At 42.4% G+C, this 1153433-nt stretch overlaps 14 protein-coding genes across 26 annotated transcripts; 8 read left to right on the forward strand and 6 right to left on the reverse strand.

Moving 5' to 3' along the window:
• The first annotated feature begins 23197 nt into the window (after window positions 1–23197).
• Window positions 23198–26723, forward strand: MSX1 (msh homeobox 1). The gene is made up of 2 exons (XM_070948520.1): window positions 23198–23627; window positions 26287–26723. The coding sequence occupies exons 1-2, from the start codon at window positions 23198–23200 to the stop codon at window positions 26721–26723; spliced, it is 867 nt and encodes a 288-aa protein (XP_070804621.1).
• A 19970-nt stretch (window positions 26724–46693) lies between these two features.
• NECAP1 (NECAP endocytosis associated 1) lies at window positions 46694–54110 on the reverse strand. Of its 2 annotated transcripts, none has more exons than XM_070949021.1 (8): window positions 54006–54110; window positions 53321–53421; window positions 51864–51968; window positions 51099–51180; window positions 50089–50197; window positions 49784–49973; window positions 48744–48849; window positions 46694–48538 (listed from the first exon to the last, which is right to left on the reverse strand). In XM_070949021.1, exons 1-8 carry the CDS (start codon window positions 54101–54103, stop codon window positions 48511–48513), a joined length of 819 nt encoding a protein of 272 aa, XP_070805122.1. In that variant the 5' UTR covers window positions 54104–54110; the 3' UTR covers window positions 46694–48510. The 2 variants fall into 2 exon arrangements, with proteins under 2 accessions (XP_070805122.1, XP_070805121.1); XM_070949020.1 differs by having other exon boundaries at window positions 46694–48543.
• Window positions 54111–55606: 1496 nt separating this feature from the next.
• Window positions 55607–57085, forward strand: C3AR1 (complement C3a receptor 1). The gene has a single exon (XM_070948807.1). The coding sequence runs from the start codon at window positions 55607–55609 to the stop codon at window positions 56954–56956; it is 1350 nt and encodes a 449-aa protein (XP_070804908.1). The 3' UTR covers window positions 56957–57085.
• A 2326-nt stretch (window positions 57086–59411) lies between these two features.
• Window positions 59412–74850, reverse strand: FOXJ2 (forkhead box J2). Of its 3 annotated transcripts, none has more exons than XM_070949016.1 (11): window positions 74499–74850; window positions 66390–66740; window positions 64626–64700; window positions 64129–64197; window positions 63585–63725; window positions 63245–63440; window positions 62256–62543; window positions 61895–61996; window positions 61587–61787; window positions 60858–60956; window positions 59412–60542 (listed from the first exon to the last, which is right to left on the reverse strand). In XM_070949016.1, the coding sequence occupies exons 2-11, from the start codon at window positions 66720–66722 to the stop codon at window positions 60463–60465; spliced, it is 1584 nt and encodes a 527-aa protein (XP_070805117.1). In that variant the 5' UTR covers window positions 66723–66740; window positions 74499–74850; the 3' UTR covers window positions 59412–60462. The 3 variants fall into 3 exon arrangements, with proteins under 3 accessions (XP_070805117.1, XP_070805120.1, XP_070805118.1); XM_070949019.1 differs by having other exon boundaries at window positions 74495–74850; XM_070949017.1 differs by lacking the exon at window positions 74499–74850 and adding an exon at window positions 72345–72373.
• Window positions 74851–87942: 13092 nt separating this feature from the next.
• On the forward strand, window positions 87943–101499 carry LOC139320688 (solute carrier family 2, facilitated glucose transporter member 3-like). Its single transcript, XM_070949123.1, has 10 exons — window positions 87943–87975; window positions 90726–90824; window positions 94138–94298; window positions 94977–95217; window positions 95568–95730; window positions 96363–96550; window positions 96985–97089; window positions 97556–97657; window positions 98414–98617; window positions 99182–101499. Exons 1-10 carry the CDS (start codon window positions 87943–87945, stop codon window positions 99395–99397), a joined length of 1512 nt encoding a protein of 503 aa, XP_070805224.1. The 3' UTR covers window positions 99398–101499.
• A 2512-nt stretch (window positions 101500–104011) lies between these two features.
• On the reverse strand, window positions 104012–141887 carry ABLIM2 (actin binding LIM protein family member 2). Of its 2 annotated transcripts, XM_070948371.1 has the most exons (19): window positions 141681–141887; window positions 136417–136560; window positions 131821–132004; window positions 130535–130638; window positions 129310–129436; window positions 128584–128677; window positions 127102–127189; window positions 125534–125592; window positions 122636–122719; window positions 121376–121522; window positions 119057–119177; window positions 115701–115799; window positions 113812–113913; window positions 113102–113155; window positions 110623–110672; window positions 109004–109148; window positions 107000–107007; window positions 106745–106825; window positions 104012–104718 (listed from the first exon to the last, which is right to left on the reverse strand). In XM_070948371.1, exons 1-19 carry the CDS (start codon window positions 141697–141699, stop codon window positions 104605–104607), a joined length of 1824 nt encoding a protein of 607 aa, XP_070804472.1. In that variant the 5' UTR covers window positions 141700–141887; the 3' UTR covers window positions 104012–104604. The 2 variants fall into 2 exon arrangements, with proteins under 2 accessions (XP_070804472.1, XP_070804471.1); XM_070948370.1 differs by lacking the exons at window positions 104012–104718; window positions 106745–106825; window positions 107000–107007 and adding an exon at window positions 107729–107777 and having other exon boundaries at window positions 113072–113155.
• An 8154-nt stretch (window positions 141888–150041) lies between these two features.
• SH3TC1 (SH3 domain and tetratricopeptide repeats 1) lies at window positions 150042–167277 on the forward strand. Of its 2 annotated transcripts, XM_070948361.1 has the most exons (15): window positions 150042–150435; window positions 151189–151294; window positions 152181–152321; window positions 153829–153958; window positions 154088–154161; window positions 155341–155545; window positions 155874–156001; window positions 156733–156774; window positions 157347–159032; window positions 159693–159873; window positions 161106–161256; window positions 162125–162247; window positions 162372–162522; window positions 164896–165092; window positions 166798–167277. In XM_070948361.1, the coding sequence occupies exons 1-15, from the start codon at window positions 150187–150189 to the stop codon at window positions 167032–167034; spliced, it is 3801 nt and encodes a 1266-aa protein (XP_070804462.1). In that variant the 5' UTR covers window positions 150042–150186; the 3' UTR covers window positions 167035–167277. The 2 variants fall into 2 exon arrangements, with proteins under 2 accessions (XP_070804462.1, XP_070804463.1); XM_070948362.1 differs by lacking the exons at window positions 150042–150435; window positions 151189–151294 and having other exon boundaries at window positions 152264–152321; window positions 153829–153962.
• An 848-nt stretch (window positions 167278–168125) lies between these two features.
• ACOX3 (acyl-CoA oxidase 3, pristanoyl) lies at window positions 168126–188228 on the reverse strand. Of its 3 annotated transcripts, none has more exons than XM_070948364.1 (18): window positions 188122–188228; window positions 186841–187031; window positions 185381–185614; window positions 183903–183977; window positions 183395–183484; window positions 182533–182676; window positions 180508–180596; window positions 178839–178935; window positions 178301–178483; window positions 175656–175775; window positions 174525–174645; window positions 173350–173472; window positions 173104–173214; window positions 171824–171939; window positions 171476–171650; window positions 170424–170491; window positions 169742–169828; window positions 168126–169586 (listed from the first exon to the last, which is right to left on the reverse strand). In XM_070948364.1, exons 2-18 carry the CDS (start codon window positions 186997–186999, stop codon window positions 169467–169469), a joined length of 2112 nt encoding a protein of 703 aa, XP_070804465.1. In that variant the 5' UTR covers window positions 187000–187031; window positions 188122–188228; the 3' UTR covers window positions 168126–169466. The 3 variants fall into 3 exon arrangements, with proteins under 3 accessions (XP_070804465.1, XP_070804464.1, XP_070804467.1); XM_070948363.1 differs by having other exon boundaries at window positions 175656–175778; XM_070948366.1 differs by lacking the exons at window positions 168126–169586; window positions 169742–169828; window positions 170424–170491; window positions 171476–171650; window positions 171824–171939 and adding an exon at window positions 172167–172441 and having other exon boundaries at window positions 175656–175778.
• A 17-nt stretch (window positions 188229–188245) lies between these two features.
• TRMT44 (tRNA methyltransferase 44 homolog) lies at window positions 188246–202616 on the forward strand. Of its 3 annotated transcripts, XM_070948367.1 has the most exons (11): window positions 188251–188634; window positions 189701–189818; window positions 190961–191177; window positions 193223–193291; window positions 195097–195204; window positions 196327–196398; window positions 196929–197029; window positions 198176–198359; window positions 199470–199842; window positions 200353–200469; window positions 202347–202616. In XM_070948367.1, the coding sequence occupies exons 1-11, from the start codon at window positions 188304–188306 to the stop codon at window positions 202595–202597; spliced, it is 1941 nt and encodes a 646-aa protein (XP_070804468.1). In that variant the 5' UTR covers window positions 188251–188303; the 3' UTR covers window positions 202598–202616. The 3 variants fall into 3 exon arrangements, with proteins under 3 accessions (XP_070804470.1, XP_070804469.1, XP_070804468.1); XM_070948368.1 differs by lacking the exon at window positions 195097–195204 and having other exon boundaries at window positions 188248–188634; XM_070948369.1 differs by lacking the exons at window positions 196929–197029; window positions 198176–198359 and having other exon boundaries at window positions 188246–188634.
• Window positions 202617–461186: 258570 nt separating this feature from the next.
• On the forward strand, window positions 461187–659451 carry SLIT2 (slit guidance ligand 2). Its single transcript, XM_070948985.1, has 36 exons — window positions 461187–461350; window positions 463154–463225; window positions 464274–464345; window positions 486822–486893; window positions 577969–578040; window positions 585482–585553; window positions 590884–590955; window positions 591890–592053; window positions 593475–593613; window positions 595726–595797; window positions 596356–596427; window positions 599906–599977; window positions 602635–602778; window positions 602904–603067; window positions 606833–606983; window positions 611149–611223; window positions 612611–612754; window positions 613705–613848; window positions 615884–616050; window positions 619394–619526; window positions 620255–620323; window positions 621488–621559; window positions 621993–622064; window positions 623364–623435; window positions 626843–627006; window positions 630074–630198; window positions 630793–630890; window positions 633333–633472; window positions 641242–641335; window positions 643656–643793; window positions 645365–645605; window positions 648367–648497; window positions 650628–650782; window positions 652529–652817; window positions 657180–657391; window positions 658597–659451. Exons 1-36 carry the CDS (start codon window positions 461187–461189, stop codon window positions 658836–658838), a joined length of 4551 nt encoding a protein of 1516 aa, XP_070805086.1. The 3' UTR covers window positions 658839–659451.
• Window positions 659452–666656: 7205 nt separating this feature from the next.
• Window positions 666657–680319, forward strand: PACRGL (parkin coregulated like). The gene is made up of 9 exons (XM_070948344.1): window positions 666657–666764; window positions 667577–667681; window positions 667779–667933; window positions 669812–669879; window positions 671189–671279; window positions 673087–673221; window positions 675977–676084; window positions 677238–677318; window positions 678876–680319. Exons 2-9 carry the CDS (start codon window positions 667636–667638, stop codon window positions 678930–678932), a joined length of 741 nt encoding a protein of 246 aa, XP_070804445.1. The 5' UTR covers window positions 666657–666764; window positions 667577–667635; the 3' UTR covers window positions 678933–680319.
• Window positions 680320–681344: 1025 nt separating this feature from the next.
• On the reverse strand, window positions 681345–949320 carry KCNIP4 (potassium voltage-gated channel interacting protein 4). 4 transcript variants are annotated; one of them, XM_070948340.1, is made up of 9 exons: window positions 949260–949320; window positions 714364–714469; window positions 707548–707668; window positions 697109–697178; window positions 687346–687416; window positions 683975–684082; window positions 682919–683023; window positions 682446–682508; window positions 681345–681392 (listed from the first exon to the last, which is right to left on the reverse strand). In XM_070948340.1, exons 1-9 carry the CDS (start codon window positions 949318–949320, stop codon window positions 681345–681347), a joined length of 753 nt encoding a protein of 250 aa, XP_070804441.1. The 4 variants fall into 4 exon arrangements, with proteins under 4 accessions (XP_070804441.1, XP_070804444.1, XP_070804443.1 ...); XM_070948343.1 differs by lacking the exons at window positions 714364–714469; window positions 949260–949320 and adding an exon at window positions 878485–878572 and having other exon boundaries at window positions 707548–707672; XM_070948342.1 differs by lacking the exons at window positions 714364–714469; window positions 949260–949320 and adding an exon at window positions 809200–809299 and having other exon boundaries at window positions 707548–707672.
• A 43925-nt stretch (window positions 949321–993245) lies between these two features.
• Window positions 993246–1030238, reverse strand: ADGRA3 (adhesion G protein-coupled receptor A3). Its single transcript, XM_070948258.1, has 19 exons — window positions 1029894–1030238; window positions 1022501–1022572; window positions 1019070–1019141; window positions 1017975–1018046; window positions 1016876–1016947; window positions 1016407–1016567; window positions 1015699–1015912; window positions 1014889–1015053; window positions 1011978–1012179; window positions 1010724–1010873; window positions 1007467–1007628; window positions 1006776–1006979; window positions 1006151–1006364; window positions 1005505–1005713; window positions 1003098–1003213; window positions 1000730–1000853; window positions 998995–999140; window positions 994987–995082; window positions 993246–994839 (listed from the first exon to the last, which is right to left on the reverse strand). The coding sequence occupies exons 1-19, from the start codon at window positions 1030142–1030144 to the stop codon at window positions 993576–993578; spliced, it is 3966 nt and encodes a 1321-aa protein (XP_070804359.1). The 5' UTR covers window positions 1030145–1030238; the 3' UTR covers window positions 993246–993575.
• Window positions 1030239–1050070: 19832 nt separating this feature from the next.
• Window positions 1050071–1063491, forward strand: LOC139320550 (cytosolic beta-glucosidase-like). Its single transcript, XM_070948923.1, is given in 11 exon segments — window positions 1050071–1050128; window positions 1056122–1056231; window positions 1056233–1056292; window positions 1056294–1056357; window positions 1061341–1061402; window positions 1061404–1061475; window positions 1061478–1061555; window positions 1062114–1062200; window positions 1062203–1062316; window positions 1063367–1063426; window positions 1063429–1063491. Coding segments are annotated over 11 exon segments (828 nt in total).
• Window positions 1063492–1153433: the final 89942 nt, after the last annotated feature.

The raw sequence follows: 1153433 nt of genomic DNA on the forward strand, positions 1-1153433 counted from the left end.
GAGGGCGAGGAGCTCCTGCTCTGCTCAGAGGCAGAGAGAGATGGGCTGTTAATCCACGCATTAAGGGCAGGGGACAAAAAAGGGGGCTCCCACCACCTTCTGTCCTACCTAAAGCTGCCCCACAACTGCACACATCTGGGGTGACGGTCCAAAGGGAGTGGCTGCCTGCATGCCCTCAGGCTTCCCAAAGACTTTGGAGCTCAGTAGATGGGGCTTACGGACATCCTTGGGGAGCCCTGCTACAACCTGGTTTGCTTCTGCCCCTGGAAAGAGCCCCTCCTGGCTGCACTCAGCAGGGCAAGCCAGCTCAGGGATGCGTTGGCACCTGCGGGGGAGTACCTGCAAAGGGAAGGAGTCCAAAGAGGCAAGATGGTGGCCGGGCCTTTGACTGCTCGAATACCCCAGTCAGGGCTGACAACTGGTCTGCATTCACCTTTGCGGGCTGTGCCTTCCAGGAAGGAGAAGTGGGGGTGAGGGAGCTGCTGGCCTTTAATTCCTGCCAGCAGGGGAAGATTTGGGGCATCTTTAGGGAGAAGGGAAAATCCATCACCCCTCCCACCCCACCCACCAGGCCTCGGCTGGAGTTTCCTGATGGTGTTTTCTGGCTGGTCCTACCCACTACGCAGTGCAGAGGCAGCAGATGGCATCAGGGAAGCCCCAGCAGGCGCCAGCCCCTGCCTGCCTGCCTTGCCTGGGGGAGGCTTTCTGAAGCAGGGCAAGAGAGGGCTGGTCCTTCCCTCCAATCACACCAAATTGAATCAGGAATGTCCCCCTGACGCCCCTTTGACTGGCATGGCAATCCTGACAGATGAAGATGTCACTCCGGCTGAGCCAGATTGCTGGAAGGGCCTCCGGCCTGATGGGGCACAGCCACAGAACAGGAAACAATGGCAGCCACTGACTTCTGAAACTCCTGCGGGAACGTTTGCAAGGCAAAACACAAAATGCGTCGGCATAGAAGGAGAACGGGTGTATCTTTAAAGCAGGCCTCTTCCATTCGAAGCCAGGCCTCTTCCGTCGTGAGCCTGACTCCTGTGTCCCTTCCAGGAGTGGGAAGGGAGACAGAAATGGGCATTCATCTCTGACATCTCTGCCAGGCGTCCCTGCCCATCAGTGAGGCTTCATTCAAGCTGGTTGCTTTGTCTGCCTAGTTTATGCAAACAAAGTTTGTCTCACCAACAAGTGATACTTGTCTGGTCAAGTCTCGTCCTGCAGCCAAGGGATCTGATCAGCTCTACAGCCAGTGGTCAAGCTAAACCAGGCAGACTTGGAGGATGGAGATTCACTGGCACCTCCTGGAAAACCTAATGAACCTAATAAAATAATTTAATCATAAAGCGAATAAAAGTTTTCACTGGCTTCATCTGTCTGTCTGAGTTAGTCATTGTTATTGTAGTTGCTGTTACATTTTTAATTCATTGAGAACAAACCGAAAGACTCCCGTCTTGGTGTTCTTTGGAAATTCTAGTTTCTGCCAGGAACCTAGAAATGAGGGGTCCTTGGTGCTCTCTGAGCTTGCTTGTTTTCTTGCAGACGTTTCATGACCCAACTAGGTAACATCATCAGTGCTAGAAGAGAGTGGGATTTGCTCTTAAGAAGCACTGGTGATGTTACCTAGTTGGGTCATGAAACGTCTGCAAGAAAACAAGCAAGCTCAGAGGGCTCCAAGAGCCCCTCATGTCAACCCTGAGCTACAAATGTTCTCCTTTATTGGAACATAGAAATCATCCACGTAAATCCTGAGCTGTGACATAAGCCCTGAAAAGGTTCATGGTTTGTTCTGGTCATTCCACAGTTGATATTGCCGAATTATTCCATTCTTCTAAAATTTTGTTTAATCATTTTGCCTCATACGCCAATAATTATTAGGAAAACTTTGCAGTATATTTTCCTTTTATTGATCAGCAATTGATTTTTTTTCTTCCTCATGAACTTCACGACTTACCTTTTCTTCAGATACAAAGAAATTTTGAATATGTAACTCAAAATCACATTTGCTAATTTACCAACTACTTGGCATTTTCAAAACTATTAGCGAGCTAGTAATTGTCTCCAATTGCAATTATAATTTTGTCTCTGCCTTTTATTATTAAGGATGTTCTACTAGTCACCATTTATCCTTCAGTTGAAAAATCTTTCAGTTTAATATTTCTTTGCATTGAGTAACCAATTCCTGGACTTTTTTTCCCCCTGATTGATTTCAGTTCTTTTTTTTTAACCTATTTTTTCAAGTAACAATAGATAAATACAATCACATAAATCCAAGAAAGAGAAAAAAATAGAAAATACAAATTAGATCTACAACACTGTGAATATAGAGATACTTTACATGTAAAAATTTACTACATTTAAAGAATAAATCGAACTATAATCTGTTAATATAAACATGAGATAAAATTATAGTTCCTGTCCCTGAAGTCTCATTCCTTTAACTTTAACTGTGAATTTTTCTAATGTGGCAATTGAAGGGGCCTTGCTAGCCCACAATTCAATTGTTATGTTATCTAGAATAGTCCAATGTTGCACAACTGGCTGCTACAATTAAATAGATATTCAGTTCTTTATTTTTAAGTTTATGGCTTCTTCCTGTAAATAAATGCAATTACCTTATGATGATTCTTCTCTCTCCAAAAATTTTTTTGCCAAAAGAATAATCCATTCCCATTCTTAACTTTTTAAAAACTTTTTTAAAAAATCATGTCTGATGTTATGAACATATCATCTGTTTTGACTGAGCCAGTTTACTTCTCAACTTCACTTATACATTTTGCATCTTTAGTTTGGTTTTCAAATTATCCCAGATGTCAGTCCAAAATTTTAAGGTTTTGCCTTTATCAAGGCAAGCTTTGTGTTGTATTTGCAGGCATTGCTTGTATTTCCTAACATGCTTTATAGAACAAATTCTGGTTTGTTCAAAACTGCTAATTTTATTAAAACTTATTTATTCCACCTTCACATCATTCAATTTTACTTGAAATGGCCATGACTTTGTTCCTTTAATTCAGTTGTTTTAGTGTGAAGATAATATCTCTCTTGTGAACTTCCTTTGATGCAACTATATTTCAATTTTCTTTCCTTCAAATTCTTCAGATTGCTGATATTAGCTTGTAATTTATTGATCATTCTTTCCAATCAAATTTTCCATTTTGGTGATTGATTTTTTGCTTGGGTTTTACAGCCTTGTATCCCAAGTCCGATGTTATCACTGCGGCTGTGCTATAAATTAGATGACTAGTTTCATCCAATGTCTTTGATTCAGTATTTCCTAGTGCCAAATTTGTGCCTTTCAGAACTTTTGATAGTTCTTTTCCACTTGTCTTTTTCAATGGTAAACATCTTTCCTGTAGTTTGAGTTCATAATTTTTCTTTTCAGTTCCAGGACTGTCCGAGGGTTGATCTTCAGCACAGCTTTGCTCAATTTTCAGTTCTTTCATCATCATATTTATGGTATCTCGGAAGTTGTAAAAAAAAGTTTGAGGCTGCTCTTCAAAAATTGTAATCATTTGATAATTTTTTGGTTTTATTTCTACAGTTCTGATTAATATGATTCACAAATTCAGCAATTTTTTTCTAATTATTGAAATTTGGTATCTGTAAAAGCTTTTGTTCTAAAGATAAATGATATTGATTCAGTAATCAGTGTTCATCCATTCCTGAGCCTGGATATTAGTATCTCGAAATATTGAAGTTCTTTTCTGAACTCCCCTAGTTTTCCAATATCAGTTTTGTGACTGCTGAATTTCCCCCCTTTCTTTCTGTTTGCCGGGTGGTGTTCCGGGTGCTTTGCTTGGGGTGCTTGAGGTGCTTTCCTTGCAGTTCATGAGCCACCGTACCAGGAGTGGCCCTTGCTGACCCATCCAACGTGGACTTTATCTTCCATGTATTCAGCATTGGAAATGGGTTTGGATCAGACTCGGCTTGGTCTCTCCATCAGGACTGCTCACTAGGAAAACTCCTGTCTGCGAGTCTTCTAACAAGTCGGTACAATTTATCTATTTGAACTAGTCCAGGAGACTAGTCCTGACAGGATCCTTACAGGAATGTTCACCTCCGGCCTCCAAAACTGTTAGCAGACTTACGTCCTTCTGAGAATCCATCTGCTCCTTTCAGCTGTAAACCTTGTCTTTTTAAGGGGCAGAGTGGATTTTAATAAAGATTGTGCAAGGAATCGATGTTGCCTCCTACCAGGGTTCCAACCTCTGCAAACAGTTCACAGGCACGGTGATGAGAAAGGGGTGCAGAGGTAACAATTGCTAATGAAATTCTGAGGCCCGACAATGGAAGACATGCATGCACAAACACAGACCTCTACTTACCCACATCCCTCTCAAGGGGGCAGCCAGGAATGAGCTAGAGACCCAGAAGCCAGCAAGTCCAGACCCAGGACAACTGGACAAGTGGGCCAGCTTTAGGGCCCTTTGTTTAAGAAAAAAAAAAGTCCTTGTTTTCTTGATTCACAGGTCAGGTAGCTGTAATAGAGGGAGGTTTCCATGTGTTCAGGCCCGGCCTCTTTTGTCTACCTTCTGATGACATTTCTCCTTTGATGTTTCTTGTTTCCTTCTTATCTACCTGGAGGGATCTTTCTGACAGGATTCCTGGCTTTGTTTCCCTCTGTGTAGGAGCTGCATCATCTTGAGGTGCAACCTCATCTCATTCACCTTCTCTGAAACTGGTTTGATTGCAACTTGTGGATTCCAGGAGGGAGTTGGTTGAAATGAGGGGGAGAAAACACAGCTGGGGAAAGGAGAAATCCCAATTTCTTTTCCTGATTCCACCCTGTCTATAGAATTCCAGCTGCACTTCCCGATATTCTGATGTTATGTCCAACGTCAGAACCCCCAACTCCAGGAAGCAGGATAGTTCTGCAGGTTCTTATAGAGTTAAGGTAGAGGAAAGAACTTTTCTTTAAGTGTTGATTTGTACTTCGGGCAGATCTGACTTTCTTAAATGAACTAGAATCCTGGAAAACTGCAAAACGCTGGGAAACTGCAATTCTGGGCAGCAATTCTCAGAATAAAACTATGTGGGAAAAGTGTTCCTCCGTGAACCAACAAAATGTAGAAGGCATCCATGAAGTGCAAATTTCTTGCCCAAGTGATTTTTATTAGCCAAAAATAATAATAATAAATGCAGAAACATTCCATTTGCATTTGTTAAAAGGATCAGCCGAAGATGGGAGAAAGCAAAATGGACAGAACTTCATTTGGAGGAAAGTGAGATCTAAGCCATGTTTTGTGCTCTCCGGCTTCTAGGAAATCTCTCCTCCATGAGAAACTCTTGAGTTGCCTGTCAGGCCCCCAGATGGATCCTTCTGGGGATTCTCTGCAAAGAAGCCAAAGTCTTTGAAGTTAGTTGTGGTGGTCAATGGCACACGTAGACCCTAACCCACCCCATTATCTCAGAATTCACTTGTTTTGACTCCCAGGAAAAAGACATAATGCCCTTAAATTAGAAAAGGGTAGATTGGGGGAAAGTGAAGAGGAATAGTAAATATAACCCCAATAATTGCACTGCAGGCTAGGATTTATCATTAGTAAATGTGTGATAACTGCCTCCTAAATGCCCCTGCTCTTTAAACAGCCTAATTTATAATTTAAGAAGCTGACAATCCTTAAAGTGTTTTATTTTATCTTGTCTGGAATAATGGAAGAGTAAGTTATTGAAAACCTTTATTTTTCATTAGCCTTAAATTCTGTGACAATTAATGTGCCCAATTTGATTATAAACTGCACAAATTAAACAATAAAGACCTGTCTAATGAGAAATTAATTATGAGGAACAGAAGAGGAGCCGGGCTGGATAAAAGTCATAAGTTATGGCCGATGGCAGATGTGTCAGCTTTTAAAAGAGACAAAGGGCTCTTTCCTCCATGTGCACCGGTGCTGATATGCCTCATCACAGATCAGTAGATCCAGAAGCCGTAACAGCACTGTAATTGAAACCGCCAAAATCAATAGCACTGACAACCTTAATTAAATTAAATATGTCTCTGATGAGCTCCAACAGCATAGCAGTAGCAGACCACTTGACCCCGTCTCCCAGCCCGCCCTGATGGGATTCCGTGCTCCATCGCATGATGGATTCCACCCAGGAGGAGGAGGAGGAGGAGGAGGAGGAGGAGGAGGAGGAGACCAGGAGCATCCAGCCCCTCTTGAAAGGGCTCCAGGAGTAAATGACCTACAGCAGGCGAGGCAAGGGAGAGCCCAGGGTCTTTCTCTGCCAAAGCCCTGGGAGTGGAAGGGAAGCCCAGTCAGAGTGAGTGTCCTCTCTCTCTCTCTCTCCCTCTCTCCCTCTCCCTCCCTCCCTCCCTCTCTCTCTCTCTCTCTCTCTCTTGATGGAGGCATTCAAAGGGATCTGGGCAGGGAGACACCACGGTGGTTGAAATGTGCAGCCAAGGGGCCCCCTCTGGGTTACGCCTTCCCTGGCAATCCCATCTGCCTAACAGTTTGCGGGGCTGGCGCAGGGAGGGAGGGGGCTTAAAATCATGTGGAATTAAAGATGCAATGTAATCACCTTGTCTATGCAGCTTGATCTGGGACGAGCCTTGGAGACTATCCCAAAGGGTCTCTATTAGGAGGACAAGGGAGAAAATCTCCACCCCAGCCCCTGTTTCTTACATTGGATTCTGTGCAGCAGGAAACGAAGATAGCTAATAGTGGGCTTAATTAATTCAAGGTAATCAAATTTATTGGATTTCTAAGACCGTCTGACTTTCAGAAAGAGTTTTAATCTGGCAATTTAGTGAAGATAGGAACTGCTGCCCATCTTCAGTGAATATAATAGGACTGACTTCAAATTGACCAAGATGGAAAGGAAGGGAGCATAATGGACACAGGGGAGAAGGTGGGTCTGTCTAGCCCATTCACTACCTCCGGGATGCTGCTCCCCATCTGGGGCCCCAGAACAACCGACAGAGCCAGGCCTTCTGAAGGCCAAAAGGGAGGGTGTGGTGGACCTCCCTGGAGAAGGGGAGAGGGGCACCCTGTTCCAGATATATTCCTTTGGGCCTTCCAGGTGAGATTCCTTGGCAGATTCCATGCCTCTGAAGAAGCAGAGGTCTTGCTGCAGTTGTGAATGGCAACCAGCAGAGGTTTCTCACCTGCAATGATTCTCTGGATAGAGAAGAGACGGGGCAGCTGCTCATGAGGAGACCACAGGATGGAAGCCCAGTAGTCTTCTCGGGAGTAGTGTGGCTGGCAGAGGAGAACTCAGGAGAACAGAGAACTTGCACCCACAGTGGAGGACAGTAAAGGGACAGTAAATTCAACCAAACCCTCTCTCTCTCTCTCTCAATCACTTTTTTGGATATAACCAATCTACAGCTGAAGGTCTTTGAAAACAAAGACAACAACCACTCAGTGAGTCAGTCTTCCTTCCAAATTACAAAAAGTAAAGAGGAATTTTTTTTTTTAAACCTTAAAATAACATCAGAGATCTTAACAAGATTTTGACCAAAAAAGTTACTAACGGATAACTGCATTTGAAAGGTTTACCAAGGTTGCCATTTTGGCAAAAGTCCTTTTGGCATTATTAGGAATTATTTATATAAACAGATGAGACCTTCATGGGATTGCTGGTTGTCTGACATCAAGGGACAGTTGGTAAAAAATGTAAAAGAATTTGAAATACCTCAAATGGTGGCATTATCTCCCAAACATGTTTTCATGTGTTTCTTTCATGTGTGTAGCACAGCCACAGGCACTGAAGGGTATAAAAAGAGGAGATTTCTATAAAATGGTATGAGATAGGTTAGATTATAGGTTATTTTTGTGATTAGCATCCAAAAATCTGTACAATATACCCAAAAGTGTTCAGGAAGCCAAATCTTTCTTGTACAGTGAATTGTCAAGGAATCCTTTGCACATCTGGCCTCCTTCCTCAGATGGTGAAAAGAACAAATGTACAAGATCCCCCAATCCTTATGGCCCTGCTCAGGTTCTGGAGCGAATCCTTGATAGCATAGGGGAAGTCTCCCCTAATCTCATAGGAGAGATTGAATAAAAGGATCCACTTCCGTAGCCCAGACTTTAAGGCACTCTCTTTTGTGCACAAGAGGTGGGCAATCTATTCCAAGCAGCTTGGAATATTCTGGTCCCTACCAAAGTCTATCGAAAATTATATCCCAAATGATGTCTGACTCATTTCCCACATCCGTCATTTTGGCACAGTTGACTGCACTGCTAATTTAAATTTAATTCTACGCTGGCCTCACTCTTTTACAGCAATCTCTTTATAAGCGTACAAATTTCCTTCAGCACCTAAATAACAGGAGGCTGGGAGTTATACCTTAGGAAGTTCAAATTCTGAGACAAATTGTTTATCTCATTTTGTTTTTAGGAACATAGAATAAAATTCCAGATGTTTTTCTCAACTGTCCTTTTCCCTATCCTGGTCATCTCTATCCTGGCATGAAGCTTCCTGTGACATAAGCCCAATCTTTCACGTAGACATTCTCACCTTGACTTTTCACACTCGTAATTTCTCTCTGTGGGTAGCGGTGGGAGGTAAATTCAGTCAGTTTTCCTTTAAAAGCTGCATTTTGTAACACCGCTTTCCAACTCAAAACATCTGTACCGCATATAATAAAAGTATAGATTATCCACGAAAACCATGTACAAAAATTCTAAGTGTTAAGAAGATTGCTTGGAAAAAATGTGAGCAATAGGCAACACTGCATATAACAAGATCTTTGCTGATACCAAAGTCATCGGGAAAGTGAGGAGGCCACAACTGGAGATGCCAGGTTTCTTGTCCCCTCGTGGCCACAGAGCCCACGTGGCTCCTGCTGAGAAATACCTGTGGCCAACCAGATGCCCCGTGCTCAGCAGAAGATTTGTCACTGTTTTGATCCTTCTAGCAGTCCTCTGCTCCCTTCCGTGAAATGGTTGCCACTTGTTTGGAAACCTACTTTTGGGGTGTCCTGTAATCTGTGTCTACCGTGCAGAGGCCACTTGAATTCACAGAAGGGTTTGCTACTTTCCAGACCCTCCCACCTTTGGGCCACTCCTGAAGCAGTGGCGCTCCTGAAGTTCCTCCTGGCCGAGACGCTGAGACGCTGACCTCCCTCTCCTCTGCTCTGCTCTGATCTGGCCACTCGCTCAGCTCGTTGCCTTTTCCTCCATGAAAGTGGCTGACAGACTTGGGCCCCCTGCCCATTTCCTGCTGCCAGCAATGAGGAACCCAAGTCCCCTGACCCTCCTGCTGCCGGTTCTCCAGCCCCACAGAGCTCTCTCTGCCCCCGAGGCTCTTGCACAGGCAGGCAGGCAGGCAGGCAGGCAAAATGGAGAAGTTAGGCAGAAATGGGGCATTCCCAGCAGTCACTGTGGGTGGGGAAGATGTTAAGAGTTGTGCCTGGTGGTGTGGCAGCACAAGGCAAGCCCCATCCCATTGGCAAGTGTGCCTAGGGGCAGATGGTGTCAGATCTTCTCCCCACTTTGGCATGGCTCTTCAGCTGACACTCCCTGCAGTGAATCTTGCCACACAGAGACCCAAAATAAAGTGCTGCGGGACCCAATCTGCAGCGGTGGGGATTGGGTGGGAGGATGCTGACCGCTGCCCTGGGCACCCACTTGAGCCAGAGAGATTTCTTTTGAAGGACATTTGTTCACCATGGAATTTCAGTGTGCTGATACTCCAGAGTCAGGGATGAGCTCCTCCCAATTGACAGGCAGGCTGTGCTGGCTGCCCTCCAGGTGAGGCTCTGCGCAGGCCCCTCCGGCTACTGAAGGGCTCCCCCCCTCCTCCAAGGTGCTCCTGTCTAAGCCAGGGAACGATTAAAGCCTGGCTGAGATGCTGGCATAACATAAACCACCGCGGGCTCATAAACAGAGGGTGGATAAGCAGGAGCAGCTCTTCCCGCTTCTGAGTATTTGGTCGGAAGCACCCGAGGCCTTCTGAGGGCAGGTTAGAGAAGGGCTGTGAATATTTGCACTGGAAGAGAAGTGGCATGTTCACACTGATTTGGGCTTCCATAGATCCGTATTCTGTGAAGTGCTTCTCTCCAATGGAGCAGCATCTAATCCAGATGTCTGATAATCCCGCAAAGGCCCTGGCACCCAGTCCAACCGTGAAGCGCCAGGAGTCGGATGGGGAAGGGAGAAGGCTGATAAGGCCCCCGTGAGATGCGATGGCGCTCAGGGAGCCCCTCTTCCGGTGCAGGCACAGTCTTCCCCGCCCTTGCCCTGAGCCTTAGCCTTAGCCCAGGAAGAGTCACCCCAGTTTCCGAGAAGGGCTCCGGCTGTCTTGCCGGCACAAGTCTGGCTGGAGCTGAGCCTCTGGTCGCCATCAGGACAGCTTGCTCTTCCCACTGCTTCCTCCGACCACCCGTCACCTCTTTTACTGGGGGGGGGGTCATTAAAGGCCTGAATGCACAGCTGCAGTTTTGTAATAGTTCACTGTATTTTCTGATCTTTGGGCAGCAAAGAAATATTCTGAAACAACCAGCCAGCTGCCCTCCAGACTCCGTTCCCATGATCAAAGCGAGAGCAGCCTCAGACGGTCAGTCACAGAGCTGCAACTCAAGCTGGAGCTACCCCCGGACCAATCCTTACTACTAGGAACGCTGTGCCCCATTGTGGGCAGGGTGAGAGGCTGGCAGAGGGTGACAGGCCACGTGCCCCCCCCCACTCCATGCCAGAGCTGCGGCTCAGAAACCTCCTGGCCGCATAATCAGAAGCAGCTGCCTGAAATCAAGCTCAGCTTTCTCTCCTGCCAGCAGCCATCTTCTGTGGAGAGCCTGGAGGAGCTGTGGCCTAGTCAGTCTTACAGGCCTCCCAGCCTTTACTCTCCGTTCTCCGTTCTAGTTCTGAACCACTTCTCTGGAAGGAAGACCTGCGGAGCTCCAGGGATAGAGCCTGAAGAGGGCAGCCTTGGTGGTCAGCCTTGCAACTGGGACTGGTGTCAGTCCTCTCTCTCTCTCTCTCTCTCTCTCTCTCTGTGTGTGTGTGTGTGTGTGTGTGTGTGTATGTGTGTGCACGCGCTTGCTTTGGTTCTCACTGCTCATTTAGCTGTCACAGTTTTTGTTCTTAATGCCGCTTATCAATGCTGGTTTCATGAACGCTCCAGGTCCTCTGAGGTTAATTTTTCTGGGATTTCTTTTTCCTTCCCAGACAGCCATGGGATTATGTGGTGGTCACTCATCCAAGGACTAACACAGCTGACCCTGCTTAGCTTTTTGAGATCGGTCAATGTTATCTTAGTGCTATTATCTGAGCTGAGTTGCAATTAATGATAGGAAGCAGGAAAAAACCCATCAAATTTAAAATTATAACACACGGACAAATTTGGGGGAGGGTCAAGACTTTGTGGGGACAGATCACGTGAAGTTTCAGAGAGTCCACCTCTGCTTTCAGTTCTAGCTGACGGATGAGATGCTTTGTGGTTATTGCACAGAGGCAAAATGTCACCCTAGAGAGGAAAGAGATGAGGTGAGGACTGCTAGCGTGTGCGTGCACAGGGAGGGCAGTATTGCAAAGTCTGAAAAGCCTCCTCCGGGTCCAAAGGCTGATCAGTGGGTGGGTGGGTGGGTGGGGAATGGCTGAGAAAAATCCCATGTCCTTCTGCTGTGGCCCTCCAGAATCCTTTTTACAGAGCAGCCTTTTTCTCCACTCAGAGGCACCTTGGCCAGCCAGAGTCAGCCAGCTTTGGCCATGCGGTGACCAGGCTGCCCCGCCATTCAGGGCTAAGGCTGTGGATGTATTTGTTGGGACTAAGGTGACACTTGACCCCGAAGAAGCGGCCTTTATATCCGGGTACATGAGACCTTCCCTTCCCTTCTTTGCTGTCCCAAGGACATTTCCAAGCCTCCATGGCTGGTCCCAGCCCAAGAGCTTCCTCCAAAACCTCCCAGCAACTTTTCCTAAGAGAGCACAAGAACCTGGTTACAGAATGGCCTGGCCCAGTCTGGATCCCAAAAGCTGGGCAGGTAGTCTCTCCCTCTCTTAACTATTTTAATTTTCTTGGCACATGAAATATTTCCAGTGGGTTGATGAAGTACCGTTTTTGACTCCAGGTAACCACATAGATAGATTTTCTCCATATGTTTAATCTACCTGTGATGTGTACAAAAAGTTGTATGGAATGAAATGTATTTTTCAGCTATTCGAATTTAGTGTCTTTCTTTTTCTGCAGCTTCACTCAGAATGGTACAAAAATGGTCCATTCTCATGGAATCGGCAAGGTCTGCCCATCCGTCTATCTCCTGCAGGAGCGGCCTGGCCGATCCCATCTGGCCGATCGGTGTGCTCCGATTCCTGCCATTAAGCAATGTCATCTTTCATCTCCAGCAGCACCTGCCCTCTGGAATGGGGTTCCCCACAAACCTGAACAGCCCCCACCCTGCTAGTCCTTCAAAGGGCCTTAAAGGCTAGGATTCTTGCCCAGGTCCTGGGAGAGTCGGTTGGAGACCCCTTTCCCTCCTTCTCTTTCTTCCCATTTAGCTTTGTCCTTGCCATCTTGGTCCCCTCTCTCTCTCTCTCTCTCTCTCTCTGTGTGTGTGTGTGTGTGTGTGTGTGTGTGTGTGTGTGTGGCATTGTTTCTTGTTTTAATTATTTTTTAAACAATTTGTAAACCACCCAGAGTTGCTAGAGTCACGCACCACACAAATTTAATAAATAAACAAACCATCCTTTCTTGGGGAAAGTGGGTGGGGATTGAGTATTCCACAAATGGTTCATCCCGACCTAGCGAGCGTGTTGGGTCCCTGCCAGAACCACAGTCAGGAGATGTAACTGAGTTAGTGATGCCGTATTCTGGGAAAGGAGCCACGATCCCAGGGTAGCTCCGTCAGGGGCTGATGGGGTGGAAACACAGACTTGATGCTCGTTTCAGTAAATGTGTTCCATCCTCTGCTCTATTTTCTCATTTTCAATAAGAGTCGTACAGAAATTGGCAGAGTATCAAGTTGGCAATGTGCTTGTCATGGTTGCTGTTTTTGTTTTCTCCAAGAATTCACAAAATGCCAGAGTTTTCAGACTCTGACTCCCCCCAGCTTGTTTTGTTGAACCAAATTCCATGGGGTTTATTTCTGAGCAAACAAAATCTGTTGTTCTTCATTTGTATTATTCAGACTGTCAGCAAATGCCTAACAGTTTGCTGTACATAGAACAATTACAAGAACTGGTAGCATTAATTAAGTTCAGCACTAACATTTTAGCATGAAAAGAAAATATGCTTGGATTAAGTTCCAGAAATGTTGACAATAAGTTTACAAATGTATTAATTGCCTTTTAAATAACGAGTGGCAAAAAGAGCAGAATGTAAACAACATTCATCTCCCAGCAACACCCCCCCACACACCCCTCCCCCCCCGCCCCCGTTGCCTTTCATCTATTTCCAAGCTCTGGAAATGCATTTCGTTTGACTGCGACCAGTTGCTGAAAGTGTCAGGCTCCAAAGAGGCTTCACAAGGTGTTCCATTTAGAGCCACTTCAATATTTGCAATTCCATTCATACTTGAATCTAATTCTTTAAAAAGGAATCAAAGATTTTCAACTCAGGGTACCTGCAGAAGGTTTTCAAGCGGGGCGTGGACCCAACTACAGGACTGATGTGGCTGGACATCTTTCCAAGAGATGCAACTTCTGCAAGAGTTGGAGGGCTTCCTGAGGCAGAAAAGGCTTGTCATGCGGCTGAGTTAAAGTGTAGTTGCCAGTCAGCGGCATGCCAGGACCCACCCGGATGGCTGAACCCTCTCTGGCCTCAGGAGCCAGGTGGGAGCACGCAGGCCTTACAGCTGTGATGGGGCCATGGACAGGGGATCCCAGATGCTTCCTACTTTGGGGCTATTTCAAATGGTGGGTTTAGTCATCTGTCAAGATGCTCCACCAAAAAATCTTAGGGAGGGAGGACCATCAGATGCTCCTTCCTGCTCTGCTGAAGCCATCCCCTGCCCTGTGGAGACAGCCAAATCTTTGCGTTTTTCTTTTTCCTTCCGGAGTGAGAGTTGGTGCAAAGATTCCGTAGGAGAAGAATGGAACAATATTGCCTACTGTTGAACAAGAACCTAAACTACAAGTTTTTCTACCATTCTTTTATGATGCAAACCCACTTACGTTTTTGCTCTTGGTGGTACATGCAGGCCAAGCTTTAGGCAAATTAATTTGAATTCCTTCTTCATAAAGAAATGTTATTACTATTCTGAAATGGCCTGTGGGGATACTTGCATCAAAACAAACTCCTTCTACTGACATAACTTGTTTAACTGTAAAGTTTAAGCTGACCTGAAGAGGGCTGAAAGAAATAGGATAAAATCTCTGCTCCAAAGTTAGAGGGTCTCCTTATGAGATCACATGGCTTCCTAGCCGTGGAATCTTGTTTTCTGCTATTCTAAGCGATGGCGAAGGATTTGTTTTAAGTGTGTCAGGCTTCAAAGAGGATAGCAACAACTGATAAAAAATAAACTACTAGGACAGATGCAGCCTGAATGGATCTGGGACAAGAAGCAGATTGGTCCTACAAGGTGTAGGAAGAAAATAGACAAGGGAAGCAACCCCAACTTTCAATGCTCCCCTCCTCCCATTTCTTATGGCCTCCAACATAGCCTTAAGAATACCTTTTAGACCAGATGCCAAGAGACGCAGGTGACCCCTGAAGGGCCCTTTGCTTTCTCTACCACCAGCAAACCCCTCCCTCCCTGCCAGTTTCTCCTCTGTCCAGGGATATTGACCCAAGGAAAGCAACACTCCGTTTGTAAGTGCTGAAACAAGGGTCAAGTGAAGTTTTAGCCCATAGCTTACAGAGGGCTGTTGAACAGGCTCCCTTAATGTTACAAAGAAGCTGTAGACTTTCCCTCCTTGACCTCTTGCACTAATGGGAGCTCCCACTGCAATTCATTGCTTCATCTCCTGGATGGGGACGGTGTGTGTGTGTGTGTGTGTGTGTGGCCTTGGGCTTGGATCCCAAGCTTTCCGCTAGCCCAGCTCTCCACCCATCCCCCCACAGGAAGCAGTCCAGTTCCTATTCAGTTTTGGTTGAAATCAACAACTGACCAACTTGTCTAGATATTTAAAGTCATCAAAATTAAATTAATTTGAATATTATTTTAAATTAAATTAAATAAATCCTCAATTTACAACAGTTCGTTTAGTGACCATTCAAGGTTACAATGGCTCTGAATAAAATGAGTTATGACAGTTTTTCACACTTACGACCGTTGCAGCCTCTTCCTGCTCATGAGATCAAAATTCGGATACTTGGCAACTGACTCATATTTACGACAGTCGCAATGTCCTAGGGTCACGTGATCTCCTTTTGCAGTCATCTGATGAACAGAAACACTGGGGAAGCCAGATTCACCTAACAACCACGTTACTAATTTAACAACTGCTGTTGTTCACTTAACAACTGTAGCAAGAAAGGTCATAAAATGAGGCAAAACTGTCTTAACACATGACTCACTTAGCAACAGAAATTTTAACTCAATTGTAGTCATAAGTCGAGGGCTACCTGTACATGACTGCCATATTGTCTGCAGCCCCCCTCTGTATGAGATTATTTCTTGATTTAATTAGTGGCAAGTCTTGATTTTGAATATGTCAGTACATTTCTTTACTATGTCAGTACATTGTACAAATTGTAATGAGGGTAAAAAAGTAGAGAGGCTTTGTCCTGAGATGGCCCTGCTTTTTTAAACTAACCTCTGGGAGAGACGCTGCTTAGACAAGCTTGCCCTTCCTATTCACTCTTACAAGCTGCAAGGAAACACATTTTCTGCTCTAACACAATTACACAATTATTTCAGTCTTTTTTCTTAGCTAGGCACGCACAACCCAGCTGACAGTTAACCCTAATTAATATGTAACTTTCCCTTACTCCAGGGTAGAGGCAGAGAGAGAGATGTTGAAGAGCTGTAAAAGCTTCCAGACAAAAGCAACCCCAGTAGAAGAAAAGTTTGCAGCTCAGGGTTGAACTGTGAGATGCTTCATGCTCTCTGAGCTGAGTGGTTTTGTTGCAGGAGTTTCATGGCCCAACTGGGTATCATTTCCATCCATAAAAACAACCCCTTTGTAAATCAGATTCTGGAGAGCATCCTTGCCGGTTGGGCTTATTGTGGCAGATTGAGGAAGGACTCCCTGGCACTGTGAGTATATCCAGGGACAATCTCTTACTCAGCTTTCTTAAAAGTTTGTTGCTAGCCTAACATCTCCCTTAGTATTCTTGTTCTTCAGGATCCATCCTGAAAATTCTGAAACTGAACAAATTAGCAGTATGCTGAGGAGTTGGGTAAAATATGCGTGAAGATGCTCCTATATCCTGCCTGCTAAAAAGCAGAAACATTTTGTAAAAATGATCCCCGTCTTTACATTTCTAATTTATCTCATTGGCACAGAATATCCAGCAAAAGGGGCTAGCTTGTTAGTCATCTTGAAGGCCAAAATTGTTTTGTTAATTTTCCAAAATTGCTTCAGTTTTAGACTGTTACAGTTTTATAATTGTAATACCGGTTATCTACATCTGCTTTGAATTCTTCAAGAGGGAAGATTAATGGATCTCCAAAAACTACTCTTACATTCCTCCCTTAGATACTTGTGCCAATACATTACCTTCGGACCCCTACACAGAGAAGGGCCTGGTCTTTTGGAAAGTTTTAATGCACAATTATTCATTCAATGAAAGGAAAAATAATGTATATTTGGAAAGTCCAGAAAGTATAGTGCATACAGCAGTTTGATTATTATGCAAGTTGGCGATGACGCCTCCCGTTCTGAGGATTAGTGACTCTGTGCACATGGTTAAAAGACACACTGTTGCTTTATGATACAATAAAAGCAGTTGGGTTAACCACAAACACCCCATCAAGTGTCCAATTAAGTTGAACACATTTGTCTGGAATTGTGTGCTGTAGCAGGAAACCAGGCTGACATTATGGATTTTTCTTTGGTCTGGCTGGTCTTTCCCAGAGTTGATTGGGGAGACTTACACTCTGTGGGGGGAAAATCCTCCCATTGGTAACAACAGCAGACACTTCCTGACGTGTCACAGCTGAGCCCTACACATACACACACACACACACACACACACACACAGGTTCTAACCCTCCCCTCTAGAATGTGCTGGTCAGAATCACAATCCCAGAAATGTCCTGAGCTGGGCCTTTGAGGATTTACTCCCTGGAAGGAAAGAAAAACTGCTAAAATTGTACTAGAAAAGCCTTAAGCTAATCAAATGTGAATTTCCCAGGGAAAGAAGCAGGGAATGGAAGGCAGGTCTGCACAGCAAGCGAAACCCAGAGCGAAAGACTGTATCTTCTGAATGATGGGTGAGGAGGTGGGGAGATCTCCGGAAGGAGAAGAGGGTGCACCAGATCTCTCACATGTCATATACTCACTGCTCTTGCAATCACATTTTGCCCCAGGCCAGTTGTCACAGGAATGCATTGCAGGTACTGATGAACTTTACCTCAAATGACAAAATTCCTTCCTTCCTTCCTTCCTTCCTTCCCTCTTCAGACCCTTTTCTTGGTTGACCCACTCAATTGATCCTCCCTTTCCTGACCTTCCTTGGTGGTGTTTAGACCTCTTCTTGAGCCACATGGCTTTCCATTATCCTTCCTAAATATTATGATGAAATCAACTTAGTGGGTTTTTTACTTACTTTTTAAAATTCTTCCTTAGTGGGTGTCTCTGAATGACCTTCTACTTGGAGAGCAGCAGAACTGCCTTCCTCCAAGGGATCAAAGAGGCTCGTGGTTTTTGCACCTCAGGCCCAGCAGGAGGACTGCCCCACCGGTAGGCCAGCAGCGGGGCGCGGGTGAACTTCACCCCACCCCAACCAGCATTGGAGAGAAGGGCAAGGGGGGGTCCGACCCGGAGAGGAGTGAGGCTTTGCTCCCCACCCCCATCTCAAGGTTGGGAGCCAAGAGGCGCCCAATCCCCAGCCCCCCAAGGCCCTGCCCGGCATATTCCAAGCCGGGGTGCTAATGGCTGGCCGGACAAGGACAGGCAGCCTCCACCAACGGAGCCTCCGGAGGACCGGAGGAAACCTGCAGCCTCCCGGACCACGACTGAGCCTGGCGCTCCTCACCCCTCCATCTGCATCTCCCGAGGGAGCCCACGCTGACCGCCCTCCAGCCCGGCCTCTCGGGACCACGACGCCTCCTAGCGCCTCTGTTCCGCCGACAGAAGGGCTCGGACGAGGGAAGCCGCCTCAGCGCGTTGCGGCGGCGCTTGGAGAACCAGAGCCTGGAGGGAGCCGGGCCTCCCAAGCGGTTTGAACCCAGAGGGGCCCAGAGGCGACGGACGGGCGGGCAGGGCTGGAGGAGGGAGAAAGAGGGGGCGTCCCCGGGGAGTTCGAGGAGTCCGCCTTGCCTGGCACAAAGGCCAGCAGCACAACCGACCGACTCTGCCCGTAGGCTCGCCCAAGCGCTGACTTGGCGCAGCAGTCTTGGCAGGCCTTTCCTCCCGCGGCGTCTCTCGCTGGCCGCCCCGATCCGCTCCACCCTCCCCGCCCCGACGAGTGGAGACGCCTCCGGGTCGGTCGCGACGCCCGCCTGAGCTTCGGGCTTTGAGAAGATCCCCGACGGCCTGGCCCGGTCGCTTCCCTGACCCGCGCGGGATTCAGGGGGGCCTCTCGCAGCCTGATCCGCCCGCCGCCAGTTGGACCGCCGTTTCTCTGGAGCCTTGAAGCGCCACTCCCGGCTGCCCAGTGTGCCTGGCGTTGAGGATCGGGGCAAGGGGCTGCGCTCCCTAGCAGGGCCGGCCGGGGCTGGGCGGCGGCAACCGGTGATGCAGCCTGGCAGCGGCCTCGAGGCCGGGCCGGTCAGCTGGGCCTGGAATTGGACGGCTCGAACTGTGGCTGGTCGAACCCGGCCATCAGGAGTTGGCGCCGCTCGGATTTCCTTGCCGCCTCCTGAATTCGCCCGGGTGTCTCGACAGCAGCCTCCGCCGTCCAGAGCGAGACTCGCCAGCTCTCGCTCCCAGCGCCGGCACTAGTCAGGCCGCTTCGGTCGAAAGCTGGATCCGAGGGCGTCCGAACTGCAGCCCAAGAAGGCTCCGCTGCCTCCCCGTCCTCGCCGCCGCCGCCGCCATCCAATCGCCCTACTTTCGAAGGACTCAGAAGCGGCGCAAAGCGAGACTGGATCCCATTCAATTGAAACAGAATTTCTAGCCACCGAATGACGACGACCCAACCCCGGAGGGACCATCCCGGTGAAACGGAGAAGACGCGACAAAAAAGCCGCGGGAAAGGCCGGCGCTGGGTTCACTGCGCCAGATCCAAGGAGGCCGCCAGCCCTCCCCGGCCGCAAGTCCCCCCGGCCGTCACTGTCCGGGCCCACCTCTGACGGAGCTGAAGGGGAGAGACTTCTGGCCCGGGCGAGACAGAATCTGAAGGGCCCGAGCTTCGGCGCCTCGAATCGTCCCACCGCGAGGCCAGCGAGCCAGGCTGTTCTTAACTTTGCCCCACCGGCCTCTGGAGCGGCGCTAGCCCAATTCCTCCAGTCCCGAAACCGAGAATTTGTTGGCAGAGGGCCGGCTGGAGTGGAAGAAGAGGCCTGCGGAGCGGGCGGGACAGGCAGCGTGGGAGCCACCGGGAGCTGCCAGCGCACCGAAGAGACCCGGGACAGCTCCAGGACCGGCCCCTTCTCCCCACCTCTCTTGAAGGCAGAGCCGGGGGAAATTGCCGAGGTGCCACCCAGCTCCGTGAGTCGGTGGGGCGTCGAGGAATCTCCTCTGGAGTCAAAAGGGACAGACAGCGTCCCTCCCCGCTGCCCCTTTGGCTACCCTGCAGGAAAAAACACCTGGAGAAGGGGGTCCGGGGTCATGGAAGAACTTCCCTAGTACTAAGGCGACCCCTGCCAGGCCGAAGCCTCGGGCAAGCGCCGCGGGAGGAAGCGAAAGGCCCGGCCGCTCCCGAGGCAGCAGAGGAGCTCATGAGACAAAGCGTCCTCCGCGAGAGACCCGGGGCTGGGCTGTAGGCGGGGGGCGAGAGGTCTGGCCGGATCCTCAGGGCTAAATGCCTGCCTGCAGACTTAGAGAGTTATTGGCTAGCAGGACGGGGCGGATTTTCTCCTGATAAGGACCGCTCAGGCCAAAAGGATCATGATGAGCTATAGTGGAGTCCATGGGGCACATATAAGTTTAATAATAAGAATAAAAATAAGTAATTAGGCCGGGCGGTTTCCCAGGTTCCCCCTATAACAACCATCGAAGGTGGGAAAACGGCCGCAAACAGCGTGGGCCATTAGGAAGTTCACCCTCGCTCACCATTTAGCCCTCCCCGTCCAACCGTCTGCTAGAAGAGCCCCCACTTCAGCCCGGGGCGGCGGGACCCTCTTCGCTCCAGGCAGGGGAACTGGAGTCTTTCGGGAGAGCCTCGCGGTTGAATAGAAGGCGCCTCCCGTCCCTGCCAGGCAGACGGTAACACCCACACGCCTTCTGGCCTCAAACGGCTTTCCGGGGGAGCAGCCGTTTGAGGGAAAAGCCGAGCTGGGGGGGCAGACTAAGTGGTCTCTGGGGCTCCCTCTTCTCCCTCCAAGGCACCAAATGGGATCCGCTAAACTCGAGGCAAGATTTGTCCAGATCTGAAATAGAGCCGGAACCGTCCAGCCTGACTCCGGCCAAGCTGCCTGCAACCCATGATCCCTGGAACTTCCGCCCCGATCCCATTTGCGGGTTGCCGGCGGACTCCGGCCTGCCTCTTTCCAAATTTCAGGTGTTCTCCGCGCTGGCCTCCGGGGGGGGGGGGGGAAACAGAAAAGGCGGGCAGAGCGCTCAGCCTAACCCCACTGAGTGGCCGAACAGCGAGCGCGGGTTGGACTCCGAGGTTTAGGATCCCACCCTGCCCCTCTCAGAGCCTCCCGGACACCTTCGCGCGCTAGGGGAGGCGGGGGAAGGCGGCTCCCCCGACGGCTGGGGTGGCCGGAAGGCGCTCCATAATCACCGAGCAGAAATGGAGCATTCTGCACCCGAGCCATAGCCGCTTCGGCTCGGACGTTTTCTCTTCCCGCCGCTCCAAATGCTTGGAGTCGTCCGTGGGCGGCCGCCGGGGTTTCTGGCCCCGAGGGGAAGGGCGGCCGCTTTTCTGGTCAGCCCCACAAAAGGAAGCAGGCCCCCAGGTCGCGCTGGCAGGTGGAAAGGGCAGGCGCCGCCAGAGGAAACCCGCGAAGGGGCGGCCGGAGGAGCAGAAGAGACCCAGGACTTCCGAGGATGTCATCGCTTGGAAGAGGAGCCCTCCTTCTGCAGAGAAGCTGGGAGGGGGCAAATGAGATGGCGCCGATTCCCCAGCCCCACCGTTTTGCCTATAGGGTAGACAAAGCGGCTTTCTTCGCCCACAAGGCTGAGCCAGCCTTAGGGTGGGGAGGGAAGGGCCGTTAGCCTGTGACCCACCGGCGACTGTCCCCCTCCCGTCCTGGTATCAGTGCGACGTCGGGTGGAGAATTTGAGGAACGATTTGGGATCTGGAGCCTCCTGGATTCGGAATGACACCAATTCTGTCATCTGAAAAGCCCAAACGCTTCATTCGGCAGGGGCGAGGTACAGAATCCCCAGAGGCGCCCCCGCTGTAACCCAAGACCCCTTTTCCGGGAGGGTGACTTTGGGATGGGCATCGAGGCTCCGGCTGCTGCAAGTTCACACGTAGGTACCCGTAGCAAGGCCAAATTTGCAGCGCCACCCCCCCTCCCCCATCGTCCCTTTCACCAATCTGGAGGCTAGGGTTTAAGTCTTTGGCGTAGTTTCGTTGCTGGGAGCTCCGGAGGCAGGAAGGGCCACCCTGCTCTTCTGCTCCGGAGGCTGGGAAGGCTGCGTAAGCGTCCCCACCACTTCGGGCAAAAAGCCCCCTCCCCCTCCGTAGAGGGGCAGCGGGCCTGATCCGTCGCGGAAAGGCAGGGATCTAGCGAGCTGTCAAGGGGGGGTCCGACCGCCTGGGAGAGCGACCAAACGCTGAGGTCGAACCGACGGCGGCAGTCCAAATTCCCCCGTGGAAAACGGGCGGGGAGTGCCGTCCGCCGGAACTTGCCAAATCAGCCGGCCTTTGGCCGCTTCCCGGAAAGGACAGGCGGCGTTCGCCGGCAGAATTCGCGGAAAAAAGGAGGCCCCGCGACCCGCCTCGAGGGACGCGGCGGCTGAGTCCTCTCGTTCTGCGCTCCAGCGACCCGCAATTCCTTCCGTCGGAGCCGGGCGGTGGCTGGAGGAGCCGCTTGCCCGGGCCAGAGGAGAGGGGCGGGAAGGGCAGACCAGAGGAGGTGGGTGTTTCCTAGGGCGCACCTTCCGGCCCTTGCGTGATCCCTCCCCTCCTCGCCCCATTTTCCAGGGGAGACCTGGGAAACCTGTTTTCAAAATCACTTTTGCGATCCTCGAAATCGAAGAACCGTAAAACGGCTACGGATTGCCTTTTCTCTGCACGAGGTAAAGCAGATGCACGTAATGCAATCGCCCCCCGACGACTACTAAATTCCCGAGGCCGCTGGAGATGGTTGCTGACTCAAGGGCCAAAAATGCTTCAATAAATCTGGAACGAAGTTCACCGCAACACCTTCGGCTTCCAAAAGAGAGCGCGGATAAACCCCTCGCGGGGAGGCAGCGCCCTCTCCTCCCTTCCGAGAAGGGAGGAACAGGAGCGGGGAACAAGAGTGGGGATTCCTCGCGTGCTCGAGGGATGGAGGGGTTGTCCGGTACTCAGCCCGTCCCCGGAGGGTGGAAGGCCGGCCCCCGAAGGGTCCCACCGCTGGCGCAAGCCGGGACGGGATCCCGGCCGCCGACGGACTCCATCGCACACGGTGGATCTGCGGAATTTGGCAGCTCAGCTACCAGACTTGCGTGGAAGGGAAACCCCGAGGCCGCCGACGGGGCCTTTGCTGGAGGAAATCCCTTGAAAGGAAGGGGCTTTATTCGGGGTGACCATGCGCGGCGGCGGAGCGAAGCGAAGCGAGACCGCGCGGCTCCTTCTCCTTCACCTCCGCTAGACAGCCAGCCAAGGCAGGAACGGCCACCGGGAGCGGCATCTCCTCAGTGAGCAAGTCCAGCAAGGGGTCGTTGGCCCCGCCGCCCGCCCTCCCCTCCCCACCCGGGACCCTCGCCGCGCGCCGCGTCCAATGGGAAGGCAGAGACCCACCCCTCGGCGCACGGATTGGCCGCCGGGACAGGCGCCTCGCTTTATTAGCCGCGCCGCGGAAAGTGTCCCGGAGTGCAGCCGCGCGCGGTCCCGCCCGCGCCGTCGCCCTGGCCCGCTCCATGCGCGCCCCCCGCGCCGCCGCCGCTGCATGGCCCCCGGGCCCGCCATGACTTCGGTGCAGTGCACAGCCCGAGGCGAGGAACCGCCGGCCCAGGCCCGCAGCAAGGCGGTCCCTGGGGGCGCCATGCGGGGCGAGGAGGAGGAGGAGGAGGAGGGCGAGAAGCCTCGCGCGGCTCTGCTGCCCTTCAGCGTGGAGGCGCTCATGGCCGAGCCCCGCAAACCCGGCAGCGGGCCCCGCGACGGGCTGGCGGAGCGCGGAGGGCACGCGGCTCGCCCGCCCGCAGCCCCCAGTCCCCGGCCGGCGAGGGCCTCCGCCTCGCCACCGGTCCTGCCCAGCCCGTTCGGCGTCGGAGCCTTCGTGAAAGTTCCCGAGGAAACTCTGGTCAAGGCCGAAAGCCCGGAGAAGGCCGACCGCTCGCCCTGGAGGTCCGCCCGCCGCTTCTCCCCGTCGCCGCCAAGTAAGTGGCCTCGCCGCCAGCAACCCCGGGAAGCCCCCTGCTCGCCGCCGGTGCCCGCCCGCCCCTCGCCCCGTCACCGCCGGGAGGGAGCCCAAGGCCGAAACGGCCGCTACACAGGCGACTCCTTTGTCGGGGGAACCCGCTTCCAACTCGGCTGAAGGATGCTCGCCCGGCGCCCTGGGGGCTCGGCACGGCTGCCAATCCGGTTCCAGGCCCCTTAGCGCCTCGGTTCCTCGTCTTGCCTCCTGAGAAAGAGCTGCCCCTTCCCGTAGCTCAGCCCGCCCCACAAGCGGGGTGCCCCGAGAGCTCCCCTGCGGAAAGACCTGGGGTCCTGCCCGGGCCCCTTGCGGGGTCTCACCTCGGCTGCAAGGCGGCCTGCTCAGGCATCTCTCCCCAGAACCGCTGGCTGATCAAAGGCTCCGAGGACCCTCCGGCTGCCCCGATGCTTGCTTCGACTTTTGCTGCCTCCCTGCCTCTTCCCAGCCCAGAGTTCCTTCCAAGGTCTGGGTTGACTCCACTCCCACCCCAAAGGCTGTTCCCAGACTGAGGCCAGTGAGAGGTTCTGCTGGAGAAAATGCCCGGTTGCCTCAGAGCTGTGCAACCCCTTCCCAGCTCTCCCCTCCCTCCAGAAGCCACACTGGCTGCGCGGAGTGGGCTTGGCAGGTGGACCCGATCGGAATCAGCCCAGCCCCCCCCCCGATTTATATGCGCAGCAGAAACCCAGCGGCGTTTCCGGCCCCCCAAGAGCTGGAGCAGATTTGCCTCAGGGAAAGTAAATCCCTGAGACCCCGAGAGGGGAGAGAAGCCCAGCCAGCACCGCTTGCTCCTCCTGGGCCTGGCAGCTGATATGGTGTGTTGCCTTGATTCCCCAGTTAGCCGGTGCCTTGGAGTTAGTTTGAAAACGATGCTGTCCAAATTACCTGCCTGGATGGCCTCAGAACTATTTCTTGTAGCCTTCCAGGTATTTTCTGCTCTTGAGTCAGATGGGAGTTTCTCTCCTGCTTTAGACAGAATTAAATGGCAGGGAAGAAAATCGGTAGAAATCAGTGAAGGACAGTAGTTGAAGTGAAACGAGAGTATTATCGCCCTGGCTTAAAATTGGGGGCGTTAAGCAAAACAAAATAGGGGGGATGAAGCCAATCTGGCTCCTCCTGGAAGGACTTGGCTGCATTATTCAAAAGGAGTTGGGCAGCCCCTTTTCCAACCAAAGTTTTATGAAACAGCATTGAGGCTTAAAAAAAATGTGTCAGAAAAGTGTCTATCAACTCCTTCTGCTTTCCTACTACCATCGACTCAGATAGCTTATTTCTCGGGGAATGTCTCTGGAGATTCTCAGTCATCCAGGCCAAGGTTATCCCAAAGGTGCCTTTTTCGGGAGGCAACTGGACTTCCTTGTTTTTCTTTGAAGACCTTTTGCTTCTCATCCAAGAAGCTTCTTCAGCTTCCCCACCATCCAATCAGAGAAAGAAAAACAAGGAAGTCCAGGTGCCTCCTGAAAAAAAAAAGCCGCTTTGGGATTCCTAGAGGAAGTGTGCACAACCGCACTGCGACCCCCTTTGTTCTCCATGTAAGTGAAGTGGCTCTCTCCCTTGCTCAGTAGGAAGATCCAGAGTGAATCCGATTTATTTATCTCTTATTTATATGGCTGCCTGTCTGTGGCCAGCAACAACATTTCTTGAAATCAGAATGAAGATAAGCCAGAGAGATCCCATCTGCCCTTCAAGGCACAGCTTCTGCAGGGAGAACCTCCAAGTCTGCTCCTTGGCACCACGAAAGTGTAACAATGCCCTGTTTGAGCAGGCCGAGGAAGGAAGGAGCAACACCCCTTTGTATCTGCAATGGGGGGCAAGCTGAAGTGGGGAAGGGGGCAGAGGGGCTCTCTTTCCCCATCTCCTCCCAATTCGCGGCTCTCTTCCCATACAAAAGCCACAAGTCTTTAGCCCAAGATGTTGGTTGGCAAGAGGCCGGGCTCTTTCAGCCCCAACACTCTTGGGGTGCTTCCTTTCTCTGGCCGAGGGAAAGGCCAGCCAGTTTGCTTTGGCCTGGCCCTCCTTTCCAAGCCCAACCGGGAGGAGAAGGCTTGGGGCTTGGGGGGGGGGGTCCTGTCACCTTCTCCATCTAAGAATGAAACGGGTGGTCAAAAGCCGTCCTACTACTCCAGCTCTAAAGCAGGCCCCTTCCTCTCTCTTTTTCCTTCTGGGAATTTCCGGAGGGAAAGGGGAACCCTCCCGCCTTTTAAAGCTCGAACCTCAGGTGGTCACCTAAAATCACTCAGAAACTCCCCGCCTCCATCACAGAATAGATTCTGACCTCAACCTCCAGGCAATTTCACTTGGATTCTGAGCCAGGGCAGGAGAAGGAACGCTGGGAACTGCAAGGGCAGGATTCTTGCGTCTTGGAATCGCGCTGATCTCGGGACATTCGGCGGCACTCGGAGCCTTTCAACCCGGGGCACTTTGCAGATAAACCAAACCAGGACCTGAGCCCAGGGCGGGCGGGGGGCTCCGCACACTGATCCGCTTCCCGGACGGACGGTAAAGGAGGCGCGGTAGAGACGGGCTGGGGGGAAAGCGGAGGCAGTGGGCCTTCGGACGGGGTGGGCCGGACTGTCCCTAAACGATCGCGCTCTCTCTCTCTTCCCCACCCCCCTTCCTCGCAGGGCGCTCCAGCCCGCCGGCCTGCACGCTCCGCAAGCACAAGACGAACCGTAAGCCCCGGACGCCCTTCACCACAGCTCAGCTCCTGGCGCTGGAGCGCAAGTTCCGCCAGAAGCAGTACCTCTCCATCGCCGAGCGCGCCGAGTTCTCCAGCTCGCTCAGCCTCACCGAGACACAGGTGAAGATCTGGTTCCAGAACCGGCGCGCCAAGGCCAAGCGGCTGCAGGAGGCCGAGCTGGAGAAGCTGAAGATGGCCGCCAAGCCGCTCCTGCCGCCCGCCGCCGCCTTCGGCCTCTCCTTCCCTCTGGGCAGCCCGGCCGTGGCCGGTGCCTCTCTCTACGCCTCCGGAGGCCCCTTCCAGCGCGCCGCCTTGCCCGTGACGCCCGTCGGGCTCTACGCGGCCGCGCACGTCGGATATAGCATGTATCACCTGGCGTAGGCCGACAGCAGGAACAGCCCGGACCCTCCGCTGCCCTGGCGGAGCCGCCCTGGCCGGACAGCCCTTCGGAAACGCCGCGGCCCTTGGCTGCCTCCCCGCGAGGAAGGAGCGCAGCGCCCCGTGTACAATACTGTACAGTCGAAAAAGTTATTATCGTTTATATTAATAGCTATATTTGATAAATAAATTAATTTTAAACGACAGCGGGGTGACCGGGTTGGGCGCTGCCTTCGTCCCACCCGACCTGCGGGATCTCCGCGTCTCTCTCTCTTCCGCGGTGGTTTTGGTTGCCGGCCTGTCCTGCGCTCTGAGTTAAGTCCCGGTTCCGCTCCCCCCGGCCGCTTTAGCCGCCCGTCTAAAGGGGAGTGGATTAACCCTGCGGAGAGGGACCTTTGGTTCACGTGAGAGCAGATCCACAGGCCCGAGTGGGAAGCGAGACTGCCGTCGCCCAGTTTGCTCCGCGTGGCGCCTCCGAGCCCTTCTGTTCGTGGGGGGATTCGAAGCTCCGACGAGCTTCAGCAGTCTCGTTTTTCCTCAGATCCGACAGCGTTGATCAAAACCAGTCGGCCCTTTGCGAATGAGAGGTGCACGGAGCCACGCTTACCCTTGAAGAATATGTACTGTGCCCCCAATTAAGCAAAAATTCTTCCTTTACCAGTTTACTTGGAAGTAAATTCTATCGAATTCAGAGAGACCTTCTCCCAAGTAAATGTAATCCGCGCCAGGTTTAATTTCCAGGGAACATTTGCTAAAGGCAACGGGGCTTTCGTGAGATGTCGAGGGAACCCTTCAATGGGCCCAAAAGCTATCGTCGCCCGACGACCAGCACACCTGGCCCAAGGAGAGCGGGCTTGGTCCCTGGAGGGAAGGCAGGAAGTGGAGAGGACAGAATCGCGCCGCCGCCCACAGAAAGGTCGGGATGGGAACCTCCGCGAATCCGGGGAGGCCAGCAGCTCTTTCCGCCTCGGTCTCTCCCGAAAAGTGGACTCACGGCCGGCCAAGTCTCGGGTTAAGTGGCGCGGCCAACCGGCCTCTGCGGCGCTCCCGCCTGACCAAGACGTGCAGGGCGAGAGGCGATTCTGGCTCCGCCTGGAGAAGGCAGAGTCCGCCCGCAGCCTCGGGGCCGGCTTCTCTGAGGGCTCCCAGACCCATTTTAGCGCGGCGATTGCGGAGGGGCTGGGGGGGAGGTTAGTGAAGACTGGGCGGGCCCGGGAAGCGTAGCCTGCTTGATCCATGGCCGGCGGGGGAGACGGGGGCGTGGACCTGCCCGGGAGGCTTCCCGGCAGCGAGGACGAGAGAGGGAAAGCAGGAGCGCCCGCCGGACAGGGCTTGGCCGGAGAGCCTCCTTTGCGGGCGACGCCGCCGCTAGTTGTCCCTTCCGTGTGCGGAGCGAAGCGCTCGTGGGAGGCAGCGCTTCGATTGCGCCGTGGAAGCGCCTCCCGAGAAGCCGCCTTCGGTCTTTCAGGTGGCGGATCCGGGGCTTGAAAAGAAGCCGGGTCTCCTGCTGCGTCAACGGAGAGGTTGACGCAGCAACCTCGGAATTTCTAAAAGCAGCGGCTGTAGATGCACCGCTGAAATGTTCAAAGCCCAACTTCCTAGCTTTTTGAAATGCTCTAACCTTGGACTTTTCTAAAAGGGGAGAAAAATATCACCATGCAATCTTAGGTTTGGGGGGGTCTCCCAAGGCCGTCCACTCCACCGGCCGCCCCGTCCAGAAGCCCAGATTCGGGAGGGCTGCCTGGCTTCCACTGGAGCCCATCTATGTCCGCGAGCCGCCCTTCCCCTTCCCCCTAGGCCTCAGCCTGGGCCCCCTCTACGACCCGGAGGAGCATTTTTTAAAAGCTTCCATCGGGATCTCTTCCTGGAGCTGAAATCCTTGCTGTCTGGAGGAAGAGAGAAGCCGCGACCTCTTCTTGCGGAAGATTCCCCGCCGGGTTCCAAGAGCGCGATCACCAATCGGCCACCTCGTCCTTCCCGGATCCTCCTGGTTGCCGTGATCTCTCTCTGAACGCTCCTTCAAAGGTAGGGCCGAGATTCGGCCTTGGGGCTCCGGCTGTGGTCGGAAGGAAGCAGAATGAAACGGGGCGATGTGGGAAGGGCGCTTCTGTTCCCGCTGCCGGCTCTCCAGCCTCTCTTGCTGTGGTGAAGGCAGCTCCGAGTATCGGAGGGACTCATCGCGCTTCCAAAGCGTTTCTGGCCTGGCACGAACACAGCCCCCGCGCTATCCACTGAGGGGCCATAAGTTGCACCTAGCCTGGCACCCAGTCCGGTCAGTTGTTGCGGGAAGGCCGGCTGCTCTGGCGGCGCCCGTTGTCCACCATAGGTGGTCCTCATTTCATGAGCATCATTCAGGGACCGAACTTACAACTCTGCTGAGCCAATGATAGGTAGGGCGGTCCTCACAGTTACATCCGTCGCAGCGTCCCTGCAGTCACGCGAGCAGAGTTGCTGGTTCGATTCATTGCTGGTTTTTCTTTGCCGGCTTCCGACAAGGCCCATGCCAGCTTCCCCGGGTCTAGAGGGGCAACTAGCAGGAGGTGGCACGAGAGGACCACGTGACATTCTTGCTTGGGCACCGCGATGGTTTCCTTCCTGACAGCAACAGAGACTGCTGGGCTTTCCATCCCTAACGGCGCGGTCACGTGATGTGCCCTTCAGGATTGCCTGTGGCAACTACTGCCTTTAGGGACGGCTGCCTGTAATTTGGCTGGTCCCCTTTAAAGCCGTCTAGCAGCCCTCCGTCTCGTTCCACACACAATTCATTTCTTTGCCTATGGAGATTCTCAGTCGTCCAGCTCACGGTTGTCCCAAAGGTGCTTTTTCCCAAAAGGCAACTTTTCAAGGAAGACGTTCGGCTTCTCATCCAAGAAGCTTCTTCAGACTCAACTGAACTGAAGAAGCTTCTTGGATGACAAGGGAAACATCTTCAAGGAAAATTGCCTTTTGGAAAAAGCACCTTTGAGACAATTCATTCATCAACTGATTTTGAATCTCCTTGTATTTCGCCCTTATGAGTTCCCCAAAGTTACCATCCTTTCCTGATCAGGTAGATTTTATGAGGGTCGCGTATCTCCTTCCTCACTTTGCTGCCGGGTTGCATGGTGCTTCCCCCATCAGAGGCAGCTTCAGTCTCTAGGGTCTACTGAACTGACCCTCCCCCCATCGACTCCTCTGATCCATCAGCACAAAAAAGGGGGAGAGTGACAGCCATCGAGGCCCAGGCAGGAGACAGCTCAGAAACCCTGCAGGAGAGGTGAAGTTATCACCATCATCCAAAACTATGCTGACTGGAATTTACTTGGGACCACTGGTTGCAAGATCAAGGCATCCAGATCAAAACAAGTTTCCTGTTGCTCAAATTTGTCCAATGAAGGAGAATATTGACATGAGGGGTCCTTGGTGCTCTCGGAGCTTGGTGGGTTTCTTTTATATTCTAGGGGTTTGCCCTGTCAGCGTTGGTGGGGGCAGTCTGGGAGATTTTGGTAGGTAGTTTGGGTAATGAAATGTCTGCAAGAAAACAACCAATATCAGAATTTGTCCATGAGAAAAGTCAACATGGCTGTTTCACTTTATTCATTTTAGGGCAGTTTATTTGCCAAGGGTTTTATGCCTCAGAAGACAGTATATTTCAAGTGGAAACCACCAAACCCACCTCTTCCCATGTTAGGCAGCCTGGAGAGGTTATGGGTAGAGAAAAATGGCACTGCAGCCCTCTGAATGTCTGCTAGAGTCACCAGCCCTCAGAAAGGAGGCCAGGGTGAGCCAAGTGGCTGCGAGATAAGCCATCACCTGATCCCCAGATTTCCATCAGACCCTTGTGCATTTTTATATTCATTGAAATATGTTACAATCACTTGTTCTTTATGATGGCGCATCCAACCAGTTTCACTGATGTGACCTTAAATTGCTGCTCTGACATTTTAATTCTACCTGAAGAGATTTAATAAGTGCAGAGACTTTTCCAGTAGACTCTGGCCTTGATGCCCAGAGCATTTGCAGATCTCACCCAGGCTATCTCAAGGCTTCCCCCACCAGTTTTTTTCTTTTTTCTTTCTTTCTCTTTCTTTCTTTCTTTTCCTTCCTCCTTCCTTCCTTCCTTCCTTCCTTCCTTCCTTCCTTCCTTCCTTCCTTCCTTCCTTCCTTCCTTCCTTCCTTCCTTCTCTCTATTTGGGGAAAAGATACTTTGAGAGTCAGATGGGTGAATCCGGCCTGCATATCCCCCCCCCCACTTGACGCTTCTGAAAGAGGGACTTTCCCTCTGCTGGTCCCTCTTCCTGTCCTGCTCTCCGCTCAAATTGGCTGCCTGGGGTTCATCAAGCAGGTGAGATTCAACCCACCCACCTACCTACCCACCGCCGCTTTGGGTTGCTGCATGCAAATGACGAAAAGAGGCGGGGCTCTTTGGGGCGGCAAAGAGAGAGAGAGAAACAAGTCGAGGGGACAAAATTTCTCTCTCCCGGCCTTATCAGGGGCGCCTGGGCTTTGCCTCGTGATTTATACTTCGGGCTCTTTCCACCCCATTGGGCAATCTTCTTCCAGCTGCTTTTCTGAGGAAATAAATGACTTTTCTGCTTCCTTTGAAACGAGGCCCTTCTGGACTCCTCTCCGGTTTGGCTGGGGCTCCGGCATTTTGCTCAGCTAAGAGTGTGAATCTGTGCAAGAGGTGGGCGTGGTCCCTGTGGGCACGGCAGAGGGAGGGCACCCACAAGTGCTGCCAAGACAGGCACCCAAACTCTCCGGGTCCTGAGCTGCTCCTGGTTGGGCTCACCTTTTCCCGCTGGGCCGGCTCTCTGCGAACGGAGCTCCTTCCTCCCCGCGGGCCAGCCGAGGCTCCTCCTCAAGTAGAAGGGGTGCGTGGGATACCCTGCTCCCCTCTCCTCCCGGCTCTGGTTTTCCCAGATTCCAACGGCGCGTCACCCGAGAGACTAGCGCTTTTCGTGGCTCCTTATGTGGGGACGACGTGGAATTTGCCCACAGCCCTCTGGGGCCCAGTCTTGAGCCTCCTTCGGAGGGGGAGGGGGCTCAAAGGAGCCAAGAGGTAGCCACAGCCCTGGGATCAAAGCCCCCACTGGTTTTTCCCCGGGGCGGCCATGCACGAGGCGTCCTTTCTACCACTTCCTCAGGTGGCCTCTTTGGGAAGAGCAGGTGAAGCTGGACCAGCGCGGGACCCCTGTCCCGCCTCCTTTGGAGCGCCGGGTAAGGCTTGAAGTAGTCCAGCCCTCCCGAGTTCCAAGGAAATAAAAACCCCGGAGGAGAAGATTGGATGCATTCTGGAATCCGGGCTCCATCCCGCGCTTAGAGAATAAACAATTAAACGGTTAAACGATTAAATACTGTAGTTCTTAATGGCCCTTGTTGCCTTTTCTCTCCTCCCGTAGCTGGATTCAGAGACGGGAAACGGATCGGTTTCGGAGCCGGCTTAGATTCCCAAAGAGCCTCTCAGCAACGCGGACGTGGCGGGTGGGGTCTGCTAAAAGAGGGGAGGGGCGCCGCTTTTGTAGGAGACCCCGGGTGGGCCGATCAGTGCTCCGTCCGGGCTCCAAAGGACCCAGGCGCCGGGCTGCTGCCCCAGAGCAGGCTGAGAGGCTCGGTGTTTCTTGGCCGTGGTTAACCCAGTTTGAATCCTGCCTTTTCCTCCAAAATGGTGCGAGATCGTTCCTGATCTGCACTCTGTCTACCCAGAGAGCTGCTCGTAATCCAAAATCAGTCAAACCTAATTTGTTTACCTTCATTTACCCTAAGCCTAATCTCAAGAATTAGTTCAGGACTTGGAAAGCTTTCCTGAATGTCAGGTGGAAATAGCTCATCTGGAACCTAGAGTTACTTCTGAAAAAGAAGGAGAAATATGGCAGGGATTTGAAATGTTGCCTGACTCCAAAATATTTTAAATGGTCCCAGTCTTGTGAGATGAGAGAGCCCCCCCCCCCCGATCTTTGTTAAACAGAGATGAGTGTTAACCTCTTGCCGCTGCCCTGCCTCAGTCGCCAGAATTGCTCAGCAGGGCATTCCAGATTGTATTTTTATAGTGTTTAGCATTAGAAACTAAATTTATATAAAATGTTAAATCTGTCCTATTTCCCTGCATTAGAGCTATCAGTGTCTGGATGGGGATTATTTTTTCCCCAGTGAGTGAAGATGGAGAACTCTTCACTTATTCTTAGTGCAATAGAAGCATGGGACATTAGAGGGGAAAAAACCGCCAATGTTCAAAGCCTTCATATAAAAAGAGGCCGCCTTTTGATAATTGACTTACAAATAATTCTCTTGGGCTGTGTGTACACTGTGTGTAAAGGTGCACACTAGAATCCCCTGTGCATTTTTCTCTTTTCTTTTGCTTCAAAAGCTCCTGGTCTGCAGCCAGTGGAAGTATCCTTCAGGGGTTCAACCTCCCCCAGAGTCCTCCAGCTTGAGCAGTGAAGAGTGAGGTGGATCAGAGGAAGGCTCTGCTGTAACCGTTTGTTACCAGAGATCCACAACCGCTGATGACAAAAGACCAGGGCACACTGGCTTCTCCCAGCCTCTTTTTCCCCCTGGTTGTTAGCCAGCCCTTAACAATAGCAGAGAAGATGGTCCTTTACAGGAGAAGGTGATTCAGATGAGTGAAATTCAAACCACCATCAGTGGAAACAAACTGAGTTTGTTCTGCATTCTCCATCTCATAGGAAAGTGTGATTCATCCCTGATACTCAGGCCTTCATGTATTTTACAAATCCGTATCTAGAAGATACCTTAAGAACATGGAAAAGGTAGGAGCTACAATTGACTGATTCTTCTGTCTTGCTACCTTTTAATATATCTAACAAATATGGTCAAAAAAATTGGAAGATTGAAGATCTTAAAGGATTTAACCTGATTGAACCCTGACATTTTTGTACATATTTTTACTGCATAATCAAATTCCAACCCTCTTTTAAATGAGACATTGCGGTTACTTCCTTTTGAGCTCACTATGAAAGTTAACAATATTTGAACACTGGAAATATTCTCATCCCTGAAAAGCAAGGGAATCCTCTGATTGTTATGTCAGGGTTAGTGTCTGACTGTGCAGGAAGTCAGTTTCAGATCTGGATTTGACGGAACAGCTTGCAGCTAATTATTAAACTGTTTCTTTTACAATCATCTCTGCCAGTCACTCACAGTTGACCTTATTAATAGCATTGGCCAGCTTTAGTTCATGTTGCCCTTGTTGGCAGCATCTTAACCTCCTCACTTTCATTTGTCTTTATTTTTTCCTCTATTGTCATTGTCTGCACCTTCTTTCTGATGCCTCCCTTGGGCTTGTCCCCTTTTTGTATTATAAGATCCTTGGGCAAAGATCTCATAGACCTGCTATGCTTTATGGTTCCAAGGTCTGCAGCAAAGTAGCGGCAACAGCAATAACAATAATAAAGAAGGCTTACAACAAGATTGCTAATCTTTGTCTAATGCCTTCTAGAGAGATTCACTCACGGGCGGGAACTTAACAAACAGTCCTTAACTCTTGCAAAGAGATCAGGTGTCCCATTGCACACTCTAGAAAATAATTCCACCATTTCCCTTTCCTCTTTGCGCTTTCCTGCAGGCTTCGGTTCCTGACAGAGCAACAATCAGCACCCCTGATCTAAGCAGGGAAGCCCGTAAAAGCCTCGGTCCCACCAAACAGCTTTCCCAGTTTTCTTTTTTCTCACATCACAACTCCCCCACCCCCTTCTAGAGGTCCCAGAGAGCTGAGAGGCTTAAAGCTTAGTGAGGGGCGGATCCTGGACTGTACCTGCGACTATGTCCAGTTCCTGCTCATGAAAATTAAGGATGCTGGATATATGCATGGTCTGCACCACATATTACATTGTTCTTCACATACAATGTAAAAAAAAAAAATCCTTTCCCCAGACAGAATTTACAGGAAATTGAAATCGCTATTAAAGAATTAAATGCACCAAACTGAAACAAATGTCAAACAAGAGACTTCCAAACTATGTTCCTTCAAAATGCTGAATTTTTAAAGCAGAAAAAAATGTCCATAAACTTCTTTTGAGAGAAAACATAGTGAAGTCTGTGTTGGGGGCATTTTGGCAGGGATTTCTGTAACAAATTGCAAGCAGGAGGGCCCTTCTCAGCAAGGGAAGGGGGTGGCAAGGAATAATGGTGCCCCTTCATAGTGGAACTGGGGTGGACTGCCAGGGGGGAGGCCGAGGAGGGGAGCCAAAGAGATTAACTCCTTCCTTCCCTCCCTCCTTGAAGAAAACACAACCCAGGAGCCAAACAGCCCTGAGCCTCAAGAAGGTAAGAACAGGGCTAGAGAGAGACTCTCTCTCCGGTTACCCCACCATTACCTCCACAACCATAACTAGGGCAGCCAAGACAGAGTCCTTAATTCCCACCTCTCAGTGGGTCCCTCTCCCCAATAGCAGCATTCCCTCCTTCCCTGTCTTGTCAAAGGCAGCCAAGAAAATAGCCACTCACCACCCCAGGCCTGACTATGACTAAGGAAAAGGGATTGTCCACTCATCCAGCAAGAGAAGGTTGGAAACTGGTCAGTGATGGAGCTCCATCATTCCAAATCACTTTCCATATTGTAGGCCCAATTTTAGAATTACCTGGGAAGGACTGGAATCATGTCCTGGCTCCGTGTATCCCTAATAATGACAAGAAATAGCCTTTCAAATAACAATTTTAGGGATTTTTCCACTGGTGAGAATTCATGTCTTTCTCCAATGCTGGGCTGAAGTCATCTATGACCATGACAGCTTGGCTCAGCCCCCCCCCACACACACACACCACATCCCACCTTCCAAGCTCTCCTGTGCCCTTTCAGCAGATGCTCTGCTCTGCTCTTTCTTAAAGCTGCCACAGCTTAGGTGTTCTAGAGTGGGGGTGGGGGCTAAGCAAGATGAACCTGTGCCCACCACCCAAGCCCTATCATCTGCCAGCTGCTCTGGAATCCAAAGGGCCCTTCCAGGGCCCTCCAGTCCCGTGGTCTGGAGTTTCCACCAAAAGCTTCTGGTGCCTGCCAGAGATGTCTGCCATGTGCCACTTCTTTGGCGATATGTCCCACTTCATCTAAGGAAGCATCCGCCTGAATTGGTCACCCACAAAATGGAAAAGAGCTTTTCTGTACATCTTCAGTGCTTTGGGTAAATGTGTTACCTGGTTGGGCTAAATCCAGAAGACGAACCTATAGCAGTAGGTGACTGATTATCATTTTTCTTTCCTTATTGAGAATTCCTTCTTTGTCGTTTATTATGGTAGAAATAATGTGCAAAGCTCAGCGGAATTTCACAAATTACAGGAATTATGGAATAAGTGATTCAGCAACTGAAACATGGTGTAGCACAATGTGTCTCCTTCAGAACAATTAGAAAAGAAACCCATTTTTCAGAAGCAGGGAAAGCAGAATGGAAAAAATATAAACAGTTGCATAACCATTGCGGATCCAAGGATTAAGCTGTTTGGGAAACTGAAAGTTGATAGCCCGCTAGCAAAATTGAGAAGAGGCTAAATACTGGAAAAATCTGCTGACTTGATTTTGCTAAATGCTCTGACAAGCTATGGATCTACTCGCTGAAGCAGAATTTAAATGTCTGGCTTATTAGCTGGTTACTTATGAAGACCAAAATAAGGCATATGCCTGTTATCCTTCCTTAAGCCTTTCATTGTCAGGAAAAGCACACAAAAAATGGCAACTAATAGATGTATGAATGAAAAGTAGATATTTACGCAAAGTTGTAATTACACATTTTTATGGGTTTTTTTTACGTTCTGGATTTGGATACTCTGGAAAACTGTTATACGAGAGAGATGCTGTCTGAAGATCTCCAACCACTAGGTAATACCATCCAAATTGCATTCTACTGAAATACATCAGCCAAAATTATTAAGCAGCATAATTCTAATATCTGTTTATTGCCTTCCTTAGAACTCTTGTGCCACACCTGACAGAGCATCCAGAGAAGAAGGCCTGTTACGATTGTTTGTTAGGCTGAACAGATCCCTTGGAATCTATGACAACCTCACCCACCCGCCATTTCCTCCAGGACTGAGACTTTGTGCGATATCGGAGTAAACCATTGTTCCTCCTCTTTTCCCCACCGGCTTTTGGATGGAGAGATTGGGGAGCTTTCCCAGAATTCCTTTGTGTTTGTGCTCTGATTAAGTCAGGGCTGGGCTGCAGGTTCCCTTTCTGGTCCATGTGGGCCTCCTCTTTCCAAGGCGCCCCCCTCTTGTGCTGGCCCTCTGGCTCTTCCCAGACGGAGATGCTCAGCGCTTGTCAGGATGAGGCACCAAGCCTCACAACTGCATCTCCTCAGTGGCGGTGGAGGAGGCCTTGGGCGAAGGAGAGCACCTCTCTTTCAAAGCAGGAGAGCCTTGCAAACCCCCGAGTCATCTCCAAACAAAGCCATCCCTCCTTCCTCCTCTCCTGCTCTTCTTTGAACATACAACTTGAGGAGGAATGCATAATTCACCGATAAAACCTTCATTATGTGGCAATCTTTCCAACAAATGCAGCAGTATTGCATATTTTCATACATTAATGCCAGGCCCATCAGCATAATCCATAAATAGCTTCCACATGTTTTTGGAGAAATCTCCCCTGTTCTGTATTTTATTAATCACTCTCCCAAGAGATGAAATTTGAGTAAAGTCAGCCATCCCTCCTGCCTTTACTGAGGGCACCCGGTCTCCCTGGTCCCTGAAAATGCCTCTTTCGGCCCTCCGTCTGATCTGCATCTCAGCTGCCTCCCTTGAGGAACAGACCCACCCTCAGCAAGAGAGCCACTGGGGGGGGGCATGAAGTTGGCATTCCTGGCTGCCAGTTAAGAGCCCTGCAGGCCCGACTGCACCCGGCTCCACCACCCCACAAATGGGCTGCTTTCAGGCACAGCCCCTGAATTTTTCCATAGAACTCAACACGGGCAGTGTAAAACATTAAAACCTGCATTAAGAGAAAAGGGGATCTTCTCTCACTGACTTTCAAGGTAATCCCCTCTCCCCAGTTTGCAATCCCCTTGTGGCTATGAAAGGCACCAGTATTGACATTTATAAAAAGAACGTTATTTAGGCAAGGTGTGTGTATTTGATTTTCCCATCAGTAACATGAAAAGAAAAGAGTGAAATCAGAATCCAGCACCAGAGACAGCTCGGGCATTTCCATCTTGGCATAAAGGGTTGCTGGCCAAGCTGGAAGAGCTGCCTCTTCCTCCTCCTGGATCCCAGGGACCCCCCTGGACAGTAGCAGCAGGTGATGCAAGTGGGGAGGGGGGCCAGCCCCCCTCTCCCTGAGGGTCTCAGCCTTGCTTTGGCCAGGGGAGGGGGCCTGGGATAGCTGCTTTCATGTAGAGGGGGCTCTCCATTGAGGGACCTACCTCTGTGATGGGAAAGTGAGAGAAGAGTGCAGTGTGGACTGAGAAAACCGATAAGACCATCCTTGTTCATAGAACAGAACAGAACAGGAATGTGGAGTGGAGTAGAGTAGGGTAGAGAAAATATAGAACACAGAAAACAGAATAGAATACAATATAGAAAATAATAAAAGAGAAAGAGTAGAATAGAATAGGTTTAGAATAGGAATAGGAATAGGAATAGGAATAGGAATAGGAATAGGAATAGAATAGAATAGAATAGAATAGAATAGAATAGAATAGAATAGAATAGAATAGAATAGAATAGAATAGAATAGAATAGAATAGGAGAAAATAAAAATGGAATGGAATTCTTTATTGGCCAAGTGTGTTTGGACACACAAGGAAATTGTCTCCAGTGCATAAGCTCTCAGTGTACATGCAAAGAACAAAATGATAGGTCATAGATCATAGTTACAATCATTAATCATAAGATACAAGTGCTCAAACATAGATACCAATAGGAGAAGGTATTAGGAAAGATGAGAAGATCAGAAGGGTAATATCAATACAGCATATTACATGGGTAAAATATCTTTAGGTCTGAGACCATGCTGTGAAAATTAGCTGTTCAGCAGAGGGATGGCACTGGGGTTGTGGCAAATCATTGGCCACTCTGCTCTGAGCAGGATCTGGACTGAAGCACCAGATGCCGAAACTTCAAGCCCAGCAAAGCCACAGACACAGAGTTTCTCGCCTAGCAGCATCTGGGCAGTTTAAGAAGTTTCCTTTTCCTTGGAAAGTGCTCAAGCAAATCTGGATGGACCCCATGGTGCTTGCAGACACTCTGCCCTCTCCTGAGCCCTGGGGCTGGTGCCAACGGGAGCCCCTTGTGCAGAATTCTGGATCAAGAGGGAGCTGAGCCCCAATGGCTCCCACACCAGCAGCTGTTTGCCTGGCCCAGAGCTGGCAGTGTCGGTGAGGCCTGCAGGCATTGGGAAAAGGGATGGTTTTTTTGTGACCATTAAAATGAACACATTACCTAACCAACACACTGACACACACATCAAAAAGTGCCAATTTCAATCCCAGAATTAAAACTGCAAGACTGACAAAGAATACGTACTTTATTTGGAAAAGGGAAAAAAAAACCCTAAAAGTAAAAAAGAAGAAGAGACAATTCAGAAATAGAGGTAGACTGCTTTGGCAAAGTGTGAATTATTTTACCATGCAAGTTGTTCATTTAGAATGATGATAAAATCCCCGAACAGCAGAATGTCAGCATTAGAAGATGTCAGCCTGGCTAATGGACTTCAGAGATAATAATGCAGATAGAAAAGAAGACAAAAACTTAAAGGGATGTATTTATAAGGCAGAGGTGGACAAAAACAGGAACTTCTATTAAAAAAAAACAGTAATAAATGCAGTAATCTTGCCTTTAGTGGGATATTGCTTTTGAGATTGCCCCGAAATGCTTTTTGTCATAGAAAAAAATTATTGCAAGAAAAACGTAATTCTGTGCATTATGTGAATCTGGTGTATCCAGGTTCCAGAAAGAGACTGAAGCGGCAAAGATATTCCTCTGGTAAAGGGCCAAATCCACCGTGGCTGATGGATTTAGAGATCACTGGAAGAATAAAAAGGGATCTGAAGAAAGGAAGGATTTTTAAGACAAAACCCAGCCTAGGAACACTTTCACTGGGCCAAAATGTATTTATCAATATATATGATAAAGTCAATGCAACATTTTAAAGAAACAATTATAATGTAACATTGGGAGCAATCAGGAAAAAAAATCTGTAAAATTTTCCAATGCTATAATTTAAGAGAAAATCATGTAACATCAAATACTAGAAATGTTGCAACACTGAAGGAAGATTTAATCATAGGTGCTGGTCTTGTAAAAATTACTTGTAAGAATTGAAGAAGAATACATAGTTTATTTAAAAATTGTAGAAATTGAACTTTGAATTGAAATCTTGGAGGCTTTATTCTACTAGGTAATGTTCCAGAACAATTCCACTAGTAAGAAATGAACCAATGCAAATGACTATAAGATCCATGTTGAGAGCTGCAGGAGAGAAATTTGCCTCAGCGGGGGTGGGGGGGGGAAAGAAGGACCTTCCCAGGCTGAAAAACCCATCAATTCACCAGGCAGGATCCCTGGTTTATAATACCGGACTGGAAAACCCAATCGCAGCCGTGACAAAAGAACAGCAGAGATTCAGAATAGAGGTTTGGCCAAATTTAAGGCAGAATGTACGGTATTTCATGTGTCACAAAACAAGGGAAATTCCGGCTGTCAGAGGATGATTTTTAAGAGGGAAATAATGTGAAGAGAGTAATTGGAAACCTTGTCAATGCAATCATCAGTTGGGCATGAATGGAAGGGAATATAAAACTAGGCAGTTCCCTCCTCTAGTTCAGCGTATCCTTTTCCTTGGTGGCCTGACAGCTCCCACGGGCTGGACCAGGGAGGGGCTCCTCCCATGCAGGGGTGGGGCTTCCCCTTCATGATCCCTCCCCCACCAGGGCCCAACCAACAGGTGGGAAGGAGGGGGGGCGTCAGAGAGCTGCTGCAGCTGCTGGGCCCCTCTGAATCTGGGAGAAAGTCCACCTGAGGGGAAAGGCTTCTCTGCCTCTGGCACACCGTGGCCCCAGGGTGGCATTTCTTCCTGGGGGCAGCAGAGGCTTCTTTTAAAACAATTGCCTTCCTGGCCCTGGGGCTGTCTGTTCCTTTTGCAGGACGAAGACCAAGGGCTTTTCTGTAAGGGGGGAGAGGGGGGGAAAGGGAACTGCCAGGTGTTGCACTGCAAGCAAATTGGGCTGCTCTCCTCTCCAGCCCAACTTCGAAGTGGCCCTAAGGTGCATGGGAGGGAGGGAGGGAGGGAGGGAGGGGGTGCCCCAGCCCCTTTGACCCACATCGCTAGCAATTCCTTTGAACTCCTGTGCAGATACCAAGGGTGGATACCAAGGAAATGCATACCAAGGGTGACACTCTCTGTGGGTGAGAGTGAGAGTATTACAGGAGCTTGAAAAGTGTAAAAATATTATGCCAGATTGGAATACTAAGCTGGTAAAACAGATATTAAAATAAAACCATCCCTGACTAGGAATCATGATTACTCCCCTTGAATGATATAATGAAAAGCGGAAATATAGATGTTTGTTCAATAAATTAATAACATTCAAACACATATGCTACAGCAATACTCTCATTGTTGTGCCTTCATGCAGGGAGGGAGGGAGAGAAGCTTCTGGAGACCCAAGACTATCCTTGTGTGAAACCTGCAGACACCAAAAAAAGTACTTAGCAGGCACAAAAATTCCCTTGGAGCTGGAAATGCTGGCTTGATCATTCTCTTTTAAAAGATAAATACTATTGGGTTTTTTTTCTGTTGCTCCTCAGTTGCAGTTTTTACAACTACAGAGGCCATGGATTTGTAATTTGTAAAAAGTAGCATTTTCAGCTTCAAAAACATCTGAATTATTAGAATGCATCATTAAATTTTATGAGACAAAAAAGCCCATAATCATATCTGTTATCAATAAATCAATTTAATAGGCAAATTTTAAAGAATGGAGTAAGAAATTGAGGGTTCCTCTTTTGTCTAAACAATGGGAAATTGTTTTGCCCTAGTGTCAAAAATTTCAGATCTTAGATTAGGGCTTATTCAACCAAAAATAATATTTCAAACTCATTGAACTCATTGTGTTTGAATAGAAAATAAATGGGTGAATCACCATTTTTTTGAAGATGCAATTAAAATACCATTTTGTTGGAGATTCATTAAAACATGTCCTAAAGTTATTATACTCTGGGGAAAGGTGATTAAATCTATTAATTTAACTCTAAGGTATGATTTAATATTTTTGGACATCCCTATTCTTTTGAATCACCTACCGATTACGTGGAAATTGATGGTGGGACAACAGAATGGATCCTCTGTGAGGCTCTCTTTGCCAAAGAGGAGTCCCTGAATGGGGGAAAGATGAATGCCTGGCTCCCATCACTCGGTGGGTGGAAGCCTTGATGCAAGTTACACCCGGAGGATCCCAATGAAATATGCTCATCTTTCCTTGAAACCGTTGCATAAAACTTCCCAAGCCCATGCCTATCTGTCAGAAGTCTTTTGCTTTCTTTTTCTCTTGTTGATGTCATTTTATTTTTTTCCCTCTGTGTTGTTTTATTAAGTAGACTAAGTAAAAAATTAGGAAGCCTTGGGCCCATCTTTTGGCAGATCGTTTCGAATCTTCATAGCTTAACGTTGGGTGCAAGTGTTCTGCTCTGTTCCGGCATCGTCCTTGGCTCTCCCTGCAGGCCTTCCTCCGGGCCAAGCACCATCATTTCTTCTGGTCCATTCAAAGAAAGCGGTGGGGGAGCCTGCGAAATCCTTGGGACCCACTGCAGAGGAAATCACAGGGATCGGTGACAACATAGATGCTAGGATACAAGCTAAGGGGAAGTGATTTTGATTTATTTAACCAAGTTAAAATAGACACTTTTTAATATTTAAAAGGAACACATTGGTTGAATAAAGAGGGTAAAATCTGCAATATTTGGGGTTGGGTCACGATGGCAAGAAGGCATGGAGACAATTCCACCCTCCGATGCCATGTTCAGCCCAGAGGCTTCCTTGTCTTTCAGAGCAGCCTCTGCAGCTTCAGATGCTCTTCTCAGAACAGGTCGAGGGGTGATGCCACCCTCTCCCCCCCCTCCGGTCTTGGGAGGCAGGTGGGCACCTCAGTTTAGGCCCCCGTGCACGTGGAGACCCTGCAAGGCTGAGCCCGCTTCAGTTGCTGGAGACGGTGGGCTCCCAATCCGGGTGCAGGTGTGACCTAGGCCTGGAAGGCAGCCACTTTGGGGTGGAGGCTGCATCTGCAGGAGATTAGAGCAGGAGGAGGAGGACCTGCGAGGGCCGCGGAAGGGTCTGTTTCCAAGAAGCCAAAGCCGGCCTGGATGGACCGGGACACAGCAGTGAGCATGCAATCTGGTTTCATTTAAAGCCGGTTCTAAGCTGGGGCCGCTGGGATCAATGCGAGCCTTTGTCTTGCATGATCCAGAGTTATTTGCCCCTAAGAAACAATTAACTACCCATCTCTCTGCCCACCTGTCTGTCACCCGAGGGGGCGGGGGGCGGCATCACTAAGCAGCCCTGCACCCAATGAGGCCCGGGCCCTAGACAGCTGTGGGTGTATGTATAGGAAGCCACAGGCCAATTAAGAAGACATCCTCTTTCTGTTTTCTTGCACCAAAGGCGGCTAAATGAAAGTGAGACCACCTCAGGGTAGGTGGGGCAGAAGCCACCTGGGCAGGGTTTTTAAGAGGAACGGGGAGGCATAGGGAGTGACGGGGGCTTTGTAAGGAGGCCAGCGAGTGCCTCAAGCATGCGGCCCTGGAACCCACTGAAGTCTCCGTGCTGGTGGGCCATGGACAGAGCGGAGCTGCATTTGCACAACGAAAGCGCCAGAAGGAGCATTTCACCCGTCAGAATAGAGCTGGAAGGGATCTTGGAGGTCTTCTAGTCCAACCCCCTGCTCAAGCTGGAGACCAACCTTTTACTCATCGAGTGCTGAACAGGCACGCACTTTGCGTGCACCCGTGATATCCACGCTAACATGCGGCTCCTCCCCCCGTGTGCTGTGCACACAACCGCACCATCTGTGCATGTGCAAGGCTTTCACACGCACCTCCGTGCACTGCGTGTGCAATCACACCACCTGTGCACGTGCAGTTTTTGTGCAGTGCACACACGCGAACACCATCTATGCATGTCCATGCTGCGCAGTACTCTCATGTGCAAATGCACATGCATGCACAGGAGAGCTCCGATGACCAGCTGGCTCTCTTTGAATTGCACACATGCGCACCGGAGGCCCAAATACCAGCTGGGGGGCAACACGCATGCGCAGCTGCAGATAAGTTGGGCAACAGCTCACGTGCCCAGAAAGATGTCTCTGCATGCCACCTTGGTCACGCGTGCCATAGGTTCGCCATCACGGCCCTATGCCATTTCAGACGAGTGACTGTCTTAAAAACCTCCCGTGTTGGAGCATCCATAACTTCTGAAGGCAACTTCTGTTCCACTGGTTAATTGTTCCACCATTAGGAAGTTTTTTAATTCCAGGTTTCTTCTCTCCTTGATTAGTTTCCATCCATCATTTCCTGTCCTGCCCTCTGATGCTTTGGAGAATGAACTGACCCCCTCCTCTTTATGGCAACCCGTCAAATATTGGAATACTGCTATCAGCCCTTTTTTTTCTCTCGATTGGCCAAACCCAAATCCCATGAATCCCAATTCATGTGTTTTAATCTCCAGGCTTTTAATCGTCTTAGTTGCTCTTCTCTGCACTTTTTCAAGAGTCTCAACGTCTTTTTTGTAATGTGGTAACCAAAACTGGATGTGGCCTTACTAAGGCTTTATAAAGCGGTACTAATACTTCACGTGATCTTGATTCTGTGCTTCTGTTTATACGACCAAGGATTGTATTCGCTTTTTTGCCAGTGTACTTGAAAAGATGGGTCTCCTCAGATGCCACCCCTCAAGTTCTCCGCAATCTTCAAGCATCTTCCTGGGTATCGAACAGCTGACTGAGCCGGGGAATAAGCCATCCTCCAGCAACAGCAGTTCCATGCCTTTTCCCTGCAGCAGATGCGCCCACCAAGTCTTCCCTGGTTTTCTGAGGGTCACACCTAAGCACACGCCAACCCAGCTCAAGTCTCCCGCCTCTCCCTTTCCTGCAGTTGCCAAGGCTTGCTGCTGAACTGTCAGTCCACCAGGGGGCGCCAGGTACGCCTTTCCAAAAGGCAGCCCTTTATTTTCGTGATTCCAGGCAAACAGCTCTGAGAACCATTTGTTTTCCTCCTGCTTTTGAAAGCTTCAAGCAAAACAGCACCGGACTCTCCACACGATCCAATGCGCTCTTCAGGTTTCAAAAGGGCCTGCAGGGGGGCATTTCACCGCTTCAGAGCCCACGGTGGGCTTTCCGCGTGGAGAGAGGCCACGTCACGAAATCTGGAAGAATGAAGAGGTGCCCCCCCCCCCACCTACGTCCCTAAGTCCAATGTCCCCTGAAGAAGAAAGGTTCCCCCCCTCCCCCCAGGGGCCCTAGGCTGAGCCAGCCGTATCACGATCGTGATCAGCACCGAGCAACCTAAAAATAGCCGCGGGGTTTCCCCACGGAGGCTCTGCCTGGGACCAACGATGTGCTTTGGGCAAGTCCCGCTTCTTCCCCACCACATCATCTGCCAGCCGTGCGTTTGGGAGGAGCCCGGCAGGCCGGGAGCAGGCCGGGCCTCGTTTCCCCGAGAGGAGAGCCAGGGACCCTGGATTGGGCAGGCGAGGGAGGGAGGGAGGGCCGGCTTCCTTCCCAGCCCCCTCCCAGCTCTTGAGGGAGCAGCAGCCAGCCAGCCAGCCAGCCTCAAGAGCTGCAGGTCCCACTTGCTGGGGTGGCAGGACCAGACAAGGGCACCTGGGTGGGTGGGTGGGTGGAAGGAAGCGCTCCGAAGAAGCTGAGCCAGTCCACAGCACCGTCACCCAGGGAGGCCTTTGATCACTACATAAAGAGATCAAGCCTCTCGGTAAAAGAGAAGCTCCGTTTTTTCAAGCACATTAATTCCTCAATTTTCTGGCTGGAAAAGAGAAGTGATTTTGCTGCCATTATGCAAAACTAGCAAGTTACAGTCTTGTCGATAGCTGACACTAAGCTAAGTCACTTGCTTCATGTTTCCCTTCCTTTTCCCAACGCAGCTCATCTCGCAGGGCAACCAGGACTGGCTTCCTGTCCCAAAACCAGGTGTGAAATGGGTTGAAAAGAAGCCGTTTCTGCCAGTCCCCGTCAGCCCCCGAGCCTGGCAATGGAGAGAGGTCACGGGCCGAGGAGTCTGGACAGCAACCTCCGTTGCAATTTCTGGGTAGTGGTGAGTCACCCAACCCATGACTCTGTTCCTTGTGATTCCATAGAGCACAGCCGCATCCTCTCTACTGTGGAGAGAATCTTGCCCCCTCCCCCTCTTGCAAGGGCCACAAAACCGCAGATTTTTGCAGAACTCTCTTGGTGTTGGCGGCTGCTGCTGCAGCACTCTGGTTCACCTTGCTCGCTCGCTCGCTCGTTCCTTCCTTCCTTCGTCCTTCCTATGAAGAGTTGCCTCGGGGTCAGTTCCTGTTTCAGCCCATCTTCTCTCTTTGAACGGAATCCTTTATCCTTCCCGCACGGCTGTTTAACGCTTTCTCTAAAAAATTATGAAGGCTGGAGGTTCAGGGGAGGTCAAAGTAAGCAACACAACAGTCAGATCGCTGCAATCAAAGCTTCTCCCCTTTGTACACGCACGGACTTTGCGCATGTTAAGAGGCTCCGTTTGTGGCCACCACTGGAGGCTTCCCTGCAGACGCCAGGGAGTGCCCTCTGCCCTTCTGACTGGAGGGGCAGCTTCCAGCACTGCCAGGGAGGCTAAAGGCTCACCAGCCACCTGCTCCAACATCTCCTCTCTTCCATCCTCCTCAGCCGACCAACCCACTGACTAACCCGGCCTGGCCCAACCCTGGGGAAGGAGGCAGATTCTGGCCAGCCCGGAGAAGCCGGGAGCGGGGGAGGGGTGGGGGTTGAGCGTTAAAGACGGGAGCTGCCCTGTTGCTCCTTTTAATGCACAGCTTTCCCCAGGTTTAATTCTTTTATTTGCTATTTACTGAACCAGTACATCTTATACTTTATATACATACAGATGAATATTACTTCTGTTTGTGACAATACATAATATATTATTTAGGTAATACTAGCCGTAAGAAAACACGCACACAGAGGGACAGTCTCCCAATTAGTCAACTTAGGAAGTCAGGTGGCTGTGAGGCTGTGAAAATGGCTAGGGGACCTGGCACGGAAGGAGAGGGGTCAGCCGGATCCAGAACCTCCAGGCAGGGCGCTGAAGGGCGAAAGGAAGGGGTGGAACCGGCTAAGCCCAACCAGGCGCCTTCCAGCTGGGCTACGATTCCCACTTTCCAGGGGAATCGGGCCCTTCCAGGAGCCGCAGCCCAACGTAACCCTTGGCTGCCGCCTGTGAGGGACAGAGAAAACTTCAGGAGTTAAGTGGACCGGGGGCTGTTTATGGATAGCCTTGCTAGGGAGGCACCCATTATTTTTATTTTTAAAAAGTGCATTTCATTCCCTGCGGCCTTCCGCGTGATACTAGTGGAGCAGATCCCCTCTGCTCCTCTGCAAAGGAGATCATGGCCGGGAGCGGAGAAGAGACAAAACATGGACAGGCTACCTGGAAGTGCCTTGCTCACTTAAAAACTACCCACAGGGGAAGCACCAAACCACGGGGTCACCCAGGACATGCAACAGGCGAGAGGCAAGACTGCAGCGTAATTATTACCGCCCACGGAGGTCACGAGCCTACCGGGAGAAACGGATCTAGAGCGCAACAAGAAAACGGCCTCCCAATTCGAGGGCCAAGCGAAGCAGGTGTTTCAGAGCCATGTGAGCTCGCCAACGGCAAGAGGAGCGAAGGGGAGACGTGCGCAAATCCCAAAAAGACACGGACCAGACAGGCAGGCAGGCGGAGGGAAGAGGCGCTGCCAGAAACGACTTCATGATTCAGTAAGCTCTGCCAGGGACAGGCTATCAAGCGACAAAACATACTGGCCAGAAAGTTGCATCCAGAAGCCTGACCCTCCCTGGCAGGGGCAGAGCTCACATGCCACCCTGCTCCTGTGATGAAGGAGTGGGCCGCGGAGCGAGCCTCTGCCGTGTGCACGTGCCAGGCAGCCTATCTCGAGGACACCACAAACCGGGTTCAGAAGGGAGCCCGGAAGGAGGTGCGTGCCCGTCATCTGTAAAAGATGGGAGCAGGAGGGTCTCTTGTGTGTTGCAACTATGTCCAATTTTGGAAGGGATCATCTCACTAGAACTGAGCCGTGAGAAAAAAGCCGAGGAAATTGCAAGGGCTCACCAAACACAAAACCGGATTCGGAGGCCCTGACTACCAAACTGGAGGGAAGGAGACTGAGGAAAAGCCAGATCAGGACTGCCCCAGAGGTGCTTCGACTGGAGCCCCCCGAGAGCAGAGATCAACAGGAGCAGCTTTGGCCCTCCGCCCGCACCAGGCGCACTGAGGCCCAGAAGAAAGGAAACGGAGCCTGGCTGGAAATCCCAAACGAAAAGCAGCGTCTGGTCAGCCTCCCAGACCTCAGGGACTGACCAGAAGCAGGAGCCCGGGTTTCAGCCATCCTTCCTCGCTCTTCCAAAGCTCCCGGAAGGGCGAATTCTGAAGCAATTCTGCTGTAAGAGATAAAATGCAACGGGCGTCAATGGGACAGGAACATCAACAAAAACAGGAGGATTGTCTGGAAATTAGGATTCGACTGAAGAGCCAAGGACGTTGGGAAACTCCCATCCCAGTTGGGTCCATCTGTCTCGGTCACTGGTCCACTTCCGTTTCCTCCACTCTGCTTCTTCAGAACTGAACCCAGTTAGACGGCTGAGCAGGCTGGCTGGGAACTGCACTGGGGTGTGGGGTGGAGGGTGGACACAGGCAGGGAAAGGATTAGGAGAAAGGCAAGTGGGCTGGGGGCCCCCAAGGACTGGCCCTCCCCAGAGAAACCCCTCCCGTCTTTCCAACAAGATCTTGAAGCGAACATCCCTCCCCCCTCATGGGTGAAATCACAAAAGGAGAAGGGCTGCGACCCCGGAGCCTCCCTCTTACCTGGGTGCCGTGTTGAAGTCTCCCCAGAGATCTGGACTGCCTGGGAGGACGGCAGGCGCAGGGCCCTTGGAGGCGGCGGGTGGCAAATCAAAGTCTAGGAGGATATCTGGGGGGTGGGGGTGTCAAAGGAGGGGGTTCTTGATTAGAAATACGGAGAGGGTCTCCTCCGACTTTCTCTTGGGACACCAATCAGGATCCACTCCCGATTTTCTCAGCCCTCAAAGTACCAGGAACAGGATTATATATCCGGCCGATTGTTCTGCTTCAGCTTCAGCTTCAGCTTCAGCTCTTGCCAAGAGAGGCAGAGGATAAACCACTTGGACTGCAACCCGCCCCTCCCCCCAAACCTTGCCTGGAACCACCCAAATCAGTGTGTAAAGGTAGTCCTTGACTTATGACCACAAGTCATAAGTGAGCCCAATGTTTATGCTGTTAAGTGAGACATTTGTTAAGTGAGTTTTGCCCCATGTTACGACCTTTCTTGCCACAGTTGTTAAGTGAATCTGTGCAGTTGTTAAGTGAGTAACCTGGCTATAAAGCCATTCTGGCTTCGCCATTGACTTTGCTGGTCAGGTGGTCACAGAAGGGGATCCCGAGACTCCCAGGACACAGCAACGGCCGTAAGTACGAACCAGCTGCCAAGCATCAGAATTTTGACCATGTGATCATGGAGATACTGCGAAAGTCCTAACTGTGAAAAGCTGTCATTAAGTCACTTTTTTCAATGCCGTTGTTTGAACTGTTGTAAGTCAAGGACTGCTTGTACTTACTTTGGACCGTAAGACCCACAAAAGGGAAGCCGGGGGGGGGGGGGAAATCCCCGGCCAATCCGAAAGGCCAGCCTTTCCTCGGACCGGCTTCCCAGCCAAGCTGAGGGAGACATGCCAAGGGGTTTCTCCTCCTGAGGAAGAACAATGACTCCCCATCCCGACTCCATGACCATCAGGGCCTCTGCCGCCGCCCCCTCCCCCCCCACTATTCTGAGCGCCTGCTGAGTGGGGACCCCCCAGAATCACCCTCTACCGGGAAGCAGCCGTTACCTGTGTTGCCAGCACTGCTGGACTTCGGCACGGGGGGTGGAGTTACGTGGTTGGAAATGGCTGTCGAAGAAAGAGGGGGAACCGGGGGAGGAGGGGCCATTTTGCCCCCCGGAGGTGGGGGGAGGAGGCTGAGTCCACCTGAGCCAGCAGGGCGGGGCTTTGCTGACCCACTTTTCTTGGTGGGGATATTCTGCAAAGGGAGAAAGGCGGTGTTAAAGAGGGACCCCTCGGAATCACAGCCCCCCCCTTACTCCCCCCCCCTTGAGACCCAAGCAAGCCAGGAAAGAGGCGCAGGGGAGCCTCACCCCAATGTTCAGCTTAATGGTCTGCCCTTCCTTGAAGCCCAGGTCAAGCTTGGGCCGGCTGTCCAGCTCCTGGGACTCCTTGGAGATTTCCGTCTCTTGCTTCACCCACCTGTGTGCAAGAAGGTTAGCTGCAGGGACAGAAGAGGAAGCAGGCTGGGCTGTCCTCGGCTTACAACAGCCACGGGGACCGGAACGCCGGTCACTAAGCAACGCGGTCACAAAGCGTGGCTGCATCGCTTAGCGATGGCAATGTCGGTTGTGGGTGCTAACTGAACCCTGGAGTTGTTGGGGGGCAACGGTCTGCTGGCTTCCCACAATGGAAGTCAGAAGGAAAACTAGCGAAGGGGGAGGAGGGAGAGCGGGGCTGGGATGGTGCAAACAGTCGGCCCTGAGCAAGTGCAAAGGTGCTGGGGGCTGTGTGGGGTGAACATGTGGGGTAATTGCGCCCTTCTCTACCAACTTCCCCACTAACTTTCTGGGGAAGCCGGCAGGAAATGTTGCAAATGGCGATCACGTGATTGGGCGGGGCAGGGGGGGGGGGCTGAAGCTGCTCATAAAGTGCTAAGCGCCCAGATTGTGATCACGCAACCGTGAGGAAGCTGCAACGCTGAGGATCCGTCCTACCCACCATCGGTTCAGCCCTGCTCTAAGTCTGAATGATTGTTCACCGAATGGCTGAAGGTCACGGTCAACCCGTGAAGGTGCCCAAAGGAATGGCTCAAAAACCCCTTGGCCGTGGGGACCCTGGACAGCAGATGGGAGGCTCGCTCTGAGAGGCTGCAACATTGTTTAGTGCAACCCCACACCCTGTTTTGTCTTAGGTTTTAAGAGAGCTCCTCACGCTCCTGGACTAGGCGATGAAACCACCCCATCTGAACGGAGCTGAACAAACCGAGCCCCCATTCCAGACAGAAGCAGCTCCGTTTCTGCGGAGCTGGGAAGGAAGGTTCCCGCCCTAGGCTGACCCTCCTCCGGCCGATTCCCCTCCTCGCCCAGCAAGGCAGACTCACTTGAAATGGTCCTGCAGGGCCACGTTGAAGTCAAAGGCGTCTCCTCTGTCGCCAAAGCCGATGCCAATGAAGGCGCTGCGCCCTGATCAAGAAAGCCAGCAGCAGTTAGCACAGCCGCCGGAGGGAAAGATCCCAAGAGATCCTGGGAATTCTCTGCCACTTTTTGCTAATGCAGCGCCTTGTATGCCTGGCCTTCGGGGAGAGTCTCTGGCTTCCCATTGGGAGAAGGGGCCGACTCTGCCACCTTATAGGCCTTCTTATGCTCTCAAAGGAATGCCAACCTCCGTATCGGTCACTGCCCCAGAGGAAACTCTTTTCTTAGGCTCAGGAGACCTGGCGGTCAGAACCAACCTGGTAACAGCTTTCACGCCACACCTGTACAATAGCCCCAAGGACTTCCTTAGCTCCATTATCACTCCTTTAGATGCCTTCAGTCCATCTGAGGCCGTTCAGGTCCTCAGCTGAGAACCAGCCGGAGAGAGAGAGGAGTTTTCACACGGAATCTCTCAGGTCGCTCCCCACGTTCAACTCCTCTCACATTTAGTTCAGAATTTTCCTCGCCGGGCATTTGGCTCTGCCCAAGGCAAGGCACGCTCTGAAGTGCTTTGCTCCACCTGCTCCCGAGGGGCATTTCTTGGCTCCCTGATGGCTGAAAGACGGTCCCCAGGGGCCAGATGCCTTAGGGTGGCTGGAGGCATGCTCAGTGGGGCCGCCATCATTCACATCAGCCAAGAAGAAACTGTGCATCCTTCTTCTTCTTCTTACCATTTCCATCCTGAATCCGGATGACAAAATACCGGCTCGAGTCATTTACCGTCTCCACCGCAATGCCAGGGTACTGATCGATCGGAGCCTGTGCGAAAAGCTCCCCTAGGAGGAAACAAGAAGAGAGCCGCCTTCAAGGCCCAGCAAGGGAAGGGGAAACCAGACCCTTTCCAGAAAGCGTCTGGGCGGCGGGGGAGGGGGGAGGGGCTCTGGCAGAATGGCTGCCAGGGAGAGCTGCCCAAGAGGCAATCCTGAGAGGGCAGGAAACAAGGGCTTCGGACCCATCCATCTCTTGGGCAGCCGGATGGAGATTAGTAGGATGCCTTTTGTGAGTGGGCAGCTCTCCCTAGCAGCCATTTTGCCAGTGCCCCCCCACCAAAGTGTCAACCTTGGTTGACCTCTGAAACGAGATCCTTCACCAGGGCATCCTTTGTGCAACTAGATTGGAATAATACATAGCCATAGCACTTAGATTTATATACTGCTGCACAGAGCTTTACAACCTTCTCTAAGCGGTTCACAAATACCAGTATTATTTGCCACCAACAATCTGGGTCCTCTTTTACCGAAGGACGGAAGGCTGAGTCAACCTCGAGCTGGTCATGATCGACCTGCTGGCAGTGGGCAGAGTTTGCCCACAATACTGCATTCTAACTGCTGTGCTACCATAGCAAAATATCAAATTATAGAATTTATAAAATAATCTAACAAAAAATCAAATTAACCCAATAAAAAATTGATAAATAAGATGCCTTTTTTCAAAGCTGCAATTAGAGAAGCTTTATGTTTCATAAGTTTCAATGTTCCATTTCCTGGAAAGATGTTTGAGCCTTTGTTGTGATTTGAAAGTCAATTCTTTCCCTTCGTTTTGAATGAGGAGCAGCCGGAGGGCTAAGAACAAGACGGGAAAGGGGGTGGGGAGCCCACTTTGGCAAAAAGCTGGGTTGGACCACAAACTAAGAATCAGCCTAGGCTCAGGCATAAAAACACCAAACCTTCAAGCAAAACCGTGCCGTGAGTGGGGTTAGGAATCCAAGTCAATCTGCAAAAATCCTGATTTGGAGGAATCCAAGAACCAGGCCAGAAAGTGTTCCGTATTGCCCAAAACACGCCGGAAAGAAGGCTCCCCATAAAATGACCGGTTATCCCAAACCACCCAATCAATACCTCATTCCTCAGAGATAATTACAGACAGCTTTGGATTGCTCCAGCATCACTTTCCATAAGTAGAAAGGAGAAAACAACCCAAGTATTTCATTGGCCCTGCTTCACGGTACCTGCAGCCACACGGAGACTCTGCTTTGAAAGATCACCAAAAGCAGAAGGCGTCTAAAAGAGGCCCGTCCGTCTGTATCACTCGGCCCAGTGAGGGAAGGAGCAGCCGCAGGCGGCAGGACCTTTTAAGGAGCCCATCAAGGCCTCCGGGGCCCCTGGGGCTCTCCTAGCCAGACCCTCACCTGAGATTTTGTCCTCCAGCTTCACGTAGGCGACCTTCCCCTTGGAGGTGACGCGCAGGCGCCCCGTCCAGTCCGGCTGATCCAGCTTCCAGTCGGAGGCCCTGCAAGGCAAGTCCTCCACTTACAAGGGTTCAAAGTTACACGGAAAACAGTGGCTCACCACCCTTGCTCCACACTTACGACTGCCGCAGCCTCCCCGTGGCCGCACGGTCCAAATTTGGACCCTTGGCAACCGACTCATAGTTATGACGGCTGCAGCCTCCCACGAGCCCCTCCTGCGGCCTTCTGACAAGCAAAGCCAAGGGCAAAACTCACTCAACGACGCTCTCGCTTAGCAACGTAAACTCTGGGCTGAATTGCGGCCGTAAGTCAAGGGCTGCCCGTAGGGGCATCTGGGAAGGCTTCGGCCGGCCTGGCCCTGCCGGACCCCGTGAGGGTCCCCCGGGGCGGAGGCCCCGCCAGGCCCCGGCCCCAGCCTCGCCTCCCTTCCCCCGGCGGCGCCTGGCAGAGGGCAGAGGGCAGAGGCGGCTGGCGGGAAGGAGCTGCAGCCCCCGAGAGCTTCGGCCGCCCCCCCTCCCCACCCCTCCCCCACCCCCCCGAGGCCCCGCGGGGAGGCGGCCGACCTTCGCCCGGGCGGGGCGGGGCGGGGCGGGGCGGGGCAGCGGCGGGGGGCTCGGCCTCCTACCGGTAGCCGCGGTTGGAGGCCCGCGGCGGGATGCGGTAGACGCTGACCTCGGGCTTCACGCAGAGCACCGACTCGTACTCCGCCTCGGCCGCCGCCATCGCCCCCGCCAGCTGACCGCGAGCCGGAAGGGAAGACCCGCAGCCGCCTTTCGCCCGCCGCTTCCGCCCAGCGTCCTGGCGCGCAGGCGCCGCTCCTGCCTCCCGGCCTCTATGGCCGCCCGCGGGGGCGCTCAAGAGCCGTAGAGCCGTGCGGGGCAGAGGGGCCGCGCTGCCTCTTCGGGGGTGGAGCCCTCTGTCGGCTCCTCCCCTGGGCCGGGCGGGGGCGTGGCCGATAGCCTACAGGTGCGGGAGAAGGCTTGGGGTGACGCCCACCGCAGCTCCTCCCCACCGACGGCAGCCCCACGCTCGCCCAGCGGAGCCCCTGCCGCGCCCCCGGGGCTCTCTCGCTCGCTCGCTCTCCCCCCCCCCTCGAGATGCGCTTCAGCAGCCCCCCCCCCCCGCGCCAAGTGGCGGGGAGTCCCCCTGGCTCAGCCCCTCCCGCTTCATCGCCTGTGACTGCTCAGCCTCCCCCGCCCTGGGAAAGCGGAACTGGCCGACCGGCCCCGGCCCCCAAAGTGCTGATGGGGCACTTTCCCCCTTTCTCAGTCTCGCCTCCGCGGACGATAGCGAGGGAGCCCGGCGGAACCTCGCCCAGGTAGGATGGGGGGCTTCTGGCGGTCGGGGGCCGCGACCCTCCCCAGGCGGCAGGCAAGAGTCCTGGGCTTTCCCCAGACCAGCTGCAGCCTCCCCCACCCCCAGCTCTGCCTTGACTCCCAAGCGGCGACTCGCTTTGGACCGACCAGTTACCCGCAGCCCGCCAGACAAACCCGGCGAAGAAAGCCGCTCCTTGGCAAAGCGAAATCGGAGGGTCGCGGGCTGGAGACCCTCCCCCCCCCTTTAGCTTCCTGCTATTCTCCGGGATGCTGCTCCCCCCCCCCATTTTCCATGGCCAGATCCTGCGTGGGGGCGTGCAGAGCTTTCCCCCGGTCTAATCCTGTGGCCTTGGGCTGCAAAAGGTTTGGGTGCCATCAGGTGCAGAGAGCCTGGTCGGTGGCAAACTGCGGTGGGCTTTTACAGATGGAAACTTTAGGAAGCTTCTGCAGTGCCAGACTTTCACAAGGGGCTTTCCTCTACCATCCTGAAATGCATCTCAGTCAAAGGCATAGCTTGTTGCAGTTAAAAATATGTTTTCTACTTCTAATCAGGACCAACACATCCTCTCTTGATCAATTAAAACAATCTCCCTTACAGGTTTCTAATATTGTCCCAATATTTGTGTTATGTACAAATGGAGCCAGCCAGCTAATGACATGAATCTTGTGGTTGGAAAGCAAAGCAAAAATCCCCTTGGCCGGCCAGCATCTTCTGGTTACTAAAGATCAGTGACAGCCTTGTGGGGAGCCGTCCCACAAGCATTTCCCCCGCAACGCTGGCTGAGGATATCGAGGCCTCAAAATGCAGCTCGCCAAAGGTCCCTCTGGGATGGGGGGGAAAACCCCACATCCACCTGCTGTCCAAGATAAGGTTTCTAAACTCTTTTCAGGCTTCCCTTTGTGACAAGAGATGGCTCCACTGCTAGCGAACGGCAGCTTAGACGAAAACAGTGAGCCTTTCCCGCTGCCTTCCACCTCAGTCGGCTCCCTGGCCATTTTCTCCATCACCTTCCTCTTGGGCTTCCCCGGAAATGGCCTGGTCATCTGGGCGATTGCCCTGAAGATGAAGCGAACGGTGAACACGGTTTGGTTCCTGCACCTGGCGATCGCCGACTTTGTCTGCTGCCTCTCCTTGCCGTTCTCCATCGCTCAGCTGGCCCTCCACGAGCGCTGGCCCTTTGGCTGGCTTCTCTGCAAGTTTCTCCCCTCGGCCGTTATTTTCAACATGTTTGCCAGCGTCTTCCTCCTCACCACCATCAGCATTGACCGGTGCCTCCTGGTGACCAAACCCGTCTGGTGTCAGAATCACCGGACGGTCAGGCTTGCGTCCGCAGTCTGCGGTGTCATCTGGATCCTTGCCTTCCTTTTGTGCTGCCCTTCCTCCTTCTACCGGGAGACCCTGAAAGATGAATTTGGCAATACCAGGTGCATGAACAACTGGCAAACGGAGAGACAGGAGGACTACCAGTGGTTGGATGACCTGTGGGACGTAGAAGACCCCACCCTTTTGGCCACCGAAAGCACCTACGACCGTGCCTTCCCAGGTGGGAACCTGGATCCACACCTTTCCTACCCCACTGTAAACACAACCCAGAGAATCACCGTGACGCCTTTGGGCGTATCGCACCATTCTAGAATCAAGAGAGAGGCAGCTTTCATGAGGAGGCCGGTTACTGTGGCTCCTTCCATTCTGCACGAGTTTCCCGGGCTCCATCCGAGTTTACCCACAGCCAGCGTTTCCCAGTTCAAGGACCAACCGGCCGATTATTTCCCTGAAGCCCAACCGCCCAGCGCCTTTGTGTCCATCACCGTCACCAGAGCTGTGTTTGGCTTCCTGCTGCCTTTTGCGGTCATGGCCGCTTGCTACGCTCTGATTGCCCGAAAGATGCTCACAAAGCTCTTTGTGGGGCCTCGCCGGAGGGCCCTGCAGCTGATCCTGCTGGTGGTGGCCACTTTCTTCCTCTGCTGGGCTCCCTTCCACGTCACCGGCGTGCTTTTCCTCCTGGCTGCCCCCCAAACCTCACTTCACCAGGCCCTGCTGTGGTGGGACAGCGTGTCCGTTGCCCTGGCTTATGCCAACAGCTGCATCAACCCTCTTCTCTACGTCTTCGTGGGGCAACATTTCAGGAGGAAGGTCTGCCAGACGGTGCAGGAGATGTTTGAGGGGGCCTTTGCTGAGCCCTCCTCGGCAGTCTGTTCCCGGGACAAAAGGCAGACGACCACGGTTGACGAGGTGGATGTTTCTGTTTCGGTTCTCTAACACGGACCAAAGTTTCGGGGAAGTCTCTAGTGAAGCAAGAAAGGGGAGGCTAGCTTGTCTTACAGTCTGCGCTTCTTCCACTAGCCCTTTGCGCTTGTTTTACCTGGGTTACTTTAAGCGGCTTATACTTTCAGCATGCCAGCAATGAGTGTTTTTAAAGTATTTTTTAAGATGTCTTTAAAAAAGATGAGCAAATGCTCACCAAGAAGATACATTTCTTCAGGTGCCTCAGAATCCAGCTTTCTTGTTTCATCAAGCACAGGCAAGCCTCCGTGCAGAGGAACCGTCTGCTTTATTCAGCCAGGAAGAGGCCAGAAACTGAGGATGGGAGGAAGGGGCTGGGGCCAAAAGCTCTCTCCTTTTGCCCCCAGCACAAGGGGCCCCACCCTGCCGACCGGCCCTCCTGTGGCAGTTGGGCTGGGAGCCTCCCACGAGATGCACCTTCCCAGGGCTTGGCTCCCACTGAAGCATCTCCCAATCCCAACTGGCCCTCGCAGAGGCCAAAGCTTCAGGGATCCTTGGGATGAGGATTCAGCAGGGTGGAAGTGGGGGGGTGGGGTGGGGACGGTTTCTCTTATAGCGCTTCTGGGCTGCATGAGAAATAAACAACATGGAACTCCCCAAGGCCGTCTTTATTTTCCTCCATCTCCTGGCAATGTCCAACCTGGGTTGAAGAAGCAGGCTCCTTTTCCTGCTATGCAGGATGATGAGGGAGTTGGGGATGGAGTGACAGCCCACCTTCCCGCAATAACCCTCTGGGCCAGATAACAAAGGCTGCCTTCCTCGAGGCCGGCCAGGAACAGAAAGTCGCCCAACGAAGTTCACGTCCGGCGGGCTCGAGAGCGATGGCCTGGGGTAGCTTTCTGGCTGAGCTGGCATCCATCGGCTGGGTGCACCTGTCAGCACTGCAAGGGAAGGAAAAGGGGAGGGGGGGGAAAGGCCCAGGCCATTCGGGGGGGGGGGGGAGGCTAAGCAATGAGTGAGGTGAACAACAGAGGCCTTCTGGCCTATGGGGGTGGTGGGAGCCGCAGTGCCCCCGTCCTAAAGTCTGGCGCACGCCCATGGCCCCCCTTTTGATCACATGACGGTGGGGGGGGGGTGAGGCAGGGGTTTGGGCTTTTGAGGCTCTCTGGGATGGCCACGTGACTCTGGGCCTGGGCGCAAGGTGGGCCCTTGGCAAGGATAGCTCCCCCCCCCCCCCGAGGCACTGCCCTTCACCCATCCACGCAGAGACTTCCTTCGCGCAGAGACGCTGACCCAGAGCGGGCTGCACGTTCAAGGACCGGATTTAAACTTTCGTTGGCTTTTGTTCAGTAAGAACTAAGAGGGCCTTAAATCTGTCAGTCCTGCAGTCTGCCACAAATTAAAACAGGGGCACCAAAATGGTTAAACCATAAACATTCACTTTTTTAATTAAGAAAGCATGCACAAAAATAGTTTTTGTGAGGCCACCCTCCCCTCCTCGGCGTCAAGCATTGTGGGCCGCACAGAGCAATGGGCAGGCGAGGGATCCCCCTCCGTGGCTGTTGGGCAGACCGGGACGCCCGTTGGCGGGGCACTGCCTCGGATCGAATCCTTACCCCAGGATGACACCGTTTCTTTACAGGGAAGAAAAGGGGGAGGAGACCCATTTGGACACTGACTGGCATATATTTACATACGCAAAAAGGCGCAACTGTGTGGATGAAGAGCCTGATGGATGATCTCTTGCCTCTCTGATTGACCCTTCCGGGGGGGAGGGGAGTCCTCCGCAGAAGCGCCCTGCCCAAAACCTGGAGGAGAAGCCATCCCTGCATCCTGCCCCGGGCAGCATTCTCATGACAGGAGGCAGCACCAGGTCTTCCTGCACATCCGGCTCAGGCCCTCCCTTGAGACACCCCCCCCCCACTGTCCAAACTCTCTCCCTCCTTCCCTCCCCAGCAGTGAGCTGAATGCGGCAGGAACCTCCCCCCCCCCCCTCCGCATGATGGTTCTGCATCCAACCGGGCTCTCCCCTCAACCCACCCCTACAAAGCAGGCTTGCAGCTGGAGGGGCATGCAGGGGAAGAAGAGGTCTGGCCACAAGAGAAGCACACTAGAAAGGGGAAACCCAGCAGTGGATTGGGCTGTCAAAATGGAATCCCTGGCGGGCACCATGCTCGGAAGGGCCTGTCAACCACCCACCCAGCCTCTGCCATTCCCCATTCTCTCTGGAGCAGAAGGGGGCGTCCAACTTCCCTCCCCAATCAATCAGGGAGTGCCGTGTCTCCTTCAGAGGTCGGCTCCTCTCGCTGCAGGAGAGGCTCAAACTGGAGCCCTCCAAGTTCTGCCTGGCACGATGTTCCTCTTTCTGCCTCGCTTCATCCACCATGCAGGAAGCATCCCTTGCTTAGCTGTACAAGGCAGAGGAGCGGGGGAAAACCCTCCTCCTCTTTTGCATCACAAGTCACAACACGTTCCAGCAAAATGGGGGTGGGGTGGGGGGTGGGTGAAATCCAGAAGTTTTTTTTTTTTTTTTTTTAAAGCCCTTGAAGGGGAGAAGAGTACGGTTCTTCTTGATTCGTCTGTCTCATCTGCCGCCTTCAAAGAGGGGAAGAGAGGAGAGGAAGCGGGTGGCAGAAGCCCTGGTCTAGTCCAGCAGTCCTTGCTGTCCATCCCACCTGACGCGGAGCAGACCTGTCCAGTTCTTCTGATCTGCCAAGGGCTGAAGTGCAAAACGGCAGGGAGTTGAAAACGGGGAGGGCCACCCCCGCCCTCCTCTCTCAGCAGCTGAACAGCCGAACAGCCTTTGCGTTGCAAGTCGGGCGATGTCCTCCTTCTCCTCGCTTCCCGTTCCACCCTCTCTCGGTCTCTCCGAGCCCAGTCTTCCCTTCTTGCCACGGCCACGGCCTTCCTCCCTTCGCTCACTCCTGCTTGCTGGTGCAAGGAAGCGGGCAGAGTTCTCCTTCGGACCAGTCCAACTCCCTCCCCCCACACACATACGTTACGACATTTAGGAAGGACATAATTCTTACAGACTCTCAAGATCCACAGGCGCGCTCACTTCAGCAGCCATCGAGAGAGTCCCTGGCCACCTCTAGGGGAAAGAGGGATTGTACAATGCAAGGGGTGACGACGACGACGACGATGATGATGAAGATGATGAAAGACGCCCTCAATTCTTTGGAAGTCTCCTCCGGCACCAGGGCAGTCTTCCGACTTGCATCCAGACAAGGTGCCCAATAAATGTGTAAAATCCGAAGCTGGCAGATAGAGTGAAAAGGGCTGGGTACAACGATGATGATGATGATGATGGTAATAATAATATAATAATAATAATAAGGAAGAAGAAAAGAAGGTAAAAACAAGGAGCGCAAGGAAGATTATCTTGGGCAGCATCTTGTGGCAGCTTCTCTGGCTGAAGAAGAGAATATATATCTATATACAGGCAAGGAAGGAGGCCGAGCGCTGGCCTGGGACTGGCACGCACGGCTTCCTCCTCCTGCAGGGACCCTCCGGGAGGGATGGGCTACCAAGTCTCTCGCTTGCTAGGTGATCAAATCCCAATTGAAATCATCAGGGATCTCCTCGGGGGCTCCTGGAGGGGGCCGCGAAACCAAATGATGACCTGAGCAAATTGCACAAGGCGGGAAAGAAAAGCGCAAGAAGGAAACGTAAATTGAATTCTTCTGAATGCTTCCTGTGGCAAACCCCTCTCCCCTTTCCCTGGCATTTGAGGGAGCCCTTAATTGAATTAACTTATTTAATCTAAAGAATTAAAACGGCTGAACGTTCACGAGGTTTGCCAATTCAAGGCCGGGGATTAAGTGGGCAGGCCGACATCCAGAGAGCCTGCCAGGGAAAGTATGAGCAGCATTTGCCAAGCAGCTCAAGCCGAAGCAGCTGCCTCCCCAGTTGGCCACCAATTTGGACATCTCCTTACCTGGGCGGTTATACCCTGGCGAATCCTGGGTGGGAATCGAGTACATCGGCGAGGGTCCCGAGTACAGGTGGGGAGGTGCCGGCTGACCATACGAGTTCACTGGGGAGAAGAGGGGCAGACAGGGAGGGTCAGGACTGAAAATCCCTATTGTCTCTTTGAGACCACCTTGGATTGGGAGCGGGGAGGGGGGTGTTTTATGGTGTCCGCTTGCTTCTTCCCCTTCCTGTGAGGAATTTGCGGCTCATGGCACACTTCATATTGAAAAGGGTTAGGGTCCCCCAATCACTCTGGTCTCTTCCCTGTCTGGCCTCCCACCCTCCAGGACTGGGAAAGAACTTTGGGGCCTCATTCGGACATCTAGGGGCAGAGGTGTCTAATGGGGTATCCTGAGGAGACTGCACCTCCTGGCCTCCCTGCCATCCACGGAGGTAGCCCTAATCTCCACTACTATGACCAGGCCTGGACCCCGTAGAGACACGAGTCATTTTTAAAAGAGGAAGGGCTTAGACTATCCCTCTCGTCCAACACTGAGCTGCTCAGAAGGGCGGCCCTGCTCCCAATCGGCTCCCCATAACCCCGTCATAGGCTGAGACGGCTGATTTCCTCAGGGGAGGAGCACACGCTCCCCCACAAACGCCTTCAGGCTTCTCCCCAAGAAGGGAGGACGCGGCTGTCCTTGCCCCTCCCTCCCTCCCTCTCCCAGAAGGCTGTCCTGCCCTCGGTCTCTACCTTGGCTCATGGGCTGCTCCTGCTTGTTGCTGTTCAGGGCACAGGACTCGGAGATGCGGGGGGGCTGCGGGGGCCCCCCCAGGTGAGGGAGCTGCCCGGTCTGGGTGAGAAAGTGGTTCAGGGAGTCACAGAGGTTGGCAATGTGGTGCTGGTCTAAGGACCAGTTCTTCCGTTCGGCCTGGCGGAGGCTCTCCATTAATTCTGTGGCGGGGGAGTTGGGAACAGGCAATCACTGCTCTGCCCACACCAGGGACACACACACCCCTAGAGGGCAGGGCCCCTCCCCCCCCCAAGGAAGATGCCCTCACCTGAGAACTGGGAGTGTTCAATGCTGGACCAGTTGAGCCGATTGACCATCTTGAAGCTTTCTTTCAGAGAGTCAATGTTGGAGCACCAGTCGGAGGGAAAAGCTGGGGAGGGGCAGACAAGACAGGCAGGGAAATGAGCGTCCCCTTTGCCCCCCCCCCCAGATCTTCTCCCTTATCCCCAGGCGCAGGAGATGCACCCCAATGTTACAGAGAGGATTGAAATGTCACTCAACATAGCCGCCCTGTTCATTTATGCTAGACAGAACTAAAATGGCTTCCATCCACTTAGGCGGCCATTTTTCTTTCTGCCACCTTAAAATTCACCCCATGGGACAAAGCCCCTCCCTGGGCTGGAACTCACCAAAGCTGGCGTTATTGAGGGAGGCCTGCGACTGCTGCTGCGGGTGGGCGTGGGGATGATGGTGCTGGTGGTACGCTCCGTGCTGCATGGCAGAGGGGTGCAGAGACATCACGGGAGGGGGGCCGTAGCCGTCCCCCGCCTGCTGCTTGCTGCCCTGGGACTGGCAGCTCTCCGAGGTTGGAGTGTGGAGGGGCGGCGCAGCTCCGACGGAGGGAGGCCCCTGTGGCTGCTGGTACATGTAGTAGCTGTGGTTGGAGGGCTGCATCTCCCCCAGGAGGGAGGAGAAATCTGAAGGGCAGATCAGGAGGAAAATGCTCAGGGGGCGCATGGGGGCCTTCCTGTTCTTTCCCAAGCCCTGCAACCAGACTTGTGCCCCGCTGAGCCTTTTCCGGGGGTGGGGGTGGGGCCTCTGGTGTTGGGAAATGAACTCTGACTGGTTCCGGGTCAGGGGTGTCGATGACCTGCTTCCGATGACCCCCCAAAGCCAGTTCTGCTCCCTTCAGAGGAAAGCCGGTGGGGCAAGCAGGAGAGGGTCTCCCCCACAGCCCATGACCCCGCTCAATATGGCGCCCTGCCAACTGTGCCCCTCCTGGGACCAGGGAGTGGTTTCAGAAGGCGGACAGGGGGCTGTTTGCCCTCCACAAAAGAGCACGCCCCCTGCCCTGCCCAGCCCAGCCTGCCTGATGTCCCTCGCTGGCCTTTCCCCACCAGACGTTTCCAAGCCAAGTCCTGGGCAGATGCTGCTCTCCCCAAGCAAGCAGGGAGCCAAAGGGGAGGGGCGGTGGGGGCAGACAGAGTGCTCCCCCAAACTGCATGAAGGGGCTGCTTCATGCCAGCCGCCCGTTCTCATAGGAGGGTCTCCAAGCATCCCGAAGGAACGCTCAGAGCAGCTCAGCAGCCCCGTCTGGATCAGAGGAGCCGGTCCCGGGTGCAATTAACTTGTCCCTCCCCCTGCCCCGCCCCCCCGACCATCTAGCCCCGCTGCTCACCATGCTGGGAGGAAGAGGACTTCTCGAGCATCGATTTGTAGAGATTTCGGAAGGACCAGCTGAGATCCTGGAAGTTGATTTCCGAGTAGGAGAACTTCAAGTCGTTGCTGGTGCTGTAGTGCGGAGGTGGCACCTCGGTCCCTTCCCGGCCTTGTCCGCCCGCCACCGTGGCGGCCACCTCCACTGGCCCTGCGCTCTGTTGCAGAAGGCAAGCAGGGGGTGGGGGTGAAACAGGAGCACATCCGGGGGGGGGGGCACCAAAGGGCTCTGTCCTGGGCCAAGGCTCACCGGGCCTCCTGCCCCCACCCAGCCAAATGTCTTTGGCGCCATCATCACGCACCTGGCCGTAATTGCCCAGAGGGGGTGTGCTTTGCAACGAGAGCTGCTGGTTGGACTCGGGGGAGAGCGATGCCTCGGGGCCCAGAGAGACGGAGCCCCGTGGGCTTTTGCTGGCCTCCTGGTCCGGGGAATCCTGTGACAGCTGGAAAATCAAAGCAGGCAGTCGAGCCTCATCACAAGAAATAGGGGCGCATCTTCTGCGCGAAAACCAGGCGCAAGGAAGGCCGGCACAACCTCCCAAGGAAGGGGCCTCCAACAGAAGCCTCGGGCTCCATCCCTGGTGGCCAAGGCCAGGTGCCCTTCCAGGGACTCTCTCACAGCGGCAGCCCTGAGAGAACCTTCACAGGGAAGAAAACTCCCATCAATTGATCAACTAAAGGAGACGATTGAGCAGTTGCTCAGGCAATGAAATCTATTTCTTTAAGCAAGAAGTTGGTTTTGAGGATGGAAGAAAGGGGCTCCTCGACCATTTTAAAAGCCCTTTTCCCGGTGGCCCCTGGGGAAGAGGGATCCCCCTCAGTGCTCTGCTGGAGGGTCAAACTCACATCGTCATCCGGTGGATGGCGCCTCTTCCGGGAAATATCGGGACAGGTGTCAATCGTCCAATACGAGCCCTGAAAAGACAAAGGCAGGCAATCCAGCTGCCCTGGCAGCTCTTCCCCCTCCTGCCATGGCCAGGCCCTCTGCCCTCTTTCCGTTTCAGTGTCATCATCCCGAGCGAGTTGCAGCCTCGCGTAAACCCTCTTGGGAGGAACAGGTTGGACAGGAAGGGCTGCCGCCGTCAGAAAGAGCAGCCCCCCCCCTCAGGAAAAGGGAAGGGAGCCTCCCAGGCGAAGCTCCCGTCCTCCTGCCTCTGTCTGCCACCTCTAAAGACAGGGAGGTTAAGTGCCCCCAAACCCCCAGCCCCCATTTTGCCCGAAGCCCATCCCACGGGCAGAGCCGCCTTGCCTTCTTTGGCCCTTCGTCGATCTCCTTTTGCCTCACTGGGTCAAAAGAAGGCGGAAGGTTTGCAGAATCCCTTGGTGGGGAAAAGCCGGCTCACCTTTCCAGGGTCGTCCCGGGGACGAGGCACTTTCCGAAAGCATTTGTTCAGAGAAAGGTTGTGCCGGATGGAGTTCTAGGGAGAGAAGCGAAGGAATCGCTGCAGTAGTCAAGCAGCTGCTTAGCCCTGCCTTCCCACCTCCTCCCCAAACACGCCTTGCCCATTGGCTGGGAGAAAGAGGTCAGCCCAGCAACTTCCTCACCTCCTGCATCTCAGCCTCCCCTACCCCGGCAACCCAAGCCCCCATTCTTCTCCCCCAGGCCTGCTGCCCTGACAGCCCCTTGGCCTCTGCCTGAGGACTTCTGGCCACAGAGAACTCTGCAGTATCCCACAGCTTCAGCCCAGGGAAGGCAGCTGCGGCGTGAGGATCTGGAAGCCTTCAGGGGTCCCAGGCCCCTCGTTCTCTGCACCGCCAAGCAGCTGAGAAATTATGGGTCAAATTTTGCTGGGAAATGGAGGGCTGCAAAGGGCGGCAGCAGCCGCAGCAGGCTGACCTTCTCTGGGCTGAGACGATGTGCGGGCCTGGCCTCATCAGGCCTGGAAGGGAGACCCGGATAAAAGGACTCAGGAAGTATATTTGTAACATTGATCTGTCTGTCCATCTTATTCTGTATTGTAATTGTCTCGAATCGGCACAGAAACGCTCGACAGACAAACGAATGAATGAATGTCGCCCTTTTACAGATTCCTGCCCTGCTGGGTTCTTCAGGCCAGACAAGAGGGACCAAGAAGACCCCAATGGCCTCTAGGCAGCTCCACCCTGAGGAGAAGCAGGACTTTCCCCACACTCTCCTGCCTGCCCAGCCAAGACTTCCAGCTCTGACCCTCAGAGTCTCGTATCTCTAGTCGCCGACCAACCTGTCTTCTGAAAATATTTTCGGATCCAGACTTGCTTAATCCTCAGAATATGGTTGCTGTCTGCCAGAAAACCAGGGCCCAGCAGGTACTACTGCCCAAACAAAATAGGCTAGCAGTGAAATAGCTTTACTTGAGCAAATCAAAATCTTGATAAAGAAATACCAGAACCCACGGAGCCAAAGGAATTCTGCCATTTTCTCTAGAGGTCAGGCTAAGAAACTTAACTGGATTTTTGCAGGACTAAAATAGCATTTGTGGCATTTCTCCACATAAACAAGTACCCCTGCCTCTGGGGTGAGGGCGAGCTCTGCCTCTGCTAGGCCCATCTCGTATTTTTCGTTTGGCCTAGAGCAAACCTACCCCAAAGCCTGGGCTTCCCCAGGACTGAAACCTTTGGCTCTCTGAGCAAATGCTTCAACCTCTGGAGTCAGTCCAAAGGGCAGCTGCCTCTGAGTCCCCAATAAGAGAGTGTCATACTTCTGATCACCCCTTCCTTGTTTCAGCTGCTTTTAACACCGTGTGTTGTTTTTCTTATAAGTTTGCTTGATTTTCTTTCCCTTTTTTGTCCTGCAACCCAGAGCCCGTCCCATTGCAGCCATGCAAATGTTCTAAATAAATATAACCCAGGCACCCTCACAAGGGACCTGGGAAGCATATATAGAAAAGTTTTTTGGAGTTACGTTCCGAAATAAGACTACTCGTATAAAAAATGCTTCCATCTCATGCGCACACCCCTAACCACCACCGTAATTTAAACCACAATTTCTCCTTGGGGCAGAAATCTGTGGCTTTGGCTCAATTGAGCCCTCCCTGCACTGGGGCGTGTCACAGCAATGACGACTAGCTTCTGAAAAGCCGGTTCTCATGAGCCCAGCAACGAGAGAGCTTCACGCTCGGGGTCCTCACCTTCCAGCCTATGCCCGCATTCTTGTAATAGGGGAAGTTGTCGCAAATCCAGCGGTAGATTTCGCTGAGGGTCATCTTCTTGGCGGGTGAGGAGTTGATGGCGTAGGTGATCAGGGTAGCGTAGCTGTAGCGGGGCTTCCCATCCTGGTGGACCGCGGCCTCATCCTTGCTCAAAGTGGCATTGGGGTCGGTCGGAGAGCCAGGCGGACACTTCCGGCCAGCTCCCGGGGCACCTGACTGAGAAGCCCCCCCTAATTTCTCAATGGTGGCCCGAAGAGTGAGCTGGGGGAGCCAGTCGATGGACGTGAGGCTGCTTTCCAGGTCGGAAGCCATGACGCTGGAGGACAAGATCTGTGGCAAAGACAGAAGCAAGGACAGGAAAGGTGAGTTAGGCGGCTCCCCAATCCTCTGCAGGGCCAAGTCAAAATCTTATTTATTCCTAAAGCCACTGTCTGTATGTTACCCACTCTTGGGTAGTCTAGAAGCACATTTAGGTAAGCGAAACACTGCAGTCTGATCCCACCTCCTTGAAACGAAGGTCACACATTCCTGGAACAGGTGACAAATCGTTTGCATAGATGACCCCCCCCCCCCAAAAATAAGGGAGAGGCGCTAGCTCAACTACAGGTAGTCCTCGACTTACAACTGCAAGTAGGGACTGGAACTTCCATTGCTGAGGGATGTCTAATCTCAGAATGGTGATGCTGATTAAAAAGGGAAATAGAGAAAGAAACTGCTTTGTGGAAGTGGGCAGTCCGTAAATAAGTGTCTAATTAGATAAAAGCTAACACGGATCCTTAGGGAGCCATGATGGCACAGTAACCATCTAACCCTAACTCTGCCCAGAGCCAGGAGTTTGAGCCTGACCAGCTCAAGGTTTCCATCCTTCAGAGTTGGATAAAATGAGGACCCAGATTGTTGGGTGCAAAATGCTGACTCTATAAACCGCTTAGAGAGGGCTGTAAAGCACTGAGAAGCGGGATATAAGTCTAAGGGCTATTGCTATTTAGGGGCTGCAAGCACATTTTCACCATTAAGAGCACATACTCATTCATTCATGGGAATTTCTGCATTCCCCACCATCATTTAATAGACTTCTGGCAGAGAACAATCTAAGCAAAAGAGCATCATAAATCAGACCGTAGTGGGAACACCTCAATGGATGGCCATGGGAAACCATGGCGGACCTAGCGTGGATTGGTAGACGCTTCCCACAACACCACCCTCCTCTTGCGGGATGAAGCAGGCCATCAGGACCTCTCAGGCCAGCCTGTTCGCAAAGGGCGCCAAGCAGATGCCTTGCGGACGAAGCCCAAAGCTAAGAAGGCGCTGTGGGCAGGCATGCCACATCTGTCAGGGGCTGCCCCTTCAAGAAGCCCTCTCCTCCTGGGATGGCCCAACAACTCCTTCCCCTGAGGTTGCCGGGTAGCTGCCGACCCCCAAGAGTCAAGGAAGCCTTGGCCACACAGACACACCTGCCCCTAAGCATCCGCACCTGCGCCATTGGCACCTCCAGCAACTCAAACACATGTTTGCCAGGGGTGACAGAGCGACCATGCAGTCCCAGGAATGGAAGCAGCTTCCCTTACATGGGGGGTGGGGTGGGGCCCCCAGCCACCTCAGAAACGCTTTTGCAGCTTTGGATCCAAACCGCCACGATCTTACTGTACTCTCAAAACCTGGAAGAAGGTGGGCAAATTTCCTTTGACTCAAAGAGATGAGAAGAAAAGGCCTAGAACTGAATTCCTGAACACAGATCTCCTGTCCAGATCTACCTGCTGCAGGACACATAAAATTTGCCCTGCAGCAGGTAAATCTGAACAGAAGAAAATCTTACCTCCAGTCAACTAACTTTTCTAGCCTGGTTGCGTTTGTGCGTTAATGATTTAGTTCTTATTGGCTAATCAAGGGAATCCTTAAAGTCAGAAGAAGCTCAGGAAAAAGAATCTCCCCCCCCACACACACACATTGCCTATCCCGAGATTACAATTATTTGCTGATCTATTTTATATCCTTGATGCAAAGAGGCTTAATGAACTACTAACTGCACGGCCCACTGACTCAAGAGAAGTCTAGAAATTAGAGTTTTACAGCAAGGAACCAACAGCAAACGTTCTCTGAGGTTCAGTAGGCATCTCCCAAACATTCATTTCATGTTCTTTTAGAGATTATATTAGGGGCAACATGTCATAGTAATACTTCTATTCTTTTAAACACAGGCTATACCATGCTTTGTTTCTCAGCCTTTTAGATAAGATCAAGGGTAAAAACAGGAGAAATAAATTCAATTATTTTCCTTTTCCCACTCGATCAGAAGTTTGAAGGACAAAAACAAGGTAGGGAAAGGAAAGAACCCAGCCATATAAACTGCTACTCGGTACTGGATTAATTTATCTAGAACAATAACCATTCTTCCATTTCATACTCAAAAATTCCGAATGTACTTCGCTCATAAACAGGTACAAGAGTGGGAAAAACAGAACTCTCGGTGCGCCTCCATTGGTCTACTATGAAGGCAAAAGTGGCCATAGTATAAACGTGGATTAAGTAGCCTGGAATTATGCCTTCTCTTGTGTCGGGAAACTTGAGGAACTGGTTACTAGCCATTACAGATTTTTCAACACAGCCTTAATTCAAAGACAGTTAGCTGCCCACGAAAAGAATGAACTCAAATTAAGTCAATTATGTTTTGGTCTCATTGACTTATGCAAGTCACTGCTAATTTTATTTATTTCAACAGCATTTGAAAATGACTGATCTTAGAATATCCTTCAAACCAATCCGGGGGGGAGGGGAAGGAGACGGGGACGGGGGGGGGGGAGACGATGACACTGGGGTGATTTGAACAAATGAAAGTAGAGTTCTCTCACTTGGATAGGAAGAACCTGATGTATGGAAAACAAGACAGACAGACCAGGTTTCTCAACTTTAGCCACTTCAAGATGTGTGGATTTAAACTACTAGAATTCCTCAGCCAGGCTGGCTGGAGAATTCTGGGAGTTGAAGTCCACACATCTTAAAAGTGGTTAAGGTTGGGAAACACTGATATAGAAGATGCCGTGGTCGTACAAGGAAAAGAATCTGACACTGTGGTAGACCTCACATTAAGCCTGAGCCAGCAGCATCCTGCAGCTACCGAAAAGAGCAAAGGCAATCCTGGCCGGGCTGCATCAGTAAGAGATATAACGTTCCATTCTATGTCACACCGATCAGACCACTCCAGTTCTGGTCACCCCAAAACAAGGAGGATGCTAAAGAACTGGAAAGAGCAAGGGAAGCGTCACAAGGCTTGTAAGGGACTTTGTAGGCTGAATTCCACTTACAATGGTTATAAAAGAGCCATGATGTTTAGCTTAAAGAAGAGGAACCTGGGAAGAGACATGATAATAACCTTCCAAGACTTGAAGAGATGCCACAGTGCAGAGGGTGGGGGGCAAGAACCAAAGAACGGAAGTCTTACAGAAGGAGAACCAAACTTAAAATAAGGAGGAAATTCCTGAGCTACCAGGCAGTGGGTCAGCCTTTCGCCTGGAACTGTTGGGCTTCCGTCACTGGAGATTTTCAACCGAATTGATGGACAACTCATTTGTCTCACATGGTCTGTAGTTCCCTTCCCTGGGCAGGGGTCTGGCTTGGAAGACCTCCAAGGTGCCCTCCAACCTTCGGGTTCCATTAGTCTTTTTCTGCACCTTGGCTCCGGCAGAAAAGAGCTTTCTTCCAGCTATGGCTGCTCATCAGATGCTCTGGGGGGGCCTCCTGGATGATGCCTTCCTGGACTAGAAGCGATGCCACCGTCCCATTTGGAGTTTGCTGCAGGAGAGAGTGGCCCTACTATTATTATGAAACATGTTGCCCTGTCTATTCTTAGTGACTGAACTATTTCAGTATTAACTTTCCAGGTCTGCAGCACCAGGAGATGACCAGGCTAACCCTTTCAAGATCAGTTATTCCATTTTCAGCTATTCAGTTGTTTCTTGTGAACTGGACGCTTGCTAAGTCTACAAGACCAGGAGTCAACGTAACACAAAAACCAGACTACCAGGGCTTGAAAACAGAATGGATAAACTCTTGGGAGGAACGGAAGGGGCAGGGTAGGAAGCCATGCCCATCAAAAAGTTAAGAGAAACAGAAAGACAGCTCCAGCTCCAGGGAAGAAGACCATGAATCTCTGGATAAAAATGAACTAAATAAAACTAAATAAATGAAACTAAATAAAAATAAACATGACTAGCAGGAAAAGTGGCACAGGAGATTAACATAAAGCATTTGATTCATGCTATAAGCAGGTAACAAGCCACTAAATTCAGGAAGGGGGAGGGGAGGAAAGTGTCTTGGCATCTCATTTGAGATATTAGAAGAGAACTAACCTGGAGAGTTCGAACAATTCAATCTGGGGAAACCCACAAAGACACAATTGTCTGGGCCTACTGCAAAGCACATATATTTTGAATGCTCCGGTCAAATTTAAATTTAAAAATTACTTCAGTGACCAAGATAGTAACATAAATAGCCTAACATACTTCTACATCGCAAGACAATGAAGAGAATAACTCCTCTCTTCTGTGAGGTGTGCAGTTTTCTCCTTAAAAGAAAACAAAATAAAAATCTGGCAGCTTGCTGCTAACTAAGCTACATTTCTCAGAAGCCCTTCCCCACTGTCAGATGGGAAGCATCTGAAGACACCATATTACTGTCCTGGTTTTAAAAAACTAACAGGAGGGATGATGTTTTCTCCTTTTTTTATATAAACTAATATATATTGTCTTACACTAGGATGGTTTAATTATTCTTTTGCTGCTTTTATGTTTATAAACTTTATTCTGCCCAGATACCTTTGGTTTAGATAATAATGAGAAGAGCATTCAGGCCTGAATATAATTCTCTTCCTTTTATCACTAAAAAGAAGAATGCAACATAAACTGATTCATAATATCTGATTTCAACACAGGACAGCTGCAAGATTTAATGGTAAGATAACTAAATTGCAACAGTGAAGTTCAAAACTTGTTCATGTTTTGATTACTTAGAAATCTAGCCTAGCAGTTTAAGCATGGATTCCTGCTCAAAAACCATGTTATAAAACAGCACGGAGCTTTGTGAATGCTTTCTGCAATCGTGTCTACAAGTTGCATGAAATTTGCAAGAAAATCTTCTGCACTGGGCTGCTACCTGGCGTTATTATAAACAACAGGAAGGCCTGGGAATCCGCAACCAGCTGCCCATATTCTATCAGATTAATTGGTACAAATATCACAGCTATTACAAGAGAGGCTCGGCACATCTATATGTCTTTCCAGTTGTGACACCACAGCCCCAATGTGGCTCTTCCTCCTGGAGGCCCATCCTGGCCCCCTGAATGCTTCCCAGACCCGGCTGTCTAAAGGTGCTGGAGGTGGGCTTCCCCAGGGCCCAGCTCTTTCTCCTGCTCTCCAGAGACCCAGGCTGGAGCCCAGCAGCATTCCTCCCACAGCCACAGGGCCTCTCAAGCGGTGCCCTCGGCTCTGCCTTTCCAAAGCTATTGTTCTTCATTACATTTATTTAAAAGCTAATTTAGGATATATGCCATTGTAAAGTCCTCTCTATGCAAACTTCATGTTAAATTGAAAACAATTACCATATTTTGGGATATCTGAATATAACCCATGCAAATGCCATGAGGCCCCAAGCCAAAAGGGCAGCCTTCACCCCAGACCAGAAGCAGCAGCTGTTAAGTTCTGGAATGAGAACCTCCTCCTGCCAGGAAGTGGTGGAATTCTTGGCACGTGGGAGCAAGCAATGAGCGACTGGGGGAATGGCACTCTGCACATGCCCCTTGCCCCATCATTCACGGCAAAATGAGAATTTGTAACCCACCCTTCTTGTCAGAAGGCATGTGAATTTAAAGTCCTTGCCCATTTAATGAAACAAGTAAAAAATCCAGCAGAAGATTACTTCGTAAAACCCCAAAACAATTACCTTTCGGGTTCTATGGAAGTGAGCTGGACTCTCTGTTGTAGATAGAAAGATAAATACTTCCTTGAACTGAAATGAAATCTGAAAAAAGATACTTAAGTGGTGATTTTTAAAAATCCAACGTAATCTTTTACGATCTTTTGTTCTTGTTAAAGCAACTTCTATTGCCGTAATTTAATCATAAGCTATTTGGCAAGAGTCCTAAGTAGACTGTATGCATAGAACTTGCTTCTGAATAAATATGCAAAGAATTGTGTGGTTAAAATGGAAAACTGTGAGCAATTAGCACTAAGAGCTAAGGCAGATCAGTCTAGAGACTAAACATCAAACTACTAGAGGAAAGCAATTGTGAAGAAGTGCATTCTGTTGCACTGACACATTGCATTAAGCCACGATACGGCTGGTTTGCTTTTGGCTTCAGGTGATAAGGAAAAAATAGTCCGTGACTAATATATGTATCTAGCCTGAATACATGGCATGTTGTGTTACCTATTATAACCACCATTTAAACAGAGGTGCGAATGGGGACTGATGGAGAGCTCTATAGCCCTAATGCACAGAGTGGTCTATTGAATCTTGTTTTGGCTTAATGTTGGGCTCTCCAACGTTTGGAGCTGGAGGGCACCGTAGGGTTCCTGCAGAGCACAAGGCAGGACAAGAAAAAGTGGCTGTGGCGGATGGTGGGGCGAGTTTGCAAGGTAATGAAAGCTGCTGCTTCCATCCATTCCTATTTCAGCTTTTGCCAACAGGTCATTACAAAAAGAAAAGCAACTCTTAAGCATGATAGAAAACATAACTATTTATTAATATGTTTGACCTTTCCTTAATTAATACAGGGTTTCTTTTCTACCACTTAAGATTTTTCAACTCCCAACGCCAGAAATTTGTATGGATGCTGTATGAATTGCGTGCGTGTCAGTTTTGCACAGCACAGATAATCAAACAGTTCAGCTCAGAAGCCACTCCTGGTGTTACTAGCTAAATTCACTTGCACCTGGACTGGGAAGAAGGCGGTTGGTTACCTGAATATACTCAGCCAAGAGCAAAATATTCTCCACCACTTGCAATCAACTTTCTGGGATCTATCAGTCCTTCCCTACTTTATTTCCATTAAGAAAGGCAAAATTCACTGCTGACGTTGGTTCAGAGGAGGACAAGTCATTCAAAGAGCTGTTTTCTCCTAGGTTTGCAGGGACAAACATTTTCTAGCTCTACCCAAAGAAGCGTCTACCAAAGCGTAGGCAGAAGGGAGGTTGAGATGAGCTGATAAATCTTTGGGGATCACCGAAGCCGATGGGTTCATTATGTAACAGCAGCAGCAACCGTTTCCACCTTTGGTGGCTGCAATGGGACAAAGTTGGGAAACCAGGAAGGGCAGCCCCAGAAGCCAGCTGGGCTTCCTAAACAAACACACTCAGGCAGCTGTTAAGTGGGCCAGCCCAACAAACAAAAAATCACATTAGGTGGTAGCACCCTCTGCCTGCCTTTTCCGGCAACCAGCATCCCTAAACCACAATTCTGGACTTGCAAAAAAAATAATAATAATAATAATAAAAACCCCTCAGTATGAAAAATGAAGCTATCTCTATGGCGGGCCTTTTCTCTAGGGGGAAAACCCCACCTTTTTCTGCTTTCCCATGGAAGCCGGTTAAGGAAACTGACCCGCAGCCCCACTTGCTTCCCTGGGACCAGAAACGGGCCGGGAGGGGCCTCGCATCCACGGTCCCATCTAGCCCCCCCACCCCACCCAGGGCGAAGGTGCCCTAAGGAAGCCCCTTCCCCTCTTTGCAACCAGAGCAGGCGGGGAAGCCGGGGGTCCCCCTCTCTGTAGCCCCTCTGTCCCGGGAGGGGGGGCTTCGGCCTCGGGGGAATCGGGGGACACCCCCCCACACACTGCCCAGCAGGCGCAACGGGGCCCCCGCCCCACTCCGCCCCCCTCCCCCCGCCCATCCGGGCCCGCCGCCTTCGCCATCCGGCCGCCTCGGGCTCCCGCGCGGCCCAAGACCGCCGCCTCCTCCTGGCCAAGGCCGGGCGGGGCCCTCAAGGGCATCGGGGCCGGGCCAGGCAGGGGCGCCAACGGCTCCGGCGGGAAAGGCCGCGGCGGCGCCCAGCAACCCTCCCAGCCCGCCCGCCCCGCTCGCTCGCTCGCTCACCCACCGGCCGCTCAGGGGGAGGCCGCCCCGCGCCCCGGCCTCATGCTCTGCCCGGCCCTCAGCGCCCGCCGCTCCCGCATCTCCGGTGGCCGGGCGGGCGGTCGGAGCGGGCGCCGGGCCTCGCCTGGACGGACCAGGAAGGGCGCGGCGGAGGCCTGGCGAAGGGCCGCTGCGGACGCCGCTCTCTCGATCTCTCTCTGCCGCAGGGAAGGCGGGCCGGCCCCGGAGCCTCGCAGCAGCGCCCAGCCAGGCCCTCCCGCGCAGTAGGCCCGCCGCCGCCTCCGCCGCCTCCTCCTACGCCGCCTCCGCTCGGGCTCGGTGCGCGCTGGGCCGCGGCTCCACTGCAGGCCCCGGCTCCTCCCCGGCCGCTGCTCCGCCTCCCCCGGGCCGCGTCACCCGCCGCCCTCCCCGCCTTAAGGAGGCTCCCTCGGCGGCGGCGGCATCTCGGCGGGGAGGCGGCCGGGCGCGCTCCGTCCAAAGGGGGCTCTGCCGCCGCCGCCGCCGCCAGGGGGGTCCCGGGCAGGCGTGGCCCCCGGAGGCCCGAGGGAGGCTTGCGGGACCTCGGAGAGCCCGTCGAGGGGAGACCCCCGCGCATCTCCGCCCCGCCAGACTCCCACTGGTGGCGGCGGGCGGTGGGCTCCCGGGGGAGGGTCCCGGTCCTTCGCGCAGGCGGGGACAGGAGGCCCAGCGTCGCCCCTCGAGGGCGGAGGAGGCCGGCCGTGGAGCCCTCGCCTGGGGGGGGGTGTCTTTCCTGCCGCTCCTCCAGGGGCCCGTATCCCCCGCCCGACGCTCACCTGCTCAGCCGCCGGAGGGGCCGGGGCTGGCTGGCCCGGGGGGACGTGCGCCCAGCAGCAGCAGCAGCAGGAGCAGCAGCCGGGAGGCATCGGGCCGGAGGAGGACGGGGGCAGCTGCCGGTTCCCTCGCCCCCCGCCCTCCCGGGACCCTCCTCAGCCCCTGGGAAGCGGGCGAGCGGCCACCATGCCGGCGCCGAGACCCTCCCGCCGGTGGGGGAGGTTACGGCCGCCTCTTTGGCTTTCCCGGCGGCCGCAGTCCGTCCCCAGAGCCCGCGGAGTCCCGCCGTCGGCCAGGGGCATGTCCTCCCTCCCGTAGCGGGTCGCTCCGCTCCAGAGGCCGCGGCCACCTTAAGCGCCGTCGACGCCGTCCGGGGGCCGCGCGGGGGCGCCCCTCCCGGCCCCGTGTGGCGGGCAGCCCCGGAACGTGTGCCGCGGTCGCCGGCGGAGAGAGCCTTCCAGGCACCCTCGGGCGGTGGCCACGGCCGGGCCGGCGCAGGGACCTGCGGGGCGCGGCCGGCGCATGGCTTGGGGCCGGCAGCGTAGGTGGGTAGGGAAGCTGGCATCGGGGAAGAGAGCGGGCGCTTCGGAGCCTGCTGCGGTCTTTGGGGGAACGGCTTGTTTCCAGAGGCTGCTGTGCCCTGGCTCTGCAGATGCCGCCTTCAGCTGCCGCTGCGTTTGAATCCCATAAGGAGCTTTAAAGGCTCCTTGTTCGGCCTCTTCTTCTTTCACTCAAAGCCCTTCACGCGAACCATCCGGCGGGTCTAAGCGATGCAAGTCCACCTTACGGCCACGTGGTCTAGAGACGCCCAGCGGCGTTGTGGTCACCTAGGATCGGGTCCTTCCTGCAGGCTTTGAGACGGTCTGCCCACGCCGGGGGAGGGGCTGCTGGGTGACCCTCCAAGGGATCCCCCGGAATTGTGAATCTAAGACATCAAACCGCCCCCCTCCCGCGCGTAGGTAGTTTCTGTTGTAGGGTGCAGCCTCTGTACGAGGCAGTGGGAGTAGACTTGGGCCTGGGGGAGCTCGGAGTTCAAATGCGGTCGGCGGGTGTCGGGAGTTACGTGGCGCGAGCCCCACTGCAGCCTTTCAAGGGATCCGTAGGGAGAGATGGAAGTTGAGGGAGCGAGATGGGAGAAGCTGTATGTGGCAGGTGTTCTTGAGGACAGATGGAGAGATCGCTCCCCCCGCCCCAAAACTCGACAGGCCTTTGAGGCCCCAGAGAGCCCCAAACCACCACAGTCCGCAAACGCCAAACATTTCCCGCAACCGACTTGCAAAACCCCCGCCGCAGCCGCCGGACCCGACCGGGATGGCCAGGCGAGCCGCGCTTGCTCTTCCTGCCGCCCCAGGCGAAGCCCGCCCTTCCTCCTCCTCCTCCTCCTCGGCCTTCTCTTCTATTTGGAGAAAGAGGCGCAGAGCCCCGCTGGAATGTTTAAAAGCAGCTCCGCTCGCTCCCCCTAAGCCCCACTGAGCTGCCCAGGCCGCCCCAGGCCGAGGGGGGAGGGCAGCTTCCCTGCGCCAAAGCGGCTTCGGCCGGGCGCTGAGGTTGCCGCTCGCCCCGTGGCCAGAAGGGGGCGCCCAAGCCACTCGGCTCCCTCTAAACCGGGAGATGGGGGGGGGGGGAGACTGACGGTCTCTCGGCTCCCCTTGCAGGAGAGCAGCACCGGCTGGCAACCCTGGGCTGAAAACGCAGCTCTCCTGCTTCCAAACGACACCCCTGCGCCGCCCCCCACCCGCAAAGCCCTGCCCAGGGGCCAGTCTGAGTCGCCTCTTGCGCTTCGGCCGGCCGGAACCTGAGCCCTAAGAGCCACCGGAGACCTGGGGGCGACTTGCCCGGCGCTGCCCCTGCCTCCCCCTCCCCCCCCCTCGGGCAGGCAAGGCAGGGAGCAGCGGCCTCTCTTCCAGCGGGGCAGGTGGGTGCCAGGGGCGGAGGGTCCGGCTGTTCCTCCTGCTTGGAGGCCGGGCCCGGAAGGGGGCGAGGCGGTGTGCCTGCGGGTCTCCTGCTCCCGGATTCGGCAGTCGGCCTCATCCGGGTTGGTTTCAAACCGGCTCGCCTTCCTTTCCCCCGTGTTTGCCTCTTTCCAAGCCTTATCTTTGACTTTGAGGCCGTTTCGATAAACAGCCCCGGAGTAACACGTCCCACCTGCCACAGCCGGCAGGACTACGCGGGACGGGGGTGGGGGGTGGGGGTGGAGGTCAGCCGGGCCGCCTTTGGTCTGGAAGACTCCGCCCTCTCCGGGTGCTTTGTACCCTATTTTCCTGCTATTAATGCGGTGCTCTTGTGTTTATTTTTAACACTGGGCATCTTTTAGATTACAGTTTTCTATGTCCGGTACTGAGATTTGTTTGATAGATTCAGCCAATGAATGAATTAAATCTTTTGGCAGAACACTTCCCCCCCCCCTTTAATCAGGGATAAAAAACTTGGAAGGGAAGTCTGGACAATTGTGGCGAAGACACTGGGGACCGTGAGGGCTTCTGCGCAACCTCCACCATGCTCAGCCAGAAGATGTCGGGACCGGGCCAATTGCCCCCCTCTCTAGAAGAGCAGAGCTCATGCTGCCCATTGTCCTTCCACAAGGAGACGGCTTCCACTGACCTTCAGCCAGGGCTTTGTTTTCTTAAACAGCACCACAAAATAAGGAGGCAAACACAGCATGTTTGCACACTTTTGTTGGAGGGAACCTTTAAGGGAGAGCCCTGGCCTCCATCCACGTTCCCACGGCTGTTTCGTGGCTGCCCTTCTTGAAGAGGTTTGGTCAACCGGATGTGAGGGAAGCATGTTTTCCCACCAAAGCTAAATAGGTGGATTAAGAAGACAAACTACAGCTGAGAAGAGGGCATGTTCTCATGTTTACATCTTCTCACCCGGCACTTTGAGTCCCGACTGCACATGGATGGGGCTAAGTGTCTAGTCCTTGGTGAGGACTGATCTTTGTTGTAGAAAAGACTGGCTTTCCTGGAAAAATATTTCAGGAAACAAAGAAACTGCAAATATTAATTCTGAATATCAATACTTTCTGTGTAAATAAATATAAAAGAACTACTTGGCAGAGATGGGAGGTCCAGATAATCTGTGTTTTTCGTCAAAGAAACCAGCTGCCAAAATGTATGATGTTTAAAAAGAAAAATCAGTGTTTCCAGCTGGACTTGTTAGCGTGTTCAGAGTCAGTTTTGTTTAAGCAAACAGCAGCAATGAACTGCCACAAAGCCTCCCAAGACAGCAGAAGTACCTGGCCTCTGCCAATAAGGCTTGGGGACCAAACTTGGGCTGCAGTTCCTGGCAGCAGCTTCAGGGTGGATCCTCATGAATGTCTCTGGATGAAGACATCAACATTCAGAAAAAGTGCTGAACTAAAAAAAAAAAAAAAAACAAAGCTTTAAAAAACTAGGAAGCAGCCCCTATTGGCTGACTGGCATTGTCCGAAGTCTGGGCGGGTGCCTGGCAGGCCCCAGTGTTGGTGACTGGCATAGTCCTGAGTCTGGGCCTTATTTTGAGCTGAAGACGACGTCACTGTGTGAGATGCCAGAAAAGGTGGCCGCACCATGAAGGCAGCTTGGATCAAGCCAGGAGATCCCTGGTGCAATTAGGAACGGGGGCAGACTATATGTACTTTATAAATAAAAACTAAACACTAAGACCCACCGAGGAATCATCTTGTTTACTCAAACACACTTTTTTACTTCTACAGTAAATGGATACACAACCTGTTTCCCCCAAAAGGTCACCTACTTTTTTCTCTTGCCCTCCCCCCTCCCCCTCTCATGGTGCTATAGAATTTTTTTTTTTAAATCCATTTTTCTTAACAAACCCAAATTTATTTATTTATTTAGTCGCATTTCTATGCCGCCCAACTCCCAAGGGACTCTGGGCGGCTTACAACAAAGAATAAAACAATGCGAACAATCCCATAAAAATGTTAAAAAAACATTAAAACTTTAAAAACGTTAAAACACGTGCACTCCTATTCGTGGCTGGGTCTCGCAAGATCATTATAACGAGATCAACAGCCAGTTGCTCACGTATTCCTTAACAGGGAGAGATCTTTGGGAACCAGATCAGGCTCTCGAGTGCTGTAGAGTTTATGTCATCTGCGCTTGCTTAGCTGGAAGATTTCTAAATGTAAAAGTTCATAAACAAACTGATAAAAGCTAGTCCCCTTTGAGTTATAGCTGACTGCAAACAATTTAAACAATTTATAAGTGAAGACAAATCCATGTTCCCACAATTCAACTCTGTATTAATAATTTAATTGAATTACTTCTGTTATTGGTGACCATGTTTTCTTGTAACTCTTGTATTTGTAGATTGACTTTATTATTGGCCATGGTTCCATTGAAATTAATTTCACTTTTATATTTGTTGAATTGTCCTGCGGCAAGTTGTCCCATTCCGTTCCCAAAGTGGGCAACCCAAGTCCACCTGGCTTGATTCTCTTCCCAGGGCCTCCCTTACATGCTGGCAGGTCCTGGATATAAAAATTTTCCAGGGAAGTGGGAGAGAGGTTACCTCCAGTCACCTCCAAGGGATCACAATGATCGACTTCAAACTGGACTGGGCATCACGCCTCCCCCTCAGGCAGCGTCCAGCCTAGGGAAGGAATGGAGATGGCTCTCCACCCAGGAGAGGCTCTTCCCCAGGGCTCCTGCAGGTAGGGGGCCCGAGTCTTTGCATGCTAATTGGAGAGAAGCGGCTCTCCCCCCAGGCCATTTTGATCCAGTTTTTCCTGACTTCAGCCTCTCCCAGCCTCTGGGTCTTCTGACCTTTGCCACACCCCCAGGCAGAGATTCCTGCCCTGATCCTACCCAGGTGATCTCTGCTACTCTACAAGCTCCTGGGCTGGGACCTCCGTAGAAGGCCTGCTGCTTCCCAAGAGCCCCCTTAATCAGCCAGAGAAAACACCCCTTTCTAGCATCGGCCCCTGGAACACCTTATCCCCAGAAGGGGCCACCCCATCCCATGCAGCTTCTGGTGGGAGTCATGGTTTTGTGGGGTGGGCTCTCTGGCTGCTTCAGGGGCCACGATGGGTCAGATCCACCCATCCTCCTTTCAGGACAAGTGGGCCTTCTGGGCTTTGGGCTCGGTCAGAGTGTAGTTGAGCCCAGCGGGATGGGCCGCCCGAAGGAAGGGTCTGTTGGCCAGTTGCTCCATCTGGCTGGATATCTGCCCAGCCCTGCACTAGCCAAGCTGGTCATTCTCTGGTCCACAAGGATGGAAAAGACCTCAGCAGCATTTTTCTGAATCCACTTCTCTCTGCTGCCCTATCCATGCCCCACATCCAACGGAGAGAGATGCTCCAGGAGGTTGTGATGGCTGGCATTAGGCCACCGACACGGAAAGACTGAAGAGCACCAGATGTTCATCTCCCTGGTCCAAGAACATCAATTAGGGCGGGGCAGTCTGGATGTTGAGGGAGAGGAGGAGGAGAAAACTCTGCGCTTTGGGGCCAGGAGATTTCTGCAGAAAGCAGCACTGGAAGTAACCAAATTCTGACTCATCCCTTGCAGAAAATTCCCCCGCTCCCCTCCCCTCTGTGTCACCACACGTTTTCCTTCCGTTTTCACAAGAATTAACACGCGTTAATTGGTCATTCTCCTCCTCGTATGTTTTTATGTTCAGCACGATGGCAAACCTGCGTGCCTTCCAGATGGCCCTTCGGCTCTCTGGCTGTGTCCGGGCTGCTTCCCCCCCCCATTTCTGCAGCAGCTCGAATGGCAGCCCCTGCTAATGTCGTCCTGTCATCTCGCACCGGGAGAGGAGAGGGTTGCCCCTTCCCCTGCTAGCAGCTCCCCCAGCCTCCGTTATTCTCGACTGCTGCCGCCACCTCCTCCTCCTCCTCCTCCTCCTCTTCCTAACTTGGATCTCCCCTCCCAGATGGTTATTCGGTCAGAGACACTTGTTCCTCACTGTCACCTTCCGCTTCCTTTTTCTTTCATGCTGAGGTCATGCTGGATTTGCAAAGAGTTGTTGCAATAAAAGATTTTGAAAATGCGGCTCTGCTGTGGCTTAAATGTTTTCCTCGACCATTTGCTAGCAATTTGTAACATTTAGTTTCGAGGTTGCAAATTACTCCTAGTTTCTGCTTTCTTTCTCAAAAATGAAACGTTTCCTTTGTGGTTTAGGTTCCTTTGTCTAATAGTTTACAAGCCTTGATACTTTCTGACAGGGGCTCAATTGTTTTGGGAACTTGACAATTCCATCATCATCACACTCATACACATCTTTGTGCAAATTTTTCACACCGCCTGGACTGGAACGCCCCTCATTCCTGAGACGTTTCTCAACCTCCCCCCCCCCCTTTAAGACGGGAGGACTTCAACTCCCAGAATTCCCCAGCCAGCATGCCAAGCGCAAAGCATCAGCAAAGAAAACCGGCGGGGAGGCAACTGCAGCCGCTCAGGGTCCGCCTGGAACGGAGGGGACCTGGACGGCCGAGTCCCTCGTGCCTGGCCCTGGGCCGGGCGAGGGGAGGCAGGAAGCGGGCCGCCCAAAGGAGCCTCTCGCTCTCGGGGCCCTTCGGAGCAGCTTCCCTCGCGGGCACCGGAGGCTCCAGCCCTTCGCCTGGGGGAGGCTGTTGCTGCAAGCCAGGGGGAGGGGGAGGGGGAGGGGGAGGGAGCGGGGCGGCCTTTCTCTTCCCGGCCGCCTGCAGGATTTGCCGGTTCAGGTGTTTTGTTTGGTTTTGTTGTTGTCGGACAGTCGCTCTCCTCCTAGCCCTGCGGCCGCGAATGCCCAGGGCGGCCCGGGTTTCCATTGCAAACAGCAGCCTTTCAAGCAGGAGGAACAGGCCCAGCCCCGCGGCTCCTCTCCCACTTCTCTGAGTCCTGGGAGCTGGTGGCCCGGACGACCCTCTCGGACCCTTGGAGGGTAGGAAGCGGGGCCATCCTTGTGCTGGTCAGTTGGTGCTTAAGGACGCCTTCCATAGGGAGCCCCGGCCTTCTGCAGTGGCTCAAACCCAAGAGTTCCCGGGCCCCGCAGGAGGGGGGAGCCGTTGGAAAGGCAGCCCTCCCCTTTCCTTCAACCCGGAGAGCTCCTGTGCAGAAGGGAAATGAAGGAAAAGAGCAGCAGCTCCTAAGATTTGCCTTCCGGGTCCTTCTTTCACAGTCAAAGTTACATTAAAAATACCTGCCGGTTCACCCCCAGACTATTCCCTGCTTAGAGGTGTGCCTTGCTTTTCGGATGTGTGAGCCCTCCTTCCCTTCCCACTCTTCCCATAATGAGCAGCCAGCGGGTAGAGGAGCTGCGAAGAGCAACCAGCCAAGGCCCCAGGAAGGAAGCTGGGGCTGCTCCTCGGGAAACCTGAAGCTGAGCTCTGCTGGCCTTGCAGACGGAGTCTGGACCAAGCTGTGGGGCCAGGAGAACTGAGGTGAGCAGGCACAGAAAAGCCTTCAGACTTGCACATGGCCTGGAAACAGCCGTGGCACTCCAGCTGCTGCACCTCTGCCCTGTGTGGCTGGCACTCCTGGGCAGCAACCCTGAAGGGCTGAGGATGGCGGCATTAGGGTAAGGTTTTTAGGAGGCGACTGGGATTTCATCCCGGCCTCAGCTGCCTTTGCAGGTCCAAGCTTACCTGTTGGGAGGGGTTGTAACTGTTGAGTCCAAACCCTACATTTCCACACACACACACAACTTTTAATTCTGGAGGAAGTACCTGGTGCTGCTTCTGGGGGGAGTAGAAAGAGGTGGGGCCAGCTCAGCTTATGGCTCCTTCTGAGGACAACAGAACTGAAGGCAGGAAGTCCCCACTTTGCGGGGGAGGGTGATAACCAGGGTCAATCAACAAGTACCCATCTGTGAAAGTGCCCCCCCCATTTTGCATCTCTTTTCTGAGGAGATTTACATGTTTCCTGCAGTGCTCCTGGGGGAGGGCTTCACTCAAATGCCTTTCAGGGCTTTGCTTCCTGGGGGGCTCATGAGAATGGCCCTGTTTGGCACTCATACTGGGGGGGGGCTTGGGGGCCCAGACATTGGTGCTCACTCAAAACACAACCCCACAACTAAAGGGGGTGGGGGTGGAGAAAGACTCCAAAGAAAAGAGTCCTTCCTTCCTTCCTTCCTTCTCCCAGTTGATGTGGGAAAGTTCTGTGAGGGAGAAAGCTGTGCTTGAACTCTCTTTGCACCCTGCTGAACTGGAAGCCTTTGAGTGGCAGCCCTTCTGGAGGCAAACAGTGTAGACTGGAAGGTCCACAAAGCGTGGTTCAAAGCATCAAGCCATTGGCCACAATCACCAATGCTCCACCTGTCTTGATGTGCAACACATTTAATGGGAGGGTCCATCCCATGATTCCAACCTTCATTCTGACTTTTTGGACCATGTCCCCCAACCGCCGTGAAACGTATCTTAAGAGGTGTTGCTTTGTCTGTCGACCGTCAAGCAGGGTCCGTTTCTAGATTTCCCCCAAGGAAGACAAACCCTTGACTGAACCTTTGAATGTACTCATTCAAAATGGGAAGTTCAAAAAACCAGGCTAAGAACTTGGTGTGACCCCACCCTTTCCTGGAGGCCCAGCTCTGGCTTCCTGTGCTCTTCTCATGAATATCTCCCACTTCCTGACACCTCTCTGGCCTCTTGCCAAGTCCTTTAGGTTACCTCTTTCCTCTGCCTCACCTGACACACCTTTTCTTCTGTGGCCTCCTAGCACATTACACCTTTCAGAAAGGAGTACCCAGTATCCTGTGTCCAGCTTTAGTTGCTACAGGAGAAAAAGGATGCTAAGGAGCTGGAACACGTCCTGAGAAAAGCGAGAAAGAAGGTAAAGGGTTTGGAGGCTAATTTGAAGAATGGTAAAAAGGAGCCGGTTCTGTTGGGCCTAAAGGAGAAGAGTCAGGAAAGCAGTCTTCCAATGTTTAAGGAGCTGACCCAGGAAAGAGGGTCTGTGAATTTCTTCTCTGGGATGGCTGCAGGTAGGGCAAGGACCAAGAGTTGGAAGCTTCACAGAGACGGAGATCTAATCCGAAATGAAAGAGGCCTCTCTGTGATTGTGAGGATTTGAAGGCAAGATGGGCAGCCGTTTGTCGGGGGTGGTCTGAAGATTCCTACGGGGTTTTGATGAAAAGGCTTCTAATGCCCCTTTCAGCCCCATGGGTTGGACGAAGAATACAAGAGCATCGTTCAAAGAATTAATAGGGAAATAAGGCCAGCTCACAGTGTGGTTTCTTTAAGAAATCTGATACCACAATTTGTCTGAAGTTCTAAAATGCTTCACACAAATCACAACTGCCAAAAAGTGTCTGGTATAGAATGACACAGTCTTTATCTGGATGTAATTCAGTACATTCCTTTAAGGGCAATAAAATTATTGAAAGTGTTAAGCCTAGCCAGCATCTGACAATTTCTTCTCTTCAATGTTTCTGCTCCCACTTTCATTTGGCAACTCAGTGAAATGTGAATGGCCAAAAGAATCAATCTGTGTTTCCACAGGTAGAAATAACTGCCAAATCCAACTGTGATGGTAGCAATGAATGAACCTAGATGGCCTGCGGTCCCTCTTTCAGAAGCTCTGCTTGGACACCACCCAGTGCCCCACTCATCCACACAAGTCTGGGCTGCTTTCTCCAGCTACCTCACCAGCGGTGGGTTGCCCCCGGTTCGGACCAGTTCGCAAGAACCGGTAGTAAAACCGGCAGGAGGCCCCATCCACCGCCCCGGATGTCGTCCTCAGTGACCTGTGCCTGTGAGTGCACGCACGCGACCCCGTTGTGAACCGGTGGTAAAGGTAATCAGAACCCACCCCTGTACCCCACCACAGGCAATAACATTCATGGAGAGAAAGGCAGGTGGAAACCAACACATTGCTCAGATCTATTGCCTCTTTAGCAATAATAAAGGACCTCAGAGGTTTGTTCCTGCATATGTATGCACTTTTGGTTTCATCATCAATTAATAGAAACACCACCACCACCACCAGCTTCTCTGACTTCTTGGGAAATTAATTATAGAATGATTTCAGTTAAATAAGTACAATTTTTGTGCATGGGTAAACAAAACAAAAAAAATCTGCCTGAGTCATGCCTATATTTTTTCTTTTTGAACGTTACCTACTCGGGGCAAAATGGAGCCTTCTTTACCTTTCCTGTTTTTAATTCTCCCATTTCTGTTATGCAGCCTCAGACCCGAAGCATTTGGTGCTGTCTTGTTCTCCTGCTCCAAAAATTGTAAGTGGATCTCGTTCATCACGACTTGGAATAACAGCAAGTGAAGCCAAATGCCGTCTTTTCCAGGGCGCTCACTTGCAAACTGGAGTGCCATTTGTGCCAGGTGTGTCCAAAATATCACCTGGCTTTGCCAGATGTTGGAGGAAATAATAGCTGTGGCTCCATCGGTCTCCTTGACCAAACTCTGGATATCCATTAGTTTTTTCACAATACGCCCTCGGTGGCCGATTCATCCTGAACGTCAGACTCTCGATAACAGCCTCTTTCTGAGCCCCCCGCCTGGCTCTCTTATCACCTTATCTTTGTGGGGTGTTTAGGGTAGATTAATGAAATATTGGGCTGATATTTCTGACAATTGCAGTTTTCTTTAGAAAGCATCAGAGGGCAAAAACTTTTAAAAATATTTATTAATATTTATTAACCATATTTTCAGAAAAGGAAAACCATCTATATTTTTTAAGTTATTATTTTCATACAATGATGAGCCTTTTAACCTTCAATTTTATCCTTGGCCATTCACTGTAACTTCCATTTTTTAATGGGGTGCAACAGTTCAAAGGCAATTAAATGACCTATCTGATATTACAGAAACAATTGAGACGCAATTTAGCAGTAGTTCCATTGCATTGCATTTAAAATCTGCAACATATGTCTAGAGGATGTCGAGTATACTTTTGACCCTCACATAAGCTACATTCCAGACAATCCCAGTTTAAAATTGCATGTTTCCCCCAAGTGACTTTGATTCAGCTTATCATTAATCATTTTAAGTGAGTTGTTGCAAGAAAAATTTAGATTGCCCAAAATTGGAAAAAAGGCAGCATGATCAATTGGATATCAGTTGAATTTGCAATTTGGTCCTGAGCAGTGGTGAAGTCCAAATGTTTTTACTACCAGTTCTGTGGGCGTGGCTTGGTGGGAGTGGTGTGGCTTGGTGGGCATGGCTTGGTGGGCGTGGCAAGGGAAGGATACTGCAAAATCTCCATTCCCACCCCACTCCAGGGAAGGATATTGCAAAATCCCCATTTCCTCCCTATTCCAGGGGAACGGTACTGCAAAATCCCCATTCCCACCCCACTCTGGGGCCAGCCAGAGGGGGTATTTGCCGGTTCTCCAAACTGCTCAAAATTTCTGCTATCGGTTCTCCAGAACCTGTCAGAACCTGCTGGATTTCACCCCTGGTCCTGAGGCATTTGCAACATCAAAATCTTGTGAATTATCAGTACAATAAAACCTTGTTTTAATAGAGGGAAGGAATGGCCATTTTCTTCAAGAAGGTCCATTGAATCGGGGTGCTGAATCTTCACCAAAATGCCAAGAAACAATGAGAGATCAGGACAAGATGAAGTCTGAGATTCTGGGCAAAACAAATCTTTTGGGAAACCTCATCGGAGCATCTCATTCTATAGCACATACGTCAACCTATTCTACAAAAAGTAGCCAAACAGGACGGGAGACTGGCAAGTGGCAATGCCAGCCCAGCTTGCTTTGGGCCTAGAATAAAACCTTGGTAGAACTTGGGCAGAGCATCTGGGACGGAGGTAAAACCTTTGTCGTCCGTCCGTGGTACAGACCAATTGCTTTCCTCGCATCTCTTGGATATTCCTCAGATATTTCTGTAAAAGTCTGTATAGCCCACCCAGGAGGCTCTCCTGGACAAGCTCCAGCCCAGAGAGTTTGGCTCTGTTGGAGTGTCCCCTTATCGCCTTTGGGTGCAGTTACCCAGAGGGGTGCCAGCCTAACGCCGGGCACCTCCTCCCATCCAAGGTCTGAGCCCCTCATGCCCAGCGACGAGGAGCCGCTGCCGTCGCCGGCTTCTTTCTTTGGATGCCAGGCTGGTTGCCATGGCAACGGAGCAAGGCAGTGCGGCTGCGGCGGTGATGCTGAACCGAACCTTTCCGCTCGGAGGCCGGGAGTGACGGGGGGGGGGGGAGGGGGAGGAGGGCGCCTCGCAAGGCGGCACGTCGCACTCGTAAGCGGCCGGCCCGGAACCCAGGAAGCCCACGAGCGTCGGGGGGGGGGTTCTCAGCAGCTGCTGCCGCCGCTCGCTGGCTTCGCTTCCTGGGAGGAAGAAGCCCCGCAGTCAGCCCCCCAAGCAGGAACGGGCAGAGGCCCAAGCAAAGCGGGGAAGCCCCGCGGAAGCCTCGCCCGTGCCAGGCGGCAAGCGGCCCCCTCCTCCGGCCGAGCGGCTTTCCGCACGGGCTAAGCCCGGGGGCCAGGCCCGCTTCTCCTCGCAGCTTCCGAGCGCGGCCACCTGCGGAAGGAGCCGGAGCCGGGGCCGCTTCTCCGGCTTCGCAGCGGCTGCGGGGAGGGGAGGGGAGGGGAGGCTGGAAGCCCCGCAGCCGCCTCCGCCCGCCCTGCTCTCGTCATCGGGGGGCGAGGCAGCCGCGCCTCTCGCCCGACGGGCCCCCCGCCCTGCAGGCCCCAGCAGCTATAAAGGCGGCGGCGGCGGCGCATCTGCAGCAGCCCTTCCCAAGGACCGCCCGACGGACGGACGCGCGATGGAGGCGGCCGGCCCCACGGAGCAGAGCAAGGTTAGCGCTGGGGGCGTCGCGTGGCGGTTGAGGCAGGCCAAGAGCGCTTTGGGCGACCCGGCAGGGAAAGGGAGGATCGGCCTCTGGCCCGGGCAGCGGGGGGGAGGGGGGGGCTTCGAACTCCCGCGGAGGGACGGGGCGTCGCTTCTCCAGATGCCTTGGGTATAAAGTTGCCACGGCCGCAGCAGCGAGGACTCTGCCCGGCTGCCTCGGCCGGCTGTTTTACGGGGGTCCGTCCGGAGGAGAACCAACGTGTGTGTGCGTGTGAGAGAGAGACAGAGAGGGAGGGGGGGGAAGAGAGAGCGAAGCCTGACTGGTTTGGAGCTCCGGAAGGGTACCGGGAGCAGAGGCGGGCTCTCATCCCAAGTCTTACCAAAGACCCTCAGCAGGTGTCAAGGTCATCTGGAGGTGGGAGGGAACAACCCCCCCCCTCCAAGGTGGGGGCAAGATCCACCCAACCCCACGTCCTTGCAAATGCCAGCACCTACGAAGGGGAAAGGATGGCTTGCAGATTTCCTGCCATTTTGCTGCCTCCCCCCCCCCTTCCATTTGTACTTTTGTGGCTGCAAAGGATACTGGCCTGCAACAGGACCCTCTCTCAGCTGGGGGTGGCAGGCAGAAGGGTTGCAACAGGTTTTTTCTGCTAGGAAATGGCTTCCAGGGCAAGAAAGCCAGAAGCGAAGCGAGCATCAAGCATCTGCCCTTCAGACCACCACAGGATTTCAGAGACAGAAAGTCACGTGGTTTGTGGAAAGGAATTGCAGCTGGAAGCCCAGAGGGGCCACAGCACCACAGCTTGAAGCCTGCGTAGCCCCGTAGCCTACAAAGCCATCCAGCTCATCAGGCCATCTTTGACCCTCAGCGCCTACACAGGAGTTGGTCAAATGGCATCGTCCCATCTCATTGCAGTTGCCTTAAGTCCTTCAGACCTTGGAAGTGCGACATTGTTTGTAGCTTTGTAGCCAGGAGTGCTGTTAGGGTTCATCCTTAGCCCTTCGCCATCAGTTTTTAGGTAACTTACATTCCTATCTTGGGCTGTTGCATGATTTTCTCTGTATTTAAGAGTATTTAAGAGTGATAGCTGGGTGGGGTGCTAAGAAGCCTTAGCTGAACATTTGTTGGAGGTTTAAGATACAACCTCAATCATGAAAGTGGGCACTAAATCCCTTCCCAATGTACATGTCCTTTTTAATCTATTTGTGCAACCATGGAAGAACAGGATATCTACCTCTTTCTGATATCTTTTAGCATCACAAAAATTAAAAAGCGAACCAGGCCAGTAAAATAGTTAAAATGCAAACCAAAATTGGGAAGAGATAGGAAACTGAACACAATTTCACTGGGAGCAAAGATTCCTCTCTGGACCAGGAGAAGACTTGGGATCACCCACAAGTGCTCCAGACAGTTGCTCCTAAAGGGGAGACAGCAATCTGCAGTGAATTTGAAACTCTGGGAGATGAAGAAAGAGGTGACTTGCTCAATTTGCTGCCTTCAAAAGGACACTGGATTTGTAACTTCCTTTTCAAACACTTTTGGAAATTGCTTGGTATTTTGTTTTTAGATTTTAGGACCATAACTTGTTTTTAGAAACAAGTTTTTACAATACTAGTTGAATTTCTTTCAATCTTTAGTGAAATAAGTTTTAAATACAAGTTTAAGGATATTTTTGTGGAATAAAGAGCAAAAGGGTAATTAAAATGTTGATTTTAGAAAGCTGCAAACTGATTAATAGTCCAGATATATTTGAAATTAAAATTTGAAATTAATTATATGATTACTTTCTGTAGAAAAATGCTATTATAAATTCTTTTTAAAAAAAAGACAGGATGGGACTTTGAAGGTTGGACACTAGAGGGAACCAGAAAGAACTAAAAAGTGCAATTAAAGGAGAACAACACTTAACTCTGACTTAATATAGAAGGGAGCAGAAAACTTTAACATTGGATGTACCGACAGATGCTTTTGAACAGGGGACTCGGAAGCTGACTTCAAAAGAGTCTGCCATTATGGACTTTCTTTAAAAGATGTCATGCAAGAGACCCAGGTTTTAGCAAAGAAGACTGACCTGAAAGTGGACTTTAAAATGACATGCCTTAAGAATGATATGGAAAAATCCTACACTGGAGGGGGAGGAATTGGATCCCCTGCAGGCAGCAACCAAATGATTTCCCACCTGCCTTTTCATTTTACTTGTTGCTATGGAAACGTGGACTCTTGGGTGGGTAGAGAGCCCATCTGCTGGGGAAAGGATAACGAGGGGGGCCGTTTTGGGGATGAGGTAGCGTAAGGGGTTTTATCTTAGGATTTATCTGTGGGGCCCAACCTGGGGAAAGGGCCTTGGCCCTTTGGGCATCCGTAGATGTTTGGCAAGAGGCAGAGAGTGAAGCTGGCCTGAAGCCTTTTAGCCACCCTCAGAACAAGATGTTGCCCCGAAGCTGCACTGAATGGGGTGTGGGGGGTTCAGGCCAGGAGCCGAGGAACCCCGCCTGAGGCAGGAAGCCAACGGGACGACCCCAGGCTGCTCCCTCCCCCCAGTCCTAGGAAGAAGCAGGCAAGGCAGACCCTCTGAAGTGTCCGGCCAAGGAAAGTGCAGGGACTGTCCAGGCAGTGGCCAGGGGTTCCGGCTGTCCCCGCCACCTCCAGGGAATGGTGGACAAATGGGCTTTGCCTTCTTAAGAATCCCACGGAGGAGCTGCGATGCTGTTTGCCTTTGTGGGAAACACGAACTGTAACCTTGCTTCTCTTTTCAGAAGAAGATAACCTGTTCGCTTCTCGCTGCTGTGTCTGTGGCAGCGATCGGATCCCTCCAATTCGGGTACAACACGGGAGTCATCAATGCTCCTGAGTCGGTAAGGAGGGGACGGGGGGGCGGGGGGCTTTCCAGGGGTTTTCTGCTCCTGGAGAATTTGCTTGTAGCAGAAAAGATGGGGAGGAATTGGGGTAGAGCCAGAGAAGGGACCGTCCTGGAATTGGCCAGGGTCCCATTGATGGGAACTCGGTGTCTGAGATTAAGGAGAGGGAGGAGAACCCCTAGTTTTGTAAGAGAGTGTAGGGCTCCTCACTGCTGTGTTATTTTTCGGAAAAGGTGACACGGAGCCTCTCGTGCTTTCGTGGAAGCTGAAGGAGCCTCTCCTGGGGAAAGAGACTTGAGGCCAGATGCTGCCATTCCTCAGTTCATCAAGGCCGGCTCAGGGGTGGAGATGCGGGCAGGAGGGAGGCTGCTCTGACATTTCCCTTCCCAGCCCTGAAAGCCAAACTGACTCAACCTCTGGGCTGAGTAACAGGCCAGGCCTCCTGAATGGCCGAGTTTCTCTCCCCAGGGGCCCTTTCTGTGGAAGGGCCGACCTTCCCAGCACCTGCCGCCCACCCGGTGCAGGCCCTGCTGTGGCCAATGGCCTGGCAGCTATTTCTCAACAGCTGGGCTCTCCTCCCTCCGCTCAGCTCGGGAAGGGCCGGCCAGAGAGTGGCTTCTCCCCAGGCAGCCGAGGAGGCCTTGAGACGGGGAAACGGAACCAGTGGTGGGATTCAGCCAGTTGGCACCACTTCGGGAGAACTACCAGTTGTTAACTTCCTGAACAGTTTGGCGAACTGGTTGTTGGAAGAAATCATTAGGGCAGAGAACTGGTTGTTAAATTATTTGATTCCCACCACTGGGCTCCTGTGGGGCTCTTGGGCCAATGGGGCTGTCTCAGCTGACCCTCCCTTGGGGAGGGAGAATGTGCAGGCATTTGGGGAGGGATGGAGTGGTGATACCTCCCCTGCCTAGTGGGAAGAACCAAGGCCAGGAGTCCCCTTCAGATCTCCTCAGGGGCTGCTGGCCTTCCGGGGGTCCTACTTCTTTGGGTTAGGAGGGTCACCTTCCCCTTTGCAGAACTTTGCCAAGTCACCACATTTATGGACAACTTGCATGGCTGAGCATTTTTAATTAGGGTCACTAGCTCCACTTTTTTTGTAAATAACCCCCTTTATTCAGGATCTAAATTAAGGAACAATTTGAGAATGATAAACCCTCTCCCCCCCCCCCATCCCCAAAGGAGATGGATCAGCAGCTTAAGTGGGGAATGGAGAAGATCTTGGGATCTTCACCTTCAGCTGAGATTAAATTGATCTCTGGGATTCTAGGTCTTGGGAAAGACCCCCTGTTAGCCCTGCTAGGTAGTCCAGACAAGAAACACAGCCAGGAGTCCTACGGGAGTTCTATTTTTATTGTAAGGTTGCATTAACAGAACCTCACAAGGCTGACACTATTCGTCCCTTGCTCCCTTTTAAACCTCTGGCCAGCTAGGGAGTTCTGTGGGCTGAGGCAATCTGGCAAGCCACTGTCCCATCTCTGGCTCTCCCTCCTGTCTCCCAAGGACATTCCCAGAAAGGATGACACACCTCCCCAGCCATGTGCCACCCGGTTGGGCTGGACGTCCACGCCCAGCATGGCCAGGCAGGCACCAGCTGTGAAACATCCTTGGCTGGCAGGGGAGGGGGGAGGAGGAGCAGGAGGGGAATTTGCTGAGTCACAGAAGGCTGGAAGGACCAAGGACAGGGGCGTCAGGGGCGATGGCAGAGGCTTAATCTCTCCAGCTCCTTCATCCTGCCAGCCTTTTCAGCTATCAACTTTTGCACTCTGTGGCCAAAATATGGGAAGGAAAATGACTCAGGGAATTCCAAAATAATTTGTCTCTGAATTAGGCCCCTTAATGAAAATGACAAGTATTGAGGAGGAAATGCGTGGGTCTCTCGCTTCGTAAAGATGACTCATGTGCCGCATCCTGCCATCTACGCTCATGGGGAAGGGGGAGACAGGATAACGGCTAGACAGGCTCCTCTCCTCCCCGGCTCACCCGCTGGTCTCTGGGCTGGTCTCCTGCTGCCCCCTGGTGTCAGCGCAGAGGATCCCTCGCTTGGCTGCCCTCTGCAGCTCAGACCTGTCTCTCTCTCTCTCTCTGTGTGTGTGTGTGTGTGTGTGTGTCTGCATTCGTGCACCACCCTGAAAGGAGCAGCTGGATCTAGCCCAGGGTGGGAAGGGAGCTGCTTGTGGTCCAGAGGGGCTTTCCCCCATTTTAACAAAGCCCCAATTCCCTTTTTAGGAAGAAAACCTTTTACGTCCCTCATGTTACAACAATTTAACCCTGTGGGAATATTTAAAGACTTACAAATAATAAAATGTAACTTTTTAGATTTACCAGCCCATGTTTCATGGAATAAACCTGGTGGGTATCGGAGAAGCATTTGATATTCCTGTGATGTCGGATGAAAATACAAGCACACTTGTAACTTGAGAGTGTAAGCAGTTTTTCATGATGATTGAGAAAAAACTGACTTGTATGAGCATTGAAGTTACCCAGCCAGGATCTACTTAAGTTGATGTCCTGTTTTTTCAGATCTTGGATGCCTTTATTGTTGTCTTCTGCTTGCACATATTCATTTCATCCTGGGAACATCTACAGTCTGGTTATCTTTTCTTTGATACCCGTTCTTCTCCAAAAATGATAATTTTGGAGGTTTTTCTCAAAAATGCAGAAAGTATGACTCTGATTTTGTTGTTTTCATTGTTCAGTTTATCCAGAATGAGAAGCCATTAATATAATGGAATGAGGAACACAAAGAGCTGCTTGAAAAAGTGATTCTGCTAGATATTTTGAGAGAGAGAATTTGGTCCCAATTTAGCCAAAAAAATATCCTGAGCGCACTGTTTCAGTCCAAGGATGTGAGGACATTATATTGGCAAGGAATACTGCTATTCAAGTAGATACTACGAAGGACTTGCTTCCTTCTCCCTGCCACCCCCCTTTGCCCCTGATGTTGCATTGCTCTTTGGAGGAGGAGTATGGTGAACTTTGGATGGCCAGCAGCCAAACACCCTCTGGGTCAAGTTGGGTGAATACAATCACAGGCCTGATAATGGGCTTGCTTTTCTGGAAGGCCACACCTTCAGGAGGTCAGCAGGGGGACTCTAGGCTTGGGCAGGAGCTCCTCCTCTGCAGGATCTCTTCAGGGATCTTTCTGACATCTGCCCTGATCAGGGGAACTTGTCAGACCTCCTGGGTTGGTTGTTTTCCTCCTCTCTTGGCCATCGTTGTGATTTGACTGGGCTCATTCTCGACTTCCCCACATTTCGCTCTCTCCTTCTGGTTCAGAAACTCTGAGCTTCCGTTTCTGTCCTTGCAGATCATCAAGGGCTTTTTCAATGACACGTCGCTGGAACGGACGGGAGACTACATCTCAAAGAGCCTCCTGACTGCTCTGTGGTCCCTTTCGGTGGCCATTTTCTCAGTTGGAGGCATGATTGGCTCTTTCTCTGTCGGGTTTCTTGTCAACCGATTTGGCAGGTAGGTGAAGAATGGCATAGGAGGGCCGTGAGAGAGAAAGCGGGGCCCCCAGTCCAAAAGGGACCTTGCGATTAAGCTACCGGGAGGGTTGAGCCCAGGGGTGAAATCCAGCAGGTTCTGACAGGTTCTGGAGAACCGGTAGCAGTAATTTTGAGCAGTTTGGAGGACCAGCAAATGCCACCTCTGGCTGGCCCCAGGGTGGGGTGGGAATGGGGATTTTGCAGTATCCTTCCCCTGCCATGCCCACCAAGCCACACTATGCCCACCAAGCCATGCCCACAGAACCGGTAGTAAAAAAAATGAATTCCACCACTGGTTGAGCCCCGCCACAAGGGAAGCGCCTGTGGTGGCTCCCTCCAAGGGCCATCTCTACAAGACCAGGACTTCAAGCCCCAGGTGCCAATGCCAAGAGTCTCCGGTGGGCACCTCCTTGCCACGAAGGGCAGAGCATGGCTGTCCCAGAGATTGGATGAGGGTGAAGCCCTGAGAAGCAACTGCTGCCTGAATTTGAATGCTATGCTAGAGCCCCAGATCCCTCTCTCTCTCCCTCTCTCTCTCTCTCTCTCTCTCTCTCTCTCTCTCTCTCTCTCTCTCTCTCTCTCTCCTCTGTCCTTCTCTTCAGTTCTTCCTTCAGTTTTCTTTCTCTCTCACACATACATTTCCCCCCTCCCTCTGCAGGCGGAATTCAATGCTGCTGGTGAACGTCCTGCCCATGGTGGCTGGCCTCTTGATGGGCTTCTCCAAGATGGCCCGGGCAGTGGAGATGCTGATCATCGGGCGCTTCATCATCGGGGTCTTTTGTGGCCTCTGCACCGGCTTGGTGCCCGTGTACATCAGTGAAGTCTCCCCGACTGCCTTGCGGGGGGCTTTTGGCACCCTGAACCAGCTGGGCATCGTGGTGGGCATCCTGGTGGCCCAGGTGAGCTAGCCCTCCTCAGGCAGGCAGGCAGGCAGGCAGGCAGGCAGGCAGATCGCGGCCTTTGCCTTTCTGGGGAAGAGATGGATGCTCCAGAGGAGAGAATTCCTCAGCTGAATCAGCGCCATGGGATCTGGGGTGGGGGGGGGGGGTGGGGAACTTCCCCACGGACCTTCTGGGTCTGCTCTGAACTGAGAAAGGCCAGGGACCCCTTGAACATCAGCAGCCTCAAGGAAGAAGGTCTCCAGAGGCTCAGAGGAAATCTTGCCCGGCTGACTTGCTCCCTCCTCGCATTTCAGTCTTTGGGGATGGGGCCTGACCCTTGGGCCTCTCTTTTCTTGCCCCCCCCCCAGATCTTTGGCCTGGATGTCATCCTGGGGACGGAAGAACTCTGGCCGGTCTTGCTGGGGTTCACCGTCATCCCAGCCGTCCTGCAGCTGGTGACCCTCCCCTTCTGTCCCGAGAGCCCCCGATTCCTGCTGATCAACAAGATGGAGGAAGAGAAGGCCATCAAAGGTACTCATTCTGCAGCCGCCCTGCAGAGCAACGCAGAGGCACGCCTGTTTTAGCAAAACCTCTTGCCAGGCAGGTGCTAATCCCAAAAGCATTTTGGCAGTAAATTAAAGGATTGGTAAAAACGAAGATTTTGGTAAAACAATCCCTGCTAAGAAGAGGGTTCCTGGGAAGGGCACGGCAGACTTCAAAACCCGGCTGTCCTTTCCTCCTTGTTGACAGAAGGGCAACTGAGTCTTCACAGGCGCTCCGTCCAGATCTCGGATGGCTCGTGACAGGAGGTCTCTCTGTGGATCTCCGCCTTTCTTGCTCCCCTCTTCTGAACCGGCAGACACAATTCTTTGTTTGTTCTGCGGATCAGGTTCTGGCAAGCTGGAACGTTGCACAGCACAAAAGTCCATGTGTGCACAGAAGCCTCTCCTACCCAGCCAAGAAAGTTGGACTATTAGCCGTCAGTCATCTCCAGTGCTGGTGAAGGGGGCTTCTGTTTGTCTCTTTGCTGCCTTACCTGGGCAGGATGAGTAGCTCTGTCAAGAAGAATCCTTTCTAGAAATAAATTGGGCACAAAGCTGATTGGAGCTCTCCAAAGTGAGGCGGCCACATGTCTGACTCGGCCCGTGTCCTTTTCCCCTCAGTGCTCCAGAGCCTGCGTGGCATCCAGGATGTGTCCAGTGACATCCAGGAGATGAAAGAGGAAAGCGCCAAGATGTCCCAGGAGAAGAAAGTCACCATCCCAGAACTCTTCCTCTCCCCCAGCTACCGCCAGGCCATCCTCATCGCCATTGCCTTGCAACTCTCGCAGCAGCTCTCGGGCATTAACGCGGTGGGTCCCCCGAGGGCCGGTCATCTCCATGTGGGGACAGAGGGAACCACGTCTCTGGCGGGAGACCGGAGGAGCCTTCTGGGAAGGGAGGGGAGCTGGGTCCGCATGAAGGCAGGAGAGCAGCCATAAGAGGGACACCCAAAAGGCCAGGATGCCCATTGCAACCATTCATTTGAAGCCACTCCTTTGCTGCATGGATCAAAAGGGGCAGGGGGTCAGTGGCGCAGTGACATTGTGGGTTTTGGGGCCTTCCTGTGCTGCCCCTGGCACTTTGGTTTGGCTTTGTGTTGGTTTCTGGTTTCAAAGAAATTGCGCTCACCGAGGTGCAAGAGAGTCCTCCCTTCCTCACCTGTCCTCCTAGCAGGTGCTGTGCTCAGAGCTGAAGTTGTCCTCCCTGTTCTAAGTGCCGCCGTCCACTCTCCTCCTGCCTCTAGGTGTTCTACTATTCCACTGGGATCTTCGAAGATGCCGGAGTGAAGCAGCCAGTTTACGCCACCATCGGGGCCGGCGTGGTCAATACCGTCTTTACTGTAGTGTCGGTACGTGGTGACAGAGGATGGGATCACCCTGCATTTGGGGGGGGGGGGTCTGAGGTGAAAGACCCTCCTGGAAATCTGGAGGCACTTGCAGGAAAAAACATCAGGGGCAGCTTTGGGGGTTGGTGGAGAGCCATGATGTGAAAAGAAAAATGGAGCTTAAATCACTCAAGTGTGACCGACGTGTTGACTTGGGATGGGCTGAAGGATGGATAGTCCACATTCTGGTGCCTATCAGAAGGCCACTGAAGGCACATGTGTGTGTTGCCTTTAAAATGTGGTACCACACTGGACCTCTCTGCTGAGGGGATTCCAGAGAGTGCAGTAAAATAAGTCGGCAGTCACAGCAACAGGATCCAATTGGCCATTTCATGGAGAGGTTTTTGAACACTGTCTGGTATCTGTCCCTATGGTGGCAGAGAGATCTGCTGCCCACTGCAATCCTCTGTGTCCTCTTCTCATTCTGCAGCTCTTCCTTGTGGAGCGGGCAGGGCGTCGGACCCTCCACCTGGTTGGCTTAATGGGCATGGCTGTCTGCGCAGCCGTCATGACCGTCTCCTTGGCGCTGAAGGTAGGCAGCAGCATTTCTGGCTCACGGCAGCCCCCTTAAGATTTGGACTGAAGTTAACGCATCTGGAGAAACAGAACGTCAGTTTCATGTCTGGAGCTGCATCTCTCAGGGGTTTTACGTCCCCCCTCCCCCCACCGCCAGGCATAAAACCACTAATTAAGTTTTCTCAGAGTCACAGGTTGTACAATCTAGCCTAGAAATAAGATAATCAAGGCCACTTTGTACGGCTGCCTTTTAGAGATAAGAGACTCCCTTCTACATGGTTCATAGAAGAACAGAAAGTCCTTGAGATGTCTTCCTCCCAAGCGGTTTAGGAGTGCAGGAATCAAAATCAAGGTCATGAATTATACACACACAGACGCATGCACGCACACACACTCCCATATATCCCAATGTTTAAGTGGCCAACTAGATTGAACCAAAACAGAGTGCCACCAAATCGATGTAAGTGTTTTGGAAAGATAGAAAGTGTAGAAGGTTTGAGATATTTCTCCAGGTACTTCTCCAGTTTTAGCCTCTCTCTGACTAAAATATTTTGCTGGCCAAACAAGGCCAGAAATAAGAATGAACCGTGGGAGATGTTCATCTCTGATCTCCAAAGAAATCTGGAGAGATTGTGCAGTCTCTGCTTGCACCCTCTGACCCAAGATAGCTTCCTGGTTGATTGATTCCCAGGTGAGCAGATGCTAAAAGTTGGGATCAACCAATGTCTCCCTGGGATTACAAGAGCTTCACTCTACATTTCTGTTTTTGCAGAAAATTGTGACTTGGATGAGCTACGTCAGTATTTTTGGCACTTTTGCCTTTGTGGCTTTTTTTGAAATTGGACCTGGACCGATCCCGTGGTTCATTGTGTCTGAACTCTTCAGCCAGGGCCCTCGTCCTGCAGCCGTGGCCGTGGCTGGTTTCTGCAACTGGGCCTCCAACTTCTTGGTGGGCATGCTCTTTCCCTATGCGGTGGTAAGGACTCTTAAGTTGAACCTTCTTTGTTGGATCTGGCCATCAAAAATGTCTCCACAGGTGGGAAATAGGAGAAGGAAAGGGCAAGCACTGAAAGGGGGCAAGAACTGCCGGTTGCTGTTGTCAGAACGGCTGTTGTGAGGGAGAAGTTGGAGGGTGGGCTGCACCCTTTTTCTTAAAAAACAAACAAACATTGTTCATTGCTCAGTTGAAGCCCAGGAGAAGAGGGGTGGCATAAATATTAACTTGAGCAAAGTTCCTGCTTCTGCTCCTCATGAAGAACCAAGCCACAGAAGGTCCTTATCCTTGTGACTCCTGCTCCTGGAATGACCTTTGGTGACTCTGAGGATGAGGCGTTTCTTCTTGTGGCATGCCATCAGTCTAGCCTGGCTGTGTCATAGGGTAGGATAGGTTTCAGTTTGGTGGTGGTGGTGGGGGAAATGGGCTGTTGAATAAAGGACTTGACTGGGCCCTGACGCTTGTTCCTTGCAGACCAGAGCTACTGTATGTTTGAACTTCCATTGTCTTAGAGCAAAGATAACATTTTCCTTATCTTCCTTGCAGAAATTATGTGGGCCTTATGTTTTCCTGATCTTCGTTGCCTTCCTTATTTTCTTCTTCATCTTCACCATCTTCAAAGTCCCTGAGACAAAAGGCAGGACTTTTGAAGAGATCTCCAGTGGGTTTGAGAGGCCAGCCGTGAATGGGCTCGCTCCAGCAACTGGCAACAAGAGCTCAATGGTGGAATTAACTAGCATTCAGTCTAAGGAAGATGCCTAACCCCCCCCCCCCGCCCCATCCTTGCTTGCCTCTGAAAGGAGCTCTCCCTTTGTACCCGTTGCTGTTTCTTCATGTCCCCTGTGACTTCCGGCTCTTGCCATGGCTTCAGTGCTCCACTAGGACAAGAGAAAGGGGGCCGTTTGTCCCGCCGTGCTTCTTCCTGCCACGTACCTCTGGAGGACTGAGGAATGGCTCCGAGCTCCTTGAATGCTTGTTACGTTATGTGGAGGCTAAACCGTTTTTGTGGTTGGTCATTCATGTCTTTGAGGCCAGTTCCTTGTCTGTCCGTGAGTTAACCATCCTTTCCTCCTGATGTTTTGCAGTGTTTTCTACAGGGTGAAGTGCAGAACACTGGAATTTACTTTAAAAAAAAGGGAAAGAGACACTTTGTTCCACTTTGTCAAATGGGGGATTTCTTCTGTGTTTGGGAAATTAAGATCAGAACTACTTTTTTATTTACTAGACTTAATTTATTTCTTGTATCACTTTGCTTGGAAATATTTATTTTTATGCAACACTCCTCTGAGTATAAGATCAGGAAAGAAACATAAAATGACTTTTTTTCTTTAAAACAAACAAACAAAAAAACTCAGTGATGGGTGGTGGGATCCCAAAGAGACCAAGGTCAGGTGATGAGCCTGGAGTGCACCAGGGGACCCCCCCCCCAACTGATAATGCTGAGAAGCAGCCCCTTGCGGTTGCTTGAAAGGGGGAGGAAGTTAAAGGCATCGCGTGGGGAAGACAAGCGGAGACAGTCTGCTTAGGACCTGCTCTTCTCCCTGGGGGGAACCCATGGGTTGGGTGGGGAGCCTTGGGGTTTGCGCCCCTTCCATAAGCGCTTCCTTCTGCTGGTCATGGGTGCCAGGGAGTGAGCTGCCCCTGGCCCTCTCTCCCAGGAGGACTTGCCTGGGGCATCTAGGGGGCTCCTGGATGGGGGCTGAGGGATGGCAGAGGCCATGGCTGGGCTCCCTTCTGGGACCTCAGAGGGCATCTTAAAGGGGCAAAGCTTTAATGGTGCAGCTGCAGCTGCCATCTTGACTTTTTTGCCCCCCCCCGAGACATCCCTGGAGTAGTCATTTGTCTTATAAAGAAGGCAATACAGAGTATTTGTAATTCCCCAGATGCTTTTGACCTACCAATTCTGGTGACTGATTTAATTTCCTTCTTTATGATACGATTACATGAAAAAAAAATCAGATGTTATTTGCTTAAGTGTATTTTTGCAATCTTTTGTTGTTAGATGAATCAAAAGTGAAATTTTGAGGATGAAGAATAGGCAGCTAAGACTTCAGATGAAGGAATTTAAGAGACCAAAGCTACTAAATAAAAGAAGAAAACTATAGTTTTTTTCCCCTGATCTATTTATTTATTGGAAAGAATGTAAATAGTTACGGTCTAGCTTTACGGTATATATTTATATAATGCAGAGAGACTTTGCTGGTCGCTCTTTCTATGGCCAGGGGACAGAGTCTGGACTTGGGAGCTCCCAGGGGTGCAAACGTCCCTCCATGGAGTGAACGGACCCTTCTTGCCCCCCCCCAAAAAGACCCTGCTGGGACGCTTCTTCTCCAGGACGGTCACGGAAGTCCTGGCCAGAAAAGGGCCCGTCGCCTCCAGCGAAATCTCTCCCTGCTTGGAGGGGGAGGTTGGGCAGCTGCCTGGCTGTGAGAGTGAGGCCGCTAGAGGGATACTGCGCAAAAGCTGTGATCTTCCTGGGTGTGTCTGGGTGTGGTTTAATTTGAAGCTGGCAAAAGGGAGAGATGGGCAGGGGACCATGGTTTCTGGAGTGCGGCTTGGCTACCCGTCTAAACTTGGAATAGTTTGCATTCTCAACCGTCCTCCGCCCCGATCTTCCTTCAAAAATCTGTACCTCATCTCCATCCTGCCTTGTTTCTCTGATTTTTAAAAAATCCTTATTTAGCCCATTGAAGGCTCTTCTTTCAACTGAGACAATATGGGAGTGCAAAGTATTCCGCATTTGAAGTATGTAAGTTTTGTCTTCTTGTGTGGTGAAGATTTCCAGAGTTTTATAAATGTTATTGTGAATGTGTCATTTTTTACAAAATAAAAAGAAAAAGAAAAGAAAGAAACTTTTGGTTGCATATGGACCTCTCTATCTGTCTTTATTGATCCAAATCTAACTCTTTCCCTCTCTCCTACATTTGTAACCAACATAAAATGTGTCCAGGTTAATATGGCCCCACTCAGGGTAGGGGGGCCTTCGCCAGAGCCCCCCACTCCCTGAAACTCTCTGCCTTTCCTTCCATTAGTACCTGCAAAGGGCACCGGATCCATCCCCGCCTTCTTTTCCCCTGGTCTGTTCCAGTTGTCCCAACAGCCCCAGCTGGCAGGATGAAGGTCAACAAAGAGGAGAAAGAGAACGAGGCCATGGCTTTGCATGCTTTAGAAAGGAAAAGGGGACTGGGAGATTCATGGTTTCCTAACTGCCACCTAGCCAACACAACACAACACGGGGGAATATGTCGTAATGCATGTCAGCCGATACCTATGGAACCATGCAAATCCACGTGAGAGAGAATTACAGAGGTGGTTTTCCTTGGAAAAGGAGGATTGGAACCATTTGGTTTTTATTCTGGTTCTCCACAAAGACCTTTAGCTTCTCTGGAGCTTTGAAGAAATTGGGGTGGAAAAGGAACATTGTTGATTATGGTAAAATGCACACTAAGGAGGGATTTGGTGGCTTTTGGTCCTCCAAATCCTGAGATCCAATGAGAACGGTCCTTGTAAACAGACCATTGTTGGTCTCATCTAACACCGGATTGGCCTTCCATACAGGACTGGCTCGTTTCCGACCGCTTGTCTCTGCTTGCGTTCGTGTGGTCTTTTTATTCCTAAATTGGCCTCTTAAAACGTTTTCTCTTGTGGGAAAGAGCAGGGTGTTCGTCCCCCTGAACTTCTGAGAGTTAATTATATGGAGGTTTCTGGCCTTGCATTTGGGCAGCTGCATCATGGAGCCTTCCCTTTACACAGTAATCTGTCATTCTTCCTTTAGAACAATCTCTCCCCAAATGACAAGATCACACGGTCTTTATTAAAAAAAGAAACTTTTGAAAAAAAAGTTAAAATAAAACCCTGCACTTGTGTCAATTAGCGTGTTTTACCTCCCCAGATGTTTGTTTAGAAGCAAAGAGTCATTGGGCATTTCCCTCTCCCCCAAAACCCATGGGAGAAAAGACTGGGGAGGGGGCTCCGTGTTCGCATCTTTCTCTGGATCTGGGCAGTCAGTTGGCGGTTTCCAGGCCCCCCTTCCCCAAATGAGACCCACTGCTCCACACCAAGGACGGACTATGTTCACCAACCGGGCTCGTGCCTTTTCGACAAATGTTACCTCCATCTTTCAACTGTCATTTTCCAATCATGTGAAAATCGAGTCTCCATTCTGTGCATTTAATACCTGCTTCCTAGATTTTAATCTCCTTTTGTTTAATCAAGGGTATTCTGAGCTTCTGAGCAATGTTTATTCAGGTTTTTCGGCAAGTTTTTCATGAGAGCCCCTTTCCCACCTAAAAAAGCAAGGCAGAATTTTTATTTAGGACGGTTCCTTGGGGAGTCACCTCCAGCATCCAGGGGGTTCGGTTGGGAGCCTTTGACCGGGCCTTGAAGGGAGCCAGCCAGACAAGGAGGCAAGTGAAGGAGGCAGCAGAATGGCAGGAGGGTTGCGGAGGCGCCACTGAAGACCCCAGCAGGAGGAGCCCACAGAACCGGGAAGGAGGGTCCTGCCAACAAGCAGGATAGCAGAAAAGGAGCAGAGTTGGAAATGACAGCTGGGGGCAGCTCATGGAGTGGAGAATGGAGAGGAGACCCTGGCGCTTTGGGAATATATGCACAATCTGGCATCCACACAGCATGCTTAACCAGATTGATGGAAGATCCCTTGGTCTGCATTTTATTACATTTATTTTTATGCGTTTATTGTTTTGATAACTTAAGGTGGCAAACGTATCCAATGCTCCTTGCTATTTTCCCCACAACAGCCCTGTGAGGTGGGTTGGGCTGAGAGAGCGCGATGGCCCAAGGCCACCCAGTTGGAAGGAGCCTGGAAATGGGTGGAAGGCAAGCCGCAAGGCTGCAGCCTCCAAACCTGGGGATGCCTTCACCCTCCACCCACCGGATCCTGCCAGATCCAAGTTCCTTGTGTGGGAGGACTAGGAGCCAGCCCCTTCACCAGGCTACTGGGGGCGGGGGGCGGGGGGGGGGAGAATCTTTGGACCAAACACGGAGCTCCTTTTCCTGCCCAGAGCAACCATGACGGGAGGGGAAGACGACCCAGAGAGTGGTCAGTTACAAAACAAGACGTTTAATGAGGATGCCGACATGTGCATCAGAAAATTACATGTTTTGTGTGTCAGTGTGAAATGGGGGAGAAAAATGGGAGGACAAAGCCAGGATTGCACAGCCAGATGACTTTTTCCATACTAGAATGCACTATTTTTTTGTAAATACAGAATTTCTATATCATCCCTAGAATTTAAATTTAAATTTAGGGGAATTTCGTTCCACAAATGTAAACATTTCACACGTTTTAAACAAAGTACAGCTAAGATGAATTATATTTTGCCAATCTGGACAACGCTTACGTTACACTTACTTACGTAATATAAAATAAAAAGGGTTTATAACTATTTTTCATTTGTTACAGTACTTTGCGTCTGAAATACCAGTTGCATGTGAGAAAATTAGATTTCAAAACATTGCAGTGTAGGTTTGCTCTAGTTTTATTTTTAAAAGGTGTCATACACAATCATTGGCAAGAGTGAGTTTCTAACATGCTTTTTTCTTTGACCTTTTTCACATTGGCTTTATTTTATTTTATTCTGCTCCTGGAGGAAGTCCCCCTCCCTTTTCATCAACTCCGACTTTGTATACAAGTCCAAAAATGTAGAGACCAAACAGTAGCCAAGTATTTTGCTTTGGTCAAAATGAGAGTTATTTCTTTCCTATCTGAGATTAACGGGTTTGGTTTTGTCTTTGCAACAAGCAACAAATAAAGCAATAACTGGAAGCGAGATTGGTTACACCCTTTAATGACCTGGCCGGGGGCGAGAGTGAGCTGGGCCTCCCGTTGGGTCTGTTTTTCTGCCCGAATACAGTGAAGCGATATGAGGTCAGTTGCAGGTGGACACAGGTGGTGGAAGGAAGGATGGAGCTGGCTTACGTCAAGCACGTTTCTCTTCGTTTCAGGAAGGCTAAAAAAGCAAAGCTTTTTTCTTTAGCTCGTTGCGTTTCCAAAGTGCAAGTCGTTCAAACTGTTCAAGGCTCATTTTGAAGACCTCCTGAAACTCCTCGGAGGACAGGTGGTGCTTGAAAACAGAGAAGGCACTTTGTAAGTACTTCAAAGAGAGGCCAAATCCATGTTATGCAGCAGACCAGAAACCAAGAGATTGAGAAGTTGTGGATCAAGCCACAACTTTTGTTTAACAGAGCAAGAACAGCCTATTCAGTTAAGTGGCCAGATGGCATCGGAAAACTTCCCCCCCACCCCGAACTCCGGAGGAAACTTTCTGTACAAATGGGCCACTCTGTGGCAGGTAGGAAGGAAAGAAGGAAGAAGGAAGAGGAAGGGAGGGAAACTGGCTCACAAACAGGAAGACTCATCTGAATCTGCCTCTGGAAACATCCATTTTTGCCCTGCCCATATGAAAGCACACACACTTTAGTCAATCCCTCACTGACTGTAATGCAGTCTCTCTCTCTCTCTCTCTCTCTCTCTTTCTCCCTCCATCCCTCCCTCCCTCCCTCCCCCCCCCTCTCTCTCTCTCCCTTCCCATTTGATTTGCAGAAGCAACACACCATCAAAGGAAATTTTCCAAGTCAAGTGAAGAGTATTCTCTGGAGAGATTGTCGTCTAATTATATAGCTTAGAATTGTAGAATTAGAGAAAAACACAAGCTGGAGCAAACCACCAGTGAAGGTTTCTCCTACCAACCTCACCACGTTGAAACCTAAAAGGGTGAGGGGAGAGTTTTTCATCCCGTATGGGCTCTCCGTTTGGTTGAATTTCTGTATGTTTGTCAGTACAGTGTTCCATGATAGAACTTCAAGGTGTGAATCCGTTCCACGTGAATTCCACGTGAAATTTCAGTCACATGGACCACCAATCTCAGCCTCATAGCCTGGAATGTTGTTCTAGAAGGTTCTAGCCAGGAGCTGAACAAATTCATGCCTTCGGGTGACTACCCACAAAGCAAAAGAGCCGAGGGAGCTGCCTGGTGTTGTGAGGGAAGAAACTTCTAGAGATGCTCTGCCATTCACCTTCTTCCTCCTAAGCTCTCAGGGCAGAGAGGAGCAGGAGATGCCCCACTGTGCCCCCTGCATGGACGCCACAGGACTGAGCCCACTATGCTGAGGGTACCAGAAATTGGGGATGGGTCACTACGTTACAAACGATGGATTTACAGAGCAGGGGGCAGTTAAAAGGAAGGCTCTTCCAGCTGGGTTCTACCTTTGCCTTCTCTTTATGAGCTGGCTCTCCTGATGGAGAAGAAAGATCGATCAACAATATTTTCTGTGGTCAAAGTTTAGTGTTTTCAAAAATTATACTGAATGCTTATTAAATGGACTATGTTTTTGTTGCTTTCTTTTTCTGTTTCTCTTTTTTCATTTTGCAACAAATAAATAAATTTAAAAAACAGCAAAATAGACACGGCTATGTCCTTTACAGAATTTAATATTGCTACAGTCCATAAATCTTTTATTTTTGTTAAGCTTGCAGGTAAATCTCATTCATCTATTGCAAGTTGAACTCTTCCTTCTGATTTCTTACTCTACTTGCGTGGTGGGTGTGGGTGTGTGAGAAAGAGAGAGAGAGAGGGAGACTGAGACTTACATGTATAAAGCATAGAGTTTAAGGTTCATTGGAATTTTAACCATTTATTCAATTTTCACAGTTCTTCAAATTAACGAATAGTTGGCAAATAATATGGACCCTCCACTTGTGCTGAGCTCAAGGCCGTTGCCATCTGTAACATTGCACGGCACATGAAATCCCACCATTATTAATATTTGTAAGCAGAGATTCTTGAAGTCCTACTCAAAAGTCCTCTAGTGGTAGTTTATTTTTTAGCAAGTTTATGTCTTAAAATGATTAAATAGGAGAGACCATCAAAATGTGTAGCTATCCTTTCCAGGATTTAGATCACATCACTCCAAAGACTCTTTTCTAATCTGACGCTCTTCGTCCACACAGTTGTACCTTTACATCTTCTTAGCCAGTGTGAAAAAACAAAACAAAATCTATCAAACTAACACCAGTTTTGGAACTTCTATGAGATGGGTTGGTTCATATTTGCAATTAATCTGCAGAGTAACCATATCATCTTTTCTTACCTCCAGTCTGGTTCTGTCCACATCCTTTGGTAGTTTTACTCGAACTCTGTTGGTGACAATAAGGGTTTCATAGGGATAGACCTGGGAGAAAAGGAGAAAGGCTGACTGCTGGGAAAACGGGGCTCCTGTGGCCATTTTTAGAGAGATGTACATACTTGCTCAGTCTTTACACGGAGTAAAGAAGAAAGGAGTGAAGCTTTTGCACAAAAAGGCTGGATTTCAACACGCTTTGATGTCCTTAATAGCTTTCCTTACCTTGTATTCTGCAAAAGAGAAAGAAAGAAAATAAATCAGGTAGATTCAGTTAGAACACAGCCTGTCTTTCTGGATTCTCCTTGGTTTTCCTACTGGGGGAGAGCATGGATGGCTTTCCAGCTGTACCCAGATTGCACAGAGGGAGCCCACCGAGAAGTGGCCCTTCGGACATCAGGCGAGGGAGGGAGGGGCTCTTTGTTGGTCTGGGGGGAGGGGGCTCTCTTTGGGGCAGAGCAAGGGCTGGTCCTGCATTGGGCCGTGAGGCCATTGCCCCACCACAAGGGGTGTCAGGGGGCAGGCCGGACAGGTGCACACGGACCTCCCGTGACCCTAACCCAGGAGACACCAGCTCTCTTCTGCTCCCAAGTTTCGGCACTAATGAAAACTTTACGGGGGCAGGCTGGAGACTATGAGTGCAGGCAGGGACGAGCCTGAAAGGGAAAGGGGCATCGCAACAGTGCCGCCAGGCGAGGTGGGGGCAGAACAAGTGGGTGCTTCCAGAGGCAGAGGGATGGGGAAGAGGGACAGCCAATTTGGCAAGAGGCCGGCCTGGACTGACCCCCCCCCCCCCCCAAAAGCATTACAGTTCTGATCACTCCTGTGTACCTGGAGTGATCCAAGTTTGTTTTGAAGGTGGTTTGTAGAGCCTGATTTGTGGGTTGGGGCATAAATTCAGTTGGGAAAAGCCCCCTGCCCCCCTCCCCAGGGAGGGCTGGGCAGACTGAGTACCTCTCTTTCCCCAGGCCTCCTCCTGGTCATCTGGGCCCACACCTGCAGCCTAGAAGAGAAAGAAAGATTTGGGGTGGGTGGGTGTGAGTGAGGATTGTGTAGAAGTCGATTCCAATGCAAGTCCATCGCAAGGTTTTTTGTCAAGCACATTTTGAGATGATTATGGATCGAGCTTGTAATGACTTGCATTGGGGCAGATCCTTGGCTAACTACCAGTAGAATGCGCTTAACGACGGGAATAGGGAGTGTTGGGATGTGAAATGTCTTCTTTTTCCTCAAAAAATCAGCCCGGTTGCCTTTTTAAAAGTAAAAACCACTTTGGATACACTCTGGTCCCATATGTGGCCGTAATTCAAGGACTATCCATAAATGAAATTCTGCTTAACTGTTAACTCAAGGTTGATTCATAAAATAAAATCCTTTGTGATGGTACAAAATCAACAAGTACAAGAACAAGGATCCCAATCATGCCATCCTGGGGAGGAGGGTTCTGGAGGGCAAGCCCCTCCCAAGAGAGAGACTTTTCCAGGGGGCCCCGTCTCCGTCTCCCAATCTGGAGAGCTGCAGGAGGGGCAGGGCAAAGCGGCACTTGCAAAGCCTCCAGATGCTGCTGAAAGCTTTTTTGGGGGGGGGAGGGAAGCGTTGGTGGGGGAGAAGAGCCGGAGACCCCCGACAATGGCAGCCAAGACCCCCTGGATGGGCTGTTCTAGAAAAGGGCCGGGACTCCATCGATCGTCCATTCAGATCTGGCACTGCGCATTCACATCTACCTACGTGTTGCAAGCCTTGCTTTCCGTAGTCGGGAAGAGAGGCCGATTTGGAGTATGGGAATCCTGTGCAAGACACAGAAGGGGAGAGAGACCTTCAACGACAGAAAATGGGGAGACCTCAGAGCAAGACGCCACCAGGGAGGCAGAATCCGTCACGGGCACCCGAGCGTTATCACAGGGTTTGGCCTTGTGTGGCGACAGCGTCCTAAGCGGAGGCTGCAAATCCCGCCACAAGTAGAGCTGAGAACAGGGACTGGCCTGGTTATGGTTGCTAAGCAACGCAGCTAAGTGATGTCCCGCTTTGTGACCACACTGCTTAGCAACTGAAATTCCAACTGTGGCTGTGAGTCGAGGACTACTAAAGGCCGAGGGGGTGGGAAGCTCTTTCAGGCGCGAATGGAAAGGTCTATTCCTGTACCCTCAGAGGCCAGGCCGGGTGAGTAGGCGCACTTCTGGTTTCCTGCTCTGGACTACCTGGAAGGGCCGGCAGCAGCCGGGGACTTACGTAGGTAGGTGCAGTTGGTGCTGCTTTGCAGCCGCTGGAGTTGTCGATCTGTCCCAGGACTTTGAGGCAGCGACTGAGTATCCAAGTCAGGCGAGTTAGTTCTAAAGTCCACGTCCCCTTTCAAAGTCAGCCAGCTGGACTTCAACTAGGAGAAACAATTCCCAACATTAAATATCTTGCACTTTTCAACAGGTCAACGGGGTGGGGTGGGGGGTGGGGCTCGTTACGTGACTCAAGAAAACTGCATTTCTCTTCCAGTTTTAAAGTGATTTCTACCAAGGGGATAATCAATTCCTATTGATTAGAAGGGCTGATGAGAGATGGCTGTTCTCAATTTCTGATGCCCCCCCCCAGGCCTGCAACTTCCTTCAAGAGGGGGGTCAGGTGGGCCTGTTGAGGGATTCAGCCAACAGTTTGCAGAGAAAGCGCCCTTCCCCCTTGGGGGCTGGTGGGAGGGGAGCAAGGATGGCGACAAGAAGCTGAGCGAAGGAAGGAAGGAAGCCCTGAGGGCAGAGGGCATGTTGCACCGTCATCACACCCATGACATTGGGACACAAATATGGATGGCATCTTTTGCATGACGTTGTCATGGCATGTGTCTCCTCACTTAGAGCCCCTTGTGGGTTGCAAAGGACGTCCGTGATGGACCCGGACCCTTGCAAAGGGGGCCAGTGTGTCAGAGAGGGGCAGGACCCAGAGGGAGACTGAGAAAGGGCTGAGCGCTGGAGGAGAAAGACGAAGGTTGTGCTAAAGGATCCACCTGAGGAAAACCACTGCAGCTTCATGGACGGAGGCAACGCATTGTGGTCTGGGTGGGCTCTGCTTCCGCTTTAGCTCCATCCCTCTTTGCTGACTGAGTGGACTGGAAATCATTGCAGGACTTCCCGGCTGGAGTGACCCTCTCTTGGTCTGCTCACTTGGCGGGAAGCGTTCCCTGGCTGGCTTTCAACCTCAGGCTCCGTAAGGAGGCCTGCAGCCTTCCAGCTAAGCCCTCCTCTGCCTTGAACACATATCGGTAGGTCAGTGAGAGCCAGTTTGGTGTGATTGTTCAGGGCCTGAAGCCTGGGTGTGTGGGGGGGGGGGACAGGACGGGGGAGGGGGACTGACGACTCTGAGCCAGCCACTCTCTCTCTCAGCCCCAGCCAAACCATTGCTGAGACTTTTGAGAAGAAAACTGCAGAAAAATGTCCCAAAAGTTACTAAGAACCAACATTGACTTGAAGGCATTAAAAACAATGACAATAACCCACCTGCATCTCATCTATGCCTAATTCATTATAAGATTGATAATTTAGAAGGATGAAACATCACATTTCAACTGTTATCGCTTTGGAGACTTAACCAACGTATCGTCCCATAAGCTTCCATGCATCCTTACCTACTTCGTCATGTTTATGATGCTTTTAGCCAAAGGACTTTTTAATGACTGAGACTTATCACGACAGTGAAGAAGGAAGGGGAGGAGGAAGGGTTGTTTGGAAAACTGGCTTATTTTTATTCAAGTTTTGAACACAACCACAATTAAATACGTGCTCTGTGGTTTTAACACAGCACTAGATTGCGAAACAGGGGCCTTAGGCCAACGGACATCCTACATCCTGGATGTTACTGAAATTTACCTTCTTGCTCTCTTGATCAGAACTCCCATCTCCATCTGATTTCCTTGAGCCTAGACAATAAAAAAATGTCCAAGGTAAAAAAGAAAAAAGAAAGCTGTGATTTTAAATCTCTCTCTGCCCCAAATATGTAGGAGAGGGCAAAAAGGTGGGGAGGGATTCAGGTGGAGGGAATCACTGCTGGCACAACAGGCTCGGTTCCCTGCGGGGGAGGCCCCGAAAGAGAAACGGAGGGACGGAGCTCCTTTCTGACGAGGACCTTCCTTCCTCTGCAGCTCCAGTTCTTGCCCTTCTCCTCGCCCCAAAGTCCCCTTTCCTCTTCATTTAGCAAATCAAAGTGACAGAAGAGGAACAGCTGCCACTCAACCCTCAGCTCTCCCGCCAGAGAAGTCCCTGCAGCTGCAGACGGGACTTACGCTCTTCCTCCCCATGGATCAGGCCCGCTTTGGGGCAGGCGTGGACTCCACTGCCGTCATGGAGCCCAATCCTGACGTTCGGCCCCATCACTCAGCCTCGCTCTACAGCACCTGTCGTGGTGGCATGTCGGGGCCCAAATTTCCAATCGGCTCTTGCTATTAGGGGCTGTTTAGGACCCATCTGAAGAGGGGACCATTGTCACAAGATGGGATCGTGAGGGTTGTGGGGCTGAAGCCTTGGTACAGTGGAGACACTCCCCCTCCATTGCTCCATAAAATCTAGATTAAAATAGGCTGCCTGTCCTCTGGAGCAACGCCTGAATGCGCATTGGGCCGGGCGAGGGGTCAGAGACAGAGCTGCAAGAGATGCTCTTGGATTTTGGCCAAGAGATGCTCCCCCGGGATCAACGCTGGGGCCTGTGGGAATGGGCGAGCTGGCCCTTCAGGAGGGAGAGGCTTACAATCCCTTATTGCAGAATTCCTACAAAGCTTGTATGGTCAATTTTTAAGTACTGCAAAACGCCCGTGGCTTATTTGTTCTCTAGGTTAAATAGGAAAAAAAAAAAGCCTTCATCTCAAATGGTGTGGCCTATTCCAGCTTGACAGGCGCTGTCTGTCCTGGGAGCTCAAAGCTATTTTGATCAAGAAACTGAAACAGGAGGATGATCACAAGCCAGCGAGGTCATCCGAGAACCATCCAGAACCTGTCGACTCTCTGCAGACAAAATATTCTTGATTTTGACCTATTCAACATGTAATCCATGGTGCTTTTTTCTTTTTTCCATTTAAAAATATTGATGCACCATCCAGCAGAAGCCATGTGCCTTTGATGCGATGTTTTCTCGCCTATACAAGCAACCTATACACAATTCTACCCAGAGACACTGCAAAGGCTGCAGAGCAATTGCAAACTCTTTGAAGAAATGAGCCCTGTAACAGGACGCTCCTTTCACTAGAAAGGAGGAAGAAGCAGCCGGCCTCTCAGCTGCTCCACTTGCAGAGGTTCCTGGGTAGTGACGGGATCTGGGCACCTGGTTTTAAAAAAAAAAAGTGTGTGGGGGGGGAAGGTGCCTCTGCCCCTCCGTGGCCACTAGAAGGCCCAGCGCCTGGTTCCAGCCAAGGCTCCACTTCCTGCCGAGAGGCCATGAGGACCCATGATCCTCTCCCAGGAGTTAATGGAGAGGGAAAGTCACGGGGGTGGAGGAGGGGGGGGGGTCCTTGGCCTGCTCTCACCCAACCGCCTCCTTGCCCTGTTCACTGCGGAGTTTTGGTCTGCATTTAGTCCCAGTGTCCTGCATTTGGGCCTCTTTGCTTCCTGTGGTCTGAAAAAGGCAGCCTGGCTGCTCTGGGCCTTCCTTTCCCACCTCAGTTGCTTCCACCGTTCGGACAATCAAACGGCTCCTCTGCAAGTGTGATCCCTCTCCCCAGTTACATTTCTGGAGGAGTCCAGCCGAAAGGGGCCTTGTGTCGTGTGGTAGAGAATGGATGAGTCAACCCAGGCTTTGTGGCGAAACGAGGGTTCTTCATTCAGCACTGAGGATGCTCCTGCGCCCCACTAGTTCCCCCCACCCCCAAATCACAGAAACCCTGCAAGAGCATCTGCCGGTGTCCCCCCCACAGCCAACCCCAAAGACTGAGAACTCCCCAGGCCTCCTCCAGGCTGCAGAGGGCAAAGTGCAGCACCCCAGTAGCTCCTTGGCTCTCACGCCTCGGGGGGGGGGATGATAAGGGGGTGCCAGCGCACCCACAGCATTCACAGTGTCAGGCTGCTGCCGTGAGGCGTCTTCTCAGGGGAAGGGAGGGCAGCCTGTTTTGGGGGCAGGGAGCTCTGGCGCCCTCGGCTGAAAGGAGACCTGTGCTGCAGCTCAGCCACAAAGCCTTTTGCCCGGCTGCACCAGGCAGAGGGCCGGCATGGATGCTCACGGACAAAATGTAGACAAAATGCCCCAATGGCACCCCAGAACTGACCCCAGGAGAACACAGCAGCAACCCACATGCCAAGGGGGTGGGGCGGGGGTGGGGGGGTGGAAATGTACCAGGGAGGTGAGCAAAGCAGAAGACTGTACCATGCTGTCGATAGATGGGGGGTTTCCTATAGATGTTATCTTTTATTCCAGTCTCTGAGGAAAAGGAAAGAAAAAAAGAAAAGAAAGAAAACAAGCAATGGAAACAGGATTTCTCTCTTTTGAAGCCCTCCCACCCCGTTTTCCCATGAATCTCAAGCAAGGGCATTAAACTGGACTCCACATTTTGCTGGGGTAACAATGCCATTTTTCTCCTAACGGAAGGGCCAACTTCCTCTTTCATTCATTGAGCAAAATGTTGGGATCCAAGCCAAGGTGAAGCTCACAATTCTTCCCAAATATTTATATCAAAGCATGGATTTCTCTGATTAATCATAATGTCTTTTATAATGAAAGACAATTTTAAAAACTTGACTCCAGAAGATTCCCTCATTCCTAGAAGAATTACATTCAAATTGTCTCAACTGAAATTTGTGATAAACTCTCTGTGCATTTCTTTCTTCAAAATTAGCCAGGTGACCGAAATCTCAGCTAGGAGTCAAGCCAAAACTGATGAGAGGAAAAATCTCTGATGACTTCCTTGCAACCCCCTGACCTTCCTTCCTTCCACAGAAATATGCCCTTTATTCTAAAGGAATCTATTTTAGTTCTTCCAATGTACGTATTTTGTTCATTCTGCCCCACACTACCAAATAGCAGACGGCATGGCAGGAGGCCCCGAGGGAAGATGAAAACGGACTCATGAACCCTACCTGGAATATGAAAATGTTTGGGTGCCTGCTGATAGGGAGAGGATGCAGATTTGCTGTCTGAGCAGAGGGATAAGCTTGGGGTGCTCCGGCCACTTTCACTGCCTCCAAAGGGAAGAGCACAAAAATGGAAAAGAAAAGAAAAAGCATATAAAACAAAAAATGGCAAGCAAAATAGGTAAAATTCAATGGAAGAAAGTTCCTCTTGGATAAATTGCTAATCCGTCACACCTTTAAAATAGTTTGGGACTCGTATTCCACCCTGGCTCTGATTCCGTGGGCCTCGTGGCCAAAAGCTTGAGCCGGGCTCAGAACTGTATCTCCAGTTAATGAAGATGTTGGATGATCAAGTGATGGATTCCCAGGGCCAAAATACCTTCTTTGGAACATGCGGTTTCTACTTGTTTAGAAATAACCTTTGAAAGGAACCCATCACTCCGGGATGAGAGAGGGACCATGTGATCGGGATCGTCTGTTTCACCAGGAAAAACCTGGAGCTGGAGGCCCCCATGCATTTGCGCTCCCTGGAGAACGGCCAGAGGTCTCCCTCCACCTCTCCCAAAAAAGCCCCCTGCCCAGCTCCTGAGCCCCACTGAGCCTCCGGCTGCTCTGCTGGCCTTTCGGGCATCCTGGCCCACCGCTCTGTGCCAGCCCTCCGACGGGACAAGCATCGGGCCTACGGTTCATCTCCTGGCTCTTTTCGAATGGGGAGGGCTCAGGGGGCCCCGGGGCCTGCAAAGGTTTCTCCTGCCGGTGGCAGAAGACCAACTGGAAGGAGCTGAAAGACTCTGTAGGCAGGGCAAAAGAAGCACCACGGGCAGCACCATCGCGGCTGGAAATAACTTGTTATTTTTGATAAGAAGTGAGTGACTGGCAGCGGATTGTATGTTTGGGTTTGTCCACTGCCGCCAAAACCTCCGACCCCAGGGACCCAACCTCATGTGAATGCACGAATGAGGGTCAGGATGTCTGTGTGAGGGAATGTGATGGTTGGACCGGCTTTCGGTAAAGTTTTCTTTCTCTGACCCGGTACCTCTTTTGCTCACTCCGTTCCTACACTGTGGAAACGCTGCCGACCTGAATGAAAAGACGCCTAGTGGGTCTGCGCGTAGGTCTGCGCACGGGCACACCTGCCGTCCTGTTTCCAGCTGCATGGGCACATGAGCGGTAAGAAGGTGCCCTGGAGGCACAAAGAAGGGGTGCCCGGTGGGAGAAGGGCACTGAAAGAAAAAGGGCCACAGGGCAGTGATCCTCTTGGGAAGGAGCTCTCTTTGTCAGGAGAAGGTCCCTGGCTGATCCGATACAGGGATCACCGGAATAGCTCTTTGGACCCACTCTGGTTCTGGGATCCCAGATCCTCACGTGGCTTGGTTCTTTTCAAGGTAGAGCATGTCAGGAGGATGGTTGCCCACCCAGCCCACAGGCAGCCTTAGCCCAGCTCCTCCTCAGGCGTCTGAGGTCACCCTGGGTCTCAAACAGCCTCCCCCCCACCCCGTCCCTTCCTTTGTGTTGGGATCATGGACACCAACATCTGCCTTTCAGGTCATCTGCTCTCTAAAGAAAGCGAGGCCACAGCCCTCTGCCCTCAGCAACCGCAGGAGACGCCAAAGAGGTTTCTTCTTGGCTTTACCCAAACACTGACAAACTGTGTTTGAAATTATGCAGCATCGCTTATAAAGTTTTAAACGCTTTGCCTTCTGTAAGCATCCCGTTCTCGTGGAGGGCCTGGGCTGGACATCAAAGTGAGAAAGGACTCACAAACGTCAGAAGGAACAACACCCCACACAGGCACATGCAGACACAGAGAGCATGGAGCACACACCGGGAGATGTCTCTACAGGCACCACATCACGGAGGGGGCGGGGGGGGGGGGAGGCATTCCTGAGCCTTACCTTTGAAGAAAGGGATGTAATGATGTCTGAATGTAGAGGGAAGGCTTGGGTAGTTGGGCAGGGAGATGCAGCTACTGGTACCAGGAGTCTCGGTACCAGCTGGGGGGCAACAGAAAGTTCAGTGAAAACAAACTCACTCACTTACTTGCTAGAAAGTTCTCACAACAACAATATCTTTTAATGCATGAAAAAAGCCCCACTACAAGTGCCAATATTGTTTGCCCTGGATCGGACAGTTCCCAGCATCCCAGTCAGAGTGCGACACTGGCCATTCTGGCAGCAGGCAGCGTCCCAGAGAGCTTGGCTTCTCAGGCCAAGAGAGCTTTTGCTCAGAGGGAGCCCCTCTGCTCTAAACCAAGGACAAAAGTCCCCTTCGCTTCAAGTAGGATGTGTGCCCCAGAGAAAAGGGGGTGCTCTACGTTTTGTCCCCTTCATTTCCCAGTCTGGCCACAGCCCACCCGATTCTTGGCAGAGCCCTCTGAAGAGAGGATTTCCTGAGCTGGAACCTTCTCCCGCCCAGGGCAGGACTTCCCGTGAACAGTGCCACTGTCGGTGAGGGGGTCCATAGTTTATCTACATTGTTTAGCGATGCGTTGGTTCAAGTCACAGTAAGCAATGGTTCCTTGAACAAGCCACAGTGGCATAGTTCAGACTTAACTGTTGTGAGGGTATGCACCCTGAAAGGCATTTGGAAATCGTCTCATGTGCTCACAGCACCTCTTTGCTAATCAATAAAACAGCCATATTTTCCCCATGCTTTCATGAGCCTGAAAAAAGATGTGGCTGCTTTAAGGCGGAATCTCCTTAAACTAAAGCAAGTCTCAAAGCCCCCAGAAACCTGGAAGAGGGGCTGCTTTGACAAGGAGCAGCTGCTGCTCACAGTAGGAAGTCTGCCACAGAAATGCCCAATTAGCCATAAACCAAGTCTTATCATCACACTTCCTGTGTTGATACATCACCCTAACCAACAAACCATATAAAAGGGAAACAAACACCCAAACGCATTAATGTTTCACACCATTAATCAACCTTATTTAGTGGATGAAAGGAAAAATCCAGATGTAAAAACCTTAAGACTAATGTGTCAGGGCGTAATATGTACAGGGCACAGCGGAGTCTTCTTAACACCTATCAGGACATTCTGATTTGAATTTGAAAGGGAGACTTCCATGAAAGGCTCTTTACTAACCACAAGGAAACGGTAACTAAGCCAAAGTCCTCCTTTAGGACTTGGAAGGAAAAGGGCTTATCCCCAAGGTAGGATTGGGGTCACTCAGCACCACTGCTATCATGTCCATGAATGCAGGGAAGTCCTGGCTTATTTTTGGAAACATCAGCTCCACCACCCAGGAGCGACGGAGTTGACACAACAATCCAAGAATGACCTGCAGACAACATCACAAAAGCCCAAACTAAGTGCCGGGAATGGGTCTCCTCTTACCAGGTGGGGAGGGAGGAGAAGGCGAGACGCCGAGGAGGCCGTGCAGGTCATACAAGGAGCAAGCAAGGAGACACAGCGATGGAAGCCATGGGTGGCATCTCCGATCTGAAGGCTCTCGGGGGCAGTTCATCGTCATTTGCCCAAGAGGAGAGCTACCTCACTTTTAAGATCTCCCCTCCTTCTCCAAAGGAAAAGCCAGGGGCATCGTGACCCTCTGGAGTCCAGGCAGAGCTGCGCATGTGGGGAGGGGGGGGTACACAAGGTGGCTCTGGACCGATGCCAGCTCTCCTTTGGGGCGTTTGCTCCGTGAACTGGCACATACGGTGCTTGCATCACAATGCCACAGTACGAGAGCCAAAGAGGCAGGACTCTTGCCACTCTCAGCAGGTTAAACACAAGAACATGCAACCATGCAAACAAACAGAAAAAGCACAACGCAAAGACCGCTTCCTTCCTTTGACGGCTCCGTCAGTGAAACTGCTTTTTTTCACTTTCTCACCAATCTGTGGGTGAATTTGCTAAAAAGGAGAAATGCAATGGCCCCGGAGGTAACCAGGGAGCCTTACTACGGCCCACCGCAGAGCGAAGATGTTGACCTACAAGGAAATTTGTAGTTGGTGTGTTGGTGGCTCTAGAAATACCAACCAATCCAGACAGCTGGACCCCAGAGAGACCCAAGTCAGAAAAGACAAATGTTGGTGCATGGCAGAAAAAAATGAGTGACAGCTGCCTCCCCAGCGGGCTGGCCAAGGAGAGGACCACGTCCTGCATCCCTGCCTTGGAGAAATGGTGACTGGCATGTAGAAGCCGGCTGTGCTTCAGCTCAACGATTCAGCCTGGTTGCTGGTGTGATCAGATCACTGGCAGGGCGCCCTCTGCCCCCCTCAAAGGCCCTCAACTTGGCTGGGAGAACTGAAAGCCCTCCTCCTCCTCCTCCTCCTCCTCCATCTTGCAGGATCCCCAGGTGTCCCAGGGTCTCATCGTCTCTGTGGGGCTTCTCTGCATCTGTGGGGCATCTGAGGCAGCCTCTCACACTAAGGGACCCGGCCTGCATCCCCATTCGGTCAGGAGGAGGCTGCTTTTCGGGAAGTTCCAACTCTTCTGCCCCCGTTTCTTCAACTTCCTGGGCTTTTCCCAGCCTGTGCAATTACCCAGTGCTTCCTCAAGAGTTACCAGCCAGGGGAAGGTGATTCAGCCCTCACACTCACCCAGAATAACACTTCCACAAAATAACACGAAATAAACAAACAACAAAGGGCAAAGCACAAGGATGTCTCCTGGAACACATTCGTCATTGAAACCATTCCTAATTTTCTCCTAGAAAGAAAGGAAGGCATTTCAAGGTAATTGGCCTCCTTTCTCACCCTCTCGGCTTGCTCACAAATGCTGAAAAATTTAGAGGCGGGTTCCCTTTTGAGAGTTTCTAGGCATACAAACAGAAGCACACGTACACCAGGAAAATTCATATTTGGTAAAAATATCTATCTTCTGCCTTTCCCCTAAAAAATGGGTAATAAAACTGGTCCCTGACCTATAGAAAGCGTGACATTGGCCAGTCAGCTCAGGTGTCTTAATCCACAGCCGACACCTGGGACCCCGTTTGAACTGCATGAATGTTGCAGAAGATGGCAGCCAAGGGAATCCCCCAGCCCACCCTCCAGAAAAGCAGGGGCCAGGGCGGAAGAATTGCTTCCTATTGCCAAAAGGGCTTTTCTCCTTCCGTGGGGAGGCCTCGATGCCAGGGATCTTGACTGCTGGCCAAAAAGAGCTCCCTGGAGGGGCTCCCTCTCAGGGCAGTCTATCTGACCACGTTTAAAGCTTTCTGGGCCACCCCCTCTGCAAGAGAGAGAGAAGCGCCTCTTCTGGCGGAGGAAGGAAGACGGGGGGTGGGGGATGAGCCTGCTCGGCCCCTTACCTGCTCGGCTGAAATTCGGAGGCGAAGTGCAAAGAGGCGTGGTGCGTCCATAGCCCAGGGAGCTGGTGGAACTGGGGCTTGAAATCCGGCACGGCTTGAGGGGCTGGTCCTCTTGGTCACCCTGTGAAGAGGACAGGGAAGAGGGCCGTTTTTATGCCATCAGGAGAGAAAAAAGGACTCCTGCAATCAGCAGCGGCTCTGAGATACGTAACATGGCTTTCTTGGGACTTTCACCAGGCATTTGTTTCATCTATGCGAGCCAGGGAACCCCCTTCCCAATGGCCCTAATGAAATATCTGCTGATACAGGGTGGGGTGGGGGGTCTACCCCTCAAACCAAGACAAGATGCAAAGCGAGAAGGCCCAGGAACAGCACCTCAGATCTGAAAATGTCAGGAGACCATCAGAAAACACAGAGAAAGGGAAGCCGTCTCTCTAAATGAACTGTGCCAAACAGGCCTCATCCACCCCCACTCCAAATAATAGAATAACAGAGTTGGAAGGGACCCTGGAGGTCTTCTAGTCCAACCCCCTGCACAAGCAGGAGACCCTATACCACCCTGGACAAATGGTTGTCCTATCTCTTCTTCAAAACCTCCAGTGATGGAGCACCCACAACTTCTGGAGACTTGCCGTCCCTCCGGTCGATTGTTCTGTCAGCCAATTCCTCCTTAGTTTTAGCTTGCTTCTCTCCTCAGTTAGTTTTATCTCAGTCATCTGCAGTCTGGGAAAATCCAGCAAAGGCAGGTTTTACACCCAGCCTCAGGGGGTGTAGAAGGTGACACTATGAAGGACTCAGAAATGCAAGTATCACCAAAATTAAAGAGTCCAATAAACTGAATTAGACAGAAGAGCCTGAGAGACAATCTGCAAATACTGGATTTAGCATCTTCTTTTTTTTCTCAGCCCTGAAAATAAGATGATGATGGAATCCTCTCCAAATGTATGGAACCAACTTTGTGCAGCCTCAACCAGCCTTTTTTTCTTCTGCCAAAACATCCAACTCAGAATACTGGATGAATCCTTTCTTCAAGCTGAATGCAGGATCGGTGTTAAGAGCTCTCTTTTTATGTAAGGCCTCAAGGAAAAACCGTCCAAAGTTGGAGAGCGACATGCCATCAGCACAATGAGGACAACAGCCTCTCTATTTTGGTGCCCGAGCAACCCCGAGGTGGAAGTGAGATGGAGGAGAAACAAAATGAAATGCAGACAAATCTGAGGGAATGAAGGCTGAAGGCTGGACGGGTTTTTTGATCAGCAGGTGATCATTTCTTCACTGCAACAAATCTGGGGGCTTCTTTGATCTTACATATGAGCCAGCAGTGTGTGGCACTCACCAAAAAAGCCAACACAATCCTAGGTTCATTAACAGAGTGATAGAATCAAGATCACAAGAGGTTCTAGTACTGCTTTATAAAGTTTTAATTAGACCACGCTTGGATATTGCGTCCAGTTTTGGTCATCATATTATCAAAAGATGTTGAGGCTCTAGAAAGAGTGCAGAAAAGAACAACGGAGATGATTAAGAGGCTGGATGTCAAAGCGTATGAAAAATGGTTACAGAAGTTGGGTAAGCCTAGTCTAGTGAAAAGGAGGACCAGGGGTGATATGATAGCAGTCTTCCAATATGTGAGGGGCTGCCACAAAAAGAGGGGGTCCACATTCTCCAAAGCACCAAAAGGCAGAACAAGAAGCAACGGATGGAAACCAACCACGGAGAGATCCAGCTTAGAACTTAGGAGAAACTTCCTAACAGTGAGGACAATTAATCAGTGGCACGGCTTGCCTCCAGGAGTTGTGGGTGCTCCAACACAGGAGGTTTCCAAGAAGAGTCTGGACAGCCACTTGTCTCCGAATGGTCTAGGTCTAGGATCTCCTGCTTGAGCAGGGGGTTGGAGTAGAAGACCTCTAGGGTCCCTTCCAACTCAGTAATTCTGTTCCACACCTGCTTCGTGGATAAGGTCAGTCTTCCTCGTATGTTCAAGCAGAAGGTAGACAATCGAGCACTGAGGATGTTTTCATACAGATTCTTGCACTGAGCAGGAGGTTGGATTCCATGGCCATTATGATAAAACTTCAAAATTTTGTGATTTTAGTTTTGGCAAAAGATGCTGCCTTTCATCTGCCCCCTCAGGAAGCAAAAGATATGAAACAAACGTGGCAGTTAGGTCTGACTGTAGAGTACCGGACAGGGCTTTGCCTGGAACTCGAGTGTTCACCTGCCCCACGAAAGAGTGTGAACACCTGAGCAGGAGAGGAAACCATAATTGGAATCCCACTACGATGGTTACTTCTCCGGATCCGCAGAGGCAGGCGGTACCTCGGTGTAGCTGGGCCGGTCGTTGGTCGAGTGGCTGATGTAGGGAGAGTAGGAGATCATGTCTGGACGGTCGATGTTATAGATGGCCTTGTTCTTAGGGAGAGCAGCCAAGTCTCGGTAGTCAAGAATTTCCTCCCCGAGTTTCGCCTAAAAAGAGACGAAAGAAAAACTGAAGGTAGCAGCTTCCTTGATAAAATGCAAATAATAATAATAATAATAAAAAATCCTGATTCCATACAATGGATCCCCCACAGATTTTAGAGAACTTACAAAGTGAAATTGTTGAATTAAAAGAGAAAAAAAAACGAAACTTTTTCCTAAAATAGCATCTATTCCTAAAAACAGGGAAATAGCTAATGCAGCTTCCGTTTCAGAAAGGAATTGAAAAGGGTTACTGGAAATTATCACCAGCTTGCCTAAGATCCGTTCCAGGAAAAATGGTGGAGAATATGACTAAAGAAACCAGACCCAGACGGAGAGGCCTCGTGGTGGTGGTATCAGCCACATGAGAGGCCGACCAGATCAGACACTCAACTCCAAGGAAGGCCAGAATTATGCGTCACTGAGATGGGCTATAAGAAGGCAGCCTTGCAAGGGCTATTAGGCTGCACCTTCCTCCTCCTTGGGGCCCAGTGAATGAGGGAGGCATTTGCTTGAGCTGCTTCCAATGGTTACCTGGCTTCCCAGCTCTTGAAGGATGGAGACAGGTGGCTAAGGATGCTGCCCTGCCAGTTCTACCTTCCTCCAATGGTTCCCTCACCAACCCCATGGGCTCTCACGCTTGTGGTCCTTCTGGAACGAGGCCCTCAGCTGGGACCGACAAGGTCCGCCTGGCCTCCTCTGGAACGGTCTGCCACCCATACACAGCTGGCCCCGGGATTGTTGGCCTTCAGGAGGAGGAGGAGGAGGAGGAGCCTTGGGGGAGGATGATGGGCATCCTTGCCAGGGCAGGCCTAAGGCAACGTTTGTACTCCCTGCTGCTTCTTGTTGCCCTGATTTTAACTGTAATTGTTTGTGCTCTTTTTATTTTCTTGTTTGCTTACCGGGTTCCAGCCAGAGTCGCAACTATCTGAATTGGTTAGCCAAACAAGTCTCTTAAATACATACAAATCCTCCAGCCCACAAAACCCAGATGCTCCTTCTGAAAAACTCCGGGTAATAATCTCTTACAAATAACCAGTTGTCAAAATCATTGTATTCTGAACGATTCCTATTTTCCCATTTATTTATTTATTTTAGCATTTTACCATGGACACGTACATAAATTATTCGACTTGGGGAACATGATGTACTTGAAGGGGGCACCGAAATTATGCTCTCAGATGATGTTCGGGTTTCCTGCAACTGAAAACAAACATGGATATGAATTTTCTTACACATTTATTCTTGAAAAACATTTTAAAAGCCTCTTGCTTACAGATAAAATTTGCCCTAAAATTAGCAGGCAAAGGCTCAATTACTTCAAAACTGGAATTTGTGTAACCAACTGGTTTTATAATCAACTATTTTTAGCAAAATGAGGAAAATAAGAATTTCACCCCTTTACTTCCCCATTTCAGTTTTGTTTTTATTTCTCAAGTCCAGGATCATACAGGAAGCAAAGGAGGAGAGCTGGATCACTGGATCTATGGAAGCCAAAAATCAAAAGAAATTTGAAAAAGTTCTATATCCTGATGGAAGCCTTCTAGGTCAAATGGTCCCTATCTTGTAACAACACATCAAGGACATTCTGGAATCTCTTTGATTTTCCCCACTCACCTGACCCTTTTTATCTACTTCCCCCAACCTTTCCAGGTGCAATCCTTTGTTCAGGTACATCCCCCACCTCCTAGCAAAGCCCAACGTGTCACTTTCTATTTGCTGATCCTCAGCTCTAGGAGTCCCTGGTATTGAGCCAAAGCTGCTTTTCCAAAAGGCAACTGGACTTTTTTTGTTTTCTTTGAAAATGTTTCTCTTCTCATCCATGAAGCTTCTTCAGAAGCTCCTTGGATGAGAAGAGAAATGCTTTCAAAGAAAAAAAAAAACCCCAAGAAAGCTCACTTGCCTTTTGGAAAAAGCACCTTTGGGACAACCATGACCTGAAGGATGGAGACTCTCCACAGACACAGTCCCTGTTGCTCTCCATCTGCTGGAGCCTGCTGTCCCCTTGTCCAACTCATACATTTCATTCAAAGGGAGAAACTGCGGCCCATCAAAACTTATTTAAATGCCTATAAATAAACTGTGTTGGTCAGAAAAGAGGCTAGCAGGCGACTCCTAGTTTTTCTCTAGCACGAGAGCTACCAGGGCTCCCCTCTTAACGACTGCTTCCAAATCCATCAAATGAACATTTTTCCCATAATTATCTCACTTGCGCAGTTGCACAACTTCCTCTGACTAGTTGGATGTGGCTTGAGAAATGAGACAGTCCGCCCTGGGAGACTAGACAGGAAACGACGAGTAAGGCCAGAGTAACAGAAGCCTGCAAGTCTGAAAGGACAGGCTTCCTGCCACCATTTTTAACTCCCTGATGCATTATGGCAGGTCCTTCCTCTGACCTTTAATGTAAACCCCCCCCCACACACACACACATTTGATTGATCCCTAGGCATCATCCTCCATGGTCTCATCACCCTCCTCACGTTCCCTTACAAAATGTCCTCATCCTTCATTTCCTCGTCTAAATCTATAACTGCCTTTCTCTTATTGGAGCAGCACTCTGCCCATCTATCCTTATACTGAAAAAAGAACCCACCACCATCCGCCCCCTTTCCTTTATTCCTCCCTAACTCCTCCGGTCTTCTCTTGAGCTTAGAGGCTGCTGAGGTTCCTCTTTAAATTTCATGGCGTGCATCACTTTCCCCTTTTCCCTCTGGGAGAGGCTCTTCCCTTCGAATGGTTGGTGAGGAGGGGCTCTGCTTTTTATTCCACCCGCCATTCCTTCCAAATGCATCCTTGCTGTGTAGGTTAAACAGGAGTGGGGACAAGGCCCATCCTGGTAAAAAGTAAGGTCTCCCTTGAGCGTTTAACTCGGTTTATTCCACTTACGGTTGTAACATACAAAAGGGAGAGAAAGAAAAGGGAAGATGTGTCTTCCAGACAAAATATAGCTTTAAAAAAAAAAAAAAGGAAATTAATTTTTTTTCTAGGAAAGTGAATTTGACTGCTGATCCTGAACGTGGCAGAGCAAAATTCAGGCCCTGCCAGCCAGGTGGGCTTGTACTGAGTAGCCAGTGGCAGTTAGACAGAAAGGCAGTTATACCTCCTGGGACGCCCACTAAACCAGGTGCAAAATGCACCTGTTTCTAGCATCTGTGCAAAAAAGGCCGTAGAGTAAAGGGTGCCTTAAGCATTCCAAGGCATTCCACGTGCCAGGACGTCTCCAATCATGATGAGGGCCCCCTTTGAATTCTCCTCCCAGGACAGCAACAGGCAAAGCATCACGCAGAAGCAGCCGGGAGAATCTTCTAGCTTTGGATATGGTTCTGTGCCTGCCATCGTTTCCCCACACAGGAGCAGGACTGCCTGAAAAGGGACAACTGAGCAGGGAGCCTGAATTCGTTTGCCATTCTAAGCCCAAGATCCAGAAACGCCTTGCTTTGGACTGCCTGGTTATGGGATGGCCTCCGAAGGGCTTCACAAGCTCAGCCAGAGCTTCCTTTCCCATCACCGCCCTCCAGGTGGGCTGGGGTGATGGGCCAACACAGGGGACATCAACCGGAGGAAGCATTTTTAGACCAAACAGGAGGGAGGCTTGGCTCACCACCGCCTTCGTAGAGCTACCTTTGGAACAATGTGATGGAACCCAAATATTAACTGGGGGGGAGGGGGATTTAGACTGTTGGGTCTCCAAAGAGGCACAGTTGCAAAGCAGCCGGTTTGGCCTCCATGCAATAATTGGGGAAAGGAAAAAAAGCACCCCGGTTTGACAGATGTGAGTTATGGTGATGGCAGTCCCAGGAGTGGAGCATGGAGATTCCCAGGACGCTTCTCTGAGGCTTCCTTGGAAGACAACGGAACGATTTGCCGTTGCATCAGAGAGGCTGTTCTTTTAAGCTTCCGGTCAATGGCTGTGGGATTTCCGGGTAGCCAGGAAGAAGCGGCTGGAGGCTGCTAAGTGCTCTGACAAAGACGTCGAGCAGGATAGAAAATAAAATGAAGCATTTCAAAGACATTTACCTTGGCCTTTTCTTCAACTTTGGCTGCCTGTCGACAAGCGGGGTGCCAAATAGAAGACCCTGAAAATGGAATGAAAATGGAATCATTAATGTAATGATAAAATATATGAAATGTTTTTCTTATGGGAGTTAAGCCTTTGTTAAATAATGACTAAATGAGTATAATAGTATAAAGGGACATACAAAACTGATAAATAAGAGAAATTAAATAATTGGTAATTTTGAATATGGGATTGTGCACAAAAGAATTTTAACCGATCAACACACTTTCTGTGATTGTATTTGAATGATGGTGGTTTTTTGTTTTGTTTTTGTTTTAAATAAAAAAAAATTAAAAAAAGAAAGAAAGAAAAGAAAACGGAATGAGAGTTTCAGTCAGTTGTTTGTCAGGTTTTTCCTTCAGTCTTCTGCATACAGATGACAAACAATCGCCTCATTAGAAGGTTGTGCCCAGCCATTTATGAAAGAGGAGAGCCCCTTCGGATCCAGCTTCTTCACAGAGGGGATCCTGGGTTGCCTTCTTTGCAAAGATCCCCACAGCTTTTCTTTGGCTTCCCTGCAACTCCTGGCTGGGTCTGACCTTTCAACACTCATACAGATGCTGCCATCTAGCTGGGCAGCCAGGAATTAAAGGGGGATTATTTCATTTACTTGGAATCAGGGTGAATAGGCTAAATCAAGTTCAGAGGGAAGGGTGATGCATCTCCGTGTGTGAGTTAATTATTTACACCATTCTAAGTATGGGACAATGTTTTGCTCCTTTTAATATTACTATTACTTGAAAACCAAAAGGCTTTTCGGGTGTTAGTAAGCAAGCAGCAGCTCTATAGAAACAGAATGGGTCATTGTGGCCATTTTGCCACAGCCAACTTGCTGTGGGCGAGCTGGCCACGACCAGTTGGAGGCGATGAGTTGACCTAGCCTAGACCCTTATAGAAACACACAATGTACATACATTTTGGGCGGGGGGGGGGAAATCATAGTCTGTTTATCCAAGTATTTTTTTACCCTATTTCCCTTCCTCCAGGTGAATTATCCAAGGGGAAGTTCTGTCTGGCATTGCCTATTGAACAGAAACCTTGCAACCCGGCTGTTCCTCCTGCTTAAGATGCCCTCAGAGCCAACTGCTGCAGACCGGAGGAGAGCTGCTCTGGCCACCCCAGAAACGTACGCCTCCTTTTTGCTCCTGGGATTGTTGAAAACAGCCTCCCATTTCTCAAGGGTGCTTTTTTCAAAAGGCAACCGGACTGTTTTTTTCTTGAGGAAGAAGACATTTTGCTTCTTATTCAAGAAGCTTCATCAGTCAGAACTGGTGAAGCTTCTTGGTCGAGAAACAAAATGTCTTCTTCCTCAAGGAAAAAACATAACTGCCTTTCTAAAAAGCACTTTTGAGACAACCATGGCCTGGATAACTGAGAATATCCACAGACATTTAGCCTCCCATTTCAAAGACAAATCACTCTCAATTCTTAACAGGAACGAGGTTGGAATATTTGGATGAGAAACGCTTGCCCACCCTAAACGCCGGTAATTCACAGGCTGGGCTGTCTGGTTGGTTGGTTGGTTTACCTTGAAGATACATCTCTTCCCCTTCAGCGAACATCTGATTGCACTTATCACAGCAGGCACATGTGGGGTGGTAATGCTTTTCTCCAGCCTGGGGTGGGGGAGGGGGAGCAGGGAAGGAGAAGATCATCAGAGAGGGCACAATCACTTCCTGCCCCCTGAAATGCCAGGCCAGCTGCATTAAAGAGCCGACTCACAAGGAATACGTGAAACGGCTTCAACACAGCTTCAGGAAGAGGCAGCTTAAAATACGTGAAAGGATTTAAAATTATCCCAGATACCTTCACAGCAGAAATACAGTCGCAACCTTGCTTTTACAAAAGGAAATAAAAAGGTTGTAGGAAGTAATTTATCAAAGAGATATCAAAATGTAAAAATATACGCTTTACTGTATTTTGAAATGATGATTTTCTTTTTTTTCCATATTCCTCACTGCTTGCATTTCCCCATCTCTTCTGGTAGGACTTAATAGAATCTATGATCTCCTGGAGCAGGTGCCTGGCCAATTCCTTTCCTCAGCGTGCCCAGTTTCTTCCATCGGCTGCAGTAACTCTTCTGCCAGTGATTTATCTTTTGGCTTTAAATAGCAGGCTGGATTTAGCCTGAGCCTTGGATAGTCACTCTCTGTCTGCAGGAGTTTGCTGGGGCTGAGACACGCCCGCCTTCCCCCGCCCCCCCCGCCCCCCCGGGAGAGAAAAGTCTACCCGAGGCCTAAAAGTCACTTCCTCCCATAGGAGCAGCAGGGAATGAATGAATGAATGAAGCCAGGCAATGACGGTTCGGGCATTTTCTTTCCAGAGGAGGGGAAGGTTGTGGGGCGGAGAGCCCGCTGCCATGAGCAGACACCACTGGGTTAGACTTTTCAGGATCCGAGTCATCCCCAATTCTCTGCTCCAAGGTTAAAAAATGGGTTTTAAAACATTCTATCCTGGACTTAAAAAGTGAAAAAAATGGGGTGGGGGTGGAAGACAATGAGTGGAGTCTCAGGCAAGGGAAGCCCCCCCCCCCCCCATGGCCATCTTCCTTTGCTCGCCTTCCTTGAAATCCTGCAGTGTCCAAGAAGCAGATTTGACTGGAGAAGGAAGAGCAAAAGGACTATCCGAATAAAGATGTCTTCCTTGAGAAATAGGGCCTCTTCTTATTTTTAAATTATATTGAACAAAACTTCTGATACTGTGATGGAATGTGGTCTGGGTTCCAGGAGGGAGGAGCTGCTTTCCAGAGGCCATGAAACTTGGAAAGTTTGGGTGGCAGGAAGAGCATTAAGAAGGCTCCTCCCCAGCTGTCCTCAGACTGTATCTGTAGTTCTGCCCAGAGTTGCTTCACTCTGGCAAGACTGTCTATAGGTGAGGAAGAATAAGAGAAACTACTCCAAAGTAACGCCATGTGACATTCTTGCTATCTGCCAGATACCTCACAAGTCAAACTCTGCTGCTTTTTCCCTGTTGTGTCTTCCTTCCTTCCTTCCTTCCAGCCTTGCCTTACCTCCAAAACTCTCCCAGTGATAAACTTCCCACAACGGTCACACTGGATCCCAAACGTAGTATGATAGTCTCTTTCGCAATATGGAACGCCATCCCTGCAGGGAAGAAAAGACACCCTGCCTCAACGCCGGCTCTCCGGACAGGCTGGCCGCTGGGGGAAAAGTCAGAAGAACCACCATACATGTCCTTCTAGAGCGAATCGGTCCAATGGCGACAGAAGACGATTCCAAACTTAACTGATAACTTGGAAAACCAAACAATTCCTGGCTTTTACATAGCCACGTCCTTTCACACTGCAATTCCATTTTGCCTTTGAAGTGCTATCACTGTGGCGATTCCCAAGTAGACTGGACCTCCCCTTTGCACAAGGCTTTTCTGATGGGGGCAATTTAATTTCCCAAATGAGTCCTAAACTCTCTGGGTTCTGATTCCACTCGCGGGACAGACTGATTGCCCCATCCTCTCCTTTCCCTACTCTAGTTCCCATGTTCCACCGAAGGGTGAGAGACTCTCTTCCTGCTCTTTGGCCCAGAGGCTACAGGTTGCCCAGCCTCTGCCCTCCACCCACTCCCAGCATCCTGGGAGGCCATGCGGTGAAGCCATCATACGGGGTGTCATGTCTGTACCCACTTTACCTCAACGGTCACGCAGCACTTCAGAAGACCTGCTGGCCCTTCACAAACGCCAGCCGACCAAACCCGGGTTCCTCACAGGGTGACCAACTTACTTGCTGATATATTCCCCAGTGAGAAGTTTTCCACAAATCTTGCACTTGAAGCAGGTCAGGTGCCAATGCTTGTCTAACGCCACCAAAGACTGGCCATTCTTAATTTCAGAGCCACAGTTCCCGCAATCTGCAAAGAAAAAGACGAACGCTGGGAAGCTGCACCTGGGCCTCTCATCTGGCCTTTGGGGATCGGCCAAGACCGGCCAGGGCAGCCCCACAGCTGGACCATTAAGAGCCCATTTATAAAATCTACAGGTCGTCTTCCACTGACGAGCACAGCTGGGACTGGAATTTCAGTCACATAGTAATGCAGCCATGAAGACAGCCTTCGCAGGACGGGACCTGAATTTTCAACCTTTTACCATGGCTGCGAAGTGAATCACCTCTGTCGTTACACTAATCATGTGGCCATTAAGTGAATCATATGGTCATTAAGCAAATCCATCTTTCCCAATGGACGTTCCTTGTTGGAAACTTGCCAGGAAGGTTGCCAATCAAGATCACGTGACTGCATGGAAGCTGCAACCAGTCGCAGCCTTGGAGAAGGCGGTCAGTCACTTTTCCCTTCAGGGCCATTGTAACTCTGAACCATCATGAAACGAAAGACCATAAAGCCGCTCTGGTCAACCAGGGCTCTGCTCAGAGTTGGGCTAAGCCATTTCATTCCAAAAAGGGGCAGGGGAAGCATGCGCGGTCAAAAACCCCCGTGGCGAGACGTGACTGAATCTGGCCTGGTGGCCGAACAGCTGCTGAAGCCACCCAGAAGAGGGCCGGAGCCGACTAGACAGCAAGGGGGAGGGGAGGGGGCTCTAGAGAAGGGGCTGCTACGGAGAAGGCCTGTGCCTGCCCCATGTCTCGTGGACCTCTCGAGGGGAGGGACCCGTCCTGAAGGTGAAGCCGGGCAGAGCAGAGTGGGAGTCCCGGGGCTGCACCACTGAGCAGCCATCCTCACTCTGGACTGGGCATAAAAGCCTCTGGTAAAAGAGAATCAGGATCCCATCCTATTTTAACCTAAACCGAGTTATCTGGTGAGGAATCTGGCTGCCATGGGCCGTCTCCATCAGCAGCCCCACGGAAGCCACCCAAAGGTTGAAAAGTTACTCTGTGCATCGTTTACTTGACATCAAAGTGGATGCTGTGGACGAGGCAAACATTCAGGGAGGATACTGTCCTTCGGCTGCTAAAAATAGCCGCTTCGCAATAGATCTCGGAAGCCGTGACTTACTTCGGAGGACTGGAAAACTGGCACCAGCCGGGGGCAGAGAACATTTCTGGCAGACGCACTCCTTGCCATTGAAAGTCACCCGGTCCCCAGGAGGAAACGGCTGCCTGCAGGAGGATGCAGAAGCGGCATCACTAAATGGGTCTCTCGACATCCTTTCCCCTTTACATCTCCCCCCCCCGCCACTCCTTTTCAAGAGCTTCTCCCTCCAATCTCCTCCCCCCGCCCCCCATGGAAATCCTCTGCAGAAGGGATCATTTTCCTCCCCAACATTCCTTCACTCCCTTTCTTGATCACCCAAATGATTCTGCCCTTCAGATCAGACCAACATTTAACCGTCTTTGCACAGACACACTGAAGGGCTGATGTTCACTTTCTGAAGGCGTATATTTTACACAACCACATCAGCTGGAATGAGAAAACTATAAATGGTCATTCTCTAAGAATCTAAAAAACTGGTTGAACGTCTCTTGCTTAGCACACACTTTCTCCAGAACTCTTCCCCATGTTATCCAAAGCAGGGATGGAGAATAGCACAAGAAATCTGTTCCCACCCCCAAATAAATAGCCTGGAGGACTGACACCCTCAGTCACAGATGGGGAAGCAATGCTTCTCCCCCTCTGAGGTTTGGGGAATTCTGGTGTGTTCTGAAAGGCTGCAGCCGAGCAGACAAATTTTCAGAGGAGGGAAAAAAAGGGAGCATCTCAAAAGCTGACAAACAAGAGCAGGAAAAGGTTTCAGCCAAAGATCTCCGAGACCTTCAGTTTTGCAATCTGGGAGAAAGAAGGTCAAGCAATTCAGGGAGACTTCATGATTTCACTAATAAAGAAGACCCAGCATTCTGCCTGCCCCATCCGGCATCCTCACCCCTTTTTCTCCTGGCCATTGAATGGGATTCATCACACTTTGGTTGTTGAAAGTCTGGCAAAGAGGCCGGAGGCTTTTGGACTGACTCTTCCTCTTCTAGTGGGGGGTGGGTGGCTGGGTGGGCTCTGGGGTTACAGGGACAAAGAAATCTGGGGGGGGGGTGTAGGGTGGGGGCGTGGAGACTCACAGCATTTGAGAGCTGAGTTGGGCCACTGGATGGAGGTTTCTGGCTGCCAGGTTTTCCATCAGCGGAGAAGCTTAACTGAAGGAAAGCCGGTTCTTGGATGGAGCCCCAAGTTCTTGTCAGCTGCCCTGGACACTGTCCGGAGCAGCCCCAGGGGAAAACGGATCTGTTTTGGAGTTGCCCATGGCTCTCCGTTTCCCCTGGTCTTCAGAAGAAAGATGCCACCCAAGAACTTACCTGCAGAGCACACACACAAAGCAGTTTGGGTGGTAGGTCTTCCCCAAAGCAGAGACCACCTCGCCCTCAATAAACTCGTCACAGCTGAAGCACCGAGTGCCGTAGAGCCGCTGGTAGTCGGACGTGCAGACGTAATCCCCTTGCCTGACAAAGAAGCCCCCTTGGGCCAAGTCACAGCCGCACGCTGCAATCGAAACAGACCGAGGAGGCTTAAGCAGAAGGCCTCCGTCTCTCAGGCCCAACGCCACGTGGCCTGAGCCGCAGAGGAACAGGCTAAATCAGGGGTCTGCAACCTTAAACACTCATAACCTTAAGCACAGCGCGTGATTTAGTAAACCCAAGAACTCCCCCCCCCCTTTGGCCACCAGTCTCGGAAAAAGGGGATACAACCCATCATTAAAAGCTTAAAGAGCAATAAAGCCCCAGGTGAGGATTTTTTACCAGCAGAATTATTCAAGAGATTTCCCAATTGGTGGGGTCCAGTATTGGCAGGTCTTTTTACACCTATAAATAACACCTGCCATATACCAGATGGGTGGAAGATGGCAACAGTTGTCCCCATATATAAAAAAGGAAATAAAAAGGATCCTAGTAATTATAGGCCCATTAGCCTGATTGACATTGTAGCAAAACTATACGCTAGGTTCCTTTTGAGCAGGAGTGAAATCTGGGTAGAGAAAAACAATATCCTCACGGAAGAAGAAGCAGGTTTCAGACAAAGCCGATCCACTATTGGTAACTGCTTTGTCTTGAACCATCTAATTGCCAAATAGGTTTATAAGAGGAGACCCCTATTTGCTGCTTTTATAGACCTTTGCATTTGATAGGGTAAACAGAGAAGTGCCATGGAGTAAACTGACATCTCTTAAAATAGAACCTAGACTGCTGGCTTTGATTAAAGCCCTTTACACAAGTCCCTGTTTGAGGGTGAGGTAGGGGGTTAATGGGGCTCTGACTACAGGATTCACACAAATAAAGGGGTAAGGCAAGGGTGTATCCTGGCCCCATTATTATTTAGTTTATATATCAATGACTTGCCAGGGTTAATGAAGGATCCCATCGTACACATGCCGATGATCCTAAATACTTACTTTTAACAGCTTGCTTTATGCTGATGATATGACTTTATTATCATATTCACTAGTAGGATTACGTAGGCTATTAAGAAGATTCAGCTCTTATTGCCAGAATAACTCCCTAATCATTAGTAAATCTAAATCGAAAATAATGGTGTTTGGGAAACATCATCAGAGACATAGGTGGCAATTAGACGGTGAACCAATTGAACAGAGGTTAACACCTTTGTATATTTAGGCGTAACCTTTTCCAAGACTGGATCTTGGGCTTCCCATCATCAACGGAGTACACTGAGAGCAAAAGCCCGCCTGAATTTACTGCTTAAACTAAAGAACCATCGTTACCCAGGGTCCCTGGCCCCATTAATTGAAGTAGATAAAGCTAAGGTTACCCCTATGCTCTTGTATGGAGCAGAGGTTTGGGGTCTATACTCAACCACAGTCCCAGCATCTGAGACGTATTTTGGGTGTAGATCCAAGAGCATCTGCTGCAGCAGTTAGAGCTGAATTGGGAATTCATACAATTCATGCCCAGGGCGCCTGCGCGTAGCCAAAAATGAACTTATGGTTTCCGGCATGCACATGCGTGCCGAACAGCTAGTCTTCCGGGTTTTTGCCACACACGTGCACGTGACGTTCAGCTGACCGGTGCACATGCTCACGCAGGAAAACAGAAGACCAGCTCTTCCGGTTTCTGGCACTGCCACACACAAAAAGGCCAATGTCAGCTTTGGGAGCCATATTAGCACCAGATGCTTCCCGGCTGCCAATTTCTTGCGCTTGGGAAAGTGGGAGGGGGAATTTGGAGGAGACATAATAGCACTCTTCCCTTGGGTCAAGGTCAGGGGGTTTATGCACCTGGAGGAGTGGTTGCAGGGATGGCTCTAGTTGGGACGGAGGGTGATTGGGCCATGTGACCGACTGATGGGTGCAGGGGCTGGATTTGGGGTTTTGATTTATTGAGGGAAAACTGGAACTCTCAGATTTGGGTTTTCCCAGATGTTTTCAGTTTCAGTTTATTGAATAGATGTGCCAGTTTACTTTCTCTGATAAATGGAACTTTGAGAATTGCCTGCCTTTTTACTTGGAGTTGGGGACTTTCTGAAACGCTGACAGCCAGTTGATAGTCGTGTGCACATGCGTGCCAGTAACCCAGAAGAGGAACGGGCGACACCACACCACACCACTGGGCCAGTCGACATGGCTCTGCGTGTCACTTTGGGCATGCGTCAGAGGTGGCTTTCAGCAGGTTCTGACCAGTTCTGGAGAACCGGTAGCAGAAATTTTGATTAGTTTGGAGAACCGGTAAATACCACCTCTGACTGGCCTCGCCCCCATCTATTCTCTGCCTCCTGAGTCCCAGCTGATTGGGAGGAAATGGGGATTTTGCAGTATCCTTCTCCTGCCACCCCCACCACACCATGCCCACAGAACCGATAGTAAAAAATTTTGAATCCCACCACTGGCATGTGTGCCATAGGTTCGTCATCACGGGCCTAGACATTGGTATCTGAGCGTGGATCTTTTTAAACATTCATATTTCACTTTGATTTTAATGTAGGCAAGACGTTGATATACATTGTAAGTCCATGTATGTTATGCCATACACTACATAAATAAATTGCAATCCCCACAGCTGTGCTGGGAGCCACCAGAGACCTTCACGGGACCTGATGCCTTTCTCAAAGCAACAGACGCATCCCTTGGGCTGCCGCATCACAAACTCTGCATACGACACCACGATGTGTGCGCAAAAGGGGCGGGGTTTGCATTGGGGCAGCACGGTGCTGCTTTCATCACTGGTGGCACCCCACAGACACCCTTGTCCAGCCCTGCTGGGGTCCTCGGGCTGAGTTAGCCTCAAGACAGCCCCTTGCCTCAACTAGGCTTCCTAACCTGAGGACCAGGGTCAGGGAAAGCTTCAGGGAAAGCATGGATGGGATGCTCCAACTGACCCAGGAACCCCCAAGGACTTCAGCTACCTCAAAGTGGAAGAGATCTCGCCTGTGGCCTCCTAGGTGCTCAGCTGAGGCTGGTGGTCATGGGGCCACCAACTCACAAGCGCTTCCCCCCACTGAAGGTTCCCCCAGTGCCAGAACTCTAAGGGACCAACTAGTAATGAGTCCCAAGACACGAATTTGGGCTGTTTGAAGAGCTGCATTAATTTTTATGAATGGAGGTCTGGCCTGCTCTGCAAAAGGGCTGCGGATCCTCTCCTTAAGGTGCCTGCGTCCGAGCTTAAGCCGATGGCCTGCATTGCTTTTCCACCACGGGGGCCCCCTGATAAGCTCTTCTGCTCTAAAGGGCCCCCACCCCAGGCATTCATACCGAGCTGGAGCCTGTAAGAGGCACCAGGGCTTTGCAGCTCAGTCTCTGCCAAGGCACAGCTGCCGCTTTGGACGCGGCATCTCTGCGGTGCCCCTCCGGGCTGGCACTGGGACAGCCGAGAGAAGCCGGTCACACTTATGCCAGCTTTCATCATCCAGCAACTGTTCCCAGCCAACCCCGGGAGCCTCCCTCTCGCCCTGCGGCAGATTCCTCTGTTGGCTCTCCAGGATGACATTCAGTTCTCTGGAAGGACCCTATTTATAGACTTGCCGAGGGAGGGACCTTCTCTGGGCCAACTGAGCCCCCTCCCCATCGCTCCCCCAAGCGATGGCCTTGTGTTTACTGTGAAGTGAACCCTTAACCCTGCAGTGTCCTCCCTTGGCCACATCTTCTGATGCGCCCACAGAATCCGCCTTCCTTTCTGATCCGATTCTTCCTTCCCTGGAAGGGATCCTGGGCCTTCCTTCCTCCCAGGCCCACCTATGCTCCCCATCTCAGGGCCAACTTCGGTACAAGGGTCAAAGGTCACAAAGAGAGGGTTACTCTTCCCCTCACGGGCCAATTAGCCCCACCCAGGTGAAAAAGAAAACCCAAGATCTGTCCTGGGATATCATCCTTGGGTGTCCCAGACTTTTGGGAGGGCCGAAAAGGGGAAATGGGGAGATGCTGTTTATAGGGGAAAGAGTGTGTGTGTGTGTGTGTGTGTGTGTGTGTGTGTGTGTGTGTGTGTGTGAAAAAGTCAAGATAGCAGCTGAACCCCCTTGTTAGGAGCCCTGTCCCCCTTTTTACAGGTGATGGATGCAGGAATCAACACAGTCCCAGTCAACCTCTGGACTTTTGTGACCCCCCCCTTCCCCCAGAATACACACTGGCCAGCAATGGGCCTCCAGGTATTATATTGATCCTTATTTCTGAACAGAGGTTTAGACTTGTATCACACCCCAGAGCTGAAACTTAATTGGGGGAAATATAATTTGCACATGGGAAAATAGGACACTTAAAACTAGTGTGGGATGTGACTGTGCCAATTAATTTTGATGACCCACCCTAATTTAACTGTCCTCTTTTCCTAGGTGCAAATTTCTGCAAAGCATGCAGAAGTGCCAATTTTAGGGAGCAACATCTGGCCACACCATGGCAAAAAAGCTCAGGGTTCATTTCATTTCCCCGCTACATAGGTTATCACACGTACCTTTGCAAACGAAACACTTAATATGAAAATACTTCTTCTGCACTCTTAGCACTTCTCCTTTGCACGGACTCCCACAGTTGTGGCAAAGGATGGCGGCTCCTGAGGGTGTCTCCAAATGGCTGTGCACAGCCTGTCGCTGGGAAGCTGTCGGAAAGGGAAACAGCCTTTATCAAAGGGTTGAAGAGAAGGTGGCTCCCATCCCTGCTCTCGCCCTTCTGCAGAAATGACCCAACTTTGCTCGCGTTACAACAGGGGTCTCCAATCTGTGGACTTCAATTCCCAGAATTCCCCAGCCAGCAAGAACCAACAAGGGGAGGAGAATAATTGTTTCTGCTTGAAAATAGGGCAAAAAAAGATAGAATTTAGGAAGTATAGACCACTCACTGACCACAACATCTGGGAGACTCAAGTAAAATCATAAAAAGATCCATGAAAACAATAGAGACTATTTCTGAAATTCTGAGATGGGGTTGAGGGGACTTTGCATAAAGAAAGTACTGTGACTTTCTTTAACTCAATAATATTAAACAGATAATTTATTTTTTCATGTCCCTGTAATCCCTTTTTATTGGGGTGGGGTCAGGGCAACTGAATGGAGCTGAACGTTTACTGGCCGGATGCCCTCCCTGACGCCTACGTGGAGTTTGCCACAGGTATTTCTTCTTTGTGCCCTGATAGACAAACACCTGTTGCTGCCTAGGATTGAACTCTCAATCACCCGAGTGGGAGGGGAGCGTCTTCCCCTCTAGGCTGTCACACCACTCTAATTATTATCAGATAATTACCTTAATGAAATTAAGATCAATGATAGTTTTCATTTCCTACAGGGGGTGTGTAAAGTAAGGAATTTTATATGGAATAAGAAAAGTGCAAAAACCAACATTACTGAAGTGACTAGGAAAGAATTCCAGCGGTGGCTACATATCAAACCCAACTTAATAAAATCCAGATTCAAGCTTTGTGCACCTTTCTCATCTACTCTTGTGTTACGATGGGCCAGAAATCCCTCTCTTTTGCGGAAGAGGGACAGGGTCTACTGGTCCCCTATTTTTATGACGGTTCAGGTTTCAGGTTGTTTGCTTGTGAACTTGCTCACGCACCCGGTAAGTTGCCTTCCTATCCAAGCCGGATCCTTAAGGGCAGCCTGGCTGATGCTTGAGCTGTGTCTCTCCTACCCATCCAGGCCTTAATCGGATTGCTGCACTCCTTGGCTGCAAATGTTGTGGATTTAGACCCAGCAGGAGCCCGGAGAGAGGATGTTCTCCTGGGCTAAAATAATGCTGGTAATTATGCAGCAGAAAGTCACCTTAAAAGAGAATAAAAATGCTCAAAAATAATTATCTTGGAGACTTGGCCTGCATTTCACTGAATCCTAGCAGATGTTCCGTATAGAGTGTATTTGAGGAAAAGTTCCATTCATTAAGAAACATCTAGACTAGGAAAATTTCACTTCTAACTGGGCTACTAGAGGAAGGGAGGCAAGCCGGGGAGAGGGGACCATGCAGGAGACAGATAAATGGAAGTGCCCTTGCCTTGGCCCTTACACAAACGGGAGTCCTTCAGATACGTAACAATAGACCAGCTGAAAGGCAAGACACATGGATGGATGGAGGCAGGTGTTTCCCTTGATTTATCTCCCAGCAGTGAACTTAGTGGCCGAAGTGGAGGAGGGGAGGCCATTCTCCCCCCCTGCCCCCCCCCCCCCACACACGTGTTCTCGTCCTCTTGACCATCATTTTCTCTCAAGGCCCCTGGAGCTGATCTCGGGATCAGAGCATTGGCCGCCAACTGCTTTTGGGAGCCAGTCCTGCAAGCCGACGCGTCTTGCTTTTGTAAATGCAGAACTGGGGCTGCTTGGCGCCAGTGAGCTCCTCTCTTCACAGTCATTAATTCATCCTTTCTGTGAGAACTGAATACCACCTTTGTCTCTCCTAAAATTACTACAGGCTTGAGTTCAGTCACTGCAAAGATGGTAGCCAAAAATCAGGAAGAGGCTGGCAGCCCCTTTTCCAACTTTTATTAAACTTTCTGGCTGGCCTTGTGGTGATTTGTAAATCCCTCTGGCTTCACAACTGGCCAGACAAAACTTATTCAGCCATGGTTTCCTGCTGATTGCTGCACTGATGTCCACTTGTAGAGTATCCTCAGCTCAGTCCGAGTCCAGGTGGCCGGATGGTTCAGGTAGCTGCCGGCTGGCAGATTCAACTTTAACTCAACTCATCCTCCAGGAGTTAAGCCCCCTGCCCAGCCTCTTGGCTGCAGTCCAATCTTTGTTGGGCTGGCACTTGTTTTTCTCATTCGGTTCTCCCGGTTGTGACCATCTCTGGTCTAGCCTGTGGTGGCACCTACCTCCAGGAGCTCCCCAACCCTGGTTCTCTATTTCCTGTTCCCAGCTTCGCTGTTCAACTTTGGAAATTTGGCCTCCACAAGGATGGGGACTGGATGAGCTACCAGGCACACTAACCTGTTTCAATTGAGGAGGCAACGTCTTTCTTCATCTCTTTCAGTCTCCAAAATCCCAAAAGGCTTTTTACCTGGATTTCTTTGTTCAGAAGCTCTCCAATCTCTTTGCTCTTTTGGTCCTCCTCACAATAAGGAGAGCATATCAGTAAGTGCTCAGCTTCAAGCCCCAAGTGGGTTGGGTGAAGGGACCTACCTCCTTGCTAGGTAGGTGACTGTGGATTTTCTTAGCTGCTTTTAATTTTTTCATATGAATCTGCTTTTATTTGTATAATAAAATAATTGGTCTCCTGCCCAGAGTTACCATTAAGATGAGCAGTTAAAATGAATGGATTAATTTGGTCACCACAATCTTAAAAAAGATGTGGGGACTCTAGAAAGAGTGCAGAGAAGAGCAACAAAGATGATTAGGGGACTGGAGGCTGAAACATGGAAGGCTGGAATTGGGGATGTCTGGTTTAGTGCAAAGAAGGACAGGGGTGACACGAGAGCAGTCTTCCAATATCTCAGGGGTTGCCCCAAAGAAGAAGGGGTCAACCTATTCTCCTAAGCATCTGAACCTAATCAAGGAGAGAAGCAGCCTAGAACTAAGGAGGAATTTCCTGACAGTTAGAACAATTAATCAATGGAATGACTTGCCTCCAGAAGTTGTGGGTGCTTAAGAAGTTCTTAAGAAGAGACTGGACAACTATTTGTCTGAAATGCTATAGGGTTTCCTGCCTGATCAGGGGTTGGACTAGAAGACCTCCAAGGTCCCTTCCAACTCTTTATTCTGTTAAATAAATGAATGAATCAATAAAACAAACCACGGCAATATCTCCCTCTAATTCTTCCAAGGTCTTTGCGTCCAGATCTTCAACTTCCATGCCTCTGGCTGCCACTGGCATTTCCACAACAGCAGCAGAGATGGTTTCATCAGAGTCCCTGCCATTTCTATCCATCGGCCAGTTCTCTGGCCTCCTAACCTTGGACATCTGCCCAGTGTCTCCTCTGGAAGACCCGCCTTTGCCTTTCTTGTGTCAGGGAGGTCCTCAAGTTGCCAAGCTCTCGTCTTTGGTTGTTTCTTTTGAGTATTTCCCCATCTCCCTGGATCTTAAATCCATTAACCTGACTGGTGTTGGGTGTGTGTGTGTGCGTGAGGGTGGGGGGAGGCGTGTGTTAGGCTTCCGCAATTGTCTGCACTGTAAAACTGATCTGGAACAAGCAGCATGGAACTGCAGAGGGAGTAATGCCTGCCGGGATGAGATCCTGAGGCTTTACTCTCCGCTGGTTTTTTCATCCTTTGCTGGGGGCCTGGGGGCTCCTGTGCGCCAGTTGCAGATCCAACCACGGTCCCTTCTCCCATGAGAGAAACACGAGAAGGAGAAGCTCCCTTAAACCGAGGCACCTTGCAGTAGGTCAAGTAGAACATGCGAAGACGCTTCCTCTGGTGGCCAAGGACGGTCCAAGGTTCCTAGGAGCCAGGATCAACACGCTTGGCTGAAGATGCCCCCAACTGACCTGCTTCAGAGGACCAGTGGCTTCTTTGTCGAACCTATTGCTCAAATACATTATGAGCTCACATTAAAAGATTTTGACCCATTTCCCCCCCCTTAATTTTCTCTTGCCCAACGCCTCTTCAGGTGACTGAAGAGGGCTGTCATAGCCCCCCCCCCCGCCCCCGCCCCATCTTCTCAAGGCTAAAGAAGACTCTCCCTTCAGGGATTCCCTGAATTCCAGGCCTCCAGTCAGCTCCGATGTTCTCCTCCAAAAGTGTTCCTGCTTCTCTTCTCCGAATCCTTTTGAGATTCCGGTCCTCAGGACAGATCGGACCCAACCCAATCCCAACAGAGTGGACCCCTTCTCATTTGGAAACAATCCCTAGGCATCCTGAATCCGCAGCCATTTTTCACAGCCCTGTCAGACTAATGAATCTTATTCACCTTTCTGTCAACTATCATTCAGATATCTCTCTGCTGACCCCCAGGTCTCCCCTTCTGCCCCTGGGGTGCCCTCTCAGCTGCAGCCGGTCCCAAGAGGGGTGTCGCACGGTCTTCTGCTCTCTCTGCTCCCAAACCTGAGGGGGGGGGGCTGAAGGAGGCCTTCCTTTTCCATTCTCCCAGCTCCCTTCGTCGGTCATTCCCGGCCAGGGAGAGCTCCGGCCCCGCCTGCCCTTGGGCTCCTATGAGCAGATCCACCGCCATTCCCGGCCCTGCATTTGCTGCAGCCGAGCCACCCGGAGAGGCATCTGGGCGCCAGGTGAGGCTCCGCAGCCCTCCGCTCTCCCAGGCCGAGGCCCGCTCCATCCTGAGGGATGCCGGGAGTTGTAGTCCGGAGCCGCTCGAGGGCCACAGCCGCCTGGCGCCCGCAGATGGACCCCCTGTGGCCGGCGCCCCTGACTCCCGGGCTCGCCTCCCGGCCGGAGATGAGCGCCGCGCCGCTGCCCCAAAGGGAAAAGCAAAGGAGCCGCCGGGAATTGTGGCCGGGAAAGGGCTGGGTGGGCGCCGGGCTTCCCATCGCTGCGGCACCTGCTCCCCGCAACGCCCCGCCGAGCCTCCCGAGCCCAGCCCGGTCCCGGAGAGCGAGAGCGGGCCGCACCTGGGGCTGGGCAGCGCAGCGGCACCCGGGGCAGGGGGAGACCCCCCTCCGCCGCCTCCCCTCCGGCCGCCGCCCAGCTGCGCGACAGCCGCCTGCCCTGCCGGAGGGGCCGCGGACTCGGCCTGCCCGCCTTCCCGGGGCCGATGCCGCCCTGCCCTCCCCCGGGGCCAGGAGGGGCGGCGCAGGAGCCGCAGTCGGACGTGGCCGCCCGGCAGACCCGCGCCTACCTGCCGTGGCCGAGCTCATCCTGGCCGGCTCGGGCCGCGCCGGGGCTGCCCCTTGCGCCGGCCGGCGGGGCGCGCATCCCCCGGCACCTGTTGCGCGGCGGCGGCTCCTCTGCGGAGCTCCTGCGGGCTCCCGCCTCCTCCCTGCGGCTGGCCAGCCGGGCGCGCCGCGGCGCTTGTGCGCGGCTGCGGCTGCCGCTCCTCCGCGCAGTCGATCTCCGGCGCAGAAGGTGGGGCGAGCGAGCGAGCGAGCGGGCGGCGGGCAGGGGAGTCCGCGTCAGCAGCCAGTCGCGGGAACCGGCGCCTCTGCGGAGCCCCTGGGCTGGGCGCCAGCTGGAGCCGCTGCAGACGGCTGACGCGGCGGAGGGACCCGGTCGCCCCCCTCCCCCCCCGCAGACCCAGGCGGAGAAGGTGCGGGGTCCTGCCTGCGGCCAGGGGCTTCCCAACCTGGATTTGGGGACACACACATTGCGATGCCCTCCCCGCCCCCGCCCCCGCCCCGGGAGAAAAAGGTGCAGCTGGGGGGGGGGCTCTGCAGGGCGGCGGCGGGGAGTTCATTGCGCGGACTTGGACGGGCTGCTGCGCGTCTCTTGAGGGGCGGCCAGGCGGGCTCTGGGGCGGCCGGAGGCACCACGATCCGGGCTGGGAGTGGAGGCGGCTCCTGGAAGGCTCTACTCGGGCTCAGCTAAAGATCGCGGACAGGAAAGAACCGTCCCGCCCGCAGCCGGCCAGGGTCTCCAGGCTGCTCCGGCCCTCGGGGGAGACCCATTCCCGCGGAAACGGCCGTGTCTCCCCATTCATAAAACGCGGATGGAAGGAGGCCCGGATCTCTCCGTGGAGGAGCAAAGACCCCCGGCGCCTCCGAAGAGGGGCTCTCCCTCCATCTCGGTTTTATCGCCTTTTCAGGGGCTGTCCCGAAGATGGGGGGCTGGTTTAGGATTCCTCCCTCCGGGCACCTGTGGGGGTGGGGGTGGCTCAGCCGTCTGGGCCTTTTTTATGGCTCTTTTTCATGGTATTTTTTTTAATGCAAATAATACAGAAACTAATCCAAGTGAACAGAACTGCAGGTTTTAATAACAATGATTATTATCACAACAATAAACCTATTTTTATTATTTTTTCCATAATTTATATAATAAAATAGTCCTTGACTTAGTTGTTCACTTAGCGACCATTTGAAGCAGAGACATTATGTTACCACATTTTGAGAGTGGCAACCAGGCTGCGTGTATGGCTATCATGTCCTCTAACACCATTTTACACCAAGAAACAGGATTTTTTCAGCAAAACCGGCCTATGATGAACCCTTGGTTCGCTTAATGACTGTGACATTTTGCTTAACAACTATGGCGGTTGCTTTACAACTGCCTCAAAAAAGGTTGTAAAATTGGTGGCTGATTCAATTTATGACCGTCACGAGTTATGACCGATATGCATACTCCATTATGTTCACAATCCGAGGACTCCTCAAAGTTGCAGAATGGAATTCTATGCATTCCTGCTGTGTTTCTCCACCCAGACAGAGGATTTCAACTTCCCAAATTCTAGGAACTGAAGTCCAGAGTCTGAAAGTCACCAAGGTTGAGAAACTTTCCTATATAAATGCAAAAAGAATAATAAACAGTCCAGTGAAAATGGAATTCATCCCAATTCAAAGGCCAGGTAAAAATCAAATTGAAACATATCCAGCCCTTTCAGCAGTCCAGATAGATTCCTTGGAAGCATGACTCTCCTTATTGCAGGGGGTGGGGGGAAATAATGGTTTCCCATTTGCTGCTCTTCTCTTGACTCTTCTTCATGTAGCACTCGAGGGTCTAAAGGGCAGCAAGTCCCTCCTTGAGGAATGATTAATGGGCTTCATTTTTTGGCCTGTGGAGTCCAGAGTCCAAGGGTGCCCTCAAAGCATCCCCCCCCCATTTTTATATGCACCATAAAAATTTCAGTCTTGTGAGATTCATCGGGACCCTGTGTCCCCTCACCCACCCTGACAGGTTCCTGTAGACAATGTCATTATGTTCTTTAAATGAACTTGTTCACCTAATTAAACAAGAAAGGACAAAAGAAGGTAGAAATGGAATATTTAAAATTAACAAGCAGCTGGATTCTTGCTGAAAAAAAGCCCCAAATCCATATTTTGGCTTTGTCATCAGGTGGATTTTCTTACTCAGTTCCTGGGGCTTTCCTTCGAGTTCCAGACGGAGGTCAAAAAAGTCAGAATGGCAGCCACAACCACAGAACTGAAACCTTGTCTCTTTTGGGGGGGGGGGTATAATTTTATTAAACACTTTATTAAAGAAACCAATTCCAATTAATACAAAGTGAGAAAAAAGGCAGAAGAAATCAAAGAGAAAGCTAAAAATGCAAAAAAAGGGAATAAGAAAAAAATATTTGTTTTCTCACCTTACCTTACAAATACCCTTCGCGCTAATCGAGCTGGGCTTTCATCTGCTTCCCTTAAGAACCCTTTGGTGGTTTCCCATCTTGGATGGGGGCCAGAAGCATAAAGTGAAGCCACAATTAAACTGCAAAATTTGCACCGTCCTCACGGCTGTAAGAGAGGAGCGGATGGAACATGGACCCATCTTACGTCCTCCCGATGTAAGGAGAATGCACACATACCTCCAATCCAATGGCTGGTCTCAGAAATTATCTAGTTGTTTTAAGCAAATTACCTGACTTCCTTCAGGGACCTCGTACCTGAAACTCAGTAAGGGTTCCCTTGTTGAGGTGACCCCAGAAGCACTGAAAGAGCCAAGGGCCTGATTAGCCAGTGGGAGTCCTTTCTGCTAAAATAGTAGCAGTCAGAATGGTGGACAAGAAGGCAATCGCCATGGCCTGAAAAACAGCTGTTGGAAGCTATACATGGGATGAATTCAGATAAATGGTGATAAGTCCAGGAAGAAGATATACATGATGTCAGGACTGGCCTTTTGGAGGTCCCCACCTGGCCCTTTAAATTGAGACTTCCTGCCCTCTTTATTGGCTGAAACCACCCATAACTCTATTTCTGCTGTTAAATTGCTTTGCTTCCCCCCCTCAGCTTTGTATCTCATTATCCCTCCTTCTCGAAGGTTTCTGGTTTGATTCTGGGGGTCTAGTGGTAGAACTACAAATCGCCCCCAAAAGACCCCAGAAAGAGGCATTAACTCTTTCAAGGTAAGAGGCTCTGGCATATTTCAGTGACTGTCTCTGAGATGTGCTTGAGTTAAACCTTTTCCTGACTGCGGACTTGTTTTTCAAACCGTAGCTATTACAACCTAGAAGTTGAGGGGTTTTTCCCTCATTTTTAAATTATTTTTTTTACTTTGCAGAATCTTTCTACTAGAAAAAAGAATACAGAGGAATTAAAACAAGCTAACATTGATTGACAGTAGGGAATTGAAGAAATATTTCAGTTACACTTTTTATCATTTTGGAGACAAAAGCCTTAAACTTGATTATCTGCTTTTCTAATTCAAATAATTATATAGTGGTGAAGAACAGGGACAAAGATGCAGCCATCCAACCAGTAAGCCATCATAGTTCTGTGTGGACCTGCATTCTAATCCTGGGTTAACTGTGGCAATGCCAGTAGAGCCAGGCACCTGCTTCCCTTTCGGGTGTTGCGGTTGTGAGTTTCTGATCCTTGGGTGTTGTTCATTTGTTTGTGGATGGCAGAGATTCCCCAAACTTTTACTAGGCAAAAAAAGTACATTTTGTTTGCTATCTTCTGTTAGGCTGGGAAGATTTGTGAACTGTCAGAAAGACAGTTTATAAAATTACACAGGGAGCTTCTTGCTACCGAATGAGAGAGATTAAAAATACTGCTTTGAATGCCTATATAAGGATATACAGTGAAATGTAAGCTAATACCGATGGCTACTTACACTCGTAGCCTTGTACCAGAGGCAAAACTGGATCTGCCTGGACTCATAACCCCAGTTGACCATGTTGATTTGACTATATACTGTCCCACTGACATTGGCTCTTAGCCTCCACGTAGATAGGTTTCTCTAAGACGGTCAGGCCCCAGCCAGGCCCCTCAGGCCTCCCCAAAGTGCAAGGCAGCCATGGCTGCTATGATCAGTGGATTGCAAATCTGCCTCCCAAGTAAAGGACTTTGCATTCGTCTCTGGTAAATTTTGATCTGTTGTTCTCTAACCCACTCAAAACCATGTTAACTTTTGCCTCTGTCCCCTGGAGGATGAGCTGAGCCCCATGACTGAGGGTTGTCCTTCCCACCTATTTCCCCATCCCCCCATTTCCATTCTCTGAGCCATTAACAGAGCAGTGGCCTTGTGGCACAACTGGCTCTCCCCTCCCTCCCTTTGGTGAGGGTCACTGAGGAGACTTTTGGAGCAGCTGGAGTCCACCTCACAGACCTGCTTTCTGGCCCAGATCTCGCTGGCTTGCTAGTGAAAGTCTAGGGGCTCCTCCTTTTCAGCAAAGTAATTTACAATCTCCACATATGAATGGGAATTCGGAGCCGTGATGGACTCTATTCCCAACCACTCCACCGCCAGAGTTTGTGCAGAGGCACGACTGAAGTGCTCTTCAAGGGCTGCCCTTCTTAAATATAGAGAGAGCAAGGCGCTGCTTTTGAACAGGAGGAGAGCCACAATCCCTTTGGCTGGACATGTCCCGCTCTCTGCTCCACCCCCGGCCACCCCCTGGGCCCTTCGGATGTGCTTGGCAGCGTAATAAAGCAGGAAACGGGCCGGTCCTAAAGGAAACAATGAAGGGAAGCGCTGTAGTCCCCCATCCCGCCAGTCCTGTATCCACAGCTTCCTTTCAGAGAAATTCAAAACATTGGATCCACCAAAAAGGAATTTGGAAAGGGAGGGATCGTGTTTTCGTGTTTTCGTGTGCAGCGAAACCAAATCTGGGCATCTGGAAAGAGAACGTGGTGCACCATCAAATGGTCTGACAAAAAAGTCTATTTAAAATGCTGCTATGGTGCTTTTCTGTTCCAGAAGGGCTGAAGGCTGCTTTTCAAATTAAAATGGATTTAGTTACTGTTTATAAAACAAACAGTAGACATTACAGTAGGAGAACATGTTGGAAAAGCCCTTAAGAAGATGAGACAACCAGGGGTGGGAGACTCTGAAGAGACGTGGGGGTCGATGAGCCTGAGGCAGTGAAGAATCCCCCCAAATAGGAGAAGCCTTTGAAAAATTGTGCTTCTACATGGCTGGTATTGATCTCTCGGTGTTGATGTCCACCTCATGGTGGACTGGTCACTCTCGGTGGGCGGAAGCATTGCAAGGGCTGTCCTCAAACGCTTAGGGCTTAATTTGCAGCCGGCTCAGAAGCTGCATCTCCACGCACTGGTGGGGACCCTGAAGGCCTCTTGGTCCTGGCCTTCCGTCCAAGAGTGACCGCCTGCCTGGTCTCGGAAGGGCTACCTGGCCGGCAGCAGTATCCAGGAGGGCCGGGCTGAGATGTGGGGCTAGGAAGAAGGGAGGATTATTCCAGGTATTGGAATTCTAGGGGGAGATTCTGAATTCACACGGACCCCGGGGTTTGGATGGCCGAGACCAGTGGTGGGATTCAGCCAGTTGGCACCACTTCGGGAGAACCGGTTGTTAACTTTCTGAGCAGTTTGGCGAACTGGTTGTTGGAAGAAATCATTAGGGCCGAGAACCGGTTGTTAAATTAGTTGAATCCCACCACTGGGCGAGACCTACCTTTGAGCAAGGCCTACCTTAGGGAAGAGGCTGTGAAGATTAACAGAGCCTGTTAAAGGTCAACATGCTGTGTTTGCAAAAAGGGCCGATTAGCCCACAGCCAACAGGAAAAGAAAGTGTGTGTGTGTGTATGTGTGTGTGTGTGCGTGAGAGAGAGAGAATCGGGCGGGGGACAGGAAGGGAAAGATCAGCACTTTTGGAGTGGCAGAGTGAAAATTGGAGAGAGCAAGACAAGGAGGAGGTAGGTGCCTGCTATGTTGGCTCTTTGGGTGTTTCTGGTTTTATTTCATGCCTTGCACTATGAGGAAGACTTTAGGGGCGATCCTGAGCAAGGAGGGAGGACCAGCCCTTTGCAGGAATGCCAGAAAGGCAGTAGGTGCAGCTGCCCCCCTCTGCTCTTGGACCCCAGGGGCCGCCCAGGGCCATTGGGGGAGAGGGGCACTGCAGCGGCACCTGCCCTTCCCCAGAGGCATCATCCGAGTTTGAGCGGCTGAAAAAAGGTGGGTGGGGCCTTTTTGTAAGGAGGGGAGGGGCCTTGTGCTCTGCAACCTTCCCTGCCCTTTTCTCCCAGCTGGCCCTTGAGACGTCCTTTGCAAGGCCCAGAAGGAAGAGGGCTGAGGAGCAGCAGCTGGGTTAGGCGTAGGCATCTGGGAAGCACAAAACTGCCCGTCTCCGTCCGGCAACCACGCCAAGCAAGCATTCCTCCCATGGCAACCAACGGGCAGGGAGGAACCTTGGTCCATGCTGGTCCTTTTCTTTCCAACTTCATCATCGTAGCTGCAGAGGTTCTGCTGCTCTGGGAAAGTCTTCTGATCCCAGGCAGATCTCCCATCTTCTTAGAAAAGAAATCAAGAGGCAGCCTCGGCAGACACATTCCTCAAGATCCAGGGTCTCTCTTTCGGTAGAGCTGGTGTCCAGGTTTGCTCCTTCATCAGATCCATCAGAAACGGAGATCTGTCCATGGGGATTGTGCAGAACTGCTAAACGGGAATAAAGAAGGGGAACTCCCTTTCCTATTCAATGGATGAATTCCAGGTGCTCCAGAAACATCCCATGCGCAAACTCCTTGTAATCCTGTAGCCTGACAGTCTTGTTAGGCAGCTGGGGGCGAAATGGGGCTGAGAAGAAATGCCAAAGTCCACCCAGCGTGGGGCTCCTAGCAAAGGGGACCTTTTAACCAAAGACGGTTTGTTGCCATGTAGGCCTTGTGCGACCGGATGTTTCTGCTGCCCGTCTAGAAAACATGGAGCCCTCAGAAGCAGCAGCAGAAGCCGACAGGAGCCCAGAAGCCACTGCGTCTGACGTTGCCCCCCAGGAAAAGCCTCCCCTCAGATCTCCCCTTGAACCTGGAGCAGGGCAGACCCCAAGCTGGTCAGAAGAAGAACCTCCTGAGCTCCTGGGACAGTGGGACCCCAGCCAGATGTGTCCACCAGCCCACTCAAATGTCCTGCCAACTCCTGCAGGGAAGGAGAGGGCTACACTACAGCAGCCGCAAAAAGGTAACACACACACACACACACACACACACACACACACACACACACACACACACACACCATCTTTCCAGCTTTCCTTTGACTTTTGAATGGGTTTCTTCCAGGAGTGAAATTCAAAATTTTTCCCACTGGTTCTGTGGGTGTGGCTTGGTGGGCATGGCAGGGGAAGGCTATTGCAAAATCTCCATTCCCATCCCACTCTGGGGCCAGCCAGAGGTGGTATTTGCTGGTTCTCCGAACTACTCAAAATTTCCACTACCGGTTTTCCAGAACCTGTTAGAACCTGCTGAATTTCACCCCTGGTTTCATCTCTGGACTGCAGAGATCGTACTAAACTTTGGGGTTGCTCCCTCCACCCCCCTCCTCCCAATATAATCTCTGGGTGGCCAGAGTGAAAGCTTGTGATCTCATTTTCTGACACTGAGTAACTGTTTACTAGTTTGAGATGCCAATGCTTTTGTGATTCAGCCACTCACAATCTGCTGGATTAAAATCTGCTGCAGGGCAGGATTCCTATGACTCTGGTCTCCATGGCTTGCAGCAAAGAAAGATGGGTGTCAGCTAAAGTAATTCATAAACTCAGGTAACAATAAATATGGATAAATACTTTTATCCTATGTAACGGGAATGGTATTTAAATGTTTACTAAGCTTTGTCTTTTATTTTTGGGTTGATTCCTTGTCTTTCGACCCTGGAAGCACTCAAAGCTACAAATACAATTTATGACAAAAGGAGAATATTTAATTAAATATTCAGAAGGGAATAAATTCTGCAGCGGAGATTAAGTTCCTCCAAGGATGGAAAAGTGAAGCTCTAACCTGCAGTTTTAGTGCTGGGAGAAGGGGGTCAAGCAGCCCTCGGGGGGAGGGGGGTATTCAGAGCTTGGGGGAAGGTCTTTATTCCTCTTGCTGGCAACCTGGGGCTCTGCTGGGCAGCACGGACCAAGCCTCAGCCATGCAAGGACCATCAGATGAGGAAAGCAGTGCCATGGAGTAGGTTGATTGGAACAGCTCCAGAGGCAGAGGGAGTCAGGTCTGAAAGAGCTTTGCCTCCCTCCCTTTCTCCTCTTGGGAACTGGGGAGGGGCTTGTCCGAGATGGGGGTTTCTTGGCTGGGGCCCAGGGCCCGCTTGTCTGGCCATTGCCCTGTTGGTGGCCCTCTACACTAAGGGACCTTCCTCCTGCTCTCTTTCGCTGGACAGGTTTGCAGGGGAGATTTCACTGCATTACTCGTTTCGGGAAAAGAAGCGGTTATTTCATTTGCCTGTTTTCTGACTTTTTGCAACACAAAGTGAAATTTCCTTGCTCACACCTGAGCCCCACAGCTGCCCCAAAGAAGAGAAGTGGAGATGGAGTTTTGGCCCCAACAGACCAGAAAGCACCTCCGCCCTCAACGGGGAGAAGGTAAAAGGAAAACCGAACGGCTGTTCCTGGGGACGTTTCCATTAACCATAAACCTGGCATTTTCAGCTCTCTTCCTGAAGATAACCCTGATCAGACGAAGGACGGGCCTTCCCGATTCTCAGCTGCAGGAGCATCTGCAGGGAAGACTCCGTCTCCTGGAGAATGACAGCCAGCGGGCCGTGGCGGTTTTTAGTGTAAGCTTGTAAAGGTGGGGTGAAAGTCGGCCTTTGTCTTATGGACTCCATCCAATTCCCAGGGTGGGGTGGAGAGGAGAAGGGACGTCTCTGCCACGGCTTCCCTCCTTGTGATAGGCGGTGCCTCTGTGGCCCTAATGTGTGGCAGCTGCAGGCAGGGAGGCGGTGGGGGTCCCCTCTGGTTCCCCTTCGTGTGCTTGGAAAGAGCCACATCATGGGAAGGAGTTGGGGGAACCCCCTGGAGCCAAAGGCTCTTCCCAAATTTGGGATCCTAGAACCTTTGGCTGTGAGATCAGTGGCCGTGGACCTCCTGAACTGTGGAAACCGCTCCCCCCCTTTCTTCTTGATCCCCCGATCCCCTCTTCTCTCTTCTCTCCTAAAGAGATTTAGAGGCGGTTTTTGTCTCATAAGATTCTGTAGAGCGCTTTATATGGAAGTCAGTCTCCGTTTCTACATATGCGTCTTAACCCATTCAGAATATAAGTATAATATTTTTAACGTGTAACATAATGGAATAAAGATTACCAAACTTAAATATTTTGAAGAGCAGATGTAACCGGGCCAAGGAAAGGCAGAAACTAGCTGCAAAAATCTTTTTCCATTTTTAGTCAGTCATATTTGTGCCATTTTTCAAGAGGGAACAAAGGTGTAGTGCAGAATCAGGCTGCCACTATGATTTTCTTGTATTTAAACTCAAAGGTTTACTAGTTTTGTTCCCAGAAGAAATGCCCTGTTCCTCTTTGTCTTCCTCAGGAGTTGTCGGCCAGATTGCTGTCCATCCACAGTGAAGGCCATCTCATCGCCATCACATTTTGGACCTTGGAGGAAATCTGGAAGTTTATAACTTACTATTCTCTTGGTAAAACAACACATCAAAAGATTTGGTATTTTGGTGGCTGCTGGTGCTCTGAAAATTAAGACATTGTTTAAGAGATACAAATTTAAAGATCCCGTTTTAAACGTTGTGTACGATAGTGCTTCAGTTAATTTCACACTAAGGGTTTTTGTGAGAAGAGTTTTGGAATCCAGAACTATTCAGACTGGATCCACCTCCCTGAGTCCAGGATCTAACTGTGGTTTAAGATAGGTCTGTTTGGCTTTACTGTCCTGGTTGCTGCTCTTCTTCCTTTCTAGTGGCTCAACTTCTGAGCCAAGAAAAAATGATGGATAGAATTCCTAGGGTTATGAAAGTCATCTTCCCCGCTTTTTCCTTCCCCACCCAAGGACAGCTTCAGGAATATAATATCTGTTTTGTTCCACTACAAGGCAAATAACCGGGTGGGGTAGAATGCAACACGGCCGTAGCCACAATCTGCCAGTTCCATCCTTGGGAGTTTTTGCTGCTTGAAGAACCAGAAAAGGGAGTTTCTGTTCAGAGGTGGGGAAGGGCCTCAGTTTAGGGACTGAGACCCTCAGGAACTCACTGAAGTTTTACTGTATTCAGGTTGAAATGGTCAAAATCAGAAATTGCAACAATTGTCAAAACAAGGAAGTTTCACTCTCCAATCTGCATTGGAGATCGAAGGATCCTTTTCGCACCAGAAGCCAGTACTGCTCCATTGAGCTGCCTCTCCTTTTCTTCTTGAACCTGGGATGGATTATGGGTAGAAATACTCTGGAGGTCAGAGAGTTTTGGGTACCTGGTCAAAAGCTGTGGTACTTCTAGGAAAGATATGCTTCCAATTAACGCTACTAATTTTTAAAGAATAGACTGTGTTGGATAATATGAAAAATGCCTTTCACAGGTTTTTTAAATCCCTGCCTGGAGACTCTGTTGCTGGATGACTCTTTGTGGCTCTCTTCACCAGAAGAAGCTGCTGGAATTGAGGTCCTCTTAGATGAAAATTGTCTCCATCGGATCTACAGAGGACTCTTAATTCAAGAAGGTACCTGGGGTTTTACCTCTACTTGCAAAACAGTATTTAGCATCTGCTGAACTGAATGAGATACGAGCAGAAGCTTTGGGCTCTGCTTCAGTTCATTCATGTTCTGAGGAAAATGTCAAATAAAGACAAACAAATTCATGTTCTGAGGATGACGTCAAATAAAGACAAAATAAGAGGTTCTGTTGGTTGGAAGGGAATTGGATTTGGAGATAGAGATGCCTCAGCTCTGGCTGGGATCACACTTCTGCCTGCCTCTCTCTCTCTCTCTCTCTCTCTCTCCGCCTGCCTGCCTGTCTCCTCCTCTGTGCCAAGACTCGGAACTGGTGTTTGTGTGAAGAGGCATATTTGAGGAATTGCATTCACGTGTCATTGGATTTGGCAACAATTACCTGCAGCTTAGTTACACCCTGTCTTAACTATGAGAGCATGCTCTCTGTGATGCTAACTTGGAGACTCAAAAAATGTCTTCAGAAATTGTAATTAGCACAAAATATAGAAGGACTGCTAATCAGTGAAAAGTACAGGGAATCCACTGGATGGGGGGGGGGGGGGGCTGTTGATCTGCCTTTCACCCCTCCCCCCCATCCATATATTCCACTGCAAAGAATAAGGATTTAGTTGTACAAGATTTTCTCCAGTGTTCTTTGACTTCCATCTTGCAATTGAGGCCAGTCTTTCTGGCTAAAAAAAAACTGACGAAAAATCCCGCCTGAGTATTCAAAATCTTTCCCCATGAAAAGTTTAATGGGGAGCTGTTTTTTCCCCTTCTGGCACTTTCCTTCTCCATCACCAGAGTGGAGCTGCAAACAGGAAAAGGAAAAAGCTTTCATTCCTGCCACTAAAAATGCTGCTGGCTGTTGGGCTCCCACAGAAACAAGGGGCGACGGGGAGTCGATGAATGATGTCCTTGCGGTAGTCCAAGACACGGTAGCCCTCCAAGGCAGCTGAGTAAGCAGGAATTCTGGCTCAGAATTCATTCCCAGTCAGCTCCCAAGCCTTTCCTTGGGGAGGATTTGCCTTCTGGATCCCTCAAATACAAGCCCAACAAACTGTCTAAGCAGCAGCTGGCTCTACCGGGTGGAGAGGTAGCAGGAAGTGATGTCTCAGAAGGGACCCTCCCTAGTTCTTTGGCAAGTAAAGGCAAGGGAGGGGGGGGAAGCGCTTTCAGACTTGCAAGACCCTGTTACTGTAACTTTACATAAAAAGAGAATGCTAGGATTCATGGTTTTGGTTTCCTTTCTGGACTGCCTTGAGGAGCTGAGATATCCCGTGTCTAAAGGTTGTCCTGGCTGTAGCTCTTCCTCCTGTCTCCCAAGGTTATTCTCACAGCCCATCCTGTGGGGTAGGATATGTTTCTGCTCTACCTGGGGAAAAAGAGCTACTTCAATCATGGGATCTCTCTCCTCCATTCTCCCACCGAGCACAATGTTACTCTTTGATGAACGACAACCGCATCCACAACTGCAGAAGGCGCCCCCTGTTTCATGTGGTGCTTTCCTCCCTTCAGGTGCCTATTTTGGGTTTTGTCCTGAGAACGTTGATGCAGCCAATCCAAGCCAAGTGGAATCAGCAGCTCCAGAGCAAGTCCGGAATGACCACCCCACAGATGTCTTGGAGTCCCCGGTGCCTTTCCATCAGTAGGTACCCGAGTTCCCTTGCAGGGCTTCCCTCGGTCTGAACGAGAGCTCCGGGGGTTGATCTTATCTTCAGCGCATTGCAGTGGTGCCATTGATGGTTGGTTGAATATTATTTTCTTGAATGTGTAGATGGTTTCTGAAAGCAAACGCAGCATCTGATGGGTTGGCCTGCATAACTGCACTTCCAGTCACAGATCAAGCGGGTAAGGAGCGATAATTAAAATTGGATTTTTAACTTCTGTGTCCGTGACTTGAAGAGAACAGAACCTCCAACAGAACATGTCAATGCCGCCCGTTTACTCAACTTCCTGGCACTGTGATGGGATTCCCTTAGCTTCCTCCTTCAAACCCTCTGATCCCCTCTCCTGCCAGATCTGTTTGCGGGGAAATTCTATTTAAAAAATTGGCTCGGATGGGTGAATGATAGAGAGAGAGAGATGGTTTCTGGGAAGACGTTAGCCAGCAGGAGAGCTCAAAAAAGCTCACTAGATCCTGGTTGCAGATCTTCAGGATCATAAATGAAAGACGTTCGAAGCTCCTTGTTGGAGAGAGAGGTTTCCAGAAATGGACGAATCTGCCCCTATTAAAGAAGGTGTTGGAGAGACACTCTCAGGATTGGCTGAGAAATGAGTATCCTCATCCCCATCCTGAGGGTCACTGGATGAGACCCCTTCCCTGGATCCAGGTAGATATTAAACAGGCTCAGGGGGAGCCTTAAGACCTGCAGACCCTCAGTGGCCCCTCTCTTCTGCCTTGCCACTAAAAAGAACCACCCCCTTCAAGATCTACTGCACAGTTGTGTCCTCTCACATCCTTTGTGGTGATCCCAAAAGATAGCATCAGAACTGTCCCGTCCTCCCTCTCCTGGTCCCACCAAAGCGCCTCCAGGAGCATGAGTAAGGTAGGTTCGGTGGGTGACTTCAGGCCTAAACCAAGGGTGGGAAGGACTTAGATGCCTTCACAGATTCCTCTTGGGCTCCTTGTGTGTTTACTCCCACCATTATAAGGGGAAGTTTGGAGACCAGTCTCTATCCATCCAGTTTAATGGCTATACTGGTGATTAGTGGTCTTATGGATGGAAGTACAAAACAGCTGAAACCCCCCCCCCAAATCTGTGGAAGAGAAACATCAGCTGGGGGAGCCATCACAGGTGGCAGCTCTAGCTGTTTTTCCTGTAATAAATTATTTCTATCTGCTCTTTTTTTCCTGGTTATTGCCAGGGATATTATAGGCTAAGAAATACGCTCCACTTTTAAGATGGGTGGGTTGAATGACCTCTTATTTCTAATGTTACTCTCTGTGAAACTTGTAACATTAAAATTAACATCACTGACATGTTATGATGTCTGACTATGTTGTTTGATGTCTTCCATATCGTCCAGCCACAGGATTATCTATCGCAGTCGTCAGCCACGAGAGTGCTGTGCCGGACGAGATCAGTTTCCAAAACGGAGATAAAATGGAAATCATTGGCTATTTCATGAAATGCATGCCTTGGTTTGTGGGAAGACATCTCTCTTCGGGCCAGGTTGGCTTTGTGCAGAGCAGCTGTGTGGAGCCCGAGGGCTTCTTGGCCATGGCCACAGAGTAAGTACCACTCGAGTTAAGGAACGCTTGCCAAGTATCAGGTCAAGTGAGGCAGAAAAGGTTCCTCCTGACTTGGGTTGGTGATAAGGAAGCAGATCATCTGGCCACCGTCTGGGTCAAGGAAGATGGGGGATGGGACCCCGAGGGGAGCCCACAAGACAACCGTTAGCAGAATTAAAAATAATGATGCTTTTATCTTCACATCTCCCTTTCCCCCCTACTTTTCAGACTGCCCTCTTGCTCCTTCTCTTCCTCATTTTTGGGTAAGGAGGACTTGCCCTGGAAAGCCATAAAAGTCCTAAAATTGCCCTATTTCCTCCTTTCTCAGACTTCCATACATGGATTTCTTCCGGGAAGATGGTGACTCCTTCATGAAAGAAGAATCCCTCTTGGATAACCTGATCAGGCTCTTGGCACACGGTTCCCAGGAGAGCATTTGCAGCGTTTATCAAATTGGTGAGCAGTTCCAAGGTTTTGTGGCTCTCTCCCTGTGCAGGACATAGGCGCAAGGTTGCTGGGCACCTCTTGGACTTGGCAGCTTGAAAAAAAGAAAGACACAAGTGGTCGTATGAACTGCCAAGTTATATATTATTTACGTTTCATTAGCCTCCAAAGTCAAGGAACTGAATGAGCATGAATTTAAAGATTCAATCATTTGAATGCTTCAGCAGGGCAAAGCTCAAATGAGAATGAATTTAGTTGGATTATGAATTTCTTCAATTTCAAAGGATTTAGTACTGGTAGGTCATTTCTCAAGTTTTCTGCGCCTAAGAAAAATTGGAAGGCCTGCATTTACTGACACTGCAATTACTTCTAGTATGTAGAGCTGTGTATTACCGTTTATCTGAAAGGAAGCTGAGCCTCAATTTAGGAAGATGGGGGAGGGGGACGGAGGGAGGGAGGGAGGAAACAAAACAAAACAAAACAAAAGCATAAGTCTACCTGATACTTGGTGTCGTAAGGTTCTGATCTCCAGTTGAAACCATACTTGGAAATTTGTCATCACCAACCCAATAAATCTGTGTGTGTCCAGGCCCAAATTTGGCATCCTTGGGTGAAGTCACCAGGTTGTTGCAGAGTTCCCAGGATGGGAGTTCGAGTCTCTCTACAGTATTAGGCCTCCCAAAGTAGGCAATCAATAAGCTAAACTTGGCCTGAACGATGCTCTCATTTGTCTCCTCTTACAGATGCACAGAATGATGTGGGCCTTCAGAAACCTCACGAGGAAGGTAAAAGGTGTAAATATTCAAGACAGAGGGAACATTTTAGGTTTTTTAAAGTGTAAAACGAGGCAGAGGAGGAAACATTGGGCTGATATGACGCGTGATGGAAGTTTTACTTGGTACCAGGGGTGAAATCCAGCAGGTTCTGACAGGTTCTGGAGAACCAGTAGTGGAAATTTTGAGCAGTTCTGAGAACTGGCAAACTGGCCCCCGAGTGGGGTGGGAATGGACATTTTGCAGTATCCTTCCCCTGCCGTGCCCACCAAGCCACGCCCACAGAACTGGTAGTAAAAAAATTTGGATTTCTCCACTGCTTGGTACCTTTTATATCTATATCTAGTGAAGATATTTAATGCAGGTATCTAGTGAAGGCATCTTTTATATCTAGTCTAATGAAAAGAAGGGCTGGGGCGACGTGATAGCAGTGTTCCAACATTTGAGGGGCTGTCAGAGAGAAGAGGGGGTCGGCCTGTTCTCCAAAGGCAGGGCAAGAAGTAACAGATGGAAACTTGTCAGGGAGAGAAGCAACCTGGAACCAACCCTGAGACTTGCACTCTTCCTCTTTCTGTGTCTTTCAGAAATGCCCCCTTCCTTCTTTAGTGAAAAGGAGAGTCCAACTCCATGCAGAGCGGTGAGGTCACTAATGAAGATGAAGGACTTTCAGCCGACTGAAGATAAGCAGCAGCAGCAGCTGCCCACTTGCCACAGGCAGGAGCCCCCCCTTTCGCAGAAGCCATGTTTCTCCATGTGCCAGGATGGTACTTTGGGGCCAGAAATTCCTGATTTGTTACTGTCGTTTTTGAATCAGGAAGGCTATGAAGATGGCTTCGGGGGCCTGTACGACCCTCCATTGTCCTTCCTGAAGACGTCCATCCATGGCGATGCCACAGAGGAAGAGCTGATGGATTACTTGGCTCGAGCTCGGGCAGTGGCCAGACAAGCCGACCTGCCCTGGGCCACGACGCGGCTGTGCTACCTGCTGGGAAGAATGAGTCTCCGAAGGTTCAAGCTGTCTCAGGCTCGGGTGTATTTTGAAGAAGCCCTGGCAACCCTGCGGGGGGATTTTCGTGACCTCCACTTGGTAGCCACTCTTTACACCCATCTAACAGGCATTTACCTGAAACAGAAGAACGTGGAGAAAAGCGCTTCTTTCCTTGACAAAGCTGCCTCCTTGCTGATGGGCCTGGCCAGCGACACGGATGGTGCAGAGATGGCCCTGGAGATCTTGAAATACGCCTTGAAAAGAGCCGTGCTCAGCCAGAGCAGAAACGCCGAGGCCAGGGCCTGCTTCCTGCTGGCAAAGCATTGCCTGAGTTTCAAGCAGGGGCAGGAACCGGCCCCCTTCCTGGAAAGGCTGCAGCTGCTGCTGAATACGGGCCAGGGGTTGCCCAGCGGCAGAGGGTCCGTGGACTGCTACTTGAAGCTTGGCCAACTCTACAGCCAGAAGTGCCTGCCCCGCCTTGCGCTCAGCTGCGCCAAGGTGGTGTTTTCCCACAGCTCCTGTTCTCTGCTGGAGCAGTTCAGGACCATCGATTTGGTGTTAAGGAATGCCTCTAAAGTCCACAGTCCCACACCTGGTGGACAAACACACCCCTCCCTCGTGGCCTTTTACCTCAGAGAACTGCTTCACGCGCTGGAAGGGAGCAGGGGCAGCCAGAAGCTGTGCAGCGTCATTTACTATGAACTTTCTCAGCTGCACAGCCGTTACAAGCAGTACGAAGAAGCCATCGGCTACATGGAGGAGGTTCTAGAGCTGAACACGAGTGGGCGAGTGGTGGAAGACACCATTAGCCACTTCATTTTCCTCAGCTGGCTCTACATCCTCCATCAGCAGACTGACACGGCTCTGTGCATTTTAAACGCAGTCGCAGAGTCCCCCTGGAGCACCCGCCAGCAGTTGGGTGTCATCCATAACATGGCAGCCATCAGTCTGAGACAGAGGAATCAGCCCAGGCGAGCCGTGGAGAGCTACTTCAAAGCTCTGAGCATTTCCAGAGAGACAGGCAGCGTGGCTAACGAGGCAGTGGCTTTGGCCAACCTGGGCATCTTGTGCCTGCACTCGTCTGCCCAAAGCCTGGGGGAGCATTTCTTGATCAAAGCCATCCAGCTCTTCTCCGAACTCTCCAGTGGAGAATGTGGGGGGAACTTCGTGGCCATCCTCCTCCGGCTGGGGCACCACTACACCCGTGGGGCTCAGAAGGAGAAGGGGAGGAATTGCTATGAGTGGGCCTTTCTGGTGGCGATGGAACGCGAGGATGTGGAAGGTAAATTCATTTCCCAGGTTCACAATTAGGATAAATGATGCCGTGCAGCTTTTTCCCAGCTATCAAGGCAAAGGGCCCAGAGGAGCTAAGATGGATATTTTATGGTTTGAGGGCGTTGCTCAGGTTTCTTTTCTCCACTCAGACACGCATTTCAAAGCAAGTCTGCTGCCTTTGCTTCTCCCTCTGCTATGACCTGGAACCATCAAGGGACAGAAGACGCAGGAAGAGACGGTGGAAGTTTCTGCCTCCTCCTCCTCCTCCTCCTCCTCCTCCTCCTCCTCCTCCTCCTTCCTATTCAATACCCAAATTCTTCAGATTATGGTTTGAGTAGGGCTCTGGGTAGAGTAAGACTGAGTTTTATATGCCTTCTTCCTTCTTATGTTCAAAATTCAAATTTGCTTTTAAGAAATGGTGACCTTTCACGAACTGCCTAGAACAGACAGGAAATCCCTAGAAGCCCAAATGCTCTTTGGTGATGCCCTAATAAAGAGCATTTGTTGCTTATTACTGTTGATGTGATTCAGGCAGTTCACTGCATGGAAAGTGACGGCCACACGTAAAGGGCTTCTCTTCAGGCTGGTGAAAAGCTGTGGGGGCCGAGGGCGTCATGCTGTTGGAAGACTTTGTGGCATTAATGGGCCAACCGCTCCTCCTTTCTAGGGCAACTCCAGGCTGTCCAGCACCTGTGTCATTTCCACAGCACGGTTGTCCCAGATCCAGCGCAGTGTGTCCTCTACAACGAATATCAGCTCACCCTGGTTAGGAAGATGTCCGACAAGGTCATGGAAGGGCAGGTGCTAGAGACCATCAGCCATCTCTACCTGTCTCTGGGAACAGAAAGGTAGGAACTGCAACGCACGAGCTTCCAATGAAGAGGTTTTGTCACTCAGCCACTTTGGTAGTGAGCCGGACACAAAAGTGCCCTTCTGCAGGGAGAAGAGGCTCTCTTCCCCTTGACAAAAGGTTACTTTATCCCAAGAACAGGCCCTCTTCTGATGTCTGGGATCAAAGTTTCCATCATCGTCAGCCAGTTTACCCTGGCCTGGCCTGAGCTCTGCTGGACAAGCAGCGTTCTTCAGCTCTTCCCCACGGTTGCTGCGGGATGCTCGCATTCTCTCTAAGGGGGAGGGGGGAGGGTCAGGCATTTCGGTCTTTCAAGTTAAGTGACCCACAGAAAGAGGCTTCTGAGAGGTGCTGAGAAGAGCCGGATTCTGATACTGCAGGGAAAGGATCTCGTCCTGCCCCCTCCTTTCTGATTCTATGAGCTTCATGATGAGCAGAATTTCAGCTGGTGGAACTTTCCTAAATTCTCTCATACTGAGAGCTCCGGGTGCTCCATTTTTATCCCTGTGTGGTGCAGGAACCATGCTAGAAAAAAACCCCACCAGCTGGGAGAGATTGGTTGGCTGAAGTTCTGCATGAGGATCTCTAGGGCTGGTGTTGATGATGTGACTATAGATCTCGTAATATTTCTGTCCAAGTGTTGCTAGTTTGATCACAGTCTCCAAAAAGATTCTAATCAGAATGGTTTCCACAGCTGATAAATAGATATCAATGGTGTATCTGAATAAAATATCAGATAAGAGGGAGAATATCCCACAGCAGATAGAGCAACTGGCTCAGGGTGGAGCCTCCATAAGTCAGCAGGCTGTAATGGTGATAGTGGGAGATTTGTACTTTCAGACTTGCAAGATTGATGTATGCCTTTCAGGCAGACCAGACAGAAAACACGGCTGGATGAGCTAATTCGGCTTTATTGTAAAGCTACATCCACAGGATTGTGCAGTTCTAAACGTACAATTCTCCCCTGTCACTCCCAAGGGTGCTTTTTCCAAAAGGCAACTGGACTGTTTTCTTTGGCAATGTTTCTCTTCTCACCTAAGAAGTGTCTTCAGTTCTGAACTGATTGGGAAGCTTCTCAACCATGATTTTGGTTTCATGGGTTTCCTGCACATGGCAGAAGGTTGAATTAAAGGATCCACATGAGTGGATCAAAATAATCTGTTGGTTGGTCCTCAGAGGTTTTGAAAATGATACAAGGTCAGCCAGATAGTGTTTCTCCTTCTCCTTCAGGGCATGCCGGTCTGCTCTGGACTACCTCAAGAGGAGCCTTGGGATATTCATTGATCTTCAAGCCAAAAATAAGGAAGCTCAGGCCTGGCTCCAGGCAGGAAGGATCTATTATGCACTGCGGGAGAATGAATTAGTTGACGTTTATATCCAGGTGAGCGGAATGATCTAGGGAGGCCACTGAAATTGACCTTTTCCTCAATTGTTTTAACTCAAAAAAAAAAAGAAAGAAAGAAAGAAAGAAAGAAAGAAAGAAAGAAAAGAAAAGAAAAGATGTTAATTTGGTTGTTTTTAAAATGACCTGTCTAGCAAATAGGAGATGGGTCTTTCAGCCATATCTTGATGCCCTCTGAAATTTACTAAATTTACTTTTCTCAGGAAGAGCAAATATACTTACAACTAATTATTTCCATATATCTCAATATTTGAGAAAAGTAAACTTAGTAAATTCTTTTCTAATGAATAGAAATATACACTTTCTAGCTGTATCTCCCTTTCACAATTTGTAATGGTGTTGCTCTCATCAGAAGTGTAGATTGCTCCTTTAAATTCTATCCCTTTCAGTTGAAAAATTGCATGTAAGTTTGCTTTTCTCCAGACAGCCAGTTAGAGGTGGGAATCTCATTGTAGATCAGGTCCCACAAACCCATGCTGAATCACCTCCCACACGGATTCTTCCAGATGCTCTTGCCTAGCCCACCTTCTCTGTGGTGCCTTTAGCATCTTCAAGATGTCACCAAGCCTTGGTTGAAAGGATGGAAAGTTTTGTGGCTGTGATTTGGGGTGATTCAAGAAGATCCTCTACATTTCCAGCAAAGAGGAAATGACCCAGTTCTTATTCAAATGTAAAATGTGACATCAGAAGAGGCGGCTAGCGGCAGTCCTAATTCTCTAAGGTCTATTTATGGAACACTGGAAAAAGAAGAAAGTGGATTACAAGCAGCTTTTGGTTGCGTAGTGCTTCTGTTTGAACTGTTCCCTTTTGTGTTGCTCCATCTGATAGAACCCTCCTTTCCTCCTAGGTTGCTCACAACGTTGCTCTGAGTTCTCAGGACCCCAATTTAGAAATGGAAATGCTCGAAGCCTCGGGAGACATATTTTTCAACGGAGACTGGGAAAAGGAAAAAGCAGCGCCCTTCTACAGGGTGGGTATCCTCTTCCCACCCTTCACCCGGGTCGTCCTTGAGACGTCGGGCAGATAAGGCTGGGTGACGCCTTTGTGATGTTACACTCTGCAAGACGGCCCTTTGTGTCCTGCTCTTGTTTTAGGACAAGGCTCTGCCACTTGCCACGAAGGCCAAAAACGGCAGCGCTGAACTTCGCCTCTTCAACAAGTTGGTTGGGTTGTTCTTGACCTTACAGAAGTATGAAGAATGTCTCGGATACGCCCAGACGTCATTAATGCTCAGTGTCGATTTAGGTAAACCTGTCCGGTGCATTTCCGAAAATCACTTGGGGATGTCAATGAAGACTCTCGGTCATCTGGGCAAAGGTGTCTGAAGGGTGAACCATGGCAACCAGGCTGTTTTTTTTGTTAGCTTAGATGTTTTATTGCTCATCCAAGCAGCTTCATCAGTCAGAGCAAGTCAGTAGGCAGAGTCTCGTTGGAATGTACCAACTCCTGCCACACCAACCTCTAAGGGGTTTTCTCCCCAAAATGCATTGCAATATGTCCATTAAATCATACAGATAAAGGTGTCTGAAGGTTGAATCCTGACTCCCAATGACTCTCTGCCTACCTGACTCGCCCTGACTGATGAAGCTGCTTAGATGAGCCGTGAAACGTCTCCAGCCAGTAAAAAAAATTAGTCTGGTTGCCCTGATTCAACATTCAGGGCCTTGGGGATGATTCAGAGTTGCAGAGAAAGAGGCACATCATTGGCCTAGTTCTGCAGTCCCCACAAATGCTTCCTAGGTGCACAGAAGGGTGGGAAAAGGAGGGCTGAATCCAGGGACTGACAGCCTTGTCCAGGAGGTCTGCAGTATGTGGTCAAAAAGGCCCATTTCATGGCCACTGGGGTTCCATCAAAGCTTTTCCTGCTGCAGACACCCTCACCCCAATTGCAGTAGGAGAAGCTGGGAGCAAAGTCTTTAGCCTGTGGGCAATGAGGGACTGGCAGGAGAAATTGGAGAAGGGCAGAACAAGGTTGGGAGCTCCTTGCAAAGGCAGGAAACTCCATGAACTTTACTGCCTTGTTATGGAGAGTCCCTGCCATCAAATCTTGGAAAAAGCTCCACTAGAGGAAATCTCTTTGAGGAAGACTCAAAAAGTGGAAGACTCAAAAAGGATGAGTCAGCCTCCTTGCTACACTGGGGTGCAACCACTTTTAGGGATTATTTTGTTGATGTATGCAAACATTTGTATGCTGCCTGCTCCATAGGACTCCAGGTGGCTTAGAATAACAGCAAGTTATTCCCAACCGAGTGGCTAAGGCAACTCTGCCACTCTTCACCCCCAAATGTTGCCAAATGACCCAATGCAAGGGCTCAGGGAGCTCCAGACTGCAGGGCTAGCATCCTCCCCTCCACTTCAGAGGGGGTGGGGGCCCTTGGCGTTCCCTCCCTGAGAGAAGGGCCAGAGGGCACTGGATCTTGCTGGGAGGGACAGCCTGGAAGCTCCTGGCAGTTGAGCCACATGAGGCCTTTTTTTTTTTTTTTTAATTTGATTTATATGCCGCCCTTCTCCAGAGACTCAGGGCGGCTTACAATGCGTTAAGCAATAGCCTTCATTCTTTTGTATATATTTATACAAAGTCAGCTTATTGCCCCCACAACTGGGTCCTCAATTTACCTACCTTAGAAAGGATGGAAGGCTGAGTCAACCTTGAGCCTTGGTGAGATTCGAACCTGCAGTAATTGCAGGCAGCTGGTCTTAATAACCAGCTTAATAACAGGGTGCCTTAGACCACTGTACTACCAAGGCTCTTTGAGTCAATGGCCACACTGGGAACTGATCCTGGTAGCAACCCAGTGACTGTGGCAGCTGTGTCCCATTGCTCCTTCTGCTGTCGTCACTGGCAGCCAGGCCACTGTAGTTCAGGCCAATTAAGAAGAACGGGCTGAAGTTGTCTAATTGTCACAATTATTCAGTCATCAGAGCATCCCAGTTCCATAAATCTATAGCCTCCAACAGCTGAATGACCTTCTGAAGCCTATTTATAAAGTGGCGGGGGTGGGGGAGTGAAATTAACACAAGAAATCTTTGGATTCCAATTGTACTTTCTAAAACAGAAGTTAAATCTCTGCCTGTCAAAGCCTTCCACAGATTCGTCATTCTTCATAAATAGGTTAGAAAATTCAAATGTGAGGATTTTAGGCTTCGTCAGAATTGTTGACGGTATTTACATTCGGTATTCACTTGAGACTGTTCTTCCTGCAGCCCCTACTCCCATCAGCCCAGCCCAGGTTGGACAACTCTTGACGCAACATCTCAAGCGTCAGTTTTGGAGGCTTCCAAGACTGTTTGGCAGCTAGAATTCTGCCAAGCAGGCGAATCAGAATCCAAACTATTCTGGGAAATTATGCTTCCTGTCATACCCTGTAGAAGCAAACACAGTGGCCAAGAACCCTTCTCAAGAACTTTGATGAATTTTATTGCAGCCATCAAAGCAGGTATCTCAGCACAAGCACAGAGCCACGTCCTACGTTAAAGAGACATCGTGGTTCTCTTGATGGCATATTTTTAGGTCTGCTGTTCACTACCAAACCTGGTGAATCAGGACCACCATCCCTGGTCTGCTGCCTGCCATCTTTCTCTCTTTCATGGCCGGTTTTCTCTTTGCTTCTTTGCTAGGAGACCAGCTGAGTGAGCGAGTGGCCTACCACCGCCTGGCGGTCATCCACCATCACTTGGGGCAGTGTGAACTGGCCGAGCACTTCTTCCTCAAAGCCGTTTCCCTCTGCCCCTCCCCACTGGAGTTTGACGAGGAAGCCCTCTATTATGTCAAAGTGTACCTTCTCCTGGGAGACATCACCTTCTACGACCTGAAGGTAAGACAGGAATGAGCACCTGAAGACGGGAAATTGCTTCACCTGGTTTTGGAATCTTTACTTAGTAAGGGAGACCCAGGAGAACAGACCAGAACAGGAGGAGAATAATCTATGCTAAGTGTAGTTTTTGTCATGTTTCCCCCCAAATAAATTGGATTATTTTACCAGAAAGGCAGAGATGCACAAGAAGCAGCTCACCGGAGGCCAGTCTACACCTCCCAAGATCCATAACTTCTTAATGGCAGTTTCTCTGTGTCCCTCTTTCCTCCTTAATTTGATGAGGAAGCCTTGCTGATTTAGAGGACTTGGACTGTGGTGGTTTTTCTGATATTTCCCCCAGTGACTGCTGCCTCTGTCTTCCCCTGTGCATTGACCCCTTTTTGAAGAATTTGTGCAAAAAAAAAAAAAAAAAAGGGAGGCAACCAAGGTGCAGCCTTTGGGCCACAGCCTCTTGCACTCAAAGATTGCAAAATGTTTTTGTAGAAAGAAAAGGCTCCTAATTTTAGACAAGGGAATGTGCCGTACTCATTAAGCTGATGCTTGTTCTTGCACACCTAAACAACCCTCCAGGCCCAGCACCTTCCTGCATTCTTTGCAGGCTCAGGAAGCTTCTCCTCTCCCTTCCACCTGCTTGGGAAGCCAGGAGAGAAGCTGTTTGTTATCACTCTCATGACACCCCAAACAGAAGTGAATTGCAGAGATGAGACTCGTGAAGAAACCACGGGAGGAAAGGAAGAAAGCGGGGGACAGTCCTGAGGGGCTGGGAGGGCTGGAGTGACGCCATGGCACGCAGACGAGGGGCAGGGCTGGGGGAACTGCGGGGAGGGTCAGAGCATGGAATGAAGCCGCTGGAGGCGGTGGTGGCAGCACAGAAACCGCCCAACCATCAGTTGCCCCCTTCCCGGCAGAGGGAGCGAGGGAGGCAGGGGGACCACAAAAGGCACTCTGGCTTTTCATGGCCCAGAATGAGCTTTGCCACCATTGCCAAATCTCAGTGGCAGATGGGTGAGTTTGTGTGTGTGTGTGGGGGAAGGATGTCTTTTTGTTCAAGCAAAAAATTGCAATGTTGAAGTTGTGGTTGTTGCTGCGTTACTTTTGCAGGTGTCAACCTAGGCAAGGACGTCCCTAAAGAATCAGAAAGTCTTTTCTGCCATGACTTGCTTTTTTGGGTTTTAGAGGTGGGTGAGCAGAGCCGCTAGTGGGAACAGCAAAGAGTGAGGCAGAACAGAGTCATTGCTATCTGCACCGTGATTGGTTGCTGTGGGTGTGGAGGGGGGGGTTTCCCTTTTTTCCCGCCTTTTTTCTTCTGAGTGCCCTGTGCGCTCTGGGATTTACCTCACGATGCTCCTCTTTGCCTGACTACCTTGTTGTACGTGTGTGTGTGTGTGTGTATATATATATATATATATATATATATATATATATATATATAGAGAGAGAGAGAGAGAGAGAGAGAGAGAGAGAGAGAGAGAGAGAGAGAGAGAGAGAGAGAGAGAGAGAGAGAGAGAGAGAGAGAGAGAGGGAGAGATGTAAAATATATTTATATAAAACTACAAGTTCGTGTTGGCATCTCTGACTTTGACAGCTGCTGTGCAATTCCCTGACTCCCTTGTTGTTTTCCTAGACTTTGACTTACCGACCGGCCTGTTTCAATTTTTTTTTTTAAAAAAAGTAATCACAGACCCTCTATCGCTTAATGTTTCAGGATCCTTTTGATGCTGCAGGATACTACAATCTGGCACTGGCTGCCGCCATGGATTTGGGGAACAAGAAAGCGCAACTGAAGATTTATACCAGACTTGCCATAATTTACCACAATTTCCTTATCGACCGAGAGATGTCTCTCTTCTTCTATCAGAAAGCCAGAGCCTTTGCCACGGAGCTAAATATTTGCAGAATCAACCTCTCTCCAGACCAGCCTCCCAGGAGAAAAGTCCTGTGAGCCTCTCCTCTGGACACTAGCTGGAGGGCTTGCGAGGGACAGAGAGCAGCCCCCCTTTTTCTGGCACCTGAGTTTCTGAAGCACTCGGTATCTCCTCCTCCTTCCCACCCATTCCCCCCAAAATAAGGACAAAGTCAAGAAAAGGGCATCAGGGATGATCCTGGAAGCAGCTGGCTATGAAACTACAGAACAGTTGAAGTCAGCAAACAGTGATCAAGCTCAAATGAAAGCATTTAACTGAAAATAAATATGCTAAAATAATACATATACATACTTAACATTTTCTCATGCTCCAATTTTAACATAGTTCCAGGTTTGTTTGGGAAACGGCATTTAGAATATGAATATGTTACCTGAGGCAGCAACTGATGGATCTCCATGTGAAAGAGTAAAGTAATAATGTTCAGTGGGGCACCCAGTTACAATCTGAGGATTTTACTAGCACCCCCAAAGAGTGGTCTCATCAAGATCTGTTCAACATCCTTTTCAGCCTCTTGTGTCCATGAAGGGTGGTTGTGGTCTTCACAAGATGTTCTGAAGGATGAAGAGTTGGGCCTTGGCCTAATCTTCAAGGTGGGTGAGAAAGAAAAGTTCAAATATGTCTGAGCCATTCAAGAGAACTTGACAAGGCGTGAACGAGGAAGTTGGGTGCCTTCCAGTACATTCCCTTTATAGCAACTGTCACTGTCCATTTCAGGATTATCCTTAGATGCTCTTCCCTGTAACTGAGCCAGTTACAACAGATTCCTTCTGTTGTAGCAGAACATGGGTGTTCTTATCCTGGAATAAATCCGACAGGAATTTCCTCAGCCGAAAGCAAGAAGGAACTGAAGGTCAATGAAAGGAATACTGGATGCCCAGTTCTGTGCATGCAAGGTGGCCTCTTTCCTCAAATCAACACACAGTATAGAGTGACAAATTTGTGGAATGGTTGGGGGTTCTCCCAGAACTCTACCTTACCATGAATATTGTCATGTTCTTGTTGCAGATGCTTTTTCTTTTACATCTTAACTGTGGGGGTTTATGCGGTATCAGACAATTTTTTTTGTTTGCAAGCTGTTATGAATTTGAATGGACATACTGAACAAACATCGTTAATATCTTTTTATTACTGTACAGACATACACGGCTATGGAAAACTGAGTCAACCAGATCCAGATTGCAAGATTTACCTTATAGATAGTGGGAGCCTGAATCAAAAGGATGCAGCAACCAGCTCATACTAGATCCCAGCTGAAATTTCCTCAGCCACTTACTTCTTCAGGATTGGATTCCAACCCTGAGATTCGATAATGCTTAAGAACAGAAATGGCCCCTTTTCCTGATTCAAGGTAAAGTCTGGATTGAGGACACTTCCTGATCTGGATCCCAGCTAGGAAGAACCAGGTCTCAGAAGCAGACTGGCTAAAAAAAGGAGGCGAAAGATTTCCTCATCTCACTGGCGGAGGGAGGGAGGGAGGGAGGGAGGGTGGGGATATGCCAAGTCCATTGCCAGGTTTTCATGGTCCCCTTCCTTTCTCTTTGGAGACAGGCTGCTCTTCCCTAACAGAGCCTTCCAGGCACCTAGCAGATGGAAGGTCAGAGAGACATTCAGAGCTTTCTCTCCAGCGTTGGTTATTCTAAAACTGTGATGGCGAATCTCTGGCAAGCGTGCCCTCTCTATGGACACGTGAGCCGTCGCTCCGCCGTGCATGTGCGCATGCCTCCCTCTGGCCAGCTGGTTGTTGGGTCCCTGCCATGCATGCATGGGAGGCATGCGTGCATGTACGGAGGGCATGCGCACTGCATTTTGAGGGTTCGGGCAAGTATGCGCATTCGCACATGTGCGCTTTGGGCACTCGGTCCAGAAAAGGTTAGCCATCCCTGTCCGAAAACCTTAGAAAGAAAAAAAACGTGGAGAATTAAAAGAAAAAGAAAAAAAAGCCTTCCTTCCAGAATGACATCTCAGAGGAACTGAAATATGCCATTCCTGTTTGCTACAGGATTGGGCTGCTGGATATTTTGCCTTCTGTGATGAGACGGAAAACACTGACGTCAGATGCAAAGTAATAACTTAATTCAATCTTAAAACCTTTCCTGAAGAATAAGACGATATTAATCTCATGGACCAAATGCAAATATTTAAAGGGACGTCTACAAAAAAAAGCTGCTGGCTTTCAACGTGGTCAGTAACTTGCGGACAGAAAGCTATTTTAACAGATTATTGTTCGAGAAGCAACTGGACTTTAAATGTCAGGAATGCTGAACTGGCAGAGAAGGAACATTCCATCATTTTGAAAGCAGACAAGAAGCCGGTTCAGGGAAGCTTCCATGGGGAGGCCCTGCAGTGCTTGGCTGTTTCTCCTAAGCTCGGTGTCTTCTTTCATTTCCTTTCACATGATCCTTTCCCTCCTGTGATGAAGGTTCACTAGCAGCTCGGTGGGCTTTCCTGTTTACATTCTGGACCTCAACTTGCCCACGACAGGTTTGTTGTTACAAAATTCTGACCACCAGGAGGGTCTTTCCAGGGTCTTTGGGGTCTGAAGAACCCCACTCCACAGATTTTTATATAGCTGGAGAAACAAAAAACAAGAAAGGTTTCGGTCAAAACAGGAGGTTTTGAAGGAAAGAAAAGGAAACCGATCTAAGAGATTGGTAATGCAATTCTGTGATGCAATTCAGAAAGTAAGAAGACGGAGCCCCAAGGGGGGGTGGGCAGCCCGCTTACCTCTCCATCGGCCTTGGCAATTGGGGAACTGAGGACAAAGTCAGGGGGGGCAATGACATCCACCAGAGTCACTGCTTCATTCTTCAGCTAGGAGAGAGAAGGGGGAGGGGGGGGTGTTGAGAAAGGGAAACTGGCCATCAGGTTGAGGAGTCCATGGCAACAACAATGGTAGAAGACCAGCATAATTGACTAGGCAAAGATCTATCTAGACTTAGTTTTTAAGCTGTGCCCATATTTGCTTTGTTTCACATTGGCTAACACATTTTCATGAATGACACAAGGCTAATAACACCAAACAGTAATTGCCAACGGCTCCAAAGGCTCTCTTTAAAGTGGACCAAGGAAGCTGGAATTGGAAAATGCAGCTCTGGGGAGGCAGATGGGAAGTGACCCCTCTTGTTTCTCTCAAGTCAAATTTCCCCCTCGCTACAGGGACCTGAACTGGCTGTGTCTTGCTGGGATGGGCAAGCAGGTTACAAATGGTCTAGAAAGTGAGGACATCGCTTGGGGTCATGCACTGAAGCTAAACACGGGGAGGTTCAGGATACGAAGAGCTTCCTGGGTCTTCCCTTACATTGTAAGAGAAATTACAATGAACCTAACGCCTTGCACTTAAATATCCACTGAAATCTGATGGGATTGACAAACTTTCAAGATCTCAATAGTCCCTACTGAAACGTACCTTTGAACAAAGTTCCAGAATTGAATCCTGTATCAATTTACCAGCATTTTCACCTGAAAGGTAGCCACCTAGAACATATTTAGAGCAATAACACATTCAGAATGAACAGTTCATTCATACTGAAGCACACTTTAAGTTCCTGTTGGGTACACAATACGCAGAAATAATTCCCAAAATAAACTGAAGGCACTGTACTGAGGATTAACGCTCTGGTGCTTTGCATTTGAGACCTTCCTGACTACAAGATATGGAAAAAGCATGACTGGGAAAGGTTCCCCCATCTCACTGGGAAGGAAGGAAGGAAGGAAGGAAGGAAGGAAGGAAGGAAGGAAGGAAGGAAAGGAGGGGATTCAGGAGGGAGCTGCTCTTCCTGGGCTGAGGGCAGGACTGTCTCCTGTGTGCGGAGAAGAGCGAAACATCCCACTGAAAAGGGTGAGGAGGAAATTCTCCTGCCCAGAGACGGACAGCACCTGGGGATTCGCAAATTGTGGCTCTGAGTGTGGAAGGGCCTGGACAGGCAGATCCAAGAGACACCTGCTCCTCTTCCCACAACCGCCTGGCCCCGCCAACATCTCGGGGGAGGAGGAGATCCTGAATTCAAAGTGCTGCACGGCCTCCCTTAATAGCCTGCTGAGGGGCGTGTGTGTGTCTCAGGCCTATGGAGAAGCAGCGTCTCTTAACAAGGAAATCTGGACATTCAGCAGTAACCAAGCCAGGCTTACAAGTAGCTGATAATTAATCTGCTGATTTTACTTAGACTCAGTCTGGCCTGGATTCTACTTAGAACAACTTAAAAATAGGTTAAGTAACAGAATGGGAGATTTAAAGTTATTCAAGGGAAATACATCACCCCTCTCTAGAAAAAGAGGCATGACTAAAAAGCTAAAATGCAAAAGTACAGAGGCTGAAATTGTAAGGGTGTAATGTATTTCGCCCTTATATTAAATGGTACAATTTGGGCATTTTGATTTCAGATAGGATGAATTGGAAGTGTTATGCAACAAACATTTATGGGTCACAGAGCTCACAAAAAGACATAAAGCCAACCTCACCTTGGTAGAGTATTGCCGTGTGCTTATTTAAAGACCAGAGTCCATAGAGTGAACAAATACGCTTTAGTACCGGCTGAAGATTTACTGGTGTGCCAGGACTGTGCACGTGTTTGTGGTACTTTTGCAAAACTGTGTGCTCAATAAAAGCTATAGCTAAAGAACGACAGTAATACACCTGTGGAAAAAAGGGAAAGCATACTTCAGGATGACCATTTAAAAGCAGAGCTACAAATGTAACAAATTGTGCCTTCACCCACAAAGGGTGTCGGTGGAATTAAAGTGAGTGGAGGCTGCTCCTCTCACTTGAAGGAAAACCTAGAACTCTCTGAAATTAGAACCGGAAGTTACCTGGCTGTTGTTCTTTGCCTCAAAATCAGCACAGCCGCTTTCTTCCTGCTTCCTCAGTTTCTGGATGCTTTCTCGGAGCAAGTAACAAACCAGCCACTTGTAGGCGCTCAGAGCCACTGGAGGAAGGAACGGCAGTTGTTTTATACATTCATTCAGGCAATTCAACGTGATGACGGGGAGAGCGAGCACCTAATGAACATCACTGGATGCATTATGAGCACTGCCAGAAGTCAAGGCCATCTGCAAACTGGAATTTTTTTCTTGCGTGCAGTTCATAAAGAGGAAAAGGATCAATAGACATCATGACCAACAGATCCCAGGGAGATGAACCCATTTTCACAAACATTGGGAAGTTCATTTAATGCGCCAAGATCGTGGCTGTTGTGGACTGCCAGCTGCCAGTGGAGCTGGCAGCAGACTCGGACGAGGCTGGGGAGGAACTTGGGCCAGTTCTGGGGTCTGAGGAAGGCTCTGATGGATGCTCTGTGTCGGAAGCAGAGATGGAGCCAGGGCCATCCGACATTTCTGAGCCACTGGAGAGGCAGCTGCTTTGGGAAGTTGAGATAAGTGGGGAGGAAGAACAGCTGGGGCCTGTTCCAGATGCATATATGTGCAGAGCTGTTAGGAGAGGAGAACGACAGAGGACAAGGAGTTGACTCGGGAAGCAAAGCACATTTGGACGCTGAATGGCCCCTCCCTGGCTGGGGAATAAATAGAAGGAAAGGGGCGTGGGGGCTGTAGAGACAACCATTCTGTTTCCTGCCTGAGAGACTGCTTGCCAGAACTTAATTTACAGCTTTGGGGCTGGAAAACGCCCGGCCTGGAAATTATCTCAAGGAACTGATAAGGTCTCTCACTGCAGTTAACTCTTTGAAGGACTAATGCCTGGACTTTTTGGGTGTGTGAATGTCATTAATTCACAAGAGATAAATAAAGAGGGGGTTTTTTGGGGTGGGGACAAGGAGTCTGTTTCTTGTTTCTGCTAAGGCTGGGTCAGAACAGTGGCTCTTCATTTCAGGAACCAAACTGCAAATGTCTTCAAGCCGCCCTTCTGATGACTCCCCTCTGCCCCCCCACCCAAAGCCCCGCTTCTGCCCTGAGCCTCCTCCCACTGGTCCCCTTGCTCAGGAGGGCCAGAAAACCCCGGGCTGCTTGGAGCCAAACAGCTGATGAGCGCCCACCAGCCCAAGAATCACGGAGCAGGGGGCCCTCCTCCAGAACATTCCGTGGGCCCGAAAGGAGATCCATGCAGCCCAACCTGGAAGGGAAGAGAGAGCTACCTGAAGAGTCCATGAGGTCTTGGGCATCTGGAAGCACGAATTTCTGACAGAGAATATCACCATAATCATTTAAAAAATCGACCGATCCCATGGGCGACGAAACAGGATGGCCTGCAGATGAAACGCCAGAGACATCAACTCCAAATCCCCATCCAAAACGCCCCCGTGACTCTGAGGCCCGGTGAAAGTCGGATGCTCTTCTCTGCGTTCGCTGAGCTCCGAGCACAGCAACCCCCCCCCCCTCACCTTGGGATCTCTCGCTCATCCACCGCAGCAGGTAGTTGCTTGTTTGCTGCAACAAAACATTGTTGTCTCCTTCGTAAGTGCAGTTTGGGTCATTGTCATTACGGATATCGCCCAGACGGTTCACTGGAGGTCAGGGATAAAGAGCACACAGAAGACACAAGCATAACGAAGGAGCCGTCACCTACTTAAAAGCCACAAAAAATCCTTCTTATTGAAAATTACAAAAAAAAAAAAAAAAAGCGCTAAAGCCCCAACCTCCGTCAAGGTCGAGTAATTTTTAAACCTTGACCTTCAGCTGGGGGTCGCATATGGCTCGCAAAACTTTATGGTGCTGAGTTGCGAGTATCCCGGAAAGGCCCAGATTCCCCCTTCCGTGGAAAAACTGGAGCGAACCTTAATTATTTTGCTCACTTCTATCTGCCTGTCAATTTTCAAGCATCCAAGGAGCTTGGTAACAAAAGGCAAGGGGTTCGGTCGAATGCAAACAGCTGCAAGAGGAAGCGATGGGCAGGTAGTTCTCCACTTACAACAGTTCATTTAGCGGCCCTTCAAAGTTACAATGTCACTGAAAAAAGTGACTTATGACTGATTTTTGCACTCAACGACAGTTGCAGCATCCCCACGCTCATGCGATCAAAACTCAGGTGCTTGGCAACTGTCTCATATTTATGACGGTCACAATGTCCAGGGATCATGTCAGTGGTGGGTTGCTACCAGTTCACCCCGGTTCGGGCAAACCAGTATCAGCGGCAGTGGGAGGCTCCGTCCAGCCACCCGGACGTCATCAAATACACTATGTGCAGAAGTGGTGCATGCGCGAGCAAACCGGTAGCAAAGGTAAGCGAAACCCACCACTGGATCACGTGATCCCCTTTTGAGACCTTTTGATACAAGCAACGTCAATGGGGGAACCGGATTCACTTCACGGCCAGGTTACTAACTTAACAATCATAACTATTCACCTAACAACCGTGACAAGAACGGTCATAAAACTGGGCAAAACTCACATAACAAATGTCTCACTTAACAAATTTTGGGCTCCATGGTGGCCAAGGACTACCTGTATTTACCTGTTAATCTTGTCAGAATTAAACCTTTAGTGCATCACCAGGTGCCTACCGCCTCCCTCCCTCCCGACTGCTGGCAGGGTGGCTTGGAAGAGCCGTCTCACTTACTGGCCAGGTAGCCGTGTCCCCCGCAGGCTTCCCGGCATTCTTGGATGGCTTGCTGGGTGAGCCAGGAGGAGAGGGGCTTGCCCGAGGTGGACAAGGCATGGATCTCACGGCCCAGCTCAGCCTTGGGGAAGAGGAAGGAAGAAGAGAGCGGTCACCACCCCAGCTCCCCACCCCTTCAGGAGCACCAGCAGCCCCCCCCTCCCTCCCCCCCCACCACTGGGGAAAAGCAGACAGAATGGGAGAACTGGGCAAAAGGAAAAACATTCCGGCAGTTTCCAGTCTATCTGAGGTGCACATTCATCCCGATTCTTTTTGCATGCTTATTTAACAAGAATCCCACCTCCCAATATCCCCTCCTAAATAATAGCTAGATACAGTTGCAGAAAAGTAACAATTACCCGTATCAATAAAAAACACCCACCCACCCACCCACCTATTTTATAAATCTGAAAAGTTCAATATAAATATACAGACAGTCCTCAACTTATGACCACAACCGAGTCCAAAATTTTTGTTACCAAGTGAGACGTTTGTTAAATGAGTTTTGCCCCATTTTACCCCCTTTCTTGCCACTGTTGTTAAGTGAATCACTGTTGTTGAGTGATTAACAGTTAGTTGTTAAGTTAGTCAGACGGTCGTCCAGTGAATCTGGCTTCCCCATTGACTTTGCTTGTCAGAAGGTCTCAAAAGGGGATCACATGACCCCCGGGACACTGTGACCGTCATAAGTATGAGTCAGCTGCCGAGTTCTGATTGTGTGACCATGGGGATGCCGCAATGGTCGCAAGCATGAAAAACGGTCATAAGTCACTTTTTTTCAGTGCCATTGTAATTTAGGAATGGTCACTAAATGAACTGCTGTAAGTCGAGGACTACCTGTATACATTCAATATTTCCGTCCAAAATTATAGACTTTATCAATAAGACACGATGGCTCTTTGTGTCCTTTGCGATGACCTTGAAGTCTTGCCCCAAGCAATGTCCACCCGTTCAACGCAACGCAGTGAAGTTTGCGCCGTGAAGAGAAACGCGATCCATCACGTTCGTGGCGCAGCCATCCTGCCAAGGGAACCGAGGGATCCCAAAGGATCGCTTAGGGCCAGAGAGTTTGGTTCTGGAAGATTCCCCCACCTGCTGGGCACTCTTGTCCCTCATCAGCAGCCCAATGTGGAACTCCATGAACTTCAGGAAGAGCGCTCTGGAGAAGTAGTCCAAGACGTAGGTGGCCGCCAGGTACGGCAGCAAACGCCACTGCTGCGATTTAAGGACATTTGGGTTGGGTGAGTTGGGAGGCCCACATCCTGGCAAATACGCATCTCATCACGGGCTCTTGTGGAAGCCCCGACTCTGGAAATCCCCACCAAGGCCCACAACCGCCCCTCCCCCCCCGATTCTGCTCCTGCCCCCCTGCCACATAAAAGGCCGCCTCGGCTCCCTCCAAGACAGCGATGCGATTGTTAAAGAGAAGGTACAAAAGGCAGCACTAAAATTAATCAGGCAATAATCTCATACCTATCTAGGTTGAGAGTAAACGGGGACTCCTCGAATTATGACCACAATCAAGCCCAAAATTTCTGTTCCTAACAGAGACATCTGTTAAATGAGTTTTGCCCCATCTGACGGCCTTCTCTTGCCACGGTTGCCAAGTGAATCCCTGCAGCTGATAACTTAGCGATGCGGTTGTTAAGTGAATCTGGCTTCCCCCGTGACTTTGCTTGTCAGAAGGTGGCAAAACGGATCACATGACCCAGGGACACCGTGACCGTCATAAGCATGAATCGGTTGCCAAGCGTCTGAATTTTTTGTCACGTGACCGTGGGGATGCCATAACAGTCATAAGTGTAAAAAAAGGTCATAAGTCCCCTTCTCAATGCCATTGTAACTTTGAATGGCCACTAAAAGAACTCTTGTAAGTTGAGGACTACCTGAACTTGCATTATCTTTCAAATTAGTCTTTTAAATTAAAACTTGGAGCAGCGATGTGAGGGAACCGGCAGGGAAGTCCACGCGAGGACACAGATCTCGGTTAACTCTGCTGTTCCTCTCCGTTAGCCCCGGGCAGGGAATACTGGTCAGAAGGATGCTATAAATAGTTGCAGCTTTACGACCATTCAAAGTCAGGACAGCTACAGAAAGAGTACGGCCGTAAAGCACTCCCCCTCCCCCCCAGCGTTGTAAATGGCCATGCTGCCTCCCCATGATCACAGGAGCATGTACTGTATGGGGTGGGGTGTGTTTTTATGACCAACTCAGCCGTTTGGTGGTCCCATGATGAGATTCATCAGTTGAACCCCGTTTAAAGGAAAGGGTCTGTTTACTGACTGCCACAATTACTTCTGGTCAGGGGGGTTCCTCGACCTATGACCGTAATGACTTATGACCAGAACTCTTAACTGCCATGGCCCCATCGGAGCCCGGTTCAGAGGAGGAGGAGGAGGAATGGGGACCATTTGATGGGGGAGACATGTTTGGAGAGGCCAGGGACGATGCTGTCCTGGGCCCCTCTGGCATTGGGGGAGGTGGCTGACCGGACAGAGAGCTGCTTGCCCTCACAGACACAAGGGAGGATCGGCTGCTGACTGGCAGTGGGGCTGAGAGGCACTGAATCCCCCTCTGAGGAGGGCAGCTGCCTCCTCCACTCGATCCGAGGGCACAGAGGAGAGCAGAGTGGAGGCAAGTCCAGAGAAGGGGCGCCCCACCCATCCTTACAAGGAGCTCCTGGCGTGGGTTGACTTAAGCAGAGGCCGGGGGAGGGAGGGGGGGGGGAAGATTGTCTCTGTCAGGAACAGTTGTTTGCTTTGGCATGCCCCCCTCCCCCCCCACCGGCCTTGGAAAAACTCAGCCTCTGCCTTGCCTTGTGCCTCTGCCCTGTGGCCTTCTTACACCTTGCCTTCCTGCCTTTGCAGACTGGTTTTGTTGCTCACTGGCTTGTGTTTGTGGGACTGTGGGTGGCTGCCTTCAGGGAGCTTTGGGGTGGAGCCTTACCGGCTATTGTAGTGTTGTGGTCTGCCAGCAGCCTGCACACCTGGCAGCAGAGTCGGACAGTGAGGAGGCTGAGGAAGAACATGGGTCAGTCCTGGAGTCTGGGAAGGCCCGGATGAGGGCTCTGCGTTGGAGGCAGAGATGGGGCCAGGGCCATCAGGGAGTGATGCACAGACTCCGGAGCCTCTAGAGGCGGATAGCAGAGAGGCAGAGGAACAGGAGGAGCCTGTTCCTAGTGCACGCATGCAAAGAGCTGCCAGAAGGCAAGAGCAGCTAAAGCAAAAAGGGCGACTCGGGAGTAAGGCCAGGAGATGATTGGCCCCTCCCAGAAGGCTTAAAAAAGCAGCAACGAGCTGTTGGGTTCTTTGTAGAAAAGCAACGTTGATTCCAGTGTTTCTTGTCAGCGTCTCTTGAACTTTGTGGGGGTTTTGCCAAGAAAAGCCTTTGGCAGGTTGCCAAAGACATCAAAGGTTGGTGATAAGGCAGAAGAATCTGTTTTGGACTAATTCACCTGAATTCATTCTCAGCTGTTTTAATAAAATAAGTTTGTTCAGGACTGAATTGTGTTTCGTAATCACTACGTGGGCCTCAGTCACAACAGTAGGGCCGTTGGTTGTGGAATTTAATAACTTAACCGCCATAAGGGACTCTATGGCCGGCTGCCCCCGCCTAGGCGACCTGGGTCATAGCATCCACTGAATTATAGGAAGCAGAGGCTACCTGCACCCTGAGACCCGTCGCCTGGTGAGAACTAGACTTCCCCTTGCGCCGGCTCCTGGCCAGGCTGCCTTTACCTGCATTTGGTATTCCAGGACAGGAATCTCCTCAGCGTCGCTTGGCCCGAATTGGCGCCGGGTGGCAGAGAAGCGAATGGCTATCGACACGGCCAGCTTCAGATTGACCACAGACATGGCGATGATCATAACTCTCCCGCTGGACAAGGTGCCCAGCGAAGCCCCCAAACGCTGCTTGTGATCCTGGGGAAACACAAACGTCCCGCAAGGAAGAGTTGACCCCGGCAAGTCCTCCTGGGCTACGGCCACTCTGCTGAAAACCAGCCCATGAGGAAGAAGCAGGGAGAACGGAATCGAACTTCCATACGGTGAAGAGCCTTGATTTAGTCTAGTGCTGACGGCTCCAGGCTGACGTAACTCTGGGCCAGTCCCCCTTCCTCAATCCCGCCCACCCCAAAGGGCTGTTGCGGTGGGGAAAATGAGAGGAGGAGGAGGAGGAGGAGGAAGTATTAGGTATGTTCTCTGCCTTGAATTTTTTGTGAAAACTAATGAAGGTGGGATTAAAAACAAAAAACCCTAAAAGAAGCAGAGCTCCTACCTTGAAGGCGCTCGTGTATTTCCCCTCAGCACTGACATCGCCTGTCCGGGTCAACAGATTGTCTTTGGGGAGCCTCACTTGGTGGAACATGGCAAACCTGGCAGTTTCAAGAGACGGTTGAATGGGGGGGGGGGGGGGGGCTCCCTGGCTCAGCACAGACATGGACACCCTCAGCCAGAACAGCACATCCCCCTCCCCACAAGAGCAAGCATGCCCCATAGTGTGGCTTTCCTCCTTCTGGCCAAAGCAGGGAGACTCCTCGGGACAGAACAGCCCCTCCCCTGGGTGCCGTTTTTCTGGGAGCAGCTCTCCCTGCTGCCCTTCCTGCAGGATGGATTTTAAGCAGCAACCCAGCCCAGCATCCCAAAGTCCCTGCAGGCCTCCCGCCCAGGGAGACTGGCTGGGCAGCTTCCAAGTCCAGGCAACGCTGGCAGGGAAACACCCTTCAGCTTCTTCATTTTGCTGGCAGGCTTATTTGTTCCCTGTGCCTCTCATTAAATGTTGTACCTCATGGTTCTTCATGAACGTATCTTTTCTTTTTATGTACCCTGAGAACCTATGCACCAGAGACAAATTCCTTGTGTGTCCAATCACACTTGGCCAATTAAGAATTCTGTTCTATTCTATTCTATTCCTCTATTATTTCTCCTCTCCTCTCCTCTCCTCTCCTCTCCTCTCCTCTCCTCTCCTCTCCTCTCCTCTCCTCTCCCCTCCCCTCCCCTCCCCTCCCCTCCCCTCCCCTCCCCTATTCTATTCTATTCTATTCTATTCTATTCTATTCTATTCTATTCTATTCTATTCTATTCTATTCCTATTCCTATTCCTATTCCTATTCCTATTCCTATTCCTATTCCTATTCTTATTCCTATTCTATTCCTATTCTCTTCCTGCCATAAAACTCAGGGGCAGGCAGGGGGAAGGAATCTGGAATAGTAAAGTTCAGGCCTGGGAATGAGAAGATAACCGGCAGAAGGGGAGACACATTGGCAAGAACCAGAGGGACCAACCTGGAATGAACCAGCTGCCAAGGGCAGAATGGCCTGGCAACAGAATGCAAAACTACATCGAGAGGTGCCAAGTATCCAAGACGTTTCCAAAATATCAGAAAGGCATCCTATTGGACACTGATGGACTGGTCAAAGCGGGAGGGCAGGGAAGGGAAAAAGGTGTAAGCTTTGTGCAGGAATACTCAGGTGTAGCTTTCCTTTCTCTGTAACCGCTTAACTTTAGTAAAAGAACCTATCACTTCAACCTAATGGAGTCGAGGGTCTTTCTTTCCTAAGTGCCTATGTCATGGCAGGTCTGACAATGGGATAGGAAAATTTAACAGGTTTAAAAAAAGGATTCTTGTATTTATTTGGATATTTAGAAGGATCTTGGAATGCTGCTAACACCAGAAAGCCTTGGACGCTGACATTTCTGAAGTTATTCGATTTTGGGGTGCTTTCGAGTCAGTCTTGACTGCTTGGAGAAACCCCTCCAATTTTCTTGGCAAGATTTTGAAAGTGGCTCGCCATGAAAAGGAGGGACTGGCCCAAAATCACCCAGCTGGCTTTGTGCCCAACATGGGACTAAAACTCCCAGTCTTCCCAGTTTCTAACCTGGTGCCTTCGCCTTAACCATCACCCTGGGTGGAAATACTGATTTCCTGCTGCTGGAAGATACTTACCCATTATCTAAGCCATTCTGTCCAAGTTTCCTGCCTATGTCGCCAACCATCACGCCTGGCATCGGAAGCAGCGTTTTTGGATCTCGAATCTGGAAGCACAGAAGAATGGGAAATTTAAATCAATACATCGATTCATTTTTGTTTAGATTAAGGTGCTGCATGTGTACATTTTACTGCTACCATTATCATCGCAAAGGTGCTTTTTCCAAGAGGCAACTGGATTTTCTTGGAGTTTTTTTCTTTGAAAATGTTTCACTTCTCATCCGAGAAGCTTCTTGAGTTATGGAAAAAGCACCTTTGGGAGAACCGTGGCCTGGGTGATGGGGAATCTCCGCAGACATGATTATCGTCTGTTGAAGCTTGCCTCCAAGAAAGCTCACACAGAGAAGTCGGCTGAGTGCAGACCTGGCACAGCCATGCAGAGAGGGTGAAGCTCAGGGGAAGGAGCTCCCCAGGGCCCTGAAACAAGGAAACGAAGAAGTTGGGAAGGGGACCTGGGGCCATGGCTGCCTGGGACTCTTGCTCCCCGGGGAGACTTCCACCAGGGCCACAAGGCCTTCCTGCCAACGTCAGTCTTCCAGTTCACTTTCATGGCTGGGGGGGGGAGGGACTTGAACCTGGGTGGATCCGAGTAGCTCAGAATCATGCATGATTGAGTGGCCATAAAACCTACAATTATAGGTGAACAACACAGCACACCTGCGTCTCACTAGGCCTAGAACAACACCTCACCCCCTTGGCTCTCCTGGGCCTCAGTGACCTCATGACTGAGGCTGGCTTAGAGCAATGAAAACATACCAATTTTTGCATGGTCTCATCACAACAGAACAGAGTGGGAAGGGATACTGGAGGTCTTCTAGACCAACCCCCTGCTCAGGCAAGAAACCCTAGACGATTCTGGACTAATGGCTCTCCAATCTCTTCTTCAAAACCTCTAGTGCCAGAGCGCCCACAACTTCTGGAGGCAAGTCGTTCCACTGATCAATGGTTCTCGCTGTCAGGAAATTTCTCCTTAGTTCCACGTTGCTTCTCTCCTTGATTAGTTTCTATCCATCGCTTCTTGTTCGGCTCCTTCAGGTGCTTTTGAGAATAGGTTGAGCCCCTCTTCTTTGCGATATCCCCTCAAATATTGGAAGACTGCCACCATGTCCCCCCTAGTCCTTCTATTTGTTACACTAGACCGGGGATCAGCAACCTGCGGCTCTGGAGCCACATGTGGCTCTTTCACCCCTCTGCTGCGGCTCCGTCACTCAAAATATGCGTCACAACCACCAATGTGCGACACCCGCCGGCATGCAATTTATTGAGTTTTTCAACCCCCAGTAGGCTAACCATGGATAAATCCAAGAAAAGTTTCCGAAGAAAACAGAACGTTTAATTCAACTACATATGCTAGTTTTGTGGCCGCTCAAGAAATATTCAGGCATGGGAAGGGTTTTGTGGCTCCCGGTGTTTTATCTTCTGTGGGAAATGGGTCCAAATGGATCTCTGAGTGTTTAAGATTGCAGACCTCTGCATTGGACATATCCAATTCCAGCAACGGTTTTTCATGTGTTTTAGTCTCCAGCCCCCTAATCCTCTTAGTTGCTCTTCTCTGCACTCTTTTTAGAGTCTCAAGATCTTTTTTACATTGTGTTGACCAAAACTGGACGTGGCGTTCCAAGAGTGGCCTCAGGCTATCCATTCTGAGGTTGTGGTTCAGCATCAGGCTATAAACCGGGAGATCATGAGTTCTAGTCCAGCTTTAGGCTGGTCCAACTGTGACCTTGGGCCAGTTACTCTCCTTCAGCCCTCGGGGGGAGGAGAAGGCAGCAATGGCAAACCCACTTCCAAAATCTTGCCAAGGAAACCGCAGGGCTGTCAACACTGACGGAAGGCACCAAAGAAACCCTCAAAGCTAGTCTCTCTCTCTCTGTGAGGGTGCCTCAAAACGGGACATTATGCTGTGCTGTGGGCAGCATGACCGACCACAGCACGAAGGGAGGGCTCCTGCCGAACCCCGGGGAGCAAGAACACGTCCCTCACCTGCACCACGAAGGAGTGCAGCCCCTGGCACTGGCCATCCGGTGTGTAGAGCTGGGCATAGACCACCGCGTGCGTGGCGTTCTTCCCCATGTTGCCAATCCAAAACTTGGCAGCTTCGAAGTCAGGCGAATGAAGGATAAACTCCTGCACGGTTGGAAAAGAGACATTTTACCTCCAATGGGAAAAGGAAGTGATTGGCTCTGGCTCTACATGCGGTCCTTGACCCACAACCCTTCATTTAGTGACCGTTACAACATCACTGAAAAAAGCGACATGGTCACCTGATGAAAATCCAGGTGCTTGGCAACCGACTCGTATTTATGAGGGTTGCCGTATCCAGGGGTCACGTGATCCCCTTTTGTGAGCTTCTGACTGGTAACGTCAATGGGGAAGGCAGGTTCACTTAACGACTGTGTGAGTAGCTTAACTTCTCCAGTGATTCACTTAGCAACTGTGGCCAGAAAAGTCATAAAATGGGGTAAAATTCAACCGTCTCACTTACGGTAGCAACATAAATTTTGGCCTCAATTACTGTCGTAAGTCAAGGTATTTGATATTAGGACCTTTAGACAGAAACAGGAAATATTTCTACGGGAAACCTCACAACTAGCAGCCTTGTTAGCCAACAAAGCCTAGATCTAAATTCTTCCAGCGCAGGGATGTCATGTATATTATTTAAATGAAGCAATTTGAGCTGCTTGCAAGGCCGCAGTTATGTTATTTAACAGATTTTGGTGAAAAACTGACACCCGGTTAGCCAACGAGTCCATTTAAACACAGTTTCACCATCCAATGTCATTATTTTAATAAAACTAAAGACTGAGGACTAGAAACCACCGTTGCTGGCCATTGACAGTCTGACCTGGGTGTCTGGGTCGTATCTAGCAACCGTCCGGATGTTCTTGGTGTTGCTGCCGTGGCTGACTTCAGTCAGTGCAAAGCATCCAAATATCTGTGGCCAAGAGACACAAAAAAGGGAACACCGTCACACAGAAGCATCGTTGCCCCATGGTTCCACTGGGGAGCTCTGAGCTGAGCCTGCCGCTCGCTCGCTCGGGGCTAAAAGGAGGTTTCCAACGTCCAGCAGATCCATTCTTGGTAAGGCACCTGCAGGGGGTGGCCAGGGAAGTGATCACAACAAGGATTTCTTATGTGCATTGCTGGGGGAGCCTGGACTGCAGCGTTGCATCTTCTCTGGCCTTTGGGCAATTCCTAGGCAACTAGAAAATGCATCATGAACACGGTCAAACTTGAAAAAGGGAATGGCTGCCTATTTTATAGAAGAGTCCTATTGTTATATCTTATGAAATTAATCTTTCTGCAAAAGCGATGTCAGCAACTTCAAGTTTCAAACAATAGAAAAGTAGTACCTCCATGCTTTCAACTTGTTTAACAAATTTTTCATGTCTTTCAGATCCGGAACTCTCAATGCTATCCTTGAACACCTACGACATTAACAGAAGCCAGAGAACAAACAAACAAACAAACAAAAAAACAAGCCAATTAAGAATCATAAAATGTTCAGCAAAGTTTAAAGGTAAAGATGCAGCACTATTTGCTGCTCAGGTGGAAAGTGCGTAAACTATTCTTCCAGGCAAGGCAGCTTTTTTCCAACAATTTTATTAAGAACTACATTAAACAGATAAAGCGAATAGTACAACAGTACATAAAAAAAAAAGAAAAGAAAAACGTTAGGACAAAATAGCTTCTCGCAGTAAAGGTAAAGAGGGAACAGAATACATTCTGGAAGCTGCACTTGCTCTGTGCGTGGAGCAAACAATTGGGCCAGGCCAGCCTGATGGAGCTGCAGTCTGGCTACACTAAAACCACCGATGCCCGTTCAGTGGGCGGGACAAGCTGGGCCCCCCTGGCTCCTCTCTCCTGCCCTGTGCTCTTCCTTCCCCTCCCCTCCCCCTTTGTCTTCCAGGTGGCTGGGGAATTCTGGGAGATGGAGTCCACCCATCTCACAGTTGCAGAGGCTGGGAAACACAGCTGTACAGGAGGGCTTTCCGGCCTGAGAGAGTTTCATTTGTTCACTGCCCCGAGGGCTTCGGAGGCTTTCGCTGGCTCCAGAGCTTTTTCCTCCACCACCTCCCTTCCTCTTTCAGCTCAGCATGTATCCATCTCATTAAAAAAATGACAGGCAGTCCTTGACTTACGACAGTTTGTTTAGTGACCGTTCAAAGTTACAACGGCACTGAAAAAAGTGACTTGTGACTGTTTTTCACAATTACAATCTTTGCAGCATCCCCATGATCATGTGATCAAAATTCAGATGTTTGGCAACTGATTCATACTTATGACCGTTGCAGCGTCCCGGGGTCACGTCATCCCCTTTTGCGACCGTCTGACAGATAAAGTCAATGGGGGAAGCCAGATTCGCTTAACAACTGGGTTGCTAACTTACCAATCGCAGTGATTCACTTAACAACTGTGGCCAGAAATGTCATAAAATGGGGCAAATGTCACTTAACAGATTTCTCAGTTAACAATAGAAATTTTGGTCGTAAGTCAAGGACTACCTGTATAGGGCTTAAGCCTAAACTAGAAAGCATTGCTAATGCTTTCAAAGCAGAATATGGCAGTTTACTCCTTTTATATTTAAATGAGAACAAGCAAAGGTTTTAGTTTGGCAACCTGGCATTGGCAACATCCCATGCTTAAGTAACAAAGTTAATAATTACTGTCAAAGTAAGCATGTACTTGAACAGCCACCCACAGAAGTTTCTCAACAACAAGGCTAAATAATAATAATAATAATAATAATAATAATAATAATAATAATAATAATAATAATAGGGATCCCGCGGCTTCAGTGTGTCAATTCAGGGAGAACAATTGTACCTACCTGGGAATTGAGCAAATATTTGGTTCCCAGGGACCAATCGTACATCCCCAGGCAGCTGATCATAATGACCACTTTCAAGGGTTTTTCAAGAATCTCCTCCAAGAGTAGAAAATCGTATTCAAACAGCTTCCGACAGCGCCGGAAGGTCAGCTCCCGGTACTTCTCAAGCGACAACTCTTCTCCGGGAACACGAGCAAAGAGAGGGTCGTTCTCAAGAGCTGAGTATATCGTGTGCTTCATGAAAAAAAAAATTCAGTCAGTTCCTACATGCAGTATCTACATTCCTAATTTCTGCAGATATTGTAAGGGAATATGAACCAAAAGACACAGAATGCATTTTTCTCCTTCTCCTTCTTCTTCCTGCTCACAAGTCGTGTCTTTGGGACAGTAAAACTAAAGGCAGGACTGGTCTCCAGATGCCACTTTCGGAGCCCTTAGCGCTAAAAAGAAGGATGAGGATACTTCAAATGCTCCTCTAAGGAACAATTCATGTTACAGCAACTTCCGGGTCCTTAAAAGCTTGAATTTGGTAACAAAATATTGCATGCATTTCCTTTTTTTAGTGTGTGTGTATGAAAACTCTTTTCATCATCACCAACATTTCTGGAAAGGGAGTGTTCTTGGGGCACTCCGAGCTTAATTGTTTCTTTGCAGATAATTTGTAACCCAACCCAAGGAAAGAGGCAGCAAAGACCACAACTACGTGTGCCAATGATATTATCTGAGTAACTAAATGTCGGCAAGCAAACAACTAAAAGCTCCACAATTCAACCCCGAGCCATAAATATTCTGTTTCTGGAAATGCTACAACTGAAGCATAAAGCTGGATTGAAATCCTTGCCAACGAGGAACTCTGGATATACTCCTGCTATAATGTGGGGGGAAATTTATTTCAGCAAAATAAACACCAAAAATAAAATAAATACTAGAACGCCCAAAAAGCAAGCTTTTTTTGTATATAAATCCCCGACTAAATTCAGAATTTTTATTAGCTGATCAGTATGGCTTTATACCCTTTTCTCTTTCTTGCGCTTTTATCATTCTATTTGATTTCTTTCTTATTTTCTTTTTCTTACATTAGTTTTTATCTCCTTTTTAAAAATCTAGATAAAAATCCAGCCATTATAACTACAAACAGGATAGAGCCGGAAGGGACCTTGGAGGTCTTCTAGTCCAAGCAGGAGACTAACAAGCGAACCGGCTGCCCACAAATGAGCCCATCTGTCAAGATAAAGAAGAAAACCGACAGGCCCAAATTGAACACAATATAGGGCGTAAAGAGCTCCCATAAAAGTGGCCCTAAATAGGAGCCCAAAGAGCAAGACCAGTGGGAACTTGTCAAAGACGGCCTTCTTTGGAAGAACCAACTTTTCCGGACCCTCTTTGGGGCGACAGGTGGACCGTGGGCCTTCCAAGGGAGGGTCCAGGCTTCCTTCCTCTCCAATTGTGCGGAGCCTCACCTTAAAACGGATCAGGTCCTCCTCCTCAACGAAGAGGGCCATCTCCTTCCAGTCAAAGGACGCCTTCTTCCGGTAGGCGCACAGGGGTCCTTTGGGGAAGTCCGGGAGCACCAAGGGCTCCGAGGGGCTGGACGGTGCCACTTCCCCGCCCGAAGCCATCCTGATACAGATGCCCGACACTGGGAATCGAACTGAGAATACGGAGAGGGCGTCACAAGAGCTTTTCAGGCAGACAGAGCCGTGCAGATTATCCTCTCCCTGAACTCACACCCTTTGCAAAAGCAGCCTCTCCTCCACGGGGATCATCCTCCGGCTCTGATTTAATCTGACAGACGGAGTTTCTGAGAGGTTTCTGGCAAACCTTCCCACACGATCCCACTCAGCTCCTTCTAGGAGAGAGGCTACAGGCAGTCCTCGACTTACAACAGGCCATTTAGTGGCCATTCAAAGTTACAGTGGCACTGAAAAAAAATGACCCACGGCCGTTACAGCCCCTCCGTGGTCACGTGATCAAAACTCAGCCGCTCGGCAACCGATTCATACTTACGACCTTTGCTGTCTCCCAGGGTCACCCGGTCCCTTTTTGCCAAGCAAAGTCAACGGCCAGATTCACTTAACGACCAGGCTACTAGCTGAACACTTGCAGTGACTCACTTAATAACTGTGGCAAGAAAGGTCACAGGGCAAACCGGGGAGCCTCAGCGGTGCCAGAAGGCAGCCGGGTTTGATCCAGCCTGGCACTAACCGGGGAACTCCTACTTGGGCCACGAAACGTCTGCAAGGAAGACTCGATTAGCCCGCGTCCCACTTAACAGCAGAAACCTTGGGTTCAACCGTGGACATAAGTCGAGGACTACCCGTATTTGCAGGATGCGTTTAAAGAGACAAAGAACCACGGAGAAAGAGACTCTGCGGGACCGGAAGCTTTGGGAGAAGCCCCCGCGGAGGGCAGCAGGGAGCCCGGGCGGGCCAAGGAGGAGGCGCTCCCAGAGAGCCGGGAGTCGCCCGGGGGCTCCTTCCGGGGGGCGGGGGCTGGGAGGGGGGGAAGAGGGGCGACCTCTCCGCCTGTCCTGAACGAGCCCCTCCCCCTCCGCCCCAGGCAGCTCAGGGACGCCCCCAACCCCCCCCACCGCCCCCCAGCTAGGCTAGACCCCCCCCTCCTCCCTCGCCCGCTCCTGATCTGCTCCCCCATGCTCAAAGGACCCCCCCCCCCCTTTTTCTTTTCTCTCCGCCCTCCTGGCGCCCCTCGCTTCCCTGAGACGGAGCCCCTCCCCCCTCCACCTGCAGCCTCTGGGCGCTCGGCTAGACGACCTCGAGGTCACCCTTCCGCCTCCACCTCGGGGGCCGGCTCGTCTGCGCGGAGGCGCCCTTTGAGAAGCGGCCAAGAAAGTCCCTGCCCAGCCGCCGTCCCTTCCGTCGCGCCACTGCGCAGGCGCCGGCGGGAGGAGCCCGGAAGCGGAGCCATGGAGGCGGCGGGCACGGCGGCGCTGCGGGACCCTGCGGGGCGCTTGCCCGGCGGCTTCTGGGCGGCGGCGGCCGTGTGGCTGGAGCGGCCGCAGGTGGCCAACAAAAGGCTGAGCGGCGCCTGCGCGGAGCCCCCCCTGCGCGTCCCCCGAGCGGGCGGAGGGGAGGGCCCGGCCGAGCGCGCCTGGGGGGCCTTCTGCGCAGGCGCGGGGGCCGAGGCGCTGGGCCTGCGGGGGCCGCTGGAGCTGGAGCTGGAGCTGGAGCTGGTGCTGCGCCGCCTGCTGCCCCGAAGCCCCCGAAGCCCCGCCGCCCCGGAGCTGGTGGTGAGAGGTGGGCCCCCTTCCCGCTTCCCCCTCACCTTCCCTGCCCTGCGCGGCCATGGCTGCGGTGCGGCCTCCGCGAGTGGAAGAGCCGCCCGGGCTATTATCTCCCCCGGGGTGGGGGGGGGCGGGAGGGAGCAGGGCAGGCCCGTCCCTCGGAGGCGTTCGCTGCCTTGGCTGGAAAGCGGGAGCCGCCTCCGCCCGCCCGTCTCCCCGGAGGAGGCCCCGCTAGAGAAGAGGGCGTGGAGGGGGGGCCCCACCCCGCTATACGGAGCCTCCCCGGTGCTGGCCGCCCTCCTGGTGCCTTCCTTGCAGACGGTTGAGGCCCCCACTGCAGGCAGCCCTCCCGCCACGAGCGCCCCTTTCACTGGCCGAACTTACAAGGGCACCGAGAAAACGGACAGGGAGCCCCCTTTTCACACAGGATCCCCAGGGCTTTTCTATTCAGGTGCTCCACAGCTGACTCACTTTTATGACCGCTTGCGGGTCCCCCCCCCCCCGGGGCCATGTGACCTCCTTTTGGGACCCTCCGACAAGCAAAGTCACTGGGGGAACCGGATTCGCTTAACAACCGTGTTACGAACTTAACGACTGTGGGGGACTCACTTAACAAATGTGGGGAGAAAGGTGGTAAAATGGGGCAAAAGTCAATTAACTAACTTCTCACTTAGCAACATAAATATTGGGCTCAGTTGTGGTCCTAGGTTGAGGACTACCTGTAGATAACATCATGGGTGCTGGAAGGGAGGGGGGTTTGGGAAGGGGAGGAGAAAGGACCCTGAGCTTGGTGCTGGTTTCCTTGCAGTTAACCAGTGCCAGAAGGGAGCAGGGTTTGATCTAACCCAGCACTATCATGAAACATCTGCAAGGAAACAAGCTCAGAGAGACGAAGAATCCAGCAGCCCCTCTGAGTTAATTCTCCACTTCTCAGTCTGGTCTGCTCCCCCCCCCCCCCCACCTCCATGTTTGACCCTGCCGAGTGAGATGCTTGGTAAATTCAATTTGGAGTTCTACGTAACAGCCTTTTTGTCATTTTCTAAAAGATGTATCTTAAAAGAATTTGTAACTCTTTACAGATGTCCTTAATGGGTCGGTAACCTTTTTGCCTTTGGAACAGACCTGCGAAGGCCAATACAAGGTGAAGGTCGACAATATTTATCAAATTCGGCTTCGGCACATAGAGAATGATAAATGGTGGGTGCTCAGAAGATGTTGCTGTCTTTGAGTCGTTTTATCACACTACAGATGCATTCAAATGAGTGATGATTCTTTGTTTCTGTTTGTGTTGTTCAGTCTTATCAGATTTTTTAATGTATGGCATCTTTCTGCATTAAGGTGTAAATTTAGTAGCACGTTGCATCCGGCTTGGGTGTTGCTGGCCTCAGTTTGATATGATTTGGATTTTGGCAGTACTGTTGTGTGAGTTGGACTCGGAAGTAATCTGCAACTAATGCAGTTTGTAGAGCAGAGTTATCGCATGTGCTATTCTAGGAGCACACGGAACTGCCTGCACCTCTGCATTCTGTACCTGCTGAATCTATATATATTTTGCAGTAGTTCAGTCCGGAGGTGACTGTGGGTAGACTGCTGCTCCAGGAACGCGCTCAACTGGCGCACAAGCAGCTATGCCAAGACCCTCTTAGCCATGACTACCACTTGCCCATTCAGCAGGAGTCGTGAGTCTCTAGGACAGGGCTGTCAAACTTGTGGCCCGTGGGGCCGGATGCGTCACACCCTGGCCATGCCCACGCTCGGTTTAGCAAAGGGGGAAAAAGTCCCCATATGTCACGTGATGCTGCCGTGACGACACAGGTTTGACACCCCTGCTCTAGGAGGATCCCAAGATTACGCACCAGATCTGTCTGGGAGAGTGTAACCCCATCTAGCACGAAGGATGGGCCCCCAAGTCCTGAGATGCTCAGGTTCAGCTGAAGCCTGTTTTTCCCCTCCCAGATCCTCATGGCTTCCAGACACCAAGATAAGATGTTCATGGCTTAATTGCTTAATTTGCCAGGGTGTAGTTATGTAATTGGGTATTGTTAGCATACTGATGATCCCTTACCCCATGGCGATGAACGAGCTTCCTGATTTTTCTAGAGCAAAAAATCTTCACTTGCAATTGTTACTACTGCTTTCTAAGAAGGTGCAGGTGAGGGAGGCCATGAGCTGCATGCCTCTGCCTCAGATTCTTCTATTTGAGAAAGAAAATATTGTCCCTTTTTGCTACATGCTAGTGTAAACTAAAACTGGAACGTTGCTTGATTGGCCAGAGGCACAATGAAATTAAATCTACCACTGATTGATTCTGATCTTTAATTTCGTTTGTCTGTTTGTAGGACTGTGTCAGTGCTCCTGAATCCAGAAAAATATGTTCCTGATGGAATTGTATATCCTAAAGCAGAGTGGCTTGGAAGTGAATTGATTTCTAAACTGGTTAAATGGTCTACAGAGATCACAAAAAATGAATTTAAGAGTACACTCTCTCTCATTTCTGTAGCTAGATACAGCCAGGTTTATCAAGATTTAAAGGAGAAGTACAAAGAGATGGTCAAAGTAAGTAGAGCTTACTTTTTGCTTTGGCATTTTTGAACTTAATGTTCATGCAGAAAAGTGTTCATTTGTCCCTATCTTAAATGAAAAGCAGAGGTTTTGTTCTTAATTGAACAAGGAAATCAAATGAAGGAGGATGCTTGGGCCTTGGGGACAGAAGGGGTTTCTCAGGCTGAGTCCAGTCTTCATCCGATGTCAAGGGGAAAATGTGTGGAGAATTCAGCCTCCTAAAACTCCCGAGGGAGGGAAGGGAGGAAGCTGAAATCCGGTTCTATCTGAGGAAAGCGTGGATTATGGTTGAAAAGCTTGAGGTTGGTTTATATGTGAGAATTCATCACTGCCAGGTAGAGAGAGTGCTTGGCTGTGTTGGCCATTAATCTGCTTGCAATGCAGTACGGCCTAAAGCTGTTTCATGATTCTCAGAGCCACGCCTGAGTTTGGCAAATCTCAGGGAATCTGGTTGCAACTTTTTGGATTAGCAGATGTTATTAAGCATTCATGAGCCGCATCTTACCTCGTCAGGTCTACGCAGTGTCTAGATTGATGGAGGAGTGTAATTACAGGTTGGTTATGCCAGATGCGAATTAAACACGAGTCAGATTCCAATAAATTTATCAACTAACAATTGTAATACGTTAAAAACCTGTTGGGTTTGTTGAAATCTACAGAGATTGCCTGAAATCTTTAAATTGTGTAAATTCAGCAGTCTCACTCAGTTGAGTTGGGGAAGTTTGATTCTTTTCCCCCAAGGTAGCTGTTTGAGCTCTGTTAAAGGAGGCTCCTAGACGGCTGAAATGCTTTGCTACTACTTTACTTTGTCAGCGTTTGAGTCCTGATGCCAAACTTGTGTCCTGCTGTACAACGTTTGCCCCATTTGTACTACAACGTGCTGGTAGATGCGTCACATTAGAAGAAAAGTATGCAAAGAAACGTATATGGAGCTGTTGGTGTAAATGTGGGAGGAAAGGAGGCCTTTGGGTTTGTCACAGGATCTGGTCCCAATTTAACATTCTTCCGCTTTTGTAAGAATTGGTTTAAGGTTGGGTGGTTGCTTGTTTATTTATTTGGTAAAGTTGTCCTTCTAATATATGTGACTCTGGACACCAAAAAGAGTGAAACAAATAATGAAAGAAGAAAAGAAAAAGCAGTAAAACCATAAAACATTTCCAGGAGAGCAGCCATTCCCTGATAATATAATGTAGTACTTCTACCCCAGGCCTGAAGGCAGCGTCCTGTTTTCAGGCCCTTCCTGAAGACCAGCAGGGTCGGGAGCCGTCTGACCTTGAGCAAATGATGTGCCAAAGAGCAGGTGCCATAGCAGGAAGGCCCCTCCTCCTGGCACCCATCAGTTGTAGGGGACCCACAATGTGCTCTTCCTGACGGGCAGGTCGGTGTGATTGGGAAGAGGCGGTCCCTCAACCGGGCCTCACGCCACGTTGGGCTTTAGAAGCCATTGCCAGCACTTGAATTGAAGCTGGAAGCCAGCTGGTAACCAGGGTAACTCACGGGGCAGAGGTGAAACGTGCATTGATCTAGGGGTGTGCGTAACTGACGGTGCCACTGCACTTTATGCCAGCTGAAGTGGTGGCCTCATGATGGCTGATGACAACTTAACTCACTTTTTGAGGGTGAGGAAGAAAAAGCTACTTGGAGAAAATGGATAGTTAGTGCCAGGATAGTGGCTCCTGTTGAAGTAACATTGGCCATGCGTTACCTTGACAGTGTGAAGAAAACAACATCGTCGTGGTTGGGTTTTTATGCCTCCGAAGCAACGTCTGAATCCGCTTAGCCCTGCAAGTGAAAGGGCACGGAGGGAGGCTGGCCTGGTGCTAGGAATGTGTTCTGTGGGGGTTGCGTTGGCAGGGAGAGCTGACTAAAGGGCTATCACCATCTCAGCCTCTTTACGGAGGCTTCCCAAAAGACTGTGGGGTCTGGTGGGCCTGAATATGCATTAGGCAGGCATCTGCTGGATATTTGAAATAACCTCTTACGTTGAATAACCTTTATTTGAGGATAATCATTTGAACCTGTGTCTTATTTATCCACAGGTTTGGCCCGAAGTAACAGATCCTGAAAAGTTTGTTTATGAGGATGTTGCTATAGCTACTTATCTGCTGGTAGGTGGTGTTTAAAAACTAATTAAAAGTTTACTCTGAAAGTATAAATTACTCCAAAATAATAAACTTCCAAAAATGGAATGATAAAGAACAGATTTTTTTGAATGTGAAAGTTTGACACTTTAAATTGGATATACAAGATACATTTTGAGCACAATTCTGTTAATAATTTCAGTTAGGAGATTATGTATTTGTTTGCAAGGAGTGGCCGAGTGCTATGAAAGAAGAAAAGAAAAAGCAGTAAAACCATAAAACATACATTTCCAGGAGAGAATTTTGTTTCTTTATTCTTCATGAAAAAGATGCAGGGTCCCAACTGTAGTGTGGAGAGCCACGGAAAGGAACGTTCCAAGATGGGTCATTTTCTTGATCTCGTCCACCTTGTAGAAGTGTCGGTCGGGGAGGCATCAGTCCATCACGGGTCTGTCTTTCTTTCATGGCACCAGGAAGCGACAGCTGCTTAAAGCCCAACTGGGTGTGGCCCAAAGTTGACCTGAACATCAAGGCCACGAATGGATACTAAATGCCAAAATAAAGGCTCAGTGTGGGGCCCTTTAAAAACGATTAGATGGGTAGTTGAAGAGTTGGTTACAATAAGTTCTTCCAGAAAATCATCTGGTTAGTTAATGTGATTTTGCATGTTGCATCCAAACAATAATGCAGGCTCAGCTGGAGAACTCGTTTGCACGTATCTGAATGCAATGCTAATGGACTTCAGGGTCAGCAAAAAAAAAATCAGCTCTATGCCTTTTAATAAAATATGTTGGCTGGAAAAAGTGCTGCCACGTTCATGGTTCTTTTTGTCAACCTAAGATTAACACCAATCTTTTCCTACAATGTTTTAAACTGCATTAAGGCAGAATTATTGAAATGAAAGAGCTGTGCAACAGTCTGCAAAAGTTTAAAATGACACAGAATCCAAAAGTCCCACTTCGATTGCATGTCATTAAATCATAAATCTTTGGATGTTTCCCACATCTGGGTTGCAAAAGCACAGAAGACCGTTAGAGGCAGCAAAGAGAGCAGAAAATGGTATCTTGCTCTCCAGCGTCCTCTAAAGGTTTTGCTGGCTGAGCAAGAGACAGTTTTGCCCTTTTCATTCCTCAGAAGGCACCAGATGGTAGCGATTAATACACCTGGTTGAGAAACTGGACAGCTTTACTTTCCCATTAAAGGGAGGCAAACTGAATGTGACAATTTGTTTGGTTCACTGGTCAAGGCATGAGGCTAGAAACCAGGAGTCTGTGAGTTCTAGTCCCTCCTTAGGCATGAAAGCTGTCTGGGTGCCTTTGGACCACTCATGCTTTCTCAGCCTAACGCACCTCACAGAGTTGTTGTTGTTGTTGGGAAAATAGGAGGAGGGTTAGCTATGTTTGCTGCCTTCTGTTATTTATAAAAATAATAAATAAATTTTGGGGTGTTGCTAATGGTTGGCAATGGCTTAAAGAAAATTTCATGTTAGTGGCCATCAGTAAATCCCTCTCCACTGGGATTAAGGTAGTCTAGCCTGCCTCTATCCACAGGTGTTTGTATACCGCAAAAGACTCGCTCCGAGTTGTAGGGCAGAACTCGGGAAAGCTGTCGGGGGGTGGGGGTGGGGGAGAGCTGCGATCCCAGAGCTCACCCCCCCCAAACACACACAGAGGTACCCCTGGGAGAGGGAAGGTGGCCTCGTACCCCAGCAGTCAGCCCTGGTTGGAATCTCCTGGATCTCTGTGAATCCAGCTTGCCCTTTCCTAATTTCCAGTGACTCATTCTTGCTGGTGGTTATTTGGTGTTTCTGAATGGCGGTCCTGTCTTGTTAGATCCTCTGGGAAGATGAGAGAGCTCGGAGAGGCCTGTCCAAGAAGCAGTCTTTTGTGGACCTTGGCTGTGGAAATGGACTCCTGGTTCACATTTTAAGTAACGAGGGGGTAAGTCAGTTGTACAGTATTGGTCAAATCACTTTTTTCTCTGGCTCTCCCCCTAATAAGTAGGCCCACCGGGGCTGCTGCCCCTGCCAGGCCTCTCCAGTGGAGTTGGAAGGGGTAATTTGGGCTTCCCCAGCTGAGGCCGATGGTGTTTCTCAACCTTTGCCACAAATCCTGGGAGTTGAAGTGCACACCTCTTAATGCTGCCGAGGTAGAGAAACACTGACCTAACTTTGATGGGGAGCTCCTGGGTGACTGCTGAACAGCTGTAGTTTAAGGTGTGGCTCCTCACCCTTAAATCTCTCGAAGGGCCTCCCCCTCCCCCTCCCCCTCCCCCTCCCCGTGGCTTCTGCCTGTCCAGCAAGATCAGGTAGGCTTCGTTCCCTCCCAGCTCCATCCCTTAGAGATTGGCAGCCTTCTCTGTTGCAGCCCTCTTGTGAAATAGCCCCCCAGCCAAGATCAGACTGAACCCACCCTGTTAATGTTTCAGAAATAAGCTATGAAAACCTAGGAGGAGATCTGGGATAACTTAGACCCTCCACCCTGCCCTGCGATGTCAGGTTTTATCCTCGGACATTTCGTTTCTTCCTTAGTATTTTGTTGTTGTTGTTGTTGTTGTTGTGTATTATTGTTTCCTTTTATTATACTGCTGTTATGTTTAACCCTGTTAGTACGGAAGGGAAAATAAGTTTGTTCAGATACTGTTGAAGTGAGTTGAGTGGCCATATAAATTTTCTAAATAAATAAATAAGCTCCAAGAATTTTAAGCTACATATACAAAAATGACAACACTCCAACAACATTGTAGCCATTGCAGCCTCTTAACTGATTGACATGCAAGCTGTAACTTTGAAATTCCACGCCTAAACATTTTGGATTTCATTCTCCTCTTTTCTTTTGAACTGAACCCCTGAGGACTAATTGGTTTGGTTGATTTGGGCAGCGGTCCAGCCGGCAAGGGAGCAGGAGGGTTGAGGCTCCGACACACAGGCTGCCTCCTGTTTCCAGAATGGCTTGCTTTGCTTTTTTTTAATCCGTTGTGAGGAGAAAAGAATGTTTGCCTTAAATGTCGGTTATGGTAAAGGCCGCTTCCCTAACGGATGCCTCCTGTGTGGATTCTTCCAGCATTCAGGAAAAGGAATTGATGTCCGAAGAAGGAAAATATGGGACATGTACGGCCCACAGACCTGCTTGGAGGTAGGGTCGAAATTGGGGTTCTTCTGCCATCAGGCTCGGCAAAATGACTTTAAGCTGAAACACAGGCAGTCCTCGTCTTACAACAATTCATCTAGTGACTTTGAAATTACAAGGCAGTGAAAAAAGTGACTTATGACCATTTTTCACTTATGACTGTTATAGCATCCCCAGGGTCACGTGATCAAAATTCAGACTCTTGGCAAGGGAGTCATACTTATGACGGTCACAGTGTCTCTGGGTCGTGTGATCCGTTTTGTGACCTTATGACAAGCCAAGTCAAGGGGGAAGCCGGATTCACTTAACAACCATGTTATTAATTTAACAACGGCAGCGATTTGCTTAACAACTCTGGCAAGAGAGGTCGTAAAAGAGGCCAAAATTCACTTAATAATTATCTCACTTAGCAACAGAAATTTTGGGCTCAATTGAGGTCGTAAACTGAGGATTACCTGTACTGATAGATTTCGGTGGAAAAATACTGGCAGCCCTTTGCATGGTTTATTAAGTTGTCTTGTTCTCTTTTGTATTAGGAAAGTGCCATTAATCCAAACAACCTTTATCCAGATGTTGACTGGTTAATTGGAAATCATTCTGATGAGCTGACGCCCTGGATCCCTGTAATAGCAGCCAGGTACCAACAGAGTGGAACCATCTGAGCCCTTCGGCAGTTATTCTCTTGGGAGCTGCCGCGTTACACTAAGCAGTTCAAAATAGGACACCTGTAAACCATTTACATTAAAAACAAAGGTGTTTCAGTTACGCCAAGGAATGTGTTTTGTATTTGAAGGAAAGTATTTAGTGACAGGGATACAAAGAATCTCAGAAAAATTGAAAGAGGAAGTGAGCTATGAATAAAAGAAGGAGGTTAAGAAAGTTTTGGTTGAGAAGAATCGAAGAATAGAAAATTCTTCTGACAGGCCAAAATTCTACATTAGTTGGGACAAACCTCCAGAAAGTGGAAATCGGTAAAATCAGCATGAATTCTAAACTACTTCTAAAGCACCCAATTTTTTGAATTCATAGCACTCTTAGTGTCTCTAATTTTTTTACAGGGTCTGTAGCAGTTCCCAAAATGTGCATGGCAGCCAATGCAGTAGCAGTGCCGCTTATTAAGTCAGAGCACCCCAACCTTTCTGGCTTTTTGGACCAACATTTGTGTGTGTGTGTGTGTGAGAGAGAGAGAGGGAAATGGGATGCTTCCACATGAGTGGCAGGCAAGCGTGTGCATGCATGCAGGCAGCTCCATTTGCTCGAGTGGCAGGCCCCCATGTCTGCCACTCATACGGATGGAACTGTGGGTGGACGCTCAACCGTCACTTCTGCGGCCCAGTTCCAAACAGGCTGCAGCCCAGTGCTGGGCCAGAGCCCAGGGGTTGGGGACCCCTCTATTAAGTGGTAAAATATCCAGTGGCACCCCATTTGGGAATCTGATTCACAATATTTAGGAGTTGTGTTGAGCAGTCAGCATTTGGAAGCCTTAGCCAGGTTCATCCAACTGCAGACGTACATTTTGACCAGATAAGTAAATCAGGTATTTAGCAAGCTGTTAGATATTTTTCACCCCCTAAAGTAGACCTAATCGGCTCCTTCTCCCAAAGTCTCCCTCCCTCCCTCCCTCCCTCCCTCCCTCCCTCCCTCCCTCCCTCCCTCCCTCCAGCAAATCTCTGCTGAATAAACACTCGGCTTGATAGACACACGTCACCCGAGTCCCGGGAGCTTTTGTTTTGCCTCCCACAGTGCCTGACTTTTTTTTTTTTTTTTTGCCTCCCTGCTGCAGGTCTTCCTGTTCTTGTCGCTATTTTCTGCTGCCTTGCTGCTTTTTTGACTTCTATGGAAAATACAACCGAAGGCAGAGTCAGAAGAGCCAGTACAGAGAATACCTCGATTTCGTTACAGAAGTCGGGAATGTATGCGGCTTTAATGTAGAAGAAGATTGCCTCAGAATTCCTTCCACAAAAAGGGTAATGAACGTCTGCTCTCGCGTCTCTTTCTACATTTTAGCAGCCTTATTGCTGAGCCTCGGCTGCATACTGGCAGTTTTCCAAAGCCTAAGCTGCACATCAGATCGCTGAATTTACATTCATTCGGCTGAAGAGGCAGAAAAGCCTGAAGTTGCTGTCCCACTAACTAGGTTTATGCCGGTTGGAGGAGGCTGCGTTGGTTGGTTTTTCCCCTTCTCTGAAACTGCAAACCGCCCCCAACGTTGCTGTTAAGGATTGTGGTCAGGGTCCTTTGTGGAGCCACAGGGTTCCTGGACTCTTGCAGAGGGTTGGAACTCCTGAAGGTGCGGCCACACCGGCTTCTCTTGTGGAGCTGAGGTTACTACGCTGCTTGAAAGGTGCTTTTCTGCCTCTGTTCATGGCCATTAATTTGGCAACCCACAATCAGCATGTCCATTCCTTAGTTTGGCCATAGGTGGGGGTCACTTTAATGTTTTAACTGGGGATTAAACCTGTAGGAAAGAGGCAGGAGTGGCAGCCAGTCTTGATAGCCGAGAGGCCTCCAAAACCAAACCTTAAATGCCATTTGCTGTGGAGCCACCATGGAAGAGGAAAGTTGCCTTCATGTACAGGTAGTCCTCGACTTAGGACCACAATTGAGCCCAAAGTTTCTGTTGTTAAGTGAGACATTGCTTAAGTGAGTTTTGCCCCATTTTGCGACCTTTCTTGCCACAATTGTCAAGTGAATCCCTGCAGTGGATAAGTTAGCAACACGGTTGTTAAGCGAATCTGGCTTCCCCATTGACTTTGTTGGTCAGAAGGCCACAAAAGGGGACCATGTGACCTTAGGGCACAGCAACGGTCGTAAGTATGAGTCAGGTGCCAAGCGTCCGAATTTTGATCACGTGAACATGAGGATGCTGCAAAAGTCGTAACTGAAAAAATGGTCGTAGGTCACATTTTTCACTGCTGTTGTAACTTTGAACGGTCACTAAACGAACTCTTGTAAGTGGAGGACTACGTTTATTGCCCGTGAGCTTTCTGGAGCTGTTGGGGGACTTGATAGGCCCTGCAGGTGGATCCCAGAAGATCCACTTGGGTTCTTGACAAGAGGATTCCTCTTTCTTGTAGGTCTGTTTAATCGGAATGTCTAGGACTTCCCCGGCGGCACAAGACGATCCGGCCCTGGAGGAAGAGAGAGGGGAATACATCAGGAGACGGCAGCCTTGCAGCGTAATTGTGGCACCGGACAAACACTTTCCCTTCCATCGGGAGCAGAGCCTCTCGGCCGCCGGTCAGCTGCTGTGCCAGGAGGCCCCTCGGGAGAGAGATGGGCGGACTCTCTGGCCCTCTGGGTTTCTGCCTCGGGGCAAAGAACAAGTAAGAAACTGCACCACCCTCCCGCATGCCTTTGTAGACCAGGTGGCTTTGAAGGTAGCCCACCTGTTGTTAAGCGAGACGGAACAGAGCCTCCACGGACCTTCCAGCCCCTGGAACAGCGGAGGTGAGAGTCGGGCTCCATATCCTAACAATTTCTAAGGTCCCAAAATCTTGAATCTGGGTGGCACCTGAAGGATTAGGCCGGAGGATAATTTGAATAAACAGGTCAAATTCACCACGCTGTAATTAGCAACAGACATCCTACCTTTTCCAACAATTCCTCAGTGGCACAAGAGTTTATATAGAATTCAGGTCACACAAGTAACAAAAAAAAAAGATCTGTATCAGTGCTTTACAGCATAAAAAGATAATGATAATATCAGTCTGAAGGCTTGTAAAGCATAGCACACGATACAATCTTGAAGGGAGGGGGAAAGCAACCTTTTTGGTACAGCCTTTTTAAAAATATATATATAAAAAAGCCTTTGGGAAAGGAAGGGGGTGTCATTTCACTCACATGTTTGTGCACACATACACAGAGAGGGAGAGACGGAGACAAATGTCCCAAATGACATGAATTCCCAGAAGCCCCCAAAGAATTAACACGTGTTAATACGAACCCTGTTTTCTGTAGAGAGTCTTCCCTTGAGTGAAATTGCTGGGCATTTAGACAAGGACACTTTGAAAACTCTGAAGAAGGAATATGGAGGCCTACAGACCTTGCTTAGAAATAATTATCAGGTATTTAAAGGTAAGAAGGCAGTTCTGTTTCTGTCTCTTTCTGGGCTCAGTTTTAGAGACTTTTGGTGTGAACTGTCCGGGGCAGAAGAGTGTCTCTTCCTTTAGGCATCTGCTTGGGGCGTGGTTATCCTGGAAAGATCTCTAGATCTTTCCTCCAGGTCAAGGGCGGTGGAGGTCTAGAAGAAAGGGGCCTCCTCCAAATTCCATTGTGGAATTTCCTCTCCAGGTGATTTCCTCCTGGCACCTCCATTGACGCTTTTGTGTTGCGTCAGGGGAAGATTTCTAGCTAGTCATCCCATCATTTTTAGAGATGGCTTTTGATGTCAAGGGTCTGCCTTGGGATTTATAATGTAGTTCAATTCCATTTATTGGGTGTACCATTTACTCCCTCTTATTTTTCTGTTTTTAATGTAAGTAACTTCATAGTTTTCTCAAGGAATGTTTGTTATTAGGAGTAGCAATGGTAATCACCACCATTACCACAAAGGTTTCAAAATTCAGGCCAAATTTTATCTGCAACTTTAGGGAGCTGGACTAGAAGACCTCCAAGGTCCCTCCCAACTCTGCTACTCCGTTAACGTTTGTGGGAGGAAAAGGATTGTGAAACCTATTTTATTATGTAGAGAGAAACTGACAAAGTTTCAGGAACAAAGTTTGGTGCCCTGTCTGTGGCCGATTACCACAGGAAGCCAGCTGTCTTCCCAGCTCTGAGGAGGAAGGAGGGCATGAAGACGATCCCAGCAGTTGGGGAGGGGGGTGGGGTGGGGTGGGGGTCCTGGGTCTGCAGAGACCGGGGCAAGAGGGTGATTTGACTTGGGCCTCTAACTCAAAAGAGCAGCCTAATTCAGACACCCTTATTTTATTTTTAAAAAGTCAAAACTACGTCTTGCTCAGTATTTTGCATACGATATGCATCCTTTGTTGTGTTGCTCTGTGTTGTATTGTGGGGAGGGTCCTAGCTTTCCATCCAGTGAGCTCCAAAAGGAAAACTCCAGAACCGAAAGGCTGTAGGTTCATTTTGGTAAAGATTTGCGGATAGACGTGTATGAAGCGTCTTGTGATGCCAGAGCAGCTGGGAGAGGTTCCCTGCCAGCAGGATGGCCTCCTAGAGCGAGATGATCTTGCTCTACTGGTAGTCCTCGACTTACAATCAGAATTAAGACATTGAGTGAAGCGTTTGTTAAGCAAGGTGCCCACATGACTGTCTTCGCTCAACTACCACAATCCCAGCCTTCCCTGTGGCAGTCGTTAAGTGATTTTCCGGGTCGTTAAGTGGAAGGAGCGAAAGAGCTGCCTGCTGAGGGGTTTCAGTGCACGGAGGAGGAATCCCGGCAGCCTCCACAAAGATTTTGCCCCTCCCCTCTGCTTGCAGCCTTCCCTGCCAGCTTCCCAGCTGAACGTCGTGGGGCACCTGGGGACCAGTTGTAAGGTTGAGCCAGCTACCAAGCGCCCAAAATGTGATCACGAGGGGAGGGGAGCAAGGCCATCATAACTCGTGAGTGGATGTTAAATAACCTCTCGTAACTCGAGGACTACCTGCACTGGCGATTCTTTAGGGACAGGAACCGTCTTTCCAGCCTCATGAAATGCCAGCTGCTTAATCTGGCCTGCCAGCCAAGCACCCCGCCCTACTCCGGACTGCCTGTTGTCGTTATCCCCCAAAGTTGTCACAAGCCCCCCCCCCCCCCCCCCCCGAGCCCCCTTCCCCCTGCACTTGAGTTCTCTTTCAGATCCATGGGAAAAACTGTGGGATTTCTGTGGGAGGAAGGATTGTGCTCTTCAGTTTGCGCAAGGGCGCATGCATGCTTCAGTGAGATTGGGGGGGGGGGGCGCGTGGGCTTTACCTGTTGGCACTAATTGGTGTGTTGATGCGATTCCTCCCCCCAGTCCAACATGGGAAAGTTCGCATCCGCGACTGGAGGGAAGAGGAGAGGCCCAGGAAGCAGCTCCGGGGCCGGCAGACCAGAGCCCGGCTCCCTTCTGAAGCCACGAAAACTCGGCTCTGCTGGTTTGACCGGCATCACCCTCAAGGCTGCCCTCTGCCCTCGGCCTCCTGCCCTTATGCCCACGGAACCGCCGAGCTGAACGAAAGACGAATCGTGCCGGGCAATAAAGAGCTGCTAGTTCAACTTTGCTAAATAAAAAGTTGCCTCTTGATGTGAGCGTGGCAGCTTCCTTGTTCCTAGCGCAAAAGGAACAGCACAGCCGAAACATTGACCAGACTTCAGGGTTGCTTAGCTGAGTTATCTTCTTAATAACGGATATTCATTTGTGCATTAAAATGTCAGCCTGATGAATGGGAGTGTTTGGATGCCCCCTTTTACTAAAAAAAAGTTCATTTCTCAGAACATTTTTGGACCAAGTCAGTCCGTGGAGCTAAATTGCAAGTCCTGGAGAGCGTTGTTTTCTTGCAGACGTTTTATGACCCAAACTAGGTGACTAGCACTGATGATGTTGCCTGGTTGGGTCGTGAAACGTCTGCAAGAAAACCACCCAGCTCAGAACACCAAGGATCCTTCGTGGTAGAGCCTAGACCGTCTCTGCACCGCGACTCTTCTGATGACAGTTTGTGCCATATAGCAAGTCGGTTAGTTACGTTTATTGTTGTAACCAGAGGTCATAACACATAATGTACCGCAAAAACTTTAAAATAACAGTAGAACAGTAAAATTAGGAAATAAAGTAACACAAAGAATGTGGGATGTAAGAAGTTAAAAGAAGATAAAGCCGGAGCTACAACTAAGAATTTAAAGCAAGATCTAACCAGAAGATTCCCAGATCATCCTTGGAAGGGCAATCCCTAGGAGGAGAGGGGAGACATAATAGTGTATCGAAAGCCAAAAACGGGGGGAGTTTTTGATAGCACCTTTTCCACCTAGCCAATTCTATTAAAGAGAACCAGCTTTCAACTCAGCCAAATTTGTTATATGGAAAAAAGTTGCCACCTGGCTCTTTCTGATTTGGGGAGGGGAAAAAGGGGCTCAGCCCAAAATAGGATTGGGGTATCCATCCCATAGACGGAAGCCTTTAGAATTTAAAAATAAACATAACTAAATTAAGGGGCAAGTTTGTGAATGAGCCAGTTTGGGACCACCTAAAGCCAAGAGGTGGAACACTAAGGAACATGCTAAATTATGTATTCAAAATGAACCTCATTAATATACCGATATGTATTTATATGCATGTGCGTTTGAGTGTGTCGGTATATTTTCTTTTGAGATCTTGCATTAGAATTTCATTTTTTAATGCATGCCAGTGTGTTCACAGAAGTGACAATATAGGTTATCATATTAATATTAATTGTTCCACAATTAATCAGTAGAACTTGCCTCCAGAAGTTGTGAATGCTCCAACACTGGAAGTTTTTAAGAAGAGATTGGATAACCATTTGTCTGAAGTGGTGTGGGGTTTCCTGCCTGAGTAGAGGGTTGGACTAGAAGACCTCCAAGGTCCCTTCTAACTCTGTTATTCTATTATCTTGATTTTCAAAATGGTTGATAAATGAGAGGGGAGCAAATACGTTTAAAAAGACAGAAACAGAAATAAACAGCTGGAAGAGACCTTGGAAGTCGTGTAGTCAACACCCTGCTCAAGCACAAGACCCTTATCATTTCAGACAAGTGGCTGGCCAGTCTCTTCTTAAAAAACCTTAGGATGACCCCCTCTTCTTTCTGGCAGCCCCTCAAATATTGGAACACTGCTATCATGTCAGTGATTTAACAGACACTCCAGGGAAGCTTGGCTAACATACAACAATTCCTAATTTTTCATTAAGAGATTTGAATCCTCGCTAATGTTGGTTTGCAGGCTATGTCCAATCAATAACACTGATAAGCCTTTTTAACGTATTTCATAACTAGGCTATGGCATTTCCTCTCCTATCTCATCTCAAAGGGAGAAGGCATCGAGTATCAGTAGATCATATTTCAGAGAAGGTACTTTGGCATAGATTAGCACGTTAAACACTCAAAATAGGTAGCCAGGAGAGTTCGAAAACTGGCAATACAATACAAATACGTATTGTCCAAATACAAATATGCTGCACTCATAATTTGAGTGCCAAGCAATTTACGAAATCAGTTGACTTATAACACTTTGAAGCAACTGAATCGGGACATGACTAGAGCGTGGATGACTCTGACCAGGTTTTCCCTGCCTAGGAATATTGACAAGCTAGTATGGTTTGTCTACCACCGCTACACTTGGGAGGCTATGTGGAAGGCAAGAGGAAAAACAAATTTAAAATAATCTTTGTAGATAAGTGCAAACCACTGTGTGGCTGGAGGAATGCTAATTCTTCAAACGGGAAAATCAGTTAAGCAGAGCACCAATAAAGGAGAATATTTGTAGCTCAGGATTGAAATGAAGGGTCCCTGGTGCTCTCCAGGCTTGGTGGTTTCCTTACAGACGTTTCATGACCCAAACTAGTTAACATCATCAGTGCAAGTGGGGGGGGGTGAGTTTGCTGTTAGGTCTATATTCTGGTGGCTTTCCCTGCTGGTGCTGGTGGTGGGTGGGTGGTCCGTTTGCTGTTGGCTTCTTGATTGCCTCTCGGGGGTTAAGTCTTGGGAGTTAATCTATGCTGATTAGATTTACCCCGGGCAAAGAAGGAATCGATGCTCCAGCCAAGACGCAAAACAGCCCAAGGCAAAGACCCCCCCCCCGAGTATAGAACCCACTGCGACCCCCACACCCCCTACTGGCACTGATGGCGTTGCCTAGCTTGGTGATGAGACGTCTGCAAGAAAGCAGCCGAGCTCGGGGAGCCTCCGGAGGGCACCTTTGCTGCTCGGAGCTTTTTTACTTCCTGGCCTTCCTCCCAGCCACGGAAAGCGGACTCGGGGCAGCCCCCTCCGCCAACCACCCCCGCCCCTTTGAGAAGCCTCGAGTCCTTCCCCCCCCCCCAAAAGGAAAGATGCCCCCCTCCCCTCCTCCTCCTTGTCCCCCAGGAGGGCCGCGGGGCGCCCAAGCCACCCAAGAACCGGGGCGCCGTTGCAACCCTGCAGGGAGAAGTGGCATCGGAACCGGAAACCCGCTTCCCTCCGCTTCTGGTTCCTGCGCGCCTCCAGCGAGACGGCGCCCGAAGCTGCCGCCGAATCTCCGTGCTGCGTCCCAGAGCGTCCGCGCCTGACCTCTAGTGGCGACCGCCGGGAACTATCGTGGCTGCGCTGGATATTGGACAGCTGGTATCGATCTTGGTTTTTAAAACTTCTTTTCTGGGCTGCGCGTCTTTGAAAGTTTGAATAATAGCAGAGGAAAACGATTCCGTCCTCTTGGCCTAAGGAAAGCCCCTTTGCGTCTTACACTTTCTGCCTGTGGGGAGGAACCAAGAGCGCAGGGAAAGGAGCTTCAAAGGGGAAGGAAGGAAGGAAGGAATTTCCAGAGGGCGTTTTTTAAATTAATTTTCTTCTTTCTAAATTTTATTATGCATTTTTTAGAGCACATTTTGATGTGTTCCTACCTCAGTCTTTTCAAAAACTTAATAGTGATGCAACACTATAGCCCACACCCCCTCAGTTTTTGGGCCATGTCAATGGGTGCATTACCTATAATAACATACATACATACATATACATTTACAGGGACGTGGTGGCTCAGTGGCTAAGACGCTGAGCTTGTCAATTGAAAGGCTGGCAGTTCAGCGGTTCTAATCCCTAGTGCCGTGTAACAGGGTGAGCTCCCGTGACTTGTCCCAGCTTCTGCCAACCTAGCGGTTCGAAAGCAGGTAAAAAATGCAAGTGGAAAATTAGGGACCACCTTTGGTGGGAAGGGAACAGCGTTCCGTGAGCCTTTGGCGTTGAGTCATGTCAGCCACATGACCACGGAGACACCTTCGGACAGTGCTGCTCTTCGGCTTTGAAACGGAGATGAGCACCGCCCCCTAGAGTCTGGAACGACTAGCACATATGTGCAAGGGGAACCTTTACCTTTACCTTTACTATACATTTAGAAACTCACTTAACAAATTTCTCACTTAGCAACATAAATTTTGGGCTCAGTTCTGGTCATAAATTGAGGACTACTTATATAATCTAGTTTTCTTGGTTGTGAGCAGCTGCCATCATCTAGATCATCATCCACAGAATCCTGTTTCTGGGGATAATAGTATAGATCTATTTCAAGCTATTTAGCTCTCATCAGCTAGCCATACCCTTCTGGGATTCGAACCTGGGCTTACCCTCTAAGCCAAACCTCTAAGTTGCTTCAATAGAAAACCCCACTACCTGAGGGCTCCTGGATTGGGGCTGAAAGGTGAAAGGAAGCAGAATGCTCCTTCCCATATTTGGGTAGACCAGGTTGCTTCGATAGAAAACCCATACGTGTGTGTGTGTGTACACATATATATATACATACACAAACACATATACATGTATAATATATGTATGTATGTATATATAAAGGATTTGGATTTGTAAAGGACTATTACCTGCATGTATTTGCATGGTGAATTTGTATTTTTGAATATGGAGCCCAGCCATTATCCCGAGAAACAGGATTCTGTGGATTATATTGGGATGTGGCAGAGTCGCCTTGGAGCTTCTCTCTAGATGATGGCAGCTGCTCACAACCAAGAAAACTAGATTATATAGGTAGTCCTCAAGTTATGACCACAACTGAGCCCAAAATCTACGTTGTTAAGTGAGAAATTTGTTAAGGGAATTTTGCCCCATTTTACGACTTTTCTTGCCACATTTGTTAAGTGAATCACCACAGTTGTTAAGTTAGTAACCTAGTTATTAAGTGAATCTGGCTTCTCCATTGACTTTGCTTGTCAGAAGGTCGCAAAAGGGGATCACGTGATTCCGCGACACTGCAACCGTCATAAATATGAGTCAGTTGTCAAGCATTCCATGACCATGGGGATGCTGCAACAGTCATAAGTATGAAAAATGGTCACAAGTCGCTACTTTCAGTGCTGTTGTGACTTCAAACGGTCATTAAACAAACAAGTCAAGGACTTCCTGTAAAGAGTCTCACTTGCTTTTTCTACACTCACTGAATTTCAACCTCAACTAATTTTGTTGTGGAATCCTCACAAAATAGGTCGTAAAATAACAGTCCACCTTCAGTGCTGGCTCCTTTTATGAATACTCTTTAGTATTCTAGGCACAGAATTTAATTTTTCAATTAAAAAGCGGGCAGTTAAATTGTTCATGGACATGTAAAAAACCAACAACAACTGCGGGTGAAACTATTCACACACAAAAAAGATTTAAAAAAAAGAAGAAGCTCGAAGGAATCCTGTGTGAGATTCACGATCCTTCTCATTGGAAAGAAACCATGCTAATGAAATGGGTTTTTTTTTTAAAGCTTTTGGAAACTGAGCCCATATGAATGTAATAAATAAATGAAAGGCTACATGCACAAATGAATGAATGATAAAGGATCAGAGCTGAGGCTTATGAAACATGGCTCTGAGCTGGGCTTCTAAGTCATTCTTTAGAGCCCGTGGAGGTTGCCAGGCTGCCAGAAACGCTAAACACCTCCTTATTTATGGACGTGTTTGGCTGGCTCAGCATGTCTTAAAACGGAGCCGATGGCTTTCTCCCTCTTCCGCTGCACGCACAAATCTGCCAATGTCCTAAATCATTTTTATCCTGCAAATAGACGGGGCTTGGCTGCTTGGGAAGGGATGAGTTTCAAGGTGCTTAGCCAGGCTAGTTCTCCAGCCATGCAGGAGGGGGATCCGGATGGCACAATGGAAGCCTTGCCCCCCCTTTTAATTCTCCCGTTGGACCAGGTCGTTGATCTACACAGACCCTATCCAGGTTTACTTCAAAGGAGGGATGCTCCCTCTTAAAGCCCTGGGCGCTAGAGGAGCCTGCTTAAAGGGATCAGAGAAGCAGCTCTGCCAAGTCTGTTTCTATCGGGAGAAGCATCGGGTGGCAATAAAGGAGAATATTTCCCGCTCAGGGATGAACTCTTGGCCCTTTCTCAGCTGGGTGGCTTCTTGCAGACGGTTCATGACCCAAACTGGGTAACATCATCAGTGCCAGAGAGGGTGTTACTCAGTCTGGGCAATGAAACATCTGCAGGAAAGCAGCCAAGGACCCTCGTACAATATGCTTAGGTCTTAGGACATATAATCCTTGACTTGGGACCACAGTTATGACCAGAATTTCCATTGCTAAGCAAGTGAAACGCATCTGTTTTTATGGCCCTTTTTTGCAGCGTTTGTTAATCACTACAGTTAAGTGAATCCGGCTTCCCCCATTGGATGATCACAAGTGACGATCACCTGATTCCAGGATGCTGCAGCAATGGCAGATGCACAGGCCAGTTGCCAAGCACTTAGATTTTGATCACGTGACTGCGGGAATGCTGTGATGGTCATAAATGCGAGGACTGGTCATAAGACACCTTTTTCAGTGCCATGGTAACGTTGAACAGTGGGAAGGTGCGAGGTCTGACAAGTAATCTAAGCCTTGTTCTCTTTTAAAAATCCAAAGCTTTTAAGGCTGATTTATGCATTCTTGTTTGAGAAACATTTTGTTTTGCTGCTATTTTTTTTATTTTTATTTTTATTTTTTAATTTGATTTATATGCCACCCTTCTCCGGAGACTCAGGGCGGCTTACAATGCGTTAAGCAATAGCCTTCATCCTTTTGTATATTTATACAAAGTCAGCTTATTGCCCCCACAAACTGGGTCCTCATTTAACCTACCTTAGAAAGGATGGAAGGCTGAGTCAACCTTGAGCCTTGGAGAGATTCGAACCAGCAGAAATTGCAGGCAGCTGTGTTAATAACAGGGTGCACTAAACCCCTGTACTATCAAGTGCTATATTGGTAGCACTTGTTTTTATTTTTATTAGTTTTCAATTTATTGCTGATTGGAGTATCCTGGGTATAGGAAAATGAGAAAACAACAATTAACCATAATTAGTACACAGTCTGTAATGTACTAATCATCATTCAGTTACCTTTTAATCAAGGCACTTATGTATCTTGATGGCCTGAAAATTCTCACAAATTTGTTGGCTTGTGTGATAAATTGGCACCCCCAGTTTCACACAGATGGTGCCCACGGTGGCTATTAATCCCAGGCATTTGCAGGGAGGATTAAGAAAAGCAAAGTCACCGAGTGCTTTCCTCTCCAGCCCTCCTCTGGACACCCTGGATAAGGGCTGCAAAAACAATCGATTAAATTACAATAGAGCACAGCATAAAAACAAGCTAGCTGAAGCCTATCCTTCCACTGAATTAAAAAAAGGGTTTTCATATGGTCCCATCTTGACTGCACAGGTAATCCTCGATTTACCATCACAGTGGAGCCCAGAATTTTTGTTGCTAAGCGAGACAGTTGTTAAGTGAATTTTGCCCCATTTTACGATCTTTCTTGTTGTTTAGTGAATCACTGCAATGTTTACTTAGTAACATGGTTGTTAAGCGAGTCTGGCTTCCCCATTGACTTTGCTTGTCAGAAGGTTGCAAAAGGGGATCGCCACGTGACCCCGGGACAATGTGACTCAGTTGTCAAGCCCCTGAGTTTTGATGACATGGCCATGGGAATGCTGCAATGGTCCTACGTCTGAAAAACAGTCAAAGTTCACATCTTTTTGGAAGCCAGAGTTCACATCGGGCACTTGAAGAATTTGGGGGGAAAACTGTGGAGATGATGAACTTTCCTGAATTTGAATGACTTCTCTGATAAGAAAATCCTCTTGGATCACCCCCTTCGTAAGATATCTGGAGGCTGATCTCCTTGGATTCTTTAAAGTTTATCATTGACACCATGCATTTGATTGATCTAGGTTCTAGGACAGTGAAGGTGAACGTGTGGAAACGTGTGGCGTGCCCTTGCTAATCTCTTGCTTTGGTGTGGGGTCAGGATGGCTGAATGGAGCTGAGTGTTTACTGGCTGGGTGCCCTCCTTGACGCCTATGTGGAGTTCGCAGCAGATCTTTTTCCTTTGCGCCCTGATAGAGAAACCTCTGCAGCTCCCTAGGATTGAACTCCCAATCTTCTGAGTGGGAGGTGAGTGTCTTCGCCTCTAGGCCATAATGCTGCTCAGGTGAGCAATGATACCTCCCAAGATCACCAGACCATGCTAGGTGATCTTGGGAGAAATCCATAGTATGCAGTGGCTTCCCCTATACATATGATCTGGACACATTTGTTCTAACAATTTCATATTGTTACTTCTAATTAGCAATTTAAATAATGAAGGTTAAAACAAATTAATAACATCAAAGAAATAATGAGGTCCATGTGGTTAGTTGCAGCTCCTTTGCTAATGAAACACTTTCTAGCTTTAGGAAAGTAATTAGATTCACTAATCTCAGGAGACATGGGCCAAATCTTAATTTCCAAGTCATAAATATGTTGAAGTGATGTCTTGGGCAACCGGCTTTGTAATTGTGACAACAGCATGAATAGACAGCTCTGCTTAGCTTTGCTCTGTGCCCAAAACATCAAAGGCAGACAGGCCCAGATCAGAATGATTAGTAACTATGGCTATTCCAGGAAAAGCTGTTGCCACCTTTCCTAAAATACCACAACGTAAGTTATGAGCATCAGGCCAAAATCTCCTTCATTTAAACTTTATGGTGCTTCTAATATGGAAATATATACATGGAATGTATCTTGCTGATGTGCATCCTGAGACTGCGCTTTGCAAAGGTCACTGAAGTGTGACAGCCGATGGCAATAAAGCTCAATGAACTACTAGACTGAGCAGAATTGATAAAGCAGTCCTGATGGATGGACGGTTCTGCAGCTGGGGCCTACCTGGCCTTGCACACCCCACCCTGGAGAGGAAGCGGTGGTTAGATCCAGGAGAAGATTAGAATCTGCCAATTCCAGCAGAACAAGCGATACTCTACTTAGAACGAAGGGTCATAGGAGGGAAGGTCTTCTACTTCAACCCTCTCGTCAAGGCAGGAGATCTTATACCATCCAGGACAAATGATTTTCCGGCCTACTTTTGAAAACCTCCAGTGATGGAGCCCCCACAACTCCAGGGGGCAAGCAATTCCATTCTCACTGTCAGGAAATTTCTCCTTAGTTCTAGCTTGTTTACTTCTTGTCCTGCCCTTTGATGCTTTGGAAAATATGTCAATCTCATCTTCTCTCTGATAGCCCCTCAAGTATTGGAAGACAGCTACCTGTTTCTTTCTTAGTCTGGACACTCTTTGTTTCCTCAGGCGTTCCTCCTACGATTGAGCCTCCAGAGACCCCCAATCATCCTGGTTGCTCTTCTCTGCACACTCCCTGGGGTCTCAGTGCCTTTTTTTAGCATGGTGATCAGAACTGGACTCTGTATTCCAAGTGTGGCCTTTGTGGGTTGCACGGGGATATTTCCATGTAGAAGAAACTGGGTGAATTTTATCAAAAGAAATTAAGAAGCATCCGGAACATCAGGAACTCTTCTCTGGTGACAAGGACATGCAGGGATCAGGAGTCTCTGGGAAGCATCTGTGGCGTGTAACACTTACTTCATCAGAGTGATAACTAAGAAGACATTGTTGCACGTACAATGCCTGTAGAAAGAAACGGGGTAAAGTTTCAATTGCTTGATTCCAGACAGAATCTGGACAGTTTACCTCTTTTGCTGGATGCCTCCAGAAATATCTGTCATTTCTCTTTGAGCCACTCAGTCACTGGAGCAGATTTATCACTTTGCAAGTAACATCTGATAAATAGAGAAAGAAAAGGAAAGGTAGCCCCAAGTTTTCTTTCCTGTGAAGATTTGATTAATTTCCTAAGGCTGCCCAATACTGGCTGTTATTTTTCAGTGTTTGTTCAAAGAAAATTTTAAAGCGAAAGAAAAAATAAAGCTTTCCGCAGTGTGTTTACAAAGAACATTGTAATGTTGTAGAAGCCAGGAAAATGGAAGCAGACCGGGCTCTCACTCGCTGCATTTTTCAAAACTAATTCCTGGTAACTCCAGGGATCACAGCCATGTTGTAAATTAGCAGCAGACTCCATGGGGGTGGGGGGGTCATTTTAAATGCCTCCCTGGCAGCTGTTAGCACATGCCAAGTTATTAATGTGCAGTCATTCATCACGGCTCTTAGGTGATTCTTGCAATGCTCCAAAAAATAAAAAACACCCACTCCCAAAGAAAAAAAACTAACAGAGGAAGGAAAGAAGAAAGGGGGGAGGAGGGGTGAAGGGAAGGAAGGAGAAAAGGGAATGACTAAACGGATTGGCATTAGTCCATCCAGAAGCCCATTGTTAGATGGGAATTGACCCATTTTCGTCCTTTTTCTGTCCACATTATGTCCTCACTTATTTTTATAGACAAACTGGTTATGGTACAAATGTATTTGGACAAGACTCCCCAACCCCCTGGCCGCTGACCAGTGCCAGTTCATGGCCTGTTAGGAACTGGGCCACGCAAGTGAGCGAAGCTTCATTTGCACATGTGTTGGATCTAGGTGGCGTGTGAAAGCATGCCCACCAACATCCAGCCCCCATCCATGCAAAAATTGTTTTCCAGGGAACCGGTTCCTGGTGCCCAAAAGTTTGGGGACGGCTGTATTAGGATACCTGCAAAGTCAAGCTCTCCTAGAGTCAGCCTCGGACTGACTCGGGGGAAGAATAATTTTCAGCAGGTGGGAGCTTTACAGAAGGGAATCAGCACTTGCAACAAGGAGGGATTTCCTGACCGTGACAGCTCTCGAGCGAGCGGTGGAGCAGCTGGCCTCCTGGGATCCCCATCAGCCAGGGGAGGTTTCCAAGCAGAGATTGGACAGCCGTTTGCCTGAGGACTCCTGCCCCAGTCAGGCCTAGGAGACCGCCAAGCTCCCTCCAACCCAAGGATTCCACGCCTGGGTGATTCTTCCCCTTCTTCCTTCCCTTCTCATGTCAAGCTCAGTGCATCTGAGAGTCTATCCAACGGTGTACAGTAACCGAAATTGAAAAAGTAAATGCAAACACGGCAGATGTGCGTATTTAATGCTGGGCAAAACAACTCAATGAAGTTTGACCAAATTCTTTCCCCAAAGGTGCTTTTTCAAAAGGCAACTGGACTTTGTTTTGTTTTTGTTTTTGCTTGAAGATGTTTCATTTGTCATCCAAGAAGCTGCTTCTTGGGTGGGGAACTGAAGCAGCTTCTTGGATGAGAAGAGAAATATCTTCAAGGGAAAACAAAGAAAGTCCAGTTGTCTTTTGAAAAAGCACCGTTGGGACAACCCTGACTTGGATGATGGAGAATCTCCGTAGATGACCAAATTATTTGCAAATTCTCTTCTTTGTCCCTCGGTTGAACGAGAACCAGCTGAAAGCATAACATAAAGGGGATCGTCACTATTTCGCCACTGCAAGTAGGTGTAGTGTTGCTGTATTAATGTGTAACTTTCTACTTGAACCGTCCCCCTCCTTGTGTATAAAGGATGTATAAAGGATCCCGAATTCTTGGTATGTGGTTGCTCCCTCCCTGGGCCCAGCCTTGCATTCCACCAGGAGGAAGAAGGGAATTATCCCAGCTGCTCTTTTTCAGGCATTTCCTGATTTGGGTCCACTAAGCTCAATTTCCAAAACTGAACTCTATTCCCAAATGTGTTTTTAAATTATACTGTATTGTGTGATATTTTATTTTAATTGTTGATTCCAGTAATTGTTTCCCCACAATTTATTTTGGAAATATTTCAAAAGAATGTCCAGCCATAGCTAACTATCCATCGAGGGCAAATCTAAAATCTGCAGACACCAGGGAATTCTTGCAGCACAATTTTCCAATAGTAATTTCTGGCCAGAGACGAAATAAATGGAAGAGCCATATCTGTTTAAACAAAGGTAAGCAAATAATCTCCAAGATGTAACATTTTGTATCTTTACCTCCTTAAGACCCCAGACACACACACACACACACACACACACACAAAAGGAGGGGTGTTTGTGAAACTTTTGGATTTAGCTTTATTAGCAGCAAAGCTCCGGTTTGCAAATAAAGTATCAACCTTTAAAGCTGGTAGATTCCCCATCAAAGGTATGAAAAAATCTGCTCCAATCTTTCCTGGCCTTCTGTAGGAAAACACACTACTCCAAAATTTAAGATTCCTTCCACAGCTCCACTAAATAAAGCTTTAGCCTTTAGAGAAGCTGAAGAATCCTGAGTATGAGCCAGAAAAATGTAGGCCCTTTGAAGCGGTGAGAATTTGGGGACTCCAGCCACATATATCCACATATGTCCCCTTTAAGGCTTGTGGGGTTGCTCTGCAGTGCATCAATGCAAGGCACATAGGAAATGGGCTGTAGGAGAAGGACGGGCCAAGCCTGAGGGTGGAGTCAAGAAAGGAACCAGCCTAGAGTCGGCATCTTCCCACAAACATTCAAAGTCCAACCTGTCTCGAATTCCATTGACTCTTATCTAGCGCCAGTTTATTGCTAACCATTAGTTGACTAGATTCTTGTGTATGAGCAGAAGCAATAAATCAGATTAACTGGAATTTAACAAGCTTGACACCCAAGTTCTGCGGTTCTTGTTATTGACATCCCACTTCGAAATTAATACACCACTGAGATTGTAGCATTTTGCACTTATTAATGCAGAATTCTGAAGTGACACGCCAGCAAAATCATGTCGTTAGCAAGAGTTTATTTGTGATGGATAATAACAATTGCAGTTTTCTTTCTGCCACCATGCCACAGACTCAGGTATTCAAAGGTTCCTCACAATTGTTATTATCCACCACAAATGAACTCCTGCACTATTGAATGCAAAATGCTATAATTCCAGGGGTGCAAAGAACAACCTTCCCTGCTTTTATCCCTTTCGTTCATGGAGCTGTTTTCTCCTTGCTTTATGGCCATGTCTTATTTTAGTCCTGGAAATCTACTATAGTTAAAAATGCGATTAAATGTGGTCCAAAAACTGGAATTCAAACAATCCTAGCAGATGTTCTCTCTCTCTCTGCCCCCCCGCCCCATCCCTCTCCCTCTCATTGATGACAGAATAACAGAGTTGGAAGGGAGCTTGGAGTATAGAGCACCAGTACAGGGCTACCTTCGTAGATAGGGGGCTGGAGGCTAAAACATGGGAAGAACGGTTGCAGGGATTGGGAATGTCTGATTTAACTAAAAGAAGGACCACGTGGCGACCTGTATTTGAGGGGCTGCCACAGAGAGGAGGGGGTCGGCCTATTCTCCGAAGCACCTGAAGGCAAGGCTATTGCTTAACGCACTGTAAGCTGCCCTGAGTCTCCGGAGAAGGGCGGCATATAAATCAAATTAAAAAAAAAAAAGTCAAGGAGCAACGGATGGAAACTAGTCCTTCTCTTCATTAAACTAGACCTACCCAATTCCTGCAACCGTCCTTGACATGTTTTAGCCTCCCGTCCCTTCATCATCTTCTCTTTCCTGGCCTTTACAGGCAATGCTCGGTTTTAGGGAAGTAAAATGCAGCATTACTTTAGAGCACAATACCTGCTCTGAAAATGGAAAATTGTGTGCACACTCACGACACCATTCCACCTTTCAAGTTTGATACCCAAGTATTCATTGCGCCGGTTTCCAGGATCCCAGGGAAAAGTCGAAACCCACAATAGTCCACTCTCTCCCTTGAACAGCCTCTGTGTGGGAATGGACTTTTATCTTCTCCTTCAAATGAATCTCAGCTGTTTTAACAGAGGACAGGAACGATTCGGTGTGGACCTGGATGTGAGATCTTTGCTAATAAATGCTAATGCAGAAGTATTTTTTCCCCCAAAAAACCCTCAAGAATTAAATTTATCTTGGGAAAGGAGTAGTTTCCCAAGGTAACGCCTTATCCGCAACTACTTAGACTTTCACTTTTTCTTAATAGGACCGATAGAAGACATTGGAGTGCGTCCATAGGTGGCAATGCACAACCTCTGTGTGTGTGTGTGTGTGTGTGGGGGGGTCATCTGTGGACAGACAAAAGCGATTAGCAGGGAGAAAAGGTGCACTTGATGTAACCCATTGAATTAAAAAAGAAGCAGAGGAAGAGGAAAAACCTCCAGGATACCTTAATTGCTCTGTAATTTCTCTTGCATGATCTTCCCTGACATATCTCTGCCTCTCTGCATCCAGCATTTAATTGGTGCTTTGCTGATGCTGCCGTTTTAGAGCCCATTTTCTTCCTCCCACCCAGATCCTTTTTAAAAAAACTGTCGTCATAATTAAGAAGCTCCGTTCTGCACCCACAGAAAAGCATTTTGGAGAGAGACTTTTGTTGGGAATGGACTGGAAGGCATTCAGGTAGTAACGTTGTCAGCAGCATGGACAAATATTGTATTTTCAAAGGTTTGGTCATATCAGCTGTGTGGGTTTGAAACCTTGCAAATGGGGGAAAAGTGCTGGAAGTGGGAAGAAGGGCTTGTCGGAAAACCTCCCTCTTAACCAAAGCCTCCCAGAAAGAAATCCAGACTCCATGGAGGCCATCATCTATCAAGCTCCCAGCACAGCAAAGGCTGCGTCAGGAGGAGTTCTGCAGAATGAAAAGGATGGAGGATTTTGGTCGCTCTGGCGGAGTCTGGCGTCTTCTTTTATCGCCTTGCTTGTCCAGACAGCAGAGTTGGGAGCCTTTCCACCACTACTTCAGGCAGCTGAGTCTGAAGTGGTTCATTAGGCACAAATTCTCCTGCCTTTGCCCCCCCCCCCCGTCCACTCGAGTCCTGGCGCCTTCCCGAATGTTGCCCACAATGCAGACATGCATTTAAGGCCTTCGAGGGGGCCGGCAGGAAGCAGGATTGTGTTATTGTGCATGGAGAAAAAAAAAGGAGGTGGGGGGGGGGGGGAAGCCTAGCCAGAAGAAAAATAGCCCCATTCAAGCAGCACACCTGCTCTGGGCCTCTTCTCAACCTGCCGGGAGCTGAGCCGGGCCTTCTGCGCCTTCTGTTTGGAAGCGAAGGCGGAGGAGACGTGGGGAGGGAGGGCTCCAGCCTCTTCAGAAAGGGGGCCCGGGGCTTAGGTGGCCCTCTCTCAGGGGGGCATGGACTGAATCCCAATTGTTCCCCCTGAAGAAAACGTCTCTGCTCCTGGCCCTCCCACTTTGCCCAAGTCTTTTCCGTTTTGTCTGCAGGAGGACCACAGCTTCGTCCTTTCACAACTGCGTAGTTGGGACTTTAGGTTATTGTCCCTCTTCTGTTCCGTTCTTGTTTTGCGAGTTTCACTTGGCTTGCCATTCCTTCCTTCCAAATTCCAGTTTAGTTGAGAAATCTCGCCCAGCAAACCTGTGCAGGAGCCCAAAGCGGGCATTTTGGCCCATCATCAGGAGCCTTTAGCTCATTGGGTATATATCCACCCGCATCATAAATTGCTGACGTTTGCAGGCAGCCGTCCCAAGGCCTACAGATGGTGTGATCCTGATGACCAAGTCTGTAGTTACAAAGATATTTGTATGAACAGCATGGACAGCATGAACAGACTACACAGAGCATACCCTATGCCCAGTTAGGCAGACTCCAACTGCCTACTGATAACCCACCACTAATCTAATATATTAGTTTGTCTTTTTGTCTTTTTTGTTATTTTTTCCACTTTCTTTCTTTCTTTCTTTTTTTTTGAGCAGTGAGGTGACCTAGAGGTGGAGCTCTCACCTCACAATTAGGAGGCTGTGAATTCAATCCTAGGTAGTGGCAGATATTCCTCTGTCTGGGCGCAAAGAGAAAATATTTGCTGTGGGTTTCACATAGGCGTCAGGAAGGGCATCTGGCTGGTAAATGCTCAGCTCCATTCACCCCAACCCCATCACAAAGCAAGGAATTACAGGATTGCTAAATGAAAAAAAAGCTTTTCAATGTTTTTATTTGTAATGTTAGACCATAATAAAAATTGATTGATTGACAAAGAGTTTTCAGTTTTCCCTCAGTCACTCACTTGAAGATACTTATTTACAAAATTACCACGTTACAACCTTCTCACCAGCAACGTCAACGGGGAAACCAGATTTACCTAACAACAGTTGACTCAGAACCACAATGATTCACTTAACAACTGTGGCAAGAAAGTTCATAAAATGAGGCAAAGCTCACTTAACAAATGTTTCATTTAGCCACAGAAATGTTGGGCTCAGTTGTGGTCGTAAGTCGAGGGCTACCTGTAATTTCCCTTGAAAGGGAAACATCCCTATAACAAACCTCGTTCCCGTTTGTGGCTGGGACCTGCTCTGTGAATTGGTTGTGTCCCAACGGAGTCTGCCAAGAGCGCGTCAGAGGGGTGTTGTTACGACACAAGCCCCGCCCCTTTTCCATGGACCTTGTAGTATCTATCGCTTGCGCTCCACAAAGGTTCTGCAGATCCCATTCCTTCTCTCATTTTCAGGAGAGCGAGAATCTACAGAAAACAGAAGCATAAATGAAACAGAATTTTGCAATCGGATCTGGATTTTAATGTGAAACACACACAAATTCAGAGTTTATATGAGGAAATACAGAGTGAGGCTTCCGTGTGAATTTGGACCTAAGGAAAGCGGACAGGTGGGATGAGATGTTGCTGGTGCACCTCAGTGGAAAACGAATGGAAGGTATTTTTTTCCAAAATTCTTCTTTTTTATTGTTCTGTAGATGTTGCTAAACATTGAATCCAGCAACCTGCACAAAACAGCCTTTGGAAAGGTAGAAATGAATAAGTCGCAACGAGCTTTTACAGGACCCGTCTCGCACCCGAGTGGATTTGCACCCGGGGCTGAACTCTTGAACGCTCGCCCTTCCCTGGTCTGAGTGAGTCCCCAGCCACAGCTGCCCCGTCTCTTCTCCTGCAGCCACAGTGCATGGTGTCTGATGGACAGGACCGCTTACAGGCGTGTCGTAACATGATAGAAACTGACACGGTGTGTTAAAACGTTAGTCAAAAACTTTCAGGGCCTTCCAGCGTTGGTGACATTTGAAAATGCCTGGAAGCCACATTCCTTCACTTTCGCTTGTGCGTTGGCTTTGGCCCCGGCACCAAATAGACAGAGGTGTGATTTTCTGGAATATTTGACTGATAAAAGAGTTTTCTCTTGATTGTAGGTGTCAGTAAAATGAGCCATCAAGCAGAATGGAATAGAACAGCAGTGAAAGCATTTCACAGATCCAGGAAATGATCTTTGATGCTGGGGCAAAGCGGGGGTGGGGTGGGGGGAATGCCGAAAGAGTCAAAACCTTGTCATTGAACTAAGCCTCTGTTTTACGTGTGTCATGGAGGCAGGCTCTGCAAGCATAACCTCTCCTGATGCTCAAACCCAGCACGTGTGGCAAGGCAGCCCTTCATATACCTTGAGAAACTAACCAAGGTCAGGTCTGGTTAGTCTTTGAGTGGGAAATGAAGCGATAATAGCAGAATAAGAAACCTTGGGCGAAAGCTCATCAGAGGGAGACCCAGCCTCGAAATGAGAAATTCCCAGGCAGTAAGAAACAAGAAGTGGAACCGTTGCTGGAGGCTTTCAAGAAAAGATAGGAAGATTTGCCTGTGATGATACGAGGATTCTTGCTTTGGGCAGGAGGCTGGAGTAGAAGACCTCCAAGGTTCCTCCTAACCCTATGGTTCCATCATTCTAAGGACCAGAGAGATTATGCGTGTACCAAAATGGTGTTGCAATACCAGAGAATCTGTGACTAATTCCTTTTTTCTTTTAGTAAAAGATTTCAGATGTGCGTAAAATGTCTGATTGGGAAAAAATATGACATGCATGAATGACTGATTGACAACCAAAATTATCTTTTTAATCACAATAGTGTGAAAAAGTAATTATGAGCCAGTCATGCTCATTACCTTAGTTAGCTGAAATAGTTGCTTCTAGGCAGTGAAATGAACAAGAACAATTTGAAATAATAGTGTACAATTAACATTTTGGATTACTTGAGATTATCTTCTCATTAGAAATGCTGTTATGGATACCCTTTATTAGGCTGTCCTCCAGCTTTATACATTTCTATTTAAAATCAGCTGTAGCTTTCAGCATACATTTTTTCCTGTCACACATACAATGTTTTCCCCCTTCAAATTTCCTTAGATCTTCTGCTCTTAAGCATTTCAATTTCTTCTTTGTAACTCCTGGATCTGCTCCCCCAATAAGACTTTTTCTGGCATCCCTCATGTGCTGAGAGTAAAAGAGGACACGTTTGCCCATTTGATAACCCAACAGGCCCATCATAGCTTTTCCATGCATGATGAGCATCTTTTAAGAACCATTTTAGGTCTGGCTGAACTTTCAATTTACCCCCTAATATCCATTTCCATTTTATGCCTTGTTCTGGATATTCATCACACATGTAATGCTGGATTCAATGTTTGCATTGGTGTCCATAATACTGCTCAACAACCAAATCCTACTTCTTTGATCTGTACCTAAAATGTTGTTGCATCCAGTTTTTACTGCCACGTTACAAATGTTGAGGCTCCATAAAGAGTGCAGAGAAGAGCAACAAAGATGATTAGGGGACTGGAGGCTAAAACAGGGCATGTCTAGTCTAATGAAGAGAAGGACTAGGGGTGACATGATAGCAGTCTTCCAATAGTTGAGGAGCTGTCACAGAGAAGAGGGGGACAACCTATCCTCCAAAGCACCTGAGGGCAGGACAAGAAGCAATGGACGTAAACTAAACAAGGAGAGAACCAGCCTAGAACTAAGGAGAAATTTTATCAAAATTTACATAAATTAGTGCCTGTAATTGTATCTCTCCCGTTCACATGCATAAGCAGTTGCAATGTTGATTCTGCTTGGATCAGGAAGTCATCATGGGTATGGTAAAAATAAATCTCAAAATCACTGTGCAATCCCCCATGGTTGGGGTACCATCTTGAAGTTTTGACCCCATAGAGTTCCCTCATCAAAGACACACTGCAACAACATCAATTAACAATGGTTGAAGCCACCAGAAGAGCAAGAGAAAGAACTTTTTATCTCCCTCAACACTCAGGGCAGTAAAAGAGGAGGAGTAGCAGTAATGAAGAAGGAGGAGGAGGAGGAGGAGAAGAAGACGAAGAAGAAGAAGAAAACGAGAAGGAAGAGGAGGAGGAGGAGGAGGAGAAGGAGGAGGAGGGCCTCAAGTTCTGGATTATGCTTCTCCTTTGATGTCATAACTAAGACATGGATTTGATAGGATGACAAAATCATGGTTGGAAAGTAGCTGCTGATAAAATTCCACAAAAGATAAAATATTGATTAACATTTTCTTGCCAGCTTCCACACGAGAACCCAAGGCGGGGGCTACCATTCAGCCCAGCTGCTCCACCCATCTTTACGTGGAATTTAAGCCCCAAGGCCCAGGGAGGTCATGAAACTGGCTGAGTCCCTGAGCACCAACCTTGGCTGGATCTCAGCAGCTTTGTTTCTCCAATCCGTGGGTTGCTCCCCCCACCCCCCAACCGCAAAGAGATTTAAGGAGAGAGAAGCTGGTTTGGAACCCACACGGATGCTTCACAGCTGCCTTTTTCCACCCAGGCTTCAAAGATTGAAGAACTCCCCCTTCACCCTTTCACTGGGATATTTGAAGATCTGCTGCTTTGAAATCTAAAGAGGATTATTTAAAGAGGGCTCTCCCTCCTCCCTTTTCCTAATTTTTTGGAACAGGAAGCATTAATCTACTTAGTGCTGAAGCCGGGCCTCTCAGCAAGCTGGTTTCTCAAGTGGCCGCTCCTGGCTTCCTCCAGGGAAGGAGGGACGCTGGCTTTCGGATGGCTGCTCCATGCAAACACCAGACAGGAACTATGTCCCTCTTGTCCCCAAGCCAACTCCCATTCTTCTTCCAACATGGGAATTGGTTTGCAGCCATGTTGGAGAGAGCATTAATGTTGTCTTCCTATAAACGCCAACCGAAGAACAGCTGATTCCCTGCAAGGGGCCGAAGCCAGACCGTGGGCTCCGTTCTTCAGCCAGGACAGATTTGTCCCAGGCTTCTTGACCTCCTAGGTGAGATCACTTATCCTGACAGAAAGGGAGGGAGGGGGGGAGCCCAGCAGTGCTCTGAAAAGAGCTTTGACCCACCAACAGTGGTTGGAGACGATGACTTTGGAGCCCTGGCCGTATATCAGCAACTGTGGCCTCTTGTCACCTGCCTGAGAATGGAAAGGTGGAGGAAGGGACGAGCGCAGGGTTAGGGCAGCCAGCAAGGAGCTGTGGGACAGTCTGGTCTTCAGAAAATTTCCCTGTGAGGTGACAGAATGAGCGTCCATCGAGGCTTTCCTGATTTTACAAAGACATCAGTCACACTATAGAAAGGACGTTGCTCGTTATTCAGTCAACGGGCAGCAACATTTACAAAATGCACAACACGAAAGTCTAATGAAATGGGTGAAAGAAAATGACATTGCACTTGTCATAAATATGAATCAGTTGCCAAGCGTCTGAATTTTGATCATGTGGCCATGGGGATGCTGCAACCGTCATAAGTGTGAAAAACGGTCGCAAGTCACTTTTTTTCAGGTTTGTTGTAACTGAATGGTTGCTGAACGAACTGTTGTAAGTGGAAGAGTACCTGTATGTGGCCCTTTGGATTTTTGCAGCCGCAAATATTTGTACTGTAAAATTATAGATGGCCACCAGAGGGCAGCAAAGAAATACAAAAAGTGTTCCTGGGCTGCACCAACCCTTTAGTTAGGCTGTCTCTGTCCTGTATTGTCTCCTCAATTGGCATATATGATAATCCGGTCATAACTTTTAGCAATTGTTTGGAGATGTACCCTCTCAGAAGCAGACTGCCAGTCTCTCTTCACTACGTCCTTCCCTTGCTACTGTGCCCTCCTGGCCTTGTTGGTCTGCAAACGTTGTTGACGATTGCTTCCATTTCGGTGGAGGATTTTCCTTGGCCATTTACACACCTGTAGATGTTTGTATATGTGTCTTAATCTATGCACATAGATTGCTCTGTCTGTTTGAATGTCTATGCATCAAAGTGCATCTGCAACCGGTACAAATAACCTCCTGTTCCTTTCTAATGTCTTAAATCTCTCCTTTATCACGAATGCCATAATACCACAATGACTATAATTCTTGCCTGGTAAATAGTATGTGGCTGATTTGAAACCTGCCAAGAAAATGTTATTGCTACTTTTTTTTTAAATTCTTTGGACTTCTTACTTTTCTCTGTGCTTTTAAAAATAAGTCCAGGGGTGCATTTTGCCTTTTCAATCAACTAGTAGGCAGGTTTGACTCTAAACTCCCAAAGAACATGAATAAGCGAGTGTTTTTCGATTATGTGACTTCAGAGGGGAAATCCCAGTTTTGCAAAATCTAATAGCAATGGGGTGGGCAATCACCATAGCCGCCAACTTAGCCATGTCCTGCAGCAATATCCAGTCCTTCCCTTTGGTCCATTCCTGACCAACGTCGATCCCTTTATTGGGCAGAGAAGCATCATTGCTGGCTGGAGAATTCTGGGAATTGAAGTCCATACATCTTAAAGTTCTCAAAATGGAGAATCCCTGGACCAGCAATTGACCACCAAAGGCTCTTCTCCTTTCCCACAGTCACAGGAGAATAAAGTTCTCTTCTTCCGTGGATGATGTTGATGATGGGGAGAGGAAAATAGGAAAAGGGGAAAACAATAATTCCTATTGAGGCAATTCCTTGCTTCATCTCCTCTTTTAATTGCCAATGTCCAGGAGGAACTGAATTTTCATTACACGAGTAAACATACACAAGTGTCACCCCTGCAAAATCGCTTATTTTCCAGCATACTGATTTTTTTTTTGCAGGTGTGTATTTTTATTGTTTTATAGTGTGAATAATCTTGGAAACAAGGATTCCTTCTGCGAGATTGACTTTGGGGTTCAAACAGAACTTTATTTACTGCCCTATATCTGTGCTCATTGAAACACATAAAGGGTGGAAAAGCATCCCATAAGAGTAAAAATGTTGTTGTTGTTGTTATTACTATTATTGAAATAATTATGTAACTTATTGGAACTGTATTTACTGTAGTTCAGTTTCAGTATCTGGATATTTGGGTCCAACGTAAGTGCTCAAGTTACCTTAAACGCTCTTCTACCGTTCAGTGTTTCCATCTGCTAACATATTATTTTTCTCACTGGCCTAGTTTGTAGCAATTCAGAAATGGAAATTGATGGTAAGCTTTGAAGAGATCATATCAACTCTGCGTTCTGGCTCAAGATTTCCGAAGACAAAAGATGTTTTAGAGGAAGGGGCTGTTTCAATGAAGGGCTTCTAGGAAAAGGAATATGCTGGGCCAATGTAGTGATGGCTTTTCGGCAACAAAGAAGTAGAACAAGGGCATCAGGAGAGAAACTGTACATGCTTTGGTAGGGTAGGATTAAGCCCTGTTGACTCAGCCCAACACAGGCTAATTAAATAGCTCTTATAGCTCTTTTGTAGGAGAAAGAAAAAAAAAAGAAGAAATTTCAGTATTTGGTGGCATGCCACTTGAAGGAAACAACAAGGTATTTGTGGGTCCTTTCTCTACAAAACTTTAATAACAAAATAACAGAGTCGGAAGGGATCTTAAAGGTCTACTAGTCCAACCCCCTGCTCAGGCAGGAAACCCTACATCATTTCAAACAAATCATCCAGTCTCTTTTTAAAAACCTCCTCATGCTGTGTACCAGGGGTGGGTTCTACTTACCTTTACTACCGGTTCGCAGCGGGGCCACGCATGCACTCTCGCTTCGCTCTCTCTCTTGCGCTCTTCTGTGCATACGCAGAAGTGTTTTGGTGATGTCGGGGTTGGTGGGCGGAGCCTCCTGCCGGTTTTACTACCGGTTCTATACAACCGATGCGAACCGGGGGCAACCCACCACTGCTGTGTACAGTTGCCAAAAAAAAAAAAATGAAATTGAAAGAGCAAGAGACACAGTTAAGAAAGGCAAAGTTATTTTGGAAGAAAGTGACAAGGACTCAACAAGGAGCTTCTGGCACACTTAATGGAGTTAAAAATAAAACTGACCTGAGGTGAAGCTGAAGGGAGTATTTTGATTAATTGATTGATTATGTACCATCAAGCTCTTTTCTCGACACAGAGATAGATTTTCTTCATGATGTTCTGCCTGTAACCTGAAAGCTTTTCAGGTTTTCCAAGCACGTGTCCACCTCTGTAACTACCTCCATCCAGGCCCCCTCCTCCTCCTCTTTCCTTCTGTCTTTGCCAACAGGAGAGCTTTCTGCAGGTTTCTGGGTCTTCACATAAAATGTTCAAAATTGGATGATTTGAGTCTGGTCATTTGTGCCTCAAATGAGAACTTGGGCCTGAGAACTTATTCAATGAGCCATTAAAAAAAAAAATTAGCTTCCTGTCCTCCCTTTTTATGCATAACTCAGTCTGTGTGGGAGTGAAATCGAAAGAAATGCAAGAGATGTTAATGTCCAAGGAAAAGAATGTTGAAAATACTCCTTTAAGTATTTTGAGGAAATGTTGAACATGGTACATTTTGAAGAGGTATATAATTGGATAAATATTAAAATATGGATCTGATATACTTATTGGAGGCTGTGTAATTTTTTAAAGATGCATGTAAAGTTTTCATTAGTCCCTGATAATTGGTAGAATGCCATTGTTTTCCCCCTGTAGAAAGGAAAGAATAACAAGTGAAAAACAACAAAAACAACAGCAAAAACAACCACCTATTGGAAGACTATTTTGTTTGGTGTCTCTGGGAAGGTGGTTAGCAGAATTCTGCGTGAGAGTAAATACCTGTTAATTACTACTTTGCAATGCCTTGGTGAGACCACACTTGGAATACAGCATCCGGTTTTGCTTCACCAGGGTGTAAGAAAGAGTGCACAGAAGAGCGACAAAGACGATTAGGGGCCTGGAGGCTAAAACATACAAAGAATTCCACTTTTCTTAATCCGAAATAAATCCTGCAGTCGTTGCTTGAATGACTAACAGCCCAAACATTGTGAGATACAATTGTTTACATTTTATGGATCTAGAAAAAAAAAACCCTTGAAAAACATATAGAGTGTTTATTGAATTTAACCTCGAATTAAATTATGCTTAGATAAAAATCAGAGAAGCATGCCATATGGTCTAAACAGCTGACTTCTCTTTGATTATAACTGTAAAAGCTAAACAAATAAAAGTCCTCCGAGGCAAAATTATTTGACATTTCAAGTTGCTAATCAACACTGTACTACAAATGTTGCAGGCATTAGTAGTATACGTGTCCCTGAATTGTTTATCATTTTGATTGCCTTATTTATTCTGAAATTAAGTATCTTATTATGCATAGAAATGCAAAGTTAAGTTGAGCTTCATCCTTCAGACGTTCAAAGGAGAGGACATGGTACCTCCATACATGGAAGATGCGTGGCTGTAAGGAATGGATGACTCTTCATGGGAATTAAGAGAGGGGTTGGGCAAAAAAAACATCCTAAACTCAATTACAGAATGTAACAAACAGAGGTTTGTGTTCTGTCTTAACATGATAGCCAACGAACTCAAAGGAGGGGTGCGCTGTATAACTGAGTACTCTGGTTAGAGCCCACCAAGACTAAAGGCAGTGTACACATTTCATAAAGTAAAGGTAAGGATTTCACCTGTCAAGTCCTGTCCGACTCTTGGGGGTGGTGCCCGCCTCCGTTTCCTAGCTAAGGGTGCTACCATTGTCCGAAGACATTTCTGTGGTCATCTAGCCAGCATGACTATCCACCAAGGTGCATGGATCACTGTACCATCCCACCGAAATGGTACCTGTTTATCTACTCGCATTTGCATGCTTTCAAACTGCTAGATGGACAGGAGCTGGAGCAAGGAAGGGGAGCTCATCCCTTTGCATGGTGCTCGGGTCTTGAACCCAGGCTGTCAGCTTTCCAGCTGACAAGCTCAGCGTCTTTAACTGTCCCCCCCATACATTTCATAAATACAAATAAAATGGTAGTAGATTGATTAATGGACCACCCAATCCCATATTAATCTAATAAATTCTGCTAATGGATAATGAACCAGGCTGTGGTGATAACTGATATTTCTGTCATCTGGGAGGAACTGGCTACCTTTCTTCTTACATCATATAGAGCATAGTCGGAAGCTTTCTTGATGCTCAGCTCATGGCTGAGCTTCCTGGACCACAGAAGAAGCACAAGAGAAATCGATTACTTGAGAAGTAAGAAGTAGCCTTCAGGTTTAAGCAGCATCTGTGTTCACCCAACATTCTTGACCAACTCAGTGAAAGTTTTCCTTTACAAAATGTGACTGATGTTAAACTTAATCAGGATAGTCTCTCCCTTTCTCTCCCTCCCTCTCTCCCCCCTCTCTCTGTTGGCATATTGTATGAACCTATCCGGTTGGCTTATGATAGAATGTTGTCTGCAAACCCAGAAAATGTATGAGTTGAGTCTCCTTGTTGACAGCTGATTCCAAAAAAAAGGGTTATGTAAAGGTCTTCTCTCTTTGGGGAACACTCGGGGCATAATATAGTTAATAAATGTGTCTTTTCTGTATGGCTGACCTTTCTACCAAAGAAGTTGTTCTAAGATAGAGGAAATCTTTCCATGGGTCATTAAAACTGAATCAAGCTTCGAATGATTAGCTAATTTATTCTTTCTCCATCTCTAATGTTCTGTGAGCTGAACCATTGGTGGGAGATATGAAGATGCATAGCATGATTAGGCTTCAAACTGAAAAATACTTTCCCTGGACTAGTATAGAGGTAGGCCCTGCAGACAAAACAAAAACAAGCCTTTTAATTCAGATCAGGAAAGAAATGAAGTTGTTGGACTTTTTGAAGGCAAAACTAATGTTGCTCTATTAAAGGGTGCAGATTTATTTATTAAAACACCAGGAAGTTGGGCATTAAGTTGGAACAAGAAAGTATACAGTGAGAATCACCAATGGGAGAATATATGTTCTTTTTAATATTGCTGGGACCAAAGATCTGAAAGGATGCCATGTCAGTTTTGAACTGTCCAGTAGCTTAAAAATTAAGGAGAGAAGCAACCTAGAACTAGGGAGAATTTTCCTGACAGTGGGAACAATCAACCAGTGGAACAGAAGTTGCCTTCTGAAATTGTAGATGCTCCAATACTGGAGGTTTTTAAGAAGGGATTGGGCAAACCTTTGTCCGGAATGGTCTAGGGAAGGCAAACTTGGCTCTTTCACAGAATTCAGCTTGGCTGTCTTAGGAATTCTGGGAGTTGAAGTCCACAGGGTGTGAAAGAGCCAAGTTTGCCTACCAGTGGTGTAGGGTCTCCTGCTTGAGCAGAGGTTGGACTAGAAGGCCTCCAAAGTCTCTTCCAACTCTGTTTTGTATTATTCTGTTAAGAATGTCTATAAAATCCTCACTTTCAAGTTGAAATGGGCATCCTCGCTGTGACATCTGGAAGACTCTGTGTGTTTCCAGGAGAATATTTGGTTAAATTCTCTTGGAACTTAGATGGCAAATCTCACTCAAGTTTTAAAAAAAATTCCATTTAAAAATACATGGTTTTATCTGGTATTTTATTGGATATTGCTTTTGTAAATATAATTAATTTTCTTCTTTTGTCAAATTATCCTCATTTATGTTGTGCACCCATACTTCCTTGGACTGTTCAGGTTTGACAGCTTAGTCTTTATGAGCAAAATGCACATTATGGGCAATATCTCTTAATATTTTTGAGGAACTAAAATGTGCACCTGACAGTTCTTAACAGATTGAACAGGCAACTGTATTTGGAAAGGAAATTCAAAGGAAGCATTAAAGTGAACGCCTGGATAGGACTTGGAGGTCTACCTCTTCTTAGCTGTGAAACAGTTCATTGACCAAAGTGATATCTTTACAAGACTTTAGCTTCCATGAACAATAATTTTGTAGAGAATTGGACATTATAAAGTATCGAGCTACCGGAACTGCGTTGTAAAACTTCGGACAACCAGTAGGTGACACCAGGGAGATGCAGAACCTACCTCTTGGCTGTCCTCTTTTTAGTCCAGATCTGGTAGCCTTTCTTTTCATTGGTGACTTTGACATGTCCTCTGCTTTTTTAGAGGTTTGAGAATTGGCTGGGATGTGGGCTGATGTGGAAACATCTGGTCCTGGAAACAGAATGACAAATCCTTTAGGCTCAGTGGTGATGCTGAGGAGTTTCAGAGCTTGTTTTTTTCTTTCTTTTTCTTTGAGAAGACCTTTCCAATGTTAAGTTTGCAAGCTGGATGCTGACAAGTGGCTAGACTTATTTTTGAGATTGGCAAGAGAGGCTGAAATAAGAATTCTCCCCTCCCTCCCTCTTTTTTTCATTGCCTTCTGATAGGCTCCAGATCTCAGCATGAGGTAATGACCGATTCTTTTAGCCAAGATGTGGTTAGTTGGACTATGGCTTAGAATTCTGTGGAAGTATTGAGGTGGAATCCTGGTTCAAATAACAACAACAACAATCACAGTTTGGCACAGTATGTGAATGTGGGCAACGACTCTGTCTTCAGAGCCATCAGCTACCAGGATTCAGAACATTTGGTGTCAGGTGGCTCCGTATTATCCTATCTGAGATTTACTTTTGAAGACTCATTTTTGCTTTGTGTAAGAACTGGACGAATGAATTAGCCAGATGTTTTTGATTCCAGGGAACCTTTTAGAAATGAGCTAAAACAGACAGAGAGGAAAGCAATCTGGTCCAGACCACAGAGCTCGGTCAGCTTCTGGAAAACAAAGAGGTAACTTTCTGTTGTTGTATTTTTGGTGAGTTCCTGAGATGGTCCCCATCACTGGTGTAAAATTAGAAGATGTAAGTTCAGTGGCCATCAGCACAGAATCTAAATTTAGGTGGGTCTTTTATCAGCTGCATCCATGGTGTCAAACATGGCAAAATGGCAGAAATGGAAAAGTTCACTCCTTTTTAATAAGTGTGTAACATGGACACTCTTCCAGAAGAGGTGGGTTTTTAGCATAGTGCTCCTTCTGATATATTTTTGATTTAATCCATTGCCTCTATCTCTTCCCATGGTCACCATTGTCTTGTTCAATAACAAGGCAGGGGTAATCTCTGGCTTTTTTGCTACCGTATTCTTACTTTGGCCATCAAAACTCACCAAAATAAACTTCAAAGCCAGGCATATCTCCTATGCATAGTAGGGGTTACTTCTAAACAAATATCCATCGAATGGCATTGCAAGCCAATTATATGGCTTAACAATTAAGAAAATCCCCCCTTTTCTAAATAGATAAACATTAATGCCTGAACATCCTCAACAGAAACTTTGCAACTGTAACATCTGTGAAACTAACCTCTTCAACCAAAGCTTTCTTCCGGCTGGAATCAGGATGACAAGAGTGGCCATGTATGGGGATCATCAGAGATGCTTCATCCAATGAACGATGACCAAAATTCAGCTGAGAAATCTTGGAACAATTTGCTGAAAAAGTCAGACTTTTAACCCTTTCGGATTCATCCCCCTTTCTAATCCCCTTCAGAATAGTCCTCTATCAGCCGTATCAGGATCCGGTACTGAGCTCTGGCAGCCAACAGCCGTTGATTAGTTTACGACACAGAAGTTTTGAACCTTTTCAGATAGAAATTGTGTTATGCTTTACTGAAGAACTTGTAACTGGAAAATACAGGAACTCATGCCAGGAAAAGCAATTGAGGGGAGGAAGTGCAGTGGAAAAATAGTATTTAATTCTCTGAGCGATTGTAACAAAAAAAGTTGGCTTTGGAATCTGTCTATAAGAGTAACTTCAGGAGTAACTTTTAGGGAGGCATCTCAGTTCTCTTCTCATCAATGAATAATAGAGCATTATGAAGAGGTCCACTGGGGGAATAGGAAAAAACAGGGTGGCAGTCACAAACATGTGACCAGACCCTCCCCTATTTGTGCAAGCATTGGGCATGCAAAAGGGGAGGGGCTTCAGCTGCAGCTGCCATCTTGGGTTGGTTTTTTTTTTTTGACTCTTAGCCCCAATTATTGGCTTTTGCTGGAAGCCTAAGTTGGACATCGAGGCAAAGAGACAGGAGCGTTCATTCTTCGAAGGGAAAATGTGAATTCCTTGAATGTTTCCCTTCCTTGGATTTTAATTCACGGACCATCTAAGCCTCATTTGTTCTTTTGTAAAGAGTGCAAACCTTCAAACTCTTAGGCAGGCTAAAACCTAATAGACATTTTCAAGTTTCCAGGGCAATTCAGACCTTGCTTGCTTCAGTTCTATCCTTGAAATTGCATGCAATTCTACAGGTGGGCAAAGCTGAGAGACTCCATACTTAAATGGGGCGTCATGGGGTCTGATTTTGGAGATACTCTGATAATTGGGGAGTGGGAAAGCTGGGCCTAAATGAAGGAAGAAAGAAATCCCCCTTAAACTACGGTAGCTTCTTTAATTTCACAATCTGTACTGCAATGACTTTCGTGCAGAATTGCGTAGAGTAAAAACTCTGGAGGTTTCCTGTAGAGGCAAGAAGGCTCAGAATTGGAAAAATGCAATAATAAAATTTGTCAGCAGCTGCAGTGTGTGTGTATGATGTTATATAACTTTATATTGTATTAAGTTCCTCTTTCTACATTTTGTTCTAATTTAATAGAAAACATGATTGGACTATGCTGTATTCCTGCAAATGAAATACTAGGGAACTGAATAATTTCTAATATATATGAAACATGGTAACATAATAATACAGAAGGAAGACAGAAAGCAGAGTAGAAAATGAATTTGTTAATTTTAGTGTGCTCCTTGCTCATCTCACAAGCAAAATCGAAAACTTATGGTGGGCACCAGGGATTGCTGCAGATCCAGGTTATTAAGTGTGAGCTATTTTATTTATTTTTCAGAGAGAAAAACTGCAAGATTTTCTTTAGGATGCAAGATACACTGTGCAAGGGCACCTTGCTGAAAATAGCAGTATCCTATTTTGCACAGACACCCATTTTGTCATTTTCTATTCTGGTTTCATGTCATTAGATGGGAAAGGTCGAGAAACAAGTAGAGGGGTTCTGTTGGTATAAGACGATGGCTTTAGCAATTCCCTCTGTGGCCTTGGCCCAAGCCTTTTCTCTCCTTCTGTTCTGCCTTGCAGAGCTGGGAGTAAAAGGAAGGGACATCCCTATAAAGGTTACCTTGAGATCTTGGAGAAAAGCAATGGCACTTGGGCTTCCATATTTGGGCTGCCAGAATTTGAGTGGCCACTAGATGGCAACCAAACTGCACACAACCCCACTCCTTATTTGAGTAGAAGGTCAGACTAGAAGACCTTCAAGGTCCCTTCCAACTCTGTTATTCGGTTATTCTGAGATAGCAGAAGAGAAGAAAAAGGACTGAAAAAATTCACAAAATAAAAAGTCCTGAAAATAAAAGAACAACTGTGGCAAAAAAAAACAAAAACAAAAAAACAAAACACCACCAATCAGAGTACCAATACTGATAGGCACTTTGGGTGGAATCCTAAAACATCTGGAACTCCCCTTGAACCCCATTGGCATTGACAAAATCCCCATCAGTCAATTGCTAAAGGCAGCTTTACTTGGAAAAGCTTACAACCTTTTAACACCATCAAACAATAACCTCTCCCCACCCCAGATCCTCGGGAAGGACTCGATAGGCAGATAAAAATGCCAAAGCCAGACTCAACATCTGGCTGTGGGACCAGCCATAATAATTTAGCTCTTCAAGAAGTGTCTAGCTTACTATAAGTCCAATAATAATGCTTCTAAGCTTTTATGGGACAGTCATATCTATAAAGCCTGATTTATGCTAAAATAGGCATTGATTTTAAGGCAACACTGTAAACATCCCATAAAATATGATTTATTGTATACTAAATGAGATCCTATATCTTACACTCAACCCTTCCTGTTGGGCTTATTGGGGGTAGAATTAGAAGAACTACTTCAAGGTCACTCTGCAAATGACCTTCACCTATCCAATATTATAGAGTTAGATAGATTATCTGATACTATTAATCTTTGGCCATTTTAATTGCCCTTGATTAACTCTACAAGGGTCACTGGGTTGACGAATTGTTTTAGTAAGACTAGAAGGCAAAGGACAAGATCTTTCTTAATGACCAAAGCCATAGCCATATGGGCCCCTTCAAAATTCATTGACACCTTTCCTTTGAGCCTGGAATTCTTAGAATAACAGAGTTGGAAGGGACCCTGGAGGTCTTCTAGTCCAACCCCCTGCTTGAGCAGGTAAACCGGCTTGACAAATGATTGTCCAGTCACTTTTTGAAAACCTCCAGTAACGGAGCACCCAGAACTTCTGAAGGCAAATTGTTCCATTGGTTGATAGCCCTTACCATGAAAGGAAATTTCTCCTTAGAGCTAGATAGGTTCTCTCCTTGCTTAGTTTCCATCCCTTGCTTCTTGTCCTGCCTTCAGGTGCTTTGGAGAATAGCTTGACTCCCTCTTCTTTGGGGCAGCCCCTGAGATATTGGAACACTCCTATCATGTCTCCCCTAGTCCTTCTCTTCATAGACATACCCAGTTCCTGCAACTGTTCTTCCTATGTTTTAGCCTCCAGTCCCCTCATCATTCTTGTTCTTCTCTCCACTCTTTCTAGATTTTCAATGTATTTTTTATATTATCCAGTTTTTATATTTATATTCTGAATGATTTTGATCCCAGTGTCCCCAAAAGCTATCATTGCCTTTTCTTTAATTCTTACTTTCTGGATTATGCTCGCCTCAGATTGCTGACAGATTGCAGTGCATTTTTGTCTTTGTTCCCGGCTATCAGAAGTGGGCAGTATAAATCCGCATAGCCACTAGATGGCAGAAATCTAGAAAAAAAAATTAGAGTTTTTCTATAAGCTCTGCTGCCCCCTAGTGGCAGCTGAATTATGTAGCAGAAATCCAGCAGCCCTAGACTGAATTATACAGCGAAATGTGATCTTGATATCATTAAATCTGGAGCAGCTCTGCTTTCCAGAAGGAGAAAGGCTTTCTAAACTTCCCCTGAGGCTTCTTAACAGATCAGATTAAGCCACTAAGATCTTACCAATGCCAGGAAACGCAACGGTTTACAGATCCCTCTCATTACTAGCATTAACCTGACTGTGATTATGTGGTTTGAATTTAATTGCCCTCAGGAGCCAGGGTGTTATCATTTTTATTGCTATTATTTATTATTTAATTGTTTAAATCCTGTGTTTACTGCCCAAAGTGGCTATATAAACTGATCAAATGTATATCATTCCTGCTTGTTTGGTTGCAGTTTTATATTCAGTCATGATTTGCTATAATCTCCAAATACACATTTGGGATAGAAACAGTTTTGGATTGCGACCACCAGGGCCTGTGATTATATTAAATGCAAATGCAGCTTTAGAGAATATGAAACCTGCCAACCAGATTTGTGTCCAACAGGGGTTATTGTCACATTTAGAATGGTCCCGACCTGTGCATAAGGTTTCATATGAGAAGCTTTCACGAATGGTGTTGGCCAATATTAAATCTGTGTGGTATCAGAATGAATATACAGACATCCTTTAATTTGCTGCAGGACAAAGGACTCTTCATTGAAGATTGCAGGTCATCATCTGTTGGCAGGCAGACGTTTTCCAGCCTCTCCGCCTAGATGGGGGAAGAGAGACTGGCCCCAGGAACCAGATTTGGGTGTCCCTATTCCTAGTTTTGAAGCTTAACCACTGGGCTCCAGTACCCTACGCTGGCTCTTGTCCAAGGTCCCCCACTGGCAGAGGTGATACTAGAACATGGTCTCCAGTCTCCTGTCTGGCCCAGCACAACTATGAGACCCCATTAACATATGCATATGCATCTCAGCCACTTGGATGAAATAAGTCTGGAGAAATGGTAGGAATAGGTGCAATAAACTTGGCTAAGGGCACCTCTGTAAAAACACCCACACTCTGGGATTTCAAACAAGGCCATTCTCAGCGGTTTATGTTGTGTTGACCTCAGTTCTTAATGCTCACTTTTGGCCTTATGGTGATTCTCAGTTTTTTAGCGTGATATAACGCATACGATGTATTTAACTACTTGCTTCTAATGCGTGATATGTTAGACAGCTGTAATCTTCATAAAATCCCAGGTTCATTCATTTGCATTATGGGTAGTTCTCAACTTATAACCGTAATGGACCCTGCCCATTATGGCTGCAAGTCATAGTGGTCCTTAAGCGAGGTAATCACCTCGCTTAATGACTCCAACCCCTCCCCTCCCCATTGCAGTCATTAAATGGACCCCGCAGGTCATTAAGCAGAGCATAGGGTGCCTCAGAGGCAGGGGAAGCCCTGGGAATTCTAGTGCAGATACAGGCCCAGATGGCAGCACCTCCCCAGCTCACGCACATCTTTTTTACAGCTTGGAAATGTTTCCAGAGCAGAAGAAAAGTGCTTTTCAGTCCTTAATTTAAAAGCTGCATTCCACTGGAGTCCTGATGCTTGGCAAGACTTACCGTTGTTATCAATCAAGGGGGCTGGGAAACAGGCCGCAGGGAAGAAATGAGGGCCCGGAGTTTCAAGAGAGAAGCAAAACACTGAATTTGTGTTCTGGGACTCTTAACGTTCCTTTCTATTTCTCTAAGTGGATGAGAAAAATTGGTTTTAAGTTGCCCGGCATTTTAGAGACAAGACAAACAATTGCCTCCTCTCCAATCTTTTAGGCAATGCATTGAAAAGAGCCAGGTGGAGAAACTTCTTGTTTTCATCTCTGTTTTTGTATCTGACTCAACAGTTGACTATAAATAATCTTATTTAGATTTTGGTGACTCCTGCAAATTCGGGAATGTAAGGTATACAAAATTTAATCCTATGCTGTTGTTATTTATTTATTGGCCAATAAAGAATTCTATTCTATTCTATTCTATTCTATTCTATTCTATTCTATTCTATTCTATTCTATTCTATTCTATTCTATTCTATTCTATTCTATTCTATTCTAATGGTTGATTACAAAGTCAGGCAGATGTTTAGACTCAATCTTTCCAAGAACCTGTGATGGGCGGGTGTTGTTTAATAAAATTAAAGGTTGTGAGCTGTTCCGAGTAGAGCTGCCTTTTGTAAATGACTTATAGTGATGTTGTCAATGCCCATGGTGTTCAACTGGTTCTCCAGATGTTTTGGGATTTCATCCAGGCTACTATCATTGCTTTCTTTTGCCACAGTTGCCAGGCCTTTGCATTTTGTGATTTTCTTACTTCTTTCTCTTCTACTCTGCCGTTCCCAGGAACCTCCGTGTCTGTTATCCAGAACTGTATTTTTCCTCCTCTTCTGCCTCCTGAAGGAGAGATAACAAAAGCGGTTCCGATAATCCCCATCCTATTCCACCCTGTATGAATGCTTCACAATGAATATAGCCGAATCCTGCCTCACTGCCGGTCCAGTCTGCCACTCAAACAACCCTCCGGCCGTCTTTTTAAGTGTATTATTTGCATCTGTACTTGCTACAATAGGTAGTCTAAGGTTGCTTGCTCAGGTGACATCTGGTCTGGGAATGGACTCATTGTTTTACAAATGTTTTCAGTGTGTTCTTGCAAAAATCTCATTCAGGGAGCTGCTATGTCCCACCTTGTAATGTTTGCATATTATAATATTGTCACCCCAGGAACTGGGGAGAGCCACGTCACTGTGCCAGCTGTGGTTGACAGCCAGCTGGCAGTTAAAAACTTTTCCCACCCCTCCCAACCCAATCCACTTGAGAAGCAGAGATCTGAATGGATAGCAACACAAAAGCCACAAGATTTGTTTTTACGTAAACAACGTTCCTCAAAACGCTGCTTGGTCTAGCAGTGATAACAGAGTCTCAGAGCATTCAGCAAGAGTTAGATCAAGAATAAAGTCTTTCCATTCCCAATCTTTCACTGTTAACAAGTAATTGCATCCACTTATTGGTTCTCTAGGAAGAAAGACATTAAACCTCCCAGTTAGCTACCCATAGAGACAAATGTTTATTTCCTTCTGTCTTTAACATTTGAGTCCATTAGGTAGCTAAGTAAGGAGTCGATATTGGATCCAGGATGACGTTCAAAAGCCTAAAGCTCTTCCTCCATCTAATTTCTTCTCTAGAAACTCCCATTCATTCCATTAGTTCTGGAATAGACTTTTATTTGCTGGGTTGGATTCATTTCTCAATTGTCTTCCGAAATTATTGTCTTTTCACTTCATCATTCCTGGACTTTAAACTGCTTTCTTTGATCATTCAGAGGAGGAAGTGGGATTGTTAGGGCTTATTCTCCTATTCCTAGTGAGTCCAATAATGTTCCTGTTTTGCTGAAATATAAGCAGCGCTTATTTTGCTATATGCATAGCTTTGGATGGAGTCAACAGCAAAGGGAAAATTTCCTTGTCTCTATGATCTAGCTCTAATTTCCTCCCTCAAAAGGCTTGTCATGTTTCCTTCCAACTTAACACAACCATTCTTCCCCTTTCCTCCTCCTCCTCCTCCTCCTCCTCCTCCTCCTCCTCCTCCTCCTCCTCCTCCTCCTCCTCCTCCTCCTCCTCCTCCTCCTCCTCCTTTTCTCTTTCTCCTTCTCCTCCTTAGAACTGAGTACTTAGTATTAAGGAATAAGAGATATTGCACAAGTTTTAATTGCTTTCTTAAAGCCCAAAAACATGCTGGCTGGGGAATTCTGAATTCTGAGAATTGAAGTCCACACATTTTTATTGTTGTTGTCCTTATAGGAACATTTTAGAAATTTCTAAAACTTTTTGCAATAAAGTTCAATAGTTTAAGGATATAATGCTGAAAAGTCTTAAATTTTGATTTATTTATTTTATAGTAAACATAATATTGGCCATAGTGGCTTAAGAGAGCAGGATCTAAAACCAGCATAAATATTTCACTTGTCAATGCAATATATTGATTAAAAGCCAAAAAAACCACTAGGTTGATTGTCTCCAAAATCCACGTAGGTGTCGTGCAATGTGGAGAGAATTTGACACCTTGTCCCAATAAAGATTTGAATATATGGATGTGTAGGAAAGTATGCATGTTGGTCTCAAGTCATGAAGAACTTTCAATGTTAAAAGACAACTTGAAATAATGGAAGCAATGAAGGAACCAGTTTATTTCTATGAAAGCATATACTTTTTTTTTATTAAAAAAAATTAAAAGTGGAGCACTAGCTGAACCTGGAGAGAGATTGCTTGGCTTTCTGGGCTGAGATAGTTATGCAAATTGCCTTGTTTTGGTGCATCATGTTCTTTGAAGAAGATTAGCTGGAATGTGGAACCAGTTTCCAATGGAGTTGGGAGATGGGTGGATATGATCCCATGGCTAACTTGAGTGTTGTGAGATAATTGGTGGCGTTCCTCTCTTCCTGCCACTACAGATATAAGAAGCTGCTGGATTAGCCGTTAACCTTTATTTTATCACTGGCCACTGGATTACACCACTTACAGCAGAATAGATCTGCTTAGGCGATGTTGTGACATAGGAAGTCTTGTCCTCTGACATCTTGTTGCTGCTTTTCCCTCTCAGGATACGCAGCCCTCCTCATCCCTCTGTCTCATTATGCGTCTGGCTCTTCTCCAGGAGAAGGCTGGCCAGAGGACTCTGCCAGGCCGAGAATTTCTTCCTTCAAGGACAAGGCAACCTTTTGTACTCAACCAGATAGAAAAGGCATCTGCATTTAACTCTAGCCCCTTGGCTGTTGTCCAGCTAATTAGTGTCACTTGTCCCAGAGGTTCTGCAGATGGCTTTGATCAGAAGCACACTTAAAACTGATCAGAAGTACACTTAACTTTGCATTTTTTTAAAAATGTGATCTTCAGATATAGGATGGAGATTGAACCTATAAAAAGGTTTTTGGGAGAGTAGTTGAGTATGATTTGAGTATGAGTCTGATTTATTTATTTATTAGATCATGTTGATATACTTCATATAATTCTGATAGTGTCAATTGCAGGTAATCAGGAGTTCGGGGAGTTCAAAGGAATACATAAGTTTATTGTATGCTAAAACTCTCTACAAGAATCTGAACTACTAATGGTAGGATAAGAGTCAACAGAATTCAAAATGGGCTGGACTTAGATCTCTTGTGGGCACAAAGGGACTCGAGGCTGATGATGCATTTGACTCCTCCCTTGGGCTCAGCCTGGTCATCTCCTATAGGTAGTTGTACAACAATAAGGTTAAAAACACAGGACTCAATCATCTTAAACCAAAAAAAGAAGAACATGGCTGCCCATGAAAAACATGGCCATATTATTGTTCAAACCACAATAATAAGTCACTTCATTAAATGCTCAGTGGCAGAATTCAGTCTTCTCTGCTCTGTGAAAAAGCAGTATGAATATATGATTTAGCTGCAAAGAAGGAAGATGCAATTTTAGATTGTGACAATGAAACTATAATTTCCATATCACGGGAAGAACCTATTACACCGTGTTCTGCATTAATCAGACTCCTAAAGTAATAATCTGACCACTTTGGCCTACCCTCTTTCAGGAAGGATTCAGAGAAATTGGAACACGTTCAGAGAAGAGCAATATAGAAGACTGGAGAATAACAACAAGTTTTATGAAAAGAGATCAAAAGACCTTAGCATTAAGCAGGGATGTTTCAATGGATATCTTACAGCACTCTTCAAAGACTTGAAAATATGTCAGATAGAAAAAGTTTGGGATCTGTTCTATCTTGTTCCAGGGGGAAGGACATGGAAGAAAGAATTAAGTTACCGGAAGGAAGGAAGGTATCAACACTTTAAAAAATATGTTCTAACAAGAGAGAGTTGACAGTGGAACCTGTGATCCAGAGGGTTGATGACCTCTCAATTGAAGTTCAAGAAATGCTAATCTGTCTAGAATACCTTAATCTGGATTGCTACCTCAAACAGAATGTGGACTAATACTTGAATGGGTCCTTCCAATTCAATGATCCTATAGTATTTCCATCAATAACGTCAATGTAAGATGGTGAAAGGTATCACAATATATTGAGAGATAAATATGGTGTCAAATAATGTTTTAATGGCAGTTAATATAATTAAGCCAAATTGTTCTCCCGCATGTGTGCACATAGCTGTAGCCCAAAGCATTTTTGAAAGAGGACGAAAGGTTAAAAATCTATTATGCTTAGCGAGAGAAGCAGAACAGCCAAAATCAAACACACTAAAATATACTCAACAGCTAGGCACCACTGGCAGAGAAGGAGAAAAATGTGTTGTGCATGCTTTGAAACTAATTTGGATGAAATGGCTTGGACCTCACAGTGCAGGCCACCTGGAGCAGTTGAGCTACTCCAGGGATTCAGACAAGGGCTGAGTTAACGTGAGGTCCAAGCCATTTCTTCCCATGCTTCCTGAGGCCAAAGGAGCCTTAGAATCAGTAACGTGGTATGCTACTTAGAAGAGTACCAGACATCTGAGCAGTAACAACCAAAACTTTCATCTTGGACCTCTGGAGAGCCATGAGTATAGTAAAGTAATCCTAGACATCACCAGTCATTGCTAAGAGGAATAATCCAAAAATAAGTCTATTTTTATCATGCTTAAATGTGATAAAATATGTTTTTTTGTAACAGAAGAACCGGCCAGGAGGATTAGCTGCCTGGGACTGTATTATGAGCTGTGAGTGCATCAGAAGGTTGAATGCCAAGCTCAGGGGAATGATGGGCTGGTTGCCTCTTGGCCAAAGAATTAATCCTTGAGGTTACTGCTATGAGGATCCTTTCTTCCATTTCAGATAGATCTCTCATTAAACAGAGAGCTCTTCTGTAAAAGTTCAGCAGTGTCAACAATAATGCGTGTAACTTTCCAATGGACCAGAGTTAATTATTATGGAATTGGAAGATGATAAATGTCCAAAGGCAGGCCAGTGTTTCTTTTCTCTCTCCTCCCACCCAAACCTTTCTGATTATTAATGGTTGGTGGCAATAGGTGAAGACAGCACCTGGAAGAAGTTTTACATTTTCGGCAGGAGAATTCAAGGAATTATCAGGCTCCATTTTTAATTTCTTATAATTGGGAAAATTGGAAGGTTCAATGATAGGTCAATGATACGACTTCAGAAGATGGTGGTTATATTTATATTAAAATGACTGGTCAACAGGAGCTTAATGAAAGAAGAAAGCATCAACAGAATATTACAAACTGTATTTTGCTTATCCAATCCCTGCGTTGCAAAAATCCTGAAAGAAATTAAGACAAGTCTTTAATCTTTTCTTCTTCTTTTTTTGTGATTATCTGGATTTTTGTAACCTGGGTGTGGTAGGTAGGTCTATTTATCCTATGAGAATTGCGATTCCCCCCCCCCAAGAACACAATTTTCTGGAAGGTGTAGCAAATATGGTTGATTTCTCAGGGTGTTTTTCCATGCTCATAAGCAGAGATTATTTCCTTGTCAAGAAGGAAGAAAGGAAGGAAGGAAGGAAGGAAGGAAGGAAGGAAGGAAGGAAGGAAGGAAGGGGAGATAACCAACAATCACAGCATTTCCCATTACAAAACTAATGTTCTATCCTAGCTGTGTATTCACAATTTTTCAACACAACTGCAAAATGTGTGTGTGTGTGTGTGTGTGTGTGTGTGTATTTCCCTCCCTTCACTGGGATATACTAAGGACATTTATGGCATTCCTCATTCATTCCTACATCACCCAGACTGCCGTTTTCAAAAGATTCAAGTGAAATATACAACCAAATGTCCAGCAGACTACAGTCTCATCAAAGCCATAACTGGATGATGGGCTGTCGGGGGAAGAATGCATCCTAGTCCCCAGCTTGTGACTTCTCCCTTCCTTCTGTCAGCCTGCATACTTGCCATCACCCAGGTAAAGCTCAGCTCTTCCCCCAATGGGAAATTCTCCCCCTCCGCCTGCTCCAAGGTGGCCTTTTGACCTCCAGAGGAAAGCAAAGCCCCAGGGATTGCCAGCTCTTGATTGAACTGTGGGAAAATAGCTCTTTGATGAGGAAGTGTGGAGAGACGACCCCAAGTTCTCAAACCCAAAATGGCGCAAGAGTAGGCTACTGGCGGGTGGAGAATGCTGAGCTTATTTCTGCGGGAGCTTTTCCAGGCCGTTGGGGGAAATTAGGGGCCTTGTGCAGGCATTCATTGCTCAGGTTATGGACACTAAGAAGAGGAGAACAGAAGAGGGAACCCTCTGGGGAAAGCATCAAGAGTTCTTAAGCATGAAGAAATGGGCTGCTTTCGTATTCCTGAAAGCTGTTTGTTTGTTTATTTATTTACGGTATTTATTTATTTATTTATTTGTCAAGACTGTATTAGGTAATAGCAAAGGAGCAGAATAATAACACTAATTATAATGCCTATAAAAGGCCGAATAAGGAAGGTAATGAGATAAATAATAAAACTACAACCACACTATATGGGCATAGACCTTAGACAGCATGGTGATAATTAGATGTTCCGCAGAATGATGGCACAAGGGAAAAAACTGTCCTTGTGTCCAGTTGTTTTGGCATGCAATGCCCTACAGTGCTGTCCCAAAGGGAGGCATTGAAATAGTTGATGTCCAGGATGTGAGACACCTTCTCAGCCCTCCTTCTGACCCACACCACATACAAGCCTTCTGTGGAAGGAGGTCGGTTGCAATGGTTCTTTCTGCCGTCTTAACACTCAGTTGGAGTTAAGAAGAAGAAGTTAAGACTGGAAGATGGAACTTAAACTGGATTTGTTGGTCACTTCTGTTACAGAAATGACCATGAGATTCCCTTTCATATTTTATTCTTCTCCAGCTTTTTTATGTCTAAATGTTAATACAGGTACCTGGGGTGGGGGAAGAAGAAGGATTGCCTTCATGCCACTGATAGCCTCCCACCGACCAGTACGCTCCCACAGAGAGGGGCTCCTCAGGGTGCTGTCGGTTAAACAATGTCGACTGGCGGCCCCCAGGGGGAGAGCCTTCTCTGTGGGGGCACCAGCCCTCTGGAATGAGTTGCCCCTGGAGATACGGCGGATCCCGGATCTTCGCACCTTTCGCTGTTCCCTAAAGACATTTTTATTCCAGCAAGCTGGGCTCGCCTAATTCTTTTAAATTGTTTTAATTCTTAAATTATTAATTATCGGTCTTAATATAGGGGTGTTTTAATTGTGGGCCAAATTAATTTAATTGGATTTTAATACTGTTTTTAAATTTTGTATTTCTTGTGTTTTATCTTGGCTATTCACCGCCCCGAGTCCTTCAGGAGAAGGGCGGTATATAAATATAAACAAATAAAATAAATAAATAAATAAAATACCAGTGGTGAAATCCAAATTTTTTTACCACAGGTTCTGTGGGCGTGGCTTGGTGGGCGTGGTGTGGCTTGGTAGGTATGGCTTGGTAGGAATGGCAGGGGAAGAATGCTGCAAAATCTCCATTTCCACCCCACTCCAGGGGAAGAATACTGCAAAATCCCCATTCCCTCCCCACTCATGGGGGAAGGCTATTGCAAAATCTCCATTCCCACCCCACTCCAGGGGAAGGATATTGTAAAATCTCCATTCCCTCCCCACTCTGGGGCCAGCCAGAGGTGGTATTTGCCGATTCTCTGAACTGCTAAAAAATTTCCACTACCAGTTCTCCAGAACCTGTCAGAACCTGCTGGATTTCACCCCTGCTTCATATCCTTTCTCCTATAAAAGCAGAGGGGAAGCGGAAGTCTTTCAGGAATTGTATTATAACTGGCAGATCAGAAAAGTAACTGCTGTGTTTTGGGATTAAAGGATCTGATTTGTGATGGTGGAGGATCTCAGTTTACTTCTTCACACCAGCTCCCCCTTCCCTGCTGTTTCTGACATCTTCTCTCGCGTCTTCCGACAGAGCAAAGCTTTCCAGCACTTTGCCTTCGATATAGGAAGCTTCACCGTTGCACTTGAAACATCCTTGTACCATCACAGATAAATAAATTGTGTAAAATTGTGAGGTTAAGTGTTGTGTCCTTTAGATGGGCTTTTGTGAGTTGGAATTTACCAAAAGGCTTAGAGGGGATCATCTTGAATTCCATGTCAGGGATGGTGTCTCAGACTTCTTCAAAGTGAGCTTGAATGGGGTCTGCCAAGTTTCCCCCACAAAACGTCTAGGCAACCTGCTCTCTTCTGGATTATTCTTCCACTTTCCCAGCCTGATCCACCATCTTGGTATTCTCTGGAGATCTTCATCCAAATAATACTCATCAGGACTATCCCAGGCTGGTTTATTTGCTCAGACAACCTCCGTCAAACGTTGCCAGTTGCTCTAACGAAACATTGCCAGAAAAGTGGATGTTTTAATGCAGCCACTCAAAATACAGTACGCAGTTTATTGGTTTGGCTGCCAACGAAGCTAACAAACAGCACAATAACCATGTTGTTATACTTCCCATTTTCATATTTTTTAAGGATTTGCTAAAGACAAAATAAAAGGAGCTTTGGAGCTTCAGCTGGGCATGTAGCTATTGTAAGTGGTGTTGGCAATAACTGGTTAAGGAACGTTCTGTGGCAACAAATGTCAGGGTCGTATGTAGGGCATTAAACTACACATTGCAATAAATCAGTGGAAAGCAGCCCCTGGTTCCCTTTGCCTTGTTTTTATAGAAAGGCCCATTTTCATTGGGACAGTCCCCTGGAGAAGACAAAGAGCAGCTCAGGTTTCTGTCCTCCGTTGCAACTTTCCTGCCAAAGAGGCTGATCAAAAAGCCAGAGTGGCTCTAGGCAAAAGGCACAAGCCATGACTGCTAACACTGGACGTAGTCCTTGACTGATGACCACAGTGGAGCCCAGTTGGTTAGCCACTCTGACAACAGGCTGCTGAATGAGATGGGCCAGTGGTCGATCCAGCAGGTCAAGGAGACGGAACGATGACTCATGAGTCAATGGGAGGAAAAGGGAGCTTGTTCTGGCAGTGGTGTCTTCTGCTGGTGTTCCTCCCGGCTCCTACAAAAACAGCTTGGAGGGGTGCAAGGCACTTGGCTCAGTTGGCACTCTTGGTCATCGTGGGTAAGGATACGAGAAGTTTCCTCCTTGGGGAAATTGCCTGGAGGATTTGGCTGGAGGTAGGCAGACGAGTTAAGAGGAGGACTGTAAACTGGATTCAGGTGGGTAGGATGGAGGAGGTGTAGGAGTAACAAGCAGGAGAAGAAGGAGACAAATTACTGCATAAATTTTTTGCAAAGGCAGCTCCGCTGTGAGCATCTTCACCAAAACAGGATTTTTGAATGCACATCGGCTATATATTTTGAAATATACCATCCTTTGAAGGAACCTTTTCTATCTGTATGTAAACCTCTCAAGACACTCAGCAGGTTCATTCCTGTTGCGTTTAAAGCTATGTTGGTCACAGAAATTCGTGTACCTGTCCATATATCTGTGTGGTTGCTAGATTCTGTAAAGGAAAGATGTTTTGAACTCTTCGTAACTAGAGGTTTATATTTTTCTATTGGATTCATGGAAGGCTGGAGGGGGGCAATCACTCTTAGAGCCCCCCCCTTTGCTGACTGGAGAATTGGCGGCTTTGTTTACAGTGAATTGAATCAAAGATGGAAGGATTACGCTGGGAGATTACGCTGGCAGTCAATTTTATGAATTCAGGACCAGATATTACCTCAAAACAGGAGCTACACATTATGTTTTGCTCATGAAAGTCAAGCTATATTTTTTTCACAAGACTTTTCTTTTCCATATGTGTTTTCTTCAGGGGTTAAATACCATAGAATAATAGGATTGGAAAGGGCCTGGGAGGTCTTCCACCTTCATATACACATAAATATACAACTAAGGCGTACTGTGATTATTCTCATATATTAATTCATCTTCTCATTCCATTTTTATTAATAATTACAATTCAACAATACTGGGGTGGGGGGGAAGCTTTAGAGGTTGTCCTCTATATTTTGGGAGCTTCATGTTAGACACAAGTCATCTTCTTCAGAATTCCCCCCCCACACACATTATTTTCCCTCCCTGCCCCCAACTTCATCTTACAAAATCTTTCTGGAATTCTTAGAATTTCTTAGAAATTCTTCAGGAATTGCTTCCAAGGAGCAAGTTCATGAAATTAATCTGAAATTAAGTTTTGGTTAGAAAAAAAACGGCACATCCAGATTGCTCCAAAGAGACTCTTTGGGGACGCTTGGAATCTCTGCTCCTTCTGGCTCACCCTAGATCAGAGCAAGTTCTCTGTTTTGCCAAGTATGACACGGAGTGTTTCCCTTTGATCTGCCTCACCTTCCAAGAGGTCCACTCAGTGAAAGGGTCTAGTAAGGAAGATTGAATGGTTCATTAGGCAGCCTCACGAGATCTTCTGCCTGACGGCCCTGGATCCTTTCGGGACCTAGTTAAGATTCCACCGGCTGCCTTTGAATGGCCAAGCCAACGCAAGGAGAACCAGCACCAGAGAGGAATGATTCACTAAGTTGGCTGCACCATTTTTTCACGAGTCAGATTTACAAACCACCAGGCACAAATGCTTCACGCTCCTTTCATCCCCCACACAAAAGCTCAGTGGTGTAACATTTGAACGCAAGTCAACAGTGATTTATCTGCCAGGAGCTTCCAGAGCTAACTCAGCGTTACAACTCCCTGGAGTGAGTGTCTGTGCCTGCCCATCCGAGTTTTCGAGTGGGAGTTTGAGATACTCTCTGCAAGGTGGAAAAATCAGTTATGTCACACAGTGGTGAAGCAAAGGAGTATGAAGTCATTTGGGGCTCTTCTCCCCTGTTTACATCTATTATCACTGAATTCGTGGACAGGTGTTATTGCTTGCCGTGGGGCTGATTCACAACACCGGTTGCCATCTTGTTGCGGTGACGTGAAGCACTGTGTTCAGTGTCAGTTGGGACGGGACAGTCACACACCATTGAGTCGACAGTTGGGACTCTTCTGAAGCCTGCAGTTTTATAATGCAAGTTTATTTAAGGGGGACGATAAATGAAAACTGGCAAGGGGTGGGGAATCTTTTCATGCCTTCTTCGTGACACCTCTGGCACCCTGGTACTTGCTGCCATATTTTTTGAAAGACGTAGGGCATACTCTTTGCATCTGGTCCTCCCCCTGGTGCCATTTACCATTTTGTAAGGGAGAATCAGCTTGCCAGAGAAGTGAAATTCCTTGCCTGAGAAACGAGGGGGCTACTGGCAGAGCAGGCAGAAATTTGACCCGGTTGAAATCAGCAAAATAAAACTTTGGTCTTCCATGTTCTACTGTCCAGATGAGCAGCTTGTTAGGGTACATGTTCTGCTGGAGGGAGGGGGGGAGGGAGGGAGGGAGAAGAAAGAAGGAAAAGAAAGAAGGAAGGAAGGAAGGAAGGAAGGAAGGAAAAGAGAGACAGGAAAGGAAAAGGAAAGAAAAAGAGAGAAGAAGGAAGAAAAGAAAGGAAGGAAAGAAGGAAGGAAGGAAGGAAGGAAGGAAAGAAAGAAAGAAAGAAAGAGAAGAAGGAAAATTTCCTCCTAATATTTTGAGATTTTCTTGAGCCTCGTTTTGTTTGTTTTAGGCAAACGGCTGCTGGCTTTCTCGACATGACTCCCACACGGGGTGCCTATTATGTACCAGGCGTTGAATGGGGATGGGAGGGACGAGGCCCAGAAGACTTCTCGGTGCCAGAAGCTCCCAACCGAGCCACACATTTTTTCAAATTCTGCCAGATGAAGGTGACATTCTTGCTGCCAGGAAATCACGGCTTAATCCTTAGCAACAACATCCCTTAATGACTTGGAAGGGATTTTTCACAAGGACGTGCCACAAAGCTTTGTTCATTAATGCCGTTTCTCAATTCAACATTAATTAAATTGTAATTTAGGCAATCATAGCTCTTGTAATAACCTCCCCTCCCTTTGGGGTAGAAATGGGACAACAGAAGCATCAGAAATGGAGGCCACGATGTCATGAAAATGAACCGCGGTTAAAAGGAGGGGGCGATTTCTGCAGTTAGCAAGTTCTGACTTCTTAAAAAAAGAGAAGAATAAAGGAAAAAGCTAACGCGAGGAAGCCTTTAAGGAATTAGGTGCAAGGAATTTGGTTATACATAAAAAATGTGTGCCTCATTTTTTTTCTAGTGCAGACAATCCTCAATGTACAAGCACAAATGAGCCCAAAAGTTCCATGGCTAAGTGAGACAGTGGTTAAAGGATTTTCGCCCCATTTTACGACCTTTCTTGCCACAATTGCTAAGTGAATTGAATAGTTTGAGTGCATTTATAACAGCATTTCTCAACCTTGGAAGCTTGAAGATGGGTGGACTTCAACTCCTAGAATCCCCCAGCCAACGCTGCTGGCTGGGGGATTCTGGGAGTTGAAGTCCATCCATCTTCAAGCTACCAAGGTTGAGAAACACTGATTTATAAGGTCATTAAATGAATCTGGCTTCCCCCACTGACACTGCCCGTCAGCTGGGAAGGTTCACATGACCCTGGGACACCACAACCCTCATAAAGACATGCCAGTTGCCAATTGGCTGGATTTTGATCACATGGCTGTAGAATTTGGGTTTCTCTTTTAATAACAAAGTACTTAAGAAATAGACAGGCATCAGGAGGCTGGTTCTGTGGTTCTGACCACTCGGTTAGAAACAAGGACAGCAGAGGATTTTCTGGAAGAAATTAGCACGATTAGCATAATATCGGGCACACATTAGTGAGAGCAAGGACACTGCTTGACCAACTGTGTCTGAGCACAGAAGCTGAATGGGGCCAGGAATAGTTAATATTCACAGGTGGAACAACCAGAGTATTTGGCACTTGAACAATATTTCTAAGGAAAGAGAGGAATGGTTTGTGCTCTGATAGATGATTGATATCTGCAGGTCTCATTTCTAAGTTATGAAGCATTCATGAAATCCACTGTTGTCAAGGAAAGTCTACTCTAAAGTGGAGACATTAGAAATCAGGCCAGAATCAAAGGAGATCACTTTGAACCGGAGCAAAGGACGGCTCTTTTTGTTGTTCTTGGTCTGAACAGAAAGAGGTTTTAGATTCTGTCAGTTGCTGTCTCTCAAAAGATCTAATGGAGGCAGAGAATTAGACCTGGAGATTTCATGTTTCCTTGAAAAACAACCCACTCCTTTCTCCCTCCCACCAGGATATTTTAAAATAGTTAATGCAATAACTCTCTGTGAAGATCTGAAATAAGCCTACTTGCTGAAATTAGTTCCCTCCTTCCTACATTAGTAAAAAGCTTCTGCATTGACTTTGGTGCTAAAATGTTTGAAAGGGTGGATCAGCTTGTCATGCAACCCCCACTTGCGCTGGAAGGTGCGATGGGATCCAGTTGAGCTAAGAGGGACCACACCATCAAAGCCTGGTCCCTATTTAGGAACATCATACCTGTGACACCTACAGAAAGAGGTGGAGCTTTGCTTGCACTTAGGCATCGAGACCTCCTCCATCTCCCAGCAAAGGTTTTCCCCCACCCTTCCATTTTGCAGCCATTCTTTGCCTGGGCAGGATTTTAGAATCCAGAGAATGAACGTTGCTCACAGTGGCTAAGGGAAAAGCGAGCTGAAATAGAGTTTAGGAATGCGACCAAAATACCACGTGACACGGTGTGCTTCTTGTGCAGGGGGCTGGACTAGAAAACTTCCAAGATCCCTTCCGACTCTGTTATTCTCCTGTTCTGTTAAAAGCCCTGCAACATCTCCAGGTCCTTCATTTGAGATTGCCTCTTTGAGGTATTTTTTACTCGTTCAAGAGCCTTTAGTTGGTCATAGGTGATGGCAAGCTAATGTAATGTAACGTGGTGGGAATCCCACAGCACAACGTGCTGGCCATGGTTGGCAACAGAACCCTGAGCGAGAGAGACCCTTAAACAATCAACCTGCTACCCACTGGAAGAAGACAGAAGAGCAGGAGAAAAACATCCTGGCACTACTCCTTGCCTTTCTTGGAAAGCACAGGGAGCAGAGAAGCTGCCAATAAATAAAGATTACAAGCTTTAAATTCCAGGCTTTGAAATTCAAGTCTAGAGCTTGCTGGGAAAATCCTTGCGTTGAACTAAGGTCTCGGCTTGCCTGGTGACCAGGTGTGGCCAAGGCCTGCAGGATAATGTGTCCGTTTTGGTTGAGGTTGGCTGAGACTTCAAGGGACAGGAAGGCACCTGGGGATGTTCAATCAGGCCGAGCCAGGGCTGGGCAACCAACCGTGTGGGCTCAGGAATTCTGGGAGTTGAAGTCCACAGGTCCCAAAGGGGCCATCGTTGCCAACCCTGTGCTAAGTAGTAGGAGTCCTCCAAGTTGTTTCAGTGAATTAAAAGAATGTTTGGGAGAAATTTTTCCCTCAACACCTTTTCTAAATATTTATTTTGTCGCATTTCTATGCCGCCCAACTCCCAAGTATACACATATTGTGTGTATACATACATACAATATGCTGCATCTTAAGGAACAAAAGGAATCCTGTCAAGTGAGCCATCAAGAGGGATCTTGCACAGACTTCACTGGGCAGGAAATTTGGTTGGGAAGGTCTCAAAATCAAAACACTTTCAGCCTTGTAGGATACACACAAGTATCCTAACTTGGTAGGGATGCTGTGATCCAGCCTGTGGAGAAAACTTAGGAACCTGAGCAAACTGTCTGAAATTCAAAGATAATTAGTTCACATCAGCATTTCATTTATTTTCTTTTTATCAAGGGATCCCTTCAAAAGATTGAGACTTATTGTCGATTGCCTTAGGGTGGGTGAATTACTGTTTTCCGTCGAGAAACTTCACTCCATCCCAAGTGGGGAGAGGAAGTCATGGAAGTCTCTGTACACGGGGCAGGACAGAATGTAACATCTGTATCTCTCCTCTGTGAGAACTTAAGGGAAGCTGGGTTGTGTTTACCATTATGAGAGCTTCAAAGAGTATTGACGGCATCTTTCCAAAATTACACAGCTGTCATCAATGCCCCTATATTTAGAAATAAGATATGAGCATGGTAGCCTAGCAGTTAAGACACTGGGCTTGTCGACTGAAGGTTTGAGACCCAAGCACTGCATGATAGGGTAAGTTCCTGTTCTTGCCTCATCCCCTACCAATATATCCCCCCCATCTCTATCTCTATCATCTCTCTCCCCTCTCCCTCTCCCTCTCCCTCTCCCTCTCCCTCTCTCTCTCTCTCTCTCTCTCTCCCTCTCCCATCTATCTAATCATCATCTATCTAATCCAGTGATGGCAAACTTTTTAGGCACAGAGTGCCAAACCGAAAGGCATGTGCATGCTGGCGTGCACGCATGTGAACGCCAGAGGACCGGAAACCCAACAACCAGCTGGCTGGTGTGCATGCGCGCCTCAGAAACCCCATGACCAGCTGGCTGAGCTGGGGTGACGGCACGCATGCCCACAGGGAGGACTCTGCGTGCCACCTCTGTCATGCGTGACACAGGTTTGCCATCACGGATCTAATCAAAGCATCGTTGTAAAGATCAGAGCTTCTCTTCAGTTAGTCAGTTTAACCAATAACACCAAGAAATGTATTTAGCAGAGAAACTAAAGTCTCTTAAGCTGAGATCCTGGCAACCTTGACTCCCTGACCCCTTCTAGTTCATTTCCTTGACAATAGCATGGAAGTGGTTTTCCACAGCTGTGTCTTAGGATGTTGCTTCACCTTCCTGGTCTTCCCCATCTGAGGAGTCTGCCAAGTCTTCCGGATGGTTCTAGTATTTTCGGGGGGTGGGTGGGGGCATCCAAGCCCCATCCCAGTGCTGGGATACACCTTCTTTCCAAAACAAGAGGCAAAGGAGAAACGTTTGAACCTTGGGATTGGTCCCACGTACTTATCCCCAGAGTGGAAACAAGGGTGTTTTTTTTAGCATAAGTCTCAGCAGGGATACATTGAAGAAAAAGAGGCTCAAGCATTCTTTCAGGAATCCCAAAAGACGTATTATTAAAGAGCAATCTGTTCTTATTTTACAAAGGAGCTGTCACATTTTAGCAAAAGATATTGTATTTCTCAGCAGTGTCTATATGGTGATCTATTGGAGAGGGACGTGGTCATTGGCGTTTCACGTTTTTCTTTACACTTGGAATATTTTACTGAAAACTGATTTTCTTTCAGACATCCCAAACTCAGCTTGACAGCATCATAACCCTCTACATTGGGCCACAGTTTATTAACAATTTATTATCTGCTGCTCTATACATTCTTCGGGGCAATGCTGAAATTTATGACCGTTGGGTTAGTATTTAATAACGAGACTATATTCCACAATAGAACACAATCTGTCAAGCTAAACTTAAATGAATATTTAACCAGCAGTTACGGACTGAGAAGTCCAAAGGGGGAAGGAGGAAGGCAATTGCCAGGCTCTTCATTAACAGTAAATTAGTGATTTTAGAACCCCCCAGGCGTGCTTTGACTCTATTCAGACTGCTGTTAAATCAAGAGTTGTTATGGGTGAGCAGCTATTGAAACTGAGTTAAAAGCTGAGCCCTTGGGGCAACAAGAATACAGTTTTCTAACATAACTGGGATATGAAATAACACCTAATGTTGAGAGCCTGGAAACAACACTACTGTATGTGGAGATCTATCTTCTGCCTTTCCTTCTGCTGGGGGTAAGCTGATGGTCACATCACCATCTGATCATCAAGAGCTCAGTCCATGCCAAAGCAGAACTCCACCCCAAGTAAAGTCTGATGGAAAATTGAAAAGGGGGCCTTCATCTTTTCTGGAGTAAGACAAGTCGTCTGCTTCCTCACTGGTGCTGATACAATGAATATCTATCCTGATCCTCTTCTTCTTCTTCTTCTTCTTCTTCTTCTTCTTCTTCTTCTTCTTCTTCTTCTTCTTCTTCTTCTTCTTCTTCTTCTTCTTCTTCTTCTTCTTCTTCTTCTTCTTCTTCTTCTTCTTCTTCTTCTTCTTCTTCTTCTCCTCCTCCTCCTCCTCCTCCTCCTCCTCCTCCTCCTCCTCCTCCTCCTCCTCCTCCTCCTCCTCCTCCTCCTCCTCCTCCTTTGATAAAACAGGTAGAAATCACAGCCAAGGAGCAAAAGTTCAAGTGGAGAAGTACCCTGTGAAAATCCCTCTCAGGCACACCATGTAATTGCATAAAGCGAATAAAGATATAATCTTCTTTGTGATTTGGAATAGGCTACACCTGTTTTTATAAGAGGGGGAAAATGAAAAATACATTTGTAATAGGATATCTGCCTTGAAGTCTGAGGCAGCACAACAAAGGCTGAATTGTTTTACAACAGAATTTGCCACCTGAACCTGGATTCAGATTCCGTGTTCAATTTCAGCAGCACCAAAGAAAATGCAGAATATATTTTCAAGTGAAATCTGATGCAAGCTTTCCCAGCAAAATTTTTTTAAGCTCCTCAGCTAATAAAACATTAATATACTCAGTTTCTAAATGTCTTTGATTTAGTTTCATACATAAATACCCTTTTTATACACTCCTGCAAATGATAGGCATCTGTCATTCTCCAAACTTACAGACTGATGTTATTGAAGCAAAGGTTGAAATATTAATAAATCCGCAGTTGTAAAATGAATGCTGTGGCCATTAAGTGAATGCCACTGTTGTTAAGCAAGCCAATGATTTGTTATGGGCGCAGGTTTGCCAAAAAGTGCTGGTTTTCGACAAAAACATTGTAAAATGTAGCCATGCGATCATGTGGCTGAGTGCCTAAAGTTTGGCACATGACAAGGAGGAGGGGGGCTGACCTGGGAACTTCAAATCTGGGTTGCAAGTCCGCTTTTTTTGGGTGGGAAACGGTGGCTAAACAGCCTCTTGTAAACAGAAGACGATCTATATAGATTTGCCCACAGGCATTTCACGCAGGAGATGATAGGTAGGCAGTGTTGTTTGTCCTAATGGTATTATCTCAATTATCTCCTGGCACTTATAGTAGCACATCCTGGTTTGCAAGGGGGAAGCATATTTATTTAGTCAGTTTATTAGCCATCTCAACCATTGAAACAATCCTAGGTGGTATATAATGATAAAAACCAATTTAAAGCAGGCATTAAGAGTTCATTAGCTTATCCCTGAGTGAAGCAGTCAGTCTTTCAGGTGCCACAAAACAGTGTGGTTTAGCAGTAAGAAAGGCCTCATTAAGATATAATTTCCCTGAAGTTTTCTTGATTTACTTGGGCTATAATTATATAGTTTCGTTATATAACTATACTTTTCTTGGATATTTCCAAACCTTTTGCCCAGAAAAGAAAGAGAATATACAGCAACACATACCTGAGAGGTTGTATAAACAAATGCGATTGAGTTGTGAAACTTAATACCTGGGAACTTGATTGTAAACGCCACTTGCCTGAACAGAAATTATAATGTGATTTCCTTTTGTAGCTTGAATTCTGAGTATTGTGGGCTTGTCTCACCGGCTCTAAAATATAATAGAAACCACCAAGAGAATGACATGTTGTTTTGTAAAGTGTGGAGCATGGAGAACAAAGACAGCAAATCTGGTGAATTTCTTCTTCCCTTCTGGGAACAGAATCTTCTGGGTCTCCAATATTGTTAAAGCGAACTTTGTTTGGCTCCGGGTGAACAGCCCAACTTTCCCAAATAGTTTACAAAGAAAAGGAAATTTCAAAGGAGAGACTTGGTGGGTAAAGATACTGGCACTCTATCAACTCAGAGGCACTAGGAACCCTGAGGTTCTTGTTATCAGGAGGTGGAACCTCCTCTGCTGACCATCTCTTTTGCCTTCAAATTGGAATTTGTAACACATCCAACTCCGGCACAGATCTGCAGAAGGGAGGTCTCGATACAGGATCTTATGGAATGTACCTCCAGAGACTGAAAATCATGCTATTTTTTAACCAGGCTTGGAATATATGGCTAGGCCACAATCACGGATGATGCCCTTTTGGCTCTTCAGACCAATTCAAGATGTCTTCCACGCCTACTTAGGCAGATCAGAGCATCGCTGGCCTTCGTAGGACCTGGGAAAATGATGCAGCTTCTTCGGGATCTCCATAGGGCAGATGGAGCCCCTGGTGTTCCAGCCAAAGCTCTAGCCATTGTTACGTGTGTTGCACACAAAAGATCTTTTCAATATTTTCAGCCTCTATTCCTCCTGCAACGAGATGTTCACCACAGCCAGATGTAGTTCTTGGGTCCCCACATGCAACTCCTATAAGTTCCACCTCTTCAAGAGTAACAAACTCAAATATTTTTCAGCTAGCATCATAAACCATTGTCTTAGTAATGTGCTCAGACCGCATCCAGCTAGTTTCTAAACTCTGAAGTAAATGTAATTTCATCCATGGACAACCATATTAAAAGCAGCCCTCGAGTGATTTTGCATTTTTACTCATCCAGAGTTTTACAGCAGCTCTCTAGTGTATTTGTGTGAACAACTTTTTTTTTTTTTTTGCAATCACTTTTACTAGGATAATGGCGTTTTTGCATTTGTATGGCCATACCTCCATTTTGTAAATTGCAAGCTACATTACAAATGTAGAAATTTAGTTAACATGCAAAATATAAATAGCAACTGGACAAGTTTTTACATCTTTAATTAATCTGCTGAGAATTATGACCTACATAGGACATAGAACATAGAATAACAATGTTATTGTTACTGGAAGGGACCTTGGAGGTCTTCTGGTCCAGCCCGCCGCTTGAGCAGGAGACCTTATACCATTTCAGACAAATGTTTGTCTGTTCTCCTCTTGAAAACTTCCAGTGATGGAGCATTCACAACTTTTGGAGGCAAGCCATTTCAGTGGCCAATTGTTCCCACTGTTAGGAAATTCCTCCTTAGTTCTTGGTTGGTTCTCTCTTTGATTAGTTTCCATCCGTTGCTTCTTGTCTGAAACAGTGAAACAAGGAGGCTTCTTGTCCGAAACTTCCTTGAGTTTCCCAGGTTTTGGACACAAGTCCATGTATTTCTACCTGAATTCTCTAGAAGAAGGGACTTGAGGCACAGAAAGAGGGAGGCAGGGCACGCGCTATGCAAAGCACTGCAGAAAGCACTTTATCTTCAGTATATAAAGATGAGAGGGAAAGAAGAATGGTACAGGGAAAATGTAGACAATGCTGAAGGCAAAAAGGAAGAATAAGATAGAAACAATCGGTGGTTTGGCTACCGTAGCTACACTGGCACCATGGACTTAAACATTTTCTTCATCTTTTTGCTGGCCGTTGAGGGATTGTCTGGATTTCTGTATCTCGAATAAGGCAGCCCTAATTTGTGGGATATGAGGAAAGTGCTCCATCACTGGAGGTTTTCAAAAAGAGACGGGACAACCATTTGTCTGAGATGGCCTAGCATCTCCTGCTTGAGCAGAGGGCTGGACTAAGAGACCTCCAAGCTCCCTTCCAACTCTGTTAGTCCGTGTTCTGTGTGGATAGGTTTCTAGTGAGAGCAGAAAGGCTCAGGTTGCTCCTTAGACCAGAGCCTTGGCCAGCTCTTCAGCCAGGTAGACAGCCAGTCCAAAAAGGAAAGAGAAGTGATGGGATTTTTTCCCTCATTTATTTTTGGGACAATAGTACAAAAGAGCTTATTTTTCAACCCATTATACAGTTATAGAATTCTTTATTGGCCAAGTGTGATTGGACACACAAGGAATTTGCTCTCGGTGTACATAAAAGAAAAGATACATTCGTCAAGAATCATAAGGTACAACACTTAATGATAGTCATAGGAAAACAGTCAATATTAATCTTAAGGATACCAGCAACAAGGTTACAGTCATACAGTCATAAGTGGGAGGAGATGGGTGACAGAAACGATGAGAAGTTTAATTGCATTGCAGTCTGCATTATAAAGTTATACAGGTGGAATCTTGTAGTGCTGATGAGGGAAGGGTGGGTAGGCCTTTGTGCCCCTCAGGATTTCACCACATGGGGAAAATTACTCTTCGGCAGTTGAACAAATTTATTTGATTTTTTGGGGGGTGGGGGAGGGAATCCTCCGCAGTGTTTGCAAATTTAACATTCCTGCCATGCTTTGTTGGTTCCAAAGTAGGGTAGGGGGGAAATTACACCCAACTGATATGCCAGAATGAAAGAACAGGAAAGATTCATTCTCGGGTGGGTTTTTTAGAATTAAGCTCTTAACTCCTGTAAGTGGTTAATGGTTCTTTTTTAGGTTGTGGGGTTTTTTTCTCCCCCCCCCCCACTTTCTCTGGTTTTGTTTAAAAGTAGAAAAGGAGGCAGTGAAGCTGAAAAGAGGAACTTTTTTTTTTTAAAAAAGAAATACTGTTACAGGCTTTTGACTAAAAGTATTGTAGCCTTCTCCTTGGTCCCGTTTTTGATTATAGGTTGGACTCTCTGTGCTCAATGTTTTTAAGTAAGCTCCCTTTGAAGGGAGCTGAGAAAGGGCTATGGTTATTTCTTGCAAGCTCCTCCATCCTCAGGGAGCCTGAACCACCACCAAGTATTTTCTTTAAAGCACCCCAAGATCAGTTTGACTCTTTCCGATCGCCAAGAGAATGGAGAGATCAACAGGAGTCAATTCTATGTGCAGCCAGTCACTCGGAGGACACAAAACACACCGTCCTCATCAGCTGCAGCCGTGAATGGAAGGACAAAGTCCTCCCTTGACTGCTCCAGCCACAGATGCTTCCCAGCCATGTTGGTAATACAGGAAGTTCTCAACTTACTACTGTTGCTAACCAAGACATTTGTTAAGTGAGTTTTGCCCCATTTTACAACCTTTCTTGCCACCATTGTTAAGTGAATCACCGCAGTTGTTAAGTTAGTAACACGGTTGTGAATCTGGCTTCCCCATTGACTTTGCCTCTCCGAAAGCCATCCCATGACACCGGGACATCGTGAATATGAGCCAGTTGCCAAGCGTACAAATTCTGATCACGCGTCCACGGGGATGCTGCTCGTACGTGTGAAAAATGGTCATACGTCACTTTTGTTCGCTGATGTTCTAACTTTGAACAGTCACTCAATGAATGGTGGTTAAGTTGAGGGAATCAGAACCAATCTTTATTACAGTCACAGACCAGTTAAACATTAAAATAAATACATTTTCTAAAAATTACTGGAAAGAAACAAAGTAGTAATATGAATAAGGAACTTTAGTTCTTTAGGTTAAAATTGTGCTACTGCCTTGATAGCAAGGGGAAAACACCCAAAGAACTAAAGTTCCTTATTCATATTACTACTTTGTTTCTTTCCAACTGTGCGACTGCAGGAGTGGTGGCTGGATTTGAATCCTGAAGGAGATGCTTCACCTAGAGGTTATCTGATCTCCCTGGTAATCTCTCTAATAGAAGGAAAACATACGTTGATCAGAGGGGGCCTCTATAGAACTTGCCGCGCAATAAGACATGTGAGATATTTTCAGCTTCCCCATTGTCACCTGGACACATTCGCTCAGCTGTTGGGGCTTCATCATCTCTTTATATTAGAAGAAAAAAAATCTGCACTACAGTATCCAGTTTATACCTTTAAAGCAGTGGAAAAATCCAATTTTTTTTTACTACCGGTTCTGTGGACGTGGTTTGGTGGGCATGGTGTGGCTTGGTGGGCGTGGCAGGGGAAGGATATTGCAAAATCTCCATTCCCTCCCCACTCCTGGGGGAAGGATATTGCAAAATCTCCATTCCCACCCCATTCCAAAGGAAGGATACTGCAAAATCCTCATTCCTTCCCCACTCCTGGGGGAAGGATATTGCAAAATCTCCATTCCCACCCCATTCTGTGGCCAGCCAGAGGTGATATTTGCTGATTCTCCAAACTACTCAAAATTTCCACTTCCGGTTCTCCAGAACCTGCTGGATTTCACCCCTGAGAATTTCCCTCTTTTAATGAAGAATTCTACCTAATCTTGGGATCAGTTAAGAGAATCACTTTGTGTAATTGGAAAGAAAACTGTGCTCCAGATATTAAGGGCTGGATTTAAGAGATATGTTATTTGTCAGTATTTTGAAATGTCTTTAGAGTAGAAATGAGAAGTTTCTCTACAGGGACATTTCTTAACTTTGCTGGCTGGGGAATTCTGGGAGTTGAAGTCTACACATCTTAAAATGGCTGAATCTGAGAAGCCATGTTCTATACTCAAGACGTAATAATACAATAAAGGAATCAATTAGTTGTTGAATGGACCTGGATTTTTTTCTTTTCCATTTTTTAAAAAAGTTTAGTTCATTTCTACCAGTATTATAACAGGTTTTGACCATGACCCTTTACAATTTTTTTATTTTTGTTTGTTAATTTTCATTAACAAAACTCTGTCAAAATTAGTAAATATTCTCAGGTTAAATCTGAGTGCTACACTTATTTGCAGCTACTCAGATTTATGGATAAATTGTAGTTTTATAACTTTGTAAATGAGGAAGATCCGAAACCTCTGCAATATTATTTGGGCTCTTCTCGCTTTTAGATGTTGCAGAGAAATCTCATCCAGGGTTGTTTTCAGAGATTTCATTTGGGTGTTTGACCATAAATTCTTTAAACTGTCACTGTAATATTCTGTATCAGGCAAGTGGAAGTATTTATTTCTCTTCCACCACAGTTCTATAAAAGCCATAATCCACTTTACTTGTGGGCACATTCATCCCTTATAATATACTACTGACCAATTCATCTTTGCTTAAAATATTTACAATCGCCTTCAAACTCTACTTGTAGAAGCCAACAGTAAGTAGTGTTAAATCTTTCCCAGGGTTTAGAGATGTACAAGTTATGTTTTAGGGCAAAATTTGGGTTTTTTTGGTATGTACTTTATTAACTGCTTTATTGAACCTATGAAAGTTTTTGAAACGCTAATCAATAGAAATCTTGAGGGTGCTTAACTCTTTATAATGACATTAACCACTTATCTAAAAAAATGTATCTAGGATACTTTCAGTTTCCTTCACAATTTAGGTACAATTAAGGGGCAACTAGAGTCATTAATCTGAGACAACCATTCCATTTTCACAAGAAAAAGTATTGAAACGTATCAGGCATGATAATGAAAAAAAGATGGGAAGAACAATCGTTAGAAATAACTGGACATTTCTTGTATTTTGCTTGGCAACTGTAAAAGTAGCTCATGCTGTATGTTCCAATTCTTTATAAAACTGTACTTCTCCTTTTTCCTCCTCCTCCTCCTCCTCTGAATTTTTTTTTATAACCAGCTGTCTTTCAAGGATTGTTTACCAGTTTGGAATTTCTCCTGACTCCTTAAAAGAGACCACTTGCAGATGTCAAAAAGTTGTGAGAAATGGAACAACTATGTTTCTAAGAGCCGAGTCTGCCAATTTTTAGTAAATGAATGTAGAATTCTCTATCCCACTTCTGTACGTTTGAAGCACGGGAGAGCTGTTTAGTAAGTTCGCAGAGAATGCTCCTGTGTTTCCCCTCCGCATTGTTCTGGCTTGTACTATGCAGGGATCTGTAGTATTTATGCATAATGCTACCCCTTAGTACCAGAAGGCTGAAGTGTTTCCATCCCAAATTCAGCAAATTCAGTTATATTGGCTGATTCTGGGAAATGTGTAAAGTTGAATAAAGATATTGCCTCAGTCTATCATACCATTTTATTAAGCATTTTATGCTTCATAGACCCTTTTCATTAAAATCCACCAAACTCTAGGCACTATTCCAATATGGAATATTTTGAATAAGATATAATTCAGAAATAGAAGCTAAATAGCTTCTAGGGTTGCATTAAATTATATCAAGGTCTGGTTTTCAACTCAATAAAGGTGATTCCCGCCCCAACTCCTCTATTTCTCTTCATTGTGTCCCTTCTCTGATGCAATTTCAGTGGTATTTGCAAGCATAGCAGTCCTTAAGACCATCCCATCAGTTAACAATGGTTGAGACTCTCAGAAGAGCAAGAGCCACAACTTTGTATCTCCCTCAACACTCAACTACTCAAAGAGAAGGAGAAGGAGAAGGAGAAGGAGGAAAAGGAGGAGGAGGAGGAGGAGGAGGAGGAGGAGGAGGAGGAGAAGAGAGAGCCCTTCTTCTATCTCTGGAAGACAATGGTCACTAGCACTAAGTAAAATAAGAGATGTGGGAGGATATAATCCAGGACTCAGAGTAGTGGGATTAATCTTTCTTGGGGAGGGAATAAATAGTGAAAGAGATTCCTAATTTCTGTGCTCATTAACACACTTGAGAAAAATCACTTAAGAGTAGTTTCAGGAGTAGGATTAAGAATTTGGTGTAATTTATGGAAGAGTTTTCCATGCCTTAAGTTTGATGACTTTATATTAAGTTTTTTTCCCCATCCCTCCCACCACCAAATATTCTGGGTTGAAAGATGTATGTTTTAAAAAGCTGTAGGGACCAGAGCTTTTGACTAGAGAGGGTTATTAATTACATATTTTCTTCTTTTCATATTGGGTAGCCTTTCAACTAGTAGATAACTTTTCCATAGAAAAATGTGTTTTTTTAGTATTAAAATACAAATGGTGCACATTAAGCTAAAACCTGAATTTAGATGATTTTCTGTCTGTTTCAAGAATTTAATAGCTCTATTAGATAGATTGACACAATATGATGCAAAACTTGATACTCTCAAGTACTTAATAAATCCTTAGAGATTTCCTAATTTTCCTTCCTCCTAAAATCCTTCAATCGGAATTACATCAGACAAATTACATCAAAAATAAAAAGCAGATTTGACTTGATTAACAATAGAGACGAGAAACAGTCTTAGGTTATACAGAATCGTATGTTATAAGCACAGCTGCTTCTAATTTCACATTCTGATTAATTAGTTTCAGAGGAAGAAAAGCATTCCCAATAATTAGCCCCCCCCCAAAGTCTCTCTGATTTCTGCTCATGCCATGAGCACGGTGCACATATTACATCAGGTACAAACGAGTTTTTGTAATGTGTTTTGTGTTTATTGAAATAAATTCAGTTAAAAGAAATGACAGTTTACCTACATGAGCAGAATAGCTTAGAAGGACAGGCTGGCCTGCTTTCCTCTCACCCACTGCTGAGTGCTGGAAAGATCAGCTCCACGCGTAACAGTCTCTGGACGTCAAGGAGCCGGTTACAAAATAATGTGCCATTGATGCTAAAAGTAGAACTTTCAATTTGCAACAGGGTGATAAGTGGAGACTGAAAGATTCCTGTTTTGTCTTTTATTTATCTATTAAAATGTATTTAAACTGTGCACGAACTGAAGCTCCCTGATGGCTTACAATAAAACACCGTCAATGTTACAATTTGAATAAAAACTTATGCAATCAAATCAAATGCAAAATGATGTTATGTATGTATGTATTAAAATAGTATCAGGACAGCCCCTTGAAGAATGAAATGAATGTTTAGGGGCTCACAGTTTTGGATTAAAACCAGGGCCATTATATTTGGACTGCAAATTCCAACAGATAATGATGAAGAGGTAGGGAAGTTGCTGGTTGCTAATGGACTCTCTTCATTTTTTTTGAACCCCAATCTGAAAGCTCAATTCTAGGAGCAGAGACACGAAGAGCCAGTTTGGTGGAATGGTTAAGGCACCTGGCTGGAAGACGGGAGGCTGTGAGTTCTAGTCCTGCCTTGAGCTGCAGCTGGATGGCCTTGGGCTGGTCACTGTCTCTCAGCCCAGGAGCGAAGCCATGGCCAACCACTGCTGAGAACCTGGCTTTGGACCTTTAAAACCTACTGTGCCCTGCCTTGCCAGAGACATGTTTCCCACTGGCTCAAAGACAGTGATGGATACAATCCTTCGGATAACCATTGACAGCACAGGGAGAGCAGACATAATAGAAAGGACCATCAGAAATGGTAAAGCGCCTTTAGATACCTGTGGAGGGTTGTGTTTATTCCAGCCCACTGGAATGCCTCAGAAATACAGTTGAAAGTCCTGGCTAGCGTTAGACGTGGATGGTCCCTTACCAGGATCCCACCAGAGGGGCTTAGTGGGAGAAATTGGTCACAGCACATTGGTTGTGCTGCTGTTCCTTCCAAAGGAAAGACATTTAAGTCAGCATTAATAAAAGCCCCACCGCTATATTGTTTAGCCTTCTTAAAAGGTAAAGGTTCCCCTTGGACATACGTGCTAGTCATTCCCAACTCTAGGGGGTGGTGCTCATCTCCGTTTCAAAGCCAAAGAGCCAGCGCTGTCCGAAGACATCTCCGTGGTCATATGGCCGGCATGACTCAATGACAAAGGTGCACGGAACGCTGTTACCTTCCCACCAAAGGTGGTCCCTGTTTTTCTACCTGCATTTTTTTACGTGCTTTCGAACTGCTAGGTTGGCAAAAGCTGGGACAAGTAACGGGAGCTCACACCGTTACGCGGCACTAGGGATTCGAACCGCTGAACTGCCGACCTTTTGATTGACAAGCTCAGCATCTTAGCCACTTCTTACTAAAGCCTTCTTACTAAAGCTTAAAAGAACTTGGCTCTGGATGGCATTTGCTGCCTATTTCTAGGGGTCTAATGTCGAACTTAGTTGAGAATGTAGGTCTCAATCCTCAAGATTCAAGCATTGCTTTTGCCAAGAGTTGCTTTTGAGAGAGGAAGAGGGGGAAAAAATCTCTTTCTATTCAATTACGCCTTCATTTCCTTCAATAATTGACAGTGTGGAGAATTTGAATACACATTATTCAATGATTTTATACCACTGCAAGCAAGCAAGAATTAAGCCTTTTGACTGACAAGCGGCTGGAAGTTGAGGGAATCAGTTGGAAGTAATTATGGGTTGGTAGAGAAGGTGATTCAGGGAGATTGATGGAGCAGAACTTCATGTTAAAAGAATTTGACTTACCCTGCAAGGAAAGTAATGGACGAAAGTTAGGTCAGAGTTTTAATCAGTGGAATCTGGAATGCAAGAGGAACAGAGATGTTAAATGCTTCAAGATTATGAGTAATGAGCAAAATGCAAATTTACTGTATTTTCATGCAGAGGTCTCTTTTTTAAAAAAATTATGGAACACATTATCATTATGATTGTAATGTTTAACAATGAGAGATTAAAAGATTATAAGTAGAAACTAAGTAGTTATTATTATCATTTTTTTACTGGAGCTCCAATTTTAGGAGCCTACTAATTGCCAGAAACATTTATGAACCTCAGCTCATGGGTAATCTTGCTGTTTCATATGTTGGAAGAGGAGGATCAAAAAGGTTAATTTTTAATAGGCCAGTTTAAAAAAAATGTACTGGTTTCCATTAACTCTTAAAAATGGGGAATAGGCTGGCAACCATCCTATTTTTTCCCTTTTTTCCCTTTTAAAATACAAATTTTAAATTGGTTTTAATTCATTGGGGTGTTTTAACTCTGTCTTCAGCCAAATTATTTAATTCGGTTTTATTCTGTTTTTTGTATTTATGTGTTTTTATCTTGCGGCTGTTCACCGCCCTGAGTCCTTCGGGAGTAGGGCGGTATACAAATCAAATAAAACAAACATAAAACAAAAGAAAACCAGCCACAAGGTAGGTGGCAGAAAAAACCCCTGGCAAGCCAGTTTGGCCTAATGGTTCAAGGCCCCAGCCCAGAAAGCAGCAGACCTTGAGTTCTAGTTCTGCCTTTGGCATGAAGCCAGTTGATCTTGGGCCAGTCAGCTGGCTGGAAAACCACTTCTGAACCATGTCGACAACACACGAGAACTGCATAGCCTTGGCCATGTGGTCGCCAAAAGTGTCTCAAAGAGAAATGCCCATTGGCAAGGCTGGGTGCCCAGTGGTTTTTTTTTACATTTCCATGTCAGCGTCAATCAATCAATCAATCAATCAATCAATCAATCAATCAATCAATCAATCAGAATACAGCTGGAAGGGACCTTGGAGGTCTTCTAGTCAAGCCCCTCAAATACTGGATTGCTGCTATCATGTCCCCCATAGTCCTTCTTTTTTCTAGACTACCCAAACCCAAATCCTGCAACCGTTCTTCATATGCTTTAGTCTCCAGGCCTTTAATCCTCTTAGTTGCTCTTCTTTGCACTTTTCCCAAAGTCTCAATAACTTTTTTGTAATGTGATGACCAAAACTGGATGCAGGATTCCAGGTGTGGCCTTACTAAGGTTTTATAAATCAGTACTAATACTTCATGTGATTTTGATTCTGTGCCTCTGTTTATACAACCAAGGATTGTGTTAGCATTTTTGCCTGCTGCCACACACGGCTGGCTCCTGTGAAAGTGATCATCCACTAAGACTCCAAGGTCCCTTTCGCAGTTAACATTTTTGAGCCAGGTTTCACCTAATCTGTACTTGTACCTTTGGTTTTTCCTGCCCAGGGGTAAAACCTTGCTTTTCTCCACGTTAAATTTCATGTTGGGATAGGGCCCATTATTCAAGATCTTTTTGGATCCTAACTTGTCTTCTGGGGTGTTGGCTATTCCTGCCAGCTTAGTGTCATCTGTAAATTTGATGAGTTCCCCTTCTATTCCCTCATCCAAGTCACTTATGAAGATATTGAAGCGTACTGGGCCGAAGACGGAATCTTGTGGTACCTTACTGCTCACTTCCCTTCGACACCAGTGGAGTCTCTTTCCTTCTCCTGCCCTCCCTTCCTCAGTTCTGAGTGGTTTGCCTCCCCCTCCCCAATTCACTTGGCCCGCCAGTTACAATTAGCAGGACAAGGTCAGCCTGTCAGAGAGGAGGTAGCTCTGAGAGAGCAGAAGAGTGATGAAGCTTTATTTTCTTGTCAGTTGAGCTCTTGCTACGTCAGTCTTCATACCATCAGGTTTTCATTTTATCCTCTTCAAGAAGTACAGCGTAGCTTAAGGAAGAATGTGGGGGAAGGAGACCTGGAGGAATCAGATCAAAGGCAAGCAAACTTGAGGTGGGCTGAAAAACGCCAAGGTATGATGGACTTTTCACCAAATGTCAACATGGGCTGATTAAACAAACTGCAGGAGAAGTTGAAAGGTCTTTCAATGCCTAGCAAAAATCAACATCAAATTTGCAGGAGTTCTTAAATATTTTCAAGAGGCAAATCAATGTCCAGGAATGTGATTAGATGGGATTTTGCACAGTGCCTTCGTGTTTGCTAGTCCTTGCTATGCAAAAGTGTGAGATTTAGGTTTTAATTTGTCACTATTTTGCCAACATTTTAAAGGCTTCTGGACATGGCATCTGAAAACCCAAGCTGTCTTTAAAAGGCAGCAGGAATTAGCTATCCTGCACGTATCGTCCCATGCATAAATCTTCATGAATGAATTCCCGTATCACTTTTTGATGACTTTTTTCAAAAGACATAATTTGATATGCAGTTACTAAACCTTTCCTGATTGCTTGGCTCATTCCCTTTAGTTAATCTATATTTATATTGCCACAACATGTTTTTTTTTTTTTAAAAAAATTAACATACGATTTCAACTCTCATTATCAGCATCCCGAATATTACCAGAATAGCATAAAAAAAAAGTAAAAAATATAAAAGTAGGGCAAGATTTCCAAAGCTGCGAGGGAAAATTCCCTAACAGTAGTAAACAGAAACACTTATTGAGTGGTTTGGTTTTCCATGTTCTGTATCTTCTTTCATTTTGCTATAAACTATTGCCAAGCTAATATTTTAGCCCAGAACTAAAGTTGAGTTTATTGAATAAAAGGTTACATTATCCGAACATCAAAGGCAATAATACATTAAACATGGCCAATCTGAGCCAGGCAATCTCCAAATTGTGGCACCAGCATTGCCGTTCAATGTATCTGGAGAGCAGATGTACTCAGAACTATGTTTTATAGTGGTTAACCATTAGGTACATGAAAGGCACAAGAATGAATTGCTCTATCTGATAACAAATGACAGCGGAGTGATCAAAGTCATAACTGATGGCAAATCCAGCAAGGCTGTCAGAAAGAAACTTGTCTTGAGGCTATGATCTCCTACTATTTGAAAGACACCATACAAGCTTTCATTGACAGCAGTGTTAGCATATGCACCGTCTCGCTATGCTAATTATCATGATGTCACCCATCCATTGAGGATTAACAAAAGAAAGAAAAAAATCAAAACATGCTCACTAATTCTACTCACTGTTAGTAAGTACTGATTTGTACAGCCTTCTGTAACTAAACTAGACATTAAGAACGGTATCCACTGAAGACTAGGCTTAGACCGAAGCAGGCGTCTTTAGAAAGGTTTGAGTCTGTCTTAAACAAATAGGGTGTCAAAGCTGTAGGACCATTTCTGAAAGAAACCCAGCAATTGGGTGCACAATTAAAATTAGTATATCTCTTCTAGCAAGTTGGGGAGAAGAGAAAAAAGGAGCAGTATTCCGATTTCCAGTTAGGAAATGATTTTGTCAAGGTTCTTCTTTTCACTTTTTAATTTTGGGGGCAGGAATATGGTAGAAATGAAGGGCTGAGGTGGGGGGGGGGGGTCACATCTCAAATCCTGCAGCCTTGGAGAGTTCCTGAATCCAATGATATGCCCAACATTAACATTAATTAACAGAAGTGTTGCCCTGTCCCTCTTCTCTCTCCCCAATAGAATAATTTTATGCTAATCTGATATGTCCTATCAGATTTCCTATAGATATCAGGTTTTGGGTTGTGATAAAAATTCATTTATATCGATCTAGCCTTGTGGAAGTTAGAATGAAGCTAAAAAGAAAAAAAAAAGAAGAGAATAGGTGAGGAATGAAGGTGTGAAAAAGAAATGAGCAGAACAGTAGATGAGAAAGAAATATGGGGACTTCAATTGGCCTGAGGCCCCCTCAACCTGCTACTGTGGCTATGGCACTGTTTTCACTCAACGTTTGAATGTATACAGGACCAACTTATTTGTGAAATAAGTCTTCAGAATGATTTCTGATTCTGGGAGCTCTCTGAATCTACAATGACATCTTCAAACATGGCCGCTGATGGCCTCAGTTCCTCAACCAGGTCTGTAAATGTCCACCATGTTCTTCCAACCCAAGTCATTTCTTCCCCTAGCAATCAGCTGTTGATACAAAGAGGACAAAGAACCAGCTTCCTGCTTAAAATCTCTGCATGTTTTACTGTTTAAATGGAAGCCATGAGAGAAACATAACCGGGATACAAATGTGCGACCGCTTAATAAGGTTTTTGAAATAAAGACACGTGTCTTTCACTTGGAAGAAGATAAGAAAATGCTCGAAGGTTACAGAGGACAGGAGTTTGAATCCAAAGTTGTGCATGTTTTTGATTTTAAGCCACAAGGATGAGTTGGGTGAAAGGAAGAATGAGAAAATCCCACCACATCTATGAAGATTGTTTCTCCTGAACAAGGAGGAAATTGGTTCTGTTTTAATACTTAAATTAACTGTCCAAATGTAGTAAACACCAGTCTAGGAGAAGACCTAGGCACCAGAACTCAGGAGGGAGCAAAAATAAAGTTCTAGTTAAATTCACACTAAATTTTAAGAGTTCACCGACATTCATACAAGGCAATATAGCATACAGAACTATGGAGTCTTCCAGACACAAGAAGATGGAGCCCAGCCAAGGTTGAAGGTCACTGTTGCAGCCTTCCAGTCAGGTAGCAGGAAGGACACAGGGCAGTCAGAAAACTCTCTGAGATCAAAAAGCCAGGGATAACATGAAAAGAACACGGGAAAAATGGGAACCAAGACATGAGAAGTAAATGCCAGCAATCTGATATCTTGGGATAATAGATCATCAATAGCAAAGGTTTATAACTGCTGAATACCTGCAATTTGACTGAAACTTGGTAATTTATTGAGAATTAGCACTACTGTTCTCCTGGTTTATTTTGATTTAGCGCCATTCTTAGTTTTGACAAACACACGATGAAACTCTGGTGGACTTGGAGGAACTCCATATTCTTCAACTCTAGGTCAGAGACAACTTATGCAGCTCTTCGAAGAAACCACAATGTTTCCTGAGCTGCTTCTTCCAATCCTGTTCCCAGTTCCTGGGTAACCTGGAGAGTAGTTGGAGGACCAGCCGCTCCGAATCTGACCGAACACTGGTGAGGTCTCATATTAAGACCTACCTAGTGGCGATAAAAGCGGCGAAAACTAGCTATTTTGCCGCTCTTATCGCGTCATCAGATAATCGCCCGGCCGCCCTGTTTAGGGTGACCCGCTCCCTCCTCCATCTGGAAGTGCGGGATGACCCCTTGCAGGGTCGAGCTGAGGATTTTGTGCAGTATCTGTATGACAAAATCGCTCAGATTCGGGAAGGGCTGGCCTCTGACTGGGTATGTCCGGACGGGATGACTGAGGCAGGTCTTGAGAGCGTTATCTGGGGGGAGTTCGATCCTGTGGTTCCCGAGGACATGGACAGGGTCCTGGGACGGCTGAACGCGACCACATGTTTATTGGACCCGTGTCCCTCCTGGTTGGTACTGGCTTCCCGGGAGGTGACACGAGGCTGGCTCCAGAAGATTGTTAACACTTCTTTGAGTGAGGGGGTCCTGCCGGCCGCTTTGAAAGAAGCGGTTGTGAGGCCCCTCCTCAAGAAGCCCTCTCTGGATCCGGCTGTTTTGGCTAACTATCGTCCAGTCTCCAACCTTCGCTTTGTTGCGAAGGTTGTTGAGAGTGTGGTGGCGCAACAGCTTCCCCGGTACCTGGATGAAGCTGTCTATCTAGACCCGCTCCAGTCCGGCTTCCGGCCTGGGTACAGCACGGAAACGGCATTGGTCGCATTGGTGGATGATCTCTGGAGGGCCCGGGATAGGGGTTGCTCCTCTATCCTGGTCCTGTTAGACCTCTCAGCGGCTTTTGATACCATCGACCATGGTATCATGTTGCACCGGTTGGCTGGGTTGGGGGTGGGAGGCACCGTTTTGCGGTGGTTCTCCTCCTACCTCTCTGACCGGTCGCAATCTGTGTTGACAGGGGGGCAGCGGTCGACCCCGAGGCACCTTGTTTGTGGGGTGCCACAAGGGTCGGTCCTCTCGCCCCTTCTGTTCAACATTTATGTAAAGCCGCTGGGTGAGATCATCCGTGGCTTCGGGGTGGAGTTCCATCAGTACGCTGATGACACCCAGCTGTACATCTCCACCCCAGGCCACCCCAATGATGCCCTTGAAGTGATGTCCCAGTGCCTGGAAGCCGTGCGGGCCTGGATGGGGAGAAACAGGCTCCGACTCAACCCCTCCAAGACCGAGTGGCTGTGGCTTCCGGCGTCCCGATATAGCCAGCTGATGCCATCGCTGGCTATTGGGGGTGAATTACTCGCCCCCACGGAGAGGGCTCGTAACTTGGGCGTCCTCCTGGACGCACGGCTGTCTTTAGAAGATCATTTGGCGGCCGTGGCCAGGGGGGCTTTCTATCAGGTTCGCCTGATACGCCAGTTGCGTCCCTTTCTAGATCGGGACTCCCTACGCACAGTCACTCAGGCACTCGTCACTTCCCGCCTGGACTACTGCAACGCTCTCTACATGGGGCTCCCCCTGGGGTGCACCCGGAGGCTCCAGCTGGTCCAGAATGCGGCCGCGCGGGGGATTATGGGGGCGACGAGGCGCTCCCATGTGACACCTCTCCTGCGCGAGCTGCACTGGCTCCCGGTGGTCTTCCGGGTGCGCTTCAAGGTGTTGGTGACCACCTTTAAAGCGCTCCATGGCTTAGGGCCGGGGTACTTACGAGACCGCCTTCTGCCACCAATAGCCTCCCACCGGCCAGTACGCTCACACAGAGCAGGCCTCCTCAGGGTGCCGTCCGCCAGACAATGTCGGCTGGCGACCCCCAGGGGGAGAGCCTTCTCTGTGGTGGCGCCCACCCTCTGGAACAACCTTCCCCCAGAGTTACGTACAATAACAGACCTCCGGATTTTTCGTCGGGCCCTGAAAACCCATTTATTTCAACTAGCTGGGCTGGCTTGAGTCAAATTTTAAAGTAATTTTAAATTGGAACAGTTTTAATTATGGCCAAGATATTTAATTATTTTAATCAGTTTTTTAGATTTTGTATGTTTTGTATGTATGTCTTGTTTTTACTTTGGCTGTTCACCGCCCTGAGTCCTATATTGGAGAAGGGCGGTATAGAAATTTAAACAAATAAATAAATAAATAAATAAATAAAACCTCTTGCTAAGGGGGCTCCTCTAAATTCACAACTTGTTGGGTTGTGGCCAGGATGCCTGTGGACACTTCCTTCTCACCTTACTTGGATCCACTTTTTTTGCAGCCAAAATGTTCCTTATAAGAGATCATAGGTGTCTGCAGGGTATAGCAAAAAAAAAAAAAAAAAAAAAAAAAAAAAAAAAAGCTTTGATAGCAATCCTATGGTGCATATTTATGTACATGTATGTGGTCAAGTGTTCTCCCTCCCAGAGAAGCATGGGGACAACTTGGTGGCTGTATATGAATTCTATAATCCTTCATTTTTAGCCACTCTACAGTGTTATCTCTGTCAACGTCTGAGAGGTTAATAAAGGATGCAGTAAGTAGGTGCTTAGATCTGGCCCATGGGGCTGCCTTGGAAACAATGAAAGACCGACCCACAGTGCCTCTGCCAGTGAAAATGGAGCTCCGTTTTCAGCTGCGAAGCTCTCCTGCAACCCTCTGCCAGCAAAAACGGAGCTCGGGAGGGCCACACGCAGCCCTCCTGACCTCTATTTTCACTGGCAGGGCGCTCGGGCCACCACAGGTGCCCCCCCCCAGGAATGACATTGAGCTGACCATGCCCACCCTGGCCACGCTCACCCAGACCCCCAAGGTCAAACACAACCCTGATGTGGCCCTCAATGAAACTGAGTTTGACAACTCTGCTTTACAATATACCAGCCCAGCCCATGGTGGAATCTAACTTAACATTCTCTTTATGATCAATTCAACTGAGTTTTTAAGGATTACTTAATTCCTATTGAATGGGATGGGAACACATGTTTAACTTCTTTGTTTCCTTCAGAATTTCTCCAGCTCTTAGCCTGAGAGGAACTCTTCCCATTTCCAAATATACAAAATTTGGTTGATCTTCTATTGACCTGAAGCAGGGATAAGGCAAAGCCAAGAAGAACATCTTGCACTTTGTGACTTACTTGGTTTGTTGAGATTTATTGCCCAGTGATAGATACTAACAGAGGATGAATTCACTTCCAGATGACTCAGCAAATGCTGGGCGGCAAGACAATTGGAGGAAGCAATAATTCTCAGGGAATTAAATGTTTTATCCCAAGGGTAAATCAAACAAGGATACCTTCTCATTTAGTAGTATGTGAGAATGAAGATTTTTGACACCCCAATAAGATATGACTTTACAACTTACAGCATTTACTCTTAGTGTGTAAGGGTAGTGACACTGCCACTAGTTGGAGGAATTTGTATCAATCATTTCTTTATCCCCCGTTTCTCATTCAACAAGAGTCTCTGGCCCAGCCATCATAAATTTCAAGCACTGCGTTGGAAACTGCCAGCAATATGGTCGGCAAAGGAGAAATACATTAAATGTTAGCTGCCCCATCTGAAAAACTGGTGGCAGATTGCCCGAAAAATAAACAATGTAAAATGCACCACCGTTTTTATTTAAGATGTGGGGAGAACAGTACCTGCCCACCTCTGACTGTACTTACAGGATTTTCTTCATGTGGGTTTTCCAAAGAGCTTGGAAAAGTCACTTAATATCCTATAAAATGCTGTTAAGGACCATCACTAGACTTGACAAGTTAATGAGACCAGGATTATGAGAGAATTATTATTTTAGCAGAATATTGTGTTTCAGTCATATCCTTCTCATGAGTTTAGGGAGAAAATCTTGCTCAGACATCTGCGTCAGTCATCGTTATATGATATTAATGGGACACAGAGTCACCACAAAGGTAGAGGCAGTTTTCTGTTCCTTCAAGATCACCAGGAATGGAAAAGGAGGCACATCTAGAAAATTACAGGGCTGCCCAAGCTTTGAAGTGGTGCTTCATTTCAACTTGGCTTTGAGGAAAATGAGGCAGGGGTATCTGCAGGGGGTGGTCAAAAATGACAATATGACAACAACAGGGGTACAATCAAAGGTGTATCCATTCATCACCCTTAAAAATGGGTGGAGCTTCGACCTCACTGTCATCTTGATTCCCCCCCCCTCCCCATATCTTCAAATCTTCTTTGCTAAGGAAGCATCTCCCTTCTTCTGAAGTGCTTTGTGTTCCTCCAAATGCCTTCTGCTAAACCTGTAGGCCGGAGTGGAAGGAGGAAGTGGAGGGACACCAAGCATCTCGACAAAACTGACCCCACTTTCACACCTCGATAGGCAAGAAGCAAACTGACCTAAGAAAGTTGTTTCATCGAATCAAACTGGGAAGGCCTGGATTATGATGGAGGAAACAGATTATATGATGGTTCAAATGAAAAGAAGAAATAAAAACAAATGCAGAATTGATACGCAAGAGCTGGCTATTTTATACTTTATGTGGTGGAGCTGTTATCCTTTTTAAAGTTAATAATGCCAATGCCTCGTTTTAATCCAGATTGCAGTGTGAGAAGGGAGATTATGATGATGCTACCAGAACTTCTTTCCAAGATTTGCTATATTCCACAATGGGTAGGGACTTTTCTCACAATATACTCATTTTTTTTCTTTCATTCTTTTTATTTTTTCCTGCCTTTTTATCCTTTTGTTTATTCTCTTGTCTTTCTCAGGGTTTAGCTTGCATTAGTTTTTACAATTGGAATATCAACATTTCTTGAAGAATGTAATCAGAGCAAGTGAAATGGAAAAAAGCAGAGAAAATGAGTGATTTTAAAAAATGGCTTTTTAAAAAATTACATGTACCTCTGAATGTACATGTAATTAAAAGTAATATAAAAAAATAATGCATCATTAAATTATTAATGGATGTAATAGATTTAAATGAGAAGATAGATTGAACAGTCATTCGCTTATATAATCTGGGTTTGTGAGTCACTGAAATGTTTTTGGAATAATATTTTAATGTGCTTAACTAGATTTATGGGAAACTCTTTTCATGATAAAGATATTAATGTATATTGAATTATGTCCCAAAATTTTGGAATCTGACTTTTTTAAAAATAAAATTTTATTGTAATTTTAAATACAAAATCTAACAAGAACTAATATTGAGAATAAAAAGAAAGAAAGAAGAACAAATATAAAGGAGTAGAATTTTTTTTTAAAAAAAGATTAAGATCTGATTTTGTTTTATAGCAGCTATGAGTTAGTTAGTTAGCTTTATTGATTAGCCTATAAAAAGGTAAAGGTTCCCCTTGCACATACGTGGTAGTTGTTCCTGACTCTAGGGGGCGGTGCTCATCTCCGTTTCAAAGCAGAAGAGCCAGCGCTGTCCGAAGACGCCTCCGTGGTCACGTGGCCGGCATGACTCAACGCCAAAGGCTCACGGAACGCTGTTCCCTTCCCACCAAAGGTGGTCCCCATTTTTCTACCTGCATTTTTTACCTGCTTTCGAACTGCTAGGTTGGCAGAAGCTGGGACAAGTAACAGGAGCTCACCCCGTTACGCGGCACTAGGGATTCGAACCGCTGAACTGCCAACATTTCTATTAAAATCTTATATGAACAGTTTAAAATAAAAGTAGGGTAAAATACAATAGTTATAGGATTAGATACAATATAATTTGATACATAGATATATAAAATAGAGTAAAATGACATAACATTATATTTCGGTGTCACCCTTGCAATCAACCCCAATCAGTTCCACATATGCAGATCTCAACCAAACCATTTTGTTTAAGTCCTGTGCTGTGTTAAATGTTCTTTTCAGGTTCTGGCCACACATAAAGTAAGTTGTAAGTTGTCCCAATGGGTCCTTGGTTTGGTATATGGACCAAGGTACCTGTCTCTCACCCCCTTATACAAGCAACAGTCAAATAGGATGTGAGCCAGGACTTCTACCTCTGACGCTCCACAAATGCAGAGACTCTCATTGTAGGGCATAGAATGGAATCTCCCATATCTGACCATTGTGTCCAGCTGTTCGAATCTCGCTCGCGTAAATATCTCCCTAAGATGTTTTGGCAGTTGTAACTTCAAATAGATGTCTACTTGAAAAGTACGTTTGTATTTCCTCAGCCATTTCACGTTACCCACCTAACTAAGGATAGCTGTATCATTTTGTGCTTCTATATCCTTATAGAATAAGGGTAAATATAAATCAACCTATTATTCTATGCTTACAGCATTGCTTACAATTTTTCTATGATGTATTGTTTTTATTCTAATTCTCTGGCATAGATTTCATGATATTTTATGAGTGTTATCATTTATTTTCTTTACATTTGATATAAGGGTAGCTTGTAATCTTTTTTTTTGTTTAGTTTTCTATTGCTTTTTTTGTGTTTTCCTGTTTTACTTTTGTTTCCATTTTTGCCTTTCATAGGTATATAAAACTTGATCATATAAATGCAGGTTTTTTGTTTTTTTTTTTTTTTTTACAAAGAGCAATCCATATCAGAAATAAAGCACGCGCAGGAAGAAACAGAATCCTTTGTGAATTAGAAAGGTGGAAGGCAAGGATGCATGTTGTCTCCTTGGACATCCTTAGCAATAGCAGTAGCCCTTAGACTTATATACCGCTTTACAGTGTTTTACAGCCCTCTCTGAGCGGTTTACAGAGTCTACAGCCTACTGCCCCCTATCCCTCATTTTACAGACCTCAGAAGGATGGAAGGCTGAGTCAACCTTGAGCCAGTCAGGATCGAACTGCTGGCAGTGGGCAGATTCAGCCTGCACTACTGCATTCTAACCACTGCGCCACCAGGGCTCTTCCTGTCAAGCTATTTTTTTGAAGAAAAGTACCTTGACAGAAATAGCCAGGAAAGAAGAAAAGATGGCTTTGGTAAACCACGAGATTGAAATGGAAAAACTGGGAGTATTTTTCTTCCCCTCCACTGTAGCAAAGGATGCAGCAGAGATCTGATTGCAAAACAAACATGTGATAGAAGAGCCACCAGGGAGAGAAGAGTCAGAAGCCAAGAAACTCCTGGTTGGATGGAGTTGATGAGAATCTAAGAAGGAGAACAATGAGATGTTTAAAAACACAAGGACGTGAAAGGAAAGATACCGTAGTTTGCAAGAGGAAGAGATATAATAAATGGTTTTGGCATAGCTAAGATTCAGCTATTTTTCCTTTTATTTTTCTCAGCCTCTCCTCTTTCATTTGCCTTAACACACCTTCCTTTTCCTTTTGGCTTTTGCATCGCTCTGTCTCCTCTGAAAGGTCTGCATTTCTAACACCCTCAGTTTCAGTATTTGCTCTTTGATTTTGGATGTGAAATGGAAGTTTAGACGTGTCAACGTTAAAAAATGCTTTGGATGCCTTTCAGCAGAGACAGTTCATATAATTTAAAGGTAAATAGACCCTTTAGTTGAACTCCACTCTCTATGACTTCTTTGGCAGGTCCATACAATTTTTTTGGGCAACGTTACAAGAGTGGTCTGCCACTCTCTTTTTCTAGGCTGCTTGTTAATATTCTATGTTTTTGTGGGATTCCTACTCAAAATGTTCTTGGCCCAAACCTTCTTAGTTTTCGATCCTGAAAAAATAAATTAAAACAATTCATATTTGTGATTGATTGGTTACGCACCAACAATTTGGTGTCAACTCTTAGCAACTAAGGACATAGATTTTCTCCAAGGAATTCTGCCTACAAGATCTTAGTCTTTCAGGTCTTCCAATGGTCCTCTTGTCTCCACTGTGGCTGAGTCCATCCATTTTGCTTTTGGTTGTCTTCTTCTTTTCTTACCATTCATCTTCACGAGCATTATAGACTTCTCAAGAGAGCTAGATCCAAAATAAAATTAGCAAAATATCATTGAAATATAGAAAGCTGATGGCAGAAAAAGACCTAGTTTACCCATTAATTTATTTTTAACTGCTTAACTTTTAATTTAATTAATTATAATTACAGCCTAATCATTTATGCCTTGCATGAAAACTTTGGGTTGATTTCTTCAAGAACCATTTGCTGTTTTCCTGGCTATTCATTTTACTCTCTGGAGTTTTTCAACATGAAAGTTCAAAAGCCTCAATATTCTTCCTCTATTGCTTCTTCAGAGTCGATCTTATGCTTCCAGAGAGTGTCACGGGTTCATATATCACAGCATTTGAATAATTTCTCCAAAGCTTTCATGGCTGCTCTACCAAGGTAGCCTATTTCTTGACTACTTACTCCTTTACTGTTGGTGGTTGATATCTTTGATATCTTTGATATTTTCCTTGCTGATTCTGCGGCTGGTGGTTCTACTTGTTGTCATTAGTTGTCATTATATTAAGAGTCCCATTTTTTTCATCATTCTCTTTGACTTTTAGGACTAGGGTTTGAAGATGTTTATTTTTATTTTTGGCTCTCAAGGTAATGTCATCATTCTGTCATGGGTTATTGATATTTCTTCCTGCAGTTTTAAAGCCATGCCTATCTTCTTCAAATCCAGCTTTCACTACGTCCAACCTACAGGTTGAATGGATGGCGTGGTGGCTCAGGGGTTAAGGCACCAGACTAATCGGTTGAAAAGCAGCAGCCCAGGTTGGAGACCCGAGCTCCACATGATGGGGTGAGTTTCTGTCCTTCCCCCTGTCTCTGCTGACCTAACAGTTTGAAAGCAAGCAAATGCATGTAGATAAATAGGTGTGGAGGTAACGGCTCTCCATGACATCATGCTGGCCACATCAAAAAGTCTTCAGACAGCATTGGCTCAACATCCTTGAAATGGAGATGAGTACTGCCCCCTAGAGTCATCAATGACTAGTGGAGTAAAAACCGCATTCAATATAGACTGAATAATTAAGGGGACTGTATAAGGCCCTGGTGCCACGTAACGGGGTGAGCTCCCGTGACTTGTCCCAGCTTCTGCCAACCTAGCAGTTCAAAAGCAGGTAAAAAAAATGCAAGTAGAAAAATAAGAACCACCTTTGGTGGGAAGGGAACAGCGTTCCGTGCACCTTTGGCATTGAGTCATGCTGGCCACATGACCCCAGAGACGTCTTGGGACAGCGCTGGCTCTTCGGCTTAGAAACAGAGATGAGCACCGCCCCCTAGAGTCAGGAACAACTAGTACATATGTGCGAGGGGAACCTTTACTTTTACCTTTATAAGGCCCTGTTATACTTCTTTGGCAACTTGGACTCAGTCTGTTTCACCCTGTTCTGTTGTACTGTGGCTTTCTGAAACTTGTGTGTCAGTTTCGCATAAGGACAATCAGTTCTTCTGGAATTCCCCTAATTTTCTAAGCACTTTCTAAAGCTTGATGTAGTTAACAGTTGAAGACCTTTCTATAATTCATTACTAGTGTTAAATCAACGATTTGTGTCAGATGGCCCCCAATTTCATATTAGGACTCAAAACAAGGGCAAAGGAATATCAACTCCCTTGCTGCCTGCATCAGACCTTCTATTGCAGGTCTCAAAGTCACTCTTGGAAAAATGAGATTTTAATAGCGCCACTGAACCAGGGATGGTTGAGCTCACACACATCAAAATGCTACAAGCAATCACAAAAGCTCTGAACAAACACAATGCATTTATAGCATGTTATAATTGTTAATTGATAGCTTAGTGGTAATCTTTCTCACGTGTAACCTGTATGTGTATAGCCAAACTGTCTTCCCCTCCATTTCCCTGTGTTGCATGCCAAATTAAAACCTATGGCAGTCCAGCCGGTCTATGCAGCTGATGAAGTGAGAGGCAACTCATGAAAGGTTAATTAAATGTGTAGTTGGAAAAAGTGCTCTCAGACTTCACATTTTTTTTTTTTTTGCTATCATAGACTAATGATAAGTCAGTTCGAGGAACAATATCATCGGGAATCTGATAAACTGCGCATGGGGAGCTCAACTATCTATGTTGTGCACATCAGCTTTGACTTTGAGCAGAAGATGCTCAAGACCTTGACTGTCTCTGCAGAAGATGCTGCTCCAGTGTGCACATTTGTGCACATCTGGCACATCTGCACACGTGAATGAATGAAGCAGAATGCTTAGTGACATGTTGTCTCAAACCTACACTGATTCCCTGGCTGGCGTTGCCCCACCTAAGATCAGGAGATGAGTAGCAGCAGAAGCTGAGAGATCTAAGCAAGAGAATGACCCTTGGCATCCCCTGAACGGACAGGGGGTCCAAGCCCCCCGACTCAGAACTAGGAACAAACGTTCTTGAGGGTACACAAGAACAAAATTGAATTGAAAGATGGAGGAAGGAGACCACCAAGCAGGGAATAACATTAAAGGAAGATATGGCTGAAGGATCTGACCTCCCTTAAACTACTTGGAGGACCCTGCATAGGCTGAGAGTTAGAATGGCTAAGTGTAAAGCCAATATGCTCAAGTGGAGGCTTTTAGCAGATAACAACACACTGTGTAAATGTGGAGAGATGCAGAGCCATCTGCTGGTATGTTGGCTGCTACCAGAAACATGTACTGATAATGACTTGTTGGCCAATGACAAAGTCAAAAAGGTAGTTTCACTCTGGCAGGTTAAAGTTTGATCTAGACAGGGAAGAAGGAGAAGGAGGAGGAGGAGGAGGGGAAGGGGAAGAGGAAGAGGAGAAGGAGAAGGAGAAGGAGAAGGAGAAGGAGAAGAGACTAATGCAGTTTTCCTCCCAGTTTGTCAGTCTAATTAGATATTTAATTTGCAATGGAAATCTGGTTATATTTTGAGAAAGGACTTGTTACAAGTACAACTCATTTGAATCCTTTCAAATGATCGCTTCCTAAAAAAATCTTAGATCTCCACATTTTAAACATTTTGAGGGAGTTTATCAATTAAGGTAAAACATTAATTCAGAGGGGAAGAACTAAATTTCTGGATGCCCCCAGGTGTATTTCTTTTGGTACATTAAAAAAAAAAATGAAAGGGATTCTTGCACACTGTATAATATCAGCTTCATCTATCCTCTGTATTAGCAGACTGCCTTGAAATTTCATATGCAGGAGGCTTTGGTAACTTTAGAAAATAGATCAATACTCACAACACATAATTGCAATTAAAAACAAAACAAAACACCAGAAGCTCTCTGACCCAGAAAATGGATTTGTATTGTACTGTTATATGGTCGTACATTCTTGCTAGGCTAATGGTCTGGTTTAGACAAATACTGTATATTGCATTTATTTGTATACTTCACCACTGCACACATCTGGCTATGATGCCACTGGATTTTTAGGAGGGTCTTGTCATTCCAAAAACAGGAGTTCTACCACCATCTAGAAGATCCCCCAAAGAAGCAGAAGTTATGGATGAACTTTGTAGAGCAGACTGAAAATGGTTTAGAGCCACACTTATCAAGATCATTCATTCTGGATGATGCAAAATTCCTAAATCTGGAGTATTTGCAAGTAGAACGTAGAATAATAGGTTGGAAGGGACCTTGGAGATCTTTTAGTGGCAGGGGATCCTATACCATTCTGCCCTTTCATTACACTATAACCACTTACAAATTTTTTCCAGATCTCTGGGAGCAATCAGGTTGTGGAGATATTATGGGTGAAATTTCTGACCAATTCTACGATCACTTCTCAATTTAGGGCAATTCATTTTGCAGCAAGCATGTTTATTCCTCTTTCCTTTTCTTTCCTTCAGAAAGCATGCTGAAAGGTAGGGAAGAAACAGGAATGCTTCTTGCAAGCCTTGAAGTCTAGGAACAGGAAACCCTCATGATAAAAAAAAAAAAAAAAAAAAGCTGGGAACTGTGGCTTGTTAGAATTCCAGAGTCTTTCTGATGCTTGGATTCCTGTCAATGGACGGATGATCTGGGATTTCTGTTTTAGGCATATTTGTCATTAAGGCTCTAAGACAGAAATGGGCCCTTTTTTGTCTACTGCATGGGGGCTCTTCCCTTCCTGCTTGTCTCTAATGCAGATGGATTAATACCTTTTCCCGGATCCAGACTGAAAGGCCCACCCTCAAATCAACTCCCCTTCCACAGACTTTGCTTCTGTCCTGGCCTGCCTGAAGGAATGTCTTGGTGCTGAGATGCAAATCTCCCTCCCCCCACTTTTGTACTAATGTCATGTCATCACACACAAGTCCATAAAGGTTTTAATCTTTACATTTTACCTCTTGCCTACTTTGGAAACAAGGACAGTGTGAGCAACAGCCGGTAAAGCCCTCAGTTTCAAGGTTGCTGAAGTAGGAAAGGACACAGAGAAATCCAATTGTGATCTATTAGTAGACGAAGGTCACAAGAAGGACTCTTTTTTTCCTCTGTCAGATACAATTCTCCCTGGTGTTGCTTGAAGCGCTATCTATTCCTTCCTTCCCATCGTAGGAGGTGGCGAATTGAGCAGAAGGCCTGTGTAGAAAGTGGACAGTGTAACATCCATCCCAAAGCAGGACAGTGATTCATTGCATATGCTGTTTCATTGCATATGAGTCTAAGAGAACAAAAAGAGCCAAATCAATTCATGAGATGAAATGAAAAAGATTTTGGCTTGGATTTAAAAAGTTCATTAACACAAAATTGTATCTGTTATGCTGCAAAATGAATTGTTGCACAAGAGTTTCCCGGCCAGTGTTTTTGCTCATTTCCTCCTGGTGCTTCACTTTTGGCCCAATCTTTTGTATCCATCAGACCTTCCACAGCTGTGATGGTCATTTCTTTAGGCTGCTACCCATATTTGCAGAGTTATGCATCAGTTGTTTTTGCAAAATAGAAAAACCTTGGTTCATGCATGGCATTTTCTGACTAAATTGCAATTGCAACTGCAAAGCAGAACAGATGCCTTCAATGGGGCTTTGGTAGCCATGTTGTGGGACATGCAATATACATTTGGAAGATGATTTGCATAGGAACAAAAACTAAATACGGCACAAGGAATTCCAATATTTCAACTCCCCTTTTAATTTGTTTAAATCTGAGTGAATTCCAAAGAAAAAAAAAACCCGGAATAGCCGAGTTATTAATTTACTTGCTATGAGTTGAAGGTTGTTAGAAACACATCTTACCACCCCCTTGGATGGCTTTAAAGTGGATTTGTTCCAATTTTACGGCTCTCCAGCTATTTACCAATTGACAAATCTGAACTGTCAAAACAACTTTTTAAAAGCTGATCAACATCCAAGAACAATAAAGGCTTTCTTCATAACAAATTCTGGCATTGCCTTATCTGTTCATTCTTACACATAGCGAGTACTAAACTGTTTTAAGAGATCTAGATTTTCAAACTTTTTTTGTTTAGCTCAAGGATATACAGTATCTCAAAGTAATCAATCTTGCACTGAATTTTTGCTCCGACTCAAACAAATTTCATATAAGCTTTAAACCTCTTTGTTGGCATAGTGAACATCCAAGAACATTGACAGACAGAGGGATATATAAACTGTATTTTGATAGATCCAATTTTGAATTTATATGCTAACTCATTGGGTCAGAGTTTGAGACAGCTTGAATTTATACCCACCCCGTGCTGAGCAATAGACCAATTTCCCTGCTTCTGGATTCTGACGATGCACCAATATTCTCTTTAATGCAAGCAGGCCTGAGGTAGATTTTTGTGCTATTGCCATAATTACACTGAGGAGAAGCTAGTTATCAACTACAATAAACATCTTTTCTAAAAGGCCAGTGGCTGATTGATAGAAAGAAATAAAACCAGATTTTGAAAGGTGAAAAAATGTAAAACTTTCTTGGCTAGGACTTATCGTGACAATAAAAATAAATGCACTGCTCAAGATGAGCTTCTTATTCCAAATGGCAGATATAAACAAAAGAAGAAAAGAATTTGAAAGAACACATTGTAAGGCAAAGTTTATTTAAAAATTGGAATCTTTTGAGAACAAGGATGTGTCTGGCAATTTCTCCATCAACTTCACTGCCAAATGTCTCTTTTTATTCTATTTTAAGGAAAATTATATTAAGATTTGCTGATATGCTACATCCAGACTGAGAAAATGGACTAAAAAACAACAACAACAACAATTACTCAATAAAGGTAGATATTCGTTAGAAGAATAAAAAGTGACTTTAAAGAAGAAGGAAGGATCTTGAGAAAAACAACAGAATTTGAAATACAGAATCAAGATTATTTATTGGGCCACTTTTATAAATGATTACTGAAATATAATATGGAGGCAGAACAAATGAAAAGTCACACAATAAAGCAGATGCAAAATTTAAAGCAGTGAAACACCAGAATACTGGGAAGCATAATGAAGAATAAATAAAAATCATTCCAAGCTGTAATTTGAGGGAAAAGAGGTATAAAATATTTTATAGATAGAATATAGCTCTGTCGATGATCACCAAAATGGACAAATCACATAATAATAAATGTTGGAAATGACTCAATAAAAATAGCCATTTTATCACATGTGGTGGTCATCCAAAAAAAAAAAAAAAAATCCCCTCACGAGTATTGGAAGTGAATACATCAATACATCAGCACAGTTTAAAAATAAAGTTTGAACTGAAACTACACATATTTTTATTGGGAATAATTCCAGAAAGCATACATGGAAAGTGTCACAACCTATCAAGATATTTGCTGACAGCAGTGAGCGCAAGACTTGTAACAACACTGGGAAAAAAGAAACTTTGCCAATGATACAAGACTTGGAAACCAAAATTGGAGAAAAAGCAGCAATGGCAAAACTGACATTATGCATTCATAACAGAAACGTAACCGAATTGAAGCAGGAACGGCTCCTTTATATACTACGCGTCACAGAGCAAGGCAGATTCGGACCTTTGAAATACGATTTCTAGGAAAAAATAAATAAGAGACCAATCAAACAGTGCGTGAAATGTTTTAAACAGATACAAGCAAAATTTTCCAATGTTTAATGTTTAAAGTATAACGCAAACATTTAAGGAGCGGTTAGTGATGGGGAGGAGGAGGAGGGGAGGGAAAAGGTGTCACCAAAATTTCGTCTTCACAGTGCTTTGACTATTATGTTCACTTTTTTTACTTTGCCTTTTTTATCCGTATTCTTTACTTTTTTGGTACACTTTATGCTTGCCCAGTTAGAAGATTAAAAATAAAATCATGCCATTAGCATTGATCAAATCCTTCCAACAAGAAGGATAAGTCAGGGTGCTGCAGATCACCTTTGATTTCCATGAAGTTTGGGTTTGGTAGACTTTTCAAGGCTTCTTGCTCTGAATAAAATCTACCTGCAAAACCTACCTTCCCCAAGGGACATCCCTGGCTTAAGTGAGGTGTGATGGGGGGGGGATTCTCCTGTGGTGGATATTTCCCCACAAGACCTATAAACACACCTTCCTTCCAAGTTCAAGGAAGCTTTCAAAACATGACTTTTGGGGCAATTGAAGCCAGGTGAGAGATGAAGCAGTACTGAGGTGAATCTTGCTAACACTGCAACCATCATGAATATGAAACAGTCATCAAGCATCCAAATTTTGATCACGTGACCACGGGGATGCTGCAATAGTCATAAGTGTGAAAAACGGTCATAAGTCACTGTTTTCAATGCCATTGCAACTTTGAATGGTCACTAAACAAACTGTTGCAACCTGTGTACTCAAGAATATATATAGCTAAATGGCTGCTGCAAACAACATCCAAAACAAGGGTTAGAGAAGATTCATCACAATCCCAATATATACAAGAGAAGGAGCAACAACAGCATCTCTAGAGGAGTAGGAAAGCGCTCATTCCCCACCATCCAGTCAGAGCCGAAGAAGCTTCTTGGATGAGAAGTGAAATGTCTTCAAAGAAAAACAAGGAAGTCCAGTTGCCTCTTGAAAAAAGCACCTTTGGGGACGACCGTGACCTGGATGACTGAGAATCTCCAGAGACGAAAGAGCTCAACAGCTCAAAACTCAACATCAGTCTGTGGAGCACCAGAAGCCAAGGACCTTCGTGGAAGGTTGGATGGCACAAGATGGCATTTTGTCAGAAGAATAAGCTGGTTCCAGGAAGGGATGGCAATGCTTAACCCATGTGCATTTTTCATGACCTAAAATTCAGTATCTGCCCTTGATGTGTATGAAATTTCTCTCCGTTTGGAAGACCCTTCTCCCAAGCCTTCAGCAATCTGTCACACTTATCTGTCACACACCCACAGAGTTATCTTTGTCCACTAAATCAGTGGTGGGTTGCCCCTGGTTCAGACCAGATCACAAGAACCGGTAGACCGCCCTGGATGCCGTCATCCGCGATCTGTGCATTCGTCATTGGCGAAGCGAGCGCGCGCATGCAATCCCATTGCAAACCAGTAGTAAAGGTAAGTAGAACCCATCCCTGCACTAAATGTGTCTCCATCTTGTTGTTAGAAGAGTCAGTAACATTGCTTGCTAAATAGACTTTGTCCTCATCCACTGGTAGAAACAGAAGCAGTCTTCCGTGTCCTTCTTCCTTCTCTCTTCCACACAGCCTGGTGAGTTGATCTAACCCGAATCTTATCCCACTCTCTGGGGAGTCCTTTGAGGACAACATTTTTCTCTTATCTGACAGGCCATCACATATCTTTAGAAAAGTGCCTAAATGTGGACCAAATTTGGCAACTTTGATACTTTGTATGTATGTTTCTGTCTATCCTTCCTGATTATTTACAGTGAAGATATTTATTTACTGTTGCTTCCCCCCCCCGCCTCCCAGTTTTGGGTCTTGATTCTGAAACTAACTAAATTAGTAAAACAACTAAGGGCATTTTACAGGCACAAATAGGTCTGGAGAGGTACAATGAATGGTCTTGGCAGAGAATAGTTTTAGTTAAGTTTCCTTTTTTTCCCTCTAACATGCCTTTAATCTCTTCCGTTCTTTCGTTTGCTTATTCCCAAATGAAATAGAGTGATAAGTATGTCAGTCTACCTACAGACTAGTAACTGCTATTGTACCCAGCCATGTTTAAGTCAGGCGGCCCAGGGATGCATCTAAACACTTTATAAGTAGCAATCATAGGTCCACCATGTTCCAACCTTGAAGAGGGTTTCAGTGAGGCTGAAACATGAACCTCTTCAAGGTTGGAACATGGTGGACTCAGCAATGAGCTGGCCAAAATCGCTTCTGGGTTCTCTTTTCTGTGCTTCTCACCTAAGAAACTTTCTAGTTTATCAAGATGGTGTCACATTGAAAGTGATGGTGGCAAAAGAGAACTGATGTGATGAAACATGGATATGCCTCCACATTCAGGCCTACCACAGTGTTGCTCAGAGTGGCCAACCCGTCTTACTTCTCCAAACTCTTATCTGCAGATATTCATCCACTGATGTACAGTTTGATTGTACTGTTGTGGCTGTTATCCTGACATTTTTGACCGCACTGTGTGGCACCCTGCAAAGGAAGATGGAAAGAATACTAAGTTGTACTATTATTTTGTAAAATGTGAAATAGAAAATCAAACACTTTATTTTCCTTGCTCCACCAACAATGATGCAGGCTATGAAAATTGGTATGTGCGTTTTGTTTAAGAAAATATACCTTAGCACCAGAAAATTTACTAATCGCACCATTTATGTGTGTGAAAATACTGCCTTCTTGACATATTTAAGGAACTTTCTAAGTATCCTCCTGGCTCTGTTTATAACATTGATTTAACAGTATTCACTTTTTTTCTACTTACTTATATTCTTTATGCTTTCTTCTGCTTCTTTTTCTCTTTGTAGACGTTTCATTTTTCTCAGGTTGATTGATCTCTTCTAGGAATGTCTCTGTTTTGTGCAACCGGCATTAATTCCATTTTTATGCTAAGTCTGTTGTGGCCAGGAAACGTATTTTGTGTGGAGTTTCATTTCTGAATACTTTTTTCCATTCATGAAAGAGCAAGACTGATTTTTAAACACAAGCCAAGCCACAATCTTAGATTGTTATAAACACTGGACTTCAATAAAATCAATATTTATATATACAGATATTTTGAGGGTGTGATGAACAGCAGCAAATAGTGTAAATAATTATAGAAGATTTGTGGACTTTTTTTTTTTTTAAGGAAGGAAGTTTATGCAAAAGTGATTTCCCCCCCATCCCATATTTTTCTTACTCCAAAACAGATAAAAATTTTAGTCTGTTCAGAGATTTTCACTTGAAAATAAAAAGTAGACAGTGAGGATTAGCATTAATTGCAAAACTCTGGTTTATGCTTTTCTGGTGAATGAAAATTGTCCTGCTTGAGCAGGACATTGGATCAGAAAACCTTCAAGGTCCAACCCAATTATACTATGTTCTGTGTTCTGTTTTCTCTAAGAATAGTAATTGTTGTTAGTCACTCAAGCTCTGTTTAATTTTGCTAAGGTTTCATTTTACTTGATACAAAATATGAGCGAAATAACACAATGTCATCATTTTGGGGCTTGGGACTCAGCCTTGAGAAGGTTTGGCGGATGGGTGAGGAGAAGTTATGAGGCTGTTGTAGAAGCACTTCAGTAAAGTCACCCTGGAGAAGTTCAAGTCTTGGTCTCCTTCATTACAAGATGGACAGGGAATTAATGTCCAGGGAATTCTGACCAAATTGTAAAACAGTAAAAGCAATTTGTCAGTGGAAACAATTATCCAAAGGAGTGATGGACTGTCCTTTATTGGATGCATTCAAGTGGAGGCTGGACAATCCTCTGTCTGGGATGTTTTAATCTGGACTCATGAACTGAACTTCATGGCCTTCCGGCTCCGGGATTTCATGCATGACAAGTACAGCATTTAGATGCGCAGAGATCCACAGGCACATAGAGACACCTATGCTTCCTTTGCAAACTCTCCACTTCTTCTACTAATTCAAGCACAATTTTATCTTATCTTATTTATTTATTTGTCAAGAATGTATTAGGTAATATATATAAGCATAAGCATGAATTGAATACATAAAATAGCTACCAATAGAGGAAACCTTAGGACAGGGACAGTAGGCAGGCTGGTGCTCCTATGCTCACCCCTTACAGACCTCTTAAGTCTCATTTTATGCCCTTTTTTCCTTCCTCAGGACCTGTTACAGTTGCTCCCTTTTCCTTTCTCTTCTCTTCTTTCCCTCATCTCTTGAGATTGCTCCTTTCTGTTCCCGGCTGTGTATTTCCCCCCTTGTATCTTTCAGCCACTAATCTCTTTAACTCCCAGCTTGCCCTCTCGAGCTCTCATTCTACATCGACTTTTCTTTCAAGCTGAAATCCTGCCTTCCTTTTTCATTGTCCTCGCTCCCTTCTTCACCCATCAGCTGTCATCCCTGCTGCTAAGGCCCCTTTTCTCCTCTGCTATCAAAGGCGACAGACACTCTGCTTCCTCCGGAGTGAGCTGTTGGGGCCGATGTACAAGGCACTGAACATCTCGGATCCGTGGGAGGGGAGCCTGCTTGGGGGAGGAAAATTTGCGGATTAAAGTAACTTGGGAGTGTCTGCTTGGGGAAGCCTGTGAATCCACGCAGAGTGGGAGTGGGAGGAAAGAACAAAGAATCTTGAACTGGAGAGCCTTTCGCTGGCATAGCTTGGCAAAGAACCAGGCCTCCTGCTACCTCCTCAACTCTAACGTATTTATAAGACTGAAACAAGAAAATCTGATGTGGAAATCAAGTGGATGCTACAACTGGGATCATTTTAGAATAATTGATATTGAACCTGATTGCCTTGGGCGATTGTGGGTAGTCCTTGACTTACAGCAGTCCATTTAGTGACTGTTTGAAGTTACAAGGCACGGGAAAAAAGTGACTTATGACTGTTTTTCCACACTTATGACTGTTGCATCATCCCAGTGGCCATGTGATCAAATGTCAGATTCTTGGCAAATGAATCCTATTTATGACGGACACAGTGTCCTGGGGTCACAGGATCCCCTTTTGTGACCTTCTGATGAGCAAAGTCAATGGGGAAGGTCAGCTTCACTTAACAACCGTCTGGCTAAGTTAACAACTATAGTCATTCACTTAACAACTGGGGCAAGAAAAGTCATAAAATTCAAGACAGACTATAAAACTTAAAGCAGGGTATTCTGAGTGTTTGCATCTCTCTTTATTATTTTATTTGTTCTCTTTATTTTATTTTATTTCTCATTTTAACAATCTGGAGAAATTTGGAGGAAAACCATAGTCCAGCTGAACATTACAACTAGAATAATTGGTAGATATAAGAGCAGTTTCAGCTCCACCAAATCACCAATAATTGCCTGTTGTTCCATAAGTGCTCCCTCAGCACATAGAGATATAAGTATTTTAACAGACATTTAATCTTTTGTCAAGCAAATACTGGGAACTAAGGCTTCATACCAAAACTACTTTTTCAACAAATTAAAAAATAAAATACAAAAAAACCCCCCAAAACAAATTGTTGCTTGTCTTATTCTTTATACATGTTTAAATTCAAACCAGGTTTGTAGTACATTTTCAATTAGAAGAAATTGGTTCCTAAGGAATCAAACAGGAAATGTTAAGATTCATATACCAGCTTTGGCAGGTCATTTGATTACATTGTTCATATACCCTGAGGATGTTTCTCAGTTTGTAGCTAGGTAATTCTACAGAATGTTGTAGTTATAATGACGATAGGAGCCTTTTCAATAACAAGACTTTTCCTTTCCAAGCTAATTATTACAGAAGTGAACACAACTGACCCAAGAATATAGAAGCCTTCAGTAATGGAGCTGGCGAATAAAACGGGGGCCTGCGTAAGGCAAAATGTCGCCTCTGACAGAGTGTTTATGACCCGCAGGGATTCTAAAGGAATTCTACGCGAAGGCCTACCCCTTTCGCTTTGTAGCTTCTGGATTTGTAAGGGGAAGATCTGGATGCCATAAGCACACAATCATCCCTCCACTTAAAATATTCATGCATGAATCACACGATTCAAAATAGTAATGAGCAATTCAGCAGGTACAAACCAGGTATCCGATAGTATTGGAGCAACCTCTGATTTCTCATTTTTAACCAATAGACTATGATGTCTTATGCAGAATTATATTCATAAGAAGATAAATGTTGCCCTGTTGAATCTTGTCTAGCCCATCCTCCTCACAATAGCTGACCAACTGCAGAAGGAGACGCACCGTGCCCAGCACCTGGCCTTCAGAGGGGGTTCCACTGTTAAGGATCTCCGTGAATTGGAACACTCCCCAATTATGTATTGTGTATAAAAAAATCATTTTATCTGTCCTGATTTCTCCAGAATTTAGACAGACAGACAGAAAAAAGAACATAGAATAATAGAGTTGGAAGGGACCTTGGAGGTCTTCTAATCCAACCCCCTATACTATTCCAGGCAAATGGTTGCCAGTCTCTTTTTGAAAGCCTTCAGGGATGGAGCACCAGTGGTGGGTGGCTCCCGGTTCAGCCCGGTTTGGGCGAGCCGGTAGTGGCGAAGATGTGACGTCAGCGAACCGGTTCTCTATGACTGTGAGCTGGGCCCTCCCGCCCGCCCGCCCCCACATTATACCTACCTTTATTTGTCATTTTTAGCCCAGCTGATAGGCGCGGCAGAGTGGATTGCTGCACCTCAGCTGGGCAGAAATCTAATTGGCACACGTGCGAGAGAAGCGAGCATGCACGCGGCAATCACACGCAAAGCACATGCGCGAAGAGAACCGGTGATAACACCAGTTGGAACCCACCATTGTGGAGCACCCACAGCATATGCCAGTATTTTTTTTAAATGAAAGATACTGTGTGCGAACTAAGCCATCTTGGTTAACATGTTAAAAAAAGTATTGGATTCCCCCCCCCCCCACAATATTTCTCTCTTGAGTATGTCAAATCTGTACTCATTAAGAAAGTACAGTCAAGGTCATGAAGGCCTGGCATAATTTTCAAATTTAAATTCAGAATAGATCTGGAAGGGACCTTAGAGGTCTTCTAGTCCAGCCCCCTGCTCACGCAGGAGATCCTATACCATTTCAGACAAGATATTGGCTGTCCAGTATCTTCTTAAAAGCCTCCAGTGATGGAGCATCCACAACTTCCTGAAGGCAACTTCTGTTCCATTGATTAATTGTCCTCACCATCAGGAAGTTTCTCCTTAGTTTCATGTTTTTTCTCTCCTTGATGAGTTTCCATCCATTGTTTCTTGTCCTGCCTTCTGGTGCTTTGGAAACTAAGTTGACCCTCTCTTCTTTGTGGCAGCCCCACATTATTTAAACCGGACTTATTCAGAAATAATTATTACTTACATAATGTTAATACTCATGCAGCAACGGCACAAACAAAAAACATCAGTTGACAGAGAGAAATGATTTTCTGTGCCTGGGAATATCATACCCAAAACTTTATGCAGCCGGAGAGGCAGATGATCAAGGAGACTTGTAGTGACCCCAGGCAGGGTCATCATGAAAAAAACATCCTCATTAGCGATATGATAAAAAACATGCTAATCTCTGCGTCTTCTGCTCCCTTCCGACTGGTTGTTCAGGCAACCAAGAGGGCAGATTTCTTCAGCAGCAGTCCAGACAGAAAGGTTTCCAAGTGGCCATGCCGAAATATTCAGAGGGGGTCGACAAACTGCTGCAGAATTCATCAAGGGGGGGGGGGCTTTTGTTTGCATTGGGAAGGCCCCTTGCAAATATCAGGGGCAGCCCTATAGATTACCTGGATGGTTTCTAAAAGATAAACCTGAAATATAAAGTTTACTAATTAAAACCAAAGGGTCTACCTTGCCTTGTGGAACAACCTGGAGAAAATGACAAATTGCTGCTACAGTTTAAGACCCAAAAGGTGGATGATTACTTGATTTCAGTGTGTGAGAATTGGTGTGTAGGACCAATTTCTCTTCCTTAAACTTCAAGAACAGGGGTGAAATCCAGCAGGTTCTTGCAGGTTCTGGAGAACCAGTAGCGGAAATTTTGAGTAGTTCGGAGAACTGGCAAAATACCACCTCTGGCTGGCCCCAGAGTGGGATGGGAATGGAGATTTTGCAATATCCTTCCCCCAGGAGTGGGAAGGGAATGGGGATTTTGCAGTACCCTTCCCCTGGAGTGGGGTGGGAATGGAGATTTTGCAGTTTCCTTCCCCTTCCATACCCACCAAGCCACACCCACAGAACTGGTAGTAAAAAAAATGGGATTTCACCACTGCTCAAGATCCTCTAAAGAGCATCAAGCTTGGGAACTTGAAAATGTGTGGACTTCAACACCCAGAATTCCCGGGCCAGCCATGGGAGACGAAATCTTCACATCTTAAAATTCCCAAGATTGAGAAACACTGGCTGGGGCACTCTGGGAGTTGAAGTCCACACATCTTTAAAGCGCCGAGGTTAAGAAACTCTCCTCCATAGAGACCTCGCTATAAGTGAAGCAAGGTGGTAGCTATTAGGAGAAAGGCTTTTTTGAAGGTGAAATCCAGATGTGAATCTTTCTCCCCAGGGAGAACAATCTTTTATTCTCAGGACCAGAAGATCTGTTTGGTCCTCTGGGCCTTTTAAATAAAACATAGTCTGGGCTCTCAATGATCATCTGTATTTTATTTATTATTATATAGTTAAATCATTTTTATCTTGCTTGTCAGCTTTAAAAAAAATAACGATGACTTCCAGAGCAGCAGATAAAGATCAGAAATGACACAAAAGGAAAAAAAAAGGGGAGGGGAACCTTGTGGACTTCATTAAAACTTTTATGCTTTCACACACAGAAAATTTAACTACTGATTGTATACCAGCTATGCTAAGAATGGGTCTTTTCAGCTCAGATACCCGTGTAGGTTTCTAACAGATGTATGTTACTTACAAAGCTTCAGTTAGTGGAAGGACATCTTTGCTTTGGTGCAAAAGTTACCAGGATTTGAAATCTGCTCTTGATAAGAATGCAAAAATAATTTATGGATTTCATTTTAAAACACAGTTTAATTTTTACTTATTTATTTATTACATTTTTATGTTGCCCATCTCCCTTACAAGGTGACTCTGTTTAGGTACCATCTCCTCTTTACCTGTGCCTTTGGGTTTTTTTTTTTTTGCCTATACGTAAGACCTTACTTTTCTTACTACTGAATTAAATGTTGTTGGATAGGGCCCAGTCAAGGTCCTTCTGAATCTTGAGTCTATCATCTAAAGTGCTAGCTATTCTCCCCAGCTTGGTTCTCTAAATCATTTATGAAGATGTTAAAGAGTGCTGGGCCCAAGGCAGAACCTTGAGGTATCCCACTGCCTTCTTCCCTCCATGCACGTGTAGTTCCATTGTGCCCGACACGTTGAGCCATTGTGAAGAGTTGTAGTTCTACACAACTAAAGGTCACCAGATTGCCCATTTCTAATCCAGTCAATGGAGCACCGTGAGCTTCCTGTAAAAGAGCAACCCTCTTCCAAAATGGGTATGCTCCATGTTTGCTCCACCATAATTATCATGTAGCTTCCTCCCATGTTCACTGTCGTACTCCAAGCTTCAACCACGAGTCCTTTTAATTAAAAATAAAAAGAATAGAAAGATAAGGTCCGAACATCAGTGGCTGGCTTTTCTTCTCAATGAGAGCATTTGCGTTTCAGTAGCAATGGGAATATTGGGATTTCTGGACTCTCTTCTATCAATGCAATCTCACTCTAAGCTTCCTACTGTATAAAGAAAAGAAGAAACCTGGCCGGGGGAGGGGAAAAGTGGCTGTCTTCTCATTTGTATGTTGGGGAGGCGTTCACTGTGTGGTCCGATCAGAAAGCAATCAATGTCTTCTTTAAGGAGAGCCGCTTTGAAGAAGGGGGTTTAAAGCTGCCGCAGTTCACAAGTTTATCTGTCTGACAGCAAAGGCATCGAAAGGAACACAGTCGCTGATCAGAATTGCTGAGTGCTCCTTCGGCAGGGAAATAAAAAATAGGAGGAAGTCCATCTCTGCCTCTCTCTGGCTTAGACATTGCGACTGCCCCAGGGCGAATGTTTGAAGGAAAAGACCTGATGCATATTTATGTGAGCTTGAGTCATACTTAATGGCAGATTTTTTGAGAGATGACATGAAGGCCATAATAAGAAAGGGATTGTCCTGAAAGTTTTAGCAAGAGGGGGAAAAAAACAAAACACAAAACAAAATGAGTCCATTTTGAGTTTGAGTTTGAGTTTATTTAGATTTATATACCGCCCTACTCCCAAAGGACTCAGGGCGGTGAACAGCCAAAGATAAAGCAGATACAATATAAAATTTAAAAAACAATTTAAAAACATATTAAATAAATTTGGCCCATACTAATTAAAACACCCCTGTTTTTAAAAACAAATTAAAATTAAACAATTAAAAAGAGTTAGGCCAGCCCCGCTTGTTGGAATAAAAAAGTCTTGAGGGCACGGCGGAAAGTGCGTAAATCCGGGATCCTCCGTATCTCCGGGGGGAGCTTGTTCCAAAGGGCAGGTGCCCCCACAGAGAAGGCTCTCCCCCTGGGGGCTGCCAGTCAACACTGTTTGGCCAACAGCACCCTGAGGAGCCCCTCTCTATGGGAGCGTACTGGCCAGTGAGAGGCTACCGGTGGCAGAAGGCGATCTCGTAAGTACCCAGGTCCTAAGCCATGGAGCGCTCTAAAACCTTGAAGCGCACCCGGAAGACCATCAGGAGCCAGTGCAGCTCACGCAGGAGAGGTGTTACATGGGAACGCCATGTCGCTCCCATAACCACCCGCGCAGGCGCATTCTGGACCAGTTGGAGCCTCCGGGTGCTCCTCAAGGGGAGCCCCATGTAGAGAGCATTACAGTAGTCCATTTGGCCTGATGATGACCATAATGTGCCATCAAGCTGCTGTTGACTCTTTTTACATATAATTTTAATTAAAACATTTAAAGAAGAAAGATAGAAACTAAGATAGACTAAAGAAAAAGGAAGGCAGACCAAGGCAAAGGTGCAGAAAGGAAGGAAAGAAAGAAAGCAGCTTCCCAGTTTCTTTACAGCAGTATAAATTTACCGCTTACTCTATGCTTACAACATAACTCCAATCTTTCCTATAATTTATTTTTTTTAATCATCGAAACCTTAAATCATAAAGTCTGTTTCTTGCAAAACGTCCATAAGGGAATTCCAGTCAGCAATAAATGTAGATATTCTCCTTTCTCCGACCAAAGAAGTCAGTCTGGCTGTTTCAGCAAATTCCATCATCTTCACCCACCATCCGTCCACTGTGCATCGAATCTTTCCGCCTTTGTGCTTGTAATAATCTCACTGCTGCTATCATATATAAAAATAAAATTCCATGTGTTTTTTCTAACTCTTTCTGTTGCATTTTGAAACGAACAAGAAAAGCTTCTAGTTTCAATTGCATATTAATCTTTAAAATCCGAGCTCTGAGTGTATATACACTGCAAAATCTCAGTATATATATATTTGAATCTAGAATTTTCTGGCTTTTTTTTTTTTTTTTTAAAAAAAACATATTCGTCAGTTGTTGATTCTTGTTGTCAACAGCCTGTTTTTGATGAGTTGTTGATCCATAATGACCACATAGATAGATTTTCTGCTTGATGATCTCTCTCTCTAACTAGGTCCTTCAGCTCTCCATTGCAGTCATCATCACTGTTTTGGAGCCCATCCATCTTGCTCCCGGTTGTCCTTTTCTTCTCTTTTATTCCACCATTCCCAGCACTAGCACCTTCTTCTCCAGAGAGCTGACTCTTTCCTTCATGTGTCTGAAGTAGGATCACTTGAGCCTGGTCATTGGTGACTCAGCTGAGAATTCTGGGTTGATTTATTCAATGATCCATTTGTTTGTTTTCGTGACTGTCCATGATATTCTTAGGTGTCTCCCACAACACCAAAATTCAAAAGCCATTTTTTAAAAATAAAAATTGTTTACATACTACATAGACATTTTTAGATTGATGCCAGCTGTAGCTACTTGCCACTCTTACCAATTGCCCATTCTCATCTTTGTTTCCTGACTGACAGGCTGATTGACAGGCCATGACAGTTTGATTGGTGCCCATAAAGGAGTATGTTTGTAGCTCAGCAGGAGGGGTCCTTGGTGCTCTCTGATTTTGGTTGGTTTTCTTGCAGACATTTTATGACCTAAACTAGGTGAAATCACCAGCGCCAGTCAGACTAGCACTGATGACGTTACCTACTTTGGGTCATGAAACATCTGCAAAAACATCTGCAACCATAATCAGAGAGCACCCAGGGCCTCCTCAGTCTGACTGAAGGCCTCTTTAGAAGTATCACATATTAAAAAGTGGAGTTTTGAAGGTACCGTCCCTCTGACTTTGGGGGTTGCATTCTGGGGTGACATGTTAAACATATGGTTAGTTAGTTAGTTTTTAGTTAGTTTATTTGATTTGTATACCGCCCTACTCCCGAAGGACTCAGGGCGGTGAACAGCCAAACAATAAAATACATAGATACAAAAAATTTAAAAACCAGATAAAATCAAATTAAATCATTTTGGCCCAGACAGATTAAAACACCCCAATAATTTAAAAACAGATTAAAATTTACATATTAAAAAGAGGGAAAAGATTAGGCCAAGCCCCCCTGGTGGAATAAAAAGGTCTTCACAGCGCGGCGGAAGGTGCGCAGATCCGGGATCCTCCGTATCTCTGGGGGGAGCTCATTCCAGATGGTAGGTGCCCCCACAGAGAAGGCTCTCCCCCTAGGGGCCGCCAGTCGACACTGTTTGGCTGATGGCACCCGGAGGAGCCCCTCTCTATGAGAGCATACTGGCCGGTGGGAGGCTATTGGTGGTAGTAGGCGGTCCCGTAGATAACCAGGTCCTAAGCCATGGAGCGCTTTAAAGGTGGTAACCAAAACCTTGAAGCGCACCCGGAAGACCACCGGGAGCCAGTGCAGCTCGCGGTTAACCTGCACGAAGCTGGAGTCTCTTTTGAATAGTCTCTTTTGTCAAGAACAAGTTTACCTGAAAAAGCAAAGAATGTGGAGTCCCAGAAGGAATGAAGCAATCACAATGTAACAGACGAAATGTATTTACCTCGGTTCAGCTTCTTGACTGAAGAAGAACTCGGGACAACATGTCAAGGCTGGATAAAGTACCTCTGGTGTTTTCAGCCCACCCTGTTGTACGTATTTCTACATTCCTTTCTGAAGGAAGACAAAGGCCAGTGTGTCCCCAGGAAATTGGCAATGGAATCAGATGTCACTTTCATGAGAACTTCCTTGTGTGATTAATTGTCTATAACTCTCTGGGTGGAGTTTGTATTTTGCCACTTGAGGGCATGCTATCATTATGTTTTCTCTGACATGGCTCTGTTTCTCAATCCCCACTCCCCTCTTTCTCTCTCACAAATAAAAATTAGGTTCTAATTAAGGAGAATATTTGTAGCTTAGGGTTGACATGAGGGGTCCTTGATGCTCTCTGAGGTTCTGCTGAAAAAGAGAGAGAGAGAGAGAGAGGGAGAGGGAGGGAGAGAGAGAGGGAGGGAGAGAGAGAGGGAGAGGGAAGGAGGGAGGGAGAGAGACAGAGGGGAGAGAGAGAGAGAGAGAGAGAGAGAGAGAGAGAGAGAGAGAGAGAGAGAGAGAGAGAGAGAGAGAGAGAGAGAGATCTGGTAGTTGGCCAGGATAATAGATGCTGCTCAGGAAATGATAAATGAATTTTTCTTGGAAAAGAACTGCTCAGAAAAACTGGATTGCAAGTCAAGACAAATCAATTCCCACCTCCCAAGCTAGACCAAATAGAGAACTGTGCGTATTTATAATTACAATAAGGAGGAGGAAGAGGAAGAGGAAGGAGGAGGAGGTATTGATTGCTAAGGGAATGGACTACAAGTTGAACTTCTTCATAGTGATTGTGCCAAAGTTATATACCTGTGTATATTAAAACAAGACATGTTTCCCTTTTATTCCTTTTCCAAAAAATCACCTGTAAGACAAATTTACATTACCAGTAACAGCTGGAACTCTGCAGACTCACCCGGTGAGATCTTACTAGTATTGGCAAAACAATTTTTCATTTTTCTTAAAATACTTGAAATGTTTTACTTAGGAAACTTGAAATGTGTTTCTAATTTTGTTTTAGACACCAATGGGACCATTTTGAGATAAAATTGGATTGCTTTGAATAAGTAACTTTGTATGACTTTCTTGGTGAGGTGATGGGCATTCCTTGCCTAGTCCTGAATTTTATGTTTTACAATAATTAATAATTTTACTGACACTCCAGCGCTAACTAAATTGGCCACAGTATAACATAGAGTTAAGGCCAAAGGCTGGGAATAAATATGGTGATGCATTTTGGAGCCTATTCAAAGAATGTTCAGATTAGTGCAGTTGTTGTAGTTGCCTGACCTCTGCTTTTTAGGGGTGTTTTACTTTATGTAATTGAACGGAGCTCTCTCTTACACATATTCTTCATTTTGTAGGCATTTCATCCTTAATAATGTGCTTTTGTGCAAAGTACAAAGTACACGTTCATAGGTTCTGTGGGGCTTTGAGCTGAGAGTGGAATCATACCATTTAGGAAAGTACACAAAATAGAAGATAAAACATACCAGTTTGTGTATTGATCTGGGAAGTGTAAATGAGGACAAAATGTTCACTTTGACCATCCCATCCAAGAGAGCGGAAGTCCTTTGTGAACAGAGAGTAACTTCCCCCAAATTCACAGGAGAAAATGGCAGAGAAACAATGCAGATTGCTATGGATTAGGCTTTGCATGTAGGCGGTGCTAATTTGTCATGCAAACAAAGCCTTGATGATGTTCCGTGGGTTCCTGGCTCATCATATACTCAAGCAAAATGCAGAAGACTTTGATGCAAAGAAACTGAAATATTCGAGCAAAGTTGCTGGGTTCTTCCTTACAGCTTTTCCTCCAATGGATGTCAAACCACGGTTGACCCTTCACGGTTAACATAGAACACAGAACTATCAAATGTTCTCCTAAAGACCATAATTACTCTGTTCATGTGAACATTTACACAAAGTTTCTGCGTTTTGTCAGCAGTCAGTTTACGCTTTGATTCCAGAGATTTCCCTTATTATCTCACAACCACCTTTCACTGAGCGAAATGATACAAGCTTTTCAAGTGCTTTCTCCATCTCATTTTTACTTAGAGGATAGGCCCACCCGCAGGGCTTTTCTGGAGGTAGGTGGGGATGAGGCTCATTGAGAAATTGGTTGCTCAAAAGTCCAACGTCACTTATACCTGGATGTGTGCTAAAGCAGGATCCTTAAGTGGAAAGCACCTGTAGCAGGCCCAGTTCTAAGAATCAAGATTTTGGAGGAATAGTGAGGGCTCAGCTAGTTTTCCAACAGATATCCAGCTTAAATCTCCCATTATTACTATGCCTCTCTTCCCTAAAACGGTTATAAGTTAAGTTATTTTAGATTTTTAAAATTTAAGCATTTCACATTTATCTGTGTAAGACAGTTGAGTGTTGCAACTATAGGTTATATTTGAATAAATTGTAAACATAGAGTGTAGCAATGTGTCGGCCAATTTTTCCTGATTGTTTTAGCTGTGGCCAAAGTTGCATTTGAAATGGTTCATATAATATCTTATCCAAAACTACATCCAAAATTACATCCTCTACATCCAGAAGACATTTTTCATTCAACACCCAGTGCTTATTGAGAAAAAAATGAAATTAATTTTAATTATTTAGTCTTATTATTTAACTATTTATTATTTAATTATTTACCATTGCACACCAGAACAACTTGACACAAGGACAGTTTTTTCTTGAATGCCATTACTCTGCTAAACAACTAATTCCCACAACACTGTCAAAGTATTTACTAAGACTGTATTACTATTACTCTTCTCATCTTTCCTATTACCTATCTCTTCTTCTACTTATGATTATAACCTTGTTGCTTGTATCTTTACGATAAAATATTTATATTTATGATTTTGATTGCTTATTTAGTATCCTATGACTATCACAAAGTGTTGTATCTTATGATTCACGATGAATGTATTTTTTATGATGACTATGATCATGATTTATCACTTTTATCTTTTATGTACACTGAGAGCTTATGCACTGAAGACAAATTCCTTGTGTGTCCGGTCACACTTGGCCAATAAAGAATTCTACTTCTGTGAAATTTTGCAAATGTTCTGCATGGACAATTGCAAATCCACAGCTTCTAATAAAAGTTAGTGCAGATATAAACCATTGATGGTAGCAGCATAAATACATGGGAACTACAAACTTTCTGTCTAGAAAGTGAAAATAAAAAAAACAACAAAAAACCGTACTTTTCAGAGAATCCACAAAACACCAATTTAGAAAGTATCCAAGTACAGTCAAATTCCAATCTAAGACTCAGCCAGGTAATCCAAGGAACCCAAAACAGCACGCAGAGTTGCAGGCAAGATGTTTGTATACGCACACACACCACTGGTGGCTCAAAGGATCCTGGAGATCTGGTTTTTCATCCAGCTTTTGAATGAGAATCAGTATAGCCCCCCTTTAACCAATTGGTTTCTTTGGTTTCATAATTCTGCCATCTCTATCCTTTAGTTTCTCTCTCTCTGTGTTTGTTTTTTTCCCATGTTTTATTTTATTTGTAAACTGCCCAACACCCCTACGAGTCAGGCAGCATACACGTTTCATTATAATATCAATAATGCATAGAGCTTTGAAGGCTCCGAGATGTCATTCAACCTGCAGTTTCTTCTATATTGTCCCCGACTATGTGCTTGACTAATTGGCTGAGTCAAGCTTCTTCCTTACAGGCAGGCAGCTTGACTTCCTCGGCTCTTCTCTCCTTAGTTACTGGTATGTTAATGGCTTCAGGACCTCTGCTGGCTCCAGCTCTGCATCAGAGCTGCCTCCTTTCAGCTACTTGCTGTGGTGCAGGCTGAGGCTCTGCCTGGTCAGGCTGTTCGGTTTCTGAATTTGAAGGCTGACATCGATGCCAGAGGAATCTCTTTCCTAGCTCTAGTGAACCTGTCCAGCAGCCCTTGTGCGAAGGCCTTTTCCAAAAACAGTCTCCCTGGCTCTTTGATGTTCCTCACAGCTCAAGTCCAGCCTGGCTTGCTTTCTGCTTCTCTCACGGTCCTCCTCAGATCTGGTTGGAAATCACGAGAGTCTCCCTCTAAGTCCACAGTGTACTTAATTGCACGATAGGTTCTGATAAAAAGGTTTCTCCGCATTGCTTCTTGAGGATTTGAGGGCACCTTCTGCAACATCATGAGCTTCACAGCAGACCACACTGCTTGTCAAAAGGCTCCGGGTGAACGGGATTCCTATCAGATAGGACTGAAGAATAGAAGGATCAATCAGCATTCATGATAAGCTCCACTGAGATGACCTTTAAAAAGTAGCGCAAGGCTTCCTAGGTAACACTTGGGGAAGGATGGCAAAGGATCCAGTCATAGGACAGAGAGCCTGCCTTCAGAGAGATGGTCAGAAGACAGCGGGAAGTGCTTATTCATTTGAATGAGGGTTTGCAAAAATTGCAAAGAGCGCAACTGGAAAAGGCAATCTCTCAGTTGGTTGGGTTTGTAACGGTCTCTGGAATAAATAGAATGAAGGACAATGTTGTGTTTATTATAATTAAGCACAGTAACTCCTACACTACGGTGAAGAATGTAATTGCTTATATAACATGCTTAAATTGCTTCTAATAATCTGTAAATGGCCCAGAGTTTTATTGGGAGTTACATATATGTAATAAATCATTATCTTACATAAGTGGACAGGAAAGCTATTGTTCTCTCAAATTTAGACACACGCATGAAATAAATACTTGTGGAATTCTGGTTTTCCAGGATGCACTTATGTTCATTATAATGCAGTAAATACCTCCGACGGTTTGCAGAAACTATCTCTGTGTTTGTGACCTTGTTTAGAAAAGCTCAGGAAAGGTCTTCCTTTTATTTTCCCCCTGATCAATAGCGCTGCACTCTGTATTGCCGTATTAGCACTTTTCTTTGTGTTGCCTGATCTGTTCCTATCTGGTTTGGAAACAGGCTCACTCGACTAAAGGGCAGAAATAAAAAAGAAAAAGGAGAAAGAGATGAAAAAGGGGAAAAAAAGGAATCAGAATTTGGTCTCTATTAGACCTTAGCACATTCTTTCACATGGGGGAGGTTTGCTGTTGGCACCACTTGGGAAAAAGGGATGCAACGTTTTGTGGGATACAACTTTTTTGAGCCCAAGTAGAAAATATTTTCTAAACAAAATACACCTTTTCAAACAAAATTACCTGTTCATCAGGTAATCCTAATACCTGACTAGACTGGAGGTAATCTTTCTGTGGCTGGATTCTCACAAGATGGTTGTATGTCAGCTCTGTTAAATATAGAAGGGCTGCATTTCAAAAGGATATAAAAGGATATACAAGAGTCTTGGTAGTACAGTGGTCTAAGGCACCCTGTTATTAACACAGTTGTCTGCAATTACTGCAGGTTCGACTCTTACCAGGCTCAAGGTTGACTCAGCCTTCCATCCTTTCTAAGGTAGGTTAAATGAGGACCCAGTTTGTGGGGGCAATAAGCTGACTTTGTATAAATATACAAAAGTATGAAGGCTATTGCTTAACGCATTGTAAGCCGCCCTGAGTCTCCGGAGAATTATATTAAGGTTTGTCCACTCACCTCTTGGTTCATTTTTGGGAGGATGGGGAGTTACCATTTGTGTGAACTTTTCTTGCTTGCTCATTTATCTATTTAGGCTTATCAGCCCCTTCAGCTTTTTCAGCCAAAGATGGGTCTCTGGCTACTGTAGACTCCAATACCACAATGAAAGATTAAAGCGACTAAAAAGACCACTACCACTACCATCATCATCATCATCATCATCATCATCATCATCATCATCCCTTTCGTGGTCCTCATCATGCTGAGCAATGATCTTTTCAGAACAACTGCAGGGTAGGAATCGACCGTCTCCAGGGGCATTCCGACACTGTCAGGTCTGAGTGGCTTTCTTAAATGCTTGCAGATCTGTTGATGACCTGTCTTAAGGTGGATCCCTGCTCCAAAGCAGCGGGCCAGTGGCCAAGGCAGATCCTACGATCCCTAATGGTAACTCCTTCAGATGTGGAGCTTGAAGGATCCTCCCTATTAGATCTAGTTAGACGGATGTACAAACTGCTGTGAGAAGGTGGGTTCTCCATATATGCAGGTCCAGAACCATGTAGAGATGTAAAGATGACCATAGGGATCTCTGAGTTGCACCTCAAAGTAAATTGGCCATCACTGCAATGTTTGCAGCAGTGATGGTTACTCAAGGGGTCCCCCTTCGCTACTTGAGCTGTTACCATGTAGCTTCCCCATTTAGAGACTCACGTAGAGAAGGTTGCAACTGTCCAATTGAAAGATGACCAAGGTATTATGAAGAGGGCCTTCTGATCCAGGGAATAGGTATAACTGGCACACAAGTCAGAGTTGTTCAAAGGTCCCCACAGCTATAGCTGACACCTGCTCAAGTAACAAATAAATTCAGTCCATGGGAGCACGAGCCCATTCAGAACCAAAGATAACAGAATAACAGAGTTGGAAGGGACCTTGTAGGTCATCTAGTCCAACCCCGCCCCGCCCAAGTAGGAGACCCTACACCATTTCTGACAGATGGCAGTCCAATCTCTTCTTGAAAGCCTCCAGTGATGAAGCTCCCACAATGTCTGGAGGCAAATTCTGTTCCATGGGTTGATTGCTCTCACTGTCAGAAAATTCCTCCTTATTTCCAGGTTGAATCTCTCCTTGGTCAGGTTCCACCTATTATTCCTTGTCTGGCCTTCGGGTGCTTTGGAAAATAGCTGGACCCCTTCCTCTTGTTCAGTGTGGGCCTCCCTCACACAGGGCTCTCTGGGACTTGCCCATATCTTCTTATCAAGACTAAACTCTGTTCTTTCCCATTCAGACTCTAGACCCACTAAATAGCACTTTAACCACATCTCCTGTTTGGCTCAGCAGTGAAAAGGGGCTAGTGACTAACATCTCTCAGGATCTAAACCCCTGTCCCCCCTCAGCTGAAACCATTCTTACAGGAAGCAGGAGAACCATAATCCCCAATTGTGAAACTAATCCAGAAGAATATTAGGACTGATGATGCTATCAAAGGCTTTCAAGCAGAATCAGGTAGGTACCCACAAGCTGCATAAGACTTCCCTCCACACACACACACACAAACATCACAAGTGAAAGACAGCTTAAGAAAGCAGGCTTCCTTCTGATGAATAATTCTGTTCGGTAAACTGCAACCCGTTTATTTTCTTTGTAGTGAAATGTTTAAGGAATGGATCACGTATCTGAGAAAACCAGAGCTGCCTGATGACTGATTTACTAAATAGAAAATGACTGATAAAAATGATGGTTCAAACAATGGATCAGAAAACTCAGTTATGGAGCAGATCCAACCTTATCATGTTTTTTCCAGACTTTCTGTGCAGCCAGCTGTCTGTCTGTGTGTGTGGTAATGGCAGTACATCTCTGTGTGTATCTCTGTGTGTACACAAACATATCACAGATGTAAAACAACAGACACAGAACACAAAACCAGGAACCCTGTAAATCATGACAGAGCAACTTGTTTATTTCTCTGAAGATGTTATAGGAAAAGTGCTCATAAAAACCTCTAAGGAAAAAGTCCCTAAAAACAGTAAAAAGTAACACAATTAAAAAATGCCCAGTTACATTTGTCTATCCATCATAGCCTAACCACGTAGGAGCAAGTGTCATGGGGCTTTTCGGAAAAGTCTACCCAAGTACAAATACATCACTGTGAATATGCACACATTATATTTAATTTCCCCATCAATTTATAAAGGATTTGGGAATGAAGTTGCACCCAGTATGTGTAGAACGGGGTATGGAGGGAGCCATTAACTTTCAAGCCTTTCATAGTTCTAGACCAGGGGTCTCCAAACTTGGCAACTTTAAGACTTGTGGACTTCAATGCCCAGAATTCCTCAGCCAGCCAGGGTAAAATAAGGGCAAAATTAACCAGGGAGCCCTGAATGCTTGAGTCCTACAGCAGTAACAGAGGTTGAAAATGGAGGTGCTTTATCTCCTAAGAGACCTTCTGATGAAAGGCTCAGAACAATAGATGAGGCCAGAAGGATGTCTCCCTCTGCCCCACAAAGGAAAGAATGCCAAAGGTCTGTTTTGGAGATCTGTTGGAAAGGAGATCCTTGGATAAGATCCAGATTACCTTTTGGCCTTTTGTTAGCTCCATGGTAGTGGCCTTCTGTGAGATCTGGCTCAAAATCCTAGACATGCTGATTGTGGTAGAGCACAGAAAGCTTTGAGGAATGCAAACAGTCTTGGTGAAAAGAACGAAGGAGACCCAAGAGTTCCTTCAAAGGTTGGCTCCTTCCCAGTCACTTCATTCGGTTCCTGCAAAAATCTGCCCCTCCTCAAGGTCCTTAAAAAACAGCCAGTCAACAGTAAACAAAAAACAATATGCTTCTGGATGGTGCAAATCACTCCTGAGGAATTAACTGGTGGAAACAAGAGAATTATTGTTTGATCGTTCGGTCAAATAATTACCAAAGAGAGGCCTGTTGTTATAGGTTAGCGCAGAAGCAACTGAATTTCCCATTAAGATTTTTCCATCGGAAGCCATCAATGACTGTTTCTTCACTTCTGCTCATTATCCTTTTATTACAGTTGTATATTAGATTATGAATGGTATTTTCCTATTGAATTCTCAAATTGCCCTGTGTGCTAGTCTTATATGGAGCTCATTCTCCCAGCTTTCTTCATACATCTTTCTAATGGGGTCTTTTGCTCCTTATCCAGCTTGCACGTCCCAGATATTTTTTTCCAGAAAAATGTATATGCTTTTATACTCTGGAAGAATTTGGCATCACCCACGATGGTGGAATGGTTGGGGAAACTGATGGGATTCACCGAGATGCCCAAATTGACTTCTTTCGTTAAATAAAGATCACTATTGACATTCATCAATAACTGGAAACTCCTTATGGACTTTTTCTGTAAAAAAGACTGTGATTTTATGAGTTTTGATGATTAGAAAGAATACGTTATAGGTAAAAGGGACTTATGATATTATCTCCAAGAGAGAGGTTTTGTTACAGTTATATGTATAACTGCTGAGAGGACAATCAGAAACTACTTCTTTATATATATTCTTTCATACTTTCTCCTCTTTTCCATTTTCTAATCCCTTTTTTCTTTGTCTTGTCTTTTTTCACATTTACTGCATAGCTTTTGCATGGATTTCTCATTAAATATGTAATATAATTTAATAAAGACATTTTAAAATATATATATGTAGTTTTATTCTCCATGCTTAGAATAGCTCCTTTATTATTAGCTGAAACATGGAGAAGAATTATTCATTTACACCTAGGTACCCCCTATATTTTTTTTTAAAAAAGTTGAGACAGATCTTTGAGTCTTTGAACCAGTGTGAATGAAAGTGTAAAGCAGTTTGTTATTTCTATACTTTCCTTCACATTTTTACCTTTTCAGTTGCTGAATATTTTATATTTTATGGAATTAGTTTGTTTTTAACCATTGCCAACAATCTTAGGCATGGCAAAAAAACAAACAAACAAACAACCCTGTTAAAAATATATCCGTAAATAAATCAAACCATTTGTATTAGTTCTACTCTGATGACAAACAAAAGATTTGTTTTTGCAGTAAAGACTCTTGCAGTCTAAAAGTCATTCTCAGTGATTTAGATGGGAAAGGTTTCTATATTTTCCTCTTTGGAGCGATTGTGACAAAACGATGTTTGGAGGTGGAGGGATAAGTCAACAGAGTGATTTTTGAAGTGGAATCTTGATTATTCTTCAAATTGTTGGTTCAAACAGGATTATATGGCAAATTGCAGAGTTAAGTCCCTTTAAAATGCCTGCCTGGCTTACTCACTCATAGGAGCACTGAACCCCATCTGTAATTTAATGAGAAGCACGAGGGAGACCTTCAGCAGAACTTGATGGAGAAGCTCATTGCATCACTCTGGGCTATCTATCTGACATCACTGGACAAGGACAAGTGAGAAGACGGCCATCTCACCACACCAGATAACTCCCAACATTTAATTAATCCTCCCACATTTATTTGCCCAAGTCCTGGTTGGAAGGAATTTCCCAGGAGACCTTATAGAAAATAAACTGCTGTTCATTCATTTTTTTCTTTTCTTTTTTCCCCCTGAACTAATCTGTGCTCATGGCTATTACTTCATGGATAAGATCTGATTTTACCAGTTAATAGAATAGAATAGAATAGAATAGAATAGAATAGAATAGAATAGAATAGAATTTTTTATTGGCCAAGTGTGATTTGACACACAAGGAATTTGTCTTGGTGCATAGGCTCTTGGTGTACATAAAAGAAAAGATACGTTCATCGAGAATCATAAGGTACAACACTTAATGATAGTCTTAGGGAACAGATAAGCAATCAAATCATATTAGGAAACAGTCAATATAAATCTTAAGGATACCAGCAAAAAGGTTACAGTCATTCAGTCATAAGTGGGAGGAGATGGGTGGTGGGAACGATGAGAAGATCAATAGTAGTGCAGACTTAGTAAATAGTTTGACAGTGTTGAGGGAATTATTTGTTTAGCAGAGTGATGGCATGCGGGAAAAAACTGTTCTTGTGTCTAGTTGTTCTGGTGTGTTATATATATATATATATGTTCCGGTGTATAGTGCTCTATAGCATCGTTTATCAGGGTCTTCTCTAAAAACCATCATTTCCATAAGTAGTGTCTTTCTTTTTTTAACCAAATGATGATCCTGTAAGCTTCTACGGACACTACAAAGTTTCTTCCATTATGATTCCCTACGCATCAACCCAACAAACACACCCAACAATCTGCTCCCTCTCAGTCACCGGAGCATGAGGGAGAAGCAGGGGTTGGAAGTGAAGCTAGGAGTGTGAGAATTTTTCTCTGCCTCTTGCTAAGTTCCGAGGACAAAGTAAACAAAATGCAGATATAGGAAATCCATGTCATTTATAGCAGTGTACAGCTTTTATCTAATTTAATATTTGGTTATTTTCATCTGGGGCTATTTAGTAATACCTTTATATTACTAAACGCTCATGTGATTTTTTTCTATTTTAACATTTAAATTCTTTTAAACAGCCCTTGTAGTCCAATTATTTAATACAAACAAAACATAATGTGAAAACAAGTAGAGTTTGTTTCTCATCCTAAACAGTAGAACATCTGGATCAAGGATTAAACCTCGCTTTTCACGGTATCCCTGTCTTCAGAAGAAATTATAAACAGAACATCAGTGTCTTCATACTCACAAAGAGAAATAAGCTTGACTGGAGGGCCCCATTCTGTCTCTTTCTGACTTTGGAGTCTGGTTCCTATCCCATTGACAGAAATATTTCGATGTGCCTTGTTTACTTCTCTGTGTGAAACACCCCAAACTCTCTTTGCAGACACACAATTAATGGGCTTGTAACGTCTTCAGGCTTAACTACTATTTAATGCTGAAGGTCTGTTAGCCCATTTTATTTAGCTAAGTTCCCTTTAGTTTGTCCGTCAAACAGGCTTCCTACAAACTGCTATTATTCAATTTTGTGTGTATGGTGAAGGCGCGATGGTTTGAATGCAGCTATTGCAAGCTGACTCTGCCCACTGCCAGGAGTTCGATCCTGACCAGCTCAAGGTTGATTCAATCTTCCATCCTTCAGAAGTCAGTAAAATGAGGACCCAGATTGTTGGGGGCAAGAGGCTGACATTGTAAACAACCCAGAGTGTGCTGTAAAGCACCGTGAAGCGGTGTACAAGTCTAAGTGGCTACTGCTTGTGCTATTCACATGTCTCTCGGACTCTCCAGGAGATGCTGCTTTTACTGCTTTTTCTCTCAGGAAAGCCGCTGTGCACATTATTCATGGATGCAAGATGTTTGCCCAGCAGTTGCTGAGTCAGCTTGTGTCTGATAATAAATAAATAAATGGGATGGTTTTGTGTAGGCGATGAAGAATGCAGCCACTGAGATGGCCAACAAGATAAGTGAAGTATATAAGATCCAGCTTTGTGTATGTAGAGCAACTATTCCAAGATCCCTCAGGAAGTCGAACCGAGGAGGGAGGGAGGAAAATGTCAGAGCCAAGATGCAACCACCCCACCCGTTATTTTTTCAGCTTGTGCAAAGCTTTGGCAGTTGAAAGCCGGCTCCATACAAGGGCTGGATGTGAGCACGTATCTCTAATGAGGTTACTGGAAGCACCCTAGAAAAATGATTTCTTTCTGCACAGCAAATACTCTCAAAACTCTTTTGGCAACTGGTTGAATCTCCAAGGCACTGCAATGCACACCTGACAGGACGAATTGGATCCCCTCTGCCCTTAGTTAAGCCAAACTGTAGACATCTTACAGCCCCTCTTATCTTTAATAGGTAGCATATAGTTGTCCTCAAATATCGGCCGTTTGTTTAACAGCTGTTTGGAGTTACGAAGGACTTTTAAAAAGCGAAGTAAATGTCCAACTGTATCATTTTTCCATCCAGACTGGAACAGTAGCAAGGATGAAAAACGTGGATGGGTAATTATGCTCCCTTTACGAACTGTGGACTTCAACTCACAGAATTCCTTGAGCTCGTTTGGCTGGCTCAGGAATTCTGGGAGTTGAAGTCCGCAGGTCATAAAGGGGCCCTTAGTTGCCCACCCCTGGGGTAGAGAGATGTTTTAATGTTTTTGACTCCCCTCAGTTCATTGTGAGAGGGAACGACCCCAATTCACACAGGAAAAGGCCATAATTTGCCATTCTCCTAAGAAACAAAACCTCCACCAAGCAACAAGAAGACAAAGTGTGGAAAGAGAAAAAAACCAGGCAACCAGTCAGGGTGAGAATGATATCCCCAGGAAGGGAAAAAGGGGAAGGAAGGAAAACCACGAGAGACATTTGAATAATCAAGAAGTCAAAACTATCTAAGAGCCTACTTAGCTCTGCTTTTACACATCTGATCTATAATTGCGGAAGAGATTTTGATGGTATAAGAGTCACCTCTTATGTTGAGATGGGCAGCAAAGTTAATAAATAATAAAAGTCTGGATAGCGGACGTAGCAATATCTGGAGACAGCAGAATGGAAGAGAAAGAACTGGAGAAGATAACAAAATACAGAGACCTGCAAATAGAAATAGAACGATTGTGGCAATAGAAAGCAAAGGTGAAATATCCTGAGAGACAAAATCTCCATCGATCAATTCCAGTATAAACATCTGCCCGATACTGCAATAAACCACAATTACAGACGGGCAGGGCTCACGGGTTCCCCTAGATATGTCTTCCTTGGCCTTAACTCGGGTACTAATAAGCAAGGATGCATAGTAGTTTGGCTTATTTTTTTTCTCTTCCAAATAATGACTAACACAAGCTAAGAACCAAGGTTTATAGTGTTAGCTGGACTCTGATTGGTTCTTTGTGTCGCCTGACAATGACCAAAGTAGCCTTGTTTTCTAGCCAGCTCCGCGGGGAAAGCAGAGACACGTCAGCCGTTTTCTGTCCTGCCCTAGAATTGTCCTAGAAGTTCAATGAACCACTTCAGAGAAGATTCTGGTTCAAGGCACATGAAGAGCTGCTACTTTCTCTCCAATGTCCTGTTCTTCTCTCATGTTCCGCCTCTCTCCCTCCCTCCCCAAAAATCCACAGGTCTTTAATTATTAAAGAAAGGATCAGAAAGAAGGAGAAGCAAGGAAGAAGTAGGATTAAAGAAGGTATTTCAGCCCCTAAGGAATATGCGTGAGAATAGAAGGAAAGTTGATGCTCTTTCGCAACGTTGGAGATTAGCATGTTTCTGACAGAAACTGGGTGATATATGAATAGAGTGAAGCTCAGCCGTGCACTTTGCCTCATGAAATATCCTGAGAAGCAGATTTCAAGAGCTGAGTTAAAGTTGGCTGAAAGTATGCCGGGAATGGGGGCTGAAGTTAGAAACAGCTGGAGCTGGGACAGAATCCAAGGCGAAGCATTCATGATTGATGACTAAAACTGAGTCTATCTACAGCCCTTTTATTTCAGGTTGCATTAACCCTTTAGCGGCTGTCAGGATGTGAAAAGACATGCTCAGGAATGCAATGTTGCTGATTAGATCTGGACTCCCCCCCACCAAGTCTCCAGATATTGATGAATTCTACTTTCTTTCTTTGGTTCACAAAGTCCAAAGGAGTGGCTCATCTCCATTCTTGGAAGTCTTCTCTTCCTTTCGCTCAGCAATTAATGAACACATAAACTTGAAGTATCAATTAGCTCATTGCTTTATTTAGTTTAAATTCTTAAGTTAAAGAGTTTGAAGCAGGGGTGAAATCCTACCGGTTCGGGCTGGTTTGGGCAAACCGCTAGAGATTATTGGCATCAGTTCGCCAAACCAGTAGTAATCACCCCTTGTTGGCCCCACCCATGCCGCTCACCTCTTCCGGCCAGAATTCAATGTTAAATGCAGCAGAGAGAGTGCTAACTTTTCTCCCTCCATTCAGAACGGAGCTGCTGCAGCCTGTCCCTTTTAAGGTAGTCCCCAGGAGGGAGGGGGACGGGGGAGCAGCTGGAATGGAGCTGTTTTTGTGAAAGGCAGGAAAATGGGGAAGGGGATTTTCCTGCCTGTCATCCATTCCTCAATCTCAGCACAGACTGAGGGAAGGATGGTAGGCAGGAATATTCCCCTCCCCATTTTCCTGCCATTTGCGACAAGGAGTGGCTGGGAGGGGAGGGGCCGGTGAGGAGCCCCTCGATGTGAGTGATGTCGAATTGGCCATGCACACACCATCACATGACCTCCCCCCAACAAGCCACGCCCACAGAACCGGTAGGGGAAATTTTTTAATTTCACCCCTGGTTTGAACCCTGTCTGAAATTTCCCCCTGCTTTGCAGGAATCATTGCAATGAAAAAAGGTACTGCAAGAATTATATTTGAAGAAACGCAGTAGTACAGAAAGGAGAGAGAGAAAAGAGGAAGAAAATTATCCTTGTATCTGTGCGATTTGTACGGCAATTATAAGACTAGCAGAAAGAGAACAGGAAGAGATGGTAACATGAATTAAAAGCTGCAAACTGAAACACTAACAATATAAGGTCTGCAAATGACACAACATTGTTAGCTGAAAGAAAAAGAGACAGAATTCATGTAAGTAAAAATGAAAAGTGAAAAATCTAGGTTACTGTTAAATATTAAGAAGACGGAAATAATGTCAAGCAGCTTTCTTAGGGAACTCAGTCTTATGAAGAATGTAGATGGTATCTGGGGCTCAAATATAGAGTGAGATGACAAGATGCTAAAGAAGCAAAGACAACACTAATCCTAGGGAGAAAGGCAGTGGCTTGGATAACCTTGTAAAAGATAAGGATGTTTTTATGATAGCAAATATTGAAAGAAGAAGGGCAATGGCTTTTTCCAGGCCTAAAGCAAATAGCAAACCAGTGAAAGCTTAACATGTGTATAAGAATGAGAAAGAGGAGAGATGCCTTTGAGTTATGGATTTGGAGACAGCTGCTGAAGGGACTATGTCTTCAAGAGCTAATCAATCAGGAACTCAGAGAAGAATCGGCAGTTCTGTTATGGCATTGATCAACAAGTAAAAATGTCTAAACTTGGGGTGTTCAGAATGATGGATTTGGAAAACCGGTGGATGTCTGGGATCAAAAAATAATTACAAAGGTAGTTTTTGAAAGAGGGATGAAGTATTAGAAGCAAGATGGTAAGCCTTTGCCCATGCGTGTAGAGAGAAAGGAAGATGACTGTGATGAAGATAAGCAAGATCAGGATGAGGGAAGGCTGTCTCTCTGTATGAAACATTTACGTCCGTAATAGAAGATAGTATTTGGATGTAGTTCAGATGGAGACTTCTCTAATTCTCTGAATTGTAAAAAGGAGGAGGAGTAAAGCCCTAGAAGACGTTCAAGATTCTGTTATTAAAGACATTCTCAATAAAGGTAGTTTCTCCTTCCTGGAGTTGCTTTCTTTTGGTCTGGCCACCTGAGTGAGGCTGACAACGCAGGTTCTCAAACTGAGCTCAACCTTTTTTTCCCCCCCAAAAAAAACTTTTTATTTTTGTTTTTCATAAACATATTTAGATGTACAGTCATTTATCCACCATTTTTCATTCATCTTATCTTTTAACTTTCATTTTTAATTGTTCCTACCCCTTCCTACATTGCATGCTTTACAATCACTAGGAAATACTTTGTGGAATCTGAAATATTATTATTAGGTTGAAGACAATCCTGCACATTTATTAGCCTATTTTCATCACAGGGACAATTATCTAGATAGGTTTGGATAAATATTCACAAAGGAGCAAGACAGATATTTCTTTTTCACCCCAAAATATCAAGCTTTAAGGTACTTTTAAATATAAACTGTAGACGCTTCTGTGATCATGTGTCTGGCCTGATTATATGCCGAGGTGCACGGAATGCTCTTTCCTTCCTACTGAAGTGGTACCTATTTATCTACTTGATTTGCTAGGTGGGCAGGAGCTGAAGCAAGTGATGGGAACACACCCAGTTGCACAACGCTTGGATCTCGAACCTCAGGTCTCAAATCTCAGGTCTCGAAAGTTAGAACCTTTCCAGCTGACAAGCTCAGCATCTTTAACTGCTGAGCCATTGCGTCCCCCACAATTAACCTGCACTAACTTATATAATAAGATGGAAGGGAGTTGGCAGAATTGAGTGGGAGGGCAACAGGGAGCACCAAATAAATTACACAGTGGATCCATTTAGTTCATTTAATTACCAAGGGTTTTGTTCTACTTAAAGGGAACAATATTTTTGGGGTGGGGGTGGGGGAATCCAAACTGTTTCTTTCTGTGGAGGGTTAATACCCACCACAAAATGCTACCCACTGAAGTCCCATTCACTATACCAAGCCAGGGTCATTCATTTCATTAAAGAGAAGTTCCTTGCTGTTTCAGAATACAATGAGCGCTTCATAAAATTATCTCAGAGCTGAGCCAAAATGACAAGCATTTTTAATGAGTGTCCCAGCAAAACACTCCCCTCTTTCTGAAGGCTGCAAGGCTAGGAAAGAAATACGGGCAGCCAGTGGAGAATCAGCCCATCGTGTTTCCCAGCCGTCTCAAGCATTGGTGAGTTTGGTATTTGGGGCACCGTCCATGTTCCTGCAGGAAGTCCTCACAGAACCCAAAACGGCAGGCTACGTAACCTGTCCCAGAGAATTCTTAATAACAACAATGGCAGCAGCAGTAAAACCAACAACACTAATGAACGCTGGTCATGAAGGTTAAAATATGTGAGAATTAGGGTCACCGTCAATGAGGAATGGAAAAGATTGAATTAGAGGATAAGCTATATTGGCCTGAAAAAGAATTGGCTTGAAAATTGAAATGAGATCTCTTTGGCCAGCAGATTTAATACAGAGATGGCAAATATCAGAGCCAAACTAGAGAAATATTTTTTTATCCCTTTTGATACTAGAACTTGTATTCATTGAATGAAGAGGGCTATCAAATTTAAGAAAAAGAAAGGACACCGTTTCTCCATAACACTCATTTTATTTCTGGAATTCACTTCAACAGAGGTCTACTTAAGACCACAAACTTTGTTGATTTTCAAGGAAAATTTGGCAAATTCTCCTTGGGCAGAGAAGCATCCAAATCTTTCAAGACCAGCTGGGATTTTTGGTAAGGATAGTGACAGAAGAAGGAAAGAGAAAAAAAAAATATTCATCTCCCACTTTAAGACTTCCCTATAGAAAAATGTTCAAATTTGGGCAGAAGGCTCTACTTGAATCTGTTGCAAGTATATGATGTTCCTTTTACAGATGGACAAATCCCTGGATGGGCAACCACAATAAAAGGAAACAATCCTTCAGGTAAATTGGACTTTAAATTCAATTTGGAAACATGCTGAGACCTGTAACAATACGAGCTAGAAAACTAATTTTCAACCTCACTTCTCTTTCTCCTCCTTCCCTTCTTCTTCCACATTTCCATCCTCTTCCTCATCCTCCCTCTCCTCTTCCTCCTTCTCCCCTTCCTCTTCCCCTGCCCCCTCCTCCTGATCCTCTCTATTCCTTCCTCTCCCTCTCTTCTTCCTTCTCCTCTCTATCCTTCTCCTCCCTCTTCTCTTCCTCCAACTCTCTGTTCTCTTCCTCCCGCTCTCCTCTTCATTCCCCTCTGTCCTCCCCCTCTCTGTCCTCCCCCTCCCCCTCCTCTTCTCTTCCCCCTCCTCCTCCTTTTTAAATTTTTTTTTCGAGATCTCAGCAGTGATTTTTCAGTTAACTCTCGGGAGAAGACACTTTTGAGATTTTTTTTGTTTCATATCAGAAAGGATAGTCAAATCTTGCTCCTTTTTACCACTGATTTTTCCTCTGTGCAGAGCAATCTAAAATTGGTAGGTTTTATCCCAACTGTCACAAACAATGCCTACAACACATTCTAATTCTATTCCAAATTAATCTTTGCAGGCACCTTTCTCAAAAAGAAAATGAAAAAATAAACAGAATTTTAAAACAGTTTAATTTCAAATCCCACATAATGTATTTCTCTGAAACTGGGTACAATCCAGTGGTGGGTTGCTCCCGGTTCTGTCCGGTTCTTGCGAACCGGTAGTAAAAGCGGTGGGGAGGCTCCACCCACCCGCCCAGATGTCATAATGGACGATCTGCGCATGTGCAGAAGCTTCAGTGCACATGGGCTCCCTTTGCGAACCGGTAGTAAAGGTAAGTAGAACCCATCCTGGTACATCCTTACTAAAGATTGCCTCGACCATATTTGCAATTCTCATCAATATCATGGGCTAATAGCAAGGTTAATAAATCTTTATTATGAGTCTCCCAGACTCCCTTTGCACAAAGATTCCAACCAGTTTGTCCTAAAATGGTATTCTACTGTATGTCAAAACATCTTCATCGTATGGACGCTTCCTCTTAGGTTCTCTTTCCCAATTCTTCAAAACTGGACAATCTTTATTATTCCATTCCAGTCTCTGCAATTTTTATCCTATTCTTAAAAAAAGCAAATACAGTCAGATTTGTTTTTCTCATTCTAAGTAATGGAAGGCATAAATTTTACTTCTGAATGAGACCTAAATCAAAGTAGACATTCTGATTTTTTTTCAGACTGAATTATTACCTATGCCAAAGTATCTAGTTGAGGTGTGCATCTAAGAACAAAATAACTTCTTCACCAAATGTATATTTACTGCTGATTCCCAACAAGCAAATCTGTCTTATAGGACCAACTTTATAATCACAGATGAGTTACAACAGCAGAATTCAGAGGTTGGGGACAGGAAAACAAATTTCTACAGATTACAAAAAGGAATCATTACCAAGAGAATGAAATTGAAACAGATAAAAGAACTACAGTGATATTCAATATGTTTATTTGGATGTCAATGCAATTACACTCAACTGTGGTTACACCTAGGCAACCCTAAATAGAATTCACTATATTTCAATTTTTAATCATGTTTAATACCTCAATTTATTTTCCATTGTAAATGGAATACTTCTTGCGTGCCTTCAAAGACTTCTGACAGAAAAAATTCAGAGAATGGCATAGCTTGTCTTTGTAGAAATCTGTTGGTCAGTTTTGTCTATAAAATGACAAATGGAGCCTCACACAAGATTGATTCCAAGGCTTAATCTTCAGATCGCAATAATAAAGAAATGCTATGTAAATCAATAAGAGTAATAGTATTTATTCAGTCAATGACCAGGAAAATTAAAACAAAAAACAGAAACAGAGTGAAACAAATCGATGCAATAATACATTAACAACTAGCAAAATGAATCACTCTCTTATCACTGTCTTTCTTACCCAAGTGATAAAAAACTAAAACACGAGTAGGGGTAAAATAAAAATGATGTATCCCCTGACTCTGTAAATCATAAATGCTGTGTGCATTTTCTTTTTATCAGAAGTACTTTTGTTTAATTCTGGTGTGATTTGCATATAGTAATGCAATGAATGTGGGATCAAATCAGAATTAATACACAGAGAGAGAGAGAGAGAGAAAGTGAGCCAGGGAAAGAGAGGGAAAGTACTGTAGACTAAGTATATTTCGATAAAATATTTCTATATATGGTGTTTAATTAAAACAGCAGTCATGAATATTTCAAGAAAAACATATATTTTCTCTCCCTATTAAAGCGAGAGCTCTCTATTTTATTATTATGGACATTCCTGAAGAAGTGGATGTACACAATCTAACATTTTCAGTCTCACTGGGGTGCCATTTATTATCGCAAACTTATCATAGCATTGGAAATCAGAGGTAAAAACTGTACAACAAAGTTTGTGGGAATGGTGTAAATCTCAAGTGACCAGAACAGAGCAAAAAAGAAAACGGAATTCATGGTCAACCACATGAAGATCATTCTCTGAATATTTAACAGACTGATGTAGAAATGGCAGTTTCTTTCCTTCAGTTTGAACTTTCGTCTATCAAACAGGCCACTGCAGATTCCTCCAATATGTGGATTATTCACAGATGAATGTTTGTAGAGACATAAAGTTTAATGGAAAAATAAATGGACAAACTGACATTGGTTGCTTTTGGAAACACCGGTGGGAGAAATATTCCTAGCACGACCAATGATGGACATTAAAAAATTCAGAATCAGACCCAATCCAATTAGGCTTAGATTCTACGTCTGCCTAAAACAAAAATAAAACCAAATGAAATCAGTGGAATTACTTTTTAGGAGGTATACAGGTAGTCCTTGATTTAGGACCATTTATTTAGTGACCATGTGAAGTTACGACAGCATTGAAAAAAGGGGATTTATGACTTTTTTTCACACCACTTGTGAAAAACGGTCATAAATCAATTTTTTCATGGCTGTTGTGACTTTGAACGGTCACTAAACAAACTGTTGTAAGTCAAGGATTGTCTGTATTACATCAACTAGAGATAAAGCAAAGGAAACTACCCCATTGGAGAACGGAGGCAGAGGAACAGGATGGAGGGAGGAGGTTTCAGAGCATCTCTAAATGCATTGCAATTCTTCAGAAGAAATACCATATTTTAGACGTCCGTTTTTCTGCTCAGAAAGACATTTGTATAAACAATGATAATACTACCTTGTTAAGTAAAACAAACACTATCAGAATTCAGTAAGACTCTCCTTACGTAAAGAATCCTTCCAGACTCTTCGCTAACATGCCAATTTTTCAGCCAATGCTCTTTCCTTCTTTTTGAAATATCAACGATGTACTTTAGTTCTCCAGGATTACAATATTTCTCATGTGTTACATATTTCATGAACTTTAGATTAATGAATTTAGAGGAGAGGAGATCCATTTCATGAAATTATAACAGAAGTTACCACCAGTTGCTTTTCCCTGCCTATTGTAATTTTTAACATTTTCTAGCTGCATGATTGTCGTTGTGTTAATATTCTAATTTAACATGCCCGTATTTCATTCCCTAATGTGTAGCCCTGATCTCAATTTGCATTACAAAATATAAACTTTCACTGCCAATGGAAGATTTTTGGGAAGCAAGACAGACATTGCTTGAAGTTATTCCCATCTTCTTAGATGCACCGAGATCGTCTCTGTTTAAGAACAGTAGATTAACACTCCAGGGTAGATGAAGGCCCATTTGCCTGTCTCCATTCATTGACACACGGAATTCATTCACACAAATACTCCATTAAGGCATATATATGAACTTAGAAGTTAGACTTCCAAACAGCAGTTAATTAATGGAGTATTAATGGAGGCTTTTATTAGAGGTTTGTAGGCAGCAAACTTCACACAACTTCACTCCAAGAAGACCTTGGAGAGTCCAACCCCCTGTTCAAGCAGGAGACCCTATATATCATTTCAGACTAACAGTAATTTCTCACTAACCACTTCGGACATATTCTTTTCAGCAAAATGGGATGATTCACAGCAGCCAGCTTGGCATGGAGGGTGACCGGGGTGTGTGGATGCGAGTGGGTGGACACAGCCCGTTTGGCATGGAGGAGTGGGTGAAGCCGGCTCAATGCAGGTGACTCAGTATATGGATGACTTGGTGCAGCCAGCTTGTTACGGACAGGTAGGCATGGACGGGAGGCCCGGTTGGGTAGTTGCTGCTGGGTCAACACGGAAAAAGTCACCTTGGCCAACTGGATGTAGGGTCAACTTGGTGTCCCACCAGAAGACACATCAGCCAGAAATGAGCCAGCTGATGGGACGCGGGAACAAGGACCCCTGGCAGTGAGGGGAATCACGGTCATGGGACAAGTTGAACCAAGCGGGGAGGGGAAGAGGCACTCCCTCCCCCCGAAAACATTGCCTTGTTCCGGGCCCAAGGTGGGTCTCATAGGGCTGGCTTGTAAAACTCTGTAGAAGATAAGAATTCAGTCACAAGAGATTTGATGGGTTCCATTAGTCTCAGCATGTAAGTGTTTAACTTTGGTACATGGAACCAGCATATCCCCATATGAAAAGGTAGAGTAAGTTGGGGAGCCACTGCTTATATGTTACTATTAAGAATAATATCTAGCAGCTGCCTTGGAGAAAAGAGGAGGAGAAGGAAGGAGGTGGGGAGAATCTAAGGCTGATCAACCCTCTGCAATGAACTCCTCCCCATACTCTGTTTTCAGTAGTTATCAGTTAATCACATGCCCTTTTTATATTTAATCCATGTGGCCATTAGGTCTACTGACATCCCAACCTACCCACCCACTGTAGCCTAGACAATCTGCTAGAGAGGTAAGTCGTGAAATTAGACCCTCTTTAGGAAAATGCCAAACATCTGGCATCCACCTGCAGAGGCAGGATCCCAGCAGAGAGAAATATGTTCAGCTTTCCCAACAAGATCTTTATAAAGAAATATTATGGTTACCTTCTGGCTTATAAAAATATTGGAGGCTTAAGGAATGCCCTGCACTAAATAGTTTCTCCATTTCCCAGGAATTTTTGTATAACTTTTTAGGACTTCAAAGGAACCGTTTGTTATAATTCTGGACTTCTTTCCTTCCTGTATTTTGCCCTATCTCCCCCGCCCCCCATTAGAGGTTGCTGGGGCTTCCCGTGCCAGAAGAAAGAGGCCAATTTGTTTGTCTTAACCAGGGTGACCTAATTGCTCATCGACATAGTCGGGAGTCTGTAAACTGGACCTAATCAGAATATTCTATACAATCTGACTGTCATTTGGAGGGATGTTCAGTCATAACCCCAGTCCCAGCTAGGGCCTCAACCAGCAGGGGTTGAGAGGATTACAAAAAAATCAAGACAATGCCTGCAATTATATATATATTTTGTTTTGCAAATGTGCTTTGATTGTGTCATCCTGGATACACGGAGATTTTTTAAACCCCCTAGGAGGAAGTCTCTGGATTGCACCTCAAATACAGAATTAAAGGCTATCTAGAACATGACAGCAGCCTCTGAAAGCCTGGAACCTATTTTAAATCACAAGTACAGTTTTTATAGGGTTTCCATGGTGAGTTTTGGACAATGTGGGGGCAGGAGAAGAGAAGACCCTACAGCAGAACTAGGTTTTGGGGGCGGAGTAGCCTCCCGAGAACGTCTACCTGCCTCAGGATAAGTCTTAGGAGGAAACTGAAAAAATAAATATTAAGGTTCACTCATAAATTCATAGTGAAGTCCAGTTCCAGTTCCTGGCTTGTTACATGTGTAAATACATTGCATGATCAAAAATATATGTTGAAAGCAATCTCAAATATCAGCTATCAGCAGCAAATGAGCGTGCTTGTGATGAACTATATAGGTTCACAAAAAGGGCAGAAATATTAGGTGAAAATTTCAGCATTTTGAAAGAAATACATCTTATTGGTAATCGGAACAATGATAATGAGATGAGTTGGGATTAAAACGGTCATAAATCACTTTTAGTACCGTTGTAACCTCAACCAGTCATTAAATAATCTGTTGTATGTTGAGAACTCCTTGTGCTGATTATCCTGGTCCAAAATACGTAGCTCAGATGAAAACTGAGTGATCTGCTGTAGCATCAGCTTTGCAGCAACCATGCGATTACTATTCCCTGTGTAAAGGCTACACAATGAGGTGCAACAGGGAGAATAATTTTCATTGACACAATCCTCATTTTTTAAAGTATTTAGTAGGAAATGGATCCCTGGCTCAGAAAAGCTGCACTAGGGAATAAAACTAGTAAATCAAACACAGACGACCTTACAAAGTGTTCTCCATTACAGATTCTTTCAAGGGCAATTTGCTTCCTGAAGAGTCACTGCATTATCGGGACTTCGCATGCTATGATTTAGCTATCCCAGATTGTTTAATCTGGACAGTTTTCACACATATGGCAGTGATATGTAGTTGAGCAAGACCAGACCTGGGCAAAGGGATCTCATTAATCATGCAATTTTGGGGATGTCACCTGCACTTTGTTCAGTCATCTGTTTCTCTGAGTTTCTCAAACTCAGAGCAGCTTCAAAGACCTGACGCTTCCCTCCACTGAATGCAAGAAAATGGAGCTTCCTCTCCAACGTTAGTCCGTTTCTTCAGAAGATGCAGATTCTAGCAGCTCTGTGATGTTTTCCTCCAACCGAGTTAAAGGGTCAATCTTTTATTCTGCTGAGATTATATCTGTCAGGAACTTCACACGGAACTTAATGTTTGATGTTAATTGGCTTCACTTTCTCTGATGGGATTCCCAAGGGGACGGGCCTCTTTTGCAGTTCCACTGAGCAGCACTGTCTAACTTCTAGCCAGCCAAGAAGGAAAGTTTTTCAGTTTTCTGCTCCTTTAGAAACCAAAGGGCTAGAAAACTCCAGATGACCACTAGATGGCTGCAAAAAGTTGGTCCCCAATATCTCTTGGCTGCCCTCTAGTGGAGATCCAGATACATTAGTCCGTACTATTGATTATGTTATTATTTTCTATATCCTATTTATTTTTATCCTGCTGTGCATCCATGTTTGTGTGTGTTGATGTAACCTCACTGTATTTTCATTTCTGTTCATGTTTAAACAAAAGTTGTCTTCATTAGGCATGCTGGGATTTTGGATTCCACTAAAAAGGTAGAACATATAAATAAGCCAGAACACAGGAGGAAGTCGGCTTTTATTGTTACACGCTCTGTATTTTCAAGTGGGGAGAATCTCCAGAGGCAGCAGATTATTTTATTTCAGAGAGAGAAAGTCGGAGAGACACTGAAAGGCAGAGACAAAAGCCTTCTGTCTCTTTAATATTTGTTTTAGTTACAAATATACAAAGAAACCATACTGGAAACAGAGGCCTATAGCAGGTAAAATAACACAGATCCTCCTCCCCAAAGGGAGCAAATGCATAACTCACAGCTTTCTTTTTCTTCCTGCTTCCACACTCAGACATCAGAAGGGACTTGAAATGACTTTTCCCTTCCTTCTAAGTTTGCTAGATCCAAAGTGATTTGGGGTGGATGGTCCATCTAGGAAAACAAGTGCTTATGTCCAAATACTATACTTGAAATCAAAGCGACAGGCTCAAGATCAGTGTCCCTCTTGGCCAAGGGAGCCAGCGGTGTCCAAAGATGCTTCCATGGTCATGTGGCCAGCATTATCTCTCTGCCGAAGTGGTACCTATTGATCTACTCACATTTGCATGCTTTTGAACTACTAGGCGGGCAGGATCTGGGCCCGAGGAGAGGGAGCTCACCCTGTCTTACAGCACTCGGGTCTCGAACCCAGGCTGTCAGCTTTCTAGCTGATAAGCACAACATCTTAACCGCTGAGCCATCACAACCCCTTAAGAGATACTGTAACACACTGTTGTGGTCTGCCAGCAGCCTGTGGAGCTGGCAGCAGAGTCGGACAGTGAGGAGGCTGAGGAGGAACATGGGCCAGTCCTGGAGTCAGGGGAAGGCTCGGACGAGGGCTCTGCATCGGAGGCAGAGATGGGGCCATCTAGGAGGTAAGTGCTGCCTCCGGAGCCTCCTGAGTCGGACCTCAGTGAGGAAGAGGAACAGGGGGAGCCCATAGAAGGCTAGAAGTAGAGAGCAAATCAAGGGTGATGGATGTTGAGTGGCAACTGTGATTTCACACTAAGGAATTCAATGCAATTCAAAGCACAGCAACTTGGTAGGAAGGTCATGATTTGTCTAAGGACCTGGAACAGGAATTTAGTGGAAGGAGATAGAAAAGGCTCTTTAGATATTCAAGAGCAGATGCTCACAAGCTCATAAGCTCTGGCATTGAATCAAAGAATAGAAACAAAGATATCTCGCTCTCTAGCTTAAGCAGAGCTTAAAGGCTGGAAGGCACTAAGCACCACAGGAGCTTCTCAGTCATCCAGGTCATGGTTGTCCCAAAGGTGCTTTTTCCAAGAGGCAACTGGACTTTCTTGTTCTTCTTTGAAGACGTTTTGCTTCTCATCCAAGAGGATTCTTCAGAGCTTCAAATGTCTTCAAAGAAAAACAAGAAAGTCCAGTTGCCTCTTGGAAAAAAGCACCTTTGGGATAGCTATGTAATGCTAATTACATAGCTATCTAATTTAGAACAGAAGCACAAAACAGTCTTAAGGAGGTATTGTCTTGAAAAGTATTGTAAAATGTCTTCAAATATTTCATAGCAGCAAAATAGACGTTTTAAAACTTCCCATCATCTCATCCAAACAAGAATTCTTTTGACCAAAATACTTAGAAAATCTAACCACATTTGCCAAATGCAACATGATCCCCTCCATGGATTTCTTTGGTCAAATGGTACAAGAGTGTTATTATCTGGGTAAGACTAGTTAACGAATTCACACCTCCTAGAATAAGGTGCTTAGATCCTCAACCTGAACAGAAAATATCTGGTCATATTTGTCAGCCTGAAGTAGTTCGGGTGGGGGTTGGGGGTAAATACACTTCATGCACTCTTTTAACTTTCTCATGTTTTCATTTCAAGCTTCATCATGGACACACCTTGCTGGCTTCCTTCTAATTTCATTGGAGCTCATGATTTCTCTCTCTCTTTTAAAAACTAAATATAACTCTATCTGTGCATTTAGTGATGCATATTAATGTCTTCCCATCAGTTTACAAATGTAAGTGACATGACAAAATGAATTTATAGTCAAACAATGTATCACTTTAATTATTAACAAGGGAGCGAAGTGAAGGGCGTAGAAAGGAAACAAATCAAAATATCATTATGTGTCATGAAGTGGTATTAAAAGATATTCTTGGCATTGTTAGGCTAGATTCTGAGAAACAGGGTGAAAATATTTATTTAACCCATTCAGTGTGCCACAAATACTTAGCTTCATTAGAAAATATAGACCAGAGGGCCCCCGTTATCATTGTACTCATACTGCATAGGCATCGATCTCTGAATCCTTCATCCACCAGGTGAACTCTCAGGTGAGATTCACACAGAGTGAAGAAGAGAGATAGAGAGAAGGAGAGAGAAGAGGCTTTGCACTCATTCATTGTAAAAAAAAAATCTTAGCTAGGGAATCATTTTGATGGTACAGTACCAAATACAAAGTCACTTTGACGGTTTCAGGCAGAATTTAAAATCATACATTCACATTGTGTACTTGTGCTTGCCGTGTGCATAAAAATTGGGTTTGCCTGCATTATTGATTGGGAAGAGAGAGTTATGCCATAAACCTTTCGCAAATGCACCATCCTTTCATGCCCAGGGTTTGTGGTACAAGTCACTATGAATTATACTTCAGGGCTGGCTGGACTGGCTTATAAAATGCGCCTGAAAATTCAATGTGTACATCGCATTGATCAGGATTCGGATCAATATTCCACTGAAGGAGAAAGCTGGAGGAATAGCCGTTTTCTGTTCTCTCTTCAGAAAAGTGAAGGAAAAGATTGCTGTGGGCTCCCAGATAATTACACAACACAGACTGCAAGAAAAAGACCTTCGTTGCCAACTAGCTAAACTAATGTCAGAGATGATGCATGAGGCATTGAGTGCAAGGCAGTCACCTAAAAACTCTGGCCCGTCGAGGAAAGCCAATCCCCATTACACAAGGCAAGGAGGAGGCACATTTTAACACAAGTTACGGGGAATGTGTATCATGGATGTCCTGGAGGACTGAGAATCTCTACAGACCTTTAACTATACAATTTGGGATGAACACCCTTTGAATGGTGTGGGAGGAGTAGGGATGGATTTCCAGAGGGGGGAAAAATTGTACACCACAGCACATTATGAGAAATTATGAGAAATTTTCAGATATATGGGACCTCTGCTCCCAGCATTCCCCAGGTAGGATGGCTATTGCCGAGAATTCCACAAATCAAGAGATTTCTATGGTTAATAGATACTTGATTGAATATTCCTCTTCTCAATGGACTATTCTGTATTTTAATATAGGATAGTCTCATTTATTTATATACATTATTATTATATATGTCGCAATGTGCCTGGTTGTATATCACATATGTACAGTTGAAGCAATTTACCCTCCAGGTCTGGATTCACAGAATGGATAGATTTAGCATAAATAAATAAATAAATAAATAAATAAATAAATAAATAAATAAATAATAGTTCAAAACCACGTTAATAATATATAATATTTTTCTGGCAGTAAAATATTCTTGCAAATCTCTGTTCATATTTGTGTCTCTGTGGTGGTACAGTGGTTAGAATGCAGCATTGCAGGCTAACTCTGCCCACTGCCAGCAGTTTGATCCTGATTGGCTCAAGGTTGATTTAGCCTTCCATCCTTCTGGTAAAATGAGGACCCAGATTGTTGGGGACGATAGGCTAACTCTGTAAACCGCTTAGAGGGTGCTGTAAAACATTGTGAAGCAGTATATAAGTCTAAGTGCTATTGCTATTAAATGCACTATAGAATTGAGAATGAAATTAAAAAGCAATCTATCAATTATAATATTCGATTTCTAAGAGATATTTCCATGAAAGTTGTCATTCTTTTTCATTCCTGATAATATTCTAGAGAGTTACTAGATTTATAGGTTGAAACATCCTTATTCTCAAATTTGGGGCTGTTCTAGAACTGATAGAAACTATATTTGCTTCCCAATTGGTGAAGGAGACATATTATCAGAATCTGCACACAATATTATTATGATAATATGCTTGGTTTTTGTAAAGTATAATGAAATATATTGTTGCTCCCAAGGTTAATTTTTAGCGATAAATTGCAATTTAAAAATTATTAGCTTACCAATTAAATTTGAGACAGTGGAGAATATAACAAACGATAAAGAATTCATATCCCAAATTATACAGTCAATAGCTTTGTTCACTAACATATGGAATTACCTCACTGAGAAACATGTTTTCAAATGCCAAATCTGATTTCTTCTCTTGAATGTTAAACTCGTAATTATATTATAAATCATTTATGTTTATTGGGAGTTTTTGAGAGCTTTGATGGGCAACAATAAATATACAAAGAATCCATTAGGCTAATTACTTAATCATGTCTCACCTCTCAATTTCTCATCAGACATGAAATACATTGTGTACAGGGTTTCAGACTGTAAAGCAAAACATATTTTACTTATAAATAATCAACTATTGTGGAATGATAAATGCCACTGCAGGTCAATTGTAAACTGCTTTGATGCTTATGTGCAGTTTGAATTTTTTTTTCAAATTCCTTCTCAGACAACTCTGAGAAGTTATTGAAAAGGCGCTCAATCAGACCATAGTTAAGGACAGGAAAATCCATCCAAGTGGTACTTCAACCATGGTTGAGGTTCTTTTGCAATAACAAAGAGATTATCTACAATTTAACGGCCATTCTAGCAGCGTTTGGGAACATTCAACATTGAATTATTTCTCAGATTTCTCAAGTCAGATTTCCTACACTAACAACCTGGTATAATGGTTTCAGCTGAGAGATATCAGCCCAAATTCATCAAACAAGCCTTCATTGCTAAGGGTGAACTTGAAGCTCCCCAGTCCAAGGACAACTCCTTCATCAACTCAATATCTTTCTAGGACTTTTTGGAGTTCAGAAGTCTCTCTCTCTCTCTCCCACTCCCTCCCTCCCTCCATCCCCCCCCCCTCTCTCACACACACACACATGAAGAGTGTGAGCATGGCCTCCTTAAATTTTGGTGGTCATGCTCTATGACAGATATGCTAACCCAACCCTACCATTTTGGAAGACTGTATTACATATGGAATATTTTTATTGATGGGTTTGATTTGATTGCAAGTATCTTTCACCCCTAGTGAAACTAACAAAATGTGAACAATATACAATATATATATATGAAAATACAGATAACAGATAGCAGTAAAATTGATGCATAATCAAATACATTTTTTAAGACTTCCCAAACTCAATCCTTCTCTTAGTGGAATACTATCAAATATTAACTATGAAACAATAAATGTTCTAGTGACCATTTACCGCAGAGCATCAAATGCAGATATTCAAAACCCAGAGATAATTTGCGGAAATGAAGAATTCAGTGAACATATGCAGGGTGGCCGACAGCAAAATTCGCCCCAGTGAATTTGAAGGATAATTATTAAGCAGAAGTCAAATTAGTCACAGTTTAGAATTTTAACCCTTGACAATCTGCTTTCAAATTCCTGTTTCCTACAGATAGAATCCAGAGTAGTAGAAGTACGTTGGGAAATGTTAGAGGTTTATTTACTTCAGGCACTTTCACAGTGTCCTTTCCTGAAATTGTCTACCTTACATAAGAAACAACAGGAGCCTAATAAAACATTCAGTTTTTAAAAGTATTCACTGAATGTATCTGCAAAAATAGAATATTATTACTGCTTTAATAAGGACTCAGATGATTTAAACATTCTGGCTGAAACTGAGGAAGAAAACAAAAGGGAAGGAAGGAAAGAAGGGTTAAAGCTGGGGAGAGCAAGAAACTTTCAAGAATAAATAAGTCGTAAAGGCAACTTCTTTCTTTCTTTCTTTCTTTCTTTCTTTCTTTCTTTCTTTCTTATTTATTTCGTATGGTGTAAGAGAATTCAGCATTATTGCATAAAAACTCATAAAAACAGGACATAAAATGTGTATCAAAATATAAAACAACAGCGCAATGAACCATTCTTAAAACTCACAGATCGAGAGATGAATAAAATTAAGAATAAAAAAAGGCAAACTGCTATCTTGATCAGGTTGAGTGAGTGCTGAAGGTTATTTTTTTAAATAGCAAGCTGCGATTTTTTTTACTTAAAATGGAAACTGAGCTAAGAATTTTCTCAGATTTTCAATTTTTCTCTCAAGCAAATCAAGACTCTTGCTCTCTTCATTATCAGAATGAAGAAACAAATGAACAAAAGAGTTGGAAGGAACCTTTGAAGTCTTCTAGTCCAACCCCTTGCACAAGCAGGAGACCCTGTGCCATCCCAGACAAAAGGTTGTCCAATCTCTTCTTAAAAAGCTCCAGTGTTGGAGCAGCCACAACTTCTGGAGGCAACTTCTCTTCCACTGATGAATTGTTCTCACTGATGGAAAGTTTCTTCTTAGTTCTAGGTTGCTTCTCTCCTTCATAAGTTTCCATCCGTTACTCTTCTGCCGTTTTGCCTTCGGGTGCCTTGGAGAATAGGATGACCCCCTTTTCTTTGGGGCAGCCCCTCAGCTATTGACTGTAATGGTTTACTCAACCGACGGCTGTTGTCTTCTCACCCCAATCTGGGTCTATCATTGAAGCTCAAGCAAAGCTAAGGGAAAAGAGGGGATCCACCAGTGAGAAAGGGCTGAATGTTACATCACTAAAGGGTCACGTAATTAAACCTCACATCATTTCAAGAATTGTGTCAGTGAGTCAGGCCGGAACATAATGGAAGGGACTGCTCATTTCCCACCAGCTCCATCCACAAGCGCAACTTCATATTTAAAATATGATGAATAAATCATCCAGACTAAGCCAGGAGTGACACCCCCGTTTTCCTGCTGTCAGGATTTTACATGCTCTTCGGAGACTGCCATGCAAATCAATTACAACTGGAAATAAAAGCAACTTTCCCAACAGGCACATGGCAATTGTTGAAAGAATCAAGTGTCATTCTTAGAATTCCAGCTCTCGGCACCCATTGCTGCAATCAGGGGAATTTTTTTCAGTCAGAATTAAGTATTGCATCTGCCCAAAGTATTGCCTGAGCCAGTTAGTATTTGCTAATGGTTGTTTTTAGGGTGTAACTGGGAGCATTGGACAGAGATATACTTTGCAAACAATTGTTCGGGGTTGCTTGAATAAAATTCTGAGATTAGGCGAAGGAAAGACATCCCTCTAACTCCGTAAGGAAACTCTTCCTTATTAAAAGGAAAAAGCACTATCCCTTTAGTAGCTGGCTTTAAAGAGCGGCTCCTGTTATCGTCCCTGTGATTTTGATACGTTTTTAAAAAATGCTATTATATGGGAACTGAAGTTTCGAAGAAAAGTATATTTGACTAATTTTTTAGTTATGGATATGTGGTTTGTGGATATGTAGACCGAGAGCCACGGTGGCGCAGTGGTTAGTGTGCAGTATTGCAGGCTACTTCCGCTGACTGCCGGCTACCTGCAATTTGGCAGTTCAAATCTCACCAGGCTCAAGGTTGACTCAGCCTCCCGTCCTTCCGAGGTGGGTAAAATGAGGACCCAGATTGTTGGGGGAAAGAGGCTGACTCTGTAAACTGCTTAGAAAGGGCTTTAAAAGCACTGGGAAGCTGTATATAAGTCTAAGTGCTAATGCTATTGCTATATACATACAAATACACACACACACACACACATATGTATATGTATTTGTATATGTATTTGTATGTATATACATATTCATATATGTGTGTGTGAATGTGTGCGTGTGTGTGTGTGACAGCCTTCTTTTAAAAAATGCCAGGGATTTTTCAAGAGTGATGACTAATCTACTTGGTTGTTTTTGTTTTCTCTTGCAGTTCCGTTTGACATTTCAAAACCGTTAGAATTGATTCTATGACTGACTACCTGTGAAGGCCACAATGAATTCTGTTTCTAAGTAACGTCACCTCCACCAACAGTCCTTGTTCCTCCTCCTCCTCCTCCTGCCAGGAGTATCTCACAGATCTGTCACTTTCATCTGAGGCTATAATTAGTGATGGCTGAAAAGGTCAGTGAGCAGAACAGGTTTTAGCTGTGTAGGAATTACAATGGAAACAATTCCATCCCATGCATTTATTTCTGATCGGAAACTGTATGGAGTAAGGTAAACAAACTCCCTGGACAGGCAACTCTTGGAGCAGAAGTCGGTGTTTGATTGAGAAGAATTCCTTCCCTGAAACTTTGGAGAATGGCGTCCTTTGGAGTGCACAGTAGACTTTCTCCCTGGCTCCATCCGTGTGTTTGAAGGAATGTTTGAAAACGTGATCACTTGGCAATGTTAGTCAACTCCATCAGAGATACACCGGGGTTAGATTTTTGCAGCTTATCCCACTGAGCCCATTCATTTTGAAATCCTTTTGAGTCTTTCTCAACTTCAGATGTTCTTATAATTATGCACAGTAGAAGTGTTCGGTGTGCCAAAAGCAAAAAGAAGGAAGGGAAAGGATAAAACGTGAAAAATATGGACAATTACAGTTATTGGAATTTCCTAATAGCCCATAAAGATAAGGCAAGTGGGAAATGACTGGCCCTAGAATTGGCTGGAGAGTTTTAATTTGGTTTGCCTATCTGCATGGGATTATTTTTTTTTTAAAGATAGGATGTATTAATTGCGTTTCTGAATGCATGGTAATCTCTGGGCCTGTTTTTGTTCAAGACTGTTCTGTCTACCAATCCCAACTAGATTGGGATGGATAAAAATCCATCCAATTTCAGTTGATTTAATAATAATAATAATAATAATAATAATAATAATAATAATAATAATAATAATAATAATAATAATAATAATTTTATTTCTATACCGCCCTTCTCCCGAAGGACTCAGGGCGATGTACAGCCAATTTAAAAACACAAGACACAACAATGATTAAAATTTAAAATAAAATAAAATAAAATAAAAAATAAAATTTAAAATTTAAGACTGAAATGTTTACATTCACCTGGGTTGGTTTGGTTTAACGATACCATTTGTACCATGCAGGCAACCCATAGATCTGAATTGATCTGAAACCGGTTTATACTCACTCCAGTTTCATGCAACATGCAGGCTCTGCCTGTCAATCTTATATGCCATATGAACGTGAAGATCTGAAATGGTCCTCATATGTTGAAATTAATTTGAAACAATGAAGAGTGGCACAGGTCTAAAATCTTATTCACAAGGACAGTTAAAAGGTTGTTAATAATTAGAGTGAATTAATATTTCTACTACATAAGTGATCAAGTTTGGAAAACTGCAGCAGAACTATTGTTCTGATCCTCCTGTCCTAAAACACTCATTCCATATAGGGAGAGCACAATAAATTTCAACCACAGCTGAAATAAAAAAAGATTGGTGTGTCTCAAAGCCACACGAAAGTGCTTTCATTCGGGGTTCCCTTGAGCTGTTTCCATGTTTTCTTTTTAAATACTTTGGAATGGTTAAAAATACACAGCTCTTAGGGGAGGGAGAAAGAGTATGGAATATGTGATAATGAACAGAGGGTAAGGGATTTATGGAGGAAGAGTGAAAAAGAAAGGCTATTACAAGTGTGAAAATGGAGAGAGTAAACTGGAGGAGGAGGAGATTTAATTAATTTATACAGACGCTAATTTGTAGGGCATCTATATATTTACAAGCAAGTTAAGTTGGCTGAGCCAACTGGCAGTAAATGCATTAATTCTCCCTAAAATAACAAGAAAATTGCGATTAAGACCTCCTATCGCTTAAAAACTACAGCTTTTCCTGACATTAATAAGATGTTTAGAAGAAAAAAATGGAGCCAATTCCAAATGCAATAATGTATAAGTTAAGCTTGCAGAGACACAATCAGTGTGTTTGACTCTTTGCAAGGCTCATAATCACTAAATCACACCCAAGTCTGTCTGACAGTTGTAGTTTGTATGACTTCCTAAAGATGAGATCAGATTGAATCCATATGGTTAAGAGAAACCTGTATTAAATGAAACAATTGCACTAAAGAAGCAAATGTATCCAAAAGGTAGTATTTTTTTTTACTCAAAGTTTGCAGCTCCAAAGCCACCCAGAGTCATTTCAAAATGAGATGGGCTGCAAAAACATTTAATAATAAATAAAATAAATAAAAATTTGTACTGCTGAGTCTTCTTATTTAACGAAAGAGATTTGTGGAGGAAGAGTGAAAGAGCATCTGTACTCATTAACAAATGAACAAGCTCCTTTTTTTTATTTTGCTAATATAATCAAATATGTCTTATATTGTTCCTGAAAGAGGTATAATGATGGTTGCACATGCATTTAATTCCACACATTGCCATTCCACTTGGAACCTTAATTGTTTAGCATCGGAAAGAATATTTCTGTTCTTTTGACCTCCTGTGTGAATTTTCTTTTCCAGTTGGATTTCCTCCAGGCAAAATGAAAGCACAGACAGAAAAGAAGTCTGGGGAAAAAAGTAAATACCCTGGGGAAAAAGAAGAAAGGTGGACAGAATTTGTCTTTGCACTGAATAAAATTCCATTCTAAGCTATCTTACCTAGATAGGGAGAAACCTATGGGTTGAAATCTCTGAGGATCATTCCTCAGGTGGTGCAATGGTTAAAGAGCAGTATTGCAGGCTAATTCTGTCGACTGCCAGGAGTTCGATCCTGACCGGCTCAAGGTTGACTCAGCCCTCCATCCTTCCGAGGTTGGGAAAATGAGGACCCAGATTGTTGGGGGCAAGAGGCTGACTCTGTAAACTGCTTAGAGAGGGCTGGAAAGCATTGTGAAGTGGTGTATAAGTCTAAGTGCTATTGCTATTGTGGCTTGAACTAGAGGAAGGTTGAAAAGGTGCTATGCAGTTGTAGTCCTGCCTAAAAAAGGGCTTGGACTTCCATCACTGTCATGGCTGCTAGTCTCCATTTTTTGATTCCCACTTCCCCATCCCTGATGGTCCTGATGTGAACTGATTCCACTAGAAAAATCAAGGACATGAAGGCAGGAGAAACAGAGGCAGGGCAGGGCAGAATTCAGAATGGGGAGCAAGTATAAGAAAAAGGCAATCAGGTAGAACAGGAATACAGTACAACAATAGTTTATTGGTTAGCCAATTGGCCATCTCAAGACACAACACAGCATCAACTAACAAAAGGATTGTTGTTGTTCAGTTGCTAAGTCGTGTCTGTCTCTTCGTGACCCCATGGACCACAGCATGATAGGCCCTCCTGTCCTCCACTGTCTTCCAGAGTCTGCCCAAACTCATGTTTGTTGTGTCGATGATGCCATCTAACCATCTCCTCCACTGCCGTCCCCTTCTCCTTTCGCCTTCCATCTTTCCCAACATCAGGGTCTTCTCCAAGGAGCCCTCTCTTCTCATTGGGTACAGTGAAGCCAAAGTATTTGGACTTCAGCTTCAGGATCTTTCTTTCCAAAGGAGGGTTGATTTCCTTTAGGAACAAAAGGATAAGAATAAATCTATCAAACTGCAGAACAAAATCTATTCAAACGAATGTGTCATCTTGACATGTCATCATAGGATCACTTCCATGTAATGAGCTCTCAGCTGAACAGCTCCAACTAGAGTTCTGCTGGATAATTTTTTTTTTGTACTCTGAAAGAGGTAAAACAGTCTATTCTTGAGGGCTCAGTTGTGTTGTTTTGTCAAGCAAAGATTCAAAATACTCCCCTTAGGCTGGGGTATATATTTGACAGTCAGCAAGACCCGAGAGATGTCTTCTGTAGCTGAAGTCCCCAGATGAATTTCTTCTCATCATGTGTCACCTGGAGGGATCTTCCATACTTTCCTGTGGAGTCCAGCAAGGCAATCCTAACTCTGATGAGGGTCATTCTTTGCACAAGTGCAGAACACAAATATAAGGGTGCATTGACAGCCTAAGAGAAGTGACTGTTGTGTGACTGTAGGAAGAAAGTAATTCATAATGATTCTGCAATTTGGGGTTTTACTGATATGCTCCTGCATCTACATAGGGTGAAGAAGAAAAAAAAAAAAGCATACCAATTGCACATTGTCTTAAATTACTACGTCTGCACTACTATTAATCTTCTCATCGTTCCTATCACCCATCTCCTTCCACTAATGACTGTATGACTGTAACTTTGTTGCTTGTATCCTTAGGATTTACATTGACTGTTTCCTAATAGGATTTGATTGCTTATCTGTACCCTATGACTATCATTAAGTATTGTACCTTATGATTCTTGACGAACGTATCTTTTCTTTTATGTACACTGAGAGCCTATGCACCAAGACAAATTCCTTGTGTGTCCAATCACACTTGGCCAATAAAAATTCTATTCTATTCTATTCTATTCTATTCTATTCTATTCTATTCTATTCTATTCTATTCTATTCTATTCTATTCTATTCTATTCTATTCTATTCTATTCTATATTACAGGAAAAAAAGAAACGTGGGTTGCAATTGTGAAATTTCAGCCAGATTTCATAATGCAACCGGAAATAACCTGTATAAATCTCGAGAACTACTCTGGTAAGAAAAGAAAAGTTGGGGGAGGGGTGGAAAGCAGAGATGGGATTAGAGTTAGTGCTATAGAATGTAGAGAAGCCCAGATGTAGGGCCTGAAAAGCTAATTCTTGATTTGCAATGGTACAGTGGATTGTGATGGTAATAAAGGAGGCAATCAGGATTGAATTTCATAGGCATCTTTATTAAACGTCGTTCTGAGGCCAGGTATTCAATAAAGGATGGAATATTCAAAAGCAACATTATTGGATTTCTCACTTGGTTGCCTCGAGCTTTTGCAAAGGTGATGCACCAGAATTTTTCAAGAACTACGGAATCTCGGAATTTCGAACATCAGCATTAAGAAGCACCAAAAGTTTCCAAACCTTTCGTTAGGCTACCTTTGCTTTCTGAAAGCAGAGAATGATGGGGCAGCTCTGTGCTTTGGAACCATGGAGGAGAAATCTTTTTCTCTTATGCCAAATGACCTGAAAATGTCACCCAGGCAGGCCGCAATAATTTGATTATCTTCACACTAAATTACTTTAGAATTTTAGAGTTACCTTCAGACGCCCACTTATGACTCATATTTCTGATGGTTGCAGTATCTCATGGTCATGTGATCCCCTCTTTGACCTTCTGATGAGCAAACTCAAGGAGGGAAAAGTCTGAACAACTGTGAACACATTTCTGTTCATTCTGGCCTGGATCCCCTTGGATAATTCTTCCTATTATCATCCTAGACTTCTTGACTGTCATGTCGTTGTCACAATTTAAAGGCATGACATTAGGAAAAAGCCAACAAACAAGATTCCTCCTCCTGAAAGATTAGATGTCACCTGAGATGTAAATGTAACAAGAGGATATTATTTCCTGAATTAAGACTCCTCTCCTTCTGTTTCCTTCAAGCAGGAAGATATTTCTCATTTGGCACGATGATCAACTCCCAGAAACAGCACGTCATTCATCAGCCATAAACTCCAACGACACGCCTGGAATCTGACACACGTGTCATGTGAGAACAAGCCCGGGGTGGCAGCAAAGGGAAAACAATATGTCTGTTGTTTGTGGAAATGCTAGTGCAGAAGAGAGATCGACAAAGCACCTTTTCCTTCTTTTCGTTCAATCTCCAAACAGAGCAAAAAGTTCAACCAGGAGCATTTATCTGCTTGTTCACTTTGCTCCATAAGCCGAGGATTCGCAAGGGGCCTTTCTCCTTTTGACCTCACCACATTTCCCTGGGAATAATGGCAGGTTTCACAAGCCAAGTTCTGACATGGGGCTCACCACAAAACTGAAACTTCCCTGAGAAACTCTGGCATGGCTGGAGTCCTACAGCCACTGGCCTCTGGGAACTCACCTCTGGGAATTGAGCAGAATCTCCCCTCTTTGTCAGTCAATCCTCCCTTCTAACAGAAAAGTTTAGTCAGTCTCTACCAACCTTTAATACAGATATTTGTCTAGATTGTTTATTTAGGATGGGCTACACTTTTCTCATGCTCATGTTTTGTTTTATATGCATTTAAAAACTTGAAAAACTCAGAAAGGCATATAAAACAAAACCTCGTGCAATTTAAAATATCCCCATAGTTGTCGGTCAGGTTCATCTTTTGCCAGCAAATTGCTTGTTTTCCACAGGCAGCAATGGGCATGACTGCCCACCTCCAGATAGGCCAATAGAAGAGCTTGGTGGGGGCCAGAGGCTGACTCTGTAAACAGTTTAGAGAGGGCTGTAAAAGCAATATGGAGCGGTATAGAAGTCTAAGTATATTATTATATATTACATGATATTATATTTTAGTATAGATTATTACATTACATTGTATCATATTGCATCATCATATCATATCATCTCATATATATCATCATCTCATATATCATATCATTTTCAATATATAAATATACAAGTCTAACCAAAACATAAGTAGATTGGTTGCAGGATTTGGGTTTGGCTAGTCTAGAGAAAAGAAAGACTGGGGGGGGGGGACATGGTAGCAGTCTTCCAGTATTTGAAGGGCTGCCACTAAGAAAAGAGGGTCAACCTGTTCCCCAAAGCACCAGGTAACCTGGTTTAACTGAAGGATCCTGGCAACTCTGCAGGATTGAAGTAGCCAGGTAGATGTGATGGAAGACAGGTGATTTCTCAAGGAACCATGGCATGCAAACAATTATACCTGGAAGCAAACTGGCAATCAGTGCAGCTAACAGAGACGCAGAGGCAGGCCCATTACTGCTCCTGAAGTTCTGTATGGCCCTCAAGGATGTCCCAAATTCAAAGAAAGAGAGCAAGAACGTCTATCTCCCGTATCATGCAAATGTCTGAATCAGTCTGACAGCCTCAATAGAACTGGGTCCTGATGTCAGCTAAATAAGCAACTTGATCAGCTTACATTTTTGTAGAAATAGAGGATTGTCTTATGCCCTTGATCTTCTATATTATGTATTATAAATCTGACATGATATTCTCAGTAGTTAATGCAGACTTTGTAATGCTGTATTGAATTGTATGCAATGAAATATGATATCTAATGCATAATACCTTTTGACATACCATTTCCTGACCATGCCTCTATTGGGCCCAAGTAAATAAATATGTAGACAACCCCATAGATTCCCTCCCATAGTGTAAATAAAAGCGATCCTAAGCTTATGGCAAGGAAGGGATATGGAAACCAATTGGTTGCATTTTATAGACCCTCCCAGGGTCTTCACTTGGAAGCATGGACACCTCCCAGGCATAGAACCTCACACATAATTGTAGGAACATTTTGCGTCCTTATATTAAAATATAAACAAAAGGAAACCAAAGTATTTATCCGATTTCATTGTAATTTTCTGGTCAGTGCATTCCGTTTGGATGTGGTGTTTGGTTTAGCCTTTTCCAGAGTTCAGAATTCCTCCGGAGGTTTGAGTCAAGTCCATTGCTGCCCAGAGTGTTTGGGATTTTCCATGGCCTCCTCCTTTTTGCCCCCTGCTTTTAAAGTCTGCCAAAGTCCATGGCTCTAAAACAGCGATAAACAAACGGACCCGAAACCAGATATGTCAAAACGGAATAGCCTCTCCGGTTCCCACACACAAAACCTTGGGTGTGCCAAGTGTGAAGAAGGCCTGTCAAAAGGAGGAATAAGGGAGTCTATGGTCTTTAAAAATCACAGATTCCACAGGATTTGGTGGACTCCTCTTTGGTGACCCACCCCCACCCAAATATTAACAGGAAAGACCTACAAATACCCTTAGAGCTAATTCTACCCCATGATGGATTCTTGTTTTAAGGTCTCTGTGAAATACAGAATCTTTTTTCTTATCAGCATGGATCTTGTATGGATCTTCCAATATGAGCAGGAGGATCAGGGAGGAGGAGAAGAATGTAGTCCTTATCTCAACTGGTGATAGAAAAACCAATAAATTTCCCCCACAAAAGCTGAGGATGATTTATGAAGGGCAACCCCTTTTATTTATACCATGTATTTCCCCCCCCTTTTTGTAAGAAGGATTATGGTTGATTTAAAGTGTGCATCTGGAAGAAGAGGCAGGAAAGAGAAGGGAAGAAGGAAGACAAGAATGTGGAGTTTATTTTTATGTTTGACTTGAGGGAGAGGGACTTTCAGCTGAGGGTAGAAAAGCAATACATCTTAGCAACAAGAATATCCCTATCTCGGTGATAGAAAGTTTGTCTGGCATGAAGAGCATTGCGGTTTGAAGCACTGCACATCATATGATATAAGCCTGTATGAAAAATATAGGACTAAACTTCATCAGCATGTCAGTTAAGTACCCTGGCACGAAAAAGAAATTTTCTTTAATTTTCTCCATGGAACTTCAACTTTCATAAGAATTAATCTTTCAAAACTCAACGTATGCTGAAGTCCAGCATTATGGTACAATCTAACTCTTAAATTATTTGCTATTCCAGACATGTTTCCCTGGTGTCTTCCCCATTGTGGGAAAATCTGGAGTGGTTTGTTTTGCTGAGTCTGCATGTAACAAAAGCAAATGAAAAACATTCCTGCATCATCTGCAGACAAATTCTACCTGGATATGTTTTCCATTATTATGAATTTCGAAATAACTCCTGGAGTTCTGTAGACAGGAAAACATGTAAAGGAACTGATCTCGCTATCTTCCCGGATATGGCACTGAAAAAACTGAATCAGATGCCTCTTGTTTTTCCCACTGAGAGGAAAAAAATCCAGGTTCTTAATCTCCTTGGAGATAGGGCGGCATACAAAATTTATAAATAAATAAATAAAATAAGGTTGGTTTTAGAAGGGCCCCCATTTTTCATCCTAAATTGCATGCCTCTTTCTTGTGAAATTGGAAGCGATTTGCTTTTTCAGGAGATGCTTTTTCAGGGTCCAGACCGAGATGGTGAAGCAGCAGGAAGATTGAAAGGAGGATGATTCTGTAAGACAAACTCCTTTTGTTTTAAACAAATGTGATTTTTTTTTCTCCCATGAAGAAATCAGGCACCTTGTTGGTATTTTCCTTATAGTAAGCACAGAGTAACTGAAAGGAAACAGGCTATGAAAAATCACCATGGTAGTAAATTATTTCCATCTGCAAGCCCTGTAAATCGTGTGGACATGAAAAGAGAAGCTCCAGTAAGAGCTCCGGAGACTCATGGCTTTGGATGCAGGGAAGTTCGTCTTCTGAGGACTTTATTCCGGAGCCAAGATTAAGAAACACAAAGTCATAACTCAGGAACTGGACCATGTCAGAGCAATTGTACCATGGAAATGTACTCCTTCCTTTCCATGATTGCTTTTATCTTAGGAAAAAACTGTTTCAGGAATCTGCAAAATAAACAACCCCAAATACGAGCTCCTTCATATTCATTCTTCCTTCAAAGCCAGATTGTGACCTTCTGCAAAAGACATTGCGAGGCTCTGAAGAAGCCATTCTTCTTTCCCAGCAGATTATCACGACAGCTGGCCCAAAGGCGCTCGCTTGGGAAGACCTCAAGAAGCGGCTACTAGCTTTGCAGCTGTCATATGACAAAAACCATACAGCCCCACCTAACACCATTCTGAGGTCTACTTGCAAACTGGAACCACTTAATTGGGCCCAAAATATACATTTTATATACAATTCAAAGCCACCTTGCTAACTCTGATCATGCTGAATCTGACAAAGGACCTCTTCGACTCCCACTTGGCTTCTGGAAACTCCCTGGTGGTAACAAGGCAGGGAAACAACACACAAAATTTGCATTTTTTCCTGGGAGATTTGTTTCCATTTCTGAGTTTCACCACAGGCCTGACATTGCCTGCCAGTCTTCCATCCGAGTCAACTAGACTCAACCTGGTTTAGCTATTGCCTGGTAAATAAAGAGTGAATTTGGTTGCACCTTAGGGTGCGGGACTTCAACAGTGCTTCAAGCCAACATCACTTTGAAGCTGCTTCTCAAAACAAAAAGCCCACCCACACTTTTAAAAGAGACCAAAGGAGCCGTTTTATTGCCTTTGCCTCATTCCAAGTTCTTTTTCTTCAAAAGTATTGAATCTTTGAATCCATATAAATAACAAGAACAAAACTTCATTTTAAGCGATTAAGGAAAAGAACCTATATCAAAGTGGTAATTACACAAATCTTTAGGATTCAATTTAAAGCATTAATCTTAGACCACAAGGTCCAATCTTGCCTTTCCATTGATCCAAAGATAATACGAATTTTGCTGACCAACAAATATCCTTCAAGGAATACATAATCATCTTTGTTTTTGCAATTGTAACCTCAGCAATAATATCTAATCGATAAGGAACAATCAGTGGCCATGTCTAAAGTATATAATTCTTACATTCTTTCAAATGAATTACTGGCGGTGTAATTCACTTCCCACATAAAAAAGAAGACAACCAACTTTTTTTAAAAAAAGATTGCAAACTCCTTTATATCCCAGTTATATCTTTTTTTTTACCCAAGTAACTGTTTTTTTAAAATCATATCCATCATTCAAAAATCCCAGAAGCCAGAATAGAAAGTTTCATTTCTCAATGAAAACTTCCTCAATTCCTACAGGTTTTTTCAACTATCTAGAACTTCTACCTCGATTGAAAGGTGAATTTTTTTTTTTAATTTGATTTATATGCCGCCCTTCTCCGGAGACTCAGGGCGGCTTACAGTGCGTTAAGCAATTAAGAAATGGTGAACCTTTGGGCTTTCCTTTTAAATAAAGAACTAATGAGAACATAAATAGGCCTCCTTTGTTGGGTTGACACACGTTTCAAATCCTTGTCTTGATTCTAGCTTGATGGGACAAAGTAAGAATGCAACCTGGGTGGCAATGTGTTAAATAGTCCTGGGCTGGGCATTTTATTAAAATCCAAAGTGTAGTCCTTGCTTCATACTCTGTGTTAGGTCATACTCAGGTTTTTCTAATTTCTGCAGAAAAGGGAAGACTATTTGAATCATAGAATCCTGGGGCTGGAAGGGACCTTGGAGGTCTTTATTTATTTATTTTATTTTATTTATTGGTTCGATTTATATGCCGCCCTTCTCTGGAGACTCAGGATGGCTTACAATGCGTTAAGCAATAGCCTTCATACTTTTGTATATACCTGCTTAGTAGGGCTTTCGGTCCCCCCTAAGCGGTGTTCTTTTTTTTAATATACAAAGTCATCTTATTGCCCCCACAATCCGGGTCCTCATTTTACCTACCTCAAAAGGATGGAAGGCTGAGTCAACCTTGAGCCTGGTGAGATTTGAACTTGCAGTAATTGCAGGCAGCTGGTGCTAGTTAACAGCACATTAGTCTGCTGCGCCACCAAGGCTCTTTAGTCTTCTAGTCCAACTCCCTGCCTAAGGCAGGAGATCTTATTGTATCCTGGACAAATGCCTGTCCAATTTGTTCTTGAACACCCATTTCTTGAAGGATGTCTATATTTATTTCTTCTCTCCATCTTTGGTAGAAGAAAATAATGCTCTATTTATGAGATCAGCATGGAAGAAGGTTACTCTACACAAATTGTGTGTGTGTGTGTGTGATTAAACATTAAATGACTCCCTTTTAGCCTTCTGCTTATTAAATAACCCCCCTTTAGCTTTCTAATCATAACACACACTTCCAAAGACTGTAGGGTGATTCCAGAGATCCTCCCCACATACAGGCAGACACGAACCGTCTTCTCAATGCCTTGGATACAGACATAGCATTTCTCCACCCCTTCCTTTGCCTCTGTTCCTTGTCAGTGGAGCCTCTTCCCTGAAAACAAAACAAAACAAAAACATAATGACCACAAGGCTGATTTTACTGAGCGTGGTCATCTGTAGGAGAGACCAAGGGTGGAAGAAGTGACGCTATCGCCATCATAATGTAAACAATGCAATGCATGTCATTTACATGAAGATGTTCATGATGCAGGTGATGTGACGGGGACTTCTAAAAGCAACGGGAGCAATATTCAGCCCCATCCAACAACAGAAGACAAAATTGAGCGACCACTGGCTGAGTTTTGCCTGTTGGGCACTGTTGCTATGGTCTAGGCAATTATCTGGTTTTTAAAATGCTTTTAATATATGCGATGGACCTATTTTATGCCACCCACGGTGTTCTTGGGGTTGGCAACCTTAGCAAATCTAACAAATAAAAATAAATATTGGCATTCATGGGCACAGAGGTTCCCAGCCTGCTGGAACATGCAATTGTGTATAGTTTGCTCAAGGCAACTCCTATTGAACTTGAATAGATTGTTGTGTTGACATACTGTTAAATGGACCTATGTTTAAGCTATGATCGAAGCAGAATAACAGAGTTGGAAGTAACTGGGGTATAGGAGGGCCAGGAAAAGAGAGAACAACCTTCTCCCGTGCTCTTTATTTTTTTATTTATTTTTTGTCAAGCATATATAAGATAACAGATAAAAATATAAAACATGATTATGAATACATGAAATGCATATGAATGAAGAGGGACAATAGGACAGGGAGGGTCTCATCTGATCTCATAAGATGGAGGGTTATTTTCTGAGCTCCAAAATGAAACACAGGCATTCTTGAAGGCATGGGTCTTCAAGAAAAGATTGTCCTGGAGGCAATAAGGTCACATGTAAATTGGTTTCAATTTAACAGTTGATCAATTAGAAGTCTTTATCTAAGATGTCTAATTACAGCTGTGAGATGCTGGCTCTGCTCAGTCAAACCTGTAACACACGCAAAAACAAGACACTTTTTTCTTGAGTTATTGCCAATGGATCTAAAATATATGTGTCCTCTATACTAAGAAATGAAATGCTCCTCTTTTTCCCCCTTTCAAACGGAGCCTTCTCTCTGTATACTAGAAAAACAGAAATGTTTGTTTATCCATCTGCCTCCCTCCGTCTGCTGCTTGAGAAAAGCTGTAGGCAAGGACCAGAGGTTGCTGAACTTGGCCATGTGTGTAAGAGATACTAACAGGATGACCACCAAGAAAAACGTCTACAAATAGGCATACACAGATGCCTATCCATAAACATGTGGACGTGTGTATTTTGTGTGTGCCATAACACACATACATACACACACACACCATCCTTTAGCAACCCAAACCCCATTGTTTTTGAGTAGGAAAAGATCGCCAGGAGGTGCTTCAATCTGCTTTGATGAGGCTTCTCCAGGCCTCCCAAGAAGACCGGGAAGAAAACAAACGAGAACAAACCTAGAATGGCAACAGGCAGAGGAAGAATTTGGGGCCACCATGCTGTATTCAGCCTCTTTCTCTCTCCCCCTGCCCCCCCCGCCATTTATTGGGTTTTGTTTATTGGCTCTATTTATTTGAAAGATTTCCAGATTGCTTGAAGGGAACAAATGTTCCAACAGCAAGTTAGAACAATAAAACAATAGTGCTATCAAATATAGGCAGAGATAAAAGAGGCAAGTTTGATACAGTCCACAAATCCCAGCAAGGAAAACATCCTGATGAATCAATATTAAAAATCAAAACAGAGAAACAACTCACTGGAGTGCTTCAAAAAAGTCCACTCCAGGAAAACCCAGGAAACAGATCAAGTCCACTGTAGCCTGACCGCTTAGAACGGATGGATCCCTATGGAAACCCATTCCAAAAACTCTGAGACTGCTGAAGAACGGAGGGCTGCAAGAAAGGCTCAATGAGGGATTTGATTCAAAGGAGAGTCGATCAAGCCATTCCCCAAGTCAACCCACACATCGCATCAGGATGGATGCTTTGGAGGGTTTCAAAGGCACTGAGTAATTGCTCAACTTTACCTCAAGTAAGGTTTGGGACTCCTGGCTTTGCAGAGGCCAAAGTCCTTTTCTTTCCAGAGGAAGATAGGAGATAAGGTTATTGGTGGGTTGAGTTCTTTAAGGCTGACATGAGGAGTTGGCCAATGAGTCAGGGCAACAAGCCTGCTAGCTCAGGGGAAAAAAAGTTTGCCTGGAGAATGGAAGGATTTATGATTTTCTCCACCATTCAGTCAGATATGAAGAAGCTTATTGGATGAGAAGCAAAACATCCTCAAGGAAAAACAAAGTCCAGTCAGAACTGAAGAAGCTTCTTGGATGAGAAGCAAAACATCTTCAAGGAAAAACAAAGAAAGTCCTGTTGCCTTTTGAAAAAGGACCTTTGGGACAACCCTGATCTGGATGACTGAGACTCTCCATAGACATGTAACTTAAGTATGACTGAGTCGGACTGAACTCCAGCTGACCACAAAGGCATCGTTTCACCCTTTCAGCCTGCATCCAGCAGTAACTTGTAGCTCTTTGAGGGAGACCCCCGTAATCTCTCTGATCCCCCTTCATCAGCCTCCTTTATTGCCTTCCCCTTCTTCTACGTCTGTCAATCTTGTCAAGCTTCATTGGTTTTCCTAATGCATCATTGACCTGAGGTTTTGCTTGCTGATCTTTGTCTCAAGGAAGCAATCATTTTTATCTGGTCCCTGACTGACTGATGTGCTCTTTTGACAGGTGCTGTTGGAAAATGTCTACAAATCCATCTTTTGAAAGCGCCTCTCTTGTTTCTTTCCCCCTTTCTCAGTCTTCAGCTCTACTTTGCCTCTGGGGAAAAAAAAAAAGACCTCTGCTCTAATTATTGCAGACTTTGTTGTCACCAAAATGTCCTTTCCTTCACAATCGCGGCTTCCTTTGTCATCCCCTTTGTCTGCATGATTAATCTCTGCTTAATCTCTTCTTTATCTCCACTCTGATTCTTAAACTGTGCACCATCTTTTTTGCACTTTCTGTTTTCACTTTCAATGGCCTCTTCTCACTTTTCTTTAAGCTACAAGTGTCTTCACCTCCATATCCCACTATTTCATTTTCTAAGTTTGATCCAAGCTGCTATTCTCCCAAAGTTGTCATGCTTATAATTTATATGTTAAAGGGCCCATGGACAATATGCATTCTTATCTCACTTTCTTCCCCATCGGTTTCTTCAAAATCAGTTCTTATTGTAGCTTTTGGCTCATTATTCATTAGATGATTCATTACCAAAATAATTCAATATTCTCATTCATGCCCATTAACCTTAATATATTACATTTCTCCTGTTTGCTAGAAATACATTCCTCAATTTTTCCCAACCTTTTGTCATCGCAGTGCTGCTCCATACATCTACGTAGCTGGCTTGGGTCAAAGAAAATAAATTCCCCAACAAATGAATAAACAAATTTTGAATTATTACAATAATTCTGTGATTATAGGAGAAATAACATATAACAATTCTGCGCTCATATAATAGAATAAATAACATTTTGTTTTTCTCTTAGAACACAAATGTCTTTTTGGAACAAATCCCTTGTTTATGAGTCATTCTCAATGGGATTCTTCTGCTGCAGTGCCAGGCATAACATCTTCCTAACATTTCTGTGTTCAATGCTGATTTATAATGTTGAAAAAAACAGAGGGATTACATTAGAATATTAATTTATTTTTCAAAGTATGAAGAATGTATGCAATTGGCATGCATTGATTATAATCTAAATATAGCAACAAATGAAAAAAATGTCTTCCTCATTATTCCTTTGGCAATAAATTAGGCATCTATGGCTCTTGCTGAGCCTTCTCATGGTTTGGACGCTTACAAACGATTTCTAGTTGCACAGTTTGTCCTCAATGCATGAAGGATGAGAACAGGATGGCAGGGCAAGACAACCTTGCTTGTCCCCCCCCCCCCCAGTCCTTGAGAGAAGGCAGGACTATTGGGCTTGAGATGTTCAACACATGGAAGGACAGCATTGCTATAGAACAATGGCTAAAATGTGCAATTTGTTAAAAAAGAAAAGCACGGATCATACATACGCAGGCAATGATAATGCTATGCAGCAGGGGTCACATTGTTTGTAATATTTTTTTTTAAATGTATCCTCATATACTATCTTGATAAATAACTTGAAGCAGTGACAGAACTACTGCCTCTTCCTCCCCTTATTTTCCCCATAATGAGTCCTTCGGGAGGGGGGCGGTATATAAATTAAATTATAAATAAATAAAATAAATAAATAACAATAACCCTGCGAGGAGGGTTAGGCTGAGGGAGAGAGGAGGAGGAGGAAAAGAGGGAGAGAGAGAGGGAGAGAGAATGAATAACCAATCTGCATCTCAAACCATCCTTGATATTTACTTGTAACAACAAAAATCTGTTTCTTTCCAAAATAGTCATTTGGAAATTCATTAGCTGATGTCCCAAGTATATAACTCTGACTGTTCATGGGGGCTGCCATAAAGTTTAGTGTGGCAATCTATGGAGTTTAGTTTAGTGTAGTTCTGAGGCTTTATTTAGGCAGGCAACAATGCCAATGAATATTCTGGGTGAGGGTTTGTTGTCTACCCACCGCCTTGCAATTTGCTTCGTTTGTGAAGAGTCAGGAGGATCCATGAAGGAATCTAGAGAAAGGATGGAAATAGGGTCCTATGAATTTCTTTTGAACTCCTTTTCCCGCTCATTACGGTAAAAGGACCTTCACAGCAGGTTCTAGCTTCCTATTACTTTGCTAAAATGATCAAGTGACTAGGTACACAGTCAGGTAATCCTGTTCAAAGGAAGAACAAGAAACATGGAATTTCTCCATTATTCTGAGCAAACCAGCTCCTGGGCGTCCAGTGTGGAAGTAAAAGAAAGCTAGGAAGGGGAAAAATGGGGAGAACACAAGTGAAGGAATTACTATCCATCCCCAACATGATCTTCCCTTTTTTACCTTTAGAAACCCGCTGTCAGGTTTCGATGCTATCTCAAAATAAATGAATTTCTGACACCCGCTCCATGTGAAGCAACGGGTTTTGCAGGTAAACACGTACCCATGTTCAAGTTGAATTGGCTCCAGCTAGTTTCAGGAACATGTCCCTGCACCTGTCTTGGCAGGAGCACCGAGGTGATTTGCTATTGCCTTCTTCTCAGATGTATTTCCATCTTCCTTGTCTAGCCTAGAGAGACGAGATTCCCATCAAAGGTTTCCACCTGCCTTGGACCGTTCCAAGATTCTAAGTGTGCGCTTGTGAAGATTATAAACTGGTACACTGTGGTTTGTTTTCTGTCTCCCCTGGTTACCAGCCTTTTTGCTTGATATTCAGGCAGTTACATTCACTGATAATGTAGCACCACAGTACAACAGAAACATTATGAGCCAAATCGTTATGCCTGTAAATGACAGGATGCCGTTTATTTGCTTTAATGACTTCTCCTGTTTCCGAATTCTTTCATCCTTCATCCTCACACTTTTCAATCAGCTAGAATTAGTTTAATGGATAAATATTCCTGCTTGGTTACTCCTTCACGGCCCAACCCAATTATCACTTTTGTTGGAAACCATAACACCGCAGAGCTGGAAACAAAAGGAAACCATATGTATTTATTTGTGAAGTTTGCTTTGAAATTAATCCAAATTCTGTTTTTGTAAATCTGATGGTATTTGTTTCCCCCTCCCCCCCAAATTGGCAACACTTTCCCAAATTTGTTTGGGAATTAATAGAATGGCATATGCTTCTGTCACAGCCACATCAACAAAACTGCATTTATACGGCACTTGATGTTTTTCTGACATGCCACAGCTGACGTTTGCCTGAACATGCAGCCCCAAGCTAATAGAATGCAAACAGGAATGCTTCCTAACGTCTCAAAACTTTAAGCTTTTTTATGGCAGAGTGAAAAAAATCTTCTCTTTTGGACAAAATAATAAATGCATGCATGCATACACACACACACACACACATATTTGAAAAAGAGAGAGAGGTAACAGGAGGAGAGAGCTTGAGACTGAAGCCACAATGCAAAACATGATCATTTCAATGCAAGTAAAAACAAAAATTAAAAGATTTTTGGACAGAAAATATTAATTTGGAAATTGGTTAGCTGGAGTGTCTCACTCACAAACTGTGATCTTTTCAGGAGGCTGCCATAAAGTTTAATATTGAATTCAATTGTCTTTAGCTTACCTTACCTTAACTTAGCTTAGTTTACTTAACTTTAGTTTAAGCTGGTTTTCTTCTGTATGTCCAATGTAGCAGGAATTTCATTTGGTTTAATTTCATTTGTTAGTTTAGACTCAATCATTTATTTAGACAAGCCACAACACAGCTGTTTATACTGGATGAATCCTCTGTTGTCTACCCCTTGTAATTGTAGTTAACTCATGGTGGCTACTTTTCCATAGTATTTTCCAAAGCATCAGAGGACATAACAGCAGGAAACAATGAATGGAAGCTAACCAAGGAGAGAAGCAACCTAGAACTAAGGAGGGATTTCCTGGAGGAACAGAAGTTGCCTCCAAAAGTTGTGGATGCTCCATCACTGGAAGCTTTCAAGAAGGGACTGGACAGCCACTTGTCTGAAATGATCTAGGGTCTCCTGCTCAAGCAGGGGGCTGGACTAGAAGACCTCCAAGGTCCCTTCCAGCTCTATTCTGATTGAGAACTGATTGATTGAGAAATAAGTATGGAAGAATTGAGATGGAAGAGTTCAGTACTGAGGTGACATTATATCTTTACAATCAGCACAAATACTTTCAAAGCCTGCTCTTTATTTTTTACTTCAAAGGCACATCCTGCTCAGTGATTATAAACAAGAGGCAAAAATTCTTATTTAATCACTATTCTGTCCAAGCTTCCACAAGGCCTCAAGTGATAGAAATCTCTTTGCTTTATGCAAAACTCCATGCAAAGGAAGAGCAGAGTCAATAAAAGTGGTCAGGGGCAATAAGGATAACTAGGTGCTAATTCCACTCTTACAACACAAGGCAGCACCAATTAGCACAAAGAAGCATCTTGTACAAAGCCTATTTATCCCCACCCTATGGGGTTACAAGTGCCAAACATGGACACATGCAATAAAGCATAAGCTAAAGTTAGTCACCACAGAAATGAGATGTTTGAGGAAAGCTGCCGGAGTGACCAGAAGGGATAAAATCGTAAATGAGAGCAGTGGTGGTACAGTACTGTAAGTGAAAAGAGTCATTGTAGGTAACTTGGCCTTCTCTTTTACCTTTCAAAATGGGAAGGGGAGAGGTTGGCAGAGGAGAGGGGCACCTGTTCACTGGGGAGTAACAGAATAACAGAGCTGGAAGGGATCTTGGAGGTCTTCTAATCCAAATCCCCTACTCAAGCAGGAGACCCTAGAGCTCAAATTCAGAAGTAGAGTAAGGGGTAGATGCTTATTATTGATTTAAATGTACTATAACTTCCCATTCCCATAGATTCTGGGTGGCACATGAAAACAATAATGTTAAAAACATAAAACACCACAGGTAGACCAGACTAAAGCAATCATAACACTGCCCGGAGTCTCTCTCTCTCTCTCTGAGGGAAATGAGCAATTAAGAAGTATGAGACAATAACAAACCAAGATGAGGGATCCCACGAAAAACAAGGTTCAAGGACTTGAGAAACCCAAACTCTGTGGGAGAGAAGCTGTTCTGGAAGGCGGCAGCTATAAGAGAGAAGGTCCAACAAGATGGCAACGTTGAATGAGGAGACCTGGACTCCAGCCTCTCTCCTGGAATGTACTGGGAAGCCAGAAACCACAAACTGTGTGTGGTTTTTAGTGGACATGTCCACACTGTCAGGCTAAACTTTTCATTTAATGACAATAAAGAGAGGGATGCTCTTTTGTCAGCCTCTCTAGATTGGCAGATGTATCTTTCTTCAATATTGGCAGAGCAGGAGAAACCTGTAGGAAGTTCACATAATATACACAAGGCTGTCCGCGTAACAAAAGTTGCTCAGTCACCCCTTCTTCTAGTCACGGTAACTAACAGCACAATATGTGGGATAGTCCCTGTTCTAGCAACCATTTTTATAATCTTTCTACTCCTACAAAAGAAGTTGGGAGGCAGTCATTTCACACTCTCCTTCCCGTTTCTTTTTCCAACTGGGGGGAGAAGGGACAAAAGTTTTTTTTTCAAAAAAAAACATCAAAATGATGCAGTTGTGATGGATAAAATTGATAGCATCTGTCTTCCAGTGTTTCTGGTGGCTTTTCATCCATCTGCCATTTCATTATATAATAGAAACTGAAACATGGTGATTGAATGCCTAGAGTAGTCCCGTTTTTGGCAGACCTCTCTAGGAGTTTGACCTCTTGAGACAGATAAGGGATAATGGGGGAAGTTCACCCTGGAGGTGGCTGATGGTCCCTGTCCTGTCAATCTCTTAGTTTTCAAAATCTTAATCTGTGTGGTTTTAACTTTTTATTTATTTTTCTACTTGTTTTATAACTTGTAAGCCTCCCAGAGTCCCATTATAGGAAGATGGGTGGCATAAAAATGTAATAAATAAACAAACCCATGAGCAGAAACTTTCATGATTCAAATGACTTGAGAGGATAGTTCAGCCCCATGCAGGATTGGGCCTGCTTAGAGATAAATCTGACTCTCTGGAGTTAGGCCACCAGGTCAAATGTTCAATACAGCAGCTTCTCCCATGAACCCAAGGGAGCCCATCATAGAATCATTCCATGGTCTCTTCAGCGACACATCACAGATGCCACTACCTGTCCAATAGTAGAGCCATCTTTCACAGGTCTCTTTTTTAGAAGGAAAAATGGAAATGGCATGGGTAAGTTATATAGACAGTATAAAAAAATAATTATGCATTACCCTAATGGGGTGCGTTAACAGAAGTCCTGACTGTTGGGATCTGTTTCCTTTCCTATCAAACACCTAATAGTCTTCTGTCTACAAATTGCTATGAAATTTATATTTTAATTACATAAAAAAACCAGCTTGATTTGCTTATGATTATCTCTATAATTTTGCTTATGTGTTGTGTCTGGACAGACTCTTTACCTCCTGCCAAAACAGCACACTTTATAGATAATTTGCTTAATGCAATTTGCATATTTTTCAGCCAACTATGCATTATTCATATACATATGCATATTATTATCTATTATGAAAAATATTGCTCTTAGGTAGGTCCTTTGTTGATCCACTGAGTGCCACATCAATTTACAAAACATTAATTGTTCTCGAAAGATGTGCCATTCTTGGAAGTAAACGAGAGTATTTTTTGTTTTACTGAAGTTTGGAAAAGGCTGTTCTGTTTACTCTTTATAAACCGCTCTAGGCAAGGTAATCTGAGAAAAATAAACACTAAAATGTTGGGAGGCCAAAGTGAGACTGTTGATCTCACCACTGCGATCTTGTGAGATCCGGCCATGAGCGGTGTGTATGGGTTTTTAACATTTCTTATTGTATATTGTTTATATTGTCTTTGTTGTAAGCCGCCCAGAGTCCTCGGAGAGTTGGGCGGCATAGAAATACGAATAATAAATAAATAATAGAAGATAGATAGATAGATAGATAGATAGATAGATAGATAGATAGATAAGAGAGAGAGAGAGAGAGAGAGAGAGAGAGAGAGAGAGAGAGAGAGAGAGAGATGATGATGATGATAGATAGATGATAAATAGATAGATAGATAGATAGATAGATGCATTTCCTTTTAAATTGTATTATAAAAACAAGCAGTTGTGCTTAGATGCAGTTATCAAAATGTTAAGTCTTTAGCACTAGAACTTTTACAAATCATATTTGGAAGTTGACCCCGCTTGGACTCAAAAATAGCAAATATTATCTTATATTTCTTGATTGCTAAACAGGAAGCCACAACAACTTCTTGCTAAATCTGAAGAATGATCTATAAGTCCCGAATCTCTGTAAAAATAGCATTTCCACGCTCTATGGATTATTTCTAAATAACCACTATAGATGGGAGCCAACTTTAATTCTTTCACCAAGTCTCAGTAGGATAGAATGCAGAATGTGAAATGATTAGCTAAATTCTTAGATCTTGTTAATGTACAAGATTTCTAGTTCACAGAAAAATTCAAATATGTTAATTATTCTGTTTTTAGGTGCAGTGTAAGTCAAGCATTTTGAAAGGAATCTATTAATTTTTCAATGTGGACCTCAGGGACACGAATTTCACCTGTTTCTGTATAAAAACCATGCCTATCCTCCAAAGCAGCTGAAGGCAGGACAAGAAGCAATGTGTGGAAGATCATTCGACAGACATCCAATCTGGAACCAAGGAGGAATTTCCTGGCAGTGAGGACAATTCATCAGTGGAAGAGACGTTGCCTTCAGAAGCTGTGGGTGCTCCAACACTGGAGGTTTTTAAGAAGAGACTGGACAGCCATTTGTCCAGAGTTGGACAAGAAGATCTCCAAAGTCCTTTCTCACCCTATTGTTCTACGTTTTATATTCAGTACGCTATGATAGCAACAAGCACCATTGTGGAAACAAAATAAATCAGGGTTTGTTTTACTTCCTTTTCCCTGCACTCGTTTTTGGTATCTAATGATGGAAGGCATTTATTTTCGTTTCCCTATTTTAACTTTGTGTTTATGTATTTTAAATTTGTCCCCACACACAAATGAGAAGTTTTATTTAGCAAGGTTGAAAAGTATCTATGCTGAGGATGTGAAACATAAAATTAATTGCCTAATGGGAGATGGGAAAATGTCATTTTCTTTTCTTTACTTTCCTTTTTGAAAAATGACCTTGTCTAAGGCAAAAGGAAAGAGGGAAGGTGAAACAGAGGAGAAACGTTTATCGAATTATCCAAGGCCATCTCCAGGAAAAAAAGTGCAATGTGTATAAAACATCTTTTGATGACAAGATAAACATCAAGGAATAAAAATAACCATCCATAAATTTATGACACAAATATTCAATATTAAAAATGTTTAAAACACTTTATTCTAAGTGTTTAGCTTATGTAAGGACACCACTGTACCTTTTGAGAATGGTTATATTTATTTTTCTGGTTGGGCGGAATTCCAGACTTTTAAAAAAGAATAATTGTCAGTGTTCGACATTTTAGGTGTTCCTATCTTTTTAACAAAAATGTTTTTTTTTTTTTTAAAAAAAAGGGAATCTGGGTTTAATTTTCACACTACATTTGTCAGATATACGACACTCCCTGCTTTACAGAATTAGCACTTGAATCCATTGCAAAAATTTTAGACAAATACATGCAGCAAATAAAACAGACCGAAAGGGAATCCACCAGTTGATGGATTTCTCCAATTTTGCTAAGGCCATGAAGATCCTTGTCAAGTTGACTTGCTTCATCAGAGTTAACTTTCCTTCATTTGATTGGAAATCAGGCAAATTGGACATTCATACCTAATAGCAAAAATAAAGAGTGGAATTATCTAGTTTATTTTTCCATGATCAGCATACATATTTTAAATGGAGAAGAAAAAGACTTTTGAAGCTTAAAATCTAAGTATTTATTTTTTCCAAAAAATGTCTGTTCCAGCTCACCAATGCAAGAATATCTAATATCAGACACAGGTGTGTTGTATGTGTTATGCCATGCAATTATCATATTTTCTGCCTAGTTTCCTCTTGCACCTTGTTGCTTTTACTTCTCCTTGATTCATATTCAACAACACTCTAACTATTTGAAAAAATAGTCTATAATCCACGAAACCTCCCAAAATAAATCTGTTAGTTTTTAAGGAATCCTAAAGGCTGGTGTTCAAAAGGCATTCCATCTCTTTTAAGTGCCATACAGCAAAATAATGGCTCAGACAAACTACAACACTGCCTGTATTAATGCAGGCATTGTTAACTTTCCATTCTGTTTCTGTTCAAGATTCCTCTGTTGTAGTATTTCTTTAGTACAGTCGTAGCATGTGGAGTGGAGTGTTATGCATTTAAATGTCACAAAAGCAGTCTGGAATTTTAGAAAAACTCTGAAATTGGCTAATGTTTAAGGCAAATCATAATCTCAATGTCCTATATATATATTTATGAAACACTTTGGAATTTTGTTCATAGGTCCCATCAAGGGAAATATTGGATCACTGTGGGGAACTGCTAGAAAAACTTTGCAACCCATATTTTTCAGTTTTTCACACATACTAACAGGAACATATTTTGTCACACACTGTTTTCACAGCAAAGAGCCCTGTCTGACATTAAACTATATTTGAAGGCAAGATGAAGTTGTACATTTGGAAGGAAAGACTATAAAATACATTTTAAACAGTTGGGGTTGGAATCTCCCACCCGCTACCAAGATTGTGAAGCTAACTCTTTTCTTAAAACCATTTTAATAAAAAAAAGTGTTAAAGGCAAAGCAGACATCTGACTATTCAAGGTAAAATAATCCATAAAAACAATATACTTTCAGAAATGTAAGTATACTAACTATGCATAAGATCACTTGTATCCATCAAAAGGCCGAGAGCAAACATCCTAAAAGAAAACAGATTTTAACAAGATAGTGACTGAGCCAGAATGGCCTTTCCCCCTCTTTTTTGCAAGCCTCAGAGCTGCCTCCCTCCCATACAGTCCATCAATCTGGAATAATTATTACTAAATAAGAACATCCTTATTCCATCTATCAGCTGAGAGAAAATTTGTCTTGCTTCCTAGCCTAGATTTAAATTCTGGATCACTTCCCTCACTTTTTGGCAAGACTAACTGGAGTTTATCTGCTTCATTCTCTCATACTGTCTAATTTCAGGCAGAAATTCAATCTTTTTGTAGGAGAAAGAGTGGCAGAATCTAGGGGTGGAATCAAAAGAGAAATCAGCTTAGAATCATTACATAGACACAAATGGACTACGTTCAATCCCTCTTGAATTCCATTGAACCTTACCTAGCACCAAAATAGTGCTGAGCATTAGTTGAGTAGATTCCTGTGCACAGGTATGAGTAATAATCAATCAATCAATCAATCAATCAACCAACCAACCAACCAACCAACCAACCAACCAACCAATCAATCAATCACCTGTGGTCTTAGTTTTTCGTGCCTGACAAATTCCCATCTTTGCAGCCAAGTGAAGCTAATACAGATTTGGATCTGCAACCGCATAATCAAAGCCTCACTTCTCTTTATATACACTGCACGTGGGGCACACGAAAAAAGGGGCAGGACTTTGATTGGACAGTCAGAGTCAACATCTTGACTTTTTTGATCCCTCCTCTGTAGGTCTCTGCATTTGCATCTGACAATTTCTGATTGTTCTTTGGAATGCACTGTACATCCTGGGTTATTGTCTTCATAAAATTATACAAGCATACCTCAGACAATTCCCCCTGAAGGAAACCTTGACATTACTTACTTACCTTGCAATATTTGCAAGTGGAATTGGGCCATCTTGTAGTCCTTCTTCATAAAAAGCATGTTTAAAAATAAGGAATGAGACATGCCTTGTCCTTGAAGCAATGTGATACAGAGATAACGCCACCCCATCACAGATGGAAGCAGGCATCAAGAGCCAAGCCCTAGGGTGACCTTGCCTTCAAAAAATTGTAGGAGATGGAAAAATCTGGTATTGGACTTTCCCATCGCAGAAGGACCTAATCAAGGAATGTAAAGAGAACCTGTCCAGGGTGGCGTGGGGCTGGGGGCCATGACTGAGATATCTGAGCCGCTCATGTTCAATCCCTTCCTTACAGTGGTGCACCATTCCTTTACCCATCTGCCTCTAACATGTTCTCTGGAAGGATCCGGCACTTTTGAAGTATTCCAAGAATTGATGACTGCATTTCTGTAACTGCCTATCTCACTTGCCTGTAACTAAACAATCAGTATAATTTATCCATTACAAGAGTTAAAAACAATGGCAAACTCCCCCATTCATTTCTTGGAATCTATGTAGGGTTTGCTCTGATTAGTGGCAGGATGGAAGATCCCCAGGAAATCGGATGGAAAATTGAGAGTCCTCCCAGAAGTCATGAATCATTGTTGCCTTCCATTCAGTTTATCAGAAGAAGTATCACCCAGTGCTGAGCCCACTCTGTAGCTGATCTTTCTTTTCCGGTAGATTTTTTAAAGACAACCAGCGTCCTCATTCTGAACTTTAGTGGTGACCTCAAACAACTTTAGTGATGTCCTCACACAGCTTCATTTCAGAGAACTGACCTTTGCTTTGTTGTTTCTTTTTTCTTTCTTTTTCCTAATCTTTTCAGCCACCAGGAAAAAAAATCCATATCCTGCAGCAAACTTCTAGTGAGGCTTACAGTTCATGAAATCCATCTGTCTCTCATTGAGAAGATTTTATATAAACGCGTCTTAATGCTGTGATAACATAGACACGTAGACTGTGCTGAAGAAGTAAATGCAGGAAATGGGTAATCAAACTCATATGTAAGATGTGTCATTTTTTTAAAAAAATATTTTATTTAATTAAAATCACAGGATCAGGAGATTGAAATCTGGTTCCAGTTCTAAGTATGGACTGCAAAACTAAATGCTATCCCTGCACCGGATGTTTTCCTGCCTGATTGTAACAGACCTTGTTCTAACTGTGCATGTACTGAGCTTGATATAGTAGAAATGGATCTATAGCTTATAAGCTATTTAAAAACCTTTGGATTGTGTCTTGTTTTTTGACCACTAACACATCTAAGATCCCTGAAGAGCAACGTTGACAGAGGAAGGCAACCAATTTTTTCTTCTTCAACTAAAAACATCAGCAAAAATATCCAATTGCCTTCCTCATAAGTACTATACATTTTTTGGAACACTGAATGATTACATGTTAATATTGCAATTCAATAGCCATGAGTTGCGCCAGCATACACAATAAAAATTAACTCTTTCTATTGAGAGAGACTCCATTTATCTAAAAACGGTGTCACCATCTCTAGCTGAGAAGAAAAGCTAGGATTCCTGTGCAAGACCAGTGGATTATGCCACAAAGCTTAGTTTTCAAATGTAACAATGGTGCCAGCCACCCTATCTAGAAATGCATTGAGTTTTCGGGATCAGCTGACTACGCCAACATTTCAGTAGCTAATTTGAGAAGTGTTGTGGCACCCTTTGACGCGTGAGTAAGTGTTAATTTGGGGGTGTTTTTATTTTATTTATTTTTAATTTTGATGGGACAGATGTTACCAGTGGGCTTACGTGCATGGTGGTCTCCGCGTTGCCATTAAAATGTTTTTAACCACAATTACATGGGCCACATAAGGAGCACCATGCACATGGCTTTCCTGGTGTCCTGTGGTCCCCTTCAAAATTAAATAAAAACATAAAAAACAATTAAAGGTATCAGGAGATTGTATAGAAAGATGGAAAGACTGAGATAGCACTTGTGCCCTGGACAACCTCTATCCCATGCCACCACACCCGGGTTGTTTTTAATCCCAAATTAGGCACTGTCTCTTCAATGGTGGGCTGGTTGGTGAGCTGTTGCATTCCATTCCCAGCACTTTGACCTTGGAAGGTACGATAAGCCATTGGTTCCCCACCCCCAACAAACCCCCTCCCCCCCCATAGTTCATGGCTGAATGGCAGCTAGTGAATGTGAAGCTTGAATCGATGATGGCAGTTCTGATAGCTTGTTTTATTGTCATTCAATCTGATCTTGCATATTTCTTTAGAATTATAATGTCAGCTCCTGTGCTATCCCGCTCACTCACACGTGACAGTGGTTTAGTGGGTTTATTGATATTCCCCAGCAGTTCCCTCCACCAAACCCCCAGAACTGTCCCAATTAAGTCCAGCCCCAAAGCAGACCAGTGCTGGTCCACAAAGCAATGGCCAACAAGTCCATAAGGCAAAATTAAATCCCAGTACAAGGTTCACAAGGCACGATCCAAAGTCAATCCAAAGCAAGGCAGGGATCACAATGAGCAGAAAAGACACAGCTAGGAAATGCACAATGTCTGCTTTGCTAAGTAGCCAGCTTCCAGTGCAGACCATCAAGAGGGCCGAGGCTGCCTCCTCACAAGTAGTCTGGCTGACCTTCTCTGCTCCTGCCTTTTCTCTGCCCTACGTGTTCTTGGATCGGGGCAGAAGGCAGTTCTTCTTCCTCCTCGCTGACCAACTGCCGTTACATGCTTTCCCCCTCTGGAGCCTCAGGGCTGCCCTGCTGCAGCTGTGCTTCAGCCAAATCCCTCTCAAGCAGCTCCTTGGAGCCATTGACCAAGTCTCCTCCAGACGTGCCTGGCACTGGTTCATCCTTCTCTGAGCTGATGTCTGGAGAGGCATCTGTGGAAGCATCTGGAGGAGTCATCCCAGCTTCCAATACTTGTTGCTTCACCACCTCTCCAAGTCACAAATTATGGATATTGATTGGCTCTTTGGCTCATGAGTAAGAAAAGGTATCAACAATTCCAGAGAAATGTTGAAGGCCCTCAGTGATGATTGTTGTGTCTGCAATTAGTGAAAAAAAAATTGATAGACAGTCTGGGAAATCAACTCATCAAAAAATATTTTTATTGAGATCCTCTATTAACAGAATCTTCCAAGCCTGATTGTTCTGTATCTTCTTATACTCCACTGAATCAGGTCAGCCTCTGCCTGAGGCACTTCCAAATGTTGTCTCATTTCTAGAACTTAAAAAATGTTTCAACCCCTTTTACCTAGGAGAACATTTTTGCATATTTCCATCAAGGTCATGTTCCTTACTCTCTACAACAGCTTTGCCCTGTGAAGTAAGCAAATGAGCAGCAGAACTTTTAACCAAGAAGGGTAGCAGGAACAACAACGTGGAAACCTTTGAAAAAGCAAACAGAAGGATGCATAACAACGAAGAATTTAAAGAACAATTAGAAAGTTCAGAAGAATCACATAGGAACGGATAACATGCAGTTCATGGAAAGAACATAAGAAGGGCTTCTGGGTTTTTTCCCCTAGGTTGCAGTAATAATAACGCTATTGATTAAAGATTAAAAAGTCAAGATGGGGGAAATGGATGTACAATTTATTTATTTATTTATTTATTTATTTATTTATTTATTTATTTATTTATTTATTTATTGGTTTGATTTATATACCGCCCTTCTCCGGAGACTCAGGGTGGCTTACAATGCGTTAAGCAATAGCCTTCATACTTTTGTATATACCTGCTTAGTAGGGCTTTCGCCCCCTCCCAAGCGGTGTTCTTTTTTTATACAAAGTCAGCTTATTGCCCCCACAATCCGGGTCCTCATTTTACCTACCTCGGAAGGATGGAAGGCTGAAGTCAACCTTGAGCCTGGTGAGATTTGAACTTGCAGTAATTGCAGGCAGCTGGTGCTACTTAACCACACTTTAGTCAGCTGCGCCACCAAGGCTCTTGAAGGGTCAATGAAGGGTCCATCCCTGTTTATTGCTTTGATCCTGCAGCCATGGCAACTTGACTCTTCTGATCGCCCATCCCTTAAGTTGGTCACGGACCAAAATTAATCAAATCTCATCTAATGTGACTCCTCCTATGCACACCCCCACCAAAGATATTAAATTGATTTACATACCATTTTCGTTAAATGATTTTTATGTGCATCTTGTCAGAGCTTCAATATGGGTTCCTTTTCAGTGTATTGAATAAAGGCTGATTAAATTGCCATTCAGTAAACAAAAACTCACATTCATCCACATTTCCCTCTAAAAAGGGCACTGCAGAACTAATGAGTTTTAGCCCAGCACTGAGAAGGTTAAATAAGGTTAAATCTTGGCCCTGTTCATTATTCTACCAGCTAAAGCCCTTGATATTTAATATACCAATAAAACCAAGCGAACCTTGGAAGCTTCTTGGTTAATAATCACATCTCGATTGTTGCTTTGTAATGCAACCAGCATCTTCTTTTCTTAAGTATTCTGTTTCCTTGAAGGGGCTGATTGTGAAAAACCATTTCAGGGGGGAAAAAACCCTCAACCCCTTCAGATCATTTTCTTAGCTTGCTCCACACCGCCCTGGCTTTATAAATAATGAAAAGACAATAGCTGATCTAAAATTAGATCTTGCGAGTTCAGACTTGATTTGGAAGAATAATGTGCCATCCTTAGTTTAGTGGCTCTACTTTCCTGAGCTCATCACGGTCTTAACCAGAGGGATCTTCTGCTCTTTTGACAGAGGGAAGGGAAGGCAGCGGAAATGTAATCGGCAGATGGATCCTTGCTCTAATTGTTCTTGAAAGAGTCACATATTGTCACTGTGGAGATTAATATGAACCCAGCTTCATTTGGCTCTTTTCCCATTCTTAAGGGCACGGGAAGAGCTTCGGTCCTGAGCTGCAGGCTGGAAACAGATGAAGGTTTTCCTGCTTTCCAGGGGATCTTAGACTGCTCATTACAAATGGCTAATGGGAGGAGAAGTCACTTCTGGGACTTTGCCTAAAGGGGAAACGAAGCTTCCCCCAACACTGATCAACACTTGTACAAACTAACATTGTGCTTGAAAGCTAGAAAATAGGCTTCACTGGATGACTTCATCTCTAATAGGTCCTTATCTCGTGAACATGTCAGCCTCTATATCAAGGAAGAATTGGTCTGGCTTCCATCAGCAGCGTCCTTTAATAGGCCAGCAAGCACAAAACCCATTTGCTTAAGGCTGTTGGACAATGCCAATGCTTTATGAGTTCTTCAGAAAAGTTAAAATCCTCTCTATTTTATGTATTACATTAAACCAATTTTGCATCAGTGAACAGGAAAGATCCAAAGTGGAGAACACCTTGCTTTTTCCTGCCCCATTTTTCCAGCATTTTCCTTTCCTTTCTTTCTCCCGTAGATGTTACCATATGCTGCACTCCATTCTGTCTCAAATTATCCCCCTTGGAGCACCTCTGCATGCATTTTGTAAGTTTGGTGATGGGCCTAACACCAGACATCCTTACAAATAAGTGCTTGCAAGTTACAGAAGAAGTTCACAGTGTGTATTCTGGAGGAAAAAGAAAAAGGAAGAAGAAGGAAGAAGAAAAAAGAAGAAGAAGAAAGGAGAAAGATTCTACGTACCTCCTCCACTGTTTTAGTGAGGTGCAGAAAAAAATTATAGCATATGATTAGGACCACACCTCTGTTAGGCATTGAATATTTTTCTTCTCATGTTTAAACCGTAGAACGTTCATTTGAAAAACTTCCTATCATTGTGGAAAGTATCAAAGGTACCCATAATGATTTTAAAGTGAATCAGTGATGTAATGCATTGTTTTTAAAACCAGGCTTCTTTCTTCTGTTTCCATGGCCAGGGTTCAAATCATAACAGAAGCAAAATCAAAGGTTTTTTTTCCTTTTTCAAAAAAGCTTGACAAGGTATATAATGACATGTTTGAAAATCCTGACCTGTTCACTAAAAACTGAGGCTGTAATTTAAGTGAAGTTGGCCAATCTCGTGGAGCTGAGGTTTTGCAAATGCGTAACTGAAAAAGGCTTGTGGTCGAAAACTTGATCAGATCCAATTTCTATTTTAATTTGCTTTCCAGTTCTCCAGGGTGAGTATGGGAAAGCCAAACAGAACTTGACTATCTCTGGACGCAAACTCTGTTCAGATGTGATGTTGTGTTTGGATCTCCCATCCAGACCTCCAATTACAGTTCTGAATTGGCTTCTCTGTGGGAAACATTGGAAAAAACAAAGCAGGACAGATTTTAAAATAAAACCAAAGTAGGACGCTATATACAATTATTTAATGGAACTACGGTAGGTTTGCTCTGGGTGAGGAAAGATATCACCTAAACTGTGAAGGAATGTGCCCTTGGAGAAGCAATGGGGCAATCTCAGCTGCACCACAGTTTCCCAGGGATGAAGCTGTTCACTCCAGAGAGAAGCTCGGGTTAAGAGACTGCACTGTCTCGATGAGAAAGTTGGGAAGAGGTTCAGGGTAGCAACACCCTAGAATCTCTCAGGATACATCTAGTAGGTCAGAGGGTTTTACTCTGGCAAGATTTTGTCCCTTAGGAAGAAGCAAATAAAGGATTGGATGTGATTGGCTTTAACTGTCTTGTCTTGGGACTGACATAAACCCAGCTATTTCTAATTTCTGTTCAGAACTCCTGGCTCACAATAAACTGGTCTAAATTTATTCCATCTTCACAGTACTGTTGGGTTGGAGTGGACTATAGCTATCAGGACACAAGCAAGTCAGTATCCTTGCCTCCTATTCCTAGATGCCCGTATTCTTAGATTTTGATTAACAATATGCTAAGCTTTACATATTAGGCACATTTCACAAAATTATGAACTTAGATGACATCACTGTGATTGGAAACCCGTTACGATTAAGAATGAATGGGATATTCGCTTCTTTAAAAAGGCAGAATTATTTCCCCATGCTTCAGTTAGAATGGTCTTCAGTTTTAAAAGATAGGTTGGTTACACCAAACAAGATAAATATATAAATATACTGAGCATGAACAATCATAGTTTGCATAATGAAGACCTGTTTTAGACTTAGAAGTGAGGCTATTTAAGGGAAAAGACGTACCCTTAAAATACCAAAGCCCCTAAAAGTGAAAGCAAGCTTCCTAAACAGGCGGAGGAGAAGAACAGGTCAAAGCAATTGAGAAATAGCAACCAAAGTAATAATCTTACTACAGGGGTCCCTCAAAGTGGTTGGTGTAGGAAGAGAGTATGGGAGAATCTTATTGTGGCACCTCTCACCTAGTCTCCTGACCAGAAATAGGGGGTCACTTGGTCAATGTTGTATAAGTAAAAGTAATAGTTCAAGCAATCGCAGCCGATAGCAGCACCTCGTGGATTTTGGTTGACCTTGAAACTAGCTCAACAGGATCGGGCCCATGTGGCTCTCAGAAATTCCAGAAGTGTAGTCTAGACTGGGAAGTTGAATAAACATCCCCAAAGAAGGTGGTGGCAAACCACTCTTCATTACTGCCAAGAAAGAAAGCAGAAACATCCTGGTAGTTACCAGACTGAAGCTCAGCTCAAGGGAGTCTTTACCTATTAATAGTGTGACAAGAAACCACACCTCAAAACCTGAGCTTTGTGGCTTGGCTCTTGGTGCTTTGGAAGACAAGATGGAAGAGAGGAATCTGGGTGTCCTTCACCTACTTGAAACCAAAGCAGCTGAAGTCCATCCCCATGTCTCTTTTCCCGCACAATTCAAAACAATGTGCGTAAAGGTTCGGTGCTATTTCTTTGTTTACAATGGTTTGCAATCTTCCAATGTACGTGCTCTCAATGGTTTCCAGGGATACTGGGGTCGTGTAAATTGATTAGAAAGGGAGGGCTTTTTTTTTTTTAATTGTGCTCAGCCATCCAAAATCATTCCAGTACATATTAAGAAGGAGCTGAACTGGAAATCATACTTCCTTCATCTTGGCTGTTCTGGATCAGCCAGGAATTCTTTTCCGAGCTGTCCTGGGAACAGGTTGATGAAATCCCCCAGTTCCATGCTGAACACAGTCATTTATTTGCCAGTTAAGCGACTATGTTTGGCTGTTGGGTCCCCCCCACTCCCCCGCTATCCAGTGCGCACTTTCCACGCACAGCCCCAAACACCCACGTCTAAATAAAACAGTTTACTAAGATTTAACATATTTAAAGAATAACCAATGTCTTCCAGCAGGTTCAACCCAAAGCTTCTGCCACATAAGATCCTTGACTTAAATTTCAGTGAGGAAATCGTTAGTTAAAATGTGAATCTGGTCTGCAGGCCGTCTTGTGACGGTGACCACCGTGTTTTCATGGGAAAACTGTTGCCTTTTGACAAACCACAGTGGCTGAGCTCACACAACAGGCTAATCCAACCATCCGAGTAATAAACCACCAAATGACTCAATATTATATGTGAATACAAGTCATTCTCATCCTTTTCTGCATAAAAATCAATTTATTGAGAGAGTGGGTTACAGTTATTCGCTTACTACTAAGTCCAAGTGGTGAGTTATTTCCTTGCACTTGTTTGCCTACATTTATTCCCCACGAACCAACTATGAAGCAGAGGACTTCACTCCAAAAGGTTAATGTCCAGAACCTTCGAGGAGACATTTATTCTCATGGAAATGTCTTCGTACTTTAAGAGCAGGTGGAAGTGCCAGTCCTAACTTATGTCATGTCTGACTCTTCATGACCCCATGGACCATAGCATGCCAGGCCCTCCTCTCCTCCACCATCTCCTGGAGTCTGCCCAAACTCATGTTCCATTGCATTGATGACTCCATCCAGCCATCTCCTCCTCTGCCCTCCCCTTCTCCTTTTGCCTTCCATCTTTCCCAAGATCTGGGTCTTTTCCAAGGAGTTTTCTCTTCTCATTAGGCGCAAGGAGGGTTATATAGTATCAATTTATCTCCAAACAGCCATCTTGTCAGAAGATTGGGCATGGTGGCTCAAAACCATCCAGTAACCTCCATGACTGATGCTGGACTTGAAGCAACTGAGTCTGTAGTTATGGCTGGTTCTACCAGGACTCTTAACTATAGCCAAAGTATTTTTTTAAACACCAACCCATTCATATTCATCCTTTTGCTTACTTATTCTTTTACTGGGTGCAATTTCTCTATACTCATTTAACCTTACATGTTTACTTTCTATTGTTTGTGCTTGAGACTAACAGATCTCTTACCTACTGTCCCTCCCACAAAGATTTTAATTCTGACGCACGTGTGTTTGCATGTGATGAACTGTCAATCAATCAATGCCCTTTAGTACAGTTGCTGACCAGAATATTTTAGTTTCATTAGCAAAGTTCCATGATGAAAGAAAGATAGGCTAAATAAAAAAAAAAAAACCAGAAAAAAGTAAGCAAAAATATGAGTGCATATACCAGAAAAACCTAGAATGCTTACGGTCTAAAATGCTAAGAATCAAAAGTATTTAAATATTGGTCTGCAAGGCTAGTAAACTATTGGAATGTTAAAATACTATCTTATTATTCCACAGACTTGTTTTTTTTTTCCTGTGCAACGTAGCATTTAATGGACTAATATTTGGTACAATTTGTCCATAGTAAAATTTAATAACACAGGCTTGATAACACCCAAATGTTTTCTTTTCAAAACAGAGGTAATGACTAATTTGAGACCTACAGATTTCAATGAATCTGCTGCATTAACCTTGACTAAATTTAAATTCATCATTATGCCTTTTTCAAAACCGTAGTTTCTTTGGACAAAAACTGAAAGGTGAAAGAGCAGCAGAAACTGCCCAAATAAAAATAAATAAATCGAATGTGGCAAGGTCACACTACCCAGAAACAGGATTAATCATAGTTTCTGTTCAGTGATTCCTCTAATCCTATGAGCTTCAAGGATTATTAATTCACTTGCAAAATATTCAGAGTCTGCATGTAACTGCTTTTTCACATTCCATTGAAAGGACATCATGAATATATTGGTCATGGCTAAACTGAAGTCATTTTAAATGGAGAGATACTATAGGATTGAAAATGCAGTCTGGGTGGTGTGGCTATTTTAGAACTGGAAAAAACAATGATAAAACATGGAGAGCGAATGGGGATGAGTAGGAATATGGTACAGGAATACAACTGTGATTGGGAAGTGGGATTCATGAACCAATGCTTTTAGGGTCCAGGACAGGGGTCAGCAACCTGCGGCTCTGAAGCCTCATGTGGCTCTTTCACCCCTCTGCTGTGGCTCCCTATCACTCAAAATACGCATCACAACCGCCAATGTGCAACACCCTCCAGCATGCAATTTATTGAGCTATTCAACCCCCAGTAGGCCAACCATGGATAAATCCAAGAAAAGAAAAGTTTCAGAAGAAAACAGAACGTTTAATTCAACCTCATGTGCTAGTTTTGTGGCCGCTCAAGAAATAGTCAGGCACGGGAAGGGTTTTGTGGCTCCCGGTGTTTTCTTTTCTGTGGGAAATGGGTCCAAATGGCTCTTTGAGTGTTGAAGGTTGCAGAGCCCTGGTCTAGGGCAACTCAGCATGGGATAAGAGGTTGAATTGTCCTGTGGCGAGTTGGCTGTGGTGAACTGACCACGGCAAGATAGCTGTGGTGAGTTGGTTGCGGCAAATTGTCCCATTCTGGGCTTGGATTTAGTTGAAGAAAATCATTGGGGCTTAGCAACACTCAACACTGTTGCGATACAACCCAACTGTCTATGGAGTTTCTCCGCCACCCAGGTCACGGTTGTCCCAAAGGTGCTTTTTCAAGAGGCAACTGGACATTCATTATTTTTCCTTGAAGATGTTTTGCTTCTCATCCAAGAAGCTTCTTTCAGTGGCCTTTTGAAAAAGCATCCTTGGGACATCCAACTCAACTGTTTTCAGGGAATTTTCTTTGCCTTCTGCTGTGTCAGCAGCCCCAGGATAATTTACCAGAAAGTCTTTGGTAGGACTATGAATTATAACCAAAGATAAGTCAGGATGACAAGTAGATGTTCATTCACTCAGCTGACTTGACCGCAGCTAATTAATCTTTTTTTTAAAAAAACTGTCACCGCTTTGCTGTGCCTAATCCGATACCTTTTCTTATAAGCAGGTAGCAGCGTCTGTCTGATCACGGATGGGCTTCAAAGCTCCGTGGCCAAAGGCTAGATTGAGAAGCAAACAAAAACAAAATAAATACATCTCAGCAGAAGGCAACAACATGCTACATCTAGACTACTGCCAAGAAAGCTCCGTGGCCCTGAAGCCCCCAGGAGTCAAGCTGGATTTGAAAGAGATTCCCGCCCCCCTTATTACTTGATGTATTCCTGTTTATAAGCTTAAGCACACGTTAATGCAACTGGCATTGTTTGTTACTTGCCTTCTTTGCTGTGCTAGTTTTCCATGCCAATTTTATACAGGATTATATAAGAAAAAGAAATTGACAAGAATAAGAATGCAAAGAAAGCTATTCCAGGAAAATTATTTGTTGTAAAATATAAAGTAGTACACATTTAATTATTTCATCATTTTAAACTACAAATGATATGTGTTTGTAATCGTTTCAACCATTTTAAATGACAAATAAATGCAACTGATTCTTAACACCTCTCCTTCATCACTAATTATTTTTCCTTAATTACAGCATTCTAGGTTTTTATGTACAAGATATTAAAGCTCAGAACCTCTAAATCTTTGTTGTATCGAGCGATTGTTCTGATTTTAAATGTAAGTTTCTTGATTGCAAAATATATGGACTGTGTAGTTTAGACTCAGGGGGTAAAAATCCAGCACAAGTGGTCATGTTTAAGCCCACCCATTATGTTTATCCATGGTTATCTCTGGCCTTGTTTGTGCCATAAGTGTCATATGAGTAGAATAGAATAGAATAGAATAGAATTCTTTATTGGCCAAGTGTGATTGGACACACAAGGAATTTTTCTTTGGTGCATATGCATATGCAGTGTTGAGCGAAATATTTGTTGAGCAGAGTGATGGCGTTCGGGAAAAAAATATTCTTGTGTCTACTTGTTCTGGTGTGCAGTGCTCTATAGTATCATTTTGAGGGCAGGAGTTGAAACAGTTGATGTCCAGGATGCGAGGGGTCTGTAGATATTTTCCCAGCCCTCTTTTTGACTCGTGCAATATACAGGTCCTCCATGGAAGGCAGTTTGGTAGCCATGGTTTTTTCTGCAGTTCTAATTCTCCTCTGAAGTCTCTTGTCTGTCTTGTGGGGTTGCAGAGCCAAACCAGACAGTTATGGAGGTGCAGATGACAGACTCAATCATTCCTCTGTAGAACTGGATCAGCAGCTCCTTGGGCAGTTTGAGCTTTCTGAGTTGGCGCAGAAAGAACATTCTTTGTGGTGTTTTTTTGATGATGTTTTTGATGTTGGGTGTCCATTTTAGGTCTTGAGATATGGTAGAACCTAGAAATTTGAAGGTCTCTACTGTTGATACTGTCTTGTCTAGTATTGTAAGAAGTGGTAGTATGGGAAGATTATATCAAATGCATTAGAAAATGTTTAGTATTTGTCCAGGCATGCAGATAACATCTGAAGAAAATTAACCCTGAAATTGGGAAAAAAAATATTAGGGAAGCAAATTAATTTCAGATCTAGCTATAAGACCATTTACATGTTTGCTTAAGAAGTTCAAAAATGTGTACACAAACAAAAACTCAGAGAAAACAAGAATGGAAATTTCAAAGCAAGAACAGAAACTTCATCAGTACAGTGTGGTGACATAATATTGTTTTTCTAGGAAAAAACAAATTAATTTTATTTCCTTGCAGATGGAATATGTTATTCAATATTGCAGTTGGTCTTAAGGTTTATCAGGTGAGCCTTCCTATGGGTTGAACTAATCTGCATGCCCCCCCCACCCGCTCATTTCAACCACTAATACAACATTTTTGGTCTGACAATTTAATGCCATCCCACCTGAAAATATATGTTTTTAATATTAACATTGTGGAGAACTTGAAGGAGTAAGGTTATCTGGAGATAATCACCCCCTCAGGGGACCTCAAGCACATAGATCATGATAATCCAAACTCAAACCTTAAACTTCCTAATGCCAACTATAAATACAGATTTTACTTTTTGACTTAGAGACTTAAAGAAAAATGAAGGGGAAATAGAACATCTGGTGATTTTCATTGTCTTATCATTCACCACAAGCGCTTCACTTGCAAAGTGAAAGTGCATCTGGCATTGGGGGAGAGGTCAAAAAACGTCAAGATGAAGCCAATAGCTACACAATCAAAGCTTTGATTGCATATTTGTGGTCTGCATGTTGAGAGGGAGGGAGGGAGGGGGAGAGGGTGGGGGAATCTAACTCAGGGTAGGCAACTATGGACCTTTGATGACCTGTGGACTTCAACTGCCAGAATTTTTGAAGCAGCCATGTTGGCTGTAGAATTCTGGGAATTGAACTCCACGGCTCATAAAGGGGCCATAATTGCCCATCCCTGATCTAACTCTTTACTATGTGTAAATTTTGAAATAATCTAGCCATCCACATTTTTCTCTTTTCGGCCTGCTATCCTTTTCTCTCCGATAAGAGTGGCTAGGAATATATTCCTTAAAGAAGTACATGTGTTCCTTACTTCCTTGGTTAATTTTATTTCAGGCCCAAACCTGCAATCTTAGTTCAACCTTCTCCCTTTGTGGTTTATTTGTTTCCGTTGATTGCTTTATAAAAAAATGCAATCATGCTTCTACAAATTATATCAGCTAAAGCTTAAAAGGAAGTAAATTTCAATTTCTCTGCTTTCTTTTGCCAAAGTGCCTTTGTCACAAATTCTCCCCTGTGTATGTGGGGAGGGGAAGGGGAGACTTTTTTAAATTTAGTCCCTCTAAATTGACTTGGCCCGTAATTTCTATTTCTTTGGGCACAAAAGAATATCATGACTGCAACTCCCACTAGCTGCCACCTAGAGTTCTGGACCACTTAATGTATGAGAGTGGTTTGATCTGCAATTGACCTATTTCCTTAGTAGTTTTTGAAAATGTGTCTCCTGCCATGGATTCAATATGCAGCTGAGAAGGTCAGGGAAGCTGATTTGGGTGCTGAATTAGGAGGGGATTAATGTGGTTTTTGTGATTTGTAGATCATCTCTGCTATCATATACTTTCTTCCCAAAATCAGTCCTTTTGGAATTTGGCTGGCCTATCTCAGAAGGATGCTACGTTAGGTTACTAGCAGAATAGAATAACAGCATAATAAAGTTAGAAGGGATTTGAAGAGCTAGTTCAACTCTCTGCTCAAGCAGGAGACCCTACAACATTTCAGACAAATGGCTGTCCAATCTCTTCTTGAAAACCTCCAGAATTGGAGCATTGACAACTTCTGGAGGCAAGTCGCTGCATTGATTAATTGTTCTCACTGTCAGGAAAGTTCTCCTTAGTTCTAGGTTGCTTTGCTCCTTGATGAGTTTCCACCCATTGTGTCTTGTCCTGCCTTTGGGAGGTGCTTTGGAGAATAGGTTCACCCCTCCTTCTTTGTGGCAGCCTGTCAGATTTTGGAAGACTGTTATCATATCACCCCTAATCCTTCTTTTCACTAAACTAGACATACCTGATTCCGGCAACCATTGCTTTAGTCTCCAGCCCCCTCATCATCCTGGTTGCTCTTCTCTGCACTCTTTCTAGAGTCTCAACCTCTTTTTTATATTGTGGCAACCAAAACTGGATGTAGTATTCTAGGTACGGTTTTACCAAGGCTTTATAAAGTGGTACTAACACTTTACGTGATCTTGATTCTTTCTTTCTGTTGAGGCAGGACTAGGACTGTGTTGTTGTTGGCTTTTTTTGGCAGCTGCAGCATATTGCTGGCTCATATTTAAGGGATTTTTCACTAGGACCCCAAGATCCTTCTCAGAATTACTACTATTCAGCTAGGTGCCATCTATTCTGCACCTGTGAATTTTGGTTTTTCTTCCGTAAATGTAGAACCTTACTTTTCTCACCATTAAATTGCATTTTATTAGATAGGGCACTCCTTACTTCCTGAAGCTTTTCATTTAGACAGACTAATTACAATATTTCAAATCCTCTGATCTTAATCAATAATAGGACATAATGCTCACCTGAACACTTCTCCTATCAACAGCCATATAAGTAACAAAAGGAGTTCCTGCAGATTTTATCCCCCTAGTTGCTACCAACTACAGGTGTGGCTCTCATCTCCATTTCAAGGCCATTGAACTAGCACTGTCCGAAGATGTTTCTGCGGTTACCTTCCCACCAAATTGGTACCTATTTATCTACTCACATTTGCCTGCTTTTGAACTGCTAGGTTGGCAAGAGCTGGGGTGAGAACGGGAACTCATCCTGTCACGTGGTGCTCAGGTCTCAAACATTTTAACCACAGAGCCACCATGCCACCCTATAAATAAGAAAACAAATCAATAATATGTACTGGGCAGTCTGAATACCTAAAAGAATAAATTATACTTCAGATAGAAGCAATTCCATATATAGGGCAGAGGATAATTTTATCACCCCCTATGCCATCTGGCTACTCCAAGTTATTCAGCAACATTGAACAAAAATCATTTCAAAAGGAGAAAATCAAACAATCCACCATAAATGACGATATTGGTATCCTCAGTCCTTAAATTGATCATTTCTTAAATTTTACCCTCCAATGTTTTATTTGGAACTATATCAAAAAAAAAACCCTTCTTCTCTGTGGCAGATAAGCCCTTGGATCAACAGGTTGCTATTTAGGAATAAATAAAGTGGTCATGATTATGATTAATTATAGAATCATGTTCCTGTTAGTATTAGGTAAATATTAAGAGTTAAATTGCGGCAGACCAAACTAGTTAATCTGGTAGCTGGCTAACCGCTAGGTTCTTGTGTTTCTTCATTCCAAATAGATTTGCTTTGTTTCTACCTCCACTAGAATTTCCTTCCAAAGTATCTTAGATGACTCACCCAACCACACATTACAAGATTACTAACTTCAATCATCCTGTAATGACTGGTGGATTTTCACACAAACCTTTTTTCTTTTTATTTGAATTAGATTAAAAATAAAGAGGTAACTGGTTTAGAGATTACCAGTCTCTAAAATACCAACACCTATTCTCACACACCAGACTTTGTGAGATTTCAGCATTAGACTCCAGTTCCTTCATGTCATTATTTGACTTAGAATCTTTGACATGACATGAACAGAACAGAACAGAACAGAACAGAACAGAACAGAACAGAATAGAATATAGAATAGAACAGAACAGAACAGAACAGAACAGAACAGAACAGAACAGAACAGAATAGAATAGAATAGAATAGAATAGAATAGAATAGAATAGAATAGAATAGAATTCTTTATTGGCCAGGTGTGATTGGACACACAAGGAATTTGTCTTCGGTGCATAAGCTCTCATTGCACATAAAAGCTATAAGTGATAAATCATGATCATAGTCATCATCAAAATACATTCATCATAAATCATAAGATACAATACTTAGTGATAGTCATAGAAAACTAAATAATCAATCAACATGAATCATACTAGGAAACTTATAAGCATAATGACAAAATGATTGGCCAGTGATTGAGGTAATAATCCAAAGTGACACCAGATAAGGAAAGAAGCATAAACCAGAAACATTTTTAGACATAAAAATTGCAATGATGCACTCTATCCCCACCAAACAAACATAAATTCATTTTTTAAAAGAGTAAAAGTAGAAAAACAGATTTCTCAAATTACTGTCGGGAGAATACATTTTTCTGATATGTGTTTGCAATCTGTTTGTTACCAGCTTCATGCATTTTTTAAGAACTCAGGTTCATATTTAAAATTGTTGATAGTGCAGGTTAATTTAAGCAATAAAAATAATGTTCAGCGTGGAAGCTAGAGCATGGGCTATACAAATCTTAAAATAAAATAGCAATACCTACTTCTTTTCCTAAGAAATAGGGACGTTCCAGATGCAAACCTTTCAATGATTCTGCACATTCTATGCATGAAAGTCATAAAAGAAAAACAACAACAACGAGAAATGGTGCTTACAGTAGTATAAAGCTAGGAAACTTCTACTGGCCACAGATCATTTTTACAGGCTATGCTCAAATGCCAAGCTGTTCAGCCAAGGAAAAAAGGAGAAACGATGCCAACCGGTTTAGAAAAAGAAGCTAAGCACCTTGCCAGTTAAGCGTCTCATTCAGTGTTCAAGTATTTGCTTTGGAAAGATTGTAGGAAAAGCAGCATTTCGGTAACCCATGGAATATTATTGCCTTCAGGGTTCTTATTTTATCCCATTTTCATTTGAATGAGAGGGAGCCATGGTGTGTTCACATGCGAGCAGAAAACCTTGTCACGCTTCACCTGATTATAGCCATTCAATTCAACCCCTTGCTTATACATCACATTGCCGGGTGTCAAAGAAGGTTTCATACTGTGTCAGTCATGTGCTAATTTGACAAATTGCTTCAAACTAAAACAGCCACGATCCCTTCGAGGGAATCTGAAAAACCAGAACACAAGGCAGGCATTTCTCTGGCTTTCTCGAATTCGTGGAGCTTTTGAAACCCCGGGCAATGCCACTTTCATTAGAAATGAGATCATTCAGAGGGTTTTTAGCTTGACAAGCCTTCGCAAAGGAAAATATACTCAACACATTTTATAAAATATTAAAGGACATTATGGTTTTTAGGAAACTTCTGATTGTTGGGACTGCTGTTGAATGAAAAAAAAATGTTACTTTTATTGCATTGGCTGGAACAGTATTTTCCCGATTAGTAGAATGTGGATAACCTGATATTTTTCCTTATATGGGTTTTTCTCCCCCAAAATCTCCAGCTGTATCCTAAGAATGCAGTTGTTGCTTACCCACAATGAACAGATGCTTCAGGTACTTTGGTTGGCCCCCATCTTCTCTGTGGCAGCCCCTCAAATATTGGAATGCTGCTATCATATCACTCCTTTTGATGTGACTGCTATCATCTCACTCACTTTTCATTAAATTAGATATATCCAATTCCCGCAATCGTTCTTCATATATTTTAGTTTTCTGTCCCCTCTTTGTTGCTCTTCTCTGCACTCTGTCCAGAGTCTCAACATCTTTTTTGTATTGTGGTAACCAAAACCGGATGTAGTACTCCAAGTGTGGTCTTACCAAGGCCTTATAAAGCGGTACAAGAAGTTCATGTGAACTTGATTCTATCCCTCTATTAATGCAGCCTAGGCTTTTTCATGATTGTCCCCTGGGACTCCAAGACCCCTCTCACAGTTACTACTCTTGAACCAGGTACTGCCTATCCTGGATTTGTGCCATTTGGCATTTCTGGCCTTTAACAGAAATAAGTCCTGTTTATCCAGTATAAGCTTTGCAGAATCTGGTAGCACCCAAAGTTGGTCTTGAATGCTGCACTTCCAGTAGGGTGATTATCAATATTATTTCGAGTCAGTTGTAAACTGCACTTATTTCTTCAAAGTTAGCTCCCTTCATTATTGATCATAAAAATACTTAAAATGTCATCAGATATCATAATGGAACTGTCTTTCCACATTCATTCATCTGTCATGTATTTGATTGCCTTAGACACATTTTTAAACAATATATGGCTTTATTATCTGCCCATTAAAGTTTGTAGACCATATTAATGTTGTGCTGTATCTTGTATTTTACTTTTAATACTTTTTAAAAGACTTCCTACTATCTTCTTTGTGTTTTCCCAGCATCCCTCTGCTTCTTATTTATTTCTCTACCAAGTCCTGGAAATGCCCTGAAGCCTTCTCTAGGCTGTGCTTTGCAGAAGAGCTCCAGAATCTTCCAAGGGGTCCTTCTTGAGTTTCTGCCGTATAAAAGCTGGTCAAGGAAATCAAGGAAGTGGTCAGTCTCCAAACTCTCTGGCTGCACTGCCTGAGCCGAATGAGCTTTTATGGCAGTTTTATTTTAGGTATCCACTTTACAAAGACTGTATGATCACATGTTGCAATTGAAGGCCTCCCCTTTTATTTGCATTTTACACTTGTTTGATTGATTGATTGATTGACTGACTGATTGATTGATTATGAGACATCAGGTTGATGTTGACTGTTATGATCACAGAGATATATTTTCTCCATAATGATCTGCCTGGGCGTCCAAATCTTCCAACCTTTCACCATCATAAGTGAGTCCATCCATCCACCCATCCATGGTTGGGAAAGTCAACCTAACAGCCTTCCTGTGGATATCAGGAAGGTGGTGTCTTTGATGGTCTTTTGGACTGTTTTGGGAAGTGTGAGTGTGTGTGTGTGTGTATCACCAACTTTATTTGTCTTTGCCTTATTTTATATGGTTTTGTTTTTGTACTGTTTTATTGGTTGTTTTTAATCTTTCTTTTGTGACTGTTCTAATCTGCACTTTTTCTATATAAACCATCAATATTTTTTTGTTGTTGATTATGATAAAAATTGTCATTATTAACTGACTTATAACCCCATATATTAGCATTGGGATATCACCTACACTTCTCTACAGCTGAATGCTGACATAGAGACTATGCACAATGATGGCTTGTTTTAACTAGTTTTATATTTTAAAGTAAGGCAAAATAGCCCAAAGTAGCCACCCTGAGTCTCTGGAGAAGGGCGGCATATAAATCAAATAATACCCAACAAACTATCTAAATAGCTAAGCCATAAATTCAGACTCATTTATCCCTATCACCAGGAGCAATCCTGGGTTTCTGAGCCATCCAAGTGAATGGCTGCTCCTCCTTCTCTCCTTACTGGGGGGACTTCTGTTCAATCATTGTTAAGGTGAATTTTATAAATTCTTCCCAATTCATCTCTCTTTATTAAGATTCTGCCCTGACTTGGGCTGATGGAGCCATTTCCTAAATGCATCTAAACACTGAGGGCACTTATTTCCTGGAACGGCAGAAATTTATGTTCAACTGTTGATAACCTACTTTAAGGCAGTGCAGGAATATAAAGTATTCTTAACGAAGGGATGCACTGCACACGGCCCTTTCAAAGGACTGGATCTAAAAAGTGGGAAATGAAGGAGGACCAGAGCAGCTTTTCCAATGGTATTTCTCCAAGGCTGTTGGGAGAACAGTCGGTAGGCTTCCCATCCAACATGGTTTCCCTAATTTTAATCCTCAAGCCTGCAAAATATCCCAGAGTCGCTACAGCCCAGCCTTTGCTGCCCAGTTATATTTACATTTTCTTTGTTAACCCCCCCCCCACTTTTTACACGTGAATATTTTTCTTACATGTATTCCACCCCACATGTCAGTTTAGGCTTTCAGGCTAGTTATTGAGATGCCCTTTCTCATTCACTTCAGGCTGCCATGTTACCCAAGGTGACAAGGTGTCACTTTAAAATATAAATGGTTGTGACAATGAAACTCACTTCTCACCCACGGATATACAGATTGACACTTTCCAAATTTGATTGTCCTCAGGCATTAGTGAATGGGTCACTAAGCATGGAACAGCAAGCGCTAGGCAATATTTTCAAAACTGGACGAATCTAAAATTGTCTGCCCTCTAACAAGATGTTGCCTTTCCTGTCTTGAAGATTGTATGTGTGTGTTGTTGCTTATTGCAGACAGAAGGAAGAAGGACTCTACATTTAAGCATTTATAAATTTATTCACTTTATAAAGACACTTGAGGTGTTTCCTAGGAGTTATGCAGACTCTGTAAACTGCTCAGAGAAGGCATAAAGCACTAGGAAGCCGTATATCTAAGTCTCAGTGCTATCACTATGCATGGCTTAAGTGTTTCCTTGTAAAGAAGATTGACAGATTGAAGAAGGGAGAACCTGGACTTGCATTAAAGCTGTACTTGCTGAGAAATGTTTATATCCAGATAACAAAAGAAAGATCCCTTTGTTTTTCTCTCTGTGGTTTTCTTTTTAAAAGGGGCTTTCTTATCGAAGATTCTTTTTAGGAAACAGAGATTGCGAAGCAAAGAAAAACAAACAGAGAATGCAGGCCCTAAATAGACTAGCTGGTCAATGCCAGATTCACAATGGTGGCTGACAATAGTGCAGGATGGAGAAATATGGGTCAGGAATAAACATTGTCAATATTTTACAATAATATACAAAATATTATAATATTTTGTATAACTAATATTAACTAATAACTAATATACACTCAGAAGTGGCTTCAGATGCTGCGAAGAAAAACAGCATAGCATGTAATTTTATTCTATCAATATTTAAAGGGAGTTTGAGAACGCGTCATTCATTCTTTTCCAGAAAGTATTCCTTGTCCCTCCTCTATAGTTTCATGTACGCATTTACTATGACAGAAGTGTTTGTAGTAGATAGAGATCAAAAGTCATGGTCCAGGTTTTACGCATTATTCAAAAGATAAAATTGTGTTTGACCTGTAACTGCATCTTGTTACCCCATCACAGAGCTGCAATGGAAATCTGTGGTGAAGTTCTCAGAACCTCTTTAGCACTTGGGTTTGACGTCCGTGTGTGATGAAGCCCGAAGGCTGAATAAAAACACAAAAGTCTGGCATTGACATTGACATTGGCTTGTTTCCAGAAGTCGTGGGTGCTCCATCACTGGAGGCTTTTAAGAAGAGACTGGAGAGCCATTTGTCTGGAATGGTAGAGGGTCTCCTGCTTGAGAAGGGGGCTGGGCTAGAAGTCCTCCAAGGTCCCTTCCGAGTCTGTTATTCTGCATAAAAGGCTGGCATCAATATTGGATCATCAGAATCTACCTAGAAAAGAGGGAGAAGAGAGATACCTACACCCAATAAAGTAATCACTAAAAAGGTAAAGGTAAAGGTTCCCCTCGCACATATGTGCTAGTTGTTCCCGACTCTAGGGGGTGATGCTCATCTCCGTTTCAAAGCCGAAGAGCCAGCGCTGTCCGAAGACGTCTCCGTGGTCATGTGGCTGGCATGACTCAACGCCAAAGGCGCACAGAATGCTGTTCCCTTCCCATTAAAGGTGGTCCCTATTTTTCTACTTACATTTTTTACCTGCTTTTGAACTGCTAGGTTGGCAGAAGCTGGGACAAGTCACGGGAGCTCACCCCGTTACGCGGCACTAGGGATTCGAACCACTGAACTGCTGACCTTTCCATCGACAAGCTCAGCGTCTTAGTCACTGAGCCACCGCGTCCCTACGCCTCTTTTAAATCACTACGCCTCTTTTAAATGTTCAGCAAAGTTGCTGCTTCAACCAAAAGCTATGTTAGAAATGCAGAAGGAAAGCCATACCAGGGGCTTATGTTTTTATTAATGGAAATTTACACTACAGCTACTGAATAATTCAGTGAGTCAAACTGTCTGTGGATAATTAAAAATGAGCAATGTGAAGATAAGCCAGTCTTCACCTAAGGCAGCCTCCCAGTTTTAATTAACTGATTCCCGTCCAAATGGGTGTGGGCAGAGCAGCTGCGAACAATGTACCTCAACCAAAGGCATGGAGACGATGTGCCCAAATGACAAAACCATCCCCCAAGGACAGTCTATGCAACTGTGACATCATTCTTGATGGGGATGGTGGAGAGATTCCATTACTAGGAGTGGTTGTATGTAATTTCCAGGGTGTGTGTGTGTGGGTATCATAATTTCCATACCCGAATGTCAGAACTGCTATGATGACTGAAAAATTATTTGTCAGATTATATGGCCTTGGAAAAACTGAAAACCTGCTACAGGGCCAAGAGAGACCTCAAAGTTAAGAGCAAGAAAAAACAATTGGACATATAGTGTCCCACTTCTAATGCAGCATCTAGGATCATTTAGAAAGTGTAGTAGTAATAAATGAAGAAATACGCAGAAATGAAGGTCGTATTTAATAAGGCTAACGTTAACTTTTCCGCAAGGTGCTTTTAATGTTATCATGCAGGAAGGGCATTAGAATAAAAGGAATTTGGAAGATGAAATAGAATGAAATTACTATCAGTATAATAAGGCGTTGATGCCCAGAATACTACTGCACGTACTGCCTGCTGAAATCAATCTATTAACTTGACTGTGGTTTACTTTCAACATTGTTTTCAGTGGCATTTGAGCATAATTGCAAGCACAGCAAAATAGCTTGGAACTCTTCTCAGACATCATATATAATGCTTTCCTTCTTGACTCGGAAAAAGCAGTGTGATGAATTTCCAGCAATTTAAATAGGATGTTCCAATTTTTGCTGCATTTTGAGAAATAAAAGGGGAAGGGTTTCAGGTAAAGATCACAAAGCTCCTATCCCCACCACTACCAAGGCCCCACTGAGAGCCCCCAATCAAAACCCAGCACTGCCTTAAAAATCTGGGAAAATAAGAAAGATGGAACCGAAGTACTTCCTTCCCGCTCCCCAATCATTGAAGGCTGATTTTGTCTTCTTAGGAACCAAAAGAATCATATATGTTGCCTTGCCTTCCTCAATCCCGACTGAAACCATTGGGCCGTCTAGTCCAGGGGTCCCCAACCTTGGCAACTCTAAGCCTGGCGGACTTCAACTCCTGCTGGCTAGGGAATTCTGGGAGTTGAAGTCCGCCAGGCTTAAAGTTGCCAAGGTTGGGGACTCCTGGTGTAGTCCTCAGTCACCCTTACATACCACCATTCTAACCATCTTTAGCGATCCCAACCAAATTCAATCAATATAAAACAACCTTCCCAATCCAGCTTGTTCAGCGACACAAAATATATCAAATGTATAGCTTGTCAACATAAGCTATGAAAGGTATGAATTACTATGAGGCCACTTCACAGATTAACATTGTTGGAAGGGACCTTATAGGTCATCTAGTCCAACCCCCCGCTCAAGCAGAAGACCCTACATCATTTCTGACAAACGGCAGTCCAATCTTTTCTTGAAAGTCTCCAGTGATGAAGCTCCCACAACTTCCGAAGGCAACTTCTGTTCCATGGGTTGCTTGTTCTTACTGTTAGAAAAATTCCTCCTTATTGCTAGGTTGAATCTCTCCTTGGTCAGTTTCCATCCCTTGTTTCTTCTCTGGCCTCCACTTAGGGTGGAGAGATGGCATAAAAGCGCTTGTGATGCACAAAATACATAAAGCCATAATGTTGATAAGTCGTGTGAATGGGAAAATGCTTTCTGTTCCTGAAGGAATGCTCCCAGAAGAGTTTTACAGTGAGCTTGCACCGTCATCGTGTCATAATGTCCTCCGCTGACATCAGTTCCATGCTGCCCCTTTTCCCAGATAGAACCTCAGTGGATGGAGAGATAAGCGTTGCTGTTCCTTTTTGCATCGCGGAATGGAAGGATCTGGCATATTTCAGAATTACCAGATGCCCTCTTTTTAAAGCTATGTATTTAAACTGGTTTATTTCACTGGAGAATCGCTCTGCGTGTCTGCCAAACAGATGCCTCGGCTCTCTTAGCATGAGTCCTTTCTTAGCTTGAGTAAGAAACTAATGTGGCATCCCTTTTCTTGTCAGTCGGCATCTCACATCTTGGTTCGGAGCGGATTCAAAATTTGGGGTCTGGCTATTGAAGCAGACCATCCTGTGAGCAGAGACCATCCTGACCAGACAACTGATCTTGAATTTTTGGAAATGAAAGCCTCTTTTCCATACCATAACAATGGTATTGGGTAGGGCATAGCTCTCCAAAAGGCTCACAGAGGTTGACAACAGGACCTACACTATTTTTGGCATATTTGGGGTTTTGTAAGAGAAAAATAAAAATTAAATGACTCAGCAGGGTTGGTGAACATTGAGAAATAACTGGTAATTCCATTATGGCTCCTGGACATCAAAATGAAGAATCCCATTTAGATCATCAGAAAATACCCTGTGAATAGAATAGAATAGAATAGAATAGAATAGAATAGAATAGAATAGAATAGAATAGAATAGAATAGAATAGAACAGATGGAATAAAATGGGATGGGATGGGATTCTTCGTTGTCCAAGTGTGATTCAATGAGCAAGGAATTTGTCTCCTCAGTGTACCTACAAACAGCAAATAATAGGTCATAAATCATAGGTACGATCATTAATCATAGGTTAAAAACAACAACTGATAAATTGTAAGAATCCAACAGGAGAAGATAATAGAAAGGAGGAGGAGATGAGAAGTGAGAGAGTGCTGTGGGAATTAGGTGATGGCACAGGGGAAAAAAACATCTCTGGGTCTGGTTGTTTTGTCCTGCAATGCTCCAATGCAATGCTTAATTCCCTATAATAATCTCATGGTGCAAAGTCATCCTGTTTGCTCCTGCTTCCCTTCTTAAGCCTCCGCCCTCTTTCTTTGAACACATATTATTCATTTGGAATATTTAAGTGACTAGGCAAGACCAGCTCCCAACCCTGGCCACGTTGCATTCTGCCACAGATTAGTCCATTTTGGGTCTCTTTAAAGAGCAAACTTTGAAAGAGGGTGAGAAAAAGCCTGAGCCTGGTGGCGCAGCAGACTAATAGCCTGTTATTATCATTCAGCTGCCTGCAATTACTGCAGGTTCGAATCTCGCCAAGGCTCAAGGTTGACTCAGCCTTCCATCCTTTCTAAGGTAGGTAAATTGAGGACCCAGTTTGTGGGGGCAATAAGCTGACTTTGTATAAAATATACAAAAGGATGAAGGCTATTGCTTAACGCATTGTAAGCCGCCCTGAGTCTCCGGAGAAGGGCGGCATATAAATCAAATTTTTTTAAAAAAAAGAATCACTGGAATAAACCACCAATTGCAAATGAGCGCAGAAAGGGAGAGTTGCTACTCAGCTGTATTTATTTTGTTCAGACTTGAAGGAAGCTTTTTTTCTCTCACTGTCAACAATCCATTGTTGCCATTCAGAATAAATGAGGTGTGTTGGGAGAGATGTGCCCAAATTTGCCAAAAATAAAGAGGGTTATCATCAGCTAATGACCACATCTGCCACCACTTTGGAGCGGTGATATTTTCAATCGGTTCTCTATTATTCAACCGTCTAGACAGGTGGAGGGGAATGCACATCTAAGCATTACTCTTGGATGCTGTTTTATCTAACAGAGGAATGGTTTTGCAATCACCATTTGTCAACACACTTTATTGCAATCCCCACACACGTATCTCTGCCCTCAAATCCGTCACACCTACTATGCATAGGAAAAGCAATGTAAGACGTTTGAAAATCCTTGCCTGTAAGAAGGGACAATGAATTACCATTTTGCAACTCGTCAGGATGAAAAATTGCCATCACAAATCACTTCTGTTAATCAACTATTTTTAGCCTCAAAGCCATTTTACAAGTTCTTTTCCCAGGAATCTCCCAAATTAGCTTTGAATGTTGCTTCAGGCTTATCAGGGCTAAGCTATTAACGTCCAACATATCCATTTATTACTTCCTTGCTTTTCTCCCCAAGTCCTTCATTTCTTTGCTTAGAACTTGCCTTCAGTTTTTCGGGCAATTTGAATGGGCTTCAAATGTCAAGTTTGGTTTCAGTGATAAAATGCTGTTTATCAACAGCACTTGCTCCTCTGTTCTCAGCCCTTATAACAATGTCACAGATGAGGTTGTATCTGCTTCGCTTCGCTTGGTTCCATGACAATACAAATGGAAGGAAAGCTCTCTTGGATAAGACCAATGGCCTGTCTAGTCCGCCTGTTTTCTCCTCGGGTGGTCACAAGCAGGAAGGTCACCGTCTAAGACAAGTGCAAATGACACCATGAAGTTTCATGGAGGCAGGATGGGGCCAGGGCATTGGCAGGAGGGATTTGAAAAAAGTTGAGATGGTGGCTAGAGCTGTGTGATTCAAGCCTTGCTCCCTTTTGAAATTCGTTGTGTGGCTGCAGCCATCACTTTGACTTTTTTGGATTGCCCCAAAGACACACTGAAGCGGGACATCCCATTGGGTAAGGTACGGATTGCTTTCGCTTGTCTAAAACAAAGAAGGAAGATCACACTGATGATTGTTGGAAACAGGGAAGGGGGCATTAAATCCAGCCCCTGCTCAATCTGAGAGTTGCCAGCAAATAACATCTTCCTTTCTCTTGGACCTAACAAATCAAAATGCACCCTCCACACCCTCTGGCTCACTGACTCAGCTGTTGGATGGCTCTTACCATTGGTATGTTTTTTTTAAAAATATAAACTCTACATATTTTCCCCCTATGCTTAATTGCCTGGAAATATAGGTCAAAAAACAGTTTGCCTGCCTAACTTCTGAAGATTACAGAACCTTCTCTGAGGTTCTCAGCTTTGCAAGATGCCAATTTTAATTAATATCCATTAACATCCATTGAGTATGACTAAGTCAGTGGTGAAATCCATTTTTTTTTACTACCTATTCTGTGGGCGTGGCTTGGTGGGTGTGGTATGGCTTGGTGGGCATGGCTTGATGGGCGTGGCAGGGGAAGGATACTGCAAAATCTCCATTCCCACCCCACTCTAGGGGAAGGATACTGCAAAATCCCCATTCCCTCCCCACTCTGGGACCAGCCAGAGGTGGTATTTGCCAGTTCTCCGAACTGCTCAAAATTTCCGCTACCAGTTCTCCAGAACTTGTCAGAACCTGCTGGATTTCACCCCTGGAGTAAATCCTTTCAGATGTCCAACAAAGAGTTCCTACATTACACATTTAGTGATATATTGAAGTTTATGTCCTTCCTTTCCACAAGAAAATGGCACTTGGCCCAACTGAAAAATGAAAAGAATGAAATATCCTAACTGCACCGAGATACTTTATTTCTTAGGCCAACTGAAGTTTTAGACAAATATTGCAAACATTCAATGTTCAAGAATTCAGCAAGTTGAAGCAGGGGAAGCAGAAGGGACAGGAGCTAAACTGGCATGTTTATATCAAGCTATCAATAAAATAAAATAAAATAAATAAAAGGTGAAAACTACATCTAAATAATGTTGCCTATCATTCATCAGTGGAATGGGTTATTTACAAAAAAAAAAAAATCATTTGATTTTGTAACCATTAAGTGAACTAATTTTAATTTACAGTGTATCAAGCAAGCTCATTTTGCACTCGGACGATGGACTGCTGCAGCATCGTTGCTGCACGATCTGCATTTACGACTGACCTTAAAAGTAAAATGTATGAATTTATGATGCTGTGTGTTTCCATGGAGCCTAGAGCATTCTTAAAAACAAAAATGAAAATCTTGCTCTTTTTGTTTTCAAAGAAATTATTTTCGACACTGGTTCCACAGTGCATGTTGGTGTAATTAAAATCCCATTGAGAATGATGTATATTTTTCTGAATGTTCTGCATCTGCTGAAGTGAAAAGGCAGCCAGTTCCCTCTTGAAGGCAATTTTCCGATATGGCTTGTAATAGAAATATTTCGTAGCAGAACCGCTGCAGATGAAACTTGTCCTTTCACCATTTTGTTTCACAGATGGCTGGATGAAAGACTGAGTTTTGGAGAGACTGCGTTAGACACACCTTGGAATAAGAAGAGGGTTAATGCCGGCCCACTTCTGTGCAATTGTTAATGTCCGATTGATAAAAGTTTATTAACAGATAATTTTAGTCCCGTGACCAAATTAATAGTGCATTATTTTAGTCTGATTACAAGACTGTGTCTATGGAATTGACATCCATGCTAAAATCTGCATCATGCAATTATCAACACACATGTAACAGGTTTTGTTATTCAGTCACTAGGTTGCACCCAGCTCTTTGCAATATACTCTATGGAAAGCCTGTTCCTAGATGGCAATCAGTAGGTCATGCTTGCTGGTGAATTCTGGGAATTGAAGTTTGCACATCTTAAAGTTGCCTCGGTTGAGAAACATTGCTATAAATCATAGCACCTCTTTGAAAACTGCAAACTATACGTGGTGCCCAGGAGAAGCATTTTAAGAGCCATAACGGAAACAGTAGAGAGCTTCACTAAGCGTAAAGGAGGACATCCATTTAGAATAGAATCTGATTTTAATTTCACTTACATATAACTAAATTAACCTAGTTATAATTAATATAACTATAAAAGCCTCTCAGAGTCACCATGACATGGGCGGCAAGTAAATTTTCTGAATAAATAAAATAGAAATAATACCACCACTCATATACTGAGTAATTGTGCTTTTCTACCACACCACAGATAACAACTTGAATTGCATCCAAAATTTTTGGAGGATTGTGTGAGTTGTTAGTGATTCAACTTGTACATCCCTATACAGAATGATTTAATTTTTTTTAAAAAAAATCAAGATGATTCCATACAGGCAGTTCTTGACGTATGACCACAACTGAGCCCAAAATTTCTGGTGCTAAGTGAGACATTTGTTAAGTGAGTTTTGCCACATTTTATGACCTGTGAAATAAATCATTGCAGTTGTTCAGTTAGTAACACAGCTGTTAAGTGAATCTGGCTTGCCCATTTACACTGTTTGTCAGAAGGTCACAAAAAGAGATCACGTGACCCCAGGACAAGGCATCAGTCATAAATATGAGCCATCTGAATTTCGATCACATGACCACGGGATGCTTCGACTACCCTAAGTGTGAAAAACAGTCATAAGTCACTTTATTCAGTGCCATTTGAATGGTCACTAAATGAATTGTTGTAAGTTGAGGAATACCTCAACTATTGCTTAGCGCATTGTAAGCCGCCCTGAGTCTCCAGAGAAGGGTGGCATATAAATCAAAATTAAAAAAAATAATAAAAAAATACCTGTATTTATTAGGAACTATAGTTATATCCTCCCTATTGATGACCATTAAGAAAAAAAATGATCTAGTTGAAAAAAGGAATTGCTGTGAAAACAAACCTGAAAGGTCATTTTGCTTGAACTAAGGAAACATAAGGAAGAAATTATTTTCCTGAATTGTAAGGTGTTCCTTATAAATACATTCATCCATACATGCATAAGGAAAGGCCTGGGATAGAATTAAAAAGGAAAAGTTTGCACTTTCCAATAAAATTGTCTTGTTACATTTATGAGACTATGAAATAATCTCCTAGGTGAGAACCCAATCCATTGGGAACTCATTTTAGTCATGAATGAACAGAAGATTCATAAATCAGCAGATGAGAATAATTCCACCGAGCCAGAGAGTTGAGATAGAAACCCTTATAACACAGTACATTTTTCTTCTCTGTAGACCGATTCTTATAACCTCTTCCATGAAGACAAATTTTTACAAAATCCACAAAACATTTCAAGAGAATTCAATATCCGGTGAGACCTAACAGATCCACAAATGGCTTTATTTATGAGCAGCTCATGGATGAAAATTAATAGCAGAGAATGGGCCCACAATTTTAATAAATTATTAAATTATGAAGGTGTGCATTTTGATTGAAGGTTTGCTACAGATGGGGAAATGAATAGAGACATTCTGAGGCATACAAACGGGGGTTTAAAAGTAGTGTTTGTTACAAGAAACGGAAAAGACATGAAGATGGTCTTTATATCCATTTATAAAAGTGCTTCTGCCCACTCAGATGTGTGGAAGCGAGACGTGGGTATCTCAGGAGAAAAATAAAAATGAATGGACGTGAGTGGCAGTGGGCTACTTAAGAATTGTAAGTGAGAACTAGAGAGAGGGTCAATAAGGAATAGGGGCTGAATGAACACGAATAGGTAGATACAACAGAAGTTGGTTGAAATGGTTTGTCATGTGGAAAGAATGCATGAGAACTAAATGTCAAAACGAATCTGAACGAAGGATGAATATAGGGATCGAGAGGAAGATTGAGAAAGAGGTGGATAGACGAGGGTTCAGTGCGAATTTCATCCAAACCTCACACTGACTACTACTACAAAGAGAGATACAAGATGGCTTTTGAGTACTTCAGACCATTGAATACTAAGGATCAGAATTACAACTAGAACTATCAGTTCTCTAAGGCTGAAAAGATGCCAGAAATCGAACACATGATATGCAGTCGGACTTTCAGGAATATCTACATGTGGAATATAGGTTCTGTACCTAACATATGGCAGTTTCAAGGAAGCTATGCTACGTTGCCGTGTCTGCACATATTATGTCTGCCATATTAGTCACCGCAAGCCCAAATGGCCATATTCTTGCCATACAATTCTCTATTCTATAGGAATGGAAACTCATGTTATTCCTGCAATTCATAACAGCAGGCAGGCTGACATTTATGTAAATCCTATGGGCGCTTACGGAGATAATCAGATGGTTACACATCACTAAGTAGATAGATGATGTTATTTATGTATTTTTGAGCTGTAGGAACAACTGGACCGCCAGTATAATGAAACCAATTTATTTTTACATGAAAACCTTTAACATGCATGACATAATTGCTCTTGTGTTGGCCCTTTTTAAAGAGAGAGAGAGTGAGAGAGAGAGAAGAAGAAGAAAGAGAGAAGGAGAGAGAGATAGAGAGAGAAAGAGAGAATAAGAGAGAGAGAGAGGGAGGGAGATTGCATCTTTCTCTCTGAAGAAAATAATGAGAAGCATCACAAAAGCTCCTTTTTTTTTTTTTGGAAGTAATAAAAAGGCAAGGTGTTGTCAAAAATTAAAGTCTCAAAAGAGTGGACATTGAGAACATCTTATAATTTAAATTCGCACCTTCCTCAGACCAGATGTTATTGATATCAGAGCATGGAGGGAGCGTTGTGGCTGAATTGCTCGTAACAGCTTTCAATTTGTCAGGACAGGAGAATCTGACTGATTCAGTGAGTCCAGGAGAAATTCCCAAAGGAACCTGGGAAGATTCCAAAAAGAGGTTCAGATGATAAGGATATTCTCAGCTAAGGCTACAAAATTTAGACAGCCTGTCAACACACATTCTTTACGAACTGTGTCAGCCACTAGCTTACATCTGCCTAGGACAGGAATTTTCCCACAGGTAGGTTAAAAATGATTGCCCATTACTGAAAGCTTTTATGTCTTCCTAAGGATCAGGCACTGATAGAGCCACCTGTATGCCCTATTCAGCCACTCTTCCACAGGAACGGAGCAGATGGAGTGAAATATTACTTTATGAATGTCATATGAAATAAACTACCTCCAGAATCTGTCAATGAAGCAGCAGAAGTTTCCACAGCTACAGAATTTATTGCCTGCTGTGTAGATATCAAATATTTTGAGCTGAACTGAAAAACTATCTCAGAATTTACAAAAAGACATAAAAACTGAGGGAAAAATGGTTAACATTATGATAACTTTCTCTTTTCTCGGAGAAATAGCATGTACCTGCATATTTCTAATATTTTCAAGGGGAGTTGTCTTGTGTTACACAATGAAGTCAATCTTCTTTTATATAGCCATCTCACAGGTTTAACAAAAATATTCAGTGTTGACATACTCAGGAACTCACTAGCATGGGTAAAAAGAGGAATAATTTTAATAAACATATGATAATTTCTCTAGAATCTGATGCATCTAAACATTGCATTGTTTGAATTTTAAAGAACAGGTTTCTTACCTGCCTGTTTCATAGATGGAAAAACTCCTTTTGAAATGAAGAAAATAGCAGACTTTCTAACCTAATTTATTTCTAGAAAGTTATTTCTAGAAATTTATTTCTGGAAAGTTATTTATGAATGACTAGTAGCATCAAAATTTTCCAGTGATGTGAATTCAATAAACAACATTTAAAAATAAGGGTGTGTGACAAACCACTATCTGTCAGAGTAAAGGATATCTCATTATTCATCCAGTTCCAGAGGTTGGAAGAAACATCAGAAATACCCTGGAGCATCAGAAAACTTTGTCGTGATGGTAGAACATCTGGATGTTCAGCACCCGTTTTTGGCTAGGTTTATTCCCTCAGAGAACTGCTATTCCTGAGTGATTAAGCACCAGTGGCAGCTGGAACCCTTGAGGTTGGAAAATTGCTCACTAAGATGTTAGTCTTTCTGGGAAATCTTGTGAAAGCTACTTTCAGATATTTGAAGCTACAAGTGACTTTGATAAAAACATTTGATATTATTCTTGTCTAATTTACAATATTTTATGTGCTATAAGATTCCTTAAGAACTTCAGTTAACATGTCAGGTATACAATTTCTGAAGATGCAGAATAGTTAGAATGGGTAGGTAGATTGGTAGGTAGGTAGGTAGGTAAGTAGGTAGATATATATATATATATATAGATAGATAGATAGATAGATAAGATTGGAAGGGACCTTGAAGGTCTTCTAGTCCAACCTCCTTGAAGGTCTTTTAGTCCAACCCCTGCCCTAGATATAGATAGGTCAACTGAGGGTCAGACAGAGGGACCAACCAACCAACAGGCCTTTAACTGTGTTGTTTTCTATCTGTGACTAAACTCATTTGTAAGTTGACACCAAAATGCAAATATTGAGTATGAATAATCCCAGCCATGTTTAATTTGAAGGAAGTACCATTCAGCTAAATGAATTACAGCATAATTCTATGTGTGTTTATTTAGAATAATTGCCTCTGGGATAAACGGTTTTCCCCGTTTATGTATATATTGTATGTTTACTAAGTAGAAGTGAAGCCTTTAGTAGCAAATCAAATAAACCTCTCCTTGAAGAAGGATTTCTACAACATTCTAATAATATTGAAACAATTGTCATACTAGCAAGTATTACTTTAAACATGCATTTTCTTTCCACTGGTCTACATTATTCCAAAGCTTCAATTCAACTTGTTAAGTTTTTGTGCTGGTGAGAAGATAATTGCACACAGAAACATACTAACCGGATTCAGAACCTTACCAGACTCCATTTAGGTTTCATTACATTTTTTGCAGCTTCCAGTTCAGAAGATGGATGAGGTACACTGCATTTCTACTTTCTAGCAGATTGCTTAAGGGGGCTGTTAAACCAAGGGAAATGAAATTAGAATGCGTGCAGGGAGGGGGGGAAATATATATAAGGAATATATTCTGATCCTGAGAAGCAAATGGTGGCAAAGTGGGATGGGAAGGATCCATTTCTGCCATGCAGTATGGAAATCAGCATGAAGGAGTCATGATATTCAGAATGGAGTCACCAAGTCAATCAAATCTTTGTTATGGTCTTTGACCAGCATAAGAAGTGGAATACAAAAATTAATAATTTAAAAAGCAAAATAATTATAAAATACACAAAGTTGTCTATCATCCAGTATACAAAACCTTTTTGCATACAAAACCTTTGCTAGACCAATTCTCGAATACAGCTCATCTGTCTGGAACCCACACTGTATATTGGACATTACTACAATTGAGAGAGTCCAGAGATATTTCACGAGAAGAGTCCTCCACTCCACCACTTGCAACAAAATGCCTTATGCCACCAGGCTTGAAATTTTGGGCTTAGAACAACTTAGAACTATGCCGCCTTCGGTCTGACCTAAATGTAGTACGTAAAATTATCTGCTACAATGTCCTACCTGTCAATGACTACTTCAGCTTCAACCGTAATAATACACGAGCAAATAATAGATACAAATTCAAGGTAAACTGCTCCAAACTCGATGACAGAAAATACGACTCCAGCAACAGAGTGGTCAATGCCTGGAATGCACTCTGTGATTTCTTCCCCAAACCCCCAAAACTTTAACCTTAGACTATTAACTGTTGACCTCACCCGATTCCTAAGAGGTCTGTAAGGGGCGTGCATAAGAGCACCAGCGTGCCTTCCGTCCCTGTCCTACTGTCCCCATTTATTCGTATCCATTTCATGTATTAATAACCATGTCTATACCTATATCTGTTATCCAATACATGCTTGACGAAATAAATAAATAAAAATAAATAAATAAACAGGTCATGATTGTCCCAAAGGCACTTTTCCAAAAGGCAACTGACTTTCTGAATATTTCTCTTGAACTGAAGAGGTTTCAGAAACGTTTTCAAAGGAAAAAACCAAGAAAAGCACCTTTGGGACAATACCCAAAATTATAAAACATTGGGTGTGTATGAATTTTATATACTTTTAAACTTTTAAATTAATTGTTTGGAAACCACCTTCTTTGCTAGTCTATAACCTTAATCAAGATTTAATTGGGGTCACCAAGATGAACATCAGATCTAGAGATTTGGGAGAGGCTTCTATTTGGCCCATTATACCTTTTGATTTAACCTCCCGATTAATTACTAATTACCTACTGAAATCTAGAGGGCTCTCCGTCTTTGATGATGTGTTTTCATTGTATGCAAATATGCATGTAATCATCTATATTTCTCCTTTTGAGAAACGTGAAAGTGAATGTGAATTTTCAAATGAACTTGTCCAGTTGGCAGAATGAGGTGTAAACCGGCTGGCAGAAACTACCTGAAACTGAAACTGTTTTATAAAATGCTTCACCAAATTATTTATGCCAGTTTGCTTTTTTCCCCTTTTCTTTCTATTAATTGATAGGAAAGTTCATACATACAATTACGTTTTCTTATTTGTGTGATTTTTCTCTTCATTGTTTTGCTGTTATGGTGCACATTAGCATCTTTTCCAGTGTAAATATTTTATACACGGTTTTTAATCTGCCAGCTGTGGTTATTGCATTTCTGAGTATTTCCCAAAGCATACAGTCAATTATTGTTGGAGAGTAACTAATTGGATTTAATTCCTTTTTTACTTGCATTTGGGGTCTTAGATCTGCAACCTTACCTTCTCCTTTAAGTTACATTCTTTGTCAGTATTCCTTTATCTGCTTTAAATTATTTATTTTAATTGATGTTAGCTTTTATCTTGCTCCTTTTTTTGGATACCTCCATGCAGTGGGATACATCCCACCATTAAATCATCTGGATAACCATTAGTTATATCATTTCAATCAATAAACCAAACAAAGCTTGTTGAAATTTGCAGCCTTTGATCTGAAATATTTGATAGATGTATATCAGCCACGATTTACTATCATGTTAGGTAGTGTTAGCTCTCTTCATTCATGCAACCCCAAGAAAAGATCAAATGATTTTGTGACCTGTTTTTTTCCTTCAGTAGGTTCTTCATGAGATTGAGGTACATTTGCTATGCAACAATATCATTCTTTTACATTTCTTGGGGTTCAGGGATCTGCTCATGTATAGGTACGAGTATGTCAGTGTTGAAGATCAAGGCCACAAATATTTTTGTTTCCTCTGAAATTTTCCAAAACTATTTCTAAGAAGCTGGAGAATATATCACTGGTGCTTAAGGCTACCCGTTCCAAAGTCACACATAGGATTACAGCCAGTAACACACTGGATTGAGTGATTTCTTATAAAGAAAAGGGTTTTAGGGAATTAGTGGCAAGGTTTTATTTTTAAAGCTAAATCTTTAAAGGTAGGAGAAGAAACTGACATCTCTGTCAGATGGTTTAAAACCACTGAGGACTCAGTCAGACAACAGAAAAGGAATATATTTTCCTGGAGCGAGATCCTGTCATGCCAGATACAGTAATCTATACAAAAACCGGAACGCAAGTCAGCATGGCCTCCTCTCTGTATTTCTTTGTGAAAATAAACCCCAGTGATCACGATGGGATCTTGGGTTCTCTGCCCAAAAGAGGGCGGGGTTTGGTGAATTTCAAGTGGCAATTGTGGTATGCAAAATATCTGCATAGAATTTGATTCCTGTTTCCGGGTTGTGGTCTGTCGCTTTTCACCATCCTGACACCTTCTGGTTCTTGGCAAGGAGCTGCAGAGCTTGGCTTTATCTCGAGAAACTTTGTGGTTTTGCTCTAGGCAGGAATGTACAACAAAGAGAAGGAAACCCAAATGCAGCCCACCTAGGAGGGTGGACGAATGATGACACTCCACGATGGCCATTCCAGCAACTACATGTTCAGTCATGAATCAGAATCATTGGATCACAACAGGAGAGTTTCTCATAGGTTCGTTTTGCCCCCAGACAATAGAAGAGACCCTTCAATGTTTAATTGTTTTTACACTGAAAACCATAGCATCCCCTTCTCCTTGAAATACCTGGAGAGATGGAGAGCTTTAGACTTAGATCCAAGTTTCGATCAGTACAAGGATTCTTCTATCTCAAGAAGGTACTACTGAGTCCGGTTCAAAGTCATCTAAGTTGAAGACAATGGATAGGATGGCTGAACCTCGGTGGTGAGCCTCACTTAATGAGGTAGTTCACACCACCTATTTTGGCTTTCAGAGTATTTTATGCTCAGCACACAGGACTGAGTAGAATTGGTTTGATATCCATCCAATGGACTGCCTTATCCAGATACCTCTCCTTGAGAAGGAGGTTACATATATGTATGCTGTACAAATTGAATTAACACAATAAATACATTTTTGAGAGCCTATAAAACTAGCAGCCATATTAAAACAAAATGAAAAAAGTGTGCACTCACTAAAGAATACCTATGATGCGACAGTAAAGACCAACAAGTACAGAAGAGACCTTCTAAAGTCCTAAATTGCATACCTATCATGCTACTTCCTTTCCCGCAAGGAACATTATCAGAAGAAAAAAGCAGCAGATAACATGAGAAAAGAAAAACTAATCTAACTGTCATGAAGACTTTCTTTAACTCTTCTGATGATGTTATAGCTCTGTTCTGTTAATATAAAAAATAAAATGAATCTCACAATAGTGGAACTTCAGTTAGCAAAGGGGAAGAGTGGAAAGAAAGACAGAGTGCAGAGAAAAGCAACATAGATGATCAGGGGGCTGGAAGCTAAAACATATGAAGAACAGTTGCTGGAATTGGGTATGTCTAGTTTAATGAAAAGAAGGACTAGGGGAGACATGATAGCAGGGATCCAATATTTGAGGGGCTGCCATAAAGAAGAGGGGGTCAAGCTATTCTCCAAAGCACCGGCCTGCAGGCAAGACAAGAAGCAATGGATGGAAAGTAATCAAGGAGAGAACCAATCTAGAACTAAGGAGAAATTTCCTGACAGGTAGCGCAATTTATCAGTGGAAAAACTTGCCTCCAGAAATTGTGGGCGCTCCATCGCTGGAGGCTTTTAAGAAAAGATTGGACAACCACTTGTCTGAAATGGTACAGGGTCTCCTATCTGAGCAAGGGGTCGGACTAGAAGACCTCCAAGGTTCCTTCCAACTTCGTCATTGTGTTATCGTAGTCCATTAACCACCTTCTGGGCCCCAGAACCAGTTGGCAGAGCTTCTTCTCAGGTCCTCTTGGAAGGCGAAAATGGTGGATGTGGAACTCACCTCAAAGGGCAGGTTGTTCCAGAGAGTGGGAGCCACAGCAGAAAAGGCTCTTCTCATGAACCCCCTCAGGACCTGTTGCAGTATATGACCAAACCATCCCAATAGACTCATTTAATACTCATTACGAGTTACTCTTGTATTCAATTAGCATGCATCCATGTTTGACTCTTGGCTTACCTTCCTTCTTCCTAGGTACCCGATTTCCATTGTATTCAACTTACTTTCATGTTTCTCCTGTCACTTTCACCTCCAGCCATTTGCTTCTTTTGTTGTTCCTTGTCCCAGTGGATTACATCTGCAGCTGCTACAGCTTGCAAATTCTCACCCATTTCTCCATGTTTAGCAAACATTTCACTTTTTCTCTTTCTCAGGAGGCATTTTTACTGTGGTGGAGACATTCCTAAAGCAGGCAACGCAGGAAAACAATGCTAGTCTTTTCTATAAAAAGTAAGAAAGAGGCGGAGAGGGGATGCAATTGTAGCTTTGGGGTTTGCAGGATCTAAACTTGTGCTGCTGCAATTAAAATGGTAATTAAAACAACGGTCTGTGCATATTAATTAGGGGAGCAGGAGTTAAAGCTGACTCAAGGGAGGCTTTGCCTTTTTACCAGATTTAGCCAAGCTGCTAAATTATGATTTCTTAGCTCCATGATAATCTTGAAGAGTCCATAATCCCTGCACCTATTCTTCTGAAACTGCCAATGATGTGCTTGGAGACCCCTGCTGAACATCAGAAGGATAAATGTAGATGGTGCACATCTCCATGACACACCGAGCCATACTGTGGTTTGGCTTACACCGCATCTCAGAACAGGAAGACAGGGTACCAATCTGTAACTGTGATTCAGTCTTTGATGAGGATTAGCAATTAAAACAGCTTATAGTGTCATCCAAGCCTTATCAAGCAGTTCGTTTATACCCATAAAATAATGATGGAACTGGAGGGAGATAATTTAGTGTACAAGCTCATAGCCTGAGAAAGTAGGTGTCAGGTTTTGAGGTTGTCTCAAATAAATTGCATTTCAGACAAAGTCTTTGAAGGAAAACTCCTATTTATTAAGCATGACATTCTAAATCCGACTCCATCAAAGCCAACACTGACTTCCAGACCCAAAACCCTCCCTTTCTGTTCCCTACTCCTCTGCACTCACTGGCCATCTTCCAAGTCATTCTACCCCTAATCTACTGCACCAGCTCAAAGGAATTTCCCCCCTCCCATCCCATCTCCTAGGGGATATTATCTCCAGGGAAAATAAGTAGGTGAAAAGTCAAACGTCCCTTTCCAGACGCCTCCGCTTCTCCTTCTTATGTCAGCACTAGAGTAAATGCAGGTTGAAGTGCTGACAGTAGGATTTGGAGTAAAGTAGAACTGCCCGAACCGTTCACCTGAAGCTTGGGTATGCTTATTATGCGTTGCTCAATGACGTGTAGACATGGGTGTCCACAGGAATTTTTCTTCAGGGTGGGGAGTGGAACTGCAATTAGGAGTGCAATAATTTGTGGATACAGCATACAGTTCTACAACACACCCATTTTTCCTCTGTAACTGAATGTGCATTTGTGTGAGTGCATGGTCATGCATATGTATGCTTTGGGGCGTGGTTTTATATGCCACGGCAGTGAAAAAGTACCTTTGCTTTCTGAATCCAAAACTTTGTCCATTAATGTCCCACTGGACTGATAGATTATGCTGAGTTGGGCTTTGTTCATCAAGCTACACTAGTTGGGATCACACGCCCAGGAAAGTTATATCTGTGTGAAATTCACTAAACTGGGTTTCATATCACATACATTGAATCAAAACCCCAAAGGTGATTTTCCAAAATGCAACTGGACTTCCCTTCTTTTTCTTTGAAGATGTTTCCCTTCTCTTGTCTTGAAGACAGCGAAATGTCTTCAAGGCAAGAAAGCCCAGTCAGAACTGAAGAAGCTTCTTGGATGAGAAGTGGTATCTATATTAACAGATTAACATAGTTAGAAGGGACCTAATGGGTCATCTAGTCCAAGCAGGAGACCATATACCATTTCTGACCAATGGCACTCCAATCTTTTCTTGAAAGTCTCAAGTGATGAAGCTCCCACAACTTCTGAAGGCAACTTCTGTTCCATTGGTTGATTGTTCTCACTGTCAGAAAGTTCCTCCTCATTTCTAGGTTGAACCTCTCTTTGGTCAGTTTCCATCCATTATTCCTTCTCTAGCCTTCAGGTGCTTTGGAAAATAGCTTGACCCCCTCCTCTCTGTGGCAGCTCCTCAAGTATTGGAAGACAGCTATCATGTTTCCCCTGGTCCTTCTCTTCACTAGAGTAGCCAGGCCCAGTTCCTGCAACTGTTCTTCGTATGTTTTAGTCTCCAGTCCCCTCATCATCCTGGTCTCTCTCCTCTGCACTTTTTCTAGAGTCTCAACATCTTTTTTATAGTGTGGTGACCAAAACTGGATGCAGTACTCTAGGTGTGGTCTTACTAGGGCTTTATAGGGTGGTATTAGTACCTCCCTTGACCTTGATTGTATCCCTCTGTTCATGCAATTTAGGATTGCATTGGCTTTTTTAGCAACATTTTTTTAGCAAGGGAAAACAAAGAAAGTCCAGTTGCCTCCTGAAAAACCACCTTTGGGACAATCATGTCCAGGATGACTGAGAATCTCCATAGACATAGAGTCAAAATCAACTCAACTACATCATGGCCAAACCACCAACAAGCTGCTTTCCAGAAAGTTTCAAAGGAAAAGGATGGATGTAGTTTTATAGGACAATTCTTCAGGAATTCAGGCATTGCTCTTTGAAATTATTTACTTAGGATTTTAGATGGGAGTTCTTCTGAATTCTGTGAATGATCAGAGACTAATGATGAAATTCCTGAAAAGTTGTACTGGACTATAAAACCACAGCTCCCTTCACTGTGAAATTATTGGTGAGCTTTCTGCAAACCGTCAGATCTGTGGAATTCAATTCCCAGAATTCCTCAGGATCCTGACCAGAACTGAGAATTCTAGATGAGGAATCATATACCTGGAAACTCCCCAAATTTCAAAAGACTAGCAGTGGGATTTGAGAGAAGGATGGAGGAAATGGGTGTTCTGGACCAGGATGGAGAAAAATGGATGTCCTTGACCACGTATGAAACTCCTACATACAATTTTTCAGTACTTAAAGCGCCACAGAAGCTGTGGGAGATGCAAATTTGTTTCTACAGGTGCACAAATGGTTTCCTGGCCTGGCTTCCTAGCCTAGAATATTCTTCAAGTGCCCAAATCATGTAATATAGGGAGCCTAATTATAGTCCTCTTGAGAAAGAAAACCATAGTTTGGGCATTTCAGACTGGCTTCAGTCCCAAATAACAAAGTTATTCTATTGCATAAATGAATGTAGGATATAGCTTTCATTAGAGATGAGAACAAACTTTATTATTCATAGAACATGTGAATAATCCTGGGAAACTCACCTGGTTTTGCACTCATATTAGTGCAAAACCAGGGTATATTGATAAGGGATTACCTTGAATGAAAAGCTAAAAATTGTTGTAAATGAATTATGAAAGTACCGATCAGCTCAATGTTTGCTGGAAGATATATGCCTGCCACAGTGCTCACACAAAGATGTAGGTTGAATTAAGTTTTGTTCATTTCTCTCCCAGAAAGAAAATTGGAACATTGCTTTGATAATCCAAACAGCAAATAAATCTCTTTAAACCTGTAAAGCATTTCCTGTGTTCAGGCCCCATCTATCCCTATTTAACTTAGGTCACCTAGTTCCAGAATAGATATATTAAAAATAGCCCTTGTAAAATCCAAGATTCAATTTGAATATTGAATACTTGAAGTTTGGTCAATATTTCTGCATTCAGCGTGCACACAATTCTTAATGCATAAACCCCCAAAAAATAAATAAATCCAGAAATAGAATTTATCCTGTGCTGGATAAATTAAAACTCAACTTGAGTTGTACATAGCCCATGGTCATTATCCAAATTCCCATGAATTCTCCAGTTTACACTGAAAAGCAAAATGTAGGGCTATTACATATCTAAGATCAAATATTTTGTCAATATTTGGTACTCTATCAATTCTACCACAAATAGTAGATTTAACTCTGTTCATGCATCAGTTTCCGAACATCTGGCCATGATTAATCATATCGTAGTTAACATCCCATGATCAAGTGCTCCTTATTGAGGATTCAAGTAGGTTCACACTACTTGAAAATGTTGCCTGGTCCAGAATTCTGCCACCATAAATATAAGCGATGCGTCAATCATTCCTATATTAGAAGATCTCCATCCTTGGCTAATAGCCTGATTCTAGACAAAATTCCAAGTTTTGGTTGTGATCTAAAAGGCTGGATGATTTGAAAGAGATGATTCAAAGATTTTATCCTCACCTCATGCAAGTATTAACATTTTTGGTTTCTTTGCTTGATCCTATGCATGTGAATCGTTGCTATGATTGGTCACTCATTGGCTAAAAAAAAAATTGGAAAGAAAACATAGAACTTATTTATACATTAATTGGCAAAATAATACTTAAACCTTTTGTTTCATATCTTGGCACGTACGAAGATTAGAAATCTATTTTTAATTAAACATTATCTAATGAATTTCTAGAGAAGTCTGATAAAATCTGTAAGCCACTTGGATGAGGTGAAGCAGCAAGATGTGACCATCTGACTTTTTTTTTTTTTTAATTTGATTTATATGCCGCCCTTCTCCGGAGACTCAGGGCGGCTTACAATGCGCTAAGCAATAGCCTTCATCCTTTTGTATATTTATACAAAGTCAGCTTATTGCCCCCACAAACTGGGTCCTCAATTTACCTACCTTAGAAAGGATGGAAGGCTGAGTCAACCTTGAGCCTGGTAAGATTCGAACCTGCAGAAATTGCAGGCAGCTGTGTTAATAACAGGGTGCATTAAACCACTGTACTACCAAGACTTGATGGGCTACCTCAGTTCCCCAGGAGTGTCCTCTGCAGAGCTCATTCCTTATAGTGTGAAGAAAAGCTGGTCGGTTTTTCTGCTTATATCTTTAGAAACAGAACGTTTCTGCATTTCATGGATGATGGACATGTCCCTGGTGCAAAGTACGTCATATTGTTTCTCTTTCTCCATCCATGTCTTAGCTGGCAGAATGTATCTCAGCAAGCAGAAAATACTCCATAATAGCATAACTGATGTGCGTTACCCTCATATTAAATTTGGAGCACATGGAAGTTTAATTAGGAAAGCACTTAGTTCTCATTCAAATAATGTGAAAAGGCGGTTACGGCTTATTTTCCACTGGTTCCAGTTTGAATGAGTAATCCAGATCCAGATAGATTAAAAACCGAGGGGATTTCACAGCCCAATCTTTCGTGTATTCCTACTGAGCTCAGTGAACCTTGCAGGCTTCCTTGAAGTCTACCTTGCGATGAGAATTCAAAATGAAATCATCTCTCATAGTATTTGCATAGCTTTTGGAACACTGAGCTATGCTAACCGGTGTTAACAGAATGAAAATGCCGGGTTTTTTAAAAAATCCCTAAACAATAACCTCTTCTATCAATCAAGAAGGTGGTTTTTGAGAGACGTGTGCAAGGGGGGAAATATTTGCAGTTGTATCACTGGGAATCTGGAATTAGATTCACATTTTGATTGCTATTATTTGTTTATTTTTAGCATTAGGCCATGACTCTTCAAGCCCCTGGAGATCACAGAGTCCACTGTAGGGACAACTAGGAAGTCATCTTCTGGCAGGCGGCACAGGCAAAGCGCTTTTTTCAGCCTTGATAAGGAATTGCAAAGAGAAGCCCACAAAGTCCTCCGAAGTCAAGCTCCTCTGACAGGAGAACCATAGAACCACACGGGTTTTGTATTTACCTAAGAGCCACTAAGATGGGAATTGCTTAGGAAATGGATGGAGTGTCTTATCATTCTACTATAGCAACCAACCATCTCTGGAATGTTTCTCTTTCTAAAGTTGGTGTGGATTATAATGACCACGTCTTACCACAAGGAAGCACTTCCCATGTCACAAACAGCACAGATGCACTGAAACTCTGCAAAATGAAATATGGAATGGGATGACACATATCAGGACCAGTTATGAGATGAAGCAATTTTAGTATCCCTCAACTGGTATGGTCTACTTTGCCAATGCTTAACGCTTGTGCAAAGATACAAAACAGAATAGTAACAATGATCACTGATCAGCAGATTAAACAGTTGGCATCATAAACAAATAAAAAAAACAGTTGGCATCATAAACAAATAACAAATAATAAAATAATAATAATAAAAAATAATAAAAACAAAAGGTGGAGGGATATGACATAGGAAGAAAGCATAGCCATTATATATATTCTCCAAAGCACCAGAAGGGCAGGATAAGAAACAATGGATGGAAACGAGTCAAGGAGAGAAGCAACCTGGAATTAAGGAGAAACTTCCTAACAGTGAGGACAATCAACCAGTTGTCCTTCAGAAGTTGTGGGTGCTCCATCACTGGAGGTTTTCAGAAGGAGACTGGACAGCCATTTGTCTGGAATGATGTAGGGTCTCCTGCTTGAGGGAGGGGCTGGACTAGAAGACCTCCAAGGTCCCTTCCAGCTCTGTTCTCCTGAAGACTACCTGTATTGGTCAATGGCAATTAAGATATGACAGAAGATAAGACCTAGATGGAATGTAAGAAATATAAGAGGGTTAAGTAAAATTATATACTTTTAAAAAATGGAAAATTAAGCAAAAAGGGCGAAGGCAGTTGAGAGGAATGTTGCACCTTTCTTCATGGGGGGACCTGAGAATTAGATACCACTTTTATTCTTTCGTGGACCAACTGAAGTCCTTCCTGTCTTGAGGAGAATCCCATTTAGTTAGAACATCTAGTAATGAAATATAATTCATGAAACAATGTTCATAATGCAGCATTGCAGGCTGACTCTGCTGACTGCCAGCACTTCGATCCTGATCAGTTCAAGGTTGACTCAGCCTTCCATCCTTCCGGGGTTGGTAAAATGAGGACCCAGATTATTGGGGCCAAGAGGCTGACTCTGTAAATCGCTCAGAGAGGCCTATGAAGCCCCGTGAAGCGGTGTATAAATCGAAGTGCTATTGGTCTAAGAGTCCATATTAAGAGCTTGTGTCTTGTGAGCTTAAGCCAGCCTGATTCTGAATTTCTGCAAAAGGGAGCTTTTGAGAACTGAAGCAAAGAAAGCAATCTTTTAAGTATGCTGGATTTTTACAACAATATTCCCCCATGACATGAGGCTTTCGAAGGCGGCCTCTGATAAAAGCGAAGTTGTTGGGTCAACCTTGTCTTAAACAAGGGAATGGGCCATCTTTCTCCACCTCTCCATCCCATAATTTGTTTTCTTTCAAAGATTCTCAGTCTGGAATTTGCCTTTCTTGTTTAATCAATGGTGAGATAATACAGGAGCCGCATTCAATTATTCCAAATGATTTAGTTGGCAGAGAATTCATCAGCTCCACAGAGTTTTCTCATAGTTTTCAGCACTCCTTGTTTTGTCATCTGGAAATAATAGAACGTGTAGCAATGAATTGTACTAGCTGCAAAAAATAAAAAATAAATACGGAGACACAGAGGCTTTCTTACTATTTTGTGGTTCACTAATGTTAACTCAGCTTAACCAAAATGATCGCCTTTTAGTAATCTTGGATTACGCTTTCCTGTTGAAAGTGTGCTAAATTTGTATTAAATTAACAAGGAGTTGTGCCACATTTATTCTCAGAATGTAGGAACAGAAGCCATGCATATCAAACCTGCATTTAAACTGTGCTGCATGTAAATAGATTTCCTTCCTGCTGTTCCCACTGCAAGGCATGCTCCTGGCATCTGCTTCTCCATTTATGAGAAAAAGTGGCTGATTCTACTTTTATTTGTACCCAATTTCTGTTCACCCTTTAAAATGTGGGGGGAAAAAAGCCCTTGGCAATTGGATCTCTTTTTCCTGCACTTCAGTTCCTTCTGTAGCAACTGCAGCCCACTGGATGGAAAAGTGCATTTCGCTGAGTCTAGCAAAGACCAATGAGACAGGGAGAATATACAAGATGGCAGGTTTCACTGAAAAGATTGTTTGTGAGCCTTGAAAAGAAATTCCTCTAAAATTCTGCTTCCTCACATCCTTCATCTTAATCCCTTGATAGAATCTTTGCTGACGGACTCAAAGCTTCATCAAAGGCAGCTGGACAGTCTTTCAGCTATGAACTAAATTCTTCCTCCTATTCCTTAGAACAGTGTTTCCCAGCCTTGGCAACGGCAAACTGTGTGGACTTAAGTCCCAGAATCCACCAGCCAGCCATGCTAGCTGGGGAATTCTGGAAGTTGAAGTCCATATCACTGGCAGTTGCCAAGGTTGAGCAACACAGCCTTAGAAAAATAGATTTGATTGCATATACCTGGACACTTAACATTGTCTGTCTGTCTGTCCATCTATTTCTCCCCCTACATAGATAATAATCTAACTAATTAGTGGTTTTATAGTCTTTATTGCTATGTTCTTTGAATTTAAGTAGAGGCAGATTGCTTGAAAAAATGATCTTATTCCCAGATTCCTATGTATGAGATGGCCAGGCTGAGCCTGAGGGAGGAGAGGTCAAGCATGTCATCAGTCTCGAGTCCCTTCGTGCAACAAGAGATCTAAGTCCAGTTGACTCTTATTTGCCACAAAAGTTGCTTGGACCATCAGTAGTTCAGATTCTTATAGAGAGCATAAATTGCAATAAACTTGAGCTGTCTGGACTTCCTGATTTTCCTGAGTTTGACCTCTGACAGCTGTTTATCTCCAAGCTTTTGGTGAATTTTAAATTTATAAGTGAAAGATCCGAAATAATAATTTTGCAAATGGGCGTGAACAGGAAATTCTGCTTATCTTTCAAGAGATAAATTTGATAGCAACAAAAACTTTGGCCTTTTCCCTCAACTTTGCAAATGTATTATGGAGTTTTGTATTTACATGGTGCCAAAATGAAAAGAAATACACTCAGCCTTCAAAACAACCCAGCACAAAATCTGTTAAAACTGAAATGTGAACTAAAGTGACCTTGCTTTTTAAAAGTTAATCCAATTGAAGCAAAATCACACTTTCCAAAAATCTGATGAGCAAGGTTAACCGAGCAAGGTTATCTCAAATCTTAATCATGTTTTGGCAGATTTCAGGTCTTGGAATAATAGCCAAATGCTCTTTTGTTTGAAAGAGACAATTTGGGCAGCAAAGTCAGAATAACATTTAGTTCCCTACTTGGGCACAACTGGAAGGTGTCTGAAGACCACAGCGGGCATTCTTCTGAATATGAGAGATAACTTGAAGAGGTCTTTTGGATCTAGTACTATCTTTAAATTCATCTTTCATTCACATCAAGTAAGGATGCAACAGTGATGGGATTCCAAAACAGAAGAAAACACAGAACGTAACTTTACTACGAGGATCAAAATTCTTCCATATTGGCAGTCAAGATAGTGCTACTGATGGAATAAGAAAGGCTTATTTTCATAGAGAAGGCTAGTAGAAAGCTAAAGAGGAAAACATGAATAAGTACCCCATTACTTGATCATCCTTACTTTATGAAATCATAGGGTTTAAACATCAGTAATTATACTAATACAATAACTCTTTCTTTTACCATGATCAGGACAAATATTTGGATAAAACACACACACACACACACACACACACACACACAGACACACACGGACACACCACTGGCCCACCAAGTCCTCAATTATTCTTCTAACTTCTTTCCATTTTTTTCTTTACCCTTAAATTACTAAACAGATCAAAGGTAGGACAAGTTCAAAGCCATTTCACAAGATTATCCTTCCTTTTGAATATATAACGATGCCTGAAGTCAAAGTCAACAATTTCAAACTCATTAATTTTGGTCCCAGAATTCTGGAGGCTTAGAAGCAAAAACTAACAATTAGGTCTTCTTGGACAGGCAAAGGTTAGCCACAGAATTTATAGATATCTCCTGGTCTTCAAGATCTCCTTGTTCATAACATGACACTCAGGTCAGGTGAAAATTGTTCATCCCAGCCACCTCACCAAGAAGTGAACGTCCCAGGCAGCACACGGATTTTGGATATGAGCTGTCCACAATTGCAGAGGCCCCAAGCTTTATCTTTAAGTAATATAATGTATTATGTCTTTCTCTCTAAGCATATTACTTCCTTTATTTGTTTTTTTTCATTATGGTATTCCTTTCTATATGTAGCTTTGGTTTCTTGCTTTACGTAATTAATTTGTTTTAGCAACTGGAAACCAATACCAGGCCATTCGGAATTTGTTTTAATAAGTAGCTTGGTGATTTATAGATTGTAGATTTTAGCATCATAATTGTGTTTATCAATATCTACTTAGCTCCATTGATTTTATCTCAGTTTTACTCTAGAGTATACAGCAATGTATCCTTTTCGAATTTTTCTTGCATTTCTTGTTTCATGTTGATTTAAACTGTAGTTTCTTGCCATTCTAGTATATTTCTTTGATTATTTTATATAGATGTGTTTTCAAGTGTTTCACTCATTTCTACTGCACTTTGAAAGTTGTATTAAGAGGTATGCATGCAGCAGAATGTTTCCTTTCAAACTCAAAACAAACTTCCCTGCCACATCAGCAGAACAGAAACATGCGATCGTTAGGTTATCCATCCAAATGGAGACCCAATTTATTTCACCCCGGGACCTGCTGTTTCTGGCATCTAACCCTACAAGGTCAACAAACAGATGCAACAGGGATTTCCATTTTGTCGTGCCCTCAAATGCTTTCCTAGAATAGGTTGATCCCCTCTTCTTTCTGACAACCTCTCAGATATTGGAAGACTGCTATCATGTCTCTCCTAAGCCTCCTCTTCATTAGACTAGACATACCCAATTCCCTCAACCGTTCTTCGTATGTTTTAGACTCCAGTCCCCTAATCATCTTTGCTGCTCTTCTCTGCACTCTTCCCAGAGGTTAAGTATCTTTTTTGTATCGTGGTGACCAAAACTGGATTCAGAAATACAAATCTTTGAATGCTCCATAATCCCACAATCCTACTTTATATTTTAGAAGGGGTAGCTTTGATGCTAACTATAGCCTTAATTGCTTTTCCTCTAAATACCCAGCTTGTTCTGAGAATACATACATTATTCAACTCTCAACTTCAGAATTTTAAATGACTTTTCATGGAGAGTTTAGGCGTGGATATGCTGTTTAAGGATTTGGTACGTGTGGGCTAAATAATAAACAATATATTGCTTTTTGTATTCATGTAAGTTCTATGTGAAAATTAAAAAAAATAGGTGGGTGGAGACTCTTTATTCCTTCAGGGCTCCAAGCAATGGAATCAGGCTCAGCATTTGCTAAATGTTTCCTTTGGTTTAATAAGCCCTGACCAGCCTTTGAAAATTTGCCAGAAGAATTCAGGGTATCCAGAATGAAATAACACAGAGTTCTACATATATTCTATGGTTTAAAGGTAACTAAAGTTCATTTGAAAAATTGACCTTCTAAGTTATATTAAAGGGATGTGTGTTAGGTTGGACTAGAACAGGTGTGTCCAACATTGGCAACTTTAAGACCTGTGGCCTTCAGCTCCCAGAGAGCCATGCTGACTGGGGAATTCTGGGAGTTGAAGTCCATAAAACGTAAAGTTGCCAAGGTTCTACTACATGCCTACCCTTGCGTTCATCCTTCTGCAGACAAATGCACAATCTTAATTTGTTCAGTTTTGGGGTAGCAGGACAAAGGAACAGAAGCTGCAACAGAAAATACTAAGTCAGGGTTGTCCATGATGACTGAGGAATTCTGGGAATTGAAGTCCATAAGTTTTAAGTGGCCAAGGTTGGACATTCCTGGGTTGGACTCACTAGAAGGAACTTCATTGTGCTTAACAATGAACTGACTCCAGGGGAAAAGCCTTTGAGGGACGGAGAAGAATAAGACAACGGAAAGCTTCCAAGGACTCACTGGAACAGTTTATATTGTTACCAGAGAGAGGTGAAGGTACATTTGTACATCTGGAGTCATGAAAATTACAACTGACTAATTAGTTAACTTTTTAACAGTGCAAGTCAACAACTTTTTTCTCCCAAAGGAAATGCTTTAAGAATTCATCTTGCATTTCAGTAGATACCCTGCTATCTCCATTCGACTTCCTTTAATCTGTCTTGCAATTATCCAGCCAACCAGCATTTCTCCAATCGCTTTTTCACTCTTCACTCTTCACCATCTCCGTGACCCTCACTCCTTCAGAGGGGGAATCAAGGCTTCACTAATCAATGAGCCTTAAAACCCTCTGATCCTCTGGCAAAGGGCCAGCTGGGAAACAAAGCCCTCCGAAAAAGAGGCTTTACTTTAAAGCAGCACAACTTCCCATCCGGCAGCCTCTCTCTCTCTCTCTCTCTCTCTCTCTCTCTCTCTCTCTCTCTCCCAAGCCGGATAAATCTGCTGCATCAACATTCCACATCATTGGAATCATATTCTGAGCCAGCTGAAATAAAATATTTTCACGACATCCTTAGCTCCCTGGGAGTGTTTTCGATTAAAACTGGAGTTCTAGGAAAGTGACAGAGCCTCATAGGGGAACTCCTTTGTTAAATAAGGAAATGAAGACTACGGCGGCATTTGAAGGAAGATACAGTATTCCCCCAATGTGTGTTTGTGCTGGTGCTTTTACCAATGGACATCAATCTTGCAACTTTCATGGTTTTCCAAAGCATCAGAAGCCAGACAAACTGCTGTGTTTTCATTGGTCCAATCCACAAGGGAAAATATAGTTGTTCTTGGTGAGGCAAGTGTTCTTTGGAGGAGTATCACAAATGAAAATCAAAATGGCAGCCCCCCAACTGTGTGCTTAAAGATTGATTCCTTTTTTGTGTGGGTCAAACATGCAATGAATGGAATGGAATGGAATGGAATGGAATGGAATAGAATAGAATAGAATAGAATAGAATAGAATAGAATAGAATAGAATAGAATAGAATAGAATAGAATAGAATAGAATAGAACAGAACGACAGAGTTGGAAGGGACCTTGGAGGTCTTCTAGTCCAACCCCCTGCTTAGGCAGGAAACCCTATACCACTTCAGACAAATGGTTAACCAACATTTTCTTAAAAACTTCCAGTGTTGGAGCATTCACAACTTCTGGAGGCAAGTTGTTTCACTGACTAATGATTCTAACTGTCAGGAAATTTCTCCTTAGTTCTAAGTTGCTTCTCTCCTTGATTGGTTTCCATCCATTGTTTCTTGTCCTGCCTTCAGGTGGTTTGGAGAACAGGTTGACCCCCCAACTCTTCTTTGGGGCAGCCCCTGAGATATTGGAAGACTGTTATCTTGTCACCCTTTGTCTTTTTTTCATTAAACTAGATATACCCAATTCCAGCAACCATTCTTTATAATGTTTTAGCCTCCAGTCCCAATAATCTTTGTTGCTCTTCTCTGCACTCTTTCTAGAGTCTCAACATCTTTTTTACATCGTGGCAATCAAAACTGGATGCAGTTTTGCTTTCTTGATGTTTTGTTTTGTTTTTACTACACCTAGCAGACATCCTCTGGACAATGGACAATTTAGGACATCAAATAGCCAAAACCCAAATATGCAACATTTAACATGTCACAAATCATTATTACAATCCAATAACAAAATTGCAGGGGAACCTATATTGGCTCAACTAAGTGTTGAGAAGTAAAATATATTAAGCAGCTTTGCAGAAAAGATTCTAACTTAGTATGCCAGGAAATATAGGGTGAATTCTGAGCTACAGCTTGCAATATAGCAGCAATGGCCATTTATAAATCCACGACAACTCAGACTAGACTTGTAATGGTATATAATAGATATTTCAATAATAGAACAAATCTGTGCAATTGTTTAAAATATGGCTCATATTCAGCCTTTCGTGTGACGTCTTTGCCTGTAAGCTGCATAGGGCTTAGTATCTATGGATGCAGATAACTCTGAAAATATATTTATTTTGCTCAATAAATATTACCAATAAACTTTTGATTGAATTTTGTTTTGTTTTATAAGGCATGGTGACTTTTTATGTTAAGAGAACTTTCACTACTTCTTAATGTAGCACATCAGATTTCTTTCTACCATCATCCACTGAGTTAATCCACAATTACTTTGCCATTAAGGGATAAAGGTAGAAAGTGTTTCAACAGGTTGTTTGAAAATTTTTGCTCAGAGGAATTTATGGAGAGGTTTTACGGTGAACAAATATTGGATGGTTAACTAAATGATTGACTTCTTAGTTGCATTTTGTTGTGAATAACCCCCAAACAACCCAACCTTTCTCAGCATCTGGTGTTTAGTTTACACTAAAGCTCTTGATACTTCTATGATTTTGTTTACAAGACAAGTACTTCTACATGTCTTGGATCACAAAGCTTCAGTAACTAACTCCATATTCAATAAAAGGACTATTATAATTATAGGGTCATAGAATCCTAGGGCTGGAAGGGACCTCAGAGGTCTTCTAGTCCAACCCCCTGCTCAAGGCAGGAACTTTATACCATCCCAGTCCAATATTGTCCAGTCTACTTGTGAAAGCCTCCTGTGATGGAGCCCCCACAACCACAGGAGGCAAGCTATTCCATTGATTCATTGTTCTCACGATCAGAAAAGTTCTCCTTCCTCCCAGGTTGTCTCTCTCTCTCTGTCAAGTTTCCTCCCTTTACTTCTTCTGCTCTCTGGTGCCCTAGCGACTAAGTCAACCCCCTCTTTTCTGTGACAGCCTCCCATGTACTGAAAGACAGTTATCATGCTCTCTTCAAAAGGCTAGACATTCCTAGGTCCCTCAACCGTTCATCATACAATTTAGCCTCCAGATTCTTTATCATCTTTGTTGCTCTTCTCTGCACACTTTCCAGGCTCAGGACATCTTTTTGGTATTGTGATGACCAGCACTGGATGCCGTATTCCAAGTGTGGTCTCACCAGTGTGACATAAAGTGGTGCTATCACTTCTTGTTGTCTTGACACTATTCCTCTGTTGGTGCAGCCTAGGGCTCGCTTCATTGACTATATGACTAACCTCTGTAGAAACAAAGTTAGCAATCTTGAGCTACAATTTATAAGAAATCAAATATGACACAGATGGGTTCCTGGGTCTAGACACAGTAGACTATTTTGCTTAGGGACATCAAGTGAAGATCATGTCCACATGACCAAAGCTTTTTTATGCATGTTGCATCTGAAGGGACCCTGGTCTTGATCATATGCTCACAGCTGCTATCTTTCTTTTATCCCTACGAAGGTTTCCCTTTGAGTTAATGAGGAAGGCACTGTCATAAGAGAAGTGTGCTTAAACAGATGATTTTCATTCTGCCCCCAAAGTACTTGGAAAATACTCATTGATCACCATAAAATCAAGTAAAAATCCAGGTTAGTGGCTAACGAACTGGGGTAAGTCAGCTTAACATACAGAGCTTTTGTAAGAATGAGGTAAGTGTTTGCATATGTTTTTCTACCAATATTGGTCTTAGTAAAGGAGCGCTCAACTATGCATTCCGGACAGCTTCTCCACCACTGTTACTGAACACTAGAAAAGAATTATAGAATTCTTCGTACATGGTGATGATGTTAACCATTCAGTCTGTCTGATCTTATTCATACATATTTTAGAGAAGCAAAGAATCTTAGACTCAGCGACCTTTATAACCTAGTCTCCCCTATCATTGTCGATGACCTCATTTTGCATTGCCCCAAACTCACAATTTTGTAATGGAGGAAGAATGTACCAAATCAGTCTGTAGACCAGATTAGGTTTCCTCTCATGAACATGTTTACTCCCCAGAGGTCATTTCTCCAGGCAACAAATAAAACCATGAATCAAGATCAAATAAATGTGATGGTTCAACTCATCTCATCCCAAATGTCTAAGTAGGACACCCGGTAAGGCATGGATGGATAAACAATAACAATGACCTAACTTCCTCTTTAAGATGGACGCCCCGTTACAAACAATAAATACAAATGTCCATATGGAATTATGACTCAAAATCTTACTGGAAGACTTTGTCTCTTGAACATTGACCCCAACTTCTTGCTTTAAAAAGATGATCTGATCTGATCTATCCCTGGCACAAAGATAATATGCTAATGTGGCCCCTTTAAAAATTCATCTCCCTTTCAATCCCTCATCAGGGGGAGGTGTATGAAAGGGAGGGAAGGAGGAGAAGGAGAAGGAAGGGGGTCTATAAAGGCCACAGCTCTGTCAGAATCAACCCCTAACTGGGCCATTTTTTAAAAACTGGAAATAATAGCTGCCTACCCCAAAACTGAGCAGTGCCTGGGAGTCCATGTAAGATAGTTCCCTCTTTTCAGTTTGACTAGGACTTTCATAATCATCTGCTAGTGGCACATCAGGCTGAATATTTCCTGGGGTGATGACACATTTAGTGTTTTCCTGGGTTTCCTGATGCATCAGAACCATTCTCCTTGCAAATTATGGCCATTCTTTCTGTTTCTTATTCCACCTAGATGTCTTAGATTGTGGGAACTGAAAACTGTTTCTTCCCTTCCTTTCTACCTAGACTCTCTCTCTCTCTCTCTCTCTCTCTCTCTCTCTCTCTCTCTCTCTCTCTCTTTCTCTCTCTCTCTCCCTCCCTCCCTCCCTCCCTTCCATCCTTTCTTCCCTCCTCATCCTGTAGAAGAATAGGAACTGAATAGGGTCCATTGGTCTTGCTGCTGCCACTAAGTCCTTTCTCCGTTTAGACATTCTTTCCTTCTTCTCTTTTACTGTATATCATGATGTCTTGACTAGTGGAACATGGGGAAGATGTAGCAAAGTCACTTGGTTAACTAAACGACAAAACAAATGGGCTTCTACTAAATGACTTTCAATGATTTATAAACAGGCTTAGTGAGTTGGGCAGTCTATCCAAAGGATGTTCATAGTTGTCCATGGTGGTGTAATGGTTACAATGCAGCATTGTTGGCTAACTCTGCATTCCACTGCCACCGGTTCGATCCCGACCAGCTCAAGGTGGACTCAGCCTTCTGTCCTTCTGAGGTCAGTAAAATGAGGACTCAGATGGTTGGGGGCAATTTGCTGACTCTGTAAACTGCTTAGAGAGGGCTGTGAAGCCCCCTGAAGCAGTATATAAGTCTAAGTGCTACTGCTATGGCCCATCCTGAGAATGTATTCCTATCCCTGTCTCTTATCCTGCGTTGACTGGCAGTTCTTCTCCTACCACACACACATCAAACTTAGCAGCATCATTCACAATTGGATAATTAACTTTGAATTATTTTTTTTTTACAACTTACTGACATTTCATATTATTCAATATATTTGCAGGATATGGTTATATAATTATATGGATCCATAGAAATCCAACACTTCAATTATATATTACACTATTTTTTCTCAACAGGACATCCATAACCATACTGTTTCCTGGAATCTACCCAGTAATAATAATTTCTTATAAAATCCACGCCCATGTTTCTTACAGTCTGCAACCACGTCAATGTCTCGTGATCATTAATGTAGCAGATTTTTGCCCCCAGATGTCTGGTCTAAATCATTCAACAGTCCTTTAACAGGAAAACATTCCTCCTGAACAGAAAATAGCTCCCTTCTGTGAATGACTGAAAAATACCACTGGAATATCTACCATTGCAAGTGTGAAGTTGCCACATCCTTGTAAGGAGACTACACCTAACCCTGCATCTGAGGCATCTATGGGGTATGCAGAAGCATTTTTCATTGTCTGGTGTCTTTAAAATTGGATCATGTCATACCATGTAATCCAGTGGTGGGTTTCAAATTTTTTTACTACCGGTTCTGTGGGCATAGCTTGGTGGGCGTGGCAGGGGAAGGATACTGCAAAATCCCCATTCCCACCCCACTCCAGGGGAAGGATACTGCAAAATCCCCATTCCCTCCCCACTTCTGGGGGAAGGATACTGCAAAATCTCCATTCCCACCCCACTCTGGGGCCAGCCAGAGGTGGTATTTGCTGGTTCTCCGAACTACTCAAAATTTCCGCTACTACATCTGATGTAATCTCAAATTCATAAAAGCTACACATTGAGAAGTACTAAAGAGACTTTCAAATATGAATTTGCAGGTGTGTTCTGTGAATAGCAAGAAAAATCTGGACATATGAAGGCTGATCTCTGTAGAGAGAGAAAAGAATTAGGGGGAAAAAAATGAAGAATAAAGAATAAGGTAGATAGAACCCCAAAGAGAAAAGTTACAGATTTTTTGTTAAAGATAAAATCACGGTGACAAGAGTTTGCCAATATAATCAAAAGGAACAAAACCTGACTGACATTGTCACCTGCATTGTTCTGTTAGTGACTAAAACGGTCTCTGTGCGCAGTATTCCTGAGTTGTTTTGCAGTTGGCCTTGTTGGCTGAATCAATTGGACATTGCAATTTAGCCAAATCTGGATGGCCGTGCTTATGTCCTGTTTTTGTTCTTCCCAAATATCTGTATTTTTACAAACCTAGTGCAATAAAATAAAATGGAAAAATGGAAAAGCTGAGCCAAATGTGATTTAGGTTTGTTGCTTTTGCTTCAAAGGAACCATATGGGGGAAGGGGAGAGGAGGGGAGGGGAGGAGAAGAGAAGGACTTTTAAATGTGATCCTGAAACATCCAAAGATTAGACTCATTCTTGATTTAAAGCCATCCAGATTTCAGGGTTGTTTGTTGTTGATTTGTTCCTTAAACCCAAATGAATAGGAACCATAGTTTTGAGTCCATGTCATCCATTGGCTGATTGGCTGAGCTTACAGAATGTCTGGTTTTTAAGTATAGTTAATTCTTATTAATGTCGATGGTGGGAAAATCTGGACACCTGCAGATTACAAAAGAAGAGATGGGTGTTCTTACCTGTATTTGTTTTCCTGAAAGCCATTTCTCCTGAAGGATAGAGCGGTGTTTCTCAAGTACGGAGCAATTGTGCCAAATTTAAATCACGTTGGCTCCATACGTAACCTGCCAGCAACTTTTATGTACCAAGCTTCTGTGTGGTATTGTAGGCAGATCTTTTCTTCAAATGCAGGTGGGTTTTTTTTAATTAGGAAAGGCAGTGAAGCAACAATTGCTTACTCACATTTGCTATGAAATCTGACCTGGGCCTTTCCTGCAGGAAGAAGGTCCCTGCATGGAAGTTTGCAAAAATACACAATATAAAAACACCCAATTGTAAATGTGAAAAATAGTCATACGTCACTTTTTTCAGTGAGGTTGTAACTTTGAACAATCACTAAATGAACTGTTGTAAGTTGAGGACTACCTGTAACAGGAAATCATGGGAGTCAGCAAACTTCCTGGTAAAAAGTAATGGGAAAGCTGTTGTGGTCTGCTAGCAGCCTGCGGAGCTGGCAACAGAGTCGGACAGTGAGGAGGCTGGCGAGGAACATGGGTCAGTCCTGGAGACTGGGGAAGGCCCAGATGAGGGCTCTGCGTCGGAGGCAGAGATGGGGCCAGGGCCATCTGGGAGTGATGTGCGGACTCCAGAGCCCCCGGAGTCGGACAGCAGAAAGGCAGAGGAACAGGAGGAGCCTGTTCCTAATGCACGCATGCGCAGAGCTGCCAGAAGGCAAGAGCAGCTAAAGCAAAAGGGACGACTCGGGAGTAAGGCCAGGAGATGATTGGTCCCTCCCATAAGGCTTAAAAGAGAAACAAAGGCACTTGGGCCTTTTGCAGGAAAGCAACGTTGCTAACTCTGTTTCCAGTCAGCTTCTCTTGTTTGTTTCTGAACTTCGTGGGGCTTTGCCAAGTAAGGTCTTTGGCAGGGTGTCATAGAAGATAAAGGTTGGTGATTATCCCGAAGGACTTCTTCCGAAGGACTTGTTTTGCAACTAATTGGGATTGGGATTCAGCTGGGAATGAACGTAATTCTCAGCTGTTACAATAAAATAGGCTTGTTTGGGACTAATTGTGTCTTGTAATGAGTCAGTAAGCCTAGGTCACAACAAAAGCAATTCTATCTTGTTGCCAAGAAAATCACTTCCGTATGGACCAAATCCAAGTCAGCTCCAGGAGACTTGACTTCACTTCCACTTCTAAACAACATGGGGAATTTCTCATTGGCTAATCTGCAGTTAGCCTGGTTGGTTATCAGAAAATATAAATAGGTGAAATAGATTATTGGTCCTGCTGCATTTTGTGATGGTTGTTGAGTTGAATTTAGACAAGAAGGACCTTATTTTAAAATGCTTTGAACAGTGAGGCTCATGCTACATGTCTAATTGAGGGCTCCTTGGTCCTCTCGTGAGTTCGGCTGTTTTCTTGCAGACGTATCATTACCCAAACTAGGTAACATCATCAGGGCTAGTAAAGAAGGGGGTTTGCTCTCAGTTTATGTTCTAGTGATTTGTCCTGTCATGTTGGTGGTCTTGGAGGTTTTTGTTTGTTTGTTTGTGGGCTTGTTTGGCAGTTCCTTGATTGGGGCATGGTTTGCTTGATTGATGGTCTGACGTTAACCTTGAACATCAGATTAACTGGAATACAAATTAGAATATAAACTGAGAGCAAATCCCACTCCTTTCTAGCACTGATGATTTTACCTAGTTGGGTCATGAACCGTCTGCAACAAAACAAGCAAGCTCAGAAAGCACCAAGGACCCTTCATTTCAACCCCGAGCTACAAATATTCTCCTTTCATGGTACATTCCTAACTTCTAGCCTAAATTAGAGTGGGTTGCCCTGAATTTGCTGGAAGAAAAGATCCTGTGGCAAATAAATAGATGTAAGGAGAGCATGTGGACAGAAGGATGACAGAATTTCCATCCATCCACTCATCTCAAGAAAGGGCAGCTTGAAAAACATCTCCTCCCTCCCTCTCTCTTCCTTATTCTTGAAAAAAAGTAGAATGGCAAGATGGACCAATAGATTGAGCAGAAGACACCTGGATTTTGTGGCACCCACCTAATGAATGGGCTCAGCCAAATTGTGTCTTCAAACCAATTCAATCCCCACATTCAAATTAAAGACCCAAATGAGATCAAGAAGGCCACTCAAAGGGAGTCACCGGCTTCTGCTAATCATCAGATACTTTCAAAACTTTAGGAGCAGAAGAACTCTTGTGCAGAATAGGCATATAAACAAAATAAACAGCAGGATTATCCGGCATTATGAAACTGGATTACCGAAGATTTATGTTCAGTACCAAGTATATAGAGAATAAAATCCATGCTCAAAGTATCTATGATTCATTTCTATAATTGCTTTGTTTATTGAAATATTCTGGCACTGCTGCAGAACCCCGCGGCTTAGATGAATTAATATTAATTTTATCTCCTCCCTATTTTCCTGTTCGTGAAACAATCTGGGTATTGTTTCCATTTGCGAAATCCCGTTGTGCCCTAATGTAACCAAGGCACAATGCCACCTTCCTCCCATCCCAAAATTGGGCATGATACTTCATGAGAATCATATCTCCAGACAGATACCTCATCTTCCCCTCTGAAAGAAAGGAGAGATTGAATCCGCTTGGTTTGCTTATGATGGACCTCATCCAGCTTCCCACACCAGCCCACCCTTGGAGACGGCCCAGGTCATTTACTGTAGGAGTCATATCCGATTGATTCCTTCTTTAGCTTTTCATTTCTTTGCTTTAAAGTCCTGGGAGATGAGTGCAAGAAGTGTTGGGAAAGTGCATGTTGCCACTCAGAAAGCTTAAGTGGTGTTTGTCAAATAGATTTGGGGGATGGGGCTAAATGGTGGTGTTTAAGGCCTGCCAGTCATCTCTTTAACTGTACCAGTTGGAGGCTACTTCTTGCCACAGTACAAAATTCATTAATGGACTATGATGTTTTTAACATAACAACATCATTTTTATAAGGCAACAAAGCAAAACATACGTCCACGAAAAGACAAGAAACCTGTGAAGATAATCATCCGTATGGATAAAATGTGGAAGCTGTAATCCAATTACGGAATGTAAACCTGAAAACAAGTTGCTTGCTCAAAGTAAATTGAATGTGAAATGATAGCTGTCTGATACAGCTGAATTCAAAACATTTCCTCTCTGGCATGTGGAAATGATACTTGGCAGGATTTGTGCATTAAGGTTCCCTTTCAAATGTGAAGATTCTGGCATTTGGTGAAGAAATTGTGGACTGGTTAGTTGTTCTTGCTGCATTTGTAATTTTTAATTGCTATTTTTTTAAAAAATGTGAGCATTTTGATCTCATGGCCCTCCTTCCTCCAAGATAAGGGATTCCCAAAGTCTCCATGTCAGTGGGGACATTGAGAATTTTTCTAGGATGTGTTATGAGAATTCCCCCAAAATGTTTGCTAGATGTAACAAAGGACCAGCCAACTGGGACTAACCATTTCTAAGAACGCTTCTGTAGGACACACGAATTATTATGCTTCAATCTGTTTTTTTTTTTTTTGCTCTGCAGCATTTTTTTTCCTTTTCGCCCCCTCCCACACACACCCACTTAAACAAAATCAGGTAGAGACTAAAGGAGCCACGGAATCTAGCGGGAAGGACATTATCAGCTTCAGAGTTCGTAAGACCAGGCCTTGGATGAATGTTGGACAGATGTTTACTTGCCTCTGGGCCTACAAGCACCCTGGGGGAATGAAAGGAACATCCACAATTAAACCCAATCCAGCTGCTTCAAAAAGGACAGCTGTCCATTCAAGCCATTGACCAGCAGAAATTAGATGAGAAGAAGAGCATAGGAATGAAAAGTGCCAACGGGAAGGAAAAATATTCTGTTGGCCCTTCTCTACAACCTGTGGACTTCAACTCTCAGAATTCCTAAGCCACAGGTGCCCACCCTGATCTAATCTAATCTAAAATTCATAAGCTAATGTACTACATATTAAAATATTTATTTGATAGATTCAGATGTGTGCCATGCTTTTACTTGGTGACACCCAAACTGAATGATAATACCTGAGCAGTATTTCTTTTTTAGAATTTTTTAAAAATAATAAATTGTACAATTTATTATTAAAACAGCATTCAAATCAATAGTTCAGTTTTTAGTATATTAAAAAGTATTCATGAAATGTGGGTGCTTACATTGCCAACTCATTATTATTCATAGTCCATATATCAATGAGACATTTAAGACTATTTCCCACCATTCTTACAATGCATAGCACCTCTCTGTCATTAACAGACGACAAAACCTCCATATTCATGACTTAAGGATCAATCATGAAAATAAAAACTTCTTCTTATAGATTTGCCTCTCTCCCCCCCCTTTCCATTGACATAATTAAACTAAACGGCAGAGGAGCTGTTAAAAAGCAGAGATCACCAAAGGTGGAAACTGAATTTTCCTCTCTTCCTACTAGGGCAGTGATAGCTAAACTTTTTGCCATCGCGTGCCAAAAGCGGGGAGGGAGGGGTGAGAGGGGTTGTGCACATATGTGCCCATACCCATAATTCAATGCACCCCGCCCCCCTGTGCATGCGTGTGTGACCCCCCCCGCGTTCCCCTCACTTTTGGCACATGACGGCCTGATGAGCCTGGTAGGCCCGTTTTTCACCCTCCCCAGGCTCCAGAGCCTTTCTTGGAGTCTGCGGAGGGCGAAAACGGCCTCCTCTGGAGGCCGGAAACTGCCTGTTTCCCGTCTTCTGGTGGGACCAGAAATGAGCTGGCTGGTGTGCGCATAAGCGCTGGAGCTGAGCTAGGGCAACGCTCATGTAACCACAGATATGGCTCCGCATGCCACTTGTGGCACTAGAGTATCACAGTCTCTCTTAGCAGCATGAAACCATTTAATATATAAGGACTGAGATGAGGGAGATTAATAAAAAGCAAAATATATCAATCTAATAATAAGTCCAAAGCTTCTGACTGTGCACAACAACCACAAAAATTAAATCAGAAAAAAAAATAGAAGGATTTTCCTTTCTAGGAGAAAAGATTAGCCTTGAGGGACATACATTAAAAAAAGGGGGGGGGGATGGGGGCTTCAGTTCTGTGCTTGTGGCTCCCATCTTGATTTTTTACACACAAAGAGGAAGCCATGGAGACTGGCTGACTGATCTTCTCCACCTCTTTGGTTGGGTGGGCATCAGCTTGAATGACCCAACCCCTCACAACTGCAGGAAGCAACCAGCTTGCCTTCCTGTTCGGCAAAGATGACTACTCACTGCAGCCTAAGCTACGTCTCTTCCATGTTGCTCCTGGCTTAACCCAACTTTGAAATTCCACGGATTAGCAATGGTCCCTTGACTGGTCATTCCTGAGCTGCTTCTCCTTCCTTCCATCCATGCAGAGAATGCAACGCTCATGGGTTGGTTGTGGGGTGGACTGGTCTATCGGTGCTCCCTGGTACTTACATAGATTGTTCCTTCCTTACTGTGACTTTCCTTTGCTTTCCCTGATATTTGCACACGTGGATGCCTGCAGCCCCAGCACCCCCTCCCACCTTCTCCCCTTTGATGCCAAGACAGAAATCACAACACAATCCTTTCAGCAGTTCCAAGAAGGCTCCACATCCATTTGCACTATTCAGGTGACCGTGAGGGCACAAATAAACCTCCAAGTGGCCTCAACGACTCTCAGAAAGAGTGCTAATGACCAGATGTCTGCAAGGGGTATAAATCCTTCCATCTTCCACCATTCAGTTAGAACTGAAGAAGCTTCTTGGATGAGAAGCGAAACTTATTCAAGGAAAAACAAAGAAAGTCCAGTTATCTCTTGAAGACACACTTATGGGACAATCATGACCTATGAATCTCCATAGACATCTAACAAAGAAGTATTTCCTTTTTACTTATGACATCTTCATTGTACAACCAAAGCTACAGGGGGCAGAGTGTTCTTACAATAATACATTCCTCTGTAAGATCAATGGAAGCAAAGAGGAAATGATACTTCAGTGTCAGAGAAACAAAACCAGCCACCTCTCTACCTTGCAACCAAAAGATCTTAAGACAAAGAAATGAAGGGAAAGGAAGCACCGTAGAATGTGGGCAGGAGGTTGGGAGACAAGAGGAACATGCTTTATGCAACTTGAGAAAAACAAAATACTGCCCACTGGCTGAAGGCTGAACAGAGCAGGAGCTTCTAAGGTTGAAGATTAACCAGCTATTAAGAGGGAGAGGTTTGCCAGGTCCTGCAGCCATCAAAGCTGGGCTTACTACTGGAAAAGAACACGGGTGCAAGATGCGTTTGCAATCCGCTGGAGTGAGAAGAACAGGATGTCTTCCATTCCGGTACTCAAGAAGCTATGAACAGACGGTACCGAGGCCAAGAAACTGAATTTGTCCTAAGATATTGTTTTGCTCCCGCTCTCTGCCATTCTTCCCTATGAGTTTGAAAAAAAAAGAGAAGGAAGAAATCCCTGGCAGAGTGATCAAGGTTTGCACCAACAATTGAGAGTATTACATTTGAGAGCCGGATTGTCTTTTCTTGACTCCTCCATGTGGGGTAGGTGAGACTTGAGAATGAGTTCATCACAGATTAGTTGTCCAGATTAGAGAGTTTGTGGGATTATTTACTCTCTTCCCTGAGATCTGTTTATGCAGGTTAAATGAACAAAGGCACTGCCATTTTTCTTGCAAGAAAACACCAAATGTTCACAGATGCCCAGACTCTTAAGCTTGAAGAAAGAAAAGAAAGTTTTGTAAAGCAGGTTAAAAATGGCTTTAACCTAGGCAAGTTTTTAATAGCTTTGCATTTTATTCTGGTTTGGATCGCTATTGGAAATGAATAAAAGCTAGCAGGGCAGTAAAGCCTTTTGTTCCCTCAACAGTTTTAGGGATTTCTTTCTAACTATGTGAAGTAAATATTAAATTCAGCTTTCCAAAATATACAAGTCATCTTTTCTCTATCCCCGCTACATTTTAACCTATCAAATATTTGCTAAAGCTCTAATGGAACTATGGATCCCATAGAGTAAATTCTATTTACGGCAAAGACAATATGGCTCTTTCCAGACTGAGGGTTCACGTGCAACTATTACAAATAATATTGTAAAAACATGGACCTGTTCCATCTTTCCCTTGCTGATAGGTTTCCTGTGGCAAGACTACAAAACAGCAGAAGTTGGAAAGAAACTTCTGAAAAGTTCCCTGTTGTTCAGACTCTGCCTTCCCCGTTTCCATGAATGAGAGAAACCAATTGTGCGCTAAAGCTTCATTTACCAATTGCTAGGCCTGGAAACAAAGTCTGCTTAAAGACTGTTTGTGTCGGAAGAAGAGGAAGCTTCCCTCCTTCTGCCTTGGAAATGAGGGGTTATTAACAGTCAAGCCTTCCCCATCTTTCCATTTCATTCAATTCAGTCCCCATCAGTCAACATTCAAACCCCGCCTTAGCCACGAGAGCCGGCTGGGTGACTTTGGGCCAGCCATCCTCTCTCTCGGCCCAGCCCACCTCGCAGGGTTGTTGTTGTTGTGGGGGAAATAGGAGGAGGAAGGTGTGTTGGAAAAGTTTGCTGCTGCCTTGAGTTATCTGTAAAAGTAATAAAGGCAGAATGCAAATCAATAAATCTTCATTTAGACAGTTCATTTAGTTCGAAGTTACAACAGCACTGAAAAAAGAGACCTATGACCACTTTTCACACTTATGACCATGGCAGCATCCCCACGGTTATGTGATTTACATCTGAATGCTTGACAACTGACTCATATTTATGACGGTTGCAGTGTCCCGAGGTCACGTGATCCACTTTTGTGACCTTCTGACAAACAATGTCAATGGGGTAGCCAGATTCATTTAACAACGGTGTTACTAATTGAACAACTGCTGAGATTCCCTTAGCAAACGTGGCAGGAAAAATCGTAAAATGGGGCGAAACATAATTCATAAATTTCTCCACAGAAGGTTAACTTAACCACCAAAAGTCCAGTCTGAATGCCAGGCTAATGATTTGCCCACCCTGGAAGACCCAGAGAAGAAGAAATGGAAGAAAAAGGCCACTCGGAAAACACAGCTTGTTCTGCCTGCCCATCAGAAGTCCATTGGACGGCATGGGTGTGTGTGTGTGTGTGTGTGTGTGTGTGTGTGTGTGTGTGTGTGTGTGGTTTTTGGCAACAGGTCCATCTTCTTGGCAAGTAAGCGTGATCGGAGGTTCCTGAAGCCAAGTCTCAAGTATCGCTCTCAAACAAATTATCCTTTCATTGTGCAAAATCTGAATCACACCTACAACATGGCGGACGTCGATGCCTCCCAATCCCCTTCCATTATCCCCCCCCCGCTCAAAAACGCCATTTGACATTTTCCCCCAGAAAAGTTGCCTCAGTTCATCTTCGTCTCAGGAGGCCAAAACGAAGGGCTGTGTGAAAAGGAAGATTAACTTCCCCGTGACTTGATGCCAACGCAGATTAGAGAAGAGGGGCAAGAGGGTCTGTGATGGAAATGCATTCCAAACATTTTTGACACATCTATGTGGCCTTCAGTGTGAGTCAGAAAGAGAAGCAAGAAAAGTGTGTGTGTGTGGGGGGGGTTAACCATGGAACATCTCCCAATTACATGCTGCATGACGTTCCTGGTAAATTCAGGCTGAGTGTTCTGCTTTTGGGTTATCTCTCTTTGCTTATCTAGCTCTTTGCCCATCTGGGATGCTTTTGCTGTGAGGAAAAATGTTCATGAAGGTGTAATATTTCAGAAAGAGGGTGTGATGTCACCTGAATTTCCCAAGAGGCTCCATTCTCAGGAGGGGGGACTGTCCAGTTAAGTTGAACTATGTTCACCAGTAATTTAATTTAACTGTCTCAGCCGACAGTGAGGACCAACCTGGAAATGTCCTAAAATCATAAAAGGTGAAGGAGACAGACGCCAAAGAGATGACATTGCATTGATTCATTCTGTCCTCTCTGGAAGTCTTCAAACCTCTTCTCCTGAGCTGGCCTCCTCATGAGTGACCACCGTGTCCAAATGAAGAATTTAGCCATGACTATATCCAAAAGAATCAGGATGTCTTCAGTCAGAAAAGAGGCAGAAAAAAAGATGCAGTAGATGTTTAACCCACAGAATGTTACTAACCTCGTTTTTTAAAAAATGCCTTGAAAAGGAAAACCAAACAGGCGAAACATATGGAAATGCATTTTGTAATGTAAAACAGCATTTGTATTCATAATGGGTCGTTTGCAGCCGAGGAGCCACACTGGATGCATCTCTGTAAAATACATTCCCAATATAATCAGTGTGCAATGACCACAGTTGTTTTCTAGTTGGCTGCAAGGCCGAGTAACACAATAACCACAGGATACTCACCAAATTTAATAATTTACCAGACTTACTTAGGTAACGTGTGTCGAGCAACGGGCAGCCAGCGCTAAGTTTTCTATTCTTATTGCAAAATATATCGAGGCCATTAAAAACAAAACAAGGTAAACTTTCGTATTCCCCCCATTTCATTCCATTTCAGTAGATGTGTTGCATGCATTCAATATTCAGCAGCACACTAATTAAAAACAAAAAGAAAAAAAAGGAAAAGTCTCGACCATGTAACATGAGCAACTTTCCAGTTCTAATTATACTAACTATTCCATTCTGAAAAGAAAGTCTCACCAGATAATCAAATCAAGAAAAAAGTGTTGAAGGAACACAAAAATCGTTTTAGGAAATGGGACTTAAAAAACAAGATTAGATGCTGCCATCAGCGTTCAAGGAAAAAGGCTCATAGAAAACCACCTGTAAAAAGGAAGATTGGTCATATAATTAGTCTGACAGGTTCTGGAGAACCGGTGGCGAAAATTTTGAGTAGTTTGGAGAATCAGCAAATGCCACCTCTGGCAGGCCCCAGAGTGGGGTGGGAATGGGGATTTTGCAATAGCCTTCCGCTGCCATGCCCACCAAGCTACACCCACAGAACCGGCAGGGAAAAAATTTGAATTTCACTCCTGGGGATATGTAATATTTCACCTTTCTTCCAAAACTGGTAGTCTACGGGATTCTTGCAGTTGAAGTTTTCAAGTAATTCAAAACCTGGTCTTTTCCTTAGTAATCCTTTCATATGCATTTTGCTAGTGAATAAATACTCTTATACAAGTTCTCTGCAACTTAAAGAAAATGTGCATGCATCACTCAGAAAATTAATTACTGATATTAAAACTTAATTACAAACATTAGTATTTTTCTACTACCGATGTAATAAATGAAATGATGCTTGCCTGTCAAGCAAGACAGCATATTTCTAATACTTTTAAAAATACTATAGAATCAATCTCCTTAGCTGAGAAAAAGATAAATATGTCCTCTCCTGAAATCTGTAACAATTTGCTAATGTTGTGTTATCAGCAGACAGGAAAAATATGGTACCTTTTCAGCGAAGGAATTATAACAGTAAAGAGGATTCCAGGCAGCTGAATCATAATGATAACCCTCCCATCCTGGACATAAACTCTTTCAACTCCTACCCTCAAAACGACACTATAGAGCCCTGCACACCAGAACAACTAGACACAAGGACAGTTTTTCCCCGAACGCCATCACTCTGCTAAACAAATAATTCCCTCAACACTCTCAAACTATTTACTAACTCTGCACTACTATTAATCTTCTCATCGTTCCCACCACCCATCTCCTTCCACTTATGACTTTATGACTGTAACCTTGTTGCTGGTATCCTTAAGATTTAAATCGACTGTTTCCCTATGACTATCATTAAGTGTTGTACCTTATGATTCTTGACAAATGTATCTTTTCTTTTATGTACACTGAGAGCACATGCACCAAGACAAATTCCTTGTGTGTCCAATCACACTTGGCCAATAAAGAATTCTATTCTATTCTATTCTATAAAATAGTTGAGAGGGCAAGAGAAATAACTGTCAAAAGTGCAAAAGGAAGAATCTGCGGCTTTGTAGATAAAGTTGAGACCTTTCTCTGGAGACCGGAAGACCCAACACAATGGCTCTCAGAGTAAGTGCACATTTAGGGAAAGGCAAGCCCAAGAGGAACTGGATGGCGGGTGAGTGTTGTTAACACAAGACACATTTAATAAGCAGGGACAGCAAGGTGAAAAATTTAGACAGCATCATCAGACCCTCAGCTGGTCTGCCTTGAAGGTATCTCTGGGGAAACTAAGATAAGACTGGAGTGTTGGAAGCTCCCTAGCAGCTGGCCTGTTACACAATCATCAAGAGTAGCCTGGGGGTAACAAACCTCTCATTACTTCTGCCTACCTGCTCACAGAGGAATATCTAAATCATGGCGATATTCTAATTAGTGTATGGGCCGTCCTTCACTGTATGATTTCTCAGTGTTGGCATGGCTGATTCTGCAAATCTAAGGATGAATCAGATTCTGCAAACTAGTCTTGAAAATGGCTTTCAGTTTTGAGCAATATTCTTCCTCCCCAAACACCTTTTTACGTTAAATTGCCATAATTTTAAAATTTTTAACCCTAGTTTAATTTTTAATTTTTCTGCATTGTTTTATTGATTGGTTATGTTATATTGTACACCATCCAGAATGCCTCTTTGAGGGTGATGAGTGTTTAGAAATATGAAATATGATAAATAGCAATAGCAACAGCCCTTAGACTTATATATACTGCTTATATACATATATATATATATATATATATATATATATATATATATATATATATATATATATATATACCGCTTATAGTGTTTTAAAGCCTTCTCTAAGCAGTTTACAGAGTCAGCCTCTTGCCCGCCACAATCTGGGTCCTCTATTTACCCACCTTGGAAGGACGGAAGGCTGAGTCAACCTTGAGCCTGGTGAGATTCGAACTGCAAAATTGTAAGCAGCTGGCAGTCAGCAGAGTTAGCCTTCAATACTGCACTCTAACCACTGCGCCACTATGGCTCATGAATATTATAGTTATCCATCCATTTTTCTGTGACTTGACTGTAAATTGACTTTTAAACTTTTAAGCCATTAAAAGTTGCTGAAATACCCTGCTTCTCTTTCAAATAATAAATATTTATGGATGTGGAGATCTTTATTCTAGGATTAATGATTAGATGTAAACCATATATTTCTTTAATCTGATTTCTGTCTCCTCTCCTCATTCCCTTTCCTTTCTTACCTGCCTTTTTTCTTATACTGTACAGACGAATCTCTGGAAAACCAAAGAGGGAAACAATGAAAGCTATTTAGATACTACATCAGCCCTAAGCCTCACTGAATGGATGCTTTCTTCAAAACCTTGGATTTATCTGCTGATGAAACTTATGGGACCTAACCATTACCTACATTGATTCTGGTTTTCTCACTGAAACTTCATAGGTGTGCTGTGATTTATCCTCAGAAGACAAAGTACTTCCATCAATCCCTTTCACCACACTGTTTTCCTGGTCAGGTTTCTGCCAAGCCCCAATTTTTGATGGGATTCTAGATTTTCAGACTTGTTTGCAAAGGTACCATTACAAGTGAATGAAATGAAGTTGTGCAAAGGATCTTTGGCTGTAGCTTCCATCAATTCAAGAAGGAACTGAGTCCAGAAGGAGCCGCAAATTGGGCACAAAAACTGGATGAGACAGTGCAATTTCCAGTTCTGAGACCCCTGGGGCCTCATCTCATTTAATTCTGGTATGATTATTTCCACTTGATGGATCCAATCTGAAACCATTGCCATATTTTATTATTGTTTTTTCCCTAATGCCATCACTCTGCTTAACAAGTAATTCCCACAACACTGTCAAATAACTTACTAAGACTTGTATTACTATTATTCTTCTCTTCCTTCCTAGTACCTATCTCTTCCCACTTATTACTATAACCATGTTGCTTGTATCTTTCAATTTATACTGTTTTTATTTGTTTCCTAGTATGATTTGATAGCTTATTAGTAACCTTGACGATCACTAAGTATTGTATCTTTTTATTCCCGATGAATGTATTTTATTCTCCTTATGTATACTGAGAGCATATGCACCTAAGACAAATTCCTTGTGTGTCCAATCACACTTGGCCAATAAAGAATTCTATTCTATTCATCTATTCATTATACTATTGTTTTTCCATTCCTTCTCTTGAGGGGGCAAAAAGGAACCTTAACAGTATTTTCAATGAAAACAATTTGATAAAAGCAGCAGTGGTGCACAAGACAATAAAAGCAACAAAAATATTGCAAGTAAAATGGAGGGTTTTTAATACATATATATTAAGACAGTCTAACAACACATTAAAAAGCAATCTGGTCAACCAGTTTATCTTCAGATGCTTGAGTGGGAGTACATTAAACACAGCACCAACTCAAAAAAAGACTCTAATCCTAATACTCAAAATCCACAGAAATGAAAAGGATCAAAGAATGTCCAAAAGATTTCGATCCAGGACAGGACAATCCATAGTCTCAGTGACTCATACAGACTCATTCTCTGACTTGCCTTCCGAGATAGCAAACGTGAAAATCAGATGGTGGCGAAGATAGTGACTGTGTGATCAAAGCTCCCCCCCCCACTTTTAAACCTTGGTTGCAATTCTGTTATTTGTTTTTTAGCTCCCCTGCCAACTCTTCACCTTTGGAAAAAGAACTGCAATTAATATAACATGAATTTATATTCTGTGCAATTTAGTCTTGCTTCAAATCCTCTGCATTCCTTTATCCATTATTGGGTGTCCTACATGGGCAAAATTTCTTATAGAAGCATAAACAAAAATGGGGTCGGAAAAACCATTTGCACAAGCAAAAGCACAAAGTTTAGATATTATTTTTGGTTTTCTGATTTTTGAGTCACAGCAATTGAACTCACAGGATTCTCCCTAGGCACAAATGCCAGAGCAATACTATTAATCACCTACAATTAGCACCTATGATCGCATGCAGGTATCACCAGCAAGCATTTCAAACAGAACGCAGGTAGTCCCCGACTTACCACCACAATGGAGCTCAAAATTTCTCTTGCTAAGTGAAACATTAGTTAAGTGAGTTTTGCTCCGTTTTATGACCTTTCTTGCCACAGTCACTAAGTGAATCGCTTTGGTTGTTAATTTAGTAACATGGTTACTTTGTATGTCAGAAGGTCGCAGTGACCCCGGGACACTGCGACTGTCATAAATATGAGTCTGAATTTTTTATCATGTGGGCATGCTGCAACGGCCATAAATGTGAAAAACGGTCATAAGTCACTATTTTCAGTGGCGTTGTATCTTTGAGAATGGTGACTAAATGAACTTTTGTAATGGTTTATTGCCTGCATCTTTTTAAAATCTTGGCTGGAATACTTCTAGTCTCGGACTAACTTGCAAGATCTGCGAGCAACATCACGAAGAAGGAAGGGCTAAAATAACATTTGTTCTGGAATTTGAAAACGTTTCTCTTTGGCTGACAGCAAATGACAGGCAGCATTTTGTGACCTTCTCAGAAAAAACTGTGAGGACTTTCATTTGAGTTATTTCTAATAAGTATAATTAGTACTTACATATTAGAAACAACCATAAAGCACTTTACAATAAAACTGTTTAAAAAATCCATTCCAACTTGATAAAGCAACGAATGAAAACAAACAATTAAGCATCTGAGATTAAAAGAACAGCTATAAAATTGATTAGCAAGCGTGTTGCAACACTAAGATTACAACAAAAAGGAAAAAGAGCTGCTACTTAGAAGCCTCCTTCCATTTCCTTTTTTTTCTTTTTTTGCAAAGGTCACTCAACTGGGCAGCCAAGGCAGCATTGCTGCTGAGAAGTAACCCTGGCCCTGATTAAAATGGAATTGATTAGATAAGACAAATGGTCTTAATTAGAGTTTTGGTATCTGCTGTTTCATTTTATTTTTTGAGGAGAGGTGTCGTTTCCAAATCCTTTAAAGAAGACAGGGCCACTTCCAGCTTAATGGAAGGCTTTTGCCTACTCACGGCATCCTGGTAGGATATTAGAAGCCCCCAAGGGCAAGAAAACCAACCCAAGAGGAGCAAGGCTGAGCAATTATCACCCCACTGTTTCAAGGTTTAGAAATGAAAGCTATCTTTAAATAATACCTAAGGACCTAAGCTTTAGGAAGAGCAAAATTTAAGTCATAAGAGGGCAGAAAACGCTCTGCTCAAAGCGTCTTGCAAGCATGTCCCACCATCCTGCCAAAGGTTGTATCAGCTACCTCCACAAAGGAGGGGGACAACTTAGTTTCCAAAGCCCCTGAAGGCAGGATGAGAAATAATGGATGGAAACTCATCAAGGAGAGAAGCAACCTGGAATTGAGGAGAAACTTCCTAGCAGCGAGAACAATTAACCAGAGGAACAGCTTCCCTCCAGAAGTTTTGGGTGCTTCATCACTGGAGGTTTTTAAGAAGAGACTAGAGAGCCACTTGTCTGAAATGGTCTAGGGTCTCCTGCTTGAGCAGGGAGGGGTTGGACTAGAAGACCTCCAAGGTGCCTTCCAGCTGTATTCTGACTGACTGAGCTCTTCAAATGAACCAGGAGCCAAATCACTTGGAAATGTCCAGAAATGCCACTCCTTCAGAGACTGGCAATGAATATTTCTCCAAGTTTCTTCTTCAAAGCTGTTGCCATCGGTTCTTCTATCCATGTTGCTATTTACAATCCTCAGCAGGAAAGGAATAAAGAATTAAGGTGGAGGCCTCAAGATGACTGCCTTTCAGAAATGGCAATTTCTCTGTGGAACAGCTGAGCTTGAATTCATGAGGAGATTTAATATTATTCCTCAGAATAACGCCTCCGATGAAGTGAGCTGTGATCCATGAAAGCGTTTGAGATAAGTCTTTAAGATGCTCTGACGTTTCATTAGAGAGAAAAGATTCCTACTTATCAGAACCAAAGTTATTTGGCACAAGATTGGTGCATTTAAGCAAAGAGACAATGCCTAGACTCCTGACTCAGGCTCACTGCGTGGAGCATATCAACTTCATTACTTAGCAGGCTCGATTCCAGGAGCTGATACCAATCTTTAAAGTTCAAATCAGTTTGCGGTTTATTTATTTGAAAGCCTATGTGTGATTCAGTGCACTCTGGCCAACATCTGAAAAATCTACTCTCTATTCAGAAGAGGTAGACAAGAAATAGAGAATAAGAATGCAACTTACTTTGAAAACGCTCGACACATATAATATCTCTGCTATGAACTTTCAGATGGAATTGGATGGAGTCTGGACTGAGGACTCCATGAATGCAAAGCAAGCCCAGGTGATTCACCATTTCAAGTATTTTTGAGGAAACCAAACACATGGTTTGCCTGCTGCCCTCCGTTTGAATCCATGAGCAACATAACAAACATTCCAAGACAGAAAACATGGCCATTATCCTGGACTGGGAAGAATCTGGACTGGGGTTAATATAAGGTGACCAACTTTTTTGCAATGAGAAGGAGGACTGTGCCATGTCGTGTTTCGGTAAGAAGTAAACAAAGCCACTTGCGCACGATGCACTCTCTCAAAACAATTCTCCTGTGCGGAGCGCATGCATCTCATAACCGCATCTCGCCACACTCTACCGAGCCTTGACGAAACGTCATGTCAAATACAAATACGTCACATCACACGCAACGGATCGGATCGGCATCGATCGAATACAGAGATTTACAGATTAGTCTTCCAATATCGAAAAGGAGGACATGTAGGAGGACACTTTTCGAGAGAGGACAGAATTTACAAAAAAAGGACTGTCCTCCCTAAAGGATGACGATTGGTCACCTTAGTTAATATTGCCTTATTTGCATTTCAAATTACAGGTAATCCTTAACTTACAACCAGTTGTTTAGTGACCAAAGTTACAGCAGCACTGGAAAAAGTGATTTATAACTGGTCCTCGCAATTACGACCGTTGCCACAGCCCCATAGTCACGTGAGCAAAATTCAGCATTTGGCAACTGGCATTGTTTATAATTGTTGCAGTGTCACTGCTGTGTGTGTGTGTGTGTGTGTGTGTGTGTGTGAGACATGATCCCCATTTAGGACCTTCTCAGCTAACTTCTGACAAGCAAATCTACTCACTGATTCAGTTTCAATTTATTTTTTGGGGGGGATGAGTGATTAAGGTAACCCACATTCACTTCAACAAATAAGCAAAGTATTTTTCAATCACTCCAGTAAAGATGGAGGACCATCTGTTAACATATGGCTCTTGAAGACATGTTTACATCTGGGAGAACAAGGCCTCTTATTAGAGAGACCAAAGGATTGAGAAGATTTTTCAAACGGTGGGTGACAGATTTTATGATCTGAAGAACATGAACTGTTTGATATATTAGCTGCAGAAACTTTACTACTTCAATTTATACATAAACAGAAGGTCAGCAATAGAGATATTGTTGATAACGTAAGCCTGTTCTTCATCCTAATGGTAATCAGAGAAGTAATGCTAGGAATGGGGTAATATACATTTTTGAAGAGCAGATACGGTCCACAGAGAGATAAAGAAAATAAACTCTTTTCTACCATGTAGCCATATCTGGCCTACACTCATAACATCAACACCAGATATTGGCTGTTAACTTCTGCCAACAACAGGACCTTTTCTTTCTTAAGTCTTAAAAAAAATGAATTAAGACCTTGATTCTTAAACCCTTTTTGCTGGCTTTATGGCATCTCCACACACTATAAGGGAAGCCATTTAGAACCCAAGCACAGGAGATGGATTATAGAGGCATGGAAGGAGATTGTTCTTGAGATCTCCCTTGGCACGGACAAGTCAACTGTTTCCCAATTCATTATTTCTCTGCTTCCAGGGATCCACCTGGATCTGTATCAGAACAGAAAGTAGTTATCCAGATGATTGCAAGCACACCATAGCAAACTATTGTATGAACTCCAATGTTACAATTGTATTTCCTGCTTTTTTTAGGGGAATCTACTTCCTGGAGCAGTGGGGGGCGGGGAAATCAGGGATAAACTTTTTCAATGAGATGCCTCTTGATGTGGTACTGTGATGTGGTCTTCAAAGTTTGTCAACACTGCCGATGTCTATGGAGATTCTCAATCATCCAGTCATCCAGTCGCTTTTTCAAGAGGCAACTGGATTTTCTTGTTTTTCTTTGATGATGTTTTGCTTCTCATCCAAGAAGCTTCTTCAGCTCTGACTGGATGGTGGGGAATGGAAGGATTTATATTCCTTCAATTATTTATAAACGGGGCCTCGACGACTCACTAAAAGGAGGCAAAAGACCAGCTGTCTGCAAGGAGTTTAAATCCTTCCATTCCCCACCATCCAGTCAGAGCTGAAGAAGCTTCTTGGATGAGAAGCGAAATGTCTTCAAATAAAAACAAGAAAATCCAGTTGCCTCTTGAAAAAAGCACCTTTGGGACAACATCACCAATACTTCATTAAAGGCCTGCTTTCAGTCCAGGCTTATGGCATGCTCTGAAGAGAGAGATGGTAAACATCTAATGCCAAAGTATGCCATTCTCAAAGTATTGGCCGAGGGGAAGATATTGTCTAGTACACCCTCCATCATCCTATCTATAATAAAATTAGGGGGAAAATATACTGACAATAAACTGATTTAAGGGTTCAAACACCATATGATTGAACTACCTCCTTGTGGGTGGGATTTCAACAGTTAGTAATCAGATCGCTTCCTTTGCCATTTTAAACAATACATGTTTAAACAGTAAACTTGTATTTTTTATATTGTAGTAGGGCTGTGTTGCTAATATCCTTTACATCTTCTAATCTTCTCATGTTTTTCATCTTTCCTCTGACCTCCTCCTATTGGTATCTTATGATTTATCACTTGTTGTTTCTATCTTATGACTTACCCCTTTGTTTTTGTTTGTATGTAGACTGAGGGATTGTGTACCGGAGACAAATTCCGTTAAGTGTCCAGTCACACTTGGCCAATCAAGAATATTCCTAAACTTAAAAATAAAGTCTTTAGCTTTTGATATTAATATTGGTTCTTGACTCAACTGCTTTCATCCCTTTGTTTTTCTTCCTTCTGCTCTTTTCCTTAATATTATCATCCCCCCCCCAATCTATGTAACGTTGTTAAGACTAGTGGTCACAACTATAAATTGATCGATTAATTGATTGAACTACCATGGGATAAAAATTTTGGTCTGTGTGTTGTATGTGCAGTGACAAACTACACCGAGTGAGTCCAACAGGGGCATAGAAATCAACTTTTAAGTCCACGATATTTTTACCACTTCCTAGTAGTAGATCAGCTTCCCAATTTGTGTCACAAATAAGGGATTCGCCTCCAAAGTGGATTCACTACATTGCAGTGAAGTGCTCCATTGACATAGATCATGGTTGATCCCCAAAAGCCAAAGAGTTACAAATCATCAAGAAATAATAGCCAAAATGTTTTAGAATGGAAGCGGAGATACAAAGCCTCCCTTGAAATGAATAGCATTTATTCAGCTATTTTATTAGGCAGCTAGAAAGCTTTGCACTGCCAGCATATTAGCGAGGGACTAAAACAATTTCTTTTAAGACCTGTATCTGATACGTTGCACGACTATGTACTTAAAGGCCTTAAGGGATCAAGAAATCTATTCATCTGTTTTTCTGTTAAAGTAAACAGAATCACTGCTTCCTTCAGTTCCTCTAGAAATTTATTTTATAAACAGATGCCATGATGCTATCCCGAGAGCTGAAGTACCACTTGGACTTAATATCAATGATATAGGAAGATTTAAATGCATTTGGAAAGCCTTTCCAATGCACACAGAATGCTGCAGATATATTGTGGTGAAACGCAATATTTACAGATGTCCACGAATGTCTGTTTTCTACATACTTTCCAGTTCTATTCTCCTGGTTCTATAACCTTGACTGAATCATAAACTGGAAAGTGTGCTGATGGTCAGCATTTTGGAAAAGAGTTTGTCAAATCCGGGCATGCAGTTTACGGAGTCTCGTTTCAGTGCTGTAGCACCTGCTTCGATGGACTTCATGGAGTCAGGCGACCAACTTTTCTGCAAAAATGAGAACATCACAGCAGGCCTGGCATTACTGATTCAAGGTTAGATGGAATGCGATTGATCCCAAACTGTAATTATTGCCATGGTTAATCTTAGCATTAATTGTCATTGGTCAACGTCACTAAGTAGATTAAGGTCTAAGGTGTTAAAAAATGACGAATGAAGGAAAGTCCCTTTAGTAGCAAAAGAGCCTTTCCATTGAAAGAGGAGCTCCATATTGTAGGTAGTCCTTGATTTACAACTACAATTGAGCCCAAAATGTCTGTTAATAACTGAGACATTTTGCTAAGTGTGTTTTGCTTTGTTTATAACCTTTCTTGCCATGGTTGTTAAGTGAGTCACTGCATTTGCTAAATTAGGAACATGGTTGTTAAGTGGATCTGGCTTCCCCGTTGACTTTGCTTGTTAGAAAGCCTCAAAAGTCGGCTTGCTTGACCCTGGGATACTGTAACCATCATAAATATGAGTCAGTTTCCAAGCGTCCAAATTTGGATCACATGGCCACAGGGATGATGCAACGGTCATAAGTGTGAAAAATGGTCATAAGTCACCTTTTCCAGTGGATTCTCTCTGCCTCTCTGCATGGAGAAGTTCTCTGAAAAAGTAAATAAAATGGAGCAGAAGAGGGCCTTTACCCTGGATCTGGGGTGGCAGGTGGTTAAAAAAGGTTAAAATCCAAAATCTAACAAATTCACTTATCTTCCCTATCTTGTACAAAATTCTCTTGGAATTTACTATTCTATTTCTTTATTTATTCTATTTATACTTATTGTATCAGCGTTCTTCCTATAAAGTGCATGTTAAAAGCTTGCAATGCGTTAAGAAGGGAAGGCATTGATCAGACTAAAACTAAGGGGGAGGGGAAAACCAGATACTTGCCAGCTATTCCCATGGATTTTTGCCCCAATAAGAGATAAAAGATCTAACAGCATTCAGGAAGGAGACAGAGTTGCTGGATATTCTAATATTCTATAAAAAAAAGTCCATCTCTCTTTTTGTCAGATAAAGCTACACGTTTGAAACCGTTCTTTGAAGGAAGCTGAAATTGAAATGAGATTGTGGGCTTATCTGGCAAATGCTGAAGGGCTGGTTGGTTTGTTAGAAGATAACAAATTGGAGTAAGACCTTTGGACTTTCATGTTATCTGATAAGTGACCCCCAAGCCTTTATCAAGTGCCCTTCCTTCGCCCTATCTAATATAAGCTAGCATTTTCAAGATTCTGGAAGGTTTTATTCTACATACGCTACCTGAAAGGAGCCCAAATCCAGTAAAAAAATGAATTGGTATTGTTCACAGTGAGACTGTTACATTTAACATTTCCTGCAAGACTTGATAAACAGCATGAACAATAATCAATATTTTTTAAAAAACTGTTTCCAGTTTCCAGGAATCACATTGGGCTGCTTGTTCTGCTATACCTGAGTTATCTGAAATCATGTCACACCTCACATTTCCCCAAACATCTGCAAAACCCTTTAAAGTCAATTTGTTTAATTCTGAGATCTCCAATGGTGTTTCTTTCTTTAAAATAAAACAAAAAACCACAAGCTTCAAGATGTCTTGGAAATTGGTACATCTTAGGTGTCTTGCTTGGTGAATAAAAAGGTCTTGGGTCTTTATTAAGTAATTTGCACCTTGTTTCACATATATTTTTTTTCCCATATGAACTACGCCAGAGGAAAAAAATGCTGCAGAACACCCAAATTTAAATAAAAAGCAGAAGATGAAGAGATCTCTTTTAAAGCCCCACAGTTTTATTTTAAAGATATACAACTTTCAGTCTCAAATTATCTATGTTTTCTGGGTCCAATATAATTGAGTAATGCAAAATAGTATAAGGAAAGCATTTGGAAAGGTTTAATATCTTCTGCCTGATTTATTGATCACAGGAATATATGACATCTTGCACAAGTCACAAGTAACTCACTTTCTTGAGCAATCTGTTTTGAAGGTATGTGGAAACTTGCTTTAAAAAATTAAAGTAGCATAGAGCTGGTCTAAAGTACTATAATTTGAGATAGCTTGATGTTACATGGTATGTTTAGTAGCAGGAGGATTATAAAAACTTGCATTTTTTTTCCTGTTCTGAGACAGATCCCTAAAAAGCTTAGCTTTCATGGCTCAGGTGGGAGCAGAATTCGTGGTCCCCCACTTTCTAGTTACGCAGAAACACAAAAGTTCTTAGAGACATTTAATTTTCACTGGAATGGTGCCTGCAGGCTCAATGCAACTGAAGGGGGAAAAGCCCAATTCATGCGTGCTTTCTCTTTTTAAATCATATGCTGGTAAGACTGCAAGAACGTTGAATTCCCTACTCCAAGAATAAGAGTGGTCTTCCTCCATCATTGAACCAGCAGAAAACTCTATTTGCACGACGTTTGCTCTCCTCCTCACTTATCCTTATCCTGCCTCTTGGCCTCGTTACCCCTGGTTGCGCAACTGATTTTACATGGGCAGCCTGCGAAAAGCAAAGTTATCAATTCAGTCATTCCATCAGTTTATATAGCCACTGATCTCACATTAGGTGACTCCAAAGTTTTTCTCACTTCCCAACTCCTATCTTCTTCTACCAGCCAGGGCCAGGAGAGGAAGGGAGCAGGAAACTAATCGGAGATTTAGCTTAGCTCTTCTTTTCCATTCTTTGAAACTCATGAGGTCCACTCGAAAATGGAAGCTGACTTCCAGGTTCCTTTGTGGCGTGTTCAGAAAGCAATGATCGGGTGTTATTTCACATGTCACCACAGGTAGTCCTTGAAATGAGATAGTTGCCAACGGTCAAAATTTTGATCACGTGACCAGGGGGATATGGCCACGGCCGTAAGTGTGAAAAACGGTCATAAGTCATTTTTTCCAGTGCCGTTGTAACTTTGAATGGTCCCTAAATGAACTGTTGTAAGTCAAGGTAGGTCTCCCAGAGCATGGCCTTCACTGATCGGTATATCTCTCACCAATCACCGAAATGCAGAAATGCAGACTCAGTGCTGGGGGACAAAACAAAGAAGCATTCTGGATCCTTCTTTTTGGTACATCTGACTAAGCCAAAGGTTACAATCCAAATACTAAGGAAACAACTCTATGAGAGTAAATCCCTTTGAAATCAGCAAGGTTTAGTTTGGGTTGAACATAATACAATCAGAACAAACAGCCAGTTTTTTTTCATTCAAGGGCTTTTTGTTCAAACTTTAATTTTTCATGAAGATTGCCTCCAACGGTGAATAGAGAGCAGCCTGGTTTAATTTGCATACCTGATGAATATGCATGTTCTCTTTTTCGATTAACCACTAGAGCTTGATCAGATATTAATCTGTAGACCGACCTAGAGTCTTGAATTTTCCAGCTGGGTTTGCCAAGATCTGAAAAAAAGAAATCGCTTGAGTATCATACAAAGAACAGAGTTGCAGAGTTTCACGGAAATCAGTGTTTGAACCCATATAAAAGACACGTCTCGATGGCACTATTTTTTTTCCCCCTGAAGTGCCCGGAGACATCCTTTTCTACCTTTCACACTTGACACTGAACTAAGGACTTAAGGACCACAGGATGACACCCGGCCTGTTCACATTTTATAATAATCTGGAAACCAAACCAAACCCATCAATCCAAATAGAGCTGGAAGGGATCTTGGAGATCTTCTAGTCCAACTCCCTGCTCAGGCAGGAGAATCTATACAATTTCAGACAAATGGTTGTCCCATCTCTTCTTAAAAGCCTCCAGTGTTGAAGCACCCACAATTTCTGGAAACATGTTGTTCCACTATTAATTGCTCTCACTGTCAGGAAGTTTCTCCTTAGTTCCAGGTTGCTTCTCTCTTTGATGAGTTTCCATTCATTGTTTCTCCTCTTGCCTTCTGGTGCTTTGGAAAATAATTTGACCCTTTCCTCTTCTTTGTGGCAGCCCGTCAAATACTGGAACACACTGCTATTGTGTCCCCCCCCCAGTCCTTCTTTTATCTAGACTAGCCATGCTCGGTTCCTGTAACCGTTCTTCGTTTGTTTTAGCCTCCAATCCCCTAATCATTTTAGTTGCTCTTCTTTGTACTTTTCCTAAAGTCTCAACAACTTTTTTTGAAATGTGGTGACCAAAACTGGATGCAGTATTCCAGATGAGCCTTATTGTTCATGCTGCCTTATTGTCTTATTGTCAGCTAGGATGATGGATTCTGGAAAGAGAAGCCATTTTAATTCTAGATCATTTTAGACAACTATCAGGAATTCCAACAAGAAAAAAAAAATCTGCTGTTGAAATGGAATCCTTTCCTAACTTTACTTTCGGCGAGAGGAGAGCACCGATTCCCTGAATTGTTGGGAGACAACCCCTCCTTCTCTGCCAGGAGCTTTCTTAAAGCCAGTTTTCTGTTAACACCGAGTTGTGACAAGGGCAAAAGTCCCATGTTGTCTGTGGGGAATCTCTTTTATGCCCCCATTATTCTATAGGCCATGGATTTTAACGAGAAGTCTGTTGTTTGTCGTTATGCAGCCGCAAAGTGTGAGGATACACTCTGGAGGCATATGGGTGCTTCTCGGCAAGGACATATGCTCTGCAACCAGAGCCACAGAAGCAGTGAACATCCCTCGTCTTTCGCTCTAGCAGAGAATCTTATATGCGTAAAACCCTCCTAATCTCAATGATCAGCATCAAAAGGCTAAGAGGGTAAAATCAAGCTTCTTTTGTCTGTTCATACCACCGTATGTCCAATCAACCGTACATCTCTCAGAATTTAATTGAAACCATTTGTACATTCCTCCGCCACGATCAGTTTTAGATGGATCACCATCCAGGCAGGCTGTTCCACCTGCCCGGCGCCTGTTGGTGCTCAGCACCGCACCTGATTGTCAAGGTCTATAGCTCATCTGCCACAAGCAGAGAATGCTGTATTCACACTTGGGGAAATCAAGGTCACTCGGCAATAGATGTAGATAATTATGGTGGCGTTGCCACTCTGGGGATTTATCCTCAGAGCTTCATTTGGGCAGATGGACAAAGTGACAGTTATTTGGAGGGAAGAGGATTAAAAAATAGAATAAACAAGATAGAAAAGGGTGGTGGGGGGGAAGAATCAAAGATCCCATAGAAATATCAGCAGGATAGACAGAACCCCAGCCGGTATGAGAGGCAATGCCAACGTTAGAATCCGGTCTGTAACTGATGGGTGATTAGTGGAACATGGCATGGATGAAATTCTTTTTTTTTTTTTTTTTTTTATTGCAAAAGTTTTACAATTACATTTTCATCCCCTTTTTCACCCCCCACCTCCCACCCCAAACTTCCCATCCTCCCTAACCCTCCCTAACCCTCCCCCCCCAGACTTCCCTATTACATACTCATAACTAATGACACTAATATATAAGCCTGAACCCGTCCCTCCCCCCTATATAATTTTTCCTCTTTATCTCTTTACATTAAAATATTTCTAATACATTATTTTCAAATAAAAGCTATTTGATACTTTCTAGTTTGGTATTTGTTCTGAACATATTCTATCCACCTTTTCCATTCCCATTCATAAGTCTCTTGTGAACAATCTTTTAAATACGCTGAAATCTTCGCCATCTCTGCAAAACTAGCCATCTTCAAAGTCCATTCCTCGATAGTAGGCAAAGCTTCATTCTTCCAATATTTACCTATCAACAATCTTGCTGCTGTTATCATATACAATATTAGTTTTATTTCACCCCGTGTAAAACCCTTAACTATACCCAATAAGAACAATTGTGGAGAAAATTGAATTTTTTTCTTCAAAACATTCTGCATGACCCACCAAATTTTTATCCAAAAAGCCTTAACTTTCCTACAGGTCCACCAAACATGATAATACGTAGCATCCAAACATTCGCATCTCCAACATTTTGGCTGAACATTAGGGTACATACATGACAACTTTTTGGGATCTAAATGCCATCTATAAAACATTTTATAGAAATTTTCCCTCAAGTTCTGGGACTGTGTAAATTTAACATTCTGAACCCAAATATTTTCCCATGTTTCCAGCATCACTGGTTCTTCAAAATTTTGTGCCCACTTAATCATACAATCTTTAACTAATTCAGTTTCTGAATCCCTTTCTAGCAAAACATTATAAAGCCTTTTAACATGCATTGGGCCTTTCTCTCTTATATGTCTAACCAATTCTTCCTCATGCAACATAATACCAGTTTTTTGGTCCTCTTTCCATCTCAGTTGTAATTGATTATATTGTAACCAAGTTAGATTAAGCCCTTCATCCAACAGTGTCTGTAATGTCTTCAGCTGCCATCTGCCCGCATCTGTAAAAAGAACCTCTTTGTATAAAAAACCCCCGAGTGACATTATATTTGTATTCCACAAAGTATGACCAAGATCCAGCCATAGCGGTATTTTGTAATCCCATTTGAGTCGGTGCTTCTTCCAAACTCTCATCAAGGAATCTCTAAGTATATGACTTTTAAATACTTTATCTACTTTGTCGTCATAAAATAAATAAGCATGCCATCCAAATTCGAGATCAAAACTTTCTGCGTTCAGTATTCCAGTCTTTTTACTTCCAAACCAATCACTTGTTAAAGTTAAAGCTGCAGCATCATAATATAACTGTAGGTTTGGGAGTTTAAGGCCTCCTCTTTCTGGAACATCTTGCATAATTTTCAATTTCACTCTCGGCTTCTTCTCGTTCCAGACAAACTTATTCACACCAGACTGCCAAACTTTCAATTGTTTATCACTTTTAAGCACCGGAATCATTTGAAACAAAAACAGAAGTCTTGGCAAAATGTTCATCTTAACTGCTGCTATTCTTCCAAGTAAAGACAGTTGCAGCTTTTTCCAGGTCTCCATATCTTTCTGGACCTCTCGCCACAACACCTCATAATTATTTTGAAACAATTTCAAATTTGATTCTGCAACCTGAACTCCAAGATATTTTACCTTAGGTACAATTTCAAAACCTGCCCTCCTTTCAAGCTCATATTTACGATCTTGTGTCATATTTTTAACTATCATTTTGGTCTTTTTTGAATTCAATCTAAAACCTGAAACTCTACCATAGTCTTGTATAATGTCATTCATCAAGATTATTGATTCCATTGGTTGTGATAGGGTAACCACCAGATCATCTGCAAATGCCTTTATTCTATAATCCTCTTGCCTTATCATTATGCCTTTCAAAATTTTAGAATCCCGTATTGTGTTTAACAAGACTTCCAATGTTAAAATAAATAAAAGTGGGGACAACGGACATCCCTGTCTTGTTCCTTTTTCAATTTTAAACTCTGTCGTCAAACTTCCATTAATAATAATCTGTGCCTTTTGCTCTTGATAAATTGCTGAGATTGCCTGTATAAATTGGTCCCCAAAGTCCATCTTTTTTAAAGTCTTTAATAGAAAATTCCAATCCACTCTATCAAAGGCCTTCTCTGCGTCCAAAAAAGCCAGCACTGCAGGAATCTGTTTATTCTTGTCAAGATATTCCAATAAGTCTATTACTTGCCTTACATTGTCCTTCATATATCTGCCTTCAATAAATCCCGCTTGGTCCTCATGAATCACCTTTTGAATTACTGGCATCAACCTGTTGGCTAATACCTTCGCATAAATTTTATAGTCTGTATTCAAAAGAGATATTGGTCTATAATTCTCTGGTTTTTTAGGACCAACTTGTTCTTTTGGTATCAAAGATATATAAGCAGTTGTCCAAGATGGGGGTATTTTACCCCCTTGTTGAATGTTACAAAATAAATCTCTAAGTTGTCCCACCATTTCAGCTTGCAAAGTTTTATAATACACTGCAGTCAAACCATCCGTGCCAGGAGCTTTGGCTGTTTTTAACTGTTTAATTGCTGCTGTTATCTCCTCCTCTGTTATGGGATAGTTCATTCTTTCCTTTTGTTGATCAGTAATTTTTGTAACTCTCTTATCATTTAAATATTTTTCTATAAGTCCATTCTGCACCTCTTCTTTAGCATATAATTTAGTATAATAGTCCACAAAAGCTTCTTTAATTAATTTTTGTTGAAAGATTTCTTTCCCGCCAATATCAATACTATCAATAGTCCGTATACTTTGTTTTTTCCTCAATGTGTAAGCCAACCATCTGCCCGGTTTGTTAGCGTTGCAAAATGTATTATGCTTCGCATATTGTAGGCTTGTTGCAACTTGTTCCGCCATAAGCATTTGAAATTGGTCTTTCAGAAGTTTTATAGCACTTCGAATTCTTTCATCTGTTGGATTTTTAATAAGTAACTGTTCTTTATTCTTTATTTCCATTTCCAACTCAATTCTTTTCTTTTGTCGGAACTGTCTATGTTTAGAGTTCATATAGATAAGTACCCCTCTCATATAAGCTTTACTTGCATCCCAAACAATTTCAATTGGAGTACCTTTATTCAAATTTATTTCAAAAAATTCTTTCAAATGCTTTTTAAGTTCTATTGTATTTTTTTCATATCTAAACAAGTTCTCATTTAATCTCCAGGAACGTCTCTCAACCTTATCCATCTCAATTTCTATCCATACAGGGCTATGGTCAGTCAAAGTTCTTGGAAAAATCTTTGTTCTTTTGGTCTTAACAAGTAGATCATTTGACAACAGGATAAAATCAATCCTAGAGAAAGATCTATGTCTATCAGAAAAAAAAGTGTAATCCAATACGTTTGAATTATGTATTCTCCAAACATCTTTTAATTCCATATCTTCTTTCATATCAAAAAAAGTCTGTGGTAGTCTAATTCTAGACTTTGCCAAGCTCTTTTTATCTAGTTTAGAATCAATTACTCCATTCCAGTCTCCCATAATTAAAATAGATCTATAGTCCCATTGCAATATTTTAGTATGTAATATCTTATAAAAATAATCCTGTTGTTGGTTGGGAGCATAAATTCCAATCAGAAGAATTGGTCCATTTGCTGTAAACAATTCAATTGCTACAAACCTACCATCTTGATCTGCTTCTATAACTTTCGCTGTTAATTTTTTATTTACATAAATAACCACACCATTCTTTTTCTGCGAAGTCGAAGATATAAAATGTGCTCCTAATTTTGAATTTATCAAATATTTTTGATCTTGAGTAGTTATATGCGTTTCTTGTAAACATATTATATCATTATTAAATTGTTTCAAATATGTAAATAATTTCTTCCTTTTCTGTGCTGAATTCAACCCATTGACATTCCAAGATAGACACTTAAAGGTCATCAGCCTCTTTCTGGAGCGCGGAGCAATATCTTTGAAGTTCATCCGAAAGCTTCGATCTCGCTCCTCCCATAGCGCCACTCTCTTGTACAGTGCTCTTAACTGCCTTCTTGTCTTGTCTTTCCTGTTGTTGTTGTTGCTGTTGTTTAAATAGCTTAGATTGAGCTCTAGTTATACGTTGATCTTTCACTTCAGCCAACTGAATCAAATCCAAAATTGGAGAAGAATCCAGCAAGGGCTCACTCAGAAAACCTCCTTCTGCACCTTGCACTGTTTCTAATTCCTGCTTAGACTGTTCTTCCAATTGCCTCTCTTCACTCTCCTTAATCTCCAAAACTGTAGATGTACGTGGAGATGGAGTTCTTTCCTTAAGTATAGTACTATAAAAATGTTGTGCCTTCTCCACGGTATTCAACCGATATCCTTCTCCCTTGTATCTAAAAATTATCCCAGCTGGTGCGTCCCACCGGAAGGGTATCTGTAAATTTTTCAATTCCTTAACAAGAAAACCAAATTCTTTTCTAGCTTTCAGCATTTTAGGAGGTAATTCTTTAAAAATTTCAAGTCGTGAACCCCCCACTTGTACAGAGGTGTGAAAAGATTTTTGCAGGATATGATTTCTAATTTCTCTATCAGTGAAATATATCACCACATCTCTAGGCAGTTGTCTTTGTCTGGCCACCCAAGAGTTGACTCTGTAGATTTTATCTATTTTATGAAATACCAAATCAGGATTAGCTTGTAAAATCTTGGCCAAGGCTTCAGAGCAAACTTGTCTCAAGTCCTGTCTCTCCTCCTCTCGAATTCCCCGAAGCCGTATAGCAAATTCCATCGCCCGAAATTGTATCATAACAATCTCATCTTCAATTCTCTGCATTTTATTGTCAACTTCATCAATTTTATAATCATTGTCTTTCATCTTAACATTAACTTCTGATCTAAATTCTTCAACTTTAAAATCAACTTTCCCAATAAATTCTACCAGGCCAGACGCCACTTCTGATATTTTTTTGGTCACCTTTTTTTGATTCTGATTCACCATGTCTTTAACTTTAATTTCCTGCATAAATTCCTGATGTGATTTTTGAAGTTTATCATCTATCTCCTGTTGGGATTTTTGAAATTTATCATCCAAAGTTTTAGAAATAAATTCTTTTAAATCTCCCACATCAAATTCTTTTTTCTGAGTTTGTAACTGTTGAGCAGGGGGAGGTTGCTTTTCATGTTTGTGTGTGGGGGATCCCCCCCCTGATGCCTTCCCTTCCTGCTTCTTTGAAGCCATCCTGGCTCGTGATCTAGTTTTTCTAAAGAGGGAGGTTCCTTTTCCTTTCCCTCCTGCACAAAAACTTCTAAAAAAGTCCCCCAGATTTAATCAAATAAAGACTAGAATAAAGCAAAGTCCAGTATTAAAAAGGGAGAAATTGTTGTTTCTCTTATGACAAGCAAGGCAACTTTGTAGCAACTTGGAAACTTTGTAACAAAACAAGATAACTTCACCAATCCACATTCACTGGCTCGTTAACTCTGATGCTAGGCGCCATGTTTTTTTCTTTTCAAAGCACTTTCACTCACTCGCATTTCTCAAATTGAAAGTCAATAAAGTGCTGATACTTGCGTTTCCAAGTTTCAGGATTCAGGTAGTTTCGCTGTTTATTAAAGCCGGTTCTTTCGCTTTAAGTTTCCTGCAGCCGGCTTGTTCTGCAAAAGCAGAATCGTCCCACGTCGCCCGGAGTTTCAGCAGGCTGGAAGGGAGCCACGCCTGTTCTCTCCCCAGAAACTTCCCTGGGGGGTCACAGGGGCTCAACCAGTGCCCTGCGGTCTCTCTTCTTCAATCCTTTAGGATTTAGAAGTTTTCGAGCCGCTTCTTCGTTTCGAAGCGGCTCTACAGGCGGCGGGGCTGGCGGAGCTTCAAAGAGCGCCGCCGAAGACAAGGAAACCGGAAGTTTCATGGATGAAATTCTTTATGGAGAGCAGTTTGCTCATCGGGATATTAAAATGCTACACTCTGAAGCCCTTTGGAAATATTCCTGTCCTCAGTGAGGTTGTTAATCTGTCAGAAAACAACTTAATGGACACACGAGCTGTAATGGGCAATGGGAAGGAAGATTACAGAGATCAGGAAATGCTCATTCTTCATAGTGGTCATAGACAGCATGCTAGGTAGCTGTCATTGGGAAGCTATGATAGGGAATGATGATTTAGTGATTAAAGGATCCCCAAAATATGTGCCTAAAAAATAGGGAGACCTTTTAGGCCATCATAAAAAGGATGCTACAAATGTTTATCTAGCTCACTGATGCTTCGATCTCCATAAATAACAGCTGGGAGGTTTAGATTATCCTGTCCCATTGTATTTGTAGATAGAGCTACGGGTATTTTATATTATTTGAAAAAAAAGAGATATAATATTGGAAGCAGAAAGCTACCTCTGCAGTCCCATGCTATGTCTCGACATCTGAAGTTTTTAAAATCATATCCTGCATAGATGATCCTGGAACTTAAACAAACTATCTACTGATAGTTCTCCAAATAGCCTTTGTGATTTTATTTAAAAGCAAATTGGCATTTTATATTTATGTGTTATTTCTGAATATTAACCTTGAGGAATTAGCAGCCACTGAATGCACTGAGCTTTTAGAAGTGGCAGCATTTTAATTATGGTTAGTTTAGGTCATCGGACACCAATTTTAAAAAGTCAGTGTTGTATTTTAGGAATATCCTCTATAAATTTTTCTTCAATGTTTTCCAGTTTAATGATTATAAATATTTTAAACAGACACCGCAATCATTAAGCGATCAGTATCCTTCCAGTAAAGAAATTAAGAGTAGAGTCATTTTGGGTTGCTGTTGTTGTTTTTAACTATATCTATTTTAAAATTTGCAAAAGATCACTCTAAAAATAGCCCAGAAGATACAGTAGACAGGAGTATTAGTTGAACCGTGAGATAAAACACTCATTTTATTTTTTTTTAATGAGGCGCTTGATTCACACCTGCTCATGTTGAGATCTGGTGTTTAATTTACAGCAAAGTTGAAAACTATCAAATTTCAGTTAAGGAAAGAAGAAATGGAACTAAAAGAAAGGAAGGCAGCTGTGCTACATAACAATAATCCATTTTCAAAGAAAGAGCTAGTGTGATATTGTGGTTAAAGTATTGGATTAGCAGGTGGTGAGGAGACCCGGTTCTGGTTCACCTCTGACCCTGGAAAACCCACAAATGATTTTGGGCCAACCCCTCCCCCTCAGCTCAAGAGCTGACAAGGTGTAGTAGTGAAGATGCTGGACTGGTACTAGGGATGTTGTAGTTTTCCTTCAGCCATGGAAATCCAGGCAATGACTTGAGTTAGTTACTCTTCAGCTCAACCACCTCTGTTGCCAAGTGCCCCACAGGCACCCAAACATTTTTCACCCGGATGGAGAATGTTACCATGGATGGAGAATTCTGTTGAATCTTTTCTACCGCCAATTTGCTGTGACTGTTAGTAGTTCAGATTCTTGTAAAAATTATAAGCTTGCAGTAAACCTTAATATATATATATATGTTTATTTATTTATTTATTTATTCAACTTTTATGCCGCCTTTCTCCAAAGACTCAAGGCGGCTTACAATGCATTTAAAAACCATATATAAAAACATTAAAAATTAAAACATTAAAAACAATTAAAACCCATTCACACCATTCATGGCTGGATCTCGCCAGATCGCAACAGCGAGATCAACGGCCCCAGGCCTGTCGGGTTCAAATATTCCAGTTCAAATATTCATTTGAACTGCCTTTTTCTTCCTGATTTCTTGCGCCTGACAAATAGGGGGAGTTGAAGTACCTCTGCGGTTATAAGTGCAGACAGTGACCACGGGGGCATTGCAATAACCATAAATTTAGGATATGTCGTAAGTCCTTCATTCCATGCTATCAAACAGTCTCTGAAAGAACAACTGGGAGTTGAGGAACACCTATCATCAACTTTTTAATTTCTGAACAAAATGTATGGTAATCCATTTCCTTTTCATTGTAACTTTGCATAATATTTTTGTACCTTAGGATTTAAAATTAGTCACTCTAAAATGAAAAACAGGCCTTCACTGGGGAATTCTCTCTCTCTCTCTCTCTCTCTCTCTTCCAAATTTTTATAATTATTTTGGCTCAAGAGCTTACTAGGCAATTTATGACTTTGGAAGTCATGCCAACTTTTCAGGACACCATCATATAAAATAATATTACTTGGAGAGGCTTAGAATTAAACCGGCACATTGTTTAATCAGTGACTGCAAAACAAGCTTAATTTGTTGAAACTTGTTTCCTCAGATGGGAACTCGGGCCCAAAAGTGAACTCCCTTCTTGGCTTCACAGAAACCAAGATCCCAATGATCACCCTCAAATTTCTTTCCTTCTTCATGGTCTCAGTGCATGATAGCTAAGATTTTCTGCCTTTTTGGGGAATAGTCTTGCGTGGAGACTTTGTTGTCGGAGGATTGCACCACACTTACAATGCTCTTCCCATCGAATGCTTTATCTACAACAATTGGGAAAGTTCTGTGTTTCTTGCCTTGATGAAATTAAATCAGGCTTTCTGTCAGCTCACTGTTTCTTCTTTGGTACTTTATCTTGCCTTCTTCCTCTTGCTTTAAGCTTATTCTCTCTTCCAAGCGGGCATCCTTCAGTAACTAAATTTCTTCCCAGCTACACAGTTTCTGACTGAAGTTATTCTCATTGGACAAGCAAGCTGATTTCTCAGTGGAATTGCTGCCTTCCATCCTGCCTGATTGCCAACAATCTCTAAAACCTTGCACCACATTCTTATTACTGAAAATATCTTGGCTGTTTATCTTTGGTTCAGCCCAATAGGTTTTTAAGATGGGTGGATCCATAATTATCACATTTATTATTATTCTACATACTTTTCTCCCCCCCCTTCCTGGAGACTATAGTGACACTTTTGTGGAACAGAAGATCCCTTGTATGCATCTCATTATCAGAGTTCACCACCTCTGAGTCAGGGTTATCAGCCGGAGATCCTTTTCCACTTAGCATAAGGATGTTCCCAGACCAACTCAGGGTGGGTTCTACTTACCTTTACTACCGGTTCTCACTTGGGCCGTGCGCGCATGCACAGATCGTCATTTATGACATCTGGGTGGATGGGTGGAGCCTCCCGCTGATTTTACTACCAGTTCTATAGAATCGGACAGAACTGGGAGCAACCTACTACTGGACCAACTGCACTATGATGATAAAATGATCATAGTCATAAGACTATCAGCCATTGAGACTACAAATCAGTTTTTCTTAACCTTGTCAAGTGTAAGAAGTTAGACTTCAACTCCAGTTTCCGTTGCTGGCTGGGGAATTCTGGGAGTCAAAGTCCAACATCTTAGACTTGCCAAGGTTGGAAAACACTATAGAATTTTGGCACCGAATTGAGCTCCTTCGTGGCAAATTCAAGCTTCCTCTCTCTCTCTCTCTGTGTGTGTTTCCTCTTAATGTGAAAAGGAAACACGTGAAACCATTAGAGATGAGAAGCCTGGCAGGGGGAAAAAAATTATATAAAGGAAGAGAAATGGCAAATAATCACAATTCGAATCAAATCAGACTTCAAGAGCTAAGTACACAAAGCCATCTGCCTGGCTGGGCATCTGTAAGTTTCTCTCCATCCCACACTCAGTAAACAGGAATCTGTTATTAGTTCATACTTGGAGATTTTTTCTGCAAAATGTTGATAAGATTTCATTAAAAGGAATAAAAACTAAGTGACATTTGCACTCAACTGTACCAGTTCATTTCACATGGATAAAGATTTCCTTCAAAATGGAACATCACCTAAGGAAGGGGTGGAAAATCCTATAGGTTGCTCTGTAATTTTACTAATCAGTATTTCAAATGCTTTGTAAATCAGAGGAACTGAACAGCTCTTTGGGGGGAGTATTCTTAGATTAATTGACAGGACTGGAATCTGTCATGTTCTTTGGCCAACGGATGATTATTTGTGACAAGATCCAGATGAGTTTCATAATCTGGCAAACATTTATCTCTAATATATTTAAAAGTGTGTCACTCTTCGCCAAAATTTGCATTTTGTTGTCAAGAATGCTCAGTGTTGTCATTCCAGACACCAAAGTATTTTCAAATTGTTAAAGACGGAATCGGTCTGATTTGGTTCATGATATCCGAAGAAGTAACAATTGTCTCAGCCCCAGCAGGTAAACCAGGCCAAAAAATTGCCTCTTCAGAAGACTAAAATCATTTTTATTGAGACTGGATATAATAAGAGAATCAAGCAAACCTGATTGTGCTTTACCATTTCTTTTTTTACACTCCGGTGAACCAGAGGAGGGGTCTGCCTGTGGCCCCTTCCCCAGGTTTTCAACTCGCTTTGGGCTTAAGCTCTGCTATTCCCCTCGTTGCTTTGGTAACAGGCCTCACCCTACTTCCTCAAGGCCATCTTCCTCTATGTATTGTCTCTAATAAACAGCTTTTGCCATTTTCTGTGGTGGTTCAGAAACCTTTCACACTGTGGGATGCAATAAACAAGCATTTTTATAATCTATACAGCTGTATCATGCCAATTTCAGCTGCTTTTTTAAAAAAAAAGCAATTGAATCCTGTCTCATATGATTAGGAGAACGTCTACAATCTGCTACCAATATTAATACAAATACAAACACGTGTGGGTGTTTTTCTCTTGGGCAAAGTAGTGAAGAGTTGGAAAGGAGTTCAAATCTCTGAAGGCGGCCATTTTTGTGTTAGACTTCCATTAATCCGATGAAATAATTCTAATCCTAGCTCTCCATGTGCCCCCCTCCCATGGCAATTATACCACCATGCTGTGTTGAGTATCTACAGAAGAGTGAACATTCATTCAGAATCTATTGAACTTTATAACTAGTTATCCTCATTTCTCTTTGAATTAGTCTAATGGCCACAGCCCCTCGGGAGCTATAGCAGGAATCTAATTACAGATTCAGCAGTTTCCTTGTTATTTTCTGGAAAAAAGTAAATTAGATCTTTGGTGGCAATGCCTTCCTGCGGTAAGTCAATCTAAAATTTAAATAGATGGGGGGTTTTTTTATAAAAAAAAGAAACAAACATTTTGAAGAAGAAAATCTTATTTCCTGACTGTATGTTCATTTTGTAGTGAAAAGCCAATAAATAATAAATCACCAAAGATTGATAGAAAAGATAAAAGTCAAAACTCACTATTATTAAGAATAAAGTATGCATTTCTTTCTCAATATAGTATATGAGATATCATTACTTGGATAAACTCACCACCCAATATTAAACACATTCCAGAAAAATAATTAAAACAAGAAGTAATTTAATCTTCTGTTTGTTCCTTTGCTTTGGCTTTTCTTTGGTTACCTTTTCCACCCCCTGCATATTATAAACTCTTTGCATTCCTTCATTAGCTTATGTGAGAAGCTGCATTTAAACATTGTCTTTCTTAGCAACACCTCAGGAGTTTGCTCTGTTAAGAGTTTCCCCCTTAATAGAAGTAATAAAAAGCTTTGCTCTCCCTAGTAACTGCATGAGAGCCATCACGAAGGCTAGGTTCGACTTTGTGTCGCCTGAGACCTCAGCTGCTGGTCATGGAGTAAGTAGAATCGCCTCAAGACTCCGTAGGTGGCTGCTCAGGGTAAGAAGGACACTGTTCTGTCCCAGCTACAGATCCCAAAGAACACAGCACACACAAACTCTGAACAAAGCTTAGTTTAATAACTTAGTTTAATAACGCAGTTTTAACAAATGCCGGCTGTTAATAAGCGTTCTTAATAGCCTGCCAGAATTCCACAGATAAGATAGTCAGAGTCTTACTGAAATTGGCAGAAAGCCCAGAAGCAAGGTTGCAGAGAAATCCCAACGCGATGATTAGTGAACTAAAGTTGTTTCCTGCAGCTTGTTGCAAGCTGCATTCTTTCTTAAATAGGCTAAGGGAGTGGCCAATTAGCCCCAAGCCTTACTCTCGAGGAGACCTCCTCGTGAGGAGCCACTCCTGCCTTTTGGCAGTTCTGCGTGCCCATGCACTGAGAAGAGGCTCCTCCTCTTCATCCTCTTCACTTAAAGGAGCCTCTGGAGGTTCTGAAGGCCCTGGCTGAATCCCTGCCTCTGGCATCACATCTTCTTCAGACTCCTTGCTGTCCGACTCGAGCGCTGGCTGCACAGGCTGCTGGCGCAGCACCACACCAACCTCCACGTCGTCGGGATTAGCAACAATCCGCGCAGGCCGCAAGCGGGCCACAACAGACACAAGGATCTCCATGTTATGCAATGCTGCCCATTTTGTCTTTGTGCACTTTTGAACCGAACCTCTATGAACAACAAAAGGAGAAGAGTCCCTCTGGATCAAAATTAAATTGATCGCAAGGTTCAACCTTCAACTATAAATTTTTTTAGTCAGTTAGAGTAAAACAAGTAAAAATTAAAATACGCAAGAGTGGAAAGCGAAGCAATTAACCCAGATTTTCACCATCCAGTAGAGGTGGACAGAACTGGACACCCTGGAAGAAGAGAACCTAGCAATGTTCACGTGAGATCAGTGGCAAGTAGAAGGGAGCCATGGAGCCTTCAAGGTAGACCAGACCAGGAAAGCAAAAGATATGCAGGCCAAGATTACTATTATGTTAAAGTTATACCAGGGAATCTTGAAAGTCTCTCTGTTCTTCCACTCCTTCCTCTGTTTATGATCATGAGAACCAGGAAGCAAGGTCTCCAAGTGATTCCTCTGCTACCAGAAGAAAATAAAAGAGAGGTCCTGTCAGGAAACAAAAGTTCCGTGAGGAGCAAAAGTCTGCTTTTCCCTGCTTTTGAGTAGAAGCAGTACATACATAAACAAATACATCTGTGTATGGGCGAGAGGCAGAGAGAGAAAATACACAAAATATGCAATATTTTTTATAATCTCAGATGCATAAAAGAGAAGAAAAGCAAGCTGTCAGATCTAATTACAGCTGGTGAGCACCCCAGCCATCGTCATGCTTCATATAGGAAGTGTAGCTGACATCTCAATTGTAATTTTATGGAGTCCTGTCATCCTAGTCTAACTTCTTAAAGTACCTTGAAAATCGCTTTATCGCATTTTCCAGAGTTCCCCTTTGAATAGTTTGTAGCGCAGTATCCAGCCTTTCAGGACAAAACAGGACAACTGCGTTCCAATGAGGAAAAGTATCAGAAGAAAGATGTTCAAGGACAAGAGAACAGAGGATTCAGATGAACATTATCAAGCTTTGCATTAGGGGGATATGGAAAGAAAGAAAGAAAGAAAGAAAGAAAGGAAGGAAGGAAGGAAGGAAGGAAGGAAGGAAGGAAGGAAGGAAGGAAGAAAGAAAGAAAGAAAGAAAGAAAGAAAGAAAGAAAGAAAGAAAGAAAGAAAGGTAGCAATAGCATTGCATTGAATTGAAAAACATGGCTGATATATCTATTTCAAATGCTGTTTTATTGCAAGCAGTAAAAACAAACTCAAGTTTTCTCTAAACAGATAAAAGAGATTTTTTGACTACGTGGCCTGTCATCTTTTGCTTCAAACTACAGAACAAACATTCCTTATGAGTAGGAATGTTCAGGTGACCCTCAGGACACAGATAAACCTCCAAGAGGCCTCAACGACCCTCAAAAAGGATGCAAATGACCAGCTGTCTGCAAGGAGTATAAACCCTTCCATTCCTCACCATCCAGTCAGAGCTGAAGAAGCTTCTGGGATGAGAAGCGAACCGTAGAATAAGGAAGCTCAGTGGTCTCTTGAAAAAGCACCTCTGGGACAACCATGACCTGGATGACAGAGAACCTCCATAGATGACCAGAAGAACAATAACGATTTGGGTTGAAAGATCCTGACCATTGCTATGTTCTGGGGTGGACAGGGATAGTTCTTTGACAGCTTTGAATCCGAAAGCATCCGAGTTTACAAGACTATCATCCCTTGCTCTCTTCTTATGGACAGGGATGGGAGGGGATCGAACGCTTATTTAGCATGCAGCATCCAGCTCAAAAGCTGCTATTATATACCAGAAACATCAGCTGCTTGCACCAGAAGCAATTTGTAATTAATTGAAAAATTGATTTAATTACGGGGGGTGGGGAATCTAAAAGGCTCTGCCAATTGCTACCCCTTTAGGAAACGATCTGATCTGTCTGATGTTAGATTTTCCAAAAGGGATAAAAGCAGTCAGAATATTTTGCTTGATACAGTTAATTTTAGCTAAGGAGTTGAATAGCAGCTCGTTCTGTTTAAGCTGAATTAATATGCAGATGAAACAGGGAGCAGCAGGGTGAAAAATAAACCCTAATGTAATGAATAATATGGTCGGAGGTATGGAGTTGGGTGGTTTAGAAATTTGAATGAATGAATGAATGAATAAATGAATGAATGGATAAGTAAGTAAATAAGTAAGTAGGTTTTTCAGGAAGGGAGGAAAAAAAGTAATTGATCTGTTACAATACAAGTTTAATAAATGAAGCTGATTTCTGGATGCTCAAGATAGCTATACAATTGTTCACTTTGCCAACATAAATATGCCCAACAATGTAATGGCATTCCTATATCTTTTTATTCTGTGTTTCTAAATCAGCCAATATTAGTAAGACATTCACTTTTGTTAAAATTCTGCAACATTTTTATCACAAACTGGGAAACGCTACAGAATGCTGAAAGACTTTAATTTGTTGCTTTAATTTATATGCCGCCCTTCTCCGGAGACTCCGGGCGGCTTACAAGGCGTTAAGCAATAGCCTTCATACTTTTGTATATTTATACAAAGTCAGCTTATTGCCCCCACAATCTGGGTCCTCATTTCACCTACCTTTGAAAGGATGGAAGGCTGAGTCAACCTTGAGCCTGGTGAGATTTGAACTTGCAGTAATTGCAAGCAGCAGATGTTAATAACAGTGCTTTAGTCCATTGTACTACAGGCTCTTTGTCTTCCTGGCAGTCAGCTCAGATGTAGACCCCAAATTTTTCTTCTGGGCTGTTTTATTGATGGTGCCCACAGTTTGAAGAACCTCAACAGTAGCTAGTTGTAGGGAAGAAACAGCAGAGATATTACACTATACTCCTCTTAATTACTTCTCCAGTCACAGGGAAAAGCAGCTTGCTGTACTCAAATCCCCACTTTTCCTAAGAAATCCTAACATTAAAATATGCATTAATACTGAAAGAATGAATGTGGCAATTCTCAAAGAATAAACCCTCACACTCTGGCATTTTAAGCGTATTGTGAAACTTACATTAACATCTGCTCTAAGTGCTAATTGGCATTTCCTCTCTGCTTCTTACCTTTTTAATGGGCGCCTGATTCATACATCTCAAAAGCAAGGGTATTTATAACTCCAGAATAGTATGTAATCTTTATGTGCATGTGAACATAGAGTTGCTTGCTGCTCATAGGCCATTAGAGTTAGGGCAGTGGTCTCCAACCTTTCCAGCTTGGCAGCCTAGTCCAGTGTGTGTGTGTGTGACAGAGAGAGAGAGAGAGAGACAGAGAGAGAGAGAGACAGAGAGAGGCATACTGAGTAGACAACACTGGGTCCCTTGGCCAAGAGACGGAGATGAGCACCAGGTCCTGGTCGGACATGACTGGACAGGGAAAAATTTACCTTTTACAGTAGGGTTAGATATTATCTAACTGTATAATGAACTCAGTCAACAAGTGTGCATCTAACATGTTGCCTTGTTAGGAGAACTTCCTGTGCCAATGAAGAGGATCAAGCTTTTCTCTCACCCAAACCTTCTTGAATGTTGATTCCTATGGAGGGATTCAGGAAGAGATGGGAGGTTTCTTCTGAGTGGTAGAACATCCTTTCCATGACTATAAGTGCCCAACTTGAAAAACCAGGAAAGTATCTGGAGCACCCAACTAAACCTCTTCCCTGAAAAGAATGGCTGGTTGAGAGAAAAGATAGCCACAGATGAATTTACTGTCACTTTGCTCCCAATATTGATTTCATGGTGCCAACCACAAGCTATTGTTGGTATATTTCAACCCAGAAAAAAAGGCCAGTTCTACACTCAGAAATAGCATTTTTTCCTTTGCTTCTGGTCTGCTCGGATTTTGTATTCCAGTACATGTGGACATTTTGGGGGTTGGTGATTGGAGAACCATGGGTCTTTTCAAGGTGACTTGAGGGGGGCGAGAAAGATCTAACCTGACTTGACTTGCTGGAACTGTCTGCCTTTTGTCTCTGCCTGCCCCTTCCTTTGGGTCTTGGCTGAAGGGTGTCCCAAGAACAATTCTGCTACATGCTTCACTTCACCACTATACTAAGGGAGGCTCCACCGGCATGGACAGCCCTCCACTCTATCTCTATAATTTGAGCAAGGGACTTTATTGTCCCTCCAATAAAGTTGGATAATCAGATGCCACCTAGATATCTGCTGAAATTGCAACACTTTTGCTAAACCTCATATCATCACTATGTCTCTTCTACTCCGACTCCTGAGTAGGACAACCATTTTGCTCTGCTGAGCACCCGTATCCTACGTTCTCCAACAATTCTCCTCCTTAATCTAGAGAGCCGTATTTCCATAGGCGAGGTGGGGTTTTTTTACACACCACACAAGAATGGAAAAATTTGGCTTAAGCAAGATAAAACAGGAGTTCCTCTCTTTCTCTTAATCTGCGATAGGTGAAAAATGGCCTACCACCAGCAGCTGCCAAATGCATGAGAGCAAACATGGCTGTTTTTGAGGGTTTAGTTTCGAAGTTAGACCATAATACACTCTGTCACCAAACTTAGCTGGGTTGGTTGGATGTTGTTCTCCATGTTCTGATTTTTCTTTTCACATTCCACTGTAAATGGCTTTGTGACTCGGTTGCCCTTTTCAAGTGCGCCCAACCTCCCCAGTAAAAACAGCGGGGACCAGTAATACTCCTGCTGCGTATGGCTCTAGAGTGGGGTGGGTGGGGTGATGGGGCAGAGAAGGACTGGAAGGAAGGAAGCTGTTGTCCCCATGATGGGTCAGAAGAAAGCTGGCCTCTCATGCTTCTCTGGGAAGGTAGTGCTGCTTTCTATTTCTATTTCTACTGCTTTATAAGGCCTTGGTAAGACCATACTTGAATACTGCATCCAGTTTTGGTCACCACGATATAAAAAAGATATTGAGACTCTAGAAAGAATGCAGAGAAGAGCAAAAAAAAAAAAAAAAGGTGATTAGAGTACTGGAGAATAAAACATACGATTACAGGAATTGGGTATGTCCAGTTTAATGAAAAGAAGGCGTAGGGGAGACATGATAGCAGGCTTCCAATATTTGAGGGGCTGCCACAAAGAAGAGGAGGGGGTCAACCTATTCTCCAGAGCATCTGAAGGCAGGACAAGAAATAACAGATGGAAACTAATCAAGTAGAACTAAGGAGGGATTTCGTGACAGTGAGAACAATCCACCAGTGGAACAGAAGTTGCCTCCAGAAGTTGTGGGGGCTCCATCACTGGAAACATTTAAGAAGAGATTGGACAACCATTTGTCTGAAATGGTATAGCAGGGGGTTGGACTCGGAGACTTCCAAGCTCCTTTCTAACTCTAGATGATGATGTCTGGACAATACGGAACTGCAAAGATGCAGGTTTTGTTGTGAGTTACATTACAAGGTATTCACTATGTCTTGTCTACTTTGCTGGGTAGAAGTTGGGAAGCAAAGTAAAAAGAAATAATACCAACATAACATAATTTGCTTACTGTCATTAGGTCTTTTCTCCTCTTGCAAAATAAATAAATGAAAATCTCGGAATATTCCCTAATCCAAAAATCACTTTTCACAAGTGATTCCACCCACCCCAAAAGTGATGCAAACTAGATTAAAACAGATCTGTTATTCTTATTGGCATTTCCTTTTGAAATAACAGTAATCTTCAAGCACCTACACTGTAAATTCTGCGTTCTTGCCCTATTAACATTTAGCACACATAAAATGGAGCAACCTCCCCCATTTATTATTTATTCAGAGTACTCTCAGCTTTCAGCCTATTTTGTGTTCAGGAAGAGAGACTGCTTTGCTATTTTCACCTTCGGCTAAAGCGAATGGCACCATTATTAAAACCCAAAACAGAAAATGTAGGAGGCTTTTATTGGCTGTTTTGAGATACGACCTTATCCAAGCAAGGGGCTCAGAGGTCTTTCTCCTGTTGTTACTTAGGCCTCTGATAGAAACTGCATTTTTGGGAGGAAGAAATAGAGAGTCCTGGCAGCAATTCCAGATATTATACATTATTAAAGCATATTCACTTTCCTTTTACACAACTTGTTTTTTTAATGTCCAAGAAAACTACTAAAATAGGTTAAAAGCATTTCTAACAAAATAATAATGACTGTTCCATTGTCCGAACAATGCACCCACTACAGCCAACAGGTAAAATAACTCCTTAACTTGACAATAGCAGTTACAAACATTGAAGAGGTTTCCAGAACAAATGTCCTTGAAAGTATGGTGGAACAGTAGCAGAATGGATCTCCTGGGGCAGATTACATCTTACATAATTTCTTAATGAAGTTTCTTTTCCTACTCATTATCTATAATTAGGATTTCTAGATAAACTAAGAAACTTAGATGTACATGACACACAGCTCGTGATTTTCTTCCTTTCTAGTGTTGTATATTTTAAAAAAAAAGACTTAAAAAGGAAGATGAAAAAAGTATGCTTTGCAATGGTGACATTTGAAGGCATATTGTGTCCAAGGAAGAAGAGTCATAGGATCATGTTTTAAAACTGCTTCTTTTATTGTTTCCAATTGTCCCTCTACTCTCATAACAAGAACAAATCATGATCATTTAGTATACGTCTTTCAAAACACACACAAAAACTCATTCTTTCCATTCTCTCATTTTCATGGCTTTCTCTTGTTAACATGTTCAATTTGTTAACTCTTGTGGGTCTTAAGTGTAATTGTCTCTCCGTGTGCTTTTAATTCCCGTCTTCTTCCTACAGGTCGCATGTATATCTTGATTTTAAAAAAAAAATATCATAGGACAAATTATAAAAGAACATCATTGAATTTGTAATGTTTTGTTTCCAGGCTTATGGGTAGAACGTAAGAACAAGAGCAACCACAGTCTGCAAGTTGTTATTGTCAAAAACAGCCAATACTGCACTACAATTTCAACTTATCCCAATTCAAACCTGTCCAATTAACATTTCTGTATTTTCCCAGGAGCCGACGGGTATATATTTTAGTTATTGCTCAATATATCAAAATGGGGGCACTCAGCCCTTGGGCTACAGGCCTCTCCTCACCTCCCCCTCTTCCCATCACTCGCTTTTAAATTTTTCCTTTGCTGTCATCTCTTTCTGCAGCTGCCAGAAGCTGTAAGTTCTCTTTTCTTCCCGACTTCCCTGGGCGGCAGGTGCAAAACCCACCAGCGATCATTCAGCCACTCAAGAAGTGAAAATCAGATTGACTATGACAGAAGAAAATCTACTGTACTCTAAATGTAGCTGGGAAGGTAGAATCAGCTGCCTTGCAATGGATCGGGCACAAGTGTGATTTATGTGTTCAGCTGCACGCTTGTGATCAACGGGTAACGGTTGTTCCCAAACGGTGATCGATGGTTGTGTTTCCAAATCTGTAAAGTTGTTCGTAGCTTGTCAGGAGAACATGTGCCACTAAACTGCCTCTGATGGAACACCTGATGCTTTTGATTAGGCTGATGAAGAAATTCCAGTCTTCCTGTGGTGCTTCTTTTCTTTTGTTCATGACATTCCTAAAGCAAAAATCCTGAGTGATGTGTAGAACAGTCATTTTGAGATGTATTTTTATGAAAAGTGCTTACCGTCCTGATGTTCAGGAATTATGTCAAAGATATGAAGAACAGTTGCAGGAATTAGGTATGTCCAGTCTAGAGAAAAGAAGAATTAGGGGTGACATGATAGCAGGGTTTCCGTATCTCAGGGGCTACCAGAAAGAAGTGGGGGTCAACCTATTCTCCAAAGCACCAGAAGGCAGGACAAGAAGCAAAGGATGGAAACTTATCAAGGAGAGAAACAACCTGGAAACTTCTTAACAGTGAGAACAATTAATCAGTGGAACAGAAGTTGCCTCCAGAAGTGGTGGGTGCCCCATCACTGGAGGATTTTAAGAAGAGACTGGGCAGCCACTTGTCTGAAATTATATTGAGCAGGAGGGTGGATTAGAAGACCTCCAAGGTCCCTTCCAGTTCTGTTCTGATTGATTGTCTGGCTTCCTCGTTATTAAAGATACACTAAAGATTGGTTTGGTACAAGATTAATTTAGGGGCCCTCTGCTTTGCCTCCTTTTAATATGTGCTGGGTGGCCAAGGGCTGGACACAACTGCATTGGCCAGGGTCTGCACTGTCAATTCTGGTGCCTGATGATTGTTTTAGAATGAACTCCTCCTTCTCAGTTTAAATCCTTGTTGGTCTAAATGATTTTGCTTTGAAAAGTAAAATATTTTATCTAGAAAAAAGCCTCCAAGTTGAATCCACACCTTCTTTTTATCTTTTGTTCTAGTTTAGTAGTTGTTCTGCCTCTGAGCATTAAATGCATACAGTTAGTCCTTGACTTATGACCGGTCACTTAGTTAAGACAAACCCGGCCCCAGGATTAGTCACAACCCAGTTCCAAAGTTAAGAGTCGGACTTGCCTCCCAAGGTCATGTGACCACGTCAGGCACTCAGCGGCTAGCCTGCAATTATGGTGGTTTGCAGGGTCTCGTGGGCCTGTGATCACGTTTTGTGATTTTTTTTGATGAAAACCTGCATTAATGTGAACCTGCATCTGAAGCTTCAAATTAACTGATTTATTGCTAAAAGCCAAGGCACAAGAATCTTCTCAACTAATGGTCAGCACCTGGTGAGCGTTAGATAAGGGTCAACAGAATTCAAGGGAGGTTAGCACACTTGTGGCTACGTAGGGATTCTAGGCTGATGCCTCATTTAACTCCTCCCCCTGCCTCTGACAGTCTGTTATTTTGCTTTACAACCACAGTCTTCACTTAATTGCCACAAAAAGGTGGTAAAATTAGACCAGTCAAACGGGCAACGAGCTTTACGACCATTATGGCTTACAACTGTAATGAGGTTGTGATACAAGGCTCCATCATGGTTATAAATTGAGGACTACTTTATCCACAGTTCCAGATGTACAGCATATAGCCCAATTATTTGGGGCATCGGTCCTAGCTAGCCCAGTTAACAATTAGAATTAGAGGAAGGCAAGATATCAGGGTTTCAATATAGAGTCTGAATTGTATGAATTTCTGACTTAATTGATTCCCAATTAAGGTGGATAATTAAGGAACCTTGTGGGATATTGCTAACTAAAATCTTGAGCAAACTGGCTGTTTCTAATTCTACTTGTTTAAATTCCTACAAAATACATTTTTAAAACTCTAATTCATTCTGTCAACCTAGCACTGCCAACAGAAAGGCTGAAGAAGGAACTAATGGACAGTTATATTCCAGATAGCGCCTAAAAAGACTTGAGCAGGTTAGTCTAAATAATTCTGTAAATTGCGCTTCCTAGCAATAGCAATAGCACTTAGACTTATATACCGCTTCACAGCCTTCTCTAAGCGGTTTACAGAGTCAGCCTATTACCCCTAACAATCTGGCTCCTCATTTTACCGACCTCAGAAGGATGGAAGGCTGAGTCAACCCTGAGATGGTCAGGATCGAACTCCTGGCAGTTGGCAGAGTTAGCCTGCAATACTGCATTCCAACCACTGCGCCAACCAGGGCTTCATGGTAACATTATTGTAGGAGATGACCAGGCTAAGCCCGAGGAAGGGGTCAAATCAGTGGTGGGATTCAGCCAGTTGGCACCACTTCGGGAGAACCGGTTGTTAACTTTCTGAGCAGTTTGGCAAAGTGGTCGTTGGAAGAAATCATTAGGGCAGAGAACCGGTTGTTGAATGGGTCAAATGTATTATAAGTTCACGAGTCCCTGCGCACCCACAAGAGATCCAAGTTAAGTCGACCTTGAATGCCCCTCTTATCTCCCGCTCATTTCCCTTGACTGTTAGTTGGCCAGATTCTGGTAGAGAGCTTAAGCTTGCAATACTTTTTTATACTTATTTGAGCTGCCTGAATCTCCTGATTACCCCAGCGCTTGACAATTATTATGGAACTCATGTCATAATAATTGTCAAGCGTCAGGGAAATACTTGATATCTAAGGAGCCAACTTTCCAGCCTGAGTTGCTTTTGCTTCCTACTTTTTATCTCTGTGCTGTTGATCCCAAAAGAGAACTGCATTTAATTCTGTTTTAATGTATTTTAATATTTGTATTGTGTGTTTTTAATTTTGGCTGTTCACCGCCCCGAGTCCTTCGGGAGAGGGGGCGGTATAAAAATTTAATAAATAAATAAATAAATAAATAAATAAATGACTGATACCATGATTGAGAAATGCAACAAAAGACCTTAGTGCCTTCCGCCGTGCCCTTAAAACCCACTTTTTCCAGCAAGCCGGGCTGGCTTAAGAAGAAATTTTAAATGTTTTAATTGGTTTGTATTTTTAATTTTGGGCCAAATTTATATATATTTTAATTGTTTTTTAATATTTGTATTTCATGTTTTTTTTTTTAATTCTGGCTGTACACCGCCCTGAGTCCTCAGGGAGAAGGGCGGTATATAAATTTAAAAATAAATAAATAAATAAATAAATAAATAAACAAGCAGAATATCTGGGAGATGCATCTTTTTGCAAGACCTCTTGCCGCATCTGCATTATGAGAAGTGTTCGGAAAACCATTTGCCGAAATTCCAATGTCTATTCTGAGAAGAGTAAAACCCTGCCCTGCCTTTTTTGTCTCATTATGCGCTACATCCCAGGCTTTTCAGAGATTTGAACTCATCATAGCAAAGAAAGGGTTAACCAAACGGAAAGACAGATAGCGCAGGGATTTAGGGAGGTGTATTTGGAGGATGTCCCATCTTCACCTCCCAAGGATCCTTCTCTGGCAAACTTCCATATGAAATGTTGTTTCTACAGCTATAGCAATATAATTATCGGGCCTCTGAATATGTGTCACTGTTTATTCCCATCGCTCAGGATCAGAATCTCCATTGTGAGCCTCACAATATATATATATATATAAAAATGAAACATACCTTTTTGCCGATTAAAGTCAATGTCTTCTCATTTATGCCGGAAAGTGTAACGTGCATATAAAGTCTTGGAAAGGGGGCATTTGTGATTCTGATCAGAGTGGCAGAAATAGTACAGAATAAAGGAGCGTCAGATAAACACTACAATCCCAAGGGCATTTAAAATTCAAAGTCCAATGAAGAAATGCTGATTGAAATTGAAAGGTACAGAATTATCTATCCTCGTAAGATCCTTTGAATGAGTTTCATCTCTAAGATCTGCAGATTAAAAAAAAAAAGTTTATTACAAGGACATAGGCATTGCATATTTTATGGCACCACTTCCAAAAAAGTTACAGAATTTTGTCCTTCAATCAATCATCAATAAAAAGTTACAACAGTTAGAGAGGCATAACCAACCAACCTCAACAAGCCACGAGCTGCAATTTCAAATACTCCGGACAGAACGGTAGGCTTAAGTGTGTTTATTTTCCAACAGCATAATTTAGAGACTATGGTTTTAAAATAATTGCTACCTGTGTAATGAGATAGTTATGGATCAGAAGAATCTAGTCTATTAAGAGATTCCTGTATAATTAACTCAAATAACTAATTTTATAACTATATACAAATTGTTACAGAAATCCATTTTCTTTTCATTATTGAATATGGAACTCGTTGGGACGTTATGTTTTACTAATTAAAACATAAAATGATGGCACTGCAGCTGCCTGCCGTGGTTGTACTTTCAGATTTGACAGGCATCTTTTGTCTCCTGGTGACTCTGCCTCAAAATGTTGTGAAAACAGCCAGAGATCTTCTCAAGATAAAAAAATGAAAAAAGAAAGAAAGAAAAAAAGAAAAAAGAAAAAAGAAAAAAGAAAAAGAGGTTGCGGAAGTCACCACAAAAGTCTTTAACTTTTTCTTTATTAGAAAAAGTTACAGACTGGCAACATCATGGTAAGAAGGCGCAAAATAAGTTCCATGCTTTAAATCCAGCCATAATTAGAAATGAGTTCTGTTTTCTTATGACGGTTCCAGAGGGTTCCTTAAGCTCCACTTACAAAATCAAGGTTAGTGAAGGAGGGGCGGGGGGGGGGCAGCGCTCTCTCGGGCAGCTTCATCCCGCTCGGAGGAATCCATTCAGCCCAACGGGGAGTCTTCTTGCCCCGCCTGAAGGAGGACTCCGCTTGGCAGGCCGGACGACCGCGGGGCCCCCGGAGCCCCCAAGGAAGGCGGGGCCGGGAACGACGGCAGTCCGGGCGGGCAGAGGAGGCGGCGGCGGCGGCTCGCCCCCCTTCGCCCTTCCGGCCGGTCCCCTTTCGCGTCCGCCGCGCGTCTCCCGGCCGGAGAAGAGCGCTCGCCGAGCCGCGGGACGTCCGGAGCCGCAGCGCGGCGGACGGAGGAGGGCGAGTGCCCGCCGAGGAGCCTCCCGGAGGGCAGCGCCGCACCTGCCCGCCCTCCGCTCACCTGAGGCGCCGGCGAGCAGCGGCGAGGGGCGGGTGGGCGGGTCCGGTCCGCCCCTCGGCCCTCCCCCTCCCGCTGGCCGAGCGGCGTGGGCGGGGCTTGCGGGCGCTGGGCGGGGCCTCACCTGCCGGGACCGGCTCGGCCGCTGCGCGGGGGCTGCGCGAGGGGGGGCTGCGGGCAGAGGGGCGGCCGAGGCGGGCACGGACGGGGCGCTCGCTGCCGGGGCTGCTCCGGCGCCACGATGCGGCTCGTGCGGCTGCTGCGGCTGCCGGCGCCGGCCGCGTGAGGAGGAGGAGAGGAGGAGGAGGAGGAGGAGGAGGAGGCTGCTCCGCCCGGGAGCCGCGCCGCTGCTCGGAGGGTCGCAATGCAGTGCGGGGCGGGCGGCGGGCAGACGGGGCTGCTGCGAGCGGCGCGGCGGGGCTCCGGCCGCGGCGGCGTCTAGCCGGGAAGTGGTTCCGCACCGGCGGCTGAGGAGGGCGCGAGCCCAGAGCGAGGCGGCTTTTCTCGGGCGGCGGCGGCGGCGGCGCCGCATCCCTCGCCAGCCCTCGGGGACGCCGCGGGACGACGACGACGACGACGAGGAGGAGGAGGAGGAGGAGGCGGGCGGGCGGGCGGAGGGGCGCCGCGCCGACACCATGAAGTTGCTGCCGGCTTTGCTGCTGCTGCTGCTGCTCCGGCCGGGCCACGGGGGCGCCCAGCCCTGCCCGCCGCTCTGCTCCTGCTCCGGCCCCAGCGTGGACTGCCACGGGCTGGCCCTGCGCACCGTCCCCAGGAACCTGCCCCGCCACGCCGAGAGGCTGTAAGTGGCCCCGGGGGGCGGGGGGGGTCCCGGGAGAGGGCAAGGGGGCTCGCGCTCTCTCTCACACCGCCCCCCCGCAGAGAGCAGGCTCTATTTTACCCCCCTCCCCTCCCCTCCCCTCCCCTCCCGCAGCCTCTGAAGCGCGGCGGTTCCTTGCGGGCAGCGAGCGAAGCGCTCTGGGCAGCCCCTGCCTGCCTTCCATCCATCCATCCTTCCTTCACTGCCCCTCCTGCCCGCTGCAGCTCCGCTCGGGGCTCCCCGGAGGAAGGCAGCGGGCCCCCACTCCGTTGCCCCTCGCCCCCCAAAGGAAGCCCCCAGGTGAGCTGGAGCCCCATTTCCGCCTTGGCCACTTGCATGAAAAGACGGCTCCCTTTGCCCGGCCCAATCAACCCGATGGGGACCTTCTCTCGGGAGGGCCATTGGGAAGCCTTCAGTCTGGCAGGAGAAAAAGCCCAGCCCTGCCTTGAAGAGCACTTCATACTGTCGGTCACCCTCAGCATCTCACCGCCCCCAGGAGGCCTTGGCCGGAGGGAAAATGGCAAAGGGGCTTCTTCAAAATCAGCGGCAATTCTTTCTTAACACTAATCTAGAGGTGCTGCTGGTTGGCTTGGACGCGCAGAGGGGCTGTTTTCAGAAGAGCCTTAAGAGATCTAGCTAAAATATTAAATTGTTTTAGGATTCGTCGCTGCTCCAACTCTGTCCCAACAAAGTTTATGATTCCAAATTGAGAGGAAACATTGAGAAAAGATTATCTGGAATCCACACTGAAAAATTCTGCTGTTACATTGTGAAAAGCACGCTGAGTGCTACTTAAAACAGGTTCTGTTGCTTTTGCGGATTTTTATTTAAGCGGTTGGGAAAAAATTGGAAATAGGTGAAAAATGGTTTTTCAGGGAGTGAGAGGGAAAACCTAAAAGTGACTCATAAACTCTGGTGAAAAAAAAAAAATCTCTCCCTGTGTGGATCGTTTGTGGCTTGTACAGTACCAACTCCCCTTAAAGGAGTGTGCTAATTATTCCATTTCCTTTTCTTAAACAATATTCCATAAATTTCAAGATTGCTTTCCATATAAAGTTATTTCTCAATAATATACCCCAAAGGATAGGACCATTTCATTTATTACAGACAAAATGAAATTTTGCCCACAAAAGAAAAACTTTTCCCTGATTGTTCAATTCTGTTTGTATATTACAGTGGCTGCAAATTTTCTAAGACTTAACTTGGGCAGCCTTTTTAACAAAAGTTCATTGTTATTAAAACTGTGTCATTTTACCTCCATCAGTAGAAGTATTATTTTAACAGTGTAGGTGTTTATATATATATACTGTACAGGAGAAAACTCAGTATATATCACGGTTAGATATCCTGACACATGATTGAAACTCTTCTGTTTTCTCTATATCCTGAAATTGTCTTTCCCACTCCTATCGGTACAAATGTCTCTTGATTTTTTTAGTGTGTTACATAATCACCAGGCTATTCCTGTAAGAAAACAACTTCCTATAGAAACAAATAAATGTTAATAATCGTAACAATTCATGTCATGAGAAGCCAAATTATTGAAAATAGTCCTTGGAATTACTACTTTTCAGTAAACAGGAGCAAAGCGAAATTTATCCGATTACATTTTGGTTTTTTTTTAGAGAATTGCAACTTAAATTTTTCATGAATGTTCGCAAAAATTAGCATAAGTACTAATCTTCAGTTATGCCACAAACCAAATTTCTAGCTTATTAGAAACATTAAGAAGCCTGGCTTATGTTTATGGGGTGTCTAATTTTACTGCTGATATGTTTTTCTTAGGGATCTTAATGGAAATAATATCACAAGGATCACAAAAACGGATTTTGCTGGTCTAAGACATCTTCGTGTTCTGTAAGTTTTTCTTGAATTTTATTACTGAACTTCAGTCCTATGCAAAATAGTTTTTTCAATGAATAGGACTCTTTTTAAAAATTAATTAACGTCTCAAATAACAACAGCTATATTGTAAAAGAAAAAGCAGTTGTAAGAAAAGTTTGGAAGACTGCCATAATAGAAGTCTGGATTGTAACCACTTGTGATTTCATATTACTCCTTGTAGTTATAAATATATGTGAAATTTCAAAAATGAACGTGCTTTAGCAATTCACATGGAACAGAATATTTTGCAATCAGAAAGTATTTTTTTAAATACGTTTTGCATTTGGGATAACCTAATTAAGTAAATAAATTTAAGATGATGAAATTCAGCAAAGAGTAGCCATAGATCGTTTTCTGGTTCAAATTAAATTTTTAACTAGTTATTGAGCTCTTGAAAAACTCCTGCTTTAGGTGATACATTTGGTGGTGGAGGGAGGTTGTGTCTGTGTTGGGATTGTGTCTGTGTATATGTGATCATTTGTGAAGAGTAATTCTACAGGGCTTAAGTGGAACTAATTTGTCCAATTTTAATCCATCCTTCTGTGAGTGAAAAGTTTCAAACTTTGGAGAGACATCGTTCCTGTGACTCTTCCGTTGTAAAATAAAACATGCTTTGTGTTCTTACAATGTACTTTCATTAAAGAGGAGCTTCATAGATTTGGCTCGGTACATATTTCTACATTTTGTCGTTAAACAGTACCTTTGCCTTTTTGTAGTTAAGACATATATTTTCCTCACCTCTGACCCCTGAATTTCTTAAACAGGCTTAAGGTCTCTCTCTCTCTCTCCCTCTCTTTCTCTTTTAAAAGAATGGAGAGTTTGGTTTCTCTCTAACTGACACGGCAATATCATGTGACAGGCTTAACACATTAAATTGGATGGAAAGTTAAGAATAGAGTGAGAATTGCAGAGTTAATAAGGAGAGGTGACTGTAAGAGTATCCACTGCCAAGTATTGTAATAATTGGTGCTAATCACTGTTTGATTGCTGGAGTTTCAGAGCATTTTATTCTGCGTTTCAGTCAACTCATGGAAAACAAGATTACTACAATTGAGAGAGGAGCATTTCAAGACTTAAAAGAGTTGGAGAGACTGTAAGTTTTTTTAAAAATTAATTTTAAATATAGAGAGCAAGTTGATGTTGCTTCCTTCTTTCCCTTTTTTGCTTCTCTGGTTAATCCACACGGATTATTTATTGAAAAAAAACAGTGCAGTGTAATGTTTTCTTGCCAGCAAGTATGGCTGTAAATGTGAATTCCATTCTTTGGAAGAAAAATATATATTTGTAAGAGACACTTGGGGGTTTGACTTGCAAACCATCAAAAGGCACGAAAACAATTTTTCTGCAGAAATTACTTCTGTTAAATGGCGTAATCTAACCATAGTATATGTTGATATACCCTGTGGCTTTGTTTATTCGGGTCAGAAGCCTCCTAATTAAAATATGGCATACTATATAACATACAATATAAAATACAAGATTAAAATATGAAGAGATCTTGCCCAGAAACTAGCAATATGAATTGCATTCTGCCATGAGGTCCCCAGGTGTACACTGATCAGGACACAAAAGGCAGGTCTACACACGTGTTGTTGTGTGCATGTCACCACAATTGCAGAGGGCAGAAGCCATCGGATAGCCCCATTTGCTCAGGGTGTCTCTGGATCTTGTTGTATCAGTGGACAGTCTATTCAACAATGTCCATACTTCCCAGCTTTTGCCAGACCCGGGTGCCAGCTCCTCCATTGGTTCCATAAAGTCTTGGTTCTTTGTAGTTTTCCATATCCCTTGTCTTAAAAAAAGTAAGCAACTGGAAAAGTTGAGGGGTCCTTGGTGCTGCCTGAGCTTGGTTTTTTTCTGGAAGACGTCTCATGACCAAACTAAGTAACACCATCAGTGCTAGTGGAGGGATGATGGATTAAAAATAGGACTAGCACTGATGATGTTACCTAGTTTGGGTCATGAGACGTCTGCCAGAAAACGAGAAAGTGCAGGGACCACCAAGGACCCCTCATGTCGACCCTGAGCTACACATGTTCTCCTTTATTAATTGAAGAATTGGGAGTAAGAACTTGTGAAGTGGTGTGATAAATTCAACTATTGTGTAAAAGAGGAAAAAAGACCAAAAAGGGATCAACTTTAAGTAAATACTATTTGCATTGAATTGGATATAAACAAAACAGAAGATGTTTAGTTTAATTAGTTGGTGGTAAAACTCTGAGAGATTTATCCTGTTCCTTTAAGTGTTTACTTGCACATTCCTTAGCTAACTTTTCTGAAAGTTGCACTTTGGTGGTGTGGATATTGATTTTGGTAGCACTTAAGCTTTAGGATTTAAGTTGGGAAAGTATTTCCATATGTGTCCATAGCTGTGTGCTTTGCTTACATTCCGACTTTTTAAAAACAACACTTTATTAGTTGTGCAAACATTGTTTTGTCTTTGTTCTTGTTTTGTCTTTTTTTTTTTAATCCTGTGTATGGATGCAGTTTTTTCTCTCTGTTCCACTTTTCCCATGTTTAGAAGGGTCTTTTAGGAGTTATTACTCAAAAGAGAGAGTGCATTAAGTCACCCTTTGAGGAAGAGTTTAAATAGTGAAGAACAGGTTGGTTTTCTGTGTAGTTGCAAAGAAAGAAGAAGATATTTGCATGGAGACCAGTCCTTTGAGATTTATTATATGCCTTTATAAGAGTGGATAAAAAGAAAGCTGATAGATGAATTTCTCTTTGTAATTGTATGGAGATCCTGCTTATAGCTTTCCTCTTATAGAACTATCATAGACAGACAGACAGACAGACAGACAGACAGACAGGCATGTAACCTTTGAGTCAAACTTGACTCCTGTCTAACAAATGCCTGCAATTTTCTTTGCAAGATTTCAGAAGTGGCTTGCCATTGCCTGCTTCCTAGGGCTGAGAGAGAGGGACTGGCCCCAAGTCACAAACTGGTGTCTAAAACGGGACTAAAACTCATGGTTTCTCAGTTCCTAGCTTAATGCCTTAACCTTAACTATACCAAATTTGCTCCCAAGGAAATTATCTTTTATTTGTTTTAAAAAATGTAACATCTTCACCGCAGCATTAGATACAGCAGACACCTAGCTGAGCACTGAGGGAAGTCACCACAGGAAATTTTACAACTTATAGGTTGCGTAGCTCCGTTTTGAACGCTTGAAACAAATAAGTTTCTTATTTGTTGGTTGGCATCCATACAAAACTTCAATGCAAACATTTTCTTGGGTATGTTATTAAATAAACCCTTTCATACTCTTACAAGATTTTGATCTCATGATGCCAAGTAACAAATTAAAATTGTGTGTCATGAAATGTGTTCCAAAGTATTGCCCTAAGATATTTAATATTTTATTTTTTACCCTCTTTGGATATAGTCATGGATGTTTGTTGTACAAGGGGCTAAGACTGAATTGTTTCAGAAGGGAAAAATAATTTGGAGTGGAAGTTCCTGCAGGCCACAATTCTTGGAACTGCCTAGCTACTGGCTAACAGCAAGTTAAGAGTAAAATGTGATTTTTTTTGTTTTGACAATTTCCATAGAAACTGCTGATAGTAGATTCTCCTTTTTAAGGTATGATGTTTAAGGGTCGTAAGAAGGTTTTTGGTAGTTAGTTTATGCTAAGAATCGTTCAAGGCATTTTGTAAACCAGCTGTACAGCTGAAGATATTTTTTGATCTGTTCCTTTGATTAATACTGAATACAAAGTACCTGGTTAGGATGTTTTGCAGTTTTGACAATGAGTTTTCTATTTATTTCAGGGAAGAGGGTTTTAAGAGAAGGATGGGTTTCTGGCAGGTTGCTCCTGTGGTTTTCAAGCAGCCTGTAATGTCATTTTCATATTACGTTTTCCTAATGCAAAGGGCTTAAAAGAAAGTATACCATTGTAACAACATAACAAAAAACAGCGAATTCCATCTTTTACATCAATCAATATGGTAACTGCTGGGATTTTTATATTCCTTGGGCATGGAAGGGACCAGCTCACATGTCGAAATGCTATGATGGACAGACATAAATATTGCATGGAGAATCTGAAAGAAAAGATTATCTTGAGAGCAAAAAATTGGTTGTCCCATAATTGGTCTATGAAATGACAAGGAGTGAACATTTTTGTTATCTTAATGTAGCTAGGAATCTAACAATAGTTGTGCATCTCAGATTTCCACTTCCTCAATAATGATTCCATGTTGAAAAACCTTGTGTTTAGGAGTTGCTACAGTGGTTGAACTTGTGAAGGCTGCTTGTGCACAAGATGTGATTATGGCTATTAGCTTGAATATTAGGTTTTAATGGAACTTGGATGAATTGAAGACTAGCAGGTCTTTCCCACCGAAATCAGATACGTCTTGTAATTCTTTCTCATCTTTAGATACTTCTTAGAGAGGGAGGAAAGGAGTTTAGTAAGAGACTAGTTTAATAACATCAACACAGAATTAGAACAGAAGGTTATCTCCCCCGTCAGTGATTCTGTATATACAGTGTATATCACAATATTCTGTGTACAGATACACATATACATATACTGAATGTGTCTTTTTGAAGAAAACAGATGATATGAACAATTAACATTCTGACAATAATAGGAGCTACCTGGAAGGAAAGCACGTTATGAGTTCACTTCTTACTCAGAGGTTGGGAACGTAGCTTTCCCAAAGAGGAAGGCAGCTTTGGTTATCTTGTTAGTTTAATCTCTTTGGTTGGAGCTAGCTGATCTGCCATGGAAGGAAAGCATGGTTTTCCCAAGGCCTCACTTGACACATTTCCTTCTCTTTCTCGTGGAACGTGGCTAATAGTTTGGTGTTAGGTTTAATTGACAGTCCCGATAAGTCAAGATCCAAAATGCAGCATGTTGCATTGATCCATCTTTTGATATGAGTGTGAGTCATTTGCTAAGAGAGCAATAAACACAAGATGTTCCTGGGGAAAGGGAGTAGTCACTCCTATCTCATTATACTGTTTTAAGCTCAGTGGAAGACAGGTCCCATTTTATGGTGTCATTTCCTACTCAGCTTCATTTTTAAGTCTTTCCCTAGACTATAGAGCAATTGTGTTACATGGTTTTTTTTTTAATTTACTTTAAAGGTGTTTTGAAAAATATTAGCATATTTGAAAAAAAAATGCAAAAAACACTGAAAAAGTTCTTGCTAGAAAAATTGAATGAAATACTTCAAACCCGGCCTCCCATTGTTACATTCTCTTTAATCCTGATACTTGGTAGACACAACAGTCTGTATTCAATATAATCCCTCCAAGGATAGGAGGAAACGCTCATGAAAAAGAGAAAGGTATCAATGTGTAACCATGTATTTGGGGGTAGGTTTTTATTTAAAAGAAACCAAACCTACTTCTCCATTCCGGACACTTCATAAAAGTGGCCAATGATACAGAAAAGGACTTTGCACCTTCCTTCTGCCAGGAATATTCCTTGACTTCCCCAGGTGGCCTTCAGGAAGTCTCCCAACCATCATTCCATGCTCTTTGCTCCAGAGTTCAGCCACGTTCAGCTAAACAGGCCATCTCATGGGGCATGGTAACTGAGATAGCCATCATCCACTGACACAGGTGATTGGAAGACAGTCTCCTCCCACAGGTACCACAAGAGTGATGCTGAGCTCTAAGGAGACAGGGAGTATTGAGGAAGGGGGAGAGATGGTCCTGAGCCCTGGCATTTTGGTCTTCTGAATACTGGCCTCTCCTGAATATATGGGCAAGTCCCAGAGAGCCCTGTGTGAGGGAGGCCCACACTGAACAAGAGGAGGGGGCCAAGCTATTCTCCAAAGCACCCGAAGGCCAGACAAGGAACAATGGATGGAAACTGACCAAGGAAAGATTCAACCTGGAAATAAGGAGGAATTTTCTGACAGTGAGAGCAATCAACCGATGGAACAGAAGATGCCTCCAGAAGTTGTGGGAGCTTCATCACGAGGCTTTCAAGAAAAGACTGGATTGCCCTCTATCAGAAATGGTGTAGGGTCTCCTGCTTGGTCAGAGGGGGGTTGGACTAGATGACCTACAAGGTCCCTTCCAACTCTGTTAATCTGTATCTGTAGCTGAACAGAAGAACAAAGATTTGGCATACGAGATGCTTCAGGTTAATAACCCTCCAACCACTGCCTTCCAGAGAAGAACCCCTGTTGGCTAATATAATTGAGACTGTGAGATATGGATTGACATGATTGCTCTGCATTTAGGTAACTGTTTGACTTGGTTACACCCAGGGTGTTTTTCCTTGTGTATGAATTTTCAGTAGGTTGATTCACTGTTGATAGTTGGTCCATGTGAGTTTTGCTACCTTCTGCCCTTCCCCTCCCAAACTTTTCTCCTACATACAGAGAGAGAGAGAGAGGGAGACAGACAGACAGACAAGCCCTCCTTGTTATTGTTAAGATAAACAAAGGATGGACTGGGAACTTTTCCTCCTCCCCCCATATTTAAGAGGGTCCCCTGCTTGCAAGGACGTGAGCACGATTTAGCCCCATCCCTTTGTGAGTATTGGATGGCTGTCTAGTTGCTATGGAGAGAGAAAAGGCATAGTAATACACAGTGGGTAACAGTTTCAGCATCACAAAGCTAGCCTGGTGTTCATTTGGGTACTTGGGAGAGGGTGCCATCTGTTAAATGCGTGTTCGGTTTGTCTCAGAGCTGGCATACGTACCCACGTAGGTAACCGAGAGAATCTTTCTTGATTTACTACATGGCATTGCTGGAAATAAGTGGGCTGGCTCCTCCTTGAGTAGAGTTCCCACCCTTAGCTCTGCAAAGAATCCATGAAATCGTTGGCCTTGTTAGCAGTGCAAAGAGAGATGCTCCTGGCATTTAGAACGGTGTTTGTTCTCCTACTTGTTTTTAAGTGTGGGTTTTCAAGTCAGTTTTTAATTCCTGGTGACCCCATGAACAACACTTTTTGGGCAACCTTTTGGGATGTGGTTTGCCATTGACTTCTTCCTGGGGCTGAAAGAGAGTGACTGGCCCAAAGTCACCCAGCAGGCTTCATGTTTAAGGCTGGATTAGAACTCGTGGTCCCTCAGTGTCTGGCCCGAGGCCTTTAAATCACTACACCAAACGGGATCTCTTTGTAACGGTAGAATTGGAGGTTACCAACCTTGAGGAAATGTTGTGGCCCTAAGATTGCAGTGAATGAAATCAAGTATTTGTTTTTCTGTGCCTTGTTTGTTGCAAGAGCTCCGGCTGCTTCATAAATTGAACATCGTGAGGCCATGACGTATGATTTGCTAAAGAGTGTAGGAAGTGAAAAGATATGTGGATTATTGTTACTTGAACGCTTGCCAGACACATTTGGGGAGTCAAAGAAGTGCCACGGCACACAGAAGACAGAGGGCTTACTCTCCAGGAAACCCACTTGCTTTCCTGGGTCCTTGTGACTTCGGATGAAGCCAGGAGGAGCATTTTTCCTTGCCAGCAATTCTTCATGCTGGATTATGACTGACACGATGGAAAATTTTTTGATAAGAACCCCATAGGACTCTGCTTAAATCCTGATCTTTTCCCTCATTGGCTCCTCATTCTCTTCAATTTTTTAAATTTCATATTAGCAGAATTAGATCAGCTTTGATAGTTATCATTGTTGCACCCCCACAAATTTACAATGGCACCCCATCGTTCTGTTTCATTGATGTAGGGTCTGTTCTATGAACCTTGTTTTTTTTTTAACAAAATCAAAATGTATTAAAGATTGTTTCTCTTTTCGTAAATCAGTTTAAGTAATTGTACTGTAAAGTGTGACTCGACCATGGAAATGCACGCACAACCGAAGGCTGCGTTGTCACGTCATGTTTGCAAAACAGAAGATGAAGAGGAAGCTCTGTGGGTTAGATGAGTCCTCCTCTCCCCTGGGTCCTATTAAGGGAGCTGGTTTGATGGGAGCCAAGTGGGGTTTCGAAGTCCTACCGGAAGAACTGCTCAGTCTATATTTGCTACGCTAGCAAATGCGAGGCATAGATCATGAACTGCTCTATTGAATTAAGAATGGAACACATAGAAAAGGCCTACAAGCACCCTAACATTGGCCATTTTAGTGGCTGGAGAATGTAACATGAAAGTAGTATCCATCCATCCATCCATCCATCCATCCATCCATCCATCCATCCTAACATATACATATACTTGTACACATACTCCTCTACTTACAACCTTTCATTTAATGACTGTTCACAGCCCTGAAAAAAATGACTTATAACCATTTCTCACATTTACGACTGTGCAGCCTCCCTGTGGTGACGTGATCAAAATTCAGACGCTTGGCAACTGACTCGTATTTATGACGGTTGCAGTGTCCTGGGGGTCATGTCATTCATTACCTTTTGCAACTTTCTGACAAACAAAGTCAGATTCACCTCACAACCTTGTTACTAACTGTGGATTATAAATGAGGCAAAGCTCACTTATGCAAATGTCTCACTTAGCAACAGAAATTTTGATCTCAGTTGTGGTCGTAAGTCGAGGACCACTTGTATATAGTTTGGGCTCTCAAATTAGGGTCACAAAATCCACATGGACTCTAGGTGGCAGCAAAAAGATACAGAAAAGGCTAATTAACTGCTGCCCTCTAGTGGTTGCCTAGATATTTGCAGCCCCAAAGCATAGGTGGTTCTTGACTTAAGGGCTGTGATGGAGCCCACGATTTGCATCATAACTCATGACCATCGTAAAATAAGGCCCCTTTGGCTCCAGTGGAAATAAGGCGCCAGTGGATGAACTGAATAGCAACAATTAAAAATACTGGTAAAAGTTTGTAAAATTTCCCTCAGAGCATAGTTGTTAACACTTTCCCCCAATCTGATATTGTGCATATGTGCCTGTCCCTGTAACTTCTAACCAAGTTTGGTCTGTTGCCATGGAAATGCTTGCTAGGGACTAGGAAACTGATGGCCAATATATCTAGCAGGTGCCTTATTAAGAGGTTTTAATAGGACTGCTGGCATAGGATAAACCAGATAAAACTTGTCACTTCAAGATGTTCCAGTGGTCACTAATTCAGCTTTTAAGAAGAACTCTCCAAGTGGGGAGGTCCTTGGTGCTCTCTGAACTTGGTTGTTTTCTTGAAGACGTTTCATGACCCAACTAGATAACATCATCAGTGGTAGTGATGATGATGATGATGATCAGCACTGATGATGTTACCTAGTTGGGTCATGAAACATCTGCAAGAAAACAACCAAGCTCAGGGAGACCCCTGACCCCTCATGTCAACCCCGACCTTCAACTATTCTCCTTTATTAGAACCATCAGACTGTTTTTATCATTAATCGCTGCACCTATGAGTTTCTAATGCTTAGAATCACTTTTCAAAAGTAAACTGTTACGTTTCTCCAGGAGTAGCACACCTTGCTTTCTTGAAAGGTTGTCCTTCACGTAGGTTAGAAGTGTCTAAGATCAGGGAGAAAGGAGGAAGAGCCTGTAAAATATTTTGGCTTTTCAGACGGGCAGACATTTGGCATTTGCTCTTGAACAGGATTCATGATCGTGTCAGTCATTTTTATTGACTCCATTCAACGCACACTCTTTGCATTTCAAAATGCTAAATAAATATTGACTTCAATCTTATACCCTCGTTCTTTTCGATGTAGGATGTTCAGAGAAGAAGAAAAACGGATACTTTATGGTTGATGGCCTTAACCTGTTTATAAGAACTTGCCTGTAAACTGCTAACATTTTTATTTAGCTATTTATTTTAGACTTGCTGTTTAATTGTGACAAGTGTTCATTGTTATCCCTTCTCGGTGTGAAATGCATAATGTGAAATAGATGTCTGAAGAGAAGATCACATGAGCCTCCAAAAGGAAGTAGGCGGTATGAGGAGCAAAAGATGTTATATGCCAAATATGTCCCAAAGACGCTTTTCCAAAAAGTGGACTTTCTTGCTCTTTCTCTTTGAAAAGGTTTCGCTTCTCATCCAAGAAGCTGCTTCAGTTCAGAGAAACGAAACGTTTTCAAGGAAACTATTTTGAAGATCTAATAAACTTTAGAACTGAAGCAGCTGCTTGGATGAGAAGGGAAACATTTTCAAAGAGAAAGAGCAAGAAAGTCTAGATGCCTTTTTGGAAAAGCAACTTCGGGACAACTATGATCCGGATGATTGAGAATCTCCATAGATCTATACTGTACGTCATATAATGTCAACATTCAGATTGTGCAAGTATTAAATTCAGATCAGTTGCATGGCGATATCATGATACTCACAGGGTCATTCTGATGATATTGTGGCTTTTACCAGATGCCATCAAATACTGGGCGTCTGAGCTCTCAAGCAAACTTGTACCTTGAATTAAGCTTTTAAATATTGGAAAGGTGAAACCAGCAGTTGCCCACTTCAGCCCAGAAATCAGATCACCCCCCACCATACGCGGAATCATCTGAACTTGCTTTGTATTCAAGGGCATCACCCGATTAATAACCTGGGCTTTGATATTTTGGAAACTCATCTTCTCCATAGTTATCTGTCTTCATAAAATAAGGATTGCTCCTGGCAGACCAATTTGAGCCGATGAAAAATATTTCAAGTCGTAGCTGAACTCCATTGTAGAGTAAAGGGAGACATAATCACATCTGCAGACTCCAAACTTGGTCTATAATGGAGTCGTAACTTGACTATGTGGGGTTAAAAGCCATCACCCCAAACCATTAAACCAATAATTGACATCTAATTAAGATAGAAGCTCAGTTTATCCACTTGGCTGTTGCCTTCAGACACCTGTTCAGTGTGTCTCCTGCCTCACCAGACGGTTGACGAGGAGAAAGAGAGCTCTCTGGAGAACGTCAACTTAATGATCTGTCACTGCAACCCATTACAGTACAGCTCTCTCTGGTTTTATGTAGAGTAGATGCTGAACACCACGGGAATACAGTACGGGATCAACTTATTCCACCCTTCAGCACACGGGTCACACTTGCTAGCCCTGTGGCTATGATGGTGTAGGAACAAAACCACGAGAGTGCAATTCTAATCCAGGCAAGTTTTGAGGTTTTTTTTTTTTTTTGAAGATAACTTGGTTAAATAACCTGGCTCTACTCAAGTTCCAGGAATGGAAAGCTTTGATTCTTCTGGTCCTTTTCCTGGCCTAAGTTCAAGATACTTTTGATATCATCAAAGAAAATTTTAAAATCTTAAATTCCGATGCAAAGTCCTTGGTGTTCTCTGAGTGTTTGTTTTCTTGCAGCTGTTTGATTCCCTGGTTAAGTAACATCTTCAGTGCCAGGTGGGACTCCTTCTCTGTTTCTATGCCGTAGTTGGCCCTGTCAGAGTTGATGGGGGGGGAGGGGGCTTTGCTTTCTCCTTGGCACTTCCTTGGTTAGACTTGGATTAGGTTTAGCTTTGAAGATGTTTTGGAGGGTTTTGTTGGGTTGTATGCTAAGGCGATGATGCCTTGTGGTTGTAATAGTCTGTGAGCTTTTTCTGAAATGTTTTTGAGGTATGGCCTTGTTATCCTGTCCATAGTCTGGGCTGCCTGTGCTGCATTGGGTTGAGTGGCCAGGGTCTTTTGGATATAAAGTTGTGGGGGTATCCATCTGGAAGAGGTATAGGCAATCTGTTTCCTTTTTCTGACCTCCAAACAGAACTCTTACTCACTCCTCTTGTGGGACATTGGGCTGTAACTCTGGTGGGGGGGGGCTTGGTTCGTGTGAGTTGCCTTCTGATAAAGAGTTGTGTTTTTTTTCATTTGCCGCCATTTCTTCTGCTGATAAAGATACACAAGAAAGGTGATGTGTTGTTTCCTTCTTCTCTTTGTGAATTTTGTTCCTTTGAAGATGTTGTTGATTGTTTCATGCATCTTCTCTGGTGGTTCCTTTTTCATTATGTCAGAGGACCAGGGCATCATCCATCGTGGCTATTTTGTCATGCTGTTGCTTGTGGCCAACCTGAAGGACCTTCTTGCCACAATTAACCAGACGGTCTACTGTTTCTTCAGCTTCTTTGCAGAGACAGCCTCTGCTGTCCGTTGCTGTCTTCTCAGGTCTGGCTTTCTATGCATTTGACCTTGGTCTTCTGCAGCCAGAAGAAGCTCCTCTTTCTCTTTCTTCAACTTCACTGCTCTTGGCCACTGCCAGGTCTCCTTGCTATATACTGGATACTTCACTAGGTTTTTTGTGTGTGCTAGTCATGGAACCCTTTGCTCTGTCATGTCCCTTTCCTGTTCTTCGTTTGGTCTTTCTTGTAAGCCACTTTGGTCTGTCTTGATACTCATTAAGTCTCCATGGTCTACAGGCAGCCCTCAACTTACGACCACAATTGAGTCCCAAGATTTCTGTTGTTAAGTGAGAAACTTGTTAAAACCCTTTTTATGACCTTCCTTGCCACAGTTGTCAAGTGAATCACTGCAGTGGACTTGGTGATTAAGTTAGTGACCCGGTTGTTAAGTGGATCTGGCTTCCCCATTGACTTTGCTTGTCTGAAGGTCACAAAAGGGGATATGTGACCTCAGGACACTGTAACAGTCATAAATACGAGTCGATTGCCAAGCCTCTGAATTTCGATCACATGACCGCGGGGACGCTGCAAAGGTTGTAACTGTGAAAAACGGTTCTAAGTCACTTTTTTCAGTGCCATTGTAAAGTTGAATGGTCGTTAAATGAACTGTTGTAAGTTGAGGACTATCTGTACTACCTTCAGTACATCCTCTTCACATCTATCCTTCAGGTATTCTTCCGAGGCCCCCTTTGGTTCTTCAGCTGTCCGGTCTACTTGCAACGTGCCAGGCCCACCTATTTTTCTTGCAGAGTAGAGCCCATAAAAGGCATTGTGTGTGTGGGTGAAGAGCACTGATTCATTGCCATTGTTTTCCTAGTTATCCATAGAGTCCAGACTCTTATTCCAGCTGTGTATCTACTGACTGGAAATGTCCACGTGTCTATTTCTTTGATGGTATATTTCATTTCATTTCATTTTTATTTATTTTATTTTATTTTATTTTATTTTATTTTATTTTATTTTATTTTATTTTATTTTATTTTATTTTATTTTATTTTATTTTATTTTATTTTATTTATTTATTTTATTTTATTTTATTATTTTATTTTATTTTATTTTATTTTATTTTATTTTATTTTATTTTATTATTATACCTTATGATTCTTGACGAACGTATCTTTTCTTTTATGTACTCCGAGAGCGTATGCACCAAAGACAAATTCCTTGTGTGTCCAATCACACTTGGCCAATAAAGAATTCTATTCTATTCTATTCTATTCTATTCTATTCTATTCTATTCTATTCTATTCTATTCTATTCTATTCTATTCTATTCTATTCTATTCTACTCTACTCTACTCTACTCTACTCTACTCTACTCTACTCTACTCTATTCTTATTTATTTTATTTCACTTATCTTATCTTATCTTATCTTATCTTATCTTATCTTATCTTATCTTATCTTATCTTATCTTATCTTATCATTTTCTGGAGGAAAAAACGTCCTTAATAAAAGTGTTAGCTTCCTATATATTATTGCTCTTGCTTAAAATAACAAAGGGAGGCTTCGTCTGTAACAGCCCAGCTCTCTGTTTAATTTTAAGGAAGAAAAGCTTGAAATGTGATTTTAAAAAGGTTCCAAGAAACAAAAACCTAACAAAGCAAGAACAAAAAACAATTATTTTTGTAGATACTGTATAGGCTTTTTGTCTCTTGTATGTTCTAGGAATGCTTTTGCATGCAGTCTACATGGAGTTTAGATATGAACAAGATGTACTTTTCCAAATGTTAAGATGTTCAGTGATGAGAGGTGATTCTGTAGCTATTATGTATTAACTTTGGCTTCAGACAGTGGCTCAAAATGCTGCTAGTTCCATATCTTTATATTCAAGTCACAGCAAAGTTTTGTGTTGGTGCTCAAATATTGACTGGCTGAAACTCTGACGTCTTTGCAGCTTGGCAGTTCCTGCTCCAGGCCATTGGCTGGAAAGATCCATATAAATTCTAGCTGAAAAATATGTGGATTTTTCGACTTGCCTCCTAGCAGTTATCTGAACCATTGCAGCTGCTTCTGAATTATAAGGTCTGAGAGATACCTGCAGCATTCTCTTCTGGCTAAGCTTATTGTCAAGAGTTTCCTAATTTAAAAAAAAATAATTAAGTTGTAAAAGCCTCACATTTATTAATGCAACATTAAAGTGCTGTGACTGGTCATTTGCTGCCCGAGTTTGCTAGTTTCAGTATTACTTTTACAATGGCAAACTTCTTCCTTTATAATAAAAAAAAAGTTATACATTTATAATAGTCAATAGGCTTTAGTTAAAATACTCTTACTACCCTGTTTCCCCCAAAATAAGACCTCCCCTGATAATAAGCCCAATCGGGCTTTTGAGCGCATGGCAATAAGGCCAAGCGTTTATTCCAGGGTTCAAAAAAATATAGGACAGGGTCTTATTTTCGGGGAAACACGGTAGCATGTTATGCTAAGCAATATATTCAGGATATAGTCTGGCCACGATAGGAAGAGTAGTTGGTATGAGATTTTTTTGCTTGCAGCAAAAAGAAAAACCGTTTACGAGTAGTTGGTAAGAATATAGAAAAGAAAAGAACCGAGATAGAAATCTTTGAATGGGGACTGGGGTGTGTGTTTTTTAAGGCCGATGATGGAGTAAATTACTTCCACATCTCTTCAAGCATCTCTTATTCCTCTCCTTCCTTTTGATGAAGAAGCCATTCTATAGAATGCTTATTCAGGTCAGTGCACCAGGGAAATTAATGAGGGAGCTTTCATGGCAACGGTCATGACCGTTGCATCGGCAACTAATATCACATTTCACACCATTATAATGGACATCGGCTGAATGCTGAAAGAGAACAGGGAGGCTCATTTCCATTAGAAATTGATGCACATCTTTCACTTTTCTGTGTCTTTTTTTTTTTTTTACTGTAAGTCCAATCAAATGATTTTCAAAAGAGCAAATGGGTCATTGGGCCGAGAACTGTAACACAAAACAGTTTATGGAGAGTCTTGACTTAATGACCACAGTTGGAATCAGGATTTACGTTGCTAAGCAAAATAAGTGAGTCGTGGCCAGTTGTAAAGTCTTTTTTTTTTTTTTGGCCATGGTTGTTACGCAAATCACTGCACTTGTTAAATGAAGCATGCGGTTATTAAGCGAGTCCAGCTTGCCTCGTTGACTTTGCTTGCAAATGGTGATCAGAACATCCAGGATGTGGTAACTCTTGTAAATACATATGCAAATTGCCTGAAATTTCGATCACGTGGCCGTGGGGATGTTGCAGTGAGGATCAGCCATAAGTCACTTTGACCATGCTTTTATAACTTAAAATGGTCACTAAACAAATATTTGTTAGCGGAGGACTATCTGTATTAATATCAAGCTGCTACCCAGTACCACCAGTATAAAGGCAAAGGTTTCCCCTGTCCAGTTGTATCTGGCAGTGCTCATCGCTGTTTCTTAACTGAGGGAGCCAGCGTCCGAAGATATTTCTGTGGTCATGTGGCTAGCAAGATTATACAGTGAAGTCACACAACGCCGTTGCCTTCCCACCAAAGTGGTACCAATTTATCTACTCGCATTTCCAACTGCTACATCGGCTGGAGCACTGAACAGGAGCTCAGCCTGTCTCCAGCGCTCCAGGTCTCGAACACGGCAGACAGCTTTCCAGCTGACAAGTTCAGCGCTTTTAACCGCTGAGCCATTGAGTCCTTTTAGCACCAGTGTACCCTACTATGTAGAGCACTGTATACCAGTATACCCTACTGTGGAACTAATTGGGAGCTGAAAATGAAGTGGATGGAATTTTGAAACGTGAGTAATGATGACAGGAGCAAGACAAATTACAGAAAAGGTGAGCTCCTTTTTGTCTGAATCCGTAGAGCAAGAACTTCAGAAAACAGCAGCTTGTAGCACAAATGTGTTTCTGGCTTAGATTTTGCACCAATTCTGGATGTGTTCCTGTTCTTTGACTTGATTGTGATTGAACAGTAAGTCATGTCCTGGGTCAAAGTTGGTCAGCTCTGGATTCTACTCATGAGAGGGAATTCTATACCTGATTCAGATCTCTGACTTTCTTAGCAGCCATTTCTTGGAACAACCTCTGTGGGTCTTACTGTACCCCAGGCCCCTTCTATATTTTTGTAAGTGTTTTCTGTCTAGGATACACTTAAATCTTGACCTCTTTGCCGTGGTCTCCCTCTTCATTTAGCACCCCATCTTTCCCATCATGTGCCAATGGGTGCAAACGACTGTTTTTAATTAATTAATTAATTAAAGTTGTTTTAGTGCAACCTTGTAATTTCTACTGCAATTACAACTGAAGTAATAAATGCATCATGCTAATTGGGTTTGCTTAAGTATTGCATGTGCATTGATTAGTGCAATGAATGCACTAAATACCAGAGTCTTACACTAAGCCAGATAAACAGACAAAACAAGCTCTCTCCTTTGGTTTAATCATATAAGGTGTAATTTTACCAATGACCACAATCATCTGCTTATTATAGTTCAGAGCATGTTTGCTTTTAAACTGGGATATTCATTCATTCGTTCGTTCAGTCAGTCAGTCAATCAATCAATCAGTCAGTCAGTCAGTCAGTCAGTCAGTCAGTCAGTCAGTCAGTCAGTCAGTCAATCAACTGGGATATCACCTTAATCTGGGCACGAGTAGCATTGCTTTAAATACCAATGCTCTTTTGATCGTTTGGAAGACGTCTTTAAAAAGGACATTGAGTTGTAAAAGAATGAATTTGAAATTTGAAAAATTGAAGAACTCGGCTTAACTTTTGAAAATAAGAACAGCCGGGTTTTCCTTAAATGTATTCCCCCCCCCCCGAGGGAAAATATACAAAACCAATATTTGTTTCCTTTGTCTTAGAAAAGAAGGAAAGAAAGTGCTATAAGAGAATGGCTAATGCCCCCTTCCTGCTATTCCTCTGAACCTTGCCACGCTATAACATTTGTGTATTTCCAAAAAAAGGAAACAAATAAAAATTATAATTATTAGCCTCTGTGTCTTAGAGATCAGAATTTGTGCCTGTGGTCTTGATGTCGCTGTGGTATCGTGCACCTCCTGACCTTAAGAACTGCTCACCCATGTCCAGCCACAGAGGACATCCATTGCCAACTGCTAAGATCCCTGGCAAGTTCTAAGATGACTGAGGAGCAACAGTTCAGCAGCAAGTGTGGCAGAAACGGATGAGGTTCTCCAAGACCAGGACTCTTGCCTTAACCGTATGACCAAGTGGCAGTTTCTGATGTCCACCAGAAATGATTGATCTTAGCATCCTCTGTTTGATATTCTCTCTCACTGCAGTGGTTGAGAAGATGCTGTTCCTTGTGGAAACCTAGTAAACTGAGCTGACCCCTTTGCTCACGAGTGGATCTAGTCTGAGTTTTCACAATAAAGAATATACAGGTAGTTCTTGATGTACAACAGTTCACCTTGTAACCATTCAAAGTTACAATGGCACTGAAAAAGTGATACACGACCATTTTTCACACTTATGACCGTCGCAGCAAAATTTGTGAGCAAAATTTGGATGCTTGGCAACTGGTTTTTATTTATGACGGTCTCGGTGTCTCGGGGTCGTGTGATCCCCTTGTGAAACCTTCTGACAAGCAAAGTCAATGGAGAAGCCAGATTTGCTTAATGACCATGTTACTAATTATGATTCATTTAGCAACGGGGGCAAGAAAAGTCGTAAAATTGGACAAAACTCAACAAATTTCTCCCTTAGCAACCTAACTTTTGGGCTCAGTTGTGGTCCTTCTCTTTTCCCCGTGGGCTTCAGTTGTGCCCCCTTCTAGGGAATGAGATGCAAAGCAGGGAAGGGACCCCCTCTGAGAGCCACCCCTGAAACGAGAGGGGGTGCAGGGTGGGAGATAATGAAGGTCCTGTGTACTTTCTGCTAACTGGGGTCCCTTTGGCGATGTGTTTAATTCATGTGAGCCCTGTTCTCATGGGTCTAGAAGTCAAATTGCAGTGAGAAGTCCTGTTTGCTCTTTGCAGACCTTTTTAGAAATTCCAAGACGGGAACGCTGTTTATTTTTCCCACATCTGTTTTGTTCTCATTCTCTGAGACTCTGTTTGCTGGATGCTCCCCGCTCTCTCTCGCTCTCTGGGCCCAAACTGCTTAAATTAGGGCACTGTTGCAAAATGTCAAAATAAGTGTAGCTGGATCTCTTTTATTAAAAGAAAAAAAATCAGAGCGCACATTGTTTTCCTTGCATTTTATTTAAGACTCTCTATCTTGGTCCACAACAGAACGAAGGCAGAGCCAAACGGAAACAATAGCTTTGAATCAACATGGAAAAAATATTTATTTATTTGCTGTGCTTTTAAACCACACAGGATGGGTTTTGACAGAACATTTTATTCCTGATAGGAAATATGTCATAACACATTAAAATAGGAAATGGTTTCTATGGCTTGTTGGGCTTTCTTCAGATGTACAGTAAACTTCCTGCCCTCTTGGACTTCTCATGTCTACAAAATTGTCTCACTCATAGGTGTGTGATTTGTTTTAAGGGCTGATTTCAGGGAGTCCTCGACTTACGACCACAATTGAGCCCAAAATTGCTGAGTAAAACGAGTTTTGCCCCATTTTACAACCTGGTTGTAACCCGGTTGTTAAGTGAATCTGGTTTCCCTATTGACTTTGCTTGTCCGAAGCTCACAAAAGGCGATCACATGACCTCGAGACACTGCAACCATCATAAGTTGCCAAGTTGCCAAACGTCTGAGCTTTAATCATGTGACCGCAGGGATGGTGCAACAGTCGTAAGTGTGAAAATTGGTCATAAGTCCCCTTTATCACTGCTGTTGTAACTTCAAACAGTCATGAATGTTGTAAATTGAGGGGCTACCTATAGTTTCAATTACGTTCCTGTAAACTTATGGAATTACTTTTTGGAACAATACAACACTCTGAAGTACTGAGTGGCAGTTTTTGAAATGGTTACCTTTCAGTTCTTACATGGCATGCAGCAAATATTAAGTATTTATTCATATCTTTACTTACTTATCCATTTCTGCATGACCCAGAGTAGAACATCACTGCCCATCGAAAGGCTTCAGTTGTGGGTTGACCATGCCAGCCTCGTTTCATTCATGTTGGAAACCATGCAAGCTTTTGGCTGTGAATTTCTTATCCCATTGGCCAAGTGGGATTAGAGACACAAGGAATTTGTCTCCGGTGCATAATAGACTAGACTAGGCTAGGCTAGACTTGACTTGACTTGACTTGACTTGACTTGACTTGACTTGACTTGACTTGACTTGACTTGACTTGACTTGACTTCTTTATTGGCCAAGTGTGATTGGACACACAAAGAATTTGTTTTAGGTGTATATGGTCTCAGTGTACATAAGGAGAATAAAATACATTAATCAAAAATAAAAAGATACAACACTTAGTGACAGCCAGGGTTACTAATAAGCTATCAAATCGTACTAGGAAACAAATAAACACAATATAATTTGAAAGATACAAGCAACATGGTTATAGTAATAAGCGGGAAGAGATAGGTACTAGGAAGGATGAGAAGAATAATAGTAGTACAGTCTTAGTAAGTTATTTGACAGTGTTGTGGAAATTAGTTGTTTAGCAGAGTGATGGCATTCGGGAAAAGATGTCCTTGTGTCTAGTTGTTCTGGTGTGCAGTGCTCTATAGCGTCGTTTTGAGGGTAGGAGTTGAAGCAGTTTATGTGACGTTTTCTCAGCCTTCTTTCTGACCCAAATGGACATTTGTTAACATATTTTTATTTTTAAAAGTTAATGAAAGTATATAGGATGTAAGCAACAAGACCTGGCAATGGCTAAGAGCAAAGAAAGTTGAAGAAAGAGACCAAGGCACTAATTCTGGCCTCCCAAGGCCAAGCTTTAGCAACAAACGCATGCAGAGCAAGAGTTAGGAAGAAAAACAACAGGCAGCCAATGCCAGCTCTCTAACGCAGAACAAGGACGTTAGCAGCAACCTGAATTGTTTATTTGTTTGGTTTTTATTTTGCAGGTATATATGGAAAAGCTTTTGTTTTTTTTAAAAAAAATAGATTCATCGCATTCATTGCTGAAATATCACAATTTAACAATTACCTAGACCTTTTTAATTTTGCAGCAATGTTTTTGCCAAATCTACTTTAGTCATGCCAAAAAGTGCAGGGATTCCTTGTTACAAACTCTGTTTGGCTACAAAATACTGATGAGTGCATATGGTGGATTATTGTTCAAACACCACATCTGCACCACTTTGGGTACAAGGAACTATTCATAGGTTTACACCATTAAGTGGTACATTGAATGCCAATATATGTTATTTTTTTATTCCGACAAGGATGATATAAATCATTTTAAACAATTCTTACTCGCTACTGTGAGATTTTTTTTTTTTTTAAAAAAGAAGGTGTAGATGCAAAGTATTGTTCTGATGTGGAAATAGCTTTATACATTACTTCAAGCATAAAATTAAGATGAATTAAATCCACTTTGCTAGAAATGATCAGGAACGTCATCAAATGTGGTCAGTATAAGAATTAGTAGAGTGAGGTTATCTAACCATATGGATGAAATTAGACAACCGGTGGAAATAATGAAATTGGTTCAAAGCAGCCTTTCCGAGACAGATGTTTTGAGACTACAATTCTTAAAATTACCAGCTGATTTCCCTATGGGGGGAATTCCTGCTCAACCACATCTGGTGGATGTCATATCAGAGAAGGATTGTGTTCTTTATTTTTATATATTGAAGGAGAGCTATAAATTTAGTTCCAGTCTGTAATTTTTTCACTTAGCATTTGTTCAAGAGTTTGCATGGGTATTTGCCAGTATCTCATGTTCCATGATGGATAATGCTTTTGGGGGGGGGGGAAATTAGGCAGCGTTCACTAAGTTGCCTTTTCTGTGATTAATTGCACTGTACTTATGCTGGATTGGATTCCGACATGTTTCTCCCAGTGGTGGGTTGCTACCAGTTCGCCCTGGATCAGACAAACCGGTAGCGGAGGCGGTGGGAGGCTCTGCCCACCCGCCCGGACGTCTCTGGGCATGCGCAGAAGTGTTGTGCATGCACAGAAGTGCTGCGCGTGAGCGCACGCGCGCCCATGTGCAAACCGATAGCGACAGAATTTGCATCCCACTACTTTCTCCAGAAGGTCCAACAGAGGATTTAGCTAAAAAGAGGGGCTCTTCTGATGCTCAGCAGATCTCTTAACTATCCTGAACAACTTTACAAAGAGAATTTGCTGAAGAAAAAAAAAGTTGTAACCGAAGCGCTGGGGAAATCAGGAGATTTAGGCAGTTCAAAGGCGTATAAAGATTTATTGCAAGCTTAAGCTCTCTGCAAGAATCTGGCCAACTAACAGCCAAAGGAAATGAGCGGGAGATAAGAAAAGCATTCAGGGTAGGCTGGACTTCGATTTCTTGCGGAGGTGAAGGGATTCGTGACTTTTGATGTGTTTGACCCTTTCCTTGGGCTCAGCCTGCTCACCTCCTAAATACACTCGGCTAAAGGGATAATGAATCAAGCAGTTTAGAACCAATTATGTAGTTTGAGTGCAGGGAAGATCATGGTTACTGAATAAGATGTAGGTTTGGCTATATTCAGCTTTATAATATCTTGTGTTTGAGCTTTTTTTTAAATAGAGGAAGCAGTTGTTATTTTGTGCTATGAACGATGTAACAAAGAATATTATGTTCAAATTCTTCATATAAGACATTGTGAATAACCTGAATTGCTACCAACAAGTAACCATGGGGTTTTCTGCTAGTTTGCACCCTTACTCTAAAGCAGTGTTTCTCAACCTTGGTAGCTTGAAGATGGGTGGACTTCAACTCCCAGAATCCCCCAGCCAGCTGGCTGGGGGATTCTGGGAATTGAAGTCCGCCCATCTTCAATCTACCAAGGTTGAGAAACACTGCTCTAAAGTTTATTGATAAAGGGGAGTTTGTTTGCTGATACTCAAAATGCTCTGTGATCCATAATTGATGCAATATATCGTGTTCCAGGAAGGCTGGCTTATTTATGTTCTAACTTGATTATTCATAAAAGATCTCCTCCATCAAATCTTTAGACTAAGATTTGTGTTTCTCCTTGCTTCATGCATGTGGAAGAACACAGTTTAATCAGAATTGGTATCTTAGGGAATATCAAATGGGTACCTCAGGAAATTAGCCTCAAAAGATTAATTTCCTGGGTAGCTGGACACAGAGGGGAATCAAAGGGCTGCCTTGGCAAGATAATATTTCGTTATGAGGGATTCCTTACGGGAAATTTCAAAATCAAAATTAATGGCTTTGGGCAGGCGGTTGGAGTTTGCACATCTCCTTCCCTTACATAAATAGGTGATTATTGTACAGGTTGTGGGATGAAATGGTTTCTCCGTTTGAATGCAAGTAGTCCTCGACTTACAACAGTTCATTTAGTGGCCATTCAAAGCTACAACGGCACTGAAAAAAGGTCGGAAAATGGGGCAAAACTCACTTAACAACTGTCTCGCTTAGACACAGAAAATTTAGGCTCCGTTGTAGTCGTAAGTCGAGGATACCTGTACTCTTGAGGTGGTAGCCTCCTTAATACTCTGTTTCCATTGGGAGGGACTCTGTCTGTCTTCTCTCAAATAGGCATCTCTCCATTTCCTGTCTGTCATAATGTCAGGGATTTTATTCGTGTTTTGCCACTGGAAATCTCTCAGTGCTTTGCTTTGCTTTGCTGTCATTCCTGTCACTTCAGCTGGCAGTCCTCTCTGAAGGAACACGAATTGTGACAGTTCTCTTCAAGTCCAATCACTTCCTCCTGGTGTAAAAGCCTCCCTGCTCCCTGCTAGACATTACTTGTTGATATGGAAGAGAACAAAGGAGTTGGAATTTGATGCATTTATGTGCCTGTTGCCTTCACACGTATAAATAAAATATGAAATTAGGGTTGTTCTTGTGACTTACCTTTCTTAGTGTGACTCCTGTCATTCAAGCTCTCTCTTCAGGCCATGGGGACTTCATGCTAAGGTGACCATTTGGAACACTGTGTCCAGTTTTGGTAGCCACAATGTAAAAAAAGGTGTTGAGACTCTGGAAAGAGTGCAGAGAAGAGCCACAAAGAGGATTAGGGGACTGGAGGCTAAAACATACGAAGAACAATTGCAGAAATTAGATATATCTAATCTAGTGAAAAGAAGGACTAGGGGAGACATGATAGCAGTGTTTCAGTATTTGAGGAGTTGCCCCAAAGAAGAGGGGGTCAAGTTATTCTCCAAAGCACCTGAAGGCAGGACAAGAAGCAAAGGATGGAAACTCATCAAGGGGAGAAGCAACCTAGAACTAAGGAGAAATGTCCTGACGGTGAGAACAATTAATCAGTGGAAGGACTTGCCTCCAGAAATTGTGGATGCTCCAACACTGGAAGTTTTTAAGAAGCGACTGGACAAACATTTGTCTGAAATGGTATAGGGTTTCCTACCTGAGCAGGGGGTTGGACTAGAAGACCTCCAAGGTCCCTTCCAACTCTATTATTCTGTTAGTTTTGACATCTCTTGGTAGAGTTCTTTGTTTAAAGAAAGAATTACTGGTATTTGAGTGGTAACTCTGTCATTTCTTTTCTTTTTTTTCCATAAAGGAGGCTAAATAGAAATAATCTTCAACTTCTGTCTGAGTTGCTGTTTCTTGGGACCCCAAAACTCTACAGACTGTAAGTAGATTTATTTTTGTGTCAGTTTCAGGAGCATTTGATATATTCCTTTACACTTTTACCTTATGAATTAAATTTTGTTTAATAAAATAAAAAAAAAACTGTCCCACTCAGAACCTCCTGGTTAATCCGTTCCTTTCCTGATAATGTGTATGTCTGCTCCAATTATTGTAGATGAGTAATATCTATTTTGAATCTGACTTAGAGAAAATCCGGAGTTTTCTCTCTCACTGCTTTTTCATGGAAGTGGAATACATTCTGGAATGAGAATTTGTCAGAATGTCGTCTTTTTATATGGAATAGTTTAAAGAAAACATTATTGATGTTTTGGTTTGCAGAAGTATTCTAATCCAGGGCTCTCCACCCTTGGCAACTTTAAGCCTGGCGGACTTCAACTCCCAGAATTCCCCAGCCAACTCACTGGGGAATTCTGGGAGCTGATGTCCACCAGGCTTAAAGTTGCCAAGGGTGGAGAGCCCTGTTCTAATCCATGCGTTTTTCTTGACTTTGGGGATTATATATTCTATACAGGTAGTCTTCGACTTGTAACAATTTATTTAGCGACCGTTCAAAATTACAACGACACTGAAAAAAGTGACTGTTTGTCACATTTACGACCACTGCACTTTCCGTGCTTAAAATTCAGCTGTCTCATATTTACTGTATGACAGTTGTGGGGTCACGGGATTCCCTTTTATGACCTTCTGACAAGCAAAGTCAAGGGGAAGCCAGATTCACTTAACCACCGTCTTACTAATTTAACTGCAGTGATTCACTTAACAACTTAGCAAGAAAGGTTGTAAAACGTGGCAAAATTCACTTAACAAGTATCTTACTTAGGAACAGAAATAGTGGCTCCATTGTGGCCATAAGTCGAGGACCACATGTATACACTATATATCTCAACAAAATGTTGGAATGATGAGATGCATGAGTTCCATAGAAGGGAGGAGAAAGCAGGTATCTGAAGTACCTTATCTGCTGGTGTCAGAAACTCTTGACACATTTAGTGGTACTTGTGTTATGTCATTGCACGGGTATCCTTTTGGGCATCATCAGGGTTTGCTCTGGTCAACAGTTGCAATCTTGCCAGTTGCAAAGTGGGCACCAAAAGTTTCCTTCCTGTTTCCCAGGGCCAGCGGTTCTTTGCCATTAGGTTGAACTGATATTTTCTGGCAGTGTATTAGTTCATGTTTGAAACTGAGAAATCCCTCTGGAGAACTTTTTGTGGTGGTGGTTTGATGTTCAGAAGAAAGAACAAAAGAAGAGACAAAAATCCCACAGAATTTATGTATAAATACACCTATATGCATGCATGTGCCAAAACCTCTTTCAATCCTCACAGAATAAAATATAAACTTTATCGATATACCTATCAAATTTTCCCTGAGCAAGCAAGGTAGATCAATTTAATAAAAAGTTGTGTTGAAACAGGCATCTGTTATCAAAATGGAGGGTATCTGATATTGAAACATTTTGACACATTTGTGACACATTTTGATTGCATCAATGTATTTTCAAGGAACACTAAACAAATGTGGTGGATTACTCACTTTAGTGTTATATAGCTGCGTATTGCAATATTGGCAACAATTACTGGGAGAGTCAACATTTTAATTTTTCCTCTATTAAACATCATGTTTCATTGTTTGCTATAGTCTTAGAATCTTATAATTATTTTGTTGGAAATATTGAAAATGCATGCCAGGGCTTGCTTCCTCTTTAAGTTATCAATGGTGATATCAGAAAGTAAATTCAAACATGGCACTTACTATTAGTCTGTTATTATTATATACAGTGCTGTTAATTGTACTTTGAGTTTCTTAAGCCACTTTGCCTGGAAACAGCATTAAAAATTCTGAAATGAATACAGTGAAATTGAAGTAGTAAAGATGATTCCTTAAAACAGTGTTTGTTTTTAAAAATCTGGTATCCCACATTTAACATTTTAAATCTGTAGGTTTCTACAAAGTATTTTTATTTTTTATTTCTTGCTATAAGATGCATTGTGTTAATGTTATTGTTTTTCTTTCTAAATGAATTAAAGCTTTTTTTTAAAAAAAAATACTTTGTTCTAACTGCTTTGGGACTTGGTAGCAAAAATTGACATTTGAGTAGATCTATGATCGATGGACGTAAAAGTCAAAACAAATTTTCTTTGATGTAAATATTCATACATTCTCTCATCTACAGGGTAAACCAAGTTTCTACTTGTACAGAATTCCATAGAAGGATTGATGTAATTATAAAGCTTATGAAACTAATGATTTTTATGAAAGAGATAAAGTTTCATTTATAATATGTAGTTGTAAAATAAGTAGAACTTTAAGGGAATATTTTATCATATAATTTTAAATAGCCAAAAACTATCGTAGGTTTAGTGTTATAGTTTCATGAATACAGCAGCATCTCCAATGTGAAATTAGTATGTGTAGGAAATTATAAGATAATTATTCTTTAAGCCGAAGGCTTACTGTAAATCAATCTACCAGGATAAACGTCTTTAAGCCTTGTATTAGCACAGCTTAATAAATATAATAAATTACCTGTATTCCTAGAGACATGTTTTTCTCAGATGATTTGAGAATGTTTATATTTTAGATCACATTCAGTTGTTTACATGGTAGCAATTGTATTCAGTTAATCAGCATTTCTCTGCTACTTTGTGTACAATAAACCTTTGGAAATTATTAAAGCTTGTCAGGAGTAAATTATCTGACATTTACAATTAAGAAATGACTTGCTAGAGAAAGGGGCTCTTATGCTTGTTGTTTAGTGGAAACACAGTAGTAAGAGAATGTGTTCTGTGGAGGAATATTAGACATAGTTAGATGCTGCTGTATGTGATCCTTTGCTCTCTTCTCCAATTTTTCTTTGGCTGCCTTAAGATCAAACTATGAGCTTGAACTAAAATGTTTCTCTAGTACAATCGGAACTTGTTTTGGGCCAGGGGACCAATTTAAATAGCATTATTATTTATCCACCCTGTTAACAGAACCCGGTAAAATAGTATCAACTCTCCTTATATAATGTTCTAGAGCAGAAACGTAAAACTACAAGCAGTCGTGGGTTAACAAAAAGTGCTCAATTCAATGTTTTCATATTTTAGCCTCCCCAATTACTCTCACTGGAGGGTGCCGTTGCATTTTGCATTTTATTTAAAGACTTCACAGTTAAGAAGGTTTCCTCTAGGAATACTTTTCGTGAGACACTAAAATTTACAATGCAGCTTAACGGCCAACCCTGCCATCAAGAGGGTTGGGAATGTTTAAATGACTGTTGTGCAGAGAGGGTGAATTGTGTGAAGGCTCACTGCTTTACACGGTGCCTATTTGAAGAGCATTGAAGTTGTGCATAATGATTCTGTGTTCTTCCCTCTTGTTCAACAAGTATTTTGCTGGGATAGCCTGTGTTATCTCTGGCGACCCATCAGCAAAGAACCTTTAATTGAGGAAACCATTATAGCCTCATGAGTGCTTATCTGAGGCAAATAAGTTTTGATTGCTTCATTTGACTGGTTAGACCACAGTCCATCAATTACCTTTTGCTGCAGGAAAGAGATTTGGCCAGCAAAATGCACATTTTTTTTTAAAAAAATCTGTAGATTCTGCACTCCTAAATACAGGAACCACAAAATAGATAGCTTAATAGTTTATTTAGGAGTTAACTGGTTTCTTTTCACATGACTTTACTTTTTAATCGCTCTAAAAAAATATTAGCAGGGAAAGATTTGCAGCTTAATTGGGCTTTTAGAAGAGCTTGGATGGGTCTCTGTTGAAGCCTGTCTAAGGCTCTGCCAGTGAAATACTGCCTCCAGCAATTTATTGTGTGAGTTGCCGCAAAGCAGCACAAATAGTTACAAAGCAGCAAATAATATTCAGCCTGGCCCCCATATCTATTTCTGCTGGGTTTAGACCAAGGCTGAAGTGAGGAGACGTAGATAATTTTTTACCTTGATGGGTGACGGTGTGGTTTAAGGCCTCATACCTTTCCACAGCAGGTTCATGGATCCATCTTTCAATAGGCCTAAATACTTCAGTTGTATACTTGTGCTCTGACACTACTACACTTAAACGCTTTGACACTTTGGTAGGAAGACTCAATAATAGCCCCAAACCAGAATACACATGAATATATATATATATATATATTCAGACATTGGAATTGGGTTGGTGAAACAAACAAAATGTTAAAAAGTTATGATATTTATGTAGTTACTTACCCAGTACATCTAAATTATATTAAAGTAAGCAAAGTATCTTTACAATCCCCAAGGCACGTTACAACTTTAGAGCACCCCTAATGTTTGCAAATTGAAAGTTGAAAAATTCGACTCGCCCTAGCATTGGGACATGTACTGTATTCTTGATATGCTTTATCGATTACCCTTAGACGGTGGAGTTAACTGCCCCAACCAACAATTGTGTATTTCCCACTGAATGATGCGGGATGACTGTGAAATTTCTACCAAAGTAGCTAATTTTGTTCCCTGTCCTCCGGGGCGCTCAGAAACCATGAAACACAACTCAGGTACCCTTAGCTCTTGCTGGGAATAAGGTTTTTATTCTGGGTATTTTGCATTTTAATACTGCTTTCTTTCCCCCTTTTTGGATCTACAAGTGTAAATTCTTTGCCTATTTATTTGTCATCAGGCTTCTACACGCGATTGCCCTCTGGCATTGATAGCTCCTCAGCACAAAAGTGCGTGGAAAACTCTTGCAAAATTCCTCCCGAGTTAATTTCTGCCAGCTGTGATTAAAGTGCTCGATACTTGAAGTGTCAGACACCATTGCTGCCTGCTTTATTTTACTCCTGGCCTCTTTGGCCCTTACCACAATAAATCCGACAACGGTTACGCAGCAATTGCAGGTTACAGTTGCCACGGTTACCGTTGTCCAGTCGTATCGACATTATTACTCATCTAGTGAGTTACCATGATAGCTACCGCTGATTCCTCTTCCTGGGAACGCAAAGGGTACTCGAAGTAGAAGCAGCGGTGGAAGTTCTTTGAGGACGGTTAACGGTTTTTTAAAGGAACAGTTCTGCTTCTTGCATGTTAATACTTGTTTAGATCCCCAATCCTAGATTATCTTATTTTTATTTTAACATGAAATGGACTTGGAGGGAAAAATGAAAATGTCTGCCTGCAGATAGGTCATGGCTTAGTTAGCCCTACAAAATGTGTGTTCTGCAAAACAACAACAACATCGAAGCAGTTCTGTTCGCCTTTGTTCGTTTGCTTTTTTCTACCATCATGCAACTCCCGATAATATTTCCAACAACATCATTAATTACTTTTAAGCTGCTTTAAGACCAAACGTCAGTAAATTTTAAGAGGTGTAAAAAGAAGAAATGCTCATTTGTTCAGCTGAATATTATTTTCACCTTTCAACATTCTTTCTTTTTTTCCAATGCACTAATTTGGCAGTGATTTGTAATTTTCCAAAACCATTTTTTAAAGAAAAGAAAGACTGCACATTTATTAGCAAAATTTAAATTAGAAGTGTTTTTCCTGGGTAGTTTATGACCTTTATATGCAAATATGTTTTTCCACCTGGCATGTGAACAAGATGCACAAAGTATATCGTTTTGCTTCTTTTTGATTTTAAAAGTCTTGTTAATTTTGTAATGCAACTAGTTGGTTGTTTTGTAATGCAACTAAAACAGAAGATTCTTCACCAGATCAGCAGAAAAGATTAGTAGGACTGGCAGGGTATTAAGATTTACCTAACGGCAGTAGAGAATTTTGATGCTTTCTGTATCTGGACTATGCAGGTTGGTAATATCAGGAACAGAATGCTGAATTAGAAGAATGTATAATTTAGCCATTATCTTCAACGTTGAATGTTTTTCATAATATTATGGTATGAATTTCTAAGCTCTCTCTCCAAAGTTCTCGGTCTAGTTTTTTTTTTTTTGTCCTAGGAATGTTCTTCATTTACCCTCTTGAAATATTATTTCTCTCCACATCCCATTTTCACATGGTTTGATGTCTTAAAATTAACAGTACAGCTTTGCTTGTTTGTGGGTTAAGGTATTCTTTAAAGTGTTTAATCTGTAATATGGTATTATTTTGCGCTAACATCTGCCTGCAGGGTAGGTCATAACATTTTTGTAAAGCATAAGGTAACACTTTATAACACTTGAGATGATACAAAAGTTAGAAACCCCATCATAACCACTTATTTTTTGGCTGGTGATATCGTTGGTTTCTTATTATACAACACATGGTATTTATTAGAAGTGGATTTCAGCATAATAATATGCAATTGTCTCAACTCTACAGCTGTCTTTAATGTTTTAACTTGGCTATAGTGTGTTTTTTATTTTTTAAAGAAAAATAGTTTTTAAACTTTAGAAATATACTTCTATACTCATTAATCCTGTTTAATACTAATAAGCATATTAGTATTAGTATGTTTGGGAGGCATCTGAGTAGCAACAGACTTTAAACTTTCTTATACAATTTGCTAGGTTCTCAAATCAACTTGTCATGCGAAGTTTAAATTTCCCCCTGAAATTGACACTCCTTGCTTAAATAGAATGCTGTACATTTATGGGCAAAGTAATACTTTAAAATAGTATATTTTAATTACTATTTTAATTTTAGTTTTATTAACTAATGTAGTAAACAACAAAGTTTTATAAGTAGTCTTTTCAACAGGTGAGTTTGTGAACTGTAATTTATGACAGAATGATAGACAGAATGACAGAATAACAGAGTTGAAAGTTCTAGTCCAACCCTCTGCTCAGGCAGGAGACCCTCGACCATTTCAGACAAGTGACTGTCCAGGCTCTTCTTAAAAACCTCCAGTGATGGAGCATCCACAACTTCTGAAGGCAAGCCAACTTCTGAAGTCATGGTTGATTGTTTTCAGGAGATTCCTTCTTAGTTCTAGGTTGCTACTTTCCTTGATTAGTTTCCATCTGTTGTTTCTTGTCTTGCCTTCCGGTGCTTTGGAGAAGACGTTGACCCCCCCCCTCTTTTGGGGGGCAGCCCCTTAGTTTCCTGTGGTAGGTAAATGGTGGACTACACAGGATTTGTGACGTTTGGCTGTCATTGCTGGTTGAAGCAATATCTAGAGGGTGACAGACTTCCAAATACCAGTCTATGCATTGTGTTTGTTTATGAAGTCCAGGCCTGTTCTGACTTGCGATGTTCAGCAAGCTGAAAGGATTGAAGGTGAATCTCTCCAAAAGGAACATTCAAACACTTCATCTCATTCATTTTGTAGATTGACAACCAGGTTTTCATCAAATATTTTGTACCTCAGGATGTTATTTATGTATTCCAATGCATTATTTTTAAAGATAAGATAGATAAGAAGATAAGATAATCTTTATTGTTATTTTTTACTGTGAGCACACTGGCACATAATAAAAATGAAATTCTGTTGCCTGCCCACACACATCGGAAACGGGAAACTTGATAGTTCACAAGGTTGATATTATTTTATTTCATTAGTATACAGTAATCGCTTGATTTAGACCAGGGGGGTCAAACTCAAGGCCCTTGGACCAGATCTGGCCGACAGGGTACTTAGATCTGGCCTGCAGGGCCACCCTGGAAACAACGAAGAACTGACCCGTGGTGCTTCTGCCAGCGAAAATAGGCTCCCAAGCTCCGTTTTCGACTCTCATGGCCTCCTGCAACCTTCTGCCAATAAAAATGTAGCCTGGGGCCCCGTTTTCACTGGCACAGCGCTCGGGCCACCACAGGTGCCCCCAACACGAGAGATGTTGAGCTGGCCACGCCCACCCTGGCCATACCCCCCCCGGCTCATGCAAGATCAAACACAACCCTCAAAGAAATCGAGTTTGACACCCCTGATTTAGATGATCCTGGGCTAATGAACTTCGGAAGCAACAGGCAAACTCTGTTTGCCACCTTCTGCAGATCTAGAATAATTCTTGTCGTTTAACAGGGTCTATTAGAGATTCTCCCATTAAACAATTAAAACAAGGATTTGCTTGCATTTGAATCTTCCTAAAAGCAAGTGTTTTCTAGAATAATGAATAACGTTTAGATTTAGTCATAACCAACACTTGTTGAAATTAATGACTGGCTTAGATACAATGACTAATCATCATCCATTGTCTGATTCCAGGGGTGATAGTTTTGATTAATTTATTATGAATGTTAACTACAAAAACAATACTTACAATTTTGAAATGCAACATTAGAACAATATAGCAAAATTCAATTCAAACCTTTATTGTCAGTGCACAACATATGTACAATGAGGTTGGCTGAGCTCCCTCAGTGCACCCCCCTCCAACACAATATAACTCACAGTGAAGACAGAAAATCCCTGACCCAATAAATTCTATTAACAAAACAACCCAACCCTATTGCACCAGTGTGAACATGTTACACGTTGCACCAGCCCTACAGTCCATCATACTATGTAGTTATGATGTTATTTCTCATTCAAGAATCTGACAGCCCACGGATAAAAACTCTTCTTCAGCCTGTTTGTGCAGCTTGCTATATCTTCTATATCTCCTTCCCAATGGTAGGAGGGTAAAGAAGTGATGACCAGGGTGGGAGTGGATATTAATTAAATCTTGAAATACTTATAGGAGCCGTGTTAGCACAGTGGTTATCATGCAGTATTGCAGGCTAATTCTGCCGACTGCCAGCAGTTCGATCCTGACCAACTCAAGGTTGACTCAGCCTTCTGTCCCACTGAGGTTGGTAAAATGAGGAGCTGGATTGTTGAGAGCGAGATGCTAACTCTGTAAACCACTTAGAGAGAGCTATGAAGCTCTGTGAAGTGGCATAAAAGTCTAAGTGCTACTGCTGGTGTTATGTAGAACGCAGACTCAATTAATGTTTCTTGCGCTTATGGTCCATGTCTCTCAAACTGAATATTGGGGAAAACTGAATTATTCATTTGAAAAGAAGTATTATTTTTTAATCCAGCAAGGATCAAATCCTTGAATTATGAGACAGGACTAAATCTACACCATTCTTCTGTTTGAGTGATCTTTAATACGGACGAGTTTAATTTGCTTGAAACAATTATTTAAACATCTCCAATTATGCTAGGATATGTCTAGAGGGAAGAAAGCTTTGGGATAAAAGGCATGTGGAATCGAGGGAGATAAACGTTTCAAAAGACAAATTTGACTGTCTACCAACCTGTGAAAAATTAGGGTATATTTTGAAGGGCAAATAGCCTTTAATAGACAGAACAGAAATAAAAGAACTCCTAGTCTGTATTTAGTATTTACGCGTACCAATGTCATTTTGTTTTGTTCTGTTCTGTTCTGTTCAGTTTTGTTTTTGCTTACAAGAGAAGGAAATGAAATTGGAATAATGCAGATGGGTATCCCACAGCAAGCTGCGATGGATGGCCGTGAGAGATTAAAGCTTGCAGTAGCTGAATAGCTGAGAAAAGTCTCAAAAGGAAAGTTGATTGCTTCCCCTCCAACTGTTCACATTGATTGAAAAACCCCTAATTTAGACTTCTGTTTGTTCTGTGCCTTAAACTATCAGAACCGGAGGAAAACTCTGAAAGAACCCAGGGATAAGAAGTCATTGCTGGCCAACTATTGTTCTTAATCCTCACAAAATGCTGAAGAAATTAAATTTATTCTTTATTGCTCCAAAGTGTTACCTAGGTCACTGGCGATGGGAAAATTGAACTGGAAGTTGAGTGCGCCAATCATTGTTTTGTGTCGAGATGCTTAACCTTAGACACCACAAGGCATCTTAAGAGTGTTGTGGGAATGAGGCTCAGCATATTAACACCAGGAGTTTTATTCTCCTGGATTTATAATGGGATGTGCTGTCACTAGATGAAAATGTCGTGTTTACATTTCAGGATTAAATGATCATTTAATTAACACCTAAGGGTTGGGTTGTTGTTGTTTTTTTCCACAGACGTTGGGACCTAGGACTTTTAAATTCTTTTCAGCTTTTATTGTTTCTAGGGAAGGATTTACTTGTTTCAGTACAAATTGTTTTAAGAAGGATCACTTATAATTTTTGTTAAGCTACCCTTTGAGTTAAGAATTGTGCTTAAAAAAGAACATAAGTCCCAGCAGGGGAAAAGGGTTTGCGGACAACTAGATCTAAATTCTTGTACTGTCGCACTTCACCATCCCAAACAGAATAAAAGAAAATAGGCCCAAATGCATGTCGACTTTACAGATTCATTTGAAACTGTCCAAAAGTCAAGGCTTTGAGCATAACATCACGTAAAAAAGCACAAATTGATATAATTCATGTTTGTGGTAGAAAAGTTTTGTGGAGCTTCTGGAGAAGGAAGCCCATCTCTTGCTTCAAGGAAACGGGTGCAGATATTTTGGACTTGGGCTCTTAAAGTTTTTTTTTTTAAAAAGAAGGAAAAGGCCTTTAATATTATTTGTTTTGTGCAAAATTAAATGGTGTTTCCAGGCAAAGGATAAGATCCAACTTTTCTTTCTCCAATGATTGTTACTGGATAAATATGCCATATGGCTGGACGTTAAATTAATGGTCAATCAGCTCCAGTCCTTCCATCTGCTCCTCTCACATTTTATTGAAATGAAATGAAAGCTGAAAATGAAATGAAAGTAGGTTGTCCTCACAAGGAAACAAGTCTTCCCCCACCCTTTTTTTTTTTTTTTTTTTTTAAATAGTGCTCGGATTCAGATCAATCATTTAGGAGATGCAAAATTGGTCCTAAGAGCATTGAAATTGTTCCCCACTTGTGTCAGAATTGAGCTGATTTTGGTATATTCTCTGCTTCAGAAAAGTTTTGGTTTGGGTTTATTGCAGAATAATAATTTGAGTTACTACGGTATGGAGAGTGAAGTACAGGTAGTCCTTGACTTATGACCACAACTGAACCCAAAATTTCTGTTGCTAAGTGAGACAGTTGTGAAGTGAATTTTGCCCCATTTTACGACCTTTCTCAGCATAGTTGTTAAGTGAATCACCACACTTGTTAAGTTAACAACATGGTTATTAAGTGAATCTGGCTTCCCCATTGACTTTGCTTGTCGGAAGGTCGCAAAAGGGGACACTGCGACTGTCATAAATACGAGTCATTTGCCAATCATACAAATTTTGATCACGTGACCATGGGGATGTTGCAACGGTCATAAGTGTGACCGTGTCACAGGTCACTTTTTTCAGTGCCATTGTAACTTCGAACGGTCACTAAATGTACTATCGTAAATCGAGGACTAGCTGTAGAGAATTTCTCCTGTTTGTTCTTTTAATGCTTACAGGTAGCAACGATTCAGGTGTTCAAGTTTGTATGAAATGGCTGCAGCTTCTGAGTAGCCTTCATTCCATTTATTTATTTATTTCATTTAATAAGTTTTATATGGTCCCCCGTCTTAAAACGCAGCTCTGAGCCGCTCACAACAACAATAAAACCCCAGAACCATAAAATCCATAAAGATATAAAAGGCAAACCTGTTACTTCAATCAACCAATGGAATTGGTGAGGCTTGCTCTCAGAAGTGGTGGGAGCTTCATCCCTGGAAGCTTTCAAGAAGAGACTGGACTGCCCTCTGTCAGAAATGGTGTAGGGTCTCCTGCTTGGCCAGAGGGTGGTTGGACTAGATGACCTACAAGGTCCCTTCCAACTCTGTTAATCTGTTAATCATTCAGTCAACGCCTTGGGATGCCAGGCTAACCATCGGAAGACACTCTACTGCAGGAATATCCCTGTTCTTGACGGCCTTCTGAAAGGCTAAAAGGGTGGGTGGGACTGAAGGCCATTGGCGGGAAGGCTGACCCACAGGATAGGGGCTGCTATGGAAAAGGCCGGCTTTTCAAGCCCTGCGAGATGGTAAGATGGAAGGGAAGGGGCTGGGAGCATGCCAATCTCTCTGATCCCTGATGGTGGGCAGGGAACTTCACGGAGAGGCACTCTTGGCGGACCAGCTGGTCCTAACCCTAACTCTATTTGATAGTTTCCTAAACAAATCTTTGAAAAACACATTTTCAGTTCACAATAGAACAAGTTTTTAAATTGTTATAAGTCAACCTCCTTTTAAAAACTAGCAATTGGGAACATTAATTAAAGTACAGACCATAGTAACTCTGGAGTAAAATAAATAGATTTCCTGGCCAGGAGAAAGGAAATATGTGACTAAATTTTGGCAATGTTGACACTCTCTCAGCTTGTAGGCAATTTTGTGTGGAAATGTAACGATTCAATAATGTTGAAAACTTGTGAAAATCTTGAATTCTCACCTAAAAGTTCCAGTCTTTTCGTACATATGATTAAATTAAGCACAAAACCTTTTCAGAGTTAACTCCAATTCATATTTTTATGTTTTTCCAAGTACATCGGCCACGGTCTTTCCATTTTTGAGTCTTCTCACCCATCAATATTTCCCTTCCCCCCTTTTTTTTAAATAGGGGAAAGTGCTAAATGCTATGCAGTATATAGCATTTATTTTAGTTTGATGCTATCATATCACCATCATACCACAATTGTATCTTCATATCATTCCTACCCACATTTCTAAAATTCCTCTCAAGTTTTCCTTCCCTTCGGTTTCCTTCACGCTTTCATTTTTTTATTCTGTTCTCTTATTTAATCGTCTTTATCCAGTTCCAAATCAATTTTTATTTCTACCAAAACTGGGCCTCTGCTTTTCTCTGCTTCTTTTCATCTTTTCCGTTCCTTCTTCTCTCTGAATACATTCAGAGAGTGGCTCTATATGCAAATGATATATGTTATATTTCTTTCATCACCTTTTTAGGCTGCACGCTTTTATATGTATCTTTCCTTTTCCAGATAACTATGCTCTCTCATTATACCAACTTTTTTCATACTTTCCATTAATGTAACTCTATACTCTCTAGCATAGTCCTTGCCTCCTTCCTCCAAGCAGCTTCTGGTTCCTCTTTTGTTACGTCCACTTTCCATTTATTCTGTTTGGAGAGAAATCTCTCTCCAGTATATTATTTTACCAGATCTTATTTTCTCTTCCTGCACTTCTTTCAGTTCAGTTGTTCCTCCTCCTTTGGTTCTACTCCTACTACTTTCATTCTTGATTCCCTCTTCAAATTATCCATACATCCTTCGTTAATTCTATCAATTTTTCTAGACCTAAAAAAAGCAAAACAAAAAAGTAAGAACGGGAAGAAAATGGGCTCGTTTGAGCTGGAGGAGGCTCCCCCGTATCCCTTGCACAGCGGAAGGGACTAATGAGACTGTATTGGCGTGCATAACACCAGATGTGTCATTGGAAGGCAAAATCACAAAATCGCTTACCTTGGCCATGCGATGCAGGGGAATTCACGGGAGAAAGCAATTATGTTGGGAAGAGTTAGCGGGAAAAGAAAAGAAGGCCATCAAAGAACGCGGTGTGCCTGGACACTCTTAAAGCTAACACCGGCCAGAGGACAGAACAACTCAAAGAAGCTGTGCAAGATTGGAGTCGGACATGACTGAATGAATAACATCCTCATAATCATCACCTATCTTTCATCATAAACAATCAAATCATTATATCAGTTCCTTTATCATGTGTACTGCAGGTTCCAATAGACTTACAGTATACTTAACCCCTGTAAGGAGGTGCTCATCATATTCTCATGGAATCCTTCATTCTTAAAATCCCCCACATATGTATTCCCCCCCCCCAATACAGTATCACTATTTTAGAGCTGTGGTGGCGCAGTGGTTAGAGTGCAGTATTGCAGACTAACTCTGCAGACTGCCAGCAGTTCAGTTCTCACTGACTCAAGGTTGACTCAGCCTTCCATCCTTCCAAGGTCAGAAAAAACGAGGACCCAGATTGTTGGGGGCAATATGCTGACTCTGTAAATCGCTTAGAGAGGGCTCTAAAGCACTGTGAAGCGGTATATAAGTCTAAGTGCTATTGTTATTGCTATTTATAAGGTCTTCTCAGGCAGCTGTTACTAACTTCTTGCTGTCTACCATTAAGGCTTTTTATACAACACTTTCTTAAGATAGAGAATGGTATAGACCTCATTGTATATTTGCTACATGTTGAATTTCTTGCCTATAGCACGGGCAGTTCCAGTCAGTTTGGGCACATTTTCACCAGTCCATTATCTACATATTGGCATGGTTATAATTAAACTCTTTTCTTTTGATACTGTTTGAATTATAAAGTCTCCTTCTGCATTTAAGAATGCTTTGTGGTACCAACATGCCTACAAAGATTTTGAAGGTCCGTGCTTTCTTGCATTCGTTCTACAAAAACTAAAAAACCTGATTGATATTGTGGTTGTATATTTTGTTTCCCTAGTGGCTAATGTCCCTTCATTCCAGGCATTGCAACTGGGAACCTGAGCTCTTATTCCTCCACAGTTCCATTTAGATAGTGGCACACCAACAGCAGGATTTTATTATTATTATCACAATTCTTAACACCTTTAGGAACACTGAAATTACAGAGGCCCCTGTTCCTCTGAAAAGTACCTATTAGTTTTAATACACGTTATGTTAGCAAGGTAGTGTAAAAAAACTCCAGGGGCATTGTGAAAGATATTTCTGAAATAGAGTTGCTACGATTGTTCAATTACTGAAGTGAGATTTAAATAAATGAAATGTTACCCAAGAGATAAAATTGCTCTCCATTGTTAGGTCCTGCATATGCATTATAATGCTGTGTGCTGGGGAAGGAAATCGACTTGGTGTTCTTTCTACATCCAGTACTAAATTTGCAGACAATTATTTTTGCCAAACAAAATAAGTAAATAAATAAAACAAACAAACTAGGCACTTCCCCTGCTACAGCTCACTCTTCTGTTATGTCTTGACCGTTTAATGTCTTTGGAATTCCTGCCCTCTCAGGCCATTTTTCAGCATTACCCAAAGGATAGGGGCTCGGCTCAGTTTGTACTTCTGTAATTGATTCAGATAAAAACAGGTTTCTGTATGTGAAGGTTGACTTCTGATAATTTCAAGTGACCAAATAACCTAGAGCAGTGTTTCCCAAACTTAGGAACTTTAAGAAGTGTGGACTTCAACTCCCAGAATTCCCCATCCAGCATGGCTGGCTGTGGGATTTTGGGAGTTGAAGTCCATACATCTTGAAGTTCCCAAGTTTGGGAAACACTGACCTAGAGGATAATTTACTGCTGTGTAATCAGATATTTATGAGTTTTACCACCCATTATAATGGTTTTGTATTGTCTTTATGTCCATGTCCCTATAATATGAAGGCTAATATAGTTACACTCCTCCCTCCTGTTTAATTCAGCCTTATAAAATACGAGCAAGAGCTAATATTTGGGATTACGTGATGCCAGTAAGGCTTGTAGAATGTCACCATTTCTTCATCCTTATTGCATCTGCCAGGAGCCATCCAGTGGCCCTATCTCTTCCCTGATGGTTCCCAGAGAATTGTTGTGTGACGAGAACTACTCGTGCTAACTACTCGTGGCAGATGAGGTCGCTCAGATTTTTTCTCTGACTGGACAGGTCAAAGTGAGATGCCTGGTTGCTGGTAGTTTTATGAGTTTACCTGGACTGAGGTTGAACCTGTGACTCCTGAGCAAGGGTCTGCAAGCTGTGAATTCATTAATCAATGGATTAATAAATAAATTGAATCGATTCATTCAATTTATTAGATCCAGGTGTCTCCTGGATTCTTAAGGCAGACCATAGTTTCCTTGGGTCTTGAAGGAGACTGTGGTACACCCCTCCCTCAAGAAACCATCACTAGATCCACCCCATGATGGATAAATCTACCCAACCTTGTCATGTCTCCAACCTTTCCGTTTTGATGAAGGTGGTTGCAATGTGGTTGGAGTGAGGGAGACAGAAGGAAGAGCCACAAATTGGACCACAGCCATATAAAGGATATTTTGGTTCACAGAAGGACAGGAAGGGGCATGGGGAAACTAGGTAGCTTCCCTAGATTTCCAGAGGGTAAAAGGAAAGGGGAGAATATTTTTTGTCTTACACTTGCAGAAGTTCATTTAAAATTGGATTATCTGTACCAATCACAGTTCAGGTTTCAAATCTGGAGACGGCTTTGATCATGCTGGTTGATGACATTTGACAGAATCAAGAAGATTCTGGTCCTTGGTCTCTCAGCATCTGTTGATACCATTGATTGCTAAATCCTTTTGGACTGACTAAGGTTTTGGGATTGGGAGGCAGACCATGCTGGTTCTACTTCTTCTGCTGTGGTCAGTTTCAGTTGATATTGATGGGGAAAGTTCATATCCAAGTGATCCCTCACTTTGTGGAGTGCCTTAGAGTTTGATCTTCTCATCCCTCCTATTTAACGCCTGTGTGAAACTATGGGAGAACTCATTGCGTGGCAGTATGCAGATGATACCAAGGTGTCATACCGATAGAGCCGAGGTGGTGCAGTGGTTAGAGTGCAGCACTGCAGGCTACTTCAGCTGACTGCTAGCTGCAGTTTGGCAGTTCGATTCTCACCAGGCTCAAGGTGGACTCAGCCTTCCATCCTTCCGAGGTGGGTAAAATGAGGACCCAGATTGTTGGGGGAAAGAGGCTGACTCTGTAAACCGCTTAGAGAGTGCTGTAAAAGCACTATGAAGCGGTATATAAGTCTAAGTACTATTGCTATACCCAACTTTACATCTCAACTCTGGACTGCCAGGTGATGCTGCCAGTGGTTTAATCCAATGTCTGGAGGCTGTTCAGCCTGGGGATAGTGAGTGGGGAGGCAGACTCAGGTTCAGTTTTGCCAGGACCACATGGCTGTGGCTCCAGTTTGGGCCTCCAGTGTCTTGAAGGGACACGAGTCACAACTTAACTTATGAGCCTTAAAGGGAAAGTGACAGCTATGTCCAGGAGGCCTTTTGTAGCTCCATCTTATGAGCCAGTTGACCACTTCAAATAGTCAATTACAAGATTGATCACTTAAGATGGTCAGTCACACCCAAGTTACATTGCAATTGGACTATGATAGGATTCTCTCCATGGGGCTTCCTATACCCACACCTGATCCGGAATGCAGCAGTAAGGGCAACACCTTGATAATTTGGTCACCACATTACAAAAAGACGTTGAGACTTCAGAAAAAGTACAGAGAAGAACAACTAGGATGATTAAGGGTCTGGAGACTAAAACATATGAAGAATGGTTGCAGGAACTGAGTATGGCTAGTCTAGAGGAAGAAGGACCAGGGGTGACATGATAGCAGTATTTCAGTATTTGAGGGGTTCAACTTATTTTCCAAAGTACCAGAAGGCAAGACAAAAAACAATGGATGGAAACTAATCAAAGAGAGAACCAACCTAGAAAAAAGGAATTTCCTGAGAACAATTAACCAGTGGAACTGCTTGCCTCCAGAAGTTGTGGGTGCTTCATCACTGGAGGCTTTTAAGAAGAAACTGGACAGCCACTTGACTGAAATGGTATAAGTTTTCCTGCCTGAGCAGGGGGTTGGACTAGAAGACCTCCAAAGTCCCTCTAGCTCTATTCTGATTAATAATCCCTTATGTCCTTATTGTTCCACAAGCTACATTGGTTCCTGGTTGACTTCCGGGTGCAATTTGAGGTTCTGGATATCAACTATACACCTCTTCATGGCAGATGGCTTGATTATTTGTGTTGTTTCTGTGCTGTAGCCCCTGTCCTCTGGAGCATCTTCCAGCCCCCTCTTCCCAGCCCCCCCCATCCTACAAAATTTCCACAAAAAGTTGGCTTTGCTCCCAGCCTGAGTGTTTGTCAGGCCCCTATCAGTTTTTGTTTTTTCGGTGGGTGGGAGGAAGGATTAATGTACTGGGGTGATTTGTCTAGGAGGGTCACATTTCTCTTTTTCTTGCTTTGTTAACTATGTCCACCACCAGAATTATTGTGCAGATAGCCTGTTACATCTAAATAGGTAAAAAAACCCACTCTCCATAATTTTAGCTTTAGTACCTAGGTTCTGTTGTTTGGCTTATTGTTTGGTTGTAGGATTGGATTCAAGTAACTTAATTTACTTTGACTCAGATCAGGGATGTACTTGAAAAACTGAACGGATTCAGTGTTTGTAGCAAAGGGTTAGTTTCATTTGGGGGAAAGAGTAGCTACGGTAATTTGGTTCAATCTGAATTGTGAGTCTGATCTGAATTGCCATCCAGTGAAGAAAACTCACCTGGGGATTTGATAAAGTTGCTTTTGAAGATTTCCATAGCTATATTAGCTTAAAAGCTTTTTGAAGGTGAAAGATTATTTTATTTTAAAAGTATATCTGGGACTGTTAGCTGTACTTTCTGCATAATGTGTAAGCAAAGTGGAGTAAATCATTAAAGCTGACAATTTCTTGAGACTACAAGCAAGCAATAAAAATTACAACATTTGTTCCTTTCTTTCACTATTCTAACGTACCATTAATTACTATTTTTTAAATGCAGGCTGTCACAATATTTACATTTTGTCAGGGATGTAAGTGGTTGTTTTTCTAAGCAGCGCTAGATTATATAAGAAGCTGGGTTTAAATCTTTGGCATATGAAACCATAAATTGGCCACAGAAGTCAGAGATGAAAAGAATTTTGCTGTGGGCAAACTTTTAGAAACAAAGAGTATAAAATATTCAACTTTTGAAAACTATTGATAATAAACTCTTAAGAGGGAAAATCAGTTTGCATATAAAATAAATACTAAGTGCTAATGTAGCTTGCTTTCCCCAAGTAAATCTAGGGAGATTATAAAATGAGTTGGATAATATGTAAATGCATTTTACTTATGCCTGCATTCTTTTAAGAATCCATGACTAATGGAATGTATATTTTTTACGAAATGCTTTTCCTGAATGAATTGGCCATGAGAACTTGCTAATTTCATGTTTTCCTTTTGACAGTTGCCATTTTTTTAATTCAGAAGTTTGATTCTTAAAACGACTTGATGTTGAATCAAGTATTCAGTCAGGATTGGGTTAATAGTTTCTTTTATTGATCCATGCTGTGGACTTTTGATCTGCTTGTTATTGAAACATACACTTTTTATTGAAACATACAGTACTCTGAACGTTTATTTTGTTCTTAATTTTGTATTTTATTTTTCCCTTGTTGCTTGAGTACCGTAGAAAGTGAATATACATTTAATTATAAAATCAATGAATATAGGAACACAGAATTAGCCAAACTCATTGTAGAAGAGGGACTGGTTTAAGACATGTCTTTAAAAAAAAAGTTGAGAAGTGTATAAAGTATTTTGGAGTGAAAGAAGTTCTCCTTGCTTAAAAACATTTTTTTTGGAGAGACATTTCTATTAAAAGAATTTAATTTTAAAAATCCAGGTTCCTATTTAAAAAATCAAATTATACCCAAAGAATACCAGACAACTGAAAAATAACAGTCCGACAAATGTTCAAACATAACTTTAATGCTTATCTAAAGAGACAGTTGCACAGCTAAACGTAAAATTAACTTTTATAGCTCTTACAGCATTATACTTTTATTATACTCTTATAAATATACTTATACTTTCCAAAAGTTTAAATAAAATTGATATTGATCAACTTCGGTTAAAAGTCCTTTAATATTGGAAATAACACCCGATTTCATTAAGGGTGAATTGCAGAGAGGGAAATGTGACTAACACTCTTAAATGAAATAAATATATAAATAAGTCTTTAATGTTTTATGCATAATTGATACTGTGAAATAAAGATGAGTTGGTATTTTTGGACACTGGGGATTTTCTTAATTCCTAGGGCAATGAGAGGAAAGATGAAATAATGGCTTGGGAGGGTTGACTATCTGCAATTTCTGGTCCAGAGAGAATTATGCTAATGGCAGCAAGCCAACAATTACACCCAAGACAAAACGAAAAGATTGAATTTAGAGCCATTATTGCTCTCTTCACAATAGAGAAAAAGAGATGGGGAGGGAGAAAGAGAAGGGCTGCCATTTACAGCAACTTCCAGTTAATGAGCTTTTTCCTTGTCCGAGTTCATCAATTCACATTTCAGAGAGAGAATAACTCGCCATTTAAAGTTACCGGAACATTCTTTTGTACTCTGGGAGAGTTGCATTTAGAAAAACCAACAGCGAGGAATGAGATTACTGGCCAGAATTTTTTTAAAAATTATAAATTTTATTATAAATAAAATATTGCTAAATAACCGGCAGGTAAATTATTTTGTTCTCAGATCTTCCAACTAGATTTACTGAAAACCCAAACAACAGTATTAAAGAATTTAGAATTCCTCAATTCTGAAATCATTTTGAAATTCTCCGTAAAGTGTTAAGAGTGTTGATATAATATATACCCTAACTGATGCTCAGGTAAGATCTCCCTCTCTCTCTCTGTCTCTGTCTCTGTCTCTCTCTCCCCCACCCTCCCTCCCTCTTTTTCTGTCTCTCTCTCTCTCTCTTCCCTCCCTCCCTCCCTCTCTCTCTCTCTCCTTCTCTCTCTCTCTCTCTCTCTCTCTCTCTCTCTCTCTCTCTGTCTCTTTCTCTCCTTTCTCTCCCTCCCTCCCTCCCCCTCCCTCCCTCTCTGTCTCTCTCTCTCTCTCTCTCTTTCTTTCTCTCTCTTTTTCCTCTCTCAACTAGCCCAACTACTAACCTGAGCTACTAATATTCAAATATATTTTACAAATAGCATATTCCCTTATGAATAATCCTCAAGTAAGGTATAATTCTAATAGGATTATAATGTGAATTGTCTTCTTCACAGGCAAAGGAAAATACCATCCTGATCATCACCAATCATAAACTGTAGAAAATTTTGAATCAAGAGTTTGGACTTATTAAATCAACTGTTTTCTTTGGCCACATGAAATAATTCAAATTGATGTTTGGATTATTTTTCAAGGTGTTTCTTATCCAAGATACGGTGTTAGTTTCATTTCCCCTTTTCCTTGAAGACTTTCAAGCTAGCCTGAGGACTTTTCCTTGTTCTGGTGATAATTGCAATATAAACAGCGTGATAAGAGTGTGTTTTGGGATTGATAAGAAGCAGTTCACTAACTGTTTTGAGATGTCCTTCAGGCTTCCCTGTGTATAATCCATTTTTTGAAAGACATTTCCTAGTTTATTGCTTATAATGTACCTGAAATTTTAAAGAGAGTCATCCTTCAGAAGCAGGTCTAAATAATGATGGGTTTCTGCAATCTATCAGTGTATCCAAATAATAATGCTGCTTCATAAATGAATAAATTTGAAACTTAAACCCAGGGGGAGGCTCCATTTTGAGGTCGTTTACTATTTCAATCAATTTAGAATTTGAACTTGCAGACATTTGCTTGATTCTAAATGGTTATACAGTATAATACAAGGATAGTAAGACTTGCAACTTAATACATGAGACCTACGAAGACCCTTTTATTAAGTTCTTGTCAGTTCTAGGGTAAATTAAATCAAATATAACAATGGAAACGGATGCTATTTTAATAATAACTGATCCAAGGCAAATTAAAGTCAATGTGAAGACTTGTTCAGCTTTTGAAGACTTGGTTGATTAAAATAGCATCCTGGAAGGATTCTCTTTGGGTTTTTTAAAATTGCTTTCTTCTTTCTAGATTCACATTATTAAAACAAATTCAGATTACTCTAAACGTGGAACTGTTTTAAAGGCCCTGATCTGTCAATGTTTGCCCCATTTTCTTTTCTAATGCTATGTAATGGCTGTGGAGCATACAACTTTAGTGTGAGGGTGCCTAATAAAACCAAACAGGCTGTTTCTTGTGATACAGGATTAGGGAATACAATATAACTCTGAGTAAAAGTAATACACAACAATGCAGGAAAGGAATATTTGCAGCTTTCCAGGAGCCACAGAACAGCCAAAAACATGACAATGAAGCGGAAACCTGCAGTTCAGGAAAGTTTGCATTGCAACTTTATGCGTATTTGCACAAAAATAACCATATTTACCGTGCTCTTCAGATGTGTTTAGGCCTGCCTCCTTACCTCATAGTTTTTTGTTCATAGAGAGAGACTAGAAAAAATGCTAGATTATTAAAGGACGTTAGAACTGTTGCCTTACCACATACATTTATATTGCCTGTTATTTTCCAGCTGTGTTACAATAATACTGTGAATTCAACCTATGCAATGGTATTTTATTTATTTATTTATTTATTTATTTATTTATTTATTTATTTATTTATTTATTTATTTATTTATTTTTGATTTTTATACTAATGACTTAATTTGTCCTACTTACCCTACCATTTTTCATAGCTTGCTTTTAACACAGAATATAAAAGACTCCGAACTTAATTTTATATTTTTGGGGTATGCATTTATTATACATACTGTATGTTCTTACCTAGTATTTCAGAAATTCTCTCTAGCCGCTTGTATCAATGTCGATGAATGTTTCAGAAAGGAAGATCCAGGGGATTGGTCCCACAATTCCTGAGAAATGTCGCAGTCTTTGTACTTTCATTTTGCAATTGCTGCAGTATTAAAGTTGGGGGGGGGCAGGAGCTTGGGGCATTACTGCCATCTTCCTGCTGGCCTTATTGTCTGTATGAAATGGACGATCAATGTCTTCTCCATGTTGTTGTTCAAAGACACGAAGCCAACCCGAGATGAATACTTCTGGGTACAAGCCCAGTTTCTCTTTCACAAACCATTTCCTAAGACACCTTTCGAGTTTTATCAGGTGGTCTATTATTTTGGGTGCCTGCTTTTCAAGCTGATAGCTCATCATCTGAAAATGGAGCGCCATTTATCTCTGCAGCAAGAACAGGAGATTTCAAAGGTCTCGAACATTCATGGGGGGACAGAAATGGGGGAGAGAAATGGATCCGTGGCGAACTTCGAATTAAGAAAAGTCAACTTAGATTTAATAAAAAAAAAAGAAAGAAAAAATGTTTCCAAACTAGAGCTTTAAAAGTGATTTAGGATGCAAGCGCAGATGGCACGAATTGTATTTGTCGTTGTGAGATGTATTCAACTTCTCATTTCATTTAGAAGGGAAATTTTATCTCGAAAGGGCATGCTGCTTACTTCTTTCTGCCATTCCTTCTCTTATGAAGCAGTAAAAAGGAAATCATAATATTCCTTTCAGCCCCTGTGAACAAACTGAGCCAAGAGGCGCACCTTTTGTCTTCTTCCTAAAGGATGAAAACCGTCTAAAGACATATTTATTTTATTTCCCAAATGTAAACTTTGCAATGTGGTTTGCATTGTGATTGTTTCCACATTAAATCTGTTTTCTACCTCAATTTAGACCTCTCTACCTCCAAATGAAGATTTGTGAAGCAGAATTAAAATGCAAGGATTAGTTGAATAGATCTCTCTCGTCTCTCTCTTATTGATAGAATGGGGCCTGGAGACCAAAACCTATAAATAACAGTTGCAGGAACTGGGTATGGCTAGTCTGGAGAAAAGAAGGACCAGGGGAGACATAATAGCAGTCTTCCAGTATTTGAGGGGCTGCCATAAAGAAGAGGAAAGGGTCAACCTATTCTCCAAAGTCCCAGAGGGCAGGACAAGAAGCAGTGGGTGGAAACTGATCAAAGAGAGAAGCAACCTGGAATTAAGGAGAAACTTCCTGACAGTGAGAACAATTAACCGATGGAACAGAAGTTGCCTCCAGAAGTTGTGGGTGCTCCATCACTGGAGGTTTTTAAGAAGAAAGTAGACAGCCACTTATCTGGAGCTGGAGCAAGTAACAGGAACTCATGCCATCACGCAGCACTAGGATCTCGAACCTGGGCTGCTCCAGCTCTCCAGCTGACAAGCTCAGCGTCTTTAACCCCTGAATCATCACGCCCCCTGCAAAATAAATAATGCTTCTCAAAATGCTTTTTCAAGAGGCAACTGGACTTTCTAGTTTTTCTTTGAAGACGTTTTGCTTCTCATCCAAGAAGCTTCTTTAGCTGTGACTGGAGAATTATATTGCAAGGAATATAAATCCTTTCATTCCCCACCATCCAGTCAGAGCTGAGGAAGCTTCTTGGATGAGAAGTGAGATGTCTTCCAAGAAAAACAAGACAGTCCAGTTGCCTCTCACAAAAGCACCTTTGGGGCAATCATGACCTGGATGACAGAGAATCTCCATAGACACTCGCTCCCCAAAATATTATGAGAAATTGTGTTCTAAATAATTGTCCCCAGGTCTCCACTCAGAATTCAGCTTGGTTCTAAAATTGGCAAATTATGTTCTCTGTGACTGCAGTTACAAAGCTACATGCTAATTTTGGAGTCTTTAAAAATATTAACAGTTCCTGAACATCTGAGAAAAAAATACTGTGGAAACAAGACTTCTGAAAACTGGCTGGCAGTGATAGTTTTTCTAGAAGTCTTTGAGGTGCTGAGGCAGTTCAACAATTAGCCCAATGATTCTTTGACCTTTCAGATTTCATTTGACAGGTTTGTGGATTTGGGCTACATGGCTTGATTTTCTACACTTTGTTTCCCCATTAACATTGATTTCTTAGTAGAGAAGCTCATTGAGATGTGAAACCAAGTTTTGCTTGATATTGATATTAATTTTTTTTATGCATCCAAAAATGTTTTTGTACTCGTGTGCTCATGTTGGGGCACTGCATAACAATAAAAACTACATAATGTATAATTAACAAAACTCCTTGGGAAGTTTTAATGGTTATGCTCTTGATTCTCAAATTCTGTCCCTCTTAGCAATTCTTGACTTCCAAGTGATTGTTTATAATTCATTTACAGAAGAAAAAAAGAGGCTTTCATAAACCACAGCTTAGTCATTTGGATACCCAGCCCTGTCTGATATGTTGCAAAACAAATACTTGTTTTCTATCATTGTGTCTACCCTGCAGAAAAATAGAAAAATCCAAGCAAATATTAGAAAAACCTTTTCTGTAATTTTTCCTTTTTATTGAAAAATATAGAGAATCTAAGGGGATAAATAATGTCAGAGGGAACTTCTAATGAAGCTATTAGTTCCGATATAAAATTATAAACAATATTAAAATAAATGCTAGAATTGAGTTTGCCTTAAATTTCATCTTAGCTTTCTTAATATTTGTCTTGGGGCAGTGCGATGGCTCAGCGGTTAAAGACACTCAGCTTATTAGCTGGAAAGTTGACAGCCCAGGTTCGAGGCCTGAGCGCTGGAGACAGGTTGAGCTCCCGTTCCTTGCTCCAACTCATCAGGAATCTTTCAAATTCCTCTGTAAAGTCAAAGAATTGTACTGATTAAGGGTTGTGACCTGGTTTCATTTGCACCAGGCATGTGGGCAGAGTCAAGAAATGTTCATCAGCCAAATAAAAATAGCCAACAGATAGTTCCTCGTTGCATCAGCTTGTCACACTGTGTAAACACAAATCACCCTTCAGTGTTTAAGAATGTTGTTCTTCAGCAAACCACTGAATTAATACCACATATGTTACCAATACAAATAGTCACTGAACATATTAGTGTCAGTGTCTTTTCTGATGTTTTGTAGATTTAGTGTCTTATTGATTTATTCGTTTGTTTATTTGTTTAATTTTGTAGATTTAGTATCGTATAATGATTTATGTTGTTTGCTTATTTAGTATCCTGTGGCTATCATTGAGTTTGTATAAACCTTAATGATGGTTGCATTTTATCATTATGATCATGATTTTTCACTTGTTGCTTCTATGTACTCTGAGAGCTTTTGCACCGGAGACAAATTCCTTGTGTGTTCAATCACATTTGAAGAAGTCGGTACCATTTTTAAGATCAAAGTCTACTAATTAAGTCTTTTGCGATTACATTTTCCTTCCCTGGGAATAATGCTCTCTGCTGTTATCTCTGTATATTCTGGTCCATAGAATTCCTGAAATCTTGAATCATCTGCAAAGTATTCATGCTTTTCAAGAATCGGATATTCGCTTTGGCATTTAAAAGGTTTTTGAGGCCTAAGTGGGCAATCTTTTTGGTTCTCTGGACTTGGGCTTCCTGAGAGGGAAGATGCACTCCTGTCGCAGTGTGGTACCTCACAATCCATCCTGCTCTTTCATCTTCTTCCCTTCCAGCAATGATACCAAGGAGGCTCTGCAGCCTCTTTCTTTATAATGTTTGGTTTGCAAATCATTGTGTTCTCATTCCAGTATGAACATTTTTGGCAGCGACTGTTTTGGTCTCTTGATAAGGTCTCTGTTTCTTTTCTATCTTTGACTGCCTATTATTTCATCTTCTGTTTTTGTGGGCTCAGTTCCTGGAGACAGGTGCATTGTACTACACCGATTAAGTTAATTTCCTCTCGTATCTACAAACTGCATGTGGTTGGAAAAGCCAATATCAAAGCCTGAATAAAACCCAACAGTTTCAGAAAGTAATAGAATGCAGCAGACAATATAAACCGTAAATATGTACGTGTCTTGACTTCTGGGGACTGCCTGCACAGGTATCCTTGCAGTTTCCTTGGCAAGAATTGAAAAGTGGTTTGCAATTGCCTCCTTCCTAGAGTTGAGTGACCTAAGGTCACCCAGTGGGGTTCATGCTTCAGATAGTACTAGAACTCCCAGTCTCCTAGTTTCTAACCTGATGCTTAACTCCTACACCAAACTGGCAGTCAAAAATCCATAAATTTTCAAAACAGCATGCAGTTACAATGTAGGTATAAAAATATCAAAATAAATAGAAAGTTGGACTCCTAGAAATCTTGACTCTACAAGCAAAGCTGTAGTTTTCTTTTAAAACAGTCCTAAGCAAGGGACCTCAAGGAAAGGTATTCAACAAAGCTGCCCTGGTCACTTTCACCATCTCCCTCTCAAGAAAGGTATCCTCAATAAACCTTGGTTGGAGATGCCAGTGGCGGTTTGGGAGAAAGACAGATTCAGATTAGCAGTTTATAGAAATACGTATGTCAGGACAAGTGGCAAGAATTTAATGTGGAAACCTTAGATAACCAGCATGTTTTCACGAGACTAGTGTTACGTGTTTCTCACCTCCCTTCTAAACTGAGGAGTGAGGAGCCTCCTGACTGCATACCTGGCTCTTCAAGAACAGGTTAAGCCCTACCTGTTAAGTTTTCTGCAACCACCAAATTTTACCTTGTCTGAATTCATACAGTTCATAATTCAGCCTCAAGCAGGTTTCTACCCAAGAAGTTGGAACATCTTCACATGATTTCATTTGAGAAAAAAAAACACGTTTGCATTTAAGATGGTTGAAAGTTTTAAAAATGTGAACATGAGATTAAGACGCCTCAAATTTCTGCTACCACGGTGTTCAGGCTGGATTGGAATGTATTAAGCAGGCACAGGAGAATTATAAGGACTTCTGATAAATGATGAATTCGTTGAAAGGCTAAAAGCCATGCATGGTGAAAGAAACCTATTTATAGTAGAATCAAAGTTTAAAATTCTTATTTATTTTTTATTACTTTTGTTAAGGGGTCCAATATTGCAATCTAGACAGTATACTCCAGTGTAAAAAATAAACCAAAGCTGTAGAAATAATAAAATAATAAATTAAACATACAACAAATAAATGAATGAAAGAAAAGTGCCTTCTAAATTTGTGGGATTATATATCCCATAAAGTGAAGACTACCACAGGGAAGGCAATGCATCAATATGTCAAAAGCAATTCTTAAAATTACTAATAACATCTATATTCTTAAAGTTCTTAAGAAATGAGATAAATAAGATTCTGTAATGGGCAAAACCCCCAAACAGAACACGACATTAAGAAAGAATAGAAGAGTCAGCACGGCTAATTTAATTGAAAGCTGGATGGAAGGGACTCTTAAATTGTGACCAAAAGCTCTTGCCAATCATTGGTCATTTGTTCTCCAAAGCACCCGAGGACAGGACCAGAAGCAATGGCTGGAGGCTACTCGGAGGGAGATCCAACCCGGAATTTAAGAGAAATTTCCTGACAGTGAGGAAGAACAATTAGGCTATGAAACAACTTGTCTCCTTGGGCAAGGTTGGACTAGAAGACCTCTGAGATCCCTTCCAGCCCTCTGACTCTATGGTAAAGTCAAGCAGAACTGAGGACAGAGGAATTTCATAACTGGGGTGTTTGTATTACAAATGCTCTCTTTTAAGGCTCCCTATAGAAAATAGCTGCTCAAGGCAGTTAACTCAATGAGGAATGGCATTCCTACTAGCTATTGTTGATAAGTATGGAGCAAACATTCATTTCCAAAGCTGATAATTTTGGTCATTCCTGCACAATGATGTCAGTTTGATTACTTCTGTTCTACTGGACAACAAAGATCTTGCTTCCTAACCACCTTGGGACTGTCTTACAGATTTTTGGCTGCTGATTCCAAAAACAACCTTTCACATAATGTTTTATTTATAGAAAACTTTCTTCTGTTTTTACACAAAGGCAATGTACACCCTTCAGTTCCTGTTGTCTATGCTGCACACATGAAACACACAAAAACATGGAACTGTTGTTGAAGCACGTACAGTGCACTAAGTACAACTGGAATCTGTGTGGCGATTTAAAAGTTGTGGTTTTGCTGCTGGAATATACCAAGTACTGCTGTTATATATGCGAATGGGACAGCCGTGCGAGAAAGTCACATTACATTAAAAAGAAATGGCCACTCCAAAGGGATTTGGTTCCAGGACAGAAAAAAATTGGCATATTAACCACTTGTTGACACAACAAAGGCATTTTTGTCTCCGCATCACACAAACTGATGAAAAAGTTTTGGGAAAGCAATGAAGTGATGAAGGTGAAGGTGTTCATTATTTGAGACAGATGTTTCCCAGAATAACTGATGCCAAGATCCAGCAAGGCATTTTTGTTGGTTCACAGATCAGATACATGATCAAAGACAAACAGTTTGAAGATCTGTTAGTGGGGCCAGAGAAAAATACCTGGAAAGCATTTAAGGATGTTGTTGAGAATTTTCTTAGCAACTATGGAGCACCAAACTACATTGCAAATATTTTAGAGCATACAAAACCATGATGTGCAACATGTCACTGAATATTCATTTTAACACTGTTTAAAGCAGCATGTTGGAAACATTATCTGATTAAATACATCATAGTCGTTAAAAGTTAATTTCACATTTCTCCAGATTCCTACATGATATAGTCATTCTGAAATTATATTTCCGTTCAGTTTGAAGGGATTGGTCATAATTACCAAAAGTTATTTAGGAAGAAAAACTTTTGGAAAACATTGTTGTCCTGTGATTTGAGCCTTTTCTCTGCCGACATTAAAATGTTCATATGCAGCTTGTGTTTTTCTCCTTTTCTCTGGTTCATTCTCTTCTGTTATTGTTATTGTTATATACCCAATTATATGAAATCACAGTTGCCACGTCTTTAGCTGGTGTCGACTTTTTTTCACATCTCGTTCTTCCCAAGATTCTAGGATGTTGCAGTGTAGTATATGTTCTTATTCAAGGACTGTGGCCTTTCATAATTTTATCAATTGCCAGATTTTCTAAATGCTGTCCAAGTTTTTTTCTATGGCACACATTGTGGCACTAACTACTAGGATCACCATAGTGGTTTATGGCATAATTTTTCAACTTTGATTTTCAGGCCTTGATACTTTGTGATGTCCTATTCTTTGTCTTCAATTCTGCTACCTCCTGGTATTATCATATCAATTACCATCTCCTTCTCCCCCCCACCTCCTTCTCCTCCTGCAGGTTACTTATCAAAAATTTATGGCGAACATTTGACGCAGACTATTTATATATTTAAATACATTCTACAAATAACTGCAGGAATATTCATCTGTATAAAAAAATGTGAATAAAACAGGCTGTCTTGTTCTTTGATTAGTGTGTGTGTTTGAACAAGCAAGCATAAAATGGACGAAAGGAATATATTTGTCATCCGTGTTACTCTTGTTTCCAAAGGCTTAAAATGAAAGCTTTGTTTTGAAATAATGGCTTATTGTAAGCTTACATTTTCAGATCCTGTACCAAATGCAGAGTAATCCATGTGGGCAATGTGAATTTTTAAACCGCTCTCAGAGGCTGCCATTAAGTGATGTATAATAATAGTAATACCCTCTGGAAAACTACAAAGGTGCCTCAATTTAACAGAAAACTTTGAGGACACTTCACAAAATTACCATTCCTTTATTCTCAAGCAGGCTGCCTTCAATTTGCACAGTTCCAAATGTAAGGAAGTCACTTAGAAAATGCAGCATTGAAATTCAAATATAGTTTCCCCAAGCAAACAAGGAAATTGCCTTTAGTCTGTCCACAAAACATAAAAGTAAAAAATGCAAAATCTTTTAATATATTCATTTCTTTTGCCTTTTGTTTTCTTTTTATTTTTTAATAAAAGCCTGGGGGGAACAATTCAAAGAATTTCATCCAGTTTTTACTCTTCCCCCTTCTCTTTTTCTCCTTCTCTGACTCCGTCTGTTTTTTTCTTTTTCTCTACTTTTTTCCAGTTATGTATTTTTGGAATCCTGAAACTGAGCTTCCATAAATTATTTAACTTATCCAAAAGGTGTTTTTTTCCCCAAGAGGCAACTGGACTTTCTGTTTTTTCTTTGAAGACGTTTTGCTTCTCATCTAAGAAGCTTCTTCAGCTCTGACTGGATGATGGGGATGGAAGGATTTCTACTCCTTGCAGACAGCTGATCATTTCCATCCTTTCAGAGGGTCATTGAGGCCACTTGGGGATTTGTCTGTTTCCTCTGAGTCACCTGAGTGGTGCAAATGGGTGGGGAGCCTTCTTGGAACTGCTGAAAGGACCGTGTTGTAGATGGGAGATAGATGATGTTGTATCCCTCCATCTCTGTTGAAGGAAGGTAGTTCAATTTTGACCCAGATGGCCTCTTTGACCCCCTCTTTCAAAGCAGCTGTCCTCTCTGTTCAACAAAACAACCACTTCATAAACTCATGGCCCAACATAGAAGAACAAACCCACCAGGATAAGATTCAGAGGTCCATCTGCATTTAAAAGACAAAGGCTGCTCTTTTGAAGACAACAAAATCCATATTCTGGACAGAGAGGCCTGTTTGCGAGGAATATAAATCCTCCCATCCTTCACCATCCAGTCAGAGCTGAAGAAGCTTCTTGGATGAGAAGCGAAACGTCTTCAAAGAAAACCAAGAAAGTCCAGTTGCCTCTTGAAAAAGCATCTTTGGGACAGGAACTCAGTATTGGCAGAATGTTGATGGAGCGAAATACAGTTCTCACTTAAGAGTATCCTGCATTTGGGACCAGGATTTTCATAATAAATAACAGGGTTATTAAATTTGGGGTCACATGGTCACATTGCATAGTGACAGTAATCCTGGCAGTGCCCACTGCAGTCATTAAGTGAGGATGACAAATTCCTTGTGTTTCCAATCACACTTGGCCAATAAAGAGTTCTATTCTATTCTATTCTATTCTATTCTATTCTATTCTATTCTATTCTATTCTTATTCCTCTATTCTATTCTATTCTATTCTATTCTACTCTACTCTACTCTACTCTACTCTACTCTACTCTACTCTACTCTACTCTACTCTACTCTACTCTACTCTACTCTACTCTATTCTATTCTATTCTATTCTTATTCCTCTATTCTATTCTACTCTACTCTACTCTACTCTACTCTACTCTACTCTACTCTACTCTTTTCTGAGTCATTAAGCCCACTTACCAGGCAAAGTCAGTGGGGAAGGCAGCAGGCCATCTCTTTTTTTGGGTGGTTCACAATCAGGCCGGAGGGCAGGGTGGGTGGGTTTTACTTCTGGGCTGGGGGTTGTGATGGCATTGTGAGAGTGCCAGGCTGTGAATGCAGCAAAGATGGAGGTGTGAAGCACATGTTCAGCCAAACTATTGGCCCCCCGTCCACATCTGGCCTGGTTCCAGGGTCTCCTCGGGAGAAAAAGCAGTGGGAACCACTTAACAGAGTGACCTACATACAACCTTCCCTCCTGACTTTGCTTGTGGGAAGCTGCCAGGGAAGGTTGCAAATGGTCATCACACAGCCATGGGATGTTGCAAGTGTGAGCAAGTTCCCAAGCACCTGAATCGTTCTCACATGACCACGAGGATGCTGGGATGCCCGTAAGTCACTCTACTTCTTCTTCAGTGCTGTTGCTTGTGAGCAAGTGGCCTGGAACCAAGGACTACCTGCATAATTCATAAAGGCTATAATGGCAGTTTCCCATCTTCTAGGTTAGATCTGGTTTACAAAATTGTCTGCTCAATAATTACTGCTGAATCTGTGCTACAAACCAGTCAGCACTTTAATGCAGGATCTCATGCAGACTGGCAATGTTGCAAAGGCTACTGACCTGGAATTTAAAAGCCGAAGAAATGGTTCTTCTGACAGGCTATTTCCCCTTGTTAGGGGAATTTTACTTTCCCTCCAAAGAAGGAAGCTGCCAAGTGTTTTCTGTCGGAGACGAGGCTGAATTTTTTTGCCTCCTTTTTGTGAACTTTGGGATGGGACAAATGACGTCGGTGGATTAAGTTCTGCAAGTGGCTTGGCACACGTTTTACACTTTCTTTAAAAGCATTAGAAAAGTATGTTGTCATCACTTAATGGTTTGCTATCAATACAAAATGATTTTGCTTCTTTTTTTGGGGGGGAGGGGGGGGTTAGCAAATTCTGTTTTATTCAAAAAATTAAAATCCAAAAGAGAAAAATTGAAAAGAGACAAAGCAAAGCTAAACAAAAATATTTAAAAAACCCTCCAATGGACAGAAACACATATTAATCCCCCTAGTTGAACACTGACAAATCTATTGCAACATTTCCTCCTTGCAAAGCAGATTCAAAGTTTATAAGCTTGTTCATCTATTTGCAACCCAACTGATATGTCACATACTACATGTGTGGAAGAAAAAAATAGTTAACAGGTGAAATAACAACAAAGATAAAATTCTGTTATTGTAACTCAATTGTAGAAAATCTTCGTAGTAAATAAGAAACTGTATAGACAAAATGCTGCTTCAAAATAACTTGTGCAGGACGGTTCTTGTCTACCTTGAAATATGCACAACATGTTCCAATTATGGAATGAGCAGAGCTGTTTTGTTTCAGATGTAGGCTGAAATGCTATTGTTCTGGGTAGAAGTATATTGTATGAAAAATTACAGATTACAGAATAACGGAGTTGGAAGGGACCTTGGAGGTCTTCTAGTCCAACCCCCTGCTCAAGCAGGAGACCCTACACCATTTCTGACAGAGGGCAGTTCAATCTCTGCTTGAAAGCCTCCAGTGATGAAGCTCCCACAACTTCTGAAGGCAACTTCTGGTCCATGGGTTGATTGTTCTCACTGTCAGAAAACTTCTCCTTATTTCTAGGATGAATCTCTCCTTGATCAGTTTCCATCCATTGTTCCTTGTCTGGCCTTCAGGTACCTTGGAAAATAGCTTGGCCCCCTTCCTCCTCTCTGTGGCAGCCCCTCAGATATTGGAAGACTGCTATCCTGTCTCCCCTGGTCCTTCTCTTCACTAGACCAGCCATGCTCGGTTCCTGCAACTGTTCTTCATATGTTTTAGCCTCCAGTCCCCTCATCATCTTTCTTCTCTGCATTGAGGATATTGATGGCCAGACTGGCTAAGGGTAGATAGTTGCACCTTTCTTGACAGTAGTTGAACTTGGTTACATCTTGTCTGGATTACCATATTATAGCCTACATGGGACTATCATTTAAAATATTGCGGGTATTGTAATTGGTGTAGAATATGACAGGCAGGCTGTTAGCCAATGATTCATGATGTCTGTTCTGAATGACAGCACCGGTTACCATACTGGTTATGTATACCAAGCATAAATTTAGGAGTCTAGAAATAACATGGTTGCCTAGGGACGCAGAGACACAGGTCATGTTATGCCTATAGGTGAGGTGTGTGAGAATGGTATGAAAATCCAGGTCAAAACAATCAGTTATATCAACAGCCAACATTCGCTTAGTACCACATTTTAGGAGCATAAAGCAAAATCAAGGAATAGGTTAAAAGAAGCGCCATAATTAATTATCAGAAGGGCAGTGCACTCAGAGGGCAAACAGCTGTTTCCAGAAGCTTCCACTGAGCATTCCTAGATTCCGTTTTTCCACCAAGCACAGGACTTGAAATAAAAAAATACATCAGAGATTGAAGCTTAGTTAAGAGGCTCCTGCCACAGTTAGGAACCTATGTACGTGAGTTTTTCTAGAAGACACTGATAGAAAATGATATTTTTGAAGCATAGCCTGCGTTGACTCTCTAAGAGAGATCTGATGCTGCCTTGTACGAGCACTTCCCTCACAACTGTGTGGTGGTAACACATTCATTTCTGGAATTAATTTTCAACATTTTGACTTCTAAAGTCTTGCTGGTCAGGGACTATAAGAAATAACATCTGATTTTGGTGGAACGGTTCTGTTCAAGTTAGCTTGTATTCTTCAGAGGCCAGGCATCCATGCTGATGCCAAGGTCCCTCAAACAGCCAATCCTCCAGAGGAGCTATTTCCCAGCAGTGTCTGGAACTCCATTCGGGGAAAATGATGGCTACTTCATCTTTGTTAGTTTTGAAAGAGATTTTAAAACTTTTATGAGTTCTGTCAGGCTTTCAACTAGCTGCTATTTTGTTTGTTTGTTTATTTATAATTGACTCCCCTAGACACTGGAAAACAGTTCCTGTGTTTAAAAATTGCAGGTTGTGCCCTATGTCACAAAAACAAGAATTGGAAGAATAGGCTTTAATGATGTAGATTAATGAAATTCCCCAAGAAATTGTAATAGCTCTGAGATCTCACACTCTTGTTCCCTCCAAACCCTCCTTTTTTCTTTTTCTTTTTCAAAAGCTCTTATTTCGTTTCGAGAGAAAACGGTAAATATAACATTTTGGCAGTGTTTGCTTTCTGTTGTCTTTTGAACCCAAAGACAACAGTGGTTAGTGGACTCAGTGGGGATCCTCTCTTTCCTCCCAGATGGTTGTGACATTTGAGTAAATCTTGGAGGATTAAAAGCTGGCTGGAAGCTCCTGAGACAGCCTGATTAACGTGGCGATGGGGCGCAGGACAAAAATCAATAGCTTTGTGGGTTTTTCAGAAGTCGGTGTAGAATTTGTTGCCTGTAAGGATACAGAGAATTGATTCATGAATAGAGCAGGATAAACACAAGCAAGGCTATTGAACCCCGTTATTCAAATGAAATGTTTTACATGGTTTTCAACTCATTAATTTTAGCTTGTCTACAGCCTCTTGGTTGAGCGAGCACAGCTTGACCCCCAGGCATCCTTCCCCTCCAACAAAGCGTGCAAACCGCCTAAAGAGTTACACACACGAGGGAAGAAACTATAGAAACTCATCAGACAGGTCGACTTAATGTAATTATGCATCAGCACCATCTGCTCCAGGGCGATAAGATAAGTTGCTTTTCAAGTTGTTGGATCAGAACTCTTGTTTTCACTTAGTTGGATGGAGGTCAAATCACAGGATTCGTTGGCAGCATCAAAATTTAAAAATCTCTGCCCGATATTAAGACACAGAATGTGAAATCAGTTAAGAGTTATCCTGTGGTAAAATGGGTGGTCATTAAAATTTATAAATAAATAAGTGGTACGTATCCAGGTGGATTTTGACTTAAAATGAGTTTTTGTTATATGGAGGAACTTTTCCAAGTTTGAGCTTGTTTGGAAGCTGTATAGTTAAGACGTTTATCATTCTACACAAGTCTTCAAAATAATTCATTTCCTCTAGATGAACTTAAAACCAATCTGCAACATATCAGCTAGAAGAGAAAGTTTTACCGCCTGTCTGAAAATTGCCTATATTATCTCTAGATTACTTTTAGTACTCAGTAATTGACTGCTGTAAAATTGTGTCTTAGAGAGTTGTTTTTGTCTTTAATTATTCTTTTGCTTCCATCATCTGCCTTATCTTTTATTTTAACTTACTGGAAAAGGTTTGATTTGAAATGGTTTCGGGAAATTGGCTGTTTAAAACGAAAGGTGAAATCTTGTAAATTTGCAAAGCTTAAAATTTCACAATTTCAGTATTTGCTCTTCAAGCCAAGATAATCTTTCATTCTTGCAGATCTTAATAATATCTTTGAAGTTCTGTAACGTGTATATATACGCTACAAAATTAGATTGGCAGGAACAATGAAAATAGAGAGTAAGGCACCTTTAGTTCACTTAATATAATAGTAATATTTGCCTTTTAATTTTTATTTTGTTCAAAAGATAAAATACAAAATCCAAAGGGATTTTTTTTTTAACAAAGGCAAAACAAAATTAGGCAAGGACATTGCTGTTTGATTTTCTAATATTGGACAGAGATCTTATCCGGAGATACGGAGGATCCCGGACCTACGCGCTTTCCGCCGTGCCATCAAAACATTTTTATTTCAACAGGCCGGCCTGGCCTAACCTCTCTTTTAAATTGTTTTTAATTTTTTTTAAATTTTAAACTTGTCTTATGAATTTGGGGTGTTTTAAATTTCATTTTCCAGGCCAATTATTTAATTGTATTTTAATGGTTTTTTAACATTTATATTATATGTATTTTATTTGGCTGTTCACCGCCCTGAGTCCTTGGGGAGTAGGGCGGTATACAAATTCAATAAATAATAATAATAATAATCCTTGTTGCAAAAATGAATCAGTACTTCTGAAATTTTACTCTCAACAAACAAGTGTTTTTAAAATATTTATTCTGCATTTATGATAAAAGATGATAAAAATTGAATAAGTGAACATAAAAACAAAATGACCAAACAATAAAATAAAAACCAAACTAAAAGCAGGAAAATAAAAATAGCACAGACTTTAATCTAGCACCAAGAATGCTTCTGAAAAATGCTTTTATGTTCCCAAAATAGAAGAAACAGCACAGTATCCATGCTCCTTGTAAGCTTTGCCTTACAATACATGTGGCATTGTTTATACTACGAACTTCAAAGTATATTAATTGTGCTGTAACTAATTAGGCGGAACCTAGTAATATATATTTGATCTTTTATGAAGTGGCAGCCACTTTATTCTCCTGAAAGAGCATTAAGCAAATCAGGTGGATCTACTTAAACTAAAATAGCATTCTGTAGTCATTTATTATTTAACCAGTGAATTTATATCCCTCCCTTTTAATGCTTGTTTTAAGTCTTTAGTGATCAGTACAAGCCCATTTGTGAGGGGTGTTTTTTTTTTTTTTTGGTTGCAATCTAACTTTGGAGAACCAGGTTTTATTTAGAAAATGAAGAGTACGCCAACATAAGTCTCTGTTTAATATCAAACAATTACACTGTGTTTCTGGAACAAGGGAATAAAATAAAATGGTAAAATCAGGAAATCTCCTTATCTCTTGATTTGTTTGGCTTTCATTTCTGATCCATTTTTACAAAGTCCAGATCTGTGGCAGTTGGTGGCGGAGAATTTCTTTTAACAGAGAATAGCCAGTGTTAGTTTTTGCTATTCTTTAAGCTGGTTGAAGCAGCTTAATTCAACAAGGTTGCTTGGAAACCATCTTTTTTTCCTTTTTCAATCACTTTCACCTGCCTCTCCAACTCACAGTGTTTTGCTTCTGAGAACGGAGTGGCTGTTTTGGATGCCCTTTGAGATCCTGAGCAATTGACCCTTTAAACCCAGACATGAAATTTGCATGTTTGTCCAATTAAAACCAACACCACACCCAGTGCGCTCGATGCCTTTTAAAAATAACTTCCACCATTAATTTAGAAAGATAATATCACAGTAATTAAGAACAGAAATGTATGTGCTTAGAATAAAGGTGAGCAGCATGTGAGTCTTGGAAGACTTCCATTAAAGATAAGACAATCTGGTGGGAAATTCTTCCTTGATTACTGTAACGCTGATACTGAAGCAGTTTTGAGCAGAAGCAGAAGCTGAAAAGAACAAAGCAGGAGGAATGTTGGTTTTTAGACACACAGGCTCTTATGTCCAGTTTCTGTTTTCTTTAACTTTATTACTGCCTTTTTAAAAAGTGCCTGGTTTTATCATGCAGCCTAAGACTTTGCATTCTGTCTCAGTTCAGAAACAAAGTTCAGAAACTTGCAGCAAACCAAACCCCACAAAATGAACTATTTTAGCACCTATAAGCATTTCCGACAGTTGGTTGAACCAGGAGGACGTAACTTCTGAGGAAGGGATGCCCTACCAGTTCTGAAATCAGCTCATTCCTTCAGAGTACTTTGAAACCTCTTCAGTCTGCCTCAACAGGTTATGTGAGGCCACATTTTCCCACCTTGGGGAACCTAAGGAGAGTTGACCCCTTGTGAGGCCCATGGGATATCGACCCAGGGACAGGCCTTGGAGATTGCTTCCGTCTTATGGAACATCCTGCGCTGGACAGATGGGCAGCCATGCAGGAAATTAAAGCAACACTGTTCCAATGAACTTTTGGTCTGCAGTTTTTCTTCCAAGTTCATCTTCAGGCTGGCTGTGGTTTCTAGGATAGTATTACTTTAATTGTATAGACAATAGACTCATTGGAGTGGTAGGGACGTTGGAGGTTTTCTCATCCAACCCTCTGCTCAACACATCTCGGTTAAATGGTTGTCCAATCCATTTTTCAAAACCTTCACTAATGGGGCAGCCACAAGTCTGGAATCCCATCAATTAATTATTCTCACTGCCAGGAAACTCCTGTATGCCACCCCAAGGCCACACGGATTGGGACAATTGATAAATATTGTCAGTCAGTTGGCAGTGCAACCACAGGGACATTTCAGTGTTGTCCAACTCTACGAGGGCAGATCTATCCTACTGGTGTGGATTTTACTTTGCTCACTTTACTTTTGGCATAATGAGTTCTAGTCCCACATTAGGCATGAAAGCCGACTGAATGACTTCAGGCCAGTCCCTCTTTCTCAGCCCAACTCACCTCATAGGCTTGTGGAAAAGGAGGAGGAGGAAGGAGTAAAAACAATAGAGGTGGGATGTAAGTAAATAGGTAAGTAAGTAAGTAAGTACATATCTTGTGGGAATAGAAGCTTCCCACTCATCCTCAACCTACAAAATCTAGAAGTTATTCCCAAAGCTTTTTGATTATTTATATAAATCCACATTTGTTTAATTTCTGCTTTTGCCCAGTTTCATCGAAAATTAACTTGGAAGGAGTTCCTGGATTTTTGTCTCCCTAATTGAGAGTCAAATGTCTTGAAAAATCAAATGAGGTAGAAAGCTATAATACAGATTCTGAATTAAAAATTTGAAACTGTACCTTTGAGGCTGCATTTCCAGAGAGACTGGCCCTCTTCCTAAACACAGGGATATGTTTGAGAATCACCTTGAAACAAAAAATATAGCTTTCAGAAAATGTAGATTGAATTTCTTGCAAAAAGTGAATATTTTTATAAACCTTGAGACCATATGGCAGATTTTTATAATACCTTGAGACCATATGGCAGATTTTAATAATGTTTGATAGACACTCAGCACCTCTAATATAAGAAAAATGCTACAGTCAACTCCTCTACTATAGAAAGAGCCTTCTGTGGGTCTTTTGCGGATCTAATTTCTTCCTTCCAGGCTCCTGAAGGCTGTTGAATTAATTATAATTTTAAATCAGTAGAAATAGTTGCCAAAATGATTTTACAGTTAAGTTTATGTAGTGAATCAGACATTCCAGTTTTTTATTTCGTGTTTTGAACATTTAATTTGATAGGTTCTAAAACCCCTTGGACATAGCTATAGAGACCTAACTATCTTGGGAATAATGTCTTAAATCTTTTGATTTTGAGATACTTAGGTTGCTGATTCCTGCATAGACATCCAAAGTTTTTCAAATTACCACTTTTCGGTTTTGGCAAATAACGCCGATTTGGTGCATGGTTTAAGCCAAGGCATCAGGCTAGAAAGTTGGAGACTAGCCTTGCCTTGTGCACAAAACCAGCTGGATGACCTTGGGCCAGTCACATCTTATAACCGCGAGGAAGGAAGTGATGGCAAACCACTTCTGAAAAACTGCCAAGAAAATTGCATGGATTTGTCCAGACGATCATCAGGAGCCGACATTGACTTCATGGCATGTAAACAGGAGCCATGCTCTCACTTTTTAACATTTAGCAATTCAGCATTTTGCTTCAGCTAAAGTTGGTAGGCCCATCCCTCCCATCCTTTCTTGTTACCTAATGTAATTATCTAAGGGATTTCCCTCCTTAAAAAATGTAGCTTTGTTGTTGTTAGTTGTGAAGTTGTGTCCGACCCATCGCGACCCCATGGACAACGTTCCTCCAGGCCTTCCTGTCCTCTACCATCCTCTGGAGTCCATTTAAGATCACACCAATTGCTTCAGTGACTCCATCCAGCCACCTCGTTCTCTGCCGTCCCCTTCTTCTTTTGCTCTCCATCGTTCCCAGCATTAGGCTCTTCTCCAGGGAGTCCTTCCTTCTCATTAGGTGGCCAAAGCATTGGAGTTTCATCTTCAGGATCTGGCCTTCTAAAGAGCAGTCAGGGTTGATCTCCTCTAGGACTGACCGGTTGGATGGCCTTGCAGTCCAAGCCAGGGTTCGAACTTACAAGGGTACAAAATTCATATCTTGAGTGCAGATTTTCAGTTGCTAAAACTTCCCATTAAGCTGAGAAAGAAGTTACTCTTTATAAATCTGGCAGATTAAAACTAGCTTCCCTACTAGACAACTGTAGTTTCCTCAGTTAAAAATGAAGGGGAAGCTTTCCTGAAATAAATCTATGTCACAGGGTATACATTTTACAATTATAGAAAAGATTATAAGGTTGGACTAGAAGACCTCCAAAGTCCCTTCCAGCCCTATGACTCCAAGAATAGTTCTTATGTTAACAATGTTTAATTCTGAGTAATTCATTTGTTCTATTTTCCTTAATGGTGTAATGATTTGATAGGTTGATTTAGAAAATAATTACAATATTTTCCAATAATCCCAAATAATTACAAAAGGAATCCCAAAATAATTTCAAAATAGCAAAGATCTTGAGAATTTTTTCACCACATCCTGCATACATTCACCTGGCAGCAAATGGGACATTTGCCTTTTTTATTCCTTTTCCCTTGGGAAATAAATCAGGCCCTGATTCTTGTCTAATTTAATCACATGAATGAAAAAAAATGAGGGTTTTGTTCAGGTTAGCATTTGAGAACCCCGATAGTGCTGTTGGAACTAGCATTGTCCAAAGTTGCATTATTTTGTGCATTAATATATTATTAGATTTTAAAATTTAGTATATCGTACTGCCACATTTCAATGTATTTCATGTATTTTTTAATTTTATACACTGGTTGGGAGTATATTGCATGATAGGTGATATATGAATATTTTAAATAGCAAAATGAGAAGATATAGTTGACATGGGAAGCAAAAAAACAGAACGGGAGTAGGAGGATTTATTTAATGCACCTTTTTTAAGGACATCAAGCTCACGGTGTGGCTGTTCTGTCTTATTTTTCATAATTTCTACTTTCCCAGGACTTGGGAATCGTTTTATTTTACTTTTTCCCCTTCTCCCTCCTCCTTTTAATGGCCATCCTCTACACATGCTTCAAAATTGGGACAAGACTGGTTAGGTTCAAGATGAAGATCCATTCCGACTGCAAAAATCTGCAACTACCAAAGGAGGTTCTAAAAGGAAAAACTTAGGGATTACAGGAGGCAGTTGTGCAAAAAGCTACAGCAGTGTCATGAAAGAAATATTATTTAATGTTTGCTTTATTAATGTTAAAATCAAACTGGATAAAAGACACCGCAAAGAGTTCAGGTCTATTGGTTTTATTTCATCCAGGTATGACAGTCATCAAGAAAATATAATTACAGTTTTGTAGTTACTCTTTCTTGTTTCCAGGGGATGTCACTGTGTCAGTAACACATTTTAGATTTTTTTTTTTTTAAAAAAAGGAGCTCAAAGTAAATGGACTCAGGCAGGTGAATCTTCCTGTGAAGTGAAATAAATCATGAGGATACATTAGATTTCTAATAATGGAAGAATGATCCGAGTCAAACATGAGAAAAATTACACTGTCAGTTTAAAGCACATTTCCTGTATTCAGTTCTGGAAATGCTAATTGGTGTCCTTTAAGGCATTTGTAAGGTAATTCAAACATGTATCTGGTAAAATGAGAATATACGTTAAGATAGAAAGCTATTTTCAATCAGCTGTCTCATTTAGTCACCTTAGATTTGGAGAATTTAGAATTTAGTATTTTAGATTTCTGCTAAATCTGAGCTCTAATAAAAGCAATAAAATCCAAGTTGAATCCTTGCATTTTTAAGGATGAGGCCCAAGCAGTGAAATGGGGGTTGACTGAAAATAACTTATTTTATGGCAAAGAAACCTCCACATTGATTCAAAGCAAAATCACAGCTAAACTTAATTCCATCTGTAAAAATGACCCTCCCTCGTTTTAGCAAGGGGACACAACTGTTTGCAGCTTTAGAGAGAAACGGGCTCCATCAGGCTAAATGTTCTAATCTGATTGTTAAAAGGACAATCATCACTAAAAAACTTCCCTGTCACTTTTTTCCAGAGCCTGACTATTATTTTTTCTTTCAGCTGAAAAGAAACATTTCATAGTATCCTTTTTGCAGAAATACATCATGTCTATAATGATGCAGAGTCAGACTACTTCAATAGAGAAGGGTGCCTTAAGAGCAACCAAAGATGGTTACTAAAACAATAAAATAGCTCTGAAATGTATCATTAGGCCAGGATTCTGTTCTTTGCCCAGATGATGATTGACATGGCGATAAATTTGTTCTCTGCATGCCAAATCCTTCAGCTGTCACCCTCACTTGGAAAAACAGGGTTAACCGCATTCTTTGTGAAGAACCGAACTTACTGTACAGTAATTTGAAGAGCAAACTGATAGGCAGAGCCATTAGCAGAAGTCTAGCCTTTTACAGACCAAAAAAAAAAAAAGATTTTTATAATCATAGGGAATCTTGCAATAACAATCAGAAAATTTCCATGGTTCTTTGGATATCAATTCAAGTCTCTTTTGGGCCATAGAAATATTAGAGCTTCAGGAACCCATCCTTAGACCAACTTTGAGAATTTAATTCTTCATTGTTTAAAACAACCCAAAAGATCAATCTCAAAAATGCATAGGTCATTATTGTAACTAGAAACAGGAAGTCCACCATATGATTTAAAAGAAGCTTGGGATCTTGGATGGGGGTGGGGGGAATCCATTATGGAAGATCACCCTTTGCTCGCACTTGACTTCTTTGAGATGGCACACATATAACAGAATTATTCTTCCAAATGTTGGAGAGCTTGTCAAAAAAAAAAAAAAAAGAGTCATTTTTTTTTCATTTGTAGTGGTCATGTGACAAAGTTTTACCTTTTTGGTGTAAAAATTTTGAGGAAATAAGTAACGTCACTAAACAAAGAATTGAATGTTCTCCAGACTTAGACTTAACCTGATTTATTTACAGGACAAAACTTCAAGTTTACAAATAAAGAATTTATGATCTATTTAATTTTAGCAGCCAAAATAACAATTCCCATCTTAGAAAGAAAAATGGCAGATTAATCAGAGAGAGGAACCACAGGGGAGATGGCTTTAATGATTTTCTTCAATAGCAATAGACTATAATATGGTATACTTTACATCTATGGTACCTTTGTACATGTATGATACCTTTATTTACATTGTAATAGTACTTTTTAAAAAAAAATCTCCATTTTTTCCCCTTTATACGTATTTTGAGCCTTATAGACTCTAAAATTAAAATCTCGGTTTCTTGATTTCTTATGAGGGGATGGCATATTTCCTAATGTTTATGGAGGAAATTCAGCTTCTGTCACAAACGATTATGGCTGAAGGAATTTTGTCCTGAATATATATGACAGGAATTCTTATCAGATTCCCCTTTCTATTTCTGCCTTCATTTCTTCTTTGAAATGGAAACATGGCACAGAGGGAGATGAGGAGAGCCAATGATTAGTTCCCATCTGTGTAATTTCCGGCATAAGAAGCACAAGCATTCCTTCCTTTATGTTCTTTTTGATATTTCTTTGGAGTTATTGGAATTATTTTCAGGAAGACAGAAGGATTGTGTCTATGTGGCAGAATATTTCTTTAGGGAATATTATAAACTGCAGGATGAGAAAGAACAATGCTAACAGAAAAATCATAAACTTCACTTAGCTTATAAAAATAAAAGCAAGGGCAAAAGATTTGCTTTTGAAAATTACCATATAAATGAGATACAGATCATCCCTCTTCTAGGAAATTTATCTTGCTGAAAATTATTAATATAATATTTGACTATTATCCTGTCCAGTATAGTTCTGTCATCCGTAGAACAAGTTACTTGTGGCTCTTTGGGCTCATTCTGAAAGCCAAAGGAGATATTTGATCATTTAAATATCCAGATCAGGGGTCTTCCTTCCTTCCTTCCTTCCTTCCTTCCTTCCTTCCTTCCTTCCTTCCTTCCTTCCTTCCTTCCTTCCGGTTTCCAGTTTGTTTTTATTGTGATCTCAGATCTCCAACACTAAAATGGCTGGGTGCTCTCTGGATTTATTGAGAAGACCCATTTAGAGATGGATTCATTGCTTAAATTGCACTATATGGATAGTAAAAAATATTTTTGTATCAAATTTATATCATATAAGATCTGTTTTCCTTTCCCCCTCAGATCATAACCACCACCTTCTTCTTCTTCTTCTTCTTCTTCTTCTTCTTCTTCTTCTTCTTCTTCTTCTTCTTCTTCTTCTTCTTCTTCTTCTTCTTCTTCTTCTTCTTCTTCTTCTTCCTCTTCCTCTTCCTCTTCCTCCTCCTCCTCCTCCTCCTCCTCCTCCTCCTCCTCCTCCTCCTCCTCCTCCTCCTTCTTTTCTCCTTCTCCTTCTCCTTTCTCCTTTCTCCTTCTCTTCCTCTTCCCCTTCTTCCTTCTTCCTTCTTCCTTCTTCTCTTGCAGACGTTTCATTGCCCAATTAGCTAATATCATCAGTAACTTGCACTGATGACATTACCTAGATGGATAATGAAACAAATACCAAGCTCAGAAATCCCCAAGGACTTTTTAATGAATATCGTTTTAAGAAGGAAATAGCAAATATATTTCTACAGTCTCAGTTATCAAAAGGTAGATGAGTTATTATGAAATTTCCTTTGGTTCTTTAGAGGTAAATTTCAGTATTTGATGCATCTTGTTTTATGTATACATGTCCCATTTTCTTCTGGATTTTCATATGTTATTTTCACCAATACTGAAATAAATATGGGGAGGAAAAGCGTGTGACTATATTGTGGGTAGGTCTATATTTTGCAGAGGGGCTGTAAGTCTCCCTAGAGACAGAGCATTTTAACTGGACCAGCCTTGTTATGGTAGCTGGGTCCCCAGTCAAACTTCTAGAAGATTCTTTCTGTTATCTTTATCACTCATGAGATTTCCTGGGAAGGCTTATTACGTGGTTCAGCGATCCTAGCGTGGCCTTTTCTATTGCAATCTCCTGCAATCAAAAGATTCCAGGAGATTACACTGTACACTCCAATGTATGTCTTTCAGCACAGAAAAAGAATAGCACAATTGTGGCTGTGCATTGGTGTGCAGTGATATGAGACGTGAGTGGGAAATTTTATAAAGGACAGAAAAATATGCCAGGGACTAATCTCTTGGTAATGGCCCATGCTGCCCTCTACATTTGTGTGAATGTAATAATTGCTCTTAAAAAGGAGTGGTGAAAGGCTCCATTAATAATTTAATTCTGTTTATTAAAATGTGCTGCAGTCTTCCTTCCAGCAGGAAAATACCAGTTGTCAGATTCTAATTACTGCTTTCCGTACAGCCAGTCCTTGGAAATTGCCCTGAACCGTTTCTAGCATAAACTACTTTAGAAATATGATTGTCCTAACATCTCTTCATAAGTAATCCTAACTAATATTGTCCCTTATCTCTGATTACAGGGATTGAAGGTGGGGATGTAGAAATGTAGAAAATATCACAGGCAATACAGGTAGTTTTTCGACCGTTTGAAGTTACAAAGGCACTGAAAAATATGACCATTTTTCATACTTACATCCCCGTGATCACGTGATCAAAATCCAGACATTTGGCAAGCCAGATTTACTTAACAACCATTTTGTTAACTTAACAACTGGAGTGACTCACTTAACAACTGTAGCAAGAAAGGTTGTAAAATGGGACAAAACTCACTTAACAACTATCTCACTTAGGATCGGTAATTTTGGGCTAAACTACTGCAACACTCTCTACCTAGGGCTGCCCTTGAGGACCATCTGGAGGCTTCAACTGGTACAGAATGCAGCCGCGCGGGTCGTGATGGGTGGTTCCTGATACGCCCATGTTACATCTCTCCTGCGCAACTTGCATTGGTTGCCGGTTGCCCTCCGGGTGAGATTCAAGATGCTGGTGATGACCTGTAAAGCCCTACATGGCTTAGGTCCAGGATATTTGTCGGACCATCTGCAACCAGCAACAGCTCCCCATCGCCCGGTGCGTTCTCACAGGGAGGGCCTACTCAGGGTGCCGTCGGCTAGACAGTGTCGGCTGGCAACCACTAGAAGCAGAGCTTTCTCTGTGGGTGCTCCCACCCTCTGGAACCAACTTCCTCTGGGGCTCCGGTTGGCCCCTGACCTCCACACCTTTCGCCGCGACTTAAAGACATGGTTGTTCAGCCTGGACTGGGGGGGTTAACATGTATTTTAACACGCTTTTATTCGGATATTTTATTGTTGTGAGCTGCCCTGAGTCCTACGGAGATAGGGCAGCATATAAATAAAATAAAATAAATAAGTAAATAAATAAATTGTGGTCCTAAATCAAAAACTACCTGTAATTGTTTTTAAAGTTCAACCAAATAAGGCCACAGAATAAATCTTAAGCATGTTTGAAATTCCAAACTTTAAATGCCTGCTGGCAAGAACAAAATGGGATATTAAAGAGTAAAATTAAAGAGTAAAACCCCACTGATGCCATTCAGGACCAACAATTGCCCAGAACTTAAGATGCAAAATTAAATTGAGACAGGAAAAAAGTTTCAAGGACTCACGAAAATCCTATTAAAATTCCCTGTATCTTGTCATCCAGAATTGCCAATTCTCTGTAACCACTCCAGGAGTTTGTTTTGCTGACGCCAATAAATGTGCATGCATTTATGTGGGCCTATATATTGTGCATGTCTATACATGTGTGAACACACATGCACCCCTTGCCAGAGGCCTCATTCCAAAAAAAAGGGCAGAGCCAGTGAGAAAAGCCAATTAGTACCAATTGATTTAATAAGCACCGATTAACATTAATCGCTTGTCAGATGAGGCAATACCTTAATTGATTCCTTATTTACACGTACACCCACAAATCATTCTGTCACACCCGAACTGTTGTTGCACACAGAGATATAAGGTTACACCATTAAAGAGAGAGCACTGAAGAACCCTTGGCAATCATAAATGTGTCCTTGCTTGCTTGCTTGGTCTGTAGTAAACCCCCCACAGAAGTTCGCGGGGATGCTACCACCGTTTAAAGGACAAGGACAAACCCAAAGCCCATTTTTCAGCAATGTCACAACTTCAGACCATTGCTGAATGAAGGGCCGTTAAGAGAGGGCTACCTGTAACCATGAATAACTATCTAGAAATGTTTATATAAATACATTAAAAATATCTAGAAAATGTCAATATCTTTTCAGAAATATGTACCAATATAGTGTAGAGTTGATTTAAAGCTGTCGTTTCTGAACTGGTCACTGTCCAAAATGCTTACTACCCTGTTTCCCAGAAAATAAGCCCTAGCATGATTTTTCAGGATGTTTGTAATATAAGCCCTACCCCAAAAATAAGACCCAGTTAAGATCGCAATTAGTACTGCATTTTCCCGAAAATAAGACCTAACCAGAAAATAAGCCATGATGGGTCTTTTGGAGCAAAAATTAATATGACCCGGACTTATTTGGGGGGAAACACAATACTTATTATCACCCAACATTCCACTCAAACTCATTTTAATAAAAAGTCAAGAAAACAAAATTTAATTTTGTCATAGAACTTTTGAATATTTTTTTTCAAAGGTTTTAGAATTCAGCCCTTGTGGTTGACATTAAAAGTTTTAAGGTTCTATTTACACATTCATGTTCTTCAATTTCAACTGTATTAGGGTGCACAGCAATTAGGGCTGTAATTTTTAAGGAAGAAATTTTTACTGGACGTAAGTTCTGCTGCTGAAATGGATAGCAATGTTTTGGGGAAAAAATGTTGCATACATAAAGAATCATTATATAATTATATAATCAACAAAATGAATTTAAAAATTAAAATCATTTTAATGAAAAGTTCTTGCTGTCTTCAAAATTATCTGTCCAAATTATCTGAGTTTTCTGGGCAAAAGTTGGGCCTGCTTTGTTCTGGAATAAAAATTCAGATGCCTCCCCCATCTTCCCACTCCTCAGCTTTTTCAAAATCAGATAATTTATCCTGTACTTTCAATTCCTCCATTTTAATGGGGGAAAAGTAAGCATATGAAATTGCATTTCCTTTGGCAGTTCAAATGGATCATTTATCTCTTGAATTTGCTTTTCATGCATTGAAATAGGGAGCGATGGATTTGCTTCCCAGGCTCAGCAGACAGACAAGAGCAAAAAGGGTAATTAAAGTAGAGTTTGTAGGGCAGGGAGCAGCTCCTTTGATGACCCAGTGATTGAGACTGCAAAGGCAAATGAGCAGATGAAGGGGGCATAATTATGGCTGCTTCTGACGAGATTCAAGTGGAAGGAGCTTTGAACTTTGAGGGCCAGTGATGCCTCCTTCTTCCTGAAATCCTTCCTTGATTGTTGGTGGGAATGCCTCATCCTCTTACCAAATGAACGCTGTGCTTTGTGTATTTGTTGTTGTTTTAGTAGTGAATAAATTAATCTTAACTTTAAATTTATCCTTATAATTGTGCTCTTAGTTCTGGGTTTATGGGGGAAGGTGGGGAATTATAGCAACAGAACTTAGACTTATATACCGCTTCCCAATGCTCACAGCCCTCTCCAAGCGGATTACAGAGCCAGCCTCTTGCCCCCAACAGTCTGGGTCCTCGTTTTACAGAACTTGTAAGGACGGAAGGCTGAGTCGACCTTGAGCCAGTGAGTCTCGAACTGCTGGCAATGGGCAGAGTTAGCCTGCAATGCTGCATTCTAACTAAGGCTCATTTAAGAAATATATTGTGGCTTTCAATACTTTGCAAATAACAGATTTAGCTATAAGGAGTTTGTAAAAACAGACATGGGAAAAAAACATAAGTAAGATAATTGAATGAATATATGGCTATTTCAATTTCATGTCCTTCAGCTTGATTAATTTCCCCAAAAAATTCTTATTCTTTCATACTTAATGGATCCAACCTGGGTCAGTTACCAGGACCAGAAGTTTAGCCCTCTGAGCTTTTGGATTCATCCATCCTGGAGCTCATTCGCAGGGAACTTCTGTCTCTCCAGAATGCACCAGAATTCATATTTAATTCATATGTTTAGCTAACAGTTAATTTGTGTCATCTGCTACTGCTCAAAATCTTTTCAGTGGGCAGTTGGTTTGAGTGTGCTTGGTTAGCTGAAAAAAGATACACCTCTTGTTTATTTTGGTTTTGCTTGTTTTAAGTCCTTTGGAAAGTCTGTGCCCCATTTGCTACTAATAACAAACATCATGTTTAGGGCCCCCAGAAATGTAGAATAAAGCCCTGGTAGCTATAAACTTAACAGTATAATTAAATAAAAAAATTAAATAAAAAGATCAACATTGTTTAAGAACTGAAATAATATGAGGAATAGTTTTATAATAATATGAAAAATAGTTTTAAACATTGCTTAAGCTGTTCATAAGCCTCCCAGAATCATATATATCTGAGATGAGTGGCTATATTAGACAGATGGACAGATGTTTTATAGTTCATAAGCCTCCTCCTAACTGAATGCTGGTAGAGACTGGCATTATTCAAATTTTAAGCTGCAGAAGTCGTATAAGAAAAGTTTCTCACCCATGGAGAATTTCTCCAAGCTTGGCCTGGTACTTTCCTTATGAATATAATGGCATTATCTAACTGCAGTTTCACATATCAGCCATGGGAAACATTTGCAGTAAAATGATAAACCAGGAAGGACAAAACTCTAAAACACTTTGTACTTCTTCTCTTGGTACATTTACCAGCTCTGGCTGTGAATCACATCTTCTTGTGCATATTTGGATATCTGAAATAAACCAGAATTACTTAGATGATCACTAGGTGTCTCTTCACCATGAAATCCCAACGAAAACTCCTTTTTTTGCTGTGTGCCCTGTTCCCATCTGTTTTCGCAACCCATTTCAGGCCATTTCTAATTCTGTGGTGACAGCAGAGAGTCTTTGGGCCTAAATTTTTGAACTTCATCTTTTAATCGTTGTGGCTTGCTCTTCTGTTGGTTGGCAAGAAGAACAAAACTTGCAAAACTTCTTTGGAACAGAGCCACTCTGGGAGGGAGATGGGTGCCTTGAAAGAATGATAAATAAATAAATAAATCTTTGCTTAGACTATCAGAGTCTCCCGTTTGTTACGTTTTGGATCGAATCACAGAAATTGCATCATAAAGGACTGCCTACTAGGAGCTCTCTGCCCTCATGAATGAAGAAATAACTTCTTTTCAGATGCTGTCTTGATTAGCCAGTAAAGATGAAGAATCTTTACTGGATTCAAAGAATGAAGAATCTGCTATGATTCTGACTCTGATCACTCAACATTCGGATCCCATGTCCAATATCAACGTTTTTATTCAGGGTAACTTAATTAACTGTTGGGAGTCCAGTAGAGAAGACAGCAAGAGAATCTAGAGAAATCAGAATAACAGAGTTGGAAGCCACCTTGTAGTCCAAGCCCTTGCTCAAGCAGGAAACCGTACGCCATTTCATTACTGGCACTGATGGATGATGTTGCCTACTTTGGGTAATGAAATGTCTACATGAAAACAAGCAAGCTCAGATAACACCAAGGAGCCCTCAGGTCAATCCTGAACTACAAATATTCTCCTATATTGGTTGTCCAATCTCCTTGGAGATCTCCTGTTCTCCAAGGATGGGGCATCTACAACTTCTGGAGGCAACTTCTGTTCCACTGGTTAATTGTTCTCACTTTTAGGAAATTTCTCCTTAGTTCCAGGTTGCTTCTCTCCTTGATTAGTTTCCATCCATTGCTTCTTGTTCTGCCTTCTGTTGCCTTGGAGAATAGGTTGACTCCCTCTTCTTCGTGGCAGCCCTTCAAATATTGGAACACGGCTATCATGTCACCCCCAGTCCTTCTTTTGAAAGCAGAAGTAATTTATTTGCACATGTCAAGGTCAGAATTTAATTTGAATATCTAGTTAATATTGATCGTCGGGGGGAAACCAGCAGATTTTTATAACAAGACATTTGGGCCCTTGAAGGGAAGGATAGCAATTCAGGACATGCATCAGAGTTAAAGAATGAACAGGATTAGCTGAGAGATTATGATATTGCACAGAAGAGAAGGGAAATGACACTCCGGTGTCTGTTATCAGTGTGCCTCCAAAACCTGACAAGATTAATGTGGGAAAAATGGTTTAGTGATATTCCAGTCATTTCAGAAGGATAAGTGTGTGCCATGTACAGGTATAATTGCATTTATTTGTAAGCTTCTTATCAGCTCTGTTGCTATATGAGGAGGTCACAATTTTACACGGACAGAAACGTCTATGTGAAGGTAAGATTGAAAGAAAAACAGTGAGATCACCAAGTTATTTATAGTATACCAAGGACAAAAACTTGATATAGATTTATATCATGAAGACGTGAACTCTGATTTATTTACTGTTTAGGTTTTCATAGCAGTTCAGTTGATCCTAGATTGTAGTTCATGCCAGTGATCTCTGCAAATTTTGTTATAAACCATGTTTTTTATCCTACATATCAGTGGTGAAATCCAAATTTTTTTTACTACCGGTTCTGTGAGCGTGGCTTGGTGGGCATGGCTTGGTGGGTGTGGCAGGGGAAAGATACTGCAAAATCCCCATTCCCACCCCACTCCAGGGGAAGGATACTGCAAAATCCCCATTCCCACCCCACTCCAGGAGAAGGATACTGCAAAATCCCCATTCCCACCCCACTCCTGGAGGAGTGGAAAAGTTATCCTGAGATAGAATTTGAGGCTTTTTGCCTGCTATTTTTGTGATTCAAAATTTTAAAACCAACCTAACTTCTGCTAGGTCAACTGGATAATTTTGAAGATGCCAAGAGATATGGGGTAGGGAAAATTTGACTGATCAGGCTGTTTTGAACAGGTGCTGATTAACAAAGTAATTAATGTGAAGTTTTTGACCCCAAAGTGCACTTTGACTTTGCCAGCATATGGTGTTATATCCAGAGCTGTATCCCATGGAGATGATCCATTGGGCCAACAATAGGACAGATTCCTCTCCCTTTCCAGTCTGCTGATCCTTTAAATTTGCCTTTAACAGAGCTGGGGTTGCAATTATTTTAACTAGTTCTGTGCTCATTTGGGATGAAAGGGGAACATTGCATCACCTAGGCCAGCTTCCCTTTTTAGTCTTGACTCCAGATAAATTTTAATTGCTTTATAATATTGAGTTAGAAGTGTATGCATTAATCAAATAGCAGATTTTAAGTTGAACGTACATCCAAGAATTCCCAGAGTGCTCACAATTTAAAATGAAATGCAAAAATGATTGACTGGAAGATTTTAAATAATGCATGATGCTCTTGTCGAACTACAATAAACATAAACAACTAAGGGACTTATATGTACATTTTGATACCCTCCAAAGCAAAAAAAGTAGAATAATAGCTATATTCAGCTGTTTTATGAATGAAGTTCAAGAACGAACTTTTGATCTTCTTTTCATTTGTTTCGGTTTGAAGTTCATCTGCTTCAAAACAGTTTGCAACAGAGAATAATTATCAATTTGAAGCGTGAAAAAAATGAAAATCATGATTAAAAGTTGTACAAGAGGAGTATAAATAGCTGACAATAATGCTGTTTAAAAGTTTTGGTTATAGCCCGGGAAATAAATCATGAACGTAAAGGAAGAATGAAACTACTTAATTAAGGGGAAAAAATCAGAAACACTTCTGAATTACAGCCTTTGAGGATGTAGGTAGGGCTCTGGCTTTTTTTTTTATTATTTGCTTGAGTTTTGCTCACTGATTTTAAATTTGTTTTAATCCTGAGAGTCAACAGAACATGAACGAGGCAGCCATTTCTGTCTGTGCTTGTTTAAACGTACTGATAAATAATTCAACGATTTCAAGGGAATAATATTCCTACTTGATCATTTTATTATTATTTTTTTTTTAAAAACCCATATTCCTTTTTAATCCCTGAACTATTTTTATTTATTCATTTTTCCTGGTTCACTTTTACCGCTGACAATTCAGAATTCTAAGAGTGGTAGATCCAGAAAGAAACACCATTCAGAATTGCTGTTCCTATTCTCCAAGACAGTTCTCAGATATTTGTGAGGAACACACCTTTTCCAAAACATAACAAACAAAACGGTTGTGAGGATTGGGTATGTCTAGCCTAATGAAAAGAAAAGCTGTATCGTGATAGCAGTCTTCCAATTCTTGAGAAGCTGTCCCAGAGAAGAGGGGGACAAACTCTTCTCCAAAGCACCAGAAGGCAGGAGAAGAAGCAACGGATGGAAACTCATCAAGGAGAGAAGCAACCTAGAACTAAGGAGAAACTTGAAAAGTGAGAACAATTCATCAGTGGAACAACTTGCCTCCAGAAGTTGTGGATGCTCCAACACTGGAAGTTTTTAAGAAGACATGAGGTGGCCATTTGTCCAGAATGTTATAAGAATTCCTCCCTGAGCAGAGGGTTGGACTAGACCTCCAAGCTCCCTTCCAACTCTATTATTCTTTATTGTTCTGTTCTGTTCCATTCTGTTCCACTCCTCATTCAAACATTCCTCATGCTCAAAATTTGGAAACTGCCACAAATATTCCTCATCATAGGAATCCTGTTTGCTACAGATTTGATGATGTTCTACAAAGGAAAAAGTTACAGCTACCCAGTTTTAAAAACCCAATATTTAACATCATGGAACATTTGGAAACCTCCACTTTTATCTTTGCTAAGCTTCACTAGACTTGTCATGCTCAATATTCGTTTTTTATTTTTTTGGAGGGAATGCTTAGTACTTCAGAGAGGTGGCTTGTCTCAGTGAAGCGTTAATCAAATCACCCTTCAAATTGCTGAGTGAAAGCAAATAAAAGTTTTAACTTAGTTTGCAACATGGTTTCTTAAGGGAAAAACATGATTCCTGTAGGAAATACCCCAGTTCTTTACTAGGCTGATCTGAGAAGGCCTCTAAATCCTTAGTCTCAGCCACTGTTGTGCCAACACAGGAGCCTGAGTGGCGCAGCAGACTAATGCTACTGTTAAAAGGTAGTATTTAGCTTCCAGCTGCCTGCAGTTACTGCGAGTTCAATTCTCACCAGGCTCAAGGTTGACTCAGCCTTCCATCCTTTCTAAGGTGGGTAAAATGAGGACCCAGTTGTGGGGGCAATAAACTGACTTTGTATAAAATATACAAAACTATGAAGGCTATTGTTTAATGCATTGTAAGCCGCCCTGAGTCTCCAGAGAAGGGCGGCATATAAATCAAAATAAAAAATAATAATTAAAAAAAAAACCACTGAACTGCGTGACTAACCCTATAGAACTAACCTCTATTCAGGTGTACCGAAGGTCCAGCACAAAGCTAACTTCAAGTGGTCTCTCGTCCACGTCACGGTTGCCCCAAAGGTGCATTTTCCTTAAAGACTTTTCGCTTCTCATCCAAGAAGCTTCTTCCAGTTCTGACTAGAACGGTGTAAGTTGGAAGGATTTATATTCCTTGCAGTCATCTGGTCATTAGCACTCTTTCTGTTTACAACCCAGTCCTTTCAGCAGTTCCCAGAAGGCTCCACACCCATTTGCACTATTCAAGTGATCCTGAGGGCACAGATAAAACCTCCAAATGGCCTCAAGGATTCCCAGAAAGAGCGTTAACAGCCAGATGACTGCAGGGAGTATAAATCCTTCCCTCCTCCACCATTCAGTCAGAACTGAAGAAGCTTCTTGGATGAGAAGCGAAACGCCTTCTTCATGGAAAAACAAAGTCCAAGTCGCCTTTTGAAATAACTCCCAAGTTCAGTAATCGTAGGAGTGACACTCATTCACTTTTTCTTGATGTTTTAAACAAGAAAATATTGCAAGGATTTCATTATGAGCTTCTGAATTTGAGTTGTCAGAGGTTTATGGTTTTGTGACAATAAAAAATGAAAGATAAAAAGAGTGACAGTAGAGAATCTTCCAAGGAAAGGAGCAAGCTATAACAAAGGAAATCCTGGCTACATTTGTTGTTTGTGTTCCAGACTAGAAGTCTGGACTGTTTTAAAGTTTTAAAAATGTGATAAAAATATCATTTTAAAAAGGCTTACTAATTTTAGCTACTGTGCGCTGCCACATATCCATAGCTTCTAGGCAAAATCTCAGAACATTTTAGTCCAGAATGATGTGACAATTCTTCAGTGAAGTGTTTCATTAATCTAGCATGGAGGTTCCTATAAGAAATCACAACACAATAAGATGTGTAGGAGTCACTTGGGCAAAGACATTCTTGGCAGGAAATTAATTAATGGATATTTTAGTAACTTAATACTTCAAATGATTTGATCTAAGAAGGTGTGACATTTGGAATGTAAAGAAAAGTGTCTGTTTTTATTATAGGGCTGGAAGGGACTTTGAACGGGCGTTTTGTATGTCTCCTAATAGATACATAGAGGTAGAATAGACCTTTTTTATTTGATTGTTTCATGCTTAGCATCCGGTAGGTTCAATTAAGATATATGGATAGTTGGTTTTTATATCTCCACACGTGGCATGTCATCCCTTTCTTCAAAGGAGAAGGACACTTGGTGTTGCTCTCATGTGAAGGAAAAAGGAAGTTTTCCCAGAACCAATTAACCTCCTTAGGACAGAGGCCTTCAAACTTGGCAGCTTTAAGACTTGTGGACTTCAACTCCCAGACTTCTCCAGCCAGCATAGCTTGAAGTTTGAAGACCTCTGTCCTAAGGATAAGCTAGGAGACTCCTGATGCCCTTCACACAGCAATAAACTTGAAACATAGCCCTCAAAAGCATCTCAAAATTGAGCTTGAAAAGCAGCCCTTGAGACAAAAGCTACATTCAAAACCTGTTGTAGAGTTTAGCATAAAATCGGTCCCATGTCATGGCTGCCTCTTGTAGCCTTTGACTGCCACAGAACTCCTAACCCCTATCTGCAATTTTATTACATCTGGGTCATGTTAAGAGAGCTCGCACGCCCAAGTCATGGGCTGCTTTTTCAAGACATTTAGAATGTAACGTTGATTGTGTGACAAATTAATTGTGTGCGCGCCAATAAATGTTGTTGCATTCGTGTTTTTGTAGGATCGTTCAACCTTGGCCTTGAATTCAGAACATTTCCCCCCCTGTTTTTGTCTGTTCAAACTGCTCTAACCTGCTCCACCCCCCTCACCCCTTCCAGCACGCCACAACAATTCAATACTGAATAAATCTTACTTGTTTGATCTACAAGAAATTGTTGCCGTCAGCGAAGTCCCCCACAGTGCTATTGCATTTCAGCAAAGCCACACTTTCTTCTTGCTCCTTAGAAATATCTAGGGATGTTTCCAATGCATTGAATCGTCTAAATAATAATAGCCAGGTCCTTGGACTTGTGTTAACCGCTATAATGAGCCCGCACATCATTCCGGAACAGGCCTGCTCTTGTCCTGGCAGAATAAAGTCCATGGCCTTTTAATGCCAGAGAAGCAAAGCCGCGATCCAAAGGAAGTTGCCATTTCAGCTGGTGAACTGGATCCTGTTGATGTGAAGCACGCTTGGGATTAAAGGCAGTGTTTGTAATCGAATCTACGGACAACCTTGGAGACTAGAATTTAATTCAACAGGTAGGGTTTCCTACCTGGCTTACCTGGAGAGCTGGCGGGGTTGGAATTAAAGACGATTTTGGAACTGTGGTTTGTTAACGTTGGTGATGAGGACTGAGGATAAGGCAAGGGACTTTGGTAGAGACCACAGAAGGTTATCAGTGGGCAATTTTGGACTCCTGAATGCTAATCTATGCTACAGGTAATCCTTATTTGATTGGAGTTACAATGGCACTGAAAAAAGTGACTTACGGCCATTTTTCACACTTACAACCATGGCAGCCTCCCTGTGTCACATGATCAAAATTCAGACGCTTGACAGCTGACTCATATTTATGAGCGTCCTGGGGTCACGTGATCCCGTCTTGCGTCCTTCCGACAAGCAAAGTCAATGTGGAAGCCAGATTCACTTAACAACCATGTTATTAACTTAACAAGTGCAGTAATTCACTTAACAACTATGCTGAGAAAGGTCGTAAAATGGGGCAAAATCCTCTTTAACAACTGTCTCACTTAGCAACAAAAAGTTTGAGTTCAAGTGGGGTTGTAAATCAAGGGCTACCCTGGAAACCCAACCAATAATTTATTTCTGTATCTTTTTTCTGAAACTTTCTGAAAGTAATTTTGTTATAGTTAATATAATGGAAGAGTTTCCAAAGTTGACCATTTGATGTCCACAACTCAGTCTCACGTTATATTGGTCTTTTGAATATTTTTGTTTCCCTGACGACAACTCTGCTGAGTCATTTCTAGGTTGTCCCTCCGGAAATGTTTCTGGCAAACATTTGACAGGTGGTTTTTGGGAAGTGGTTTAGTGATCTCCCTCCGTTTCATGAATATATTTCTTTCATGTTGTTTGAGTGTATTATTTTTTAGGGTTGCATTTTATTACTTGTTGTTATAAGACACTTCAAGATTCCTCTGCTTGGAGAGATGTTCCACAAGTGAGATTTATCACAATTCAATTTGATAAATTCCCCTTTATCCATTCACATAATTCAATTACACTAGGATGGATAAACCACGGCAGTGAAAATGACTTCGATTGTTTAGAGGCCCGATGAAGCCAGATAGACTAAAAATCCTCTCTAGGATTACAGACGGCTGCTGACTGTGAGAGGTGCTAACACCCTGAATGAGGAGATCACAGCCTCACACCTTTTGCATTTTTGCTGTATCTAAGCAGGAACACTCAGGAGCCTAGAAATAATCTATGAGTTGAATCTTGGAGATTTAAAGTCAATGCATCCCAATATATAACAAGGATATAATAATGCACTTCAGGATTCATGACTGAGAAACCTTTCTGCACCGACAGGAAAATATACTTGACTGGATGGATGATGTTTGTAGATAATCTGTTTAAAAAATACTTCATTTTGCCCTGGTTTTATTTTTGTGCCCTATGCCAAAATTGGAAGTTTGTTTGAGGGTTGCAGCATCTCCAGCAACATTGCTAGAAAGGAATCTCAAACAGTTTACTGTTTCAATCTCTTCTTCATTTCCCAAGTGGATTTTAGGATCTACCGTGTTTCCCTGAAAATAAAACCCTGTCTTATATTTTTTTTGAACCCTGAAATAAGCGCTTGGCCTTATTTTCGGGGAGGGCTTATTTTGGGGGTGGGGCTTATTTTAGCGCATGCACTCAAAAGCCCGATTGGGCTTATTATCCAGGGAGGTCTTATTTTGGGGGAAACAGGGTAATCTATAAAACCTCTTCAACTTCTAAGTTTCATGTTTGCATTATTTGATCAACCTGTGGGTTTTTGAGGCACAGTTTTTAGTAGCCTTTCTTGTTTTCTTCCCTAGTGAAGACAAATACCATCACACAGTCTTTTTTAAATCCTTTCTCTGCAAATCCCCATTTGCAGCTCTGTAAACTGGACTGTGAAAAGTGTGACATCTGACTTATTATTAAGGCAGCAATGTTCAGGTTGTGGAGTTGGCATATGATTGGCACATATGATTACTTCTGAGAGAAGTTACTCAAAATTTCTCCTGCTAATGGTAGGGGCAAGTTGGATAATTATTGCTATTGTTGTTATATTTGCAACAATTATATTTTGGTTTTCATTTATTACCATTAATGTCATGCAGAAAATTTCTTGTCCACTTGCTTCTTCTTCCCTTGTTCCTCCTTCGTTGTTTCCACTTTCATGATGCATTACTAACACCGTGATGATGATTAATGTAACGGTATCATTATTACTAGTCAATCTCACAATCTTGTTGTTAATGAGTTTAAATAAGCACATCTATCCGTCTTGTGACTGCCAATCCATGCCATTGCCAAGCAACATGGTTTTTTAATTTGGTTCGCTTAAATTAAGAGTTGTAAAAACCAGTCTCTGCATGTATCTAGCAGCAGCCACTCATGTTTATGAGCTACGATTGGCAGAAGTCATAAAACAGGCTGCCAGAGCAATTTCACGTATCAAGGAAATAAGGAGAGGAAAGGAGAAGTATCGTGAATAAATCTCAGCCAAATCACAGCAACCACATCAGGGTGTCCAGAAGGTTCTTTATTGTTTTCAAAAATGAAACAATTCTGCAAAGAATTTAGAGCAAGGATGGGAAATTGCCTGAAACAGTGTAGGATCTCCTGCTTGAAAAGAGGGTTGGATTAGAAGACCTCCAAGGTCCCTTCCTGCTCTATTCTGATTGACTGACTGACTGACTGACTGACTGATTGATTTTATTTATTTATTATTTTATTAATCATATTTCTATGCCGCCCACTCTCCGAGGACTCTAGGCAGCTTACAACAATCGACAGTGTACTAAATAGCATATTGCTCCCAACAATCTGGGTCCTCATTTTACCTACCTCAGAAGGACGGAAGGCTGAGTCAACCTTGAGCTGGTGAGATTTGATCCGCTGATCTGCTGAACTAGCAGTCAGCTGAAGTAGCTGCAGTACAGCACTCTAACCACTGCGCCACCTCGGTTCTTTGATTGATTGATTGATTGATTGAAAGGTCTTCTATAGTTTGGTGAAGAGGCCCAAAGTTATTAACAGAGATGGACAGCCATAGAAATTGAACAAACAAACAAACAACTTCACAGGCTACTTCATACTAATCTCTGCAAACTATTATATCTTTATTTGTCAATGATATGTGACTTATTACTTAATTTGTTTTATTCATTGCTATCTTAATTGCTGTTTCTCTAATTTCAAATTCTGGATTTATGCGGGAGTTGCCCTTCTTCAGAAGGTTAACATTCACATCAAAACAAAAACAAAAAAAGATCCATATGACAGATTGACTTCTACCTAATTTCTGTAAATGAATGTACATTTGGTTGCAATGAAATATTTCTCATTGTCTCTCGCTTCATCTTGTGTTCCCAGCCTCGAATCTAATTATAGCTTATCAATTATTCATGCCCGTTAATTGTTGTATTTTACCTCTCCAGGGGTCTATTAGGCTTCTGAAGGTGTTTATCTCCTGCTTCCGTTGTTTTGCTCCTTATTATCCTAAAGAAAACAGTTTTTAATCAGATGTTTTATCATCATTACCTTCTTATTTTTGCAATTCTGTGTCCTGTTTTAGCACATTATTTCCTCTCTCTGCTAATCAGCCATTACTTTTAATCAGCGCACTCAATCTGGTCAGGAACAGGATAAGTTGTATCAGTTACAACCTGTTGGCCTGACTTTTCTGTTTGTAAAATGTCTTTATGTCCGGTGAGAAGAGAAGTAAATAATAGTGCTGAAATATGTGTGATATTCATTATACTCAGCCTCTAATCATTTATAATTCCCCTTAGTAAGATAATAATAGCTGTTCTAACAGATCAATATGGACCAGGTGCTTTGGCTGCTTCAGAGCCATCTGCATTGCTTTCTTTCCTGATGGAATTCACTCAACAGAAATAAGATCTATACGCAACGTATCTTAATCCAAAAGCTGAATCACATTTGTAAACGTTGAAACTTTCTGGAATGTTTTGAACATGGACTGGAATGGCCTATAAATCCATAGCAATGGCACCAAACCCTTAAATATTTTTAAATGGTATCTACAGATGTGTGATTAAGGTTGCTACATTAAAAAAAATTATATTTAGAGTATGCATATGTAGCCCCAAAGTACACATTTGAAAATACGACTTATAAATAATTAGAGCCTCGGTAAAATGAATATCACGCCCGTTTAAACTTTGACTTATTTGTTTCTCTTCACCTTACACAAAGAATTTTATAAAAACAAAGGTCAGGCCAGCAGGTTGTAACCGATATGACATTCTGGTAGTCCTTGACTTACAACAGTCCATTTAGTGACAATTTGAAGTCACAACGGCCTTGAAAAAATGACCATTTTTCACACTTACAACTATTGTAGCATCCCTATGGTTATGTGATCAGAATTCAGACAGTTGGCAACTGGCTCATACTTACGACGGTTCCAATGCCTCGGGGTCAGGTGATCCGCTTTCGCGACCTTCTGACAAGCAAAGTCAATGAGGAAGCCGGATTCACTTAACAACCCTGTGACTGACGTCACAACTTTCTCTACTCTTTTCTGTACTTTTATGGTTTATTGTAATTTCCTTGTTTGATTTTTGCAAGCCGTCCAAAGTTGCTGAGTTTTATCAGTTATTATTACTATTATTGCATTTTTAAGATCTCCTCAAGTGAACGATAGAAGTGATAAGTAGAAGGTAATCCAGAAAGAAAGTGACGTAGTGAGGGGAAAGCAGCATCTGTGTACTGTGTGCCTGATTCTAAGGGTGGCATTTCAGTACCAGACTTTACATCAAGATTTAACTGCAAACTAGAAGTCCCAAAGGCGCATTATTTCAAGAGGCAACTGGACTTTCATGTTTTCCTTTGAAGACATTTCGCTTCTCATCCAAGAAGCTTCTTCAGTTCTGACTGAATGGTGGAGAATGGAAGGGTTTATATTCTTTGCAGTCATCTGGTCATTAGTATTCTTTCTGAGAGTCATTGAGGCCACTTTATCTCTGCCTTCAGCGTCATTCTGCCATTTTTTTGGGAGGGGAAATCCGTTCCTACTCCATACCATTCAAAGGCTGTTCATCCCAGTGAGCCTCCAAGCTTCTTGGAGGAGAAGAGAAACATCTTCAAAGAAACACCAGAAAGTCCAGTTGCCTCTTGAAAAAAAGCACCTTTGGAAGAACCATGACCTGGATGAGGGGTCTCCAACCTTGGCGACTTTAAGCCTAGAGGATTTCAACTCCCAGTTTTGCTGGCTGGGGAATTCTGGGAGTTGAAGTCCTCCAGGCTTAAAGTTGCCAAGGTTGGAGACCCCTGACCTGGATGATGGAGAACCTCCATAGACATTTAGAGATTAGAAAGTCGTCTTCTCCTTGTAGGTGGGAATAATGGCAATTTGTTGATGACTGAACAAAACTTCCTATTCCCCCCCAAAAAAATCTCCATGTGATTATTGTCCTATAGGGATCCTTTCCACACTGTAGCTTCTTATCCATCCTTGCTTTGTTCTTACTGAAATATTTTGGTTCTGTGTTAGACCAAGTCCTTCAGTTAAAAAGGTTTTCAGTGCTTCACTGCTACTCCCTGCTTGTGTTTTACTGCTTTCACTGTAACTTTGGACTAAAAGATTTTAAATTCTTTTTAAAGGGACTGTAGAAGAGTTCTTTTGACACAATGGTATCTTTCACATATTATTGTATCTTTAATGCCTGAAAAATGGTAGAAGTACGGCAGTTGATTCTAGTCCTATAGCAGCTTATTTTACCTACCAAAATCAATCTTGATATATTTTATTTTCCCATAACTACGGGTGAAGAAAAGAGTTTTTTCAACTTATCTTTTTCAGCTAGACAGTTGTAAAACTTCAATAATATTGAAACTTAAGGCTGCTTCTTAGGCTTTGGCTGAACTCCAGCTGCTTGGGTGGGATTTATGGTTTGGTTAAAAAATACTGGAAAATAATTCTTGTTTTCTTCACAAAGGCCAATCAGAAATCGGCAGTTTTGGTTTTGAGTTCAGTCTATTATGCAGTCCTAGGCGAACGTGTCAAGAACTCTGTCTTTCCTTTATGCGGGACTCAAAGTGAATATGTATTATATGCCCTCGGAGTTAATGGATGATAAATTGTGCAGTGTGGGATTTTACGAAAGTTCCTTCCAGCTAACCTGAGCTCATATTTGGCTAAGGATGTAAAACCCCAAGGTGAATGCATAGCATTTATAATGTCTTAGCATCCCTGACAGTTTCAACAAAGAAAAACATGAAGTACCAGGCTAAAAAGCTTCAGAAGAAGAAAAATTCGAAACAGGATTATACATGTACTCTTGGATACAGTTACATGGAGGGAGGGAAATTAGAGCAGAATTGTCTGTTCACAACCTTATTTGTAACAGGGCTGCAGTGAGGAATATTGCTAGACAAAGTTTCTCTGCTTCACTCAAATTTGGAGATTCTTTGGAAGTGACCAAGACGACTCTGACCTCTGGGAGAAATTCAAATCAGTTGGTCCTGAGAAAATCGATCCGATCACGTGACCAGGGGATGCTGCTATGGGCATAAGTGTGAAAAATTGTCATAACCCAACACTTTTCTGGTGGTGGTGTAACTTTGAATGGTGACTGAATGATCTGTTGTGGGTAGGAGATTGACTGTGTTGACGATCAATTAAAGTGGACCAAATCATTTTTTTGTCTGCTCTGCTTAAGCTAACGTTGTCCATTGGCAGCCCAACCGTTTTTGCAAAAACAACCCCTTAAAGCAGGGGTCTCCAACCATAGCAACTTTAAGACCTGTAGACTTCAACTCCCAGAATTCCTCAACCAGCAAAGCTCAGCAAAGCAAAGCTGGCTGAGGAATTCTGGGAGTTGAAGTCCACAGGTCTTAAAGTTGCCAAGTTTGGAGACCCCTGCCTTAAAGTTCTCTCATCGCTATATGTAGCCTTATCAAACAGGGCACCGAATGCTTCTAATATCCCCAGGACTCTCTCTTCAGCCTTCCTAGATGGAGCCTCTTCTGCCATCTATCAATCTCTATCAAAGCTCTCAAAAAGGATTTAGCTGATTTATTACAGATCATCTAATAGGGGTGATAAGGGGTGGGGGGAGGGGAGAATCCCTGCCTTTCCAATAAAGTGCTTTTCCCACACCCTACTAGGCAACGTCTCATACATTATGAATGACCACAAACTTGCTCATTTAGAAGTGAGGGAGTTTGAAATCTTTTCATAAATTTATAATTATTAATTGGAGCCAAGCGTCTTATTCTTTTTTTTCCCTAAAAAAAAATTTAAAAAATAGGTGGGATACATTTATGAGAACTGATTCCCAGGGCCTTTGTTTTATTTATTATTTCTGTTAATTACTCATCTATCCTGCACAGGAGCTGGTGTTTCTGCCTCCAGATGTTACCTACAATAGCAACCTAGTAGGCTGGGATGGGAGGGATGGACCGGCTGCAGTTCTCCATGGAGCTGAGAGCAGACTTGAACCTGGGTCTCCCCATTCCTAGTCTACTACTAGTCTACTACTTTTACTACTATCCTACACAGGCCCTTGGATTGAGAGGGAGGAACTGGTTCTTCTGTGGATGAGTCCTATCTAATTTACACTTCTCCCTGTAGGTAGTCCTCATTTGGCAACCACAATTACATTGGAGAGAAAGGGATTACAAGAGAGTAAACAGGCAGACAATGGAGAACAGCCCTAGTTACATTTTTGTACTGTGCTTATAGCTACTTTAGCTATATACTGTATTCCCCCATTGTAAATATGCAGTAGCGAATGGTTGGGTATCTATAAAAGCAAGAAAGAAGAGCTCTAAAGCTTATTGAAACAAAAAAAAAAAATTGCTTCATTTTGAAAGGTTCGATAATGATCTCATTAGCTGAAATGTTTCCAGTATTTTGCCAAAGCAAGTCTTTAAAACTGGCTATTAGAATAGAATAACAGAGTTGGAAGGGACCTTGGAGGTCTTCTAGTCCAACCCCCTGCTTAGACAGGAAACCCTATACTATTTCAGATAAATGGTTATCCAATCTCTTCTTAAAAACTTCCTGTGTTGGAACATTCACAACTTCTGCAGGCAAGTTGTTCCACTGATTAATTGTTCCAACTGTCAGGAAATTTCTCCTTAGTTCTATTAAAGTTTGCTTAAAGTCCCAAATTTCACGATTTGTTTGTCTGAGACGCGGTCTGAGCAGTGTAAGTAAGCATATCTAGGTTCCCAGATCTTCCCGCGTCTCAGCCTTGTGACGTCCTCACTTAGCAACCCATGGTGATCCTCACTTAACAAAGGAATGGGAATGGCCAGGATTGCCACTGCTAAGTGATGTCATACCTTACAACCACATTGTTTAATGATGGAAACTCTAAGAAAATTTTTGTGAAACTAACTAGGATTGTTATTTTCAGAAGATGGAAATCCTCGTGTTTTTGGCTGTCCACTTTAAATACCGATGGAGGATTTCAAACAATTCCTAATGCGTTAGAAGATATATTTAAGGATAATACTAGTCAGGAAATAACTATTTCTAAAAGAAAATATATTTTATTTATCGTTGCTGTCAGGTTTAATTCCCTTCCATCCTGATTTACATCAATATTTTTCATTGCTTTGGGAAGGAAAAGCATTTTATATTAAAACGATTACATTTATAACTTCTATAAAGCATTGCAATATAATGGAAAAATACACATTTTAATATCATAGTGTGTAAGATTTAATAATAAAGAGTTAGATTAGGAATGGATGCATCAGTCCATTTCCAGTCTGTGTCAGTTTTTAGGAATTTAATCTTCACCTTGTCTGTCCCATTTTCTTAACGTAAGAAACAAAATACATACATATACATTTTATTTAAAATATTCATTATTGTATTTTATGACTAACTCCTATCATCAGACAGTATATATGTTTTGCTTATGTTTTTTGAACTGAGAGAGGCATCACAAAATTAAAAGAAAAATCACAATTGAAGATTAACTGATGTAGCACAATATTTTTATAATTTTGAGTTTAAACAATCTAAACTCTGTCAAGGTAATAGAAGATAACATTGTTGACATTCACTGATTAATGTACTCTTATGTTATATTGAGTGCACATTAAATATATTTATATTTCATTCGGTTGTGCTTGATGCCAAAGTATGTTGCCAGCAGCAATTCATAGAGCAAAATATATTTTCAGTTTTCAAAATAAAGCAAACTTAAATACATTGAGAGAAGCACAAGACGTACAGAAAAGTTCTGCTCAAAACAGGAACCCCTCCCTTCCTTCCTTCCTTCCTTCCTTCCTTCCTTCCTTCCTTCCTTCCTTCCTTCCTTCCTTCCCTTCCTTCTCTCCTCCCTCCCTCCTTCCCTTTTCTCTCCTTCCTTCCTCCCTCCCTTTTCTCTCCTCCCTCCTTCCCTCCCTCCCTTTTCTCTCCTTCCACTTTACACCATACATTTTCTCTCTCTGTTTCTGCAAAAAGATCTGGCACGTATTATTTATTCCTTCCTGATGTATGTATATCCTGGCTTTGCTTAGACTGCAGGCACCTACATGGACAGATGCTTATAGCAGCTTCTTTATATTTTGCCTTCTCTTCACTCCTCTGACCCCCTGCAGTAGTTCTGAACTACTCTGCGAGATTAATATACCAGCAATTATCCCCAGAGGGCCTCCTTTCAGATGGCATCTGCTAAAATTGTTGGCCATAGTTTTCACACAGATGAGAAAGGAAGGCAGATTGTTTCTGAGAGTGAAAAGGTGGAGAAGAGGAAAGGGGTTGAATGAGCTGGTTCAAAACCTTTTGTCTCCGTCTCATGAATGGCGTAGATATTTGGTGCGAATATTAATAATAAAGAGCATGCACCCGTCTGTATAATGCAAAGTTATCATAAACTGGTGGTCAGAAAATTTAATGAGACCATGGAAACGGTAGAGGGACTATTGTTCCCGCTGGCCTGGCTTCGGTTCTGTCAGCCTGTGTCCGTCTGTCTGTCGGTCGGTCGGTCAGTCGGTCTCTCACGCGCACAGTCATGCTCACACCCATCAGGTACCCATGGAAAAGTCATACCAAGGAAAGACTTAATTGTGATTTTAATCGTGATTAAAATAGTGTTAGAAATTCTATATTCTATTCTATTCTATTCTATTCTATTCTATTCTATTCTATTCTATTCTATTCTATTCTATTCTATTCTATTCTATTCTATTCTATTCTTCTCTACTCTACTCTACTCTACTTCTATTCTACTCTACTGTACTCTACTGTACTCTACTCTACTCTACTCTACTCTACTCTACTCTACTCTACTCTACTCTACTCTACTCTACCCTACCCTACCCTACCCTATCCTATTCCATATTCTATTCTGTTCTGTTCTATTCTATTCTATTCTATTCTATTCTATTCTATTCTATTCTATTCTATTCTATTCTATTCTATTCTATTCTTCTCTACTCTTCTCTACTCTACTCTATTCCATTTCATATTCTATTCTATTCTATTCTATTCTATTCTATTCTATTCTATTCTATTATTTTTCTCTATTCTACTCTACTCTACTCTACATTATTCCATATTGTATTGTATTGTATTGTATTGTATTGTATTGTATTGTATTGTACTGTACTGTACTGTATTGTATTGTGTTCTGTTCTATTCTATTCTATTCTATTCTATTCTATTCTATTCTATTCTATTCTATTCTATTCTATTCTATTTTTCTCTACTCTACTCTACTCTGTAGAATAGAACTGCTGCTTCAGACAAAATATTCTGTCCTGACTTGTCCTGTCCTGTCCTGTCCTGTCCTGTCCTGTCCTGTCCTGTCCTATCCTATCCTATCCTATCCTATCCTATCCTATCCTATCCTATCCTATCCATGATTTCAATACAATATGCCTTGATTGTTATCTCCATTCCAGTTGAGCTGTTCCAAAGCGATCTGAAAATCAGTTGTAAACGAATGAGGAAGACCAGTTTAAGGTCAAGCGGGAGAAGGGCCTCCAACCCACCCCAGGTGAACGGAGGGGACCGTTCAGGGTCTCCTGTTGGATTCCCTGTGAGAGAATTGTGAGATACCATCAAGCTGGACAGATCTGTGGCCCCTTCTCTCCCCACTCCAAGAATGTTGACCCCCCCTCCTCCCGCTTTTTAGTTTTCCACCACAGGTTTGGCCACAACAGATTGATTTAGGAGAGAATCTTCCTTGAGTCCTGATTTTTGTCCCATTATTCTTCCTTTCCTCTCTGTTTTGTTCTGTGCAAACATTGAGGTAGGTTATCAACATTGAAAATAAAAGGAAAGCCACTAGTTCTTCGTAAACTGATGCCTAATTAAACATGGGTAGGTTCCTTCACTGAGGCACTTTGTTCTTTCAATTAAAAGTAATAGAAGTCTGAAAAATTAGTAATACAAATTATACAATTTATGCAATTAATTTTGTTTAGATAAGCATATCTAAATCCCCACAAAGACCCAGATCTGGTAACTGCATTTTCTGCTTCTGTTTTCATTCTTTGTATTGTGCTAACTTTCTGAAATAATTTTCTCAAAGACTTATGATAAGATTTTAAAATCAGAATATTCTCCAGTCTCCTCCTGAATTTAATGTTTATTCAACTCCTCTATATTCCTGCATAACCTCTTCTCTCCTGTGTTATTATTTATACATTGATTTTCTTACAAAGTGCTTAAGTAAGCAATGTAATACAAAGCCCTGTTATAAAATCTTAAATCAAATGCTTTTTCTAAAATCAATATGTGATTAATGTTCATTATAAGATAAAATGCAAATAGAAACAAAAGTTGGAAAGTTGAAAAAGTAGAAAGGTACAGAGGGAAAGGAAAAAGGAGAAATAAGTAGTGACTTCCTATTATTTTTTTCTGTGCAGTATAATACAAAAAGAGCTACAATCTCAACCTTTGTCTTTATATTTCTCAATATTTCAAGCCATTTCAATTTAAATCGAATGCTTCTATGAAGTTCACCATGAGTTCTTCGTCATGTTTGGGCAGGATCTCTCAATTCCAACAATTGTAACACACGCAACCCAAATGTTTTTCATTCCACTAGAGAATAAGCCGAGAAGTTCTTTAGATGCAGAGGGAGGAAGGGAGGGAGGGAGAGAGAGGGAGGGGGAGAGAGAGAGGGAGAGAGGGGGGGAGAGAGAGGGAGGGGAGAGAGGGAGAGGGAGGGAGAGAGAGAGGGAGGAAGGGAGGAAGGGAGGGAGAGAGAGAGGGAGGGAGAGGGAGAGGGAGAGAGATAGAGGGAGGGAGAGGGGGATAGAGGGATAGAGGGAGGGAGAGAGAGAGGGAGGGGGAGAGAGAGAGGGAGAGAGGGAGGGAGAGGGAGAGGGAAGGAGGGAGGGAGAGGGGGAGAGAGGGATAGAGGGAGGGAGAGAGAGAGAGACAGAGAGAGAAAGAAAGAAAGGGAGAGAGAGAGATGGAGATTATGTCAGTATAACATAATCCTTCTAAGATATTTTTAAGTCTGCTGGCAGTTCTCCTTGTGTGTAGAACTTGGAGTCTTACAACTGAGTGTGGTTTCATCCAGAAGTGGGGGGTTCCCTCTGCTTGCAGACTTTTGTCTTCCAACCTCTGTTTTATATTCTATTTTTCCTGCGTCATTTTTCACTTCTCTTTGGTTGCAGGAATTTCATTTGACCCTTGTTAATGAAGGGAAGCTTTGGGGCGCAGCCCTCCTGGGCCAAACCTTATTTAGAAATGGACATTCTGGAAAAATAAAGTATTTGGAATAAAAGTCTGTGGAGATTGTCAATATTTGAAATAATAATTTATCAGTGTTTTGGAATAAAAGTTGACCCACTTTGTAAGAAAAGTCTGAAATCTGCCTTTGAAACAGATTTCCAGAGAATAACCTGAACTGTTTTCTATGCAGTTGAAAGACAGGAATGATGAAGCAAATAATAGAGTGCGATTAACAAATACACCTAATTAAGGGGCCTCACACACAACCTGGCTTTGGGGAAGTGTGTGTTTTGTTCCCTGGTAGGAATAAAATAGTGAGAAATGATGACAGGTCTTAAAGCATTTCTAAAGCCTTGGGCGCCCCCGTGTGGCGAAAACAGAATCTGCAGCATCTCTGTTTTGGTTATGCCTTGCTGAGCTGAAACTGGACTCCAAAGCCCATTATTCATTTCATAGAAGGGAATTCTTTATTGGCCAAGTGTGATTGGGACACACAAGGAATTTGTCTCTGGAGCAGAAGCTCTCCGTGTACATACAAGCAACAAGTGGTAAATCACGATCGTAATGATAAAATGCAATCACCATAAGTCATACGATAAAATACTCAGGGATGTAAGATACTAAATAAAAGCAATCAACATAAATCGTAAGATACAAACAACAAAGTGATGGTCATAAGATGCTAAAGGAGTAATAGGAAAGATGAGAAGGATAATAGTAATACATTCCTACTACATGATTTGATAGGCATAGAGAGTGTTGCAGGAATTAGTTGTTTAGCAGAGCGATGGCATGGCGATGGGGGAAAACTGTCTTTGGTTGTTTTGGTGTGCAATGCCCTGTAGCATCATCTTGAAGGAGGGGAAAATTTGAAACAGTTTATGTCCAGGAGGTGAGGGGTCTGTAGATATTTGCACCTCTTTAAGGACGGAAAGGAAATGTTTGTGGGAAGTCAGTGCTTAACGGAGAGCATCTGTGTGGCATTAATTCTGATCTGGAAATTGATGCCTTCCAGAGTGATGATCTCCCTTATCCCACTTAGGATTCTAATTTAGTTCTCGTTGCTGTGATCTCACTCTTAAGCATGAGTTGCTTGGTCTTGGTAGAGAGCACCCTTTGTCTCCTGCAATTCTTTTCAAACTTTACTCTGTTTTGGCTGGCTGGTGTAATTTGTTTTTCTCTGTCTCCAAAGACTTACCTGGGTTTCGAAGGTGCATAATAGAATTGTAAAATTATTTGTGCATCACGTGATGAAATAAAATAAAAGTAAATATAGTTGCAGAAACTTAGAAATGGCCGTTGAGCCATTCAGAAGTAAGGAGTATTTAATAAGAAATAAGTAAGAAAGCAATCAAACATCAAATAGTTCTGTTTCTGAAATGAGTTTCCCACGGCATGCAACAGGAACTTATATCATTTGTGGTTTGGAAGGGAATGCTGAGATAGAAAACACAGATTTTGAATAACAATCAAGTCATTTTACTTATTATTTTGGTGATATTTGTTTGATACTGTATTCTGAACAAAGTTTCTGGGCTTTATAAGTGCTGCAAAATAAAGAAATGTGTTTTCTATGAGTTCACTGGGAGGAATTTCTACATTTCATTGCTTCAAAATGTAATTATTTACAAAGCCAAAGTTGTTGTTCATGATCCTGCCCTGAAGAAGAAGAAGAAGAAGAAGAAGAAGAAGAAGAAGAAGAAGAAAGAAGAAGAAGAAGAAGAAGAAGAAGAAGAAGAAGAAGAAGAAGAAGAAGAAGAAGAAGAAGAAGAAGAAATCTAATCTTGAACCTCAAGGAAGATGAGACCACAATTATTTCAGCCACCTGCTGCCCACTTCAGGTCTTGCAAAATAAAGTTAATCTATTAATCCTATTTCGATTTAGGAAAAAAAAATCCTTTCTCTATATGGTCACTAAGAGTCAACAGGGACTTGGTGGCCCATAATGGCACACAATATCCCTAAAATAATCAACGTCAGCCATAGAAGGACGAGGAGAGGTTCCTTCCCAACCGCATGCAGATTTTATTCATCTGTTTTGAGATAAGGCACAGACCAAATACGTGAATAACAAATATCACTACTTCTTCCCCACCTAATTTAAGCTTTTGGGGGCTTAAAAGGCCTCGTCTCCACTTCCATCTTGGGAGTACAGGTAGTCCTCAACATACGACCTCAATTGAGCCCTAAATTTATGTTGTTAAGTGAGATGTGTGTTAAGTGAGTTTTGCCCCATTTTACAACTTTTTGGGCCACAGTTGTTGAGTGAATCACTGCAGTTGTTAAGTGAGGAACATGGTTGTTAAGTGGGCTTCCCCATTGATTATGCTCGTCAGAAGGTTGCAAAAGGAGACACTGTGACCCGTCATAAATAGGAGTCAGCTGCCAAATGTCTGAATTTTGACCACGTGACTATGTGGGTGTCACAATAATCATAAGTGTGAAAAACGGTCATAAATTGCCTTTTTCAGTCGTAGCTTTGAACGGTTACTAAATGAACTGTTGTAAGTCGAGGACTACTTGTATTTTGTTTAGACAACTTGACACAACTCTTTTCCGTGGCTCCAATCTGTTTCACGTTTGGATGCAGTTGAGGCCGATTTGAAAAGTGGCTTGTTTAATAATCTAGGCTGACTAGTGGAAGTGGGTGTGTGGAGATGAGGCGAGGCAGGAAAATTAGACGTTGTTAATCTTTTTAGTAAGGGCAAAGGGCAGAGTGCCACATTATAGAGCCCTAAAGGTTATGAAGATGAGATTGTCAATCCATCAGGATGCACGTTGCTTTGATGGTGTTTGTATCCCATTTCATTCTTGTTTTAGCTTAATTGGTACTTTTAGGTTGGGGTTGGAATATTCCTGCATGGGAGGAGGGCATGTTATAAATACAGTGTTTGTTTATTGGTCCTCAGTTGTAATTTGATTCTGTGACCAAGCAGAGTTACTCATGAAGTTCCCGTGGATTGTGCCTTGATTAGAGTATACTATACTATACTATAGTATAGTACTAGTGTCAGATGTAAATGCCTTATTCTCTAATGTGTAAATAATGTATATATGGAACATCAGGGGTTAACTTATTACTTGAGCTTTAATGTATTCATAATTTACCACTCCCATTCCTGGCTCCGCCCCTTGTATATAAAAGGAGCCATCCTCCCCATTTTCCTTGCTTCTATCTTGAATATTCAGCGAATATAGAATGCCTATTATGATTAAAGAGAATTATATTTAAACCTATAACTTCTATTATCTTTATTGAGTCTGATCCTGAAAATATTGCAACAAGCTGGTAGCAGAGGATGGTTAATTGACTCAATAAGTAGTTAAAAATGTCCAAGAAAGATAGGCCCAACACCAGGGCCTACAGCAAAGAAATAGAAACTGATCAAGAGATGATCAACGAATCCACTAATGCGATTTCGAGAGAATCCGAAGAATACACCACTGAAGAAGAAGAAATGATGAGTGAAAATAACGACCAGGAAGAAATCGAGATAGAAAATAACGAACTCAGGTCAGAAATATTAAAAATACTAAAAAGCCAAAAGAATGATGAAAGCCTCATCGCGGACCTCCAGGAGATGCTGAGGAACAGCGGAGCAGCGAGAGAGAAAAACATCATTAAAGAAAAACCCAAAGATCAAAAAACTGTGAGTGAAATGACTACTGAGAAAATAGTTGTAAAAAAGAAAAGATGTGACCCCGCGCGAAATTTTGAACGGCAGCCATCTTGGTTTCAACGAACTTCAAAAGAGAGTGAAGCAGAGCCAATCAAAACGCTCAGTTCAAAATTTCTGGCGCGAAAAACGCTATCAGACGAAGAAAGTGAAAAAGAAGTCTCAAACTCTTCAGATGAACCAAAATCAGAAAGTGAAGACGATTTAACAAAGTCTCAAGTAGAGTCAGCAATGAAAACACTTTTTGCTGCTTTTGGGCCAAGATTGAAAATTTCTAAGACATCAACGAAGAAGCAAGCAATCAAACCGACAACTCAAGACCTGCACGCTCCCATCCTGACTTCGAAAACTACGACACCCGAGCCCAGAGAGCCATGCCGATTCCGTCCTACACCGCAGACAGAATCGAGTGCCAGCACACACAAGAGAAAGAGAAGAACCGCCGCCATCACCAAAGCCCCAAAAACCGAGCCAGAGACCGACTCATCTGAAGAGGAGCGGATCGAGAGAGCTGAAATGGAGAGAACCTTCCACAACGGCGCCAAAGAAGAAATGAGCAACGCGCATGTGCAAAACTACGTAGACGGCCCCGAAAGACTTGAACTGGCCAGAGAACCGCGCAGACTCGTTACAAGCATCCCAATGCCGTTCTGTAATTTCCTGCACTTGAGAGACCACGGACTGCCTCAGGTTGTAAGTAATGGACAGAATAATGTGGGGAACTTACCCAGTGACTTCCCAAAACTTAGAGTTGATGGCATTAATTTACAAGAGTGGTACCAACAGCTTCAGGTTATTTTTATGAAAGAAAATTTACTATTCTTTATAACTAGTCCTCCAAGAAGACCTTGGACTTTAAAAATAGACTGTTTACATCATAGAGCATTTTTCATAATAATTTCTAGCGTGTCTCCTGCAATGTATCATAGCATCAAACCAAACCTAACTGTATCAGAAATAATTCAATGCATGTTTAATCTATTTCACAGCGATAGCGTAGCCACAACCACAAGAATGTCTAAGGATTTCTTTTCTTCTAGAGTGAAACCAGGGGTTTCTATAAGTGAACATTTGATAAATCTAAACAAAATAAGAGCTGAGCTGCAATTGAGGGGGGAAGTGATTTCAGATCAAACTATGAAAAGTGTTATTATCAATTCACTTGATCCATCATGGGATAGCTTTATGTCACACTTAGATACCATTAATTTGGGATATTTATCAATAGAAAGTCTATCTAACAAATTGATAGCAGAAGACAATTCAAGAAAAAATCGTTCCAATAACCAAACAGAACACAAATCTTTTAGGAAAGTAGTCTTTCAAGATAAATATAATGAGGCCTTTAGATGCCACAATTGTGGATCCAGGGAACACAGTAAAAGAGACTGTCCCAAAGTCCCAAGGGAGAGACATAGGCCAGAATATAGGAGCAAATACAATTACAGACAATCTTCCACAGATAGACACAAATATAGAAGCCCACCAAACTACAGAGAAAGTAGAGGGGGTAGAGAAAATTCAAAAGAGAGAAAATCTGGGTCACTAAATGGGCTAAATAAACAAGACAGCACCAAAACACAACAAGATGAGAACAATAATTGGCTTATTGATTCTGGTGCAACAAATCACACCACTAATAACAAAAGTATATTATCTTCATTTACAGAAGATAAGTTTGTGATAAAGGTAGCTAATCAAGAAAAGGTTCAAGTATTAGGCAGAGGAAATGTGACCTTGCCTGGTTTAGGGAAAATAGAGGGGGTATTATTAATCCCAGAAATACCTCACAACATACTAAGTGCTATAAAACTAAGCAGAGAATCTGACATCAATATAGTTTTCTCAAAGGGGAAAGCAACTATAGAAAAGAACAAAACAAATATAGGCACTGTGATGATAAAAGGGGGTCTACCCTATCTGATAACCAAAGAAAGATGGTTACATAACATTGATTCAAATATGGAAGATTGTATTGAAGCAGATGATGAAAATGTCAGTAACAGTGACAATGATGAATGTAAAATAACTCATGATAACAAAAATACACACAATGAGAAGAAACCAAAAATAGGTAAACCAATTCATGATGAGTGTGCTCATATCTTACACAGGAAGTTAGGACATGCAAGCTTTCCTGTAGTACAAAAAATGACTGAACACGCAGAAGGTGTAAAAATAAAAAATTGTGAAAATTATTTAGAATGCTCAGTATGTAAATCCACCAAACTAAAAACCAGTCCTAGACCAAAAAAATCTAACAGATCAACTAACAATATTTTTGATTTGGTACATATGGACTTAGTTGGTCCATTAACTCCATCAATTACCTATAGAAAACGTTACTTCCTTACAATAGTGGATGATTACAGTCGCTATGGTTTTGTTTACACATTAAAGCACAAGGATGAAACCTTTCAGAAATTTAAGGAATTCTACAAACGCATAGAAACACAACATAATATCAGAATAAAACAAATTATGACAGATAGGGGATGTGAATTCATGTCTAAAGAATTCTCCCAATGGTTAAAGGATAGAGGGATGCTACATTTCACGTCCAATCCATTTTCTGCCTTTCAAAATGGGATTGCAGAGAGAAAGAACTCCACACTACAAACCATGATTAGATGCACATTAGAGGATGCTGGTTTAGGCAAACAATTTTGGTCAGAAGCCTTACATTATTCAAATTACACTCAAAATAGAACATGGTCCAGTATTGTGAATAAGACACCATATGAGGTGATGTACAATAGAAAACCTAAATTAGCACACATGCACATATTTGGAGTTACTGCAGACGTGCACATACCTAAACAATTGAGGAGAAAGGGAGAAAACGTATCCAGGAGATTAAGATTCATGGGATACGAAACTGGAACCAAAGGGTACAGATTCATCGATAATAATAACAAATTTATAGTATCCAGAACAGCTGTGTTTCATGAGCAGGCCAATTGGTCTAAGTTGCACCTTAATGAAATTTTTCCTAATAAAAGCAAAGATAATATACCTTGCGAGGAAGGAACAACAGAAAATCAAAATATTAGCAAAAGTAAGAACAAAACCAAAACTTGGACAAATAGTCAGCATAAAATAAAGACAGACACATTAACAAAAAAGGAAGCCAGATATTTGCATGACAACCATAGCAAACCTGAAAGAAATATTAGAAATAATAGAAACCAAATACCAAATAAATACAAAGATTATATTATGCATATGGATGGGGAACAAATAACACCTAATACATATGAGGAAGTATTGAAACTTCCCCGTGAAGAAAGAGAAAAATGGGAACTAGCTATGGAAAAAGAAATGAAAAGTTTACAAGGATTAAATGTATTCACACCTGCGATCGCACCTAAGGATAAAACAATTATAGGTACCAGGTGGATTTATAAAATTAAGAATTTAGAAGGAGGTAATACCTTATACAAGGCCAGACTAGTTGCACAAGGTTATGCACAAAAATATCCAGAAGACTATACTGACACATATTCACCCACAGTGAGAACAGAGAGTGTCAAAACAGCTCTTGTAGTAGCATCTGCACTCAATCTAGACGTGTTTCAATATGACATACAGACTGCATACTTACATGCAAAATTAGATAAGGAAATATATGTAAGAGCACCACACAGTCAATACACTAATAAGAACGAAATTTGGTTACTAAATAAGAGTCTGTACGGATTGAAGCAATCTGGCAAAAGATGGTACGATTGTTTGGTAAAAGTATTAAAGACCATGGATTTCAACGCCACCACTGCTGATAACTGTTTCTTTGTAAAAAAGAGTAATGATCATATTGAATTTGTATTAATTTATGTGGATGATATTTTATATATTGGAAAGCATAAAGAGAGCAGGGAAATCTTTGTAAATAAGTTAAACGAACACTTCTCATTGAAATCACTAGGTAGAGTGAATAAATACCTTGGTGTACAAATTAACAAAACAAAAAGGGGATTCAAACTTACTCAGAAAGATAAAATCATTGAACTCCTAAACAAATGTAACTTAAATAATGCCAAAACATGTGACACACCTATGCAAACTGATTTTCTTAGAAACAATGATGAATCTTCCCCTGAGTTTAAAGACAACACATTTTACAGATCAATTATAGGTTCACTCCTTTATATATCTAATTGGACTAGGCCAGATATTGCATTACCTCTCAATTTATTGTCAAGATATGTTAGCAAACCAACCTTGTATCATTGGGAAGCTGTCAAAAGAATTTTAAGATATCTGAAAAGTACATTAGATTTTTGTTTAATATTGGAACCCAATAATGACAAAGAACCAAAAATTACTTGTTATGCTGATGCAGATTGGGCCGGTGATACATCATGCAGAAAGAGTACCTCTGGTTATGTTTTTCTATTGAACGATTGTCCAGTTTACTGGTATACTGGTAAACAAGAACTGGTAGCCACCTCTACCACAGAAGCAGAATATGTTTGCTTGTCTAAAGCTGCAAATAACCTTGTATGGTTCAATGATTTGATCACAGATGTTTGGAAGAAACCTACTTTACCCTTTATTATGCATGAAGATAATAAAGCGGCCATTGAAATTTCTAGATCCGATGCAATTGGACAAAGGTCCAGGCATATTGATATAAAATTTAAGCACGTGAGACAACTATCTCAAGACGGATTCATCAAAGCAATACATTGTGATACTTCTGAACAATTAGCTGACATATTAACAAAACCCTTACCTTCTAAACAACACAAATATTTAACTTCTAAATTATATGTATTATATTGTCCTGAATCTGAATGTAACTGGTGTTGTATAACGAACCGGCATTTAGAGGGGGATTTGTCAGATGTAAATGCCTTATTCTCTAATGTGTAAATAATGTATATATGGAACATCAGGGGTTAACTTATTACTTGAGCTTTAATGTATTCATAATTTACCACTCCCATTCCTGGCTCCGCCCCTTGTATATAAAAGGAGCCATCCTCCCCATTTTCCTTGCTTCTATCTTGAATATTCAGCGAATATAGAATGCCTATTATGATTAAAGAGAATTATATTTAAACCTATAACTTCTATTATCTTTATTGAGTCTGATCCTGAAAATATTGCAACAACTAGTATAGTGGTTATTATAAATATAGTAACTACTCTAAAGTTCTTTAAGCCATATGTTTTGCTTTTTCTTTACAGCTTGAAGGAAAGTCTGATTTAAATCAGTAGAAAGTGCCTCTGGAGCAACCTATATATGTCTATACTTACTAATCCTTTTACAAAGGCAGTAATAAAGTTAGCTTGATTTTCCTAAAATGCAATCGTACTTCCAGGAATGAGAAAAAAAACATTGAGGAAGGAAAGGAAGGAAAAACAAGGAAGCTTCCAGAAAGGCAGTTTTACCTTTAATAATAATCAATATTTGTTTTTGGAAGAGAAAATGGTCATTGTTAGAAAAGTGGAAGTTTAAAAAAAAAACACCTATTAGAATCTTCCTTCTTTATCATTAACTGTAATTACTGCACTTCTCTTTTTCCCTCCCCATTATTACTAACTAAAATTTAGTTTTTTCCCTGAATAAAATAGCAAAAAGGGGATTAAAGTTCACTCAGCATTGGTCAGCAGGAGTCCTGGCCAGAAACTTCAATGGATGATACTCCAATGAAGGGATTTTCATAAATCTTGCAAGGATTTTTGAAAAGAGGGACGGCTATGGAATTTCTGTCGCAACATTACTTCATTACCTCTATTTAGTACAGCTTTTCTGTAACACTGTACTATACTCACCCCCTTCATTAAAATGGGGGAGCGAAGGAAATTCTGATTAAATCAGTAACAAAGCCCAAGAACATGTTTTTTTTGGCTCGTACGTTTTCAGATAGCATGGGAATGTTTAAAAACTAATAACATAAGACTTTTTTATGGTGGTTTGGCTGAAAATACTCTTGCATTTTAATGGAAATAACAGTCCTTCAAATTAGTAAGAGATTTCCTTTCATGTGAGTGCATATGCATATATCTATATATCAGCATTCATACATTCTTAAAACTAATAGGATTAGAAGCATTGCAAAGGGATTTAAACAAGATAATTAGTTTACTCTTATCCCCCATAACGCTGTAAAATCGTTCAATGAAAAGCCGTAGGAAAATGGGTCAGAAAATGTGTGGGAATTACATAAAACCGCTTAAGTAGGCCTCGGTTGGCTGTTCGTATTTTGAAAAGATCTTGGAGTATGTTGCATTATTTCAGATGCTTCACTATTTTGGACTGACAACTGGGGATGTAAAGGAAGGTGTCTTAATTGAACAGGTGGAAGTATTTCTGGAAAGTGAGAACTCCGTTTCGGGGTTTAGCAGTAGTTCCAATGAAGACTCTGCTCTGTGTGCTTAAACACAATTTCCAATCTCTCATCCGATGCGTAAATGACCCAGTGAAAACCTCAGAGCATTTTTGTCGGGGTTTTTAAGAATAGAAATTGAAGTACAGATTGTCTGACGCTTCTTTGAACTGTTACATCTTCCGTGCGTTGAGTTGAGCCCTGAAATCTCACACTAGTACAGTTTCATTTCGTTTTATTTCTTTTGGTGAAATTATGCCTATTTACTTTTGCATCTTAGAATTATGGGTTGGAATGGAGCTTGGAGGAATCCTACGAGCATCTTCCCATACTAAGTCTGGTCCAACCTTTGCTTGAAAATCAGCAGGGACGACACAGCCACAACTCCAGGAGGAAAACTGTTCTGCTGCTTAATACATCACAGAGTTGTGAAATTTCACAACAGCTGAGTTTTTCAACTTTCTCAGCCTTAAGATATGGGGGCTTTAATTCCCAGAATTCCCCAGCCATTCCCCAGGTTTGGGAATTCTGGTAGTTGAAGTCTACATATCTTAACGTTGACAAAATTGAAAAATGCTCTCTACAGTATAAAAACTTTTGTAGGTCTTCTCTTATCCTTGAGTGCTGTGGAGATAAAATCACACCCTCTAACACAGGGGTCTCCAACCTTGGCAAAAAAAAAAAAAAAAGCTTTGCTGGCTGGGGATTCTGGGAGTTGTAGTCCATCAGGCTTAAAGTTGCCAAGGTTGGAGACTCCTGCTCTATTGGAAAACTACTCTCAACTCTTCCCCACTCTTCTATTTTTCAAATTTTATTTTCATTTCATTAAACTGGACTTTACAAGATCAACTTTTTGCTCTTCTTTGCCCTCATTTAAGTTGTTAAGTTACTATCACAGTTGTTAAATGAATCTGGTTTCTCTTTGCTTGCCAGGAGGTTGCACAATGTGATCACATGACCCCAGGACACTGCAACTGTCGTAAGTGTGAGTCAGTTGCACCTGGATTTTGATCATGTGACTACAGGGAGGCTGCAACGGCCATAAGTGTGAAAAACGATCATAAGTCACATTTTTCACTGCTGTCGTAACTTCGAACGGTTACTAAATGAACTTCTATAAGTTGCAGATTACCTATAGTCTTCATTCTTTCCTATCAGCTTGAAGAATGTAAAGAACGGACTACAGTATACTTTTATAATAAACTTTTGTTTCAAGAAGTAGCATTATTCCCTGGATTGTCCTGACATTTTGCAAGTCTTTGGCAAGGCGCCTCTTTTGCAAAATGCCTGCCATTTTCCTACAAACAAACCCAACTTTTTTTTTTTAAAAAAAAATAGAAATTGAACTCCCCTGAAAAAAAATCTAACATTTCTAATTCTTGGCAGAAATATGCAGACAAGCATGTTTGGGCTATTTCCTTTTTTAATATATAGAATAAAATCCAAGTCCTACAGCAATCCACCAAACTTTTGCTGCTGCTTATCTGGAATGCAGCATGGCATGGAAAAAGAAGTTTGTCAGATCTATTTGTTAAATTCCAGGAGGGATGGTTAGTCAGGAAGGCAGGGAGTTTTGACCAAAGACACCCAGGAATTCGGGTTTTCTGACTCTAAACTTTACCTAATAATGAGCTTGGCACACCTGTGACATTTCATTCCAAAAATTAGGTCTGTTTCAGTTTTATTTGGGCATTGAAAACATAAACTACTGCAAGGTTTTCTTTGGAGGGAGGAAAGATATATATAATGAGGTTAATTTTATTTGCTAATCCGGAAAGTTTAACTTTAGCAGAGGGCTAAAAAATCATGATCTGACATGAAAGGAGTTTAAAAAGCCAAAAATTAGTCTTTATAAAGATTGCATTCTATAATCTATCATCTTTATAGATTATATTGACATTTGGATTGAATGAGGCAAGGGCACACAATCTTTATGAACTACAGTAGTCCTCGATTTACAACCATAATTGAGCCCAAAATTTCCATTGCTAAGCAAGACCTTTGTGAAGTGAACTTTGCCCCATTTTACGACCTTCTTTGCCACCGTTGTTAAGTGAATCAGTGCTGTTGTTCAATTAGTCACATGGCTGTTAAGTGAATCCAGCTTTCCCTATTGGCTTTGCTGCAATAGGGGATCATGTGATCCTGGGAACACTGCAACCGTCATAAATGTGAGTCATGTGCCAAACGGCTGAATTTTGATCATGTGACCACGAGGATGCTGCAATGGCCATAAGTGTGAAACACCACGGTTATAGCTCACTTTTTTCAGTGCCATTGTAACTTCGAACGGTCACTAAACTAAATGTTGTGGCCCGTACGCGGCCTGTGCAGCTGGTAGCTGATTCCGACAACAAGGAGGCTGGTGTGGTGCTGTGCCAGCAGCCTGTGCAGCTGGCACTCGAGTCGGACAATGAGGAGGCTGGAGAAGATGTGGTACCAGAGGCAAGGATTCAGCCAGGGCCTTTAGAAGCTCCCATAAGTGAAGAGGATGAAGAGGAGGAGCCTCTTCTTGATGCACGGGCGCGCAGAGCTGCCAAAAGGCAGGAGTGGCTCCTCAGGAGGAGGTCTCCTCGAGAGTAAGGCTTGGGGCTAATTGGCCACTCCCTTCGCCTATTTAAGGAGGAACGCCGACTGAAGCAATTTGCAGGGAACAACTTAGTTCACATTCCTTCGTGTCTTGTCTTGCTTATCTTATCAGCTTCCTGTAAATTGCTTCTGGGCATTCTGCCAACCATAGTAAATTTTCAGTTATTATTCTTTGAATTCTTGGCGGCTGTTAATGCAATTAATTAACAGCCATTGTTGTAAAAGACTGGTTTATTCAGTAAATTAAGGTTTGAACGGACTTTGTGTGTGCTGCTTTCTTTGGGGTCCGTAGCTGGGGCAGAACACTAAATGTTGTAAATTAAGGACTGCCTGTATTTGAATAACTCTGGAAGTACAAGTCAACCAGCATCATTTAACACCCACATTTCTTGGGGGGAAAAGCTTGCATTAAGAACTTATATGAATGAGATGAATGGTATTATTTCACATCGTTATAATCGGGAGCGTCACCTGGGAAGTATTCTACAATGAGAATGAATACACGTTCGTGATGGGAGGCCTGTGAGACAGAAAGTCTTGCCAAATTTCTATTACTATTTTATTTTCATAATCCAATAAAGGAGAATATTTGTGGCTTGGGTTGAAACGAGGAGTTTGCTCCCAGGCTGGGCCCTCTGTTTATTCAGATCTATTTTAGTTATTCAATGAATATTTAGCATGAGGATACATTACATACATACTGCATAAGTAGTGTTTTCGTTTAGAGTACACATTACAATTTAGTTTTTTATTGTAATTTTTTCTTTTATTTCCAAATCAGCAAAGGAAGTTTTAGTTACTAAATTTCTTCAGGGCTTAGAAATTAGAAATCTAAATTATATAAAATTGATATTAATTTATTAATTTAATTTATTAATAAACATTAATAAGTTAATTAATGTATATTAAATCACAAGAGAGGCTAACAAAAAAGACTCAGATTTTAATTGCTCTGTCTGAGGCTTTCAGAGGGAGAATGTGCGTTGTGATGCTTTTGGAGCAATTCTTAAAATCAGAGATATTTTTGGACTGGTAAATTTAAGCTGTCGTTCCAGAAGAATTTATCTCATAGATATTTTGTATTTATGTACCTTTTCTTCCATTGTTTTTCTGTTGAATCTTCTTTTCTAAATCAAGTCTGGTGTTATAAGAGACAATAAATAAGCTATTATAGTGGCTGTACCCAAAAACAAATATTCTAGAGCTGTCAAAGGCACAGAAAATCTTTGTTTAAATGACCAAGTCAAGAATTATAATTCTCCAGGGGGGAGAGGAGAGGGTGAAACATCCTGAGCCTTTTGGTTTCTAGAAAAATGAGGACCTAAGTATACTTGCTCATATAACGTTATACACAGTGTGGAAAAAAATAGATGATTGCTATAATCTGCTCCCAAGGAAGTAAATTCAAGGCAGGAGGAGTTTATGGGCAGATCAAATGTAGCTCTACTCCCCATGACTCACAGTTAATAATAGTATTTGATATCACAACTGGATGTGTTGGCTGTCATCTTGGATGGTTTAAAAAGAATTCATCGGTTGGTATGATGTGATGTAGCCAGGAGATCGCTAGGATGACGAAGGTTGACTGGCTGCCTTCTCTTCAAGTCTTCAGGGGTTTGCCTTGAAATGATTACTCTTTAACACCACCCAGGAGACACGTGGAACTCAAGGAATGTCACGGATGGGAAGAGTCATGGTAGACGCACGGATGCCTTCCATAAGTGGGGCAAAAAACCCACCCCCAAATCATGACTGGCCAAAAAACAAACTATCCAACACGTAAGTGTTTATGGAGATTCTCGGGCCTCCAGGTCATGGTTGTCCCAAAGGTGCTTTTTCAGGAGGCAATTGGACTTTGTGTTTTCTTGGGGGGGGAAAAACACCAAAGCACCTTTGGGATATCCAACGCATAGTGACAGATTATCAATAAAGGAGAATATTTGTAGCTCAGGGTTGACATGAAGGGGTCCTTGGTGCCCTCTGAGCGGTCTGAGATTTCTTGCAGATGTTTCATGACCCAAACTAGGTGGCATCAGGACTAGCACTGATGAGGTCACCTACTTTGGGCAATGAAACATCTGCAAGAAATCTCAGACCGCCCAGAGGGCACCAAGGAGCCTTCACATAGTGACAGAACCTATGAGGGAGACTTCGCTGATTTTCTGGTTGTGACAAATGACGTGAAAATATATATATATATATTTGAAACTTAGATATAAACATTTGCAATCTGCCTGTTGAGATTTCAGATTTTATATTCTGTTTTGTGTTTTACCTCTGTGTGTCTTTTTATTGAAATATGATGTGAATGCACCACATGATAAATAAAATAAGTTTAAAAAGAAGAAAAAATTGTGGGTAGCTGAAGTTTCTGGTGGCTAACAGCTGGCACGGTCAAATCACATGCAGTAGGATATCATGTTTTTCACAACACTTGTTGAACTCCACAAGCAGACTCGTTACTCTGTCTTCAGTCGGTGTTATTAAGGACGCATTGATCTGGAAGTTTGTTGTGCAATCACTAACTGAATACCTCCTTCATTACTTTTTTGGGGTCAACCAAGGTCAGCTAGATGGGTGCAGCGGTTCATGGTCCTGCCAACAGCAATGTAGGAAACGGTATTGCTGTATCTTTTCCATTTCTTGTTTATTTTACGTAGTGTTGTTACCTCTTTATCGTAAAGGGAGTTGGCAGATGAGATATCAGTTGCAGTCAGCTGGCTTGTCTTGAAAGTGATGATACAGAATGAAAATGTCTATCATAAGAGTTTTGTAATCAGCGGCACTTTTTAAAAATGATTTTAAAATCATTTTATGGAAGCCGGCATTAGACCTGAGTGGACTGTGGACCATCGTCTTCTGCTGCCATCCTGTCTCCATTCCCTCTAGGCTCACCCTGTGCCTGCCTAAAGAGATACTTTGAGAGAAGATTTTAGCTCTAATTTATATCTCGTTATCTTAAGTTCCCAAATACACACAGCTCTTCTGCAGCCACAGGGCTGTGGGTTTCCAAAATGGAAGCCATCCCATCCGTGACGGTGACACGTCCTGATAATTGAAACAGGATTGTAGAGACAAGAGAAGGCAAGACGAGAAACAATGGATGGAAACCATCCAAGGAGAGAAGCAACCTAGAACTAAGGAGAAGCTTCCTAATGGTGAGAGCAATCAACCAATGGAATAGCTTGCCTTCAGAAGTTGTGGTGCCCCATCACTGGAGGCTTTCAAAAAAAATGGTACAGACATTTTCCAAAGTCTCTTCCATTATTCTATGTTCTATGGACTCTTGCAAACTCTCCTAATATGTCAATTTGGGGTGGCCTTCCTGCTGAAATTAAGTTCAGAAAAAGCTGCGTTGGATCTCCTCATCCAAAATACAAATATATAGGCATTAAGGCATGACTGGTGTTTACTTAAAATGATGCATTACAAACAGCTGCCTAAGTAACATTTTTATAAATACAGCGCTGGTTAAAACATTAGCAGGAAGTTATGCTGACAAATGAAGTGCGAAGAGATGAAACACAACTATCACAAGCCATACATTTTCTTAGGCACGTTGCTTATTCAGCTCTTTAGGGAACGATGCCGTTTGAGGCGCATGCTTTATGGAGCAACTTTTATGAATGTACTAATATGATCATACACTTTGCCACAAAGGCGGAGTAAACGGAGAAGAGTTTTAACAAATGCATTTTGCTAACTCTTTGGACAGGTCCTACTTATTGATGTGATTTAAAAGCTCGGGAAAAGCAGTGCAGCTGTCACTTCTAATTGTAGAAAGCTTTCCATCTTTTTCCGCTTTATTTTTTCCAACCCCATTTCTAATGAAAATGTTCCAATATATAATTTAATTTTCTTTGGGCTTTGCCATAAAATCAATTAATTCTGAAAACATTCCAACCGGCAGAAGTTGTCTGTCAGAAAGCAGTTTGCTCCAGCTTTCTATATAATTAAATTTCATCGCATACTTGTCGTAAGCTTTGCAATACCTAATATTCCTTAAGACAAACGTGTAGGAAGATATAGAAATATAACTTGTTTGATACACCTTCATTTCCATCTCAACTGTAATTGGATTCCCCCGTTGTTGAATATTGTCTCCCAGAGAGTAAATCTTTTCTCCAAAAGTTTAATCAAATCTTGGCATAATATGGCAATTCCCCCAAACACTAAAATATGCTGCAACTACATTCTTTTATGGGACGGGGTAGCTCAGTGGCTAAGACAAAATAGCAAATAATAATAATAATAATAAAAATGAAAATTTCATAATACAGTTCAAATCTAACTTGCACAATTCATGTTTGTCAGTATTCCCCAAAACAACAAAGCAGCAGGCTAACAGCTGAGAGACAGCGTATAAAAAGTTAAAAAAATATTCCCCCCCCCCCACTTCAATCATGACCTCTTGCAGATCTTCAGTTGAGAAAGGCTGTTCGGGACTCTCTTTTTTATCGGCAGTTTTTGATGGGAAACGTACATGGAAAACCTGAGATCAAAGGCTTCTTATCATTACAGGATGTAGAATTTTAAATCTATCTGTCTATCTGTCTATCTGTCTATCTATCTATCTATCTATCTATCTATCTATCTATCTATCTATCTTTGCTATCAGCCATTGTCCCATTTTATGGCAGTGAATTCCACGTGCCAATTTTCCATATATCAGAGTTACAGAAGTTTGTTCATGCTGTAGTAATAAGTAAGCAACGGGATAGAATGTTGTTAAAGATATATAAGGAAAGTGTATTTAAATAGTTGTATTTTTTTTTTAAAAAGAAAAGAAAACAGGATCAGTCTTTTCGACAGGTTGGTTAATACATCACGCCCTTCATAGTTACCCATAATGCTGGATTTTGTAAGATAGAAAAACCGCATAAACTACTGTGACTTTCTCAGAGTGTGATTTTCTGAAAATCATGTTTACTGCTTTGCTTCTCTTTATATCATAATCACTATTTGTTTTCCTGAACCATTGCGACTTCTTTGTAATATGAACAGTAAATCTGCTTAGGAATTTAATTTTCTATAATGAATAATATTTACGGCCTGCTTAAAACAGTGTTATGCTGGGTATTTTTGGCAAATTAGTCTAAGTGCGTTTCTGGAGACAACAGGGAATGGAATTGATCTACTTCAAGAATTACTAATATGCTGCTACAGTTTATTCCAGGAATAAATGCGAGACTTTAAAAGAGTTTGTATTTCACCAATGTTATATTACAGGGACTACAAAATAAAAACGTAAGCTCCAAAGTTTAAGAAAAAGGTTTGGCGTTCAGTAAATTAAACTCTGAATTATAGTCAATACCAGAGCATTAAATCCCAGCAAAGTTGCTACGAAAGACTTGGGTCTATGCTAGAATTATTTTAGTTCCCAAACTAGTTTTATTCTTTCACCCATGTTGTGAAAATATATCACGGGAAAATGTTATATGCACCTCGCCGTATCATAAGTCTCTCTTTCTACAGTGGAAATAGACATATAATTCCAAGTTAACATCAGATGTAACTTTATAATATAGGTATAAAAAATGGTGCAGACAAATGCAGTGAAATAAAGTCCCACGACTTCAAGAATAAGTATTAAATAGAAGAGCACAGCTTCAGAGAACAGAATCAGAAGTGGAGAATAAATGTAGCACAGGATTGGATTGTTAGATTCTGAAGGTTCTTCTGAAGTTTTGTTCTTCCTATATCTAACCTTCTTCCAATATCTCAGGGGCTTCTGCAATTAAGGGGGGGGGTCAACCTATGCTCCAAAGCACCTGAAGGCAGGACAAGGAGTAACGGATGGAAACGAATTGAGGAGGGAAGCAACCTAGAACTAAGGGGGAATTTCCTGGCAGTGAGGACAATTAATCAATGAAACAGTTTTCCTCCAGAAGTTGTGGGTGCTTCATCCCTGGAGGAGATCAAGAAGAAATTGGACAGCCATTAGTCTGAAATGGTCTAGGGTCTTCTGCTTGGGCAGGGGGTTGGATTAGAGGACCTCTAAGCTCCCTTCCAACTTTGTCATTCTGTTAAGTTGGATTTCTTTGGGCTGTGAAAATATCTACAGACCCCTCGCATCCTGGACATAAACTGTTTCAACTCCTACCCTCAAAACGAGGCTATAGAGCCCTGTACACCAGAACAACTAGACACAAGGACAGTGTTTTCCTGAACGCCATCACTCTGCTAAACAAATAATTCCCTCAACACTCTCAAACTATTTATTAACTCTGCACTACTATTAATCTTCTCATTGTTCCCACCACCCATCTCCTTCCACTTATGACTGTATGACTGTAACCTTGTTGCTGGTATCCTTAAGATTTATATTGACTGTTTCCCTATGACTATCATTAAGTGTTGTACCTTATGATTCTTGACGAACGTATCTTTTCTTTTATGTACACCGAGAGCGTATGCACCAAAGACAAATTCCTTGTGTGTCCAATCACATTTGGCCAATAAAGAATTCTATTCTGTTCTGTTCTGCTCTTCTCTGCTCTGCTCTGCATTCTCTTCTCTTCTCTTCTCTTCTCTTCTCTTCTCTTCCCTTCCCTTCCCTTCCCTTCCCTTCCCTTCCCTTCCCTTCCCTTCCCTTCCCTTCCCTTCCCTTCCATTCCATTCCATTCCATTCCATTCCATTCTATTCTATTCTATTCTATTCTATTCTATTCTATTCTATATTCCTCTTCTCTTCTCTTCTCTTCTCTTCTCTTCTCTTCTCTTCTCTTCTCTTCTCTTCTCTTCTCTTCTCTTCTCTTCTCTTCTCTTCTCTTCCCTTCCCTTCCCTTCCCTTCCCTTCCCTTCCCTTCCCTTCCCTTCTCTTCTCTGTGAGCAAATAGACAACTAGAACAATATACTCAGCTGGGAAACTTCCCACTTCATTGTGGCACTCTTTTTAGACATTAAATTTCTATTATCAGGATAGCACAAGTGAAGTAGTCCTTCACTTACAACAGTTCATTTAGTGACCTTTTGAAGTTAAAACCGCACTGCAAAAACGTGATTTACGACTGTTGCAGCCTCCCTGTGGTCACGTGATCAAAATTGGCAACTGACTCGTATTTATGGTGGTCTCCATCTCCTGGGGGGGGTCACGTGACCCCCTTTTGCGACCTTCTGACAAGCAAAGACAATGGGAAAGCCGGATCCACTTAACAACCATGTTACTAACTTAACAACTTGCAGTGATTTGCTTAACAGTTGTAGCAAGAAAGGTTTTAAAATGGGGCAAAGGTCACTTAACAAATGTCTCACTTAGCGTGGGAAATTTTGGGCTGCCTGTAGTTGTTTTAAATGTGAGGCTCAGTTGTGGTCATAAGTCGAGGACTACCTGTTCTGTGGGAGGATTCAGTTTTAGGTGCTTAGTTATGCTTTTTGCTTTCTACTGTAATCTCAGTAAGTAAGTGCTTTCCATTCCTTCCGCTACACCGGATAGTTTCTGCAAAGTATTGAATGCTTTTGTAGATTTATGGTACTACTGATCAGTCTCTTAAGAGAGGTTAAGCCATAAAGGGAAAATAAAATTACCAGTAATTAAATTTAGAAGCAGGTGTGCCTACTACAGAAAATTTATTATCTTAAAGTAATGTTGATTTAACTACGCAGGGAAGAAAAGGTCCCTTATCCCAACTTTAGAAGAGCATAATTTCACTACTGCACACAGCAGTTTCCATTAACACAATTAAAATAATAGCGTTCTGTGCTTTGAAAAGTAAATAGCATATTCAACTGAGATATTGGATGGTGAGTAATAAAATAGCTGCAATGCAGAGCTGACTTCATTGCAAAGAGGTGGAATATGTCTCTCTAATAGAGGCCCCTGTTCATTCAGGAAATAGACAATAACATCTATTACGACTATTCACTTAGAACTTTTTATTATGAATTCAGAATTTAGCATCGTCTACTTTGAATTGGATACAGTTTGCTGTTTGAGAATAGTCTCTAAATTTGCAAGTTTTCTAAAACTTGCATACAAACCATTGTTTGTTCTAGTTTATCCTCCAGTTATTTCTCTGATACGCAAATGTAAATACACACTTTCATAAATACATTTTGCAGTCTGTGTAGCAATGCTGCAGATTCAATAATTAATCAAAACGCGATGTAATTTCCAGGGCAAATTGTACATTCAGGGGTAAAACATTGTTTAATGCAGCAATTTATTCACTAACATGATGAAAACACTTGAAAGAAGCAAATGGCATACAACTTCATGTATGTTTAGTCGCTCTTAAGTGAAAATTGTAAGGAAAGAACAAAATCTGTTATTGATCTCCGTTAAGATCAGTCATGCATGGCACGACTATTCATGGCAAATTGGAAGCAAAGATTTCTACTAAAAGCCCTGCCTTCATAAAGCTAAAAACATATTATATTTTCTTACACATTCATTTAATTACACCCCGGGAGAATTGCAAATACTCATATATGCCATATTCATATTAAAGAGTACAGAAGAGCAACAAAGAGGATTAGGGGACTGGAGGCTAAAACATATGAAGAACAGTTGCTGGAACTGGGTATGTCTAGTTTGATGAAAAGAAGGACTAGGGGAGACATAATAGCAGTCTTCCAATATCTCAGGGGCTGCCCCCAAAGAAGAGTGAGTCAAGCTATTCTCCAAAGCACCAGAAAGCAGGACAAGAAGCAAGGGATGGAAACTAATTAAGGAGAGAAGCAACCTAGAACTAAGGAGAAACTTCCTGACAGAGAACAATTAACCAGTGGAACAACTTGCCACCAGAAGTTGTGGGTGCTCCATCCCTGGAGGTTTTCAAGAACAGATTGGACAGCCACTTGTTTGAAATGGCAATGGACTCACATTTATGACTTAACAACTGCAGTGATTCACTTAACAACTGTGGCAAGAAAAGTCATAAAATGGGGCAAAATTCATGTATGTATGTATGTATGTATGTATGTATGTATGTATGTATGTATATATTCTAATGGATGCATTGGGAAATTATGTAGTGCAATTAATGTTGAATATTTGCTGTTTCCTTCTTCCTTTTAACTCAAGCATTTAAGAGTTTTTAAAATGTCCCTTGTGTTTCGAAATTGGGTATTACTAAGTAGATTGTGTTTGTGTGTATGGTAATTGATAAACTGTCAGAATACAATGAAATGCATATAATTAGGGTTAATCCCAGTGGGTTGGGTTGATTTGATACAACTGTTCTTAAGCGAAAAGATCTATTGAAGCTATTTATTATCTTTTCTTAGGGACCTCAGTGAAAACCAGATACATGCCATCCCAAGGAAGGCTTTCCGTGGAGCTGTTGACATTAAAAATCTGTAAGTATTTATATCTTCTTTTATTCATTTCTTTATTTTATAGAGCCACCTATCTCAGACTTCGCAGCCTTCCTTTCTCCAGATATACTTTGTTGGTGATGATGACAATAGGATGCTACAATGGTCGTAAGTGTGAAAAATGGTCACAAGTAGGGAAGCACGGGTATCTAGCTAGTACTGTATATTTCCTGATTAGGGCCTGAAGTTCAGCAAGAAATGTAAGTTGAGAAATTCTGGTTGTAAATATGAAATATACAAAGCATCCTATGTATTTTGGCTACTTTGGATTGCTTTCTCTATCGGTTAGGTTTTTGGGTAGTAAAGAAATATAAAATGGCTCCAGTCCTTCACGGAGAAGAAATTTCCTAAATAAAATAGGCCGGCCACCACATTGTAAAAACAGTGGGTGGCAATTTTGCTGATTATTTTCTTCCTGAGTCTCCCTGGCTCTCAGTCCAATGGCTTTTTCCACTGGAATCCACTTCTCTCCTTCGGTTTCCATTCAGGCTAATAGAAGAGGCTGCCTTCTCCAATCTGTAAGAAACTCCTTTGCCTGTGGGGATCTGATTTCTCTCTAGGTTTTGAAAGGCTGAAATGACCGTTTTATGTGCGCAGTGCAAGAAAAGCTTAGCAGCCATTTCACTATTAGCTCTTTAAAAAAAAAAAGAAAGAAAGAAACATTTTGGTCATTCAGATGATTTAAAACAGGAGGACATTACCACAATACCTCAATTTTACAATACTCCAAAAGAGGCATCGGTTTTACGTCAGAGGAAAACAGTTTGATTCTTAAAATGAAGCTAAGCAAAAATAATTGTTTTGCTTTGTCACTTGGGATAGACCTAACTGGATTTAACTTACATATTTTCAACCGCCTTTTAACCATCTTTTGCTATTATTCCCTGGCCCTCAAGTAATGCAAAACAAAGAGGAAACATTACATTTAAATCACCATCTTATTGCTAAGAAAATGGACTGTGCCAAGTTTTATTCCAGGGCTCGATGCCAAGTGAAGAGAAAAATAACTTTTTGCAAGGAAACAGGAAGTTTGAAAGTTATTTTTCAACTTTTCCACAGTGGCATTTAGAAGGCATCGTGAAAAGAAATATTTCCCCGTTTTTTTTCCCCATAATGTACCTGAATTCTTGCCAATTTGGGGGTGGGGGGGAAATCCGCCTTTCGATTCTTTTAGGACAAGATTAGCTTGAGTGCACTCTATGCTCTTAAATCCTTTCCCTTTGTGTATAATACAGATGATTTAGGAGGAATTGTGTCAGAGCTGATTTATATATTGATAGCTCAGGATAATAAGAAACGAGCCAACATTCGGCTCACCCTTTTATAGATGGACCTGAAAGCTGCATTAGGCAAATTTGACAGCATTAAAAGATTTTATCAATTTGTCTCAGAACAATTTTTCTTTTGTGTTGTGTCAAGTGATAACATTCCATGCCATCATTCTAATTTAATGGCTTTGATAAATGGTTCCAGAGGTTAAAGAACTAGACTGATTATATTATTTTGGCCCTTTAAAATAAAAGGCCTATTAGCTTAATTGTTAAATGTCCTTAATTATTGAAAATGCCAAGCTCTTGAGAATAGGTGTGAGTGTGTAGGTCTGTGTGGTGTGCGTTTAAATGAACTGCAACACAAATATTGCACTAAAATCATTAACTGCAATGTCTGGAAAATTATATATATATATATTGGTTATATAAGTATTATGTTGCAGGAACAAAATAGGTAAAAAAACCTCGCGTAATTTAAATATAACTTCTCTTCCACAATTGGAATTGGTAAAGAGTTGCGCCAACCTGTCTCAAAAACAGGAACTGTGAAAGGGACCTTGGACTCCTCGTGGACACTCACTTCAACGTGAGCCAGCCGTGTGCAGCGGCAGCCAAAAAGGCTAATACAATCCTCGGTTGCATATTGCATCCAGTTTTGGTCACCATGTTACAAAAGAGAAGTTGAGACTTTGGGAAAAAGCGCAGAGAAGAGCAACGAAGACGATTAGGGGACTGGAGGCTAAAAGGCGAAAACATACAAAGGACGGTTGCAGGAATTGGGTTTGGCCAGTCTAGAGAAAAGAAGGATTGGGGGGACATGGTAGCAGTATTCCAGTATTTGAAGGGCTGCCACAAAGAAGAGGAAAGGGTCAACTTATTCTCCAAAGCAACAGAAGGCAGGAGAAGAAACAATGGATGGAAACTCATCAAGGAGAGAAGCAACCTGGAATTAAGGAGAAACTTCCTGACAGTGAGGGCAATCAACCAGTAGAAGGACTTGCCTTCAGAAGCTCCATCACTGGAGGTTTTTAAGAAGAGACTGGACATCCACTTGTCTGAAATGGTCTAGGGTCTCCTGCTTGAGAAGAGGGTTGAACTAGATGACCTCCAAGGTCTCTTCCAGCTCTCTATTCTGATTGATAAGATAAAAAGCTAAATTTCAGTTAGAGGTTGTAATAAATAGAAAATAAGATTGTAAGATTTTTCCCCTCCCAAGTCCATGGGACTTTTGAAATATATCCCCAGATCACCAAAGGGTCCATGAACCCCAAGTTAAGAAACCCTACTATACGGTTTACTATCAAAATTATTTCTAAGAAATAATAAAAACACAAATGAGGATTGGTTTGATTATGTCAAGTCAATATCTATCCCAAAGTTTCTCCATGAGGAGGAGCAAGGCCATCCAAAGCAGCAGAGATGCAACTGGAGAAGTTAGAACATAGAATAATAGAGCTTGAAGGGACCTCGGAGGTCTTCTAGTCCAACCTCTTGCAAAAGCAGGAGACCCTCTACCATTTCAGACAAATTGTTGTCCGTTCTCTTTTTGAAGGCCTCCAATGATGGAGCACCCACAACTTCTGAAGGCAACTTCTGTTCCATTGGTTGATTGTCCTCACTGTGAGGAAATTTCTCCTTAGTTCTAGGTTGCTTCTCTCCTTGATTGATTTCAATCTGTTTCTTCTTGTCCTGCCCTCTGGTGCTTGGAGAATAGATGGACCCCCTCTTCTTTATGGCAACCCCTCAAATACGCAGAGTTCCAATATCTCAGGGGCTGCCGCAAAGAAGAGTGGGGGGAGTCAAGCTATTCTCCAAAGCACCTGAGGGCAGGAGAAGAAGCAACGGATGGAAACTAATCAAGCAGAGAAGCAACTTAGAACTAAGGAGGAATTTCCTGACAGTGAGAACAATTAATCAGTGGAACAACTTGTCACCTGGAGTTGTCAGTGCTACGTTGCTGAAGGTTTTCTAGAAAAGACTGGACCACTAATTGTCTGGGGTAATATAAGGTCATCTGTCATGGACAGGGGGCTGGACCAGAAGACCTCTCTAAGGCATCTTATAGCCATTTGATTCTGTGAAGACTGAAAGACTGTTTTTGAAGGACCGAGTACTACCTGACTGCTTATGTTGGGGTCCAAGGCTGAGGAACTTGAAATTGCCTGCTTAAATGTAGAATTATGGACATGATAAGCCTTGTGGAATTCTTGGAATTGAATGGGCTTGTAATTCATCCCTAAGGAGCCACCAGAGGAAACATTTTGCTAAGCAAATGTTCTGAACTATGACACGGGTACTCCAACATGGTTAGAGTGACTTGCGTATTCATTAGTGTGACAAGGGCCCAGTCCTTTTCTCACTTCCTTAGTAAAAACTTTATCTTGGTGGTGTACAGTGTATAACCAAGTGTATTTGGGTTTAGAGTTAAGAACACGGCAAAATAAAGCATGCTTCTTAGTAATGTTGTAGATCCAAACTATTAGATCAGCTGCAGCGTATATTGAAGGAACCCCCCTACTTATTAATGATATAAATGCAAAATCACTCCAGCTCATGTCAAAATACACTTAGAAGTCAAGCTTTATGGACCTCAATTTTTGGCAGAGTTAGCGTTTAAATAAATATACTGTATATATTTACTTCTCACTAGTATCTAGTTTGCTAGCATGGTATAGAGAAAGAAAACCAAGTTTCGGTGTCCATGTCTTTATATTCACCTTCCTTCAAAGATAATAACAGTGTAGATCAAGATAACAAATGCACTCATATGCACAAACAAACACACACACACACATAGGTAAAGGTTCCCCTCGCACATATGTGCTAGTTGTTCCCAACTCTAGGGGGCAGTGCTCATCTCCGTTTCAAAGCCGAAGAGCCAGCGCTGTCCGAAGACGTCTCCGTGGTCATGTGGCCAGCATGACTCAACGCCAAAGGCGCACGGAACGCTGTTCCCTTCCCACCAAAGGTGGTCCCTATTTTTCTACTTGCATTTTTTAAGTGCTTTCGAACTGCTAGGTTGGCAGAAGCTGGGACAAGTCACGGGAGCTCACCCCGTTACGCGGCACTAGGGATTCAAACCACTGAACTGCCAACCTTTCCATCGACAAGCTCAGCGTCTTAGCCACTCAGCCACCGCGTCCCCATACACACACATATATAAATTTATTAATCCAAATTTTGGATGATACAAACAGTTCTTGACTTACAATAGTTTGTTTAATGACCATTCAAAGTTTCAACGGCACTGAAAAAAGTGACATGGGACTGTTTTTCACACTTATGACCATTGTAGCCTCCCATCTGGATGAATTCAGATGCTTGGCAACTGACCCCATCTCAGACACGCCAACAACAGCCAAGCCTCCTACAACTGACCCCATCCCATTGGGTTCACAACCCTGGTGATCACAGAAAAGGAAGTGCAAGACTCATTTCACAGACAAAAGCCAGGAAAAGCTCCAGGCCCAGACAAGATAACTCCTCCTTGCTTAAAAGTCTGTGCTGACCAATTGGCCCCCATCTTCACCCGTATCTTCAATAAATCGCTAGAGATGGGCTATGTTCCTTTTTGCTTCAAACGCTCTACTATCATCCCAGTGTCGAAGAAGCCCACCATCAAGGAACTGAATGACTACAGACCACTTGCTCTAACATCTGTAGCTATGAAAACCTTTGAAAGGCTAGTGTTGTCTCATTTGAAAACCATCACGGATCCGCTGTTAGACCCCCTGCAATTTGCATACCGAGCAAATAGATCAACAGATGATGCTGTTAATGTCCTACAACATCTTGAATCTCCAAAGACCTACGCAAGGGTCCTCTTTGTAGACTTTAGTTCTGCATTCAACACCCTCATTCCAGACACACTTCTAACTAAGCTAAACCAGCTACAGGTACCTGAACACACTTGTAAGTGGATCATAAGCTTCCTAATAGACAGGAAGCAGCAGGTGAAGCTAAGCAGAATCACATCAGACACCTGTACAATTAGCACAGGGCCCCCCCAAGGCTGTGTGCTCTCCCCACTTCTCTCTGTACACCAATGACTGCATCTCAAACGATCCATCTGTTAAACGACTGAAGTTTGCAGATGACACAACAGTGATCGGTCTCATTCGAGACAATGATGAATCCGCATACAGACAGGAGGTAACTGAACACACTCAAAACCGTAGAAATGGTGGTGGACTTTAGGAGAAACCCTCCCATACTTCCACCTCTCACAATACTAGACAACACAGTATCAACAGTAGAGACCTTCACATTTCTAGGTTCTACCATATCTCAAGACCTAAAATGGACACCCAACATCAAAAACATCATCAAAAAAGCACAACAAAGAATGTTCTTTCTGCGCCAACTCAGGAAGCTCAAACTGCCCAAGGAGCTGCTGATCCAGTTCTACAGAGGAATTCTTGAGTCTGTCATCTGCACCTCTATAACTGTCTGGTTTGGTTCTGCAACCCAACAAGACAGACAAGAGACTTCAGAGGATAATGAGAACTGCAGAAAAAAACAATGGCTACCAACCTGCCTTCCATTGAGGACCTGTATACTGCACGAGTCAAAAGGAGGGCTGTGAAAATATTTACAGACCCCTCGCATCCTGGACATAAACTGTTTCAACTCCTGCCCTCAAAACGACGCTATAGAGCACTGCACACCAGAACAACTAGACACAAGGACAGTTTTTTCCCAAACGCCATCACTCTGCTAAACAAATAATTCCCTCAACACTCTCAAACTATTTACTGTCTTCACTACTATTAATCTCATCGTTCCTATCAAATTCCTATTTGATTGCTTATTTGTACCCTATGACTATCTTTAAGTGTTGTACCTTATGATTCTTGACAAATGTATCTTTTCTTTTATATACACTGAGAGCATATGCACCAAAGACAAATTCCTTTTGTGTCCAATCACACTTGGCCAATAAAGAATTCTATTCTATTCTATTCTATTCTATTCTATTCTATTCTATTCTATTCTATTCTATTCTATTCTATTCTATTCTATTCTATTCTATTCTATTCTATTCTTTTCTATTCTATTCCATTCCATTCCATTCCATTCCATTCCATTCTATTCTATTCTATTCTATTCTGTTCATACTTACGACGGTTGCAGTGTGATCCCTTTTTGCGACCTTCTGACTAGCAAAGTCAATGGGGAAACCAGATTCACTTAACAACCATGTTACTAACTTAAGAACCATAATGATTCACTTAACAAATATGGCAAGGAAAGTTGTAAAATGGGACAAAATTCACTTGACCGTTGTCTCACCTTAACCTAAATGTTGGGCTCAATTGTGGTTGTGAATCAAGAACTACCTTATTTATTAGCCACTTAGAAATAATGCAGAGGTTTGTTTGTTTTGCAATATGCATCATTGTCCGTGTTTTGAATTAGAAAACGTAACAGTTTTCAAACAAAAGTTGATTATGGGGTATTTTTACCTTAATGTTTGAATTTAATAACGCCTGGCCTCCGCCCTGATCAGCTCCATAAATCCAACCTGCCTTTATCTGCATAGAGGCACGTCAAATGCCAATCGCCTTCGTGGACTGGGGTTTATTTTCACGAACTGCAACAGGCAGGGATTTTAAGACAACCGAGGCAGTCTCTGCCCCCAAGGATTTTGGAAAGAGGCTGCCTGAGCAGAGCGAAGGGTGGTTTTTCCCGCTCCTGCCAAGGATGCTGAAATTAACATGCAGCTGTGCTTCTCTGATAAATGGATTCTGTTGGGTCACCGAGGGGATGCACGACATTAAGTGATTTACAGCCCTTTACCTTAATGAAATTGTTTCAGCGAGATGACGCTGAGAGCTTTTAATGGATAGCTTTTCTTGATGTAATGAAATTGCATTCCTTTGGCATTTAATATAAGGTGCAGTTATTATTTACTGGAGCTTTCCCAGGGCTGTGGTGTTTTTGCACACAGCGTACAAAACAAAAAGGGATTTTTTTTGTGATCGCATCCAATCCAGGAGGCCGGGTGACTTTCTTGAAGCGTCCCAAGGAGTCCATCTCCATTTGTACGGCCTGCCTTTCAAGCCTCTTCTCTTAAGGAGCCCTTTTTCTTTAAGCCACCCAGTGTCTAGCTTTCCTCTGCTTCACCTGTCCCCTCCTACTCTCTTAAACAGGCAACTGGATTTCAACCAGATCAGCTGTATTGAAGATGGGGCATTCAGAGCGCTGCGGGATCTGGAAGTACTGTGAGTAGCATCCTCTCTCCTTCTCTCAAACGGGAAAGTCGGATTCTAGGAGCTGGGCTGGGTAGCTGGAGTGGCTGAGGGTCAGAAGGCTTAAGCAAAAGGATGCCCTTGTGATTCAAACAATTTGAAATGTACGGGAAGTGGGAAGGGGTTCCTTGGCTCCCAACACCATCTATGGTTAAGCAAGGCAAAGCAAACCCCTTTGAAAAGCAGATCGAAGGCTTCAATATTTCAGTTCATTTTGGTCCATGCATTCCCCATTGTTCAGATCCAACACCGTTCTGTTCTTTTTCCATATCATTGTTTTGCACTGAGCAAACATTGAATGTCCTTAAGCAGCTTCAGATCACAGCAGGATATTAGCTGGTCCCGTTACATGGGGTTTCCGACAGATGTGGTTCCCCCCCTATTAAGGATGGGTATTTATTTACTGAGTAAGATCCTTCCCCAAGCTAGTAGTTGTGGAATAGCTTAACAGAAGTCAGTAGGACTTTTTCATCAGATATTAAGCACCAAAGTATTTCTTGGAAACCCTTCCAGTATGGTAGAGTTTTCCTGCAGTGAACAAATCAATCTTTTAATCCCCCAAACTTCTTTCCAACTATTGAGGATAAATGATAGTAGCTCATTAATTTTCATCAAAGTGAAATAATTCGCATACTGTCATGAGATGTTTTTATCTCATCTTTCAGGATTACATTTTAAAGTGGACTTTTAAAAAATATTAAAAAAAATAAAATATAGAAAGCATCAGTAGTCAGATGAAGATCATGGTTGTCCCAAAAGTGCTTTTTTTTTTTTTCAAAAGGCAACTGGACTTCCTTTATTTTTCCTTGAAGACGTTTTGCTTCTCATCCAAGAACTGAAGAAGCTTCTTGGCCGAGAAGCGAAACGTCTTCAAGGAAAAACAAAGAAAATCCAGTTGTCTTTTGAAAAAAAGCACTTTTGGCTTTTTTTATGCTGAGAAGATTTGGAAAGTGTTTGAAAAGAATACAGAAAGTATGGAAAATATTGCAGCACAATTGATTGATGGATATTTTTTTTAATTGGTGAATTTGGTTTTTCCTTTTCCTCACCTCTCCTTTTTTAACTTGAACTAATAATAGTGAACAGATACAAGGGATTAGGAGGAACTGCAATTTAGGGCAAGTCTTTGGAAGAATTGAAACCGTCTTCTTTTATGGGACAAATTTGGTTCTTTCAGCTTTCATTTGGGAATACATGAAACCAAATTTCTCCAGTAATTCTTCATTTTTTCCTGTGGAAAAATTCCATAAGAATTTTCCGCCTTATTCTTCTACCTGTCTCTCAAAATCACAGCATCCTTGCATTTTTGAGGTGTGATGTTTGATTCTTATGAAAAAGGCGAAATGGAAATCATTGCTTTCTTTTTAACTTTGGGCGGGTATTTCACTTCAGGTGATATGAATTTTGCTCCATAAACTATTGGGCTAGCTAAGAGGAAAGGATTAGTTTCCCTACTCTTAGCATGGAGATTGTAGAATAGATCTCCAAAAGGACCTGTAAAACGGTTGCAATTGCTAGAGCCGTAAACGATTTGACTTCAGCAATTGTTACACACTTCACTATTTTTAAATTTTGAAAATCGGTTTTGCTGAATTCAATCATCTTTTGTTGGCTTCGTACGAGGGGTTACTTTCTCTGTTCCTTTTGGCCCGAATGCTTTGGTCCTTCAACATAACATTTAATCAAATAAAATGAAAATGATTTTATATAGCTTTACATTTCTTTTCCTCAGGGCTGTGGCCACTTTTTGAAATTGAAGTGGGACCATCAGCTCTTTAAAGCAGCCACGTCCCTCTTATAAAAGGTTTCTGAAACAGCTGATCCAAATCATTTTAAAGTATCCATTGTTCTACTTTTTGTATGAAGACTTTTTCTTTAAATATTCTGCATATTTTAAAGAGGATTTTTTAACATCCCATTTTAGACATTTCTAAATGCTGATATTAGCATATCTCATGACAGACAAATATATCTGTATTCAGGTACATGGTCTGAATTCAACCTGACCATTAGTAACCTCTTTAGAAAGGGCTGGGCATAAGCTTTGTTACGATGGGCACCTTATCTACAAGTTATAAGAAAGAGAAACCATCTTCCTGTTCCTGCCCCCTTGCATTATCTCTAAAGAAATATGTCATGTTTTTTTTTGTTTTTAACAAATCTTGAGACTTTTTTCCAGCGGTCTGCGTGTTTCACCAGCAGCTTATTATCATAATGATCATTTAACTATTTAAACTATCTCTATATGCTGGTATTTCTATAAAACATCCAGCTATGAAATCAGTGTGACCTGCTTATTAGTTTGCTTCTAACTTTTCATTCAGGTAATTCCGCCATTGCAGAAGTTTGTGATGTAAATGTTGTGATTATTATTATTTTTTGACATCCGCTCCCTCTCTGCTAACGGTCCTATAAAGATTCATCATTTAATCTGAAAGCAATTGTTTGTTTCAAAGGAGAATGTACAAAGAGTAGCCCTTAATTGAATGCTCTGTTTTTTTCAACCTTGGCTACTTTAAGATGTGCGAACTTCGACTCTTCAGTGCTGGCTGGGGAATTCTGGGAGTTGACGTCCACACATTTTAAAGCTGTCAAAGTTGAAAACCGTTGATTTAGTGACAATAGAGATTCTCGGTCATCCAGGTCATGGTTGTCCCAAAGGTGCTTTTTCTTCAAGAGGCAACTGGACTTCTTGTTTTTCATTGAAGACATTTCGCTTCTCATCCAAGAAGCTTCTTCAGGTCTTCAACTCTTCAGAACTGAAGTTCTTGGATGAGAAGCGAAACATTTTCAAAGAAAAACAAGAAAGTCCAGTTGCCTTTTGAAGAAAAAGCACCTTTGGGATTGATTTAGTGATATCATTGCTTAAGTAATTAATATTTGACTGTGAGAAGTGGGGACTTGGTCTTTGTAAAAGGTAACTCATTTGAAATAAGACTCTTCTGCCGCATCCTCAGTTGAGTGGTATTAAAAAAAACACTCAAGAAATGTTTCCAGTTATGAACACGAGTCTCATAATTTGTGACTATGTATACAAAAGTGATCTATGTGGATGATTTTAGGATGAGGAACTTGGTTGTATAAGGAAAACTGTTACAGTGGTGATTTGGTATTTACAAGCAACATGCTTCATAAGTAATTTTATAAAAAAGCCATTCTTTTAATATTTAACACAGCTTATGTATTGATAAAAAACCTCAGTGACCAGTAATTCATAATCAGAATCACTCCTTTATCCTGATATAGATGTTTAATATAATTGGATATTCTTATATCTCTTGGCTGACCTCTTTAGCATAACAGAGATCACTTTAGAATAACAGAGTTGGAAGGGACATTGGAGGTCTTCTAGTCCAATCCCATGCCCTGGCAGGTAACCTTATTCCAGACAAGTGGTTGTCCAATCTCTTCATAAAAACTTCCAGTGTTGGAGCATCCACAACTTCTGGTGGCAAGTCGTTCCACTGGTTAATTGTCCTCACTGTCAGGAAATTCCTCCTTAGTTCTAGGTTGCTTCTCTCCTTGATTAGTTTCCATCGGTTGCTTCTTGTCCTGCCCTCTGGTGCTCTGGAGAATAGCTTGACCCCCTCTTCCTTGTGGCAGCCCCTGAGACATTGGAACAATACGCTATTAAGGGTTCTTGATAAACAATATGCTATTAAGGGTTAAATGCCTTTCAAAAAATATTTCTCAATGCTTATAGCAAGCAAAGATTTAAGGCTGATTCACGTGGATCACATTGACCTGTTCCAACTGTGGCTGGATGGAGGACTTGATCCTCTGCTCACCTTTAGCATACATTGCATATATTTTCATGTTTTCTGCCTCCACATGAAAAGTTGTGCTTTCTGTCTTGCACTGCTCAAGAGAAGCTGTTTGACTTGCCTGTTGGGCTTCACATCTGCAGTAGGACTCCTCTAGGGCTGGTTGCTGCTCTTGGCAAATGTTTTTCTCCTTCAGTTGCTGAAGTGGCTGCTTCACTCAGAACAACCTTCCCCAGTTTTAATGCACAAAGTCACTGAAACCTGCTGGTTCTCTAACTGACCCAGGTATACGGGTGGCATGACTAAATCTTCCTGTTCAGACGGAGGTTTCTTGTTGTCAAAGATAGCACTATTTTCTTTGTCATGTCTATATCTCTGTCTATCTTCTATCTATCTTATCTATCTATCTTATCTATCTATCTATCTATCTATCTATCTATCTATCTATCTATCTATCTATCTTCCATCCATCATCTATCTATCTATCTATCTATCTATCTATCTATCTATCTTCCATCCATCATCTATCTATCTATCTATCTATCTATCTATCTATCTATCTATCCATCTATCTATCTCCCTCTCTCTCTCTCTCTCTATCTCTCTCTCTTTCTATCTATCTAAAAAATTTAATATTGTTTACAAAGTTAAAGCCTTGGTATCTGCACATATGTGTACATAGTAAATGGCTTTAAAATAAACAGTTTCTGTTTATTTTCCCAAGTGTGACTCCCTAATTCTCTGTCTCATCCACTATTGGAGTAAAATCACAATGGCATTGCAGCTGTAAGATCTGCTCGGCACGTAGAAGGTTTCTACTTTGAAGTCCAGCAGAAATATTTTTAATTGCTATTGTGGTTGTTACTATTGAAATACAGTACTCTGTGTTTTGCAATATTTATTCAGTTGGGTTATTTTGCAGCTTTGGTAGCATCTTTCTAAACCAAGTGTTGATAAAAATGTTGAAATTTGTTACCTTTTACTGCATGTCAAGAAAATGCTTTAGCTACCATGATGTTAGAACAATGCCTCAGCAAAGGGTTTGTGAGTACCTCAACATTGTTAAATTTTCATTCTGAATTTTGAGGGACTGCTATTTCTAATTCCAGATATTTTGTTGATTTTATTTGTTTATATTTATTTTATTTATTTATTTTATTTTATTTATCAAATTTCTATACCGCCCTACTCCCGGAGGACTCAGGGTGGTGAACAGCCAAGATAAAATACAGATAATACAAATATTAAAAGTCCATTAAAATTATTAAATATTAAATTATTAATATTAAATTAAATTTTACATTAGCAGTCTTTTGTTTGCCATGTGAAAAGGTTGAGGCACAGGGGCCTTTAAAAAAATAAAGATAGAAATAATCTGTTCATTTCTGGTTTTCAAAATTGGGGCCAGGAATTCTGCTTCTGTTCATTATTTTCTTTCTTTCTTAGTAATGGAATGCAATATTATTCATAGATATAAGAGTAACTGGAGACCTTTGTACCTAAATAAATAAATAAACACCTATTGTTGATATTTTGCAGCACTCTCAACAATAACAACATCACACGACTCTCGGTGGCAAGTTTCAACCATATGCCAAAACTCAGAACCTTGTAAGTAATTACAGTTTCCTACTAGAAAGGTGTCAAAGTCTGAGGATGCCTTTTGAGAAGTCCGTTTTCCCTTTTAGAAGCACCAGATTAAAGTTTTGGGACATTCTAAATCTGCTCCCATTGGCAGATGGGGAGGGAATTGAATTCAAGGAAAAGAAATGTATAATTTTAGGAACTCTGAAGAGAAATAGTGTTTCATTGAAGACGGGGGAAAAAATCTCACTCTTGTACGCTCAGAGGTAGCATGTTGATAACATTTAGGCCAATAGATTGTGTTTTTTTAAAAATAACCAAATATCAATAATATCAAGAAGGATAGATTGATATTTAAAGTAGTACAGATATATTTGATGCAATTAGTGGTATTTTGTGGAATTAAATAAGTCGTGTTTCATTTAATTCCACAACTCCATCTGTGACTGGCTGTCAAGTATGATAAATGAGAAATATTTGAACTTTTTTTTTTTTAAAAAAAGTAAGCCTCAGTGCTTAATTAAATCAAAATACTTTTTCCAGATTCTTCCTAATATAAAAATTATAAGGCCTCTCAACAGTGTTTTAATTGAATCTTGTCGGCATTTGCCCTCCACTCCTCAAGCTGAAACTTGCATGTGAAATACGCCTAAATATATTTGAATAAATTCTAATCCGTGTTAATTTAATGCAGTAGCAAAGTTGATGCTCCCAAAGCCTGAATTTCAATATTAGACAATATTAGCCTCTGAAATAATCAATTCCTTTTGGGCCGACAGCAGGAATGAATGGTCGCTTCCCAAATGAGGAGGGCAGGAAAGTGTCATATTTTAACCTTCAATCTGTGTCGGCATTACAGGCGTAAATAAAAGCATTCTATTGATCTCGTACTCTTTGGTTCACTTTTCCATCTTGTGCACTGACTTTTGAAATTGTGTGTGTGTGTGTGTTTTTTTTCCAGCCGCCTTCACTCCAACAACCTGCAGTGTGATTGCCACTTGGCTTGGTTATCAGACTGGCTACGTCAACGACCCCGAGTCGGCCTTTACACTCAGTGTATGTCCCCGTTACACTTACGCGGACATAACATAGCTGAGGTTCAGAAACGAGAATTCATCTGCAGCGGTAAGATCAGCCGGGTGTTTCCACCATCCCTTTAATAGATGCAAGATGAGATTGAAAAACCACATTTGCGTGCTAGTTTCACTAACAAGTAGTCCATGGAAGTCTGCTGGAAATCCACTTTTCCAGGATTCTGAGTGGCGCAATGAAGGCTACATCAGAAAGCTGACTTAGAAGATGGACTTGGAAATCTTGGTTTCATCCTCGTTTGGCTTGTAGAAATGTAATCCGCACAACTAGAAAAGTTGGAGGAGGGGGAAGGAACCAATATTCTGGCCCTTATTTACGTCTTTTGTTCCTTCATACAGTAATTCTTTCCTGCCTAATAGAAGTTATATCGGCTCCTAGGTCTACAACAACTTATGTTAGAAGAAGAAGGAGGAAAGCTAGACGCTACATATTTGATTGCCACAAACTCTAGCTTTAACAGCTCAGTGCAAGAGGTGAAATTATGGCTCTGCGGAGTTCCACATCGCCATCCAAAATTAATAACTTACTTTTGCACAAAAAATAAATAAAAAAGCCTGAATGAGAACAATAAACAGCAGGCACCTTACATATTTTACCATCTGTGGGTTTCTTGTCATGAAAGAATCATGAAATGACAAGTGATCCGTTGCTAACATTTGTCTCTTTTTCTCTGTTCATAACCTCCAGATGAGGAAGAAGGCAAGTTCATTTTTAATAACAATAATAATTAATAATAATCATATCATCATCAATTGTATCATCAGTTAATTGTCAGTCACTCTTAATACATCCCAGTTGCCCAAAGCTGATGTATAAAACTGTTAACGTGGACCGTTCTTTTTTATTCCTCCCCTAAATGTGTTTGATGGTTATGCTTGATGAGAAGCTCTGCAGATAATGTCTCAAATGCACGCAAAGGAAATATTGCAGCCTTGCTAATCTTTCCCAAACTGGATTCCTTCCAGATGTCTTGATCGACTCCCGTAATTCCCCAGACAAAGACTTGTTACAATAATGGTTGGAGTCAGTAGGGCAATAAAACATGCACTTCGAACATGGATTTATTTCCTTCTTTCTTGCCGATGGGATGCTATCATTCTGAACTCCTTTCTTTTTCGTTGTTGTTGAACTAGTCGCGCGAGAGAATGCATGGCGCATGTTGAAAAATGTTATTTGCTTTTCTACCATTCAAAATTAAAATAGAAATACCTATAAATAATATATTACTCAAGATGTTGGTACATCGTTTGAAATCTGAGTGTCCCCGACTGTGGTTTTAACTCATCTACGGTACTCGGTGGAAGTGTCTCAATGTGAGTTGTGGTGGGCATTTTATATTAAGAAGATTGGGAAGGCTTAAGAACGGTCCTTCTGGGATCTACCCGTCACTTTGTTGCACTTTTCTTGAATAGCCGTCTTGCAGCTCTAGAAGTGGCCATTTGTTGCTTTTTCAGGTCACCAGTCTTTTATGGCTCCCTCCTGTAGTGTGTTGCACTGCCCCGCTACGTGTACCTGTAGTAACAACATTGTGGATTGCCGAGGGAAAGGCCTTACTGAAATCCCCACCAATCTTCCGGAAGCCATTACAGAAATGTAAGTAACGAGGTCTTCCTCCTGTCTTTCTAACATCTGTTATCCAAGGTTCGTGTAATCATGAAGTGGACCGTAGAGAAACAGGGTAGATCTTCCTAGCAACTTAACTTTCCTGCGAATGAACCGATGTGGCTTTGATACAACTTTGTATTTGCGTCTGGGTAGTTGCGTCACTTGAATTGTTGGTATTGTTGCTTGCCAAAGCTTTCCGTCCACAAAGAGACGGAAATTCCTAAAAGGTTCCTCCCAACACAGCTTTGGGGAGGGAGGGGGCACTATTTGTCCCTGCACAAATAGACTTAAGTAGCAATTCCATACTGACATCATTGGTGAACTCCAGGAGTTCAATATATTGATCATTAGATATTGACAGCTCAGGATTTATGACTTTAACTCTTATCAATGGGATCTCCAATGAAAATAATGGCTGTTTGGTCGAACAGTTAATTCATTAATTATATCAGATGTAGAAGGGACCCAAGTGACTTTAGAATAGAAAAGCAGAGTTGGAAGGGACCTTGGAGGTCTTCTAGTCCAACCGCCTGCTTAGAGAGGAAACCCTACACCACTTCAGACAAATGGTTATTCTATCTCAAATGGTTCTCCAACTTTGACATATGACATGTTGCAGGAACAGTTGCTTATCTGTGGAGTGTAAAGGATGACTACTCTATTATTCTTGCAATTAATTCCACAGTGGGGAAAAAACACACACAGTTACTCTGTTACTTCTATCGTACAGAAAATATTAATGTTTAGAGAGGCATAATGCAGGTCACGGCTACAATCACCTCAATTTCTTTGAGTGTCAGTCCACCGTACCTCTAGAGACCCCTATTATTTTAACATAAGAGGCTTTTCAGAAATGGTGGTGGCTGCACTATTAACGGTAATAGACGGTATATCAAGAAAGAATTCCGGTATTAAACAACACCATAGTTTACAATTGCTATGCTGGTTTACAAATTATTTATTTTTGGCACTCTTCTTTCTGTCCTTAGTTAATAGCTGTTTCTGCATTGCAATGAAATAAAAGTGAAGATTAGCTTCTTCCTATAAATGTGTCCCCGCAGGCTAGATTCAGTGATAGTTTTTGTTTTTCCAAGTCTCTAGCAAGATTTTTAAGGGAACGCGGTGGCTCAGTGGCTAAGACGCTGAGCTTGTCAATTGAAAGGTCGGCAGTTCAGCGGTTCGAATCCCTAGTGCCGCGTAATGGGGTGAGCTCCCGTGACTTGTCCCAGCTTCTGCCAACCTAGCAGTTCAAAAGCATCTAAAAAATGCAAGTAGGAAAATAGGGACCACCTTAGGTGGGAAGGGAACAGCATTCCGTGAGCCTTTGGCGTTGAGTCATGCCGGCCACATGACCACAGAGACGTCTTCGGACAGCGCTGGCTCTTCGGCTTTGAAACGGAGATGAGCACCGCCCCCTAGAGTCCGGAACAACTAGCACATATGTGCGAGGGGAACCTTTACCTTTAGCAAGGTTTTTAACCTTTTGTTTTTCTATTTTCCATTAGCTTTTCCAGTACATTTTTATTAGTTCACAGTGCAGGGAAAAGTATTATTATGAAAATAGACATCATTTCTATAGCTATGGAAGAAACAGTAGAAACTGTCCAAAATTAATCCTTTTATCCGGTGTAATTTTGAATGGTCGCTAAATGGACTGTTGTATTACATATGCAGATATCCGTGCATTTTTAAATCTTTTTTTTTCTAGTTCTCATCGACTGACTATTACTGACTAATTTTACAAGGGAGGGAGAGAGCATAAATCCTATGTTGATCAAATATTGAATATATTTACCTAATATATTTCCTTGTATTGCCTTTTTACAGATGAAACATAACATATGTTTTATAGTATGCCACAAATGCAAAATAAGATTAGTACTTAATGGAGATTATCACTAATGTCTATATCAAATTGACAGAATATTTTTTCGGCATTTAAAATTAAAAACAACTCCAGCCTCTTTATTCTCATGGTGTAACTTACCCATGTTTTTATACAGTGTTCTTTCTCATAGATACAGGCGTCAGTTATAATATCTTATTTCCCTCTGATGGGTTTTAGAGCATCCAGTATTAATTTTCTTCTCTTTTTGTTAGACGACTGGAGCAAAATTCAATCAAGGTCATTCCACCTGCAGCTTTCTCACCCTATAAAAAGCTCAGACGAATGTAAGTGAGAAATACTTCGGAATTTACATAAGAAGGTTGTGATTTGTGCTAAGTACTTTCAATCTCTTTTCTTTTCTTTTCTTTTCTTTTCTTTTCTTTTCTTTTCTTTTCTTTTCTTTTCTTTTCTTTTCTTTTCTTTTCTTTTCCTACTTGCTTGCTTGCTCTCTCTCTCCCTCTCTCCCTCTCTCTCTGTCTCTCTCTCTCTTTCTCTCTCTTCCTCCATCCTTTTTGCATTAATGCCTTGCATTATTATTATGGTTAAAATATTTTTTTTCTTGACAACACAGGGCACAAAATCATATTTTTAACAGTATTAAGAAGAAAATTAGTTTCCACAGTTGGGTCTTTACAATATTGAAATAAATTGCTGTTTATCTTTTTCATTCATGGTGAATTTAATGAAGCTCCTTGACATCCAAAAGCAACGTTTCTCAATCTTGTGTGTAGTTCGACTCCCAGAATTCCCCAGCCAACAAGATCTCTTACAATGGCCAAGGTTGAGAAACGCTGTCCTAAAAGGTGGGCTTGTGTTAACTGTGATATCTTTTCTCCTTTTAGTGATCTGAGCAATAATCAAATCTCAGAGGTAGCCCCAGATGCCTTCCAGAGTCTCCGCTCCCTTAATTCCCTGTAAGTACCCCAGCCGCCCCTCATAAGGGCTACATTCAGCTGACAGAGATGCTTTTGTGGGCCCAGACATTGTGAAGGCCAGTCACTGTCATAAATGCTCCATAAGGAAACTTCTGCTGGAAACATTTGATCTATCGGTACGTGCTAACTCAACACTTCCAAAGTGGGGCATAATATTATCAAACATCACATGCCCACTGATGGGAGTAGGCAGGCACTGATTTCTCATACGTAAGCACAGTCTCAAACTTTTAGGAGGTCTGAGTTATCTCGTTGCCTTTTAGAGGGTCTTTAGAAGTCCAGTTCCCTGCTGAATACTGGATCTACTAGAAGATCTCGAGATAGATGATCTCTCTTTGGAGGTCTTCAGTGAAGAAGAAGTCTTCATTTCCTATGGAATTTTGTTCCAGTCTTTAGCAGCTTGTAGGGTTAAGAAGTTCCAGTCCTTAGTCTGAAACTCCTCCTTCAACTACGGGTTCTGGTTCTACCCTTTGGAGCCATAGAGAATTAGCAAGTTCTTCTTTTTGTATAATTTGAGGACTTCTGTCATATCTGCCCTCAGCTTCCATAGGCTAAGCATACCAAATCCTTTAACTGTTATTAAGGTTTGATTTCCTCATGTTTCACCATTGAATTCTCAATTTATTCAGCACTGTTGTTGTTGTTGTTTTTAATTATATGCTGAAAACTGGACACCGTACTCCGAATGGGTCCTGGCCATTTGGAGAGGGAAGAACAGAACAATTGCTTTGCAAGAATAGAATAGAATAAGCAGAGTTTGAAGGGACCTTGGAGGTCTTCTAGTCCAACCCCCTGCTCAGGCAGGAAACCCTATACCATGTCAGTCAAATGGTTGTCTAGTCTCTTCTTAAAAACTTGGAGAATTCACAACTTCTGGAAGCAAATTGTTCCACTGTTCCACTCCCAAGAGTTGGAATCTGTGGCTTCTTAATATACTCAAAATAGCATTTGACAGTTTTAAATCAGCTGCTTAATGAGGATATGCTACAATGCATATTTACTCAGACAACTGGTGAGAGTAGCAAATATTTAAGGAAGTATTGGACTGTCCATGCCTCTTTTTTTTTTTTTAGTTTTGAAGAATGCCCATGGAGCATGTCAGGGCTAAAGGTATTTTCATCAATGGAGGCTATAGTTCGATACTCTCATTGTCAGCATTCTGCTATTATTAATTTTATTATCATCATAATCATTGTTTAACCTGTCTTTAGACCAGTTAAGCCATTGAACTTGGGTTTCAAATGATATTACCAGATACTAATAAAACCGGAGTTTTTGGAAACATAAACTCATCTTGATTGAAGATCTTTTGTATATGAAGTTTTAACACTTGTAAATTTGTTTTTAAAAATAATCCTATCTAATGAAAATGATCCTAGTCTGAAGTGAAGACAGTTTCAAATCTGTCCCTAGGAAACTGTAAACTTAATAGGTGAGGATAGATGGACCCTTAATTTAAAGATCTGCTTCACTGTTTAATACAGCTAGTTTAAATAAGTTTAATGTAATGCAATAGTAGAATTCACCCCATCTTGGGTACATTATATATTAAAAAATGCTGCTATACTATGTAAAGATATATGGGTCCAATATTTTTTCTACAGATGTTTTAAAAATACGTGTAGTCAGTTTTGCAATCTTTGGGGTCTGCAATGTTCTTTAACATGGCAGAAGTGCTGTTTTCTTTCTTTTGTGTTACTCTTACCCTAAATGGTCTGCATTATTTTTAATGCAAATCAGCTGTTTCTACTCCTTGACATGTACATTATCCTGAAGCAGGTTTTTAAAGTGCATGTCCCCAATGTAAGTTCTTTTAAAAACTATTTGTAAGGCCATTTGCACTCAATTTTCAATAGCATATTTGTTTTCCAGACGGTAGGTATGTGTACAGACAAATCCTTAACGATTTTAGATTATGCTGGTAAATAGAGCTCTGAAGTCTGGTGGGAACAAGACTTGCAAATTCATTCCCTGTGGGTTTTCTTTCCTTTTTCTTTTTTTGATGTCTAACTATTTCTTTGGTTGTTTTCCTGAGTTAAGTAAAAATAGGCACATACTATGTCCCCACCCCCCATATTTTGAATCTCTTCGCAAGTGTACTGTAGTAGAAGAAGCCATTTATCAAACTGCATTGTACTCACCAGAGAGCTAGGAAAGGAAATAAAATTGGGCTGCTGTAGTTCAACTAGCTGCTTCCCCCAAATTTAATGTGTCTCAACTTCCATTGCAGTTACACTTCCATATGTTGTTTGCTTAAGCTCAAGTAGACCTGAAATGTTCAGGGAATTTTCAAGCTACTGAAAATTCCAGCTGTATTTCATGTCTGAAACCCAGAGAGGTTGGTTGGTCCACACAAATATTCATTCCACGACCAAATGAAACCATACAGCTGTTGGCCATTCCTTCATTCCAATCAGAATAGAGTTGGAAGGGACCTTAGAGGCCTTCAGTTCAACCCCCTGCTCAAGCCTTATCCTTTCAGACAAGTGACTGTCCAGGCTCTTCTTTAAAATTTCCAGTGATGGAGCACCTACAATTTCTGAAGGCAACTTCTGTTCCACTGGTTAATCGTACTCACTGTTAGGAAGTTTCTCCTTAATTCCAGGTTGCTTCTCTCCTTGATTAGTTTCCATCCATTGCTTCTGATGCTTTGGAAAATAAGGTGACCCCCTCTTCCTTTGTGGCAGCCCCTCAGATATTGGAAGGCTGCTATCATGTCTCCCCTAGTCCTTCTTTTCTCTAGATTGGCTGTACACAAATCCTGCAATTGTTCCAGTGTGCCAATGGTGTAATTTGCACAGAAACTCTGCAGGAAGTCAACACGCATTGTTCTCCCTGGTGTGATATGCAGTTGATGTGATGCCACCAGTCAAGTAAAAAATGTGCAGTCCTGATTTAGGTGGCTTTATTTTAGCTGGGCATTAAAGCCAGTTGGGTGACTTTGGGCCAATCACCAGGCAACCGTGATTTCTAGTCCTGCCATGAAAACCAGTTGGGTGATTTTGAGCCAGTCACTCTCTCTCTCTCAGCCCAATTCCCATCACAAGGCAATTATTGTGGAGAAAATAGGATGAGGAAGGGGTATTAGGTATGTTCGCCGCCTTGAGTTACTTATAAAAATAGGTGAGATTTAAAAAAATCTAAAAAACAAAAACAATGCAAACCAATTTTCTTCCTGTGAAGCTCTCAGAACAATTCAGTGCTAATAATGTGATTTAGATCAGAAGACATCTGTGAAAATAATTAGGATACTTTAAGAAGAACTAACCAGACCCACCCCAACTCCTTATTAAGAGACTGAGAGGGGAACATTGGCAGATAAACTCGTGTTATTCAAAAGTATTTTCATGGTCCAGCATGAGAACCTTGTTCTGGGGGAAAATGGCGGTCGGAAATTTCTAGATGCATTAATTAACCGTTTTTGTTGTTGTGGTTGTGGTTGTTGTTGTTGTTGTAGGGTTCTCTATGGAAACAAAATTACCGAACTTCCCAAGGGCCTTTTTGAAGGACTTTTCGCTCTTCAATTGCTGTGAGTATTTCTTTTATAAAACCCAGTTTTATTTGTCTTCATTGAGAAGGGAGTTTGGGGTAGAAGTGGGTTGAACCAGCCTGCTTTGAGGGGAGAAATCTCCATCTTTTGAGGTTGAAGGGGTTTTTCTAACCCTTTCAGGCTCTCATCTCCTATTCCTACCCTTCATCAAGAGAAAACCTTTTTTTCCCCCTTTCCCCTTTTGTTTTGCTTTTAAGCACTTGAACGCATGGTTTGAGAGTACCGATTTTAAGGAAACAATTTCATTTGTTTTATGCTGTTTCCTTGGAGTTATGCCTGTTAGCCTCCCTGTCTCCCTGTCTGTCTATCTATCTCTTCTTCAAGCAAGGTTATTTATTTATAATTATTATTTTTTAAAATAAGTATGAACGTTGCATTTTTCAATCATAGTTACATATGGAGGGAGACAGTGGGGAAGAGGCAATCTTGATTGGATAGATACAACTTCCATTTGCTTGAAGGATGAGTGACGGAGAATATTCCTATGCCTAGGAATGCAATTTTCCACTTTTTATACAAACCTGCAATTTTCTCCTTGCTGACTGTGTCCCCTTTTCCTGCCATTCCACATTGACATGGACATTTTCAGCCAATGCTACAGCTGATGCCATGAAGCTTCATAATTACATTGAAATTAAATGATTTAACTTGAATTTAATCAGTTTGAAGGAAGTGGGAGAAAGATGAGGGGTGTGAAACCTCATGTATAGGTGTGAGATAGGTAACATCCATATCTTTCTAGTCTAAGAACTTAAAGTAAGATGGATGGAAAATACAATTCTGATAGATTCTGTATATCTCTTTTGCTCAGCGCTAGGATCTGCTCAGCTCCCCTAAAGGGAATGCTCTCTATACAGTCACAAAATGGTCCATGTAATTCACAATAGAGAGCTTGAACCCCACAGAGAGACCAGAGGTGGGTTGCTCCCGGTTCTGTCCGGTTCTTGCGAACTGGTAGTAAAAGCGGTGGGAGGCTCCGCCCACCTGCCCAGATGTCATAATGGATGATCTGCACATGTGCAGAATCTTCTGTGCATGCATAGCAAGTGCATAGCAAGCAAGCACACTCCCATTGCGAACCGGTAGTAAAGATAAGTAGAACCCACCCCTGAGAGAGACCTGTGGTTTGCTACATTTGATTCATCCCAATACAGGGTAAAACTGGTCACATAGAGGTGAGGGCAAACAATTTGATATCCTGAGGGTGTAGCAGCAAAGTTGCTTGTGGGCAACAAACAACCTCCAATAACACTGAACAACTGATGAGTAGTATTCTCTTTAGCTGCATAAGATACACTTCAAAGGAAACAGAATTGACAAAAGTACCCAACCTTTGCATATATGATAAGGGAGGGAGGGAGGGAGGGAGGGAAGGAAGGAAGGAAGGAAGGAAGGAAGGAAGGAAGGAAGGAAGGAAGGAAGGAAGGAAGGAAGGAAGGAAGGGATAGATCCGAGAATATAAGAAAAATCTGCTGGAAAAATAACAGAAATATCTGATTTATTTTGTATTCCCATGCTTTTAAATACTAATTTGGGAACTAGCAAGGTCCCACAGAGCTGGGGGGAAAAGAAAGGTTGAATGATTGAATCATAATTATATAAATATATTAAAATTACTTGCATCAGAGAGGTTAGCTTTAAAATATATGTGATTAGGAAACAAATATTGTTTTGGTTTGTAACAACATAGGTATATGTGTGTGTAATGCATGTATCTGCATGTATGTGGTGTAGGCAAACAAGGACACACAGATAAGCATGCACACATGTACCCGGCAGAAGTAAATTTCCTTGGAGTAAACAATAACGCCGCTTTTCATCTTACGTTGTGCTAGTTTGTCTGAAGCAAATGGCAGCTCCTTGCTAAATCTGGTCCACCTGGACAGGCAAGACGGACAGGCAATATCCTAACTCAGAAGTGGGAACTGGGCCTCTTTTATGACTTGTGGACTTTAGCTGAAGCCATCTGGCTCGGGGATTCTGGGTGTTGGAGTCCATAAGTCATTAAAGGGCCTGGTGGCTCAGCAGACTAAAAGCATTGTGATTAACACCAGCTGCCTGCAATTACTGTAAATTCGAATCTCACCAGGCTCAAGGTTGACTCAGCCTTCCATCCTTTCTAAGGTAGGTAAAATGAGGACCCAGTTTGTGGGGGCAATAAGCTGACTTTGTATAAATATACAAAAGCATGAAGGCTATTGCTTAATGCATTGTAAGCCGCCCTGAGTCTCCGGAGAAGGGCGGCATATAAATCAATTTTTTTTAAAAAAGGGGGCCACAGTTCCCCACCTCTGTCCTAACAGAATATTTGTATGAAAAATCATCAAGAGAGCCTAATGTTTAGGCTAAAACTAAGAACTGGAGGGGGAAAAAATCAACTAGAACTTGCTAATGCATGCTGCTCCTTCACTACACATTGAGAAAACTCAAGTGGATTCTAAGAAAACTGCTTCCGAGGTCGGTAAAACGAGGACCCTCATGGTTGGGGGCAAGAGGCTGACTCTGTAAACCGCTTAGAGAGGGGCTGTCGAGCACTGTGAAGCGGCGTATAAGGCCAAGTGCTCCCGCTACAGCAGTGAAGCTTAAGAAAGCTTAATTAAATGCCTAATACGATTCCATTCTCTTTGGTTTTACAGATTATTAAACGCTAACAAGATCAACTGCCTGCGGGTGGATGCTTTCCAAGACTTACATAATTTGAACCTTCTCTCTTTGTATGACAACAAGCTTCAGACTATTGCCAAGGGCACTTTCTCCCCTCTACGAGCAATTCAGACGCTGTACGTATGTGCATTTCGATTTTGCTCCCCAAGTAGAGCAGGAAACTTTGGCAAAGGTGGAAAACCAACTGCAATATCTTTTCCCCCCCTTTTTTAAAGTGTTCTTTTCTTTCTATTTGTCAAAGGCATTTGGCTCAGAACCCGTTTATTTGTGACTGTCATCTGAAGTGGCTGGCAGATTATCTCCACGTAAACCCCATTGAGACCAGCGGTGCTCGCTGCACCAGCCCCCGCCGTCTGGCCAACAAAAGGATTGGGCAGATCAAAAGCAAGAAATTTCGTTGTTCAGGTAATTTCTTTTGCTCGCCAGATACTTTTTCTTCCCTTCCAAAGAAAATTCACACAGCCTCTCTAAAGAGGGGAACGAAAACTGCAGACATCCTTCACAGAAATCCTGTCTGGCTCTTAGCTGAATTATTTAGCAATCAAAGGAAGTCTGGACTGGAACTGTAACATCCATGTAGTTAGTAGCCCACATCTCAACCTTGGTTAAGCACAAATATATATTTAGAAATTGACTATATAATGCTTTTTAATTTTGTACTAAGTCAGACCATTGGGCTATATTCCTCACAGCATTTTATTTCCCCAATCTTGGAGTACTAGCAAAAACTTTTTTTAAAAAAAAAACCAGCCACAGAAAATTGAAACGTATGTCCTTCATATTACAGGGGAAAGCTTATATTCTATCATGATAAATTGTGATGTTTGTTTTTTTTCTAATCTTACTCTATTTCCTCCTTTCTTTCTTCTGAAATCTAACTTGTAGCATCTGGCATCCAGCTATTCTGCAGTTAATTCTGTTAATTTTTTTTTTATGGCAAATTCGAGAATAATGCAACTAACCTTGATGCAAATAAGTTTATATCCAGGCATACTGTGTAAAATCAATGGATGTAAATATACATTTTCCCCCTGGTAGTCACTCTAGCCTATCTGTCGTCCTTACTTAGTCTAATAAATTAATTCTTTGCTTGCTGACACTCAGGTTCCTATTTTTCTCTCTTTCTCTCTCTCTCTTTTTTTAAATGTAGCTAAAGAACAGTATTTCATTCCAGGTAGGTTTGGCTGTGCGGTGCAATTAGTTGCAGACTTGTGCTGTCACACAAAGCAATTTTATCTTAACTTCTAAGCACAGTGATGCATGCTTTCTAACACTAAAAACGCCCTTTAGAGCAAGGGTCTCCAAGCTTGGCAACTTTAAGAATTATGGACTTCAACTCCCAGAGTTCCTCAGCCAGCAAAGCAGGCAACCTGGGGAACTCTGGGAGTTGAAGTCCACAAGTCTTAAAGTTGCCAAGCTTGGAGACCCCTGCTTTAGAGTAGTGCTAGTTGCCTAGATTTGTTTCCAGAACCCATGGGCTTTGCATGCAGCTCTTGATATCCAGCTCATAGTTTCTTGAAGGGGAACTTGCTAGGATATTTTGTCTTGCTATAGCCTGCTTACTTTAACATCGTTTTTCTTTAAAATCTGAGCTGCTTTAAAACGAAAGAATCCTGTTAAGGATCAAAGAGCTGAGAAAACCCAAAGAATCCTTTCCCGCTTTGCTTTTTTTATGCCCTGAACTTGGTTTTTCTGCTTGTCTTGCTCTATTCCTTTCTTTTAATGACCTTTGATTCCCGTGCTTGCAAAATCACACCATGCCAAGCCAAAATTGGGGGGGAGGTTTTCTTTGCCCAAGGATCCACGGACTATCCATGGGTACCATTGCTCTGATAAAGTGAAAAGAATTAAAACATCGCCACTATTTTATATCACGTTAGTTCTCCTTGCACTTGCCACACACCAACCCCGTTGGCTGTTGCTCTTTGGCACATGCTTCCATTTTCATTATTTATTTTGTGTAGCTAATCTTTACTCCAATGCTTTCTTGATAGTTCAAGGGAGGATCTATAGGATCACTCTCTTACATTGCAGGATCCTGATAGGTGAAAAATAATTGACTGGCAGGAGGGTTTCAAAGTTTAATGAACCTTTTGACTCAAATACAAACGCGTGCCAGCAAAAAATAAATAGAATTATTTGATATGATAGCCTCCCTCTTTTTTAGGAATAAAGGCTGGCCTACTGCTTTCCTTGAAGAAGATCCATTGGATTCTTTGCTGTAGTGAAATGCTTTTACAAAAAAGAAAAAGGCCTTTTGGGTTATTGTAGAGACTTCTGTTTAAAAAAAAAAATCAGAAAAATGAAATGACTATTTCATTTTAAAATCATATCAAACACTTGGCACAGCTGGCTGGGGAATTCTGGGAGTTGAAGTCCGCGCAGCTTAAGAGTTGCTAAGGTTACTAAACACTATGGATCTATGGAATGCATACCTTCGTCTTGCAAAAGTCACCTTCAGGACAGATGGGCTCCATAAAAAATTAATATATAAAAAGCTAAAAGCTGGGAGAATCCAACTTGTGAATGAGTGTTTACTCAGTGCAAATGAGTTTATTATTTTGAACTTCAGAATGACAACCTGTTTTGGGGTGGGGCTGTTTGCCATAAAGTTAGCTCTTTTTCTTCTACTTCTTTCAAACACACCCAGAAAGCTCCACACCCAGCCAATAGCATAGCATGCTTGAACAGTGAACATACATGACCAGAATGACACAGGGTTCTGCTTTAGCTGTGTCCCCTTCCCTTTAGTTCCCTAATGGCCATTGGTGACTTTCCTTGGGCAAACCACGTCCCGTACCTGGAATTAATTGTTGTGTGAAGTCACGTTGTTTTTGCTGTCCTCTCTGCTTCCCGAAAACCCTCCCCTAACCCTGCTCTCTTTTGGGATAAGCCACACAACCAAAGAAATGTACGTTAAAGGTACGTGCTAAAACAAAAACCCAACTCTTGGATTTGGAAGCACCCAATTGAAGCCAACTTGTTCCTCATACCCTAGGTGAGATCAAGCATCTCGGCTCTCTTGGTCTTCTGGACGGCTTCCCTTTGGCTCTGTTTTCACTGGAGATCCACCTGTCTCTCTTTCCTCCTTGTCTGTCTTTTCTTCTCCCTCTTTCCAGGAGTTCACCACTGGGGCTGTAAGTAATGAAGGGTGTGTGTGTGGATCGTGCCACCTGCTCCTCCGATCAGAGGCACTTTCTCTTTTGAGTCTCGGTCTCCTCGCCTTTGATCCAAGAAGAGTCCACAACTCTCCTTTGCTTTCTCTCCTCCCATCAACCAACCAACCAACCCTCAGATCTTTTCTAGATGTTTGTTTGATGTTGTACATGTCTTACTTACAACGAACGGTGAACAGACCTCCTCCTGCACGCCTGTGTTGCTCTCCTTTCAGATTCAGGGATGTGACCGTCACGGAGGAAGTTTTCTCTCCAAGGGAGGCCACGGCCACCTTCTGAGGTTTCTCCCTGCAACCCTTTCCTGTCCCTTCCTGTCCCTCTTTCCCCCCCGTTGTTTCCTCTCCTTGTCCCGGTGGATGAAGTTTGATTAAGTGGGCGAGATTTTCTGTTGTGCTTGATCTAACCATGTGGTTGTGAGGTATGCGTAAAACATGGTTCTGTCAAGCACCATGGAACGTCACGCAGCTTCCTACAGCATGAAAAAGCTGCTGAGGCTTAAATCTGAATTATAGATTCAAAAAAAATATATATATATATAAAGCCAAACGGAGAAGCAGGGCTGTAAACTGCATTGTTGAGAGATGACGTAAAAAGGCTGGCTTCGGCAAAATGGGGAAGTGGGAAAAAAACGGGTGCAACGATCTAAAACGGGGGTTTTAAAAAAAGCACATTGAGCCAAAACGGACGTTTTTCCCACCGTAAAACGGAATAGATTGGCCGACAGCTTTGTCAGCAGAAAGGACGGCTAGGCTGTGAAAAGCTCCAGTTAATGTTAACCGGCCTCCCGCAAATTTCAAGCTTTCTAAAATTTAACCCTCGCTTAAGCCTTTACTATTCTTCACGATCACAAAATCCTTTTCGTCTCGGTTGCAAGATCGACTTATTTTCTCTCCTCCTCCTCTTCCTCCTCCTCCTTCTTCTTCTACCAAATATTGGGAAACCGCCTTCAGGGGCTTAAGCGCATGTGTTTTATGTTTTCTTTCACCCCCCCCAGGCACGGAAGATTACAGATCCAAACTGAGTGGCGATTGCTTTGCGGACTTAGCTTGCCCCGAAAAATGCCGTTGCGAAGGAACCACGGTGGATTGTTCCAATCAGAAGCTCAACAAAATCCCCGAGCATATTCCGCAGTACACGGCAGAACTGTAAGTCCCACCTTGGAGACAGGCAGTCCAGCAACTGAGCCCAGAATTCATCTTGCTAGGGGACAAAATTGTTGAGTGAGCTTTGACCCGTTTTATGACTTTTCTCGCCATGTGAGTTAAGCGACTCACCGCAGTTGTTAAATTGGTCACTTGGCTCTTAACTGATTGTAGCTTCCCATTTGACTTTGCGGGTCAGATGGTTGCAAAAGATGCTCCCGTGACCCTGGGACACTGCAACTGTCATAAGTACGAACCAGTTGCCAAACTAGGTGGCTCAGTGGCTAAGACACTGAGTTTGTCGATCAGAAAGGTCGGCAGTTTGGCGGTTCGAGTCCCTAGTACAGGTCTCCTGCGTGAGCAGGGGGTTGGACTAGATGGCCTCCAAGATCCCTTCCAACTCTGTTACTGTTACTGAAATCTGAATCACCTGACCCTAGGGATGCTACAATGGTCGTTAAGTGAAAAATAGTTCCCAAGTCACTTTTTTCAGTGCCGTTGTAACTTCAGACAGTCACTAAATGAACTGTTGTAAGTTGAGGACTACCTGATTGATATTGTTGCTTATGGGAAGGGAAAGACGAAGTTTCGATGTATGAACTCTGCTGTGACCACCCTGTCTTCAGTCTAAAGCTGCAATCAGCAGAAGGAGCTGAACAAACTACAATATCTCTAAACATATCAAAGGCTGCTATCCTAGAAATGTCTGTAGCTGCTAAAGTGGGGGAAAAAATGAACCCAAACCAAATCACCACTAGCTTTATTATTGTTGTGGTGATTCTCACCATCCTTACAATTGGAATTAGAGCGTGGATGAGTCAGGCTGGTTCTAAGGCAAACTTGCAATTGGATTCAGACATAGTGAGTTGACTTGGTTGGACTTGAAAATGTGGGCCTTTGGATGAAATGTTCACAACAACCATCTTCCGGTCTTTGAATCGGTTTGTCCCGTCCATGCTCCTTTATTTCAAGAGTTTCATTCAGTGAGTTGATGGAACCATCTTTAAGTCAATGCTTCGAAGAGAAGCTTAAACAGCCATGCTACTCAAACTCTCCTCTCTGTAACCTTCAACTGAGCAGAACAGGGCGTCCTAGGGCAATGGATTTTGAACCGAGGTACCTCAAAGGGTCTGTCAGGGCATCGATTAATCCCATGTATGGCTCTGGGACTAATCACCCTGGTTTAATTAGAGGATGGATCGAGGCTCATTTATTTGTTATAAAGAAAATAAAACACCTCACTAACTAAGAAAAGTTAATTGCTACATTTTGAAAGTAATTCTTGCCGGCTATTTCTCAGCCAGACCTTTCTGGAAAGAGAACAAAGGAAAGAGTGTGTGTGAAGCAAGTGAAGGAATGGAGACATGCGTAGTAACTTTTGATAACAATTCTTGGCAAGGTATGGAAAGTCAGATAGTCCAGAAATAATTGGCTCAGCTGGTAAATAAAATAACGCAGTGACAGGGTCTAACTTAAGGAATGCATCCAAAATCTGAGACCCATGAAATTTGGTAGATTTGTGGTTGCTTCAATGTTGCCAGACTTCTGCCTGGAGGCTCAGTAGACCTTCGGTAGGTCTTGCCCTAGTCTTCCACCATCTGGGTCGACCAGACAGCTGCCAGAGAGCATTCAGCCCTAGTCAAACCATTCTCAGCAACTGAGAACCCATTCCCATCCCCACTGATTTTTGCTTTGGACCACTGTTTCTCTGCTTAATTAAGGCACTATCTCGGAAACAAGGACGCAACAGGTCACAGGTCATCTAGCTGATATTACAAGTATATTATTAGTAGCTTCGGCACATCATCATCGTCATTGTAATTATTTTATCCACGAATGCTTTAATATTATTATGAGGCCTACCACCATTTTTATTGTTGACAATATTGTTAACATTTGTTTTAGAAGCAAGCAGCTTGGTGCTTCGGGCGATATCAATCTCTGAGCTGCAGTTCCCTGTGCTTGTTACGATACAAACGGCAAACTGAAGCCCTTCCAATTATATTCTTTGCTGTGTTTCACAGCTGGAAGAGAGCGGAGAACAGAAACAACCTCGGGGAATGCTTACTAACGGAGGAGTTTTTCTAAGCAAGGAGGAGAACTGATTTAGCAACAGGCATAATGACACTTGCTTTCAGGAGGCTTCGTTTAAGGATTGACTTGTTAATTCAACCCATGTGCTGGGGGTTGCTGCCAAAATTTGTACTGAACTGCGTTAGGGACGAGGCAAACTGTAGCAGATAAGACTCAAAACCATGTTATTTAAAGGGAAATGGGACGGTAGAGCGGTCAGGCACAGCAAAATAACCTCTTTGGAGCTACAACTGGCCTGTAATTTATATAATAAATAATAAAAAATACAAATTTCAAATAATAAGAAAGACTCAGACTATGATGAAGTACAATTTGGATGCACCAATTGTAAGTCTTATATGTTCCAATATTTGAGGGGCTGCCCCAAAGAAGAGGGAGTCCAACTATTCTCCAAAGCACCTGAGGGTAGAACAAGAAGCAACGGGTGGAAACTCATCAAGGAGAGAAGCGATTTAGAACTAAGGAGAAATTTCCTGACAGTGAGAACAATTAATCAGTGGAACAACTTGCCACCAGAAGTTGTGAATGCTCCAACACTGGAAGTTTTTAAGAAGATGTTGGAGAACCATTTGTCTGAAGTGGTGTAGGGTTTCCTGCCTAAGCAGGGGGTTGGACTAGAAGACCTCCAAAGTCCCTTCCAACTCTGTTATTCTATTCTATTCTGTTCTGTTCTGTTCTGTTCTGTTCTGTTCTGTTCTGTTCTGTTCTGTTCTGTTCTACTCTACTCTACTCTATCTACTCTACTCTACTCTACTCTACTCTACTCTACTCTACTCTACTCTACTCTATTCTATGTAATGACTTGTGGATGCAAGAATAAAATGTATGTATTCATTCATTCATTCATTCATTCATTCATTCATTCATTCATTCGTTTGCCCTCTAAGACTTTCAGATGGGAAACAGATAGCAAAATTCAAAAGGGAAGTTTTCCAGAGAGAAAAGTGGTGAGGATGTGATACGCTTCAAGACTTTCACATTAAGAATTTAACATAGCACATTCCTTAAAAAGATCCCGTTATGTCCATTTGTTTTCTGCCTCTGCATTTTTTACAATTACTTTTGAAATGAATGCACATTTGAGCTTCTAGAAATGCGTTGCAATTAATAGTTTTGTCACATGTGAAATACAAGGAAAGTTAAAGGGGAAGGCAAGATTCACTTAACAATTGTGTTACTAACTTAACAACTGCAGTGATTCAGTTAACAATTCTGTCAAGAAAGGTCGTAAAATGGGGCAAAACTCACTTAGCCTCATGTCTCATGTAGCAGCAGAAATTTTGGGCTCAATTGTGGTCGTAAATCTAGGACTGTCTCTACAGATGAAAAGGCTACCTATGTATGGCACAACTTTTTAATGCCAATACACACATGCCATAGCTTTCCTTTGATATTCTGAAACCAATTGTTGTGTATGTATGTGCAATCATTTATGAAGCATTGGAAAATGTATTAAAAAAAGGCATATTCACATAAAAGGAAGACAGATCAGCAGATTCTTCGTGTAATGTCAGATTGAATCGATCTGTCAATTATTTTGGGAAAGGACAATAACAACTAGTGACCTGAAGACAGATATATTCTTCAATGGGTGGGATATGCATACCAATCTACTTATTAAAATCATATGGAATCTGTTTGCATTTGGTAGATTAATTAAGCAGGATTTTTCAGGAACATCTGTAGCCTGTTTAAATTACGAATTTTTGTAATCCGGCCAATAAAAATTGCTTATTGCACAAATGTAAACCCAGATAAGTAAATCCATAAATAACTATAAACATAACTTGCTTAGTGTCTAATTTCTGCATCCCTCATAGTGAATGCGTATCTTATTGTTTGTAACTATTATACGCTATTCGTTTTTGAGATAAAATCCTGATGCTTACTCCTCCCAGCTGCTGTATCAAAATCTGCAGTCAGTTGATGTCTGCTTATTTTCACCAGGTGGTCAATCTTTTTTTTTATTTTGGGGTCTCAAAATTTGACAGCATGTTATTAATTGGTGTTTTTGCATAGATTTACTAAAGACATGAACTCGAACATAGATATTTATTATGGTTTCCATTTACAGGAGACTCAATAACAATGAATTTACAGTGCTGGAAGCCACGGGGATCTTTAAGAAGCTTCCCCAGCTGCGTAAAATGTGAGTAAAATTTATCAGCCTGTCCTGGTGTAAGTGGTCTCAGTGCAATCATTAACTTTTTAAAAATAAAATAAAGAAATAGCCTAGTAGGAAAGTAAGGCTGTTGAGACGACCCACCTGTGATATTTATCACAAAACATCCTCAAAGATCAACTCATCATAATCTGGATGCCTTCGGATACGTTGCATCTGCAAATTCCAGATAGTATATTGTGGTCCCAATCAGAATTCCAGAAATGGGGGGAGTCCTATCGGAGTTGATAGATAAGAGGCTACAAAAGTTTCATATAAGTTGTTTAGAAATCTCAGTGTCTCATTCTAAAAGGAACACAGTTGATCTTGGGGAAGGTATAAATGAGGAAGGGGTTGAACTTGGAGAACAGACTTACACAGTCCCGCAATTGAGGGAAGGGTCAGAAACAAGCTCAAGGGAATTCCACTTTGATTTTGTTTAGCATAAGATGGGACAGAGAAAAATTTGGACAGGCTTTCAATATTCTGTTATTATACGCCATGACCATAAAGTGGAGTTGCTGAGAGTCATGTTTTCCTGACCTGGCCTACCTCAAAAGACTGACATCAGTCTCGAAAGCCATTAAAGTGGCGCTCTCGCCTCACAATCAGGAGGCTGTGAGTTCGATTCTAGGTAGAGGCAGATATTTCTCTCTCTGGGGCACAATGAGAATATTATCTGCTGAACAAAACTCTGCATTGGCAACAGGAAAGGCATCCGGCCAGTAAACACTCTGCTAGCTCCATTCAGTTGCCCAGACTCTCCACCCCGCAAGGGATTATGGAGTCGCTAAAAGATGATGATGAGCCTTGAAAGCCATTATTCAAAGTTTAATACATTCGGTTGGGAAAGATTGATGATCAGCTTTTTAAAATCCTACAGCCCTATTTTTTTTGAAACTTGCTACCACCCTCTTTGCTCTTCTTTGGTTCTCGTGTAATAGAGATTAGGGTGGCTAACTACCTTTTTTAGCAGGCTGAAAAAGCATTCTAGTTATGAATGTGGAAAACCAAATTATAAACTTGTGTATAAATGCAACATATATTAGTTGGCATTATTCTACCTTGATAAAAATTTAGTGTACATTCAAGCATGCAGAAAATGGGATTTGTTGTAAGTCAAATACTTTTGAGATGTCAGCGTTAAATTAATATTTTAAAAGTTCTTGAAATGATTCTTGTCATTAGATTATGATAGTATTTTAGAAATAACTTTTCCTTCCCCTTTTCTGGAATCCCTGTCTCTGGTTGATGTGAATGCCAAGCCTTACTTATTGGTCTCTTGAAATCAGTGTCAAAAAAACAAAAAAGCTCAGTTCTAGAAATGATTGATCTAAAGGATATTTGTATTTTCTTCATTATGAACATGCAACAGAAATCTAAGCAATAACAAGATCACTGATATTGAAGAAGGCGTATTTGAAGGAGCTGCCGGAGTCAATGAACTTTTGCTAACCAGTAACAGGCTGGAAAATGTACGACACAAAATGTTGAAAGGGCTGGAAAGTCTGAAGACTTTGTAAGTCTGCCTTTTTTCCTTATTCTTTGCATTTAAATGTCTGTGGAGATTCTCCATCATCCAGGTCAGGGTTGTCCCAAAGGTGCTTTTTCAAAAGGCAACTGGACTTCCTTTGTTTTTCTTTGAAGACGTTTTGCTTCTGATCCAAGAAGTTTCTTCAGTTCTGTCTGGACTTTATTTGTTTTTCCTTGAAGACGTCTCACTTCTCATCCAAGAAGCTTCTTCAGCTCTATCTGGATGGTGGAGAAATTCATAAATCCATCCATTCTCCATCATTCAGTCGATATGCATTTGTCTTGGCGATATGCACCAAGACAAATTCCTTGTGTGTCCAATCACACTTGGCCAATAAAGAATTCTATTCTATTCTATGTTGGCGATCCTATTTTTATCAACAGCCACACGAAAAAGTGCTGCTGAGTTTTGTCCAAACCAGTCCCTTAGATTTTTGAAGCCATGATTTTCTTCTTCTGCCTGGGCCTCGTTTGCCTTCAACCTTTCCCTGGAGGATTAAATGAAGGATGCCATATTTTTCTGGGGGTTGCATCACATGTCCGAAATATTCTAACTTTTTCTTTTAAAAGGTTTTGATTATTTCCCTGTATCATCTACTAAGGAAGTATAAAATATCCTGTTCCAGGAACAGAATGTTTATTTTCTGAGCTACACTGATTGGATCAGTCCAATAGTTTTTGAGAAGTTCTTCTCTGGCCCTGAAGCCATTTGTGATGATCCAAAAGCATCCTTCCAGTTGAGCCTGGACCCCATCCCAAGCACCATGACCCCCTAACCCCCAGAACAGCCATATTGGTATGGCCCAAAGTAGACGTGGAATGGTTCAGGATGTTCTAAGATGCTGTTTTCCACATCCAGGCTATTTAGCAATGTCTAAGGAATAATAATGAGTGGGTGAAATAAAGAGTTTGTTCCTATTTTTTCTTCTTCTTCAGAATGCTCAGGAGCAACCGAATTAGCTGTGTGAGCAATGACAGCTTCACAGGTCTGAGTTCTGTCCGGCTGCTCTCCTTGTACGACAACCAGATAACCACCGTAGCTCCCGGTGCCTTCGACACCCTTCATTCTCTCTCCACGCTGTAAGTTGGCTTCGGTTAATAGAGATTCAGTCCATAAGTTACGGTTAATCAGAGATATGGATAACACGTTAGAAAACATGACATACAGAACATTAATAGCTGATGGGAACATAGAAAGTGTCACAATAGGTTTCACTTGACAAGTTGCTTTTGATGGCTGAGTTTTGGGGCTGGAGGCTGCAACAATTCTAGTGTAACAGTCGTAAACCAGCCTGCAGTCTATAAAGAAAGAGACAACTGAAAATCAATCTTATTTGGTTTAAGAAGAGAAGCAGAATAACATAATCGAAGAGTTGGAAGGGACCTTGGAGGTCTTCTAATCTAACCTCCTGTTCAAGCAGGAGACCTTATACCATTTCAGATAAATAGTTGTCCAATCTCTTCTTAAAAACCACCAGTGCTGGAGCACCCACAACTTCAGGAGGCAAGTTGTTCTACTGGTTAATTGTCCTCACTGTTAGGAAGTTTCTCCTTAATTCTAGGTTGCTTCTCTCCTTGATTAGTTTCCGTCTGTTGCTTCCTATCCTGCTTCAGGTGCTTTGGAGAAGAGCTTAACTCTCTCTTCTTTGGGGCAACCCCTGAGGTATTGGAAGATTGCTATCCTATCACCCTTAGTCCTTCTTTTCATCAAACTAGACATACCCAATTCCTGCAACCATTCTTCCTATGTTTTAGCCTCCAGGGCCCTATAATCATCTTTACTGTTCTTTAAACATATTCAGTAAGTGAGCCTCTGCAGGTCTAAACCATCGAGTCAAACTTAAAGGTAAAGGTAAAGGTTCCCCTCGCACATGTGTGCTAGTCGTTCCCAACTCTAGGGGGGTGGTGCTCATCTCTGTTTCAAAGCCGAAGAGCCAGCGCTGTCAGAAGATGTCTCCGTGGTCATGTGGCCGGCATGACTCAACGCCAAAGGCGCACGGAACACCAAAAGTGGTCCCTATTTTTTCTACTTGCATTTTTTATGTGCTTTCGATCTGCTAGGTTGGCAGAAGCTGGGGCAAGTAACGGGAACTCACCCCGTTACGCGGCACTACGGATTCGAACCGCTGAACTGCCGATCTTTCGATTGACAAGCTCAGTGTCTTAGCCGCTGTGTCCCTTACTCCCAGCTTAAAAAAAAAAGGTTGCATTCTATATGGATATATTTGAAACGTCCTTTTCCAGAACCACCTGGACTTGAAATTGTTTTATTTTTACTGGAAGAAAAGCCAAATTAATGGGAAAGGGGGAAGGAGAAGTAAATGTGCTATATTTAAAAAAATGCAAGTTTCTGGGGTAGGAATTCCTGAGACACGTAATTGCCAACACATTTAATTCTCTTTGTGACAAAATGTGACAAGTTATACCTGATGACTAATTCGCGCCTATTTAAGCTGGCATGTTTATAAATAATGAAATTGTCAAAGGTCTTTCCTGAAACGTGGACTTGTAGGAAGCCCTGAAACTTCTGCAGGCAAATTCATTTTGTAAGCGACATGTAATCAACTCAGCTGTCAGTTTAGATGGGAAAGCCATTCTCTGGAGCAGATAAAGGATGGAAATCTTGAGGAGACAAATTAATGAAAGAACAATTGTCAGGTTAAGCTTAATAATACAAGGCAATCAGTCTTCATCTCTATATTAAATTACTACATTATCAGGCGTAGATATTCTGTCAGCAAGTCAGATCTGTGACATCTTTAAATTGTTTCTCAATAATTTCTAAGCTCCAAGTCAAAGATGGCTCTCCTGGATAGAATTTTTGGAGAAGGGGGAATTGGGGTAGACACCGGTGTTTTGACTACAGATGGAAGGTGTTTTCCGTTGTTAATGAGAAGGCCTCAACGCAGGTTTTGAGGTTGTCATTTTGGGGTAAGTTTGAGTTTTATGGGATAAAGGACAAAGAAGCAAAGCAATAATTTTTATTTCTCTTACCGAAAATAAACAAAGAGTTATCAGCCACTTTAAAAAAAAAAATAATAATGAAAGAACTTTAATTGCTGCGGATGTCTGAATTGTTTCCTTTCTTTGCATGTGGTTGCGTTGCCCTTTGCAGGAACCTCTTAGCCAATCCCTTCAATTGCAACTGCCACCTGGCCTGGTTGGGCGAGTGGCTGCGGAAGAAACGCATCGTGACGGGCAATCCTCGCTGCCAGAAGCCTTACTTCCTCAAGGAGATCCCCATACAGGATGTTGCCATTCAGGATTTCACCTGTGAAGATGGTAAGGCAGGCAGTCCCTGGGCTCAGCCAAGACTGGGCATCACATCACGCCGTCAGTACAGAGTCTCTTAAATGCCGTGAGCACCCACTGCCTCCTCCAGTGAGCTACTACTCCGCTCTAATAACTCCAATGAAAGTCTCAGTCATCCAGGTCATGTCCCAAAGGGGCTTTTCCAAACGGCCACCGGACTTCCTTGATTTTTTTTTTCCCTTGAAAACATTTCACTTCTCATTCTTCAGAACTGAAGAAGCTTCTTGGATGAGAAGCAAAATGTTTTCAAGGAAAAAAAACCCCAAGTAAGTCCAGTTGCCTCTTAATAATTCAGCTGAAATCCCATGGCAGTTGATAGCAATATGAGGAACCTCTGGAGGGGAGCAAACTTGGAACTCTGACTCAGTCCTGGGATGAAGTCACTCCAGGGGTGAAATGCTTTTTTTTTTACCTTTTAAAAGCATTTTTACTACCTGTTCGCCCAAACCGGTAGTAAAAAAATGCCTAAAAAGTAAAAAATGTAAAAAAAAAAAAGAGTTCCAATGATCAGCTGAGCGATGTGGAACTGCTGCAAAGGACATAACTGTGAAAAACTTTTATAGCTTACTTTTTTCAATCCTGTTGTAACTTCAAATGGTCACTAAATGACCATGGACTACCTCCATTCACATGGCTGACTTTAACCTTGAGTTGAGCAAAGGCAGGTACAAGATCTATAGGCTGAACAATTGGCACTCTTCCAGCTTGTTCTAATTGGCTTCTTCCTGGAAAAAAAAATAGGTCACGAATAACCAGAGATTGTTTTACAATCTGTTGGGCTCCAGCTGAAGTTCCGCTCTCAGCTAATTGTATGTAAACCCATTAAATTCAGAGGGAGGGGGAGACATGAGAACGGACTTCAGGGATCTTTCTGAAATAAGAAAGGTGAATTTTCTTCATTTCATGGGGAGCATAAAATGGATATATCGTGTCAGGAGATACCAAGAGTTGAATCAATTCTAACTTGGTTCACATCCAGATTAATTAAGAAGACCGTAAGCGGTGTACTCGGATCTTCTCAGGTAATGCAAAAGTTCTGCTGGAACTTAGGATCGCTCTGCTGAATCTATCTGGGTGCAGCTGTTTTGAGATCTTCAGGTACAAAAGAAAAGTCACTAAGCATTATTGTAAATTTTATGACTGGCGGGATACTTGAATCGCGTTGGTTCTTGATTTCTTTTGTCACATCCCTTAAGTTCCTACTAATGGTTGTAAAGTTCTTCTACCCCTGGCGTTTAGCTTTGCTTTCATGACGTAGGTCAGAAGTAGGCAATTACGGTCCATTTATGAACTGTGGACTTCAACTTCATGTTGTTTTCATGACGTAGGCTATAGTAGTAGGCAACTCTAGGACCTGTGGAGTTCAACTCCCAGAATTCCTGAACCAGCCATGATGGCTCAGGAATTCTAGGAGTTGAGGCCCACAGGTCATAAAGGGTCCACAGTTGCCTGTCCCAATATACACAATGTGTTAAATATGTTAAAATAGACTAGCACGAGTGAGGTCTCATTCTGGAATACCTGAAGAATCTCATCCAGGGGGACCATCATCCGTCCACATGGATCCATTAAGATCAAGAAAGGAATGAAGGATTTTCTTTTATAGGATCTCGTGCAAGGTCTCCTCCAGCGGTTGAACTAGAGCTCATGTGGGTTGTTGGCCCCACATTGTTGAGGGATACTTGGTGAGCCTTTAAAAGTATCCATAATCATGATTTATTTGTGAGCCAAAATGTGAGCTGAACTTTATTGAAGTCCTATTAATAGATGAAGAAATTGTGGTCAAGCACGCAACACACAAAAATGGTGCACAACCTCATTTTGTTTTTTTATCATTTTCAACAATAAGTACTTTCCTCCAGAAATCTGGCTTTTTCTGGCCTTCAGATGACAAAGGATCAAGCATGAGAAAATGCAACTATCTTGTGTTGGTGTTTATATGTAGATTTGTCGATGACATTCGTGGTATAATTGCAGTGGTACAATGACACTTATAGCAAAAACATTCAAAACAACATGGTTTCCTTTTCTGTGAATAATTAGCTACCAATAGATTTATTTTTCTTCAGCTCTTACCCTTCTATTGCTGTATTGCATGATGTCCTGATCGGAAAATGAACACGAGCAATTTGTGATATAGAAATGGAACTGCAGGCTACTCAAAAGCCAGAAAAAAAGATAATTTTAGATCCAATGGCCTTCTACTCTCTTTGGCCAGACAGTATTTTCTTTCTGGGTTTTTTTTCTTTTTTCTTTTTGTTCTCTTTTCCTCCTTTTGCTACGTTTCATTTTAGAGATTCAGCTATTGTAATAACACAGAATGATTATTATGCTTACGATGTTTATGCAATACTCCAGTTACTCTAGCAACAGAAATGCTGTAATCTCCCACTTCCTAAGAAACTATTAGATGGATAATGGAAATGTATTCTTGAAGGTATAATTGAAACATGTCCTTGAAGACACAATCGGAGGTATAATGGCTTCAAAATGTCTATGGAGTGGAACACTAATAGGCATCTCATCGTCTATATTAGGTGCCCTTAGCTGAATAAAGCTTATTTATTTTATTTTTGCAATTTTTTTTATTTCATTTCCAAAGTTAAAATACAAAGTGAAGGAAAAACAGGAGAAACAAACTAACAACCATAAAACTCTAATGATACAAATAGAAAGTGTACAAATAAAAAGTAACAGATGGCAAATATATCATTCCCACTGGTATTAAACATAAGTCCACCCTGCTTGAATGCTTTTGTCTTGCCTTGCCTTGCCTTGCCTTGCCTTGTCAGAATAGAATAGAATAGAATAGAATAGAATAGAATAGAATAGAATAGAATAGAATAGAATAGAATAGAATAGAATAGAATAGAATAGAATAGAATAACAGAGTTGGAAGGGACCTTGAAGGTCTTCTAGTCCAACCCCCTGCTTAGGCAGGAAAGCCTACACCACTTCAGACAAACGGTTGTCCACTCTCTTCTTAAAAACTTCCAGTATTGCAGAATTCACAACTTCTGGAGGCAAGTTCTGTTCCACTGATTAATTGTTGTACCTGTCAGGAAATTCCTCCTCAGTTCCAGGTTGCTTCTCTCCTTGATGAGTTTCCACCCATTGCTTCTTGTCCTGCCCTCTGATGCTTTGGAGAATAACCTGACCCCCTTTTCTCTGTGACAGCCCCTCAGATATTGGAAGACTGCTATCATGTCATCCCTAGTTGTGTTGCATTGCATTGCATTGCATTGCATTTTTATTATATTGGCTGCCCATCTTACCACTGGGTAACTCTTGTTTTATTTTATATTTTAATTAGGGAATGATGACAACAGTTGCTCTCCCTTGTCCCGCTGTCCTGCCGAATGCACCTGTCTGGATACCGTAGTCCGTTGCAGTAACAAGGGCCTGAAGGCTCTGCCTAAAGGCATCCCAAAAGAAGTGACCGAACTGTAAGTAACACCTTTAAAAAAAACCTCTTGTTTTGTGCATGTCTGAACACTTACAAACATTCTAGTATTCCCATGGTCACTTGATCCAATTTGGAAGCTTGGGAATTGACTTGTATTTATGACAGTCACAGTGTCCCAATTCATTCAACAACTGTCTCACTCAACAACAGAAATTTTGGACTCAATTGCGGTTGTAAGTCTAGGAAGACCTATACAAAATAGCTATGTTCTACCAAGCAAGATAATATATATAATATATAATATATATATATTAATGAATCAATTGCTACTGGCTTCATATTAGATTTCAAAGACTGTCTGTTTAGACTCCAGTGTAGAATACATTAAAGATAAAATAACCTTTATTGTCATTTTTCCCCCCTGTGGGCACCTTGGCACACATTAAAAATGAAATTCTGTTGCCTGCCCTCAAAAGTGTACACACATATAACCCACATACAGACATGCTATATACATACATATGGATATACCTACACCCTGATATATAAATACATATAAACATTAATCCATCTCAAACACATAGCGGAAAGAGGAAACTTGGGAGTTCATTCTGTATGGAACTAGAGTAGCATTGCTTGCAAAGTAGAGGTTAAACTTTGCTCTTGCAAAATTGTGCTTCTTGCATCTGGCTTCACCCCTGAATATTAGAGTGGTGGAATAAACTCTTAATGATTTCAGCTAAATAATACATGCCTTTCTTTTTGTAGTTATTTAGATGGAAACCAGTTCACCCTTGTTCCCAAAGAATTATCAAACTACAAGCACTTAACTCTGATGTAAGTAACTTCCAGAGCATTTCTCTGCTCTGGTATCATTTCTGAAGTGTTGTTTTATGCTATATTTTGGAACAGGCCTGCTTTTGGATCTAACCATCATGTCTGAGGGTTTTTTTTTAGGGGATGTAGAAGCAGAATGTCTTGTAACCCCAAAAACACCTGTTTGCTGTTGGTGAGATGAGGTGTAGCATAAATGAACTGAAGCAGGGGTGAAATCCAGCAGATTCTGACAGATTCTGGAGAACCGGTAGCGAGTAGTTCGGAGAACTGGCAAATCTGGCTGGCCCCAGAGTGGGGAGGGAATGGGATTTTGCGGTATCCTTCCCCTGGAGTGGGGTGGGAATGGAGATTTGCAGTATCCTTCCCCTGGAGTGTGGTGGGAATGGAGATTTTGCAGTATCCTTCCCCTGCCATGCCCACCAAGCCACGCCCATCAAGCCACACCACGCCCACCAAGCCACGCCCACAGAACCGGTAGTAAAAAAATTTGGATTTCACCATTGAACTGAAGGGTATTTAATTCAGTTATCAAAAAGAAGTTGATTTAGTTTCTTTGCTTTGGGATTTTTCAGCAGTAGAGGGCTGTATAGTGAAAAATCAAAGGATTATTAAAACTTATTTTTTTTTAAAAAAAAAGTCAGTAGATTTAAAAATTAGGCGTGTTTGTTTCAACATGATAGCTGTGCTTGCATCGAAAAAGGCAAGGGCCAATCTGTCTTGATAAGAGATAAGTCACATTGCAGTATGTATGCATAAAGTATTGACTCATCTTTACATTTTTGTAAAAAATATTGAATGTATGCATCCTTTAAAAGAGGGCAATGACTCTTTCAATGCATATCTTCTTTAATACAAAGAGACAGCCAGGAATTTATTTAAATATATAGAAACAATGTTGTATTCAAGTAAACATATTTCATATAATTTTAATATATAAGTTCCAATTCTTTTTGTTCCATTGGTGTTCTTGTTCAGTTTGGATGATCTTGTTAGTAACTGCAAATCCAAAACGTAGTGAGTCTTCGGCTACAGATAATATGATAAACCAAATTTAAAATAATGTGCTAATAAATTGTATTTATCAGTAACAATGTTACGGTTCATTTTTAAATATCCGTGTTATAACACAGAAGATTTCTAAATCTGCTGTGTTGTTTTTTGTAGAGATTTAAGCAACAACAGAATCAGTACTCTCTCAAACCAGAGTTTCAGCAACATGACCCAGCTACTCACTTTGTAAGTGTTTATTCTTTCAGTGAAGCAATAAGCTTTACTAATTTACTCCTTGGATTTGACTATGTTACCATTGCAACTGAGAGAGAAAAGAAGTTGAGGAAGGATGGTCCTTAGAGGAGTGATCTACTTAGACCTCACTTAGAACTTAGATTCAGAAGGATTTTGACAGATGTGAGCATCTGTATGGCCAGTCTAGAGAAAAGAAGGACTAGGGATACATGATCACAGTCTTCCAGTATTTGTGGGGCTGCCACAAGACTTGACCACAAGGGGGGGTCAACTTATTTTCCAAAGCTTCAGAAGGCAAGTATAGGGGGGGTTGGTGGACTAGAAGACCTCCCAGGGTCCCTCCCAGCCCTAAGATTCTATGTAATTCTATGTAACTCCTTATTGCATTACATTGTTTAGAAATCAACATTTTGTATACTTTCAGAATTCTCAGTTACAATCGGCTCAGATGTATTCCAACACGGACTTTTGATGGCTTGAAATCACTTAGGCTGCTGTAAGTAATATCCCTGCCCTTGCTTTTCTGTGTAACTTATTTATTTTTCATATTTCTGTGAAAAGAAGGACTCTGGTCAGTGTGCAGTTTGCTTTAAGCTCAACCCTGCTGTGACTCTGGGATGTAATGTCCCATTTGGTTTTATCCCATAGACTCTTGTAACATAAATGGGAAAATCTGGGGAAACGTGTATTTGTTTTCTATTGCCATTGTAGCTGCTTACAATAGATAGTAGCCTAGCTCATCCGTGCAGATCTCCAAAAACTAAGCATAATTGGCCCTCGTGAGTATTTAGACTGAGAGTCAAAAATATGCAGAGAAATGCAGGGGTAGATACTTCTAAGTTGCTTCCAACATGGATGAGTTCATGAAGTCAACAGGTTTACTTTCACTTTGAACAAAAACTCTTTGGACTCATTTCCTATTTTTGTACTTTTATGTGTGCTTACAAGAAGCCACGTCTGCGGCATGAATGCTCCACCATCTGCATCCAGAGAGAGCTTGTAGTGCCTTTGGGTGGTGAGCTGGAGAGGGAGTGCTTGAAAAAAAATTAAGCGCTGCTACAACACAACTTCTTAAACTTGAATTACTTTAAATTGCACTGCTTAAATACAGTTCATAATGAGAATGGACTGGACTGGACTGGACTGGACTGGACTGGACTAGACTAGACTAGACTAGACTAGACTAGACTAGAATAGAATAGAATAGAATAGAATAGAATAGAATAGAATAGAATAGAATAGAATAGAATAGAATAGAATAACAGAGTTGGAAGGGACCTTGGAGGTCTTCTAGTCCAACCCTCTGCTTAGACAGGAAACCCTACACCACTTGAGACAAATGGTTGTCCAATCTCTTCTTAAAAACTTCCAGTGTTGGAGAATTCACAACTTCTGGAGGCAACTTCTGTTCCACTGGTTAATTGTTCTAACTATGAGGAACAATGTCTAAACTCAAAATAAAATTACAATCTGAGAGCTGCATTTCTGAAGAAGCTGTGCGCTCTAAGTTCAGTAAACTTCAAGAACTTTATTACGGTCATCACCTGGATTTTTTGCAGCTTCAGATGGGTAGTTCCAAAATGCAAAAAATTAAACCATATCTACTTAAAGAATACATACAATTCAGCGCAAATAAATTGGGTCCTGGAGTCTCTACAAATAATGCACAAAGGGAGAAAGTAAGACACGGAACAGTGAGGGGGACTTGAGTTCTTCAGACGAGGGTCTCTCTTGAATTCCTGGGAGAAGAGAAGGAGCACTTTCTAACCTGCTTCCATTTTTCTTTCTTGTTTAGATCTTTACATGGGAACGACATCTCCGTTCTTCCTGAAGGTGCTTTTAACGATCTTTCCGCATTATCTCATTTGTGAGTATTTGGACCCTCTTTACAATAAGGTTCTGGATTAGAAGATCCTATATTAGCTATGGGGCCATTGACTGAGATTCCCACCATAATCTCAAATACTGTTCAGGCAAAATGCAGGTTGCTGTGTCCTTAACACCATGCATAAAAGATGCTTTTAGCGGTGTAATTGGGTAGGAGATGGATTTCTCTGCCCTGAGAATTATTTGGTGATATAATCGGCTGCAGCTGAACACTCAAGTAATACAACGAGCGAAGTATTCACACTCGGTTAACTGGAAGGGATTTAGCCTGCAGATAATAAACTTCTAATGGGTAATGGACCATGGATAGCTATCTGGTTGCCTTTTGTCCTTGGTGAAAGCAGGCAGATAAGGATTTATCTGTCAAATTATAATTTTTAACAGGGCAACTCTGTTTGGAACATGACCTGAGGTAACCTCAGCTACCTATGTAGCGAGAGACGTATTAGCATGACCCAGTCATGCTAATACGAAGCACGTCTGAACCCTTCAATACAATAACAAACACCCATGAAATGGAAACAGGCACATGCAGGAAAGCAGAAACATTGGTTGATGGTCTCTGCTTCTACCCTCAGCGCCCATTGATTCATTTGTAAGATCTCCATCCAGCTGCTTCTCTGAGAGGTCCAGGCAATCTATGTAGCCCCTATCATGGGCAATCGCACGAGGCCGGCCTAGCTAAGACAGACTGATTGACGGGTCCAAAATCTGTGGAAGCTTCTGTAGGTTGAGGGTGGACCTCCAGTACCTTCGCCACTAAACCAACATGGCGTTCAAAGGAATTCAACTTTCTGCCCATGTATTACAGTTTGACTCATAGATTAGATTATCAAATAATAGTTATAAGGTTTACATAAGAAGCAACAGATGGAAACTTACCAAAGAGAGATTTAGACTACAACTAAGGGAAATACTCTGATGGTTGTTTTTAATAACTTATAATTAATCAGTGGATTGTGGGGGCTCCATCACTGGAGGTTTTCAAGAAGAGACTGGACAGTCACCTGCCTGAAATGGAATAGGGTCTCCTGCTTGAGCAGAGGGCTGGACTAGAAGACCTCCAAGGTCCCAGCCAACTCTGTCATTCTGTATATAGCAATCCTTCATTTTTCCCCCCAACAGTACTAGCTGTGTAAGGTAGACGAGGCAGAGAGAGGCTGACAGTTATCAAGTGAGCTTCTGTGGCTGAAAGCAAAATTCAGGAGAAGAAGCTGGGTCTCCATGATCCAAACCTTTGCTTCTCCACTATCCTAACTAAACAATTTAAAAAAGTGTTGGATTATAAGCATTCCTTGAGAATCTAGTCACGGAAGCTGTCTGATCAGTCCTTATGGCATCTTTAGTTGTGGCATTCTTTGTGTCTCCTTTGCAGCTAGGCCTCAATTTACAACCTCAATTGAGCCCAACATTTCTGCGATGCAAGACAGCGATTTATTGAGTTTTAGAATAGAATAGAATTTTTTTATTGGCCAAGTGTGATTGGACATACAAGGAATTTGTCTTGGTGCGTATGCTCTCAGTGTACATAAAAGAAAAGATTCATCAAGAATCATAAGGTACAACACTTAATGAGAGTCATAGGGAACAAATAAGCAATCAGGAAACAATATCAATATCAATCGTAGGGATACCAGCAACAAGGTTACAGTCATACAGTCATAAGTGGAAGGAGATGGGTGGTGGGAACGATGAGAAGATTAATAGTAGTGCAGACTTAGTGAATAGTCTGACAGTGTTGAGGGAATTATTTGTTGAGCAGAGTGATGGCGTTTGGGAAAAAACTGTCCTTGTGTTTAGTTGTTCTCGTGTGCAGTGCTCTATAGCCTCGTTTTGAGGGTAGGAGTTGAAACAATTTATATCCAGGATGCGAAGGGTCTGTAGATATTTTCCCAGCCCTCTTTTTGACTCGTGCAGTATGCAGGTCCTCCATGGAAGGCAGGTTGGTAGGAATTGTTTTTTCTGCCGTTCTAATGATCCTCCGAAGTCTGTGTCTGTCTTGTGGGGTTGCAGAACCAAACCAGGCAGTTATGGAGGTGCAGATGACAGACTCAAGAATTCCTCTGTAGAACTGGATCAGCAGTTTAACCCCACAGTTTCTTGCCACAGTTGTTAAGTGAATCATAGCAGTTGTTCAATTGGTAACACAGTTTTTTTTTTTTTTTTTTTTTATTGAATTTGTATACCGCCCTACTCCCGAAGGACTCAGGGCGGTGAACAGCCATAAAAATAAAACATATAAATACAAAATTTAAAATAGAGATAAAACAAATTAAATAAATTTGGCTGAACCATATTTAAAACCCCAATAATTTAAAACCGAATTTAAAATTCCCATTTAAAAACGGAGAAGTTTAAGTCAGGCCGGCTTGCTGGAATAGAAACGTCTTAAGCGTGCGACGGAAGGTGCGCAGATCCGGAATCCTCCGTATCTCGGGGGGGAGCTCGTTCCAGATAGTAGGTGCCCCCACAGAGAAGGCTCTCCCCCTGGGGGCCGCCAGTCGACATTGTTTGGCCGACGGCACCCGGAGGAGCCCCTCTCTATGGGAGCGTACTGGTCGGTGGGAGGCTATTGGTGGTAGCAGGCGGTCCCGTAGATAACCAGGTCCTAGGCCATGGAGCGCCTTGGTGGGTTATCCCCCAAACCCACTACCCTAGTTCCAATTTTGCCTCCCCCCCCCTGGGACCCCTTAAGATTTTTTCCAAAAATTTACATAAAAAACCCCTCAACCCCCTCTTCGCCGCATGCCACCTCTCTGGGTTCCAAGACCCGTCATTGAGGTAGGTCCTCGATAACGTGGAGGGCCAGGCTTGCGAGAGGGGGGAGTCTCGCAATGCAAGAAGCTGTGCCCTTAGGTACATCTAAGCTCTGAGGTAGTGATAAGGTATGGCCCAGGGCTCCATGATAGTCCAAATTGTCCTGAAAAAGGCAGGTTGACCATAAACGGAAGAGTCTCCACTGTCCTCTCACGGCAGTGGGGGAGTCCAATGTTCCAACCAATTCGAGGGTAATCGTCCAACCAGCCTCTCATGATGGTTGGCCGATTCGCCATGGGGAAGATGGTACATCCCATCGGTAGTGAAACAATGATAGAAACCGGCTCAGTTGTTATGTGAATCCTGCTTCCCCATCAGCTTTGCTGGCCAGAAGTTCGCAGACCCCCTGCGACCGTCATAAATATGAGTCCGTTGCCAAGCGTCTGAATCTTGATCACGTGACCATGGGGATGCCACAATGGTTGTACGTGTGAAAAATAGACATGGGTCATTTTTTTCAGTAACTTTGAATGGTCAGTAAATAAACTGTCGTAAGTCAAGGACTACCTGTAGTTTCATTTTACCCACTTGGAATTAAAGGCGTATTTGGCTTCTGTTTCCCCCTCGCAGAGCGATTGGCGCGAACCCCCTCCACTGTGACTGTCACATGCAGTGGCTCTCGGACTGGGTGAAGTCGGAATACAAGGAGCCGGGCATCGCCCGATGTGTCGGTCCCGGAGAAATGGCCGACAAACTCCTCCTCACCACTCCCTCCAAAAAATTCACCTGTCAAGGTACGAAGTAAACAATTCCCTAACCTGTGTGCAAGTGCTTCTTTGGCTGGTATTAAATTTAAGCCACAACCGCTGTTTCTGGGAGGAAAGACTGCTCATTCTGAGAAAGAGGAGGAAGATGTCAGGAGAAGGATGTTGCCATTCAGGGACCCCTTTCTCCATAAATGACACAGCTGTGAAGACACTGCAGGAAATGATGAAATGTTGGAACTAGAAGCTGAAGGAAATGGAGGCCCAGGTGATGCTTTTCTTCCCTCCTTCTTGTTCAAAGCTGCGAACCCAGAAGCAAAGGAATTGTCCTCTTTTAACGACCCCATCATCCTTTGCAGGGTGGAGTCTGGGCAACTGAGTGTTTACTGGCCGAATGCCCTTCCTGTCGCCAATACGGAGTTGGTTTTTTTTTTTTTAAGTTTTATTAAATTACATTGTAGTACAATACAAAAGATATCGGTTAGACAGTGATAAAATATATACAGGTTAGATACATTCTTTTATTATAGTGTCTCCTAATTTACCCATTTATTTTAATTTTTACACTATCTCTTATCCCTTCTTTATTCGATCTTCCATCCATTTATACCAAAATCCCCACACCGTATAGTATTCCGAATCCTCTTCCTCATTTATCTCGTATGTTAGTTTGCTCATCTTGGCACATTCTAGGATTTTCTGAATTATATGTTCTTCCGGTGGTGTTCCCTTTTCTTTCCAGTGTTGTGCGTATATTAATCTAGCTGCCGTAATGATATGGATGATTAGGTATCTCTTTTTTTTCTCGTACGCCCTCTTTAGCACTCTCAGGAGAAAGGTTTCGGGCGCCAAATCTATATTTTCCTCAATTACTTCTTGAATGCAATTTTGGATCTTTTTCCAATACTTCATCACCTCGGGGCATGCCCACCACATATGAAAGAAGGTACCCTGCTGGTGATCACATTTCCAGCAATTTGGGTTTATGTTTGGGTAGATTTTGTCTAGTCTTGTGGGGGCTAAGTGCCATCTATATAGCATTTTATATTGATTATCTTTAAACGCTACCACTCTTGTCAATTTATCGTTTCTATTCCAAATTGTTTCCCATTCATCCAGATTTATTCAGAGTTTTATTCAGAGATATAATCTCATTATGCCCAGAGAGAGAAATATCTGTGTCTACCTAGGATCGAACTCACAGCCTCCTGATTGCTACCGCACCACTCCCAGAAGCAAAGGAAGATTGGAAGTAAAAAAAAAAACAGGTTTTATTGATTCTACCAACAGGATTGGTTTCAATTCTTTGACCACGTGCACATTTCCACGGTGTCTGATTGTGGCCCTATTTCATGAAAACCACGACGAATGTACAGGAAGTCTGGAAATTGCTGAAAAATAGAATAGTGGGATTAATTCCCCTCCTAGGAATGCTGTGAAGATCAAATGGGAGTTGAGTCACACCATTGTTAACAACTAGAAGGAATATAAATGAAATTATTGAGTGGGTGAAGACCTGCCAGGCGTTGCTTGTTCCGTTAAATACCTTCAAGTTCATTGCTTATAATTATTCCAGCTCCTTCTCTGCCCTTAGAAATTGAACTTAGGGAAAGTTGAATTATTTCTCCTCTAATCTTGTTTGTAACTTCAGAGATCCCATTATTTCTTTTTGCTTTTGAAGCGTGAACTCAACTGTTGCCTTTAGCTTCCATTCTGGCCCCGACATGAGCCTTTTCTGCATTTCTTCCCCATGAAAACTCAACATCCCTCTTTATTTTCTCCTACATCACTCTTCAAAACCAATATTTTTCTTACCTTTGCATCTTGTTATCCGTAAAGTTTTGAATGCCTTGCAGATTGATATCTCTCCTTCCTTCCTCCAAAAGACTTCAAATATACATTCGCTGTTTTACATAGCTCATTTCAATAGATTTACAGATTCCATAATAAATTTAGTAAACTTGAAGGGGACCCAGCCTTCTTTTCTCTTTTTATGTGTTAATCCTGGGCAAATTCTGCAATATTTACCTTTTATCAATATTTCCCTTCCTTTCCTTCACCTTCCCTCCCCTCCCCTCCCCTCTTCTTTCCTTTGCCCCTTCCCTCTTTTCCCTTCCTTTCCTTAACTCTCCCCTTCCCAATCCAGTCCATTCCATTTATCCCTCACTACTGATTAATGCCTAAAATCAATCATAGTTCCCCTTCATTCTTCAGGGTTTTTGTTTGTTTATTTGTTTCAGATTTTCTTTAAAAATTGCCATTATCCAGAAGTTTATGAGTGCAGGCGATACAGAATATTTGGGGGGGGGGGGGCAGGACATGAGGGACAGGAATACAAACTGAGTTGTGAATTTCCTTCTGCAGCAGGAGTTCATTACGCAGGAGATTCAGGCAGGTCAAAGGAGTGTAAAGTGTTATTGCAAGCGTAAGATCTCTTCAAGAATCTGGCCAACTAACAGCCAAGGGAAATGAGTGGGAGATAAGAGGGGCATTCAAGGGGGGCTGGACTTCGATCTCCTGTGGGTGCAGGGACTCGTGACTTATGATGCATTTGACGCCCCCTGCCTTCAGGCTCTTCATACCTGTGATCTACAAGGAAAAGTATTTAAATATGAGAGATAAATGGGGAACAAAGAAACCCGTTAAAGTAAAATTGAGAAATTTCAAAATGTAGATGTGAAAAGGAAATTGATCTGGGAAAAGGTTATTTTTTAACAGCCCTAAGCAACTCACCCAATTAAGTAACATCATCCAGTGGACTTCAATCCTATTGACTTTCTATGCCAAAGGCCTTCAAACTTGACAGCTTTAAGACTTGTGGACTTCAATTCTGGGAGTTGAAGGCCACAAGTCTTAAAGCTGCCAAGTTTGACAACCTCTGTTCTATGCCATCAACAGAAATTTTTTTCCTCGAAAAACTGCTCAACTCCCCTTGATACGAGCTTGATTCCCATCATAGAGGTTCCTTAAGCATAGCTGTATCTCACGTGGCAGCTTTGAGTTAACTAGGATAGCACCAGAAGCTTGGAAGAAATGATGATCAACGATGAAAGGGCTCGTTTTTGTAACACAAAGAATTATTTGTGCTTATTTGAAGGTCCGGTGGATGTCACCATTCTTGCCAAATGTAGCCCCTGCTTATCCAACCCTTGCAAAAACGATGGAACTTGTAACAACGACCCGGTTGATTTCTACAGTTGTTCCTGTCCTTACGGCTTCAAGGTATAGAAGACATTAAATAAAAAAATTAAAACCTGCATTCTTTAATTAATGCGCTAGTTGCATCTTTTATACGAGTGAGTCCCTCCATTCCTAACAACTGCTTCTCTTCCCTTTGGGGGTGCAGTTTTATTTATTTTTTTTGTTTTAATTTGATTTATATGCCGCCCTTCTCCGGAGACTCAGGGCGGCTTACAGTGCGTTAAGCAATAGCCTTCATACTTTTGTATATTTTATACAAAGTCATCTTATTGTCCCCACAATCTGGGTCCTCATTTTACCTACCTTAGAAAGGATGGAAGGCTGAGTCAACCTTGAGCCTGGTGAGATTCAAACTTACTTTAATTGCAGACAGCTGGTGTTAAATTACAGTGCTTAGTCCGCAGAGCTATCCAGGCTCCCTTTCAGGTTCCCAGCCAGAAAAAGGCAAGGCCTTTTTCTGTCCTTCAGATGCTGTGGTTCCATTACAGATAGAAAAATATGCTGGCAGGATTGATGGGTTTCGGATGTGGAATCGATAACATTTGAAAAGAAAACTAATTTTCCCCCCTTATTTTTCTATGCCACGTTTGTTCATTTTTGTTCATTTACTTGTAGGGTCGAGACTGTGAGGTACCCATCCATGCCTGTATCAGCAGCCCATGTAAAGAAGGGGGAACTTGTCACTTAAAAGAAGATGAAAAGAATGGGTTTTGGTGAGTTTTTTTAAAAAAAATAACATACCCCATGTGGTGGTCTTGCCATAAGGCAAACAATTCTGGCAAATAATTAAAACACAAATAGAAGAAATTATAAAATCAACAAATAGAAATGAGGCCAGAAACTTTCCTACTGGGAATAATTACTGGGTCATATGAAAAAGAAATAAGATAGTTAATCATTCATATAATTACAGCAGCAAGAATAGTTTTTGCCCAAAACTGGAAAAACAACAACATACCATCAGAAGACAAGGTGATTAGAAAAATTATGGAGTGTGCGGAAATGGATAAGCTTATGAAGGAGATACAAGACAAGGATGAAACAGAATATTATTTAGTCTGGGAGAAATGGTATAAATGGTTGGAGGAAAAGGGGGGAAAAAGGGGGGGGACAAAGGAAGAAAAAAATAAGGGTTAAATTAGGTGGAGAAATATAGAAATAAATGGGAAGAAATAAAAACTGTGGAAAGGAAATTAAGTACATGTTCATGTCAAATGTAAATAAAATAATTAGAATAATAGAATATATTATAATGGTATATATATGATATATTAAAAATATATGTATAAAAGATATATGAAGATACGAAAGAGAAAATGTATAAATATGGATTACTGATGCAAAGATGTTGAAAAGAAGAAGATGTAAATATCTGTTTTTGTTTGTTTTTTTTTTAAAAAAAACTGTTTAATAAAAATATTTTTTAAAAAAACATATAAAAAGGAAGCCATCTACCCCCCGGCACAGAATCTGTGACTGTTTTTTCTTCTTCCAATCTCCCAGTAATGAAGTAGTTGATGCGTATTGATTTCCAAGTCTTTCATACAAATGTCAATGAGCTTAAGGCACTTTGAAAACTTTTCTTGCTGTCAATATGCCGTTTTTAGTCAAGGCGCAATGGGGGAAAGATAAAGTGATTTTGGCCTCTTGTCATCCTAACTAACAGCCAGCTAAATTCCTCCTGGAAGTCTCACCATTCAGAGGTTTTGCTTTGCCTTCTATCAGCAGCTTGTAAATGATCAGAGTTAAATCCAAGCGAAACACAAAATTAACAATGCATTTCCAGTCCAGCACCCTGCTGGGTAAACACGCTGTGAGCATTTTTAATCTAGAGTTTTTTAATCACAGAATACAGGCCTTCCAGATGTAGCTCTTAAATTACGGAGTTAAGAACAGAAATAAATGGATCCCATAATCCCATAATAAAAATTCTGCTGGCTTGTTAGAAACAATTTTGATTCCCCCTTATTTAATAAGCAATTAGCTTTCTTTTTTTACACACAAATGACAAGCAGTGGCTGGATTGATTTCGCTCTGAAATTAATTTGAAACAGTTTAATATGATAAATTGCTGTTTTAATCACAACTTTATAAGGGAAAAAATGAATAAGTAGCTCTCCAGAATACTTGTGGTGGAGAGGCTTCCACAAGACAAATTAAGACATATATTCTGAACAACAGTTATAATGATTGCCATAAATGCATAATCACTGATTTCCAATTGAGGCAAGCATGAATAAGTAATTATATCTGTGCAATAATTAATACAGTAAATTATGTCCCAGAGAAACTAAATTTGTTAAGTAATCGCTTCCTTCTGACTCCCTTGTCTTTTTTCTTCTCACGTGCTTCTGCATGCATTTATTCCATAACAGGAACCCTTGAAATTCATAAATGAGTCAAGCATTGGCAAAGTATTTTCCATCCATTACACTCTAAATGCCCCTATTTGCCTTACAAATTTCAGTAATTCAGTAATACTCTTAACTTGTAGCGTAGTTCCATTTGAGCATACTTTATAATGGAAAGATTCCTTCCAGCAGTTCCCTAAAATAAAAACAGCAAAATGGCACCAATGCTGCCAAGGAAGACACTTTGGCAATCAGACGTCCAGTTTGGGGGGCCGAGATGGAGAATCCAAGCGTCTCTTTCTCCACAAGAGAACTTTCCTTGCTTGTTTGAAGCACTTTTAACACTTTTTCTTTTCTTTCCTGTGTGGATTTTGGTTCCAACTCTCCTCCCTTTTTCTATTAGCCGACCTGAAATTCTCTTTAAGTTTGTAGAGTACCGCATCAAAAAGATTGTTAGGCACATGCACATTTCAAGTGTCATATCAGCGGTGGACGTAACCGTAACCAGTTCGCCCAGCACCGGAAATGTGAATGTACACACCATCCACTCATGCGTGTAGCATCACAAAACATGGGAATTCGCTCGTGTGTGCCGTCCACACAAATGTACAGCATCACAAAACATGGGAATTCGCTCATGGATGCTGTAATATAGGACAGGATTGCACCTGGGCAGGTGGACGGGCTCAGGCCCACGCACAGGTTGGAATTACCTGAACCGGTCCAAACCGGTGGCAGCCCACCATTGCATCACATGTCATCTTTTTTCGTTTGTTGGAAGAGCTGGTATGCTTTCTTTTACAGGTGTGCCTGTGCCGATGGATTTGAAGGTGAAAACTGTGAAGTGAACATCGACGATTGTGAAGATAACGATTGTGAAAACAATGCCACTTGTATAGATGGGATCAACAACTACACTTGCCTTTGTCCTCCAGAATACACAGGTATGAAGAAGGCCTTAACTTTATCACAAACTCCATAGTCTGGTGTGATAATCCTGTATGTTAATAAATTTGATCCCTGCTTCTTCTAGTTCAGCTGTCCAAGTGTTCCTTTATTGTACCTCCTTCTGCTATTTCATTGAACTCAGCTTTTTATCTGTGCAACATAAATTGCATGACAAGAAAGCTCAGACCTTATAAAAGAAAAAAGATGGAAGTTGAAGATCTCAGCTTAAATCAAGGAGAGAAACAACCTAGAATTAAGGAGAAAGTTCCTGACATTGAGAACAATGAATCCGTGGGACAACTTGCCTTCAGAACTTGTGGGTGCTCCATCCCTGGAGGCCTTTTAAAAAGACACTGGACTGCCATTTGTCTGAAGTGGTATAGGATTTCCTGCCTGAGCAGTGGGCTGGACTAGAAGACCTCCAAGGTCCCTTCCAACTCTGTTATTCTCTATTCTAAATAGCTTGCCGACCTAGTTAACTAGTTAGAATATTTTTTGGAAGATGGATGGATGGAGAGAGAGAGAGAGAGAGAGAGAGAGAATTGCAAATTTTGCATGGTGATGTCATCAGACCCAAGTTGTCATATTGCTGGATGGTGCTGACATTTTTTGATATCCTCTGCAAATTTCACCTCCTTTATGTTCACATCTAATTCTGGGCCATTTATAAAATAGCAGAACTAATAAAGATTTTTTTGGGGGGAAATGTGAGAGCCATCTGTTTCTTCCTTTATGAGTATGGCCTCTTTATATCTCACCTGAGATATAAAGTGCAGAAGAACTTCCTTGGATGAGAAGCGAAACGTCTTCAAGGAGTAACAAAGTCCAGTTGCCTTTTGGAAAAGTGCCTTTGGGACTTTATACCTGACCTTTCTGTCCAGAGAGTGCTCCCGTTGTCCATTTCCTGTTGTTTGGACAGCAACTGACCCACATAAAATCCTCTCATCTGCTGCCTGCAACCAGATTTCTATCTTGCAGTGATCGGCACAGGTACCAAAATGTATCAGTCAAGGTTGGGCCACAACTCTGAGTCCCCAGGAGCAATGATAGAACCAGTAATATTCCTACTCTAAAATCTAGGCCTTTCTTGGGAGAGAATGATGTCATCCCAAATTGATCATATTCCCAAGTAAGCAAGAAATCCTACTCACTGTCTTCAGAATAACAGAAAGAATAACAAATAACAGAGTTGGAAGGGATGTTGGAGGTCTTCTAAGCAGGAGACCCTAGACCATTTCAGAGAAATGGCTGTGCAATCTCTTAAAAACCTCCAGTGTTGGGGCATCCACAACTTCTGGAGGTGAGTTGTTCCACTGGTTAATTGTTCTAACTGTCAGGAAGTTTCTCCTTAGTTCTAGGTTGCTTCTCTCCTTGATTAGTTTCCATCCGTTGCTTCTTGTCCTGCCTTCAGGTGCTTTGGAGAAGAGCTTGACTCCCTCTTCTTTGGGGCAGCCCCTGAGATATTGGAAGACTGCTATCATGTCTCCCCGAGTCCTTCTCTTCATTAAACTAGACATACCCAAGTCTTGCAATTGTTCTTCCCATGTTTTAGCCTCCAGTCCCCTTATCATCTTTGTTGCTCTTCTCTGCACTCTTCAATCCTGTTTCATCTGAATTATGTATCCATTATTCCTGTCTCATCCAGAATATCATAAAATCTACATATGCATTCCATTTAGTTACTACTTCATCCGGAACTGGATTAAAAAAATTCAAGGAAAAATTTCATTTATTCTTTTGAACCCTGTACTTTGTTCTGGTTATTAGTCTTATAGCTGTATATAAGACTCTCTAGTATTTTTATTAATCCTGGGTAAGATGAATAGGCTTGAATATCAATAGTTTATAAACATAGAATCTTGTGGCACTTAAGGACTGAGTAATGTATATTACTAGAAGTTGATCTGTGATCACCTACATAAAATCAAAATGCAGAATTCAAAGCAAATAATCAAGGCTCACTGCAGCATTTATTGTTACCAGGGCATATTGAAAAGGGTCTCCAAAATAATAGTGGGAGACACAAACCCTTCCCTCCAGACTAAGAGATGCACTCATATTTCTATATTACAGAAATTAAGGGGAAATGATGCAGACGTGCATATTCATAAGTAATAACATAATAGATATCAGGTTATTTCCTGCCCTTCTGTTACCTAGGGAGAACAATGGCATTAGAGAAGAGAAACATCTTGATCTTGAGATTCAGGGGTTGCTATGGGAATATTCTGATAAAACTTCACACAGGCCACTCTGAGCTCAAGGACACATTGCTTTCGTCTCCGTTTGTTTACTAAACAGCCCCATTCATTTGGAAACCGATTTCCCCCACACCTACAAATTAGATATGGGCACAGAATAGCTATGCTTTTCATTGACTGCCTGCCCTAATGTACACACTCATATCTTTGTCTCAGTTTTAATCCATGACAAAAGGTGTCACATCACCTATTCTGTTCCAATTGAGCTGTTTAATGATTAAATCGGCCTTTGATTCTTCAGCTCAAGGGTGACCGTCTTGAGCTAATAGAAAAAAAACCCTGGGAAATTAGTTATCTCCTGTAAATTCTAGTTTCTGAATATTGCCATTTCTGGAGTCTAATTTAGATCCATTTATTCTCTTTTTTTATATAGAGATGCATCTGTTTGCTTAATGTACAGTATAGCAATGGAGGCTGATAAATGGCTTATTGCCCCATTAGAAAATGGTCAGATGTATGAACATTTGTTGTTAATGACATAAGAAGTCCTACTGTAGAGTTGTGGTGACCTAGTGATTAGAATGCAGTATTGCAAGCAAACTTTGCCCACAGCCAGGAGTTTGATCCTGATTGGATTTGTGGTTGACTCATCCTCCCATCCTTCCGAGATTGGTAAAATGAGGATTCAGATTGTTTTTTGGGGGGGCAAGAGGCTGATTGTAATCTGCTTAGAGAGGGTTGTGAGCCCTGTGAAAGTGGTATATAAGTCTAAGAGCTATTGCTAATTGTATGAGGCCATAACAGCTATGATATGGCTTGAAATAGGGTTTAGTTTACTGTGGTACAAGCTAGCATTGACTGTTACATGGATGGTTGTCTGTAAGCAAGATATGGGACATCTGAAGGACAGGCAGGGTTGATGATCATAGTTTATACATCACAGATTTCTTGCTTGGTTGGTTTTAGCTTGGAAAAACAGGTGAGATCAAGAACTGTTTAGTTTGGTTTGATGTTTTTGCTGCATAGGCTAACAAAACTAGCATATAGACAGTGTCTTTTGAGGCTTAGTGAATGAATGAGTCAACAGGCTGGATGGAAAGCCCAATAGCCATAGGATGCAAGTGCAGCAAAGCAGTATTTCCAAAATAAATGTAGTGAAATTTGCCCTGCAATTCAGATAGGTCATTTTTTTTTGTTCATGGAATATGAAAATGCCATTTAAAGCAGTTACAAAGCTTCGGTGAAAATTTCCAATTAACATAATTAAATAGACATTTTTCCTATGTAACTTATTGTTTTTAGTTGCAACCTACCGTTGGGCTATAAAAAGAAGATAAAATGTTTGTATTTAACTGCAAGAATCCTTGTTTCAGGATAGAAATATACCTATTCGTAAAATATTCAGTATATAATTAACAATATCAATGGGGCATTTCAGCTCTGTGAGTTCTCTACTGCAGAAAATGTATTGAATCAGAAAAGCGGAAACTTGTAGAACATGGAATGACAGAAGAGGAAGGGACCTTGGAGGTCTTCTAGTCCAATCCTCTGCTCGAGCAGGAGACCCTACACCAATCCAGACAAACAGTTGTCCAAACAGTTGTCCAATACCAAGAGCCTTGGTAGTACAAGGGTTTAAGGCACCCTGTTATTAAGCTGCTTAAGACCAGCTGCCTGCAATTACTGCAGGGTTCGAATCTCGCCAAGGCTCAAGGTTGACTCAGCCTTCCATCCTTTCTAAGGTAGGTGAAATGAGGACCCAGTTTGTGGGGGCAATAAGCTGACTTTGTATAAATATACAAACGTATGAAGGCTATTGCTGAGCACTTTGTAAGCCGCCCTGAGTCTTCGGAGAAGGGCGGCATATAAATCAAATTAAAAAAAAAAATCTCTTCTTCAAAACCTTCAGTGATGGAGCTCCCACAACTTCTGGAGGCAACTTCTGTTCCATGGGTTGATTGCTCTCATTGTCAGGAAATTTATCCTTAGTTCCAGGTTGTTCCTCTCCTTGGTTAGTTTCCAACCACTGTTTCTCATCTCAAACCACCTTCTGGTGCTTTGGAGAACAGGTTGACCTCCTCAAATACTATCATGTCACCCCTAGTCCTTGGTTTCTCTAGATTAGACCTTCTCAATTCTCAATTCCTACAACGGTTCTTCGCCTGTTTTAGTGAAACGTTTCTAAATTCCCTAATATTATTTCCTCCAGTTGAAAAGTCTGCCTTTCCTAACCTATTCACATTTGTAACTCCCAGTTTGGATGTCAAGGTCATTCGGTGAGATCATTATAGATGGTTTGTCTCGCTCATTATCATCCGCCCTTAAGACCCACTCCTGCCTTCCCCTTACCCACCCGCTTCCTGTGCCGGCGTTGACATGGGGCCCCTTGTGTGTTTGCTGTGCTGTAAAATAAAATTAAAAAAACGAAACGCATCGTCACTTTGTCTGCAGTGACTTAATTGCTCTGCTTCCATTAATCGTGCCTTGCTTTATTCGCGCTGTGCTGTTTCGGTTGACCGTAAATGTCTTTTTTCTGCCTTTTGTTGCTGCCAGCTGCTAACCTGAACGAGGTGGAGAAAGGTCAGTGGTTCTGGTTCCTCTTGTTATTTCAGTTCCCTCTTGGGTCCAGCTGCTCAAATGGCCATCATCCAAGAGATGAGATTTAGGGCAGGGGTCTCCAACCTTGGCAACTTGAAGACTTGTGGACTTCAACTCCCAGAGTTCCTCAGCTTTGCTGGCTGAGGAACTCTGGGAGTTGAAGTCCACAAGTCTTCAAGTTGCCAAGGTTGGAGACCCCTGATTTAAGGGTACTCGAAATCAAACTTGATTTTGGTGCTTCTTGATCGTTGATATACAGATCTACCCTCCAATATTTGGATGGGTCTTAAATTTACAGAGTATCCTAAAAGTCTTTGGGGGATAGCCTGTATTTTGGAAACAAAACCACCTTTAAAAGAAATGCCATTAATACTGTACAGGAAGTCCTCGACTTACGACCACAGTTGAGCCCGGAATTTATGTTGCTAAGTGAGAAATTTATTAAGTGAGTTTTATCCCATTTTACGAACCTTTCTTGCCACATTTGTTAAGCACCTCTAGCTTCCTCATTGAGTTTGCTTCTCGGAAGGTCCTAAAAGGGGATCCCATGGCCCTGGGACACTGCAACCGTCGTAAGTATGAACCAGTTGCCAACCTTCCAAATTTTGATCACATGAGTCAGTTGTCAAGCATTTGAATGTAAATCACGTCACCATGGGGATGCTGCAACAGTCATAAGTGTGAGAAATGGTCATAAGTCACTGACATGACTGTTGTAAGTTGAGGACTACCTGTATGTGGGTTTACCAGCAGTAGAAGACCCTTAAATTATTAATTTTAAAATGCTCAGCTTGAAACCTAAACAGTAGAGGACGCCAAATTAATTAACTTTAAAATGAAATGTTATTTGGGTCCATAACTACCCATAAGACTAAGAACAATTTTGTGCAAGGAAATTCACTCTTGTTCCTAATACTTTCTTATTTGTATGTTGTTCTCGCCAATAAAATCCTCCGTTACCCTTTCCCAAGTAAGATTAATGGATTCTTAAAACTTCATTTAGCCAACCTAGAAGAAGAATCTCTGGTGACCACCAGTAGAGTGATTAAAACTGAATTCTGGCACCTGCCAGGCTGAAAGCATTATTTGCTATCTTAAAAGACTGCCTGAATGAACCACAAGGTCTGAGCTGCTGGACTCAGACTTAATTAGGGACATCAAAATAGCCTTAATCTAAATTGAACTGTACCCAAAGTCCCTCTGCTGAAGTTGTGTTTTAGGGAATGTTGATGGTTAAACTTTTAAATTCGCTCATTTGTGCGGACTGGTTCCTAAGAGGTCACAGCCCTGTTTTATGGCATCATTTTATTGCAAGGTTTTTTCCCCAATAAATGCTTGTAGAAATCATAAACACATTTGTGGGTTTGTTTAGAGCAGTGAGAATTGTTTGACATAACCATTTCTCTCTTTCTGAGAGTCTTTCCCTGCCCCCCCTTTTTTGGGGGGGTGGGCTAAACAAAGGGCCAACTTGAGTCTCAAAGGACGTTTCATGGCTATTCTTATCAACATTACTTTAGCCTGATTATTGTAACAATTATGGGAAAAAAGAGGATGTCAGATGTATTTAGTGCTTAACCTGCACAATCTACAGGACTTTTCCTCTCTCAGTCTGAAAATCTGTTTAATTTAAAATATATGTTCTTGGAACAGGATGAAGGTCCAGGGTAACTACGCTGGTCTGAAGTGGGCACTGGGAACTATCTTACTGTACATATCTTGCTGTAGAATATGCTCCTTGGAACATTTTATCCTGCTACAACGTTAAAAGGGCAAGGAGGCAGAACTTTCTTTTAGTTTAGAACAAGGGTATAAAACAAGAACTTTATCAAAGTAATCAAGATAGTGGCCGCCAGTGGTGCAGTAGAGCCTCTCTCTGAGGGAGATGGGTGGTTTAGAAATATGATAGAGAGATAGATAGATAGATAGATAGATAGATAGATAGATAGATAGATAGATAGATAATAGATAGATAATAGATAGATGATTGATATAGATAGATAGATAGACAGACAGACAGACAGACAGACAGACAGACAGATGGATAATAGATAGATGATTGAGATAGATAGATAGATAGATGATAGATAGATAGATAGATAGATAGATAGATGATTGAGATAGATAGATACATAGATAGATGATTGTTATAGATAGATAGATAGATAGATAGATAGATAGATAGATAGATAGATGATTGAGATAGATAGATAGATAGATAGATAGATAGATAGATAGATAATAGATAGATGATTGAGATAGATAGATAGATAGATAGATAGATAGATAGATAGATAGATAGATAGATGATTGTTATAGATAGATAGATAGATAGATAGATAGATAGATAGATAGATAGATAGATAGATAATAATGAATAGATAGATAGATGATGGATGGATGATAGATATAGATAGATAGATAATGGATGGATGATAGATAGATGATAGAGAGAAAGGGATGATACATACATGATAAATAGATGATAGATAGACAGACAGACAGATATAGATGAGAGATGGATGGATGGATGGATGATAGATAGATAGATAGATAGATAGATAGATAGATAGAAGAGATGGGGGGGAGATCAAGATCATTCAATCAATCAAAATGTTTTTATGGTACCCAAGACCAAACGCAATAAAAGATCAGCCTACGATCATACTTTGTGGACATCCACAAAGGCTTAAAAGACAGCACAATCCCTTTTAAATCCAAGTCATTATTAAATGTTGGTATTAAAAATTCTAGTATCTTAATTAGTTGATTGGTCAGTTAGTAGGATACTGTTAGTAATACGAGAGTAGAAGCAGTCACACAGATGATAAATGTGCAAACGGAAAGCCAGGCTGTTGTTTTTCTCCCAGGTGTTAGGGGTGAAATGAGGCCTTTGGGAGCCAATTCTTTTGCTCCACTGATCTTGGGTCATCCTAGCTAAATGCTAAATCTCCATTGCTTTCTTACAGGGGAGCTGTGTGACGAGAAGCTAGACTTCTGTGCTCAGGACCTGAATCCTTGCCAGCACGATTCCAAGTGCATTCTGACCCCCAAAGGATACAAGTAAGCCTTTTCTTTCTTGGAGGTTCTTCTCGCTTTGGTCCTTCGGGAGTAGGGCAGTATACAAATTCAATAAAATAAAAATAAATAGCTGAGTGTAACAGATGGGTTCAGAGGTGGGTTTCAGCAGTTTCTGACCAGTTCTGGAGAACCGGTAGCAGAAATTTGGAGTAGTTCGGAGAACCGGTAGTAAAAATTCTGACTGACCCCTCCCACATGTATTCTCTGCCTCCCGAGTCCCAGATGATTGAGAAGAAATGGGGATTTTGCAGTATCCTTCCCCCTGGAGTGGGGTGGGAATGGGGATTTTGCAGTATCCTTCCCCTGCCACGCCCACCAAGCCACGCCCACAGAACCAGTAGTAAAAAAAATTTGAAACCCACCACTGGATGGGTTGAGTTGTGAAATAATCTTGCAGTCAAGATTTAATCTTCCCTTCCTTCCTTCCTTCTCTTTCTTTGCCCTTGGTTCTGATGGGTGAAAATTCTCTTCTTGGGGTACCATAGAGCGTGATATAGGCAGTCCTCGAATGAACGACCATAATTGAGCCCAGAATTTATGTTGTCAAGAGGTACAGTTGTGACGTGACTTTGCCCCATTTTACCGACTTTCTTGCCACAGTTGTTAAGTGAACCACTGTCGTCGTTAAGCTGGCAATACGGTTGTTAAGTGAATCTGCTCGTCAGAAGGTTGCAAATGACCCAGGGATACCGCAACCGTCATAAGTACATGCCAGTTGCCAAGCATCTGAATTTTGATCACGGGGATGCTGCAATGGCCGTAGATGTGAAAAACGGTCATAAGTCACTTTTGTCAGTGCCTTTGTAACCTCAAACGGTCACTAATCGAACTGTCGTAAGTCGAGAACTATCTGTACTCTGAATTAAGCACAGAGATTGATGTAAGGGGAGTTTTTAATCTTCTGTAACAATTCACAAAACATCAGTGATACGGTAGAGAGTGAATAATTAAGCTAACACTGGATTAAGAAGCTGCAATTAACTAAATTGGTTATTAGGATGACAGGATGGAAATTATCACACAATAAGGAAGTCCAAGGAAGGGTAATCTTTAATTAAGTGGTATTATCGTTATTATCATTCATCAGTATGTGCATTTGCAAAGCAACTTTTAATGGGCTTTAGATAAGTAGGTTTGGAAACTTGATCCTCTGATCCACACTTTTTTCCCCCCTCAGGCCAAACTTAGATTTGTGGATTGTTTTTGCTTCATTTAAATATCACCTTTAAATTCCACAGGCTCCTTGGGTATTATGTTAATGTGATGATTACAAATAAATATCATTCTTTCAGTTAACTAGTTGGCACTAGTTCTGTAAAACACAATGCAATGAAAATTAACCACAAGAACCCATAGACGTGAGAGTGAGCAAATGTAAAAACATAATGCCTAAGATAGAGCTAATTCTGTTGCCTCCCTTTCCGTTGTTGGATGAAAATGCATTTTTGATTAATTTAGTGTATGTGTTCCTACTTCGCTCCTTGTTTTGGGGTGAGTAACCTCAAAGAAGTAAATTGAGAGATATATGTAAAGGTAAAGGTTCCCCTCGCACATATGTGCTAGTCATTCCCGACTCTAGGGGGCGGTGCTCATCTCCGTTTCAAAACCGAAGAGCCAGCGCTGTCCGAAGACGTCTCCGTGGTCATGTGGCCAACATGACTCAACGCCAAAGGCCCACGGAATGCTGTTCCCTTCCCACCAAAGGTGGTCCCTATTTTTTCTACTTGCATTTTTTACATGCTTTCGAACTGCTAGGTTGGCAGAAGCTGGGACAAGTCACGGGAGCTCACCCCGTTACGCGGCACTAGGGATTTGAACCACTGAACTGCCGACTTTTCGATTGACAAGCTCAGCGTCTTAGCCCCTGAGCCACCTATATGTAGAATTTCCCAATTCAGGTTCACAAATCTGTTCGTTTTTTGAACAATGATGCTTTTCCCTCCGACAGCAAAGAGACCTGTCAGAATGATTCATGATATAACAGAAATCTTAGCATTTCTGATCGAATGTCACATCACCAAGACACAACAACCAGCAAAGCAAAATTTACAAATAATGAATTGTAAAACAATTTGTGCAATCAATAGACCGACCGTAAACAAATGTTGAAATATTTTGTTTCGAATGCACCATGATTCATCTTGAAATTTCAACCGAGTTTCCCCCTCCACAAAATAATAGCAATAATAACAATCCTGCCTGTGTTAATAATTTCCATGGGCACCCCCATCCCTTCGGCCTACTCCTAAAACTATAAATTGTATTCATTCATTTATTCCATTTTTTTTGTGTGTGTCTCTAGGTGCAGTTGCACACCTGGATATGTTGGGGAACATTGTGATATCGACTACGATGACTGCCTAGACAACAAATGTCAAAATGGAGCTCAGTGCACGGATGCCGTGAATGGTTATACATGCATATGCCCTGAAGGGTACAGGTAAGGACTGTGAAGAAGTAGCCCAACAAAATGGGTGTTGGAATGTATGAAGAAACTTTTCAGTAGTGGAAAATATAAGGGCTCATTGTTAGGTTCTTGATGTCCTCTGAGCTTGGTTCTTTTCCTGTGGAAATTTTGTCACTGGGCCAGGTAACATCATCAGCCATGCTTATCACTATATATGTAGCTATTATACATAAATAATCAGCAAACAATATTCCATCACGCCTGGTAAGAAAAGGTCTGCCAGAAAACAACCGAACTGAGAAAACACCAAGAACCCCACAGGTACAGATTAGGGGAAACCTGGCTCCACGGCAGTAACTGTGAGAAGGATCTTGGAGTCCTAGTGGACAATAATTTAAAAGTGAGCCAGCCATGTGCAGCAGCTGCTAAAAAAGCCAACCCAATCCAAGGTTGCATTAACAGAAGGATGGAATCAAGATCACATGAGGTACTAGTACCACTCTATAAAGCCCTAGTAAGGCCACATTTGAAATAACTGCATCCAGTCTTGGTCAACATTTTATAAAAAAAAGATGTTGAGACTCTGGAAAGAATGCAGAGAAGAGCAGCAAGAATGAATAGAATAGAATAGAATTCTTTATTGGCCAAGTGTGATTGGACACACAAGGAATTTGTCATTGGTGCGTAGGCTCTCTGTACATAAGGAGAATAAAATATTCAATGAGAATAAAAAGATACAACACTTAGTGATAGTCAAGGTTACTAATAAGCTATCAAATCGTACTAGGAAACAAATAAAAACAGTATAAATTGAAAGATACAAGCAACATGGTTATAGTCATAAGTGGGAAGAGATAGATACTAGTAAGGAAGAGAAGATTAATAGTAATAGTAATGCAGACTTAGTGAATAGTTTGACAGTGTTGTGGAAATTATTTGTTTAGCAGAGTGATGGCATTTGGGAAAAAACTGTCCTTGTGTCTAGTTGTTCTGGTGTGGAGTGCTCTATAGTGTTGTTTTGAGGGTAGGAGTTGAAACAATTTATGTCCAGGATGCGAGGGGTCTGTAGATATTTTCCCAGCCCTCTTTTTGACTCGTGCAGGATTCAGGTCCTCCATGGAAGGCAGGTTGGTAGCCATGGTTTTTTCTGCAGTTCTAATTATCAAATGATACAAGGACTGGAGGCTAAAATATATGAAGAACGGTTGCAGGAACTGAGCATGTCTAGTTTAATGAAAAGAAGGACTAGGGGAGACATGATAGCAGTCTTCCAATATTGAAGGGGCTGCCACAGAAAAGAGGGAGTCAACCTATTCTCCAAAGCACCTGAGGGCAGGACAAGAAGCAATGGATGGAAACTCATCAAGGAGAGAAACAACCTAGAACTAAGGAGAAATGTCCTAATAGTGAGAACAATTAGCCAGTGGAACAACTTGCCACCTGAAGTTGTGGGTGCTCCAATACTGGGGGTTTTTAAGAAAGGATTGGGCAGCCATTTGTCTGATGGTCTCCTGCTTGAAAAGGGGTTGGACTAGAAGACCTCCAGGGTTCCTTCCAACTCTTTCTGTTAACTCAACCAAAGTTATTTCTTCGCTTGTGTCTAGCGGACTTTTCTGTGAGTTTTCGCCACCGATGGTCTTGCCTCGCACAAGCCCGTGTGACCACTATGAATGTCAGAATGGGGCCCAGTGCATTATGAAGGCCAATGAGCCGAACTGCCAATGCCTGTCCGGTTACCAGGGGGAGAAATGCGAAAAGCTAGTCAGCATCAACTTCGTCCACAAAGAAACGTACCTGCAAATCCCCTCAACCAAGATCCACTCCCACACCAATATCACCCTCCAGGTAAGTTCGTTATAAAGTGTGAAGTTGTGTGAGTCATTAATATAAATTAATATATATTTTATTTGAGCCCATAAATGCCTCTGAGGGCCACTTACCAGAAACGGTATTTAGAGCCAATGACGGAGTGACTAAAGCCCCAGGACACCAAAGAAAAGCAACATACCTGGGAAATGAAAACTCTTTTCATCAAGATGTTTGTGGGAAACTCTGATTTGCACATGTGACATTGGTTTGACACAGGGGTGAAATCCAATTTTTTTTACTACCGGTTCTGTGGGCGTGGCTTGGTGGGCATGGCAGGGGAAGGATACTGCAAAATCCCCATTCCCTCCCCACTCCAGGAGGAAGGATATTGCAAAATCTCCATTCCCACCCCACTCCTGGGGGGAAATCTCCATTCCCATCCCACTCTGGGGCCAGCCAGAGGTGGTATTTGTCAGTTCTCTGAAATACTCAAAATTTCTGCTACCGGTTCTGCAGAACCTGTCAGAACCTGCTGGATTTCAGCTGCCCAGAGTCCCTTGGGAGTGGGGCGGCATAGAAATGCGACAAAATAAAATAAATAAATAAAGATTTCACCCCTGGTTTGACACACTATTGAAAGAAGAGTGCATCTTTCTAGTAGGAGAAAAAGAAAAATCCACTCAACTGTTGACAACTCTAGTCCTCATTTAATAGCCATCACAGGTTAATCACATGGTTGTTAAGTGAGTCTGATTTCCCCCTTGACTTTGCTTGTCAAATGGTCACAAAAGGGGACCCTGCGACCGTCCGAATTTTGATCACGTGACTTTGTGGATGCTGCAGTGGTTGTATGTGTGAAAAAACTTTCATCAGTCCCTTTTTTTGGGGGGCCGTTGTAACTTTGCACAGTCTCTAAATGAACTGTTGTAAGTCGAGGGCTACCTGGATAGATAAATTGCCTGAGAAACAATATAAAGTAGACAAAACACACACAGGGATATAACCATTTGTTTAATGAGGGTTGAAAGGGAGAGTGGCACTGAAATAAGTGACTTCTGCTTGGTCCTCGTACTTGCAACCATCCCAGCCTCCCTGCGGCCACATGAGCAAAATTTTGGCTCTCGGCAATGCTTGTGGCATCCCGGGGTCATGCGATGGCCAGTTGCAACTTTCTCAGTTGCCTTCCAACAAGCCGAGTCCTTGGGGGAAACCAGATTCACTTAACAACCGTATTGATTTGCTGAACAACTGTAGCAAAGGAAGGTCATACAACCAGACGTGACTCGCTTAAGAACTGCCTTGCTTAGTTCCGTTCACAATTGTGGTCAGTTGAAGGACGCCTGTGCAGTTAGAAGGTTTACAGACTAGAGAAAAATGTAGAACAAAGTTAAATTGAGCAAACCAAGCTATCATCGGACCGAGATGGGGGTCAAGGCCTGAATGCCTTCTAGAAGAGCTCTTGTTTGGAGCAGCTTCCATGAGGTAGATAGGATGGGAGGCCACCACAGCTCTATGGGGAAATCTGCGGAGACCCTCCGTCATCCAGGTCAGGGTTATTTATTTATTTGTTTGTTTGTTTGATTTATATGCCGCCCTTCTCTGGAGACTCAGGTCGGCTTACAATGTTTTTAAGCCTTCATACTTTTGTATATACCTGCTTAGTAGGACTTTTGCCCCCCCCCCAAAGCTGTGTTCTATTTTATACAAAGTCAGTTTATTGCCCCCACAATCCGGGTCCTCATTTTACCTACCTTAGAAAGGATGGAAGGCTGAGTCAACCTTGAGCCTGGTGAGATTCGAACTCGCAGTTATTGCAGGCAGCTGGCAGCTAAATATTACTTTAACAGTAGTTTAGTCCACTGCACCACCAAAGCTCCTCCCAAAGGTGCTTTTTTCAAGAGGCAACTGGACTTTCTTTTTTTTTTTCCTTTGGTGATGTTTTGCTTCTCCTCCGAGAAGTTTCTTCAGCTCTGGAGGAGCAAAACGTCTTCAAAGAAAAAACAGAAAGTCCAGTAGCTTCTTGAAAAAAGATCTTTGGGAAACTATTTTAAAAAACGAGCAAAATATTGGGTATTTTACCGGAGAAATATAGCAAAGAAGATACTTATTTGATTATTCATATAATAACGGCGGCAAGAATTGTATTGGCACGAAAGTGGAAGGCAGAAAAAAATCCCGTCAGAAGGAGAGGCCATGAAGAAGATTTTAGAATGTGCAGAAATGAACAGGTTAACATTAAGAATAAAAGATAAAGAGGAATCGGTATATTTCAAGACACGGGGACGATTTTATGCATGGCTAGAAAAGAAAGATGAATAAAAGATTATAGATTGATCAATTAGATAAGGTAGAAGTAAATGAGAGGGAAGACAAAAAAAGAAATAGAAACCCAGATGACATCTGTGTAAATGGAAAGGGGGGAAGGGAAAAAACGACCCCAGCCACTAAAAGGAGCACTCTCAGGGTTCAGCTCTCCCATTCTCCCTAAAGCAGTGTTTCTCAACCTTAGTAGCTTGAAGATGGGTGGACTTCAACTCCCAGAATCCCCCAGCCAGCAGCGCTGGCTGGGGGATTCTGGGAGTTGAAGTCCACCCATCTTCAAGCTTCCAAGGTTGAGAAACACTGCCCTAAAGCCAAACATAAGACTTATATCATACTAATGAGAGTAGAATATAATTTTTTTAACAAAAAAAAATGACATTCACTTAAGGGTGAATTGGTTGTCGTCAATATCCTTTAAAAAAAAACCAACAACCTTCAATGTCATTATTTCTAATTCCAAATGGTTTCCTGTCAGATTTCCACAGATGAAGACAGTGGGATTCTGCTGTATAAAGGAGATGAAGATCATATAGCCATGGAGCTTTACCGGGGACGTGTACGAGTCAGTTATGACGCAGGATCCTATCCAGTATCTGCCATATACAGGTGGGCTTATAAACTTCTTCAGGCCTTGTTTTTAATCCAGATGTGTTTCAGAAGTGGCAGCTTTGAGATTTTCCAATGTCAATTTTTTTTTTGACAATTATGTTTTGAAATGTTTTCTGAAGAAGGAAGTTTCCCTTCCACTCCAGCTACGTGGTTTAGGAGATAAAATGGAGAGCGTAATTCCTCCTTCCACTTCAAAGTCGGGAATGTTTGAACTATGATATGAGGGAACCCAGCAGGTCACGATCAAGTTTCCGTTTTCCATGTTTCCTCTGCCACCTTGGTAATGCTTTGGTAAGACCTCACTTGGAATAGTGTAGTTTTGGTTGCCACGATATACAAAGGATGTGGAAACTCTGGAAAGAGTGCAGAGAAGAGCCACAAAGAGGATTAGGGGACTGGAGGATAAAACATATGAAGAACGGTTGCAGGAATTCGGTATGTCTAGTTTAATGAAAAGAAGGACTAGGGGAGACATGATAGTAGTCTTCCAATATTGAAGGGGCTGCCACAGAAAAGAGGGGGTCAACCTATTCTCCAAAGCACCTGAGGGCAGGACAAGAAGCAATGGGTGGAAACTCATCAAGGAGAGAAGCAACTTAGAATTAAGGAGGAATTTCCTGACAGTGAGGACAATTAACCAGTGGAACAACTTGCCTCTAGAAGTTGTGGGTGTTCCAACACTGGAGGTTTTTTTAAGAAAAGATTGGACAACTATTTGTCTGAAATGGCATAGGGTCTCCTGATAGAGCAGAGGATTGGACTAAAAGAGCTCCAAGCTCCCTTCCAACTCTGTGATTCTGTTACCTTTTGCTTTAATTTCCTTTGAAGAATCTGAATCGCCACATGGCTACGTACCCAATATGGAATTCCATGTAGACATGTCCCAAATCTATATACCAATATCCCTTCATCTTTAGTATTAAAAAAAAATGAGATGCAACCTTTTGAACACCCATCAAGGAATCTAATTAATAAGAAAATAAAAACTATTATATTTTTGCCAAAATTGTGGAGTTGGGAGAGGTGGACGGATGAGAAGATTGTCCTCTGTTGAGGTATGTATCCCTTGGTCACTGGAAAAAGGAAGATGGTTACAGAAATTGTGGAATATTATACTGGCCCATTCGTGTGAACCAGGATTGCATTAATTTACCATTTATGCAGAATTAAAACTATATTCCAGCACGTGAAATCTAAGCGCTATCTATGATCTGAGTGTGTTTGGCAGAAGAGAAAAGATTTATTTGTCAAACTGTGGTGGTATATTATAGGAATTGGGCTAAATTATTTAATCTGGTTTTAATTATGTCTTTGAACTTTTGTATCTATGTATTTTATTCTGTGCCTGTTCACCACCCTGAGTCCTTCGGGAGTAGGGCGGTATATAAATCTAATAAAACAAACAAAAAATTGTAGGAGCTATAGTTGTTATGCTTTGGTGTTTGCACATTGATTTCTTCATGATTATTGTAACCAGGGAACTGCTCTCCTTCAAGATGACAGAATACATGATACAGGTAGTTCTTGTTTTACAACAGTTCATTTAGTGACCATTGAAATTATTATGGTTCAAATTATAATTGGCTTTCCCAATTATGACTGTTGCATTATCCCCGTGATCATGTGATCAAAATTTGCAAAGTCAGTGTGGAAGCCAGATTCATTTAACAACCAGGTTACTTAACTTAACAACTGGAGTGATTCATTTAACAACAGTTGCAAGAAAGGTCGTAAAATGGGGCAAAACTCACTTAACAAATGTCTCACTTAGCAGCATGAATTTGGGGCTCGATTGTGGTCATAAGCCGAGGGCTACCTGTATCTGAATATCCTGGAGTGAATTTTCGATTCTCTAATTCCAGATTTCCCAAAGTCACAAAAGGATCACCGCACTGAAAATAGGTGGCAGTTTGAAGTTAATTTGGGTTCATTTTTCTTATGCAGAGTTAGGAAATGGCTGTTTCTCACAGTTTTCTGCATCCTGAGGGCTTAAACTTCAGGGCCTTACACAGATCTCTGATAGCTTAGCATAAGCAGTTGGGACGGGTGGGATACGTAGACACCGACTCTTAAAATCTTGGTGCAGCAACTAATATTTATGAAATTAAACCACTTTCCCTTCCCCAGTGTCGAGACCATCAATGATGGGAAATTCCACATGGTGGAATTATTAGTAATGGACCAGATTCTGTCGTTATCTATTGATGGAGGAAACCCCAAAACCATCACCAACCTGTCTAAACAATCTACTTTGAATTTTGACTCTCCGTTTTATGTTGGAGGTAAGTCCTTCCTGCCACCAATTCTGGTGTCTTGGAAAACGCCGTTGGGTGAAAGGGAAAAAGAACAGTAATTCTCACTTTTTAAAATAAGTAAAAGGGTCACAGCAGCTCAGTGGCCTAAACCTTTCTAAGCTCAGACAGGGTTTTTTTTTGGTGGGTGGAATTATTTGCTGTACCTTGCGCTGTATGAAGAGTGGAGTCTATTAAATATAGTGTACATCTTGTATTTTTTTCCTCTTCCTTTTTTAGTTTTTCTTTTTTATAATTTTATGTGTTTCTTTGTGCTTTTTTTTTTTGCATTTAATTTTTCAAACTAAAACTTTTCAAACTAAAAATTAACTAAAATAGATTTCTCAAAGTGTGGAATCTTTTTTTAATTATTTCTTTGCCTTGTCAATATGGCTTTTATGGGTCTATTGTGGAGTGATCTAATTCAGCCACCGGTCGAAAAAAAGGCCAATTTATCTTGTGAAGTGATATATCATCATTAAGCTTCTCCACCGTTATCCATCCAGCCCGTAAAAATCCTTTAAGGAAATCGGGAATGTTTTATAAGAGAGTCAGTGGAAAGGGTGGGAACAAACGGGAGGTCTGAATGTCTATAGAGATTCTCAGTCATCCAGATCCTGGTTGTCCCAAAGGTGCATTTTTCAAGAGGCAACTGGACTTTCTGGTTTTTCTTTGAAGACATTTCGCTTCTCATCCCAGAAGCTTCTTCAGCTCTGACTGGATGGTGGGAAACAGAAGGATTTCTACTCCTTGCAGACAGCTGGTCATTTGCATCCTTTTAGAGAGTCGTTGAGGCCACTTGGAGTTTTGTCTGTGTCCTCAGGGCCACCCGAGGTGGAGCAAATGGATGTGGAGCCCACCATCCACTCAGAGCTGAAGAAGCTTCTTAGATGAGAAGCGAAACGTCTTCAAGGAACAACGAAAGTCTCGTGGCCTTTTGAAAAAGCACCTTTGGGACACCCATGACCTGGATGACTAAGAATCTCTGTAGACAAATCCAGAATAAAAACCTTGGCTGCTTTCGCCAGTACTTGAGAAATTCCAAACCAGAACTCCTATATTTTTCGAAGCAGCAATTGCTGGGGGAAAAAATGGCAAAAAGTAGAGCAATGGTCACTTTTCTTTGTGGTGCCATCTTGCTTGTTTCTTCTTCCATCACCACATTACCTGAAATGTTCCTACTACACTTCCCAAAGATGCTTTTTTTTTCAGGAGGCAACTGGACTTTGTTTCTTTTTTCTTTTTTCTTTGAAGACGTTTCACTTCTCATCCCAGAAGCTTCTTCAGCTCTGACTGGAAACGGAAACGGAAGGATTTATACTCCTTGCAGACAGCTGGTCACTTGTAACCTTTTTAGAGAGTTGTTGAGGCCACTTGGAGGTTTGTCTGTGTCCTCAGGGTCACCTGAGTGGTGGAAATGGGTGTGGAGCCCACCATCGAGTCAGAGCTGAAGAAGCTTCTTGGATGAGAGGCAAAACATCTTCAAAGAAAAACCAGAAAGTCCAGTTGCCTCTTGAGAAAAAAAATAAAAGGCGCCTTCGGATGGTCTGAAGGTTTATCTAGAAAACTGACTGCAAGCCGCCTCAAGTTGCCTCTTGGTGAGCTGGAGATATCACCTGCGTGTAATAAATAAATGAAATGCGGGAAGGGTGACACTTTCTGTAGCGAGCCGGTCACTTTAAGGGAGCCAGTCATCCAGAGGCGTACATTCCCCTCACCTGTGCAATCCGTCCCCAGGTATGCCGGTGAAGGAAAACGTGGCTGCGTTGCAACAGCTTCCAGGCCAGAATGCCACCAGTTTCCACGGCTGCCTCCGAAATCTCTTCATCAACAGCGAGCTGCAAGATTTCAGGAATGTCCCTTTGCAAGTTGGGATCCTGCCAGGCTGCGAACCTTGCCTGAAGAAGGTGTGCGTCCATGGCACCTGCCACGTGACGGGCCAGTCCGGCTTTACCTGCGAGTGCGATGAGGGATGGAGTGGCTCGCTCTGCGACCAGGAACCCAACAGCCCTTGCCTGGGGAACAAGTGAGTACCGGACCAATATTGCTTTTAATGGTGAAACGCTTTGGCCTGGGAGAGAAGCTCTATAAGGTGGGCTTTCCACTTACAACGCCTCATTTAGTGACCCTTCAAAGGTACAAGGGCACTGAAAAAAGTGACGTATGGCCATTTTTCACACTTACCATCCTGTGGCCACGTGATCAAAATTCAGACGTTTGGCAGCTGACTCACATTTATGACAGTTGCAATGCCCCCTTTTGCGACCTTCTGACAAGCAAAGTCAAGGGGGAAAGCCAGATTCACTGAGCAACCGTGTTCCTAATTGGACAACTGCAGTGATTCACTTAGCAACGGAGGCAAGAAAGGTCGTAAAATTGTGGCCAAGGTGACTTAACAAATGTCTCACTTAGCCACATAAATTTTGGGCTCCGTTGTGATCGTAATTCTACCTGCATTCATTAGCCTACAAAGTTGATGGTGCAACTCAACTTTATAAATTTGTTCTGAGTCATTTCTTTTAGTCCTGTTGGGTTAAATAACTTAAGTTTTAATGTAAAGAGTTTCAGAGCAGAAGATATCTGATCCGTGTCTGGCAGGAAAATACTTCTTGAAAGAATTTTGTTCAGGGAATGGACGGCAGGGCCAAACTCTTTCCAACAATATAGATACACCCTGTAGTATGATAGTGGTACTCATTATGCGGCACTGTTTGATTTATCACAATGATTTTATTCCAAAAATTGGTGATTTGGGGGGGGGAGTGGCCTATAAAAATCTAATCGACTATCAGGATATGTAAATTTAATCACTGTTTTTGGGGGGCTTCAGAATATTTGATGAATTAGGAGATTCTGTCCCAGGAATTCTTCTCAAATCAGGAAGAAATCCAGTCCAGATTCCCTGAAAGGAGATGCCATGGATCAAATCACAGGCAAAACCACTACTGAACCACACCAGACATCTCTAAAAGAAGCAAGACTAATTTTAGGAGCCCAGTTTTCGAAGTTCTCATTAGCAATCTAGAACTACTCCACTCCCAGTAACTAAGTTTAGGAAACCTGTAGATGGTTACAAAAATCCCCTTGAATGTTACGATCCTAAAACTTGGTGAACAAAACAAGACATTGTCACGGTGTGGTGATTCTGGATTAGACCCAGATTAGATTGAAACAGCCATTAAAAGAAGCCATGAAGAGGATGGCAGATGGGTCATAACTGGTCACAATTGTGAAAAACGGTCATAAGTTACTTTTTTCAATGCTATTGTAACTTCAAACGGTCACAGAACGAACTCTTGTAAATCAAGGACTTAACCTGTACTGTATTTATATGAATTCAAGGGATCTGATGCATGCAACGGGTGTGGTGATGGCGGATTCTGTGTTGCCGGTTGTTGAGAAAAGCGGAACTTATGACCTGTGATAGCCTACTCAGGTCTTCCATTACACATCTACAGTGGCTCTTTTCCCAATGCCCAGGGGTTTCTGTGTCCTTGCCTGTCAGTTAGATGCTCCCAAGCTGATTCATGACGTCTTAGAGAGTTGCTGCAATTCAAGGGCAGGGTGACGAGGAACAGTCTTGAGAATGTTATCTGGGAGGAGTTTGATGCTGTGACTCCCGATGATGTGGACAGGATTTTGGGGAGACTTAGTGCGGCCACATGTTTACTGGACCCGTGTCCCTCCTGGTTGGTACTGGCTTCCCGGGAGGTTACACGAGGCTGGCTCCAGGGCGTCATTAATGCTTCCTTGAGTGAGGGTCACTTCCCCACTGCCCTGAAAGATGCGGTGGTGAGGCCTCTCCTCAAGAAGCCGTCCCTGGATCCAGCAATATTGGCTAACTATCGTCCTGTCTCCAACCTTCGCTTCATTGCGAAGGTTGTTGAGAGTGTGGTCGCGCAACAGTTTCCGCAATTCCTGGAGGAAACATCCTATCTGGATCCGTTCCAGTCGGGTTTCAGGTCTGGGCACAGCACGGAAACGGCATTGGTCGCGTTGGTTGATGATCTCTGGAGGGCTCGGGACAGGGGTTATTCCTCTGTTCTGGTCCTATTAGATCTCTCAGCGGCTTTTGATACCATCGACCATGGTATCATGCTGCACCGGCTGGAAGAGTTGGGGGTGGGAGGCACCGTGTTACGGTGGTTCTCCTCCTTTCTCTCCGACCGGTCGCAGTTTGTGTTGGCAGGGGGGCAGAGGTCGACCTCGAGGCCTCTCATTTGTGGAGTGCCGCAGGGATCGGTCCTCTCGCCCCTTCTGTTCAACATTTATGTGAAGCCACTGGGCGAGATCATCCGTGGCTTTGGGGTGAGATACCACCAGTATGCTGATGACACTCAGCTGTACATCTCCACCCCAGGCCACCCCAACGATGCCCTTGAAGTGATGTCCCAGTGCCTGGAGGCTGTGCGGATCTGGATGGGGAGGAACAGGCTCAGGCTCAACCCTTCCAAGACTGAGTGGCTGTGGCTCCCGGCATCCCGATATAGTCAGTTGACTCCATCACTGACTATTGGGGGCGAGTCTTTGGCCCCCACTGAAAGGGCTCGCAATCTGGGAGTCCTCCTGGATAGGCAGCTGTCTTTGGAGGAACATCTGACGGCTGTTACCAGGGGGACCTTTTATCAGGTTCGCCTGATTCGCCAGTTGCGGCCCTTTCTTGATCGGGATTCCCTGTGCACAGTCACTCACGCCCTCGTCACCTCTCGCCTTGACTACTGTAACGCTCTCTACATGGGGCTCCCCTTGAAGAGCACCCGGAGGCTCCAGCTGGTCCAGAATGCAGCAGCGCGGGTAGTGATGGGAGCAACATGGCGCTCCCATGTAACACCACTCCTGCGCGAGCTGCACTGGCTCCCAGTGGTCTTCCGGGTGCGCTTCAAGGTGTTGGTTATCACCTTTAAAGCGCTCCATGGCATAGGGCCTAGCTATCTCCGAGACCGCCTGCTGCTACCGACGACCTCCCATCGACCCGTGCGCTCCCACAGAGAGGGCCTCCTCAGGGTGCCATCAGCCAAACAATGTAGGCTGGTGGCCCCCAGGGGGAGGGCTTTCTCTGTGGGGGCTCCCACCCTCTGGAATCAGTTGCCCCCGGAGATAAGAAGAATCCAGGACCTCAATGCCTTCCGTCGTTCCCTGAAAACCTATCTTTTTCAGCAAGCCGGGTTGGCTTAAGAAGAAATTTTTAAAATTTTTAAATTCTTTTAATTAGTCTGCGATTTTTAATTTTTTGGGCCAAATTTTATATATATTTTTAAATGTTTTAATATTTGTATTCTATGTTTTTTATCTTGGCTGTACACCGCCCTGAGTCCTCAGGGAGAAGGGCGGTATATAAATTCGAAATTAAAAAAAAAAAAAAAAGGGGAGACGTCACAGCACTGTTCCAATATTTGAAGGGCTCCTACAAAGGGGAATAGGTCAAAATGTTTTCCAAAGCACCAAAAGTCAAGGTGAGACACCAAAAGTCAAGGAAACTCAGCAAAGAGAGAAGCAACTCTAGAACTAAGGAGGGATTTCTTAACCAAAGAATCGATCAGCGGAAGGGCTTACCTTCAGAAGTTATGGGTGCTCCATCACTGAAGGCTTCCAAAAGGAGACTGGACAATGATTTGTCTGAAATGGTATAGGGTCTCCTGCTCAAACAGGGGCTTGAACTAGAAGACCTCCAAGATCCCTTCCAATCTATTATTCTGTCTTCTAAAATGAAACTCTGAGCCACTTCCCTTTGGAGCACAGTCCAGCACGCTTTATAAAGCCACACCTGGAGTACCGCATCCAGTTTTGGTCACCACATTACAAAAAAGTCGTTGAGACTTTGGAAAAAGTGCAGAGAAGAGCAACCAAGATGATTAAAGGTCTGGAGATGTAAACATATGAAGAATGGTTGCAGGATTTGGAGATGGCCAGTCTAGAGAAAAGAAGGACTAAGGGGGACATGATAGCAGTATTTCAGTATTTGATGGGCTGCCACAAAGAAGAGGGAGTCAACTTATTTTCCAAAGCAGGTCAAGAAGCAATGGATGAAAACTCATCAAGGAGAGAAGCAACTTGGAATTAAGGAGAAACTTCCTAACAGTGAGGACAACCAACCAGTGGAAGAGCTCGCCTTCAGAACTTGTAGGGGCTTCATCGCTGGAGGCTTTTAAGAAAAGACTGGACAGTCACTTGTCTGGAATAGCATAGGGTTTCCTGCTTGAGCTGAGGGCTGGACTAGAAGACCTCCAAGGTCCCTTCCAACTCTGTCATGCTATCTTCTAAAGCGAGGCACTCTGAGCTCTTTCCCTTCGGAGCCCAGCCCAGCCCAACACGCTTATCGTTCGTGTCACTTAGCCTGAGGCCGGATGAATAATGTATTCTTATTCTCTTGGGCTTGTCTCCCCTGTAGATGTGTACATGGTACCTGCTTGCCAATCAATGCCTTTTCATACAGTTGTCAATGCCTGCAGGGATACGGAGGCGTCCTCTGCGATGAAGACGGGGAGCTGCTTAGCCCCTGCCAGCCCCTCCGATGCAAACATGGTCAATGCAGGCTTTCAGGCCTTGGAAAACCATATTGCGAGTGCCACAGCGGATATACCGGGGACGGCTGCAATAAAGGTGAGCCTCCGATCGGCCGGGAATGGATCTCCTATAAAGGAGGGGAAAGTCCCCATTTTATCTGAAGAGCAAAAAAAACCAAAACCAAAACTATTTTCTCTTTAAAAAAAACAAAAAAAACCCTGTTCTGCATGCACGCGATACAATTTTCTTTTTGAAATTTAATTTAAAAAAAAAAACAAAAACTTCTATATCTCCATCCCTGACAAACCATTTTAGTACATTTTCGGCTTTTTGCTGGATGATTTAACAGAATGAGAAAGTTTTAGAGAAGGATGGTTTTTTTATTATTATTATTTTATAGCATTAAAACCAGGAAGGTTTTTCTTATCTCCTCCTTTCAAGATTTTGCTATAAAAACTTTTCTCTTTCTTCAGAAGCCACCTTTTGCTATATTTAAACTGCCACCTTATACCTGCTGTATCTTTTCTGTATTTATTGTTTCTCTACCTACTGCAACTATGAAGCCAAAACCAATGATTCTGCTGCTAGTTTTATTCCAAATTCTACTTTTGACCTCTCATCTTCAACTGATTTATCACATCGAATCATACAGGTGAGACGGATAAAAACAGGGTGACCTGACACCCCCACTCCCTTCCCACTTCTGTGCTGTCTTTTCTCTCTCCCTCCCTCTCTCTCTCTCTCTCTCTCTCATTTCTAGAGCTGGTATTTATTCATTCTGTCCTTTTGCATCCACGGGATTACAATAGGACGTAGGGACTGCGCTCTCCCACTTAAACTGGTTTTATGCCTGGATAAGTGATGGAGCCACTGTTAAATAACAGATTGAATAGTATTTAGGTCTAATAAATGAAATTGCATGCTCTCTCAAACATTTCCAAACAGTCAAAGAAACCAGCTGGCTGTTAAAAAAACAGAGGATATGTATTTTTGTAATAAAGAAAAAAAATTTAAGCTCCCAATTTTCTTGTCATAGTAATTGTAGTGCATTTTGAGTCTGGATATAAATCAGGACCAAAAAGAGGCTGCTCTGGATGTGCATGTCAGCTTTAATCCCGTAGAGGAGAATCCTTGTTTTGTTTTATTTTTTTCATTATTCGTTTCTTTGTTTGCTTGTTTGTTTTCTAAGCTGGAAGAAAAGCAGAACAGGAGGGCTCTTTAGTGGGCTGCTCTTGAGTAGATGCCCCTTAAGCACCTGTCCCTTTAAGCATCTGGCGCTGTCCTTCTTTTTCGCTTTGCAGAAATCGCTTGCCGAGAGGAACGGATCCGCGATTATTTCCAAAAGCAGCAAGGTTACGCCGCGTGCCAAACGACCGAGAAGGTTTTGAGACTCGAGTGTCAAGGGGGCTGTGTGAACGGGCAGTGTTGCAGGCCACTAAGAAGCAAAAAGAGGAAATACCTTTTTGAATGCACCGACGGCTCCTCCTTCGTAGGCGAGGTTGAAAAAGTGGTCAGATGCGGCTGCACTCAGTGCCTCTCTTAAGAGACGTACTTTTCCCACGCTCATTTATTTCTGAAAAATCCTGTATCAGCCGCTTCTCGGACTCTAAAGTAAGGCTTCGTAGTGGATATATATTGTAAAATACAGAACAGGCTTATTTTTATTACGAGAATAAAGAACTGTTTCTTTAACTACAAAAAAAAAAAAAGTCAAAAAACGAGTGCTCAAAGAGACTTCTTGAAACTCCAAGGACTTGGAAGAAAGAAATATGTATATGTAAAAAAAAAAAAAGACCGGATTTCAACCAGGATAGGAAAGATTCACTACTTTTAACACCCAACGTTCTTCAACCCATTCTGAAGATAAAGAAGCCCCTTTGCTCAATTATCTTTCCGTCTGATCCTTGTTATCGGTGGGAGAGAATATAAAGTTTTTCTTATTATGTACTTTTAACTATAGCTGGGGCGGGGGAACATAAGTTTCACTTTGGTTTGGTTTTATTTCCTTCCCGGGACTCAGAGGAAAGCTCTCAGGCGGAGGAAGAGGTCCATTTTTACAAGATGAAAAGAGGGGAAAAAAAGTGATGCATTTTGTACAGTGTAAAAAAAAAAAGGTGAGAAAATGAGAGCTTTTAATTATCCTAAGATCTTCTAACACATAACAATTATCCTAAGATCTTCTAACACATTTTAGCATGTTACAAAGAAAGGAAGGAAGGAAGGAAGCATTTACCCCACCCTCTTACAGTATTAATTTTTTTTGTAATATAAATGATAAGATTGATAAAATAGATTATTGTTGAGAAAATTAGATATAATGCGGAGTTTTGTTTCTATAAATCCTGAACAGCTCTATACAGTATTCTGTTTATTGAGAAATATTTATTGTATCAAAGTACACTGTACTTAACATCTAGGCCAATCTTTTTACTTTTCCCCCCAATGCTTTAATATATATTAATTTATATTTGTCCTGATATTTTTGTATTTTCAGTTGTTTTTTTAAAGAGAGAGAGAGAGGAAAACTTAAAATCAGGATATTTGCAATAGGACTAATATAGCAGGTTCTCCTGGGATAAATAGATTTGATCTGGGTTAATATTTTTTACTGCAGCACCTGCCAGCTGGCGTCCGTCATAGGATCAGAAACTGCAAACAATCTGATTATGTTCATTATAACAAGGAAAGATGACAACTCTCAAGTCTTTGTAATATATGAGGAAATTGTCTTTACAAATAGGTGGCAAATGTTATAGGTATGATCCTCCCCCTACCCTCCCAAGTATACACTACTTTTCAGAAAATGAAATTATCTGTTGAAAATGACACTAGAAGATAGATATTTTCAAACTAATGTTCCCTTGGAGTTTGGTACCTTTAAAATGAATAAAAGAGGCTGTATTACCATTTCCCCCATTATTAAAACTACTTTAAGCGCCCAAATATTTTCCTTTGTTAACATGTTGCTGCTAAGTATAATATAGAATTGGTAATAATTCTTTATAGTGGGTTGTTCTTTTTTTTTTTTTTTTAGTAAATCATGGGGTACCCTGTAAAAAAGTGGGGGTTTTAATTTCTTTTATACAAGGAAAAGATAGTTGTACATGTGTAATATGGTGTTGCTTTGTCTAATTTGGGCCGGTATCAGTATCTTTACTGATGTTTGTAAATTAAACAGATCTTTACCTCAGTTCCACTTCTTGTATTTCTCAAAGGAGTTTAACATCTTTTGGCAGATAATCTTTTATTTCGGATGTTAAGTTGAATTTCTCTCGGGAGAGAACTGCAAAAGTTATATTCTAATACCAAATGTACAACGATCAGTTGTTATAGCATATGGCAATCTATTAAATTTAAGTTTAACACTTGTTTCTCAAATTTGGCAACTTCAGCTCCCAGAATTCCCCAGCCGGCCCGCTGAAGTCTACATCTCTTAAAGTTGCCACGTAGGGAGATGGCTTGATGAGGAGATAAAGAGAGGAGAAGCCGGGTAGAAGAAAAGCAGAAAGGACTGACTCAAAAGTGCTTTTTCATGAGGCAACTGGACTTCCTTTGTTTTTCCTTGAAGACATTTTGCTTCTCATCCAAGAAGCTTCTTCAGTTCTGACTGAATATGTTTGGGGACTGGAAGGATTTATATTCCTTGCAGTCATCTGGTCATTAGCCTTCTATTCCCCACCATCCAGTCAAAACTGAAGAAGCTTCTTGGACGAGAAGCAAAACATCTTTAAGGAAAAACAAGAAAGTCCAGTTGCCTCTTGAAAAAGCACCTTTGGGACAACCAGGACCTGGATGATGGAGGATCTCCCTAGACATTCAGGAATTAAGCTGACACTGTAAGGGAGAAGGTGGCAGGAAGACTCATGGAGAAGAAGAGGAAGAGAAAGAGAAAGAGGAAGGGGAGGAGGAGGAGGAAGAAGAAGAAGAAGAAGAAGAAGAAGAAGAAGAAGAAGAAGAAGAAGAAGAAGAAGAAGAAGAAGAAGAAGAAGAAGAAGAAGAAGAAGAAGAAGAAGAAGAAGAAGAAGAAATCATCTGAGGAACTTGGGGGGGTGAAACATCCCATTTCACCTTCCTAAGAATTGATCCCAGATTTCTTAGCTCTTTTTAATACTGAGCTGTGGTGGCACAGTGGTTAGAATGAAGCATTGCAGACTAACTCTGCCCACTGCCAGCAGTTCGATCCTGACCGAAGGTTGACTCAGCCTTCCATCCTTCCGAAGTTGGTAAAATGAGGACCCAGATTGTTGGGGGCAAGATGCTGACTCTGTAAAACCACTTAAGAGAGGGCTGTAAAGCAATGTGAAGCGGTGTATAAGTTTAAGTGCTAGTGCTATTGCTCATACTGAGCTGGACAGCATTTCCAGTCTTTTTGAGAAATATTGGACAATTAAATGCGTGATGGAATGGAGAGGTTTCCAAAAGGATCCAAAGGATGGAATTGAATTGAAGGAGGGGTGGGAGCAGGCAAAGAAAAAGGGAAGCAGGATGAAGGATAAATAAGGCGAAGAATGAGATATCAAAATATCCATGCAAAGAGAATTCAATCCCTTTCAAGGCCCTTGCATTAGTTCTACAAACTTTTGATTAATTCTGCTTCGGTGCCAGTTGGGACAGCCTGAAGAACAGAAGGAACAGATCTCTGCTTTTTATAACCTAACATGAAAATAACGCTTTCTGTTCTTTTTCATCCGAATTGAATCGCCTGTTCAGGCACGCTGGTGTTTCACGAGAGAATAAATTCTGCCCAACTTCATAGTCCATATTTATGTGTGTTAAAAATAATAGCACATCCCTTTATCCTTTGGGGACGGAATGTGAAGAAACGAGGCCTTTTTGATGGGCTGTTGTAAAAGTAGAGTTGGTATTCGCAAACATTCATCACGAGTGGTGATGCCAACAGATTGATTGGAGTGGGAATGTTAAGGTATCAAATTATCTGAAGTTTCCGATCAAACAATTCTATTGTTGCTCGGCCAGGATAATTCTGTAGGTCAGAAACTACTCGGTAGGAGCGACTGAATTATAAGGCAAATGACATGACAAGGGAAAGATGCAATGATATAATTGAGGAAGATTATATAAACTTGTTAAGTTCGTTTAATGACCATCCAAAGTTACAACAGCATTGAAAAAAGTGACGTGATTGTTTTTCATACTTGCAACCGCTGCAGTATCACTTGATCAAAATTTGGATGCTTGACGACATCATCATCATCATCATCATCATCATCATCATCATCATCATCATCATCATCATCATTGTTTTAGCCATTATCTCTCCACTGCAGGATGAAGGCCTCTTCTGCCTGTTTCCAACCCAGACAGTCCGAAGCTTTCCTTTGCTGATTGGGACCGCCATATTTGCTGACCATATTGTTCTGATTACTGGCTTGTATTTATGATGGTTGCAGAGTCCCGGGGGGGTCATATAATCCCCTTTTGCGATTTTCTGACCAGCAAAGACAATGGGGGAAGCTGGATTCACTTAACAACTGTGTTACTAACTTAACAGCTGCAGTGATTCACTTAACAACTGTAGCAAGAGAAATCTTAAAACGAGACGAAACTCACTTAAGAAATGTTTCATGTGGCAACAGAGATGGTAGCAGCAGAAATGCTGGGCTCCATTGTGGTTGTAAATTGGGGACTACCTGTATCCTGAGTTACATCTGAGAAGCAATCCAGAGCTTAGTGTGTGTTACTTCAAGCCATCAATTCCCAAATGTGGGATACTTCTCTTAAGACAAAGCCTGGAGAAAGAATGACTTTATGGGAACTATCTCCTCTTAATTAATTGACCAAGGTCTCTTCCAGGCCTTGGTTGACTGCTCTCCAGGGCAATATAAACGCATTAAGCCACTCTTTGATCTTACACCTTCTCCAGAACCTCTAAATCAATTATCCATGAAGTTTCTCAGCTTCTCCTCTCTACAGTCCATAAAAATACTTTTACTGTGCCTGGCACATTATAGATCAAAGATAGCAAAGCGGCCCTAATAAAGACATTAATGAGGGGTCATTTTATTATTGTTTCCTTGTCCCTCCTTCAGTTTGCATCCATTCAGAGACGGTGGGGAGCAATCCCTTCACGTAAGTTCAATGAAAGAATATGGTATAAGAAGCAAGAATTCATGGGGAAATGACATCCATTGCATTAAGTGGAGGGGTTTTCTTTTAACAATAATACTTTTGTGATTTTGTTAATTTTATATAATATGCCTTATTTTAGTTGTTTTAATTCATGCTTATGACATGAATGAATGAAACAAACAAACAGTAATACTACACGATTATACACTACATATGAATATAAAATTTGCAGAATGAACCAAAGACAAATTCCTTGTGTGTCGAATCACACTTGGCCAATAAAGAATTCTAGATGAGGTCAAAGGCACCTTCGCTTCCTATGCAAAGTTGGAGAGACGAGCAGTTTACTAAAGAAATTTCTCATGTAATGTAAGAGCCACAGGATGTTGCCTCCCCACCCTCCCGTAATGATTCTCCCAATATTTGCATCTGTCCCAGAGTTACATTTTTATGCAGCCCATTTTAGGAAAAGGACTTGTGATTGCTCGGGCTTCTGTTACTTATTTTTCAAAATCAGGGCGTTTAGGAGGCATTGATAAAGTCATCAGACGACAGAAAACACGGCGGGGTGGATGGATAATACTTTTAGAGTGGGGTTGGGCAACTATGGCCGCTTTACGACCTGTGGACTTCAACTCCCAGAATTCCTGAGCCAGCCATGGGAATCCTGGGAGCTCCAGAGTTGGATTTCCCAGGAATTCTGGGAGTTCATTGGTCATAAAGGGGCTATAGTTGCCCACTCCTGCTTCACAGGAGAGGCAAAGGATGCCAAACAACCTAGGCAGGCCTCCACGGCAGGAAGAAGCAGCCAAATAGTTAGGAAGATATTGTAATGGGGAAACAAATCTGAAATTCTACATCTCCGAAGGCATAAATATGGGGTGTGCTAGATCTGGCTTGGCAATAGCACTTCTGAAAGGGACCCGAGTCTCTTTGTTACCCAAATAAAACAAGATCTCCCCACATGAAAGAGCATTCTAGGATCCCATGATCACCATGCGTGACTTCCCAGTCAGCGGGGTAAGCTGAATTGGCTTAACGACCACAAGATTTGCTTAACAGTGGCAGTAATTCACTTAACAACCATGGCCAAAAAGGTCATAAAATCGGGTGCGAGTCACTTTAAACAACAGTCTTGCTTAGCAAGGGAAATTCTGATTCCCAACTGTGGTATGTCAAGGACGACCGTTATAAGCCCAGTAAGACCAGTAACAACCACAGAACGCTTTTTAGCATAAGAGCATATTGAGATCAATAACCATTGCTAAAACAGGAAGCTGTGCCTCCTTGGTTTCTATAAGACGGAGGGATGACGTTTGTCCATCGTGTTCGAAGGGGACCTTGATACCCAACAGGTTGTGGGCTCTCCATGGTGCGTCCGCAGGTGGCTGGTAAGGCCTAGACGGGCACGGAATGTTCTGCCAGATGTCGGGCAGATGTGTGTGGGCACCATTGTTGCAGCGTTTGCAGCTCACTTCTCTTGTGCTGTGGTTGTCCTTCAGTCTTCAAATGACTGTCAGCCTTGGTGGATCAATAAGACAGAGTAAAATATTATTATTTATTTTATTTTATTAGTCATATTTCTATGCCGCCCACTCTCCGAGGTACTCTGGGTAGCTTACACCAAAGACAGTATACTAAATAGCATATTGCCCCCAACAATCTGGGTCCTCATTTTACTCGGAAGGATGGAAGGCTGAGTCAACCTTGAGCCGGTGAGATTTGATCCGCTGATCTGCTGAACTAGCAGTCAGCTGAAGTAGCTGCAGTACTGTAACCTAACCACTGCGCCACCTCAGCTCATTATGATGAGTCCACTTGAACTTGGACTAAAAAGACTCTTCCATGATTGTTTGCAATCATTGTTTAGTTGCAAATTGGTTGCGATTTATTTGCCATCGTTGCTCTGAACTCTTTTCCTAGGGACATGCCAACCTGTTTTGCTGGCACTGCAGGTCATAGAAGAGAAAGAATGGAAGTAGTAACTGCACCACCCTCCAGTGGGCGACTTATAAAACCAAGAAACGGTTTTTGCAGCCGGCTGCCCTCTCAGAGGTGCCAAAGGTTGAGGCTTGCGTTGGCCATCCTTGGTTTCAATAAGAAAGAAAAGCAAATGCAGTCAGGCTAGTTAGCCAGTTTTGGAATAGAATAGAATAACAGAGTTGGAAGGGACCTTGGAGGTCTTCTAGTCCAACCCCCTTCTTAGTCAGAAAACCCTACACCACTTCAGACAAATGGTTATCCAACATCTTCTTAAAAACTTCCAATATTGGAGCATTCACAACTTCTACAGGCAATTCATTCCATGATTAATTGTCCTCGCCGTCAGGAGATTCCTCCTTAATTCGAGGTTGCTTCTCTCCTTGATTAGTTTCTATTCATTGTTTCCTATCTTCTGGCGCTTTGGAGAATAGCTTGACTCCCTCTTCTTTGTGGCAGCCCCTGAGATATTGGAAGACTGCTATCATGTCTCCCCTAGTCCTTCTTTTCATTAAACTAGACATACCCAGTTCCTGCGACCCTTCTTCATATATTTCATCCTCCAGTCCCCTAATCATCTTTGTTGCTCTTCTCTGCACTCTTTCCAAAGTCCCAACACCTTTTTTTACATTGCGGCTACCAAAACTAAAAACAGTTTTACTCTGCTCTTACCAAAGGGGTAGCATCAGAAGGAAAAATAAAAAGGAAATGAGGAAAAAAAGATAAAGCGATACAATTCTCTGCCTGGGGTTGCTCATAGTTCTATGGAATTCCTGTGGGAAAATTCTCTCTATGGCCCTGTTTCTCAACCTTGGAAGCTTGAAGATGGGTGGCTGGGGGATTCTGGGAGTTGAAGTCCACCCATCTTCAAGCTTCCAAGGTTGAGAAACTGCTCGATGGGGCTCCAGATTTACCCACGCATTGCAACCCGCGTTGCAGCTTATCGGAGCCCGCTTCATCCGTGCAATGCTGCTGCTGCGTGCACAGAACCCTCCCGCGTGGATAGCAGAAGGGGATGGGATTCCACGCAGCGAGGGATTGGGCGCCTCTCCTTGCAAACCCCGTTTCTCAGGGTTTACGGGCTTCTATTTCAGCACCATGAAGAGATACGGACTTCATTTCCCAGAATTCCTCCAACCGGTATGGCTGGCTGAGGAATTCTGGGAGTTGAAGTCCGGCTCCGCTGAGATTGACAAACACCGCCGCGGACCTCAAGAGGGCGCCGGCGTTCCAAGCGCGGACGCGTTTGGGCGACGTTTGGCCTCGCCGCCGCCCCGTAGTTCCCATAGCAACGGCAGGGCCGCCGCGGCCTACCTCGGTTTGTGCGACGGGGTTTTCCTCCCCGGTTCCTCGCCGGAGTTAAACGGGAGGCTCGCTGCATCCCAGGAGACCCGACGCGGTATTCCAGGCAGGCCTATCCGCCCCCAGAGCATGTGCAGACGGCTTTTTCCCGAATCCCTCGGGAGGTGGTGGTGGGGGGGGAGGCTTGGCTGGGCTGTCCTTCCGCCTCCTGGGATTTCCTGGTGGTCTCCCATCCCGTCCTGGCCTCGCCTATCACAGCAGTCGTGTGAGGTGTGGGGGAGGGGGCTCCTGTGCAGTCCAATATCAAGGCATTCCTCTTGCCTTGTGCCATGGGATCTCCTAGTGGTCCCCTGTCCATAGACCAAGCCTAGGCCATTTTTTTTTAGCCAAAAGGCCAAAATTACTTTGTATTGCCTTCTGCTTGGGATCTCCTAGTGGTCCCCTGTCCATAGACCAAGCCTAGGCCATTTTTTTTTAGCCAAAAGGCCACAGTAGCTTTGAATTGCCCTCTGCCTGGGATCTCCTGGTGGCTCCCCATCCTTAAACTAATGGGCCCCGTTCCTTTTCTCAGCCCCAGGGCTGAAATAGGCTTCCTGTCGCCTTCTGTCTAGAATCACTGGCTGGACCCCCCATCTGTGCCAGGCCGTTTTCTTGTCTCTGGGACTGAGCTGGCCGCCTGCCTGGGATCTCTTGGTGGTCCCCCATCCCAGCCTTAACTACTGGTCTGGTGCTCTTGGCCTGGAGGTGATCTCACTGGAAGTTGGGGGCGGTCATGCACCTACCCCCCTCCCACCCCCTCGCCTCTTCCCACCCTGCCCGCAGCCATGAATGACCTCCCTCAAACCCTGGGCTGACTCCCAACAAAGCCCAGAAGCCTGAGCCGTCCATCTCCCCCATGCTCCTCTGCAGATGCCTGTTTGGTGCACCGGGATGAGGCCCCCCTCCCCTTAGGACGCCCCCAGGAAGGGATGCATCGGGCCAAGGAAGCCGAAGGTGCCAGAAAAGCAGCAGCCGGTACTCGCATTTCTCTTCTTTGCTCTCTCTTTCCTTCTCTCTCTCTCTCTTTTTAAAGAAATGGTCCTGAATTACGATTTTTCTTCTTGGTATTCAGCAGGCAGCGCAGGGAAGAGAACGTCTCCAGGCCGTGGAATTAGAGAGAAAAGCGAGACCCAGGAGAGGAAGACCTGCTCGGCTCCTTCTCAGACTTCGGCCCTGAAGCCACAGCCTCGGCCAAGCGACCGACTTAATCCCAAAACCATCGATCCGGTGGGTACAGGGCCAGTGGAACTCTTCTTAGCATCATTTCCTCAAGCAGGTCCAGACTGAGGAATAATTGTCTTTAAATGTTTAGAGAGGGCCAGTCAGCTGGCAAAGCCAAGTCTTGTTGCATTTAAATGCATAAATTGCATTCTGCATCTAAATGCAGAAGTTGCATTTATGCATTGCTACTACCCCAGACTGTGCTGTCCCTTTCCAAGCGTCACTCTTGATGTACATCGAGCTGCCTGCCGCTCCTAGTTGCTTTCCTGGTATCGTGTCCTGAATAATAGACAGTGAAATCCTCAGACTGGGAAAAGCCACTGCCTGACCAAAGAACACGATAGCACGACACCCTCAACACTGACACCAGAAGCCGTGCAAGATCGGAAGATGTGGAGACACCTGGCCCACAGAATCACCAAGATTTGGACATGACATCATCATCATCATCATCATCATCATCATCATCATCATCATCGTGTCAAATTGCCAGGCTACCTGCCTTCAGGAAACTGGGTTGCTTCTCTCATTTGCTCACCTGAATTTGGGACGTCCCTGCTAAGTTCTGCTTCCTCCCGGCAGGGACTTTCCAGGAGGTTCCAGTTCTAATGACAAGATGAGATGTTTTCTGCTGAAATTGACCTCAAGGACAACAACAACAACAACAACAAACTTTTCTTCCAGCTTCAGATCTGGTTGTGAATTGGAGCAGTCCAGCCTTTTCACCTGCTGTTCAGGAAGCCTCTTTGGCCCTTGGCTTGATTACTGTTAATTCCTTTCAAAAGCTTTTACAGCATCTCTGATCCTTGGGCTTAGTTGCCTGTTGTGGGGGATTCTCCTATCACTTTAAGCGTGGCTACCTTCTCAGCCCTGGAAATATATGCGACTTTATCCCACCCCAAAGCTGACATTAGAATTAGAGAGTGTGATTAGTTTTTCCTACAGCGGAACCCAACAATGACAGCTAACTGCCGTTTGAAAAGGAACTTTTTCTAAACTGACTTGGATTTAGAGTGATTAAACATGATAATGTTTTTAGCAATCTCCAGATCTTTTGAATATATCCAAATAAATGCTCCAAGAGACAGAAAAGTCCTACTTCATGTATGCAGGAGTTTTAGAAGTACATTATAGGAAGCCTAGAGATTTAATAAATCCCTTTGTATTATCAATTCTTTTTATCTTGGCTGAAAGATTCTTAGTATGTCTAGTTTATTGTATTTTTTCCCCTCTTTCTCTTAATAGTCCATGGATTATTTTCCAGTCTCTACCTTTATTTTGCTTTCAAAACTAATGTGCCTATTTTTATATATATTTAAAATATTTAAAATATATTTTATTTATATATAAATAATGCTCTTTCATTTTTTAAAATCTCAATTTGATAAGGAGCGATTCTTAGCCCACCATTTTGTTCTAAAACTCTGGAGAAAGTTTTGCATGAAATCATCCAATGCTGGAACGTGGGGTTGGCAGCTGGCTACTGTTCCTTGGCTCTAAGCAGTTTTAGCAAAAAGTTAACTCTGGTTTGGATCATATATATATTAATATTAGTAAGATATATATTGTCTTATTAATGTAAACTCCAGCTGGTAAAAAGTTTGCTTCTTCGTGTTCTTTAGGTCAAGAAGAAAAATCACATAATCTTTTGTCAACTGAAAGTGTTTTGACATGTGCACTCGTTCTGATTTTAATCTTCATTCTGAATATACATTTATGTTTTTAGAAGAATATATCCTCAAAATATAACATATCTATCACTGTAAAATTTAAGCACCTTCAAATGCCATTGGAAGGATTTAAATTCAGTAGGATTTAGAAAAGCTATGTTATTCCTCTATTAGAATAATAATATGCTGACCATCTTATTTCTTTTTGTTCTAGTTCAATATTCAGTCAAGAGTACCTTCCGCCTTTGCAGCCATTTACTCTAAAGGGGGCATCCCTTGCAGGTAATATCTGGGACCTGGTGAGCAAATTAAATTTATGGAAGCACTAAATGTTAAATTGAATCAGTATTGCTTCATTTACATATTAGTATTTTAAAGTGCTTTCCACTTTCTAGGAATGCAGTCTTTCACTTATCTGGGAATAAGATGGGTTTTGAATTGTACTACATGTAGATTAAAAGAGCAGTAATCCAGAGATAATATGACTAAGAAAAGTTAATTTTACTTGTTTCTGGGAATGCATATTGCTTAAACATTTTTCCAGAAACAAAACATTTTTTAAAAAGCTTTTTTTAGTTTTGCCCATGGCTGAATTAAAATACTGCTGTATTCACATTATTTCTTGTGGCTGCTTTAGAATAGTACACATTTTAAAGTAGTTGTTACATTTTTGCCTCAATCCATAAAACTCATATATTGCATTTGTGATTCTCCCCTTCAAACTTGAAAATATCAATTTAGGCCCTTGTAGAAACACTACTTAATTTCTTATTTCTATTTGGAGTGATTAAATTTACTGGAAAATTACCTTTCATCCTGGTATGAAAAGAAAGAGGCATGTGCATCTCCAAAGTCATTAACCAAATAGTGAGGATATTCTTGTTGGATTATACTGTGAGTTTTCATCTTAAAATGTTTGCATTTAATAAATTGCTAGAAATGTGATAGTTCTGTTCTTTTCCTGATTAATAGTGGTGGAAGATTGTACATTTAAAAAAAAATACCATACTTAATAAAGAAAAAAATAATTCTTCTATTTGTGAAGTTGTAAGAACTGAAGGTGGTAAGGTAGAAATCTGTTGGTAGACCAGACTGAATGATTATGTAAATGCAGAACAAATGTTTACAACTCTTAGAACCAGAAAACAATTATTAGAAGTTTATTTATTCCCACCCCCACCCCCCACCCCAAAAGTGGTGATTTCTGCTTTCTGCAATTTGTAAGACTTTATGGATTTAAGAGTGTCTTCTTAAACCCTCAATCCGTCCAGGCTTTTGACAGGAGCCCCTTTAGTGGGCAATACACTGATTTCTCACATTTTGACAGGCACTTAAGACCATCCTTTTTCAATAGTCCTCCTGTTAATGCTGTTGGTTGAGAGCCCATGAAACAGGATATATTTGTATGATTTTGCTAAAATAAAATGTACTAGTTTTGTAAAAGGTATTTGAGAAATTTTGACATTAAGTGAAAAATACAGGAAGACACAGATTCTACCTCTCCCAGTCTCTCTCTGCTTTCGTGTCAGTCTTGGCAGCTGCCCAGACAAATCCCTGTTATTTATATTTCCAACCCTTTGTTTTATTTTAGATTAGTCCATGGCTCCATAAGGCACAAATTGCAATGGGACAGTCACCCTGCAACACTTCCGTTTGACCCTCTTCTTATTAATTTAGCAGAGGTAAATCATTTGGGGGGGATATCAGCTTTTTAAGTTTGGGAAAGAATTCCTACAATTTGTATTTTCTTGTTCACTCTGTTCAAAGGACAAGGGGAAGCTGGAATTTTCTTAAAAGTGATGTATTACAACCCTCCTTTAAAAAAAAACAAAAAAACCCAGAAAATGAAAGTTATAATTTTATAAAGAGCACTGAAAGCTCAGTGACAGTTTTGTCAAATAAATATATGCGCAAAAGAAGATAGCACAACAAGGGATCAGCTTTGTTCATGTAATTCTTCTGTTGCTTGGCTAGAGGCGGCCATGGAGTTGGGGTTTGGGGAAACGGAGAAATCTAGAATGTTTTGGGGTAGAAAGGCTAGTAAAAATGAATTGATCCCCAAACTTTGAATCTTTGGTCTAAATCAGTGTTTCTCAGTCTCAGTGACCTTATTAAGATGGGTGGACCGGCTGGGGAGTTCGAAAAATTGAAGTCCACCAGTTTAACATTTCTGAGTTTAGGAAACCTCAGAATTGGTCTGAATTGCTTCCTTTAAAAAATACAAGCATTGTATCCTAACACATCTATGCCGTTTTTTGCAAAATTCATATAAAGACATTTCAGGCACAACATTGCAAGTTGTGAATCGTTTATTGCCTAGTATAGAAAAGTAATTTACATTGCAGTTGTTTACTGCTTTAGATTAAAAAGTTTACAAATGAAATGGGTAACTTATTTGCCCTCTCCCTCTACTATATTCATACTATATGTACCATATTTTTCGGAGTATAAGACATATCTTTTTCCTCCAAAAAAGAGGGTGAAAATCTGGATGCATCTTATACTCCAAATGTAGCCTCTCAAACAGAGGTTTCACAGGCTGAAAGGAGCCTCTGAAAGAAGCTTCAGAAAAAAAGCCTCAGAAATGAAGCTTCAGAAAAAAAGCTCTGTTTTGGATGCTTTCAGAGGCAGAAAAAAAAAGTTTTTTCCTGAAATGGAGTTTCAGAAGTTTCAGAGGCAGAAAAAAAAGCAAGGCACAGAGCTCACAACCAAGGAACCTGTTACTAAAATTCACCTCTGGGAACATCTGATTGGGGGTATTCCCGGGAGGTCGATCCACCTGCCAGTCAGCTTTTTTCTTATTTTCCTCCCAAAAAACTAAGGTGCCTTTTATACTCCGGTGCCCCTTATAGTCTGAAAAATATGGCAATTTACTTCTGCACACTTCTGGATTGTGGATCCTCCCCCCCTCCCCTTTTCTAACCTTTCTTCTTAGGGTTAGGGTTAATTTTGAACTTATCACATTGGAATATTCTGACTTTGCAAAAAAACCACCCTACTCAGAACTGCCTGTTACCTTAACAGCTCTGAGGTCCTTGGTTAGGACTTGAACTGTTAAGTTTTTACCAGTCCCAGACTGTGAATCGAATTGGAGTTGAAATCTTAAATAGTAATTAGTTCAGAATGAGCCGGGCGCTATTGTTCTCAGAGCAATACTTATCAAGGCATGCCACTAGCACTGATTACAGTACTTTCTGAACAAGGTATTTGAAATGTCTGAAAAAGAGAGTCAGAAATTAAACCAGTGAGAATACACAGGGTTTTCTTTTCTTTTCTTTTTTTAAAAGAAAAACTACCTGGCTACTTCTGTAAAGGCAGAATGCACTTGTTGAACATTGCAATGCTAGATAGACCCAGAAGGGGGCAAACGTACATTTGAGATGGAAGGAAAACTCTGAATTCTTCCAGTATCTGGTCAGTGGGGTTTTGTTAGGAATTTCAGAGGCGAAGGGAGCTGTGCATTAATATTGTGTGGTGTGACTCTGGCAGGGGCTGAAAGAAACCAGGCACCCGTATACCTTCATCTCCCAGGAGGGCTTCAAAGAACTGCTCTCGGTGGAAGGCGCTGCTCAGAAAACTCTTCCGTTGCTTCCTCGGCTCGTTCCAGTCTTAAAAGGTGCTTTGGTAGGTCTCTTGGATTGGAGAACACAATCACAGATTACGCTGCTCTTTTCTACTTTCTGGTTTCCTGAATCCCGTTCCTAAATCTCCCAAAAGGCAGGGCTAACATACACATCTTTGGACGAGGGAAGTGGCCTCCTTTGCTTGGCCTTGAGGGGTCTAAAATGCCAAAACAGGTGGACACGTTTTATGGTCCGATTTTTATCTCTCTGGATGCCATCGTGGCATCTTCCTAGATGTTTTCCAGCAATGTTGATACAATGGAACTTGCTCTATTATACCTTCAGATCCATGATTCTCAACTTTGACAACTTGAAGATGTGCAGACTTCAACTCCCAAAATTTCCCAACCAGCAACGGAGCTGAAATCCACACACCTTCAAGTTGTCAAAAGTTGAGAAACCACTGCTTAGGAAACGGTATCTTAGGCCCCAGTTCCATCACAGACATTATGTTTGAGTCACTGTTTTTTAGCCCATTCTGGAAAAAGTCCTTCCAGGAAGCACCAGGTAAAGCTTAAAATCTCTACCTGGTGCTTCGAATCTCACCAGGCTCAAGGTTGACTCAGCCTTCCATCCTTTCTAAGGTACGTGAAATGAGGACCCAGTTTGTGGGGGCAATAAGCTGACTTTGTATAAAATATACAAAAGAATGAAGGCTATTGCTTAACGCATTGTAAGCCGCCCTGAGTCTCCGGAGAAGGGCGGCATATAAATCAAATAAAAATAATAATAATAATAATTTTAAAAAATGTAATTAAAAGAGGAGTCAACTTGCGGGCAAAACATTTTGAGCTATCCTCCAACCAAAATAAGAAAGTTTCTGCCTTCATATATCCCATTGCTATTTTTTGCTTAATGCCTCCTGTTTATCTTCTGAGAAAGGTGAGCTGAAGGTTGACAGAAATTACCCAGGGGAAGAGGGATGCCTGCAGTGACTGTCAGCTTATGCATTTTTTGTAGACGTCATTAAATAGCAGATGCGGTGGCTGATTTTTTCCTAAGTCTTTTCAGGTTAGGTTACAGCAAGTTTGATTTGTGACAACTCCTTTAAGAAGTCCATACATTCTTCCTGACCGCAATCAGAAGGAGGGGGTTAGGTTTCACAGCCAGCCAAAGTGGTTAATTGGAGAATGTGATTTATGACATGGCCAGGGAGGAGGGGAGAGACAGGGTCATAGGGAAAGGTAAATCTACGTGGGATCAGTCCTAACTGCACCTGAGTATTGCCAGAATGTTGCTCCTAATAATTGACTGTATTTCCTTTGAAGTTTGGATCATGGCTCATGAATTAATTAGGGCATCTTTCGGAAACTTGACAGCATTATCATCAAATAGGGACCTTTTTAAAAGCTACTGAAATGCATTGGCTTCACTTTGTTAGCCCTCGAGAGCCAAATGGACGTGGCAAGCGAGCAGGGGTGAGATTGTGAATATTGAAAAGTGTGCTTCATTGAAACGTGTAAACACGTACAAACATATAATGTGTAAACTTATATAAATATATAAGGTGCAACATATTAGTATCGTCTGGAACGCTACACATCCTCTTCATGACCTGTTTTCATTCTGTTTGCCTTCATCTTCTGAGGGGGGAGGGGGCGCTGCGGGGTATCCGAAGCAGAAAACATTCTGGTTCAGCCAGTTTTCTTCCATAGAACATCGACCTTGTGAACTTTCAAGTTATTATGTATACATAATATATTATATATTATATAGTATATGTGTATATGCGTGTGTGTATATATATTGTATATATAAATATATTTATATATCTAAATATATAGAACGTCGCCAAGACACTTCCAATTTTACGTGGGAGAAGACCCGAATAACCAAAGACCTACATACAAACACCCGTGAAAACCTGAGAAAACAAATATATAGAAATATAAATATTTGTTTTCTGAGGTTTTCGCGGGTGTTTGTATGTAGGTCTTTGGTTATTCGGGTTTTCTCCCGCGTAAAATTGGAAGTGTCTTGGCAACGTTTCGACGAAGTCTCATTCGTCATCTTCAGGCTGGTGTTCTCGGCTTCGTGCTCCAGCCTGAAGATGACGAATGAGACTTCGTCGAAACGTTGCCAAGACACCTCCAATTTTACGCGGGAGAAAACCCGAATAACCAAAGACCTACAAATATAAATATATAAATACACACACTTACCGGTATGTATGTATATATATATATATATATATATGGGTAGATATATACTTTCTTTGGAGAGCAGGCAACAGAATTTCATTTTTAATGTGGGCCAGTGTGCTCACAGTGAAAAGTGACAATAAAGGCTACCTTATATCTATATATATTTACACTCTATACTGTTTAAATATAAACGGTGGCAGTCTTCTGGAAGAGAAACTTTAAAGCGAATTGTCTAGTGCAGTCAAAAAGCTTTTACTTAGGAGGGCGCATAGTTTGGGCCTCCCCAGATCTTGGTGAGGTGCCCAGCCTTCTGGAATGCAGCCCCCAGAATGGAGGGGCTCCAAATCACCAGCGATTGCAATATTTTTATATGACTTAATTAAGAGGATTGTCACATTAGCAGGATTCACTGAATGCATTTCTCAGTTACACTAAAGTAATGCCATTTTGTTCTGGACCTTCTTCTCTGGATCCCACCTAATTATTATTATTGTTATTATTATTTTTTGAGGGGTTGGAGGCTGCTTGTACAGCTCACCCCTCTGCTTTTTTAGCGAGTGATTCTTAAACCGTGTGAATGTGTGTTTATTCCGTTTCTTCTACTTCTAAAAGGCCCATTCAGACGATGAAGTCTTTAGAAGAGGACTGAATGCTTTGGTCCAGTTGAGTGCTGTGGTTGGCTTTTGGCTTAACAGCCACCTGAAGCATCTCCTTTCTAGTGTGAGTATAATCCCAGTTTAATGCTTAATCCCAGTTTACCAGAATTCCTGCTTATAACTTGGTTCTAAGTTTCCCTGGTTTGCGGCAAGGGAGGAACTGTATCGTAAAAGCCATCCTACTAATGGACAGCATTTCCGTGGCTCTTTGGCCCTGTTAACAGGGGGTATATTAAAAGATTAAAATTCCTTTGGAAATTGGAGTAAGAAGGTGCTACAGGTCAAGGTGTTTAAGATGCATTAACTGGATTTGCTCCTCACCTTCAGCCCTAATGTCATTTCCTTAGTCTTAGCATGTTAATCCAAGCCCTCGGATTTCAAACCATCGCTTACTATAATATAGAGCAGTGTTTCTCAACCTTGGTAGCTTGAAGATGGGTGGACTTCAACTCCCAGAATCCCCCAGCCAGCGCTGCTGGCTGGGGGATTCTGGGAGTTGAAGTCCACCCATCTTCAAGCTACCAAGGTTGAGAAACACTGATATAGAGGGTCTACCTATTCTCCAAAGCGCCAGAGGGCAGAACAAGAAACAATGGAGGGAAACTAATCCAGGAGAGAAGCAACCTGCAATTGAGAAATTTCCTGACCGTGAGAACAATTAATCAGTGGAATGAGCTGCCTACAGAAGTTGTGGCTGCTTCATCACTGCAGGTTTTCAAGAAGAGCTTGGTCAGCCATTCGCCTGAAACGGTGTAGGTCAGGGGTGTCAAACGCGCATCGTCACGGTGGTGTCACATGACGTATCGGGACTTCCCCCCCCCTTTGCTAAACCGGGCGTGGGCATGGCCAGCGCGTGAGGCATCCTTCCCGTGGGCCGTAAGTTTGACCAGCCCTGCTGTAGGGTCTCCTGCCTTGAGCAGTGGGTTGGACTGGAGAAGCTCCAAGGTCGCTTCCAACTCTGATATTCCGTTATAATCTACAAACCCGTCCATGTGTATTTATTCCTGAAATAAATATTCCTGATTTATTCCATTCCATGGTTTAAAAATCACATCTGCTGCTAGAGACATGCACTTGCCTGTCTGCACTGTAACACAACCGTATCCTGCCTAGGTCAGAGAAGGCCTTTTGCTAAGCGAAGAGGCTGTCCTGTTGCAACATTTCAGACCATTTTAAAATCTCACTGTCCTATTTGCCTCTTCATTTTGGCCCCCCAGCTTTCCAAGAGGCAGATGAGCAAGAAGTTCAAAGAACAGACTATGGAGGCTTTGCAAAAACTGGAGCAATACGGCGGAAAAGTAAGGGCAATCGGTTGATCCTCTCGGTTGGTTTTTACCTGCATTGTCTGGTTGGGTTTTGTCTGAAGCCGGTACTGTAGCATCAAGGAGAGCAGGATTGGGCCATTCCATAAGCTTTTGCCGATCTTACATTCTTATTAGCGCATATTTGCAATCCTGTCCTTCACCACTGAAACGAGCTGCTCACTTCTGCTGCAGAGGCAAACGGGGTCCTTCTCTTGATTGCAGGGGCATCGTTAATAAGTGGGCATCCACCATTGCCACAGATTAAAGGTGAGGGAAACTTGGCGATGGAGTTTCCCCTGAGACAGAAAAGCTGTTCTCCCTGTCAGTAATTCTCAGCAATTTCATGTAGCGTGTACTCATCAGAATTCTCGAGCCGATGATTGAATGCAGGAACTCTTTGAGTTTTTTGCCCTCGTGTCAGAAGCACTGAGGCGCTTAAGGGTTGAAAGGATTAGCGGGTGACATCAACGTTTCCCTGGGGACGCCCAATTTGGGGGGGGGCTCCTTTTATGTCCCCGGCAGGAGCTGGAGCGAAGGACAGGAGCTCAACCCCGCCCCACGGCAGCTCTCGGGTCTCGAACGTGGGCTTGCTAACCTCTTGCCCGGCCTCCCAACTACTCTTCAAGTTATGAGCATTGATTTGAAGTTATGGTAGTGTTGAACAAAGGGACTTACAACCAGAACTTGAAGGTTACAGACACCAAAATGCCACTGTGATGAAAAACCCAGGTGCCTGGCAACCAACCTGCACTTACAGCCAGAGAGTTGCTTCATCTCCCCCCCCCTCATCTTCCCCTCCCCCCATCCAAGGCCTTTTGGCCTCCTGCAGCCCCATACCCCAGTTGATGTTTCCCACCTTGTTTCTTCTGTTGCCGACCAAGCATGAACGGATGTGCCCTTCATGGAGTAGCTACTCCTCGCCACTTCTGCATCCTCTCCCATCCTTCAGCAGCCACCCTGCACCTCCCCAGCCTCTCACAAACACACACACACACACACACACCCTTCCCCATCTGACAGCAGCCACCAAATGCCACTACACTCACGCCATGCCTCCCCCGCCACTCATGCGCCCCTCCTTCCCACACCTGGGAGCCGCCCCTTACCTGCCTACTGGCTTTCTTGCAAATTTCCTACAATTTGCAACTTCCTTCCAGCTTCCGCATTGATTGTTGGAAGCTGGCAGAAAGTTGCAAGGGGCTGCTTGCTTAATGACATACGATCCTCGCTTAATAACGGCAACGAGGAGGGCTGGGATTGCCACTGCCAAGATCACGTGATGTCAGGCTTCATGACTGCATCCTTAGCGACAGAAATCCCAGTCCCGATTGCCGACATTGGCTGAGGACTGCCTGTATACGGCGTAACATTGGTTTATTCTTATTTCTTACTTCTAGTTGGAACAGTTAGCGTTAAAGCTGGGATTCCTTCTAGAGGTTCATGGTCCATGTCCCACAACAGATTGGCCAAAGTAGAAGTAATTTGTTTTCAGGTGAAGAGGGAAACTGACTTCAATACAAACCTATTTTTCAATTCCTATTTTATGAACAGGAAAGCCTGACTATTATAAAGGCAAAGATTCCGACCTATTCTTCAATTTCTTCCTAAAGAACGCGATGAGGAGGCTTCTCTTGCAACTGTGTTGGTGTTACTTATTTTTCTAGAGTGCATTTTGTTCTGTGATCTTTCAGGGAAAGAAGCGATTAATATTTTAAATTAAGACGAGTGTCAAGAATAAAAGTGTCCTGGATACTTAATTATGAAAAAGGCTTAGGAATGGCACCATCTTTGCTTTAGTCCCTTTTTCTGGGGACTAAAGGGTTTGCTGGTTTGTTAAAATTATTATGAAACCGTAATTATTATTATTATTTTTTTTAAAATTGTGCACCCTTTACTTGCTAGGCTTAATCCTTACCTAAAACCTCTGTGCATCTTGATTTTTACTAAATTCAGATGCTGCAGCACGAAGGCGCTAAGGACCTTTTCCACTGCTGGTTAAGGAGGTCTTAAAAGGACCTGAAATCACTAAAGCTGGAAGGGATTGTTTCTCAGTTAATATATTTGTTGATAAGAGATGGTTTCATTTTGATAGTGTTCTTAAAGAGCCCACTATTTTGTGGGTTCTGGATTGGAAAATGTACATAGTTTGCTCTTTTGGGACAGAAGTCTTTTTTCCAGGGTCAATGTGCTCATACTACTTTATGTCTCCATCAAACACAAAGATTTTCGTGAGTATTAAATAAAAATAGTTAATTGCAGCACAATCCCCAAGTATTAATCTTTATATAACAAACACACAGGTACAGTCCGCTAAAAAAAAAAAAGAAACTCACGCCTTCCGTGTCTTCATTTTTATTATAAAATGTGCACATTTAATTCTCATGGACATTCTACAACAAAGTTTAGATGTACATTTATTGTACTACTCGTATTTCTACAGTGGCAGTCATAAGAGTAGCTTGACTCTCTAAGCCATCTTGCACCAGATTAGATGCCATTATTAAAAATAGAAAGAAAAAAAATACAACAGTTTGCAGCATTTTTGTACATCTATAAGCTTTCTGGAACTTCAGTGCAAAATGTCACGATTAATGCTGGCATATGTCTTCTATCAGTACTTATAAGCTTCTAGCCAGACAGTAATTTAATATTATTTTGACTATCATGAGAAATAGGGTTTTTTTTTTTGTTGGCTAGAGTCTGTTCTGTCTCTCCCTTTATAGTTTTTTTTTTTTTAAAAAGGAAAACAAAAAGGGGGGGGGGAATGCCAACTTCTACCTCTCAACTTAGATATTGTGCACTTGTATTTTTCCCCGTGGCTGTGGCAAATTTACTCTTTATTCAAATCATTTTTCTGCTAATTTTCTGTCGTTCACAGAATACTCACTCTGTCTGCTTTTCACCTTGTGAATAATAGTAATTGTAGCTCCTGAAAAATCTACAGCTCCTTCTAAGTAGACATGCTAATAAACTTCGAATCTTAGTTCGGTTTTGATACCAGAGAAGAAAAACCCTTCTTATAAATGAGGCTTGATTGTCATAATTGTGTCCTGGTCCATATTTTGAGCAGTCACATACTGGGACCATGAATGAACCTCTCTTACTGGTTCCCCATCAGTCTTTACTTTGACTTCCATCTTTATTCCAATCAAGAACTGGCCGTATCCATTAATTTTCACCTTTGATTGGGAAGCCCAAACTTTAAACTACCTCCTGGGTGTTTACTATATCAGTAAATTTGTCAACGGAATAAATTTATCATAGGCAGTGGTTAAATAATACATTCTTTTTTGTTTTTTTGCACAAGAAAAGCTGTTATAAAAAGTGTAGATCTTGAATTGAAAAGAGTAGTTAGTATTAAGGAATCTGATATTCCTCTCAGGCGAAACTAAGGAAAACTCTTGTGTGCCAGTCCCTTATGGAGACTGAAGGAATTTTTTTTCTACCCATGGGGAGAGCCTGGAAGCTATTTAGGTTGTCCCATTTCTCACAATGACTCAATAGGAAGCCAGCATCTGAGACCGCTAACAGGATGCAGGATGGATTCCCCCTTAAAAGGTAATTGCCAAAAGTGCTCCTCAAGTTGAGAATTATGTAGGATGAGCTTCACACAATAAGGGACTGTGGAATTCAGACCTGATATCATGTAAAGTTGTCTAACAAAAAAGCTTGCCTCCTCCGCCCCCACCCCCCCCACCCCCCATCACTCCAAGACCTCCGCTGTGGAAGTTGGAACGGCGAGAATGCAGTTTCCCTATTGCTGTTTTCTTTGGATTGTTCTATGACTCAAATGACATTTTAAAAACGACTATGAGAGCATTGTTGAATGACTTTGCTTTACCTCAAACTAGTGGAAAAATACAGTCTCCGAAGGTGGGCTTTAATTAAACAAAGCTTATTTGCATTATAGACATCTCAGTGCAAAGCTGACAATTCTGATTCCTACGTGGCAACGCTTCTATCTGTGTTGCTACAGAATTGTTCGTATTGTCCACTGATTGAAGGGAGAGCTGCTGGAGGTTAAATTACATTTTCAAAGAGTTGCATGGAACGCATTATGTTTTCATCCTACAAAGAAGAAAAAACCACATAAAAACTCTAATTATTAGGGAAAGATATTTGACACCAAATTCTTAACAACACCAACATACAGTTATGGATATAGTGAATGTCTCTTTTAAGATGTTACTACTATATCATCTCCATCTATCTGACTATCTGACTATCATCTCTCTGTCTGACTATCCATCCATCATCTACCTACTATCAACCAGCCAGTCAGCTGTATCTCATCTGGGTCGTCTTCCAAAGTCAAACATAGCCAAATCAGAACCACAGGCTGTCATTCAAGGTCCATCCTTTGATTCTTTGACGGCCCCCGCAGCACCTCAGCAAGCCTCCTGTTGGTCTCTGGAGATACAGACGAATGTTCTTCTTCGTCTTGTTCCACAAGGGGAGCATCAAGGCCCCCAGATCATCAGCAGTGGGCTGTGCAAGCAGTTTCAGTTTGCTCCCCCAGTCGTGGGAATATGCCCTTGTGCATTCAAATGTCTTGCTTCCCATTAATAGGGTTGGTAGCGCTTGCCATTAAGAGGCGGAACTTGGGAGAAAACAAGATCTGGAGTAATATTTAAGTATCGACTGATCAACCGTACTAATGAAAATAGAAATATCTAAACGGCGGCATGAGTCATCCCCTAAAACAGGCAGACCCTTTGCATTCCAGAAAGATGTTTGTGTTCCCTAAAATCTCCAAGAATCTCTGAAACTGAGCAGCAAAATAGCAAATTCCAATTATTCTGTTCTCTGTTCTTTTTGCATATTAAACTCAAGAAAGCAAAGCTAAAGTTTGGAAGATCTGGGGCATAAATTTCATCTACTTTCCCCAGATGTTACCCCTGCATCGCCCACCCATTATCCTTCCGGTGGCCTTTAGAAGCTAAAAATGCTAATAAAATGTGTGACAAAATTCACAAGCGGGGAAGGGGGCAGTCCCTCCCATCTTCATGCAGGGGCTGGACAGTCATTTGTTGGGAACAAGTCAAGAGTAGAGCAAGAGCTTGTGCAAAGCTTCAACGCTTCCTCGTGGCGCTACAAGTCCCTCACCCTTAGACCACTTACTTTTTGACAGCTTTCAATGAATTCATCTATGGTAACTACACCATCCTTGTTCTTGTCCATTTTCTGCCAGAAATAAAACGGTTGCATAAGTGATTTCAAACTCTTTTTTCCCAGATGCTTCTGGTCAATTTTTTTAAAGACGTATCTGTGGATATTAAAATTCCACTAAAAGAGTGGCATTCTTGGTTCCATCGTTAGCTTCTGTTCTTGATTTTATTTTACTTTGTTTCCTTATTTTAGTCATATTTGGAAGGTGATACATGCAAGAAAAATAAAAGTCTAGCACGAGACTTTTACTTTCCATTGAAGTAGCTTTAAAGCATTCATAAATTAATGCCTAAGTAGACCTTGGATAAGAGTAGCTGATTCAACTTTACAAATAACATCATAATAGCAAATTTCACAACCATCAGAATGCAAACCATCACAGGAATTTTCCTGAGTTTTTCCTACAGGGTTTAGGTAAATCCCACCTGGAAAAATGTTTCCACGTGTTGTTTTGGAGCATCGTCTCGAAGAACAGGGTAAGTGCATTTCCCCATCATATCATAGATGGCCTTCATGATATCAAGCATTTCCTGGTGAGAAACATATTAAACCGATGAAAAATACTCATTGCGTTGATGGAAAATTTCTGACCTCTTTGGAGCTCTCTAAAATCCGGCAAGGAGATGACTTTTCACAGTGGGATCCAAATTCCCAAATGTAGACCTTTGTTTTAAAGCAATTCGGTGACCTCTAAGGATAAAGTGGATTTTTCTGTGTTTAACAGAACATAATAGGTCTTTTTCTCATGATCGATGAACAGAGTAACCAGAGTTGGAAGGGAGCTTGGAGGTCTTCTAGTCACCTAAAAGTCCCTCTCTCTCCAACATCTCATTGGAGCCTTTCTGTGGCTATCTTGAGAAACGGTCGTGAGGAAGACCTAGAAGTCTGATATGGCATAGGGCTTCCTGCCCGAGCAGGGGGTTGGACTAGACCACCTCCGAGGTCCCTTCCAACTCTGTGATTCTGTTGTTCATAACAAAAAAGGGTCAGGAAAGGCTCTTCTCAAGATCAGCCAATTCAGTGGTTCATTTTTAAAGCAGGAGGGCCTGTGCAATTTCAGCAGAATCCATAAGCGTCCGACTCTGGGAAGCCGCCCAGGGTCACCTTGTAGGGGACATGGGAGCCTAAGAATGTATAAATAAAATTAATCTTACAGTTTTATCTGTCAAACAAGATCAGTTGTTTACAGACTTGCTACAATGACTGCCGCATAAATGCATAAAATTAGCAACATACAAACTTTGTGGCCAGAAAAAAGTCCCATTTAGAAAGAGCTTTGATGCTTGATATTGTCCGCAAGGGCATGAAAATGTAGGAAACCATCCCAACTGAACAGCATTTAAAAAAAAAAATCATATATCTAGATGGAATTGTTCCAATATCATATACATCTTGTTCCTCACTTATGAATCTAGAGATCATGATTTATCTATATATGTGGGGGGGGGAGTGTCTAGTTAGCTTTGTGTTGGACTCCTTACCTCTTTTGTTATACAGCCGTCTTTGTTTATATCGTACAAATTGAAAGCCCAGTTGAGTTTTTCCTGCACGGTCCCACGGAGCAAAATTGAAAGGCCCATCACAAAATCCTAGAAGAAGAAAAGAAGAAGAAGAAGAAGAAGAAGAAGAGGAAGAGGAAGAAGAAGAGAAGAAGAAGAAGAAGAAGAAGAGGAAGAGGAAGAGGAAGAGGAGGAGGAGGAGGAAGAAGAAGAAGAAGAAGAAGAAGAAGAAGAAGAAGAAGAAGAAGAAGAAGAAGAAGAAGAAGAAGAAGAAGAAGAAGAAGAAGAAGAAGAAGAAGAAGAAGAAGAAGAGACAATGGAAAACGTGGCGGTTTAGGTTAACATGACAGGAAGAGCTGCACTTTGGCAGCGGGAACAACAAAATCAACCCAGCTGTTTGATTGAATGACAAGTCTGTCATGTGACATCTGAGTCTTCAGGACAGCCTCTGTTACTTTCCTTCTTAGCTTCATGGAAGCAGAAAAACTTGGAAGGTGACAACCTCTTGCAAAACTCTATGGAATCTTTACATTAACCACTTGGCTCTTTTGTGTTGCCGTAATCAGAAAACGAAAGTATTCCACTTCAATCGAATGAAAGCCAGAGTATATCCTATTTAATTAGGGCAGGCCACTAGAATATAAACTGAGAGCAAACCCCACTCCCTACTAGCTTGGGTCATGAAACGTCTGCCAGAAAACCACCAATCTCAGAGAGCACCAAGGACCCCTCGTGTCAACCCTGAGCTATGAATATTCTCCTTTATTGGTATAGCAATAGCACTACACTTAAGACTTAGTCACGCTTCACAGTGCTTTTACAGCCCCTCTCTAAGCTGTTTAGAGTCAGCCTCTTGTCCCCAACAGTCTGGGTCCTCATTTTACCCACCTCGGAAGGACAGAAGGCTGAGTCAACTTTGAGCCTGGTAAGATTCGAACTGCCGAACTGCAGCTAGCAGTCAGCTGAAGTAGCCTGCAGTACTGCACTCTAACCACTGCGCCACCTCGGCTCAGGATATACTCAGTATATACTATTTATCACTCAACTCCACTGAGCAATGAAGCCAGTAGTTTTACAAACTGCACTATCCCAAGCTATGGATCCACCCAGCTTCTGTTTCATGAATAATTGTTTTTGTTATTGTGTTATTGTGTCACCGAAGGCAACAGGTTTTTTTTTTATTAAAGTAGAAGCCACTCTGGGTTTACTTGCTTTAATGTGGGTCTGAGAGAAAGCGGATAATTCAGCTGATTAGATGCCTTTTTTCTGCCCTATTGCCTTAGCGTACAAACACCGACTTCAATTAATTCAAAGCCTCATTAAACGTTTTGTGCCAGGAGGGTGGCAGCTTCTTCCTAGGAGGTACCCCAGAAAATCAATGCAATCAGCACATAAACAAGATCAGGAAGTTACTCAACTGTTACACAGCAAACAAAAGCTAATTACAAAGACCAAATAAAAGGTCATTTTTTTTTCTCTCTCTCTCTCTTCAAACACCCATGTATCCGGACAAGCATTTCCCAGCATCTTTGGGGATTTTATTTGTCCTCCCACCAGACTGCGCTGATTTCTCAAAATAAATTTTTATTGCAAACACGATTCGTATTAAGCCTGGGCGGTGATCCAGATTGGTGGGACCAAATGTGATTTTGGAGCACAGATGGGCCTGCGTAGAGCGTCTTGTCAGGAGCTCCTCAACCGAGGTCATGCCAAATTGAGGAGCTCAGAGTTAATCAAAGACAGCTGTCGACCCGATATCTGTAATTTACATTGTTAATTATTATTCCTCTCTTCAGATGATTTCAGCACAGCCTTATCTTTTACTGAACACTGAAGTCATTGGCATAACTCAGTTACCTATGAATACTATCTCGTGAAAGGTAAAATCCCATTAACTTAAAGGTTACTGCTCTGTAGGCCTTTTAAATAGTCTTCTTTAGTATATGTTTTGGGGTGAGGAACGAAAAATGTGAACCGTACAGACAGAAATAAATAAGCCTAGCTAGAATAGAGAGCTTGTTCTGAGCTTCTTAAAGAAAAAGCAGAACGTTACATAATAAACAGACCTGACTAAGAAATAGTTTATCCATGCTGAGCATTTTTCAGTCCCATTGAGTTCAGCGAAGAGATCGGGTGAGTATTTAAAACTGTTATTTCAGGCAGCGTGCGATCACTGCAGGAATTACCCAGAATGTAAGATAACGATGGAGAATTGGAATTTTTAACATATTAGCAAAACCCCTCCGGTGGCTCATCTGTCTTGTCTTTAAATACATATGAACTACTTCATGAATAAATAAATAAAGGCGTATTTAATCATCTGCAGACTACTCCATTTCTACATTCATAAAGAAGTGTAAACAATGAATGTGCAAATACTGACTAAGGCCTCGTGATGCATTCAAATGTTTTACCAACTTTTGAAGGCTTTCCATTTTTATCTTGATCATACTGTTTGCTTCCTCAGTGTGTCTATCTTTTTCCCCAGGTCTTTAAGGCAGCTTTCCCAACATTCATCCCTGATTTTATTTCCATAGCAGCCCTCCCCTGGGTCAGGATGCCAGAGTCACTCTGTGTGTGCATTATTTATAAATAATATATAAGTACATAAATTAAGATGTGCAGAGGATGTGACAATTCCAGAGTCATCAAGCCAGCTTCCATAGCTGATAGTAGACTTGAACTTTTTCCTCTTTGGTCTTGGGCCAATAACTTAACTACTCCACTTCCCTGCATTTACTACGGTGGTTTAAATCAGCAGTTTACAGTTGGCCTGTAAATATATTTGGTTACCTCCACGACTCTCCGACCCAGGCACTCACTGCCTTAGTAAACATTAGTAAAAACATGAATTAATCACCTCTTCCCAGTGGAGTATTTTGAATTGGAGAAGGCCAAAAAGTTTCTCGATGAATATAACCTTTAAGAGCTTAGGAGAAACAATTTCCTTCTCTTAAAACAAGAAGGAATTTACAGAGGGAAGATGTTAATTGGGAGATAATGAAACTTAAATACCTGATTGATTAAAATCAGGCCCTCTTTTCTTTCACTTATTAAACGTTTTCTGATTGTATTAAAATTCTTTCCATCACTCTTCTGTTGAGGGAATATCGATTGGAGAAGGGATTAAAGGAGAATGTTGACTAGATAGAGGAATGAGGTGTGGAGAACTAGAAAATCGGGACTTGCATTTTTTTCAAGTTATTTAATAATAATATTAGTACTACTAATATATTAGTAGTAAGAATTAAGTTCACCCATTATACTTGCTTACGAGCAACATGGAAAGCATATAACCTTTTAACAAGACTTTGGACTGCATTATAGAACTAATTTTTAAAAACCTGCCTTACCTCAAAACTCACACATCCATTGTGATCTGTGTCAAATGCATTGAACAGAAAATGTGCATATGTTGTAGAATCTGGAATTAAAAAGATTGATCCTTATTAATTGCATATTAAAACTTAACACTTTGAATAACCACATTCTATCTTTTCCTTACCTCTATTATTCTTATTAATTGAGAGGGAGGGAGGTTAAGCCATTATTTGATTATTGTTAAAGCAATTGCTAATAAAAAGTTCTCATCCTTCTTATACTTTACATGATCCCAACCACAGATATCATAGATGGCGTTAAAAATCCAGTTATTATTTATGGAACTGGGAAATTAACTAAATTACACACTAGGGTCTCCATTTACATTGGAGACTAGAAACCAAGTCACGTCAATGGAATGATTGGAGCAAACCACACATGGGTACATTTGCACATGTTATTCTGTGCTTCATATCTACTATTCCAGGTGGTTATTTCAGGATTCAAATTCGGAAGGATGACAATGCCACTGTCATTTTTAAAGCACACAGCTGTTTGAAGAACCATCAAATTGTTATAAGAAGTGCCATTCAGGGCCTGGACAAGAGGCATTGCTCCTAATTAGCGAAATAAAAATGGTTAAATTTCCCATTGAATTCAGTCAACTTTAATACTCCTGTTGGCTCAATCAAACTTCCTTCCTACCTAGCTATCAAAAAAGATATATGCCGCCACTCCAAATTGCCCTCTGAAGCTTATATGTGCAACTTTTGAGCTTCTTCCTAACCTTCATCAAGGTTGTATCATGTTTTAGATAGAACATAGAATAATAGAGTTGGAAGGGACCTCGGAGGTCTTCTAGTCCAACCCCTGCTCAAACAGAAGGCCCTATACCATACCAGACAAATGGTTGTCCAGTGACTTCTTGAAAGCCTCCAATGATGAAGCTCCCACAACTTCTGAAGGCAACTTCTGTTCCATGGGTTGATTGCTCTCCCTGTCAGAAAATTTCTCCTTATTTCCAGGTTGAATCTCTCCTTGTTCAGTTTCCATCCATTGTTCCTTGTCTGGCCTTCGGGTGCCTTGGAAAATAGCTTGGCCCCCTCCTCTCTGGGGCAGCCCCTCAGATATTGGAAGACTGCTCTCCTGTCTCCCCTGGTCCTTCTCTTCACTAGACTAGCCAGGCCCAGTTCCTGCAACTGCTTTTCATATGTTTTAGCCTCCAGCTGTTGCTCTTCTCTACACTCTTTCCAGAGTCTCAACACCTTTTTTGTATTGTGGTGGCCAGAACTGGATGTGGTATTCCAAGGGTGGCCTTACTAAGGCTTTGTAAAGTGGTACATGATCTTGTGAATCTAGTTCACTTAAGTAACCATTCAAAGTCACAATGGCACTGAAAAAAAAGCGACATGACCGTTTTTCACCCTTACGACCGTTGCGGCATCCCCATGGTCACATGATCAAAATTCAGACCCTTGGCCACCGACTCATATTTACGACTATTACAGTGGTCCCCTTTTGCGACCTCCTGACAAACAGAGTCAATGGAGGAAGCCAGATTCTCTTAAGAACCGTGTGACTAACTTAATAACTGCAGTGATTCACTGAACAACTGTGCCAAGAAAGGCTGTAAAATGGGGCAGAACTCACTGGACGAACGTCTCTCTTAGCAACGCAAATTTGTTGCTCGATTGTGGTCATAAGTCGAGGACTACCTGTCCTGATTCAGTAATCAACAGGGCCCTGTGTTTTGCAGAAGGGTTCTTCAGAAGACGCTCCAAGAAGGAAACTAAGGTCGCGCATGAATTCTTGTGGCCAGGTGGGGCTCACCTGTCTCATCGGACACCACCTGGGCCACGCCCCTTTCTCCAGCCACCCCTCTGCCTGCCCAGCTAAGTCCCAGATCTCTTGTCCACCTTTGAGAGTTAAACATTTCCCTAGCTGGATATTGGATGCTGACCTTCTCTCTCCTATTTATATCTGATCTCAAATGAAAACAAAATATTAAAATGCCTTTTTTTAAAAAAAACAAAACAAAATCAGGCTACTGATCAGATTGCTCTCCCCAAGCCCTTAACAAAAATAAGCTGAACCAGATCCTTCATACAATCTTCTCTTCCCCCAGTAGATCTGATCGTCTCTCAGCCTTTACTCAGCACAACATCCAAGAAAATAATAATAAAAAAAAAGATAATTACAATTAAAACCAGGCCGATGCAGGATCTTCTTCAGCTTTTGATGAATCCTATTTAATAGGGCTTCCCTTACAACACTGGAATATGAGCCTGCAAATTTGGGTTGGATCACGAAATACAATCTTCCTCATTCTTAGTGACAGTGATGCTGGAGCTGTCGGATTTCAAAACTCCGTTGGATGGAATCGGTTTCCAAATGGCATCTCTGATTCACGTTTAATCCTCCAATCAGGCTGGATGCCCCTTCATTCGTTCCAAAGCCATTGTGCGCTTTTTCCGACTCAGACCGACTTAACGGTCTGAATCCGAGTGATTGGAGCTGATCGGTATTTGCGCAATTAAAATTCTGTAAAGCTGAAGGAATAAACAGCCTCGGGGTCTTCATGAGAGTCAGACCAAGCAAACCGAAATACTTTATTTTTACAATATTATTAACGTCCATATTTAACAGCCCAGTCCGGCCCAGCAGGTCGCAGGTATTGTAAAAGGCAGTGGACACCTGACCAGGATAAATAACTGGCAAATAAGGAAAAGAACTAGAGAACAGAGGTTAAAACTACCAGCCATTAAGTTGCAGCTTTGCTCTGGAGGTTTTTGGACAACTTGGAGTGGAGGGGGAAATAGAATTTATATTGTAAAGCTATACCCTGGGGTTGGAATTTTAGGCAAAAAGAGGGAATCAAAATGATTTCGGCAGCCTTATTTTTGTCCCTTAGGAAGTGTGCATTTGTGTGGTTGTGCCAAGACTCATTCCCCTGTCCCATCGAGTGTCATTTAAGGTGCTTCGGGGTTGAAACAGAGGTGAAATCCAGCAGGTTCTGACAGGTTCTGGAAAACTGGTAGCGGAAATTTTGAGTAATTTGGGGAACCAGCAAATACCCACCTCTGGCTAGCCCCAGAGTGGGGTTGGAATGGAGATTTTGCAGTATCCTTCCCCCCGAGTGGGGTGGGAATGGGGATTTTGCAGTATCCTTCCCCTGGAGTGGGGTGGGAATGGGGATTTTGCAGTATCCTTCACCTGCCACACCCACCAAGCCACACCACACCAAGCCATGCCCACAGAACCGGTAGTAAAAAAAATTGGATTTCACCACTGGGTTGAAAGGATGAGCTGGTGAATCACCATTAGCTGGGGGACACCTGTGGGGGCTCCTTTCATGCCCCCGTCAAGGAGCTGGAGCAAATGACGGGAGTTCACCCCGCCATGCAGCAGCACTTGGGTCTCGAACGCGAGCTTGCTAACATCCAACCCAGCGTCCTAACGATGTCAGCCACCACACCCCTAAGGATCATGGGGTTTTTTTTGACAGGACAACACCAGCCCCAACTTCCAAGGCAAACAGAGAAGTAGCAGAAAGTTTTGACTTTCTAGTTTTCTTTCCTAGTTTTCTTTTTTTGTTTAATATAGAACTTCCCCCCCACCCCCCGAAATCTTCATGGCCCTGGTGGGAGTCTTGCTCCACTGTTTGAGTAGCTCAGTCGTAATGGGTCTCATGGCCTAATTTGAGTAGCGTTAGCTGAAGTCTGATGCAAAATTGAGAAGGTTGGATTAAATCTTCATCCAGTAAGGGCCTCTAGTCTTGCAGGACGGGTCAAACAAGCCAAGATGGCAGCTATGGTGGTTTAGGGGTGGTGAATTTGTGGTGGGTGGGGGTGTATTTAGAGATTATCATGTGTGTTGGACCTGGTCTTTGTGTATTAAGTGAATTTCGTTGTATGGGTATACTGTGTATACACATACAATGGCAATAAAGATTATTATTATTATTATTGGTTAATCTTTAGTGAGATTCACAGCCTTTGAGGCTGGTTAATAGCTCAGCAGTTCGAGTCCTAACCAAGGACCTAGGAACTGTTAAGGTATCGTCGGAGGATGGAAGCTGTCCCGAGTAAGGTGGTTTTTTGTAGAGTCAAAATGTTCAAGTCCGGCAAATTTAGAATTTCTAAATAGCTGGGTAGCCCTTTGGGTATTGCTCCAAGGGCTCCAATTACAATCGCGACAACACACAATTTCTTTTTCCACAGTCGCTCAATTTCAATTTGCAAATCCCGGTACTTTGTGATTTTTTTCTTATTTTTTCTTCTTCTTCTTCTTCTTCTTCTTATTATTATTATTATTTTTCTTCTTCTTCTTCTTCTTCTTCTTCTTCTTCTTCTTCTTCTTCTTATTATTATTATTATTATTATTATTATTATTATTATTATTATTATTGCTTTTAAGCAGAGGAATTCTTGGCTTGCAGTGGTTAGAGTGCAGTATTGCAGGCAAACTCTGCCCAGTGCCAGCAGTTTGATCCTCACCTGCTCAAGGTTGACGCAGCCTTTCCAAAGTCAGTAAAAGGAGGACCTGGATTGTTGGGGGCAAGAAGTTGGCTCTGTAAATGGCTCAGAGAGGCCTGTAAAGCACTATAAAGTGGAATATAAATCTTAAGTGTTATTGCTATTTGTAACTCTGTGATTGTCCCCCGATTATTCTACATAACAAAAAGTTTTCTCTGGACAAGAAAACGTCTCCTGAAAGATTTGTCCTGTTTCTGAGGGGGAAAGGGCTTGTCCTAATTACACTTTTTAAAAAAACCAACGAAGATACCGTGAGCAGCATCCTCAATTCATTCAGCACTCAAAATGACCCAGAGAGATGATGCCCGAGCTGCTTTAATTTGAGCTTCTGTTTTCATGGCTTTGTTGTAAATTGTTGTTGTTGTTTGGATAATCCCATCTCTCTTGCTTTGACTCATAAAAGCCAGGAAATCGTTTCTCAACACCAGTCCTGAGTGAAAAACCGTGCATTACAAGGTGGGATCTGTTATTAGTCATGAAGTGATCCCTGCTGGATCACCACAGAATAGAATCTAGACTATCGGTCGGCCTTCCTCCAAGGCAAATGTTGACCATTGCAGGAAAAAAAATGGTGAACTAGATCAGGAGTCTCCAACCTTGGCAACTTTAAGACTTGTGGACTTCAACTCCCAGAGTTCCTCAGCCAGCTCTGCAAGGCAAATGTTGACCATTGCAGGAAAAAAAAATGGTGGACTAGATCAGGGGTCTCCAACCTTGGCAACTTTTAAGACTTGTGGACTTCAACTCCCAGAGTTCCTCAGCCAGCAAAGCTGGCTGAGGAACTCTGGGAGTTGAAGTCCACAAGTCTTAAAGTTGCCAAGGTTGGAGACCTCTGGAGTAGATGGCCAGTTGGCCATATCTGGCACAGTTTTTGGTACCTAATAAGGGAAAACGCTAAGAGTCCTTCAGTTTTAGGATGACTATATTAGTATCATGGAGAGATTTTTCTGTCAAGTATAAGGAAGTACATTTTTTAAAAAAATTAAAAAACAACCTTCCGGTCTATTCAGCCCTTGGATTTCCTGTTTTTATTCTTTCAAAAACTAACCATATCCAACCTTACTTTGGTTTTACACCTGAAGGGGAAAGTGAGGTGTTTTTGTTCTGAGATAGTCAAGGCAGGCTGCTTACCACCTTGGAACCAAAAGAATAAAATCTCCTTTATGCCACTTGAATGGACAGCCAGCTCCTTGTCATTTTCTGAGGAATAACCTGGCTGGAGGCCATTTTTTCCTGTGTGTTTTTCAATGTCTACAGTGCTTAAGCCTTGATTAGGCTTCCTACTGAGTCAATATGAACAGGATTTTGCCTATTGGCGTTGTCTCACGTTTTTTTTAAAAAATGAAAAGGAAACGCCATTCTTTCAAATAGCATGAAAATGCATCCTTTTCTTTCTAACGTGAAATATGCTAGGAATATGCACCATGGGGGAAACGAGCAGAAGAAGACAAGAGAGTGGGAAGGGACCTTGGAGGTCTTCTAACCCAACCCCCTGCCCTATAGCATTTCAGACAAATGGTTGCCCAATCTCTTCTTTAAAACCTTAAAAACAAACAAACAAACCCCGCACAGAAACATTTCTTAAACACAAACGGATGTTGGCTGTGTCACTTCTTGAGGGCTTTCCATCCAGTTCAGGTGGAGAAATGGAGGAAGGAACGTCCCGGGGGAATTTGTACAGAATTTGGCACGAAAACATCTCAGGGAATTTGCACGGGACAGAAGGACAACGTAGTCCCGTGATGGTACAGAAGAACAAGGCAGGAGAAAGCCTAAACTCTAATTTGTTCAGGAAAACGAGACAGGAAAAAGAAATTTATATAGGAGAACGCCTTGCGCCAACGAGCACAAAGATTGCAGCATTGGGGTTGTTGGAGCACCTGCAGCTGATAAAACTTCCTGCTTAAGTAAAAAATAGCTGGCTGGTTTCAGTAAGAGAACGAGAAGGAGCCCTAATAATAAGCAAAAAAACCAAGTTGGCTGCCTTATTATCCACACTGAACCAATCTGTGCAAGAGCCAGAAATTATTTACTGATGGTGGAAAGCTGTCAAGTCGCTTAAGGAAAAAGAAAGCAACGTTGCCTGTCGAAACAAAGGGAGACCCACCGAGATCAGTGGGACACCACACATTTGCATCGACTTTAGGCTTTGAGTGACACATTTCGATTGCTTCCGCATTTCTCCCTGCCTCTCCTAACATAACATTCTGCGGGAGAGAAAGAATCGCCCCACGGAGAGATTATAAGGAATCATCCGAAGCTTTGCCAGTTCTCATTAGGTGGCTCCGGATAAGAAGAGATTTGTAGAGTTTCTTTTCTCCTCCTTTAAAGCTCCAACTTGCATCTTGACTATTAATGAAAGAGTAATTCTTTATTACTCTGCTGAGCAGGGAGCACACAAGAAAGGAGTCTCTCTCTCTCTCTTTTTTAGCAAGACACAGCACCACTTGTCAGCTTCTCTCTGCCGAGAGGCTATGAGTTTTGATAACGGCAGGAGACGCGGGAGCTAACTTTCACTTTTCAGAGGAAGGTGAACTCTGCTTGGCCCCCAAAATTTAGGAATAATCCGATATGAGGAATAATGATGGATGAATACAATCCATGTGTTTATGGAGGTTCTCAGTCATCCAGGAGTCTCCAACCTTGGAAACTTTAAGCCTGGAGGACGTCAAGTTGAAGTCCTCCAGGCTTAAAGTTGCCAAGGTTGGACACCCTGATCCAGGTCATGGTTGTCCCAAAGGTGCTTTTTCAAGAGGCAACTGGACCTTCATGGTTTTTCCTTGAAGACGTTTTGCTTCTCATCCAAGAAATTTCTTCAATTCTGGCTGGAATGAGAACCGAGGAAGCTTCTTGAATCAGAAGCAAAACATCTTCAAGGAAAAACAAAGAAAGTCCAGTTGCCTTTTGAAAAAAACATTTTTTTAGACAATACAGTCCATAGTTCAACTTTTTTGAGAAGAACTGATGGTCACAACATTACAATGTATGTGTCTGCGTTATCTGGCTTAATTTTTGAAGGTGCATCTCTTTTTTCCTCCTTTCCAGTTCCTGCTTTTCATACTACCTTGCCTGTCAAAGGAAGGTAGAAGATCTTGGTAGCAAGCTGGATATTAAAACCTAATAAAAGTATATCTATTCCTTTTTTTGGTTTTCTTTATTTCTACTGTTTTCTTAATAAGACCCTTCATAAATGAAACAAAACATAATAATATTCATTGCAGTTCTTTTCTTTCAAAACTTAAATTATGGCTCAAATATAATTATAGTCATTATGATGCAAGACATTCAAATTTGATATTCTATTGCATATGCATGTTTAAATACAACATACTTTGCTCTCATTCTTTTAGTCTTCATTCCTAGAATGTAGATCTATTTAGCTTGCATAAAACAAATCAGAAGCTAAAAATAGAGACGTTCCACCTGCATATTGGTGTACAGTTAATTACTCTAAAGGAGAATCACCAATTAATGCATCCATCCTTGCCAAAATCTTCTCCAGGATTGCAAGATTACCTGTTGTGACTTCGGAATTATATGTACTAAGAAAATGTAGGGAAATGTCAACGAGTTTGATGTATTTCCTTCTTTATTTCTCCTGAGCTTTCAAAATGAGCTGTGGTTTCTGGTTACCATGTACAGGATGGACCACTGCTCATCTTTAAGGATTTTATTTTGGGGGAGGTTGCCCAGGTGGGACCAGGGAGAAGTTAACGTGTCTTTACATGATGCTGCAGGGCCACCAGACTTGAAGGAGGTGTGCCCATAGGTTAAGCAAACATCAGAAAATACCATTTGATGACCTTATCCCAAATCATGGCAACTGTGGAGCACTAAATCATTTCCTCTGCTTTTCAACGGTTGTGTGCTGGACAGGTTGTTGGGTTTGGGAACTAAATGTTTAATTATGTTTTTATGGGATATTTATATTTTCCCCACTGGGATTCCTTTTTTAAGATACAGTGCCTAAACTCATTGGATTGGGTGGTACAAAATTGCCATCAATAAATAACACGTAATTAAATTAAGCAAGCAATTCGTGGACATCTAGACCTGTCCATAACATCAATAACAGCAGAAATGCTGAACCAGAATCTGAGTGAAGTGATAGAAGATGCAGAAGAATAAAATGAATTGCAAAAAAAAAATGCAGACCTATCTGGCTCCTGGGTTCAGGAACTGGAGAATGTACATGTCCTTGGTGAGTGTTATAGCAGGAAGAATATCTGGGGCGCTCCTAGACTTATCCCTCTTACTGAAGTCCGTTTTGGTCTCCATGACTAGGAGAGTCTGCGGCCATCTTCAGTTGGTATGCCAACCGGATCATTTCCTGAACACGATCAGCCTAACTCTAGCTATTCGTGGGTTGCTAACCTCAAACCTCGGTTGCTGTAACTCATGCCTTATCCTTGACCTGAACACCTGAAGAATGTGGGCATTAGGAGTACCAACTGCACCAGCTGCTGATTGGCTACCAAGCCACTTACAAGACCCTGAACCATTCAAGCCAGAAGGTCGTTCTCATTATAGATAATCAGGGAAGACTTTGTCATATGACAGCAGCTTATTCCAGCTGTCAATGGACGAGTCTTTTCTGTGGTCCACTCCGGAATGTTCTGCCCACTGAAATTTTGGACGCACATTCTATAAGTGCCTGTTGAAAAGTTATTTCTTCATCTAAACCTTCCCAGAATGAATATTAGAATATTTCCTTCTCCTTCTCCTTCTCCTTCTCCTTCTCCTTCTCCTTCTCCTTCTCCTTCTCCTTCTCCTTCTCCTTCTCCTTCTCCTTCTCCTTTTCCTTCTCCTCCTCCTCCTCCTCCTTCTCCTCCTCCTTCTCCTTCTTCCTCCTCCTTCTCCTTCCTCCTCCCCCTTCTCCTCCTTCTCCTCCTTCTCCTCCTTCTCTTCCCCCTTCTCCTCCTCCTCCTTCTCCTTCTCCTTCTCCTCCTTCTCCTTCTTCCTCCTCCTCCTCCTTCCTCCTCCCCCTTCTCCTCCCTCCCCCTTCAAGCTAATTTGGCACAGAAAGCAGTGTAAAACAAAGAATGCATTTGAACCCAAATACAGAATATTCTTGAACAACTCGCCTGTGGCTAAGACAGAAGACACCCATGAATGAAACCCCAAGAAATCTTTCCAACCTCCCATGAAAAAGGCATAAGCGACTGAATTCCCAAGACCACCAACCCCCCCTGGATTTCAAAGCAGGGAGAGGTAACGGGGTTGTACATGCAAACAGGACTACTTATCTCAAAGGACTCACCTCCCTGTGGGAAGAACTGAGAGTAAATCACTTTGAAGGTCTCTTCATTAACAACCCCCGTGGGACACTCCTAAAGAAAGTGGCAGAGATGCGTGTGAATAACAGGCCTGTTCTCCAGCTCTCCAAACTCAAACTCACACAGAGATTTCAGAAGCTTCAGAGGGTCAAAGAGAAACAATTGCCTGCAAAAGGAACCAGACTCTATCCAACTGTATTCCTTCCTCTGGTTTCCTGCCTGCAAGTAGAAATGGAAACCCCCGTCTTCCTGCGCTGAAGCTCTGGTGAGTGACTGGCCACTGGTCCAAGTACAAATCTGTTGATACAGGTAGTCCCCAACTTACAACACTCCATTTAGTGACCGTTGAAAGTTACAACGGCACTGAAAAAAAGTGACTTATGACTGTTTTTCACACTTACGACCATTGCATCCTCCCCAGGGCCACGTGATCCAAATTCAGATGCCTGGCAACTGACTCACATTTATGACGGTTACAGTCCTGGGCGGGGGGTGGTGGTCACGTGATACCTTTTTGCAAACTTCTGAGAAGCAACGTCAATGGGGAAGCCAGATTCGCTTAACAACCGGGTTACTAATTGAACCACTGTAGTGAATTCCCTTAACAATAGTGGCAAGAAAAGTCGTAAAATGGGGAAAACCTCACTTAACCGATGTCTCACTTAGCAACGGAAATTCTGGGCCCAATTGTGGTCATAAATTGAGGACTACCTGTACAGATGGCTCACAAACCATCCTTTAGATTTTAGATTTTAGGAATTTAGATTTTGTGTTCCTTGGCTAATAAAATGGTCTCTTGCTGAAGCTCCCTTGCGATGAACAAAACACTTCTTTGCTATTCGTATCTGATAGGAAATATGTAATTTATCTAAAATTTCTCCAGACTTTAGAGATGGCATCCAAGAGTGAATGTGGCTGTCACAGCGTGGTATAGCAGGACATGAAAACATGTTTTCCCCCTCAAGCGTCCCTGACTGAAGGGCATCAAAGCATCCCAGAGTTGACACGGCCATCATTTCGAAATCTCGTACTCCTCTAAAGTTATAGATCCATTTTCCCAAAGTGAAAGAGCCATTTACATCGTTCGGACCAAATTCTTTTGAATTCTGTGGGACAAACGTTTTATTCCCTAACCGACCTGACTTCCGTGTGTCCCAGGAAACGGGAGGAGGGGTAACACAAATGATGAGTTTAACACAGGTATCTTAAATCAAATGTAGCCACCTTTTACATTCGTTATTGCCTTTCGGGAGGACAATTTTTCCAAGACACATTCGTGAAAAAGGGGGAAAAAAAATACTATACTGATTCTTCTGGGGCACGGAAAAGATATAAGCACAGACACCTTGAGAAGGTTTTTCACTAGGAAAAGGTAAGTCGTAAGGAGGAAAATGTCTCACCAATTGAGCTTTTATTATGTCTGGGCCTGCCTTTCTCTCTTTTCCTACAGGACAGAGAAAAACACCGTTCAGAAAATCCACTTTGCTGCTTTTAGGACAGGGTTGTGTGAAGGCCACTTTAACGCCAACGTTCCTTCAACAAGCTTCAGAAACAAAACTCACACTTTCTAAGCCCACGCCAATACATCACCACGCTTGCTGTCTTCTCCTACGGCCCCACCCCAAATAACTTTAAGCGTGGACCCTTGCTTCCTAGGAGTTCCCACATCCAGTTGCTGATGTTGAGAGACCTGGCTGTGCATGAATGTAGAGTACCTACTCCAGGTATGACTCTACATTTCGAATTCCAATTTCAAACTTTTTCTGAGAATGCCAAGAAACATGCACCATAGTATATATTTTATTTATTTGTATCCTGCCTTAATTATTGTTTACGAATAACTAAAGGCAGCGAACATACTCAACACACCTTCCCTCCTTCTGTTTTCCCCACAACAACAACCTTGTGAGGTCGTTTCGGCTGAGAGAAAGAGAGAGTGATTGGCTCAGAGTCATCCAATTGGCTTTCATGGCTAAGGCGGGACTAGAACCCGCCCTCTCCTGGTGATTGGCCCAAAATCACCCAACTGGCTTTCATGGCTAAGGCGGGATTAGAACTCGCCGTCCCCTGGTGATTGGCCCAAAGTTCCACAGCTGGTTTTCGTGATTAAGGTGGGACTAGAACTCGTGGTCTTCCGCTTTCTAACCTGGTACCTTAACCGCCAGGCCAAACTGGCTATAGCATAGCATATAGGACAGTTGCAATAGTACAAATGTTTAATGACTGATCTCCTGGAGTCATGCAAAACATCTTCACAAGAGTATTTTAAGCTTTCAATTTCACAAAGCTTATCTCTTTATTCTGGAGCAGAAGAAAAACTCAAAAAGTCAAAGGGAAGTGGGCAGACATGGCATGACAACTGAAGTCCCACCCTTTATATATATATTATATATTGTGTTTTCTACCTCCTTAATTTTCACCAATACAAGCATACATGGATGCTGCTTGTCTGGAATGGTATCTCCCAACTCAAGTCTCTGTCGAAGGAATCTTAATTAATAACAACTCGATTTTGCCAGAGGTTTCTATTTTCTCTACAAATAGAAACGCAAAGCAAAAGAAAGGTCTTCAGAGCAGTTATAATGCATTAAAAAAAAAAACGTAAAGTGGGTTTTTAAGCATGATTTTTGTGCCCGAAGTTTCTATTTTTAGTCACTGTTTGCTTGGTGACCTCAAAGGAGGGAAGACTCTAACTAGTCTAATTATAAAGCTAGTACTACAAAATAAATACACCAAAGTTCAAAACCGTTTCATTACAGCTAATGGCAGTTGCTTCTAGCTACAGCCTCTGTTGTGGGATCACGACCTGGTGTAAGCTTGTGTGGGAATCCATCTTTTAAAAATAGAAAGCTAACAGTAAAAAGGGGGGAAGACAAGTGAACTGCGTGGCTGCAAGCTAGATGGGTGTCAGGCTGTGTTTTTAACAGCAAAACCAGCACACTCTGAATATCTTTATAATTTTTACTTGTTAGCTCCTAACCTGTTGGAAAAAAAGTAAAAAATCTTTGTTTTATATAATAACTGCCTGTTTGCAAAGTTACTTTTTCATCATCGTTGTAAGGGCAAACGGTCATTGTACAAGGCAGTTGCTAAATGAGGATGTCTCTAGTTGATAGAGGAAAATGTCACGTTGTATTAACGGAACCAAAGGGTTCTTTGACAATAAGACTTTTCCCATTGTGATCCATTAAACAATCGCTAACCACCTGCTGCCTCTCAAAATTTGGTTAAATTTTGCATCTCTCCAAAATGCCTCTTTTTCTTCCCTTCGGTACCCAGATGGAGAGCTTATGCTTCTTCCGTTTTCCTTTCCTGCCCCTTTTCCCCATCATCCGCCCGATTCTTTCAGATTCACTCAAGCATATGAAGAACAATCCTACTGATGGATTACCCAATTACTTTAATTACGGCGTTCATTTTGCGCAGGGCAAAATTTTGGCAACTCAAATGCAGTTTGAACTACAATCATTCCATTGAAGTTTATTTTATTTTTTTTTAAAAAAAAAGGCTTGTGGAGCAAAATGAAGACTCATTATTGTATTAATTGAAATATTACACTAATCTCAGCGGGAAAGAATCACAAAGGGTCCCTGTTAAGGATTATTTGAATATTAATGTTAAGTCATTTTCCTGAGGATTTCAGCTCCAAGCTCAAAATACGTTTTTGATAATATCTCCAGCTTGTGCAAAATAGACATTATATATGATATTGTTCTTTTGGAGAGATCTGCCATTCATTGGCAGTTTTCTTTCCATTTTCTTTAATTAGTGTTCTTGATTCCATTATGCTGCATACTATTTAAAAAAATCAACCTCAATTATCTGTTATTATCTGGAGGGGAGGTTGGAGTGCTATTAATTTAATACTGTTTTCAGCAGAATTAACTCTTGTGATTGTTGCCTCAGCCAAATTTAAGAATTAATGAGTGCACGCACTGCTGGCCATAAGCCAAAAATAATTACTGAAGCATATTTGATGTGATACCTCGCAACTTGTGGCTACAAGAGTTTTCAAGAGGAGAGAAGTGAGCGAGATGCCCTCCATCCATCCTCGGGTTTGCAGAAAATTAGCCTGGCATCTTGTTCTAGGGTCCTTCTTCTGCCCCACCACTCTGTGCCCTTCCCTGAAATTCCCAGAAAATGGGTGACAAAACTTAACACACTTGTGGAGGCCGGAGCCTGGGCTTGGATGCTATCGGGATAAAGAAAGCAAAAATACGGGGGCTCAGGATAAGGAAGCATCCTCAATGGAAATAGGGCGGAAAAAGCAGCTGGCTGGAGAACATTTCTACAGGGAGTCCTTGACTTAGGACCAATTGAGCCCCAACATTTCTGTTGCTAAGTGAGACATTTGTTAAGTGAATTTTGCCCCATTTTACAACTTTTCTTGCTGTTGAATATGCAAGTAGGAGTAAGTCTTACATCAGCTTTCATTCATTGGTTCGTTTTCCCACGGCTGGGAAAATGAACAAGCATCAGTGGCTGACAGGCTGGACAGCTCCCGATAAAAGGAGCTGCAGCCTCGGGCAGTTCTCAGTTCGTTGGTTAGTTTGTTGTTGTTCCCTGTTGCCTGCAATAAACGGTTGTTTTACTTGACTACGATCGTCCTGCCTCTCTTTTCGTGTCTGGACTTAACACTTGCCACACTTGTTAAGTGAATCACTCCAGTTGTTAAGTTAGTAACACGGTTGTGAAGGGAACCCGGTTTCCACGTTGATTTTGCTTGCCAAAGCAATGACCCCAGGACACAGCAACAATTATAAATATGAACCAGCTGCCAAGCCTCTGAATGTTGATCACGTGATCAATGACCCTGGGGAAGCTGCCATGGTCGTAAGTGTGAAAAACGGTCACGAGTCACTTATTTTTAGTGCTGTTGTAAGTTGAGGTTTACCTGCGTGATGCTTGAGTGTAAATGGGAAGCCCCCTTTTCTGTCTTCATGCTTCTTCTCTCTTGATCCAGTTATCAGACAGTGGACATTGATATATATTCTTCCTTCTTTTCTTTGTTTTTAATTTTAAAGAGTTTGATAGAAGCTTCTGGCGTTTCATTTATCCAGAGGTTTTCTGGATAAATGGAGAATTGGGTTTGTCTGGTTGAATGAAAAGAAGGACTAGGGGGGACATGATAGCAGTCTTCCAGTATTTGAGGGGGATCAACTTATTCTCCAAAGCACCAGAAGGCAGGAGAAGAAACCATGGATGGAAAGTAATCAAGGAGAGAAGCAACCTGAGATTGAGGAGAAACTTCCTAACCGTGAGGACAATTCACCAGTGGAACAGCTTGCCACCAGACGTTGTGGGTGCCCCATCACTGGAGGTTTTCAAGAAGAGACTGGACTTCCATTTGTCTGAAATGGTAGAAGGTCTCCTGCTTGAGCAGGAGGTTGGACTAGAAGACCTCCAAGGTCCCTTCCACTCTTGTTCTGTTTTTCTTTTTTGTATATCTATCTATACGTGGGTATAATCATAGTTCCTCTGAACTAATTTCTTTCTTTGTTTTTTTCAACGTTTCTTTATATAACCTTTTTTTTTAAGTATAGTTTCTGCTTCTCATTTTAACTCAAGCTGTGAAAATTCCTCTCTTTAAAACCAAATTTAAAACATTCTAAGAGGCTAAACAATTTTTTCCCCCAGAATCTTCACCACAAATCAAACTCTCTGTGGCACCAAGAACAGACGGATTGTCTGATTCTCAAAAATTCAACTGGGGCTCAAGAGAATCCTTAAGGAAATGCTTAATGAGATCAAAGGGCTGGCATTCAATGGAAACTGAGAATTCTTCCACCCACACGTAAGTCCTAGCACAACTAGGAAACTGAGGGCCCTTCCTTCCACGTGAAGAGAAACTTAACACTATAAAATCGTAGCCTCCCACATACAGACCCAGTAAACCATTATTCCAAATACTGGCTGCAGCAACAGGTACCTAATTTTTATTTATGCAGACCTGCACAATTTAAATTAATGAGGCTTCCCCCCCCCAACCCCCCTAAAATTCAACTGGATAAGAACTTTCACTTTTAAACGGCTGGTTTTGTATTTGTGACTGCTGGCAACCTTTCCCGTGCATTAGGTTTTAGGTTTTAGATTTTATTAAATTTCTATACCGCCCTTCTCCCGAGGGACTCAGGGCGGTCTACAGCCATATTAAAACACATGAATTTATAGAATTTAAAACCAATTAAAATCAGATATATAAAATTTGGCCCTCAATTTAAAACACACATACACCCATTTAAAATTCATATTAAGCCAGTCCGACTTGCTGGAACAAAAGGGTCTTAAGGGCACGTCGAAAAGTACGCAGGTCGGGGTAAGACGAAACTCTAGGGGCAGCTCAATCCAGAGGACGGGTGCCCCCACAGAGAAGGTTCTCCTCCTGGGTGTCGCCAGTCGACATTGTTTGGCCGACGGCACCCTGAGGAGCCCCTCCGTGGGAGCATATTGGCCGGTGGGAGGTTGTTGCTGGCAGAAGGCACTGCTTTTATTCAGGCCCAGAGAGAATGCAAGAGGAGGTGGATGATTTGTATGATTTGTCTTTCACCGCTTTCTATATTCTCATAAATTAATAGTATGAAATGTCTTCAAAATAATCTTGGCTTCACTGCCTGTTCACGCATCTGTAACTGTATTCAGGTGGAATTATAGGAAAATAAGAGAAGGGAAGTGGCAGAGAGGGGCACGGAGAGGGGAGGAAAAGGAAAGGAGGGGAAGGGAGGGAGGAGAGGAAAGGAAAAGGAGAGAATGGAAAGGAGGGAAGGAAAAAAAGAGGGAAGGGAAAGAAAGGAAAGGAAGGAAATGGATGAAGAAGGAAAGGAAAGGAAAGGAAAGGAAAGAAGGAAAGGAAAGGAAAGGAAAGGAAAGGAAAGGAAAGGAAAGGAAAGGAAAGGAAAGGAAAGGAAAGAAGAAAAGAAGGAAAGTTCTTATTGCTTTTAAACATCACCTTGGGCATTTGCACTCACACTTTTCACAGGCTGATTAGAAGAGCAAAGCTATATAGCACCTCACTCCATTTAGCTTTAAATAATTTCCAACTCTCCAAGGACCAGATCTGTGCTAAACTGCAGATCTCTCCAGGGACTTCTCCTCTTGTTGAAAGATGGAAGGAAGGCACTTCTTAATATGGAAGGAGGTGATACCAATCAATGCTCATAAGTGCCTTATCATTTTTCAAGAAACCAGGAATTTTGTAGTGGATGTTTCCATGTTTGGAAGTAGTTTAATAAGATAGATAGATAGATAGATAGATAGATAGATAGATAGATAGATAGATAGATAGATGATAGATGGATGATAGATAGAATTCTTTATTAGCCAAATGTGATTGGACATACAAGGAATTTGTCTTGGTGCATAAACAACTCTTGGTCCATGACAATAAAGCAGATAAAACAACTTAACAAATTGGTCCTTAAATTCTAGACTTATGGGAAATCTCTTATGGTGTGGTACTTAAAAAATCAATAGCCACAACTTTTGAAATTATTTCCATAACTGAATATGGGGCTATTTGACTCCAGACAAATAGTTTTGATTGGGAAGGTTATTATTCCATTGAACATTTTGGAGGGCAAAACTCCGACCGCTTCCGGCTGCAACTTTCCCCCTTTTGCTATGAACTTTTACTGAAGAAACATTCCACCTACCAATGTACTTGTGACAATCCTTTGTGTGAAATTCACAGTACACTGCAGCTTTCTTGCAGTTCCATAATTGCGCAGCAGAAAAAAAATGCACTATTATCTTTTTAAAAATGTGACTTGCTCTCCTTTTCCGACTATTGTGTTACCAGCAAGTCATAAATTAACACTACACTTCTTACCTTATATACTGTTATGTCTATCCATCCGTTTAAATCAGTAAGCTAAAAAAGTCTCCCTCTTGTTGAGGGATGCTTGTTGGTATATATAGGGGCTGCATAAATCTTATTTAAAGACAGCCTAAAATAATAAACAAAGGGCTTGAAAACACAAAAGGGTGCTTTCCAAAGGTTAGTCTAATTGAAAGGCACGAGAATGACATACAGAGTTTTAATAACTATCCAGAGGACACAATATTAAGTTTAAATGGGATGCATAAATACTGCATGAATTTGCTCTTCATTACTTCCCTAACAGTACTGTTCTGCAGCTCAAAATGGCAATACAAACCGCAGTGAATGTTTTCCTTTTTCAAATTATAAGAACAGATCAAACTACGAAGGTTGCTTGTTGACTATTTTCTCATGGGGCTCTTTCCCAGTTCCCTAATGTTGGAGACGATTCACTCAAGCGTTTCAGACAAATTCATATTACTGCAGTTTTGATTAGAATTAACTAGGGGTGAGTTAATTACCCAAATTATGGGACACGGTGGCTCAGTGGCTAAGATGCTGAGCTTGTCAATCGAAAGGTTGGCAGTTCAGCGGTTCGAATCCCTAGTTCCGCATAACAGGGTGAGCTCCCCTTACTTGTCCCAGCTTCTGCCAACCTAGCAGTTCGAAAGCACATAAAAAATGCAAGTAGAAAAACAGGGACCACCTTTGGTGGGAAAGTAACAGCGTTCTGTGTGCTTTGGCGTTGAGTCATGCCGGCCACATGACCACGGAGACGTCTTCGGACAGCGCTGGCTCTTCGGCTTTGAAACGGAGATGAGCACTGCCCCCTAGAGTCGGGAACGACTAGCACATATGTGCGAGGGGAACCTTTACCTTTTAATTACCCAAATCAATTCATATTTACATTACAAAACTTATTTTTTTTAAAAGAAACTTCGTCTTTTTGAATGGCCTAAAGATCCTAATCAGAAATGATTTGTCCAATGGATGTCCCAGTCTGCCGTATTTAAGTCCCAGATTTTTACTCGATTTGCTAAATCTGACTTTTATTTATTTATTTAGCGTATATGGCACACGGCGTTAGGGAAATCTACACGTGCTAGACACAATGCAGTCCTGATGGCCTAAATGGCTGCTTCAGTGTCTCTTCGGTGGTTTCGTGCCTATCCTTGGTGCATCACAGGGGACAAAGTAACTTACACCAGCTGGCTTACATTGCTGGCTCTACGGGGCTCCTCCACCAGTCAGAATGGGACAATTCTCCACGGTCAACTCATCACAGCCAATTTGCCATGGGACGACTGACTGCAGGACAATTCAACAATTCAGTTTAATTATTTAAAATAATTAGAACATTATTTTAATTTTTGTCATTCCCATTTCGTTTTGTCCTTCTTTCGGCATCCTTTTTTTAGTGAGTCTGTTCCACTGTTTCTTCAATATTAACATAACTCTTGTTCTGCAGTGAGTTGTCCCATCGTGAGTTGGTCAGGGCGAGTTGGTCGTGGCGGTTTGGCCATGACAAGTTGTCGTAGACCCTCCGCTGGTCCTGCCCCACCACATGTTGCGTTGCCTCTCATCTGGCCAGATCCAGCACCAGCTTCTGCCTGCTGCACACACAAACACAGCTAGTTTTTTTTTTTAAACTGAGGTGGTACCCATTTATCTACTTGCAGTATCGCTTTTGAACTGCTGAGTGGGCAGAGGCCAGGGAGTGAGCAGCGGGAACTCACTCCGTCTCATAGAGCCGGGCTCAAACCGCTGGAGTGCAGACCTATTCCTAGCTGGCAGTTCCAGCACCATTAAGCCGCTGTGCCACTGTGCCCTCTTGCTAAAGCTGGCACATGACATGTCATGCGTTTGAGTGAAGCCACACATTGACAAGGTCTCCGTAAGACGCCAATCCTGTGTATTCAACCTATGCTTTGGGGGCAGAAATCTAGAGAAATACAAAACCTTCCTTGGCCTTCCTTCCTTTTTAACTGCAAGAAACTTATCAATGGGCAGAAGACGGGAAGAGGAAAAAAAACCAGCCACACGTGGAGCGCATGTTTGACAGTTTGGGCAATTTACTGTGAAGTGCTCCTTAAATAAGGCACACCACAGAGCCCCTGGTTTGAAAGGTTAATGACTAGGGCAATCAAACTTTCAGTGTGGCAAGGAGGAAGAGATGGGAAGGCAGCTACAAAATGGAAACGTCCCACTGTGATCTCCGTCTGAAGATGATTCATCAGCCAGCCTCTGAAAGCCGGGAAGACAAAAATCACCATTGCCAAATTCAGCTTCGAAGGGGCCGAGGACCAGCTAAATCTATTTCCCAATTACAATATAAAAACAATTACCTTTTTTTTTTTTACTAAACACAACACATTTCCTCCAGCTACTCAGATTTGGTATCGTTCAGGTGTAAGAAATCTTACAGTAGCTGTGTAATCATCAGATAATTTGCCTGCTCTGGGTAACAGCTTTACGCTTCTTATCCCTCTCTTACAAATGATCTGTTGATTGCTCAGATCTAATGATGCTACTATTGATCACTTTCTGTAATTTCCCAATTCTTGGGAATTATCTACTTTGGGGGCAAAACCCACAAGAGGCACTTACATTTTTGAACCCCCGATAGAGAATCTGAAGTTCCTTCTTTGTGAATTTGCTCTGGGCTTCCAACAGTTCCAGGGCTTCCGGTCGATGTCGCACGGTGGCCATTTCGATTTCATCTTCGACGCTGTCTAAGAAACCGAAGCAAAAAAAGAGGAAAGGTTACCAAGAAGGAATCCGGTCGTGGCAAAAATAGATCTCCACTCACGACCACGTAAGCTGGAAAAGAAAAGAGACCTGGTAGGTTAGATCCACGAAAAGCAGCACCTGGCAATAATTCCAGCTCTTTGCAATTGGCCATTCAGTAAAAACTTATAAAATGTCAGCAATAGGATTGGGTTGGTTATGTAGAATAGCTCATGATTCCTCCCTCCCACCCCCCCAATCCTATAGTTCATAAACAACTGATGCAGGAAGCATCACGTTCTTTTCCGGCTCTTTTGACCTTTGAAGAAAGGCATTGTGGCTTCCATAACTTGTAGAAATGAATATTCAGATTACGTGTGTACTAGGTTATAGACTGTCAAGTCAGTTCTGATTCTTAGCCAGCACAAAAACAGAATATCTCCAGGATGGCTGCTCTCAAACTGGATGTTTTCAACAATGCATTCAGTGCTTTTGTAATTAAGTCCCTCCATCTTGCTATTGGTTGCTCTATTGGTCCTCCTTCCTTCCTTCCTTCCTTCCTTCCTTCCTACCTTCCTTCCTTCCCTTCCTTCCTTTTCCTCTCTTCCCTTCCCTTCCTTCCCTTCCCTTCCCTCCCCCCCCTCCCTTCCCTTCCTTCCTTCCTTCCTTCCTTCCTTCCTTCCTTCCTTCCTTCCTTTCCTTTCCTTTCCTTTCCTTTCCTTTCCTTTCCTTCCTTTCTTCCTTCCCTTCCTTCCTTTTCCTCCCTTCCCTTCCCTTCCCTTTCCCCCTCCCTCCCTCCCTCCCTCCCTTCCTCCCTCCCTTCCTTCCTTCCTTCCTTCCTTCCTTCCTTCCTTCCCTTCCTTCCTTTTCTTCCCTTCCCTTCCCTTCCCTTCCCTTCCCTTCCCTTCCCTTCCCTTCCCCCCCCTCCCTCCCTCCCTCCCTCCCTCCCTCCCTCCCTCCCTCCCTTCCTTCCTTCCTTCCTTCCTTCCTTCCTTCCTTCCTTCCTTCCTGGGATTTGGAAGCTAAAACCAATGTTGCAGAAATTGGACAGTGTCTACTTCAATGGGGGGGGGGAAGGACTAGGGGCATGAAAACAATGTTCCACTATTTGAGCGGTTGACACAAAGAAGAGTGGGGGTCAAGCTATTCTCCAAAGCCCCTGAGGGCAGGACAAGAATCAATGGGTGGAAACTCATCAAGGAGAGAAGCAACCTAGAAATAAGCAGAAATTTCCTGACAGTGGGAACAATTAATTAGTGGAATGATTTCCCTGCAGAAGTTGTGGATGCTCCAACACTGGAGACTTTTAAGAAGAGACTGGACAACCAAGTTTGGACTAGAAGATATTTGAGAAGACATGTGAGGTCCTCAAATCCCAGTACACTGGTTTTTCTATTCTGATTGGCATCCTGTGTATGTCTAAAGTCTCAGACAACATCTGCCATTTTAACCGGAAGAGAAATAAGCTGGGCAGGTTGATACAGTTGATAAACTTCTCCAAATTCTAGGCCCAGAAATCTGTCTTTATTTGAGAAATATATATATATATATATATAGAGAGAGAGATCTGAACTTACTTGTTCCTACAGAGTTTTCCATGTGATCTCCCTTGACATTTGCTAGGCTGCAATTATATAGCAATGCTTTAAAAAAGTGCAGAAACCACCTTCACAATCTCAGTTGCTATTAAAACAAAAGTCACCAGTTCTTAAGTTTGCAAAGGTCTTGCTGAAAATAAACGCCTGCTGTATTATTTCACCATGTTTGTGCGAAGGCCCAGGAAGAAAATTAATTATAATTTGGCTTGGTTTTTCTCTGGGCATGCCTCCCTGGGTATTTAAAATGAATATATTATTTGTTGAAATAGGAAAGCTAAACAGTGCTGTTAAAATGATTTTAATGACCCGGTACGGAAACAATGGCAGAGTTCTGCTCTCTATGCAGGTCAACGAGTCTACAGCGAAGGGGTTGAGACAAGGGTTGGTTGGCTGATTGTAAGTGCAATAAACACATCCGTAGGACTTTGCAAAACACAGGAGTGAAGAGGTGTTGAGACAACAGTGTCAGAACTGCTGTGTGGGCTTTCCAAGTAGATCTCAGATGACCATGGAAGCACGGACCACATGGTCACTCGGTGAGGTGCCATAGCAACTGTCCCTATGTCTGAATATAAAGACAAAACTTGGGTAGTCCTCACAGCTGTTGCATGTTCTGGAGCAGGGGTCTCCAACCTTGACTTGTGGACTTCAAACTCCCAGAATTCCTCAGCCAGCGAAGCTGAAGTCCACAAGTCTTAAAGTTGGCAAGGTTGGAGAGACCCCTGTTCTGGAGGACAAGGGTCTGCCTTAATGAAATGAGGTGGGGACCCACTTCCCGAAGGACGCCCTACGGTGCGTTTCACACAGCCCTAATATTGCGTCCCTAAATATTAATCATTCCATACCGCACAGTGCACACTGACTAATCCAATTTTCAAAAAAGCCTTTTTAGAATCTGCCCAATTTAAATATCTCTAATTTGCATTTGAGAATTAAATCTTTTTTTTTTTAAAAGAAAAGAAGTGGCAAGCACGGCTGCTCCATATTCAAGAGACTTAACAGACTCCAATTTTCAAGTCATGATAAACAGCCGGTGAGCATTTGCTAAAACCTGTCATGCAAACTGTATCCCAGGCAGTGCAATTGGGGAGGGTGGGGGGGGGAAGAGAGAGAGAGAAGCTTATGCACCACTAATTTATAGCTTAAAATTTGTTCCTGACAGTACAATCTAAATGAAAGGGCTTCCAACTGCATTTCATTAAAAGATTATTTGATCGCTGTGGATTCTGTTCCTTATTTAATTCTATACAGAGCACATTTTATTCTTCTGTGAACCAAGAAAAACTGTCTGTAAGATATATTATTCCTGTGCTATATTAAGGTATTATCTTCATAATCTCTCTACGCTGAGTGTTGTTTTTAAAACTTTGCTTCCCGGTATTATAAGATTAAAGAAAGTAGGGTAATTTATTCCACCTATTTTTTTTAAAAAACATAACGAATGAAATCAATTTAATTACAGCAAATGACCATCAAAGTAAAAAGGAGCAAACGCAACAAAGAAAGTCAAAGAGTCCAAAGCCAAAGACGTTGACATTTTAAAACCAGAGAAGAATAAAATAAAATGCAAAAGACCAGAATAAAACATTAAAATAAAGTAGAAATAAAACCAAATAGAAACATGGCAAAATAAAAGAGAAAATAAAGACATCATAATGTCATCAGTCCAAGCTGGGGGTATCTTAGATTTTATGGAACAGTGAGAACAATCAACCAGTGGAAGGAATTCCCTCCAGAAGTTGTTGGTGCTCCATTATTGGAGGGTTTTAAAGAAGAGATTGGACAGCTGTTTGTCTGGAATGGTCTAGGATCTCCTAGGGGTTGGACTGGAAGACCTCCAAGGTCCCTTCCAGCTCTATTCTGATTGATTGATTGATTGATTGATTGATTGATTGATTGAGCCTGCTGTAGATAGAAGCGATGCAACTCGGTTGGTGGTGTTGGGCTTCTCCTCTGTTGGTATAAAATGGGCTCAGAGACTCAGAGATTTTGTTAAAGGGGATAAAGATAGCTGGGCATGAAAAGTGGTATAGGAAGGCCAGTGGAAGAATAGATGCAAAGGAGTTTTGGGTTTGACCGGATCACAAGGAGAACAGAGCTCACTGAATGGGGTGGTAGATCCTCTGTAGAAAAAAAGATTATAAAAAAGATGTTGAGACTATGGAAAGAGTGCAGAAAAGAACAAGAAAGATTATTAGGGGCCCGTAGGGTAAAACATATGAAGAATGGTTGCATGAAAATGGGTATGTCTTGTCTAGAGAAAAGAAGTACCCGGGTGAACAGGATAATATTTGAGAGGTTGTATAAAGAAGAAGGGGGGGTCAACCTATTCTCCAAAGCACCTGAGGGCAAGACAAGAAGCAATGGATGGAAACTCATCAAGGCAGGGGTGGGCTTCAGATCCTTTAGCAACAGGTTTGCTGCCCCGTTGCTGGGTGGGCATGGCCATGGTGGGCGTGGCATAGTCGGCTGCCTGCACCATGGCAGGAGGGGGGCATTTTTTGTCCTCCCCAGGCTCCAGAGGCTTTTCTCGAGCCTCCAGGAGGCAAAAACAGCTTCCCCCGAGGTCTGGAGGCCCTCCGGAAGCCGAAAACAGGCCCATTTCCAGATTTCCAGAACCTCCGGTAGGCCCGGTTTTTGCCCTCCCAGACCCTCTGTATGGCCCCTGCATTACCTGGAATGATGAATGGGCCGCGTGGGTGGGGGGAAGGGAGAAAAAACTTCCCTTGAGCTTCACCTGCAGCCTGGAGGCAGAAGGAAGGAAGGAAGGAAGGAAGGAAGGAAGGAAGGAAGGAAGGAAGGAATTCTTCCAGTTTAAAGAGTTGCAGAGCCATCGCAGTCCCTTAATTCATAGAAGAAGAAAAGGGACATTCATGGTTTGTAAGTCAGCTGCAATTCTGGGCTGATCTTACCTGTCAATCATTCACTCATCCTGTGTTTACCAAAATCAGGCACAGATCTGTGTTCAGAGATATTTGTAAGCCTGGGAGAATGCCAAAGAAGTTTTTGGAAGTACATCTCACCCCACACAATTAAAACGGGGCAGAAAACAAGCAATCTAAGGGTCCCAGACACTTCCAAGAGAGATGTAGATGGCCTCTTATTATAAAGAGAGGGGGGAAAAAAATTTGGGGAGGTGGAATGGCGTATCCTGAAAAGGCCACACCTAGTTGACCAACTGGAGCCCTGAAAAGCCACTTGCTGTGCACAACATTTGTTGTTCTGCTTTTCAGCCAGAAGCTTTTGCACCGTCCGAGGGATGGACAATAGTTGTGATCTTCTTTGCCTGTCAGTGAGATGCTAAAGATGATTCATGCTGGAATGGAAGCGAGCATATCTGGATAATTTTGTCTCCTGTCTTAGTGAAGAGTTGCCAATTTTCCTCTTTCATCCCACACCTGCTCTACAGTCAGATTCTAGCTGTCTCCAGCACAGCAGTAAAGCAAAATAAGGTTTCACCGGAGAATAATTCTTCTACTTCAAGCAAAGCTGCCAAGAGATTCACCCTTTAAACAGCAGGCAGAGTGAGGCAGTTAAAGCTACGGTAAATACAAATTCCGGGGTTCCAGACCTCTGCCAAATGCTGCCTCGTCCTGCTCGCTCCCATTGAACAGCTGAAAAAATACATCGAATTGTATTTTTCATCAAATTGAAAGGCTTTTCTACATCAGGAAAGAGGGATGAATTCTACGTGTGGTTTTTCTTTCCACACATTGTTACTGCAATGGCATAAAATCCACCCTCTATTAAAATGACCACTTGATAATCCCACCAGCATTTAAGCCTCCCAAAGACTTGGTGAGGCAGCAATTGTTCTCTTTTACAAGAGAAACTTACTTGCTAAGTTCTTCCCTTCGATGGTTTCTTCTTAAAATGTATTTTATTTCATTTTATCCTGTTTAACTTCTTCCCCTTCCTCCCTCTGTCCACCCCCTTTCCTCCTCCTCTCCTTCTTCTTCTTCTTCTTCTTCTTTCCTCCTCCTCCTCCTTCTCCTCTCCTTCTTCTCCTTCTTCTTCTTTCCTCCTCCCTCCTCCTTCTCCATCACGCAATTCCAAAAACATTGGTTCTATTTTCTTTCTCCCCCACTTTCTCGAAAAACAGCATCAGTAGAAATCTAAAACTAAGAAAAATACATATCCTGAACGTTGCTTTAGATCAGTTATAGGCGTCTTCTGTAAAAGTAGAATAATAATTCTTATAGGCAGTTTAGACAATCTGGTGCTTAAGACATTCACAGTTTTTAATGCCTTGATCATTCCAAAGACTAAGAAAATGGCCATGAAGACTAATCCTTAACATGGGGGTAGAGCCCTTCAGATTTGAATCCAAATTGCTCTGCAGACCCACAACAGAGGCTGCCCTTGAACCTCTTTCCAGCAAAATTTGTGCAGTGAACTTCGACGTGAGTTAGGTTGTACCGCATGGCTACAAAATTATGTTCAAAAATAGGGAGAAGTCAACCATAATGGCCAAGAATGTACCAAGCATTGACCACATGAGTGGATATCTCCATTTTTCAAACTTCCTTGACTACTATATATAGTTATCCAATATGCAGTTACCCCAGGGGATTATTTTTCAATATGATACTGTCAGACCTGCCCCAAACTGATCCTTTAGAAAAGAAAGACCCTCAACTCCATTCGCTTAAAACAAAAGATCCTTTTACTAAGAGATGTTGGCTGCAGTAAAGTCAGATTAGATCTGGGTTTCCCACACACCAAGGATACAGAAAGTTTTCCCCTCATCCCAGCCCTCCCTCCCCCCACCCCCCGTGACCAATCCATCTTCAGCCAATCGGAACTCACTGAAATGTTTTTGAGAACACTGAGATGTTTTGGGGTAATCCACATTCTTTCTTAGGGACCCTGGCCTTGGATGCTGGTCTTTATCACCTCTCATTCCCCCCCCTCCTTATTTCCCATCACGTGCACACAAAGTTTTATTGCCCATCTATCCTTGCCTCCCTCACCTTTCTAGCTTTTGATGGCAGGATGCCCGTGAAGTGCCAAGCCGAACCTGGCAGACCTGAAACATGCAATTTAAATACCAAAAAGCTTTTCAATGGGAAAAGAAAGAAAGGAAGGGAAAAAAAACTTGCTTTGAGTGGCAGGAGAGCTCGATTTGGAAGAGGAACAGCGCAAGAGCTTCATAAGCCGCTCTTTAATGCTGTGTTTCGAGTTGCTTGGGTTGTAGAGGAAACCTAGAAAATACATCATCAAGGCCAAGTTTAGGTTAGAAGAAGACATTTACAGGTGGACAATAGATATATTTGCCCCTGGAAGAAGGCAGCCCAAGTTGCAAGCCAGAGAACATCCCCAGATAAGTAAGAAATTATGAAAAGGGCCAGACACAAAGGAAGTGGCTGCACCATCATTAATTAATCTTTAGACACGGGATAGATCTTATGTACCGGTAGTCCTCGACTTACAACAGTTCATTTACTGACCATTCGAAGTTGCAGTGGCACTGAAAACAGTGGGTTGTGACTATTTTTCACCCTTATGACCGTTGCGGTCATGGAATCAAAATTCAGATGGTTGACAACCATCATATTTATGACAGTCGCCATGTCCCGGGGTCACGTGATCCCCGTCATACAAGCAAAGTCAATGGGGAAGCCAGATTCACTTAACAATCAGATTCACTGATTTAACAACGATTAAGCGATTCGCTTAAGAAGGAAAAATGGGGCAAAACTTACTTAACAAATTTCTTACTTCGCAACACAAATTCTGGTGATCACAATTGTGATCATAAGTTGAGGACTACCTGTTAACCGGCCTAGGCATTAAGTAGGGATAGTCCTTGATTTAGAGCCATTCGTTTAGTGACCGTTTGAAGTTTCAACAGTGACTTGGGGACAGTTTTCACACCCACGACCACCTCAGCATCCCTGTGGTCACATGATCAGCCAATTGGCAACTGGCATATATTTATGAGAGTTAGATTGTCCCGGGTCACGTGATCCCCATTTGTGACCATTTCCCAGCTGGCTTCTGACCAGGAAAGTCGATGGGGGAGGGCATATTTGCTTAATGCTTTGTAAAACATGTTTTACCTAACAGCGCCACTATTTCACTTAACAACAGCTTTACTTGGTCTGTTGTGTGGATGTTTGGGTGGTTGAGGGGTGGGGAATTTGTGGTGGGTGGGGGGGTGTTTGGGGACAATAAAGTTATTATTATTAACAACTGTGGCAAAAAAAAAAAAGATTGTAAAATTGGATGCAACTCAACCACCTTGCACTGCAACACAACTTTTGGTCATAAGTCGAGAACTACCTGCGGGAAGAGAAATTCACCTTTTCCCCGCTAGAGAACGCCATCAAACACGGTGCATGTTATTTAGCCAGAAACCATCATAATCAGCTGGTACCGTTATGCTTTTCCTTGTGATGCAGCAATTCCCTGCTCTTTTCTCTCTTTTTTTTGGAAATTCTTAATCAATGAGACGTGTGTGTGTGTTTCCTCAGCAAACCACAATAAGCCTTCACTTCATGTTGCTTTTCTGGTCATTAGAAAACCCAAATAAAAGTAATTGAATATCCAGGATTTCTGGAGAACTAAAATAACAAACATAATGATCACAGCCTCCATGTTTTCTAGCAATTTCAGCTTCTTGTCACCTGCAGCATAAACATTATAAAAAGAGAGCAGGCAAAATCTGATGGAGTTTCCCTCTTCAGCTCTGGAGTAGGGGCGAAATGCTCCCGGTTCGGACCGGATCGCCCGATCCGGTAGCGATGGCGGCGGGTGGTTTGGACAACTGGTAGCAAAAATCCTTGCCCCCCCCAATGCCCAGCTGAGCCGTGGGATCATCAGAGGCTGTTTTTTTTAATTTTAAAAGCATGTTTTCTACAACCTCTTCAGCCGAAAAAATGCTTTTAAAAGTAAAAAAAAAAAGTTGGCCACGCCCACCCAGTCACATTAACCCCCCCACCAAGCCACGCCCACAGAGCCAGTAGTAACAAATTTTAGATTTCACCCCTGCTCTGGAGTGTCCACAAAGTGTTGGAAAAAAAAGAGTGAAATCTTTTCTTTCTTTTTTTTTTTTACCAAACCCTGCAGGCACCCTTTGAAATCTACATAAATGGACTCTTAAATTTTATGCCACAGTAAATATATGAGTATTTTTTAAAGTGCTATGAGCTACTCTTGGTTTTACTAAGATAAGCAACTATTTATATCAACAATCGGATGTTGTGATCCAGTTGACCTTGAAATATCCTGTGGGAAACCGCCTACTGTCCCCGTCCCCCCAGAAGAATGAAATATTTTGGGGGAATATTAAAAGAGGCAGAATATTATTTCCCCAAAGGAGAAATGGAGAAAGATCTTAGCAAAGACAGAAAGCAGCCCCCAACAGCTTCCAGCAGATGCCTGAAGTCTTTAGAGATGGAGATTTAGTGCCAATCTATTCATAAACAAAACACCTTCAGCCTCCAGGTGATGGGAATAAGAAGGACACGACAGGCCCTGAACTCCATTCATTGAGAAAAGTGGAAACAATAGTGGTCCATTAAGAAAGGTAGGCTAGAGATAACATCAATTACACATGACAGACAGGATTAGGACCAAGGAAGCCGATAACAAGACCCATCACGAGCCTTTGCGGAAACAAGTAAAACCAATCACATACTAAAAGCACACCTCAAAATTACAAAATACTGTAAAACTGTATAAAAATACTTGCACTCATCAAGCTAATTTGTCAGCTGTCCCAGAACCACATGCTGGTTCTGATCTTCAATAAACAAGATTCCTTCTTTCCAATCAACCTCCATTTTATTTCCAGATTGGAACTGAGCCACATTTTTCTTCCTACAAATCCTAAACATATCTCAGTGGCTTTTCAGGTGTGCCCCAAAAAAGACTTGAGTCCATCCTTTGCTAGACTCACCCTAGATTTGATCTTCAAAGTCTATTTTTGGAACCACAGTTTTGACTAAAAACAAAGCTTAGGCCACAGAAAATCCTTCAAGCAAAGGTTTAGTCAAACATCTAATCAAGTATGGTATCTGAGAAGATTCCTCCAGGAGAAGCTGAGCTTCAAATCAGTTCACCCAAGGTCTCAAGCAAGTTCACAAAAGCAGCTTTGAAAAACGTGTTTCTCCGAAATGCTTCAGGAGTTCAGTAGCCCAGCCTCTTCTGCATCATATATTGGTTGGAAAGGTAATATTCGGAGCACATGCTTTCTTCTTATATAATAATAAATGAGGCAAGAAAAAGTCAGGACAGAAAGCAGACAAATACCTGCTGGATTTTGCCAGCTTCCAAACTGATGTCGCTTCTTATTGAACAAAAAGCTGCCCTTCGGATATATTTGGTTTTCCAAAATATGCATTTGTCTTTTTATTGACTGTTTCCCTATGACTATCATTAAGTGTTGCGCCTTATGATTCTTGAGGAATGTATATTTTCTTTTATGTACACTTAGAGCATACGCACCAAGACAAATTCCTTGTGTGTCCAATCATACTTGGCCAATAAAACATTCTGTTCTGGTTCTGGTTCTGGTTCTGGTTCTGTTCTGTTCTGTTCTGTTCTGTTCTGTTCTGTTCTGTTCTGTTCTGTTCTACTCTACTCTACTCTACTCTACTCTACTCTACTCTACTCTACTCTATTCATTTCTATTCTATTCTATTCTATTCTATTCTATTCTATTCTATTCTATTCTATTCTATTCTATTCTATTCTATTCTATTCTATTCTGTTCTGTTCTGTTCTGTTCTCTGCAGTCTTTCACAGTCCTATGGAAAACATGGAAACGGAGTGGTCTTTTTGAAACAAATGTATATATATACTGTTTGGTTTTAGGTATATTTATTGAAATATGTGGTTTGGCTCTTGAATTTTCATTTGTAAAGAAAAGCAATAAACAAACTATAAATTTTCCTTATCCTTATGAACCGCTTCAGCTCTGCACCTTTTATTTTTCCCCGAAAATATTTTCCCAGAAAATATGGCCACCATATTCTTGGGCGAAGAACAGAGTCACTCAGTGTGAGATTTATTTGCCTCCGCTTTTCCTTCCCCACCTTGGAGACTTCCAGGTACGTCCTGCATGTTGTCATCTCCTCTCCCACACTCAATAGAGTGGTTGGCAGAAATAGGAAGCTGTGGGACGCAATGGGGGCTTATTTTCCTCATTCCCAATGCCCTCTCTGCCTTTCATTCCCTCCTTTTATTCATTCATTCATTCCATGAAAGGAAGGGAGCAGACTTTCTGCTGTAAATCCCGCTTCGTTTCATGCTGTTGCTAGAATTACGGCTGCTTCTGCCTAAATCACGTCTGGAGAAGGGAAGCAGACGAAAGAAACAGACTGGGTCTTTTCTTGGGAGACATTTTGGCCTCCTGTGAATCAGTCACTATTTCAAAATCACTGCGGATGACGGAAGCCCCTTTTCTCTGCTGAGAAAAGACCATTTAAAGTTCACACATCAGCTGCTCGTTTCCACAGAGGATGCCCTGGTGGGACAGATGGCAGAAGATTAAATCTTTTCTTTCTATGTTGGGTAAAAGCATAAACTAGAAAAGGAACATCCTCTCGGCAGTCTCCAACCCAAGGCAAGGCAAGGCAGTCTGAGAAGGATTGAGACAGAAGATATCTCAATTATATTGGCTCCTTCCTCTCCCTCCTGCTCATCCTTCCTCCTCCTCCTCATTCTCTTCTTCCTTCTCTTCCTCCTCCTCTTCCTCCTGCTCCTCCTTCCTCTTCCTCCTGCTCCTGCTACTCCTCCTCCTTCCTCCTGCTCCTCCTCATTCTCTTCTTCCTCCTCCTCCTTCCCTCCTCCTGCTCCTTCTCCTCCTTCCTTCTCTTCTTCCTCCTCCTCCTCTTCTTCCTCCTCCTTCTTCCTCCTGCTCCTTCTCTACCTCTTCCTCTTCCTCTTCCTCCTGCTCCTCCTTCCTCCTCTTCCTCCTGCTCCCCCTCCTTCCTCCTTTTCTTCTTCCTCCTCCCTCTTCCTCCTGTTCCTCCTCCTTCCTCCTCCTTCCTCTTCCTCCTCCTCTTCCTCCTCCTTCTTTATCTTCCTCCTGCTCCTCCTCCCTCCTCCTCTTTTACCGCTTCTGGTATCGAGGAAAAAGTTCTGGTTGCTGAGCTTCTGGTGGCCTCAACCATGGTGGCTTGCTTGATGCTGTTGTGGGGGGTCTTTGAGGCTGCCTCTCCATCTTCTCCTGGGTCTACCTCATGTTCTTTGACTTTCTCCTATTTTTGTGTATGTCTTGTATGCTATGGAATTCCCACAATATCCTCTCCAGGTGATACTTGTATTACTTCTATTTATAATACATAATTTCTTTTATTAAAAGGGAATGTTTCTAATTTCCAAACCACACTGAAATCTGTAGAGGCCAACATTCACTATTATAAATGAATTTATCTAAGTCAACCCAAACTTTTTTTTAAAAAAAAATTGTTCAGGTATTTACATTGACTATTTCATATTTATTCTTCCAGGAATTCAACTAAAGAAAGAAAAGATATGATTAACTGAACTTAGTCACCTCTGACTGAATTTCTAAAGGCAGATTATATACCTCGTGTGGAGCAAAACCCATGGAACACTTTTGTCTTTCTCTTATACCTTTTAAGATCCTAATTATCACCAATTACTGCAACTCCATCACCTTCTGCAGCCAATGCAGATAGAGCAGCTATAAGAAAGACTTTATTCTTCTTATTAATTAAACATCCTTATTTCATCACATAGTCGTGTCTCATGAAGAAAGCAAAAATAGTGGAGAATCCAAAAAGAGTCAAGATGGCAGCCATGACCATCGACGTGAATCTCTGCCCCATTTTTTAAACTTGTGATGAGATGGCCTAACCTCCTACAGAATCTGAATCTGAAACAGAAAATGCCATTCAACATCATCAGAAAGCTCAAAAAGTATTTGGAATAATCGGTTCCTCCCACCAAGGAATCTTTTCCCCTGATTGTCCAGAACTGTCACAAATTAGGGAAGGTCCATAACTAGTCATTAAAAACACATCAAAGACAGATAAAACACATACATGGATTGTTTTAAAAAAGCAGAAGACAATTGACCTCAGTCAATTTGTAATCTGAAGAGGACAATAACGACTAATAAATTCTAGAAGCCATAACGACTGATACATTTTTTCAAACTTCTTCAGGGGCTCTGAAAATTGGTCATAAAGAAGGGGTCATAAAAAGACCCCCGTTTTACAACAATAGGTCGTATGAGAGTCATACACCATTGTGTATAAAGTGGACATTTTATTATTGCATGCGATTCGGTTTCAATTTGCAAATCGGAGCATATATAAGTTAGACATTCATCTACAAGGTAGGTGCATCTGCGAGATGTCAGACCAATGAATAACTGATTGATTTCGGCCAGGTGGAAAAATATCTGGACCTTCACCCTAAATTATTTTTAAAAAGCATCTAGGGATAGATTATACTCAGGAAAATAAATGCAGGGGAAATCCCATATTTCTCCAGGTTACACCCCACAAAGTAACTCTAACATTATTTTATTTCTCCAATATCCTTCAGAGCTGAAAATAAACGTTCTCCACTCCGAGATGGCAAAATCATGTTGTTCTGAAACAAAACAAAGCAAAACTATTAAAAAAAAAAAAAACCTTCAGCAGAATGATTTTCAAGAGAAACCAAGGAAGGTATAATAAGCCTCTAGACAGACTAAATACAATATGAAACAGAAAAGTGGCCGCCTGATTTTAAATCACCATTCCATTGTAAGGTCCCAGAAGTTTCTCTGAGCCACTGAGATGCCAAAGAGAGTGGGACTCAAGACGAGGCTTGCAAAAAGAAGCAGATTTTATTTTTGGCCAAAACAAAATACTGGGTGAAACTATATCCAGAACATACAATGCATGTAAGGAATAGCCACACCTTGGGGAAGGTATGGCGTCCTTTTCTACTTCAGAGACATCCGCTTAGTATCAAATTCTGGCCCCCTGGCCCATGACTTCCTTGTAGTCCTGCATTGGCTGTGCAGCAAGGAACAGGGGGGCTGAGTGCTTAGCAACACAGGTATTTCCCCGATGTAACCCTGCCAATCCATGACATACCCTGCTTCTTGAGATATCCACCAGGCACGGAGTTGTACAAAAAAACAAGATAACAGATCACTGGTAGAAGCAAATGGCAGATACAGAAGCAAAACAGCAAGTCAAACCAATTCTACCGACTCTACTATTATGTCCCACTAATTCTACCCATTCTATTATTATTATTATTATGTCCCTTCATTATCATAAAAGCTCTCCATGTTTTTACTTTTCATTTATTCTCTACTGGAAACAGAAAAACATGTTTGGGACAAGTGTGTTCTGTTATTTCTCGGCATTAAAAAATTCTAAGCATTCTTTGATTTAGAACTAAGTGGAAATGCTGAGATTACCTTAATTCAAGAATTTCTGCCTGAGTTGGCTTGCATTCGTCTATGCTTTCATTTCCACCTGTTCCTTAGCTAGCATTTATTTTAGTATCTGCGGCTACAGAGAGGAATTACTGATGTGTACCTGTTTACTGTTTATAATGATCACAAGGCACTCCTTACATAAACTTACTACAATCAATATATGAAAATACAATGGCGACAATTTGCCTTAATGATCTCAAAGTAGAAATCAACATAAAATGAGGTATACGGCACAGCGATACAATATCACCCCTCCTTTTCTCAGCCTGCCTTGAAGAAGTATTTTGCAAATTGGACGGGGCAAAAGCTGGAATAAAAAAAAAAAATCAATGGCACCTATTTAAATCACTTAAGATTTGCAGACGCTGTTATTCTCATCTCACAAGACCCAGAGGAGCTACAAAGACACATACGAGAGCTGCAAAAAGCAGGAGAACTCACTTAACAACCGAGATTTGGCACTTATCTGTACAACACATGACACATCACTGCTGTCTCCTCAATTACACCATATTGCCTCTCTCCTTGCATTTTGTTTTAAATCGTTTGTGCATTTTCATAAACCAGACCAACGTTGCGTTTAGTTTCAGCTAATCAAGGAGTTGTATCTTGATGGATGATGCCTCACAGGGAAGAAGGTTCTGGTTATTACTTATAAGTTCTGTAGAAAGTCAGCGCCTACCCCCTTCTTAGAAAAATGACATATTTTGGGAAATATTAAAAAAAGGTAGAATATTATATTTCCCCAAAGGGAGAAATGGAGAAACATGTTTTTTTTAAAGGCAGAAAGCAGCCCCCACTTTCCTTAATAGCTCACAGCAGATGCCAGCACTTAAGAGATAAAGAGCTTATTGAAAGAGGAAGGCAAGTATCTAGATAGCTCTATTCATAGGCAAAGCAAATACTGCAGGCAGAAATCCAGTCAAAACAGGATGTTTTGAAACTCCCTGCAGCAAAGTCTGAATAAAGGCAGAATGGCAGGATTAGAAGCAGCCCCCTCACTCAGGATCCAAAACAGGACGAAAGCCATTAAGCCACAGTAGGAATTGCCCAACTTCATTGCACCATCCCAGAGCAGTCCAAACTTCAAAGTCACAGAAACTCAGATAAGCAACAAACAAAAAGTTGGCCAAATGAGCTCAGACAAACACCTAGGATTTGCATTTCCTCTTTTGCCTATAGAGCCAGCTATGACCCCTACGTAACCCCTACATGACCTCTATAGGAAGGATTCTGCAAAACCCCCATTCCCTCCCCACTCCTGGGGGAAGGATATTGCAAAATCTCCATTTCCACCCCACTCTGGGGCCAGCCAGAGGTGGCATTTGCTGGTCCTCCGAACTACTCAAAATTTCCGCTACCGGTTCTCCAGAACCTGTCAGAACCTGCTGGATTTCACCCCGAGTTGCATCATCATGTTCAGCTCCCATCAATGAAACAGTGGAGCCTGAAGGGACTAAGGAAGCTTGTCGACTTCCATACCTCTCCACCCAGCCATATTTAAAAGAGCCCTTAAAATCTGGCTGTTCCCCCAGGTCTTGGGCTAGGCCGTGGGGTAGCCTCCTTGTGGAATGATGGATCTGTTCAAGACGGCATTATTTCTCTCTGCTTTTATACAGTTCCACCCTGTTTTATTTTAATATTGTATGCTGCCCAGAATGGAGAGTGATGGAATTGGGTAAATGCTGTAATAAATAAACAAGAAGAATTCATTTGAATACATGCCTAGAATGGACAACATACTCAGTGACTAGAAGAAGGATGATTGCAGAGAAAATCTGAACTGGAGAGATCAGGAGAACTGTTTCCAGCATTTTCTCGTGTTGCGAAAAATGCTTGTTGCTCATGATTGTGTTACTCATCGAATACATCCAGGCCTTTGACATGGCTATTAAAAAAAATACAAACAAGATTAGTATCTCTTTAGGGAAGAGAACAGAAGGCCAGCTGCAGACAGAGCAAATGTAGAAACCTATTTGTCTGGGTAAGGATGACATTTAAAAATCAATATATTCAGGAGCACAACTAGACTAGATTGTCATTAAGCACAGAGAAACAGCAATCTTTTGTTACTGCGATTAAATACACATAGAGTATTTACTCAAAGACCTACAGTAGTTAATGGGTGACATCCTGAAGACCAGGAAGATATGTTTGATTATTTTAAAAGGCCCTAGTACAAGAAACTCCTTTGCCTGAGGTACTCAGAGGTTCACTTCAACAAAACCTTCATTCTTATTCTCTGGATGAGTCTATTTTTCGCTAACTGTTTAGGAAATAATCTAAGCAAAACAGATATAGAACCAAAATGAGGTGCAATAATGTATTTCGTGAAGATTAGACATTCCTAAAGCATTGCCCTGTTTGATTTATGCCCAAAGAAATACAAGAACCAATGACTTCAAATGTCAGCCTGACGTCTTTTTGTGCTGAATGGAAAGACTAATATCAAAAGTTCACCTTATAGTTTTCCCCGGTCATAAACACATCACTGTTACGTTACTCCTGGAAGATTTGCTACTGAAATGTTTTGCAAGGCCTTGCCTGTAGACAATTATATTCTGATGTAAAATGTTAGCAATGTATGCTTACAGTCTGCAATCTTCTAACTATAATCTACAAAATCAACTGTAACCATTGCAACCAGTTTTACGTGGGACAAAGATCACGTCAATTGAAAACCAGGATCCACAAACACTGGCTGGCCATCACAAGCCACGATCCCAAATCCTTCATCTCTACCCACACCGACACCAAACAGCACCAGTTCAATTGGAGCAACACAAAAATCATCGGCCATGCTGATGAGTTCATCAAAGCCTAGCACTCCACAAGCCATTCCATCAACAGACACACTGACCTACATACGGACCCCTCAGAATCCAAAGCAACCACACAAACAACCAGTAATGGCACCCAACACACACAAGACCATCCCCAACAGTTCACCTCCCAATGACCCTCAATAAACTGCTTTTAAATGATCTTCAAACTTGGTTCCTTATTGGGAAGGCAATCCCAAAGCCAGATTTGGCTATCAAAACCTGAAGCATTCCCAACTACAAAATAAATGACTACTATCTGGGCATCTTAATTATATCTTTTATTTTCAATGTCTGCAAAACAAGTCTTCTTTTTGCAATGTTTTTACTCATTCAACCTAACAAGGAATTTTTCAAGAATTTCCTCCTTTTCCAAGAATCAAGCTTTCAGTCTGGACTCAAAAGCAGAAATACTGAATAACCGTTTTCTTATTACGGTTTACATATTTCTTATTACGGATATACATATCCATTTTACATATTTTTTTTTATGATATCTGAATACGTGAAAATATATTACACTGTACTCATATTGTACAAAATACAATCAATAGGGAATCTCCAGGAAATCTTTCCATCCAGATAGAAAAGTCAGGGAACTTTGCTTTTAATGTGTGACAACTGCAGTGAGATTATTATAAGAGCAAAACTGGAAAAGTTTGAATCTGTTTTCCAAAATGGAAAAAAAGATTGGTGGAATTAGCAGAGATGGCTAAATTAACTTCTTTGATTAGAGAAAAGGCGGCACCGACATTTATGGCTGATTGGCAACCACTTATAAAGTTTTTGCAAGAATTAGAGAAAAGTGCAGTGGCGAGTTATGTTTTGAATGATTAGGGAAAAAATGGATAATAGAAAAATGAGGGTATTTTTGCAATCACAAAGTAAGAGATAATTTTGGAATCAAACTTTAATTTGCTGCAAAGGAAATCAGAAGCCTCTTTCTATTTCTTTTCATTCTTTTTTTGCATTTTTTTTTCTTTGTCTTTCTTTGTTCTATTTATGTTGTATTAATTCGTGTTCATTTTATGTTCCCTTTAAAACTTTTCATACTATCTATTTATCTGCCCATCTGGCTATCTAATCTATCCACATAAAAAACTCATCTATCATTATAATAATTTCCTTATTGGGTTTTCAAAGCTATTGTTTCAAAATTTCAAAGGGTACAATAATGAAACAGTCGACTTTCTAACAGAAGAAAGGAAAACTGGACTTGGTATGAAAAATGCGACTCAGTTCCGTATTGTCACTTTGCTCTTTTTATTTCATACAATGTTCTCTGCTTTATAGTAGCAGTTAACAATGGAGAGTCCCTCTGTTGCTTTCACAGCCTTGAAATCACTCTTCTAACTCACAGAAATGCACATCAAGCTTTGCAAAGAACTGAGGCATCAGTATCTTTATTTAGATGAATTCTGATCCTTGTTCAGAAACGGTTGGATATTAGCTATTGTGATAGATGTGAGAAGCTACTACAAACAAAGAAGGGCCATTTCCCCACAGCAGCTTTAAACTAAAATGCAACTTAGCATGATAGTGTACAGGTAGTCCTTGACTTACGACCAAAATTTATGTTGCTAAGTGAAACCTTAGTTAAGTGGGGCTTGCCCCATTTTTTGACTTTTCATGCCACTGATGTTAAGTGAATCACTGCAGTTGTTAAATTAGTAACCCGGTTGTTAAATGAACCTGGGGCAGGCGGTCCCATTGGGAACCGGTAGTAAAGGTAAGTAGAACCCACTCCTGATGTACTCACACACCTTCGGATATGTATCTGGATCTGAGCATCTGTGTGTGTGCCTGGGGTATATCTTCCATTCAATGCTGCAACCTTTGTGGTGGATAATCCTAAATATTTAAAACCATCACTCTTGATCTGAAGATGCACACAGAACTGTCAACATTCATTAGTATAACTGCACATTTGTGTATATTCATTTCAGCTCTTCCTATCTGATTTATATAACAAAAATCAACATATCATCAGCAATCAGACTGATTAAACGTTCTCTTCCTTTAATTCTTATGCACTTAGATCTGACATTGCTGCAAATGTTTCTATTTAATGTAAAATTAAAGCAGAACATTGTTAGAATAACAGAACAACAGAGTTGGAAGGGACCTTGGAGGTCTTCCTTGGAGGTCTTCTAGTCCAACCCCTCCTCGAGCCTATATCATTTCAGACAATGTCTACTTACAAAGTAGAATCTCTACTTACTCTACTGTTTTCTTGCAGGCGTTTCATTACCCAGCTAACATCAACTAGATAGTAAGGAGTTGGGTTTTGCTTAGGTAACCCCACTCCTTATTAGTACTGAGAATGTTATTTAGTTTGGGTCATGAAACATCTGCAAGAAAGCAAGAAAGCTCAGAGTTCACCAAGAGACCTCTCAAAAACCAGTTTGTGACATTCTCCAGTCGACCAGTCACAATGATTTTTCCACTTTTTATACTCTTTTTTTTTTTTACTCTCAACATTTTAGATCAAGTTCAAAAAAAAAATTATGTTATAAAATAAATCATGTTTTTGCCAACATTTCAATTCCGTAACTGGAGTGCTTTATATTCAGCTTCTATATCTTTGTTCATTTTGTGGCAACTATTTTTAAACAAATCTCAGCTTCTAGCAAAGCCTTGCATTCCAACAACAAGTTCTGTCTTGTCTCGTTGACCTTGTTTACATGAGAAATCAGACTAATAAAATATGCCCTATCACAGTTTATCGTGCATGGAAAATTATACCCAAGCTGTGCTTATATTCCTGTATTTATAAAACAGTGTCTGGAATAAATGAAGAAGTATAACAAAGAAACGATACCAAAAGCAACAAAACCATCTTATCTATGAAAGGACAAATGAAAGCAGTGAGGAGGGACAAAACTATTACAAGTCTCCCCAAACAACAGAGGCCATGCTGAAGTCAATGTGAGCAGAGCACAAAACAGACCCAAATCAAAAGAACTCTTCAACAGCTCAATGAAGCAAATCCCTATAAAAAAACAGGCAACCAAATCAATAACGTTCTCAGCAGACAAATCACAAAAACAGAAATAACAAGGAAAGAAAAAGAGGAGAAAAAAATCTGTTCTCTTCTTTTTCTGCAGATATCCAAAAAGGTAAGTACTCCTCGACTTATGACCACAACGGAGCCCAAAATTTCTGTTGAAGTGAAACATTTGTTAAGTGACTAAATGAACTATTGTTAAGTCGAGGACTAGCTGCATATCCACAAACACCAAGTAGCTCGCAAAAGCCATGATGCAATTTCATTGATCTACCTCTACATAGACAACCACGGCCACAACTTCTACAGGTAAAAAATGGGCATCTTAACCTGACCCAAATCTAAAAATTCAAGTCCCTTGCCTAGAAATCTCATCCTGTGGCTGAGATGGGCCTAACCCACATGAGCTTAGATCTGATCTATGGGTTGATAAAGGACAAAACCAAAAATCAAACTTTAAAGCATGAGCTCCTTACACAGTAATTAACGCCCATACCATTTCATCACAAAAGAAGCAACTGACACCTAGAAAATCTAGAGCATCTCCTTAGCAACCGTATAACCAAAAACCAACTGCAAGAATGACCCTTTTCCAAAGAAGCCCCCACAATCCAGCCATCAACACCATCCGTCACACAAAATGCAACCAAAGTAGGGAGTTAATCAGAACTTCCACCTTATGAATGTCTGATGAACATCTCAAACAACAAGGGATTGATTAGTTGACCAGCATTTTCCAGAATGATCTAGGTAGGGTCTCCTGCTTGGGCAGGGGGTTAGAGTAAAGGACCTCCAAGGTCCCTTCCAACTTTGCTATTCCATAACAAAATCCATCCCAGGAATTTTGACTCTTTTTTTTTTCTATTTTATTTTATTTTTTGTCCTTGTAGATGCCACCCAGAGTTATTTGAGAGTCAGGCAGCTTCCAAAACAATTAAACAAACAAAGAAACAAATATATTTCCAGAGTGATCTATTGGAGAGCTACATATATACTCTATTCCAGGAAAAGACCTTGACAAATTCTGGTTTGTTGAGAAGGAAGCTGCGTGAACATACAAAGTCACCAGGAGGTGAGCTTGACTTGAGGGCTCAGATGCTAATCAGGTTTAAGCTTGAATAATATCTGGATGGGATTTTTCTAGGAAACACCAGGACTATAGACTAGGCTGTGATGTTTAGAAAACGGTAAATCCACTTTTGCTAAGAACAACCCCATGGAGTCACCATGAATCATCAGATGATAAACTCAAGATAATTTTGGTTCGAGGGGAATGTTCTGTTTTCAGAGGTGGAAAAGTAAACATGAATTTGTCTGCCATATTGGTTGGGCAAGAGGGTGTCTCAGCTTCTTCTCTTCTGGGGGTGGGTGGGTCATTTTCAATTATTATGATGGTAGTTCCATTTTGTCTTAGTTACGACCTCCTGGATCCGAGATGTTGGAATTAGTATGGCCCTAATTTCAGCCAATGCTTTGCAGATGAGCATGAGACAACTCAGTCACACATCCAGCGTTCCCTTGGCTCCTTGGCATGGCTTCCTCTCCATTAGGAAAAAAGCGTGGAACAAAAGATGCACTAAAGAATTATATGCCAGTAAATAGAGGAATTCTTGACAACTCTTCACTTCCAAAAATTAAAATAAAAATGGTGGGGAATAAGGAAAGAGCGACTCCAGGTTCCTTTCGCTTTCTATTTCAATTAAATAATATTATTCGTGCTTCTCTGGAGGATTATATGCATGTTCTTATATTAAAATTATATTCTTTACAGATAAGGACTGGCCTGACGAGAGGGAAAAACAGTTGGTATCAATTCGGACATCATCTTCTTCCGGCTTCATGTTTTCCTACTGCCACAAAAATCTAATTTTCTCCGAATTGTTATCATCCATCAAGCTCCTTTGTGCGAGATACTCACTAATATGGTTCATAACAACTTCGTGATAAGGCTGTGCATTATTGTGCTTCCACAATCTCTACCAGATGGCTGGCATCCTAATTGCGCACCGCACAAATAAAACGAGTGTGTGTGTAACAATATTAACAGGACATGTCAGGTTTTCCTTTCAGGGCTTGTTCTTTTCTTTTTAATTAAGCAGATGTCTTTTCAATTCTTGTCCTTTTCTTAGCTCCATGACTACCAAGGTTTGCTCCCAAACATGCAAACAGGATCTTGACAGGGCTGGTGGATTCAACAGCATTGCTCAAGAGCAAAAATGTGTCTCGTAGCCACGGCATTTACACGTTTGAAAAAAAAAGTGCAAGATGACTACAGATAATCGTCAACTTGCAACCACAGTTGAGGCCAACATTTCCGCTGTTCAGTAAAACATTTGCTAAGTGAGATGTATACAGAGTGTCTTCTATTGAGCATTTCTTTCTTTCTCCACCAATCAGCTCCAAAGCTCTTCACCTTACATGTTGGGAAAAGGCAAGAGAAAGCCTGTAAGGTAGACCAGGCTAAGAAACCGACATGGTGTATATCTAGAGTTAAAATGTCTGTGGAGATTCTCCATCATCCAGGCCATGGTTGTCCCAAAGGTGCTTTTTTCAAGAGGCAACTGGACCTTCTGGTTTTTCTTTGAAGAGGTTTTGCTTCTCATCCATGGAGCTTCTTCAACTTCCATTCCCCACCATCCAGTGGATGAAGAAGCTTCTTGGTCTCCAAAGAAAAACCAGAAAGTCCAGTCACCTCTTGGAAAAAAAAGTACCATTGGGACTGCTTCAAACTCATCCCAGTTCTCAATACAAGGCTAGGATTCAAGAACCTTGAGTGGATCTTCTCACCAGAGTCAAAATCTTCAGTCCAGCTTGCAGGAGGCAGAAGTAGGAAGAGCTTATGGTTCCCATGCAAACTTGCCTTCAGTTTGCCTTTTTCCAAAATATAGTTATGATTCAGGACCAATTTTTGCCAAAAATGTTTAAAAATTGGCAAATCAAACTATTGGGCTGTGTATGCCTGAACTCAACTATCTATTTCTTTCATTTTCTTCAATTGCTCCCTTAATTAGCAACATTGCTAACGTATGAAAACACCTCCTACGCGTGCAATTATGGAAGTACCAAGCCTGGTTTACAGAAAGGAAGCAGCAGATAGAAGGGGCAACTTTTTCAAAGGCCAAAATAATTAATTGCCTTCAATATTTTCCAGACAAACAGATGCGATCACTGTACATTTGTCAGCTTAAACCAAAGCAAAGAAAGTAAATAAAACACGATAAAAAAACATCCAAGATCCCTCAATGGAATGGCTTATTATTGTGATTCCTTGGATGTCAAAACTTGTTGCCTAACTGGTGTGACAGGGAAAAAAAAGGAGGTTTAATCATCACTGATCCTAAACTAACAATGTCAGTTCAATCCTTGGTTAGGAATCCATAAACAATATTTTCTCACGCACTGATGGAATCTCCCTCCAATTGCGAGAGTCCCAGAATATTATTTGTAATGTTCAATATTAAAAATAAAGGTGCTAAGTACATACATACATACATACATACATACATATTACAGATATGTAATGTGTAGGTAATTGTATGGCTTACAGCTGAGGCACAAAACCTGGCATCATAGTCATTTCATGCAATCCACCAGCTCTTCTTTCTCTTGTCTGTGGCTAAGAATTTTAATTTTGTTTTGTTTTTTTGTCATATTTTGCAGAGTCAGTTAAAATGCGGCAAGGATGAGGCCTCTCCTTTCTTACCAAATTCTTAATCCTCTTACGTTAGTATCACAAAATTGGCTTCTGCCTGCTGTCTTTTCTTTGCTGAAAGAGACACTCGAGAAAGTAGATTTGGTCTACAATCCATTATAGGAGGATTTTTTTTTTTAAAAAAAGTAATAGATACAAAGAAAGAGTGCTGAAAATTTTATTAATAAGTTCAATAACATCCCCCTGTAGAGGAATGCTGAAATAACTTCAACAAGGGAATGGAGGAATTCTTAGGACAAAGGTGTGAGAAAGAAATTCAACCTCACTTTGACTTTGGCCTCTTTGAGGGAAATTCTGGCAGGCTGTGAGAGAAGGAGTAGCAGATCCGGAGGGGGGTGGAGTCAAAAGAGGAATTAACCTAGAATCCCTAGGTAGCCATAAGCAAACTTAAGTCCAACTTTCTTTGAATTCTGTTGACTGTTATCTAACTCCGAGCAGGTGCTGATGATTAGTTAAGATTCCTATGCATAGGCTGATAAGTAATAAATCAGTTTTCATTGGATCTTCAGGTGTGGATCTGATATTTCTCACCTGACACAGGCTTCCTAAATTCTGTTATCTCCTTTAACCTTTATTCAGTACCTAAAATTGATGTCTTTTCCTGATCTGACTTATTCAGAGATATCTGAATGGTACTTTTTCTTGGTTCAAAATCTGAGATATATTATTTATATCCTTCTATCCTCCTTCCACTTATGACTGTAAGACTGTAATTTTGTTGCTGGTATCCTTATGATTTATATTGATATAGTTTCCTGATTGCTTATTTGTTCCCTAGGACTATCATTAAGTGTTGTACTTATGATTCTTGATGAACGTATCTTTTCTTTTATGTACACTGAGAGCAGATGCACCAAGACAAATTCCTTGTGTGTCCAATCACACTTGGCCAATAAAGAATTCTCTTCTCTTCTCTTCTCTTCTCTTCTCTTCTCTTCTCTTCTCTTCTCTTCTCTTCTCTTCTCTTCTCTTCTCTTCTCTTCTCTTCTCTTCTCTTCTCTATTCTATTCTATTCTATTCTATTCTATTCTATTCTATTCTATTCTATTCTATTCTATTACCTTTACAAGTAAACACAGCACCATATCATGTTGTCTTAATATAGCATCTTTAATATATATATATAGTATATTCCCCAGAATGGCTTGAATCTTTGTGAGATAAATCAACTATTTTATGCAAATAATGCAAATAGACCACACCCTGCAGGCACCCCTGAAGCCATCTTTGTTGTTTGTTTGTTTGTTTGTTTGTTTGTTTACTTATTTAATTTGCTTGCTGCCCCTCTCGCTGTTAATCCATACAGAATCTACAAACACAGTTGGGCAGGTAAGGTTGTGACTCTGACCCCCGAGGCCGACTTATCGGAGGGAGAAGGCTCCGAACATGAAGGAGAGGAGTTGGTCAGGCCTCCCTCTCCAGGACCCTCCTCTCTGGCAATGCCTCAGGTGTCTCCCGAAGGAGAAGAGATTGACCAGGAGCCAGGTATCTCCTCACAGTCAGACAGTGATGGAGATAAGTCTTGGCTGGATCCATGCCAGCGTCAGAGAGACAAGCGCACGCAGCAGAAAAGGAGGCGTGCCAGAGATTAAGCTGAGTCACTGGACCACACCCCACAGGGGATAAAAGGGGGTGAGGTGGCCATTCAGACTCTGTGACGGACAAAACTAAACTACTAGCGAGTCACATTGTATCTTTGGAAACAACGTTATCTGCCTTGGATTTAATACGGACTGGACTTGACAATTCTTGAACTGTGTGTATCTTGTTTGGGTTTATCTGACGGAGGAACAACCCTTCCCTTTATGAGTAAAGTTCTTGGCAAGCAGCTACAGGTTGCTGCCAATCCTCTTATCGAAAGAATTTGTTGTCTGCCAGTTTTATTTAACCCCTGGCTGTCTGTTTGTGTGCGTGTGTGAGATGGGGACAGAACAGGTAAAAATTCAGCGTGCGTGATTTCCCATTTTGGCTTTGCTCGCCTTCTACATCTCCGACGCAAAACCCAACAAGAATCAGCAACGGCTGTTAGTTCAACTGCACAACGTTTGCCTGGCTCCACCTCAAGTTGTGGCTTTGACCTTAAAAGGACACACAATGGCCAAGGGCCCCCCGTGAACAGACCTCTGCAAACGGTAAAACTCATGTCTCCCTGAACAATACGAACAATTCCTGCAAAAACGTTGCAATTGATATTAAATGTCAGGGATCATTCATGTGGCTAGAAAATAAATAAATAAACAAAAACTGGAGCTCCCGGGGAGAATCGCTCTGGCCTCCTAGCTGGTTTAATCAATCTTTCTCCTCATGTGTCAGGGCCCTTATCTTCTTCTCTTAAAAAGAGCTTTTTCTACCACGAGGACATCAAGATGAAACCGTTTTGTATACTTTTCAACCTAAAATGTTGACTGCGCGTGGTTTAAATACTGGATGCCTGCTGCAGAAGTGACTCAGACCTATTTATCCAAGCTGCACACCATTTCTTCTTCTACGGAATCTAAACTGACATGCTATTTATCATCAGACAGATAGGCATTTCAAGGGGGGGGGAAAAAAATGAACAGACGTAACTTCCAAGGGAACAACTATGCTAACCGGGTTTATTTTTCATTAAGCATATTGGCGCTGCAAAGGTAGCAGCAATTATTCACTGAACCCTATAAAGTAAATGCAAATGCTCATTTATAATTGATGTGTGTTTTTGAAGGTCTCCTCGTTTATTGAACAAAACAGAAATGTAGCGAGGATCATTTGCATAGCCATGTCTGGGAATTGTGGGGCTCCTTTAAATGCTTCAAACTGTACTTCTGGGAGGAGAAATGGGAACAGGCCTCCTGAAGTGAATCTCCTACCCTTTTCCAGTTGTTCTTTTCAACTCAACTTGGGATCTGGGAAAGCTATCAGCCAGCAGGAGAGCTCTCCCAAAATCTCATGAGAATAAAGACGCTTGGAAAGAAAGGTCAAGTATATCTTGATATATAGGGGGACTGGAGGATAAAATATATAAAGAATGGTTGCTGGAATTGGGTATGTCTAGTTTAATGAAAAGAAGGACTAGGGGAGACGTGATAGAAGTCTTCCAATATCTCAGGGGCTGCCCCAAAGAAGAGGGGCTCAAGCTATTCTCCAAAGCATTTGAAGGCAGGACAAGAAGCAATGGGTGGAAACTAATCAAGGAGAGAAGCAACCTGGAACTAAGAAGAAATTTCTTGACAGTGAGAACAATTAACCAGTGGGACAACTTGCCTTCAGAAGTTGTGAATTCTCTAATACTGGAAGGTTTTAAGAAGAGATTGGATAACCATTTGTCTGAAATGGTGTAGGGTTTCCTACCTGAGTAGGGGGTTGGACTAAAAGACCTCCACGGTCTCTTCCAACTATTCTATTCTATTCTATTCTATTCTATTCTATTCTATTCTATTCTATTCTATTCTATTCTATTCTATTCTATTCTATTCTATTCAGACCCAAACACTCTGAGGCACAAAACAAGGGAAAAGGAGGATGGAGGAAAGGCTAAAAAAGTGGAGTAGAGTAAAAGTAAAAAGACTTCAGGAAGAAAAAGGCTGAGTCTATTCTGATAAGAATTAGGTTCATTTCCCACATGACTGAACAAAAAAAATGGATGTTTATTTTTTAAAACAAAACCCAAGCTATTGACATCTGGAGCAGAGAAAGAAGAATTGGGTTGCAAGGGGATATTGAAATGTGTGGAGTGATGCTACTGGAAAGCAAAGGGAAGGGAAAGAAAAATAATTTAGGATTAGGCTGAAGTGGAGGAATGCTGGGGCCTATATTTTAGTATTTGATCTCTACGGGATGATATGGCGATTTCAAAGAGGGGAAACGAAACAAACTCTTCAGAGAAAAATATGAAAAGGAAATCACAAATGCTGGGTGAAGATTGAAAAATGATAGGACTGCTGGCTTAGATGGTCTAACTTTGTGTTTTTCAAACTTGGCAATTTTAAGATGTGTGGACTTAAAATTTCCCCAGAGAGCAATGCTTAAAAAACACTGGTTTAACTGGAGAAATGATATAAAAGTGCAGTGGCCAGATAACTTGTTTTGTGTGAGTGTTTGTGTGTGCTTGTGTGTGTGCTTGTGTGTGTGTGTGTGACGATTGCATCAACACCTCAAGCTTGGTAAAAGTTATTATTGCTCTTTTCAGGAAGGGGAAAGGTAGCAAGAGTGAATAACGATAATAATAAAAATAAAAATCTTTTGGAAGTATTCAGCCGTGTTGTGACTGACAGGCTATAAAGAAGACAAACATGAGCAAAATCTGAGAAGTGCATTGTTTATTTATTATTGTTCTATTCCACTTCTGGGCTGCTCAACTCCAAACAACCCCACAGAGCTTCAAAAGCTCGTTAGAAGAACAAGTACACAAAAGCATCCATAGAGCAGCCACTGCTCAAAGGAACAAAACCTCCTGTCTCTATTGCCTGCTTGTTCAAGAGGGTCCATCCATCCATCCATCCATCCATCCATCCATCCATCCTAACACAAAGCCTGACAGAAGAGCCACATTTGATGAAGAGCCACTACGTGAAAACTAACCCTACCGAACACAAAAGGGGTGGCAGAAATGGCAGCCAGAATTCTCCAACCTCTGGGAATAGCAATAGTCCACAAACCCACAACCACAGTCCACTAGGAATTATCCAGAACCAAAGACAAGATACCGAAGGATGAAAGAAATACAATGTAATCTACAAAATCAACTGTAGGAATTGCAACCAATTCTACGTGGGACAAATATCATGTCAATTGAAAACCAGAATCCAGGAACATCAGCTGGCGGTCAAACGCCACAATCCCAGATCCCTAATCTCTATCTACACCAGGGGTGTCAAACACAAGGCCCGCAGCTGAGATCCGGCCCACAATGTGGTCAGATCCGGCCTGCAGGACCGTCCTGGAAAATATAAGGAGCCGGCCCGTGTGGCTTCGGCCCAGTCTACCCAATGCAAAGATGAAACATGCCAGCAGTTTGGGGAGTGGCATCAAGTTGGCTACACCGACCCAGTTGGCCATAGCCACCCAGTCGTCCATGATCTCCTGGCCCCCCTGAGGTCAACCAAAGCCCTGATGCGGCCCTCAACGAAATTGAGTTTCACACCCCTGACCTACACTGACACCAAAAAGTACCAATTTGATTGGAGCAACACAAAAATCATTGGCCATGCTACCACCCACCACACTTGTGAGTCCATGGAAGCCTGGCCCTCCACAAGGGATTCCATCAACAGACACACCGACCTACAACCAGCCTATAAACCCCTCAGAATCCAAAACCACCACACAACCAACCAGCAACAGCAAAGACCATCAACCAATCTACGCAAACCCCCCCCACCCAACCAATGATCCTTTAGATTTCTATAGTTAAAATATATTATTATAAGATAAATAAATGTATTTCTGAAATTTTATTTATGTAAGACTAGCTGAATTAATTTATATGAGATATCAATACCACTTAAAGAAATACTATATTTCTTACGTAATAATTGTGTTGGCTATTCAGCAACTCTTTACATTCCTGGTTTCATGCATCATTTTTTTTTTCTTTCCATCCAAACTTTTGTTCCACAAATGGATGTGATACTATAAATATAAAAATCCCTTTCTTGCAAAATGTACTTTCCTCCATGGTACATTTGTAGACGATATATAAATAAAATAAATGGGCATTACTCAGCAATTCCCATTAGGAAAAAAAAAAAAAGACGCATTCCTTTTAGTAATTTAGTTTTTAAAAAGGATGCCTGTAGGTGAAATTCAATCCATACACTTTCTCAACTAAATGCAAGATCTTTCAGAAGAATAGTTTATTTTTTAAATGCCCTTGAAGCACAGAGATAGCAATTCCTCTTTTAAATCATTTAGATTTCGTTTCTGTGAGAAAGAAGACAATGATGGTTGCTTAATCTTTTTTTTTTTTTAAAGTATGCAGCAGTCACTGCTTTAAATTTTAATTCGGTTAAGGCTTCTTCAAGCTCAGCTCAGCTCGGGTTGATTCTATGAACTCTTCATGGGCACATTTGTGAATTTTCCTGGCAGCAACATGGAAGTGATTTGTCATTACTTTCTCACGATGAACCTTTTCAATTTCAAAGTCTAGATCCAAGCTGAGGTATTCCTAATAGTTCCCCATTTAAGCACTATCTCAAGAATCGGACCATATGCTAGCAAATATAATTACTGTATGTAGTTGGATGCCATCATATCGGTTCCGGATCATACCATCCATGCTACATTTGGTAGCACTCTAGAATAGCAATAGCCCTTAGACTTATATACTGCTTCGTATTGCTTTTAGAGCCCTCTCTGAGTTGGTTTACAGAGTCAGCCTCTTGCCCCCAACAATCTGGGTCCTCCTTTTACCCACCTTGGAAGGATGGAAGGCTGAGTCCAACCTTGAGCCGGTGAGAATTGAACTGCTGACAGTGAGAAGAGTCAGCCAGCAATCCTGCAGTCTACCTACTGCGCCACTACAGCTATAGAAGAGAATCACCATTGCTACTTGAGGGACCATCTCATCCCACTGAGATTGGCTTGCCCCACCCATGCTGGCAGAGGAGGCATCCTGAGGCCCCTTTTGGCCCAATTAATTTGGCTGGCCAGATCCAGGTGAAGGGACTTCTCTGCCATTGCAACTGGCCTGTGGAGCATGTTGCCTTCGGTGTGAGGTTGGCCTTGACTCTCCTGGCCTCCTCTAAGAGCTTGAAGACCTGGCTCTGCCAATTAGCTTGGGGCCCCAATGAGGAAACAATGGGATGGTTGATTGAGTAACAACAGACCCCACCTCACGCCCGCATCCTGCTCCTGTCCTATCTTTTCATTGGGACAGAGTGTTTGGAAGATCCAATCTGGGGTGATCACTGGAACCAGAAGTTTGCTCCTCTGAGCTTTTGGAGTCCTGCTGGAGCCCATCTCCAGGGAATTCCGAAGCTCCCCAAGGACGGCTTCCAGCATGAGTCCAAAAGCCCAGAAGACAACACCTCCGGTCTTGGTGACAGACCCAGATTGGATCTTGCAACATATATATGGAGCTGAAAGGCGAAAGGGATGCAGTTTGCTCCCTCCCACATGCTGGGGTAGACCAGTTATCTCGATAGAAAAACACTTAGGTATATATATATATATATACATACATACCTTTTATCATTCATAATTGGCCTCTAAATTAAATAAATAAATAAATAAATAAATAAATGAATAAATGAATGAATGAATGAATGAATGAATGAATGAATGAATGAATAGCATTTTGGGGAGGGGTTGTTTTCAAGTAGAGAAAAGAAGGACTAGGGGGGACATGGTAGCAGTTTTCCAGTATTTGAGGGGCTGCCACAAAGAAGAGGGAAGGGTCTACTTATTTCTCAAAGCAACAGAAAACAGGATAAGAAACAACGGATGGAAACGAATCAAGGAGAGAAGCAACCTGGAACTAAGAAGAAACTTCCTGACAGTGAGGACAATTAACCAGTGGAACAGAAGTTGCCACCAGAAGTTGTGGGGGCTCCATCACTAGAGGTTTTCAAGGAAACACTGGACATCTACTTGTCTGAAATGGTATAGGGTCTCCTACTTGAGCAGGGGGTTGGACTAGAAGACCTCTAAGGTCCCTTCCAGCTCTATTCTGATTGATTGAACTTCCCTGCCAAGCCAACAGACCAGACACTCTCTCAAGGTTCTCCATCTAAAGACTAGCCAGGCTTCTCCCCTGAACCCAATTAATTAATGTGATATGAATTTATGCTTTGCTTGGAGGAAGACTGTAATGAAATTTTAAAATGAACACGTACAGACTTTCTGAACTTTGAAACGATTCTCAAGTATCTAGTAGGAGTTCCAAAACTTGTAAACCCTACAGAGAAGTCATAGTTGAAGCACACGCTTATCTTCACATGTAAAGTAAGAATCAAAGTCCGGTTGGAGGGTCAGTTCTCCAACAGTGTATGTAAAAAGCTTCTTTTAGAATAATTACATGCATGTCAATGCTATTCACGTAAGATCTGGCTTTCACCTGTGATTACATACCTTTTCATTCCTTTCCTTTGGAAAACAACTGCAGATACAGGTGAAAGCGTTCGTATAAAATGTTTCTGCTCTATCTGTTTGGACAATATAAGAAAAGGATGTCAAAGACAGTCAGTCAATGGGGATTTCAAAAAAAGAAATGACTGAACAAATTAAATTTCCCTCTAGTCTACTGGGGGGAAAATGGCATCCTTCACTGAGAAGGCCCAAGTTCAGATAAGATTTCTGGTTATTCTGACTTAGATTAGATAATGAGTTTTCTGGCATGGATAATCTAAATGTGATCAAATAACTCTGATTTTTTTTGAAGACTGGGATAAATTATTAAGAAGAATAGACAGATCTTTAAAAACTTTTGTATTCTTCACATTCCTGTCTGGAAATTGGCAACTGGATTTTTTTTTTGTTTTTGTTTTAGACTATTTGGATAAATAGCAAAACATTTCAAATCAAAAAAGAAATTAAGTCCAGTCGCCATGACTGAACTTCCAGACAAACTTCCAGAATCTTCCTCAACATATTATCATGTTCCTGTTTTCTGCTAGCTATGAAAAAGGCCTGGAAAGAAAGGAACCTGAAATACAGATTTCTGGACAAACATTTCTTCACATAACCTACAAGTAATTTCCATTGCCACAGGACAGGGTGGAAAACTCAGAGCTTCGTGTCAATTCCACTCCACCAACCACCATCATGCTGATGTATAAAGGTTTGAAATAGCATTGTTGTTGTTGTTGTTGTTATATTATTATCTCCTTTATTCATTAAACGTGAAAGTCAGTCAACTGAACATTTAAAAATGCATCACAAATACCATTGACTGGTGCTGATGGTTGATAGGGGTTGCTGCCAGCATCCTAGATATCAACCAAGTACCTTCTTAAGATGTACGGTATTCCAAGTAGCACAGTTTTTTGCAGTTCCGCTGGTGTTATTGCAGGAAGCTGTAATTTCTTGATGTGTTTTGTAAAATTCTTGGACATGGTACCAAGTGCCTCAATGATAATCAGTATCACTGTTACATGTTTCATCCATAATCGCGTAGTTTTGATGGCCAGGTCGCGATATTTCATGATTTTTTCCAGTTCTTTTTCTTCGACTCTGACGTCTCCTGGTACTGCGATGTCAATAAATTGTACGTTTCGGTTTTCCACAACTGTGATATCTGGCGTGTTGTGTTCCAAGTGACGATCTGTCTGTATTCGAAAGTCCCACAAGATCTTCACTGTCTCATTTTCGATAACTTTTTCCACTTTGTGCTCCCATGACTTTTCGGAAAGTTGTATTTTTAACATAATGACCAGTAGACTAATTTAGCAATTCGATCAGGTGTAGCTTTGTAATCATTTTGCGTGATTTTGCTGTATTATTATTATTATTATTATTATTATTATTATTATTATTATTATTATTATTATAAACAAAAATGACAATATACACAGCAAACAAGATAACCATGCTGGATTTCGTATCCCAAATGATGATGATGATGATGATGATGATGATGATGATGATGATGATGATGATGTCACAAACATAGGATCTTCCTTTACAAAATCTTGGCAGCTTGTATAGATTTAACTAAATAAAAGCTAGTTTTCCTACAGATTTTGGAGGATTCAATGATTCAATTGGATAATGTCAGTTAGGTTTTTGGACATCATCTTTGGTTAAAAATAGCTTGTACATGAAGTAGATGTTTAGGGAAAAAAAGAATAAGCTTTATCACATCCATTTGAACATGACAGCTATGATATAACAGTTCACATTAACCCCAACATGAAATAATGTTGCGCCATAAATTACATGAGATAATTTCTTTTAACCTTCAGTTCATTCTAATGGGGAATAGAAATGTAATAGATTGCAATTTCTTCAATACTGAAAGAGTATGAAGGATGATGGTTAAACAATATGGCCAGCTAACGTTAGAAGATAAAGGGGAAAGCTTCATGTCTATGGAGGTTCTTGGTCATCATGGTTGTCCCAAAACTGCTTTTTCAAAAGGCAACTAATTGGACTTCCTTGGTTTTTCCTTGAAGACGTTTCGCTCCTCATCCAAGAACTGAAGAAGCTTCTTGGATGAGAAGTAAAACATCTTCAGAGAAAAACAAAGAAAGTCCAGTTGCCTCTTGAGAAAGCATCTTTGGGACAACTGTGACTTCGATGATGGAGAATCTCCATAGACAGAGGGACATTTTGCTCATTTTGTAGCAGCTCAGCTAAGCATCCTATACCTGGTCTTAGAACCTTAACATTGATAACTCCACTGTAGCCTAATGCAGAAGACTGGAGGCTAAAACTTATAAAGAATGGATGCTGGAATTGGATATGTCTAGTTTGATGAAAAGAAGGACTAGGGGAGACAGGATAGAAGTCTTCCAATATTTGAGGGGCTGCCATAAAGAAGAGGGAGTCAACCTATTCTCCAAAGCACCTGAGGGCTGGACAAGAAGCAATGGGTGGAAACTAACCAAGAAGAGAAGCAACTTAGAATTAAGGAAGAATTTCCTGAGAGTGAGGACAATTAACCAGGGGAACAACTTGCCTCCAGAAGTTGTAAATGCTCCAACACTGGAAGTTTTTAAGAAGAGATTAGACAGCCATTTGTCTGAAGTGGTGTAGGGTTTCCTGCCTAAGAAGGGGGCTGGACTAGAAGACCTCCAAGGTCCCTTCCAACTCTGTTATTCTATTCTATTTGTTTTTCAAACTGCAAAAATACATACAAATATTTAAAGAGGTTGAACAATAGAAAAGATTTCTTCTGGTAAGATAAGACTTATCCAGGTAGATCAGTTTCTCTCCTACTTCTGAAACCTGGTTTGATTTCCCAGGCTAATCTGCAGGCCTCCCACTAATTGCCTTGAGGTTCCCTATTCAAGTACAGGAAGTCCTCAATTTACCACCGAAATTGATGTTGTTGAGTGAGAAATTTGTTAAGTGAGTTTTGAATGGTCACTAAATGAACTGTTGTAAGTACAGGTCTACCTGTCCTAAAAAGGTGCAATTCTGCCTGGAGCTGGGCGCTGTACTAGGATGGCTTTTCAAAGAAATGTCTTCAAATTCAAAGAAGTGTCTTCAATTTTTTCCCCCAAGAAAATATAGAGAAGACAAAGGAAATAGGTGAGGCAGATTGGGGTCAGAGGCAGCCAAAGAAGCCTGAACCTGAAGCCCACCTTCACATCAGAAGTCCAAGTAGAGTACATTAGGAAGGTCGTTTCATATGCCTGGCCATAGATGTGTGCACATGTGTGTGAATGTGTGCAAGAGAGAAGTGTAATGGAGTTCTCCATAGGTCACAGCTAACTGATTGCGATCAGCCAGCCGGCTCAGAAATTTATCCTGTAGTCTCTTGTATTGTGGGTTACAATCTTGGTTCCATGTTGAACTGCAGCCTTCCCAATTTCATTCTGAATCGCTTCGCCATTTGGGGAAGGGTTAGCAGGTTTTGCCCAAGTCACCGGCACACGAAATGAACAATTCTGTCATTATCTCACAGTCAATTTGATCTATTTTTAGAACCAAATGGGTTTTGTGTGTGGGAACATTTCCCAGCTCTGCATAGAATGAAATTGTTTGCATTATGTCTTAAAAAGCAAACTTGGGGAAGAACATTAAATAGAGACATTAAGTCTAGTAACTTTTGAGGTTCGGCTGTTTTATTCTTTCAGGAGCCATTCCCAACTATAAAAATACTGCTTTGACAGTCTTCCTTGCAGCAAATGTAAATTATTTCCACCCGAACTCAGCAAATAACACTTGATCTTTCTTTGAAGGCAAGATCTTCCTTTTGTTCTGTCCCCGTCTCACACACGCACACCAGCAGTCGACCAAGAGTTGAAATAAACCAGCAGACAAGAATTTCCTTTGATAACAGAATTGGCAGCAACCCAGTCTTTACTTACAAAGGGAGGTTTATCTCCTCCGACCGAAAACATCAAAGTCCACAAAAGCCAAAGAATAATCAAGTCCAGTCCAAAAAATCAATCCAAGCAGAGCATATAACAAAGTTCCAGAAATGCAGAATGACTTGCTAGCTTCCAGTTTTGTCCGTCACAAAGCCTAAATGGCCACCACATGCCTTTTATCCCCTGTGGGGTGTGGTCCAGTGACTCAGCTTAATCTCTGGCATGCCTCCTTCTCTGCTGCGCACGCTTGTCTGTCCGACGCTGTCGGGGATCCAGCCAAGACTTATCTCCATTGCTGTCTAACTGCGGCTGCTTGGAAGTGCCTGGCTCCTGGCCTATCTCTTCTCCTTCGGAAGATACCTGAGGCATTGCCAGAGAGGAGGGTCTGGAGAGGAAAGCCTTGCCAACTCCTCTCCTTCACTTTCGGAGTCTTCTCCCTCTGATAAGACGGGCTTGGGGGTTGGAGTCACAACACCTTTTACCAAAGACACCGCAACACTGTTTTTACCTTTCACGAACATTTGAAAGGAGCTGGTTAATTAATTAAAAAATTAAATACTATACAACAATTGGGTAATAAATCCTCATTTCCCCAATCATTTGGAAAAAAGTATTCACATATTTCTTTAAAAAAAAACCCTTCGATTTATCTACGTAGATTTGGATGAGGTGTATCCTCTCTGTTGTACAATAATGCCTGAAAAACGATGTATAATTCTAGCCCGAAACAAGAGCATTACAGACCCCCTTTTTTAAATCCTTAGCATCAAGGACCCCAGTTCCAAAACCTGTTTCAGAAGTGGTGATTCACTCTGCGTGTTTCATCTCAAAGCACTGGAAATCAAACAACTCCAACCATTTCTGCTTATTCCCCATTAAAAGTGATGGTTTTCCCTGCCCAATCGTATCGGATTCTGGTCTTCTTAGCCGAGGAAGCCAGAATTGTCCAAAGACCCTTTCCGTGGTCATGTGGCCAGCATGACTATACACCGAGGCGCATAGAACACCCTTACCTTCCCATTCAAAGTGGTACCTATTTATCTACTCACATTTGCATGCTTTCAAACTGCTAGGAGGGCAGGAGCTGGAGCAAGGAACGGGAGCTCATCCCATCTCATGGAACTCGAGACTCAAACCTGGGCTGTTGGCTTTCCAGCTGACAATCTCAGCTTCTTTAACCACTCCCACCCCCCCATTAGGCAAATGGGAAATACATGAATCCTGGCTCCGATTACACTTGGGCTGAAGCAGCCAGAGGTCTGAATTCAGCAGGATCCCTTGTGAAGGATATGCTTGTGAACAAACTGCTGAGTGATGAAGTAATAATGGGCAATTCAAACTACAAACCTACTGTGGAGAAAGAGGAAAAAAAGATAAATTTTCTTGGATGTCTTGGATGCATGCAGTCTGAGCTTCGCCCAAGTACGGTGAATGGTAACGGAGATGGAAGAAAAGGGGGGCTCATTAGGAAATAAGTGAGACTGGAACATTGTCATTACTCCCTAAGCTACGTCGTCAAGGGAGGGAAGCACAGAAGAGGAAAGGTGAGACAGAAAGACAAATCCCCCTGGTTTCTACTGAAAGCCAAACAGCCCAGTGAAAAATAGGATTAAAATTAAACATAAAGAAGACCAAACTGATGTCAATGGTAGAACAATCCACCTTAGACCTGACAGCAAAGGTATTAAAGTGGTGGGTAGCTTCTGCCTTTAGGATCAACCCTCAACAGCAAAGGAAAAAGCAGTCAAGAAATATGCCACCCATGAGGACTTGGTACAGCAGCTATGAAGCCCTTGGAAGAAATGTTCAAACACCAAGATGTGTCTACACCTTCAAAGGGATGCTATTCCCTGTAAGGCCATGGAAGTGAAAGTTGGACTTTAGAACACAGAAGAAGAAAAATATTGACGCCTTTGAACTCTGGAGTTGGAGAAGACTTCTGTAAATATCATGGGTAGCCAAAAAAAACCCCCCAAACTTTGCCCACAGCCTGGAGTTTGATCCGTTCAAAGTTGACTATCGCTAGATCTCTCTCTCTCTCTCTCATCTATCTATCTATCTATCTATCTATCTATCTATCTATCTATCTATCTATCTATCTCCCTCCCTCCCTCCCTCCCTCCCTCCCTTCTGTGGTGGTGGAGTGGTTAGAGTGCAGTATTGTAGGCTACCTCTGCCCACTGCCAGGAGTTCGAGCCTGATCATCTCAAGATCGACTCAGCCTTCCATCCTTCTGAGGTTCGTAAAATGAGGACCCAGATGGTTGGGGGCAAGAGGCTGACTCTGAAAACAGTTTAGAGGGTGCTATAAAGCACTGTGAAGGAGTATATAAGTCTAATTTCACTATTGCTATACTCCAACTACTAAAGCCCATGCAAAGAAGTTGCTATAGGCTGCTGTAGGGTTGGATAACAAAGCCAGCCCAATCCCAGATATGCTCTGGAAGCACATTTCTCTTCTTAAACCTGGTCCAGAGTTTTATTGAGATAAAACACGAAAACCTGCAGTTGGTTTTGTTCTGTTTTGCTGTGTTTCCTGAATGCTTAATAAAGAAAAGGCGAAAAAAAGATAATGTTACTTGCCTTCATTTGAGATTTAGAGAACCAGACAGTGCAAATAATAATTCAATAACTATTGATGTGCGTTGCCGCAGGACAATTGGAAGTGACAATGGCCTTTTAGCTTTCCATTAATTGAGCACATCTGGGGAAAGATTTTGGGTGCAGGGAACATTTGGACAGCAGATTACACTTGCAGCAAAAGTGAGATTTCTCCTTCAATACCTAAAGAAGAATTTAAGAATCTCACACAGCCACAAAAGCCCTGGATCTTGTTAGAAACAACTTCTGTGAGTGCATCCTTGTTCTATAAACACGCATGCATAACAAAGCAAAGAAGGAAAAGCAGCACAGGTGGGCCAAAGAGAATTAAAGGGCAGGAAGTAAGAAAAGGGAAAAGGGAAGAAAATCTAAATACAGGCAGTCCTCGACTTACGACACCGCAATTGAGCCCAACATTTCTATTGTTAAGTGAGACTGTTGTTAAGTGAGTTTTGCCCCATTTTACAACCTTTCTTGCTACAACTGTTAAGGGAATCCCTGCCGTTGTTAAAGGAGTCACCCGGTTGTTAAGTGAATCTGGCTTCCCCCTTGACTTTGCTTGTCAGAAGGTCACAAAAGGGAATCACGTAACCCCGGGACACTGCAACCGTCATAAGTACGAGTCAGTTCCCAAGCGTCTGGATTTTGATCACGTGACTGTGGGGAATGCTATAACGGTCGTAAGTGTGAAAAACAGTCATAAGTCCCTTTTTCCAGTGCCGTTGTTACTTTGAACGGTCACTAAACAAACTCGTAAGTCGAGGATTACCCGTAGTTGTAGCTGACACAGTCACTAAACAAATGGTTGTAAGTTGAGAACTACCTGGATATCTGGTTCGCCAGGTTTTAATGGCTAATTTTCACAGGGGGATGAAATCAGAAGTGGAACATTATTCAAAGTTCAAGGAAACAGGCGAGTCTGTGTCTGTGGACATGAAACTCAGATTTAGTGAAACCGGAGATATAAATTAGCTTACAAATTCTGCTTTTTAACTTCTTGAACAAAATAAACTAAAGAACCACAATAAATATTCCCAAGAACTTTTTTTTTTCTTTTGTAGATGTATAGAGAGCTAAAAGATAGCCCACAAACAGAGTTTCTGTTGATATTTTTCCCCCTTTCGGTCTTTGACCAAATGGATGCTAAATATGTGCAGGTGGTCTTTTAATGAATGAATTAATTACACAATTAATGAATAATTGTGTAAAGGCTGATAAAAGATCCCACTTAATCATATTAAGTCTGAAATTAAGCTAGAAATAGCAGCTCTCTTTCCTAAGCCAGAGAGAACAATGCCTAGGGTTGTGTTATGCATTCATTATTTAATTACACCTCGTTTCGTGTAATGTGCATTTTTATGTGTATTTTTACAAGATATTCTAAATAAGATAAAGCGAATGAGGCTGCATCTTGTTTTCATTTATTGATCCTTGAAAATGTATGATCAGCTAGACTTTTCCTGACAGGGAAGAATTCTTGGGGCTGAATTTATTGTCTTAATTATCTTTAGATAGCAACCTTAAACACATTTGGGAAGATAAAAACGACTTTGGCAAAGACACAGATTTTACTTCAATTCTCCTTAAACCGTAAGAATGGACTTAAATGGTCCATTAAGAGGCCCATTTTTATTTGTTTGTTTATTTGTTGGCTGCCTGGACGGCTGAAAAAGAAACAGAAATCAAAGAAACAAACTCCGTGATCATCCTTCAATTCTGCCAGTGCATTAATTACTCTTCCCCTCCTTCTGATACTGCTGGAAAGAATCAACTATATCACAGCCAGTTGTCTGATAACTGGAAGCTAAACTCTGATAGACTTTGAGAAACCTTTCCTCTTTAATCGTAATCCCAGAATTAGATAAGCCCAGAATGCTGGTAGAGAGATCTGATTAACTGCTTTCGCTCTCTCCTACACAGACACACACACACACAGAGAAAGAGAGAGAGAGAGAGAGAGAGAGGGAAAAGAAGAAGAAGAAGAAGAAGAAGAAGAAGAAGAAGAAGAAGAAGAAGAAGAAGAAGAAGAAGAAGAAGAAGAAGAAGAAGAAGAAGAAGAAGGGAAGGAGGAAAAAGAAGAGGAAGAGGAGGAAGACGAAGAAGTGGAAGACAAGGAAGAAGAAGAAGAAGAGGAAGAGGAGGAGGAAGAGGAAGAGGAGAAGAGGAAGACGAAGAAGATGAAGAAGAGGAAGACAAGGAAGACGAAGAAGAGGAGGAAGAGGAAGAAAAAGAAGAGGAGAAGGAAGAAGAGGAAGAAGAAGAAGAAGAGGAAGAAGTAGAGGAAGAAGAAGAGGAAAAGAGGAGGAAGAGGAAGAAAAAGAAGAGGAGGAGGAAGAAGAAGAGGAAGAGGAAGAAGAGGAAGAAGAAGAGGAAGAAGAAGAGGAAGAAAAGAAGAGGAAGAGGAGGAAGAGAAGAAAAAGAAGAGGAGGAGGAAGAAGAAGAGGAAGAGGAGGAAGAGGAGGAAAAGGAAGAAAAAGAAGAGGAGGAGGAAGAGGAGGAGGAGGAGGAGGAAGAAGAAGAAGAAGAAGAAGAAGAAGAAGAAGAAGAAGAAGAAGAAGAAGAAGAAGAGTGAGATAAAAGAATGCATAGAACCGTCTGCTGCAAATAACAGATTTTCTCTAAAGTAGAGGTATGTCGGTATGAATTAGTCTTTCATGAAAGCTATTTTTTTATTTATTATGCTCTTTTTTTCAACAAACATGCTTCTCCACTGTACACATTTAGTTTTGACAACCGAAGAGTTCAAAAGGAGGAACAGAGCTCATAGACAGGCAGTCTTATGACTTGTGCCCATTTGTGCAGGGACCCTTCAGAACTGCAAGAGGGTGCTGAAGAACAAAGGGACTGATGAGCTGTGCTCAAAGTTACAGAGGGCACTTGGCAATTGGCCTGCTTTTATGACCAACCGCAGGGATGCTGCCACTGCCCCCACCCCGTCTTGCTCTGCATCCCACCCAACTGGCTCCCAGAAGCCTTGGGTGCCTGCCCTGCCCTGCTGGCATCCCTTGCTCCACTTGTCTCTTCCAAAATCGCCTTTCTGAAAGAGCATCCAGCCAGTGTAACAGGTGGTCTTCCTGTTTAGTCAATCAGAATAGGCTGGAAGGGACCTTGGAGGTCTTCTAGTCCAGCCCCCTGCTCCTGCAGGAGACCCTCGACCATTTCAGACAAGTGGCTGTTCAATCTCTTCTTAAAAGCCTCCAGTGATGAAGCATCCACAACTTCTGAATGTAAGCATTCCTCACTGTTAGGAAGTTTCTTCTGAGTTCTCGGCTGCTTCTCTCCTTGATGAGTTTCCACCTGTTGCTTCTTGTCCTGCCTTCAGGTGCCTTGCAGAATAGCTTGAATTTCTCTTTTTTGGAAAACTGCTATCATTTCTCCTTAGTTCTAGGTTGCTTCCCTCCTGGATAAGTCACACCTCTTATCACACTGTAGTTATCTTTTGATGATGTACAAGGAAGCCAATATACATATAGTTGTAAGGAAGAGGCTTTGTCCATATGGACTTTTGGAATTAACTTGAATTTCTATAGGTGTAGGGCCTGCCAGGATGATGCTTAACTGAAGAATGCCTAAGAAGTGGCTTTTGAAATTTGTCCTTTGAGGTGGGGAAGAGATTGTACAGTGTTACAACAAATGGAATCTGAGATGATTGAATACTGACATGGCCTGCTCCCCCCCCCAATATATTCTTGTTCTGGGTTCAAATCATGACCTATTGTGCTGTCTTCTATTTTAAGCTGGGGACATCATTCTGCAATGCTCATGGATAATACTGGAAAAATCCCCCAGTTGTACATTGCAAACAGTGTACTTCTCCTTCTCCTTCTCTCCCTCCCTCCCCCACTCTCTCCATCCCTCCCTCCCCACTCCCATCTCCCTCTCTCCTAGAAAAGAAAGATGGGATTAGTTCACCTCCTTGTAATTATCCTATTCTGCACAAAACATCTTAATTCACTTAGCAGTTTGGGTCAGAGAGACAGAAACTGTAGGAGCTGTTAGGTCACTTTTTCAGTTCAAACAAACAAATGCTTGTTTTGGATATCTTGGTACTGCAGAAAACCAGCATAACCCAACAACAATTTTGTGGCTTCAGCTTCAAGATGTGAAAACACCTCATTTTGACTGGCGTACCATTTAGCTGAAAATAGATGCACAGACTTTGAAGAAGGCATCTAGCTCTTGTAAACCTTGAGAAACGTGGTTCAAAACCATCATCTCAATATTAGGAACGCACTGCTGCTAGTATGGGAGAAAATCAGAGAGCAACATTACTTGAGGATATCAGTTTGGCTTTCAACGATGGAAGCACTGGTTCACCCAAACCTTATTAACATGGGAAATATTGTTAGATATAAAGATATTTTGAATGAAGAGGGGCAGCTCAAAGCTAAACAAGAACCGAGTGATCAAGGGATTGATATTCACAAGTACATTCTAGATAAGAAGAAGGCATCTAGCTCTTGTAAACCTTGAGAAACATGGTTCAAAACCAGACCTCAATGCCATGATCATCATCTCTTTAATTCAATTTCTAAGTCTACCTTTCTTTCCGTGGTTTCAATCCCAAAGTAAACTCAATTTTAGCACTCTGCCTACACACACATTCATTTCATGCTACCCTATGCCTTGTCTAATTTTTGCAAGAGAGGGATTATATTTCAACCACTGCCAATCTGCTACAAATACATCTATATGTAAACCACATGTTGCATCTTATACCCAGCGCAATCCTACTATGTTGACCGGAGCGCCTGTTCTCCAGCCCTAATCCTAACTTAAATTATTATTTAAGGACTGGAACGAAGTTCCAACCTTTATAGAGTTGAGATATAACCCAGCCTATTTCTTTCACTTCATCAAAAGGATTTATTAACACAAGAACTATTTCATGTATCTCAGATCCTGGATCCTTTTTAGGGGCGTCATGCAGTCGATTTTCTCTTTTAAGTCAATGTGGATTTGCTATTTTGCATCAGCTGTATCCTTATTATATTCTTACAGTTAATATTGTTTAAGCCTAAATTTAAAACATCACAAACAAAGGTATTCTTAGCAATGAGATGAAGATTTATCAACTTGCAGCAAGTGATAGCACCCAGCTGGCCTTGCATGATATTATTAAAAAACGAAGCAGAATTCGGTTAGTTTTTGGATTAGAAATCACTAGAAAATCTCCAAAGTTTAGGTTAAATTCAGAAGTTGGAAAACAGATCCTAAAATATAGAGCTGGCAAACTACTTCTGAATTTTTGCCAAGAAACCAACATGGCTATGGCATCAGCTGGATACCATGAGTTGAACTCAATTCACACTTACCTTTTATAAATTATTTATTGTTGTTCACTGCTGATAAATTAAGTACTATCGAAATATTTCTGAAGTTTTCTATGAAGTCTAGATTTTAAAAGTCTCTTTCTACTAACATGTCTTTTAATGTAAAGGCAGAATTATTTAGCAATTCTTAAGAAGTTAAATGGTTGCTGATTTCATTTTCTGAAGATATTGTACAGATGAATAAGATAAAAAGAGAGGAAAATAAGAAGAAAATTCGTGGCAGACTCTGAGCATGTGCAATTTCTAAGGAAATTGGCTGGGGAGAAACAGTATCTGAGCAATCTGAATAATTTCAGTTTGCTTGCAATCTAGAGAATTAAATCGGAGGGCTACAGTTTTAATTTTTAGCACTAGATTTAACAGAGAAACCCTAAGAAAATATGATGCTCATAAGCTCATCTACTGAACCCTACAGGGAAGTTTTGTTTATACATCTGGTGCTCCTTTACAGAGAAATAAACTGAGCAGACTGCAAGGCAATACGAATATATTAAAAACATTTTATCATTTTGTTCCCAAGAACACACATTACAAGCAATACTCAGGGTGGCTTGGAATATTGACTGACACCTTAACCAGTCAACCTCTTCCAGTTCTAAAAGGATAAATAAACAGAACACACCCCGAATAGTTTTCCAGAAATCTGTTCGTGTGTAAAAGCAACCCGTTAATATTAATCGTATTAATAATGGAAATCAGAAAAGTTCCAATTTGGCATAGCCACCACCTGCATGCAAGGAAAAGCTGTTTAGACGCTAACTTTCTTACTCTGGCGATGTGATTTAGAGATGCATTTCTGCCTCCATCCCTGAAAAACGTAGCATCGGGAAGCTGCAGTGACTGAACCGTAGAAATATAAACAAAAACAAAACATGATTTACAGCCCGGGCAACCATAAAATGCAGAAGCTGCTTGACACAAGTGTATGAGTAGCACGTTTTATTCTCCAACGCCAAAGGTACACGCAGAGCCCAGGCAGGAGCAGCAGCAGCTGGCACTACCTGCAAACAGAACAATTCAAAGTCACCACTTTACCTTCGGAGAAGTCTATCAGTCCAAGCAAATGCAGCAGCTTCAGAGACGCAAAGATAATCACAACAATGCCCACTGTCTGTAGTCCCTCCGATTCCCATTCCAAAGTCAACATTGTCCGAGACGGTGTTTCATGCCAACCAGCTGCCAAGCCACCACGCAGTCTAAAGGAAAGTTTAAGTCACTCTAACGGGTGTTTTTTTGCCTCCCATACAAAAAAAGTTGCCAGCACAGCCAGAAAGGCAAAGGAAATGAAGTGACCAGGTAGGTGTTAACTGAAACCCCTGGCCTCCTGCATCTCGATGCTTTGGGATGCTAATTGTGGCCTCCTTGCCAAAAAAAAGAGGCATTTGACACCACCAGCCTTCTTACTTCTCCGCTGCCACGGGGGCATTCATTCCGGGTTTCCAGACTTGGCAGTATCTGTTTGGAAGAAAGCAAGGCAGCTTAAAGGAAGAGGCACGAGCGAGCAGACCGAACGCCAGCCTTCCGTGCCAGCTCAGGCGCTCGCAGCTCCTGCTTTACAGCTCAGCTCCCGCTGAAAAGAACAGCACTTCGGAGCTTGTCAAATATCAGATTAATCATTGGATGCATTTGCATCTTTGTCCTTAGTGGTTTTAATTTGCAGGATGTTGTGGATGAACACCAAGAGTTTCCTCTTCTAACTTGAACATGAGGGAGACACCCGCTCCCGTCTCTTGGCAGAGGTCATCTCCAGGGTGACCAGGAACTTCCTTTTCTCCAGACATTCCAGAAACGAGAGGGCAGAAGAGTTAAAGCATGGGTTGCATCCAAGAAAAAAATGTGGCTTGTATGGTGAACTTAGATATCTTACCTAAAAAAGGTAAAAGAAAATGGAAAAGGGGCAAAACCCAAAGGTGCTTTTTCAGGAGGCAAGTGGATTTTCTTGTTTTTTCCTTGAAGATGTTTCGCCTCTCATCCAAGAAGCTTCTTCAGCTCTGACTGGATGGTGGGGAATGGAAGGATTTATATTCCTTGCAGACAGCTGGTCCTCATCATCCAGTCAGAGCTGAAGAAGCTTCTTGGATGAGAGGCGAAACGTCTTCAAGGAAAAAAACAAGAAAGTCCAGTTGCCTCTTGAAAAAGCACCTTTGGGACAACCAGGACCTGGATGATGGAGAATCTCTATAGACAAAAAGGGCAAAAGTTACTCCAATCCAAGAAGCAAAGCAAATTTGATAAAGAGGTTTGCTAGGGCTTCCTTGGAGACAAGAAGCCTCAATCTCCCTGACAGAAGCTGAAGATTTGCGGCAAAGCCAGACTGACTCCAGGTTTTTATGGGTCTCCCGTTGCTGTTTTGCCTGCATAAAATGCACAACAGAAGTCTTAGGGCCATGGAAAGGAAGCAAATAAGCTTGCCGGTTGGCCAACATGCGTTACAGAAATAGGGTGAGATACAATATAAAACACATGCTTTTTTTTCAACTGAAGCCAGGAACTGAATCATCGAATGGACACAGAGAATTCCAATTCCTTTTTAAAGGCACAGAACACTGCAAATTGCAAGAAAAAAAGAATCTTGCAAGAAGAACAAGAATGACACACTTTCTCTGTGTTAAAATTAGAATACTTCTTTTTTTCTAATGGGGATTATACAGTAAATGGTCATATTGCTTAACGCACTGTAAGCCGCCCTGAGTCTCCGGAGAAGGGCGGCATAAAAATCAAATTAAAAAAAAAATGGTTCCCATATTTAAACGTGAGTGGAAGACCGGCTGCATTGGCACACAGGCACACTTAGAAAATGGGGACACTCCAACCCGAACCCACGTACGGATAAAAGGATCGTCAAGGTTGAACCTGCTGAGTGAGCCCAGTTCATAAGTGTTTCTTGTGGGAGTTTCTAAAGAAGACGATGTCCAAAGCCCAGCTGTGAAGAATTCTGATATGGAGAAAAATATGGAAGGCAGCAAACCGAGCCAGTGGTGAGGACAAAAAAGCTAAGAGAAAGCGTGAAGCCGAAGGAGGACCCACACAAGAACTGGAAAGAGGAGCAAGTCACAAAACAAGAATACAGCCGCAAGGTCCAGAAGTCTACAATGGTGAAGGATATGATGGAACTTTGAGACCGATTCGTTATATTAAAAAAAAAAAGTCTTTATTGTTTAAAAACAATTTGACAGTGGATCTAGCAATAAACATTTCATTTTCATTAGACCTTTTGATGTGAAGATTAGATAGCCTTCTCCCTTCTAACTTTCATCTGGGTTCCTGTAGTAGGATAAGAGTTGGATTCCATAATTTCCATGTACTCAAGGATTTGATGATTCTCTTTCAGGTTCTCTGGGATCTTTTGACCCCAAAACTACACGTCTACCTCAAAAGGATCTCATGTTCAATGGGATTCATGATTACATCAATGCAACCGTGATGGCAACTCACGTTGCCATCCCGTTGAAATCACTTACCAGCTTAATAACCTCAAACACGATTTGTTTGAGTCTCAGATATGAACAGAGCAGCTGAGTGCCCTTCCAACGGGTCCCGTAGGTGGGGGTGTCAACCACCCCCATCACATCTGCTGTAGGCAGCACAATAGTTTTGTGTAGCCTTGGTTACAAAGGATTATTTACATTTTTTTAAAAAAAAATGCCTCTTCCACCCAACTACCTCCCTTGATTTATTTCATTATACTTGTTAGTGGACAAAAGCAATAACAAATGGAGCCATGCCAGGGCTATTTAACAGAATAATGAAGGGACCTTGGAGGTCTTCTAGTCCAACCCCCCGTTCAAGCAGGAGACCCTAAAGCATTTCAGACAGTCTCTTCTTAAAAACCACCGGTGATGGAGCATTCACAACTTCACAACTTCTAAAGGCAAGCCATTCCACTGATTGATTGATTGATTGATTGATCTATCTAATTTCTCCTTAGTTCTAGGTTGCTTCTCTCCTTGATTCGTTTCCATTCCTTGTTTCTTGTCCTGCCTTCGGGTGCTTGGGAGAACTGATGTCCACCAAGGAGAACATGAGATGGTTGGTTGCATCCAAAATATGATGCGTTGTTCGCTTGGGCCCTTCAAGGGAAGAGGATGAGCCCAGCAATTCTGGGGCATCCTTCACAACCGCAATTCAGCACCAGCTTTCAGGCTTCCAAAACACACACAATTACACACAACTCACTAGGCATGGAGGTATCGTTCAAGACTAGACGCTTACTGAAGTTAGAAAGCCATGGTGTGTTGAATGGGACATCTAGCTAGAATGCAAAAGCATTGAGATGGGATTCCCCACCAGTGGGGATCCACTGGATCTCCACTGGATCACCCCAGATTGGGAGAATCGGTAGTGGCGGCGGTGGGAGGCTCCACCCACTTGCCTGGATGCTTCTGCACATGGGCAGAAGCTTCTGTGCATGGCAGAAGCGTCATGCGCTCACGCGAGCAAGTACACACGAACGAACCTGTAGCAAACTAAATTGAAACTCACTACTGTTCCCCACACACTCACAATTGCTGCCACCCCAAAAGAAATCTCTGCACTTGGGTGAGCATCCTTACATTTGCATGACAACACTATAATAGTTTTCACGCAACACATTTAATTGGTTGGTAGGGAGACAGGTCATTCAAAAGCACTCAAACCTTGAAGGGAAAGGAAAGGCGGATGAATCAATGAACAAACTTCTAATCACTGCCTTTATTTCTGTCCTCTCCCTTAGAAAGGCCATCAGATAGTAAGAAAAAGATTGAAATTTTGAATTGGACACAAGAAAAATAATACAAGATTTGGATACTATACTGCTCAAAAAAATAAAGGGAAGACAAGCAGAAAACATCTGAGATCTGAATGAATGAAATAGCCTTATTAAATACTTTGTTCTTTACATACAGTAGTTTATACACTGCTCAAACAACTAAAGGGAACACAAAACTACTGTATGTAATGAACAAAGTATTTAATAAGGCTATTTCATTCATTCAGATCTCGGATGTCTTCTGCTTGTGTTCCCTTTAGTTTTCTGAGCAATGTATTTACCAACAGAGCCTCTTCTTTAATCTGTTCTGCCCTCTGTATACAAATTTTTGCAGCTTCAATGACAATCCTTTCCTTCCATTTCTAATACTGTAACCAATTTAACAGTCTGAAGTCTCTTCAGCTTAAATTAAGATTTATCTTTCTGTATAGATAATATAGTCATGAGTTAGTTGGAAGTAATTTTTAGCATTTAAGGAGAGGCGAACAGAGTCCGATGGAACTTGATGGTCCTTCTTATAACACACCAGGAATATAAAGTTGGAATTAACTATTTTAGTCTGGAACAGATTGTCTTTAAACACCCAATTAATCTATTAAAGGTGCAGAAAAACTTTCCTAGAATCTGAAGCTCTGTAAAATTCTGAAAGTCACATTACTCTCATCTCGATCCTGAAGTCTGGGAAAAATAAGAACAATACTTTACAAAGGAAGAAAAGCTCTCATATGTGTATGTGTGTGTTTTAAAACGGAGGCTAGCTACTAACCAGGTATTTTTGACAAACGTTTTAAGGGGTTAGCTCAGGAAAGCAAAACTTTAAAGGGGAAAGGAAATAGAGCCTGCTGTGAGAAATTAAGAGAAAGTACAGATATTTTTGACTTAAATTCCAACAATCACACGGACAATCTTTTGAGGCCCTCGCTCAATATTTCACAACCTTTAAGCTATGTGGACTTCAACTTCCAGAATTCCCCAACCAGCCTCCTGGATTCTGGGAATTGAAGTCCACCCAGCTAAAAAAAATCCTTAGTCCTTCTAAATTTTAGAACTTAGCCCTTCAAGTGACCACGGGAATGCTGCAATGGTCGTAAATGTGAAAAAAATGGTCCTAAGTCACTTTTCCCAGTGCCGTGGTGACTTTGAATGGCCACTAAATGAACTGTTGTAAGTTGAGGACTACCTGTTTAGGTCCTGTGTTGTGGAAGAATGCCACCTTGTGGGTCTAAGGAGGGCCTGCCCTATGGAAAGCCTCCTCTCTGCGGTTCTAACAGTCCTAGTTGACTGTGGTGGAATCTCCAGCCAGACTGGAGGAAGAGTCAAGAGCAGCCCAAGTTTAGAATCTTTGCACTGCAGTAAGCGGCACCAGACTGAGCTCTCCCAGAGTCCCTGAATCCTTCTCTGACTGATCCAAGGAAGCGCACTCGGTCTAGTGAGATTCCTGGTAACACAGGGGATTAGCAAGAAAGCTATTGTCAAGACTCGTCACAAGGGGTTCCGGTTAGTTTGTCACCAACCTTTTGCAAGATCGTATTAGTGAGCCTTTTACTTGTGTTTTAAGGCCAGCAGGCTAGCGGTGGCTGATCTTTTTGTCTGTTTGCTTGGCATGGTCTAACAGTTTCGGCTGATTGTTTTTCCTTGGCATCTTTTAAAATAGCAAGAATTGTTTTTATGTCTATGACCATGAATCATGCTTCGTGTGCATTAGGCTGCTGATCAGGGGTGAAATCCAGCAGGTTCTGACAGGTTCTGGAGAACCGGTAGCGGAAATTTTGAGCAGTTCGGAGAACCGGTAGCAGAAATTTTGAGCAGTTCGGAGAACCAGTAGTGGAAATTTTGAGCAGTTCGGAGAAACGGTAGCAGAAATTTTGAGCAGTTTGGAGAACCGGTAGCGGAAATTTTGAGTAGTTTGGAGAACTGGCAAATACCACCTCTGGCTGGCCCCAGAGTGGGGTTAGAATGGGGATTTTGCAATATCCTTCCCCCAGGAGTGGGGAGGGAATGGGGATTTTGCAGTATCTTTCCCCTGCCATGCCCATCAAGCCACGCCCACAGAACCGGTAGTAAAAAAATTTGGATTTCACCGCTGCTGCTGATCCTTAAGTTTCCAATGCTAAAGGAGTTTGAGTTACAATGCTAAGGGAAAGGTAGAAGGAATGAGAAGACGGAGAGGACCACAGGCACGCTGGAGGGACTCGGCTACAATTGTGATGGGGACACTCACTGGAAGACTGAAGGACCGGGATGTGCATGAGTTCATATGTGTGTGTGTAGGACAAGACCATCGTGGAGGAAACCCATCTGTTTGGGGCTATTAAGCATTTCCACTGACTTTCCACTTCCTTCCACAGAAAGAAGCCATCAATTTTACACACGTTTCCGTTTCAAGTTCTGTGAGCCACCCAACAATATTTTGCAAAGACGCATGGCTATATAAATGTATTAAATATATTTCTCATCTCCCTCCACCCTGCCCTACTGATTCAAGGGGCAAGAAGAAGAAAAAAAACCCTAGCTGACTCTCTGGTCTGAATCGTACCGCTTGCTCTAATTGGAAGCAAAGAGTTACTTTTTAAATCGACATAATCCATTATGCCCTATTCAGCTAAAGCAAATCAAGTGAATGCTGACCTACTTTCCTTTGTTTGGAACGTCCGTAATTGGGTCTCCAAAAGGCGAGCGCTGATACTCACCCACCCACCCCGTCTGTGCAATCCCACCCCCCATCCCTAGAGAAGCAGAAATTGAGTTCCCACAGTTGCCCCACAGTCCTCCCTTCCCACCTTTGCAAAGAAAATGGGGAGGCTTTAAGAGGACACAAATAGCTGCTCTGGGGAAGCTTTGAGACAAGGTTTCTCTAGCAGGAGAGAGTTAAATCCCTCCATTGTTTTCCTAGGGGATTTAAACAAAACTGAGAAAGTTTCACAAAGCCACTTGATAGCCAGGAAAACATCTTCATTCCCAGAGGCGGGGAAAAAACCCTTACAAAATGTTGATGACTCCGCCCCCCCAGAAGATCCCATTAAGAGTTTTATATTCTCACACTAAATTTCACAGTGTAGGACAGGGGTTTGCAACCTTAAACTCTCAAAGAGCCATTTGGACCCGTTTCCCACAGAAAAGAAAACACCGGGAGCCACAAAACCTCGGTGGGCGTGGCCAAATCAACATCACTCACTTCTACCAGTCACATGATCCCCCGGTGTAGGAGGAGAAGGGGTGGCAGAGACTAGAGGCAGAGTCAAAAGAGGAATCAGCCCAGAATCTCTTTGTTGCCACAAGTAGGCTAAATCCAACCCCTGTTGAATTCCATTAATCCTTATCTAGCACCAAAATAACTAATAGATAAATAAATAAAATAAAGCTAACCATTAACTGACTAGATTTCTATGCCTAGGCATGAGCAATAAATCAGTTTAATTGGAACTTAATATGCAGCCTAGTCTTTTGTTCTTTACACACAACTATGGACATCCGTGGAGACTGTCCACCTCCGAAGAAGATCTGAACATTGGAGAGAGTCACCACAGGCAGAGAAAATGGTCCATGTAGAGAGAGACCCTTGCACCACTCATTTTCCTTTTGAACATGAGTGAAAGAGTATTCTCACATTCAAGTATCCGTAAAAAGAGACTTTCACCCCGTTAATGTGATATTTAGCATCTTAAAATTTCAGGTATTAATCACCTGGATTAAGTCTTATTTCTTCATGAATCTGTCCATGTAGGGTTTTTTTTTCCCCACAACCTGGAAGTGACGCAGTTCCTTCTTCTAGAACTTTCATTCGTGGTGGTTTCCCATACAGCTTTGTTCTTAGGTTCTGTAACATCTCCAGAATTCATCCGTGAATCATTCACTTTGGATTTGCTGCCAGTGAGGTCTAGTTAGAGCAGGGGTAAAATCCAGTAGGTTATGACAGGTTCTGGAGAAATTTTGAGCGGAAATTTTGAGTAGTTCGGAGAACCGGCAAATGCCATCTCTGGCTGGCCCCAGAGTGGGGTGGGAATGGAGATTTTGCAATATCCTTCCCCCAGGAGTGGGGAGGGAAGGGAATGGGGATTTTGCAGTATCCTTCCCCTGGAGTGGGGAGGGAATGGAGATTTTGCAGTATCCTTCCCCTGCCATGCCCACGAAGCCATACCATACCACACCCACCAAGCCACACCCACAGAACCGGTAGGGAAAAAAATTGAATTTCACCCCTGAGTTAGAGCCATGGCTAGCGCAGTGGCTAGAATGCAGTATTGTAGCCCAACTCACTGCTCACTGCCAGCAGTTCGATCCTGACCGGCTCAAGGTCGATTCAACCTTCCATCCTTCCGAAGTTGGTAAAATAAGGAGCCAGATTGTTGGGGGGCAAGAGGCTGACTCTTTAACCCGCTTAGAGAGGGCTGTAAAAGCACTACGAAGCAGTATATAAGTCTCAGTGCTACTTCTATTTAGTCTAAATATTAGTAATGGGTAAATCACTTGATCCAATTCTGTTTGAGAAGCTGAACTGATTCAGACCAAACCATGGCTTTCCTTCATCAAACCAGCTCAAATTCTTGACTTGGTTAAGAAGAAAGTACTTGTGCAAATATGTATGTATGTATGTATGTATGATTTCAATTTGAATATTCATCAAAACAAGATGGGCCCATAGCAGCCAACTCAGACATATGGGGACTGAAGTCAACAATTTTATTCAAAGAACTGATTCACCGGAGCTGCCTTGGAATCAGATCTTTGCACAGGCTGACTTAATCTGTGTTTCTCCAGTAATTTTCATACTCAGGATTCCCCTCTGTGTTTACCGGTTCCCAAGAAAACTTAATCAAGCCGCTAATAACCAAGTGATGTTTTGTGCAGAAAATACATCATTTCCTATTTAGTTGCTAATGTGGGAAGCAGCTGCAATTTCCTGTGAGGAAACAGCCAAATAATGTCTTTTAAATCCTTTTCTCCATTCTGCTTTTTCTGTTCTTCCATTTAGTGGAGTACGCAACCTAGTCCAACTGATACGACACATTGAACTAATTCTTCCTAAACTATCCTCCCAGGTCTTTCTTGAATGTAAGAATGTCAGTATTAATCCAACGTCACAGGGAGGTTGAAGAAGGTGAAATTTACCTGGATATTAAATTAATTCCTCCGCCGGTTTGTTATAGATTTCAGTAGTGAACAAAATACATAGCTCAAGGTTGAACTGATGAGGTAACAGTATAACAGAGTTGGAAGGGACTTTGGAGGTCTTCTAGTCCAGCCCCCTGCTCAAGCAGAAGACCCTAGACCAGGGGTCTTGTTAGGATATGGTTTGAGCCTAACAAGTTGTCCAGGCAATATATGTGTTCTGTGACTTAACATGAATATGTTTTGTGTGACTTTAAAGTTTTACTGCTGATTCATTGTAATGCTGAGTCATGCTGTAATTAGATAATCACTAGTTGTAAACGTATTTAAGAAAGGTACTGTAAAGTATTCAGTTGATGATATGCTACCATTGTGTGTGGAGTTGCTACCATTGTGCTATCATCGTTGGATGTGTGTGGAGTTGCTACTATTGTGCTATCATCGTTGGATGGATCTGCTACCATCGTGGTTTGTGAACCAGAGTGAGTTTGTTATTCTAACCAACTACTGTTTGTGTGGTAAGAAGATTTTTGTATCACTGGACTGATTTAACTGGCAAAGACTTGGATTGTTTAAAGACTATGAGATCGTTTTTTCACTATGAAGTAAACTTTTGATAAACCAGTTTGCACATCTCTTATTCATTGCTCTCAGCAACGTTTCTCTCTGTTCTACACTCTGCTGGTTGGTAACACAACTACAATATCCTTAACAGGTCTGCAACCTTAAACACTCAGAGAGTCACTTGGACCTTAAGAGTGTCCCTTAATAAACATAAGGACTATAATAATAAACATAAATAAATATAACAATAAACATAAGGACTGTGCAAAATTTAAAAGTGGTTCAAAAGAACCTTTTTGGATCTGCTGCAAACATGGAGGAGCCAATAAAAAACTAAGGATGCTTGAAGGATCACATCAACTTTAATTAGTGATATTAACTTTATTGACTCCTTAGAGAAGCAGCTTTTTGGAGGCTCATATGGAAACTCTGAGCAAAAAAAAAAGGAAGAGCTGCTTTAATGAATAACAGAAAGACGCTGGCCTTGCCTGAAATCCAAAGCATTTCTTCTAAATTATTTTCCCAGTGTGGGTACGCGTAATTTCTTTTTCTTTTCATCCCTTCAGCAGCTAAGTGTTAAATTGGAGTACTATTGTCTGTAGGTAAGGTGCTGAACCAAGCTGTATAGGAACTCAGCCTTTTAAAGAATGCTTGCATAAACATATATATATATATATATATATATAAAACACCTTGATTGTGGCATTGGGAAGAAGAAGAAGAAGAAGAAAAAGAAAGAGAGTATTTAAATAGTCAGCTTAAACTGGCAAATAAAAGACCCCCACAAATAGAATATATTCAAATCATGGTGCTTTGAGAGTGTTGTTTTTTTTTTCATGGGTAATTAGAAGGAATGTCTAATTTTTAAAGAAGGAAGAATAAAAAGTATTGTTTTAAAAGCCGAAACTTAATTTCTTACTTAGCGAGGGCTTTACAAAAATATTAATTCAAATGAAAAAAGGAAGACGAGAACACTTTCGTGAATGCAAAGTTTGTTCTAGGGATTCTGAAAATATTCTTAAAGACAGGGAATGTGTTAAAACAAATAAAATCTGTTGAGTTAACAATTAAGTTTTGTTTGCTGGGCTGAATTTTATAGCTTAGCATAAGAAACAAAATATTTGTTTGTCTTTGCCTAAAGAAGCAAGCTAATGAAAATCTGTTTTATGCGTTTGCATGGAAATCTTATACGGAAGCCGTAGGCAAAACCTTTTGGCTGGCGTATTTATGGCTGCTTTCTCGGGACAATGTCGATGTTTAGATCCTGGTGCCCTAACATCTGCCCCTTCACACAAAAATAAACCATTTGGACTCCTGTCTTCTCATATTCATATCTCCCTGGATTGTGTGTTTGAGAAGAAAAGTTTTGTGTTGTGTTCAGCACAGCTGGAGGGAAGAGATTAGTGCTAGCAAAGGTTATCATGAAAGCAGGTAGAACAGATAAATATTGCATATCAAATGTTTTCTCTCTACAAAACCTGTTTGCTTAGAGACTGTCCTTGGCATTTTTATGATAGACTCAAAATATATTTGCATTTACTTCAGACGAAGCCTAATCATCCTGATAGAGAACAAGCAGATTAACGGAGACAAATGTAACATTCTTCACTTAGAAAGCAAAAATCAGGCACGTAATAGAAAATGGAGACCATTTATTCATCTGCTTTATTTATAAGTTTGATTTGAGTTTATGCGTCCATTGCTGAATATATATATTATATATATATAATCTCTTTGCAATGAAGCAGTTATTTCAGTTTGGTTTTTAAAAATATATTATATTTAAATTATAATTATACATTAAACATATGAATATGGCATGGAATAACTGTGTCATTGCAAAGATAATATAAACCAGCAGTTTGATGGATGTGCTTACAAGTGTTTCTGATTGCAGCCATCAAGAAATTGGTCAATCAGCTAAAACCAAACAAACATGGGAACTAACCATTCCACTTCATTCTGAAGTAAGTGTTCACATCGTGCCTTGAATACCATGCCTGATCTGGGCAACCTGTTTTAGGACGAATCCAGAGCAGGCTGACAGATGCACAAAGAGGAGGCTCAATGTCTTGGAAGAGAGAGACGGAGGAGATGACATCTGTTCCTTGAAAACATCTGGAGGATATGAGAGGTCCTCTCCAATACCTGAAGGTTTGTCACATGCAGTAGAATATCTGTGCAGAAAAGAGGCAGTCAAAGAAAGCTGAGAGAAAGCCAGGGACTCTCTGGGAGGGTAGCTCCAAAATGTGACTGAGATAGACAGACAGACAGACAGACAGATGGTAGGTAGATAGATGCATGAAGAGATAGATAGATAGATAATGATAGATAGATAGATAGATAGATAATGATAGATAGATAGATAGATAGATAGATAGATAGATAGATAGATATAGATAGATAATGATAGATAGATAGATAGATAGATAGATAGATAGATAGATAGATAGACAGATAGAAGATGGATGGATGGATGGATGGATAGATAGATAGATAGATAGATAGATAGATAGATAGATAGGAAAGATGGTGGCTAAAACTATGTGATAAAACCTTGTTATGTCTAGTATAAGTAAAACAGCCATTTCAGTTCTATAATTACAGACATCATCATCTTAATCTTTTTAATTCTGGGTACAACTTACAACCATTCATTCACCATTCAAAGTTAACAAAGTAACAAAGTCTCTGCGCGCCCGTGCATCGAGAAGAGGCTCCTCCTCTTCTTCCTCTTTACTTATGGGAGCTTCTGGAGGTTCAGAAGGCCCTGGCTGAATCCCCGTCTCTGGCACCACATCTTCTTCAGCCTCCTCGCTGTCGGACTTGAGTGCCAGCTGCACAGGCTGCTGGCGCAGCACCACACCAGCCTCCTCGCTGTCGGAATCAGCTACAATCCGCACAGGCCACTGACGGGCCATAACACTACTGCGGTTTGGAAGCGATTTTCAAATTGGAAGAGCTGCCTGACAGTGGAACCCATCACCTGCCCAAATATTTGGCTTCCCTTCTCTGGATACACCCAGGTAAATTCCGCCCATCATCAGACCCAGATGCTTTACTTTGGATTCCTGAACTGAGTAAAAGCTTCTGCCAGGTGGCCTTTTAACTATGCTTCCACCAGATAAACATTCATTTTGCAAAATGTGTGTTGCAGACAGACGGAGGCGTAATAACTCAAGAGGCCACTCCAAGCAATGAATACGGAGTAAGACTCTGGCTAGTCAGATGAAACGCACTTGAAATGAATGAAGGTACTTATTAGCCGAGATTGGAGGACTAGTCGATGGACAGAAAATCAAGAGTTGTCCAGGTATTTTGATAAAACCCAGCTAGCTAGGAAATGCTGGGAGTCAAGCTCCCCAGGAGGCCTTCAAGGTTGAGAAACATAAAGACAGAATAGAGATATACAGCCATCAAGATAGAGAATGCAGCATCATTCTTAGCTTTTTTATCCTCGTCGTGTGCTCTGAAGTGAGTAAAGCTGCATATATCTATATATATAAAAGCAAAAATCACTCATGCATTAATCACAAAATCTCCAGAACCATAAAGCCTATAAACTTGAAATTTGCCACGTATGTTCCTCTTAGCTTCTAGGTGCTCACTAAGAAAGGATTTTTCGAAATGACCACCAGAGCATTAGTATTTTCTATATTATTATTAACACGCTCTGATGCTAAGGAGTTCTACTCCCCCTCCCCACCTGAAAAGAAATCTGTTCCAAATGCAAAACACAAGCAGAGGAGAGGAGTTTCACTTTCAGTTTCGGTTTTACTTTCACAGCAGCAAGCTGCTTTACTACAGAACAGTTGAGCTAAGCCACGCCCAGCCTCCTTCCTGTCTCTTTCTTGCTCGCACAGCAAATACTATTTGAGTCTCCAAACACCCCTCAACTCTCTCACACACTGATAGGATGCTAGCCAGATAAATACAGATGGATGCTGCGGGCTGAGACATTCTACTCCCCCTCCCCCTCTGTTCCAACTGCCAGTTGCATTATATTAACACACTCTGATGCTATGGAGTTACACATTCTACATTAAGTTTCAGGCTGTAAGTGTCAATTTATCAAACCTGAGTACATAGTTTTGTAGCGAAGCACGGGCGTCCAACTAGTATAGAATATTTTTCTTCTTAGTATTATTATCAAGTGTGTTTGGACAAAGAAGGGATTTGTCTGTGGCACATAAGCTCTCAGTGTACATACAAACAATAAAGTAATAGAATCATAATAATGATACAAAACATTGTACATGTACAATGATACAGGGAAATTATCTAGAATGTATAAAGACATTACAAATGCGTATTGGAAACAGGGACATTCTGTCACATGCGGTGGACATGTGAAAAAGCTAAAATGTTTAGATCCATATATATATATATATAGTTTTTCATGCATTGTTAACAAGGGTTTCGTTTTCAGCAGAGATTAGAATGCCAAATAAGCTTCCAATAAATTTAATAAATAAATATATAAATAAATAAGTAAGTAAGTAAATAAAATGCACATTTTGTAGGGCAAGTTATCATATGCCAGCATGTTAACTAAAATTAGCATTATTTAAATAGGTTATTGCAACAGTCAGAATATTTTAAATGGTCCCACATAACGGCGATCATTTGGACCCACGGATTTCAATGAGTTTTTACTTCCAGCTGAGTAAAGACAAAACCTAAATATCCAAATTTATCTTTCTAGGTTAAGCATTTCAAAGTAGGTTATATAATTTCATCAAAGCTGTTGGGAATTGTGTAATTAAATGGTTTGGTCAGAGTCGGTTATGATTATCACGGAACTCATGCCATTATATTAATGTTGTAAAATACAGTAATTAGCCTGATTTTGAAAAAAACCCGTTCACCTAAATTTTATAATCAAGCAGGACGTACATGAATGAAAACATACCCAAGCTCATACAAACCATATTTTTAAGACCTATATTTGCAGCTACAAGGAATGTCCCAAGTGTAGTACCCAAGCTGGAGACATGAAGTCTAGTCATAACATATTGACTGAAGATTACATTGCTCTCCAATGGAATGGAGAAACCATTAATGGAGAAGTCCTTGGTGGTCTCTGAGCTTGATAGTTTTCTTGCAGATATTTCATTACCCAACCTAATATAGGAAATCAGCCCTCCCTCTTCTTCTAAAATAGTCAACGAAACCCCCTTCCCAAATTAAGGAGAAAGCTCCCCCTTGACAACTGCTGACTTACATCCCCCCACTTATAGGAAGTCCCCCAGAGCAGTTTTCCCAATAAACCAAAGTGCCTGTGAATGGAAAGCTTGTGTCCATTCATAAAAGCAGAATGTTCTCTGTGAATGGAAAGTAGGTAGCTGGATAGCACCATTCATAAGCACAAGCATTGCCCATTACAGCCTATTCATAGGTGAAGAGCTGCTGGCTAGAGCCAGCACGGAGAGAGGATACCTAATAAATGAAGCATATAAAGACAGTGCCACTCAGGTTTACATTTCCTCACCTGACCTCAAGGACAGATCACGACCTCCCAGCCACAATGGAAACCAAGCCACCACAATTAGAATAACCAAAGACACACACTTCAAACCTACCGTCCAACAATCTCAATCACACAGCCCCAACACCATATAAAAGTCCATCCACTCACCAGACCAGGTGACCAAGTCAATAGTCATCTACAGGAAGGTGTACAAAAAAAATCTCCTGGAATTGAGTTGATTCCAATCTTACTGTAAGAATTGCAGATTGGCTGCAGTGAATCCGGTTGGTCTCCCTTCTAGAAACAGGACATTTCTCTTCCACCATCTCTTTCATTGGTTAGCTGGCTGAAGCCCTCTCCCTACCAAAAATAACCACAAAAACGATGCTTCTCAAGAAGGACAGCTTCGGCCATACTAGAACCTCTAATAGTCAGAAGACTAAGAATATAAACAGAGGTGGGACAGTGGACCTACTGAAGAGACAGATGGTGAGACAGTCTGAAGAGACTGAAGAGGGCCTGGTGGCTCAGCAGACTGATAGCATTGTGATTAACACCAGCTGTCTGCAATTACTGTAAGTTCGAATCCCGCCAGGCTCAAGGTTGACTCAGCCTTCCATCCTTTCTAAGGTAGGTAAAATGAGGACCCAGTTTGTGGGGGCAATAAGCTGACTTTGTATAAATATACAAAAGGATGAAGGCTATTGTTTAACGCATTGTAAGCCGCCCTGAGTCTCCGGAGAAGGGCGGCATATAAATCAAATTAAAAAAGAAAAAGATGTCTTGATGGAGGATGGGGGCTTTCTTTGCATTATCACTGAAGAAACAAAAACCATGCCAGAAACTTCCAGATACACTGGGACACACCTGTTAGCACTCCCGTCCCATTCGGCATGGCCTTCGCTCGGGAGTTGTGGGAAGTTGTAGTCCCACTCAGGACCAAGTTAGCAAAAGTGGTTTAATTCTTTTGCTATTTTGTGGGGGATGGTTAAAATATATTTTTTTTTTTTATTGCAAAAGTTTTACAATTACATTTTCACCCCTTTTTTCACCCCCCCACCTCCCTCCCCAAACTTCCCATCCTCCCTAACCCTCCCTAACCCTCCCCCCCCAGACTTCCCTATTACATACTCATAACTAATAACACTAATATATAAACCTGAACCCATCCCTCCCCCTATATAATTTTTCCTCTTTGTCTCTTTACATTAAAATATTTCTAATACATTATTTTCAAATAAAAGCTATTTGATACTTTCTAGTTTGGTATTTGTTCTGAACATATTCTATCCACCTTTTCCATTCCCATTCATAAGTCTCTTGTGAACAATCTTTTAAATACGCTGAAATCTTCGCCATCTCTGCAAAACTGGCCATCTTCAAAGTCCATTCCTCGATAGTAGGCAAAGCTTCATTCTTCCAATATTTACCTATCAACAATCTTGCTGCTGTTATCATATACAATATTAGTTTTATTTCACCCCGTGTAAAACCCTTAACTATACCCAATAAAAACAATTGTGGAGAAAATTGAATTTTTTTCTTCAAAACATTCTGCATGACCCACCAAATTTTTATCCAAAAAGCCTTAACTTTCCTACAGGTCCACCATACATGATAATACGTAGCATCCAAACATTCGCATCTCCAACATTTTGGCTGAACATTAGGGTACATACATGACAACTTTTTAGGATCCAAATGCCATCTATAAAACATTTTATAAAAATTTTCCCTCAAATTCTGCGACTGTGTGAACTTAACATTCTGAACCCAAATTTTTTCCCATGTTTCCAACATCACTGGTTCTTCAAAATTTTGTGCCCACTTAATCATACAATCTTTAACTAATTCAGTTTCTGAGTCCCTTTCTAACAAAACATTATAAAGCCTTTTAATATGCATTGGACCTTTCTCTCTTATATGTCTAACTAATTCTTCCTCATGCAGTATAATACCAGTTTTTTGGTCCTCTTTCCATCTCATTTGTAATTGATTATATTGTAACCAGGTTAAATTAATCCCTTCGTCCAACAGTGTCTGCAATGTCTTCAGCTGCCATCTGCCCGCATCTGTAAAAAGAACCTCTTTGTATAAAAACCCCCCGAGTGACATTATATTTGTATTCCACAAGGTATGACCAAGATCCAGCCATAGCGGTATTTTATAATCCCATTTGAGTCGGTGCTTCTTCCAAACTCTCATCAAAGAATCTCTGAGTATATGACTTTTAAATACTTTATCAACTTTATCATCATAAAATAAGTAAGCATGCCATCCAAATTCAAGATCAAAACTTTCTGCATTCAATATTCCAGCCTTTTTATTTCCAAACCAATCACTTGTTAAAGTTAAAGCTGCTGCATCATAATATAACTGTAGGTTTGGGAGTTTAAGGCCTCCTCTTTCCGGAACATCTTGCATAATTTTCAATTTCACTCTCGGCTTTTTCTCGTTCCAGACAAACTTATTCACACCAGACTGCCAGACTTTCAGTTGTTTATCACTTTTAAGCACCGGAATCATTTGAAACAAAAACAGAAATCTTGGCAAAATATTCATCTTAACTGCTGCTATTCTTCCAAGTAAAGACAGTTGCAGCTTTTTCCAAGTCTCCATGTCTTTCTGAACCTCTCGCCACAACACCTCATAATTATTTTGAAACAATTTCATATTTGATTCTGCAACCTGAACTCCAAGATATTTTACCTTAGGTACAATTTCAAAACCTGCCCTCCTTTCAAGCTCATGTTTACGATCTTGTGTCATATTCTTAACTATCATTTTAGTCTTTTTTGAGTTCAGTTTAAAACCTGAAACTCTACCATAGTCTTGTATAATGTCGTTCATCAGGATTGTTGATTCCATTGGTTGTGATAGGGTAACAACCAGATCATCTGCAAATGCCTTTATTCTATAATCCTCTTGCCTTATCACTATACCTTTCAAAATTTTTGAGTCCCGTATTGTATTTAGCAAGACTTCCAATGTTAAAATAAATAAAAGTGGGGACAACGGACATCCCTGTCTTGTTCCTTTTTCAATTTTAAACTCTGTCGTCAAACTTCCATTAATAATAATCTGTGCTTTTTGCTCTTGATAAATTGCTGAAATCGCCTGTATAAATTGGTCCCCAAAGCCCATCTTTTTTAAAGTCTTTAGTAGAAAGTTCCAATCCACTCTATCAAAGGCCTTCTCCGCATCCAAAAAAACCAGCACTGCAGAAATCTGTTTATTCTTATCAAGATATTCCAATAAGTCTATTACTTGCCTTACATTGTCCTTCATGTATCTGCCCTCAATAAATCCCGCTTGGTCCTCATGAATCACTTTTTGGATTACTGGCATCAACCTGTTGGCTAATACCTTCGCATAAATTTTATAATCTGTGTTCAAAAGAGATATCGGTCTGTAGTTCTCTGGTTTTTTAGGACCAACTTGTTCCTTTGGTATCAAAGATATATAAGCAGTTGTCCAAGATGGGGGTATTTTACCCCCTTGTTGAATATTGCAAAATAAATCTCTAAGTTGTCCCACCATTTCAGCTTGTAAAGTTTTGTAATACACTGCAGTCAAACCATCCGTGCCAGGAGCTTTGGCTGTTTTTAGCTGCTTAATTGCTGCTATTATCTCCTCCTCTGTTATAGGATAATTCATTCTTTCTTTTTGTTGATCAGTAATTTTTGTAACTCTCTTATCCTTTAAATATTTTTCTATAAGTCCATTCTGCACCTCTTCTTTGGCATATAATTTAGTATAATAATCCACAAAAGCTTCTTTAATTAATTTTTGTTGAAAAATTTCTTTCCCTCCAATGTCAATACTATCAATAGTCCGTATACTTTGTTTTTTCCTCAGTGTGTAAGCCAACCATCTGCCCGGTTTATTAGCATTGCAAAATGTATTATGCTTCGCGTATTGTAAACTTGTTGCAACTTGTTCCGCCATAAGCATTTGAAATTGGTCTTTCAAAAGTTTTATAGCACTTCGTATTCTTTCATCTGTTGGGTTTTTAATAAGTAACTGTTCTTTATTCTTTATTTCCATTTCCAACTCAAATCTTTTCTTTTGTCGGAACAGTCTATGTTTAGAATTCATGTAGATAAGTACCCCTCTCATATAAGCTTTACTAGCGTCCCAAACAATTTCAATTGGGGTACCTTTATTCAAATTTATTTCAAAAAATTCTTTCAAATGCTTTTTAAGTTCTATTGTATTTTTTTCATATCTAAACAAGTTCTCATTTAATCTCCAAGAACGTCTCTCAACCTTATCCATCTCAATTTCTATCCATACAGGGCTATGGTCAGTCAAAGTTCTTGGAAAAATCTTTGTTCTTTTTGTCTTAACAAGTAGATCATTTGACAACAGGATAAAATCAATCCTAGAAAAAGATCTATGTCTATCGGAAAAGAAAGTGTAATCCAATTCATTTGGATTATGTATTCTCCAAACATCTTTTAGTTCCATATCTTCTTTCATATCAAAAAAGGTCTGCGGTAGTCTAATTCTAGACTTTGCCAAGCTCTTTTTGTCTAATTTAGAATCAATTACTCCATTCCAATCTCCCATAAATAAAATAGATCTATAGTCCCATTGCAATATTTTAGTATGTAACATCTTGTAAAAATAATCCTGTTGTTGGTTGGGAGCATAAATTCCAATCAAAAGAATTTGACCATTTGCTGTGAGCAATTCAATTGCTACAAACCTACCATCTTGATCTACTTCTATAACTTTTGCTGTTAATTTTTTATTTACATAAATAACCACACCATTCTTTTTCTGCGAAGTTGAAGATATATAATGTACTCCTAATTTTGAATTTATCAAATATTTCTGATCTTGAGTTGTAATATGCGTTTCTTGTAAACATATTATATCATTATTAAATTGTTTCAAATATGTAAATAGTTTCTTCCTTTTCTGTGCTGAATTCAACCCATTAACATTCCAAGATAAACACTTAAGGGTCATCAGCCTGTTTCTGGAGCGCAGAGCAAAATATTTGAAGTTCATCCAAGAGCTTCGATCTTGCTCCTCCCATAGCTCCACTCTCTTGTGGGGTACTCTTAGCTGCCTTCTTGTCTTGTCTTTCCTGTTGTTGTTGTTGCTTTTGTTTAAGTAGCTTGGATTGAGCTCTAGTTATACGTTGATCTTTAACTTCAGTCAACTGAATCAAATCCAAAATTGGAGAAGAATCCAGCAAGGGCTCACTCAGAAAACCTCCTTCTGCACCTTGCACATTTTCTAATTCCTGCTTAGACTGTTCTTCCAATTGCCTCTCTTCACTCTCATTAATCTCCAAAACTGTAGATGTACGTGGAGATGGTGTTCTTTCCTTAAGAATAGTACTATAAAAATGTTGTGCCTTCTCCACGGTATTCAATCGATATCCTTCTCCCTTATATCTAAAAATTATCCCAGCTGGTGCATCCCACCGGAAGGGTACCTGTAAATCTTTCAATTCCTTAACAAGAAAACCAAATTCTTTTCTAGCTTTCAGCATTTTAGGAGGTAATTCTTTAAAAATTACAAGTCGTGAGCCCCCCACTTGTACAGAGGTGTGAAAAGATTTTTGGAGGATTTCATTTCTGATTTCTCTCTCAGTAAAGTATATGACCACATCTCTAGGCAGTTGTCTTTGTCTGGCCACCCAAGAGTTCACTCTGTAAATTTTATCTATTTTATGAAATACCAAATCAGGATTAACTTGTAAAATCTTAGCCAGGGCTTCAGAGCAAACTTGTCTCAAGTCCTGTCTCTCCTCCTCTCGAATTCCCCGAAGCCGTATGGCAAATTCCATCGCCCGGAATTGTATCATGACAATCTCATCTTCAATTCTCTGCATTTTATTGTCAGCTTCTTCAATTTTATAGTCATTATCTTTCATCCTAACATTAACTTCTAATTTGAGTTCTTCAACTTTAAAATCAACTTTCCCAATAAAATTTGCCAGGCCAGACGCCACTTCTGATATTTTTTTGGTCACCATATTTTGATTCTGTTTCACCATATCTTTAACTTCATTAATTTCCTGCAAAAATTCCTCATGTGATTTTTGAAGTTTATGATCTATTTCCTGTTGAGATTCTTGAAATTTTTCATCCAAAGTTTTAGAAATAAATTCTTTTAAATCTCCCACATCAAGTTCTTTTTTCTGAGTTTGTAGCTGTTGAGCAGGGGGAAGTTGCGTTTGATGTTTGTGTGTGGGGGATCCCCCCCCTGATGCCTTCCCTTCCTGCTTCTTTGAAGCCATCGTGCCACGTAAGCTAGTTTTTCTAAAGAGGGAAGTTCTTTTTCCTTTCCCTCTTCCACAGAAGCTTCTAAAAAAGTCCCCCAGATTTAATCAAGTAAAACTGAAGTAAAGCAAAGTCAAATTTTAGCAAGAAAATTTTTTTCCTTTAGGTAGAACAACTTTGTAGCAACTTTTCAACTTTGTAGCAAAGCAGAGAGGCTTCGCAAATCACTTTCACTAGCTCGTTAACTCAAGTGCTGGACGCCATATTTTTTCAAATCACTTTCACTCGCTCACTTTCTCTTTGATTTAAAAAGTCAATAAAGCACTAATACTTGCAATTTTCAGGTTTCTGGATTCAAGTTGATATTTCCGCTATTTGTTAGAATTAGTTCCTCTCACTTTAAAAGTTTGCTGCTATCGGCTTGTTCTGCTGAAGGCAGAATCGTCCCACGCCGCCCGGAGTCTCCGCAGGTTGGAAGGGAGCCGCTCCTGTTTTCACCCCCAGAAGCGATTCCCTGGGGGGGTTACAGGGGCTCAACCTGTACCCTGCTGTCTCTGCTCCTGCAATCTTCAAGATTTCGGAGTTTTCGAGCCGCTCCTCGTTCGCGGGGCGGCTCTACAGGCGGCGGGGCTGGCGGTCTTTAGAAAATCACCGCCGTCGCCGAAGCTCGCAAACCGGAAGTCGGGGATGGTTAAAATATTAAGAAGTTTTTTTCTCCCTTGTATTAATTGCCATGAAGGATCCGAGCCTCCCATTCTTTCATCCAATTTTCTACCTTTATAAAAAGATGTTCATTATCCTGGTGTTTTTTTTAAAGTAGCAAAAATCTTAAGCATCCGTGAAGATTTCTCAGAAGTTCTGTAAGCCTCCATCTGTTCTCGCTCCAGCTTTGAAATACCAGAGGCGTTGCTGGGTTAAATTATCACAAACAGCTCAGTGATGTTCCAAGACTTTTGAATATATGAATACAAAAGTGGTCTTCGAAATGGAAGAGTTTTCCACTGCAACCAATAAATTCTTTCTCCTATCTTTTCATCTGTTCAAGAATCCATGAAAATCAATTCCGTTTGTGCCTTGTAGAGGTATCTAGCCATACTTTATTTGAACTATAAAGCTGCACTGGATAGACATTTGTCTTGATTCATCAACAGATTGTGTTACTGTGTGGGAATTGTCTTCATTTTATTGCCTTCCTGAAACACTGGAATTGTGAGTGTTTAAACCTCTAATGGAAAAGAAGGGCAACTCAGACCTATTCTTGTTCTAGGTTGCAGGACTCTAAAGAATGGGTCCAAGTAACAAAAGACAGATTCCAACTGAATACAAAGAAACATGCTAACAATAAGAGTCGTTTGGCAATAGAACCAATGACCCTGAGAATTGATTAACAACTCTTCACTGGATATTTGAAAGCAGAAGCCAGACAGTTTCACTTGGAGATGGCTTCTTTTGAAGGCCATCATCCCTGAACAAGGGTTTGACTCAATAGTTTAGATGACAGCTTTCAAATCTATGCATTGCTGCTTGAGGCAACTGAGGAGCTGAAGTGATGTTTTGAAGCCTGCATTTCCTCTATCTGATTCTCATCTGATCAATGCATGTTGTTATTGTGACACATATGACAAGACACACTTGCCAATCTCTTCTGGAACTGGATTCAGCAAAACACAAAACAACTTTCCTTAAAGTACTGGAGAGATGCATCAAATATTACTTTTGAATATACAAAGTATTTGTGTGTGTCTGGGTGTGTCTACGTGTTCATGTGTGCGGAGAGAGAGAGAGAGAGAGAGAGGGGGGGGGGAGAGAGAGAGAGAGAGAGAGAGAGAGAGAGAGAGAGAGCAAGAACATTCAATCAATCAAAATATTTTTATGGTCCAAGACCAAGCACAATAAAAGATCAGCATATGATATATTAATAACTATGAAAATAATTTTTTAAAATTGCAAGACAGTCTTAAAACAGTGACCCCCCCCCCAACCTTTTGGGCACCTGGGAGAGATATTTTCCCACGGACCGGAGGGGGTGTGGTTTCATGTGCTACCTGTATCCCGCAGATGTGGCTTCGCTTGTTTGTGTGGCCCGGTTTCTAGCATGCCGTGGCCCAGTACCGGTCCATGGACCAGGTTTTAGGGACCCCCGTTTTAAAACAATGCATTGGCTAATAATTCATTGCACAAGGGATGGACCAAATGATTTCTAACAGCTGCGGCTCTTGCTACAAATATGGCCTCCTTCTTAGAACTTTCTAATGAGTGGTCACTCAGCTGAACTGGAAGAACGATTTAGAGAACAACTTAGATCTCACCAGGCTCAAGGTTGACTCAGCCTTCCATCCTTCCGAGGTTCGTAAAATGGGGACCCAAATTGTTTGGGGGCAATAGGCTGACTCTGTAAACCGCTTGGAGAGGGCTGTAACAAAGCACTGTAAAGCGGTATATAAGTCTGAGTGCTATTGCTAGAGAAATATTCAAAAATGCAAGGAAAACCCCATCGGACTTTCAGGCACCTGTTACCATAGCTCAAGTCAATAAATGTAACTGCAATCAAGCCCGTAGCATGGAAAACGTGGTCTGGAAGGCTGGATAAATTGTGACTTTCTACGCTAGGAATATTCGTATGCAACGGCTGTAAGTTGTCAAAGAGGAATTCTTCAGCCACGATGTTAAAATGGATTTTGACATCAGGATTTGAGCCTGTCCCTGTTCACTCACCTCTGCCACTACCCCGCAGGAGGTGGGGCTTTTAGTGGAGTTTTCATTGTTGTGATTAATTTCCTGACTTTAGAAAAAGTGACATTATCTGGCTCCTTTTGTTACATTCCACAGCTGCACAATTTGTTTCTAGGTTTAAACGTTGGTGCTATTTATTGTTTGTTAAATTAGATCATCGTTTGCTTGGAATTAAGCGCTGAGTTAATCTGTTGTAGGGCACTTCATTTAAAGCAGCACCTTCGGGAATCCTGCTTAGCTGCTGTACACTGGATAATACACTCAGATTAACCTTTTACCCCTATTCTTAATGTAGAAAACACAACGGGGCTGTCAGGTCTAATTAGAAGCTCTTCAGAGTACTTTAAATGCATCTCTTGGGCACAAGTGGAATAGTTCTTGGGGGAAACTATGGTTTAAATGTGTACTGAGCAATAGATGTTTTGAGAATTGGTTAGCCATAAACAAAATTGTTTAGGAGTTAAAACACAGAGAGATCCTAATTATCCCATTGATGGCTGTGGAGAATTGTTAGTTTCAATTGAGTAGAATGAACTTTTAGTTGGGCATTTCTGTCTTCTGTGATGAAGAGGAAGATGGAGTCTTTATTCTTGGCTTAGTCTCCTAGGGATGAAGTAACTAACCAGGGTAACTAACCGTAACCCTTCCAACTCTGTAATTCTGTGGACTCTCCGACACGGAAATGAAATTTGCCACTGCATTCAACTTGGTCTATCAGAGTAATTAATATTGCTGTGGCCTTCATTTCCTTTCTTAATTCTCAACCTCAGCTACAAAGATTGAATTTGCTTTCTCTTGGGCCGGTCCTAGGAGTTCAGTTCAGCCATCCAAAGTCTGAGATCTCTCAAGGTTAACAAGTCCTGCACAGTCCAAGGACGATAGCTGTCACTCTTGCAATTATCGGACAGCTTCTATCTCTTTCCAACCAAGGAATGACCGATAAGGTAATATCGTAGTGACAGGCTTTACTGAATTTAAAACAGGGTCTCTGTGGCCTATATAACCTACATGTCACTCTGTTTCTGCTGCCTCTGCTAATTAACTAATTAATCAATTAGAAGATTGGCCAGAATGTATACTTCTAAGCCAATGGTTTCCAAACTTGGCAACTTTAAGATGTGTGCACTTCAAATCCCAGAATTCCTCAGCCAGCCATGCTAGCTAGGGAATTCTGGGAGTTAAAGTCCGCAAGTCTTAAAGTTGCTGAGTTTGGGGACCCTTGCTCTAAGCGATCAGGTCCTGCCGCTAGTGAGGAGATCCTTCTGACACCCCAGAACAGGGGTCTCCAACCTTGGCAATTTTAAGCCTGGTGGACGTCAACTCCCAGAATTCCTCAGAGAGCCATGCTAGCTGGGGAATTCTGGGAGTTGAAGTCCGCTAGGCTTAAAGTTGCCAAGGTTGGAGACCCCTGCCCCAGAAAACCTTAGGATCTATCCAACAACCCTACACCCCTTCCAGAGGCAAATGGATAGTCATCTTTTGTGCCATGCCAAATTTGCTGCCATTGGAAGAATTATGGAAAAGATTTTATTTTTAAGCCACTTGTTTTTTTTTTTAGGTAGGGCAGGACCCTGCCTATGTTGGTTCAACGTAAGTTAGTTCCCTGCTAGACAATTCTTAAATTAACGAGTGGGTGTATTTCCCATCATCCCCACGTATATCTCTGCTTTAAAGGAGGTGCAGCCTTAATTGTCAGGATGAAAAGCCTTTAATGATGATGAATGGAGGAATGTGGATGGAATACAAAAGGCAAAGAATGACATTGAGCTGGTTTAGAGAGATTGAAAAAAAAAGGATCAAAATCTAATCAATTTGCCCTCAAACGAAAAACTCCAATGCAACGACCTCCTTTTAAAGTCTCAGCTCCATAATCTGAATGCAAAAGCCTGGAAATCTTTGGGGCTTTGTTCATTTATTTAGTACGATGACTTTCCCAGTATGTGCCATGAATTGCACAGTGCATTGCTCATTTTGCTCTCTTCTGCAGTAGTCACAGAATGCACACAGCTACTGTATAGGTTAGATTTAATAATAACAAGAATAATAAACATCTGAAGCTGCATGGAGAAACGCTACATGTAATAGAATCACTGTTCAACACTGTATGTATGTGTATATCTACCTACCTACCTACCTACCTACCAGAGGTGGGTTTCAGCAGGTTCTGACCAGTTCTGGAGAACCAGTAGTGGAAATTTTGAATAGTTCGGAGAACCGGTAGTAAAAATTCTGACTGGCCCCGCCCCCATCTATTCTCTGCCTCCCAAGTCCCAGCTGATCGGGAGGAAATGGGGATTTTGCAGTAACCTTCCCCTGCCACGCCCACAGAACCGGTAGTAAAAATTTTTGAAACCCACCACTGCTACCTACCTACCTACCTACCTACCTACCTACCTACCTATACACACACACACGCACACATATTGCAAGTGGAGTTTGGACTGGATCAACATAACATCCTCAACTTCAATAGGAGGAAAATACAGGTGGTCCTTGATTTATGACCACAATTGAGCCCCAAACTCGTGGTCATGAAGTGTGAAAAACGGTCATATGTCACTTTTTTCAGTGCCATTGTAACTTTGAATGGCCATGAAGCAAACTGTGGTTAAGAACTCAAGATACCCTATGGAGTTAATATCAAGAGTGCTGCCATTAGCTTGAGAAGATTATATTTATCTAGAATAGAATAGAATAGAATAGAATAGAATAGAATAGAATAGAATAGAATAGAATAGAACAGAACAGAACAGAACAGAACAGAACAGAACAGAACAGAACAGAATTCTTTATTGGCCAAGTGTGATTGGACACACAAGGAATTTGTCTTTAGTGCATAAGCTCTCAGTGTACATAAAAGAAAAGATACATTCGTCAAGAATCATAATGTACAACACTTAATGATAGTCATAGGGTACAAATAAGCAATCAAATCATACTAGGAAACAATAAAAACAATATATGTTGTAAAGATACAAGCAACATGGATATAGCCATTAGTGGGAGGAGGTGGGTGGTGGGAACGATGAGAAGATTAATAGTAGTGCAGACTTAGTAAATACTTTGACAGTGTTGTGGAAATTAATTGTTAAGCAGAATGATGGCATTCGGGAAAAAACTGTCCTTGTGTCTAGTTGTTCTGGTGTGCAGTGCTCTATAGCGTCGTTTTGAGGGTAGGAGTTGAAACAGTTGATGTCCAGGATGTGAGGAGTCTGTAGATATTTTCCCAGCCCTCTTTTTGACTCATGCAGTATGCAGGTCCTCCATGGAAGGCAGGTTGGTAGCCATTGTTTTTTCTGCAGTTCTAATTATCCTCTGAAGTCTGTATCTGTCTTGTGGGGTTGCAGAACCAAAGCAGACAGTTATGGAGGTGCAGATGACAGACTCAATAATTCCTCTGTAGAACTGGATCAGCAGCTCCTTGGGCAGTTTGAGCTTCCTGAGTTGGCGCAGGAAGAACATTCTTTGTTCTGCTTTTTTAATGACGCTTTTGATGTTGGGTGTCCATTTTAGGTCTTGAGATATGGTAGAACCTAGAAATTTGAAGGTCTCTACTGTTGATATTATCTTGTCTAGTATTGTAAGAGGTGGCAGTATAGGAGGGTTTCTCCTAAAATCCACCACCATTTGTATGGTTTTGAGTGGTCCATCCATCCATCCATCCATCCTTCATCCATCCATCCTTCATCCATCCATCCTTCATCCATCCATCCATATGTCTATCCATCCATCGATCCATCCATCCATCCATCCATCCATCCATCTAATCTATCTATCTATCATATCTATCTATCATATCTATCATTATCTCTCTTTCCCCATCTCTCTTTCTTTCTTTCTTTCTTTCTTTCTTTCTTTCTTTCTTTCTTTCTTTCTTTCTTTCTTTCTTTCTTTCTTTCTTTCTTTTTCTTTCTCTTTCTTTCTCTCTCTCTCTCCCTCCCTCCCTCTCTCTCTCTCTCTCTCTCTCTCCCCCCTCCCTCCCTCCCTAGCATATTCAGCAGAGTCCTAAAAGCCTCTTATGTGTTACATCAGAATTCTTGAAGATTGGGATAATGAGTTGGTTGCCACCGTATTGTCATAAAACCTTAAAAATTAATTAACAAATAAACCGGCAGCCCACAAGGCAAGAGACAAATCCCATCCATTGTGTATTCTGCTTGAATTGTCTAACTGCCTAGTGCCAAGGTAACTATTTGGTTTTTTTTTAAATGTTAATTTGATATAAAGGGCACACAGGACATCAATCACCATTCAAACATCAAACCTCTGGCGGCCAAATGTAAAATCTCAGAATCTTTTAAAAGGAGGCGATTGAAGTTGCCTTTCGGTTGAGTTCTTTCCTCCCGAGATATTTTACAATTAGCTGAAGAATCCTTTGGCCACACCGTCAGCGGTGAACATACAGTTGAGATGTTTATTTCTTGAAGCTATCTGCATACATAGAATTTCCTTGCTGGAATCAGCAAGAAACTGCATTTCGATCAACTCCTTGATAATGGCAATGTATCTTAAAAATCCATTAATTCTACCACTTAGGGAGCAGTCGCGCTTCTCTCCCTTTTAATGTGCATCCATGTTAAAAAGAAATGGGAGGAGGAGGGGAAAGGTAGAACCAGGACTTGGACTGCATGGTTGGGCCTCCATTTTGATGTGACTGAGGCTGCCATTTGCCTTCAGACACACCTGCCTACTCCTCAGTCCATAATGGGACCCTTGTACCTTGAAAGAATTTCGTTGCTTCTAGGTCTAATAAATTGAGATCTATATTTTCCCCCAAAAGTGGTATGGGAATTTTTGCATGTAAAGAGGGGTTCTAATCAGGGGTGAAATCCAAAATTTTTCCCTACTGGTTCTGTGGGCGTGGCTTGGTGGGCGTGGCAGGGGAAGGATACTGCAAATTCTCCATTCCCACCCTACTCTAGGGGACGGATACTGCAAAATCTCCATTTCCTCCCCTCATGGGGGAAGGATATTGCAAAATCTCCATTCCCACTCCACTCCTGGGGCCAGCCAGAGGTGGTATTTGCCGGTTCTCCAAACTACTCAAAATTTCCGCTACTGGTTCTCCAGAACCTGTTAGAACCTGCTGGATTTCATCCCTGGTTCTAATGGATCGGGGGGGGAAACAATTGTGCAAACATTACAGATGCACCAATTATGACAACTATCCTAGTCACTCGGGGAAGGGGTAACAGTCCTTGGCCCCTCCAAATTATAGGCCAGAATCATGCATGCTGGCATTTTCTGGTGCAAGAAGTTAATCATCTTCTGAAACCTTCAATCTGAGACTTTTCACATCTTACATGTGAAGGTCCTTGTTCGTCTGATCATCTCATCTACCTGTTACCTAGCCAGTAGGAGAACAGCAAGAATGGACTTCAGTGGGATTAGAGTCTGAACATTTAAGAGCCCTGGTTAGAACGCAGCATTGCAGGCTGACTCTGCCTGCAGCCAGCAATTCGATTCTGACCGGCTCAAGGTTGACTCAGCCTTCCATCTTTCCGAGGTTGGTCAAATGAGTGACCCAGATTGTTGGGGGCAATATGCTCACTCTGTCAACCACTTAGAGAGGGCTGTAAAAGCACTGTGAAGTGCTGTATAAGTCTAAATGCTATTGCTATCTTTAAGAGCCCTGGTGGCGCAGTGGTTAAAGTGCAGCATTGCAGGCTAACTCTGCCCACAGTCTGAAGTTTGATCCTGACCGGCTCAAGGTTGATTCAGCCTTCCATCTTTCCGAGGTTGGTCAAATGAGGGACCCAGATTGTTGGAGGCAAGAGGCTGACTCTGTCAACCGCTTAGAGGGGACTGGAAAGCACTGTGAAGTGGTATATAAGTCTAAAGGCTATTGCTATCTCAGCTAAACAGGTATAAGCCTAGTTACAGCTTGATCGGGACAATTAATTATTAAATCTTTAGGGAACAAGTTCCTGGGAAATCTGTCTTTTGATTTCTTCCATAGTAAAATTGGCTAGAACGATTTGAGGAATCATTCCATGTAAGTATCAGAACGGGTCTAGGAGCAGTTTTTTTGGTCTGAGACATTTTATAAAAAAGACCTACATATTTTGTGAGTTTCAGCTCTCCTCATGGAAGCTTTGGGTCATGGAAGCTTATGCTTTTGGGGGGAAAAAATTGTTTTTATGAAAAGAGGTGAAGGACACGACTGTCTTCCTACAGTGTCTTGATTCAAGTACGTGATTCATCTATTTACCATTATGTTTCATTGACAGAACATCAGTACTACATATATAATAAATTCATAAGTGCTTTACTTCGTATGTCCTATTTTTTCCCATGCTTTTAATAGCTTGAGTGTTTTTATCATACTCCCCAGCATCTGAGCATCATACTTAATTTCATATTTAAGTTGAAAGTATTTTAAAAACAACCCCCACAAGGATAAATGGCGTTTTTATTTATTAGCAGACATACAAACACATAGAGATACTCCTCGACTTACAACGGCACTGGAAAAAGTGACTCGTGACCATTTTTCACATTTACAACCATTGCATTATCCCCACGGTTACGTGATCAAAATTTGGATCATTGGTTCATATTTATGACGGTCACATGATCTCCTTTTGTGACCTTCTGATAAGCAAAGGCCATGGGGAGGAGCCAGGTTCACTTAATAATTGTGCTATTAACTTAAGAACTGCTATGATTCACTTACCCATTCAAGTTGCATTTATGTTTCTCCTAACATCAACATCACGTGATGTATTAGTACCGCTTTATAAAGGCTTAGTAAGGCCACACCTGGAATCCTGCATCCAGTTTTGGTCACCACACTACAAAAAAGATGTTGAGGCTTTGGAAAAAGTGCAGAGAAGAGCAACTAAGAGGATTAAAGGCCTGGAGACTAAAACATAGGAAGAACGGTTGCAGAATTTGGGTTTGGCTAGTCTAGAGAAAAGAAGGACTAGGGGGGACAGAATAGCAGCCTTCCAGTATTTGAGGGGCTGCCACAAAGAAGAGGAAAGGGTCAACTTATTCTCCAAAGCAACAGAAGGCAGGAGAAGAAACAATGGATGGAAACTGATCAAGGAGAGAAGCAACCTGGAATGAAGGTGAAACTTCCTAACAGTGAGGACAATAAACCAGTAGGACTTGCCTTCACAAGTTGTGGATGCTCCATCATTGAAGGTTTTTAAGAAGAGACTGGACAGTCACCTGTCTGAAATGCTGTAGGGTCTCCTGCTCGAGCAGGGGGTTGGACTAGAAGACCTCCAAGGTCCCTTCCAGCTCTATTCTGATCCCATGTATAAGATTGATGAATTTTAGTTCGGATAAGGATGCCAGTTGCATATGGTTGAGAAGTCACCAAAGTAACTACTGTAATGCTTTATTTCACTGGAGCTCAATTTTTACTTATATGGGAAGGAGAAGAGAGGGAGGGAGGGAGGGAGGGAGGGAGGGAGGGAGGGAAGGAAGGAAGGAAGGAAGGAAGGAAGGAAGGAAGGAAGGAAGGAAGGAAGGATTATTTATGGTTCCAATACTGAGCACAGGATCCGTGGAACAAATAACTTGGAGCAATTACATATTTTATGCATCACTTTTTAATATAATCAAATCAATCTTATTTATGGTCATAGATCCTACCAACCCTGTTTTATAGATAAATCTTTGTTCATAAGGCAACGTTCATATTAGACTCATCGTGCGTTAAAACCAGCAAAAGCCCATTCATCTCCATTCTCACACAGTCAAAGTTTAGGGGACTTGAAACAGCTTCCAACTGTCAAAAGATTTAGCAAAATCATTTGCGAGAAAAACTTTCTCACCAATGACTTTGGTTTCACGATTTAGAGCGATCTGAAGTGTTAATTTCCCCAGACTCTCATTTGACCCTTTAATCTACTGGTCTTAAAGTGAAGATATTATTAAATTTAGCAGCTGAATGTTTTGCTGGTATTTTCGCATTTTAGCATAATATTTGCAAGTTAATTAAAAGCTAACATAAAAGTGTCACTCATCTCACCTACGCAGCTGAATGTGGGTGTTTCAATTACTTCAAAAATTTACAGATCATCAGACTATGCAAAATGAAGGCAAACTTACACAATTTCTAAATAGTAATTCACACATAATTAATGGAAGAGAACCTTCTGGAAAATGATGCGTTCTCACTACTGATATGTAGCCCAGAGTTGGCTTTAAGCTAAAGGCCAAAGACATTCAGGCACCAAAATTTATTTAGAAGGTGCCAACTCTTCCTTTCAATTCATTTAAAAAATGCAAATCTGTTTATTGGCAGGCGGTGGTTTTTCTCAGTCAATCTGGCCAATGAGTAACCCTGGAGTAGGTGCCATAGAAAGCAAGCTAATTGCCCCAAGCATTTGCAGGGCCAAAGAAATGCCGTGATAGATATAGCATGAAACAAAATGAAGCACGGGACTTTTGAGATTATATTACGTGAAGTAGAACCAGGTCTTAAAAGTACGTTAAAGGCACAACGGAATTGGCAGGAAGCTAAAATCCTTCACTTCTGCAAAATGCAAAAGGACAGAATACAAAGATTGATTACATGCAGCCTTCCTGCTGTACAGCTAGTCCTCAAATTACAACAATTTGTTTAGTGACCATTTGAAGTTACAACAGAACGGAAACAAAGGGACCTATGACCATTTTTCACATTTTATGATTGTTGCAGCATCCCCAGGAATTCTGCAATCCCTTCATTTGATTCACACGATCAAAATTCAGGCTCTTGGCCACTGATTCATACTTATGACAGTTGCCATGCCCTGGGGATCACATGATGGCAATGGCACTTGGCACTTAGACTTATATACTGCTCCACAGTGCTTTTACAGCCCTCTCTAAGCGGTTGACAGTCTGCCTCTTGCCCCCAACAATCCGGGTCCTCATTTTACCGACCTCAGAAGGCTGAGTCAACCTTGAGCCTGGTTAGATTTGAGCTGCCAAATTGCAGGCAACCGGCAGTCAGCAGAAGGAGCCTGCAGTACTGCACTCTCACCACTGCGCCACCGAGGCTCACGATCCCCTTTTGCAACCTTCTGAAAAGCAAAGTCAATGGAGAAGCCAGATTCACTTAACAACTGGGTTGCTAACCTAACAACTGCAGTGATTCACTTAACAACTGTGAGGAGAAAAGTCATAACATAGGGAAAAACTGACTTAACAAATGTCTCACTCAGCAACATAAATTTGGGGCTCAATTGTGGTTGCAAGTTGAGGACCAGCTTTAGATCTTTTTGTGGTTTTTGCACAGGAAGCCCTTCTTGATTTATACTCTTGGTCTTAATGCTAAGACGTTTTACCGAGAGCTCTTCGTGTTTTAGGATTCTAATGCTGCGTTAGCAATGCTAGCTGTTACTTGCTCTTTACTTCTTGATACCTTTCGGGGTTATTATTCGGGGTTATTATTATTTATTCTTCTTGATTTTATCTTCTCTAGGTTCTCTATGCCTGCAATAAAGATTTGATTTCTGATGGATCCAAAATATTTTGCCCTTTCTGGAACAGAACTATCTAATGGGAAAACTTTCTTGGGAACTTAAGATAGGCAGGAAGGCAGGAAGGAGACAGAAAGAGAACGGAGGAAGGAAGGAAGGAAAGAAGGAAGGGAAGGGAGGGGGAGAGGGAGGAAGGAAATAAGGAAGGGAGGAAGGAAGGAAGGAAGGAGGAAGGAAGGAAGGTGAGGGAGGGAGAGGGGGGGAGAGAGAGAGGGAGAGGCAGGAAGGAAATAAGGAAGGAAGAGGAGGGAGGGACGGAGGGAGGGAGGGAGGAAGGAAGGAAGGAAAGAAGGAGACAGAAAGAGAAGTCAGGCAGGCATTCTCTATTCCAGAAGAGCTTGGTGTAGGAATCCAGATAGCTGAAAGAAGAATAGGACGTATATTTTTATTATATCTTGCACCCTACTTTGTAAACAAACAGAAAGATAATCCAGTACAAGAATTGGAGAGGAATGCGTATTGCAAGCTCCTTGGATTGAAACCCATGGCAAAAGCAGCCAGGATTAGCAGAAAGAGAGGAAATAAATGGTCCTAGTGATTTCCTTCTTGGCCCCCTGGGAATGGCCCAACACTTCTGATGGATTACTGTCTCAGCAATTGTGTTTTCATTATTATTTCTTGAAACCTCATGGCCTCAAAGGCTAACCAAACAAGTTATTGGCTGCTTCTCGCTACTACCGTAATAGATTTATTGCTTCAGGTGCTGTTCATAATAAAACTTGCAGTTCAAAACAAGGCCCCATAAAAGTATGAAAATGTTTATCTAACAAAAGCTTCATTCAAAGACGGCGGGTCAGAGCGTCTCTATCAATGGTTTCGTGATTCGTTTTCAGCAATGGAATCGTCTCCCAACAAGGAAGTTACTTGATTTTTTAAACATGGCTTCCATGTCAAAGAAGAAAGCACTTTATGGTTAGCGTCAACCAAATAAATTTATTTAGAATTTCTGGAGAAAATAGACCAGAAAGAAATGTATTTTTATATTGAAGCAGGTTGTTGTTGTTGTTGTTTTTTAAAAAAACACATTTTTATTCCCCCAGTTTCCACGGATAACTGCAACTTGCCAGGAAGCAGGGGTGACATCCAGCAGGTTCTGACAGGTTCTGGAGAACTTCTGGTGGAAATTTTGAGCAGTTCGGAAAACCGGCAAATACCACCTCTGGCTGGCCCCAGAGTGGGGTGGGAATGGGGATTTTGCAGTATCCTTCCCCTGCCACACCCACCAAGCCACACCCACCAAGCCACACCCACCAAGCTATGCCATGCCTACCAAGCCACACCCACAGAACCAGTAGTAAAATTTTCTGAAATCCAGCGCTGGTCTCCAACCTTGGCAACTTTAAGATGTTTGGACTTCAATTCCCAGAATTCCCCCTGGCAGCTTCAGGTATTCTGGGACTTGAAGTCCATACATCCTGCAGTTGCCAAGGTTGAGAAATACTGGTTTGATACCTCTGGAGATTCTCAGTTACCCAGGTCATGGCGGTGTCCCAAAGCTACTTTTTTCAAAAGACAACTGGACTTTGTTTTTCCTTGAAGACATTTTGCTTCTCATCCAAGAAGATTCTTCAATTCTGAATTCAGTCCTTCAGAACTGAAGAAGCTTCTTGGATGAGAAGCGAAACATCTTCAAGGAAAAACAAGGAAGTCCAGTCAGAACTGAAGAAGCTTTTCTCTTTGAAAACATTTCATTTCTCATGCAGGAAGCTTCTTTAGCTCAAGCTTCTGAACCCAAGCAGCTCGAAGTAAACTGAAAGGAGAAAAGGTGCCCCATGGAAGACTTCTCCTATGACTGACACAATTCTCAATCCCTGTTGCTATCTATTTGTTATTATTATTATTTTCTGGAGTAAGATGGCCAAACCTTTCAATTACTCCTAGCAACGCATTGGGCGGAAGCCTGGGGAGCTTCAAATTGAATTCTGGAAGAAGAGCCAGTAAGGAAAGCCTTGAAGTGAAGACTTCAGCTGAAGACTGTGAAGGTCTGTGGCTGTAACCAGCCTCTTTAAAACATTCCATGAGAAATCAGAAAGAAGAGATCGGCTCATAAAGTTCATGGCTGCCACGGTCTGTAAACCTATGCTCGGAATATAGGAAATAAACAAGACAATCTTGATCTCCTCGTGCAGAAAGGCTCACAATTTAATAGGAATAAGACAGATGAATCCCACAATTGGGCTCTGGGGATTTGAAAGCATCCCCTTCTGCCCTGTTCGGACCATCTGGGTTAAGAAAAAAAATAATCCCATTTATTTTCATTTCTAGAGAAATGAGTAGAAACATTATTGTTTGTTGTTGTTTTGAGTGGTCCTTGGTGCGCTCTGAGCTTGCAGGACGTTTCATGACCCAAACTAGTAACATCATCAGTGTTTGAGTCATACACTATTGGCCCAATCAGAGGTCTATTGAAGAGACTGAGAGATAAAGACCAAATTCCTTAGAATTGATGATGTTGCCTAGTTTGAGTCATAAAACATCTGCAAGGAAACCACCAAGCTCAGAGAGCACCAAGGACCCCACAGTCATTGTAACTATAGAAAGGACTTCAGAAAAGCAGAAGCTGAGAGTGAGCAAAGGTTGATGAAGGATGGTTAAAAAAAATGCTTCTTTAGAAACAATCAAAATAAAAAGAAAGAAAGGATAAGCATTCCAGCTGTTTGAGGACAGAGTAATAAGCTAAGAGTTAATGGAAACAATGTAGGAATAGTCAACTTCTAATTTGGATCAGTCTTCTCTAAAAAAAAATTAGATCCACCAGGAAGTGCTGAAGAGCTGGATTAAATCCAGAACTATATCTTGTTCCAGTCCAAGGTCAGTTTTATGACATCCATTTCAGGGTCATGGAGGAGTGATGGACAGTGTGATTGAAGCTTTATGTAACCTCATTGAGAAATTGCTGGAGAACAGATAAAATGCCAGATGTCAGAAGGAAGGCAAACATTTCTTTCCTCTTTCAAAAGAGAAAGTCCTGGAGAAATTACTAACAATATCACCCAATAGTATCAGGAAAGTCCTACAAGCGATCAAAAGGAAATCAACCTTTAATTAACTTTGAAAATGGAAGTTAACATGGATTTTTTAAAGAGCAAAATTTACCTTATTAGCTTTCTCCATTTTAGTTAGACATTTTCATTAGTAACTTGTGGAGAAATTATGGAAATAATCTATCTGACAAAATACACCATTATTAAATATGGACGAAGTGACCTGAGAGTTACGTGGCTTCATAACTTATTTGTTAGAAAATTGTATTCAACGCACACTCTCAACGGTGCCTCATCAAAATGGAATCATTAATTGAATTGGTGCCACCAGTTATGGGTTCCTTAACCTTTTTATTAATAACTTGGATGAAGAAATGGAGAGAATGCTTACCAAATGGCATATCACAAAAATGACGGTGATGTGCAATCTTTTGCAATGGCAATATTCTACTTATTTAACAGCCACAAGTACAACGTTCTTCACTTATCAAGCAGAAATCAAACCTTAGGTAGGAGATGGGGTTTACTTGGTGCAGTAACTCATCTACAGATAGTACTTGGCTACAAATTGAACATGAATCAATAATGTGAAGTGGTTTGCAGGGGGAAATGCAATTTTCAGCTTCCTAAAAAAAGTGGACTTTCAGAGTTACTTGCAACGGTTTTTTCCACTTTATTTTTCAGGGGAAAGATGCCACTTCAAATATTGTGTCTTCTGGACACATCATTTTAAGACAAATAAGAATGACAAGTGTAGGAGAGGATTAAATGCAAACAAGTGAGCAGAGATAGGAGAAGGCTCTCGAAATACTTGAAAGGATGTTAAGTTGACGAGGATCCATTCTCTGCTGCTTTGAAATACGGGATAGACAATAATGGATGCAATGCTAGGAAAATAACTCCTAAAAGGAATAGCTGACCCAGATTGATGATAGCCTCCTAGCTCTGTTGTAGTGGATTATCTGGGATGCTTTGGATTCTTTTCTTGAGCAGGTACTTGGAAATATCCATATAGCAATAGAAATAGCACTTAGACTTATATACCACAGTGCTTTTACAGCCCTCTCTAAGCAGTTTACAGGGTCAACCTCTTGCCCCCAACAGTCTGGGTCCTCATTTTATCCACCTCGGAAGGACGGGAGGCTGAGTCAACCTTGAGCCTGGTGAGATTCGAACTGCCAAATTGCAGGAAGCCAGCAATCGGCAGAAGTAGCCTGCAGTACTGAACTCTCACCACTGCGCCACCTTGGCTCATAAATAGGCTATAAATAGACCTTTCCAACCCTAAGAATGTAGTATAAGATAAGATAAAACTTTATTGTCATTTTTTTTTACCATGAGCACACTGGCTCACATTAAAAATGAAATTCTGTTACCTGGTCTCAAAAGAAAGTATATATCTACACATACACGACACACAGATACACATGCTATATACATACATAATGTATACCTACACTATAGACACTCACACACACGTTAATCATGGTCCATTTTGAATACGTAGCAGAAAGAGGAATCTTGAGAGTTCACAAGGTTGATGGAACAAATGGAATGAAACTGTGGCTGAATCTGAATGTTTTCTGCTTCGGATACCATGGATATCATCCTATTATCTACTGCCTTGAATTTTGATGCTTCGACGAATGCGGGTCAGCTCTTATTTCCATGCAGCCAAGAAAGCAGAGGCCATGTTCTCACACAAAGTTATTTCTGTTTCTTTCACCAAACACTCAGTCCTCACAGCAGGCCTTATCTTTCTCATTACCTCTCTCCAAGCATTTCATATCTTTAAAAATTGGCAATCTGGTTGTTGTTTTTTCCCTCCCTTAGTAGCAAATATTCTACTAAGCACATAACTCTATTTTCCCGGTCAAACAGAGTGACCTTGGTATGTGATGCATTAAAAAGGGGAAAAAAACTAAACCAAACTAAAGATGATTTTCTCAACTTCTCCCTTTTTCTTTCTTTCTTGAGGCCTATGGGTTAGTCAGGACTCCGGGCATCTACCTGGACAGGTCCTAGCAATTTTCTTAGCAAGATTTCAGAAGTGTGCCTGTTTCCTAGGGCTAAGGGGTGGGGGTGGGGACTGCCCCCCCCAAAGTAGTCCAAATTCCTAAAGTTCAATTCACAGTCTTCTTCTGGTTTCTAGCCTCATGCCTTAACCACTATAGCAAATTGGCTCATTTGTATTATTCAGTTAACAAGCCTACAGTTTTGGAAGGTTTCAGGTCTTTTTCATTCCAAAGTTACTGTAAGAGAGGACCAGGCTGAGCCCGAAGGAAGAGGGGTCAAACATGTCAGCAGTCTCGAGTCCATATGTGCCCACAAGAGAAATGGAGGGTTTCCCTCCTGGTTCTGTGGGCGTGGCTTGGTGGGGTCATGTGACTGGGTGGGCATGTCCAACTCAACATCACTCACGTTGAGAGGCGCCGCACCCGGCCCCTCCCCTCCCAGCCACTCCTTGTCCTGAATGGCAGGAAAATGGGGAGGGGAATTTTCCTGCCTACCATCCTTCCTTCAGTCTGTGCTGAGCTTCAGGAATGGATGACAGGCATGACTGGTTCGGTGAACCATTTAAAATCGCCGCTACCGGTACGTGTGAACCGGTCTGAACTGGTCAAATTTCACTCCTGCAGCCCACCTTGAATGCCTTTCTTATCTTCTGCTCATTTCCCTTGGCTGTTAGTTGGCCAGATTTCTGTAGAGGGTTTAAGCCTGCAATAAATCTCTATATTCATTTGAACTGCCTGGATCTCTGATTTCCATGGTGCTTCACAGTTACCCAATTCTGACCTTGCTCAGCTATTGGCATAAACAAAGAGTTCCTGAGAGGACAAGCAGACAAAACAATTAATAACAACATTTGTTAATATTTAATTAATACTACTCATTTATTTTTCTTATTTAATTAACCAGCAAGTGCTAAAACATGGTGCCTTAATGACGACTGTAAATGCATTATCTGAAACCCATTTTCTCCACATTAGAATAATTCAAAATATAAGATCACAAAATCCTACAAAGACCTACTTGTGACTAAACCGAATTAGGGGACTGTACTGCTCAGGAGACCGACTCAAAATTGCATTGTTATTTTATGGGGAAGAGGAAATGTGGGATAACCATGTAATGAAAATACATGGAAATCACAACTTTAAGTAGCATTTCAATACATGAAAAATACTGAATTGCATGAAACCAGTGTATGTTTAAAGTAATCTCTCTCTCCCTCCCTCCCCCCCCCTTTTTCTACATACATACATGCAAAATAATTTTCCCCATGTTAGGCTTAAAGCTCATTTTTCTGGAGCACAATATCTCTTATTTCTAACTATTTGGTGATGTGGGCTTTGTGAGCCACACAGAATCTATGAATCAGGTATATAAGAAGAAAGAAAGAAAGAAAGAAAGAAAGAAAGAAAGAAAGAAAGAAAGAAAGAAAGAAAGAAAGAAAGAAGGAAGGAAAGAAAGACAATTGTGTCATATTCTATTTTGCAGAAGCTTCCTCTCCAGCCACAACTGACCACAGGAAAAACTCCCGACTATGTTGGACACCAGAACTATGTCCCTCATTACTGTCATTTTCTCCCAATTCTGGACCCCTTGACATTTCGTGTTGCCTTGTTGAGGTTTTCTTCCACCCTTCTGACCAATCCATCTGACCTTCCCTTTTTGGTCTACAGATACGCTTTTTGATTAGGTGGCAACCAGAAGAGTCAACCACATTCAAAGGGTGCCTTGTGACCTAGACAAGCGGACTGTTGCCAGGGACTTGGCCAACGCTTCCCAAGATGAAAGAAATGCTCAATTAGTTGACTTCTTTAAAATCAAAATATGAAGACCAGGAGACGCACAGAGAGACGGAGAGAGATACATCACAATCAGGTTGGAAGGTGAGATATTTGCAATTAGCCCTGTCGAGACTGATTTGCTTCACCCTCGTATGTTATCATTAAAGCCAAGCTAGAATGGCCGCCTTCAACAGATATAAATATCCTGTCACTTCTAAATTGGATAAGGGCGAAGGAGGGCAGTCCACCACAGGGGTAATGTCAAGGGTTATGCAACCGACAGCTGCCTTTTCAGCTTTTATCACAGTTTTTGATGCAGCCGTTTCAAGATGGGATTCTTGATTAAAAATATATCAAAGATCCAATACTTTTAAGTGTGCGAAAAGACTACCTGTCCAAATTTTAAAACAAAACAGAAAAAAAAACCCCACACATAATATACTATACGCAAAATTAGACAGACTCTAAGCGTCCACTGATAATCTACCACTAATTGTAATATATTGTTCTGTCTGGTTTTAATGCTTTTATTTGTAATTCTGGTCTATGACCGTAATAAAAATGGATCGATTGGACACACAATCTTAAAGATTTTGCAGTCCAGGTGATGTAACTATGAACAAGGATTCTATACCTTCATATATATATATATATATTTGCTGAATTATCAGGAAAATGTGGTAATACAATAGGTCTGTCTCACACTATAGGATCGTGCATTTTTTTTAATAAACAAAGTCCTTCATGTATTGTACCAAATGAAAGAATAGCATGTATCTGCTAGTTATTAAAGTATCCCCCATCTGGTTTTACATTTCAGCATATATTTATGTGACTGTTTAAGAGTTATTTTAATACTGAGTCAGTTCCCTAAAGTGGCCACATCTACTTTTAGGTTTTTTTTCCATGAATCTCCAAATAACGACTGCTTTAAGAGTTCCTTTAATCAGATGGCTCATTAAAGCAGACACATCTCTTTTCTTCCCCTTTGGCTTATGCAAAAGGTGAAAAAAGAACTACCTTAAATGGAAATAAACCTAGGGAAGTTTGAAGTGAGTTGGATACAATTTATTCGAGCAATGGAAAGGTGCTATGACATGTTTGTATGAAAAGCTAATATATTAATTCAGCACATTGGTAGAGCTGCTCTGGATTAATTATTTAAAGGAGCATTGGGGAAAAAAATGATAAATTAATGTGAATATTTTAGTCCAACAAGGAGATCTGTTCAATCTAAATCTCTCTTGTAAAGCTTGAAGATTGTTCAACTTGTTAGCCTATGATCTGGAGTTGTCCTTCAAAAGGAGGAGGATGCATATTCATAAAGAGGAGCTGGGGATGTGATTATAAAGATACGTAGAGCCCAGGATCACAAAAGGTCATTCATAAAAATGAGATGGGAGAATTCATTTTGGGTCACCGGTTAATTCTGATGGAGTCAAGCTGCGTAAAATCCCAAAAACCCAACTGGTAATTGTGAACCATCTGCATGTACTGTTGTTGGGTTTGCAAATACGTGGAGTCAGGTTATACCGACTGCAAAGTACAATATATCACGTCAGACTTTCTAATTTACTAGACAAGGCGTTCAAAAATTGTGATGAACACAAGAGAAAAGAAAAGAAAAATTTTGCTGCCAACTAGCAATTGTCATGATTGCTGCAGCTTGGAAATCATAGCTTTATTATAGGGCAACTGACATGGCCCTGAGCCTAAGAGAAGGATGGCCAGCTATAATCAGTGGTGGGATTTAGCCAGTTCGGGCTGGTTCGGGCAAATTGGTAGTTAAATTGCTGGCTTCCTGCCCCTCCCTGCCCCGCCCCTTCCAGGAGTCCCCACACACTCCATTTTGGCTCCCAGGTAAGTGCAGAGAGGCCTCCTAGGCCCAAAACAGGGGGTGGGGACGTATACTGCAGGAGTCAAAAAGAGGGCTGTGAAAATATCTACAGACCCCTCGCAATCTGGACATAAACTGTTTCAACTCCTACCCTCAAAACGACGCTATAGAGCACTGCACACCAGAACAACTAGACACAAGGACAGTTTTTCCCCGAATGCCATCACTCTGCTACACAAATAATTCCCTCAACACTGTCAAACTATTCACTAAGTCTGCACTACTATTAATCTTCTCATCGTTCCCACCACCCATCTCCTCCCATTTATGACTGCATGACTGTCACTTTGTTGCTTGTATCCTTACGATTTATATTGATATTGTTTCCTGATTGCTTATTTGTACCCTATGACTATCATTAAGTGTTGTACCTTATGATTCTTGAGGAACGTATCTTGTCTTTTATGTACACTGAGAGCCTATGCACCAAAGACAAATTCCTTGTGTGTCCAATCACAGTTGGCCAATAAAGAATTCTGTTCTGTTCTGTTCTGTTCTGTTCTGTTCTGTTCTGTTCTGTTCTATTCTATTCTATTCTATTCTATTCTATTCTATTCTATTCTATTCTATTCTATTCTATTCTATTCTATTCTATTCTATTCTATTCTATTCTATTCTATTCTTGTGCAATCTGGGTTCGGTTGTTTGCTTGCAGAGGTTTTCTTACCCAACTAGGTAACATCAAGTGATGATGATTGATGACGATGATTGATGATGCATCTAGTGAAATAAAACATCATCAAACACAGAACCAACCTGAGAGAGTAACTAAAAACTCCACAGTTTAACCCGAAATTACAGATTCTTCGATGGAAATATCTCTTTGCAGCATGCCGTGTATATAAAAATTTTCATTATCTCCATTCCTTCATGAAAACCTGATCCTGAAACCTTAACTCTTAAAAATTTTGGAATGCATGGAAGGATATCGGTTTGTATTTGCTCTGCAACTCCTATCAGGTAGCAACCAGAAAAATAATATGACAGAAACGGTGGGCTATATGTAATCATGACCTGCATACGGTCTCTGCTAAAGAGTTCCCTTGTCTGCACATGTATTTCTATTCCTTGGTGATATTCAGAGACCTTACTTTGCCCCACGGCACCAGCAAATCCTGAATTTCTGATCAAAGAGGGGGAAAAAAAATTAAATTCCCACAATTCAGGGAAACCACTCAGGCACATTCTTGCGGTTACTTGGCAACTGTATGAAAGAACTGCACCATTGACTTTTTCTCTATTTGTATTTATTTTTCAAGATTTCCCATCCAAGTATTTTTTTTTTTGAGCCGAGACCCTGTTATTATGGAAATTCTTCAAACTACTCAGTTCTTTTGTGATTATGATTTATAATTACATGTAGGCTCCCTTTCGCCACACAGAATGGGGCCGTGGCATAAATCATAACCATCAGCTCGGAGAACAATATTTGAACTGGATGTCTCTAATCTCCAGTGATTATTATTACTGATAAAGCGTAAGTCGACTTTGCCATCTTGTGAAAAAAAAATGCGGGAAGACGGCACCCCATCCAGCTATTCAGAAGAGATGTTTTTACTACAAATACGTACTCACTGTTGGCAAATCCAATTGCGATCACAGTTGTACACTTAACACTTCACATTTGCAACAAAAATATGCTCCTTGTAATTAAAGTTTCGTTGTCTGAAAAACTAACCAGTGACATTCAAGGACACACCACTGTATAAGGCGTATAATGCTGGAAAGTTTTTGCACGTTTAGAATTCAGCATACCGCTTTCCCAAGTAAACACCAGGTTAAATAGCAAATTTAAAATCTGAACAGCCAACTGCAGAATTTTAAAAAGACAGAAAACAGGGTGTGTGGGACTAATAAATCCTTGTTATTCAAATATCACAAAGCAGCTCCTGAAATCCTGAAATCCAGAGCTCCCTCTGCAAATTCTTTTTAGTGCAACTGGCTGAATCAGGGAACTGTTTATCAGAGCCTTTGTGCCTAGGTGGACTTTCATGTTTTTGTTTTTACTGTTCTACAAACAATGGGAAAGCTCATGTTGTCTAGGCTACTGTGAACCATAATGGAAGAAGAGGAAGAAAAATCCCTCTGAAGACTCAAATTGATGCAACCGTTATACAGGTGCGATGGAAAACAAAACCTCATCCTAGAATAAGCAGAAAACCTCTTTTATTTACATGACTGTGAATTCCTTTCATTCACAGTCAGCAAGGTTTGTCCAAACAGTTTTTCAAAGGAATATTTCTCAGCACACCTTAACTTGTTTGGCAAGCTGCCACGTAACTTGTTTCCAACCGCAGTACAAGGCCAAACTTGGCACAGAGTGTCTCAGAGTCATGCAAAAGCCCACTCCCTGTTCGCTATTCTTTTATTTCCTATGGGAGGGGCCAGTCACCTCCAAGGTGTGGCTTTTACTCCTGAGTTGACCCTACTTTCTGAGTTGCTCTTGTCTCCTGGCAGCTCTGCGCATGCGCACATTGGGAACAGGCTCCAGCTGTCCTTTGCCTCGCTGCTGTCTAACTCCCTCTCTGCCTCTGATGCAGAGCCTTCGTCCGAGCTTTCCCCAGCCCCCAGGACTGGCCCACGTTCCTCCCCAACCTCCTCACTGTCCAACTCTGCTGCCAGCTCCACTGGCCGCCGGCGGGCCACAACAGAAAATTGATGGAGCGCACAGTAACAAAAGGGCTGATCATCAGTTAGGGTCTGCCATCTTCACCTTTTTGATTCCCCTGTAGGCAACTCTTCAATTCTGGTCTATCTCAACCACCAAAATGGACAGCAGATTTAGCCTCCCCATTGCAACTCCCAAGATGCCTTAGTTTTAAGGCAATTTGTTGGGAAAGCAACAACTTGTCCTTGTCTTCTCTGTCCTTGAGACTCGAGAGGGTGGCCCTTCAAATCCTTCTCTCACCTCTTGCCTGAAACTCAAGTTTTATTGGGAGTGAGATGTTGCAGGATCCTTAAGGTATTTGTGGTTGTTCAGTCACTAAATCATGTCCAATTCTTCATGACCCTGTGGGACCATACAACCTTCTGTCTTCCACTGGAGTTTGCCCAAAGTCATGTTCATTGAACCGATGACGCCATCCAACCATCTCCTCCTTTGCTGTCCCTTCCTCCTTTGCTCTTCCATCTTTCCCAACTTCAGGGTCTTCTCCATTGAGTCCTCTCTTCTCATTAGGTGGCCAAAAGTATTTGAGCTTCAGCTTCAGGATCTGTCCTTCCAAAGGACACCCAGGGTTGATTTCTTTTCAGATCGACTGATTGGTTCTCCTTGCAGTCCAAGAGACCCTCAATACTACAATTCAAAAGCATCAATTCTTTACAAATGGAAAATGCGAAAAAAAACTCTCCATGAAGTTTCTTAAGTCTCTAGCTGAGGTTTCTACATTCAAGTATATTAAGTGACACTAAATTCTGGGGATACTATACATTTATTCACGTACACTTATGCATGTTGCTTAATTAAGATTTCTGCCATCCTGGCGCTGCATGTAAGGTTTTAATAGATGATTAATTTGCCAGATGTGGTTTCAGATCTCTGCAGGAAGTGAACTGAAGCTCTTGGGCATTTGCCTTCCTGCAGGTCTTGTCTTCCTTCTTCTGCAACACAAGATTTTGTAAAAAAAATAATAATAATTCCCCAGGCAGTCACACAGTTCTGAAGCCATGTTGAAGGCCCCCATCACTTTCAAAGCTTCATCAGTACATCGGCCGTCTGATTTAAAATGTTCCACACAACTTCATTACGTAGCATTATCAAAGCAAGGGCCTTCCTGCATGTTACTACACTGGAGCAGTGCTTTTACAGAAGGGCTTCGTGGGTATCTACAAAATGAGTCTATGTCCCCCAAGTTTTGCAAAAGCTTTTGGACCCAGATGGTGAATTGACACCCTCCGATTGCCAAGGCTTGACAAACAGAGACATTGCTTTCGTCCTGCCAGCTTAGTTCGTCATCATCGCCTGGACTGATACTTCACAGTTTTCAACCTAGATTTACATTTTGTGGATGTGATGGGGATTAATGGAAGCTCTTCATACCCAATGAAAAACTGTGAGTGGGTAGGGCAGCCTCCATTCAGGATGGAATAATGGCCGCGCCATGAAAATTCAAGATTACGTTTGAAAGAGAAAGGCGGGGGAAATCTTGGGTTCGGTTTTGGGGTTCTCCATCATTTACTGACACCATCTGACGAACGATAAGTAAAGAGGAGAAAAGGAGTCAAATACTCAGGGTGTAAATCAGACTTTGAAGAAGAAAACAGAGGATTTTTCACTAAACAGGGCTGCTCCTATTTCAATAAAAGTATTGTGAGCCTGTATTTGTAACAGCAGAGTCAAAATAATGAAATATTCATGGTGACATAATATGACACACACAGACACAAAATATGTTCTCAGTATTTTCCTCACAGACGAGTCCTCTGTTTTTTCCTCCCACATTTTAATGTTCAGTTGATCAAAAAAAGGGAAAATGGGTATAAATATTCATGACACATTAATCTTTTCTGTGATTTATTTAAACAGCAACAACTCTGCAAGTGGGCAGAAGTGTGTGTGTGTGTGAGTGTGTAGTGCAAATGGGTGTGGAACCTTCTTGGAACTGCATTGTAACTTACAACTGTGTGGTAAACAGGATTCAGGTGACCCTGAGGGCACAGACAAACCTCCAAGTGGCCTCAGTGACTCTCTAAAAGGATGCAAATGACCAGCTGTCTGCAAGGAGTATAAATCCTTCCATCCTCCACCATTCTATTCAGAACTGAAGAAGAGTCTTGGATGAGAAGCGAAATGTCTTCAAGGGAAAAAAAGTCTCGTTGCCTTTTGAAAAAAAGCACCTTCAGGATGAAGACGAAGAACAGTTAACACAACTTCAAATGAATCCAGGTAGAACTCCCGGCTCAACTCAAGATGCGGGTAAGAAGGAGTCATGGGGATTTTGGAAAAGGAGCTAGAATAAATCTTCCCAGGGTCCTACACAACGTCAGGAGAACCTAAATGAGTCCTTCAAAGAGGTAAAGTTGAGGTCAACTCTTGCTGTTGTGTGCTCCTTTCACTATTTTGTGGAACAAGGACAGCAAACAACAGCTGAACTTGCTTATAGTCCCAACAGGATAGAAGAGTTGAGCCCATCAGAGGCTTAATGGCAGCTACTGGATCAAAACAGCCAGAGGACATCAGTCACCATCTATTACTTAACCACTTTGTTGGAAACAAGGATGAGAGGGTTAAGAAAGGATAATCCATGTCTTCCTGCTTTCAGTAAGAGAGGCCAAGAATCAGAGAGAGAAGCAAAGTTGGAACAGCTCTAGGAAGCCCCGTCCTCTCGCTTCCTTTTCTACTTTGTACATATCCTTATGGAAAAGCGGCTGGATGAAATATGGGAAGAACGGAAAAGGGATAACTGAAGTTGCCCCAGCACCATCTGTGGTCGCTCTTCCCTCATTAATCCAGATTTCATTTTTTTCCCCCAGGGTTGGGACAAATCCCCACCCAGGTGTGTAGCTGTTCCTCCAATCACAGGTGGACCTTGACTTAGAACCATCCGCTTAGTGGCCATTCAAAGTTGCAACGACACTGAAAGAAGTGACTTACGACCATTTTCACACGACTGTTGCAGCATCCCCAGGGTGACATGATTTACAGTCAGTCATGCTTGGCTGATGACTCACATTTATGACCGTCACAGTGTCCCTGGGTCATGGGATCCCCCTTTGTGACCTTCTGACCAGCAAAGGCAACAGGGAAGCCAGATTCACTTAACAACCCTGTTACTAATTCAGCAACTGCAGTGATTCACTTAACAACCAGTAAAAAAAGGTCATAAAATGGACAAAATTCAGTTAATTGTCTTGCTTAGTATCAGAAATCTTGGGCTCCATTGCGGTCATAACTCGAAGATTACCTGTATTTTAAGTTTTCTGTTGTAGTACTGTTCCGTAAATTAGTTTTATTATTTTTTACATAGCAATCGTGCTATTTCCCAAATTGTTTAGGCTTGCTCTTCGATGTTGCCATTGTCCTCACTTCCAGACCTTCTCTACCTAACTAGATGGTTTCCTCAAAGACAGGATGTGAGCTTCTCTACACAGGGGATTCTCTTAAGTTTTGGGAATATTTCATGACACTCAATGTAGTTCCACTGTTAATTGTCCTCACTGTTAAGAAAATTTTACTTAATTTCAAGTTGTTTCTCTCCTTGGTTAATTTCCATCCGTTGCTTCTTGTCCTGCCTTCTGGTGCTTTGGAAAATAAATTGACCCCCCCCCCCTCTTCTTTGGGGCAGCCCCTGAGATATTGGAACACTGCTATCATGTCACCCCTAGTCCTTCTTTTCCCTCTAGACTAGCCAAACCCAAATCCTGCAACGATAGGATGTCATCTACATCTCACTGGTGGCCTGGGAGAAAATCTCCTCTGTTGTCTTCCTCCATGAATGGCATTTTTCATCGGCTCAATATTCCCCACAACAGCATTTTTATGCATTTTGTGAATCCTCTCTCAGATTGTTCTCTTTCCCTTGGCATGACATCTGTCCTTCACTTTTCTTTGCCCCAGAGTTTCCAGGACTTTTTTTTTTCAATTTTTATTTATAAGTACAAACTAAACAGAACAATGAAGCGTACAAAACATAAAAACATATAAACACCCATTTCAATACATGTCCAGTTTGTCGCAACTGTAATATACATTTCTCTTTGTATTTTGACTCTTCCTTATTTGGTCCTTCCCTTTTGTCTATCTACTGTTGATCTTTGTTGACCTATGTCTATTCTTTGTTTCCATCATACTATGGTCATTTTGTTTACTTCCTATTGTTTCATCTCTTTCCTATCTTTCAACCAACTATACCACTTTTCCCATACTAAGTAAAAGTCATGTTCTTCCCTATTTTGTAATTCCTTTGTGAGTCTATCTAATTCCGCACATTTCCATTTTCAAACCCTCTGCTTTGTTTCATTCTTCCTGGAAGCCATCTGGGTATAAGAACATTTCCCAGCCATAGTCCAGCCCAGCAACAAAGTAAGCCTCCCATTTTGCTTCATTTTCCTCGCCCTTTCCCCCTGTTTTTCGGGGCTTCACAGACAAAATGATGGAGAAGCCATCAATTTAAGGTTTGTTTGTTTGTTTCCTGTGAAGTGTTGGGTGTGCTGCACTCCTATTGTGCTCCGTTCTCAAAGAAGCCTCCTGGGCTTAAGAAAGGATTTCTATGAATTATTTCTTTCTCTCGTCTTAGCCCAAGGCATTTTGCCTCTCGCCTTTGTTTTCCTTCCGTTGAAGGTGTGTGTGGAAATCTCAAAAGGAAAACCAACCGTTAGAGAGAATCCAACTAACTCATCCAAATAACAAGCAACGGTGAGTGTCGGATTCATGGGAGGAGAGCCGGGAAAAATAGAGTTCAGACGTAGGAACTCAACCGAAGTATAAGGGATGCGCTGGATCATTAATATTCTCCTGATGGCTTGACCCACTATCTACTTTGCAGGGAGGAAAATTAAATATACCGATTGAAAACTTTAGAATGGATCGGCTTTCAAAGACTTATTACGAAAGAAGGAAGGAAGGTTGCAATCCTTCTCTTTCAGAGAAGAGTTACAAAGGCCATGCCATTTGCAGTCACTTGTGTTCCCTGGGACGTTCGATATTTGTTTATGGGTGATTTCTTCAGCTTTCGGGTTATTTGTGGGTAGGCAAGTTCTGTGCTGCCACTCTTCCTGCAAAACACATCCTAGTTCTCTTCATCCCTTTCTGGAGGACGAGGCAGCACTGAATTTTGTAGGCTCTCCTATCCACCTCTCAGAAATCCTAACCCTAATTTTTTAGGTCAGAATGGGGGCGGGAGGCTACCCAAAAGAGGAAAAGTCAAAATGATTGGGGCTGAAACACCACAGAGATACAGGCATCCATACCTTGTCCTATGGGGGGAGGGGCTATCAAAAATGATAAGATGGAAGATATGGTCTCTAAAGGTCTATAGAGATTTTCAGTCATCCAGGTCGTGGTTGTCCCAAAGGTGCTTTTTTCAAGAGGCAACTGGACCTTCTTTGTTTTTCCTTGAAGAGGTTTTGCTTCTCATCCAAGAAGCTTCTTCAGTTCTGACTCAACTTTCTTTGTTTTTCCTTGAAGAGGTTTTGCTTCTCACCCAAGAAGCCTCTTCAGTTCTGACTGGACCTTCTTTGTTTTTCCTTGAAGATCTTTCGCTTCTCATCGGAGAACTTTGTTCAGTTCTTGGAAGCTTCCTGGATGAGAAGCAAAACATCTTCAAGGAAAAGCAAAGTCCACTTGTCTTTTGAAAAAGCACCTTTGGGATCTGGCCTCTAAGCTTCACCTCTTTAGAACAGAGAATCATAGAGCTGGAAAGAACCTCAGAGATCTTCTAGTCCAACCACTTGCTCAAGGCAGGAGCCTTATATAATGGTTCTCAAATCTATTTTTGAAAACCTCCAGTGATGGAGCACCCACACCTCTGAGAGGAAGCTGTTGCATTGATTAATTGTCCATGTGATGCTAGTTGTGGCCTAACAGCTTGCCAGTTACAAGCTAGTGAAAGCAGTTAGCAGGAATTCTACTCTGGTTCTTTGTTCTGATTCTACGTGGAATCTGAGAATTCCTTCCCTGCCTTTGGCAATGAAGTCTTATGAAAGTAATTTGCATCCTGCAAATTACTTTCATAAAACTTCATCGCCAAAGGCAGGGAAGGAATTCTCAGATTCCGCGTATATTGAATATTCTGTACAAAAGGACTATGGTGAAAATAGTATAAACTTTGTAAAAAGTATACAAACATAAACAATAGTGCACCGGGTAAAATTTCGTCTCAGAATCAAGAGCCGCAGAGAGAGATTTGAAAAGCGTGGCTCATTTGTGCATCCAAGAAATGCGGATCAAATTCCTCAACCAACCCAACCGTGTCCTTCATAAAACGGCTGAGTGTCCGTCACCTCTCCTTCACACTTCTTGCCAGCCTGAACAAGGAGGAATTAAACCCAAGGACACTAATTTGCTGCACAGCTTAGGTTATGTTTACGGGGCACCTGTTAGGATCCTATCCTAGCTTGCATTTTTAAAAAACAAACAGAAAGAGAAAAGCTTTATCTTCCTTTCAAAACAAAAAAAAAGAGGGGGGGGGAGGGAAGAGATACATTCATCACTGCTCCTGAAGTTTTAGTTTAAATTCTTATGATAATGAATACACAGGGGTGTGTTCACCCATCCCCATCTCCATTTCAGCTTTTCTTCAGAAGGATTGTCTTAAATTCAGGGCCATCTATGTTTTGGATAAATAGGATAAAGTGTATGCATGTCATCTTCATTATGAAGGTCTCTACTCTTAACAATAGCACCTATGCCAATGAACAAACGCATAAGACATTTTTAAGATGGGTGAAATAGAAGGTGTGTAGCATTCTTAGTATGTGGTGCCAAAATTTGTGTTGCCAAAAAAGCCAACACAATCCTAGGCTGTCATAGCATCAAGATTACGAGCCACGGTGGCACAGTGGTTAGAGTGCAGGACTGCAGGCTGCTTCTGCTGACTGATGGCTGCCTGCAATTTGGCAGCTCAAATCTCACCAGGCTCAAGGTTGACTCAGCCTTCCGTCCTTCCATGGTCAGTAAAATGAGGACTCATATTGTTAGGGGACACGTGCTGACTCTGTAAACTGCTTAGAGCGGGCTGCAAAGCAGTGTAAAGCGGTATATAAATCTAAGGCTCAATATGTAACATGTTCACACTGGTGCAATAGGACTGGTTGTTTTGTTAATATGATTTATTGGGTTAGGGATTTTTTGTCTTAGCTGTGAGTTGCATTGTGTTGGGGGGGTGCACTGAGGGAGCTCAACCAACCTCTTTGTACATCTGTTGTGCACCCACAATAAAGATTTGAATTTGAATTTGAAGTGCTATTGCTATCAACCTTCAAACTACCCCATTAAAACAAACAAAGGAAAAGCATTCAACCTTTAAACATTTTTCCCCCTTAATCCTTTTTCTTGCATTTGGGACAGACTGCTGCTTAATTCCCTGCTCTGTCTCGCTCAGACATGACCTGTTTGTTAGCCTATTAATAGAACCCCATGTAATGAAGTATCAGAAAGATCCTTTTTACAAAAAAACCACCATATTAGGAAAAAAAAGTGCTTTGTAATTCTAATGTAACTCAACTCTAAAGTAGTACTGCCACATTCTGGGCTCCGGAAGAACTTTTCTTGAAAATATATTCGTCTGCAATAAATATAAAGTCTCCACATAGTTTTCCTTGCAAAAACACCAAGGTGGTTTCTCATCAAAGAACTCATGGGTTTAAATGCATTTTTTTTCTCCACTTCTTGTGTCATGGAATCACACTTGCATGAATTTTGGGTGCTACCAGGAACACAGCAAGGGAGAAGGTCTCTATAGAGTCCAGAGGCAACTGGACTTTCTGGTTTTTCTTTGAAGACCTTTTGCTTCTCATCCAAGAAGCTTCTTCAGCTCTGCCTCTTGAAAAAGCTCCTTTGGGACAACACTGACCTGGATGACTGAGAATCTCCATAGACATTTTTCTATAGAGTCAGAACTGAAGAAGCTTTCTGGATGAGAAGCAAAACGTCTTCTAGCAAAACCAGAAAGCCCAGTTGCTTTCTAAAAGAAAGCACCTTTGGGACAACCATGACCCGGATGACCAAGAATCTCCATAGAGATACATCTGTAGAGTAGAGTTTCTAAATCTTAGGAACGTCAAGTTGTGTAGACATCAACTCCAAGAATTCTCCAGCCATCTATCTTACAGTTAGCAAGAGTGAGAAAGAGATCACAACTAGTCACCCCTACTCCAGAATTTCCATGGCCCTGTACCACCAACATTTTCCTACGCAGACATACAAAAGGAAAGAAGGACCTGCTATGGAAGAAACGGAAGCCATCAGAGATATTGGACAGTTGGTTCCTCCAACAACTCCTTGTCTAAGCTTTAGGCAAAATAGCAGAAGGACATGGAAAGGTAGAGGGTTGGTGTTGACTGGCAATAGGTAGTCCTGAATTACGACTATTTGTTTAGTGATCATTCAAAGTTTGCAACGGCGCTGAAAAAAAGTGACTTATGACCGTTTTTCACAACTATGACCATTGCACGATCCCTATGGTCATGTGACATGTTGCCCGGGCCTTTGAACCCAGCTAGAAAAATGAGAAGCCTTAACTAATTCAAGTAGCCCTCGACTTATGATCACAATGGAGCCCAAAATTTACATTGCTAAGCAAGACAGCCCGATTTTATGACCATTCTTGCCACAGTTGTTAAGTCAGTAACATGGTTGTAAAGTGAATCTGGCTTCCCCACTGATACTGCTGGTCAGAAGGTCGTGACCAGGGACACTGGAGCCGTCAGAAATGTGAATCAATTGCCAAGCTTCTGAATTTTGATCGCATGATCATAGAGATGCTGCAATGGTCATAAGCGTGAAAAATGGTCATAAGTCACCTTTTTCAGTGCCTTCAAACCGTCACTAAATGAACTGTTGTAAGTCTAGAATTACCAGTATTCTAGGCAGATTTCTTTCCCTTATGAATATGGATAGGTTCGTTCTTTTTTCCCCTATGAAATGGTCACAATTTTGTGAACTTTCATCACATGCCACAATCACAATGCATTAGAGAATCATTAAGCTTTGCTAACCAATGGAATCGAACCGACATTTCCAGATGACTTATTCCCATTTGTTCCCATCTTGTTTCCATCGCCTAGCAACTTCAAAAATTTATTTATTTTTTTAAAAAAATTATTTATTTGTCAAGCATATATAACAGGTAAAAGTATAAACATAATTTGAATACATGAAAAGAGTAAGTAAAAAGGAATATTAGGACAGGGACGGTAGGCACGCTGGTGCTCTTATGCACCAAATCAAATCAAATCAGATTACAAATCAAATCAAATCAAATCAGACTACAGCACATAAACTGGGTGAAACCAGGCTTAATAGCAGTAACTCTGAGAGGGATCTTGGAGTCTGAGTGGACGACCAGTTAAATATGAGCCAGCCGTGTGCAGCGGCAGCCAAAGAAGCCAAGGCAATCCTAAACTGCATTAACAGAGGGATACAGTCAAGATCAAGGGAGGTACTAATACCACTAAAGCCTTAGTAAGACCACACCTAGAGTACTGCATCCAGTTTTGGTCACCCCACTATAAAAAAAGATGTTGAGACTCTAGAAAAAGTGCAGAGAAGAGCCACAAAGATGATTAGGGGACTGGAGGATGAAATATATGAAGAACGGTTGCAGGAACTGGGCCTGGCTAGTCTAGTGAAGAGAAGGACCAGGGGAGACATGAGAGCATCTTCCAATATTTGAGGGGCTACCACAGAGAGGAGGGCGTCAAGCTATTCTCCAAAGCACCTGAAGGCCAGACAAGGAATAATGGATGGAAACTGATCAAGGAGAGATTCACCCTAGAAATAAGGAGAAATTTTCTGACAGTGACAGCAATCAATCAATCAATGGAAAGGCTTGCCTTCAGAAATTGTGGGAGCTTCATCCCTGGAACCTTTCAAGAAGAGACTGGACTGCCATCTGCTAGAAATGGTGTCAGATCTCCTGCTTGGCCAGAGGGGGGTTGGACTAGAAGACCTACAAGGTCCCAGCCAACTCTGTTAATCTCTTAAAGCTCAGTGATTGTACAGATAGTCCTCCACTTACAACAATTGAACCCCAAAGAGTGCAGAGAAGACCAGCCAAGATGATTAGGGGACTGGAAGCTAAAACATATGAAGAATGATTGCACGAATTGGAATATCTAGTATAATGAAAAGAAGAACTGGGGTGTCATGATAGCAGATTCTAGTATTTGAGGGGCTGTTAACAGAGAAGAGGGGGAGTTAACTTATTCTCCAAAGCACCCAAAGGCAGGACAAGGAACAACGGATGGAAACTAATCAAGGAGAGAAGCAACCTGGAACTAAGGAGAAATTTTCTAACAGTGAGGACAATTAACCAGTGGAACAGAAGTTGCCTTCAGAAGTTGTGGGAGCTCCATCACTGGAGGTTTTTAAGAAGAGACTGGACAGCCACTTGTCTGAAATGGTCGAGGGTCTCCTGCTTGAGGAGGAGGTTGGACTAGAAGACCTCCAAGGTCCCTTCCAACTCTATTATTCTATATTCTGTATTCATTCCTTGGTGGATACAAAAGAGATCTTGTCTCTTTCTCTGAAAAGTTTTGCCAGATTTGGAGAACTTAATAGAAGATGGATATGTTTTTGCTTAGGGTTACAAAGATGTGACTTAATTAAGGCTTCTGAATATTCCTCATAGATAAATGATTTCTTTTAATTTAGATAAAAAGAAAACCGAACTGAATAGGATATCCCAAATAAATATTGCTTGATCCTAAGTTTTGCATAACACAGAGGTATTGCAGTTTACATACTTTATACAGATAGGATAGTTTCTAGTATCTACTTAGAATTGATTTGGTATAAGTTTTATATCATCATCATCATCACCATCTGCTGGAAAGTAAATATAATTGGAAGATTTTTATGTTTCTTTAAATTTGATTTAAAAATACATTTTACATTAAAACATATTCTAGCTCTCATAAAAGGCATAAAGTCATTAAAAAGGTGGCTTTTTATGACTTTTATTTCCAGGAATGTGTTTACAAAACAACATTTTAAAGAATGTCCTTTAACTGAAAGTCTCAAAAAGACAGAACCTTTGAGAGGAAAAGGCAGATTATTTCCGGCACAATGCAAAAACACACTTAGAAAGCAAACCTTACAGGATTTACTCAAGTAAACGTCAACTGTTAGTGGTTTAACACCTTTACAATCACTGGCAAATAGCTACGTTCTTTTAAATCTGCTATAGAAAGACTGGAAGAAAAACCACCAATAAATGTATTAATAACATATCAGGGCAACCTACAATGTCAGTATAAGCAATTTGGATGTCTAACAATCTGCTTAACATTATATTTTGGAAACAGTATAACTACACAGCCTTTATGACTTGAAGGTAGAGACCATGAACCTACCACAAAACTAAAATGATTTTCATGCAGTAGGATAAATTAAGACTATCACAGTAAACTTAGAAATGTGATGGGAACAACTGGGGAAGCATCATCATCCCTCAGATGTAGCTGATTATTATGTCTTCTTTGTAGTTTTCCTAAATGTTCAAAACTCAACAAACAAAAAAACTGCACTGAGAACTTTTTTTCCATATGTTAACACTTGTAAGGAGGAATGCATTTCTTTAAAAGAGTGTATAAATGGACAACTCCAACCAAGCTGAGAAATTTACATTTTGCCAGTTTTGTTTCCGAGCAGTTAAAACTGGAAGCTGTCATTTAAATGGAAACAAGTTCTTGGTGCTTCATTCAGAGCTACAATCCATACAGAGGCAAGTTAAAGAGATATTTTTAAAGGGTGTCCAGGCACCTGTGCTAAGAACTCTGAAAAATGTGACAAAAATCCCTCTTTCCATTCTCTGATCACTCTCGGGATACATTACAAGCACAGATGTTTTTGAGTATTTTTCTAAAATCTAAATGATGTTTTCCCTCAAGCATGAATTCTCGGAACGAGATCAAAAGTAGGATGCACCTATGCTTAACAGTGAAAAAAGAATTCACCCCAACCTATTGCTAGAATAATTCTACAAAACCTAGTTTACTTCCCTGGAATATTATGTTTGTTAAAGTAGAGCACAATTTAAATATCTCCTCCTCTGCCCTTCCCCATCCTCCCTCCCTCCCTCCCTCCCTACACAACACAATACATTCCTGTTAATCCGAGTCTTACACAAGCCTTTGTGCACAGCTAGCAAGGATCTTAGCCAAAGTTTGCTTCTCTTCTCACCACACCCCCTTCCTTCAAAGCACTTGAGAACCTCTCCTGTCACAGGGCTTTTTCAAGACCGTAGGAGAAGGCAGCAACGCTTGAATATCGATTCTGAAAAATTCCTTGGAGGAGTTAACAGATTTTTTAAAAATGAAAAGTTCTCTTCACAGGTACCTTTCATCGCCCTGGTCAAGATTCTGAAGCCCACCATTATTTCGAGGAGTGATGCCTCTTACCTTCAAAGCCAGAATCAATCAGCCCAAATTGTTCCAGAGCTTTCACAAAGAGGACAATCATAACCAGGACGGCTATCATCTCAAGTCCTTCCAAGTTCATGATGATGCTTCAAGTCATGGTCTACCCCAGCTAGAGAGGAAAGAACTCAGGTGCCTGGACTTCCCTGTAAAGCCATGGAGCCACCTTAAGAAGCTGACAGCCACGGCGAGGAAAAGTGGAGGAAAGGAAAGGGAAAGAGAAGGAAGACCGAGGAGGAGTGACTGACAGGGAGGTGAATGTCTTCGATCCGACCCTAACAGAGTCCAGAAGTAGCAGCCAGATAAAAGTCTCTGGCTTGATAGGATGATCTGTTTGCTCATCAGCCCACTCCAACACAGCCATGAGTGGAGAAAAGTAGCAGTTGCCTCCAAGGTCCGAGAGGTCATCCCACAAACGCCCTTTGTAGAATGCGATCCACCTTGAAGTAATAGCTGACAATCTGGGAATAATCTCCTTTTTTATATTCCTGGTTCCTCCCTTCTCTACTAGCAGCTCACAGCTAATAGCCTAGAATTGTTGTGGATATTTAGTTGCCTGGGAAACTGAAGCTATCTAATATGGGATCCTCGCACAGGATGTTAAGAAGCTAATATTTGAAAGTAAGATTCCAAATAAGCAAATAGTCAAGAGGTTTGCTGTCACCAGATCTTAAACACAAAGGATGCTAACTTTCCCTGCAAGCTACTCTATAAGCAACTGTTATTTAACCCCATAGGGTGGGAGTTGGGCAACTATTTTCAAATTCCAGGTGGCATGGAGAAGATCATTTTACAGCTGCTATGTTAGTGAAATAAACTTAGATTATTTCATGGACCCAAAATCGAGCATAAAACCCTGATGATGATGATGTTATACTATCTCAGAATCAGATGGTTCTCTCAAATAATATCACAAGATGTATGCGTTTGCATTTTAAGCCTGAGAATTTGAGACTCCAGAAAATAAACTTCTTGACATCAGAAGGACTACTGCATAACTAACGTGTACATCTTTCATTTTATTTTAATGCATTTAATAAAATGAAAAATTGTTGAATGAATAGAAACTAAACTGTTTCTTTTAACTGTTACGGAAGTTGATTTAACTTGATTTAGCTGTTACAGAACCTGTATGAGTTGAGAAGCTAACAAGAGGTGGATGAACTAAATCCACCAGAAAATCCACGGATTGTAACCTGGAAAGTTAAACAAATTTATTCCATATTGCAGCTAAAAATAATAATAATAATTAAATGACTGTGTTCATGAACTCTCCAGAAATAACACTCGACTTTCAGAAGGTTCATCAGTGCAGAAATGATCTTGTGAAATGGTGGAGCTCTTGGTCAATTTCTTTTGTGACAAGGGCTACAGTGAAGAGGACCTTCTCATTATATCAGGGAGATCTTTGACCCACACAGTCAGGGCTATTTCTAGCAAGAAACTTTAAGACTTAGAGATAATGACTCCCACATTAAGTCTGGTCATTTGGACTGCTGAGGTTTAGCAATTGTGGAGAGAAATCGCCTCCCATTTTAGCCCGGCCAGCAGAGACTTTCCAAAGAACAGCCTTGGTCTAACTGGAATTGACCCACAAGCCATGTTTGACCTCTGACCTCAACCATCACTGCAAATGTTGACTGCCACATACAGTATGTCTACCTACAAGACAGGACCATCAACTTCCATCCAGCATCAACACTTCGTTAGTTCCAGGTAGAAAAATCATCTAAAGAATTCTCAGGCCCTACACAGAACTATAATTCTTAGCACCTAGGAGGAAATCTGTTTACACTAAGGTTGCCATATCTCGGCCACAAATATCCAAATGATACTTCGTGTGGTCTTCTACTTTTCTGAAGGTTTTCAGCTCCAGTGACTACTACATGTTATTTTTATTGCTATTTGCAATAGGATATTAGCATCTATGTAGTTGTCTGGATTTTTGTAGTTACATATATGGTTTACCTAAAACTAGGTTAATATCTAGTCCAGTGTTTTCAATCTTATCAAATTTAAGATGTGTGGACAACTCCCAGAATTCTCCAGCCAGATTCTGAAGTCCACACATTTGTTGAGATGGGTAAACACCGGATCTAGTCATTAGAGAGATAATATAAAATATATCTTTCTATATTTATTTGAGTAGATCTGCCAAGCAAATTGTAAACAGATGGAGTCATCTTTACTACACTTGCTACTCCTACATTTGCAGACTAACACTCACTAACAATTTCAGCTGCAAATTATATTTATCCTTCCCTGCAGCAAAATTGTGCAAGTCACTGAAATGTTTTCAAATAAAGAGAAATAAAAATGAACTTGGGCAAAGAGAGAGAGAGAAATTGAACTAACAGTTCAATGTTTCTAAAAAAAGAAAGTATTATTCCATCACTCAACTTTAGACTCATTGAGAGACAGAGAGAGACAGTTACAAATACAATAATAATAAAAGAATAATAGAATAACAAAGTTGGAAGGGACCCTGGAGGTCTTCTAGTCCAACCTTCTGCTCAAGCAAAAGATCCTAAACCGTTTCAGATAAGTGGCTGTCCAGTCTCTTCTTAAAATCCTCCACTGATGGAGCTCCTACAACTTCTGAAGGCAACTTCTGTTCCACTACTTAATCATCCTCACTGTTAGGAAGTTTCTCCTTAATTCCAGGTTGCTTCTCTCAATGAATTAGTTTCTTGCCTTCTGGTGCTTTGGAAAATAAGGTAACCCCCTCCTCTTTGTGGCAGCCCCTCAAATACTGCAAGATTGCTAACATGTCCCCCTTAGTCCTTCTTTTCTCTAGACTAGCCATATCCAAATGCAACTGCTCTTCATATGGTCTAGCCTCCTCTATTACATGTAGTCCTTGATTTATGACCAGAACTGACATAAATTAAGTCAGATAAACATATTTTTGGAAGAATTAAACAATTGTCTACACTCAAATAATTAGTAACAGGCAGCTCATGTTACACTATGGATTTTTTTTAAAAAATGGAGGAAAAGTCTGAAGTCTTAATACTAAATACAAATTAACTGCTTCATTCAACTGTGGTAAAGTACTCACGCCATCATAGAGTCTAGACCAGGGGTGCTTATTTTGTTTCTACCTTAATCCAGAAATGCCAAGACATTTTGAATTTATAGCTGAAAGCTGTTTATTGCTTGGAGAATGCTTTTCTTTTTAATAGATAGATCAGGTTAATAGAAGACAGTGAATTGGAAGGAAATAGATTTAAGTGTTTAGACCATGGATAGAAAATTCCAGATAGCCAAGCCATAGATGTTTAACACACTAATTTCCTAGTCCATAATCATCACCAAAATAGGAAACTGTTACGAATATAAGATGGGAATAACTAATAAAATTGATATGACTAATTAAATATTTTGGAAGTCATATATGACAGGTTTTCCCTGAAACAGGATTCTTATCTTAATTTAGGTTGGCTCTAGTTCTAGGTCCCTCTAACCCAACATTCTAGGTTACTCAGGGACCGTACAAATGGGAAGTATTCAAGGACACCACTATCTGCTGAAACCCTGATAATCTGCAACCATTCTTCATATCTTTTAGTCTCCAGTCTCCTAATCATCCTGGTTGCTCTTCTCTGCACTCTTTCCAGTGTCTCACCATCTTTATTTATAGTGTGGTGACCAAAACTGGATGCAGGATTCTAGGTGTGGTCTTACTAGGGCTTTATAGATTGGTATTAGTACCTCACTCGATCTTGATTGTATCTCTCTGTTAATGAAATGTAGAATTGCATTGGCCTTTTTTTTTTTGCTGCTGGCTCATATTTAACTGGTTGTCCACTAAGACTCCCAGATCCCTCTCACAGTTACTGCTATTAAGCCTGATTTCACCCAGTCTGTATCTGTGCTTTTGGTTTTTCTTACCTAAGTGTAAGACTTTACTTTTCTCTACATTGAATTTCATTTTGTTAGATATGGCCCAGGGTTCAAGTCTGTCCATATCCATTTGGATCTTGAGCCTATCTTCTATTCAGTGGAAATTATGGCAGAAAGAGTACGGAGTTGACAGACTAACATCTACTTGCTAAAGGGCTAACTCGTTCACAAAGATGCCCGGCCTTTAAGAGGCTGATTTCTGTGTCAAACTGAGATCTATCCATAAGCATAAAATCTATTTACAAGACGCAAACATTCCTGTGTGTCTTTGTTAGAGTGGGTACAGAAAGACCTTACGATACGGCATGTTGCTTTCCTAACTTTGTGCTCAATTCCTGGCTCTAGTATTTTTTACTTAGTTCAGCTCCTGCTGTTTTGCTGGCTGTTATCTTGGTCTTTCCCCATTAACTATGCCACGGTTCAATGGTTTATTTTCATTAAGAAGAGTATCACTCCATCAGTTCCCTCGTTCTAATCAGCTGTTCTGAATGCAGCCTCTTAACTCTCCTGAAATCAAACTTCCTTTCCATTATGAATTTTTGCATTCTATCTGAAAGATTGCAACACCCACAAAAACTATCTATTTAATCCTGGAGCACAAACACGGCACAAATTTGACGTCAATGTGTCTTTGAAAAGGGTCTGTCCACCTTTACCTGTAGTTTAAAGAATTAGAAAAGTAGATTTCTGATTTGAATAAAATATACATCAAATGATCCTTGGGCAACATATTTCCAAAATGACTTGGTGTTATTGCTGTGATGCCATTAGTTATTTATTTATTTTTCCTTATTTCTCCTCTGTCTTCCAATGGCACCCAATATAGAAAAATTGTACGAAATGAAGGTGGCTTTGCATAATAAAAATATAATGTAAATCAAAAGAGATTAACCAGCCATAGAAAGCAGTTAAGAGAAAAACAACAAAAAACAAATAGTTTTAAAGAAATGGATAATTGCAAGCCTCCTAAATGAGTTTGGAAGACTATGTTGAAATTAATAGGACATACTTCATTTTACAACCCCAAGAAGAGAATAACAAATACAATTAATTAAAGTATAAATTTAACCGATAAATACAGAAATTGAAAAAGAAATCTCCATATAGTGTAACAGTTGGCTTCTCTCCTCATTGCCCCTCCTGTGGACTAGAAGCGTGAAACTGAGAGCTGAACCCAAACCAGAACTAGAGGGCAATATAGGTAATCCTCATGTTATGACCACAATCGATCCCAAAATTACAACCACAAATTTCTGTTGCTAAACCAGACAGTTTTTATGTGAATTTTACCCCATTGTATGACTTTTCTTGCTACGATTGTTAAGTGAATCACTGCAGTTGTTAGGTTAATAAGAGGGTTGTTAAATGAATCTGATTTCCTCCCTTGATTTTACAGGTCAGAAGATGGCAAAAAGGGATCATGTGACTCTGGGATACCGCAACCATCATAAATATGAGTCCGTTGCCGAGCTTCTGAATTTGGATTACGTGACCATGGGGATGCTCCAATGGTCGTAAGTGTGAAAAATAGTCATAAATCATCCTTTTCAGTGTCATTGCAACTTCGAACAGTCACTAAATGAGCTGTTATAAGTCGAGGACTACCTATATATGTTTTTTTAAAAAAAACCTCTGTAAATCTAATAAATAAATAAATAAATAAATTCTACACGTTTTTTCTTTGGAATTTTGTTCCCTGCCTTTCTTCCATCCCTTCTGTTTAGAGCAGTAGGAACATCTCCCTCTGCACTTAGAGAGAAGAAGGATCTAGCCGCAAATAAACGATTTGCATTGTAAAAATGGTTCCCTCCTGATTATTCTGATCCTGAGAAAGGGGGGGAGAGTAAATGGAGCAATCCCTTATCCTCTAACGTTGCCCCAACGATTCCTCTTTGAGATAATTCTTTTACAATTAATCTGCTTTTCGAAGAATACCCAGGAGAATGGTACGTTGTAATAAACCATCTTAGCAAAAGCTACGGATTATAGGAATTATTTTGGAGCCCCACTTTATTATTATTATTATTATTATTTTAATGGGGTTTGTTTAATACAGAACAGCTGCCTGCATATGTACAACTACCATGGCAGTGAGGGGAAACAAGTCCAAGGAGCTTAGCAATCACATAAAATGGTGATCAAATACATTTTTTTAAAAAAAAAAAAAAACCCTTACTGTTGCAACCTGTTATCTTTTTCTCACCTCGTAGGAAGTTTTTAAGAAGAACTTGGGCAACCATTTGTCTGAAATGGTCTAGTTCTAATCCACTGCTGAAGTAGGAGACCCTCTACTATTTTAGACAAATGGTTGTCCAGTCTCTTCTTGTGAGCGCCTCCACAACTTCTGGAGCCAAGTTGTTCCACTGGTTAATTGTTCTCACTGTTGGAAAATTTCTCCTTAGTTCTATGTTGCATTTCTCCTTAATTAGTTTCCACCCATTGCTTCTTGTCCTACCTTCTGGTGTTTCGGAAAATAGCTTGACCCCCTCTTCTTTATGGCAGCTACCCAAATATTAGAACACTGCTATCATGTCATCCATAGTCCTTCTTTTCATTAAGCTAGACACACCCAATTCCTACAACATTTCTTTGTATGTTTTAGCTTCCAATCCCCTAATCATCTTTGTTGCTCTTCTCTGCACTCTTTCCACAGTCTCAACATCTTTCTGGTATTGTGGTGACCAAAATTGGATGCAGTATTCCAAGTGTGGTCTTAGCAGTATGAATAAACCTTCTTTAGCATGGTTTCTTTAAGAAGCTTGATGCCAAAGGGCTGGCAATGTGCTACACAGCAAATTTATACAATCTTGTGCGCCTAGGAGATGCATCCAGTTTATGTCACTTGGGAACCAAAGAGGCTGTACTACAGAGATCAAATTAGAATGCCTCTCTGTGACAAATCTTGAACAGGGATGCTCAAAATAATAAATTAATTCAAGAGAGAGCAGCTTATGAAAAAGTTATCCGTGTCTCTGAAGGACCAGCTTTGAAAATACTCTGCCACATATTTAATGCCTTGTGGAATTGAGTTTCTCTTCAGCCAAAGCTTCCTTCAACTGATCCAAAATTAAACACATATTTGGAGAGTTTATTATTCAGCGCTAGCATACCTGTGTGTGCACATGGCTGTGAGAGAAAGAAAAATCTCTGGACTACAATATACTTAGTTACAAGTCCCACATTCTAGATGCCAGAAGCATCTTAAAGAGTTAATTTGGGAAAAAATGAGTGCTTGCGATCCACTATGGGAAAATAACAGGCAAATCTCCCTGGCAGTCATTTTGGTAATAAGCTTCCCCATCTAATTTCAAATTTTCAGATCCAGTCCGCCCCAAAATGTTGGCCTACCATTAAATTAATTTGATGCGTGAACCCTATCCTATTCTGTTCAACCCAATCCTATCGAGTTCAACACAATCCTATTCAGTTCAAGCCCAATCCAATAATTTTAAAAATGATATCTATACCAACCTAGCCTTTAAATGCTTATTAAAATTTGCATATATTAAAGAAAACAATACCTATGAATCTTTCCATTTTTCTTTGCCTTAATTAGTCACCACTGCACACGTAATAATTCTACAGCTTTTTAACTGCCTTCCTATGGCTGCATATACCCTTTAAGCATATTTATCGGCAAATAATAAGATTTATTGAAAGAATATTTGTTTGTCCCATTCTATTCTCTGCTTTCTTTCTCTCAAGAAATTTATTCTATAGGCCGTTTGTTCTCACCAGGGGTGAAATCCAGCAGGTTCTGACAAGTTCTGGAGAACCGGTAGCGGAAATATTGAGTAGTTTGGAGAACCAGCAAATACCACCTCTGGCTGGTCCCAGAGTGGGGTGGGAATGGAGATTTTGCAGTATCCTTCCCCTGCCATGCCCACCAAGCCACACCACGCCCACCAAGGCACGCCCACAGAACCTGTAGTAAAAAAAAATTGGATTTCACCACTGTTCTCAACCTTTTCTTCACCATGGACCCCCATTAAATACCTTTTGTGGCCACAAACCAGAGCCACAGAGCACCAAGACGTAACTCAAGATTTAATTCATAATATTTCTTCAAGCCTTCATGGACCCTTTGTGATGAACATCATGTTCCATGCCCCCAGGGACCCATGGAAGAAAGGTTGAGAACCTCTGCTGTAGGCCATTGTGGAGTCACATCAGTCATTTTCTGGGACACCAACAAAGCCCCCAAATAAATTGAATCAGCTGTTCAGCAGATGTGGAGCAACAGAAAGACAGCTAAAAGATTTTCTTGACTCCCAGATATTTTGGACACAGTTCACACATCTCTAACTGTCTAGGGCTGTTGGGAGTTGGAACAGAAGCTCTCTGCCAGGAGTTGGAGAAAGTTGGCCAGACCACAAGGGAAAGGAAGACTGAAATCCCACTCTTCATCTTTTTCTCTCCTTGGACAAATCGTTAGCAGAAACACACGGGGAGGAACAATATGGCTGAAGAGAAGGGAAGATGTTTCAGATGTCCCACTCTTCTCTCCCTGTATGATATTTTAAATCACCATCAATCCGTGTTTGACAGCACGTTTTCAGAAAAGATAAACCGCTTCTGTTACACCCTTGCAGTTCTCTGTGACATGAAAGGTAAAGTAACAAGCGTGATTCCTAGCAATTTCACGAATCTGTAGTTGTCTTAGCAACAATATGGAAATAATTTATCATCGCCTTTCTCTAGGATGACTCTTCAATGTCCCGGTCTAGCTTGGAGCCCAGGAATGTTCTCATGGTGTTCCACTCAAGTGTTAACCAGTTTAATCCTGGTTAATCCTGTCCTTAAAACTTCTGAGAGAAAGCAGAGTCATCCTGGGGCTGTTATCATTTTTCATAACCGCATTAATTCATATCCAGCGAAGGAGCCTCAAGAGTTTTCTGAGACAGAGAAAAAGCTTCTTCCTCAAATGAATTCAGAATCCCAGTGGAAAAGAACGTAATTCTGTTTGAAAGGCCAACATATTAAAGAATAACTTCTTAATATATTTTTCTAGCAGAAAACTGGGGCTGGAAACTTGTTCCCAGATGTCCAATGAATCAGGGTTTCCTCCACTGAGCATTTTCTGCTAGGATGTCTAGTTACTTGGTGTAATAATTATTGTCTGCCATCAGACAGCAATGAAAAGCTCTATATTAAAGAAGAAGGTTTCAAAGGAAGGTAAGCAAAAAAAGATTAGGGGTATTTCAGAAAAATAAACCGCAATACTTGCTTTATTTCTTGACTGCCTTCTTTAGTTGCAATTATAGTTCTAATTCTCTAGTCAAGACCAAAGCTCGCCAAGTTACCAACTTTTTATAGCGTACAGAATTTGAGATGAAAGGAAATGTTTCTCGTAAAGGCAATCCTGGACTTACAACAGTTCATTTAGTGACCATTCAAAGTTACAATGGCACTGAAAAAAGGGAACTTATGGCCGTTTTCCACACTTAAATCAGTGGAACTACTTGCCTCCAGAAGTTGTGGATGCTGCATCACTGGAGGCTTTTAAGAAGAGACTAGACAGCTACCTGTCCGAAATTGGATAGGGTCTCCCGCCTGAGCAGGGGGGTTGGACTAGAAGACCTCCAAGGTCCCTTCCAGCTCTGTGCTGATTGTATTGATTAATTGTAAATTACCCTACTTCAGGCACATTGTGTGAAGTCCTTGCACTCTAGAGAAGGCTCTTAACAGAGGGAAAGATAGAAGGAAACAGAAGAAGAGGACAACCAGCAGTTGGGTGGATGGGCAGTGATGATGGGTATACCACTGGAACATCTGAAGGAATGGAATGGAATGGAATGGAATGGAATAGAGTAGAGTAGAGTAGAGTAGAGTAGAGTAGAGTAGAGTAGAGTAGAGTAGAGTAGAGTAGAGTAGAATAGAATAGAATAGAATAGAATAGAATAGAATAGAATAGAATAGAATAGAATAGAATAGAATAGAATAGATTTCTTTATTGGCCAAGTGTGATTGGACGCACAGGAAATTTGTTTTGCTGCAGAAGCTCTTGGTGTACATAAAAGAAAAGATACGTTCATCAAGAATCATAAGGTGCAACTTAATGATAGTCATAGGGAACAAATAAGCAATCGAATCATATTAGAAAACAGTCAATATAAATCGTAAGGATACCAGCAACAAGTTACAGTCCTACAGTCATAAGTGGGAGGAGATGGGTGGTGGGAACAATGAGAAGATTAATAGTAATGAAGACTTAGTAAATAGTTTGACAGTGTTGAGGGAATCAGTTGTTTAGCAGAGTGATGGCGTTTGGGAAAAAACTGTTCTTGTGTCTAGTTGTTCTGGTGTGCAGTGCTCTATAGCGTCGTTTTGAGGGTAGGAGTTGAAACAATTTATGTCCAGGATGCGAGGGGTCTGTAGATATTTTCCCAGCCCTCTTTTTGACTCGTGCAGTATACAGATCCTCCATGGAAGGCAGGTTGGTAGCCATGGTTTTTTCTGCCATTCTAATGATCCTCTGAAGTCTGTGTCTGCCTTGTTGGGTTGCAGAACCAAACCAAGACATCATGATTTGAGAAATCGTAGAGAAAAATGCTCACTGTGGTTGCTAAGTATTGACACCAACCTGAAGGGACATAATGAATCCATCAGTGTGAAGGCTGAACATTGCAGAGAAGCAGATCTTGGTGTAACCATTAGGAGAATCCTCTGTTAGAACAGACCATCATGAAGATTAGTAGATCCTCCTTAACTACCAGCAGAAGCAAAACTTCTTTAGCCTTCTTGAGTTCATGCTTCATGAAGAGGTAGGGCAAATATCCTGACAACTGGAGAAACTTATAATTCTCTTCCTCCTCCAGGCTGCCAAGTTCTGACTCAAAAGGGGACTAGGTGATTGCTATGAAAGGAGCAGTACCAAAAGTGATGAAGTATTCACAAAAGGAATTCAGTTTTATTTCCATCCGGCTTCAAAAGGCCCCCGTGGAATCCTTCTGGGGATCTTTAAAATTTCAAAAAATCCTAGGCACCCAGGAACTCTTTCAAAAAGATCTGAAAGAAATCAGATTGGCCTGTCATTACTCTTTCCACCACCCCCTTTTTTTTGCCTGCCCTGCTTTTATTTATTTATTTTTAATGCTATTTATTCTCTCCAGGCAGCCACAACCACCGACACTTAACCACCTTCTGTTTTAAAGAAGCTGCAAAGCAACTCATCCATTGTAGAGACATTGCACGTAATAATCATTTATCTTTGAAGCAGCGGGACAACGTTGTAGATAAATTTCTTAATAATAAGGAGTATCTACTGTTATTTCTCATAGGATTGAGATAAGGATTCCCCCTTCTGAAGGAACTTCAAAAGAACAAATCAATATTATTATTATTATCATCACCACGGTTGTATTGTAATTATCTGGAGCCAAAAACAGCTATCGGTTTTACTCCATGAAGTTGGTCATTTTTCACATGTTTTGTAGGTTTCGTTTGTGACTAAAAACCTTGCCCAAATCGGGAAGATAAATAGACAGATTTCTCTTAAATTTCTCATTATTTTTCACTATGAAAAGTGAAGGTTTGGCAGCGAGAGGTAGAAGTAGAGACAGAGGAAACAATTAGATCAAATATGAATGATGCATGGAGATACAAAATCCCAAGGGGGGAGTAAGGAAAACATGCCGAAAATCAACAAGAATTGAAATACTAAAACGGGCAAGAGATGATGGATAGAAATAGAATACCTACTACTATATGATTTGTGCTATTAAGTTTTAGAATAGAGGAAGAAATTAGAAAGGGGGAAAATATTATTATGCATATTCCTATATAATATTTAAAAAAACAATATGTAGATGAAAGGATCAGAAGTTGAAAGTTGATTGTACTTTGTACACTTAAACAACATTGTCAGGGTTATTAGTATTGTGTATTACAAATACTGAATAATTAAATGATGAAGGATTATATACATGGAACAAATACTAAAATGTTAACAACTTTAATTTATATTTATGTTATTAATATTATAAGGATGTGAGTATGATTAATGTAATTAAGATTATTAATATTATCCCTATTATTTGGTATCAAAATTAACGATACCAGATGCCACACTGTTCATGTATTAAATTATATTTATAAACATATTTAAAAGAGTTCCACGTAACACGAGGGCCCTTTATTATTATTTTTTAACTGAATGGATCATGGAAATCCAATTGAAACTATTAGGTGCCATCAAATAATTAGAGGCATACCTTTTCAAAATTCTCTTTTTCACCTCTTGCCTGCAAAGGTATAGGCACACCTGGTCTGCTAGCTTCCGTATTTGAGCTGTCAGGCAAGAGATTGTGCTGCTATTTTGTACTGTGCCACATAAGCCACCAGCTAAAATGTATGTTTTAATTAATCCCCAAACGAGCAGAAGATGTACCAACTTTCAAATGGTACATTAAACATGACATCCTCCCACGATACATTCTTGGCATTTAAACCTCATTGCTTTACAATCAAGATAAAGAAAGTGAAGGGACATAGTAATAAGAATTAGTTTAACCGTTCTTATTTTGCTTCTGTTAAGAATTAGTTTAACTCCTGCTTTCTCGCTTCTGTTTCTTGCTTCTGCGCTGATGCCAGACATAGCCTTGCTTGATAGGTAAGAAGGGCAGAGCACGGAGCTGCCCAGGGTTGACTCAAAATAGATAAGGAGGACACAAACGTAGAAGCCTACAAGAAATGCTCTATAGCAGAGGTGTCAAACACAAGACCCATGGGCTGAATCTGGCCTGTGATGTGGTCAGATCTGGCCCACTGGCTGTCCTGGAAAATGTAAGGGGCTGGCACGCTTCGCTTTGGCTTGGTCTACCCAATGCGAAGAGGAAACATTGGGCCAGTGTGGCTTCAGCCTGGTCTACCCAGTGCAAAGAGGAAACATGCCAGCAGTTTGGGGAGTGGTGTCAAGCTGGCCACGTCCACCCAGTCAGCCACACCCACCCAGTCGGCCACACCCAGTGGGTGGTGTCAAGATGGCCACACCCACCCAGTTGGCCACTCCCGCCCACCCCCCTGAGGTCAACCACAGCCCTGATGCAGCCCTCAATGAAATTGAGTTTGACATGTCAAGTTGGCCACGCCTACTCAGTCACATGCCCCTCCCACCTAGCCACGCCCACTCAACCGGTAGTGAAAATTTTTGAAACTCACCACTGACTCCATACACATCTGTGAAATGTGATGTTTCTTTTGGGGAACCAATGTGCTAATAATATGATTATGTGATTCAATTGCAGGCAAAGATAAATTGACTGGTATTCTGGTATTCATTAATAACATATTTCTTCTTGTTGTGATCTAATTAATTTTAATTTATTGATCAGACTGTAGGTTGATGAACGTACCAAATTGATTTGCTTAAATATGCGTACAGATATCAATTTTCTGCAGAAAGCTCTGTTTGCAATATGTTAAAACTTTTATTTGAAGTATACATTCCAGTAAAAAGAAAAATAAGACTTTTCAGAAACCCCTTTCTTTCCTTTATAAACATTCAAAGCTGTCATCAATCAACAGTCAGCTCCAAGCAGTGTTTCAGTGGCTAATTAGAGGTATTCCTTTTCCTTAAGAAAGTTTCCCTAAAATTAGACTAAAGTTTGTCTGATAACATTCGGCTGGATTTCTCTCTGTAATGAGAAGACTAATTGTGCAAGTTCAACTTTTTTGTTATTCTCTTACTTGGGGACAAGAAAGCCTTGGCCTCTCTTCTGAATTCAGAACAAAATTCTCGCATGAAATAAGTTTGGCAGGAAAGAAAAAAAAATGGAAACAAATCCTATAGCAAAATGCTATACACAGAAACCACCGGGCAATATAAATACAAGGAAAATGATATTTACAAAGTCGCAGATCCGATAATCACAGCATAAACTTTCATAGACAACTGAGACTAAATTGATATTCATAAAATGCAGGAGAGCCCTTGGAGAAAGAAAAGAGGTCGGATTGATTTTTTTGGGGATTTGTACTTTGTTCAGCCTTCTGCCCTCACTTTTCACTCCTCATTTGCTGGTTCCAAAGCTATGCTGATGTATTCAAATTTATGCCACCAGTCAGTAAACCAGCTACATTGACATATTCCTCTTTCACTTTGCAACCAGAGGAAGGACGGCTGCCATGAAGCTGCATACTTCTGTTGGCCGTGCAATGCTATTTAAATCCAGTCTGCCCTTCAAATGATGTGGGCTAAGAGGTTTCACACGGCGAAATATATTTTATCCGTTGCAATTAGAGTGCTGTGAGCGAATTATGCAGGAAAGGAAAAGAGATGCTCCAAATCATGCTGGCTTCCATGGTAACCCCCTCAATGACAAGGGAAGCAACTCAGAGATGGGTTTCAGCAGGTTCTGACCGGTTCTGGAGAACCGGTAGCAAAAATTTTGAGTAGTTCAGAGAACCGGTAAATGCCACCTCTGACTGGTCCTGTCCCCATCTATTCTCTGCCTCCCGAGTCCCACTGATCAGGAGGGAATGGGGATTTTATAGTATCCTTCCCCTGCCATGCCCACCATGCCACGCCCACCATGCCACGCCCACCAAGCCACGCCCACAGAACTGGTAGTAAAAAATGTTGACACCCACCACTGAAGCAACTCTATCGTTTGCTTCAGTGGCATGCCAGCAAGCCACGAAAATGGGATGAGGTTTCACACTATTTATAGGACAATCCACACCAGGGGTTTCAAACGCAAGGTCCGCGAGCTGGATCAAGCGGGGTGCTTAGATCTGGAAACACCCTGGAAACAGTGAAGGACCAGTCTGCAGTGCCTCTGCCAGCGAAAACGGGCTCCCAAGCTCCGTTTTCAGCTGCGACAGCCTCCTGCAACCCTGTGCCAGTGAAAACGGAGCCCAGGAGGGCTCCTGAGCTCCGTTTTCACTAGCAGAGGGTTGCAGTTTTCACTGGTAGAGGGTTGCAGGAGGCCGTCGCAGCCGACAACGGAGCTTGGGAGCCAGTTTTCGCTGGCAGAGTGCTCAGGCCACCAACAAGAGTGATGTTGAGCTGGTCATGCCCACCTCACCCACGTCCACCATGGGCTCCCGAGGTCAGACACAACCCTCAATGAAATCGAGTTTGACAGTCCTGATCCACACCCTCTACAAACCAGCCAAGAGGCGTTATACCTAGACAGGGTGATTTTGCTAACGATGTTCACCAAATGGCCATTTCCTTCCAAGGAGAAAGCCTCAATCCAGTCAGCTATTGTGTGTGTTCCACCTGAGGTCAAAGCCTTGGAATACACACAATGGACAATCAAGGAGCAGATTGGTCAAAAGAACAAAACGAAACACAATTGCCTGCAATAGACTTTCAGTTTCTCTAAATTGACCTTCACTGTAAACAGGAGGCTGTGCTGTAAAACGAAACAGAAAATGTTACTGTTTTCTACAACAGTCCTAATGAATCAGAGCCCGGACTTACATTTTATGGAATTGTTAGACATTTTTTTCTTCTTGAATGAAGGCAAATATATGTGTTCCAGGATGACTGTACATTTGTTGGATCTTGTAACCCAGCTCAAGTCTTCTTACGACAATTTGAAAAGACGGCGTAAAAAACAAGACAAAATCGGAGTCGTGCAAGAAATAAGTTCTCCTGCTAATCTAATTGACTAGAGCGGTGGCATATAAGGAAAATCATTACAAAATGTTTCATAGGTGGTACCTAGCCCCGGCCAGACTAGCGAAGATATATCCCAATATACATCCCAATTGTTGGAAATGCGGCCATGGCCAAGGCACCTTCTTTCACATGTGGTGGACATGCCCGGAAGCGAAAGGATATTGGAGTAAGATTAGGAGATGGTTACACGAAATAATTGGGGAAGATATTGAACAAACACCAGAGATTTTCCTCCTGGGAATAATAAAGAAGCCATATAGAAAGGAAATGACACATTTAATGATCCATATAATTACAGCCGCTAGATTGGCATACGCACAGTACTGGAAAGAGAAAATTCAACCACCAGAAGAGTTTACAATTAAGAAAATACTCGAGTGCGCAGAGATGACTAAATTAACTTATGAATTAAATGATAAGAAGTCAGTATACTATATGGTGTGGGAAAGGTGGTACAAGTGGTTGCATGATAAAATGGAAGAAAGATCAAAGGTGTGTTAAATATTGGTTAAAAGTGAGTCAAAATATCAACAAGTATTATTTATGTAAATAGTTAAAACACTGCATATCCAATACAAATTGAAAATGTTTATTATATTTATGTGTTCTACGTTATTGTTTGAATGATTGTTTGTTTGTTTGTTTGTTTGTTTGTTTGTTTTATTTCCTTTTTGTTCTGTAAAAAATCTCAATAAAGTTTCTATAAAAAAAAAAAAGTTCTCCTGCTAATCTGAGTAATTAGATAGATTCAGTATTGAGAGTTGATGCACCAGATAATCAACTCCTAAAGGATAGGTTAAAATTCTTTATTGGCCAAGTATGATTGGGCACACAAGGAATTTGTCTCCGGTGCATAAGCTCTCATTGTACATAAAAGCTATAAGTGATAAATCATGATCATAGTCATCCTAAAAATACATTCTTCATAAATCATAAGATACAACACTTAGTGGTAGTCATACGATACTGAATAAGCAATCAACAAAAATCGTACTAAGAAACAAAATAAAACAATATAAATCAAAAAGATACAAGCAAGAAGGTTATAGCTGTAAGTAGAAAAGGAGATTGCTCATAGGAAGGATGAGATGGGTGGTGAGAAGATTAATAGTAGTGCAGTCTTACTAAATAGTTTGACAGTGTTGAGGGAATTAGTTGTTTAGCAGAGTGATGGCATGCAGGAAATAACTGTTCTTGTGTCTAGTTGTTCTGGTGTGCAGTGCTCTATAGCGTCGTTTTGAGGGATAAAGAGCCTCGAAGGTCATTTTCCCTGCCCCCAGCATCTTAAATTCTGTGTCCATAAGCACCTGATAGCCCACGCGGCTATTTTAACCCATCATTTGATGCTTTTAGCTGCACTAGTCAGCAACCTGGTCACATTTCACATCAATTGCAATTTAAGGAAACTTTTTTAGCATTGCATAAAAGCACATTATGGTAGCCAAGATGTTTGTAGCCAAAGCAAGGATAATGATCATTAACTCTGACCGGCTCGAAGAATCACAGCTATTCGTTATTATGCAAAGATGCTCCTTGCCTTGCCTGCCACCTGCCCATCTATAGAAGTTATGAAATATTCTGACCTTTTCTAGTTTGTGTTCCACCTTCCCTCCCAACTTCTATTTATCAGGATTTGTTTTTCATCTTCTGCAAAGAAAACTGCTAAAAGCAGAGTTTTACAGGGGACAGTCCAATGGTTTCAAGGCACTGGACCACAACAAATCCACAATCAAGTATCTGTCAACAGAACCTCGGCAGAATATCGAATGGACTTAAAAATCACTCGGTGTAATCCTCTGGGTTACAGTGAGATAAACAAAACTGATATTGGAAGTTAACTATATCTAAATTTATATGCACACACGGATAACATACGCCCCAAACTCATGCTACTAACATTTGCATATCCTGGGGAGAAGGAGGGCAAAATCAATCAATCAATCAATCAATCAGACCAGAGCTGGAAGGGACCTTGGAGGTCTTCTAGTCCAACCTCCTGCTTGGAGAGGACTTGAGTTATATTTCCAACTACAGACTAATTAGCACTTCCTTGCTCATGGAAGTCTTCTCTAAGAAGTTACAAGACAGAGCCAAGAGATCTTGAATATAAGCTGTCAGGATTCATAGGATCCTAGTATCATCAAGCCTTCGAAAAAAATCTGATTCTTTTGACAGGGTCCACCAACTATCGAGTTCTGTCAGATCAGAAACCAGATAATTCAACAACTGCAATATTAATACATTCAAATGATACAGGGAAGGAGGCATCAATCATGTCAATAGGAAGGCTTGGTTGCCTGATATCCGTAATTAACTCAATACATTCAACGAATCCAATTTTGTAAATTTGCATGATACACCATATGGTTGCTTAACGTAGCCCATAGCACACTTAGTGATTTCATTGCTTTTCTCTCCTTATTAAAGAATATTTCTTATTGAAGAAATGCCCTTTCTCAGCTATGCTAACAGAAACAGGCAAAGAATAACTTGAGGAATAACTTCAACCTTTGGGTATAAGACGCCACCAAAAATTCAGCAACATACAGATGTCCCTTGTCCTTGGAAGATCACATGACAGCCGTGGCTAGGGGAGCTTTTCATTGGGTTCGCCTGATGCACCAGTTGCGTCCCTTTCTGGACCGGGATGCCCTGCGCACGGTCACTCATGCCCTCGTCACGTCCCGTCTGGACTACTGTAATGCTCTCAACATGGGGCTCCCCTTGAAGAGCACTCGGAGGCTCCAACTGGTCCAGAATGCGGCCGCGCGGGTGGTTATGGGTGCGATTCGGCGCACCCACGTAACACCCCTCCTGCGCGAGCTGCACTGGCTCCCGGTGGTCTTCCGGGTGCAATTCAAGATGTTGGTTACCACCTTTAAAGCGCTCCATGGCTTAGGACCAGGGTATATACGAGACCGCCTTCTGCCATCAACAACCTCCCACCGGCCAATACGCTCCCACGGAGAGGGGCTCCTCAGGGTGCCATCAGCCAAACAATGTCGACTGGCGGCACCCAGGGGGAGAGCCTTCTCTGTGGGGGCACCTGCCCTCTGGATTGAGCTGCCCCTAGAGCTTCGTCTTAGCCCCGACCTGCGTACTTTTCGACGTGCCCTTAAGACCCTTTTGTTCCAGCAAGCCGGACTGGCCTAGTACGAATTTTATAATGGGTGTATGTGTGTTAATTTGCAGGCCAAATTTTATATATTCGATTTTAATTGGTTTTAAATTTTATAAATCTATGTGTTTTAATATGGCTGTACACTGCCCTGAGTCCTTCGGGAGAAGGGCGGTATCCAAATCTAATAAACTTCAAACTTCAACATACATTCAGTTTCAAACTACTAAGATTGTTGGCCGAGCAGGTACAAAGATAGCCAGGGAAATGGTTGAAATCTGGGAAATGGCCCCCTTGTCAGTCAATAGGAGTGCTGATTTGCCACCAATTTACGAGGTACGAGAGCTTGGCAGCTCAAGGAATCAACAGCCAATGGCACAGCCATTAACACACCAATCAACAATAGGAAGGTACCACAGAGATGGGATGCATAGAGTAGCCCAAAGCACATATTTGGGGATAGAGAAATTCCCTGAGGATGGGCTCCAGCACAAGTCCCAAAGCTCGGATGACGAAACCTTTGATCCCGGTGACCGACCCAGATTGGATCCTGTAAGCATTTTTAGGTTTGTCTTCACAAACAGAGTCCTGGTGGTTAGAATGCAGCATCGCAGGCTAATTCTGATGACTGCCAGCAGTTTGATGCTGAGTGGCTCAATCTTGAGTCAATCTTGACTCAGCCTTCCGTCCTTCCAATGTCAGTAAAACGAGGACCCAGATTGTGGGGGGCCAGAGGCAGACTCTGTAAAACCGCTTAGAGGGGGTTTTAAAGCAGTATATAAGTCTAAGTGTTATTGCCATTGCCATGGAAAATATGCCAACTTTAGTTCCAATATTTAGTTACATATTTATCTGGTTTACCGTATCTTATAAAGTAGGTTACCAAAAGTACTTTAAAATAAAGCTTTATAACGAAAAAACAACTATAAAAGGAACAATTCTGAACAGCTTCAAAAATAACAGATTATGCATCAATAGAGCTTTTCAGAGACGTTAATATTAAAAATAATGATTTATCCTGCAGTTGTGTAGGAAAAATGTGTCTGGATACCTTATCTTCAAAGTAAAAGAATAAAGTACATAGTACAATCAAAATGATCATGGAAAGTGAGGACTTAGATGGGGGAAAACCCATTTAAACCCTCTTTAGCATTTAAAGAAAGAAAAGGATGAATAATGTTTGAGTTTACAGAGATTTATTAAAATGAGAAAGAAGAAACCATTTTTCCCCCCAATTTCTCATAATCTTCCCATTTGGTAATCTTACTCATCTGAAGATAGATATTAGACAGACAGAAGAAAAATACTTCTTCTCAGTAATTACCTTTTGAAATTCTTTCCCTGCAGAAGATAATGTCAACAGCTAGCAAGGGATAATTGTTTAAAGATCAAGGAAGGAAGCTACAATTTCAGAGGCAAAAAACGAAAACATTTCATAACTAGGTATCAAGAACAAACAAACAAAAGGGAAGTTGTTGGCTTGCGTGGAAACAGAAGGCCGTGTAAGTATCGAGCATTGTGTGAGAAGAATCAAGAAGGTTCCTTCCAGACAGATAATTGTGGGAAGCCCCCGAAGAATGAAATATTTTGGGAAATATTAAAAAAAAGACAGAATATTATATTTCCCTAAAGGAGAAATGGAGAGGCATGGTTTTTACAGGCAGAAAAGCAGCCCCACAATCTTTTCTTAATAGCTCACAGCAGAATGCCAGCACTTATGGAGGTAAAGAGGTTACTGAAAGATGTAGCCAACTATCTAGATGGCTCTATCCATAAGCAAAGCAAACACTGCAGGCAGAAATCCATTCAAGGCAGGATACTTCGAAACTCCTTGCAGCAGGAGTTTGACAGCTAGCAAAAGCAGAATGGTAGGATTAAAACAAGCAGCCCCTCCCCCAGGATCCAGCCCAGGAGGAAAGCCATTAGCCACAATAGGAATTGCCCAACATCCTTTCAGAATACAAGCTCCCTTCATTGCACAACTCACCCACCCCCCTCAGCAGCATTTCAGGACCTGTATAAAAATCCTGGCACTCATCTAGCTAATTGTTCAGCTGACCCAGAACTACAAACAGAACTGGTGGTTCTCTTCACCCATAAATGGACCTTCTTCCCAATCAGCCTGCAGCCTCCATGTTGTTTCCAGCATCTTTCTCCCAGCTTGGAACTGAACCAGATGGATTTTCCTTCCAACAACATAACCTTATGTCAACACACAACAGACCTTAATCATAATCATAAGTTTATTTGTCAAGCATATATAAGATAACAGGTAAAAGTATAAACATAATTTGAATACATGAAAAGAGTAAGCAAAAAGGAATATTAGGACAGGGACGGAAGGCACGCTGGTGCTCTTATGCACGCCCCTTACAGACCTCTTAGGAATGGGGTGAGGTCCACAGTAGACAGTTTAAGGTTAAAGTTTTGGGGGTTTGGGGAAGAAACCACAGAATCAGGTAGTGCATTCCAGGCATTGACCACTCTGTTACTGAAGTCATATTTTCTGCAACTGAGTTTGGAACGGTTTACCTTGAGTTTGTATCTATTGTGTGCTTGTGTATTGTTGTGGTTGAAGCTGAAGTAGTCATTGACAGGAAGGACATTGTGGCAGATAATTTTATGTACTATGCTTAGGTCAGACTGAAATCGGCATAGTTCTAATTGTCTAAGCCCAAAATTTGGAGTCTGGTGGCATAAGGTATTTTATTGTGGTTAGAGGAATGGAGGACTTTTCTCGTAAAATATCTCTGGATTCGCTCGATTGTATTTATGTCCGATATGCAGTGCAGGCTCCAGACAGATGAGCTATATTCAAGAATTGGTCTAGCAAATGTTTTGTATGCTCTAGTAGTACAACATTACCAGAGAAGAAGCTATGCAAGATTAAGTTAACAACTCTTAATGCCTTTTTGGCAATGTTGTTAAAGTGGGCTCGGCCACTTAGATCTTTAGAAATGAGTACTCCAAGGTCCTTGACAGTGTGAGGGTCATCTACAAGGTACATCGATCTGGAATCAGCTCTTGTATCTCACTGATGTCTTGGTTGCAGTTCTTCTTCTTGTTCCCCTCAAAGTTATTCCTTCTGTCCATGATAGGACCGTCTCAAAGCCCTCCAGACGGTTTCCAGCCCAAAGTAGCACCAAGTCTGGATTCCTAATTTCCACCTTGGGAGCTTGAAGCACCTCATTAAACTGGTTCTCTGAAAAATTAGAAGCTAGAATTCACGAAAATCCCTCATAATTCTACCTTTTGGACTACAACTCCTAGGAGACCCAGCCAGCCAATCTAATCCTGGTTGTAATTCATCAATGGTGAGAATAGAATCGCTACTTTTGGGGGCTCCTGAATGTCCCCTTGGACCATAACGAGACTTTCAGCCTATTCCAATGCAAATCAGTACTTAATTGTAACTTTGTCTTTTACATATGAACTACTTTTCCTAGTTTTCCCCAAAATAATTATCCCCTGATAATGAGCCCAATTGGGCTTTTGAGGCAATGGCAATAAGGCCAAGCACTTATTTCAGGGCTCAAAAAAATATAAGACAGGGTCTTATTTTTGGGGAAACACGGTAGATAGAGATAGATAGATAGATAGATAGATAGATAGATAGATAGATAGATAGATAGATAGTATGGGATAAATGGTATGAATGGTTAGAGGAGAGGTATAAATGGTAAGCTGGGCTGGCTTGATCCTGTCCTCTCAGTTTTAATTGATTCAGTTTTAATTTGGGTTGTTTTAAATTATTTGGGCCAAAATTATTTAATTGTTTTTAAATTGTTTTTTAAATTTTGTATACAATGTTTTATTTTGGCTGTGCACCGCCCTGAGTCCTGCGGGAGAAGGGCGGTATAGAAATAAAAAGAAATAAATAAATAAATGGTAAGGAAAGATTAAATGAGGAAGATACAGGAGTTTGAATGTAGTAACAAATATATAGAAAGGGAACGGACAGAATGCATGATTGTAATTTAGTACATTGGTATTTTCATATGTATAAATAAATATTAGAATCGCATGTATAGATAGTAAATAGAAAAAAGGGAGAAAAATGGATATATAAGAAATGAAGACTGATGTGGAAAGGTTGGAAAGTAGAAAGTTGTAAAAATTTCATTTTTTGTTTTTTAAAAAAATGTTCAATAATTTTTCTTTTTTTAAAAAAAGATAAATTTCGCCATACTTCGTGTAAGAAGAGCTATAGAAAGTACCTAACTCCAAAGGAAATTAAAACCAAAAATATACAGGTAGTTCTCAACTTACAACAGTCCATTTTAGTGACCGTTCAAAGTTACAACGGCATTGAAAAAAGTGATTTACGATCATTTTTCACACTTAACGACCTTTGGGGCATTCCCCGTGGTCACATGATCAAAATTCAGACAACTTGGCCATTGCCGCCTATTTATGACGGTTGCAGTGTCCTGGAGTCACATGATCCCCTTTTGCGACCTTCTAATGAGCAAAGTCAACAGGGAAGGCAGATTCACTTAACAACGGTGGCAAGAACAGTCGTAAAATCGGGAAAAACTCACTTAAGGAATGTCTCTCTTACTCAGCAACGGAAATGTTGGTCTCCATAAGTCGAGGACTACCTGTATGATTCACTGGTAAAGTTGTAGCGTTGCAGAAGAGTTGTTGAGGTCGGGCTCAGTCAGATGAGAGAATCCCTCAGCAGTTAAACAATAATTCACTAAGTCACAACATTTCATTAAAATCAAATTGGAGGCTTATTTGCTCTCCTTCAGAGCAGGGAGAACTCATTGCCGCTAATATAACCATATAATCCTTTTACGTAGCCCTCTCTGGAAAAAAAACATTAAACAAACCTTCCAATAATTGCTGTTTTTCAGGGATCCCCCTACATGAATAGGCATCCGTGGCTGACGCTAATAGAAAAATGCTCGCTTTTGGCGGGTGAAATTTTCACTTATTTTCTGGCAGCCCTTTATTAGCGCATCTGCTCTCTGAACAATAGCTGGAATCTCTTTTCTGCCTCCCAGCTTAATAACCTGACACATTCAGAGCTGCCTGCGTGCCTCTCCTAGCATTAAAATCACAATAAACAAAGGAGATGGAAGATGTAGGAAGGAGGGTTTCAAGATCAAAGGAGGTTCTAATACCTCTCTGTAAAGCCTTAGTAAGGCCACACCTAGAGTACTGCATCCAGTTTTGGTCACCACACTATAAAAAAGATGTGGAGACTCTGGAAAGAGTGCAGAGAAGAGCAACCAAGAGGATTAGGGTACCGGAGGCTAAAACATACGATGAACGGTTGCAGGAACTGGGCCTGGCTAATCTAGTGAAGAGAAGGACCAGGGGAGACATCGGAGCATCTTCCAATATTGGAGGGGCTGCCAAAGAGAGGAGGAAGGGGGTCAAGCTATTCTCCAAAGCACCCGATCACTTCCAGCCTAGGATTGGATTGGCTCATGGGCTGATCATCACTCTCAGCCCAACTCAACTCACAGGATTGTGGTTCTGGGGAAAATAGAAGAGGAGGAAAAAGTATTAGATACGTTTGCCACTTTGAGTTGTTTATTAAAAAGATGCTGTGTATGTATAATTTTTAAAAAGTCTTAGCTCCCATATACATCTCTTTAAAAAAAAAAAAAGACCTCTATTTTACATTACAGGCTGAGTTCAACCGCTTTTGCTTTCAGCTGAGAATGGCAGCCCTAAAGGCAATGATAATTTGATCTGAAAAAAGATGACGAAGAAGCTGTATCTGTTGTCTACACAGATTGTGATAATTCCGCAAAGATCGGGATGAAAACAAGACATTCAGTAAAGGAGGTTCATTCAGAAAATACAGAGGTGACTTCATGAAATTCATGCTTTCTTTTCAAGACCTTCGTGAGACTTTTAAAAGTTGTTTGGCTGCCTGGAACAAGTTGACCCATACCCAGCTTCTGCTATTAGAAGGAGAATATTGGGGTGGGGGGTCCTTGTTAACTTTCCTTTCTAATTTTACAGGCACCTCAGGTGAAATTCTCCTATTTTTACTGACTTTTAACCAAGCAAGTTTCATACATTCCAGCGTCTTTGCTGCCCTCTGCAGCTCATTAATGAATAAATGATAAGGAAAGGCAGAAGGTTTTTTTCCCACTGAAAGATCAAAGGAGCGGAGTGGGGAAGGGAATGGGATGGAATGGAAGGGAGGAGAGGGGAAGGGAGGGGAATTGAAGGGAGGGGAGGGAAATGGAAGGGAGGAGAGGAAAGGGGAGGGAAGGAGAGGGGAATAGAAGGAAGGGGAGGAGAGGGAAAGGGAGGAGAGGGGAGGGCAGGGAAGAAAGGGGAGGGGACAAGAGAAAAGAAAAAGGAAATCTACCAGGCTGTACAGAAAAACCCATGAGCATAGCACATGTTTTTGGAAGCCATAGGAGTTGCTGTACTTGGTAAAGAACAGAAAGAACCCCTTGAGGACAAAACAACAGTTATGGATAATCTCACACTAAATGAAACTTTTAGAAACTTAGTCTTTTAGTCTTCTAATCTGGCCAAACTTCCTCCCCAAGAATATCCAAAGTGTTTTGGAAGAGTATTAACAATGAAAGAAAGCCAAAAGCTTCGCTCCCCAACATTCCAGTTTTCCACCAGGTAGTACTAAACCTCCTCCTTCTCCTCCTCCCCAAAACTGTTCCATGGAATAATAGCCATAGAGGGTGGGAAAATGTTGATTGAGAGAGTTTTGTTCCTTGCCAGTTTGAAAGCGGTGAGAAAAGCCAGGATCCAGGAAGGTTGGAATTTCCACTGGTTCAGAGAAGAGGCTGCAAACTTGCAAAGACATCTCCGTAAAGCTTCCTTTGCATCGCAGGCCAAGCCAATTATTAATCTGTTCCTGTTCAGTGGTTATAATTTCTGAAATTACTGCCAGAAAATATTCCTAATGACTGGGCATTTCTTAGTCCTTCTGAAAACTTGGTTCATTTATGGAAACACTGTATGATCATGCTTAAAACTGCAAACTGGTTTTAAGTAGTTTACATGTTTTAATTAACATGTAAATTGTTGGTGGACATTTACAACCCTCTGTAATAATATCAGCCTTATCTAACATGGAGTTAAATACTCTTGGTAACTTGCTGTGATTTTCAAAAGCTGCAATCTGTGTTGATATGAAAGCTAAGTCCTTAGGGCTTAATATCCCTATTTGATTGCTCTAATTAAAATGCAAATTTAGTTATAAAGACAAAACACTTTGAGAAATGCAGCATCTTATCTCTAAAGAACAATGATCCTACACAACAGCCAATGAGATTGCTGCCAATGAACTGAAAATGCAACTTCTTCTGAATTCAGCAGATTATACACAGTATTAATGAAACACTGAATTTCCTCCTCCAGCTTTTATCTCATTAAACTTTGCTTCAGAATGTTGTAGAACTCAGTGTAAATATAGCACTGATTAAAATACTTTGCTCTCTAAATGCACAACCTCCCCTAGAAAAATAAAGCCCACCTCTTTAATCAATTATCTTAATTAACAAAGGTTCCATTCGAAAGACATTTAATGAAAGACAGACGAGTGCATAACTGATTAGGAGAAAGGCACACAGGTTGTTTGAGAAAGTAAATGTAGAAAAAGAAGCAGCTTAAAAGAACACAAATGTTGCTCCTTTTAAAATACAGTATTAATGAGACATTGAATTTCCTGGAACATTACAATACCCTGTTTCCCCGAAAATAGGACCCAGCTGGAAAATAAGCCCTAGCATGATTTTTCAGGATGCTCGTAATATAAGCCCTACCCCAAAATAAGCCCCAGTTAAGATTGTCAGCCAGATGGATGCATTTAGTACCGTATTTCCCCCAAAATAAGACCTAACCAGAAAATAAGCCCTAATGCATCTTTTGGAGCAAAAATAAATATAAGACCCGGCCTTATTTTTGGGGAAACATGGCACATGTAGTCCTCGACTTACAATAGTTTATTTAGTGACCATTCAAAGTTATAACGCCACTGAAAAAAGTGACTTGTCACCATTTTTCACACTCTATTGCATACAAACTCTATTGCAAAAATTAAGAAGTGAAAGTTGATACAACTGCATTCCACTGTCCCACATAAGTTGGGGGCAAAACAAACAGTGAATAGTATATATATATAAATTCTCAAGCCACAAGTCTACCTCCACCCAAACCAGAAAGGAGAGAAAAAAAAGATATTTTGACATTTCCTTATTAACAACTCTTTAGTAAAGCCTGTTTAATCCCAACATATCTTCAAACTAAAATCGCTGCCTGTTATCATGAAAGACAAAGTTATCCTTAATATTTTCCTGCCTTCCTATTCTATATTATATTCAATATTCATTTTTTTTAAAAAATGGCTTTTCCTGGAATATAAGCATTGTCCTCGTTTCCAAATTGCAAGAGCAACTGGACGATGCTTCTACAATGAACAAACTTTTTTCTTCCACAGTGTGGCAGTAGAAGCTTTAAAAAAGATGAAGTTGACAGAAGGAAAAACCAAAGCATTCAGGAGCTGATTAGAGTAGAATAGAATAGAATAGAATAGAATAGAATAGAATAGAATAGAATAGAATAGAATAGAATAGAATAGAATAGAATAGAATTTTTTATTGGCCAAGTGTGATTGGACACACAAGGAATTCATCTTTGGTGCAGAAGCTCTCAGTGATATAAGGGATATAAGCATACAATGCGTAGATGCCATGCCAGATGTCAAAATGAATTGCTAAAGTTGGGAATTGCAGGCTACAATCTAGAATATTTTTCCCCATTTTAACATTATCTGTTTTTTTGAAACAGCATAAGATGAAAAGATTATAGGAAAGGTAATATCCATTATGACAGTGGAATACAGGTGGACAATCAACAAATCTGAAATGCCATTAAAAACTAATATTTTCCAATGTATCATTGGAAACACATGATATTCTAACGCACATCATATTCATGTTTGGGATCAAAACCCACATATCACTATGGAACATTTAGTGTTTGGTTAACACAATAAATGTTGCTAAAAATAAACTACAGACAATGAACAATTCAGTAAATCGGTTACTGTAAATTATAATCTAAAGTGTAGGAAATGGCCTGGCTGGGCCTAAGGAAGGGGTCAAACTCCTAAGCCAGGAGTCTCTGCTTATACTAACCCTAACTCTTGAATGCATCTCTTATCTCCCGTTCAATTCCCTTGACCACCAGCTGGCCAGATTCTTGTAGAGAGTCATCAACCTTTCAACAAATCTTTACATCCACCTACCCACTCACCCACCCACTCCTGTCTGTCTGTCTATCATCTATCTATCTATCTATCTATCTATCTATCTATCTATCTATCTATCTATCTATAATCCATCCATCTATTGTAAGAGATGACCAGGCTGAGCCCAACGGAGGGGTCAAACATGTCATCAGTCACGAGTCCCTGCATGCCCCCGGCAAGAGATTCAAGTCCAGCCCTCCTTGAATGCCTCTCTTATCTCCCGCTCATTTGGCAAAGACATGGTACAAGTAGAGAAAAATAAAGTATTAAAGTGTTAGAAAGTGGCTGACCTGGTCATTTTAGAAGCTAAGCAGAACATGTGCTTGAATCCGCAAACTGCAAAGCTATATGTTAGTCAGGGGTGCTGGGAAGACAATCAAACAATTAGAAAAGAAGATGGCAATTTGTTTTTGTATTGTTGCCAAGGAACCTACATGGATGGGTCAACAAGGGTCAATTGTGAAGGGAAGAACCTTCCTTCCTCCCTCCCTCCCTCCCTCCCTCCCTCCCTCCCTCCCTTCCTTCCTTCCTTCCTTGCCTTTAATACTTTAATAAAATTCCCTAACAAACTGACAGTGTCTCTCTGGGGATCTACAATGCTCAGATCATGTCGTTTTAGGTGCCAGCGAAGAAGGAATCAGAATAAATTAGTGTTACTATTGTCTAGAATCTCTTTTGCACAGCTGTGAGGCTGCCAATATTTGAAAGAATACTAAAGATGCAGCAAGTCTGAATGGGACTCTTAAGTACTACATCTTGACCTGGTTTTGTGTGTGTTTGCATTATATAGAGCATTATATACTGTCGATATCTATCTAGACCTACATCCTTCTTATGTTGGTGGTTCTTGTTCTTAGACATCTTTTCTCATTCATCCCAGTCAGAAGTTCGCAGCTCATTCATGTGGGCTGGAAGAGCAGGCCTGAATTAATCTCATTCAAAGGCCTGCCGGAGAACATATTTCCTCCTGATGTCCATTCGATATTACGTTAGTCCCACAAGGTCATCTCTAATCACTACTTAATTTGAGTGTATTATCATAAAAGGCTATAAATTAATTTCATAAAACTTTAATGATTGTACTTTAAATGTCCCCTGCCCAAAGCTATCACGAAGCCTGATACTACAGACCCAAGATCAATTTTTCACTTCACTGTAAGAGCTCCATCATTCAATTAATTCCCTAAATAGTGACATAACCTTTTCTTGTCTGAAGGCTCCCCGGCTTTGTTTTAGGCAGACGATCACATTAAAGCTCTGGTTTTCTGAATGCCAGGCTGCATTAAATATGGAATTCCACTTTCCACAGGTGTTTACTATGTTTTCCTAAAAATAAGACCCTGTCTTATATTTTTTTGAACCCCGAAATAAGTGCTTGGCCTTATTTTCGGGGAGGTCTTATTATTTTGGGGTGCGTGGAGGAAACCAGAGGAAATGCCGGGGACCAGCTGTGCATGCGTTTAAATATTTCCAGGGCGGGCTTATTTTAGTGCATGAGCTCAAAAACCTGATTGGGCTTATTATCAGGGGATGTCTTATTTTTGGGGAAACAGGGTAGGTACATGAATTAGGCACTTGGATTAGGTGAAGGTGTAACTTTTAGTCTTTTTGGATTTAGATACTGTGTTTTAAATCTCACTGGATGTTTGCCTCTTGGTATAACCTGTGGTAAATAAATATTTTAAACCAAATATTTTCTTTCATTCAAATTAGGACTTGCTGGAACTGGGTATGTCTAGTTTAATGAAAAGAAGGACTAAGGGTGACGTGATAGCAGTCTTCCAATATCTCAGGGGCTGCCCCAAAGAAGAGGGAGTCAGGCTATTCTCCAAAGCAGCAGAAGTTAGGGCAAGAAGCAATGGATGGAAATTAATCAAGGAGAGAAGCAACCTAGAACTAAGGAGAAACTTCTTAGTTCTTAGGAGAAATTTCTTAGGAGGGAGGGAGGGAGGGAAGGAAGGAAGGAAGGAAGGAAGGAAGGAAGGAAGGAAGGAAGGAAGGAAGGAAGGAAGGAAGGAAGGAAGGATATAGGTAGGTAGGTAGGTAGGTAAAGCTACTTCTGAAAATGTGAAAAAAACTGAACTATGATTCAAGTGGAGACTCGATCCTACAGAGCGAGACCATGGCTTAGATCCTTCACTGATTTATTCCCCATATTCTGAGCATTAGTTTATAGATAACAAAAGCTCTGGAGTTTCTGAGCTAAGGCTCTTTCTGCCATTTCTTGGTGAAGTTTAAATGTGCAAGTCTTTTATTTTAGACTTCAGGGCTTTTGTCTCCAACCTCCCTACCCTGTAAAACTGTCATAATAAGACTCATCATGCTTCAGGCAAACACATTTTCATCTGTCCTTGTGAGGTCGTACCCACTCATCTTCTGCCACAGCCTGTCATCTAGAGAACTCAGGCAAAGGTCCCAGGAACCAAATAATTTATTAAATTTCAGTTTGGGTCAAGTCAGATTGTCCAGTGGCCCAAAACAAACTTTGTTTGTGAGTGAATAATCAACTTTTGAAAATCTGGTAATGTTTTCTCCCACTTGTAGAAGCAGAACAGAACAGAATAACCGAGTTGGAAGGGACCTTGGAGGTCTTCTAGTCCAACCCTCTCCTCAAGCAGGAAGCCTATGCTACTTCAGGTAAAAGGCTGTCCAATGTTTTCTTTAAAACCTCCGCTGTTGGAGCATCCACAACTTCTGGAGGCAACTTCTGTTCCACTGGTTGATTGTCCTCACTGTTGGGAAGTTTCTTCTCAATTCCAGGTTGCTTCTCTCCTTGGTGAGTTTCCATCCATTGCTTCTTGTCCTGCCTTCAGGTGCTTTGGAGAATAGGTTGACCCCCACCTCTTCTTTGGGGCAACCCCTTAGATAACTCACAATCTGTTATATTAAATCTCCCTTCCAGATAGAACCAACACCACTGGATTCTTTCCATCAAGGAATAAATGTTTGTTTTCCCTACAAGTTGACTGTTGACTGATTAGAGTCCATACACTCAATACAATACACAAGCACACAATAGATACAAACTTAAAGTGAACCACTCCAAACTCGATGGCCGAAAATAGGACTTCAGCAACAGAGGAGTCAATGCCTGGAATGCACTACCTGACTCTGTGGTTTCTCCCCCAAACCCCCAAAACTTTAACCTAAGACTGTCTACCGTTGACCTCACCCCATTCCTAAGAGGTCTGTAAGGGGGGGGTGCATAAGAGCACCAGCGTGCCTTCCGTCCCTGTCCTACTGTCCCCATTTATTCATATCCATCTCCTGTATTCATAATCATGTTTATACTTGTATCTGTTACCTAATACATGCTTGACAAAATAAGTAAATAATACATTTTTTAAAAATACAATTTACACTTATTACCATACACACACACACACACACACACACACACACACACACACACACACACACTGATTTTCAGGCCTTCTGGGCCCACCAGTCAGCAAACAGGCCATTTCCAGCCTTCGGAGGGCCTCCGGGGTGGGGGGAGGCCATTTTTGCCCTCCCCAGGCTCCTAGAAAGGCTCTGGAGCCTGGGGAGAGTGAAAAACGGGTCTACCGGGCCCACTGTGCCATCACAGTAGAAAGAACTTTCCAGGTCACCCTACTTGATCTATTGGTTGCAGAAAGAACAGCATTGTACAAACAGGAATATTTCCTCTGTGACTTTCCATTCTTGAGGTTTCAAAACCCAGGATATTTACCAACCTATTAAACTGCTGACCTATATCAAATACCCACAAGGTAGGACAAATTGTATCTACCTGGTTGGCTTATTCGGAAAAGTTCTGGGTTTAATCCCAAGATAAATCTAGCACTAGAAAGGAAAAGAAGGGGAAGCATTCAGCATGGTGAAAAGTTAATAGATAAGGTAGATCTGTTTATGATATATACAAACTCAAGTTCAAAGCCTACTATTTTCATAGGGCTAGAAAAATTTGGTCTCAGCGTCTGTTGTGACTCAGGCTCACTTAGTCATTACAGGACACAATTGGTCTCAGACAAAACTATTTTACTTCATTCCCAGTTTAGTCCAAATTAATTGCAAAACAAGTCCTTCAGAAAAAGTCCTTGGAGCTTATCACAAACGTTTATCTTCTTTGGTACCCTGCCAAAGGCCTTTCTTGGCAAAGCCCCACAAAGTTCAGAAACAAGAGACGCCGACTAGAAAACAGATTTAGCAACGTTGCTTTCCTACAAAGAGCCCAAGAGCCTTTGTTGCTCTTTTAAGCCTTATGGGAGGGACCAATCATCTCCTGGCCTTACTCCCGAGTCGTCCTTTTTGCTTTAGCTGCTCTTGCCTTCTGGCAGCTCTGCGCAGACGTGCCCTAGGAACAGGCTCCTCCTGTTCCTCTGCCTCTCTGTTGTGTGACTCTGGAGGCTCTGGAGCCCGTGCCTCACTCCCAGATGGCCCTGGCCCCATCTCTGCCTCCAACACAGCCCTTGTCCGGGCCTTTCCTAGACTCCAGGACTGGCCCATGGTCCTCCTCAGCCTGACTCCACTGCTCACTCTGCAGGCTGCTGGCGGACCACAACAGCGTCACATATGTAGCTGCTGCTCATTACTTGTAGCTGAGTAAGGGGAGGCCGCCTACCGACTCCAGTGGCTGCAAGCACCCCGATCATTCCTCCTGGAACCCCCAGATGTTGACCTATTTTTTTTATATTGGGGGTTAAAAATAAGTGGTTGCATTCTTCCTCTTAGCAACCAGCCAGTCCCATCCTCAAAATAAAATTAAACTGCTGCCAGGTGAAGTTGAAACGTTTTCTCTGCGCCCTTTCCACTGGCTACACATGATCAAATGTAGTGTACAAAAATGCAGGATGGGAGCCCTAGTTATTTTCTTTCCCTTTTGTGGCAAGTGGGAGAAAAGCATGTTCAGTTAGTTGGTTAATCCAAGAGCTCAGGAGGCAGCGCAGTGATGGAAAATTGGTTTTCTCTCTTATCGCACAGCTGGGAGGAAGACTAATTGGCGGATGGGGTCCTTTACCTCTTCTCAGCCATTCAAAGTCAACAGAAGGGAAGCTGAAACGGGTCAGCTTTGCTTTTTTTAAATTATTATTTAAGGACTTGGAGAACAAAGATGGTGGCAGCATGGAAATGCCCAGTGCCTGCTGGTTAAGGAACTTTTCAGTCAACAATCATTACAAATGGCAACCGTACTGTAGGAATTTAGCACCCACCCCTGTCCTAGGAAAATGAGATAGTCTAGGAAATATTTAAAAAGGCAGAATATTATATCTCCCTGGATGAGAAATGGAGAAACATGTTTTTTTAGAGGCAGGAAGCAGACTCACTCTTAATAGCCCCCACCCTCCTCAAAAGCCCACAGCAGATGTCAGCACTTACGAGATAAAGAGATAGCCAGGTCTATTCATAAGCAAATGCCCTCACCCAAGATCCAACAAAGGTAGGATTAGCCCTCTACCCATCTAGCAACAGAACTCATCACCTGGCACCTGGGGAGATTGCATCACCCAGCAAGGCTCAACCAAGCCTGGGACTCAAAAGACAACCTACAAAGTTACCCCTGCATGGCCCCATGGGAGTCTGACAACCAATCAGAATACAAGGTCAAATTCAAAATCCAACAGAGGGTATAAATCAATTTCTCTCCCCCCCTCTCTCTCCCTCCCTCCCCCCCCCTCTCTCTCCCATGTGCCTTTTTGCCCAGGACCTCAAAACCATGTGGTCCTGTCCACCATTAAACCCTCTTTCCAAGAGGTCTCCAAGTTTCCAATGTCTTTCTCCCCACTTGGAACGGAACCCAGATGGACATTTCTTCCAACCAAGTGTAGATTGGGAGCTAACCAAAAAGAGAGGCAAGACTTACAGAAAGAACAAGGTCATCCCGGCTTACTATTGAGACAGAGAGAAAGAGAGAAGGAAAGGAATAATTTTTCTCCCTATTTTTATTTTTTTGAGGTCCTAACAATTATTTTGTGTGCTTCCCAGCCTCCTTTGTCCTCAACATCATAAGGTTGTGTCTGCCTGTTATTTTTCTTCCTGTAGAATAATGGATGTGTTGCTAACTGAGGGAATCAAAACCATGCATCTAAGAGAGGTCACCCTCCACCTTTCTCTTTTGATTTCATGATTTTGCAGAACACTGGTTTTTTTTCCTTTTTCTCCAACAAGCACTCACACATTCAAAAGCTTGCTTAGAATGTCGTTTGGGTATAGATCGTGAATGGGAGACCATCACTATCCCATTAACTTCCATGCGCTTCCTTGGTGTTTATCTATGAGCCATAATGCAGCTACCTTGAAATCACATAACTGGATGTGGGCACATCAACTCATCACAACATAAAGAGAGCACCAGAGCCAGAAACACTTGGAAAACTCAGTGAAAACAATACTTCTTTTCTGCACGTTTATTTACGGGAGAAAATTCGAATGCAACGTGCTTCAATAAGTTTAGTGAAGAAGTAAAAAGTCTGTAGGGGTCAGTGGCTTTCATAAAAGTCATTCGTTTCCCAGAAATGCCCTGAGGCAAATAATTAAATTCACCCTACAGAATCCGACTGACAATGCCATTGTAAGCAGATCATCTGCAAGGAAATAAAGAGGCAGAATTTTGAGAAGACCCCAAAATACCTTTCCTACCCTGTTTCTTCATAGCTCGGGTAGTTTACTAAAAAGATTTGGAAAATAGGAGCTCAGAAAAATAGAGTTATCCTCAGTATGGCTGGCACATTGAAATGGGTGAGCTGCTATAATAAACACATCTTCCAAACGGCCAAATATTTAAATACACAAATGCCCAAAGTATCTAAGGAGGGTTATTGACTCAAAAAGATTGGAGCAGCTGGACAAATAGAGTTAAACATAGAAGGTTTGAACTGGTTTTTATGACAAACACATTTGTTATTTGCAGAGTCCGAGGCACATTCATCAAATAAATGTCAACTATAGAAGAATATGTATCTTGAATTACACATTAGAGGAATGGGCTATTGGAATTCTTACATTAATGCAACATATTTCATGTGTGATCAGAATGCCCAAAATTACGCATAATATGGACTTTTATTTGACCTCATCTGCAATTCTCAATTATACAATTGAGAACTGCACAGGAGGATCTGATTGGGATAAATCATTGGGATCTTCAGGGGGAGACCCTGAAATATGATTTTCCTTTACTTATGCCTTTTCCCTCCATTTTGTAACACGTGGTTATTGTTTTATTGTATATTGTATTATTGTTTTGTATTTTATATTTTGTATTCTGATATCATCTACTGGTTAGTTAGTCAATAAACTAGTAATGGTTTGTTTATTTAGTTAATCAATTATTGGTATTGTCTCCGTAGTTTATAATAAAACAGAGTTACCACGGATGTTAACAACAACAAAAAAAGATAGGAAGAAGATCGACTTTGGGATTCGATCCTGGACATAAACTGTTTCAACTCCTACCCTCAAAACGACGCTGTAAAGCACTGGACACCAGAACAACTAGACATAAGGACAGTTTTTTCCTGAATGCCATCACTCTGCTAAACAAATCATTCCCTCAACACTCTCAAACTATTTACTAAGTCTGCACCACTATTAATCTTCTCATCGTTCCCATCACCCATCTCCTCCCACTTATGACTGTATGACTGTAATCTTGTTGCTGGTATCCTTAAGATTTATATTGAGTGTTTCCCTATGACTATCATTAAGTGTTGTACCTTATGATTCTTGACGAATATATCTTTTCTTTTATGTACACTGAGAGCTTCTGCACTAAAGACAAATCTCTTGTGTGTCCCGTCACACTTGGCCAATAAAGAATTCTATTCTATTCGAGGTCCAGAAATGCATTTTATAGAATGTTGGTGGAATTGCTAAACGTTGACTTTTATTTTATCAACCTCTTACTCTTCGTCCGAGTTCTCAACTCCCTCTTTTATCTTCACAAGATCCGTTCAAAGTGTTTTGATTATGACTAAGTGCCTTAATTGGGTTTTGCCACTTAATTTCATGGCTGACTAGGTATCTCCAGTCCCCATCCAATGCTGAAATTAGGCCAATGCAAGTATTCAAAGGGAGGTTTAGACGGCCTGTCCTGCTAATCAGTGCTGGAGATGCCTGGCCCTTTGGGGGACCCTCACTGAACGAGGGTTTTTCTTCCGTTATTATCCCTCTAATAATCATTTTCTATTACATCTGCTTTCCTTTTTTTAACCATAATTGAATGTTGGCTTGCAAACTGAGCATCTATCATAGGAAAAGGAGCTCTCTGCAATGGAAGAATGGAGGCAGAATTGTTTAGTAAACCTTGCAGAGGGTTCTTTTAAATAGATTTTTTTTTAAAAAAAAATGTAATAGATTCATCTACTTTTTCCTGGTGTTCTCTAATGTTATAATCTAAATCTGGGAACCTTATCTATTAATAACCAGCATGATGTTTGCGTTGGCAATAAACACAGTTATTCCTCTTAATGGAAATTCATAATGGTTAACAAGCCATCAGAGTCTGTTTTAAATAATGATTGAAATTGAACTCCTGGTTAATATTCGATATGCAGAGAATGCTGGACAGTTATTAAAAAAAACCATAAGGATTCCTTGCCATACATTACCACAAAAGCTACAATATCTTTTATCTTGATACCCCAGGTGTATAAAATGGAAAAGGCCACGTGATATGCCTTGCTTAGAATTTGCCTAGGTAGGAAGTTTCCAAGCTAAATATGAATGTAATTTGATAATTTTGGGTTAAACTGAAAAGCAAGCTTAGCTTAATTAAATGCAAGCCCAACTGCCTTGTTTCAGATCATTAGCAAATATTCAATCATCAGCAAAGATGGGCTGCTTTTATTACTTGCTGACAATCACTACTCTTTTAAATTTTTAATGAAAATGTATTCATTTAAAGTACTTTGGTTAATAACTAGGATATACTGAAGCAATTCCTAGAACCCTCATTTAACTGATTTAATTTAATTATATTACACATTAAACCACCCATCTCCCTCAAAAAGGGACTGATTATTGGGGGAAGGAGAGAGAGAAGTGACCCCTTTGTTAAATGAGGATAAATTTTATTCTAGTGCAGAGTAAGCAACATACAACTATGAGCAAAACAACCTTTTCCGATATCACTGCCCTATAGAAACCAATAAAACTAATAAAAATGAAGAGCCGAAGGATTCGTTGGTTCATTTTAATGGTGCAACGTGTATTAATTGAACTATGCAATTTACTTGGTTATTATTGTAAAGGAAATTTCAGGCCAATAAGAATTTCTCTCCCAAGCCTTTGAAAATGCATATAATTTCCAAGTACAAGAAGTCACTCAGAAATCATGTAAAAGGAAAAAGAGAGTTTTTCAAACTATAGCAAACTAAACATAGACAGATGTTTCTGTCAGACACAACTTAGGGACTGAACAAGAAATATAGTCATGTAACTTGGAGAAACTTTACAGTTGTACTTGAATTGAACGGACAGAAATAATTTGAGTCAATCAACAGCAAAAGACCACTTGCAGTAAAAAAAAAAAAAAGTAATAATTCTTTTGAAAAGTTATTTCCCACTAACCCAGGTATTGGTATACCTAACCCTTATAGGTATACCAATACTCTTTGTTACTTCTTTGTCCTAATCTATTGTTACGAATTCTGCATTCAAGATGATTAAAATAAAAATATGTTTGACGTATAAATAATGCAAGAAGTAAAATGTTCCAACAGCATCAAAATGAAAAGAAGGAAGGAAGGAAGGAAGGAAGGAAGGAAGGAAGGAAGGAAGGAAGGAAGGAAGGAAGGAAAGGAAAGGAAAGGAAAGGAAGGGAGGGAGGGAGGGAGGGACGGGACAGAGAAAGAAAGAAAGAAAGAAAGAAAAAAAGAAAGAAAGAAAGAAAGAAAGAAGAAGAAGAAAGAAAGAAGAAAGAAAGAAAGAAAGAAAGAAAGAAAGAAAGAAAGAAAGAAAGAAAGAAAGAAAGAAAGAAAGAAAGGCTAGCAGTTGAATTTTCCCCAGATGTTGATGGATTTAAAAATTTAAATCAACTTACTAGAGTAGGTTTTCTATTAGCGGAGAAAAGTGTTTTAAGATTAGCCTATACCCAACCTGTCTATTTATTTTAAACATGTATTGATCACCAGGGAAAACAATCTTTTTAATGCAAATTACTATATTGAATTTAAGCTCCATTTTAGCCTGGAAGGCTATATATTATTCCTGCATCTATTCTCTAATAAATAAGCTCTTTTCACTCTGTAATTTTGTGAGCTAAAACTACGCAGCATGAATAATGCAATAAGGGAGAGGAAGGGGACACTGGAGGTATGGTATTCCATAAAACCTCTAGGCCTGAAGAATTACAAAATGTGAAAGATACATCAATAAACTTTGTTGTCATTCCTCTCTGTAGCTCTGCCATTGTGTTATATTTTGGTGATACTCAGAGCTGACAACACTTTAAAAAGAATGCAAGAACACTCAATGGACTCGAAGGGGGAGGAAAAAACCACATTTTATTCAGTACATCTTGATTTTATATTCTGAAGATGGCTTTAATTTTATATTCATAGCTTTATATTTCTGGCAAACCTCTGTCTCTATATATCATGTATCTATTATTTGTTTTAACAGCAGTTACTGTTTACTTATGATTATTTAACACAATGTCCAATTTTAATTATTTATGTTTTAATCGTATATGCAACTGTAAGCCATCCAGAGTTACCCTATGGGAAGGTGGGCCGGCCAATACATTTTATAAATGAATAAATAAATAAAATGTGCCAAAATGCGTATGTTAGGAAAACAGTGGCAGGGAAGAAACTGTACGTCATATTTCAGCAAATAAAACCACAGATCAGTTGCGTAAAATGGGGGGGGGGGATTCACTTAACAACTGTCTTGCCTAGCAACCTAAATTTTGGTCATAGGTCGAGGACTACATTTATGGGTTTTTCAGGAATATAATGGTACTTCCTCTCACCTCACCTCACGCCATCATCTACACCAGAGGTCTCCATTCCAACCTTGGCAACTTTAAGACTTGTGGACTTCAACGGCCAAAATTGAAGCTCTGAGAGTTGAAGTCCAAGTTGCAAAAGTTGGAATGGAGACCCCTGATCTACACTGTCACTTAGGCTACAAAGGGAAACTGGCCAAATTCTTCCAAGCTTCCAAAAACATTGGATAGCAAAGCTGAATGAGACCCTGACAGCAGGACCAGGGCTAAAATGAGAAGGTCCTGGCTGTCCTTTTTTGGCTGAACCAGCCCACTGGGCCTCCTTCAGGATGCTAATCCTTTCCTAACCTCAAGGTCTCTTGCTCTTTAAAAAGAATGAAAGGTCCAGTCGTATCCAGAACTCATAGCATGCTTGAAGGGTAATTTGAAAAGCAGCAAACAAAGGACGGGTGTTTCCACAGAAGCCAGATGCTCAATCTCTGGAACTGGATAGAATATACATCCCACAGCAGACGGATATTTATTTACTAATTCTATTCCCTCTGTCAGAGCAAAGAGGCTTTGGAAAATTGCCACAGCACTAGCAATAAAACTTAGACTTATATACCGCTTCATAGTGCTTTGCAACCCTCTCTAAGAAATTTAAAGAGTCGGCATCTTGCCCCCAACAATCTGGGTCCTCATTTTACTGCCCTCGAAAGGATGGAAGGCTGAGTCAATCGTGAGCCGGTCAGGATCGAACTGGTGGCAGTCAGCAGAGTTAGCCTGCAATACTGCATTCTAACTGCTAGGAAGGAAGGAAGGAAGGAAGGAAGGAAGGAAGGAAGGAAGGAAGGAAGGAAGGAAGGAAGGGTCAATCTTGAGACCATCAGGATTGAACTGGTGGCAGTTGGCAGAGTTAGCCTGCAATACTGCATTCTAACCACAAGGAAGGAAGGAAGGAAGGAAGGAAGGAAGGAAGGAAGGAAGGAAGGAAGGAAGGAAGGAGTCAACCTTGAGACTGTCAGGATTGAACTGATGGCAGTTGGCAGAGTTAGCCTGCAATACTGCATTCTAACCGCAAGGAAGGAAGGAAGGAAGGAAGGAAGGAAGGAAGGAAGGAAGGAAGGAAGGAAGGAAAGAAAGAAAGAAAGAAGGAAGGGTCAACGTTGAGACTGTCAGGATTGAACTGGTGGCAATTAGCAGAGTTAGCCTGCAGGGCTGCATTCTGACCACTGCAGCACCACCGCTCATAATATATCTCCTAGTCTTTTTTCCCAAACTGAAAGTCTGCACGTTTGCATATACAAGTAGACCATGACTCACAACAGCCTGTTTAGTGACCATTCAAAGTTGTTACAACACCACTGAAAAAAGTGACTTATGACCAATTTTCACACTTTTGACCATTGCAGCATCCCCAGGTTCACATGATTTACATTCGCATGCTTGACAACCGGTTCACAATTATGACGGTCGCAGTGTCCCGGGGTTACGTGATTCCCTTTTGCGACCTTCTGACAGAGTCAATGGGGAAGCCAGATTCACGTAACAACCGGGTTACTAACGTAGCAGTTAAGAAATGTGGCAAGAAAAGTCATCAAGTAGGACAAAACTCACTGAACAAATTTCTCACTTAGCAACATAAGTTCTGGGCTCCATTGTGGTTGAAAATCAAGGTGTTTCTTACACTGAGGAACATTTAAGCACAATGCTCTTTCAATCCTAATTTTTTGCCCATTATTCAATCCCTGCATATCTCAACTGGAGATGATGGCAAGTAACAAAGCATGAATAACGATAAGAGAGCCAAAGACACCCTGATCCTTCCACCGTTTTTCTCCAGAGGTCTCAATCTTAAAGTTAAAGGTTTGCTACAATCAAGTTCGCAGTCCTAAATATTTTCCTTCCCAACAGAATGGGACTTAACGTTTGTGATTCGTTTCCACAATATTAAAAAGTACATTAAAATGGATAAAAATTGCAAGTTCATATCATCTGTTTTTTTAAAAAGAAAAATCTGATTTGTCTTTTTTTTTTAAACCTAAAATAAAAGAATACCTCAAAGCCATGAATCAAATATGGGTTGAACAAATTAGGAACATTTGTGGGAACAAAGCCACAAAATCAATTTAAGATGCCATTTACAATTGAATCTACAACTACCATCCACAATGCAGTCACACTTCAAAGCACTTCTAAAAAAAAAAAAGAAGACAAAGCTATTTTTTGTGTGTGTGTTAAAAATGGTCTTAAATAAATCATGTCCTTGAAAATGATTAACAGCTTTTAGGCACAACATAAATTCTCCCCACAGTACTTAGTTATAACAGTTTGTGTATTGTAAAGCATCCACATTATCTCTGCAAAAAAAATGAATGGTAAATAATTGGGTATTGACTCTACTTTTTCTTTACGCGTTTCAAGATTGACCCAAATTGAAACCCTCTCCTTGTTAAATATTTTATCTCTCTCTCCCTCTTGAAAAAGGGATGAGGAGTTTTAATTTCAACAGAGAAGTTTAAAAAAGAAAATATTTCCTTATCTTGACATTAGGAGTTTACCCATTGGATGAACTGCAATTGAAGCGGTTCCAAAGATGATTAAAAATTAAAAACTATTCTATCCTTGAAGAATCAAACCCAAAATGAAATCAATTTCAGATCCTATCTCAACAGAAAGAAAACCATTTTGTTCTGATGGGATACTTTTTCCAACACAAGGACGGTTTTGATCGAGCCATATGACGCCTGAGCTTCGCTCTGTATCTATTGTGCACTAACTCAAAAGCTGACAGGAAGTCCTCATTTAGTGACTACAATTTGGACCGGTTTTAAGCAAAACAGCCATTTAGTGAAACCACAACCTGTGTTACAGTCTTAAAGTTTCCCTCGCTGTGAAGATTGTAAAATGCAACAGTTGGTCCCAAAGTTACTTTTTCATCATGGTCATAATTGCAAATGATAGTTAAACAAATCAGTCCCTAAACGAGGAGTACCTGTATCTCACATTATTGTCCACGAGATCGAACATGATTTAAATATTACCTTAATAAGTCAATTTAATAAACTCAAACTTGGATTTTGAAAAGCTCAAAGGTATGGATACGAAACAGAGTTCTAACCATATATATTTCCCTTATGGAGGGCTACTGCTTGTAAGTGTATGTAAGACCTCAGCCTCAGACATTTGACAGGTGATACTCTCCTGTTTCCCCCAAAATAAGATCTCCCCTGATAATAAGCCCAATTGGGCTTTTGAGCGCATGGCAATAAGGCCAAGTGCTTATTTCAGGGTTCAAAAAAATATAAGACAGGGTCTTATTTTCGGGAAAACTCGGTAAGAGTCTAACAGGTAGTTCTTCACTTTCACACTTATGACCATTGTGGTATCTGATCCACAAACGTCTGACCAGCAAAGTTAAGATTCGCTTAACAACTGGCAAAATTCACTTACCAAACATCTCACTTCGCAATAGAAATTTTGGGCTCAATTTGTGATCATAAATCAAGGCTACCTGTAACACTACGAAACTTAAAAAAATACCTTTTCAAAAGAAAACTATATACTTCATAGTTACATTTGTTGTTCCCATAACATTCAACAAGAGGTTGAGGAGACCATCAATGAAGGCTTCCAAGCCAAGGTTGGACAGCCATTGAACAGGGCACATGAGATGACAATGAGCTACGGCAGGGGTCTCCAACCTTGACAACTTTAAGACTTGTGGACTTCAACTCTGAAAGTCTTAAAGTTGCCAAGGTTGGAGACCCCTGAGCTAAGGGACCAGCGTAGAAAACCTCCCTAATCCCATCGGAGCCTATAATTCTGATACACTACTAGCACTGGCCTGTCCGTTCATGGACTCATGTTCCTTCACTAATTATACATTATTTATAATCCTGTTGATTGTGGGTTTACTACTTGTTTAGGCCAAGATCAGCATGTCATCTTTCTATAATTACATCATCTCTGAGGGGTTAAGAAACAAAATTAGGTTTAATTTTGGCATTAGCGCCCATTGTCATAGCAACCGAAACTCTGCCACGTTTCCAAACGGGGTAGCTATAACTATGTAAGAACATGGTTAAGTGGCAAGGTACAGAATAACAGAGCTTGGATTGTCTTCTAGTCCAACCCCTCACTCAAGCAGGAAACCCTATATCATGTTAGACAAATGGCTGTCTAATCTCTTCTTAAAAACTTCCAGTGTTGGAGCATTTACAACTTCGGGAGGCAAGTTGTTCCACTGGTTAATTGTCCTCACAGTCAGGAAAGTCTTCCTTAATTCCAGGTTGCTTCTCTCCTTGATTAGTTCTATTCATTGTTTCCTATCTTCTGGCGCTTTGGAGAATAGCTTGACTCCCTCTTCTTTGTGGCAGCCCCTGAGATATTGGAACACTGCTATCATGTCTCCCCTAGTCCTTCTCTTCATTAAACTAGACATACCCAGTTCCTGCAACCGTTCTTCATATGTTTTAGCCTCCAGTCCCCTAATCCTCTTTGTTGCTCTTCTCTGCACTCTTTCTAGAGTGTCAACATCTGTTTTACATCGTGGCGACCAAAACTGGATGCAAATATTCCAAGTCAATCTGGACTGATCCTCCTGTGGAATGTTTTATTCTGCCCCCCACTCTCCAAAATACACTCCATCATACACTCCCCTCTCAACCTGAGGTTGCCAAGAATTGTTTGCCCATAGTCTACATATGCATAGGAAATTCCTAGAATCAGAAATGAAACATTCTGGCAAAATAAGGTGTGGAATGTTCCCCAATTTCACAGAATTCAGTGAATAAAATACTGCTTGGGAGGGAGAGAAAGAGAAAGAGAAAAAGAGAGAGAGAGAGAGAAAGAGAGAGAAAAAGAGAAATGGAGAGAGAGAAAGAGAGAGAAAGAGAGAGAGAAAGAGAGAGAGAGAGATTTGGAATTTCTGTCAATTGCCATATAAGTTACCTATTAATGGATTTACTTCCAATATATGTGCACTGCAATCTAATACAGAACTTCTCTGCCAGCTGATAAGTACTCTAAACATTCAAAAAACTGTTCTCCACTTTTTTATCTTTTTCTTTTTTAAAATAAATATTTAATGCCTCCTGCCCTTCAAGTCCCCTCCCTTTAATGTCACGGGAGCCCTCTAAACGGATCGCGCCCCACGTTTCCTATGGCTGAACAAAATTCTGACTTGACAATTATCCTAATTAAGCGCATCATGTGTACTTCGTCAAACTATGGATGGAGAATTCTTTTTTAAAAAAACTCAACCAACATCATGCTTAGCATTGAAAGAAAATTCATCATTGTATTAACTTATTTCGAGGCTATTTTAGGGAGCTATTTCTGTTATTCGTTTGAAAATAACCTTCTCCAAATTTTCTTTCTTATTTGTGTTGACAGGCTTATCTATGTAAGATATGATCTGAATGTCTTATTCTGCACAGAAATAACAATAATAATAAATTAGTTCAAAACACTATTAATTGGCATTGCTAAATTCATTAATACACTTAACTTTCTCTGGCTCCAGCTGACAAGAAATGTCTCCCTATCAAAAAGCAGAATGCTTGGAAAAGCCAGAAATAAGCCCGATTTAGCATTAAAGATCAATTAAGAGATAAACGCTGAAGCTGGAACATTTGCGCGCATCTCCCCCTTTAGTAATTAGAGGAAGCAAGTTTGGTTGGTCCTCCCTTTGGAGAGCTTGGCAGTGAAAATGGAGAAGGAAGGAGAAGAAACGTTTCCAGACATTGGAATACAAATGTTTGGCAATGTTTAATGTAATAACCTTGAACTGCTGATTTTTTTTTTAACCTGAGTTTGCATGATTGATACGTGAACTCATAATGTGTATTGAGTTGGCCCAATAAGGTAGACTAAAATCTCTCCCTCTCTCTTTCCCTCTCTCTTTCTCTCTCTCCCTTCTGTCTGTCTTCTCTCTCTTTTTGCTCTGTCTCTCTGTCTCCTCTCTCCTCTCTCTCTCTCTCCCTTCTGTCTGTCTCTCTCTTTTTTGCTCCCTCTCTGTCTCTCTCTCCCTCTCTTTCTCTCTCTTTCTATCCCTTCTGTCTCTCTCTCTTTTTGCTGTCTCTTTCTCTCCCTTTCTCTCTCTCTCCTCTCTCTCTTTCTCTCCCTTCTGTCTGTCTCTTTCCCTTTTTTGCTGTCTCTCTCTCTCTCTCCCTCTCTTTCTCCCTCTTTCTCTTTCCTCTCTCTCTCTTTCTCTCCCTTCTGTCTGTCTCTCTCTCTTTTTTGTTCTCTCTCTCTGTCTTTCTCTCTCTCTTTCTCTCTCTTTCTATCCCTTCTGTCTCTCTCTTTTTGCTCTCTCTTTCTCTCCCTTTCTCTCTCTCTCTCTCTTTCTCTCCCTTCTGTCTGTCTCTTTCTCTTTTTTTGCTCTCTCTGTCTTTCTCTCTCTCTTTCTCTCTCTTTCTCTTTCCTCTCTCTCTCTTTCTCTCCCTTCTGTCTGTCTCTCTCTCTTTTTTTGCTCTCTCTCTGTGTCTTTCTCTCTCTCTTTCTCCCTCTTTCTCTTTCCTCTCTCTCTCTTTCTCTCCCTTCTGTCTGTCTCTCTCTCTTTTTTGTTCTCTCTCTCTGTCTTTCTCTCTCTCTTTCTCTCTCTTTCTATCCCTTCTGTCTCTCTCTTTTTGCTCTCTCTTTCTCTCCCTTTCTCTCTCTCTCTCTCTTTCTCTCCCTTCTGTCTGTCTCTTTCTCTCTTTTTGCTCTCTCTCTCTCCCTCCCTCTCTTTCTCCCTCTCTTTCTCTCTTTCCTCTCTCTCTCTCTTTCTCTCCCTTCTATCTGACTCTCTTTTTTGCTCTTTGTCTTTCTCTCTGTCTCTCTTTCTCTCCCTCCCTCTCTTTCTCCCCCTCTCTCTCTCTCCTCTCTCTCTCTCTTTTTCCAGCCAGCATGGTCGGTCTAGGACAACTTTGCATGGCCAACTTGCTGTGGGACAAGAGTTACACTAATATCAAAGCAATGATGGAATAGAATCATTAAAGAAAGGAGGCCAAAGGAGAGATATAAAATGAAATGTGAATGACAAAAATTAAAATAACATTTTAAAATAATTTTAAACAATTACAGGTAAATTGAATTATTGAATTGTCCTGCAGTTGGTTGTCCATGGTGAGTTGCCCCATTCTGAGCTTGGCTGCCTGAAGAATTCTGGGAATTGAAGCCCACAAGTCTTCAGGCTTGGAGACCTCTGGTCTAAAGAAGTTAAATATTTACCTCAAACAACTGCATGAATTATTAAACTAACTTTCTACAAAAATCTCTTTTGTCCTGGCATTTTGCCCCCACAGAGAGGGCTCGCAATCTGGGAGTCCTCCTGGATAGGCAGCTGTCCTTGGAGGAACATCTGACGGCTGTAACCAGGGGGACCTTTTGTCAGGTTCGCCTGATCCGCCAGTTGCGGCCCTTTCTTGATCGGGATGCCCTGCGCACAGTCACTCATGCCCTCGTCACCTCTCGCCTTGACTACTGCAACGCTCTCTACATGGGGCTCCCCTTGAAGAGCACCCAGAGGCTCCAACTGGTCCAGAATGCAGCAGCGCGGGTAGTGACGGGAGCAGCCTGGCGCTCCCATGTAACACCACTCCTGCGCGAGCTGCACTGGCTCCCAGTGGTCTTCCGGGTGTGCTTCAAGGTGTTGGTTATCACCTTTAAAGCGCTCCATGGCATAGGGCCTAGCTATCTTCGAGACCGCCTGCTGCCACCGACGATCTCCTTTGACCCGTGTGCTCCCACAGAGAGGGCCTCCTCGGGGTGCCATCAGCCAAACAGTGCAGGCTGGTGACCCCCAGGGGGAGGGCCTTCTCTGTGGGGGCACCTACCCTCTGGAATCAATTGCCTCCAGAGATAAGGAGAATCCAAGACCTCGGTGCCTTCCGCCGTGCCCTTAAAACCTTCCTTTTCCAGCAAGCCGGGCTGGCCTAATTTTTTAAGTGTTTTTAAGTGCTTTGTTTATTGTTTTTAATTAATGGGGCCAAATTTATATATGTATATTTTAACTGTATTTTAATATTTGTACTTGATGTTTTTACTTGGCTGTTCACCGCCCTGAGTCCTCAGGGAGAAGGGCGGTATACAAATTCAAAATAAAATAAAATAAAAATAAAAATAAATAGTTATTGACCCATTATGGGGCTAAGCTGCTTACAAAGATGGCTGCTGCTTCTTCTTCTTCTTAGGACATCTCTGCAATCAACTCATGCAGGCCAAGGATTCTGTCAAGGTAGCAAAAGGTGGGTCAGATCTATTACACAAAGAGGGCCCATGTTTGGGGAACATTGCCAAAATACCACTCAGTCATCTTACGTAAATTTCTCCTCCTTCACTGCTTCCATCCCATGATTACTACCTTCTCTCTGATTTCTTCTTCTACTTTCCTAATTTTTTTTTTTTTAAAGCAGAATGGAAGTGTTCCAATGCAATAAAACATAGGAACTGATGGGTTGGTTTCCTGTCAAAAATAATTAAATTCACTTGCCATTTCTTTTCTCCCCCACTGCATGGGAGATTATCTATTGAGGTCAAAGAAAATGTTTTAGGGAATTAAGAAAGCTGCAGTGACTTTGGTTGTAAGAAGACCATAACAGGCAATGGCACTGAATTCTTGCTCTCCTGTTGACAGGAGGTGATTATCTCTCTGCTAAATATTATTCTGGTTAGTTTTCCTCTGTGTGCCCAAATCTTATCCAAAGTTTTGAAGAAGCGTGGAACTATAATAAGCAGAATCAGTACCTTTGGCCTCTTCGGCTCCCAATATATAATGAAAAGGTCAATAGTAGACTTTTTTTTTTTTTTTTTGCTTTAATTTATATGCCGCCCTTCTCCAGAGACTCAGGGCGGCTTACAGTGTGTTAAGCAATAGCCTTCATTCTTTTGTATATATTTATACAAAGTCAGCTTATTGCCCCCACAATCTGGGTCCTCATTTCACCTACCTTTGAAAGGATGGAAGGCTGAGTCAACCTTGAGCCTGGCGAGATTCGAACTTGCAGTAATTGCAAGCAGCAGATGTTAATAACAGTGTTTTAGTCCACTGTGCTACCAAGGCTCTACATTATTGTTAAATAAAATAAATTATCTGACCGGTATGGTTGACGAGACAAATTATCTAGGAGGCCAGCAACTCAGTCTTTTAAGGCAAAGGGGTCCTTTAGATAAAGCAAAGAGGTAAGAAGTAGATGTAAACTAGCATAAAGGCAGGGCAGTTCTCTGCATCAAGATGTTACAGGATCATAGAATGATAGCACAGGAAGGGACCTTGGATCTCGTCTAGTCCAACTCCCTGGCTCAAGGCAAAGAGACCTTATATCGCTTTGGACAAATGAATCTCCAATCTTTTCTTGGTTGCATCTCTCTCCTTGCTAAGTTTCCATCCCTTGCTTCTTGTGCTGCCCTCAGGTGCTTTGGAGAATAGTTTGAGTCCCCTCTTCTTTGTGGCAGCCACTCACATACTGGAAGACTGCTATTATGTCACCTCTAGATCTTCTTTTCATTAAACTAGACCAGGGGTGTCAAACTCAAGTTGTCACAGTGGCATCACGTGATGTATCGGGACTTTTTTCCCCTTCGCTAAACCGGGCATGGGCGTGGCCAGCGGGTGACGCATCCGGTCCATGGGCCGTAGGTTTGACAGCCCTAAACTAGACCTACTCAATTCCTGCAACTGTTCTTCAACAACATATGTCACAGCTGCAACATTATAATAGGATGCATGTGTTTATAAATACCGGTAATAATTGTGGGTGTGAATGCATGTGTGAGTCTTTGTTTAACCAAAAACTAAACACACATATATATTCCTTCTTACAATTAGATTCCACTCCTGATTAATTTCCAAATATTTACTGACTTTTTATTTTAATTCAGCAATGCTATTTTTCTCCTATGGTGCTGGAGGAGACTCCTGCGAGTCCCTTCGACTGCAAGGCCATCCAACCGGTCAGTCCTAGAGGAGATCAACCATGACTGCTCTTTAGAAGGCCAGATCCTGAAGAGGAAACTCAAATCCTTTGGCCACCTAATGAGAAGGAAGGACTCCCTGGAGAAGAGCCTCATGCTGGGAAAGATGGAGGGCAAAAGGAGAAGAAAAGGACGACAGAGAACGAGGTGGCTGGCTGGAGTCACTGAAGCAGTCAGCAGGAGCTTCAATGGACTCCAGAGGATGGTGGAGGACAGGAAGGCCTGGAGGGACGTTGTCCATGGGGTCACGATGCATCGGACACGACTTTGCGACTATGACTAACAGCAACAATTTTTTTAGGAAACAATAGTTGGAGCATATTGTGAAGAATTTGGGGGTGGTTTCAGAAATACAGGCTAGAAAATTATATTAATGTCTAAATGGAGAAGAAAATTTGGGGGCGAGTGAAGTTTTTTGACAAGAAAAATGTGTGAAAAATGTAAGATCACAGTAAGCACTAAACAACATTTGAAAACATGTTGGAACATGCTAGAATGTTCTACATAGTTTCTGAGGAAAAAAGACCAGCTTGGATCCAGGGATGTTAGAAAGGTCAGTTGAGGTAGTCAGAAGAAAACATAAATCTGGCAACATGGATACAAAGGATATAAACACCCAGACTTAAATTTCAGAAGAAATTTTGGTCCTCTTGTGCTGGTCTGATCTCTACTGCATCTGGATATTTTCATCTCTAACTCTGGATAAATCTTTTTTCTTTTTTTACTAAATTTTGTTGAGCTAACATGCAACTTTATGAAACTGTTGATTGTATTTCACTCTCAAGTTACAATGCACTTCTTAAATAAAAGTAGTTAAATCTCACTGATCTTAATTTTGCTGGGGTTTTTTTGTTTGCGAAGCCTGCTTTAATAAATAGAAATTGGAAAGGTTTGGTCCAAGCTGAGAGGAGGAAGCAAGACAACAAGCAAGGAGGCATTTTCTTCCGTTGATTTCTAGCAGAATATTGAATAAGGATTTAAAATGCTAGAGAGGATGTTAAAATCCATGCTCTAAGCAAAATAATCATTCAGTGAATGCTTCGGTGCCCAGGAAGGTGGGTTTTTTTTGCTCCTAAGCTAGTTCATGTATTCCATTCATATACTGTCTGATCCACTCCAGGCTCAGAACAATTGCAATCATAAATTGAAATCTGATTCAAAAATCTTGGCTTATAGGATTTATTGGGGTCACGAAATGTCCTGAGCTCAACATGTCCGATCTGAATTTGGGGGAAGGAGACAATGATCAAGGAAGGAATCTAAATCTAAATCATGGTTTCTCAGCCCAACCCACCTCACAAGGAAGAAAGTACTAGTATCAGATATGTTTCCCCATCTTGAGTTGATAAAAATAATAAAGGCAGATAAAAATTAATTAATTTAGAAGAACAACAGCTCAGTCATGTTTTACAGCTATTGCTTTCTAAATGTTTTGGCCAAAGGATTTTAACAAATCAACTTGTATTTAAACATTATTTTGTTTAATTTAACTGTCTGATATTTTTATGTTCCTTTCCTTTCTGGATTCTTCACTTTATATATAACATGAAATTAATAGTCTTTCAATTTACATCACATTACTAGCAATATATCTTTGTTTATGATTCTTAATAAATCAGTAAAGATTTCCCCCCCCCACACACACAGAATATAATATTCTGCTCACATTTTCCTCAGAAGCTTTCTTTCTGCATTTATTTTACTAAGCTTTCTTTTATCTTCTTTTCTTTTTTTGGTAGTTCAAAAGGGAAAAAAAAGAATAAGAAAACTAAAAGATGGATTTAACTAAGCAAAATGGCAAAAGGCTTTCATGTTTTCAGCTGATATATATTTCCTTCTGGGAAACTGTTCCTCTTGGGACAAAGACTTATTTTTAAAATGATCAAAATGTCTGTGCAACCAAGAACTTTCAAAGTGCATTCTTCAAATTTGAAATGTTTCTTTATCTTGAAACATCTAGATAACAAATGAAAAAAGAAGAACTGGATTGTTCTTATAAGACTTTTTACCCTTGGCTCAGGAAAAAGAAGAAAGTCACTAATTAGAAATCAGAAGATATATTCCCAAGGAGACCCAAGACAAACAGACACTAAATACCTGCTCAACTAGGAAAACAAATTCTGCGCTTAACAGCTCACCTTAAAAATATTGCACCAGTGAAAAGTTTAGCTGAGGTCTCATGTTAAGATTACAGAATACAGAATAGCAGAATAGGATGGGACCTTGGAGGTCTTCTAGTCCAACCCGAGGCTCGAACAGGAGACCCTATGCCATTCTGAATAAATAGCTGTCTAATGTCTTCTTGAAAACCTCCAGTGTTGGAGCATTCACAACTTCTGGAGGCAAGTTGTTCCACTGATGAATTGTTCTCCCTTTTAGGAAATTCCTCATTAGTTTTAGGTTGTTTCTCTCCTTGATCAATTTCCATCCGTTGCTTCTTCTCCTGCCTTCAGGGGCTTTGGAGAATAGGTTGACCCCCTCTTCTTTGGGGCAGCCCCTGAGATATTGGAAGGCTGCTATTATGTCACCTAAGTCCTTCTTTTCACTACACTTAGACATACCCAATTCCTGCAACCTTCATATGTTTCAGCCTCCAGCCCCATAATCATCTTTGTTGCTTTTCTTCGCTCAAATATATTTAGGCCTCCAATTGCATGTATGTTTTCAGAGGTTTTAGCCCACAATCATAGTCAGAGATAGTCATTAACAAACAAGGGTAGCATGGCTACCTAGCTTTATGGCTAGTAAAAATATCCAGATAAACACACACACAAAAAGACTTTGTTATTTCAATGTCATCCCTCATTTTGTTACAGATAGCTTCCAGTATCTACTGCGTACTCTCCCCTTACTTAAGAGGGTGAAATATTTTCTCTTACTTTGTGAGTTAGGGGCCAGTTACAAAACGGAGCATTGTAACAGCTTTAATATTTCAGCAACACTTTAATATTTTATCACTTAAGTGGACAATAAAATGGAAGTTTGCTATATAAAGGAGAACTATAACGGAAAGTAATGGGATTATATAACAGAAACTGGACAATACAGAAATAAGGTAGCTTCCCCAACTCTCTTTGAACGGAGACTGATAGCATTGGTTGGAATTCAAGAAGCAACTAGATTCCAAATGAAGTGTCCTTTGCCAATCCAGAGCCTTCCTGGAGCTACAGATGAAGATTAAAATTCTGTAATTTGAAATTTCGTTTAACAACTGTCTCCCCCCACCTACTAACATCTTCTTCTTCTTGATCAGGACTGCACGGCACACAAGATGTTTGAAGCATGACAACTTAACGTAGGCCCCTTTCCCTGCTCCGAAGTGGACAGTGAAAAAGTAACACACTTGGACACGGTCCAAGGAGGCTTCTTGTGGCCTGACCATTAGTGATCCCTCAACAAAACCACCTGGTTTTTACCTGCCTCGCTCCATCTGGACAAAACTGAACAGTATTAGGTCTGATATGGGAAGAAATGCTTCCAGCCTGTATCAGTGGGGATGGAAAGAATCCCCCTGTTGCGATTGTGGTGCTGATATGCAAACTATTAGACATATTGTGCAACATTGCCCGTGACATGCGTTCTCTGGTTGTCTAGAACAGGGGTCAGCAACCTGCGGCTCTGGAGCCGCATGTGGCTCTTTCACCCCTCTGCTGCAGCTCCCTGTCACTCAAAATATGCATCACAACAGCCAATGTGCGACACTTGCCAGCATGCGATTTATTGAGCTTTTCAACCCCCGGTAGGCCAACCAAGAAAAGAAAAGTTTCAGAAGAAAACAAAATGTTTAATTCAACTACATATGCTAGTTTTGTGGCCGCTCAAGAAATAGTCAGGCATGGGAAGGGTTTTGTGGCTCCCGCTGTTTTCTTTTCTGTGGGAAACGGGTGCAAATGGCTCTTTTGAGTGTTTAAGGTTGCAGACCCCTGGCCTAGAAGATTTGCACAAAGCAACGCCAGAGGTGTTAGGAGAGCTGAACTGAATATCCAGTAATGAGGCCACCACCATTGTCCCTGTAGACGTTTTGCATACAATTATGTGGATTGTGTGTGTATGTTTACTTCTCTTTGTCATATTCTCATCATACATTAAATAAATAAACAAACTTGGGAAGGCGTTACTCCTCAGTCCAGCACAGCTCCCCAGCTTCATAGCTCCATCCCCAGGCATAGAATAAGTCAGCTAAAAAGTCTCACCCAGACACTGAAAAGATTTCTTGAGTAGCATTTTGGAGATCTGCAATCAGTGGTGCAATGGCCTAGAGGTGGAGCTCTTGCTTCACAATCAGGAGGCTGTGAGTTCGATCCTAGGTAGCGGCAGATATTTATCTCTCTGTGTTCTGACCTAGGCTTCCTTAGAAAGCATACAGGCACAATCTTAGTCCCGGCAAACCTCTTTTATTCATACAGTTGTGAATTATTGTCATTCCCAGTCCGAAAGGCTTCTCGAACAGTCTTTCAGGGGAATATTTACAAACACCCACCTTATCTCCCTTGGAATGCTGCCAGAGAACTAATTGCCAAACGCAGGGCAAGGCCAAACGTAGCACAGAGTCAAACAGAACTTTCCAAAGCTTTAACTGACCATATGAATTAAATTGCTTCCTGAAAAAGCTCACATCCTGTTCGCTCCTCTTTTGTGTCTTATGGGAGGGGCCAATCATCTCCAAGCCTTACTCCCAAGTTGACCCTGTTTCTTAATTGTTCCTGTCTTCTGGCAGCTCTGCGGATGCGCACACTGGGAACAGGCTCCCGCTGTTCTTCTCCCTCGCTGATGTCAGACTCCGGAGGCAGCAAAAAATTACCAGATGGCCTTGGCCCCTTCTCTGCCTCCGACTCAGAGCCCTTGTCCGAGCCTTCTCCAGACTCCAGGACTGGCCCATGTTCCTCCCAAACCTCCTCACTGTCCGAATCTGCTGCCAGCTCTATTGGCTGCCTGGCAAGCGACAACACTCTGGGCACAATGAGTAATTGTTTGCTGCGAACTCTGCATTGGCAACAGGAAGGGCATCCGTCCAGTAAACACTCAGCTCCATTCATTTGCCCCGACTCCACCCCGATGTAAGGGATTACAGTATAAAACAAAAAGAGTTTTTGGGGGGAGATCTGCAATTCATACAGATTGACCCAACAAACAGAAATAATGTCCTGCGAATGTTTGAAATATGTAAACAAGAAAAAAAAAAGGTTACTTCATGAGGAAAGCAGGAATTTTCAAGAACCGGGATGTATTTTGGAAGTTCAAATCCCTAGTACAGGTCTCGTGTGTGAGCAGGGGGTTGGACTAGATGACCTCCAAGTTCCCTTCCAACTCTGTTACTGTTAAACTGTATCTCTAGAAGAAGGCAAGGTGCTGTGACCTCAAAAATTTTGCAAACCTGAATCCATTTCAGATTCTCCTCTGGTGTGGAGCAGTATGATAAATTACTGATCAAGAGTGTTCTCAGGAACGATGGCCATTCAAACATATTGAACTACGCTGCTTTGTAAAAAAAAATTAAAAAAATCTACATAAAACATTCAGCGCATGTACAATTTTTCTGCCGTAAAATTATTGAAAGCTACCTGGCCGTAACAGATTTTTCAATTATCTCACTACAAAACCTTCATTAAATTTTGAAATCAACCGTGGTCCTTTAAGGATTCTTGTGTCCTGTTTGCCACTGAGCAATTCATCTTGCCCTGTGAAGAGTTATAAGCCAGGCTAACAAACAAGAAACCACCATGCCTAAACTAAGATATGGTGGATATTAAATTGAAGCAATGGTACCAGCAGTGGGTTTCACATTATCTTACTACTGGTTTGCCCTGTGCGCGCCTGCTTGCTTTTGTGTGCGTGCACGCCAGTGGTGAAATCCAATTTTTTTACTACTGGTTCTGTGGGCGTGGCTTGGTAGGCATAGCAGAGGAAGGATACTGCAAAATCTCCATTCCCACCCCATTCTGGGGCCAGCCAGAGGTGGTATTTGCCGGTTCTCCAAACTGCTCAAAATTTCCGCTACCGTTCTCCAGAACCTGTCAGAACCTGCTGGATTTCACCCCTGATGCACGCCCAGTTTGTGCATGTGTCTTCCTTTCACGCATGCGCCTGGACTTCCATGCATGCGCCCAGCTTCAAAAACATGCCTAAATAGGATGACATAAAGCCAGGCCGTGATTTCCACTACCGGTTCGTGTGAACCTATCTGAACCGGCTGAATACCACCTCTGAATGGTATTAATGATGGCACATAATTTACACACTCAGCAATTGGCTTCGTCATGAGGGAAGACCATTCTTCTCTACTCTCTTTGCTGTAGGAGAGAACCACAAGACCCACAAAAGCTGGGGGGGGGTTTCCCCCTTGAAAGATGGAAAAAGTTGCTGTTGAGATTTTTTTTTAAGGGTGAAGAAATCAAAAAGCAAGAGCGCCCTTTTGAAATTAGCTTCAGATCTGCCTGTTCCAAACTGTCAGCATGTTAAAGAGAGCCGAGATGATTTATTTCCAGCTTAGCTGGATTGCCCTTGAAATGACTGCATTGTTAGGTTGTGGGTTGTTTTTTTAAAAATCATAGGGAGCTCACACAGGGAGCAAACAGGTGCTTAGCAGGGGAGAGACCAAGAGGGATTCGGTGGCTGTTCATTGCTGGGGGGGCATCAGAGGAACAAGTTGTAGGGCCTTGCTCTCATGACCTTGTCAGAGTATATCATCAACTGGAATAGGACATGCTCAGCCAATGTATAGGCATAGCAAGTAAGTCAGCCAATGAGGGCTGTTTGGGAGCTGAGACAGACTGGAACCAGGGCGTGTCTTAGTCTGCAGCTTCTGAGTCCGTGCAGAGAAACTGAAACTAGTCTGTTCTGCTGAAATGAAACTAATTGTTCTCTCCTGCCTCGTGTTTTGCTTGTAACTGCTACTACATTGAAGAAGAATCTATACTGGTATTGTACATTTATCTTGATGTATTATTATGTATATAAAGAAGTTAATGAATCCTGCTGAATCGGTTTGCCTGTGTGTGCTTTCTGGATTTGATTTTTGCAAGAAACTCTGACAGACCTGCCCAGGAGACCCATGTTGGCTCTCCAGCCTGAAAGGTTCAACCAGCATTTCTGCTACCAAAAAAAAAGGCAGACTGGTAAAGGACCTAGCAGCAAAGATAGTTTATTAAGGAAGTTCTCAGAATATGCTTTCGAAAAGAAGATCAGATGGAGGAGATGGAGAAAGATGACACCCCCTCCCCCCAAAAAAAACCTTGTCAAGAAGAACTCTTACTCCCCGAAGCTGTAGAATAGGTTCTGGAGCCTCACCACTGGTGATGTCTCTAGTCCATAGTTTCTCAACCTTGTCATATTTATTTATTTTATTTATTTATTTGTCAAGCATATATAAGATAACAGGTAAAAGTATAAACATAATTTGAATACATGAAAAGAGTAAGTAAAAAGGAATATTAGGACAGGGACGGTAGGCACGCTGGTGCACTTATGCACACCCCTTACAGACCTCTTAGGAATGGGGCGAGGTCAACAGTAGACAGTTTAAGGTTAAAGTTATGGGGGTTTGGGGGAGAAACCACAGAATCAGATAGTGCATTCCAGGCATTGACCACTCTGTTGCTGAAGTCGTATTTTCTGCAATTGAGTTTGGAGTGGTTTACCTTGAGTTTGTATCTATTATTTGCTCGTGTATTATTGTGGTTGAAGCTGAAGTAGTCATTGACAGGTAGGACATTGTAGAAGATAATTTTATGTACTACACTTAGGTCAGACCAAAGTCGGCGTAGTTCTAAGCAGCCATGCGTCTTAAAGTTACTATGGTTGAGGAACACCGCTCTAGACTCTTGAAGAGTAGCTTTTGCAAGCTTTTGGGACTTAGGAAAAGGACTCTAGAAGGCCTGCAAAGAAGAAGGACCCCTGAGGGTTCCTTGATGCTTTCTGAGCTTGGTTCTTTTCGTTCAGTTTCTTCATTACCCAAACTAGCTAACAACATCAGTGCTAGCGCTAGTGTTTTTATTAAGAAACAGTTGTGCCAAATTCATCCTTTTTCAGTAGACTAACCAGATTGTGGTAGACATGGAGTTCTTTGACTTGAGTGAAATCTCCCATGAGATTGTAGGACAGAAGATGGCAACTATGGTGCTCCTGTTAGAGAGAAGCAGAGCTGGTTGAGCAAATTGTACTTTGCAAGTCATTGAGTCTACGTCAGGTTGGAAGCCTAGAGTCCTGTGCCACAGGGATGTGCCTTTTGAGATGCTACATTGTTCAAACCTACTTATAAATGACTTGGGTTCACAGTTATGAAATGGGATGATCAAATATGCAAACAAGGCAGAGAAAACAGGGAGATGGAGAAATGCCAGCTGTTATTTTTTTTCTTCATCTCCCCCAGACTTCACGTACGGAACTCCTAAGAGCAGCATACTAATTGAATAGACTCTGATGTTTAATTAAAAATACGGAGGCAGAATAAGGCAGCCAGTTGTGTTTTATATCTGCACTTTTCCTCCTCATTACTTATTTCTTCCTTTATGGCTGGGGTCTCCAAACCTGGCAACTTCAAGACTTGGGATGGAAACCAATCAAGGAGAGAAGCAACCTAGAACCAAGGAAAAAATTCCTGACAGTGAGGACAATTAACCAGTGGAACAGCTTGCCACCAGAAGTCATGGGTGCTCCATCACTGGAGGCTTTTAAGAAGAGATTGGACAACCACTTGTCTGACATGGTATAGGGTTTCCTGCTTGAGCAGGGGGTTAGACTAGAAGACCTCCAAGGTCCCTTCCAACTCTTGGGAGTTGGGGACTTCAACTCCCAGAATTCCCCAGCCAGTACTGGAGTTGAAATCCACAAGTCTTAAAGTTGCCAAATTTGGAGACCTCTCCTCTATAGGACCTTTGATGTGGTGGCCTGGATTTAGAGGTGAAATCCATCAGGTTCTGACAGGTTCTGGAGAACCGGTAGCAGAAATTTTGAGTAGTTCAGAGAACCGGCAAATACCACCTCTGGCTGGCCCCAGAGTGGGGAGGGAATGGAGATTTTGCAATATCCTTCTCCCAGGAGTCGGGAGGGAACACAGATTTTGCAGTATCCTTCCCCTGCCACGCCCACCAAGCCACACCACGCCCACCAAGCCACGCCCACAGAACAGGTAGTAAAAAAAATTGGATTTCACCACTGCCTGGATTTCATTATTCCAAGAATGAAGCAGAAGTAAGGCAACAAGGCCAATTAGAGTAGATATGGAGACACACACACACACTGGTCGCTTAATATGCTAAATAAATAATTGGGTTACTTAGCAGTTGGGCAGACGTCCTATCTATCAACTCTTCTTTATCATCTGAGAAGTCAAAAGAGTTTTATCTATTTGCCCCTGATCAATAACTGACTGTTACCAATATTTTTTCCCCAAATTGTGGGAAAGAAGAACAGGAAAAAAAATATCTCACAGCTCTTTATGCGGATGTACTTTGTAACTCTGTGCAAAATACCATTTCACCTAAAAAGGACAGAATCGTTGGAAGCTACACAGCCTGGTCCAGCCAGACATTTCTTCTTCATGCACTCAAATGAAAAATTATTTGGAGCATGATCCTTCTCCAACTGAAGATTTATTAGCAGAATAACGAGAAAACTCACACAGAGAAGTAATATTGGGCTGATGAAGCATTTATTCGTTTTACAAATTAAAAATTCTACTGGATGATGTGGAGGATTTAAAAAAAATAAAATAAAGTTTCACATCACCGGACAGAATTCTTTCAATTCTTTTTTAACGGAAATACTTTTAAAAAGCTGGGAGACATTATTTTTAACCTGTTACTTTAGAACATTTCTGCATTTTTATTTCATGGAAAAGTCCTCCCATTCTCAAAATCCTTGTCAGTAAGGACCAATTATTTAAAATGGGAGAATGTTTAATAGTTCGGGTGAGTAAGTGGACAGGAACTGCTGAGGAATTGAGAGGTCCCTTCCTCAGAATGGAATATGGAAAGAGAAGTTACATCTCCAGAATGGTGTAAGATATGAGAAACTGCACTGTTTTAAGATTTGATTATTTTTTCATCGTTCTGACAGTGAATTCTTGAGACAGGAAAATCTGAATTATTATTTTTCAGTTGGTCTCTTCTTAGCATACTAAAAAGCAGAGACATCACCCTGCCAACAAAAGTGCATACAGTCAAGGCGATGGTTTTCCCAGTTGCAATGGATGGTTGTGAAAATTGGATCATAAGGAAGGCTGAGAAGGCCAAAGAATGGAGGCCTTTGAACTCTGGTGCTGGAGAAGACTCCTGCGAGTCCCTTGGACTGCAAGGCCATCCAACCGGTCAGTCCTAGAGGAGATCAACCCTGACTGACTGCTCTTTAGAAGGCCAGATCCTGAAGAGGAAACTCAGATACTTTGGCCACCTAATGAGAAGGAAGGAAGGACTCCCTGGAGAAGAGCCTAATGCTGGGAACGATGGAGGGCAAAAGAAGAAGAAGGGGACGGCAGAGAACGAGGTGGCTGGATGGAGTCACTGAAGCAGTCAGCATGAGCTTCAATGGACTCCAGAGGATGGTAGAGGACAGGAAGGCCTGGAGGAACGGTGTCCATGGGGTCGCGATGGGTTGGACACAACTTCACAACTAACAACAACAAGTGTCTTCTTAAAAACCTCCAGTGATAGAGCATCCACAACTTCTGGTGGCAATCTGTTCCACTGGTTAAATTGTTCTCATTGTCAGGAAATTTCTCCTTAGTTCTAGGTTGCTTCTCTCCTTGATTAGCTTCTGTTCAATGTTTCCTGTCCTTCTTTCAGTTGCTTTGAAGAATAGGTTGACTTTTTCTTCTTTGTGACAGCTCCTCAAATATTGGAACATTGCTATCATGTCCTCCCTGGTCCTTTCCTCCATTTTAATTCCAATCAGTCAAGCCTAGCTTCGCCACAGCGTAATAATTTTCTTGCAAACTGTGTAAAAATGGTTCATCAAGACCTACTTTGGAGACTTTTGTTGACTTTTCGGCTCAATCTCCATTATTCCTAGCAGAAGCACAATTCCCATTTTGTAGTTTACTGACTTCTATGCCGGCTACTTCATGCCTTTATGAAGTTACATTACAGGAAGTGTCTCAAAGGTGCTTTCTGAAGAGGCAACTGGACTTTCTATTTTTTTACCCTCTCTTTTGAAAAAGCACCTTTAGGGCAACCATGATCTGGATGACTGAGAATTACAGCAAGTGACTGTGGTCTATGTAGCCTTGTAAAAAATCAGATGTTTCGTTCACATCAGCAACTAAAAGCTAACAATGTAGAAAAGGCCTGAGCCAATGTGTAGCTACAGTACTACAAAAAGCTGTTTAATTCAATCATTCACTTACAAATGTCTGGTCAGCAACAGTGCATACAATTCGATTAGATGTCACAACAGGCCACAATAATCTTGTTATAAACCCTCAACATCATCCACAGCTAGACGTCTTGACCGAACAGACATGCTACATTTTTTTCACCCTCTTTTCACAGAGTTGGAGTCTCTCGTGACTCCAAACTAATGACGTGTTTGACCCTGACTTTAACAGATTAACAGAGTTGGAAGGGACCTTGTAGGTCATTTAGTCCAACCCTCAGCCCAAGCAGGAGACCCTACACCATTTCTGACAGAGGGCAGTCCAGTCTCTTCTTGAAAGGATCCAGTGATGAAGCTCCCACTTCTGAAGGCAACTTCTGTTCCTGTTGATTGTTCTCCCTATCAGGAAATTTCTCCTTATTTCTAGGCTGAATCTCTCCTTGGTCAATTTCCATCGATCCTTCCTTGTCTGGCCTTCAGGAGCTTTGGAGAACAGCTTGATCCCCAACTCTTTGTGGCAGCCCCTCAAGTATTGGAAGACAGCTATCATGTCTCCCCTGGTCCTTCTCTTCCCTAGACTAGCCAGGCCCAGTTCCTGCAACCGTTCTTCGTATGTTTTAGCCTCCAGTCCCCTAATCATCCTGGTTGCTCTTCTCTGCACTCTTTCCAGAGTCTCCACATCTTTTTTTATATTGTGGTGACCAAAACTGGATGCAGTACTCTAGGTGTGGTCTTACTAAGGCTTTATAGAGTGGTATTAGGACCTCCCTTGATCTTGATTGCATCCCTCTGCCTGGTCACCTCCCAGATCAGGTACAGGGGGTCCTCGACTTACAACCACAATTGTCCCCCAAAATTTATGTCGCTAAGCAAGACATTTGTTAAGTGAGTTTTGGCCCATTTTAAGACGTTGCTCACCGCAGCTGTTAAGGAAATCACTGCAGTTGTTAGGTTAGCAACACAGTTGGTTCCCCATTGACTCTGCTCTGTCAGGAGGTCACAAAAGGGGGGTCACGTGACACCCCACCCACCCACCCCCGGGACACTGCAGCTGTCATAAATATGAACCAGTTGCCAGTTGTCTGAATTTTGATCATGGGGATGCTGCAACAATCGTTAAGTGTGGAAAAACAGCCTTAAAGCACTTTTTTCCAATGCCGTTTTAACTTTGAACCATCACTAAATGAACTGTCGTAAGTTGAGGACTAACTGTATTTCAAACCAGCATTGTAGTATCAGGGCTTGGCCTATATAGGAGGCATCTTCCACTGTTGTCCTGCCTCATCCTAACCCAATAGCTTTTCTTTTAATCGGATAGTACACATTTTGCTTACAATATTCAGTAAGTGAACGAGTCAATACTTTAAAAGAACAACGCTTTTATTATAAATAGGCAGTGTGTGTGTGTGTGTGTGTGTGTGTGTGTGTGTGTGTGTGTGTATATATATATATATATATATATATATATATATATATATATATATATATATAGTATGTAATATGTTTGTTTGTGTCTGTTTAAATAAGGAGCGAATATAGGGATGAAACACACATTTCTCGTGATTCTTTGGCTCTCCTTGCCATTTGTTTTTGGAAACCCAAGCACAGCATTTTGATGAGAACTAATTTTAATCTGCCAGAATTTATTTTGGGAACAGTGCATAAAAATTTGCTCTACTAATAACCGATGCTGTGATCAGATTTTACCTCTGTCCTTCCCACTCCTTTTACAGCACACGCAGAAATTAAACAGCGAAGGAGAAGACGAGCTCCCTGCATTTTGGATTGGCATCCTAAGATACCACAAAAATTATCTGGGAAAGAGATGATGGACGTTTAGATATTCTTCCAGTATTTCAGAGGCTGCCCCAAAGAAGAGGGGGTCAACTTGTTTTCCAAAGCACCAGAAGGCAGGACAAGAAGCAACGGATGGAAACTAAGCAAGGAGAGAAGCTATCTGGAATTAAAGAGAAACTTCCTAACAGTGAGGACAATTAACCAGTGGAACAGAAGTTGCCTCCAAAAGTTGTGGGTGCTTCATCACTGGAGGTTTTTAAGAAGAGATTGGACAACCACTTTGTCTGACATGGTGTAGGGTTTCCTGCTGGAGCAGGGGGTTGGACTAGAAGACCTCCAAGGTCCCTTCCAACTCTGTTATTCTGCTATTCGATTACTCTATTGATTAAGGCATTAGCTCTCTCCTTAGTTTGTCTGTAATACACTTTCAAGCTGAATATATTCAGCCCCTAATCGATTCCTTCCTCTGCACCCTTCAGGCCTCCATCACTCCTTCCTTTACATTTGTAGGATGCACAAGTGGCAACAAGCTTTGGGATCTCTGAACCCATGGAAATGGATGTCCTCCTCTCATGTTTAATGTGCCCAACCCAAACAAAGCCAGTGGGAAGTGAGTCCCACAAGTGACAGTATGATATAGCTCTGAAGTGCTGGATGCAACATCTCCCATGTGAACTTTCTCTGCAGGCCATTTCCGATTTGCTGTCCCTCCATTCAGATGAAAGCACCAGGGATGCTCACCACGAGACAGGTGCAACACGTAGGAAGAGAAGATTCCTCTCCAGCTGAGCATGACATTGCAATATTATAAAATAAATTTGAATTCTGAGGCTGAAGGGAGAAATGTGAACATTTGAAGTTCTGGCAAGAAGCTTTCCACAGTCGTTTTGATCTGAAAGCAGGAGGAGAACAAACATGGACCTTGGAAAGGAATGGGCTCCAGAGCTACAAGGGTGGAAGGGACCTTTGCTTTGAACGATCGTGTCTACAAGCAGCTCAAAGTCAGGAAACTGGTCACCTAGATTAAGCTAGCAATAACACTTGGACTTTTATATACCACTTCACAGTGCTTTCCAGCCCTCTCTAGGAGGTTTACACAGTCAGCTTCTTGGGAGCCCCCCCTCCCCTCAACAATCTGGGTCCTCATTTTACCCACCTCAGGAGGATGGAAGGCTGAGTCAACCTTGAGCCTGTCAGGATCGAACGCCTGGCAGTGGACAGAGTTAGCCTGCAATACTGTATCCTAACCACTGCACCACCAAGGAAAGGAAGGAAGGAAGGAAGGAAGAAGGAAGGAAGGAAGGAAGGAAGGAAGGAAGGAGGGAAGGAAGGAAGGAAGGAGGGAAGGAAGGCTGGCTGAGTCAACCTTGAGCCAGTCAGGATCGAACTCCTGGCAGTGAGCAATGAGTTGGGCTACACTACTGCATTCTGACCACTGCGCAACCATGGAAGGAAGGAAGGAAGGAAGGAAGGAAGGAAGGAAGGAAGGAAGGAAGGAAGGAAGGAAGGAAGGAAGGCTAAGTCAACCTTGAGCCAGTCAGGATCGAACTCCTGGCAGTGAGCAAGGAGTTGGGCTGCAATACTGCATTCTGACCACTGAGCAACCAAGGCGATCAGGCAAAAATATCAGGCAAGATAACACACCTGTCCCTCTTTCTTTCCTGGTTTTTAGAAAATCCACTTTGACACCACCCCAAGCAGAGGCATCCAGAAAGTTATTTGGAAAGTTTCCTGTCAGCCCCACCACTCTGTTGGAGAAAACGTCTGCCTTTGTACCTGGGTCAGTCGACCCCCATCTCTGCAAACCTTGATCCTTCAGAACAGAGGATGGCTACCTCCTCCCCCCCCCTTTGGTTTTGCAAGGCAAACTCAGAATATGTGTGTGTGTGGCTTGTTCTTTCCCTGAAGTTTTGTCCAGAGCTGTCATTCTGGCTCGGTCACTTTGCAAAACTGGACAAGCCAGAAGAGATATCTCAGGGGCTGCCCCAAAGAAGAGGGAGTCAAGCTATTCTCCAAAGCCCCCGAGGGCAGGACAAGAAGCAATGGGTGGAAACTCATCAAGGAGAGAAGCAACCTGGAATTAAGGAGGAATTTCCTGACCGTTAGAACAATTAATCAGTGGAACAACTTGCCACCAGAAGTTGTAAATGCTCCAACACTGGAAGTTTTTAAGAAGATGTTGGATAACCATTTGTCTGAAGTGGTGTAGGGTTTCCTGCCTAAGCAGAGGATTGGACTAGAAGACCTCCAAGGTCCCTTCCAACTCCTGTTCTATTCTATTCTATTCTATTTTCTATTCTATTCTATTCTATTCTATTCTATTCTATTCTATTCTATTCTATTCTATTCTATTCTATTCTATTCTATTCTATTCCATTCCATTCCATTCCATTCCATTCCATTCCATTCCACTCCACTCCACTCTACTCTACTCTACTCTACTCTACTCTACTCTACTCTACTCTACTCTACTCTATAAAGATGGCTTCTTCCAGATGGGAGGGGGGAGCAAGGGGAGAGATATAAAGGAAGGTCAGGCTGAAGCAAAACACAGCTCTGCCCATCTTCATTAAATGCCAGTCATGATTGCAACTTGATTTAAAGATCAGAAAATGGGAAAAGCTTTGCCTTTTACAAATTCCTTCACTAGGATATCACCCACTTCATTATCCTGCATCTGAATCGCCTGGAACTAGAGAGCTGGAAAACGGGAACAATTAATGGTCCAAACAGGCACTGTGTGGTATCTCCAAATTTTGAACATATGGTGAGTCTACACATCTCTCCAATTTCACAGGGGAAATTTGCACACAGCATAGTTGTGGTCTTTGTAAACAGACTCCTGGCTCAGGTCAAACTGAGAGACCAGAATGTTGAGTTTTATGGAGTTTGATGGTTAATGTACTGAGCTGAAGATAAAAAGCAAATTGTTGGATTTTCAGGCAACCTTAATGCTTGGTGTCAAAGGGTGATTTCACTGTCTGCATCATTCATTACATTTTTATCCTTTCCTCCTGAAAGCTCAATGCAGCAGAAAGGATCTTGGCTTTACCCTTTGAGATACCACTCTAGAAAGCCTTAGTAAAAGCATATCTGGAATACGGCACCCAGTTTTGGTCACCACGCTATAAAAAAGATGTTGAGACTGTAGAAAAAGTGCAGAGAAGAGCAACCCAAGAGGATTAGGGTGCTGGAGGCTAAAACATATGAAGAATGGTTGCAGGAACTGGGCCTGGCTAGTTTAGTGAAGAGAAGGACCAGGGGAGACAGGATAGCATCTTCCAATATTTGAGGGGCTACCACAGAGAGGAGGGAGGGAGTCAAGCTATTTTCCAAAGCACCCAAAGGCCGGACATTGAATAATAGATGGAAACTGACCAAGGAGAGATTCAACCTAGAAATAAGAAGAAGTTTTCTGACAGTGAGAACAATCAACCAATGGAACAGAAGTTCGGGAGTTGTGGGAGTTTCATCCCTGGAGGCTTTCAAGAAGAGACTGGACTGCCATCTGTCAGAAATGGTGTAGGGTCACCTGCTTGGGTGGGGGGAGGTTGGACTAGATGACCTACAAAATCCCTTCCAATGCTGTTAATCTGTATCTATACCTGTCTCCAAATTAGCAGATTATAAGTAATGATAGTTTCCTATAGCATCTCTCAACACATCTGGCACCTGACTTCGTCTGACTTCTTTCTTCTACAAAGACAACCAGACACCTAACTTTTGTGTCCATTTGTTCTTCTCTTTTCATGAACAAGGGGATGATGTTGACAACTGGTCTCCTGAAAAATTCTGGAGATGCAGTAGATGATCAACCACTCAGTCATTTACAGCAGTTGTGAATCTGCCGTATGGTGACACACTGGATTTTATCAGCCATCAATCACGGATTTTGGAGTCTGGTGTATCAAGATTAGATAGATAGTGGTGCATGGTGAATTGTGATGACTCCTTCAGACATCTGTTCAGATGTCAGGTCGGGGGAGGTTGAACCAGTTCCTGGCACATCTGGAGGAGAGTTGGTCAATGGCTCCAAGAAGCCACCTGAGAGGGATTTGGTTCAAGCACAGCTGCAGCAGGACAGCCCTGAGGCTCCAGATGGGGAAATTATGCAGTTGCAGCCTGTCAGTGAAGAGGAGGAGGATCTGCCTTCTGCCCCTGATCCAAGAACACATAGGACAGAGAGAAGGCAGGACCAGAGAAGGTCAGCCAGGTTACTTGCAAGGAGGCAGCCTCGCCCTTCTTGATGGGCTGCATCAGAAGTTGGCTATTTAGCACAATAGACAGATGGAAACGTGTTCATTTCTTAGTTGTCTGTTTCCCAGTCATTGTGATTCTTGCCTTGCTTTGAATTGATATCATACCCTGGCTTTGGATCATACCTTGTGAACTCTGGACTTTTCTTGCCTCCTGAACCCTCTTGTGTTGCGGATTTCATTTTGCCTGGTGGGTTTATCTTGTTTGGGAAACTTTTAGGTGAACTCACTGGCCGATTGCTCTGTGGGCCAGGATCAATCTGCTTTTGGCTGGACGTGACTGGGACAGTTCTGGGGTTTTAGTGAAGGAAGTTAATGGGGAATATTAAAAAAAAAAACCACTAAGCCACCATTATGTGTGTGTGTGAGTGAGTGGGACAACACAGAGATCCGCTGGGGTGGGGGGTGGGCAGCATCATTTAAAGCAGGGGTTGTCAACTATGCCCCCTTTAAGACCTGTGGACTTCAACTCCCAGAATTCCTGAGCCAGCAAGTTGAAGAGTTGAAGTTCAAAGGTTGTAAATGACCACCCTGGAGTTAAAATCTCTCCGTTTCCTGTCATCACTGGCATGAATGAAACTGTGACTAAATAGTTGTTTGAATTTACCCCGTAACTTCAGTCCTCTCTACTAATAATGGAGAACCTAAGGACTGGAGCTAACTAAACATCAGCTTAGGAAAAGATGCCTCTCCTTTAAGGTGGACCTGTGTTGCTATGTTCACATATATTTCAAAGCACTTTCTGGAAACTGGATCTGAAACCAAGAACTTGATACCACACGGTTGCAGAATGCTGGTCTGAAACTGGTCATCCAGCCTACCTCATGGATGACCAGAGAGAGGAGTATATTTTATATTCCAACTGTTAGCCCTTCTCTGGCATTTTGAGATCTTCTAAATATTGATTGGCTGGCAGTGCAATGTCAGGGAGATGTAGCACCTTCACACCTTGCTCAGCGTTGAGTCAAGCGAGCAGGACTGGGATGTAGAAAACTCAACAAATTGAAATTGAGAAGTCAGAAGAACACCGTAAGAGCAAAAGAATGGATGTTCTGGGCTCATGTGTTTAAAAAGAACACCCCGCCTGCTTTCACCAGCCATCAACTCTTTTAAAAACAGGTCCCAACATTCAAAAGCAAATTATTTTAAATCCCTGCTGACTTTTAGTGGGAGAATTAAGCTGAAACTTAATTTATTGGTTTAAATGGAAGAGAATTCCCGTAATGAGAGGATTTAATTTGTGATTAATTCTTTTCCATTCAAATGAAGGTATTAACTCTGCTTGGACTGTCCCCGTTCGCTGATACGGCAGCATGGGAAAAGGAAGGCGTGGGAAGCACGAAGGCCACGGGAAGAAAAACCAGAGACAGCAGCCAAGAAGGTAAAGCCAACTTAGGGGTCACCTTGGGCTGACTCAGAAGCTGAAAAAGACTTCGTAGAAGTGGGAAGTCCATGAACTCTTCGGAGAAGCTGTTGGCCTGAGAGTGGCAGATCTCTGGTCAATGTGGTTTTACTCATTATTTTGTTTTTAAACTCTCCAGAAATCACCTTTTGGGAAATCAGCAGCCGAGGTAAATTTGCTCAATAAATAAGTAAACAAGGTAAAGGTAAAGGTTCCCCTCGCACATATGTGCTAGTCGTTCCTGACTCTAGGGGGCGGTGCTCCTCTCCATTTCAAAGCCAAAGAGCCAGCGCTGTCCAAAGACGTCTCTGTGGTCATGTGGCCGGCATGACTCAATGCCAAAGGTGCACGGAACGCTGTTCCCTTCCCACCAAAGGTGGCCCCTATTTTTCTACTTGCATTTTTTACCTGCTTTCGAACTGCTAGGTTGGCAGAAGCTGGGACAAGTCATGGGAGCTCACCCCGTTACGCGGCACTAGGGATTCGAACCACTGAACTGCCGACCTTCCAATTGACAAGCTCAGTGCCTTAGCCACTGAGCCACCATGTCCCTTTAGTAAACCAGAGAGAATGCTAAAATGCTTGCCCTCACTACACCACATGTGTGACAAAAGAGGGAAAGGATTAAGATTGGCAATTAGACTACTTGAATACGGTATCATAAAATTCAAGTAAACGTCAATAAATAAAGCAAGAAAATCACCCGTTTGGGATCCGGGAGATATAGACTGTCCTGTCAAAACTTGAGACAAACAATGTACTTACACATCAGCACATAAAAACTTTCAAGGCTTAGTAAGTAGCCAAGAGTTAATGCGGAGACCGGCCCATTTCTGTCTGTCCGTATTCAGGCTGATTTTGCATCATATTTATGTACAAGCCCTTTGCAGCCCCGTCTAGCTATATCTGCCTTCCATTAACCCATCTGTATAGAGATGCCACCGGTTCCTACCAGCACATCATAAACTGGCATTTTTAACAAGGGAAAGGAAAAACGTGGCCTTGAAAAAAAGCAATGGAGATGTTAACAATAACCTAGGATCATTAGTGTAGTTGTCACCCAAGAAACATGATCTCTTTATTTAGAATGGCAGCCTGCTTCTATTCTAAGGGCCAGCTTTTCTTTTTAAAGTAAAATCAATCTATCAACCCGTCTTCCTGCACTGTTCTTCTCACCCACCCTTGCACTACTAGAGATTAATCCAGGCTTGGTGTGCGCACGTGTTCTCTCTCTCTCTCTCTCACTCACACACACACCAATTTCTTCCAAGTGTCCAGTTTCAAGGATTCTGCTTTTGGGAGAGAAATTAAAAAAAAAAAAAGTTCACAGGATGCAAATTCTACTCCTATTTCACTACTTCTCCCCCAAGACAATTCCCTAACTAAGCGACCCCACGTTAACATCCGGCGTCGGTGTGAAGTTTACCCCGCCGAGATCAGCTCTGCTTGCCGACTAAGAGAACGCAAAACCCGTTCAGACGTTATAACTAAGAAAAGAAAGTGCGCCGGAACCACAGATGCAAACTCAAAAGCGGCTGGAAGCGTATTTAGCCGCCTCTGCATCTGCGTCGCTTTATGGATTCTAACTCGAGTCAACCTGGTTTTTCTGCTCGGCTGGGCAGAATTTGCAGCCCGGCATCCGAAGCCCTTTGGATGGCTAAGGAGGCGCCTTAAGGCTGGAGGAGAGAGAGCCGAGTGGCAGCTGGAAGCCTCGCCAGCAGCCCAGGTGCTCTTACCTGTCGGAAGCGTCCCGGTGACGACCCTGAAGAGATACTGGGCAAATTTCCAGATTTCCCGTTTGCACCGTTTGCGGCATCCGCTCATTTTAGGCAGAGCCGCGTCTCCCCGCAGCAGAGAGCGAGCGAGAGAGCGAGCGAGGGCGCGTCCTTGGCTGGACCAGAAAGCGGGCGGAGGTTTCACGCGCCTAATCCGGGCTCCCCTTTGCCTCCTCCGGAGCTGCCTTGCCCAACCCGGGGCGGGGGCGGTGGGTGGGTGGGAGGCAGAGGAGCCCCCAAGTCGCTTCCTCCCGAGGGCTGGGCCAGGAGGTGGAAGGAAGGCGGGCAGGCGCTCCGGTCCCCCTGCGAAGAGCCCGCCGGCTGCCCCCGACGCGTGGGAAGCCCCCCCAGGCGGGGAGCAGGTCAGGACCGCTGCTCGGCTGAACCCTCCGGAGGGCTCGCCCAGAGGCCGGCTCTGCAAAGCCAACTCTGCCCCTGCCCAGGGAAAGGCGCCTTCCTCGAGGAAGCAGCCGCCGACGGCTGGAAGGATGGAGCGAGGACCACGCCGGCCGAAGGGAGACAAGGCAACGCCTCCCTCTGGGCAGCTGGAGAGAGAGATCTGGGGGGGGCGGAGGGGGGGTTGAGGGTGGCCGCGCTTGTCCTACGCCCCCTTTCATCACCCTCTGGGAGAAGGGGAGGGGGCCAAAGGCGCGGAAAGTTTCTTAGGCTGTAACAACGGCAGCACCTTGTTGGTTTTGGGGCGGGGGGGTTGGGTCACTGTCAACTTGTGGAATAAGGAAGGGCGCGGACTTCGTGTTTTGCGGGGGAGGGGGAGGGGGAATAACTCGGCCCTGCAGTCAAGGTAATGTCAAGCATAGTTACGCAGTTCAGCTTTGAGAACAAGTTTGGAGATAGAGATACCTCTAGGCAGGGCCAACTCTTGGGACCACATCATTAGACCTACAGTTAGCTTTAAGGCTACTAGATGATTGATATGGATGGAGGGAGGGAGGGTCGGATAGATAGATAGATAGATAGATAGATAGATAGATAGATAGATAGATAGATAGATAGGTAGATGATAGATCAATAGATAGATAGATAGATAGATAGATAGATAGATAGATAGATATAGATAGAGTAAATAGACACAGACAGACTGACTGACTAACAGACTGACAGATACTGACAGATGACAGATAGATTGACAGATGATAGATTAACAGATGATAAATTTCACAGATGATAGACAGACAGATAGATAGATAGATAGTCAGATAGCTAGGTAGATAGGTAGATGATAGATCAATAGATAGATAGATAGATAGATAGGTAGATAAGTAGGTAGATGATAGATAGATAGATAGATAGATAGATAGAGATAGATAGAGTAAATAGACACAGACAGACTGACTGACTAACAGACTGACAGATACTGACAGATGACAGATAGATTGACAGATGATAGATTAACAGATGATAAATTTCACAGATGATAGACAGATAGATAGATAGATAATCAGCTAGTCAGATAGATAAATAGGTAGATGATAGATACATCGATAGGTAGGTAGGTAGATAAGTAGGTAGATGATAGATAGATCGATAGATCGATAGATAGATAGATAGATAGATGAGAGAGAGAGATGATATACAGTAGATAGACAGACAGACAGACAGACAGATGATAGATTGGCAGATGATAGATTACCACATTCTATTGGTTCCCCAGAGTTTTGGAGCACCGATCTGGCAGCCTGCCTTTAGATCCCAATTGCTTTGGAGAGTAAATAGGATGTAATTAAGAAAGTCTTTTCAAACTGGATCCCTGTTGGGCAGGTTGGGTTGAGGGAAAATCTCCCCATAAACTGGGTGTCCAACTCTTCCCATTTCCAATGCAACACAACCTAGGACAGCATTGCTCAACTTTGGCAATTTAAGATGGGTGGACTTCAACTCCCAGAATTCCCCAGGCAGCACATGCAGAATTCTGGGAACAGCCTCCATTGCCAGAAGCTTTGTTCTTTAGTATGCAGGAAAGGGCCTCTGTCCACAGGGCATCACAGAAAACCTTATTGCGTATACATAACATGGCCAGAAATCATCAGAAACCTGCTCTAACCTGAAGGAGACTTTTAAAATGTGGTTGGATTTTTATTCTGTCTTTTCCACAAAAGTTTAAATGGCTTTTGTGGAATTTTTATTTTATGTTATTCCCCCTACCAAATCTTGTATGAAGTATTATGAGCTCACCAGGCCTGGCCTAACATCATTTAACATGACTGCTTCACTGAACTCAGATCTACGTCAGGATGCATTGGGTTGTAAAACGATAATTTTCAACTTACACAATGTGAAGTTTATGTTGCCCCAAATAAATGCCTCTCCTTGTGGGTTTACACTTTCCACTTAACAACAAGTGGAGTCACGCAGAATGGCCACATGCTAAAACTGGCAGCAACATTTTCAGGGGGAGAAATAAATAAATTATAAACAGCAGTTGAGTTGATGTGAATCAAATTAGCTCTTTTAATACCCTCATTCATAAAAAAGAATATAAATGCCCCCAGAATCCTGGACCTCAGAATGGTATGAATCCCCTGGAGAACAAGACCTCATCTAGTGCAAGAGAACAATTGATGCATCAAGAGAATTGGGAAAACTTAATTACTTTTAAAATCAAGGGCTGTAAACAAAAAAGGAACAAACAAGGACAAACCTGTAATGAAGCAGAATATGAAGCCAAGAATGATCAGTGAACACAAGATATAGATTTGTAAAGCATGGTTTTACAAGAAGGAGTGCAGAGAGCAGAGCTAGAAAGAGTGCAGAGGAGAACAACAAAGATGATGAGGGGACTGGAGGCTAAAACATATGAAGAACGGTTGCAGGAACTGGGTGCCTCTAGTCTGATGAAAAGAAGGACTAGGGGTGACATGAGAGCAGTGTTCCAATATCTCAGGGGTTGCCACAAAGAAGATGGGGTCAACCTATTCTTCAAAGCCCCTGAAGGCAGGACAAGAAGCAATGGGTGGAAACTCATCAAGGAGAGAAGCAACTTAGAACTAAGGACAAATTTCCTGACAGTGAGAGCAATCAACCAGTGGAACAGAAGTTGCCTTCGGAAGTTGTGGGTCTCCATCAGGAGGAGATCTTTCAAGAAGAGACTGGGCAGCCATTTGTCTGAAATGATATAGGGTCTCCTGCTCGAACAGGGGGTTGGACTAGAAGACCTCCAAGGTCCCTTCCAACTCTATTATTCTACGTTCTAACTCAACCATAAAAGATAAAGAACTTCCACCACTCCTATTTCTACAGCATATAATTTATACACAATCATCTAGAAATCAACTTCCACCAAAATAAATTTCCTTCAACCAGCTGCAGGTGATGGAACACAAGATTGCCATTCTAGTGGACACGTTGGGAACTGTCTACCCATCCATCTCTTCCATCTTCCCTCTGCCTCCACTTATGTTGATCTCCAGTTACCCTGTCCACTGCCTCTCAGCGATCTTATCTATTGGCTTTTCATTGGCACAGAGACAGCGAGAATCTAAGGACAGCATCAGGACATAAAGAGGAGGAAAATAAAACTTCTTTCAGACTGGATGTAGACATCATAGCAGCAATCCTAATTTTTCCCAGTGCTCCTTGAAGTTTGGTGCAGACTGAGAATAATGGATAATGATTCCTTTTCTATTTCTTCCCCTTTTCTCCCCTCCTCTTTCAGCTTTCTCCTTTTTCTGTCACGTCTCTGAGATTCCAAATTTCAGAAAAGAGCCTTCGTTTGGCTGGATGATTCATAAGCTGCTCTGAGAGCCAGTCTGTCTAGAGAACTGTCAAATGCTTTGCAAGAGTACATACATATTTGTGGCCTCTGCATAAGCAGAAACAAACCCAGTTTTGCCCTCAGTTATCGGCACAGCCGTGAGTACTACAAAAAGTTTGCAAAAAAGTAACGCTAAATTTAACAACTTGCCTTCCACAATACTGGTGATAATGACTCAGGTAAGCTATTTTGCACTTTTTGTACTGTATTCCGCATTTAAGAGTTGAAAACGTTTTTGGTTGCATCTGGAAAAGGGTTTCTCTTTCTAAAAAACAAAGCAATAATTTTTTTTTAAAAAAGAGAAACTGTTCCAGATGCAACCAAAAACATTTCCAACATCATTTGTCCCCAGAAGGATGCTACTGTCTCCCGCCCAAGCGCCACTGATTTCTGTGATACCTTAAATATATCATAATTGATGTATGGTTGCAGCCTATATAAATAATAATAATAGGAAGCAGAAGGTACAACTAATGTGATATATGAGCAATATAACTGTCCAACAGCTGCCAAGGTTGATCTCTCCATATAACTGTGACCTTTTTGTGCTGTTGTTTAATGGTTTTGCATTATTTTAATTATTGTTGTCATTACTGCTGCTGTTCTTTGAAGGACATCATCGTTTCATAGCAAATTTTGTCCGCTACAGTCCTAGTTAGCCAGCTAAAAGCTTAAAACATCAACAAAATGCACAGAGGCTCAGAAGCTGTAAGCACATCAAATGTATTTCACTCCCTCTGGAAAGAAAGTAGATTTTATCCTAAACAAGGGATGATTGTGTTGTCAAATTCCATAGGAATTTCTTTCCCAACTGATTATCTTAAAAGACATCTTAGGCCCCATTCATCTGAAATCTCTCTCCCTCCCTCCCTCCCTCCCACCCTCTCCATCCATCCATCCATCCATCCATCCATCCATCCATATCTATCTATCTATCTATCTATCTATCTATCTATCTATCTATCTATCTATCTACCTATCTATCTACCTATCTATCTATCTACCTACCTACCTACCTATCTATCTATCTATCTATCTATCTATCTATCTGATAGTCTAGTCTGGAAAGTATTTCAGATATTTCTGGCTAGTATTGAGGGAGGGGGGATAGGGGGTTTCATATAATCTCAGTGTGATATTAAACATCTTGCAAAAACAGTTAGACGTATAAGCAACATGCATAATTGAATGAAAAATTATGCCCAAAGTGATTTAATGCAAAAGGAGGGAGGGAGGGAAGGAAGGAAGGAAGGAGGGAGGGGAGAAAGAGGGAGGGAGGTAGGAGAAAGGAGGGAGGGAGGGAAGGAAGGAGGAGGGAGGGAGGAGAAAGGAGGGAGGGAGGGAGGAGAAAGGGAGGGAAGGAAGGAAGGAGAAAGGAGGGAGGGAGGGAGGAGGGAGGGAAGGAGGGAAGGAAGGAAGGAAGGAAAGGAAGATTCTGAATTATACCAAATTTCTCCCTGCTCGTTCATGTCTTACAACTGGCTAAGAACGTGAACCTTTTTTCTTACTCCTATGCCCTTGAATTCACTCCTGTATTCATTTTCACACTGCAGCCTAAGGAAAATTATACTGCAGTCAGCTGTAATGGGCCTGTGAAGCCCTCAAAACAATCTCACGTGCCTGATTAAAAATTCAGAAGAACATTGGAAAAATATGACATCAAGTGAAGGAACATCAGTTTGATGTTCAACCTTCGGTTGAAGAGACAGATGTTGGGGGAAATAAACCAGAAGACCCTAGAACAGCTGCTAGACACACCAAAGGCAGCCAAATATAGCTTTCATGTCACACTTGGAGGTGTTGTGTTGTGTTGTGCCTGAGCAGGGAAACTCCTGCCACAGAATCCAGAATGCCCAGAGATTTATACCATATCAACTAAAGATTTGAATACTAGCCAGCCATAAAACAGTTATATTAAAATTCATTCTGGAGAAAACTGGAAAACGGATGTAACCAATGCTTACAAAAACCCCTTTTAAGTGTTTGCTCAAAGCTTCTGAGAAAGTTGGATTCAGTGTTCCAGAAAGTCCCCAACTCCAATTAAAGACTCCGAGGCAGGCATTTTCTCAAAATTCCACTTATTAGATTATTAGATTAGCACATTTGGGAAAACCCAAATCTGAGAGTTCCGGGTTTTCCATCAGTCAATCAAACCCCCCAAATCCATCCCCTGCACCCATCAGTCCATCACATGGCCCAATCACCATCTGTCCCAACTCGAGACCTCACTTCCACCACTCCTCCTCCAGATGCAGGAACACCATGAACCAGAGGTGGGTTTCAGAAGGTTCTGACCAGTTCTGGAGAACTGGTAGCGGAAATTTTGAGTAGTTCGGAGAACCGGTAGTAAAAATTCTGATTGGCCCCGCCTCCATCTATTCTCTGCCTCCCGAGTCCCAGCTGATCGGGAAGAAATGGAAATTTTACAGTATCCTTCCCCTGGAGCGGGGTGGGAATGGAGATTTTACAGTATCCTTCCCCTGCCACGCCCACCAAGCCATGCCACGCCCACCAAGCCATACCCACAGAACCAGTAGTAAAAAAATTTTAAACCCACCACTGCCGTGAACCAAAGGGAAGAATGATATTACGGTTAACTACATTCCCTCTACTAAATCCCCCCCTCCTAATTTCCCAAGCACAAAAATGTGGCAGCATAGAAGCTTCCGGTGTTAATATGGCTTCCAAAGCTGACACTGGAATCGAATAGAACAGAATTCTTTATTGGCCAAGTGTGATTGGACACACAAGGAATTTGTCTTTGGTGCAGAAGCTCTCAGTGTACATAAAAGAAAAGATAAATTCATCAAGAATCATAAAGCACAACACTTAATGATAGGGAATTTGTTCATAGGGAACAAATAAGCAATCAGGAAACAATATCAATATAAATCGTAAGGATCCAAGCAATAGGGATTCATATTCTTTTTTCCACAGTTCAGTACGTAGAAAGTTTACCTTTGTATAGTCTAAGTCATTTTTTTAGGATTGTAAACATAGTCAGTTTATCCTCCAATAAAGGAAGCCTGGAGAGAATCCTTGCCCAGATATACAGGCTAATATATCACATATCCACTATACCAAGCTCTCCTATCCGCTGTTGACCACTCCTAAATACACTAAACTACCTACTTGCCCATCACACAGAAGAGCCTTTGTACTGGCACTTTTGATGCTCTTCCAACAATTGGCAATCTTTATCAAAACTCCCTGTGTATCCGCTCAGACTCCAGTATTGCATGTACTTTTAAATTGAACTGCTGGCTGTGAGCAGAGTCAGCCTGCCATGCTGCATTCTCACCACTGAGCCACCAGGGCTCTTAATCCCTGCCCAACCCCTGATCCTACTTCCCCTGCACTCCATCCTAAAGTAGCTGAAGTTGAAATCTAGTAGATCTTCCTAATCCAACTGCTAAAGATTTTGTTATAATTGTACTACCCTGTTTCCCCCAAAATAAGACCTCCCCTGATAATAAGCCCAATCGAGCTTTTTAGCACATGGCGATAAGGCCAAGCGCTTATTTCAGGGTTCAAAAAAAATATAAGACAGGGTCTTATTTTCGGGGAAACACGGTATATTAATTTGTTTGATTCTTTTTTGTTAGTTTTTATTGTTTTAAATATGGTTTTATATTCTGTAAGCCGCCTTGAGTCGCCCTGGGTGAATAAGCGGCAATATAAATTCAATCAATCAATCAATCAATCAATCAATCAATCAATCAATCAATCAAGATTAGAAGCATGGAATGTTAATAAGGATTCTGCTAGTTTCCAGAAAGTTTAGGTTGGAGTTTTAATTCCCTAGTTTTAATCAATATAACCATGGATATTAGTATGAAGTCTGTTCAGCAACACTTCCAGACTCAACCCAATCTGGGTTTTCAGGAAAATATATAGAAGGGGTAAAAAAAAAATTACATTCTGATGTTCTCCAGAATGTTTGATTGTTGGAGATGGCGTGTTTTGCACACTCTTAGCTATGTTCACTGCAGTTGAGCAATAGTGTCCCCATCCATTTTAAAAAGTCATTTACCCAGACACCAGGTTTATCTTTAAATGACTGATGAGAGCCCTCATGTATCGGAGATATACTGTTGATGTTGTTTTATTAAAGAGGAAAAGGAAGGAAGTCATGAGAACATAGATAAGAGAGAAAGTTTAAAGAAGGATTCTTGTTGATTGACTATCAACTTTGCAAAGGAAATTAGCTCGCTTGTTTGCATTACCACCGCTAATCAAAAAGAGTTATTAGCTGAAGCAGATGCAAATTAGAGGTTCCTGTGATTTTATAGGAATGGATTTATCGCCCTATGCGTTCTGTAATAAGAATAAATAATATGCTCCTAAGAAAATTTTCCTACGCAAAGAATCCAACGGAAAGCTGCACTTCATTTCAACCAAATGAGAAATCATGAACTAATATTAGGATGAGTCACAGCGAAACCACAATGGATTTCTTTTGCAGTAGTAATACAGATAGAGACAGCATGAAAGCTACCGGCCACTAAAATAAGCGCGAAGAAGAAAGAACCAAGTAGACTCTCAAAATTTGATCCTCAAAGGCATGTGGGAGTAGACTACAATTTATTCTCTTTCTAATGATTTCTTGCTATTGAAGCTGCTGCAACATAGGTATTATTTAACAAGAGGATAATCTACTGCAAAAAAGAGAGGGGGGAAAACCCAATTTATTCAGACCCTCAAGGAACTCCTGGAGCTCACTAATCTAGAACCAATAAATCACTTCTGTGATTAGTAGCTGAATTACACTCTCATTGCAGACTCAATTCCTGCTAAGGAACCGAATGAATAATTTGAAAGTTGAGTAGCTAAGGGGCTAAGAAGTTGGATTAAGAGCCAGGGAGTCTTTATTTCAAGTCACATGGAAACAAAACCTCATTCAAGATCCCGGGCGAGTGAATATGTTCTTATTTTCAGTCCACCATATATAATTATTCCGAATTATAACACCTCTCCTAGCTTATGGGCCTCTTTCAAGGAAATAATGCTTAGAGAAGAAACAATCAGGAAGAGGACTGTTAAAATGGTAATTATCATTACTGATTTGTTTCATTCTTTCTGTTTCTACACATGATCAAACCTCAGTTCAGAGCGGAGCATTTATCCCAATTCAATAAACCATGGCTAATGCTTTCAACGTAGAGCCAGCCAAAGTTTTTGGTCATTCTCACACTAGCCAAGTTGATTCGGAACAGAATAAGAAAAGAATTCCTAGTAAAAGCCAGTAGCCATATTGCCTCAGAAGGACCTGTCAGCATCTTCTGGAGCCCACTGGCACAGTGGTTAGAGTGAAGTATTGCAGTATCTGCCCACTGCCAAGAGTTCAATCCTGACTGGCTCAGCCTTCCATCCTTCCAAGGTTGGTAAAACGAGGACCCAGATTGTGGGGGCAAGTGGCTGACTCTGTAAACCGCTTAGAGAGGACTGTAAAGCACTGTGAAGTGGTATATAAATCTGTGCTATTCCTCCTCCTTGTCCTCCTCTTCCTCTCTTAATCTTATAAGTAAACCTAGAGGCACAATAGTTAGAGTGCAGCATTGCAGGCTAGTTCTGCCCACTGCCAGCAGTTTGATCCTGACTGGCTCAAGGTTGACTCAGCCTTCCGTCCATCCGAGGTGGGTAAAATGAGGACCCAGATTGTTGGGGGCAAGAGGCTGACTCTGTAAACCACTTAAAGAGGGATGTAAAGCACTGTGAAGCGGTGTATACATTTAAGTGCTATTGCCCTTCCTTCCTTCCTTCCTTCCTTCCTTCCTTCCTTCCTTCCTTCCTTCCTTCCTTTCTTCCGCGATGGTGCAGTGGTTAGAATGTAGCACTGCAGGCTAATTCTGCTGACTGCCTGAATTTTGAACCTGATTGGCTCAAGATTGACTCAACCTTCTGTCCTTCCAAGGTGGGTAAAATGAGGACCCAGATCGTTGGGGGCAAGCGGCTGACTTTGTAAACCGCTTAGAGAGGGCTGGAAAGCACTGTGAAGCGGCATATAAGTCTAAGTGCTATTGCTATCTTCTGGGTTGAATTGGTGTGTTTTGCCTGTTTCAGCAGGTTGAACTTTGGTGCTTGGCATTGGCACAATGTGTGTTGCATGTCCGAGAGCAGAGCTGGATTTAAAGTTGGAATTCTTAAGTATGGAGCAGAAGCAGAGTTGCTCTCAGTTTGCAGCAGCAAAGAAAGTTCTGCATCACCATTTACATTCTGGGGTCGTTTGAGTGAATCCAAGAAGCCGCCAGTAAAGGTGATTGGATAAGATAGTTGACCTGAAAGGACTCCAATGCAACTTTTGTTCAGGCGAAAGTCCTCCTTAACATTATTCCACTGATGTCCTCCTTCGCATTTAACATTTTGTTGAGTTTTGGATAAGATACAAAATTAAAGATACAAACTGCCCAAGGAGCTGCTGATCCAGTTCTACAGAGGAATCATTGAGTCTGTCATTTGCACCTCCATAACTGTCTGGTTTGGTTCCGCAACCCAACAAGGCAGACACAGACTTCAGAGGATAATTGGAACTGCAGAAAAAACAATGGCTACCAACTTGCCTTCCATGGAGGATCTGTATACGGCACGAGTCAAAAAGAGGGCTGGGAAAATATTTACAGACCCCCCTCACATCCTGGACATCAACTGTTTCAACTCCGACCCTCAAAACGAGGCTATAGAGCACTGCACAGCAGAACAACTAGACACAAGGACAGTTTTTTCCCGAACGCCATCACTCTGATAAACAACTAATTCCCTCAACACTGTCAGACTATTTACTAAGACTGCATTACTGTTAATTTTTCTCATCGTTCCTATCTCCCATCTCCTTCCACTTATGACTGCATGACTGTCACTTTGTTGCTTGGGTCTTTACGATTTATATTGATATTGATATTGTTTCCTGATTGCTTATTTGTGCCCTATGACTATCATTAAGTGTTGTACCTTATGATTCTTGACGAATGTTTCTTTTCTTTTATGTACTCCGAGAGCGTATGCACCAAAGACAAATTCCTTGTGAGTCCAATCACACTTGGCCAATAAAGAATTCTCTTCTCGTCTATTCTATTCTATTCTATTCTATTCTATTCTATTCTATTCTATTCTATTCTATTCTATTCTATTCTATTCTATTCTATTCTATTCTATTCTATTCTTCTAAATAGGAAAGCAGTGGGGGGGAAGGGGGGAAGAGAAGTGAGGAAGGATAAGGAAAAAAAGAAAAAGAAACAGACTTCTGACTCTCTCTGTTGTGGTAAAATAAAGCAGTGGTCCCCAACCTTTTTATCGCCGCGGCCCGCTGAGCTCGTGCAGGGGTGGGGGCACGGCCCAGGAGCTTTTGCGCACGGCCCATTGCGCACGGCCCAGGAGCTTTTGCGCACGGCCCAGGAGCCTTTGCGCTGCAGCGTTTATGTCCCCCGGCCGCTGCGCGGCCCGGTGCCAGGTACTCCACGGCCCGGCACCGGTCCGCGGACCGGGGGTTGGGGACCACTGAAATAAAGCATTAACATCAAACCACAACTTTTTGTTTTTTCTTGATAATATAAACTAGCCATTTCTAGAAGGGTCTGTCAAGTTTAATCGATAAAACCCAAAATCCAAGTTTCATTCTTGTCCATTTCAAGCACAAAAAGTTCAGAAGGGGTCTGTCTCCATGTGGAAACAAAAGCCCTTATACTCTTTCCTCGAATCAAAGTGGTCAGTTTTGCCCTTTCAGCCAATTCCATCAGCTTCTGCACCCATTCGTCCCCCATGGTGGGAATCTAAGTGTCCTTCCATTTTTTGTGCGTATAATAATCTTGCTGCTGTCAAAACACATATAGTGTCAAAGTTCCAAATTTTTGTCCTCCTTTGGTTCCTGGTGCTGCTGGTAGGAAGTACGATCTTTAAAAACTCAATATATTTTACCGCATTATTTTTATTCCAAAGAAGACCATCAAATCCATATCTGGCAACCGGTCCCTCTTCTTCCCACTGACTGTCCCCTTTTGCACGACCTCAGGCCTGTGATTTGCAGCAAATCAAAGAAGTGTTTTTTTGTAGGGCTGCACATACTTAGAAACCGATCTGGAAAAATCATTTCTGGTCTCACACAATGAACACCGTCTCCCGCTATTCATTAGAGCAGCTTTTCAGACTTTTGCATAAATCGGGGAAGGGCGGAAGAGACGATACCGCTGCCCTCACAGTTGCATTTGCTTTTAATTAGCTGGGCCCTCAAAAACAGCCGTTGCAAAGCAGAAGAGCAGAGAGCAACGTCTACCTTCAAAGCCCCGAATAGCCCTCGTTATATCCAAGAGCAACTTTAATAATAGGATTCACGAGATCGGTTTAGACACGCAAAGCTGTACAACGGTTTAGCCCAGGGGTGAAATCCAGCAGGTTCTGACAGGTTCTGGAGAACCGGTAGCGGAAATTTTGAGTAATTCAAAATTTAGTAATTCCATTAACAACTATGGCAAAAAAGGTCATAAAATGGGGCAAAACTCCCTTAACAAGCCCCTCACATAGCAAGAGAAATTTTGGGCTCAGCTAATGGTCGTAAATCAAGGACTATCTGAAATAATTTTGAGACCAAGGTACTAGTCTACAATCTGGTCCAATATCCTTTTTTTGGGGGGACAGAATGCCTTCCTACTTTGCTTATAGTAGTATTTTCCACTATCTAGTCATTAGTAACACTTTTGGTGATGTCTTACTATGCTTTTACTTTGTCCCATCAACCTGGGGCAGAACCAGTGGTGGGTTTCAAATTTTTTTACTACCAGTTCTGTGGGCGTGGCTTGGTGGGCGTGGCATGACTCGGTGGGCATGGCTTGGTGGGCGTGGCAGAGGAAGGATACTGTAAAATCCCCATTCCCTCCCGATCAGTTGGGACTCGGGAGGCAGAGAATAGATGGGGGCGGGGCCAATCAGAATTTTTACTACCGGTTCTCCGAACTACTCAAAATTTCCATTACCGGTTCTCCAGAACTGGTCAGAACCTCCTGAAACCCACGTCTGGGCAGAACATCTCTCGAACTTGATTATAAAAGCCTGAAAGCTTTATACCGTCTGACACTCTTCAACGTACAATTAGAAATAATACTTTGCAAACTCCCAACAAGTACGTACATTGAATATACAAGGTAGTATATGAATAAATGCCATTTGTACAAGGGATTTGGAAGGGAATATTACCAGGCAGTGACCAATTTGAGTTTTTTCCCCACCAAATTTTCTGTCTCAAAGTCATATGAGGTGCTGGCTATTCTGTGTATTATAAAAAATGCAACTTTCGTCCAACCAGCAAACTCTTTATCAAAACACCACCCTTTTTTTGAGGATTAAAATTGTGTGGGGAAAACTATCTGATTTATGGGTAGAACATACAGTAAAACCACAGGCTGGAAGAAAGTATTCATCCGTCATCGTGATTTAAGAACCAGTGGTTTTATTTTATGGTGACAATGTGATTCACACAAAACTTTTGGCCACTGGAAAAAAAAGAAAATTTGTATAGAAATTTAGATTGTGGAAAGGGAACTCAGCTTCCCTTTACCCTCCTGAGTCAGACACAATTTTTATCTTATAGTCTGATCTCTCAGCACTCAGATCTACATAAACTCCAGCAAAGCTGGGTTTTGCGTAACAGTGAACTGCACTTGAAAACTCTCTGTAACGCTTGCATGAATTAAAGAGGTTCTGATTTCTTGTGAAGCAATTATTTCCTCACTGCAATCAGCAATCTGTTAAAGTATTTGCAAGTATAATTGTTTTTTTCCCAAATAGACTCTTCAACGTATTTCTGAAATCATTAATTCCGTTCTTATCTGATAATAGTTTGGATCGTCCCTAGATTACATTGAAACTACGTAGACATGGCTGTGAAGAAGCATGCAAGCTCAAGTTTTATCCGTGTCCTACATCAGAACTTCCACTGTGGTGTGAAGAAGCCATGACGGACAGATTCTACCCGTGTCATTTTCAATTTAAGTCAAACTACTGTCAGTTGCTCTAGAAGACGGTTTATAGAAAACAAGTTCATTTTGTTATGCGCAGAGCGCTGAAAGATATAGACAAAAATGAGATTATTACTTTTAGTGGCGCGATATTTTAACTTCGTCTAAATGCATCCAAAAACAGAACTGTTGTAGAGTTCTCACAAATATCCTGAAGTGATGTGTGACCTTGAAAATGACCTTCACGATTTACATGGAAAAAACACCAAAGATCTTGTCGCTAGTTTTCTTCAGGTAATCAAGGAAGAAAGCGTCCCTCGTTTTCACACATTGTCACTTCCCCTGCTAATATGGATTGGATCCAACTTTATGTACTCAAGAACAGCTTAGTTCAACTCAGTCCAACTCTTCTGCAGTTCAGAAAATTTAAGAAATTAGAACGATGAGATCTCCTTTCATACTCCTTGTTGTAGCTCTGTTGCCTGAGCCTGGGCTATCGACAGATTAAGACTCTGAGAGTGAGGGAGAGGAGTTGGCAAGGCCTCCCTCTCCAGGACCCTCCTCTCTGGCAATGCCTCCGGAGGACACCGAAGGCCAAGAGATAGGCCCAGCATGCGACGCGCATGAAGCGTGTACTTGTTTGGCACTGGAGTAAAAAGTTCACCACCACTGACGTAGATAAACCTCCAAGTGGCCTCAACATTTCTCTAAACAGAATGCACAGGACTGTCTGCAGGGAATATAAATCCTTCCATTCCCCACCATCCAGTCAGAGCTGAAGAAGTTTCTGGGATGAGAAGTGAAACGTCTTCAAAGAAAAAACACAAAGTCCAGTTGCCTCCCGAAAAAGTACCTTTGGGACAACCATGACCTGGATGATGGAGAACTTTGGTAGACTTTATGCAAGGACCAGGTTCTCTGGAGAAGGCCCTGATGCTGGAGAAGGTAGGAGGAAAGAGAAGAAGAGGACAACCAGCATCAAGGTTGATGGATTCAACTACTGTGATGATGGATGCACTTGTTGGAAGTTCTGAAGGAACAGGTTAAGGGCAGTTTGTCATGGTGATAATCCATCTATGTGATTGGTTAGGAGTCAACGCTAAATTGATAGCCCATACAATCAATCATTTCCCTTTCCATCTGGGTATTTACACTGATAATTCTGCTCCCAAAAATCTTCAAAATAAAAGATTAGAGAACTGGAAGGAAGCTTATGCAATAGCATCATAATTTGCAAATCCATGGTCAGTTAAAAAAAAATCCATAAAAAAGGATTTCATTTCTGCTATAAATTTGAGATCTAAGCAGTATTTAAATGCCAAGCTTACTCAAAGTTCCACATTATGGGGTAGGCAATAATAAATCATAATACCTACGTTTTTCTCTCTCTTTTCTTTTAAAAAACACGCCACACAACATTATGCAAGAGAGAAAATCTGTTCTTGCCATTTGTTAGTTTTGTGCTGCCCCTGCCCCATTAACAGAGCAAAATCACTGGTGCACAACATAATTAGGGATGAAAATTTTAGTATATTGAATACTGCAAATGCATAACACTAACAGGATAGCAGAGTTGGAAGGGACCCTGGAGGTCTTCTAGTCCTACCTCCTGCTCAAGCAGGAGACCTTTTACTATTCCCGACAAATGGCCGTCCAACCTCTTCTTAAAAGCCTCCAGTGATGGAGCAACCACAATTTCTGAGGGACTTAATCAGTAGAACAGCTTTCTGAAGGAAAAGTCTTCGTTTTAGATTCGTTCCCTCCTTGATTAGTTCATAGGTTTGATACGATATGTTCCACATTTGACATATTTACTCTAATTTCTCAACCAGTTATTTGCTTATCCTTACACTATTCATCAGGGCGTGTGATGCAAATACTCAAAGCAGTGAAAACGTAAGACCCAAAGCAATAAGGACATGCAAAGGGATTTTTGGATCCTGGAGCCCAAATTTTATGCCTTCTACCTTTTTCTTTGATCTCTCCCAAATCTTCAGAATTTGAGTAGAAAAAGTCCATGGAGATAGATTCAGCTTGACCTAAAGACACCTTCCCAAAAGTCTCTGAGGTCTACCAGCTTGAAGTCCCTGGAGGAAATGGGTGGAACAGGTGAATCACCTGCATATAGAGAAGAGAGGTAACGTTCTCACAAGCTAAATCTGGTTGCTTCTTCAAACTGCAAAGAGCCTTGGTAGCACAGTGGACTAAAGCACTGTTATTAACATCTGCTGCTTGCAATTACTGCAAGTTTAAATCCCACCAGGCTCAAGGTTGACTCAGCCTTCCATCCTTTCTAAGGTAGGTAAATTGAGGACCCAGTTTGTGGGGGCAATAAACTGACTTTGTATAAATATACAAAAGTATGAAGGCTATTGCTTAAGGCATTGTAAGCTGCCCTGAGTCTCTGGAGAAGGGCAGCATATAAATTAAAGCCAAAAAAAAAAAAAAAACCTATCATAAATTCGAAATAAAATAAAAATAAAATAAATAAATTTTCCAAGCCAACCTACAACCTTCATATGCACTCTGGCATTAAACAGCATCAACATCTCATTCTAATTTTTTTCCCTTGCTGTTTCACTATAGTTGCTTCTTGCTCAAGTCACATCTGTAACATCTGATAAATGGCTGCCTTTGTCCAAATATAATGAGGGTGATATGAAAGATTCCACGGTAATAATTATTGTTTGTTCTCCTTCTCCTGTTCTCTTATTCTCCTATTCTCCTTCTCCCTTATTACTATGAAAGTTTTAATATTGGTTAACCTCGGTCTATCATTTACGATGGATTATTTATAATCATAAACTGCCAGGGATTCTTGACAGATTCAGTGATAAACAAAGGAACCGTGCATGCAAGCAATAAATTTCTCAATAATCCTTTGAAAGCGCAACTCAAATTAGCCTCATCCAACATCAACTTTCTTAAATTTCACTGGTGGACTGTTGCAGAAACAAATATCCGCTCTGGGATTATTCAGCCTGTCCTGTGATCAGGATGACAGATGGTAGTCCGGCTATATCTTGTATCTTACTCACGGCAAACCTATCCATCAGTAACTCCCGTATTCCCAAGTCTGCCATGCTCATTGCATGAACAAACACCGAAAGGCTTTGTTTTGAATGCTGTGACCACTGCTGCAGTCTCTGTTGTGCAGTCCAGCTTCCAAATGTCTTATTGAAGATAAAGGCTTGTGACATTTTTTGAACCGGGCAAAAGATGAGAGACTTAAAAAAAAAACTATTTTGGTTTTCCTGAATTCTGAGCTGCATGTAGGCTCTATGTAAACTCAGAATTAAGGAAAACCAAGGTTGACTCAGCCTTCCATCCTTCCGAGGTGAGTAAAATGAGGATCCGGATTGTGGGGGCAATAAGCTGACTTTGTATAAAAAAGAACACCGCTTTGGGGGGTGGGGGGGGGGGGGCGAAAGCCCTACTAAGCAGGTATATACAAAAAGTATGAAGACTATTGCTTAATGCATTGTAAGCCACCCTGAGTCTCCGGAGAAGGGCGGCATAGAAATCGAATCAATAAATAATTCAAACCAATAAACCAAAATAGTTTTTTTACACATAAACTATAGTATGCTGGTGAAACATGGACACAAACCTCACAATCTACACAAAAGCAAAGAAGGGTGCAAAGATCCATGCTCGGCATCTCAAGGCAAGATAGAAAGAGCTGCGCATGGATTAGAGAACAAACGAAGGTCTAAGATGCCATCAAGAGAGTCAAAGAATGGAAATGGATGACTGAGAATCTCTACAGACTTTAAGGGATTGACTTATTCCCTTAAAGAACCTGAGGGCAGGACAAGAAGCCTGGATAGCTCAGCAGACTAATGCATTGTAATTTAACTCCATCTGTCTGCAATTACTGCTGGTTCGAATCTCGCCAAGGCTCAAGGTTGACTCAGCCTTCCATCCTTTCTAAGGTAGGTGAAATGAGGACCCAGTTTGTGGGGGCAATAAGATGATTTTGTATAAAATATACAAAAGAATGAAGGCTATTGCTTAACGCATTGTAAGCCGCCCTGAGTCCCCGGAGAAGGGCGGCATATAAATCAAATTTAAAAAAAAAAGTAACAGCTGGAAGATGAGATCCCACCTAGAAGTAAGGAGAAATTTTCGGACCATGGAAAACAATTCATCAAGCTTATCTCCCAGATTTGGGGGTGCGTCAAGACTGGAGGTTTTCCTAAACAACCATCTGACTCGGGATGGTATAAGGCTCCTCCTGCCTTGAGCTGGGGGTTGGACTAGAAGACCTCTGAGGTCCCTTCCAGCCCTATAATTTCTATGTTCTGTTTTCAGATTTAAGTGCTACTGTAAGGAGGTATTTCTCTGTATTGTTTTAAAGGGGAATTTCTTTTTTACGAAATAATTTCTGGTATGCCTGACTTTTGTGTTTCTCTGATTTCTGAGAATTTCCACAAAGATTTTGTCCTGGACATTTCAATGTATTCTGTTTTACCTAAATTTAGGCTGATGGGGAGAAGGAGTAGGAGGGAGCTTATAACTGGATAGATTAAGATGAATCAGGAAACTCAGCATCAATATAGTAAAGATTTGAAACATTTAGATGAAATCAGAATTTTCTTATGACTTACGGATAGTTAATTAGAAAATCTTATGGACCTTCTTATGATGATCATAGTGAGGTTATTATACCCAGAAATGCAAGACTACAGAAATACCCCCAAATGGAAGGATGGACTGTGAAGATGGTAGAACTTGCAGAAATAGCTAAATTGACTTGTTTGATTAAAGAGGGAACAACAACTACCTTTATAAAGGAAACTTTTTATGAACTTTTTGCTGAAAACGGATAAAAATGAATTGGCCATTTCAGAATATATCAGTAAGGTCTGAATATGGGGAGAAGGGAACCATTTATAACTTAGACGGGGAAAACAGTTTTAAGTATGTTTATAAATCCAATAAAGAAGATCAGAAGTTGCTTCTTCCTTCTTTCCTTCTTTCCTTTCCTTTCCTTTCCTTTCCTTTCCTTTCCTTTCCTTTCCTTTCCTTTCCTTTCCTTCTTTCCTTTCCTTTCCTTTCCTTTCCTTTCCTTTCCTTTCCTTTCCTTTCCTTTCCTTCCCTTCCCTTCCCTTCCCTTCCCTTCCCTTCCCTTCCCTTCCCCTCTTCCTCCTTTCCTTTCCTTTCCTTTCTTTTCCTTTCCCTTCCTTTCCATTCCATTCCTTTCCCTAGCTTCCCTTCCCTCTTCCTCCTTCCCTTCCCTTCCCTTCCCTTCCTCTTTGTTTTCTATTTTTTGATGCTTCTTTCTTTCTTTCTTTCTTTCTTTCTTTCTTTCTTTCTTTCTTTCTTTCTTTCTTTCTCTCTTGCTTCAAGATTGTTTTGTCTTTAACTTTTTAAAAAATATTCTTTATTAAAAAAAATTATATTTAAAAGGGGAAATTCAACATTAATAGCCGTGGCCTATTATAATTATGTGTGAAAGAGACTTCTTGGTTATAACGATGCCCTTGAAGTGATGTCCCGGTGCCTGGAGGCGGTGCGGGTCTGGATGGGGCGGAACAGGCTCCGACTCAATCCCTCCAAGACTGAGTGGCTGTGGCTGCCGGCGTCCCGATATAGTCAGCTGGTGCCATCGCTGACTATTGGGGGCGAGACATTGGCCCCCACGGAGAGGGTGCGTAACTTGGGTGTCCTCCTGGATGCACGGCTGTCCTTAGAAGAGCATTTGACGGCCGTGGCCAGGGGGGCTTTCTATCAGGTCCGCCTGATACGCCAGTTGCGCCCCTTTCTGGATCGGGACTCCCTATGCACGGTCACTCATGCCCTCGTTACTTCCCGCCTCGACTACTGTAATGCTCTCTACATGGGGCTCCCCTTGAGGAGCACTCGGAGGCTCCAACTGGTGCAGAATGCGGCCGCGCGGGTACTTATGGGGGCGGCATGGCGCTCCCACGTGACACCTCTCCTGCGCGAGCTGCATTGGCTTCCAGTGGTCTTCCGAGTGCGCTTCAAGGTGTTGGTTCTCATCTTCAAAGCGCTCCATGGCTTAGGACCCAGTTATTTACGAGACCACCTTCTGCCTCCGATAACCTCCCACCGGCCAACACGCTCCCACAGAGAGGGTCTCCTCAGGGTGCCGTCTGTCAGGCAATGTCGGCTGGTGACCCCCCGGGGAAGAGCCTTCTCTGTGGGGGCACCCGCCCTCTGGAATGAGCTGCCCCCAGGGATACGACTAATCCCGGATCTCCGGACCTTCCGCCGGGCCCTGAAGACGTTTTTATTTCAGCAAGCCGGGCTGGGTTAAAAATTTTTAATTGGTGAATTTTATGGGTAACGGGGTTTTAAATTGGTGAAGCCTAAGATAATTTAATTCTGTTTTAATGCATTTTAATATTTGTATTGTGTGTTTTTAATTTTGGCTGTTCACCGCCCCGAGTCCTTCGGGAGAGGGGGCGGTATAAAAATTTAATAAATAAATAAATAAATAAATAAAATAACAGATTTAAAAGATAAGCCATTCTCTCTCTCCACTATGGAAGAGCAGCCCGACAGGAAATGATTTCACTCAAGATAAATAGCTGTAAGTTAAGGACGCCATATGAATTGCAACCTTCTGAAGGACTTCCTGAGGATATGTCTCTCTCAAAACGCAAGTAGAGAATCACTTTATTTTTCTTGGAAATTAGAGTCGGCCTCTGAGAACAAACATTAAACGGAATGGTTCAATAAAACAACTCCAATTGTTTTAAACTGCAATTTAAAACGCAATAACAATTTCTGTGGAATAAAACCACAGCTCGTGCATGCAATGTTATTACAGAGCTAGTTTAAAACTGCCAAAATTTATACTGGCTTTATAACAGCTAAATGTATAGATTTGTTAACACTAAAGAACTTGGGATGAGAATTGTTCCCTTTACAGTAAACATGGATTTGAGGAATCTCGTATCCACAAAATGTGGCAGATGTTAAGTCTACAATCATTCGGCATCAAGTTCTGATAAGAAACCTATAATGAATTAATGTCACAGGGACACTTTGATCTTGGCTACAGCAAAGAAAGCCAGTGAGGAGCCCATCTTGCTAGCTTATCTCCAGTGCCTCGTTGCCTTGTGCCGTAGCAGAAAATAAAGTTACCTAAAAATCCATTCCTGTTCCAGAGCCAAAATGTGTGCTGATGCATTCCCGGCAGTGCTTATCTGGTTTCAGGTTGCAATTAATCCATCAGGAAGTTATCTGGTAGGGAATTGCTTGTATCTTCTATTAATCAATACCCATCTGCTTAACACATTCCCATATATTACTTGTACAACCATTCTATGTGACGCAAAGAAAGATAAGGATAAAAGTCCCTGCAGAAAGTACAAAGGGATCTCGAGGGAACCTGGAGACGTTAAACAACTTGAATGATTTAAAGAAAGAAAGACAGGTTCCTACAGAAAATGTAGCAAACTCTCAAGGTGATCTGGAGATTTAAAATTAGGTGGCTGGTTGGAGCAATGTTTTTGGTTCCTACTAGTTATTGAAATCAGTAGAGCATTGTAACTTTGACTTTATCCACAGTTGTATTTGTAACCTTGTCATGGCTTATGAATTCACTTGCTTGGTGTCTTATCTCCTGCCTTTTCTCTGGGGCCACAAGATGACCTCACAAGGTTCTTTCCTAATTTTGCCCTCCAAAGAGCTACCTTGTGACATAGCAAACCATCTTCTGCTTTTAGCAAACGGTCTTTTCTGAGCTGGCTTTCCCTATTTTTTTCCCCCTTCCGATGAAATGAAGGGATTCTATTTCAATACCACAAACCAATTTGGAATATAGAGCCAATCCAAATGTTCCAACTGATGAGAAAATGAACTTCCATTCAAGCAGTCAAATTGATTTCAATTCCATTGATCCTGGTTTGATGATTTAAAAAAAAAAAAAACATCATGTGTGCCAGGACTGCAATGCCCCCAGATCAATTTGGAGTTGTTCAATTCCGTTCTGCAAACTGAAGCAGAATTCCAATATGATGCAGGACACCAACGATTAATACAAGACAGGATAGCTTAATTTAAAGAGTTAGTTGAGTTCTCAACTTTTCTCTTTCTAAAGTTTGCTAAGGCTGCCACCTGGTGGCTCTCTACTGTAATAGCTAATCTATTTATAATAGCAAGATTTACTACGGTATATTCCTTCATTTGTAAGCCTGTAGCTCAGGGGTGAAATCCAGCAGGTTCTGACAGGTTCTGGAGAACCGGCAGTAGTGGGATTCAGCCAGTTCGCTTCAGGAGAACCGGTTGTTAAATTTCTGAGCAGTTTGGTGAACTGGTTGTTGGAAGAAATCATTAGGGCAGAGAACCGGTTGTTAAATTAGTTGAATCCCACCACTGAGAACCGGTAGCAGAATTTTTGAGTAGTTCGGAGAACCGGCAAATACCACCTCTGGCTGGCCCCAGTGTGGGGAGGGAATGGAGATTTTGCAATATCCTTCCCCCAGGAGTGGGTGAGGACCCGGTTTGTGGGGGCAATAAGCTGACTTTGTATAAAAAAGAACACCGCTTAAGGGGGGGTGGGGCAAAAGCCCTACTAAGCAGGTATATACAAAAGTATGAAGGCTATTGCTTAACGCATTGTAAGCTGCCCTGAGTCTCTGGAGAAGGGTGGCATATAAATTGAACCAACCAACCAATCAATCAATCAATCAATAGAGATTTTGCAGTATCCTTCCTCTGGAGTGGGGTGGGAATGGAGATTTTGCAGTATCCTTCCCCAGGAGTGGGGTGGGAATGGAGATTTTGCAGTATCCTTCCCCTGGAGTGGGGTGGGAATGGAGATTTTGCAGTATCCTTCCCCTGCCACGCCCACCAAGCCACACCACGCCCACCAAGTCACGCCCACAGAACCGATAGCAAAAAAAAATGGATTTCACCACTGACCCTAACCCTAACCCTATCCCTTTTCAATGATGGCTAAAACCAAGGCTAGCCTACGCTTAAGCTGCCGATTTTGGAGCCCAATCGGATGAACCTGGCTTCTGAAGTTGTGTTCCAGAGTAATTGTGCCCCCTTCCTTCCTTCCTTCCTTCCTTCCTTCCTTCCTTCCTTCCTTCCTTCCTTCCTTCCTTCCTTCCTTCCTTCCTTTCTTGGCTTGCAAGACATCAAATCATTGTCCCTCAAGTCCCTAACAAAACAAAACTCCCTTCTACGTGAGGTTTGCTTCTGTATTGATGCCTGTCAGAGACCCAACTAAAAGTCCGTACAATGAACTTGGGAATGTCTCTGGTCTCTGAAGAACACTAAACCTTAGCATCTTTCCATGGGCTCCAACAACTGTTCCTGAGGCCAAATAAGTGAAGGATATGAAGGATCCACCATAGATCAGGGGTCTCCAATCTTGGCAACTAAGCCTGGTGGACTTCAACTCTCAGAACTCTCAGTTTTGCTGGCTGGGGAGTTCTGGGAGTTGATGTCCTCCAGGCTTAAATGTTGCCAAGGTTGGAGACCTCTGCCATAGATGACACCCTGATTGTATAAGATGACAAACACCCACATTATAACTGGAGGATACGGAGAGAATTTTGATTTTTTTTCTGTACTTTATCTGACAGGTACGATTTTCATGACCTTGAATTTGACTAAATTGTGCCTCCAAAGTTAGCCATGCTCTGATCACCTCACTAACTTAGCTACAAGGTTATGTTGTCCTGTTTTATTTCAACCAGAAACTCTTTTTTAAAAAAAATTTGATTTATATGCCGCCCTTCTCCGGAGACTCAGGGCGGCTTACAATGCGTTAAGCAATAGCCTTCATCCTTTTGTATATTTATACAAAGTCATCTTATTGCCCCCACAATCTGAGTCCTCATTTCACCTACCTTAGAAAGGATGGAAGGCTGAGTCAACCTTGAGCCTGGTGAGATTTGAACTTACAGTAATTGCAAGCAGCTGATGTTAATAACAGTGCTTTAGTCTGCTGCACTACCAGGCTTGTTTACCTGTAGAATTCCGGTTAATGACTGTAATAAAGATTAACTCTATTGTTACTGCGGCTAGCAAGGATTAGTTTATTTTCTTTTTTACACTTTTTCTTCTATTTGGAACAATTATTATTATTTTTTTAGAGTTGACTCCCACATATCCTTCGTACAGGAGTTCAAGACAGAGTCCCTCCTGCCACTTTTCTCCAACAACAGTCTTGTGAGGGAGGTTGGACCATGACCAAAGTATCTTTCATGGTTGAGTGGGAACCTGAACAAGGGTTGCCTCAAGCCTTTCCCATATCTTAATACCATTTGTCAGATCTGATGAAGGGATGAGCAAATGTGTCCATTTCCAGAGCATAGAAGTTTTGTACATTTTTCCAGCATCAATTCCTTTTTGCTTTATTTCCATATCATTCAGTGTTCTCTTAAAAAGTGACCCTGAAATGTGCATTGATTTTTTTTTAAAGAACATTTTGAGTTATGATATAATAGAGTGCTAAGGAAAATTAACAGCTGGTGGATAGTAATATTTCAGTTAATATTGGTTCAGCTAATAATATGGGAAGAAGAACATTCGGTTCCTTCCTTAAAACGTTTGCTGAGCTGGGATTTGATGAAGAAGGATTAAGGGATGAACTGTGAATAAAAGAGGAATGCTATTGTGTTCATATTGCATGTATGACTTTCATTCTATAATAATACTATAATTGGTTATGATTGTGGAACTGCCTTTTTAAATTAGAAGATAAATTGCACCAGTCAAGAAACTGCATGTATTAACCATGTTTCACATATTATTTAGGATAGATGGGGGTAGATGAAACTACAGTATTACGCACAAGTTGTTGCTGTCCGTAAACATCTGAATAGGTTCCTGTTTCAAAATCTGTTGCATCAGGTTGGAATTCATTGTTGGAATGTATTTGTAATGCAACAACTACATAGTATTCAGCCAGTAGATGGCAGTGTTTACAAGTTTGGATCTATGGTATATACTCTACCCTCTTTTGTTCTAAGAGTTTCCTGTTTCCTGTTACAGTTATATAATTGAGCAGTAAAGCACATGGTGACTGTGCTCTTCCTTTGCTCCGTGTGGTGCTTTATATAAACAGAATTTCTAGCGCATCACAACCAAACCAAGTTGGCAAAGACATCACTAAGGATCCAGATAGCAAAGGCACCTGCAGAAATGAAAGCTTTGGCCCCAATGGCAAAAACAGCATCAGGCTGTCGCAATGCAAGCTCCACCCCTTTCATGTATGAAAGGGGTGGAGCTTGTATCATGATGCTGCTGCTTTTGTCATTTGCCTGTTGGATGTATCAAGCACACATCCACTGAGGATAGTTTGGGTTAGATCCCTGGCTACGAGATGTTTTCAAATGGGTGTATGCCAGTCAGAGGTGGGTTTCAGCAGGTTCTGACCAGTTCTGGAGAACCGGTAGCGGAAATTTTGAGTAGTTTGGAGAACCAGTAAATACCACCTCTGACTGGCCCCATCCCCATCTATTCTCTGCCTCCCGAGTCCCAGCTGATCGGGAGGAAATGGGGATTTTGCAGTAACTTTCACCTAGAGTCGGAAGGGAATGGAGACTTTACAGTATCCTTCCCCTACCAAGCCATGCCATGCCCACCAAGCCACACCCACAGAACTGGTAGTAAAATTTTTTGAAACCCACCACTGATGCCAGCCTTCTATAAGGGCATCGGAATCCTGAAATTTTGGCAGTTTTCTGTCTCCCTACTCAGATCCTTCAAAAACGCATGTCTTTGTAGCAATAGCTCTGTAAACTTTAAGCCATGTGCTCTTTCAACTGTGCTCTCTCTCTCTCTCTCTCTCTCTCTCTCTCTCTCTCTCTCTCTCTTCTCTCTCTCTCTTTCTCTTTCTCTCTCTCTCTCTTACTTTTTTTTTTATGTCTGGAAGTTTTGCGCCAATCTCTTCTTTTTTTAATTTTCCTTTTTACTTGACTGTTGGCCTTATGGTTGTAATAAAGGTTTGATGATAATCCCTAATTATTATGTAGATAGTAAAAGAGTCTAGGGCTCAAATAGACTTTTTTCAACTCTGTGGTTCTAGGAAAGTAACACAGAAATTCCCTGGTCTGCAACTCCTCTAAGATGATGGCCTTCATTTTTATATACACTAATGCTGCCTTAATTATTCATTTTCGTCTTTTATTCATTCAAGTGGATTCTGAAGTCTTTTTTAATGCATTTTTTCCCAGCTGCTTCCTGAGAGCGGATTACGTACATGAAGTGCTTCGAACATTCACAAAAACGAAGAAGGCCCATCACCTCAAAAGCTCCAGTAAGAGGGACTTTTTTTTATTTTTCCAAGAGCTCCAACAATTTATTTTTTCCATTAAATTGCTACTTAAACCATTTTCAGCACATAGGCTAAAGTTCAACAAAGCTTCCCTGCATCACGAGATTGGAAACCCGTCACCAAAGAGGAATTTTAGGGGTGAAGCCATTTCAGTCACCATATTGAGACCACCTACTCACGTGTAGCTGCTCTTCCATGCTAGTTGAAGGAACTCCTCCACCCCACTGCAAACAGCAAAAAAAAACAAAAAACAATTTTAGCAAGAATATCCAGGGATATTTCCAAAACTGGACTAATTTACTAATCCCTATGTATGATAGCCTTACCCAAGGGGTCGGCAACATTAAACACTCAAAGAGCCACAAAGGTCCTAACCGGAAGCCCCCCATTCAATTCTGGAGCCGACCGGAAGTCCAGTTCCCCCACCATAGAGTCTCCTCCTAGCATGGTGTCCTTTTTCCTCTACCTGTCCTAACTGAAAGTCCTATCAATTGTGGAGCGAACCGGCAACAGGGAGCCACAGCAAATGGATGGAAGAGCCACATGCGGCTCCAGAGCCACAGGTTGCTGACCCCTGCCTTAGCCGGACAATATCCTGAGACATCAAAACTAATTTCACAAGGACAAAAAAGTGGTGTTTATCAGGCTGGATATGAATTTAAAGAAGATTATTCAGAGCCAGCAAAGAGTTTATCCAAAATGCATCTCCTTTAATTCCTTTCTAGGAACCTTCCTGTAGACATTTTATGTATTTATCTTAATTTATAGACCACCTGAGTCCTAACAGCTCTGTGCCGTTCACAAGTACCGTGTTTCCCTGAAAATAAGACCCTGTCTTATATTTTTTTGAACTCTGAAATAAGCACTTGGCCTTATTTTTGGGGAGGTCTTATTATTTTGGGGCACATGGAGCAAGACGGGGCTCCTCTTGCAGTCTTACCTGATTTCCAATTCTATCTCCCTAACCCTAACCAGAGGAAATGGCGGAGACTAGCTACGCATGCATTTAAATATTTTCAGGGGGTATTTTCAGGGGAGGGCTTATTTTCGGGGTTGTTTATTTTCAGGGAGGGCTTATTTTCAGGGAAACATGGTAGAAAGCATTACAAATGAGGAAAAAGTACCATAAACTAAAATAAAGGAATAAAAGATGGTGGATATGACGAAACCGGACAGTCACAAGAACAGACAGGTCCACTCAACCCCAAGGGGGCTTCAGTCATTCTCGCCAAAGGCCTGGAGAAAGGGCCAGGTTCTCAACGCCCTTCGAAACACCTTCAGGATGGAGGCTGTCCAGATATTGGGAGGGACGTCACTCCAGAGGGCAAGGTTAATTAAATCACATTGAATGGTTGTCTGAGCCAACCCCATGATTAAGCCCCTTAGTTTTGGATTGACAAAGTGAAGACTTTCATTCGTCAGTTGATGGGCAAAAGGAGGTGACTACTTAAGCAAGTATAAACAGCTGTATTATGGGCTGGGTTGTCATGGTATGAGGGCCTTGGACACGGTCAAGGAATGGCCAGATAAAAGGCAGCTGAGAAGGTAACAGGAATGTGGAAGGAGTGAGAGGGACTCAGACGGGACCCTCCCTAGTTTCTCAGTTTGCAAAGGGGACAGCAGGAGATTTCCTCTTTCACATTTATAAAGTTCTCTTAATGTAGCTTCACAATAAAGCAGAATTTGCTGTTCTGGTCATGTCTGCACTCTGGTCTACCTAGAAAGGTGTAGCATGAAAGCCACTCCCAATAACTATCCCAAAGACCAGGATATGCCAATATAGGCAGTCCTCGATTTATGACCACAATGGAGCCCAAAATTTATGCTGCTAAGTCAGAAATGCGTTAAGAGAGTTTTGTCCCATTTTACAACCTTTCTTGCCACGGTTGTTGCATGAATCACCACAGTCGTTAAAGTGAGGAACATGGTTGTTAAGTGAATCTGGCTCCCCCCCCATTGACTTTGCTCATCAGAAGGTCGCAAAAAGGGATCACGTGACCCCAGGACATTGCAACTGTCGTAAATGTGAATCAGTTGTCAAGCATCTGAATGTAAATCACGGGACCATGGGGGTGCTGAAATGGTCATAAGCGTGAAAAATGGTCATAAGTCCCTTTTGTCAGTGCCGTTGTAACTTCAAATGATCACAGTTGTAAGTTGAGGGCTGCCTGTATAAGAGATGCCTCAAATCCATATTGCTGTCTATAGGTGTTCCTACACATAAGGCAACATATAATCCTCACATCCACCCTGTGATATTTGGCTGAGAAAGCAAAGCGTAAATTATACGAGGAAGTTGCATCATGTTTGTAGCCATGAGGTGCATAAAATGGAACCGGAGCATATGACTTGAAATTAATCTGAGACAGAAATAGAAAGGCCACCTTGAGTTAAGAGCAGCCTGGAGTAAACATAGAGTAAACCTTGAAAGCTTCAGGATGTTTCACTGAGGATAGCAATGTCTCGACTGAGATTCAGAAGGCTACAAGCAGAGGATTAATAAAGGATAACTAATAATGGAAACTGAACAAGGAGAGATTCAACCTGGAAATAAGGAGACATTTTCCAACAGTGAGAGCAATCAACCAGCGGAACAGAAGTTGCCTTCAGAAGTTGTGGGAGCTTCATCACTGGAGGCTTTTAAGAAGAGACTGGGCTGCCATGTGTCAGAAATGGTGTAGGGTCTCCTGCTTGAGCGGGGGGTTGGACTAGATGACCTCCAAGGTCCCTTCCAACTCTGTTAATCTGTAATCAAAGGATTTCTGTAAAGTCTTGCAAGATGGCAACTGCAACACACAAAGCCCTCCCCGTTTTTTACGTGAGCCATCATGTGACTCATGAGAAAAAGAGGTGAGGATTCATTTATCCAAGGTAAGCTGCCATCTTGAGTTTGTTTTCACACACACAACACATGGTAGAGAAGTCCGTGAATGAACCCGGCTGAAAAAAGTTTAACCTTGGTTGGTGACCATATATAATCTAGCAAAGTTAAGGATTGCTTCCAGTTTGCAAAGAATTTCAGTTTGTTCCTTTTCCAGTAATACACTAAACAAGTTCTTATGGGTGTCTTTTTCTAAGAAAATCTTTCCATAGATTTTTATCCGAATTGTTTACTTCTTTATGGGTAGCTGATTCAAAACTGGACAGCTTTTCTACGGTGATAACAACAAACTTGGAAAACATGGCTTGGATGTAATAAGACCAATGATCAACATGGCACGATAGCCACAAATATTTTCATTTTCGGAGTAAGGGTTGCTGTCATCGTATCTTCCTGATTGCAACTGGATCGTCCAAGACTTTGGGGCATGTGAATTACTACTTTCCTCTTTTCCTCCAGCTTGATTTTAGCCCTGTGATAAAACTAATAAAATCCAGACCTTGAGATTATTTCCTCTCAAGACTCTGTTGCTGCTTTTCTTACAAACTGTTTGCATTACTCTCTACTCGTCTCCTATGAAAATCCATTTCAGTAGCTGCTGATCTTGGGATCAGATTACAAAACTCGATGTCACCTAAGCTTTATTCACTCATTTTAAATGCATTGTTCAGAAATGTTCAAGGAAGATATATATATATATAAAACTTCATTTGTGCAAATTTCATCCACATAGCGATCAAGACCCCCCCCCCAAAAAATCACATCACATTTTATCAGAGAAACCTTTTGTCCCATTTTATTTATCTATGATTCTAGAAAAAATCTCTGTCAGTCTGCTAACTGATAAAATTTAGGTGGTGCCACTAACAGTGGCAAAAAAGTGTAATGAATGGTCTAACCATTTATTCTGGTTTCATTTATCTCAAATATTTTGCATGTTGTGTAGCATCTGCATTTCATTTGTCCGTAATCAAGACTTGCTATGGTTGATGGAGGCACCCAATCAACCTTGACTGATCTGGAAAAAGGTAGGAAGTGTCAGACTTGATTAATAACTTGAATAGGAGACCATAACAAAATCCCACAGCCTTAGTTGAGATCAGTGGTGGGATTCAAATAATTTAACAACCGGTTCTCCGCCCTAATGACTAGCTGAGTGGGCGTCAGTGGTGAAATCCAATTTTTTTTACTACCGGTTCTGTGGGCGTGGCTTCGTGGGCATAGTGTGGCTTGATGGGCGTGGCAGGGGAAGGATACTGCAAAATCCCCATTCCCTCTCCACTCCTGGGGGAAGGATATTGCAAAATCCCCATTCCCTCTCCACTCCTGGGGGAAGGATATTGCAAAATCCCCATTCCCACCCCACTCTGGGGCCAGCCAGAGGTGGTATTTGCCGGTTCCCTGAACTACTCAAAATTTCCGCTACCGGTTCTCCAGAACCTGTCAGAACTTGCTGAATTTCACTCCTGGTGGGCATGGCCATGGTGGGTGTGGCCAGGGGGTGTGACAGGCAGCATTTGGCCTCCTTCACCCTCCTGGGAGCAAAACTGGCCTGTGGAGGGGGTGCCGTCCCCTGTGCCCCATTTTGGGCCTAGTAGGCCTCCCTGCAGCCTCCTGGGAGTGAACCGGCTTAAACCGGCTGAATCCCACCAGTGGATGAGATTGATTAATTGAAAAAAAAAACTGGCAAGAAAGCAACCTCAAACTTGCATTGATGCAAGGAATGGACCTGCATGAGTCACCCTGATGAAGGCTCACCAGAAAAACTACTTTGATTAGCTTTTAAGGCCGCTAACCAATGAGTTCACAAGGCCTCTGATTCAAAGGTTTCTATGAGCAGGTCTGGAGTTCCCCTTTTGCATTTATTCTTTGTGAGGCACGTCCATTATTCTTGTAAATGACTTTTTAGAAAGCCCAGAAGAGGCCAGACTAAAGGCAGGACAACCCACCTTGCAAAGAGCTCCTGGCTTTTATCTTTTAAGCCAAAGGAAGCCATTCCTTATTCAATTTCCTGGCAGGAAGGGTTGATGACCGAAGATGAATTACCTTAATTTAATACTGTCCTAGGTGCCTTGTTGACAAGATTGATTACACTGACAAGAAGAAACTAAAGGAAAGCTGGAGCAAGAACAACAAGCCAGCACTAAAATGTATTTACTTATATTGTACTTCAAAGAGTTTAAAGGACTTAGCATGTACTGTAAAAATCCCTACAGTAATCCCAAGGGTAGAGTGGGATTGCTCACGCAAAACAGAGTTAATTGCTCACAAAAATTGCTCTAGAAAGAGTGCAGAGAAGAGCAACAAAGAGGATTAGGGGACTGGAGGATAAAACATATAAAAATGGTTGCTGGATATGTCTAGTTTAATGAAAAGAAGGACTAAGGGTGACATGATAACGCTCTTCCAATATCCCAGGGGCTGCCACAAAGAAGAGGGAGTCAAGCTATTCTCCAAAGCACCAGAAGGCAAGAGGAGGAACAATGGATGGAAATTAATCAAGGAGAGAAGCAACCTAGGAGGAATTTCCTGACAGTAAGAACAATTCCCCAGTGGAACTACTTGCCTCCAGAAGTTGTCAATGCTCCAACACTGGAAGTTTTTAAGAAGAGATTAGATAGCCATTTGTCTGAATTGGTGTAGGGTTTCCCGCCTGGGCAGGGGGTTGGACTAGAAGACCTCCAAGGTGCCTTCCAACTCTGTTATTCTAAATTCTAAATATGAGTGCCCCAAAAAAGAACGAATGCTCTTTTAGAGCGCAGCTCTGAATCCTCTGCTCTCAGTTCTTCATGCATATCCCTTTAAGCATCTCGCGCTAACATTTAATTAATTTAATTAATTAATTCAATAGCAATAAGCCCTTAGATTTATATATACTGCTTCACAGTGCTTTACAGCCCTCTCTAAACAGTTTACAGAGTCAGCCTATCGCCCCCAACAATCTGGGTCTTCATTTTACCCACCTCGGAAGGAGGGAAGGCTGAGTCAGCCTAATCACCTAATGATACTTCCGACAGCCTCTTTGCAAAAAAAAAAAAAAAATGCTCCTGGGGAGGAAAGCCATGGCAAATCTAGACAGCGTACTAAAAAATAGAGACATCAACCTGCCAACAAAAGTGCGTATAGTCCAGGCGATGGTTTTCCCACTTGCAATGGATGGCTGTGAAAGTTGGCCCATAAGGAAGGCTGAGAAGGCCAAAGAATGGAGGCCTTTGAACTCTGGTGCTGGAGGAGACTCCTGCGAGTCCCTTGGACTGCAAGGCCATCCAACCGGTCAGTCCTAGAGGAGATCAACCCTGACTGCTCTTTAGAAGGCCAGATCCTGAAGAGGAAACTCAAATGCTTTAGCCACCTAATGAGAAGGAAGGACTCCCTGGAGAAGAGCCTCATGCTGGGAACGATGGAGGCCAAAAGGAGAAGAAGGGGACGGCAGAGAAGGAGGTGGCTGGATGGAGTCACTGAAGCAGTCGGCGTGAGTTTAAATGGACTCGAGGATGGTAGAGGACAGGAAGGCCTGGAGGAACGTTGTCCATGGGGTTTCGATGGGTCAGACACAACTTCGCAACTAACAACAACAAATAAACTGAATGGAGTTATAAACAATTCTGTCTTTTCAGTTGAAAAATTAACCATAACTGGCTGATATTCCATGCTCTGTTCACAGCTGACACTGGGGAGCAGGCTGACTTTACAAATGGTGTTTATTATTTAATACTCCAATTACACCATAATTAAGGAATGTCTAAATATTTGTTTATAAGGTCTCCTGTAAGCTGCTCCCCTCAAAACAGAATTGGGACGTTCAAATTTACAAAATAATCAATGGTGCAATGAAACGTTGGGACTTAGGACTATTGGCCACTGACCATTTTCTGTGACAATGACTAGCTGCCATGCTTGGCTTTAGGACAAGCTACAAAATTTAGGATGGCATCCAAAAACCTGAAAGCCATTCTGGCTGCAAACTGCTATTTCTCGGTACCATCTGGAAAATTCTATATTTCTGTTAGAAGCAATTACAATTTTGTCTGTCTCCAGTGAAAATGTGTCTGGGGAGGTAATTATTTAACCTACTGTTCCTCTTTCTGACTTTTATTGCTTTTCAGTAACATGGCTTGTCCTGGCCAGCTTTGGAAAAGAATGTCTACAGGGGTTGAAGTCATGTGATCAACTCACCACAGAACCAATCAGAAAGCTGCCAAAAGATTGCCCACTTAATGGGATCTCTGCTGCAGGCTTCAGGATCCTTGATTTATGTTTTCGCTTTATAACAGCAAAAAAATAGACAGTCCTTTCTTCAAAGGTGAAAGTATATTTTATATCCAAAAGAGAACTTCACATGAGATCAAACAATGTGATTTCAATCATGTGAAATAAAGTGTAGTTTAAATCATGTGAAGCTTTGTAAAGCCTTAGTAAGGCCATATCTGGAATGCTGCATCCAGTTTTGGTCACCACATTATAAAAAAAGATATTGAGACTTTGGAAAAAGTGTAGAGAAGTGCAACTGAGATGATTAAAGGTGATTGGAGACAAAAACATATGAGGAACGGTTGCAGGAATTGGGTATGGCCAGAGAAAAGAAGGAGTAGGGGGGACATGATAGCAGTTTTCCAGTATTTGAGGGGCTGCCACAAAGATGAGGGGCTCAACCTATTCGCCAAAGCAGCAGAAGGCAAGACAAGAAGCAATGAATTTAATCAAGTAGAGAAGCAACCTAGAATTAAGGAGAAACTTCCCAACAGCGAGAACAATCAGCCAGTGGAACAGAAGTTGCCTTCAGAAGTTGTGGGTGCTTCATCACTGGAGGATTTTAAGAAGAGACTGGACAACCACTTGTCTGAATGATAGAGGGTCTGCTGCTTAAGCAGGGGGTAGGACTAGATGACCTCCAAGGTCCCTTCCAGCTCTCTTCTGACTGACTGGTTGGATGTAGACCTATGGGGCAGGAGCAGAATTTCTCATCATTGAACCTACATAGGAACAACCCCTCCATAGCATCTTCACAGAAGTACATTCATTCTATTCTTAAAGTTTTAAGATTCTGGAAGGGAACCTGCATGGAGGATTAGTTGAATCCATCAGATTTAAGAGAGAGCCAAGTCTTCTCATTAGAAATTTTGCCCAATTATTAAGATTTTATTTATTTGTTTGTTTGTTTGTTTGTTTGTTTGTCGCCATTTCGCCACAAGGCGACCCTCCCTTTTGCCCATAGTGGCCACATCTTGAGCACCCATGAATTATATTTCTTGTTTCACTCCCAAAATATAGGATGTTTTCTCTTCAGAGCTAAAATTTAGGAATTTTTACCCAATTCATAGGAATTAAATTAAAGTTCCCCTTTATCTGAAAATTTATTTTATTTACAATTTCCCCCAATTACTTTAAAATTGAATTCCTTCCCATAAAAGAGCACTGAAAATCCCTGAGCTAAATATTTCAAGCCAGGGCGATTTTGATTACTCTCATGGAAAGCCAAAGTGAATTCTAAGTTTTGTGGACGCAAAACTTATTTCCTAATAAATAATATCCGATGCTTCCGAATCAACCAAGTAGAATAAAGCTCTATTTTATTCTGTACTGACTTGGTTCAAACCATAGCTTGCATCTCAGTGGTTTAAGATGAAAGGGACATCCCAGATACTCACTAAGAAAAGAACAATCCAAATAAAAGCCGCTTTGGTCAATGAAAATTAAATACACTTTACACTGCCAAACCTCTACGCTAGCTTTTTGAAAACTTTTCCATGAATAAAATAAATGTATTTTATACTATATACCACTGGGTGGCGATCATTCAACATGGATTATTAAAGCCTTCGGGGGGGGGGGGGGGGGGAAAAAAGACAAAATGAGAACAGAAGTTTGAAATCCATACGGAGCAGATTGTAAATATTTATTTCAAAAGGGAAATAATGAATAAGAGTGTTCAAAAATAATAGAATCCACTCAGTAATGCCATGGGGTGACATTAAATATCATCAAGGACTAAGCAAGGCTACAATTTGGTTGCTCATAATCTCTGCTGAATCAATTAAACAAATGTTATTGCTTGAACAATAGCTTATGACGCACCAAAAAAGAAAAGAAAAATGATAGAGAGAGAAATACGCCCTAAAGTAAATTACAAAATGCAGTTCATAATTACTTGGCAGAATATGTTCAGAAACACCTACAATGCTAGATCTGTTTGTTAAACTGCTGGTTGGGCTAAAAATAGCCCTGATTTTAAAAGAGGATGGGTAAACCCACCCTTAGTCTCTATTTTGGGAAGAGAAAAATCAAACGAATTTCCTATGAATTAAACTAGTTTTCCCCATAATAGCCAGATTTTATATACCACGTATGGAACATTTTTCTTTTTTAAAAAATGGCCTCTTAAATGCTTTCAATATGGCAACCCTGAAGTGAACCTGGCTGGAGGCCATCTTTGAGGCTTCAGGGTTGCCACAAGGAAGAAGAAGGGACAAGGAGGAGGAAGTAGATAGCTGGGATTTTGTAGTCAAAACAAGACATTTTCCTGTGGGAACCAAGGTCATTCCCACAGGCGGCTGGGAAGAGGAGGAGCGAAGTAACCAAGCAACCGGCCAGCACCTCAATTGGACGATGTGACTGATGGCTTGGGGGAAGGGGAAACTTTTACTTTTTAATTAGGAGAAAACCACGGGAACTTTCAGAGTCGGTTTTCACCAGTTGTGCCAATACGATGCATCCAATAAATTGTTCTTTGAGGAAGCCTCGGAGTTCTGCTTTCTATGGGTGCATCACTTGGAACGCTGACAGACACAATGGTTTTAATGACAGTTGCATGAGGGGTCAAGTTAAGAGAGCTTTTAGAGTAAGGTTATGATTAAGTTTCAGACAGCCTTCCTAGCAGAATCATATCTGATTATTGTACAAGATGATTTTTCTTCTTCAAGTCAAACTCCATTCTGGATGGCTTCATTGAGTTAGCACCACCAGGAAGGTATTCATTGTTCCAGTGATGCTGTTATTCCCAATTTAGCCTACAACTGGGGAATTTGATAATGGTCTCCATAAAAGTATGAACCAGATCTGATCCCAGTTCGGGTTTTTTTTTTATTTTGTTTTATGATCAGGCAGGGAACTGGGCAATAATTGCAAGCCAAAAACTTCTTGCTATTTGCAATAGCACTTTCAGAGTCTTATCTATGTGGTCACGAAGAGTCGGAAACAACTTGATGGCACATAATCAATCAATCAATGACTGGTGCAGCTTCTAAACATCTGTTTGAAAGAAGAATCCCAGGAATGGAACATGTTGTCTAGGGAGAAGCTGCATTTCTGAATCTGGTGTAAGTTTCCCATTTTGTACTGGCTTAGTTCTCCTACGTCCCAAAAGACAGCGAAGGTGAGAAAGTGGATTCATTGCTATACAATCCAATTCCTTCTAATCTTCTAAAATTGTCGGGTTTTTTGTAAATTTGGCAATAGGTGCTCTCCATACTCAGGTCTTGCACTCAAATTGTAGACATTCTCAAAGCGTCATTTTAATTTCAAAAGAAAAGGAAACAGTGCAATGAAATTCCCCCCCCCCATCCTTCAAAAAAATTTTTTTTTGAAGCGTCTTCCAAGCACTTTAAAGAAGCATGCCTGCATATCTCAATCCTAATACTACCAACTTAAATCTTTCATGTAAGATTGTGTAGATTTAAGCATTGCAATCAACTAAATCACTTAAAGCATCCAAGATTGACACCCTATTCCCTACACACACAGAGAACGAAGACAAGAGGAGACGAGAGGGGAGGGGAGGAGAGGAGAGGAGAGGAGGAGGGAGGGGAGGACAGGGGAACAGAGCGGAGAGGAGCGGAAAGAGGAGAGGAGAGGAGAGGAGAGGAGAGGAGAGGAGAGGAGAGGAGAGGAGAGGAGAGAAGAGAAGAGAAGAGAAGAGAAGAGAAGAGAAGAGAAGAGAAGAGAAGAGAAGAGAAGAGAAGAGAAGAGAAGAGAAGAGAAGAGAAGAGAAAAATAATTTGTTTTAAAGTGTTGATGGAAAACAGAGCTCCGGATATTTGTGTCTGAGGCAATCAACCCTCAATTGGGAGTCATCTTCAGTCTATTTTTCTTTTTTCCACACACTTCAGTCTCCTCCGGCATTGCCCAAAAATAGGGCATCAAAAATACCAAACAATTGATTCCTTCTGAACTCAGGCTGGAAACCTATTTATAGCTGAAAATCCACCCCTTGGATAATCTAATTATATAATTAGCCTTCTTCATACAGACATCAAATGTGTTGCTTTTAGCCACATAATACTTCCGTATGGATGAAAATCCTTCTGGCTTTGTACTTAAATGACGGATGACTGGATCAGTTTGAAAATATACTGATTATGGTGCATTTTGGTAGTTTTAATAAATAATACTTCTATCATTTTCATCCCTGGATGGTCCTGAAAGGAACTGATTGTGTCTTTACCTGAAACCACTCATCTATAGATACTGAGATTTGTGGGTTTTTCCCAACCAGTAGCTGCCCTGTGATTCAGAAGCTCTGATTCCCATCAAGGACTCGACTCTCCAGCAATCAAATTGCACAAGAGAACAAATCTCTGCCGTGAAACTGCCAAGGTAACTTCATCAGGCTAAAGGAGATGGACAGAAAGCAATAAAAATGTATTTGATAAGTCCTTTGGCAGATGGGGGCATTCCTTCCCGATTCATGGGAATTTATTTCTCTTCCAAAATTCTGCTTGACTAAACTTCAGGGATGAAAAAAAATCAGTGCTTTTATTTTTGTTTTAGTCCGTTGCATGCAGTGAAAAAAATATTTTAATTTTGATTCAGGAGGGCACAGATTAACACACATACACACCCCAAGTGGCCTCCATGGCTCTCAGAGAGAGTACTAACAACCAGAGGACTGCAAAAAAATACAGTCCTTCCATCCCTCCCTCTCAATCCGGTCAGTACCAATCCTTCTATTTCTCCCCCCTCTCCCTTGCCATCAGAACTGATGAAGCTTCCTAAATGAGAAGTGAAATGCCTTCTTCTTTTTCTTCCTCAAGGGAGAAACAGTCTAGTTGCCTTTGGGGGGAAAAAGGCTGACATGGATGACTGAGAATCTCATGCTTAGATAGTGTCATTAATGCAACAAGCATAAATTTGGGCCCTTCTACACCTGGAGACAGGATTGATAAAAGTCAAAGCAAGAATCTGTACGGCTTCTTTAAATCTTTGGCTAAAGCTTAATTTGTTTTTTTCCCTCCAGGCCTTGCTCCATTAATCCTCCAAGACAAATTCTCCTCTTCATGGATCAAGGCCGGTTGATATGACATTAGAGTTGGGCCAGGTTGTGTTTGGTTCATGTACCACTGACAGATTGGATGCCAAATGGTGATTTTGATAATAGATTTTTATTTGTTATTGACTATTTTGTTCTAGAATGTTAAACTGAGTGTTTTTAAGTTGTTCTGGTCTTTGTAATAAACTTTGACTTGATGTGACTTGACCCACATCAAAATAAAAATGAAACAGCGGTCTTAGTAATAGTTGGAAGACAAGGCCAAATAGTTAGAAGCTTAGAAGGCAACTGAGAAAGTGGAAAGAACCTTCTAAGATAAATCCTAAAGTTTTTCCTTCTGGCCTAATTTTATTTTCCTGAATGAAGGTAATATATGAACATTATTCTTATGAGTTTTTCAACAACATTGCACAATTGAGTGACAGAATCAAGATTTTTTTACAATGTAAAAAAGATGTTTTTTAGACTCTAGAAAGAGTGCAGAGAAGAGCAACAAAGATGATGAGGGGACTCGAGGATAAAACATACAATTGCAGGAATTGGGCATGTCTAGTTTAATGAAAAGAAAGACCAGGGGAGACAGGATAGCAGCCTTCCAGTATTTGAGGGGCTGCCACAAAGAAGAGAGGGTCAAATTATCCTCCAAAGCACCTGAAGGCAAGGCAAGAAACAATGAATAGAAACTAATCAAGGAGAGAAGCAACCTGGAATTAAGGAGAAATTTCCTGACGGTGAAGACAATCAACCAGTGGAATAGAAGTTGCCATCCATCACGGGAGGTTTTTAAGAAGAGATTGGACAATGATTTGTCTGAAATGATCTAGGGCCTCCTACTTCAGCAAGAGGTTGGACTAGAAGTCCTCCAAGATCCCTTCCAGCTCTGTTATTCTGTTATTCATAACCTGAAGAAAAACAGAGCAGATAAATTCACCTTTTTATGGGCTACCATCTGCATTTCTGACGGTGTTCCTACAATTCTGGTGTTTTGTCTCTCCAGCCAGCCACCCTGTGCGTGTAGGGTAACAGTTTTGCTGAAATTAAGCTAATTAGCTTAAAGTGGAAGTTTTTCCACGTTCACACATCAGACTGTTTTGTGCCGATGCATTAGCCTTTGACCAGTTAGAAGCCTTTCGCAGCCCTTACCATCTGCCCTACCAGCTGGAATGGAGTATTAAAATTAGCTCTTCAACTGTGATATGCAATTAAATTTCAGAATAATACATATATCTGCATACATCTCTCTCACAAATACATATAAAATGAGCCTTGGTGGCGCAGTGGACTAAAGTGCTGTTAAATTGCATTTAGCTGCCAGCTGCCTGCAATTACTGCGAGTTCTAATCTCACCAGGCTCAAGGTTGACTCAGCCTTCCATCCTTCCGAGGTAGGTAAAATGAGGACCTGGTTTGTGGGGGCAATAAGCTGACTTTGTATAAAAAAGAACACCGCTTAGGAGGGGCCAAAAAGCCCTACTAAGAAGGTATATACAAAAGTATGAAGGCTGTTGCTTAACGCATTGTAAGCCGCCCTTACAACCAATAAATAAATAAATATATGTGTGTGTATCTATATATATGGGTGTATGTACACACACACACACATATATATTTGTGTGTGTGTATGCAATCAGATTTCTGTAAGGTAATTTTCATTGTAAGCCTCATTTATTTTACCACTAGAATTTTGTGATGCCCTTTTGCCATAAAAACCTTTGCCATAAAAGTTACACAAGGAATTCTCACTCAGCTTCAGCCCCCATTAGTAAAAATTATCCCATCATCTGCAAATAAGAAAATAATTAAACTGACCTCGGTCATAAAATTAAATGCAAGTGCCATGTCTGGATATTGTGATGCTACAAAACCAGCATTCTTCTAGAAGTGTTTGTTTATTCATTGCAAGCGAAGCTCCTGTTTTTTCTAAGGGCTGAAGGCATAATGTAAAACATAAACCTCCTTTTATTTTAAACCTCCTGCATTAACCTATGAGGTAATTTGACCGATCACTCCTGGTCAAGGTGGAGGAGGTGCTTTAATCTATATAATGCCATCAGCATGTTTTTATACAAAATGTATGGAAATAAGGAAAATAATACTTATTATTAATAAAAAATCCTATCATGATGCCTAATTTTATAGACATTTTTTTAACAACCTTGTAATGCCTTGCCTTGGGATAGAGTTGGGGTGACTGAATGGAGTTCAGCGTTTACTGACCGGATGCCCTTCCTGATGCCTACACAGAGTTCACAGCAAATATTTTCTCTTTGCACCCAGAGAGAGAAATATCTGTCACTACCTAGGATCGAACTCACCACCTTCTAAATGTGAGGCAAGAGCTCCACCTGTAGGCCACTATGCTGTTCTTATAGAAATGTTACTTACTTATTTATATTTCACTTATATTTATTCAATGGCATTATTTGAAGAGATCTATATAAAATAATTTCTCTCTAATATTACTTCACAGAATGACTGGCCGGCGTATTTTCAGTGATCCAAGTCAATTGCATTTAGAGCTAAATTAATGACTCTATAAAATAATCATAAAATTTGGTAATGGCATTACCCTGGATAGCCATGGTCTTAATTCCCAGTTTAATCCCCAAATTCTAGAGGAAAAGCATTTCCATAATCTCTCCATATCTTCAAACGCGCATCTTCAAAAGTAACAAGTGAGTAATCTCTAAAACAAAGATACTTTTTAGAGTTAATCATACAACCTGCCAACAATACAAGTCTACATACAATCTGCACTTCCACTGTGCTGCAAATGCTGTTTAACGTTAATAATCTAAATATCTAAAAGTATGTTCAGACTCAGCAATATTGATAAACAAACATACACTCAAACAAACAACAGCACGTACTGTTACCGAAACTTTAAAAACCTAATTCTAAAAATGCTCATTCTGAAGCTCCCCTGGCTGTCATGAATTGGTGCAGGCACAAAAAACATACGAGTCAGGATTAAAATATTGCTTGCATGCAGAGGCTTCTGTTCTCTATCAGCACCATGGACAGAGAATGCAACAAAAGACACACCAAGTATTGTAGGCTATTTTGTTCGGTTTACTTTGTGCGGTAACAGCAAAGTATCTGTATGTAAATAGAGCATGTATTTGTACGTTAAGAAGCTTCAGCAATACAGCACATAGAGAAAAAAAATAGTTGAACTTGGTTTTATTTCAATTTGCTCCTTCAGAAATGCGATTTTGTGTCTAACTGAAATGGAAGGAATCCTGAAATTAAAAGATTTTGCTGCAATACGAAATGTTATAAACCAAAAAAAAATAGGAGTAACACTTTTTTTTTTCTCCATGAAATGGTGGTCTAAATTTCTTATAAGTTTAGCCCAAAGTGTTTTAAAAGTTGTTAATAACCCCAACTGTTTTCTTTGCCTGTGCAAGTTCTTTCCTCTAGCACAGTGTTTCTCAACCTTGGAAGCTTGAAGATGGGTGGACTTCTGGGAGTTGAAGTCCACCCATCTTCAAGCTACCAAGGTTGAGAAACACTGCTCTAGCAAAAAGCTGAGAGGCAGGAGTCAATTTTGCCCCATACATTTAGATTTCAAATATTCCACTCCCTTCTCCAAAATCTCCAAAATAGCTCGGTTTTTCGTGTGGGAAAATGAGTTCCTTTTAGAAGATCAGAAAAGAAGAAACAGACAGAATCTAGAGATGTTAGGTGGCCATGACAGGTGATGAATCAGGAGTTATAGAGCAGGGGTCTCCAACCTTGGCAACTTTAAGACTTGTGAACTTCAAATCCCAGAATTCCCCAGCTGGCATCACAGTTTGATGGTTCATAAAGAGCAGGTTTTGCCTGTCTTATGAAGAAGTGTGAAATCAAGGCACCCACATTTGGTAGGGCTTGTTTCTAAATCCAAATTGAGCCTAAATCAGACCACTTGCAGATTTTGCTCTTGGGCGGGGCACAAAGTGTATGAAACCCCACCGACATAATTTAACACAATGGTTGTATTAGTATATTTTATTTATTTTATTTTATTTTTATACCGCCCTTCTCCAACAGGACTCAGGGCGGTGAACAGCCGAGATAAAACATAACATATAAAATTTAAAAACAGTTTAAAAGACATTAAATAATTTCAGCCCTCAATTTAAAACAACCTAATTAAAACCAATTTCATATAAACAGTCAATTAAAATTGTGTGTTGTGATATCTGATGACTCTTGCTTCTATCTTCCTACCGATAAAAAGCAGCAAGCGGTACAGCAACTAGCAAATAAGAAAAACTTTATTTCACTGGTGACTTCCTTCTTCCCTAACACAACAGAGTCCACAGCTAGGGTTTGTTATTGCATTCTGGTTCCTAGCTTGCTTGCAAGAAACCAGCCCAAATTCCAAATCCCAATTCAGATCCAAGGCTAATTAATTACCTTCTGATGGGAACTGCACCAGGATATTCTATGAAAATGTTTAATCATGACTCATATGAATACAGTCAGTAAATACCTCTTCATTTCTTAATATCCTTTTAATATTCTGAGCTAAAACGACATTTAACAAACTTTTTTTTTACTTTTATTATGCAAAAATCATTAAAGTAATCAAAATAAGCAACAGAATGCCTAGCTGAAAAAGGAATAAAATGCCCTGTTTACTAACAATAATCTTCCCCCTGAAAATTTTAGCAGTCTTCCTCTGACTTAGAAAACATCATCAAGGGTTAAGCATCTGAAAATACGTATGTATCTTACTTCTACCATACCATAAAAATGCATTCCATCCCAATTGCAAATCATGTCCTTCCAAAGTTAGTAATCTTATATTTCTTAATTCGATCTATTTTTTCATCCACGTCAATGCTGCTGCCTGGTAATATAATTCCCAAAACTATGTAAGAAATGCATTGTTATTAGTGTGGGAGAAGGTTAGAGATAAATACTACGTGAAAATTCCAATATGGTTATCAACAATAGAAGCATTGATATACCCAAATATGGTTAATTTTATAAAGATTTTTAGATATAAAGGGTTAAGCATCTGGATTATTTTCAGAGAATTAAAGTAGGGATGCAAAAAGTTCTATTCCAGAGACTAGATTTTTTTTTTTAGTGGAATTCCAACATGAACAAAGTCCTGTGATTTTTGTACCTTCAACTTTCACTCCGCCTGTGATAGAAATAGCTACAAGAGAACAATTTTAGGCACGAAGAAGATGTTCTGAATTCAATGATAAAAGGGAATATATGAAGGGACTTAATGCAGAACTGGGAGTTTTCCTGCAGCTGAGTGTTGACACTTAGAACTTAGTGCATCAACACTTCTGTATATGAAGACACAGACCATTTACACTTTTAACAGCCTGGAAAGAAAGAAAAAAAATATATAAAAAGGAAGACCAGGCCCATTTCGGTTCTCCCAAGCAGCTAGAATAATCTCTGTGAATGGAGGATGACTGAAATGGGTTGCTGTATTATCATCTTCTTTTTAACGACCCCATAATCCCTTGCGGGGTGGAATCTGAGCAACCGAATGGAGCTGAGGGTTTACTGGCCAGATGCCTTTCCTGTCGCCAATGAGGAGTTTTGTTCAGCAGATATATTCTCATTGTTCCCAGAGAGAGAAATATCTGTCTCTACCTAGGATCGAACTCACAGCCTCCTGATTGTGAGGTGAGAGCTCCACCTCTAGGCCACTGTGCCACTCCAAATGGGTTGCTATATCTGGGAAGGTGAAGAAGTAGGGACTTCAATGCCCAGAATTCCCCATTTAGCATCAATCAAGACAAGGAAGATTTTCAGCTTGTGTGGGTTTTCAGAAATCAAAGTATGTTATGGGGAATTGACGTTTTAAATGAACAAAAGTATTTGCATTGGTCTTGATTGTCCCATGTAGCATAGACTAGAGTTATACGTGCTTAATGATCAGCCTACTGTCTGAGTCAATTCGTTTACATAGTAATACTTACTAAGTTCCTAATTTCTACCCCTTTTATCCAGCCATTGATAAAACAAGTCCCAAGTTCGCAAATATTCTATGTCTTCTTTTGCTTTTATCTTCAGTGTTAATCTGTCCATGTCTGCACAGTCCAATATTTTTTTAATGATATCTTCTTCCGTAGATGTTTCCTCGCTTTTCCAATGTTGTGCAAATACAATTCTTGCTGCTGTTAAAACATGCAACATCAAATATACAATGACCTGGTTTCTTAACGTATTTATATGCTGGATCTCAATCGATATGCTTGTTCATTGCTCCCTTGATAGAAGACCAGGCTTCAATCATTCAAAATTTAAATACGCATTTGTAACTTTCCAGAATGAGGAGATGGTTAATTCCCTTAAATCATGTCCTTTCTATTTAGAAGTTCAATATTTACGTCAGCTTTGGAAATCTGGTGGTTTACTTAACCGAGGAGGGTTTGCGCAAACAACAGTGACACAAAGATCACTCTCAATATTTTCCAAGATCTCAGGTGAAATTGTATTAGCAAATCAAGATCCTAAATTAAAATTATATTCCAATGGTGTTGTGCTCATTATTCAGCCGGGTTTAATATTAGCATCAAACCCAGATAGTACATGATATTACGTGGGTGGGTGTTGTTATTGTTGTTTTAGCATTTTATTTACTAGCTATTTTGAATACCTCTTTGAAGACCAAAATTATCATTTGATCTTGCAAAAATGTGGTCTATTTTTAGTTGACTACAAAGGATCTTTCCCTTGACAAACCTGAATAATTTATTTATAAACTGAGAACAACCTGAGACAGCGGCTGTAACAAACAGATACATTAACACACCCAGGCACACTCAGCTGTTAAACTTTCCAACCTGAGCAACACTAATAAAAGAGAACTTTATTTGCAAAGTGTGCTCTACTTTTTAACCCTTGGGATCATGGGATCTTACAGAAGTATTGCACAAGAAGAAACCATCAGAATCAGGAAGAAAAGGGAAAGGGAAGGGGAAGGGGAAGGGGAAGGGGAAGGGGAAGGGGAAGGAAAGGAAAGGAAAGGAAAGGAAAGGAAAGGAAAGGAAAGGAAAGGAAAGGAAAGGAAAGGAAAGGAAGATAAAAGAAGGAGAAAGGGAAGGGAGGGGGAAGGGGAAGGGAAGGGAAAAGGAAAGAAGAAAAAGAAATAAGGAAAGGAAAGGAAAGGAAAGGAAAGGAAAGGAAAGGAAAGGAAAGGAAAGGAAAGGAAAGGAAAGGAAAGGAAAGGAAAGGAAAGGAAAGGAAAGGAAGTTAATAGAAAGGGAAAGGAAAGGAAAGGAAAGGAAAGGAAAGGGAAGGAAAGGAAAGGAAAGGAAAGGAAAGGAAAGGAAAGGAAAGGAAGTAAATAGATGAAGAAGGGAAGGGGAAGGGAAGGGAAGGAAAAAGGAAAGAAGAAAAAGAAATAAGGAAAGGAAAGGAAGTTAATAGGAAGGAAAGGAAAGGAAAAGAAAGGAAGATAAAAGAAGGAGAAAGGGAAGGGAGGGAGAAGGGGAAGGGGAAGGGAAAAGGAAAGAAGAAAAAGAAATAAGGAAAGGAAAAGAAGTTAATAGGAAGGAAAGGAAAGGAAAGGAAAGGAAAGGAAAGGAAAGGAAAGGAAAGGAAAGGAAAGGAAAGAAGGAAGTAAAAAGATGAAGAAGGGAAGGGAAGGGCTATCAACCTTCAGAATGCTATGTTTATATCTACTTCAGTTCTGCTTCAGATTTATTCATAGTCAAAGCAACTTTACCACAGCCTTTAAACTATTGTACAGATGTGCATTCATAATTCATAAATACAGCAGTAAAAGATGATCTAAAAGGGCCGACTGAAACAATCTCTTTTAAAAATAAATGAAGTTGTTAATAAGCACCACTGTGACGCATAATATTTGCTTCTACACCAGGCAAATGCACTGCAGGCATCACGGGCCCTATGGACTAGGATAGCAACAGACAGATATACTGAATATTATTTTTACCTGGTAATTATTTAATGGGCCTAATTAATACCAACTGAGAGAGCCCATAAAAACTTGAGAACTGTAGGGCCGTGCCACGTATCTTCCTCTGCTGGGAAGTCCTAAGGGCAGAGGTAGGTGTTCATGGTTGAACGTCTTTCAGTGTTTGCCAACAATGCATCCAGCTTGGCAAATTCTCTGCAATGTCTATAATTTATTAGGAATTGGCAATCGTCAGCTGGCTCGGCACCGAAGGGAAAGCTTCCAGGACTTATTTTGCCTCGATGCCACACTAATATCTTGCTGACCTTCTGTCTCTAAAATTCTCTCCTCCAGAACTTTGTTGCTTGATCATGACTCACCCTTCGTAATTTCTCACAAGAGAAATTGGACCATATCGAGTCAATTTTTTCCTCTAATAATATAATTGCTTTTGTCTTTAACCCTGAAACTCTCTTGGTCATCCTGGGAATTCATTCATACTGAGGAAATCTGTTTATCAGGGGTGGTTAGAGCCACTTCCTCTGACGGCTCCTTCAGCTAAGACATGGAGGCCATCATTCTGCCCTTCCTTGTAGAGCTGCTTCAAGGTTAATGGGCTCCACCACCAACAAACCACCAACAATCCAACAACAATCCAACAAACCACCATGTAATATTTGGGTTTTTAAATAGAAGTGAAGCATCATTGAACCCACATCTACCATACATCAGAGTGTACATATTCAGCCTACGAAAACAAGATGGAGCAATCACATCAGCAAGTATGGTGGGCCCAGTTGGCAAAAGAAAGTTCAGGACCATCTTTGTTGGAAACAAGTGGAAGAGGCCTTCATCCTACAGCAGAGAGACAATGGCTAGAATGATGAGGATGAGGATGATACTCAGCTTAAGGTCAACAGTCCATGCGACATAAGCACAAGTCTTTGTATTTAGATGTTTTCTACAAGTCTTGCTCCTTCTGCTGACCAAAAGGACACATATAGACTGGGTTCAAACCAGGCTTAATAGCAGGAACTGTGAGAGGGATCTTGGAGTCTTACTGGACAACCAGCTAAATATGAGCCAGCCATGTGCGGTGGCAGGTAAAAAAGCCAACGCAATCCTAAATTGCATGAACAGAGGGATACAATCAAGGTCAAGGGAGGTACTAATACCACTCTATAAAGCCTTAGTAAGACCACACCTAGAGTACTGCATCCAGTTTTGGTCACCACACTATCAAAATGATGTTGAGACTCTAGAAAGAGTGCAGAGAAGAGCAACCAGGATGATGAGGGGACTGCAGGCTAAAACATATGAAGAACAGTTGCAGGAACTGGGCATGGCTAGTCTAGGGAAGAGAAGGACCAGGGGAGACAGGAGAGCAGCTTCCAATACTTGAGGGGCTGCCACAGAGAGGAGGAAGGGAGTCAAGCTATTTTCCAAAGCACCCAAAGGAATAATGGATGGAAATTGACCAAGGAGAGATTCAATCTAGAAATAAGGATAATTTTTCTGACAGCGAGATCAATCAATCAATGGAACAGAAGTTGCCTTCAGAAATTGTGGGAGGCTTTCAAGAAGAGACTGGACTGCCCTCTGTCAGAAATGGTGTAGGGTCTCCTGCTTGGGCAATGGGGGGTTGGACTAGATGACCCACAAGGTCCCTTCCAACTCTCTTAATCTGTTAATGCTGATGATCTTGTTGCTATTATTTTTCCACTTGGATTCATTAATGGGAAACTTCCTCTCATTACAAGGCACTTTACTAAATTTCACCCAAGCAAAGGAAAGATTAAAAAAATCACTGAACAAGGCCTCAACCTGCCCCGTGGCTTCCGAATAGACTCTCAGCTCCCTCTTTTTTTATGCCATACCTGCATGCCATTTAAAACTCACCTTCTTGCTTTGGCCCCGTTTAGTAATGCAACAAAATCCTCTGCTCCTCAAGGAAGAGCGACAAGCGCAATTAGCCTGAAAGGGTTGTTTGACTTTGCAAAAAAAAAAAAGAAAACCCACGAAATTCATGATTGAGACAATCTCTTCTGGGAAGGGAGCTGCGAGGAACAGCAGGTGCTCAGTCTAATTCTTCCATTTTTCGGTTATCATATATGCAAATTGTAGGTGTTATACACCTGCAGTGCTGCATTCATTACAAGATTTTTGGAGCCTGCTGCCTGGACAGAATCAAGATCTCAAATATATTCCTGTGGTAATTTTAACAATAGTCACTATCCTCACTGACAGCTTAATTTTCACTTTATAACTATTGGAAAGCTTAATGAAAATTCAGGCGTAGATCTCATGTTAAAAACCCTTCATGTTCTCATAGTTGACGATAAAGCTGATTTTATTGTAGACCTTGCCAGTGACTTTATAATGGACTACCTAACACTGATGTCTCAGCCAAATTTATTTAATTAGTTTTATCTCTATTTTAAATTTTGTATCTACATGTTTTATCTTATGGCTGTTCACCTGAGTCCTTCGGGAGTAGGGCGGTATACAAATTTAATAAAATGAAATGAAAATGAAAATGATTAATCTGCCTCTTCCCTTTCTCAAACTAGAAAAACCCTCATTATCTAGAGTGGACTATCTCAACCTATCCACTATGCTGAAGCATCTTAACAATCTGTGTCTCAAGATCAGGCCAACTACAGTATTAGATCCCCAATCTATTTGTTGATGGACCCTTCTGAGATTTTAAGAGCATGTTGTGAGCGCTTTGTAGAATGTAAAAATCACAGATCCTCCCATTCCCCATCATTCAGTCAGAATTAAAGAAGCTTCTTGGATGAGAAGCGAAACGTCTTCAAGGAAAACCCAAGGAAATCCAGACAGAACTAAAGAAGCTTCTTGGATGAGAAGCAAAACATCCTCAAGGAAAAACCAGGAAAGTCCACTCAGAACTGAAGAAGCTTCTTGGATGAGAAGGGAAACGTCTTCAAGGATAAACAAAGGAAGTTCAGTCAGAACTGAAGAAGCTTCTTGGATGAGAAGGGAAACGTCTTCAAGGATAAACAAAGGAAGTTCAGTCAGAACTGAAGAAGCTTCTTGGATGAGAAGCGAAACGTCTTCAAGGAAAAACCAGGAAAGTCCACTCAGAACTGAAGAAGCTTCTTGGATGAGAAGCGAAACGTCTTCAAGGAAAAATCAAAAAAGTCCAGTTGCCTCTTGAAAAAAGCACATTTGGGTCTTATTATCTAAGTGCTTTTCATCACATAGTTGAATTCTCTCTCTTTTTTTTTTCAGTGACTGGTGGGAAAATAAGTAAAAGATTGCAAAAATAAAATTGGTTTCCAGACCTTCAAGTGTCAAGTGGATTGATTAGCAACCAAAATAGAAAGTTATCTCTCATAAAAGCTTTCACTTCGTATTTGCTTCACTTATATAAACAACACATATAGATTTAAGTGGGCCCTAAAAATATGAAATGCAAGAAACAAAGAGTTCAGACAAATTGCCTTTTTCAGAAAGTGACGTTTTCCAACAATTCTTGCAAACGGATAGCCCAGAGTTCCAGAACATATAAAGTACCTCTGAATTACACATTACAGATTCCTAACCAAAGCTCTGTTTGATATGTGGATTCAATGAAAATTTAGAAACCTGTAATTAGTATGCCATCATAAATTTCTGCATTATCCGTTGTGTAGGATTGCAAGAGAGAAAGCTCAAATCCTTGTCTCTTAGAACATAGAACATAGAACATAGAATGATCAATAATAATTGAACACGGTTCCTAGTCCAACCCCTTCCTCAAGCAGGTAACCATGTACCATGTCACACAAATAGCTGCCTAATCTCTTCTTAGAAACTTCCAGTGTTGGAGCACTCACAACTTCTGGAGGCAAGTAGTTCCACTGATTAATTGTTCTCACTATCAGGAAATTTCTCCTTAGTTCTAGCTTGATTCTCTCCTTGGTTAGTTTCCACCCATTGCTTCTTGTAAATAAGGAGAAGCAATAAATAATTGCTATCATGTCAATAGGCAGCAACATTAAACTTTAGATCTGAACTAAATCTTTCATTCAACTATCAAATAATTCAATTAAAATTGTGGATTTCAACGCAAATAGCTTAGCAAATGTAGTTAAAATGTAAAATGCTTGTTTGGCTTTTTTAAAAAATGGTGCAAATGTAAACATCTTTCAAGAAAATCATAAACGAGATGGGAAAAGTCTTTTTTTTTAGGAAGTTGTGAATGCTCCAACACTGGAAGTCTTTAAGAAGATGTTGGATAACCATTTGTCTGAAGTGGTGTAAAGTTTCCTGCCTAGGCAGGGGGTTGGACTAGAAGACCTCCAAGGTCCCTTCCAACTCTGTCATTCTATTCTATTCTATTCTATTCTATTCTATTCTATTCTATTCTATTCTATTCTATTCTATTCTATTCTATTCTATTCTACCATAGGTAGAGATAACAATAGACAGCAAAAGTCTCTTCTAAATCTAGAGGGATTTATTATTCTGGGTAGCTTTACATGCTTTGATGAAAGTCCAGGTGATTAAAAAGGTAGATTCCTCTTTCCTAAGTGAGTTTTGAATGGACTTCAATTAGTTTAGATTTAGCTTAGGCAGCAAATAAATTGCAGTTTTCTTTTTACAAAGAGTTGCTGACTTCAACAATCTCCAATAACCAGATTTGTTATTCAACCATTATTGCACTTCGTCATATTACAAGACAAGAATATTCAAGATCTTCATTGCCAAGACAGGCGTTTTGACTCCATGGTTAAGATTTGAAAGATATATGGAGAGGGTTGGTATGGGGGAAAAGAACTATTGATGTTCAACTGATGATAATTTTTTTTTTTATGTTATCAGATTCACTTAAAATAGCTGAAGGTAAGCTGAAAAGATTTGAAGGATCTGTGAATTAGTTCAAGTTTTGCCAAAAGATCAGAGAAAATGAATAGACCTTATTCGCTGGCATACTAATCAGATCAGGATATTCAGGGATTAAAAATTACAATGAATCTGAATAGATTGTTGGAACCTAATTACATTCCGTTTTAGCCATCCATCCAAAGGCTTCATCATGTAGCAAAAATTGAACCTGAATTTTCAAGGGTGACAATAGCTTTGAAACTTATGGCTTTTTTTCCCAAAACCTGTGTCTTTTTTATGCCCTGCCCTGTTGTCGTAATGATTAATTGAAGATATAGCCAAATAAAATATAGGCCACTTTCCTAGCCTTTCAGGTATCCATTGGAAGGTGGGGGGCTTGGGAGTGCCCTGAAATTAATTAATTTAATTAATTTTGAACATTGAATTTTAATCATCCTTGTCTCTTTTTAAATTTTATATTCCATTTTTAATGTTTTTACGTTTTATTTGGGCACCAGCAGAGTCCTTCTGTGAGGGAAAGGGGCAGTTTTGAAATTCGATAAATAAATAACTAAGTATTCTTAATAAAACTGCCTAATCGGTAAAGTACCTTTAAAATTCCTTGAGTCAGCAACATCAGCTAATAAGGACGGGCAACAGTGGGCTTGGAAGCAGCCACCTGAGTTTATGGCCGATTCAGAATATAAAACTGCCAAAATCTATAATCACAGCTGCCATCCATCCAGCAAAGGAATCCAAGCTGAGCTGAAACAGGGTTGCAGGATATTCCAATTTATTGGGAAAGAAAGGCTTTCCTTTGAAAAAAATGAACGACGGTTTGAACTAAGTTTCCCTGTGAAAACAGCAGCTCTGTGGGAATTTCAAACACCGTCGCGGTATCACAACGGGAGCTGTAAGGAGAGGGCAGACAATGCTTTTATGCTGAATAAATGTTTTCACCGAACACTAACAATCGGGAGAGTTCCTGCTATCACATTTCAAATGGTTGTTTGGGCTTCCCGCAGAAGAGCGGTGAGATTACAGTGTCTCAGAGCCATTTTTAAGTCTCACCTGCTGAATCTCTCTCTCTCTCTCGGTGATCTTTTCATTATGCTTTGGGCTTGGACTATATTTATATTAAAAGTTCCTGGGAAGTTTGTTCTTTGCTCTTCATCTCTGTATTTATTCGAGTGACGGTTTAGATAGTTCTCTCATCTGACATATGTCACTCATTTGACACACCAGGAAGGGTGTTGCACTGAAGTGGCTCTGGACACATTCTCATGTAAGAAAAAGCAACCGAATGGGACAGTGTTGGGTTTCAAAAATTTTTACTACTGGTTCTGTGGGTGTGGCTTGGTGGGCATGGCAGGGGAAGGATACTGTAAAATCTCCATTCCCACCCCACTCTAGGGGAAGGTTGCCAAAGTAGACCAAGTTTGGTGATAAGGCCGAAGAACTGAGTTATGAAATATTCTGCCTTCGATAGCCTCCCATCGACCAGGACCGCTCCCACAGAGAGGGTCTCCTCAGGGTGCCGTTGATTAGACAGTGTCGACTGGCGACCCCCAGGGGGAGAGCCTTCTCTGTGGGGGCACCTGCCCTCTGGAACGAGCTGCCCCCAGAGATTCATCGGATTCCCGACCTTCGTACCTTTCGCCGCGCCCTTAAAACACTATTATTCCATCAAGCAGGGCTGGCCTAAAATATTATTTTAACGGGTTATTTTATTTTAGATTATTGGCCAAACTATTTAATAATTTTAAATTGTTTTTAACTTTTATATCGTTGGTTTTTTATCTTGGCTGTGCACCGCCCTGAGTCCTTCAGGAGAAGGGCGGTATAAAAATTTAATAATAAATAAATAATAATAAATAAATTTGTTTTGAATTAGTTTGGACTACGCCGAGAGTGAGTTAATTCTCAGCTGTTCTAATAAAATCTGTTTGTTTACAACTGATTGTGTCTGATAATACCTACTTGGGCCTGGGTCACAGCACTTACAGCCTTGAGCTACAGATAATCTCTTCTATTGAAAGTATCAAAGGCTTATGAGAGTCTGGGTTTATTGATATACTGCACATTCACAACAGTTAAGATCCACTCGCTGAGCCTGGAGAACCACTCGATTTTAGGAATATCCCCTCTGCATGTTCACTTACAAAGTAGGGGGAATAAAGTGAAGTGAAGTGGGAAGAGAGAGAGGGAGAGACCCACCAAAGGGGGGGGGGGAATAGAGGCATCATTAGAACAGGACCTACAAAAGAGTGTGTGTTTTCATCAGCCAGGATTGTGTGATGAAGGTTTTCATGGAAATAGCAAAAGCTCCTCTTTTTATCTTTCAGCCATGCTAAAGTTATTACTGGCACGAGGTGCCTTTGTTTTTGTTTTTTTATTTTTTCGCAACGTAGTTGGATGGGGGAAATGGCTTGAGCTGTAGGCCCTGGAGAAGACAGGACGTGTTCCACAGATTTGGCATCACACGGGGGACCCTGGAAGGGTTATGTAAGGCCAGCAATTTATTTACATAAGTGAGAAAACAAACGGAGAGCAGCTTCTATTTCTGATGTCCTGGAAAATAACCAAGTAATGGCACTGAGCGTCCATATGCTTTAAAGCAAAAGGTGTTGATGGAGAGAATATGTTCCTATATGTAGGAACTGGGATACACACAATCGTAGAGGAAGGAAGGGAGGGGGGGGGGAAACTATATTCTGTCTCTGTTCAGTAAAAGGATGTGAGAAAACAACCTAGATTATACAGGACATCCTCGATTTATAACCTCAACTGAGCCCAAAATTTCTGTTGTTAAGTGACACATTTGTTAAGAGAATTTTGCTCAGTGGTGAGACCCAATTTTTTTTTTACTACCGGTTATGTGGGTGTGGCTTGGTGGGCGTGGCTTGGTAGGCATGGCAGGGGAAGGATACTGCAAAATCCCCTTTCCCTCCCCACTCCTGGGGGAAGGATACTGCAAAATGTGGGGCCAGCCAGAGGTGGTATTTGCCGGTTCTCCAAACTACTCAAAATTTCCGCTACCGGTTCTCCAGAACCTGTCAGAACCTGCTGGATTTCACCCCAGGTTTTGATCCATTTTTGCTCCAAGAGCCGTGGTGGCGCAGTGGTTAGGGTGCAGTACTGCAGGCTACCTCTGCTGACTGCCGGCTGCCTGCAATTCGGCAGTTCAAATCTCATCAGGCTCAAGTTTGACTCAGCCTTCTATCCTTCCAAAGTTGGCAAAATGAGGACCCAGATTGTTGGGGGCAAGAATCATAAGGTACAACACTTAATGATAGTCATAGGGAACAAATAAGCAAGCAAATCATATTAGGAAACAATCAATATAAATCGTAAGGATACCAGCAACAAGGTTACAGTCATACAGTCATAAGTGGGAGGAGATGGGTGGTGGGAACGATGAGAAGATTAATAGTAGTGCAGACTTAGTGAATAGTTTGACAGTGTTGAGGGAATTATTTGTTTAGCAGAGTGATGGCGTTCGGGAAAAAATTGTCCTTGTGTCTAGTTGTTCTGGTGTGCAGTGCTCTATAGCGTCGTTTTGAGGGTAGGAGTTGAAACAGTTGATGTCCAGGATGTGAGGGGTCTGTAGTTATTTTCCCAGCCCTCTTTTTGACTTGTGCAGTATACAGGTCCTCCATGGAAGGCAGGTTGGTAGCCATGGTTTTTTCTGCACTTCTAATGATCCTCTGAAGTCTTAAAGTAGAGCCACTAAAATCAATGGCCAGGCAATGAGTTGAATCTCCCCTGGTCTTGTACCACATTACAAGTTATTTCTGAGTAATTAAACACAGACTTTTGACCCTCGATGGCAAGCTTCCGTAAACTCTTGGCTGGTGTTAGTAACTTGACTTCTGTTTAAACATGAATAAGAATCACATTGTTAAGTTCCTTAATAAGTTTTTAAACTTCAGCTGAGACACGAAAATGGAGAACTTATCATCAAGGGATCCGTTCTGAAGCAGAGGGTTACTAGCATTAGTGATGAGCTAGAATTATTTTTTCCCCCCGTTTTTTGAAGGAAAAAAGAACTGCTCACTTCAACATTTCTCCACTATTTATAACACTGCCAGAAGACCCCTTGTGGCAAAATCATCCAGGGCAAAACTTTTCTCCTATAACTTATGCGTCTGACAGCTAAAATTTAATCCCACAGTATAGAGTGTGATGCAAAAAAAGAGAGCTGTACTCTGTATGTGTGATGCGTGAAGAAAACTGATTTTTTTAAAGCAAACGTTTATTCTGCTTTCTAGTCAGTTATTATAGTTAGTTAATTATTACTTCTTTAAATCTCCAATTAGATCTCAAAGTGATTAAATAACTTCAGTGTTTAAATATTCTTTTATACAGTAGGATCTTATAGCCTGGAGCTAACTGGAAGGAAACAAGTTCAGGAAAATAGATTTAACTAACTGGGCCTGGCATTTCTCCCTGGGTGATGCTAGAGAAGAAAATTAGAAACAATTCTACGAGGACAAATAAGAAAATGAATGTTGAGGTCTGTATTTTTCATGCATTTCAAAATAAATTGCTTTCCCTCTCTAAATAATAATAAATAATTAATAATAATTAATAATAAATAAATAAATTGCCCTCTCTAAGTGGTTTATAGAGCCCTCAACAATCTGGGTCCTCATTTTACCCACCTCGGAAGGATGGAAGGCTGAGTCAACCTTGAGCCGGTCTGGATCAAACTGCTCTCAGTCGGCAGAATTAGCCTGCAATACTGCATCCTAACCACTGGGCCACCACAGCTTTTTAAAGAAACTGAGAAGTAAGTTTGTCTTGTTCAAACGAATTATAGCATTTCTTAAAATTAACCCCTTTTATCTCAAGCGAGACAAAAGGAGAACCTGCAATTAAATTAAAAACAGCAGGCTTACATCCAATCTCCTCTTTTCATCAAAACACAGTTTATTGCATTTTTAAATGTGTATCATTAATCATATTATCACTCCGCTGAAGTTTTAAAACATGTTGAAATAGTGTCCTCAAACAAGAATCTGTGGAATCAGATATTGCAGAAGTGTCTTTAACCAGACATTAAAACCATTTGCGGGCATGTACATTCCATCATTCTTTTGACTAATTTTAACTATGGCTTCCTTGTCCAGCTTTATATGCTATATCTAGCTAAGATGACAAGGATTTAAGGCAGAATATTCCTGCTGTTCCTTCATTTCCTTCAGCTAGCAAAGACAAATGATCTGATGTTGCTCAACTCTTTATAGCTAATCATTAAAGGGGGGGGGTTGAGGGGAAGGAAAGTTTGCAAAAAAAAAATTGTCAGCTCTTATAAAAGCAATCGCTAAAATGGGGAAAGAGCCAAAGATGTGTATGTCAACCTGTCATTCCTTCTTTACTGCATTAGCAGAGAGCAATCTGATGACCGGCAGTTAAAAATGGGTATAGTCTAGGCAAACATTTATTGTAGATTAATTATAAATGGCTAATTATGGGGCTGGCTGGACGGTGGTTTTTATATCTGCACCGTTTGCAAAATTGATACTGTCAGTTTTGGAAGACAATTTTCTTCTTGCTTCTAAACTGCCACATATTTTAGCTGGGGAAGTTGGGAGGGGATTGTTGTTGAAGCGGTAGAAAGTTAGTCATAACAACATTCCGCATTCAAGGACTTTTGTCTGCGTCTGATGGAGACTGCCTGAAGATTGCATCCGGTGGAGTGTGAAGAGTTGATTGGACAATGTGATGAACTTGTTGGGTGTGGGGCAGGGCTGGGAACTCTTAGCTGGGTGGGGAAAACCTGGAAGCTTTCAGATTTGGGTTTCCCCAGATGTGACAACATGACATCTCTAATAAATTGGAACTTTGAGGAACCTCAGGCCTCGGAGCTTTATTTGGTTGGGGGTCTTCCTTGGAACTCTGATTTAGCTACACTTCTTGGTACTCAAACCAAGCACTTCTCTCTTTTTTTGTGTGTGGGTGTGTTACATAAAGTGAACGCCGAGAAGAAATACCCTGCTTCCTCCAAAATAAGACCTCCCCTGATAATAAACTCAATCCGGCTTTTGAGTGCATGGCAATAAGGCCAAGCGCTTATTTCAGGGTTCAAAAAAATATAAGACAGGGTCTTATTTTCGGGGAAACACAGTAATAGAAAGAGAGAGGCAGTGAAAATTTTTCAGATTTTGTTCATGCCATGTAAGATCCAGGATTACATCACCTCCCAAGTGTTTTACACACCCAGCACTTATACTTTTCCTGTTTTCCAGAGAATAAGAAGATAATCAAGGCTTCCCAGAATCCATGCCAAGGAAGAATTCTGTCCTAATCCTAATTTTGTTCACCCTTCTTCCCAGGTTTCCATATCGATAAGGACCACCGCAATTTTTCTCACTATCATTTCAGATGGGATACCCAGACACTCCAAACATTATTGAAATCTAGACTTCAATTTAAACACAAATCATGGATTTGGATTCACCTCCCTGTATTACAATCTCTGCACAAGAACTGGAGATCGTCCATGCCTTTGTGTACCTCAGTTCAAATATATCCGACACTCTCTCTTTAGATGCTGAGCTGAATAAACGTATTGGTAAAGCGGCCACCACCTTCTCCAGACTTACAAAGAGAGTATGGTGTCAAGTTTCTGAAAGATGCCCTAATTAATTCATGAGCTATGATCCAAACTTCAAAGGAAATACAGTCATTTATTAGGAGCAACATTCCGGCAATACTCGGATGCAGTTAGGACTGATCCCACGTAGATTTACGTTCCCCTATGACCCTGTCTCTCCCCTCCTCTCTGGCCATGTCATAAATCACATTCTCCAATTAACCACTTTGGCTGGCTGTGAAACCTAACACCCTCCTTCTGATTGCGGTCAGGAAGAATGTATGGAATGCACTTCAGTTCTCCCTCCCTCCTGCTCATGGCAACTTGAAAGCTTTGCAAGTTGACATTTGGCTTAATAAGAAGCTGGCGGAACATACAAAGATCCAGGTCTACAGAGTCTGCGTCCTGAGCACACTCTTGTACTACAGGCAGTCTTGGACCCTCTACGCACGGCAGGAGAGAAAGATGAACACCTTTCATATGCGCTGTCTCTGACGAATTCTTGGCATCACCTGGCAGGACAAAGTCCCAAATAGCGCAGTCTTGGAACATGCTGGAATTTCTAGCATGTATACAGTATTGAAACAGCGACGTCAACACTGGCTGGGGCATGTCGTGAGAATGGCCGATGGTCGGATTCCGAAAGATCTCCTGGATGGAAAATCAGTGCAGGGAAAGCGCCTCAGAGGGAGACCACAGCTGCGATATAAGGATATCTCCAAGAGGGACCTAAAGGCCTTGAGAATGGACATTAACGACTGGGAAACCTTGACCTCCGATCGTTCAGCTTGGAGGCTAAAGACGCAGCAGGGCCTTCTCCAATTCAAAGAGACACTTGCTCGGCAGGCCGAGGCAAAGAGGCAGTCCCGGAACCAGCGAAATCTGGGGGCTGGGCAGGGGGACAGAATGGATCTGCCCTCAGTGTGGAAGGGATGGCCACTCTCGAATCGGCCTTTTTAGTCACACCAGATGCTGTTTTAGGACCTCTTTCCAGAGCACAATACCAGAGTCTCTTGAGACTGAAGGATGCCAATGTAATGGTAGGGGCAAGAGCAATAGAAAATAAAGGGGAAAGCAAAGAAGCATCACTCCATCAGAGCTGCCCTGGTTGAATTAGATAACAAAATTACAAAAAAAATATTTCATTGTAGTGGACCAGGGATGCAATATAAGAGCAGTATCATCTAATGCCGTGTTTTCAAAAGTGCAGGTCCGTAGGAGCTGAATCCGGTAGGTATTGAGTGAAAATCCATTCATTGAGTTCTTGGTCACTTGGCAACTGAGCCTGTAGGGTGGGCAACAGACAGGCGGGGGGAGAAACATTTATTGTCATTTGAGTAGGGGGGGGTGTTTAAGCCTTAAAAGTGTTTTTCTTGCTTCAGAAGATTTCAAACCGGAAGCGTATTTGGGATGCTCTTCTAAAGAATCGCACTTTGCTGTTTGAGAATGTGACCTCCAACCAACCCAACTTAGATTCAAAATCACTATGAATGGAAAAGTCAGATTTGCTTCCAGGCTGACTCCCAACTCAAATAATAATTAAAATTAACTGGTATGTGAGAGAATTTTAAATAGCACTTAGACTTATATACCGTTTCATATTGCTTTTACAGTCCTGTTTAAGTGGTTTAAGATGCTGAGCTTGTCAATCGAAAGGTCGGCAGTTCAGCGGTTCAAATCCCTAGTGCCGCATATAACGGGGTGAGCTCCCGTGACTTGTCCCAGCTTCTGCCAACCTAGCAGTTCGAAAGCAGGTAAAAAAATGCAGGTAGAAAAACAGGGACCACCTTTGGTGGGAAGGGAACAGCGTTCTGTGCGCCTTTGGCATTGAGTCATGCCAGCCACCTGACCACGGAGACGTCTTCGGACAGCGCTGGCTCTTTGGCTTTGAAACGGAGATGAGCACCACCCCCTAGAGTCGGGAACGACTAGCATATATGTGCAAGGGGAACCAAAGATAATCAATATGCAAATATTGTCTTCCCTTTCATTAATAATAATTAATCCTCTTTTGAATCCCTTTGAGCGAACAGGCCAAGTGCCTTATATTCTGGCTTTGATAAAAGTGAAGAATAAAGCCCAAATATCAAGATAATAACTTGTCCGACACATTTTATGATTTCACAGTAAACTACCATTTCAAACAGTCCATCAATCCAGGTTGTTTTTTCCTCTATTTGGATGACAAACAGCAGATTTGAGTAAAGGACCCAGCTACAGTGAAGCTTTCTGCGAAATACTCATAATGGGGGTCGAAATCTTCCTTTTCTAATGAAGGACTAAACACAATGTTTTAATTGTGCAATAATTCTAAAAATAAAAGGGAAGGCAAGTTTCAAGAACACATGTTAAAAATCGCCCAAATTCCTATTATTAACAGCTATATGTCCCGACCAATATTTGCAACTGAATTGAAAAGGAAAGACTTACAGGCGCATAAATAATCTTGTTTGACTTGTTAACACAGATCGGGTTTTGTTGGCATGGATTAAGCCACTTTTGCATGCCCCCCTGTAAAGCTACTTGTTGTACCAGCCTCTCCCAAGTCATAAACAAAGCACAATGGGCAGAGGGAAGCAGCCCCATCACGAAGAAGGAATTGAGACCACTTGCCCAGTCCACGTTTCCTTATTCCCTTGGTTGGTATTGGAATGAAGACGAAATAAAGAAGGAAGAAGCAGGCACCGTTTCACTTTCTGTGTGTTCTCCTTATTTATGCTCTCCTTTTTGGGGGGGCTGGCTAGGAATCTCCCAGCTTGAACGAACAAACAAAGGCTCTGGAGCTGGGAGGTGGTTTTGATTGTTTCCTGGGGGTGGGTGGGGGGTGGCTGGGAGCACAGAAATAACCACCACAGCCAGAAGCTGCTATTTGCTCGGCGAGCTATAAACCCAGCTCTGTAGTGTTGCTGACCTCCGCTGTTACATTGATTGCAAAAAAACATGGAATGCGTCAACTTCAGCTAGAGAATATGCAAAAGGGGTTGTGTTGTTTTTTTTCCCCCTTTTCTTTTCGTCCAATAGTTTCAGCTTCATCGTTGAGCCTGGAGAATAAAAAAAGCTGCCTGGCTGGCCATTTATGGCCTCTGCAAATTCCTTACGAAAATATTGGGCAGAGGTCAATCGGAATAGAACTGGAAGGGACCTTGGAGGTCTTCTAGTCCAGCCCTCTGCTCAAGCATGAGACTCTCTGCCATTTCAGACAAGTGACTGTCCAATCTCTTCTTAAAAACCTCCAGCGATGAAGCTCCCACTGAAGGCAAACTGTTTTCATGATGAATTGTTTTCACTGTCAGGAAATTCCTCCTCAATTCCAGGTTGCTTCTCTCCTTGATGAGTTTCCATCCATTGTTTCTTGTCTTGCCTTCTGGTGCTTTGGAGAATAAGTTGACCCTTTCCTCTTCTCTGTGACAGCCCCTCAAATCCTGGAAGGCTGCTATCATGTCCCCCCCCCCCACTCCTTCTTTTCTCTAGAAGAGCCATCCCCAATTCCTGCAACCGTTCTTCGTATGTTTTTGTCTTAGTTGCTCTTCTCTGCACTTTTTTTCCCAAAGTCTCAACATCTTTTTTGTAATGTGGTGACCAAAACTGGATGCAGCATTCTAGGTGTGGCCTTACTAAGACTTTATAAAGCGGTACTAATACTTCACGAGTAAACTAAGATCATGGCACCCGGCCCTCTCAATTCCTGGCAAATAGATGGGGAAGAAATGGAGGTAGTGACAGATTTTATTTTCCTGGGCTCCAAGATCACTGCAGATGGGGGCTGCAGCCAAGAAATTAAAAGACGCTTGCTCCTGGGGAGGAAACCCATGGCAAATCTAGACAGCATTCTAAAAAAGCAGAGACATCAACCTGCCAACAAAAGTGCGTATAGTCAAGGCGATGGTTTTCCCAGTTGCAATGGATGGCTGTGAAAGTTGGACCATAAGGAAGGCTGAGCGCCAAAGAATGGAGGCCTTTGAACTCTGGTGCTGGAGAAGACTCCTGCGAGTCCCTCGGACTACAAGGCCATCCAACCCGTCAGTCCTAGAGGAGATCAACCCTGACTGCTCTCTAGAAGGCCAGATCCTGAAGAGGAAACTCAAATACTTTGGCCACCTCATGAGAAGGAAGGACTCCCTGGAGAAGAGCCCAATGCTGGAAACGATGGAGGGCAAAAGAAGAACGGGACAGCAGAGAACGAGGTGGCTGGATGGAGTCACGGAAGCAGTTGGCGTGAGTTTCAATGGACTCCAGAGGATGGTAGAGGACAGGAAGGCCTGGAGGAATGTTGTCCATGGGGTTACGATGGGTCGGACATGACTTCACAACTAACAACAACAACAATACTTCATGTGGTCTCGATTCTATGCCTCTGTTTATACAATCTCAGATTGCATTACTCCAGCATGAGTCTGAAAGCTGAGAAGACAAAACGTTTGATCCTGGTGACTGTCCCAGAAACATTATCCAGGGAGGCGTAGATTTGCCTTCATACATGTTGAGTCTCTGGCTTCCAGAGCATTTTTTCCTCCTGCCCCCTTGTACTAAGAGAGCATCAGTAGCTGCCTGGAGATCCTGAACACATGCTGGGATGCAGCATAATCTCTTGGATTTCTGGATTTCAGGCTTTCAAGGAACAGACAATCAGGCAGATGGGCACTGACCGTAAAATCTCATATGTTGGACTGCAGTTGTTGCACACCTGATCACCCATAGTAATCTACTGAATTTCTATTTCCTGGGATGGAGAGAAAGGGGAACAGATTCCATCATCCTGATTCTCTTTCACGGCACTTTATGCACATTAAGCATCAATGGCATTGCTGAGATTTGAAGTTTTCTTTGCTCTCAGTTCCTTTGACAAGAAACAAGACAGAGCAAGGATTTTCAGAAATGCTACTTTACTGTTGTTGTTGTTGGGCATCACAACAGAATCCTGGAAGCCTGCCAGAGAATCCTTCTGCCCCTTTTTATGCCAAAGAGAATCAAGGTGGAGTTATTTTGAGTTTCTTCCTCACACCTTCTCCTCTTCCAAGACTGAGTCACCATTCACTTTCTCTCTCTCTCTCTCTCTCTCTCTCTCTCTCTTCAGCAAGGTTACTGCTGTATCCTGTACTTTGCAGTTTGCAAAGTGTAGTCTCACGCTGGACACTGGATGTTTGCTCCTGGAGTAAGGGAGACCTTGGCAGAAGAACTGGGAAGCAGTAACCCACCCAGCTGCCCCTTTTTTGCAATCATTTACCCTTCACAGACGCAGTAGCTCAGTGGCTAAGACACTGAGCTTGTCAATCGAAAGGTCAGCAGTTCAGCAGTTCGAATCCCGAGTGCCACATAACGGGGTGAGCTCCCTTGACTTGTCCCAGCTTCTGCCAACCTAGCAGTTCGAAAGCAGGTAAAAAATGCAAGTAGAAAAATAGGGACCCCCTTTGGTGGGAAGGGAACAGCGTTCCGTGGGCCTTTGGCATTGAGTCAGCGCCGGCTCTTCAGCTTTGAAACAGAGAGGAGCACCGCCCCCTAGAGTTGGGAACGAATAGCACATATGTGCATGGGGAACTTTTACCTTTACCCTTCACAGTCCAAAGTTCTGCACACTATCAAACAAAATCACTATTATTTTCCAAAGCACCAGAGGGCAGGACAAGAAGCAATGGGTGGAAACTAAGCAAGGAGAGAAGCAACCCAGAAGTAAGGAGAAGCTTCCTAACGGTGAGGACAATCAACCAGTGGAACTGCTTGCCACCAGAAATTGTAGGTGCTTCATCACTGGAGGTTTGTAAGAGGAGATTGGAGAGTAATTCCTCCAGAATTGTATAGGGTGCCCTGCTTGAGAAAGGGGCTGGACTAGAAGACCTCCAAGGTCCCTTCCATTCTATTCTAACAACTTCCTTCTTTCTTCCCATTGATGGAGAAGGCACATGGTAGCCTTCCATGGAAGGTTTATTTCTGCATGGAAAATCCTGTCTAGACGCAGGGTCTCCAGTGGAGAGGCCACTGCATCAACTGTAGCCAGCCTTCTTCTGTTCCACTTTTACAAAACAGGCCCTTTCTCCACAGCTAAGAAATCCAGGGCCGTTGGATTTAGGCCATTTAATCTTAGAAGCAAAATAATTTGACTCGTCCTGATCAGAAACCAGGCACGATTCTTCCACCAGCATCTCTTTCTTGCCTTCTTCTTCTTCTCCGCTTTGGGGCTGCTGTATCAGGAGGTTTGATGAGTAAGAATCGTTATTCACTGAGGCAGCAAATGGGAAGAAGACACAGCTATTATTTGCACAGAAAAAGAACAGAAGGTATTGTGTTTCCCCAAAAATAAGACCCTGTCTTATATTTTTTGAACCCCGAAATAAGCGCTTGGCCTTATTTTTGGGGAGGTCTTATTATTTTGGGGTCCATGGAGGAAACCAGAGAAAATGGTGGGGACTGGCTGCAGATGCGTTTAAATATTTTCAGAGGGGGGGTTAATTTCGGGGGGGGGCTTATTTAAGCATATTTGCTCAAAAGCCTGATTGGGCTTATTATCAGGGGATGTCTTACTTTTGGGGAAACAGGGTAATAGTAATCGCAACAAAGGAGCAAGAAGGAAACCCATCAGGGAAGGGAAGGGAAGGGAAGGGAAGGGAAGGGAAGGGAAGGGAAGGGAAGGGAAGGGAAGGGAAGGAAAGGAAAGGAAAGGAAAGGAAAGGAAAGGAAAGGAAAGGAAAGGAAAGGAAAGGAAAGGAAAGGAAAGGAAAGGAAAGGAAAGGAAAGGAAAGGAAGTAAATGGATGAAGAAGGCAAGGCAAGGCAAGGCAAGGAAAAGAAAGGAAAAGAAAGGAAAAGAAAGGAAAAGAAAGGAAAAGAAAGGAAAAGAAAGGAAGTAAATGGATGAAAAAGGAAAGGGAAGGGAAGGGAAAAGGAAAGAAGAAAGGAAAGGAAAGGAAAGGAAAGGAAAGGAAAGGAAAGGAAAGGAAAGGAAAGGAAAGGAAAGGAAAGGAAAGGAAAGGAAAGGAAAGGAAAGGAAAGGAAAGGAAAGGAAAAGATAGAGAACAATGATGAGTGGGGAAAAAATAAATGAACTATATCTGCAAGGGAGAATCTGCCAGAAGGAGAAACATTCAAAGAGACCTGGGGCAACAATGAGATTTTGTGAAGAAGCAAATATATTATTCTGTCTTTCTCTCCAGTTTCTACAATTTTACTATTTCCCCAAAAAGCTGTGATTGGATGATGAATTAGATGAAGCCCCTCTGATCTAGGAATAAATCGGTGTCTCCCTTCCACCAAGCTATTACAGGTATCAGCACTCGGATATTATTGAGAGAGATACAGCTCTTTTGAAACTGAGCTCTAGAAATAGATCTTGGAGGAGAAATTTGAATCAGGAAAAAAATCTGTTGAATTCAAGCATGGTTAGAGAAAATCAATTCAACCCAGGATACAAGGAAAAATGTGCAGATATGAAGCAATATTAGTTCAATTCTTCTCTTCGCCCAGAGTTTCTTCTGGGAGCAACCTTGATTAATAAGTCCACCTAAATAGATCCGCAGAATTGATCCACCTAAAGTCTAAAGTCCCGTGCAAGAAAAAACTTTTAGCACTTAAGACCACTGACGATATCAAACGGCAGAGAGAATGTGCTGCCCCAACATACGGAAAATAAAGAAGGCTAAGAAGAGAACTCATTGACGAAGCAACTCATCTGAAACTCAAGACTTTTGGGATCTCACCAGGTGACACCACCTGTTCCAGCTTGAGCTACAGTAGTGGCCAAAATTGTGGAAACCTTTTGGGGAAAGTGTCTTTTTGAGGTTTAATGGCTAATAATACCACTTTTTTTTTTTTTTTTTTTAGAGTTTCAAGATAATCCTATTCCGGTGCTGGAATGGCCTGGGAAGAGCCCAGATTGTAACCCAATGGAAAATCTATGGAGCCGACGAAAGAAACTGGATAGTCAGAAGCGACCCAGCAATAAAACCCAGTTAACAGAAGCCAACATTCAATCTTGGTTTCACATGAGAACAGCTGCAGAACTCAAAGACTTGGTTCACTCCACGGGGAGACGTTGTGAGGCCGTCATTCATGCTAAAGGTTACCCAACGAAGGATTCACTGACAAGGGGATCATTTTTGTATATCTCGTTTTTTCTACGTGTTTCCCTTTTATTCTTTATCCTGTAACTGCTATTCTAATAGCAAATCCTTCATAAAAAGTTACTGCATGACATGCCCACATAGATAGTCCTCAACTTACAGCCATTCATTTAGTAAACATTCGAAGTCACGATGACACTAAAATAAAAGTAAATTATGACCGTTTTTCACATTTACGACTTTCGCAACATCCCCATGGCCGCATGATCGTGCTTGGCATCCGGTTCATATTTATGACGGTTGCTGTGTTACTCACTTAACAGCGGCAGTGATTTGCTTACCAACTGTGGCAAGAAAGGTCGTAAAATGAAGCAGAACTCACTTAACAACCGTCTTGCTTAGCAGCAGAAATTTCGGGCTGCGTGGTGGTCATAAGTCAAGGACTATCTGTACTTGCCCTGGATACAAACCACCGACAATAATCAGGTCAATTCTGATTGCTCAGCATTTAAAGGCATGTAAGCATGGTTATGCTCCCATGTTCAATTCTTCCCTGAATTCTAGTCAGCAAAAACTATAAAATGCAACACACCCTTAAAATGTGGCACAAGGAACTGATTCCTAATTCTCCATAAACTTTCTTCCCCCAAGATAATGTATATAGGGAAGCCAAACTATCATTGCCAATGAAATTCGTATTAATATTTCAGTCTCCTACTATATATGCAACTGATCGAAAAGATTTTTAAGATTCTCGAATATTTTTGAGTCAGTGACCATTTATACCTGCACCATCATTAATCAGTGGGAATCTTCAACATATCTGTCAAATGTTTTAAATATATTTTAGCATCAAGTCCTGGATTCACCGATTAAGAGAATCTCTCAGGTGAATTAAACTCTGTTCTACATGAATATTATTATTGCTACAAGGTATCTGAGCTATAAGAGCATATTAATTATTGTATGTTGCTTATGAAAGCATTGAATAAAAATAGATTCAACCTTATTCACTTACAGTCATGGAAAACAAGTTTTCAAAAATCTAATAACGTTCATGTATTATGTATACCCAGTACCAATATTCCTCTGCTCAATCTTTGATATGGAATTTCATGTCAAATTTATTTAAGCCAATCGAAAAAAAATCCACTCCTTCCGTGGCCAAAACTTAGAAAATAAGAAAAAACAAATGATAATAAAGATTCAAAAGATCATCACACCGTTATTCTAGCAACATCTTTAGTTCGACTTTCAAACAAATGTGCCTTCGTTTTGTTTCATTTCTTTTGTTTTTCTTAAAAAATGCCTTTAAAGCTGGAAAAAAACCCCCTGAAAAGCACATTGCAATGAGGAAGAATCGTGTGAGAAATAGGACTAGACACAATCGCAGCATTTTTTTAAATAACTTTGGTATTTAATGGGGGGAGGAGAGCCAAAGTTGTGAAACAGATGGTCTTCGTTAAAAAAACATTTTATTTTATTTTATTTTTATCTCAAAAAGTAGCCTGGCCTGTAGAATTAGCTTTTAAAGCTTTCCACAAGGGTTAGGAAAGGAGCCTAACATTCTGGGAATAGATTCACTGCTGTGGCTTTGTGGAGAAAGAGACATAGACACCTGCCACAGGTGTCTGTGGGACCTCCAGATACAATGAATAAATAGTCACAATTTTCTCTGTTTCCAGGCTCCAACCTCAATTTTCAACCCCACTCAACCATGTTTGCATAGTTCATCACCGTGAAGGATATTAGAGACAAGATAATCCAAGTTGATAATTCAAGAACATTAACTTAAAACAATATTAGAAAACCAGTCTTTATATTTAGAAAGAGATGCTCATCTTTTTTTTTTCTTGTAAAATTCCAACATCAGAAGCTCAGAGAAGGACGTAGCAACTCTATCAGGGCGTTTTTACAAATAGAAGCAGCATGTTGAGTCACTATGCATGGGTTAAACCCCAATCTTTCAAAACAAAACAAAAAAATTATAACATTTGAAGCAAGCATTCCAACAGGGCCCATCTTAGGCCCACAGAAACATTCAGTATCAATCAAATGGAACCTCAGGGCAGGAATGGATTAATGGTTTCAACCGTCTAAATCAGTGTCTCTCAAACTTGGCAACTTTTAAGGTATGTGCACTTCAAGTTCCAGAATTCCTCAGCCAACATGGCCGGCTGGGGAAATAGAGTGCAAGAGAGAGTAGAACTCTACGTATCTTAAAAGTTGCCAAGTCTGAGAAATGCTGAACTAAATGTATCTCCTCTCATTTTTAAGGGCACGAACATGCTAACAAGCTCTGCAAATCCTCTGGTCTTTTTTTTATACCTCTTGACGTAAAGGCCAAATTGCCGCATCTCCTACATTGGCACAAAACAGAAAAATAACCGCATGCAAAGATTTGGCAAAGATTAATTCTTTGTGCAAAAGCTGTATTTTATTCTGGTGTTGTAGCCAAAGCCTGCTTGTGTAAGCAGTGACAGCGGTGTGACTTCTACAGCTGTTGTCTTCCTAAAAGTTCTTCTCAGATAGCCAAGGAACCCTCCAGAGCAGGGATCTCCAACCTTGGCAACTTTAAGCCTGGAGGACTTCAACTCCCAGAATTCCCCGGCCAGCTTTGCTCCTCCAGGCTTAAAGTTGCCAAGGTTGGAGACCCCTGCTCCAGAGAGAAGGGACACAGGGTGGATTACTTGAAACTTCACCCTTTTTTTGACTGAGATTCCTGTCCAATCCTTAGGGAAATGCTGGTCCTTTTCTTCTCTCATTAATGTCTAAGTCTGCACTACTGTTAATCTTCTCACTGTTCCCACCACCCATCTCCTCCCACTTATGACTGCATGGATGTAACCTTGTTGCTGGTACCCTTACGATTTATATTGACTGTTTCCCTATGACTATCATTAAGTGTTGTACCTTTTGATTCTTGACGAGTGTATCTTTTCTTTTATGTACACCAACAGCGTATGCACCAAGACAAATTCCTTGTGTGTCCAATCACACTTCGCCAATAAAGAATTCTATTCTATTCTATTATTCTATTATTCTATTATTCTATTATTCTATTATTCTATTCTATTCTATTCTATTCTATTCTATTCTATTCTATTCTATTCTATTCTATTCTATTCTATTCTATTCTATTCTTTCCAATATTCTGTTCTGTTCTGTTGTTCTGTTCTGCTCTGCTCTGCTCTATTCTGAATTCTCTTCTCTTCTCTTCTCTTCTCTTCTCTTCTCTTCTCTTCTCTTCTCTTCTTTTCCTTTCCTTTCCTTTCCTTTCCTTCCTTTTCTTTTTTTCTTTTCCTTTCCTTTCCTTCTTCTTCCTTTCCTTTCCTTTCCTTTCCTTTCCTTTCCTTTCCTTTCCTTTCCTTTCCATTCCTTTCCTTTCCTTTCCTTTCCTTTCCTTTCCTTTCCTTTCCTTTCCTTTCCTTTCCTTTCCTTTCCTTTCCTTTTCCTTTTCCTTTTCCTTTTCCTTTTCCTTTTCCTTTTCCTTTTCCTTTCCTTTCCTTTCCTTCCTTTTCTTTTTTTCTTTTCTTTTCTTTTCTTCTTCCTTTCCTTTTCTTTCCTTTCCTTTCCTTTCCTTTCCTTTCCTTTCCTTTCCTTTCCTTTCCTTTCCTTTCCTTTCCTTCTTTCTTTTCTCCTCTCCTCTCCTCTCCTCTCCTCTCCTCTCTTCTCTAATCCAAGCCTTTGGGCATCATGGATCTTCTGCCTGTCATGAGGTGTGCATTTGCAGAGTATGCTAGCCTATAGAAATGTAGCAAGCCTGTTTTTTTGTTTTGTTTTTTTCTTGGTGTGGAGGTCAAAGCTGTGTCTTCATACCCTGACAGTTGGGTAACAGGGAAGACAGACAGCCTTCCCAATTGAAATGATGGTTGAACTGCCATGTTCGAAAATAATAATAATTCGAAACAGGGTTTATGGGCTACCCTATTTTGAATTATACAACTATGTACCTATTATTGCATTCTTCTTCCTTTCATTTATAAATTTAGTATGCGAAGTCTATGCAAAGTTTTCCACTGCAACTTTCTGGGATAGTGGGATCTATCCATGCAATAACTAGAATATCAAATGAGCAGGAAAAATACACTCTTCCTCCCTCCCTCCCATCGCGAAGAGCTAAGTGAACTTCTCCTGCATTTGGATATAGTACTTAATGACGCAGGTTGCTTGAGGTCGATCCTCTAATTTCCTCCTGATACAAGCAAGATACACGGGCGCCCACAAGCAACAGGAAACCAAAACAAATAATGCTCTAATCCCCACTTCATTTATTTCAAATCAAGTCCTGGGGATTTGGTTGAAAATCAGGTTCTCGTTTCCTTATTTCCTTGATGGGCTTTTAAGCTCAACGTTTGCTGTAAATGTAATCCCTTATGGCTGGAAAGCATCTCATGTTAACAGGCCGAAACTCAGCACCAAAGTTCTCCATCCTGCCTGCCCAGCAGAACTACCCACCCGCCCCTCCGTCTCCCAGCCCAAAGTCAGGGGCTCCCACCATGAAGCCTCCTGCACCCTCCTCCACCATCTCCCCCTCGGACTGAAGAAAAGAAGGCAAAATATCTCAACTTCTTTCAGTTTGGCGGGCTTAAGGCTTCTCCTCTGGAATCAGCGGGCACCACTTTAGAGGATGGGATGCCAGCTCTCCAGCACCCAGGTGCGCTTGCCCAAAAGTGCGCCCAGCTGAACCGAGGCTCCCTGCCACTAATCGAAACCAGCCAGCCTTTCGACTGAAAGCGGGAGCCCACCGAGTCGCTGGCAGCCATCCGAGGCCACCACGCATAGGCGGCTCAGGTTCTCCTCCGTTGAAACCGGGGTGGGGGGTGGGGGGTCGACTTTCCCACTAGCAGAAAGTGGAAGCGATGGGGGAGTGGGTGACGGAAGGAGTCCCCCCCCCCACTGCCTGGATAAACGCCCCTCCCGGCACCAGAGCATCCTATCCTGGCCACCAAGAAGTGAGCAAAGGCGAGCGAGGTGGATGAGAGCTCCCCAAGGGTTGACCTGCCCACCGCTTCTCTCTGGGAGGCAAACCTGCCCCACCTCGCCCACCCACCCACCCCAAAAAACGCGCCCCCCCGACGGCAGCCTTAGCCCTAATCCGAGCTGCTACCGAGGCGGCGCAAAGAAAAGCGCAGCGCGGAAAGTTGGCTCCTGGTTGCGGCTTAAGAGGGAAAAGCAGAAGGGTACCAGCCAGTTTCTCGCAGCCCGTCCTCCCAGCCCCAGCCCCGGGCCGAAGCCCCCTACCGCCGCTGGAGCTGGCTTCCTCCAGCTGTGCCGAGATGCTGGCCAGTCTGCGGACACTCATGGCGAGCGAGCGAGGTCCGAAGGGGCGCCGCCGGCCCAGCGCTGCTTTTCCCGAGCTCTGGCAGCCGCTCAGCCTCCCGAGCGGGGCCGGGGGCCAGTCCGGGCGCGCCCCTCCCAACACCTGCTGCTGATGCTGATGCCGCCGCTGCTCCTTGGCGGGGACGCGCCAGGGCACGAGCCGGAGGAGAAGCCCGGCCACCCTCCGGCTGCGCTCTCTCTCTCTCTCGCTCTGGAGTCGTTGCTTCCAAGACGGAGCCAATTCCTGGCCGGGGACGCGTGCACGGAGGTCCCCACGTTACGCCTGCCCGGGAAGCTCTCCTCCGCGCCTTGAGAACTGGCCCGCGATGCCGGGAAACCGAGGCGGGAAAGGATGGCGGATGGGTGGGAGGGGGAGGCGATCCAAAGCCAACCAAGATTTGGGGAAGAGTTGTAGGAAGGAGGCTGGAAGGAGACTCTCCCGGTTGAATTTACCCACCTGGATCCAGGCGATGGCACCTTGGTGGCTCAGGAAAGAAAGAGCTTCTGCAAATTCCCGCGACCGAAGCGGCTTGAAGCTCAGCCTCCGGCGCTGCCAAAACCCGCCGAGCCGAAAACGGGAAAAGCGCAACTCCCGGAAGGTCTTTCCAACAGGTGCTGCCTTCGGGGTGCCGCGCCGTCCAATCTGTCACCGTGTTGGGTTGCGTGGACCTCCTGGTCCCTTCCCTCCACCTCCACTCATCCAGCTGATGCTCAAACTGCTTCTTTGCTTTCCCCTCGTGGAAATGGAGCCACCCGCAAGAGCGCGAGAACGGGGCCTTTTAAGCGCAACGGGAGCCCAAGAGGCGAAGCACAGAGGGGCCGTTTTCGGGAAGAGCCAAATCCGGCGCTGCAGGGATTCCCTCCGCCAAGGGGGCTCCCGGATCGCAGCCACTCCTCGCCCCTTCCTTTGCTCCCACCCATGGGTCCTTCCTGCCCCCCCACAGAGTCTGTGTGGGGCTTCTCCCTCGTTCAGGTCATGGTTGACCCAAAGAGGCCTTTGAGATACCTTTGGGGAGATAATTATGACCTGGATGACGGAGAATCTCCATAGACCTTTAGCTATGCCCTTTGAGATGAAGCCCCTTCGAACCGGGTGGGAATAGGAACGGATTTCCAGAAAAGACTTCGTGCAAGTCTTACTCTGGGTTACTTCTTGATTTCAGTCTTATCTTTAAAGGTGAGAAACCAAAACGAATCATTTTCTTTGCTATGCGTTAATGGAGTCACGTATCTCACTAAACTACAGTTTATATCAGTTTCTTCTCAACGACCGAGAACAAGATTTGCACTAAAAAAAAAACCATCAACGTGATTTGAAAGCTACATTGGCTGAGATCATGAAAAACAAACAAATCAGGCTTGATTTAATGAAACGTCCCACGACTTTTCTTCCCGAGTCTCCCAGCCCTTCTGAAGGTGGCGATTGGGGAGTTTTCAGACCTAATGTTCTTGGGATCCAGTTAATTAAACTTAGAACTTATCCTGCATATCATGCAGATTGGAGGGGGTATGATTAATATCGTAACCATATCTGTTAGGATTCCAGTTGCCCATTCAAAACCTTAAATCCACCAGATTAGGGAACTAAACCTTACTGGTTACTTGGAAGGAAAACATGAATCTTTGCAAGAAGGGAGGGAGGGAGGGAGGGAGGGAGGGAGGGAGGGAGGGAGGGAGGAAGGAAGGAAGGAAGGAAGGAAGGAAGGAAGGAAGGAAGGAAGGAGAAAGAGAAAAAAGGCAAAGAAAGAAAGAAGGAAGGAAGGAAGGAAGGAAGAAAGAAAGAAAGAAGAAAGAAAGAAAGAAAGAAAGAAGAAAGAAAGAAAGAAAGAAAGAAAGAAAGAAAAGAAAGAAAGAAAGAAAGGAAAAGGGAGGGGCAATCTTGTTAGTTTTAAGTAGGTCAATCAAGTCATTCTCAGGATCTAAACAAGCCAAAATCATCTTATCGACCTGTGTCTCTTATCTTTCCCTTTTAATCTTTCTCTTCTTACAGATGTCTTCCTGCCTTTTAACAATTTTGAAGCAGACAAAAAAGAAGAAACACACTCAGAAATTGTGCTCCCTTGATCAAAGCCTTTGCTGCCTCTGCCTTTATAGCATCAGTAGAATAACATCCCTTGCCCCACAAATTCATACACACACAAACACGAGATTGTGGGTTTATCTTACTCTTTGCAAACAGCCGTACAAGCAGTGTACAACCAGCTGAGATGTGTGTTTTTGCTTCATTTGCAATCCCTTTTCCAGGTATGAATTCAAGACGTGAAGCTTAGTGTCATCAGAACGGACAGACTTCAAAGAGTGTGTCCTTCCAGGACAAAATTTCCACAATTTGCAGAAACCCGATTGTCATCTTGGTGTGCGTGTCCACCACCTGCATTTTGACATTTTCCTTCGCATCCTAGGACAAGCGAGATTGTAACCGAGATTGTGCTGCTGGGAAGCAAACAGCTCATGTTTGCAGAACTCTTAGCAGACAACACATCACAGTGCAATATCGCAACTTGGAGTTCTTCCAGTAGGTTAAATGAAGCCCCTAATCAAAACAAAACAACGACAAAAATTCCCGCCCTTTACTTCCTTTTTCTATGAGTTCATTGATTTTCTCCTACCTCCTCCCCTCTAAGCTGGGAAGGTCTTAAACAAGGAAATCATCTAAAGCCTGAAGCAATACAGGTAGTTCTCGACCTTCAATCATTCACTTTGTAGAAAGTTAGCACCCACCCCTCTCCTAGAAGAATGAAATGTTTTGAGAAATATTAAAAAAAAGGCAGAATATTACATTTCCCTGGATGATAAAAGAAGAAACATGTTTTAAAGATAGAGAGCAGCTCCCTGCCTCCAGCAATATTTAGTACCCATTAGGAAAGACTGGGCCAGCCTATCTACAAGACAAAAGACCTCCAGCTCCAGGGTGATGGGATTAAGACATGACCCTCCAGGACATAATAGGATTAACCCATCTAGCAGCAGAGCTCACTACATGGTGCAATCACCTGGGGTCACTGCATCACCCAGCAAACTTCAACCAAACCTAGCTCAGACAACCTACAAAGTTAGCTATGACTAATAGAATACATGTTCTTGCACAGAAACAGGAAGCTCAAGTTCCAACATTTAGTGACCAAAGTTACAACAGCGCTGAAAAAAGGGACTTACAATCGTTTTTCACACTTAACGACTGTTGCAGAGTCTCCATGATCAAAATTCAGATGCTTGGCAACTGCTTCATATTTATGATGGTCGCAGTGTCCCTGGGGTCACGTGACACCCCTCCCCCCCTTTTTGTGACCTTCTGAGAAGCAAAGTCAATTCGGAAGCCAGATTCACTTAACAACCGTGTTACTAACTTAACAACTGCAATGGTTCACTTAACAACTGTGGCGAGGAAGGTTGTAAAATGGGGCGAAATTCACTTACATCTCTTGCTTAGCCACAGAAAGTTTGGGCTCGATTGTGGTGGTAACTCGAGGACTATCTGTAGGAACAAGTTTAGTCAAAATAAGGAAGCCAAGGAAGCCAAGCAATCAAGAGAAGGAAGGTTTGCACTTCAAATCAATGGTAAAACATTTTAGAAGCAAAATTGCGATATTTCAGCTGAGCCCTCTCTTGCAAAGCAGGTGAATGCAAGTAGAGACAGGCCTGTGCTGTTTGAATTCAAGCCCCTGTAGATAATCAGACACGTACAGATTACTTTAATTCTGCCAAATTGCAGAATCCTTGGCTGAAATTGAAACAAAGAACTGACAATTAGAGAAGAAAATTATGTGTAAGGCCTATTATCTGTTAATGCAGCTGCAAGGCATTCAAAGACACCTTTGAAACTCCATTGTCATGGTTATTAAACAATTTGCGGTTGCAATGAAACATTCATAACATTTCCATCCACTACAGCGGTGCGTCTGGTTTTAAAAAAGCATGTGCAGTGTACTGCGATCAGAAGGAAGCCAAGGAGGTAAACAAGGAGACACCTGTGTCAAGTCAGCTTCAGAAAAACAGATCAGCCAAGAACCGTTTGCTTACAAGCCCCGTCGAAAGAAAACCAGTGGCATGGAGATGGGAGAAGAACAAAGGATAATAAAAAGTAGGACATCTTTCAATATAATAATCTGGTTAAATTACAGTGGTACGTGGGTACTCATGAATTGGTTCCAAGAGGTGCGATGAATACCCAAAACCATGAGTACCGAACAAATTTTTCCCGTAAGGAATAACGTAATGAGTCACAAGGCAGCCGACACCAACAAATTCTAATTGTGCATTGAGTACCAAATAAAAGATGAGTACAAAGACTAAAACGTTCACCACAAAATGCCTGGAGTACCAAATTCCATGAGTTTCAAAGCAGTTGAGTACCCAGGTACTGCTGTACTTGGAAAGGTCTTTCTGCCGATTTTACATTTAGCAACAATGAAACATGCCAATTGAAATATCATATTATTTCATATGATTATATGATTTCAAATATTATATGAACAAGAACAGAATGCTTTCAGCTTTTTCAAGTTCAGTAATCTTAAAAAAGTACATGTAAAACAATCTTTAAAAGGATTTGTTTGAAATGTTTAGGATAGACTTCAGGTCAAATTCTTTGAGCAATTCTCTTTTTGCCTTTGGATGAGGCTCGGAACTTATCAGAAAGGAAATATTTCACACTTATATCCCAGAACTGACAAAAGAGTTATGGAAAGTTGATTTTAAGTCTAAAGATGTTGGGAAGGGGGTTGGATTAGACCACCTCCAATCTCCTGTCTGACCCAAAGATTCCATAAAATAAGTTTTCCCGATGAGATTCATAGTTTCCTTAATTTGCAAGATAATTTTGTGTTCCTGTATAAAGCAGGTATTTATCCAGATTTCAAATTTTAGCCTGATCGGCATAACACTTGCCTCTTTTTGATCCAAAGTTGAAGCAAAGGGTTCATGACGATGATACTCAGCCCAAGTTCCACCTCATCTTGGCTCAGCTGGATCTGTTTAGCTAATCTTTTTGTTTCAGCTTCTGTGAGAGCCCTTACATTTGGCACTTTAATTCAGTACTTTGCTGTCCCTGCTGCTGGAAGAAAAATAGATCCATGGCACCTAGTAAGAGTAATCAGTTTTTCGTGGGCTTTTGCTGAGATTAAAAATATATATATTCCTGCTACCTTACAGTTGTGGTAGCTGAGAGGATGAGAAAATTCTCTTTTTAGCTTCTAGTCTTGTCCCAGATCACCAAAAGAACCAAACCATACACGTCAACTGTTCTTTTCATTAATCTGTTAATATTCTGGTAACTCTGTAATTTCCCTAATATATTCTATGTTTGAAGAATGCCTTAAATGTATCAATCTTGAGTTAATATTACTTATTTCTGGTCTTCGTCTGCAAGTCAATCAACATATAGGAAGTCTGAGCATAATTGGGACTATAATTTCAGTTGTTGAGGGATGTGGTCATTGAATGAGTCATCATGTGATCCATTTTATGACCATTTTTAGCACGGTCAACAAGTTTATGACAGGATAAAGTTTGTCATTAAGCAAATCCAGCTTCCAAAGCTGCCTTTGCTTGTCAGAAGCCAGCTGGGCAGCTCACAAATTGCAATCATGGGACGCTCTAACCGACATAAATGTGTGTGACCCACTTGCCAAGGGCCCAAATTGTGATCTTGTGACTTGTAGGAATGGTGTGATGGTCATAACTTTGAGGACAGGTTGTCAGTCCCTTTTTTTTTCAATGCCGTCCAAACTGCTGTGAAATGAATGGTCATAACTTAAAACACTATCTGTACCAAATATCTCCTGCGGTCAAACTCCTCTTTTCAAGATGACCACTCAAACATTTTTGAAACTAAGTCAAATGATTGTCCCTTTCCACCATTGCAGTGTTTTAAGAGGGATCCACATGGAAAAGTGAAGGAGAAGGGACAGCCAGATCAATGGGATAATATATGTTGCAGACAGATTCCCCTACCTATCCATTTTGAGACTAAAAGTTTTTATTGCTAGAACATGTAATGATGGTAAGGAATGTAAGACACTGATTCTGAACAGACACACTTGAAAATAAAATATGTTTTAATAAGAGCTGTAGTTCATCTGCATGTTATTTTAAATAATGGCACCTTTGAGCTCAGTCTGATTTCTTTTGGCTTTGTATGAGCATCTGTGTAGTACTCTTGGCAACAAGATAATTGTGGTTTACTATAGCCTCTTTCTGGGATGTTTTTTCAACTTCTCAGGCAACAATTGCAATTTCCTGGAGGAAACTATCCAAGTTATATCCAGCAGCAACTGGACTCTGCCAACCAGATCCCTCAAGTGCTTCCATCTGCTATTTTGGCAACCTTATTCCATCTCAAACTCAGTCTTAGGCAAACTGAATTTTATTTCTGAATAAACCTACATAGGATTGTGTTTCGATGAAGAGACGTTCTCCTAGGTAGCGACTTGAAATTCTCATTACCTGTCATTGAGTCAAGACGAAAATGTAGGGCCATGAAATTTGCTGGTCTTTTACAGACTCCAATCCTTCTTGCAATGCTTTGGTTTCGAGTCATTGCCAGTCCTCCATCTTCTTTCCAAGGTATTTGATTGACAAAACCAAACAGATTTTATAAGCTGCCTTTGGCAGATTTGCAAGGAGGAAGAAAAAAATCTCCATGAATACCAGTAAAGCTAAGAATGACTTAAGGCTGTTTGCCGCAAAGGTTGGGGAAGAGAAGAGAAGAAAGCAGCATCAGAGGCAGAGATGAATGAAAATGTTGCCAAGATGTATTTATGGCATTATGGTGCCAATGGGAAAAAGATTTCAGGGCATGAAATTTTGGCATTGTCCTAATTATCTTAAAAAAATAGTACGGTCCTAAATTCCACACAAGTTTTTTTTTAACGACAGAGAACAACATAAACCATTGCAACAATAATCTGACATTTAATTGAGCATATCCAAGTCTATCTGCTTAACTATCTGCAGCTCTATGAACATATAGCTCCAACAAAGAATATTACTACATCCTGCCAAAATTGTCTCTCGTGCTATGCATTGTACCCTTATTATTTATATTGACATTGTTTCCTGATTGCTTATTTGTTCCCTATGACTATCATTAAGTGTTGTACCTTATGATTCCTGATGAACGTATCTTTTCTTTTATGAACACTGAGAGCGTATGCACCAAAGACAAATTCCTTGTGTGTCCAATCACACTTGGCCAATAAAGAATTCTCTTCTATTCTATTCTATTCTATTCTATTCTATTCTATTCTATTCTATTCTGTTCTGTTCTGTTCTGTTCTGTTCTGTTCTGTTCTGTTCTGTTCTTTATTCTGTTCTGTTCTGTTCTGTTCTGTTCTGTTCTGTTCTGTTCTGTTCTGTTCTGTTCTGTTCTGTTCCGTTCCGTTCCATTAATTATTCTATTCTATTCTATTCTATTCTATTCTATTCTATTCTATTCTATTCTATTCTATTCTATTCTATTCTATTCAGCTCCCAGAAGTCTCCAGGCAAGAACTTTCTCTGTATCTACCATTTGGTGCTCCAAATATGTTTAATAAGAATACATTGATGATAATAACTATCTTTATTGCAGATTTGTGCAAAAAAATCCCCCAACACCCTAGGTTTACATCTCAGGTCCTCAAATTATAAAATAAAAAAAGAGTAGAATTGTGCAAATATTTGTGTGAAAATGCCTAACCACAATCCTGGACATCTTTTCTTAGCAACAAACTTACTCAAAAGCAAGTTTTGCTCCTTAACATAGTTTGCGAAGGAGGAAGAGAAAGAATATATAAGTCCTAAATATAAAGGGTATAATATTAAAATTACACTGAAATGCATACAAATGAACAATCAATAACCAAAAAAATCACCCTTAAGATTGCCGGCCTATTGCTTTTCATTTGTCTATCTAAATAGACAATTATCCCTTTTCAGGCACTGATGAGCTATTGATGGTATACAGTTCATAAGCCACAAACTCAGAACAGAAATAAAATAAATATATGCAAAATAGACTTATTCCACATATGACATGTTGACAGTCTTGAAGAGTCAAAAGCTTTCTTTTTTTAAACATGGAATTTTGCCCAAGTAAGAATGGCTTCCTAAGGTTGTATAACTGCAACGCTTTTAAAAATTTAACATAGAGTTTTTATACAGTGCTAGACATCATTAATTAACCATGGATTCATTATCTGGAAAGAGTTTAGAAATTATTTACACCCGGCTTCAGGCTATACTTTTAATTGCCACAACATACTGTTGGGCATATCGATACTTCTAAAAATGACGCCTTCTAGTTTATATACATAAAACTTCTTGTGTCAACCTCAGAAACATGGTTTAAAAAAGAATCTCTCAGCCATAAACACAAACAGTCTAGCTCTGCAGATACAAGATAGCTTGTAGAGAATATTATTGATATAATGGGCATTAGGGAACAAATTTAAGGAACAATAGGAGCCACAATCAAGACAATATTCAGATTATTTTAAAAAAAGAAACAATCTGAGTTTGGGGCAGAATTTGTAACCCTGGTAAGTGTCTCAAAGAAGACATTTCCTGACAGTGAGAACAATTAACCAGTGGAACAATTTGCCACAAGAAGTTGTGAATGCTCCAACACTGGAAGTTTTTAAGAAGATGTTGGATAACCATTTGTCTGAAGTGGTGGAGGGTTTCCTGCCTAGGCAGGGGGTTGGACTAGAAGACCTCCAAGGTCCCTTCCAACTCTGTCATTCTATTCTATTCTATTCTATTCTATTCTATTCTATTCTATTCTATTCTATTCTATTCTATTCCATTCCATTCCATTCCATTCCATTCCATTCCATTCCATATTTTCTATTCCATATTTTCTATTCTATTCTATTCTATTCTATTCTATTCTATTCTATTCTATTCTATTCTATTCTATTCTATTCTATTCTATTCTATTCTATTCTATTCCATTCCATTCCATTCCATTCCATTCCATTCCATTCCATATTTTCTATTCCATATTTTCTATTCTATTCTATTCTATTCTATTCTATTCTATTCTATTCCCACAGCTTTGCTGGCTGAGGAATTCTGGGAGTTGAAGTCCCACAAGTCTTAAAGCTGCCAAGGTTGGAGACCCCTGGGTTTAAACTTTAAAGCATCCCTTTTGAGGGTGCTTGTTCTGAGCCACTCCTCAAATGGCCCATGGGGAAAGGACTACAAAGCCTGAGCTTTGACAATGGGGAACTTGTTGGCAGAGGCTCTGAGGGCGGGTGGGATTTGTAGTGGTTTCCTCAGGACTCCATTTGGAGGACTGAACTCCGGTGCTTTCAGCTCAGCTTGCAAGGCCCAAGGTCCCAGCCAGGCAAAAAAACAGGGTTGGGAAGAGAAAAAAGAAAAGAAACAAACAAACCAGGTTGCATTTAAACCAAGCTAAGAAAAAAAACTCTCACCGGAAGCCAAAGTCCACAATGGCAGCATCTCCAAACCAGCCCAGGAGAGCCTCTCAGAAAATGGCACCTGGAGGGCCTGCAGGGAGGCTCCTCTTTCCCCAGGTGGCTTCTGCCTCAACTGGGCAGGATTAGCCCTGAGCACAGCTGGAGCCACTTAGCCTCAGATTTCCCTCCAGCAGGCCTGGGCTGGCTTGCTTTACCCAACCATGAATCTCTCCATCTCCCTGGGCTCTGGGGCTGGAAGCTTCTTCCTTTCCTTTCCTTTCCTTTCCTTTCCTTTCCTTTCCTTTCCTTTCCTTTCCTTTCCTTTCCTTTCCTTTCCTTTCCTTTCCTTTCCTTTCCTTTCCTTTCCTTTCCTTTCCTTTCCTTCCCTTCCCTTCCCTTTGTCCTTCCCTTTCCCCTTTCCATTCCCCTTCCCTTCCCTTCTTCTGTCTTCCTTTCCTTTCCCTTGCTTTCCTTCTCTCTCCCTTTTTTCTTTCCCTAGCCCTTCCTTTCCTTTCTTTCCTTTCCTTTCTTTTTCCTTGTCTTCCTCTTCCCCTTTCTCCTTCTTTTCTCTCCCTTCCTTCCCTCCTTTCCTTTCCTCCTTTTCTTCTTGCTTCCCTTCCCTTCCTCTTTTTCCTTCCCTTCTCCTTCTCCTTCTCCTTCTCCTTCCCCCTCCCCTTCTCTTCCCTTCCCTTCCCTTCCCTTTTCCTTTTCCTTTTCCCTTCCCTTCCCCTCCCCTCCCTTCCCCTCCCTTCCCTTTTTCCTTTCTTTTCCCTTTCCTTTCCTTTCCATTTCCCCTTCCCCTTCCCTTCCCCTCCCCTCCCCTCCCTTTTTCCTTTCTTTTCCCTTTCCTTTCCATTTCCCTTTTCCCTCCCTTCCCCTCCCCTCCCCCTCCCCTCCCTTCCCTTTTTCCTTTCCCTTCCCTTTTTCCTTTCCCTTCCCTTCCCCTTCCCGTCCCCTCCTTTCCCTTCCCTTCCCTTTTTTCTTTTTCCTTTCCTTCCCCTTCCCCTTCTCTTTTCTTCCCTTTCCTTTCCCTTTCCCTTTTCCCTTTCCTTTCCTTTCCTTAGGAAAGGATTAACTAAAAGGATTAATTTAATACACCATAGTCCTACTCAAGTAAGATCTTGGAATAGTAGCAGTGCCAATTCTGGAGACTTGGCAAGGAGCTATTTTGTAAATCATGTTACTTGAACTACTGTGGCATTTTTTTAAGGCACCTGGTGATTCTTATTCACAAATTATAGCATTGCTTTCAGTCTGACAGTAGTGACAGGGAAAAGAATTTTATAGGTAGGTGAACCCATAATAGAGGTTTGCAAAATAGCTTGGCTCCATTAATTCTCTTTTCAAAGCAAAGAATAACAGTCGAAGGTTGATATATAGATACAGCAAAATCCCACAGATTGATGTCCCTTTGGCTGTGTTGACTCTTAAGTAGTTGAAATACACTGTATTTTGAAAGGCATAACTTCTGTCAGTCTGGATTCCGGCATTCAGATCATTGGCATGAAATATCAAGAACCTTTTGGAGTGTTATTGTGGCTTCTTCACAGCTTGTAGATCTGAAAAGACGGGTATAACTTTTGTGGAGAGAGAAGGACCATTATCTGCTTATCCCAGCTTTCTCCTAACTGGGGAGGACCAATGCCTCTTGCAGAAGCTGAAGCTGGACAGGTATAAAGGTAAAGGTAAAGGTTCCCCTCACACATGTGTGCTAGTTGTTCCTGACTCTAGGGGACGGTGCTCATCTCCGTTTCAAAGCCAAAGAGCCAGGGCTGTCCACGTCTCCGTGGTCATGTGGCCGGCATGACTCAACGCCAAAGGCGCACGGAACGCTGTTCCCTTCCCACCAAAGGTGGTCCCTGTTTTTCTACTTGCATTTTTTACGTGCTTTCGAACTGCTAGGTTGGCAGAAGCTGGGATAAGTCACGGGAGCTCACCCCGTTACGCGGCACTCGGGATTTGAACCGCTGAACTGCCAACCTTTTGCATGGACAAATTCTGCCTGCAATCTACCTCCAGGACAGAAGCATAGTACTTACTCTTCTTTTACTTCTCCTCAAAACTCACCATGCACTTCTTTCTCCTTTATAACTATTTCATGCCACACGCTTCACACGCATGTGAGTTTCTAGCTGCTCGCTGCTCAGGGCCTTGAAGGAGCCGTCATATTTTATTCCGATGGTTCTCTACTGGTCCTTTTAGTAACCATCTCCAAATTCATTTTTTTAAAAAAAAACCCCAACTCTTTCTGTTGCTACTGTACAGCAATACATTACCCCTGGAAAAAAACCATTGCTTTCACTCTTCTGATCTTTGTGGCCAAATAAATTCCCTTTTTCTTCTATCATCTTCTATAATTTTGGTTCTATTTTGTCCTCTAGTGTTATTCTCATTTTTCTTTCTCCTGCACACTGTACGGTTTTATTTATTTCTCAGCCCTAGAAAACAAAGCAATCAATTTTCAGTAACGTTCTGCTTAAGTTTTTGGTTTTTTTTTTTTACATTTCTTACTCACTTTCATTAAGTATTTGATAATTTTTTTGTATATTTTTTTGGTACATTTTCCTTCATTTTGCATCCCAATTTCAATTTTGCAACAACAATATGCTGGTTGTATCAGCACCTTTTTAAATATACATGATGTTATACATCCTAGTTACGACCATTTTTCTCTTGTTCATACAGTATAGTCCATAGAAGAAAGAATAAAAACTTGATATTATACCACATTCTTATATCTATTGTATCCATGGTTATAACATACTTCTCTATACATTTATCACTCTATATATTTTGATTTGCAATTATGTATTTGATATTTATTACTAGCCCTGAGTTTCCATTTCTATTTTAATTATAAATCTTCTAGATCTTTACCTTTAGAAAGTAAAGTCATCCATCCATCTATCCATCCATCCATCCATCCATCCATCCATCCAGCCTCCAGTTTTAATTTCAGTGTTTAATTTCAGTGTTACAAGAACGTCACGATATAATTAAATATAATTTCATTATCTCACCTGACATTCTTATAACACATTTGCTGTATTAGTTAAATAATTATTTTTCCCCCACTCTTATTACCACAAGGTGTATTAACAAAAACTCTTGCCTTGCTCGGTCAGATTTAACTCTTTGTTACCTTCCAAACCTCTGCTGTAGTCCTCTCTCCTGCTCTTTCCTCTCAGGAGGAATCCAACAGGCCCTTTCATTCCAGACAGAGAATCTGCAGATAAGTCCAAGGCTAAGAATTATTAGCTGGCCATGACAAGGGCTTGATGGTGACATTCTCCAGATCACATCATCATTGTCTTAAGTGGTGGTGGGGGGGAGAGACATGTCTTCATTGACCATAACAAAGAATATCTCCCTCCCCCTCTCCCTCCCTCTCCCTCTCCCTCCTTCTCCCTCTCTCTCCCTGTCTCTCCCTCTCCCACACCCTCTCTCTCTTCCTCTCCCTCCCTCTCCATCTCTCTCCCTCACCCTCTCTCCCTCCCTCTCCCTCTCTCTCCCTCTCCCTCTCCCTCTCCTTCTCCCTGTCTCTCCATCTCTCTCCCTGTCTCTCTCTCTCACCCTCTCTCCCTTCCTCTCCCTCTCCTTCTCCCTCTCCCTCCCTTTATTCGGTGCATAAACCCCTACTAATAGCAGTCTAGAATTACCTCTCATTATTTCAACTATGAGTATTCTCCCTTTTTCATCTTTATATTTACATTCTGCCATTATTCCTTTCTTAACATAGATAGCAACCCCCCTTTTCCTTTTCTCAGCTAGTGAGGAGAATACTTTACCAAATTTACAGTAATTTATTAACACAGCTGCCTGCAATTTACTGCTGGTTCGAATCTCTCCAAGGCTCAAGGTTGACTCAGCCTTCCATCCTTTCTAAGGTAGGTTAAATGAGGACCCAGTTTGTGGGGGCAATAAGCTGACTTTGTATAAATATACAAAAGTATGAAGGCTATTGCTGAGCACATTGTAAGCCGCCCTGAGTCTCCGGAGAAGGGCGGCATATAAATCAAAATAAAAAAAAAAAAAAAAATTAAATATTCAGCTTCATCTTTTTTTATATGGACCTCTTGGATGCAGATAATATCGGGATTTTGTTTCACCAATTTCGACAATATTATCCTTCTTTTTTTGTAATCGTTTAATCCATTCACATTTACCGATATGATCTTGGTATCGTTCATTCCTGAAATTAGTTTCTAGTCTCTTGTTCTTATTTACCTTTTAAAGTTACTGCTCTCACTGGTCTTGATTTTTTCCCTCTTTCCTCAGTATCCTCCTTTTTCTTCTCCTCTTCTATGTCTTCCCTAGTAATTTGCTCTTGGGATATCTCTTCTTCCGTATTTACTATCTCGTTATCCTCCTTGCTGGTTTGCTCCTCCTCTCCTCCCCTTAGTTGTTCTAAAAAGTCTTGAGCATCACTTAGACAATCAATTCTTATTTTCCTCCCTTGCCAAGAAATTTGCAGTCCTTCTGGCAAAAGCCACCTAAAAATTATATTTCTCCTGTTTAGATAATTTGTCAAAAACCTATAGTTTCTCCTCCTTTCCCTCACTCTTCTCGGAATTTGTTTCAGAATATTAATTTCTTTTCCCCCATAGGTAATTTTTTCCTCCCGAGCTATGTTATACAGGATATCCCTAACTTTTTTTCTAGCAAAGCGCACATGGACCTCTCTGGGGAGTCTGTTTCTTCTTACGTAATTTGTCTGGACCCTGTACACCTCATCAATCTCACGAATTATTTCCTGCTTGTCTTGCTGCAGAGTTTCTGCAATCAGCTCCGCTATCTTATCACCTAAATCCTCATCTTTATCTTCCAGGATGTTCTGGAAACGCAAGAAAAACGAGGCCTTGTCCATCTCAAGTTGGATCAGCGCGTCTTCCATTTCTTTATTTTGTGCCGACAAAGTTTGATCTACTGTGTCCAGTTTTTTCTCGTTTTTTTCAATTCTTTGTTCTGCTTTTAAAATTCTATTTTCGTTACTAGCAATAGCCGTTTGAATCTCATTCATTTTAAAATCAAGAGCATGGATGTCTGATTTTAATTCGGAGTGACTATTCAAAAGTTTTTCTTGCATCGCAAGCATTGTTTCTTGGATTGACTGAAGGGATGTTTGTACCGTTTGCAGTGTAGGAGTTATAGGGGGTTTGTCTAGTTTCTGGAGACCTTCTACTGATTTCTGGGAGGCTGGGGAAGACATCGCTAAGGTAGGTATAGATGTCGCTTTTTTAGCAGTTTTTGCAATTGTGGAGGTCAGACTTGCCATTTCTTTCAGAACCGATTTTTGGTCTCTTATTATCTCCTCTATCTTTCTCCAAATTCTCATCCAGTGGCACTTGCCACGTTTTCTCTGAGGAGCTTTCTTAGACCTTTATTTCGCTCCTTTATTGGTCCTCTCTACACTCTCAGTAAGTTAGTTCTCCTCCAAATAGGTAGACAAAATCTCAATACAAATCAATTAATCGCTTAATATAATCTAAATTCAATCTTAGAAAAGAGTAAGTAATATATATAAATTGTTAAAGGCTAACAATACAGGTAATTATTTTATAACACATTTGCTGTATTAGTTAAATAAGATCTAAGAGCGATATGCATCACTGCCTCATTCCCTTCCCTGTTCAGAACCACTTATTCCATATCCTGACCCTGGCTCCTTGCTCCTAATTATGATCTCAGAAGAATAGTTAAGTGTTTCTGCACACTCATTGACCTTAATATCCTCTTCCTTCTGACTTGATCTATCCAACAAAAGACCTCGCCATATCCCACAAAGCGAAAGGAAAGCATTTTCTTTCTTTAATATTTATTAAATTTCCAAAGATTAAATACAAATACAAAGATAAATACAAATTTCCAAAGATTAAAATACACAGTACAAAAAGAAACATAATACACAAAAAAGCAAGAAAAAAAAATACACACACACACAAACAAAAAATATAAACAACCAAAAACAAACATATCAAAATTTCAATACTAATAACAACTTTTCTGCATCGGTATCTCTAGCCTATTTAACCTCTTTACACAAATTCTCCTTCTAAATATCTGTATCTTAAATTTACATCTTTATCTAAATTATCTTGACTTCTATTTACAATTCGATCTCGTAACAAAAACATCCCTTAAGTTTTATGTTTACTCCCCAGCCAGGAATACCATTTATTCCATATTAAATATTACTCGGTGTCCTCCCTCTCCTTCATTTCCATAGATAATCTGTCCATCTCTCCACATTCGTATATTTTTTTTATTATGATTTGATCTGGAGGGATGCCTGATTGTTTCCAATTTTGGTAAAGCACTTTCTTACATTCTCTTCCTCTCTCTTTTATCCATTTTATGTCGGCTCTTTATGTCTGAAATCTGGCGCGTCATTTGTCGTTTCTCTTATGACCCTCTCCCCTTTATAAGTACTTAAGCAAAACTTGGCTCACGTAAGGAATTAGTAGCACCGGTTCGGAGGTCAATTTCTTGCCCTTTCCCTCCTTCTTTATTGCCACGAAAGACATTTCTGATCTCTAGACAGTGAGGCTTCCTTGCATTCTGACAGTGTCTTCCCCTACAGCTTTAAATGTTAATGGCCGTGCCATAGGTAATTATTGCTTTTCCATTTAAAAAATCCAAATATTGCTGGCCCATTTGCTCTGGGGAACTCTAGTTACTGCACAGGAGTCAGTGGTCAAAGAGAGCATCAAAAAGCTTTGGTGGTAAATCTCCCCTTAAAGAATAGGGGTCATCAGTGACTACATTACCCATTCTCCAGTTCCTGTTTTCTCTTGCATCTTTTTTTTAATGATCTCCGAGTTAATGAGCCGCGGTGGTGCAGTGGTTAGAGTGTAGGCTACTTCTGCTGACTGCCAGCTGCCTGCAATTTGGCAGTTCAAATCTCACCAGGCTCAAGGTTGACTCAGCCTTCCGTCCTTCCGAGGTCAGTAAAATGAGGACCCAAATTGTTGGGGACAAGAGACTAACTCTGTAAACCACTTAGAGAGAGGCTGGAAAGCACTGTGAAGCGGTATAGAAGTCTAAGTGCTATTGCTAGTCCTCCCTCCCTCCCTCCCTCCCTCCCTCCCTTGGTGGTGCAGTGGTTAGAATGCAGCATTGCAGGCTAACTCTGCCCACTGCTAGGAGTTCGATCCTGACCAGCTCAAGGTTGACTCAGCCTTCCATCCTTCCAAGTTCAGTAAAATGAGGACCCAGATTGTTGGGGGGCAATATGGTGACTCTGCAACTGCTTAGAGGGGGCTGGAAGGCACTGTGAAGAGGTATATAAGTCTAAGTGGTATTGCTATTAATTTAACAAGCATATTGCGATAAGGTGAATTTTAACTTTCCCCCCCCCAGAAAAGACAACCATCTTTACTGTATCCTCAGAATACCATTTCTATTTGAGAGTTCCTATTAACATCCTATTGACATCAATGTAGATAATGCAATCTTCGGTGCACCAGTTCTTTTCATTTTGATATAACAAGGGCGAATATGTGACAAGATCTCATACTTTGAAAGAGTCTTTCCCAGAGAGAAGCAAAAATAGAATCCGTGGCCCACATTCTTCTAAGCTGTCCTCTTGATCAGCAAGTCAAGAGCTGAAGTATTACAGGAAGAGATTGGAAGGATACCAACCAACTCTGGTCTCCATCTCTCTCTTGATGTTCCAGCTCAGGTGGTGAGATTTTGCTCATGGGCCATCCAAAAACTCAAAAACATGATAGAGAGTAGACAGCGGTAGACCGAGACACCTGATATGTTTCTTTATTTACTGACCTGGAGTGGCATAGCTTATTTTATACTCTCTTCATTCTTTTCTCTTTTATGGTTTTGGACCTCATTTTATAAATTTATGTTCTATGTCACCTGTGTTGGTTCTAGTGTTCTACAGGTAGTCCCTGACGTATGATCATTTGTTCAGTGACAGGTTCAAAGTTGCAGTGGTATTGATAAATAATCCAGATGTTCAAGGCCTCTTCAAAAGCCAGCTGGGAGACGGCCACCATTGAGACTCCATACACATCATCTGGACGTGACCTTGACCTCTGGACTTGACCTTTTTTCACAGAAGGAACCCAAGGTTTGATGCCATCGGTAGGCGGAAACCATAGACAGTCCATAACGGAAGCCCTGTGCCATGAAAGGGATTTATAACCGCATAACTCCTGGGAGGCCTTGGCCAACCAGAAGGGACAGGTGGCTGCATATATAGTCCAGGGACCCTTTTCATTTGGTCCGGATGAAAAGGCTCAAACTCTTTCCAGAGAACCAAGCCAGACTTGGCCTCAATCAACCTCAAAGGACCTGTACAAAGGCAGAGCGACTCAGGGAGGATCTGAGCCATTTTATTTGATGGATGCCTCCAATAATCTTCACACTGAGTACTCTTCCTGTAGATGCATTTCTGGCCCTGTACCTAGGAAAGAGTGCCAGCTGGCTATCTTTGGAAGCAATAAGAGTGGGGAAATAATTATTTTTCCCCCACTCTTATTACCACAAGGTGTATTAACAAAAACTCTTGCTTTGCTCGGTCAGATTTAACTCTTTGTTACCTTCCAAAGCTCTGCTGTAGTCCTCTCGCCTGCTGTTTCCTCTCCTCCAAAAACCAGGTGCCACCTGATCCAAGACCTTCGTCACCATCTTAGTCCAAGACTTAAGGCCAGGGTCAAATTCTGCAGCAGAGCCTTGAGAACAATCCCAAACCCAGAAAGGTCATCAGATGCCTGGAACAGACCAGTCCAACAGGTCCTTCATTCCAGACAAGTCCAAGGCTAAGAATTATTAGCTGGCCATGACAAGGGCTTGATGGTGACATTCTCCAGATCACATCATCATTGTCTTAAGAGGTGGTGGTGGTGGGTAGAGACATGGTTTCATTGACCATAACAAAGAATATCTTCCTCCCCCTCTCCCTCCCTCTCCCTCTCCCTCCCTCTCTAGCCCTGTCTCTCCCTCTCCCACACCCTCTCTCTCCTCTCCCTCTCCCTCTCCCTGTCTCTCCATCTCTCTCCCTGCCTCTCCCTCACCCTTCCTCTCCCTCTCCCTCTCCCACACCCTCTCTCTCTTCCTCTCCCTCCCTCTCCCTCCCTCACCCTCTCTCCCTCCCTCTCCCTCTCCCTCCCTCCCCCTCTCCCTCCCTGTCTGTCCCTCACCCTCTCTCCCTTCCTCTCCCTTTCCCTCCCTCTCCCTTCCTCTCCCTCTCCTTCTCCCTGTCTCTCCATCTCTCTCCCTGTCTCTCTCTCACCCTCTCTCCCTTCCTCTTCCTCTCCCTCTCCTTCTCCCTCTCCCTCCCTCCCTCTCTCATTGAGAAACATTGGATTAGATCATTTCAATGATCCCTTCCAACCCTAAATGTTATGATTCAGGGTTTGTTTTTTGTTTGTTTCTTTAAAAATGAATCCTTGGAACAGGATATTATCAATCAAAACAAAAACAGTATGGCTGGAACGTATTTGGCCTAATAACTTTTTCAGGCATGTAATTTAATTTGTCCATAAAGCTTACCTTTGCATATTGCAGAAGTATTGCAGCCTGCAATATTTCTGGATTTATTATTCCTTTTTACTTAATTTGGTTCCTATTTTTAAGAAGGATAATAAATGTGCCATTAATCTTTGACTACCTTCCATCTGCCCTCAAGGTCACTTTCATTGCTACCCTTTGATCCAATCTGAATTCACTCTTCCTTCACGACTGCATCTGCTCGTTTTTTAGGAAAAGAGTAAGAATGCAGGGTATCATTCTCTAGAAATGAGGAAGTGGAATCATTTAAGCAAGTGAGGCATTTCCTCACTTCTCATAATCCTCATCAGTAGGTTGTAAGCAAAATATACTAACCACTGATTGATGAGGCCTTAGTTCAATAAAGAGTTTATATTATTTATTATTATTATTATTATTATTATTATTATTATTATTATTATTATTATTATTATTATTATTATTATTTATTAAATTTTTATACCGCCCCCTCTCCCGAAGGACTCAGGGCGGTGAACAGCCAAAATTAAAAACACACAATACAAATATTAAAATACATTAAAACAAAATTAAATTATCTTAGGCTTCTCCAATTTAAAACCCCGTTACCCATAAAATTCGCCCAATTAAAAAAATTTTAACCTAGCCCGGCTTGCTGAAATAAAAAAGTCTTCAGGGCCCGGCGGAAGGTCCGGAGGTCCGGGATTAGTCGTATCCCTGGGGGCAGCTCATTCCAGAGGGCGGAAGCTCAGATGAAGGAACACTCTGTAGTCCTTCCTTCCTTCCTCCCTCCCTCCCTCCCTTCCTTCCTATTAGCCTTCCTTCCTCCTTCCTTCCTCCCTCCCTCCTTCCCTCCCACCTTCCTTCCTTCCTCCTTCCTTCCTTCCTCCTCCCTCCCTCCCTCTCTCCCTCCCTCCTTCTTCCTTCCTTCCTTCTTTCCTTCCTTCCTCCCTCCCTCCCTCCCTCCCTCCCTCCCTCCCTTCCTTCCCAATAACAGAGATGATATCTATGGACATTCTCAGTCATCCAGGACCTGGGTGTCCCAAAGTTGTATTTTCAAAAGGCAAGTGGATTTTGTTTTTCTGTGAAGACATTTAGCTTCTCATCTAAGAAGCTGGATGCAGAACCAAACAAGCTTCTTGGATAAGAAGTGAAACATCTTCACGGAAAAACAAAATCCACTTGCCTTTTGCAAAAGCAACTTTGGGGCAAACAGAGGCGATAGATCATTTAGAATAAATCAATTGCCTGATTGCAAAAATGATATTCCAATGACGAAGGCCATTAAGTGTGCCAAGTTTAATCCAGATTAAATCTAGTAGGATTAATGGCCTTTGTCCCTTCAATAATCATGTTCAGGATTTTCACGGCCATAAAACTTTGTCATATTTCTGCCATTGTTCTTTTAAGACAGAAAAAGGAAAGGCCAACACACCAATCTCCCAGTTCTCCAGCAAAGAGCATTTTGTTTCAAATTCTGATTTTAATGAGTGCAGCTCAACTAGTCTGATCCTTTTATAATGTCAAAACTGTCTCCTCCTGACACCTAGTTATTTCTAGGGGAAGATAAAGCTATCCCATGACACAGTAAGAATCTGGGACATTGTAGATGAAGGTAACTAACTGAAAAGGACCACATTCCCTTGAGAAGATTCCCAGGTAAAAGTTTGTGAATCGTCTCATAAATCATTCCTAGGTATTTCTTGCCAAGTCAAGAGTAATATACCTTCATTAAGGTCAATCTTGACAGCATTGTAGTTCAACCTACTTGCTAATTGTCAGAGGTTGAAGTTAGTCTATTTGCAGTCTCTGACAGGACATCCGAACGGTACCCATCTTAAGCCCTTCTTGGGTGGAACCATAACATTGGTCCTTAAACTTCTGCAACTCTGAATAATCTCCTTCGTTCTCCAGTTAGGTTGGCTGCCCCATCGCCCAAGTTACGTTTGGAGAACAGAAGTCGGCTTTGAAAAAATATAAATAACCCCATAAACAATTCTCAGATTTTACTGGATCCAGGAAAAGATGGAATCCTGATTCTGTTTTAAGATTAACTTTTCCCCCCCTGAAACCTAGAGACGTTTAAAGACGTTTATTTCATGCTCAGGCACAGGCTCTCCAGCCCAGGAATGTAAATGCACAGCTCTACTTGAAGAGTAACCTGCTTCTCCAACCTCTGCATGGCTTACAAAACAGGAAGTCAGGACCTCACAAGCTACTACTCAATCATGGTGAAACTTTTTGTCAGTGGGATAGATGGATTTATCCTCCTCTGTCGCTAAATCCATCATTAATGGCTCTAAGATACCAACAGATGTGTGAGAGTGTGCAGCATTGCAGCTTAAATTGCTTCTGATATGACGCATGGCATCAAAACCAGCGGAAGGAAATCTCCGCCTAGGCTAAATCAGAATCTTGCTCAGCTGTCTTGGCCCATGATTGAAGGAGGGTTGGAGGGTTAGTCTTAGAGACAGTTGGGCAGTGGCGGGATTCAAATAATTTAACAACCGGTTCTCTGTGCTAATGACCGGCTGGGTGGGTGTTGGTCCAAGCATTGTCTTCTCCTGGGACAACAGTAGCAGCACACTTATTTACCAAGGACATGATTGATGAACACGAGCCGAATATGGAAAAGAAAAGACATCAGCCTGGCAACCAAATGTAGGTTGTCCACTCTATTATGTTCTCTGCAACTACTCATGGTTGTGAAAGTTGGACCTTAAAAAAGACAGGAGGACAATCGACTTGTTTGAGCTGTTATGTCTATGGAGGTTCTCAGTCATCCAGATCATGGTTGTCCCAAAGGTTCAAGAGGCAACTGGACTTTCTTGTTTTTCTTTGAAGACGTTTTGCTTCTCATCTAAGAAGCTTCTTCAGCTCTGACTGGATGATGGGGAATGGAAGGATTTATACTCCTTGCAGACAGCTGGTCATTTGCAACCTTTTAGCAGGTTGTTAAGGTCGCCTGGAGGTTTATCTATATCCTCAGGGTCACCTCAGTGGTGCAAATGGAGCCTTCTTGGAACTGCAGAAAGGACTGTGTTGTTTATCGGAGATAGATAATGTTGTATCCCTCCATCTCTGTTGAGGGAAGGTAGTTCAATTTTGACACAGATGGCCTCTTTGACTCCTCTTTCAAACCAGGGGTCCTCTCTGTCCAAAATGTGGACTTTGCTGTCTTCAAAAGAGTGGCCTTTGTCTTTCAAATGCAGATGGACTACTAAATCTTGTCCTGATGGGTTTATTCTCCTATGTTGTGCCATGCGTTTGTGAAGTGGTTGTTTTGTTTCTCCAATGTACAAATCTGCACACGGCTCACTGCGTTGTACTCCATATACCACGTTGCTCAGTTTGTGTTTGGGTGTTGAGCTGTTGTGCTGGAGAAGGCTCTTGCATATTCCTTGGACAGCAAAGGTGACTAACAAGCAAGTATCGGAGCGCATAACACCAGCCAAATCACCAGAAGGCAAAATCAGAAAAACTGTGTCTCACTTACTTTGGCCATGTCATGCAGGAGAATTCATGGGAGAAAGTTGGGAAGAGTTAGGGGTAAAAGGAAGCCAGGGCACCAAAGAAGTCAGTGGCTGGACACCAGCCAGAACACAGAACAACTCAAAGAAGCTACGCAAGATCGGAAGATGTGGAGAGACCCAGCTCATAAATTCATCAAGAGTTGAACATGACTGAATGGATAACATCGTCATATTGACAGCAGATTCCAGATAAGCTGCCCTGGTTTACTAGAAGGTGTGGGACAGTTCTTGAACACAGTTTATTGGGATGTGTTTTATAAACCCCCACCCTTGAATACAAATTGGACAAAGAGATTGAACTAATGGAAGAACTTGTCCTTCACACTGGATTAGATTTATTTCCCACCTTTTACCTTTCATTTCAAAAACGTCATTAAAAAAAGCAAAACAAAGACTGTTCTTTCTGTGCCAACTCAGGAAGCTCAAACTGCCCAAGGAGCTGCTGATCCAGTTCTACAGAGGAATCATTGAGTCTGTCATCTGCACCTCCATAACTGTCTGGTTTGGTTCTGCAACCCAACAAGACAGACATGGACTTCAGAGGATCATTAGAACGGCAGAAAAAACAACGGCTACCAACCTGCCTTCCATGGAGGACCTGTATACTGCACGAGTCCAAAAGAGGGCTGGGAAAATATCTACAGACCCCTCGCATCCTGGACATAAACTCTTTCAACTCCTACCCTCAAAACGACTATATAGAGCACTGCACACCAGAACAGCTAGACACAAGGACAGTTTTTTCCCTAATGCCATCACTCTGCTAAACAAATAATTCCCACAACACTGTCAAACTATTTACTAAGTCTGCACTACTATTAATCTTCTCATCGTTCCTATCAAATTCCTATTTGATTGCTTATTTGTTCCCTATGACTATCATTAAGTGTTGTACCTTATAATTCTTGACAAATGTATCTTTTCTTTTATGTACACCGAGAGCATATGCCCCAAGACAAATTCCTTGTGTGTCCAATCACACTTGGCCAATAAAGAATTCTATTCTATTCTATTCTATTCTATTCTATTCTATTCTATTCTATTCTATTCTATTCTATTCTATTCTATTTGTTCTGAGCCACAAATGAGCAGTCTATTAATGAGTAGCTTTGCCATAAAAAAATGGGTTATGAATAACATTATGCAAAGATCCAGCTCTCTGGAAAGAAAAAGAAGAGGAAGACCAGGAGCAGCAAAGTGGCTGGACTCAGCCATAGTGGTGACGGAGGCCCCTTTGCAAGATCTGAGGGACAGATGACCATGAAGTAAATGTATCTCAGTGGTTGCTAAAGGGTTAACAATCTTGCTGGCACACAAGCAAGCAAGCAACCAAATCTAGCTAAAATTTCAGAGAACTGCTTTGGACCTGTCCATCAGAACTATCATGATGGCGGGTGCTGGCTGCAGACTTTCTCCTGGATTGTCCATCACCTGGAATTGATTTCCCAGAAAAATATGCAGTTGTGCGTCATCCCTGCAAGTTTTCAAGATTGTCCCGAAGCCTCATTTATTGCTTCCTCTGCTAGGATTATTTGTGATGCAAAAATCATTTTAAGCCTCTTTTGCTCTCAACCAGGTCGTTTTAAATTAAGGATAACATTGTTGTATTTCTTATGTGCTTTCCAATTCCTTGTAAGCCACTCTGTGAGGGCAGCGTCCCTTGAAAGATGAGGGAGGAAGTTATTAAACGAATGGCTGGATGAATGAGGGCAGAAATATAATTTATAATCTTTGCCATGTGAAGGATTTTTCGTGATTGATGTTGGAAGAAAGAACAGGGATTAGACCAGGGGTTCTAATAGGTTCTGAAGAATTCAGCAGGTTCTAATAGGTTCTGGAGAACCGGTAGCGGAAATTTTGAGTAGTTCGGAGAACAGTCAAATGCCACCTCTGTCTGGCCCCAGAGTGAGGTGGGAATGGAGATTTTGCAGTATCCTTCCCTTCCATGCCCACCAAGCCACGCCCACAGAACCGGTAGTAGAAAAATTTGTGGACAACCATGAATTTTTCTCTTGTGCATATGATTTTAGAGGAAAAAGTGTGCAGAAATGGGTACCCTAATTGTATTGTGCAAAAGCTCATCTTATGGAAGGCTGCTTTAAAAGTGTCTGTATGCGAGAAAAAGGATCTAGGAGTTTCTAACACGATGAATTTGCAATCGCAACAACACTTTTATCTGCTGGAGACAGGAAGGGAAAGCCGGGGTAAAGGAAGAAATGGAATATTCTGGGTAAAGATAGCAAAAACGCTGCAGCACAAAATCCTATGACAGTTTGTTCCAAATGTCATAACTTATGTTTCCAAGAATTAAATCTCCGTCATTCTACTGAGTGTTTTTTTAAAGCAGGTTCTAAGAAGTCTATTTATAATATACTAACATATGTCGTACTCAAATAAGCATACTGTGTTAATGAAAACGCTATTAAAATGCTTTCAATGATACCGAGGAAGAGAAAGAGGGCGAGCCACAGAAAGAAGATTGAATTCAGAGTAGATTAACCGAGGAGAGAAGGTCTTCTGGGAGAACTGAAGTGAAGTGAAATAAGGCTAGAAAGCTCAGTAATACGAATAGCAGGAGATCCGGACCGAAACAAGGGACGCAGGTGGCTCTTTTATCGAATGTCCTTAATAACAGCAAATGAGAAGCCTAATCAGGATTTTCAAAATTGCATGAGATTTGACAGTTGAATAAATAAAAATAGCCTTGAGGTTCACAGTTACGTCAATGCTAAAGCTGAGATGATCTCTGGGGGGTAAAGAAATGATTCTTTCTGGATTTCCTGTATGTTTCAGTGTTATAGGAAAAAGATCTCTAGCTCTCTAACTATCTCCCTATGTCTGTTTGTCCGTCCATCTGTCCATCCATCCATCCATCTCTCTCTATCTATCATCTACCTACATCCATCTATTTTTCTATCTCTGTCTGTCTGTCCGTCCAACCATCCACCCACCCACCTCTATCTCTATCTCTCATCTATCTATCTATCATCTACCTACATCCATCTATTTTTCTATCTGTCTGTCTGTCCGTCCAACCATCCACCCACCCACCTCTATCTCTATCTCTATCATCTATCTATCTATCATCTACCTACATCCATCTATTTTTCTCTGTCTGTCCGTCCGTCCATCCATCCACCCACCCACCTCTATCTCTCATCTACCTACATCCATCTATTTTTCTATCTCTGTCTGTCTGTCCGTCCATCCATCCATCCATCCATCCATCCATCCATCCACCCACCCACCCACCCACCCACCACCCACCTCTATCTCTATCTCTCATCTACCTACATCCATTTATTTTTCTATCTGTCTGTCCATCCAACCACCCACCCTCCCACCCACCCATTTCTATCTCTATCTCTATCTCTATCTCTATCTCTATCTCTATCTCTATCTATCTATCTATCTATCTATCTATCTATCTATCTATCTATCTATCTATCTATCTATCACATCTACCACACTGCAATTCTATGGCTCCATATGGTGATTTTATTATGGTTTTATCTTAATTTAATATTTTATCTCCTATATTGTAGTATTGTCCACATTCATTCTCCCTCCCTCTCTCTCTCCCTCCCTCCCTCCCCCCACAATCTATGCAGTCACCCATCTACCCATCATCCTGAGGGAGATTTCACAATTCAAAGAAAGTTCTGCACTGGTCCTTAAATCCTGCTTTTTGCCTACTGGAGATATGAATCCAGTCGATGTGGGGCAATCCAAAGATTACTTCGTTTCTAGTAACGAAGCCTGATTTTTTTTATCTTGGCATTTCTTCCAAACTTCCTTCCTTTATGGAAATTCCTTTGAGGTCGTTGATGTTATTACTGCTGTTGTTTTTAGAAAAGAATTAAGCTTCTTCTTGAGAAGAACAAGGCAATTTATTTCTCCGGGTGAAATCTTGCCACAGTTTAAATATATAAGAGGCTGTATTGAAATGAGTTTATTACCCATGCTGAATTCATCTGTGCCTCTAAGTGAGATGGAGAAGTTGAATGAGGAGGAGGACTTGTGGCCTCAATATGAGGCAGTTTCTTATTCCTGTGTGCAATCCTGGCCCAAACTCACCAAGCTAATTTCAGTTTTCATTTTGTATATAAATTCAGATGAAGACAATAGGTGAAGAGGCCCAGTTCTGTCCATGTTTAAAACATTGTATGGAGTCTATCTTACCTCCCACGGTTTTTTTTTGAAAAGAATCGAAGTAGATATACTGTCTTAGCAATGCGGAAACAAGGAAATTATCCTTTGACATGGATGCAACAACTTCTTTTAAAGATCTTCTCTTAAAGATTGTTTAGTATATATTTTGGCCACTTTAAGCTTACCTCCTACGGTTTTCTGAAAAGAATCGAAGCGGATTCCACTCCTGGAAGAATGGCTATAAGATCTTTCTTCGTTGCATTGTTTCCTTAAACAATTTTTGTTGTCCTATATTACATTCCTCAATATTCCTGAATAAGCTAACTCATGTTAAATTACCGTGTTATTTCACTACACTTTCTGGGAATAAATCCTTAAATTCTCAGATTGGGTAGGAGACAGTAAAAAAAAAAAGTACGATGTATTACTAAGAATGTTCTTTCAAGGAATCTAGTTGCAGAGAGAGGCTTTACTAGCACTGTTGAATTAAATATATATAGAGAGAATAGAATAGAATAACAGAGTTGGAAGGGACCTTGGAGGTCTTCTAGTCCAACCTCCTGCCCAGGCAGGAAACCCTACACCACTTCAGACAAATAGTTATCCAACATCTTCTTAAAAACTTCCAGTGTTGGAGCATTTACAACTTCTGGAGGCAAGTTGTTCCACTTGTTAATTGTTCTAATTTCTCCTGAGTTCTAAGTTGCTTCTCTCCTTGATTAGTTTAGGATAGATATATCCATCCCGGTGCCATGATTCCTTTCTGAACTAAAGGAAACCTTTGGGACACCTTCAACTGAAGATCTAGGGAAGAGCTAGTCCATACGGTGAATCTGTTGGCCATGGCTCCTCATTTATTCCAAGCAGCCACCAATAAATGAGGTCGTCTCTTCTCAAATATATAAAATACCGAACCGCAGAAATCTCAGGCATTCGGTGGAAAGATGGAAGATGCACATCCCCACCCCACTTTCTTTTGCTTGTTACTGATTCTTTTTTATTGATATATTTTTCTTTAATAAACATAAAAAACTCAATATCTATATGAATAGCATGTTGTCTGCGTACAATTCGTTTTGAATAAAAAAACATTAGACATAGTAATAATGATAATATGCGTATCATTGATAATGGTCATACTCATATAGTAATATTAGCATTCGCTTATCCATACTAAGGTAAAGATAAAGGTTCCCCTTGCACATGTGTGCTAGACATTCCTGACTCTAGGGGGCGGTCCTCATCTCCGTTTCAAAGCCAAAGAGCCAGCGCTGTCTGAAGACATCTCCGTGGTCATGTGGCCAGCATGACTCAATGCCAAAGGTTCAAGGAACGCTGTTCCCTTCCCACCAAAGGTGGTGCCTATTTTTCTACTTGCATTTTTTACCTGCTTTTGAACTGCTAGGTTGGCAGAAGCTGGGACAAGTAACAGGAGCTCACCCCTTTTATTATATAGTTAATCATTCTCTTAATCTTTTTAGTTCCTAACCTCTGTTTCATTGGTAAAACAAATCCCACATTAAAAAAATATTCTGTTTCTTCCTTCTCCTTTATTTTTAGTGTTAATCTGTCCATCTGCACATTCTAATTTTTTTTTTTTAATAACACATTCATCTGAAGGGATCTCTTCATTTTTCCACTGTTCCACTTCCTTACACATGTAAGATTAGATACATATTCCCTTTATTATACAGTTCTGGTAAAATACCCAAGAGAAATATTTCTGGTTTAAAATCAATATGTTGCTTTATCATTTTTTTCTAATCATGTGTGTATTTTGGTCCAATATATATATTTTTTCTTGCACATCCCTTTTTTTATTCTGAATAAAAGTTCACGTGAACTTTGCAACTCAGAGGACATACAGTAGTGGCCAAAATTGTGGAAACCTTTTGGGAAAAGTGTATTTTTGAGGTTTGATGGCTAATAACACCACTTTTTTTTTTTTTTTGGAGTTTCAAGAGAATCTTATTCCACTGGTGGAATGGCAATAAAACCCAGTTAATAGAAGCCATCCTTCCATCTTGGCTTCACACGATAACAGCTGCAGAACTCCAAGACTTAGTTCCCTCCATGGGAAGATGTTGTAAGGCCGTCATTCATGCTAAAGGTTACCCAACTAAGTATTAACTGACATGGGGATCATTTTTGTATATCTCGTTTTTTCTACGTGTTTCGCTTTTCTTCTTTATACTGTAATTGCTGTTCTAATAGCAAATCCTTCATGAAAGTTATTGCATGACATTCTTGATTAAATTATCTTTCCATTGATATAGAATTTTATGGTACTACTCCCCAAAAAAAAAAAAAAAAAAAAAGTGGTGTTATTAGTTTTAGAAAATACCCTTTTCCCAAAAGGTTTCCACAATTTTGGCCACTCCTGTAAAAGGAGAGCCTTTTCAACTCCTGGGAATGTCTTGTCTGAAAATATAGGGCAGAGAAACTCAGGGTGGGGGGTGGGTGAGGGGGAAGGAGACACTTCACCAGTGTGCAAAATGCTTTTCCATCCCCACAAGAGAGGGGGAAATGTCCCTCAAATGCAACGCTTGGAGTGATCTTGAGTTCAGAGAGCAATTCAGCTGCGACGGTTGAAACTAAAATTAGACCTTAAAGCCGGAATAAACATTTCTGCCTTTCGGAGGAGACGTAATTCAGCTAATGTTTCAATCATTTATATTACCCTCCATTTTGAACTCATTTCTAATCCTGCCCAGTATAATGAAGGCTGAGCTTCATTATAGTGGAGACCCTTTCGACTCGTATTAACATAGTAATTTGAGAGATTTCTTTGACAAACCCCAACTCCTTAATCGGGAGAGGGTTTTTTTTTGAGCCTGTACTTTCCGCCTGACGCTACTTTTGACCCAAGTGGGATAAAATTTTAATTGTCTCTTTCCCCGTGTCCTATTTTAATAAGCACCCGGTCTGTTTTGGAGAGAGGATATGCATTTTATATATTGTTTTATGATTTTTATAGCACATGTGCCAGCCCTTAGATGCTAAGCAGCTTTCATAAATGTTTAAATGTTGATATTTCCCCCCCCCCACCTAAAGTGGGGAAAGGAGAAAAGAGAAGTATTTCATCAATATTGTAAAAGTACAACGTTCGGATAAACCTCCTTCAAGTGGAGTTTGCATTTTGTAGTGATTTTTTGTGGACGCATTCCGTGCAAAAACACAGGAATGGTTTGCCACGATTGCCTTCTGGAATTTAAATTTTGTCTTCCCTAAGCCCCAAATCCAGCAGATATCTTCCTTGGATGTTTTTAAACTTGGCTTTGACCAAGTTGCCTTGGCCTTGGCTGATTTCTCATGATTGACTCAACCACAAACTGAATTTCTCCCATTGTAGCTTAGGCTGCCCTATGAGCTCCTCTTTGTGTTCAGTATGAAATGGGAACCTCCAAAAGTTGGATTAGTTAAGATGTGATTCAGTGAATACAGCCTATATCCTGATTGCTTATTTGTACCCTATGACTATCATTAAGTGTTGTACTTTATGATTCTTGATGAACGTATCTTGTCTTTTTATGTACACTGAGAGCTTCTGCACCAAGACAAATTCCTTGTGTGTCCAATCATACTTGGCCAATAAAGAATTCAATTCTATTCTATTCTATTCTATTCTATTCTATTCTATTCTATTCTATTCTATTCTATTCTATTCTACTCTACTCTACTCTACTCTACTCTACTCTACTCTACTCTCCTCTACTCTCCTCTCCTCTCCTCTCCTCTCCTCTCTTCTCTTCTCTTCTCTTCTCTTCTCTTCTCTTCTCTTCTCTTCTCTTCTCTTCTCTTCCCTTCCATTCATTATTCTATTCTATTCTATTCTATTCTATTCTATTCTATTCTATTCTATTCTATCCTATCCTATCCTATCCTATCCTATCCTATCCTATCCTATCCTATCCTACAGGCAGGCAACTCGGTTAACTGGATCTAACATGGCTATGTGTGGCCTGCAGACACCACTATAGGTTGCACTTAACAGAATAGAAAAACAGAGTTGGCAGGGACCTTGGAGGTCTTCTAGTCCAACCCACTGCTCGAGCAGGAAGCCATATACCATTCCAGACAGATGGTTGTCCAGTCTCTTCTTAAAAACTTCCACATTTCTAAAACTGTGCATCTGTCAAAGGGTTAAATTCCCGTTGACCTATATCTCCCTGTCGTTTTCCACCAGTTACCTCTTTCTGCAATGCAGCCTCTCCTTAATTCCAGAGGCTTACTTTATCTTTGAGAGATAAAACATCACCCTTTGATAAGTCATAACTTTTGGCTTTGCCAAGGAAATCAATTTTAATTAAATTTAGTACACTGGGGCACTGACTCATTTCCCCCCCCCCACATTTCTTTGAATCTGGCTGCAGCCTGCTTGTCAATATGGAAGTTGGGAAACAAAGTGTTACAACTTCAATTCATTGTCCATTGTCCTTTCACGGCTGTATTGGGTGTTGGGGCTGAGAAGTCCACCATGAGCTAAAGAAAATGACTCTCCCAATGTGCCTAAGCCCGCTAGCTTGAAAATAAAAGAAGGAAGCCAGAATAAAATCTCAGAAAGCCAGAATAAAATCAGTTTAAAAACCCACTCAAGGTAGAGAGTAGGAGTTGCAAATGTCCTCCCATATTCTTTTCCAAGCTTGGTCCACTAAGCAGTCTTAAGAGAAGGACGGAACCATCAAGGTTGGGATTCATTTTTCTAGTTCCAGATAGACTCACAAACATTGTTGGTTTGAGGTCTTTAAATCTGGGTTTCCTTTCAGTGTGATCCACTGTCGGAAACTTGTCACTCAGTTCAGTGATTCATTTACTGTAAAAAACTGTTTAATCTCTGACTGGAGATCACATTAATTAATGCAATTATTCTATCATTCTATCTGTTCCAGGCTCTTATAGGTTTCTGTGTGGGAGCTTCTCAATCACCAAATGTATCCCAGCCTGATGCCTTCCTTCCACGTACATTTGGATTATGAATCTCATAACTCCCACCCAAAGCCCATCTTACACCCAGCTGCATTTATTCCTCTTGGTTTTTGCTCTTTGGAGAAAGTGGCTGTAAACAGCTTTCTATTTTCCAGGATAGAAATTGTTTTAAAAATGATAAATTGATATTCTGACCGACTGTTCAAAATAATAGCTACCTTGATCTTTTATCTATAGAAAAACGAATTAAATTATATGCATAATTTTAGTAGTTTGCAACTGAAATACAGGTGGTTCTGGACTTACGACCACAATTGAGCCCCAAATTTATGTTGCTAAGGGAGACATTTGTTCAGTGAATTTTGCCTCATTTTACGACCTTCCTTGCCACGGTTGTTAAGTGAATCTGGTTTCCTCATTGACTTTGCTTGTCAGAAGGTCGCAAAAAGGGATCCCATGACCCCATGACCGTCATAAATACAAATTTTGATTACATGACCCTGAGGATGCTGCTGCAATGGTTGTAAGTGTGAAAAATGATCATAAGTCCCCTTTTTCAGTGCCATTGCAATTTTGAATGGTTGCTAAAATTTCCCCCTGCCTGCCATCACTCTGCTAAACAACTCATCCCCACAACACAGTCAAGCTATTTACTAAAACTGTATTACTATTACTCTTCTCATCCTTCCTATGACCTATCTCCTTTTCTACTTATGGCTATAACCTTCTTGCTTGTATCTTTATGATTTATATTATTTTATTTCATTTCCTAGTACGATTTATGTTGATTGCTTATTTAGTTTCCTATGATTATCACTAAGTGTTGTATCTTATGATTCATGATGAGTGTATTTTTATGATGATGATGATCATGGTTTATCACTTACAGCTTTTATGTACTCTGAGAGCTTATGCACCGAAGACAAATTTCTTCTGTGTCCAATCACACTTGGCCAATAAAGAATTCTACTCTACTCTACTCTACTCTACTCTACTCTGCTCTGCTCTACTCTACTCTACTCTACTCTACTCTACTCTACTCTACTCTACTCTCTTCTCTTCTCTTCTCTTCTCTTCTAAATGAAGTATTGTAAGTAGCCATAGACGATGATCCTGATTTATCACTTATATCTTTTATGTACACTGAGAGCTTATGCACCAGAGACAAATTTCTTGTGTGTCCAATCACACTTGGCCAATAAAGAATTCTTCTCTTCTCTTCTCTTCTCTTCTCTTCTCTTCTCTTCTCTTCTCTTCTCTTCTCTTCTCTTCTCAATGTATTGTAAGTAGCCATATTTTTTTTTTCCTTTGCTTTTCAGTTGGGAAACAAACTGCTTTCCTTTTTTCTGTCGCTTTATCTCCAGGGCATTAAAGATGAGAAACAACAGATGGAAACTAACCAAGGAGAGAATCAACCTAGAACTAAGGAGGAGTTTTCTAATAGTGAGAGCAAGAAAGAGCCCCGCAATCAACCTTCTTTGCTTTGGGCAGCTGCCAAAGTTGTCCTGTTTCCATCCTTGGATCCTGTAATCAGCCTTGAGTCCAGCACTTGGACAAACCTGCCAGATAAATTAAATACATAACAGTAAAATAAATAACCAGTAACAAAGATAACAACAGCTCCTTCTGAAGTAGGTCCTTTAAAGAAGAAAATAGAGAGGAGAGGGGGAAAAAATAGTGAGGCAATCTCTTTTCGCCCTGAATCTTTACCAAATCTTTACTAGCAGGACAATTAATTTCACAACCCTAAGAGTAAAACTTCCCGTGGCAAGGAAAACAACTGCAATCAACTACGTGCTTTCTTTTGGAATGTTTTTCTTCTTCTTTCCAAGTGCACCATTTGGGCTCTGGAGTTTTCTAGCGGTTTCCAGGCCAAGTATTCATCACAGTTTTTAGCTCAGTCGAGGATAGTGAGATGCGGCCGGTGGGCGAGAGGATCAGAAGACTTTCTGCTGACCGACAAAGAATTTACAGCAAACCTGAAAAGAGTTAAATTCAGATTTAAAATGAAAACAGAAATACATTGCCATCATTTTCATCCCCCAAACTCCTGGAAGCATGGAGATTGATGGGATGGTTCTTACTGAACATAGAATAATAGGAACCTTAGGGGTCTTCTGGTCCAACCCCCTGCTCGAGAAGGAGAACCTATATCATTTCAGACAAATGGTTGTCCACTCTCCTTTTGAAGCACCCAAAACTTCTGAAGGCAACTTCTGCTCCACTGGTTGATTGTCCTCACTGTTGGGAAGTTTCTCCTTAATTTCAGGTTGCTTCTCTCCTTGATGAGTTTCCATCCATCGTTTCTCGTCTTGCATTCTGGTGCTTTGGAAAATAGGTCGACCTCCTCGTCACTCACTCAGACATACTACTAATCTCATTTCTGCCTAAATACTCAGTATAATAATTTCCCACCCATCTGATATCCTCATTGTCAGTTCTGAGGCTAACGTCTTCATTCGTTCGTTCGTTTGGTCTTCTTTATCCTGAATTTTAGTTCTATTTTTTTTTTTAAACTGGGCTTTTTAATGTCTATTCCCAGAGCTTTGGATCTTTTGCATGTTCATTGCTCAAAGCAGAGCATTTCCACATGGGTGGATTTAAACTCTCGGAATCCTCAGGAACAATCAAGGCAGTAGATTAATTTGTGAGTTCACATCCAACCTTCTGAAAATTGCCCCATTGGGAAAGTGTCCACTGTATTGGGTTCTACTTGAAATGTGAATTAATTTTCTCTTTGGTCCAGAGACAGCTATTTAGGTTAGTCCCAGGAAAGCAGGTTTGCAGTTTTTTTTTTTTCTTCTTCTTCTCCTCGCCAGGGAGTCCTGAGTGGGGAGTGAAGGTGGAAGAAACTACCTTTAGTAACCAAAGCTAAACCCAGATCCTTGAACCATCAACCAGATACAAAACAGTGAAATCTACTTTCATAGCTGCTCCTTATTCAAATACTTACTTGGTGTCTGCTGCCATGCTTCCCAATTTGCAGAAGTGGAAGTGGGAGTGTGAGGTTGTGCAAACCCTTCTTTCCTGCTTGAAAAGACCGATAATAAGAGAGAGAGAAGATAAAAATTAAATAGGTTAGCACACACCTCCTGGAAGAGGTTGTTCCATGAAGGTTGCCATAGAAACATTGGCTTATTCTGACTCAAAAGTGAGAAATTGGACTTATGCCGTTTTAAACCCATCCCAAATCACTTACTAGGCAGCACATTATGAATGTGATTTTCAGTTTGCCTTTTTTCCAACAATTTTTTTTTTTACTTTCTATTCTAGTCTGCAGCCCTCTGCTTTCTCATCAGACATTAACAAGCCCTGAGCCTTCTTAGTTTCCAAGCCCCAACCAAACCCCCTCCCAAAAAAACAACAACAACTCAAACAAACAAAAAAACCCCACCCTAGATATTTGCCATTTCCAAATATTTATTGATAAATCTGAGTTGTTGTCATTTTTAAATGGTTCTCAACCTCCAAAGCCCACTTTGGGGATTTAGATCTGTGTTGTTGTTGTTGTTGTTGTTCTTCTTCTTCTTCTTCTTCTTCTTCTTTTTCTTTTTTTTTCTTTTTCTTTTTCTTCTTTTTTTTCTTTTTCTTTTTCTTTTTTTTCTTTTTCTTTTTCTTTTTCTTTCTTTTTCTTTTTCTTTTTCTTTTTCTTCTTTTTCTTCTTCTTCTTCTTCTTCTTCTTCTTCTTCTTCTTCTTCTTCTTCTTCTTCTTCTTCTCCTTCTCCTTCTCCTTCTTATTTACCAACCAGACAGTTCCTGATTTCGTACATCTACTGTCTTCCAAGGGATTCGTAGATTTTAGTTTAGTTTCAGCACATTTTGCATGGGGGCTACAAATTAAAGATTGGTGGGGAGGGAGGGAAATGGCTTCTTCAAAACCTGGTGCCATAATATAGAATATTTATTTGTGATTTTTATAGCTCGCTCATTAGATAAGCCTTGATTCTCTAGGGTCACTCAACAACCGATGCGACCAGCCGGTTTCCATTTCCATTCTTTGACTCTCTTGATGGCATCTTACACTTTTGTTTGTTCTCTTATCCATTGTGCAGGTCTTTCTATCTTGTCTTGCGATGCCGAGCATGTCTCTTTGCCGTGGCTCTTTGTATTGTAGCTTTTGTAGCAATTGTGAGATTAGTGTCCATGTTTTGCCGGCAGAGGTTAGAGCAGGTGGCACACACTTTCTCTTCAGGCCAGGGGTGAAATCTAAAATTTTTCCCTACCGGTTCTGTGGGCGTGGCTTGGTGGGCATGGCAGGGGAAGGATACTGCAAAATCTCCATTCCCACCCCATTCCAGGAGGAAGGATATTGCAAAATCTCCATTCCCACCCCACTCTGGGGCCAGCCAGAGGTGGTATTTGCTGGTTCTCCAAACTACTCAAAATTTCTGCTACCGGTTCTCCAGAACCTGTCAGAACCTGCTGGATTTCACCCCTGCTTCAGGCATAGGGTTAGGGGTTAGGGGGAAGTTGTTCTTGACAATTATGCTTGACAAATGCCCACCAACCACACTGAACATGCTGTGGACTGAATCACCATCATTCCTTCTTTTGCCTCCGTGTTATCTTACGTCTCTTCATCCAGCTACTTTGCAAGGAAAAGCAATCCAGGAAGTGCCACAAAATCCAACTGGAATCTAAGCTTCTCCTCTCCCCATAAACTGCTAATCCCCACAATTGAGTTGCTGTTTGCAAGAGGACAAAGCAGGAAAAATAACAAATGGAGATCAGAGGTTATTCAGTCCTGAAGCCGCTTTGCTTCTTTCCACATTTTTTTTTTTTTTTTTTTTTAGATTTACAAATTGGGAGGGTTGGGATAGGTTTTATTATGGCTGATGAATGTTGTTGGTTGACATGGTGGCTTCACCCCAGGAGTCAGAAATGAATGAGATAGTTAAGAAGGGATCTTAAGGAAGAAAATGGCTTATTTCAATCATAATGACCAGTTTTAAAAAGTTAAAAAAAAAGTTCTGATGATAGCGTGGCAGAGCTGATTCTTGGAACTTTTTTTTTTTTTTTAACTTTTTAAAGCATTTTTTTAGTACCTATTTCCTGAACAGGTATTTTTGTGTAAAGTGTGATAATTTGTTTTTGAGCTCTCTGTGACTCTGTGAGGTTCCTGCTTGTTGCAGGGGCCATTTTTGGTGAAGTCAAGCAGTTTTTGCATTGTGTGTGAGTCAGTTGTGTAGCTTTTGTGTTATTTTTGTGTAAAGTGTGATAGTTGGTTTTCCCGATCACATGACCACCAAACCACACTCCAGTCACATGACCAAGCCACACCCACCCAGTCACACGCCCACCAAACTGGTAAGGAAAATTTTTGAATTCCACCGCTGATGCAAAACCTACATTCTTCAATAAGCTATAGTTCTACAATTCCACATCATTGCATGGTTCAAAAGATTATCTGAGGAGACAGAAGAAATCCTTTTTCAAGTTGAGCCAAGCTGACTTCTGGTGACCAGGAAGAAATGGTATTTTTTCACTGCTCTCTTATGGGAAGTCACCTCTCCTTCCCCCAATTCTTGATCTAGCCTATTGCTCAACTGTGGGGGATCGAGCAAGGTCCACGCTGCCACTTCCTATAACTTCATGAAATAAAAAATACTCTTTTTTAAAATCTTGTATTACATTTCAAACGTGGTTCCAATTGTAATGCATCCAATTTGAAACGGGTATCTCCATTTCAATTTCCTTCAAACAAACAAACAAACAAAAAATAATAAGAATGCAGAATTTGCTATAAGTTTGCTTAATGGACCAGATGCAAAGAGACACTTTTTCATTCTGCGGCATTTGCTTCAATATTAAATTGAGGAACTTATTTCTAACAAGAGTTTACAGTTCTACTGAACTGTACAGTGAAGCCATCACGTCCAAAATCGCCTCCTTAAAATGCACACATGTTCTTTTGAAAAATTAATCTTGCATTGTTATATTTGTTCGGATAGTCATAGTGGCTGCATAACCGAGAAAGGGGGGGGGGAAATTGCTCTTTGGAGCAGAAACAAACATTGGAACTGATAAGTTTGTTCTGAATACACAAGTCTTCACCTGTCAGATCCCTTTCTTGCTTTGAAATCAGGATCATTTGAAAGAGAAACAGAGCAGCGCCAGTTGCTCCGAGATAGCAGTTACGTTTGGAAGAATTTAGTGATAAAAGGAAACCAGGGGGTCAGAAAACGGGACGGTTGGCTGGACACCCTCAAAGCTCTACGTTCTGGACACCCAAAAGAAGCCAATCAAGACTGGAAGATATGAAGAGAGCCAACCCAATGGAGAAAAGCCAAGAGTCGGACACGACCGAATCCATATCCCAAAGGTGCTTTTTTCAAGAGGCAACCAGACTTTCTGGTTTTTCTTTGAAGATGTTTCGCTTCTCATTTAAGAAGCTTCTTCAGCTCTGCCTGGATGGTGGGGAATGGAAGGATTTATACTCCTTGCAGACAGCTGGTCATTTGCATTGTTTTTAGAGGGTCGTTGGAGCACTTTATCTGTGTCCTCAGGGTCACCTGAGGGGTGCAAATGGGTGTGAAGCCTTCTTGGCTGCAGGATAGCAATAACAATAAGATTTATATACTGCTTCAGTGCTTTACAGCCCTCTCGAAGCGGTTTACAGAGTCAGCCTCTTGCCCCCAACAATTGGGGTCCTCATTTTACCGACCTCGGAAGGCTGGAAAGGCTGAGTCAACCTTGATCCTGGTGAGATTCGATCTGCCAAACTACTGGCAGCCAGCAGAAGTAGTCTGCAGTCCTGCACTCTAACCACTGTGCCACCAAGGAGCTTTCTGCCTTGTGTCCCTTCCCTGTTCTCTCCTAACAGTGAGAACAATCAACCAGTGGGACAGAAGTTGCCTTCAGAAGTTGTGGATGCTCCATCACTGGAGGCTTTTAAGAAGAAACTGGGCAACCGTTGAACAGAAATAGTCACCTGCGAGAGCAGAGGGTTAGACTAGATGACTCCCAAGGTCCCTTCCTACTCGGTTATTCTATATTCCATGTTGTATGCTGCTGTGGTTGATTAGAACAATCAGAAACCCTAGAAGAAGTCAGGGTGCTCCAAGCAGGCCAATCTAAGCAGCCAACTCTCTGTAGCTATTCAGGAAGGGTGGAAGAGAAATCTGCAGGAGAAATTAATGCTTGGGGATGACAAAGATTCGGGATGGGAAAAGAACTTCTGGGTCCTGCAATAAAACCTGTGCATCCTTTTGGAAATAGAGGAGCCAGCTGCGAGCATGAGTCTTCTAGTTTTTCATCTAACATTCTGCATTGGCAATACAAGACCTGCAAAGGCGGCCTTGGGAACAGAGGGAGGAAAAATCAGGTTTTTCTGGCTTAAAAAATGCAGCCTTTCAATAGGTCACTCCTCAGAATTTGTTCCACTTGCAAACTTTACAGATGTAAATTTACAGATTCATTTGCTGTCAGGACTGCAAATGAACCACACAATGTTCTGGCTTAGCCAATGGGAAACTACAGCCTCGGATTCTGTTGGTTGGAGATCTATGTTGTCTATGGCCAAGGATTAGCGAGGGAGGGAAGGAACAGGAAGGAAGGAAGGAAGGAAAAACGTTGCAAACTTCTATCATATAGGTATAAAAACAAAACTCTAAAAATCTCTTATCAAAAGGAATAAAAAAAGTAAACATACAAAATAACAATGAATATATGGCTAATTAAACCTATCCTACTATAAAACATTATGAACTAATAAGCCAAATTCTCATTACAGCTGATCTGAGGCATAGGTCCGGATCTGAAGGATTTTAAGGGCTGCTGCGCAAAACTTGGCAACGTTGTATGTTGTGGCAGGATTAGCATCCGAAGGCAGCAGGGAGGTGTAAAATTGTCCTCTCCGTCTGGAGTATTTATACGGTATTGGTGAAATGAGGCTACTATGAATGTCTCTGTCGTAGAGACACTGGAGGAAAATATTGTCCCTCCGTGTAGGGAATTTTCTTGTGGTGCCTGCTTCCATATTTGATGTCTTGATAGATGTTGTGACAGTAATATTACACTACTAACCAGAGCATACAAAACATTTGCTAGACCAATTCTAGAATACAGCTCATCTGTTGGAATCCGCACTGCATATCGGACAGTAATACAATTGAGTGAGTCCAGAGGTATTTCACGAGACGAGTCCTCCACTCCTCCGCTTGCAACTTGAAATTTTGGGCTTAGACAATTTAGAACTACGTCGCCTTCGGTATGACCGAAGTGTGGCTCATAAAATTATCTGCTACAATGTCCTACCTGTCAATGACTACTTCATCTTCAACCACAATACACGAGTACACAATAGATACAAAGTTATGGTAAACCACACCAAACTCGATTGCAGGAAAAAGGACTTCAACAACAGAGTGGTCAATGCCTGGAATGCACTACCTGACTCTGTGGTTTCTTCCCCAAACCCCCAAAACTTTAACCTTAGACTGTCTACTGTTGACCTCACCCCATTCCTAAGAGGTCTGTAAGGGGCGTGCATAAGAGCACCAGCGTGCCTTCCGTTCCTATCCCACTGTCCCCATTTATTCGTATCCATCTCCTGTATTCATAATCATGTTTATACTTATATCTGTTATCTTATACGTCCTTGACAAATAAATAAAATGTTGCTTCTTATCTCTTCTAAGAGATCTCTGCAGGTCTCGAGATTCCCCTTTGCAATTCCCACTGCTCCACAGCCACCTTGGTTGCTTCTGTCTGTCTGTCTCTGTCTCTTTTCACATTTATCCTTAACCTCCTTCTTTAATTTCATCCCACAATTATTCCGATTCCTTATCCAGGATGTGAAAGTGTTTTTTGTGGCTGTGTGGGTGTTTGTCGGAGCGTGCGTATGCAGAACAGGGAGGAAAAACTGAAATTCTTTCCTATCATGTAGTTAGAATATAGAGCCATCTGGAGAAACCTGGGCACTATGTCAGGATGCTTTTCATAAGACTATAGCTCGGCCTTCAACACCATTCTGCCGAGCATCCTTATCGAAAAGCTGACGGACTTGGATTTTCCCTCTTCCATCTGTGACTGGATCAAAGACTTTCTGAGGGACCGGCCACAAACAGTGAGGGTTGGGTCTGTCATATCCCCCTCACTGAAGCTTAGCACTGGCTCCCCACAGGGCTGTGTGCTCAGTCCACACCTGTACTCACTGTACACACAGGATTGTGTATCGTTTGACCCTTCCACTGTGATCATTAAGTTCGCAGATGACACCGCTATACTGGGCCTTATTACAGGTGGACACGAAACAGTGTAGTACATGGGGGGGAGGTTCAAAAACTTTCCACATGGCGCTTAAAAAACAACCTGCACCTGAACATCAGCAAGACCAAGGAGATGGTGTTGGATTTCCGGAGGAAGAGAGAGGAACCTTCCCCACTTTACACTGAGGGGGTGAGGGCTGTGTAGAGAGAGTCTCCTCCTTTAAATTCCTGGGAGTCCATCTCAGCGAAGACCTCACCTGGGAAAACAACACAATCCAGGTGGCCAGGAAAGCCCAACGGAGGCTCCATTTCTTTAGGGTCTTGTGTAAAAACAGGGTGGAACTGATGACCTCCTTTTACCGGTCCACAATAGAAAGCATCCGCACTGGTCTGACAGCCGTGGATAGAAAAACACTACAGAGGGTGGTGAGCACAGCACGTGGGCTGCCCCCGATACCACTCGATGAGATTGCTAGGGCTCGCTGCCTTAGTCATCACTTCTTTACCCTCCTACCATCGGGAAGGAGATATAGAAGATAAAGCAAGCCGCACAAACAGACTGAAGAAGAGTTTTTATCCGTGGGCTGTCAAGACTCTTGAATGAGAAATAACATCATAACTACGTAGTATGATGGACTGCAGGGCTGGTGTAACGTGTAACGTGTAACATGTAACATGTTCACACTGGTGCAATAGGACTGGGTTGTTTTGTTAATAGGATTTATTGGGTCAGGGATTTTCTGTCTTCACTGTGAGTTGTATTGTGTTGGAGGGGGGTGCACCGAGGAAGCTCAGCCAACCTCATTGTACATATGTTGTGCGCCCACAATAAACATTTGAATTGAAGAAATAGAATAACAGAGTTGGAAGGGACCTTGGAGGTCTTCTAATCAAACCCCCTGCTCAAGCAGGAGACCCTACTATTCCAGACAAGTGGCTGTCCAGTCTCTTCTTAAAAGCCTCCAACTTCTGTTCCACTGGTTGATTGCTCTCACGGTTAGGAAATTTATCCTTAGTTCTAGGTTGCTTCTCTCCTTGGTTAGTTTCCATCCGCTGTTTCTCATCTTGCTTTTTGATGCTTTGGAAAATAGTTTGCTAGTTAATGAAATTTGGTGACATCCATACATTTTTACTCTCCTTTAGGACAGTTGCTTCATTCCCTCTTTTATCTTCATATTCTTTCCCAAAAAAGGTTCATTAACCTAATTTTAGTTTCTGCCTCTAGGATGTTTAAATTTTATTCCACTTCATTGGAAAAAAAAAAAATCAAGTATCCCACGCAGCAGAAGGGTTCCGGGGCGTGGTTTTGCTTAAAACAAGTTGAATTATGGTTTGATCCACATCTAGAGTGCCAGCAAAAGGAAGATGCAGTCTAGAGTGATGTGATTAGGAGAAGCAGAGATGCTATAAGCGGAGCTGAGCCGCAAAAACGTTGCATTATCCGCAGCTGTAAACATTTCTCGTACTGCACCGCATGCCAGATGCCTCTTTAGGAATATAACAGAAATGAGAAACAATCTTCCCTTTAAAGACTGTATAATTATAAGGGCAAATGCTGTCGAACAAGAACACTGAAAACACCACACCGTTCTTTTGAATGGCATCGATCCAGAGTGTTTCGATATTGCTCAAAAAAAAGTTCCTCAACAGACAAGCAAGCCACTCCCCAACAAAAGGAACGCGTACCAGGAGCCACAAATCCCAGGCTTATTAATGCTCTACAAGGAGGCATGTTCAAACCACAAGCAGCTTATCTGGGCTCAGGAGCTAAGCAGGGTTAGGATTAAGCCGAGTTAATACTGGGATATGACATCACTAGGCCAACCCGGAACTGCAGACTAAGCTGGTAAATTAAAAACAGCAGCAGCCGCCGCCACACTCCGGGGAAAATGCTTGATGCCACGATTGCTTTAAAGAACAGCTCGGTCTATCATGGACGCACAATCGGCATTTCCACTCCTAGGAAAAGATAACGTTTTGCAAGAAAAATAATTCAAGGTGGGATCAAGGAACCGAATGGCCGGTTCCCAAGAAGCCATTTGGATAAATGGTAGAGGAAACCTCTGAAGCACGAAGTCTGCCAAAGCTCTTCTGCCCTGCCAGCAGAGGTCAGAGAGAATAAGGGCCATCGGAGCTCCTCCGGGCATGGCGCAGACTGAGGCTTCCCATTTTCTGGCTTTTGTTCTGCCACTCTCCAGCTGCTTTTTAGGCAGCAGCACAGACGACCAAGGAGCGGGAGCAAGCTTCGATTTCCCGGTCATTCCCTCTTTGGGGAGGAACTGTGTGTCCAAATCACTACATTTTAGTCCTGATTTTTTGGAGATTTTGGGTGCGGGTGTGTGTGCGCACACACAATTTCGTGTTTTTTAAATGGAAAGAGTTTGTGTCAGGATTGCTGATTCAATTCCTTTTGTTTCCTTTGAAAACTATGAAACCATGGTTATCATCCATCCATCTATATCACCTATCTACCTATCATTCATCTATGTCTGTATCTATCCATCCATCCATATCTATCATTTATTACTGATCTATCAATTTGTTTGTCTATCCATATCATCCATATCATCCATCCATATCATCCATCCATCCATCCATCCATCCATCCATCCATCCATCCATCCATCCATCCATCCATCCATCTTTCATCTTCTTTTAACAATTCCATAATCCCTTGCGGGGTGCAGTCTGGGCAACTGAATGGAACTAGCAGAGTGTTTTAATGGCCGGATGCCTTTCCTGTCACCAATGCGGAGTTTTGTTCAGCAGATGTATGCTCATTGTGCCCAGAGAGAGAAATATTTGCCTCTACCTAGGATCGAACTCACAGCCTCCTGATCGTGAGGCAAGAGCTCACAATGTTCTTCACAAAATGAACATCTGTGTGTGAGTGTGAGTGCATGCATAAAACTTTGTTAAATCCAGGGGCTGGCTCCTATCTTCTGTCAATGAGTCCAACACTGAATATAATACTTTGTTGATAAATAACCTATCTAGACATGTCCAGGTCTTTAAACACTTAAAAATGCTACATTACTTTAAACTATAAGAGGACTTGGGACATTGGTAGACAGGACGCTGCACATCTGGGGTAGAGATGGTGTCAGATCCCGGGAATACAATCCTATGCATCGTTCGTTAGCCAGCCACAGAGTTTATGGCCAGAAGGGGGAAAGACACAAGCCTTAGGACAGCACTCGGTAGGTAACAGAAGTTTAAAACAAGTTATTTATTTTACACAATTAAATACAAAAATGAAATGTATTGGACGTATCAAAGAATGATCTTACATGGAGAGAAAAAAGGGATTTAACTGTCCAGGTTTGGCATCCCAAAATAGATGGTACCGAAAGAGCAAAATGTAAAATTTTAAAAATGTCACCGATACACTTTCTAAGAGCAGATCCAATGGCAGACGCACCTTCCCCAGGGCCCTCGCACGTAAAATGCCTTCATGAGCCAACCATAGAAAATGATTCGGAGCAGAGAACCAGAGTTCCTTTTAAACCCTCTTAGGGACGTTCAGTAGCACTACACAGTAGTTTCATGTTTCCATAAGCCGGTCCTGATATTTCCGGTGCTGTCGGCACTCAGAAATGCCCCATCCTGGGCGCTGCTTTTCAGAGGTCCGTTCTGAACCGCTAAATTTAAGCCGTAGGACTTCTGCTGCCCTTCCAGCTCCACCACGATGGGCTTCCTCAGCGGGTCTTTTTTAACAGCGGGTGGCACCGCTTTATCCGTGTTCCGGTGCCCTTTTTGAAGCGTGCTATAAGTGTCGCTGCTGTCCAGCTGGGACTGGTTATACTGGCGTTCCCGGTAGGCCAGGTATGCTCTCCGGGTCCTTGAATGCCCTTCGGCCGTCGTTTGACGCGTCTTAATTAAGCCGTTCTGGACGCTTCCTTCCACGCTGGTGGGGACGTCGTACGCGTACTCCCGTAAGACGGTCAGCCTGCTGGCGCGGTGCCCTTTGCTTCGGTTTTTGTGATGGCGACCGGGATGCCCGTTGGTGCGCAAAGGCATCTCCAAAGGGGCCACGTGCATCTTGATCTCATTGTCTACTGAGTGTTCAGTAAGACTGTTGTCGAGAGGAGGAGGAGGAGGAGGAGGAGGGCCGGCGCTGGGGGTCACCAGGCTCAGAGGACACTGGGCTGCCGCAACCTGGATATTGGTTAATTTGCAACCCTGCAAAGAGTTTTTTAAACTCGACGCACTCTTGTTCGTGCACGACGACTCTGCGCTGCTGTTGGTGCACTTGGCAGGATCCCCCTTTGGGCCACTCGCGCCGGAAGAAGGCTGAACGTTGACCTGTACCGAATAGGCTCTCCTTCCGGGGCAGCAGGACATCAACCAAGAATGTCGGACGTCTTCTCTATTGACGCCGTGATGGGTTATTAAAAAACTGCTAAGGCACAAAGACAGGACCCCAAAAAAGCAGCTGAAGACTAAATCCAAAGGGGGAGAGGAAGCAACGGAGAGGGCCCCCAGAATCCACAGAGCCACGTAGAGGAACAAAGTGAGGCTCACGCCCCGAAGCTGCGCGTGGAAGCTGTGCTCGTTTTCCAAAGCTACGGTAGAAAGCAGCGACACGGACAGAGAATCCTGATTGTTCAGGCTGCTGTGCTCGTTGGGGGCCAGGCGCTGCTGCTCCTCGTTGGGCTCCTTAAGTTCAAATTTACGTTCAGGGTGCCTCTTCAGTTGTATAAATATGCTGAGGAAATACATGCAGTTTACAAAAATAATGAAGCCGGCAGGTCCATAAAAAGCTCCCAAACTCGGTTCCCACGCCATCCAACAGCTGCAAGAAAAAGAACAATCCTAAGAAAGGCATTCCCTGTGTGGCCTCTAACTGAGCCTCTACAACCGTTTCAGATCAGGCAGAAGCAGATTCTCCACAGCCCCCCTGCGCACCCCCCCCAAACTAAGTCAGGAAGGCAATACTCACTAGGCTGCGTGAGGCTTGCTCCCGTAATTTCTTATATTTGCAGCAGCCGTTATCCCACAAACGATGACAGGGATTCCTCCACCAATTAGGTAGAACCTAAAAAAAGAAGGAAGATGCAGACTATTGTTTTAAACAGCCAGAAATATCAATAAAGGAGAAAATTAGTAGCTCAGGATTGACATTTAAGAAGTTGTTGGTGCTCTCTGAGCTTGGTGGTTTTCTTGTAGAAATTTAATGACCCAAAATTGGTGACCTCATCAGTGTTAGTAAGGAGTGGGGTTTGCTCTCAAAAGACACATAAGCATAAACAATATCTACAGACCATGCAAAAGAGACAATCAACAAGCCAAAAAGGGAGCAAAAAGACCCCAGCACTTCTCCTCCAGCAATCAGCAGCTGGATGAGCAGAGATTAACTCCCAAGATTAACACCAGACCAACAATCAAGTCAACAACATCCAATCGTGGAATGGCCAAACAAGCTAATAGTAAATAGCTCAACCAAAGAACCTCCAAGATCCCCCAACCAACACTGATAGGACAAGACAGGAGAGTATAAACTGAAAGCAAAACCCACTTCTTCCTAGCACTGATGACGTTACCTAGTTTGGGTAATGAAACGCCTGCAAGAAAACCACCAAGCTCAGAGAACACCAGAGTCAGAAATACGATTTACCATCTGTGCCCATGAATGAACTAGAGGGGGCTTCTAAACCTTCTAAAGTTAAAAAGACTTTACATCTTTTCAGTGATCGTGAATAGATCAAAATCAAAGGGACTTTTTCCTCCCCAATGCTTCCAGTGATGTTTGCCAGCTGGGTTACTGGACGGACAGAAGTATTTTATGTGGCTGGCAACCGCTACTCTCAGCCTACGCAAGATGTAGGGGATGGCTTCACCTTTTTACACGTCCTGATTCTCCGTAATAAATATTTTACTCAATTTTGAGGAAAGCTGATCAGCTTCTGCCACCTTGTGGACAAAGATGGGAGGGAATTATTTTAACGAATAAGGTAGAGCAATATTCAAATGGGAAGCTGTGATCTGCAGCAAGACAAATGACAGATAAGCCTGGCCTTTTTGTTTCTTAGCATTTTTCTATTTTACACATCCATCCAAAGTAGTTTTGAACTTTTTCAAATGGAAGAACTAGCACATCATATATGCACACAATAAAAAATGTATACGGAGAATAAGCCGACATGAATAATTCCTAATTATCGAGATATTTGGCTCTGGGTAGCTTCAGCTATATTTCATTAGAAGCTTACGATATTTAAAAGAAATATATGCTGCCTAGCAATCTTTTTATGCATGCAGCCAATTTTACAGGTCTGTTTTTCCTGGTTAAAAGTCCATGACGTACAGTTCCACATGTTAAAAATATCTGATATCCTGTCTCTGAAAAAATGTATACAGCTTTTCCCATGCATTCTGAAAATGTTATTCACTCTGAAGGCGAATGAAAAGAAATTCTACTCATACACTTCTCAGTTTTACAAATGTTCTCTTCTGCCATTAAGAATTTCCCTTTTTAACTAAAGAGATATGCCTTATTTGTTATTTAAGTGTGTAGCTTAAATATGCAAGTATCATGGAGCAAAACCGATGTCCCATACTGTAGATGTCTAGTTAATAAGAATACATGACATATACAGGGGTGGGCTTCAAAAATTTTAGCAAGGGGTTCTCTGTCCAGTTGCTGGGTGGGTGTGGCCATGGTGGGCATGGCCTAGTCGGCCTCTTGCATCATGGCGGGGGGGGGGGGTGTTTTTGCCCCCTTGGGGCTCCGGAGGCTTTTTCCAAGCCTCCGGGAGGGTGAAAACGGCCTCCCCAGGCTCTGGAGGCCCATTTTTTGCCCTCCCCGAGCCTCCGTGCACTTACCTGCATCCAAAACAGGTTGCGTGGGGACTCCTGGGAGGGGCTGGGTGAGCAGGGCCAGTCAGGAGTGGGATTTGGGGGTTCTTATATATCCAAGGATTTAAATTTTGCCTTTCTGCTGAGCATTCGCAATTAAGAATTTTTTTTTAAAAAAAAAGACTATATATAAAGATCACGCTATCATAAATCTCAGCTAAGAACAAAGCAAATGAAACATAACCTTTATGTAAAAGAGCAGGTAAGTACTATACAAAACTCTTATGAGAATAAAATTGTTGTAACTGTCATTTTAGCCCAGTTAGGGGCTGAAACTGGATTTAATGCTGATGACACACAATTAATGAGATCTGAAAGCGGGGAAACAACTAAAGGCAAGAGTTCTTTGAGGAACTGATTAAATTAATGATTAATGAACTGAAAGACAGTAAGTAGAAGCAGGGTTTCTAAGAGTCGTCAGTCTACCGTTAACAGGGATGTGAGAAAGGAAGAAAATAGAAGAAAACATTATTGGATAGAAAAACAGTACTTGAAACTGGGGAAGGAATGAAACCAACCAACTTGTGTTTATTAAGGAGATGGTGGTTCCAAATGATTTTGAGACGGGAAAACAGATAAACAGAAAGACACCAAATGACCTGTGAACATGGTCGGAGGTGACATGCCATAGGAGAGCAGGAAAAACCAGGAGTTTGGTAGCACCTTTTCCGACCAACAAATTCTATTAAGAGAAACCCAAGTCATCTTCTGCATCGGAAGAAGGAACCTGCTGCAGAGAAAATATGCCTTTTAATAAAATTTGAGGGTCAGAAAAGGTGCTGGGAAAATTTTTTTTTTAAAAAGAATGAAATGTAGGTTATTAGAATCTCTTAAATAATTACCAAATTAAGGCTAAGGAAAAGCCTTTTTTTTTTTAAAAAAAAAAAAAAGGAAAGATGAAAAAGAATCTGTAAAAATATAATAACGAAACTATATTTTTTTTTGAAATGGTTGGTCGTCTCACGTTTGCTTCAAAGTTACATTAGCGCGAAGGTCTTACTTACACCAGCATTTCATCAAGAAATTTACTTGAATGGGATGATGACATATGCTTTGCTGAATTATATGTTTGACTTAATTAAAGATTAAAAGAAATTTCAAAACAGAATCACGTTTAATTACTGAGTCTGCCAGTAATTAACATACCATATTTTTCAGAGTATAAGACACACTTTTTTCCCTCCTAAGAGGCTGAAAATTTGGGTGCGTCTTATACTCCGAATGCACCTTTTTCGAAGCTTTTTTTCAGCCCTAAGGAGGCGCTAGCAAGTGAAGCGATCTCTGTGGTTTGCCTGCTTTTCTCATTGCTTCTCTCTCCAAAGATTGTTGTGCTTTAGAAGCTGGTTTTTTTATCCCCAAGCAGGGGATAAAAAAACCAGCAAACTAATGTGCTGAAGCTGACCAGACTAAGGACGCTAGCCTTAGTCTAGCGTCTGGTAGGCAGATTTTTTTCCCCCTATTTTCCTCCCCCAAAACTAAGCTGGGTCTTATACTCCGAAAAATACAGTATATAGCTTACATTTGTTTTTCACTTTAATATGGAATTTATAAAGCAATATTTCACATATTAAGTTGATTAAAGCAGAGGCATTACAAGCAAATGAGTTTTGATCAGCATAGAGTCTATCAGTAAGAAACTTTCTTGCACTTCTACTTTTGCTATTGCTGATGATTTATTGTATGCTTTACTTAGGAGCTTATAATGAAGAGAAACAAAAACGAACACATTTTTTCCTTTCTCTGAATTCTCCTTCCCCAACAAAACAAAACAAAACAAAACAAAACAAAACAAAACAAAACAAAACACTATCCAGAAATAAAGCCCAATTCTTGATTTCAGCTTCAACATATTAACTGGATGTTAAAACTAGTTGAGACCTGTAGTAATTTGTGTTTTTGCAAGCGTCAAGTGAGGGATTCAAGATAGTGTTCCTGCCTGTGGACTCTTTTGATTTCCCCAACATCATCCTTGGGCTTTTGAGATAACTCTAATTTGGCACCATGATTTCAACTCCTCCATCAAATTTGGTCCAGTCCAGATACGGAAAGAAGACTGCCATAAAACAAAGGAAGTTGATTGCTGGCTTCTCACCTCAGCATCGGCCTTGGAGGAGGAGGGGGTTCCCCGGGGTCTTGGCACCGCTTGGCTTTTCTAGTGACTTGTTTGTAGATGTTCCTAGATGTGAGTCCCATCCACAATAAGGTGGCCAGGGTGGAATAGTGCAAGATTATCCCAACCTGGAAAACAGCCATCAAAAACTCCATGTCAAACCATTTTTTTTTTTTCACCTCTTCACTCTCTGATTCTTCAGCAGTTGCAGTTTTGCAAGCAATAAGCCGGTAAAGCTTGATAAGGAACAGAAAGGTCATTCGCAAAGCCGCCGGTGGGATGATCAAACTAAAGAACTCGCTCTGTTTTCAAAATAGATGCATTTATTAAACCTCTCATTATCTTTCTAGCGTATTTGTTCTACTGTTCAGAAATCTCTTTACGAAAAAAAAAATATAATTGTAATGGCAGCTGATATTGACACTGACCCAGGAAACCATCGATCTGGTTAACATTTCACAATATGTAAGATACCCTGTTTCCTATTCCTTTTCATCAAACATCTTCTCCTCAAACTATCATTAAATTCATCTTGCTATTAGCCACCCCCCCCCCAAAAAAAAACCCCAAAGGGGGCATTCTTGCTCAGGCCGAACACCATGTTCCGTAAAGGGAGGAGGGATCACGATAAAAATATATTAGAATTTAATGAAATACAGTAAACCTGATTATTCCCCTGGGGAATTTAATGCCATCTTCATTCCCCAGCCAGAGAAATGGGCTAAGCTCTGGGAGTACAACAGGGTTTACGTCCCTGCTCCACAGAACTAGAAGGGGAAGTTTTCCATTACAAATGTCAAAGCACAAATGATATATGACACACAGCTTAAGTGGAACATTTTTTGTTGCACATTAGTAAGAAATAGAAAGCAGAAACTTTTGCTGTGTTGACGCTAACAACACAGAGCCCCAATCCACAGAAGAGCCATTGAGGAAAAAAATTCCCATGATTTTTTTTTATTTTTTAAGATTACTCATTAACAAAACAAACACAAACCGATCTTCTCCTGCAAGGGGACCTTTCCAGATGTGTCAGGGGCGTTTGTGACAGCTGACAGAATCTGGCAGTTGAACCTCCCTCATTTAAAGTAGGTTTGGGGAAGGCTGCTATAAATCAAAACCGCAAGAGTGTGATTTCTGTCAGGACCTTGTCTTGGGAGTCCTTTGACTTTTGGCTAAAAGAATTAATGGCCGTCATCCATCAAAATAAGGGCCAAGTGAAGAGCACTTTAACTGCCCGAGCACTTCACTTGAGATCTCAAAGTGGCTTTTTTGCAGCCATAAAATGGCGCCAGCAATGCAGCACACAGAGAATACAGAACTCACACACACAGGGACACTTTACAGGCTGTCTCGGAAGATCTTAACCAATAATAGTTGCTAATCGATAAGGCTCTTTTAATCTATTCGCCCATTATGTACACAAGCAGGTTTTCTTTTCCTTCACACCTTGCCTTCAAAGATTACATCAGTTTGGCCTCTGAGGCTTTTAAAAATATAATTATAATAAATTATTAAATATCACCTGAAAACATGCTACCAGACCTCTAGTCATGTGTCTTGGAATGGAAACTGTTTAAAAAATAAAAATGATGCCCTAAACATAAAGTTCCAGAAAACAAAAATGCTGATTTTGTTTTTAAATACTCTTTAACTAATGGATTTCATGAGTTTTTTTTCCTTTCCCTGCAATTTTTCCAATATGCATTTGACTTACGGCTTGGCAGATGCTGGTATGTTTGGTCTGGGTTATGCCTCCAACAAACACTACGCATGTCAGGAAAATATGAAAGCTGAGGTTTATTAACATGTGCCAGCTTTTAAGACTGATCCTGATGACACTGTGGAATGGAAAAAGAAAAAAAACCCACAGCAGTTATTTTGCAGACAAACCTAAATATTAATCGATAAGGCAAAGAAATTATTTGCAATTATGGTCCCCAAAACTTGAAACCAAATAATCAATGCAAAAACATATTGTTCCGCCAGGCCGGGCTATCAACATAATAATTTTAAATTGGGGTATTTTAAATTTCTGGGATTTTAATTGGAGCCTAATCTATTTAATGATTTTAAATTTTAATCGTTTTGTTTTGTGTTTTTAAATAGGCTGTACACCACCCTTCGGGAGAAGGGCGGTATAGAAATAAAATTATTATTATTATTATTATATTTACAAACATGATGCCTTTATAACAGCAGAAAAAAAGCCAAAATCAGGCAGCCTTATTAGCTAAGACAGACTGCTTTTAATCTTCAGGGAAGGTTTCCTACTATAACATGACTAAAATCACCTTCTGTTCCTGTAAATTGCAAGGATTTCAGAGTCCGTTTTAGAATGCTCACTTTCCATGAAACCATCCTGCTTGCTTAATTTATGTAAATGTTCTAGAACAATGTCAATACTTTTCAGACTTTAACTGAAGTTCAGCAGTGAGTTGGTTTCTTGCAGAAAATTCTCTGATATTATTCATCTCTTACTGACATCTCTCTGAAACCACGCTAGGCTAAATTTTTGGAACCACACCATAAATTAAGAGTTGCTCAATCTATAAACACGAGGAAGGGGAGGGGTTTACACAATTTTAAACAGTTTTATTTGCCCCTCTGTATTTAGGATGCTGTTATCAGTCCAAAATAAAATAAATCATGACAAAGCAAATTATTAAATGGATTTTGCAAGCATTCTACAGAGCTGCAACAAATGTTAGAACTCTTCTTTTAAAGATGTACCAGCAAGACTACAAATATTTCAAAATAATTAAAGCCCAGAAATAACCCTATTTCCGCCTGAAGCGTCAGAATGGGTCCCAATATAAGGAGAAATAAATAAATAAATGAAAATGTTAAGAGTATATCTGGAGCTGACTTTAGCATTATAGATTATGAGCTTATGGTGTAACACATGTTTTGTGGCAGAGCCATTTTACTGAACTCTTTTGATGATTTAATACCCTGAATTTAGCAATATAACATTACAGCCTTCCTGCTAATTCAATCCAAAGCTCTGTATTTTCAGGATTAATCTTCACACATACGTAGATGGGGCAGGCCGATTTGGTTAAATGTTAGAACGATGCAAAGCGTGAGAAAGAAATGTTTCATGAAGCACAAATGGAGAATCTTTCTTCAAAGCTGTTATTTTCACAAGGCTTGTGAACCTATTTCACGGTCTCAAGTGTTGGCAACCCAATAGAGGTCGGTAGCCTAGACCAGGTGTCTGCAACCTGCAGCTCCGGAGCCGCATGCGGCTCTTTGGGCTCTCTGCTGTGGCTCCCTGTTGGATGATCCCACCACTGGCTGGCCCCACCCCTCACAGTCACTCCTCACCTGGTCTGAGAAGGTAAGGGCGATGGCGGGGGATGGAGAAGCGGTCGGGGCAGAGACAGAGAGATACAGAGAGAGGGGGAGAGAGAGAGAGAAAGGCTTTGTGGTTCCTGTTGTTTTTCAACAACTGGTTCTCTACCCTAATGACCAGCTGAATAGGCGTGGCTGGGGGGGGTCATGTGACTGGTGAAAGTGAGTGACACCAAGTTGGCCACGCCCACCGAGGTTTTGTGGCTCCTGGTGTTTTCTTTCCTGTAGGAAACGGGTCCAAATGGCTCTTTTGAGTGTTTAACGTTGCAGACCCCTGGCCTAGACGGTGAAGCATTGGCTACAGGTAGTCCTCGACTTACAACCATAATTGAGGCCAAAATTTCTGTTGCAAATGGAGAGATTTGCTGAGTTCTTGCCACAGCTGTTAAATCTGGCTTCCCTGATGGCTTTGATTGTCGGAAGGTCGCAAAAGGGGATCACACGATCCTGGGACACTGCGACCGTCATAAATATGAGTCCGTTGCCAAGCTTCTAAACTTCTGATCACGTGACCACGGGGATGCAAGTATGAAAAATGGTCGTAAGTCATTTTCCCCCCAGTGCTGTTGTAACTTCGAATGGTCACTAAGTGAGCTGTTGTAAGTTGAGGACCACCTGCACTTTAGTGCTTCGAAGCAAGGTGTTTTGTTAGTGCCAGTGCACCCCTCCCTCACAAGTGCTCGCTGCTTTAATCCAACGGAATTCATAGAGATTCAGAATGAGGCTACCTGTGGTGATAGACGTAGCTAACTTGGATCGTCAAGAGGCCCGTCAGCAGAATCACAGCAGACACATAGACAACTGGGTGCAGGAGGTCAGCTGACTGGGTGTACCCTGTCAAATCCTGACAGGCAAGACAACAGGACACAATTCACAACGTTAGTCCAATCTGGGTCTCCCTCTAACGTAAGGATGGCTGCAAATGAAACATTAGACTGGGCAAGAAGGTCGTGCAACTCCAGCAGACGACGACGAGGCAACATTTCATAAGGCAGATCGTTCTCCTCCCACCCTTTCAGCCAAGGGGGAGCCGATAAGCAAAGGTTGGATCACAAGGCACAGAACATAATTAGCCTATCTATTCTTATCTATCTATCTATCTATCTATCTATCTATCTATCTATCTATCTATCATCTACCATCTCTATAATCTTTCTATCTACCATCCCTATAATCTATCTATCTATCTATCTATCTATCTATCTATCTATCTATCTATCATCTACCATCTCTATAATCTTTCTATCTACCATCCCTATAATCTATCTATCTATCTATCTATCATCTGTCTGTCTATCATTAATCATCTATCTATCCATCCATCATTAATCATGTATCTATCCATCCATCTATCATTATCTATCTCTGTCATTAATCTATCTAATCTATCTACCTACCTACCTACCTACCTACCTACCTACCTACCTACCTATCTATCTATCTATCTATCTATCTATCTATCTATCTATCTATCTTATCCATCCACCCACCCACCCACCCACCCACCCACCCATCCATCCATCCATCCATCCATCCATCCATCCATCCATCCATCCATCCATCTGGCTAATCCTGCCAGTAAGATGCTGATGGACCTGTCTGGTAGCCTCCTTAAATATATATATTTAATGAGACTAACAGACAGGTCCATCAGCATCTTACTGGCAGGATTAGGAAGATCATAACATCCATAACGTGCAATCTGCGATTTGAGATAAAAATGCTAGGCCCAAAACTAGTGCTGGATATAAATGAACATCGCCTTGACGGACAGGAATGGTTGCAATCCCATTGATCATAGCAGGATGAAATGCGTTTGTAGAGCGATGAAAGAACGGTGCAACAGAAAGGCTCAAAACAAGAATAGGCAAAAGACAAAGACCAAACAGCTTCCCTGGGGTGCTAATCTCCAATAAGAGAAAGCAAGGAGGCTCTTTTTCAAAATCCAAGTGACGTTGGGCTGGTTTTTCTTTAAGTCCGACCCACTTTTCAAGAGTGTTAGGGGGAAGGGTTAGGAATAGGAGGAAGGAACACTACTTTGATTTGTACAAATGAGGATATAAATCTAAGAGTTTTTATCTAAAAGATTCAAAGCCTAACGTTTTTCATGCTTTTTAAAAGCAATTCGTAAAAGGGCTACATGTTATATGGAAGTACTGCTGAGATAATGTCGATTAACTTATTAAAACAGCTAAAATCCCCCCCATTAAAAAAGGAATTTTTCTTCATAGCACATTTAAGTGTCATATACTTTTTTTTTTTTTTTTTTTAAGATGGCATACCAATTAAAGTTTTGAGACCAGGATTTTGTAGATCCAAAGACCACGGGATGTGTTTTTAAATATTTGGAATTACAACAAGCACCAGTTTTCTTTGATAATGTTTTTTAACAGGCCATGATCTGTCAGATTTCTTGTTTATCTTCTTCATTCCTTTCCTATTTAACAGAACATTTGCAATTTCAAAACTTGGTAGCCTCATCTGCCTCTTATATACCCGTAAGTTGCTCTTCTAAGTTACAGGTAGTCATTGACTTACAACCATGACCGAGCCCAACATTTCTGTTGTTAAGTGAGACAGCCAAGTGAGTTTTGTCCCATTTTACGACTTTGCTTGCCACAGTTGTTACGTGAATTGCCGTGGTTGTTAGGTTAGCAACCCGGTTGTGAGGGGAACCCGTCTTCCCCACTGACTTTGCTTGTCAGGTGGTCACCAAAGGGGGTCACACACACACCCCCGGGGACACTGCAACCGTCGTAAGTACCTGCCAGTTGCCAAGTGTCTGAATTTGGATCATGTGACCACAGGGATGCTGCAATGGTCATAAGTGTGGAAAACAGTCATACATCACTTTTTAAAGTGTTGTTTAACTTCAGATGGTCACTAAATGAGTGGTTGTTAAGCAAGGACTACCTGTATGAAGCCTGGGCTACGAATGAGAGATTTGAGCCTGCAACTCTTAAAATCCATACAATCTCTCCACCCTGCACAATCCTCTGCAAAGGGCAACCCACACAGCAAAGTTAATCCTGAACAGGTTTATGCCATATTAGCCACCCAACCACGGCCTCCACCTGGATGATGTTATCGGAGTCTGTCCCTGCCCCCCAACTTTAAAGAAACCGAGGAACCCACCATCAGGACTGCGTAATTGCTGAGGGAGGAACACTGCATGGCGGTGACATTTTCATCGGAAAAAAGGATACGGCAGCCGTCCGACTTCCAACCGCCTTGTCCGTTCAGCAAACCGAAGTCCCACTGAGCCGCCACCGCTTCGGTTCCGTGCGCAATGCGCCTCAAGGTCACGTTAATGGGGACATCCTGATGGGGTGGACTTACGCCATCTTGTTTGGTTATAAAGAAAAAAAAGGGGGGGTATTTTTATGCATACGCTAAAATGAAAGCGATGGCATTTCCAAAATGAAGACAGAGTAGGGCGGGGAGGGGGGGGTCAAACTCAAGGATCTGGAAACAGCAAAGGACCTGCCTGCGGTGCTTCTGCCAGTGAGAATGTGATCCCGAGCTCCGTTTTTGGCTGCCATGGCCTCCTGCAACCTTCTGCCAATGTAAACAGAGCTCGGGAGGGCCATTTTCACTGGCAGAGCACTCGGGCCGCCACAGGCACCCCCGACAGGAGTGATGTTGAGCTGCCCACCCCACCCCCATATCAAACACAACCCTGATGCGGCCCTCAATGAAATCGAGTTTGACATCCCTGGAGTAGGGAATACAAAGGGGTGTGTGTGTGGGTTTGAAAACGAGAGCCTGTTAAGGAACAAACCTGCTTTGGTGAGGATGACCGGGGTCACCACCGTCAGGCGTTTCCTATCGGCGGTCAAAGTGGTGGAATTGCCGGTCGACGGGAAAAGTTTCCCATTTCGGAAGGCGATCAGCTGAAGCCTGTAGAGAGCGTCTTCCGTGGGCTGGATTTCTCTTTTCTGCCTCTGGGAAAACAAGGCCGGGGGCAGCTGGATAGAAGCCTCCACAACCGTGTTCTGCAAAAGGAAGCAGCATTAACGCAGGGTACAGGTCGTCCTTGAGTTACGACAGTTCGTTGAGTGGAAGTTACGACGGCGCTGAACATATGAGACATATATGTACATGTACGGGAGGTATGTAGTGAGTGTGTATGTATATACACCTGGGCTTAAAAATCATTTAAACAACAAAATTAAAAAAACAAATCATTTAAAGTTTTAAAACAACAAGATCTATTCATATAGAATAAATAACATGCTGGTTTTCAGCCTAATCTTCTTCTCCTCGATCTATTCTTGTACAAAGATCATTTCATGCTTCTGGTTGGAAACGGCAGCCTCCCCAAACGTCCCAATGCTTGAGGGCACCTGGAGCACCAATACAGGCAGGTGCCCCCATGCGCATGCGGCCGCTTAGCTTTTATTCACCTTCAGGGCGAGGCTTGACAGCGTATTTGAGACGTTGCATTTAAAGCCCAGCTGCTTGTCCAGACTGCCCTCCAGATCTCTCCGCCCATAGTCAGAGAAGCCCGAGCGATCTGCCACGGCGATCTTTTGGAATACAGTGCAGGTCATCCCAGTAAAGCTGGAGCCCTTTATTACGTAAGCTTCCACGGCAATGTTTGGAGAATACTGTTGAAATAAAACGACAACGCAAAAACAAAATTCTCTGCTGGGTGCTGCAAAAGTAGTAAATCAGCTCCCCAAATGCACCAAACTGTTAGAATAGAAAACTTCTACACTGTGTATGTCTGCACTCTGCAAACTGCTTAAGAGAGGGCTGTAAAGCACTGTGAAGTGGTATATTAGTGCTATACAATCACGGGGGGGGGGGGGGGGAATCCACAAAGTCACCAACATTTTGAACTGCTACCCAAGTGCCCCTCCCACGGGGATGGGGAGGTTTCCCCATGCAGCCTTGCCTTGGTCTGACCTATTTCTGAATGTTTCTCTTTCCCCCAGGCCAAATGCTCCTCCCCACTTCAGGTTACTTTTCAGAAGTGTTACAAGGCTGATAGACAGAATTCTGATCCCTTTTCAAATGTTTCAATGAAAGTAAAACGCAGCTTTGACTCGATTCACACGGGTCCCAATGGAAACCAAAAGTGTCAGTCCTTACCGTCGAGTAAACCTGAGCCCCATTAGCTAGCCGGTAGGTTGCAATCCTTTGTAAGCATTGTGCAATTCTAGTACAGGCCTTGGCTTCTCTCTGGGCCACCCACAGGATGTGTTCATCAGCCAGCATGATGTTACTAGCAATGTCCACCATCACGTCCCCTAGCTGGCAGGAGAAGAGCAGAAGAGGTGCCAGTCTCAGCTTTGGCATAACTTTGCACATAGGTTTCCCCAAAGGTTTATTCATTACATTCCCCCGCATTCTCCATTCAAGAAACTCGGTATGTTGTTTCTTGATCCTCACTTTCCATTTGTATTATCATTCATTCAGATTCACAAACTGGAAGGGACACACCCTCCCTTGGGTCTGAATTTAACCCTTGGTCATGTCACATATTCCATTTATACCTTAAGTCTGTTTTTGTCCACTAAGCAATTTCATTTTTAATGACAGGGCTTTAGCAGTTTATTATACCCACATTTGGTTCTCATGGTTTTCCTAGCCCTCAAAACTCAATCGATTCTTCAGCAGTGCTTACTGTGCCATAGATTAGGAAATACTTTCCCAATGTAATTCTTAATAATGGCTGGTTATAATTGCCCATTTGAATAATATACTGAATGGAAAGCTTTTGGGTGCGCTCCTAAAAAAAATGCATAACTAGGCTTTTTTCCCAAAAGCATAACATAAATACAAAGTTTGTGTTTGCAAAAATTGATAATCGGTAATCGGATTGTATAGGGTTTTTTTTTTTTAATTAAAAAAGGGATATAATAGGGAAAAAGTTAAAAGGCAGTTCTCTTCCTTATAAGGCTATGGGACTAAATTTTCAAATATGTATGATTTTCAGGATGCTTGGAATTGATCAAAGCATTAATGTTCCATAAACCCCTGTGATTGTTTATTCACAGAGAAGAATGAGGTGTGAAGCATTGACGTTCGACTGAGCAAAATGTTTATTCTGGGAATGCCCAAGTTTTCTCCACCCGCCAACCAGGGGAAAGGGAGTTTAAATAAAATAAGCCCAACAAAACTAGCAATGTTTAAAACAATTATTTTTTTCATGATTTTATTTTGAGTTGTCTGCATTTTCGGAAACAGGAAACCCAAGGAAATTAACAGGCTATGTGAAAAGTAGCTGGACCAGTCCTTTAATTGCTTAGGTGAATAGGTGTGTCTCAGTTCTTTTTCTGAAGGAGGGCCAGGTAAGACCTGACTTCCCTTCTCTTAGGAGTGCAACAGGATTTGAACTTAGTCAGTGTGAAAGATCACGGCACAATCTGGATTTGATCCCACGTTCTATAAAAGGAAGGGAGTCCGTGCGGAAAACGGCTACCATCTGCATCTCCCTGAAGGAGGGGAAGGGCCACGAGAAGTTATGATCCAGTAAAAGGTCCATGGTACAGAAAAGCAGGACTCCCCATTTCAGTACCAAACTAAATCTAAACTGAAGACCAATAAAGAAGGATATTTGTAGCTCAGGATTGACCTGAGGCGTCCGTGGTGCTCTCTGAGCTTGCTTGTTTTCTGGCAGACGTCTTATGACCCAACTAGGGAACATTATCAGTGCTAGGAGGGAGCGTGGCTTGCTGTCAGTTTATATTCAAGAAACTGCCAAAGAAGCCAACAGCAAACAGCCTAAGCAAAGAGCCTCTAAGCCCACCCAACCACCCAACCCTGAATGTAAACTACGAGTAAACTCCTTACTAGCACTGATGATGTTACCTAGTTTAGGTCATGAAATGTTTGCAAGAAAGCAAGACAGCTCCGAGAGCCCTCAAACTGAAGACTGCCAGCAAATTCACGCCATCCTTGGTTGCCTGGAGTGAAACAGGGGCTATGGGCTTAAGCACCATGGCTGGAAAGTGTGACTTATAACTACTGAGTTATGTGCTGTACTTTTTTCCCCCTCAACCTCATTTGAATTTCATGAGGTACAATTAATTTTCTCCTGAAGACAAACAGCTCTTCCCTTCCCTGCTAATTGACTAAAGTGGAACAAACAAGTTGTTCGGGAAATTTTTTTTATCAAGAATTATGCCCTCATCCTTTGACTTTTAAAACTGCCTGGCAAACATCGCACGGAGTATTTCCCTGGTTTGAATTGGCAATGCAAGCTGCAACGAGCGTGAGTGTTTCTGCACTGCAAAACACACACTATAAAAAGTTCCTCTGTCAAAATGTCCTACTAGTTTCCCAGCTGCTTTTGTTCTGTTTTAATGTACTTCACGTTTGTATACAGGGAATCTATCCTTTGAAAGAATTACATGGAAAACTTAAATTTAATTCAGAAAGCAGTTAATGTGATTACTCCTCAGCTACTTAACAATTGTCATCTTCCATCACATTAAAATATATAATTTGCCAAGAATATCTGAAGATCTCCGAGCGCCATGGACTATACACTTCTGATATTTAACAAAATACTTGAGTACAATCACATCAACTATCCAGGCCATATTCCAAGGAGTGACCAGAATTTCTATAGGACTGGTCAATGTATCAGAAAAAAAAATCTTGTATCATTAGAAAAATAATAGAACCTGAGTCAGGTTCCTAACATAGCATGCTCCTATTTTCCAAGAATATATGTTTTGTACTGCCTACTTTTATTGCGTAGACTACCACTGTGGCAACTCTGGATGCTATTGCAATAAAAAGGTAGGAAGCTGGAGATAAGATTGCCATACAGATTTAAAAACACAGATTTCAGGGAAAAAAAATATTATAGCTGTTCGTTCACCTTTATTTTTGCTTCCATATAAACTGCTTATTTTAGCGTTAAACAAGTATTAAACATTAAATCAAGAATCTGTAGACTTAAAGTCAGCAAAACAACTTTAATATAGTTTCACTGAGCCAGATTAAAATGTATTACAGACTATCCTTTTCAAAGTACATCAAAAGCTTTGCCCCTGGATTTCCGTGTTATTTTTATTGTCAAAATAGTAGCAAGCTAGTGTTCCTGTGTGACTTCATAAATCACAGCAAAAATTTTAGATCACCTTAAAGCCTACTTGTATAAATATGGAATTCTAGCACTGCCAATCTTCAGCATGTGACTTTTAAGAAAGAAATGTGGTGCTTTTAATTTCTAAGGCTCTTTCAATGTGACTGCATTTGTTAAGAGCCAGTTGTTTTCAGCATTCAAATATGCCGATATGGGAAGGCTGCCTTTTTACATCATATGGGAGGAAGGGTTAGGGTTTCACAAGAAAATATGGCTTGAAGATTATTTGGTCTGAATTAAAATCAATTACCTCTTTGTACTTCTCAGCAAATCGTCCAAATTTCTCTATCATTTCAGCCACAAAAATAACATCCATTTTGTCAGAAAAGTTTGCTGCTTCTACGGTGTATGCCAAGAGCTGTCGGGCGGTGGCTACGGCATTGGTGAGGTTCAGTGGCATCTGCATGAAGCATTAAAGGTGCAGGAAAAAGGTGCTTAATAAAATACGTTCAAGGAATTAAAAATGGACTTGAAACGAACAGGCTTCATCGAGTTCACCAAAACTCTGCAGTACACAGGAGTGCAGCTTTATTTTTGTAAAACTCAGGAAACCTTTCCAACTCCTTAATCTTTTAATTTATTAATATAATCTATTAATTTAATTAAGCTGCTTTCATCCAACTTCACTGGGAATTGAATAATACGCCGAAAGACAACACCAAACGTCTTCTATTTTATTTGGCGTTTCTTCTCATCATCCACTTAAGAATCATTCCGAGATAGTAGCTTCTGACGCCTGTATTTATTTGGGTTTAAGTGTGTTGATCTTGGGATACTTATTGGAAATAAATGTGAGCTGCTCTGATGATTTTGATTAAGGAGGAGGATAGAAAGCCGCTAAACTAACTAGTGGCACACCAAATGCACATCTTACTATATAGATCATAAGGCACAAAGAGCAAGTAAGCTGATTTAACTGACGATTTTAATCTTTTATATGAAGTTTTTCTGTTATAAGGAAACCAACCAGACAGACAAAATGTATTTCCTACTTCATAAATAATTCTTTAGCAAAAACCTATTACCAGTCAAAAACACAGCACAAGGACCAGCAAGTGTTCATGTTCACGAATTCTCTATTTAAATAGACACAAAGATGACTTGGGTATAATTTGGCAGTTCGATCCTGACCGGCTCAAGGTTGACTCAGCCTTCTGTCCTTCCGAAGTCGGTAAAATGAGGACCCAGATTGTTGGGGACAAGAGGCTGACTCTGTAAACATCCCTTAGAGAGGGAGCCTAAGTGCTATTGCTATCTAAACTGTGGTGGTATAGTGGTTAGAATGCAGGATTGCAGGCTGACTCTGCTAACTGCCAGCAGTTCGATCCTGACCGGCTCAAAGTTGACTCAGCCTTCTGTCCTTCCGAGGTAAATAGAATGAGGACCCAGATTGCTATTGCTATAATATAAACAGCAATAGGGATCCTGGATCTTTTAAATTATAAACACATTTCAAAGTTTTGAAATTATTATTAGAAGTAGCTCAGAAAAGATTAGTGCTAACCTGATTAAACATATACAGGACTCTAGTGGCGTCATTTGCATATTGGCAACGAGAGTAATCCTCTTCGGCCCAGCGGCCTCCCCGACCACATCTCCGCCACGCCCTCTTCTCATCCTGAGCGCTGCCCAGGTAGATGCCACTGCCAGCCGAGTATCGGGTGCACAGCAAGTAGGCAGTCAGGCCTGCCAAAGTTCTGGGCCACCTGAAGATCGGAAGACAAAAGAGGGCCTACCTTGTGACACGAGAAGAGGAACGTCAGCAAAAGAAAACGGGAAATACGAAGTGCACAGTAAGAGAACATTCAGTTCTGCATAGAGTGTGGCATTTTAGCTTCTGAGCATTGTTATTGTTTAAGCTTCTTCTCAAGATACCAATCTGGCGAAGCAAGAGATACTGGTAGTGACATAGTCACATGTATGTCCCCAAAGGAATGTAGTGATTAAAGTGCTGGCTTAGAAACCAGGAGACCGTGAGTTCTAGCCCCATGAAAACCTCGCTAGGTGATACTTTGGACCAGTCATTCTCTCTCAGGCCACCTCACTTCACAAGGTTGTTGTTGTTGTGGAGAAGATAAGAGGAGGAAGGAGTATTAGGTGTGTTTGCCTCCTTGAATAACTCATCAAGGAGCATTACAATCAAACAAATACATATGTACACTTATTCTCCAGTAAGGTTAGGCTCAACCCAACCCAGGGTGCATATTCCTCTCAGACTAACCTGGAGGATGTTACCTCGTTTGGCTAATCTAGAAGCTGAGTCGTGGCAACTGGATTTTTCTTTTTTTGGCTTGAAACGTTTCGCTGCTTATCCAAGTAGCTTCTTTAGTCTGGGTTGAAGTTTAGACTGAAGAAGCTCCTTGGATAAGCAGCCAAACATTTCAAACCAAAAAAGAAAAATAAAAAAAACTCAACTTCCAGGCAACTCCACCTGAATGACCGACTGACTCAGACAAACGACTGAGAACCTTCATAATGGAACATCTGTAAGAAAACAACCAAGCTCAAAGAGCAGATCAAGGACCTTGTATTTCTCTCATTTGCTGCTTCTCCATAAATTGCTAACATTTTCCGACAGCAGAAGCCAGTTTTTCTATACATTAAAGTAAGGCTTTAAGCCCCTGATTTTGGTTATTTTAACAGCTGAGTTAGAGGCAGGGGAAGCTTGAGTGAAATTTCGTGAAGAGCTCTAAGTTTTGAAATGTGAAAAGTGGCAGTTAGCCGAAAAGTTGAGGAATAAGATGGAGGCACCTGGAAAGGCAGAGTGTGAAACAAGAGTTATAGACTGGGAAAATGGGATTCTTTGGTACAGCAAGTGTAACAACTAGCAAAAGAGTTGTCAATCTTGCACAGGTTTGGCTTGAGGGGAGGGAGAGAAGATTCACCTTTGATTAGAGACAACTATCTAATTTTTGGGACACAGGAAGGCATTGTGAGCACAAATAATGGTAACATTGTCTAGCTGAGGAGACGATTATTACATTAATAAAAGCTTTTTAACAAAAATAATATTTTAAGTATAATTAAAAAGCACCTGATCATTTTTAAAATTGCGTTTTCTTGAAACAAAGCAGATTTTTTGAGACTTTTTGTTCCATTTCTCTACACCAATGTTTCTCCACCTTGGATGAACTTCAGTTCCCAGAATTCCCAAGACAGCATAGCTTGGGAATTTCTATGCTGGCTTGGGAATTCTGGGAATTGAAGTCCACCCTTCTTAAAGGTACCAAGGTTGAGAAACACAGCTCTACACGGTATGCTGTTACTTAAAGAATGTGAAGTCAGGCCAAATAAATTATGTTGAGTGAATAAATCCATCCAGTGGCAAGGATGGATTTTTTTTTAATCGCGCTTGGTGGACATATAAACAAGGTAAAAAAAAAAAGATTCAAATACATACAACAAAGCAGAGGATTTTAAAGATTAATACTGAACTGAAGCCAGTACTTTTCATTAAAGGTTAGAAAAGAGTCGTGGAAGGTTATTATTATTGGGGTGAGATTAATATATGCACAAAAATGGAAAGATTTGGTATTACCATCACTTCTACTGACATGGGGAAATACGGTCAAAAACGAAACAAAGGACATAGCTTAGGGTTGTTTTCTACAGGTTATCTATGCCTACAGAATGCCACAGACACGAAGTTTATAAAAGGAGTTACCTCACACAGAGAGCGTTTAAGGGTAATAGCTGGCACTTCCAGAGAGGTAAGGTGGGGTTATAGTGGCCAGCAGCAAAACGGTTAGAATGAGAAGTGAAGAGAGAAATACAGAAACAATATGAGTGTTTGCAAGGCCCGACAGCAACTCGTATTTCTTAGATACAAACAACCGCTGACAAACCTACCACATTCCCAAAATGTTTCCACTGTAATACATCAGAATTCCCCCATGCAAAATAAATCAACAAATAAAAACTACAAGTTTACAAGGTTGATGCTCTAATATAAAACGGGAATTTTCTCTCTCTATCGTCAGTCAGAACTCAAGAAGCTTCTTGGCTGAGAAGTCTTCAAGGAAAAAGCAAGAAAAGTCCAGTTGCCTTTTGAGAAATCATTTCTGGGACAACCCTGACCTGGATGGCTGAGAATCTCCACAGACATTTCTCCCTATCATCACCACATCACGATACCTCATTGCCACTCTGGTAATTTGGGAAGGCTTCTTAAAATGATGGCCACAAGAGCTTAAGGGCATGTTGGAGCAGTCTCCGTTTTATTCTCATTATCATAACTCGAAGGACTGGTGTCAGCTTCCTGCTGAATAGAGATACTGGCTCTGCATTTTTGTTTTTAATTATCACAGTTCAGATTAAGCCAGACTCCCATTTATTAAGTGGGAGGAGAACAAGGTTGGGTAACGCTCAAGCTAAAAGGCTGCCGACCTGGCCTCTCCACACCCATCGTCACCCACCTGAAGTCGCCTTTGTTGTTGACAACTCTCTCTGGCGGGCAGTACTGGGCAGAGCTGTTCAGGACCACAATGTCCACAGTCCTTGAGTTATTCCCACGCCTGGAGTGCACGTGGCACCCCCAATTTCCGGTCGATCCAGCTTGAATGTTTGAGATGGTCAGGGCGCTTTGGTGATAACAAGAAAGAGCAGCATTAAACATTCTATCAAATCATTCCCGGAAGTTATTTTACTGGTATGAAACAATGAATTATTCTACATCGGGGTGGACAAGTATGGCACCTCTACGAGCTGTGGACTTCAACTCCCAGAATTCCTGAGCCACCGTCCCTGTTCTATATTAAGACATCCAAAATTAACTATGAGATGCCTTAACAATTAGCAAGGTTGCAGGATCTTGCCATGCAAGAGAACTGTATCATTCCATCCAGCAGCTTCTTCAAACTATTGTTTAAAAGCCAACAGTGAACTTTCATGTTAGAAAACGCCGCGCCAATGAGAGATTAAACAAACTGTCACAATTAGACAATGCAGCAGACGAGTAGATTTCTAACAGCGCAGAAGTGAAGAATTCTGCGGGAAGAATGAGCAGTTCTTTTGCTTTTTTTAAAAAAAACATTCAGGAAATTATTTTAGAAGACGTGATAATTACGCAGCGTATCGGAGAAATGTTTAGAGCTTCTTTAAGTAGCAATTACATCCTGTGAGAAATCCCCTGGTATAAACAGACCCGGCATCCGTGTCTCGGTGCCCATTTAATAAAAGGGTGAAGAATAGAGAGATGGAGTTGACAGCCTGGTTCTCCCTCTCACCTTGCAATTACAGAGCAGTTATGAACCATGTTCTTCTCCACAAAAATCCCCTGGGACTCATCCGTTTCAACGATCTTCCCGTCCTGGTACCAAAGGACCTGCATATCTTGATCGATGTAGGAAACCATGCACTGGAAAGGCAGGCTGTCCCCTTCAAAGACCACCTGCCGATGAGACGGGCTCAGGGAGAAAGAAGGCAGCTCCAGAGGAGGGTCTGTTTTCCGAGGGGGGGGAGAGGAGAGACAATTTTTTTTAGCTTTACAACATACAAAAAATACAGGTAATCCTCAATTTACGACCACAATTGAGCCGAAAATGTATGTTGCTAAGTAAAACATTTTTTAAAGTGAGTTTTGCCCCATTTTATAACCTTTCTCGCCACAGCTGTGAATCACTGGGTTTTAGTTAAACAAAAACAGCCTATCAAGAATTTTTTAAAAAATAAACATGTTTTACTATTGCTTTGTTAAAAGAGAATTTAGGCCCACAGGATTTGGCAACAGAAAATATTTACTTTTTGAAGAATATTTACTTCTTCAAAATCAGCTTTTCTTTTTTTTTAAATCCACTGATGGCTGAGCAGCATCATAAAAACCAATGACCACATATCAAATGGTTAAGAAAATTAGAAGAGGGAGGTTTTTATGCTGAGGAGAAACGTGGAACGTTCATTTTAAACGGAGGGTCGCTGTGCTGCAGCATTCTTACCACATGTCAGCTGCCCTTGCTTTATGCTCAGAATTGGTTGAGCTTGTAGGGATTTTGGGTAGGCACATCTGGTGTCACGAACGGTGATATTTCTTTCTTGTAGCCACTGCTGCATCCATAGCATATTACAATCACAAAGCAGATAATCTGTCTGGAATTCGCTGAAACAATTAAAAAAGAAGCAATATAATTAATCTTAAAATAATTGAAATTTAGTCATTAAAACACCCAGGATCGAGCTGTAGCTTCACCGTAAACTAAGTTTTAAATTTTAACAAGCTTTAAAAAAAGGGTTTATTGCATTTAAGTATAAAGTTATGACAATTAAAAATAATATGAAATGATACATGTTTACACTCTTAATCTAAGAATCTTGGGATCATGAAGAAACCTAGTAAACAAAGAGATTGCAAAATCTACTGAAAAATTAGATTACATCCAGCAAATGACTTCATCCATTTGTACTTACAGAGCTTTTAGTGAAGTTAGATGATCGAAGGTTCCTTGGGCAAGCAAAGAAAATAAATTTCCTGACAGATTTCTAGGAAATGTAGAAACACAAACATTTTAGAAATCTTCACATGGACCAGCAATGCTGCAACCCAGACTCTTCCAGTCACATCACCTCTTAGGTACGTTTCAGAATTTCATGTTGATTTCTCTCCCTTCAGGGGCCAAGAATATATGGGGCTTATAATCAGTCCTGTCTGGGCTCTGAAGGATTTTTTTTTTTAGTAATTTTGAAAATTTTGGGACTCCCAAAGCTCATTAGTGCCCATCTATATGGTGGTGTTTGGGGGTCGTTAAGCACTCTGAATTGATATGTTCTACTTCCAAACTCTAGTCTTTGTTATGGAAAACCTGTAGAGCCCTAAGCGTATCAGGCGGCCTTGTAGCACCAGAAATGCTGCACAGATTAAATAAAAACCGAAAGCGTGTGTTTATTTTCTGCTTCCCACTGTATATTTTAAAGCAGAAGTGATGGAATGTTGTTACAAATTTTGACTGCACAGAAAGTCACGTAAGATAGCTTTATATACATTCCACAGTCCCTACCAAGTTAGTTCGATTACATATTTTGTGCTACAGCTGTAATCAGGTTGTGTCAATTCAGCAGCTCAGCATGTCTGAACACATCACTCAGTGCTTGATTAAATAGCAGCTTAAAAAACAGCATACAAACATAAAGTACCAATTCATAGAAAATACAGGGGAAGGGAGAGCAAGAACTGAAATGCGGATAACAAGGTGTTTAGAAAGAGCCGCCAGATGCAGAGTATGAAGAATTTGGTAGTTAATTAAAAAAAAAAAAAAAGGAATAAAAGATTCCTACTACAATACAGGTAGTCCTCCACTTACAACCACAATTGAGCCACAAATTTATGTTGCTAAGTGAGACAGATGTTAATTGAGTCGTCCCATTTTCCAACTTTTCTTGCCACAGATGTTAAGTGACAGTCACTGCAGCTGTTAATTTAGTAACATACACACCCTTTTTTTATTTAACGAACATTTTGCTTTAAGCATTTAGGTTTTTTTAAAACAAATACATCAAAAATAACACTTACAGTCTAATGAGGTTTGTCAATCCTTTAAAAATGTCTGCATTCAGGCATCCTATCTGGTTATTTGTTAAATCTCTGTTAAAAGAGGGAAAAGATAACTTTATCAAAAATTATCAATTAATCAAAATTATCCTAGAACGTAGAGGGTTGGAAGGGACCTCGGAGGTCTTCTAGTCCAACCCCCCCGCCCCCTTGAGCAATAGATCAGTTAATCAGCCGAGATTCAGTAAACTCAGCTTTCTGTGACCTCATTTCCTGCTCTTCTCACCCCTTTCCCACCATCCTCTCTGCACTGTAACATGAGTTCTAGGGCAGGAGGTTGTTGGTAATTACAAACACTGGAGAACTAAAACAAGATGCCCCTCCGGCAGAGCTTTAGACAACACACTAAAGAAAGTTAGGATCGTGCAGGTCCATAAGGCAATTCAGCCACCAGAAGTAAAGTATCAACGCAAGGAACATTCTCAGACTAATTCTACTTAAGTGGGAAACTCCAGTGAATATACTGACATTGAAAAGATCTTTTTTACAGGAAATCCTATGTGCCGGCCGAGTTTATTCTCCATTAAGTATATACAGAGTTGAAACGTGTCTTAAAAATGTGTCAATTTCAGCTTTTCTAAACCCATTTACCCTGGGGGAGCCATCAGGAAAATGTTCAGATTTCAGGGAATACCTGAGTTTTTTTTTAAAAAAAAAACATACACACAAAAACTAGAAAAGAATTCAAAATTCATTTTTAACCTACACAATCGGGCTTTACCATGTTTCCAACAACAAACAGCAAAGTGGTAGTTGAATAGTGGCATGTAAAAAAAAAATTCCCACTGCTGTGGGCACTATATGCAAAGATTAAAAATAAAAATAAATCTATAAAGTATCTTGTGGAAGAGAAATCTGGTCTATACATTTCAGGAATGTGGATTGGCGAGTGTGGAGTTGAATGAAGATTAGACACAATATTCTAAAACAGAAAATGGTTTCCGTTTAAGTGAAGCTAACTAGACATTACAAGTTGTGCTTGTGGATTACAGCTACCCCAACCTTTCTACTGCAACATTTCATTTAGATCCAAGTTATAATAAGGTCAATACTTACAATCTTTTCAGGGATGTAAGTCCTAGAAAAGCCCCTGGATCTATCACACTAATGAGATTGTTCTTGAGATCCCTGTTTCAAGAAAAAAGGCAACGCAGAATAGTTATAACTTTGCAGAAATTAGCAAGAATATTATAGCAGAAATATTGTAACCTTGTGACTGTTTCCCCACAAAATCAGTAGGGACTTTATATGTCTATAGAAAGTCTAAATAATAGAACACCTTTTTATCTAGGTTACTCATTGGCACCTGCTCTATCACGTTTATAATTAAGATGTCTCTAAAAGATGCATCCAGATTAAATTAAAAAAAAGTACAATTCCTCTTTACAGAGAAACTTCCCACATGAAGGGGGATTCTGACAGTCCAGGGCTTCATTGATCTTCTTAGCTAAAAAGGAAGCATAAAAGTGACAGGGTAAGAATATCAGGGGACAAAGGCACAGCCCATGAGTAAAAGGCTGAATGCAACATTTAAACCTCAAATACAGAATAATTCTTTTTTGTTCTTATCTTGAAAAAATTATATAGTTCAAAAGGACCTATAGAATACACACACAATCAATTACTTCAGTGCAAATGCTGAGTGATCTCCTAACCCATATGAATCTATCTGGCCATCCCTTTTCTCCTCGAATCTCAACAGAGTCCTATTTGACTGACGTCAGAAAAACGGAGAAATTGCATAATTACGATGTTGTGATTAGCTCATTCAAAACCAAATTTTAAAACATCACAGGGGTACCCTTTCAGGTATAGGATCGGGGCAATCACAAGGTTCTTTCCTGAACCGTGACTACAAATGCTTTAGGATCTCTTGCAGTTCCCTCTTATCTTTTCCTCCAGTGACCAACCTTCTGGATAGGATCGTGAGCAAGGCTTAGCTATCGAGTTTGAAATTGTTATGGGAAACCTTGATTGGAAGGAACCTGAGCTCCAAATTGCTGCGAAGAAACAGCACAGAGACAACTGTGTTGTTAACCGAAGTGCGTCCTTGGCAGCATTCCCAAACCCCTCTGCCGGTGGACCTGAACCCCTGAAAGAAAAAAAGCTTCTCTGGACCTCCTGCATGTGAGACGGGAGTGGGAAAGAGTTGTGGATCTCTGTTCAAAGTTACCTTTTTAATCACAAAGTGGTCCTATAGTGAGATTAGATGCTAATCCCTCTAGATTATCAAACAATTATCTGAATTAATTATACAATAGAACTGCACCTAAAATTCCATAAAAACACACCACTACATCACTAAAGACTTGCATTAATTAATTCAGTTCCTGAAATAGATTACAATCAATTCTCACTTGGGCAAACTATGAAGCCAAACAGCATGCATTCAGTCGACTAATTAATGGAAAGCTGTCAATATGCAGAGTTGCTAGGTATATTGCTTAAAGCATTGTAAGCCGCCCTGAGTCTCCGGAGAAGGGCGGCATATAAATCAAATTAAAAAAAAAAATAAAAAAAAAATAAGGGGATAATCAGGATAACTAACATTTGCAAGAGGCCACACTGATATTCACCAACCACAGCTTTAAGCAGCTAACCTTAACCTATGTTAAAATTTGCCTCTTATCTGGCTCGCAAATCAGAAGTAAGTTATTTACTGGTACATGTTCTTACAATTCTGATGAAAAAAATGTTGTATTTGAGCTCAAGCAAATTAGGAAATGATTGAATCCTTACCACAAGCTTTCAAAGATAGGGATATCGCTCTTGGCAGTGAATATATCTTGCATGCAAAAAGATCTCCCTTGGATTTTACTCTCTGAATAGCTGTCACAAATGAGTGCAACTGTCAAGCTGACCGAATCATATAATGCAGTATAAAGCTATGTGACATAAAACTGCTGAACTACTGAATAAAGAAAATTTGGTAGGTAGGCACAAAGTAAGATACGTACAAAGGTACAAGTATAGCTATTAGCTATAACCCAGAACAACTTTAGGGAGAAAACTGAATGGCAAAAATCACTATAATGTGTAACAGCCAAAAGGCTGTAGACCCTTCATTCAGCCAGGAAAAAATACACTAAATGTTCAGCATACAGAAAAAATAAAATAAAAAATAAAATAAAATATGCATTCTGTTTCCTTTCCTTAAAACACATGCAGTCTTTAATTACATTAATACTTTGCTTCCGCCTATTATTTTAATGATTACTTATGTGGTTTAATTGCTAGGAACTTAAAATGAAAAAAAAACAAGTCAAAGTTGGCATTTCTCTTAAAAGCAGAAAGAATAGAAACATTTATAGCATTTATGACTTGTTGAATAAGCAGGAAAAAACAGCATTCAAGGATCATAAATGTTATTAGAGAAAGTCATTATAACTGATGGATAATTACTTAGGCTAATACAGTGCTTTATTCACAACATTCCACCGTATTAATGTGCTGAATTTCACCACTGCTTGCCAAAGCATTACTGCAGATAAGGAACCCACGTCTGACTTAAAGAATTTGGCCAAACGATTCCACCTAGAAATTTAATTGATTCACGGTTCCAGTCATAAAGCTAGCCTTTTATTAGAAAATCCCAGGGAAACTTGGTGAAACAATCCAGAATCCGCTACACCATTTCTGGCACTCCAGTCCATCCAGGCCCAAAGGCGGCAAAGCAGCTGCCCAATTCCTCTCCTTGTTATCTAAGAGTTTTGATTTCTGCAAACAATGTTTCCTATTAATGCCAGAAAGTTCCATTTCCACTTCCACTGTCCACAGAACACTGTTCCAATAACCAGGTAGCCTTTTGCAAAAACGAGAAGAGTGGAAATGTGCGCTATGGAAGCCACTGGTTGCCTGAGCAGTGGCTTCCATTTATACCAGTTTTGTTTGTTGTTCTCCTGAAAGGCGTCTCATGAACACTCACATCGGATGATGTAAGAGTTGTCTTGCAACTTTCCAAATTTACAAATTGCATATTGCAAGCTGCACTTTCTTCACTATCTGTCTGGCTAGATCAACCATCCCTTTCCCACAGAGGAATTGGAGCATTAATTGGAGCATTATTTGTTTCCATCAACCTGGCAGAACACATTTTTTGGTTCTGCTGTTTAACCAAAATCTGTTTGCTTAGGAAAAGGACTTAGATCAAATGGTAGATCATAAGACAGCAGATAGTTCTAAAGGGTTCACAATTTTTCTCTTACTGCTGTAGATGTATATGGTTTGTTTATAACTACACATGCATTGGATAACATGCTTTAAGGACCATCTTTGGAAATAGTCACCCAAACCATTTTTTTTTGGGGGGGGGGGGCAACACCTTCTGAAGCAATTAATTGCATGCTATAAAATATGCCTTGTAGGAACCCTAGTTATTTAAGTACTTTGGCTGGAATATTTTGTTTGAACAAGTTTAATTAAATGTATTTAAAGGCAGGAGGATTTTAACTTTAAGAATACTAAGCCATGTAATTGTAAAAACTTACAATCGTTCCAGAAGGCTTAGTCCAGCAAAGGAACCATTCTTCAAGCCAGATATCTTATTGTTGCTCAGAATTCTGCAATGCAAAAAGAAAATCCATTATAAGAAAAGTCCTTTAACAGTATTCTAGTAGTTTGCAAAGGCATTTGGTTTTATTCTTTCTCCCAGTCTTAAATCTCGTACACTCAATAGGTGAGTTAATATAAAAGTAATTATGTAATTTATTAGGTGCATATGATATGATTAACCATGGCCTTTTAGCCCACCAAGACTCCTACTAAATTCTTAAATGTAAAAAAGACAGAAGGGAAGTTTTTTTTTTTTTCACTTTCTTTGCCCCTTTCAATCACACACATGCAATATGAAAGGAGGAAGGGTAGAAGTGGTTTGGACAGACTTCAACTTAGGAGAAGAGTAAAATCACTTTTTTTAAAAAAAGAGTTTTCCTTAAAGTTAAGCAAACGATAGAAAAGTACTTTTTTCAACAGGCATTACTAAAACTGCTTGAACAGCTGTATATAGCAGAGATTGCTTTTAGAAGAATAAACACAAGCTTACAGATAAAAAACTTCATTTTATTATTTTACACCTTTTATAGTTACATGCAAGCTAACTAACGCACTGTAAGCCGCCCTGAGTCTCCGGAGAAGGGCGGCATATAAATCAAATAAAAAAAAAAAATTTAGAACCAAAGATTATTTTCATAAAAGCGTTTAAATACATATTTAAAAAATCAATACATCTGAAGTAATCCAGACATCGTTTTCCTTAAGAGAAACTCCATGTAAAGTTGGTGCTATGAATGAGGAGCAAGAAGGAAGAAACTGTACTACTATAAATTTCAAAAAAGCTTTTCTGAACAGCAGCCACTATTAATAACAGTTGAGGATATATATCACACCATTGCAGAGAAGGGTTTCCTAAGAAAATACACAGCCACATGTACAAGCAGAGAACTTTCTCAAAGAAAACAGTGGCCACATGGAAAGCTTTCTAAACCAAATATTTTTCTGGGAAGAATTCCAGCAAAAACTGTGAAAGAAACATAATGAAAAAAACTTCACAGATCTCTACAGCTCTAATTTTAAATGCAATTCGCCAATGTTTACAGTTTAAATTCAAAATCTGAATATGTCCACATACAATCTTATTTCTGTTTAAACATTACTTGTGGCTAGGTTCTGCCTATTTCGCTTGGAACTGTTACCCTACCATCCTTTCAAACTACACAATAGCTAAGGAAAAGGGAAGAAGAGAGGAGGGGAAAGTCATACTCTTGGAAGAGATTGTGTTTAAAATAAAATCAATTTCCAAACCCACTTTTTTTCTTTGCACTTAACAACTGGTTTATACTAAAACTATACAGCAGTATGTTTGTAAGTACTAGTTGTTATGTTGTATCCAGGGCTCCAGTGGAAAATCCTTGGAATAGAAAGGTAATAGCTATTTTTAAAAGGTTTCCTTTTTTATTCTGCAGGTCTCACCCCCACTTGGAAATCATGTTTGAAAGACTCCCTCACTGCGGATGCTATCAATGGCTACTTGTCAACATAAAGAAAACGAGGGGGAAATAATAATGGCATTTTAAAGAGATGCATGAGAACTTGCCCATTCCCCGTTTCAAAAGCGTTAGCACACCAGATCTGAAGCATAGGTCACCCTCGACTTAAAACCAATCGCTTAGTGACAGTTCCACGTTACAAGGTCCCTGAAAAAAATAACTTATGACTGTTTCTCACACTTACAACCGTTGCAGCATCCCCATGGTCACATGATCCAAATTCAGATGCTTGGCAACTGCCTCGTATTTATGACAGTCGCAGTGTCCCAGGGTCACGTGATCCCCTTTTGCGACCTTCTGACAAGCAAAGTCAATGGAAAAGCCAGATTCACTTAACAACGGTGGTCCTCCTTGAACAACTGCAGTGATTCGCTTAGCAATTGTGGCAAGGAAGGTCGGAAAATGGGGCAAAACTCACTTAACTGTCTCACTTAAGAGCCTTGATAGTACAAGGGTTTAGTGCACCCTGTTATTAACACAGCTGCCTGCAATTTCTGCTGGTTCGAATCTCTCCAAGGCTCAAGGTTGACTCAGCCTTCCATCCTTTCTAAGGTAGGTGAAATGAGGACCCAGTTTGTGGGGGCAATAAGCTGACTTTGTATAAAATATACAAAAGAATGAAGGCTATTGCTTAAAGCATTGTAAGCCGCCCTGAGTCTCCGGAGAAGGGCGGCATATAAATCAAATTAAAAAAAAAACAAAAAAAAAAAACTTAGCAACATAAAATTTTGGGCTCAGTTCTGATCGCAAGTCGAGAACTGCCTGTAAAAAAAAAAAAGGGAACTCCATATTTCAGTTCTATCTGGATAGTCCTTGACATGCAACCATAACTGAGCCCAGAATTGCAGTCGTAAGTCAAGGCACCATGTGACCAGATATATTTTGCGGCCATTGTTAAGCTGGTCATTAAGTAAGTCACTTTTCTCCAATGGGAGGTTTTTTTGTTTGCCGGATACCCGAAGTAAATGCTGGAAACTGTCGAACGAAAACTGTCACAAATAACAGTCAAGTGTTGGAAAAGTGAGTTGTCAACTGGGCAAAATGGGATTGCAAAGGTGTGGCTGCTGGAAGTTTGAAAATCGGTCGGTCACCTTTTCAGTGTGTGTGTATTTGGGGGGGGAGGGGGTCCTTTGTCTCCCAGCAATTTCTCCCCTATTTCCCTGACATCTTATCTAATCTATCACCCTTCTATTACTGGGCATCTTTGGACAAAAGTCAGTAAATTTTTCCTTGGGAGTTAGACCAAGGTCTAAGGGTTGACGGCACTAAACTATGTTAACTTGGGCAATTACAAGTGCCCAAATTTAATATAAATTAACTGGCAGGTTATGATTTCCAAGACTACCACAATGCGATCATAAAGCCAAGTCTATACAAACGATGCCTTCTTTTCTTGTTCTCCACAGTATTGGATCCACCTCCCTTCCTTCTTTTGGTAAGGCAGATAAACTGCCCTTGCACAGAACGGCTTCAAACTTTTTCAGCCTTATGGGAAATTAGGTAAAGGTTACATTGAAAAGTAATGTTTTAAAAGTCAAATGCGAATATGACGGGTTTTATTACTTGCTAACAACAATGGAAAAGAACGGGCAACTAAAATTTCTCCTTCACCAATTTCTGTAAGACTTACTTTTTTAAAATTCTTAAATATTAAGATTAATGTTTAATCTTAATGTTTTACAAAGATTTATGCATTCATAACTAATTTAATTATTTCTCAATTCTGATAGTAGTCTTTTTGAATAGTTTAACATTTTAGTAGAGCAAGAGAATGTCTACATGGCACTAAAGTTTTTTTTAAAAAACCACAATGGGATATTAGAACAAAGGAATAGAATTATTGATAAGGATCTGAACAATGGTACAGTAGAATGTAAGTGGTATACAGCAGAAACAAAAGGTAAGTTTTATTTGAAAATTGCTTCTGGGCCAAACAAACTATGCCAATATGAAGAATCCATATTACAATCATTGTTTATTTATATTTATATTGTGCTGCAATCCCAGAGGATGCTTGATGGTTCCCAAAACAAAAATGATATAATACGATCAAAACATAGCCAAAACCTCCACCCTAGCACCGTAGTCCAGCAGCCATAATCTCCACAGTGCATGTCATTTTGCTGCATTTTCTATTTTTCCTGGGAAACAAACTGGGATCACATCCGATTTTCACTGGGAGGCCAAATCCGAAAGTTGGTGCTGCCACTTGGCACCACCGGTTCCCTTCCTCTCCTTAAAATGGAAAACCACCAGCAGTTTTTCCCAGCCTGACCGAGTTGGTTGCGCCAATTCTGAGAGGGAAAAAATGGTCCTGACAATAACCTGATGCTAAGGGCTTTAAAGGTTAAAAACAGCCATTTAAAACTGCACCAGAAGTACTGTGGTTTAGGATCTGTGGCACAGATGCAATGGCTACAATACAGCCACCTACATATGAATCTCAAAGGTAAAGCAGATAAAACGGGGGGGGGGGGAAGCCCAACTATTTCCTCGCTGCCTATAAAACACTGATAACTGGAACTACGCTCCTTGTGCATATACACACACACGTTTTTGCGTAACTAAAGCTGACTCACTTTAAAGCACGGGTGTCCAACCTTTTGCCTTGCCTGGGTCGCATTGTTTGAAGAAGTATTGTGTTGGGCTGCATACAAAATATATAATATGGTTGGCTTATTGCCTAGCCGGTTGCTCAGACTGGGTTTGGCGTCTTTGTTTGCCTACTGAGTCCTTTTGTTACACCTTGTGGGGCCGCATTACTAGCTGCCCAGGGACGCAGATCGGACACGCCTGCTCTAAAGTTTTAATTACCAAGAAGAAAAGAAGCAGGTTCAGGAGAATAACAGGAAAATGCAGCTCTTACCCCAATAGGAAAGGGCATCAGCCCCAAAGATAAGAAAGCAGTTTAGAGAGGAAGTGGCAGCGTTTAGCTGATCAAGGTAAACCAATGAAGCTGACTGGGGTAGAACCTGGTTGGATGGAAACCACCAAGGAATCAAAAGGCCAAACTGGAAAATAAAAATCTCACAAAATGGCAATGGCGGGCTAGGCTACACACAGTTGCTGAGAAAACAACACGGCTGTGTCCCTGAAGGTGTTCATTTCATCCTGAGGAACCACCTAAGTTCACAATCCTTCTGGGGCTGGTGTGACAAACTGAAGACGTCTCCACGAAAGTGGGACCCACAGCAAAGACCACAGAATCGGCGAATTGATCCGTTTCTTGGAACTTCTCTGGATAAGAAGAGATGGCCCTGCTGCTGCTTGCAAGGAAAACACCGGGCAACGGTTCTCCATGCTTTTAAGCACTAGGAGACAAGGGGAATCTTGCTTGCAGCTGTGCAATCTTTTAGAGGACACAACATTTGCAAAGCTCAGACTGCTTGCAACAGTTTTTACCTCCCTAATCAAAGTTTTTAAATAAAAACTGTACTACAAACTTAGCAAGGCGCTAGCCCTTCAAAAGTTAACAGAGCCATTTTGCTAGTATAAATACTAGTACTTGTACTGTTTCACACGTACCCTGAACAATTGCTGCAACTCCCAGAGCTGCAGAATCTGGAAACTGGAACTGTGAACCTTGCTGCAGAGTTATTGGGACAGTTTGGTGAATCTGACCTTTGCCCTGGGAATTTTAAGTATTGTGCAAATTCTAGCTTACCTGTTTCCACAATTATATCAGCCCACTGAATAACCACAACTGATAAAATCTATATGGTTCAGAAGTGGAGGGGAAAAATAATCATGTATTGCTTTTTTTTTTTCCTAAAAGATTTTTACTCAGGTAGTTTTAAAGTATTAGAATGAGCCATAAAGTCAATTGCTAAATTATTTCTTCTAATTTTTAAAAATGTCAAGCTAAAATTCCATATCCCTAATACAAGTCTGATTCAATGTCATCTCCTGCTTTAAAAAACAAACATAAACTTTGTGTTATTGAATTTGCCTACGAGTGGTGGACTTCTAATTTCAGCAGCTTGCAACCCTAACTAGAAATATGCCATTATTTGGCATCATCTTTTTTATTTTTTGCAAAGGGTCAAGTTGGGCATCAAGCAAAGGAATGAATCCAAAATACTACTACAGGAAGTCCTTACTTACAATGGTTCATTTAGTGACCGTCTGAAGTTACAATGGCACTTTAAAAACGGACTTACGACCGTTTTTCACAGTTAACAACCTTTGCACCATCCCCATGGTCAGATGATCAAAATTTGGGACACTTGGAAACTGACTCATATTCATGATGGTCACAGTGTCCCGGGGTCAAGCGAGCCGACTTTTGAGACCTTCTGACAAGCAAAGTGAACGGGGAAGCCAGATTCACTTAACAACCGTGTTCCTAACGTAACAAATGCAATGATTCACTTAGCAACCGTGGCAAGAAAGGTTATAAACGAAGCAAAACTCATTTGGCAACAGAGGTTTTGCTCAATTGTGGTTGTAAGTCAAGGACTACCTAGAATATGGAGATCTTCTTTCAATGGAAAAATAGTAGATTTCAATGGAAAAGCTCTTTTGCTATTATTAAAGTGATTTTCCTTCATTTGTCATTTTTTAACACCTTAGATCTTAATCTACTTACTGAGGTTGATGGCCACGGTTAAGGCCAAAAATTTCTGTTATTAAGCGAGTTTCGCTCCATTTTACGACTTTTCTTGCCCCAGTCGTTTAGTGGATCACCACAGTTGTTCAGTTAGTAACCCGGTTGTTAAGTGAATCTGGCTTCCCCCGCACTGACTTTGACGGCTAGAAGCTGCAATGGTCGTTAAGTGTGAAAAACGGTCTTACGTCATTTTTTCAAGTGCCCTTGTAACTTCGGTCACTCAGAGAACTGTTATAAGTCGAGGACTGTCGAACAACAGTTCACTTAGGGACTGTTCCAAGTTTTACATGGCTCTGAAAAAAACTATAAGGCAGTCCAGGGGGCTCCCAGCCCAAGGAAGGGCCACATCCTAGTGAATGGTCACTAAGCGGATTGCTGTTAAATCAAGAACCGCCTCTAAGAAGAGAGTCAAGGGAGGGACCCAGGCCAAGGAAGGGCTGCATCCCATTAAATGGTCACTAAGCAGACTGTTGTAACTCGAGGATGGCCTGTAGGAAGGGGGGCGGGGACACCCAGCCCAAGGAAGGGCTTCATCCCATCGGTTGCTAGCAGACCGTTGTAATTTGAGGACCGCCTCTAAGAAGGGAGTCAAAGGGGGGGGGACACAATAGGCCATTGAACAGTCACTAAGTGGACTGCCATAAGTCAAGGACGGCAGTAGGAAGGGAGGCAAGGGAGGGGGGACCCAGCCCAAGGAAGGGCTTCATCCAATCGAACAGTCACTAAGAAGACTGTTGTAACTTGAGGACCGCCTCTAGGAAGGGAGGGAAGCAGGCCAAGTAAGGGCTGCATCCCATCGAATGGTCACTAAGCGAACCGTTGTAACTCGAGGACCGCCTCTAAGAAGGGAGTCAAGTGGGGGGACGACACACCAGGCCATCGAATGGTCACTAAGCAGACCGCCGTAAGTCAAGGACGTCCCATAGGAAGGGAGGCAAGGGAGGTGGACACCCAGCCCAAGGAAGGGCTTCATCCCATTGAACGGTCCCTAAGCAGACCGTTGTAACCCGAGGACCGCCTCTAAGAAGGGAGTCAAGGGGGGGACACAAGAGGCCATCGAACGGTCACTAAGCGGACCGCCGTAAGTCGAGGACGGCCCGTGAGAGGCGCGAGGGAGGGGGCCCCAGCGCGAAGACAAAGGGGGGGAGCCGCCACACACCCCCGGCGGTGGGCGCATGCGCATTGCCCCCCGTGCCGCCCCTCCCCCCCCCCAGAGCGGCTACTCACAGGCTGACGGTCCTCTCGGGAAAGGCTCCGGGCGGCAGGACGTGGGGCAGGGCCAGGCTGCTGCACACCACTTTCTCCCCGGCCCCGGCCGCCGGAGAGGCCTTGCTGCCCCGCGGGCGACCCCCGCCTCCGCCACCTCCGTCCTGCTTGCACCCGGCGGGCAGCCCCGGGCCGCCGCCCCCGCCGCTCTCCACCAACGCCAGCAGCAGAAGCAGCAGCCCCGGCGGAGCAGTCCGGCCCGGGCCCGCCATCTCCACCACCACCACCGCCGCCGCTTTCAAGGGAAGCCCGAGCGACGACGACGCCGCCTCCGCCGCCACCGGAGCGCCGCCATCCAGCCGCCCTCTCCGCTCAGCCCGCTTGCTGAGGGGACGCGCATGCGCCGCGCTCCGCCCCCTCCCTTCCGGGTTGGCGCATGCGCCGCGCTCCATTTTCCTCCCCACACACTTGGCGCATGCGCGGGCCGGTTTCCCGAAGCTCCTCTTTCAATTCTTCCAGGCTTGCATTTTTTTTTTTTTTTTTGTTCTGTGTTTAAAAAAAAAAGTTTGGGAGCCACTTGTGGGACCTTTGCAAAGAAGGCGGTCCGTGCATGGAAGCTCCCTTCCGTCTGATAGCCCCCCTTTGCCCCCCCCCCCGTGAAACGTCCAATAAAGCTTCTTCTCCAAAGCCCCAGAAGGCAGGAGAAGCCGCAGCCTGGAACCAAGGAGGAAATTCCTGACCCTCATGGGACAGAAGTTGTAGATGATCCATCACTGGGGGCTTTTTAAGAAAAGAGACTGTCTGAAATGGCTTAGGCCCTAAAGGGGCTCCTGCCTGAGCAGGGGGTTGGACTAGAAGACCTCCAAGGTCCCTTCCAACTCTGTTATTCTATTCCTTATTCTATTCCTTATCTTACCCTATCCTTTTTCTACTCTATTCCTTATTCTATTTTCTTTCATTCTATTCTATTTTATTTTCATTCCTTCTATTTTATTTTATTTTCATTCCTTCTATTCTATTCTATTCTATTCTATTTTCTTTCATTCTATTCTATTTTATTTTATTTTCATTCCTTCTATTCTATTCTATTCTGTTCTATTTTCTTTCATTCTATTCTATTCTATTCTATTCTATTCTATTCTATTCTATTCTAATCCTATCCTGTCCTATCCTATCCTATCCTATCCTATCCTATCCTATTCCTTATTCTATTCTATTCTCTATTCTATTCTATTCTATTCTATTCTATTCCTTATTCTATTCTATTCCTTATTCTATTCTATTCTAATTCCATTCCATATTTTCTATTCTATTCTATTCTATTCTATTCTATTCTATTCTATTCTATTCTATTCTATTCCCTATTCTATTCTATTCTATTCTATTCCTTATTCTATTCTATTCTAATTCTATTCCATTCCATTCCATATTTTCTATTCTATTCTATTCTATTCTATTCTATTCTATTCTATTCTATTCTATTCTATTCTATTCTATTCTATTCTATTCTATTCTAATTCTATCCTATCCTATTCTATCCTATTCTAATTTTAATTAGAAGACAGGAGACAAGGACTTGCTTGCTGCTAACTCTCTGCATCCCATTGATGCTTTTTTGATAGAACGAGAAAGGGAGCCTGAAGTCCACTTACAGATTAGTCCTCGACTTACGACCACAATTGAGCCCAAAATTTCCATCGCGGAGCGAGAGACATTTGTTAACTTGAGTTTTACCCCATTTTACCACCTTCCTTGCCACCGTTGTTAAGCGAATCACAGCAGTTGCTAAGTTAGTTACAGCCCTTGTTCGGTGAATTCTGGCTTCCCCCCATTGACTTTGCTTGAGAGGAGATCGGCAAAGGGGATCACGTGACACCCTCCCCCCCCTCCTGGGGACGCTGCGACCGTCATAAATATGAGTCAGCTGCCAAGCGTCCAAAATCACATGTTCGTGGGGATGCTGCAAAGGTTGGGAGCGTGAAAAACCCAAGTCAAATTCCTCAGTGCCGTCGTAACTTTGAACGGTCGCTAAATGAACTGTTGTAAGTCGAGATCTACCTGTATTTTAAAGGGTTCTATTTTATTTCCTGCGTGCTAATCTTGTGAAGCTGGCTTGCCAGCCTAGAATAGCAACTGGGACGGCGCCTTTAATTGGGAAGCAAGGACCAGCTCCAGAAGAAGCTTCATGCATGGCTGCATTAATCCCAATGAAAAGTCCTCCACGCACGCCTCTTGGCCCTGTTCTGTACGAGAGGAGCCGGTTTCCCTTTGGTCGCCTTACAGGATGCTGACCTCCCTGGGGTTGCCACGTGGTCTCCCATCCCTTGGAGCCTAGGCACGATTAGCTAGGCGCTTCGAACTGCAGAGACATTAATTCAGGAGCATTTCAATAGCCGATTCAGGACAGAAAGCAGAGGAAATTTGGCTCTGGATCAATTCCCAACCTCTACTGCTCTACAGATTTTCAGAGCTGGCGTTTAGGCAAAAATTAAGCTTCCTTTTTTTCTTTTTAAGAAAAAAACAATCTCAGTTTCAATTTGGTTTAAAAAATTCTTCCAAGGCCAACATTTTTGCTCATCCTTGGATGGAATTTTGCTCACTAAATTTTGCTACTAAAACTGCCGAAGGTCCTTTCCAGCAATTCTTTTGCACACACAAAGCTGGAAGAAAAATGGACCCCCGTTGCAAACTAATTGAAACCACCGAGGCCTTGTGTGAACTGTAGTTTTTTTTTTTTTCCCTTCTAACTTTTTTTGGGTCCAGACTCCTGAAAAGTGGACAGAAAATCTCTCCAGCTGCTTCCTTGCTAGCTCATTTTTAGCTAAACATATGAACATGTGAATGATTTTTTTAAATGTGATCTAATTCTGGGTTTTATTTAATTGACCAAACTAAGTAATAATTTTAATTAGCAATTTTATGATGTTTGTGTGTCTATATTTTTCTTGACTGTACACCGCCTTGAGTCCTACGGGAGAAAGGCGGTATAGAAATATAATAAATAAATAAATAAATAAATAAAATAAATTTTGGATGCATTTCCTCTGGTGAGTGCCTGGATTCATAAAACTGGTTGTTGCTTACGGATGGTTTGCTCCAGTGGTGGGATTCAAATGATTTAACAACCGGTTCTCTGCCCTAATGACCGGCTGGGTGGGCGTGGCCATGGTGGTGGGCGTGGCCAGGGGGTGTGACAGGCAGCACCCCCCTGGGAGCAAAAACAATTTTAGAACATCTCTTATCAGTTTGCATCGTGACTTCATTATACAAATGACGTAGATTGCTATGGTGACATGCTTCCATATTTTACAGGCAGCAGATAAAGAGGCATCCTCACAAATGAGCCATAAAATTCCATTTCATTATAAGCAAACGCTCTGAATCTTTTCCAGTGGCGTTGTATACTTGATGCATGCGTGACAGGTTGCAGGGAGTTTGTTTCAAGGTAAAACCAAAGGGAGAGAGAGAGAGAGCGCAGAATAGATCATATTTATTGACCTGGCTGCTTTCCAAGCCTTAATCAAATTTAATGGTACAAGCCACAGGGTCTGGTTTGAGTGGAAAGCTTAAAAAGCATAAATCAGAAACAGAAGCAATAATAACTAGGTTGACACACTGACCAAAGCTGAATCTCAACCTCATTACAAATAGTTCTCGACTTAAAAGACTTCATTTAGTGACCGTTCAAAGTTGCAACAGCACTGAAAAAAGTGACTTAGGACCGTTTTTCACACTTAGAACTGTTACAGTATCCTCGTGGTCACATGATCAAAATTCAGACAACTGCTTCATAATTATGACAGTCGCACACCGTCGTAACCGGGGGCCACGCGATCCCCTTTTGCAACCGTCTGACCAGCAAAGTCAAGGGGGAAAGCCAGATTCACTTACCAACCGTGTTCCTAATTGAACAACTGCAGTGATTCACTTAACAACTGTGGCAAGAAAGGTTGTAAAACAGGACAAAACTCACAACAGAAATTTTGGGCTCAAAATTTATTCTATGGCTGTTCACCGCCTTGAGTCCTTCGGGAGTAGGGCGGTATACAAATTCAATAAAATAAATAAATAAATAAATAAATAAATTGTGGTCAAAATTTGAGGACTACCCGTATTGCTTTGACCAGTGATGGCTAACCTTTTTGCTATCACATGCCAAAAGCGTGGGGAGGGGTTGTGCGCACGCGTGTGTGCCCACACCCATAATTCGATGCCCCCCCCCCGCGCCCCCGTGCATGCGCACGCGAACTCCCTCACGCTACCCACACTTTGGGCACATGACGGCAAAAAGGTTAACGGTGGGCCCGGTAGGCTCGTTTTTCACCCTCCCCAGACTCCAGAGGCTTCTTTGGAGCCTGGGGAGGGTGAAAACAGCCTTCCACACCCTCCCAGAGGCTCTCTGGAGGCCGGAAATGGCCCATTTCCCAACTTCCAGTGGGCCTGGAAGACCCAAAAATCAGCTGGCCCGTGCGTACATGCACACTGGAGCTGAGCTAGATATGGCTCTGTGTGCCACCTATGGCACCCGTGCCATAGGTTCGCCATCACTGGCTTAGACTTTCCCAACCTTTGCAATTTCTACATGAGTGTGCTTCAACTCCCAAAATAATCTAGCACTGGACATCCGTGCATCTGAAAGTTGATCAGGTTGGTGAAAACACTGAAGTGGGTTGTGTGAATGTAGTTGTTATTCGATCAGCACATTGGAAGCGGTCATTTCAGCTACCTTTCAGTGAAATATCTGTGGAGATTCTCCGGCATCCAGGTCATGGTTCTCCCAAAGGTGCTTTTTCAAGCGGCAACTGGACTTTCTGTTTTTTGTTTGAAGACGTTTCTCTTCTCATCCAAGAAGCTTCTTCAGCTTCAGGATTTATACCCCTTGAAGACCACTGGTCATTTGCATCCTTTTAGAGAGCTGTTAAGGCCACTTGGAGGTTTGTCTGTTTGTCTGTGTCCTCGGGGTCACCGAAATGGTGCAAATGGGTGTGTGGAGCCTTCTTACGTTTCAGGAATATCTGAAAAGTTCAGGAGGATCTTCAGCCAACACAACCTACGTGCACACTTTAAACCCAAGAATAAGGCAGAAGCTTGTCCACCCTAAGGATAAAACACCCAGACACAAACTGAGCAACGTGGCATATGCAGTACAATGCAGTGAGACATGTGAGGTTCTCTACATTGGGGAAACAAAACAGCCACTTCACAAACACATGGCACAACATAGGAGAACAATCCCATCAGTCCATCTGCATTTAAAAGAGTAAGGCCACTCTTTTGAAGGCAGCAAAGTCCACCTTTTGGATAGAGAGGATCGCTGGTTTGAAGAGGGGGTCAAAGAGGCCATCTATGTCCAAATTGAACAGCCCTCTCTCAGAGGGTGGAGGGATACGGGCCGGCATCATCTATCTCCAATTTACAACACAGATCCTTTCAGCAGTTCCAAGAAGGCTCCACACCCATTTGCACCACTCGGGTGACCCTGATGACACAGATACACCTTCAAGTGGCCTCAAGGACTCTCTAAAAAGGATGCAAATGACCAGCTGTCTGCAAGGAGTATAAATCCTTCCGTTTCCCCACCATCCAATCAGAGCTGAAGAAGCTTCTGGGATGAGAAGCGAAACGTCTTCAAAGAAAAACCAGAAAGTCCAGTTGCCTCTTGAAAAATGCACCTTTGGGACAAGCGTGACCTGGATGACGGAGAATCTCCATCGACGGATGGGACAAGAACGTTGCAAAAATCCTACTGCTATGAAAACTAAGCCAGAGCTGGGAAAATTCACTGTCTTTAAGTGAGCCAGAATGGCAGGATATTCTTAGCCCTCCGTAGTTTGGTTGGGATCAGCCTGGACCTTTGCTTACTCTCTGATGATGCTGACTGAAGCATCGGTCAGGCCAACGTGATGGTTATCGAGAAAGGTAGCTTTTAATCTTAAATTGCAATTAGTTTGCGTCTCTGCTGAAAGACGCTTGCGGAATGGAGAAAATCCACAGCTTATCTCTGGTTCGGTTTAAAAGGCGCCTTCTTGAAAATGATGGCGTTTTAAATGAACCATCGTTTTAAATTTTATAGAATGGCTCCCTGCCTCTACAAACGGCAGGACAATCCATTCAGCATGAAAAGGGAGGCTTTTTTTTTTTTTTAAATAGAACCTTTAAATTTACATTTCCTTAGATAACACATGTGGCAATTGTGTAAAAACAGGCGTATTTTCTACCGTTCAATTGCCATTTTGAGCCATTTCCCTCCTGTAAAATGGAAAATGGGTCTGTTTATATCAGTGGGATGAGGTAACGTGGCATCTAAGTCCTTATCTCCCAGCATGAATAAAGTAAGAAACAAAGCTGTTAAATAAAATGGGAAGAAAGCACATTCTCTTTATTAGCCTTAGCACAAACAGTGGCCACAATAAACAGTTTTCCTCCCAAAGTCAATTTTTAGGCTCAAAAGACCAACTGCTAATATAAACATCTTCTCTTGTTGTTATTATTTCATTTTGCTTATCGCTAGAAGAATGGGAAAAGCGATTCAGTTTTGGTCGATAAGCTGAATTTCCACTGGTGGATAAAAATAACATTTAAACGAGAACTTTCTTGGATCCTAATGGCCAAATGTCTTGAGTGAAGAACTATACCATGATCTACGACAAGGTTTTTCAAGAAAACCTTTTATTAAGGCCCAAACGGGTCCAGAGTGATGTGTGATTTTCAAGTGGCACTCAAGTCTTTCCATAGCTTGAAGAGTTCTCACCATGTAGCTTTCATGCTGGTATCTGTATGATTTATATTTTTTATTTAGTTTCCTAGCATAATTTTGATTGCTTATTTAGTATCCTATGACTATCACTAAGTATTGTATCTTAGGATTCTTGATGAATCTATCTTTTATGTACAATGAGAGCTCATGCACTGAACACAAATTCCTTGTGTGTCCAATCACACTTGGCCAATAAAGAATTCTATTCTATTCTATTCTATTCTATTCTATTCTATTCTATTCTATTCTATTCTATTCTATTCTATTCCATTCCATTCCACTCTACTCTACTCTACTCTACTCTATATTCCTCTACTCTACTCTACTCTACTCTACTCTACTCTACTCTACTCTACTCTACTCTACTCTATTCTTATTCTACTCTACTCTACTCTACTCTACTCTACTCTACTCTACTCTACTCTACTCTATATTCCTCTACTCTACTCTACTCTACTCTACTCTACTCTACTCTACTCTACTCTACTCTACTCTATTCTTATTCTACTCTACTTTACTCTACTCTACTCTACTCTACTCTACTCTACTCTACTCTATATTCCTCTACTCTACTCTATTCTACTCTACTCTACTCTACTCTACTCTACTCTACTCTACTCTATATTTCTCTATTCTATTCTGTTCTGTTCTGTTCTGTTCTGTTCTGTTCTGTTCTATTCTATTCTTATTCTATTCTATTCTACTCTACTCTACTCTAAACCTATTCTATTCTAAACCTCTTCTCTTCTCTTCTCTTCTCTTCTATTCTATTCTATTCTATTCTATTCTATTCTATTCTATTCTATTCTATTCTCTCTTTTCGGCCCATTAGCTGAACATTGACTCCTCTTCAAGGGAGTGGTCGTCTCTATCCAAAAGGTGGACTTTGCTCTCTTCATAAAAGTGGCCTTACTCTTTTAAATGCAGATGGACTGTTGAATCTTCTCCTGATGGGTTTATTCTCCTATGTTGTGCCATGCGCTTATGAAGTGGCTGTTTTATTTCCCCAATGTACAGATCTTCACATGTCTCACTGCATTGTACTGCATATGCCACGTTGCTCAGTTTGTGTCTGGGTGTTTTATCCTTGGGGTGGACAAGCTTCTGCCTTATTCTTGGGTTTAAAGTGTGCATGTAGGTTGTGTTGGCTGAAGATCCTCTTGAACTTTTCTGATATTCCTCAAACATAAGGAATGACAATATTCCTTCATTTATTATTCTCTTCTGGAAGTCAAAATCCATCCATCCATTCCAAATAAAAACAATTTCGGAATTACATATATACTGGTTGCCAAACATCCAGATTTTAATTATGTGACTGTGGGGATATTGGGATGGTTGTAAGTATTTTTTTTCCAGTGCTGTCATAACCTTCTTATAAAGAGAAAAAAATTCTCACGCAGGTTAGAAATGAGATCAATAAAACCCTACCTTTGGAATTCTATGTATTTCGTTCTGGAGGCAAGGAATTTATTCTGTGTAGCATACAAAGTATGATTTCTGTTTAAACTCAAAGGCCTTCAAGCCATCTTCCAAAATCTCTTGCCTCCTAAATAAATTAGATTATAACTCCTAGCTGTTGTGGCTTTAGTTATGGGAGGTATCATCCAAAGCATTGGAGAATATAGCGATAGAGTTACTTAAATGGAAAGATACATTGAATTATTCGTTAGCATCCTCGGGAATGAAAATACCCATGGTTTCACATGCAAAAGAAATAGATGTATTGTTTCCATCACCAATCAGATCTTGTAGCAAAGTTATTTTCTTGGCTTCCTCCTATCTAGCATCACAAAGTTGATGTATGTACAGTATTTTGAACGCTACTTCAAGGATTTCATTATTTTGCCCCAATATTTGTTTGCAATCAAAGAATCTCGGGCCTTGTAATATGGAAAGAGGTTTTATTGCATTTTGAAAGCAATAATGTTTGTTCTGTTCCATGGCAAATTGGCCGCCTATTCTGAAGAGATAATCGTTTCCTTTGCCTTGTCATCTCTGTGCTTTTTGCACTTCGTGTTTTGGCTATTTTTGCCTAGCGTGCTTTTAAAATGCGTCTATGTAGCACGGAAGAAAACATAGATAGGTACAATGACTTTCCAAACAATATAACAGCTTCCAAAGTAATAAGCAGAATAAAAACGGGGGTGGGTGGGAATAAAAGCAATGTTAAAAAGCTTCAAAATCACATTATAAAATGGGCAAAGCCCCCACATTCTACCGCAAATTTTGAAAATCTTGTTCCTTCCCTAGTTGTTTTCTTTCTCTACTTTTTTAAAAAGATTCAACTGTTAACAAGCAATCCATATCAGCAAAACACTTCTGCTATTTGGCCCTAATGTTGCTCTCCTATTGCAGCCTAATATATATATATATATCTAGAATAGAATAGAATTCTTTATTGGCCAAGTGTGATTGGACACACAAGGAATTTGTCTTTGGTGCATATGCTCTCAGTGTACATAAAGAGAATAAAATACATTCATGAAGAATAAAAAGATGCAGCACTTAGTGATAGTCAAGGTTACTAATAAGCTATCAAATCCTACTAGGAAACAAATAAAAACAATATAATTGAAAGATACAAGCAACATGGTTATAGTAATAAGTGGGAACTAGTAAGGAAGAGAAGTTTAATAGTAATGCAGACTTAGTAAATAGTTTGATAGTGTTGAGGGAATTATTTGTTTAGCAGAGTGATGGCATTCGGGGAAAAAACTGTCCTTGTGTCTAGTTGTTCTGGTGTGCAGTGCCCTAAAGTGTCATTTTGAGGGTAGGAGTTGAAACAGTTTATGTCCAAGATATGAGGAATTTGTAAACATTTTTCCAGCTCTCTTTTTGACTCATGCAGTAGACAGGTCCTCAATGGAAGGCAGGTAGGTAGCCATGTTTTTTTTCTGCCATTCTAACTATCCGTTGAAGTCTGGGTCTTGTTGGATTGCAGAACCAAACCAGACAAACTAGCTCCTGTATCTGAAAATCTGTAACGTTTGAGGTTGTGTTAGGCTTTAGCGAAGATATATGCGGTGTCCTACTAACAGGTCCTGTTGGACTTGACCCTTAATCCTTAATATGCTAATAATTCCTGGGCTGTGATTGCAAACACTTTTTCTGAGACGTCCAATTTATGTATGTGGTGTATTATAAGATCGGGTTCATTCATTAAGCAGCTTTAAGAATAGAATTTCTCCTGCCTTCATAAGTGTTAATCTTGGGGGAAGCGTACTTTTGATGCTCTCCTGGCTTATGAACTCCACTCGCATGGTGGGAAATTAAGGCGGAAGATCCTTGGATTTGGATTCTCCTCCTTTTACCCGGAAAATCTCCTCTGGAATATGATGAAACAGCTGCTCGTTTAATCTCGTATTTTCTGGACAACTTCTCTATTAGACATCTATAAGTATAGTGTTTAATTTAGGCTTCATAAAATGTTATTGCGGTGTTAATTGCCATGCAAATTAAATAAATACCAACTCCACATATTTGCAGTATATTAAAAGCCACTGTGTGGGTTGATATCCATTTTCAGTAGCAGCTGTATTAAAAATTCTTAATGATAAGATGCTTAGTAATAATAACTATCCAAATAAAAGACACGAATTATCCTTTTAAATCAAGATAAACTCTGCTATAGGGAATACTAATTTCCTATAATAATGCTATTTCCCCGGAGTTCTGATCTTTCACTTGGGTGCCCTTTTACACAAAATTAGATCCAATAAATGTGGTTTGTGTGTTTTTCGGAATGAGCGTACAATCCATGCTGAGTGTTAGAAGAGAAAAAGAAATCACATTTGTGCAACAGGACTATTTCTAGCTCCTGCCGTCTAATATTAGCAGTGTTATCTTTGGCAGTAAGCATCTGACAAAGGACTGTGAAAAGATTACTCAAGTATGTACATCGATCTGTTCATTTGCATCTGTTAATGATGTTGTTAGGAAAAAACTCAGACGTGAAATATTTTAATATCTTTTTTATATTACTACCACTGGCTTTTCCAGGAAGGAAGGAAGGAAGGAAGGAAGGAAGGAAGGAAGGAAGGAAGGAAGGAAGGAAGGAAAAATAAAGAGAGAAAGGGAGAGAGAGGAAAGAAGGACTTTTATTATTTTAGCAAGTGGCATGTAAAGGGTCTGTAAATGGAGTTGATGGATATAGCACTGTGAAGCTGTTCCAAGAATAAAAGGAATAGAATAGAATAGAATAGAATAGAATAGAATAGAATAGAATAGAATAGAATAGAATAGAATAGAATAGAATAGAGTAATGGAAACTAATCAAGGAGAGAAGCAACCTGGAATTAAGCTGGAACAGGGGCTGGACCAGAAGACTCTGTTTATTCTATTCTATTCTATTCTATTCTATTCTATTCTATTCTATTCTATTCTATTCTATTCTATTCTATTCTATTCTATTCTACTCTACTCTACTCTACTCTACTTCTATTCTAATCTCTTCTACTCTACTCTACTCTACTCTATTCTACTCTACTCTACTCTACTCTACTCTACCCTACCCTACCCTACCCTACCCTACCCTACCCTACCCTACCCTATCCTATCCTATCCTATCCTATCCTATCCTATCCTATCCTATCCTATCCTTCATACATTTTAACCTTATCATTATGGCAAATTGTAAAGGGAGACCAGCTTTTCTTGTTTATATGAATGGACAATGCCATCTTCTGGATGTTTTGTTAATAAATCACTCTGGCTAAGTGCAGCTGGTGCAGTCTGATCCTGCTTTGACCTCTTAAAAACCAGCTACCATAAAGCCCTACGTCTCCCTCTCTTCATTAGCTGATGGCAGCTAAATCCCCAGAGGCTATTTTATTTCAAGTTTAATTTCCAGACAGCAATGCTATTTCTGTCTGCTTAGTGTTTAAGAATTTCTTTGTGATCCTGGGAATTACTAGAAAAGAGAAAAGATCTTAAGGAATGCTTTCAAGGATTATTTCTAATTGATTTTTGAGACATAGGCATGGTTTTTTTCCTCCCCATTGTTGGTTTAAAGTTCAGTTTACTTGTGGCAAAGCAATGGTTTTCTTGCTTTCTGTGCCAGGTGCTTTAATAAAGTCAACTTTCTCTTACCAAAATTAACGAGAGACGTCAGCAAGCTTTGCTCACTTGGTCAGTGGTTTATCTATTAATTAAGAATGAATTAAAGCAATTAAAAACTCTGCTCTGGTAATTAAGAGAGAACACATATATTCTTAGTTGGCCTGAGAAAAGACGTGGAACTAATTTGCATGCTTCTTAGGGCCTCTTTATTTTAAAAGGTGCCAACTTTGTTGACCACTTCGGTAGGAGGGAGAGACAGTCTGGTGTAGTGGTTAAGGTGCTGGCCTAGAAAACCAGGAGGGTGGGAGTTCTAGTCCTGCCTTAGGCACGGAAGATGACTGGGTGACTTTGGGCCCATTGCTGTCTCTCAGCCCAACTCGCCTTTCCCTCTCTCTCTCTCTCTCTCTCTCTCTCTCTCTCTCTCTCTCTCTCTCTCTCTCTCTCATCTTTATCTCTCACTCTCATCTCTCCCCGCCCTCTCTCTCTATATATAATCTATCTATCTATCTATCTATCTATCTATCTATCTATCTATCTATCCATCCATCCACCCACCCACCCACCCATCCATCCATCCATCCATCCATCCATCCATAGCATATATGACTACTATCTCTGTCTGTCCATCATCTATCTATCTGTCTGTCTATCTATCTATCTATCTATCTATCTATCTATCTATCTATCTATCATCTATCTATCTATCTATCTATCTATCTATCTATCTATCTATCATCCATCCATTCATCCATCCATCTATCTATCTATCTATCCATCCACCCACCCACCCATCCATCCTGTCAGGGTGCTGATTAATCCCATTCTGCTTTTGGGTAATCGCACCTTGATTTAGAGAAGTGGATCGAGACTTTTCCCTTGAAGCATACTTTAAGAAAATAAACCCGAAGATATATTTTCTAAGAAAAAACTCATTTATTTGTTATAAAGAAAATAAAACATCTTACTAATCTAATTAATTACATCTTGGCAACGTTTTCCCCTGCCAGACCTCCCTTGGCCGGAGAACAAAGAAAGATAAAAGAAAGTGGAAGGAATGTAGACATGCGCAGTTAGCTTACTGATAAGAACTTGACAAGCTACAGTAAGTCTTAGAGTTCAAAAATAAGAGCTCATCTGGTAAATACAAAAACGCAGTAACACATCCATCCACAGCATGTATGATTACTATCTCTGTCCATCCATCATCTATCTATCTATCTATCTATCTATCTATCTATCTATCTATCATCCATCCATCTATCCATCCATCCATCCATCCATCCACAGCATGTATGACTACTATCTCTGTCCATCCATCATCCATCCATCCATCCATCCATCTATCCATCCATCCATTCACAGCATGTACAGTATGACTACTATCTCTGTCTGTCCATCATCCATCCATCCATCCATCCATCCATCCATCCATCCATCTATCTACCTATCTATCTATCTCCGAACACAATCCATTTTACAGGAAGGAGCCTGGTTGGATTGAGAGACATACCTGGCCAAAGTTATCTCATGGGTTTCCGTGTCCGAAGGTGGACTTGAATGAAGGCCTCCCCAATTCTAGAGCAACTCCGTTAATCCCCCTCCCCCAAATCCCAGCATTCATTCGAGAGCTGGCTTCCTGCTGATTCCTTCCCTTCTGAAGCACTAATACAGAGCAGAGAATATTTCAACCACTGGGGCAACGTGGGGAAGATGATGGTCCCAAGTGCAAATTAGGCAAAACCTGGCTCAAAAACAGGAACTGTGAGAGGGACCTCGGAGTCCATTGGACGATCCCTTAAACATGAGCCAGCCGCGTGCGGCGGCAACCAAAAAACTAATACAATCCTGGGTTGTGTAAACCGAGGCATAAAATCAAAATCACATGAAGATGTTTTCCTTCTCGTCCAAGAAGCTTCTTCAGTTCTGACTGGACTTTCCTGGTTTTTCTTTGAAGAGGTTTTGCTTCTCATCCAAGAAGCTTCTTCAGTTCTGACTGGACTTTCTTGGTTATTCCTTGAAGATGTTTCGCTTCAAGGGAAGCAAAACTTGAAGCAAAACATCTTCAAGGAAAAACGAAGTCCAGTTGCCTTTTGAAAATTGTTCCATGTTGTCTATATTATGGATTTGTTTGCTTGCTTCTATTTTGATGGTAGCCTAAAGCCTAAAGCAACATTGCAACCATTCGGAAAAAAAATATAGAAGGAGTCAAATATCCTCTTAGTAAGGTAAAATAGAGGTAATATAAGTTTAACATTATAAAATACGAGGGGAGGAGTCTACGGAATTATAATCTTTAGTCTAAAATCCAAAAGAAGTTAAGCTAGATAGTTGCAGAAAGCTGTATAAGAAATACTAGGATCTCTAAGGTCCTAGAGCAGTTTAAAAGTACCTTATGGATTCCTTTACATCCAATGCCAATATGTACCTCTTGCAAATCTTCAGACTGCAGCCTTCTCCTCCTCTGCCACCTATATTGCTTATTTCTTAAAAGTATCCGAAACCTAATAGTTCGAACAAGATACTGATTTTGCTTATTTAACCAACCTCTCTTAAGAGGTAGAAATGGATTGGAAGAACTAACCGGGCCTTCGCTTTCTTTTAGAAAAATGTCAAACTATTTGTAGAAAGATCATTATGACAGATCCTAACCATTGGTGGAAAGGAAAATGTATTAATTAACCGAGCACTTTAATATGATGACTTTTTAAATATCAATTAGCACATTTGCCCACTGTCTTCAAGGAATTACCTCATTAATTGTTTTACATCACTTTTTCAGCCATGAATTCAAACGAGCTGACAGTTTTGTACACACCTACGGGCACATAACCGATCAATACATCATGCTGGAACCCTTCAGCATCATTGATCATGTCATGTTTTGCTGAATAATTGGCTGGTAAAATTGGGTTTTTAGAAACTAATGATTCAATAGGTCACGGGTCATTTCAGTAAGAAATTGAACGTTAAGGATTTTCTTAATTTTTTTCACTTTTTCCAGCGGTAGACTTTGAGAACGTTGCATTTCTGGCTGAAATATTTTCCCATTAGTGAATGCTGGGTCATCTCTGCATGCAAACTTTAAAGTTTTAGAGAGTAGCTCCAAGTATAGAATGAACTTTTTGTTTGGTTAATTTTATCTTGTATTGCACAAAGCTTATAAAGGAGGGTTTTTTTTAAGGAGGAAAGACCTTGTCTGGGATCAGCTAAGTTGACCCAGTATTTCTCAATGGAAAAATAGAAGATAAGATTTCTAGCTGACCAAATAAGGCCTAAGAATTAAAGAGAGGAGTAGAGATTAGAATGAAGCAAGAAAGACTGCAGTAGAAGGGAAGATTTGGAAGAGAAATTTATTGGACTGAAATGAAAATGGAAGCAAACCTTGGGCTGCGGAAATTTAAATATTTGTCAGGTTTTGTTTTTTTTAAAAAAAGCAGCTAGCATGATCAATAAAGTCACAGTTGATAGCCAAGAAATGAAGGTGGTAGATAATTTTTTTTCTTGTGATCAAAAACGGATTAAGATGTCCAGAGTGTTGCATAAAAAGAAAATTAGCCCCAGTGAGGATGACAATAACAGGGATAAAATCACAAAAAACGAGGATATTTCTCGGACAATCAAAGTTAGAAGCACTGAAGGGGTTGTTTCATTTTCAACTGGTAATATATGGTACGAAAGGCGGACATTGAGGGAAAAAAAAAGAAACCTTTGAATTATGAATTTGGAGGTGTTTGCTAAGAAAACGGTATTTTAATTTTGACTGTTATTTGGTTCATTGCTGGATCAAATAAAGGTTGAGGTAGCAAAACTCACACAATCCTTGGCATGCAACTTAAACAGAGGATGGACGCAGAGAAGAGCAACAAAGAGGATTAGGGGACTGGAGGCTAAAACATACGAAGAACGGTTGCAGGAACTGGGTATGTTTAGTCGAATGAAAAGAAGGACCAGGGAAGACATGATAGCAGTGTTCCAATATCTCAGGGGCTGCCCCAAAGAAGAGGGAGTCAAGCTATTCTCCAAAGCACCAAAAGGCAAGAGGGGGATCAATGGTTCCCCTCCAGAAGTTGTTGGTTTTTCATCACTGGACATCACTGAACAAAACAACCACTTCATGAACACATGGCACAGCACAGGAGAACAGAGCTCCAAAACTGGAAGTTTTTAAGAAGATGTTGGATAACCATCTTTAAGATGTTGGATAACATTTGTCTGAAACGGCATAGGGTTTCCTGCCTGAGAAGGGGGTTGGACTAGAAGACCTCCAAGGTCCCTTCCAACGCTGTTATTCTACTCTGTCCTGTTGTATTTAGATGCGAACCTTGTTCTGGTCCTGGCAGATTGGTAAACAAATGCTATTTGTATGCTGTCCCCCTTCTACAACTCTCTAAATTCTAGCCTGAGCAACTTCTTGATGAGACAAAGGGTTTGGGTTTCTGGACTGGTTGATGGAACCCATCCTGTCTTCACTGTGGTTGTTGCTCAGATCCTGAGAAGCTAAATTTTGCCTGCATTTTGCCTGGTTTTGATGCCACGGTCCCTTAAAGCAGTATTTCTATGAAAAAAGATACCATCTTGAAGCAGCCCATTAAGTTTTCACCTTAAGGGGATTGGGGGACTCTTGACAGATTCCTCTTTTCCCACCGCGAACTTTCTCTGCGCTGTCATTTATCACTTTCCAAGGTGATTGGCTCTATTAAATTCTTCCTGTGTTTCTAATTTTTCCGCTCCTCCCACTCTTCATATCTGCAGATCTAATTAATCTGGCCATTCCTCCTCCTTTCAGAACTTTAATGAAAGTGCTAAATAGATTGCAAGTGATGCCATCTTCTGCGCCACGGATTAATGATTTTTGCACCCACCCCAAATCTGTTGTTTTTCTTCACCTTGATCTCCGTCAGCAAACCTGTTTATGAACCATTTAATGCAATTTTAGGAAGACATTCTAATCAGTGTGTTCATTAAAACAGTGCTATTTGTACGCTTGTTTCTGCTGTTTTGAGTTCTCTGTTTAATATTTGCATAAGAAAATGTAACACACTAGGCTCAATTACTTTTTGAATGAAGTCTCAGGGGGCTCGGTTTTTATCTTCACAATAAATCAAGACAACAACGGTGGATGTAAATTGACAATAAACAACTACACTGATTTTTCTGGCTGACTTTCACAAAATTCCCTGCTTCCAAAATATTTCCATCTGATTAAATATGCCAACTACCCGAAGTATTTTTTCACTGCAAACTAAAATCTAGTTTTCAAGGCCAATAGGTTTATCTTAAACTCATATGTTGACTTAAGAGTTGGGTCATGGAAATTTCTTCTCAAATTCTGCCTCTGCTTTTGGCCATAAGTTATGACAACTCCTTGAAAGAGGAATAACATATAAATATAATTAATAGACCATTCAGAACTGGCTAAAAGTTATTCCATGCAGATCTGGTTGTTTTAAAATTCCTATGCAGCCACTCTTGAAGTTTCTGGTTTTAATCTTTTGGAAGTAGCTAGCTAGCTAAACTTATCTATGCATTAAGCTCTGGCCCAGGTCAAACTTAATGCCAGTTTAAATCTGCTTTCTGGGAAGACAAATTTTTAGGCTTCCATGAAAGGAAAGGAAAGATAGCTGAAGTCCACAATGCATTTCAAAGTTTGCTGTCCTCTCCACACACTTTTATATCATGAATATATATACAGTATATAGCCTGTGGCTTAATGAATATGAAAAATGACCTGAGCATAAATCTATATGGGTGTTTTAATACTAACAGAAGAGGAATAATATGTTCAGTATTCAAACAATACCATTGCAATAGTGCCATCTGGTGCGTATTTTAAAAACATCTTAGCTCTTGAAGAGTTTTGATTTGAATGAAAAAACTTCTTTCTTCTTAGAGACCAGTATTGACAGTTGCATCCAAAAGTTTATCCTGTTTCGTTCTCTGCAAACAGGTGTGTTAGAACGAAAGGTAAGAAATCTAGCGCCTTTTTGGGGTGACCTGGACACAATAATGCTGCTTTATTGTAGAGGGTTCCCATGTTTTGTAGATATCCTCCTGAGCAGTGGTGAAATCCAAATTTTTTTATTACCGGTTCTGTGGGCGTGGTGTGATGGGCGTGGCATGGCGGGCGTTACTTGGTGGGCGTGATGGGAAGGATACTGCAAAATCTCCATTCCCACCCCACTCCAGGGGAAGGATACTGCAAAATCCCCATTCCCTCCCCACTCCCGGGGGAAGGATACTGCAAAATCCCCATTCCCTCCCCACTCTGGGGCCAGCCGGAGGTGGTATTTGCCGGTTCTCCGAACTGCTCAAAATTTCCGCTACTGGTTCTCCAGAACCTGTCAGAACCTGCTGAATTTCACCCCTGCTCCTGAGATATTTCTCATTTATTTACTTATTCCATTTATCCGTCTCGAATACGTGACCCCCATATAGGTAGCCCTCGCCGTGCAACAGTTCGTTCAAAGTTACAACAGCACTTTAAAAAGTGACTTATAACCGTTTTTCACACTTATGACCGCTGCAGCCTCCCCAGGGTCACGTGATCAAAATTCAGACACTTGTCAACTGATTCCTGTTTACGACGGTTGCAGTGTCCCAAGTCACGTGATTCCCTTTTGCGATGATCAAAGTCAACAGGGAAGCCAGATTTTGCTTAACAACCATATTGCCTAATTTAACAACTGCAGTGTTTCCCCTTAAAAATTGTGTCAAAGAAAGGTTGTAAAATGGGGGAAAAAAAACTCACTTAAAAAATCTCTCCCTTTACAACAGAAATGTTGGCCTTAATTGTGGTCCTAAGCCGAGTGCCACCTGTATGTGTTCTCCTTTCAGTCACAAAATATTTCCCAACAAACCTGTTGCTGTGCTTTGGCTATGCGTTATTTAAGCAAACATTTAAGCTAACATTCTTGAGTTATTTCCCCAGAAAGAGACAGACATGGATACCTGAGGCTGAACTGCTGTGTTGCTGGACAATATTCCCAGGGACATTTCTGGGACCAGATTCCACCGTATTGTTGCTTTTACTACAGAATGAGCTTTTTTTTCCTTTGTGCTGCTTAATTCTCTGCAAGTTAGGGAATTTATTTTCCGTCGCTCTAAGCATCCCATATTCTACGGGGGCTGAATTCTACTGTGAATAGAATTTCTCGGTGTAACAGCCCACGATATAAGTCTATGCATCAAAGAGAAATCCTACACAAACAAATTATTCAAAATTCTTCCCTGGAGAAACCGATTGTGGTTTTCAGACCTAGATATAAGCCCACCTTCAACAATGAAATCTCGCCGAGGGATTTTGGTCCAATCATGAATCTAGCTGCAATAATCCACTTGGCGCCAATTCATTGTGGGTTTTTTGTTGTTGTTGCCTACATGTTTGAGATTAAAAGCGGTAACTTTCCTTTTTTTGAAATGGCTTACTCTCGTTGCAGGACACACTTTTTTGATCGGGGAGTGGGTGGGGTGGGGTTTGCATCCTGTCAGGCCTGGAAGCTATCTTTTTTGTTGGATCTTCAGGGCTGCCACATTTAATGCTGTGGGAAACTGGAAGGGAGGGGGGATTGTATGGCGCCAGGGTGATATATACCGTGTTTCCCCGAAAATAAGACCCTGTCTTATATTTTTTGAACCGTGAAATAAGCGCTTGGCCTTATTTTCGGGGAGGTCTTATTATTTTGGGGCACGTGGAGCAAGATGGGCCTCCTCTTGTGGTCTTACCTGATTTTCAGCTCTGCGTTTAAATATTTTCAGGGAGGGTTTATTTTCAGGGGGAAATTTTAGCACATGCGCTCAAAACCCCGATTGGGCTTATTATCAGGAGATGTCTTATTTTCGGGGAAACAGGGTAGTCATAATAACATTCCTTTCTCAGAGAGTCAAGGACATCTTGCCCTGCACCTGGACGGCTGGAACTGGGAGGCATCTCCGTTTGGGACGGTGCTTGGATTGGGGCACATAATGGACATGTGAGTGCTGGGCAGGGACTTGAACTTTCTTTTGGGTGGGGAAAACCTGGAAGCTTTCAGATTCAGGTTTTCCCAGATGTTCCAATATGACATCTCTAATAAAGTGGAACTTTGAGGAAACTCAAGTCTTGGAGTTTTCTTTCATTGGGGGTGTTACTTGGAAACCTGACAGGCTTGTCTTCTGGGAAACTCCAGTACTTTATTTTTGAGATTCTCTAGAACTGGTGTGTGGTGTTTCCTTCATTCGATACGTGGTGGTTTAAAAGAACAGATCCTGTTCTGTGTTTGACAGGACTCTTTCATTGGGGAGGTGAACATAGATAAGGAATGTTGGATTAAGATATTCCTTGAATGCAAAATCCAAGTATCTTCTTAGACGACTCTTGAGAGACATCTGGAATCTTGAAAGTATGACTTTCCCAGAAAAGTTTGCCTGGGGCTCAGCTACCGAAACATATCAGATTCAAGGTACCTGATTTTCCTTCTTTCTTTTTTTTTAAAAATACTTTTTATACTTGGTGTTCTCTTTCATCTTTATTATTTCCAGTTAGAATAGAGAGAAGCATATGCTGCATGGCATAAGATACGCTTGTGTTTCTTGCAAACCATTAATTTTGTGCTCATTGTGTTAAAATTCTTGTTTCTGGCACCTACAGACATATTTTTAGTGTTTGGATCTGTTAACCTGAGACTATTCTATGTTGGATCTAACGGATTATTTTGAATCGCCTTTTAGTGTCACAATTCATGTCTCTTTGCAACACTGTTTTTTTAAAAAAATGTTTTTCCCCCTCAAGTTTTTTATTTTTTTACAAACATATAATTGTGTGTGAGTGTCATACGTTTTGATAGAAATAAAATAGTATTAATCGTATTTGTTTCATTTAACAAGCTTATATAATTCTAGTAATAATATACATATTCTTATTAAATTATAATCTTTCATTATTTAGTTATTCAATATTTCAATGTGTCATTTCTATGCCAGTCACCCTATTCTGTGTAATTCCTTTTAAGACAAATAGAATATTATTAATCGTATTTATTACATTTAGCAAGCTTATATAATTCTAGTAATAATATACATATTCTTATTAAATTATAATCTTTCATTATTTAGTTATTCAATATTTCAATGTGTCATTTCTATGCCAGTCACCCTATTCTGTGTAATTCCTTTTAAGACAAATAGAATATTATTAATCGTATTTATTACATTTAGCAAGCTTATATAATTCTAATAATAACACAAACACTTATGTTAAATTAAAATAATTTATGCTTGTTCAATTTATAATCCTTCATTATTCAGTTATTCAGTATTTCAAATATGTTGTTTTTATGTCAATCACCATATTCTGCAGAATAAAAAAAATGTTTTTAAGTGCCTTTCAGCAGGGAACATTTTCTGAAATGTGCTGGGCTCAATAAATGCTATTTTACTGGAACATGTGATTCTGACTCTGCATAAGATCTCCCATGGTGTCTTACAAAGAAATAGGGAAGCATGGGCTGCTAAAGTAAAAGAAATCCCAAGTACTATATTTCTCGAATATGCCAAATAGTCCTGCTTTATTTATTTATTTATTTTTTAAAATTATTTTAAATTTAGTTGATCGCAGGAAAGTGAACGTTTGAAGCATCAAATAGCTTGACACTTTCTCTGGGAAGAAATTGAATTGATGATCAAATATATGGGCAATCTCAAATCCTTTCCTTATCCAGAGTGGGATTATGAAGAGATGGTCTACCGGCTTATTTTTCATTCCACGACAGATGTTTGCTTTTCATTTTGTGGAAATGTCTTCAATCCACCATTTCTTTGGAAGCCCAGGCATGCCTCCGTATCTGTGAGGAAGAGATATCTCACATTCTAGGAAAGCTTTAGCTCCTTCCAATCTATTTAACCTTCCATTAAACCTACTTTTAAAGATGAATATATTCCAAGAAGGAGTTTGGCCTCAGCGAGGGGGTAGACTGGATGTCCTCCTCATATATCTTTTCCAGCTTGAATCTTTGTAATAGTGATTGATTATCAAAAGGCATTTTTATTGAGGCCTGGTGTAAAAAGTGTTGCCTAGATATTCATCTTGGAGATTAGCTGATATTTAATTTATAAATGGTTCTGAGCCATAAAGTCCCTTTAACTTTTCAGAGAAGGAGCTCTGAACAGCATTAACTTTCTATAAAACACGAGCAAGAATTTTAGCTCAGGTTTATTCCTTTCTTCTTTGCTCACTTTGTTCGGTGCTAGTGCTTCGCTACAGTAGTGGGCTTCAATTTTGGCCGCTACAGGTTTGCTTGTGGGTGCTCGCGCATGCGACGCTTCTGCGCATGTGCAGAGATGTCCAGGCGGGTGGGCGGAGCCTCCCACTGCTACCGGTTGGCCCAATCCGGGGCAAACCGGTAGCAGCCCACCACAGCTTCACTACAAACAGACGTCCTCACAGAATTATACCAAAGGCCTTCCGCCATCTTAAAAGTATTCCTGTTACATTTAGATGGTTTACTGTGAGGAAAAGTCTGAAGAACGTAGTTCTTGTTTTCTCGTTTCACCCATCATTTGGTCACAGCACCAGTCTGAGAGCCAATAATTACAATCTTTACATTTTCTTTCAGGGCCATTGTCAGAACACACCAAATTTTAGGGTGTAGTGAAATATCTTGCATGGAAAAAAGCCATCTGCATGGATTCATATCCACAGCCAGTTTTATCTTAGGACCAGAATTGCTAAACCTGCATGTTAAGCGCAACTACGTCATCTAATTTTTCTGGAGAGTAACGCTGAAGTAATTTGTCAGTATTAAGCAATACTTAATTAGGACATTTTAGAGCTTGTCAATCGAAAGGTCAGCAGTTCAGCGGTTCGAATCCCTAGTGCCGCGTAATGGGGTGAGCTCCCATTTCTTGTCCCAGCTTCTGCCAATCTAGCGGTTCGAAAGCAGGTAAAAAATGCAAGTAGAAAAATAGGGGCCACCTTTGGTGGGAAGGTAACAGCGTTCCGTGCGCCTTTGGCATTGAGTCATGCCGGCCACAGGACCACGGAGACATCTTCGGACAGCGCTGGCTCTTCGGCTTTGAAATGGAGATGAGCACAGTCCCCTAGAGTCAGGAATGACTAGCACATATGTGCGAGGGGAACCTTTATCTTTATCTTTTATAGTACCAGTATATAAAGGGACAACCAGCACCTTGAATTGCGTTCTGAAAGACACTGGTGCCCAATCAGACCTCCTGGTCAAGGCTGCCACCGCCTCTTCCTCTTCTTCGCATCCCTCTTTCTCCAAACCAGCCGTGCCCCTCGTCCCTACAGCGGAGCCCAAGTGCCTGAAAGGCCCCTCAGTTTTTCTCATACATCCTTTGAGCCCCTTTTAAAGTCCTTCGTTGTGATCTGCATCCACTTTTGACCGTAGAAGAACCTGCAGCAAAGATTCCAAGGTCTTTCAGGACTACCTCATCAAGTGACGGCTGAGGTCCTAGACTGCAGCTCCTCCTGTAACGTTATGCTGGCAATACACTTAAGAGAATTAGGGTGTGTGTGTGTGGGGGGGGGGAAATGTGAGGTAAGCATCATTGCAGCCCATAATGACATTTTAAATAGTGACCTCTATCAAAGGCGTTGAAATCGCTAAGAAATATCTTTAAACTATCGGGATGCAAAAAAGAAAGAAAAATTATGCAGAGGTTGCAAACAACCTAGTGTAAAATTTAATTTGTGAAAACCTTTGCGGTTTTCCCAAACACTCCCCCCCCCCCCGGTTCCTTCCAGTCTAAGTGAAAAGCAGAAATTTTGCAGAGATGCTGTTACATTAATTCACATCTTCTATATGTGCCCGAGGCCATAGTTTAGAATGACATTTCCTTCCCTTCAAAGAGGCTCCTGGGACCTTCAAAGGACAACCTAAAATGGTTGTTTTCTGGAGGAATTCATCTTGTCTGCTGTCTTTATGTATGTATGTATGTATGTATGTATGTATGTATGTATGTATATTTCTCTTTAGCCAGGTTCTTCCTACGTAAACCAAGATTTTTATGTAGCCTTAGTTCAGTGAAATCACAATCCACTAGTTTCTAGGCTTTTTTTCCTCAGGCAGCCAGCAAGCACCCTGCTGCCCATTGGGAGACTAAGGAGACTAAGATAGATCTATTTCGGACTTTTTAGTCCTCATCAGTTAGCCACACCCTCATCCCATGTATCCTCCCTGTAAAGGTACAGTATTTGTTTTCTTTTCTTGCTGGCTGCCTGAAAAAATCCTAGAAACTAGTGGATTGTGATTTCACTGAACTAGGGCTACATAAAAATCTTGGTTTACATAGGAAGAACCTGGTTAAAGAGAAATACACATAAAGGCCTATGAAAAGAAAAGAAAAGAAAAGAAAAGAAAAGAAAAGAAAAGAAAAGAAAAGAAAAGAAAAGAAAAGAAATCTATCTATCTATCTATCTATCTATCTATCTATCTATCTATCTATCTACCTACCTACCTACCTACCTACCTACCTACCTACCTACCTACCTACCAATCTACACATTTGGAAATCACTTTAGTAATCTGCAGTGAGCTGTGGTGATCCTAAATGATCAATGCTCTCAGGCCATGTAGTTGTTTTTTTTTTTTCTCTTCACATTTATCGGAACATTTTTTCCCCCTTAAACCCAGATTACAGCCCCCTGAAAGTGTGAATGAGGAAAATAAGAGCCATCAATATATTTTGCTATCTGAGGACAGATCTACAGATTCTGAGAAACACGGAGCTGCCACAATAAATATCAGCCTGGTGTCAAATCCTTCATTTTTTCCCCCTTTCTTCGCTCTCCGAAAAATATATTGCAGCTCCTCCATCTCTTCACATCCTGACGCTGTGCTGTTATTTATCCCAAAGTCATCGTCGTCTTGCCGACAGATGGGGAGAAAATAAGGGATGACTCACAACATCAAGGATGACCCATACGCCGGACACAATTTGGAAGATAACTTGACGCGAATCAGATCTTTTACTCAGAAGTGGTAAAAACTTACTTTCCCTACTGGTTCGCAAATGTGAGCGTGTGTGCGGCCTTCCGCGCATGAGTTTTGCTCGCGTGCGTGGCTTGCATGCATGCACATGGCTTCAAAATGTGCCTAAATAGGACGGCATAGTGCTGGGACGGGCCCACCCACAATTTCTGCTACCGGTTCGGGTGAACCGATCTGAACCAGCTGAATATCACTTCTGCTTTTACTTATTGCGTCGTATTGTGCATAATGTTGCCTTTCCCGATACATGAAGTCTTGCTGTGGCTCTTCGGGCATTTAAATGTCCCCGCACCTGTGCATCATGTCTTCCTGTTTTTTGTTTTGTTTTTTAAGCTCTTTTTATGCAAAACTTCCCCTCAAAGGACAGCATCAGCCAACTAGGGTAGAACTGAAATTAGCGATCAATCACATCCACACATCGCCGTTTGAAATAAGTATGGTCAAAAAGAGATTTTTCTACAAAATTAAATAAAATAAATAGACGACAGGTACTTCTCAACTACCAAAATTTCCACTGCTCTGTGAGCCGACAATTGTTAAGTGAGCTTTGCCCCGTTTTACGACCTTTCTAGCCACAGTCGCTAAGCGAATCGCTGCAGGTGTTAAAGTTAGTTAAAATTGTCGTTAAGGGAATGTGGCTTCTGTCCAAAGTTGCAACCTTAAGACCCTGCTGTTCCGCCAGGCAGGCCTATCTATGTAAATGATTTTAAATTGGGTGTTTTAAATTTTGGGTTTTAAATTTGGGCCGAAATTGTTTAATACTTTTAACTATTTTAATACTGTTGCTTGTATCTTGTGTTTTTAATTGGCTGTACACCACCCTGAGTCCTTCGGGAGAAGGGCGGTATATAAATTAAATTATAAATAAATAAATAAATTAATTAATTAATTAATTAATTAATTAATTAAAAAAAAAACCGCACTGGAAAAAAGTGACTCATGACTGTTTTTCACACTTAACAACCATTGCAGCATCCCTTCATGGTCAGAATTCGGACGCTTGGCAACTGACTCACATTTATGACGCCTGCGGTGTCCTCGGATCACTTGTGATCAACTTTGGCGAGTCAGTGGGGATGCCGGATTCACTTCTTAATCATGTGGTTAACCGAACAACCACGGCGATACACTTAACGGCTGGGGCAAGAAAGGTTGTAAAGTGGGACAAAGCTCACTCAACAACGGTCTTGCTTAACAACGTAAATTTTAATTGTACTTGGTCTGGTTCTCTGTGTGACTCCTGGCTGTAAACGTAGGGGAAACTCAAGTAAAGAGTGGAAAGGATACGCTTAAGTCGCGCATCAGCAGTCTTAAGTGATAGTTTGTTTTGGGGGTGAGGGGGGCTGGGTGTTCGAACGAACCGTGTGCAGGCATTCTTCACGCCTTCCCTGCATGCCTTCTCCGCATGTCAAAAGTGTAAGGATCGTTTTGTTTTTTTTAATCAGGAGGCTGGGGGGATGCAGATGAGAAAGGCCCCAGCGTCTGGGACACGTTCGCCCATCAGGGAGGAGGTGGGGTTTTCCGGAGCCAGACTGGCGATGTAGCCACTGGCGGTTTACACTCTGTGGGAGGAAGATTTGAAATGTATCAAACAGCTTGGATGGATTCATTATCGTTTTTTCTGTTTCCTGGTCACGTCTGTTACCTGATGGGACGACAGGTGTCATCAACCAGAAAGGCAATTCTTCCTTCAAAAGAGAAACTTGGGCTGCCTTTAATTCAAGGTTATTGCCGCAGTCTGGCACAATTAATCCAGTGTCCGAGTCTGTGGTGCAGATTTGAAACGGCAACTTTCTAGGCAGTAATTATGGGATATATGGGATTATATATGGGAGATATATATATATATATAGGAGATATATAAATGGGATATATCTATATATCTATAAATAAAGTGATTTTTCTATCGAGGCACCTGGTCTACCCCAGCATGTGGGAGGGAGCATACAGCATCCCTTTTGCCTTTCAGCTCCAATCCAGGAGCCCTCAAGCAGTTGCATTCACGACAAACCATTTTATACCAAATTTATATGCAGGCAGCCCAAGTTCGAATCCAAGTAAAGGTATGGCTAGCTGATGAGAGCTAAATAGCTTGAAATAGATCTATACTAGTTTCCCTTTTTTTCTTTATAAGCGAAATATAAATTTGATATATATATATAGCAGTGGTGAAATGTAAAATTTGTTACTACCAGTTCTGTGGGCATGGCTTGGTGGGGGTGGGGGGGTGTAATGTGACTGGGTGGGTGTGGCCAACTTTTTTTTCTTTTTTTTCCTTTTAAAACCATTTTTTCTACAACCTCTTCAGCCGATCAGGCAACTCAACTGTGCTCGTTGGAGCCTTTTGAAAGCATTTTTTCTACAGCCTCTTCGGCCGAAGAAGTTGCAGGAAAAAAATGCTTTTAAAAGCCTCTGATGATCCCAGCTGAGCTGTGTGATCATCAGAGGCTTTTTTTTTTTTTTTACTTTTGAAAGCATTTTTTCGGCCGAAGTGGTTGTCCGCCAGGCTTACAGTTGCCAAAGTTGGGGACCCCTGCTCTAGTTAGTGGACTTTTTTTTTTTTTTTTTTGCCAGAAAAGAGTTGGAAGACGAGTTTTTTTGTTTGTTTTTTTGGTCACTAAAAGACCTGAATAAATGGCAGCGGTTTTCAGAGAGAAATCAAGTGCTGGTTGACAGCACTTCAACCCAGAAGAGGTGACTCGTTTTTTTTTTATGCCGGAGCAAAAGGACACCTATAATGGGCACTTCTAAGATCACAGTCAGCAAAATCCTCCTTGTTTACCGATCCGGTTCTCCTCTTTCTTTTATTTTTATTTTTTTGAGCAAAAAAAAAAAAAAAAGAAAGAAATATTCTCCTGCTCGGTTCTCATGGTAAACATTCTGATTAATATTATGAACTTTCAATTTATCAAAAGGGCACCGGGAACTCTTCTAGTAGGTTGGGTTTCATTACCCAGGATCTCGCTTCTGCTGAGCAGTGATCTGTTAAAAAGATTGCAGCCGCCGAAGTTTGGAAAGGCCACGGTCCCATCTGCATTGGGTTGGGGGGTGGTGCGGGGTTTTTTTTCCCCTCCTTTTCTCAAAGAGCAGGAAGGGAATTAGAAACCTCAGCTTGCAATGTCCTTTTTTTAAGCATCACATGAGCTGACTCACCACCAATTTGGCATCTCAAATAAAAGGCACCTCAGCTTTCTTTCCTCCCCCCTCCCCCAATTTGTCTTCCCAACTCTTTTGTGGGTGGGTGGACGGGGGTTGGGGGTTATTTATTTTTACACCTCCCCGAAAATACTCCAAATTAAAACTTTCCATAAGCACAGTTTAACCTTAATCTTTTGAAAACGTAAAAGAGATGCCGGAGCCGTTATTATCAGTGAAGGCTATATACTACTATACCAAAATAAGTACTCTAAGTTGCTTGTACTTTTTTCTTTGTTTGTTTGTTTTTTTTTAAATTTGATTTATATGCCGCCCTTCTCCGGAGACTCAGGGCGGCTTACAATGCGTTAAGCAATAGCCTTCATCCTTTTGTATATTTATACAAAGTCAGCTGATTGCCCCCACAAACCGGGTCCTCAATTTACCTACCTTAGAAAGGATGGAAGGCGGGGGAGATTCGAACTAGCAGTAATTGCAGGCAGCTGGATGATAATAACAAGCTATTAGTCTGCTGCGCCGCCAGGCTCAGCAGTTTTGTTACCGTTGACCCCATATTTGGGTCATATTTCATTATACATTTGGTAATTTGGTGGAATATAGTAGGAAAGAGCACATAAATATCTTTTTGAAATGTCACCGTCTTAGTATATAATGTCCGTCTTAAAGTAGTCTCTGTATATTCATGATCACGGGACATGAATACTTTAGAAACTTCCAGAATGCAATATTTCTCTCCCATTCCAGGGGTGAAATTCAGCAGGTTTTGACAGGTTCTGGAGAACCGGTAGCGGAAATTTTGAGCAGTTCGGAGAACCGGCAAATACCAGCTCCGACTGGCCCGAGTGGGGAGGGAATGGAGATTTTGCAATATCCTTCCCCTGCCATGCCCACCAAGCCACGCCCACCAAGCCATGCCACGCCCACCAAGCCACGCCCACAGAACCAGTAGTAAAAAAATTTGAAACCCACCACTGTCTCGTTCCATCTTCCTTCATTTTTAGAATAATTTTTTGTAATTGTATTACTAACATGCTAAATACTGAGACTCTTTCAAGAAGAGAACTGGACTGCCCTCTGTCAGAAATGGTGTAGGGGTCTCCTACTTGGGCAGGGGGTTGGACTCGGTGGTGAAATGTAAAATTTGTTGCTACCGGCTCTGTGGGCGTGGCTTGGTGGGGCGTGGCTTGGTAGTGGTGGGGTCATGTGACTGGGTGGGTGTGGCCAACTTTTTTTTTTAACTTTTTTAAAGCATTTTTTTTTACTACAGGTTCGGGCGAATAAGAAAGTTAAAAAATGCTTTTTAAAAGTTTTTTTAAAAAAAGATTCCAACGATCACAGCTGTGCTGCACGATCGTCGGAAACCCCCCCCTCCTTTTTTTTACTTTTTTAAAGCATTTTTTTACTACCAGTTTGCCTGAACCGGTAGTTTTTATCACTACCGGTTTGCCCGAACTGGAGTGAACCCGTAGCATTTCACCCCTGGTTGGACTAGATGACCTACGAGGTCCCTTCCAACTCTGTTAATCTGAATCTGAGTCTAAAAGGGCCATCATCTTCAGCACTTTGCAATCGCAGTGAATAGTCCCCTTTTTTTTCCAGCGCCGTCGTAAGGCTGAAACAGTCACTAAGTTAACTCTTGCAAATTGAGGACCCCCTGTGTTATCCTCATCAGCAACAACAGCAAGAAGAAGCAGCCCAAAAGGTCCGTTGCGAAGTAAGAAAAGTCTGCCTCTTGACTTTCTGTGGAAGCCCGTGCCAACGTCTGGGGGAATCTTGTTGCATCGGAGGCTGGATTGCAAGCAGGACGGCTGGCATGCTCGAAGTACGACCGACCATATGGTGCAGCTGCGAGAGCAGAATTATTTCAATGCCCAACACTGTCTGGATAAAGATAATGCAGAACAAGACATCTGGCCCTTCTGTGAGTGCGCACACGTGTGTGTTTAAATGTTTTAACGTGAGTGAACAGAAAGCCAGAGTATTAAAAAGAAAAAAAAATTGTTCTGTGTTAATTGGTGTTAATCACCGGGTGCTTTCACAAGAGGAGACATTGCTTGGAAATCTGCTGATAATTAAATAAAACAGACTTGGGCTGTGCGAGGTTTTGGCTTTGATTCCGAGAAGGAATCAGGGACGGAGGAAAGGCCTGAATGAAGCAACCGTGGGCAGCCCTTGAAAGCAGCTATGTCGTCCTTGCAACAGCCCCAGGTCCCTAGGGAATTAGGCAGGCACCATTTAACATTTCGAATATCATCTTTTGTGAATCAAAGCCAAAAGATAAAGGTAAAGGTTCCCCTCGCACATATATGCTAGTCGTTCCCGACTCTAGTGGGGCGGTGCTCCTCTCCGTTTCAAAGCCAAAGAGCCAGCGCTGTCCGAAGACGTCTCCGTGGTCATGTGGCCGGCATGACTCAACGCCAAAGGCACACGGAACGCTGTTACCTTCCCACCAAAGGTGGTCCCTATTTTTCTACTTGCATTTTTTACCTGCTTTCAAACTGCTAGGTTGGCAGAAGCTGGGACAAGGAATGGGAGCTCACCCCGTTACGTGGCACTCGGGATTCGAACCGCTGAACTGCCGACCTTCCGATCGACAAGCTCAGCGTCTTAGCCACTGAGCCGCCGCATCAAAGCCAAAATAGCTCTAAATCCTATAGAGTTAAGTCCCCAAAGTGCTTTTTTCCCCAGAGGCAACTGAACTTTCTTGGTTTTCTTTGATGATGTTTTGCTTCTCCAGAGCTGAAGAAGCTTCTTCGGAAAGTGAAATGTCTTCAAAGCAAAACCAGAAAGTCCAGTTGCCTCTGGAAAAAGCACCTTTGGGACAACCATGAACCTGGATGATTGAAACCCTCCATAGACCAGGGGTCAGCAACCTGTGGCTCTGGAGCCGCATGTGGCTCTTTCACCCCTCTGCTGTGGCTCCTTGTCACTCAAAATATACACCACAACCGCCAATGTGCGACACCTGCTGGCAGGCGATTTATTGAGGTTTTAGCCAACCATGGATAAATCCAAGAAAAGAAAAGTTTCAGAAGAAAACAGAACGTTTAATTCAACTACATATGCTAGTTTTGTGACCGCTCAGGAAATAGTCAGGCACGGGAAGGGTTTTTGTGGCTCCCGGAGTTTTCTTTTCTGTGGGAAACGGGTCCAAATGGCTCTTTGAGTGTTTACGGTTGCAGACCCCTGGACTAGACATATAGAATGAAGTCTTTTTCTGTGTCACGTGGGTTTTTCATAGGTTGATGACCAGCTTTTATGGAACATAGAATAATAAACTCTGATCCTTCAGGGTTCGTCACTGGAAGTCTCTGTGCGCTCACGTTAAGCACAAGGCTGGCTGTGTTTCAACCCTCCTAATATGTCAATAATCCTGTTTTTAAATGGCTCAATTTGGAAGAGAGGGAGGAATTATTGCTCAAGCGCAAGAGATAACAACGACCACGAGCAACTTGAAAGAAACAAATCACCAACCTTGCCAACCTTTTGGTCTTTCCTTCCTCGGGAGTTCATTATTACGACAAAGTGATCGATGGCCTGCTCTCCGTCGGCCTGACCTCTGTGGTCACCCCTGTATCACTTTTGCTTACCTCAGCGTTCAGAAGAGCGAGGTGGCCGGAGATCTGGTGCCACAGTTGGAAGCGTTTAACACTTACGACCAAGTTCTGTTTCCAAACCTTTGGGGACCGAGTGGAGCTATGGATCACCATTAAAGAGCCACACATACGTTGTTGTAAAGGTGGGCTTTCTGGTTTTATTCTTCTGAAGATGTTTTGCTTCTCATCCCAGAAGCTTCTTCAGCTCTGCCTGGATGGTGGGGAACGGAAGGATCTATATTCCTTGCAGACAGCTGGTCATTTGCATCCTTTTGAGAGAATCATTGAGGCCACTTGGAAGTTTGTCTGTGTCCTCAGGGTCACCTGAGTGGTGCAAATGGCTGTCCTTTCAGCAGTTCTAAGAAAGCTCCCAACCCATTTGCACCACTCAGGTGACCCTGAGAACACAGACTAACCTCCAAGTGGCCTCAATGACTCTCTAAAAAGGATGCAAATGACCAGCTGTCTGCAAGGAGTATCAATCCTTCCATTCCCCACCATCCAGGCAGAGCTGAAGAAGCTTCTGGGATGAGAAGAAGCGAAACTTCTTCAAAGAAAAACAACAAGAAAATCCAGTTGCCTCAACAACAACAACACTGTTGTTGTTGTAGTTGCCTCCTGAAAAAGCACCTTTGGGACAACCATGACCTGGATGGGTGAGAATCTCTACAGACTCACAAGACACGTTGTTGCTGTGTATGGCTATGAAAAGGGAATTATAGCACAAGGTGCCTCAATGCCTGGTGTCGGTGGATATCCGGCAGCCCATAACACGTGATCAAGGCTCGTGCTGAAGCTTGGCATAGTTACCATAAACTCTTTTGGGAAAAACAGGACGGACTCCGATTGGGCAGAATGGATTGTTGTCAGTCGAGGAGCAACTGTAACGTATCCCACTCTAAGTCTGAGGCACTTAACACCCATTAGTTGAGATTGGAAAGCCGTTTCATGTACTCAAAGAAGCTGGATTATACCCAGTGAAATGTTTTATCACCTCTCCTGTCCCATTTGAACTGCCTGCTGGATCTCAGGTGGCTTCTCCTCTCTTTTTCCTTGGAATTCTTCTAGTCCATCGCCCTGCTCAAGCAGGAGATCCTATATCCACAGAGAGGGCTCATGCATGCCATAGGTTCACCACCAGGGCCCTCTATCAGTGTCTTCTTCAAAACCTCCAGTGATGGAGCTCCCACAACTTCTGAAGGCAACTTCTGTTCCACTGGTTAATTGTCCTCACTGTTAGGAAGTTTCTCCTTAATTCCAGGTTGTTCCTCTCCTTGATTAGTTTCCATCCTTTGCTTCTCATCTTGCCTTCTGGTTCTTTGGAAAATAGGTTGAATTGACCAGGGGAACTTTGATAGCAAGTTGCAATTCCTCCATGACATGTTTTTTTTGGCCACGTGTGTCAAGTCCTACGAACGCCTTGTGTGGGTTTACGTGACGAAGCTGCCCTTGAAGCTATCCTGAGTTCCCCATCCTAGCTCTGAACTGCTTATCCATAAACCCAGTCGTTTTTTGCATAAATCCCGGGAAGTGACACAGCACAGGAAGGCCAAGTCTGTGCGGGGGTGCAAGGTGTTTGTTCTTGTGCCTTTACAAGAACCGAAGGGTTAAAAAATGCAATGCCAGCACGGCAGATGCTAATGGAGAGAGAGAAAGAAAAAAAAAAAAGAAAGAAAAGAAAGAAAGATATTTCAGTATTCTCATTAAAGTAAGTAATTTCTCCTCCTTCATGGATGTTTGCACAGTTTTGCTTTTCCGCTGTTAATCATAAAAAGGTCAGCTGGTGGAAAATTAAGTTAATAGGGTCAGTGCAATTTGATGAAAAGTAGTTTGGAGTTGTAGCTTAAAGTAGATGGAGGGTAATGCACCTGATTTTATGGGCTTTTTTTTTTTTTTAACATCTGCTCCGAATAAAAAATTTCTGCTCCCTTATCCTAGGATACCTATAATCACCCCGTAATTTACATCACCGAAAACGGCTTCTCTCAAAGTGACCCGAAGCTTCCATTGATGACGGTCATCGCTGGGATTATTTTAAGGCTGGCTTTGATGGGAGATTTTAAAAAGGTACAATTTAAGAAATGTGGGAAGATCAATTGTGCAAACTTAATGCAATTTTCCTCTGCGCTTATTTGCATTTAGCAAATGACGAGTGGCTCTCCAAGTTAATGCACATCTGGATAGGCACATGGCAATTAGGAAGAAAATGTTTTTAGAAAGAGAACAAGCTTAGATCTCCTACAGCAGAGGTCTTCAAACTAGGCAGCTTTAAGACTTGTGGACTTCAACTCCCAGAATTCCTCAACCATAGCTGGCTGGAGAATTCTGGGAGTTGAAGTCCACAAGTCTTGAAGCTGCCAAGTTTGAAGATCTCTGTCCTACAGCTTGATGTTGGGGCCAAGGAGAACATCGCCTTCATCTGAATTCATGATGCCCGAAAGTCATATTAATTGGAAGAATACGTGAGGGAAGAAAATAAGAGTGGAACGCTGTACTATTGATTTCACAAATATTGACTTCCTGGGAGAAACGGAGATAATAAGGCTCTGCCAGAAATTAAAAGGATTTAGGAGTTTTCCATAGCTGGGAAGGTGGAAGGTTGGTAGACAGTTCAGGAGTAGAGGCAAAATGCCCAGTTTTCTGCCTCATTTAGGTGATTCTTCACAGAATTGGTTTTGGTTTTAAAGGAGATCCTGTTTGTGGAACAATCTTTTAGAATTTTTTTTTCTCCCCCAAAATCCCTTTGGTCCTTGGAAAACAGCGTGTTCCTAAAACACTTAAGCCAAAATTTATGTTGCTAAAGTGAGACATTTGTTAAGTGATCCAAAGGTGCTTTTTTTTCTTTCCCGAGAGGCAAATGGACTTTCTGATTTTTCTTTGATAACGTTTTGCTTCTCATCCCAGAAGCTTCTTCAGTTCCAACTGGAATGGTGGGGGACGGAAGTCATGGAATCCTGTCAGAGCTGAAGAAGCTTATATACCCGGCAATATACTGGAAAATACTCGGAAAGACACTGCAAAAGATAATCAAAAAACAGATCTGCCAACACCTAGAAACGAGTAAAGTAATAACTAGCAGTCAGCACGGGTTTGTTAAGAGCAGATCATGCCAAACCAATCTTATTTCATTCTTCAACATAGTGACTAAATTAGAAGACCAGTGAAATACTGTCGACATAATAGACTTAGACTTCAGCAAGGCATTCGACAAAGTAGACCACAACCTCCTTCTTCATAAGCTAGAAAAAAGTGGGATAGATAGCTTCACCACCGGATGGATTCGCAACTGGCTGCAAAAACCGTACTCAACGAGTAGTCCCGGGACACTGTGATCGTCATAAATATGAACCAGTTGCCAAACAGTTGATTTTTGGTCACATGATCATGGGGATGCTGCCGCAGTCATAAGTGTGAAAAACAGTCATAACCCACTTCTTTTCAATGTTGTCGTAACTTTGACTGGCCAAACTGTTGTAAGTTGAGGTTTAGTCTACCGAAAATGGGCAACGAAAGCCGTCTGGGTGATTTTGGGCTACTCACTCTTTCTCAGTCCAATCCTACCTCAGAGGGTTGTTGTGATGGGGAAACTAGGAGGCGAAAGCACGTTGGATATGTTCACCTCCTTGAGTTGCTTAGAAAATAATAATGGCAGGAATATAAATAAATAAATACCAATTGCAAGCAAACCATTGCATTTATTCCTTGATTTACAATTGAAAATAAAGTGGAGAAGCAGAAAGGAAAACCAAAAAAAACACCAGGCGTATGAAAAGTCAGCAAAGGGAAATGGATGTCCGGTCTCTTATTTCCAGCTGCAGTGATTATAAGGTATAAAACTCTTACTTATCGAGGCATAACGCTCAAATACCTAGGACAAATGCTCTTAAACAACGTTGCCGTTTTATAATTTAGTCCTTAATATCCAGCAGCAGGCCTCTTAAATCTTACCTGGGAATTTGCTCAGTAGCTACACCGTTCAATCTCTCTTTTTTTTTTCGACCTATCCTTAAATGGTGCTCTTGTCGCTAAAGTTAATACTTTCAGGATCCCTGGTTTTAAATGTGTGAACGTTTGAACAACTGTCAGATTATCTTTCGTTTTTCTTTTTTTCCTATTACCGTTCAGAAGTAAAAATGCTCAGCAGTTGCTTCTGCGGGAATAATACCAGAATCAAACTCCATACAGACAGATCTATTCATTTTTCCCCCACCCCACCCCTCACTCCAATGATGGAGAATCAATTTAGCAGTGAGAAAATGAGGTAGGTGCAAGGTTTCCGGCCATAGTATTACCAAACTTGGCTAACAAAATCCAACTTTTTAGACACAGAATTATGCCTCTGTTAGCCTAGCAGTCCCAAACGGCTGAGATGGTTTTCTAATGGACACCTCTCGGTTCGTAATGATAACTTGTCAATTATATTTATTGAAGACTGCAGTAAAAATTGTAAAAAGGTGTGTGTGTGTGTGTGTGTGTGTAGAGGAGCGGGCTGATAATATTTCAATCTACAGGAGTTCAAACTTAGAAGTAGGCCCTCGCCCACTTCCCCAGACAAAAGGGGGAGAAGTGAAGCCATTGCACGCAGCCCATTAAATGTGCATTTTCATTAAATGGAGCCTCTGCGTTCAGAAATGGCAGGGAGACGCAGAGAGTCCCAAGGTATTTGAGAAGGCGAAACACAAATTTCTGCAGCTAATGTATAATGGAACAAATATTTTCAGAGAGAATCGATGAGAGACCTAAATAACAAAGAGATTTAGTCAAGAAATATGTTTGAGTTGAAGTAATAAAGATTATTGCACAAACTATACCCCCCCCCCCCCCCGAAATCTTATTTAATGTAACTCCTTATACTGACAAGTGTTTCCTGAATTATTATTTTACAGTGGAAAGTTTTCCTATAACTTTTTGGTTATATCTGTTCCTTTGCTTGGCTCTTACTCACCTTCAGAATTCTCTCCTTGTGTGGGTCTGTTTAAATTCTTTAGTGCATATTTATATATTTACCAGCATACATTGTTCAACTCTTGTTGGAAATGGCACAAACTATAAACATGGAACTCAAAACAAGTTTGGTATACAGACTAACCCCACTATACATCTCTGTTAAAATTGGATAGTCCTGGATATCAATGTGTGCCTTTGCTTGCTTTGGTACAATATGTTTCAGATAATTCTGTCAGCCTTTGATAGATAGCATAAAATAAAGTGCTTTTCCAAGAGGCAACTGGACTTCCTTTGTTTTTGCTTGAAAATTTTGCTTCTCACCCAAGAACTGAAGAAAGCTTCTTGGATGAGGAGTGAAAAGTCTTCAAGGAAAAAAACAAAGGAAGTCCAGTTGCCTCTTGAAAAAAGCACCTTTGGGACAGTCGTGGCCTGGATGACTGAGAACCTCCATAGATGTTTACTCATCTTTCATGCCCTGTGACCAAAAGAACGTGGTCATTACCGGAGATAAGTTCACCAGCATAAGATGATCCTTTATCTACTTGAATGATTCCTTTTTTAAAAAAGGATCTTGAGCTATTATCCGTTTCCAAAGGAAGAGCCCACTCTCTTGTTCCTGCTTTAAAGTAAAATGTTAATTGGCATCTTTTGTGGTGAAGAAGAAAGGGCAAATTCACACAAATAACCCATTATTCTTGGCAAGGGGATCCCTCTTTTCCCCTCCTTTCCCCATGTGTTATTATTTCGCTCAATCATCCAGGTGTTTAGACTGGATTGGGCCTTTTTATCCACCTATGGAGTTCTTCCCAAGGATTTGGGATAGACAGATGTTGTTGCCTGATGGTATTAAAGGTATGGCATGAATGGGTTCTAAGTTGCTTCTTTATTTATTTATTTATTTATTATTATTATTATTTACTTTATTCATTAAACATGAAACTCAGTCAACTGAACATTCAAAGATGCATCACAAATACCATTGACTGGTTCTAATGGTTGATACGGGTTGCTGTCAGCCTCCTAGGTATCAACCAAGTATCTTCTTAAGGTATACAATAGAACCGGTAGTGGAAATTTTGAGTAATTCGGAGAACCGGTAAATACCACTTCTGACTGGGCCCACCCCCATCTATTCTATGTCTCCTGAGTCCCAGCTGATTGGGAGGAAATGGGGATTTTGCAGTATCCTTCCCCTGCCACGCCCACCAAGCGTGGTTCCTGGAAGAATCTTCCGTGTGAAGAAGTCTGGGGGGTCTATTAAGCCTTGACTTCGAAAGTTAAAAATACCAAATTATGCAAGCAAAATTCAAGACCACAGTCGATCATTCAGTTGACCAGGTACAGATGCTAGCTTGCTTTTAAAGTTGAAGTGGAGAAGGATAATTTTCTCTAAAATATCCACAGTGCCTTTTAAGGTAGGTCAGGCTCAGAGAGTTCGCAAACTTGCCCGATCAATCCCCATTCAGCAAGTTTAATTGGTCGGACAGGAATTTAAACTTGCTCCAATGAACTACATGAATTTTCTTGACACGTCTTTAAATTCCCAACCTTGTGTCAGAGTTAACTTTAAAAAAAAAAAAAAATCTGGGCATTATGTGAAGGCAAGAACCTAATCAATGTATAATCAAGGAAGTTCTTCCAGACCTCACTGGCATTTAATTAGCCTTGCAACATCTTGCAGCCTCCGAATTCATTTGGGTTTTATAGGCCTTTTTTATTTTTCCCGTAGCGGGGAGCCTTGGGTCGTAGAGATTGTAGCTGCGTTTTGTGTAACTGGAGGTGGCAGTGTTTTGCTACCTCCGTTTCATATTCTCTTTCAGAGGCAGAAAAAAAAATCTCCTCCAATTCTTTCATCTCTAATCTGTTGATGTTAAATAAGCTTGGGATAGGCACCTGTTGCCGGCTTGTAACAGGAAAGGAAGATTTAATGCGATATGAAAAATGTCTTTTATTTAAACAAAACAAAATTAAAAAAAAAAGCTTTTGCAGAGCTACAGTTTCACTGGGCAGCCAGATGTATAGGTTGGTGTTTTTGAAAAAACACACATGCAGAAAGTTTTTTTTTTTTTAAAAAAACTGTACACAAAATCTAGCATGACACTGTGATGATGTGTATATAGAAGCCTAGGAGGATTCAAATTCAATATAAGGAAGGAGGAGGGTGGAAGTTTGTTCTCCGTGCTTGTGAGTTGGTTTCCAAACATTTCATTACCAGTCTAGGTAACATCTTCAGTGGCGTTTAGGGGATGTCTGTATTCTTCTGCTTATAAGGGCTTCGTGTGGTCAGTAGGTCTTGTGATGATGGGACCAGGTGTGGGTGTGTCAAGTGAGGGTCTTGTGATGGGTCAAGTGGGAGTCATCAGTGAGAGTCTTCTGATGGGTCAGGTGTGTGGGTCACATCAGGTGAGGGTCTTGTGATGGACCTTGTGGTGGTGAGATTATATCAGATGTGGGTCATTGGGAGGTGAAGTGCTGGTTGGAGGGATCTTGCATGGATTGGTTGAGCGTCGGTGCCATCTCTGGTTGGTTGTGTGGTTGATTTGGATTCTGAAGGGTTCACAGCCAGGTTGTAGGTCAACGTGTCTGTTGATGGATTTTGTGGTGAGCATCTGTAGCTCCGGTGTAGGATAAGGGTGGAAGCTCATTCTCCGAGCTTGTGGGTTGGTTTCTGAATATTTCATTACCAGTCTAGGTAACATCTTCAGTGCTATTTAAGAAGGGCAGATGCTTAGACAGTGCTTTGCATTCCTCTTTAAGCAGTTTACAGAATCAGCCTATTGACCCCAACAATCTGGGTCCTCATTTACCGACCTTGGAAGGATGGAAAGCTGAATCAACCTTGAGCCGGTCAGAATCGAACTGGCAGTCGGCAGAATTAGCCTGCAATACTGCATTCTAAAACCACTGCGCCACCAGGAAGAAGAATGAGACAGGGAATTAAGAGAGGAAGGAAGGAAGGAAGGAAGGAAGGAAGGAAGGAAGGAAGGAAGGAAGGAAGGAAGGAAGGAAGGAAGGAAGACTAGCAATAGCACTTAGACATATACCGCTTCACAGTGCTTTTACAGCCCTCTCTAAGTGGTCCTCATTTTAGTGACCTTGGAAGGACGGGAGGCTGAGTCAACTTTGAGCCTGGTGAGAATTGAACTGCTGGCAGTGGGCAGAGTTAACCTGCAATACTGCAGTTCTAGCTGCTGCGCCACCACGGTTCTTTACAAATGCTTTGTAAAGAGTCAGAATTGTGAGTTATGGTTTTGTCAGATGTAAATGCCTTATTCTCTAATGTGTAAATAATGTATATATGGAACATCAGGGGTTAACTTATTACTTGAGCTTTAATGTATTCATAATTTACCACTCCCATTCCTGGCTCCGCCCCTTGTATATAAAAGGAGCCATCCTCCCCATTTTCCTTGCTTCTATCTTGAATATTCAGCGAATATAGAATGCCTATTATGATTAAAGAGAATTATATTTAAACCTATAACTTCTATTATCTTTATTGAGTCTGATCCTGAAAATATTGCAACAAGCTGGTAGCAGAGGATGGTTAATTGACTCAATAAGTAGTTAAAAATGTCCAAGAAAGATAGGCCCAACACCAGGGCCTACAGCAAAGAAATAGAAACTGATCAAGAGATGATCAACGAATCCACTAATGCGATTTCGAGAGAATCCGAAGAATACACCACTGAAGAAGAAGAACTGATGAGTGAAAATAACGACCAGGAAGAAATCGAGATAGAAAATAACGAACTCAGGTCAGAAATATTAAAAATACTAAAAAGCCAAAAGAATGATGAAAGCCTCATCGCGGACCTCCAGGAGATGCTGAGGAACAGCGGAGCAGCGAGAGAGAAAAACATCATTAAAGAAAAACCCAAAGATCAAAAAACTGTGAGTGAAATGACTACTGAGAAAATAGTTGTAAAAAAGAAAAGATGTGACCCCGCGCGAAATTTTGAACGGCAGCCATCTTGGTTTCAACGAACTTCAAAAGAGAGTGAAGCAGAGCCAATCAAAACGCTCAGTTCAAAATTTCTGGCGCGAAAAACGCTATCAGACGAAGAAAGTGAAAAAGAAGTCTCAAACTCTTCAGATGAACCAAAATCAGAAAGTGAAGACGATTTAACAAAGTCTCAAGTAGAGTCAGCAATGAAAACACTTTTTGCTGCTTTTGGGCCAAGATTGAAAATTTCTAAGACATCAACGAAGAAGCAAGCAATCAAACCGACAACTCAAGACCTGCACGCTCCCATCCTGACTTCGAAAACTACGACACCCGAGCCCAGAGAGCCATGCCGATTCCGTCCTACACCGCAGACAGAATCGAGTGCCAGCACACACAAGAGAAAGAGAAGAACCGCCGCCATCACCAAAGCCCCAAAAACCGAGCCAGAGACCGACTCATCTGAAGAGGAGCGGATCGAGAGAGCTGAAATGGAGAGAACCTTCCACAACGGCGCCAAAGAAGAAATGAGCAACGCGCATGTGCAAAACTACGTAAACGGCCCCGAAAGACTTGAACTGGCCAGAGAACCGCGCAGACTCGTTACAAGCATCCCAATGCCGTTCTGTAATTTCCTGCACTTGAGAGACCACGGACTGCCTCAGGTTGTAAGTAATGGACAGAATAATGTGGGGAACTTACCCAGTGACTTCCCAAAACTTAGAGTTGATGGCATTAATTTACAAGAGTGGTACCAACAGCTTCAGGTTATTTTTATGAAAGAAAGTTTACTATTCTTTATAACTAGTCCTCCAAGAAGACCTTGGACTTTAAAAATAGACTGTTTACATCATAGAGCATTTTTCATAATAATTTCTAGCGTGTCTCCTGCAATGTATCATAGCATCAAATCAAACCTAACTGTATCAGAAATAATTCAATGCATGTTTAATCTATTTCACAGCGATAGCGTAGCCACAACCACAAGAATGTCTAAGGATTTCTTTTCTTCTAGAGTGAAACCAGGGGTTTCTATAAGTGAACATTTGATAAATCTAAACAAAATAAGAGCTGAGCTGCAATTGAGGGGGGAAGTGATTTCAGATCAAACTATGAAAAGTGTTATTATCAATTCACTTGATCCATCATGGGATAGCTTTATGTCACACTTAGATACCATTAATTTGGGATATTTATCAATAGAAAGTCTATCTAACAAATTGATAGCAGAAGACAATTCAAGAAAAAATCGTTCCAATAACCAAACAGAACACAAATCTTTTAGGAAAGTAGTCTTTCAAGATAAATATAATGAGGCCTTTAGATGCCACAATTGTGGATCCAGGGAACACAGTAAAAGAGACTGTCCCAAAGTCCCAAGGGAGAGACATAGGCCAGAATATAGGAGCAAATACAATTACAGACAATCTTCCACAGATAGACACAAATATAGAAGCCCACCAAACTACAGAGAAAGTAGAGGGGGTAGAGAAAATTCAAAAGAGAGAAAATCTGGGTCACTAAATGGGCTAAATAAACAAGACAGCACCAAAACACAACAAGATGAGAACAATAATTGGCTTATTGATTCTGGTGCAACAAATCACACCACTAATAACAAAAGTATATTATCTTCATTTACAGAAGATAAGTTTGTGATAAAGGTAGCTAATCAAGAAAAGGTTCAAGTATTAGGCAGAGGAAATGTGACCTTGCCTGGTTTAGGGAAAATAGAGGGGGTATTATTAATCCCAGAAATACCTCACAACATACTAAGTGCTATAAAACTAAGCAGAGAATCTGACATCAATATAGTTTTCTCAAAGGGGAAAGCAACTATAGAAAAGAACAAAACAAATATAGGCACTGTGATGATAAAAGGGGGTCTACCCTATCTGATAACCAAAGAAAGATGGTTACATAACATTGATTCAAATATGGAAGATTGTATTGAAGCAGATGATGAAAATGTCAGTAACAGTGACAATGATGAATGTAAAATAACTCATGATAACAAAAATACACACAATGAGAAGAAACCAAAAATAGGTAAACCAATTCATGATGAGTGTGCTCATATCTTACACAGGAAGTTAGGACATGCAAGCTTTCCTGTAGTACAAAAAATGACTGAACACGCAGAAGGTGTAAAAATAAAAAATTGTGAAAATTATTTAGAATGCTCAGTATGTAAATCCACCAAACTAAAAACCAGTCCTAGACCAAAAAAATCTAACAGATCAACTAACAATATTTTTGATTTGGTACATATGGACTTAGTTGGTCCATTAACTCCATCAATTACCTATAGAAAACGTTACTTCCTAACAATAGTGGATGATTACAGTCGCTATGGTTTTGTTTACACATTAAAGCACAAGGATGAAACCTTTCAGAAATTTAAGGAATTCTACAAACGCATAGAAACACAACATAATATCAGAATAAAACAAATTATGACAGATAGGGGATGTGAATTCATGTCTAAAGAATTCTCCCAATGGTTAAAGGATAGAGGGATGCTACATTTCACGTCCAATCCATTTTCTGCCTTTCAAAATGGGATTGCAGAGAGAAAGAACTCCACACTACAAACCATGATTAGATGCACATTAGAGGATGCTGGTTTAGGCAAACAATTTTGGTCAGAAGCCTTACATTATTCAAATTACACTCAAAATAGAACATGGTCCAGTATTGTGAATAAGACACCATATGAGGTGATGTACAATAGAAAACCTAAATTAGCACACATGCACATATTTGGAGTTACTGCAGACGTGCACATACCTAAACAATTGAGGAGAAAGGGAGAAAACGTATCCAGGAGATTAAGATTCATGGGATACGAAACTGGAACCAAAGGGTACAGATTCATCGATAATAATAACAAATTTATAGTATCCAGAACAGCTGTGTTTCATGAGCAGGCCAATTGGTCTAAGTTGCACCTTAATGAAATTTTTCCTAATAAAAGCAAAGATAATATACCTTGCGAGGAAGGAACAACAGAAAATCAAAATATTAGCAAAAGTAAGAACAAAACCAAAACTTGGACAAATAGTCAGCATAAAATAAAGACAGACACATTAACAAAAAAGGAAGCCAGATATTTGCATGACAACCATAGCAAACCTGAAAGAAATATTAGAAATAATAGAAACCAAATACCAAATAAATACAAAGATTATATTATGCATATGGATGGGGAACAAATAACACCTAATACATATGAGGAAGTATTGAAACTTCCCCGTGAAGAAAGAGAAAAATGGGAACTAGCTATGGAAAAAGAAATGAAAAGTTTACAAGGATTAAATGTATTCACACCTGCGATCGCACCTAAGGATAAAACAATTATAGGTACCAGGTGGATTTATAAAATTAAGAATTTAGAAGGAGGTAATACCTTATACAAGGCCAGACTAGTTGCACAAGGTTATGCACAAAAATATCCAGAAGACTATACTGACACATATTCACCCACAGTGAGAACAGAGAGTGTCAAAACAGCTCTTGTAGTAGCATCTGCACTCAATCTAGACGTGTTTCAATATGACATACAGACTGCATACTTACATGCAAAATTAGATAAGGAAATATATGTAAGAGCACCACACAGTCAATACACTAATAAGAACGAAATTTGGTTACTAAATAAGAGTCTGTACGGATTGAAGCAATCTGGCAAAAGATGGTACGATTGTTTGGTAAAAGTATTAAAGACCATGGATTTCAACGCCACCACTGCTGATAACTGTTTCTTTGTAAAAAAGAGTAATGATCATATTGAATTTGTATTAATTTATGTGGATGATATTTTATATATTGGAAAGCATAAAGAGAGCAGGGAAATCTTTGTAAATAAGTTAAACGAACACTTCTCATTGAAATCACTAGGTAGAGTGAATAAATACCTTGGTGTACAAATTAACAAAACAAAAAGGGGATTCAAACTTACTCAGAAAGATAAAATCATTGAACTCCTAAACAAATGTAACTTAAATAATGCCAAAACATGTGACACACCTATGCAAACTGATTTTCTTAGAAACAATGATGAATCTTCCCCTGAGTTTAAAGACAACACATTTTACAGATCAATTATAGGTTCACTCCTTTATATATCTAATTGGACTAGGCCAGATATTGCATTACCTCTCAATTTATTGTCAAGATATGTTAGCAAACCAACCTTGTATCATTGGGAAGCTGTCAAAAGAATTTTAAGATATCTGAAAAGTACATTAGATTTTTGTTTAATATTGGAACCCAATAATGACAAAGAACCAAAAATTACTTGTTATGCTGATGCAGATTGGGCCGGTGATACATCATGCAGAAAGAGTACCTCTGGTTATGTTTTTCTATTGAACGATTGTCCAGTTTACTGGTATACTGGTAAACAAGAACTGGTAGCCACCTCTACCACAGAAGCAGAATATGTTTGCTTGTCTAAAGCTGCAAATAACCTTGTATGGTTCAATGATTTGATCACAGATGTTTGGAAGAAACCTACTTTACCCTTTATTATGCATGAAGATAATAAAGCGGCCATTGAAATTTCTAGATCCGATGCAATTGGACAAAGGTCCAGGCATATTGATATAAAATTTAAGCACGTGAGACAACTATCTCAAGACGGATTCATCAAAGCAATACATTGTGATACTTCTGAACAATTAGCTGACATATTAACAAAACCCTTACCTTCTAAACAACACAAATATTTAACTTCTAAATTATATGTATTATATTGTCCTGAATCTGAATGTAACTGGTGTTGTATAACGAACCGGCATTTAGAGGGGGATTTGTCAGATGTAAATGCCTTATTCTCTAATGTGTAAATAATGTATATATGGAACATCAGGGGTTAACTTATTACTTGAGCTTTAATGTATTCATAATTTACCACTCCCATTCCTGGCTCCGCCCCTTGTATATAAAAGGAGCCATCCTCCCCATTTTCCTTGCTTCTATCTTGAATATTCAGCGAATATAGAATGCCTATTATGATTAAAGAGAATTATATTTAAACCTATAACTTCTATTATCTTTATTGAGTCTGATCCTGAAAATATTGCAACAGGTTTGGAGTATGTCATGAAGCCCCTTCTTGCTAGACTCCAGGAAGGTTTTTGCTCTTTCCAGGAGGGAATTGTGATCGGACGTCATACCAAATCACATAACTCCAGGACACTGGAGCCATCATAAATAAGATTCATTTGCCAAGCGTTCGAACTTTGATAACATAACCCTGGGGGATACTGCAACGGTCATAAAGGTGAAAAATGGTCATAAAGTCACTTTTTCCAGTGCTGTTGTAACATTGAATAGTCACTGAATGAAGAACTTGTAAATCAAGGACTGCTTTGAGGTTGGTGTGGGAGAAAGTGAGTGAAGACAGCTTCTCCCTGCGGGTTCCCCTATATTTTATGGGGCAAGCAATCTGCTTTAATTTGGCACAGCTTCTGTCTGTAGGTGAGGGACCACAAAGGCAGCCTCCTTAGAAGGATCTCAGCCTGTCTTTTTCAGTTTCTGGGAGCCTGACAGTGAGGGAATAGTTTATTGTCTGTGAAGTGAACTGGCACTGCTAATCTTTCAGAATTTGATTAATTGTCAGAGAAAAATGTTTGCAGGAGTGAAGATGGGTCCAAGTTTAGCTGAAACCGATCAGACTGTTTTGACAAGAGAATATAAGATGCAAACTCTCCTGGATTATTATTTTTTAAAAAACAACAACAACAATGCAACTTTCTCCTTCAAGTCATTCTACCTGGGACGAGTTTAGGATGGAATAAAGATTTGTTTATTTATTCAATTTCTATTGCTGCCCATCTCAGCCGAGGAACCTTCTGGATACCCCTGACAAAACTTAGATAAGGAAAAACAGTCCAAGGTAACCAAAGAACTTGAGTTCTTCCCTTAATTTTGGCCTTCTTACTAATCCTCTCTATTTTCCCATTAAATTTTCCTAACTTTTCATCTTCTGACTCTTCACTCTTAATTCAATTTGATAACTCGATCCCAGTGGTGAAATCCATTTTTTTTTTTACTACCGGTTCTGTGGGCGCCGCTTGGTGGGTGTGGTGTGGCTTGGTGGGCGTGGCTTGGTGGGTGTGGCAGGGGAAGGATTCTGCAAAATCTCCATTCCCACCCCATTTCAGGGGAAGAAGACTGCAAAATCTCCATTCCCACCCCATTCCAGGTGAAGGATACTGCAAAATCTCCATTCCCACCCCACTCCAGGGAAAGGATACTGCAAAATCTCCATTCCCACCTCACTCCCAGGGAAGGATATTACAAAATCTCCATTCCCACCCCACTCTGGGGCCAACCAGAGGTGGTATTTGCTGGTTCTCCGAACTACTCAAAATTTCCGCTACCGGTTCTCCAGAATCTGTCAGAACCTGCTGGATTTTACCCCTGCTCTATCCTAAAAACCATCGCAGGCCCCTGTTCATCCTTTTTTTTCCCATCCTGGTCCTCCTAACTTTCTTCCAATTGATTAAGGTTAGTAATATTATAACTGTTTGCTATATGTTTATTTTATTTTTTTCAATTAGACATTTTAGGGGAAAAAAATAACAATACCGATAAAATTAATTAAAGAGCGTAACAAAAGAGAGCACGAATAAGCGTGGAAGAGAAACATAAGAGGCATAAGTTTCAAGTATATCATCAATTAATTATAAACTATTGAATATAATATATTATGAAACTAAAGATGCAAAATAAATCAATAAATAAAAATCTAAGCAGGGATAAATATCAGGAACTGCAGTCAACACAGTATGACTCGCTAAATATAGCCATAAACTGCAGTAATTTACATCAACACAGAAAGCCTGATTTAAATATTAAGAGATTAAAATAAAAGTTCTGTGCATTGAAGGCTTTTCAAGTTATGCACCCTTCCCAGCAAATTAATTAAATACATTTTAACCTACTAACTACGTTGTAAGATTCAAGTCCAGCTCATTGTATGCATCTCCAAAAAAAAAATAGGAATAAACCATGGATTGCAACAGACGAGGCAGATTCTCATATCTTTATTCATCGTTGAAAATTCATCTAATTGTAGCCCAATCCTTGATTTACGGCTACAGTTGGAGCTGGAACTTCCGTCGCTAAGGGGGGCAGTCTTTAAATGAGGGATGTCCAAATCTATGCCTTTTTTTTTTTGTCACTGCCAATAAGCAAATCACGTGGTTATTAAACAGAGCCCGCTTTCCTTAAGGACTTTGCTTTTCGGAAACCCCCTGAGAAAGCCATCGATGGTGATCCCATTACCCTGGGATGCCCAAATTTTGACCATATGATCTTCTGAATGCTGCTGCAGCAGTTGTAAGTGTGAGGTCCTGTCACAAGTCACTGTTTTCAACAATGAGTGATTGCAAGACAAAAACTACCTGTCCTAAAGGTGCTTTTTTTCAAGAGGCGACTGGACTTTCTGGCTTTTTCTTTAAAGACATTTCGCTTCTCATCTGAGAAGCTTCTTCAGCTCTGACTGGATGGTGAGGAATGGAAGGGTTTATACTCCTTGCAGACAGCTGGTCACTTGCATCCTTTTAGAGGGTCGTTGAGGCCACTTGGAAGTTTATTTGTAGTCCTCAGGGTCACCTGAGTGGTGCAAAGGGGTGTGGAGCCTTCTTGGAACTGCTGAAAGGATCGCGTTGTAGACTGGAGATAGATGATGTTGTATCCCTCCATCCCTGTTGAGAGAGGGTAGTTCAATTTTGATACAGATGGCCTCTTTGACTCCTCTTTCAAACCAGCAGTCCTCTCTGTCTAAAATGTGGACTTTGCTGTCTTCAAAAGAGTGGCCTTCGTCTTTTAAATGCAGATGGACCACTGAATCTTGTCCCGATGGGTTTAGAATAGAATAGAATAACAGAGTTGGAAGGGACCTTGGAGGGTCTTCTAGTCCAACCCCCTGCTTAGGCAGGAAACCCTACGCCACTTCAGACAAATGGTTATCCAACATCTTAAAGATGGTTATCCAACATCTTCTTAAAAAACTTCCAGTTTTGGAGCTCTGTTCTCCTGTGCTGTGCCATGTGTTCATGAAGTGGTTGTTTTGTTTCCCCAATTCCAAAATGTGGCCGTTGCTTGCCTTCAAAAGAATGGCCTTTGTCTCTTAAATGCTGAAATTTTGTCCTGATGGGGTTTGTTTCTCCTATGTTGTGCTGTGTGTCTATGAAGTGGTTTGAAGGACTACCCATACTTGACGTGTTTTCTCCTGAATTAACAGGAAGTTATAATTATTATGCAATGATCCTACCTTAGAAACTATTCCGTTATCCTTTGGGCATATGCCATTAATAATACATGATAGGTTTGCTGGATTGGCTAGGAGGAAAAACAACATCCAGAAAACTGTCCAAGACAAATTATTCTCACATCTGTAATTTCTGCAGAGAAATACAGGTGGTTCCCCGACTTAAAAGAGTCCATTTAGTGACCCTTCAAAGTTACAACAGCACTGGAAGAAGTGACTTACGACTATTTTTCACATTTAACAACTCACTTAACAAATGTTCCACTTATCAACAGAATTTAGGGGCTCAATTGTGGTCGTAACTCGAGGCCTAGCTCTAGTCCGGGGCATCTCCAAGTGCGAATATATGTGTTGGGCAATTTAATGAGCGAATGAGAAATTTAAAGACTCTAATTTGTTTTTCTTACCTTTAATTTAGACATATTAGCACATAAATAGCAGCAGTAATTATTATCTCTATAGTAATTGCTCTGGGTTGACAGCTTCTCTTGTTTAGAAAGAGAGAAAACTGACCTTCAGGCTCGTTTATTAGTGGTGGGAAGTAGTGAGAACTTTTTATAGGGGTTCCACCTTCATTCCCCCAAGTGAACCTTGGATGGAGGACGCTTTCTTTTTTCAGCTTTCCAAAGAGGGTGCTATAAAGCTATTTTAAAAACTAGGCTCCAGAGAGCCTAATATCTTGCTTTTATTTTGGTTTTAAATTGTGTTGGGTTTTGGGAGATCTATAATTGTATTATAATAGGCTTGGGAACTGCTTGCTCCTTCACTGCAGAAAACAATAGCTTACAAGTTTCTAAACGGAGGAATATATAAATTGGGTTTATGACTTGCATCATTATTAGTCTAATGAGAGGATCTGTTTAAAATCATATAAACTTCCTTCCTTCCTTCCTTCCTTCCTTCCTTCCTTCCTTCCTTCCTTCTTTCCTTCCTTCCTTCCTTCCTTCCTTCTCTTTCTGTTTCCTCCCTTCCTTCTTTCCTTCTTTCTTTCTTTCCTTCCTCCCTCCCTCCCTCCTCCTCCCTCCCTCCTTCTCTTCCTGCTTCCTGCCTTCTCTTTCTGTTTCCTTCCTTCTTTCCTTTCTTCCTCCCTCCCTCCCTTCCTCCCTCCCTCCCTCCCTTCCTGCTTCCTGCCTTCTCTTTCTGTTTCCTTCTTTCCTTCCTTCCTTCCTTCCTCCCTCCCTCCCTCCCTTCCTTCCTTCCTCCCTCCCTCCCTCCCTCCCTTCCTCCCTCCCTCCCTTCCTGCTTCCTGCTTCCTGCCTTCTCTTTCTGTTTCCTTCTTTCCTTCCTTCCTTCCTTCCTTCCTCCCTCCCTCCCTCCCTCCCTCCCTCCCTTCCTCCCTCCCTCCATCCCTTCCTGCTTCCTGCCTTCTCTTTCTGTTTCCTTCCTTCTTTCCTTTCTTCCTCCCTCCCTCCCTTCCCCCCTCCCTCCCTCCCTCCCTTCCTGCTTCCTGCCTTCTCTTTCTGTTTCCTTCTTTCCTTCCTTCCTTCCTTCCTCCCTCCTCCCTCCCTCCCTTCCTTCCTTCCTTCCTCCTCCCTCCCTCCCTCCCTCCCTTCCTCCCTCCCTCCATCCCTTCCTGCTTCCTGCTTCCTGCCTTCTCTTTCTGTTTCCTTCTTTCCTTCCTTCCTTCCTTCCTGCTTCCTCCCTTCCTTCCTTCCTCCCTCCCTCCCTGCTTCCTGCCTTCTCTTTATGTTTCCTTCTTTCCTTCCTTCCTTCCTTCCTTCCTCCCTCCCTCCCTCCCTTCCTCCCTCCCTCCATCCCTTCCTGCTTCCTGCCTTCTCTTTCTCTTTCTGTTTCCTTCTTTCCTTCCTTCCTTCCTCCCTCCCTCCCTCCCTGCTGCCTGCCTTCTCTTATTTATTTATTTATTTATTTATTTATTTATTTATTTATTTATTAGTTCTATTTATATGCCGCCCTTCTCCGGAGACTCAGGGCGGCTTACACTGCGTTAAGCAATAGCCTTCATTCTTTTGTATATACCTGCTTAGTAGGGCTTTTGGGGGCCCCCCTAAGCGGTGTTCTTTTTTATACAAAGTCAGCTTATTGCCCCCATAATCCGGGTCCTCATTTTACCTACCTCGGAAGGATGGAAGGCTGAGTCAACCTTGAGCCTGGTGAGATTTGAACTCGCAGTAATTGCAGGCAGCTGGCAGCTGGTGTTACTTAACAGCACTTTAGTCTGCTGCGCCACCAAGGCTCTTCTCTTTCTGTTTCCTTCCTTCCTCCCTCCCTCCCTGCTGCCTGCCTTCTCTTTCTGTCTCCTGCCTGCCTGCTTGCATCCTCACCTCCCCTTCCTGCAAACCTTATAACTTTTCTGCTTTTGTCACAGTTAAGCCCTAGTCCTTTTCATTCACTAGGATGAAAAGAACTATAATCGATCCCATATCCAATCTGTGACTTGGACAGTGTTGTCAAAATGGCACCAGATTAGAGAAGCTGGTTTTTGCAATTTGAAGATTGTTATAGATCAAAATATTATAGCCGTGAAAGAAGGGCGAGATTTGACCAATACCTGAACTGAATGCTAGGTTAGGAGGAGGAGGAGGAGGAGGAAGAGAAGGAGAAGGAAGAGGAGGAGGAGGAAGAGGAAGAGGAAGAAGAGGAAGAGGAGGTGAAGGAGAAGGAGGAGAAGAGGAAGAAGGAGAAGGAGAAGGAGAAGGAGAAGAAGAAGAAGAAGAAGAAGAAGAAGAAGAAGAAGAAGAAGAAGAAGAAGAAGAAGAAGAAGAAGAAGAAGAAGAAGAAGAAGACATTATAACTAAAAGGAATTTTTGGATGAATGAAGTTGGCGTAGAGACATCATGTATTATAATGTCCAAAACCAAAAAAAAAAAAAAAAAAAAGGATTAATAGGTGAACTTGAGAAAATACCTCTACACAATTGAACAGGAAAGTTATTTCAATGAAGGAACCAAAGGAGCTGTCAAAGAGATATGAAGACCCATAAATTGCTGTCATAACTCTCCAAGAATGAAAAGTCCTCGCAGAGACCGAGTGTCCTAAGGTGCAAAGCTAATATAGAGATCAAGGAGAAGGAAGTATGGAAGAAAGAGCCACAAGAAAGAGATGGCTAATGTCTAAGACAAGACAAATGATGTGCTTGGCTGGACACCTGAAATGGTTCTTTTGGCTGTTGTGACCACCTATGGTGGTTAATTAATTAGACAACCTTCCTGATACAGTGATTAATGGGCAGGCTGGATGTAAATAGATCTATGCTAATTAATAATATAGCTGTCACCCGAGAACTTGGTCACAGGAGTAGGCAGTGAGAACTAACTTTCTGGGCAACAGTTCCTTGGTGACACATTACCTGGGGTAACCACATGGGAGATAGAGAACATCATTCTCCACCCATGGCAGGTAAATTTGCATATGAGTCATCCTAATGTTCTTCTCTCTCTCTCTCTCTTTCATTTTCTGTCTCTTCTCTCTTCTCTCTCTCCCTCTCTCTCTTTTCTCTCTTTCCTTTCTCTCTCTCTCTCTCTCTCTCTCTCTCTCTCTCTCTCTCTCTCTCTCTCTCTCTGTCTCTCTCTCTCTCTCTCTCTCTCTGTCATTTTCTCTGTCTCTTCTCTCTCCTCTCTCTCCCTCTCTCTCTTTTCTCTCTCTCTCCCTTCTCTCCCTCTCTCCTCTCTCTCTCCCCCTCTCCTCTCTCTCTCTCTCATTCTCTATCTTCTCTCTCCCCTCTCCCCCACCCTCTCTCTTCATGAAACCGGTTTTTCATTCCTATCAGAAGAGAGTAGGACTAACAGGGAACTGCTGTTGAAGACAACTCAACAAAAATTGAGATAATCCTAGAATGCAGGTGACAGAGTTCCAACGGGGGACTAATCAATGTGAACAGGTGTTGAAGGAGCTCCATTACCTTCAGAGCTCTTTGCAAAATGCTGGTAAGTTGTCTATAGAAACCGGGGATCTTAGGTAACATCTGCTGGCCCAGGAGCCATTAATCTGCGGAGAGCTTTTGTTGGTACTTTTCTTCAAGAGCAGCTGAGCCAGGTGCTAAGCAGAAGAAACCATTTATGGAACTTGGTCTCCTAGGAAGATCACTTGGCACTGTTTCTGTTAATGGCTTCAGTGCTGGGCCATCTTTTCTATCTCCTCGATCTTTCAGACATTGGAAACATAGATTTTTGGATTTAAATCTTAAGACGCCCTTACCTAGGCGTACATCTAGTTGAACCTAATAAGACATGGTCTGCTGAGGACCATGGTCAATGAAGGTTGGTATTTAAGGAGGGTGGAGCGTTATTGATTTTAAGCAGCATTGTTTCCATTCGGTTTTCTGTTGATTGTTCAGTCTGAGTTTCATAAAATAGAATTCTTTATTGGCCAAGTGTGATTGGACACACAAGGAATCTGTCTTGGTGCATAAGCTCTCACTGTACATAAAAGAAAAGATACGTTCATCAAGAATCATAAGGTACAACACTTAATGATAGTCATAGGGAACAAATAAGCAATCAAATCATATTAGGAAACAATATCAATATAAATCGTAAGGATACAAGGAACAAAGTTAACAGTCATACAGTCATAAGTGGGAGGGGATGGGTGATAGGAACGATGAGATTAATAGTAGTGCAGATTTAGTAAATAGTTTGACAGTGTTGAGGGAATTATTTGTTTAGCAGAGTGAAGGCATTCGGGAAAAACTGTCCTTGTGTCTAGTTGTTCTGGTGTGCAGTGCTCTATAGCCTCGTTTTGAGGGTAGGAGTTGAAACAGTTTATGTCCAGGATGTGAGGGGTCTGTAAATATTTTCCCAGCCCTCTTTTTGACTCGTGCAGTAGACAGGTCCTCCATGGAAGGCAGGTTGGTAGCCATGGTTTTTTCTGCAGTTCTAATGATCCTCTGAAGTCTGTGTCTGTCTTGTTGGGTTGCAGAACCAAACCAGACAATTATAGAGGTGCAGATGACAGACTCAATAATTCCTCTGTAGAACTGGATCAGCAGCTCCTTGGGCAGTTTGAGCTTCCTGAGTTGGCGGAGAAAGAACATTCTTTGTGGTGCTTTTTTTGATGACATTTTTGATTAGATGATTAGATTCAATCTTGTGGTGGACTGGGCATTTTCCAGAATGAATAAGGAAGATCTTGTTGTTCAGCAGCCTTGATCATAGGTGAGCGAGAGCTTGTGGTCTTCTAATGTGGGGCAGGGTCCTCTTTCTAAGTACCGGTAACCAGTTTTCTGATAAAGGGGCGAAAAAATGCCTTTCTGTTAAGCAAATGCCTTTCTGGCTAGTCCAGAACAATATTTTCTACCTGAAGCAATACAGAAAGTCTTAGGGTCCTTTACTCTACTTAAAAAAGTGGATTATAGGTTAATTCAGCAATGTTACCATTCCATTAAGCCGTAGCTGTACATATCTGTCTTCCAAAAGAGGGGATCAAGGTAGCAAAAAGGATTGAGATCTTCCATCAATCCCTCAGAATAGAGCTGGAAGGGACCTGGGAGGTCTTCTAGCCCAACCCTCTGCTTAAGCAGGAGACCCTACACTAGGGATGGCTAACCTTTTTCCCATCGCGTGCCAGGAGCAGGGGAGCGCGGGGGGGGGGTTTGCACGTGGCCACACCCATAATTCTATGTGTCCCGTGCATGCACGTGTGACCCCCCCACCCGCTCCCACCCGCTTCTGGCACGCAATGTCCTGGTGGGCCCGGTAGGCCCGTTTTTCTCTCACCCCAGGCTCCAGAGCCTTTCTAGGAGTCTGGGGAGGGTGAAAAGAGCCTTCCCCAACCCTCCCGGAGGCCCTCTGGAGGCGAGAAATGGCCCGTTTGCCAACTTCTGGTCCCACCTAGAAAGGCTCTGGAGCCTGGGGAGAGAGAAAAACGGGCCTCCCCCACCATCCCCCAAGGCCCTCCGGAGGCAGGAAACAGCCTGTTTCCCTACTTCTGGTGGGCCCAGAAGGCCCGAAAATCAGCTGGCCGGCGTGCACCTGCGCGCCAGAGCTGAGCTTGCGTGCCCACCGATATGGCTATAGGTTCGCCATCATGGCCCTAGACCATTTCTGACAGATGGCAGCCTGGTCTCTTTTTGAAAATCTCCAGTGATGGAGCAGCCACAACTTCTGAAGGCAACTTCTGTTCCACTGGTTAACCATCCTCACTGTCAGGAAGTTTCTCCTTAGTTCCAGGTTGCTTCTCTCCTTGATTAGTTTCCATCTGTTTTTTTCTTGTCCTGCCTTCAGGCGCTTTGGAAAATAAGAAAAGAAGGAAAAGAAGATTCTGCAGGTTTCAACTTCTTCTTGATTGCTATTCTATCTTTTAACATAGGGAGCCTCTAATATAATTCAGAGCAGAAATCTGGGAAGAATTAAAAGCCTACTTTGAAATCTCGCAGAATATTTCTCCTTATAAGTTGCCCTTATAGGGGGTCTCACAAGCCACTTGATTTGTGCGTGTGTATGTCCCAGCACACCTCCTTCAACAACTCTTAAGTGTTCAGCGGAGTCATACGACACAGTCGCCATGGACTGTGTCACTTCTCTTCTCCCAAGAGGAGAAATCTTTGTATTTCTAAATGAGATAATCTGCTTCCAGGGCAAAAATGTAGTTAAAGAGTCTTCTGCTTGCCCTAAAAAAATAAATAAATAAAAAAAGATAGAAAGGATGAGAGAAAATGAGTTTGAATAAGTGATGCGCTGTGACAGCCGCCTGCAATTTAAACCCAGAACGTTGGGGGGGAAATTGTTCCTTCGGCTGAGAAATGATGAACTCCCCGACGGGTTTTTCTCATCAAAGTATCGGCGTGAAGTCCCTCTGTGGAGCCAGAGTCCTATCGCCGAGAACGCAGTACATCAAAAGTTGACCCCGCGTATTATTTCGCGCCTCACCTTTCTCTTACATTTTGGCTTTTCCTTGGCACCCCTTTCCCCACTTGAGGTGGTTTAAAAGGAGAAGAATTGTAGGAACACGGGGTTCTTATCGCCACCGTTGCAGCTCCTGCGGACCCAGACTTCCATCCTTGTCGTCCTCACTTATCTTTCTACGCAGCACTGTTTTGAGGGGAGGTTTAATACACAAAAGATTGTTTCCCTCAAGATTTAGGTACCTCATAAATCAACCTGACAAGTCACGTGGCCCAGGTTCTCCCCCCCCACTCCGTTTTTGTCTGTGGTGATGCGCACGGACAATACGGTGGCGTTCCCAGCGGCTCATTGTCTAATCGTGTCATGAAGGGGTTGTGTTCTTCTCACGCTGTGTTAGACTCAACCTAGAGGCCATTCTTTGTGGGAGCGTTCTTTTGGCACGCGTGTCGTGTGTGTGTGTGAGAGAGAGAAGAGGGAGATGGATTTCCAGTGCTACATTTCTCCACACGAAATGAAATGTAAAGGTGCAACTGTGGTTGGTTATCGCAGTGTGACCAAAATGTCCCTTTATTGTGGAATCAATGGATGACCAATGCATTTCCATTAAGATGGAATGGAGTGGAGTGGAGTGGAATAGAATGGAATAGAATAGAAAATGAAGGGAAGGGGAGGGGAGGGGAGAGGAGAGGAGAGGAGAGGAGAGGAGAGGAGAGGAGAATAGAATAGAATAGAATAGAATAGAATAGAATAGAATAGAATAGAATAGAATAGAATAGAATAGAATAGAATAGAATAGAATAGAAAATATGGAATGGAATGGAATGGAATGGAATAACAGAGTTGGAAGGGACCTTGGAGGTCCTCTAGTCCAGCCCTCTGCTCAAGCAGGAGAACCCCTTGACTATACGCACTTTTGTTGGCAGGTTGATGTCTCTGCTTTTTTAGAATGCTGTCTAGATTTGCCATGGCTTTCCTCCCCAGGAGTAAGTGTCTTTTAATTTCTGGGCTGCAGTCCCCATCTGCAGTGATCTTGGAGCCCAGGAAAATAAAATCTGTCACTGCCTCCATTTCTTCCCCATCTATTTGCCAGGAATTGAGAGGGCCGGATGCCATGATCTTAGTTTTGTATTTTCTAATAGAGTTTCTATGAATCCATGAAAAAGTGGCAAGAAGAAGCAGTGAGATTAAAATTCAGGAGTGTAAGATTTGGGGGGACAGCCTGTTTTATCACTAAGCAGTCAATTCTTTTAATTCTTTTAGAGAGTCATGGAGGCCACGGTCAGTCCTTTTTCCTTGTCCTGTGGTCCTTGTGTACAAAGTTCACTTACCGGTTGAGTTTCTTGAGTTTATTGAAGTGAGAGCCATCCAGGAAGACCCTAACCAGTGTGCCCTCCAGGAGTCAAGATTGTCTTCTACTCATCTATTTATGATCAGTCATTAATGGAATTGTAATTACTTTTCTCTCGTTTCATTTGCTAAAGCGGAGCTAATGTCTTCTTCTTACACCAAAGAACGACGACACCAGGAGTGATTTTGAGAATAGTGGCGGCGAGAAGTTAAAGTTCAAGCCAGAAGTTCAAAGATGGCTTCCATGAAGGACTTCTTTTCACTTTATCCATACGCAACGATCTTGTGAGACGGCTGTGAAGATTGACCAGTTGCATGGTTGCCTAGTTTAAGCCATGATTAAGGATATTCTCAGTTCATCCAGATCATGGTTGGGAAACCACGAAAAAGAAAACATCTTTGGGACAATCCAGGGGTGAAATCCAGCAGGTTCTGACAGGTTCTGGAGAACCGGTAGCAGAAATTTTGAGCAGTTCGGAGAACCAGCAAATGCCACCTCTGGCTGGCCCCAGAGTGGGGTGGGAATGGGGATTTTGCAGTATCCTTCCCCTGGAGTGGGGTGGGAATGGAGGTTTTGCAATATCCTTCTGCCAGGAGTGGGGAGGGAATGGGGATTTTGCAGTATCCTTCTCCAGCCACGCCCACCAAGCCACATCACGCCCACCAAGCCACACCCACAGAACCGGTAGTAAAAAAATTTGGATTTCACCACTGGGACAACCACGATGAAGTGGAGACTTGAACCCTGAACCCTCTTCATAAAATAGAATAACTGATTTTTCTCAGTTTAGGTGCAGCAGTCTCTAAAACCCAACAAGGAGTTTTAATTAAAGGTCTGGTCAATGTTTAAACGGGGAAAACTGTTTCTAAGTTTTGTTCGGTGTAACAAAAGAGTGATATATAAATGTAATTAAAAGGAAGTGGTTGATTTCCTTTTTCTTTGTAGCAATTTACACTGATGGCATCCAAGCGAAAGTCTACTTTGTACGGTCCCTTCTGGACAGTTTTGGATGGATTTGTGGATACAGCTCTGGATTTGGATTTTTTCCAGGTAGATTTTGAAAATTTGTTCCTTACAAATCAGCGACTGAACATGCAAAAGTCATTGCCAAACGATGGACTGATGGACTCCCCTGGATAACCAACGAACCTCAACGAAATGGGATTTGGGTTTTTAAATAAATATCTGTCAAAAAAGCGCAATCAAGAAAACGTGGGAGTGGAACAACAACGACACAAGGGATGTAAAACCTTAAAAAAAAAGAAAGCTGCAAGATGTGGCCTATTTAAAAAAAACAACAACAACTAAATGCTGGGTAGCTATTATGTAGTTGCACAATGTTTATTATTGGACTGGGCAGAAATTCATTAGATGAAGGTAGGTAATTAACCCACTTTGATTAAATACGTAGACCATCAGTGGTTCAGTACTCTTTTATTCCTTTTCTTTTTTAAAATAAATAAATAAATAAATAACTCCATGCAGGTAATTCAAATTCTGTGCTGCCAAGAACAGATGAATTCTGTACCTGCACTAATTAGACAAATCTGCCATATTTTTTTTTTTATATTATTATTATTATTGTATATAGTTTGTCCTGCAAAGCTAGTTAGAACTGAAGGGAACACTAAATGTGTTTGCCGATAAAGGATGAAGTGGAGGAAAGAAAGAAACTAGTCCTCAAGAGAGGCGTTTGTGAAGCTTTGCCTGTCGAAAAGGCTGGGGAAAGGCCTGCATCAAAGTGACGGCTTCTGTTCAATGACTCATTGTGAGGCGGGAACAAGGGGGAAAAACATGCATGTGGAGCCTCCCCCCAAATGTCACTCAGGTTGCTTTTCACTCACAGCAAGGGCAGAATAGCTGCAGGCCCAGGGATGGGTCCCCAATGGGGTGGGGGTGGGGGTGGGGGTGGGGAGCCACTGTTCTAGGTGCAAAAAATAGTAAGATTAGCAAAGGCCAACATGCTTCCAAAGGTAGGACGGGTATTGTCCTGGAATGGAATGGAATGGAATGGAATGGAATGGAATGGAATGCAGTAGAACAGAACAGAACAGAACAGAACAGAACAGAACAGAACAGAAAAATGAAGAATGGAATGGAACTAAACTAAACTAAACAACAGAACAGAACAGAACAGAACAGAACAGAGGGCCTCCGAGGGGGTGGGGAAGGCCGTTTTTATTTATTTATTTATTTATTTATTTATTTATTTATTTATTTATTTATTTATTTATTTATTTAATCAAATTTCTATACCGCCCTACTCCCGAAGGACTCAGGGCGGTTTTTGCCCTCCCCAGATTCCAAGAAAGCTTCTGGAGCCTGGGGAGGGCGAAAAATGGGCCTACCGGGCCCAATGTCATCATGTGCCAAAAGCGGGGGGAGAGGGGGGGGTCACACACGCATGCGCAGGGAGTTGGGGCGCATTGCATTATGGGTGTGGGCACACGTGTATATGACCCCCCCTCGCACTCCCCCCACTTTTGGCACATGATGCCCTAGATCATTTCAGACAAGTGGCTGCCCAGTCTCTTCTTGAAGGCCTCCAGTGATGGAGCTCCCACGGCTTCTGAAGGCAACTTCTATTCCACTGGATAATTGTTCTCGCCATTAGGAAATCTCTCCTAGTTCTAGGTTGCTTCTCTCCTTGAGTAGTTTCCATCCGATGTTTCTTGCCTTCTGATGCTTTGGAAAATAAGTTGACTCCCTCTTCGTTGTGGCAACCCCTCAAATATTGGAACTCTGCTATCATGTCGCTCCTGGTCATCCCTGTTTTCTCTAGTCTCAGCAATTGGTTTCCCTTAAACACTGATTAAAAGAGCAAGCGTGAATAAGAATCCCCAAAAAACCCAACTCAGATAGCAAGCCTGCTTAGATTACCCACCTGCTAAGGCCTTCCGGATGATAGAAGTGACCATTTAACCAGATAAATTGTATTTACAGTCGGATGTACATACCCTCAAATTAAAGCTGACAGTCTGCAGTTAAAGCACATTGTGTTTGTTTCATTCCAACTCCATTGTGGTGGTGTATAGAGCCAAAGATGTTAGAATTGTGTCGATGTCCCAATATTTCTGGACCTGACTGTATCTTAAGTAAACCAGAGATTTTCCAGCTACTACTTGCTTGTCCACTCTGTAATCTAATTCTGCTGTGATACGTTTTGTAGCAGTGACAGAAGACCTGACATCTTAGAATGTCTTTGTTCTTTTTTTGTCTACTGCGGTAAAATTATTCAGGTGTACCCAGAAGGTGAAGAAGTGGGCAGATGGTGGCACACTGAGAAGAAGATGGAATTGGGCTCTCCAGCCGAGTTCTTATACCAACAGGTAGAGCCTTCTGATGATGGGAAATGTCCTTTTAGGCCCGTGGAGTGAAGAACGCCTAAGGCCATCAACATTTGGATTTTTTGAAGGGCAGCCAAGACTTTGCTCAGGTAAGTAAAAAAAAAAAAGCCACTTTACCCTTAATTATTTACTTGGGTCGAGTTTTAACTTTCTTTGGAAGATCTGGAAGCCTCCTAAGGAAGCTTTACTGCGTCTATAAAAACTACAGGAGCACAGGATGTCCATCTGCCTTGAGGAGGAATTTCAGAAAGTCCTGTGGTTGAGAAATGACATCTTCCTCTACTCTCTCACCACCACTGAATGGTAGCTCATGTGTCTACGAACTCTCCATTTGTGGATGAAGTGTCTCCACCATATTCTGTTCATCCTCAATGAATCTGTCTTGCTCTTTATGAACCTCTTCCAAAGAAACTCAAACTCTTGGCTCAGCCATCAAAACTTTAGAAGGCCAAGGAAGGTGAGAAGTTGGGAGAAGACCTTGGGAGGAGAGAAAAGCTCTTGGAAGTCCAAGGAAAGTAACTCAGTAACAGTAACAGAGTTGGAAGGGACCTTGGAGGTCATCTAGTCCAACCCCCTGCTCATGTAGAAGACCTGTACTAGGGATTCGAACCGCTGAACTGCCGACCTTTCTGATCGACAAGCTCAGTGTTGTTTATGAAATATGGGCCCTTGCTCTCTTCAGTTGTTCTCCCCATTGTTTTTGTAGTCCTGCCCTGTTGACCTATAGCTCCAATTTCATGGCCTCCGTGACTTGACTAAGATACATGATCTGCTATATCCAATCAAATCTATTGTTGTGTCAATAGAGAGAGAGAATGGAGAGGGATAGAGGAGAGAAGAGAGGACGGAGAGAGAGGGAAAGAAGAAAGGGAAAAGGAGAGGAAGAAAGAGAGGGGAAACGAGTAGGAGAGTAGGTTAGAAGGGAGGAAGAAGGGAGCGGAAGGAGAAGGAGAGGAGGAAAAGGAGAGGAGGAAAGAAGAAGGTAGAAGAGTAGATGGAAGAAGGGAGGGAAAGGAAAGAGAGGAGAGGGAGAAGAAGGATTGTTGTAAAACAAGGGAGATGAAATAGTAGAAGAGCAACCCTGAATATGCTTAAATTGTTTAGGATGAAGATTGTATTAGTATGAAAGCTAAAAGAAAATATGTATGTTAGATAAGAAATTGTACATTTAAGATACGTTTATGAGAAAAATAAAAAAACCTTTTCAAAAAAAAAATCTATTGTTGTATATAATCAGTCCTCAACTTATGACTGCAATTGAGCCCCAAAGTTCTGTCTCCAAACAAGACAGTGGTTAAAGTGCCCCATTGAATGACCTTTCTCGCCACCGTTGTTAAGTGAACCCCTGCAATTGATAAGTTAGTAACCTGGTTGTTAAGTGAATCTGGCTTCCTCGTGTTCTTTCCTTGTCAGCAGGTCGCAAAAAGGGATCATGTGACCCTAGGACACTGCAACCGTCATAAGGAGATAAGGAGAATCCAAGACCTCAGTGCCTTCCGTCGTGCCCTTAAAACCCACTTTTTCCAGCAAGCCAGGCTGGTTTAAGAAGAAATTTTTAAATGTTTTATTTGGTTTGTGATTTTTAATTTTTGGGCCAAATTTATATATATTTTAATTGTTTTTAATATTTGTATTTCATGTTCTTAATTTTGGCTGTACACCGCCCTGAGTCCTCAGGGAGAAGGGCGGTATATAAATTGGAAATAAAATAAAATAAATAAAATAAAATAAATAAGTACATGCCAGTTTCCAAGCCTCCAAATTTTGGTCATGGAACCATGAGGATGCTTCAATGGCCATACGATTATAAGTCACTTTTTGCAATGCCATTGTGAATGGTTGTAAATCAAGGATTTTCAGTATTCTCCTCTGCAGAAATCTTTCCAGAGGGATTGTAATCTTTAGTCCTTCTTCGCCTGCCAATAAGCCCACGTGCCCTTCATTGTAATTGCGTCCCAATCTCCAGTTCAATTCCCCTACAACTCCCTCGCAGCTCATCCCGAATTATCATCTAGTTGCACTGAAAAGTTTGACTATCAAATTTCATTCCCAGGGTGGGAAAAAAAGCGGGGGGGGGGGGGGGGGAAACAGAGGAGGGATTCAACCTAAAGGTTGAATCCTATTTTGCATTTTTTTATTCAGACTTCGAGCGTTTATGTCTCGTGAGGCTGTAGTTTCCTCACCGTTTAGTTTTAATATTTGCACCGTTTTAATATTTGCATCCCAAACAACCCAGTGACCAAATTTCCCTCCTCCAGATCAGGGTTGAAAAACGGGGATTTCCCTCAGGAAAGGAAACCATCGCATTTTTTGCTTTGTAATCTGCTGTCTGTCGAAAGGGGAGCATATGGGGGCCTCTTTTCCGAATTCTTTCATGACTTCGTGGTGCTGCATTCCAAATTTGCACAGCGAGTTCCTGGATGGAAGCAAATAAATCTTTGTTTTATGTGGCTGCGAAATGATTTTGAGGGGGGGGGGAGTCGAGAGAGCAAACACCTCTCTGCTGTACATCAAGAGGATAAACCTCTGAAACCTCCGTTTGAGAAGCTACATTCGGAGTATAAGACGCACCCAGATTTTCACCCTCTTTTTGGGAGGAAAAAGCTACGTCTTATACTTTGAAAAATATGGTATATTTTCCCACTCAATCGCCCTTCAATTTAGTGCCAAATTAAAAAAAAAAACCAGAATGGCTACAGGAAGCTTTTTTTTTAGAAGCTGCCTATTTATTTTTATACAATGCTTTCTCTTTAATATAAGGATTGGGACTGATTTTTACATATTGTTTTAATCCATCGCTAAGCAGTACATTTGTTCCATTTTTTTTGAATATTCAATGCAAAGTCTTGTGTTAAAAAATGCCCCTTCTGCAAACAGGGATAACAAAACATTTTTTGCTCTTTGCAACATGCATCCTCTTCTTCTCCCCACCCTGTAAAATATCAAATGAAACAACGTCTTATTTACAATGTGCTTTTTGTTTTTGTTTTATAAACTCCCTAAAGCACAGCCAGCCTAAAGTCAAATCCCAAGCCTTGAATAATCGATGGTAAAGGAGACATGATTGGGAACGAAGCTTTCTCTACATTCCATATGTGCACAAACTGAAAATATATCTGCTGTTTGTTTTACCTGCTGTCTCCCAGCCTTCTCTCTCTCTCCTAGGTTAGCAATAATGTACTTTTGATGGTGTACAAACATCATCTGGTGGCAATCCATACTGGATTGCGGGGAAATCAATTTGTGAGAGCTCCAGCTCCATTCTGAGAAGGAAAATATGTCATCTGTGTAAAAGCAGGATGGTCAGCAACTCTACGATATCTGCCAATGATAGATATCAACCTTTCTACTTTGGTACAGTCCCAGTGAGTTCACTAGACTCTTAAGTTTATAATATTCCTGGTTGTTGTTATTGTTGTTAGTTGCGAAGTCGTGTCCGACCCATCACAACTCCATGGACAACGTTCCTCCAGGCCTTCCTGTCCTCTACCATCCTCTGGAGTCCATTGAAGCTCACGCCGACTGCTTCGGTGACTCCATCCAGCCACCTCGTTCTCTGCCTTCCCCTTCTTCTTTTGCCCTCCATCGTTCCTAGCATCAGGCTCTTCTCCAGGGAGTCCTTCCTTCTCATTAGGTGGCCAAAGTCTTTGAGTTTCCTCTTCAGGATCTGGCCTTCTCAAGAGCAGTCAGGGTTGATCTCCTCTAGGACTGACCGGTTGGATGGCCTTGCAGTCCGAGGGACTCGCGGGAGTCTTCTCCAGCACCAGAGTTCAAAGGCCTCCGTTCTTTGGCCTTCTCAGCCTTCCTTATGGTCCAACTTGAGTTGAAGTCCACAAGTCTTAAAGTTGCCAAGGTTGGAGACCCCTACTCTAGACATTTGCAGCCCAGTTCTGGTAGCCTTAATCAAGTGTCCAGTGGAGAAAATACCTTTAAGCTACTTCTGTTGCAGCATTAAAATATGCTGGAACAATCCCCGCAGCCTTTTGTCTTCTTCTAAAGATATATTCACTCATTAAATGTATTATAAGGTTCTTATTAATTTAATGGTCTGTGAAAGGAATTGCTTGTGCTTTAAAAACCATGGATGCTGGCTCCTCCTCTGCTTATATTTTGCACATTTCTTTTTTTGAAAAGGAAAGAAGATAAAACTAACCTTGTGAAAACTTCAATAACTCCCATGTTTTAATAAAGAGTTTCTTACGTCAATCTTTACTCTTAGCAATTCCTCCATTCCCTATTGGATCGGATCTAATCTTGGTAGGATTCTCTTTCCTAACGCACAAAATGGATTCTTCACGGTAATGCCGGCAAGTTTCAAAACAGGAGATTTATATCACGGAAATTAGCTTTTTAGTTGTGTTTGTTTATTTATACGTTGAGGGATAATATCATGGTGGTGAAGATGGATGGCTTGGGAATTTTAATCATGAGAGTATGATAAAAAAAAAAAGAGAGTCCCAACCAATGGGAGGAAGGACAACGAGTCTCTAAGCTCTTCAGTTGTGCTTTTTTAGGAAGGAATTGTAGGAGATGACCAGGCCCGAGGCCAGGGTCAAATGTATCACCAGCTTGGAGTCTCTACAGCCCATAAGAGAGCTAAATCAAGGTCCTCCCTTGAAGTCCATTGACTCTTATCTGGTGCCAATTTGCCTTGACCATTAAGTAGTTCAGATTCTTGTGTATAGGTTGTTGTTGTTCTTAGTTGCGAAGTCGTATCTGACCCATCGCAACCCCATGGACAATGTTCCTCCAGGCCTTCCTGTCCTCTACCATTCCCCGGAGTCCATTTAAGCTCATGCCAACTGCTTCAGTGATTCCATCCAGCCACCTCATTCTCTGCTGTCCCCTTCTTCTTTTGCCCTCAATCTTTCCCAGCATTTGGCTCTTCTCCAGGGAGTCCTTCCTTCTCATTAGGTGGCCAAAGGATTTGAGTTTCTTCTTCAGGATCTGGCCTTCTAAAGAGCAGTCAGGGTTGATCTCCTCTAGGACTGACCGGTTGGATGGCCTTGCAGTAGGCAAGAAGCACCGTTGGACATCTGGAATAGGAAATAGAACAGAACATCTCAGAAGATTTCTCAGTGCTCAATGGAGAACCTTTATAAACTGAGCTCTTGTATTTATTTATTGTTTTAATTGTTAATCTGCTACAAGGGATTGGACAACATGACAGGACCAGAGACCTGGGAAGAAAGAAAACCCAACTATGATTCGTACATCATTTTGATATAATCGGCAGCTTTTCTACGTTCATCCAAGACATTTCCTTAAACAGCAATAGCATGTAGACGTATATACCACTTCACAGTGCTTCACAGCCCTCTCTAAGCAGTTTACAGAGTCAGCCTATTGTCCCCAACAATCTGAGTCCTCATTTGACCCACTTCAGAAGGATGGAAGGCTGAGTCAACCTTGGGCCGGTTAGGATCGAACTGCTGGCAATGAGCAGAGTCAGCATGCAATACTGCATTCTAACCACTATGCCACCATGGCCCTTCCTTCCTTCCTTCCTTCCTTCCTTCCTTCCTTCCTTCCTCCCTCCCTCCCTCCCTCCCTCCCTCCCTCCTTCCTTCCTTCCTTCTTGCCAACTTAGCAGTAGCACTTACACTTATATACCACTTCACAGTGCTTTACAGCCTGCTCTAAACGGTTTGCAGAGTCAGCCTATGGCCCCCAACAGTCTGGCTCCTCATTTTACCGACCTCGGAAGGACAGGAGGCTGAGTCAACAGGTCAGGATTGAACTCCTGGCAGTCGGCAGAGTCTGCCTGCAATACTGCCTTCTAACCACTGTGCCACCACTTCTGAATGCAAGATGACTGAGAGTATTTTGGGCAATTTGTAAAAAATCAACGGTTTAATCAAAGCAAGTGAGACACCTTGGTGAGGAGCGTATTTCTGGAATGATGTTTTAGAGGGCCAGGAGAACCGATGGGCCTGACTGGCTTCTCTTCTGGAATTGTTCCAGATCCTTCCGAAGAGAGGCTGGGATTCGGCCTTGCGGTGACTTCCAAACACCTCTATCATCTTGTTATTATCAGGTAACATTCAATTTGCCCAGCCAGCTGAAGGCCAAGCCTCTTGTTGGACACTGGAGCTCTTTTCTATTTTTTTTTATTATTATTAATGAAAACATCGTGCGGGAGGGAACAATTTCATTGCCAAAGTCAGGCTCCGTATCAGACAATATGGCTGAAGGAAAAATCGCTACTACGGAGAAGAGAGCGCCTAATCATGATCTTGTCATATTCAGCACAAGAGATGCAAAGATAAAGCAGCGTTTATTACAGTTTACGGGCCCCACTTTCCTTAGCTATCCTATTAACCATAAATCCTGGTTTGGATACTAATTTGATGCATTTGAAAACCAGGCCGACAAATACGTTTTGTTCCCGTCGTGGAAATATGGAGGAAAAAGCGTACAGATCATTCCTGTGGCACATTGATGCCTTGTAAGATTTATGCTCTTTGAAACCCTCTATTCTTGCTAAATGTACCACATGTGCAAGCTCCTTGTAATTTACTCGGGACTTGTGGCTTTCACAAATAATGTTAATATGACTGTTTTGATACAAGCACATAAAATTTATTTAATCGGCTCCCTCGTTTTGAAATATATTCATTAGATCCAAGCTGGATTGAGGGAGGGCAACCCTGTCCTGGTGCAAAGATCCGTCCACTTGGAGGGTGATGACATTTGCAAGTTGCAAAGAATTGAACCTGTGGAATAGAAGCCATTATTCGGGCGGTAGGCTCCTCTTATTGATTGGACGCTGGCTGAAAATTTAAACCTTATGCTACATTTCACTAGCGCCGTGACAATGGAAAGCATGAGCAATGATCTGTCAAATGTGAGAAAATTGCATTCTTCTCCAAGTAAATAAATGCACTCTTCATAACTCTATAAAAAGAGTGACGGCAACATTTATTCTGGAATTAAGCAATAATAAAAGAGAGGGCACATTCCCTGCTCCGAAAGAAATGAGTCGAAGTTACAGCATGAAAGCAATATACCCATGGCTTGGTATGGCATGACTGGAATCCAGACAAGGAATCACATACAAATATTGTTTTTTTCTTCTTCTTATGTTTAACCTTCCCTCTTGCTCCTTGGGGGCAAAGAATAGAATAGGGTTAGAATAGAATAGAATATAATTTTTTATTGGCCAAGTGTGACTGGACACACAAAGATTTTTTCTTGGTGCATACGCTCTCAGTGTACATAAAAGAAAAGATACGTTCATCAAGAATCATAAGGGACAACACTTAATGATAGTCGTAGGGTACAAATGATACAAGCAACAAAGTGACAGTCATGCAGTCATAAGTGGGAGGAAAGGGGTGGTGGGAACGATGAGAAGATTAATAGTAGTGCAGACTTAGTGAATAGTTTGAGAGTGTTGAGGGAATTATTTGTTTAGCAGAGTGATGGCGTTTGGGAAAAAACTGTCCTTGTGTCTAGTTGTTCTGCTGTGCAGTGCTCTATAATGTTGTTTTGAGGGTAGGAGTTGAAACAGTTGATGTCCAGGATGCGAGGGGTCTGTAAATATTTTCACAGCCCTCCTTTTGACTCGTGCAGTGTACAGGCCCTCAATGGAAGGCAGGTTGGTAGGAATTGTTTTTTTCTGCAGTTCTGATTATCCTCTGAAGTCTGTGTCTGTCTTGTTGGGTTGCAGAGCCAAACCAGACAGTTATGGAGGTGCAGATGACAGACTCAATGATTCCTCTGTAGAACTGGATCAGCAGCTCCTTGGGCAGTTTCAGCTTCCTGAGTTGGCGCAGAAAAAACATTCTTTGTTGTGCTTTTTTGATGATGGTACGCAAGACAGGCATTTGCTTGTCATGGATAGAGGTCTAACTCAGATGCCCACAGCCTATGGTTGAGTTGGTTGCAGAATAGAGCTGGAATAGAGCTGGAAGGGACCTTGGAGGTCTTCTAGTCCAACCCCCTGCTCAAGCAGGAGACCCTATACCATTTCTGACATGTGGCTGTCCCGTCTCTTCTTAAAATCCTCCAGTGATGGAGCAGCCATGACTTCTGAAGGCAACTTCTGTTCCACTGGTTGATTGTCCTCAATGATGGGAAGTTTCTCCTTAATTCCAGGAAGGTCGCTTCTCTCCTTGATGAGTTTCCATCCATTGTTTCTTGCCTTGCCTTCAAGAGCTTTGGAAAATAAGTTGACCCCCGTCTTCTTTGCCTGAACTGGGGGGAACTGGTAGCAACCCACCACTGATCTCTCTCTCTATATATCTCTCTATCTATTTATCTCTCTATCTCTCTATCTCTATCTATGTATCTATCTCTATCTCTCTATCTCTCTCTCTCTCTCTCTCTCTCTCTCTCTCTCTCTATCTATCTCTATCTCTATCTATCTATCTATCTCTATATCTATCTATCTCTATCTATCTCTATCTATGTATCTCTATCTATCTATCTATCTATCTATCTATCTATCTATCTCTATATCTCTATCTATCTATCTATCTATCTATCTATCTATCTATCTATCTATCTCTATATCTCTATCTATCTATCTATCTATCTATCTATCTATCTATCTATCTATCTATCTATCTCTATATCTCTATCTATCTATCTATCTACCTATCTCTATATCTATCTCTATCTATCTATCTATCTATCTATCTATCTATCTATCTATCTATCTATCTATCTATCTTGTGTTTCTCCGAAAATAAGACCCTGTCTTATATTTTTTTGAACCCTGAAATAATATATACACACACACAATATATATACACAGATAACACAACACAAATGCAATCTAAATAAGTGTCTGACTGAAGATATGGAACTCCAAATTATTGGACGTTGCTAGTGCTAATACGGCCACCATAGTATCAGAATTGTTCAAACGTGTTAAAACACAGCAGAGGGTGAAGATTGTTCAGAAGAATAAAAAAGAAGAACAAAACAAAAGCCAACCAACCAAGTTGGAAATTGTGAGGAAAATAAAGTGGAATTGAAAAGCAGAGAGGGAAGAAAATCGCTCTCTGCTGGATTTGTGAACTTGCAAAGACGGTGGTGGAATGGGGATATTCTATTTACAACAGTTCATTTAGTGGCCATTCAAAGTTACAACAGCACCGGAAAAAGTGACTTATGACTGTTTTTCACACTTACGACCGTTGCAGCACCCCCTCAGGGTCACGTCATCCAAATTCAGACGCTTGGCAACTGGCTCGTATTTATGACGGTCGCAGTGTCCTGGGGTGGGGGGTGTTCACGTGATCCCCTTTTGCAACCTTGGGTCAGGCAAAGTCAACGGGGAAGCCAGATTCACTTTACAACCGGGCTGCTCACTGAACAACTGAAGTGATTCGCTTAACAGCTGTGGCAAAAAAGATTGTAAAATGGAAGTCACCGGAGGTTTTTAAGAAGAGGTTGGACAACCGTATGTCTGAAATGATATAGGGCAGTGATGGCTAACCTTTTTGCCATCGCTTGCCAGGACCGGGGGGGGGGGGGCGGGGTGTCATGCGCATGCGTGCCCACACACATAATTCTATGCACCCGCCCCCACGCATGTATGTGCGACCCTCCCTGGCACACGATGGCATGCATGTGCAACCCCCCAGCTCCTGGCACGCGATGGCACGGTGGGCCTGGTAGGCCCATTTTTCTCTCTCTCCAGGCTCCAGAGCCTTTCTAGGAGCTTGGGGAGGGCGAAAACAGCCTTCCCCCTACCCGGAGGCAAACAGCCTGTTTTCCTACTTCTGGTGGGCCAAGAAGGCCCGAAAATCAGCTGGCGGGCACCGGAGCTGAGCTCACGTGCCCACCGATATGGCTACGCGTGCCACCTGTGGCACTCGTGCCACAGGTCCGCCATCACGGGTATAGGGTCTCCTGCTTGAGCAGGAAGCTGGACTAGAAGACTTCCAACTCTGTTATTCTGTTATTCCTACTTCTGGACTGTAGTCATCCCAAATTACAACAAAACCAAGAAAATGCCCTATATTGGAAATACTGCAATTAGACCCTCAACGGATTAAAGCTACTTTATTCTCAAGCCGCTATCATTAAACGGCAACTTTATAATATCAGAATTATGTGGACATCACTCGGAGAACATTTATTCTATTTTATACTGGTTAACAAGATCAGTGATCCATGAAGATAAGTCTTCTCCTTTCCGTTTTGGTGTCTTTGGTGAGTTTAAATAAACGGTTTGGGGGGCCAGAGAGGTAGTAAGGGAAAGGTTCCCCTTGCACATATATGTGCTAGTCATTCCCGACTCTAGGGGGTGCTATACTCATCTCCGTTTCAAAGCCGAAGAGCCAGCGCTGTCCAAAGACGTCTCCGTGGTCATGTGGCCGGCATGACTCAACGCCAAAGGCGCACGGAACGCTGTTCCCTTCCCACCAAAGGTGGTCCCTATTTTTCTACTTGCATTTTTTACCTGCTTTCGAAATGCTAGGTTGGCAGAAGCTGGGACAAGTCACGGGAGCTCACCCCGTCACGCGGCACTCAGGATTCGAACCGCTGAACTGCCGACCTTTCGATCGACAAGCTCAAGAGAGGTAGTACTGTGTACCAAATAGATAGCAGTTGTGTCCATTCCATTTCTCCCCACAAAACGGGTTAAAGACCCTCTGGGACACAGTCACACAAGGCACATTGATGCTGGCCAAAGACATTGCAGGATTTCGCTTTGGCTTATCATCTCCCTGGAGTTCACGATGTCCCTGTGTGTCTTCTTTTCCCCTGCCATATAATGCCATGATATTACTATCTCTTCACATGTGAAATGAGCACATATATTAGTTTTCAGTCTGATTTCCCCCCCCCTTTTTGTAGCCGACCTTTAATGAGTGGTAAAGGAGACATTGATGTCACTTGATCACATCCAAACCTTTAGGGACAATCGATGTTATCCGAGAACTTCCCCATAATATAGTCTTTCTGAAGCCTAGTACAGATACTCTGTCAGTGAAATTGCAATCCCAGATTGATGATCTTGAGATCAGCCGGAAAAGTCATGCAATGACCTTGACGGGAGTTTTAAGAATTCCTTCCTAAGAGTCGTCTGAGATATAATTAAAGGCGCTTTTGCCATCCTAAGCTAAGCAAAACGCAAAGCAGCGTTTCTGTATATTGAACAGAGAAGCGACTTGACTTTTATAGCTGCAGAGCTTATGGTCAGGGATGATATGAAATATTAGAAATGTGACAGTTTTATAATAATTTTATACTTATCGGAATCGCTGGTAGCTTTTTTTCCCCCCAGCTCAGACTGCAAGAATAGCTTTAAAGATTTCTTGCTGTTTAGCTACATTAGAAGTTTGCTCCGTCTACGTGTTTAATTTTAATGATATAGTTGTGAGCAGTGGCACGAAATATGCTAACGACGTTAATGATGTTGAATATTCAACCTCATGTCAAGAAAAAAAAAAAAACACCAAGAACTCTTTATGGATGTTTTCGTGGCATTGTTTTATGCTAGGTTCCTATAGTATAAGTTTCATATTATCTTGTCAAACCTGCCAGATGTGGGGGGAAAAGGCTGATGGTCTTCCATATAATATTTTGTATAATCGTGAGCTCTTTGCAAATATGTCACTGCTAGCTAATAATCCAGACTGCAAACATTGGTGAGAGTTTAACTTGTTCTGGTTTCCTCCCTTAGAATGTTAATACAGTTCACTACTTCCCTGTGGTTTTTTTCTAAACTAATTGAAATTTTATTTGCATTGTTTCGTGGTTGTTGTCTTTGATGCCACTTTCCCCCCACATATTTGCCTACATCCTAATGGTCCATTTGAAGTTTATCAATGAATTCTATTTGATGTTTATCGGTGACATGCTCAAAAACAAAATTATGGACAACAGAAGTCGAGACAACATCTATATGTGAGAGGGATCTTGAAGTCCTAGTGGACAAATATTTAAATATGAGCCAGCCGTGTGCAGCAGCTTCCAAAAAAGCCAACACAATCATAGGCTGCATCAACAGAGGGATAGAATCAAGATCACGTGAAGTGTTAATACCACTTTATAAGGCCTTGGTAAGGCCACACTTGGAATATTGCATCCAGTTTTGGTCGCCACAATGTAAAAAAGATGTGGAGACTCTAGAAAGAGTGCAGAGAAGAGCAACAAAGAGGATTAGGGGACTGGAAGCTAAAACAAATAAAGAACGGTTGCAGGAACTGGGTAGGTCTAGTTTAATGAAGAGAAGGACTAGGGGAGACATGATAGCATCTTCCAATATCTCAGGGGCTGCCCCAAAGAAGAGGGAGTCAAGCTATTCTCCAAAGCACCTGAAGGCAGGACAAGAAGCAATGGGTGGAAACTAATCAAGGAGAGAAGCAACTTAGAACTAAGGAGAAATTTCCTGACAGAACAATTCATCATGGAATGAATTGCCTCCAGAAGTTGTAAATGCTCCAACACTGGAAGTTTTTAAGAAGAGATTGGATAGCCATTTGTCTGAAGTGATGTAGGGTTTCCTATCTAGAAGTGGTCCCCTTCAGATGGAATCTTATAAGAAGTCAATTGGGAAATATAGCAGGCACAAATAATAAAATCTGAAGGATCTCTTTTGTACTTTTCACTTTTCTGCTGGTTACTCACATATTTTGCACTCAGGTGTTAATTTTCTAATCCTAAAAAGATCAGAAGTAAGCAAAGATTGTAGATACCTCTGAGAGATCCCTGTGTCCTTTTTCTACTTTGGGGCATTTTATAGCTTGGCATTCAGAGACCTCTGAGTATCCAGAGATTGTACCAGATGTGCCACCAGCATTGCGATACATTGTCTAGGTCCTAGACTCTAGGATGTGAAGCCAATGATGCTCACCTTGTTGCTAAAACGGCACAAATGGTAGACTAATTTGTGCTCCAGAACTATAGATGTCAAGCTTGGAAGATGAAGTCTCACAAATGGTTTGAGGTCTGCTAAACAACTAATTCCCAAAACACTGTCTTGTGCCCTAGGATATCATGCCACGTAGTGGGGTTTGTATTACTATTATTCTTTGCATCTTTCCTATTACCTTCTCCTACTGGTATCTTATGACTTATGACTTTGTTGGTTGTATCTTATGATTTATGTTGATTGCTTTTATTTAGTATCTTGTGACTATCATTGAGGGTTGTATTTTATAATTTATGATGATTGTATGTTATGATTTTGATTATAATTTATCACTAGTTGTATGTACACTGAGAGCTTATGCACATAATCCTTGTGTGTCCAATCACACTTGACCAATAAACTCTTCTCTTCTCTTCTCTTCTCTTCTCTTCTCTTCTCTTCTCTTCTCTTCTCTCCTCTCCTCTCCTCTCCTCTCCTCTCTTCTCTTCTCCTCCCCTCCCCTCCCCTTTCCTTCCATTCCATTCTTCATTATTCTATTCTATTCTATTCTATTCTATTCTATTCTATTCTATTCTATTCTATTCTATTCCATTCCATTCCATTCCCTTCCCTTCCCTTCCCTTCCCTTCCCTTCCCTTCCCTTCCCTTCCACTCCACTCCACTCCACTCCACTCCACTCCACTCTACTCTACTCTACTCTACTCTACTCTACTCTACTCTACTGTATTCCACTCCACTCCACTCTCTATTTTACTCCATATTTCTATTCTATTCTATTCTATTCTATTCTATTCTATTCTATTCTATTCTTATTCTTATTCTTATTCTATTCCATTCTAATTCCATTCCATTCCATTCCATTCCTAGTTTTGTAAAGCACTCAAACACAATGCTTTTACAGAGAGAAAATTCAGAGAAATTATACCTGAATAGATTTCATGCATGTTGTAGAAAGAAATGAAATCTAACCTTTACAATAAAATTAAAAAAAAAAAATCAGTTCTGCCTCCGAGAATCTCCCCACTGTGTCCCTTTAGCTGTCTTGTCTGACCATCTTTTGATCTGCACAGGGTTATCCCACCAAGGAATATCTCTCTCTTGGTTTCCTAGCATTAGATAACTTGTAGATCATTGTGTTAACAGACTCCCCAGAGAAAAGCGGTGATGAAGGACATGGGAAGTGATTTTTTTTTTCACAATGGCGAAGTCTCTGAGTGTAAGTTGGAGATTTTCAAAGGGCAATTTCAAAGTTACTGGCAGTGACTGTCCTTAGAATAGCTTTTACAGTCGGAGAATTATCAAATGGAATTTCCCTCTTGCAATTTCAGCAGAGAAGTTATCTCAATCCTGTTTAAACTGCTGGGTTATTACAGAGTCATTATTAATGGATGAAAAAAATATATCAAATATTCAGTTCGTATCTCTCAGTTTCCATCGTAAGGATAATGTGGTTTAGATGGGCTTAGGTAGAGCTATGAGTTCAGGGAATCATGTAGAATACATGGGCCGGTGGTTATTGAATTCTGGAAGTAGCTGGTAGCTTTCTTGAGTTGATGAGTTGTAACAGTGAGTTAACTGGCTGAATGAAGTTCTACGTCCTGAGTAGAAAATGCCACTCCTTATACTGTATCAAGGGAATACATTCTAACACTACTAGAAGCATTGGAAGATCCGATTTCTCCCTAGGATTACCATGGGTAGCCATAAATTGATCCAGAAAAATGTCTATGGAGATTCTCAGTCATCCAGGTCAGGGTTGTCCCAAAAGTGCTTTCTCAAGAGACAGCTGGACTTTCTGGTTTTTCTTTGAAGACGTTTCGCTTCTCATCCAAGGAGCTTCTTTATTTCTGATCTAAGGAACTTGATCTAGGAAACCTCTATTGTCTGCCTGATAAAAGTGCTGAGGGTGCTATTGAGATGTTCGAAGAAATCAAGAAAGTATGTGAAGACATTTTGTAATAATCAAAGGCTTTTGCTATCCATATGTTGAGGCCAGAACAAAGAATCCTAGATATAATAAATGAGAAACAACTGTGTCTCAGAATTACCAGTCTTGGAACCAACCAGAAGTAAAGCTACCACATATTTGCAACCATGATCTAGCACAAGATGTAAGTGTGGTGAAGAAGGGAGGGAGGATGAATGGACAGACAGACAGACAGAGAAGGGGATGGAGAAAGGAAGGAAGGAAGGAAGGAAGGAAGGAAGGAAGGAAGGAAGGAAGGAAGGAAGGAAGGAAGAAAGATTACAGAGAAGGGAGAGAGGAAGGAAGGAAGATGTGGATGGATGGATGGATGGATGGATGGATGGATGGGAAGGAAGGAGGGAGATGTGATGGATGAATGAAGGGAGGAAGGAAGAAAGAAAGATTACAGAGAAGAGAGAGAGGAAGGAAGGAAGATGTGGATAGATGGATGGATGGATGGAAGGAAGGGAAGGAAGGAAGGATGTGATGGATGAATGAAGGGAGAAAGGAAGGAAGAAAGATTACAGAGAAAGGAGAGAGGAAGGAAGGAAGATGTGGATGGATGGATGGATGGATGGATGGATGGGAAGGAAGGAGGGAGATGTGATGGATGAATGAAGGGAGAAAGGAAGGAAGGAAGGAAGATTACAGAGAAGGGAGAGAGGAAGGAAGGAAGATGTGGATGGATGGATGGATGGATGGAAGGGAAGGGAAGGGAAGGAAGGAGGGAGATGTGATGGATGAATGAAGGGAGAGAGGAAGGAGTGAAGGAAGGGAAGAAGGAAGGAAATGCTATTCTATTTAGGATGTGAAATAACTAGCAGCTTTCAACCCTTTGACTTTAGACTGAAAAAGAGGAAAAATCTTTTACAAAGAGAAGACTTGGTAAAGCAGAGATAGAAAGGATAAACTCAAGAAGGTCAAATCTTTTCACAGTGCCTGCAAATTATTTAAGGTCACAATAGCAGCACTGAACCAGGATTCATTTCATAACGTATGAATGGGCCAATCGTGTCCAGGAAAAGGCAGCATGGCATTTCAGAAGATGCCATAACGTTGTAAAGTTTTGAAGGCTATTCTGATGTTCTTGCCAAGCTTCACAGTTTGGCTCAGGAGGCTACTGAGTAGCGTTTCTTGGACAGCAGGTTCCAACTGTCTAATATAGGATATGAAATTTGGAAGGGAAGACCACTGATTTCATCCTGCAGAGCAATTCTCGTGTTCTCCACAAACCCAGAACGGTAGCTGCTCATTAACATGCCACCACAGTTACAGCCGATAAATTGTGAGCTGTATAATGTAATGACTCCGGTTGTCCCTCTGAGACTACAAAGTTGATTTCCCTCCATCAGTTATTCTCCTTGCCCCTCACCGATAAGATCTTCCACCCAGAGGATCTGTCTCTTCTGATGAATAGATAATAAAGAGAGTTAGGTTTACCCCTAACAATATTTAGTTGTGACTATTTCCCAACCATATTCCATTCCATTCCATTCCATTCCTATGAAACATTCTAAAACCGGGCTTAACTAATCGTAGTTTTGGGAAGTTGATCCTACCATCTAGATTCACCAAGGTCTTTTCTAGATCGTGACTCTCCCAGTAACTGGTGCAACTTTGTCAACTTCTTGCTTTAGCCTCCCCCCATCCCCATTTATTTTTTATTTTAATTTGATTTATATGCCGCCCTTCTCCGGAGACTCAGGGCGGCTTACAATGCGTTAAGCAATAGCCTTCATCCTTTTGTATATTTATACAAAGTCAGCTTATTGCCCCCACAATCCGGGTCCTCATTTTACCTACCTTAGAAAGGATAGAAGGCTGAGTCAACCTTGAGCCTGGTAAGATTCGAACCTGCAGAAATTGCAGGCAGCTGTGTTAATAACAGGGTGCATTAAACCACTGTACTACCAAGGCTCCTGTACTACCAAGGCTTTACAAAATATAGTTTTGTAAGAGTGCAGCGTTAGAATCCCCCCACATGATTTTTATTTCGGGGTGGATGAACTGTGACAATTAAAGTGGTATGAAAAATAGTGGATATGTCTAGAACGAACCTCCTCCCATTTTGACTTTCGAAAACCAACCACTGATATGACAATACTTCATCAAATCAGCTACATCTAAATTTAAATTAGCTTGCATCCTTAAATAGGGTCAGATTTTATTTTTTATTCTTTTTTATTTCTTGCTGCTAACACTTGGTAACGTGATCAAGCAATTATCTTTAAAAAGTCTGTTTAAAAGTAGCATGAAGAATTCCTAAGCGTCTGACACGGTTGGAGAAATATCCCTCTCGTCTGCTTATTTCTGCTTACGTCAGCTGAGCGCTATTTTCCCAGTCAATACCTGGAAAGCACCGTTTCTCTTTTAAATGTTCCAGACAACGATCAATCAATGAATTCAGCTTTCACCCTGTTTGTCTTTGAAGTATCCATTATCTGGGCCAGGCTGGGAGGGAACCACTTGTATGGCGTGAATTAAATCAGCGTATTGCTGTCCCTACCCCCACCCCCACCCCAAAATTTCTCCAATAAATTGCTTTGATGCTTCTTGTTAAAGCAGGAGGAGACAACAGTCCATGCCCCGTCCTGTGATTCTCAGATAAATCAAGGGTCCTTTATCTTGGTAAGGATCTGACCAGATAAGGTACACACTTCTAGGAAAGAAAGGCTGCATATTTACACAAACATCTTCAAAAGGGTCATAAAGGAGCTTCGAAATCAACTCTGGTTGTCTGGAAAGGAAGCAGGGAGTCTTAGTTAAATTTTAGCAGCTCCCCAGTCTGTTATTACAATCAGAATAGAGCTGGAAAGGACCTTGGGGGTCTTCCATTCCAGCCCCCTGCTCAAACAGGAGACCTTCTACCATCCAGACAAGTGGTTGCCCAATTTCTTCTTCAGAACCTCCAGTGATGGAGCACCACAACTTCTGGAGGCAACTTCTGATCCACTGGTTGATTGTCCTCAGTGTTAGGAAGTTTCTCCTTAATTCCAGGTTGCTTCTCTCCTTGGTTAGTTTCCATCCATTGATTCTTGTCTTGCCTTCTGGTGCTTTGGAAAATAAGTTGACCCTTTCCTCTTCTTTGGGGCAGCCCCTCAAATACTGGAAGTCTGCTATCATGTCCCCCCTCCCTACTCCTTCTTTTCTCTAGAAGAGCCATACCCAGTTCCTTCAACCATTCTTCATATGTTTTTGTTTCCGGGCCTTTAATCATCTTAGTTGCTCTTCTCTGCACTTTTTCCCAAAGTCCCAACATCTTTTTCATAATGTGGTGACCAAAATTGGATGGAGCCATTCCTTACTATGGCTTTATAAAGCGGTACTAATACTTCACGTGATTTTGATTCTATGCCTCTGTTTATACAACCAAGGATTGTATTAGCTCTTTTGGCTGTTGAGGGTTGAGAGATTACTTAAGCTAATATAAAAACAGCCCACATTTGCAAGTAGATACCCTCTGCCATAATTTGTCTTCACTCTTGTGGGTGCAAGGCAGGTGCTAAATGGACTGCATGCTTAATGTTACTTTGGACTATCAAATCCAGTGAATATATACAGGAGTCACCACCATGAATTCCCTCCCCCCCCCCAATTCAACGCGGGTGTTAATAAATGGGGGCAACCTTGGGAGGGTTGGATTCTTTACAGGTTAAGGGAGCTTTAGTATTTATCAGCAAGAGACCCCCACCCCTTTTGAATGCTGGCCATGCTTGAAATGTGGAGACTAATCTTCCCTGTTGGCTTAATGATTGTCAGTGAGAATTTGACCGGTGTCAAAACATTCAAGGCAAATAGAAAAATAAATTGCCCATGAACATCCAAAAGCGGTCATTCAAACCTATCATTTACTGTTCCAAAATTCTGCAGAAGGTAAGAGGATGAGATGCAAAAATTATTTGAAGTAGAGGGTAAGCTGTAAATGGGCTTTGAGCCCCAAATCTTCCCTTCCCTTCCCCTTCCCCCTTAACCAATGGAACGGGTTGCCTCCAGAGGTTTTGGGTCTGGTCCTTCCCTTCCTTTCCCTTCCCTTCCCCCTCCCATTTTTTCCCCTTCCCCCTTCCCCTTAGCCAATGGAATGGCTTGCCTCCAGAAGTTGTGGGTCCTTCCCTCTCCTCCCCTCCATTCCCACCCCTCCCCTTCTCCTGCCCCCTTCCCCCTAACTGTTCTAAGTCCGTTATTCTCTTCTTTTCTGGCCAGAAACCTCCTTTCAGCATAGATACCTTTGGCTCTTGAGCTGCTGAAAGCTAAGGACCAGAACAGGGTTGGAGCTGCCAAGAAATCATGTCAACTTGACTTCAATATTACCAACGGCCCAGCTGATATCACTCATCCTCTGTGAAAAGAGTCCAAGGTAGACTTTCCAGAGCTTCAACCATAGAAAGGTGACCTCACTTTCTTCCAACAGGCCCCACCCAGTTCCCTTCCGCAGAGGTGATCTGAGGCACCCCAAGTGAGCCTGAATTCTTGTAAAAAATGAAACAAAGAGAGCAAGGGAAAAGGAAAAAGGGAAGAGAGCAAATTAGATGGCGATTTGATTCAGTTGTACATGCACCAGTTCACTTCCCTTGCACAAAATGAACATTTCTGAGGATGGAGCGAGAGCAGATCACCATACAAAATTATAGCAATTGTTTTTTTCTGATGATGGGCTTTATTCTTGCGTCAGCCGATGCTTTAAAATCATTTCATTTTGCCTGGTTAGCTTCCCCCGAAATGCTAGAGCAGACGCTCGTTTTGAACTCCAAAAATCATTGAAACTGTTTCCTCCGCAGCCTTACTACTACTACTACTACTACTACTACTACTACTACTACTACTACTACTGTGTCCTCACTTTGCCTCCCTCCTACAACTGCTAGTATCTCAGCCTACAACTGCTAGTATCTCGGCCTACAACTGCTAGTATCTCAGCCTACAACTGCTAGTATTTCGGCCTACAACTGCTAGTATCTCGGCCTACAACTGCTAGTATCTCGGGCTGGTTCCATGAAAAGACTAAGGACAACCTGATTATTGCTAGTGAGTTAGGGTGTTTCTTTCAAATTGTCCTTTATAGGCTACAATGGGAAACAAGTTTCCTTTGGATGCTAGAGTTAATTACATTTTTTTTAAAAAAAAAAAAGTTATTGAAACCCAGCTGAGTTATGCTGCTCCTAACTGTCTCATCTAAGGCCTGTGAGTGTTGCTGGGTGTGTTTTATAGGCATTAGGGAGTCTATGCAAGTTAGTGGATCAATGTCCCCCCCCTTAATTGTCCCCTTATTATGGAAAGAAGTATGGGATGAATAGGAGGCATAAAATTCAAATTCACTGCATGGTTTTAAATCTTCTCCCCCAGGGCTCAGAGAGCTTATATGGAGATGAGACCTCCTGGCTGTTTTTCTCCCAAAGGTCTTTTTTTTTCCCCAAGAGGCAATTGGACTTCCTTGTTTTTTCTTTTGAAGATGTTTCGCTTCTCATCCAAGAAGCTTCTTCAGCTCTGACTGGATGGTGGGGAATAGAAGGATTGATATCTCCTTGCTGGCCATTTGCAACCTTTTAGACCACAATCTCCATGTTCTGTGGGCCATGATCTCCGGGTTCTGTGTTCTACAGCTAATGTGCTACCTTCCTAAAAGAGATCAATCATGACTGACTGTCCTGTGGAAGGACAGATCCTGGAACTGAAGCTCAAATACTTTGGCCACCAGATGAGAAGAGAGGGCTCCTTGGAGAAGACCCTCATATTGGGAGAGAGGGAAGGCCAAAGGAGAAGGAAAGGGAGAGGAGGAGATGGTTAGATAGGATCATCAATGCCATGGACATGGGTTTTGGCAAACTCTGGGAGACAATGGAGGATGGGGGAGCCTGGCATGCTGTGTCTCATGGGTTATGAAGAATAACAGAGTTGGAAGGGACCTTGGAGGTCTTCTAGTCCAGCCCCCTGCTTAAGCAGGAGACCCTAGACCATTTTAGACAAATCGTTGTCCAGTCCGTTCTTAAAAGCCTCCAGTGATGGAGCACTCACAACTTCTGAAGGCAACTTCTGTTCCACTGGTCGATTGTTCTTAGTGTCAGGAAATTTGTCCTTAGTTCTAGGTTGATAGAGCTAAGGTTGGCCGATTGGATTCGGACACGACTTAGCAACTGAACAATAAAACAACAAAATGCTTCCTGAAGAATTTGCTCTGAAGTTCCCATGGTTCATTTTCACTCAACAATCCCTGTTGTTGTAAAAGAGGAAGAAATACTTCTATCCGTGACCTCTACAATTTACATTGGTTTTACACCAATACCTCATTCCTGTTTCTTTGCCCGATGTTTTTTTTTTTTTTAGCTCCAAGATCTTATGCTCCAACAACTCAAAAAGGGAACTATTAAAATTTAATCCAAATTTATGGTAGGCTGTGAGGGTAATATAGATTGATTTCATTTGATTTAATTCAAATGGCTTTTTAAAAAGCACTATTGAGCTAATTATGAGGAATCAGCTGATATTTTTTTAAAAAAAGCCTCCACAGCTCCATTCCTTGCAACTAAATTTCTGCCCTTCATAGAGTTTCCCCACAGACCTAAGATTAGCTGCGAAAAACTCTGGTTTGCCATGTATTTAGCGACTTTTTGAAGGGTAATGCTAACATCCGTGAACTCACTTAATGCTCTAGGAATTTCTCCTGATGTCAAATTTTACAGCTGTTTGCTCTGCAAAGGAAGACTGAGGACACTTTGCCATTTTCCTGCCAAATTCTGGAAGCGTGGCTCAGGGTGGAGCTTGGCCATTCTGTTTATCCTACGCACTATCGCTCACCAAGTATGGAAGACACAACTTGGGATCTCAACGACCATCCCCAGAATGTTTTCATTGGAAATGATAACGTCTGGAGGGTTTGTGCTAAAGGCCCTAGGTAAAAGACAGCTTACTGGTGTCAGGTTTCAGTGTCGTCTCAAAATAAATTGCATTTCCAAACAAATAGTCTTTGATGAAATCTTTCATTTATTAAGCACGACAATCTGTCCCCGATTATATCGTAGCCAACACTGACTTCCTGACCCCAAACCTTCCCTTTCCGTTCCCCAATTCTCTGTGTCTCATTGGCCATCTTCCAAATCACTCTCCCCATATCTACTACTTCAGCTCCCAGGAATGTCCCCCCTCCCATCCCATCTCCTAGGGGATATTATCTTCAGGGAAAATAAGTAGGTGAAAAGTCAAGCGTCCTCTTGCCAGCTGCCCCCTCTTCTCCTCCTTATGTCAGCACTGGAACGAATGTAGTTTGGAGTGCTGACAACTGGTTCAGCAGATCAGCGGATCAAATCTCACCAGCTCAGGGTTGACTCAGCCTTCCATCCTTCCGAGGTGGGTAAAATGAGGTCCCAGATTGTTGGGGGCAATTTGCTATTTAGTATACTGTCTTTGGTGTAAGCCGCCCAGAGTCCTCGGAGAGTGGGCGGTATAGAAATATGACTAATAAATAAATAAATAATAAATAAATAAATACAGAATAACAGAGTTGGAAGGGACCTTGGAGGTCCTCTAGTCCAACCCCTTGTTCGAGCAGGAGACCCTAGACCAGTGACAGCTAACCTTTTTGTTGTCGCGTGCCAAAAGTGCACACCCATAATGCAATGTGTGCGCCCCCATGCCCCACCCACCCACCTGTGCTCCCCCTGCACGCTCATCTTCTGCATGCACCCTGCCCCCCTCTGCGCATGTGCAGCAGAGACCTGAAATTCAGCTGGCCGGCAGGAGGGGCACATGAATGCGCAGTGGAGCTGAGCTGGGGTGACGGTTCAAGTGCCCGCTTTGCGTTCTACAGGTTCGCCATCACGGCCCTATACCAGGGGTGTCAAACTCGATTTCATTGGGGCTTCTGAATCAGGGTTGTGTTTGACCTTGAGGGCCCAGGGTGGACGTAGCCAGGGCGGGTGTGGTCACTCATTTCAGGGGCACCTGTGGCCGCCCGAGCACTCTGCCAGTGAAAATGCGCTCCTGAGCAGCCCTCCCGAGCTACGTTTTCACTGCCGGAGGTGCCGTGGGCCGGTCCTTCGCTGTTTCCAGGGCAACCCCACAGGCCAGGTCTAAGCACCCTGCAGGCCGGATCCAGGCCCTGAGCCTTGAGCTTGAAACCCCTGCCCTATGCCATTCCAGACAAATGGAATGGTATATGCTGGATAGCTCAACAGACTAAAAGCCTGTTATTAACATTCAGCTGTCTGCAATTTCTGCAGGTTCAAATCTCGCCAGGCTCAAGGTTGACTCAGCCTTCCATCCTTTCTAAGGTAGGTAAAATGAGGACCCAGTTTGTGGGGGCAATAAGCTGACTTTGTATAAATATACAAAAGGATGAAGGCTATTGCTTAGCGCATTGTAAGCCGCCCTGAGTCTCCGGAGAAGGGCGGCATATAAATCAAATTTTAAAAAAAAATGTCTATGGAGATTCTCAGTATGGAGGTAAAATAGATAGGGAACAGATGAAAAAGAGAAAAAAATAATTAGAAGAGTAGAAACTCAGGCGATGCTTAGGTAAAGGAAAAAAGGGGGAGGAGGAGGAGGGAAAAAGTGAGATTATTATAAAAGTGTACACAAATAGTGTAACAGATGTAATTACTAAATAAATAAGAAACTGAAATGAAGATGGATATAAATAGATAACCGGGGCTGCTCGAATAGCATTCTAGATTGAATTGAAAAGGGAAACAACAAGAGAGAGGGGAAGGAGTAGAGAGAGAGGAAGGGAGAAGAGAGGAGAGGAGAGAGGGAGAGATAGAAGAGAGGGAAAAGGAGAGGAAGAAAAAGGAGGGGAAAGAGGAGTAGGAGAGAGGGTTAGAAAGGGGGGAAGAAGAGAGGAGTGGGGGAAGTGAAGGGAAAGTAGGAAAGAGAAGGAGAGGAAGAACGAAGAAAGGAGGAAGAGATGGAGGAAGGAAGGGGAGGAGAAGAGAAGAGGAAAGGTGGCGGTAAAATAGAGGAGGGTAAATGGTAAAAGAGCAGCCCCGAACAACTAAAAATGAAAGTTAAAAGATAAGATGAATGGAAAATGATGGATAAAAGATTGTACATAATCTTTATTTCTCGTACATAAATATGTGTATGAGAAATAAAAATAAAAACTCTTTGAGAAAAAAAAGAAGAAGAACTGAATAAGTTTCTTGGATGAGAAGTGAAGCACCTTCAAAGGAAAACGAAGTCCAGCTGCCTTTTGAAAAAGCTCTTTTGAGATTATTCTGTGCCTGGTCAGGGCAAAACCTGACTTTTCTCACCACCGAATTACATTTTGTGGACTAGGACCTAGAGAAACGAAGCATTTCTCAAAGCTAATGATATTTTTGCTCTTGAACGGGATAACTGGACTGGGATTAGGAGTAAATTCACCTGCATGGATTTTAACTTAGACTACTTCGGGACAGACAGTGAATGTGGGAGAAATCCATGTCCCAAAGTTCAATAAAGAGAGCCAACTTCTCAATCTTGGTATTTATTGGGTGGGGGGGGAAAAAATTAAAGCTCAGGAAAATTCAAGGCTGAGAGTCAATGAGGTGGACTCCCCCCCCCCCCCCCAGGGAAGGACATTCTCCCTTCTGTCTTTGTCTTTATCCTCTGGGAAGCTGGCCAGGAGCCAGGTGAGAGAAAAGAGCTCCACCAGCAGAAATTGCTGGACTTAGTAAATTGGAAGAGCAAAGTAGGGTCAGCGAAGCTAGGCACGGTATAGATTTGGCTTTATTTTATGGATGGAGATTTGGTCTGTGTGAGATTGTTCAGGGGTGTGTGCTTGTATGAGAGAGGGAGAGAGAGGGATGGGGAGTGGGAGAGGGAGGCAGAGGGAAGGAGGCAGAGAGGGAGAGGGAAGGAGGCAGAGGGAGAGAGAAGGAGAGGGAGGGAAGGAGAAAGGGAGGGAGAGAGGGAGGCAGAGAGGGAGGGAGGCAGAGGGAAGGAGGCAGAGCGGGAGAGGGAGGGAGGCAGAGGGAGAGAGAGGGATGGGGAGAGGGAAGGAGAAGGAGGGAAGGAGAAAGGGAGAGAGGGAGGGGGAAGGAGAGGGAGGGAAGGACAAAGGGAGGGAGAGAGGGAAGCAGAGAGGGAGGGAGAGGGAAGGAGAGAGGGAGAGAGAGGGAGAGGGAGGCAGAGAGGAAGGGAGAGAGGGAGGGAAGGAGAGGGAGGGAGGCAGAGAGAGGGAGGGAGAGAGAGAGGGAGAGAGAGAGAGAGAAAGCGCAACTGACAAAGACCAATGCTTCCCTTGTTTCTTTTCTTCTCCCACTCCTTTCCCTCTTTAGCTTTCTGCTAGGTCTCTGTCCTTGTCTCTTAGAAAGAGCGACCGTTCTGGCAAAAGGGCTAGAAAGGTGGTGAGAAGAAGCTTTTGCTGGCAACCTCGTAGGAATCGGAAGGGGCTCCAACCATCACATCATATGTGTTCAACTTAGACTTACTGTACATACCACACTGCTTTACAACACTCCCTGAGTGGTTTACAATGTCAGCCTGTTGCCCCCAACCATCTGGCTCCTCATTTTACCGACCTTGGAAGGAAGGAAAACTGAGTCTACCTTGAGCCGGTCAGGATCGAACTGCTGACAGTGGAATGCAGAGTTAGCCTGCAAGACTGCATTTTAACCACTGGGAAGGGAGGGAAAGAGAGAGAGAGGGAGGGAGGGAGGGAGGGAGGAAGGAAGGAAGGAAGGAAGGAAGGAAGGAAGGAAAGACAAGAAAGGAAGGAAGGAAGGACAGAAGAAAGGAAGAATAAGACGGAGGGAAGGAAGAAGGAAGGAAGGAAGGAAGGAAGGAAGGAAGGAAGGAAGGAAGGAAGGAAGGAAAGCCGAGTCAACCTTGAGCCGGTCAGGATTGAACTCCTGACAGTGGAATACAGAGTTAGCCTGCAAGACTGCATTTTAACCACTGGGAAGGGAGAGAAAGAGAGAGAGAGGGAGGGAGGGAGGGAGGGAGGAAGGAAGGAAGGAAGGAAGGAAGGAAGGAAGGAAAGACAAGAAAGGAAGGAAGGAAGGACAGAAGAAAGGAAGAATAAGACGGAGGGAAGGAAGAAGGAAGGAAGGAAGGAAGGAAGGAAGGAAGGAAGGAAGGAAGGAAGGAAGGAAGGAAGGAAGGAAGGAAGGAAAGCCGAGTCAACCTTGAGCCGGTCAGGATTGAACTCCTGACAGTGGAATACAGAGTTAGCCTGCAAGACTGCATTTTAACCACTGGGAAGGGAGGGAAAGAGAGAGAGAGGGAGGGAGGGAGGGAGGGAGGGAGGGAGGGAGGGAGGGAGGGAGGAAGGAAGGAAGGAAGGAAGGAAGGAAGGAAGGAAGGAAAGAAGGAAGGACAAGAAGAAAGGAAGGACAGAAGGAAGGAAGGCCGAGTCAACCTTGAGCCAGTCAGGATCGAACTGCTGACGGTGGAATGCAGAGTTTGCCTGCAATACTGAATTCCAACCACTGTGCCACCATGGTTCCTTTTCCTTTTCATTGCAAATATGGTTACAGGATGTGTGGTTTTTTTAAAAAAATGGAATGAAACCACCTTATGGTTACAGAATGGAGTGTGTAGAATTCATTTGGATAAATGGTGCTCCCAATATTTGCATATACAGTTTTGAATATCAAGTTAAATTACTGGTCAGGAGGGTGGTTGATGGAAGATCCTGCAGTGACAATATCGAATAAATTCATATCCCAAAAAGGCAAAGCTTGACCAAGGAAGAAAATGACAGCATTTCTGTGTTGCATATTCTGGAGCTTGTAGGGTAATTTTGTATAATCTGTTTATGGTGAAATGCACCATTCGCATTGCAAGCTCCTGTCACATTTATTTAACTTCTCCGAGCTGGGTAATCAGAGCATTTAAAACTCAGACCACTTCTTCGTGTTTTTAACTGGCCCACTAACAGATTCATCATACAATTTTTTTCCCTCCCTGAATTCAGATACCATTTATCTGAATTACAACATCCCAGGAAAGGAAGGATATTTCCTGAGCTCTAGAAGTAGACATGATTCAGCCTGTGTAACTACGCTTCTGATTTGAACCCGGATCTTAGCTTTGAAATCCCCAACTAAGGCTTATTCAGGTAGAAAAGCCTCCGTAACACGGCAGCTGTTGGGAGGGACAGATAGTTATTTGTGACCATTTACACAATCCTAACACCAGATGTTGATCTTCCATTTTGGGAGATGTAGAAATGATGTAAGACACCCCACTGAACGGTTGGCTGAATTGCAAAGGCAATGCTAACCCCGAACAGAAGTGAAAGCAGATAAATTTTTTACTTTTGTTTTCATTTAATTATAACATTGACAGCCCATTCTGTGCAGTGCGGTGGCCTAGAAGTGGCACTCTCGCCTCACAATCTGTGAGTTCGATCCTAGGTAGAGGCAGATATTTCTCTCTCTGGGCACAATGAGAATATTATTTGCTGAACAAAACTCCGCACTGGCGACAGGAAAGGCATCCGGCCAGTAAACACTCGCTAGCTCCATTCAGTTGCCCAGATTCCACCCCGCAAGGGATTATGGGATCATTAAAGGAAGATATGATGATGATTGACAGCCCATTCTGTAAGAATGTTGGGACAAAGTCCAGCATTTGAAGAAGAGAAGGAAAAATGGTGTAACATGTACGTTGTTGAAGTCTCAGAAAAAAGAGAAAGCTGCTAGTTATCCCACAACTTAAAATTACGGTAAGGGTCACATGCCCATTGAAAGAACGCTGCTCTGGCTGGTTTATGAGATCCTGCCCTGCTGTTCCTCAAATGCTTCTAGAGAAGATGGCTTAAACCTCTCCAGAAATTGTGGGTTTCGAGAAGAGATTGGACCGGAATGACACTGTGGGAACGCAACAACTCTAAGCTAATGATGCATTTAACTCCACCACCCGCCCAACTCTGCCTGCTCTTCTCCTACACCAAATGTCCCTACTCATTTAGTCAAATGACCCTCATCATCATTCTTCTTCTTCTTCTTCCCCTTCCTCTTCTCCTTCTCCTTCTCCTTCTTCCTCCTCCTCTTCCCCTCCACTTCCTCTTCCTATTTTCCTCCTCCTCCTCCTCCTCTTCTTCTTCTTCTCCTCCTCCTCCCTCCTCCTCCTCTTCCCCTCCCCCTCTTCCTATCTTCCTCCTCCTCCTCCTCCTCTTCTCCTTCTTCTTCTCCTCCTCCCCCTCCTCCTTCCTCCTCCTCCTCTTCCCCCTCCCCCTCTTCCTAGCTTCCTCCTCCTCCTCCCTCCTCCTCTTCCCCCTCCCCTCTTCCTATCTTCCTCCTCCTCCTTCTCCTCCTCCTCCTCCTTCTCCTCCTCCTCCTCCTCCCTCCTCCTCTTCCCCCTCCCCCTCTTCCTATCTTCCTCCTCCTCCTCCTCCTCCTCCTCCTCCTCCTCCTCCTCCTCCTCCTCCTCCTCCTCCTCTTCTTCTTCTTCTTCTTATCCTACTCCTCCTCTTCCTTCCTCCTCCTCCTCTTCCCCCCTTCTTATCTTCCTTTTCCTCCTCCTCCTCCTCCTCCTCCTTTTTTGTAATGCTAACCATTTTTCTTGGGAGAAATATTTTGTAATTACAGTCTCTTGAAACACTCCAGCGTAAAGCAAGGAGAGAAACCTCCCCAGTTCTATCACTGCTGGTGTTAATTATTTTAGGCAGGCTGTCATTTATGTTTTCTAAAGTGGATTCTGTTCGTGCAGTCAGGAACATTGCTTAGTGCAGAATTAATTAATCTTTATAAATACAAAACCTGCAGTATCAGCGCCCACATTCAGGAAGGATTCAAGAGGCAAGGTTGAAAGAGTCAATAGGCTGCTGTGGGGGGAAGCATTTTTTTCCCATCAGATACAAGGACAATTAAATTATGCACTTATTTCAAGTATCATTGCCAAAAAAATTGAAAAGCGTGCTTCATTTGAAATAAATGTTTCTGGCAAAACACAGCTATACAATGGAGTGGAGTGGGGGGAGTGATATTAAAGATGAGTGGCAGTGGGAGAAAAAAACCCCAAGGGACCAAAATCCTGGAAAAAGCAAATTAAAATAAATTCACCTGTATTCTCGATCAGCAATTTACAAGTAGTATGTCTGGATAACAAGTCAGCTGGTCACCTAGATATGATGAGACTCATTTTAGCAAAGAGAAATTGGACGTTTTTAGCCTGTCTACTGTGGATAAAACTCCTGAAATTTTAAAGAGTTCTTTTTGTAACCTTAATTAAAAGCTTTCTGTTCGTAGATTCAGCTTGCGGTCAGGGTTTCCCTGATGAGCATGGATTGGGAATTAAAGATGGATAACCTGGTAATTGCCTCAGTATTAGTCAGTGTGCCATGAAAATATGGGGAAAGCAGGTATGACATCTCAAACCATCACTGAGCAATAATAGTAATAAAGGCAAGTAATTAAAATATATCCAAGTGAAGTTAACCGTGGAATCATTAAGAGAGGCTACTTTTTGCTAGGGATGCGGTGGCTCAGTGGCTAAAGATGCTGAGCTTGTCGATGGAAAGGTCGGCAGTTCAGCGGTTCGAATCCCTAGTGCCGCCTAACGGGGTGAGCTCCCGTGACTTGTCCCAGCTTCTGCCAACCTAGCAGTTCGAAAGCACGTAAAAAATGCAAGTAGAAAAATAGGGACCACCTTTGGTGGGAAGGGAACAGCGTTCCGTGCGCCTTTGGCGTTGAGTCATTCCGGCCACATGACCACCGAGACGTCTTCGGACAGCGCTGGCTCTTCGGCTTTGAAATGGAGATGAGCACCGCCCCCTAGAGTCAGGAACAACCAGCACATATGTGCGAGGGGAACCTTTACCTTTACCCTTTGCTAATTTATGAAGAAAGTTGGGTTGGTTGGTTGGTTGATTGATTGATTGATTGAATGAATGAATGAATGAATGAATGAATGAATGAATGATTGATTGAATGAATGAATGAATGAATGAATGAATGAATGAATGATTGATTGATTGATTGATTGATTGATTGATTATGCTGGATCAAGTCATCATTAACTCTACACATTGTAGATAGATCTTTTCCATGACAAGTTTGTCCCCAGTCTGGTGCTCCACATTTTCCAGTATGGATAGTCCTTCACTTACGACCTCATTTGAGCCCAAAATTTCAGTGGCTAAGCAAGACAGCAATAAGCAATAAATTTTGCCACATTTTATGACCTTCCTTGCCACAGTTAGTGAACCGCTGCAGTTGTTAAATTAGTAATAGGATTGTTAAGTGAAGGTGATGGTTCCCTGATAATTTGGCTTGTCAGAAGGTAGTTACTGTAATCGTCAGAAATGCCTGCCAATTGTCAAGTGTCCAAATTTTGATCACATGACCACTGCAGAGGTTGTAAGTCGTAAGTGTTGAAAGCGGTCATAAGTCACTTTTTTCAGTGCTGTTGTAGCTTCAAACCGTCACTAAACAAGTGGTTGTAAAAGATCAGGCTTACTCATAGCCACTGTAATTGAATCCATTCATCTCACCTGACAGAAGGAAATCTTACAGAAGGACTTTGATAATATTGTCTTGATTCCATTTTCGGCTAGCTATAGAGAAACATCTCCTTGCAAAGGCATAAATACAGAAGGTCAGAGATGACAACATAGAATCATGGGGCTGGAAGGGAGCTCGGAGGTCTTGTAGTCCACCCCCTGTTCAAGGTAGGAGACAAACGGTTATCCAATCTATTTTTGAAAACTTCTAGTGATGGAGCACCTAGAACTGTGGGAGGCAAACTGTTCCACGGATTAACTGTTCTCACTGTCAGGAAATTTCTCCTTAGATCTATATAGGCCTCCCATGTTTCTCCATCTGGGAAGAAATTGAAATTACTTGAAGTATTTTGGCTGTATTGTAGATCCATCTCTCTATATGGAACAAGGGCCACTTGGGAAATGGGGTTGGACTAAATTTAGCTCAATATATTGCGAGAGGACAGAGAGGACAGAGGACAGAGAGAGAAAAGGAGAGAGAAGGAGAGAGGAGGGAGAGAGAAGGAGAGGAAAGAGAAGGAGAGAGAAGAGAAAAGGAGAGAGAGAAGGAGAGAGGAGAGAGAAGGAGAGAGAAGCAGAGAGAGAAGGAGAGAGAGAGGAGGGAGAGGAGAGAAAGAAGGAGAGGAGAGAGGTGAGAGAGAGAGAAGGAGAGGAGAGAGAGAAGGCGAGAGAAGGGAGAGAGAAGGAGAGGAGAGAGGAAAGAGAAGGAGAGAGAAGGGAGAGAGAAGAGAAAAGGAGAGAGAGAAGGAGAGGAGAGAGAAAAGGAGAGAGAGAAGGAGAGAGGAGAGAGAAAGGGAGAGAAGGGAGAGAGGAGAGAGGAGAGAAAAGGAGAGAGAGAAGGAGAGAGAGAAGGAAAGAGAGACTGTGTGAGAGAGAAACCAAAGTTACCCGGTTTCATAGCTCCAATTTATATGAGGGGACCTCTCAGTCCCCTTCTCCCAAATGCTAACTCTTCCTTCCCAAAATGGCCTTGGGCCCTTGTAGTTCAGTCGTTGACATCTGATGCAAAGACTGTTACGGACTTTTTGAGTCCATGGACATCATGCCTTGCTCCTGTCTTACAGTTTAGAAAGTTATCGAAACTTAGCTGACTCCGCCTTGTTCAATAAAACATATAATTAACCAAATTCTGCCTTAGCTGGAGATGCAAGCAGCCGCCTCTGAACCTCCTTTGAAGTTCAACTGGAGCTTGTCTCCTATGGGAGCCACCCATGCAATATGTTTTGAAGGCTACCTTGTATGGATGTCCACAGTGATATTAATTCTGGTGAAGCTCTCTTCAGATTTTGGATTTGCCGGGCTGAAGCATGGAGAGGTAGGGTTTTGCTCGTGTAACTTACCTCATCAATTAGGTAGGCTCCCTTGGTTTTATAGCTTATAGTAAAAGAGATTATTTCATGATTTGTATGAGTAAAATTATGTTTCTAATGGGGTTTTAATTGATTTTGAATCCAATTTAAAAAAAAATCCTTATTTTAAAGCACACCTCAGCTGTCGGCACTTGTAAGCATCTCAGATGGATGGGCTCTTAGCTGGTCCTATCACCATTTCAAGTCTGCTCGCTTTGGAAGTGATCTGCACTTCAGGTTTCCGATTTGAAAGTGATCTGCCAACCTAGAATTATCGATCGGAATAGAGCTGGAAGGGACCTTGGAGGTCTTCTAGTCCAGCCCTCTGCTCAAGCAGGAGACACTATACCATTTCAGACAAGTAACTGTCCAGTCTCTTCTTAAAAAGCCTCCAGTGATGAAGCACCTACAACTTCCGAAGGCAATTTGTCCCACTGGTAAATTGTTAGGAAGTTTCTCCTTAGTTCCAGGTTGCTTCTCTCCTTGATGAGTTTCCATCCTTTGCTTCTTGTCCTGCCTTCAGGTGCTTTGGAGAATAGCTTGACTCCCTCTTCTTTGGGGCAGCCCCTGAGATATTGGAAGACTTCTATCCTGTCTCCCCTGGTCCTTCTTTTCATTAAACTAGACATACCCAGTTCCTGCAACTGTTCATCGTATGTTTTAGCCTCCAGTCCCTTCATCATCCTGGTTGCTCTTCTCTGCACTCTTTCTAGAGTCTCAGCAACTTTTTTATATTGTGGCAACCAAAACTGGATTCAGTAATCCAAGTTTGAGGATTCCATATTTTAGGTATGGAGGATCTAGTCCTCTGTGCTAGCACTGATGAAGTTACCTACTCTGAGGCATGAAACATCTTCAAGAAAACCACCAACCTCACAGAGGACCAAGGACCCATCATTTCAAATCTGAGCTGCAAATATTCTCCTTTATTGGTAGTTTGGGGATGTTTGGTTGAGATGACTGTCCTTTTCCACAGAATATTCTTGCTCTATAAGGACAACCATCTTATCATCTCCAAACAGAGGACAATTTATTAGCTCTTTAGTTTAGCTCAGTCCTCTCTAATCCCAAAGCCAGATAAATTGGGACAACAGCTGGTGGTAAATCTCGTAGGTGTCATCCCCTCCTGCCTGGAGGCCAGCAGATTGTGGGAACCTCACCTGTTCAATCTGTTGTAGAGCATTCTTCCCTCCTAACTTTCAAAAAGCAACACCGTTTTTTACATTAGCGGAGTGATTTTGAAATATAACGGGGGCTGCTCCGGCCTGTTAAAAGCCTTTTTCAAATGCATTTGCAGCAATTCCTTAACAATCCGATGGATGGCTTGGATTTATTATCTGCCCCTAACTACATTTAATTGTGTGCAAGGTTGTGAAGCCACTATGTCATTGTTCGTATTTTGCTATTTATAGATCCGTGGCCTTATAAATAGGCCTCTCGTTCAGCTATTGCGGTCTGCGTATGACTCAACCAGAAACTGAATTACTGGCGTAACCTCCAATAATTCGAGGCACCGTCCCTCCCCTTCCCTTCTGTTTTGCCTCCCATTCATGTTTGATCTAAAATTAGACTGTGAGTTATTTTCAGAGGAGCTATTTATTCCTTTATGCGCTGTGAAAAGAGCAGTTTGCCATTGGCTTCAGATTTCCACCAGCTCTGCAAAACCATCGTCCGTATTGCTCCTCCGGCATCTCGTCTCCCAGTAGCAGGTGCATTTGACGTGCAAATCCATCTACCAAAATAAAAGGCCCGGGCTTAACAATGAAGTGAGGTGTAGATTTTCTCCCTATTAATAAACGTCCTCGTGAGGTTTTATTTCCAAATCTCCACCACTTAAATATGGCAGCAAGGACAATGGACAGATTCTCTCTACTCCCATTTATCTCTGGCTTCTCATCTTCTGGGGACTTCTACTTTTTCACAAGCTATAGGAGAACATGATGGGGGCTTGGAGGGGTTTTTGTAAAATATGAGTGAAGTACACAAATGTGTTCTAAAAAGAGAAGAGCCCTCCTCTTCTCTAGCCCTCTCTCTCCCTCTCCCTTTCTTACTCCCTCTCCCTCTCTCTCTCCCTCCTTCTCTCCCTCTCCCTTTCTTTCTTTCTCTCTCCCTCCTTCTCTTCCTCTCCCTTTCTTACTCCCTCTCCCTCTCTCTCTCCCTCCTTCTCTCCCTCTCCCTCTCTTTCTTTCTCTCTCCCTCCTTCTCTCCTTCTCTCTCCCCCTCCCCCTCCCTCCCTCTCCCTCTCCCTCTCTGCTTCTCTCTCTCTCACACACACACAAATACCCACATATGTACATATCCACACATCATTATTTTTATTTCTCTCAGTCCCTATCAACCAAGTATGAGAGAACCCACCCTTGAATGGCATAGCATCGCCATGGAAAACATGCTAGCAAGGGAAGAGGGAAACCTTCCGTTCCTTTCCTCTTACAGCTTATCTTCTGCAAACCAAATCCTTCCGTTTGCTACTTTGTGATGTAGCTGAATAGCTCAGGCTGTGTCAACCCTTTGAAAGAAGCTCTTGAGTACATAGAAAAAATAAAGACAAAGCTTCCCTTTGGGACTATTAAAGCAGCTGGGTCTTTTCCCATGTTTGAGCAGCTGCTTTGAAAAGTTGTTCCTGGTTGTGTTTTTATGTGATGCATGCACAACCGACTAGCTGTCTGTGTACATGTGTCCGTAGAGATGACTTCTGAAGCAGCCATGAACTGGGAAAAACGTGGCTGCTTTAAACAGATAAAGAGAGGTGCCTTGCATGAGTTTCCATGCATTCTGAAGGACTTTTCCCCCCACGGATTTTCCACAAAGTTTCTTAAGAACTAATTCATTTGGTTAGTTTATGGGAAGATGGTTCACAGTATTGCACCTCAAAAAATACTTTTTTCATAGTCAAGTTTGAAGTACACTGACGTCTTAAAATCATTTCTTTTTCCCGAGGCATAGTAAGAATTGCTATACAACAAAAGCGTTCCTCTGAAATCTATCCTTCAGATCTAATTTGTCAACTACTTGGCCATGATCCATTATTGTCTTTTTTAAATCTCTAGGTCAGATTCTCCCCAATAATGCTGGGCTGAATCCAAGGAGACAAACAGAAAGGAATCTAGAAATGTCAAATGAGTCAATTATTATGGAAAAGTTAAAGAATCCGTTATGAAAGAATTCTGAATATTAAAATGTGAATTCTACTTTTAATACCGATAGAATCACAAGCCTAACATGTCTCTTGTTATGCAAGACATTTGTTAACTGGGTTTTGTTCCATTTTATAACCTCTCTTGCCACAGTTGTTAAGTGAAACACTTTAGACTGCGTAGCAATGAAAGGCTTGGAAAAGTTACCCAAATCCTGTGGCATGTTGATACCTACGAAGATCTGATTGGGGCAGACAAAGACTTTCCTGTGATATTCTACAAAGTCAGCTGCCTCATATGCCTGTTGATAAAATTAGTTGGGGAAGGAAGGTGTTCTCAGACTCCTGATTATTTATGGAAATCAAAGTTGAACTTTGAACAAGCAAGATAAAAAAGAGGATTGACGCTTTGGAGAAGATCCTTGAGAATATTATAAATATCAAGCGAACAAAAAACAACGAGTCAAAGAACACATGAATCCAGAGTTTTGCACTTGAGGCACAAATGACTGGGCATAAATTATCATATTTCAGATTCATTACGCAAAGACTTGGCTCCCTGGGGAAACCCATCGTGCTAAGAAGCGTAGAAGGAAAGAGACGTTGAGGATCTTCGGCAGCGAGGGTATAACTGGGATGGTGGAGACATTTGGGGCCAGCTTGGAAGCAAATCACCCCTAGAAGGTCCATCTTTGTGATGGCCAAGAGTCAACTCTCACTTGACAGCACATAATCAATCAATGATAATGTCAGACCTGCCCCAGTTTGCTCTCTCAGGAAAGTAGGACTCGTGACTTCATTTAGTTGAAGCAAAGGAATTTTTACTGAAAGAAACCAGTTGCAACAAAGTCAGGAGGAATCTGATGTTCCCAAGCAAAATCCAAAGCTACAGGAGTGGCCAAAATTGTGGAAACCTTTTGAGGAAAAGTGTATTTTCGAAAACTAGCTAATAACACCACATTTTTTTGGGAGTAGTACCATAAAATTATATATCAATGGAAAGATAATTTAATCAAGAATGTAATGCAATAACTTTTAGGAAGGATTTGCTATTAGAATAGCAGTTACAGTATAAAGAAGAAAAGTGAAACACGTAGAAAAAAAATGAGATATGCAAAAATGATCCCCATGTCAGTAAATACTTCGTTGGGTAGCCTTTAGCATGATGATGGCCTTACAACGTCTTCCCATGGAGCGAACCAAGTCTTTTAGTCCTGTGGCTGTTAAAATGTGAAACCAAGATTGAATGTTGGCTTCTATTAACTGGGTTTTATTGCTGGGTCGCTTCTGACTAACAAGTTTCTTTAGTTGGCTCCATAGATTTTCAATTGGGTGAAGATATGGGCTATTCCCAGGCCATTCCAGCAGTGGAATAGGATTATCTTGAAACTCAAAAAAAAAAAAAAGTGGTGTTATTAGCCATCAAACCTCAAAAATACATTTTTCTCAAAAGGTTTCCACAATTTTGGCCACTACTGTATCTACTTTCCAACTCCCAATCCCTCCCCACCCCCTCCACATGACCAGCCAATGTGATGCCAGTTAGATGTTTTGAGAAACTCTAAGGTGTCAAACTGGTTACATTCCATTCTCAGGGCAAACGGCCTTGAAGATCCTGATACAAGCCATTTTGCTGATCTGTCCTTTTTCTGTCGTCATTTCACCCTCCCCATTCCCCCACCCTGTCTCTATTTCCCAACATTTGATACCCAGTGCCTGCTCCCCTCCTTCCCCTTTGATGGCAGGAACCGAGCAAGGTGCCAGGCCGACGGTGGAGATCCTGACAGATAATATCATGTCATTGGGAAAGGACATTGCTTGGAGGTTTCATAGCGACTTCCCCACTGCCAAAGTCTACGCGAGTAAAATCCACAGCTTGAAAAAAGAGCAAGAAAACTGTAATATTCCAGCAATAAAAATGCAATTAGTCATTCTAGCCAGAGACAGATCGCCCATCGAGGGAGAGAGGTGATAGAAGGTGAATGTTCTGTTAAATGATGCAACATAAACTAATACTATGGATGGTATCACCAGAACCTTTTCATTACAATTATTACTATAGGCTTGACTTATTGATTTGAAAAGCTTCTGGAATAGTTACAGTAATCTGGCAACTGAAATTCTTTTAGCAAAATTAATTCTTCAAATGAGGGCATTGGGTTGTTTAATGAAGGCTGCAGAGCTCTCCCGCTTGCAAGAGACGCGTCAGAAATTCACCAATTAAGGTATTTTCCAAGTTCTCGGTCGTATTGTTTTCTCTTTTAGAGAATAGAATAATCCTTTACCCAAAGTGCAATTCCATTTTCTCTTCCCCTAAATGTTTCATGTTGATGGTGACGTTATCCATTTGGTTGTCTCCGACTCTTGGTGCTTTCATATCTAACCATTTAGATATGAGCCAGCCGTGTGCGGCATCTGCCAAAAAAGCCAACACAGTTCTAGGCTGCATCAACAGAGGGATAGAATCAAGATCACGTGAAGTGTTAATACTACTTTATAATGCCTTGGTAAGGCCACATTTGGAATACTGCATTCAGTTTTGGTCGTCATGATGTAAAAAAGATGTGGAGATTCTATAAAGAGTGCAGAGAAGAGCAACAAAGAGGATTAGGGGACTGGAGGCTAAAACATATGAAGAACGGTTGCAGGAACTGGGTATGTCTAGTTTAATGAAAAGAAGGACTAGGGGAGACATGATAGCAGTGTTCCAATATCTCAGGGGCTGCCCCAAAGAAGAGGGGGTCAACCTATTTTCCAAAGCACCTGAGGGCAGGACAAGAAGAAATGGGTGGAAACTAATCAAGGAGAGAAGCAACCTCGAACTAAGGAGAAATTTCCTGACAGTGAGAACAATTAATCAGTGGAACAACTTGCCTCCAGAAGTTGTGAATGCTCCAACACTGGAAGTTTTTAAGAAGAGGTTGGATAACCATTTGTCTGAAGTGGTGTAGGGTTTCCTGCCTAAGCAGGGGGTTGGACTAGAAGACCTCCAAGGTCCCTTCCAACTCTATTATTCTCTTCTCTTCTCTTCTCTTCTCTTCTCTTCTCTTCTCTTCTCTTCTCTTCTCTTCTCTTCTCTTCTCTTCTCTTCTCTTCTCTTCTCTTCTCTTCTCTTCTCTTCTCTTCTCTTCTCTTCTCTCTCTTCACCATCAATGTTTATTCTGATGTTTCCATTCCTTGCAGCAGCCATGAGCTTGGTCTTTTTTCGATGTTCAAAAAGTTTGTTTAGTCTAGCATTTTCCAGAGCCAGGAGTTAAATTTTAGTGAACTGGGTGACAGAATAGCCTTCTTCACTGGGTGCACAGGCAGCTGTTCTGTCTTCCACCCCATCTCTGCCATTGATACCTTCTGTCTAATGGCCAGGCTGACACTGACTTCTTCTGATAGGGAAGTCTTAATCCAAAGTCTTCCATGGGTTGGCTCTAAAGGCTAAAGATGAAATAAAACATAGGAAAATAACAGAACAGAAATGGCCACCCAGAGGCCATTGGAGTTTGGGCGGCTCCTAAAAATTTCAATAAATTTAGACTCCACCCTCGCTTGTAACTGTATCCTGCTTCAAAGATTGACGATGAGTAAGAACTATTTACTAAAGCAATAAAGCACTTAACTAACCTTGGCTGGTGTATGGATGTTAAGCAGGGTCAGTCCTGGTTAACACTCAGTTGCGGGACTAGGCGGAAATTCAGGGAGATAGCGAACAGTGAAAGAAAAATATCTAAAAAGAAAGTTATGCCAACCACATCAGTGCTGTTTCCAAGAAAACTGCATGTTTTTGTCCACAAAGTTATCTGGAGTTCAATTCAGCTCAAGGGTGTCTTTATTTATTTATTTTTTTTACCTTCCATCTGTTTAATGGCCACTAAAGAAACATTTCAGCTATTAGCAGTTCAGTACCAAGGACAGTTCCCTGCCATTTTTTCTCTTTTTTTTTTTTTTGGTACCCAAAAAAAAATGATACCATTAGCACTTAGAAAGCGCACATTTTTATATATAAAAAAGAAAACCTCTATCATTATTTCAATTTTATCTACCAGATATCTGCTCTTTCTTGTAAGATACATACACAAATAAATTCTAAAAGGTCAGATTCCTAGTTATTATTATTATTATTTTTCTTTTGACGTTTGGAAGAACCTTTAAAGCAGTAGAAATTTTTTGGAAACAAAGCATTCCGCTAAAAGAGTTAAACGGTTAAAAAAATCACATGCGATGGTTAAAAAATCAAGACAGTGCCATCAAAATTCTGCTTAAATTTTTTATTTGTGCATCACACTTAAAAATAGGTGGCGTTTCAGACACATCCTCATAACCACCACATCAACGTTTTGAGAATATTCTCAGAACAATCTTTGCACTCTTTTATTGTTCGATGTATTAAATCACAGAAGCATTTCCAGTCTCACATAACACACTTTTGTTTTGCTAAGTTGTTCTTCCCAAAGTTGGCAGGGTTTTGGACACGTGAGGATGGGTGAGAACGGATAGAAAAAGAAAAAAATCGATGGCTATAACAGGGTGATCCGATACTCTTTTTATGTGTCTCATATAAATAAAACCAGTAAAAAGTGGCAGGTGCCACCTTGGTTATTATTATTATTTTTTTTTTTTTACGGTTACATTTTATTGTTTTAGCCAAGAAAATAAAATGCAAAAGAAGTAAAACAAACAAACAAAATGAAACAAACAAAAAACATACGTTCAACCCTAACAACCACAAAAGAGAAAAATAAATAGTATACAAAAAGAGGAAAATCATTAACATTTATCAGGTAGGATTTATCCTAACTGGGTGCTGAAAGAAAAGAAAACACGATAAATTCTCCCCTTTTACACACACATGTATATATGTCTATGTGTGTGTATTATGTGTGTGTGCACGTATATATATATGTATATATGTGTGTGTGTGTGTATACCGTTCTGTGGGCGTGGCTTGGTGGGCGTGGCATGGTGGGCATGGCAGGGAAAGATACTGTAAAATCTCCATTTCCTCCCGATCAGCTGGGACTCGGGAGGCAGAGAATAGATGGGGGCGGGGCCAGTCAGAATTTTTACTACCGGTTCTCTGAACTACTCAAAATTTCTGCTACTGGTTCTCCAGAACTGGTCAGAACCTGCTGAAACCCACCTCTGATATATATATACATACACTATATGTACATACTGTGTGCTTGTGTGTGTTTGTGTGTATATGCATGTATATATTCAGATATACATACAGATTTGTCTGGTGCGCCAGTTGCGCCCCTACCTGGACCGTGATGCCCTACGCACAGTCACTCATGTACTCGTCACCTCCCGGATCGACTACTACAACGCACTCTACATGGGGCTGCCCCTGAAGACCACTCGGAGGCTTCAGCTGGTGCAGAATGCAGCCGCGTGAGTAGTGATGGGAGTGTCCTGATACTCTCATGTTACACCTCTCCTACGCGACCTGCATTGGCTACCGGTTACCCTCCGGGTGAGGTTCAAAGTGCTGGTAATCACCTATAAAGCCCTACATGGCTTAGGCCTGGGGTATTTGGCGGACCATCTGCGGCCAGCGACAGCTCCCCATCGCCCGGTGCGTTCCCACAGGGAGAGCCTCCTTGGGGTGCCATCGGCCAGACAATGTCGGCTGGCGACCCCTAGGGAGCGGGCCTTCTCTGTGGGCGCACCTACCCTTTGGAATCAGATCCCCCTGGGGCTCCGGGTGACCCCTGACCTTCGCTCTTTCCACCATGGCCTTAAAACATGGCTATTTCGCCTGGCCAACTTGGACTGAAGGGGTTTTAGAGGGGATTTTAATGGTTTTTATAGTTTTATAGTTTTATTGGGTATTTTTAAAGGAAGGATTGGACTGTATGTGTTTTATTGTTGTGAGCCGCCCTGAGTCCTTTTGGAGATAGGGCGGCATATAAGTCCAAATAATAAATAAATAAATAAAATATATAATTATATATTTATAACAGAAGAAAGAAGAAAAAGCAGTCAACAGGTTGAGCTAAACATTACACTAATCTTCAAATCCCTCCATTAATCATCATCATTTTAAAAGACTTAATCATGGTCATTTACATGACCATGATTAAGTCATGATTAAGATTACAAAGGAAGGCGATATGCATATTTCCAAAGCTGAACTAACAATATACGAATAATTAGGAGAAATACATGGAGAGAATTTTAACAAAAAGTATATCCTAAAAACACAGATTGCTAAAATACTTGGTAGGTTACATAGGTGGCAATAGAGAAAAGAAATTAAGATTAACGATTAGGATAGTGTAAACTTTAAAATAGTTGCATACCATTCAAATACAGGTGGTCCTTGACTTGCGACCACTCATGTAGTGATCATTAAAAGTCACAACGGCACTGAAGAATATAACTTACGACCATTTTTCACACTTAACAACCGTTGCAGCATCCTCACAGTCACGTGATTAAAATTCAGACTCTGGGCAACTGGCATGTACTTACGACGGTTGCAGTGTCTCGGCGGGGTCAACAACCGTGTTACTATGGCAGTGATTCACTTAAGAACCGAGGCAAGAAAGGTCATAAAATGGGACAAAACTCACTTAACAACTGTGTGATTCAGCCCCAGAGATTTGGGGCTCAATTGTGGTCGTAGGTCTTACATGTAAAAGCAAGAATTGATTTTTTTTTAATCCACCCCTGCAAATGAGCAGCTCTCTGACTGAGCAATTATTATTTCCTTAAGTTAATGGTGGCCGCTGTTTTGCAAAGCATATTGAGAGACGAAATGAAAAGGAATAATAATATTTAGTTTTGTAATCTACAATAGTTGACCTCCATTTTTTCTCTCCTTCTCACATAATACCTTGTTTTTTCATAGGTCCAGAAGTTTTATTTCTCCAGCTGCTTGCTGTGATCGCAATTGGATAAAGGCGTTTGCACTGGCAAATGTTTATGTGCGTTTATGTATATGCACAACAAACACAAACGCACAAACACACACAAGCCCTTAATCCTGCTTCTAAGGCTAGAAGGTATGTGGGAAGACTCAATTGTTTGAGTCTTAACTCCTTGTCAACAGAGATTACTTTTTAAACCTGCATTTTTTCCTTTTCACTCTTCCCCCCCTCAGGAGAAATAATGAGAAAAGAACCGTTCCTGTGATAAGAAAAGATGCAAAGGAAGGCTGGCTAGCTTATGAAGTTGAAATGAATGAAGATAAGAGAAAATATATATATTTTTAAGAATACAATAGAGTTCTAAAGAATTTATCTCTAGATGTAGGATCAAAGGGAAGGAATTTAAATATTATCAACAAGCAAAAAATTTCTTTTTGAAGGAAGTCGTTGTTTGGCAAAACCAACATGAAAATGAAGTAAACATTTATTGGAATATTACAAACTAAAATACACAAGAGTTCGGAAAGCGGGTTCAAGCAGACTTTCTAAGTTAACTGCGGTTTGAAAGCTAATGAAGATTCAGAGTATAAATATAACAGTCAAAGCTGAGATATCTGAAGCCAGCATTCTCTGTCTTGAATCTTCTACCTCGTAATTATTTTTTGCTGTTGAGGCCTGGATGAGATTACGGTATTTAGATAGAAATCAGACAAGAATAAAGAAGGTAAACAATTACTAATATAGTTGTGAAAACATTCAGGTGGGTTTAGTTTTCATAATTCACACTCGCCTCTCTTCTGTTTTTCCTCAGCTGCTAATATCTAAATATGAAATATCTAAATATTTGTACCGTACTTTGGAGGCTATCGCTACTATCAATTGAAATCATTCCCTCTGTTGTTTTGACTGATATCTTAACTCATTTTCTAGAAACTTTTAAGTTCCAGTTGTCTGAATTTGCCTTGCTATGTGATGTGTAGCATGTAAAGGAAGCATTCTTTCTTGAATTTAGTCAGATTTTTATTTGTTGCATATTCTCCAATTTTGGTCTCCCAAATCTTGGACCATGAGCAAAGCATTTTTCCAAGTTCATCCTTCATCACTCTCAGAGTACGTCTTAATAGTCGTGATCTTTTTTGTGTATGCTTTCTGGAAATATTCCCAATAAAAATATTTATGGTTGCAGTTCAAATTTTATATTCAAAGAATTCTGAATGTTTTAGTGAATGTCCTGAATGATTTAATTTCCTTCCAATGCTTGTGAGTTGTTCCACCACCTGTGGAAAAATGTTCCTTCTTTCTGGTAGTACTTCCAACATTTGCTGTGATACAATTTGTCTAACCTTAGTGATCATTGACAGAGTTATATATCATCTGTAAAACATTTTATATTGATTTTCCCTCAAATTATAGCTGGAGTACATTTTATTAGTTTGTAACTTTCCTGGGTTTTTTTATAACAATTACATTTTTTTTTTTGCAGTTTTGCATCTAATATTGTTTTTTTTTGGACTGAAATCAATGTGTTCTGAGTAAAATTTTGTTTTAAGTATGTACAGTGTTTATGCCATGATCTTACAAAATATATTTTTGAGGTGTTTTTTTTTAAAAAAATCAGTACATCTGTTTGATCTACAGAAGAAAAAGAAACACCATAAGTAATTCTCATGTATTTGAGCTAAGACAAATAGCTTGTGTTTTGCCTAATCATCGTTTTGCTGTATGTTTTGCTCTTTGGATATCATTTTCAGAATTTGCAAGTAATACGTCCAATGGTCATGTGATAGTTAACAGTTGCCTCAACATGTCTTAAAAGAATTATCTGTTGAATCCTTCGCTCTCATAATGGGAAATACTGTCTGTTCAAAAATGTGCAATTACAGGCATGTTCCATTGGAGAAATGTTTATTTTGCATGTAAAACTACCTCCTTAACTCCCAGTTAAAATGGCGATGTGAGAATTCGAGTACAGCTAGCCCCCGGCTTACGACAGTTCATTTAGTGGCCATTCGAAGTTACAACAGCACTGAAAGAGTGACTTATGACCGTTTTTCAAACTTACGACGACGTCAGCAGCCCCATGATCACGTGATCAAAAGAGGGACCTTGGCAACTGACTCATATTTACGACAGTTGCAGTGTCCTGGGGTAGGGGTTGGGGTCATGTGATCCCTTTTTGCGACCTTACAACAAGTGATTGAGTTAAGTGATTCACTTAACAACTGTGGGAAGAAAAGTTGTAAAATGGGGCAAAACTCATTTAACAACTGTCTTGCTTAGCAATAAAAATTTGGGGGCTCAATTGTAGTCGTAAGTCAAAAACTATCTATATAGAATATAATGTTTAATATCCTCCACCTATCCATGGCCACAAGGGCAAAAGCACTGGTCCCCAAGCACAGGGATGGCTAACCTTTTTGCCGTCGCGTGCCAAAAGCACAGGGGGGTCATGCACATGTGTGCCCACACCCATAATTAAATGCCCCCCTGCACCACGCCCACCCATGCATGCATGCACAACCTCTCCCATGCTCCCCACACATGCACTCACGACCCTCCCACACCCCATTTTGGGCCTAGCAGGCCTCCCTGAAGCTTCCGGAGGCTGGAAACGGCCTGTTTCCCGACTTCCAGTGGCCCAGTAGGCCCATTTTTCACCCTCCCCAGGTTCCAGAGGCTTTCTTGGAGCCTGGGGAGGATGAAAATAGCCTCCCCACTCCCCACGGAGGCCTTCCGGAGGGCGGAAATGGCCAATTTCCTGACTTCCGGTGGGCCTGGCAGGCCCATTTTTCGCCCTCCCCCAGGCTCCAAAAGCTTTCCTGGAGCCTGGGGAGGTTGAAAACGCCCCCCCGATGCCCTCCAGAGGCTGAAAACGCCATCTCAGAGCCTCCACGCGAGGCCTGTGCTTACCTGGCATCCAAAAAGGGCCACGTGGAGACTCCTGGGAAGGGAGGGGCGGTGTGGGCATGGCCAGCCAAAAATCATCTGCGTGCGTGCTGGAGCTGAGGTAGGGCAACGGCTCAGGTGCCTGCAGATATGGCTCCACTTGCCACCTGTGGCACAGGTGCCATAGATTCACCATCACGGCCCTAGCATATTGGTGATTCTTCTTGTAAGATTATCACCATATCTCATTGGTTTTGGAAGACTGGCAAATGCTCTGTGTATTCTTAGATTTTGGGACACCTTCTCATTGGTTGAAAATGTCGAGTTATCCAACCACGTGTACAGACTTTTGCTAGTTCTGCCTGATTTGAGCTCATGATGGCTTGTTACTCAATTGGCATTGCATCTTAAGAGACAGAAAAAGATAATTTCCTACTATTAACTGGAACTGACAATGCTGCAGCTTCAGGAACATACAATGGTTCACAGAAGCCTATTCAGCATGGAGCAAGTCACCCAGAGTGAACTTTCGGCTCTAATATTTATAAAGTAACACTGTCAGTTCTTACAATCTGGATCTAGCCAGGAGCCCAAATGTGTTACGTTTGACAAAGGACAATCGTTGAAAATGACCTTTCTATAGATAATGTTCCATGCTTCATTAGGGCCATCAACTTGACTGCGGATATAAATGCGTTGGGGCTATGAAAGGTTATCGTTTAGACATGGCTCTTATAACATGCTAAGCTATAATGTCACTCGTGTGACTTGGGTTTAGCTTGCTGTGTCACCCTCAACACTATGGACTAGAAAGAATGATTTATAGCTCATCGTAGTGTGTGAATTCAGGTTATTGTGGCTCATGTCGTAAACTATTCTGGGTTATTTCATAAACCGTAGGCCAAATAGCTATGACCCATGAAACTATCCTTAAATTAAATAGTGATATTGCAGTCCGGCTCAGATAGCCTTTTTCCCTTCTCTGACATTATTCCATAACATGACACCTGTAGTAGTGGAGTGACACCAGCTCAGGGACAGGAAATGGGAGTCGGTCGCTTTTTCAAGCTGCCAGATGAAGGGGATATGGACATCAGAAAGAATAGAAGAGAATAGAATTCTTTATTGGCCAAGTGTGTTTGGACACACAAGGAATTTGTCTTTGGTGCATAGGCTCTCATTGTACATAAAAAATACATTCATCAAGAATCATAAGATACAACACTTAGTGTCATTGGGTACAAATAAGCAATCAAATCCTGCTATACAAATAAGGAAAGGGGATGAAGATGCTAAGAGAAGCAACATTGGTCTTCTCGTTGTTTGCGGATGGCCCTAATCATCTTCCGGGAGGCAGATAAGAGAGCTTGAAAATGAAAATAATCCAAGTTTTATTTATTTAATATCTAAGATTTAGATCCTACCCAATTCCATAGAGTCAAGAAGGTAGTGGATTTGATGAAGTCTTGCAGTTAGCCAAGCTTTTTCTGACTAACGTTTCCATCATTGAACAAAAGGTGCCCTTATTAAGAACTCATCTGAAATAAATGTTTAACAGTAACAGAGTTACAAGGGACCTTGGAGGTCATCTAGTCCAACCCCCCACTCACGCAGAAGACCTGTACTAGGGATTCGAACCGCTGAACTGCTGACCTTTCTGATCGACAAGCTCAGTGTCTTAGCCTCTGAGCCACCTAGTCAGATAATTTAGATTTAGAAGGAGCTTCTCTGCTTTGTCTGCCGGTTTACTTTTCCATATTTTTCCAGACCAGGATTAAATAACTCAGAACAGGCTAGGAACATTTAGAGGAAATAATGTCTTAAAAAGGTATAATAATAAGAGTCTTTAACCATTGTAGGAATGGGTGGTAGGACCATAAAAGGTGTGAATTAGAAGGAAATTTATAGATGAAGGAACCCAATCCTGGGCTTAACTCATTGAATTATCTCTGACACGGGCCACCAAGTCCCATCTGACACTTTACAGGAAGGAGGAAACCACCACTGATCTACACAAAATGTAGATAAGTACCAGATAAGGTACTTCCGGTTTCTGGTGCACGCATGCACGCCAACCAACAAGTCTTCCAGTTACTGCCGTGCATGCACACGCACTGATCAGCTGGCCGGCCAACATGCTCACACCAGAAAAGGGAAGACCAGCACTGCCACACGCACAAAGGTGAGCTGAACATTGCGTGCGCATGCGTGCCAGAAACCCGGAAGAGGAACGGATGACATCGTGCATGCCAGATGATTTGGCTCTGTGTGCCATAGGTTCACCATCACAGATATAGTGTATTTGATATACGTGGGAATGGTGGGGTGAGTAGCTCCCTGATCATAATCTTTGCTAATGATATCCTGAGGATACAATTTATGGAGGGAGACTTACCACTGTTAATAGGGCTAATTGCCCATTAATCACCTTCCATGCATCTCGAGGACATGGATGGCCCTTGAGGGGCCAGAAAAATATATCTCTCTAATAGGTGTATTATTTAACAGTTAAGAAAGGGTCTCGGTTGGTTGTGCTGCTTGGTTACCTGATACCTTTGCCCACATGGAAGCTGCTGTTCCCATGTGCATCACCTCAGTGAAGTCCTTCCTTCCCTTGGCAGGTTCTATGGTGATGGAAAGGCCAGAGCACAATCTCCGTGAAATAAAACTCACCTCTCCACAGATTACAGATTAACAGAGTTGGAAGGGACCTTGTAGGTCATCTAGTCCAACCCCCTGCCCAAGCAGGAGACCCTACACCATTTCTGACAGAGGGCAGTCCAGTCTCTTCTTGAAAGCCTCCAGGGATGAAGCTCCCACAACTTCCGAAGACAACTTCTGTTCCATCAGTTGATTGTTCTCACTGTCAGCAAATTCCTCCTTATTTCCAAGTTGAATCTCTCCTTGGTCAGCTTCCATCCATTGTTCCTTGTCCGGCCTTCAGGTTCCTTAGAAAATACCTTGATCCCCTTCCTCCTCTCTGTGGCAGCCCTTCAAATATTGGAAGACTGCTCTCTCTCTCTCTCTCTTTTTTTAAAATTTGATTTATATGCCGCCCTTCTCTGGAGACTCAGGGCGGCTTAAAATGCGCTAAGCAATAGCCTTCATTCTTTTTGTATATTTTATACAAAGTCAGCTTATTGCCCCCACAAACTGGGTCCTCATTTTACCTACCTTAGAAAGGATGGAAGGCTGAGTCAACCTTGAGCCTGGGGAGGTTCGAACCTGCAGTAATTGCAGGCATCTGGTCTTAATAACCAGCTTAATAACAGGGTACCTTAGACCACTGTACTACCAAGGCTCTCTTGTCTTCCCTGTTCCTTCTCTTCACTAGACTAGCCAGGCCCAGTTCCTGCAACCATTCATCGTATGAACGATTCATAACCTTGACATCTGTAAAGACTTTAAAAACCTATGTTATCTTTTCCAAGCCAGTTGGAATTGATTTCCAATTGGCAAGAGTTTGCTATGACTGGATCTCACCCTCCTCATCTACATGCCTCTTATTTTATGGACTTGGGCGACTTCTGTTCTTCAACCATTTTCCTTGTTGAGTATTATGCCTTCTTTAAGTAGACATTAACCTGGCTAGCAAAGTTGTAAGTTGCACCACCGCTTTTAACAGGGATTTAAAAATTGGCTTTTTTCGTCTGGCGCCTTGTTCTTGTCAATCACTCTAGCCGTTGACTTTGAGCAACTCAGCTGTTTAAACTGGCATGGATCAACCCGGCAGTCAATGTTCTGACTGAAGTGGGAACAAAAGCTTAAAGACAGGTCTGGTCATGCAAGAACAATTTTTTCCACTGTTCTGTCAGTAAATGTCGTATCCTGTTCTCTGTTCTCATCGTGTGTCCAGCCCCTTCTGGGAAGGAGAGAAGGGCGGGGGGGAAGGAAAGATGTAATCTTTACAAAGATTAAATCCAATCTTGTCCTCCCCCACTCAACGGGTTGACATTGTCTTCCCCCTTTCAGACGAAACCTAATTAGCTCTTTCGGAGTAACGGTGAGGAGTGTATGTGTGATTTCCTGCTGATTATTATTTTCTACCAGAGGTATAAAATAGCTACTCCTGATAGAAAGAGTAATGTATGCACAAGCTGAATTTGATAAGGGTTGCACTAACTCATGGTTTTCAAAGAGTGGTGTATAAGAGGGGTCCCCAACCCCCAATCCGTGGGCCAGCAACTGGGCCACACAAACAAGCAAATCCCCGTCTTTGGGATCCACCCAAAACCACACACCCTCTGGTCCTTTGGGAAAAATCTCCTCCCCCCCCATCCCGTCCCTGGTGCCTTAACCGCTACACCAAACTGGCTCTATGTATCTCTCTAGATCAGGGGTGTCAAACTCTTAAATCTGGCCCGGGGGGGGGGAGGGCTGGAAATAGCAAAGGACCGCCTGTGGTGCCTCTGGCAGCCAAAACGGGCCGTGGGGGAGGGCGTACGCACCCCATTTTGGCCAGCATGGTGCGGCAGGAGGCATCTGTCCCATCTCCCCACCCCACCCAATGGCCAGGCCATGGGGTAGAACTACAATTCTGATCTGCGTCTCAAAGAAATCCAGTTTGACACAGCTGCTCTAGTTGTTATATATCTATGGGCTCTATCTAGCTTACACATCACTTGTATCCTTTCAACAGGGGTGCTTTAACCAAATCATCTCAATTCTATTTCATTTCCTAGTCCCATTCTCTCCGAGTCCTGTCATCTCAATATCCTAAGCCATTCCTTCATTTTTTTAATTGTAGGAGGTAAAAAGAAGAAAAAAAAACACCCAAATAACTGATATGAATATTCATCACTCAGGCTATTCAATTAGCCTTCCATATTTGCTCATGTCACACTGTGCAATTAATTTGTTTCCACGTAAGTCATTTTCTCGTAAGGCTGTGCCACACTGATTCCTTTCCCAAAAGGTGCACTTGCTAAATAATTGCAAACAAATACTCCCTTTTTTTTTTCTTTTTGGGTGGTCCCTCTAAGGCAACTTTTTTGGAATGAAATCTGAAGCAACGAGCAACCCGGATGATCTAACTTTAAATAGGGAAGGTTAAAACAATAAAGAAAATAAACTTTCTAAATGCAGTTACAATTGACACTGCCAGTGAGAAAAGCTTCGTTTAAACACAGAACGAGAACATGACATATGTGCACACTTCAAACCCAAGACTACACTAAGGCAGAAGCTTGTCCACCCCAAGGATAAAACACCCAGGCAGAAACTGAGCAATGTAATATTTATTTATTATTTATTTATTTTATTAAATTTCTATACCACCCTTCTCCCGAAGGACTCAGGGTGGTGAACAGCCACAAGATAAAACACATAAATACAAAAATTTAAAATAAGTTAAAAACGAATTAAATAATTTGGCTGAATTTAAAATACCCCATCATTTAAAACAAATTAAAATTTACATTTAAAAAGGGGAGAAGATTTAGGCCAGGCCAGCTTGATGAAATAAAAAAGTCTTATGCAGTATGAGGCAGTGAGACGTGCAGATCTGTACATTGGAGAAACAAAACAACCACTTCACAAACGCATGGTGCAACATAGGAGAACAAACCCATCAGGACAAGATTTAGAAGTCCATCTGCATTTAAAAGTCAAAGGCCACTCTTTTGAAGACACCAAAGACCACATTTTGGACAAAGAGGACCACTGGTTTGAAAGAGTGGTCAAAGAGGCCATCTATGTCCAAATTGAACAGCCCTCTCTCAGCAGAGGGGGAGGAATACAACATCATCTATCTCCAATATACAAAACAGTCCTTTCAACAGTTCCAAGAAGGCTCCGCACCCATTTGCACCATTCAGGTGACCCTGATACACAGGTAAACCTCCAAGTGGCCTCAGCGACTCTCTAAAAGGATGCAAATGACCAGCTGTCTGCAAGGAGTATAAATCCTCCCATCCTTCACCATCCAGTCAGAGCTGAAGAAGCTTCTTGGATGAAATGCGAAACATCTTCAAAACAAAACCAGAAAGTCCAGTTGACTCTTGAAAAAAAAGCAGCTTTGGGGCAACCAGGACCTGGAGGACTGAGAATCTCCATAGACCTAGAAAGAGAAGCAAGTTCTTCTGATCTTTCATTGTGCACGTGGTCCCCATTTAACAAGCATTGCTTCAGCAACGATTCAGACCTACCATAGCATGACCTGATAGCTGTGATCAGAGCATTCTCACAATCATGGCTTCTCACAAGCAAAGTCAATGGGGAAGCTATCAGCAGTTCAGACACCTCCATCCATGTTCTGACGTACCAAGCAGGAAGCATGAGCTCATGCAATGAGAAATAAAGCTTGGAAGGTTTTAAAAATCCGAGCTTCAGCGGGAAGAGAATTCTGGAGCTTTCATATCCCAAAAGCTACAGCTAATCTTTATGACATGTTGGACTACAGACCTGTGGCTCCTAACCTTTTGGGCACCAGGGACGGGATGGGGGTGGGGAGGAGATTTTTCTCAAAGGACCAGAGGGTGTGTGGTTTTGCGTGCATCCCACAGACGGGGCTTTACTTGTTTGTGTGGCCCAGTTGCTGGCCCACGGATTGGGGACTCCTCCTGCACACCACTCTTTGAAAACCATGAGTTACTGCAACCCTTATCAAATTCCTTGATAAGGAGGTCATCTAGTCCAACCCCGCCCCGCCCAAGCAAGAAACCCTACACCATTTCTGACAGATGGCAGCCCAGTCTCTTCTAGAACACTTTGCAAAGATAGAAACGAACGGGGTCAGATGGGGAATGTTATAAACTAGATTTAACCAGCACATCTGGTTTATTTAATTAATTAATTAACATTTAATTCCGTTGTTTCCTACGACTTATGCTTTTTCTATGCTTTACATAATGTGCAACTCAGAGGGGGGTTTCAGCAGGTTCTGCCAGTTCTGGAGAACTGGTAGCGGAAATTTTGAGTAGTTCGGAGAACCGGTAGTAAAAATTCTGACTGGCCCCGCCCCCGTCTGTTCTCTGCCTCCCAAGTCCCAGCTGATTGGGAGGAAATGGAGATTTTGCAGTAACCTTCCCCTGGAGTGGGGTGAGAATGGAGATTTTACAGTATCCTTCCCCTGGAATGGGGTGGGAATGGAGATTTTACAGTATCCTTCCCCTGCCACACCCACCAAGCCATGCCACGCCCACCAAGCCATGCCACGCCCACCAAGCCACACCCACAGAACTGGTAATAAAAATTTTTGAAACCCACCACTGGTGCAAAGAAGTAGTGTGGTGAGCCCATAAGTGCCAGAAGTGAGAAGAGAGAAAAGGTGTTTAAACATCTGGCAATTCTCAACATACAACATGGAGAAGCTGGTCCTGGAATAGACACGTTTAGACATAACAATTGATTTTCTCATAAGGTTTAAAAGCCCACCGTCTGATTAAGTTAACATATCTGGTCTTGAATTGGTTTCCTCGCACGGAGCATCAGGTGGCTAAATTGATTTAAAACCAAAATACTTCAATTTAACTGGATGGTGGTTTGGGCTTTCAGCACAGGTTAAATTATTATTGAGATTATATTTGCTGGGACTTAATTGTGAGGCATTTGTCTTCATACGAACTGTCATTGCCCTTCAAGAGATACTCGCTGCGATCGGCGAACATTTAATTAACATTTAATAACTCGTGCACGCGTTTTAAGCTAAATCCTTTCCTGAGAGATGTCATTTAAAAGACGGCCAGGAATACCCTTCTTTGAAAGTGTATGATCAAAGGTCAAAGGCCAAACAGCCTAAGAATGAAGGCTTGTTCAAGATGGAGAAATACGATGGTGCCATCATCATACTTGCATTCAACACTCAGTAATACAAACTGATGCTGTTTGGCTGCAAATCCATTAATCTGTTCCATCAGAATAGAGTTGGACGAGACCTTGGAGTCCAACCTCCTATACCATTTCAGACAAATGGCTGTCCAGTCTCTTGTTAAAAACCTCTAAAAAATTTTAGAGTGTGCCGAGATGGACAAATTAACAAAAGAACTTAAGGAAAAGGAAGATACGGAATACCGTGTAATATGGAACAAATGGTACAGCTGGCTGGAGATTAGAAACAGTGAACAATAATGAAAGGGGAGAAATCATAAATGTAAAAGGTTTATAGGACAATGTATGAAATGTATAAAATTAATATCACGATGGTTAGGAATTATAGTGTAAATAAAAGAAAATGGGACAAGGAGGAAATGAATAGTATAAGGGGAAATGGGGGAAAATGTAAATATTAGAAGATTACCGCTACGAAACAGTTGTAAAAAAGGAACATATACATACAGGTTTATATATATATAAACATCACTGGAGGTTTTTAAGACTAGACTAGATATTCACTTGTTTGAAATGGTAAAGGGTCTCCTGCTTGAGCAGGGGGCTGGACTAGAAGACCTCCAAGGTCCCTTCCAGCTTCTCTTCTCTTCTCTTCTCTTCTCTTCTCTTCTCTTCTCTTCTCTTCTCTTCTCTTCTCTTCTCTTCTCTTCTCTTCTCTTCTCTTCTCTTCTCTTCTCTTCTCTTCTCTCCTCTCCTCTCCTCTCCTCTCCTCTCCTCCTCTATTCTACTCTACTCTACTCTACTCTACTCTACTCTACTCTACTCTACTCTACTCTACTCTACTCTACTCTACTCCACTCCACTCCACTCCACTCCACTCCACTCCACTCCACTCTACTCTACTCTACTCTACTCTACTCTACTCTACTCTACTCTACTCTACTCTTCTACTCTACTCTACTCTACTCTACTCTACTCTACTCTACTCTACTCTACTCTACTCAAGAAATTTCTCCTTTGACAACATAAATTTTGGGTTCAATTGCAGTCATAATTTGAGGACTACCTACATAGTTCAATATTCTCCATTTATCCATGACCACAAGGGCAAAAGCATGGCCCCACTGGCCTATTGGCAACTCTTCTTGTGAGATTATCAGCATATCTCACTGGTTTTGGGAGACTGGAAAACACTCTTCGTTTGTGAAGAGATACATTGAGAGATAAACACGGGGAGAATATCCCATTCTTCGGGTAACAAGAATGGCCTAAAGAAGGCACTAGATCTGCATCTCACCCTACATCCTATGGAAGGAGGCCATTGGATGTTCACACTTTCTATAACTACAGATTTTTGGAGGAAGGGAGGCCACGCCGTTGTACAGAATCTATTTTCTCACTGGGCTCCCTCACAGTATGGAAAATAAAAATTAACAAACTGGACATCTGCAGGGCAGCCAGGTTTCTTGAAATATTTTAACAACGTCCAGTGAATTGTTATAAACAGTTAAGGGCGACTTTATTTTCATTCTTAAAAGTGCAGCAAGGGTGCCCTGAGAAAGAGTCACAAAGTTTCTCAAAGTTAAGCCTCTCCTGTTCCACAATAACTTCTGCATTCCTTAGGGCTCAAATTATCTGCATTACAGAATAATCTGGTGGCTCAGCAGACTAAAGCACTGTTATTAACATCCACTTACATCTGCTGCCTGCAATTACTGCAAGTTCAAATCTCACCAGGCTCAAGGTTGACTCAGCCTTCCATCCTTTCTAAGGTAGGTAAAATGAGGACCCGGATTGTGGGGGCAATAAGCTGACTTTGTATAAATATACAAAAGTATGAAGGCTATTGCTTAGCGCATTGTAAGCCGCCCTGAGTCTCTGGAGAAGACTTTTTTAAATCAAATTTTAAAATAATAATAATAATCAAGGACAAATCACTTAACCTAAGATATTCTACTTGTAAGCGCTTATTCAACCCTCTCTCTTTTAGGGAATAAATAAATAGATATATATTGACCAGAATAAGCTGGTCTGCTGGAGAAAAGAAAGCCAAATATTTAAAGAAAGGACATTACTCTATTTGCCAAGTACCAATTATCCATCTGTGTTTGGTTCTCCTGCTTGTCAAAGCCCACTTTTATTTTATTGCAATTAAAGTTAATCGTCGGCCGCAATAATTAGAACATCAACTCTGAGATGTTCTTATTCTTTGGTCTGCCCTCTCCTGCCTGCCCAAGGACAGAGTGCACAGAAACCAAAGTTTTAGAGCTCCAATAAACAGAGAATCTGGGGAAACTAATAACAACAGGACGAAGCCTCAGGATCGACAAGGGAAATATCGAAGTGGCGGATGGCTTCAGCATTTTGGGATCGGCCATCACCGCGAAAGGAACAAGCAGCTCTTGAACACCTTGCCAAAGATCCTCAAATTCACGATGTTCTCCACCTGCAGCAGTTCATTTAGTGACCATTCCAAGTTAACAACAGGATTGGGGGGGAAAGTGATTTACGTCCATTTTTCACACTTATGACCATCCTACATCCTCGTGGTCACCTGATCCAAAGTCAGACGCTTGGGAACTGACTCATATTTATGGCGTTTGCAGAGTCCTGGGGTCATGTGATTCCCTCCCCCCTTTTGCGACCTTCTGACAGGCAAAGTCAATGGAGAAACCAGACTCACTTAACAACCGAGTTACTAACTTCAGGGATTCACTGAACGACTGTAGCAAGGAAGGTTGTACAACGGGGCAAAACTCACTCAAAGAATGTCTCCCTTAGCCACAGAAATATTGGGCTCAGTTGTGGTCATAAGTTGAGGACTACCTATATACCTAGAAATATTACAATTGGGCAAGACTTGGTAATTCCCTTGTGATGCCAGGGCCCAAGAGTTGGACATGACTGAATGGATATCATCACCACATTCATCTTTGTCTTCATCATCTTCATCTTTGTCTTCATCATTGTCATCTTCATCTTTGTCTTCATCATCTTCATCTTTGACTTTATCATCATCATCTTCATCTTTGTCTTCATCATTGTCATCTTCATCTTTGTCTTCATCATCATTATCTTCATCTTTGTCTTCATCATCATCTTCATCTTTGTTTTCATCATCTTCATCTTTGACTTTATCATCATCATCATTTTGTCTTCATCATCTTCATCTTTGTCTTCATCTTCATCTTTGACTTCATCATCATCTTCATCTTTGTCTTCATCATCTTCATCTTCATCCTTATCCCTGTGCTCATTTCCCAGGAAACTGTATTTGGTAAAACTCCTAAGTTATTGAATAAGACATGAAGCATGAAAGATTATTATTTCCTGATTTGTCTTATCACTCTATGCCTTTTCTTTTCCTTCCTTCCTTCCTTCCTTCCTTCCTTCCTTCCTTCCTTCCTTCCTTCCTTCCTTCCTTCCTTCCTTCCTTCCTTCCTTCCTTCCTTCTTTCTTTCTTTCTTTCTTTCTTTCTTTCTTTCTTTCTTTCTTTCTTTCTTTTTTGGTGGTGTTCAACTTTCATTGTCATTGTCATAAAAATGCCACTGTGAGGCTCCATTCCTGATGATTTGGTGGGCCATTTTGACCTGAACTGACTACAGCTCTTGCAAGAACCCCCTTGCAAGGATGCATCTATTTTCTGTTGCTCTTTCATGCTTTTACCACCCACAACCTTGCCAAGCATTATGGGTCCCTGAAACAAATTCCTTTTTCTGTACCTTAATTAAATCTATATAAAATAGCAATAGTACTTAGACTTATATACTGCTTCATGGTGCTTTTACAGCCATCTCTAAGCAGTTTACAGAATCAGCCTCTTGCCCCCAACAATCTGGATCCTCATTTTACCCACTTCGGAAGGAGGGAAGGATGAGTCAACCTTGAAACTGGTGAGATTCGATCTGCCAAATTGTAGGCAGTCAGCAGAAGTAGCCTGCAGTACTGCACTCTAACCACTGTGCCACCTCGGCTCTTTTAAACTTCCCCCAATGGAGTTTGTGACTATTGTTTGTTCCAGACTTCAGTGAGATGATTAATCAACTTAGCCCCGGTGATCTAAATGAGCTGGATTCATTTATTTATTTTTTTTTAAAAAAAGCATATTCAAGATTGCAGCGGAATGAAACAATTTTAGAAGTATAGACAGTTTTTTTTCCCCATAGATTCCTCGTAGGTAAATATTATTAATGTATTAGTTGGAAAGGAGGAAAAAAAAAACATCCCAAGATCTTGCAAACAAGAATTATACCATCTTGGTAGTTAATAATCTTTTTACGCTTTATTTTTTTTGGTTTGGTTTCTTTTTTTTTAATCTACCTGTTCGTGGCCTTTTATCACACTATGGGTAGAACAATAGTTCTAATTTCACAGTGACTATTCCTCGAAGCTGATATTTCTGAGGCACAAATAGCTACTTCTGGAAACTGTACCCATTGTACCTTCCTTCCCTTCCCTCTTGTTACAGCACTCTTTAAAAATGGCCGGCAGCTACTTATAGGTTTATCTTCTCTATTTGAGATCCCTCCAATAAATCACGTTTGCCTGCAGCCCTCATAGGTTACGTGCCTTCCATTATCCCGAAATAAGCCCACCGGCCCACTGCTGTTTGCAGAAGATTGAACATTGCTGGACATTTCGCTTTTTTTCTATGGATACATAGCAGAGCTGTCATTTTTTTTTCTCTCCCCCAGAAGCCATTGTTACGTTTAGCCCGGCTTTCATCGGCCGCCTTCTTAACAACGGTAATGATTTCTATGAATCATGGAACATCGAGGCGTTTTGTCAACTGGCGGCATCTGCAGTACAAAAGAATGAAGTTAATTTTAGGGTTTTAATGCCTTCCGATCACTCTTGCTCACCTCTCCTTTTAACGTGAAGCGCCTGGAAGTAATCCCGGAGCATTACAAACCAACCGAAGTTGAGAATAATTACAGAGAGATCCTGCCTCCCTCTCTCCCTCAGATGTTGGGAAGGGCTTTAGATGCATCATGTGCTATGCCCATGATGGCAAACCCATGGCACACGTGCCACAGGTGGCACACGGAGCCATATCAGTGGGCACACAAGCATTTCCCTAGCTCAGCTGTAGTGCACATGAGCGCACAGGCCAACTGATTTTCGGGCCTTCCAGGCACACCGGAAGTTGCAAAAAGTGGCAAACAGGCTGTTTCCGGCCTCCAGAGGGCCTCCAGGGGGGTGGGGAAGGCCGTTTTTCACTCCTAGAAAGTCTCTGGAGCCTGGGGAGGGTGAAAAACAGGCCTCCTGGGCCCACCGGGCCATCACGTGCCAAAAAACATTTTTTACAAGTCCACCAAACATGAAAATAGGTGTCATCAACACAATCACATCTCCAACATTTGGGTTGTAAGTTTGAGTACATACAAGCTAACTTTTTGGGATCCAAATGCCATCTATAAAACATTTTATAAAAATTTTCTCTCAAATTTTGAGCTTGTGTAAATTTTACATTTCTTACCCAGATCCTTTCCCATGTTTCCATCATTATTGGTTCCTCAAAATTTTGTGCCCATTTTAGTATACAATCTTTAACTAACTCTGTCTCCGAGTCTATTTCTATCAATATATTATACAACCTTTTTATGTGCATTTGACTCTGGTCCCTGATTTGTTTTATCAAATTTTCTTCACTTTGTGTAATACCAATTTCACTATTTCTCAAGATATCCAAGCCATGGTTCTAGATATAATTTTTCCAGACTTAAGAGATAGTTGAAATACCTTTGTATTTCTAGGGCAGGTATATAATTCTTTTTCAAATGCTGAAGTGGCTTAAATTCTTATTAAGTATTCGATGCTGAAAAACTTTAACACTAAAAGATAGTGTTTGAGCAGATGTCGTTTTTAAAAATAAAAAAAAATTATAAAGACATCAAACACAACAAAGAAGAGATATTTTTTTGGAAAAAAAGATTTTTTGGAAAAATGGCAGAGAAGTGCAACTAAGAGGATTAAAGGCTTGGAAACTAAAACATATGAAGAACGGTTGCAGGAACCCATAATTCTATGTGCCCCACGCATGTGTGTGCGACCCCCCCCACGTTCCCCCAACTTTTGGCATGTGATGGCACGGTGGGCCCAATAGGCCCATTTTTTGCTCTCCCAAGGCTCCAGAGCCTCTCTAGGAGCCTGGGGAGGGCTAAAACAGCCTTCCCCACCCTCCTGGAGGCCTCCGGAGTCAGGAAACAACCCATTTGCCAACTTCCAGTGGACCCAGAAGGCCCAAAAATCAGCTGGCCAGCGCGCACATGCGTGCTGTAGCTGAGCTTGCATGCCCACCGATATATCTCCACGTACTACCTGTGACATGCGTGCCATAGGTTCTCCATCACGAGTATAGGGTCTCCTGCTTGAGCAGTGGGCTGGACTAAAACACCTCCAAGGTCCCTTCCACCTCTATTCTGAATTTGAAATCTCTCTCTCTCTCTCTCTCTCTCTCTCGTTTTTAAAAGGCACCATTGTGTCACACCTATGTTGTAATTTCTAATCCTGAGATTAGGGTTATTCGATCCCTATTTTCTTTCATCTTTTCCTATCAGCCGCAGGGGAATTGTACAATTGCCACCCTTATTGTTACGATGGAAACTTTTATCTGAGTGCAGATACCGACGCAGACCTACGTATGTGTATGCCTAAGTGGTTGTGTGTGATAACTGTATTTGAGGGTAATATCGGCTTCTTTATATAAACGCACTTCATTTTGTGCCATTTTAGCAGGGAAGAAAAGATGTGGAGTCCAAAGCCCGCATTAATGAAGGAACCGTTCAAAGCGAAAATGTACCATTGAAGTCTTGTGAGCTGTAAACAAACAAGGATAAGATACTGTAGTCAAAGTGGGAGTTAGAATAGGCTGTGCCATTCATTACTTTGGGTATACAATAGAAGGACTTTAGGTTTGTTCTATTTTCTAATCTTGGCAGTTGGAATGACACTTGAAACAAAATTTCATAAAACTATGCCCAGATTCTTTATAGGTTTTACTCAATTGACAATACACTGTTCTACAATTTACTCAAATCTCTGTTCCTTCCTTCACCTGCCTCCTTTCCAGATTCGTTTCTTCTTCTGTCTGTCTTTCTGTCTGTCCAATCCAAGCTTGTTACACAAGGTCCTTGCTTGCTTTGTGACCCTCCCATCCATAGACAAACAATGAAGTGCGATCAGTCGTGGGATTCAATTTTTTTTACTACCGGTTCTGTGGGTATGGCTTGGTGGGCATGGCATGGCTTGGTGGGCGTGGCAGGGAAAGGATACTGTAAAATCTCCATTCCCTCCCCACTCCAGGGGAAGGTTACTGCAAAATTCCCATTCCCACCCAACTCCAGGGGGAAAGCTATTGCAAAATCTACATTTCCTCCCAATCAGCTGGGACCTGGGTGGCAGAGAATAGATAGGGGCAGGGCCAGTCAGAGGTGGTATTTCCCGGTTCTCTGAACTACTCAAAATTTCCGCTACTGGTTCCCCAGAACTCGTCAGAACCTGCTGAACCTCACCTCTGAGTGCGATGGTAAGAAAACTTGTAGGCCCATCTAATCCAAGTTTTATAAGAGTTCAGATCTCTTGCAAAAAAAATGGTTCCACGTCTTGAGACATCGCCATGGCTGGGCGCCTAAATAAGATTTGCCCAACTGTAGAATTAAAATGTTCTCTGGATGAATTCATTTCATGGAGGCCTCATTGTAATTTGCTTGATAGCCTTTTGGTCTTCTTTCCAGACGTGTCTTTCATTTCCAGCACGATCACAGAGGTCTGCCTGGGGCTCCCTGGAGGTGGTCCATAGAAATATTAACCAGGACTGATCTAGCTTAGCTTTTGGATCAAGAGAAAGTCTGGCTACCTGCTGAAATAATTTATAAAAAGATCAACCCGTAATTTTATGGTAACTTTTGATGAAGGACAATTTTTATACAAATGTTCATTACAATCTTTTTGGACTGTTGCCTTCTGGCAGAAAATACAGAGCCATTAAAATTCGGACCGCACATTTTCTGAATAGTTTTTATCCCAGAGCTATAATTGCACTCAACAATGAACTAAAGGGCCACCATCAATGAGCTGTTGGACAGCATTACTTGGTCTGTTGTGTGGATGTTTGGGTGGTTTAGGGCGGAGAATTTGTGGTGAGTGGGGGTGTGTTTGAGGATTGTTATGTGTGTTGATCTTTGGGTGTTAAGTGAATTTCGTTGTATGGGTATACTGTGTATACACGTACAATGACAATAAACTTGTTGTTGTTGTTGTTATTATTATTATTATTTGTTAATCTTTAGTGAGATTCACAGCCTTTGAGGCTGGTTAATAACTCAGCAGCTTGAGTCCTAACCAAGGACCTAGGAACTGTTAAGGTATCGTCGGAGGATGTAAGCTGTTCCGAGTAAGGTGGTTTTTTGTAGAGTCAAAATGTTCAAGTCCGGTAAATTTAGAATTTCTAAATAATAATAATAATAATAATAATAATAATAATAATAATAATAATAATAATAATAATAATCAGGCCATATATTGCACACCCTATGTTTTTATAAGCATTTGCACCTCTTAAACTTAATCTATTTCCTCAAATTTAATTTGTGGGTAGGTGTATCAGTGTATCTATGTATCCTATCTCTAATCTTTATCTCTGTTTCTTGTTTGTCTGTTTGTCTGTCTGTCTATCATTATCTACTGTCTGTTTGTCTGTCTGTCTGTCTATCTATCTATCTATCTATCTATCTATCTATCTTTCATCTATCTATCTATCTATCTATCTATCTATCTATCTATCTATCTATCATTTATGACTTCCTTTTCATGTTTTTCCATCTTGGACCCTAAATTTATAATATATTCTATATTCCATATTATATTCTATCATTATCATTCCCATCCAAACCACTAAAACGTTCCTTCTAAAGTGCTCTTCCCTTGGGTTTTACCCCCAGACAATTTCATCGCGTTCAGTACTTTACTGGGCCCACTTTTACCATTTTTTTCCCCAAACTCACCTTTATTTCAGTCAAAAGACTTTAATTTTCTGCTCTGTTAATTGGTCCCCCGAACTGCATTCCTTGCAGAGATCTTTTGTCTCTCTGTAATGTTTGTCTGTGCCATATTTTTCCCTTCCTTTTCATTTTCTTGCACCAAGAAATGTGTCCTTTCTCCCAAAATCTCTTTCATGTCCTTCCAACAAACATCCTTTTTCACTTTGCATTAAGCTAACTCCTCGTATTTATGTGGCATAATTCTTTTCACGCTGTTCTAAGCAGCTTTCCCGTCCTCTTTTCATATATCCAGTGTAAATTCAGTCTGGTGGGAGAGTAATCTGCCTCCTAATAACTTTCTCATGCAAAACTCAGTGTGGCCTTTCCTGCAGTTGTTTGACTTTCAGTCTTTCACTTCTTGCCTTTTTCCTCCGTGAACCGTGAGCATCTATTCTTGTCTGACTCACCTTCAGAATCCTTCAGTAATCCTGTTTTTCAACACAGAGAATAAATCAGTCTTGATTCGAAACTTATATCTATTCCTTTGCCATATACATATTTGTGTGTATGTAAATAGACTTAACCCATGTATTGAGCAGAGGGCTGGACTAGAAGACCTCCAAGGTCCCTTCTAGCTCTATTCTGATTCTTTGAAACAAAACAAATATTTCCTTAAGCAGTTATTCGAACAAACTATTCACATTATCATTTCTTCTTGGGTCTCCAAATGGCCCTGTTACATCATACCCTCTTCCTTATGTTCCCCTTACAGAATAATGGCTTCTCTAAAATCACATCTTGGGGGGGATACAATGGCTCCAGAATGGGACAACTCTCCGAAGCTAACTCACCACAGGACAATTCTATTATTTAATTATTTAAAATACATTTTTAAAAAACCTATTGTGAGAGATACGTTCTCTCAGGGTTAGCTGTGATTATTGATTGGTTATCAGCCTATAAATTTGAACTGGCCAATCATGCCGCAGTAATTGATTTCAAGTTTTCCCGGGCTTTTCCAACGGACATTCTTGAAGTATATAAGGGAGGGCTTTCTCAGCCCAAAGAAAGACACAGAGATAGGCTCACACAGACGAAGAGAGAGAGACAGAGACTTGCATACGCCACAGAGCCTCCAGAGCTGAAGTCACTTCAATGGAGCAAAAGAGCTGAGTCACTGCTTTGCTTCCGAGGAAGCAGACAAAGGACCGAGAACTCCCTGTGCTGAGGGAAGACTCCATGAAGAGCTGGTGGACTTCACCAAGAGGAGAGCTTTTGGCTGTTGGTGTTTTCTTGTAGGCTTTGCTTTTATGTGTTTTTATTAAAACAAATAGTTTCTCAAGACTCCTCTCTCGACTTGCATGCTTTAGTGCGTTTGTGTGCGTAATTGGATCACGGTCTATTGATCGCAAGAGCCTCCTTCATACCGATTTTAATTTTTGCCCTTCACATGTCATTCTTTCCCTCTGTTTGCATCCTTTCTTTAATGATTCTGTTCCACCAATTTCTTTGACATTAAGGTAACTCTGGTCCCACGGTGAATTGCCCCATGGAGAGTTGACCTAGAGTTGGCCATGGCAACTTGGCCATGGTGAGTTGTCATAGAACCTGATGGCTCAGTGGCTAAAGATGCTGAGTTTGTCCGATGGAAAGTTGATGGCCTAGGTTCGAGACCTGAGCACCATGCAATTAGGGTGAGCTCCCGTTCCTTGCTCCAACTCCTCCCCATCTAGCAGGTTTAAAGCATGCAGATGTGAGTAGATCAATAGGTACCACTTCGGTGGGAATATAACAGCATTCCATGTTCCTTTGGGTGTACAGCCATGCTGGCCACATGACCACAGGGATCATCTTCGGGCAACACTGGCTCCCTCAGCAAGAAACAGAGGTGAGCACTGCCCCCAAGAGTCGGACACAACTGGACAGGGAAAAATTCTACCTTTTCCTTTAAGAGCACATTTATTCAGACCTTTGTACAGTTATTTCCCCAAACTAATCTCTGATTCTTTCCTTATCACCATTTCCTAGAGGGTGACAAGCCACTATAATCAACCTAAGGATTTGCACAGCAAGCTGGATGATAACAATTTATACTCTTTGACATACACTGAGACCCTTTTGTTGAT

The sequence above is a fragment of the Pituophis catenifer genome, unplaced genomic scaffold (assembly GCF_029215685.1).
Source record: "Pituophis catenifer annectens isolate HBS135680 unplaced genomic scaffold, rPitCat1.0.hap2 SCAF_8, whole genome shotgun sequence".
NCBI classification, from domain to species: domain Eukaryota; kingdom Metazoa; phylum Chordata; class Lepidosauria; order Squamata; family Colubridae; genus Pituophis; species Pituophis catenifer.

Excerpts from the sequence above, each read along its gene's own strand:
- MSX1 (XM_070948520.1), top strand. The coding sequence starts at position 23,198 with ATGGCCCCCGGGCCCGCCATGACTTCGGTGCAGTGCACAGCCCGAGGC. Across the intron at positions 23,628-26,286 it reads CTTCTCCCCGTCGCCGCCAA|GGCGCTCCAGCCCGCCGGCC; the intron begins GTAAGTGGCCTC and ends CCTTCCTCGCAG.
- NECAP1 (XM_070949020.1), bottom strand. The coding sequence starts at position 54,103 with ATGGCGGCGGCCGAGGCGGAGTACGAGTCGGTGCTCTGCGTGAAGCCC. Across the intron at positions 50,198-51,098 it reads GCCCTGCAGGACCATTTCAA|GTGGGTGAAGCAAGAGACGG; the intron begins GTGAGTCTGCCT and ends TCTTGCACACAG. Across the intron at positions 49,974-50,088 it reads CCATTAAGCTGAACATTGGG|AATATCCCCACCAAGAAAAG; the intron begins GTGAGGCTCCCC and ends CTCCCTTTGCAG.
- C3AR1 (XM_070948807.1), top strand. The coding sequence starts at position 55,607 with ATGGCTCCACTGCTAGCGAACGGCAGCTTAGACGAAAACAGTGAGCCT.
- FOXJ2 (XM_070949016.1), bottom strand. The coding sequence starts at position 66,722 with ATGGCTTCCGACCTGGAAAGCAGCCTCACGTCCATCGACTGGCTCCCC. Across the intron at positions 61,997-62,255 it reads CCTCAATAACGCCAGCTTTG|CTTTTCCCTCCGACTGGTGC; the intron begins GTGAGTTCCAGC and ends GCCCCTCCCCAG. Across the intron at positions 61,788-61,894 it reads TGAACACTCCCAGTTCTCAG|AATTAATGGAGAGCCTCCGC; the intron begins GTGAGGGCATCT and ends CCCCCGCCACAG.
- LOC139320688 (XM_070949123.1), top strand. The coding sequence starts at position 87,943 with ATGGAGGCGGCCGGCCCCACGGAGCAGAGCAAG. Across the intron at positions 95,218-95,567 it reads TGGGCATCCTGGTGGCCCAG|ATCTTTGGCCTGGATGTCAT; the intron begins GTGAGCTAGCCC and ends CCCCCCCCCCAG. Across the intron at positions 95,731-96,362 it reads GGAAGAGAAGGCCATCAAAG|TGCTCCAGAGCCTGCGTGGC; the intron begins GTACTCATTCTG and ends TTTTCCCCTCAG.
- ABLIM2 (XM_070948371.1), bottom strand. Across the intron at positions 127,190-128,583 it reads TCACTGGGAGAGTTTTGGAG|GCTGGAGAAAAGCATTACCA; the intron begins GTAAGGCAAGGC and ends CCCCCACCCCAG. Across the intron at positions 119,178-121,375 it reads ACCGGCCCAGCTACACCGAG|GGTGACCAAGAGGACCAGCC; the intron begins GTACCGCCTGCC and ends TCCTCTTCACAG.
- SH3TC1 (XM_070948361.1), top strand. The coding sequence starts at position 150,187 with ATGGAGTTTTGGCCCCAACAGACCAGAAAGCACCTCCGCCCTCAACGG. Across the intron at positions 150,436-151,188 it reads GGGCCGTGGCGGTTTTTAGT|GAGTTGTCGGCCAGATTGCT; the intron begins GTAAGCTTGTAA and ends TGTCTTCCTCAG. Across the intron at positions 162,248-162,371 it reads AAGCAGCGCCCTTCTACAGG|GACAAGGCTCTGCCACTTGC; the intron begins GTGGGTATCCTC and ends CTCTTGTTTTAG.
- ACOX3 (XM_070948363.1), bottom strand. The coding sequence starts at position 186,999 with ATGGCTTCGGGCGGGGAAGTGGCACCGTCCAGCCCCTCGGAGCCCTTG. Across the intron at positions 183,485-183,902 it reads AACAAGTTGAAAGCATGGAG|ATATTTGGATGCTTTGCACT; the intron begins GTACTACTTTTC and ends TCTTGGCCACAG. Across the intron at positions 169,587-169,741 it reads TTGCCAAGGCCGATGGAGAG|CTATATAAAAATCTGTGGAG; the intron begins GTAAGCGGGCTG and ends TTGTTTCTCCAG.
- TRMT44 (XM_070948367.1), top strand. The coding sequence starts at position 188,304 with ATGGAGGCGGCGGGCACGGCGGCGCTGCGGGACCCTGCGGGGCGCTTG. Across the intron at positions 198,360-199,469 it reads GAATTCCTTCCACAAAAAGG|GTCTGTTTAATCGGAATGTC; the intron begins GTAATGAACGTC and ends TCTTTCTTGTAG. Across the intron at positions 200,470-202,346 it reads TAATTATCAGGTATTTAAAG|TCCAACATGGGAAAGTTCGC; the intron begins GTAAGAAGGCAG and ends TCCTCCCCCCAG.
- SLIT2 (XM_070948985.1), top strand. The coding sequence starts at position 461,187 with ATGAAGTTGCTGCCGGCTTTGCTGCTGCTGCTGCTGCTCCGGCCGGGC. Across the intron at positions 464,346-486,821 it reads TTAAAAGAGTTGGAGAGACT|GAGGCTAAATAGAAATAATC; the intron begins GTAAGTTTTTTT and ends TTTTCCATAAAG. Across the intron at positions 657,392-658,596 it reads CGGGGACGGCTGCAATAAAG|AAATCGCTTGCCGAGAGGAA; the intron begins GTGAGCCTCCGA and ends TTCGCTTTGCAG.
- PACRGL (XM_070948344.1), top strand. The coding sequence starts at position 667,636 with ATGCATCGGGCCAAGGAAGCCGAAGGTGCCAGAAAAGCAGCAGCCG. Across the intron at positions 667,934-669,811 it reads ATCCCAAAACCATCGATCCG|TTCAATATTCAGTCAAGAGT; the intron begins GTGGGTACAGGG and ends TTTTTGTTCTAG. Across the intron at positions 669,880-671,188 it reads AAAGGGGGCATCCCTTGCAG|ATTAGTCCATGGCTCCATAA; the intron begins GTAATATCTGGG and ends GTTTTATTTTAG.
- KCNIP4 (XM_070948340.1), bottom strand. The coding sequence starts at position 949,320 with ATGAGTGTCCGCAGACTGGCCAGCATCTCGGCACAGCTGGAGGAAGCC. Across the intron at positions 707,669-714,363 it reads TCTCCTGCCACTCAAAGCAA|CGTCGAAGATGAAATCGAAA; the intron begins GTTTTTTTTCCC and ends TTTCTTAGACAG. Across the intron at positions 681,393-682,445 it reads TCATTGAAAGCTGTCAAAAA|GATGAAAACATAATGCGTTC; the intron begins GTAAGTGGTCTA and ends TCTTCTTTGTAG.
- ADGRA3 (XM_070948258.1), bottom strand. The coding sequence starts at position 1,030,144 with ATGGCGGGCCCGGGCCGGACTGCTCCGCCGGGGCTGCTGCTTCTGCTG. Across the intron at positions 1,016,568-1,016,875 it reads CTAACTTCACTAAAAGCTCT|CGAATTCCAGACAGATTATC; the intron begins GTAAGTACAAAT and ends TAATTGTTTCAG. Across the intron at positions 999,141-1,000,729 it reads ATACCAGCATCTGCCAAGCC|GTTGGGATAATCTTGCACTA; the intron begins GTAAGTCAAATG and ends GCTGTTTTCCAG.